The 1,087,695-nt window shown below is 41.0% G+C and overlaps 121 protein-coding genes, 47 long non-coding RNA genes, 4 other non-coding genes and 2 pseudogenes across 337 annotated transcripts in view; 79 read left to right on the top strand and 95 right to left on the bottom strand.

The window, feature by feature from the left end:
• LOC124349301 overlaps positions 1-490 on the bottom strand; it is a 2,398-nt gene extending 1,908 nt beyond the window's left edge. For 3 of the 4 annotated variants that reach the window (XR_006920260.1, XR_006920262.1, XM_046799783.1), the window contains exon 1: positions 1-490. This exon is cut by the window's left edge. Coding sequence is in view for 1 of the 4 variants with exons in the window: in XM_046799783.1 (XP_046655739.1) it covers positions 1-68 (68 nt within the window). In the remaining 3 variants the exon portion in view is untranslated. The other variant, XR_006920261.1, reaches the window with a different exon arrangement.
• Positions 491-692: 202 nt separating this feature from the next.
• LOC124349288 lies at positions 693-3,379 on the bottom strand (annotated as a pseudogene).
• A 1,729-nt stretch (positions 3,380-5,108) lies between these two features.
• On the bottom strand, positions 5,109-22,687 carry LOC124349272 (rap guanine nucleotide exchange factor 2-like). The gene is made up of 23 exons (XM_046799744.1): positions 22,470-22,687; positions 20,055-20,279; positions 19,442-19,569; positions 18,484-18,567; positions 12,690-12,765; positions 12,290-12,415; positions 11,834-12,019; positions 11,621-11,740; positions 11,183-11,484; positions 10,851-11,082; positions 10,486-10,619; positions 10,260-10,410; positions 9,875-10,181; positions 9,535-9,811; positions 9,213-9,453; positions 8,740-9,147; positions 8,361-8,672; positions 7,851-8,234; positions 7,502-7,781; positions 6,776-7,429; positions 6,478-6,618; positions 6,139-6,294; positions 5,109-5,913 (listed from the first exon to the last, which is right to left on the bottom strand). The coding sequence occupies exons 2-23, from the start codon at positions 20,196-20,198 to the stop codon at positions 5,882-5,884; spliced, it is 4,875 nt and encodes a 1,624-aa protein (XP_046655700.1). The 5' UTR covers positions 20,199-20,279; positions 22,470-22,687; the 3' UTR covers positions 5,109-5,881.
• Positions 22,688-24,613: 1,926 nt separating this feature from the next.
• Positions 24,614-25,720, bottom strand: LOC124349308. Its single transcript, XM_046799794.1, has 4 exons — positions 25,654-25,720; positions 25,486-25,571; positions 25,167-25,382; positions 24,614-24,891 (listed from the first exon to the last, which is right to left on the bottom strand). Exons 1-4 carry the CDS (start codon positions 25,654-25,656, stop codon positions 24,663-24,665), a joined length of 534 nt encoding a protein of 177 aa, XP_046655750.1. The 5' UTR covers positions 25,657-25,720; the 3' UTR covers positions 24,614-24,662.
• A 2,397-nt stretch (positions 25,721-28,117) lies between these two features.
• LOC124349294 lies at positions 28,118-29,720 on the bottom strand. The gene is made up of 4 exons (XM_046799773.1): positions 29,574-29,720; positions 29,087-29,399; positions 28,790-28,991; positions 28,118-28,710 (listed from the first exon to the last, which is right to left on the bottom strand). The coding sequence occupies exons 1-4, from the start codon at positions 29,613-29,615 to the stop codon at positions 28,230-28,232; spliced, it is 1,038 nt and encodes a 345-aa protein (XP_046655729.1). The 5' UTR covers positions 29,616-29,720; the 3' UTR covers positions 28,118-28,229.
• Positions 29,721-34,459: 4,739 nt separating this feature from the next.
• LOC124349273 (putative uncharacterized protein DDB_G0271606) lies at positions 34,460-52,684 on the top strand. 3 transcript variants are annotated; one of them, XM_046799747.1, is made up of 9 exons: positions 34,460-34,644; positions 36,660-36,933; positions 46,304-46,396; positions 47,666-47,800; positions 47,868-48,032; positions 48,238-49,310; positions 49,387-49,555; positions 49,646-50,272; positions 51,386-52,684. In XM_046799747.1, exons 2-9 carry the CDS (start codon positions 36,742-36,744, stop codon positions 52,289-52,291), a joined length of 3,360 nt encoding a protein of 1,119 aa, XP_046655703.1. In that variant the 5' UTR covers positions 34,460-34,644; positions 36,660-36,741; the 3' UTR covers positions 52,292-52,684. The 3 variants fall into 3 exon arrangements, with proteins under 3 accessions (XP_046655703.1, XP_046655701.1, XP_046655702.1); XM_046799745.1 differs by having other exon boundaries at positions 49,646-52,684; XM_046799746.1 differs by lacking the exons at positions 34,460-34,644; positions 36,660-36,933 and adding an exon at positions 42,264-42,843 and having other exon boundaries at positions 49,646-52,684.
• A 183-nt stretch (positions 52,685-52,867) lies between these two features.
• Positions 52,868-59,742, top strand: LOC124349279 (ras-specific guanine nucleotide-releasing factor RalGPS1-like). 3 transcript variants are annotated; one of them, XM_046799755.1, is made up of 9 exons: positions 52,868-53,260; positions 55,352-55,578; positions 55,648-55,970; positions 56,188-56,323; positions 56,410-57,305; positions 57,554-57,622; positions 57,915-58,172; positions 58,243-58,437; positions 58,522-59,742. In XM_046799755.1, the coding sequence occupies exons 2-9, from the start codon at positions 55,501-55,503 to the stop codon at positions 58,769-58,771; spliced, it is 2,205 nt and encodes a 734-aa protein (XP_046655711.1). In that variant the 5' UTR covers positions 52,868-53,260; positions 55,352-55,500; the 3' UTR covers positions 58,772-59,742. The 3 variants fall into 3 exon arrangements, with proteins under 3 accessions (XP_046655711.1, XP_046655713.1, XP_046655712.1); XM_046799756.1 differs by lacking the exon at positions 52,868-53,260 and adding an exon at positions 54,581-55,230; XM_046799757.1 differs by lacking the exon at positions 57,554-57,622.
• A 236-nt stretch (positions 59,743-59,978) lies between these two features.
• Positions 59,979-60,050, bottom strand: Trnae-uuc. The gene has a single exon. It is a non-coding gene; the product is annotated as a tRNA-Glu (tRNA).
• A 503-nt stretch (positions 60,051-60,553) lies between these two features.
• On the top strand, positions 60,554-62,312 carry LOC124349313. The gene is made up of 4 exons (XR_006920265.1): positions 60,554-60,858; positions 60,921-61,570; positions 61,636-61,751; positions 61,827-62,312. It is a non-coding gene; the product is annotated as an uncharacterized LOC124349313 (long non-coding RNA).
• Positions 62,313-63,119: 807 nt separating this feature from the next.
• LOC124349276 (AP2-associated protein kinase 1-like) lies at positions 63,120-68,715 on the bottom strand. 2 transcript variants are annotated; one of them, XM_046799750.1, is made up of 11 exons: positions 68,501-68,715; positions 68,248-68,403; positions 67,818-68,182; positions 67,608-67,750; positions 66,489-67,538; positions 66,189-66,418; positions 66,019-66,123; positions 65,841-65,876; positions 64,462-64,876; positions 64,114-64,398; positions 63,120-64,054 (listed from the first exon to the last, which is right to left on the bottom strand). In XM_046799750.1, exons 2-11 carry the CDS (start codon positions 68,384-68,386, stop codon positions 63,571-63,573), a joined length of 3,252 nt encoding a protein of 1,083 aa, XP_046655706.1. In that variant the 5' UTR covers positions 68,387-68,403; positions 68,501-68,715; the 3' UTR covers positions 63,120-63,570. The 2 variants fall into 2 exon arrangements, with proteins under 2 accessions (XP_046655706.1, XP_046655705.1); XM_046799749.1 differs by having other exon boundaries at positions 66,189-66,421; positions 68,501-68,714.
• A 42-nt stretch (positions 68,716-68,757) lies between these two features.
• LOC124349298 (GPN-loop GTPase 3-like) lies at positions 68,758-69,991 on the top strand. The gene is made up of 4 exons (XM_046799778.1): positions 68,758-68,909; positions 68,978-69,495; positions 69,551-69,766; positions 69,833-69,991. Exons 1-4 carry the CDS (start codon positions 68,865-68,867, stop codon positions 69,912-69,914), a joined length of 861 nt encoding a protein of 286 aa, XP_046655734.1. The 5' UTR covers positions 68,758-68,864; the 3' UTR covers positions 69,915-69,991.
• On the bottom strand, positions 69,981-71,566 carry LOC124349295 (GPN-loop GTPase 1-like). Its single transcript, XM_046799775.1, has 5 exons — positions 71,226-71,566; positions 70,818-71,156; positions 70,531-70,760; positions 70,246-70,469; positions 69,981-70,174 (listed from the first exon to the last, which is right to left on the bottom strand). Exons 1-5 carry the CDS (start codon positions 71,469-71,471, stop codon positions 70,083-70,085), a joined length of 1,131 nt encoding a protein of 376 aa, XP_046655731.1. The 5' UTR covers positions 71,472-71,566; the 3' UTR covers positions 69,981-70,082.
• Positions 71,567-71,664: 98 nt separating this feature from the next.
• Positions 71,665-72,566, top strand: LOC124349302 (uncharacterized protein C1orf131 homolog). Its single transcript, XM_046799784.1, has 2 exons — positions 71,665-71,930; positions 71,997-72,566. Exons 1-2 carry the CDS (start codon positions 71,765-71,767, stop codon positions 72,533-72,535), a joined length of 705 nt encoding a protein of 234 aa, XP_046655740.1. The 5' UTR covers positions 71,665-71,764; the 3' UTR covers positions 72,536-72,566.
• LOC124349281 (WD repeat-containing protein 46-like) lies at positions 72,537-74,970 on the bottom strand. Its single transcript, XM_046799759.1, has 6 exons — positions 73,955-74,970; positions 73,501-73,890; positions 73,187-73,429; positions 73,023-73,118; positions 72,848-72,946; positions 72,537-72,786 (listed from the first exon to the last, which is right to left on the bottom strand). Exons 1-6 carry the CDS (start codon positions 74,852-74,854, stop codon positions 72,658-72,660), a joined length of 1,857 nt encoding a protein of 618 aa, XP_046655715.1. The 5' UTR covers positions 74,855-74,970; the 3' UTR covers positions 72,537-72,657.
• A 3,245-nt stretch (positions 74,971-78,215) lies between these two features.
• Positions 78,216-81,904, bottom strand: LOC124349305. 2 transcript variants are annotated; one of them, XM_046799788.1, is made up of 3 exons: positions 81,796-81,904; positions 80,762-80,881; positions 78,216-79,393 (listed from the first exon to the last, which is right to left on the bottom strand). In XM_046799788.1, exons 2-3 carry the CDS (start codon positions 80,871-80,873, stop codon positions 78,837-78,839), a joined length of 669 nt encoding a protein of 222 aa, XP_046655744.1. In that variant the 5' UTR covers positions 80,874-80,881; positions 81,796-81,904; the 3' UTR covers positions 78,216-78,836. The 2 variants fall into 2 exon arrangements, with proteins under 2 accessions (XP_046655744.1, XP_046655745.1); XM_046799789.1 differs by having other exon boundaries at positions 78,216-79,390.
• A 1,661-nt stretch (positions 81,905-83,565) lies between these two features.
• LOC124349299 (omega-amidase NIT2-like) lies at positions 83,566-85,137 on the top strand. The gene is made up of 7 exons (XM_046799779.1): positions 83,566-83,684; positions 83,757-83,903; positions 83,979-84,163; positions 84,238-84,409; positions 84,485-84,579; positions 84,668-84,806; positions 84,894-85,137. The coding sequence occupies exons 1-7, from the start codon at positions 83,672-83,674 to the stop codon at positions 84,983-84,985; spliced, it is 843 nt and encodes a 280-aa protein (XP_046655735.1). The 5' UTR covers positions 83,566-83,671; the 3' UTR covers positions 84,986-85,137.
• Positions 84,983-86,594, bottom strand: LOC124349296 (transforming growth factor-beta-induced protein ig-h3-like). Its single transcript, XM_046799776.1, has 5 exons — positions 86,185-86,594; positions 85,918-86,108; positions 85,612-85,853; positions 85,383-85,558; positions 84,983-85,312 (listed from the first exon to the last, which is right to left on the bottom strand). Exons 1-5 carry the CDS (start codon positions 86,486-86,488, stop codon positions 85,134-85,136), a joined length of 1,092 nt encoding a protein of 363 aa, XP_046655732.1. The 5' UTR covers positions 86,489-86,594; the 3' UTR covers positions 84,983-85,133.
• Positions 86,595-86,844: 250 nt separating this feature from the next.
• LOC124349310 lies at positions 86,845-89,848 on the top strand. 2 transcript variants are annotated; one of them, XR_006920263.1, is made up of 5 exons: positions 86,845-87,280; positions 87,352-87,593; positions 88,789-88,912; positions 89,008-89,154; positions 89,247-89,848. XR_006920263.1 is itself a non-coding variant. In XM_046799796.1 (4 exons), exons 2-4 carry the CDS (start codon positions 88,840-88,842, stop codon positions 89,462-89,464), a joined length of 438 nt encoding a protein of 145 aa, XP_046655752.1. In that variant the 5' UTR covers positions 87,357-87,593; positions 88,789-88,839; the 3' UTR covers positions 89,465-89,848. The 2 variants fall into 2 exon arrangements, 1 of the variants encoding a protein (XP_046655752.1); XM_046799796.1 differs by lacking the exon at positions 86,845-87,280 and having other exon boundaries at positions 87,357-87,593.
• Positions 89,546-90,833, bottom strand: LOC124349304 (ufm1-specific protease 1-like). Its single transcript, XM_046799787.1, has 4 exons — positions 90,460-90,833; positions 90,195-90,377; positions 89,889-90,104; positions 89,546-89,777 (listed from the first exon to the last, which is right to left on the bottom strand). The coding sequence occupies exons 1-4, from the start codon at positions 90,583-90,585 to the stop codon at positions 89,628-89,630; spliced, it is 675 nt and encodes a 224-aa protein (XP_046655743.1). The 5' UTR covers positions 90,586-90,833; the 3' UTR covers positions 89,546-89,627.
• Positions 90,834-91,087: 254 nt separating this feature from the next.
• LOC124349297 (longitudinals lacking protein, isoforms F/I/K/T-like) lies at positions 91,088-93,000 on the bottom strand. The gene is made up of 4 exons (XM_046799777.1): positions 92,582-93,000; positions 92,413-92,514; positions 91,843-92,347; positions 91,088-91,488 (listed from the first exon to the last, which is right to left on the bottom strand). Exons 1-4 carry the CDS (start codon positions 92,771-92,773, stop codon positions 91,220-91,222), a joined length of 1,068 nt encoding a protein of 355 aa, XP_046655733.1. The 5' UTR covers positions 92,774-93,000; the 3' UTR covers positions 91,088-91,219.
• A 78-nt stretch (positions 93,001-93,078) lies between these two features.
• LOC124349290 (longitudinals lacking protein, isoforms A/B/D/L-like) lies at positions 93,079-95,777 on the bottom strand. The gene is made up of 5 exons (XM_046799770.1): positions 95,223-95,777; positions 94,709-95,164; positions 94,400-94,652; positions 94,176-94,331; positions 93,079-94,109 (listed from the first exon to the last, which is right to left on the bottom strand). The coding sequence occupies exons 1-5, from the start codon at positions 95,403-95,405 to the stop codon at positions 93,862-93,864; spliced, it is 1,296 nt and encodes a 431-aa protein (XP_046655726.1). The 5' UTR covers positions 95,406-95,777; the 3' UTR covers positions 93,079-93,861.
• Positions 95,778-96,744: 967 nt separating this feature from the next.
• Positions 96,745-99,098, bottom strand: LOC124349292 (alpha-N-acetylgalactosaminidase-like). The gene is made up of 12 exons (XM_046799771.1): positions 99,012-99,098; positions 98,799-98,920; positions 98,678-98,739; positions 98,410-98,584; positions 98,275-98,335; positions 98,095-98,208; positions 97,960-98,023; positions 97,866-97,896; positions 97,635-97,796; positions 97,371-97,568; positions 97,048-97,285; positions 96,745-96,960 (listed from the first exon to the last, which is right to left on the bottom strand). Exons 2-12 carry the CDS (start codon positions 98,889-98,891, stop codon positions 96,875-96,877), a joined length of 1,284 nt encoding a protein of 427 aa, XP_046655727.1. The 5' UTR covers positions 98,892-98,920; positions 99,012-99,098; the 3' UTR covers positions 96,745-96,874.
• A 3,718-nt stretch (positions 99,099-102,816) lies between these two features.
• LOC124348546 (bis(5'-adenosyl)-triphosphatase-like) lies at positions 102,817-103,866 on the bottom strand. Its single transcript, XM_046798776.1, has 5 exons — positions 103,770-103,866; positions 103,542-103,678; positions 103,323-103,467; positions 103,073-103,248; positions 102,817-102,987 (listed from the first exon to the last, which is right to left on the bottom strand). The coding sequence occupies exons 1-5, from the start codon at positions 103,864-103,866 to the stop codon at positions 102,817-102,819; spliced, it is 726 nt and encodes a 241-aa protein (XP_046654732.1).
• Positions 103,867-106,297: 2,431 nt separating this feature from the next.
• LOC124349322 lies at positions 106,298-106,755 on the bottom strand. The gene is made up of 3 exons (XR_006920274.1): positions 106,724-106,755; positions 106,517-106,616; positions 106,298-106,425 (listed from the first exon to the last, which is right to left on the bottom strand). It is a non-coding gene; the product is annotated as an uncharacterized LOC124349322 (long non-coding RNA).
• Positions 106,756-109,234: 2,479 nt separating this feature from the next.
• On the bottom strand, positions 109,235-109,796 carry LOC124349319. The gene is made up of 3 exons (XR_006920271.1): positions 109,754-109,796; positions 109,547-109,646; positions 109,235-109,455 (listed from the first exon to the last, which is right to left on the bottom strand). It is a non-coding gene; the product is annotated as an uncharacterized LOC124349319 (long non-coding RNA).
• A 3,783-nt stretch (positions 109,797-113,579) lies between these two features.
• LOC124349318 lies at positions 113,580-114,169 on the bottom strand. Its single transcript, XR_006920270.1, has 3 exons — positions 114,127-114,169; positions 113,920-114,019; positions 113,580-113,828 (listed from the first exon to the last, which is right to left on the bottom strand). It is a non-coding gene; the product is annotated as an uncharacterized LOC124349318 (long non-coding RNA).
• Positions 114,170-116,381: 2,212 nt separating this feature from the next.
• LOC124349317 lies at positions 116,382-116,971 on the bottom strand. The gene is made up of 3 exons (XR_006920269.1): positions 116,929-116,971; positions 116,722-116,821; positions 116,382-116,630 (listed from the first exon to the last, which is right to left on the bottom strand). It is a non-coding gene; the product is annotated as an uncharacterized LOC124349317 (long non-coding RNA).
• A 2,405-nt stretch (positions 116,972-119,376) lies between these two features.
• LOC124349321 lies at positions 119,377-119,773 on the bottom strand. The gene is made up of 3 exons (XR_006920273.1): positions 119,731-119,773; positions 119,524-119,623; positions 119,377-119,432 (listed from the first exon to the last, which is right to left on the bottom strand). It is a non-coding gene; the product is annotated as an uncharacterized LOC124349321 (long non-coding RNA).
• Positions 119,774-121,985: 2,212 nt separating this feature from the next.
• On the bottom strand, positions 121,986-122,575 carry LOC124349316. Its single transcript, XR_006920268.1, has 3 exons — positions 122,533-122,575; positions 122,326-122,425; positions 121,986-122,234 (listed from the first exon to the last, which is right to left on the bottom strand). It is a non-coding gene; the product is annotated as an uncharacterized LOC124349316 (long non-coding RNA).
• A 2,212-nt stretch (positions 122,576-124,787) lies between these two features.
• Positions 124,788-125,377, bottom strand: LOC124349315. The gene is made up of 3 exons (XR_006920267.1): positions 125,335-125,377; positions 125,128-125,227; positions 124,788-125,036 (listed from the first exon to the last, which is right to left on the bottom strand). It is a non-coding gene; the product is annotated as an uncharacterized LOC124349315 (long non-coding RNA).
• Positions 125,378-127,589: 2,212 nt separating this feature from the next.
• Positions 127,590-128,179, bottom strand: LOC124349314. The gene is made up of 3 exons (XR_006920266.1): positions 128,137-128,179; positions 127,930-128,029; positions 127,590-127,838 (listed from the first exon to the last, which is right to left on the bottom strand). It is a non-coding gene; the product is annotated as an uncharacterized LOC124349314 (long non-coding RNA).
• A 3,162-nt stretch (positions 128,180-131,341) lies between these two features.
• Positions 131,342-131,758, bottom strand: LOC124349320. Its single transcript, XR_006920272.1, has 3 exons — positions 131,716-131,758; positions 131,509-131,608; positions 131,342-131,417 (listed from the first exon to the last, which is right to left on the bottom strand). It is a non-coding gene; the product is annotated as an uncharacterized LOC124349320 (long non-coding RNA).
• A 4,739-nt stretch (positions 131,759-136,497) lies between these two features.
• On the bottom strand, positions 136,498-141,726 carry LOC124349275 (elongator complex protein 1-like). Its single transcript, XM_046799748.1, has 19 exons — positions 141,450-141,726; positions 141,257-141,382; positions 141,031-141,193; positions 140,780-140,962; positions 140,498-140,715; positions 140,247-140,431; positions 140,067-140,182; positions 139,624-140,008; positions 139,071-139,565; positions 138,849-139,013; positions 138,683-138,785; positions 138,509-138,614; positions 138,306-138,433; positions 137,837-138,243; positions 137,576-137,769; positions 137,156-137,509; positions 136,933-137,096; positions 136,744-136,834; positions 136,498-136,666 (listed from the first exon to the last, which is right to left on the bottom strand). The coding sequence occupies exons 1-19, from the start codon at positions 141,600-141,602 to the stop codon at positions 136,602-136,604; spliced, it is 3,801 nt and encodes a 1,266-aa protein (XP_046655704.1). The 5' UTR covers positions 141,603-141,726; the 3' UTR covers positions 136,498-136,601.
• Positions 141,727-141,898: 172 nt separating this feature from the next.
• On the bottom strand, positions 141,899-144,575 carry LOC124349280 (poly(A) RNA polymerase, mitochondrial-like). Its single transcript, XM_046799758.1, has 6 exons — positions 144,253-144,575; positions 144,019-144,185; positions 143,727-143,954; positions 143,318-143,662; positions 143,170-143,255; positions 141,899-143,102 (listed from the first exon to the last, which is right to left on the bottom strand). The coding sequence occupies exons 1-6, from the start codon at positions 144,419-144,421 to the stop codon at positions 141,974-141,976; spliced, it is 2,124 nt and encodes a 707-aa protein (XP_046655714.1). The 5' UTR covers positions 144,422-144,575; the 3' UTR covers positions 141,899-141,973.
• A 534-nt stretch (positions 144,576-145,109) lies between these two features.
• Positions 145,110-149,444, bottom strand: LOC124351144 (inactive serine/threonine-protein kinase TEX14-like). Of its 4 annotated transcripts, none has more exons than XM_046801902.1 (10): positions 149,233-149,444; positions 149,028-149,177; positions 148,737-148,937; positions 148,352-148,671; positions 148,013-148,289; positions 147,652-147,946; positions 146,966-147,589; positions 146,276-146,368; positions 145,906-146,200; positions 145,110-145,843 (listed from the first exon to the last, which is right to left on the bottom strand). In XM_046801902.1, the coding sequence occupies exons 2-10, from the start codon at positions 149,155-149,157 to the stop codon at positions 145,400-145,402; spliced, it is 2,679 nt and encodes an 892-aa protein (XP_046657858.1). In that variant the 5' UTR covers positions 149,158-149,177; positions 149,233-149,444; the 3' UTR covers positions 145,110-145,399. The 4 variants fall into 4 exon arrangements, with proteins under 4 accessions (XP_046657858.1, XP_046657859.1, XP_046657857.1 ...); XM_046801903.1 differs by having other exon boundaries at positions 149,028-149,158; positions 149,222-149,443; XM_046801901.1 differs by having other exon boundaries at positions 149,028-149,158; positions 149,233-149,443.
• Positions 146,414-146,495, top strand: Trnas-gcu. Its single transcript has one exon. It is a non-coding gene; the product is annotated as a tRNA-Ser (tRNA).
• A 1,016-nt stretch (positions 149,445-150,460) lies between the features above and the next one.
• LOC124351017 (trafficking protein particle complex subunit 4-like) lies at positions 150,461-151,395 on the bottom strand. Its single transcript, XM_046801767.1, has 3 exons — positions 150,963-151,395; positions 150,780-150,899; positions 150,461-150,713 (listed from the first exon to the last, which is right to left on the bottom strand). Exons 1-3 carry the CDS (start codon positions 151,294-151,296, stop codon positions 150,514-150,516), a joined length of 654 nt encoding a protein of 217 aa, XP_046657723.1. The 5' UTR covers positions 151,297-151,395; the 3' UTR covers positions 150,461-150,513.
• Positions 151,396-151,484: 89 nt separating this feature from the next.
• On the top strand, positions 151,485-155,957 carry LOC124351016 (valine--tRNA ligase-like). 2 transcript variants are annotated; one of them, XM_046801765.1, is made up of 11 exons: positions 151,485-151,583; positions 151,791-152,041; positions 152,114-152,244; positions 152,306-152,497; positions 152,575-153,163; positions 153,229-153,884; positions 153,942-154,670; positions 154,815-154,964; positions 155,035-155,200; positions 155,265-155,458; positions 155,519-155,957. In XM_046801765.1, exons 2-11 carry the CDS (start codon positions 151,837-151,839, stop codon positions 155,882-155,884), a joined length of 3,378 nt encoding a protein of 1,125 aa, XP_046657721.1. In that variant the 5' UTR covers positions 151,485-151,583; positions 151,791-151,836; the 3' UTR covers positions 155,885-155,957. The 2 variants fall into 2 exon arrangements, with proteins under 2 accessions (XP_046657721.1, XP_046657722.1); XM_046801766.1 differs by having other exon boundaries at positions 151,486-151,583; positions 153,942-154,445.
• A 1,200-nt stretch (positions 155,958-157,157) lies between these two features.
• Positions 157,158-158,798, bottom strand: LOC124348462 (short-chain dehydrogenase/reductase family 16C member 6-like). The gene is made up of 8 exons (XM_046798683.1): positions 158,482-158,798; positions 158,272-158,396; positions 158,097-158,207; positions 157,874-158,035; positions 157,768-157,797; positions 157,655-157,707; positions 157,474-157,590; positions 157,158-157,389 (listed from the first exon to the last, which is right to left on the bottom strand). Exons 1-8 carry the CDS (start codon positions 158,699-158,701, stop codon positions 157,293-157,295), a joined length of 915 nt encoding a protein of 304 aa, XP_046654639.1. The 5' UTR covers positions 158,702-158,798; the 3' UTR covers positions 157,158-157,292.
• Positions 158,799-159,307: 509 nt separating this feature from the next.
• LOC124348463 (estradiol 17-beta-dehydrogenase 11-like) lies at positions 159,308-160,909 on the bottom strand. Its single transcript, XM_046798684.1, has 8 exons — positions 160,585-160,909; positions 160,380-160,504; positions 160,209-160,319; positions 159,980-160,141; positions 159,867-159,896; positions 159,756-159,808; positions 159,569-159,685; positions 159,308-159,483 (listed from the first exon to the last, which is right to left on the bottom strand). Exons 1-8 carry the CDS (start codon positions 160,802-160,804, stop codon positions 159,387-159,389), a joined length of 915 nt encoding a protein of 304 aa, XP_046654640.1. The 5' UTR covers positions 160,805-160,909; the 3' UTR covers positions 159,308-159,386.
• A 317-nt stretch (positions 160,910-161,226) lies between these two features.
• LOC124351151 (epidermal retinol dehydrogenase 2-like) lies at positions 161,227-163,015 on the bottom strand. The gene is made up of 8 exons (XM_046801913.1): positions 162,731-163,015; positions 162,544-162,668; positions 162,368-162,478; positions 162,143-162,304; positions 161,978-162,060; positions 161,799-161,915; positions 161,438-161,573; positions 161,227-161,343 (listed from the first exon to the last, which is right to left on the bottom strand). Exons 1-7 carry the CDS (start codon positions 162,951-162,953, stop codon positions 161,477-161,479), a joined length of 918 nt encoding a protein of 305 aa, XP_046657869.1. The 5' UTR covers positions 162,954-163,015; the 3' UTR covers positions 161,227-161,343; positions 161,438-161,476.
• Positions 163,016-163,604: 589 nt separating this feature from the next.
• LOC124351146 (pre-mRNA-processing factor 39-like) lies at positions 163,605-167,949 on the bottom strand. 3 transcript variants are annotated; one of them, XM_046801906.1, is made up of 11 exons: positions 167,793-167,949; positions 167,509-167,680; positions 167,046-167,173; positions 166,481-166,531; positions 165,851-166,407; positions 165,511-165,785; positions 165,209-165,443; positions 164,816-165,137; positions 164,326-164,737; positions 164,091-164,258; positions 163,605-164,026 (listed from the first exon to the last, which is right to left on the bottom strand). In XM_046801906.1, exons 3-11 carry the CDS (start codon positions 167,170-167,172, stop codon positions 163,792-163,794), a joined length of 2,382 nt encoding a protein of 793 aa, XP_046657862.1. In that variant the 5' UTR covers position 167,173; positions 167,509-167,680; positions 167,793-167,949; the 3' UTR covers positions 163,605-163,791. The 3 variants fall into 3 exon arrangements, with proteins under 3 accessions (XP_046657862.1, XP_046657863.1, XP_046657861.1); XM_046801907.1 differs by lacking the exons at positions 167,509-167,680; positions 167,793-167,949 and adding exons at positions 166,640-166,780; positions 166,859-166,932 and having other exon boundaries at positions 167,046-167,175; XM_046801905.1 differs by lacking the exon at positions 167,509-167,680 and having other exon boundaries at positions 167,793-167,942.
• A 4,683-nt stretch (positions 167,950-172,632) lies between these two features.
• LOC124351152 lies at positions 172,633-175,581 on the top strand. 2 transcript variants are annotated; one of them, XM_046801914.1, is made up of 4 exons: positions 172,634-173,146; positions 173,285-173,357; positions 174,681-174,983; positions 175,182-175,581. In XM_046801914.1, the coding sequence occupies exons 3-4, from the start codon at positions 174,757-174,759 to the stop codon at positions 175,555-175,557; spliced, it is 603 nt and encodes a 200-aa protein (XP_046657870.1). In that variant the 5' UTR covers positions 172,634-173,146; positions 173,285-173,357; positions 174,681-174,756; the 3' UTR covers positions 175,558-175,581. The 2 variants fall into 2 exon arrangements, with proteins under 2 accessions (XP_046657871.1, XP_046657870.1); XM_046801915.1 differs by lacking the exon at positions 173,285-173,357 and having other exon boundaries at positions 172,633-173,146.
• Positions 175,582-175,894: 313 nt separating this feature from the next.
• On the bottom strand, positions 175,895-178,624 carry LOC124351149 (serine/threonine-protein kinase greatwall-like). The gene is made up of 8 exons (XM_046801911.1): positions 178,435-178,624; positions 178,250-178,350; positions 178,100-178,191; positions 177,919-178,040; positions 177,743-177,849; positions 177,273-177,666; positions 176,663-177,192; positions 175,895-176,563 (listed from the first exon to the last, which is right to left on the bottom strand). Exons 1-8 carry the CDS (start codon positions 178,506-178,508, stop codon positions 176,358-176,360), a joined length of 1,626 nt encoding a protein of 541 aa, XP_046657867.1. The 5' UTR covers positions 178,509-178,624; the 3' UTR covers positions 175,895-176,357.
• A 950-nt stretch (positions 178,625-179,574) lies between these two features.
• On the top strand, positions 179,575-185,152 carry LOC124351147 (alkaline phosphatase-like). Of its 3 annotated transcripts, none has more exons than XM_046801908.1 (10): positions 179,575-179,748; positions 179,814-179,918; positions 179,992-180,107; positions 180,178-180,351; positions 180,429-180,620; positions 180,683-180,875; positions 180,943-181,077; positions 184,160-184,351; positions 184,508-184,633; positions 184,739-185,152. In XM_046801908.1, the coding sequence occupies exons 1-10, from the start codon at positions 179,577-179,579 to the stop codon at positions 185,026-185,028; spliced, it is 1,695 nt and encodes a 564-aa protein (XP_046657864.1). In that variant the 5' UTR covers positions 179,575-179,576; the 3' UTR covers positions 185,029-185,152. The 3 variants fall into 3 exon arrangements, with proteins under 3 accessions (XP_046657864.1, XP_046657866.1, XP_046657865.1); XM_046801910.1 differs by lacking the exons at positions 184,160-184,351; positions 184,508-184,633; positions 184,739-185,152 and adding exons at positions 181,147-181,338; positions 181,414-181,542; positions 181,614-182,036; XM_046801909.1 differs by lacking the exons at positions 179,575-179,748; positions 179,814-179,918; positions 179,992-180,107; ... (2 more) ...; positions 180,683-180,875; positions 180,943-181,077 and adding exons at positions 182,410-182,679; positions 182,752-182,856; positions 182,933-183,048; ... (2 more) ...; positions 183,650-183,842; positions 183,943-184,077.
• A 1,144-nt stretch (positions 185,153-186,296) lies between these two features.
• On the bottom strand, positions 186,297-245,214 carry LOC124351155 (neuropeptide-like protein 32). 2 transcript variants are annotated; one of them, XM_046801919.1, is made up of 5 exons: positions 245,075-245,214; positions 193,672-193,798; positions 186,831-186,848; positions 186,556-186,675; positions 186,297-186,497 (listed from the first exon to the last, which is right to left on the bottom strand). In XM_046801919.1, the coding sequence occupies exons 1-5, from the start codon at positions 245,087-245,089 to the stop codon at positions 186,478-186,480; spliced, it is 300 nt and encodes a 99-aa protein (XP_046657875.1). In that variant the 5' UTR covers positions 245,090-245,214; the 3' UTR covers positions 186,297-186,477. The 2 variants fall into 2 exon arrangements, with proteins under 2 accessions (XP_046657875.1, XP_046657876.1); XM_046801920.1 differs by having other exon boundaries at positions 186,556-186,660; positions 186,834-186,848.
• Positions 187,513-188,480, top strand: LOC124351158. The gene is made up of 4 exons (XR_006921410.1): positions 187,513-187,723; positions 187,797-187,949; positions 188,008-188,145; positions 188,206-188,480. It is a non-coding gene; the product is annotated as an uncharacterized LOC124351158 (long non-coding RNA).
• Positions 189,439-190,684, top strand: LOC124351159. Its single transcript, XR_006921411.1, has 5 exons — positions 189,439-189,639; positions 189,724-189,898; positions 189,968-190,179; positions 190,251-190,454; positions 190,572-190,684. It is a non-coding gene; the product is annotated as an uncharacterized LOC124351159 (long non-coding RNA).
• On the top strand, positions 198,059-199,495 carry LOC124351153. 3 transcript variants are annotated; one of them, XM_046801917.1, is made up of 5 exons: positions 198,059-198,359; positions 198,416-198,498; positions 198,565-198,744; positions 198,805-199,021; positions 199,090-199,495. In XM_046801917.1, the coding sequence occupies exons 1-4, from the start codon at positions 198,253-198,255 to the stop codon at positions 198,963-198,965; spliced, it is 531 nt and encodes a 176-aa protein (XP_046657873.1). In that variant the 5' UTR covers positions 198,059-198,252; the 3' UTR covers positions 198,966-199,021; positions 199,090-199,495. The 3 variants fall into 3 exon arrangements, with proteins under 3 accessions (XP_046657873.1, XP_046657872.1, XP_046657874.1); XM_046801916.1 differs by having other exon boundaries at positions 198,064-198,359; positions 198,805-199,024; XM_046801918.1 differs by having other exon boundaries at positions 198,067-198,359; positions 198,416-198,495; positions 198,805-199,024.
• LOC124351150 (chymotrypsin BI-like) lies at positions 226,572-228,962 on the top strand. Its single transcript, XM_046801912.1, has 9 exons — positions 226,572-226,759; positions 226,829-227,015; positions 227,080-227,264; positions 227,331-227,426; positions 227,486-227,631; positions 227,693-227,952; positions 228,021-228,108; positions 228,190-228,269; positions 228,729-228,962. The coding sequence occupies exons 1-9, from the start codon at positions 226,603-226,605 to the stop codon at positions 228,766-228,768; spliced, it is 1,239 nt and encodes a 412-aa protein (XP_046657868.1). The 5' UTR covers positions 226,572-226,602; the 3' UTR covers positions 228,769-228,962.
• On the top strand, positions 229,822-231,520 carry LOC124351157. Of its 2 annotated transcripts, none has more exons than XR_006921409.1 (8): positions 229,822-229,895; positions 229,976-230,024; positions 230,088-230,224; positions 230,335-230,510; positions 230,580-230,706; positions 230,842-230,996; positions 231,059-231,275; positions 231,339-231,520. It is a non-coding gene; the product is annotated as an uncharacterized LOC124351157 (long non-coding RNA). The 2 variants fall into 2 exon arrangements; XR_006921408.1 differs by having other exon boundaries at positions 229,841-229,895; positions 230,583-230,706.
• LOC124351156 lies at positions 231,728-243,843 on the bottom strand. 6 transcript variants are annotated; one of them, XR_006921405.1, is made up of 9 exons: positions 243,763-243,843; positions 243,618-243,686; positions 243,460-243,558; positions 243,264-243,400; positions 242,977-243,153; positions 242,781-242,904; positions 242,490-242,644; positions 242,243-242,427; positions 241,923-242,179 (listed from the first exon to the last, which is right to left on the bottom strand). It is a non-coding gene; the product is annotated as an uncharacterized LOC124351156 (long non-coding RNA). The 6 variants fall into 6 exon arrangements; XR_006921402.1 differs by having other exon boundaries at positions 243,779-243,837; XR_006921406.1 differs by having other exon boundaries at positions 243,747-243,836.
• Positions 245,215-248,123: 2,909 nt separating the features above from the next.
• LOC124351097 (apolipoprotein D-like) lies at positions 248,124-249,630 on the bottom strand. Its single transcript, XM_046801860.1, has 5 exons — positions 249,356-249,630; positions 249,139-249,275; positions 248,950-249,041; positions 248,768-248,860; positions 248,124-248,671 (listed from the first exon to the last, which is right to left on the bottom strand). Exons 1-5 carry the CDS (start codon positions 249,482-249,484, stop codon positions 248,397-248,399), a joined length of 726 nt encoding a protein of 241 aa, XP_046657816.1. The 5' UTR covers positions 249,485-249,630; the 3' UTR covers positions 248,124-248,396.
• Positions 249,631-250,504: 874 nt separating this feature from the next.
• LOC124348545 (ionotropic receptor 93a-like) lies at positions 250,505-279,520 on the bottom strand. The gene is made up of 10 exons (XM_046798775.1): positions 279,463-279,520; positions 279,256-279,362; positions 279,050-279,131; positions 251,954-252,112; positions 251,704-251,884; positions 251,395-251,627; positions 251,134-251,256; positions 250,910-251,055; positions 250,624-250,816; positions 250,505-250,537 (listed from the first exon to the last, which is right to left on the bottom strand). The coding sequence occupies exons 1-10, from the start codon at positions 279,469-279,471 to the stop codon at positions 250,505-250,507; spliced, it is 1,266 nt and encodes a 421-aa protein (XP_046654731.1). The 5' UTR covers positions 279,472-279,520.
• On the bottom strand, positions 252,200-252,862 carry LOC124351030. The gene is made up of 3 exons (XM_046801782.1): positions 252,705-252,862; positions 252,493-252,599; positions 252,200-252,367 (listed from the first exon to the last, which is right to left on the bottom strand). Exons 1-3 carry the CDS (start codon positions 252,822-252,824, stop codon positions 252,244-252,246), a joined length of 351 nt encoding a protein of 116 aa, XP_046657738.1. The 5' UTR covers positions 252,825-252,862; the 3' UTR covers positions 252,200-252,243.
• LOC124351028 lies at positions 255,935-269,980 on the bottom strand. Its single transcript, XM_046801780.1, has 12 exons — positions 269,460-269,980; positions 260,510-261,963; positions 259,698-260,420; positions 258,895-259,139; positions 258,644-258,813; positions 257,749-257,939; positions 257,553-257,675; positions 257,316-257,456; positions 257,052-257,195; positions 256,686-256,856; positions 256,410-256,562; positions 255,935-256,333 (listed from the first exon to the last, which is right to left on the bottom strand). The coding sequence occupies exons 2-12, from the start codon at positions 261,896-261,898 to the stop codon at positions 256,112-256,114; spliced, it is 3,672 nt and encodes a 1,223-aa protein (XP_046657736.1). The 5' UTR covers positions 261,899-261,963; positions 269,460-269,980; the 3' UTR covers positions 255,935-256,111.
• LOC124351029 (chymotrypsin BI-like) lies at positions 272,361-274,228 on the bottom strand. The gene is made up of 8 exons (XM_046801781.1): positions 274,053-274,228; positions 273,797-273,983; positions 273,548-273,732; positions 273,385-273,480; positions 273,180-273,325; positions 272,860-273,119; positions 272,703-272,790; positions 272,361-272,622 (listed from the first exon to the last, which is right to left on the bottom strand). Exons 1-8 carry the CDS (start codon positions 274,207-274,209, stop codon positions 272,503-272,505), a joined length of 1,239 nt encoding a protein of 412 aa, XP_046657737.1. The 5' UTR covers positions 274,210-274,228; the 3' UTR covers positions 272,361-272,502.
• A 24,258-nt stretch (positions 279,521-303,778) lies between the features above and the next one.
• Positions 303,779-306,125, bottom strand: LOC124351176 (homeobox protein Nkx-6.1-like). The gene is made up of 3 exons (XM_046801928.1): positions 304,835-306,125; positions 304,564-304,745; positions 303,779-304,426 (listed from the first exon to the last, which is right to left on the bottom strand). The coding sequence occupies exons 1-3, from the start codon at positions 305,883-305,885 to the stop codon at positions 304,268-304,270; spliced, it is 1,392 nt and encodes a 463-aa protein (XP_046657884.1). The 5' UTR covers positions 305,886-306,125; the 3' UTR covers positions 303,779-304,267.
• A 3,054-nt stretch (positions 306,126-309,179) lies between these two features.
• Positions 309,180-314,692, top strand: LOC124349227 (neuralized-like protein 4). Its single transcript, XM_046799666.1, has 12 exons — positions 309,180-309,422; positions 309,511-309,618; positions 309,676-309,789; positions 309,857-310,013; positions 310,075-310,263; positions 310,337-310,500; positions 310,580-310,805; positions 310,878-311,914; positions 311,982-312,761; positions 312,837-313,118; positions 313,189-314,169; positions 314,236-314,692. The coding sequence occupies exons 1-12, from the start codon at positions 309,216-309,218 to the stop codon at positions 314,533-314,535; spliced, it is 4,545 nt and encodes a 1,514-aa protein (XP_046655622.1). The 5' UTR covers positions 309,180-309,215; the 3' UTR covers positions 314,536-314,692.
• Positions 314,693-314,818: 126 nt separating this feature from the next.
• Positions 314,819-316,958, bottom strand: LOC124349230 (pyridoxine-5'-phosphate oxidase-like). Of its 2 annotated transcripts, none has more exons than XM_046799669.1 (7): positions 316,704-316,958; positions 315,884-316,040; positions 315,710-315,809; positions 315,542-315,595; positions 315,380-315,478; positions 315,195-315,301; positions 314,819-315,107 (listed from the first exon to the last, which is right to left on the bottom strand). In XM_046799669.1, the coding sequence occupies exons 1-7, from the start codon at positions 316,825-316,827 to the stop codon at positions 314,942-314,944; spliced, it is 807 nt and encodes a 268-aa protein (XP_046655625.1). In that variant the 5' UTR covers positions 316,828-316,958; the 3' UTR covers positions 314,819-314,941. The 2 variants fall into 2 exon arrangements, with proteins under 2 accessions (XP_046655625.1, XP_046655626.1); XM_046799670.1 differs by lacking the exon at positions 316,704-316,958 and adding an exon at positions 316,222-316,684.
• Positions 316,959-317,021: 63 nt separating this feature from the next.
• On the top strand, positions 317,022-318,040 carry LOC124349231 (DNA-directed RNA polymerase III subunit RPC7-like). Of its 2 annotated transcripts, none has more exons than XM_046799672.1 (4): positions 317,022-317,281; positions 317,351-317,465; positions 317,528-317,730; positions 317,789-318,040. In XM_046799672.1, the coding sequence occupies exons 1-4, from the start codon at positions 317,158-317,160 to the stop codon at positions 317,974-317,976; spliced, it is 630 nt and encodes a 209-aa protein (XP_046655628.1). In that variant the 5' UTR covers positions 317,022-317,157; the 3' UTR covers positions 317,977-318,040. The 2 variants fall into 2 exon arrangements, with proteins under 2 accessions (XP_046655628.1, XP_046655627.1); XM_046799671.1 differs by having other exon boundaries at positions 317,519-317,730.
• Position 318,041: 1 nt separating this feature from the next.
• Positions 318,042-321,280, bottom strand: LOC124349228 (2',5'-phosphodiesterase 12-like). 3 transcript variants are annotated; one of them, XR_006920247.1, is made up of 8 exons: positions 321,153-321,280; positions 320,231-321,088; positions 320,032-320,171; positions 319,513-319,955; positions 319,333-319,453; positions 319,116-319,267; positions 318,531-319,049; positions 318,042-318,464 (listed from the first exon to the last, which is right to left on the bottom strand). XR_006920247.1 is itself a non-coding variant. In XM_046799667.1 (7 exons), the coding sequence occupies exons 2-7, from the start codon at positions 321,046-321,048 to the stop codon at positions 318,942-318,944; spliced, it is 1,782 nt and encodes a 593-aa protein (XP_046655623.1). In that variant the 5' UTR covers positions 321,049-321,088; positions 321,153-321,280; the 3' UTR covers positions 318,042-318,941. The 3 variants fall into 3 exon arrangements, 2 of the variants coding, with proteins under 2 accessions (XP_046655623.1, XP_046655624.1); XM_046799667.1 differs by having other exon boundaries at positions 318,042-319,049; XM_046799668.1 differs by having other exon boundaries at positions 318,042-319,049; positions 321,156-321,280.
• Positions 321,281-321,838: 558 nt separating this feature from the next.
• Positions 321,839-325,390, top strand: LOC124348544 (annotated as a pseudogene).
• An 833-nt stretch (positions 325,391-326,223) lies between these two features.
• On the bottom strand, positions 326,224-327,417 carry LOC124348369. 2 transcript variants are annotated; one of them, XM_046798563.1, is made up of 4 exons: positions 327,214-327,417; positions 326,988-327,135; positions 326,751-326,921; positions 326,224-326,672 (listed from the first exon to the last, which is right to left on the bottom strand). In XM_046798563.1, exons 2-4 carry the CDS (start codon positions 327,112-327,114, stop codon positions 326,470-326,472), a joined length of 501 nt encoding a protein of 166 aa, XP_046654519.1. In that variant the 5' UTR covers positions 327,115-327,135; positions 327,214-327,417; the 3' UTR covers positions 326,224-326,469. The 2 variants fall into 2 exon arrangements, with proteins under 2 accessions (XP_046654519.1, XP_046654518.1); XM_046798562.1 differs by having other exon boundaries at positions 326,225-326,672; positions 326,751-327,135; positions 327,214-327,405.
• Positions 327,418-327,516: 99 nt separating this feature from the next.
• On the top strand, positions 327,517-328,569 carry LOC124348370. Its single transcript, XR_006919955.1, has 3 exons — positions 327,517-327,703; positions 327,796-328,071; positions 328,140-328,569. It is a non-coding gene; the product is annotated as an uncharacterized LOC124348370 (long non-coding RNA).
• LOC124348368 (DNA-directed RNA polymerase II subunit RPB1-like) lies at positions 328,409-330,507 on the bottom strand. The gene is made up of 3 exons (XM_046798561.1): positions 330,398-330,507; positions 330,235-330,304; positions 328,409-329,856 (listed from the first exon to the last, which is right to left on the bottom strand). The coding sequence occupies exons 1-3, from the start codon at positions 330,416-330,418 to the stop codon at positions 328,742-328,744; spliced, it is 1,206 nt and encodes a 401-aa protein (XP_046654517.1). The 5' UTR covers positions 330,419-330,507; the 3' UTR covers positions 328,409-328,741.
• Positions 330,508-333,796: 3,289 nt separating this feature from the next.
• Positions 333,797-346,835, top strand: LOC124348401 (sodium/hydrogen exchanger 3-like). Of its 4 annotated transcripts, XM_046798606.1 has the most exons (18): positions 333,797-333,995; positions 337,941-338,265; positions 338,626-338,835; positions 341,190-341,453; positions 341,541-341,737; positions 341,963-342,219; positions 342,307-342,524; positions 342,600-342,802; positions 342,889-342,978; positions 343,056-343,126; positions 343,196-343,411; positions 343,494-343,629; positions 343,712-343,864; positions 343,946-344,051; positions 344,225-344,371; positions 344,496-344,882; positions 345,637-345,801; positions 345,873-346,835. In XM_046798606.1, the coding sequence occupies exons 2-18, from the start codon at positions 338,073-338,075 to the stop codon at positions 346,070-346,072; spliced, it is 3,213 nt and encodes a 1,070-aa protein (XP_046654562.1). In that variant the 5' UTR covers positions 333,797-333,995; positions 337,941-338,072; the 3' UTR covers positions 346,073-346,835. The 4 variants fall into 4 exon arrangements, with proteins under 4 accessions (XP_046654562.1, XP_046654561.1, XP_046654563.1 ...); XM_046798605.1 differs by lacking the exon at positions 333,797-333,995 and having other exon boundaries at positions 337,741-338,265; XM_046798607.1 differs by lacking the exons at positions 333,797-333,995; positions 344,496-344,882 and adding an exon at positions 345,128-345,229 and having other exon boundaries at positions 337,744-338,265.
• A 321-nt stretch (positions 346,836-347,156) lies between these two features.
• LOC124348403 (tRNA (uracil-5-)-methyltransferase homolog A-like) lies at positions 347,157-349,641 on the top strand. Its single transcript, XM_046798610.1, has 7 exons — positions 347,157-347,645; positions 347,713-347,871; positions 347,945-348,305; positions 348,371-348,840; positions 348,902-349,024; positions 349,083-349,302; positions 349,371-349,641. Exons 1-7 carry the CDS (start codon positions 347,337-347,339, stop codon positions 349,598-349,600), a joined length of 1,872 nt encoding a protein of 623 aa, XP_046654566.1. The 5' UTR covers positions 347,157-347,336; the 3' UTR covers positions 349,601-349,641.
• A 60-nt stretch (positions 349,642-349,701) lies between these two features.
• LOC124348402 (kelch-like protein 3) lies at positions 349,702-352,549 on the bottom strand. The gene is made up of 10 exons (XM_046798609.1): positions 352,282-352,549; positions 352,020-352,212; positions 351,817-351,946; positions 351,446-351,748; positions 351,241-351,390; positions 351,003-351,170; positions 350,741-350,948; positions 350,498-350,676; positions 350,326-350,437; positions 349,702-350,262 (listed from the first exon to the last, which is right to left on the bottom strand). Exons 1-10 carry the CDS (start codon positions 352,361-352,363, stop codon positions 349,832-349,834), a joined length of 1,956 nt encoding a protein of 651 aa, XP_046654565.1. The 5' UTR covers positions 352,364-352,549; the 3' UTR covers positions 349,702-349,831.
• Positions 352,550-352,842: 293 nt separating this feature from the next.
• On the bottom strand, positions 352,843-354,484 carry LOC124348404. Its single transcript, XM_046798611.1, has 6 exons — positions 354,202-354,484; positions 354,025-354,136; positions 353,691-353,963; positions 353,357-353,619; positions 353,204-353,292; positions 352,843-353,141 (listed from the first exon to the last, which is right to left on the bottom strand). Exons 1-6 carry the CDS (start codon positions 354,372-354,374, stop codon positions 352,957-352,959), a joined length of 1,095 nt encoding a protein of 364 aa, XP_046654567.1. The 5' UTR covers positions 354,375-354,484; the 3' UTR covers positions 352,843-352,956.
• Positions 354,485-354,648: 164 nt separating this feature from the next.
• Positions 354,649-361,099, top strand: LOC124348400 (clathrin interactor 1-like). 2 transcript variants are annotated; one of them, XM_046798604.1, is made up of 10 exons: positions 354,649-354,894; positions 354,981-355,060; positions 355,151-355,269; positions 355,330-355,654; positions 355,713-355,824; positions 355,885-356,122; positions 356,185-356,399; positions 356,465-356,640; positions 359,423-359,502; positions 359,877-361,099. In XM_046798604.1, the coding sequence occupies exons 1-10, from the start codon at positions 354,854-354,856 to the stop codon at positions 360,273-360,275; spliced, it is 1,785 nt and encodes a 594-aa protein (XP_046654560.1). In that variant the 5' UTR covers positions 354,649-354,853; the 3' UTR covers positions 360,276-361,099. The 2 variants fall into 2 exon arrangements, with proteins under 2 accessions (XP_046654560.1, XP_046654559.1); XM_046798603.1 differs by lacking the exons at positions 359,423-359,502; positions 359,877-361,099 and adding an exon at positions 356,731-359,364.
• A 197-nt stretch (positions 361,100-361,296) lies between these two features.
• LOC124348495 (nucleolysin TIAR-like) lies at positions 361,297-422,162 on the top strand. 3 transcript variants are annotated; one of them, XM_046798721.1, is made up of 12 exons: positions 361,297-361,417; positions 361,765-361,814; positions 361,896-361,992; positions 372,039-372,134; positions 390,092-390,149; positions 409,735-409,822; positions 414,404-414,479; positions 415,614-415,713; positions 417,898-418,078; positions 418,160-418,286; positions 418,381-418,695; positions 418,777-422,162. In XM_046798721.1, the coding sequence occupies exons 1-12, from the start codon at positions 361,415-361,417 to the stop codon at positions 418,792-418,794; spliced, it is 1,209 nt and encodes a 402-aa protein (XP_046654677.1). In that variant the 5' UTR covers positions 361,297-361,414; the 3' UTR covers positions 418,795-422,162. The 3 variants fall into 3 exon arrangements, with proteins under 3 accessions (XP_046654677.1, XP_046654676.1, XP_046654675.1); XM_046798720.1 differs by having other exon boundaries at positions 417,883-418,078; XM_046798719.1 differs by lacking the exons at positions 361,297-361,417; positions 361,765-361,814; positions 361,896-361,992; positions 372,039-372,134; positions 390,092-390,149 and adding an exon at positions 396,965-398,650 and having other exon boundaries at positions 417,883-418,078.
• Positions 422,163-422,887: 725 nt separating this feature from the next.
• On the top strand, positions 422,888-427,810 carry LOC124348497. 2 transcript variants are annotated; one of them, XR_006919998.1, is made up of 3 exons: positions 422,914-427,112; positions 427,181-427,286; positions 427,348-427,810. It is a non-coding gene; the product is annotated as an uncharacterized LOC124348497 (long non-coding RNA). The 2 variants fall into 2 exon arrangements; XR_006919997.1 differs by having other exon boundaries at positions 422,888-427,286.
• A 4-nt stretch (positions 427,811-427,814) lies between these two features.
• Positions 427,815-430,961, bottom strand: LOC124348496 (nucleosome assembly protein 1-like 1-B). Of its 2 annotated transcripts, none has more exons than XM_046798722.1 (7): positions 430,828-430,961; positions 429,310-429,546; positions 429,107-429,250; positions 428,640-429,053; positions 428,427-428,577; positions 428,259-428,369; positions 427,815-428,204 (listed from the first exon to the last, which is right to left on the bottom strand). In XM_046798722.1, the coding sequence occupies exons 2-7, from the start codon at positions 429,541-429,543 to the stop codon at positions 427,975-427,977; spliced, it is 1,284 nt and encodes a 427-aa protein (XP_046654678.1). In that variant the 5' UTR covers positions 429,544-429,546; positions 430,828-430,961; the 3' UTR covers positions 427,815-427,974. The 2 variants fall into 2 exon arrangements, with proteins under 2 accessions (XP_046654678.1, XP_046654679.1); XM_046798723.1 differs by lacking the exon at positions 430,828-430,961 and adding an exon at positions 429,825-430,070.
• Positions 430,962-431,173: 212 nt separating this feature from the next.
• On the top strand, positions 431,174-434,137 carry LOC124348622 (paraplegin-like). The gene is made up of 8 exons (XM_046798844.1): positions 431,174-431,417; positions 431,491-431,792; positions 431,855-432,212; positions 432,273-432,437; positions 432,505-432,656; positions 432,714-433,530; positions 433,594-433,791; positions 433,851-434,137. The coding sequence occupies exons 1-8, from the start codon at positions 431,250-431,252 to the stop codon at positions 434,034-434,036; spliced, it is 2,346 nt and encodes a 781-aa protein (XP_046654800.1). The 5' UTR covers positions 431,174-431,249; the 3' UTR covers positions 434,037-434,137.
• A 556-nt stretch (positions 434,138-434,693) lies between these two features.
• LOC124348623 (RNA-binding motif, single-stranded-interacting protein 2-like) lies at positions 434,694-446,671 on the bottom strand. 5 transcript variants are annotated; one of them, XM_046798846.1, is made up of 9 exons: positions 446,193-446,670; positions 445,367-446,111; positions 444,990-445,298; positions 439,974-440,237; positions 439,034-439,335; positions 438,793-438,955; positions 438,151-438,645; positions 437,772-438,078; positions 434,694-437,697 (listed from the first exon to the last, which is right to left on the bottom strand). In XM_046798846.1, exons 2-9 carry the CDS (start codon positions 445,460-445,462, stop codon positions 437,687-437,689), a joined length of 1,947 nt encoding a protein of 648 aa, XP_046654802.1. In that variant the 5' UTR covers positions 445,463-446,111; positions 446,193-446,670; the 3' UTR covers positions 434,694-437,686. The 5 variants fall into 5 exon arrangements, with proteins under 5 accessions (XP_046654802.1, XP_046654803.1, XP_046654801.1 ...); XM_046798847.1 differs by having other exon boundaries at positions 438,805-438,955; positions 445,367-446,671; XM_046798845.1 differs by having other exon boundaries at positions 445,367-446,670.
• Positions 446,672-449,476: 2,805 nt separating this feature from the next.
• Positions 449,477-485,152, top strand: LOC124349241 (calcium-activated potassium channel slowpoke-like). Of its 21 annotated transcripts, XM_046799695.1 has the most exons (30): positions 449,477-449,944; positions 459,939-460,000; positions 460,138-460,234; positions 460,316-460,427; positions 460,528-460,679; positions 460,802-460,969; positions 465,160-465,251; positions 466,995-467,105; positions 468,952-469,057; positions 472,067-472,219; positions 472,398-472,553; positions 474,419-474,531; positions 476,046-476,201; positions 476,285-476,361; positions 476,793-476,858; positions 477,666-477,716; positions 478,504-478,527; positions 479,609-479,668; positions 480,323-480,352; positions 480,577-480,742; positions 481,025-481,084; positions 481,587-481,743; positions 481,827-482,051; positions 482,120-482,303; positions 482,387-482,482; positions 482,564-482,700; positions 482,784-482,896; positions 482,973-483,128; positions 483,210-483,303; positions 483,367-485,152. In XM_046799695.1, the coding sequence occupies exons 1-30, from the start codon at positions 449,624-449,626 to the stop codon at positions 483,448-483,450; spliced, it is 3,579 nt and encodes a 1,192-aa protein (XP_046655651.1). In that variant the 5' UTR covers positions 449,477-449,623; the 3' UTR covers positions 483,451-485,152. The 21 variants fall into 21 exon arrangements, with proteins under 21 accessions (XP_046655651.1, XP_046655640.1, XP_046655642.1 ...); XM_046799684.1 differs by lacking the exon at positions 468,952-469,057 and adding an exon at positions 469,953-470,058 and having other exon boundaries at positions 482,973-483,303; XM_046799686.1 differs by lacking the exons at positions 468,952-469,057; positions 474,419-474,531 and adding exons at positions 469,953-470,058; positions 473,206-473,318 and having other exon boundaries at positions 482,973-483,303.
• A 2,025-nt stretch (positions 485,153-487,177) lies between these two features.
• On the top strand, positions 487,178-490,788 carry LOC124348530 (DNA-directed RNA polymerase II subunit RPB1-like). Of its 2 annotated transcripts, XM_046798761.1 has the most exons (6): positions 487,178-487,802; positions 487,881-488,079; positions 488,182-488,249; positions 488,773-488,928; positions 489,960-490,029; positions 490,123-490,788. In XM_046798761.1, the coding sequence occupies exons 3-6, from the start codon at positions 488,199-488,201 to the stop codon at positions 490,782-490,784; spliced, it is 939 nt and encodes a 312-aa protein (XP_046654717.1). In that variant the 5' UTR covers positions 487,178-487,802; positions 487,881-488,079; positions 488,182-488,198; the 3' UTR covers positions 490,785-490,788. The 2 variants fall into 2 exon arrangements, with proteins under 2 accessions (XP_046654717.1, XP_046654716.1); XM_046798760.1 differs by lacking the exons at positions 487,178-487,802; positions 487,881-488,079 and adding an exon at positions 488,094-488,118.
• A 439-nt stretch (positions 490,789-491,227) lies between these two features.
• Positions 491,228-492,932, top strand: LOC124348442. 2 transcript variants are annotated; one of them, XR_006919988.1, is made up of 5 exons: positions 491,228-491,398; positions 491,462-491,594; positions 491,664-491,783; positions 491,865-492,081; positions 492,884-492,932. It is a non-coding gene; the product is annotated as an uncharacterized LOC124348442 (long non-coding RNA). The 2 variants fall into 2 exon arrangements; XR_006919987.1 differs by having other exon boundaries at positions 491,232-491,398; positions 491,689-491,783.
• A 2,614-nt stretch (positions 492,933-495,546) lies between these two features.
• Positions 495,547-496,192, bottom strand: LOC124348542 (26S proteasome non-ATPase regulatory subunit 9-like). The gene is made up of 3 exons (XM_046798773.1): positions 496,105-496,192; positions 495,857-496,047; positions 495,547-495,774 (listed from the first exon to the last, which is right to left on the bottom strand). Exons 1-3 carry the CDS (start codon positions 496,190-496,192, stop codon positions 495,547-495,549), a joined length of 507 nt encoding a protein of 168 aa, XP_046654729.1.
• A 72-nt stretch (positions 496,193-496,264) lies between these two features.
• LOC124349428 (anoctamin-1-like) lies at positions 496,265-501,328 on the bottom strand. 6 transcript variants are annotated; one of them, XM_046800021.1, is made up of 17 exons: positions 501,208-501,328; positions 500,570-500,818; positions 500,248-500,505; positions 500,133-500,189; positions 499,908-500,068; positions 499,671-499,839; positions 498,978-499,597; positions 498,715-498,908; positions 498,453-498,646; positions 498,282-498,379; positions 498,072-498,223; positions 497,800-498,005; positions 497,561-497,736; positions 497,199-497,487; positions 496,661-497,127; positions 496,464-496,603; positions 496,265-496,382 (listed from the first exon to the last, which is right to left on the bottom strand). In XM_046800021.1, exons 1-15 carry the CDS (start codon positions 501,226-501,228, stop codon positions 496,984-496,986), a joined length of 2,988 nt encoding a protein of 995 aa, XP_046655977.1. In that variant the 5' UTR covers positions 501,229-501,328; the 3' UTR covers positions 496,265-496,382; positions 496,464-496,603; positions 496,661-496,983. The 6 variants fall into 6 exon arrangements, with proteins under 6 accessions (XP_046655977.1, XP_046655979.1, XP_046655976.1 ...); XM_046800023.1 differs by having other exon boundaries at positions 496,515-496,603; XM_046800020.1 differs by having other exon boundaries at positions 496,464-497,127.
• Positions 501,329-501,480: 152 nt separating this feature from the next.
• Positions 501,481-502,663, top strand: LOC124349869. Its single transcript, XM_046800788.1, has 2 exons — positions 501,481-501,617; positions 501,718-502,663. Exons 1-2 carry the CDS (start codon positions 501,547-501,549, stop codon positions 502,634-502,636), a joined length of 990 nt encoding a protein of 329 aa, XP_046656744.1. The 5' UTR covers positions 501,481-501,546; the 3' UTR covers positions 502,637-502,663.
• Positions 502,160-502,806, bottom strand: LOC124350447. The gene is made up of 3 exons (XR_006920970.1): positions 502,611-502,806; positions 502,379-502,537; positions 502,160-502,294 (listed from the first exon to the last, which is right to left on the bottom strand). It is a non-coding gene; the product is annotated as an uncharacterized LOC124350447 (long non-coding RNA).
• A 759-nt stretch (positions 502,807-503,565) lies between these two features.
• LOC124349834 lies at positions 503,566-505,993 on the top strand. Its single transcript, XM_046800723.1, has 5 exons — positions 503,566-503,799; positions 503,869-504,038; positions 504,707-505,268; positions 505,341-505,535; positions 505,609-505,993. The coding sequence occupies exons 2-5, from the start codon at positions 504,015-504,017 to the stop codon at positions 505,893-505,895; spliced, it is 1,068 nt and encodes a 355-aa protein (XP_046656679.1). The 5' UTR covers positions 503,566-503,799; positions 503,869-504,014; the 3' UTR covers positions 505,896-505,993.
• LOC124349391 (phosphoinositide 3-kinase regulatory subunit 4-like) lies at positions 505,915-511,949 on the bottom strand. The gene is made up of 22 exons (XM_046799952.1): positions 511,689-511,949; positions 511,367-511,547; positions 511,151-511,300; positions 510,893-511,065; positions 510,700-510,819; positions 510,479-510,605; positions 510,227-510,399; positions 510,066-510,158; positions 509,888-509,993; positions 509,673-509,813; positions 509,413-509,613; positions 509,217-509,331; positions 508,841-509,142; positions 508,479-508,772; positions 508,091-508,405; positions 507,580-508,019; positions 507,426-507,515; positions 507,257-507,360; positions 507,071-507,175; positions 506,716-506,999; positions 506,466-506,650; positions 505,915-506,397 (listed from the first exon to the last, which is right to left on the bottom strand). The coding sequence occupies exons 1-22, from the start codon at positions 511,778-511,780 to the stop codon at positions 506,109-506,111; spliced, it is 4,080 nt and encodes a 1,359-aa protein (XP_046655908.1). The 5' UTR covers positions 511,781-511,949; the 3' UTR covers positions 505,915-506,108.
• An 8,294-nt stretch (positions 511,950-520,243) lies between these two features.
• LOC124349635 (probable G-protein coupled receptor B0563.6) lies at positions 520,244-539,993 on the top strand. The gene is made up of 6 exons (XM_046800394.1): positions 520,244-520,810; positions 530,927-531,076; positions 535,850-536,133; positions 536,727-537,013; positions 539,304-539,502; positions 539,587-539,993. The coding sequence occupies exons 1-6, from the start codon at positions 520,342-520,344 to the stop codon at positions 539,740-539,742; spliced, it is 1,545 nt and encodes a 514-aa protein (XP_046656350.1). The 5' UTR covers positions 520,244-520,341; the 3' UTR covers positions 539,743-539,993.
• Positions 539,994-544,449: 4,456 nt separating this feature from the next.
• Positions 544,450-546,715, top strand: LOC124349808 (sulfotransferase 1A3-like). Its single transcript, XM_046800660.1, has 8 exons — positions 544,450-544,710; positions 544,802-544,901; positions 544,986-545,045; positions 545,118-545,334; positions 545,404-545,530; positions 545,624-545,718; positions 545,786-545,966; positions 546,046-546,715. The coding sequence occupies exons 1-8, from the start codon at positions 544,482-544,484 to the stop codon at positions 546,168-546,170; spliced, it is 1,134 nt and encodes a 377-aa protein (XP_046656616.1). The 5' UTR covers positions 544,450-544,481; the 3' UTR covers positions 546,171-546,715.
• A 4,142-nt stretch (positions 546,716-550,857) lies between these two features.
• Positions 550,858-554,124, top strand: LOC124349616 (SET domain-containing protein SmydA-8-like). Its single transcript, XM_046800368.1, has 8 exons — positions 550,858-551,050; positions 551,245-551,759; positions 551,892-551,960; positions 552,567-552,695; positions 552,781-552,853; positions 552,947-553,172; positions 553,432-553,699; positions 553,772-554,124. Exons 1-8 carry the CDS (start codon positions 550,965-550,967, stop codon positions 554,026-554,028), a joined length of 1,623 nt encoding a protein of 540 aa, XP_046656324.1. The 5' UTR covers positions 550,858-550,964; the 3' UTR covers positions 554,029-554,124.
• Positions 554,125-554,205: 81 nt separating this feature from the next.
• On the top strand, positions 554,206-554,290 carry Trnat-cgu. The gene is given in 2 exon segments: positions 554,206-554,241; positions 554,255-554,290. It is a non-coding gene; the product is annotated as a tRNA-Thr (tRNA).
• Positions 554,291-554,862: 572 nt separating this feature from the next.
• On the top strand, positions 554,863-556,438 carry LOC124350290. The gene is made up of 7 exons (XR_006920673.1): positions 554,863-555,163; positions 555,266-555,345; positions 555,417-555,594; positions 555,673-555,827; positions 555,889-556,087; positions 556,162-556,313; positions 556,386-556,438. It is a non-coding gene; the product is annotated as an uncharacterized LOC124350290 (long non-coding RNA).
• A 4,456-nt stretch (positions 556,439-560,894) lies between these two features.
• On the top strand, positions 560,895-564,199 carry LOC124348541 (cohesin subunit SA-1-like; the record flags this gene model as incomplete). Its single annotated transcript, XM_046798772.1, is given in 12 exon segments — positions 560,895-561,000; positions 561,061-561,272; positions 561,351-561,524; positions 561,604-561,724; positions 561,727-561,804; positions 561,868-562,316; positions 562,378-562,680; positions 562,738-562,956; positions 563,036-563,218; positions 563,284-563,317; positions 563,853-564,031; positions 564,098-564,199. Coding segments are annotated over 12 exon segments (2,160 nt in total), but the record flags the coding sequence as incomplete, so codon positions are not given.
• Positions 564,200-564,201: 2 nt separating this feature from the next.
• LOC124350416 lies at positions 564,202-567,337 on the top strand. Its single transcript, XR_006920924.1, has 6 exons — positions 564,202-564,247; positions 564,492-564,762; positions 566,341-566,542; positions 566,608-566,898; positions 566,973-567,099; positions 567,180-567,337. It is a non-coding gene; the product is annotated as an uncharacterized LOC124350416 (long non-coding RNA).
• An 859-nt stretch (positions 567,338-568,196) lies between these two features.
• On the bottom strand, positions 568,197-570,507 carry LOC124349829 (sulfotransferase 1E1-like). Its single transcript, XM_046800717.1, has 8 exons — positions 570,254-570,507; positions 570,055-570,154; positions 569,907-569,966; positions 569,627-569,759; positions 568,856-568,982; positions 568,665-568,759; positions 568,398-568,605; positions 568,197-568,323 (listed from the first exon to the last, which is right to left on the bottom strand). Exons 1-8 carry the CDS (start codon positions 570,480-570,482, stop codon positions 568,199-568,201), a joined length of 1,077 nt encoding a protein of 358 aa, XP_046656673.1. The 5' UTR covers positions 570,483-570,507; the 3' UTR covers positions 568,197-568,198.
• An 840-nt stretch (positions 570,508-571,347) lies between these two features.
• Positions 571,348-574,112, top strand: LOC124350448. The gene is made up of 5 exons (XR_006920972.1): positions 571,348-572,232; positions 572,307-572,537; positions 573,598-573,681; positions 573,737-573,986; positions 574,063-574,112. It is a non-coding gene; the product is annotated as an uncharacterized LOC124350448 (long non-coding RNA).
• Positions 574,113-575,280: 1,168 nt separating this feature from the next.
• On the top strand, positions 575,281-575,933 carry LOC124350499. Its single transcript, XR_006921031.1, has 3 exons — positions 575,281-575,402; positions 575,522-575,647; positions 575,734-575,933. It is a non-coding gene; the product is annotated as an uncharacterized LOC124350499 (long non-coding RNA).
• Positions 575,934-576,270: 337 nt separating this feature from the next.
• LOC124350305 lies at positions 576,271-576,935 on the top strand. The gene is made up of 2 exons (XR_006920706.1): positions 576,271-576,592; positions 576,737-576,935. It is a non-coding gene; the product is annotated as an uncharacterized LOC124350305 (long non-coding RNA).
• A 1,804-nt stretch (positions 576,936-578,739) lies between these two features.
• Positions 578,740-580,734, bottom strand: LOC124350354. Its single transcript, XR_006920826.1, has 7 exons — positions 580,638-580,734; positions 580,424-580,566; positions 580,172-580,356; positions 580,028-580,107; positions 579,810-579,942; positions 579,627-579,751; positions 578,740-578,837 (listed from the first exon to the last, which is right to left on the bottom strand). It is a non-coding gene; the product is annotated as an uncharacterized LOC124350354 (long non-coding RNA).
• A 1,953-nt stretch (positions 580,735-582,687) lies between these two features.
• Positions 582,688-584,001, bottom strand: LOC124350094 (E3 ubiquitin-protein ligase Topors-like). Of its 2 annotated transcripts, XR_006920388.1 has the most exons (5): positions 583,764-584,001; positions 583,566-583,702; positions 583,287-583,490; positions 583,031-583,223; positions 582,688-582,940 (listed from the first exon to the last, which is right to left on the bottom strand). XR_006920388.1 is itself a non-coding variant. In XM_046801106.1 (4 exons), the coding sequence occupies exons 1-4, from the start codon at positions 583,774-583,776 to the stop codon at positions 583,089-583,091; spliced, it is 489 nt and encodes a 162-aa protein (XP_046657062.1). In that variant the 5' UTR covers positions 583,777-584,001; the 3' UTR covers positions 582,973-583,088. The 2 variants fall into 2 exon arrangements, 1 of the variants encoding a protein (XP_046657062.1); XM_046801106.1 differs by lacking the exon at positions 582,688-582,940 and having other exon boundaries at positions 582,973-583,223.
• A 242-nt stretch (positions 584,002-584,243) lies between these two features.
• LOC124349537 (WD40 repeat-containing protein HOS15-like) lies at positions 584,244-591,123 on the top strand. 2 transcript variants are annotated; one of them, XM_046800227.1, is made up of 13 exons: positions 584,244-584,264; positions 588,348-588,495; positions 588,558-588,712; positions 588,783-588,829; positions 588,896-589,333; positions 589,400-589,629; positions 589,693-589,863; positions 589,919-590,098; positions 590,162-590,227; positions 590,283-590,419; positions 590,473-590,647; positions 590,717-590,836; positions 590,914-591,123. In XM_046800227.1, exons 1-13 carry the CDS (start codon positions 584,248-584,250, stop codon positions 590,935-590,937), a joined length of 1,908 nt encoding a protein of 635 aa, XP_046656183.1. In that variant the 5' UTR covers positions 584,244-584,247; the 3' UTR covers positions 590,938-591,123. The 2 variants fall into 2 exon arrangements, with proteins under 2 accessions (XP_046656183.1, XP_046656182.1); XM_046800226.1 differs by lacking the exon at positions 584,244-584,264 and adding an exon at positions 588,195-588,285.
• On the top strand, positions 584,271-584,889 carry LOC124350496. The gene is made up of 2 exons (XR_006921027.1): positions 584,271-584,472; positions 584,737-584,889. It is a non-coding gene; the product is annotated as an uncharacterized LOC124350496 (long non-coding RNA).
• Positions 584,570-588,055, bottom strand: LOC124350043 (E3 ubiquitin-protein ligase Topors-like). 3 transcript variants are annotated; one of them, XR_006920366.1, is made up of 9 exons: positions 587,908-588,055; positions 587,714-587,850; positions 587,434-587,637; positions 587,149-587,365; positions 585,639-587,059; positions 585,305-585,553; positions 584,998-585,193; positions 584,744-584,927; positions 584,570-584,681 (listed from the first exon to the last, which is right to left on the bottom strand). XR_006920366.1 is itself a non-coding variant. In XM_046801044.1 (4 exons), exons 1-4 carry the CDS (start codon positions 587,918-587,920, stop codon positions 587,150-587,152), a joined length of 570 nt encoding a protein of 189 aa, XP_046657000.1. In that variant the 5' UTR covers positions 587,921-588,040; the 3' UTR covers positions 587,087-587,149. The 3 variants fall into 3 exon arrangements, 1 of the variants encoding a protein (XP_046657000.1); XR_006920365.1 differs by having other exon boundaries at positions 584,570-584,927; positions 587,908-588,054; XM_046801044.1 differs by lacking the exons at positions 584,570-584,681; positions 584,744-584,927; positions 584,998-585,193; positions 585,305-585,553; positions 585,639-587,059 and having other exon boundaries at positions 587,087-587,365; positions 587,908-588,040.
• Positions 591,058-592,338, bottom strand: LOC124349954. The gene is made up of 4 exons (XM_046800911.1): positions 591,925-592,338; positions 591,547-591,833; positions 591,376-591,477; positions 591,058-591,308 (listed from the first exon to the last, which is right to left on the bottom strand). Exons 1-4 carry the CDS (start codon positions 592,244-592,246, stop codon positions 591,279-591,281), a joined length of 741 nt encoding a protein of 246 aa, XP_046656867.1. The 5' UTR covers positions 592,247-592,338; the 3' UTR covers positions 591,058-591,278.
• A 392-nt stretch (positions 592,339-592,730) lies between these two features.
• Positions 592,731-594,476, top strand: LOC124348540 (1-phosphatidylinositol 4,5-bisphosphate phosphodiesterase gamma-2-like). Its single transcript, XM_046798771.1, has one exon. The coding sequence runs from the start codon at positions 592,731-592,733 to the stop codon at positions 594,474-594,476; it is 1,746 nt and encodes a 581-aa protein (XP_046654727.1).
• Positions 594,477-598,288: 3,812 nt separating this feature from the next.
• On the top strand, positions 598,289-600,297 carry LOC124349680 (collagen alpha-1(I) chain-like). 2 transcript variants are annotated; one of them, XM_046800465.1, is made up of 6 exons: positions 598,289-598,307; positions 598,388-598,429; positions 598,495-598,664; positions 598,731-599,200; positions 599,285-599,629; positions 599,704-600,297. In XM_046800465.1, exons 2-6 carry the CDS (start codon positions 598,418-598,420, stop codon positions 600,123-600,125), a joined length of 1,419 nt encoding a protein of 472 aa, XP_046656421.1. In that variant the 5' UTR covers positions 598,289-598,307; positions 598,388-598,417; the 3' UTR covers positions 600,126-600,297. The 2 variants fall into 2 exon arrangements, with proteins under 2 accessions (XP_046656421.1, XP_046656420.1); XM_046800464.1 differs by lacking the exon at positions 598,289-598,307 and having other exon boundaries at positions 598,375-598,429.
• Positions 600,298-601,502: 1,205 nt separating this feature from the next.
• LOC124349675 (collagen alpha-1(III) chain-like) lies at positions 601,503-603,760 on the top strand. 2 transcript variants are annotated; one of them, XM_046800454.1, is made up of 7 exons: positions 601,503-601,653; positions 601,771-601,841; positions 601,917-602,089; positions 602,156-602,622; positions 602,878-602,904; positions 602,969-603,013; positions 603,096-603,760. In XM_046800454.1, exons 2-7 carry the CDS (start codon positions 601,830-601,832, stop codon positions 603,542-603,544), a joined length of 1,173 nt encoding a protein of 390 aa, XP_046656410.1. In that variant the 5' UTR covers positions 601,503-601,653; positions 601,771-601,829; the 3' UTR covers positions 603,545-603,760. The 2 variants fall into 2 exon arrangements, with proteins under 2 accessions (XP_046656410.1, XP_046656409.1); XM_046800453.1 differs by having other exon boundaries at positions 602,156-602,904.
• Positions 603,761-607,717: 3,957 nt separating this feature from the next.
• Positions 607,718-608,948, bottom strand: LOC124350133 (protein yippee-like 1). The gene is made up of 5 exons (XM_046801154.1): positions 608,684-608,948; positions 608,371-608,555; positions 608,244-608,287; positions 608,027-608,135; positions 607,718-607,961 (listed from the first exon to the last, which is right to left on the bottom strand). Exons 1-5 carry the CDS (start codon positions 608,715-608,717, stop codon positions 607,908-607,910), a joined length of 426 nt encoding a protein of 141 aa, XP_046657110.1. The 5' UTR covers positions 608,718-608,948; the 3' UTR covers positions 607,718-607,907.
• A 43-nt stretch (positions 608,949-608,991) lies between these two features.
• Positions 608,992-610,311, bottom strand: LOC124350315. Its single transcript, XR_006920753.1, has 5 exons — positions 610,284-610,311; positions 609,844-610,052; positions 609,647-609,768; positions 609,414-609,573; positions 608,992-609,216 (listed from the first exon to the last, which is right to left on the bottom strand). It is a non-coding gene; the product is annotated as an uncharacterized LOC124350315 (long non-coding RNA).
• Positions 610,312-611,286: 975 nt separating this feature from the next.
• Positions 611,287-615,919, bottom strand: LOC124349605 (prolyl 4-hydroxylase subunit alpha-1-like). Of its 4 annotated transcripts, none has more exons than XM_046800350.1 (13): positions 615,876-615,919; positions 613,930-614,119; positions 613,712-613,863; positions 613,470-613,640; positions 613,221-613,385; positions 612,974-613,121; positions 612,801-612,911; positions 612,525-612,714; positions 612,345-612,455; positions 612,164-612,277; positions 611,976-612,035; positions 611,718-611,883; positions 611,287-611,650 (listed from the first exon to the last, which is right to left on the bottom strand). In XM_046800350.1, exons 2-13 carry the CDS (start codon positions 614,109-614,111, stop codon positions 611,574-611,576), a joined length of 1,647 nt encoding a protein of 548 aa, XP_046656306.1. In that variant the 5' UTR covers positions 614,112-614,119; positions 615,876-615,919; the 3' UTR covers positions 611,287-611,573. The 4 variants fall into 4 exon arrangements, with proteins under 4 accessions (XP_046656306.1, XP_046656305.1, XP_046656307.1 ...); XM_046800349.1 differs by lacking the exon at positions 615,876-615,919 and adding an exon at positions 614,937-615,131 and having other exon boundaries at positions 613,930-614,143; XM_046800351.1 differs by lacking the exon at positions 615,876-615,919 and adding an exon at positions 614,937-615,131 and having other exon boundaries at positions 612,801-612,902.
• A 125-nt stretch (positions 615,920-616,044) lies between these two features.
• On the top strand, positions 616,045-619,823 carry LOC124349510 (iron-sulfur clusters transporter ABCB7, mitochondrial-like). Its single transcript, XM_046800184.1, has 15 exons — positions 616,045-616,397; positions 616,454-616,582; positions 616,639-616,831; positions 616,968-617,134; positions 617,203-617,304; positions 617,377-617,535; positions 617,603-617,620; positions 617,701-617,875; positions 618,046-618,164; positions 618,232-618,270; positions 618,348-618,514; positions 618,815-618,944; positions 619,004-619,147; positions 619,211-619,342; positions 619,411-619,823. Exons 1-15 carry the CDS (start codon positions 616,170-616,172, stop codon positions 619,615-619,617), a joined length of 2,109 nt encoding a protein of 702 aa, XP_046656140.1. The 5' UTR covers positions 616,045-616,169; the 3' UTR covers positions 619,618-619,823.
• Positions 619,824-620,405: 582 nt separating this feature from the next.
• Positions 620,406-661,386, top strand: LOC124349814 (mechanosensory protein 2-like). 16 transcript variants are annotated; one of them, XM_046800687.1, is made up of 9 exons: positions 620,406-620,425; positions 620,850-620,905; positions 636,831-637,040; positions 654,203-654,303; positions 655,620-655,775; positions 657,937-658,034; positions 659,747-659,908; positions 659,999-660,164; positions 660,229-661,386. In XM_046800687.1, the coding sequence occupies exons 3-9, from the start codon at positions 636,848-636,850 to the stop codon at positions 660,346-660,348; spliced, it is 996 nt and encodes a 331-aa protein (XP_046656643.1). In that variant the 5' UTR covers positions 620,406-620,425; positions 620,850-620,905; positions 636,831-636,847; the 3' UTR covers positions 660,349-661,386. The 16 variants fall into 16 exon arrangements, with proteins under 16 accessions (XP_046656643.1, XP_046656644.1, XP_046656634.1 ...); XM_046800688.1 differs by lacking the exon at positions 620,406-620,425 and adding an exon at positions 628,022-628,048; XM_046800678.1 differs by lacking the exons at positions 620,406-620,425; positions 620,850-620,905; positions 657,937-658,034 and adding exons at positions 624,634-625,555; positions 628,022-628,048; positions 656,815-656,912.
• A 276-nt stretch (positions 661,387-661,662) lies between these two features.
• LOC124349595 lies at positions 661,663-671,321 on the top strand. 2 transcript variants are annotated; one of them, XM_046800336.1, is made up of 6 exons: positions 661,663-661,948; positions 662,015-662,184; positions 662,244-662,398; positions 662,484-662,676; positions 662,749-663,634; positions 671,110-671,321. In XM_046800336.1, exons 1-6 carry the CDS (start codon positions 661,792-661,794, stop codon positions 671,139-671,141), a joined length of 1,593 nt encoding a protein of 530 aa, XP_046656292.1. In that variant the 5' UTR covers positions 661,663-661,791; the 3' UTR covers positions 671,142-671,321. The 2 variants fall into 2 exon arrangements, with proteins under 2 accessions (XP_046656292.1, XP_046656290.1); XM_046800334.1 differs by having other exon boundaries at positions 661,664-661,948; positions 662,484-663,625; positions 671,101-671,320.
• Positions 664,361-665,831, top strand: LOC124350051 (integrator complex subunit 1-like). 4 transcript variants are annotated; one of them, XR_006920369.1, is made up of 7 exons: positions 664,361-664,503; positions 664,574-664,705; positions 664,780-664,805; positions 664,875-665,094; positions 665,152-665,459; positions 665,520-665,665; positions 665,740-665,831. XR_006920369.1 is itself a non-coding variant. In XM_046801053.1 (6 exons), the coding sequence occupies exons 3-5, from the start codon at positions 664,986-664,988 to the stop codon at positions 665,652-665,654; spliced, it is 552 nt and encodes a 183-aa protein (XP_046657009.1). In that variant the 5' UTR covers positions 664,362-664,503; positions 664,574-664,705; positions 664,875-664,985; the 3' UTR covers positions 665,655-665,665; positions 665,740-665,831. The 4 variants fall into 4 exon arrangements, 3 of the variants coding, with proteins under 3 accessions (XP_046657009.1, XP_046657010.1, XP_046657011.1); XM_046801053.1 differs by lacking the exon at positions 664,780-664,805 and having other exon boundaries at positions 664,362-664,503; XM_046801054.1 differs by lacking the exon at positions 664,780-664,805 and having other exon boundaries at positions 664,372-664,474.
• LOC124350454 lies at positions 669,143-669,640 on the bottom strand. Its single transcript, XR_006920979.1, has 3 exons — positions 669,550-669,640; positions 669,334-669,474; positions 669,143-669,260 (listed from the first exon to the last, which is right to left on the bottom strand). It is a non-coding gene; the product is annotated as an uncharacterized LOC124350454 (long non-coding RNA).
• A 743-nt stretch (positions 671,322-672,064) lies between the features above and the next one.
• On the top strand, positions 672,065-675,944 carry LOC124350465. Its single transcript, XR_006920992.1, has 3 exons — positions 672,065-672,272; positions 672,336-672,368; positions 675,924-675,944. It is a non-coding gene; the product is annotated as an uncharacterized LOC124350465 (long non-coding RNA).
• A 2,239-nt stretch (positions 675,945-678,183) lies between these two features.
• Positions 678,184-678,927, top strand: LOC124350300. 3 transcript variants are annotated; one of them, XR_006920697.1, is made up of 5 exons: positions 678,184-678,216; positions 678,282-678,432; positions 678,511-678,615; positions 678,707-678,813; positions 678,878-678,927. It is a non-coding gene; the product is annotated as an uncharacterized LOC124350300 (long non-coding RNA). The 3 variants fall into 3 exon arrangements; XR_006920695.1 differs by having other exon boundaries at positions 678,701-678,813; XR_006920696.1 differs by having other exon boundaries at positions 678,701-678,813; positions 678,884-678,916.
• Positions 678,928-681,846: 2,919 nt separating this feature from the next.
• Positions 681,847-683,772, bottom strand: LOC124350251. Of its 4 annotated transcripts, none has more exons than XR_006920581.1 (5): positions 683,616-683,772; positions 682,740-683,225; positions 682,545-682,658; positions 682,097-682,459; positions 681,847-681,972 (listed from the first exon to the last, which is right to left on the bottom strand). It is a non-coding gene; the product is annotated as an uncharacterized LOC124350251 (long non-coding RNA). The 4 variants fall into 4 exon arrangements; XR_006920580.1 differs by having other exon boundaries at positions 682,545-682,661; positions 683,547-683,771; XR_006920579.1 differs by having other exon boundaries at positions 683,547-683,771.
• Positions 683,773-683,798: 26 nt separating this feature from the next.
• Positions 683,799-685,018, bottom strand: LOC124350429. The gene is made up of 5 exons (XR_006920945.1): positions 684,905-685,018; positions 684,688-684,851; positions 684,511-684,615; positions 684,346-684,436; positions 683,799-684,282 (listed from the first exon to the last, which is right to left on the bottom strand). It is a non-coding gene; the product is annotated as an uncharacterized LOC124350429 (long non-coding RNA).
• A 1,450-nt stretch (positions 685,019-686,468) lies between these two features.
• Positions 686,469-687,687, top strand: LOC124350024 (protein TEX261-like). The gene is made up of 6 exons (XM_046801001.1): positions 686,469-686,633; positions 686,800-686,879; positions 686,946-687,099; positions 687,164-687,231; positions 687,300-687,411; positions 687,484-687,687. Exons 1-6 carry the CDS (start codon positions 686,564-686,566, stop codon positions 687,600-687,602), a joined length of 603 nt encoding a protein of 200 aa, XP_046656957.1. The 5' UTR covers positions 686,469-686,563; the 3' UTR covers positions 687,603-687,687.
• Positions 687,609-694,257, bottom strand: LOC124349387 (attractin-like protein 1). 3 transcript variants are annotated; one of them, XM_046799945.1, is made up of 23 exons: positions 693,666-694,257; positions 693,486-693,581; positions 693,209-693,337; positions 692,941-693,134; positions 692,676-692,861; positions 692,536-692,615; positions 692,174-692,423; positions 691,797-692,092; positions 691,568-691,712; positions 691,260-691,508; positions 690,930-691,185; positions 690,793-690,865; positions 690,367-690,459; positions 690,066-690,302; positions 689,761-689,992; positions 689,614-689,688; positions 689,180-689,541; positions 688,953-689,114; positions 688,760-688,890; positions 688,551-688,669; positions 688,310-688,473; positions 688,131-688,245; positions 687,609-687,990 (listed from the first exon to the last, which is right to left on the bottom strand). In XM_046799945.1, the coding sequence occupies exons 1-23, from the start codon at positions 694,034-694,036 to the stop codon at positions 687,857-687,859; spliced, it is 4,149 nt and encodes a 1,382-aa protein (XP_046655901.1). In that variant the 5' UTR covers positions 694,037-694,257; the 3' UTR covers positions 687,609-687,856. The 3 variants fall into 3 exon arrangements, with proteins under 3 accessions (XP_046655901.1, XP_046655900.1, XP_046655899.1); XM_046799944.1 differs by having other exon boundaries at positions 688,542-688,669; positions 690,802-690,865; positions 693,666-694,242; XM_046799943.1 differs by having other exon boundaries at positions 688,542-688,669; positions 693,666-694,241.
• Positions 694,258-695,323: 1,066 nt separating this feature from the next.
• On the bottom strand, positions 695,324-696,309 carry LOC124350081 (protein PBDC1-like). The gene is made up of 5 exons (XM_046801093.1): positions 696,172-696,309; positions 696,045-696,110; positions 695,921-695,980; positions 695,558-695,853; positions 695,324-695,487 (listed from the first exon to the last, which is right to left on the bottom strand). Exons 1-5 carry the CDS (start codon positions 696,199-696,201, stop codon positions 695,424-695,426), a joined length of 516 nt encoding a protein of 171 aa, XP_046657049.1. The 5' UTR covers positions 696,202-696,309; the 3' UTR covers positions 695,324-695,423.
• A 6,841-nt stretch (positions 696,310-703,150) lies between these two features.
• Positions 703,151-727,764, top strand: LOC124349376 (leucine-rich repeat-containing G-protein coupled receptor 5-like). 2 transcript variants are annotated; one of them, XM_046799921.1, is made up of 19 exons: positions 703,152-704,655; positions 718,015-718,086; positions 718,167-718,235; positions 718,569-718,640; positions 719,005-719,148; positions 719,276-719,347; positions 720,646-720,717; positions 720,879-720,950; positions 721,032-721,175; positions 721,272-721,412; positions 721,502-721,567; positions 721,646-721,789; positions 721,892-721,963; positions 722,034-722,341; positions 722,457-722,639; positions 722,739-723,016; positions 724,637-724,960; positions 725,049-725,973; positions 726,127-727,764. In XM_046799921.1, the coding sequence occupies exons 1-19, from the start codon at positions 704,291-704,293 to the stop codon at positions 727,383-727,385; spliced, it is 4,782 nt and encodes a 1,593-aa protein (XP_046655877.1). In that variant the 5' UTR covers positions 703,152-704,290; the 3' UTR covers positions 727,386-727,764. The 2 variants fall into 2 exon arrangements, with proteins under 2 accessions (XP_046655878.1, XP_046655877.1); XM_046799922.1 differs by lacking the exon at positions 718,569-718,640 and having other exon boundaries at positions 703,151-704,655.
• A 343-nt stretch (positions 727,765-728,107) lies between these two features.
• LOC124349425 (trichohyalin-like) lies at positions 728,108-735,985 on the bottom strand. 3 transcript variants are annotated; one of them, XM_046800010.1, is made up of 10 exons: positions 735,551-735,985; positions 732,797-733,056; positions 732,490-732,729; positions 732,060-732,422; positions 731,805-731,982; positions 731,636-731,734; positions 731,328-731,476; positions 731,038-731,252; positions 728,935-729,199; positions 728,108-728,878 (listed from the first exon to the last, which is right to left on the bottom strand). In XM_046800010.1, exons 2-10 carry the CDS (start codon positions 733,034-733,036, stop codon positions 728,345-728,347), a joined length of 2,283 nt encoding a protein of 760 aa, XP_046655966.1. In that variant the 5' UTR covers positions 733,037-733,056; positions 735,551-735,985; the 3' UTR covers positions 728,108-728,344. The 3 variants fall into 3 exon arrangements, with proteins under 3 accessions (XP_046655966.1, XP_046655964.1, XP_046655965.1); XM_046800008.1 differs by lacking the exon at positions 735,551-735,985 and adding an exon at positions 733,247-735,532; XM_046800009.1 differs by lacking the exon at positions 735,551-735,985 and adding an exon at positions 733,247-735,531 and having other exon boundaries at positions 731,328-731,464.
• Positions 735,986-736,076: 91 nt separating this feature from the next.
• Positions 736,077-737,626, bottom strand: LOC124349886 (aldo-keto reductase family 1 member B1-like). The gene is made up of 6 exons (XM_046800812.1): positions 737,461-737,626; positions 737,219-737,386; positions 737,029-737,145; positions 736,733-736,927; positions 736,433-736,639; positions 736,077-736,361 (listed from the first exon to the last, which is right to left on the bottom strand). The coding sequence occupies exons 1-6, from the start codon at positions 737,524-737,526 to the stop codon at positions 736,170-736,172; spliced, it is 945 nt and encodes a 314-aa protein (XP_046656768.1). The 5' UTR covers positions 737,527-737,626; the 3' UTR covers positions 736,077-736,169.
• A 1,029-nt stretch (positions 737,627-738,655) lies between these two features.
• On the top strand, positions 738,656-740,322 carry LOC124349677. The gene is made up of 2 exons (XM_046800456.1): positions 738,656-738,753; positions 738,827-740,322. Exons 1-2 carry the CDS (start codon positions 738,739-738,741, stop codon positions 740,231-740,233), a joined length of 1,422 nt encoding a protein of 473 aa, XP_046656412.1. The 5' UTR covers positions 738,656-738,738; the 3' UTR covers positions 740,234-740,322.
• Positions 740,323-740,848: 526 nt separating this feature from the next.
• On the bottom strand, positions 740,849-743,157 carry LOC124349643 (collagen alpha-1(I) chain-like). 2 transcript variants are annotated; one of them, XM_046800402.1, is made up of 6 exons: positions 743,055-743,157; positions 742,837-742,910; positions 742,594-742,769; positions 741,748-742,526; positions 741,630-741,674; positions 740,849-741,566 (listed from the first exon to the last, which is right to left on the bottom strand). In XM_046800402.1, the coding sequence occupies exons 2-6, from the start codon at positions 742,846-742,848 to the stop codon at positions 741,055-741,057; spliced, it is 1,524 nt and encodes a 507-aa protein (XP_046656358.1). In that variant the 5' UTR covers positions 742,849-742,910; positions 743,055-743,157; the 3' UTR covers positions 740,849-741,054. The 2 variants fall into 2 exon arrangements, with proteins under 2 accessions (XP_046656358.1, XP_046656359.1); XM_046800403.1 differs by having other exon boundaries at positions 742,837-742,907; positions 743,055-743,078.
• Positions 743,158-744,473: 1,316 nt separating this feature from the next.
• Positions 744,474-746,746, top strand: LOC124349669. Its single transcript, XM_046800447.1, has 3 exons — positions 744,474-744,947; positions 745,003-745,153; positions 745,217-746,746. The coding sequence occupies exons 1-3, from the start codon at positions 744,828-744,830 to the stop codon at positions 746,404-746,406; spliced, it is 1,461 nt and encodes a 486-aa protein (XP_046656403.1). The 5' UTR covers positions 744,474-744,827; the 3' UTR covers positions 746,407-746,746.
• Positions 746,747-746,880: 134 nt separating this feature from the next.
• LOC124348539 lies at positions 746,881-747,814 on the bottom strand. The gene is made up of 2 exons (XM_046798769.1): positions 747,668-747,814; positions 746,881-747,595 (listed from the first exon to the last, which is right to left on the bottom strand). The coding sequence occupies exons 1-2, from the start codon at positions 747,812-747,814 to the stop codon at positions 747,008-747,010; spliced, it is 735 nt and encodes a 244-aa protein (XP_046654725.1). The 3' UTR covers positions 746,881-747,007.
• Positions 747,815-749,891: 2,077 nt separating this feature from the next.
• On the bottom strand, positions 749,892-749,971 carry Trnal-uag. Its single transcript has one exon. It is a non-coding gene; the product is annotated as a tRNA-Leu (tRNA).
• Positions 749,972-750,746: 775 nt separating this feature from the next.
• On the top strand, positions 750,747-752,570 carry LOC124349985 (neuron navigator 3-like). Its single transcript, XM_046800949.1, has 6 exons — positions 750,747-750,844; positions 750,945-751,120; positions 751,195-751,452; positions 751,513-751,923; positions 751,990-752,071; positions 752,144-752,570. Exons 3-6 carry the CDS (start codon positions 751,409-751,411, stop codon positions 752,264-752,266), a joined length of 660 nt encoding a protein of 219 aa, XP_046656905.1. The 5' UTR covers positions 750,747-750,844; positions 750,945-751,120; positions 751,195-751,408; the 3' UTR covers positions 752,267-752,570.
• A 476-nt stretch (positions 752,571-753,046) lies between these two features.
• On the top strand, positions 753,047-754,915 carry LOC124350309. The gene is made up of 5 exons (XR_006920715.1): positions 753,047-753,125; positions 753,189-753,442; positions 753,528-753,640; positions 753,725-753,997; positions 754,808-754,915. It is a non-coding gene; the product is annotated as an uncharacterized LOC124350309 (long non-coding RNA).
• A 481-nt stretch (positions 754,916-755,396) lies between these two features.
• LOC124350317 lies at positions 755,397-758,727 on the bottom strand. Its single transcript, XR_006920755.1, has 8 exons — positions 758,492-758,727; positions 758,035-758,280; positions 757,676-757,876; positions 757,588-757,612; positions 757,212-757,530; positions 756,501-757,117; positions 755,642-756,362; positions 755,397-755,567 (listed from the first exon to the last, which is right to left on the bottom strand). It is a non-coding gene; the product is annotated as an uncharacterized LOC124350317 (long non-coding RNA).
• Positions 758,728-763,330: 4,603 nt separating this feature from the next.
• On the bottom strand, positions 763,331-766,843 carry LOC124349625 (UDP-glycosyltransferase UGT5-like). 2 transcript variants are annotated; one of them, XM_046800379.1, is made up of 6 exons: positions 766,687-766,843; positions 766,490-766,591; positions 764,994-765,289; positions 764,352-764,904; positions 763,829-764,280; positions 763,331-763,752 (listed from the first exon to the last, which is right to left on the bottom strand). In XM_046800379.1, exons 3-6 carry the CDS (start codon positions 765,272-765,274, stop codon positions 763,455-763,457), a joined length of 1,584 nt encoding a protein of 527 aa, XP_046656335.1. In that variant the 5' UTR covers positions 765,275-765,289; positions 766,490-766,591; positions 766,687-766,843; the 3' UTR covers positions 763,331-763,454. The 2 variants fall into 2 exon arrangements, with proteins under 2 accessions (XP_046656335.1, XP_046656334.1); XM_046800378.1 differs by lacking the exon at positions 766,687-766,843 and having other exon boundaries at positions 766,490-766,680.
• Positions 766,844-768,379: 1,536 nt separating this feature from the next.
• Positions 768,380-770,304, bottom strand: LOC124349722 (keratin-3, type I cytoskeletal 51 kDa-like). Its single transcript, XM_046800530.1, has 7 exons — positions 770,155-770,304; positions 769,590-770,078; positions 769,413-769,525; positions 769,203-769,352; positions 769,024-769,137; positions 768,762-768,954; positions 768,380-768,696 (listed from the first exon to the last, which is right to left on the bottom strand). Exons 1-7 carry the CDS (start codon positions 770,164-770,166, stop codon positions 768,475-768,477), a joined length of 1,293 nt encoding a protein of 430 aa, XP_046656486.1. The 5' UTR covers positions 770,167-770,304; the 3' UTR covers positions 768,380-768,474.
• A 277-nt stretch (positions 770,305-770,581) lies between these two features.
• LOC124349597 (leucine-rich repeat-containing protein 15-like) lies at positions 770,582-774,338 on the bottom strand. Its single transcript, XM_046800338.1, has 12 exons — positions 773,921-774,338; positions 773,695-773,743; positions 773,516-773,617; positions 773,147-773,218; positions 772,717-772,788; positions 772,395-772,466; positions 772,047-772,240; positions 771,762-771,978; positions 771,397-771,633; positions 771,162-771,287; positions 770,941-771,072; positions 770,582-770,865 (listed from the first exon to the last, which is right to left on the bottom strand). Exons 1-12 carry the CDS (start codon positions 774,270-774,272, stop codon positions 770,829-770,831), a joined length of 1,662 nt encoding a protein of 553 aa, XP_046656294.1. The 5' UTR covers positions 774,273-774,338; the 3' UTR covers positions 770,582-770,828.
• Positions 774,339-776,040: 1,702 nt separating this feature from the next.
• LOC124350021 (RPA-interacting protein B-like) lies at positions 776,041-777,062 on the top strand. Its single transcript, XM_046800997.1, has 3 exons — positions 776,041-776,191; positions 776,277-776,466; positions 776,535-777,062. The coding sequence occupies exons 1-3, from the start codon at positions 776,105-776,107 to the stop codon at positions 776,864-776,866; spliced, it is 609 nt and encodes a 202-aa protein (XP_046656953.1). The 5' UTR covers positions 776,041-776,104; the 3' UTR covers positions 776,867-777,062.
• Positions 777,063-790,976: 13,914 nt separating this feature from the next.
• Positions 790,977-812,085, top strand: LOC124349519. Of its 2 annotated transcripts, none has more exons than XM_046800195.1 (7): positions 790,977-793,315; positions 804,045-804,213; positions 804,288-804,484; positions 805,720-805,849; positions 806,031-806,089; positions 810,203-810,759; positions 811,095-812,085. In XM_046800195.1, exons 1-6 carry the CDS (start codon positions 792,160-792,162, stop codon positions 810,478-810,480), a joined length of 1,989 nt encoding a protein of 662 aa, XP_046656151.1. In that variant the 5' UTR covers positions 790,977-792,159; the 3' UTR covers positions 810,481-810,759; positions 811,095-812,085. The 2 variants fall into 2 exon arrangements, with proteins under 2 accessions (XP_046656151.1, XP_046656152.1); XM_046800196.1 differs by lacking the exon at positions 811,095-812,085 and adding an exon at positions 807,016-807,229 and having other exon boundaries at positions 790,978-793,315; positions 810,203-810,297.
• On the bottom strand, positions 798,881-818,798 carry LOC124350502. Its single transcript, XR_006921034.1, has 3 exons — positions 818,712-818,798; positions 808,507-808,511; positions 798,881-798,910 (listed from the first exon to the last, which is right to left on the bottom strand). It is a non-coding gene; the product is annotated as an uncharacterized LOC124350502 (long non-coding RNA).
• Positions 816,919-819,767, top strand: LOC124350263. 4 transcript variants are annotated; one of them, XR_006920611.1, is made up of 7 exons: positions 816,919-817,156; positions 817,229-817,347; positions 818,714-818,797; positions 818,857-819,175; positions 819,252-819,481; positions 819,548-819,666; positions 819,727-819,767. It is a non-coding gene; the product is annotated as an uncharacterized LOC124350263 (long non-coding RNA). The 4 variants fall into 4 exon arrangements; XR_006920614.1 differs by lacking the exon at positions 819,727-819,767 and having other exon boundaries at positions 818,875-819,175; positions 819,548-819,578; XR_006920613.1 differs by lacking the exon at positions 819,727-819,767 and having other exon boundaries at positions 819,553-819,578.
• Positions 819,768-819,805: 38 nt separating this feature from the next.
• LOC124350343 lies at positions 819,806-882,336 on the top strand. Of its 3 annotated transcripts, XR_006920803.1 has the most exons (5): positions 819,806-819,865; positions 819,923-820,242; positions 820,314-820,439; positions 820,534-821,209; positions 821,284-821,454. It is a non-coding gene; the product is annotated as an uncharacterized LOC124350343 (long non-coding RNA). The 3 variants fall into 3 exon arrangements; XR_006920804.1 differs by lacking the exons at positions 819,806-819,865; positions 821,284-821,454 and adding an exon at positions 882,162-882,336 and having other exon boundaries at positions 819,894-820,242; XR_006920805.1 differs by lacking the exons at positions 819,806-819,865; positions 821,284-821,454 and adding an exon at positions 882,162-882,336 and having other exon boundaries at positions 819,894-820,242; positions 820,534-821,213.
• LOC124350311 lies at positions 821,548-823,871 on the bottom strand. Its single transcript, XR_006920717.1, has 5 exons — positions 823,737-823,871; positions 823,411-823,673; positions 823,210-823,322; positions 822,853-823,125; positions 821,548-822,043 (listed from the first exon to the last, which is right to left on the bottom strand). It is a non-coding gene; the product is annotated as an uncharacterized LOC124350311 (long non-coding RNA).
• Positions 824,247-854,375, bottom strand: LOC124349367 (neuron navigator 3-like). Of its 9 annotated transcripts, none has more exons than XM_046799899.1 (26): positions 853,936-854,375; positions 846,341-846,444; positions 838,005-838,122; positions 837,719-837,771; positions 832,712-832,902; positions 832,521-832,633; positions 831,865-831,948; positions 831,726-831,795; positions 831,556-831,653; positions 830,208-831,486; positions 829,623-829,695; positions 829,447-829,550; positions 828,574-829,364; positions 828,208-828,456; positions 828,010-828,115; positions 827,742-827,947; positions 827,524-827,675; positions 827,370-827,453; positions 826,698-827,297; positions 826,488-826,632; positions 825,971-826,415; positions 825,764-825,904; positions 825,432-825,689; positions 824,950-825,360; positions 824,802-824,883; positions 824,247-824,729 (listed from the first exon to the last, which is right to left on the bottom strand). In XM_046799899.1, the coding sequence occupies exons 2-26, from the start codon at positions 846,422-846,424 to the stop codon at positions 824,607-824,609; spliced, it is 6,060 nt and encodes a 2,019-aa protein (XP_046655855.1). In that variant the 5' UTR covers positions 846,425-846,444; positions 853,936-854,375; the 3' UTR covers positions 824,247-824,606. The 9 variants fall into 9 exon arrangements, with proteins under 9 accessions (XP_046655855.1, XP_046655854.1, XP_046655852.1 ...); XM_046799898.1 differs by lacking the exon at positions 853,936-854,375 and adding an exon at positions 848,625-849,269; XM_046799896.1 differs by lacking the exons at positions 846,341-846,444; positions 853,936-854,375 and adding an exon at positions 838,682-838,942 and having other exon boundaries at positions 825,432-825,468; positions 825,553-825,689.
• On the bottom strand, positions 854,576-856,149 carry LOC124349800 (D-beta-hydroxybutyrate dehydrogenase, mitochondrial-like). Its single transcript, XM_046800650.1, has 4 exons — positions 855,862-856,149; positions 855,441-855,776; positions 854,986-855,372; positions 854,576-854,893 (listed from the first exon to the last, which is right to left on the bottom strand). Exons 1-4 carry the CDS (start codon positions 856,063-856,065, stop codon positions 854,678-854,680), a joined length of 1,143 nt encoding a protein of 380 aa, XP_046656606.1. The 5' UTR covers positions 856,066-856,149; the 3' UTR covers positions 854,576-854,677.
• LOC124349772 (D-beta-hydroxybutyrate dehydrogenase, mitochondrial-like) lies at positions 857,740-859,760 on the bottom strand. Its single transcript, XM_046800612.1, has 4 exons — positions 859,454-859,760; positions 858,712-859,047; positions 858,242-858,634; positions 857,740-858,162 (listed from the first exon to the last, which is right to left on the bottom strand). Exons 1-4 carry the CDS (start codon positions 859,637-859,639, stop codon positions 857,902-857,904), a joined length of 1,176 nt encoding a protein of 391 aa, XP_046656568.1. The 5' UTR covers positions 859,640-859,760; the 3' UTR covers positions 857,740-857,901.
• LOC124349774 (D-beta-hydroxybutyrate dehydrogenase, mitochondrial-like) lies at positions 860,173-865,922 on the bottom strand. Of its 2 annotated transcripts, XM_046800615.1 has the most exons (5): positions 865,684-865,922; positions 865,287-865,619; positions 864,818-865,204; positions 864,563-864,741; positions 861,423-861,588 (listed from the first exon to the last, which is right to left on the bottom strand). In XM_046800615.1, exons 1-5 carry the CDS (start codon positions 865,888-865,890, stop codon positions 861,561-861,563), a joined length of 1,134 nt encoding a protein of 377 aa, XP_046656571.1. In that variant the 5' UTR covers positions 865,891-865,922; the 3' UTR covers positions 861,423-861,560. The 2 variants fall into 2 exon arrangements, with proteins under 2 accessions (XP_046656570.1, XP_046656571.1); XM_046800614.1 differs by lacking the exons at positions 864,563-864,741; positions 864,818-865,204; positions 865,287-865,619; positions 865,684-865,922 and adding exons at positions 860,173-860,723; positions 860,787-861,176; positions 861,961-863,280 and having other exon boundaries at positions 861,250-861,588.
• On the bottom strand, positions 866,192-869,156 carry LOC124349828 (D-beta-hydroxybutyrate dehydrogenase, mitochondrial-like). 2 transcript variants are annotated; one of them, XM_046800714.1, is made up of 5 exons: positions 868,875-869,156; positions 868,479-868,811; positions 868,017-868,403; positions 867,337-867,939; positions 867,163-867,254 (listed from the first exon to the last, which is right to left on the bottom strand). In XM_046800714.1, the coding sequence occupies exons 1-4, from the start codon at positions 869,043-869,045 to the stop codon at positions 867,751-867,753; spliced, it is 1,080 nt and encodes a 359-aa protein (XP_046656670.1). In that variant the 5' UTR covers positions 869,046-869,156; the 3' UTR covers positions 867,163-867,254; positions 867,337-867,750. The 2 variants fall into 2 exon arrangements, with proteins under 2 accessions (XP_046656671.1, XP_046656670.1); XM_046800715.1 differs by lacking the exons at positions 868,017-868,403; positions 868,479-868,811; positions 868,875-869,156 and adding exons at positions 866,192-866,387; positions 866,464-866,850 and having other exon boundaries at positions 866,919-867,254; positions 867,337-867,749.
• Positions 869,558-873,253, top strand: LOC124349499 (histone deacetylase 6-like). 2 transcript variants are annotated; one of them, XM_046800166.1, is made up of 16 exons: positions 869,558-869,657; positions 869,755-869,903; positions 870,037-870,220; positions 870,300-870,397; positions 870,480-870,653; positions 870,725-870,917; positions 870,992-871,051; positions 871,123-871,212; positions 871,268-871,377; positions 871,444-871,694; positions 871,756-871,862; positions 871,920-871,970; positions 872,028-872,143; positions 872,221-872,380; positions 872,458-872,569; positions 872,644-873,253. In XM_046800166.1, the coding sequence occupies exons 2-16, from the start codon at positions 869,800-869,802 to the stop codon at positions 872,991-872,993; spliced, it is 2,160 nt and encodes a 719-aa protein (XP_046656122.1). In that variant the 5' UTR covers positions 869,558-869,657; positions 869,755-869,799; the 3' UTR covers positions 872,994-873,253. The 2 variants fall into 2 exon arrangements, with proteins under 2 accessions (XP_046656122.1, XP_046656123.1); XM_046800167.1 differs by having other exon boundaries at positions 869,566-869,657; positions 869,763-869,903.
• LOC124350436 lies at positions 878,254-879,254 on the top strand. Its single transcript, XR_006920955.1, has 4 exons — positions 878,254-878,562; positions 878,643-878,875; positions 878,945-879,063; positions 879,124-879,254. It is a non-coding gene; the product is annotated as an uncharacterized LOC124350436 (long non-coding RNA).
• LOC124350374 lies at positions 879,430-880,967 on the top strand. Of its 3 annotated transcripts, XR_006920857.1 has the most exons (5): positions 879,432-879,623; positions 879,712-879,837; positions 879,909-880,084; positions 880,215-880,749; positions 880,869-880,967. It is a non-coding gene; the product is annotated as an uncharacterized LOC124350374 (long non-coding RNA). The 3 variants fall into 3 exon arrangements; XR_006920855.1 differs by having other exon boundaries at positions 879,430-879,623; positions 879,712-880,084; XR_006920856.1 differs by having other exon boundaries at positions 879,430-879,623; positions 879,712-880,097.
• On the bottom strand, positions 880,462-901,601 carry LOC124350250. The gene is made up of 5 exons (XR_006920578.1): positions 901,592-901,601; positions 889,198-889,204; positions 881,004-881,099; positions 880,580-880,594; positions 880,462-880,472 (listed from the first exon to the last, which is right to left on the bottom strand). It is a non-coding gene; the product is annotated as an uncharacterized LOC124350250 (long non-coding RNA).
• On the bottom strand, positions 882,875-884,492 carry LOC124350366. Its single transcript, XR_006920843.1, has 5 exons — positions 884,410-884,492; positions 884,094-884,346; positions 883,905-884,014; positions 883,548-883,820; positions 882,875-882,936 (listed from the first exon to the last, which is right to left on the bottom strand). It is a non-coding gene; the product is annotated as an uncharacterized LOC124350366 (long non-coding RNA).
• Positions 885,304-889,191, bottom strand: LOC124350294. 2 transcript variants are annotated; one of them, XR_006920681.1, is made up of 7 exons: positions 889,074-889,191; positions 888,436-888,670; positions 886,568-886,606; positions 886,343-886,473; positions 886,064-886,243; positions 885,508-885,963; positions 885,339-885,407 (listed from the first exon to the last, which is right to left on the bottom strand). It is a non-coding gene; the product is annotated as an uncharacterized LOC124350294 (long non-coding RNA). The 2 variants fall into 2 exon arrangements; XR_006920682.1 differs by lacking the exon at positions 889,074-889,191 and adding an exon at positions 886,697-886,723 and having other exon boundaries at positions 885,304-885,407; positions 885,508-886,243; positions 888,436-888,524.
• Positions 887,126-888,863, top strand: LOC124349706 (elastin-like). Of its 2 annotated transcripts, XM_046800501.1 has the most exons (3): positions 887,126-887,470; positions 887,540-888,312; positions 888,415-888,863. In XM_046800501.1, the coding sequence occupies exons 1-3, from the start codon at positions 887,211-887,213 to the stop codon at positions 888,606-888,608; spliced, it is 1,227 nt and encodes a 408-aa protein (XP_046656457.1). In that variant the 5' UTR covers positions 887,126-887,210; the 3' UTR covers positions 888,609-888,863. The 2 variants fall into 2 exon arrangements, with proteins under 2 accessions (XP_046656457.1, XP_046656456.1); XM_046800500.1 differs by having other exon boundaries at positions 887,127-887,470; positions 887,540-888,863.
• On the bottom strand, positions 889,458-894,479 carry LOC124349607 (prolyl 4-hydroxylase subunit alpha-1-like). Of its 4 annotated transcripts, none has more exons than XM_046800354.1 (13): positions 894,288-894,479; positions 892,367-892,553; positions 892,154-892,305; positions 891,918-892,088; positions 891,684-891,848; positions 891,477-891,618; positions 891,312-891,416; positions 891,059-891,248; positions 890,885-890,995; positions 890,704-890,817; positions 890,373-890,438; positions 889,938-890,103; positions 889,458-889,870 (listed from the first exon to the last, which is right to left on the bottom strand). In XM_046800354.1, the coding sequence occupies exons 2-13, from the start codon at positions 892,543-892,545 to the stop codon at positions 889,794-889,796; spliced, it is 1,638 nt and encodes a 545-aa protein (XP_046656310.1). In that variant the 5' UTR covers positions 892,546-892,553; positions 894,288-894,479; the 3' UTR covers positions 889,458-889,793. The 4 variants fall into 4 exon arrangements, with proteins under 4 accessions (XP_046656310.1, XP_046656312.1, XP_046656309.1 ...); XM_046800356.1 differs by lacking the exons at positions 890,373-890,438; positions 894,288-894,479 and adding exons at positions 890,525-890,590; positions 892,622-892,858; XM_046800353.1 differs by lacking the exon at positions 894,288-894,479 and adding an exon at positions 892,622-892,856.
• LOC124349508 (neutral ceramidase-like) lies at positions 893,002-899,726 on the top strand. Of its 2 annotated transcripts, none has more exons than XM_046800182.1 (14): positions 893,002-893,306; positions 893,685-893,828; positions 896,296-896,472; positions 896,561-896,694; positions 896,757-896,961; positions 897,038-897,247; positions 897,331-897,456; positions 897,536-897,730; positions 898,372-898,605; positions 898,702-898,797; positions 898,870-899,037; positions 899,114-899,229; positions 899,297-899,481; positions 899,560-899,726. In XM_046800182.1, exons 1-13 carry the CDS (start codon positions 893,184-893,186, stop codon positions 899,475-899,477), a joined length of 2,109 nt encoding a protein of 702 aa, XP_046656138.1. In that variant the 5' UTR covers positions 893,002-893,183; the 3' UTR covers positions 899,478-899,481; positions 899,560-899,726. The 2 variants fall into 2 exon arrangements, with proteins under 2 accessions (XP_046656138.1, XP_046656137.1); XM_046800181.1 differs by having other exon boundaries at positions 893,003-893,306; positions 899,297-899,462.
• A 3,111-nt stretch (positions 901,602-904,712) lies between the features above and the next one.
• On the top strand, positions 904,713-907,584 carry LOC124349603 (prolyl 4-hydroxylase subunit alpha-1-like). Of its 2 annotated transcripts, XM_046800345.1 has the most exons (12): positions 904,714-905,030; positions 905,100-905,251; positions 905,313-905,483; positions 905,542-905,706; positions 905,767-905,920; positions 905,985-906,089; positions 906,164-906,353; positions 906,422-906,532; positions 906,597-906,710; positions 906,963-907,028; positions 907,119-907,284; positions 907,359-907,584. In XM_046800345.1, the coding sequence occupies exons 1-12, from the start codon at positions 904,855-904,857 to the stop codon at positions 907,433-907,435; spliced, it is 1,647 nt and encodes a 548-aa protein (XP_046656301.1). In that variant the 5' UTR covers positions 904,714-904,854; the 3' UTR covers positions 907,436-907,584. The 2 variants fall into 2 exon arrangements, 1 of the variants encoding a protein (XP_046656301.1); XR_006920299.1 differs by lacking the exons at positions 907,119-907,284; positions 907,359-907,584 and adding an exon at positions 906,808-906,885 and having other exon boundaries at positions 904,713-905,030.
• A 974-nt stretch (positions 907,585-908,558) lies between these two features.
• Positions 908,559-915,059, top strand: LOC124349599 (prolyl 4-hydroxylase subunit alpha-1-like). Of its 3 annotated transcripts, none has more exons than XM_046800340.1 (13): positions 908,559-908,809; positions 912,345-912,543; positions 912,607-912,758; positions 912,824-912,994; positions 913,059-913,223; positions 913,292-913,433; positions 913,489-913,608; positions 913,677-913,866; positions 913,944-914,054; positions 914,123-914,236; positions 914,351-914,422; positions 914,543-914,708; positions 914,781-915,059. In XM_046800340.1, exons 2-13 carry the CDS (start codon positions 912,365-912,367, stop codon positions 914,855-914,857), a joined length of 1,659 nt encoding a protein of 552 aa, XP_046656296.1. In that variant the 5' UTR covers positions 908,559-908,809; positions 912,345-912,364; the 3' UTR covers positions 914,858-915,059. The 3 variants fall into 3 exon arrangements, with proteins under 3 accessions (XP_046656296.1, XP_046656297.1, XP_046656298.1); XM_046800341.1 differs by having other exon boundaries at positions 908,562-908,809; positions 913,492-913,608; XM_046800342.1 differs by having other exon boundaries at positions 908,563-908,809; positions 913,495-913,608.
• A 106-nt stretch (positions 915,060-915,165) lies between these two features.
• LOC124349614 (prolyl 4-hydroxylase subunit alpha-1-like) lies at positions 915,166-919,087 on the bottom strand. Its single transcript, XM_046800366.1, has 13 exons — positions 918,947-919,087; positions 917,655-917,847; positions 917,432-917,583; positions 917,184-917,354; positions 916,934-917,098; positions 916,739-916,865; positions 916,563-916,673; positions 916,308-916,497; positions 916,115-916,225; positions 915,918-916,031; positions 915,761-915,826; positions 915,419-915,584; positions 915,166-915,342 (listed from the first exon to the last, which is right to left on the bottom strand). Exons 2-13 carry the CDS (start codon positions 917,834-917,836, stop codon positions 915,272-915,274), a joined length of 1,626 nt encoding a protein of 541 aa, XP_046656322.1. The 5' UTR covers positions 917,837-917,847; positions 918,947-919,087; the 3' UTR covers positions 915,166-915,271.
• LOC124349506 (neutral ceramidase-like) lies at positions 918,134-922,255 on the top strand. The gene is made up of 15 exons (XM_046800179.1): positions 918,134-918,303; positions 918,641-918,784; positions 919,424-919,600; positions 919,688-919,815; positions 919,884-920,088; positions 920,163-920,372; positions 920,466-920,591; positions 920,652-920,769; positions 920,834-920,910; positions 921,004-921,237; positions 921,304-921,399; positions 921,469-921,636; positions 921,708-921,823; positions 921,892-922,057; positions 922,134-922,255. Exons 1-15 carry the CDS (start codon positions 918,151-918,153, stop codon positions 922,143-922,145), a joined length of 2,130 nt encoding a protein of 709 aa, XP_046656135.1. The 5' UTR covers positions 918,134-918,150; the 3' UTR covers positions 922,146-922,255.
• A 947-nt stretch (positions 922,256-923,202) lies between these two features.
• On the bottom strand, positions 923,203-926,714 carry LOC124349609 (prolyl 4-hydroxylase subunit alpha-1-like). Its single transcript, XM_046800357.1, has 13 exons — positions 926,504-926,714; positions 925,709-925,902; positions 925,482-925,633; positions 925,235-925,408; positions 925,008-925,172; positions 924,784-924,925; positions 924,600-924,704; positions 924,344-924,533; positions 924,158-924,268; positions 923,975-924,088; positions 923,842-923,901; positions 923,594-923,759; positions 923,203-923,517 (listed from the first exon to the last, which is right to left on the bottom strand). The coding sequence occupies exons 2-13, from the start codon at positions 925,888-925,890 to the stop codon at positions 923,441-923,443; spliced, it is 1,638 nt and encodes a 545-aa protein (XP_046656313.1). The 5' UTR covers positions 925,891-925,902; positions 926,504-926,714; the 3' UTR covers positions 923,203-923,440.
• Positions 926,715-929,456: 2,742 nt separating this feature from the next.
• Positions 929,457-974,006, top strand: LOC124349810 (mechanosensory protein 2-like). 11 transcript variants are annotated; one of them, XM_046800671.1, is made up of 9 exons: positions 929,457-929,642; positions 939,471-939,497; positions 948,177-948,398; positions 965,239-965,339; positions 966,735-966,890; positions 969,748-969,845; positions 971,914-972,075; positions 972,201-972,366; positions 972,454-973,923. In XM_046800671.1, the coding sequence occupies exons 3-9, from the start codon at positions 948,197-948,199 to the stop codon at positions 972,577-972,579; spliced, it is 1,011 nt and encodes a 336-aa protein (XP_046656627.1). In that variant the 5' UTR covers positions 929,457-929,642; positions 939,471-939,497; positions 948,177-948,196; the 3' UTR covers positions 972,580-973,923. The 11 variants fall into 11 exon arrangements, with proteins under 11 accessions (XP_046656627.1, XP_046656620.1, XP_046656621.1 ...); XM_046800664.1 differs by lacking the exons at positions 929,457-929,642; positions 969,748-969,845 and adding exons at positions 936,268-937,005; positions 968,517-968,614 and having other exon boundaries at positions 972,454-974,006; XM_046800665.1 differs by lacking the exon at positions 929,457-929,642 and adding an exon at positions 936,273-937,005 and having other exon boundaries at positions 965,242-965,339.
• A 1,132-nt stretch (positions 974,007-975,138) lies between these two features.
• Positions 975,139-1,025,671, top strand: LOC124349371 (ras GTPase-activating protein raskol-like). Of its 6 annotated transcripts, none has more exons than XM_046799911.1 (15): positions 975,139-975,670; positions 995,989-996,137; positions 996,939-996,983; positions 997,511-997,757; positions 1,016,591-1,016,742; positions 1,017,597-1,017,694; positions 1,020,270-1,020,518; positions 1,020,605-1,020,706; positions 1,020,873-1,021,054; positions 1,021,125-1,021,294; positions 1,021,374-1,021,536; positions 1,021,644-1,021,908; positions 1,021,974-1,022,122; positions 1,022,208-1,024,144; positions 1,024,213-1,025,671. In XM_046799911.1, exons 1-15 carry the CDS (start codon positions 975,559-975,561, stop codon positions 1,024,774-1,024,776), a joined length of 4,584 nt encoding a protein of 1,527 aa, XP_046655867.1. In that variant the 5' UTR covers positions 975,139-975,558; the 3' UTR covers positions 1,024,777-1,025,671. The 6 variants fall into 6 exon arrangements, with proteins under 6 accessions (XP_046655867.1, XP_046655863.1, XP_046655864.1 ...); XM_046799907.1 differs by lacking the exon at positions 975,139-975,670 and adding an exon at positions 989,238-991,073; XM_046799908.1 differs by lacking the exons at positions 975,139-975,670; positions 996,939-996,983 and adding an exon at positions 989,238-991,073.
• Positions 1,025,672-1,026,390: 719 nt separating this feature from the next.
• Positions 1,026,391-1,028,078, top strand: LOC124350350. Of its 2 annotated transcripts, XR_006920823.1 has the most exons (6): positions 1,026,391-1,026,507; positions 1,026,567-1,026,710; positions 1,026,772-1,027,121; positions 1,027,200-1,027,353; positions 1,027,414-1,027,709; positions 1,027,895-1,028,078. It is a non-coding gene; the product is annotated as an uncharacterized LOC124350350 (long non-coding RNA). The 2 variants fall into 2 exon arrangements; XR_006920822.1 differs by having other exon boundaries at positions 1,026,392-1,026,710.
• Positions 1,028,079-1,028,921: 843 nt separating this feature from the next.
• On the bottom strand, positions 1,028,922-1,030,926 carry LOC124350243. 2 transcript variants are annotated; one of them, XR_006920552.1, is made up of 5 exons: positions 1,030,830-1,030,926; positions 1,030,618-1,030,760; positions 1,030,343-1,030,562; positions 1,029,754-1,030,005; positions 1,028,922-1,029,345 (listed from the first exon to the last, which is right to left on the bottom strand). It is a non-coding gene; the product is annotated as an uncharacterized LOC124350243 (long non-coding RNA). The 2 variants fall into 2 exon arrangements; XR_006920553.1 differs by having other exon boundaries at positions 1,030,823-1,030,901.
• A 197-nt stretch (positions 1,030,927-1,031,123) lies between these two features.
• LOC124349841 (b(0,+)-type amino acid transporter 1-like) lies at positions 1,031,124-1,035,669 on the bottom strand. Of its 6 annotated transcripts, none has more exons than XM_046800737.1 (14): positions 1,035,429-1,035,669; positions 1,034,920-1,035,147; positions 1,034,720-1,034,855; positions 1,034,308-1,034,540; positions 1,033,658-1,033,705; positions 1,032,958-1,033,191; positions 1,032,776-1,032,901; positions 1,032,608-1,032,707; positions 1,032,501-1,032,545; positions 1,032,287-1,032,410; positions 1,032,108-1,032,218; positions 1,031,967-1,032,052; positions 1,031,533-1,031,907; positions 1,031,124-1,031,451 (listed from the first exon to the last, which is right to left on the bottom strand). In XM_046800737.1, exons 4-12 carry the CDS (start codon positions 1,034,537-1,034,539, stop codon positions 1,032,014-1,032,016), a joined length of 1,059 nt encoding a protein of 352 aa, XP_046656693.1. In that variant the 5' UTR covers position 1,034,540; positions 1,034,720-1,034,855; positions 1,034,920-1,035,147; positions 1,035,429-1,035,669; the 3' UTR covers positions 1,031,124-1,031,451; positions 1,031,533-1,031,907; positions 1,031,967-1,032,013. The 6 variants fall into 6 exon arrangements, with proteins under 6 accessions (XP_046656693.1, XP_046656694.1, XP_046656690.1 ...); XM_046800738.1 differs by having other exon boundaries at positions 1,034,920-1,034,983; XM_046800734.1 differs by lacking the exon at positions 1,035,429-1,035,669 and having other exon boundaries at positions 1,031,533-1,031,684; positions 1,031,758-1,031,907; positions 1,034,920-1,035,418.
• A 2,618-nt stretch (positions 1,035,670-1,038,287) lies between these two features.
• Positions 1,038,288-1,038,992, top strand: LOC124348538 (speckle-type POZ protein-like). The gene has a single exon (XM_046798768.1). It carries the CDS (start codon positions 1,038,288-1,038,290, stop codon positions 1,038,990-1,038,992), a length of 705 nt encoding a protein of 234 aa, XP_046654724.1.
• Positions 1,038,993-1,040,117: 1,125 nt separating this feature from the next.
• Positions 1,040,118-1,046,259, bottom strand: LOC124350254. Its single transcript, XR_006920591.1, has 14 exons — positions 1,046,074-1,046,259; positions 1,045,840-1,045,983; positions 1,045,271-1,045,610; positions 1,044,998-1,045,203; positions 1,043,654-1,044,099; positions 1,043,481-1,043,587; positions 1,043,282-1,043,392; positions 1,043,153-1,043,221; positions 1,042,607-1,042,773; positions 1,042,404-1,042,539; positions 1,041,676-1,042,325; positions 1,041,269-1,041,583; positions 1,041,078-1,041,198; positions 1,040,118-1,040,571 (listed from the first exon to the last, which is right to left on the bottom strand). It is a non-coding gene; the product is annotated as an uncharacterized LOC124350254 (long non-coding RNA).
• A 4,805-nt stretch (positions 1,046,260-1,051,064) lies between these two features.
• LOC124350079 (cuticle protein 7-like) lies at positions 1,051,065-1,061,131 on the bottom strand. 2 transcript variants are annotated; one of them, XM_046801091.1, is made up of 4 exons: positions 1,060,404-1,061,131; positions 1,060,190-1,060,318; positions 1,058,858-1,059,039; positions 1,057,074-1,057,246 (listed from the first exon to the last, which is right to left on the bottom strand). In XM_046801091.1, exons 1-4 carry the CDS (start codon positions 1,060,513-1,060,515, stop codon positions 1,057,151-1,057,153), a joined length of 519 nt encoding a protein of 172 aa, XP_046657047.1. In that variant the 5' UTR covers positions 1,060,516-1,061,131; the 3' UTR covers positions 1,057,074-1,057,150. The 2 variants fall into 2 exon arrangements, with proteins under 2 accessions (XP_046657048.1, XP_046657047.1); XM_046801092.1 differs by lacking the exons at positions 1,057,074-1,057,246; positions 1,058,858-1,059,039; positions 1,060,190-1,060,318; positions 1,060,404-1,061,131 and adding exons at positions 1,051,065-1,051,479; positions 1,051,627-1,051,746; positions 1,051,826-1,051,976.
• Positions 1,061,132-1,061,269: 138 nt separating this feature from the next.
• On the top strand, positions 1,061,270-1,063,007 carry LOC124349876 (zingipain-2-like). Its single transcript, XM_046800796.1, has 8 exons — positions 1,061,270-1,061,367; positions 1,061,452-1,061,551; positions 1,061,637-1,061,780; positions 1,061,886-1,061,978; positions 1,062,049-1,062,185; positions 1,062,246-1,062,539; positions 1,062,611-1,062,704; positions 1,062,793-1,063,007. The coding sequence occupies exons 2-8, from the start codon at positions 1,061,453-1,061,455 to the stop codon at positions 1,062,904-1,062,906; spliced, it is 975 nt and encodes a 324-aa protein (XP_046656752.1). The 5' UTR covers positions 1,061,270-1,061,367; position 1,061,452; the 3' UTR covers positions 1,062,907-1,063,007.
• Positions 1,063,008-1,064,668: 1,661 nt separating this feature from the next.
• On the top strand, positions 1,064,669-1,066,778 carry LOC124349875 (zingipain-2-like). Its single transcript, XM_046800795.1, has 7 exons — positions 1,064,669-1,065,107; positions 1,065,164-1,065,307; positions 1,065,386-1,065,478; positions 1,065,548-1,065,684; positions 1,065,753-1,066,052; positions 1,066,121-1,066,214; positions 1,066,281-1,066,778. The coding sequence occupies exons 1-7, from the start codon at positions 1,065,009-1,065,011 to the stop codon at positions 1,066,392-1,066,394; spliced, it is 981 nt and encodes a 326-aa protein (XP_046656751.1). The 5' UTR covers positions 1,064,669-1,065,008; the 3' UTR covers positions 1,066,395-1,066,778.
• A 1,014-nt stretch (positions 1,066,779-1,067,792) lies between these two features.
• LOC124349818 (speckle-type POZ protein-like) lies at positions 1,067,793-1,069,228 on the top strand. The gene has a single exon (XM_046800699.1). It carries the CDS (start codon positions 1,067,976-1,067,978, stop codon positions 1,069,071-1,069,073), a length of 1,098 nt encoding a protein of 365 aa, XP_046656655.1. The 5' UTR covers positions 1,067,793-1,067,975; the 3' UTR covers positions 1,069,074-1,069,228.
• A 1,304-nt stretch (positions 1,069,229-1,070,532) lies between these two features.
• LOC124350284 lies at positions 1,070,533-1,075,629 on the bottom strand. The gene is made up of 8 exons (XR_006920658.1): positions 1,075,510-1,075,629; positions 1,075,346-1,075,451; positions 1,073,626-1,074,229; positions 1,072,551-1,072,744; positions 1,072,311-1,072,476; positions 1,071,858-1,072,236; positions 1,071,541-1,071,773; positions 1,070,533-1,071,415 (listed from the first exon to the last, which is right to left on the bottom strand). It is a non-coding gene; the product is annotated as an uncharacterized LOC124350284 (long non-coding RNA).
• LOC124349854 (ervatamin-B-like) lies at positions 1,075,149-1,076,890 on the top strand. Its single transcript, XM_046800767.1, has 8 exons — positions 1,075,149-1,075,265; positions 1,075,331-1,075,436; positions 1,075,501-1,075,644; positions 1,075,705-1,075,842; positions 1,075,900-1,076,033; positions 1,076,099-1,076,404; positions 1,076,488-1,076,584; positions 1,076,680-1,076,890. The coding sequence occupies exons 2-8, from the start codon at positions 1,075,332-1,075,334 to the stop codon at positions 1,076,791-1,076,793; spliced, it is 1,038 nt and encodes a 345-aa protein (XP_046656723.1). The 5' UTR covers positions 1,075,149-1,075,265; position 1,075,331; the 3' UTR covers positions 1,076,794-1,076,890.
• A 3,062-nt stretch (positions 1,076,891-1,079,952) lies between these two features.
• Positions 1,079,953-1,081,875, top strand: LOC124349865 (zingipain-2-like). 2 transcript variants are annotated; one of them, XM_046800783.1, is made up of 8 exons: positions 1,079,953-1,080,055; positions 1,080,197-1,080,302; positions 1,080,390-1,080,533; positions 1,080,603-1,080,707; positions 1,080,773-1,080,906; positions 1,080,974-1,081,273; positions 1,081,447-1,081,546; positions 1,081,671-1,081,875. In XM_046800783.1, the coding sequence occupies exons 2-8, from the start codon at positions 1,080,201-1,080,203 to the stop codon at positions 1,081,785-1,081,787; spliced, it is 1,002 nt and encodes a 333-aa protein (XP_046656739.1). In that variant the 5' UTR covers positions 1,079,953-1,080,055; positions 1,080,197-1,080,200; the 3' UTR covers positions 1,081,788-1,081,875. The 2 variants fall into 2 exon arrangements, with proteins under 2 accessions (XP_046656739.1, XP_046656737.1); XM_046800781.1 differs by having other exon boundaries at positions 1,079,956-1,080,055; positions 1,080,200-1,080,302.
• Positions 1,081,876-1,083,772: 1,897 nt separating this feature from the next.
• Positions 1,083,773-1,084,695, bottom strand: LOC124350455. 2 transcript variants are annotated; one of them, XR_006920980.1, is made up of 3 exons: positions 1,084,472-1,084,695; positions 1,084,196-1,084,291; positions 1,083,773-1,083,984 (listed from the first exon to the last, which is right to left on the bottom strand). It is a non-coding gene; the product is annotated as an uncharacterized LOC124350455 (long non-coding RNA). The 2 variants fall into 2 exon arrangements; XR_006920981.1 differs by having other exon boundaries at positions 1,083,773-1,083,974.
• Positions 1,084,696-1,087,695: the final 3,000 nt, after the last annotated feature.

Raw genomic sequence — 1,087,695 nt, 5'->3', positions numbered from 1 at the left:
GCGACAACCTGTTCGATAGTCGACTGATGTTGGACGGTTTCGTTGCTGTCGATGTCTGGCGAATCCATCGTAGAAATGTACTTTTTTGTTTTTACTCTACTGATTCAATTCGGCGGAAGAAAAATGGAGAGAAAACTACAATGGCGTTTCAGCTTCTCTACTTCCAGCTGACGGGAATCAACTAACCCCGAAACATGTATACACTTGCATTTGTATCTGCAGTGACAGCATTGTATACCTACAGAGGGTGGGGCCTAAAAATTTAGATTACATATTTTATCTTTAAATATAATACACGAACACGATACGTAAAGAAAACTAAATGTACCTATAAAGAATTTCTTATATGTATCCATAAAATGACCATCACAATCATTTTTGAGAACAATCTTTGAAACAAATGAACTAACTATAGTCAATGAACAAATGTCACAAGGGAAAAAATAACGTCGTCCGACAGCGATGTCAATTTCCTCCATATAGAATAAACAGATTAAATAAAATTACCGCACCACATCTAGACTTAAGCCTGGGTTTTCTTGTTAACATTTTTATCGACGCTTGATCGACTTTTCTGTGATGCCAAATTCGTTTAATTCCATTATAAATTTAACTAGTATGTTTTAGACAATTATTGTTGAGAAACAACTCACAAAAACGAACTTGTAATAATGGACACTATTTCGTAAAATCAATGATGAGCTAGCAATGCGAAAGATAAATAAATAAATTACTTGGATTTTGAGAACGACCATTAGGGCGATAAGAATGTATTATATGTTACTCCTTTTTTAATGTACATAATTAAAATTGACTCCTCATATTATATATTACTCCTTTTTAATACCTTTTATATTTTAATGCCATGGACAAAAATGTATAGTTAGTCATGCCATGTCACAATGACGGACCAACAGGAGCGGAATTATGGGCCGGTTGAATAGGTACGCCTGGAATGGTACCATTCAATCCAGCCAGAAGAGAGGGAAGACCTCCGGGTCCGCTCCCAGGAGCACCCAAAGATTCATAGGCAGACGATGTACTATGTGGGTCCTGATACGAGAAAATATTCCTGTGAGACAGCAGGCAAAAGAAAAATATGAAAACAATGCCGAATTACGAAAGGAGAGCCAGAAATACCTTGTTGATGCAGTTACGCAAAGAATCGGGGATGCGACCAACGATAGCCCGGCGGATTTCCGCTGCTGCCATTTCCCGGAGATTGGTCGAGGCCACGTCCGAGTAGAAAGAGGCGTGTGGAGTGCAAATCAAATTGGCAACTTCTTTCAAAGGACCTTAAACAAGAGTCGAAGAAAACCACAATATAAAACACAGTTCATAAAATGTTGCCAATTAAGTCGCTCGTTTGATTAATTAATTCTACCTTGGAACACGTTGTAGACTTCAACATCGAGAGCGGCCGCTCTAATGTTTCTGAATTTAAGAGCCTGAGCCAAAGCAAATTCGTCGACGAGGCCGCCTCGAGCCGTGTTGACTAAAAAGGCGCCTGGTTTCATCTGTTTGATGGTGTATTCATTGATCAAATGGTGGTTGTGCTCATTCAGGGTGCAGTGGAGAGACACACAATCTGATTGGAAAAGCAAATCCTAGGGGATGAAAAGTTAAAAACAAACGTGTGAAACAGTTTCAAGATTTTTTGGTTTCAAGAAGATTTGAAAAAAAAAAAAATGTATACCTGTAGGGTGTAGACCCGGGTCAGTTCCAAAGAGCTTTCGATACCGTCAGGGAGATAAGGGTCATAAAAAATGACGTTGAATCCAAAGGCTTTAGCCCGCGAGCCTACAGCTGATCCGATCCGACCTGGAACAAAGAGAAGGAATTAAAAAATGAGCGAAATTGAAAAAAGGCTCCAAAATAGATTTTTACCTAATCCGACGATGCCGAGTGTATCGTCTCCGATTCTGTCGCATCCTTGAGCAGCTTTGCGGGCGTGTTCGGGGCCAGTGAATTTCTTGCCTTCACGAACTATATTAGCTAGCCAGTAGGTACGTTGATAGAGATTCCGGATCAAACATAGCGTCGAATTGGCCACTTCTTCCACACCATAATCGGGCACATTACAAACAGCGATTCCCAATTCGCCAGCAGCTTTAGCATCGATATTATCAACACCACTTCCAATACGAACAATTACTCGTAGCACCTTGAACTTCTCCAGATCTTCTTTGGTCAACGTGATTGTGTGCCACATAAGAGCTCCAACAGCTTCATTCAAAACCTGTTTGCATTATTCAATCGAACAGGTCGTCACGTCTGTCGTAAACGTGTAAAACCTGTTGACGTTTACCTTTTCATGGATTTCGTAAATACTTTGGGCATCACAAAAGGCCACTGTAGCAACATCTTTGAGTGCGGGCATCTCGATGGAACAATCCCTGCCATCCAGTAGCACCACCAACGGCCGGCTATGAAGGGGTCCTATGGTCGAATATCATTAATAATAGATTACAATATTGATACACATTGTGACGAACAAGATAAGCAACTAACACATTCATAAAATCGACTGATTCATTCAGGAATTAACATAAAGTACATAACCCACCCTATCTTCCTCGCCTTTGCACTCGAAGAGAAGAGAAAAACTGTTGGTTTGATGTAATACTATATAGCTGCCGGTACAACCGGGTACAAACTTGTTTCATTATAACGGATCTCACGTCTTCCTGTGCATCTCATTTATCCTTAATTTTCTAAGATTCTGGATGACAGACTATCGGTGTTGAGCAGACCGGAAAAGCGATACAAAAGGTTTCTTTTTTTTTTAATTAAAAATTCTTACCGTTAGATGGTCCTGTTCTGACGGCACGAATCAGCCACGGCCGTTCGGGCATCGGCATCATCAACTTGCACTTGCGCTTGTACATGTCGACAGGAGCAGCAGCAGCAGTAGCAACTGCTCTGAAAGACGAGTCGGTTTTAATCTTCCTTTTCTTTGGGGGATTACCATGTTCCTCACATTTAGGTGTGCTACTTTCTTCCTCAGCTCTCATATTGGAATCCGTTATCTTCTTTGCTTTGGGTGGTTGGTCGTACACTACGTAGTACTGTTCTGAAAAGGTAAAGTTTTTAATATAAATACAATTAAGAATTTCCTATAATAAATTCGGATGCTAATTCGATGGAAAATAAAAAACAAATCCCAGTTAGGTGGAAGATAAATTGCAAGCAGTCTTCAAAATTCGTAGCAGATTCGTAGGAAATGAACTTGATTCTTCTACCAATTTTTACAATAAATAGGTTAGTTATTATACTAATTAAAGGAGAAAATAAAGGCGTTGACGTTAGAAGAAAACAAATCATTAGCAAAAAAATGGTAAAATTTTATGAAATTTCAACTTCGATTCTTCTTCTTCAGCTGATTGACGACGTCTGTCAACCTGCACGAATGTCGACTGTCAAGTGGGCTGTGTAATGTATGGGCCACGCCCAAGTCACCCATTAAAAATTAGCGAAGAGGTTCACTACTGAAAACGGTCTGCGGGTCGCAAATCTTAATAGCGTAACTACTAATTCGCTACTAGCCCCTCCGCCAGGAAACCAGCTTTCCACAATAGAGAAGTAGTTCCGTAGTTCACTAACCACCGGCTCAGTAGTCAATCTACTCGCGCCATCCTGCGGCTAATAGCGAAGTCGTTCGCTACTAGAGATCCCCTTACACATTTTGAAAATAGCGATCTCCTTCACGCTACTATAATCCCCCTACAATCCCCTTCTACATTTTTGAATAGCAAAGCGGTTGGCTAATGAAATTCCCAATTTTATTTATGAAGCGGTTCGCTAATTAAATCAAAGATTAAATGAATAACGAACCGCTTCGCTACTCTATTCCTTCTCTATATCCTAAACGTGCTTGTAATAGCTAATTGGTTCGCTAATGAAATCCCGGTATACAATAGCGATTACATAATTTGTCCGAAATCAAAAGGATTTTGGGGCATTTGATATGAGCATTTGAATACACTCAATCAACGCTGATTTATTTATTCACTTAGGAAGAAGAAAAAGGTTCATTGAGATGAGGAATTATGAGATGAGAGAACAAGCAAGCAATGGGGTATTGTTAGAAATTCTACTTTAAACGAGCGATAACGAGTAGTGATGTGTTTCTGAGCATTTGACGCTACCTTTCTCTACAAGATAAACAGGTGTGAATTACAATTGGCACGAGGGTCAAAAAAATTTTCCTCATTTCTCCCTGCCTCTTCTTCTAAAAGCTTCCACATCCAAAACCCTTCTGACAGCTGACTCTGAGATGCATTCATGATGATGATGATTTAATCTTTTTCTGCCAAAGGAAAGCTGACGCTGTCCATAAAATCATCAATTTCAGACTGCAAAAATCCCAGATATTTAGACGCCTAAAAGAGAACATTTAAAAAAATTTTAAATGGGGTAAAAGTGAAAAGAGATTTTTCAGATTTTTTCTTACAATGAAAACATGAGTTACATCCAAATCATGAAGTATGAATTTCTTGTCTGGAGGAAGTTTCTCGTCTAAATGAAGGAGCAGTTGTTTCATAGCAGCATCAGCACACTCAACCTTTGGATACAAATTCAAATATGATTTAAATCAATTAAACACAATGTAAAGAAAAGGCAAACCATTAATAGTTGCCCCTGAGATACTCTGTTCAGTTCTAAATCTACGACTGTTTCTTTTTATCGAGTTTTTTTTCACTTTCAAACAATCAATGAAGTTAAAATAGTTAAATAACCATTACTTTAGTTTAGAGTGGCTCAAAATTAAAAAAATTACAATGCAATATTACCAGAACGCCTTCAGTTGCGTTTACCATCTTGTTCCTTGCAAAAAAAAGCTACGCAATCTTGTTCGATTCAAACGTTGGTACAACTAACTAATCTCCAATTTGTAATTTGTAATTTTTGGCGTCATGTTTCAGGCATGCCATCTATTGGTAGGAAAGTCTACTTTTAAAAATGAATTTCGAAGTTTTTTTTCTTTAAGAAGACGGAAATAATGACAATTTTGTGTGATTACTGATTATAATAAACCATACAATTTTATAACTTAAGTATTTGTTTTATTTTATTATTTTTTTATTTACAAATATGAAACGTTGAAATTGGCGAGAAACAATTTGTATTTAAGGGAGGAGTATACAATTATAAAATGCGTGTAACCACTAAAGGAATCTCTCTTATTCTCCACAAGAAAAAGACGGTGGAATCGGGTATAATAATTGCGCAATGCATAACACTGAATGCACAGTCAGGAACGGTGATATTATGTATACTGGAAAACGTATTGATTGTGTGTGTGTGTGTGGATATGCTGTGTAGGAATTTCATGAATAAAAAGGAAACCAACATGAAAAAGGGCCACCAAAAAGGGCCCACACAAAAGCTGATGGATGTATAGAGTGAGGGAGATGGCGGGCTGGATATTCTTTCATTTCCTCTTTTTTTTGTAAAAAAATCACTACACTGAGTATGAGAGATTTACTATTATTATAATATGCACACACAAGGGAGTTGGTGGTTAAAAAGCTACACAAAAAAGTTGTTTTTTGTTTGTTGCTGTAAAATTGTTGTTGATTGATCTTATTTACAGGTACAGGAGAGAGGTGGGAGCGGGAAGGGAGCTACAAACGACACTGTACACCTATACAAAAAAAGGCTGTGGGATATTTGTGTTCAGAATGTATATAATAGTGGTATCGATATAGGTCAGGGGGAAGTTTATATATAATTAAAGCGGGCTATACGTACACTGATATCTCTGTCTTTGTTAAAAAAAAAGGAATATTTTATCGGGGGAAATTTAACTTCTTTTTTTTCATGCTGCTGCTAGTCTTTGGCCTCAAGCTGTTTACCGTCAGGTGCTGCAACGTCTCCGCTAAACAGCTGACACTTGAGCTTCGTCATCGTCTGCAGACACAAACAAACAAAAGATTAGGGCAAACGTTAATTTTAAATAAGGCGACGGTAACATTTTTCCACAACAGCCACCTCTCAAACAGGGTGGGATAAATCAAAGTCTTTCAAAAAAATATTAAAAAGACGCTTCAGAGTTGTGTCAAGTCTTTTTAGCTGGGCATGGCCAAATCACCCACCGCATCTGAGAAACCGGATGTTGAAGCAATTAAGACGTACCGTCTTCTTCTTCAGGATCGGAACTGTAGTAGCCCGCCGTGACTCCTTCGTGGGAATGCGCCCGACTCAGCCGAGCCATACGGGCCATCTGGGCCGCTACATTGTAGTCGGGAGGTCGCCGGGCTCTTGGCGGAAGTTCTCGGGGGATAATGGTCCCTGCGAAAAAAAAATGAATCGGAAAAAATGAACACAAAAATGCAAAAACAAGTGTAAAAAAAAGACACAAGACGGACGGAAAGCTCGTGCGCGCGGATGCCGGTTAAAACACACAAATAGGCCATTTATAAAAAGAAGCATGCAGAAAACAACAACACCTGAAGCCTATATACACTATTTTACCTCTCCTCTTTAAAACTACCGGTTGGAGAGGTAGAGCGGGCAAGACCCGAATTGCGTTTTTCATGTAACTGGCCCTGGCCGGCTTGTTGATTGTTAGATCTTGTGCCACTACCGTAGGATCGTTAGAAACCACAACCTCGGCTACAAACGTAAAAGTCAATCACACCCAAAAAAACACACCATTATGTAGCAAATGAACCATTTCCTCATGCATGGATGGACATCGTACTGTGTACTGTACTGTAAACTACTCAAGGTGCTAGGGAAGAGGTGGGGACAACGGACAAGGGGAGCATACCTTGGGTTCCATGCGGGTATAAAGGTACCCTTGTTCGAGGTGCTACAGGAGGTGATTCCGTCGTTCCAGCGTGGGGATGATGAAGCAAGTGGGTGTGGCCGCCTCCGGAGACGACTTCCGTCGAGTTGTTGCTGGAATGCGAGTTGAACTGGGTGCAGTAACTGGCGTCGATGCCGTCGGCGCCGAGGCCGATACCCAGACCGATGCCTAGCGTCAATCCCAGTCCCAGCGGTTGATGCAAAGATCCGCTTCCGCCGCCGCTGGTGCCGCTTCCTCCGCCACCGCTGTCACTCGACGTGGCAGAGCCGGACATGTGCGACTTGCGCATGGCCGCCAAATTGGCCAGACTCGTCACGCTGCTGCTCTCGGCGTTCAAGTCGACGGGCAGAGCGGCGTCCGAGTGGGAACGCTCGTGTGAACGTTCGTGTGGCGTCGTCCTGACGGGAGGCGGTTGGGGTGGCACTCCGGGCACACGCCGGTTCAATCCAGGCGATGGAGAAGGGGAATGTTGTTGAAGTAATCCCGATCCTGGAAGAGGTAGAGCCATCGAGACGCTGCAGGAGCCCATGGGTCGATTGGGCGCCTGGTACGGTCTCGTTTTGCTGGGCTCACTCAGAGCCAACATTTTGCGCACAGATTGTGGACTGGCAGCTCCTAAAATTTCAAAATAAAAATGTGTCAATGGAAAACCCAAACAACATTCAGGATTTTAAAAATTCTTCTAACCAAATTTGGGTCCTTGTTGGCCTCGGCGACTCTCGCTGGTGGCGCTGGTCGAACTGGCCGTGCTGGTGGTCGAGAGCGTCGGACTCGGGTGACGTTTACGGACGTGGTGATTGACTGCGCTGAGGACCAATGCCCCGGTCGCCCGGCTTTCGGATCCTCCGCCCCCTCCAGAGCCGCCAGAACTGCCCGAATTGGATGACGTGGCCGCCAATGGATTGCCTCCGGCTGGTGGTTCGACTTCCACCGACATGTGTCGCAGTTGTTCCTCGTCCGTTAGCACCTTGAGAAAAAGGAATGTTAATTATTATCATCATCACCCAAAGAAGGTGACAAAAAACCAGCAAAATACCTTCATGTTGCTAAGGTAAGCCTTGACACGCCGGACCATCTGCGCTTCCTCGAACATTTTCTTCGAGTTTGGCATGGCGGCCGACTTCTTGCGTCTCTTGACCGTGGCCGAGGAGAGGTGGTGGCGGTCGTGATGAACAGCCCCGCCGGCCATTCCCGATCCGGTCGTTAACTGATTCATGGCCATCATGGCGGCAGAAGGAGGTTGGCCGCCCAATTGCAGCATCGTGAACAGATCGTAGGGCGCCGAGCACATGTGCGACAAGGAGCGCACCTCTTTGGCGATCATGCGCAGTTTCTCGAAATTGATCAGCCCGTCCACCCGAGTGTCATTGCCGAGATGAATGAACGTCAAATCCTTCTTGACAACGGGGAAAAATGGAATCTGTCGCCAGGGGAAACGCACAAATATTTGTCTTTACTCAAATGAACACTGACGGGAGAAACCCGCAGGCCCAGAAAACAGCCGTGCGGATGCGGTAATTTTTTTTTTGAATGGAATCAACTTTACCATGGGTGGCTGAACGTGCTCGCTGTTGATGAGATTTCGGTATTTGGACATGTTACGAGACGGGTCCATCAGATCCTGCATGTCTCGGAAAAGACGTTGATATTTTCCCGGTAGTTTCTCCCACGTCTGTTTCAGCCGGGAAACGGCTCCGTGACCGAGACCGGAGATGATGTTGAACATGGAATTGAAATTCTTGCACTCTTTGCATTGGCGAGCCACTTTGATGAACTGTTTGATAGCGCGCATCCGTCGCATCAGATTGTGTTCCGCACAAATTTCCGTCACAACCCAAAACATTTCCCGATTAACCAACTGTCAAAACAAAAAAATGCGTTAAAAAACGGATGAAGAGAGAGAAGCGCAGATCAAAATGGCTCACCTCGCTGAATTGGGAGAGATGAGGCGTTCCGTATTTGCTGCGCAGCTGGAAGAGGTCGTCGACGTACTCTGTGCTTTCGATTTGAGTGAAAATAGCGAAATCTTGTAACGTGAGCTGGACGGCCACTTCAACCGCGTTCAGGTGGAGGAATTGGACTTGAGATTGCAGCATCAGCTCGCCGGCCAATTCGTCCGGCACCAGAGTTTCGGTGCTGTGATTGTTCTTGAGGTAATAGCGACTGGCCACGCCGATCCGCTCGGCCAAATTCTGGAGCTGGTCGGGCAACCGCCGCTGCTTGATGATGCCACTGTCCGTCACCGTCACCTCGCAAAGGCTGTAGTTGGACGACGGATCCGTGATCTGGAATTCTTGGAGGGAAAGCATCACCACTTCCCTGGCAGTTGTTTCCTGCGCAAATAAAAATTCACGAAATTGACATTTTTTCCAGCCAATGACGGATGAGTCGCTTTTACCTTGTGGATAAGCAGGTACTTTGACGACTGATCGGCTTTGAAAACCTTGAGGGCGTGTTCGGGGTAATCGGCCCGTGGATCATCGTAGCAAATGCTGGTCAAATCCGGATTGCTGTGACTCATGTACATTTGGTTGACGCTGCTGCCAGTCAGGGCTGAACCGACGGCGCCAGATTGTGCGGCACTCGAATCCGCCGAGCCAGTTGTCGAGCCGTACATGACTTCATCGCCGACCACTTCCCTGTGTGTTTGTGAAACAAGTTGATGGTTAATCTAAAACATCCGGGCGCCACTTATAAGAGTCATCGTCAAAATTACGTACCCCGGTTTGCCTCTGGCCATCTGATTGACCTTGCCCCAAATTTGCTTCAATTTGGTTTTGTGGCCAAGTGTCATAAAACCACCGCTGCCTCCTTGGCTCTTGGAGCCAATTAGGGCCGTCTTGTCTTTACAAGGCGACGGGCACGTGTGGCCCGCAGAGCCGCTGTCGGAATGAACGTCGGAAGACGACCCGCCAAGCATTTTGTTGTTGGAAGACGATTTCGACTCGAGTTTCTTGCCCCGAGGCCGCGGAGAATTATCAGGGGTGTTTAACATTTCTGAATGAATAAAAAAATGTGAATGAAAATTTCCCATAAAAATATAGACGATTTGTAATATACCTTTAAACGCGTGGAGATTGGATCGAACGGTGATGGAAAGATGAGTGGAAGCCCGGAGAATTTCCAGTGCGCGTACGTGGCTGACGTGTTCGAAGCTCTGACCGTTCACTTCGAGGATCTGATCACCTCGTTTGAGTCCAACTTCTTCCGCTTTGGAACCCTTTTCCACTTTGGAAACGAAGATGCCGAATCCGCGCTCGAATCCGCCCAAGATGCTGAAATGGAGAATTTCATCGCGACTGGGCCGGGTCAACGTCACCGTCCTGGATCGAGCTTTGGCCGCGCTGGCGAAATCTAGCATCCTCAACTATTGAATCGAATTTTTCAAAAAATATTTTTTAAAAAATTGTCCCAACATCTTAGAAAATGTAATAAATAATCTTACGTGGCTTTGCATCTTGGATTGTTCCAGTAGACACTCGAAGGTTTCGAGGAACTCCATCATGCAGGGATCCGTTTCAAAGTCGGTAAAATGGTTGTTGACCCATAGGAGAACGACTCGCGTCACTTTATCTCGTACGGTCGGATCGTTAAAACTATCGCGTGACAACGAAAGAAGAGGAATGAAATGAATGAGCCTCGATGGGACGACAAAGAATAATGGGCGTTACCATTCGAGCAGCTGGCTGCAGACAATCAAGGGACTTTCGATAAAGATCCGATGAGTCAAAAGGAAATCTTCGACGTAACTGGGATCGCCAGACGAGTCTTCCAACAAGTGGGACATTAACCGTTCCACCGTTCCCTGCGTTTTTGGTAAAAAAGAAAAGCCAATTGATGAGAGGTTGTGTTTAAAAAAGAAAAATAAGGAAAGGTTATAAATAGCTCATGAATTAAACAAGTGGTCGATATCGATCCAATTGTTGTAGGACCTTTTTAATTAGGTTGTAAAAAGAAATAGGAAAGCCACTCTATTATACTCTACTAGGGCTGCTATCTGTCCCACTCTTGCGCTATCGATGTGCTCTCCACTCACCTTGATGACGATGTGAGAGCGCTGCGAGGAGGATGCTGCGCCAATTTGGGCCCGCTGTTCCGTCACCAAGACAACGCGTCCATTCTCTTCGTGCCGGCGCGTATTCTCCTCTCCTTTGTGCAAGATGCTAAAGTAATCGGTTTGCGTGATGCAAACAAATTGACAGTCATCGCATTTGGTCCGCATTACGCCCCGGTGATACAATTTGTCCATGGTCGGCGTTATCCCGAAACTAAAAACAAGAAAATGACAAAATTTTCAAATTTCAAATTCAGGTTGAGGGAAATGAGTTTTTCTTTTTTCTCCCCAGTTGGATGGAAAGATTGACTGACCTGTCGCCAAGGTGTAAGGCTCGACCAGGTTCGCCGGAGGCTCCGCCATCAATTTCGACATGGCCGTTAATAATAACGGACCATGAATCAAGTTCTTCGCCGTCGTTCATGACAACTGTGCCGGCCTTTTCGACGACGGCGAACACCATCACCCGGCAGAGCGCCCGTCTCACCGACAGAGTCATATTGGCGAATGCCCTGAGGTGTTGCGTGAATTCGAGCAGGATTTCGATATCGTCATCCGTCCGATCGGATGGATCTTTTTCTAGACACTCTCGAACCGTGTCCCGCACAGTTAGGCTCTGCAAAAAAGGGAAAAAAGAAAAATTATGAAGAAAATTGATTGAGGAAAAAGTGGGGCCGAGTCACGAAAATTGGTTCCATCGAGCCAAAGTCACGGACGGCAATCAAGAAATGAGATGGAAAATGAATCATTACGTCGATGCTCTCGGCTAGGTCTTCTTCCTCGTCGCTGTCGACGATCGATTCCATCAAGCCGGTAAGGTCAACCTCGTCGCCGTCGTGATCAACACCGTCGACGCCAACGCCCTCCGCATCCTGCCATTCATCCAATTGCAATTAGTTTCCCTTTTTTCTTGTTTTTCTTTATAAAAAAATCTATCAAAAATAAAAGAAGGAAGATCCTCTTACCTGATCGGAACTGGGTACAGAAGAGTGCATGGTATCCGAACCGGAATACGCCGAACTCGTGTCCGATCCTCTCGAACTCCGGTGAGATTGCGTGCCCATTCCTCCGCCAACGACGTGAACCGTCGCCGGATCTCGATGATGGTGGTGGTTCATCAGAGGGTGATGTTGCATGTCTCCACTCCGATACTGATTTCACCCAAATAGAATCAAACCAATTTGTCAAACGAGAGAGAAAAAAATACAAAATAAAACCGGCGACAACTGTGCGGTCGACCGCAGTTTAGATCCAGGACGGTGATAAATAAAAATAACTGAATCCCAGGGGGGGACTGTATCAGCCTTAGCCAGGCCTCCCGCAGTTTCCTCAAATTTGGTTATTATTTTGTGGCAAGGATTTTCCGGATTTTTTTCTTTCTTTTGGGGAGAGGAGAATGAATAAAATAATTTAATAATAACCTGATCATTGTCCATTCTATTGTTGCTGCGGTCGAGGTGGTGTAGGTGAGCCGAGGTGTAGGAAGCCGTTGCCGAACTGGTTGAAGCTGATCGCTGCGTCCGCTGAGGAACGTCAGAATAATCCACCTGTCAATATCATTTGGTGCAATCAAGGTATATATATTGTATAGTCGTAGGACTGTTTATTGACATTTTCGGGGTGTTGACGCATGCGTGAAACGGCGATCACGACTCCACCCCGATACATTCATTTGATTGAAGATGATGGGATTTATATATATCTATACGAGTTTTTTTGTTTGTGTGGGGGGGTTTCTTTTCTCCATTCTTTTTGTTATTATATTTGTTTGTTTGTTTCTAACCGAAATCAATTTCGAAATGGGCAGGAAACGGAACTTACGACGAGCATTTCCGACGGCTCCAGGATGAGGCATTCGTTCGGCCGGCGGATGCTGACGCCACTCCGCTTACCAAAACTGTAATACACACAGAAAAATAAAAAAAAGGGGAAGAAAAATGATTAAATTTCCAGATTTTTTGACAACAAAAAATATATACTCCCCCCACCGAACATGTAGGCGCGCTACAACATAGAGAGAGAGTAAAGAGGGCGGGTAAGTACAAGGACTATCGATCCGGCTGATTGAAAGACTCTGGGAATCAAACCCGGCAAATAATAATAATTTAAAAAAAAAACGGATTTTTCTGATTTTTCCCGGGAGTTGATTCTTGTTTTGTACCAGACGGAAAATCGTCGACGAGGAGTCAACGGCGGAGGCGAAAGAAATCGAGCGACCGGTTTGGTTACAGGAGGTGCTGTAGGAGTTGCTCCGGCAGCCGATCCTGTAACAACGACGGGAAGATGAGGAGCAGCCGAGTGGCCAAATGAGTTGCGACGAGAATGGAACGAATGCCATCGTCGGATGGGTTCCGGTATCACTACAACTGTCTGCCGGGCTCTAGCCCCACCAGCCGTTGTGGCAGAAGATGTGGAAGGAGCCGATTCTTCCGTCGATTCAATGGACGTTCCTCTGGTCGTCGACCGGCTCGATCGCGTATACTTTTGCATCACTAGTCGCTATCGACTTTGGAACCCATCAACAACTTGCACAAAGCTCCGTCTCGGATGCCGAACCGCACGCAACTGAACGGATCTCACCGTTCAGCGCGCCAGCGCGTCGGCACAGAGAAACAACATCCTAGGCAAAAAGACAAATTTCGTATTTTTCTTTTTTCCCTTTATTTCTCTCTCATTCACGCAGTTTCCCATCTACTTTTCTTGTTCTTTATCAAATGCTCGGTGTAGCGAATGTATAAAGGGTCTAAGGTCAATTCCCCGAGTACGACGAATTCCCGAGTTCCGTTAGCGCGAGCAATCACAATGTCGGCCCTTGTTAGTGCCATCTTTGCCACAATCTTTTGTCATATTTTTCTTCTTCTTCTTCTATCCTTTTTCTCTCATCTTTTCATCAAAGTCAGAGACCTCGTTCCCTCCTTGTCTTACGGGATACGGATCAATACCCCCTTGGCGACTAGACTGCCATCTAACGGCCAACTACTCTGATGGGGCCCCTCTTCTCCTTCTTGTCATGGGAAAAATGTACAAGAAGAACAAGAAGATGCACAACGCATTATGACCATTCTCTCTGCATACATATGCAATGCATACGCGATTCAAGATCTCTTTTGATGGATGGACCCGAGTAGAGTGTAGATAAAAAGTGAAGAGCTTTGCGCTCTACTCAAGATCCATTTTAGAAGATGACGTCACACACAAGACACACTCAAAACGCACACAACCCCACTTGAAGAAAAACTGTTTTGTTATTTTCGTTCGAGTGGCTTGCAACAATTCCCATTTGGATTAAATCGGAAGGAACAAGTAGAAATAAACAGCACACACGGATTTACCTGAAACCGGACCAATCCATCGTGTCACGACATGGCACAATCGGCAAACAAAAAGTAAAAACAATCCAGTTAAAGTTAATCCGGAGATGACAACAACAACCAACAAAAACTTTGATGAACACAGAAATCTGGGGGGGACCAGTGACGCCGAACAAACTTATTGCCAGGGCCCCTGACGCTCCAACTGAAGAAGAAGAAGAAGCAGCAGAGCCAAAAGCAACTGGAGGGCATAGAAAAGAGGCCCCAAGGGCATACCTGTGTGAGGGTCGTCGTCAAGAATACCTGTCTTCTATTATCATTCTCTCTCTCTCTTTCTACGAGCTTTCCTATACATTCAGCCGTGTGTGCCTCCGGGGTAAATTTGAGCATCCAGCGCCAAAAAAGTTCTTTTTTTTTTCTTCTTTTTTTTAAAATTTCGTTTGGGGTAGTCACCTCCTCCTACTTACTCGACAGGTGTGCGATTTTCCGTTTTTCCTTATGGACATTTTCCGTTTAAACACCCCATGGTCAACATTCTTGGAAAGGGATAATGAGAACTCAATCAAATTTGATTTTTCTTTCCCCAACAAATTTTGTTGTTCAATCCCGATGACGGCGGATGGAAAAAAATTCGACTTGGGAGGGCGGATGTCGACCTTTTTCTCTTATTTATTTACATGCGGAGGCGCGCGACCCATGTAAACAAAAAATAACCGCTCGAATATTATTAAGGAGAGAAGAAACATGGGCGATAATGAGGCCAAAGCCAACGGGACTCGGATATATACGTAGTACAAGACAAATCGAGAGATGCCAAAGTGCTGATGACCTTCCACCTCTTTTTCTTTCCTTCATATTTTATTTTATTTCTTCGGCACCACTCGGGAAAAAAACAAATGAACGCGACCGCACTCTGAAGATAACAGGTTCACGCGCCATAGAGTTTCTTATATAATTAGAAACCAAACAGTAGTAGTAGGAGAAGGTAGAAAAAGAAATGTTTCGTTATTATTATTATCTTTCGCATGGGGGGAGCCAGCCAGCAGCCTCGACGGTGGTGGTGGTGGTGGTGGGTTGGTTATTATAATACCCCACCACTTGCACCCACAGTTGCCTTTTTATCTCGGCGGGCGCGAGTGTGTTTTTCATCAATTCCGCCCCCGCTTCCAGACTTAACCGCTTCCGGTCCCGAAGCCAAAAAACCCTCTCTCTCTTTTTTAACTCTCTCGTTTTCTCTTGTGTGTGTGTGCTTGTGCGTAATCGCGTTTGTTATGCGTGCGTGCGCGTTTTCCTCGTTTCCAACTCGTCGCTACGTCTAGCGGCGGTGATTTTAATTAGCTCTAAACACCACCTAGCGGTCAAGTCGATAACTCTACGGGAAACGCCGTTTTATTATAGGGAAAAAAGAAATAAGGTGGTCGCCAAATAAAAATAAAAAAGGAGAAATTGAAGGGGAAAAAACAGAAGAAAAGAAAAGAATTTTAAAGAGAAAACGAAACCGGTCGAAAATGTGTTGCTACCGGGGTACAGACTTTCGCTCGGCGTGAGTCCGGCTTCTTTTTTTATCCGTTTACACGAACCACTACGCACACACCATGTGATTGACACCAAATTGGGCCAAAAGTCCACAATCGCAACATCAGAAATAAAATAATCGACGGGTAGTAAGACAGTCGACACAGACAATAGAAAATGAGCGAATCGATCGAAATGATTATTAAATGCTTCTAAAGCTTCTCATTTCGTCGTGTTCGAAGAGAGTTTCATTGATCGAGCGAATAAGTGGAGACGACGAAGAAGAAGAAAGTTGTGAGCTCCGTGTAGAGGAGAAGAAGAAGGATTATCGCCGGAAGGATGTTCAATCAACTCTCTTTTGTCTGGGCTATTGTTGTATTCGTCTGGCTGCCTCGAAAGTATTAAAAATGGCCGTAGCCCCGTAGTATAGAGCAGGAATCACGCTCCATTGTTTCCCAACCATTTGAGATAACCTTGGCTCGGCGACGTGAATACACACAACCACCAACGGGATAAAAGGGAAGGGAGAGAGGGATTGTGCATTCGTAATTTGCTAGCTCATGCGAAAAGGCAAGGAAGAGCTTGTTGAACGAAAAATCCCTAAACGGGAGATAAACTCTAATTGCCATTTTGAGAGAGTCAGGAAACTTGGGAGGGAAGCGCAACCCACCGGCACCCCCACCACCACCACCGCTTTATACATGGCGTCTGGAATTTTTAGTTTCGATCCGATCGAGAAAACAAAAACAATCAGGAAAAAAGAAAAAAAAAAGACAAAACTTTTTTCTCGGCTACCTGGAAAAATGAATTCAAACATCTGGTTCAAGATGGTGGCTCTGGGCGCGGGAGTCCCGTAATTCCAATTTAGCATTTTTCTGACAAGAATGAAATTGCTCGACTGTGTGCGGTTTTTGTTTTTTTCTTCTTCGGTTGGAAATAAATAAGCAGGTGCGGGCCGTGATCGAAAAGAAAAAAAGAACCTCAACTTGTTTCCGCAAGAAACAACATTCCAAACAGATATTTTTCTTCGTTATTTGCGCCCACCATAATAACGATGGAGAGCTAGTTTGATGAAGACTAGGTCAAGAAAGTTGTCCATCAATGGACGACGGTCTATGTATGTGGTTTCGACACAACAACAACAACAAGTGGGACCGGAAAGAGTCCAACCGGAAACAACATTCCCCCCCTTCCACCAAACACACCCCGTTTTCTCTCTCTCGCCATTCAAAAATAACACCCTGACCAAACCAAACCAAAAAATAAAATATAAAAGTATCCGGCTTTGATTCAACCGTATCACATACAACATAATGACCGGATACTTACAATTAAACTCATTTTTTTTTTAAACGAGTGAAACGGATTTTTCTTACTTTCATCTTCTTTACCCCCGGTACATTTGGTAAAGTCATTTAAAAGGGAGAGAAAAAAGAGGAGGGTTTTTTTCTTCCATCTGTTAACTCATCTCCAATTACACCCCTCTGTGGACCACGCCCTTCACTTTTTTCCGCTTTTTTCTTTCCCCAATTTCTTGAAAGCCATCGATAGATAGATCGATAGCTGCTGCAACTGATTTCAAAGAGGGAGAGGAACTTTTTTGAAGATGGCGGGACAAGTCCCGACGAGGTCATTTGATGATTAGCATTGAAGCTTTTGGGTCTCTCTACTACGGATATGGACACACGACCGTTTCCTCAAGGACTTTCTCTTTTTTTTTTATTTTAGTTATTTTTTCGAAAAAATCAAAACACGAAGAAGCGACGCAGTTAGTGACATGGAAGGAAAATTCTTACCCGATAGTTTTCGAGCTACGTAATCCACTTATGGCTTTGACGAAAGGATATCAATGGGCTCAACAAATCGTCATGGCGACTTTGTCAATTACACAGGGTCATTAGCACCGACGGGAGAATGAGATTGACGAGTAGCAGAAATCACGTATTCGCTTCGGGCTGAATCCGACACTCACGAACACATTCGTGTCATTCAAACACACGCACCGACAAGAAGAAGAAGCCACTCACTTCAATTGGGCGAAATGAAAAAAATAACAATTTCTTTTCTCGCCGATTTCTTCTTTTGTTGGATAGAAACAACAACAACAACAACTAACGGGATTGACGTTGGATTCGTTTTCTTTGTTTTTCTCTTATTTCCTAAATGCGTTATCTCGTGGTTGTTGTGTGTGACGAACAGTTACGGAATGACAGATAAAAAAGGAGACGGACAGAACCGACGTCGACCAAGACTCGAGCGCCACTGACTTTTCGGCCTTCTCAAAGGGTTTCGCCCGTTAAGGGGGGCGTCAGGTTTGGGCAACGTAGTGAATCAATCGTCCGCTAGATGGCGTCTTCAATTAAAACCGCCCTTGGACGGCGACGGCGATTGGGTGAGTACTTGTTCCAAGTTGAGAGAACTTGATCGATTGAGTTAATTGGTCTCGTTGGTAGGGAGGAAAAGGAGGAAACAGCTGCTGGGGAATGTTGACAATCGAAAGGGAAAAAACAAAGAAAGAAAAACCCAAAAAAGGGACCCAAAAGCTTTTTCCGTGATTTCCTCAAAAGGGGAGGATATGGAACCACCACCAATGTCACTGCGATTGTGTGTCCTGACATTTGTCTTGAGCAAGACAAATGACGCCATAAATTTCCCCATAGTTGGCACGGTGGTGGTGTTGGGTATTTCCTTTTTTTCTCTCTTTGATATCAAAGTATTTCCAACATCGATTTGTTTCCAATTTAAAAGGAAATCAGAGACAAGAAAAAATAGGTTTTAGATTTCTTTACCTGGCTCCGGGCAAGTACATGGATCCATCGATGAAGACCGAGCCGCACAGCAGGACGTACCAACAGGAACACAATTCTCCTCGACTGCAAACGAAATCAGAGAAACGAATAAGAGAATTAGATTTATAAGAAAGATGATCTCATTGGATTCAGGGCTCCAGAAGGAGCGATTAGAGTAGCGCATCCGCCGCCGTCTTGTAACATGGGAAACTTCTCCAATACGGGAAAACATGTTGTTGGTGGTTGCACGACAAACGGATGGGATCATGACGGAGAGATGCTAATGGAAATCGACGGGCCGAGTCCGTTCATATAAAGGCGGAAGTCGAGCTGCGACTTCTCCTTCACCGTTAAGAAGCTTTTATTTACTGAGACGTGACGTGAGCAGCACACAAGTGGAATGCCACTTTTAATTCCATCAAACTTCCAGAGAATTTCCTTTTTCCCCCCAAAAAAGACAAAATCCCACCCCTTTTTTTCTTTTTAAAATAAAACAAACATTTTTTTTATCTGATTGAATCACACGGGTCTATCCGAAATCCCGGTTAGATAAAGTCATTAAAATGAGACGGTGACTCTTTGAAAAGACCCAAAAAGAAGAAAAAAAACGAAATGGGCTGGATGGGATGGCAGAGAGGTTATGTGAAGGGGTTTCCTGTTCTATTGAATTACGACGACGCAGAGGGTGGTATGCTACTACACAAACTGCGGCATGGGAGGAATGAACGGGGGGTGGTACATTTTGAATCGCGGGACCGAGATTTTTTTTTTTCGTGACCCGAAAGAGCGTTATGTGACGATCAAGGCCATCTTACGGTCGGGAGTTGCATTCCGCCGCCGGCGGCTGCATTGGCGGTGGGGGTCATGCGAAGGCGGTGGACTAGGGTCGGTAACGGGAGATGACGAAACGAATGGGAGATTGTCAGAATCAGAAGAAGAAGAAGAATGAAAAACTCACCAGTAGAGGATGTCGTTGGCGTCGTGACGCTCGTAGCGGATGACGCGGCACAGAGACCGCAGAGCGGAATCACGTAACAAACCAAAGGCTCCCATAGGGCGTAATGCCATCCATATCCGGTTGATTTCCTGTCAAGCGAATAATTAAAAAGGATTACAATTTTTTGAAAACATTTGCAAATTTTATCGTGAATTCATTTTTCACCGCTAGATGTCGTCAAACAGTCCCAATTTTAGCCGCTAGATGGACGTTTGCCCCAAAATCGTTGCCCTTTTTCAATCCCCGTGCGTGATTCGCTCGTGATTCGAGAGTTCGTGACTCTCATCCATTCAATCACGTCAACATGATCGCGTCATTTGACCCAAATCCCCCCCCCTCTCTTTCTCTCTCGGAATCAAGAGATAATGGCTGCTTTTGTTTTACTATTCCCCTCTCTCACTCCGCCACCATTGTGTCTGCGTTTCATTTGGATAATAGAGACTTTTGGGCCCTGACGTCACGGGCGCCGGGCAGGAGAATAGCAAAAATAAACAAGCCAAAAAAAAAAGACCGACCGTGAAAGCTACTTGTATAGACACAGCCGAAAGAAGAAGAAAAAGAGTAAGTGACTCACATGTACGGTACGCTGAGTCGGATCCTTTTGCAAAAGGAAAACGAGCTCTCGGTCGGATCGTGTCTGGATGTCCCGTGGATGGCCGGCGGTTGGATGGTATTGCTGGGCGCCCATCTTCACCTGGAAACGTCGTTTCATCATCATAGCAGCAGCAGCCGAAAGTCGTCGTCGTCGTGAAAACGGATCCACCGCTTTCACGAACTACCATCCGCCATTCAGAGTCATCTGTCATGAAGCAATCACGAACAAAAAAGAAGAAACATTTTTCATTTTATTTTTTTAATATTTTTAGAAAGGGTTTTTATTTTTTTATTTTCTTTCTTTCTTTCCAAAACCGCATAAAGAGCAAACAATGCGGGGACGGCATGAAAAACGTTCGTTCATCACGCGACACGAGCCCCCCTCACCGAGCTCATGAGAGGAGGAGTAATGCGCCGTCACGTTCCAACCGTCTCGGTCCCACCCTCAACTGTATTTTTTCTTCTTCTTCACCCATATTGTTGTTATTGTGTTCAGTTTTTCTACAGTCGGTCGGTTAAACGTTCGGAAATTGTTCTTCCAATGATGAATTCTCCCGACTTCAACACCTTTTTTTGTTCTTTAAAACATTTACTCTCGCTTACATCGAAATGATTGCCTAACACATTTGGACGCACGACGAGGGTTCTCCAGTCTAATCATTCAAATGCGCAAAGGGGAAAAAACGGCGGGAAAGTTTGACCGGTTGTGTGCCCGTATTCGGTTTTTCTATATCCATCAAATGCGTGACACTCGCTATATAGGAAGCGCGTGAAAATTGTTGGTGAAAAAAACAACTGTGATTTCATCCCGCATGTGTCCGCGTGATTAGATACTCTCCCCCTCCTGGGTTATATTTTTTCGTGCCACCTCATAAGGGAGTTACACACACACACACACACACAGTAGAAAGGCTATGAACTTTTGACATTTGGTTGGTACTACTATCCGCTGTGTGGAAGAAAGAAGTGGGTCACCTGGAATACAACCGCTGACTCCGCACTCATAGCACTCCACCAATCTGTGTCACACATAGACACAGATGGGCAGTGCAGCTCAACCGCACGAAAAAAAAATAAAAACGACGTCGCCCGTCTTTCCTAACGTTAAATCGATCGTACGCACAATGGCTAACACAAAACTAATAACCTGTTCACCGGCCGGACTTTCTCTCTGGAAGGGAGAAGCTTCGGCTGGCCACTTTCACGCGGGTCCGTCATAATTCATGGGTAAATAATTAAACGGAGAGAAAGTCGTCAGCTTTTACCGTCTTCTTATTAACTCAACTGTTTTGTGTTATTTTTTTTTCGCTCGCCGGAAATCGTTCGAGGTTGCACGGGTCGTTCGACCTTTTTACACACGTAACCCTTTTCCCGTTCACCTTCATGTGGCAATTCGTCACACAATGACAATTCCCACATCGACTTTACGGGAGAAAGAAACAAAACAAAATAGATTTTTTTCGAGATGCGTGCGCAGGTTTTTCATGAACCGGTTGGTTGGCTTCAATCCGGTGAGATTTTTTAAGGGTTTCCCTCTTATCCATCGAATCAAAAATATTTTTAATGCCCCAACAAGATTGTTGTTACTCTAACCTTAATGACACCCTCATAATAGTAGTTGTTGTTGTTGTTTCTCATCGGAAATTAATTTTCCCGATAGTGCACGATCGGCCATAAAAATTTACTTGCCGACTACTACTACTACTACCAATCGAGTTCAGCGAAGAAAAAGTTTTTCTAGACGATGGGGGGGATAAAGAGAGAGTAGCAATGGCACAATCACGAGATGATGTTCTCTGATGAAAGTTCATTGTTCCAACAATCAAGGCGCAAAAACAAAACAAAAGTTTTTATGTGAAAAACCGGAATAACTCTGATGGAACGTTGGTGAGAAAATAATACGTATAACATGTAGTGTACACATATATATCTCGATAAGTTTAACGAACGGGGGAGGTCTTCCAAGGTTGCATTGTGGGAACTACTTTTTGTTATATTTACGAAATAAAAATGAAAGATTCTATTTGTTTGTTTTGGTGAATCACGCCGATTCATTTCGCAACTGACGGATATTTCCACTCGAATCGACATGAGGGTCTGTTTAGAAAGGCATAATAGAAAAAGTATCAACGTTGATTCACAAACATTGAACGTTGTTTCTACTTGGTGAACTCGTCGAGATTGAATCGATATATTTCTGATTGAAATTGAGTAGTAGCTGACGAATTCAAATGAAAAATGTTGCCAAGGTAACGTGAAAAAGAAAAAAAATCAGTTGCCTCTTGCGGCATGTGTGCAATAAAACGAAAATATCTCGAGGCCATGCCCGAAAGCAATTGATTCAATAACGAGTTCCTCATCATCATTCAATGGCGAAAAAAGTTTTCAACCTTACCACCACTCGTCTGACGTTCATATCCACTGGCGTCTCACTTTAAAGTTGTCTAAATCAAAACTTCACCACTGTAAATAATAATAATTTTGGTTGGAGAGAAATCACACACAAAACACCATACACACAAATACACACACACTTTTGCTAACGTTGAAAACGTTTCACTTGGACCTGGGTCTTCAGATGCGACTACACACACTGCAAGAACGAAAATGAAACCACCAGGTGGGGTTCTAGACTTCAACGGAAAAAAAGGGGAGGGTAAGGAAGATGCAGAGAGAGGGGGGGAGGGTACGAAAGGAAGTTGGAAAAGGAAATCCATTGATGAAAACGAGAGAATGAGAGAAACCACGCTGTTTGGCTTCTCCCTTAGGGGGGTGAAACCGTCTGGTAGCCGCACGGCTTTCAGCTTGACGCGTCGTCGTCTGCTATTTATTATACTACGCGCCAAATGTCGACGGCTGCTTTACATTTCTTTCTAACGACCATGAAAATGATTCATCAAGAAAAACTTCTTTTTTCTCTGTGTTAAAAATCAAGTAATAAAAATGTAAGGAAATGAAGAAATGAACAATGTGGCTGTCGCTTGTTCGGTAACGGTCTCGAGGGTTTTGAATTTCAAACAACAAGACGAGTGTGTGCCACTATGCCCGTCATGTCACACCTGCCTTCTTATATGACAAATAACGGCCAGCCCAAAAACTGTGTGTAGTAGGTTGCAGCCTACAAAGTTATACAATCATTCCAATATAGTTGAAGCTAATTTGGCAGCAGACGTTGGACGTTATTACATAGGATGGGCGCCATATGTTTTATGGATGTGGCGCGGCCAAAGGTTCACCTCGGTGGCACACAAAAATTGGGTAGGCCTTTAACGTTGGTTGTTTTTAATTGGAAAGGGCATCGTTTGTCAAAAGTAACTATTCGCACCATAATTCAAAAACTTGGAGAATGTCCTAATTGAGTGATTTACGGACCACACGCTTTATTACGACCTTTCCTCCAGTCACGCTCGGCGTTCAAAAAATGAAATCATTGAGAGAGTCAAAACGATATGATCTTGGTATAACATGAGCTGAAATTCTTGTTGTTGTTGTTGTTGTGAAAGTTTTAAACAACAACCAAAAAATGGTCTGTAGAAAGAAGAAAAAATTCACGAGCGTGATTCAATGCACATCCCACGCCTCTAATGAATATTAATTAAAAGCCTCTCGACCAATGGGCAAAGACGGACATTGCTTTGCATTAACGAGCCATTAAAAAGAAAAAATCTCGTGGAAATCGATATTCTATGGCCAATGAATGTTGGAAAACACAAGGAACATTATTTTTTGAAGAAGAAATGGACATGAGATGGTCATCAACTCGCAGCAGTCAACTTTTGTTTTTTTTTGTTTTTTTTTAAAGTTATAACAATAATAATTTGCATTTTCCACATGTAACATCCATCACAATTGATTCGGCTCATTGGACGATGATTGAGTCGTTTTTAATAAAGAACCACAGCAAGCAGCGCGCGGGATATTTCAAAATTTCGATTGCGCAGAAATTATATTTACCTTATAGCAACTTACGTAAATAATAGCAAAGTGTTGGGAAACATCGAGTAATAATTCAAATTGATGGTTTTATTCCGCTCCATCCAAGCGCGTCTTACATCAAAAGAAACGGAATTAAACTTTTTTTTTTTTCTGTTTATTATTATTATTCTCTCTGGTGTGTGCACAAAAGAAACACCCTCGGCCCCTCTACTATACTATAATCCGACCGTTAAAAACTTTCGACTCGGCTCATCTCGGATTACCAGACCCTGGCACACACACATATAGCCTTGAACATTAAGTTATATGGACGAATATATATATGTGAAATACGAGTGTGTGTGCCGCGATTGAAATCGACTCAGAGAGAGAGAGTGAAAGGTGCGGGTATATGGTTCCACATGGACAAGTTCCAGTCATCATTCAAAGAAAAATCTTTTTTTTCTTTTGGACATTCAAAAATTGCCCATAGATTAAAAAACCGGCCAGAGATTATGGCGCCTATTTTTTTATGATTCAACCGTCATTAATATTTTTTTTTCCTTTTTTGAATTTTTATTAAATAAAATTGTTGTTGTTTCTTTTTACAGAATTTTTTTGTGATGTTGCGAGAGTAACTGTACAATTGTTGTGTTTCGTGCTCAACCTGTTTTCATTTTTTACCCCAAGCGCCGCGACGGATGTAGGGCAAAGGTCCAGCTAGGGCCGCTAGAATAGCTTCGGCATCGTCGGTTGATGCACCTGATGTGGTGAGACTACTTTCATCTTCTTTATTCTGGCCGTTGGCGTTTTTCGAATAGATTTTCCTGACGCGGCCGTTTTTGAATTCGGTAAGCTCTTCCAGCGGGAATCCCATCTCGATCAAAGCGTCTTCCAGCAAACTGAAAAAAAGGGAAGAAAAAAAGAACGATTACGTCAAGGTGATAGCTTTCGATTAGGCGATGAAACGCGTGAAAAACCCAAACCAGAATATAAATCATTTGAAATTCAAATCTTTTAAAAAAATTTATATATACTTTCTACCGAAAAAAAGATATTTTTTGAATTTCAAATTCGTCTAAAAATGTTTAAACAGTTGTAGATGTTTTGGTTGTGGATATTTGGTAAATATATATCCACAAATGGAGGGATATTCATCACAAGTTTATATACATACCGGCGACTATTGACGCCTTGCTGGACAGCTTCAGCTTCGGGTAGAATCTGATAAACTTCGTCTTTGCCTTCGGGATCTTTGCTGGTCGGCGAGAAAATGGGAGCCGAAGCGTAGAGGATTGCCATTCCGCCGGGAAGCTGTGAAACTTTTCTCGATCGGTCCATCTCTTCGTAAACGTCATTGCTCTGCCCATTCATCGCCTCCGGTGGACTCTTCCTAATAATATTATTATAATGATGGGAAAATTCTCAGTTAGACATTATATTTATCATTTGACTGTAACCAATAACATATCCGGGAATTGGAGCGTGACTCTCACCTTAGTTTTCCTAGAGGTAAATATCCTTGTCCATTGGCCAGCGTCGTTAGCACCAAAAGAATTGCCAATGCGGAGTAAAAATTCATCTAAAAGGATTATTTCGTCCAAAGGAAGTCATGGAATTTTGATTTGGAAATTGTTAAATTATATGAAATGTGTCGATCCTACCATTTTGGATGCTGTTCGCTATGTTGATTTTGTAACTGTGATATCGGACCGTTGGCTGCTCTGCCATATTTATAGCAAGTCGCGGGACTAGACGTTGCGTGGAAGACGGGGAAAACCTTCGGCCGGGAGCCATCGGAAGTGCCTTCACCAATGGGCATCGAGCCGGAAGTTTGCGACGGAGAAGACTCGGGGTGTGAAGAAGACAACAACAGTTTGGCCATGAAAATGTATACCTATATTCGGCCTTGCCGACGACGACGTTTTTGATAGTTGATGAGCAATCACACTCGTTATCCTTGGCCGATTAATCCGGCTTCCGCCTGCTACTCTACGCACACACACTTTTCTTATATAGCTCACTGTTAATAATACCTCACATTTTTCGAGACGTACAGTCCTCGGAAACCGGGCACCTGGAAACGTATATTATAATCTACGAAAATCGAGACGTGTTTTCCGTCTCGCAAATCGTGAGTAATAATCGTCCATTCTCAAATAAAAGATTAGAATTCTGTAGGAATTGAACTCGGGTCTCCGGCATCACAGTCGGATGCTGATCCGCTGTGCCATTTCTATATGTTGTAAGTAACAGTACCTTTTTTATATATTTTAGGCTGTTTTTTTAACTAGACAAAAGGAAGGGAAAAAGTAGGAAACAAAAATTGAGAATGTACATTTTTGGTCGAGACGTGCTATTGAAAATCGAAGGTTATAACTACCGAAACGGAGAACCTACCGATTTTAGAGACCCAGTAACATTTTTCGTTAATATCGTGTACCCAAATACGAGACCATTTCTTAACAGTGCTGTTTATGCATGGACACAAAAGAGCCGATCGTGTCTTTATGGCATTAAGGCCAGCCGGCCGGCAATGCCACAGCAAGTGTTGACGGTATAGTTTGATGGGGGAAAAAACAACTTGACGACGTCATTTATTGACCAAGAAGTACTTGAAATTATGGTAATTAAACGTATGCGAGACGTCTAACCAATTTTCATGGGAAATTCCGCCGTTGCTGGAAGAAAGATAGAAAGAAAAAAGGATTGCCGGTTTTTTAGGGGAAAACCATTTAGACTCGCTTGACGTGTGCGCTTGTGTATATAATATAAAGAAACAAATCTCCGATATGGTAGGATTGGTCTTGACCCAAATTTAAATGGTGTGGGAGCGCTATAGGATATTCGATTCCATAGTCTACACGCACCTACATGGTCAGCAGGACTAGGAATGTTTAACTTCAAAAACCTTGGACAGCAGAGAGCTGTAAACGGTTATTACATTTCGTATGCCTAAAAAAGTCTTATTGCGTAACTTATTGACTATAGGAAATTTTTTTTTTTTAAACCTTCCGGGAGATTTGAACGCTCACATGTGTGACTAAACATTTTGAAAAAAATCTTTGGCTGGTGTCCTATTCATTCGTTTAGCATATAGAGACCCATAATCCACGTGCTGTTCATATAATACAACGTAATCACGATAGCGTGAATGATTTTTCTATTTTTTTTTTGTGAAACTATAATAATGTCATCATCATTGCTGCGTCACGTTTTTCATGCCAAAAGGAAACAATGGGCCACGCAATAATTATTTTTTTTCTGAGCGTAGCAAATTTTTTGATCCGATCATATTTTGCAGTTAATTACGTAGACACACAGAGTAAATTTCCCAAAGGTTCGAGGCTACATATGAGTGAAAGTTTTTGTTATACATATTTTTTTAAAATCAGTGATTGTGTTGGCTTATAGGTGACGGACGGATCTAATTTATATTGACACGTGGGAAACTTGTATTTATAATACATTTATGTATTTATATCTTTAAACGTGTTAAGAGAGAGAGAGAGATTGGTGTTGCGCTTGTTTCGCTATCGTGGAACGGTTCCAAGTTAAGGTTTTGGTGTTTGATCATCAAGTACAACTTGGGTTTACATTTGACTCTTTTGGGTGTGGCGCAAGAATATACTACACAGCTGATGGATTATGTAGGCCACACCCGTCAACCGCGAAACGACAGCTATTCATTTCTGGTCGGGGAGCGGGAAAAGCACATAGCTCTCAGCAGCATTGACACTGTCTCCGATGAATCTCTCTTTTTTTTTCTGGTCAAATGAAATATCTCTTTGACATAATGTCAGTGCATTTCTTATTCATGAGAAGCTGCTAGAGTGGGCCGGCTACTTTCCTATAATATAATAGCCCTAACCGATGTTTCCATCGTCGTTTTTTTTCTTCTTCTAAAAGGAGATAGGCATCTCACGCCAGGTGACGTTTAACACAAAAAACCAGGCATAGATGGAGGAGGACCAGTATATATAATAATGTCTACATAATATTCGTGAATAACACACAGCTGTCGACTCATGCGGGACAACTCCTTTTTTTTATATTTAAGTGTGGGTGGGCGGTTACGCCTTGTCTAGACTCTACTAACGCTCAATAGATGGCAATGAGTAGACGAAATTCGAGTTTTATATTATTGAGGAGCTAATAAATAAATAAATTCACGCACGAAAAATGATTGCATGTTAAAGAACAAATTCAGCGGTAGGTATAGACGTTCTGGGAATTCTGATCATTGCAATTTGGGCTCTGATTTATTCCCGTATTTGTCCCAAGGCGATGCGATGGGCAGCCAATCCTCGTCCAGCGACGTGATGATGTTGGCCGTCATCGTTTGCTGGCGGTCATGATCTCCGCTCACCTGCGGAAATGGTTGGTCGCCGGACGATTTGGACCTGAACGATTGGTTAGTTCGCGAAAGATACGGATCGAAATTGATCGTGGTCGGCGATCCGATAATGATGTCGTCATCGTCTTTCGACGGCGGATGAGTCATTTGCTGGTCGCCAGCGCTGGCCGACGCCGTCGGGTGTTGTTCTTCTCCTCCTGCCAGTCGCGTTTCGTTCATCCCCAGGTACAAGTACGTCAGGTAATCGTTCCCGTCCAATTCCATTTTCAGAAAATTTTGGCCATCGTCCGACATCACCTTTGACGGATCGGATTCTTCCGGAGGAGATTTCACGCCAGGAAGAATCGTCGCAGGATCTGGTTGCCTGTTAAATTTTTTAAACGTAAGTACCATCTAGCGATTAAAATGTTAAGTATTATTAGCGCCATCTAGTGGTGGATTACCTAACCAATTGAATTTGGCCGTTTTGTCGCTGATGATTGCTGGTTGGTTGTTTATTGTGCGGATAGGGAATGTTTGTGGGCATATTTACGGTCTGAAATTGATGGTTGAGATGTTGTTTCAACGGCTGCTGCTGCTGCTGCTGCTGTTGCTGCCGTTTGGCGTGATGGAATGTCCCGGGATTATTATTACCGCCCGCGAAAGCTATATTGAGAGAGAGACGATCCGCGCGTTCATAACATCAAAGAGGGGTGGACTGAAACAAAAAAAGCTATATACATGTCAAGATATTGAATTACCACCGAGATGATTGTTGTTGGAAACGGGAGCCGGACGAGGTGGGTGGCGTCCGTTGGAATTTCGTATTATGAAACCTTGTTGTTTGAGTTGTTGCTGTTGCTGTTGTTGCTGGAGACGGCGGTGCGGTAGAGGATAATAACGATTCCGAAGGGTTGCTAGTGGCCGACGTTGATCAGACTTGAGATAAATCCCATTGGGTTGATCGTTTCTCATCAAAGGCCTGCCAATTCCGCCGTTCTTAATGGCTCCGAGAGGCTGAGGCAGCAGCAACAAATGACCAGTCTGGACTCCATCCATTCCGGAATACATCAGCTTTAACCGACCGAGAGATAGTAGTACGCGGAAAAAAAGAAAAGGTCAATTTTTTCGGAGAAAAACACCGTCATTAAAGTTCCCAGACAGAAATGATAAAAATTTCAATAGACATTTATACACAGATATTTAGGCTAAAAGGTTGTCTATACGCGCGTGTGTGTGTGTACCTACCATCATAAGGAAGCAGCAGAAGAGGTAGTAAGTCACTTCCATCCTGGCCAATCTCAACTCGGTCAATGAGTGAGAGGCTGGATGGCTGGCGCTATTAAAAAAGATATGGTCAAAGACCTTTTTAAAAAAATGCCATCGCTTGTTTTTATCCATTTCAATCCTCCGTTAACACGAAAATCTTTTTGACTTCCGGACAGACGAATGACGCGCTCCGAATCCTCCGATTGCTTTTAGACAAAAAATTCTTTGAGCGAAAAAATGTTTTGAATCGTCATATTTATTTTTAATAGGTTATTGTTTGAATTTTTTTAGCTTAACGGGTTTTTCTTTTGAGAAAAAACAAAAGAAAATTTGTGATTGTGTCGGAACGGTTTGGATATTATATAAAAATCTTTCCCATTTTTCAATGTCGCCGTCACGACGAGCGATTTGTCCCTGGCTGGTTGTGTAATATAGGATGAGAGAATGATGAGGTAGAACTGTATCAAATGGAGAGCGGAGCCGGACGTGGCCATATATTATAGCTAGAAGAAAGAGATGAACTCGACTCTTTTGTTGAGATGATTCTTCCCAGACCAATTTGGAGAAAAGAAGAAGAAGAGAAATGGCTCAATTCGTCGTCGACTGCAGCAACAAATAGAGAAATATATATACAAGACAATGATGCATGAAATTAGGGATCTTTGTGTGGGAAAGGTCAATCTTAACTCATATCTGAACTTATATAAGAACAGGAGAGAGAGAAAAATAAGAACTGGTTGGTATATTATATCTGTGAACTGTGGGAAAAACCTGCGGGCGCTTGTTTTTGGTAGAGTGGCAACCACTCGGTCTATTATAGATGTAACAGCACACACATGTGTGTTGTGTGTGAGAGTTTGGAAATATGCAATGAGTCATGCGTGTGTTGTTCTTTGCATCCTTCTCTCTCTCGCCTGGCTGGACAAAACGGCGAAAGCGTCAGCTTCCGTTTTGGCCCATTCAAAAGTTGTCCTGGAATTTCTTTCTTTCAGCGCTTTTCGACATAATCGACATTCCGCGCTGAATGATTCAGAAGCTCTTGGCGCGCTCATTCAAACGTAAAACCCCGTTGACACCCGATGCAGTTGCCTGAATGGATTTGTAGTGACTTGAAACTCGCGCTCTTATTGTGTCCTCCAAACTATTATTATAATAGTTTTGTTATTCCGATTTCACTATATAAGCCTGAATAATAGATGCTGTGTGTTGTCCAGTATTGAGGAATGTTGCGGAAAACATTCCTGCGGCGGTGAACTATGCGAACGCCATCTTGAACCCCCCACCGCTGCTGGATGGCCGGAGAAAAATAGCCCCAACCTTTTTTTCTCACACTGGGAATAATACAACAAGAGACAAAAAAAAGTATATCTAGATTAAAAGGGGGGTTTTTAAAAGGTGGACAGTAGGGGGTGTATACAAGGCGATGACAGGCCATCAAACTGTATTTTTCTTTTGGCTTTTTAAAAGAGGAATTGACTCTTTTTAAAAGTCATTTTAACATGTGTGTGCGTATAGCGCAGCATCAATTTTTTCGGGCGCCTCGCATCTTTTTCGGAAAAGAGCCGAGTGTCTGCACAATAACAAAGAGAAGAAGAAAATCTTTTTTCTAGAGAAGATTGTCCAGATAGAGACAGACAGAGAGAAGAGTGCGTCTAGCACTTTGGCTTTTTTTTCTTTCTTCCAAAGTCACCAATGGTAAGAAGACATTCACTATCAAAAGAGTCACTTCGTGACGTCCATTAGCACACTACTGCTGAAAGTACATCATCGTCCACAAAAGTGTTTTTTTTTTTCCTCCTCCTCCCTTCTGGTTGCTGGTTTTTAATATAAAAAGAATCCTATTAAAAAATAAAAAAAAAATAATGTGTGTGTGTATAAATACACATTAAGCCTATGAGAGAGTCGGTTGTTGGGAGATAAACAATAATCTTCGTGAGGTGCTTAAAAACTTTTTCTTTCTTATTTTTTTTCCTCCCCCCGAACAAAAAAACAACTGACGATAATTTAGTCGGAAAACCAAACAAGCCTCTCGTCTTAACTCACCTGGAAAATAATAATAATAACCCAACACATTTAAAAAAACAAATAAAGATTTTTTGTAAAATAAATTTTTTAGGTTTTATTGCAGCGCGAAAATACAAAACGTTTTTCTGTTCCAGCCCAGAAAATTTTTAAATATCAACTTTAAATATGTAGGTGATATTGGTGTAAAAATAAAAGTGAATTTTAAAAAGTCCGGTAACGCTCGTTAAAATGGGTAGAGAGAGAAAAAAGCCCAACTTTGGTCATCATCTTCTTCTTTTTATTTTATGACTTTTGAAATGTTGTTTCTTTTTCTCCTGAAAGGGTGGTGCTCTGCTCTGTGCTGTGTGTGTTGCAGCACATACTATATTCCAGACACGACCGTATAGCGTAATATCGTACCTTTACCCCGTGGTGGTTTTTGGGTTGATAGGGTTAGCGGGGTCACGTTCTTTTTTTACTTTACTTTCGCTGAGAACTCCATGGCAGCTCTAGTCCCTTGTGTATACGTCATCGTGAACATGTTGAAGAACAAAATGTTTTCTTTTTTTCTTAGCCGCAGCAGGAAACGTCTAACAGCATCACAAATTTGAAATTTCCTCTCCTAACAAAATATTCACGACGTGTATATAACTCTGTGTGTCGGTTGATTGAATATATTTTTCTATACCAGCAGGACTTACAGTATTTGAGCACGAAGAAAAAAGAAAACCAGTTTGTATTTTTTAAATAAGAAAATTGTGTGTAAAATAATCAAAGGTAAAATACGGTACACGTTCAACACTTTAGGATATGCGCCCAGTTCTTTCACGCAGAGAGCGTGATCTGGACCTTGTCATTATAGTTTCCTTTTTTCTTCTTATCGAACTGTGAATAATGAATCGAGCATGACGCGGTCCATACTACTACTATCCATCCAGTTTGTTATTATCCGCGTCTGTATAATCTGCAACACGAAAATAATGGTCCCGTGAGCGCGCGCGCGTCCAAATCTCACGTGATAGATGGGCGAGCTTATAATATCAAAAAGGCGAAACCACCAGTAGCCAAAAAATATACTATATAGAATGTATTATCTTCTCGGCGATCTGATTTTTCTTATTCGTCCAGCATATTATAATAATTTTTTAAAATTACGTCTTATATGAGGGGGGATTGTTCAACGACCTCCATTGGAACCAGAGGCGATTTCCAGTCACGTGCTGAACCCCGAAAATGTTTTATTTCGACCATCTGCGATGAGAGCTACTGCGCTTCTTCATCATCATCTTCTTCTTCTGGGCAGCACGTACACAAGATGTAATAAACATCTGTTGGAATCGAATAACCTTCTTTCAACCCCCCTCCCACTATGGGGGGGGGATATCTTTTATCCTTCAAACTTTAAAACCTATCAAGATTGTGTCCCATCAAATTGATATAGCTACCGACCAATCAAACCGCAAGAAAATAATCTCAACTCAAATTATTCAAAAAAGAATGACCAGCAGACGATATTTGGCTTATGAGAGTCTCTCTATTCGTCGTTAGAATAATCATCGTGATTAGAATCTCTGGAAGAAAAACAAGAAAGGGGGGAAAATATATAATTGTGGCGCAGCACACATCATCCCACCACCCCACCAAGTACAAAAGGGGAGAAAGAAGAAGAAGGTGCTGGCGAAAAAGCATCCGGCCCGAGGGGGTCAAGCACACTGCTGCTATAACTCAGGTGTGTTAGCTGCTGCCGTGCGTGTGTGTGTGTGTTGTACACAGAAGAAGAATAACAACCCAAGAGATGAGGAGGGGTTCTTTTTTTTCTCTTCTTCTTCTTGCTAGACAGGTAAATAAAAATTTTCTTTTTCTTTTTTTCAAAGAAAAGTATAGACGGCCATCGTCTCTTTTGTCCTTGAGACAGGCCAATAGGGTTTTTCTTCTTTTTTCTCTCCCCCCCAACTTTTGCTAGTCTTACCTTTTTTCTTTCTTTTTTACCTGGTTCTTCTTTTCAACCCTCCCCAACCTCCTTCTCCCCACCACCCTCTTAAAATACCCGCCGGGCATTTTGACTATAGTTATATCGCAGCGATGGCGCCACAGTCTATGTGGAAGAATTACACACCTTTGGCTGGTGCTGCAGAAGAAGAAGAAGAAGTTTTTTCTCCGGAGGGTTTTTTAGCGCGCGCAACTTTTTCGGGGACTTTTAAATAAAATGCAAATATATATTTTATTTCGAATAAAAATAAAACACTGAAAAAGGAAGATGAAAACTGGTTTGTTTTAAAAAGTTTAATCGCCAGGCGACATCTGTTGCTACAGGCGATACCTTCTGGTTTTTTATTTCATTCAAATCATTCACATGTATGTGTACAGATAGAAAGAAATATTTTGGTGATACCCAATGTAACTACGCTATTGTTTCATATATTTTTTTGTTGCTTATAAAAATCTGAAAACCCGTTTCGCAATCGAGAAAAAGGATAGACCGGAATATTCCACAGTCGGATGGTCACGCTCACATTCTTATTTTTTGTTTCTTTTCCCTTTTCAAATCCAATCGTGGCATTTCCGCCGACATGAACAACGACATGTTGAAAATCCCGCCGTAAACTGAACAAAAAAACAAAAAAACGTTTTTCCTATGAAAACCTTTTTTTATTTTACTTTTTTATTTTAAGGGAAAAAATGGTAATTTAACATTAAGGAACCCAGGAGTCGGTTGCTGGGCGCCCCTGACAAGAGCACCTGTGTGTCTGGGTTGGGAGGGAACCGCCTGAGGGTCACGTGACTCTGAAAGGGACGCAGGGCAGGAGGAGGAAAAAGAAGGAGGTGGGCGAGAAACAATCTCGGATAGGGGATTCTATACGATGCCCGTAGTTGACTGTCGACCGTCGTCTTGACCAGTTCACGTTCCCACACACTCTGAATCTCTCTCAACAGTTTCACACACACGCACACGACACACACGCTAGTTTTTCTATACAAAGTGCTCCACACATTCACGCCATTCGATTTGGATTAATTGACAATGGATATTTCACGATTCTTGGAGGTAAGAAAATTTTGGTTTGAAATTCAGTTTTTGGAGGGTAATTTTATCCGGATGGGGGAGTATTAGAAACAATTGAAATTTTCTACCTGATTTAGTTGAGGCCCCCCCAAGAAGTTTTGAAACCAATTTTTCAATAGAATTCTATTCAATCTCTAATGAGGGAGATTTTGTATTTTCTTTCGGGGGGATTCCACTAAGAAATTTGGAGGAAGAATTAAACACAGGAGAAAAAAAAAGCATGTGGGTTCCCACGATCCGCAACCGGATTTCCATATACGTCCAGGTTGTTTCTTGTGCGTAGAAAAACTCAGCAGGAAGGTCTCTCCCCCTCTCCATTATTTGTTACCCTCTCCCCTCTCTTTTCAGCCATTTTTAAAAAATGCTGCACCTACAACAGCACAAGATTTTTTCAAATTTTGAGTTTCTCACACCGGTCGGTCCCTCTGGTCGTCTTTATTTCATAAACAATTTGTCGTCACTATGGTTACGCACGACTAACCGAGCCTGACGATTCATTTAGTAGGTTGTTGTTGTTGTTGTAGCCCCAAACACTTTCTCATGTTTCACATTTTCACATCGTTTTCATTTTTGTTTCTCTCACCAATTATTTATGATACGAAACATTAGAATAATAGACTACCTGGCGGGATCATATCGATGACGAATGAGTCATGCAGAGTTTATCATAGACCACCACCACCACCCTGATGGTTACAGGGGGGTTGCAATAGAGAACCCCAAAAGGGCAGATAGTTTATTATAATGAATCACCTTTGCGAGCAGTCAAGTCGAATCCCCCCACCATTTTTTGAATACATTCATCCGATATTTATGAGCCGTTATGAGGGCACCCCCACACGAGAGAGAGAGATATGTAGGCTAGACGATTTAATTTCATATTTTTATTTTATTTTTTTTTACCTGGAGGAAATTGTGTGTCATTGTCAGTGAGACCCGCGCCCAGGAAAAAAAAAAACGGGTTAGGGAAATCTTTTAGAAAAAGAAAAAATTGATTTATATTTTAGTATCATGTCGGTGTGTTTTTAATATTTACGTCTAAATGGGAAATTTCCAAAATAAAGTGGGAGGAGTGAAATGTGCCCGAATCTTGACAGTCCCATCTCAAAGTAACTTTTCATTTTGTATTATCCTAATCTCTCCTGAAAAAAAAAAAATATTTTATTTAAAAAATGAAATAAAATAAAGAAAAGTATTATTAGATTATAATTTTCGGGAGAAAAGAAAAAAAAGGTCTTTTCTTACACGTTCTTTTATCTAATGAAGAATACACGAAAGAACAATAAAAAAAAACAAAAAAACAAGAGCGGAATATATATATTCTTACAACCTTTTGTTATTGAACTGATTAAGTTCGTCATCAGCCCCTCCGGAGGTCAGAGGCGACCGCAGAAACAATGAAGCATTTTTTCGTATAGGTAAAAATTATACACAAGTTGGAATGAGTCATCGAACCAATAGACTGACCTCTTTATTCCAGAAAAACAACAGGGAAAAACAAAACAGAAAAGAATATTAGAACGAACAAGGTCTAACTCTTGTTAGAAAGTTCAAGTTACCTGACCAGCCGAAAAATAGATATACATGCTCGTATGGAAATGAGATAGGGATCTATTTTCTTTTTCTTCTTCTTCTTCTTCTTCCTCCACACATCTTTTATGACGTGATATCGTATTTTACTTTATTGCCCGTGACCTTTTTGGCATCAACACAATAATTCTGTCGATCCAACGTTTTACGGCGGCAGCCCATCTGTTTTTTCTTTTTTCCCGCGGGAGAAAAAACAAAAATATCATTTTTGCCAACTATAGCCCGGCAGCTTTTGAATCAAAAAATAATATTATAATATTTTTTTTTCTTTTTCTGCTGTGTCGTTCACCCAACTAAAAAAAAAAAATACGAAAATTCCCGCACGGTCATAGCTGACGTCATGCGTTCATCCGTCTAAAACTATAACCGCACCGTTATTGATTCAAATTTTGTATCTTTTTCAACAGATTGTCTGAAGAAGAAGCCCAAAATATTTTTTGATATATAACTGGAAAAATAAAAAACAAAACAAAAAGGGGGATTGAAATCATGACTCCGGCACCGGTGACGATGGCCACCACCCTGCCCCGTGACTACGGCCAGCAACAACAACAGCAGCAGACATCGGAACATCAGCGCGTGACTGAGCATTCGCCTCATCATCAGATCTTCGCTCCCAACACCAAAGGTCTTCTCAACGCTCCCGGACAGAACAATTGCTTCCTCAACAGCGCCGTCCAGGTCAGTTTCAAACATTTTTTTTTCTATTTCTTTTTAAGAAAATAAAAGACACACACACACACACACTTGGGGGCACGCTGATTTATACCGACGACACATACATGCACGCACGCCCAGCTGGAATGTGTTACTGTCCCCTTTGGTAATTTACGTCGAAACGCTTTTTTTTCTTTCTTTTTTTTTTCACTTGGACTGTTTAAGTGTCCAGAGTATTTTTCTCTTTTTCTACGTATATCTCCTGGACAAGCTGTCTCACATATTCTTGTCAAGGTGGTCTCAGGGACGTGACCAAACTCAATGTCGCTCCGCTTTTTTCTTTAAAAGTTTTCTTTCCCCCTTTGAGGAAGAAAAACATTTGAGTGTAAAGCTTTTTATTCTTTCAAATCTCTGATGAGAAAATATTAGATCCCTAAAGTCGGTGTCCAGGTGCGTTTTTTCCTGATAAGCTTCAGAATCTTTCTCTCCCCCCAGCTGCTGTCATAGTTTTACGGCTGAGAAAACACCTTACTTTCTTCTTCTTCCAGGAGATATTGGGCGCGCGGATTAAAAGAGACACTTGAATAATAAAAAGCGGGTGGCTATTTTTAGATTAGTCTCTGTGGAAATCCGGTCGACTAAATAAGTTGCACTGGCGAAATGGGTGGGAAAATAATATACGTGCCGGAGAACACATTTCCACGAATTATTTTGTGTTCCGATTTTTATTGAGAAATTTTTTTTTTTCAAGAGACCCGGCGGATTGAGCACACACGAAGGTCTTTATTTGGCAAAGAAGAGATAGATGTGTGTGTGTTTTTTAAAGGTGGGGCCAGCTATATATTTAAAGAGGCCGGCAGCGCAAAAAAACAAAATTCTCCCGCAGGTGGTTGTGGTGGTATCTTTTAACGGGACTTGGTCCGCACGGGTCATTTGTAAAAGAATTGAATATCTCATTTCTCTTATTTTATTTATTTTCTTTTCACCAAAATCTTTGGGGGCTATTTGCATTTGGATCTTTGCCTATTTGTCAAAATGTCTGGTTGGGTTTTTCCCAAAGCCAAACAGAAAATGTTTACATTTAAGTTTGATTGATTTAAAAAAACTTGTTGAGGATTTGACGGAAAGGTGGGGTGGGGGAGGTTTGCAACAGAGGGTTGACGGGCGGGGAGGAAGAGGAAGTCGAATCTGAAAGAGGAGACAAAAGGTTGGAAGTAAACCGGATGCGTAGGTGGAAATGTTCCACAGGTAAGAAAAAAAAAAGTGCCATGTGGCCAGCACGATGGGGGGAAACCACCCCTTTTAGATATTATTTCGCTGCCTAATTGAATATATCGAAGGGAGAGAAAATCCCGAGCTTCCGTTCTTCCTTCCTTAACCAAAATATAGAAAAAGCTTTTTCTTATTTCTTATTCCTTAGTCATCTCATCATAGAGTTTCCGTGTGTTGTTTCTTCTCTCTCTCTCCTTTTGTGTAATATTTACGGACCCACGCCAATGGCCGCGACGTGCCGAGTCACCGTTCATTGTGAAACGGAAGAAAAGATATCTCTCTAGCTAGCCTCAAAAGATGAATTTTGTTTTCTTCTTCCTTCTTATACATGACTATACACTTCGTTAGCCGCGCGAATAGAACTAGCTCATTATTATTATATTTTTTCCAAAGGGGAGGAAATCTTTTTTTTGATCCTAGACAGCTCTCGCAAGAGCGACGTCTGCGGTAGCGCATTAAATTATGGTGTGTGAATATTCATCTTGTAGACTAGCTCAGACATTTGAATATCGAGTTACACACACGAGCAGAGTTCTTTTTACTCAAATTTATTCAGCTTTGGAATATATATATTTTTTTGGTTTTTTACCCTACAGGTTATTTCTTTTTTTTTTTTTTTTTCGTAATGATTCCTCTGAAACAATGGGCCTTTGGGGTATTTTCTCTCTCTCTCTCTTCTTGTTACACTCAAATTGTATAGTGGAGGTCACACGGAGAGAATATTCTGCCTCCCTAATGGTCTCTCAGCTTCTTAGCTTCTTCTTCTCGGCCATCAAGCTCCGGGGTTTGTTCTTCTTCTTCTACTTTGTACACCTCGTTAACATTTTCCACAGCTGCGCGCGGGATATAAGATTATGTGTAACATTCAAATTTCGAAAAAAAAAATGTATTTTTTTTAAGGCGCGCAAATGTCGCCTATAAAAATAGAAGCGGGCGGTCGCTTCTATTCAATTAGAAAAAATTCTTTTCTATAAGACGCGGGAGGTTTGAAATGTCCATTTCCCAACCCCAACTTTGAACAACTCTCGTGAATCTTTTTACGATTTCTCCGGGTTTTGGGGGAAGGAGGTTGATGTCATCGCTGGACGTGGGTGTTGCGGCTAACGTCAATATTTAACCGGCTGGAAACCCCCAAGTAACAAAACACAAATAGATGTGTACACCTACTAGTATATAGAGAGATATTTTTCTGATGGTCTGTGCACGCGAACGGCGACTCCTCCCTTACGATCGTATAGAAGAAGAAGAAGATGGTGTAGAGGGGTTAAGATGTTGTTTAAACACAGGCGCGCGCGCGCCTTTTAAAGTGCCAGCAAAAACCTTTTTTAACTGCCCAGTTTTTTCTTCGGAAGAAGTTGAAACACATGGGCCGTTTTGGAAATTTTTTGGTTTGTTTGGATAATCATAATCGTTAAACGAGCTGGAAAGTTGTGGCTCGTTTTGTCAAGTTCCTTCCATTTTTTGTTGTTTATTTTTGGCGCTAGGTGTAATAGAATAAAACAAAAGGCGGAAAAAAAATGATTATTTCGAAGGTTTCAAGGTGGGCAGATCCTGGATGAGTCTTTTGTTGACGGGTTTTTGACTTGATGCTTTCGTTTCGACGAGACTTTTGGTGGGAGGTTTATTCTTTGATGGGTGGCCATCAAAACATCCCGAGGCGGGCGAGGCGGAATGACGCTTTGGTTTAGTTACATGACGCTACCGCTAGATGGCCCACGTTTTCAACCTGTCAAACTTCTTTTCCCTTTTTATCTTTTTTTTTTTGTAAGAGTAGAAGGTTAAGTAGGCGGGGTCGCCAGGTATAAGAAACTAACCAGGCGCAACCAACTGATCGTTTGATGTTTGACTCTTTTATGTTTTCTTCTTCTTTGGGATGTTGCGTCGTTATGTTTTCCCCGACGTTTTTCACTATTTCCACCTAGCGGTAGAAAAATGAAATGTTACCTGGTTTACCTGACCTCCATATCTATCCCCGGCTGGATAGGAATATATCCTCATCTGCGTAGACTCTAATCGACTGGGCTAGTCTGGGTAGATTGTTTTGACCTCGATTTCCCCCTTAATCATGATTACCATAACACAATGAAAAGGGAAAAAAACAAAAAGACAAAAAACACCACGTACATTTCCCTTTTCACCTCGCCATTTCTCTCGGTGCGCCTTTTACAGAAAAGTTTCCCTATACCGTAACATAATCAAAAAATACCCTAAAAAGAACAGAGGGTGAATGGTGGCGTAGATGTTGTTGCCACCTGTAATTGGATCGGGGGGTTTTTTTGGTTAAAAAAAGACCACACGACTCGCGTACAAGATGGTGCGGCGCTGGCGCGCGCGCGCTTGAGAGATGCGGGGGTTATTCAAACTGGTTCAAAATGGCCGCAAGGAAACCGTCTGTCTGCTGCCAGTCTCTTATTAGCCCAAGGAGGGAGGAATATATCTACACACACAGACAAAGTTGATGTACATATAATAATAAAAGAAGGGACATCATAAGTCTCACAATGTCTAGAAATGGACATCTGGCACACGCTCCTTTCTCCGACTCTCCTTCTTTTGTCGATTCTTGCCTTTTCAACACCACCAGAAAAAAAAAGTCTGCAGATCTCCGTGTTTTCTTTATTTATTTAAAAATAGAAATGGGAAAAAGGTATATGAATTTGAAAAAACTTTTTCAAGACAAATCCTTCAGCTGCTGTCGCGCTCGGTCATTTTCCCTGGCGCAGTTCGACACATCTGCCCCAGAGAAGATTTTTGAGCCATTCAAGTAAAGAAAGAAAGAAAAATAAAACATACATTGTCATTGAAATGTCATTAAGGCCGAGCTTGTGTTTCCCTTTTCTAACCCTCGAGACTTTCTCTCGTCCAAGAAACTTTTTTTTTAAAAGAAAAAAGAAGAATGAAGATGATGACAAAAGAAACTCGATTACCCTTCGTGTACACATCCGCACGAGTGAAGTTTTTTCTACCACGCAAAGGCTCGTCACGACCGACAGTTAGTCGCTCCCGAGGGGGTTTTTTTGTCGATCGCCACCTTTTTTTTTTAAAGCATTCCGAATCGGAATCGCTTTTGACCTATTCGAGAGAGAGAAAAAAGTCTACCCCTTTTATATTTTCTTTGATTTAATTACGTTTACCTTAAAAGGATTTTCGGGCAGAACCTCTAACTGATGATGATTACTCTATACCCCGGGACAACACACACACACACACACTCACACACCCAACACACACACTTTTTCTCCAGCCTATTCGATTTTTATCGCTGCGCCTTGTCAATAAATCAAGAAACATTTTTCTTTTTTTGAATCTCGCGCGCTGGCGCTCGCTCGCCGAAAACTGAAAAATTTTCCGGAATAAAAATAATATCTGATGAAGCGGATCTCTTTTGTGTGTGTGTGCGTCCACACATTTCCGAAAAAGAGAAGAAGAAAAAGAAAGAAAAGAAAAGATTCTATTGTTTTCTGTGTTGTTTTCCAAGCAGAAACCGGCCAAGATATTGGCCGTATAGTGTGTGATGCGCACGCAGGGGGGTTGATGGCAATCTGATGATGATGGAAGGATTTTTCGGGGAAAAATTTTTTCCTATAAGACTAGACGAGACGAGAAAAATGTAGTCGTCAATTTCGTCTTTCGGAGCGCCGGTGTCTATTAAGTTGTCGACGGAATCTCGTAGCGCCATCGCTAAAAAATAAGATTGTGGGGGGAAGAAAAAGTAGACAAAATATGATCATCTTTTCACGTTAAAAATTTTTTTTTCGGGTGTGATTTACGTCGCCCAACGACTCCCGTTGGAAAAAAACATTTTTGTTTTGTTGCGTCTTATCAGCCGCTGAAAATCTTTTCTCCTCGGCCGCAAATTTATTGTGATGGAATCAACTTATATATTTTGGTTGTTGCTGTTGTTGTCGAGAGTATAGCGGGTGTAATGATTGTAATCATCGGCGTGTGAGTTGTTGGCTAAAAAGTTGCTGAAACCGAGTCATTGCGTGACTCACGACGCGCTCCGGCCCTCCTGCAGTTCTACTGGGAAAGAAAAGAAGAAGAAGAAGAAGAAGAAGGATGAAAGGTTGTGGAATGGGGGAGAAGATGGAGAGGGCAGCAATCAGACACACACACACACACACAAAAACCTTTTTTCTTATTTTATGTTGCGAGGGGAAGAAGAAGAAGAAGAAAAAAGATTTAAATAGGACGGGGTCCCCAGGTGTGTTGAGGAAAGGTGTAATAGCCTCGGGCGGCATACCTTCTTGCAGGCCAGGTCCAATCGGAGCCTTTCGCCGTAAGTCGAGAGCCCTGCGGCCAAGTTCAAATCACCCGCCCTAGCCCCCACCACCACCACCACCAGCCGCCGCCGCCAAACTACTACGACGACGAGAGTTGTAGCCCTTTGCTCATAGGTGTACCTCTCCTCGGGTTTGGGTTGGTGGTGAACCCAGCGCTTTCCATCAGTTCCCAAACGAGAGTTCTAGCCGACTGCCGTTTGTTTGCCTCCCAAAACCGAATCATGTGTTACAGCTCCGCACCGAGTGATTGAATTTTTGAAATCCGCCAAAAGTTTTTCTCGCCAATTTCGTTGGAAAAGTTTGTCGAGTTTAAATCGAAAGAAAAAAAATGAGGCTCGAAAGGAATATAGCACGACATCCGCTCTTCCAAGTCACCAAGGTTTGAGCTATTTTATTATTATTTTTTGAATAGGGGGGGGGGACAAAGTGCGTGCGTGCTTATTCATTTTGTTTTTCTTGGCTTTATTATATCCCCCCTATGGAAATAAGAGATGAGGGGGAGTTGTCTCTCGACATTTCCGGTTGTATAAAGCACGCCGTGAATCCTGTGTGCGCACAATTTGATAATGTGGCCAGGTCACTGGGACTTGCTACGTCGTACACACACGGCCGGTTCAAATCTCTTAAGATAAAAGAAAAGTCGAGAAATGATTAACATGGAAACAAATCAGCCGTGCAACAATCATGCCAGAGCCTGGAATATCATGATAACCCTCTCATTAAAAGAGGGGTGGGTGGGGTAGAAAAATGGTCCAGAATTTCCAGCCCCCAAAATGTCGATGGGATTTCACGGAGCAGAACCGTCACGCGTTCCCCCGCCGAACAGAACCAACAATTTCCTTAAGGAGAAGGAAAAATAGAAAATGATTGAAATGCGCTTATATAGCCTTTGTAACGATGGGATACAGTTTGATTGGACGTTTTCTAGTCCACACAAATAACAAAAGTTGCGGTTGAGTTTACCGGGAATTCGGGAGAAAATCCCGGAGAGAGAAAAAAATCCAGAAAAACCTGCCAAATTAATTTTTGTTTCAAACGTGCCGCGCGCTCGATCCGTTTTTGTAGATGATTCACCTGTCGCCAAAACAAAGTCGATTACTACCTGGTTTTCCGGGTGCGCCGAGAAATTCTTTTTCAGGGAAATGAGAGCACAAGTTATAGACTTGATTGACTTACGCGTCGACATCTTTGAGAGATTCTTACGAGACCCGTTGAATGCCAAACGAGTTATTCCATTATAGACAGTCTGTGACATTCGTCACCTAAACTGTGACCGAATTCTTTTCCAGGCGAAAGAATTTTTCAATATGTACAAAACGGGAACAAAAGAAGTTTGTTGTTTTTACCGTCGTTCGACTTTCGTGAAAAAATCTGACGTTTTGGGGTCTATTACAATAAATGACGTTGTAAAAATTTCCTTTTTTCTAACAAACACAATTTCATGGCTTCGTGATTTCGAAAGAAACAACAGCCGCCGTTTTTGAATATACTAAAAACAAATTTATTCTTTTTTCTCTCGAGGAGAATGCCTGCTGTTGCTTATACCAGACATTTTAGCAATCATTTAAATATTTTTGAAAAATAAAAAGTAGATTGGAAAACGAGATTTTCCAGTGTACCGAAAATGATGAATGGGACCTGCGTTTTCCATTTTTTTTTTCACCGATTCGATTTACTATTTTTATATGTAACTCAAACGGGTAGAGGGGGGTGAATGTGTCTGAGGTTACAAAAGAAATATCTTCCTTATATTATAAAGTAATTCCATCCCCCCTCATTTTTTGATTCCATCATGGCGCCGCATTTTAGTTCCACATGACTCTCCCCTGTTTGGTCTACCTGTAGTCCCTTCCTTGTTGGTAGTAGTATCAAAGCGGAAAAAATACGCTTCTTTCTTTGATAGGGAGAGAGAATATTCTCTTCCGGCCGGATTCCCATACGATATTTCTTATTCCCCCCCTCCTTGTGTGCGTAGTTTGTGTAGTATGACGGATGAAGCGTGATTATAATGTGGCCCTTTTCCCATTCACTGTCATTCTCATGGGAGGAGTTGATGGAACTTTTCTCTTTTTTTTGAAAAATGAAAAGAAAATTTTTTTACTTTTTACACAGAAGAAGAAGATTGACGTCCGTGAATCGGCGTCGATTATTGAGGGGAGCGTCACTCTATGATCAGACATTTTTTTTTCTTTTTATTCTGGTGGAGAAAATAAAAGGCAATATAATAATAATAATAAGATATGGATAGTCACGGCACTTTACGGGCGACCGTAGAGGTTAATTACATCCCATTTGCTGTTTTTAAATTTTTCTACGACGTCATGGAGGAATAAAAAACCAAAAAGAATCGTCGTAAAAAAAAAGAACTGAACAAGCCCGCGGTGATATCATCGATAGTTGTTGTTGTTTTCCTCCTCGGCATAAATCATATCAAATTAAAGTTTTCAGGTGACTTTGAAAAAATATATATATAAAAATATGAAGATATTAGAAAAGAAATAATAAAGTCAAAAAAAGAAAAAAAGAGCGTGAGAAATATCGGTGGGAATCGGAAGGTTTTCGTCTTCCCGCTTTCTTAAAAGAGTATTTAAGAACTTTTTCTTCTTCTTCTTCTTGTACGACCCCTCGTCTGACCTCTTGACGCCCCCCCCCCGTACCCCCTGAGACCTTTGAGATACGAAAATTCCCGCACCATCGATCCTCTCACGAAAAGCTTCACCCTCTGTTGCACATTGCGGATAATTGAGCCAACATTTTCGTAGAGGAATAAAAACCCAAATGTTATTTCTCCGACAGTCTGGTCGATTTTTCGCTTCTACTCTTTTCTTACATGTTACCTGGGGAGGAGCTGAACATCATCTCCTGGAATGTGCTCACATTTTGAATAGAAAAACCGCCCTAGGGGGGGTAGTAGTAGTTGTAGTAGCCTGGGCGGGGATCGTCTGGCGTATTATGTGTATTGTATACGATATTATATCGGCCGCGCGGTATTATCGCGCAAGGAGATCGCATTCCTTCCGCCATCTTGTTGTTGTTGTTGCTGCTGCTGCGCCCGTGCATTCGCGCATGTAAAAAGACGCTGACCGCATGGAATTCAGACGACGCAATCAGATATTATAGGGAGAATAGCTCTGGAGATGATCCGTGAGAAACTAACATCTCTCCCCTCTTCTTCTTTCTTCTTTCTACTTCATAGTACAATTCTCTTTTGACACGCTGTGGAATGTGTGAGCTGACTTACAATGGGGGAGAGACACCCAGCGGGAGATTATTATTTCTTTTCTCTTATTTCATCAAAACGGAAAGAATTTCACTTTTTGTTTCTTTTCTTCCAAGAATAAAATGAAACAAAATGAAATTTTTAGATTTTATTTTTGTTTCGTCGCACAATTTTAGCTGCAAGGCAAATTTGCGGTGAAGGAATTAAAAAATAAAAAGGGAGGAACGTGATTTTTTGATTTCCGGTCCGATGGCTATCCGCACGTGCGGTGGTAAACGGCGGATAGATAGAAGAGGGCGACCGATGGTTATTTTATTTTTCACGGAGTTGTATATGGCTCGTGTTGTTGCGGTCACTCGAGCGGAACCCTGGCCCACGGTCGTGAGCGCCAAAGAAACAATGAAATCACCACCACCACACACGATCGTTATTTTGACGTCGTCTCACGTTGCGGTCACGAATTATTATTATTTTTTTTTTATTCCTGACCATGTCTATACACTTCCGAAACTGATTTCATATTTTTTGACCAGTTATAATATGCCACACACACACACACACACACAATTTGCCGTTACTTATATTTTTTGTTAAATGTTTCCTTTTTTTATTTTTACAGGTTTTGTGGCATTTGGACATTTTCAGAAGAAGTTTCCGCGACCTGACCGGTCACGCTTGCCTCGGCGAATCGTGCATCTTTTGTGCCCTGAAGGTAATAATATATTTTTTTTTTTTTCCAGTTAGAAAGAAAGAAGATGGCTTATCTTTTTTTATTTCCCGTTTTGGAATTTTGTTTCTTTCTCGGGTGGGTTTGGCTTCTGCTGCGCTTTCTCGAATCCGACGACTCCCGCAGAAAAGCATAAAAAAATATGAACGATCTTCTCTTTGGCTGACTGGCTAGCTAGCTAGCGTCTATTCTTTCCCGGCGGCCAGTCAGTCACGTATCATCTTCCTTAGAAAAAAAGGAAAATGTTGTATAGCCAAAAGGTGTGTTTTTAAACGGTTTGTGTTTTCCAGCCGCGGGAGAAAAAAAAGGGCCAATCGTAACAATGAGAAGATTTTTACGTAGCTGTAGGAATGCTGGACAGCAAGCGCCGCGCTCTGAATTATCAAGTTCTCCTCCTTCCAGCTAGACCTCTATATAATGCACTAAATACATTAAACAAAAAAAGAAAAAAAGAAGAGTTGAAATTGTCGACTGCCAGCGGGTTTGAACAGATTCGATCCTTCACTCCCGACACGAAACGAAACGAACGAAAAAAACAACTTCTCTCTTAAAAATGCATTAAGACACTCTGCGGGTTGTTGGCCTCCTTTCTTTCCACATCGCAATAAAATATAGATACACAAAGAATAAATATAAATAAATACATAAAAATCTGTTTTATTTGAGATAGTATATATACACAGATTTTGGCCTTTTTTTTCGCTTCTTTTTCTCTTTCCCCATTCGTCGTGTGTGCTCTGCGTTCGATACCTCCTCAATGATCTCTAATTTGTGCCTGGAGCATGTCGGAGGAGGAAGAGGAGGTGGATATGGAATCATCTCTGCGAGATAACGATAATCATTCTCCCTGGAAAGAGTAATGGGAGATGTTTCTCTCATTTGCATCTCCCGTGCGTTACCGATCGTGATTCACGAAGCTCACGATATCGCGTCTCTCTCTTCGCTCACCCATTCTTGTAATGGATGCCCTCCCCGAGTCACGCTGTTAATCAGCCTCTAATGCGCATGTCTTCTGCCTTTTTTTTCTTCTTCATTTCATATTTTCTTCTTATTTTCGAACAATGGGAAACCACTGAAAATTTTGAGATTTATGGTTACGGTGCGTTCGTTCGTTCGTTCGTTTTTTTTTCTTCCTTCACTGCGCGTGATGACCGCAGACCGCAATCACGACATCATCCGATGGAGGGATCGATTTAGATCCATTTTTTCCATTCTTGGTTGTTAATAATAAAATTGTATTTGATTTATTTTTAGGAATTGTTTGCGCAATTGCAGTACAGCCATGAATCAGCTCTGCCGCCGGACGCGCTCCGGCGGGCATTGGCCGAAACATTTCTGAATCAACAGAGATTCCAGCTCGGTTTCATGGACGATGCAGCTGAATGCTTTGTAAGTTTATCTCATAAACCAATCGAGTTTTACCTAGGTATAACAATGTCCATTTCTTTTTGAACAGGAGAACATTTTACTTCGAATTCATTTCCATTTGGCCAGCAACGAGGCCGAGGACCAATGCGCAGCTGGGCATTGTATCCCCCACCAAAGGTTCGCCATGACCTTGGTGGAACAGTCCGTCTGCGCCGCTTGTGGCGCCACTTCCGAACCTTTGCCTTTCACTCAGGTGAGCTGCAGACCCAATCAATTGATTGTTATCTCATTAAACGGCACATTTTTTCTCGATCCAAATCGAAAGGCCGTTTAACGACCAATCTCATTAGTGTGATGAGGAGAAATCAGGCCGAATCTACATCATTAATTTATTTTAATCATCATTTTTGTTTTGTTTTGTGTCTGTGTGTGTGTGTGGCTTATTATAATCAAAACAGATGGTGCACTACGTCTCGGCGTCGGCGCTGACGTCACAGGCGCGCCAGCCACCCAATTTGATGGAGCCGGGTTCGCCGGCCGGATTATTCGGTCGTTTGCTGAGACAGGCGGGCGGGATGGGCGACATTCGTGATTGCCCGAGCGCTTGCGGCGCCCAAATTCAAATTTGCCGAACTCTGACGAACCGGCCGCAAATCGTCTCGGTCGGCGTCGTCTGGGACTCTGAGCGACCGCAGCTGGATCACATCATGTCCGTCTTTGCCCTGGTGGGCACCAGCCTCCAGCTGCGGGACGTCTTCCAGTCGGTGCTGGACTCACGCTGGGCTGAGTTGACCACCCACCGGCTGGTGGGCGTCGTCACTTACTACGGCAAACATTACTCCACCTTTTTCTTCCACACCAAACTCCAGCTGTGGATCTACTTTGACGACGCATCCGTCAGCGAGGTGGGGCCCGACTGGCAGCACGTCGTCGACAAGTGCCGGCGCGGACATTTCCAGCCGCTTTTGCTCCTCTACGCAGATCCGGAAGGGACGGCCGTGCCGACGGCCACCGCTCCTTCGGCCGTCACTCCGGTCGGAGCCAAACCGCGTCATCATCAATACGGATCACTTTCCAGGCCCAGGAGCATCACGCCCAATCCGGTGCCGGTCCAGCAGCAGCAGCAGCCAAGCTATAACGGCCGCAGGGCCATCACGCCCAACATGGAACTCATCCAGCACTCGCTCAACAGGCGGCCTGCTCCGTTGCCACAGCAACAGCAGCAGCAACAGCCAGACTATCGCGACTATCAAAACATTTCGGACCTGGAAGGCATTTTCCATCAGCCGGACGAAGTCTTCCACGAGCCGGTTTACATCCAGCGACAAACGGTCGAATCCATTTTGAGGGCCCAGCAGCAGCAGTCGAACGTTTCCAGCGATCCTGATCTCAAGATCGCCATGCTCGCCGGTGCCAATTTGCCAAGATCGAGAGATTCCGGCAACTGGAGTGGGGACCGAAACAGCGCATCCTCTTCATCCAGCACTTCCATGGACAATCCTTACCTCTACATTATGAACAGAAATCAAAGGTATAATTTAATTGAAATTAATTATCTTTAAATCAATTACAGTTGAATTAATTTGGAAAATATTCAATTGTTACAGACCGCAGAGTAGCAGTTCGACCAATAGTTCTCCATCGAAGCCGGGCGATCCCAACGCTTTACCCAACCAGCACCTGGGCGCTTTCCACGGCGATCCTGGATACGATTCCTATTCTTTATCGTCCAACGACAGTTACCCGTTGCAGCAGAGTCTGAAACATACCCTCCAGGTATAATTTAATCTTTAAAAAAAAAATGATTCATTGTGATGGAGTTATTAACGTCTGGAATTATTATTATTATTTCTTTTTTTAAATTAGTTATCCCAGATTCCCGAGGGCGGTCACAACAGATGGCAGACCCGAGTGCCTGGGCCGTATCCACCGGCTGATGCTGGTGGAGCCGACGAGTGTGAAAGGCTTTGCCTCGAGGCGGATCACCTGCTGGAGCGGTCGAGAGTGCAGGAAGATCAAGGCGACCTGGAAGGGGCTTTCAATCTGTGTCAATCGGCGGCCCAGCGCAGCCGGGCTGCCATGGATGCCCCTTACAACAATCCGCAGACGCTCGTCTTTGCCCGGATGAAACACAACACGTGCGTCATGCGGGGGCGGAGCCTCCACAGGCGACTTTTGCAGGCGCGACAGTCTGCCGGATTCTACGACGGATCGACGGCCGTTCACAATGGCGTCGCCGTTATGCCCAGCATCGACGAGCCGAGACACAGTCGCCAGAGCAGCCGCGATTCCAATCGCAGCGTCCGCCAACAACCGACTGTCCAGGCTGTCCCGCCCACTCCGTCCGCTCCTTCGTCCAACACTCAGCCCGGAAGCGTCGGGAAGAACATTGAAATTTACGCCACTTTGCCGAAAAAGAAGGGCAAGAAAGCGGCCGAAATGCTCCGTGAAGCCGAAACGACACAACAACAGCAGCAACAACAACAACAACCGGAGAGGCAGAGTCGATCGGGTGTTGTTGCCGGATTCGCTGGCGCCATGATGCGCCGGGAGAGGGCCAAGAGTGAGGATCGCAACAAGAGCAAACCGGTTCCCATTCCGTCGGTGGCCAGTGTGGCCCAGGACGACCTGGAAATGATGGGAGGCGACGGATCGAGCGACAACTCGTCCAGGTCGCCCGGCAAGAAGCAGCACCGCATCCGGCGGAGGCTTCTCATGGGCGGGCTCATCAAACGGAAGAACCGAAGTTTGCCCGACCTGAGAGCCGACGACGACGACGGCCAGGAAGAGCCGCAACAGGAGCTGGAAGAGGATGACTATATCGGTTTACCTCCGCCGCCAGAAGACTCCAGCAATCCCAATTTGGAGAAGAGCAAATTGATGATGAGGAGGAGTTTCCACTCGAGTCTGGGCCGGAATTTACTGCCGCAACCCATCGGCCTCAACAAAGTACCTCCGCCGCCGCCAGTCCGGAAAACATCCCACCTGACTCCGGCGCCTCCGCAATTGCCGTTCTACGATAATTACGCCGAGAGTCAAATCACCGTCCATGCGGACATTCACCACGAGCGGACGCATAGCGATTTGGCCTTCCCCGCTCCACACGATCCGCTTCCGCCTTATCCGGTCGTCGAACACGTCCGGCAAGCCAGCGACGATTTCCCACCACCTCCTCCGCCGCAGGAATTGCAGTTACTCAGTTGCGATCCTGAACTGATGGCGCCGGAAGAAGAAGAAGAAGAAGAAGTGGAGCCTAGCGGATTATTAGCCGAACTCCAAAGGAAGCGGAAGGAAATCCTGGGCGCCGGAAACATGCCGCCACCTATGGCACCGATCGTCCCCTCCGCTCCGTCATCTTCGGCAGCCAATCCGCCGAATCATTGGCTGAGAGAACTTCAAAATACTTTGCAAAACAAGAAGATGGGAGTGGCCGCTCCGGCAGTGGCCCCTCAGCCCGTACCTGCGGCTCTTCCGACGGAAGAGACGGTCAATAAATCTGTCCGGAAACTGGCGTCCCGTTTCGAACAAGCTAGAATCTCTCCAGTGACTTCATGTGATGTCGTCGATCACGCTCCTCCTCGCGTCCAACCACCCGTAGTACCTTGCCAACAACAACAACAACAACAACAACACCAGCAGCCACCCAAGGCTCCTGTAGCGTCTCTACCACCTGCGGCTCCTGCCGGAATTTTGGATCGTAAGAGACGATCGGGTGACGGACAGAGTAAAAAGAAGAGCGTGACGTTTTGCGACCAAGTGATTTTGGTCTCGACGGCCGAAGACACCGAACAGGATGAGACGTATGTTCCCAATCCGATCCTCCAGCGAGTACTCCGCTCGGCTTTCCAACAGGAAATGGTCAAAGATGTTGGCCAGCAGCGAACGGAATCGAATCAGCCACTGGTTTCGCCCACTTTTAATAATGGAACGGATGAAGTGGATCGCCAATCCTTGAGGCCTCCTATGCCGCCTTATCAAAAGTTGCCCGTCAACAGCCAGGCCTTCCAGCAATCTCATCACTACGCCCAGCAACAACCTCAGCAGCATTACCAGCAGCAGCAACAACAATACCAACAACCATCGGGACAGCCGATGCGGAATGGTTACGGCGTTCCGCCTTCACCGATGATGGGCCAGAGGATAGGACCACCATCCAGCGCAGGTGCTCCTCCATCTTACGCTCCGCCTCCGCAATATCCGCACCACGCCAGAGTGCGCTTCCAGCCGCAGCCAACGGCCAATAACAACAACAATAACAATCTGACCCAAAATCTGACGATGAAAACGAATTACCCGCCGCAACAGCATCCGGATCAGCAGAGTAGGCCGCAGCAAATGGTCCAGCCGAATGCCGGTTCGTGGCAACAACAACCGCAACAACAAGGGCCGATGCCATCCAGTAGCGCTGGATTCACTCCGTGCAGCCTTTGCGGGAAGAAGCAAGTGCCGTCCAATTTTCAATATTGCTCCGATTGTCAATTTTACATGCAACGGTTCCAGCCGAAAGCGTGAGCTTGGCCAACTGGATCGTGAACAAAAATTTACTATTATTTTATTGAAGTATTTTGTTATTATCCAATCTGCAATTGTTTTAACTCGAGATATTAATCCATGATTTGGTTGATCTCCTAGCACACGATATCTGCGCCCAACTTTTTTAAATTGTATTAAGCAGATAGCTGTGCGTGTTTTATTCCTTTTGTTTGGATTGTTTTTTCGCCACCACATTAAATGACCGATCTGATTTTCATCAAAATAATTTTTTTAGCTCTGAAATTATAAGTATCTCTGTGTAACTCTGTGTATCTCACATTTTGCTTGTACATAACGTGCCAAAATTTGTTTTATGTACATTTACGAATGCTTAAGACAAATATAATACGAGAATCGTATTTCTATACAAAATCCGTTCAATTCTTTTCATTTTTATTGAAAGTTAAGACTTAAGAAAAAAAGAGACCACGCAACTGATTTCTTTGTTACGTGATTTGTGATGCCGTAAAAGTGTAACGACTTCCATCACTGGCCGTTAGGTGTCGATAGTTTGCATGAACGTCCGTTAGATGGCTTAGAATGTTGTGTTGCTTCCATGAAAAAAAAGGAAGTAGGAAAAACCGCTAATAAGTCACACACCGACGGGAAAAAAGAGGGTGGTAGTTTTGTGATTGCTCATCTGAGTGTCGAAACTCAATTTAACCAAGGATCACATCGTGTCGAGTTCACAAGATTTCGCCGTCCCACGACAACAGTCAATCTTTCACAGCCAACACAAGCAACACCAACCTCCCTTTCCACCCGACTTTCCTCGACAGTAGTACTGTACTACTTGAAAGCAACTGAGTAATTTGACGCCAGCTCAAGTCCCCCCTCACAGTAATTTTTAACATTTCCTTCAAACTGAAGACCGTTTATTCTGACTTGTTTCGACTTTCGACGTTTGGAGCTTCTTTGTCTGCATCTCATCCTACTGGACTGTTGATGGTAGGTTGGATTATTTTTCAACACTCCCCGTCATTGTGGTGTTTTCATTTGAGTCATCATTTTCTTGTGGTCACAGTGTGTCAGCAACTTAGTGGTAGCCACTTTATCAAACTGTTGACTTCAAAAATCATTCCTATATCATTCACAGTTTACTTTTTGTGTTTGTAGTGTTCTTCAGCATGTTTGTCATTAGTATCAAGGCCACCGTTGCTTGACAAACACAAACTGCATCACTCCAGGTCCATGCAACATTGTAGAGCTATCATTAGTCTGATAAGACAAGTATTTAGGTACGAGGGTGCAAAATGAAACTAATTGTAGGGTCCAACTGTGTTACCCACTTTGGGTAGCACAAAAGACCATTAATCAATAAGCAACTAAAATCTTTATTCATTTAATTTTTTAAAAATACTATTTGAATTTTGTGTGGAAAGGCTGAGGTTACTCAATCACACCATCAATCAGAGTCACTTTGGTGCTGTCAAGGCTAACAAAGTGTTCACAAAGCGCATCGGGAAATTCTGAATATGTAGGAAACGAGGAGAAGCAACAATGTACACATACGTTGATTGAAACGGCATTTAACCAAAGTGGCCTGCAATTTAGTTGTTTAACTTTTTGTTCGTACGATGCTGTTAAGAAAAAAAAACTAAGCAAAAAGCTGTACGTATTCAAACAGAACCTGTTACGATTGTTTAAACTCGGCAGATTTTCAGGTAAATTCGCTACGTGCCTTGAAAGCTCAATAGTTTCGCAATCTGAAGTGGCTTCTGTTTGACGAGAGCGACACACACTATTCGGTTGAAAGTAAGAACAAACAAAATTGACTTTTTTAAATTCGCTGAAAAAATACAGCATTCGTGTTTGCTGTATTTGGTTCAAAGGAAAAACAATTTCAGATTGCTGGTAAACATGGTTTGAAGAATCAAGTAGCCAATAGCCAAGGATTAACAATATTTGCCGTCAGAACAAATATACCATGCTGGAGATTGCCACTCGCTATGTAACTATTGTCACTGGCTGAATCGAATTGCTTTGTTTGTTGACTTGTCTTCGTCAGCATTTTCCTCTTTTCTTTTTCTGTTTACCAATAGGAGGAATTGCATTTTTCTAGTTTGCTATTAACTTGGACTCTTTTAAACCACTACGTCAGTGTCAAGGAAGAACCGTTGGAGAAGACGTTCTCCTCCACAGAACTTACTCCTTTTCTTTTTTGAGACCAACGTCTGTATAGTATGTAAACAAGTCCATCAACCATCCCGAGTACTTTGTCTCTCTGGGTCTTGCCAGTCGGGTCATTGACTCGCCAGTGAAATCAGTCATACTCTCAATAGCGCAGAAGTCGACGGAGCCAAAACTTTTTGAATCAATCACATCTTCAGAAAGCTGCTGTAATCGCTGAAGTGGAAACTAACGTGGTTGGCCAGCTCCATCGGATAACTAGCCCAGCTATAGAGTTGGAGAATGCGCACGATAGTAACCATAGTAACACGCTACGTGCGAATTGGAAGATTTTGGGGGGCAATGAGTTTTTACGACCCAAAACACTCTGAACGCGTCGTCAACAGGAAAAAAAAAGAAGGGGAGAAGAAAAAAAACAATTCGTTATCTGGTCTCATAAACATCCTTTTTGGCGCCAGGACCGATATCGGGAATTAAAAAGGGGAACAAATTCGAATAATCAAGAGGATGCAGGAATGCAGTCGGCTACGAGAGTGTGACGTAATTTCGGTCGTGGAATCCATTTCAAATGTTGTAAACGAAACCGTGAGAGTGCATGCGTCAGCGTGTTGTTTTTTTAAACTCGTTTCTTTCTCTTCTCTCGCCGTCATTCCCGATCTGAGAACCCAATCCTTGTGTACATATTTTTGGCCGATCTCGTTTCACTCTGCCTGTTCGATTCCAAAAGTCCACTTTCAGTTACACACGCACACAATCAAGTTCTCGAGCTTCAGTTCGGGAGATTTCCAGTTAAGAATTGACGCGCGTTGGAGCGTGCCTGCAGCATTCTTTTATCGCCTTGTATTTTGTTTTGTTTTTTCATTTTACTTTTATTTTATATTTTGTTGTTCTTGTTTTATTGATTTACAGATTGCTTTTCTGGGCTTGTAGCTGCCGTCATCGTTGAGGGTTCCGGTTTAGTAATGGAGCGTGATTGAGTGCTTCCTCTCTTGATTTTTTGGGCTCAATTAGAAGAGCCGTTGCATCCGGACCGAAGAGAAAAATACATACCGTAAAAGATGATGGCTAAAATGAAATATTCCGAAATACCACGCGATTTGTCTTCAGACAGTATCGCCGCCTACAGACTCGCCCAGGTAAAAGACAATCATCAAATTGGTCGCGAAAGGTGAAAATTAACAATTTAATTTGTTTCTTCCAAATAGGGATCGCCTGATCGAGACAAATGGAAAAGAAACTCGAGTGAGGGTCGAGGTAGTCCGGAATCGGGAACTTCATCCAGTGATTCTCCACCCGTCCGACTCTTTCACCAACAGCTGTCGTCACGTCGATCCACTTCAGCATTTCGCTCGCACTGCCTGGGCTCCCGGAAGGAGTCGCCCGAGCCGCCCGACGAAGTGGACGGCAACGGGGACGCTTTTGTCCGTGCGGGATCGAGTCATCGTCAGTGCGAAATGGATCAGCAGCACCGACGTTCTAGTCGACGCGGAGCCAGCCCCGCCCAACCAACTCCTTATATGTTACACCAGTAAGCCTCCTCCCACCTTGTTGGTCCGGATCCGATCCGACATCCTCCGCCCATTGAAAAACAGGATGGGGGCCCACCCATCCAATTTGTCTCGTTTGCCTCATTATTGAAACTTACCTCGACCGCGTTCGTCACAGTCTGTTGACTAAATGTCTTGTTTTTCTTTGTATTTCTCTCCCCCTCATTTGCCTTTATGTCCGTGTGTCGAATCGGCCAGTTCACTGCCTCGCTCGGCCGGAGCCAAATCGAGCAGCTTGCCGGCCAGTGCTCGGTCCGGTCTATCGGCCATGCTGTGCGTCGATGGCTCAGCGATGGAACGCCATGCCGACTGCCCCGTGCAGTCCATCGTCAATGTATAAGATAACCGAGCATTTCTCGGACTTTTGTAAAAACATTTGGAAGCGGATGGCTAATTTCTTCTCGTTATTGTTTCTAATAGGTGAGCGCGGAAAGCGTGGCTGCCCAATTGACCCTGCTGGTCGTTCCCATCTTTCAAAACATCCAGCCGGAGGAGTTGACATCTTGCGGCTGGTGCAAGAGCAACAAACTGGAACTGGCGCCCAATGTTGTGGCCATGACGCGCCATTTTAATCACGTCAGTTTCTGGACCGTCCAGGAGATACTCAACGAAGCGAGCGTGAGGCCGCGCGCGGAAGTCGTCTCGCATTTCATCCGCATCGCCAAAAAGCTGCACGAACTCAACAACCTGCACACGCTGATGGCCGTCGTCAGCGCCCTGCGCAGCGCCCCCATCTACCGCCTGCAGAAAACGTGGGCCGCCGTCACCAAGAAAGACGTCCAGTTGCTGGAACGATTGGCCGACTTGTTTTCGGATCACAACAACTCTGAGAAGCTGCGGCAACACATGGATTCGCTCAAGCTGCCTTGCGTTCCGTATTTGGGCCTTTTCCTGTCCGACGTCAACTTTATCGACGTGGCGCACCCGCACCACGGCGGCCTTGAATCGCAACGACGACAGTTGCAGATGAACAACTTGCTACGAATCTTGGCCAACTACCAACAGTCGGATTACTCTTTCCTGCCTGTCAAGAATCACGTGATGGAGTACCTGCGCTCAGCCAAATACATAGAAGAATTGCAAAAACTCCTCGAAGACGACCAATATAAGTTGTCGCTGAAGTTGGAGCCTTCCACGCCGCCGAGCTCGACGGGGTCCAAAGAATCCTTTTACGACGTCAAATCGGCCATGGGCCAATTGAACGTGTCGCCCAGGAAGGCGGCTTCGGTTCGTAAACCGGCAGTGACATCTGACGGCTCTGGCCACGGCGTCAAGTTTGTGCCCGGCCATACGAAATCCAGGAGCTTGGGTACAAAGTACGTATCAACACTCCCGTTTTCTGTTTTTCTTTGTTAACCTAAACTAACTGGCCATTATATAGAGACCCATATTTGTGTCTAAACCAATTTGTTTGCGGTCCGTAACCGATTGGGTGATGGTTTTTCGTGTGTAGGGGACCAATAAGAATAGTTTCCATGACAACATACTAATCCAGTTATTCTAAGTCGAAAAACAACCATAACTTTAGTGACTGATCTGATTGTTTATTGACAACAACTTGAAGATTGAGGAGCGCCAGCTTACCCCGAAGTGCGTATCGTCAGCCCTTTACGGCAGCGTCGGGCGATTCTTCGTGAGTTTCGGGTTGTCCATTTACCCACCGCAACGGAATGCCACCTCTTCTTCCTCCGTTTCCCCCAAGCACTCTTTCATCTTGTCTTTATTTACGAGCCTCTCTTTTTACTGCACTACCTCTGCCGATTCATTTCTAGTCGATGTATTTTTGTATTTATTTATTTTGTGGTCTGGTGTCTGTGTGCGTGTGTTGTCTGTTTTGCTCGTCCGCTCCGTTCAGTTAACTGGTCACTAACGTATACATTGTTGGGTATCCTCCCTTTCCCCCTTTTCTTTTTATCCATTCGCAGCATATTCCGGAATGGATCCAATCACGCGCCGTCGTACCTCAAAGAGAACGAGGCTGGCAGCGGCGTCTGGCGGCATTCGCTGGCCAACCATGGCTTCGATTCGACGCTTCGCAATCTGATTGACGACAGTGTCCAGGAAGAATCGACGACGACGACCACCACATCGTCTTGTGCGATGAACTCGTCACCACGTCAGTCACTCCACGGCGAGCTTGATCCTTCCGCTCCCCACAACAACGACAACCATTCCGCTCAAGGGTAATAATTGCATTTTGGGCTCCGAATCATTCTAAATGAAATTACTGCTATTGCTGACATGAATGTCCAGGTCGGATCACTCTCTTAGTGGATTGGATTCGCCTTTGCCACCTCCGCCCATCCGCTGCTGTTGCATTCAGGGATGCGTCCGCAAAAAAGCTGTTTTGAAAGATGGTCGGCGTCCGGCCGTCAGTGCATGGCAGAGGTATTGGATACAGCTCTCTGGTTCCAACCTTCTTTTTTATCAACCTAAACACCTCCGAGGGTAAATAAAAATAAAAATCTTTTATTATTGTATTTATTGCGCTTTGTCCTTTTCAACGAAACAAAATTCTTTTCATCGATTTAGATCCGACCGATCGGATTTTCGACGACGCCCCTTTAAAGCCGTTTCCATCACCGGCTGGTCAGTGGAGCGGCACCACAGTCCTCGCCATCCGGACTCTGTTTTATTGAAAAACACTCAAAAGGGTGACGCCTACAAACTTCGTATCGTCTGTCCGGACGCCATTGAAGATTGGCTCAATTTGTTGACGTTGGCCATTGAAACGCCAGCTGAGAGTTCAGACGACGCAGAGAATCTCATGTCATTTGAATGAGCCTTCGTCCGTCCTCGACTCGACAGCTGCCCACAGCTGCCGTACCGGATAAGAGTATAGAACATTTAAATGCCCAGTTGGTGTTCTCCTCGCCTTGGTCGTTGGTCATCGTGAAACACAAGATGATACTCAATGCTGGGATAAGATAAGTAACGGGTGGGAAATGATTATCGACAATTTTGGACCTTTGCCCAGAATTCTCCGTCACGGAAGAAAACTCCTCACTCTTATTTGCCATCCCGTCAGTTCCTTCACAGATGAGTGACTGACCTTTTTTGGATGTGTGTATGTGTGTGTGTGTGTATTTTTTCTCGTCATCAATTATGTAATTCTCATAATCCCACATGTATAGGTAACATTTTTTTTTCTTTTGGCTCACTCCTATCACACAGCTGCTTTCGTTTTTTTGTGTGTGTAGTAAAAAAAAGGAAGAAAAATAATCCAGCCTTCTGCCCGGCACGCCTCCTCTTTCCTACTCGTCGTCTTATATTTGAAGCTCAATCGATTCCTCTTTAAGATGATTGCTGTTACTATAATTTTGTCCTTGTTAAAGTCACACGCGCTCTCGACGTGTGAGCGGAATCTCTCGTTATTGGATCAACGTGCTCTCCCCCCCCCCCCCTCTTCCGTTCACGACACCGCAGGCATCACCGAATTAACACGGAAGCAGCACGGATGTGGTGTTGCCTTTTCTAAAAAAACATGTTCTGGCATTCGTTGTGTTTTTCCCCTCGGCTTCATCGACATGTGTTCCCTTATTCTTGCCCCCTTCATTTTCTGTTTGCTCCTCTACGTTCTAGTCTGTCTTGGATTTAAGGAGAATGACAGGACAACCCGTTTGTGTCCTTGTCTACCATCATCAGGAAAAATAATTGAAATTAGGAATCTGAAGGAGCAATTCAAAAAAGTAGCATCCGAAATCTTGTTGTTCTCGATTTTGCGAATACATGAAATAATTCTCTTTCACGTAACGATTTTTATTGGTTATTTCTTTTACGTTTCTCTGTTGCGAAGATTTTCTTGGTGCTTCAAGTGACCTTTTTCTTGGGCTTTTCGATAAATTTTGGTCTAAATATTAAATAAATAAATGGTCAAACTTTTCCTTTATCAACAACCTTTTGGTCACATACGGTTGATGACGGGATTGGCTAGTTTACGCAAAATAAATAATGATGCTGAAATGAAACAATTTAAGAAATAAAAGGTTTTCCCATACCGGGAATCGAACCCGAGCCTCTTGGGTGAAAGCCAAGTATCCTAGCCACTAGACCATATGGGATGAAAGCCTTCCCATGAAATTGACAACTATATATTAGACTGGATTATAAAATTCTAAATTTGTTGATTTCGATGTCTAATCAATTTGCCAACCGCTAGCTTTGGGAATAGTGTGCTTCTCACTTTCCTGTGTAGTGTTTTGTGGTTTATTTCATTAGCAACCTGTCTTTAATACAGAAAAGGGAGGGTAATGCGGGGTAATGATGAAACAAAATTTGCTGCAATGAATCGGCAACCCCCGCTTCAGTACGCACTAGTAGAACAGCAGCACGACTTTCGGCTCTGATGAGCCCTAACATTTTTTAAAAAGGAAGAGGGTCCTGGGCTGTTAGACTGGGTTTTCGTCGGTTTTCGGACAAATTGCGGGTTTCGTGTCCCTTGGATCCGCTTGGATCCTGTCTGTCAAGTCAAGTGGACGTGGTTAAACGTGTTGAGACGGACAATATAAAAAAAACATCCTGATTCAGCGGATCGTGAGCGCTGTCAAATGTCGATTAAACCGCTTTCGTCGTTTTTACGGAATGGATTGAGGGAAAGGGTCGATTTTTGGAATGGGAGGAGTCGATTTTTCTACCCGGGGGGAGGGGCCTACAAAAGTGTCGTCTGCTTTGTTTTGTTTGATTCAATCGTTAAGCAGACGCCAGACGTCACAGACACACTTTAAAAACACAACACCAACACAGGCCTGTCACTCAACGCAAGCCACACCGGCACTTCAGACTGGTTAACGCTTGAAGATGGACCACAGTAGAAGGTAATGTTGGTGTGATAAATCTCAGAAAGCTATTTATTTCTACATCAATTACAAGGTATGCTCTGATGCAACTGTGTTACAATTGAAGCTAATATAATAATCCATTTTTATTCATAGATTTGTGTTAATAATATATTGTTGAATAAAAATTGGACCATATGAGAAAGAAGATGGAAACCTCTGAAAGAGATGCCACTAGCTTCCACTGTCCATGCTGTAAAAAGAATTTCAGTGATTCAGAAGCTGACAGACTATTTGATCCTGCTGACCTGAATGGGGAATTCAAATGCAATTTCTGTGGTGCAGTGGTTGTTGAAAACGAATTAGCCATACTAAAGAAATATTTACGGCAGCAAATGGCTTGGTTCAACAACCAAATGAGAAAATTTCCCCTGTACAAACTACTAAGAGAAGTTGAGGATGTGAAACTGGCCCCAGCCTTGCTTGACCAAGACCCAATGCTGATACAACTCATCTGCAATTTTCCCAAAGCTATGCCTTATCTACAAATCGTCTTTCACTATTTGTATAAGGAATGCCATTGGCAAACCCAAATTCAAGGGAGCTACTTGCGAAAATTGGTCGGGAGAGGCAACCAGAAGAGGTGTTTTCCGACTGGATGAACAAAGCGTCTACGTCACTATCGGTGATTATGTGGTTAATTGTCAAGAAAGGAGTTCGCAAGGAGGATGAGAGAAAGCACCGTCGATAATGAAGCTGCTACCAGCACCAATGACAATATTGCTGGACATGCGATCATTGACGAGGTAAAACTGGATTCTATTATACCTATTAAAGTAACATCTTATCAATGAATATCAATCTTATCCAGATGGAGCTACCTACTCTCTCTACGGAGAAGAATCGCAACCAAGAAGACCTCATGTCGGTCCTTATGGAACTCGAAAAACCAAGTAGATACATAGGCCGCTGTTCCAGCCAATTCAAGTAATGATGAATCTGACGCAAGGTTTCTTCTTGAACAACTTACTCATACATGTAAATTTTTATTTGTCTTCTTAGGTGGTGTCGAGCTGATGGACACTAACTCGGAAGAAGAAGTTTCTCTGGTGAGAGTTGGAAACTTGGAATTCCCTGTTCAAGAAGTCCCAGCTGAACAGGTTGCCCAGATGGCGGCTTCCGAAAAGGATGCCTACGTCGACTTGCACTTCTTGTAACCATTGCTACCTCTCGATGAATTTGTACTAAGGCTGTTTCGATTCCTGGTGTAAGTTGTCTACTTCTCGCCAGAGGTCCCTGGTTTTCTCGATCTCTGTTTTCTCAAGGTGCTATTTGCTCGGTTTCTCAAATGTGCGAAAGGCAAAGAAAAAATTCTTCCTTTTCCGTTTTCTCCGTCTCTTTCGTTTCTTCTTCCGTTTTGCATCTGTGAGACTTGAGACTTCTCAAAACAAAATTTACAAACGCTACAGATTCGATTACACTTTGATTAAATTTTTCGCCCTTTTATTCAAAAATTGAATTTGGAACATAATCAAATCTTTTTTTTTATCCCGCTTTTGATTTCAAAATAATTTTAAAATGGGGTAATGTACGTAGTTAATTGAAAGAAAGAGATTAAAGATAATTTTGTCATAACGTAACTTATTAGTTTTTCAAAATTCAATGTTTTTCGATACTTGTGTTCTTACTGATACATGAATGGAACGGAACTTTCACGAAGATTATACGAAAAATTGATTTTTTACGTGATGGAAAAATGAATATAATTTCTCTAAGAAATTGAATTAAGACTTACTAATCTAGGGGCCAAAAAAAAATCGGCGATGCTTTCCGTTCGTTGTTTTCTTGTTCTGGGACGTACGGTGCTGGTACAGCACGGTATGGCAACCGTCGAACTCCAAAGACAGAAGAACTCCACCGACAATAGAACCCCAATATTTTTAATAATTTTAAAAATTTCTTTGTATGCGACAGTAGAACCCCAAGGACAGTAGAACTTCTCTTTGAAATATTATTTAAAATATCCGAACTCCAGTGCCCGACAGTAGAACTCCACTACGCGACAATAGAACTCCAATAATTTTTTTAAATTATTTTCATGTCCGACAATAGAACTCCAACGATTTTAATATTATTTTGAGGACCGACAATAGAACTCCATTTAAATTAGAATATCCAGTTCTATTGTCGGTGGAGTTCTTCTGTCTTTGGAGTTCTACTGTCAGCAACCCTACAGCACGACCCTCACCGTAAAGGCGAAAAGGGCTGTTAGGTTTTCATCAAGTCACAAACGTCGTCTTTTCCTCAGTCCTCATCAGGAATGGATTGGGAACCATAAAAAAAAAATAATATTCATCGCGTGGATAATGAATACTATATTCCGATTGATCACATTCATGCGCATCACACACGTGTCTTTTCAGGTAACACCATTTCCAAAACAAGTAGTGACAGTGCAAATTTCAATACATTTTACCTGTTGTGTAAAGAACCTGTTACGACAATTTGTGGCAAAAGGCCGTACAACTAGTGTACACGTACTTATATAATCCTGGATTTTATTTAATTTAACTTATGTCGTAATTACTAATAGCAAAGCTAAATGACTTAGATTCATAATGATTAATGAACTAGTCATTTTAAACAAACGTACAGAGTCATGAAGGCGTATCAAATATTGAAATGATGAATCGATATATATATAATAAATGAAAGGTTCAAGAAAGAAACACAATGAGGGGTGGGAGAGAGAATTCAAACTGATACACACTGTGAAAGGAATGATCAACCCATAGCTCTGCGTGCTTTAGTTAACATTCCAGCTGCTTTCTTCAGGCCCAATATCTTCAAAGCTTAGGTTACTGACGCCAGCTTCTTCACCAACAACGTCGATGACCGGATCGCAGAGATCATCATGGTAGTCCAAACCGGGGCGTGCTATCCCCCCTGCTGCCACATGAGTATGCCGGATCACTTCCGCTCCAAGTTTTCTACCACTAATAGATGGTGACGTTATGGTTGTAAAAGGGACGAGGCCAAAAAGATCTTGACTCTTCAACGGCAGAAGAGGCAAAGGATTATCTTGGTCCGTGACGATGTGAGGCCGTTTGTCAGTGAGTGGTGGAACATTCTCGTAACGATGAAGACGACGTTTCTCTTTTAGAGCTGTAGCGGTATGAAGACAAATCTCGCCGCTATTACTGGTTTTCTTGGGTGGGAGCTTGAAAGGTGCTTTGGCAAAGACATCTTCTTCCGAAGCGACAAACTCTCGCTTCTCCGCATTGCGTATTCTAATAAAAATTAGCTTTTAAACACAATGTTGTCTTCATTATTTACTTTGTATTTTTACCTGAAAGGTAGAGGAACCGTGGGAAGTCGACTCGTGGTAACTGGCGCTCTTGGCATTCCGGAATGAAGGCTATCATCATCCAGTTCATCGTCAGCCAACAAGGGTCGTTCACCGAATGCGTGACCAACCAAAGCATCCTCTACGTTAGAAGATATTTGGGCAACATTTTTTCTTCTGCTGTTTGAAGTTTTAGGTTCGATTGGCTCCATGCGGATGCTGTCACTTTCTCCATGATAGACGGATGAGCTGATGGTCTCGGATTCTTCATCAAGATTTTGTCGAGATCTAAACATGAATGCATTGTAATTAAACAGGAATTTTAGTAAATTATTTGGGAAGTTTTGTTACTTTCTCTTGGGTTGTTCGTCCGTTTCCTCATCTGAACAGCAGTTCTTTAAGTCAGTAGCAGAGCCGATCGAGTCTTCATCGGTGAGTTTAAGTCGGGCAGAGTTTTTGTTTTGTCGTCCGGCTATGGTATTGCTGGAGCCTTCTTCGGTTTCTCTGACGTTGGAATTACGACCATCCAATCGCAATCCTCCAGTTGCTGCGTCACCTTCTCGATTGTCGAGTTCATCTTCGGCGTCAGAGTACCCGTAACAAAAGAGCTTCTCGTACTTGGAACGATCTTCTGCTGGCGCTCGTGCAAACGGAGGAGGTGGTGGCGGCGGTGTTATTGGTACCGCCGCCGATGTCCCGGCCGGTGAGGACTCCACCTCCACCTGTGCAGGAGCAGGCCCGTTGCCAGCTGTGCTAATCTTGGAAACTAAGTTATCGACACACATATACACACGATTAAGTTGACACCCGATTTGAACTTGAATGCGAGTAATGCATGCTGAACTTGATTAAAGAAGTGCAAACTCTTCCGCCTCCCCCTCCGTGCATCCTCAACACAACTTAATAACCAGCATGAATTTACATGAAAATAAACAAATAAAAAAGTTAAATAACCACCCCCCTAACCATGCATGTGAGTAACTCGCTGTTCGATTTTGTTTTGTTTTTTTACAAATTGTAATGCTGCTACACAACCGCAAAAAGTGCGCTGAAATACACTGTTTTGTTTAGGTTTTATTTGTTCGGCAGACCAACAGCAACAACAATCAAAGCGGAAGTGGAGAGAAGTTATAACGTGAAGCCACTGTGTTATTATTAGTATTATATCTCTCGTGAGGGGAAAAGAAGAAAATGAGCTTTGATCGGCCATACGACAATGTCGTTTTAATGGAGAGAAAAAAATTATAATAGGGGAATAAGAAAAAAAAAACTGGATATGATTAACGATGGATAATGTATATGGAATGCGGCTAAATTGAAAAGACGGGAAATACGGAAACAATTGAATGTTATGCAAGTTTTGACTAGTGTGAACAGATGGGAGAAGGGTAAAAAAAAGGAGGAGTAAATGAACCGACAGGAGGCCAGCGCAGTAAATATGCACCAGTTATGATGGGCCTCGTTTATAATCATATAATAGAGAAAAGAAGATTATGGTATCCACGTTAATAATTGACTGGAAGACCCCAAAAAGTTAATGTACTTGATATAGTTTTGTCTAGACAACAGAGTTAGTAGAAGAAAAGATTAGGAGGGGGGATGTGAAACATGGAGGGATGTTAACTTGTCGCCGAGCAGAGGAGTTTTCGAGGTTGTTGGGAGGGGGAGGTTTCTTTTGCACAGACACGATTTGCTTTTTCCTTAAATGATTTTTGTGTATGTTTAATTACCTCCATCGAGTGCCGCCACCGGTAACTTTTTCCGACCTGTGGTAGTCATGGTCGGAAGTGATAAAAGCGTTGGGCAAAACAAAACAAAAAACAAAAATAAATAACCAAACAATAAAATAGATTGAAAGCGCGTAAGGTCTACTGTGTGCAAAACACTAGTTCAATGAATCATGATTACCTGGCGGAAGGCGGAATGGAGCAGCTCCAAACGGATCTTCGGCAGCAGTGCCAGCCTCTGCAGCGTTCATCACTAAACTCTCTCTGCTTTTTACATTGACTATACCTGGAAAGAACAACGAAAACGTCAGACGGCCATTTCGTAAATAAACGAATTTGAAACAAGCTTACTGCTTTGGGAACCACGACGGATTTTATCAAACTCGGCACCGAACAGGTGATCTTCGTTCAGCTGACAAAAGGGCGATGGGTCGTCAAAGGGATTCCAGACGGCAACGTGACCTACCAAGGCCGCTCCATCTACAGCTGCCGCCATCGTGTCTGGCTGTCCGAATGGTTCGCCCGTCACTTGGGAGGGAGGCACAAATGATTTTAGAAATTGGTTCGTCTCGTCGGCGTAGCTTCTTATCAACGAGAAAAAATAATTAGATTAAATTTTATTAATGTTGAGTATAACAATCTTTTTCTTACTTCGTGAAAGCCGAAGTGTCGCTCATGTTCCTACGATGCCTATGGTGTGAAGTGGGTGAAGTTGGTGGTGTCACCGACGACGATGGAGGGTCTAGCGATGCGGTCCTACCAGCCGACGGATTCAACCGAGGGGCGCTACTGCTGATAGACGAGCGCTGAGTAATATCAGCCTCTTGTCGCGAATCAACCGAGCAAAGTGGATCAGCCGATTGCGTCTGGCTCGTCTCTCGAAATTCAACCGGCGTCAAGGCGGAAGGGGGAAGGCTGGCCGGTTGTGGCGAAACAGTTGCCGTAGAAGTTGGAGGACAACTAGGCACTGCTGCTGCGTTTGCAGCTGCTGCCGGATAGCCATAACCATAGTTGAAATAACCTTGACCGGATCCGGTTACCGGGCTAGGTTGGGAAGTTTCGACAAATGGATCTTGAGGGAAAGATGGAAAGAGCTCTTGCACTGATATCGGATTAGCTGGAGCAGCTGGTTGAAGCGGTGTAGGCTCAGCGGTAGTAGTTGGCAAGACGCGCCGAGCGGGATTCAGACTATTGGTAGGTAGTGGGATTTGACCTAGAGTACTGGTAATGGATGAAGCCTTGGGTCGTTGCCGAGGAGTGACGGTCGTCCCACCTTCAACAACAGGTGGCTGGCTGCTTAAAACCCTAGTACTTGGCATGCTTGGTGTAGTAATCGGCTTAACTTGAGCAGGTCGTGTATCAAGAGACGGAAGTTGATCTAGTTCGAGAGGCACGCTATGGAGGAGGTTTACGATGGGAGTTTCACCTCTACCAGCAAGTTTGAAAGCGGCATACGAGACTTGGTAGATGTCTGGCCTGCGATCCGAATCTGGATCGAGCATGTAGCGTACAAGTGAAACTAATTGCTTAGAATACCGGTGACCTTCAGGCAGATTAAACTGCCCGTTCTGGATGGCTAGTGTCGATTCACCAAAAGGAAGCGTGAAAAAGCAGAGCTTGTACAGGAGACAACCAAGGGCCCAAATATCTGCCTTGGTTGTGATGGATTTCCCCATGTATAAATCGACCATTTCGGGAGACCTACATATGGCATTATATAAAGTTTTTTTTTTTTTTACTTTTTCCAACAGCAGTATAATTTTATATTACCTATAGGACAATGTAGTGTATTTTTTAATCTCTTCCTCAACAACAGCCACACCCATTGTGGATGGGTTAAGCACCTTGGCCGTAGCTGAACCAAAGTCACAAAGGACGTAATGGCCAGCGTCATTGAATAAAATGTTTTCCACCTGTGAAACACCGATTTAATAGTTTGCATTCCTAGTCCAGCATTAATAAAATAAATCCTAGACATACTTTTAGATCACGATGTATGATGGGTGTCTGGCAGTGATGAAGCCGAGAAACAGCTTCACACATGTCACAAAAGATAGCCATAACTTCTGGCTCTGAGAAGCCTGTCTGCAGTCTTTCATTCATCAACTGGAGGACATGCATCTTGTAAAAGGGCATAAGGAGAAGCACCTCATATACACCATTGCTTGACTGTGTGATGCTGGAGTCTATGTATCCAATAATATTCTTGTGCCCATTGAGTGTAGAAACAATCTGAATTTCTCTTCGACAGGCAGCCAAGTCATGATCATTGTTGACATGCATACGTTTTAAAGCATAGCGACTGCCATTAGATGCCTTAACTAGGAAAACAATTGCAAAACCACCTAGAAAAGAATTCATGGATTAAAAGTGAAACAATTAAATATTATTTGATAATAAAATTACAAACCTTCGGCAATAATGTCTTCAACTGTGACAGAGTACTGTTTCCCCACTTGAAACACTTTTCCAACAAGGCTCTGACCACCTTTAGACTCCTTCTGAGAAGGGTCAATCTTTGTCTCAATTTTAGAGAATAATTTCTTCATGATTAACTATATACAGCCTGTGTGTTAGGGAAAAATATACGATATAGTGAAAATCTACAAATATAGAAAAGAAACAACCGAGATATTGCGACATAAATTGACAGAAAAACTTACAGCTGAAGACAAAGAGATAATCCGAATCACGATTAACAGGAACGTCAAACTGGGATGGCAGAATCACGACGAAAAAGACGTCATGCGAAATAAATGAATATCATTGGAACACGAATCCAAATAATTTTCTTATCTTCCGAAATTTCTCTCGTCTTCCGAACGGGAATTTTGCTTCTTTTCCACCCCCTATAAAACCTGTCAGAAGCTTCACAAAATTCTCGCTTGAGCACTTGGCAGTGCAATCGGTTCTGTTGCCTAGCAACAATCTATTGCAGACGACGCAAGAAACCAAATCAAAATAGTCATTTTGGAATTGAAGTGTTTCACGTGTCTGAAATATAAAAGATTTCCTGTTAGACATAGAATGAGATATGCACAAATTGTCATTGGCCCAGCAGGCTCTGGTAAAGTAAGTTTAGGCGGAAAACAATCAATGTTTCCTTAAAAAAGGATGTAACAAAATTAATTTGTTTTTAGTCCACCTACTGCACTGAAATGCAACGACATGCTGAAACTGCTCGACGAAATATTCACATTGTAAATTTGGATCCAGCAGCCGAGTCTTTCGAATATAAACCGTCCATCGATATTCGAGACCTCATTCATGTGGACGATGCAATGGAAGATGAGGAAATGCATTTTGGACCAAATGGGGCTCTTGTTTTTTGTATGGAGTTTCTTCTGGAAAATTTGCCGTGGCTAGAGAATCAACTTGGAGAAGATGATGATGACTACTTCATTTTTGATTGCCCTGGACAGATTGAGCTATACACACATCTAAATGTTATGAAGAAATTGCTGGAAGCACTAGAGTTATGGAATTTCAGATTGTGTGCTGTCTTTATCTTAGACAGTCACTTTATGATAAACTCTTCATCATTTATATCAGCATCAATGGCTGCTCTAAGTGCCATGACAACCTTGGAGGTTACATTCATCAGCATCTTGAGTAAAATTGATTTGTTAAGCAAGAAGAGTAAAAAGCAACTGGAAAGGTGAGAACTTATCACTTCAACAGTTTTCCTCAACTAATGCCTGCATTTTGTGTAGATTTTTGGAGCCGGACGTGAAAGACATATGTGCGAACGATACGGTTATGGTCAATTCAAAATGGAATCAAAAACATCAGATGCTTACTGAAATGATTGGCCGTGTTTTGGAAGACTATTCTCTAATCAAATTCGCACCGCTTAATATAACGGACGAAGACAATCTCGCCAATATTCTGTTCATGGTGGACAACTGTATGCAGTTTGGAGAAGACAGGTACCTTTCTAGTTATAGTAGCAAAGGGTTACAAAACAGATCAGTAATTCATTAATTGCTGTTCAGGGATATAAAAATGGCGGAATTTGATGCTCCTGACGAAGAAGACGAGGACAACGATGACGGTTACGAAGAAGGAAGGGGATGAGTCAATTAAATATCACTTACTTACGAATTTATTATTTCTTTTTCCTTGAAACACAATACACCGCAATTTTTTCAGCATTTCTGTATATTTTGTATTTTCAGATGACATTGATGTACATCATGTTATTGTCGTAACATTAGTGGTGTTAAGTGAAGATGGCGCTAGGATTTACGAAGGTTTATTCGATTTCGACTGTTGCTTCTTCTTCTGTTCTTCCAAGAAGTTGTGGAATGATTTCTGACCAACTCGGTCTTCTTCATCTGCCAAAAATTCATTATTGGTTATTAGGAATAAGCTAACTATATTCACAATCAAAAATATTTATGTATACCATCGTCGTCTCCAGGGCGCCCTTCGTGTTCTTCATCATCACTACTGGATTCTCCGCCGATGGCTCGATTGCGCAACAATATTTCAGATGTCGCACTTGATACACTTTGGGCTTGTACATCGTTGTCAAAATCGTGTTGGAATTTTTTCTTTTGGCGGTCTTTATCCTTTGTACGGGCTTCGGCTTGAAGTTTTAGCAAGCGATCATGTTCTGGGCAGTATTCTCTAAGAAAGAAAATGTAATTTCAATAAGTTGTTCTGCCGAAATTAAGTAATAGTCGTTTACGTTTCGTATTCAACAACGGCGGCATCAACAGCGGCCAGAAATTCTTCAAATCCTTCTCCAGTAACAGCAGAAAAACCAACAGTGGTGATATCCTTGTAGAATTCGTCTAATGTCAAAGACAAAGATCGTGATAGATTTGCATGGTGGCTCTTATCTCTTTCCACTGCCTCTTCAAACATCTCAAAATCTTTCATCCATTCCAGAGCAAACTTATGACTCACAACATCAATCTACCAACAAAAAATTTATCAATTTTGATTTATCTATAATTTTCAAATATGACATACCTTGTTCATGACTATGATAAAAGGTAGTCTGAGCTTGTAGAGGATGGAGCATGCATATAGCATATTTGACATGAATGTTACAGGACTGACACTACGAACAGTATCTATAACATAGACCACTACTGTTGGGAAAAGAGCACCTAGTGTCTCTGAGATAATAGATCCAGAAGCTGACCAAGTGAAAACTTCAATTTGCCCTGGTGTGTCAAAAATAGCGATTTCTGTGTTTTCAGATTTTTTTTCTATCAGTTTGATAACTTGATCAAATTTTGTGGCAAAGAGATTTAACGAAGTGACAATGCCACCATTAGGTCCAAGTGAGTACTGTTTCATTACTTCCTAATGCAAGTAAAAAAATATTTATATATAAATGACAATTCAACAAGTAGGCAAAAATTGAAGTCTTACTTTATAATTGACTGTGTCTCTTATGTCAATGTTGACTGGATAAGGTACTTCTCTACAAGCTGGATCTAAATTGATCACGTAAGGTGCCTTCTTTTTCATGTGTAGGAGTCCCGTTAGCTGTTGTACAAATGTCGTTTTCCCCGAACCAGCCATGCCGAGAACAATTAAACAAACCGGTTTTTTGTGTCTCTCGAGCAAAGGTTGATCAATTTCTGCTTTTTTTACTGGATCTTCAGCTGTCGCCATGGTGAGTTTACAAAAAATTTAATTTGATAATGAAAAATTGTTTTCTTCAGCTCAAAGACTAACGTGTTCAAACTACAAGCGAGAGCAAAAGAAGAAAACAAGAGAAAAACGTGTTTGTTTGAAAAGATGTCTGCTAGAAGAACTAGTGCTTCCCTCTATACTTCATTAATTTCGTCTGCACTTTGCCATTCTTTTACTAAATCCTCACTGAAGTGACCACTGTCAGTCACGTGTAGATAACAGGAAAACATTTAACATTTAACTTGTGTGAGTTTTGATTCGTTCTGACGCAAATGGCTCCAACATTTTCAGATTCCGATGACGATTCATTCTTTGACGACGAGGATGAAGAAATGTCTAGTGATGAGTGTCAATCAAAGCCCATCACGGAACCGCAAAGTCCGCAATCTAGCAAGCCAAAATTGAGCAAACATCTAGAGCAACTTCAAAGTAGACTAGGTACTTTAGAGCTTCTACAATTTTTTTTTTATGTTCATACAAATTTTAATTGTCATTCTTTTACAGGCCTCAAGGAATTAAAAAACAAACTTGCAACACCAAAAGAAGAGCAGCCCAAACCATTGACAGTCGGGAAATCAGAGCCTCTAATTGTTGTGTACAATGACCCTAGCAAACGAAAAAAGCTCAAGAAAAGCCAGGCTACACAAAATTCATCGTCTCAAGTAGAAGACAATTTTCCCGAACCAGAAGAATTTAACCTGATCAAGACAAAACATGAAGTTAAAAAATTTACTATAAAAGCCTTGAAGAAGACCAGCAAAAATCAAGCTCAGATAGCTCTTGCAGTGTCCCTAGGAGCAAAGCCTCCAAAGGCTATGCCAGTCAACTATAAAGTAATGCAGCACTGCAAGAAAAAGGAAGAAGGGAGACAAAAGCGACTCAAACAAGCTGAACACATATTTGCCACTAAGTTACAATTACCAAACAAAAAGAAGGGTCCTAGGAGGGATAGAAATAAAGTGGTTAATTTTGATGCTGGTTTTGGAAAATTTGGTCCAAAACTTCAAAAACAAATTAAGAATGCAAAAAAATCTAAAAAATGACTTAATGAGAATACAATGTTTATTTGTGATATTTTCACGTCCTGGTATATTATTTCCATAACAATTCGAATGAAAAACGTCAGTTTTCTTTCTTTTTTGTCACCACTTCGGTTGTCGAGTTTTTATTTCTTTTTCTGGGGTTTGGGCTTAAATCTGTCCAGTACACTCGGTGCAGCAACTGCCTTGGATGGCGCTTCATCTGTTTTCTCTGTCAACGTTTTCGTCGCTTTTTCGGCAGCCGCCGCATGTTTCTAAGCAAATAGGAGTGGATTAAGAATTGGGAAGTTTAAAAAATTTAATGAGAAAACAAACCAGTCGTTGTTGTAACTGTAGACGTTGTTTGACGCGGAACTGATTAACCGTTTTAGCGTTTTTCCGCTGTCTGACGTCGATCTTTGGAGGCTTAACAAACTAAAGAGTAAAGTTACATTTAAATACAACAGAACAAAGCGTAACACAAATAAAAGTTTTAAAATAACCACTATACCATGTAACGAGTCTTTTCTTCGAACTTCTCAATCACTGATTGCCGATTGACTTCACCCAATTCGAAGGGATCCAAAGTAATGAGTTCAGGTTGAATCTGTTGAGGTAGTAAAGAGAATACGAAATTATTGTTTGAAGCAATTGGTAAAATATTTTGATTGTAACCTTTTCAAGAAGCGATTTGACTTCTGTTTCCCGTCGCTGGCTTTTAGTCTGGAACGGATTAGATTCGAGAGCATCGAAGTTGGGTTCTCCAGCTCCCGGTACCAACATGCTGCACATCCCTCTTGCGTGGCCTACGCCCAACACGTCTTCATAAGGACAAAATTTCAAGCCCGAAACCGAACTGCCAACGAAATGTTTTAAATACGGCTTGTGGATGGTTTCGGTACAAATATCTTTATAGACCTGAAATAAAAATTGGAGAACCTCGATAAGGCTTTGCTAAATTAGGAAATAAATGTTGTCTAGTTAAATACCTCAACAATGTTGCCCATGGATACAGCCAACAGTCCTCTTTGACTGAATGTAATATTTGAAGCTCCACAGCCTAGTTTATAGGATTGAAGACAATTGTAGGTTCTCAGGTCCCATATCTTCAGCGAACAATCTATAGAGGATGTGGCCATATAAACACCACTCTGGTCGACAGCGACCGATCGAACGGGCTGCGTATGGCAAAGCATTTTGACAACAGGCGATACGAAATTGGGAGTCCACATCGAAACTGTGCCCTTCGAGTGTCCGCAACAAAGGACAGCGTTTCTGGGATTGTGACACAGAACATCCAGTCTTCCAAGGTGTGTGTGAGTCCGCTTAACCATCTTTCCCATAGAAACATCCAGCCAACTTAAAGTTCCGCTATCGTTCTGTAAAAGACAAATAAATAATTAAATCGAGAGGATTTGAAAATGCATTATGATGAGAGCTTACTGTGGTAGCCAAGAGGAAATGATATGGAAGAAATTCCATCCTGAGAACATTGTTCAATTTCTTGATGCAGTGCACTTCAATGCCCTGATTGTCGTAGATGTATGTCCACTCTTTCTGCGCTACTGCAAACAGTGTCTCATTGTGCAGCCAAGCCACATCGTGAACTGATTCCATAACGTTCATTTCGCAAGTCAACTGCTTCGTGACCCAATCGAAGGCAGCAACGTGACCCATTCTACCGCCAATGAGCATTTTTCGTCCATTACGTAAGTAATTGATGGCATACGGACCAAATTGCATGGATAAATCAAATTGTTTCGTGGCACTGGTAATATCCACAGAACTCTTGATCTGTACCTGCGTGATTTCCGAAGTGCAATCACCCTTGGCAGGCTCAAGGAAACCAGTTTCCTCTGGCAGCAGAATTTCTGATCTGGCTGCTAAGTTAACTGCATACTTGACGAGTTTTTCCTTTTTCTTCAAATGAATTCTATTTGAGAGGAAAGTGACACCATTCTTATCAAGGTCTTCTGCCTTTCCTCTTTTGTGCTTCTGGAGTCTGGCATGTGGAATCGGTGCATCACCTGGGAAAGGATCTTCTTCAGTTTGATCATCTTGTGTATCTTCTTTCCCTTTTTGGCCAGTCTTTGGAGGTCTTGAAAACTTCTGCACTGCACCCGAATTAGGAGTTTTTCCATGTGAAGACTTAAACTTTGGTAGTTGTCTCTTAACCACGCGACCTTCAGCTTTTTTAGTAAAAGTATTGTTAGGTTTTTTATTCTTAGTTTTTCGGAGTAAATGTTCGTCCTTTGGAGGCTTGAATTTCTTTTTCAGATTTTGTGTTGCAGTTGACGGTACTTCAATAGCTGGCTTTTTTTCGCTGCCTTTCGGAGAACTCATTTTGAAAACAGAAATAGTTTATTGCTCAAACTGTGTTAATTTCTTTGAATGATACTGCAGTCAAACGCATGCCCACGTGAGTAAAAAAAAATTGAAACTTCAGTTAAAAATTTGGATTTTAATTCGTCTGCTAGCAAAGTTGCCACATTAAAATAATGTAATATAGCAGACGAGAATTAGAAAGGGGGAAAAGTTCAAAATTCAAACGAATAAAGAATTTTCAAAATTTAAAATTTAACATCGGACATTCTTACATTCATAAACCATGAGCACGCGAACTACTATGAACACTTATTACATGTTTCATAAAAAAACATTTGTCCGGCAAATCAAGCCCCTTTGTGGCACCTTCGAGATTTTAAAAGTCTCTTTTCGTTTTTTTTCTTGATTAGGAAATTTAAAAATTTAGTTTTCGCAGTGTTCTATGGGTTTGTCATGTTTTAATCTTACTGTCGCACCTCTTGTATCGAATTTAAACTCCAAAAGATTGATTCCGTAATAAAACTGTTTGAAACGTAGCACTTTGGCTGGATTCTGTTCGTCCTGCCCTCTAGTGTTCATTTTATCTCTACATGCTATAGAAAATGTCGTCTGCTGGGGAATCCAACTAAAAGTCAATCTGGGTGTCTTTTTCTTTTGCAGATATCTCGTGAACGAAGAAATCACACAATTTTTTTATTTGTGTTAATGTTAAAGGGATAGTTCTTCTTTCAATTAGAAGCAATCGCATTCTCTAAATTTTTGGCAAGCTATCTTTTATTTGTTTTAGAAGTTTTCCCTTTTTTGGGTGTTTTTTCCCCTTTATCACCCCGTTAATTTCGTTTACGCTTGTAAAAAATAAGTGACTTAGATGTAAAAACTAAATCTACGTCGAATGCGATAGGTCCCGTCGTGATCGGTGTATCACGAGAGCGTCAAAGTCCCGAAAACCGTTTTCGTCGCCCCCCGCCCAATTCCCCAGGGACCTCTCATGGTTAATGGTATTTGGAGCGCTGTCGGAACTTTTGTTTCTTCAAATCTCTCACTCTTAAAAGGCGGTAAGCCTTCGGCTTTTTAAAATAAGAATTTTAAAAATCTCTCAGGGATAATTAATCAGCAGATATAGGCAACTGACCGACGTATAATCCCTGTCCCCTACCACGGCGAACAGTTGTTTATCCAGAACTCACAGAAGCCCTACTTTTAGTTGGAGATTTAATTCTGTTTATTTTTATTGAAAAAAAGAACGGAGGTTAATAAGTTTCCCTGTAGTTCCTCACAGATAAAAAGTTTCAACCACTTTTTCTCCATAGTCATGAATAGAGACGGCGACCATCCAACAAGTTCGATCCAGAAGTTTTGAAAGCAGATTCAAAATTTTTGGAGAAACGAAATAATAGGCCTACATAACAGGCTATATTTTTCTTTCCTCTTATGTCCTCAATGGCTGAATAAAGTTAACAACTTTGGATCTGAGAAAGGTTTTTTAAATTAATTTAATGCATCAAATTAATTTTAAAAACAACGTACCCTTTCCTCACTTCAAATTAAAATTGTATGGGTTATGTGTTATGTCTCTTAGTTGATATTATGGGGAAATTAAAAGTCGTTGTGGGATACGACGAAAGTACAACATCAGTGCAACCGCAACATTTCCGTCAGGACGATCTAAATAATGATATCATATCTCAACCTTTAAGCGTCTTTATTTTCGGTGTATTCACTGTTGATAAAGGTCGTGAATTTTAGGCGGTTTGTGTCTTCCTGGAACTGGGACCATCAGCAAGTTCGCCCAAAAATCGAGACGTAGAAACTTTTGAGAGATTTAACTTGTCATTTTACGCAGCAAGTCACGGAAATTGAAGGTTATACTAACAGCAAAGGGGGCTTCACGGAAACAGGTGTCGTCCCTATCAGTTAGTGTTTGTTTCAGTTGCCGCTTATGACTATAGGTATAACACAATATGAAAATAAGAAGGAGTGATCAGTGATACAAAGTGGATAATGTTGGCTTAGGCAGATTTTTTAAGATTATAATCCTGAACGGAATATGTTCAGTTAGTAAAAAACTTGCTGGCACAGAATGATTCGGGAGATGAGGGCATTTCAGTATAAGACGATTGCATAGGAAATTGCTGTAAAGGGCTTGATCCGGACACTATAAGAAATAATCAGTCGAATGAGATGTCCAGAAAGGGCTATTTTAATAGAATAGGAATACCATCAAGAAAAAGCCAGACTCAGCACGCATACGGTTCGAGAATTATGAGAGAACAACTTTGACAGCTCATGGAAACCTCTAGGTATACCTACCTATACACTGATGGAACTCTAATCCATGCTCTAAGTTCAAACACAAAATTTGTGTTAAGCTTCTACAACGTTGTAAACCAATTTTGTTTTCTTTTAAATGGCATAAAACAAAATCGCCCTTATTGGACAATTTCGAAATTATAGGTAGAAACACAATATAGTAAACAAATGTAGAAAATTAATTCATTCAAGTGCGCACGTATGCGTAACGATCGAATTAATCGATCTCTTTCATCTTCTCTCATCTCGAGATATTAATAATTCCCTTTGTATTCTTTCATGAATTTCGTTCACATTTGGTTTTATATATTCTGTTGCCATGCGTGAGCGCTGCTGTCAGCAATGACTGCAATGACTAATCCCTGCATTATTCACACATTCCATAATAATAGGAAAACTATTTTTCACATCGCCAAGTGCAAAAAAAAAAAACGATTACCCATGTATTTATTCCAGCTATTCAGAACGTTTCCTCCTCCAATTCCAATCGTGACAACTGCAGCAGGTAGAATCGTGCAGCGTTACCTTGAAAACTTATTGTTAGTGGATAGTTCGCGGAGTCTCGCGATTATAATGTTAAAGCAGTTATAGCAGCAGTCTAACATCTCCCAGTTCCAAAGTCAATTTAATCAGGCAACTTTCATTAGCGGCTCATGAGTTTTAATCCTGTACCTACGCACTCTTTTCCTCAAATTTGCTTACGAAGTTCTAGCTCAGCGCGCGATGTCCTATTTCTATACACCAGCAGCATCCGCTTTTATGAAATAAGAATAACTTAGCTTTTTACAGTTTTAGCACAAACTTGATAGCTAGGATATCTCATTAAAAACTTACGACTCTCCACTCCAAGTATTTCATCAGGAGGCTAGCGAATGAAATCGATAACACCATGGTCATGCAGTTAGATCCGCTTCGCTAATTGCGCTAACTATAGATATCTCTTTGATTAGTATTAATGCCAATCCTATAATGAAAATATAAATATTTTAAATTTATCTAAACAAGGGAATAATCTTGAGAAATGGTCATCCATTCTATAAGCGCTGTGGAAATGAAATTTTGGATAATATAATACGCCCAGACGCATTATTTTGTATTCAGAAGCGTAAAGAATCATACAACACGATTTTTATTGTGTGAGTAGGTCAATAAATAGTACACAACAAAAAAGAGTGGCGATTGAAAGAAAAAGTCTGCTGGGATATAATAATAATAAAGCATATATAGAACGGACGTCGGATGCTGCTGTTCACATCATGCGCGCACCCAACTTCTTGTAAATCAAATTCTTACAAAGTTTTTTAAATGTCAAGATCGAGAGAGTTCAAAGTGATCCTTTCATCTATTTTGCGTGTGATGGGTGTACTGTCCATCGATCGATGGTTTTCGGATGTCTATTGCTGTCTCTCTCTCTATATATAATAATATGAAATAGAAAGTTTACTTTCGATAGAAAAGAGTGGATGTCGTGCTTTATACGAATGGACTTCTGCTGTCTATATAGACACTGTATATTATGATTTAATAATAATAACATCAAATTGACAAGGATAACAAAGTAAGAAGGAGACATTCATTTGTCATGTTGTCGATATGAACTTGGAATGATGACGATATACTTTTTTTCTTTTTTTTTAAATGGAGGGGAAAGTTTTGTAAAAAGGGAGACGTTGTGTCAATTTGGTTTCAATTAGATTTTGACGGGGCCAGACAGGCCGTTTGACCGTCCGTTGTAACCCCGTTTGCCGAGGAATTCACTGCCCATGATGGCCCTTTTGCCCAGAAATTCACTGCCCATAATAGCTCGTTTGCCAAGAAATTCGGAGCCCATGACGCGTCGAGTGAGAGCATTATTATTCCATTTGTCTTTGTTCATTCGCTTGCCGGAAAGGAGAATGGCCCCGAGTCCGCGTTTATTCACCCTGGCAGCTGCTGGTGCTAGCGAGTCTTCATCCATATTATGTTGGCCGTCGCTGAGGCTGTCCGGAAGTGTGGATTGCTCCCAATTGCGGATACATTGACAGAGCCAGTTTTCGTCGACTTCTTCTTCTGAAAAGAGCAGTTCGGAGCACAGATTTTCCAGCGTTAGCACGATGGCGGCGGCCCGCTTACCCAGAAATTCGGAACCGAGTCGCCGGACCGGACGGATTGGCAATGATGATCCTTCTTTCGTGACTGAATCGCTCCCGTCATCCGCAGCAGAACGCCGACAACGCAATACCAAGTCGTTCCAATTTTCCACGGTTGCTGCAAATATATGCCAGAGGGTATAGTGCAGCCATTAACCAACAAGGAAAACTAGTACACACACACAGCACACACGCAAACAAGTATTTCTCAAAATGTTTGAAAGAAAAATATAAATAAGATGAAAAGAGGAAAATCGATATGATGGTTGGTTGACATGATAATTTCATTTGAGCTATAGGGAGTTGGTGAAAGGATAATTGTATATTGTATAAACGAGCAAGTCCGCCGTCTGTTATATTCTTTTGATCTTTCACTTGTGCTGTGTGCATTATTTTTCCACGCAAAACTTGTATACTCGGAAGGATTGACTGCCCGACTTTGTTTCGTTCATTAAAAATCTCTGACTTATGGACGTTCTTTTTCTTCGTCACGAAGATCCGCGCACGTATAGGACGCGGTGACCTCGTTATACTTTTTATTTATTTCTATAACCTTTTCGCGAAGACAGGAAATTAAGTATATAACAAAGCGCCGAGCTATGCAACAAGATCCCGAACGTTTGAAACAAATCGCAGACATAAGACGACGAGAAAGCGGAGAAGAAGTTTCCAATGACTAACAGCAGTTTGGTAGAGCCAAAAGTTAAAGGTTGACAGATTAATAATTTATAAAAAGTTATACATCGGTTCAACAATTAGCTATCTAACAAGAAAGAGCTGCGCTGACTTCAACTGGTGAAATTCGGCGTGACGGTGTCACGTTGCTGAAACTTTCCTCTTATACTACGCGCAAGAGATACTCCCACCCGCTCCCGCCCGCTATATACTAATTCCCGACCTCGGAACGTGTGTCGCCGGCGGGGTGTTAACTATATCAACAGCTATATTCTCCGCCTCGCTCCTGCTGTCCTTAAAACTAATTCGATGATGGATAATGTTTCCCAGAATAATAAAAGAAAGATATATATTTCGCTGCTGAACAGGATTAATAAAAGTTTGTTTTAGCTCCTTATTCCTGCATGGCGTCGGGGAGAGAGAGAAAGAAGTAGTGCAGCAGTATAGTATACGGATGTGTGACATTACTATTCTATACGTAGTGTCGTGGGATGTTGTTTGGTAGGATTACATACTTTGGTGTGCAGCTTGGATTTCTCATCCGGCCGCTTGGCCTACTAAGTTTTTGACTTCCCCAGAGATGTATAGCACACGGAAATGTACGCGTGTATGAGTTTTGACTGGAGAATTTAACTCTCAGGCAGCACGCGGAGAACTTCCAGCACAGGAGAGAAACAACAGATAGTTCCAGCATATATGAATAACATGTCCTCGCAATCATCTTTCATCCCAGCAGACATATTAATCAAAATCTGTACTATATAGACCGGTGGGAGTAGAGGGGGGGGGGGACAAGTTTGAGAAAACGTACGTGATTGTTCGTCGGCTGTTGGGACGAATCCGCTGGACGCGGTTAGAAGCAACAGCAAAATGGCCAGCATCCGTTGACAGGCGCTGTGATGTGGAAGAATCTCCATTCTCATCTTTCACTCTGTATAATAATAATAATAATAATAATATGGATTGGGAACGATTGGTTGTTACGTATGCGGTCGCCGAGTCTGTGCTGCTGCTCAACTTTATGTCTATAACAAAACACAAACAACAAAGAACAATCACGGAGCTCTCCAGCATCATCACTTTGCGTGTATGTATGACAAAGGGACGTCAGGTACTCCGCCTAAATGGAGCTGGACGCTGATTGAAGTTTTCGATCGCTTCTAAAAGGCTCTCGGTCAACGATCATCAAAACCGTACACACGGCATCAGACTACCACGTACTATGTTCGTATTAATATGTCAAAAGTTACATAGCGGGGGCTGTAAGAGAGCTATAGTATAGATGTAATACTCTGGAGAATCAGATATATGATAGTTCGCTATATGTCAACGCGACTAAACTAGTCAAGACAGTCACGTTTTCCCGCACATAACACGGCACCGCCTAGACATTGTTTCCATATCAGAGAATGAAATGGAATTTTTTTTACAAAAGTTTCTTTGAATTTTCAAAGGAGACAAAAAATAAAAATAAAAAAGAGAGTTCGAGTGATGGCAAGGAGCGCCTGCAAGGGATGGAATTACCTTTACATATAGCCAATAATTCTTCCGCTAGAAATTGGTCTCTTTATTTTCTAAGAGGATTCTCTCAAGTTTCTACTTTGGGGTCCCACTCTCGTGTGTACATATACACGCCACTGTCCAACTTGCACGATATATACAAGAATAGAATACAACAAAGCCTCCAATCTTCTCGCCTGAGAACCAAAAGACAAAACTTTGGTGTGGCGACGTACATATCAAGCAATATATTTGTCGAGAAAAGTAACTCTCTTAGATGTATAACTTTTGTGTTATATATACTATACAGTTTAAAAAAGCGGACTCCGGGAAAAAGTATCTTACCTTATCGGGTTCGGTATATTGGGCAATGTGACGGGATAAAAAAGGGGTTGAAAGATATCGAGGGACGTGTCGAATGATCCGTCCAGGAGGTACTTGAGTAACAATACTACTACGCCCGGTGGAGTCGATGCCAGCCGGTATTTATACGATCCCCCCCCCCCCTCCCAATGAGGGAGGTGCTGCTGCTGCTCCTGAAAGTACCGCGAATAAGGTAGAGCAGCAGCGGAGAGGTGGGCGATATTTAGGAACCGACAAAAACTCTCCGCCAACGCGCGCACCATACGACGTCGAAGATTTCTTCAAAAATTGACCGATGTCTTTTATATATTCTACGACTGCTGCTGAATCCCGCACGGAGCACAAACATTATTGTCCTTGAGCCCATTATACGCTAATGGATTTACGAGTTCCAATTTGGAAGTACTAACTTTAGAATACTATACATACAACTACGACTTATAGAGTTAACCTCTTTTCATATTCTACACAGGTTCCTTTATAACCTGAAAAATTAAGGAATCTCCTCTGTGTAGAGTACGATCGATGAGTGGGATGAAAAATCTGTTCATGTTGGTTTTAACCTGTATATTTTCCAACCATACATAATAATTGAATGAATTCTCTCTTGTCGTGTATGATTCGATTTCTTGTTCGAGTGAGATGATCCGAGACCCAACGGTATCAAGATTCACTATTATAGAGCTGATGCTGTTCGTCGCCGGAAGCGGACATATTCTTATTGCATTGGGGCTGTTGCTGCTGTCGATTCAAAATGGCCTGTACGTCGTCCTTGACAACGGCGACAACTATTCGTGAAACTTGAGATACGCCACTTTACAGTTCAACTGCTGAACGGTCTTGAACTCGATTTCGTTTCAACTATCAGTAAAACAAAAAAATACCTTTCGTTTCCTGTTTATTAGTTACGGTCGTAATTTTAGTTTTGAACTGACAAATGCCAAACTTATATGTAAGGCCTAATATGCAACAAGAACTTATTTTAAGAAGGAATTCAATACGTTTAACTATTTTTCGATTGAATCGAAATTGTTGACAAAGAATTTCCGGATGTAGAATATACGACTAGTTCACAAAAGCTGTTCACTGGAAACGACGCCAGAAGTGTTGCTAATTGGAATTTCTGTTAAACGTTGATACTTTGTTCCGATGAACTGGATTAGGTGCAGTGCGTATTTATTTGCAACTCGCGAAATTCCCGAAATTCCTGGAAATGATGATTTGTGATGAACATCATTTGTGAAATGGACATACATTTATTAAAAACGCTAATCGCACCCAACGACGTTTTTAAATCAGCCGGAAAGCGCGGGTAACTGTTTAATTCATAAAGAGGTGTTGACTCTTGCAGTTCATACGATCCAGTTTTCTAAATGTCAACGCTCCCTAACACAGTGTTGGTACATCGTTACTTTCTATACATGATTTATTGGCACACCGGTTTTCCGTCAGCCCATGCAATCGTACTCGCACGAAACAGTTTCTTTTATTTTAAAAATTTATATGCAAGAAGTTTTTGTATTTTCGACAAAATCAGCTTACGGCACCGCAAAGTACGTGCGCTCTCACTTCAGCGTCACGCGTTATCTTCTTACAAGCCTCGACCTCAACCGTCCCACCCAAATTTAATGCCGTCTAGTCGTCATTTATTCAAAACCTAATTTTTTTAAACCTGGCGTAACGGATGAAGAGTTCTAGCGGATTTCCTCACTCCGTTGGGAGTCAGACTGGGACTGTTGGAGATTATTTTTGTGTAATCTGTTCAAAACGCAACAGATAGCGCTGACGTCGCTACAGATTACAGTTAACAAACCATAACAAACACGTACGAAAAGTTTTCACCGACTGGTCCCCAAAGATGTCCATAACGAGTAAAGTTGAATCAACAATTCCTTCTCATTTTCTTTGAAAATGTTCTAAATTTAGATGAATCGTTTGGCTAGAATTCAAGCTAGCGCTTATACAACTAGCTGTTGGAACCAACAAGGCCGAAAATCTCCTAAGAGCCGGTCGATTCATACAGGAAGCAGCGAAAAAAGGAGCTCATTTGGTAACTTTACCTGAATGTTTTAACTCTCCTTACGGCACAGGTGATTATAATAAAGAGATTTGACATGATCTCATTATTCTTAGTGTTCAGGGAAGTTTTACATTTATTGTATTAGGATACTTTGCTGAATATGCCGAACAGTTAGAGACAGGAGAGTCATCTCTGGCTTTATCCTCAGCAGCAAAGGAAAACAAAATCTACCTTGTAGGTGGTTCTATTCCAGAGAAGAAGGATGGCAAGTTGTACAATACTTGCACTGTATGGGGCCCAGATGGTGGTCTGTTGGCTGTTCATAGAAAGGCAATCCATTATATAACTATATAGACATCTAACTAAGTTTGAAGATAAATTATAACCAATTTTAAAATCTGCAGGTTCACTTGTTTGATATTGACATTCCCGGCAAAATAAAATTTCAAGAGTCAGAAACCCTCAGCCCTGGCAATGAGTTGACCAGTTTTCAGATGGGTGATATTTGTAAGGTGGGCGTTGGAATTTGTTACGACATTCGCTTTGCAGAAATGGCTCAAATCTATGCCCGAAACGGTATAATATATATAAAGTTACACCAAAGATATTAAAAAATTCCTTTCCATAATCTATTTTGATTCTTTCTTCTAGACTGTAGACTTTTAATTTATCCTGGAGCTTTTAATTTGACGACGGGCCCAGCTCACTGGGAACTTTTGCAAAGGTGCCGTGCCGTAGATAACCAGGTATTAACTATTAAGTCATTCATATTAATATTTTTTCCCCCGAAAGTATATGATCACGCGCTCACTCAACTGGAAATTTCTTTGTAAGGTCTATGTCGCTACTGCCAGTCCTGCAAGATCGGAATCTAGTTCGTACGTGGCTTGGGGCCATAGTTCGGCAGTCTCGCCTTGGGGAGAAGTAATCGCTTCGACCGATGAAAAAGAAAGCGTCGTCTATGCTGACATTGGTGTGGTCAAATCGATGTTTTATATGGCTCAATTGCCAGACTTCAAGGGTGTCAAATAATCGTTTCTATATATATATTTTCGTTTAGATTTGGAATTTTTGGAGCAAATCCGCTCTCAAATCCCCATCACTCATCAAAGACGACCGGATATGTATGAAGTTGTTCAGAAAAAGAACTAAGATCGTTGAATTGTTTATTTCTACAACGAAGATTCGAAGATATCGCAGAAAACTATCAATGCCTGAAAAAGACTATAATCGTTTACGTGTACTGTAAAGAGAAAACTTAAATTGGGGAGTAGTGACAGTACACTTAATTCATTCAAATTTAATCTTTGTTCGACCCAATGAGACGCCTTTGTTTCTTGGCCGATTTCAACATGAATTTGGCCATTTTCTTTTCCATTGATGGAGGAATGAGCACATTGTCGATGCCATGGATAACCCCATTACTGCCAAGACCATCTGGTCCGGTTACCGTAGCTTTTCCGGCGATCATAACAGAGCCTGTTGATTCGTAGCAAATCATATAATTAGCCTTTGAATGACTTAAATACGAATAATCGAGAGGTATTACCTTCTTGGATGGTGACGGACAGCTTTGAATTCTGAAGAGATTCCAATGACATACCATCTTCGAGACCAGCGCTGAACCAGCTTCCTTGGGCAACGTGGAAGAGCAGAACTTGGCGAAGCAAAGGTGGGTTATCAACCAAATGTTTGATGCAATCTGCGGGCATCTTGGCAAAAGCACTAAAAACAAAGGAATGAGGTGATGTCATACTGAGACAAGACATTGTCATTACTCATCAGATGGGGCAAAGAGAGTGAAAGGTCCTTTTGCGTGCAGGGCATCAGTCAGTCCGGCGATGGTGATCAACTTTGTAAGCGTCTTAAAGGAAGGGCATCGACCTAATTGCTTAACAATGGTGCCTCCGCGCTCGTAGATAGATACCATCACGCGGTCGATGATGTGGAGAACGCCATTATGAGCTGTGAAGTTGACAGCAGTGATGGGGCTGCCATTTGCAGTAACTACATCTCCATTCTATCATTAAAAGGCAAATTAACTAATGAGCTCATTATGCGTCCAACAGCCTTGCAAATATTACCTTGTAAATGTTTAAGCGAATGTCACGCTTGGAGAGAATGGACCGAGCCAACATGTCATTGTGGATTTCATCAGCATGGATGAGACCACGAGCTACATGAAAACTGAGAAGCTCCTTCAACGGAATGTTGCTTGCCCATTTTGGAATATTAAGAAAAGCTTCATTCGTTGGAGCAAACAAAGTATACTTCCCTATTTTCCAAGAGCAGAAACTATTATATGCTCTAATAAAATTGAAAATTCCAATGAAGAGAAATTGAGGTTATACCTTCATGGTCAATTATGTCATCCAAGCCTGTCTGTTCCAACGCTTTGACGAGAGTTGTTAAATTGAGCGATTCGGCCAAATCGACTAGATTTTTAGCTTCGGTTGGTTGTCTGTGAAGTTCCCCTTCGATGTTGGTCAAATTCTTGGGTGTCGACGAAGCATCGTTTGGAGATAGCATCAAATAGGGTTTACGTTTTCCCAACTCTTCGATTTTCTTCTCCACTTCAACCGATGGCAGCGTGATCATAAAGACCGCTTCCATCGAATGTAAAACGCACAGCAGCGTGACGACTTTAGCCCACATTTTAAGTATTTAAATGCGGTGTAACTTTATTGAAACAACCTCTTTCGATCGAAAAGTGATAATGACGATTTTGTCCGTGGCTGAAGGTTGAAGCTTCTAAAGTTGAATAACATTTAGACGTTGCCAAATTCTATATTAGTTTTTAATTTTCTTTTTTTGGAAAAAAATGGAAAATTTCAAAACAATCGCCACCGAGACGCAAGTAGTTAAAAAATAAAAAAATTGGTAGCTAATTGTTTCGGATTCATTACACCGAAATCGCCTCAAAATTGGTTGGTTATATAACAAGCGGAAATTATGAAGTTGCATTGTTCAAAATGTTCTCAATGGCAGCCATTTATACAAAGGGTGTCATAAATTGTTTCAACGACAAGGCGACGATTTCCAAATTCAATATTGCACGATTCACCTAAGGCTCTTTTACCAGGTTTTTTGTTAGCAGTGCGAAGCTTAAATGAAAAATCGACGGTTCGTTGTTAAAATCCTATTTGGCCATCTGTTGGCGTATTTTTATTTTTACGCATTTCGATTAAAACCACCACCAACCACCTGCTGATTTGCTTTTGGCAAAGCGCCCTGGTACGTTCTACATCTGTCCATCCATCGACCAGAACAACGACGACGCGTGACTTTAGGTGCTACTCCCGCATCATTTATTATAACGTCTCTTGACCTTGACGACGACGTGCCACCCATAAATAGGTATGGTATCTAAAGAAATGGTTTCGCCTTTATTTCGCTCAACCGAGACTTTGCGGCCACCACTTCTCTACGCTGTTGTTGTTGTTGAAGGTAAATAAAAAAAGGACGAAAGAGAAAGAGAGACGAAAAAATAAAAAAAACTCGTTTCTTATTTGCCGAAGACTAGCACAACCCACACGCTCACGCACGCGGGAAGGAAGGAAAAAGAAAAAATAACTCTGGTGTGGCCTCCAGTTCTTCCAGTGACTCCTTACGGAACAGTTGAATTTTTAAAACCACGTTTGGTTGTTGTATTGTTTGTTAGTTTCTGTTTAAAAGTTTTAATATCAAAGTTGATTCACCGCTGCTGCGCAATATACTCTTATCGGCTTGCTGTGTATTGATTGGCTAATTAATTCGACTGGTAAGTCACCATCAGCTTCTATAATTCTAAAAGACAATTGACAGAAACGTGAGAACAAAAATTAGGATCCAAGTTAATAAGCTTCTCGGCGATGTATGAGTCAATGATGGGCCGTCTACCTGGGCGCACCTTTCGCCCCATCACGCGCGTGGTGTCGTAATAATGTATGCAAAGCGTGGGAAATGATGTCATGGGTACAGCAGGTTTTTTCTTTAGTCATCTTACACATTCTAAAAAAATTTCCTTTTGTCTCATTTCCTTTCCTGTTATTTGACGTATGGAGAGAATGGGGTTCTTAGACAGGAACTTGTATCGAGCAGCCAATCTAATATCGCTAAAACAAATTCACACTCGACATATTTGCGTCCGAAAAAGAATGTCCTAATATTTCTAGTCCTCAGGTTGTCATTCTAAAAATGTGGTAACATGATGCGGGTGTTTACACGCTCTGATTATGGTAAAGGTGAAATTGGTCTTGAGTAATGCAATCGATGTGAGAAATGTAAGGTAAATTGTAAAATGCCACCTTGCTGTTTGGTAACGCTCCGTAGACGATGACTTTCTCTCGCATGTCCTCGCAATATTTGACAGACTTGTAGGAAAGAATTCCACTTGACGGAAATTTATAATCACATCACATTTGTTAGCTGCTGTCGAATGATTTCGTGAACAATTGCTGTGTGAGAAAGCTGAATGGCCTGTTCAACCTGTTTTTGACTTGATGTGTTGCGTGACCCCGGAAGATCACGGTATTTCTCTATCTTGTCCTAAAATATTTAGTGATTGGAAAGAAAATACGAAAAGAGTTGAACACTATGGAAAACAAAAGAAGAAGAGAAAAAAAACACGTGCCGACTGCTTATAGAGAGGAGTAGACGTACAAATGTGTGTCACGCCCTGCGTGAGAAAGTTTCCTCAGGCGTAAAAAAAAAAAGAACAAGAAGGAAAGAAAAAAACTAAATTTTTATATGTTTCGCGCTGCGCCATCAATTATCGGCTTCTTTCAAAGTTTTTTCCGTACAGGCGATTTTCCGCGTCTGTACGGAGGCCCATCGGACTTTCACCTTTTCGGCTTGTGTAGAAAAAAGGACATTATTTACTTACGTCCAACCCTTTCTTTAAATGTACAACTCATCGTTTCACTTTAAGAGCTTCAGATATTTAACCGCAAATATATACCTTTCACAAATTTCAGACAGTGTGTGCGCTGTGTGTGTCGTCCGGGATATCCTATACATCGTTGGATATGGCCCGTTGCTCTTGGATGATATGCATCGGCCTAATTTTCCTCTTTTCTTCAGCTGCTGCTGTTGCGTCAGGTATAACGCGTTTCTCTCTCTTTCTTTAGCTTCGAAAAGTGACAAAATTGGGTAATTTGTATCCGTTCTGTTTCTTTTTTTCTTCTGCGGAACAGAATCGCTGTCAAATGGAACACGTACGAACGTGACGGCGGCGGCGGAGAGAGACGGACGGGCGTACGACGTTCATCCACCTGACTCGACCAACAATCAACGGGTGGAAGTTGTTCAGTCGCTCTCTCCTCGTCCTAAATCACTTGGAAGTAAGTGAGATGACATCGCAATTGCTACGGAATAATATAATAACCAAATATTATCATTTTTCACTTTCTCTTATTCCATTCGTCGTCGGCAGCCGGGACGTGGAAAGCCATCAAAATCTGGAACGATCCGGTGGAAGCAACATCATCATCTACGGCTAAAAGAGCATCTTCACCTGAACGAGTTGTCGCTTCTTCTTCTTCCGCAAGTCGGCCCGGAGACTCGTCCATCTTGATTACGTTTCTCTTTTTACCCGCCTTTATGTTGTTCGTAACGCGACTGATTGAAGAGCTCAGCATTTCACCCAAATAACTCAATTTTTTTTTTTTTTTTTTTAAAAGCTTATTTTATTTCTTAACTATTCGCATCTACATTAAAAAGTGATACCTAAAATTAACGCATGATTTACGCATATATTATATTTTTTTCCGGATACCATAACAATGTCATAATATTGTACATATATAATACGTTGCTAGCTGCTGCTGTTGAATTGAGGGAGACATATGTTGTAAAATGATTGCTTGTCAAATTCACTCGTGTGTGTCCATCTGACGTATCCTTCTTTCTGGAGTTTGACAGCAGATGTTTGATGTTGTCCTCGTTGGTGGTAATAATGAGGGTCCTATATACACACACATCCGAAAAAAGAAAGAAAAAACAGATCTAGTACAATACAAACATTTCAGCTATGTACACTACACACAAGACATTTTTAGAAATTTTTTTCTCTCACCAGAACCAGCAGCCAGTGGTCATTGTCGACGCAACAAGTACCGAGGACTCCTTTAGAAGAAGCATCGTGATCACCGCCCATCATAATTGGTCGGGCGGATGATTTGGCAAAGTGTTCTTCCAACTTTGGAAAAATGTCTGTCATTGCATTTTCACCAGAAGGACAATGGAGAATTTTGCAGGGAACATCAAAAAGCTTGTCAATTACTAAACACACCTGTGAAATAGAAAATATGGTCAAAGAATTCAAATTAGATTTCAAATCTGAAACATTATTATATATTAATGTGGAATTGTGCCAACATACTTCAAAACTTCCAATCCATTCTCTTGATCCTACAAAAGATTTCTTCTTGTCTTCAATGGCAACTAGTGTTTCTTGAATTTCCTTGAGACTTGGAACTTGTCCAGCTTTTTTACCTGGCTGCTGCTGCTGGAGTGAAAGGTAGGAGGCAATGGTCTGGAGAGTTCTGTATCCACAACCCCATCCCTGCGTATGTAACATCATGTAATGAGGTCAAAGAAAAATTCAAGAGTTTACTCCCACACTGCATAATATGATGATGCCTCACCACATCATCAAAACCATCGCATTTGTAATGATAATACTGATAATCGTTCGTGATGATGTGGGTCGTCCTTTCGGGATTCGAGGTTGGATCGCTCAATCCTAAATGTACGTTCGACAGCAAATTCATTTTTGAGAAAACTCGATTTGATAAGCTTGCCAAAACGTGAGGAAATTACGTATTCACTTTGCGTTCGATTCAAACAGTTGGGGTTGTGTGTGTGAAACGAAGGAAAACAACTCAAACGAATTCGTCTGCTATAAACTGCGATACTACACCGTCGATAGTTTCTAGTTCAAAAATCCGATACGTTTGGTTAATGAACCCATGAACCTATAACTTTATACACGAAAGAGAAAGTCCGTGCAGCACACAAAAAATAACTTCCAAATGGAAACTGAAAACTCAACAATATGCGCTCATCTGATATGCATAAGTGCACACAGCATACGCATACAAATCCGCTGTTAAATAAAAATAATGACGCAGCAAATATATTCAAAGAACTTGATTTTCTTTGGAAGTGTTGAACTCGAAATAGTTTGGTAAGTTTCTAATTCGCTAGAGTGAACAAAAATAAACCTGTTGTACACAATAACTGAGATAAAAACGATATAAAATAACTCTCGAATTGAGAATGGTAACAAATGTACTTTATTTGGCTACACATGGCAAATCTTAGTTGACATATTTCTCAGTGATAACATTTGGTGGCTTCTCAGAACAGAAGTAGTTTAGTAAGCTCCTAATTTTAGTTACAGCATCACTTGGGTCTACTGTGCAAATTCATGTGTCTCTGCAGAACATTCCGGTGATGAAAGGGTGCCCGACAGATTGGACAGATAAACTGAGGTTCCACGCCACATTCGTATTTCACATGCCGCAATAAAGTCTGTTTCCATTTGTACGTTCGGCCGCATCTAGGACATGAATGACGACCAGGTCCAGGATCGGGATCGTGATGATGAAGATGGTGATTATCCACTGACCCGTTGTGGACCGACCCCCAGGCCATGTGTTCGACCAGTAAATCTAGAAAATAGCAGAACAGGTTAGAAACAAAGTAAGTTGTAACCGCAAACTAATTGGTGTCAACCCATTTCAAATTTTGAGCCCGCCTCCCACCCCCTGGTTGGTGGGAAATATAGAAGGGAAAACGACGACAATGATCTAGCGTTCCGGAAATGTGTTCGACCAGTTAATGCTTAAGCCGAGAACGTTTCCCACAGAGTGGGCATTTAAATTTTGCCGTAACACCACATTGAATTGGTCGGCTAATTCCAGTTCCCGTATGGGTGTGACATATAATGACTGTCATAATTTTGCGCTACCTTTTCTGTCCTCTTTCTAAAGAAAATAAGTTTATTATTTTGTTTCGGAATTTACCTTGACCAGATGAATGAAGTTCTTCTGCAGACAGCCGAGATGGTCCAGGATGGTGCAGGTGATTGTTATGATGGTTATTGACATTGTTGACTCCGCAATGCTGAAATAAATCTAGTTCGTCATCTTCCAGCTCTTGGCCAGAATTAATACTTGAATTTTGTGTCAATGATTCTGTTTCGGGTTGCATGGTGTTCATTGCTGATTCAAATCTAGTTTCTTGGTTCATCGGTAATTCACATTTAACTTCGAGATTCTGCGGTTTCGTGAGGCTGGTTTTGTGCTTGAGTAGCGGTGGTGGTGGTGGAGGAGGCGATGAAGCTGTAAGGCTGTTGTCCTCTTCTTCTTCTTCCTGATCACTTGAAAGCTCTACTGAATGTCTGCGCTTTCTTTTCTTGTCATTTTCTATGTCTACTTTCTTGCCATCACCCATCAAGCCACGGATACCCAGAGATTTTGCTGTGTGTAGGAACGAGTTCAGTTGGTCTTCATTGATTCGCACTTCCCCCTTTAAAACAGAAAAGAATTTTGGTTAGGCAAAGTAGCTGTGAGTGTTACATTCATAATCCATACCTTGTACATATAGTCGACTAAGGCCTTCAGGTCACTATATGAGACATCCTTCAAGAAAACAATGATTTGTTTATCAGAGTTACCTTTCAGAGTTAGTACATCCTGAATGTCAAAATTCAAAAATTATTTACGAAAAAACAATATTGATCCACATGTTAGTTAGCTGTACCTGAAAGAATTTACTGCATGCACACAATACGATTCTGTGAACATTTATGTGCTGGCCATCTGCAGCCAGAGTGACATCAACAAGCTCCTGCCGCTCCCAAAGAGCATCCAGCAGGGAGACTAGAGTGTTGTGATGTTGATGCCATTGAAGGGACAACTGAGGTGGGCCGACTAGTTCTTCACCGTTCTCCATGTTTTTCTAAAGGTCTTTCGTAATTGAAGTGTTCATGAGTCAACCTAGTTTCAAACCAAAGTAAAATCTAATTTCTCGCTGATGCCGCTCGTCAGAATCAACAATCTTGTCGTATGGAGAACGTGAATCTAGAAAAATAAACAAATTTGTCTAACAATGTGGAGATTTAGTTAGCAGCTGGAAAGAAACTCATAGCGTCTGGAGCCAGAGCAGAAGAAACGTAAAGTAAATAAAACAGAATCGCGCAGTTGCCAGAGCTAATTTTTTGAACAATTTTGCGATGAATTGAAAACGAATTGAAATTATTCACTCTGATTCAATGTAGTTCAAAGCCACAATTTATTCGTTCATAAATTTGCGTGGATTTTCATTTGAAATTGAGGGACTTTTTTTTTCAAATTTTATTTATCAATTATCAGACAATTTGTGTCCAAGTGGGGTGGGGAATGAAGTGTGTGCTGTGGAGGTGGAGGGGGCACGGGGAAAATGATTCTAATAATAAAGTTAACTCATCGCAAAGATTGGACATAGAATTTACCAACATTTTTCCTTTACTTTCTCAAACACCATCAACGGCGAAGAGATTCCCCAAAACAATACAAAAAAAAAAAAAAACAATTCACGGAACGGAACAAATTTCAGTCCTTCCAAGAGCTGAACTCCCAGGAAAAAAATAATGGAAAAATGGGAAACAAAAGAGGCCAATTCTTCAAGGAGGCTAGAAACTTCCGCTCCAACACACAAAAGGACAGAAGAAAAGCACTTTTTTTAAAGCGCCATCGAATGAATGAAATCACTGAACCGGCACATCATCTACAATTTTAAAAAAAGAACCACACTCAGACAAAAGAAAAAGGAATTCTTCACTAGAAAAAAAAAGGATCAGTGCACAAAAAACTTTATAAAGTTTCAACGTTTCACTTTTAGTTTCACTTAGTCACTTCGACACTAACAAACAGGCACCTAAGGACACGTAAAGAGCTGTGTTGAAGGAGGAGGAAACGGTTGCCTCTGTATTAAATTTTGTTTGTATATCTAACACGCACGCACGCGTGCACACGTCGTAATGGCGGCTACACACAGTCACGTTAGTTGGTATTCTGATTGTGGTGCATATTGCGAATATGCCGGTTGAGGCTGTCCTTGCGTTTTATCTTGTAGGGGCACATGGGGCAGGAAAATTGCGGCTCGATCCCGCACTCGTAGCGCTGGTGCTGAATAAGAGCACCGCGTCGTGAGTAGCACCGACCACAGCGTGGGCACACATACGGTTTGTCTTGGATCAGGGTGGCTGAAGTCGAATTGCCTGACGGTCGAGATGGACGGCGACTGTTACCTATAGGAAAACATAAAAAAATTAGCATTATCAAATTTAGAATGACCGTTTGATATTATGAATTACGTTGTTTGCCACGAACTGGAGCAATGACGGGTGGCGCGGTTGATGGTGCTTGAATATTGTAAACTCCTAGTGTTCCTGACGGGCCAGCAAGTGAAGAGGTAGAGGCAATGGCGGCGGCTGCTGCAGCTGCCAGACTCTCTCCCCAAGGAACGTGAGCTATTGAATCAAAATTAAAAATTAACTTCTTTTTGTTTGGTCGTGGAAAAATTTGAAACATTTCATACGGTATGGCGTTGTGGAAGCGAACGACTGTGCGGCTACGGCCGCTGCAGCGACGGCAGCAGCCGTAACTTGGTGTGCCTGTGTTTGATGAGCTTGTGTTTGGTGGGATTGTGTTTGATGAGGTTGCGCCTGGTGAGGTGTCGTAGGTCCTGTCAGGTCAGCGTCACTCCATTCCTCATTCTCACTAGCCGCACTTCCGTCGTTCTCGGTGTCCAGCTTGGGCGCCACCGAGAAAGCCACGCCGTTATTGTTTGCCTGCGAATAAAATTAATAAAACACAACTTGTAATCGTTGTAAACTCACCAATGTACCTGGGAAGCCATGGGGTTGGCCGAGTAGATAGGCTGTTGTAACGAGTGCAAGGAAGTTGTTGACGTTGTTGTCATAAAGGGAAGAGACAGGGTGGCTGAGGTTAGGCTCGGTGACGGTCCCTGGGCCACAAGGGTTGCAGCGACTTCACACGAATCGGGCGAGCTGGCTTCACAGGAGGTTTCAGTGATGTTGATGCTCTGTCCTATCTGGTTCAGGCGAAGACTTTCAGCGAGGTCATCAGGGTTCCTCTGCTCAATATTGTTCATCTTACAATCACTGTCGGTAAGACCCTTAATTTGCAGGGACTCTGCAGTGCTGAGTAGATCTGCAAGTTGGTCTTCAGCTATGTTAACCTCACCGTGGTATATGTAGTGAACCAGCGCTTGAAGGTGATGAAAGGGAATATCCTTCAGGAAGATGATGGCTTGTTTGTCACTGTCGCTGGATAGAAGTTCCTGCGTTTGAAAAGCACAAGTTTCTCAAATGAACATTGCTGCACACAAGAATATATACCTGAAAATATGGAGATACAGCGCAGAGTACTAGTCTGTGAACTTGGATTGATTTGCCGTCTGCGGCAAGGGTACAATCAACAAAACTCTGCTCCTGGTAGAGGGATTGAAGGACATCAATCAGGGTTCCGTGGTGGTTGTTCCAGCGTAGACAGTACCCCTCCACTTCACTGACTGGGCTCATGGTTTGTTGTTTTCAACTGTGTGGATTTCATGGGAATGGAGTTTAGACCCGAGGGGGCAAGGAATAAGAATACAAATTCTCCGGCGGCAGAGGCCTTTTCTATGATGTAAAAAATCCAACTGCCTGGACGACACTGTATGCGTCCAAACAGGGCCACTACGTCAAAAACTGAAAATGTTTAGGAAACAACAGCCAATAACAAAAGAAAGTCTATCGGAATTCAATAGAAGAAGACAGAAAGAATAGATGAAAGAGCCAAGAAAAAAGGGTGACAAGGCGGCTTTTTCACTTCGTCGGCGAGAAATGTTGAGGGGGACAAGTTGATAAATCCTTTCAACTGAAGGCTTTCTCGTCAATTCCCGAGTTCTTAAAGAATACTAGATTGACTATGAACGTGTTCTTAATTCTGGGACTCTTTTCAGAGACGTCTGGTGGTGAAATGATTAAACTTAAAACTTTTATTAAAATAGAAATATTGATTAAACGAGGAACCGCTTGGCATTCGAAAAAATGTTATCAAATTTAAAACTTGAAAAAAAAAGTAATAGGCGTAATCTAATTTTTTAATGAATGCACTAAATAAGAATGAAGAAATAAAGAATTTGTTAAATTCCTTAAGATGACTCTGCTTTGATACCCCATCCCTTACAAGGAAAAAAAATCGCTTTTCCGAATAGATGGAAAAAAATTGTGGCCTTTTTTTAGTAGAACGACCCGCTATTGCGAAGTCGCCACTATGCATTGTGGCGCCACTTTATTTATTCTGAAAAGGTTTAAAAAAGCGCATTGTTTTTCAAACTGGAATTTTTATCGCATTTTACGTCATTAACTTGTCGATCCACACATTTTTGGTCGCATCAATCTAAACCAATACATAGAACTTCCGTGCGTGATTTCATAGGGATAATAAAGAATTTTAATTTGCACATGTAACACAATAACCAAATTAAATCAATCAAAATACAATTTTAACTAAAACTGCAAACTTGAAAGAAACAAAGTTGCATTCCTTCAGAGTTTACTAAAAATTAATAGAATATACTAACTATCTAACTACTGAATAGCGTCGAATAGTCTGCTTAAAACTGGTCGATTGCCCCTGAGCGTTTCACGGATGGGTGATATCGTTCCGGTCTTTTGCGGGTATTGTCAAAGATTTTATTCAAAATAAAAACGATTGGCCTTCAGTACAGAAATTACCCTGAAATATAATTTTGTACCTTATTTCGTTTTGCAGTGATTATACCGCCCACTATTCATTATGGTGAAGCGAAAAAATCTATTATTTAAAAAGCATGAAATTCTTATTGCTTTCCAAAAATTCAGTCACAAGTTTAGATTTGATTGGCAGTATCGCAAAACTCGTGTATATTTTTTAACAAGTGCGTCAGATCTGACATAATCAAAAATTGTGTGCTTTTTTTTAAATCTAAGGAATGTAAAAGATTATTAGGAATTAAACCTTTTTTTTAGAAGAGAGCATTGTCTTCGTTCCAATCGGCTTCTGAAATAAGCGACTCCTTTGTTTGTACCGTACATTTAATCATCACAACACCTAATGTTTAAATGAAAATAAAAAAGTATTTAAAAATATTTTTGAAGAATAACTTATTTCACGGGCAAATCTTAGCGCCTTAATTACCAGAAGGGTTAACGGTGACGGTTAGACTGTCATCAGGGCGGTAGACGCCCAGATTCTTCTCATCAAACAGCTCTTCTACGTTGTAACCGAACAAAGAAGTAAGGCCGATATCACGCAATATCACAGATACTCGAGTTGGTGTTCCATCTGTACGCTGGTTAAGGAAAACAACTGCGGCAGAACGATCAGCTCCTAAGCTGGGCTCAACACCCTTTATCCAAATTTCAACGCCGGATTTCTGATAGACACACGCACACAACCACAAACAAAAACGATTTATTATTTACAAACAAAACGTATGCCGTAGTAAAAATTGCTCATACCTTGTAAATACGTCTGCCTTGAACGCCCAATGGATCCTGATTAATGGCAATTACGTTTTTGTTGAGAAGTATTGCTTTCATCTCTGGTCGAATTGTTCGCAAATCGACAGACATAAAGAGTGGTGAGGCTAAAACCGCCCACATGGCCATTTGTGCTCGTGATTGATCAAAGCTTAAACCAAAATTGCCAATAATGAGCTACGAATAAAAAAAGGAACTATTTTAATGGAATTTTTTGAAACAAAATATTAAACTACAGTTTACCATATCAGGATCATTCCAATGACCAGGTCCAGCGACCGGGATCAGCGTGTCTTGATTATCACCATAATAATCAATGATGCTCGACACACTAACCCACGAATCATCGATGTCGTCAAAGTTTCGCCAAAGGTTACAAACAGTTCCAATGAAGGTATAATTAGGCTAAATTAAACGAAAATTGACAAATCCTGTAATTACTAATAACTGGGTTGATTAATAATCATGACTTACTTTTATTCCTTTATCAAGCTGATAATCCGGCCTAAAATACAGAATAAAAACTTATTTTCAAAATCACGTTAACTAGCCATATTAAGGTTTTTACCAACTACAGGAGTACACCATGGGTCTACCAGTAAGATTCAAAAGAGTACCAAATTCAGGGTAACCTATTACAAATGTTTTGAAAAGATAAGTTGCAACATATTTTCTTTAACAATTCATATTTAGAATAAGGTACCTTTATCCATTTCAGAAGGATCTGCATAGCATCCATCAAGTTTAACATAATCAACTCCCCATTCAGCAAAAGTTTTGGCATCTGTTTCTAAATGATTGAGAATCCCTGGATATCCTATCAATCATTTAAATACAACAAATAACTCACATACAGAATAAATTTTGATTCATTTCCAACTACCTCCACAAGTAAGAGTTCCATAGTCTTCATACATTCCAAATTGTAAACCTTTAGAATGAACCTAAAAAAAAGTTATTACTAAGGGAAAACAGATGATGGCAGAACACCAAATAGTATGAAGTTAATTCAACTTACATAGTCAGCAAGTGCTTTGATTCCACTAGGGAATCTAGAAGCATCAGCTTGGAGTTGCCCACTCTCTGAGCGATTATGATCAAGCCAACAATCATCCAATGAAATTATATTATAACCAGCACTTAAATATCCTTCAGATACCATGATATCAGCCATCTTCATAAATAGTTTTTCACTAAATGTACAATGTTGAAATTAAACTTAAAAAAACTAAAAAAAAAACTTGTGTGAACCAAGAAGTAGGCCTACTGTGTAAAGCAATGCATACCTAATGCAGTTTTCTGGATCATTTTTGCAGTCTGTATTACAACGGAACCTTTCCCATGCAAGCTGATAAAATTTGAAATATAAATTCTATAGCTTGTGTTACTTTGATGCCAACAACTTACCCATCCCATGGGAGGAGTTCGAGCTAATCCATTTTCAAGGGCATCTCCACAGACCAAAAAGCAGATTATTCCAGCCAAGATGGTTAACTTCATAATGATTGCATTAAAATTCTTGATTCTTGCTGGAAATGGTAATTGACAGTAAAATATCCTGAATTAGTATATGGCAAATAATCTTAACTGATCAAATTAATATTAAATAAAGAAGCTTACGAAAAATAATATGGTTTCGAGTTGTTTACTATGTTTTACACTTCACTGTTAGCAGACGACACAATGTACTTTCACAGCCATCTAGCCATAGACAAAGACCACTGGTTTATGCTCTTCATAAGAAAATTAACATGGCCAACTGTCGCCAACATTCTTGCTACCCTTCCTCCGATTTCTCCAATCTTGGACTACTTGTCCTGCCCTCTAGTGTACGTTTTCATCTCTACACTCTGCTTACTTCTATTCAATTGCAATGATTCAATTGATTTCTCTGCTTTTGTAATTAGCAAATGTCAAAATTAAATACAATTTGACTTCTTAATAAAAATTTTTAAGGCAAAATTACCTAAAACTATTAAACGCCAGCAAAGAATTTTACCAAGACAGAAGGAAAACAATCTTCGTCTGCAAAACCCTTCGTAGCCTCGGTGCAGTACAGTACTTTGTCCGCTAGAGGCACTACAAGCACTCCAAGAACTCGGGGTCAGTAGGGATAGGGCTAAAAGGATAGCACATGCGAAACCAGTCTTCTTTATCTATGATCTAGCGGCTATTACTCGATTTTACATTATTAAGCGTCTACCACCACACCTGCACCACACAAACGTTCACGCGAATTTCCAACGATTTCCTGACCAACACAGATACATGATTAAAGAAAAATTGTTGGTTTTTATTAGGACTGGGTTTTCGTCGGTTTTTCGGACAATTTGCGGGTTTCGTGCAAATTGTTCCTTGGATCCCGTTGGATCCTGTCCGTGTTGGACGTGGTTAAACGTGTTGAGATGGACAATGTAAAAAAAAAAAAAAAATACCCCGATTCGTTCAGCGGATCGTGAGCGCTGGCGATTAAACCGCTTTTTATCGTTTTTACGGTTTGGATTAAGGCCTTGAGGGAAGGGGTAAATTTTTTGGGGGAGGAGCGGATGAGGAGGAGTCGATTTTTCTACCGGGGGAGTGGGGGACCTACCCCTCCCCTATGAATGTAAATACAGAGCCATTAAGGGGATGTCAGTCAGTTCCATAAGACTTTTCTCCATAAGGCCGCGAGAGCGGCGAGACAGAGATTAGTACCAGTACGCTGCTGCCTCTTGTGGGTGTGTGGTGAACTACACGGGAAAACTCAGTCTTTTTAGTCTAAGTCCTTGTTGTAGATTATCGCACTAGTGTTTTGCGAATTAGGTTACTGCAGATACGTAAAAGAAGCGTAAATAACAGTAATTAAGTATTATTTTTTCAGCTTAAATTATTTTAAAATTAAAATACAAAAAATGTGAAAAAAAGAGTGTGTTAGTCAAGACTCGTACCTCTGTAATCAGGAATCATAGTCTGGTTCTCTAACCACTACGATAACCGATTAATTACAAGTGTTGAAAATGTTAAATAAATATACTGTTTTTTAGACGTTTCAATCGACTCTTTGACTCGTTTTAATCTCTTCAGATCTTTAGCGCTAGATGGCAGGGTTTTTTGGTAGCAGTAGTAGGAACTGGAGGATGGGAATAGAGGGGAGCTCGGAAAAACCGCCTCGCGGCACGGCCATAAGCTTGTGTGGAACAGCTGATTACCCGCCGATGATTTTGTTAAATAGCAGGGGTTATTTGCAACATTTTTGAAAAAACACTTCAAACAAAAAGTATTCAGAATTAAATTTACAATTTTTTTATGTAAAAAAAAAATTACATAAAAAAATCAGAAATTTAATTCTGATTACTTTTTCTTTGAAGTGTTTTTGAAAAATACTGAAAAATATGGAACCGTGGGTTGAAAATCGCGTTGCAGGGAGTATAGGCTTCACTGAATTTCCGATTTTATATCGATCGGTAAATCGAGACGGGAGCCAATAGCAAGGCCAGATTTCGGTCACGTGGGGGTAGTTTTTCTCTCTAAGCCTTTTCCCATTTCCTTGCAGGGAGACTTTTGAGGTCTACGTGAACCCTGTTAAGGCCCTCGGCAGACTAAAGCCTTAGCCTCAGGGATTATGGCGATTCCTTATTCTTTGAACTCTTTGCCAGCTAATTTTAAAAAGGAAAAATCTATTGCACCGTGGAGTCCACGGCGCTCTAGTGTTAAAATATGCTATTGCGCCGTAGATACCAGGTGGCGCGGACTGCCCTGCTATACCTTCTTTTGTTTTCTCAGTTTTCTTTGGTTACCTAATACATAACCTAGTCCTAGTACGAAACAAGGGTAAACATTTCTTAATGGTTGCAGTGTTACTCATTTTTAATTATATCTATTTGCACTGGTCGAAAAGTAGGATAAAGATGTCCCTTACCAGATTGAAATGACTTCAGATGCATCAGCCAATATATCGTCGTTGTTTATCTATAATACTTCCGAGTTCCGACGGATTTTATCGCGGCTGTGGCATAAACATTAGCGGCACATGCCACTAGTAACTGCTAGCGTATACTAACACAAGTAACTGTTAGTTGCTGGACATTTCAATGCAGGTCCGTTTTCTTTTTGAAGGTTAAAAGGGTCGATACTTATATACGATTTTGTTTACTAGTATTGTTCTCGCTAGGATTAACTCCCCGGCGTAATAGCATGTTTTGCCCCAAGAGCGCCGTGGATCCACGGTGCAATAGCACCAAGTGACATTAGAGCGCCGTGGATCCACGGTGCTATAGCAGATAGCACTATGTGACACTAGAGGGCCATACACTCCACGGTGCAATAGGCGCAACCTTTTAAAAAAGGGGGTTAAATATGGAGAATGCTTTCAGACTATGAGACATTGTATTGATGGTCTGTTAGCTAAAATACTATCAGGCATTTTCTGAAATGCAATTATGCATTTTAAAGCATCGGTTTTTTGCTGGTGTTACGCCAAATGTTCCCTTCAGGTTGATTGTACGCTCTACAACAAGGTTTAACCGTTCAAAAAATAGAATAAAAGTATAGGAAAGAAAACCTATATTATTTGGTCTCATGGAGTGGCTCTGGTGGGAAGAGCTCCTGAAACCCCTCAAGGTAATAAGATTTTTGTGAGGTGTTTAATTTACTTTAAATGTTGGAAATGTTTAAATATTATTCATTTATTTATGTTGGAAATGTGGTCTAACTATATTGGTGAAAAGTTTTAGTTCTGTGTTAATTATTTGTTTCAATTCTAGAATATATGAATTTTATGCTCTGAATTCATTTGAAAAATGTGGCTTTCAGGTAGATACAGGTTTCCAGATATTTTACCTATTAATCAATTTAACAAGTAAGAATTCCAATCTGCAGGATTGTTCTTGCAGCTTTCTTTCCTTTTGAAACATGGCTATTTCTGTGCTCTGCGTTTGGAGAGCCATCTGAAGAAATGACTTTATATTCTAACGAAATGACAAAAGTAAGACATTCTTTAATGCTGAGAAAATAATTTTATTTCACTTATTTTATTGTAGATATGGCTATAAAAAAGCTACCAGTATGTATTCAGCTCATACAGTCGAAAATCAGTCAGTTGGCTGTCCTATGACAAACAGCAACAATGTCATTGAAGCAAGAGGTATTTGAAGGAATGAAGAACTCTCCGCCCCCGGGATATTGGTGTCAATTGCATTCCTTCTATAACAATGTAGGGAAAAGCAGCAGTGTCCATGACAAAGAAGAGTAACTCAGGTACAGACGGGTACAGATGTAGCAAACTGCAAAAGTGCCATTTTGCCAACCAGTTTTTCCTGATTTAGCAAAAACACAAACCTTTTTTTTCTTTCAAAATTTACAAACGATTCACGAGATGTCACACTTAATTGAAACTTGATAGTTTATTTCTCCAACTTATGGTTTATTAACGAATACATTTTTTTCTTCAATTCAGGGTGTTGAAAAATTGGCGAAGTTCATCAGCTTCCATCTTCATTTCTTCCTTTGTGCGCCAGTGAACTCCTGGTCCCTTGTCATGCTTGTCCAGCTCCTCGTATATTTCATCATTCTCCTCAAAATCCTTTGAGCGTCGGGGCATGATGTGGACGTGGACATGCTAATCATCAAATCATTTGAAGGTTAAAAAAATGTTATAAGAGCTCAAGAAAGTTTTAGAGAAAAGTTTAATTGCAGGTTCCTACCGCAATGGTTTGTCCAGCATCTGGGCCATCTTGCACTGCAATCATCGAGGAAGAAACCCCATGGAAAAGTTCCATGCCGCGCTGGACTCTTTGCGAAGTAAGAAACAAATCTGCTAATTCTTCAGGCTGCATATCTAGGATTCGTTTTATTGACCTCACTGGCATCACTAGTACGTCTAAAGATGGTTTTAAAAGATTTGAATCAATCAATTAGTAGAGGAGTTTTGTGTTGGGGGGATAATTATCTTACGTCCTGGAACGACACACTTTGGCTTGACAAATGCCAAAGAATGAAGAGTTTTGTAGAAAACTGCCCATCCGTGAATAGTTGCCTGTCCGAAAGTAAAGTTAGCTTTGTCTTTAGGCAGCGGTAATGCAGGTAAAAGAGGCATGCACTGCAGGAAAATAAGTGCTGAATGTTAATTACGAAACGCTCCTTTTTTAAATTTATGAACCTGATAAAACTTACAATGACTTCATCGTGTTTGCCGAATTTGTTCTTTTGCGAATTAATGTTTTCAGATATAGTTTCTCTTTTTGCTCTCGCTGACTCATTGTTATGAACGATGTTTTCATGGAAACCTAGATCCTCTCCTGGGGCTAAATCTGTCAAATCGACAAAAATACTGTTGTAGTTTCGAGTAGACTAAAAGTATCTTTTAATAAGCAGAGCGATTTAGAAAAACAAACATTTTACCTCCATCGTGTTTACTAAAGCGGCCAGCGACTGGTCCGGAACACAGCAACAAGATGACGGCCACCGAAATTGTAGCAATTGTCAACTGACGATTCATTTTCTAATTTTAAATAATTCCATTGAAATGTTTATTATACATAAACAACGAAACAGATAAAGTCATAGAAATGGGAGGAAATTCAACGAATTAAGACATTTTTTATTTACCAGTGAAGATTGTAGGTGAGTCTTCTATCGACAGAAAAAGGCAAGTTGTTCCTTATTCTTTGTTCTGGGTCTGTTTATATACCCGCGAGATTCCCCGATAGTTTGTCAGAGGAGATCGGATGCCTTGGAAGGGTTCAGGGAACCTGTTAATACCTGCCCTTTAACTGGGTTTCTCCAATCCGAAGGTTGGAAAGTCAGTGATATAGTACAGCGCGAAACCGGGAAATTTCCCGCTCTTCTTTTGAGAGCAAACCAAAATCAGAGGATTCGAGCGAGAAAGCTACAAGCGTGGAAAAATCTATACATTTGCATATATGAGAGAAAGAAATCGCACTACTTAAAAAATGGAACATTGGCGATTTTCCACTTCTTGTGATTGCTTTAGCTCCTAAACTCACACGATTCAGTATTTGCAATGTGACCTGCAGAATGACAGAAGAAAGTCGCAGTCTAAACTCCTAAGCTTTGTTTCGTTTTAGCCATCACAAAATAATTGCTGACTGATTGAATTCATTCTTAATGTAAGACAAGTTTTTGTCTAATTAATCAAACTGGGGCAGAAATCTTTTGCTGTTGACAAAGAACGGAATCACCACCTACAAAGCAAGTTATTTTGTAGGCAAGGAGATTGAATATGGGCAGTTTGATTGGTTGGTGAAGAGAAAAAGATTCAATTAAAACAAAATTGAATTGTGAAAGGAAAAAAAAGTTTCAAAAACGTAAGGTATTTTTGTATAGATATGTAACTGTTCACTCGTCTTTCATTCAGTAAATTTGCCCCCTTCCCCTCCTTTGGTTGGTAACAGAGAACGCTTCCGATGGTGGATCATCCACCAGAACCCCTTGACTTTTGCTAAAATAATGCCTTCAAAGTTTTTTGTTCATTTCCAAAAGCTCGTGCGTTAATTCCTGGTTAACGTTTATTAGTGATTTCAAATAGATAACCCAGGTAAAGTTTGACGATGCGTAGGGGAGACTGGAGTAAAACGGGACAGTTTTCGTTTTCCCCCTATATCTCCCCAACTAATCATTTAATTTCTTTAAATTTTTTTTAATGTATTCCCTATTGTAATGTACTCCCCATATTTTTTGTATAATTTTATAATAAACCATTTCTCCATAAAGGACCTTTAAAGTTTACTCAGATTTATGGGAGGAGCCTATTTTTTGGGGTAGGTGAGGACAATGGGGTGGGTGGTGAGGGACGTCCTCCGTTTTTACCTTAAAATTCATTAATAAAATTGAAAAAAATTGAAAAAGTGTTCCATTGCATAGACTCTTTGAGTTTATAAATGTTTCAATTTGATTATTTTGTTAATGAACCTTTTTTCTTATATAAACAAAATTCCTTATGGATTAGTAGGATATCCTGCGTTGCCAGGTCAGGAAATTAAGCCTCTTTAAAATGCCTTACCCTGATTGGCCCGTTACTGTCCCAAAATAGTCAAAAAAGTTATCCCGATTTCCTGGTTTAGACACTTTAAAAAAAAAGTTAATACTGTCTAAACTAATTGATCTAAAATTCTAATTTTTTTTCCTAACGATCAACAAATGATTTATCTTCATTTCCATATTAAATTTACATGCCATTAGTGTTTATTTGGTTCTATAAACATTAAATGGCGGAGACAAAAATAACTAAAAAAAAACCGTTTTTTAGTTTTGTCAATAACTCATACAGTTATTGACAAAACTCAACCAAATTTCATGCCAAAGTAGAATATACGTATTGAAATAATATACTAAAATTTTTCTTAATTTTATTAATATCAACTATTTTTCCCCCTACTGTCCCTTATGACCCGGTGTCCCGGTATACTCCAGTCTCCCCTAAACGATCTGAAGACCATCGCAAACCAAAGAATGCTTTTTATTAGTTGAAAGATATACTGATGATGTAGAAGATAATTCAAGATGAAATCGATACATATGTTTCTCGGTAATTCAGTAAACGATCGTTTACTTGTTTAAGATTTATGTAGGCTCTAATTTGTTGGCTAGTAGGAGTACCTTCAGAATGTCGATTACAATTTGTGTGAGCTGACTCCATAAACCTTTGCGAAAATAATTGCCGAAAATCAAAGCTCTGAATCTCAAAACCTTTCATGTTCTCGAAGTAGTAAAACGGATACAGTGAAATGAAATCATTTGTAGGATAATTTAAAACGATTCATTATAGGAAGTTTTCTTCAATCGGAACTTAATTTTTTATTTCTTTACCTCGTGGTTTACAAGCTAATTGCAGTATTTATCTATTTTCAATTCAGATTTTTAACAAATTGGCGAAGTTCACCAGCTTCCATCTTCATTTCTTCCTTCGAGCGCAAGTGAACTGCATCTTCTGTATCGTGCTTCTCCAGCTCAGGTAAAGTCGCTCGTTTTACTCTCGCTGATTCTTTGTATTGATCGGCGGTTTGGAGGAAATCTAGGTTATATCCTGGGGCAAAATCTGTCAAATCGACACAAATACTGTTGTAGTTTCGAGCAGACTAAAAGTATCTTTTAATAAGCAGAGCGATTTAGAAAAACAAACATTTTACCTCCATCGTGTTTACTAAAGCGGCCAGCGACTGGTCCGGAACACAGCAACAAGATGACGGCCACCGAAATTGTAGCAATTGTCAACTGACGATTCATTTTCTAATTTTAAATAATTCCATTGAAATGTTTATTATACATAAACAACGAAACAGATAAAGTCATAGAAATGGGAGGTAATTCAACGAATTAAGACATTTTTTATTTACCAGTGAAGATTGTAGGTGAGTCTTCTATCGACAGAAAAAGGCAAGTTGTTCCTTATTCTTTGTTCTGGGTCTGTTTATATACCCGCGAGATTCCCCGATAGTTTGTCAGAGGAGATCGGATGCCGTGGAAGGGTTCAGGGAACCTGTTAATACCTGCCCTTTAACTCGGTTTCTCCAATCCGAAGGTTGGAAAGTCAGTGATATAGTACAGCGCGAAACCGGGAAATTTCCCGCTCTTCTTTTGAGAGCAAACCAAAATCAGAGGATTTGAGCGAGGAAGCTACAAGCGTGGAAAAATCTATACATTTGCATATATGAGAGAAAAAAATCGCACTACTTCAAAAATGAAACATTGGCGATTTTCCACTTCTTGTGATTGCTTTAGCTCCTAAACTCACACGATTCAGTGATATAGTACAGCGCGAAACCGGGAAATTCCCCGCTCTTCTTTTGAGAGCAAACCAAAATCAGAGAATTTGAGCGAGAAAGCTACAAGCGTGGAAAAATCTATACATTTGCATATATGAGAGAAAAAAATCGCACTACTTCAAAAATGAAACATTGGCGATTTTCCACTTCTTGTGATTGCTTTAGCTCCTAAACTCACACGATTCAGTATTTGTAATGTGACCTGCAGAATGACAGAAGAAAGTCGCAGTCTAAACTCCTAAGCTTTGTTTCGTTTTAGCCATCACAAAATAATTGCTGACTGATTGAATTCATTCTTAATGTAAGACAGGTTTTTGTCTAATTAATCAAACTGGGGCAGAAATCTTTTGCTGTTGACAAAGAACGGAATCACCTACAAAGGAAGTTATTTTGTAGGCAAGGAGATTGAATATGGGCAGTTTGATTGGTTGGTGAAGAGAAAACGATTCAATTAAAACAAAATTGAATTGTGAAAGGAAAAAAAAGTTTCAAAAACGTAAGGTATTTTTGTATAGATATGTAACTGTTCACTCGTCTTTCATTCAGTAAATTTGCCCCCTTCCCCTCCTTTGGTTGGAAACAGAGAACGCTTCCGATAGATGTATCCACCAGAACCCCTTGACTTTTGCTAAAATAATGCCTTCAAAATTTTGTGTACCTTTCCAAAAGCTCGTGCGTTAATTCCCGGTTAACGTTTATTAGTGATTTCAAATAGATAAAACAGGTCAAGTTTGACGATGCGTAAACAATCTGAAGAACATCGTAAACCAAAGAATGCTCTTTATTAGTTGAGAGATATGCTGATGATGTAGAAGATAATTCAAGATGAAATCGATACATATGTAAAGGTCGACACAACGGAATCATTGTGCCACTGATACGAAGAACTTAAATACTATGAGGCGACTTTACCCACAATGTCCAAGTGAAGTGTCTAAGACCAACAGGAATACTTAAGGCTAAACAATGTATTCATAACGGACAGATCATACAATAAGGTGAACTAATAATATTAAATAGTGAGAAGATAAATAAGTGAGACAATACTACTTGTATGGAGAAAATGTGGCAGCGGGCTGAGCGGTTAGGCTTGTTGAGAAACGGCAAGTTACGAGGTACAGCGGGAAATGGCACTTTAGCTTAAATAACAGGCACTGAGAACAAGGGAAAATATAACTAATACAATACCAAAAAGGAGAGTGCGACTGGAACGCAATGGTAGTGTGAATGCCGTGAGAGAATGCAGTACAGAATAACATTTACATACAGTTTTTATATTAATTCTGGCTGCACGGTTAGCATAGGCCTAGAGAGGAAGTATAGGGAGCAGACATGTTTATGCCTAGAGAGGATGGTATAGGGAAACGTGAGCAGACACGTTAAGACATGGTCAGAGCGGAGACGGACGAAAAGGGAGTTTCTTATTGAAAAGCGTTGAAGGAAAAAGGAAAATATATTTATATAGTGTCATAAAAGATAAAAGTACGCCTAAAGTTAATATAGCAAAAAGGGAAAGGGGATAGTAAAAAGAGAAAAGGATGGGGCGAGTTGGTGGCAGAGATGGGGCGAGTTGGCGTCAGAGATGGGGCAAGTTGGCGGCAGAGATGGGGCGAGTTGGCGGCAGAGATGGGGCGAGTTGGCGGCAGATTCAAATGGTAGCAGCCTCCTCTGGTATGAGATGGAGTATAGCGGAAGCGAAATCTAGTAGTCGACGTTAGAGATTGTCTTGTAGAAAGGAAAAGTAACAGAAAAATGGGAGTCGACCGAGCGTTCTGTTACACATATGTTTCTCGGTAATTCAGTAAACGACCATTTACTTGTTTAAGATTTATGTAGGCTCTAATTTGTTGGCTAGTAGGAGTACCTTCAGAATGTCGATTACAATTTGTGTGAGCTGACTCCATAAACCTTTGCGAAAATAATTGCCAAAAATCAAAGCTCTGAATCTCAAAACCTTTCATGTTCTCGAAGTAGTAAAACGGATACAGTGAAATGAAATCATTTGTAGGATAATTTAAAACGATTCATTATAGGAAGTTTTCTTCAATCGGAACTTAATTTTTTATTTCTTTACCTCGTGGTTTACAAGCTAATTGCAGTATTTATCTATTTTCAATTCAGATTTTTAACAAATTGGCGAAGTTCACCAGCTTCCATCTTCATTTCTTCCTTCGAGCGCAAGTGAACTGCATCTCCTGTATCGTGCTTCTCCAGCTCAGGTAAAGTCGCTCGTTTTACTCTCGCTGATTCTTTGTATTGATCGGCGGTTTGGAGGAAATCTAGGTTATATCCTGGGGCAAAATCTGTCAAATCGACACAAATACTGTTGTAGTTTCGAGTAGACTAAAAGTATCTTTTAATAAGCAGAGCGATTTAGAAAAACAAACATTTTACCTCCATCGTGTTTACTAAAGCGGCCAGCGACTGGTCCGGAACACAGCAACAAGATGACGGCCACCGAAATTGTAGCAATTGTCAACTGACGATTCATTTTCTAATTTTTAATAATTCCATTGAAATGTTTATTATACATAAACAACGAAACAGATAAAGTCATAGAAATGGGAGGAAATTCAACGAATTAAGACATTTTTTATTTACCAGTGAAGTTTGTAGGTGAGTCTTCTATCGACAGAAAAAGGCAAGTTATTCCTTATTCTTTGTTCTGGGTCTGTTTTTATACCTGAGAGATTCCCCGATAGTTTGTCAGAGGAGATCGGATGCCGTGGAAGGGTTCAGGGAACCTGTTAATACCTGCCCTTTAACTGGGTTTCTCCAATCCAAAGGTTGAAAAGTCAGTGATATAGTACAGCGCGAAACCGGGAAATTCCCCGCTCTTCTTTTGAGAGCAAACCAAAATCAGAGGATTTGAGCGAGAAAGCTACAAGCGTGGAAAAATCTATACATTTGCATATATGAGAGAAAGAAATCGCACTACTTAAAAAATGGAACATTGGCGATTTTCCACTTCTTGTGATTGCTTTAGCTCCTAAACTCACACGATTCAGTATTTCCCAGCTAGCAGAGTATATTTCCCAAATATTGCTAAAATATTATATTCCTACAATTGAGATGTTGGTAAAATAATTTGTTTAAATATTTTTCCAATATATTTTTGCACCCAAATTTGTTGGCTCACAATATTTTTTCAACTTGTTTTTCTTATTTTACTTTTATTGGTGAAATAACAGTATTACTACTTTTAAAATTTTGACGAAAATCTGGTTGTTGTATTTATGGTTATATAGTCCAGCGTGGAATATTTATTCATCTTCAGCTTGTTATTACACAAATTGTTATTATTGGTTTTGAGTGGGTTTGATCCATCACACCTAGAGTCACCAATCCAATACTACAACCACTACACCATCAGCGATAGTACAAATGTTTTTCGACTTGAAGCAATAAAAGTTTTTAACTTCTAGAAGCCACGTAAACAAGGGTTAAGAGGTGATTCCCTATAGGGGTTTGTCCCGACAGGCAATAGACAGATCCAGAGGATATCGCCAAGGATGTCCCTACGGCCAAAAAAGGGATAAGTCTAGTCCCGTAATGGTAAAATATTGTTTTCCGAGAATATTCTTCGGTCGATAACCCACATATTGGTATAATATTAGATTATTACTTTGCTGCGTCAAGGTGGCTGTTAAATTGTTTTGTTGTCTTCCCAATGAATGACTATTATGAAAGATGAATAAATCAATATTACTTTTTGTTATTTTCCCAATAACGGACCATTAAAAAAGTAATAAATCCTTTTTTTATGAAAAAGCTATAGTCTTTTACATTTAACATGCGTTCAAAATCCTAAATGTTTTATATCGTATTCAATTCGTTAGTTCTGCATACAATTGCCTAAATGAACAATCCAATTGTCTTAAAATCCAGATCTTGCACAAGTCTCGAACAACTAACTTACGTACTTCGAAATTAAAACTCTACCTTCACGCTAACGTGATATAATTTATCTTAAACGTTAAGGAGATGAAATGTTAAAACTGCTATTAATATACATCTATATAGGTAATTCTATGGAGGTTGGTTCAAACCCACTTTCAACAAACAAATGACTTATGAAACAAATAGTCTCAATAATCATAAATTCCTACACTGATGTAATTAAATCGATTTTGCTCACGCTGGGCTATAACCATGACAATGTGTAAGTATGCATTATCCATCTGGTCACATCGGGACTATAGTTTCATCTCCGTTGCTGGTGTAGTGGTTACAGCATTGAATTGATGACCCAACGGATGATGGCTCAAACCCACTCTCGGCAAAAAAGGCTGCAGGTAACCAATCATTTAGGATTTTGAACGTGTGGTAAATGTAAAAGACTATAGCTTTTTCATAGAAAACGATGTATTCCTTATTTAATGATCCGTTATTGGGAAAATAAAAAAAAAATAATATTAATTTATTCATCTTTGATAATAGTCATTTATTGGGAAAATAACAAAAAAATTTAACAGCCACCTTGTCGCAACAAAGTAATAATATAATATTATACCAATATGTGGGTTATCGATTGAAGAATATTGTCGGAAAAAATATTTTACCAATAAAGACATGCTAGCTGGGTTGTAATGTGACCTGCAGAATGACAGAAGAAAGTCGCAGTCTAAACTCCTAAGCTTTGTTTCGTTTTAGCCATCACAAAATAATTGCTGACTGATTGAATTCATTCTTAATGTAAGACAGGTTTTTGTCTAATTAATCAAACTGGGGCAGAAATCTTTTGCTGTTGACAAAGAACGGAATCACCACCTACAAAGGAAGTTATTTTGTAGGCAAGGAGATTGAATATGGGCAGTTTGATTGGTTGGTGAACAGAAAAAGACTCAATTAAAACATAATTGAATTGTGAAAGGAAAGAAAGTTTCAAAAACGTAAGGTATTTTTGTATAGATATGTAACTGTTCACTCGTCTTTCATTCAGTAAATTTGCCCCCTTCCCCTCCTTTGGTTGGAAACAGAGAACGCTTCCGATAGATGTATCCACCAGAACCCCTTGACTTTTGCTAAAATAATGCCTTCAAAGTTTTGTGTACCTTTCCAAAAGCTCGTGCGTTAATTCCCGGTTAACGTTATTAGTGATTTCAAATAGATAACACAGGTCAAGTTTGACGATGCGCAAACAATCTGAAGAACATCGTAAACCAAAGAATGCTCTTTATTAGTAGAGAGATATGCTGATGATGTAGAAGATAATTCAAGATGAAATCGATACATATGTAGAGGTCGACACAACGGAATCATTGTGCCGCCGATACGAAGAACTTAAATACTATGAGGCGACTTTACTCACAATGCCAAAGTGAAGTGTCTAAGACCAACGGGAATAATTAAGGCTAAACAATGTATTGATAACGGACAGATCATACAATAAGGTGAACTAATAATATTAAATAGTGAGACGATAAATAAGTGAGACAATACTACTTGTATGGAGAAAATGTGGTAGCGGGCTGAGCGGTTAGGCTTGTTGAGAAACGGCAAGTTACGAGGTACAGCGGGAAATGGCACTTTAGCTTAAATAACAGGCACTGAGAACAAGGGAAAATATAACTAATACAATACCAAAAAGGAGAGTGCGACTGAAACACAATGGTAGTGTGAATGCCGTGAGAGAATGCAGTACAGAATAACATTTACATACAGTTTTTATATTAATTCTGGCTGCACGGTTAGCATAGGCCTAGAGAGGAAGTATAGGGAGCAGACATGTTTAGGCCTAGAGAGGATGGTATAGGGAAACGTGAGCAGACACGTTAAGACATGGTCAGAGTGGAGACGGACGAAAAGGGAGTTTCTTATTGAAAAGCGTTGAAGGAAAAAGGAAAATATATTTATATAGTGTCGTAAAAGATAAAAGTACGCCTAAAGTTAATATAGCAAAAAGGGAAAGGGGATAGTAAAAAGGGAAAAGGATGGGGCGAGTTGGTGGCAGAGATGGGGTGAGTTGGCGTCAGAGATGGGGCAAGTTGGCGGCAGAGATGGGGCGAGTTGGCGGCAGATTCAAATGGTAGCAGCCTCCTCTGGTATGAGATGGAGTATAGCGGAAGCGACATCTAGTAGTCGACGTTAGAGATTGTCTTGTAGAAAGGAAAAGTAACAGAAAAACGGGAGTCGACCGAGCGTTCTGTTACACATATGTTTCTCGGTAATTCAGTAAACGACCATTTACTTGTTTAAGATTTATGTAGGCTCCAATTTGTTGGCTAGTAGGAGTACCTTCAGAATGTCGATTACAATTTGTGTGAGCTGACTCCATAAACCTTTGCGAAAATAATTGCCGAAAATCAAAGCTCTGAATCTCAAAACCTTTCATGTTCTCGAAGTAGTAAAACGGATACAGTGAAATGAAATCATTTGTAGGATAATTTAAAACGATTCATTATAGGAAGTTTTCTTCAATCGGAACTTAATTTTGTATTTCTTTAACTCGTGGTTTACAAGCTAATTGCAGTATTTATCTATTTTCAATTCAGATTTTTAACAAATTGGCGAAGTTCACCAGCTTCCATCTTCATTTCTTCCTTCGAGCGCAAGTGAACTGCATCTCCTGTATCGTGCTTCTCCAGCTCAGGTAAAGTCGCTCGTTTTACTCTCGCTGATTCTTTGTATTGATCGGCGGTTTGGAGGAAATCTAGGTTATATCCTGGGGCAAAATCTGTCAAATCGACACAAATACTGTTGTAGTTTCGAGTAGACTAAAAGTATCTTTTAATAAGCAGAGCGATTTAGAAAAACAAACATTTTACCTCCATCGTGTTTACTAAAGCGGCCAGCGACTGGTCCGGAACACAGCAACAAGATGACGGCCACCGAAATTGTAGCAATTGTCAACTGACGATTCATTTTCTAATTTTTAATAATTCCATTGAAATGTTTATTATACATAAACAACGAAACAGATAAAGTCATAGAAATGGGAGGAAATTCAACGAATTAAGACATTTTTTATTTACCAGTGAAGTTTGTAGGTGAGTCTTCTATCGACAGAAAAAGGCAAGTTGTTCCTTATTCTTTGTTCTGGGTCTGTTTATATACCCGCGAGATTCCCCGATAGTTTGTCAGGGGAGATCGGATGCCGTGGAAGGGTTCAGGGAACCTGTTAATACCTGCCCTTTAACTGGGTTTCTCCAATCCGAAGGTTGAAAAGTCAGTGATATAGTACAGCGCGAAACCGGGAAATTCCCCGCTCTTCTTTTGAGAGCAAACCAAAATCAGAGGATTTGAGCGAGAAAGCTACAAGCGTGGAAAAATCTATACATTTGCATATATGAGAGAAAGAAATCGCACTACTTAAAAAATGGAACATTGGCGATTTTCCACTTCTTGTGATTGCTTTAGCTCCTAAACTCACACGATTCAGTATTTGTAATGTGACCTGCAGAATGACAGAAGAAAGTCGCAGTCTTAACTCCTAAGCTTTGTTTCGTTTTAGCCATCACAAAATAATTGCTGACTGATTGAATTCATTCTTAATGTAAGACAGGTTTTTGTCTAATTAATCAAACTGGGGCAGAAATCTTTTGCTGTTGACAAAGAACGGAATCACCACCTACAAAGGAAGTTATTTTGTAGGCAAGGAGATTGAATATGGGCAGTTTGATTGGTTGGTGAAGAGAAAAAGACTCAATTAAAACATAATTGAATTGTGAAAGGAAAGAAAGTTTTAATAACGTAAGGTATTTTTTATAAGTTATGTAACCGTTCACTCGTCTTTCATTCAGTAAATTTGGCCCCTTCCCCTCCTTTGGTTGGAAACAGAGAACGCTTCCGATGGTGGATCATCCACCAGAACCCCTTGACTTTTGCTAAAATAATGCCTTCAAAGTTTTGTGTACCTTTCCAAAAGCTCGTGCGTTAATTCCCGGTTAACGTTATTAGTGATTTCAAATAGATAACACAGGTCAAGTTTGACGATGCGCAAACAATCTGAAGAACATCGTAAACCAAAGAATGCTCTTTATTAGTAGAGAGATATGCTGATGATGTAGAAGATAATTCAAGATGAAATCGATACATATGTAAAGGTCGACACAACGGAATCATTGTGCCGCCGATACGAAGAACTTAAATACTATGAGGCGACTTTACTCACAATGCCAAAGTGAAGTGTCTAAGACCAACGGGAATAATTAAGGCTAAACAATGTATTGATAACGGACAGATCATACAATAAGGTGAACTAATAATATTAAATAGTGAGACGATAAATAAGTGAGACAATACTACTTGTATGGAGAAAATGTGGTAGCGGGCTGAGCGGTTAGGCTTGTTGAGAAACGGCAAGTTACGAGGTACAGCGGGAAATGGCACTTTAGCTTAAATAACAGGCACTGAGAACAAGGGAAAATATAACTAATACAATGCCAAAAAGGAGAGTGCGACTGAAACACAATGGTAGTGTGAATGCCGTGAGAGAATGCAGTACAGAATAACATTTACATACAGTTTTTATATTAATTCTGGCTGCACGGTTAGCATAGGCCTAGAGAGGAAGTATAGGGAGCAGACATGTTTAGGCCTAGAGAGGATGGTATAGGGAAACGTGAGCAGACACGTTAAGACATGGTCAGAGTGGAGACGGACGAAAAGGGAGTTTCTTATTGAAAAGCGTTGAAGGAAAAAGGAAAATATATTTATATAGTGTCGTAAAAGATAAAAGTACGCCTAAAGTTAATATAGCAAAAAGGGAAAGGGGATAGTAAAAAGGGAAAAGGATGGGGCGAGTTGGTGGCAGAGATGGGGTGAGTTGGCGTCAGAGATGGGGCAAGTTGGCGGCAGAGATGGGGCGAGTTGGCGGCAGATTCAAATTGTAGCAGCCTCCTCTGGTATGAGATGGAGTATAGCGGAAGCGACATCTAGTAGTCGACGTTAGAGATTGTCTTGTAGAAAGGAAAAGTAACAGAAAAACGGGAGTCGACCGAGCGTTCTGTTACACATATGTTTCTCGGTAATTCAGTAAACGACCATTTACTTGTTTAAGATTTATGTAGGCTCCAATTTGTTGGCTAGTAGGAGTACCTTCAGAATGTCGATTACAATTTGTGTGAGCTGACTCCATAAACCTTTGCGAAAATAATTGCCGAAAATCAAAGCTCTGAATCTCAAAACCTTTCATGTTCTCGAAGTAGTAAAACGGATACAGTGAAATGAAATCATTTGTAGGATAATTTAAAACGATTCATTATAGGAAGTTTTCTTCAATCGGAACTTAATTTTGTATTTCTTTAACTCGTGGTTTACAAGCTAATTGCAGTATTTATCTATTTTCAATTCAGATTTTTAACAAATTGGCGAAGTTCACCAGCTTCCATCTTCATTTCTTCCTTCGAGCGCAAGTGAACTGCATCTCCTGTATCGTGCTTCTCCAGCTCAGGTAAAGTCGCTCGTTTTACTCTCGCTGATTCTTTGTATTGATCGGCGGTTTGGAGGAAATCTAGGTTATATCCTGGGGCAAAATCTGTCAAATCGACACAAATACTGTTGTAGTTTCGAGTAGACTAAAAGTATCTTTTAATAAGCAGAGCGATTTAGAAAAACAAACATTTTACCTCCATCGTGTTTACTAAAGCGGCCAGCGACTGGTCCGGAACACAGCAACAAGATGACGGCCACCGAAATTGTAGCAATTGTCAACTGACGATTCATTTTCTAATTTTTAATAATTCCATTGAAATGTTTATTATACATAAACAACGAAACAGATAAAGTCATAGAAATGGGAGGAAATTCAACGAATTAAGACATTTTTTATTTACCAGTGAAGTTTGTAGGTGAGTCTTCTATCGACAGAAAAAGGCAAGTTGTTCCTTATTCTTTGTTCTGGGTCTGTTTATATACCCGCGAGATTCCCCGATAGTTTGTCAGGGGAGATCGGATGCCGTGGAAGGGTTCAGGGAACCTGTTAATACCTGCCCTTTAACTGGGTTTCTCCAATCCGAAGGTTGAAAAGTCAGTGATATAGTACAGCGCGAAACCGGGAAATTCCCCGCTCTTCTTTTGAGAGCAAACCAAAATCAGAGGATTTGAGCGAGAAAGCTACAAGCGTGGAAAAATCTATACATTTGCATATATGAGAGAAAGAAATCGCACTACTTAAAAAATGGAACATTGGCGATTTTCCACTTCTTGTGATTGCTTTAGCTCCTAAACTCACACGATTCAGTATTTGTAATGTGACCTGCAGAATGACAGAAGAAAGTCGCAGTCTTAACTCCTAAGCTTTGTTTCGTTTTAGCCATCACAAAATAATTGCTGACTGATTGAATTCATTCTTAATGTAAGACAGGTTTTTGTCTAATTAATCAAACTGGGGCAGAAATCTTTTGCTGTTGACAAAGAACGGAATCACCACCTACAAAGGAAGTTATTTTGTAGGCAAGGAGATTGAATATGGGCAGTTTGATTGGTTGGTGAAGAGAAAAAGACTCAATTAAAACATAATTGAATTGTGAAAGGAAAGAAAGTTTTAATAACGTAAGGTATTTTTTATAAGTTATGTAACCGTTCACTCGTCTTTCATTCAGTAAATTTGGCCCCTTCCCCTCCTTTGGTTGGAAACAGAGAACGCTTCCGATGGTGGATCATCCACCAGAACCCCTTGACTTTTGCTAAAATAATGCCTTCAAAGTTTTGTGTACCTTTCCAAAAGCTCGTGCGTTAATTCCCGGTTAACGTTATTAGTGATTTCAAATAGATAACACAGGTCAAGTTTGACGATGCGCAAACAATCTGAAGAACATCGTAAACCAAAGAATGCTCTTTATTAGTAGAGAGATATGCTGATGATGTAGAAGATAATTCAAGATGAAATCGATACATATGTAAAGGTCGACACAACGGAATCATTGTGCCGCCGATACGAAGAACTTAAATACTATGAGGCGACTTTACTCACAATGCCAAAGTGAAGTGTCTAAGACCAACGGGAATAATTAAGGCTAAACAATGTATTGATAACGGACAGATCATACAATAAGGTGAACTAATAATATTAAATAGTGAGACGATAAATAAGTGAGACAATACTACTTGTATGGAGAAAATGTGGTAGCGGGCTGAGCGGTTAGGCTTGTTGAGAAACGGCAAGTTACGAGGTACAGCGGGAAATGGCACTTTAGCTTAAATAACAGGCACTGAGAACAAGGGAAAATATAACTAATACAATGCCAAAAAGGAGAGTGCGACTGAAACACAATGGTAGTGTGAATGCCGTGAGAGAATGCAGTACAGAATAACATTTACATACAGTTTTTATATTAATTCTGGCTGCACGGTTAGCATAGGCCTAGAGAGGAAGTATAGGGAGCAGACATGTTTAGGCCTAGAGAGGATGGTATAGGGAAACGTGAGCAGACACGTTAAGACATGGTCAGAGTGGAGACGGACGAAAAGGGAGTTTCTTATTGAAAAGCGTTGAAGGAAAAAGGAAAATATATTTATATAGTGTCGTAAAAGATAAAAGTACGCCTAAAGTTAATATAGCAAAAAGGGAAAGGGGATAGTAAAAAGGGAAAAGGATGGGGCGAGTTGGTGGCAGAGATGGGGTGAGTTGGCGTCAGAGATGGGGCAAGTTGGCGGCAGAGATGGGGCGAGTTGGCGGCAGATTCAAATGGTAGCAGCCTCCTCTGGTATGAGATGGAGTATAGCGGAAGCGACATCTAGTAGTCGACGTTAGAGATTGTCTTGTAGAAAGGAAAAGTAACAGAAAAACGGGAGTCGACCGAGCGTTCTGTTACACATATGTTTCTCGGTAATTCAGTAAACGACCATTTACTTGTTTAAGATTTATGTAGGCTCCAATTTGTTGGCTAGTAGGAGTACCTTCAGAATGTCGATTACAATTTGTGTGAGCTGACTCCATAAACCTTTGCGAAAATAATTGCCGAAAATCAAAGCTCTGAATCTCAAAACCTTTCATGTTCTCGAAGTAGTAAAACGGATACAGTGAAATGAAATCATTTGTAGGATAATTTAAAACGATTCATTATAGGAAGTTTTCTTCAATCGGAACTTAATTTTGTATTTCTTTAACTCGTGGTTTACAAGCTAATTGCAGTATTTATCTATTTTCAATTCAGATTTTTAACAAATTGGCGAAGTTCACCAGCTTCCATCTTCATTTCTTCCTTCGAGCGCAAGTGAACTGCATCTCCTGTATCGTGCTTCTCCAGCTCAGGTAAAGTCGCTCGTTTTACTCTCGCTAATTCTTTGTATTGATCGGCGGTTTGGAGGAAATCTAGGTTATATCCTGGGGCAAAATCTGTCAAATCGACACAAATACTGTTGTAGTTTCGAGTAGACTAAAAGTATCTTTTAATAAGCAGAGCGATTTAGAAAAACAAACATTTTACCTCCATCGTGTTTACTAAAGCGGCCAGCGACTGGTCCGGAACACAGCAACAAGATGACGGCCACCGAAATTGTAGCAATTGTCAACTGACGATTCATTTTCTAATTTTTAATAATTCCATTGAAATGTTTATTATACATAAACAACGAAACAGATAAAGTCATAGAAATGGGAGGAAATTCAACGAATTAAGACATTTTTTATTTACCAGTGAAGTTTGTAGGTGAGTCTTCTATCGACAGAAAAAGGCAAGTTGTTCCTTATTCTTTGTTCTGGGTCTGTTTATATACCCGCGAGATTCCCCGATAGTTTGTCAGGGGAGATCGGATGCCGTGGAAGGGTTCAGGGAACCTGTTAATACCTGCCCTTTAACTGGGTTTCTCCAATCCGAAGGTTGAAAAGTCAGTGATATAGTACAGCGCGAAACCGGGAAATTCCCCGCTCTTCTTTTGAGAGCAAACCAAAATCAGAGGATTTGAGCGAGAAAGCTACAAGCGTGGAAAAATCTATACATTTGCATATATGAGAGAAAGAAATCGCACTACTTAAAAAATGGAACATTGGCGATTTTCCACTTCTTGTGATTGCTTTAGCTCCTAAACTCACACGATTCAGTATTTGTAATGTGACCTGCAGAATGACAGAAGAAAGTCGCAGTCTTAACTCCTAAGCTTTGTTTCGTTTTAGCCATCACAAAATAATTGCTGACTGATTGAATTCATTCTTAATGTAAGACAGGTTTTTGTCTAATTAATCAAACTGGGGCAGAAATCTTTTGCTGTTGACAAAGAACGGAATCACCACCTACAAAGGAAGTTATTTTGTAGGCAAGGAGATTGAATATGGGCAGTTTGATTGGTTGGTGAAGAGAAAAAGACTCAATTAAAACATAATTGAATTGTGAAAGGAAAGAAAGTTTTAATAACGTAAGGTATTTTTTATAAGTTATGTAACCGTTCACTCGTCTTTCATTCAGTAAATTTGGCCCCTTCCCCTCCTTTGGTTGGAAACAGAGAACGCTTCCGATGGTGGATCATCCACCAGAACCCCTTGACTTTTGCTAAAATAATGCCTTCAAAGTTTTGTGTACCTTTCCAAAAGCTCGTGCGTTAATTCCCGGTTAACGTTATTAGTGATTTCAAATAGATAACACAGGTCAAGTTTGACGATGCGCAAACAATCTGAAGAACATCGTAAACCAAAGAATGCTCTTTATTAGTAGAGAGATATGCTGATGATGTAGAAGATAATTCAAGATGAAATCGATACATATGTAGAGGTCGACACAACGGAATCATTGTGCCGCCGATACGAAGAACTTAAATACTATGAGGCGACTTTACTCACAATGCCAAAGTGAAGTGTCTAAGACCAACGGGAATAATTAAGGCTAAACAATGTATTGATAACGGACAGATCATACAATAAGGTGAACTAATAATATTAAATAGTGAGACGATAAATAAGTGAGACAATACTACTTGTATGGAGAAAATGTGGTAGCGGGCTGAGCGGTTAGGCTTGTTGAGAAACGGCAAGTTACGAGGTACAGCGGGAAATGGCACTTTAGCTTAAATAACAGGCACTGAGAACAAGGGAAAATATAACTAATACAATACCAAAAAGGAGAGTGCGACTGAAACACAATGGTAGTGTGAATGCCGTGAGAGAATGCAGTACAGAATAACATTTACATACAGTTTTTATATTAATTCTGGCTGCACGGTTAGCATAGGCCTAGAGAGGAAGTATAGGGAGCAGACATGTTTAGGCCTAGAGAGGATGGTATAGGGAAACGTGAGCAGACACGTTAAGACATGGTCAGAGTGGAGACGGACGAAAAGGGAGTTTCTTATTGAAAAGCGTTGAAGGAAAAAGGAAAATATATTTATATAGTGTCGTAAAAGATAAAAGTACGCCTAAAGTTAATATAGCAAAAAGGGAAAGGGGATAGTAAAAAGGGAAAAGGATGGGGCGAGTTGGTGGCAGAGATGGGGTGAGTTGGCGTCAGAGATGGGGCAAGTTGGCGGCAGAGATGGGGCGAGTTGGCGGCAGATTCAAATGGTAGCAGCCTCCTCTGGTATGAGATGGAGTATAGCGGAAGCGACATCTAGTAGTCGACGTTAGAGATTGTCTTGTAGAAAGGAAAAGTAACAGAAAAACGGGAGTCGACCGAGCGTTCTGTTACACATATGTTTCTCGGTAATTCAGTAAACGACCATTTACTTGTTTAAGATTTATGTAGGCTCCAATTTGTTGGCTAGTAGGAGTACCTTCAGAATGTCGATTACAATTTGTGTGAGCTGACTCCATAAACCTTTGCGAAAATAATTGCCGAAAATCAAAGCTCTGAATCTCAAAACCTTTCATGTTCTCGAAGTAGTAAAACGGATACAGTGAAATGAAATCATTTGTAGGATAATTTAAAACGATTCATTATAGGAAGTTTTCTTCAATCGGAACTTAATTTTGTATTTCTTTAACTCGTGGTTTACAAGCTAATTGCAGTATTTATCTATTTTCAATTCAGATTTTTAACAAATTGGCGAAGTTCACCAGCTTCCATCTTCATTTCTTCCTTCGAGCGCAAGTGAACTGCATCTCCTGTATCGTGCTTCTCCAGCTCAGGTAAAGTCGCTCGTTTTACTCTCGCTGATTCTTTGTATTGATCGGCGGTTTGGAGGAAATCTAGGTTATATCCTGGGGCAAAATCTGTCAAATCGACACAAATACTGTTGTAGTTTCGAGTAGACTAAAAGTATCTTTTAATAAGCAGAGCGATTTAGAAAAACAAACATTTTACCTCCATCGTGTTTACTAAAGCGGCCAGCGACTGGTCCGGAACACAGCAACAAGATGACGGCCACCGAAATTGTAGCAATTGTCAACTGACGATTCATTTTCTAATTTTTAATAATTCCATTGAAATGTTTATTATACATAAACAACGAAACAGATAAAGTCATAGAAATGGGAGGAAATTCCACGAATTAAGACATTTTTTATTTACCAGTGAAGTTTGTAGGTGAGTCTTCTATCGACAGAAAAAGGCAAGTTGTTCCTTATTCTTTGTTCTGGGTCTGTTTATATACCCGCGAGATTCCCCGATAGTTTGTCAGGGGAGATCGGATGCCGTGGAAGGGTTCAGGGAACCTGTTAATACCTGCCCTTTAACTGGGTTTCTCCAATCCGAAGGTTGAAAAGTCAGTGATATAGTACAGCGCGAAACCGGGAAATTCCCCGCTCTTCTTTTGAGAGCAAACCAAAATCAGAGGATTTGAGCGAGAAAGCTACAAGCGTGGAAAAATCTATACATTTGCATATATGAGAGAAAGAAATCGCACTACTTAAAAAATGGAACATTGGCGATTTTCCACTTCTTGTGATTGCTTTAGCTCCTAAACTCACACGATTCAGTATTTGTAATGTGACCTGCAGAATGACAGAAGAAAGTCGCAGTCTTAACTCCTAAGCTTTGTTTCGTTTTAGCCATCACAAAATAATTGCTGACTGATTGAATTCATTCTTAATGTAAGACAGGTTTTTGTCTAATTAATCAAACTGGGGCAGAAATCTTTTGCTGTTGACAAAGAACGGAATCACCACCTACAAAGGAAGTTATTTTGTAGGCAAGGAGATTGAATATGGGCAGTTTGATTGGTTGGTGAAGAGAAAAAGACTCAATTAAAACATAATTGAATTGTGAAAGGAAAGAAAGTTTTAATAACGTAAGGTATTTTTTATAAGTTATGTAACCGTTCACTCGTCTTTCATTCAGTAAATTTGGCCCCTTCCCCTCCTTTGGTTGGAAACAGAGAACGCTTCCGATGGTGGATCATCCACCAGAACCCCTTGACTTTTGCTAAAATAATGCCTTCAAAGTTTTGTGTACCTTTCCAAAAGCTCGTGCGTTAATTCCCGGTTAACGTTATTAGTGATTTCAAATAGATAACACAGGTCAAGTTTGACGATGCGCAAACAATCTGAAGAACATCGTAAACCAAAGAATGCTCTTTATTAGTAGAGAGATATGCTGATGATGTAGAAGATAATTCAAGATGAAATCGATACATATGTAAAGGTCGACACAACGGAATCATTGTGCCGCCGATACGAAGAACTTAAATACTATGAGGCGACTTTACTCACAATGCCAAAGTGAAGTGTCTAAGACCAACGGGAATAATTAAGGCTAAACAATGTATTGATAACGGACAGATCATACAATAAGGTGAACTAATAATATTAAATAGTGAGACGATAAATAAGTGAGACAATACTACTTGTATGGAGAAAATGTGGTAGCGGGTTGAGCGGTTAGGCTTGTTGAGAAACGGCAAGTTACGAGGTACAGCGGGAAATGGCACTTTAGCTTAAATAACAGGCACTGAGAACAAGGGAAAATATAACTAATACAATACCAAAAAGGAGAGTGCGACTGAAACACAATGGTAGTGTGAATGCCGTGAGAGAATGCAGTACAGAATAACATTTACATACAGTTTTTATATTAATTCTGGCTGCACGGTTAGCATAGGCCTAGAGAGGAAGTATAGGGAGCAGACATGTTTAGGCCTAGAGAGGATGGTATAGGGAAACGTGAGCAGACACGTTAAGACATGGTCAGAGTGGAGACGGACGAAAAGGGAGTTTCTTATTGAAAAGCGTTGAAGGAAAAAGGAAAATATATTTATATAGTGTCGTAAAAGATAAAAGTACGCCTAAAGTTAATATAGCAAAAAGGGAAAGGGGATAGTAAAAAGGGAAAAGGATGGGGCGAGTTGGTGGCAGAGATGGGGTGAGTTGGCGTCAGAGATGGGGCAAGTTGGCGGCAGAGATGGGGCGAGTTGGCGGCAGATTCAAATGGTAGCAGCCTCCTCTGGTATGAGATGGAGTATAGCGGAAGCGACATCTAGTAGTCGACGTTAGAGATTGTCTTGTAGAAAGGAAAAGTAACAGAAAAACGGGAGTCGACCGAGCGTTCTGTTACACATATGTTTCTCGGTAATTCAGTAAACGACCATTTACTTGTTTAAGATTTATGTAGGCTCCAATTTGTTGGCTAGTAGGAGTACCTTCAGAATGTCGATTACAATTTGTGTGAGCTGACTCCATAAACCTTTGCGAAAATAATTGCCGAAAATCAAAGCTCTGAATCTCAAAACCTTTCATGTTCTCGAAGTAGTAAAACGGATACAGTGAAATGAAATCATTTGTAGGATAATTTAAAACGATTCATTATAGGAAGTTTTCTTCAATCGGAACTTAATTTTGTATTTCTTTAACTCGTGGTTTACAAGCTAATTGCAGTATTTATCTATTTTCAATTCAGATTTTTAACAAATTGGCGAAGTTCACCAGCTTCCATCTTCATTTCTTCCTTCGAGCGCAAGTGAACTGCATCTCCTGTATCGTGCTTCTCCAGCTCAGGTAAAGTCGCTCGTTTTACTCTCGCTGATTCTTTGTATTGATCGGCGGTTTGGAGGAAATCTAGGTTATATCCTGGGGCAAAATCTGTCAAATCGACACAAATACTGTTGTAGTTTCGAGTAGACTAAAAGTATCTTTTAATAAGCAGAGCGATTTAGAAAAACAAACATTTTACCTCCATCGTGTTTACTAAAGCGGCCAGCGACTGGTCCGGAACACAGCAACAAGATGACGGCCACCGAAATTGTAGCAATTGTCAACTGACGATTCATTTTCTAATTTTTAATAATTCCATTGAAATGTTTATTATACATAAACAACGAAACAGATAAAGTCATAGAAATGGGAGGAAATTCAACGAATTAAGACATTTTTTATTTACCAGTGAAGTTTGTAGGTGAGTCTTCTATCGACAGAAAAAGGCAAGTTGTTCCTTATTCTTTGTTCTGGGTCTGTTTATATACCCGCGAGATTCCCCGATAGTTTGTCAGGGGAGATCGGATGCCGTGGAAGGGTTCAGGGAACCTGTTAATACCTGCCCTTTAACTGGGTTTCTCCAATCCGAAGGTTGAAAAGTCAGTGATATAGTACAGCGCGAAACCGGGAAATTCCCCGCTCTTCTTTTGAGAGCAAACCAAAATCAGAGGATTTGAGCGAGAAAGCTACAAGCGTGGAAAAATCTATACATTTGCATATATGAGAGAAAGAAATCGCACTACTTAAAAAATGGAACATTGGCGATTTTCCACTTCTTGTGATTGCTTTAGCTCCTAAACTCACACGATTCAGTATTTGTAATGTGACCTGCAGAATGACAGAAGAAAGTCGCAGTCTTAACTCCTAAGCTTTGTTTCGTTTTAGCCATCACAAAATAATTGCTGACTGATTGAATTCATTCTTAATGTAAGACAGGTTTTTGTCTAATTAATCAAACTGGGGCAGAAATCTTTTGCTGTTGACAAAGAACGGAATCACCACCTACAAAGGAAGTTATTTTGTAGGCAAGGAGATTGAATATGGGCAGTTTGATTGGTTGGTGAAGAGAAAAAGACTCAATTAAAACATAATTGAATTGTGAAAGGAAAGAAAGTTTTAATAACGTAAGGTATTTTTTATAAGTTATGTAACCGTTCACTCGTCTTTCATTCAGTAAATTTGGCCCCTTCCCCTCCTTTGGTTGGAAACAGAGAACGCTTCCGATGGTGGATCATCCACCAGAACCCCTTGACTTTTGCTAAAATAATGCCTTCAAAGTTTTGTGTACCTTTCCAAAAGCTCGTGCGTTAATTCCCGGTTAACGTTATTAGTGATTTCAAATAGATAACACAGGTCAAGTTTGACGATGCGCAAACAATCTGAAGAACATCGTAAACCAAAGAATGCTCTTTATTAGTAGAGAGATATGCTGATGATGTAGAAGATAATTCAAGATGAAATCGATACATATGTAAAGGTCGACACAACGGAATCATTGTGCCACCGATACGAAGAACTCAAATACTATGAGGCGACTTTACTCACAATGCCAAAGTGAAGTGTCTAAGACCAACGGGAATAATTAAGGCTAAACAATGTATTGATAACGGACAGATCATACAATAAGGTGAACTAATAATATTAAATAGTGAGACGATAAATAAGTGAGACAATACTACTTGTATGGAGAAAATGTGGTAGCGGGCTGAGCGGTTAGGCTTGTTGAGAAACGGCAAGTTACGAGGTACAGCGGGAAATGGCACTTTAGCTTAAATAACAGGCACTGAGAACAAGGGAAAATATAACTAATACAATACCAAAAAGGAGAGTGCGACTGAAACACAATGGTAGTGTGAATGCCGTGAGAGAATGCAGTACAGAATAACATTTACATACAGTTTTTATATTAATTCTGGCTGCACGGTTAGCATAGGCCTAGAGAGGAAGTATAGGGAGCAGACATGTTTAGGCCTAGAGAGGATGGTATAGGGAAACGTGAGCAGACACGTTAAGACATGGTCAGAGCGGAGACGGACGAAAAGGGAGTTTCTTATTGAAAAGCGTTGAAGGAAAAAGGAAAATATATTTATATAGTGTCGTAAAAGATAAAAGTACGCCTAAAGTTAATATAGCAAAAAGGGAAAGGGGATAGTAAAAAGGGAAAAGGATGGGGCGAGTTGGTGGCAGAGATGGGGTGAGTTGGCGTCAGAGATGGGGCAAGTTGGCGGCAGAGATGGGGCGAGTTGGCGGCAGATTCAAATGGTAGCAGCCTCCTCTGGTATGAGATGGAGTATAGCGGAAGCGACATCTAGTAGTCGACGTTAGAGATTGTCTTGTAGAAAGGAAAAGTAACAGAAAAACGGGAGTCGACCGAGCGTTCTGTTACACATATGTTTCTCGGTAATTCAGTAAACGACCATTTACTTGTTTAAGATTTATGTAGGCTCCAATTTGTTGGCTAGTAGGAGTACCTTCAGAATGTCGATTACAATTTGTGTGAGCTGACTCCATAAACCTTTGCGAAAATAATTGCCGAAAATCAAAGCTCTGAATCTCAAAACCTTTCATGTTCTCGAAGTAGTAAAACGGATACAGTGAAATGAAATCATTTGTAGGATAATTTAAAACGATTCATTATAGGAAGTTTTCTTCAATCGGAACTTAATTTTGTATTTCTTTAACTCGTGGTTTACAAGCTAATTGCAGTATTTATCTATTTTCAATTCAGATTTTTAACAAATTGGCGAAGTTCACCAGCTTCCATCTTCATTTCTTCCTTCGAGCGCAAGTGAACTGCATCTCCTGTATCGTGCTTCTCCAGCTCAGGTAAAGTCGCTCGTTTTACTCTCGCTGATTCTTTGTATTGATCGGCGGTTTGGAGGAAATCTAGGTTATATCCTGGGGCAAAATCTGTCAAATCGACACAAATACTGTTGTAGTTTCGAGTAGACTAAAAGTATCTTTTAATAAGCAGAGCGATTTAGAAAAACAAACATTTTACCTCCATCGTGTTTACTAAAGCGGCCAGCGACTGGTCCGGAACACAGCAACAAGATGACGGCCACCGAAATTGTAGCAATTGTCAACTGACGATTCATTTTCTAATTTTTAATAATTCCATTGAAATGTTTATTATACATAAACAACGAAACAGATAAAGTCATAGAAATGGGAGGAAATTCAACGAATTAAGACATTTTTTATTTACCAGTGAAGTTTGTAGGTGAGTCTTCTATCGACAGAAAAAGGCAAGTTGTTCCTTATTCTTTGTTCTGGGTCTGTTTATATACCCGCGAGATTCCCCGATAGTTTGTCAGGGGAGATCGGATGCCGTGGAAGGGTTCAGGGAACCTGTTAATACCTGCCCTTTAACTGGGTTTCTCCAATCCGAAGGTTGAAAAGTCAGTGATATAGTACAGCGCGAAACCGGGAAATTCCCCGCTCTTCTTTTGAGAGCAAACCAAAATCAGAGGATTTGAGCGAGAAAGCTACAAGCGTGGAAAAATCTATACATTTGCATATATGAGAGAAAGAAATCGCACTACTTAAAAAATGGAACATTGGCGATTTTCCACTTCTTGTGATTGCTTTAGCTCCTAAACTCAAACGATTCAGTATTTGCAATGTGACCTGCAGAATGACAGAAGAAAGTCGCAGTCTTAACTCCTAAGCTTTGTTTCGTTTTAGCCATCACAAAATAATTGCTGACTGATTGAATTCATTCTTAATGTAAGACAGGTTTTTGTCTAATTAATCAAACTGGGGCAGAAATCTTTTGCTGTTGACAAAGAACGGAATCACCACCTACAAAGGAAGTTATTTTGTAGGCAAGGAGATTGAATATGGGCAGTTTGATTGGTTGGTGAAGAGAAAAAGACTCAATTAAAACATAATTGAATTGTGAAAGGAAAGAAAGTTTTAATAACGTAAGGTATTTTTTATAAGTTATGTAACCGTTCACTCGTCTTTCATTCAGTAAATTTGGCCCCTTCCCCTCCTTTGGTTGGGAACAGAGAACGCTTCCGATGGTGGATCATCCACCAGAACCCCTTGACTTTTGCTAAAATAATGCCTTCAAAGTTTTGTGTACCTTTCCAAAAGCTCGTGCGTTAATTCCCGGTTAACGTTATTAGTGATTTCAAATAGATAACACAGGTCACCCTACTAAAACACCGCATACTAATAACGTTATATGATGGTCAAAAACGAATGTGTACAACCACATCGATTTTTCGAACGCGTGTATTTATCTAATTTTTGTTCGAAGAAATTCAACTTAAATTTTAGATTCGCTTAACGTTCATAGCATGTACGAATACAACAATCAATATCAGCACCTAAAATGAACATAAATTTTAGGAACGGATTTGAAGGTGAAATCTAGAAAGTAGATATTTCACATTTGTAATAAACATCTTACGTTAATAGAACATTAAACGCTGATCATATATCTAATCCGCAAAATCGTATATTCATGTGACGTGCGGGATCGCATGTAATATAGGAAAATTATGCTTCTATTTTGAATGTTGGGCGAATGTTCATATAACCTCTCCATTTGTACAAAGGTGTACGTGATTCTAGCCTCTTGGCGCCATAAATTTTGATAGGAACAAATAGCTTAATGGTAGAGCACTGGCCATGTATGCCAAAGGTCTGTGGTTCGATTCCCAGCTCCGACTTCTCTAATATAACGCTTCGGAAGCATGTCAGATTGGATATAGATACCAATGTATGTGTATGTTTTTTGTATGTTCTATGAACATACCAAAGGTATTCAGAAGAGAACTATAATAGTATATGACTAAATGGACATTGAATGCGCGGCAATAGGGAATCAAAAATGAACATTATATTCATATACCATTTGAACATCCACATACTTTTTTTGAATCTCAGATTTACATGCAATGAACGTCGACGTTTTAGTAGGGCAAGTTTGACGATGCGCAAACAATCTGAAGAACATCGTAAACCAAAGAATGCTCTTTATTAGTAGAGAGATATGCTGATGATGTAGAAGATAATTCAAGATGAAATCGATACATATGTAAAGGTCGACACAACGGAATCATTGTGCCACCGATACGAAGAACTTAAATACTATGAGGCGACTTTACTCACAATGCCAAAGTGAAGTGTCTAAGACCAACGGGAATAATTAAGGCTAAACAATGTATTGATAACGGACAGATCATACAATAAGGTGAACTAATAATATTAAATAGTGAGACGATAAATAAGTGAGACAATACTACTTGTATGGAGAAAATGTGGTAGCGGGCTGAGCGGTTAGGCTTGTTGAGAAACGGCAAGTTACGAGGTACAGCGGGAAATGGCACTTTAGCTTAAATAACAGGCACTGAGAACAAGGGAAAATATAACTAATACAATACCAAAAAGGAGAGTGCGACTGAAACACAATGGTAGTGTGAATGCCGTGAGAGAATGCAGTACAGAATAACATTTACATACAGTTTTTATATTAATTCTGGCTGCACGGTTAGCATAGGCCTAGAGAGGAAGTATAGGGAGCAGACATGTTTAGGCCTAGAGAGGATGGTATAGGGAAACGTGAGCAGACACGTTAAGACATGGTCAGAGTGGAGACGGACGAAAAGGGAGTTTCTTATTGAAAAGCGTTGAAGGAAAAAGGAAAATATATTTATATAGTGTCGTAAAAGATAAAAGTACGCCTAAAGTTAATATAGCAAAAAGGGAAAGGGGATAGTAAAAAGGGAAAAGGATGGGGCGAGTTGGTGGCAGAGATGGGGTGAGTTGGCGTCAGAGATGGGGCAAGTTGGCGGCAGAGATGGGGCGAGTTGGCGGCAGATTCAAATGGTAGCAGCCTCCTCTGGTATGAGATGGAGTATAGCGGAAGCGACATCTAGTAGTCGACGTTAGAGATTGTCTTGTAGAAAGGAAAAGTAACAGAAAAACGGGAGTCGACCGAGCGTTCTGTTACACATATGTTTCTCGGTAATTCAGTAAACGACCATTTACTTGTTTAAGATTTATGTAGGCTCCAATTTGTTGGCTAGCAGGAGTACCTTCAGAATGTCGATTACAATTTGTGTGAGCTGACTCCATAAACCTTTGCGAAAATAATTGCCGAAAATCAAAGCTCTGAATCTCAAAACCTTTCATGTTCTCGAAGTAGTAAAACGGATACAGTGAAATGAAATCATTTGTAGGATAATTTAAAACGATTTATTATAGGAAGTTTTCTTCAATCGGAACTTAATTTTGTATTTCTTTAACTCGTGGTTTACAAGCTAATTGCAGTATTTATCTATTTTCAATTCAGATTTTTAACAAATTGGCGAAGTTCACCAGCTTCCATCTTCATTTCTTCCTTCGAGCGCAAGTAAACTGCATCTCCTGTATCGTGCTTCTCCAGCTCAGGTAAAGTCGCTCGTTCTACTCTCGCTGATTCTTTGTATTGATCGGCGGTTTGGAGGAAATCTAGGTTATATCCTGGGGCAAAATCTGTCAAATCGACACAAATACTGTTGTAGTTTCGAGTAGACTAAAAGTATCTTTTAATAAGCAGAGCGATTTAGAAAAACAAACATTTTACCTCCATCGTGTTTACTAAAGCGGCCAGCGACTGGTCCGGAACACAGCAACAAGATGACGGCCACCGAAATTGTAGCAATTGTCAACTGACGATTCATTTTCTAATTTTTAATAATTCCATTGAAATGTTTATTATACATAAACAACGAAACAGATAAAGTCATAGAAATGGGAGGAAATTCAACGAATTAAGACATTTTTTATTTACCAGTGAAGTTTGTAGGTGAGTCTTCTATCGACAGAAAAAGGCAAGTTATTCCTTATTCTTTGTTCTGCGTCTGTTTATATACCTGAGAGATTCCCCGATAGTTTGTCAGAGGAGATCGGATGCCGTGGAAGGGTTCTGGGAACCTGTTAATACCTGCCCTTTAACTGGGTTTCTCCAATCCAAAGGTTGGAAAGTCAGTGATATAGTACAGCGCGAAACCGGGAAATTTCCCGCTCTTCTTTTGAGAGCAAACCAAAATCAGAGGATTTGAGCAAGGAAGCTACAAGTGTGGAAAAATCTATACATTTGCATATATGAGAGAAAGAAATCGCACTACTTAAAAAATGGAACATTGGCGATTTTCCACTTCTTGTGATTGCTTTAGCTCCTAAACTCAAACGATTCAGTATTTGCAATGTGACCTGCAGAATGACAGAAGAAAGTCGCAGTCTAAACTCCTAAGCTTTGTTTCGTTTTAGCCATCACAAAATAATTGCTGACTGATTGAATTCATTCTTAATGTAAGACAGGTTTTTGTCTAATTAATCAAACTGGGGCAGAAATCTTTTGCTGTTGACAAAGAACGGAATCACCACCTACAAAGGAAGTTATTTTGTAGGCAAGGAGATTGAATATGGGCAGTTTGATTGGTTGGCGAAGAGAAAAAGACTCAATTAAAACATAATTGAATTGTGAAAGGAAAGAAAGTTTTAATAACGTAAGGTATTTTTTATAAGTTATGTAACCGTTCACTCGTCTTTCATTCAGTAAATTTGGCCCCTTCCCCTCCTTTGGTTGGAAACAGAGAACGCTTCCGATGGTGGATCATCCACCAGAACCCCTTGACTTTTGCTAAAATAATGCCTTCAAAGTTTTTTGTTCATTTCCAAAAGCCCGTGCGTTAATTCCTGGTTAACGTTTATTAGTGATTTTAAATAGATAACGCAGGTCAAGTTTGACGATGCGTAAATGATCTGAAGACCATTGCAAACCAAAGAATGCTTTTTATTAGTTGAAAGATATGCTGATGATGTAAAAGATAATTCAAGATGAAATCGATACATATGTTTCTCGGTAATTCAGTAAACGATCGTTTACTTGTTTAAGATTTGTGTAGGCTCTAATTTGTTGGCTAGTAGGAGTACCTTCAGAATGTCGATTACAATTTGTGTGAGCTGACTCCATAAACCTTTGCGAAAATAATTGCCGAAAATCAATGCTCTGAATCTCAAAACCTTTCATGATCTCGAAGTAGTAAAACGGATACAGTGAAATGAAATCATTTGTAGGATAATTTAAAACGATTCATTATAGGAAGTTTTCTTCAATCGGAACTTAATTGTTTATTTCTTGAACTCGTGGTTTACAAGCTAATTGCAGTAGGGGAGACCGGACCCATGTTGGACACTGTTCCAAGTTGGACAGTGTCTTAAAATATAGTGAAAATTGCTTTAAAATTCTAGATTTCACACGAATTGTTCTAGATGTGATGTTGCTAGATCCTGTGTAGTTTAATTAATTTCCCGACAGTAGAACGGGAGTTATAGGAGGAAGAAAAAAACACGATAAATTATTGCAAAATTTTTCACCCGAATTATTGATCTTGCTCCAAGTTTGTTTGAGTAAAAAAAATTTTAAACACATCAGTGTGTAAAACTGTTTATCCTTTACAATTGTGTGTAAGAAAATTATTTTTAGGTGCTTTGGTGTAGGGGAGACTGGAGTATACCGGGACACCGGGTCAAAAGGGACAGTGGGGGGAAAAATAGTAGATGTTCATAAAATTTAAAAAAAAAATTAGTATGTTATTTAAATACGTATAATATACTTTGGCATGAAATTTGGTTGAGTTTTGTCAATAACTGCATGAGTTATTGACGAACGACCTTTTATAAGAAAAAAGGTTCATTAACAAAATAATCCAATTGAAACATTTATAAACTCAAAGAGTCTATGCAGTGGAACACTTTTTCAATTTTTTTCAATTTTATTAATGAAATTTAAGGCGAAAACGGAGGACGTCCCTCACCACCCACCCCATTGTCCTCACTTACCCCAAAAAATAGGCTCCTCCCATAAATCTGAGTAAACTTTAAAGGTCTTTTATGGGAAAATGGTTTATTATAAAATTATACAAAAAATATGGGGGGTACATTACAATAGGGAATACATAAAAAAAATTTTTTAAAGAAATTAAATGATTAGTTGGGGAGATATAGGGGGCAAACGAAAACCGTCCCGTTTTACTCCAGTCTCCCCTACCTACAATTAATTAATTTGCGGGGGGCATGATTTTGAGGCCATTTTGAACAGTTCCAATGGGTAGGGGAGACTGGAGTATACCGGGACACCGGGTTAAAAAGGGCAGTAGGGGGGAAAATAGTAAATATTAATAAAATTAAGAAAAATTTTAGTATGTTATATCAATACGTATATTCTACTTTGGCATGAAATTTGGTTGAGTTTTGTCAATAACTGTATGAGTTATTGACAAAACTAAAAAAAAACTGTTTTTTTTTTAGTTATCTTTGTCTCCGCTATTTTATGTTTATAGAAAGAAATAAACACTAATGGCATGTAAATTTAAAATGAAAATGAAGAGAAATCATTTCTTGATCGTTAGGAAAAAAATTAGAATTTTAGATCAATTAGTTTAGACAGTATTAACTTTTTAAAAAAAGTGTCTAAACCGGGAAATCGGGACAGCTGTTTTTGACTATTTTGGGACAGTTACGGGCCAATCAGCGTACAGCATTTTAAAGAGGCTTGATTTCCTGACCTGGCAACGCAGGATATCCTACTGCTCCATAAGGAATTTTGTTTATATAAGAAAAAAGGTTCATTAACAAAATAATCCAATTGAAACATTTATAAACTCAAAGAGTCTATGCAGTGGAACACTTTTTCAATTTTTTTCAATTTTATTAATGAAATTTAAGGCGAAAACGGAGGACGTCCCTCACCACCCACCCCAGTGTCCTCACTCACCCCAAAAAATAGGCTCCTCCCATAAATCTGAGTAAACTTTAAAGGTCTTTTATGGGGAAATGGTTTATTATAAAATTATACAAAAAATAGGGGGGGTACATTACAATAGGGAATACATAAAGAAAACATTTTAAAGAAATTAAATGATTAGTTGGGGAGATATAGGGGGCAAACGAAAACCGTCCCATTTTACTCCAGTCTCCCCTAATATTGGACAATGGGTAATATATTGACTTCAGCGCCACCTACATTTTTTCCCTATCTCGCCCCATATAAAAGTTGTAATTCTTTCCCTTTAACAAAACTTTTTCAGTTTTAAACATATAATTTCCAAAATTTGTTTGGGGTTAAACTACATTACCATCTACATTTCCTAATTTTTTCATAATTTTTTATTCATACTATCCCTCTTTTAATACCCTGTCTAACATGGTACAGGCGTCTGTCCAATATTACCCCGGCCTGGTAAAAAAACACAAAAAAATTCAAACCTCAATAACTTTTATGCTTTTAAAGGTACGTAACTGAAAAAAATCATGGGTGTGCGGTAATTATTTAAGCGTGTTGGAAAGGCTTAATTATTTAGGCGTGTGAAGGAAAGGAGAGAATGAAAAAAAGAGGGGACCAGACTTTCCTTCCCTCGGGCACGATTTACCCGTAAAGCCTATACGGTAACCACAATGGGCGAGCCAAATAAAAATCTTCTGTTCACGGCACCCCTTCACACTGCAACGCGACGCAAAGGGGTCGGCTTGACCCATACCTTTGGATTCGAATAAGGTCTATATACCCGCGAGATTCCCCGATAGTTTGTCAGAGGAGATCAGATGCCGTGGAAGGGTTCAGGGAACCTGTTAATACCTGCCCTTTAACTAGGTTTTCATCAAACCGAAGGTTAGAAAGTCGTTGATGATGCAAAAATTTAGGTTTCCGAATCATTTAAAAAACAGTATTATTATTCATTGTTCTCGTCTACTCCATGCGTTGGCTGATGCATGAATTACTAATTAGGTCGCCTTGGTTTTCAATGCCATCATCTTCAGTTAGAAAAATCGTAACATTTTATTCTTTCTTTTACAGGTTATAATGGTGATGGTGCTTGTGAATGCTGTCTGCTTATTTATTTAACTGGCTTATGATCTGAGGAAAACTTTTAAGCGATATGGGTCTAACCAGGAATCCTACTATGACTTATCGCCCCCTAGCTTTACTGGCCACACACCCTTCACTCTTCTTACTTGTCCAGGTAATCTTATCTCCCTAGAATAGTCAATCAAGGTAGAGTCTTCCCCTGTCTTATTTAGCTGGGCTCTGCAAGTGTAAATTGGATCGAAATTTCTTTTCGTTTGTACCGAACATTTTTTACTATAATAAAATAGTGTAACGATATATAGTGATAAATAAAGCAATTATGAAAAGAAAATTGAAAATCATGATCCCATTTCATGGTATAAGTTCAAGTTAAACCATTTTTCCATTTCCACAGACACAGAAGCAGATGATTCCAGCTAAGATGGTAACTTGAAGTGTGATGATCTGTACAAATCTTATTAGCCATGATAAAATGACTAAACCTTATTACATCAGTCGTTTCCGGTTGTGACGTAAATATTTTTAGTTGCGGATAAAAGAAACTGTAACTAGTATCTGTTTTTTGTTTTCTACCGGACGGTAGACTTATTAATTTTCCTTCAATCTCCGTATAAGAAGCCCCTTTTCTTTTTTGCTAAAATGAGACGGTAAATTGGTCTACTCGTCGAAGCGTCGAGTTACAAAACTTATACACTCCATATGTCAACAGTAGATATCTCTATTCAAATAGAGAAACGATGAGCTCGAACAAAAGAATAGAATTCCATTTCATTCTATGATCAAGCAATACAATTAAAAAATTATAGTTATTTAAGGCTGTCGAGTTTCCAAGACGCATCTGGTGAGTCAGGTGGGCTGCGTAATTTGGGGTCTGAAAATATAATTAAAACTTTAACATATCATTTTTTCGGACTTAACATAACAAAATATAAAATGCGTATGCCTTACCAAGCTCCAAGTAACGCGTAGAGAAGAACTCTTCTTTCTCTTGGTTGACTTGTGAAATTATCATCTCAGTAGTAGCTAACGGACCAAAGTTCTGCAAAAATATAAAGAACTTGTTTCAGTTAAAAGCTGTAACTACATGATTAACATGGTTCAAAAGAGTTCAAAAGTTTTAAGAAAGTTAAACCCGACCTTGTCGTTTTCTTGATTTTTCTGGATCAAAGAGAAGTTCCAAATATCTTTCTTTTTGTCTTCCATTTTCTTTACAAGTAACTCAGCTTTACTCTGAAAGCATTTTGCTCGGCTCCAGTCTTTTGAAATGAGCAAGTCTCCTCTAAGAAGTCGGCCGACGTCCTCTAGATATAAAAATTATAATAATGTTACATAAAAACAGACGGATTGAGAACAAACTTACGAAGAACAGAAGACATTGATGAGTAGAGAACGTGCAGCTCGTTGATGATGGCCATATCTTCAAATGGGCTACCTTCTTTAAGTCGTAACTTCTTCCTTTCCTGTTTACGGCGATTCTTGGACGACCGAAATGTCTTTCCTGATGTACCGGTAGTATGAGTAAAAATGCTACTACCCGTTTCTGAATAAAGATCTCCATGGTCCGTTTCGGCAGGAGGATGATCACGTTTGTAAAGCAAATCTTGCCGGACGACAGATAAGCGTTGAGTGTACTTGCTGTATTCGTTTCCCATTTGTTCCAGTTTACCTTCCATCATCTGGAAGGCTCCTTCTAACTCAGTTTTTAGCGTTGTCTCTATACAACCAGCAAATGGATAGTTGAACAAAAGAATCTATATTGAAATGGGAGACGCCGTCATACCTGCCCAGTTATCCATACTGTGTCTATATGCTAGAGCCCAAGCTTCACTGAAGAAGAGGCCATCAATTAAACATTGTCCAGTTAACTGATAGTCTTTCAGGTTGTATTCAGCTAGATGAGCGGCGTCCTTGTGCTTCTTTAAAGAGCGTAGGCGAGTCACCAATATGGTCACCAAATTCTTCGTATCTACATCGCTGTAGGAAGACAATTACATTAAATTGGAAAAAAAAATAACGTAATCAAAACAGAAACGAAATTTACCTCATTTCAACAAAGGAAGCAATGGATAGGCAGTTTTCCCACAGACCACATTGCTTAAATGAATCCACCGCCAGATTGTAGAGCCCCACCCGCTGGTAAAGATAACCGGCCTCTTCGTGATTTTCCCTGGAAACCAAGATTTCAGCTTGAAGGCACGTAGCCGCTTGTAAAGCTTCTTTGACTTCGCTCATAGGTAAAACATTGCACAATTCGTCGATGACCGAAACGTAAACTCTATGCAGTTTCATGTAACTGTTGATCTGTTCTGTTTTAATAGGCCGGCAACGGCACAAGTGACGGACGGCTAAATCGTAGCGCTTCAAAGAGTTGTCGATAGTAAAACGACGTTCGTTTTCATCGGCCATGGCTTTTAGTTCATTCAAAAATGCCAGATACTCCTTGGGATCCTATAACAACACCATAATTTGAAAAGTTGGAATAAATTGGTTACAAAACAAGTTGACGATACCTTTTGGCTCCGATGTGCTACCATCAAAGTTAACTGTAAATCGTAAGTAGCCAATGCTTCTTTGTAAAGTTGGTCTCCGTCAACCAAAACGGCCATGTATTTCAGTGCCTGATCTTTCAATGATTCCTCTATAATAATCGATAGTATCATTAGAAGTAAAACTGTGTGAATAAAAATCTACTCAATAAAACATTAAAAATTACCCGCAAGGACTTGAACCCTCTTTAAGGCTGCGTCAACCATTCCTTGTTTGATATATGAAGTTACTACTGGAAGAAGGTATTTTTGGCTGTCTGATTCAAACATAACCTAAGAAATCAATAATAAAATTAATGCGATGCAATGCGTAATTAATAAGTGTAAAAAGTTTGCAATACTTCTCTAAGTTTATTACAAATTCTGTCGACTTTTTCTTCATCCTTCGGCACAGATTTCTCTTCATAATGATTTTGGTACATTGTCGTAGTAAAATCTTCGTTCCTGAGAGGAAAAATGAAATTTATCTGGTTTTTCATCAAATTGAATTTGAATAAAGGTAAATACTGTAGTTCTCCTAGAAAGAGGTTGAGATTTGCAACATCGACGCAGCTAATTTGCTCGACAAACTGTGAGCAATGTTCCAGAAAAGCGCTGGGATTATGATCGTATAAAAGATTCAAATTTATTCGTTGCTTCTTCATCAAGTCAAACGCAGCAGCAAACGATTTCCTGAAATTTAAAGTTGTTTTAGTCTTACTCGTAAAAGCTAGCGCATTTTGATCTTACCCATCAATTAGGGATTTCATAATGTTCAAAGACAAAGCTCGAGGGTGAATGGCTTCCAAATTGCCTCGTGGCATTTGCAATACAACAGCAGTTTCACTTGCGACTGCATGAACCAATTTAGCTCCCCTTTCTATGGCTCTCTCCGTGATCGCAAGGTTAGAATTGGAAATGTGGGCAAGAGGAAGGCAAAGCAACCTATGTTTCTGGAGGGAAGTGACTACCAAGAAATCTGAATGAATGACGAAGGAGCTGATGGCTGACAAAATTTCCTTTCCGTCGACGTAAAGTCGCCCGCTGGCCGCCAGACCAATTACATGCCCATTAATCGATTCCAAACGATAACAAAATTCGGGGAATACGATTGAATCGGAAAGTATCATGTCATTAGTGTGCAGTTCTAAAATTTTGCCATCTATTAAATGAATCAATACGGTGTCTCCCTTTTCACGTAAAGATTCTAGACCGCCGATTCTAGAGTCTACCGTTATCGAATCTCTGCAATATAAAAACACAATTAAAAGATTTTCCCTTGAGAGAATAATGAAAAACATACTTGATAGTGATGATAGAATCGCTGATGTTCAATACAACCAACTTATTCATTGAAGAAGCAGCTATTGTGGAGGCATTCAATAGCCGAAAGTGGTACAGCTCAACATAGTCGGGTAAATCCAGTGACGCAGTATAATCCCAGATAGGCTGGAAACGTCCTCCTTCTTTGCAGATGATTTTAATGTCCGGGCGACATGATTTTTCTCCTTCGTCACAATTAGTAAGTTGGAAAAAGTGCAGTTGACCATTTTGAGTCAAAACGCATAGTCGAGTAGAATCGCTTGACATCAAATCAAGTGAATGAATCGATGTAGAAAATTCGATTTCCCAGCCGCACATGGGTGGCGGGACGATAGCTTCTCGCAGGAATGTAATCTTCAATTTGCCTATAAAATACCGTGTTAAATAATACAAAAGTTGAAATATTTATGGTTATTATCTTACAATTGTCGACGACTGCAATACACGCTGGATCACTAGACGTCAATCCTTTGCTGGACGTCACGACGGATTGATAATCCATCATAAGGTAAGTGCCATTGGAGGTAATCACATGTAGCCTGTAAAAATATATATATTTTTTTAAGTGCTGGCATTTTAGTGCTAATTGGTACCTATTAGTACCTATTGGTTTCGATGACATCCCACGTGATCCAAAGCGGCCTAATACCTTTTTCGAAAGGGGAAAAATTCTTCATGTACCAATGATAATTAGCCATTGTCCAAAGTTGGAGACCGTAATTTTCTTGGTCGAGACGAATTAGCACAGCTAGGATCGTGGAGTCACCGTTCCAGTAAGATTCTAAAACCTTTATTCAGACCAAAATATATATTAGGAATATTACATCATTATTCATTAACGTGTGACGTTATACCTGGTGCCCAACGGAGATGTCGAATTCCCCGTGACGTAACCCATTCTTTTCAAAGAATGCCATTTGTTGTTTTCCTTGTTGAACAAGGGAAACGCTGCTCGTAATGAGACCGCTGGCTCCCGATGATCGCCAAGAGAGGCTTTGCTCTAACTGGTTCACAGGTTCGCTCGTTGACTGTAAAAACCCTTCTCTGTTGAAGACTCTTATCAATCGGTGACCTGAAATATTTATATACACACGTTTCTACATAGGAGAACAATTATAAATATTGAGTTGCACTACCCATGCTTGGCTCAACAGCATTAATAGCGAAGAAAAGTCCGTCAGCTCGCCAAACAATACGAGTTTGTTTATCATCCCAATCTGCTAATGTGCACTCAATTTTCTTTTTACTTCGTGCATCTTTGCCTTCCGATCCGTGAAACTGGGTTTCTTTAGAACCCCATCCGACCGACACAAATTTAGCTATAATAATAACAGTATGTTATGAATTTCACAAAGTTATATTAGTAACACAAGTAAAATAAATTCACCTTCACCAAAATCCTGCTGAAAAAGAGGTACTTCCTGAAGGACATCCCAGGTTCGGCTCATCATAAGTACATTTCCCGTTTCAGAAATAATAACCAAAGTTTCCATATCAGGGCTCCAGCAACAAGCTGAAATTCCACCTGAAACATCTCCAACAACATCAAACTAAAAAAAGATCAGAAAACTTCAATATATATTTTTGTATTACGTAAATTGGTTTAAACTAACCTCTGATGAGTTTAGGCTGTAAACAGAGACACTTCCTATTTTAGCCACTATCGCAAGCACATCCTCTTCTGGTAAGTACTTCAAATCCAGAACAGTTCCAACATCTAAAGGCCCTAATATTTCCACCTAAAGATATTGAAAAAGAATTTGTATGCTGAAAATTCATGATAAATTGAGACTTAGAAAGACTTACATTATCTTCTGCATTTTTCTGATCGACATCAAGTTTGCAAAGCTCATTTTGATTGGCAAAATACATACAATTTCTTTCCACGGTCGCTGCACAACAACCCTTTAAGAAAGAGCATGACGCTGATTTCTTATCTATCAACGCTAAATTTCGCATCTTTAGACGAATAATTTAAACAGCCTAAAATAAATTGTGTTGTCTATTCTCTTGTTTCACGTGTAACACAGCAGACAGAAATTTAAATGTCTAGTCGGAGCAGTTTTTCCTAAACGGTGGAAATTGGAAATGTAAAAGAAAGTGTTGCATGAATGATGAATTGCGCTTTGCGCTAAACAGGAAAATATTTTTCAATGTTTATAAAAACAAGGTATTTAGCAGATTTCCAATAGAAATTGTGTCGTTTTGATATTTCGAAGTTCGAACAACTGAATAACAAGACATAGACAATAAGCTTAAAAACAACATCTTTTAACTTTTTATTTTTGTTTACGAACTGTACATCAGCAAATTTTCGATTCAATGAAGTGTTACTTGATTTTATGTTTTTCGACATGCCGTCGATTCCTTTCGGATTTCAGAACCATATTTGCCGGTGTTTTGTTTACTTTCGATCTGGCTCTACCTTGTACTTGATCGGCAAATCCATTCGTGGCATTCGAAGAGGAAACGAGAGGCGCCCTTATTGATGAAGGTGATGTCTTTGAAACGATATTAGCTTTAGAAGGTTTCGATTCAGCCATATTGTTAATCTGCACGTTTGGATCTTCAGAAAATAGAACTCTCATGTCCAACTTTGTCGACCCATTCAGTCCGTTTTGTTGTTGTACTTTGCCGAAAACTCCATTCGTGGCATTGGAACCTGAAACGGTATGTTCCTCTTCGGTTGACTGTTTAATTGGACTGCTCGTCTGTGGTGATGAAGATTCATTATCCGGAACTTTCTTGACATTCAACACGATCTCCTCGTCCGAATCAGCACAAAATAAGTCTTCAATATTTATATTCATAGAATTCAGGTGAGTCGCATCTTGTTTGATTTGACGCATACTTTTTGCTCGTGGAAGAGTCAGTAGTCCCCAGTTTTCTCCTGGGCTTTGATGATCTTGCGTCTCCAAAATGTAAAGAGCATTTCTGGCTTCCATAACTGCCCGAGTAAGTTCTGTCAACGTGACATTTCTACTAACGTTTAGCTCTCGTTCCAACGGGTTTTGCACGTAAAGAGGCTTGGAATCAAGTTTCCTGTTTGAATCTCCCGTTATGATAGAAATAGATCGTTCGTTGAAATCAAAACTTCCAAAAAATCGCAGAAAGCCCATAAATAAATCTTCAAGTGACTCAGAATTTAATTCCTTGCGTTTTTGGAACACGGAAGGATCGCGCAGAAATGTGCAGTTAATGTCTTCGGTCTGCCGTGTGTCCACGTGAGATCTTGCCAGTTTAATCATTTCTCCGAGTGTAGGTAGAATTGGCGGAGTGCGTCGTTGTAGGAAAAACACCACCATAAGAGTTAGCGTAAAATTGGTTATTTGGTTGCCGGGTGTTGGAGAAGTAAGCTTCGCCCATGCGGCCCATTGTCTTACGGCTGTCACTAAAGGACAAAATCTCCAATCTATTTTGTCGTAAAGATACAACAACTCAGACATGAAAACACCAGATCTGTAGAAAAATGAATATGAATATGTATATTTAGAAATAGAGCAAATCACACAAAAATTTAACTTACAATGACATTGATATGTCACAATCAACTCCGGTAAACTCGTGGTGAAATTTTATGATAGGTACTCTTGCTCGCATTATCCGTTGGATCTGTATGAAAAAACAAACTTCAAAATGTGTTTTTATCTAGAATGTTATATCCGCTGGCGAACCTGAACACAGCCTGTTGTATAATTTTGGACCACGTCTGCGAAAAACTCTAAATGTTTTTGCGTCTGCAGCCTGTAATTGTCTATCGCAGCTTTAGCTTGGAATATGAGGGGCGATTGTAGAGCCATTATTTCGGACCCAAAATTGCCTTCAATAGAGATGGCCATGTCCAAATCACAACCATTCCGCGCACTACCGTTGACAAAGGATCCGAAAGGTAGCACTTGTAGACTTGGAAACAAACGCGATAACGTTTGTTCGATTTGAATGCTGGTTAGCCACCTGAGCCTGTGACCGATTTCTGATAAACGGGTTTGATCATCCAAAATTGTCATTTGTTCTGAAATCTGTGATAGTAAAAAGCTTAAATAAATTTGGGAGAATTATGCTATTTATGAATATTATGTTCACCGATTTGGCATTAGAGAGGTGTTCTTGTAAATTGTCATTTGCTGAAATATTTTCTTTGATTATTGGAGGAAGCCTGGAAGATACAGCAGAATATGACTCTGGTGGCATTGCTTTTAGCCATAGGAAAGGTGAGGCAACTGGGATGACTTTATAATTATTGTTGTGAGAACAGCTGGCTAGAAGATTTTTAACTGATGCTTCAGAATCAAACTCTAAAAGTAGTAACTCCTGTAAATATTTTGTTTAAAACATAAATTGGCAGAGAGTGTGTTCATCACATTAGAGTATTTACCTTGTTTTGATATGTGTAATGAAACAGGTTTTTTACATTTCCGTGCCTGGAACACACTTGATTTAACAAAGTAGCAGGCTTAGAAGGATTTCCCACCTGAATAACAACAGAAGATCTGGCTTCTTTCTTCCGAAAACTCACCATCTCATCAAAATGCTGTCTTTTACCTAAAACAGATTTCAATTACATTAGTTTTTTCAATCCTAGATATTTGTGAAATCAAAATGAGTTTACCATCCCCTGTAGCTGTAGATGACTTTGTTTCGGTAATTTTTTTTGTGATTTTAGGTATTCCTGCTGACGTCGAAAAAGCCCTGTCATTTCTAAAGACGTCGAATTTAAGTTTCACTTTATGAAGATATAGTCTGACGTGTTGACTGGATTCTATGAAGGAGTAGTGCATGACTAAATAATAACAAATGACGGCCTAATCTAATGTTGTTAGCACAGCAAGTTTGTTATATTCGGCATGTGGGGGCTGCCATCTTGAAATCCATTCAGAGGGAAAATTCCTTCAAATCGAGTCTTCTGCTGCTGCTGCAAACTGCACGCTGGACAGGAAATCAAAACAAAAACTGAAAAATAAGCATGTTTGATCATTAACCGTTGTTTACAGCAGCAAATCTCTTAAATGGATCTTAAATCTGTCCATAAATATACGATCGATTTAATCTTCCTCTTTACGTCCATTGATTTAATACGTTACTTCAGCGGTTTTGGCAACATGCAGCGCAATTTTCAAATTTACCTTCAAATACAAGCATTTTGGATTTTCTCGCAACGGATTCCCGCTTATAATAGCTTGTCCTAATTGTTGAATATAGAGCCGGACAGTACGTCGAGTTGGTAAATTAAAATACAAGCCTAATCGAGCTAACATATCACTTCACATTTTCACACATCACCGGAAACGCGCTAGATTTGGCACTTGATTATACTTTTTTTCGTTTTTCTAGGGGGGGGGGGGGGGATTTGGCAGAAAAAATTTACAGTTCATTAAGAATTATTATTTAAAAAACCACAAACATTATCCTGAATAAAATTTAAAAATGTATCTCTTCAACCAACCAACCAATCCAGGATGATAAAACTGAAAAAAAAAATGCGATGTATTCCTTTACAGTTACGGATACAAAAACTTGGGAGAATTTTAACCGATGGTCAAAGCACGTCTTTAGAACGTTCAAGTAACGTTAGACGATAGCAAAAACACAACAGAAAATGAGGTATCTGTGAACTAAACAAATGTCGCGAAATTTCTGAGTTCAATTACATTGATGAAAAAGATAAGGAGACAAGCGGAAGACCAAGATTATGATACGAATAACTCAAGTAATGGAGTGAATATTCGATAGAATGAATTTACCGATGAACATGAGCTTCAGTCACATTGATTGCATTGAACTCCACGTGAAACGCATTCGACGCCATCATTGAAAGTATCACCAATGCTAGGCTCTTGCAATAACTTTTCCGGTGTAGAAGTAGATCTCCTTTTGAGAATTGAGTGGGTTCTGTTGCTGGCAGCCTTGTCATTGAAGATGGCAGCAAGGGATGCAACAAATTCTTTCCTTGGTTTAGCTATGGTGAAAAAACTAGGAACTCGCGATGTATGGGAGTGGTTTCCATTGGAAAGAAACTTGAGCGATCGCTTAGGCTTGGCCCCTCCAATATCGTCTGATCCGCAACCGATTTCGGGGTCTTCCAAACCTGAACTGCAAGCCAAAAATGTTACTCCATGCTGATGCCTCGGCGTTGAGGTTAATGAAGGATGCCCAGTAACTTCGACCGTCGACTCTTCAGCTGCATTATCATCTTCGTTTGCCTTTAAAACATAAAGATAAAATATAACGTGATTTCTTTATATTTTCAAGGCAAATGAAATACCTCGTCGATCTTGGTGCGCCAAGTTTCAAATTCAGACGGTTCACGATAAATCTTTGCTGGCTGTGCCACTGTTGCGCGCATTTCATTATTAAATCCGGAATAGGCATTGCAGTTTTTGAGGGATTCATCCCGATGACTAGGTGGTGTATGATAAGTCGACGTGTTTCGATCTGGGTGAGACATCTGGCAATTGGTTGAATGACGCTCAGTTGTGTGACTGGCTGGCTTAATTGCAAATTCTGAATTATTCGTAGTTCGAACGTCTCGCTGTTGTGGCATTGGTATATAACTAAATCTGAAAGCAAGGAAACAAAAATAATCAGATTAAGTTTTTCTAAGTAATAAAATTATGTTTATGTTGCTAGCTTACCGGTCACCGCCACTGGGGTTGGGAGTACAGAATATCGTTTGCTGCAAATTCCCATTGCACTCAATCTGGACTTCGGTTTGAATATTCTCGTTCCTAAAGTAAGCAGAGGCATGTTCTTAGTTGACTACATCAACACAGGACGAGGTGGCCGAGTGGTTAAGGCGTGAGACTGCTAATCTCATGTGCTATGCACGCGAGGGTTCGAATCCCTTCCTCGTCGACATTTCTTTTTTTACTTTTACACTTGAAAACGTAACTTAAAAAAAAACTATTTGGCAAATTTGAAGACACATATGAAAAGTTGTCTTTTGGATTCGTTTTTTTACTAGAAAGTTACTAGGGAAAAGGAAAGAAAAATGTAATAAAGAGAAAACGAAAAGTAGGCGGAGCTTGCTCTTCATAAAGCGAGATATAAGAAACCCAAGTTAAGCTTATTTTGTTAAGGAAACCGAGAAAAAAATTAAACATAAAAGCTGCAATAACCCTTGTCAAAATTGGCAAAAATTAGTTGACTAACAACATTGATTTTTTAAATAAAATTGCAATGTAAGAGTTGGCGTGTAAACGTAGTAATCGATTTTTAAAAAATCGATCAGTAAAAAAGAGCGCGCGAGATTCAAACTTAATATTCACAAAATTGCAAGAACGCGGAGATCGGAATTCTTAAGATTTAGACAAATGGTGACTTACGGTATGGATTGATTAATTTCGGCGTTGCAGTCATCCAAGGAATCATTCGACACTTCCAAAATTTGTTGCTGCCCCGGAGGAGGAGGTGGAAGGGGAGGTGGTTGTGGTGGAGCAGGAGTTCTTCTTTTCTTGAAATTCTCCTTGACAGCATCCCATCCGTGTTGGGGTTGGATCTGAGAGTGAGTGAAGGTTGGTGGAACGGGAGTCGGAGAATTAATTCTAACTGGCGGGGGGCTAGACTTTTGATAAACTTCTTTCTGCTGCGAGTGAGACACTGCAGCCGCCTGAAGACGAAGCATCAAATAGATTTCCTGCAAATCCATTTCACGTCGTTCACTCAATTCCGGTTGAAGGCCCAGTTTGAGAAAACTCGTAACATGAAGAGGGATATCCGACCCGAGCGGAAGCATTCTTGGATTGTTGCAACTCTCCTTTTGCCACATACGATTTATCTCTTTTGAATCAAGATGCGACCAAGGTATTTTCTCTGAGCACGTCTCCCACACCAGACAGCAAAACGAATAGACATCAGAAAGGGTGGAGGCAAACTCTCCACGGGCACATTCCGGTGCAAGCCAAGGAGCCATCCATTCCCAGTGTGAAGATGGAACTTTCCGATAAGCTCTTCAAGACAAAATTAAAATTAAATAGTGATAGTTACATGTTAAATTAAACCCATGTCATACCTTTTTGATAAACTGTTATCTTCAGTCATAGTCTCCAAGCACCCTAACTTGGCTCGGCCAGTGGATACCAAATGAACGGCATGCGATGAAACACTGCAATGTAAAAACTCCTTAGAGTGAAGAAACAGCAAGGCATCACAAATCTGCTGCAATACAAGCAGTCGTTTAATGAGTGGAATGGAAGATCCCATTATGTGGAGTCTATGATGAAGAGAACCATGGTAAATAGGCTCGTATACAAGTTGCACGCTCTCCCAATGTTGCATTGCACTCACTCCCAACAGCATCATCAATCCTATTTACAAACACAATAGATTAAAATAAATGAAGATTCTATAAACATTTTTAAAGAAAATTTTACCTGGATGCCTCAACCGGCTCATGCTTTGAAGCTCTTCAAATAACAGATCAGGAGGTTGATTGTCTCTCATGCGCCGAATAGTAACGGGAGTTTGATGCCAGCGTCTAGAAATCATTTCAGTCGTCGGACCGGATCTGTAAGCAATACCTCGAGGGAGCAAGCCATTAAGATCTGCTTCGACACCACATCCATCGTCGTCGGGATCGCTTATTTCTGACTCGCTAATCAATGGAACTGGCCAAAGAGCAGCTGCGCTCTCTCCGCGCCCGTAAAGAATCTAAGAAATTGGTTTTGATGTTTATAAACTTCGAAGGATCTTGACTAAAAATGATAATTTACCTTGCCAAAACCAGTGCCTTGAACGTTGCCTAAAGGTCCAGTAAATTCGCAATTTTCGCCACACACCAAACCTATCGCAGCAAGTGTATTCCGCAACTTTGTCGGAAATTTCAATGTAGCACGGTGGCCCCGAGGAGTAGTGCTATTGTTTAATTCCGCAACTCCAGAATCGAAAACATTCACTTCGTTGTTTTTCATCGACGCTTGACGGAAGTGTTCTATCAATGAAAGAGTGGCCAGTCGGCTTTCAGAATGTGGCTGCATTGTTGCCCAATCACGCGGTGAGTGGTTATTTTGATCGTGCAGTCGAAGATCCCCTCCTAAAAACAATGAACATATATGAATAATAAGAACAAACACACAATTGATATTTAAAAAGTTGAACCTGCAATCAATAAGGAGATGAGCAGATGACTATTCCCGCTCCAGCATGCAGCATGTACTGGAGTGCAGCAAAGAATTGAACACCGCCTGTTTGGATCAGCACCAAGCTTCAGCAAAAGTTTCACTATATCGTAATGCCCTTGGAAAGCTGCACAGAATAGTGGAGTTTGTCCTGCTCGATTAGGCAACTCAACAGGAACACCTATCAGAATAATAACCAATTTAAACAAGGCTGTAACATGCTAGTTTGAAAAAAAGATTCTCAGGTAGTTAACAAGCTTTCAATTCTCACCAGAGTCAAGCAATTTGCTAACAGTGACTGACTTTCCTCGAAGAATTGCCCAATGAAGTCTGTCTTCAATAAATTTTGACTCTGGATCGGGCTCGCTGATGTAAACAGGCATCGATCTCTTCATCGACATCCTGTGTCCTCAACAAAAAGCTGTAAAACTTCGTAAAGCGTTGGGGGTACTGACTCATCGATACCTTCTACTAACCTTTTCCACGAGTCCCCCAATGAAATACGAATACGCCTTCTGTTTTAGAGGTATTCGATACTCATTAACTATTATAAATCGGATATTTGTGCAAAAGAAGAAGCGAAACCAGTTGCTGACGTCGAAAAGTCACAACGGTCGCGCAACACGTGTGCAACGAATCACGGACTGTTAACAAAAGGGATGAAGATGAAGTTGAGAAGTTCCCTTCCCCTTCCCTAAAACAAATGATTCATCAAGTTTCAAACATTTTGCGTTGCCAATTTAGGTAATAGAAGCTTAAGTAGTTAATCGTTTTAAAACATTATTTGATATAATTCTTTCTAATTTAAAGCTGGATTAAATTTACTCCTTTGTAATAATAAAAAAAAAGGTTATTTTTTAAACAATGTTTTACTTAACACAAAATCTGAGGGGGAGGGGCGTATCGTTTTTCAAGTAAATTTCACGTAGAATCCAAAAAGAACTTGAAAATGTTCGTTATTTAGAAAGTATGCTCTGGTAAATTAACTAAAAATGAACAGGTTACTATTTTCTATTTGCTCATTTGAATCTGTGGTTTGTGGCGAGCCCGATAGGGCGATAGGCTACTGGGATTGTTAGAACTGGCAACGTCCAAAGGGCTACATTTGGTTTGAAAGGAATTTTGCGAAATTTAAGTTTGTTCTTTTTTTTTTTTTTTAAATTCAATTTTGTAGGAATGTGCTGTTTATTCAATACACATTCACAACCATGGAAAAATTAAGCTAGACATGTCCACTCTTTATGAGGACTATGAAGATCACCATACTGCAGAGATAAATCATGCTCTGACGCAATTGTTATGTATTACCTTCACTGGTGTGCAATCTGAGTATCTGACCCTTTATTAACGATCAAGGTCATTCAGTAAATGTGAGACATGGACCAAATGTTGTTTGACTAGTACTTCACTCTGTGCCTGTATGGGAAACATTTAAACAGTAAAAACCCGCCTGCCCTACGCACTTTTGTTACAAAATAGAAGTTTTTAAGTTTCAATAATGGAAAATCGAAAAAGTTATAATAAAAAAATCATGTTTTTGTTTCGTCCGCTGAATTTCTCTATCATTACATTAGCAGCTTTTTCTTGAAAGTTACGTTTGTCCCAAGGATAGGCCTACTACAGCGAAAGTCAAAACATGTAGAATAAATTGCTGCCAACGCTATTGAATTACTTTATTTATAAAATAAAGGATTTATGATGAAATAGAAGCAACTGGATGTAATATTAACACAAAATTTCATACACTGAGATTAAAACTAAACAGTATTAACACCACTTTTCTCTTGTTGTTCTAGCAGTAGTTGTAAATTGGACTCAAATTGTTCACATCTTATTGGCATTTCAAGGGAATAAAATGGATTCTTTAATGCAAAATCAGCATAAAGCTCATAAACTCTTCGAAGAAGATGTTCTACATTCATTTGTTTTGGTTCAGCAACAATGAGGAATTTTATACCTTGAAAAATATATAAACAGGGGAAACATTAACAAAGAGCAAACACTAATAATCACAACAAAATACCTGTTAATGTCTGAAAGCAATGTAGCTTAAATGTATCAGCTTCAAGAACTTCAATTCCAGATGACTTCAGTTCAGGACTTAGCTGGCTTGCAATGGCATATAATGGATAAAACATGCTGGCTAGAAAAGACAAGATTATCATAGTTAACTTCCATAGATTTAAGATCAAATTGCATTAACTACCCAAAAATATTTTTTCATTAGTGCTGAGCTTTGGCCTTCCAAATTTCAGACTGACAGGATAGTTTGATTCATTAGCTAAAAAAGCAGTCACTTCTTGCCCATCTTCTAGTGATGTTCCATTCAGCTGGGTTCCGTTCACTGCTAAAAGATTGTGTCCAACATTAATTCCATCTTTCTGACCGTAAGCAACAACAATACGTTTGTTTTGCTCGGTCAACTGAATATCTAAGGGATAACTGAAAGTTTTCTCCACTTCTACTTTGATTGAAGTGTGATCGTATTGATAAATCAACCCTCCACTTTTAGAAAGAATATATAAACTGTAAATAGCCATCGTTTTCAGAAACAGGCAGCAAAACAACTTAACAAATTTTCTTATTATGACAGTTGACAGAAAACTAGCAGACAGATACGATAGTAAAACGTAGAAGTTTTGGAGTTATTGTTGGATGAGGTATAAAATGTGGAATTCGGAAGTTTGCGGTTGATGTTGCTCGCACGTTTTCTTCGTGAAATCGTCTGCTATTGACCGCCTTTGAAGACTGACAGGTCGGCAATATCGAACGATCAGATTCCTTCATTCTCTAAAATTCTTCAGATCCTAATATTATTGCAGTGCAGGTAATCAAGGCCAGGGTACTTTAGTTTTCCCTAAAATTTGGTTGGCTTGTATGCAACTATTAGTTGTAAATGATAACATTCAACACATTTATTCTCTCCTTGTTGCATCATGCATTTATTTGATATTGAGTGATTGGGGGTTCATGTTACAGTGATCTTACATCAGCCATTCAACCATCAGTCTATAAAAGTATTTCTTACATACAGGTATCTAGAATCACAAGTGCCTTTCAGTTTTCGAGAAACAATCAACATGGAAGAAGTGCAAGTAACAGCAAGCAACGAAAGTGGAGCTGAAGCTCTACCAGCAAAAACCCCAAAGCAGTTAAAAAAAGAAGCTGAAAAAGCAGCAAAATTGGAAAAATTTAAGGCCAAGAAGGAAAAGTTGACAGAAACTAAAGCATCTGAGAAACCCAAAAAGGAAGTCCCAGTCAAACCAAAAGCAGCTGATATTGAAAGTATACATGTTCGAATTTGACAACCCACATAGAAATTTAACTATGGTTTTCTTATTTGTTCTTTTTCAATAGTTCCACAACTTCCACCTGGTCAGAAGAAAGATACCACTTGTCCAATGCCAGAGTCTTACAGTCCACGCTATGTGGAAGCCTGCTGGTATTCATGGTGGGAAAAGGAAGGATATTTTGCCCCAGAGTACAATGTAATATTATTATTCTATTAAATCATTATAAATGAACTAAACTTTGTCCATGCACTGATAGAGAGATATCAAGGCACCAAATCCCAATGGTCAGTTTGTCATGGTTATCCCTCCGCCAAACGTAACAGGATCTCTCCACTTGGGTCACGCTCTGACCAATTCCGTCGAGGATACCATAACACGGTACCACAGGATGACTGGAAAGACAACTTTGTGGGTGCCTGGATGTGATCATGCTGGCATTGCCACTCAGGTAATTAGAAATCTAATTTTTCAATCCCAAAAACAGAGATAAAACTAATCAATCATTTACTATTTGTAAATACAAAGGTGGTCGTGGAGAAAAAACTTTGGCGTGAGGAAAAAATTAATCGTCATGATCTAGGACGTGAAAAGTTCATCGAAAAAGTGTGGGAATGGAAAAATGAAAAGGGCCATCGCATTTACGAGCAGTTGAAGAAAATGGGATCGTCACTAGATTGGAATCGAGCATCCTTCACGATGGACCCAAAATTGTGCAAAGCTGTTCTTGAAGCTTTTGTCACGATGCATCAGGACGGCACAATTTATCGATCCACCCGTTTAGTCAACTGGTCTTGCACGCTCAAATCCGCTATATCCGACATTGAGGTCGACAAGGTTGAGCTTCCAGGTCGCACACAGCTTTCGGTCCCCGGCTACAAGGAAAAGATCGAATTTGGCGTCATTGTTTCCTTCGCCTACAAAATCGATGGGTCCGATGAAGAAATTGTTGTTGCAACCACTCGTGTGGAAACCATGTTGGGCGATACGGGTATTGCTGTACATCCGCAAGATCCGCGCTATACCCATCTGGTGGGTAAATATGCCCTGCATCCCTTCTGCCAGCGTAAGCTACTCATTGTAGCTGACGACTATGTCGACAAGGATTTCGGAACAGGTAATTTTATTACAAGCCTCGCCTTGACTGAGTTTACAGGAAGTTAATACTTTACATATTTCTAGGTGCTGTCAAGATTACACCTGCTCATGATCCTAACGATTACGACCTGGGTAAGAGACATAATCTTGCCATGATTACGATCTTCAGCGATGATGGGCAGATCATTGGAGATTGCGGCCAATTCACCGGTATGAAGCGTTTCGACGCACGCAAAGCCGTCCTTGAGGCGTTGGAGCAAGTTGGACAGTACCGTGGTACAGCAGATAATCCTATGGTGGTTCCTGTCTGCTCTCGTTCCAAGGACATTGTGGAACCCATGATCAAGCCTCAGTGGTATGTCAAATGCGACCAAATGGCAGCTGATGCAGCTGAAGCTGTCCGATCTGGGAAGCTCAAGGTCGTGCCAGAGATGCACCAGAAAACGTGGTTCAGCTGGATGGACAACATCCGAGACTGGTGTATTTCTCGACAGCTTTGGTGGGGTCACCGTATCCCAGCCTACTTCGTCACCATAGACGAGCCATCAGCCAAAGTAGGAGACGAAGCTGACAATGAGTTCTGGGTGTCTGGGCGTACAGAAGCTGAAGCCAGAACTAACGCTGCTAAGCGGTTCAACGTTCCCGAAGAAAAAATCATTCTCAAACAGGATCAAGATGTTCTTGATACTTGGTTTTCATCTGCCCTTTTCCCATTCTCCGTGTTTGGTTGGCCTGACAAGGTTCGTTTGTTTTCTAGAAATGACAGAACAACTCAATAATTTCTTTTATAATTTCAGACGGATGAACTGGACGTGTTTTTCCCAACTACTTTGTTAGAAACAGGCCATGATATTCTCTTCTTTTGGGTTGCAAGAATGGTGTTTTTTGGACAAAAGCTGATGGGAAAACTTCCCTTCTCTGAAGTGTATCTTCACGCCATGGTCCGCGACGCCCATGGTCGCAAAATGTCGAAATCATTGGGCAACGTCATCGATCCTCTTGATGTCATTTACGGAATCAGCCTCGAAGGACTCATGGCTCAGTTGGATGGCAGCAATCTCGATCCAGCTGAAGTTGGAAGAGCCAAAGAGGGTCAGAAGCAAGACTACCCGCAAGGCATACCTGAATGTGGAACAGATGCTCTGCGCTTCGCTTTGTGCCAGTACACTGCACAGGGCAGAGATATCAACTTGGATGTCAAACGTGTTCAAGGATACCGATTTTTCTGCAACAAGCTTTGGAACGCCACCCGATTTGCTTTGACCTATCTTCAGGGTTCCGAAATTCAGACACTAAACGAGGCAAGTAATCGTCCAATGATTTCCCGTCCGTCCATCACTCCGGCTTTTCTTGCCGGTCTGAATGCTCGGCTCGAACACGTCTCCTATTTCAGCGGTTGTCAGTACTCTGCTGAAGACGATCTAGTCTGGTGGCAACTGGATGCCGGGCTGGGACAAAGGAAGATCCCGTCAAGTTATCCTCACTTGGAGAGATGGTTCCAACATATCGGCCGCTTGAGGAAGCAGGCAAGAGATGATACCTTGCACGTTGCAACCTCTATCTTGCATCTTTTTTTAGTTGACCCACACCCCATCCGCTCCTGGCACGAGCATGCATTGATTGACTTAGTTTTACATGTCAGTTATTTATTAAAATTGTTTTTCTTATAGGTTCAACTAAGTTTGATGGATAAATGGATCTTGAGCTGCCTGTCCACTGCCGTTTCGGCCTGTAATGCGGGATTTCAACAGTACGATTTCCCCCGTGCCACCAGCGCAATTTACAACTTTTTCCTTTATGAATTGTGCGACGTTTACCTGGTGAGATATTCTTCAGTTGTGTATTACCTAACCGAATTGTTTAACTGATATATATTCATTTGTTTTACAGGAAGCTGTCAAACCTGTTTTCCAAGGTTCAGACGAATCTGCAAAGTCTGCAGCTCGTTCGGTTCTCGTCACTTGTATCGACACCGGACTCAAGTTAATCTCGCCGTTTATGCCGTTCATTTCGGAAGAGCTGTGGCAGCGACTACCCCGCCCTGAATCCGTGCAGAGTAAGTTATTTAAAAATGTTTTTTTTAAACAATTCACATGATTATCTGTTATTCTATTCAATAGAAACTCTCCCGCCGAGTATTTGTATCGCTCCTTACCCGACTGACGCCGAGTTTCAAGTCTGGAAAGATGAAGAATTGGAAGAAAACGTGAAATTGGTTAGCCGAATCGTGTCCAGCGTTCGGTCTGTCCGAGCCAGCTACATGCTACCAAACAAGACGAAAACTAAGTTGGTTTTAAGATGTTCCGATCAAGAGGTAATTTAGTTAAACCATTGGTTATATGCTCTACTTAACCATTTGATTGGATTCTGACAGGTGGTTGACATGCTTACTCATTTCACGGGCAATATTTCCACGTTGTCCTTCTGTCAACCCGTTTCCGTCTCGACAGACGGAGGTAACACACGTGGCTGTGCTATTGTAACCGTTTCAGACAAGTGTGACGCCATCGTCCATTTGGAGGGTCTGATAGACGTTCAAAAAGAAAAGACACGCATCACTGGCCTAGTGGAGAAGAAACGCCAACAATTGGACAAGCTCCAAGAAGGCATGGTAGTTCCAAACTATACCGAAAAAGTCCCTCTCACTGTTCAGGAGACCAACAAGGAGAAAGAGGTTGAACTTGAAACTGAGTTGCAGCAACTTGACGCGGCCTTCGCTACTCTTTCTACTATGGATTAAATTTTGATAATTTGGGATTTGGGGGCCGTTGTTGCAGTCAGTGTGTAGGGAATCAATACACATTTGAAGCACTCCTAACGTCTTTTTTTTAGATTTTTCTTCCTATAAAGCGATTGGGTTTTGTTTACTAGGCAATAATTACAGGATCATTGTTTGAAACGATCTGTGACTCTTTTTCGTTCTTATAGTAGTATCTTGACTCGATTTAGTAGCTGAATCAAAATAATATGGTGAAGATGAAACCGAAATTTCACAACCAAAATGGCAGGAATAAAACAATCAAACAATAAAAAAAAAATTGAAATTAATGACGGATGAATACACAAAACGTGCCTATACGTAGCGTGGGCAATGTGAACAAGATTTAAGATATTATTATTAAAACGCTGGTGATCACTGATCAGAGGAGATATAGAGAGCCAAAGGGGGCGGGCTCAAAGTATATTCACAGGCTCGCGAGCTCACACACATTTTTTTTAATATTTAGATTTCCATCATCTTCAGTAATTGGGCCTTCTTTTTCTTACTGCTCCAGCCGCATCTTTTTATATGATACTTAACGAAATCCAACAAAGAAAAAGTAGACACAAACACACACGGGACGCAAGTCATTCGACAGTGAAACACTTTTCAATGGGGATACCACAGAGAAGAGAAATAATAATAAACAAATAAACAAGGGCAGAATATACGCACACAATCCATTCGCATATAGGTTTTCTTTTTTCCTTCCTAAGAAAATAATAGAGCATTGTTTCTTTAATTTGTTTTGTTTTGTTTTATGTTTTTTTAAATCCTGGACATTAAAAAAAAAACGGAGGAGCCAGAAGAGAGGTGATTGAAAAAAGGGCTTTTTCGATTTCAGGTTGAGGTAGTCATCCGATTCCGGGTAAAATTTTGTGGTTTGTCTTGATCGAGGAATTTTCTTGAAATTGTTCGTCGGCGGGATGTAATTCTAATCTCTCTCTTTCAATTTTCTAGCAACTTCGAATGTGTACTGAACAGACCATGCCACAATTATTGAACTGATATTTCCGACATTCTAATGTACAGAATTGAAGAATTTACACAAATACTTGAAACGACCTTTAAGTTCGTTAACCAATAAATGTGTGGAATGAAGTCTCTCAGAGGCATCCAATTCATACCAAAAGAATAGACAAGTTTAATCTTATGTTTTTATGCATAACTTGTGATTTTCGGTGAACGTCATAATAAATTCAATTACAGGACAACATTATGTTAGGACAAGGAAGCCATAGAAGTACGCAGATAATTATAATAACGGTGTATTTGCATTTTTATTAAAGGAAAAAAATTAAGGAAATACGATTAACGGTACAAAAGAAAAGATCTTTCCACATAATATCCGTATAACCGTTATCACTAATTTCGTGCAATTTAATTTTTAGTTGTGTTTTGGTTTGGCAACTTCAAAATTGTTCATCATTTCCCCAAGTCCCAAAGCGCGGTGAGAAGCAATCTGAGCTTTCACCGGTAAAAATCTGTGACACAAAAATAGGGTTAAATCATTGCAATGAATTTTCTGGAAAAGAACCACAAACCGAATTAGTGTTTATCAGATTTACCTTTTTAAAATCATTAAACAAGAGATATAGCGCGGAACGACGCACATTTCTTCATCTGTTAAAATGGAATTGATAGCTGCTTGAGCTACGTCCTCCGGTTCCAAAGCGGGTAAAAACCTTGATTTAAAAAATTGTTCTTTTTATTCATGTGCATTGAATGTGTGATTCAAATACTCAGTACTTTGATTTGGCTCCCGCGAAAAGTGGAGTATTGACGAGATATGGACATACCACCTATAAATTCAATTTACCGTGAAAACATTTTCAATATCCAACAAGGAATAAAGGTTATACCGTCGTTTTGATTCCTTTCCGTCCATCAATCTATGAGACATAAATTTTCCAAAAATAAGTATACAGTGCAACATTAAAATGAAAAATGATGGACCAAAAAGCTTACAGCCAGTTCCGTCCGGAGCGATTCGTCGAATCCGACAGCTGCGAATTTGGACGAACAGTAATCCACCAATCGGTCACTTCCGGTTAGACCAGCTAAACTGGCGACGGTAACAATATGGCCCATATCTTGCATGATCATATCAGGTAGGAAACTTTTGACAGTCTGAAGAAAAAATGTCAAAAATAAGTCACGAAAAGTATTTGCATCCACAATAATAAATTACCCAAAAATGAGCTAGAACGTTAACGTCAAAAGTCCGCTGGATCTGTTCGTCCGAGCAATCGAGAAGTACTTTACCCGAAACTACCCCAGCGTTATTCACCAAAATAGAAACCTTATCAAAAATAATTATTTCAAAAATGAAATCTGTAACGTTTCTGTAATTTCTGCAATGTTACCTTTCCGACTTCTCGTTTTACCCGCTGGGCCATTTGGTAAACCTCTTCACGTTTACTCAAGTCCACTTGATAGGCAAAAGCTTGTCCTTTCGACATGTGAATCAATCGAACGGTTTCCTCATTCGCTATGAAATTGTAAGTAACACGAATGAAAAATTAAAATCCACTTTAGTGACGATTAGGTTATAGTTATGCAAATCACATTATTACCTTGCTTGGCTACATCCCAGCACACAACTTTACATCCCTCGTTCGATAGACCAATGGCCAACAGTCGACCAATTCCGCCACCGGCCCCGGTGACAAGGGCAATTTGTCCAGAAATGTCTTTCGAACGATACTTGATGGGAATCCAAGGCACTACAACTGCTTTAATGATGTAGTAGAAAATCATAACCACGTTATAAGCTACATCCGTAAAGGCGCCCATTGTAGGATATTCGGAACTGTCGTTGCTCACTAGACAAGGCTCGCCGAGACAGTGTATACAACAAGATTTTTCTGCTCCACTGAAATTCTACCCGTAGATATCCTTTTGAACTCCATGCATCACTGTTTGTTGAACTTTGGCTGAAATTATCTCGAGCATTATCGAATGCTATAAGATGTCCTTGAGTCCGAGCACATGAATAAAATACAGCTGCGCATGTGCAATCCTTACAATACGAAACCCATCGAAACACAACTCCCTTCTTCAAAAATATGAAGCCCAACATATTTCCCTAATGCCCCATGGTTAGCGTCTTATGAAATCTTATCGATTTTTTTATAAACTCCTTCCTCCTTCAAGGGATTTCCGAACGAGCACTAATTCCCTGCTTCCTATTCTGTAGTTTTTGGATTAAATAGGAAACTCCTTGTTAGAAATAAGTTGACAAATGGGACACTAAAAAGTACGGTCCAATAACGTCCATTAATCATGTACAGGCAAACAATGCTGCTATGAAGTCGTGCTATAACTTTCGACCTGTAATCGATTGACTTGTTGGAGAACTGCTGGTATGGATTGGGGAAAAAGGAAGAAGAAAATACGATCAATAGTTCAAAAGAATAGATCTTTCTACAAAATATCCGTAACGTTTTTTACATCACTAATGAATTGCATGAACGTATTTTCAGTTGTGTTTTGGTTTGGCCACTTCAAAAGTGTTCATCACTTCCCCCAATCTCAGTGCGCGGTGAGCAACGAGCTGGGCATTCACTGGAAACATTCTGCATAAAAAAATTGGATCAAATAAATTATTACCGTAATGAATCTAAGGTCTTCGAAAAAAAAAGTATCTTTCATCAGATTTACTTTCTTAACGTCGTTAAAAATGAGGCATAGCGCGGAACGACGCACACTTCTTCGTCTGTTAAAATGGAATTGATAGCTGCTTGCGCAACGTCCTCCGGTTCCAAAGCGGGTACAACCCTTGATAAAAAAAATTGTTTCCATTTTTTATTTGCATTAAATGTACATTTATGATTTTAATACTCAGTACTTTGATTTGGCACCCGCAAAAAGTGGAGTGTTGACGAGATAAGGACATACGACCTATAAAAATTATTCTCCATTAAAGATTTTCGATGTCTAACAAGATAGGAGGTTATACCGTCGTTTTGATTCCTTTCCGTCCATACACCTGTGGGGTATAAATTTTCCAACCATAAGTACAATAAAAATGATGAGGGAAAATTACATCAGGGATATAGGAATGAAACTTACAGCCAGTTCCGTTCGGAGCGATTCGTCGAATCCGACAGCTGCGAATTTGGAAGAACAGTAATCCACCAATCGGTCAGTTCCGTTAAGGCCAGCTAAACTGGCCACGGTAACAATGTGGCCCAAATCTTGCTTAATCATGTCAGATAGGAAACTTTTGACTGTCTTTTAATAAATACATTTTTTTTTATTTTATCACAAAAAAGTTTTCGAGTCAACAATAAATCATTACCCAAAAATGAGCCAGGACGTTAACATCAAAAGTCCGCTGGATCTGTTCGTCCGAGCAATCAAGAAGAACTTTACCCGAGACTACACCAGCGTTATTCACCAAAATAGAAACCTATGAAAAAAAATTTACTGAAATAATCTGGTTAAAATATTATTAGAATTGCAGTCCTACTATTCCAACTTCCCGTTTTACGCGCTGGGCCATTTGATAAACCTCTTCACGTTTACTCAAATCAACTTGATAGGCATACGCTTGTCCTTTTGACTTTTGAATCAATCGAACAGTCTCCTCATTCGCTATGAAATTATTAGCCAAACGAAAACAAAATTGTTATCCACTACAACAACGATTCTAAGGTTATGTAACCTGATACTACCTTGCTTGGCTACATCCCAGCATACAACTTTACATCCCTCTTTTGATAGACCAACGGCCAAAAGTCGACCAATTCCGCCACCGGCTCCCGTGACAAGAGCAATTTGACCAGAAATATCTTTAGAACGATACTTGATGGGAATCCAAGGCACTAAAATTGCTTTAATGACGTAGTAAAAAATCATAGCTACATCATAAACTAAATCAATAATTTTTCGCATCGTATGGTTTTTGGAAACGCTTACTAGACAAAACAAAACTTGCTGAAACAAAGTACTACAGCACGATTTTCTATTCCACTGAAATGTAATTTTACCTAAGGCTGTCAATGGACCGGTTTCTACTCTGGTCCGGTCTGTTCAGCCCCAAATCCGATGTTTTTTTTTTTTAATCCGAAAGCAAACTGGACTGTTTTTCGTACCGGTTCGACGGCAAAAAAATCCGGATTGAAATAGCATTTTTCCTTTTTGAGTTTCATCGTTTCCTTTTTCCGACAAAAAAATTTAAAATTAAGAGCTTAAAAGAAAAATTTAGTTTGATAACATTATAATTCATTTTTTATTCTGAAACAGCTATTATAATCATGTACAAGGGGAAAATGCGGCCATGAAACCACTTTCGATCTAGAGAACTGCAATGGCACTTAAGCGTGTAGAAATAGTGTATTTCTTACAAGAATACTTTAAGAGTCCAAACAGTGTAGTAATATTTAATTTCAATTACTCCATATGGAATCTATATCTTGGACAGGTGTCGAGTCCTGTAAATTATTTTTAAAATCAATAATGAAAATGTACTATTGTGACATTTAAGTGATTCAATTTCATCTGAAATTTTCTCATAGTCATAGTTACCAAAAATTAGAAAACGTTGAAAGACTGATCAAGGTTAGTCTAGTTATATTTGGTTTTGGGACCATCGAAGGCATTCATCGTCTCGTCTAAACCAAACGCCTTGTGAGTGCTTATCAGTGCTTTGATTGGTAGCATGCTAGAGTATAAAAATAAAAAACCCCGTAAGATAACGTACTGTAACTATTTCAATCAGCAATGTGATGTTGTTTGCTTGCAATGTGCGTTGAGTTATTACTATCAACGTAAACATGCGCTTTTACAAGGTTATCTTTATCGTACATGTTTTTCGTCCGTTAAATGGAACGAAAGGTTTAGAAATAATTTGAAATAATAACTAATGTTGACTAAGAATATCACTTACGATTTCAATCCCAGCAAAATCGACAGGCGACTAGGAATCAAGCACACAGGTTGTTCAGTGAGAATGGCGTCAATGGTTTCACTCGCTACGGTCTCAGGCTCTAGGACGGGCAGAATCCTTAGATAAAGAAGATTCAAATGTTACGAGCAATTCAATTGATATTGTTTCAGCTCTTATACTTGGATTCGATACCAGCAAAAAGTGGAGTCTTGACAAAGAAGGGACATACCACTGTCGTTTTGATGCCCTTACGTCCATCCACCTGCGCGTTATCAATTTATAAAAGGAAATTTAATATCACGTCGAAGACACAGAATCTGCAAAAATAAGAAAATTTTACTGACGGCCAGTTCGGTGCGAAGAGATTCATCAAATCCAACGGCAGCGAATTTCGAAGCGCAATAATCTACTAGGCGATTGCATCCTGATAGACCGGCCAAACTGGCGATGGTGACGATATGACCTTGGTCTTGCATGATCATATCAGGCAAAAAGCTTTTAACAGTCTGAAAGGAAAATAGTGTTGATTATTGGATTGCTTTTCTCCAATTTTTTAACATTTGAATTACCCAGAAGTGCGCCAAAATGTTGACGTCAAAAGTGCGCTGGATAAGTTCATCGGAGCATTCAAGTAGCGCTTTACCCGTAACCACACCGGCGTTATTGACCAAGATTGATACCTATTTGATTAAATTTGGGTTAATATTAATGTGACCAACGGACATATTTTCATTCGCTTACGTACTTTTCCAACTTCCTGCTTTAAGCGATCTGCTGCTCGGTAAATTTCTTCACGTTTAGTCAAATCAACTTGGTAGGCATAAACCTGTCCTTTGGACATCTTAATCAATCGGGCAGTCTCTTCATTCGCTGTTGGAAAACAAAATTAGTTTGTTAAATTACATAATATTTTTTAAAAGTTATTAATGTACCTTGCTTGGCAACATCCCAGCACACAACTATGCAACCAAGTTTCGAAAGTCCTAGTGCAATAAGTCGACCAATTCCGCCACCAGCTCCAGTCACCAGTGCAATTTGTCCTGAAATATCTTTCGATCTAAATCTAATGGGGATGAATTTGACGACTAGTGCCTCGACTATGTAATAGAAGAGCATAACCAGATTGTAAATGGTTTCAAGGATCAACTTCAACATGGTTGAAAATTGTTCGACTATTGTTGTTCACTCGATGGAAATCGCTTGAAAAGTGGCAAATCATACTACGGGTTGCGTGGCAAAAGCAACTGATTCGTGACAGTTGAGTAGAGATATCCTATTGAACTTGGGATTCGATTGCCACATCACTTTAGATGCTTAAGACCTTTAGACGAGCAACATCGATATCTCTTAGCCCCGTCTTTAAAGAAATGACCTCTGGATGTCAAACACAATTTTGATACGACTGCACGTGGCGAGGAACTATCTAAAGATGAGTCTCCTCCAACATCAAGAGACAAAACACGCTTGAAGATCTGTTAGCCTAACCAAAAAATGTAGTAAGAGCTATGAAAAAACTATTCATTTCTTTAAAAGGAACAGATCCCTTATTTGTTTTGTTTGGCAGAACCCACTCAATCATCAGAGATTACACAAGTGTGATAGTTTGATAGCTCAACAAAATCCCATGTGAAATAGTTGAAACGCAGTTCCTTATCCTTTTTTTAGAGAAGCAGGAAACTATCCATTAGCTCTTTGTGTGAGTCAACTAAGCATAAACCACTCACCACCTCCTCCGGATGCGTTTTGATCATGCTAAAAACTAATACATCAGATATCTAAATTGGCACTAAAATAAAAGGGTTAGAATTATTTTTGATGATGTATTGGTCCAAAAAAAGCTTAATCTTGTACAGTAAACGATTGAAACCATTGTGGAAAGGCTAAGATCAGTGTGTATGTGTGAATGAAGATAAGATGAAATAGAAAAAAAAAAAAAAATCTTGCCGTTGCTTAGAAACACGTTTTTCTTTTAAACGATTCACTAGAGCCGATGTTACTGCTGTTGGCCATAGCCTTGTTGAGGATAATATCCCTGCTGGCCCCATCCACCAGCAGCAGCGCCGGCAGGGTATTGATAACCTCCCCAGCCAGGGTACTGATATTGGCCTTGATAGCCCGCCTGTCCCTGGAAACCCTGGTATGTGGCGCCATCGTATGAACCGCTGTAGGTACTGGTAGTAGTTGCAGATGTTTCTGTCTTACTGGTTTTCGTCGCGTCATCTCCCGCGCTATATAAGTAGAAGTATATTCATAAATGCAATCCTTCCACTGAAATATAACCTTTTGATTTACCTGGCATCTGTTGAAGCATTTGTTGCGCTCGCTTGTTGTTGTGCCATCTGAGCTGCAGCTTTGGCTTGGCGGTCATTCTGCAGCTTTTGTGCCAGTTTCTGATATTCATCCTGGGCGGTGGATATTTCATCAACATTCATGCCGAAATCTTCCAGAAATTCAACTTTCCTGTTTAGACAAGAACAATAAATCAAGTTAACTTTTATTTCAGTTGAAATAAATAAGACAACGTTACCTATGCGCAAATCGACACCGCTGTTCCAAATCGAGTTTCGATTTGAGGGCTCGGTTCAGGGCTTGAACACAACCTTCAACATCCAAAGGCTTCTTCTGGAAACGTACGTCAAAGAGTTGAATGTAGAGTCGAGCGTTTCGTGGCTCCTTCTCCAACCCTTTTTCGACGAATTCTTCGGCTAATTCTTCATCTCCCATGACTTTGGCTGCGAAACGCGACGCCCTTAACGACAATGGTGCTAACGTGCCATTGTCCTTCTTTGCGCTTTCGATGTATTTTCTGTAGTAAGAAATCACCCGACTGTGATCGCCCTGTCGTCGTGCTAAATTGACTCGACGCACTGCCAAACTATCAAATTTAGGGGCCACCTTTTCAAGCAAGTCTAAAATCAATCCTGCTCTGTGCAAGTGATCTGAATAATGCATTAAAAAAAAAAAAAACATAAAATTTAGTTGATGTCAACACTGGAATTAATTTAACTAAAACTAACCTGTCTTTTCTTCAAAATTGGACCACATAAGGTAAAGCGTCGTCTTGTCGTAGACATGAACGGTGCAAGCTCGTCGGTACACGCTGCGCAGCTGTTTCTCAATCAAAGGGCGATTGTCCAATTCATCGTTCCATCGCGATTCTAGGTGCTGAGCGTACAACAACCAGTACTCATCGTAAAGAGCACAAGCGATGAGGCAGCGCTCGAAAAGAGTGTCGATCCTTAGCTGCTGGCCGTGCTCAATTTCGAATTCGAGGTACGCCTTCCAATTCTTCAACTGGCCACGCTCAAGAGGCTTGACATGAAAGTAAGGTCGTTTGATCTGTAAAAAAGCAAGAGACAACGGTTATACGGTTATCACCCGAAAAAAAGAAATGAACTTGTGTAACTTACCCCTTCTTCAAAAGCCCATCTGTCAGTGATATCCTTTTCAGTTTTAGAGTGGAAAACCTGGCGCCTCTCTTTCGTCTTCTTCCGGATAGCCTGAATTTCTTCTTCGGTTAGCTTGATATCGGCAACAGCTTCCGTCGAAATCTTGCGTTCTGTAAAAATTTCCAATTTGAGTTCTTCATACTCTTCAGGGGTTAGCAGCTCTTTGGGGTCATTCTGATTCACTAAATCCTGAAAACTGTTACAACAATTAAGGTTAGTTTCAAAAATATTCAAGAGCGAGAAAAAACAAATAACGAATTTACTTGTCCCAGTGAGTCGTATGAAATTGCGTGGGCACAGCAAGGAGTTTGTCGTAAATCTGAAAGACACGGCGAAGATCGTCCCGCTCCACTTCCCAGTTGATGTAGAGCTCCCAAAGACGATCTGAGCGGAATTCCAGTCCACAGACTGTCATGGCACGTTCAAATTGTTCGCGAACAAATGTTTCATTTGCTGCATGATGGACACGGCAGTAGTTAAGATAGTGTAACCACAAGTCAACAGATAGAGGAATAGCAGCCAGGCCTCGTTCAAACACCTAAAGAAAGATCAATCGTTTAAGAGAAACGAATTCTTGAAAAAGTAAAACAGTTCATCACAAACCTTTTCGCAGTCTTTCTTCATGGCTTTTTTCTTCTCGTAGTCGGCCCACTTCTTCCAGTAGCCATAGCAGTAAGGGTACCGGCGGAGGAAAGAGTCGTACGCCTCTCGTGCAGCAGCCACATCATTTTCATGATCGACGTACTGAAGAAGGGATGTCCACGCCTGGAAATCTTTTGGACTTTCGATGACTGGTCTCCAGAACTTTTCGAGGTCGGGTAACTGCTCGGATTTCATGATGCGGGGTTTGATGACGTCGAAGGCCGTCCACAGTGACTCTGTGGACTCGTTGTCGCTCACGTCTTCACGGATGCTTTCCACAACACTTTCGGAGTTGCTCATTGAAGTTTCATCTTTCACTTCATCTTTTGGCTCTGTTTTGACGCGCTTTTCTGTCAGGCTCTCCGAGTCTTCCTCACCCATCTCATCGATGAACGGCCGTTTGCGATTCTTGGATTCATCGTCTTCACCAGAGTCTTCGGCGGTTTGGTTTCCGTTAAGTTCACCTTTCTTGACTTCGGTGGTTTCGCGCGCAGCGCTCCATTCGAAATCGGCTTTGGCTAAACGAAAGAAATGAGGGGAAAATGAAAAACTAATTTTTAACGGAATAGTAAAAACAAAAAATCAACACACCTGCAATGACACCCAAGCCGCTGTTGCTGTCTCCACCGCCTAATTGTGATTCTGAAACGAAAAATTCCAGAGTTAATTTTTCAAGTAATGGCAACGACGAGCGAGAACAAGTTGCATGAAATTTTGAGTTTTTAAAACTAATGGCTGGCCCAAACAAACCTCATCGGGTCTCACTGTTTTGCGCTTTGATAGTCATCCCCCAACCTGTCGCGAGGGGATTAATTATCTGTGACGAACATGATCGTGGGTTCACATAAGTCCCCCTCTCTCAGTCGATGTGTGCGTAAAAAAAAGGGATCGCTAGAACAATTGGGGATTAAAAGTGTTTATAGGGCCTTGATGACTTGAATGTAATCAAACATTTGTCTTATTAATTACAAACGCTTGGCGCACGGCACTCCAATTTTTGCTGTCTTGTGTGTGCCTGTGTAGTAGAAGGAACATTTTCCCACCTGGTACAAGGTCAAAGGTTCAAAAAGGCCAAGAAAAATTGGTATGCAAAATATAGTTATATACTTTTAGATGGATGACGCCTTGTGTGAGATTTAGGTATAACCAAACTTACCACTGAATCCTCCTTCCATCACGATTGAAGAATCGCCGCCTTGCCCGTTCTCCTCACTGCCCTGGTCGTAGCTCACCCGGCTGCTGCTGTCTTCCATACCACCAAAGCTGTAGTCATTATCTTCCATGCTGCAGAAACAAACACGCAGTGTTACAAATCAATACATGTTTTTAATGACCAGTTGCCCATCTCTTCCGAACAACAAAGGTTCCAAAATCAATTGTCTGAAAACAGGGTTTCAAACTATAACAATGTTGCACTTATAAATAAGAATAGAAATGTTAGTTTGAAGTTTTAAAATTTAATTCGTACCCACACCAGTATTTTAAGGAAAATTACCAACCACCTTCCACTGAATCACTTATTTTTCATAAAATAAAATATTTTCCTAAGAAGTATAGCAGGAAGCATAGACAAATACACCCACTTAAGATTAAGATTACTCATAAAAACAATTGTTTACTTTGACTGTGTACTACTTATGTTTCACTTGATGATTGAAAATATACAGGTTTCCATGCAATTTGATTCTCATTTTTAACTATATAATCCAGCAAGGAATTAAAAGTTATTAAAGCGGTTTCTGAAACTCGAGAACATTTCATTTCTTGGCACTCCGTGTGGTAAAAACTTTTCTAAACAAAAATACAATAAAACATATAGGCCGGCACGAAAATCCTTTAACTCGACTTTAAACTAAGTTTTTTTATACTCAACCATAATGAACGTGGGAATAGGTTTCATTACCTTAAAATATTTGTGAATGCTGGATGTCTACGATGCAGCTGGATAAAATAGGGATAATATAACGAGAGAAAAACTTCACGACGCAAAGACGCTTGCTCTATCGCTGCTTTACACAAAAATTCTTATCAGATAAGAATGGCGGTCGGCACACAAGCGGCATCTGTTGGTAAACTTTGCGGAGTCGGGGTGACCGCCATCTGACGAGTTGCGCTGGCGGCTACCACAAAAACAATTTGGAAAATGCGCATGCAAAAGAAAGACTAATATTATCAGTTAAAAAAACTGCAGGACTGAAGGCAAATGTCATGTTTCCTTCCAGCACATATTTTTGTAAAAATTACTCATCTCTCTTTGCAGAGATTAGCAATTTAGTTAGAACAAGAACATGAGAAAGGTGGTTACTTAAATATTCCTCACCATCATTATTATTACTATAAGTTTTATAACACAAAATATATCACGAATGCCAATTCCATCCCTTGGGGGCTCTCAAGAAAAAAGTGTTTTACACAGAAATTCTTATGTTTTTCGTGCCTCATTTATTTTCCTTGTTATTGATAAGACCACGCCCCCAAAAAACAGCTTCGTTCCTCTTGACAACAAGTCAACAACAAAACAGATTTTTTATTTTACATTACTCTATTTCTACAATAATAATATGGTAATAAAATTGATTTTGGCTGTTGTAATTACAGCTTTGGAAATCCAGATTGCAGCAGAAATTGGCGGCAGCGACATCATTACTATAAGTCAAATAAACAGGTAGTGAAAGTAATTATCAATGGGGAAAGAGGGAAAATGCAATTTAAACGACATACGGAATTAATTGGCTGGAAGTGGAAAAACCTAGCCTGCGAGAAAATACTATCATCGGTATTGTGAAAAAGAACTACCGAACTTTTTTTTTTCTTATAAAACTATTAAATGACGGAGGCTGAAGGCTTTATATCGAATAATAAGCTTTCCAGGTATCGTGGTGCGTGCCAAAACCAGTCGAACTTTCTACGAGAAATATACGAAAAGTTTATGGATGAACGCGAAACACGTCTAGCATTACTTTCGTCTCATTAAAACGGTTTTACGTCCGTGAAGCGTATTCTTGATATTTATCACTCAGGACGAACTAAAGGTGGACACGAAATAGAGAGCAACCGTCATCCCAGATGCCTGTTCCATATTTCTATGGGCATGAAAGTGGAAGTCAAATATCAAGAAAACAAGTACTAAAGTATCCATCACGACATCCAGGAGAAATCTGTCTGCTAGTATAAATCTTTTTCCTTACAAAACACTACAGAAACTTGACGTTCTTGATAAATAAAACATCAAGGAAATAGGAAATGCATTACTCGGAGCAGCGTCAATGACTGGTGAAATAAGCCTTGCAGATTTCGAATTCTCATACAATTAAAGTTTAAATGTATTCGTGTATTTCCTTTACGTCACTTGAAGGCTATTGTTTCCGCTGTGAAAGTTAAAATAGATTCAAAATAAAACGGAAGTTAGAAATTATAATTTTTATTTTTCTTGGCGTGTCGAAGATACGATAAAGTTAAAGACTCAATAATGAAGCTACCTGACAAAAGAAGAATATTTTCAGAGGAATAAAGCGCCGCTTGAGCAACAACAACAAAAAACCAAAAATTTCACGGCCAAAAATCGGAAACTCTCAATTAGTTGAGGTTTTGGGGTTTGACAGTACATGACCTCGATGAAGCTTCGGTGAGTTGATAAACAATGGACGTCTTTGCTTAAATGCAAGGATATCCCCAGTCTTATGAAAGAAAAAAACAACTCGCTACGAATTACTAATGATCCTTGCATTTCGTAAACTAATTTATTCGTCATTAGTTGAAATTTGAAAAAAAACACGCTCAATTACGCAATATAGAGAAAATGAACCTGGCAACAGCGCATGTTTACAACGAGGCAATGTTTCGTGTGCCAACAAATTCATGGACGATCGTCAAGCGAATTCCGTGATTTCGTAGCCACCTGCGTACTAGCCGCGTACGAAATGCGCAAGTACCGACCGCTCCGATATTCGACCTGACGAATAATATCCCAAGCCCCGAGGAAAGAGGAGGACCTTGGAGAACCAACTCGCCGATCATAAATTGTGATTATTCCTCTTGTTTTCATTTGTTAAGGGACTCTATTGTGGCTTCCATAATATAAGTAAGGTTGAATTTACGTGGTTTGTTCCGTTTCCGCCTTTTTTCAACTGCATACCGTTCATTTATAATTAGATTTTTTGTTTTACTATTCCTAGAAAGAAACACCAGCACAAAAACATGGCATCAGCTGCTTACAGAGCAACGATCAATTTCGCTGATCGATTCGTCCCACAAAAAATGCGACCTTTATGGGAACACCCAGCCGGGCCGAAAACCGTATTCTTTTGGTCACCTCTCTTCAAATGGGTCAGAAAAACTTAATTAATTATAGTTGTGTTTGTGTTTCTGATTGCAAAACTCGTTTTCATTAGGGCTTGGTGATGGCAGGCATCGGGGACATGAACCGCCCAGTAGAGAAAGTCAGCATTAGACAGTCTGGTGCTTTGGCAGCCACAGGATTTATCTGGTCCCGATACTCGCTGGTCATCATACCAAAGAATTGGTCTCTATTCAGTGTAAACTTGTTTGTTGGCCTGACTAATGCTTACCAAGTGATTCGGGTGCTCCTCCACAACAACAAACAGAAGGCTATAGCTCAATAGTTTTCCATGTTCGTGCCAAGACTGCTCCAGTCGTAGTTCCCTTATGATCATTTTATTGTTGAGAACAATTGATAATGTAAATTTTTGTTTTCCTTCCCCGTGAGACATCTATTATACAGTTGTCCTCCAGTACAAAAATACAAATGTACACCACACCGGGTGGCAAGTACTTACACGGTAGCGTTCATTCAAGGTTAAAAGAAACCGACAGGACGATAAAAAAGACTAGTATATGATCACACAATTGGCGAAGAGGACTTGGACGCGGAAGTTTCTCACCATATCCGCTCTCTGGCAACAAACCGTTGCTAATAGATGGCACGGTAATATAATAGTTAAATATAAACAGTGACCTTAATGCGTTTTCCATAACATCGCCAAGTCCCAAAGTCAAATTCAACCACGACGATGACGTTATGCGGTTTACATTTAACATAAACTTGCGCGCGTAGTACTTTAACCACTTGTCAGAAAATTTTGAAAATTGGAGGGTTGACGACAAACAAAAATTTTTGAAGAATAAGAAGAAAGAAAGAAAGAAATAGCCGAACGGCTTTTGTTATCAGAGCGTGAGTTAAGCCAGGTCCGGCATTTGTCGTTCGCCCGCCCCTTTCGCCCACTGAAGAACGTGATGACGCACTCGCCGATAGGTGAAAACTTTTTATACCGAGTCGTGAGCAACCTTAACGCTGTTTCAAATCCAATTTTTTAGTTTTTTTTTGTTTTGTGTGAGTTCGGCGGGCACGTCAATATCGAACGGAAATCCCATTACATTATCCCCATTGTTGTGTGTATACATTATGACCAAGATAGTCTAGTGTAACTATACCAACAAGGTTTCTTTGGTTTCTTCAACTTATTTTTTCGACGAATGACCGCAGTTCTAAAGCGAAAAAAGAACTGATTTTTTTCTTTTTTGTTCTGCTTTAGGCCCATTAACAATTTTATTCACGCTAGTCGAAAGAACGTGTATAACTCAAAAGCAGCCCCACAAAATTTGCACGAGACCGTATTGTACACCCATGACGTGTTTTATAATAAAGTGAAAGGTTGGCAACAAACTCAACGACAGTCAGCTAATGTTTTTAAGGCAGTGTCACGATCTGGTTCCCGTTTCTTTCTTTTTTTTTCACCGATTCATCATTCACGTGATATGGGCGTGGAGGGAAAAAATGAAAACAAAAAGCAAAAATCTCTTGGAGGAGAAAAAGTTAAAAAATAAGAAAATAACCGTTTTGCGCTGACAACTGTCAACTTTTTCTCGCATCGCTTTTACCGCATCGGAAATCTAAAAATGCCGGGAATCTCTTATTATGTAAATGTCAAGGGCAATATCTCCTCCGTCTGTGTTATTATTATTATAGCGCGGCTGCGCATCGTGGAAAATAATAAAAGTTTGGACGACAAGAATGCGTTTGGCTTGTTGTTGTTCCATCTAAATCTGATGATTCGATTTCGTCTAAAGAATAGATTAAATCCTACACACACACACACACTCCTCCGGGGCAAATATTTCTTCATTTGTATATTTATGTTGTGCCTACTGCTGCTGATGCAGCTGTGTGGTTTAAAGGAGAGAGACCCATTCAGCCGCTGCTGATGCTGGCCCCCACGTATATTTGGTTATTCCAACGTGTGGGCAAATAAAGCGGAAATACACCTGACCTTCTGCCCACAACTTGTGATGAGACGGATCATTTTTCAAAGCTGCAAAAAACCCCTCGAGATATTTTGGTCCGTGAGTTGGAAAAATACAAAAAGAAATCAAAGTCCATTTCAAGATGAAAGAAAAAACACACAAAAATGGCAAATTCTTTTGTAGAAAACAAAACGTAGTCGAACGGAAATGCAATCAGCGACAAGTCGGACTCTCCCGCGGTACTACTCCCCAACTACTCAAGCGGTAAACACAGTACTCATTCGGCGAAAGCACACGGATGGCGTAAGGACAGTGTTTTTGATCAGCAGTTCGTTTTCGGGGAAAATCCGAAACTGCTTTTCTATTTTGTTATTTTTCTTGAAAAACAACAATTTTGTTTTCTTCTTCTTCCAGCTAACCTCGAGGGGAGGGTATATATTTTTACGTGGGTGTAGGTGTGTGTGTGTGTGGTTGTTGACGAGTGTTTCATGCCCCGAAGGCGGGTATATATGTATAAGAAGAAGAAGAAGGAAAAAGAAGGTAGATATATTATAGCCAATGCGCCAGCAGTTGTTGTTGAAGAAAGAAACCGAAGGGGGGAGAGAAGAAAGAGAGGAAGGGAAGAACGTGATCTCCTCCAGGCCTCCAACAGACAGCGGGCAACACTCGCACGAACGCCGCGCTCGTAGGCGGTTCGTTCGTAACCTTCGTTCGCGCATACACAATTATCAAAAAAACGACCTGCTGCTGCTGCTGTTCCTGCTGTTTAGTGAATTTTGTTTTGTTTTCCTTCTCCTCGAATCATTTTTCGTGCGGAAGGAAAAAATTCCGAGAGAGAGAGAGAGAGAGAGAGAAAAAGAAAAAGTTATTGATTGAAATCGGTCAAAGTTGATATACTACCTGGATTATTCCACGTTTTTCCAACGGGGAAAAAATAAACAGCTCACAACTGCGCGCGGGGCCAACACCTTTAAATTGGGATTCCAGACACTGAAAGTAAGTTCATATTTCTCGGCTTATTTCCTCCGGATGCACTCTTTGAGAAAAGAAAAAAAAAGGGAATAGATTTTTTAGCATATCAGTTTACACAGCAACGAAAATAAGAAGAGATATTTCTCCAACTGTTGTGTATAGGAATTGGATACCAAACAAAAGAGACCTATGCCCTCGTCGTTTTTCTCTGTGTGGAATATCATAAGGACAGCAGGTTAGTTCGTTTTTTTGTGTGTGTGTGTGAGCCAGCAGGCGTTCAAGGGGGGTGGGAGGAAAGGTGAACGCTTGAATTCATCACGAAACTGGCTGGATAAGCTGCTGCATATAGGCGGCCGTTTCGTGCGGGTGCATATCCACGTAGTACACGCCTGTGCATCTTAAATAACCTTGAAGAGAGAGTCTTTGTCACGATGCTCTTTTCTTCGTTAGACTCGCTCACGCGGGCTCGTTATCTTTCGTTTCGCTTGTACATTTTTTCTCTCTTCTTCTTCTACGCTTTTTCGGGGGGGGGGGGGGGGCTGTGTACAGCAACCATAAGGCGAATGAAATATACACAAGCGCACCGGTTAAGTCCCTTTTTTTTCTTACTAGTACCTTAATACCTGGTTTTTTGAGCTGTCATTTTGTTTGTCGTGGCTCAACTGGGTCGACATTGCGAAACTATTTTGCGTCAGCAGACAGGAAATATTATAAGGCTTTCCTTTCATCTCGCGATAATAATCTCTCTCTCTCTCTCTTTATTCTTTATTATTTATCTATACGTATTTATCATTTTCTCTTTCTTTTTCCTGAATTTTCATTTTTTGGAGGCTTAAATCCACTTAAATCGTCGATTTCCTGACATTTATTGTGTCGCACTCGGTTGACTCATATTGTTTGTTTCTGGCACTTGGTACATTTCTTTATTTTTCTCGTTCCGTACCGACGCTCTGGTGAACTTGCCTTTTAAAAACAAAAATCGGCTTGAAGTTTCTTCACGGTTTTCTTACATCCCTTTTCTTTTCTTTATTCCGACGAAAGAAATTTCGTCTTTTTTCGATTAAACGTCAAATCGCCCCATCGTTTACATTATAATACCGGTTTTCTCTTCACAATAATAAATTCAAACTGTTTCTAAATTTTTTTCAAAGAGCGATGGTATTATTGTGAGAGTATAGCTGAGAAAAAAGGGGGGGAAAGGCTAAAATAAGAATCTCAGCTGTAATGCATAATGACTCGGAGCATTCTCAGCAGCAGCCGCGACGGCCCGATGAGGTCCAGCTGCGTTGGAAAATGGGAAAGTTCTTTTTTTTTTCTTTTTCAAAAAGCCCACCCTGTTTCAAAGTCATAAAAGAAAACGAAAATGACTCAAACCCAGATACTACTAACTACTGGATCCAATAGAGAGAGATGGTTGTATAGGGAGGGGCGTTTTGTTATTTCAACATCACTACTACCATAGGGCCAAATAGTTGAGAGAACTTAAATCTCTAGCTGGTCGTCTTCGTTATTTTGGCTTCCTGCTGTTTCAAAATAGCTGTCCCTTTTTTCCGTTCAGATTAGCAGTCACACACACAGCAGAGTCGCGCAGATTGGACAATAACAGCTGCACCCATCGGGGGATTTAAAAAGCCATGGTAAATACCTCTAGTGCCATGTCGTCGGAGCGAGCTATCCCAGACCTGTGGGATGTGTTCGGATCGCGGGGAGGAAACGGCCTGGCCGTCCGGCGCAATTCCTGGCAGAAGATGCAGAAGCAGCTGAGCGAGGACGAGCGGACCGTCACGGAACTGTTCAACGATCTTCACGTTCACGCCGATCTGCCACCCGAGAACAATCCTACCAAACACAAAAACGCCAGGTGAGAGAGACATCACAAAAGAAATAAACAAACATTCAAAATTCTATTGATAAAAAGTCTAAATAGTCTTTTTTAATAATAATCCCCTGAAAATTTTTCTTTTCGTTTCGTTTTACCGTGCGTTAAATCTTCTTTGCCCACTCCCGCGGATGACTGCGGTATTTTTTCCTTCCTCCACCTTTGGGTACACCTATTCAGCAACCATCGCAACAAAACCAACGAGTACAATGAGCGTAATAACATTAGCAACAACCAACAGCAGCAGCAGTCGAACAATAACTGGGAGCACATTGAAAAGCACCTGTCCATGAAGAAGACGATCCGCAAGAAGATGATGCGCGATTTGCAGCAGGCATTCATCGACGGCCAGGAGCCGCCCGACGCGGCCCAAAAGTGGGACAACGTTCAACTGGACGCACACAAAGCCGGCATCGAACCCAATTTGCTCGACATGTTGAAAGAGAAGAAAAGCGAACAGCCAGCGCCCGTATTACAATCGAATAACCCGCCGCCCAAGAAGCCCGGATTCTGGAAGAAGTTGACCATGAGGAAAAGCAGCAGTAGCAAACGGTGATTTCATTCCTATATAATTTAAAAACAACAACCACCCACCATTAAAAAAAGAAAAATTTAAAAAACAGAAAAAAGTTACGAAAAAACGAACAAAAAAATAAGAAGATAAAACGTTAAGTTGCTAGCAATTTTGAAATTCAAAGGATGAATGATTCCAATCATCAATTAGAGGTCGCTATTATACATAAATTTACATAACCTGGAAACTAAAGTGACGACGAGGACAACTTGGTGGCCTATTCTAATTTTACACGTGTCCATAAACTCTCCTCCTCCTACACCCTTCTATATAAAAAGAGAAAAAAAAAAAGAATTTCCATTATTATCCTTTTGTTCCACTCTCTGACGTCCTTCGTTAATTTTTCCTCCCTTCTCTCTTCTTTATTGCGTCGTTCCCTGTGATACACACTGCGTTCTTTTTTTTTCTGTTTTTCGCCTTACCACACACATGCAGATTTTCACTTACAGTATGTATTCTTATTATTTTTTTTTTTCTGTTTGTTTTAAAAAATGTGGAAGAGTGTAGACACACATACACAAACGAAAAAACAAAAAAAAATATTTGGTAATCTTTCGTGTTTTTTGTTTGGTTTCCTTTTTGTTCGCTTCGTGCTGCACATACATAGATATTTATACTCCCTTCACACACAAACACACAGAGAGAGAGAGACGACGAGATGATTGCCGGGTAAAGGGGTTAAAGTAAAAGAAAGAAAATGAAAGCTAAAGGATAAATTTTTGTTGGTTAAAAGTGCTAAACACTCTTGAGAGAGAAGCAGAAGCGCTTTGTCTGTCTGCCCTTCAAAAGTCGGTCTGTGAAACGCGCAGATTTTGCAGACAGTTGCGAGCCTGGAAATAAGTGGTGTCTGTGTGATCCTTGGGCTGTGGCATGAACGGAGCATCCGCATTCAAGATTTCCTGGGTCCAAGACAGGTGGTCAAACAGCGGTAGAGTGCGCAACTGGGACCCGTCGGCCCGCTCGGTGGGATCCAGTGTTAAAAGGGCTTCTAAAATAAATAGCCAACGGAACCACAAATAAAAGATTCAGATTATCAGATCGAAAATAGCCCAACTGTCGTTACAGATCCCCTCCAGGGTCAACGTACCAATCGCTTCTCGGGCAGCGGAACTGAGGCAATCGTCGTCCTCGGGCGGCCATTCGATATTTCGTTCCAGGATGTTGTTGAAAATTTTATCCGGTGTCTCGTCGTTGAAGGGGGGACCGCCCAACAAGAATTCGTAGAGGCAAATGCCCAGTGACCACCAATCGACGGCCGGTCCGTGGGGTTTCTTCCGTAAGAGTTCGGGTGCCAAATAGTCGGGCGTGCCCAGAACGCAGCCTTCGTTTTGGCTGCCGTATTGACTGATATCGGCCGTCGACTCGCAGACGGACGGACTGCTGAACGTCACCACCGCTCCTCTCCTTCTTTTACCACGTTTCATTAGACGTGGAGTCCTAAACGGAGTCTTCACATCAGCGTCAAGTCGGGAGGTGCTGGGGCCTGGTACAGGACTTTTGAACGGCGCCGGATGGGATTGCAGCTGAGCCCGACTCAGTTGACTGATGGGAGTCGAGTTAATTCTCAAGCTGGGCGGACTGAAGTTTCTTGACTTGCTAGTCGCCGACGAACTGGACCTGTTTGTTCAATGTAACAAGGCAAAAATCTTTAGTAAAAAAGATAAAAAGCAAAAGTGATGGATTGTAGTCGTTTGTACCTGAGGTCACAGTCCTCGGTTAAATTGGCAAAGTGGAAAATTTCTGTTAAACCGGTTCTTGGAATTTTGAACTGGACTTGACTTTCAGGTTCTTCAGAGTCGACATCGTGTTTCCGCTTTAGGGAAGTAAAAGAGTCGCTGTTCCTGGGAGGACTGACTCCGATCGAGAAATCAAGGTTCAGATCGAGAGTGAAGGAATTTTCTTTATATGCTTCGTGATCGCGCATGATTTCAGGCGTGTTGAAGACGGGCGACTGTCCCCTGTCGGCGCAAGGGGACATTCCGCTCTTGAACGACAAATGAGACGTCAGTGAAAGCAATTGTCCAGGGGTTCTCACCATGTGGTAATCATTCTTGTTCACTACTGGCGAAAGCAGGTCCGATATGTTCAAGTCTAACGCCCATAAAAACGAGATTGGCGTTCATAATTAATATACAAAGAAATAACTTTCACAAGTAAACCACGTTACCTCTGCCGATATGGACGCGACTCAAACCGAAATCAGTCAATTTGACATGGCCTTTATCTGACAGCAGCATGTTGTCTGGTTTCACATCACGATGAATGATGCCATGCCTAGGGGAACATAGAAAGTTTTGATATAAAAGATGTAAACAAGAATGGTGTAACACAGGGGCAATGTACTTGTGCAAATATTCCAAGGCTAGAGCAACTTCTGTTGTGTAAAATGTAGCCATCTTTTCATCAAAATAGCCCATTTCACTCAGCAAGGACTTGAGATCGCCACCAATCATGTACTCCATGACCTAGTTTAAGAAACTGCTGTAAATCACACTATATATGAAAATGCATACAAATCACTCACCATGTAAATGTTGGAAGAATTTTGGAGGCAATAAAACAGCTGCACACAGAATGGACTCTTTGAGATGGCCAATGCATTCCTCTCTCTGATGACTGGGAAGAAATGATTCATAGAGCAAAGCAGTCGCAAATCATGGGAAATTCAAGTTACCTTGCGAAGCCATATTGCGGTGAACAATGTCAGATTTGTTCAAGACCTTGATGGCGTAAATGCTGTCAGGATTTTGCTTCTTACATCCCAGAAATACCTTCCTATCGTCCGAAATTCATGTGAAAAACACAAGAAAGCGTCCCGTCAAACCTCTGCATTTCACAAATAACACATGGTGCACTTACCCGAATGCTCCACGACTGATGGGCTTCAACACACAAAAATCCTCGATATCTGGACCTTTAAGATCTGTTGCCATCTTGAAGAGATTTTTACTTGATTTTTCGGAAGTGTTTTCGTCAACGTGAGGTTACGTCTTCCATTCGAATTTGAATCTTCTCAACGGCTTCAGACTGCAGAATAAGCAGACGAACGCCACCGAAAATTGCGACGCAATTGAGCTCTAGCGGTCGTATGAAGCACTATATATCTTTTCAATTGACAGATGGCGTTGTCGACATGGCGCCACAAATTTTCACTCTTCGATCAGTTCGATGAGCAACTCCCTTAACTGATTAGATTGGAATGGTGAAATGTAAATCAAGTTAGCCGTCACACACACACACACACACATTTTATGAACAAAAAAATTTGGGGGATTGTGTAGACAAATACAGGTATACATTGCATACCACCGAAAATACTTGGCTTCAGAAAGGTTGAAGAAAACGGTATTGTGATCCAAGAATTCAAACAAATAAAAATATTCTTTGTTTATCCCATATAACAAGCGGCTTAGAGATGGATCTGGCTTGCGATAGTATAAATACAGTCCAAGGTCTATATGCCGAGAAACAGTGGGGGGTTCTTGATAATCTCCTGTGCTCAAAACAACAACCCAAACTCATGGGGATGTACAAACGATACGACTTCCAACGGTCGTCGACGTTTCTATAATATCAAACGGCATTCAAGATATATAGATCAAGGTAGTTGGGGCTGTCGTAGCAACCTCGAAAGAGACTTTGATGAGACTATGATTGGGGTTATCCGGTGCGGGTATCGAGCGATACGTGAACCAAACGATCCGAATGGCTGCCTGGGACAAGTTCATATTCCGATGCGCACGACACTCTCGATAAACAACGTCAAGTGAATTTACGAACCGATTATAACATCATCGTCTGATCGACATAAATACGCATAAACTACGCCTTTTTTTATTGTATGCACTTGATAAGTCTAAATCCCCTATCAAGCGGATTGCGGAATGGCTTATTTGGTTTGTCCGTTGTTATATATTTATAACTAGGTAGATTATGATGACGTGGGTTGCATCAGACAAATATTGAAAGCCCATAAATATCCCAAACGGGGGTGAACACGAATGGCACAATTCGTCGACTCAGAGGCAAGAATGATGTACTCGTCCAAGATGATTTTGTTGGCGGTGGTGCTGGCCTTGTTAGGTGTCGCTCACGGAGATGGGCAGCATCGTGACAACACCGCTCGAGCTGCTGCTCGAGCTGCCGCTAAAAGCAACCGAGCTGTAACCGAAGGTAGAATTTTGAATTCTTATTTCTTTTTTGCAACAAATCTATAGAAATGTTGTTCTATTTTACAGACGCTGCGTATTGGAATCAACTTGGCCAGCAACTACTTCTCGACGAGCTGGGCAAACAGCGCATCAACAGCCAGGCTAAAAACATCATCTTCTTTCTCGGCGATGGTCCGTATCATTTAATTTAATCATTCATGTTCTTCACAATTGAAATAAACTAACCGTCTATAACGTAATGAAGGTATGTCAATTTCGACCGTGACGGCCGCACGAATCTACAAGGGACAAAAGGCCGGCAAGACAGGCGAAGAGGAACAGCTCACGTTCGACCGCTTCCCTTACACCGCACTCTCCAGAGTAATATTATTATAGATTCTGTTAATAATATCAAATGGCATTTAAGTCATTAAAACTTTTGCTTTTTTAGACTTACTGTACGGATGCCCAAGTTGCTGACTCGGCTTGCACGGCCACCGCTTACTTGACTGGCGTCAAGACGGACACGGACACGATAGGAATCGACGCCAATGTCGAATTCAATAACTGCACGACACAACTCGATCCCGCTTTTCACGTCGACTCGGTCATGGCTTGGGCCCAGGTATTTTTCAAATAGTGGTCTCAATTTGAAATTTGGTAAATGTTAATATAATCATTATTTTTTAAATGTGAATAAAGGCTGCCAACAAAGCCACTGGTATCGTGACGACGACAAGAGTCACTCACGCCACACCAGCTGGCACCTACGCTCACGTGGCCAACCGTGACTGGGAGGATGACTACGCTCAGTCATTCGACGGTGTCGACTCGACCATTTGTGATGACATCGCCGAACAGCTCGTCCTCAGCAGTCCGGGCAAAAATTTCAAAGTAATTCGCTTCTTTGATTAATTGGAATCAAGCCGATTTTAACAGTGATTTGTGTTTGAAAGGTCATTTTGGGAGGTGGTCGGGCTTACTTCACTCCGAGGACGATGACGGATATTGAGACGGGAGCGGCTGGCCGTCGCCGTGATGGTCAAGATCTGATCGGCCAGTGGGTTTCCGATCACCCCACTGGCAAATACATTACATCCCGCGACGAATTGGTCAATTTAGATGTGGCCGGAACTGACAGTGTTATGGGTTAGTTATATTGCAATTTTTGTGCTTTGAATCGATTACAATTTTGTGGAATTGTTTTGAAATTTAGGTTTGTTCAGTCCAGCTCACATGGAATACTTCTTGGAATCGAGCGCGGCCAATAATCCGACACTGGAGGAGATGACTCGGACAGCCATTCAAATGTTGCAGAAAGACGCCAACGGTTACGTCCTTCTTGTCGAAGGTCCGTTTGCATAACAACATTTAAATTTAACCACGACGAAATCATAAATTTTTAATCAAATTTTTTAAGGTGGAAGAATCGATCAGGCCCATCACGACGGACGTGCTAAATTAGCCCTCGAGGAGGCGTTCCAGTTCGATCTGGCCGTTTCGGCTGCGCTGAATCTGACGAACCCTGCCGACACTCTGATCATCGTCACGGCGGATCATTCTCACACTATGACCATCAATGGTTACCCCGTTCGTGGCAACGATATTCTAGGTATTTATGTGTGCCACTAACCGTCACTAATAATTACGTTATTAATTGCTTTTGAAAATTAAAATTGACACTTAGGGTTGGTCGGATATTTGGCCAGTGATCTTAAACCATACTCGACCCTCAGTTATGCCAATGGACCTGGCTCCATTAACGGTTACGGTGTTGCTGGAGGATCGCGCGTTGATTTGACCGACGTTGATACCAGTAATAATTCGTACAATTCTTTGCCATCATCGCGCCATGAGTATTATTTTACATTTAATGTTTTATTTCAGCCGCCGATTCATTCCTGCAACCTGCGCTGGTTCCTCTGGCATCCGAATCTCACGGTGGTGATGACGTCGCTATTTTCGCTCTCGGCCCACAGGCTTACCTCTTCCAGGGTGTCTACGAACAGAATTACATCGCCCACGTCATGGGTTACGCCGCTTGTATCGGCCCCGGAGTCAAATTCTGCGACGTCTCCAGGAAATCGTATTAATTTAAAAATCTGTCGTCATAACCGGAGTTGCAAATGACACTACCATATGATGTAAACTACATGTCCTTATGAAGAAATAGAGAATGCAAGAAAATACCAATTTTGTCTCAGATTTTTCTTTGCGAAATGTAATACTGAAAATCAACTAGAACTATTTTATTTTTCTTAACTACTGTAGTTTGAATTCTCCGGCCCAAATAAAATTCCATACACTATACCCAACAATATATAGTCTATATTTGTGGGTTATGGCTACCATAACAATAATACTTCTGACCTTAAGAATGATAGACAGTAGCAGGCCTGTATAGGATTTTATTATCAAATAGTACCGGTCCTTGCATCAGTTTATAGATAAGAACGAAGTTTGGAAGGTCCTATAACCGGATTGTAATTTCTGTCAACAACATGCGGGTAATAAAAATTGTCAAGACAGATCTCACCTTCGTTTTGTGCAAGTTGACTTTTGACTCCTTATCTTGTTTGATAAGAATGAACGAGGTAACCTCATGATCAAATGATCTCTGTGAGCCGAGCGACAAGCTGCTGATGAAACTGAGCGAAGGTTATAATTAATCATTTTCAATATACAAGGTGTGTTTGGAGTGTATATGTGCTCATGAGGAGTGAAATATACACTACCGTGTCCTCGGAGCTTTCATTCACTGTCAGAATTTCCTACTGAACGGGATCCAGATCACAGCCAAAAATGAAGTTGAGAAATATCACTTCAGCCAGTTCCTTCCTGCTTTTGCTCTTGGTTGTAGTGCAGATGGAAGTTAGTGGTGCCGACGAGTATCACAGGGTTCCACTTCACACGGCCAGATCGAAAAATCAACAAAATCGCGCTGAGAAAGAAGGTAAAGTAGAACCAACCAGGATCATTTTTGTATCGATTAGTAAATTATTTTCTATCTTTGCAATTACAACAGACGCTGCGTATTGGAAGGGCACAGCCCAGGCTCTGCTTCAAGAAGAATTGAACAAGAAACCCATCGATGCGCAAGCCAAGAATATTATTTTCTTCTTAGGAGATGGTTCGTTCATTTTTAAAATTCCACTCCAGTAATTTTAGAAATTCAAATTTATTTTATTTTTTTGTCATCAATTAAGGTATGTCTATTGCGACCGTCACGGCCGCCCGGATTTATAAAGGGCAGAAAGCCGGGAAGACGGGCGAAGAGGAACAACTCACTTTTGACCGATTTCCTTACACAGCTCTTTCAAGGGTATTATGAGCCTCATATCTTAAATAAAGCAATCAATATAATCAAATGATAATCATTTTATCGCAAAAGACGTACTGCACGGACGCACAAGTAGCTGATTCGGCTTGCTCGGCCACGGCATACTTATGCGGTGTCAAGACGGACATTGACACCATAGGACTGGACTCGAATGTCATTTACAAGAATTGCTCAACGCAAAATGATCAGGCTAATCAAGTCAGCTCAATCATGGCCTGGGCCCAGGTAGACACAGCCTTATATACTCCTCCTCCCCCCCCCCTGTTATCTTATACATTAAACTTTAAATTGTGAATTATTTGACTCAAAGGCCGCTAATAAAGGAACGGGCATCGTGACGACGACAAAAGTCACTCACGCCACTCCATCCGGGACGTACGCTCACGTCGCTAATCGAGACTGGGAAGATGACAAAGCCCAGTCTGCTGACGGTGTGGATACAACTACTTGTGATGATATCGCCGAACAGCTTGTCCGAAATAACCCCGGCAAAAATTTTAAAGTAAGAAATCTGAAATTTGATGAAGAAAGTTTCATTATTCCGATTGATTAATTAATTAATTACTTTTTTATTTGTAAAAAGGTGATTATGGGTGGTGGTCGCGCTTACTTCACACCGGAAGCAGTCTTAGATCCAGAGACGGGAGCAGCTGGCCGTCGCCTTGATGGGGTAAATCTAATCGACGAATGGAAAACGGCACACCCCAACGGAGCGTATGTAACTAACATTGACGAATTGAACAATGTAGCTGTGGCCACAACTGATAGCCTTCTGGGTGAGTCGTGCGCAATAGAAATAATAACTGAACATTATATACTACAAGATATTTAGGCGACTAATAATTCAATTTTATTTGGTGTACTGAAATCTCATAGGTTTGTTCAGTCCGGCTCACATGGACTACTTCCTGGAATCGAGCACGGCCAAAAACCCTACACTGGAAGAGATGACTCGAACAGCTATTCAAATGTTGAAGAAAGAGGCCAACGGCTACGTCCTTCTTGTTGAAGGTTTGTCGCTTATTTACCATATTTGAAATCTTATAACAAAGTTTTCTCACCAGCGAAATTCTGACTACTTGTAATATTTCAGGCGGAAGGATCGATCAAGCTCATCACGACGGACGCGCTAAATTAGCCCTTGAGGAGACCATTCAGTTCGACCTGGCTGTCGCCGCTGCCTTGAATATGACGAGCAGACAGGACACTTTGATTATCGTGACGGCCGATCACTCACATACAATGACCATTAACGGCTATCCTGAACGTGGCAACAATCTGTTGGGTAACATCACATGATAAGCCACGCACTACTTTGATTGGTTCCTCATGGAATCAAATAGACTTCAAGTGTCAATCATATTAGATCAAAACTATTGACTGGCGTTGACAAGTTGCACCTTAGCAATACAGTTGAATGAATGAGGTTATTCCATTTTAGGTTTGTCTGGAGATATGGGCGATGATGAAAAGCCGTACACCACTCTTTCTTATGCTAACGGCCCAGGTTACCCTACGACATTTGATGAGAATGGCACACGTATCGATTTAACCAACGTTGACACAAGTATAATAAATTACTAAATATGGCTTCAATATCCAATTTTTTTTTTAATTATGACTATTCTTATGATTCTTTCATGTCGATTACATCATTTTTAAAATCGACTAGCTGCTGATGAATATCTACAACCGTCAGCTGTGCCGATTTATTCGGAGACCCACGGTGGTGACGATGTGGCCATTTTTGCGATCGGTCCCCAGGCCCACCTTTTCCAGGGTGTCTACGAGCAACATTACATCGCCCATGTGATGGCCTACGCGGCTTGCGTTGGAGACGGTCTCAAATATTGCGATGCCAAAGAATCCTCCTCCTCCAGTCGCCCAATCGTTGTACCTTACGTGTTGATTGCCGAATTCATTATGGTTTGGTTCGCAGGTCAATTCTTGTTCCGTTCTTAATATAATTTAATATGTTAGGCAAATAGTTGTTCGTCACAGTTTGCCTTCCCAAGTTTTGAAGCGCACCTGAAATTTGTAATTTGTTTAAGAATTTAGTTTCAAATCTAACAAACCAAAATTTAAAGAATTACCATGTCTACCTATAATTATTAAAGGGTGCGTTGCACTATGACGGAATCGCAGTAGTAAAAAGGCGCTTAAGTATCGTACTATAGTAATTTGTATCACTAGTAAAATTGAAAATGGCTACAGTGTATCACTAGTAAAACGTATCTCAAATAATACCGTTCGGTAGAAAATCAAAATTTTCTAAATAATTTATTTATTTCATACCAACAAATGGTCAATAGTAAATTGTTTCATAATTATTTTTCAAAATTTCGTGTGAAAAGGGAAAGTGATACAGTAGTATTTTGTAATATAACGACAACGTCTCGTTAGTAACAGGCATCAACAGTAACACCCCCTATGATCCAGTATGATATTCACGGCTTCGCCGTGATGATCCCGAATGTAAATTTCACGGCTTCGCCGTGGATGATACCGAATTTAATTTCACGGCTTCGCCGTGGATAATAATAAAATTATGTTCACGGCTTCGCCGTGATTGATAATAACTTGACGTTCACGGCTTCGCCGTGGATGATAATAATATGATGTTCACGGCTTCGCCGTGATTGTGATTCGGGAGTTACCAATTTTATAACCTAACCTAACCTAACCAAACCTAACCTAACCTAACCTAACCTAACCTAACCTAACCTAACCTAACCTAACCTAACCTAACCTAACCTAACCTAACCTAACCTAACCTAACCTAACCTAACCTGATGTTACTTGTGAACAGAAATACTAGCGAGACAATTTATCAATGCAACGAAGTTCTTATGATACAAGAACCACAAGAACTTCGTTCTTATGAAACATTTTACTTAAAGAACTAGTTATTAATGGGTATAGTTTAGAGTTACTACATCATCAAATTATCAGTGATATTTTTTATTTATGAAACACTTTACTTTCAACACTGTATATTTATGAGCAAAAAAAAAAGCTGTTATTTATGGCCACCTTTACTAGTGCGATTCCGTCACTGTGAGATGCACCCTTATTAAAGCTACCTTAATTTTTCAGATCCGTCTAATACTGGATTTAAAGTATTTTCTCTGAAATTATAGCTAGCGTTCTTATTAACCTATTACTTCAGATTAACATCCCCGTGCATTGACATGACAAAGAAATAGAAAAAATAAAGAATAATGGCTGTGTCTGTGTGTCAATATCAGAAAGTTTATTAATTACTGCTTGTTGGTGGTTTTTGGTTGGTTCACATTGTTTTCCTTAAGAATAGATAACGAATACATTACAACAACAGAGTAAAGAAAATTGGGCATTCCTTGTGAATAATCAATTCGGAAAAATCAACAAACTGGGAAAGGTAACGCCAATCTACTTGCGGCCGTAATAACCTGCAACAAATAAAAGGTGCAATTGCAAGCGAATTCAATTGGATTAATTAAAATTTACCATGACCATAGTGACGGTGTCCGTATCCACCGTAGCCTCCATATCCACCACCGTAACCTCCATAGCCTCGGTAGCCCCCATATCCACCATAACCCCCATATCCACCATAACCCCCATATCCTATAAATATATTAATAATATGATTATTATGATTTTTGCTTCATGAAATAAAAATTGTAAGAAATCATTCACAATGTGTGAGAGACTTTCATGCTGTAAATGACTTAGCATATAGGCCTATAGATGTTATTGTCAATAAATAATTGAATATTTACCACGACGATGATGTTCCGGATTTATCAAGTTCAGGAAGACAATGGATGATATCAATCCGTAAAAGAAAAAAACTGAAATGGCGTCTCCAGTCTCCGCAGTTTTTATCACAAAGAAGCTGGAGTGCCAGATTTCAAGAATTCAATGCAAAAATTCTTGAAATTTAATTAATGCAATCCATAAATAAAAAGAAAGAAAGAAAAAAAAACAGAATAACTATTACTTCTATCTCCATATTGCACGTTACTCAAATAATTTGGAATAGATTTGGATTTAAATCTGTTTATTCCTTTTTTGAAAAATCAAAAAGCGGGTTAGAAAGGTCTTTGTTGTGGGCCCGTATTTGTTTTGAATCCGACGAAGTAAATTTACATTTCCAACTTCTTCGTTCGTTCGTGAATACTAATTGCTATTATATTGCTAGGAAATTACTTCGGCAGTTCCAAACGTAACGAACAAACCCTCCAAACCATTACCGGACTGGGTGATTGTCGGTGAAAGTATTTTAGTGCGGCCTTATAATTAGTCGGGCATCATTTCGTTTATTGGTGCAACTCAATATGCATCTGGAACTTGGATCGGCGTAACATTAGAAGCCCCGACTGGTAAGCACTATTTCCGTTATCGACGTAATCTCTTTTTTGTGTTAATATATTAATGTTTCTTGCTTTAGGTAAGCACGACGGATCTGTTCAAGTAGTCAGTTATTTCAGTTGCAAACCCAGGCACGGGATCTTTGTTAAAGTAGACAAATTAATTTTGGATAAAAGTGGTCGAGCTCTTCATAACTCTGTAGCTAGAGGTTCGACCTCAGATTTGCATAGCAATGCGATGAAACGCAGCTAGAGTAAGGTGGAAGGCATGAGTGAAAGTGCTCGTAAAACTGCTCTCTCGGGTAAGTTTTTTAACTGAAAAGAGTAAAGTTATGGAAAAAAAAAAGTTATTTGCATTTTTTTCCGTTTTTTTAGCCTGAGCTGTTTCCAGACGACTTGTATCCAGATAATGTGAGCCCTGTTCCCGCTCTTTCAGCCAACGATCGGCTGTCTGGAATAGATCGTGAGCCTCAGATGATGTCATTGAAAGAAGGCCTTTCTGGCCGTTTCCACGACGAAGATGACTCGGTAAATGTGTTGTGTTTTTCTGAAGAAAATATTTTTTAAATTTCTATTTAATTCTAAGGATTCGATTGCTAAGCTTTCCAACGTTCCATCTCCTCTGGGTACGCAAGTGCGGCTGTGTCTCACCAGCAGTCTGAACATCTGTCGGAAAGGTCTTTTGTTGGAAAGTCATTCACTTCCGCCGAACGTCATTCCTCTTGTAAGTCTGTTATTCCTTTTTAATTTCATAGTAAGCTCAACTATTAATTCATTTTGTTAGGCGAAATAAAATGAAGCTTTGCTGAAGGAAATAGCGCGTTTGAAGAAAATTGTTAGATCGTTAAATTTAAAAAAAAATTCGTTAAATCACGAAGAGCGGATTCGGAAACTAGAATCGTTAATTGACTTTCAACAAAAGATTCGTTAGCACGAATCCAACAATGTTTTCAAGGTGGAATCGCCAAAGTATGAAGACAACACACACGCTGGGCCGAAATTTTTGCTATTAATCCGCAGAAGAACTTTAACGAATTTATCATCAATCCGTCCTGGAAGGTATCCGACCCAAACGATTTCTTAATTTATCTCTTTCTTAATTGTTACTTTGGCCCTAGAGATTCTACCTGCTGAAAATGCCATCACCCACAATGCATCTATATTCTGATCTTAATCCTTAATGGATTTTTCTGCTGTTGACACGGACAGAAAAGACGGAGTGGCTGTTGAGACGGACACGAAGGAGGCGGCCGCCAAGGACCAGCAGGAGCAGCTGGACCCTCGCATTGGTCTGTACATGCAAAAAGTAGAGGCTTACGGTTCAGTTGGACCCATTGGAAGCAATAGCGCTTTCTACTTGACTTCGTTGCTGCCTAGCTACAGTAATTGTCGATTTGTGCCCTGCATTTGTGCACGTCATCAATGTTGGTGGCTTCGGTGGGAGGCTGATTGTTTCTTGAATTGGTTCAACTGTTGCATTTGTCTTTTCATTCGATTCAAACTCATTTTGTATTTTATTTTCATTTTCTCTTTACTTCTTTAGGTGGTTATTCTTTACCCGCTAGCAGTTACGGCGCCTACCAACCGAGTTATGCTGCTGCCGCCCCTGCCTACCCGAGTTTCGGTTCCGCTTATTCCGGCGGATTGGCCTACGCTCCAGCTGTCCAGCAGATTTATTACGGTGGCGCTTCTTACGGAGCCTCTCTTGCCTCTTACGGATCACCGGCTTACAGCGCCCCTGCATCTTCTTATGGCGCCACTCCTGCACCCGCCTACGGTGCATCAGCTTACGGGGTCACTCCAGCAGCTTCTACTTATGGCGCTACACAGGCTTATGCTGTCACTGCTGCACCCACTTACGCCACTACAGCTTACAGTTATTCCGCACTAACCTACAGCGTCACCCAGGTTTATGGAAACGTGCCTTCGTACAGCGGATCGGCTTACGTGACTCCAGCTCGTTTATGGTGGATCGACTTACGGCGCTGGAGGCTACACTGGTAGCAGTTATGGCGTTGCATCGTCTCCTTACTCTTCGTACTCAGATGAGCTTCTCCAGAAGGAGGATAATGTGCGTTTGAAGCGTTGTATCTATGCCACTCAAAGAGATACCCTCCATCCAATCACCACTCATAATGTTGTCGATGATGCTTCCGATCCAGTACTTAATAGTTTCCGTCGTTGCAAGCTTTTCAACGAGACGAGTGATTGAGTTTAAGTATGTATTGACGAATATCCTATTATCAAGAGCCATTTGCGCATAGTGCGATGCATTAACAATATTTCTTACAAATACTAATAGGTGATATTTCATCCGGAATTCTTATCGTCGACCAATCCGTTGTTTGGATTGGATTATGAGGATTTCGTCAGAGGTTGCCATTTGGGTGTTTTCCCAAGTGATTACGAACCTTGGGGATACACTCCTTCTGAGTGTACAGTAATGGGAATTCCTTCCATATCAACCAATTTGTCAGGTCTCGTAGAAAATAATGTCCCTCTTCCTAATTGTGTGTTTATTTCATGGTTGTGTGATTGATATTTAGGCTTTTGATGCTTCATGGGCGATCATATTGCCGACCCAATGAGCTATGGAATTTACGTCGTAGATCGTCGATTTATTTTTCTAGATGATTCTCTCAACCAACTTGCCCAGTATATGTTTGATTTTACGCGACTTAATCGGCGCCAGCATATCATTCAACGCAACCAAACCGAGTGGTTATCCGATCTTCTTGATTGGAGAAACCTCTCAGTGGTATGTATATTGTTTCTTATTAATAGACGTTGAATTTGTGGATAACAAATGTCATCTTGCTTATGTTCCAGTATTATCGTAAAGCTCGTCAAATGGCTTTGCATGCCGTTTTCCCAGAATTCAATCTGGATGAAGATGAGAACGGTAATGGAGTTGGAAGATTGTCGTATCCACGACCTATTTCGGAACCACCTTCTCCCAGATCATCTCGTGCAACAACTCCAATCCCATCAGATCAATCGGACGAAGATGACACAGTTGATGAAGAACGTTAGGTAAATTTCAAGTTATATTTTTATCATTTAGAATTTATCCGGAAGATACTCTTTTCAAATGGGCGAACAATTAATGAATTGCATAATTTTTTCTTTTATATTTCTCAAATCAAACAGCTTAGAGAATTAAATGTCGTTGCGGAAGAGAGGCGATGAACCTGGAGGACTGCACCGAACCGTAGTGTTGAAAAGGTTAAACACTCCGATTCGTATTAGGATGATACTACTAACCAATAATCGGGGCGTAGTCGAATTACTCAGAGTAACTGTCACACCTGTGAATTTATTAGATCTTAAATGTGCCACGGTCTGTGGGTTTAGTGTAAAAGCAGCGCATTCAAAATTTAAAAAACCCCTTCTTATTATTTCTTAAGTGATTTGTTATAGTTTTACATGCGTTGTGTTTCAGTTCAAAAGCTTTCAGTGTAAACCTTGCCTTATGGTGTGCAGTCTTGCTTGCCAGTATTCCAAATAGTCCCTTTATTAATTAGGTAAATATTTTGCATGGTTATCACAGGTTGGAACGAATGCAGGCATTGTAGGAATTACAAAAGAACTTTTATGATTTGCATTAACCTTAAATGTTTGATTATTCGCTTCCTTCTGTTTTCTTCATTACGAATTTTCGATTGAATGTTTTTCAAATTTCCTCTTTTGTGTATTTCTTACATGAAATGAAATACATTTGAAAAGAAAACCTTATTTAAAGGCATTTTTAATTGTTTCAAATTAATGAAATTTTCTTGGTTTACAAAATTACGAGGAAAGTGATTCAAAGGAAGTCGATGATTTTGTTATTCTCCATTAGGGATTTCCTCCTTATCCTCCAGCTCAATCATCATAATTTTGTTCTGAATTATGATGATGTCGTCTGCAGACATGAATTTCCCCAAAATCCCAGATAAGTTTCTTCCAATTCCCAACCCGTCCACAAAAGTTCGGGCAAAACAGTTAAGCTTCATTTCTTTTATCCATGGTGTTTCCTATGAATAATTTGAAAAAAAAATTTTAATTATGATCTAATTAAAATTTTTCCAAAAATTACTTGTTTGTTTTTGAAGGCTTAAAGCATTTCTGTGCCAGTCAATGTGAATGGGTTTGAAGAGACACTTCCATCAACCCTTTCAAAACCGCATAGAATGAAAGAAATGTCTGACGGAGGAATTTGAAATCCTTCGAAATCCGTGAGCAACTCAATCTTTAAAAAAAAAAACAATTAATTATTATTGGTAGAAATAATTAATTGTACACGGAAAAATGGTTACCAAGTTTGAAGGCTTGCAGGTGATTGATGAAATTGTAGATGCAACAATTGTGACCTTGTCATAATGATTACGGATGACAGCGGTCAACATATAGAGGAGGTCACATATTGGCGAATACTTGGTGGCCTTTTCATCATTCAATTCGCCACTCATGTCGCGATATGAAGCCAAGCCGCTACCGACGGTTCCAATTGGCGGCATTACGAACTGGACGTGTCCGTGCAAGTTCGGCAATTTCCTATATAATTTTTAGTTATTAAATTGTATTTCAATTGCAATTTAATAACGAATTTCCACTTACGGACAAGTAGTTACAAAATCTTGAAGAAGTTGCAATGCACCTGATGGAATTTTTGTGTGTACTGATTGCCTTTGAATTGTAATGATGATGTTGATTGGTAAAGATGTTATTGGTGGAAGGATGAAGAGATTGATGGGTCTTTTAATCCCTTTTTTAAATTTAGGAAAGTTCCCATCTTTGCAGGAGCGACACACTCTTTTACCCTCGAATTTTCTCGTTAGGCTGACTGTATCCCAGCAAATTGGGCACCTAATGCCTGCTTCAAGTTCGAAAAAATCCACTTCCATGAATGATCTCATCGAGTTGACGTCAGCCGTACCACTTGCAATGGCATTCGGCTCGGTTTTTCGGCCGTATTGTAACAATTCATCTGAAAGGAAACATTTTTTTAATTAGCAATCAAAGCGAATATTGAAAACAATTTTTTTTTGGTTGTAAAAAAAAAATTGGAATACCTTTTGCCATTTCTAGAAATTCATTGTAGAACTTGTCATCCCGAAGATTGTTCACTATTTCAGCGACTTTTTTGTTTGTTTGTTCACTAGGTTTAGGCATTTTTACGAACACTTTACACTGGGGCACGAACACTTTGGTCTTACTTGCTTGAATTATTTTGACTATTCACCAGCCCACAACGATATAGTAATCGATTTATAACTTTCTGCGATTATTATATTATTAGCCACTTCGTGTTCAAAAACAATAGTCTTACTAGCACGAAACAACGCTGCGAGCATCAATCCAATAACAACGATATAACAATCGATTTATAAATTGGCCCGATTGATATATTACTCCCCACCTCGTGTTCAACAAACGTTGTGTAGCTACCTTCTTCTTGAAAGTTATACTACTTTATTTGTGTTTTCAAGCAAGCGAAATGGATAATCAGTGCTCCCCACAAAATCAAGTAATTATACTATCACTAAACATAAATGTTATCATAATTAAAATATTTTTTCTATTTTATTTTAATCAGTACCCTACAGTTGGTTCTGTAGTGGATAATGTTGATGTCATTAAAAAGAAATTTGAAATGATTTTTCTATCTACACAGAAATTGCAAGAAATTTCATCTTTGGATAGCTCTCCAATTTTAATTTTCTCTCAACTTTTTTTTAAATCTCAAAACGTTAATAATCCACAAAGAAAAGAAGTGAATGACTTGTTGCTTATAAAATGGAAGGTACCTTCTAAATAATTTCAATCTCTTAAACAGATTTACAATTTTAAGCAATTAAAATGTAAATTTTCCATTTTAATTACAATTTCCTGTTAGGAATGTTCAATTGAGGTCAAAGAATTTTGTTTGTCAAAATCTGTTCAGTTAGCAACAGACAACAGAAATCGGCAAAATTTATTGGTTGAAAATATTTGTCTATCCAAAAATGAAATAGTGGATACATCCACTAATATTCCGTCATTGAATATTAGTGGCGATGCCACTCGCTTTCTCTTCGCACAAACCAAAGACCTGCAACCGAACTGAACCTGCAACCGTCACGTTGAGGATGTGCCCAATTCCGTTGCGCTCGAGCTCCTCCAAATTTGACGCGTTCCATTCCGAGCCAAGAAAGAGGTCGTCGAATATTCGACTGGCTCCATCCATCTGGCCCAGAATGGTGAGCATTTCTGTATCAAGGAAACCAATCAGTCGCCAAGTCGTCGACGCCCAAATCTTCAGCACCATCACTTTCAATTGGAATTACATCAATTACTTCCTCTCCAAAGGGCATGCCAAGAACGCAGGTAACCACCATGAGGCAGATCAAGATAAGCTTAAAACAGACACAAGAGTTGTTATATGAATAAGCTGTCCAGCATTATACACCAAAAGTTCTCGTTTTTTGTTTTGTTTTTTTTGTTTTGTTAAAATTCTCGCTGTCGAATTTTTGACCATGGTCGCAATCCGGCTGGGCGGTCTGGCTTGGGACCAGGGGGCTCCGTCGGCTCTCTCCTTTTTCTTCGGGGAGGAGCTACGGGAAACCCGTAGAATGGTTCCGTGATATCTGTTAGCCCCGTCTCTTCGTAGCCGGAATTGCACGCTGAGCGTCAGGTTCAACGTTCGCTCCTTTTCATCGTCATTTCCCTCGGTCCCTAGATCCTCGGTAGATCCTCCGGTATTGCCAACGTGTCCTCCAGGTTGCCATTATTAATTCGCACATCTTCAAAATGTGGGACCGGGTCGTCCTTCCATACCATCGATTCCAAGAGAGGCTTAATTCTATTGGAATGGTATAATTTTGAGGCGCCCCCGGTTGTTGCCTGTATCTCCACCATCCGATTATTGTGAACCTAGGTTACCCGATATGGGCCTCGGAAGCGGGGATACAGTTTTTTGCTTATACCAGGCTTTACTGCACGGACGTCTAACAGCACCTTGTCTCCGACTTGATATTTGAAATCCTTTGCTCGCTTGTCGTATTGTTTCTTTTGCTGCCGCATTGCTTTCTCTAAATTCTGCTTGACCAGTTGAAATGCGTCAAAAAGACGTTTCATTGTCAAACTTTTGTAGTCTTGTGGTGTTATGAGTTCTTTGGAATACGGCGTTAGAAACATGTCGATCGGCATCACTGCATCGCGACCGTGATTAAGAAAGTATGGCGTTTCCTGAGTAGACGAATTCACGCTGTGACGATATGCAAACGCAACATGCCTCAACATTTCTTCCCAGTCATCGTACCCATCCTCGGTGTATTTCCTTAACATTTCCATCATTGTTCTAATGAATCTCTCCGTGAGACCGTTCGACTGCGGGTGGTAGGAAGTGGTGGTACAATGCTTTATTCTCAGGGCTTCACGTAGATGTTTAAAATGTGCCGACGTAAAGTTGGTACCACGGTCCGTGACAATGACCCGAGGAGGGCCGTGATTATTTATAATTCTTTCAACTAGCGCTTTACACGTAGATAACGCTGTTTGGTTCGGAAGCGCAACTACTTCCACCCATTTAGTAAAATGGTCGGTTATTACGAGTATGTAGCTTTTCCCTTCCGTTGACCTAGGGCTAAGTGGGCCCAAGAAATCAAGGCCTAGCCTTTCGAAAGGTCCAGCTGCGGGCTGGAGAGAAAACAGTGTTGACCGATTCTTTGATTTTCTTCGTTTATCACAAACTTCACATTTCTCACAATATGTTTTAACATCATCCAACATGGAGGGCCAATAATACTTGTCTCTTAGTTTTTGGCAAGTTCTACGATACGCCAGATGGCCTGATAGCGGAGAATTGTTGTAATCTTCCACGAGAGCTTTCCTTAAGGTGAGCGGGACCACAACCTGCTTCTGCGGAAATGGTCTGCGTTTCTCAGATATCGGTGCCTGTAGTCTGCATAAAATATTATTCTCTATGAAAAACACGTCTATTTCCTTCGCCCAAATCGGCATGATCCTATGATTCTCGTCCCATAATATTCTATCTTCCATATACGATCTAATATCCTGGCATAACGGATCCGTATGTTGCTCCCGAATTATATCGTTCGCGGTTTCTGGTTGGATCTGGACCGATGCAATGGGGATACGGGATAGGCAGTCTGCGTTCGCGTTCACCCTAACCAGGCCTATACTGTACGGTGTATTTTAAATTCCCTATTATTATTGCCCAACGGCCTAGTCTTCCAGTTTCATCCTTGAACGTCTGTAGCCATTGCAATGGCCTATGGTCACTTATAATCGTGAACGGTTCATCCTGCAGATAATATTTAAATCTTTTTATACCGAAGATCAGGGCAGCAGCCTCTTTCTCTATCGTTGAATATTTTTGTTCTGTTTTGTTGAGATGTCTACTAGCATAAGCGATCGGCCTATCCTTTCCGTTAACATCTATTTGAGATAGAATGGCACCCAATCCGTAGTCACTGGCGTCAGTGAATATAACAAAATGCTTCGAGAAATCTGGAAAAGCCAACACTTGATCTGATATGAGACAGTTCCCCGTACGATTTGTTTAGCTGGGTCTCTGAACGACTAGCTAAAAAATAGCTTTACGTACGTAGGTTGGTCATAACTATCTTTCTTTAAGTTACATTACAGCTGAACGGGAGCAGCCTCGTTTCTACCAGCTAGCTTAAACCTGTTGATACTAGCCCTAGTAGAACAAGATATCTTTTAGATATCGTTCAGACAGGAATACATCTATTAGATAGCTATCTTATAGATATCTTTGCAGTAGTTTAATGTCATCTCTTGAAAATATCTTCTTTAAGACATGTATGAGATAGTGAATTAATGAAGTATTTACTGTTACTTATGCCTTCCTAATTTTCCCTTCTCAGTATTTCTTTCATTCTTTTGCAGTTTTACTGATTTCAGACGCTTCTATAGTGATTTTTCACTTATAGAAACTTTGTCTTTACCGGGATTTGAACCCGGATCAACTGCGTGGCAATCTAGTGCGACACCAGCACGCCACATTAGTTATATATATTGATGCTCAGTTTTGAGAGAATAGTTTGTTAATTGTTACATTATTGATTGATGAGAAAGCGCTTTTATATCACACATAAGTAAGGTAATTATCTCTTAACGTACACATACAAATTTTTCTTCCGGTTTGTGGTGTGATCTAACTTTTAATCTTTTTAAGTGGGGTTGTTATGTACGATATTAGGGTACCTTTTTTAAAATACATTCTTAAAATGTCATGCACATTAACAGTTATAGTGCAAAATCTTTATTTACGTACAGATTTAGCGTGTTTTCTAATATTAGTCTGACTAAGGATTTTTCCGAGCAATTTTTCCCGTTGCTAAATGTAATGAATCTATTGAAACATAATTTTGTGGGGTCCCGGACTTTCAGGCCAGTGACGTTCAGGCCAGCGACGTTCACGCCAGTGGCCTGAAAGTCCCCGGCCACTGGCCTGAATGTCCAAATCCTTTCAGGCCAGTGGCGGCAGTAGGTAAATTTTCATTTTCAAAGTCTTGAGCGGTCTTGAGTCTCTACATAGGCCTACCCTGTTCATTTAAGACTAGAGTTATTAGGGTAGTAGGGTGGCTATACTTTACTGGCCTGAAAGTCCCCTGGTACTGGCCTGAATGTCTCCCGTTCAGGCCAGTGGCCGGGGACTGGCCTGAATGTCGCTGGCCTGAACGTCACTGGCCTGAATGTAACACATCCTTTGTTAGTATTTAAAATCAAGTCGCAATGCATGTTTTTCGAATATTTATAACTTAAAATTGAAGAAATTACATTTGATAATAAGCCTAACCTACGTTGGTTTCACTTAAACAAATTTGCTTTTACACGTTGTTTTTCTGTTCACACATACTGAAGAAAGATATCTTTTATGAGATATCTTACAGATAGTTACCATCTATCTCGAGAAGATATCTAATTACATATATCTTCTAGATATCTTTAAGATTTCTTTATTTAACGAGACAGTAATAAGATAGGAAGATATCTTAAAGATATCTAGAAGTTATCCTGTTCTACTAGGGAGACTGCTTGCGTTCAGCAGTAATTTAACCATGTGTAGGTAGTAACGACCAGCCTATGTACGTTAAGCTATTTCGAGCTAGTTGTTCGACTTATAAAATTTATCTAATTTGCGCAGCAGTAAGTTTTAGCTAAGGGTAGCTAGTAGCGACCAGCCTTTGTGCATAAAGCTATTTTTAGCTAGTCGTAGGGTACCGAATAAAATTTTTAGTCAGAGCCCTCTGTTTAAATAAACATACATTTTTATGGGTATAGAAAATTTGGCCATAATTGATGGCCACCAGCTAACTTACAACGTTGGAGGCTAATTAAAGCAAAATTTTGGAGTGGTAAGCACTGGCTGCTGCTGTTAATTTTACTTTAGTTTGGTTGTCATTTTCGTGGGAAAAATCCAAGTGTAACTGCCCTACCCAGGCCCTACCCAATTCAATTGAAACAGATTGAATACAGCAAATTTAAAATCTCCAAATGAAAATTCTCATTGTTTTCTTTTAATTTGCAATTTTTTACGGTAATTTCATTTTTACTCCATTTATTGCTGGTTTTTCAAAAATAATCGAAAACACAATCTGGCAACGCTTTCAATTTTTGGCGCTCAGGTATTTCCAGCTGCCATTATTCTAGTTCACTTTCGTCTCCATGACGCGTTTTCTTTTTCGACGTGTGAAGTAGTTTATAGTTTTGACTTATCAGGAATCGTTTTCCTAACAATATTGGAAAAACGGGAAACCCCACAATTCACGTTCTCGTTTGCTGCTTTAAAAAAGGTAAAACAGAGCTAGGTATTGGGACTATGGATTCCATAGTCTTTCCCAAAACATTCGTGTCGCTTCCAAACCTTGAAGACAAGATTCGCATGCTCAAAGAGTTCATTTCTTGGAAGACTGATGTTGCTTTAAAGTAATGGTACATTTAAACTAAATGTCGTAAAGTTGTATTAAATCATGTTTGTTTAGCTTCCCCAAGCACAGTGCTTCAGGTGAAGACCCATCGATCCAATTGGAACTGAGAGCTGGGCATGTAATTACATTCTCAGGTGGTTGTGTTGTTGAACTTGATGTTATATCGCATGCTCTTTCTAACCAATGTTTTTTCATTTTAACAGAAGACATGGAGGTGTTAGAAATAACTTGTGATGCAATGATGAAATCTAAACCAAAATCTGCACGCTCCACCAAAATCTTGCACTCAACTCCAAAATCCCAAGTTGCCCCCAAACCTGTTGCTTCTGTTTCATATGCCAAGAAGTCTTTGCCTCCAACAGTTGGGGATACTTCAAATTCAGGTTTCTTTTAATATTTATTTTTTCGCAAAGTGTTTGCTATACTTAATCTTTTATTCATAGAACCCATAGATATAACAACAAGAGAAAAACAACGAAAAGAAATCCATCAAGAAGCAAAGATCAAGCAATCAAACCAACAGCTGATGAAGTCAGTGATTTGGGTGTTAGTGCTCTACCATCATCTGAAAGCGAAGAATCAGACTCTGGTAATGAAGAAGTAGATTGGCTGGCTCCATCTCCTCCTCCTCGTACCCGCAACAAAATCCCCCGGACTGATGTAGTAATTATTAAATCTGTGTTTATAATCACTGGCATGCATGAATAAAGATTTGTTTATATGTACAGGATCGCTGTATTGGTGGCAGTGCCTCAAGTAATGGTGCCGTTCACTCGGCCGTTCATCGCAATGAAGTTATTCTGACTCCTCCAGTATCTCGGTGTAACACGCCATCATCTTTCCGAACTCCTTATTGCCTTTATTCCTTACTGCCTTATTGTTTCCCTCATCAACTTAGCAATATGTTTGCTGTTACACCCCTCTACAAGCTGCCAGTTATGTGCCTTATTGTTTCCCTCCAACTTAGCAATATGTTTGCTGTTACATCCCTCTAAAAAACTGCAAGTTATGCGCCTTATTGTTTCCCTCGTCAACTTAGCAATATGTTTGCTGTTAAACTCCATTTGTGTCATGCTGTATAACCTAGTCTTTGCATTTTAATCTCGTCGTCAAATACAAAGAAATTTGAACTCATTTTTGTATGTGACTAATTCTAGGTATGCAATAGGAAGAATATACTAGGTAATTCTAAGTATAAAATAGGAAGAATATACTAGCTTAAGGTTTGCTTGTATTTAGTAGGCTAATAAATCATAGCTGTCCTATAGCTGCTAAACGGCCAGCTTTTTTCCCCTGCTAATGTTAAGTTTAATCTAACCCTGAAATTCCATGCTGTTTTTTTTAAATTTTAACCTAGAAGCAGCTAGCTTTACCCCCCTAAATGGATAGCTGTAATTAAGCTAAAAATCAGCTTGCCGTTTCGTACGGGTCTTCAATGTTTCGAATGACGATATTTCGTCCTGGCCCCAATTAATTAATGTTTGCGGTTGTCCTTCTGCCTGAATGATAAGAGGATGTGCGATGCTCGTGAAGTCCTTAATAAAGCGTCGATACCCAGCTAGCAGAGTATATTTCCCAAATATTGCTAAAATATTATATTCCTACAATTGAGATGTTGGTAAAATAATTTTTTTAAATATTTTTCCAATATATTTTTGCACCCAAATTTGTTGGCTCACAACATTTTTTCAACTTGTTTTACTTATTTTACTTTTATTGGTGAAATAACAGTTTTACTACTTTTAAAATTTTGACGGAAATTTGAATCTGGTTGTTGTGTTTATGGTTATATATTCCAGCGTGGAATATTTATTCATCTTCAACTTGTTATTAGGCAAGTTCTTGTTTTGGTCTTGAGTGGGTTTGAACCATCACACCGTCAGTTACCAATCCACTGTTATAACCACTACACCAACAGCGATATTTCAAATGTTTTTCGACTTGAAGCAATAAAAGTTTTCAACTTCTAGAAGCCACGTAAACAAGAGGTGATTCCCTATAGGGGTTTGTCCCGACAGGCAACAGACAGATCCAGAGGATCTCGCCAAGGATGTCCCTACGGCCAAAAAAGGGATAAGTCTAGTCCCGTAATGGTAAAATATTGTTTTCCGAGAATATTCTTCGGTCGATAACCCACATATTGGTATAATATTAGATTATTACTTTGCTGCGTCAAGGTGGCTGTTAAATTGTTTTGTTGTTTTCGCAATGAATGACTATTATGAAAGATGAATAAATCAATATTACTTTTTGTTATTTTCCCAATAACGGACCATTAAAAAAGAAATAAATCCTTTTTTTATGAAAAACCTATAGTCTTTTACATTTAACATGCGTTCAAAATCCTAAATGTTTTATATCGTATTCAATTCGTTAGTTTTGCATACAATTGCCTAAATGAACAATCCAATTGTCTTAAAATCCAAATCTTGCACAAGTCTCGAACAACTAACTTACGTACTTCGAAATTAAAACTCTACCTTCACGCTAACGTGATATAATTTATCTTAAACGTTAAGGAGATGAAATGTTAAAACTGCTATTAATATACAGTCATGCCTGAAAGTTTCTTGAACAGGCAAATGGCTCTCTATGTTTTCAGTTTAATTTGACGGAAGGGATACTACGGTGCCTACCGTACCCCCGATATTTTACGCCCTTTTCTCTTTTTCTTTATATTCTTCTCTTCCTTTACCTACGAAAGAAAAAGAGAAAAAGGCGCAAAATACTGGGGGTACGGTAGGCACCGTAGTATCCCTTCCGTCAAATTAAACTGAGAACATAGAGAGCCATTTGCCTGTTCAAGAAACTTTCAGGCATGACTGTATATCTATATAGGTAATTCTATGGAGGTTGGTTCAAACCCACTTTCAGCAAACAAATGACTTATGAAACAAATAGTCTCAACAATCATAAATTCCTACACTGATGTAATTAAATCGATTTTGCTCACGCTGGGCTATAACCATGACAATGTGTAAGTATGCACTATCCATATGGTCACATCGGGACTTTATCATCATCTCCGTTGCTGGTGTATTGGTTATAGCATTAGATTGATGACTCAAAAGATGATGGTTCAAACCCACTCTCGGCAAAAAAGGCAGCAGCTAACCGATCATTTAGGATTTTGAACGTGTGGTAAATTTGCTTGCTTAGAAATAATAAATTGCTTTTCCATAGAAAATGATGTATTCCTTATTCAATGATTCGTTATTGGGAAAATAAAAAAATAATAATATTAATTTATTCATATTTGATAATAGTCATTTATTGGGAAAATAACAAAAAAATTTAACAGCCACCTTGTAGCAACAAAGTAATAATATAATATTATACCAATATGTGGGTTATCGATTGAAGAATATTGTCGGAAAAAAATATTTTACCAATAAAGACCTGCTAGCTGGGTAGTAAGACGCTAAACCGAGGAACGAGTGTAGTTCACGGACAGTCCGTGGTTGGGGGTAATTCTTAATCGCCTCTACTTTAGAGGGATCCGGCGCTATACCGTCGGTGGAAATCACGTGACCTAGGAAATCGACTGATGTTCTGAGAAATTTACACTTTGCTAGCTTTAATTTCAAATTTGCATCTTCCAATAATTCAAACACTACCCTAAGATTCTGAACATGTTCTTCAATCGATTTTGCAAAAACAATTATGTCGTCAAGGTAAACCAGACAAATTTTGCCTATTACTGATTTCAAAATAAAGTTCATGACTCGCTGGAAGGTTCCAGGAGCATTCGTTAAACCAAAAGCTAACCTATTCCATTCATAAACATTATTCTCTACTACAAAAGCGGTTTTCTCCTTCGATTCTTCGTCTAATTCTATTTGCCAATATCCCGAGGCCAAATCTAATGTAGAAACAATTTTTTGCCCTACTAACAGATCGAGAACGTCGTCGATCCTTGGCAATGGGAAGGAATCCTTTTTAGTAATCCCATTCAATCTTCTGTAATCAACACATAAGCGGGTTTCTCCCGATTTCTTTTTTACCAGCACGATCGGTGCTGCCCACGGTGACAAAGACGGCCTAATAATTTTATTTTTGATTAACTCCTGTATAATTCCATCCGCAACCTCCCTTTGACGCGGAGAGTTACGGTATGGCCGTAAGCGGATTGGCCCGCGCCCCTCTGTGTTAATGGTGTGCTTAACCACCCCTGTGCAACCCAGTTTCTCGGTTTTTGACGCGAAAATGTGATTCTTTTCTGTTAGAAGGTCCTTTACCAGGACACTACCCTCTGGTGGAATGTTTGATAAAACTGAGTCGAAGATGGCTGGGTCGACAAGTTTAGTAGTCGTGCAGGCCGCTATTGTCTGGGTTTTTTTCTCACTTCGAATGAGATCTTTGATATTACTTGAAATTTCGGGAGAGTTATCCTACGATTTGTTTCATTTACCAACACGATTTTGAATAGCCCTTTCCGTTCATTTCTAGTCACCAGAGGGTCTACGCGGATTCCCTTCGGAAGTTCCGGGGCCGACCTAAACATACAGACAACATTAGGGGGCAGATTGCCATCTTCCCCTTCGCTTTCCACTATTTGTGCAGAGTGCGCGGGAATTTTAATTTTTTCCTGCGATACTACAAGTGGTTGATACGGGAGGTGATCAGCCTCCCTTATTCTGTAAATGGAGCGTTCAGATCCGTCAAACATAAACCTATGCTGGTAGAGCGCGTCTAGACCTAGTACGCAACTCTCCGCTATATCATCCACAACGATGAATGACTGCTCTAAGTTTTCCGGATTGCTCTCCCCTACAACTTGAAAACATACTGTAATTGTTCCCCTGGTTTTTAGACGTCTGTTGTTTATATCGAACAGCTCCACCGCTACCTCTGGACTAAATTTCCCTAAATCTTTCCCTAATTTCCTATTAAAGTTACTACTTATTAATGATTTACCTGCCCCACTATCAAAGAGAGCCTCGACTTCTACCAAACTAATTTTCACAGCAACCCTAGGTGGTTGAAAACTTCCTTGCACGCCTTTTACATATTGACGGAGCTTAGGACCAAGTCCACCGTTCGGCCCATCTTTTCGATCGGTGGTTATCCGTTTAACGCTTCTTCCGAAGCGCTATGTATTCCCGTGGTGGCCTGCGCTGGATGATGGGAAGATTTCTGTCTCCAGTTTTGTGACTGAGGCCCCTGCTGTGGGCGAGACCCTCCTGTGCACTCGAACGATTTATGCCCAGGATTCCCACATTTGAAGCAGTGTACAGAGTTTTGGCTCCTCAACACGAGACATTCGCTTGTAGTGTGGGTGCCATATTTATGCAATGCACAAAACTTTTGTTGGTCCCCTTCGAACGTGGCATTCCGATGGGTAGATTTCTTTTGCATCTCCTGTAGGTCCTTTCTTAATTCTTCCTGTTTTTCAGCAGTTTTGTCTAACTTATCGTTTAATTTTCTCAGGGACTCTAGTATACTGTTATCCGCTCTTGTTGGGGTCGGTGAGCGCGTTTTTGGGAGCATATTAATAGCATTGACTAATTCCCTCTTTTGGCGAGCTTCCCTCTGTTCGATGGCTGTGTCATGGCGCTCCGCGGCCTCAATAAGTTGATCAAACGACGTAAATTCCAGGCAGAGCAGGCGGTCCTGTAAGTCGGCGGAGAGGCCATCTAGAAACTTGTGTCGGCTAAACTGTTCAATAGTTTCCTGATTCTTCCCGTTAGAAAGTGCTGGGTATCCTCTCCGTAAAAGTTTTGGTACTCTACACGCAAAACTCCTAATTGATTCCCCCGGCTCTCTTCTACAGTTATCGTATGATGTTTGGTACTTATACTCGATGTTCTTTCCCATAAATCTTTCCTTTAACGCTCTTTTTATAGTGTTGTAACAGCTGGCCTCCACCGGGTGATCTAACCTATATTGTTCCACAAAATCTCCTGCAGGCCCCATTAATTTTGAAACTAAATACTTTATTTTTCTGGAGTCCTCAAAATCCCCAATATCCAGCGTGTTTTCGAAATGTCGGACCCACGCTTCAAAGTCCGTTCCGTCCCCTTTGTTCTTAAATACGTGAATTTGGGACAACAATTGCGCACCCTGCTTATCTACATCGCTCAACTTGCGGTAGGAGTTTGTGTTGCTTTCCCCTACCCTTAAATCTGTTTGCACGGCCGCCGTACTTTGATCAACCTTCGCTTCCGTATTCCAATCAATTGGGATGGTCTGGCTAGAAGCCGTGACTGAGGGCACGGTTTTGTGCCAACAAGATGAGGGGTTGAAGTAAATCGAGGACCATTCTGCTGGCCCGTTTCCAAAGCGCGAGATGCGGCCAGCGTTGCTACCTCGGGGGAGATATTCTTCCTAATCAACGTTTGATAGATTGTGTTAAACTGCAAAAGCCTGAACTCTTGATTGTCCTGTTCCCATGGCCGGAAAGTCTGGTTATCCATGACGTCCACCTCTGGTGTGAAAGAAACCCTCGTCTTCGGAACTGAGCAATGTTCGAGCGGAACCTTAGGTGTTTCGTGCTTTTCCGTATCTGGTTGCGGATGAGACTCGTTTTCTTCAGGAGGCGTTATATTTTGCCCCTCACTGTCTCCTTGATCAGCTTGTCTAGACTGCGTTGGCGAAGGTGTGCCCTCCTCCACTGTTTGGAATTCCCTCCTGTGTCAATAAGTTGTCTAATAATACTGGCGAGGGACTTGGGAAACTAATGCTTTCGGGCGGTGTAAAAAATGTTGTGAGACCCAGAAAATGAAAAAAACTCTCTTGGTGTCGCGAAATTTCCTTTAAATTCCTCAAGCGCTGCCTCAACTGATAATTCGATTGTTTCGTACTGTAACAGAACGCTCGGTCGACTCCCGTTTTTCTGTTACTTACCCTTTCTACAAGACAATCTCTAACGTCGACTACTAGATGTCGCTTCCGCTATGCTCCATCTCATACCAGAGGAGGCTGCTACCATTTGAATCTGCCGCCAACTCGTCACATCCCTTTCCCTTGTTACTTTCCCTTTCTACAAGACAATCTCTAACGTCGACTACTAGATGTCGCTTCCGCTATACTCCGTCTCATACCAGAGGAGGCTGCTACCATTTGAATCTGCCGCCAACTCGCACCATCTCTGCCGACAACTCGCCCATCCCTTTCCCTTTTTACTATCCCCTTTCCCTTTTTGCTATATTAACTTTAGGCGTACTTTTATCTTTTATGACACTATATAAATATATTTTCCTTTTTCCTTCAACGCTTTTCAATAACAAACCCCCTTTTCGTCCGTCTCCGCTCTGACCATGTTTTAACGTGTCTGCTCACGTTTCCCTATACTATCCTCTCTAGGCCTAAACATGTCTGCTCCCTATACTTCCTCTCTAGGCCTATGCTAACCGTGCAGCCAGAATTAGTATAAAAACTGTATGTAAATGTTATTCTGGACTGCATTCTCCCACGGCATTCACACTACCATTGTGTTCCAGTCGCACTCTCCTTTTTGGTATTGTATTAGTTATATTTTTCCCTTGTGCTCAGTGCCTGTTATTTAAGCTAAGTGCCATTTCCAACTGTACCTCGAAACTTGCCGTTTCTCGACAAGCCTAACCGCTCAGCCCGCTACCACATTTTCTCCATACAAGTAGTATTGTCTCACTTATTTATCGTCTCACTATTAAATATTATTAGTTCACCTTATTGTATGATCTGTCCGTTATTAATACATCGTTTAGCCTTAATTATTCCCGTTGGTCTTAGACACTTCACTTTGACATTGTGAGTAAAGTCGCCTCATAGTATTTAAGTTCTTCGTATTGGTGACACAATGATTCCGTTGTGTCGACCTTTACATCTGGTGGCAGCGATTTTCGAACTCACTTACAATGTCATCGTACGGTGCTAGGCCTAAGACTAAAAGTATTTTTCGTAAAAACTTGGAAGATTTAAACGATATTTCTACTGATAAAACTGTACCGATTCTTCCAACTAAAGTTCCTCTTTCTGTCCCAATTACTTCCACTCCGCTCGCATCTACCGCTCGGAAGCGCCAAACAATAGACACTCGTGTTATTAATAGACCTACTCGATCAAATAAGAATTATGTCCAACTAAAAAGTATTCCCGATCCTGAATATTTGTTTAAACGAAACGTAAATAAGGGAATTTCAAAATCTTTTGCGGAAAAATTCGTTAGTTTTTTTTCCCCGTCGCCGAAAAAATCTAAAGTTGAATCGACTATTTCTCCGATTAAAAAGCTTGCGTTTGACCGTTCCATTTCTCCAAAAGAACTTGAGCCGATTATTTCTGTTCCTTCAGTAATTGAATCACCAGGGGCCGTTCAGTCTAACCGTACTAGTGTGGGGCAAACTAGTATAATTAAAAAATCTTCTGGCACAACCGATACTATTATTGAAATACCAGAAGATCTAACTGTAAACGAAATTTCAAATTTTCCTGTTAAAAATACTGAAAATAAGACAATTTTTATTCAAAATAACGCGGAGATTTCAGTAACTAATCACAATTTAATCACGACTGCCAACGGCATCGATTGTCAATCAGCTGTTGAAGAAGAAGATACTCTTTTTGAAATTCTTAATCGTATTGGTGGATTAATACGCAATCTTCCCCCCACAGTTTTGCCCACGCCAGTAGCGTTTAATAATTCGACTATCGAGGCCATTCATAACCCGATAACTTACACACCGTATATTCATTTCGATAACGTTATAAGTGAACTGGGAAAGCATAGTATCGCTGTAGGGGGAGAGGAAGAATCAGTTGAGGATATTATCGAATTTCCCATTAAACAAACCATTTCCCATGGAAACAAAGACGGTCAAAATACAATCAATTCGCAGCAAATACGAGGATTTGGTGACGAACGAACTGAAAAAACCCCGCCCAAATTACACGACGAGCTCAGAAATAATAAAGTCAATTACGGTTATCTTGAAGAAGGGGCCAGTAGTAACAGATATTTCCCCACTTCGGGAATTTTTCAAAACAGCTATCAGGAATCCGTTCGACCGATTTTCCCATTTCCCTCTTCCTCTTCCGGTTTTTCAAATCCTTCCGAGATTAATCCGTTTAAACGACAAGCCGACGGGGACTTGGACTCGAGCGTTAGAAACGACAGCCCTTTTAGCTGTATATGCGAATTGTGCAGTGAACGAGCTAATAACGATAATAGAATTCATCAACGCGACTTGGGAATTCCTACAGGAAGTGAGAATATTCAAAACCAAATTAGAAACGATCAGTCTTGTTTGGGTCCCGAATCAGCAGGGAATTTTCTCTCTTTACCACCCACTCAAACGGCTATCGTCGATATTGAGTTGTCAACACCACGCAGCGAAAAGAAAGTTAATTTTGCGTTACAACCTGACAATCAGCACAATAAATCCGAGCGATTGCCGTATTTTCCCGTCGTTTCTGGGAGCGAATTTATTGCGCCTTTTCAGCCTAATTACCCAAGATCAGGAGTGCATTCTTCCGACATCGACAATCCCAATTATATATCAGGCGCTTGCGCGACAAACGAAGTTAATCAAAAATCCCCAGACGAAGATACTGTATCGGAGAAAGTATTTAATTTCTGCAGCAATATCGGCAGATTTGACTCGTTCGCTGCACGAACAGAAAGCAGAATTCCAAATACAGATAGAGACTTTGTTGAGAGAAATTGCAACGCCGAGCAATCAAATAGACCAACAGAGCCCAGTAAAACTAGCATCGAAAATACAAGTTACGGGGGGAAAGAAAACATCGATAAAGGGAAATATAGCAAGGAGAAAATGGCTGCCGATTCCACTCGCCCAAAACCCAGCTTTTTCGAGCAACATAGAACAGTCGATGAACCTCCCCGTAGGGCTAGAAAGGAAGGAGACTATGAAAGAAGAAGCGACGAAAGAAACCCCAGCGGATGGGCAGGTAGAGGAAGTAATGATTATAGACCAAGAGAGTCTGACACACAATCATCAGATACCGACGAATCAACCTTCTTCGTTGAATATCAGCCATCTCGTGACACTATTAAAAGCCTCAAACCAAAAGGCAATAATAATTCTTCTTCAATAAGAAGCCCTTCTCCCAAAAAAGCTAGTAGTCCCAATAGACCAAGCCAAAATTTTTCGGATACTCATAAAGGAAGAGGAGCTATGACCATGTTGAATCAGATTCAAAATTATACTGGAAGTCCAGCTGTTCGTTTTGATCGCTGGATTAAATTATTTGACAACGTAGTCGCAATGTCAAATTGGAATAACGCAGATATAGTCAATATGCTATCGACTAAAATGTCAGGAGAAGCATACGACCTATTACAGAATATAATGGAAAGTGGCACCCAAGAATATAGTAGTATAAAATCCTATTTCCAAGAAAACTTTCATGGCGACGAAGATTCCGACTATTATCAGACTAAATTCGATGAAATACAAAGAAAGCCTAAAGAAAATATTTTAAACTACGCGTTTCGTTTAAAAACAATATATCAGCGCGCTTATCCTTCAAACAAACTTGAGTCAGCGGAAGAAAAAGCGACTCAGCTACGTTTTCTCCGTCAGAAATTTTTGCAAGGCCTAGAGCATGAGCTACAACATATTGTACGTTACAAAAAAGTCTTTTCTTTTGAGGAACTTGTAGCAGTAACTCAGAAATATGCGAAAAGAGTACAGTTAGACCAGCACAGCAAAGACCAAAAAGTATTTGTCAACGCAGTAGCAGCTAACGATCAGAAAGATTCTCTCATAGTTCAGGCAATAGAAAAATAAAACGAAACAATTTGTGCCATTGCAACCAGTCTTAAAATGGGAAATAAGCCTGCGGAGGCAAATGTATATAATAATTCGGTCCAAAATTCAAATTTTGATAATCGATTGGACCGATTAACTGAATCGATCATTGACCTTCGAGGCCTAACGCAAGCAAACATGGAAACAAATATTTCTCTTAATCAGAATAGCGTTGGGCAATCTAATCAGCAAAATCATCAAACCTCCGCTCCCAGAAATAATTTTAATAAACAATGGCAAAACGCTAGATTTCAACAACCCGTCGGAAGGGAAACATACCTTTTTGACAGTCAGCCTTCCCATTATCCAAATCCAAGTTTTCCACTGTTAGACTTTTCCCTTCAGCCCCCTGTTCCGCAGTTTCCGCAGCCCCCCCGCACATTCCCTCAGGCTATTCAGCAGCCGCCCAATCAACCTAATATACAGCTTCAACCAGTGGATCACCCTTTTCCGCCACAATTCGGTAGTGAAAGGCGACTTTGTTATTCTTGTCGTCAACGGGGTCATAAAATCAAAGACTGTCCTGAAAGAATATGCATGTAGTGGCATAACTAACACAAAAAAAATAACTGATTGAACCAAAAAAAACACACACACATATAAAAAAGACACCAAAATATGAATAATTGAAGAAAAAAAAATTAAATAATTTCTAAAAATCAGAGATACAAATTAACCAACAGAATTACAAAAAAAAAACCAAAAGAAACAATCCATTACTGGGTTTTTGCTATGTGCTAAGCCAGTAAATTATAACTCAGTTGCTAAGTGCTTCAATATTTTAATTTGTGAAATTAACTTACAAAGCTATGTGCTAAATAAGTTAAGAAAATCTTCTGCTACTTTTATGTGCTAGATATTTTCGTGTTAAACCACTAGCTATGTGCTAAAATTAGTTTTAAACACATTTTTTTTTCTGCATGCGCTATGTGCCATTTGCAGTTGTTGTTTCGTCTTTGCTAAGTGCTTAGGGGAATTCAAATAAGCTAAGTGCTATAATTTTCTTTGTGTTTAATGCAACCTGGCTACTTTTCTTCTTCGTAGGTACAATTCCCCCCCCCCCCTCTCTTTTATTAAATCAAATGTTTAAATAAGATCTAAGTGATCTGAGATTTCAAGCTACGTGCTCAAGCAATTTGATTTCCCCCCTCTTTTCATTTGGACTGATCTAAATTTATTCACTTTGGTGTAGACTTAACTTGTAACTTCTCTGAGTATTATTTTATCATTGATAAGGAAGTGCAATTGTTGACGAACAAGTCAAATGAGATTCACCAAATTTCAAATGATAAAATTGCAAATCCTCATCAATTCGGAAATGAAACTTATAATGAAATAGAGCTAGGGTCTCCCGCTTTAAGAAATACTCTCCCTTCTAACTTCGTTAATTCTCTTTTGAAAAATAAATAAAAAACAGAATAAAACAAAAAACAAAAATAGTAGAAAAAAAAATGATTTAAGAAAAAAGAATAATCAAAATACTGAAAAAAATAGCAAACAACAATAAAAAAATTAATGCATACTTGCCAATCAAATCAATCAAATCAAAATCAAAATTTTACAATTAAATGTATAACAATGTATGTCAACAACAAACGAAACAAATCAAAACAAAAAAAACCCCTAGAACTATCCACTCAATCACATACATTCACATAACACTTTCACACTTAATGAACTTATAAATATTTTATTTTCTCTCTTCTTTCGGGTCGATATCTATATGCATCTCTTCTTCCCCAACTTCTCTTGACACACTCCTTCGCTCATCGAAAGCTAAAAAGCAACTGAATTCGATATGTCCAATCGTTCTATTGTTTACTCTCTTCGCCCTCCCTTCCACCGATAAGCTGGCGGAAAAAATGTCCAACTCCCCAGACACCTCGCCTTTCTACCTTCTCTATTTTTCTCCTCCGTATTTTGGGTAAAACATTTTTGGGGGAAAGGAAACAGCCATGGGTCCTCAATATAGTGTCAATTATACCTTCCACTCTTTCCTATGATAAAATATGTCCCTTTTTGTCGCCTCTCTTTTTCGCCGCCTCTCTTTTTTCCCTTCCTCTTACTATTTTTAACTTACTTATTTATTATTACTTATTCCTATACTTAAAATTCTCTTACTTACAATTACGCTGCATATGTTAAACGCGTATTCCATTAATCCCAAATCATGTTGCTCCTCATCATTATTAACTGTTCATCAAAGAAAACGATTTAATTCGCATCATTTGAAGAACAACATCACATCAAACATGTGCAAGTAGTGCCAACAGCACCGGATGTGTCAGCTATTCAGTGCACACCCATTCCTGTCAACTTTACTACTGAAATCACTATTTGTGGCGCACAGCCTCGCTTCAAAAATTTTACTGTCAGCCAGACCAGATGGGAACTGACAAATTTCACTCCTTGCTATTGGACTAGCGGGACCGTGAATTTTAATGATCGTCTCCACGCCTCCCGCAATAATACTCGGGAGCCAGTTGAGACTTCTCTCGTCGTTCCTCAACGTGATTTGGCAGACGCTTTTCGCTATACTGATGTTACTTTCTTCGAATATCATAGCCGACCTGACGGCCTCAATCAACGAACATTCTGCAAAAGGATCTACACAAGATACTACCATTGGTGCATCCAACATCATTGTTACGGCAATTGAAAAATCCAACACAGCTTTTGTGAACTTCCGTCTCTTCCTTCCTATCGACACTCTAATTTGGCCCTTATTTTTGGCGTGGCCATTTGCATAGCTACAAATTGTTGCGGAGCCTCGAAACTGCTGCAATATTTAAGAGAAAAATTTGACCACTTCAAAGGATCTTACTATTTGGATGATGATCAGAATCATTCCGAATACGATCCGTCTGCTGTTTAGATTCCGTGACGTAATCTCATAGGGCCGGGAGCGATGTAACAGAACGCTCGGTCGACTCCCGTTTTTCTGTTACTTACCCTTTCTACAAGACAATCTCTAACGTCGACTACTAGATGTCGCTTCCGCTATGCTCCATCTCATACCAGAGGAGGCTGCTACCATTTGAATCTGCCGCCAACTCGTCACATCCCTTTCCCTTGTTACTTTCCCTTTCTACAAGACAATCTCTAACGTCGACTACTAGATGTCGCTTCCGCTATACTCCGTCTCATACCAGAGGAGGCTGCTACCATTTGAATCTGCCGCCAACTCGCACCATCTCTGCCGACAACTCGCCCATCCCTTTCCCTTTTTACTATCCCCTTTCCCTTTTTGCTATATTAACTTTAGGCGTACTTTTATCTTTTATGACACTATATAAATATATTTTCCTTTTTCCTTCAACGCTTTTCAATAACAAACCCCCTTTTCGTCCGTCTCCGCTCTGACCATGTTTTAACGTGTCTGCTCACGTTTCCCTATACTATCCTCTCTAGGCCTAAACATGTCTGCTCCCTATACTTCCTCTCTAGGCCTATGCTAACCGTGCAGCCAGAATTAGTATAAAAACTGTATGTAAATGTTATTCTGGACTGCATTCTCCCACGGCATTCACACTACCATTGTGTTCCAGTCGCACTCTCCTTTTTGGTATTGTATTAGTTATATTTTTCCCTTGTGCTCAGTGCCTGTTATTTAAGCTAAGTGCCATTTCCAACTGTACCTCGAAACTTGCCGTTTCTCGACAAGCCTAACCGCTCAGCCCGCTACCACATTTTCTCCATACAAGTAGTATTGTCTCACTTATTTATCGTCTCACTATTAAATATTATTAGTTCACCTTATTGTATGATCTGTCCGTTATTAATACATCGTTTAGCCTTAATTATTCCCGTTGGTCTTAGACACTTCACTTTGACATTGTGAGTAAAGTCGCCTCATAGTATTTAAGTTCTTCGTATTGGTGACACAATGATTCCGTTGTGTCGACCTTTACAGTACGCTAATTCCGTTTGCTTATTAAGGTAGCGCAAAAAAATTATTTCATGTACAATTTCATTCCGCGGAACGCGTTCCAATGTAAGTCAGCGTATGTGTTATAAAAATGTCTATTTCCTGTGATCTCAGCTGGCAGAACGGAAGGATCAAGACACAGCAAAGTTGCGTTTTCCCAACGTGTCGCCTGTAGTTCGTCTTCTCTTTCCTGCTCTATTCTCCGTCCTACTTGAAAACCACAATTTCTGCCTGAATGAGACTTGTTTCTTGTCCACTTGGAACTAAAGAAGCAGCCGCTTCCTGAAGTGAGGGGGCAGACGGGACAATAACGGAGGCGGGAGGGGCTGGCTGCTTAGGAGATTGTGTGATTCCCCTTGTGACGCCAAACGATAACCAGGGGTGGTTTGCCTTCTCGATTGACCTATTTTTTGGTGATATTTTCGTAGCGGCCCTTCTAGCACTCTCTAAAAGCTTCTCCCATACTGGTTTTTGTTTACCCCCGGACGCCATGAGCGATCATGACGGAAAACAAAGTCTAGAGCCGGAACAATTTCCCGACTGTAATCCTTAAAATACAAAATTTCCTTCAAACGTTACAGAGGGTTAAAAGGTTCGTGACCGCTGCCACCAAATGTGAAGCCGCTTCGATACTCTTGGCCTCAGCTGACTAATCAAATGACACCGATAATAATAAGCAACGATAATGAAAACATAGTTACACTCGAGGCGTAACCGCCATGATGGACGTGGGGTCTGCTGGGGGACGTAGAGTCGTTTCTACGGGTAGCGGCGGATAAGCGGCCAATCGATCCGGGGAACGGAAGAAAATAACTGCAACGCACCGCCACGTCACGATCAAGTTTTTATTCAAGCGTTCACACACGACACATACACGCAGCGGCTACCAGTAGGATACTTCACACTGCCGGAGCAACACCCGAGCAGAGGTTTTAACCCCGAATGCAAGAACAAGACTGGTTCATCGTATCGCAGAGGCAAATATTTATATGAACGTAACAAGGTCAAGTAAGGTAGAAATCTCGGTGGGTTTAAGGTGTGAAGAAGGGTAAACTTGGATTTTCAAGGTTTTACAAGGTTAACCTTCGGTTGAAGGCCGTGGGAATTTGGATCGCTCTTGCTCCGTTTATTGGGAATCAGCGGATTCTCACAAACGCAAGAGGAAACGTGTGGAAACAATTTACGGCAAAACTTCTGGTTATTTGGCCGCAACAACACAGCAGCGGTAGAATACTTACCTTAACATACTTCCAGTGGGCCAGGATTACTTACAAGACGAAACTACTTACGAGCTTAACATACTTACATAGTTTTTTCATACTTATATTTCTAAGTAACGAGTAAGCATGTAAGTATGTGCCTCCAACATAGTTACTGGAATAAAAGAAAAGCCTTCTGTAGATATCGAACACGGGTCTCCCGCATCACAGTCAGATGCTGAACTGATGTTCCATTTTAGATATAATTTAATTAATTAAATAACCGTTATTAATCAACGAGGGGGTTGAGGACTTAGAGATTTTTATGTCCAAACATCATATTCAATTTGCTCTCCTAAAGCGGCGAGCATGTTCCCTTATTCATTTTTTTAACAAAAATGATTCGCAGGAAACCTGCTTTAAACTCGGTACTACCAGTTCCTTCAGTAGATATAAAAAGGGCAGCAAGTTTTTCCTACAATTAATGAAAAAAGGAGTTAGATTCCTTAAACAAGTAGTTTACATGTATTCTAGAGTTCTACCTGAACAATGGCTTGAATAATGCTCATGGATGGACTGAGACACAAATGAGCAGGGCCTCGTAGGTCAGGAAATATCTTTTTCGCAATATAAGTAGCAAGCCAGCCTCCCATTCAAATTCATTATAAACGCAGCACCAGGAGTGAAAAGGAGGGATTCAATTTCACGATGAGCAGGAACCAAATTTTGCTGGCCAGAATGTTGGGGTTGTTGTTCGTGATCAAAATCATGCCTATCTTCAGCTGATGATTGTTCAAGACCAGCCCTGACGTCATCAGTTGTGTTACTACTAGCAACAACCACATCTTCAATGGACGTGGGATCACTAGCCTCGTCGACTAACAAGTTGAATCCAGTATTCGATATATATAGGCTAATCGATATGGGGCTCAATCAAATTTCAAAAGTGAGCAAAAGTACAAGTACAAAGTACAAGTATGTTATTAGGAATTTAAGTATGTATACGACGAAAATAAGTATGAAAAATAGGTGTAAGTATGTTCGTCCAAAATACTTACAAATTTACAATACTTACAAATAGTTGAACATACTTACAACTCCCTAAACTACTTGATATTTAAAAAAGATAGTGCTTGCAAGTATGAAAATGAGTTGTAAGTACGTTAAAAAATATTTCAAGTAGGAAATTTTCCAAATTAAGTATGAAAAAAGCCCTACTTGACAAATTCAGTACTTTTAACCTACTAACATACTTGAAATTAAGTATTCTACCGCTGCTGTGAAGGACGGAGGCAGCTGCTTCTGACGCCAATAAGCAAAGTAATGGAGGTCGAAAACAACTTTGCAACATGCAACTTTTGAGTCGAGGTAGGCCAGTAATTTAGTCAATGAATTGTTTTTAAGTGTATTAATTTGAGTAACTATTTTATGCAAGCGCAGGACAGCCCTACTAACACAGCGATGTACCATGGATATGACTGCAGCGTACTCCCAAGGATAAGGGAGATACAAACAGCATATCCATGGAATGCTTCATGTTGATCCTTATTTCCCCTTCCCCGCACGTACCATTTGTATGTCCCTTGAATATACCGGTTTGTGTATACACAGTATCCTTAAATAACATCCATCTTTGGATATGATTTCTGTCAGAAATTAAAAGATAAAAGTCTACCCCGAGACTTGAACTACTGACCTTCAATTCCGTAGCTCATCTCTCTAACCATTTGACCAACTGTTCATACATTTGAGGAACAAATGTTTGTGTGTAGTGGAAATAGAGATATTCTTTAGCTTTTTCGTCCACTGTGTACCTTATATGGTTATACTGTGATGCACATTCTGTGTATGTACCAAATGGTATCACAACAAAATCATACCCCCGGGTATATTACTTTGACGTACAATCAGTATATTAATGAATATACGCTGGTGGATCTACGATGAATATTCTTTATTTCATCCCATTCTAGATCCAAATAAATTTATACCTACGCTATACTACCGCCCCCCAATTGCGACCTGGATGTATTCATCCCGTATTAACCTACATCTTACATAAATTGGATGGGCCGTTTTAGTAGGGAGTTGGACGAAGATGATCCACCAAATCAACAACCTCCATTACCGGCTAATATTTTTTCATCTATATCGTGTAATACCAATCGATCTTCCACTTTGGTCAATGCCAAACCTGGAAGAGGCCGTTTCACCGGTAGCGGAACCGGATCGAGAAGAGGTAACAGAGGTTCTCAAATCCGGGCTGTTCCAGTTAGTGGAGAAGGTGTGACACGGAATTCGTATACTACAGCCTACTGCTACCAATCATTGTATTATGCCCTGAAACCCAATTCAAACCCAACAGAGGTATTATTTTGATGCATAATTTGATAAAAATGCAAGTAGTTGCAAATTGTATTGTTTTTATTAATATTAATATAAATATTAATGCGATAGAGATTCGGCTGAATTCCTCGCGTTTTTTTTTAATATTTTTTTAAATATGAATTTTTTGAATATGCATATGTTATAATCAAGAAAGGTTGTTTGAAACAGTTTGTGTTTCTTTAATAAAGTGACTCGCCAAAGTAGCTCAGTTATTTTGTATCACTCATTCTGGAGCACTGGGCACCTGGCCAACATTTTTAGTCTCAACGCTACATAAGTAGTTGACCCCCCCCCCCAGGTTGGGCCAATGTACTGTGATGAGCATAAAGAAGGAAAAACTATCTTTGTACAATTTACCGTCTTACTAACTTGTGATGAACATATAGGATTTTTCGCCTTGATGAAGTTCATTCCTTCAGAACTGTGACGGGTTCCAAACGATATGTATGCATTGTAACTCCATTAAAATATATTTTGATAAATGAAGAATTCAATCAAAATAAGTAACGTAGTCACGTAGATATAAATACGTAGTCACCAATATGACAGCCGTTCGGAGAATATATTCTTCTTTTCATCGCAATGATATCAGCATATAAACCGCTCCAGTTGCCAAGGATACCTAGAAAACACAACCAAAAGTAGGACAGCAAATATTTAAACCTGTAATTATTCTATTGAATACAAACAAGGTTTTCAAAATCAGCCCATATGCTATCAAGCCCTATATGCAGATATGCATATTGCATCAAAGGAAGAGAAAATTTCAAGCATATGGACCACATATGAAGTAAAATCTCATACTTATTTATCACACAATGATGAATAGTTTTCTTTCTTAATAATGTGATGTCCAGTTGCTATGGCAGTGAGTGCAATAGCAACACGTACGTTGCACACATCCTGTATTAGCAACCAGCAACAAAAACAATTCCCTCTTGGGTATATAAAACGAGGTTTGGAAAATTTTGCTTTTATACAACGGAAAATTTACGTAAGTAATATTTAAGGCTCTCAACCAGTTTAACCTGTAATATTTCAGATCGGCTCAGAGTTGACACAACCTGCCGAATTCATCTAGCCCTTATGTTGTTTTCCTCATTGTTTTTTGGTCGATAAGATAGCTGATCAAAATGCAAATTGCGTATATCTACAAGACAAAACGATTCGCGTCAATTGTTTTAGTGACGCTTATTTTAATAATGAGCGTTGATTTCTCTTTCTCAACTGAGCTTGATTTAAACGGTCGACTATTGACGTTCCTCGCTTTAGATGTGAGTATTAGTGGAGTCAAGATATGAAAAAAGGGGGGTTGCAACAACCGGGAACAAATTGCAACACGAAATGTTTTTCATGAGCTTTGTTATTACTCTAATTTTATATTTGTTTTAAAAACCCTTCCCAGAAATAATAATTTTTACTATAAAAAAATAGAAAACAAAATGTAAAAATTAGAAAATGTATTAGAATTGTGATAAGAAATAAAAATAATTTATTTTTGACAGCTAATAAATGTTCCCCGTCTTTTTATTGATCATAGTTCCCATTTTTTATGTTCTAGCTTTAATAAATAAATATACTGTGAGGGACTATACCTCAAATTTTATAAAATCACCAAAAGGTGTTTACAAGGGACCTTATGGCGGATAGTCCCTCCGTAAACTCATTATACCTAGTCATGTAGTTGTCCTAAAATTTTGATCTTTTGTACACAATTAGTTAAGATATCAATTTTCCTAAATTTAAAAGTCGTTTTGAAAAATATTTAACAAGATTCCTTCGGGAATGTCCTTCGGGAATCTTTTTAAACGTTAAAGAGACAGAAAATCAAGGTTAAATAGTAGAAATTAAATAGTATACATACTATTATGTTTGGAAAATTCTGTTTCCCTTTATTCTCTTAAATGATTTGATTCTTATTAACTAATTGACTAATAATCCCTACTAACACAGCGATGTACCATGGATATGACTGAAGCGTACTCCCAAGGATAAGGGAGATACAAACAGCATATCCATGGGATGCTTCATGTTTATCCTTATTTCCCCTTCCCCGCACGTACCATTTGTATGTCCCTTGAATATACCGGTTTGTGTATACACAGTATCCTTTAATAACATCCATCTTTGGATATGATTTCTGTCAGAGATTAAAAGATAAAAGTCTACCCCGAGACTTGAACTACTGACCTTCAATTCCGTAGCTCACCTCTCTAACCATTTGACCAACTGTTCGTACAATTTAGGAACAAACGTTTGGGAGTAATGGAAATTGAGATATTTTTTACCTTTTTCGTCCACTGTGTACCTAATATGGTTATACTGTGATGCACATTCTGTGTATGTACCAAATGGTATCACAACAAAATCATACCCCCGAGTATATTACTTTGATGTACAATCAGTATGTTAATGAATATACGCTTATGGATCTACGATGAATATTCTTTATTTGATCCCATCCTAGATCCGAATAAATTTATACCTACGCTATACTACCGCCCCACAATTGCGACCTGGATCTATCCATCCCATATTTATCTACATCTTACATAAAGAGGATGGGCCGTGTTAGTAGGGATCTGTCAATATTATGAGTGGTGCGACTTAGGTGTGGCGGAGGCTTCGCCCCGCCACCCCACGTCGCACTTCATGTTTAGATTAAGTTAAAGTAACACTTATTACTATAGTAACAATACAATTATATCATGCGGTCACATGTTGCATTACATGAGTCTTGGCTAATACATAGCGAGCTACCATCATACCCATTTTTCCCCTTCCAATAATATAACAATGATGGTCTAATGGTCATCAACCCAGGCTGCCATTCGCATGGTTCGGGGTTGATGACCATTAGACTTTTGATGGGCGGTGCCTAATTTCTGATCAATTTGTAGACGACGCTAACGAAAATCACCCTTAACGTATTTCCCCTTAAGGCCCTAAGGGCGAAAGAGGGTTGTATTCAGCCGTAGGCAATACGAAAAGGGTGATTTTGGTGAGCGTCGTCTGCAAATTGATCAGAAATTAAGCTCCGCCCCCAAAAAATGGCTGAGACCCCGTTTTGAAATGGGAGGAGCTTATTCGAACTTTGAATTAAAAATACACACATTTCGGTTGATTTAAAAAAAAAATAAAAAATACCATGAGAATCAGCGTGAAAAACTGATTCTCATGAAGTATGTTAAAAAGAAATCGAAATTTCATGCAAAGACCCTATAGAGTTGGCTAACGTCCGAAGTTGCCAGTTCGACTTGAACGAATGGATTTTGACCAATCGTCAACGTCCAACGAACTGGCAACTTCGGACGTTAGCCAACTCTATTGAGAAAGTTCGCAGAAAAAAATTATTTGCCGCTATGGTTCATAAAAAAGCCGCCGCATACAGGTGGCGTTTCGTTTCACGTTTCGTAAAAACGCCATCTGTATGCGGCGACATTTTTAAGAACCAGAGCGGAAACAAAAATTTCTGCGAACTTTAAGTTTAACAATGAATAACTTAAGAGCAACCTCCCTACGACAATTTGATCCGAGGTCCGAATGGCACGTTCACTGGTGTGAACTATAACTTAATTTCTTGGATGTCGAATAAATTCAATTACACGTAGGCCAATATTGAACATTAACTTGCATATTAATTTACATTGATTTCTTTGATAGTCGCTTGGAAAGAAAGTGTTATCACACGAAAAAAGGATTAGCGTTCCATCGAACTACAGATCAATGCAGACAATAACGGCTTGAAAAGGGCATTGAGTCAATTAGGAGCGGTAAACGAAAGAATGTTGGAGAAAAATAAATCCCTTAAATTGTCAGCTAGAAGTGCGAATGATTTGGTAGAACAGCACGAAGCTACAAGGGATAATCTTGAACCCACCATAGTCCAATCAAAAACGAAGCTATCATCGTGCCAGTTCCAAATCGACCAGCTCAAAAAAGAAGAGACATTTTACCGCGAATCTTCTTCGAAATTTGAATTAACAGCATCCCAACTCGGAAAATAAATTGAAAACTTGAGAGCAGAGATGAAGATCCAGGAAGACACCTTTTCGTTCAAGATATCGGATGCGGATGATTGGCTTTATTTTTTTTTTTTAATTTCTCTCAGGATCATTTCTTTTTCGTTACAAAGCAGATATACTTATATGCCACTCCTTTGTGATGTATGGCCAACTGTCTTTGTCTTCTATTGACGAGATGCCTGTTCAATCTCTTGTCAAAACTAGACATGAGACACAGACTAGCCAAAACTTTTCTGCTCTATCTCTCTCTCTTAATCGGAAAGTACTTATAAGAGAATCGAACTTGTTTTTTCTGTTATAGTTACGCTCTGCGCTCGTTTGAAAACAGCCACCCAGAAACAACTTATTTGGCACATTCACTTGAAAGAAAATAATCCAAGTATTAATATCAGAACCTTTTGATTCGTTCTATATTTCTACTTTCAATAACGTTTTATTTGTTATTTTATAAGGTACTAAACTAATCACGATATTTTAGGTAAAAGATTCGTGATTTCGTGAACCCCGCGTATCCCGTTCACCATGGCATCATCCGCATTGAAATCTGCGATTATTCTGCTAATGCTGACTCGAATTTACGATTGTACAACTTATTATGTTGACGATTTCGAAATCCAAGGCAACAATTTACGAGGAGGTTATGGTACCGATAACAAAACATTGCTCCGCGTCGTAATGCTTCATGTGAGCTTATACTAATCATCAGATATTATTATAAACATATTTTTTTAAATTGTTCTTGTCGCAATTGTATAATGTATATACATATTTGTGCCACTGCTTCAGATTCCTCCGTTTTTTGATGTTGTAAGAAACTCCAGTAACCATATCATCAAACTTGGAGGAGTTATCGCTCCAGTTCTTCAATGGTTCTCTCGCACCATGAATGTCAAGTAAGTTTTCCATCAAGTGTTTTCCTATTTAAATTTTGGATTGCTTGCATGTTGTATGCAATATTCATTGAGCGATATAACCTCACGATTCCATAATTTAAAAAGGCATATACATTTATTGCAGATTCGAAATTATACCAGACAACATACTCACCGTCGAGGATAACGCTGCCGGAAAAGGTCTTATGAGCTATATCGTTGAAGGGGTAATAAACGATAAATATCCTGTAGTTTGTGTGCACGTAGCCTATAATAGGTATAACAGTCGATTTGGCCTTCATAAAAAAATTAAAATTGAATGGAAAATTGAATGCTGATAGTTGTTGATGATAGTTATTGTATCTCTATACAATGCTCAACAGAAAGTGTTTTCTCTTTTCTTCATTTTTAGAAAGCCGAAATAATATTTGGACCGATCGCTGTGACACACAGCCGTTTCCAGAAACTCAACTTCCCTTATCCGCTTGTTATCAGCACTAAATTTGCTCTTCTCATTCCGATGCCGAGTTCAGAAGTGGACGTCAATGCTGTTTGGAAGCCATTCCAGGGACAGGTTTAACTCCAATTTATGCAGAGATGTGTGTATTATCAAATGCTAATGTTCAAACGTGTCTTATACAGATCTGGATCTTTTTGGTGGCCTCGATGACGGCAACTAGTCTCTGTCTATACGGCATCAGCCATTTCATTGCTGAATTCATGAAGAATTCAGAAAGGAGGAACAATCAAGCTCATTTAGGCAAACTTTTTGAAGATATTGGCCGAGCCTTTCAGTATTCCTTTGGAGTTATTTTATCTCAGGGTAATGTAAAAGAGACTGTCTAGGAATTCACATTCTTATTACACCTTAATTTGCATATTGTTCCGCGTCTTTACAGGTCTGCAAGCTCAAGGTGGAACGAGCCGCGATCAAAAGTTGACCATTCGCGTTCTGGCCGGCACTTGGTGCGTCGCTTGTTTCGTTCTGGTGACGGCCTACAGTAGCGTCCTCACCTCATTTGTAACGTCACCTTATTACAAGCCGTTAATTCGATCCGTTCACGACATACCCAAAAACCCACAATTCAAAATCACTCTCAACCGAGGATGGGTACCAGATCGTGTTTTTTCGGTCAGTTAAAGAACTATAGCCTACAGGCCTATATTAAGAAATCAACCTTAACATAATTAAATGACCTTAATTCTTTATTTTGCGGACAGAATGCAGACGAAGGTACTTTCAAATATTTGGGAGATCAGCTAAGAAAGGAACCAGACTTACGTTGCAACGTTACCGAGGAATGTTTGGAGCGAGTACGAAAAGGATCCAGCGCTTATGTCCAAGTAAAACTTATATCGATATATAAGAAATAAGCATATTACACAATTGTTGAATAATTAAACATAAGATATTGTGTCTTCTATACAGGAAGTTAGAACCGTGAAGTCAATCATCGGCTTGAATTTGAAGAAAACTGGCAAATGCGATTTTACAATGGCAAAGGAACTTTTCCTTGAACATTCGTCTGGCCTGGCAATTGCAAAGAATATGGACGTTGAACATTATAACCGAGGGCAAGTTATCTTTAAATGAAAAGCATTTGAATTTCTAAAAAAAATTAGCGTCATTCTTATTTTAAATTTTCAAGCAGATTGTTAAAGGCTCACCAAGCTGGATTGTTAGATTTATGGTTCAAACGAGATATGGTCGATGCGTCCCATTGTCTGAATCCAATGCGTGATGTGGCCTCCAACAAACAGCGAGTGACACTTGCTGGTTTAAGCGGAGCCTTTGTCGTCCTGGCCTTTGGACTCGGATTGTCCGTGTTATGCTTTTGCGGTGAAGTAATTATCAAGCTTATTTCATCATCTCTCAATAAAAGAGTGGTTCACTCCTGTTAACCAACTTTTCATGCATAATTCAATTTCAGTTCATCTCTATATGCGATGAAAATTATATATAACAAGCACGCACATTATATACTCTTTTATTTTTTCACATACCCCCATATAAAAGCACTATACTCAGACAGAATAATTGTCTGCGCATATTTTGGGGTTCACATGTATCCTAAATATATCTAATATCTTAGAGTCAATGTCTGTTAAAAACCGCCACCATTTTCAACTTATAGCATTTTTGGTGGAAGCCAAATCCTAATGCACTAAATTATTGTTCGGTCTTTACAAAATATACAAATTGTTGTTACCGATTATTGCAACCGTCAAGCACCATCACATACAGCTGTTGCTAATAAATGTATATCACTGGAAAATTCAAATATCGAACAACATTGATTTTTAAAATTAATTTTGTGGAATAATTTTTCAGGACAGTTTATTTTGGTAGGAAATTGAATTTCTGTAGTTTTTCGAAACAGACTTCCTTGTGGTCTATGGTCATGAATAAGCGAAATTACCGAACGATTGATTCAATGATTAACACCGAACTCCTTGAAACAGAAAACCAACCTGCTGAGCCATTGGGAAACTCGTTTCCGGCATCAGAATTCCGAATGAATCTTCCTGAAGATAGCAAAATGAATCAGATTGATGAGGATCCCGAAGAATTGGGTTTTTCTCTCGAAACAAACTACAAAATAAAAGAAGAAATCCAAGTGGCCTTTTGCACTGATCTGAAACAAGCGCAAAATGTCATCGATAAGCAAGCTACGGATATCCTTCAACTCAAGGCCGATCTTGAGTTAGCTGAGGAAGAAATCGCTCGAAAACACCTGTTGGAAGTAGACTTTGAAGAGTTCAAAAAGAATGCTGCAGTCCAGCAGCGAGAAAAAGAAGAACCTGAGAAGGAGATAGTCGCTTTGAACGAAAGTGTTATCACACGAAAAAAATGATTGGCATTCCATCGAACTGCAGATCAATGCAGAAAATTACGGCTTGAAAAGGGCATTGAGTCAATTAGGAGCGGTAAACGAAAGAATGTTGGAGAAAATTGAATCTCTTAAATTGTCAACTAGAATTGAGGATGATTTGGCAGAACAGCACGAAGCTGCAACGGATAATCTTCAATCCACCATAGTCCAATTAAAAAGGAAGCTATCATCGTGCCAGTTCCAAATCGACCAGCTCAAGAAAGACGAGAAATTTTACCTCGAATCTTCTTCGAAATTTGAATTAACCGCATCCCAATTTGGAAAAGAAATTGAAGACTTGAGAGCAGAGATGAAGATCCAGGAATAAGACACCTTTTCGTTCAAGATATCGGAAGTGCACTGCATCGAAGAGGAAAACAGCCTCCTCAAGGAAGTTTTAACTGCAGAGTCTTATAGTTGTGAAAAATCCATCATTGATCACCCAAACACCGAATCAAAGTTGGCATTACAAATATCTCAATTAGAAAAAGAGGCGATTCAATCACGCCAGGCAATTGAACTCTTGCAAAAAGAAAACCAGGAACTGTTGAACACCCGAGACACTTTAGTCCTGTCGGCTATAACAAAGAAGAAAAATTGGCTCCAGAGCAAGTTGAGGCGCTCTCTGAAAGGGAGTTAACACAACTACTCACGCAAATAATTAACATGTCTTGAAACCGGAGATGATCTAGCTGATCACCCGGAAGAATGGTTGCCGTTTGTCGGATTTTCCATTGAATACAAATCTAGGCCTAAATAAAATCTCAAATAAATATGTGGTTAAATTAATTTAAAATCGTTTTCAAAAATCCACATTTTCGGGAAACTCGTGCAGCATCAGCAAGAGACTCTTTATATATGTCACGGAAGAAGCAGAGCAACCCCAAACCGGTGAAAATTAAGTCTTAAAACCCTTGCAATTTCTTATTTTTCTTAAACGAAACCAAAAAATTGGTTCCGCCAAAAATCATTTGTTGAAAAATGATTGTATCGAAACGAATGACCCCGCGAAATATTATTTATGCATTGCGATCCGATTTTATTTAGCCGGGCTATGCGACTATGCGTCATTGTATGGAACATTTTCAGCAAAAAAAAAAAAAAAAAATGAAATGGGATCGAAGGGATCCAAAGTTCACAAAACAGGAATACATTCCGTTCCAAGTTTCAAAGATCCCCGCCAAAATCCATCTGCAAAAAATTTGGATTCCTCAATTTTACCAGGAGTTTTGATTGTTTTCTTTGAATAATGGTTGAATTTTGCCTTTAAATAGATATGTCCGGATGCTGGAACGGTTTTTAACGAGTTAGTCTGCGTCTCTGCGATTATGTCTATCCATCCAACGTGGCGGGATGTTATGATGAAGTGAAGTGAAAGTTCTTTTTTTAATTCATTTACGATTGACTTGAAAAAAAAAAGAAATTTTAACTAAAACTGACTAAAACTCTTGCTCAAACTTGATGCAGTAATCATACGTACTTTTATGTAACCGAACTGTGTTATTGAAATAGCTGAAAACTGATAAAAGTGTCTTTAAAAAATGAGGAAACCGTATTTGAAATATATTACCATCATGTACCAAACATTTGTTCTCAAATGACGTGATAACTTTATTGTCTATCAGCTTGTCGCAAGTTGGAATTGATAGCGGCTGCCAAGTGTATCCCTTTGTCGGTGACTTCACATTTTCCCAACCTTTACAGATATATTAATAATTGAGCTTCCAGTTGATAACTACAAGAAGAAAAGCCGGTAAAGTCAAAATATCTTGCATGACAAAACAGATTTTTTGAAATCTGGATGTTAACGGATGAAGACGGCCGACCTCTGTTTGCTCTCGGTCTACAGACAGAAGCGACGGAAAACAAACTTTCTTCATTAATGAAGGCGTAGAAATATTTAATTTTCTATCTTTAGGCTATGACATTACCGGAGAATGTTAATCCCTGAGGCAACTAAACTGGGAGAGAAATTGACGATCTCGCCGTTTGGTTTTTTGCTATAGGTTTGAAAGTATTTGAAACGATTTGAAACAGTTTTGTGCTTTTATCTAACCTTTTTGACAGGTTTTATATTTCGTGGGAGCTGCTTTCTGAATAACTATGGCCACCAGTCAATGACCACATGATGATAAATGATATAAATGAGCAGTGTATTGGCATTATTAAATCCAGTGCGAGCTCAGAGTAGAAACGGGACGCAACATGTCGGGTCAACGAGTCGCTCTTCTCGTCACTTTTTTCCTCGTCTCGGCGATTAACGAGGCTTTTAGCAGCAGCAAGGTTACGCAATGCCCTGCGTTCCAGCTCAGTTCGATCTTGAATAGTCATCCTTCAAAGTACCAACTACCAGTCCAATCAGGTAAAAAACAAGTGTTATTCAATTGCAGCTCTTCAAATTTAATCTAAAGAAAAATGAATTTGAAAAAAGGATATCACATTGGATCGCAAAAGTCCATTCATGAGGAGAGGATCGTCGGCGGTGAGGAAACGACTCCCAACGAATTTCCCTTCATGGCGTATCTGGAAGTGAGTTACTGGAACGGATACATTGCCCATTGCGGTGGAACAATCATCAGCAACCGCTGGATCTTAACGGCCGCTCACTGCACTTATGCGTATTTGATACAATTTTTGTACATATTTGAATGTAAATAAAAAGGCGTTTTTCTTGACATTCAGAGCCGTCAAAGTGGCCATCACTTTTGGAGCCCATAACGTTGGTCCTGGTAGCAGCGACCAACACCAAGTAACATATATTTTGGAGGGGGCAGACGCCCAATCGATTAATTATCCTGGCTGGTACATTGAAAAAGTCGAGGACGACATTGCACTCATCAAATTACCGGAAGACATTCCACTAAACCGTAAGCGTAATACTTGGAGAAGTCAGTAATTTTACATCAACATTTTTTTTTCTATTTTTTAAAAAGAATGGATCCAACCAGCAAGATTACCTTACTCTGACGACCCTAACCAAGTTGGCGATTCAGTTGTCTTGACTGGATGGGGAAATTTCTTTAGCACTCGTAATTAACTTGGTTTTCATTCTCTTTTAAAATAAAAATCAAACATCAAAATTGCGCAGCTGACAGCGGATTGAGTCCCACCCTCCGCCAGGTCAACACTACAGTCATATCATACGACATCTGTCAACAGAATGCCGGAGTCGGGTCCTTTTCAGATGAAAAAATTATCTGCGGCGATGGATCGCAAGGACGTCGCTATTGTTACGTAATGCCAAATTCGAAAAATTCCGTTGGAGCTCGTATTTTATCTTTTTTGAGGATGACAGGGAGATGATGGCGGACCAATGAATAATTACCGAGAAGACGAACAGGAATGGTTCGTCATTGGTGTTGCCTGGTTCGGAGATAAGACCACCACCTGCCAGAGTTCAGCTAAACCCAATCTTTACGCCCGCGTCAGCAACTACGTCGATTGGATTTGCAATCAAACTGGAATCCCGCCAAGAGAGAAGCCTTCTACGACTACCAGTACCACCACGTCAACAACGACGGAAGATCCTAATGGTTTGAGTTGTTTTAGTTGCAAGTAAGTCAATCAAATGACGTCATCACATTGTTTTTAATTAAATAGAATTGCTAACTTTTAATTATCAGGAATAAGGAAAATGGAATTTATCCATATCCTGATCTCGCATGCACAAAATACTTTTACTATTGCTCTAATGGAATGGCTTATCTTCAGGTTGGTATTTTTTTTTTCTTCCATTTTTCTTTCCTTTATCAGTTGATTAAAAAGTTATTTGAAATTCCAAAATGAAATCAGGATTGCCCCACTGCTGGTACCATCTTTTACTATGCTCTATGCGCTTGTGAATTTCCAAGAAACGTTCCCGGCTGCGAGGACTCACTGTTAAGAAATGGTCTCGTATTTGGGTACACGATATTAACGAAAAATGTTACTGGGTCTCTAAAATCGGTAGGTTCTCCGTTTCGGTAGTTATAACCTTCGATTTTCAATAGCACGTCTCGACCAAAAATGTACATTCTCAATTTTTGTTTCCTACTTTTCCCATCCTTTTGTCTAGTTAAAAAAACAGCCTTAAATATATCAAAAAGGTACTGTCAATTACAACATATAGAAATGGCACAGCGGATCAGCATCCGACTGGGATGCCGGAGACCCGAGTTCAATTCCTATCGAAGTCTAATCTTTTATGTGAGAATGGACGATTATTACTCACGATTTGGCGATTTGCGAGACGGAAAACACGTCTCGATTTTCGTAGATTATAATATACGTTTCCAGGTGCCCGGTTTCCGAGGACTGTATGTCTCGAAAAATGTGAGGTATTATTAACAGTGCTACACTGGGGGAGCCGTAAGTGGCCACTTCAACGATTAATTTTTGAAGATTTGATGGAAAAAACAGAGTTATTCAATAATAAATAAATAATCTACGGTGTATGTTGTCGTCTTAGACGCCCTCTACAAGTTAATGACGATTGATTGTTAATTTCAATCAAATGGAGTCTGAAAATAGTTGTTTTTGTTTTGTTTTTAAATAGAGACTACCATAATAGAGACAACCATGTACTACATTGTTGATTGCAGACATTTATATTGTTGATACTGGGGAAATCAATGTTTTAATTTGTAATGAAAACGGCAAAAAAAGCTTCGGAGAGGCGAAAATAGTTGGAGATAAGTATAAGATTTAGAATTTTTGCACGAACCATTCCATTATTTTGAGGTTCTTCTTCTTATTTTTTTTTGTAGTGCGTCGTCTAAAGTTAAGGGGGGGGGCTGTGAGTTTTTTCTCTCACACGATCTCGCGACTTTTATACGACTTGTTCGTCCATCTTATTCTTGGGCCCCTCTATGAATTCTATTCAACGAGCACAAATCTAAATAAAATACACACACTGGCCCCCCTTAACATTTATTTATATGAAGAGCCTATGTTTTCACTAGGCGAGTACTTGGAGCCTTTGTGGGCTCCCTACAGGGCACTGGGATCGCCGAAGGAGCGACAAAGTCACAACATCCTGATTAATATTAATTGCCAATTATAGCCTGAAACTAAAAAAAAATGTGAATAACGTTGTTCATTTGTCTTCATTTGGTGTTATTTTGTCATTTGATTTTTTGGACAAGTTTTCTGGAACGAAACGAATTCGATTTTATTTAATTTCTGGAACGAAAATTTAGATCGCCGCCGCCGCCGTCCCTCGTAGTCGAGGTGTGTTTTTACGGAACGCCAAATGACCCCCTAAAATAATAGCACTCGACTAGTGCTATTTATTTTACAAATCACTTGAATAATATACACCTGGGTGGCGCCATCTAGCGGTTTCAATTGGCGTAACGGAATGTATCGATTTTTTCCAAAATGTACGTATTGATATCGATTGATAATCGTTTCCACAAGCGAAATGGTGGAAACTATTGGTGGAAAGATTCATGCCTTCATTGAAAGTGTCAAGTATGGCTGTGTCGTGTTATCGTGTATGTTCGTGAATCGTGATAACGGTATAACTAACTGATAACTAAATTTACATGATTTAACATAGTTATGCTTTCCAACTGAAGCACTTGACTTGATCAAGAAGTTAACTGTCGAGTTTGCCTTGGAGGATGTGACGTCTTTTGCTTCTGCCAGTAAATTATTCATTGCATACATTGTTACACTTGAAACTGATTTGTTTTGTTTTTTCAAATTAGGTCATATTACTTCTAATCATTTCAAGCAACATGTTATACCCATCATACCTTCACATGAAAGGACTGCTCTTACATCCCACGAAAGACTCCCCAGTTGGAGTGAACAAAACTCGATTTAGGAAATGATATCCAATCAAGTAACACTATTTATTATTATTTTTAATCATTATTTTCTATCCCTAAAATTTAATGCCTTGTTTTTTTGTTTTGTTTTTATTGTTTTTCCCTTTTCGGGACAATGATTCAGTGAGGACATCTCAAAGGAACAGAGATTCAGGACTGGATTATATCATGCTCGCGATCAGTATGCTGTCGACCTTGAAGTTACTTATAACAGCTTGGGAGTCGGTGGAACAAAATAAGAACGAGTACGATTTACGAGAATTCTCTAGACGGTCTTCACGACATATCTTCATGACCCTGGTAAATAGTAGAAGCTTACAATTTCGAGAGTTCGTTTGAAATTAACGATCATTTTCGTCTTTATCTAAGCAGCAGCTACGTAGCCCCACGTGAGGTTATGCCTGTCAAGTAATCAATGTCATTTAAGCTCGACTCTATCTTGGCCTTTTTCTTTTGACTTACGGTCGACAATCAAAAAGGCGTGCCTTGTTTTTCGGTAAGATCTTCTGTTTTCTGAATAATATTGATCTTCTTGTTTTCAGCGTTGCTAAATTGCGTGTGAGCAACTGAAAACTAAATCATATTATCAATAACTACCTAATAAAACAGTAAATATGATCTTGAAAACTAGGAAAGAATAGTATGGACAGCGTGCCCTGGTCAGTTAATCGAGCCTGGCGTCATCCAACACTCGAGGAAAGCAGAAGGACGATCCACAGCTCCCCGGCCGAATTGCACTGGAGCGAGTCGACGAAGTAGCCAGCATCCTTCTGAACTCAATTCAAAGTATTCCAATTCAAATATAACACACCGTAACGAATGCACAAATTTCGTCTTGTTTCTAACAGGTCTTTTCGATGTCCAACTTTGCTAATGGCGGGTCCGCGATTGCTGTCGCTTCTTGATTAGAAATCAAACTTGTGGCTTGTGCCTCATGACTGTTCTTTTGTGGTTTCAAGGCGACCGAAAAGAAATAACACTGGGCGGTGTTAAGCGATAGATGTTTTTTTTTTTTTCGTAACAACTTCTGGAGGCTTATTGCATTCTTCAAAGCCTTCTTTTGATGTGAGTTGTTGTTTACAAGTGATACATTTGACCAAAACATAATAACGCTCTCGTTACCAATAGTTCTGTCAAATCAAGAAGGGGGACCATCGGCATTCAGCTTTCTACGTTGGAAATATGTTCCGCCAGTTTTCTGTTTCTTCCGGCTCTCTACTACGGATGTTTTTATTCGATGCTGGCGGTCAATTCTTTCAACCCGGAACTTTCGTCATTCAATAACTCAACATTTCATCGTTTAATAACTCAACATTTCATCGTTTAATAACTCAACATTACGTCGTTTAATAACTCAACATTGTCGTGGTGCATTTACCCCGGGCAAGTTTGGATGGCCATTTTCTCGTCCATGATGCGTTTTAGAACATACAAATCGTAAGCTTAACCTAAATCATAAGTTCCTTACGTTGATATTTTGCGATGCTGTGTGGATGAGTCAAATGAATACATGTATATTTACAAAACTAAATGTTTTATTTCAATTTTCATCTGTTTGAGTTATTGCCATCACCTCATGACGCAGTCGGCGATATTTCCGCATTGCAATTGGTAGCCTACACAGCAAATGCCCGTATTTTCTTTGAAGGCGTCGTTCTACTCGCCGGTCGATTTGGAACTCAATTTCTGGGACTTCCACTGCTTCTCCGTTTATGGATGGGTCTTCCTCAATATATTGCTCAAAATCAATTTTCAAAGTGCTCCATTATCCGTCATCCATTTTTATGGGAACCATAATCTTATCATGTGAGTGTTAATGGTTTCATTTATGTTCCTTTTCTAATCAACTACATTCATCATATTGATAGGTGGCGTTTCGTATTCCATGGCGGAATCGATGGATTTTCACGGCTCATATTCTTTTTAAAAGTCGCGAACAACAACAGATCAAGAACAGTTTTTGATGGGTTTTTAGATGGGGTGAGGAAGTACGGCGTTCCAAGTCGTGTTAGGTATTACTTTCCTACATATCCTATTTGTTCTTGAAAATATTTCATATTCCGTTGATTAAACACCATTTAGGGCCGATCACGGCGGGGAAAATGTTCTGGTTGGACAGTTTATGCTGATTCACCGTGGATTAAACCGCGGTAGTTTTATGACAGGGAGATCAGTACATAACCAGAGGATTGAGCGTCTTTGGCAAGACGTGTGGAATGCCTGCACTTCTATTTTTTATGAACTTTTCATGTAATTTCCAAAACGTTATTTAAAACATTGATAAATACTAACACTTTCTTGTTTCATAGGAAAATGGAGAGAAAATGTATCCTAAGTAGCATTTCGGAACTGGATCTCTATTGCCTTCATGTGATTTTCCTCCCAATCATTCAGCAACATGTGGAAGAATTTGTTGATGCGTGGAACCTTCACTCTATCCGCACAGCACCCTCATCAATGTCTCCTGTCCGCATGTTCATGAGAGGGCTGACCTCATTACGGAGAAGATCAGTATTGGAAAGAAGGAGATTTACTGAGTTAGTACAGGTGAGTGTTTTCAAGGTTGAAATATGTTTCGTAATTATTTGAAATGCTTCCTTTATTAAAATAGGATATTGATTTTGAGCAATATATTGAGGAAGACCTGTGCAAGACGTCTAAATTAGCCCTGTTTGGCAACGCATCGCGGACAAAGAAGCTTCCCCTCCCTTTATGTTTCATTGTCTACCGCGTATAATCTTTTCCATCTTTTTTTCACTTCTTCTCAGTAAACTGTGTCGCTGAGACGTGTGTCTCTTAAAACCAAACTTAAACACTTTCCGTCTAGTCGCCTGGCATCCGGCTATTCACCTTCTCTCGACTTGTCCCTTTCGTTTTGATACGGGCCGGCTGGCACCCGACCCTCCATCTGTCAAGTCCCTTCCCAGTCTAATATCATTAAATTGTGGCAAAGCCAGGAATACAAACTCAATTCGTGTTCCATTCAAACTCCCGTGTTTAGTCCCCTCTTTGTCTTAGCTTAAAGTAAATATTCGATGTAGCGACGGCACGGAGGCCTAACACATTTGGTGCATCGACCTTGCGTTTTGAACCCTACAAAAAAGTAAAATCCAATCGTACAGCAAGTCGTGCACATTTCGTGCATCGACCCTGCGTTTCGAATCAAAAAAGAAAAAAAAAAAAAAATTTAAACTCACTCGTAGAGCAAGTATTGCACACTTTGTGTAGTAACCTTGCGTTTCGAATCAAAAAATTTACTCGCTTTAATGTAAAGTCCCGTACAGACCGTGCAAAGACATTGCGTTAGAACCCGTAAAAAATCCTCCCCCCGATCCATTGAAATTGGTTGACGACCAAGCGCGCGGCGTCATCCACCGTCAGAGTAATCCATATTTATCTCCGACATCTCAACAGGTAGACAATTTCCCTTTGAGAATTTAATTTCTGGGTCTAAAAACAGAAGGGAAAAAACCTCGTAAAAAAAAAAAAAAAAAAATCTCGATCCCCCCTTAAACTCATTTTCTAATTTTATTCATTGCAAATTAAAACCACTTGGTGATTTTGTCTAGCTAGCATATTGCCTAATATTTTTTGCGAAGTAATTTCATTAGAATCAGCAGGCTCCATTTAAATTTATCTGGCAACGCTGCCGAGAGGAAGGGAATCGGGAACCCAGGGGGAGCCACTCAGTAGCAGACGACGCTTTCTCTCTCTCGCTGCCGACAACCGCATCGTCAAGTGCTCTCCCCACATTTGCTCTCGTAAATTTTTGTAAGTAATAAGACTTGAGCAGCCCACGTGTTGCGCGATCATAGCGAGTCTTACTACTTCCTTTTGGCATCTCTTTTCTCAGTCAATTTATTTGTTGGTCGGATATTTATATTGGTGTGGTAAGACTTGGTGAGCCCACGTGTTGCGTGCTCAGAGCAGGTCTTGCCGATAATTTCACAACTTGCCCATGTTAATTCACGATCAAAAGCAGGCCACTAGAAAAAAAAAAAAAACTTGCTTAACAGCAGGTGCTTGCGGTATTCTTTGATTGCTCACGTTTAGCATTCGAGTAAAATTTTCTCTTGTAGAACTGCTCATGCGGCAGTTGTAGATTGTAATCTAATCCAACCATCAAATAAATTCCATTTAATAGTAAATTTCGCCATTTAAAAAAAAATAATCTTTTGTTTCCGTTAATCTCTTACGTGTTGCCAAGCGCCCACCCTCCCTTTTCTTTTTCTCGAAGAGGCCACGTGGCCGTGACGTTTCAAAACTGCCTCGTCGCCGCAACAGCCCAATTTCCCGCGCCATCCAGGCCGCTGTTCACGAGGAAAGAAGAGTCGCTCGACGTCAACAACAAGTGCAGCAGATACGGCAAAGAGAGATCGACGATCAACCCAATCAGCAAGCAAGACAAGCCGCAATCAACGCGGCCATTCAAGAAGCAGAAAGAATATTGCAAGTTATTCTGGCCGAACGAGAATAAGAAGAAGCGGCAAAACAAAGAAAACAAGAAGACTCAGCCGCTGAACCTGAAGAAGATTCCAAAGCCAGTACATCTCAAGATCAAGATTTGCATCCTGTTTCGTGTAACACACGGTCCTAGTGATCGGTCCTAAGTCTTTTTCAAGGCTCATTGGGCTATCATTCGTTGAGCTTGCTGTTCTCACTTTTATATTCAGTTAAAAAAAAAAAAAAACGGTCCTAAGAGCCAAGTCCTAGATCCCTCGTGGTCCATTGGGCTAGCTTCTCATTGGTCCTACTGAATTTTCTTAAAAAAAAAAAAAAAAACTTCATTTCCAACATGTCAACCGCCAATTCATCGCCCAATAACGACACTCAGACTTCGCGCCCACCAAGTCGAGCGCAAGAAATGCAGACGGAGTACACCGACCGATATCCACCTTTGGATGACCTAAGGCAGCCGGATCAGACCGATCGTAATCCACCATTGTTCGACCTAAGGCCGCCAGATCGCACCGATGAATACCCACTATTTGAAGACACAAGGGCGCTGAAGCAAGCAAGAACAACCGAAAAGGCTCGTGCGACCAGACAAGGAAACAAAATCATCAATCACGTGCGTAATAAAAAAAGTCGCACCGAACTCAAGTTCATGAGGACAGAATTTTCCACGACTATCGCCGACTGTCTTTCAATTCATCAGCAATATTGTGATTCGAAAGAAGAAGAAGATGAACGAGACGACGAATGGGTGAAAGAACTTGGAGAAGATGCAGAATCGATATTTGAAATCATCGACCGTTATTTAGAAAGAACATCCCGTCCGCCATCCGCAGTATCCATCGGCCATGCGTCTCAACGGTCACTCGGCATCCAGTCAAACGCCACCGTCTATCCAGCGCAACCGGATCCGCCCAATCGACCAGCAGATCACCATTCCGTATCACCATCCAGCTCAGTCTCAAACCAAGACGCTAAAGCTTTACAAGAGGAAAGGCGTCAGCGCGAAGAAGAAAGGCGTCAACGCGAAGAAGAAAAGCGTCAACGTGAACAACTAGAAAAGCAAATCCAACAAATGAAGATAGACGAAAAAGAAAAGATCAAGAAAGCCGTTGAAGAAGAAAGAGAGCGACAATCCAGCAAGTACACCACAGCTAATCAAGAAGCAGTAAACGAAGCGGAAAAACGTGCCAACGAGATAGCTGAAGAAAACAAAAAAATCAGAACCGCGCTGGAGGTCCAAAAACAAAAGCAAAAGGAGCTGTTTGAAGCCGCACAAGAAAAGGATCGGTTGCTGAGGCTAGAAAAAAAAGAAAGGCGTGAGAGTGAACAAAAACTGAATCAGAAGATCCAAGAACAACAAAGCAAAATTCCCGTCAGTTCTCTCTTAAAACAACCGTACACCTCCTTCAAGCCCACGCAATTCGAACCAACCAGAGGAGCCAATCCATTTGACAATTTGTTCCAGACCGCGTCAAATCCAAATCGTCAAACCGAAGAGGAACCGATCAACTTCAAGCAATGGACGGCCCACAACGACAATTTATTGTCGTCAACGAAAGATTCCACCGAGTCAAACCACAACACAAGATCAGTTTTTCGTCTTCCCAAATTGGACTTAAAACCCTACGACGGCGATCCCAAGAAGTGGCCCGACTTTATTGCAATCTTCAGAGATTTGGTCCACTCCAACAACAGTTTATCATCAACAGAAAAAATGGCGTTGCTCAAGCGATCCTTGTCAGAAGACATCCGAAATGGACTAGGCGACTCTCTCAGCAGCTCGGCTTTGTACAGTGAAGCTTTGACCGAGCTCGAAAACACCTATGGACATCCTCAGATCGTCTCAAGAGCCTACATCCAGTCTCTGATCGAGCTGCCAAAAGTGAACAACAACGATTACAAAACATTGCTCAAATTCTCCCAAACTCTCAATGGAGCCGTTTCATCTTTGAAGAACGGAGGTTACGAACACGAGCTGAAAGCATCCGGCATCCTCGAGCTAATTTTGGCCAAGCTTCCAGCGGAGTTACAAAGCAGGTGGGGGAAAAAGATAGTCAAGAGTCACCCAGTCTGCCTAACCCTTCAAGACTTCTCAAGCTGGATCCACCTAATCGTCAAAGGAGAAATGATGGCCAAGCATTGTTCGATTTCTCCAACATCATCGCCCCCGTCCAGCAAAAGCAACCAAAAGCCGGGCCGACAGCAAACGGACCGAAAGCCGAAGCATCCGCCTTCAATCAACATCATCGGTCACAAACCAGCCGCTCCGCCCTCAACAGCAGCCAAACAAAACGATGGAAGCAAAACCTTGACGTGCCTCCTGTGCAGAGGAGACCACCGCCTTTCATCGTGCCCAAAGTTCGCAGCCTTATCGTTAGAAGAAAGGATGAAGATCATCAAGGAGTTTAACTGCTGTCTACGGTGCCTAACTAAAGGACATTGGACGAAAGAATGCTTCAATAAAACGAAATGCAACGTCGAAGAATGCACCGCCCATCACCACCCACTTCTCCACGGCGCTCCAAGCCTCAACGTGTCCTTTAAAGATAAAGCAAAGACACCAAAAGAAGAAAAATCCGAGACACAAGAAAACAAGAAAACAACCAAAAAGGGCGTTGGAACGCACACCGTCGAAGGAGATTCAATCACCACCCTGCTGCTAACGGTTCCAGTCATTATTGAAGCTAACGGAATCCAGGTCAACACAGTAGGCATCTTGGATCAAGGAAGCCAAGCATCATTGATCCTCGAGAAAATATCAAAAAAGCTGAAACTCGACGGTCCTACGCAGTCATCACCTTTAGCAACTTTTCACGGAAACGATCCGAAGAATATAGTGAAATGTGTATCTTTCAACATTCTCACCACCGATTCCAGCCGCTCTTTCGAAGTCAAGTCTGCGTACACAGTCCCGCGTCTACAAATCCAAACAACCAGCCTTAATTGGCCGGCAGTAAAACATCAATGGAATCATCTCTGCGACATCGAGCCAATCAACGCGGACACCAAAGAAATAGGCGTTCTTTTAGGACGTGATGTGCTCCGTGTCCACGATGTGCTAGATTCCCGCTATCCAGCCGACGGAGTTGAAGCCCCGGATGGAATCAAAACTCATTTTGGTTGGTGTGTTACCGGACCAGTGGCAACCGCCGCTTTGCATCCACCTCTTCACATCAACGCGCTTTCGATCACCCAGCAACTCTCCGATCAAGCTTTACACGACGTCGTCAATCAATTCTGGCTCACAGAAAGTTTCGGTGTTCGTCCGTCAACATCTTTGCCTTCATCACTGGACGACAAAGCAGCATTGAAAATACTGGAGCAGACGACGCGTCACACTGGAGAAAGGTACGAAGTCGGACTAATGCTTCGTGATCCCAAAATCAACATTCCGAATAATCGTGAAGTCGCCGTTCGTCATTTCAACTCGCTGGAGAAGCGCTTCGCCCGTGATACAGCATTCGCCGAAAGATATTCCCGCGTGATGAACGAATACATTTCCCTCGGACACGCAGTACTATTGGACGTCAACAACTCTATCCGCAAAGGCTTCACCTGGTACCTTCCGCATCATGGCGTCACAAATCCAAACAAACCGGAAAAAGTTCGTGTGGTATTCAATCCATCCGCTCGTTACAAAGGAACGTCGCTGAATGAACAATTGTTCAAAGGTCCCGATCTGCTAACGTGTCTAATTGGCGTCCTTCTTCGCTTCCGGCAGTTTCCCGTTCCAATATCCGGCGATATAGAGAAAATGTACCACCAGGTGCTCGTCCCCAAACAGCAACAATCTCTTTTCCGCTTTCTTTGGAAAAACCCTGGTGACGTAGGAGAACCGAAAGAATACCAAATGACAGTTCACGTCTTTGGTGCCGTATCGTCTCCAACCAGCTGCATCTACGCGCTGAGAAAAACAGCAGAAGATTTCGGCAGCCGCTTCCCCGACGTCGCCGATTCAGTATCCAAAAATATCTACGTCGACAATTATCTAGATTCCACGGAGACAGAAGAAGAAGCTATCACAAAATTACGTGACGTTTCAGCATTGTTAAAACTCGGCGGCTTCAACATGGTCCAATGGCTTTCATCTTCCCGATCCGTCTTAGCCACCGTCGATCATTCCGATCTTTCACGGTCACTCGATCTCGACGCCGACAAACTTCCAATCGAACGGACTCTTGGCCTGCTCTGGAATTGTCAACAAGATGCGTTCAACTTTAAATCGTCGATCAAAATCCAAGCCAAAACCAAACGTGAAGTTCTCCAAGAAGTAGCTTCCGTCTTTGACCCACTCGGATTTCTCTCTCCAGTCGTAATGACAGCCAAAATCCTGCTTCAAGAAATTTGGCGATCCGGCGCGGATTGGGACGATCCATTGCCTCCTACACTGCTTGAAATTTGGATGGCATGGGCAAAGGAACTTTCAGCAATCGCCTCCATCAAGATTCCGCGTTGCTTCCGGCTACAAGAAAAGCCCATCTCCTACGAGCTTCATGTTTGTTCCGACGCATCCGAGGTCGGTTTCGGCGCCTGTGTCTACCTGCGAGCCGAATATCCAAACGGACATTTTCGCCTCAACCTTCTTCTCGCAAAAGCAAGAGTTGCGCCGTTACGCCAGCTTTCTATTCCGCGTTTGGAGCTACAAGGCGCAGTGCTGGGCGTCCGATTATGTGATTCCGCCATCAAGGAGCTTGGACCCATCGCAGCACAAGTTATCTACTGGTGTGATTCTCAAACCGTGCTTCAATGGATTCACTCAACATCGTGCAAGTATCACGCGTTCGTCGCACACCGGATTACCGAAATTATCGAAAGCAGTGCCGCTTCTCAGTGGCGCCACATCCCAGGCGAATTGAATCCGGCCGATGATTGTTCCCGCGGCATTCCAGCGACTCATCTCACAACTCAACACAGATGGTTCCGTGGCCCAGATTTTCTCGCCTTGCCTCAATCTTCTTGGCCCTCAACAGGCGTGATAGCCGAACCATCATCAGACGATCCCGAAGTGTCGCCGGCAAAATGGGTCGGCTTCGTTCAAGTGACCAACGACCATCCCGTCTTCAACTTAATTCAACAATCTTCAAATTTACACAAGTTGAAACGCATCGTCGCTTGGCTACTCCGGTTCGTCAACAATCGTCACATCAATCCGAAAAATCGACAGTTGGCTCCTTACGTCAAAGCTCCTGAACTTCGCGAAGCACTCCGCTTCATTATTCGTGTCGATCAACGGCATTTCTTCGATGACGAGTTCCGGTGTTTGGCCAAAGGACGACCAGTACCAACAGCTTCATCCCTGGCCAATCTTACCCCATTCTTAGATCCGTTCGGAATCATCAGAGTCGGTGGTCGGCTGCAACACGCGTCTCTGCCGGAAGATACGAAACACCCAATTGTGCTATCTTCCGACAGTCAACTGTCCACTATGGTCATCACCGACACACACAAACTTCTCATCCATGCGTCAACAGAGCCTACGCTTCACGCACTTCGGGCAAAATACCATGTCCTTCATCCTCGAGCTTCAATCAATCGTGTCATTCGAAAGTGCTTTACGTGCAAGCTTCGTAATAGTCAACCAGCGCCACCACTGATGGGCCCACTGCCTGCTAGTCGCCTGCAAACTCATCTTCCCGCTTTTACCAACGTCGGAATCGACCTTTTCGGCCCATTTTCCGTCGTCATCTTTAGAAGATCTGTCAAGCGCTATGGTGTGATGTTTACATGCCTAGACACCCGAGCTGTACATCTTGAAGTCGCCGATTCCCTCGATATGGACTCTTTCATCAACGCCTTTTCCCGTTTTGCTGATCGTCGCGGCGTCCCTCAACTTTGCTACAGCGACAACGGAACAAATCTCGTGGCCGGTGAGCAAGAAATCAACCGCGCCCTTTCCCGCTGGAACGAAGCCGAGTTGGTGCAGAAGATTGAAAAACTCAAAAACCAACCAATTGAATGGAGATTCAGTCCACCCGTAGCTCCTCACTTTGGCGGCTCATGGGAGCGATTGATTAAATCCGCAAAAACCGCCCTGCGAGGTATTCTCAACAATCGATCTGTCACCGAAGACGTCCTCGTCACGGCTATCGTCGGAGCCGAAGCGCTCCTAAATTCTCGGCCGTTGACTCACGTCAGCGTCAACCCGAACGACTTAGAAGCCATCACACCAAACCATTTTCTGCTGCTGCGGGCTCATCCAGGATGTAACCTTGATTCTCCTCCAGACGCCAAAATTTCCAGTCGAAGACGTTACGAACAAGCCCAGGAGCTGATAACGCATTTCTGGAACCGGTGGCTCCGAGAATATGTCCCCAACGGCATCGAAAGAAGAAAGTGGCTTCGTTCGCGACGGAATCTGGCCGTCAACGATTTAGTTCTCGTCGTCACGCCCAATTCCCCTCGCGGATCATGGCCGATCGGTCGCGTCGTCAGTGTCCAGCAAGGTCCCGACGGATTCGTCCGATCCGCCGACGTCAGAGTCGTTCGAGCCATTCCATCCACCTCCAAGCGTCGCCGTTCAGCATCTGACGTTACCTGCACCACTCATCTGTACACCCGGTCGGTCCACAAGCTTTGCCTCTTGGAAGAAGACGAGCAGGATGTTTCCGAAGACGGAAACAGGGCCGGCAATGTGCAAGACGTCTAAATTAGCCCTGTTTGGCAACGCATCGCGGACAAAGAAGCTTCCCCTCCCTTTATGTTTCATTGTCTACCGCGTATAATCTTTTCCATCTTTTTTTCACTTCTTCTCAGTAAACTGTGTCGCTGAGACGTGTGTCTCTTAAAACCAAACTTAAACACTTTCCGTCTAGTCGCCTGGCATCCGGCTATTCACCTTCTCTCGACTTGTCCCTTTCGTTTTGATACGGGCCGGCTGGCACCCGACCCTCCATCTGTCAAGTCCCTTCCCAGTCTAATATCATTAAATTGTGGCAAAGCCAGGAATACAAACTCAATTCGTGTTCCATTCAAACTCCCGTGTTTAGTCCCCTCTTTGTCTTAGCTTAAAGTAAATATTCGATGTAGCGACGGCACGGAGGCCTAACACAAGACCCATCCATAAACGGAGAAGCAGTGGAAGTCCCAGAAATTGAGTTCCAAATCGACCGGCGAGTAGAACGACGCCTTCAAAGAAAATACGGGCATTTGCTGTGTAGGCTACCAATTGCAATGCGGAAATATCGCCGACTTCGTCATGAGGTGATGGCAATAACTCAAACAGATGAAAATTGAAATAAAACATTTGGTTTCGTAAATACACATGTATTCATTTCTCATCCACACAGCATCGCAAAATATCAACGTAAGGAACTTATGATTTAGGTTAGGGGTAAATGCGCCACGACAATGTTGAGTTATTAAACGACGAAAGTTCCGGGTTGAAAGAATTGACCGCCAGCATCGAATAAAAACATCCGTAGTAGAGAGCCGGAAGAAACAGAAAACTGGCGGAACATATTTCCAACGAAGAAAGCTGAATGCCGATAGTCCCCCTTCTTGATTTGACAGAACTATTGGTAACGAGAGCGTTATTATGTTTTGGTCAAATGAATCACTTGTAAACAACAACTCACATCAAAAGAAGGCTTTGAAGAATGCAATAAGCCTCCAGAAGTTGTTACGAAAAAAAAAGCATCTATCGCTTAACACCGCCCAGTGTTATTTCTTTTCGGTCGCCTTGAAACCACAAGTTTGATTCTAATGAAGAAGCGACAGCAATCGCGGACCCGCCATTAGCAAAGTTGGACATCGAAAAGACCTGTTAGAAACAAGACGAAATTTGTGCATTCGTTACGGTGTGTTATATTTGAATTGGAATACTTTGAATTGAGTTCAGAAGGATGCTGGCTACTTCGTCGATTCGCTCCAGTGCAATTCGGCCGGGGAGCTATGGATCGTCCTTCTGCTGGCCTCGAGTGTTGGATGACGCCAGGCTCGATTAACTGACCAGGGCACGCTGTCCATACTATTCTTTCCTAGTTTTCAAAATCATATTTACTGTTTTATTAGGTAGTTATTAATAATGTGATTTAGTTTTTCAGTTGCTTACACGCAATTTAGCTACGCTGAAAACAAGAAGATCAATATTATTCAGAAAACAGAAGATCTTACCGAACAACAAGGCACGCCTTTTTTATTGTCGACCGTAAGTCAAAAGAAAAAGGCCAAGATAGAGTCGAGCTTAAATGACATTGATTACTTGACAGGCATAACCTCACGTGGGACTACGTAGCTGCTGCTTAGATAAAGACGAAAATGATCGTTAATTTCAAACGAACTCTCGAAATTGTAAGCTTCTACTATTTACCAGGGTCATGAAGATATGTCGTGAAGACCGTCTAGAGAATTCTCGTAAATCGTACTCGTTCTTATTTTTGTTCCACCGACTCCCAAGCTGTTATAAGTAACTTCAAGGTCGACAGCATACTGATCGCGAGCATGATATAATCCAGTCCTGAATCTCTGTTCCTTTGAGATGTCCTCACTGAATCATTGTCCCGAAAAGGGAAAAACAATAACAAAAAAACAAAAAATCAAGGCATTAAATTTTTGGGATAGAAAATAATGATTAAAAATAATAATAAATAGTGTTACTTGATTGGATATCATTTCCTAAATCGAGTTTTGTTCACTCCAACTGGGGAGTCTTTCGTGGGATGTAAGAGCAGTCCTTTCATGTGAAGGTATGATGGGTATAACATGTTGCTTGAAATGATTAGAAGTAATATGACCTAATTTGAAAAAAACAAATCAGTTTCAAGTGTAACAATGTATGCAATGAATAATTTACTTGCAGAAGCCAGTCTTTCGTGGGATGTAAGAGCAGTCCTTTCATGTGGAGGTATGATGGGTATAACATGTTGCTTGAAATGATTAGAAGTAATATGACCTAATTTGAAAAAAACAAATCAGTTTCAAGTGTAACAATGTATGCAATGAATAATTTACTGGCAGAAGCAAAAGACGTCACATCCTCCAAGGCAAACTCGACAGTTAACTGCTTGATCAAGTCAAGTGCTTCAGTTGGAAAGCATAACTATGTTAACTCATGTAAATTTAGATATCAGTTAGTTATACCGTTATCACGATTCACCGTTATCACGATTCACCGTTATCACGATTCACGAACATACACGATAACACGACACAGCCATACTTGACACTTTCAATGAAGCATGAATCTTTCCACCAATAGTTTCCACCATTTCGCTTGTGGAAACGATTATCAATCGATATCAATACGTACATTTTGGAAAAAATCGATACATTCCGTTACGCCAATTGAAACCGCTAGATGGCGCCACCCAGGTGTATATTATTCAAGTGATTTGTAAAATAAATAGCACTAGTCGAGTGCTATTATTTTAGGGGGTCATTTGGCGTTCCGTATGTTTTGTCTGTCTCTTTCTATCATCATATTGTAGTTGTTGAGCCTTACGTCATCTATTGCATTTTCTAACAACCCAATTTCAAAATTGTTTGGCGCTAAAAAAAATTTCCTGAACAAATTATTGGGAAAAGCTGGTTGAAGAGCCAGTAAATTTTGAATTTATGCTGTCGCTTCTTGGGAAATTCAACAGATGGCAATGCATCATCGTATGGAACATTTTTAGTAGCAAAAAAAAAAAAAAAAAATAGAATAAGGATCAAAATTTCACAAAACAGGAATACATTTCCAAGATCCCCGCAAAAATCCATCTGCATAAATTCGGATACCTCGAATTTCCCAGGATTTTCGAAACACCAAATCTCGAAGGTCAATGCAGCAGTGGCGATTTGAACGGAAGTTGATCAAGGTTCATCGCATTCTTTCCCCCCAAAAAAATTGTTCATTACGTACATACCTGGACTACAGAAATCGTTTTGATGTCGAAACATTAATCGTCTCTATAAAATAAAAAAATGTTTCAGTCTATGGGAATCTGACGAAATGGCAGTTGTTTTTTTTCTTACCCTGGGGGTTAAAAACCTAATCAGGAGAAACATTGGAATAATGACAACACACAGTATCAGACTCCCGATTCCGGTTTCCGGGACAATAAAAGAAGCGATTGCCATTTCCAAGGTTGTCACGTATCACATGCATACTATCTATCGTTCGATCTGTACACAGAAGTAACTTTTTATCACACTCTATCAGTTCGATGGAAAAATCCAGAATATTGGAGGAAAAGATATCTTGTGTTTTCGTCAAATATTTCTGTGCTGGCGGCAAGTATCCGCCTCACAGACACGATAAAGTTATCACGATAATAACATCAGCTACAATAGCCTAAGTCTTGCAAAAGTAATAAATTCTGGTTCGGAAGAATTCCGGAATCGATCACTGTCATCGAGAGAAATAATTATCGGGTATAATATTCCTTTTATAACGCGTATTTGCGTTAGTTCCAATTTTACTATACCTTGAAACTGAACATTTTCGCTGCTGTAGAAGAGATGGAGCCTTGTTTGCGTCTCGATTTCGAATGTTTTTGTCAATGCTAGCGCCTGGTTTATATAGCTACGTGTCTGAACGCACTTGAGTCTGCTCGTTTTCCTTGTCTGTCACGCGTGCATTTGTTGTTGTTCGGAAATGTTACATTTATATACCACGGAGGAATGAACTCACCTTCACGGGAAGATTCGTTTCCTGTCTATATACGAGTACCTAGCTAATTCATGGTTTTCCCCCAAAACCAGTTTCTTAGTACCGACCGGTACGAATGTTATTTGTGTGTGTAGGGATTTCCCTCACTCCCGCCCTGGAGCAAGAACAACTCACATCAATTCGGCTCCCGGAATTTTTCTTGAAATCCCGCGTTTTCTTTAAATGAATTAAAGTAGTTCTCTCCGTCAAGGCGCTATAGCTCTCGCTCGAACGCTCACCAAAATTCGTGATCAACTCTGTGAATGCGGCCTACACATTTGCTTAACTATGAACTTTATCTCTGACAATAGTCTACAATGTTACAATAATTTAACTAAAACGTAATGTATAATATCTTTACGATGATCTATTGGTTAACAGCATGCTGACAAGATAAGTACAACTTTTTTTTTTTTTTAAGTATAAGATGTCTCGTTTGAATTTTGGCACAACGTTGTTTACCTGGCGGGCAGTCTACTTTGGTGGGTGTGCCTTGTTCACATTCACTATAAGCGAAGCATTCATTTTCTATGGGAAATCTTCCGTGTATAGTCTTGGGGAAAGAGCGTTTCCTTGGGGCGATTCTTTTTTTATATAAGATTTTTGTGGTCATTGTTTAACCCTATATAATTAGAATACTATAAATGTTTTGCTCACGTAAGCGCTTCCTCCTGCCGCATTTAACCCTTTGAATCATGAAACAGACTTGACTCAGGCTCATAGACCTGTCTGTCTTGACAAAGTTCTTCAGCCCATCCTTACATTTGTAAAATTGGTCACACTGATCCGAATCAGCCATGTGGTAAGGGAATTGTCTTTTTCGACAAAGCCGGACAAAGCCGCACGGGATCGCCATTGGTCACGTAAGCCAAGATATTTACTGTGTACATAAGAAAAAAAAAAAAACATTTTTATTTTGGTGAAGTTCACTCGGAATAAAATGGGGCAAGCAACCTATGTGAACCTATGTCTTCTTTTGTATTTGATATGGGAGGTGATTGGCGTTCATTTTTTTTTTCTTAGCCATCATTCGCATAATCGATCGCTTCTTTCAGTGCTGGACGGCGGCATTGCATCTCGATTTTTAAGCAGGTTGTGGCTGAGAAATAATATTCACACAGAGAGAAGGAGGGAAAAATATGAGAAAAGGGTCGTAGAGACGCTCGTTTTTCATTGTGTTTATGACATCTGGCAAACCGCTTTTTGCCCCGTAGGCTATATACCGGCAAAGAGACTCTCCACTCACCCGGGACGATTTTCTCCCTTTTTGACTGTTTCATTTTCTTGTTGGGAGGATTCCTAGCTCCACTCCTGGACGACGCGCTTTCATATCAAGAGTTTTATTTATGTATAGAAAGTTGGAGATCGATCTATAAATCAGAACGACGTTTTTCTCTTTGCTTCTATTTAGAAGGTCTTGACGCGCTCCCGGTGACGACCCGAACGGTCTTCATTTCCTCCCCAGCGTTCCTCCGTCTTTTACTCATGTAGTCTCCCTCACGTGTGGGGGAGGGAATCGTCGTAGCATACGCCACTCCATCTCGTCCACCCCCATCCATTCCGCAATGGCCAAAACAGCCACCGGAGAAATTGCCGCATAGTTTTCGCGTGAATAGTTTTTTTTTCCTGTTTATAAAACGGAGAAGTCGCACACCAAGTCGCACACACTGCGGTATTAGAAAAGAAGCTCATCCATATTCAAACAATTGTGTGTGTATGACAGGAAAGAATGTGACAGTGTCGGAGAGCGAGGGGGGAAACGTAATCCGGCGACACGCACAGTTCATTCGTTTATTTTTGTGAATGGAGGTGGACAGGTAAACGAAGAGTCGAAACTGTTGCCTTTTGCTGCATTGAAGATATTTCACGCTCGTCCGCCCATTCATCACGGTAGCGACATGGCTGGCTGGCTAGATTATATGGCCGTCGAGCTCGTGTGTGTATGTGCAACAACTAATAAAAGGCAAAAGTCGAGAGAGAGAGAGAAGGTGACCGCCACCTTCAAAACGCTTTTGGGTTTGTTGTGTGTATCTGGTTTAGATCAAAATTTGCCCATTGACAAGGAAACGTGATTCAAATTAATTCGATATCTTGTGCTGTGTGTAGTTTGCCAATGACTTGTTAGATGCCAAACCCCAATCAGGAATGTGTCAGGTGTGGGTTTCTGCTCCAGAGTCTTTGTCATGTCCGTCATCTGGGTGGGTCTCCGCCAACTGATTTGATGAAGAAACAAAACAAGAATACAAAACTGTCGCAATGTTTTTTTAATGGTAGTCGAAAGGAGTTAAGGATAACACGTAGGACAGAATGTGTGTGTGTGCATAAGGACCGGTTGTGCAAGTCTCTCCCGAATCTATAAACAAACAACAAAGAAATCTAATGGCATAAGAATATGAAGAGAGAGAAAGAAGTAAACATACAAGCATATAAGAAAGGTCTCTCTCGTCATCCCACTTCCACCGAGGTTCTCGGGTGTACTTCGTCTCTAAGAAAAAAAAACAACAACAACGGATCGGAATGAATGAACGTACCCTGCTGTGTGACGCAAGGGGGGGGGGGGAAACGTATATTAACTATATTGCCTATACCTTATCCGAGCAATCGCGATTCCCATAAGCATACACGGGAAATTTAGGGGAAATTTAGTTTGAACTGATTCCCGGTAGAGCGTTTTTGCCGCGAGATGGTTGGGGTACGGATTCATGCTGGACGATTTCGCCACTAGGTGGGCCATTTGAGTAAAAGGTTTACAAAACCTATGTTAAATAAACACTAAACATTTTAAAAACAATTAAGTGAATTAACACACATTTTTTTCCTGTAGTTCATTTATTTTTCGAAAAGTGAAATAATAATAGCATTAGTCAAATGCTATTAAGAATTGGGGGGGGGGGGGATTTGGCCTTCCGTAAGTATGCAACCTCAAGCGAATTTGAATTTCTATTCAAACTAAACAAAACATATTGGGGCTGATGGCTTCGAAATTGTTGTGTTAATTAGGAATGAATAAAGGATTAGATAGAGACATCGCTGCTTGTCTGAGATACTAAGTTGGTACTGTAATAAAGTGATTGTTATTTGAGCACTGGCAGTTAAAATTAAGCGAAATTATGATGCTTTGGTAACTGAATAAATTTATGTTTTTGTTGCTGCTCATGAGTTGCTGCTCGCGAATACATCGGAATAAAATGATTTCTCTTGATCTGCTGTTGGTAGGGCCTGTTGGAGTATGGTCCACGATGAGGTAGAAAACAGTCTTGCGTCACCGGTCGAAGGCTAGACATTTTGAGTCCAAGACTGGCAACAACACTTTTGGCTTCCTTCATTACCCAGGATTTCGGAAAGGGGGATCTTGAAAGGATCCACAGAGACTCTTGCTCGATAAAAAATGAGGCATCAAAAATTGCAGAAAATTAGGTAATAATGTCTTTGTATAAAGATATTAACTTTCTGTACGTCAGTTTATTACCTCTACGTTGAAATAGTCCACGATCCTCACAGCGGTATTCGACGGCGTAATTTGTATAATCAGTACTCAACACTTGATAGTCATCCGCTGTAACTATTTGTATGCAATGCCAATCAATTATTTAAAAACAAATAGCTAGTTGGTTGTCTGAATTGTAAAATCAAAATGATTGATAAAATTACATGGCATGCTGAAGAGCTGGCTAGTCAATGTGGCAGGATCGTCTACCATATCTTGGTAAATATCCATTTCAGTCGTCATCTTATTCTCCACTCTGTGAGCCGAAAAGATTATTTAAGATTGTTCAGAGTGCTATTCCTTATGATAAACTACGAGATATCGGTTTCGACATGAACACGTAACTGACTTACACAAAATCTCGATAATCCATTCTCAATTTGAAGCGTCCCTCAACTTCAGGATCGGGGTAGTAAGTTTGGGTCCAACATTTGCCTCCCATTCCAGGGAAGGAAAAGTAACGTTCAATTTGGTACCATGTTCCTAAGTACTTTAAGAAAACAAGGTTATGTAACTTGGTCAAGTGCTGGTTGTCCATCATCACATTTCGTTTGCGTATTAATAGTGTACCTTATCCATTTCAAAATCCTTTAGGACGGAGAAGGAAGGACAGTGCCCTAAGCGAAGGATCTGTCCGGATACCGGACCTGGAGACCGAGTGAACATCACCAATAACAACATCACCAAATTTATAAACATTTTCGTAATAAAAAAAATAAACTTTCAGTATTAGATGTTGATATTAACAGTCGAACGACAGTGGGTAACTGACTCCGGTACTGAAACAATCTCGACTGTATAATGTTCGTCAATTCTGATGAAGTTCCGCAATGGGGAAAATGTAAAACGGGGAAAAGATAAGGGAGGAAATGATGCCGAGGCGGTTCCGTAGTGCTGTGATGTGCACTACCGGTGTCGGCATAACATAACGGAGGTTCGGCCACAAAAGAGAGAAATGCTTCGTCAACTCTATAACGGGACATCTGTATGCGCTAAGCGCTTAAACAGTGTATGAAGTCCGTTCTTTTAATTTCAAATGCCATTCGTTGAATTGTTGCGCTTGGCGAGGTATATATTACACAGAGCTGGCAAGTAGATTAGAACCTTATAATGGGTCAGTAAGCATGATTCGGCGGGATTTTCGTCATCACCGTGAATGCAAAAATGTAGCACCTAGAGACAATTGCGTGCTAATGCGACATTATGGTGCACAACATCACTCAAAGATATACCGCTTCGAAAGGAAGTCATTAAATCAATATCGTTCGGTAATTTCGCTTATTCACGACCATAGACCAGAAGGATGTCTGTTTCGAGAAAACATAAATGCAATTTCCTACCAAAATAAAATGTCCCGAAAAATTATTCCCCAAAATTAATTAAAAAAATCAACGTTGTTCGACATTTGAATTTTCCAGTGATATACATTTATTAGCAACAGCTGTATGTGATGGTGCATGACGGTTGCAATAATCGGTAATTCTGTAACAACAATTTGTATATTTTGTAAAGACCGAGTAATAATTTAGTGCATTAGGATTTCGCTTCCACCAAAAATGCTATAAGTTGAAAATGGTGGCGGTTTTTAACAGACATTGACTCTAAGATATTAGATTTAGGATACACGTGAACCCCAAAATAAGCGCAGACAATTATTCTGTCTGAGTATAGTGCTTTTATATGGGGATATGTGAAAGAATAAGAGAGTAGGCGTGCTTGTTATGTATCATTTTCATCGCATATAGAGATGAACTGAAATTGAATTATGCATGAAAAATTGGTTAACAGGAGTGAACCACTCTTTTATTGCGTGATGATGAAATAAGCTTGATAATTACTTCACCGCAAAAGCATAACACGGACAATGCGAGTCCAAAGGCCAGGACGACAAAGGCTCCGCTTAAACCAGCAAGTGTCACTCGCTGTTTGTTGGAGGCCACATCACCCATTGGATTCAGACAACGGGACGCATCGACCATATCTCGTTTGAACCATAAATCTAACAATCCAGCTTGGTGAGCCTTTAACAATCTGCTTGACAATTTAACAAGGTATGAGTCGGGAACAAGAATGACGCTCATTTTAAGAAATTCAAATGATGTTTTTCTTTTAAAGATAACTTGCCCTCGGTTATAATGTTCAATGTCCATATTCTTCGCAACTGCCAGGCCGGCCCCAAAGCTAAAGAAGAGTTCCTTTGCGATTGTAAAATCGCATTTACCAGTTTTCTTCAAATCCAAGCCGATGTTTGACTGCACGGTTCTATATTCCTGTATAGAGGACACAATATCTTATGTATAATTATTCAACAATGCTTAATATGTCTTATATATCGATAGAAGTTTTACTTGGACATAAGCGCTGGATCCTTTTCGTACTCGCTCCAAGCATTCCTCGGTAACGCTGCAACGTAAGTCGGGTTCCTTTCTTAGCTGATCTCCCAAATATTTGAAAGTACCTTCGGCTGCATTCTATCCGCAAAATAAAGAATTAAGGTCATTTAATTATATTAAGGTTGATTTCTTAATATAGGCCTGTATAGTTATATAGCTGTATACTTTGACATAAACTGCTGTAGTGCTGTAGTATCTAGTAGTATATGAACTGACCGAAAAAATAAGATCTGGAGACCATCCTCGGTTGACAGTGATTTTGATTTGTGGGTTTTTGGGTATGTCGTGAACGGATCGAATTAACGGCTTGTAATTAGGTGACGTTACAAATGAGATGAGGACGCTACTGTAGGCTGTCACCAGAACGAAACAAGCAACGCACCAAGTGCCGGCCAGAACGCGGATGGTCAACCTTTGATCGCGGCTCGTTCCACCTTGAGCTAGCAGACCTGTAAAGACGCGGAACAATATGCAAATTAAGGTGTAATAAGAAAGTGAATTTCTAGACAGTCTCTTTTACATTACCCTGAGATAAAATAACTCCAAAGGAATACTGAAAGGCTCGGCCAATATCTTCAAAAAGTTTGCCTAAATGAGCTTGATTGTTCCTCCTTTCTGAATTCTTCATGAATTCCGAAATGAAATGGCTGATGCCGTATAGACAGAGACTAGTTGCCGTCATCGAGGCCACCAAAAAGATCCAGATCTGTATAAGACGAGTTTGAACATTAGCATTTGATAAATACACACATCTCTGCATCAATTGGAGTTGGACCTGTCCCTGGAATGGTTTCCAAACAGCATTGACGTCCACTTCTGAACTCGGCATCGGAATGACAAGACCAAATTGACTGATAACAAGCGGATAAGGGAAGTTGAGTTTTTGGAAACGGCTGTGTGTCGCAACGACCCCTCCTAATAATATTTCGGCTCTCTAAACATACACAACCAGCAAAGAAAAGAAAACCCTTTCTTTTGAGTATTGTTTAGAGATACAATAACTATTCGCATTCAATTTCCATCAAATTTTAATTTTGTTATGGAGGCCAAGTCGACTGTTACCTATTACACGTGCACATAAACTACATGATATTTATCGTTTATTACCCCTTCAACGATATAGCTCATGAGACCTTTTCCGGCAGCATTATTCTCGACGCTGTATATGTTGTCTGGTATAATTTCGAATCTGCAATAAATGTATATGCCTTTTTAAATTATGGAATCGTGAGGTTATATCGCTCAATGAATATTGCATACAACATGCAAGCAATCCAAAAATTTTAATAGGGAAACACTTGATGGAAAACTTACTTGAAATTCATAGTGCGAGAAAGCCATAGAAGAACTTGAACGGCAACTCCTCCAAGTTTGATGATATGGTTACTGGAGTTTCTAACAACATTAAATACCGGAGGAAGCTGAAGCAGTGGCACAAATATATATGCATTGTACGATTGCGACAAGAACAATTTTAAAAAATATGTTTATAATAGGCTAATATCTGATGATTAGTATAAGCTCACATGAAGCAATACGACGCGGAGTAATGTTTTGTTATCGGTACCATAACCTCCTCGTAAATTGTTGCCTTGGAATTCAAAATCGTCAACATCAGTTGTACAATCGTAAATTCGAGTCAGCATTAGCAGAATAATCGCAGATTTCAATGCGGGAGATGCCATGGTGAACGGGATACGCAGGGTTCACAGAAACACGAATCTTTTACCTAAAATATCGTGATTAGTTTAGAACCTTATAAAATAACAAATAAAACGTTATCGAAAGAAGAAATATAGAACGAATCAAAAGGTTCTGATATTAATACTTGGATTATTTTCTTTCAAGTCAATGTGCCGAATGAGTTGTTTCTGGGCGGCTGTTTTCAAACGAGCGCAGAGCGTAACTATAACAGGAAAAACAAGTTCGATTCTCTTATAAGTACTTTCCGATTAAAAGAGAGAGATATAGGCCTAGAGCAGAAAAGTCTTGGCAAGTCTGTGTCTCATGTCTAGTTTTGACAAGAGATTGATCAGGCATCTCGTCAATAGAAGACAAAGACACGCAAAGACAGTTGGCCATACATCACAAAGAAGTGTCATATAAGTATATCTGCATTGTAACGAAAAAGAAATGATCCAGAGAGAAATTTTTAAAAAAAATAAAGCCAATCATTTCCCGGCATATCAATCCGCGATTGATTGACAGCAACGCGGGTCCGTTTTCTTTTTTTGTGTTGTGACAGCTCTCTTTTCAAAACGAATGTTGCAACAAGACAGATGCACGCGGAATCGGATGTAAAACCATCATTTTGGATAGGTTTGATGATGGCTTCAACATCTCCCAAAAGATGTCGAAACCGCATATCAAATGCTGTCGGAGCTGCAAAACAAAGAACGGCATTACGCATTACAAAGACAGCGATTTTTGATTTTCAAATATCCTGAGGCGATTCGGAAGAAACGCCCCAAATTAATCATTATTCTCCGATTGATTTCCCGTTGATTTCCTTTAAGTTCTTTTTTCCTTTCTAGCCTATTCTATCACTCAAAATATACGTCGTACGATACCGGCCTCTATAGTCGATTTGGAAAACTAAGCAAGCTTTAATTGTAGACAGTATAGTTTTATATAGGATAGGAAAATGCAAAGTACCGAGGGAAAACCATCAATCCCATATACGCGCATATACGGAAGCCCCCCTTTTTTTTAGAATGCGACAGCTTTCACTCGACCTCATTGACAAAACACAGCGAATCTATTTATATTCAAAACAGCAGAAATAAACAGATTTCTTTTGTTGTCCCATCGTAACATGCAGGAACTCCGGCCAAAACAGATGAGGAAGCGAAGAAAGAAAAGACAAATATCATTCATTGTCTGATTTTCTCTTCTGGCAGAATGTTAACGATCCACTCACGAATGTGATTTTCACGCGTAACGACCTAATTAGCATGCGCCAACATTCGACCTACCTCCGCTATACATGCTCAACGTGCTCACAATCAGTTCGATCGTCATTTGTTAAATATAATAACCTTGCCGAGAGAATAAGCCTCGGAATAAGCTTTCTCTAATTTATGCGTGCGCACTGAAAGTGCCTTGACATGTATGCATAAAGCGTTTGATATCGATTACAGTTCGATTCGGTGGTGACAGTGGCCGTTAAATAATAATGGTATGGATTTTTATCCAGTTTTCATCCCAATTGAGGAATATCACGAAGAGTGGATTTCTTTGTTGACCAGTCGATATGCGGACTGATGATCAGCGACTATTAAAAAACTTTCTTTATTCCAATAATATTTCACCTTCTGTTTTGCGAGAGCGAAGTGATATGGCATCGCAGAGAGATTCAACGTATTCAGAACAAGGCTGCTGTCCCGGCAAGCATGAACGAACGGGGCCCGCGTATAAATAGGAATAGCCTTTTTTGTTTTACTTTTTCTTGTCACGCGTTCATGACATAGCGATGCGTGCACTTTCTCATCCGCAATTCGACAACATCAAAATGTGTAACATAAGTAGACATCTGCAGTTGAAATCTCGGGTGGGCCGATTTCCAGCGTGACACATATAATAATAATCATTCTCTAGCAGTTCTTATAGACCTTGTCGCGCCTATCCGTTCGAGCGGACGTGAAAGGATTGTCTCCGTCAACTCTCGGTCTAGCACACTTCTCACGCCTTGATATTATACACCGGCGTTTAATTTGAAAAAGATGCAGACAAGGTGTATATGTATGTATGGTTGTCGGTGGCCGATCTGTCAATTCAACGGAAAATTTCCCTTCGGCGAGTTCATCACAACTTCCGGAGAAAACACAAGTGAAAGAAAAGAGAAACAACGAGCTTCTATAGTAGTATTGGCGTCGACAGTATCAGTTGATGAATGAATGAGAGAAAAGAGTTCCCACCTGAAAGGTATCTCAATGGATATTTGCTTCCGTTCCTGAAGAATGAGATTGCCCAGCATTGGAAATCACCAAATCCCCTACGACGTCAGTCAAAATCAAATTTAATTGTAGAATGATTATGATGCGCTCAAGTATTTTAATACCATCGTCAGAATGCTGTCCATGAGCTTTGATGTACATTTTCTTCGTATTTTTTTTGCGCAATCTATACGTATATGAATTGTGCAGAGCCCTTTTTCTCTTTTCTGCTTTGAATGACAATGGGGTTGCTCAATCACGCTGTCCCGTGAGGCAGCTCATCCTGCAAAGAATGCGAAAAGACCTTTAACTGGATGATGAACTTTAATTTGATATGTGACATGCGCAGCAACAGCGAAAGGTTAGACTGCGGGTTAGCACCTGCGCCAACTTCCAGAGCGATATTGTATGTTTGCCAACTGCGTGATGACACGTCTAACGAAAATCCCCCCCTGTAATTTCTTCATTCCGAATGCCGAAAAAGTCGCTCTGAACGCCAGGATTTTCTTTCAACTGCCTTGACCTTTTAATTCCGTGGGCCGAACATGGTGACGAGTGCATAGTCTATGATATGATTTCAGGTCACAACAGAAAAAGACAATTAAACTGACATTAGCCCATGACATAGTTCTAATAACTTTTTTTTCTTCCATGCAGTTATATGGGACACATCGTGAATCTTTCTCGTCACGCATCGTTGTTTGAAATCTTTGAAATGTTACGTGTGTCACTCCCGCCCGCGCTGTAGGCATGACTGTCGTCAAGCAATGCCAAAACAAAGCCAAAGAAAAGGCGTCGTTGCCAAGGGGCGTTATTGGGGCCACGGTGCTTAATAATATATATTTGTTTTTTGGTCAAATATGGTACAATTGTAAGGTAGGTCAACTGATTGTTTTATATATAATATATAAGCTCCACTTAGCAACAACAGTTATTATTACAATGGGGGGGGGGGAATCAATAATTGTAAATTGTAAAATGATCTAGAATGAATCTCGTCAGTTGATCATCATGACGTGAGGTAAGGCGTTCCGGCGCTGCTTCCACCGGCCGAGACCCAGGCTGAGGGTCCGTAACCTGTGCAGCCACTGCTGGGTCTGGCCGGCTTCAATCGTCTGGCAAATGAACGACTCTTTGGTGACGATGTGATGGATCTCGAAGAAGTTGGGCAGTTCGTCCGCCTCGCTGCTGATTGTGCAGTAGGAGAGCATCAGAGGATCCTGTGCATGAAATCAAATGTAATTTTATCACCTGGAAAGCTATAAAAAAAGAAGGAGTAGGGGGTACTGAACTCACCCTATAAATAGAAGGTCCAGGTCTGGCATTCTTGACGTCTTTGATGAGGACGACTGCGGCTTCTTGGACGGTTGGTTTCACGCCAAACGTCACTTGGGCGCTGTCGGCCACGGTTTCTCCGCCCAGCTCGTAGACGTTGGTCTTGTTGCTGTCCTGGATTTTGATTTCATTTTGAATGTACGTAAGAGAGAGAGACGGGTGAGAAAGTCGGCAACGAAAGAAGAAAAAAAGAGAGTGTTGTACTTGTCAAATATATTCAAAAAGGCAAAGCCATACTTGGTGGTTGAGAGTGACGAGGCCCATCCAGACGTTCTGCCATTTGAGAGTGCGGCCTCGGCTGCGGGTGGTGGTCAAAAGCAGTTCACCCGGCTGCGTCAGTTTCACGTAGCCCTCCATTACCAGTTGGGCAGCGGCGTTGTCCGACCAACCGAGGCAATCCATCGCCAACTGCGGGCCAACAACAAACATAACAAGATGGACGATGATGAGAAAACCACCATGGTCGGCGGTCGTCGTTTTTTTGAAAATGTGTGTGTTGGTTATTTATTTTTTCTTCTTTTTTTTCTTCTTCTTTTGGTCACGCACGCCGGCCGAAAGTGTATGTGTGTGTGTGCATAGAAATACATTGGCGTCATGTCTTACCTTGCGTAACCGAAGGTTCATCAACTCTTCGCCGGATGGCCGCTGCATGCTGCTCGAGTTGGCTGAAGCGTTGTTGGCGTTGAGATTGGGCACCGAGTAACCGCGCCGCCACGGTCGGGAAACAGTTCCAAGTTCTTTGGCCTCCTGTGATTGCGCGTTCATTTTTTCACGTTCAATAAACACCGTTCAATGGAGAAAGAAAATTTTTAATAATAATTCGTCGAGCGTGAATAGGAAAAGCAGAGCCGAGCTGGTTATTATTACCGCGTTGATGGCCGTCAGGTAGGATTCCACTTTGGCCTGGGCCTCGCGCAAAGCTTCGCGCATCTCCACGTCCTGCTGGGCAGTGGCGCGGAGCAATCTCCCCAAAAGTAGCGGATATTTGGTGATCCTTTGAACGGGAACCTGCCAATGTTTGACGATGGAAACCAACAAACGAACACAAATGTGTTGAATAATTTTTCGCAGGTGGGACTGACGATGACGACGATGATTTCATACCATGAGGAAAGCGTGTAGATCCATCCGCCGGAGGGCCGGATTCTCCAGCTGAGACGCTCGCAAGAAGATGCGCAACAATTCGCGTTCCTTTTCCAGCGTGGATAGCAACAGCGAGGCCTCACCCTGGTTGCAAAAGTGACGAGGTCGTTTATTTTATGACAATGAGAAATGGTGATGACGTTGGCGGATTTCTTACGGAGCGGACGCAGTAACGACGAAAGGCGTCCATCATCTCCTCGGTTTCTTTGTCCAAGAAGAGACGGGCAACGTCGACCGTCAGGAGGTCCTCGTCGCCTTGTTCCAGGGCGATCTCGACGGCTTCGCGCAGTCGCTGGCCAAACCGCTGGCTCTGCCCGCTCAATTCCGTCACGTTCAGGAACACGGCATCTGAAATAAGGCAGAAAAAAGTGACATCATTAAATTTCTTTCCCAACAAAATCCTGAAAAGACAAACGAAGCGAATTTAGCCGAAGGTGAAGTCGTCATTTTCTTTCAACAGATTGGAACTGATTCCAGACAATAACGGCTGTACATATAATGTGATACGCAATTTCGACCTGGTTTCCCATCGTCATCATCGTCGTTCACCCGTCAGCAGCCAGCAGCCAGCAGTTCCGGACTACTTGGCATTGTGTCGCACGCCACCCACATGACCGTTCACTCGGTTTCTCTCTTTCTTTCTCTCTCTCTCCTACTGTACACATGTATCAATGCAACTCTCATCATCATCTCCCCCCGTGAATATTTGTTTGATGTTGCAGTAGCCGCCCATATTAGGTCTTGGCTTAGGTCGTTAAGACGACGGCGGCCGCATAAATCAGCGTCACGAAACGGGCCCAAAGTTAGCAGCAGGAAAACAAACGAGAAAAGATAAAAAAAGCTAAAAAAGATTTGTGGCGCCGCTGGTGGTTCAACAGCCACCACGACCGCCAACGTCAATTCGCCACTCTCTCTCTCTCTTTGGCTGTGGCCGACGTTTTGATCCCCTTTTTTTATTTTATTAGACATTCTTTATTATTATACATTTTTTGTGTTGTTCCCCCCTCGAGACTTTTCCATTCTTAATGTTGTTTTTTTCTTCTCTTTCTTACCTAATTGGCGTAGAGGAACAAGGCCGGCGACTAGTAAGGGCTTGTATAATTCGTCTTGAAGGACGCGCAAGTCACGACCGTAGCGAACTTCCGTCTCCAACAGCTCGGCCAGCACTTCGCGACGCTCGCAGCGACGCCGAGCGCATCGGTGACACACCAAACTGTCGTGCCTGGAAAAAACAAACAAATGAAACACACACACCCATGTCAATAATGTTTCATTGTTGTCGTTGTTGAATTTTTGTTCTTACTCTTCTTGATCCGGCTCCAGCGGCTGGTCACAGTCGACACACCACGGGATAGCGGCCGGACCGTCTTGGCCGCTGCTGGGCAAAGTGGTGGTCGACGATCCTTCCGTCGTCGTATGGGTCGGCTGGTGATGAGCAGACGATTTATTCAAACGGCGCATCCGCCTTAACCTCTGGGCCGTTCCCGAAGTCTCGGAGCCAACGCCCGAATCGTTCCGCTCGATCTCACCTCCTCCGCTGCCGCCATTCTGGAAAGAAAAAGAATAAAAATAAGAAAAAGATAAAAAAAAATGATCTTCCCTTCAGACACATAACTTTCGCCCACACACATAGTATATACTGCCGTCATCATCCACTCCCCTTTTTACCACCACCACCACCGGCCCATTCATTTTTTTTTTGTCTGGGCTCATCGCGTGAAAGTCGCGAAATGATTGCGGGAAAAATGAAGAGAGAGACCGTGAACACGACGAAAAAGACCAGAGATGTTCAGAAACATGAGACTATGAATATTCATAAACCTTTTTATTATTATTATTATTTTTGCATTTGTTTGACTCCCACCGATAGTAGAGGAAACGGTTCTTTTCACCTCCAATGATCGTTAGTCATTTCTCGCCATTTTCGTTCGTTCGGTGTGTGGCAACCGGCACACGGAAATGGCGTGACGGGTCAATACCAATCACATCGCCAACTTTCACCCAGGGATTTCCGACTCCTTTCAATCGTCGATTTATGGAAATCTTCTTGTCGGTTTGGGGTCCGTCGTGACACAACACACGCAGACTCATTTGTTCTTGTTTTACCTGGTAACCGCCGGTCGAGGACGTTGGCGTGATTCCCGGAGCCGATAGGGCGCTCTCCTGGCTGCTGGATTGCGTGCTGGTGCTGGACTGCGTGCTCCGGTTGCTGTTGCGATTGGGTCCGTTGTGGCGCATGGCCAAAAGGAGGGCGCCCATCTCGTCGTCTTCCTCCTCGTCGGCCGGAATCAGCTGCGGTAAACTGGGCGTCATGGGACTGGCCGGACTGGGACTGTTGGGTCGCTTCCGCTCTCTCTGCTCGGCCTCCACCGAAATGATGCCCGTCGGGTGTTTCTTGCGCAATTCCTCGAGGTAGCGCAAAATGTCCTGGCGGCTGGCGCCGGCGAAGGAGCCGCCGCGGCCGGCCCGGCTCAGTCCCCTGCCGCGCTCCTTCATGTCGTCAATCTCCTCGTAAATGTGCTCCTCCTCGGCGGGCGGAGGCAACAACAAGGACGGGTCGGCTTGCACCCGACTGGCCGATCGATCACGCCCGATGGACGAGAAAGACGGCCACAGACGAGAGACGGGCCGACGTTTGGGTTCGTTTTCACCAGACGCCGGAGGAGGAGGAGGTTCTGGACGCGTTACCACCAAAGGAGGAGGAGGAGGCTCCAACGTTCGATTTCTTCCGGCTGCTGGAAGCGATTGTTTATCTTCTTTGACAGCGTCGAAGGCTTCGGACTCTTGCTGGTGATGCTGGTGGCCAGACCAGGCTGTCCAGCTCACCATCTGCCGAAAGAGAAAACGACAGATTGGGTGTCAGGGGAACCTTCAAAGGTACATATGGAAATTTGTTTGAGAGGAAAAGGATAGTTTACCTGTCCGATGAGAGGCCGTCCAGCCCACGAAGTGATACCAGGAGAGAGATCTAATGTCGGAAGAGGTGTGACAGGAACTGATGCGGCCGACTCGCTGGCCGACTTATTGGCCGACGAGTCTCGGGGTAGACTGTCGTTGTCGGTTTTCGAGTGCCGGTAAATGCGGCGCGGAGGAGCCACAGGTGGTGGTGGCGGCGGAGTGTCGTTGGTGGGGCTTTCCGGTCCCCTCCCAACCTTGATGGACACTCCGGCGTAAACCGGAGTGGGCGGAGGCGGCGGAGGTGGTGGCTCAGTCGGCCGGACGATCGTTTTGCGCCGGTTGTTGGGCGACTGTGGCGCCGGTGGTGTCGGCGGAGAAGCGGCTGACGTCGTCGTCACCGGAATCGTTAGCGGTTCCGGCGGAGACAGGCCGAAAAGATCGTGGAGCGATCCGCGTGATCGGGTCTTTTGTGTCAGGCGGGTCGTGTCGTGAAAACTGGCCGGCGCCGCCATCTTGGGTCGTGCCCGATCGCTCAAACTCCGCCGGAGTGGACAGCTCCGCTGGAATTCCACCTTGAGACTGACTTTCTCGGCCTTGATGGCCGCCGGCGAATCTTGGCCCGTCAGAATGCAAATCCGCTGGCCGCTGACGATCAGACCCGGTCGATCGACGGCCACCGTCGTCTGTGGAGGAGATTCGTCGCTGGCGTCGCTTTCACCGTCGTCGGCGTCGTCATCCGACAGGTAGAGTGGCGGAGGAACGGACGTCGGTAAAGGCGGGGCCGCGTGACTGACCGACACTCTGTGCTGCTGCTGCTGCTGTTGTTTATTCTCCCTCATCTGGCGGATGTTTTGGTTGACATCCGCCGCCCGGAACTCGTAAGTGCCGTAATGATCCTCTGCCATTTTGGTCTGGACTGTCGCCTTTCTTTCGCTCATCGGTCCGACCTCCATCGACGGATCGGCCGCACGAAAAACGGGCGAAGTCCTCACTGGATACAATCCGCGGGTGGTTGTCCAGTCGGTGGTTCGCCGGATGGCGATCGAGCCCACCGCCGGAGTGGCCATCCATCCGTTGGCCGGATCAAGCCCGTATTTCTTGCGGTAATCGTAAACGAAGTTGGCGGCCACGAAAACGCTGCCCTGGAGCGACGGAACCGAAGGGGCGTGGTGTCCTTCCTGCAGGTGCGGATGCGTGACCCAGGCGCTCGTCCAGTCCTCACCCGGTCCGGCCATGTGAGACTCGACGCCGCCGCTGTTGGAGGAGACGACGACCGTTCCGTATTGGCCGGCCGACGATTTGAATCGATCCTTGAGCCGGCCCGTCCACGATCGCCTCTTGCTGGCCATCGGCGGCGTTTTGACTTTCATGTCGTACATGGCAACTTGTCCGTCTCTTTGTTTGCGCATGCGGGATCCAAAAATAAAAGGGTCGGGTCTGATTTGGCGTCACTCACAGCCGGGGAATGCGTCACCTGAATTTGTTCAACCGAAAAAATAGAAAATTAATTTAATTCCAAGTCCCGCAAGTGTTTCATAATGGCCCGCATTCATTATTAACCAGACAGTTTACAAATGACAATGTTTAGAATTGCAACATTTAAACCAAAAATACTTGGGCTAGAATTCGGTTGACCCATTTGTTGTCGTCACGCCGACAATAACAGGGTCCCAGAATTTAACAAATTTCAAGTTAAAAACCGTGATTGTTTTTTTTTTGTTTCTTTTTCCGTGAATAGGGTACGGTTGGACGAGCAACTTGAATTGAAAAAACATATGGTGCTGTGTGTGTGTGTGTTTGTTCCGCTTGGTTTGTTGTACACAAGAAGTGACAATGAACCCGGCAGTCTCCCTCGAGATGAAAGGGAAAATCTTCCGTTAGGACCCACCGGCTTGTGCTGTAAGCCGCAGTGCGTCCGCGTGATCAAAGGAGCAGTCCAGCTGATGGACAGAGCGAGCCGCAGCAAGGAGCCGCTGGCCTTCATTGTCCAGCATTATTATTATTATAGCTCTTTCTCTCTTTCTCTCTAGCTCTCTTCGCTTTTTAGAATCAAGATAAGATGTATATACGTTGCATCCAGACGTCTAATCACCTCTAAGTCAAAGCTAGAATTCCCGTTAGGAATTTGTCCACTTACGAGCCAGCCTCTGATTCTTTCTCCGACAACAACAACAACTACGCAACAACATGCAAAGTGCAAACACAGCTGCAGGGTGGGTGGGGGGTTCTTGAGCGCCAGGTGATTGACGCCCCACGGTCGTTAAAAGAAATTAAATAGAAGGTGCTGCTGCTGAGGATCGTAGATAAAAGAGTAGCTCCCAAAATCCTTTTTAATTTGTGAGCTGCTCTTCGATTCTATTCGAACTCGATGGGCGATTGTCGGCCAATTAAAAAAGTGAGAGCGACGAATTGCTGTGTGTGTCTTTAGAACGTCAAGGACGGCTCGATCCTTGGCTAGCAAAGGCTTTTCACGCTTTGACATTGCGTATCGGTCGGGAGACGACCAACAAAAAAAACTTGTTTCGTTCATGACCGAACCGTTTGAGAAAGGGAAGAAAAAACTGGTAATTTAATGAAAAACGAAATTCAAAACGACCAAAACAAACAGGCTCTAATGAAAGTTTCTTTTGCCTCTCTCTGGAGACTAACAGGTTCTTTTTTTTTTAAAATAAGATTTACCAAGAAAAAAAAAATAGATTAAACTGTTAATTTACACACACACTATTATGCGCGTGGAATCACTTTTTATTTATTTTTTGGTTAACGGTAAGTATTTCAAGTTTTTATTTTTATTTTTTTCGATCCTGTTTCTTTTTTCTTTTTCTTTCCGAAATTCTCATATTGTTTGGTGGGAGTGTCGCCGTGTCCTTTTTTCAATATGAAATGATGACATTCACCAAAAGTCCCGTTTGTGATTCAGTTTTCTTGATTTTCTTCTTTTTCTTTCGCTGTTCGTTTGTTTCTCAAACTATTTACGAGCACGCTGTGGGGTAATGTCGAGTCGAGAATTCTACACCACCACCGCGTACAGGAGAGGTGATCCACAATTAAACAAGTCCCATACACAGTTAGATCTGTACACCGCAGCTTGGCGGTTTGTCGGTCGGGCGTCCAATAAACCAGAGCCCGAGAAACAACAACCCAACTCGGTGAATTCTTCTTTTTCTTCTTTTCTTTTATTAGATTATTTATTGATTTCGCGGAAATGGTTCTCAACCGAACGAACGAACGAAAAAATAAAAAGAACTTTTTCTCGGGATGAGAAGAGTGTTGTTGTGTCTAGGCTATTTATTATCCACGGCGTCGTGATTCCATTTTTTGTGTGTGATTCGTTTGAGCCGATTCGGCGGGAAGTGAGGAGGCATTGACACGAGCAAAGTTACACACAGCCGGTGTGTGTGTGTGTGTGCAGCCAAAAAAAGAGCAACACGGAAGTTGTGTACGCGGCTAGTAGTAGCAGCAGAGTGGGAACTCAAATGAATTTTTCACTCGGCTATTGCCTTGAGGCCGCCGGTGTCATCGTTCTCTCTCTTCGCTTCCAGCTCTGCTCAATTTTTGTTTTTTTTCTTTCCCCCCTCTGAGCTGATCTCTTCCTATTGTGAGGATGTGAACGCGTCTGATTCCAATCCGTGACGAACAGATTCATAAAGCAGATCAACGAACTCATCAGTCGACTTCTTACAAGCCTCCCCTATAGACACATCATCTTCTTCTCTATTGAAATTTTAAAAAATGAAATGAAAAATCACAGACGGTAGAGTAGACGAGTATAAGACAAGCTCCGCCGGATTCTCTCTCGAAAAATGGAAGAATTGAATGAAACAAAAATCGACGCAGAGAAAGCGCATCTGCTCGACTGCGCAAATACAGGCCCATCTTTTAAATGCACACACAGATGGGCGCATTAAAAAAAAGGTTCAGCGAACGCGTTGTCCAACATTTGGTGAAAAATAAAAAAATCTTGCCCAAGTTTATTTCTTTCCCGTGTACAAGACACAAGTTTATACATTATATCGCATGGTCGGCGCTGTCGGCCATCTGGTCTCTCTCTCTATGCCTTCCAGTCGTCTACAGTATTAAATCTTGTGTGTCGGGACGAAAGTGTGTACGGTCACTTATTATGACGTGTTGAGATCGGACATGCCCCGGGCTAAAAAATATTATAGAAGCACAGCCATTGGATATATCATAACGGGGCAATCTAAACATTTTTCGCATTCCCAAAAAAGGTTTTGTCGTTCGTCGTGATATCAAGGACTCGATCTCGTTTCCGAGCTGAGAAACGCGCTGACCGAATGACGACAACTGTTGAAAGAGTTGCCACTTATGGCGACATTCAGACTATCTATTGCTGGAGATATCCGCCCTCCCCCCAAATAAGGCAGAGGTAGAATTGAATTCTGTGGCGATTTGACGATGGCTGTTTTTTTATTTTTCCGATTTTTTCCCCGTGTCACGATTCACAATACGCTGTAGCTCATTTTTTATTTAGCAGCAACTTCCTTTTCCTTGTTGCTTTTTTCCAGGTTATCACGTGTGTTCGTTCTACAATCACACACGCAATCTGAGTTGTTTGGCCTTGCGTCGTCGTCACCGAACGGGTTACTTTCCTCGAAGTCGGGCGGAAAATCCGAATTCAAATAAACCACAACAAATGGGAAGAAGTAGAGAAGAATGAGCGATCGGTTTTCGATAGAATCCAGTCTCGTGACCGAATCATAACGCCATTAACCGAGCCCATAACAAAATAACCATTTAGGAAAGAGGGGAAAAAAAAGAACAGCCCATTTCACCTCTGGCTCCAAATCCCCTTCATTTTTTTAACATTGTTGTTTGTTTTTAATTTTGGGTTTTTGTTTTTTCCTGGTCTATAAAAACTCGGGAGAGAATTGATATTCCGGCCGCATCAGAATGAGCGTGACATTTTCCCCTCTAAAACCTTAAAAACGAAAAATTCGTGAGTTCTATTATCCTCTCTTTCATTTTTCCTTTTTTTATCCCAACGAATTTCGAGCGTTCAGACCAGAAAAATATTTAAAAAACCTGGAAATGATATCGGGAGTTGTGGGATGCGCTCGAGTTCTTCACGTGCCCTTCACGAAAAAATCATTCCAACGGCAGTTATTATTTCGAGAAAGAAAAAGAAAAAGGAAAGAAAGACCGAGAATATAATACACAAGAAGTATAGAAGGGCTTAAGTGGAATGACGACATTCCTCGTCTCCCTCCAGGCGATTGAACCGGTTTCACGCCGAATCACGCACTGCTTTTAGAGACGAAACAAACGCCAAAATGAAACGGAGAAGAAGAAGAAAAAATGCGCCACGTACATAATCAACGATACCTATCGAATTTCTCTACGCTCAATTGCAGCAGGCGTTGCGTCATATTAAGGCAGCAGTTGGAAGAGGAGGGAGGGCAACAACGAGAAAATTGACACAAAAGAGACAACCAGTCAGTCGGGTTTGAAGGTAAGACAGTCGACCATCGGTAGCCGCGAATTTAAAAAAAAAATCAAATAGACAATCGTCCACTTTCTCTAGCTCCTTCTTTATAATAAAACGGGTCAAATCTGAATGCCTTTTCGTCGCTATCTCTATACTACTCGCCCACCATTTTTACTATTGAGGCCTTTTTTTTAATAGCTGTTGATCGCTTTTCGTTTGTGCATGAAATCTAAACAGTTGAACGCTCAAATGGGAACGGCTGTTGTTGTGCTGTTGCTGTTGCCGTAGTGAAAGTCTGAGAGCGGACGACTGTGCCAACCCGGTCGCTCATTCAGGTCAATCCATCGTGAATTCGTCGGGTTATATTCTCTCTCTACACCAACGATTTCCCAAAAAAAAAATACCCTGGCCATTTTGAAATATATACTATTGTATACATCATCGTGAAATATTGCGAGGCAGTGTAATAATGTCAATGATTATTAGACTTGCGCAATTTCTGTCAAAGCCTCTCATTTGCATCTGGACAGATATTTTTGGAGAGCGCGGGATTTTTGCCTAAACGAACCTGATGGATGGCGACCGTTCGGCGGAAATGTTCCATCTTGGTTCTCTCTCCATGTGCAACATTGGCGGACTTTGTGTGTTTCGGAAGTGGAATGCAGAAGAAGAAGAAGAAGAAAAAAGAGCGCGCGTGATCATCTCATCCAGGATGTCGTTGCTCTCTCTTTCGTAAAGAAAGAAAGAAAAAAGATGCGCCTAATAAATTTAGGCTAGGCGTTTGCTGGAGAGTAGAACACCGTGACCTAGATCCCCCCTCCGCCATGTATATTACCTTCTCTGCTGTGTGTTTCTTGTGTCTATCTCTCCGCCTCTCTCTCTCTCTCTCTTACACAGCTTGGGCGAAAAGGGTCGAGACTCTTGTGCTGCGTGCGTGCTGCGTGCGGGAACAATACCAGAAAAGGCAATCAACCTCCAGGCTATTTTGATGATTATTTATACGCAAGGAGGAAGGCGTCTTATCACTTTGACAAGTTGGATTTTTTTTTCTCAAACTTTTTACTCCGCCCGATTTTTTTTTTACTTCTCCCGTTTTTAGAAAGTTTTTTTTCTCCCCTTCATCAATAACCAACCCCCGAGACTCACGATTCCATGAATTTTTTTTCGTTCGTTCGTTCCTTTTTCTCTGCATGATTTTTGTTTCATCTGCTGCCATTTTGCCAAAGATTTTGATCTCTCCTCACGCAGAGAGTCACGTATCTATACCACATAATGTGTGTGTGTGTGTGAGAAACGAAAAAAAGACATGGTGCTGAGAAAGTCAACCGTCACCCTCCGAAAAACACCAGGGCGTGACCGAGGAGACTTGAACGCGCTCACGGCAACAACACTCGTACAAAAGTTTCATTTTTTTTATTATCACTGCGCGCTGTCTGTCTGTCGTCGGATGGAACCGTATCGATATGTAACGAAATGGAAAAGACAAGAGAGAGAGAGTGTTCCAGTAAAATAAGAGAATGACACAAACATTTGGCCTTTATATCAAACGTGATACCCCAAAGAAAAACGAGTTAGGACAAGATAACCAGTTCGTGGAAAATGTCAATCAAGTTTTTTGCTTAGATTGTTAACGTCTCCATTTCTTTTGAATATCACGTGCTTATTAATTGATTGCTGACGTTGCCAAAAAAACCGGATTCCTACTGTGTTGACTCGAAACATTTTGCCGGCCAAAAGGTGATGTGCCATAGCGAGCAGAAAAAGTCAACAAGGCACAGTTTTATTCCGCGTCACGTTCCATCCAGCCAGTGGAAGTTGTGACATGGTCGAATTCCTTGACCAAAAGACGAGTTCTCGGGGTTCATGACTTTGAACAAAATAAAAAGAGTCTCCAAACATTTCAACGCAAACAACAAAAGAACATCGGCACACAAAAGGTGAAGAAGAAGAAATGACAAGATATTTTTGGTTCTTTTAAGGTCACAATAAGTTTTGTGCGCCTCCCAAAATCTATCTTATAATATACCTTATATAGACATCGCATGAGACGCCTGGCACTGTCTATCTCTCTCTCTCCTATAATAACTGAGGAATAATATTTCTTTGTTAAGCAAATGGCTGGCATCCGGTCCGGAACCGCTTCCTGTTTTGTCGGGTTCTTCTTCAGAGTACCAGCGTCCACCACCGAAAAGAAATTAGACAGAACACCAGAAGGGAGGCGGAGTTAGTTTGTTCTTTTCCTGTTTCATGGAAAAATATATAAAAACTTCTTATTCCCCCCTCTCTCTCTCTCATCCTCGTTTAACTCTAAATTGAAAGTGGTCGTGGTGAACTAACGAACAATTTTTCTTTTCTTCCTCCCCCCTCTCTCTCACCTGGACTCTCTGGAGATTGAAATAACGTGACGTGGTTTCTTGATTTTCACAACTTCCCCGTGACTGAGCACAAATTTTATTTTTTTCTGTTTTCTTTTACTCCGCCCTTTTTTTCAGCTGGCGAAATAATAAAAAACCGCCGATGAAACTTTTTGGTCTCGTTCGATTTCGTTTCTTTGTTTCCCGTGACGAGAGAAAAAAATAAAACGTCAAAGATGCGTGGGAAAAGAACACTGCCGAGATCCAATCAAATATATTCACGCAATCTCCAATCTCGCTTTTCTTTGTTTCGTGGATGGAAAAATAAGGGGATCAAAGGTTAGCTTGATATGATTATAATCGTCAAGACACAAGGTCTCCGGGAAACAAAAATATAAAAGGGCCTTTTTTCCTTGGTTGATTAGCGCAACTGTACCGTCAGGAAACCTACACGAGGGAGACCCACCAATCGGATGTTACCCAACATGACCCGAGGGCCCACCCCTCCAGCTGCCAGAATCAAATACACATTTCTTTTTCTTTTAAATCTAACGGTACTTACTACTCCATAGCTTCGTCAACATGTTCAAAGGGCGTCTGTGCACATTGCAAAGGGGCTCTCTCAACACATTTCTCTCGGCCGGTCGTTCGTGACGCCATTTTAACAAGAGCGCCACTGAGTGTCCACACCCACGCTCGGCCGCCCTCACATACAGGGCCCAGGAGTCCAGGACCAAGCAGCAGCTGTTCATATTTTACGGTCGCCGGATTTTTTTAGACGGATCAATAAAAAAACGGCCAAGGTCCGTCTTTGTTTTTATTGTCGTCTGAAAAACATTCTTGGGTATGATTGAAAACTGTCGACGACGATTTGACGCCGATTCGCTCAAGGGCAAATGGTGGTCGAGAGAGGGGGGGACTCTTCACCTTGAGGCGAACTCTGCTGCTGGGTGTAGGTGTACCTACTAGGAAAAACAGGCCGTGGCTATTGAACCTGCTTTTATTCAATTTTGTCTAATTCAGCCCCCGAATCAAAGCCGGGAGGTTGTTATACTAATAACTTATTAAACAACAACTGGTTTTTCTTGAATCCCAAAATGAGTCGACCGCGATCAAAATCAGAGCAAATAGACACACAGGCGAAAAAGGAGAAAAATCACATGAACTCACATTGTCTGTCCGTGGAGTTGAACGCCGAATTACTCGGCGGGGGGGTTGTTGTTCACTTGCAGCCAAATGAATTCAGATGAATGATGTGGAGGAAAGAGGTCAACGGGTCACGTCTTGTTCCACCAGCAGAAGATGTCTCGGCCAAACTCTCTCCAAACTTGCACACCGTGTAAAACCACTTCGCGTCGTGCACAACGTGATTCACTCAAACTCACACTCGTTTCGAAATCATCCCCAGAATTATTTATTGTCTTTCTCTTTTACTAATTCAAGTATAGAGATTTGACAAATCACGGCCACCAAAAAATCAACACCCAAACGTGTGAGAGAGAAATAGATATTTATATACGAAGTAAAAACACTATGCACACGAAAAACGAGAGAGAACTTTCCTGTGTTGGCCGAAGCAACAGCAGGATATGTGCGACCGAGCAGCTGGGACTTTCACGACTTTCTGGCGAGTTGTGAACACAAAAGGTAGGAAGTTTTTTTCCAAATAACTCCCTCCTCGTTCTTTGAGTTTTTTATTTTAGAGAGAGGTAGAAAGCCTCAAGGCGATGGGCAGGTAAAATTCTGTAAGCACAAAGTCGACTCGGCTAGTCGACTTACCATTGCACGACTGAGCCAACCAGGTGTGTGTGTGCTACGCGCGCCATCTGACGGTCGATTATCGCATTTCGCTGTAATAGGAATCAAATGGGCAATAACACATTTGGTCTCCAGTGGATTATTTTAATAAAAGACAAAATCGATAAAGATTGAGTTTTTGCTCCTTTGTTTGGCGAGTCAATGTCCTTTCGAGGAGAAAGAGATTGTTTCGTGGAATTGTTTTCCAACAGTTTGATACCAAACGAAAAAATACGAAATGGGGACTATCATGCAGGAAGTTGATGATACGCTGGGCGCGCGCATGACGAATATAGAAATCGAAGGTACGTTGAGATAAATAGGTAATTACCAAATAGGTCATGCGGTTTGGCACCCGCACCTTGTAATAATAACACATCGCCGATGTGTCCTAGATCTTTGGATATTTTTCCCACCAAGGTTTGATTGTTTTCTCTCGATTACGGCGAATTTGTTCGAAGCTCAAAATCCAAGTCGCTCCTTATAAGAGCGGAGCCCATCAATCTCTTCGTCGTCGAAATATCGTTAATATAAAATTTAAAAAAGAATACGCAAATACGCGTTATAAAAGGAATATTATACCCGATAATTATTTCTCTCGATGACAGTGATCGATTCCGGAATTCTTCCGAACCAGAATTTATTACTTTTGCAAGACTTAGGCTATTGTAGCTGATGTTATTATCGTGATAACTTTATCGTGTCTGTGAGGCGGATACTTGCCGCCAGCACAGAAATATTTGACGAAAACACAAGATATCTTTTCCTCCAATATTCTGGATTTTTCCATCGAACTGATAGAGTGTGATAAAAAGTTACTTCTGTGTACAGATCGAACGATAGATAGTATGCATGTGATACGTGACAACCTTGGAAATGGCAATCGCTTCTTTTATTGTCCCGGAAACCGGAATCGGGAGTCTGATACTGTGTGTTGTCATTATTCCAATGTTTCTCCTGATTAGGTTTTTCCCCCCGGTAAGAAAAAACAAAACAACTGCCATTTCGCCAGATTCCCATAGACAGAAACATTTCTTATTTTATAGAAACGATTTATGTTTCGACATCAAAACGATTTCTGTTGTTCAGGTATGTACGTAATGAGCAATTTTTTTGGGGGAAAGAATGCGATGAACCTTGATCAACTTCCGTTCAAATCGCCACTGCTGCATTGACCTTCGAGATTTGGTATTTTGAAACTCCTGGGGAAATTGAGGAATCCAAATTTTTTGTAGATATATTTGTGCAGGGATCTTGGAAATGTAGGGGCTATTCCTTTTTTGTAAAATTTTGATCCTTATTCTAATTTCTTTTTGCTACTAACAATGTTCCATACGATGATGCCTTGCCATCTGTTGCATTTCCCAAGAAATGACAGCATAAATTCAAAATTTACTTGGCTCTCCAACCAGCTTTCCGGCCTTTCCCCAATAATTTGTTCAGGAAATTTTTTTTTCGCGCCAAGCAATTTTGAAATTGGGTGGTTAGAAAATGCAATAGATGACGTAAGGCTCAACAACTACAATATGATAGAAAGAGAAAAGAGACAGACAAAACACACCTACGGGCTACGACTACGAGGGACGGCGGCGGCGGCGGCGATCTAAATTTTCTTTTTCCTTTTTTGATACGAATTCCTGAATTCGTTCCGTTTCAGAAAACGTGTCCAAATAAATCAAATGACAAAATAACACCAAATGAAGGCAAATGGACGACGTTTTTCAAATTTTTTTTTTTTTAGTTTCAGGCTATAATTGGTAATTAATATTAATCAGGATGTTGTGACATTGTCGCTCCTTCGGCGATCCCAGTGCTCTGTAGGGAACCCACAAAGGCCCCAAGTACTCGTCTAGTGAAAACATAGGCTACTCTTCACATAAATAAATGTTAAGAGAGGCCAGTGTGTGTGTACCTTATTTAGATTTGTTCTCGTTGAATAGAATTCAAAGAGGGGGGCCCAAGAAGAAAGATGGCCGAATAAGTAAAAAAGTCGCGAGATCGTGTGAGAGAAAAAACACACAGCCCCCCCCCTTAACTTTAGACGACGCACTACAAAAAAAAAGAATAAGAAGAACGTCAAAATAATGAAATGGTTCGTGCAAAAATTCTAAATCTTATACTTATCTCCAACAATTTTCGCCTCTCCGAAGCTTTTTTTGCCGTTTTCATTACAAATTAAAACAAAATTGATTTCCCCAGTATCAACAATAAATGTCTGCAATCAACAATGTAGTATATGGTTGACTCTATTATGGTAGTCTCTATTTTAAGAAAAAAAAACAACTATTTTCATACTCCATTTGATTGAAATTAACAATAAATCGTCATTAACTTGTAAAGGGCGTCTAAGACGACTACATAGATTATTTATTTATAAAGTGGATAACTCTGTTTTTTCCATCAAATCTTCAAAAATTCATTCGTTGAAGTGGTCACTTACGGCTCCCCCAGTGTAGTCCTCGCAGCCGGGAACGTTTGATGGAAATTCACAAGCGCATAGAGCATAGTAAAAGATGGTACCAGCAGTGGGGCAATCCTGATTTCATTTTGGAATTTCAAATAAATTTTTAATCAACCCATAAAGGAAAGAAAAATGGAAGAAAAAAAAATACCAACCTGAAGATAAGCCATTCCATTAGAGCAATAGTAAAAGTATTTTGTGCATGCAAGATCAGGATATGGATAAATTCCATTTTCCCTATTCCTGGTAATTAAAAGTTAGCAATTCTATTTAATTAAAAAACAATGTGATGATGTCATTTGATTGACTTACTTGCAACTAAAACAACTCAAGCCGTTAGGATCTTCCGTTGTTGTTGACGTGGTGGTACTGGTAGTCGTTGACGGCTTCTCTCTTGGCGGGATTCCAGTTTGATAGTAAATCCAATCGACGTAGTTGCTGACGCGGGCGTAAAGATTGGGTTTAGCCGAACTCTGACAAGTGGTGGTCTGTTCTCCGAACCAGGCAACACCAATGACGAACCATTCCTGTTCGTCTTCTCGGTAATTATTCATTGGTCCGCCATCATCTCCCTGTCATCCCAAAAAAGATAAAATACGAGTTCCAACGGAATTTTTCGAATTTGGCATTACGTAACAATAGCGACGTCCTTGCGATCCATCGCCGCAGATAATTTTTTCATCTGAAAAGGATCCGACTCCGGCATTCTGTTGACAGATGTCGTATGATATGACTGTAGTGTTGACCTGGCGGAGGGTGGGACTCAATCCGCTGTCAGCTGCGCAATTTTGATGTTTGATTTTTATTTTAAAAGAGAATGAAAACCAAGTTAATTACGAGTGCTAAAGAAAATTCCCCATCCAGTCAAGACAACTGAATCGCCAACTTGTTTAGGGTCGTCAGAGTAAGGTAATCTTGCTGGTTGGATCCATTCTTTTTAAAAAATAGAAAAAAATAATGTTGATGTAAAATTACTGACTTCTCCAAGTATTACGCTTACGGTTTAGTGGAATGTCTTCCGGTAATTTGATGAGTGCAATGTCGTCCTCGACTTTTTCAATGTACCAGCCAGGATAATTAATCGATTGGGCGTCTGCCCCCTCCAAAATATATGTTACTTGGTGTTGGTCGCTGCTACCAGGACCAACGTTATGGGCTCCAAAAGTGATGGCCACTTTGACGGCTCTGAATGTCAAGAAAAACGCCTTTTTATTTACATTCAAATATGTAAAAAAATTGTATCAAATACGTATAAGTGCAGTGAGCGGCCGTTAAGATCCAGCGGTTGCTGACGATTGTTCCACCGCAATGGGCAATGTATCCGTTCCAGTAACTCACTTCCAGATACGCCATGAAGGGAAATTCGTTGGGAGTCGTTTCCTCACCGCCGACGATCCTCTCCTCATGATTGGACTTTTGCGATCCAATGTGATATCCTTTTTCAAATTCATTATTTTTTTAGATTAAATTTGAAGAGCTGCAATTGAATAACACTTTTTTTTTACCTGATTGGACTGGTAGTTGGTACTTTGAAGGATGACTATTCAAGATCGAACTGAGCTGGAACGCAGGGCATTGCGTAACCTTGCTGCTGCTAAAAGCCTCGTTAATCGCCGAGACGAGGAAAAAAGTGACGAGAAGAGCGACTCGTTGACCCGACATATTGCGTCCCGTTTCTACTCTGAGCTCGCACTGGATTCAATAATGCCAATACACTGCTCATTTATATCATTTATCATCATGTGATCATTGACGGGTGGCCGTAGTTATTCAGAAAGCAGCGACCACGAAACATAAAACCTGTCAAAAAGGTTAGATAAAAGCACAAAACTGTTTCAAATCGTTTCAAATACTTTCAAACGTATAGCAAAAAACCAAACGGCGAGATCGTCAATTTCTCTCCCAGTTTAGTTGCCTCAGGGATTAACATTCTCCGGTAATGTCACAACCTAAAGATAGAAAATTAACTATTTCTACGCTTTCATTAATAAAGAAAGTTTGCTTTCCGTCGCTTCTGTCTGTAGACCGAGAGCAAACAGAGGTCGGCCGTCGCAACATCCAGATTTCAAATAATCTGTTTTGTCATGCAAGATATTTTGACTTTGCCGACTTTTCTTCTTGTAGTTATCAACTGGAAGCTCAATTATTAATATATCTGTAAAGGTTGGGAAAATGTGAAGTCACCGACAAAGCGATACACTTGGCAGCCGCTATCAATTCCAACTGGCGACAAGCTGATAGACAAAGTGATCACGTCATTTGAGAACAAATGTTTGGTACATTATGGTAATATATTTCAAATACGGTTTTTCCTCATTTTTTAAAGAGACTTTTATCCGCTTTTATCAGTTTTCAGCTATTTCAATAAGACAGTTCGGTTACATAAAAGTACGTGTGATTACTGCATCAAGTTTTAGTCAGTTTTAGTTAAAATTTCTTTTTTTTTCAAGTCAATCGTAAATGAATTAAAAAAAGAACTTTCACTTCACTTCATCATAACATCCCGCCACGTTGGATGGATAGACATAATCGCAGAGACGCAGACTAACTCGTTAAAAACCGTTCCAGCATCCGGACATATCTATTTAAAGGCAAAATTCAACCATTATTCAAAGAAAACAATCAAAACTCCTGGTAAAATTGAGGAATTCAAATTTTTTGCAGATGGATTTTGGCGGGATCTTGGAAACTTGCAACGGAATGTCTCCTGTTTTGTGAATTTTGGATCCCTTCGATCCCATTTCCCTTTTTTTTTTTTTTGCTGAAAATGTTCCATACAATGACGCATAGTCGCATAGCCCGGCTAAATAAAATCGGATCGCAATGCATAAATAATATTTCGCGGGGTCATTCGTTTCGATACAATCATTTTTCAACAAATGATTTTTGGCGGAACCAATTTTTTGGTTTCGTTTAAGAAAAATAAGAAATTGCAAGGGTTTTAAGACTTAATTTTCACCGGTTTCAGGTTTCTCTGCTTCTTCCGTGACATATAAAGAGTCTCTTGATGCTGCACGAGTTTCCCGAAAATGTGGATTTTTGAAAACCATTTTAAATTAATTTAACCACATATTTATTTGAGATTTTATTTAGATTTGTATTCAATGAAAAATCCGACAAACAGCAACCATTCTTCCGGGTGATCAGCTAGATCATCTCCGGTTTTCAAGACATGTTAATTATTTGCGTGAGTAGTTGTGTTAACTCCCTTTCAGAGAGCGCCTCAACTTGTTCTGGAGCCAATTTTTCTTCTTTGTTATAGCCGACAGGACTAAAGTGTCTCGGGTGTTCAACAGTTCCTGGTTTTCTTTTTGCAAGAGTTCAATTGCCTGGCGTGATTGAATCGCCTCTTTTTCTAGGCCTAATTGAGAAATTTTTAATGCCAACTTTGATTCGGTGTTTGGGTGATCAATGATGGATTTTTCACAACTATAAGACTCTGCAGTTAAAACTTCCTTGAGGAGGCTGTTTTCCTCTTCGATGCAGTGCACTTCCGATATCTTGAACGAAAAGGTGTCTTATTCCTGGATCTTCATCTCTGCTCTCAAGTCTTCAATTTCTTTTCCAAATTGGGATGCGGTTAATTCAAATTTCGAAGAAGATTCGAGGTAAATTTCTCGTCTTTCTTGAGCTGGTCGATTTGGAACTGGCACGATGATAACTTCCTTTTTAATTGGACTATGGTGGATTGAAGATTATCCGTTGCAGCTTCGTGCTGTTCTGCCAAATCATCCTCACTTCTAGTTGACAATTTAAGGGATTCAATTTTCTCCAACATTCTTTCGTTTACCGCTCCTAATTGACTCAATGCCCTTTTCAAGCCGTAATTTTCTGCATTGATCTGCAGTTCGATGGAATGCCAATCATTTTTTCGTGTGATAACACTTTCTTTCAAAGCGACTATCTCCTTCTCAGGTTCTTCTTTTTCTCGCTGCTGGACTGCAGCATTCTTTTTGAACTCTTCAAAGTCTACTTCCAACAGGTGTTTTCGAGCGATTTCTTCCTCAGCTAACTCAAGATCGGCCTTGAGTTGAAGGATATCCGTAGCTTGCTTATCGATGACATTTTGCGCTTGTTTCAGATCAGTGCAAAAGGCCACTTGGATTTCTTCTTTTATTTTGTAGTCTGTTTCGAGAGAAAAACCCAATTCTTCGGGATCTCATCAATCTGATTCATTTTGCTATCTTCAGGAAGATTCATTCGGAATTCTGATGCCGGAAACGAGTTTCCCAATGGCTCAGCAGGTTGGTTTTCTGTTTCAAGGAGTTCGGTGTTAATCATTAAATCAATCGTTCGGTAATTTCGCTTATTCATGACCATAGACCACAAGGAAGTCTGTTTCGAAAAACTACAGAAATTCAATTTCCTACCAAAATAAACTGTCCTGAAAAATTATTCCACAAAATAAATTTTAAAAATCAATGTTGTTCGATATTTGAATTTTCCAGTGATATACATTTATTAGCAACAGCTGTATGTGACGGTGCTTGACGGTTGCAATAATCGGTAACAACAATTTGTATATTTTGTAAAGACCGAACAATAATTTAGTGCATTAGGATTTGGCTTCCACCAAAAATGCTATAAGTTGAAAATGGCGGCGGTTTTTAACAGACATTGACTCTAAGATATTAGATATATTTAGGATACACTTGAGGATACATGTGAACCCCAAAATATGCGCAGACAATTATTCTGTCTGAGTATAGTGCTTTTATATGGGGGTATGTGAAAGAATAAAAGAGTATATAATGTGCGTGCTTGTTATATATAATTTTCATCGCATATAGAGATGAACTGAAATTGAATTATGCATGAAAAGTTGGTTAACAGGAGTGAACCACTCTTTTATTGCGTGATGATGAAATAAGCTTGATAATTACTTCACCGCAAAAGCATAACACGGACAATCCGAGTCCAAAGGCCAGGACGACAAAGGCTCCGCTTAAACCAGCAAGTGTCACTCGCTGTTTGTTGGAGGCCACATCACGCATTGGATTCAGACAATGGGACGCATCGACCATATCTCGTTTGAACCATAAATCTAACAATCCAGCTTGGTGAGCCTTTAACAATCTGCTTGAAAATTTATAATAAGAATGACGCTAATTTTTTTTTAGAAATTCAAATGCTTTTCATTTAAAGATAACTTGCCCTCGGTTATAATGTTCAACGTCCATATTCTTTGCAATTGCCAGGCCAGACGAATGTTCAAGGAAAAGTTCCTTTGCCATTGTAAAATCGCATTTGCCAGTTTTCTTCAAATTCAAGCCGATGATTGACTTCACGGTTCTAACTTCCTGTATAGAAGACACAATATCTTATGTATAATTATTCAACAATTGTGTAATATGCTTATTTCTTATATATCGATATAAGTTTTACTTGGACATAAGCGCTGGATCCTTTTCGTACTCGCTCCAAACATTCCTCGGTAACGTTGCAACGTAAGTCGGGTTCCTTTCTTAGCTGATCTCCCAAATATTTGAAAGTACCTTCGTCTGCATTCTGTCCGCAAAATAAAGAATTAAGGTCATTTAATTATGTTAAGGTTGATTTCTTAATATAGGCTTGTAGGCTATAGTTCTTTAACTGACCGAAAAAACACGATCTGGTACCCATCCTCGGTTGAGAGTGATTTTGATTTGTGGGTTTTTGGGTATGTCGTGAACGGATCGAATTAACGGATTGTAATAAGGTGACGTTACAAATGAGGTGAGGACGCTACTGTAGGCCGTCACCAGAACGAAACAAGCGACGCACCAAGTGCCGGCCAGAACGCGAATGGTCAACTTTTGATCGCGGCTCGTTCCACCTTGAGCTTGCAGACCTGTAAAGACGCGGAACAATATGCAAATTAAGGTGTAATAAGAATGTGAATTCCTAGACAGTCTCTTTTACATTACCCTGAGATAAAATAACTCCAAAGGAATACTGAAAGGCTCGGCCAATATCTTCAAAAAGTTTGCCTAAATGAGCTTGATTGTTCCTCCTTTCTGAATTCTTCATGAATTCAGCAATGAAATGGCTGATGCCGTATAGACAGAGACTAGTTGCCGTCATCGAGGCCACCAAAAAGATCCAGATCTGTATAAGACACGTTTGAACATTAGCATTTGATAATACACACATCTCTGCATAAATTGGAGTTAAACCTGTCCCTGGAATGGCTTCCAAACAGCATTTACGTCCACTTCTGAACTCGGCATCGGAATGACAAGAGCAAATTTACTGCTGATAACAAGCGGATAAGGGAAGTTGAGTTTCGGGAAACGGATGTGGTTCGCAACGATCGCTCCAAATATTATTTCGGCTTTCTAAAAATGAAGAAAAGAGAAAACACTTTCTGTTGAGCATTGTATAGAGATACAATAACTATCATCAACAACTATCAGCATTCAATTTTCCATTCAATTTTAATTTTTTTATGAAGGCCAAATCGACTGTTATACCTATTATAGGCTACGTGCACATAAACTACAGGATATTTATCGTTTATTACCCCTTCAACGATATAGCTCATAAGACCTTTTCCGGCAGCGTTATCCTCGACGGTGAATATGTTGTCTGGTATAATTTCGAATCTGCAATAAATGTATATGCCTTTTTAAATTATGGAATCGTGAGGTTATATCGCTCAATGAATATTGCATACAACATGCAAGCAATCCAAAATTTAAATTGGAAAACACTTGATGGAAAACTTACTTGACATTCATGGTGCGAGAGAACCATTGAAGAACTGGAGCGATAACTCCTCCAAGTTTGATGATATGGTTACTGGAGTTTCTTACAACATCAAAAAACGGAGGAATCTGAAGCAGTGGCACAAATATGTATACATTATACAATTGCGACAAGAACAATTTAAAAAAATATGTTTATAATAATATCTGATGATTAGTATAAGCTCACATGAAGCATTACGACGCGGAGTAATGTTTTGTTATCGGTACCATAACCTCCTCGTAAATTGTTGCCTTGGATTTCAAAATCGTCAACATAATAAGTTGTACAATCGTAAATTCGAGTCAGCATTAGCAGAATAATCGCAGATTTCAATGCGGATGATGCCATGGTGAACGGGATACGCGGGGTTCACGAAATCACGAATCTTTTACCTAAAATATCGTGATTAGTTTAGTACCTTATAAAATAACAAATAAAACGTTATCGAAAGTAGAAATATAGAACGAATCAAAAGGTTCTGATATTAATACTTGGATTATTTTCTTTCAAGTGAATGTGCCGAATAAGTTGTTTCTGGGTGGCTGTTTTCAAACCGCAGAGCGTAACTATAACAGAAAAAACAAGTTCGATTCTCTTATAAGTACTTTCCGATTAAGAGAGAGAGATAGAGCAGAAAAGTTTTGGCTAGTCTGTGTCTCATGTCTATAGTTTTGACAAGGGATTGAACAGGCATCTCGTCAATAGAAGACAAAGACAGTTGGCCATACATCACAAAGGAGTGGCATATAAGTATATCTGCTTTGTAACGAAAAAGAAATGATCCTGAGAGAAATTAAAAAAAAATAAATAAAGCCAATCATCCGCATCCGATATCTTGAACGAAAAGGTGTCTTCCTGGATCTTCATCTCTGCTCTCAAGTTTTCAATTTCTTTTCCGAGTTGGGATGCTGTTAATTCAAATTTCGAAGAAGATTCGCGGTAAAATGTCTCTTCTTTTTTGAGCTGGTCGATTTGGAACTGGCACGATGATAGCTTCGTTTTTGATTGGACTATGGTGGATTCAAGATTATCCCTTGTAGCTTCGTGCTGTTCTACCAAATCATTCGCACTTCTAGCTGACAATTTAAGGGATTTATTTTTCTCCAACATTCTTTCGTTTACCGCTCCTAATTGACTCAATGCCCTTTTCAAGCCGTAATGATCTGTAGTTTGATGGAACGCTAATCCTTTTTTCGTGTGATAACACTTTCTTTCAAAGCGACTATCAAAGAAATTAATGTAAATTAATATAAGTTAATGTTCAATATTGGCCTACGTGTAATTGAATTTATTCAAGAAATTAAGTTATAGTTCACACCAGTGAACGTGAAAGTGCCATTCGGACCTCGGATCAAATTGTCGTAGGGAGGTTGCTCTTAAGTTATTCATTGTTAAACTTAAAGTTCGCAGAAATTTTTTTTCCTCTCTGGTTCTTAAAAATGTCGCCGCATACAGATGGCGTTTTTACGAAACGTGAAACGAAACGCCACCTGTATGGCGCGGCTTTTTTATGAACCATAGCGACAAATAATTTTTTTCTGCGAACTTTCTCAATAGAGTTGGCTAACGTCCGAAGTTGCCAGTTCGTTGGACGTTGACGATTGGTCAAAATCCATTCGTTCAAGTCGAACTGGCAACTTCGGACGTTAGCCAACTCTATAGGGTCTTTGCATGAAATTTCGATTTCTTTTTAACATACTTCATGAGAATCAGTTTTTCACGCTGATTCTCATGGTATTTTTTATTTTTTTTTTTAAATCAACCGAAATGTGTGTATTTTTAATTCAAAGTTCGAATAAGCTCCTCCCATTTCAAAACGGGGTCTCAGCCATTTTTTGGGGGCGGAGCTTAATTTCTGATCAATTTGTAGACGACGCTCACCAAAATCACCCTTTTCGTACTGCCTACGGCTGAATACAACCCTCTTTCGCCCTTAGGGCCTTAAGGGGAAATACGTTAAGGGTGATTTGATTTTCGTTAGCGTCGTCTACAAATTGATCAGAAATTAGGCACCGCCCATCAAAAGTCTAATGGTCATCAACCCCGAACCATGCGAATGGCAGCCTGGGTTGATGACCATTAGATCATCATTGTTATATTATTGGAAGGGGAAAAATGGGTATGGTGGTAGCTCGCTATGTATTAGCCAAGACTCATGTAATGCAACATGTGACCGGATGATATAATTGTATTGTTACTATAGTAATAAGTGTTACTTTAACTTAATCTAAACATGAAGTGCGACGTGGGGTGGCGGGGCGAAGCCTCCGCCACACCTAAGTCGCACCACTCATAATATTGACAGATTATTAGTCAATTAGTTAATAAGAATCAAATCATTTAAGAGAATAAAGGGAAACAGAATTTTCCAAACATAATAGTATGTATACTATTTACTTTCTACTATTTAACCTTGATTTTCTGTCTCTTTAACGTTTAAAAAGATTCCCGAAGGACATTCCCGAAGGAATCTTGTTAAATATTTTTCAAAACGACTTTTAAATTTATGAAAATTGATATCTTAACTAATTGTGTACAAAAGATCAAAATTTTAGGACAACTACATGACTAGGTATAATGAGTTTACGGAGGGACTATCCGCCATAAGGTCCCTTGTAAACACCTTTTGGTGATTTTATAAAATTTGAGGTATAGTCCCTCACAGTATATTTATTTACTAAAACACCGTTAAAGCTAGAACATTAAAAATGGGAACTATGATCAATAAAAAGACGGGGAACATTTATTAGCTGTCAAAAATAAATTATTTTTATTTCTTATCACAATTCTAATACATTTTCTAATTTTTACATTTTGTTTTCTATTTTTTTATAGTAAAAATTATTATTTCTGGGAAGGGTTTTTAAAACAAATATAAAATTAGAGTAATAACAAAGCTCATGAAAAACATTTCGTGTTGCAATTTGTTCCCGGTTGTTGCAACCCCCCTTTTTTCATATCTTGACTCCACTAATACTCACATCTAAAGCGAGGAACGTCAATAGTCGACCGTTTAAATCAAGCTCAGTTGAGAAAGAGAAATCAACGCTCATTATTAAAATAAGCGTCACTAAAACAATTGACGCGAATCGTTTTGTCTAGTAGATATACGCAATTTGCATTTTGATCAGCTATCTTCTCGATCAAAAAACAATGAGCAAAACAACATAAGGGCTAGATGAATTCGGCAGGTTGTGTCAACTCTGAGCCGATCTGAAATATTACAGGTTAAACTGGTTGAGAGCCTTAAATATTACTTACGTAAATTTTCCGTTGTATAAAAGCAAAATTTTCCAAACCTCGTTTTATATACCCAAGAGGGAATTGTTTTTGTTGCTGGTTGCTAATACAGGATGTGTGCAACGTACGTGTTGCTATTGCACTCACTGCCATAGCAACTGGACATCACATTATTAAGAAAGAAAACTATTCATCATTGTGTGATAAATAAGTATGAGATTTTACTTCATATGTGGTCCATATGCTTGAAATTTTCTCTTCCTTTGATGCAATATGCATATCTGCATATAGGGCTTGATAGCATATGGGCTGATTTTGAAAACCTTGTTTGTATTCAATAGAATAATTACAGGTTTAAATATTTGCTGTCCTACTTTTGGTTGTGTTTTCTAGGTATCCTTGGCAACTGGAGCGGTTTATATGCTGATATCATTGCGATGAAAAGAAGAATATATTCTCCGAACGGCTGTCATATTGGTGACTACGTATTTATATCTACGTGACTACGTTACTTATTTTGATTGAATTCTTCATTTATCAAAATATATTTTAATGGAGTTACAATGCATACATATCGTTTGGAACCCGTCACAGTTCTGAAGGAATGAACTTCATCAAGGCGAAAAATCCTATATGTTCATCACAAGTTAGTAAGACGGTAAATTGTACAAAGATAGTTTTTCCTTCTTTATGCTCATCACAGTACATTGGCCCAACCTGGGGGGGGGGGTCAACTACTTATGTAGCGTTGAGACTAAAAATGTTGGCCAGGTGCCCAGTGCTCCAGAATGAGTGATACAAAATAACTGAGCTACTTTGGCGAGTCACTTTATTAAAGAAACACAAACTGTTTCAAACAACCTTTCTTGATTATAACATATGCATATTCAAAAAATTCATATTTAAAAAAATATTTAAAAAAAAACGCGAGGAATTCAGCCGAATCTCTATCGCATTAATATTAATATTAATAAAAACAATACAATTTGCAACTACTTGCATTTTTATCAAATTATGCATCAAAATAATACCTCTGTTGGGGTTGAATTGGGTTTCAGGGCATAATACAATGATTGGTAGCAGTAGGCTGTAGTATACGAATTCCGTGTCACACCTTCTCCACTAACTGGAACAGCCCGGATTTGAGAACCTCTGTTACCTCTTCTCGATCCGGTTCCGCTACCGGTGAAACGGCCTCTTCCAGGTTTGGCATTGACCAAAGTGGAAGATCGATTGGTATTACACGATATAGATGAAAAAATATTAGCCGGTAATGGAGGTTGTTGATTTGGTGGATCATCTTCGTCCAACTGTCCTGCGCTTGCATAAAATAGTTACTCAAATTAATACACTTAAAAACAATTCATTGACTAAATTACTGGCCTACCTCGACTCAAAAGTTGCATGTTGCAAAGTTGTTTTCGACCTCCATTACTTTGCTTATTGGCGTCAGAAGCAGCTGCCTCCGTCCTTCACAGCAGCGGTAGAATACTTAATTTCAAGTATGTTAGTAGGTTAAAAGTACTGAATTTGTCAAGTAGGGCTTTTTTCATACTTAATTTGGAAAATTTCCTACCTGAAATATTTTTTAACGTACTTACAACTCATTTTCATACTTGCAAGCACTATCTTTTTTAAATATCAAGTAGTTTAGGGAGTTGTAAGTATGTTCAACTATTTGTAAGTATTGTAAATTTGTAAGTATTTTGGACGAACATACTTACACCTATTTTTCATACTTATTTTCGTCGTATACATACTTAAATTCCTAATAACATACTTGTACTTTGTACTTGTACTTTTGCTCACTTTTGAAATTTGATTGAGCCCCATATCGATTAGCCTATATATATCGACTACTGGATTCAACTTGTTAGTCGACGAGGCTAGTGATCCCACGTCCATTGAAGATGTGGTTGTTGCTAGTAGTAACACAACTGATGACGTCAGGGCTGGTCTTGAACAATCATCAGCTGAAGATAGGCATGATTTTGATCACGAACAACAACCCCAACATTCTGGCCAGCAAAATTTGGTTCCTGCTCATCGTGAAATTGAATCCCTCCTTTTCACTCCTGGTGCTGCGTTTATAATGAATTTGAATGGGAGGCTGGCTTGCTACTTATATTGCGAAAAAGATATTTCCTGATCTACGAGGCCCTGCTCATTTGTGTCTCAGTCCATCCATGAGCATTATTCAAGAAATATGGCCATTGTTCAGGTAGAACTCTAGAATACATGTAAACTACTTGTTTAAGGAATCTAACTCCTTTTTTCATTAATTGTAGGAAAAACTTGCTGCCCTATTTATATCTACTGAAGGAACTGGTAGTACCGAGTTTAAAGCAGCTTTCCTGCGAATCATTTTTGTGAAAAAAAAATGAATAGGGAACATGCTCGCCGCTTTAGGAGAGCAAATTGAATATGATGTTTGGACATAAAAATCTCTAAGTCCTCAACCCCCTCGTTGATTAATAACGGTTATTTAATTAATTAAATTATATCTAGAATGGCACATCAGTTCAGCATCTGACTGTGATGCGGGAGACCCGTGTTCGATACCTACAGAAGGCTTTTCTTTTATTCCAGTAACTATGTTGGAGGCACATACTTACATGCTTACTCGTTACTTAGAAATATAAGTATGAAAAAACTATGTAAGTATGTTAAGCTCGTAAGTAGTTTCGTCTTGTAAGTAATCCTGGCCCACTTGAAGTATGTTAAGGTAAGTATTCTACCGCTGCTGTGTTGTTGCGGCCAAATAACCAGAAGTTTTGCCGTAAATTGTTTCCACACGTTTCCTCTTGCGTTTGTGAGAATCCGCTGATTCCCAATAAACGGAACAAGAGCGATCCAAATTCCCGCGGCCTTCAACCGAAGGTTAACCTTGTAAAACCTTGAAAATCCAAGTTTACCCTTCTTCACACCTTAAACCCACCGAGATTTCTACCTTACTTGACCTTGTTACGTTCATATAAATATTTGCCTCTGCGATACGATGAACCAGTCTTGTTCTTGCATTCGGGGTTAAAACCTCTTCTCGGGTGTTGCTCCGGCAGTGTGAAGTATCCTACTGGTAGCCGCTGCGTGTATGTGTCGTGTGTGACCGCTTGAATAAAGACTTGATCGTGACGTGGCGGTGCGTTGCTGTTATTTTCTTCCGTTCCCCGGATCGATTGGCCGCTTATCCGCCGCTAGCCGTAGAAACGACTCTACGTCCCCCAGCAGACCCCTTGTCCATCATGGCGGTTACGCCTCGAGTGTAACTATGTTTTCAGTATCGTTGCTTATTATTATCGGTGTCATTTGATTAGTCAGCTGAGGCCAAGAGTATCGAAGCGGCTTCACATTTGGTGGCAGCGGTCACGAACCTTTTAACCCTCTGTAACGTTTGAAGGAAATTTTGTATTTTAAGGATTACAGTCGGGAAATTGTTCCGGCTCTAGACTTTGTTTCCCGTCATGATCGCTCATGGCGTCCGGGGGTAAACAAAAACCAGTATGGGAGAAGCTTTTAGAGAGTGCTAGAAGGGCCGCTACGAAAATATCACAAAAAAATAGGTCAACCGAGAAGGCAAACCACCCCTGGTTATCGTTTGGCGTCACAAGGGGAATCACGCAATCTCCTAAGCAGCCAGCCCCTCCCGCCTCCGTTATTGTCCCGTCTGCCCCCTCACTTCAGGAAGCGGCTGCTTCTTTAGTTCCAAGTGGACAAGAAACAATTCTCATTCAGGCAGAAATTGTGGTTTTTCAAGTAGGACGGAGAATAGAGCAGGAAACAGAAGACGAACTACAGGCGACACGTTGGGAAAACGCAACTTGGCTGTAGCTTGATCCTTCCGTTCTGCCAGCTGAAATCACAGGAAATAGACATTTTTATAACACATACGCTGACTTACATTGGAACGCGTTCCGCGGAATGAAATTGTACATGAAATAATTTTTTTGCGCTACCTTAATAAGCAAACGGAATTAGCGTACGAAACAATTGAATTATCAGTTGAGGCAGCGCTTGAGGAATTTAAAGGAAATTTCGCGACACCAAGAGAGTTTTTTCATTTTCTGGGTCTCACAACATTTTTTACACCGCCCGAAAGCATTAGTTTCCCAAGTCCCTCGCCAGTATTATTAGACAACTTGACACAGGAGGGAATTCCAAACAGTGGAGGAGGGCACACCTTCGCCAACGCAGTCTAGACAAGCTGATCAAGGAAACAGTGAGGGGCAAAATATAACGCCTCCTGAAGAAAACGAGTCTCATCCGCAACCAGATAGGGAAAATCACGAAACATCTAAGGTTCCGCTCGAACATTGCTCAGTTCCGAAGAGGGTTTCTTTCACACCAGAGGTGGACGTCATGGATAACCAGACTTGCCGGCCATGGGAACAGGACAATCAAGAGTTCAGGCTTTTGCAGTTTAACACAATCTATCAAACGTTGATTAGGAAGAATATCTCCCCCGAGGTAGCAACGCTGGCCGCATCTCGCGCTTTGGAAACGGGCCAGCAGAATGGTCCTCGATTTACCTCAACCCCTCATCTTGTTGGCACCAAACCGTGCCATCAGTCACGGCTTCTAGCCAGACCATCCCAATTGATTGGAATACGGAAGCGAAGGTTGATCAAAGTACGGCGGCCGTGCAAACAGATTTAAGGGTAGGGGAAAGCAACACAAACTCCTACCGCAAGTTGAGCGATGTAGATAAGCAGGGTGCGCAATTGTTGTCCCAAATTCACGTATTTAAGAACAAAGGGGACGGAATGGACTTTGAAGCGTGGGTCCGACATTTCGAAAACACGCTGGATATTGGGGATTTTGAGGACTCCAGAAAAATAAAGTATTTAGTTTCAAAATTAATGGGGCCTGCAGGAGATTTTGTGGAACAATATAGGTTAGATCACCCGGTGGAGGCCAGCTGTTACAACACTTTAAAAAGAGCGTTAAAGGAAAGATTTATGGGAAAGAACATCGAGTATAAGTACCAAACATCATACGATAACTGTAGAAGAGAGCCGGGGGAATCAATTAGGAGATTTGCGTGTAGAGTACCAAAACTTTTACGGAGAGGATACCCAGCACTTTCTAACGGGAAGAATCAGGAAACTATTGAACAGTTTAGCCGACACAAGTTTCTAGATGGCCTCTCCGCCGACTTACAGGACCGCCTGCTCTGCCTGGAATTTACGTCGTTTGATCAACTTATTGAGGCCGCGGAGCGCCATGACACAGCCATCGAACAGAGGGAAGCTCGCCAAAAGAGGGAATTAGTCAATGCTATTAATATGCTCCCAAAAACGCGCTCACCGACCCCAACAAGAGCGGATAACAGTATACTAGAGTCCCTGAGAAAATTAAACGATAAGTGAGACAAAACTGCTGAAAAACAGGAAGAATTAAGAAAGGACCTACAGGAGATGCAAAAGAAATCTACCCATCGGAATGCCACGTTCGAAGGGGACCAACAAAAGTTTTGTGCATTGCACAAATATGGCACCCACACTACAAGCGAATGTCTCGTGTTGAGGAGCCAAAACTCTGTACACTGCTTCAAATGTGGGAATCCTGGGCATAAATCGTTCGAGTGCACAGGAGGGCCTCGCCCACAGCAGGGGCCTCAGTCACAAAACTGGAGACAGAAATCTTCCCATCATCCAGCGCAGGCCACCACGGGAATACATAGCGCTTCGGAAGAAGCGTTAAACGGATAACCACCGATCGAAAAGATGGGCCGAACGGTGAACTTGGTCCTAAGCACCGTCAATATGTAAAAGGCGTGCAAGGAAGTTTTCAACCACCTAGGGTTGCTGTGAAAATTGGTTAAGTAGAAGTCGAGGCTCTCTTTGATAGTGGGGCAGGTAAATCATTAATAAGTAGTAACTTTTATAGGAAATTAGGGAAAGATGTAGGGAAATTTAGTCCAGAGGTAGCGGTGGAGCTGTTCGATATAAACAACAGACGTCTAAAAACCAGGGGAACAATTACAGTATGTTTTCAAGTTGTAGGGGAGAGCAATCCGGAAAACTTAGAGCAGTCATTCATCGTTGTGGATGATATAGCGGAGAGTTGCGTACTAGGTCTAGACGCGCTCTACCAGCATAGGTTTATGTTTGACGGATCTGAACGCTCCATTTACAGAATAAGGGAGGCTGATCACCTCCCGTATCAACCACTTGTAGTATCGCAGGAAAAAATTAAAATTCCCGCGCACTCTTTGCACAAATAGTGGAAAGCGAAGGGGAAGATGGCAATCTGCCCCCTAATGTTGTCTGTATGTTTAGGTCGGCCCCGGAACTTCCGAAGGGAATCCGCGTAGACCCTCTGGTGACTAGAAATGAACGGAAAGGGCTATTCAAAATCGTGTTGGTAAATGAAACAAATCGTAGGATAACTCTCCCGAAATTTCAAGTAATATGAAAGATCTCATTCGAAGTGAAAAAAAACCCAGACAATAGCGGCCTGCACGACTACTAAACTTGTCGACCCAGCCATCTTCGACTCAGTTTTATCAAACATTCCACCAGAGGGTAGTGTCCTGGTAAAGGACCTTCTAACAGAAAAGAATCACATTTTCGCGTCAAAAACCGAGAAACTGGGTTGCACAGGGGTGGTTAAGCACACCATTAACACAGAGGGGCGCGGGCCAATCCGCTTACGGCCATACCGTAACTCTCCGCGTCAAAGGGAGGTTGCGGATGGAATTATACAGGAGTTAATCAAAAATAAAATTATTAGGCCGTCTTTGTCACCGTGGGCAGCACCGATCGTGCTGGTAAAAAAGAAATCGGGAGAAACCCGCTTATGTGTTGATTACAGAAGATTGAATGGGATTACTAAAAAGGATTCCTTCCCATTGTCAAGGATCGACGACGTTCTCGATCTGTTAGTAGGGCAAAAATTTTTTCTACATTAGATTTGGCCTCGGGATATTGGCAAATAGAATTAGACGAAGAATCGAAGGAGAAAACCGCTTTTGTAGTAGAGAATAATGTTTATGAATGGAATAGGTTAGCTTTTGGTTTAACGAATGCTCCTGGAACCTTCCAGCGAGTCATGAACTTTATTTTGAAATCAGTAGTAGGCAAAATTTGTCTGGTTTACCTTGACGACATAATTGTTTTTGCAAAATCGATTGAAGAACATGTTCAGAATCTTAGGGTAGTGTTTGAATTATTGGAAGATGCAAATTTGAAATTAAAGCTAGCAAAGTGTAAATTTCTCAGAACATCAGTCGATTTCTTAGGTCACGTGATTTCCGACGACGGTATAGCGCCGGATCCCTCTAAAGTAGAGGCGATTAAGAATTACCCCCAACCACGGACTGTCCGTGAACTACAATCGTTCCTCGGTTTAGCGTCGTACTATCGACGCTTTATTAAGGACTTCACGAGCATCGCACATCCTCTTATCATTCAGGCAAAAGGACAACCGCAAACATTAATTAATTGGGGCCAGGACGAAATATCGTCATTCGAAACATTGAAGAACTGTCTCATATCAGACCAAGTGTTGGCTTTTCCAGATTTCTCGAAGCATTTTGTTATATTCACTGACGCCAGTGACTTCGGATTGGGTGCCATTCTATCTCAAATAGATTTTAACGGAAAGGATAGGCCGATCGCTTATGCTAGTAGACATCTCAACAAAACAGAACAAAAGTATTCAACGATAGAGAAAGAGGCGGCTGCCCTGATCTTCGGCATAAAAAGATTTAAATATTATCTGCAGGATGAACCGTTCACGATTATAAGTGACCATAGGCCATTGCAATGGCTACAGACATTCAAGGATGAAACTGGAAGACTAGGCCGTTGGGCAATAATGCTAGGGAATTTAAAATACACCGTACAGTATAGGCCTGGTAGGGTGAATGCGAACGCAGACTGCCTATCCCGTATCCCCATTGCATCGGTCCAGATTCAACCAGAAACCGCGGACGATATAATTCGGGAGCAACATACGGATCCGTTATGCCAGGATATTAGATCGTATATGGAAGATAGAATATTATGGGACGGGAATCATAGGATCATGCCGATTTGGGCGAAGGAAATAGACGTGTTTTTCATAGAGAATAATATTTTATGCAGACTACAGGCACCGATTTCTGAGAAACGCAGACCATTTCCGCAGAAGCAGGTTGTGGTCCCGCTCACCTTAAGGAAAGCTCTCGTGGAAGATTACCACAATTCTCCGCTATCAGGCCATCTGGCGTATCGTAGAACTTGCCAAAAACTAAGAGACAAGTATTATTGGCCCTCTATGTTGGATGATGTTATAACATATTGTGAGAAATGTGAAGTTTGTGATAAACAAAGAAAATCAAAGAATCGGCCGGCAACACTGTTTTCTCTCCAGCCCGCAGCGGGACCTTTCGAAAGGCTAGGCCTTGATTTCTTGGGCCCACTTAGCCCTAGGTCAACGGAAGGGAAAAGTTACATACTCGTAATAACCGACTATTTTACTAAATGGGTGGAAGTAGTTGCGCTTCCAAACCAAACAGCGTTATCTACGTGTAAAGCGCTAGTTAAAAGAATTATAAATTATCACGGCCCCCCTCGGGTCATTGTCACGGACCGTGGTACCAACTTTACGTCGGCACATTTTAAACATCTACGTGAAGCCCTGAGAATAAAGCATTGTACCACCACTTCCTACCACCCGCAGTCGAACGGTCTCACGGAGAGATTCAATAGAACAATGATGGAAATGTTAAGAAAATACACAGAGGATGGGTACGATGACTAGGAAGAAATGTTGAGGCATGTTGCGTTTGCATATCGTCAAAGCGTGAATTCGTCTACTCAGGAAACGCCATACTTTCTTAATCACGGTCGCGATGCAGTGATGCCGATCGACATGTTTCTAACGCCGTATTCCAAAGAACTCATAACACCACAAGACTACAAAAGTTTGACAATGAAACGTCTTTTTGACGCATTTCAACTGGTCAAGCAGAATTTAGAGAAAGCAATGTGGCAGCAAAAGAAACAATACGACAAGCGAGCAAAGGATTTCGAATATCAAGTCGGAGACAAGGTGCTGTTAGACGTCCGTGCAGTAAAGCCTGGTATAAGCAAAAAACTGTATCCCCGCTTCCGAGGCCCATATCGGGTAACCTAGGTTCACAATAATCGGATGGTGGAGATACAGGCAACAACCGGGGGCGCCTCAAAATTATACCATTCCAATAGAATTAAGCCTCTCTTGGAATCGATGGTATGGAAGGACGACCCGGTCCCACATTTTGAAGATGTGCGAATTAATAATGGCAACCTGGAGGACACGTTGGCAATACCGGAGGATCTAGGGACCAAGGGAAATGACGATGAAAAGGAGCGAACGTTGAACCTGACGCTCAGCGTGCAATCCCGGCTACGAAGAGACGGGGCTAACAGATATCACCGAACCATTCTACGGGTTTCCCGTAGCTCCTCCCCGAAGAAAAAGGAGAGAGCCGACGGAGCCCCCTGGTCCCAAACCAGACCGCCCAGCCAGATTGCGACCATGGTCAAAAATTCGACAGCGAGAATTTTAACAAAAAAAAAAAAAAAAAAAAAAACGAGAACTTTTGGTGTATACAGTCGTGGCTGAAAGTTTGTATACCTTGTTCTCAAATATACGCATTTTTACTCTGTATTGGCGGGTAGTGTGAGCCTATCACAAGAGAAAGGGGTTGTTATTTGTTCGCATTTTTCCTTGTTAACCCAAACCCCTCAACCCCCTCTTTTCTTAACTCTGCCCTTAAACATCTTTAACTATTTCACCGCGAAACGGGAGACGGTTAAGCAACCCTTTTACGGAACGCAAAATGAAATTTACGAACGCTTGATTAGCAAGAGTTCTATAATTAAACGGTGGCGTGACAGAATAGTGGCAATCAATAGAATCTGTCTATCAGCCTTATTTTCTATTCATTTAGGAATGGAAATATTGGCGGGGATAGTTATGAAATCCATAAAACACTGTCGTCAATCCATAGCAAACAAGCATACAAGTTAACAAATTGTTTTATCAATTCCTATGCTGAAAATTTAAAGCTCTAGCACGTTATACACTTTAGGTATCTGATTTCTCCTTTTTTTCGAGATAGCCTCTGCATAACTTAGACGCATGTTTTGGGTCGTTGTCTTCCTGGAACACAAATCCTTTCCCAATGAGTCGCATTCCTTCGGGCATTGCTGTGTGTACTAAGATGGAATGATACACTTTTCGATCCATGATTCCAACAATTATTTTCAGTCGCGTAACCCCGTTTGTTGATATACCAACCCATACCATAATGCTCCCACCTCCGTGTTTTATTGTGGGCATGAGACATGACTTTATAAATCTCTCACCGGGTTGTCTACGTACAAACAAACGGCGCTTACTCCCAAATAGTTCAAACTTAGATTCATCAGAGAAAAAAACTTTTGCCCATTTCTGTTTGGACCACTTGACGTGTTTTTTGGCAAACGCCAATCTTTTTTAACATTGCGCTTGGACAGGAGAGGTTTTCTCGCAGCTACTCTGCCATTAAGACTCCAAGATGTTAACGAGTGATTCACACAAGAATAGGAAACTGGCATTTGTCGTCCAAGATTGAAATCTTCCGTTAAGACGGCCAGAGTTTTCCGTCGATCACGCAGCGCACTCAATTTTAAATAACGTTTATCTTAGACATTTAATTTAGAAGGTCGCCCACTCCGTGGTAAATCGAAACAGCTATTTGTTTCTTAAAACGATCGATGGTGTAGTAAACTGTTGACATTTTGCAACCACTAAGTTCACAATTTTTTTTAACTGGAAGTTTTGTCTTATACAAAGTTATTATTTCACTACGTTTTCAAGAGATAACTGTCTTCGTGAATTGCCAGCCATTTTTCACCGTGTGCAAACGGTTTCCTCACCACACAAGCTACTAAATGCCACCACGACATTAAGTTATTTTTCTCGCGACAGATAAAATTATTTAAATGAGAGGCAAAAAGCAAAATTTTCATAGCTTCCGCTGTTTTCTCTCCCTGCCCTAAAACAATGAGTCACAGCGCCCCTAGTGAGAGTGTGTCGACACACACCTCATTATCCCGGTAAAAAATTGGGGAGAGAAAACAACGGTATTTGGTGACCCGACAACGCTGTGAGAGCCCGAAAAAAGTAAACTTCTAAACTTTCGTTTTTCAACGTAAAATTCACATATGATCATATAAATGAAAAAAATTGCAAATAATAGCTAAAATAAAGCTAACGCAGGTTTATTTTTTAAAAGAAATCGCGTTTCCCTAGCCCTAGCCGTTCAACTGAAAAATAAAGCCAAAGTGACCTTATTTGCATAAGGTCCTCTCGGCTTTCCAAAGACTTTTAGAACGTTCCAAAAGTACTTTAGGAAATTAAAATAAAAATCTGAAAAAAATCAGAGGTGTTTTCACTACCTCTAACTATGTACTCAACAAATTTGAAAGAATTTGGTTAAAAACTGTACTAATGAGAGGACTGCAAAAACAGCGCTTTTGCATAAGGTCCTCTCAGGCTTCCAAAGACTTTCGGTAGGTACTGTACATTGGTATTTTTTAACCAACGCAGTCCAAGCGACTACTGCAGCATGACATTCTGGGGTTTTCATAAACTCACCTGCAAGATTCCCATACCCACTGACGTCAGTGGACCATTCCTGTACATTTTGGGATGCAGACAGCGTAAAATGGTCCATTCCATTTTCTAAGGCTGTTTTAGATTGCTTTAAAATTGTGAAGTGTTAATATGTGTCAGAAATATGGTAGCTTTAATACTTACAATGCTGTGAATGGATTGGTACGCCTGGAGCTGCAGGTTCCTTTGGGCTTTTTAAAATCCAACCAAAGGGCTGGGCGGGTTGGATAACTGGTGATTTCAACAAGGCCTTGTGCAGTTCTTCTTCTTGCCTTTCTCTTTTCCTGATATTTCTCCTGTAAGAAAAGAATTCAATTAAGTAACTTACACAAAAGCATATACATCTTAAAAACATACCCTAATATCTTTAAAATACGATAAATCGTATCCTTTCCCAAACTCAAACTTTTCTGTTTCGGCTACATCGATGGGATTTTCCGTTTCTTCCTCAGGTGGCACACTTGTCATTGTAATAATGAAAATCTGAGATTCTAATCTAAAACTACAAATACAGAAAAGAAAAGCTAAAAAGAAAAGATAACCAACAAAATCAATCCATTGCAGACTGCATGTAGCCTATTCGTGTTTATACTGTGTTGTAGCCCTCCACCACCACTAGCGCTACCGTGCCTACGGTCGCCGGGGCGAACCCTACCGCCTTAGATTGTACCCCGAAAAGTCGGTAGGGTTCGCCCCGACGACCGAGATCAAGTTGAATTGTTGCACTTACTTATGGTCGCTGGTTCTCCGGATCTGGCATCTTCTGATATATATATTGTTAATAAATATTTGATCGTATTATAATTGTGTTCATAATTCTTCACATAGACTGGTGAATAAAACTAATGAAGAACTAAAATAAACCACTTTTAATTAAAAAAAGACATTTTCAAAATTTTTGAAATCTAGATTCTATAAATTAAATTAATTATAAATTTCTGCCTAGTTTTTATTTGGTTTCGTAATTAATTCAAAATTCTATTTAACAAAACTAAAACTAGCAAAATTGTTTTTGTATGTGTTTTAACTATTTCGTAGTTCAAACAATATCTTCATCTAATCTCCAATCATAAAATTTATTCGAAGTGTATATTATATGTGATTTAGTAATTATTATAGAAAAATGATAAAAATATAAGCTAAGTTGAACCTCAAACAGGTTATAAAAATAATACCCGGGCGAAAACCTAGCTTGAAAATTTCATACTAGAATTAGCTGAAACAGTTAGGAAATACATTTAGGGGGGGAATTCGAGCTAATTTCAAGGTAAATTATTTCAAGCCAGGTCAAAAAACTCCCTAACTTGGAAAATAAAAGCTGATATCTGCTAAACAAAGTGGAGCGAAACCCTAGATTAAAACTTCCATACTTGAATTAGCTTACAGTAAGGAAATATATTTAGGGGGGAAAATTCAAGCTGGTTTAAAGGTTTATTTTTTCAAGCAAGAAAAGAAAACGCCCTAGCTTGGAAAAAAAAAGCTTATATCTGCTAAAAAAGGTAAATTGTGTTAACTAAAATTATTTCGAGGTGATTGCAGCATGATAGCTGCTTTTATTTTTTAGCCTAGCACCGCGCGAGTTGTAATTGATCTCCTTCTCAAGTTCTTCTTTTTCTCGCTGCTGGACTGCAGCATTCTTTTTGAACTCTTCAAAGTCTACTTCCAACAGGTGTTGGTGTGAAGAAAAGAATAAAATTACACGAAAATCAATTGAAAAAATCGTCAAGACCGACTTTTTAGCGCCAAGCAATTTTGAAATTGGGTTGTTAGAAAATGCAATAGATGGCGTAGAGCTCACCAGCAAAAGGCAAACAAAAAATAGAAAAACTTGAACAACCGTTTTTTTTTGTAATTCTGCTTTAACAGCAAATAAGAAATGACGTGAAAATTCTGAATCACAAAGAACTATAGGCTACCATATTACCCTTAATCTAATAAAGCATAATTTATGTGACTTGCCGTTAAACAAGATCGAATCAGAAAACCGCTAATGAGGAATGAAACCCACAACACCACTTTTAATATCTGGTCTATATTTAGTTACCGCTATAATTATTACTGATGACTTTTTGTTACAAACAGGTATAAGCGTGTAAGCTGTATTCAAGTCTCAGCTTGACACAGCATGAGGAGAAGAAAACGTAGAATTTAAAAGAATTGTTGTTTATAAAAGATGCATCACAAATCCCTTCATACACATCATATCTTAATCAAGAACATCCCGGTTTCGTTCTTTCCCTTTGTGGGACGTTATTAACAATAAAATGGGGGTATGATCATTTACGTAGTGGGTGCCGTTTCGTCCTTCCCAAATGAGACGCCCGAAGAGGAGAAAGGCGCAAGTAGTTCTCTCTCTTTGACACATGGGTCTATTTATTGTTTATTTGCAGTGTAAGCCGACAGTCTGCGTATACTAATACCCTTATTTTTTCGTGTTATTCTTCAGATGGCCGCTGTGTACATCTGCCGCGCGCGTGTGTGTAATCGACCACATATGGCAATAATAATACGACACAGCATGCTGCTGCTGCTTCCTCAATATAGATGTATCCGTTTGCTGCCTGCAATGAGTACATCACATTTACAATTGGTTCTCCCTCAATATGGCATATAGAAATCCCAACCGTGCAATCTGCTGTTCAGTGATCCAGCAGCAGCCAAAGCGAGCCAAAGTAATTTATGGAAACTAAATTCCTTATGTAGGCCAGCACACAGCACACACACAATCATTTGCCGTATAATCCTGTCGAATAGATTTGCTCATCGCAGCAGTTCCATGATGGATTGAACCGAATAATAATAATTCAAAATCAAGTAGGGGGGATTACTAAATTCTCAGCTGAAATAATGAACTAAAATTATGCTGTTTGCGGGCCGCATTTTATAGTCCAGCCAATTTGATTTCAAAATTGCATAGGGCGCTATAGGCTTGGCTATAGGGATTTTGGATCAGAATGCATAAAAGAATGATTTGGCTGGAACCAGCAAACAAAAATATGTTAGATCATAGAAAACAAGTAGCTCCATTTTGTTCTACACTAAAGAATTGATTTGTGTTGTAGAAATTGGAGCCAACTGATAGTCGACGGACGCAATCGTGTGTTTCACACCGAAATGTATCGTGAAGTCGCCGTCGAGTTGGCTGGCAAAGTGATAGATGACACCCTCTCGTGCCAACAAAGACACAATGGCGATAGAACTTACATCAACAAAAACCCAATATCGAAATGGTTTCGCCGCCCAGCTAGTCGCTCGTCGATAAAATATATAAGAGGGGAAAAGGGGAGCACTATCATTTGTAGTAGCAGGGTGGAAGGCGAATGCTGCTCTTCTGAAAAGAAAAGGAGGAGAGGTTATAGACAGAGGGGGGGGGGGGGGGGGGCTATTCATGGATCTTGCAACACTCCCTTGCATCTTGCAGATCATTTCTATCATGAAAAGAGCGCTAAAGTTGACGGCATTTAATGGCAACACTGACGTTTATAGTGACAAATCACCATCTTACCCACTTTGAGTATGAACAAAGATCAAAATCAGAAGTTAGCGCTATATATAGAGAAATATACGCATAAGAGTCAATATTTATCCAATATCCATGCTGGACGCGGTTCTTTGTACTAAGACAAAGAGAACAGTGTGCTGCTGCTATTTAATTCAACTGTTGAATACAATATCATTTCACCTTGATTATAGCTTTAATATTTGAACTATTTTAAATAGCGAATAAACTTATTGGCGCTAAATTACATTATTTTGAATGAAAGTCGGAACAAAAGGATGATTTTATGTATTTCATGAAAAGGTGTAATATGCTATAAAAAACGTTACTCATTTGCATACCCAAATTCCTGCTGGGCTGGGAAGTTCTATGAACATGGATAATAGCCAGTGGGCTAATATAGGCCTATACTATCTTTCTTTTATCTCGAAAAGATTTACGATCCTTTTTTTTTGTCTGATTTTTTGTCCTTTGCGTTTCGTATAAACCCTTTTGAATCCTTTTCTTTCTCCTCTAGCTCTGCCTTTTCGTTCGCTTTTCAGCCGTGTGTCTCTCTCTCTCTTGGGCGTCATATATAGTCACTAGTTAGCCTATTCAACTAACTGAGAATGAAGGGTTAACGACAAAAGGGATAGATATAGGGCTTGCTGGTTAGCTATCAAACATAGTCCTAAGGTCTTTAAGTGACGGAGCCTCTTGTCTGCATGTGATTGTCAATAGGAGCTCTCACAAAAGAAAGATGGGGAATGACGTGCTCTTCCTGATTGCCCGGCTGATATATAAAAGGGGGGCACGTGCATACCAAATCTATTTGATCAGATCTCTTATATACAAGACGCGCGGCGTTCAAATGCCGCGCTCAATTTATTATGTAACATGATGGGCTAGATCATGATTTTGATTTCTTTTCCTTTCAAGTTGATACCCATATTTTGAGACTTTTAAATTTCGCTTCCGTTTACTTATAATGCGCAAACAATGACGAAGCAGAAATTAGACACACACATCATTTATTAGAAGCGTTCCTGCCTTCTTGATTGTTCACTCACATTTAAATGTAATAAAATTTCCCGATGTTGAACGCAAATTAATTTCAAATCAGCAAAGTGTACTACACGAAAATGAGTCTAAATATCAATTGAGCTATAAAAGTTTCGCGAAAAATTTGTTCGTTTCGAAGCTAAAATCCAAACTAGGCCTAGTATAGGCTAAACACACAATGGCTTAAGCTGTTTGGTGGAGGTATATCTATAACACTATCTAGGTTGAAGGGGAGGACTATATTTCAAATTTATCATGGTCGACTTTATACGATACGTATTACGGTTAAACTGATATAGCCAGCAGCTTATATTCCTCTTTCCTATATAACGGTTAGATCCCTATGTCGATGTGTACAAACGGAAAAGAGGAAAAGATCATTTACATTTGGGTTGCAAAGCAGTAAAGCTTTTGAAAATAAAAAGCCTCGTGTTTTCCAATGTAATTTTCCAATGTAACCGCGGATCTTGCGGGATTATAGGTTGAAATGCAATCTGAGTAAAACGCTCTCTTTCGAGCCTCTTTAGTTGTAAATTTGTGCTTTTTTTTTGTGTATAGATATAATGGCGAGAAAGTCAGATAGGGACGCAAACTCCCTCACAACCAACGCGAGGGAGGATGAGAACTCAAAGGGTTGGGCGTGGCTCTCTCTATACGGGAGATGTGTGTTTAAATTCAGGAGATCCGGCTTATAAGGAGATCACAAGCGCTTTAAAGTGATAAAAATGAAATTTGTGAGGGGGAAATGAGAGCAATTTCAAGCGGGTGTCTGTGGGTACATACTATATTTTTTCCTACTGAATTGATCTAGGCTACCATACAGGAAAAGGTCTATCTTTTTACTTGCTGAAGGAAGATTTTTATTCGCTTTGACGTTTGTTTGCAGTGTGGTCCGGATGGCTATGCAGCCTATACAGTAAGTGATCAGAATAAATGTAACTTTCATCATAAATAACGAATATAATTGTTTACGTCAGGCCTATATATGCTGCCACACAAAGGAGCGCAAAGTAATTTATTATTTTTATTATTCGGATACAGAAAACTGAAATAGTCGAAGCAATTTTGATTGTTCAATTTTATTTTTTTCTATTATCCGACGGCAAATCAGACCACACATGTCAAACTATTTCTTGTTTGCGCGCTATAATTATTATAGCTACTTCCGTCGGCAAATCAACATGCCCCAACATTTTGAGCAAACATTTTCTCAACTTGTAATAGCGCAGAATTTTAACGTTAACCCACTTTATCTAGCGCTATATAACCTTGAAAAGTTCCATACCGGATATGTGAAATTGTCTTGAACGTTTTGCAAATAATAAGGTATAGATCGACTATATTATCGAGGAGGGAGAGGGACTCTATACTGGAACTCAAAGAAGAATCATAGGCGCTATAGACCACGATCAATAGACATCTTGAAGGTAAACTTCCGGTTGCCCATTTGCCCACCTCAATTTCTGGGATTCAATAGGTGACAATGGCTTTATGTGACTTTGACTGAGCATTTTTCGGCATCCGGTTTTGACCCCATGAACAGCCCATCAACTATCAACGGCATTCAAATGGTTTAAGCCCTATAGCTGTGTGCTCTCTAAGAAACGCTGTGTTCTAAAAGGAAACTAATGTTTTGCTATATCTAAACATGACTTGTTTGTCACCTCCTCCGACACACGATGTTTAGAAATTTTTTTCGAAACAAAAATGATTCCCCCCAACCAAACACATTTGTTTTCTTTTTGTTTTTAACCTAACCGCCCCGAAAGAACCCCAGGCTATGCTGGAAGCCATGGCCTTGTTATCCCTCCCCTTATTTGCATATTTCTCGAAATTCTTACAAAATTTTATTTACATAAATAAATGAATTAACTTTAAAGTTGAATACCTTAATTTGCAGCTAATGCATTTATACTTAATTTGGTAAAAATCTAATCCTCTGCATCCTCTATATATTCATTTTATTAGATAAAAAAATTCATTGAGGGGACAATTCCAAACATAGTTTCAAGAAAGCCATAAACAACTTTTTCAAATAAGTACGATTCAAGAGATTAAGTACTTTAAGTCCCAAAAGTACTATCAGTCAACATACTTTAATACAATTAGTGTAAAAAAAGCTTTTCATTATGTACTGTTTCTTTCGTATGCTATATGTATGCGTATTGCCTAAACATACGTAACGTGCATAGGCACGGTGCGTGAAATGGCCTATACATCTAGTTTGTCCGTCGATATAGTTGACTAAGCATATCTATGCATCGAGTGTGTCGCCAAATGGCTCACATAATGTTTTTTAATTCATTTGTGTGGTGCGTGTGATGGGTGCTACGAAGCGAATTGGAAGTGATGTTTGGATATTCGGAAAAATTTTCAAAGGTCCCAACGCCCATCGTCTAATATGCCATGATTGTGAAAGATTCTAAATATATTTAGAATGGCACAGTGGATCAGCATCGAACTGGGACCCGGGAGTCCCGAGTTCAATACCCATCGCAGCCATATCAAATAAGTGGCATGGGCCTTTTATTAAGTATGTTGAATAATTATTCTACCTTCTGTTTTTTACATCCCGCCAAAGAGATGCAAAAAGTTAACATGTTTACCTTTTCTTAACGCAATGTTTAGTTAAATCATGTGTCGTTTAATGAGGGGCGTTTATTAGGTTTAATGTCAAAAGTGGCGCGAAGGTAAAAATGAGAAAAAGAAATTTACTCCTTTTTTTAAACTTTGTGTTTCCGTTTTGAAAACATAGAATTTAGAATATTTTCAAAGCATGGTCATGTTTCCCTTTTTCAACACAGCGTTTCTTAGAGAGTGCTTTACAAAATGGGGAAAAGGCTAAAAGGCATCAGCAGCAGCATTTGAAAGCTTTTATGTCACTCTCGTCTATACCTTTCAGGCGAGTCGAATTGGGATATGCCAGGAAAAAAGAATCGACGGAGAGGAAAATTCGGCCTCTATTAATAATTTCACGCTTGATCGTTTGATTCGCGGAAGCGGAAATATGATTCCATGTCGACCTTTATAATAGCAATCGATTAAAAAGAATCATGTTTGTATAGAAATATTGCTAAATTAAAATTGTTAGCCTCAACACAAAGTTTGAGAAATTTCGTTGTAATTCTGTTTGTGGGCCCCCGCCACTTACAGTTATGAAGTGCAAAATATCTCATCGACAACTGGCGCGTATAGTATAAACTCGCATAAGTAGTCGTTTTTTTTTAAATATCAACGGCCATAAATATTTGTATGTATCTCACTAATTCACCATTTACATGACACAGCGAGAGAAGAAAAATTCTCTTTGATATTATATCATGAAAAATCCCGGGTCTAAGTGAATTACAGCCGCCATGAGAGATTTGATGGAGCTAAATAGAGCTGTCAGGGGAGTATCATAGCATTCAATAACCCTCATGACGCGTCGAAACTCCATTGTGATTTCTCCTTCTTATATTCTTCTTCCCCTCCTATATACACACATATATATACAGCACCCTCCTCTTTGGTGCAGTCATTGATAATGCTCAGAGCGCAATAAAAACAGCTCTGACAATCTTACATGTCCGGTATAAGTAGCAGCATAATCGATCTCCGCGTCTCTCCCTCTCTCCTTTATGCATGCGAGAGCCCTTTTGTTATAATAACCTCTATATAATAGATATGTCTTTTTTGTAAAACATTCGTACATCATCTGATTTTCCTCTATTATAACCTTTATTAATATAGACGACGTTAGCCTTTTGGGGGGTATGCTGGGGGACAATGTGTGTGCTGCTGTTATATTATAACAGCGCGAATATCATTTTCAAATTTTTCCTTCTAGATGTTGTATGATAACGTTATATAGAATCTTTTATTTTTAAAGACGGTGAGAAACAACTATAAACAGCTAGCGCATTTAACATACAGTTGAACCCATAACTTTAACGCTTTGAATAAAAGGACGTGATCCTATGTGAGGCATTTTTGAGAGGGCAATTTCCGTTTGGAGGAATAAGGGAGAGCAAGCAGCAGCAATGTGATTATACCGCTCGTCTTTCGGGGGTGTCCATGCGGAATAAACGCGTCTATACAGTCAAAAGAAACTATATATGATGTGTTTCGGGGTGGAGTGTATAGCTATATGGCTACCTATTTCAGCGCGACACGCAGAGCACACAGCACAGCAGACTTAGCGCGTTTGCTCAGGCGTTGTAAAACTTAATCCGATTGGGGCATCATTTGGTCATGCACTGGCGCCTCAAACAGCGCGGGTCTTTCAATAAAAGTGTCTGGTTGTCACTAGATTTATCATGATGATACACCCCCTAGCTCGATAGGTAAAAGTAGATTTCTTATATTCTACATAAGTTGCGCAATGAACGACAGATTATAGATTTTTAAAAATCAGTTTTTATGATCTCTAGGAATCGTAGTTTTCAAATAATAGGCCTCTGTACCTAAAATTATTGGGGTCTGATAAAAAAACAACTAAGGAATGACAACATTGCTGTGCCATTTGAGTTAAAAATATATTTATTTAGCTTTTTGAAATCAACAATTTCGTTTCTTGTAATAATATATTAAATGTTGGTGACAAACTCTCATTGGCGAGCCTTGAGAGTTCGGAAGATATATGACCTGATGGTAAAAGCTTTTCGAGCTCTTATTGATGAAAGTGAATGCCAAATCAAATGTTTATATGTTGGACTTATTTAGATATTTATTGTTTATTGTCCATTGACTGTTGTAGCGTAATCCGTTATGATGGTTGATGATATTGCTATAATAATGATTACAACGCCAAGACCCGTATTACACTCTGTTTGAAATTTTAATTGAACGATATTTGTCTGCAAATAAAAAAATAAAATTGTCACCCCTTTTCCATTATTTCCTACGCTCCTTAACTTTTCCCGCTTCCCTTTTAGTAAAAGTGATTTTTCGTATGCGTTCGTATGTTTATTTATTAAACAATATCAAGATGGGCCTACTGTATAGAATGAGGGCAAAGGCAAGCCATTATTGAATCCGGATAAAATATTTTTTTTCGCCATAGCTCTGAATGTCTCTGCTAATAAAAATTTACACAAATGAAACAAGGTTCGAAATGCAGATTTAAAAAAAACCCAATAGCTTACTGTTTTAGGGATTCTTGAACGTTTTATTTCACGTGTTAACAATTAAAAAAGAGAACAAGAATTTGTAAGAGCTTTTAAGACATTATTACTATATGTGGGTAGACATAGACATTTGCACATTTTACACGAGTGAGTAATAACAGACTACTCAAATTTTCGCATAGGTATACTTCCAAAATAATGAACACAAAAAAAATTGGGCTACTACAATCACAGATTACATTAAATACAAATGAACATAACTGGTCAGTTGGGTATTCTTAAGTTTTTTTCTTTCTTAGAAGTTTGAAATCGTACGGTTTTGGCAATGAAATAATAATAAAAAAGATTAGACAAGAAGCGAATTTTGCAAAAATAATGAATCCATTCCAAAATCCCCTCAGCACACACCATTTGTCGATTTTTAAATCATACGTATTTATATATGCATAATACGACAAGTATATTACGTACACATTCATTTTTGTTTCACATCAACCGAATCGTCAGTGTAGATTTCCTCGTCATCAAAGAGGTCGTCGTTCACAACCTCGGCTTCTTCCTGGCGCTTTTTGGCGGTTGCCAACTCGGCCGCATGTTTCTTACGCCACTTTGTCCGCCGATTTTGAAACCAAACCTGCCATTATTTGAAAAATGCAAAATGAAATGAGTTACAACGAACAATCTTCAGCAGAGAACAGTTCCAAATTTTATACAACACTATCTGTGATAGTAATAAAGTTAAATCGAGATTCTGATTACTTAATAATTTACCTTGACTTGAGATTCCGACATGTTGAGTCCATAGGCAAGTTTCGCTCGTTCGGGACCCGCCAAATATTTCGTCTGTTCGAACGTTTTCTCCAGGGCGAAGATTTGTTGGCCGCTAAAGGTTGGCCGCGTGTGTTTCTTCTTTGAATCTTGTTCCAAGCGGCAATTGAGTTCTTCAGAATCATCTGTTTAGTGCCAATATAACAGTTCATAGGTAAGCAATGGAAGCCAAAATCGCATTGCATTTAAGTTAACAAAAGAAGAGAAGACTTACTTCTTTTTAAACGGTCTCTTAACGTTTGCAGTCCAGGGTTATCGATGAACGACTGCAAAGTCGGCCAGTAAATTCCTGGGAAATTCGGTGAGTGCAGACCTATGCTGTTGACTCCGCTCGAGAAATCCAACGCTATTTGGCTCCTTGGTAATCCAAGGAAGGATGACTGGAATTGGGGGGTATTACTCGAACACGATTGCTGGTGGCACTGTTGAGACACCGGCGACATCACAAGGGCCGGCCGCGGCAGTGGTCGATTCAAAATGTTTTCGATCCCGTGAGGTGTTGCCGAAACCGAGGAATTCTCTTCGGTCGGCGTAGTGTTCACCGGTTCCAACAGCAGCGACGGCGACTTGGAAATCTCTACGGGACGCACGTGCTGATTTACCTTCGAGGAAATATCAAATGCTTCGACGGTTTTGCCCAACTTCTGAGTGGTGGCCGGCGGTACGACAACCGGGGACGAAAGAGCCATCGGATGTTTGGAAGAAGTAGGCGCCAACGGGAAAGACGTTAATCGCGGAATGTAGTGGAAACTCGGGAGACCATGTTGCGGCGAACAGATCTGCAGAGCGGAATGCATAGACTGGAATTCAGGAGGATCGTGATTGGCACTGTAAGATCGGAATCCAGGCAGAGAGCCTTCGATCGGTGAAATTCGATCGACTGAGCGGGAAAAGAATAAGTTGTGGTTAACTGATGGACTGCTGATGCCTTCCCGGTCGTCTCGAACTGGTAACATGTGCTGTTGCTGATTGGAGAGACCTGATGATGATTCCTTTTGACTTAAATCGGTTGGAGAGTCTCGGGTGATTGGGCTGGAGCTACAACTTGACGAGTCGATATTCTCCGAGCAGCCCATTTTCACGCTGTCGTCCGACGAGGTGAAAGATTCATTCAAAGCAATTTTAGTATTGGTTGCTAGGTCCAGGGGCTTTGCACAGGAGAAGGTGTCGATCGAACTGTTGGGGTTATTTAAACTGACGTCAGAATTACTACAAGTCGTGATTCCAAGTGCGACGGGATCAGCCAATCTGACGCCACTTGGCATTTTTTCCGCGTTTTTTTTTTCAAATTCGGTCTGCTGACCAGATGAGAAAACTATTCGGAATATCACTCGAAAATATGATGATGTTATCCTTGCACAACTAACTGTATCAAGTCTGAAATCTTGTTAGATTTTGAAACCAATTCACCATTAATTTCACGTTAGAGTAGGTATAGAGCGCGGCACCACTTGACAAATAGGAGGACGTTATCAGAGTTGTTCACATCAATCGTTTAAACAGCAAACTGATCATGACTACGAAGGAGTAGCGATTTAGGGGTTGTATTTGAGAATTGTGTCGTCCAGCTCATTCACCATTCTCGCCCAGATAGCTGTTGGAGATCCATCTGCTGGACGGCCCCTTATAGGGCGGAGTTTTCCCATGAACGGAAGTCCCCGGATCACTGGATCCAAGCCCCTCGAATCTTATTGGCTGCTGGTGATAGTGTAACTGTGCACAGGCCTCTTCCCTATTGGCCTCGTTGCCATAGGAGCGTTGCTATACAGCACACAGCTGAAAACAGTTTAGGCTCTATCTACTTTCTCTGCTGAACACGGCGGAACACAGCCTCGAGTCATTCAGAAATCTACACAAAAACCAACAAAACGGTATACGGCTTCCGGCCGCCTGCTTTGTACAAAAGCTATTATATAAGCTATAGGCCAATTTGTTACGGAATGACGTGAGATAAATCAGTTTTGAAGAGCTTAAATTATAATGAAAAAAATTCAAATCTAAATCTGCTGCAGGGTTCTTGTACATATAACATTTATCAGTCATATTTTATTCGAGATTTAACAGTGCGCCGAGCCTTGGGCTGTTAATTTTAAAAAAATCTTACAAAGACATCCATGCTAGTTTGCTTTACACAAATTCAAATGGTTGATTTGCATATTAAGACAAAGTCAAAATTAACAAAGGGAAATTTAATTTGATTCGTAATGATTTGTCCTTTTAGTGAAAAACTGGAATGGAAAAAAACTATCATCTTCCCTCCTGTGTGATTCAAGAAAAGAGCAAGGTTAACCAAGTGCGTGGTGGTATAGACTGCGGAGCGCCATATTCTTCAGCAGTAAAGAAAACGAAAATGAAAGGAGACAGAGATGGGCAAAGGAAATAAGGAAAAAAAAAGGTTCAGTTGAAAGCAAACGGATGTACGGCTCAGTACTCAATAATTTATTCTATTCACAACTAAAAGTCTATGCAGCTGTATATACCGTAGTCGGGTTTGTGACATGAGGTCCGGCAATTCATTAAAAACGTTTTATGTGATTCGACTATAAGCAGCTAGCAGCAGCAAGCCACTTAAAGTCAGTTTACATAAAAACACTTGGAAATGCTATTTCATAAAACTAATTCATCGCTTTTCTCACTTTCAACGTTTTACCTCACTCAATAGCGTAAGCTTGCTTCAAATAACACAACCTACTTGATACACGTTAGGGGCTTCTAAAGTACTTGATTTACACAAAATAGTTTTGAAATTATATTTCTCACCTCTCAAGTGACTATTATAATCTCGCTTTCCGCTGTTAAACGGACTTGAGATTGCCATCACACTAGGCAGAAATAAGATAAACGATTTTATTTTTTTCACCATTTACCTTTGTATTAGCTTTTAAAATAAGACTGATACAGAATACACCATCAGGTAACATTACTTGAGGCAATCATTTTACCTCTGAAGAAAGTGGATTACCGGATCTTGAAAAGGCGTTGGATATCTGTTCTCAACCAAAGAGCCGTAAATCCGACCATTTTCAAAACATTCCCTTGTTATCCCAATATCTTGATACATACAAAAGCAACCCGAAAAATATCAGAGTCTAACTCACGCCAAACTGCCTTGATACTCACATTGCCGTTTGTGACTGGGAGTATGATTACGTGTTGACTCTCGGCTATTTGGAATGACATCGTCGAACAGCCCACCTCAGCAATCCAACAAAAAACTTGAAATTGTGGAATGATGTTTTGTACACTCCAAATTGGATGTAGCCGGAGCTAGAGGAGTTGCAGGCTAGTTTAACATTACAATATCAGTATTAACGTTTTAATGGTTATCATATCACTCAGAGTATTCTTATAAATATTAAGGTTATTTCACTGATAACATTAACTTTAAAAATTATGGACAGCAAATTAACGCAAGAGAATAGGCGGTTCGATCACTTAACCATTATATGCTATCAACATTCAAGTTTCAAGTTTTCAACGCCTTTCGTGCTGACTGCAAAGTCCTCCGAAGGAGAACACTTAGGAGTTAAAACAAATTGCAACCATGTTGACCACCGTGTTCATTCGATCGCTGCTCGTAATAAATAGGTTCATATATAACCAATGAATAAATTTAATTGAATCTTATAGGCGCTTGAAGGGTCAAGATGAAAAATGTAAATGCTCAAGCACTAGCTTATTAATATTATTGTTATTACTTGGCAATGCCTTTAGAGTTATCTAATCTGTAGCAATTTGTTACAATGTATGTAGCTCATTTATTTGTTTCGCGGTACTATATCGATGGAGTAAATAATTACCGAGATGAACTCGTTATTAACGACTTTCGTGTGCGGTTCCGCAATCCGATACGATGCGTCCACAGCTGCACTCTCTCCCTCTATTCATATCAACGCTGAAATAATTGTTTATATTCTGATTTAGACATATAGTCGCCGATGCTTGTAGCGTATTCCAGATTTGACTCATGAACATTGATTGATTTAATGCATTTGATTAGTTTCTGTTTTTCATCTGATTTTTCCGCAATTATTTTTCGGTGATTCTGCGATTCTCAATATATCATTACTTCCTTCCCTGAGCCGAGAGTCCTGCGGTAACAATGGCGGAGATGATGATTCAATAAGAATACCGAAAGTAACAATAACTCGTCGGTATTTTTTGAATTATTGGAGAGGATAAGTAATTAAACATGTTAATAAATTTAATTTCAACTTGTAGGTGTTACAAGAGTGAAGATGAATCATGTGTACGCTCAAGCGCTTGCTTATCAATTTCGTTGTAATCATTGGGCTAATGCCTTAAGAAGAATCATATCCATGGCTATGTGATACAATGAATGTAGCTCATGTATTGGTTTCGTGAAACATACCATGGAGTAATTAATGACCGAGATTAACTCGCTATTAGCGACTTTCATGTGCGGTGACTTTATATACATGTGGGGAGTGCTGCAGTGCAAACAAACAAATGCATCACAAATTGCAGTTGGACATCCTTGTAAAAATAGCTCGCCATCTACCGACCGAATTTAAAAGTTTGCACAGTGTTGTGTTGTGACGGATTGTACGGTTTGTACTTTGCCGTTGTCAATAATGGCGGAGGAGCCGTCCAGCTGCATAATATCTTCCGTCCCGCTGCAGCAACAGTTTCACTCAATCCATGGAACTTTAGTTCAGCTATCGGAGAACGGCTTTTCAGCCTTCCGTCTCCGTCCTAGTCACGAATTCAACCAAGGGCTGGTTTTCTCCAGTCGGTCGTTAAAGGACGAGCAGGTCTTTGAAGTCCGGATCGACCGCAAGGTTTGTTATTATTAAACAAAGTGCTACTCAATTTGTTTAATCGAGAGAGAATAAAGACTAAAAGTGCATTTTTCATTGGATTTTGCAGGTTCACTCATGGACAGGTAGTCTACAAATTGGAATTACCACACAAGATCCAGCTACCTTCCACCCCGCCCCTCCTCCAAATGCCCTAGATATTGTCAATAAATCATGGGTACATTCGTTCTTGAATAGGTAATTCAAAAAATTAAGCACTTTTTTCATGTTCCAGGTTTTGTCTGGATGCAATCTGTTTGAAAATGGTAAAATTATCGTAGAAGACTATGGCCCAAATTTGGATGAATTGAGTGAGGGAGACCGAGTTGGTGTAATGCGCACCTCAGAAGTATGTTTACCTTCTGTGCATGTTGTTTTAAATTTTGTTTTATTTTAAAATTTATTGTTCTGTTTAGGGAGATTTGGTTTTCTATGTTAATTCATTTGCTCAAGGAGTAGCTGTCTCAGGCATCCCTCAAACTATTTATGCTGTTGTCGATCTTTATGGCAAATGTGTTCAGGTTTCTATGATTAACCATAGTGAGACTCATTCACTACCTAGGCCATTATTAAGTAAGTTGTGAATCATATTCCTTACAAAGAACCTGAAAACATTCCTTCTTGTTGTCTCCAGCTTTGAGTTCAGTTATGATGGATAGCAATCAAGTAAATCAGGAAGAAGAATCTTGTAGTACTGCGAGTACACCAAGCGGTGCACTTCAGGATCGATTGCGGTTTCATCATCGGTGTGGCACAATGGTGAAACTTTCGGCTGGACAACGAACTGGCGAACGCAGGCGACCGCTAGACGAGTTTAATAACGGTTAGTTTATCTCCCAGCCAACAGTTTTGAAATTCTAAATGTGTAGCTATCCATTTTATTTTATAATTTTCAGGCGTAGTCATGACCCAACGTCCTCTTCTACCTGACGAGCTCTTTGAGATTCGTATCGATAGTTTAGTAGACAAATGGTCTGGCTCTATCGAGGTTGGAATTACAACTCATAACCCAGCTGCTCTGGACTTTCCTTCTACTATGACCAATCTTCGCAGCGGAACGGTACTCTTTTGAAATTTCCTACTTGTTAATAACTTCTGCATTCCATTTTGGTTTTAAATTCTAATGGAGTCAAATTTAGATTATGATGTCTGGCTGTGGAATCTTGACCAATGGCAAAGGGACCCGTCGTGAGTACGGCCAATGCAACTTGGACGAGTTAGGCGAAGGGGACCGGATCGGACTCATACGCAAGACAAACGGGGATCTGCATTTTTACGTCAATGGTCGTGACCAGGGCGTTGCCGCGTCCAATGTACCAAATCCTGTGTGGGGTGTTGTGGATCTCTACGGACGGACAGTCAGAGGTAATTTCATTTACTGTTTTTACAATTTTGTCTCCGCTTGTGTTAAAAAACTATGATGAATGTTCTCAATAGTTTCACTGATTGACCGGGAAGACGCCGTTAAACCTCCAACAAATGAGGCAGAAGAAGATGCTCCTGTGGTGGTGGAACAACTGCAGTTTCATACGCGGTGCGGTCTACACGCAGCTGTTGTGAATGGTGGAACGACAGGACATCGACCGAACGCACAAAGTGACTTTAATCACGGTGTCGTGTTGACTAGCCGACCTTTGAGGCCAGACGAATTGTTCGAAGTAGTGTTGGACAAAGTGGTTCTCAAATGGGCGGGTTCCATCGAGATTGGTGTCACGACTCAACGCCCCGAGGAGCTCGACTTTCCTGCCACAATGACCAACGTCCGTTCAGGCACTTGGATGATGACCGGCAACGGCGTGATGCACAATGGACTAACTATTTTGGACGATTATGGAACTTCGCTCGACCGTCTGGGCTCGGGAGATCGGGTCGGTGTGATACGACGTTCGAATGGGGTTTTACACTTCTTCGTCAACGGCGAAGATCAAGGTCCAGCGGCCGGCAATGTTCCAGAAAAGGTTTACGGAGTCGTGGATTTGTACGGCCAAGCAGCCCAAGTATCCATCGTCTCTCCTTCCCCGGCCACTCCGCTAACTGATTCTTCTCCCTATCCGTCCTATCTCTATCCGGCACCGTCTCATCTTCTGGCCCCCTTGGTTTCTCCCACCTCTTTGGCTGACTCCACGTACGCCCTCCCCACTTCATCGTCTTCTACTTCGGCGTCGTCAACGCTCATCCACACGGATTTAAGCTTTCACAGGTTACACGGCCGCAACACGACCTTGTCTAGCAATTGCCTTACGGCGAGTAGACCCAACGCGTTGTCAGAATTCAACGATGCCATCTGCATTACATCAAGGCCCTTGAGACCGGGGGAGGTGTTTGAAGTGATGATCGAAAAACTAGTTGAAAGGTGGTCTGGATCACTTGAACTTGGCGTAACATCCATCCGCCCTGAAAATTTGGATTTCCCTTCGACAATGACGGACATCACTTACGGAACGTGGATGCTCAGCGGTTCATCAGTGATGCAGGTGAAATAGCACAAAATGACGAACTCTTTCATCTTCATTTTTATTCATATTTGTTTTGTTTTTGTAGGATGGGACCATTACTCGAAACGGTTATCCACTCGACTTGGACGCTTTACAAGAAGGGAATCGAGTTGGGTTATTGCGCCATGCTGACGGAAGTTTACACTACTACCTGAACGACCAAGATCAAGGAGCAGCATGCTGGGGCGTGCCCCAGGATCTTTATGCCGTCATTGATTTGTATGGACAGTGCGCCCAAGTTTCGCTGGTGCACCGACCCCTTCAAGTATCCGGTATACCCACCAACCAACAGGAGGGAGATGCTACTCCAATGGACTCGACCGCCAGTGAACCAAGATGCATCCAGCCGCATCGTCATCGTATCTCACCTTATTGTGGTCGGGCTGTCACTCTATCAGACGATGGTCGAACGGCCAAACGCGAAGATAAGGATTTCGAGAATGGGCTGGTGTTCAGCTTATTGCCGCTGCAACCGGAAGAGTCGTTTGATGTGAGCATCGATACCGTATCTCAGCGCTGGGCTGGGTCCCTTGCCGTCGGCCTCACTACTTTCCATCCGCAAGAAGGAGCCGTGATTCCTTCAAGTCTAAGTGGTCTGGAGTCTTCGTGGTACATCTCCAGTTCGAGTGTTTTCCAGTCGGGACGCAAAATTCTGGCCTCATGTCTACCCATGGAACATTTGGCCGTTGGGGATGTCGTTAGCATCCGTCGAACGGTGGAATCCACTCTTCATTTCGCTGTGAACGGCAGGGACTTGTCCGTCTGCGTTCGCAACATTCCTCATGGCGCGTACGTTGTGATGGATCTACACGGAATGATTCAGTCTGTAAGGATATTTTTCCATTCAGAAGAAAAATTGGATCTTTGGTTTTAACATTAAAATTTGATTTTTTCTCATTAGGTGAGTGTCAAAAGCATTGGAAAACTTGGGTCGTTACCGGAATCGCTTGCGACAACTCCAGCCGTTTTGGCAACCAATTCGTTACCAACGGCAGGTGGAGCTCTTCCGTTGTCACTGAGCCAGCTAGCACTGCGCGAAGCGATGCAAGGAATCCAAAGTGCGCTGAGTAGTCGCTTCGGCAGTGCATTCAGTCACCAGCAACGCTTTCACGATCATCACGGTCGCAACGTTGTCTTAAAGAATAACGGCCAGACAGCCCAGCGAACGGCCAGCTACAATCAGGTACTTTTAATTCAAAAAATGTAAAAATTGAAGCAATCTTAATAAATTGGATTTCATTTACCCTCCGTAGGGCCTGGTATATTCTAAGGATCCACTTATACCTGGAGGCTGCTTTCAAGTTAAGATTGAACAATTGGACGAACGTTGGACAGGCTCGTTGATGCTTGGAGTGACGTCAATTCCGCCTGAAAAAATGCCATCGACTCCGCCTACCTGTGCGCTTCTACTTAAGCGACCTAGTTGGGTCATCAGTGGACGGACCCTGCATCAAGGTGGCCGTAAGATACGATCCGACCTCAAGTTTGATTTGAACGAATTGCGAGTTGGTCAGAGCGCCGGTGTTCACTTGAGCCAAACGGGCCACCTGCACGTTCTGATTGACGGAATTGATTGCGGTTCCGTGGCGTGGATTGGAACCAGTGAATCGCTTTTCGCCGTCGTCGATCTTTATGGGCAGACCACAGAAATGTCCACGGTATCCGTGCGCTCAGCTTCAACTACCACCTCGACTCCCACAACTCAGCCGGCCTTGAATGAAGAGAAAGCCTTGCGAGAAAGTTCAAACACGGAAAAGAGTTTGACAGGTGTGAGAAACTACTCTCAGCGTTCCTGTCGCTACAAGCAGAGTTGCTCAAGATTCGTCCATCTAATGGGTCTGCCGGACGCGTATCTCGAGGGCGAGGGAAGTGTCTGTGGCTGCGTTCAATGCTTCCACGAAGAGGAAGGCACGTCAGACAAGGTGGACGAGGAGATGAAGGGTTGGTGTCGCTGGACTGTCAGGAATCGTCGACAAGTGGACAAGAAAGACGGACCTGGCATCAACGAGAAATGGCAAACGGCGTATCATCAAACACGCCCTTGTGTCGTCCGCCGGATCCTGGATGAAGGCCATTTGCTTTCGCCGGATTTGAATGTTTGGCAGAGAACAAAGGCTGCCCGTCGGAGTAGCAAAGGCAACGATGGGGAATCTAATGGACAGCTACTCTTTTCTCCAACTTTACAGCCTGCGTCGTTGGCACCGATTGCAGAACTTTACGACCCAATTCTTAAGGTAAAATTAACACCTAGCATTTAGATTCTAGTAAATTTGTTAATGAGCTTGTTGTATTTTTTAAAGAAAAATCAACATGGTCAGGTGGTTTTACAAGTGCTCGTCCAGCCGGGATCCTACAAAGTCCGGAGGGCAACCAGTCCTCTCAACGGTCCAGCGCCGACAGTCCCGACCACCAATACAGTGGGATCAGTGACTTGTAGTCCAGATCCAACTCATCAACAACAGTTGCTGAATCCACCGGCAGACACGACCGCAATAACGGATGAAGACCCAGCCATTTTATGGTACACCAAGGAACGGGGAGCTGCTATTGTACAGGCGCTCTTGATCAGATTAGACGAAACTGCCTCGGCTTCGACCTGAACCAAACAGTGTTCGAGAACGCGCACGAAATCTGGTTGTTCTTAGCTTTAACTGATTGTTTGTGACTGTGTCCATTTATAGCCCTAATCTAAAATTCTCTTACGAATCACTCTGTACATACACATGAACAAATAAATGTGCTTGCTCCTATACACAAGCTATTTTTTTCTATGCAGTACTAAATATACTCGATGGCAGTACGCTTAAAATGTCAGCACCATATGGTAATTGCGTCCAAAGAATTAGATAACTTAGAATGGAGTTGCCTATGAAGTAAAGCTGCTGAATATTTATACCGCATGTTTATTCTTAAATTGTAAAACTTATGGAAGACATGCTAAATCTGTAAATAAACCCAAAGACGGAGCACCACTGCAAGGCAGACTAACAGTTCACTTAAATATCTTTACGGAGCAAGGCGTTCATAAATCCAACCTTCGTCTCCTTGGTGAGTCAAGACACCGTCCGGCTCTTCACTGGACGCCGGTCGTCGAAATCGAATCCGATCATGGATTCTAGTAGACTGCCCTTGCCAAAACTCGATGACTTCTGGAATTACAACGTAACCTCCCCTAATATGCAGAAAGCAAAGATTAATTCATGAACATAGTAAATGACAAACAAATGAAAAGACAAAAAAGCTTTGGGTCGAAACTGACCATTTATCCGGTCTTGGAATGGGGTTCTTTTCGTCGGCGTATTCTTTGGTCAATTTTTCCTCGTCGTCAACCAGTACTTGACGGGATGAAATTGCTTGGCTCTGAGACTAGTCACACAAATGAATTAATTCTTGGTAAGAATTAATCTGTCTGAAAGCATTGCAAATCTTTGGACATCTTTATACTGAAAGGAGTGCTCCAATCTGGCTGCTACGGGGTCGAGATTGAAAGTATTCATCAGAGGCTTCGGCTGGAAGTTTTTTCACTGCACCCTCTATCCTAACCTTATTTTAAAATGGAATTTTGATGAAAAATGATCTATAAATGTTTTTAAATGCAACTATTACAGATTTTAGCAAAGGTTCCCAGTAGAAAGTGAGGGCTGCAAATGGATTTTCTTCCTGTTAAAAAAAAAACGAACAATTTTAAAAACCAAATATATAAAACGAAGTAAAATAAACAATGATTTTCCGCTATAACCGACTAGGAACTTAAGTTGAATAAAAATAGCATACCAACTCGATTCCTTTCCTGCTGGAGTAGTTGGTGAAAAATCGAAATCCTTCTTTATCGAACCCTTTGAGCAACACGTAACGAGCGGAGGGTTTCCCTGTTCTATAAAAAATTAAACACAATTATGCTCTAAAATAGGAAAGGAAAATCTCAATGTCTAAGCTCATTTGGCTTACTTGGAAGCTGTTGACAAACACATGGCATTTGCTTCAAGAATATTTGGTGTTTGGCAAGCAACATCAAACCATGATTGGAATTGTTTTATAGGCTCTTTAGCAACAAGGCTGTCCTCAGTGAATGTGTTGTGCTTCTCATTGTAAGGTTTTCGCATTCCTAATGATAACATGAGAAAAAAAATGAATGGATGATCGATAAAACACAAAAATCACCACACGAACAAGACGGACAGCAAAAAAAACTAATTTATGTGATGTAGGTTTCGGTTAAGAAAGAAATAAAGTGAATAAGTTCAGAAGGACAGGTGAGAGTGAGACTGAATCAACGTTGAATTTACCTGGCCCCTTGGCCCGAACTAATAAACGGGCCTTGGGGAACTCTCGGGGCGGGACAAAAGAAAAATCTTGATTCGTTTTTAGACGACTAGATACCAACGTTGGTTTGACACTTTTCCTAGTATTCTAAACACTTTTCGTCTTTCTTGAACTAGGCCTTTGGTACCTAGTTAATACCAGTTGCTGGAGAATTTGCGTACGAGTGGTGTAAACTCTCTCGCTCTCTCCTGATCATTTTACATGTCTTTTTTTTCTGCATTTTCGTTTACTGGTTGTGATGCATCTGTATTGTGGCGATGCCACTGCTGAATGATCAGAATTGTGTTGATTTTTGTTTACTGTGTTATTTTATCGCCGAATAGTCGTGCTGAAACATCTCCAAAGCTTTGTTACATGTAACATTATGTAACAAACAAAATCATCACTATCAGGTTACATAGAAACAAGAAAAGAAAGTAGGAAGGGTTGAATTTTATTGACTAACCTCCTAGGTCTATCCCCTGAGATTTATTTGAAGTTTCTGTCGCCATGGCCTTTCCAAGAAGGTTTTTCAAGGGATGAGGGAGAGAGATCTTAAGATGAAAAATTAGGTATCTTGATGATAACATGAGCTAGAGTTGCACTAATGAAATGCCCAAATAAGTTATCAGGAGAAAAAATGAATAATTTAACAATATCGCCCTAGTTTTTATCTTTTTAAAAGGCGTACGTTGCTATTGCACTGTCTGTCAGTCTTTCATTTTTTACCTTTTCCAGACCTGGCAACTCAGCATACGTGAAAATGGAAGAGTGAAATATTTGCCAGCTGATTTCAATTTCTCAATTGTGCGCGGACACACGAGACACGACACAGTCTAAATCTGTTGTTACGTTGCTTGAAAGTCCAATTATAATTAAGTCAAGTACTTATAATTTTATAAACCTGTTATAAACTTCTCATGGGTGGAAGAGGACGAGGGAGAGGAAATGCGGTTTCCTTTAACATTGAGCAATTGGGATTTGGTAGAGGTGAAGCAGGTCCAGTTTCTGTTACTCAACCTCCTCCACTATTCCCCTCTCTAGGTATTAAATTATTTACACTATATGTGAAACAGTGTAAAGTTCTGAATCTTTTTCCAATTTCTCTGTTAGAAAACAGGCCTCTTCCATTAATTAAAGATGTGGAAAATGAGTATATACTGGTTACCCAAAAGGATTTGAGCACAAGAATGAGGAACTCACCGTTTTACTTGAAACACTCAGAAAAGTAGGTGAATAGTTGATGATTATAGTTTATTCACACACTTATTATTCTTGAAGAATCAATAGCACATCTTATGAAAAAGAGCTACCTGTTCTCTGGAATCGAATGCCTGCTGAACTTAGGGATGATACTTTCACTAAGAGGTTAGCAACTGGCAAGTCTAAAGTCACTCTGAATGCTAAAAGGAAGAAAGTTGAAGACCCTGATAAAATTTTTGCCAAGCTTGAAAAGAAAGAAAGAAATGAAAGTGAAGGGGATGGGGATGGAGGTTTGTTGAGCAAAGTATATTCTAATTTCCATAAATTTATAAAATGTTTTAATGATAGATGGGAAAGAAGATGAAGACGATCAAGATAAATCAGATGATGAGAAAGTGGAAATGGAAGATGATGTTGTGGAAGATGAAGATGAAGAAATGGATAAAGATACAGACTATGCTAATAATTATTTTGAAAACGGTGAAGGTTATTTGGATGATGAAGAAGGCCAAGATGATGGAGAAGCCCAGTTCTAGCAACTGTAATCACTTCCTATGCAAAACTCAGGCAAACTGAAATACAAGTTATTATTTTTTGTAATTGTCTTATTTTCTTTAATCCTACAAGCTGCTGAGGAAAACATTTTCTATGTGGTTCTAATTGACATTATTTAGTCCTTCATTGTGAGCTTGATTCATGGTACGCTAAACAATTTCGTTGAGAAATTAAAGAAAAATTTCATTGACGGCAGTGACTCCTTCATTCACAATTTTTTACTATTACTACTACAATTTCATCAATTCGTGAATCAAACCCTAGGAGTAGGAGTATTGAAAACTTTTTCTCAATTTTCTGACGATACACTAACCCTGTTTGTAATTCGGCGATACTAAAGAAGAAACATGTTAGGATTTGTTTTAAGGGTAAAAAGATTCTTTAAACATACCAAATTTGGCGTAACATACATATTACGCATAACATAAACTACCATCGAAAACTTTGATGCGATTCAACACAAATCGTCCTGTACGTTCGAATAATTTTAAACAACAATCTTTTAAAAAAACCAAAGGAAACTAAATTAGAATACCTATTTCTTTTCAGCAAGTTGACTATCCTCTTCAAGAATTTGAAAGTTTTGAAACCAGATGCGATTTTCAATTATCGCAAAAGTGAAAACATGGTCAAAGAACGGATGACTTTTGGGATGATTTGTAATTGTGGTTCGATTCTCTTGCTCGAGGGCAACAACAAGCTAGTGCAAATTGAAATAAAAAATCTACGCTTCTTTTTCCCGTAAAAAGGCTGATTCGTGGCTCTCGGCTTACTCAATAGTTAATAAATTGTTCGTTCAAGTGCCAACAGTACGAATAATTCAGACAATTGGACAACAGACTAATTATTACGTAATAACCCATATAGCTTAATTTTTTTAACATTTTTTAGAGAAGCCTAAGCCTTCCATGGTGTTTTTGCTAGTTAGTTCAAACGGCAGTTAAAATCACACCCATTTGAGGTCGGCGATCAAGGCAATATGATCCGAAGGAAACACTATACTGGGGAGCGCACAGTGTCGAGTAACTTCCTCTAGACTGGGAAGGGGGACAACCTATGAATTCAAGGGAAAAAAAAAGTTAAAAAATTAGCATCAGCTTTAGAATTACAAAAATTATACCTGTTCAACGACGAGCTTGGATTTTTCGAAAAAAATGTAGTCAAGACAACCACTGAATCCACTAGTGTAATTAGTAAAAGGAGGAGTGCCACAGGCAGTTTCCATCACAATTGGGTTATGAAGAGATAAGTCCCGCACTGCTTCTTCTGGTTCTAGATTCGTAATCCACGGTAATAAAAGTGAAAACAAATATACGAAAATTACAAATGAAACTCACTGCTTGACCACGCCTCGTTGTCATGATCTATGTGTTGTAATGTCATCAGTTCAAAGACACCGGATCCTGGAGTACTATTAAAATCCCCGCAAAATAAAAGGGAGACTTCTTTTCCAAGTTCCTGGAAAAAGAATATTGCATTACATTATGTATAGGTGGAGATATAATAAAGACACGCACCAATTGACAGTTTCGCAAATTTTGTGCTAAGCGCAGAGCTACACATGATTGTAGGAGACGAATGTGGTCCGCATTTGGGTGAAAATAAAGATGCGTGTTAGCTACAACTACACGTTTACCGTTGAACAGCGACTCCAAGACAAGAAGATGACAAGAAGTAGTACGGTCAATGATTCGTTTAGACAAATCTTCATTTTTTTGCACAGCTTCCCATAAATCATTAACTAATGGATTTTTCGGCAACTCTTCGGCCAAAATATGGCTACATGATTCAACCAGCCGAAATTTGGACGTATTGAATAAACATGTCATTCCTTCACTCACTTGTCCACCTTTTTTGCTGAATTCAGCTCCGAAACCCAATGAAGAGAAAATAGGTTTCAAATCTGAATCAAAGACTTTACCATCAACTTCTTGGAGACAGATTATATCAGCATTGTATCCTAAATGAAAAATAAGGGTAAGCAACAGAAACAATGTTTAGTATGTTAAGGTTTAACCAATAATAAACAATTTTACCAATTAATTCTTTTAAGATAAGTTGCTTTCGATAGTCAATTGCCAACGCGTATGGAGGACAGTAGGGGTGAAGAACTTTACGTGTATATTCAGAATCGGTGTATAGATCGGCAAGGATATTGTAGGTCACTACTCGAAAACTAAAGAAATCATATTAATTTAAAAAAAAAATCATGACGATTCAATTCAATGAACTTACCCTGTATTGCCCATTGATTCTTTTGTAAAATTGTGACGGATGTCAAAAGGACACTGGCCAGGTCCAGCTTCGACTACTTGGGAAGAGATTGCACATTCAGGCAATCCTACTCTAGATGAATTCCTTGGAATGCATTTTACTTTGAGCCAGCTGCCAATGTCTGAGTTTGAAGTAGAGTAGGAGAATCCTGTTCCAACTTGAACCCAAGTTTCAGAACTATCTTCTGGGATGACATTTACAGGCTCATGGCTCTTGTACCAAATTAGTTCACATTCACGTGTTATACAATACTCTACTTCAAATTTGCTTAGATAAACTTGATACCCTGCCATAATTGAAGTAGGGAGCTTGAGAGTTTTTACTGTAGGAGGGTCAACATCTAAATGGTATAATTGACCATTTACTGCAATTACAACATCTGGCATGACAAGTAAATTTCTACAAGTCACCTCTGGACCTATTATTTCACAACCCTGCAACAGTTGGACTTCTAACTTCAACTCATCCAAGGGATCTGTAGGCAACTTCTTCAGTTTCTTTTTCTTGTACTTTAAGCAAGCCTTGTCAATATTTGTAACAATTCTTTCTTTAATTTGTTGCACATTATCATCCATTGATCTATTGAAATTGAACCAACGGTCCAACCCTATAACAGGATCTACATATTGAAACTGAATATCCACACGATCTTCACTCTTGGTTCTACAATATGCTTTCATGGTGGAATTTCTTGTGTCTTCTTGACTCAAAAGAGAGTTGACAGCACTACTTGCTCTTCTATAAATTAAACGGAAGGCACCATATGTTCTGCTCAACATAGCAGGTTAATAATCTTCCGATACAACGACGAAGCAATGCCTACAAAAACAACGTTCTTATTTCTCACTCCTTACAATTTTGAAAACAAAAACTTAATATTTACCACCTAAACTGATATTGTAGTGGTCAATATGGGATACTTGATGCGAAATTATTCCAATATACACACGTGAACATTTTTTTGCAAGTTTGGCTCAGCTCAGTCGTCTGCTTGTTTTTCTGTCAACACAAAATGTGAAATCTAGCGGCGAAAGGAAATACTAAGTTCCCTTATCCCCACCCACCAGTTTTGAAAAATTTCAATAATATTATCCACAAATTTTGAAGATTAATTTATCGTACTGTACGTAGTTTATCGTGAAGGAATTAAAACAATCTAGTACAAAATACCTAATCAAACTATGGTAATTTGCAAACCAATAAAAAAAGTGCTGGATTTGGTGAAAGAGGGCGGGCATTTCATGACTTTCATCGATGATTCACCGGGGAAAAATAGCTTGTGTGTAGCACATACCTTCAGTATTTCATTTGTTTTAGTGCAGTCAATTCTTTCCAACCTCTTGTCTCTTAAGTCAACGAGTGGTCTTTCCGGCGGTCAATGAGAGAGTTTCCTTGGCCCGGGCTATTTACGCAAATACGCGCAAATAGGTTTGTTCATTTTACAGAAAGTGGATTATTAGCCTATTCTTTCATTAGATTTTGTTTTTTTTCGTTTTTTAAGAGATGTTTATTTGTTGGATGATCCCCTGAGCGCCGTGAACAATCAAGTCAGCAACCATATATTCAGCAATGGCATTCGCTGTGCGCTTAAGGGTAAGACAGTCATTTTTGTGACGCATCAACTTCAGGTTTGAATTATTTTAAATTCTTAACTGTTTTTTTTTCTTTCAACATTTGCTGACGGTTAAATGCTAACAGGATTTAGATCATTGTGACCAAGTCTTTTTCATGGACTGTGGACGAATTGTGGATCGTGGCCGTCATGTGGATTTGATAAGTCGAAACGAACAGTATATGTCGTTAATCCGCACGTTCTTAAACGAAGAGAATAAGAACACATTTGATCAATCTTCCGATCAGCATGGATCAACAACGCAGATTGTTGTGTCAGTATTTCCGTTTGCTTGTGATCTTCAATGACGTGGACTTGTAAGAAATTTCTTTTGTAGTGGTGAGCCTTCATCTTTGACAAGGAACAGGAAACATTTTGGTGTCAACAGGAACTTGTCATCCACTGAAGCAGTATAAGCCAACTAAAAAATCGCTTGACAAAGACGGACGAATTTATTCCGACAGCGGACGGACGCCTAACAGAAGTGGAAATGATGGAAAAGGGATCCATCCCGGTATCAACATACAAAACCTATATCAAATTGGCCGGTGGATACATGTTAAGCATCTTTGTTTTCTCGCTGTTCGCCGTCAACGTGATCGGATCAGGTAGTAATCAAAATCTGAAATTTACTTTCATTCATGCTTATTTTTACTCGTCCCTTTTGTATTCGATAGCTATGAGCGCATGGTAGCTTGCTCATTATTGGCTTAACGTTGGTGTTGTGGTAAGTCATTCTTTGACTGAATTTGCGAAATTGTGAAATTCTACGTTAAAGTTCTTTTGTTCTAATAATCCACAGTTCCACACATATGGTACTCAAGAACGCCAGCAGAACTATTGGAAATGAAACCGAATATCATCCAAGCATTCGAGCCCATCCGGATCTCCTATACTTTGAATTAATTTACGGAACTTTTATCCTGATCATAATTATAGCCAGCCTACTGCGCAGCTTCTTTTTCATTAAAGTAAACAACGGATATATTATATACAGTAATGTTATGTTCATTGATGGATAATTCATTATATTTATTAAGGCTTCTTTGCGCGCATCAAATTTGCTCCACAGCCGCCTTTTTAGCAATGTCCTGAACAGTCCAATGAGCTTTTTTGATGCGACTCCCGTTGGTCGATTACTCAACTTATTTTCACGCGACCTGGATGAGAGTACGCATGATATCATGAGTTTGTGCTTAACTACGTTATTAATTGTTTTGTTTTTTTCCTTTATGACTCGTGACAGCTGATTGTCGTTTACCGCCATGCAACGAGGCCCTTATTCAAAATGTGTTGACCGTGGCAGTCTCCATTATCTTTATTGCCATTGTTGCTCCGTGGTTCCTCATTGCGATCGGCTTGCTGGCTGTCATCTTTGTCCTGCTCAGCCGCGTGTTTCGATGTGGTCTCCGCGATTTGAAACGGCTCGATAACGTCTCGCGTTCATCCATCTACAGCCACGTTGCAGCCACTATAAGTGGACTGGATACGATCCGTGCTTTTGGAAAAGAGCGAGATTTCACTTCAAAGTAGAAACATTTATTCCAACTTTCATCTGATTAAAGTGCATATGCTGATAACTTTTTCTTCATTCTAAAGATTCATGGATTTGTACGACGAGAATTCGATTCAATTTTTCATGTTCACATGCAGCATTCGTTGGATCAATTTAAGGCTGGACTTGATTGCAGGTACGCTAATGAAAATGCTAATATCTTCTGAGGAAATATTTGATTTTGTTCTACCGTGTCTTTATCGTAGTTTGCGTCATGGGCATCACAGCTGGACTTGTTGTAGTCTTTCGTGGGATTCCGGCCGCATTCGCTGGGTTAGCTCTCGCTCACGCTAATCAGCTAAGCGGAATATTACAGAACACTGTTCGTTGGGCGTCTGAAACGGAACTCGTTATAAAAATGATGATGAATTGATATAAATTTTAATGTGCCAAGTTTTATAGATTTTATATATATTTTTTTTTGTCATATTATTTGATTTAAATTTTTATTTGCTTTGGGCTGTTTCTGGTCTCTTCTTGTAGAATAGGCCGTGGTACGTGTAGCGTAGGCCGAGTTACGTGGGAATAAGGCCAAGGTACGTGTAACGTAAGCCGAGGTACGTGTAGAGTAGGCCGTGATACGTGTAACGTAGGCCGAGTTACGTGTAGCGTAGGCCGTGATACGTGCCGATTAGAGAAAGCCGGCCGACATCACCTAATACGGCACGTACCTCGGCCTACGCTACACGTAACTCGGCCTAACATTTCATGAATGAAGAACGGCCTGCCGGCCGAGGAAAAGCGGCCTGCCGGACGAGGAAAAGCGGCCTGCCGGACGAGGAAAAGCGGCCTGCCGGCCGAGGAAGAGTTGTTCTCTCTGAAACACGATTCACGTCCGTCCAACGAATGGAAAATTCATTAAACCGTCTTGAGGTAGATTAAATTGTTGATTTTATAATTAACAAGTTATAATTTTATTCCTATTAAATAGAACACGCCGAGCGAAGAACTTTCAGTTGTGAAAAATTGTCGTCCTCCAAGCGATTGGCCACAGCTGGGTTGTGTCACATTTTCAAACGTCAAAATGCGCTACCGATCTCATTTGCCGCTAGTCCTTAAAAATGTTTCTTTTGTTATCAAGCCCAAGGAAAAAATAGGTATTCTTAGTAGATTGTATTTATTATTCAAATTTTATTTTATTTCTCAGTCGAATTCACTGTAATGATCACTATTTTATTTCGAAAGCAATTGTTGGGAGAACAGGTGCGGGTAAATCATCTTTGGTGGTCGCGCTGTTTAGACTGGTGGATTTGACTTCCGGTTTCATCGAAATTGATAGGATTAACATTGCTGAAATGGGTCTTGATGACCTTCGATCGAAGTTGTCCATTATTCCTCAATACCCGGTGCTTTTCATTGGTTCCATTAGGTGACTTTAAATTTTTATTAAATGTTTTCGCTAGATAATTATTTTTATTTTTCGGTAGATATAACTTAGATCTTTTAGAAAAATACTCGGATGAGGCCATTTGGGAGGCCCTTGAGCGTACTCATATGAAAGAAAAGGTGAAATCCCTTCCTGGACAACTGAGCAATACCAAGAACAACGATAGTTTTTCTGTGGGTGAGAGGCAGCTACTTTGCATGGCAAGAGTTCTGTTACGAAAGAATAAGGTATACATATAGTCATATGTTTGATGAGTTCAGTTTTCCCATAATAATTTAAACTTCTCTGCCTAACAGATTTTTGTGATCGATGAAGCCACTGCCGCTCTTGATGCAAAAACGGACGCACTAGTTCAACAAACGTTGCGTGAAACTTTTGAGGATTGTACAGTCTTGACAATTACCCATCGGTTGAACACTGCCGCCCAGTATGATCGTGTACTTGTAATTCAAGACGGAATAGTGACAGAGTTTGATGAGCCTTCAACGCTCCTTGAAAATTCACATTCTTCTTTTGCCAGTATGATGGAAGCAGCAAAAAACAAATAATGATTTTATGAACTAGATTTAAGATAGAAAAGCAAGCTTATCAGCTCGCCGCGAAGGGATAGTTGTAAGCCAGTTGAAAACTGTCTTAATTGACAAATTCAGGGCCTATTGTTTAGTCGGACTTATTCACAATTCACACGTTTCTTCACAGACTTTTTTGTCTTAAAACAGGATTTTTCTGTCACAGTTCAATATTCTTGCAAGTTATTAACGTTTAGTTTGCTCAACTCATATGTTCCTATTTTTACACATAAAGTTCAATAATTGAATTTAAAAAATAACCATCGTTTAGTCAAATAACTGTAAAACATAAATGCAAATCTGGTTGTTGCGTCATGGTTGGGACACCAATGATAACGTCATCATGGCGATGCTATGGACATCTGGTGGTTTTTAATCATGCTTAACCATCCATAACGAATATATTTAAATAAAAAATATTCGACAAGAAAGAATTAATTTTAAACTTAACACGTTAAGTAAATGACAAGCACGTTAAGAATGGAAAGTGGAATTTAAACCTAAGGTGAAAAAGTTGTAGTCGCCACCGCAAGATGTCACCAGTCATTAAGTGAAAAAGTTGTAGTCGCCACCGCAAGATGTCACCAGTCGTTAAACAATTATTTTAACAGTTTTTCGTTAATTACTGGAAAACTAATTAAGTAAATGCAATTATTTTTGTTCTGGTCGCACCGCATATTTTTTTTGTAATTATTAAGACCAAAAAGTCCGAAATCTGTCGTTAAACATCCGAGCTATGGAGCGGGACATACAGACAGACAAAGTGACATGGTATTTTTTTTTCTGCGTGTGCGATTATTAGCTTCGCCCTTCGGGCTCGCAATAATTGTATTTAATTTTAAATTCTAAAATATGACTTTGTATTGTGTCAAAATGCGTTTTTATATTTGCTTGAAAATGGATTAATTGACGCAGACAAATAGAAAACGTTGTCGATCAATCATGAGTAGCACATTTTTTTGTAATTAAGTAAATTGAAGTTGTAAATGAAACAATTTCAAGTTGAAATTCAAAATCAAAATGTTTGATTCGTTATTTTAAATATCATACAGTAAGGCAAGCTTGCTACTGTACATGCTACATGTAAGGCCATGTATTGACGCCTGCAATTATTGCAAAAATGACTCCAGCAGGAATGCCCAGCAGTAATACTATCCAACAGTAGTTTTCTCCACAGGTTTTACAAGTGCCCATACTCTGCATTTCGGCGAAAGGTGTTCCGCTGTTGACGTTGCCAATTCTGGAATGACGTAATGCAGCATAGGAGTTGGAGCGAACGCCTTAAATAAAAAATGAAATACGGAAGAAATTTAATAAAATGAAAATCGGACATACAGAATATGGGCAACGAATAATACCAGATCTGGTAAATCCACAGCAGTTGAATACACATGCGGCAATTAACGGTATTAGAATGAAGCTGACCGAACATCCAACTATCAAAACCACACTCATCATTTGAAAAATTCTACCAATTTGATCACCCACTGGATGCTCTGATTCCGAGTAAGATTCATTATTTTCCTCATCTGTATCGATTTGAGTTGATATCAACACTGCCATCGATTTATACACAATAGAATGGGCAGCTTTACTTAAAAAATTATTGATTTTTTGATCAAACGTAATCGGCTCTTCGGTACTCGATTCCGCAGTCAAGAAAGCAAATTGTTTCATAACGACCGCTAAGGAAATAATTAACTCGGAACTCCGCCACGACATTGTAGTTTGCAGCGTCTATTCCTAATAAAGGTTCATTTGGTCTGTGACTTGTGAGCAAACATTTTTTAATAATAATAAAAAATAAAATAAAATACGTACCTAAAAGAATTTCTTTCTAATAAGTATTTGCCTAACTTTTGAGAATCGCAAATTTAATGCCACGTACGTTAAATAATGTCGATGCAAGATATAGAAATAAAATGACTTTCGTATTCATATTTCAAAGTCCCTTATAAAACCAGTTGTTGTGTCCTGGTTTTTCCTATCTTTTCACGTAATCTTATCTTATCCTACAGGAAGGCGGAGTTAGTAGTGTGATATACATATTTTTTGGACTATAAAAGCATTTATTTTGTTTTATTGCAAAGTCCCTAAGGCTAGAGGATAACCATGAAGAGAACAGTTTGCTACGAATCAAGCAGCCAGTCGTGCGTCAAGGACGACACCGTAATGGTGTGGTACCAAAGCGGATACGGCCGCTTCGGTTTCACCCCTACAGGTAGATGAGTGAGGCTTCATGTTGACATGCTGTCATCTTTCGTAAAACTGGATGAGTTAACCAGGAACAGTTTTCTCTGCTTTTTATAAGGTTGTTTTATTTCCAATAATTCAGTTTTAAGGGCATGTGAACTCCCAGTTTTAGTGACGTCATTTGATCTTATCCCCAAATTATTATTTCAGCTCAAATTGTAGATTAAATGGCTCGTTGGCGTTTCATGCTGCTACTGATTTTCTTGTTGAACGTCGTTTTGCCATTTTCTTCAGCATCACAGAATGTAACTGAAGCAGGTGCTTATGCTTATGGTGCTGGGAATATTAGGGATGATCAGTTCGGCATAACGATTCTTAGAATCCTTAAAACTGTGGGTGTTGCACTTGGAGTTGCATTGGTTGTTACTTTTATAGCACCAATAATTATTTACTTCCTACTCTGCTGTATCGGATTTACCTGTTCTGGTAATAATGAAATAATTGCTGTCCCATCCTCTCCTATTTGTGTGCTAATTTTATCGTTATTATTGAAGGCGTTTTGGCAGCTTCGTGTGCTGCAATCTGTCAATCGAACATTGGTAATGTGGCGGCTGGAAGTTGTTTTTCTTGTGCACAGAGTATGGGCGCTTGTGGTAGCATGGGAGTTTACGTCTTGATTGGCCTAATATGTGGTATTCCTGCTGGTGCCATTGCAGGCTATTATGCTTGGTTTTATTTTGTTTGAAATGGATGAATTTAAGCGTGGGCATTTTGTAAAACATGTAATATGAATCTCGAAATAAATGTGACATTTGCTCCTTCATTAAGAACTTCAATTTAGTTGCGAGTTTATTTTCTTTCACGAAACAAAAAGACATTACGTAAACGAGTTTTAGACATTATTTTCTTTCGGGAATCAAATGACTTCGAAAAAGATAGCCGTGGAGTTATATGGGGCGCCAAATTTCAAATATGAGTAGAGTTGAAAACGCATTAGTAATTATTTGAGTTCAAAGGCAAAATTTGTCATTTCAATCACGAGGAAGTTATATCGAATTAAGCTGATTAAAGATCTTTTGTGCAAATATTAAATTATGTGCATTAAATAATTACGTTTAATAATTGCTGCTGTGTGTCCTGAAAATAAATGTGTTTCTCATTCACTAGGAAAAGATACTCGATCGGAAGAAGACGCCGAATAAAAACTGGGTCTGTTTTGCGAATTCGATGGATAGTAGGTGGGAGTGTTTGATGGAATTTCTTGAATCGAACCTTGGACAGTTAACGGACGGTAGGAATTCTGTTGAGAATAACTAGGTGAAGGTGGTCGATAACTTGAAGATGATGGAGGTTTGTAATATGTTGGAGATGAGACTACCGGCTTGTAATTCCCTGAAGAAGGTTTGTAGGATGACGATTGGTCGTACGGCGCCATTCCTTGGGCTGTTACGACAACCGAATCATATCCTTCCTGAGATCCACTAGAACCGCTTCCAGGTTTGTATGCTGAACTGGAACCTTGCTGGTAACTGGGACTGCTGTAAGAAGGGGTATCAATGATCGTGATTGGTTTGTATTGATTATACTGAGGAGAAGTTTGCTGATGGCTAGGATTATACGACGACGATGTTTGGCTAGGATTGTACGATGATGAAGTTTGGCTAGGATTATAGGACGATGAGGTTTGGCTAGGATTATACAACGATCCTGTGTTGGAGGCGGGATTGTAAGAAGGTGTCCCAATTACAGGTGCCACCGAGCCAAAAGGATCGGGAATAAGGCCAGAGGGACGATAAGAATTTTGCGGAGACGTGACGGCGGATGTTGTCGGGTTGTAGAACCCGTTTTGAACTGAAGGATTGTAGTTGTTGTTGTATCCGTTGTTTGAGGGATAATGCTGAGATCCATAAGATGGATTAAAGGAATTTGTCGGGAATGAAGGCGACGTTGGATTGGTAGGGTAATAAGGACTCTGGCCGGCAGCTCCGCCGTAAGGTCCGTTTTGCTGGGGATATTGATTTGGATATTGACCGAATTGAGAGGCTCCTGGATAACTTCCAGCTCCAAATCCTTGCTGTTGATACAAATGCGATGGCGGCACTCCTTGATACGGCCCCATAGGTTGGAATCCACCGTAAGATGGATACTGCTGTTGGTGCTGGGAGTTAAATGCTCCCGGATATAATCCGCCAAACTGATGAGGAGGGGCATACGGTGGCTGGTAACCGAACATTCCTAATTGGCGAGTCGTTGCATTCGATGAAGATTCATCTAAAAAAAATTAAAAAATATAATCAATTTTGAACAAAAATATGTAATACGTTGATTTCTCTTTATAGATTATTATAGATTTTTATAGCCTGGTGGTATTTTCCTGTTGAAACAATCGTAATTTGGTACTTCAATTTTGAAAATTTACGACCGAAAATGAGTAGGTTTTTGCACCTACAGACATATAGAAAAGACCACCGACAAGGGTGAACGGAGAACGAGTTGTGTTGCGCAACCCGTCCTTCACCTCAATACCGCAGCAAGGCACACACATATACAATTATAACAATCTCTGCTGTTTGGTGCGCTTAAAGTTGAACAGCACGCGCACTCTGTTACTTTCTTTCTAATATAGAATGCCATTCAAATATTAAATACCTTCCTCCCGTTTGGAACGGACGACGGACGAGTCAGCTCCGGATGCCCCAAACAGACACAGTATAACAAGCTGGACATATATAATAGAGCGTAGCAAAGCGATGAATAGGTAAAAACATACTCTTTTGAATTATAAATAGATTAGGAATGAAAATCCGCTTACGACAGAAAAGAAGTTGCTCATGGCGTCAATCCGAATAAGTTAGAACAGGTTGAGAGCTGGCGTTCGTCTGGTGGGAACTTCAGCCGGGACAATGTGAAAAGACATCGAATGTCCCAGCAGCAGCAGCCCAACGCGGTGAAAGTTTCACCCCCGCCATGAATCATTCAAGGTCTCGTTTCAATAATAATAATGACTCCGCACAGGGATTTCCCACCATAAAATAAAGGGCTTTTTTTAGTTTTAGCCTCGTTTTTTTTTTCTTTCTTAGCTTTTTGGCGAATGTATTAATTTCCTCCGACGTCGTCAAGCAGAACAAATGGTCGACTCCCGTTATTATTATACGATGTCATAGTCGGGGCGTCGGATTTTATTTTATTTTTTTTTTTTTTCACGGGGCTTTGAATAAGCTTTTTACGCCAGATTTCTTGGCCTTGACATTCATCGGTTAGCCTATTGCATTGTGAGTAAAAAGAGAAATCTCTCGGCGCGTCAAAAAAAGGACAAATGTGGCATCCTGCCCATGGTCGATGGCTTGCCATAGTCTGGAATAACAGCTGTCGCCTGCGCCCTTTCGGTTTTGATTGTTACCAGCACCCAAGTTCTTTTTCGATGAGAATGCCAATGGATGACAGTATATACTTCCTTTCGGAATGACTCCCTTCAGCACACCTAATAAAAATCACGGACACTCAGTTGTTTTGCTTAAAGGACTTTCGACGTTATTGGGTTACTCAAAGTATACCCAGTAAATAATAATAATAAACAATGATTGGGCGGAAAAATCAATGCCAAATTGGGAAATAGTTCCCATGGAATTTCGTTCAATTGACCAAAGTAGTTTAGCTATGCAAGTAAATTTGGAAGATTAGTTTACTTTTCGGCAACTATGTTTTTATTGTTGTGAGAATTACATAGAAACTTGAATTGCCGGAATAATAAATATACGCGTAAAGCGCGGGAATTTCGTTACACGATAGTGATTTCAAGTAAACCGTTTCTTCCTATAGTTTAATATTCCAAAGAGGTTTATTTTTATAGCGTTTTCCACTACGCCCCAAAGAACATTTATCGACCCATAAAGATCAAGTTTATATATGTAATACGGGTTAAAATAACATTAGTTCTGGGTTGTCTGGGTTGCGCTTGTTAACAGTCTATGATATAGGGGTGTGGCTGGACCACCAGTGCGCAGCAACGTACGGTGGAGTGATAAATGAGTTTGGATTGATAAAAATTCTAGTCAAGTAAAAAAACAAAAAAAAAATTCTAATGCAAAATAATTGTTCCGGTAGATCAGATCATTAATTGGCAGTTCGCTTGGCAGTTTGCCGACTGAGGACATATAAAGTTGGATTGGGTCCAGTACCGGCGCGCGGTAGTATATATATCTTAGCTATAAATCCTACAATGCAATTATTTTTGCAACAAAAATAGTTTGGAAATGAATGGGCGGGGTGAGTCGAGGCAGGAAAGGAGGCCAGACTATTGAACTACATCCAAACCCTTAGTCGGTCAAGTAAACACAAGATCATAAAACTTAATTTTTCGCAACTCAAAATGACTGTGCCGGCGGTCTATGTATGCATGCTACAGGAAATATTTACATGTTTATTGTCTTGCTTGTTTTTCAAAAATTTTACAAGGTGCTGGCATAAATTAGACACAGATCATTTAGGTTTTAAAATAAACTAGACATGCAAACGTGAGTCTTGTTTTCTATTTTTTCACTAAACGGTTTGAAAATAATTACATGACATGCTCCAAGAAAAAAGTAAAACTGTAAAATTCATCAACCGAAAATTTGTATGAATTACGACATCCAGCCTTCTGTTCTATTTCGGCAGAATAGAACGGGACCCTCATATGTTACAAATATGTAATGAATTGTTTGCAGTACTTTTATCCTGCTGATTTTTGCATGCATGGTAATTCTAGATGTAATCATATACGTTCCGACTGTAATTATAGCGGAGTATGCCATGAAGAACCTTGGTGTTCTTCAGGTGGAAGGTTTACACACTTTTAGTCTGACCCAAAAAAATTTGCCGACGAAAGAAAGGAAACTTAATTAGCTAAAAATCTGGATTTTATTTAAACCAGATGTTCCCCCTCACACCTGGATGTGATGGATCACTCTCTTTCACTTCATATACTTATGGGAATGTGCGAGTGATTTATACAGACGTCATAACCGGATTATTTGGTATACAATAACGACATATATACCTTATAAGCTACTATAAGAGATGAATCATTTTCTTCTTGTTATCTCTGTGCGTGCAAGCAAAATATTTCCCCGCGCGATTTTCAAACAGATTTGAAATTGCATTTGCTTACTTAGTATATGTGTGATGCCGTTTCTTTCTTTTATGCAAATCAATTCACTTTCAATAACGACGGTTTTTGAATTGGATCTAAAGTTCTGCGGGCTCGACTTATTTCTTTTTAAAGTTCACGATTTATTACGTTCTCCGGTTTGAGCGAAACTTTTATTTTTAATACGTAAGGGCAAAACTTGTAATATACGGGATCCTTATTATTCACGACAAAGCTGAATCGAATTTTATTTAGATGATTCGACTATAAATACGTAATATGGTTGGGTCTGTTTCATCAATAATAAAATGCGCGTGATTCACTCTATATTCCGCGCTGCATGCTTAGGCGGCATGAATTCTTTCGATTATCTTAAATCGATGGTAGCTATACCTTATAGTCAGTTGGCGGTATTTGAGTACTATGGGTTTGCCGGGTCCGTGTCTAAAATGTGAGCAACTGTATTCACGATTCTAATTTCACGCGAATCACGTCGTGTCAAAGTCAAATCGTATAATCAGACTCGGGATAATAATAGGCCAACAACGCATATAAGGAATTTGCGGTAATGTGGTCGACGGAGATTAAGGAACCAAATATTCGAATGATATGAGCTATAGCCAAGACGTCAATAATAATCATGCGAGATTAATAGGCAGCAAGCGCTGCGCACGGAATAAGAATGGGACGATCGTTAATTGTGTTATACGTATACTGAACTCGGGTGCGGTAGTGACATTCCAATTGCGCATTACTTATAATACGGCGCGCATTCTGAGATGCGCGGGTGAGGAAAATCTCATTGATCACATTCACACGTAATTAGTGTCCCATTCTTTTCCCGATTTCTACGACGCCATCTAGCACACTATAACGAGATAACTATAAAAAAAACAAGGAGAAACAGTCACATTTTTTAAATAAAAATAAAATCTGACACTGATTCGTGACGTTTGCTGCCGGGCTCTGCCATGCGCCGTGTTCTTTATCCGAAGGACCCGAGCAGTTGGTGGTGGATGTAAACCAGCAGATAACCGTCTGCTGCAGCCCAATCGTTATGACCTCTTTATTGAGCAGCGTCGTCGCTGTTCCAGACCGCTCGGTTAACGTTTTCCGCTAGTTATTATATATCTAGCGGATATCAAAACCGTGGGTTAACCAAATCGAAATTTTGGTCTTCCGGTCTACATTCGGGAAAATGAATAACCATCAAGCTCAAACGGCCACATCTTTGAGACGACGCCAAATTCAGACGTGACACAGATACCGATTCAACGTCGAGGTAAGAACACTGAAAATCTAAATATTCAGTAGATAACATACATACATTTTTTAAAAAAGAATTGTGAATTAATTCAGAGTGAATGTATGGTGGTGCACGATATCAAATAGAATTTTGCAATTTTTTTAGTTTTAGTCATGGTTTTGCGCCGTGCAATGTGGTGACACCTACTGTGTAAAATAAGAAAATGGATATTTCGCGTCCGTTTACGCAACAAAAAGAAACGCACTGAGCGAAAATCGTAAAAAAATCTTTTTTATTGTAACGATGCAATCAAACCCCGTTTTTGTTACGAGGAAAAAAAAACTATTTGAAATTAATTACTCCAGTGGCCAGCTGAAAGTGTGCTATCACCTTAAAGGTTGCTGGTGTTTGTGACATTTGTGGTATCCATAAAAAACTCGAATTACCTTTCCATTCTCTTATTTAAAAACTGTTCATAATTAGAGATGTTTAGTTTTTCTTCAGGCCTGGAAAGAAAAAGCTCAGTGAAATATATAGATAAACTCTGTACTAACTGTATAAAACAGTTCCTTTTCTGCCTGAGACTTTTGCTGGTGATTGCCTTGAGTGGTTTATGCATTCCGCTCACGAAGATAATAGTTACGGAACGACGACGCGATCACGATCAAATATAGACCTGTCAAGCTTCCTTTTTATTTCGTTAATAGCTCCTGTGCAGTTGAAACACTTGACGCAACCTCCCCATTGCGTTGTATACTGTTTATTTTTAGAATGTTTTCATATATTCTTTTGATGTGTAGTATGGAGTGGAAACACCCTCATGCCGGTGGCGATCGTGGCACCGTGCTACTTATTTAGGCCTAAACATCGCTCGCACGATTCCCTGGAACTGCGCTAGTGCATTTGCTGTGTATAGCATCGAAACAGAAAACGGTGGGGGCTATTAAAGAGGAATTGGGATCCACGAGAGAGGTGAAAGGCAACACTTTCCATTTAGGCTTTATTGGCCAGGTTCTTTTTTCTTTCTTTCACTTCACGATTCTCATCCAGCAGCAGTTTCGGTATAATAAAGCACATCGAAGATTAATATGTGTCAGACGAGTGAGTGTGGGTCATTGATTTTACCTTGACCTCACCATGTATGCTATATCCCTGGAAATCTTCTTTCTCTCGAATGTGTTGGACAGAATAATAACAAGAGACTGTGGTGCTGGTGGCCATTAGGGGCCGGGCAATTATTTGATTGAGTGTGATCCAGCAGCAGCAGCACCGACGTTCGTGTCGGATGGCTCTAGATGTCTCTGGTAACGCAAACCGGCTGCAATAACAAACCGCGAGAGCGACGAGTTATAAGTGCGTTCTCTTGTATCAAGGATGGATGAAAAAAAAAAACAAGAAAAAAAAAGTCTTGCTGCTGCTGTTTCGCGGACCCTGAATTATACCTCTTGGTTACAGCGCAGTCGTCTATATAACATTTGACACCCGATCAGTGTCCAAAAAAGAAAAAAAAAAAAGAACCTGACGATCATAAAGCCAGTCAGAAAGATTTATTTACATTTGTGTGTCTTTGGCTCTCGACGTTATTATGAAGAGGCGGTTTTGATTTTCGTATTCCGTCTCTTTTTAATACATTTGTGTCTGTGTGTGTGGGTATTCTCGGCTGACAAGAAGAGAGAACCGACTTTCACGTGAGTGACGGATGGTTGCTCCTCTCTCAACGGAAGTCTCAGTCAAGATCAAAATCCATGTCCAGTCGGACTGCTGCTGCTGGACAACACAATTTGCAAATCAATCATTTCTATTTCTATTTTATTTCTTTTTAAATGGCGAACGAAAATTTATCGATTTTACAAGGCCTTTTCAATCTATGAAAATGTGAAAATCGGGTCAGTGTTTATACGGAACGAATTTGTTTAAAATGCATGTGTAAAAAGCGAGTCGTAAAAAGGATTCCAAGGAAATCTTCCTTTTTATTTCATTCAAAGAGAAAACAATTTTTTTACAAAGAAGAAATAATGACTGGTCGTTTCATTCATTATCAGAGCCTTTTTTTTTTAAACAAATGTATTTGTTTCTGACAAATCCAACTCTACAATTCAATGGGACGCGACGTTGAATAACGTGACGTAATATGATAACAGTGATGGATTGGGTCATTGAATTTTTTACATCAACAAAAACATGCGATTAGCGTCGTTGTTTATTTATTTGAGTTCCCAAACGCCAAGCGCAGCAGCAGATTTCAATGTATATTTGTTTCCTTTTTCGTGAATGGTGTCCCAGATATTAGATGATCGCTAAGATAATCGACTCTTTTAAAAAAGCAAAGTGTGTGAAATGAACTGGAATAATCCGATCGTGTCGCGGTGATTCAAATCTTACCCAACTCGATTTCCCGAATGCAAAACAGAATTGGGTGTTCAGTTCTCGGCTAAATGGTGAGTCATATTTTCAAAAGAATCAGATGATTGACGTAACAACTCGGAAAGCGCAGCGCAGTGATTGACGTGAGGAGTGCTGGGCTCTTTCGATCTTTCATAAATATGAATGAGCTCGATCCTAATACGGCATACCGGCAGCAAACTAACTGTGGGTGTGCTATGGATTTTTAGTCTTCCGTTAGATTCACCTTATCTTACAATAAACAGCACGCTGCACTTTGCTAGACAGTTGTGCGCAGACAGCTGGCCGCTATCGATTTTTTAATTGCGGTATATACAAACGTAATACATAAGCTTGTTTCTGAAATAAAATTTGGTGTGAAGGGAAAAAAAAAGTTGTTATGTAACAGGTTTCAATAGCAACTTTCTACAGTCCTATTATAGGCCTCTATTTATTTTCGAAATCGTGTCTCTGTTTCAGCAACGCCAGAGTCGATTTATCACGGGGACAATACCAGCAGACGCCGTGCCAATCAAGGATACAACAATAGCTTAGCGCTATAATCCAAAAAGGATCGAATCTTGTTTACCGAAATACCACGGTCTAATGTTGGCACAGTATAAGGAGATTGAGGATGGTCAAATATTTGAACGACCCAGAAAGTAAAATGTAAACCAACATTTCTGCTTCATGTGACAATTTCATACAATTCATCCAAGGATAGGTGACCAAATGATTTGCAATTCAGCTATAGACTAAATGATGAAACAATATTATTAAGATCAAAGTCGGACTTGATAATAATAATGCAGCGCTTCAGTGCAATACTTGGGAACACAATTAGTTAAAATCCACAAGACATGGCTCATTGACGAGCGATCTGAATGCGATGTCGCAGAGCGTGACAAAGTTGCTATCACGATGTCGCACGACAACCCTTGGGTATTTCTTCTCTATTATTTAAAAACAAAAAAAGAATCAACTTTTTTGAAACAATGACGAGGAAAGTTGGTGTCCTACATCTTGGGAAACCCCAATTTTCGATATTTTTCGGTTGACTTGTTTTCGACCGAAACTAATTTTCTCCTCTACACAGTTTCTATGAGAGATCAACTTCTACATAAATTTCAATGACAAATTCTTGTTGTTGTTGTTTTTTAAAATTTTCCTATACTTTGATGTGGGCGTCTCCGCCCCTGAATATTTATACTCTTCAATCTTCATCTCCTGTGAGAAAAAGGGACCCATTTATTCCTTTAGGCAACCAATCCAATACCCAGGATGGCTTCGGCACCACCTCGTTCAAGGTTTTAACACACACAAAAAAAACGCGTGTGGACGCTCAGTTGTTTTTTTCCCCCCCCATCCCCCCGAAGCTTGGAGCAGACGAAGCTGGAATAGATAGCCGTTGACGTCAAAGAAAATCCGAGGCCGCATGTTGTCAGTCGAGTTTCTCAACTTCCAGTGGAAGGTTCTACTTGTATTTTTTGCCCGACTGTTGTTTTCAAAGTCGGCAGCCCTTCCCTATCTGACTGGCGGAAAATGCTTTGACGGGAAATCTTCTGATATAAAACTTCTTTTATACGTTTCTCTTTCCAGTGTCGTCTGGAACAATGTTCTGACGTGTTCCTCGGATAACTCCTCTCCTGCTGCTGCACTGCGCACTTAAACAAAGCTTTACACCTGAAAGCTTTGCCAATTGTGAAATCGACGACAACTACTCATTCGATAATGAGTATTACACGGACGCTTGTGTTCTTTGTGCTCTGTGTGGCAGCCAGCGAGCTGGCCACCAACATTGTAGCACTGAGCGAAGTTCCTTTGCATGGCCACTCCACCATCCAGTATGTGGACAATCCTGTCGGATCATCTCCTGGTGTTGTCACTTTGCCATCTGCAGTTCATCATGCCGAAGACAGATCAGGTAACAGATAGCGTCTAACAAATAATGCTTTACACCAGGAAATGTGAAAATGGGAATGTAGGAAGGAAGTCAACGGAACTTGGTGGTAGTCTAGAACACCACAAATAGTTCTGGGGGGCAAAACTTCCTCTTGGGAAACTTCAAAGCCCCTAAGACACCGTTGATTTGTTTCAAAATGAGCAATCACCATGAATCAACTATTTCCTAAAGCTACTGCAACAAGGAAAAGTAGACCCTGACATTGGAAACAACCTATAACGTCAAGTTATCTTTGAAAGCGATCGATAAACGTGTTCAAACTTTTTCATAAAAACAAATGCCACTGGAACGTATATACTTATCCACGACATTTTTATGTAGGCCTAGCTGATGCTGTATCTTCTCCATCTGTATCGACCGGTGATCACCCTGTAGATGGAGGCGTTCATCCTCCTGCCGATCCTGGAACTGCTGGTGGACACGGAGGAGGTCACGGAGAAGGCATCCACGTCTTCACAGCCGAGTTTGCTCGTGTCGAAATCCCCTTCATCATCTCACTATGGATTTTCTGCGCCAGTCTGGCAAAAATTGGTACGTAAAATATTATATTTAAAGAGTATATCGGTCGTCGTAGGTTTTTCATCCGAAAAACAAAAATTGGCTAATTAAGCACAGTAAACGCGTGTGTGGGATCTGCCGTCCTCGATTTCGTGATTACCGGACGCGTGAGTCGTTACACGATAAACCTTTCACTGTGTGTACAGTGCATAGTGGCAGATGGTTGAATGACCTACAACTTTTCTCGCTCTCGTTCCCTGCATGACGTCATCAGGTTAACGTGAAGGCAGCAGCTCTCTTATTCCCGTTTGTTTTTTTCTTTCTTTTTCAAACTTTTATTGAAAGAGTTGCCGATTCAGCGTAGGCACAAAGCACGACAGCAGGAGGTTACCTCACAACCTTTCTTTTTTTCCCCTCCGGTTCCTTTTGTCCCCAAAAAGTCGTATAAATTAAGATAACGTGACGTTACTTATATATACCTGGACGTGATTCGCATATGTGTGAATAATTGGGTGTCGTTAAATTTGGTATTGGTACAATGTACTACTATTCGTGTACAGATTTTTCCTTCGTTCCATTTGGATAGGCAAACCGCTAATGGCGATATTTTAGGTGCTGCTGGGCGACATAACGAGTCCGGACCGAATAATAGATGAATAGGATAACTCTTTTGGTAATTTTTATTTCCCCTCTCGGGTGGAAACTTTTAAATTGTAAGGCAAACAGGTCAAGGAAGACGAGAAACGAGTGACAAAGTGAATGTGTGCGCAGAAATGGACGAGAAAGAAGAGAGAGGATTGTTATTATTATTATAAGGATTATTGTGGCGATGCACGGGAAGATAGGTCAAGAGGGGTCTTTTATTTTTATGGTAATCACGGTCTTATTCATAGAAGCCACGTCTCGTGAGAAACGGAAAAATATCTAAAAAGATATGGCACCTGAGTAGGTGCGGAACTGAGGCTCGGATTTTTACAAGTCATCCGGCGTCAAGGGTGGATTCCGCCTAGTGAGCACTTCTTCGTGACCCGTCAACTATTTTCGGTTCCATTCTCTTTCTTTCGCGTGCGACGCAAGTGAACAAAAATAATTTAAAAAAAAGTGGCCATGTTTTATTTTTTTCCTTTCCCTAGAGAAAGTCGGTTGACATCTAGGCGGATCGATGGTTAGGAGCCGGTCCTAGAAGCTGACGTCCGGATTCGTTTTCTTCATCCCTCAAAAAGTCAACCTGCCCTTTTTGTTTTATGGCCCTGGTACGGACCACCTTGCGAATCCGACAATCGATCCGTTAGACGCATTTCGCTCCTTAAGGCCACGGGGGGGAAAAACATAAATAAATAAATAAGTTTTTTTTGCTACAATTACTACCGAACAAGCCGGATCGAGCCGGTTTATTCATCCTCGTTATTTTCCTTTACAGACAATGGAGGAAAGAAAAGGCCTTGGCTTACGTGTGTGTGTTTTGCGAACCGCACAAACGGGAGACCGCACGTATTTTTTAGAAAGATTATGGCCGTATTGCTTTTTCGGTTATTGACGAAAAAGTAAGTCAGCCACAAAGAGAAATGAGACACGAGGAGGGGGTTAGTTTTATTATTATTTTTTGGGTAAAGATCGTAGGTACTCTGAAGAAAAAAAGAGAAATTGTTGTCGTACATCGTTTTCAGCTAATACAACCAAATGAGGCTTGAGCACCTCCGAGCACCACATCACGGATCTTGGGGGGAAAAAAAGAAACCGTTTTCTCTTTTTATATTCGAATCAGGGAAATCCGGTGTTGCGTTATTCCCCCTCGTCTCCTTATTTGATGGGAAGATGGCACATAGCTCATCCAAGGTTCCTTTGGAGCAGGTTGAAACATTTGACGTTCGTACGGTATCCACCCGAGCCATTGCAAAACTGTTCTTGGAAATTGTGCAATTTTTCTTCTTCTCTGACGTTCTTCCTGATCTTCCTCAGAATCCTGTTCTCCTTCAAATACCAGCAGACGTCGTTAATCACGACTTCACGTGCCCTGCGTTTACCGGAAAATCGACAAAAAATAGGACCGGTTTAAATGACTAAGACAAAAAAAAAGATACTATATAATTCCGACCTTGATTATTATTATGTCCTTTCTCTCTTTTTTTTTGAGTTGGAAACGAGATGCGCGTGTTTCGGCCTCTCCTTTTCCGCATTATACATGTTAGTTGTCGTACCACTGCGTGCCAGGTTTCTTTTTTATCCTTCGTTTGAAATACCGGCGCTAAAAAAGAAACAACAGCAGCAGCATACCTTTCTAAAATATAATGATTCATCTATTGCAAATCATTTCCTGGTTTGTTGATAAAATTCTCTTCGTTTGGTAATGAATGTTTCAATTTTTTGAATGAATTTCCTGTTGAAAGGTTTCCACATGGCGCCAAAATTATCTTCAATCTTTCCCGAATCCTGTCTTCTCATCGTGGTCGGGATCGTCATCGGCCTGCTGCTCTTCCACACCAACAGCGCCGGGGTTTCGCCATTAACACCGACGACCTTCTTCTTTTACATGCTGCCTCCCATCATTCTCGACGCTGGATATTTTATGCCCAATCGACTCTTTTTCGACCACCTGGGGACTATTCTCCTTTTCGCCGTTCTGGGCACCATCTGGAACACTGTCTCTATCGGTAATTATTAGAGCATTGCCGAGTCTGTATGGTATTGTTCTGGCTATACGCTCACTTTCACTCAATTTCGTTTGTTTATGACGACAGGCCTGGCTCTCTGGGGTGTTGGTCAGACTGGCCTTTATGGCTTCGACTTGCCATTGCTCGATACGTTCCTATTTTCTGCACTCATCTCGGCTGTCGACCCGGTCGCTGTGCTCGCCGTCTTCGAGGAAATCCACGTCAATGAAATTCTCTACATTGTCGTCTTTGGCGAGTCTCTGCTTAATGACGCCGTCACTGTCGTAAGTATCACTTTCAAGTACACACGCACATCTTTTTTTTTGTTCAATATTAGGGACGAGGAAAATTGTGGGAATTAGAGCGCGGAATTCAGTACAGAATTGTAGTAGTATCACATGTGAATCGAGAGAAGAAAACACAATGAAAAAGCAGCGAGAAAACGGTTGGATGAAATTGTTTCTTTCTTTCTCTCTTTCCCGGCTTTGGTTTGTCTGTGCCAATTTTAGGTTTTATACAACATGTTTGACGCCTACGTCGGCATGGGCCAAGAAAACATCAAATACACCGACATTTTGTCTGGTTTCGCCTCCTTTATTGTGGTGGCGATTGGCGGTACTCTTATTGGCATCATTTGGGGCTTCCTCACGGGTTTCGTCACCCGTTTTACCAACCACGTTCGCGTCATCGAGCCCATCTTCATTTTCGTGATGAGCTATTTGGCTTACTTGAACGCTGAAATCTTCCACATGTCTGGCATTCTAGCGTGAGTAGACACATTTTCATTTTGCGGTTTATAGCCTCCACGGTGTTGTGATTGTAACCTTCCCTGTTCCCGTCTCGGATGATGCAGAATCACATTTTGCGGCATCACCATGAAGAATTATGTTGAAGGCAACATATCTCCCAAATCGCACACAACCATCAAGTACGCCATGAAGATGCTGAGCAGCAGCTCGGAGACCATCATCTTCATGTTCTTGGGTGTTAATACCGTCAATGACCAACACGACTGGAACACGGCCTTCATCTTGCTGACGATTCTCTTTTGTTCAGTCTTCCGAGCGATTGGTAACCTCGACACTATATGGTTTTTTTTTCTTTCATTGGATTTTTATCTTTTTCTAAACGCTTCGTGATTTCCAGGCTGCATCGTGCTGACGGAGGTGGCCAATCGTTTCCGTTTGCATAAATTAAATCACGTTGAAAAGTTCGTCATGTCGTACGGAGGATTGCGTGGGGCTGTAGCCTTCGCTCTGGTCCTACTCGTCGACCCAAACAAGGTCAAGAAGCAACCGCTTTTCGTCACGGCCACAATCTCCGTTGTTTACTTCACGGTCTTCTTCCAGGTATGAGAAGATTAGAATCAGATACTGAGAACCCCGTTATTAAAAAACCCAAAAATAAATTTTTTTTTTTCTGATGCAACTCGCAGGGAATCACCATCAAACCCTTGGTCAAATATCTTAAAGTGAAACGAGCCAACAAGTTTGAAAAGACCATGAATGAACGATTGCACGAGAAGGTAATAGTGACTTGAGTTGCATAATGCATGCGCCTTTGGGGTTATTTAATATTTTCATTTGGCTATTTATTCTGTAGCTCGTGGATTACACCATGGCTGGAATGGAAGATATTCTCGGCCATACAGGAAACTTGAAGATCCGTGATAAGTACGTATAAGATTTCCAGCCCACGTATAGGCTTACGGCTAAACGAGGTACTTACGAATTCTACGACAGGTTTAAACAGATCGATAATAAATACATCCGGCCGTGTCTGATCCGAGAGCATGCCGCTCACGAACCCAAAATTTTGGAGACTTACTCAAAACTGACTATGCGCGATGCTATGGATTTTATGCGGCGCAATGCAACTTCTTCCAATTTGACTGGCGGCAACTCTGAATCGATGGCCGTCCTCTTCCGTAATTATACCGCAAACAATTTGAACGGCAGGTAACGATTTGACTGTTGGAAAAAAAAATGACAATTAAAGATTGAAAACTATTGAAATGTTGTAAAATTTTCACGTTTCAAGTGCAAGCATGGCTCAAATGGATAACGGATGGAATTTGGACATTGGAGAGTTGGCGTACAGCCCATCAGCTCGCGACCTTTCAGACGCCAAAGTCCATCACATGCTCTCGGAAGAGTTATGGAAGCCGTATCGAAGGGTAAGTCTTTTTTCTTTTGTTTTTATTCACGTGGGCGAATCGAACGCATACCTTGGAACATGATTTCCGTGTGATGATTCAGAGTTCCCGCCGGCTCAGCTACTCACGTCACGCCGTGAATGACCACGACCTGTCATCGTCCCATCACGTTAATCACAATATGCATATGCACATCCGGCGGATGGTCAGTGAGACTGTACGCAAGCAGCATTCCAAACGTGTTAAACGCCACCGGGTATGAACAATCACAGCACAAAAAACAAAGACATTTCAAGGTTTTTTATAGGCAACTCACGATTTTTCTTTCGTCATCAAGGATCCGCATGCAAACGGAAGTGGAGAAGGCGGGTCCCGGAATGGCACAAAGTCTGTCTCGTTCAAACCGCTCAAAGAAAACGGTCTGGAAAAGAAGTTACACGATGGTAAATTTTTCTTTTGTCCTTTTCTTTTTCTTTTTACTACTTACATAATTTAATAATGTCTGCCAAGCCGATGGAAGCACCGTACACTGAGACGTGTTTCATGTACTTAGTCTTTTGGCCGCGCATTTTCCGTTCATGTGCTGTTTAGTAATTTGCATGTTTGACTTGGCTAGATTATTTGCACGCGGTAATCAAAGAGGTATCTGAAGCGGAGGAGAGGAATACTTCATTGGACGATGTTGGAGCACAAGCCGCTGGAAGCTCTGAAGATCTGGATGGCGATGGTGCTGGGATTACCTTCATCGCACGAAAAGCGTCTAGTAAGTGGATTGTTCTTCTACGGGTTGAATCTATAGGAGGGTATATCATATGGAGGAGGGTAGTATCATAGAATAGTTTTACAAGGAAACACATGTCAATTATTACAAACAAAATGGCGTATAGTCGATCCAGTACTGTACAGCTACGAGTCGGCAATGGCCGAATTGATTAACAATCAGCAAATGGCACTGGCTGGTTTGCTGGCCGCCAGCGCCCTGGCCCATTTGCCAGTTCAACCGGAATTGTCACCCATCAGGTCGCCTGACCTGCCGCAATCATCAGAAACTCCTCGTGGAAAACGACTTGAAGTCGATGGTAAAGGTGCCATTAAAAAATCACCTGCAGCGCCATCACGTCAAATTCCCAGCAAATCTAAACCCATTCTCGGCTATGCCGAACCGGCCACCGGAATTCCGTCGGGCGTGCTGGAGCAGGCGAGACTCCAGCAGCATCGATTGCGCTTCCTGTTGGAGAGACAGAGACAATCGCTTAAACGCGTCATTTCACTCGGTAAAAGCGAAACTTAAGAGAGAGGAAGAAGATAAGAAACGGCTAATAACGGATCAGGTGGAGGAGGAGGACGGTGGCATTATTAATACGGATATTATACTATAACATGGACCCATGACGCATTGATATATAAACAAAAATGTATAACTCCTAAAGTCAAATTCGGGCGACTAGAAATCCAATAACACTTTTGACTGGCTCATCCAACGATTGCGTCTTTTCTTTTTAACCACCAAACCAAACAGTTCTGCGGGCGCCGAAGGATACATCGAGACTTTCGCCGTACAATATGCGACGGGGCTCCCGTTCGCCAACGGGTTTTCCAGACTCCTCTTGGGGAGGTGAAGGTCAGGGCTCATCTGCGGGTGTTGTTGTTGTTGTTGCGCACATTAATTGCCTTCGTTTGACTATTTTATTTCTTTCTCTCTTCTCTTCTCTCCTCTCTCTCCTTCTATTACTGTGTGACGCACCATCGAACAGTATTCTATCGGGTTACGGTGTCACGTTTTTTTCATTTGATTTCAACTCGCTTCACTGAAATGGCTTATCCGTTACGTTGTTTCTTTTTTGTTTTTGGCTGCTGAAAACGACTGATTAGTCTTTGCTCAGTCATTCTGGTCATCTATCGCGACTCCTTATTGTTTTCTTCGTCGGTTGTGGTTTGCATGTTTACTGGTTGGACTTCTTTAATTTTTCCATGTTAATGGCATTGTTCCGGTAGACATTCTAAAAATGATAATGTTAAATTAATTAGGGGAAGCTCATCCGTCTACACCGACGGCCGCCGAAATGCAGCTTCCATGGAAGCGAGACGACGCTGACGACATGTCCACGTTTGCCATCAAGCAGAGCGAATTTCCGCTTTGGGTAGACAATAAAGAGTACAACAACTACTACTCGCCTACCAACACTTTCTTAGGTATAGCGTCGACATGTCATATTTGTTGAGGCCTCTGTGGTTCACGTTGACTTGTTTTGTGTGTTTTGCAGGAGAGCTGGACAAGAAGAAATCCCAACACCCGTCGGTCATAGATATTTTTACTAGGGAGCATCGCACGGCGGATTTGTCGGAGCGTGGCGAAAACACCCTATCACCCCCGACTTCTTTTGACGTCACGGTGACCATACCGGAGGAAATCTCCAAAGAAGACGAAGAAGCCGAGGCGAATCAGAAAACATTTACAAAATGACAAAAATTGCCATGCCTAAATTAGGAAGAGATCAACGAAGAGTCTCTATTTGTTTATATAATCTTAACAGTTTTTTCTTCCATTCATTTAACGTTTGACACAAAAAAAAAGAAGAAGAAGACTAGGAATGGAACGGAATATTCCTCTCATTCTCTGATTAATAGCCCTTCTTTTCCCCCCATCTGATCCTTGATCTGCCTTGAATGAGTGCATTAGTTCTTATTAATGATTTGTGACAAGTCACTTCTTCTATGTTATATTCAAAAGAGTGAACATGGGAAATAAGCCTATATTGTTTGTATTGCGGTTTAAGGGTTGTGACCGAAAGTACTGTCTTGATTTTCAAAACACATCAGCGCAAATAAGCTTCCCGGAATTTCTCATCAGTCGTTTTATTTTTTTTTCTTTCTTTAGAAATCTCATTTTCTATTCATTTTCTGAAATGCAGAAGCCACAATGTATTCGCATAGAATTTTTTAAACGTACACATTCCCTTCTCCTATCCCCTCCCAATTTATATTTTTGTCCGATTCTTTAACACCGTTCTCTGCCAGATTCGAATGACTAATTCTCATCCATTCGTGTGCCCAATTTAGATTTCCTGTAAAGTTACTGGCCTTCGCATTTGATTTATTACGTAGTTGGTAGTTGATGAGGTGTGAGACTCCATGGAAAGAGTTTTGATCCGCACACATAAAATCTTCTCAGCTGATGCAGCTACGTTCTTCCTTATAGTTGAGAAAAAATAAAAGTGATTCCTTAAGCTGTCTTGGTATAATATTGATAAAAGACAACAAGAAAAGCGCAAAACCAGAGCTATGGAGAAATCCCTTCGAAACTTAGGATGATTTCGTACGTTTGCTTGTGTTTTTTGGGGGAAACATTTGACGGCTACTTGTGTGAATAGTAAAATAATTAAATAATTAATTATTTTAATAAAAAAATATCCCGTTATTGACACCAAATTGCCGTTTATCGGCTTAACGGTTTCCGCGTTCGATAATTCGCGAATTGCGTTTTTTTCGATTTTCCTAGTAGTAGTTAGAACAGTCTTCTTTGGTTTTTTTCTAGCAGACGAACTTTTTTTGACACATTTTCAATTTTTCGTGACCGTAAAGACCTAACTGGACTTGCACGTGTTCTTTCATTGGTTTGTTTCACGACTCGAATAGCAAGAATTCGGGTCATAAAAAATTGTTATCTGTGATAGAAAAGCAATCTTTCCAACACAGAAATATCTTTTTGTGTTCATTATAATATCAACATGGAAGTGGAGAATGTAATTATCAAGGAGGAGAAATCAGAGTTGGTGGATGAAAATTTATCTGCAGAACCAGAGTCAAATTGCAGTTCAAATAATCAAGAAGTAACACCTTCAGATGCAGTAAAACTTGAGAACAATGAAAATACATCAATTGAACCAGAATTAAATCCCCAACAAGATCAAGACAATGGTGAAAATGGTGGAAGTGATGTAAACTTGGATCCTTATGCTTATCTGAATCGTCCAGAGTTTTGTTCTGAAAACTTTAAAATTGAAATCATGAATCTACCAAAGTACTATGGTGCTGGGGTAAGATTTTAAAACTGCATAATGTCTACATCTTAGAATAGTCTTTAATTTATAATTTTCTTAATAGCACTTGAAAAAGTTTCTCCAAAGGCAAGATATCAACACAAACAAAATGAAACTGATGAAAGGATATGTGTTTGCCTCTTTTCGCAATGAAGAAGAACGAGATAAGGCCATGGAAAAATTGAAAGGCATTGTGTATAAAGGAAACACTCTGGATGTTAAGGTTTGTATCATTATTTTGTGCTTCTCAACCTTTAATTTGATCTGTTCACAATTTGTTTTGTCAATCTTTGTAGTTGGCAAAGCCTATGCAGGATCCTCTCATAAAGAAAAGGAAAGCTGAGGCTGAAGCTGAGGTTGATGGAGAGAAAAAAGCTAGAAAAGAACTGAAGACTGAGACACTTACAATCACTGAGCAAATCACAAAGAAAACTGTACCTTATGCTGGCAAGCCATATTCAGAACAGCTTTCACTAAAGAAACAAGACATGCTAACTGTTTTAAAGAAACTGACAAAAGAAGTTCGAAATGCACATCAGAAAGCAGGACATTTCATCCAAAGCAAAAAGGTTGCACACGGTGCGATTTGTGAATTTACCGAAATGATCCCGTCGCCAGTCAGTGAAAAATACAGGAACAAGTGTGAATTTACTGTTGGTAATTAAACAGTGTAAATACTTTTAACATCTGTGAACATGTAATACCATCAATTATTTCTATAGGTGTGAACCCAGAAACCGATGAAATTACTTTGGGATTTCGAATAAGCACGTATAAAGAAGGTTCCTATGCTGTTGGACCCGTTTCCCATTTAGCGTTCATCTCCGACGCGATGAGAGAAGCTGTTCGAGTGTTCGAAGAATATTTTAGGGCTTCAGGTCGCAAGCCTTACAATCCTGAAGATCACTCAGGCTTCTGGCGACAAGTTCTTGTTCGCACTAATTTGGCTGGAGAAGTGTTAGCCGTTGTTCAGGTGCATCCACAAAATCTGTCGACCGAAGAGTTGGATTCGGTCAAGAGCGAATTGAAAAAAGTTGCGGAAGCCAACAAGATTATTTCTCTCTATTTTGAAGCCGTTGGACCGAAAAAGTCGGGGGAGGATTCACCACCCGAGCGTATAATGGGCAGCACTCACTTGGTTGAAAAATTATGTGGCCTCGAGTTCTCAATTTCTCCACTTGCTTTCTTTCAGGTTCTTAAAAGTGAAACAGTGTGTCTCTTTTTCCATTCAACTACAATAATTTCAATTTTAGGTGAACACATTGGCGGCTGAAGTTCTTTTCAACAAAATAGCTGAAATTGCAGAGATAGACAGTAACACCAATATCCTCGACGTGTGTTGCGGTACAGGAACTATTGGCCTATCACTAGCCAAGGTAGGAATCTAATTTTTAGAATACTGACATGTTACTAAATTTTTGACTGTTTGTTCAGAAATGTCGTCGCGTGTACGGCGTAGAATTGGTAGAAAGTGCAGTTGAGGACGCAAAAAGTAATGCTTCAAAGAATGGCATCACGAATTGTGTATTCGTTGCTGGAAAAGCAGAAGACGAAGTAAATAATCTGATAGATAGCATAAAGCAAAAGGATTTGGAAGAAGGTGTTGAAGGTGGCAAGATCGTGGCAATTTTGGATCCTCCCCGAGCTGGACTACGTATTATTTTACTTTTACTTCATGCATCGCCATGGGTGTTTTCGTAATTCCATTGTTTTCTTCTTTAGATAAGAAATGCTGTCAATTACTGCGCAGTGCTGAACGCATAGAAAGATTAATCTACATTTCGTGTAATGCTCAGGCAGCGATGAAATCTTTTATCGACTTGTGCCGTGCTCAATCTAATGCGTATGGCGGGATTCCTTTCATTCCTGTCAAAGCTATGGCGGTCGACCTGTTCCCGGATACGCCACACTGTGAATTTATTTTGGTTTTGGAGCGTTATCGACCCACATAAAAATGTGGATGGGTAAATACAACAATTGCAATTTAAGACAATCCAAACGTATAATTATTTGAAAAGTTAAAATTTACATTTAAAAAATAATATTTATACAGTAAAAGACTAGACGGGCGACTTTAATGAGTAAACCCATTCCTAATTAACACATACAGCTATATGATAATGCTATCACCATTGAGTCGAATCCATTTAAATAGAAAATTTGTAGAGAATGCAGTAAATATCTCATTCCATTTTGAGTGGTATTTTCACTGTAGCTGCTCCTAAACCCAAGCGACGTACTTGCATCGCTTGGGCACAGTGCCAACGGTTGGTACGAGGATTGAATTTTTCGACGGTATTAAGTAGATGAATGCCATCACATCCGCCGATAACATAGATCCTACCATTCCATACAGTTGTACCGAAAGAGCTACGCGCCACACTCATCGGAGTAAGTAAAGTCCATTGGTTGGTGAGAGGATTGTACCGTTCCATGGAACGCAGCCAAGAGATTCCGTTAAATCCCCCGATTGCGTAGAGGAAAGAGCCCACAGTAACTACTCCGCAATACGCCCTAGCTTCGTGCATCGGTGCTATTGGGATCCAGCGCTGTAGAGCAGGATCGTAGCATTCGACGGATGACAGAAATTGTTCATCTGTATGTTGTTTTCCACCTGAAACGAGAATAGGTATTATTAGTGAAGTTTCTTTAAAAAAATCTTATTGTGACTTATTACCAAGCCCTCCAACCGCATACAACAAGCAATTGAGTGATGTAACGCCATGATGAACGCGATGCAATTGCATGGGAGGAAGGGCTTCCCATAGGTTAAAACGTTCCTCATATACCTTAAGTCAACACAATTTTTGTAAACAAGGTGATTAAACAGAGGGGAAAAATGTTCTTACCCAAGCGCGTTTTTCAATGCCTTGGTCACTTCGGCCACCAATTACACACAGAACTTGATTGGGAAGAGCAGCTCCGCTCCCGTGAATGCCAATAGGTAAAGGAGCAAGAGAGATCCACTCATTTGATTGCACGCTATAAAACTCACAAGAATCGATGAGTTTTCCTCCGCAAATTCCACCTAAACAACTTTGTTAGATTATTCCGTAATAATGAAGAAGATATTCAGAAAAAAAATGCCACACCAATAACAAAGATAGTATAGTCAGCACTGCAACAGGCAGGAAAAATCCTTTGCGTCCGCATGGGTGGCATTACTTGAGTAGGATTCGGGATTCCTGAAAGGGCTACTGCTGTTGGTATAGAGCATCGCCATCCATCGTAGCCTAGCGTGTAGCATTCCATAGAGTTCAAAACAAAGCCACTGGATTCTCCCCCCAAAGCAACAATTACCTACAATACATTGGTTAGTAGATTGAACATGGGAAAATAAATAAAAATTTTAACTTCTTGTTCGTAGGAATGTCTAATTTTCTTGGAATGTGCGACTTGGTGTGATTGAGCTTTAGAGCAAGGACTGTCGCAGCGCTGCGAGAGAATTTTGTCAACGGCCATTTTAAAATCGCCACCAAGGACAACTGCATCATTCAATTGGAGTTGCTCAGATGTAAAACCCTTACAATCCATTCAAATATATGTTAAGTTAGGAAATTTACTTTAAAAAAATAAACAATAAAATTTGTACCGAATCTCGAAGGCGTCTTAACAGAATTTCCGAATTAACAAATGAAAGGAGCTTTTCTGCGGGAACTTGCCAGATATCAATTTCGGACACAAGTGACTGAAGGAACTGTAATCTCTCACTTGGTTTATGTTCGACCCATTTCGTAATTGTCTGTAGAAAATGTTAAATATTAACCACCCCGTATTTACATATTGTTTAAACAAACCTCCAAAAGCTCTCCTTCTCCTGTTGTATTCAGCAGATGAGATTCGAGAATTCCTTTGAGCTCACTGAAAGGTAACTGGAGAAATTCTTCTTCCTGAACGATATGACGAAAATGTTCCAATGCATATCGTTTGGCGTTAACAGCAAGTTCCCTACAGTTGCGAGATTTCGCACTTAGGTAAATGCCGACGCAATTGGAAGCATTCATTTGTGAACGCAAATACTGACAGCAGAGGTTTTGCAGGGAATTTATTTGTAGGAAGTCAGCAGCAACAAGAAAATCACCCACATTATTTTCATTCATCTACAAGATTTAAAAAAAATTAATTTAATAATTAACAAATATTGGCATAATTAATCCCTATAACATACCTGAATTTCAGCTGTGTAAATGAAATTCAAAATCTGTCCAAGAATAGCAGAGTCAATATCATGAAGAGTTATTTTGTTTTGTTTACTTTCAAGAAATTCATGGCTAGTTCCAGTACCAGAAAACATTGCCCTGATGTTCCAATCAATTTTACAGTTAAGTCAAGTGATTGACTGTTAATTGATTGCTACAAGTTGCATATAACCGAAAATATGGTGACACAGCTGCAAGGACGACTCTTTGTGCTGGGTGTTCATCATTTCCAGTATTGAGAATGACATCACAGAGCAAGCCAGAAGTACGCAAGTAATTTAACCCATCCATCAAGACAGTAGGAAATACAGCATCTCTAAAATCCCAAACATCAGTCCCTTGGCCTCCATTGTCTTGATCACCACCTGTAAGAAAAAAATTATCAGTAAGCAAACTCACTTAAAATTTAATTATCTTTGGAATTTGTAGCCTACTTGAGTCAAATGAAGGATTTGCCTGTTGAACACTGAGGGAACATGCATTACAGTTTCTGATTCCCTGTTCATACCCAAGCATGACAATTTATGTCTTTCAGCAAATTAAATTAATACCAAAATCTTTAAAACCATTAATTATTTCACCAAAAAGAAAATAGATAACTAAAAAAAAGCTGGAGGCGCTGGGAAAATGAACAATATTTCACCGTTTGAGTAAGACATTAACTGTAAACTACGCAGCAGGCGAACAATTTTGTTTTTGTTTACAATTCGCGGTTGCCAAATCGAACATTCACGCAGTTCACGCTCACGCACGAAATCATGTTTTTTTACAGGCACGCCCAGGGCTCTAGTTAGTCAGGCATAAAGTCATTCACGCCGATCTGGGACTTGTAAACGCCAGGAAATCTGTCACGATAATGCTTTCCTTCTTTATAAAATAACCGACCGAGGATCAGAGCTAGGTTAAGTGCCTAAATACTTGCACAAAACGAATGGAGTTATATTCAATGTTTTTTTTTTCTGAGACGTATGGGATATAATTTTAAAAATAGAATATCGAACTCAAACTCGTTATATTTCCTTAGTATCATTATTCAGAATGAAACATATTAATCACATACAACCATAGAAATTTTTATCAGAAATTTTATCCATTAACTTAAGTACACATTAAAATTTGCGTAGTTTTTTGTTCCCGTTTTGTTTAGCGTTTGGGGAAATAGAATCAGAACCCGCGAAAAAGGTAGGTGACGCACTGTCTTCTTTACTGGAACTTTGTGCTCGTCCAAAACTAGGTACTCCCATTGCTTCTTGTTGCTCAAGCGTGTACAGCATCCTTAATCCAGATTCAATTCCTGTATAACAATTGCACCAAGTAAAGTAACAGGTGAAAGGAAACGGAAAGATTGACGTTTACCAGGCGCAGAGATGGCCGTATTGTCCTCTAAATGTAACTGATTGACGGCTTCATGGTTTGTGTTTGATTCAGATTTGACGTTCACTTCTCTAAAGAACCATGAAACACTTAGAAATATTCCTTTCAATTTTGATGCAAATATTTCTTACACACCTATTGAAAGAACTGTCTATATCCAGAGGTTCGTTTACGCTCCACTCTGTCAATTCTGCCCATTCTGATTCTTCCCAAGGTGTTGCAGGACCTGTTACCTTTGAGTTGTCAAACTGTGTAACAGCTTTCACGCACGCTCGATGGAGATTGTGGCTTTGTTGTCTGAGACGGTCGTTGTATCGTAGCACTCGATTAGTATAGAAGATGTGAAGATCTTTGACACCGTTAATGCCCACATCAAACAAGGTCCTTTCCATTGCATCCTTTGCAATAATGATAACACACCACATAGAATATAACTTGACAACATTAAAATATTATGTATGCAACTTACCACAAATCCTGTTGATTGCCCCAATACTTCACGCTCAGTGTTTACTTTCAGTAGGGTACAAAACTTCATGAGCATCTCTTCCACCACTCCAGCTAACACTGACATTACTGATTCAGTGGTACTGTCAAATCCTTCATGAGCACAAACCTGGTATATCGACCTATGCAGTACCTGTTGTACTCCTCTTCTAGTCAGCTTCATGGATGGGTGCTGCTGAATGTGTTGTCTAGCAGGCTTTGATGGGACAATTGGGATATTCTCTGGATTGAATTTCTAATAACATCATTTTTCTTTAGTGAATGGAGTGTTTAAAAATATGTACATTTTAGCATACTTTGTAAGATTTCTCAATGTGCTGAAGAAGTTCTTGCATCTGCTTTGTGTATTGAACCAGTTGAATGTTGTGTTGAGTAATAGGATCTGTTTCAAAGTATGAGATGGGAATCCTGGAATAAAAAAATTTAAATGATTAAGCTTTGTAGGCTATGTTATCTAACAGTGTTTAACGTACACTTGGGTTGTCATAAGATTCTCCGACTTGACGTTTTTGTTCGATGAGCAGGGCACAAAGTCTTTGCTGAGCTTTTCGATCTCATCGAAACTAAGTAAGTATGGACTCGTGAAATTACTTGTTTCATCAACAAAACCACCCCAAAGTTTAGTCTCCATTTCATTACTCTCCATTTGAAATTATTTGTACTTCAATAAACAACAGAATCACAGCTTACAAAACAGAAATCGACCGATCAAAACCGATCAAAACCGATCAAAACAAATTTCCAAAATATTTAGTTCGGTTCGAAAGTTCTTCTGCCGACGTTGCCAAAAGAATTATTCGGGCTGACGTAAAAGTTAATTAAATATTCACAATTTTCTAATAAATGTTATTGCCTAATAATCACTATTATGTAAGAATTCCTCTGCAATTAATTAAATCCGTCGCACATTCGTTACTTTTATGTTTTAACTAATTGGCACGAGTAAACTTTAGTGACGTAGCTCCAAAGATGTCAGTCCAACAGCGGCCATAACTGTTTTGTTGTTCCGAGTGTTGACATTTCTTGAATTAAATCTTAGTTGGTGTCTAAACTGATAAATCCAGGTGTATCTTTCACATCACTCAATATTGGAAATCCGTCCTATAGGACTTGACGCAATTAAAAATGTTGGGTCTTTGGAAAGTCCGAGAAATCGCCGACAAAGTGTAATTATTTTGTTAAATACTTGATTGCTTGCGTAATTACAGTTTGTATTATGTTTTGATCTAATTACGTCATTCATACTTATTAGGACAAATGTGGTTATGAACTATACTGAAATTGAAGCTAAAGTAAGAGAAGCTACAAATGATGAAGCCTGGGGACCAACTGGTGAGTTCTATTGAATGTTTTCTGTCACTCTGATTGTGTGACTTGAATCTGTGCTTTTGACTAACTGTTAAATTGTTTTTCTGTCAATAGGACAATTAATGCAAGAAGTTGCACAAGCAACATTTACATATGAACAATTTCCTGAAGTTATGGGTATGTTGTGGAAGCGAATGTTGGGTGAAAGGAAAAATTGGCGGAGAACTTATAAAGTAGGCTACAAGAGAAAAATGACACAATTCAATTTTTTCTGACCTAATTTTCTCTTTTAGTCGTTGCTGTTGTTGAATTATCTTATCAAGAATGGTTCTGAAAGAGTTGTTACATCTGCAAGAGAACACCTGTATGATTTGCGAGGGTTGGAGAATTATACCTGTGTTGATGAACAAGGCAAAGATCAGGGAGTCAACATTAGACACAAAGTGAAAGAGATGGTTGACTTCATTCAAGATGATGACAAGTTGCGTGAAGAAAGAAAGAAGGCGAAGAAGAACAAGGACAAATATGTTGGAATGTCTAATGATACTTTAGGTATGGGGATGGGCTACAGAGGTGGAGGAGGAGGAGGTGGTGGTGGTGGAGGAGCTAGTGGAGGAAGTGAGTTTTCCCTTCTTATATTTGTTTAAGACTGTATAAACTTATCAATTTTTGCAAGGTTGGGAAGAAGCACCACGGCGACGAAATGATGAATTTAGCGATTGGGATGCTAATCGCGGAAATGGTTCTTCAAGAAGGAAGAACGACGATGATAACTCGTCTGATATCAGGTAGATATTTGTCTATATTTTTTAGATTAAATGGAACTCAGTCGTTATGTAATTTTGCAGTGCGGACGAATCTACGGATCGGCGAGACATCTCTTCAGGAATAGAGTCCAAATCTAGTGGTCGCTTTGGTGGTGAATTCCGTGATAGTGATGAACCACCTAAGCGTCAGGACAAGGAATTAAGATTTGATGTCGAGAAACCCACCAGTGTCAAGTCCACCAGTGCAAAACCTACAAAAAAGATTGATTTGGGAGCAGCTGCTTTCTATAAAGTAGATCCCGCTACAACTAGCTTATCCGTAAAAAAGATATTTATTTTCACGCAAACGTATCTGTTCATAAAGATAATTTAAATACTCAGAATCCTGTTACACAACCAACAAATGACAACGGCTCAAGTGATCTGCTAGCGGACGTATTTGGAAATCCCGGTAATGCCACGACGACGGCAACAAACACAGCTGCAAATATCTTAGACGACTTCGATCCGCGCGGGGTTGACAGCGGTGCCAATGGAGATTTTGGTGATTTTTCCAGTGCCTTCTCTTCCCAAGCAGCTACACAAGCTTCTACCAGGTAGGTCAATATATATGAATATGAAAATGAAACATGATCGTCACTCTATTTTTCTTTTATTTCAGCGATAGCTTTGCCAACTTTGGCGCTGTGTTCGATTCGTCTCCAGCTATCCCCCAAGCTGCTGCTGCTACTACTCCAAGCCAAGACGCTTTTCTTCTTGATGATCTTTTGGCACCAGCTCCCGTCGGCCCATCCTCCATGCCCTTCAATGCCTTTTCAACGAACGTTATGCCTCCAGGTAATCAACTTAATGATTGGTTAGCTTAGATCAATAAGAAGTTTTTCAATCGGGAACAGTAAAGACGGGTAAGTCTTGATTGTGTAATAGTCCCTGCTCCACTGGATGATGAAACAATCTGCTCCGAGGTCGAACAGCTTTCAATTACGTCCGTTCCACCGAAATCAGAAGAGGTTTGGAAAACCCAAGTGGGTCGTCTAATGAAGATACTTGCAACCCCCAAGCTGCGGACCGAATGCCGCAAATTAACGATTGAACTGGCTCGACTACTTCCCGGTCTACCGACGCCACAAAAGCTTTGTCTGATTGATACTCTCAGCGAAGAATGCCGGGAGTTTACGTTGAATCATTATCGGCCAATTTTGGAAGCCATGCTAGCTGTCGCCCCTGAAGATGACATGGTTCTCGTTTGGATAAAGGCTGGTCCGGCTGAAGAATCACTCCACACCCTGACACAATCGATTAAGGATTTGATGCCTAGTAAACGCCGTGACGCGTTGGTGCTTCTAGTAAGTCGCCTAATCGCATCAGACGCATTCCTCTTCAGTTGTATTTCTCCGTCGTTCAACTTGACCGATAGATGGCAATGGGAAGAAGATTGGGTACAGCAGGTCGCTAGTTTACCGGATGTATTGGGAAACGTTTTGCAAAGGTATTTACCTCTCCAGCTGGCTCCTGCCGGTTACTGTCGCTCCATCGCGTTTCAACTAGCCCGGTGCTTGTTTATTCTAAGTCAGGCCATGCAGCATTCTGTCAACGTCAAGGTAGAGCCCCTAGCTGTGCTTGTGGCTAGTTTGTGTGCCAAATCCAACCCAAATTACTTACTGGAGCCGCTTATAGAACTTATAAACAGCCTAACTAAAAACAATTTCATCGCCCGGAGACTTTGGGCTGCCTTGATGCGCTCACTAGATGATCGGTGTCTCGAACAAGTTGTGACGTACATTTCAAAATGGTCTCAATCAACTATTACTTTTAAACGACTCTTGGGAATTTCTCAGTTCCCTATGGAAGATCGCTTGCAGCGTTTACTCTGCTCAAAACTACTACTTCTTCGGGGCTTTACCTGCACAAGAGTTGGCCGCAATGTTTTGACTTTTCTAGCCGACCACTCGGAGACTTTATTGAAAGTAACCGTCAACTTACTTTCAGTGTGGAGTGATAAGAATGCCCTACTTCTCACATCTCCGGAACAGCACGAATTTATTACTAAATGTCTGATCATTGCCCTATACCTCCTTCCGCCGGAAAAGCTTTCGATGCAAAGGGTGGAGTTACACCGGATGTTGAGAGAAGGTGTAAACCATCATTTGGAATCTCCTCAAGTGGCTGTCAGAATAATTGGAATGTTTGTTGCTGAGGTTTGCACAAGACGCATTCATCCGGATGGGCCTGCATTGGAATTTACTTACGATAAAACGGATGCATTGGTTCTCCAGCTTCAGGATCTTCTTCTTCCGAAAGAAAATGAAGAATGCGATGTTGAGGACTTTGAAACCGTGCTAGAAAGGATTCAGAAAACTACAAGTCCGAATATCCCATCAAACTACGATCAACACCAAGTAAAACCACCTGTAGCAGTATTACAACCATCTTCCCAGTCGAAGCAGATCCTGAAAACAGTAACATCTCAAGAAGATTTAGATAGCGACGACGATTTAGAACCTTACGACATGTCGGAAGATACTGTCGAGTCAAAATTTGAAGCTCCGTATTACATTCGTGACCTTATGGACATGCTGGGTAACACTCAAAATGAAGCAGAAGAGTACGAGAAATTACGTTTGGCTCTTGAAGTCAGCGAAGAAATTATTCGTCAGCAACTGCCTCGTGAGCATCCTTCGCTTGCTAGTCAACTTCTGTCCATTCTAATCCATCTTCAAGACAAGTTTTCACTTCCTGATTTCATCGGATTACGAAGACGAGGATTGATTGCTGTGTGCGTTTCGCAACCGATGGAGTCGGCCCAATTTCTTACCGGCGAATTCTACCGAACTAATTACTCTGTGGTTCAAAGACTGGACATGCTCCATGTTATTAGTACTGCAGTCCAAGAGCTTTCATCTCGACCAGTTTCCACTACGTCAAGCATTGAAGACACGAATTCTGTCCAGCAAGTTGTTTCCGACAGACAAGATTGGCGTCAAGTTGTGTCACGACGAATTGAGGCCAATACGCGCCGTTTCTCCTCTACCAGCCATCGCCATGAGCCAGTGAAATACCAGAATTGCTTCAGTCCCCTAGCAGGATATTTCTTTTTCCCTCTGGCTGAAAAGTTAGACCGCTGTCTAGTTCATTTGAGTCTAATGGACCAAGATTTTGTTTTGCTTTCATCTCTGATTCGAACTTTGACAACCATCTTGCACTGCACGGGGCCTGTGCCATTGACGGAACGAATGGTCCGCACTCTCGTCGACATGATCTGGTTTCTTCGTTTGCATCGCGAACCCAGCGTCCGGGAAGCGTCACTGACAGCGTTTATTCAATCTCTGTTGTCAGTCAGCAATCACCAGTTAATGGCTAATCATGCATTGGAAATCGCTGATTGGAAAGACTGGCTGCTGGAAGCGATGGAGCACGACCCGTCAACTCAAGTCCGTTCACTCGCCCAGAATGCCATTTCTCTGCTGGCCCATCAACTGAATACATGAACCGTTACATTTGGCGTTTGTAACACACGTACCAAGAAGAAGTCTCCAATACATGTCAATTGTCTTCAGTGAATGCGAGATTTTTATTTGTCTTTTTTTTTCTCGTTTTTTTTTTTGTTACTCGATTGCAGGTTCTTCGCTTCAGCCGGTGTCCCTTCTAGCGTATCCAACTGCACGCCCGCAAGCTCCGATGGCATCATCACACACGAATGTAGGTTGCCTGATGCTATATTTAAAAAAGAACAAAAGCCACTTGTTTCATTTTCTTATTGGTAAAAATGAACGCTAGTCGTATTCATTGCTAAACTGCGTTCCATGACAAAACCTTTGATCTGCATCTTTTTTGTCGTCTTTGTGTGTGTATTTCTCTCACAGTCTACATTTGTTTTTCGCGTCATCTTCGCGAGAGTGGAGCAAAGGTCAGAGCTAATAAACCTTGCTCTCTCTCTCTAGCTCACACACACTCCGTGTTGCGACGTGTTTGTTCGCCTAATATGCTAATTTTGATGTGGTTCGCTGTGTGTGTGTGTGAACGTGTATACGTTGTAAGTTGTGTCTGTAATTTCCCTTGTGTCTTGATTGCAGAGAATGGGGGGAGCCAACTCTGGAAGGACTTGGAGCGACGTTGGCGGGCTGAATATAAACATTGACAACCTCTCGTTGACAGGCAAACCCAGAAGCAACGCGCCTTCGATGAACCAGTTGGCAAGTTCGGGACCGACGTCTCCTCAGCCTATGCTCATTACCAATGCGGCTCCAGCCTCGTTGCCTTTCATGTCAGCAGGCATGGCACCTACGCCGATGATGAACATGAACCCTCGACCGATGGGTATTGCATCCACAATAGCTCCCAATCCTTACGGTGGCGGAGGAAACATGAGCGGATTCACCAACCACCCAGGGGTGATGCCTAACATGCTGGCCAACCCCAACGGAGCCGCTCCCAACATCAGCACACCATTCCATTCCGCCTTTGGCAAATAAAAATTCGTCTTTTTTTTCTTCTTCTCTCTTCAAAAATTTCATTTTCCCCCTCGTTAGCGTCAAGCCGATTCTTTTTAAAAGCAAAAACGCGAAACAATAGTGATCGCCTTATACCTATGTTCCTCTTTGATTTTTCTTTCGTTGAGAATCCGACTTTTTCGATCATTCCCTGTCGAAACAGAAGGATTAATCTTCTAAAAAAATTTTTTTTTCATATCCCGACTTCATTGGGGTCGTAGGAGTTGAGATTACATGCCGGTTGTAGACGCCACACACACACACATCATTCAATCCAATATCCTGATTGTTTCATTTTTTCTTTTGGGGTCTTTATTTTTGAATATATAATATGTTAAAACAAAAAAACAGGGAGCAAGAAAGGTGTTGGTGTGTGTGAGATGACACAATTGCCTTAATTTTTTCCTTCTTTTCCTTCATAGATGATGGGGAAGGAAATGTCTGTTTTTCCCCCTTATTTTCCAATGTTGTTTTCATCCGTGTTGATGTGAACGAAGAAAATGATTTATACATGTTTAGGCGAGCTCAGTACTTTGAGAGAGAGGGAAGAATGACGAATTTTCGAAGAGGAGTCCCTGCAAATGATAAAAACTGGTAGCTATAATAATGTAAAATTTGTGAATGTATCGTTATCTAGCATCATGAGAAACATTAGAGAAAGAAAACCGATTGTCTCCTCTACGATTTTGTTATTCGTTCCGCGCATTGATGGAGAATAAAATGAAATAACCAGAATAAATGACGAAATTATACCCATGTTGTATTACCGCAATACTTTGGTTGCACAATAAACATTGGTGATTGAACATCTTCGTGTCAGAAATATCTTTTTTATTATTTATCACTAGAACGGTGTTTTTATATTAATAAATAATTCGGCTCAAATCGTACAAACAATAAGAAATAAAAAAAAATACAAGCTTCAAAATTTCTGTCAAAAATTCAAAGGTGCCAATAATTGTTAATAGAGGAAATGGGCAAAAATACAACAGCCACAAAATGGCAACGCTGCTTTAGATGATCAGACTTTTAGCCGACACAGACAGACCCACTAAAGTTCCACAGTGCCTTGCTTTGCCCCACGTCATCACGAATACGCCGATTTCTTCACATTTTAAGCAATGGTAAATTAACATAGTAAACTGTTTTAATTAACATTAGTGTTACTTTCGAAATAACTGCATTCTTGGCTAGTTTTATATATAATTGATTCCATGTATATGGGTTCCATTTTGACATTACGCCCCTCGTAAATGGCAGCCGAAATTTTTGTCTGGTTCTAGTTCCTTTCACCCGCAATGTACACACACTGCATGTAACGGTTTTGATTATTGTGCCGGCTTGAGCTTTTCTCATGACATAGCCATCTCTTTAATGTGACATTTCCTCCTTGACAAATTATTTGACAGTAGATGTTTATTTTATTAATAAATTTGGTTCATTGTTGTTATTCTGTATTTTTATTTTTCAGGACACCATGAGCATTTCAATGGGAGAGTCTGAGGCCTTTCCCAGAACACTGTAAGTTACAAATTGGACAATTTTTTGTCAATACATTTTTTCTAAGTATAATTACTAATGCTTTATTTTATTTGAATACAGTTATGTGGGGAATTTGGATCCTTCGGTGACAGAAGAGTTGATTATGGTGCTATTTGGACAAATCGGGACAGTCAAGGGCTGCAAAATCATACACGAGGTAAAGTCAGTCCAGACCTGAGACCCAAACCAATCCTTCCCTACTTTTTCCCAGTCTGATTTGCACCTTGTGATGAGTGGGAGGCTCAAGCAAGCTTTATGGGACTGCAAGCACACTAGATTTAGCTATTACAGACCACAATCCCACTGATCTGGGAAGGAGGAGTTTGGGCACCAGCTGAGAGGTTATCGAGGATGCAACATCACAAGCATTAGAAAAACAGGTGCGTACACTCACTCTCCTTGGCTGTTTTGTTTTTTCTCATATAGCAGTCGAAATTTGACCGGTGTCTTTAAAAGCAAAAAAATTCAACTAAATTAAATCTTGACACATTTGAAAACAGACACTTGATTCTAGTTCAAAGAAAATCTTTCTAACTGTCTTTCGTAGGAAAACCATTTTGGGTTTTGAATGTTCGTTGTTTAGAAATTTTTCTTCTTTTTGTTATAATAACTCAGTTCAAAAAAAGGAAGACTTGCCAATCAATAAGTGATTTTTTTCTTATTTCATAAAAGGTAATGCAAAAATGCCATTGACTCGGCAACCGAGCTATACCTCAAAGTCGGAAGGTAGCTTTTTTCATTACTATTTTTTACTACTACTAGATTAATTTTTTTCTACTACTGGCATTTTTTTTATTCTCTTTTTGTTAATTGACCAAACAAAGACGTTACCAATTCTTTTTTTTAATTTCATTTATTTTTTATAATCGTAAAAAAAGTTTCTTCTATATAACAAGTGCCAAGGAGAGTTTGTGTACCACCCCCTTTAACGGTTTTTAATGCTCGTGTATTGCCTTTCCAGAATAATTTCTCAGTCAAAAGAATACACGTTTTGATTTCACTTGATTTTAGCTAGATGAAGAACCTAACCTGAAACAAGGGTTCTCTAATTTTAATTTCGATATCTTGTTTTTGCTTGCTCATCCTCGTTTTTTGTTGTTGAAGTGCTTCAAGCGGGATCGTGCCGTTTTGTGCGTGATTTGCGCAGTCCAGTTTCATTACGCTCGGGAACCTTAGTCAAGTAGGTCACATTCTCGAAAGAAGACCAGAAAAAAGGACCTCTTTTCCAGATCCTTTTTTTTTTAACACGCTCGTATGATCACGATCATCATCAGTAGCTCGCCGGGTGTAACGGACATCCATCCCGCGGCTGGAGACTGAAGGCGTCCTTCATAATGCGAAAATCGCGCTTCGATGTATCCAATAAGAAAAGCTTCTCTCCTTCTTCTCGCCGGTTTTATGTGGATGTCACGTGTGCCATTCGATTGGCTGGCTCTGCATGTGTTGGTGGAATCTGGTTTCATCTACCCGAAATGGACACTGGTTGGGTGGATCTTTTCTTTCTTTTTCGTTCTCCTTCTCCTTCCGCCCACTTATTCCGATTTTGTTGTTGTTTTTACAGCTATACGTTGCGTCACGAATCTTTTTTGTTACACCCTGAATTGGACGCATTGGCTTTGTCACGACCGTAAAAAAAAAAGTGAATAACAAATAAGAGTTGACAGCAAGGCGATTGCGGTCGATAAAATTCCACTGCCCTAAAGAAAGATGTGACCCAGAGAGACAGGCGAGGAATAGCCTTGCCACTACTTGTTTTCTTTTGTTGATTGGCTCTTCTCTTGAATGAGAGTAGGAGAGAAAAAAAAAGTTGACATTCATTTCTGTATAAATGCTCTTTATAGGACAATTTTGATCGTCCGATCCCATTTTTCCTTGTGCCACTCTTCGCCATGTATATACATTTTTTTCTTTTCTTTGTAATGGAGGTAAACATTTAGGGATGTCAAAGTTGAGCGTGTTCTCTCTCTCTCTTGTTGGTTCTCAGAGCACGAAACTGTAACGCGATATCTTTTCCTCGATAGGCGCTCGTCTTGCTTCTTATAGTCCCGGGAGGGAACTAAAAAGGAGGATAGATTGGCCGATTGGTCTTGACTTTAAGTCGCTCACCCGTTTTTGCATAAGTGGCTCTGAAATTGAGGCAGATCTATGCAGATCCGATTCCCGCGCTCTTATCTCTCCTCCACATCGTTTTGAATTTGACTTCAGACTGCTTGTCGTGTCTCTTTCTCTCTCTTGTGCCGAGGAGACGCGCTGTCTTTTCCATTTTGATGCAGCTCGAAAAGAATGAGATGAAGGGATGGCTCGGAAACAAAACGTCCCATCATTTCTTACATAGACCCACTAACCTCGTTAACGAGAGATCCTTTTAAAACTCATTTCCGGCAACTGAAAATGATAAAAATTCACTTGGTAATTCCAATGAAACGAAACAGAATTTTGTTATTTCTTTCTTCCTCTCTTCACTTCAAATGCCTTCTCGTCGCTCCGCACTGCCTAGCCCGTTTTGATGGCCTAGTCGACGGAATACGGTGTTTTGTCTATGGCTTTTTTCTACCTTTTTTTTTATTATTTTTTAAATCCCTACCTGTTTTTACCTGGTTCACTCTTGACCGGAGGCCACCTCCCTCCGACTCTTGCCACTTATTTATGGAGAAAACCTGTCAACCTGCATAGGGGAACTTCTCCTTCCGCGTTTCCCCATTTTGGGGAATGTCTCTTATCGTTTCTTTACGAGTAACGTTACCATATCGTGGGACCCCTCGGACAAAGTCTGGGCAAAAAGAATTTTTCCTATTTTAAATGAAAAAAAAAAAGAAGAATAAATAGGTGTTGCACTGAATGACCTGATGGAAGTTTCAGGTTTTTCCTTTTTCTTCCGCGCTTGTGTGGCCGGTGAAATGAAACCACACTACACCACTTCCCACTGGCGTGTGTCCGTCTGATTTGTTTTTTTCCCTCTTTAATAGAACACCACCCGAGGAAACATTTTTCTTTTTTATTTATTTCCGTCTTGATCTCTCTTTGGCAATTCTCGAAAAAACCAAACAAATAATAGTCGCGAAGATTTTTTTTTTCTGCCGTTGAATTTTTTTCTCTCGAGTTGTACCAATTCTGACTAGAGGTGAGGAGAAACAAAAAAAAAATGTGTAAATATTTCCTCAAAGAAAACGCCAGGCCCCTTTTTTTTTCTTCTTCTTCTTCAGTCGACTAGTTAAGAGGGGATTCTCTTGTTGGCAAAGAAAGGAGGAGGAGCTCACCCATTGCCAGCAGGTACATAAGGTATGCTCTCTTCTTGTAGTAGTACTATAAGAAGTCGAGTCGTTCCGCTCGTTCAAGTCATTCCTTTTCCATCGACTTTGCTGTTAAAGTGTGTCTAGTGCGCTGAGAGAACCGGTTTCGATCAACACTGAATTTTTTTTATTTTTTGTTGTCGTCATCTTTCTCTCCACTCCCTCTGGTTCTTATATTTTTTGACGCAACAACTTTTTGTGTGTTTCCCGGAAATTTCTGTTTAGTATCAACAACTAGCAGCAGCAAGCTCATCCGGTTTCAGCGTCGTTTCTTTTTCTTTTCTCACAGCCCCCAACTCGATTTGAACTTTGTACTTTGAAAGAAGAGAAATCGCATACACGGAAGCCGCGCGCGTTTTTTGACCGGATCGTGAGAAGAGCGTGACTTCATCTCGATCGTGTGTATTTTGCGGTAAATCGGGCCACTCCCACATCCCCCCTAACTTCTTGAACCCACGCCAATAACCCTTTGAACTTGTTGAGAAGAAGAAGAAGAAGAGGCTGCTGCTGGTGTGTTTGATCCTGTTATTTTTTCCTTTTTGGGGAAAAAAAGGAACACGCAGAGAACGATCGCTTGAAACAAGAAGCCCAGAAACAACAAAAAAAACCCCTCTTTCGGTCATGGCTATTGTCGTTTATTGTCTGGCCGTTTTGGTCATCGCCGCCGCTTGCCAAGCTGGCCCATTTCGCCCTGTTGGCTACTACACTTTTGATGGGAAAAGTTTGCGCCCGCTCAACGTTGTCCAAAGGCGATCGGATGATGATGGATTCTCGTTTGGCGGCCGTAATGGCTGGAAACTGCCCTTCTCCAAGCCGGCCTTCCTCAGCGCTCTCACCGATCGTGACTCTGAAGATGATCGACCCACTGTGTCGGCCCATCAATTGCTGCCAGATTATCTGACCCACCAGGAATTTTTGAAACCTCAACTCCAGGCTGCCGGTTTCTCTGGCGGGCGAATCATCGCTGGCCCATTTCCCGTACCTCTAGCCCGTCTGCCGAAACCTCCAGCGCGTTCCTCGAGTGTTTCGCCTACTCCAATTCCGCCCGTGGAACCCGTTACCACCACCACCACCACTACTGCCGCCATATCGAAAATTAAACCGCCCCAACAGGTTCAATCGTCTCTTCCCACCTTTATTTACAAAGCGACCCCTCAACCGCCGTCGTACAAACCTGTCCAGTTTCCAGCTGTCCAAGTCGCTCCAACCAAAGTAGTTCAAGCTGCCCGTCCCTCTCATTCACCGCCACCACCACCGCAACAGCAGCAACAGCAGCAACAACAGCAACAACAGCAATCGCCGTCGTCGCAACAACCCAAACTGGTTTACACGATCCCGACGTCGAATCCTGTCCACTGGCACGCTGCCCATCAAAGTGGCCCAGAGAGACAGGCTTCCACGCTGGGAGTTCCGAGCTATTCGTATCCAGCCGCTCTGGTGTCGGAGTCGGCCGGCGGATCGACTCGCGTCAGCTACGGCGGATGGACGCCCATTTACTCTGCCTCGTACGCTCACGTTCAAACGCAACAGGACCCGATTCCGATCGGCAAGCCGATCCAGCTGGAGCAGTCTTCCGACGTCCGTGAAATTAACAGGCAGCCGATTGTTGTGGAATCTGTCTTGGTGCCCGAGCGTCAAGTGTTGAACCAGCCGGAAGCGCAGCAATCTCTAGACGATGGAGGAGTCGAAGTTTACGAGCCGACGGTTGACCTCGTTCCGAGAGTCATCATTCCGGGTTCTCCTCTTTCTTCAGACTTGACCTCTGCCATTCCAGAAAGAGCGGCCAGCGTTGCCGTTCCGGTGGTTGTAGTTGTTGCGTCATCGTCATCATCCGGCGATGACGACAAATCCGGCGTAGACCTATCGGCCTCTCCGTCATCTTCCGTGCCGGTCGTGACCGAGACCAAGCGGACCGTTAGGAAGCGCAAGGCCAAACAGGTTTCTTCTTCATCGATACGACGGAATTCCGACAGGGCTATCAACCAGGAAGTGGCCGTTGTGACAGCATCTTCTTCTTCTTCTTCGGCTGCACCTTCTTCTTCTGCTTTTTCTCTACCTGAGTCTTTACCTGCTTTGTTGTCGGTTCGAGAAGGTCGAGGCCAAGGTCGATATATTGGACGGGTCTTGCCAGCTTCAGTTCGTGGCGAAGAACAAATATCTGACTCGTCTGTACCGGTCGGATGGCGACAAATTGCTCGGCCATAAAACAAAAAAGAGGCAAAAGAGAAAGAGAATGAAAGGAGATGAAAGAGAGGAATCATTTCGACAATTTTGAATTGATTTCAATTATTGTGCCCAAGCAGCCGCCATTTTTTTTCCCCCAATTTCAAAATAAGCTTTTTGATGAAAATATTATATTTGTGCGTGTGTCTCTCTTTCTATCTGTGTGTGTGTGTGTGTCATGTCGAAGATGAGACTAGAAGAAGAAGGAGGGAATTGTTCTTCCCCTCTTCTTTTTCTCCTCCTTCGTTCCCCAACTCCTTCAATTATCGATTATTCAAATCTAATGGCCACACACTCGACAGACTGTAACATCCTCGAGGAATGAATAAGGATGTATGTGTGTGTGTGTGGGTGTACACTATTTTATTTTTTCCCTTTTCTTTTCACTACCACTACCACTACTACTACCGCCATTTATTCTTTTATTTCGCCGGGGTCTACCCTACTACACTACTATTCCTCATTAAATATTTATACGTTGATCTGCGCGTCCTCTTGAAGACCCTTCGAGCGTCTGCCCGTCCCCGATATTTATATTCGTTTTTTTTTTTCGTCTTTTATTTATTTGGTCTTATTTTTTCTCCTACCCCCCACCCCCCACAATTACCCTGTTTTTATTTTGTTTATTTTTTTCTCTCTTATCTTCTATTTGCGCCATTTCCGCGTTTTTTTTTTAAAACTTGTCTCGTATCGTTGAAATTCATTTACAAAGTATGAGCAGATATTTTGTTTGTTGTTTCTTTTTTTTATTTTTCACGGTACGAAAAATGAAGGGAAGGACGAAAACGACGTCGTCGTCGTCGTCTACATTTTCCAGTTTTCTCTTGTTTTGATGAACGAGTTTTTTTCGAGCGAGATTGTTGTGATTTTTGACAGGTTTCCGTGTATTCAGGAAATCAAAGTTGTCCGAGTGGCTCTTCTCTAGCTGCTCCCCCCTTACCCCAATTTTCGAATAGTTGGATTATTATTATATTTCTTTTTCTTTTTCTTTTTCTTTTTACTTTTACACTATTTTCTTTGTTGTTGTGTGTGTGTTGCGTCGACTTGATGACTTGATGGCGTGATGGGAGGGGCGCAATCTGCTGTTATTCCTTTCGGCTCTTTTTTTTTGTTGTTGTAGGTTTTTTTTTCTTTTTCACCTTTTCCTTATTTTTTAGAGGGGAAATTTTGTATTTTTAGTTTTTGATTACGAATTCTAATAATATTTCGTAGGACGGCGCACCATTTCTAGATTGGTCGTCATCTCGTGAACGGTTCAATTGACGGTGCGATGGCAAAGTCATGTCCTCCTGAACCAAGTGGGAATCGTGTTGGCGTTGTAGGAAAAAGTCTAGAAAGCGTAAGGAAGCGAAAGAGAGAGAGAAGAGACGAGAGAGCAGAAAGCAGAAAGAGAAGGCAATGAAGAGAATTGTCGATGAGAGATATGTTATATATATATATCCTCCGGGATCGTACCGAGAGAGAGTCAGAGTCAGAGTCGAAATTCTGATCTTGAATATTGAAGGAATCCCTAATGTAAAGCCATCCATAGGAAAGAAGAAGAAGAAGAGAGAGAGATCTTTTTCTCTTCCACTTGCACTTTGGCATCGGGTAGCGAACGCAGCTCGAAATCCTTGTATATTGCATAGGGGCCGGGGCCGCATACGGGAAGCAAGTTTTGAGATTCGAGACGGAAGCACTCTCCCAGTACGTCACAACATGAAACTGAATATTTCAGTAGGGTCGCTGTTCGTCGGCAGGAGGAGAGCTGCGCCGGGGCCCTCGGTAATTCCAGGCTCTCCTGGAATCAAATAAGAAATAAGAAATGCGCGCCTCTCTCTCTTCGACTTTTTATGTATGCCTCAAGTCTTATATGACTTGGTACGGCCCTGTATAATATACGTTTCGGCGTTTGTCGGTAAGCAGAGAAGCTTTTATTTATTTATTTGTATATTTTTATCTCGAGATCCATTGACTTGATTGTAGAGTTGAGTTAGTGCTGGGTCAATGGCGGCCGAGTTCAATGTATTTTTCTATTTTCTTCTTTACTTAGTGTGTGTGTGGAAATAAGAGGCCGGAAAATAGGCCGATAGATGGCGGTGTAAACGCATTGGCTCTTGGTTTGATTCGTCCATGTTCAGGATCGCTTCATCTTTAATGGTCGACGAGGAAAAAGTTGTCGAATCAAGTCTTAATACTCTTCTTTTTTTCCTTTTGGTTTATTGAGTTTTACTTTTATACGTAGACGGTGGAGTTTGCTTCGTCGTGAATCGCTTTGACCAGTTGATTCGTGTCGTGAATGAAACATATCAATGTCCTCTCTTTCTTTCTCTCTTGAGCTCGAGAGATTAAATAACGGAACAAAAGAAAGAAAAAAGGAAAAAGAGAGAAGCTCAAGAAAAGAAAAGAAAAGAAAAGAGAGAGACAGAGAACCTGTTGATAAGTTTGTCGTTGGCGACGTCGGCGGCCGCATTTTCCACGGGTTATTGGACAAAGATGGTGAAGGGCACAAGATAAAAGAGGCTCTCCGTCATGACCGTTGGTCGTGGTGGTCGCGGTGGTGGTGACTAGAACCTTTTTTTCAAATATAAATAAATAAAAATAGGAACCGCTAAGAGAAGGGTGTGCGGGAGCGGGACAGATGGCCGGACTCTCAAAAAGGGGAGAAGGCGGCGGTGGCAACTACCCGTGTGCCGTCACTTTTGCCTGTGCAGTGTGATCCTTCACCTAAAGGAGAGAGAGAGAAAGAACATTCACGCCCTTATCCGTATCATCTGGCAGCGCTGTGTTATTACCCTACCGTAATTTGGCGCCTTCCCTCCTTCTTCGCCACCTCCACCACCACCACCGGTTCAATGGATGATGAATTATTTAAACGTCCTCCCACTGCACCTTATCCCTTCCCAACCCTCTTCCACTCCTCCCCTCACCTTTTAGTGCGAGATCGATACAACAAAGTGTGCCGGAAAGAAGAAGATGAAGAAGAGGAAAAACGGGAGTTTTGGGCGGGGATTATGAACGTTAGATGGAGGGAGGGAGGGATGGGAGAGAGCAGGTTGCCGTCGTCGACGTCGTCGGGAGAGCGGAGAGAGTTAAGCGCCGCGTCGATCGTTTGCATTGGCCAGCGTCTGCCAAAGGTGAAAGTTGTTGTATAATATCGCATCGTTTCCCCGACCGCCCCAAAGTTGGACAGGCTTTTATACTTCATTTAATAGCAACAGACGACGGACGGACGGACCCACTTGATGTTTGTTGCTGCTGCCGTGTGTGGGAATCTTGTCAGGTGGACGTCGCGTACAACTTTAGTGGTCTGCCGACCCTTTTCTCGCAAGAATCATGGGCGACAAACTCTTTTTTCTTTCTTTATTTATTTCTCTCTCGCTCGCAAGTCTGTCCGTTTCGGAAAAATAGCCAAAATACCCGGAATGTTTCACTATATCGATTATGAATGGTGTATATATATATCTCGCTGCTCGCCATGTTGTCTCACCCCTCCGGCCGGATGAAAGGGGGGAGATTTTTGTTTCCGATTCAATTCCCCAGAGGTCCGAGAAATATCGTTTTGGTCGTCAGAAATGGTTTGATTCATTTTCTTTGGATCATGTCTTTCGCTCTCTAGTGTGTGTGTGTGTGTGTGTGTGTAAGGATCGGGAAAGGAAAATGCAATTTACACGCATGATCCATTCAGCTCCATTTCCGGACTAAGACTCGACTCCCTCCGTGCCGTCGCCGTTCTTTTATTTTTATTTATTTCTTTGTTTTTTTTTTCGAGTCACCGAAGGGAGGACCAAAACCAATGGGGGGTTGTATAAAACTGGTTCTATAAAAGAAAAGAAAAGAAAAAAAGTAGAAGAGGATTTGGTGTTGCCTCTTTTTTCTTTTTTTGACAACGTCTTTTGGCGCCCCCCTTTTGCCAACAGCTGGTCGGCTACTGGCGTCCCTTCTAACAACGTCACGGGGTATATATTTATATATATATACGAGGTATATATTGTCTTGATCAAAAGCTATCGTCCAGCCTTTGTGACGGATCAATTTCGGTAGCGGCTTGATCCATCTTGCTCTCTCTCACTTTATACCTTCTCTCTCAGCTCCATGTCCACCAGGCCCCTTTCCATGTCTCTCTCTCTCAAGGGTCGTTTCCTCCCAAAACCCCCGATGGATCAGTTGGGAAAGGTACAACAACGTCCGCACTGTATACCCGGCGACAACGACTAAATATATATATATATATACGTACATATACCAACACCACCAGGAGCCCAGGAGCCCAGGAGCCCATCTAGCCTCGGCTGGTATTGAATCCGTAACATACGTAATAGTCTTGATCCTGGCGAAACCCAAGCTGCACCTTCCCTTTTTCTCATCAAGTCAATTCCCTCCCTCCCCCCTACCACCACCTCCTCCTCCTCCCCGTCGCTTGATATAAACGTACGACCCCCCCGGAATCGGACCGGACCTGGGCTTGTGTATGTGTGTGCGTGGCCGTCGCCATTTTGTGTATCCGGATATGCGCGTATGTCGGAAATGGAGACGGAGGTCTAGAAAAGAAAAGATAAAAACTAAAAAGGGGGGGGGGGAGAAGGAGGGAGAGATTAATGTTGCGAGCTGCTTTTATTGCTCATCTCTCTTGTAAACATGATGATGATGATGATGATGTTTTTTTTACTTAATTTATTTATTTCTATTTTTTTTCTTTCTTGGTTGGCAGCCTGGACACGAGCCGTACTGTTTTGTCGAGTTTGCCGAACATCATTCAGCCGCCGCCGCTTTGGCCGCCATGAACAAGCGCAACTGCATGGGAAGGGTAAGTCATTCTTCTTTTATTATTTTCCTTTTTTCTTGTTTTTTTTTGTGATTATTTGGATTGTTTCTCTGCGGCTCATCTGCAGCGACGACGTCGTGAAATGATGATGGCCTACTCCTCCGCAACAAAAAATTGTTGGGAGAGTAGTGACACAAGTGTGTGTGTTTGTCGTGTCAGTCTCCCTTTTATTTGCTTTTCTGGTTTTGTTGTTCTTCTTATTTTTGGGTCTTGTTGTTTTTTTGTGTTTTTTTGTTTTTTTTACGAGACGTTGTCGTTTGTTGTTGCCATTGGTCCGGGTAACAACGGGGCCCTCGCACAGACTCTGCAAACCGAGTTCTCATTAGCGCTAATGCTAAGTGGGCAATCATAATCATCATAATAACATGAACCGCAGACGGTTGACAGGTTCACTCGTCTCTCTCCCTGTCTCGCATCGCTATGCAAATCAGTGGAGCGCGATGACATATTTTTGATTCAATATTCACTGCACACATTACACGCAGTGGCTTATACATGTGTGTATATCTATATAATTAGCTTTATAAGATGTACATAATGTAGAAACACACACAAATAGAAACAGAGAGAGAGAGAGAGTGTGCGCATTCCTTTCTCTCAAAAGTGGAGGATGCAGCGCTGGGATCCGGTTGGGTTGCACAGTTTCCGGGGGACGCGCCACCCCGGCACAGAACCCGTTGCGACTGTCCACAAATAATCTCGAATGCATTATCTCGTTCAATTAAGGCTTTCTCCCTTGTTGATTGTGTGACAAACACAAATCCCGAGACTGTAGCGCAGCGGAAAGCGGAGGAGGAAAGAAAAAAGAAATGGAGTTGGCCTTTTTATTTTATTATATTGTTTCTATTCCGGGCCCCGGCATAGAGTCAGGCAGTCGGATAGACGGACATGGGTGGGGGGTATTTATGTAACATGTTAAAGTCGATCTATTATTCACGACGATATGACAATGTCGACCGTTGTTGCCCGTCCCCCTTCTCCCCCACGCGCCGTATAGCGTCGCTGACGTTGATTAGCGTCGGCGGATGGATCCCTCCAATGCGGATGTTGTATTTCAGGGGCTGGCTGGCTGGCCCATCTGCGTTTTTGGGCCGGCCAAAGTTTTGGAGGGGGTTCTCTCTTAATCAAGTCGTAACATGGTAGGGGGCAGCACGGCAAACTGGTGGCAAAGTCCGCGTTGGATGTTGTTGTTGTTGTTGTTACAAGTCGAAGCGATGGAGAGCGAGAGTTTGGAATGGATGTTGTTATTGTTGTTGATGATGATTCCTTTGGCCAATCTTTTCCATTGGCCGCCGGCTTCCTCGTCGGCTCTCTCCTAACTACTAATACTACGGCCCACAATGGTTGCTTCTGGACATTGTGTGTGTGTGTGTGTGTGTCTGGTGTTTGGGCAAAAGAAACACAAGTGATCTATCTATCCTCATTGACGGAGAGAATGCGGCCGGGGGTCCGCCTCTCTTCCGTTTTTTTTTTTTTTTTCTTTTTTCTCTTCCGTCCTGGATCCCTCCGGCTGGGCGGAATGTGTGATTGAGCTCAAGTCGAGCAAAAAGCTTCGTGGTGGTAGTTGGTGCCCCCACTGCTCTCGCAACTACACCCAAGTTTTGTTCTGCGTAGTGACTCGACTTTGATCAAAGGCGGAATGACGACAGAGTCACGCAGGCAACTAACGACTAACGACAAAAGGAATGGAATAGAAGAAGAGCTAGCGCAAAAGGGACAGATAAATCATACAATCACTGGGGAACGAACGAGAGAGAGAACGAGAGAGAGGGGCGGGGGAGTAGATTATTGCCCGCTGGGCCGGCCGTCTTTGTCGGCATCCGTTTCCAGTTCATTTCCATGATTTATAGGGGCGCAATCTTTCTCCATAATGTCACTGGGACACAAAAACTTGTGTGTGTGTGTCTCCTTGTTTTTCGGTTGCGTCTTGTTGCGGCCAAATGCGAATTCATTTACGCGGCCATTTGTCAACCGGAACAATCTTTTGTTCTTCTTCTCGATTGGACGAGGAAAGAAAGAAAGAATTGTGTTTGCTTTATTTTTCCTCTTTATGTTGTAAAAAAGAAAAAATCTAAGCGAGGCTCTTAGTTTGTCCAGTTGTGGGTGCCGCATGGCTCCCGGCCGCCGCCGGCCGTTATGACTCTTTGTCACGCTTGATTCAACGATTACCACTTTGGCACCGAAAACTTTCGGCCCCCCAACTCGGATTGAGCTGGCCAGCACACACATACACACACACACAAACACACCTGAATACTAATAATAAAAAAGCAAAAAGAGAACAGGAAAAATATAGAGGGAAAATGGCACTTTTTTTCTTGTCCAGTCGTAAAATCTCGAGGGGGGTATATATATATGAGATGGGAGTTTGGGTTTTTCGGTTCGTCCCCTACACACACACACACACACAACTTTTGATATTTGATTCTTTTTTATTGGCCGGACCCCTGAAAGTTTTCGGCGATCCGGCCAGCACACACACACACACACACGGAACATCATCATAAGAGTTTATAACCTCTCGGCGCGTAACCCTTGCGTGTATGTTGCTACCTCTCCTCTTTGCCCACTTATACCCCCCCCCCCCCTCCCACCCATTCCCACGGTCGAGCAAAAGTAAACGGAAACCTGGCCAAGGATTTTCAGGTGAACGAAAAATCTTTACGTTTTAATTTTAAATTTTATTTTGATCTGTTTCTCTCGACTCGCTTAAAGTCTCACCGGAAACAAAAGCAAATTATTTTGTGTTGTGGTTGCTGCTGTTGTTGTGTTGATGTCCTTTATTTTCCTTTTAATTCTCTGTGTGGCTTGTGTTGTTTACTTTGATAAATCGGAAATAATCGGCTTAGGGGTTCTCCTTCCCTAAGACTGCAAACGTCATGTTCAATACTACTGGAGGGACGGAACTGGAGAACATAGTTTTGGGTTTTGTTGGTTCTTTCTGCGTTCCTCATTTTTCCTTTTTCTTTTTCCGGCTGGGACTTTCTCTCTCCGCGGGATTTTCTCCATTTTCGGCGACTTGCGGCTTGCGGCCGAGATGTCGTCGTCGACTGACCTCTTTAGATGTTACAAAGTTGTAGCCCCCCACCAAAAAAAAAGTCTAGGCCCATTCGTGAGTGGAGAGTTTAAAAAGCTCTAAGAATAAATAAAAAAAGAGGCCATCGATCGTCTTGGGGTTGCTGGTGGTGAGGAGGGAGAAGAGGAGGAGGCAGGCTAGCTTGTTAACTAAAGGTTCGATAGACGGACGCATGGAATAAAGACTGGCTTTTTATGGATGTTGTCGTTGTCGTAACTTTTGATTATCTGCTGGCGAGAGAGAAAGAGAGAGAGAGAGTAGAGTAGAGTAGTCGAGTACAGTATGTGGATAGTGGAGAATAAGGCAACACACGCGCGGGACTATATATGCATGGCGGTCGTTTACTTTCATTAAGACGCCAATGGCGGGGTTTTTGGCCTTCTTGGATGTTGGTGGGGTTTTGCTTATGCTTTACTTCCCTCCTCCTCCTCCTTCTCGCCGGCTTTGGATACGCCGCGACGGTTTGACTTGTTTTTCCTATCGCCAAAGTCTTCCGGCATCCGCTTTTCCTAAACACACACACACATTCAGAGCACAAAACCGAAAAGGTTAAGTGTAGAATTGAATCAAAGCGGAGGAGAGCGCACCCCGCCAGCCACAGCCAAAGCGTTTTAATGAACCGTCGTATAACTTTCCCCCTGAACATTTTCCAACTGTCAAAACGCAACGGAGGATTTTGTTGAGACTTTCTCTCTTTGGTTTTTCCTTCCTTTTGGCCGCCCCGCCGTTTTTGAAACATTGAAATCCGACCGAAATGCGTCGTGTGTTGACTTTTGACGGTCTTATCTCGACTGCGCAGTCCAAACCCGCCCCGTCTATTCGCCCCACCACCCCTTTGGCCGTCGTCGACGTCGTCGTCGTCGTCGTCGTCAAATCGAATTCATTGTGTCCCCTCCTTTGGGGTCTGGCGTTGAGGAAAGACGACAAACGGACTCTGAAGACAGCCTGTCGTCTTCTTCTTCTTTATTCTTCTTTTCGTTTTTTTTTTTTCTCTCTGTGTATGTATTTGTACGTCGTCCCCCTTTTTGCGCCCAACGACATTTGGATAACACAACATGTCACGGGGGTGGGGGGGGGGAGCAAAGTCGGACGTCTCTCTGAATCAGCATTGCAGAGACCTCGGGGTCCTGGGCTTTTCTCTTGTGTGTATCTATGCCGTCCGTCCGGTCAAACATCAACAACATTATCCGCTTGTTATTTTGGGTTGCCCGGTTTGAATCTCCCGTCATTGTCTTAAAATAAGAAGGGCAAAGTAGATGGAATGAGAATGGCCAGGGATCGTATAACTTTTGCCTCGAGAAACAAATCAGAATCAGAAATGAAAAAGGCAAACCGAATAAAACACTATTGAAAAGGCAAAGAAAAACATCAACAATAACAACAACAACGACGACGACGAGCTAAACCTTTTTTTCTTCTTTTCTTTTTGGGCCTTTTTTTTTTCTTTTTGGCTATTTACCATGGGCTTCAACCGGCTTCATGTTTCGAGGCCCTTGATAGTCTTATCTTCTTTGTAAGTTGTGTCTGTCTGTCATCTCTTGTGTATTTGGTAGATGGGAGGGGGTAGAAGAGTGGGGGGAATCGTATTTTTCTTTATTGTATCATCATCATCGTGCCGAAAGGGAAAGGAGAGACTCTATTTGAAACAGGAGAAAAGAAGAAGGAAAAAGAAAAAAGGGAATGCCGGGATGGATAGATAGATAGAATGAGGGTCAAGTTGCCATCAACCCAAAATATAGTTACGTTTTTGGGAGAGGGGAGATGTGTCTTTTATTCAACCGTTGCCAATTAGCCTCTGCCCGTCTGGATAGATCCCGTCTGTTACAGTTTTCTTCTCTTCTGACGTCGTCTACGAGCCGAGAGAGGTTGCCAGACGAAGAGATGAGGAAGTAGTAGAAGAAGAAGCTCGGGATAGTCAACGCTCGAGTCGAAAGAAAAAAAGAAGAAATACGGAGAAAGGAGTATGTGTGTGTAATCTAATGAACCGGCGGGCAGAGTGAGAGACCCCGTGATGTGCACTAAAGAACACGGTGAGCGAAGGCCGCTGGGAGCGAATGCAACGCGTGTATGTGTGTGTGTGTGTGTATGTACGGTCGTTGTCGTATTATATAAAGTTTGATGATGGTCCTCCTCTCGGCGTTTGGGTGGGGGTAGGGTGGGTCATTTGGATGATGGCGAAAGTGGAATATGTTGGGGAGAGAAAAAAAGAGGAGGAAGAAGAAAAAGTGAAAGAAGACGAGACAAGTGGGAGAAGAGGGGAACTAGGAAGAACGGATGGCTCGGGTTCCTTTTCCGGCATGTCTTCTCTCTCTTCTCTCTTTGGTTGATTCGATTCCGGTCGAGAGGACTTGTGTCTTTCTCATCTTTTTTTTTTTTTTTTTTCTCTTTGGTTCTCCTTCGTCTTCTTATCTCGTAATGATGACTGCCTCTTTTCCGCGTTCCGGCTTTTCATCCTCTGGATCTCTGAGCTCCGGGATTTATTTATCTAGTTGTCTTTCTCTTTTTCTCTCTCGCATGTCTCCCTTTGAAGAAAATGATGACGGACCGTCGGCGACCCACCCGTCGAATGTCAAGTCAACTCGAACCCCCCCGTCTCCAAAGTCTTGTTTGTTTGTTCAACCAAAAACACATTGTGTGTGTGTGGATGTGGGGCTCGTTGTTTTTCTATTCTTCTCGCCCAGCGGCGGCCGTCTGGTTTCGCCCAGCTAGTGGGGGCTACTTGATGACCATCCGCGGGTCGCTAGGATCCGCTAGGATCAAGGAGGAAACGTTTGCCCGAGTTTTACGTTCCCATTCCGGATGACTCCAATATGAGTTTATACCTGGCGCGTGTGTGGTGTTGCCACTGTCTATATAGTATATTGGGCCGGGATGAAATCCCCCAAAGTGTCATCCATTTTGCCCGTCCTCTCTCTCTCTCTCTGGCGTACATTCTCCTTTCCTGTTTGAGAATTTTCCAGCTTGTCTGTTTATTTATTTATTGATGTATGGATGGATGAAGTAGGTGGCCCCGTTAAAGGTAGGCGCCGTGCAGTGGTAGTAGAGGTACTACGGCGAGCATCTAACGCAATCAGTCGTCTCTGTCTCTCTTTACCTACACTCTACACGTCGCACGTCACGAGAATAATCTTCAACCTCCTCCCCCCGAAAGAAAAAAAAAAGTGAAATAAAATAAGAAAAAAGAATAAAAAATAAGAGAGAGAGAGATGCTGCAGTTGCGACTCGTGCGCACATTTCCGGTGGGTCCTCTCACTTTCCGCCATCTCTTGTGTGTGTTAAAGTTGTAAGCTACCGTGCCACTCTGCTTGATGAGACTGGATCAAGTTAACCTTCTTCTTCTTCTTCTCTTTCCTTTTTTCTCTACTTCTTCTTCTTCTTCTTCCTCCTTTCTCTCCCCCACTCATCTCTCTTGTGTGTGTGTGTGTGTTGCTCACATGGCTCTTTTTTATTTCGAGATGATATTAGACCCTTGAGCTCTTCTCGTTAACTACTTGACTCGCAACGGCAATAAGAACAAAGACAAGATGATGATGTACTTACTCTATGTACATTTCATTTCATTTTCAAAACATTTCGACGTGAATGCACCAGTCGCGGTGCTTCTGCTGCACCAGTCAGGGAGGAATAAAGAAAGAATAGGAAAGTCTGGGCAGGGAGGGGGGGGGGGGGGTTGCGTCTTGCAAGCCGGGACCGTCGGGATAAAGTTTTGGGACGTAACTGGCCAACGAGAAACTACACAAGTTGATTATCGTATCGTTTCTAATGGCATCGAGCTGCCTTGCACACATCTTCTGCAAGAGAGAGAGAGTCAGAGACGGTTAAACATAAGATTAGATTGGGCTATGCCGTTCACTTGGACCCCCCCTCCAGTCTAACTATTACCCCCGATGGAACCTTTTTTTTTTTTTCTTAAGCTGCTCGGTTCATCCCGTATTGATCACACGTCCAAGGTTCGCTCTCTCGACTGTCTCTCGCTGGATATCTCTTGGTTTTTTTTTTCTTCTTGTCTCTGCTCTTCTTGTGCTCAGATGGCCCCTTCGCAAGTTGGGTCGACATTCCTAATTGAGTTTGAAGATGTATTCAAAGAGCATCGCATCTTTTCCCATGCAATTTCTGGCGTGCACCAAGTATCCAGCGTACACTACTACGCAAGACTCTCTCTCCCGTCTATCATTTGAATAATGGAACTTATTCAAATTCGATAGGACATGATGTCAGAAACTCATCGGTTCAAAAGAAATACCCCGCACACAGTTCAGTTGAACTTGAGTTTGTTCTTTGAATTGACAATGGAGAATGGCAACAATTGAATCAACCAAAGCCTCTTTTTTCTTTTCTTTTTCTTGCTCTTCTATGGAATGGGGGGAGGAAGTTTTGTTGTTTGGCGTTGCGCCACGGTTTCATTCGTTTCAATGCGCCTCTTTCATCCTCCACCCACGCATACACACACACGCAGAGGGAAAAATGATATGGCCATTTATTTCGTCGACCTACCACTTTATTTGTCTTTTGATTTACTTTGGCCCCGAAATTGGGTCAACGTTGCCATCGGTTTGCGTTTAGTTTTTTTTTTCCCCCTGATGGTTTCTATTTTTGGTTTCTTCTACCACTACATCCTCCATGCAGATATTCGATCCCCGATTATTTTTCGTGTGTTTTCCAAGGCGTGCATTTGATTTCGCCTTCGTTAACCGGCTTTGCTGGCGTCCCAATTAAGAGGGAATATACAAGAGCGCGATCCTTTTCATTTGGCCAGAAAAGGGAGTTTCATAATGAAGACTTGAGGCGTTGATGAGCCTCTTGATCGGTTCGCTTGTTGGGACGTTGGGGCCATTATCGATTTCTACCACGGTGTGTGTGTGTGTTGTGTGTGTGTGAGGGGGTTCCTCTCTGCTCGGAACGCTGAGGCTGCGAGGGCCTCCTCCCCAGTAGCAATTTGTGCGGAACAGCCGGTCATAGAAGAGCTCGACTCGATTGGAGAGTAGAAGTAGACGAATATTTTCAGCCCCAGAGGTGGGTAAGGGTTTTCCCCCCCCCCCTTTTTTTTGGAGAGGCGCGTGTTCTCTCAATTGTGTGTGTTGCGTTGCGTGTCTTCGTTGTGTGTGCGCCGTGTATGCGCGCGCGCGCCTGTCTGTCTCTCTCTCTCTTCCCCCCTCTCTTTGTTGTGTAACCCTCCAGGTAGGTGAGGTTATTATATCCTTGTTGAAGATCGATATACTTTGTGTACAAGAGTCTATATATCTATCTGCTCTGCTCCACCACTACACACCGTGCCGTAGTGGAAAATAGAGAAATCTGTTTTCCGGTCGGAATTAATGGAGCGATGGACTGCCGCATACTACTCTCTCTCTGCTTCCTATTCCCTTCGTTCCTATCGCTCTCCCTCTCTCTCTCTCTCTTGAGATTCTTCTTGAGATATTGGTCGGTACGTTTTGAGTCTCTCATCAATTTTGAATTGTGTTGCGGAATGAGAGAGAGAGAGAGAAAGCAGCCGACCGTTTCTTTTCTTGTCTCTTTCTAATCGCTAGCCCAAGAGAAGAAGAAGAAGAAGTGGAACGGATGATGACGACGGTCGTTGAGGCACCAACCCCTCCTCCCTCGCCCATTCACCCTGCGTTACTTACGTACTTCTAGTAGTTGTCTTTGAGCGATACATCAGCGGGGTCCGGGGCAGAAACGATGATGGTGCAAGAAGTATTTGTTGTTGTGTTTTCATATGACATTTGCTTGATATATTGAAAGATGAGAAAAGGCAGAGAGAGACTGCGTCCTCTGCTGCTGCTGCTGCTGCTGCTGCTGGTGGAGAAGAGATCCATCACTCTGAATTATCGCCAGCAACCCGCGCCTTGTATCCGGGACTAGTAGAAGCAGCAGCAGCAGCAGCTATGGAGAGTAACAGCCTGGCTAAAAGCCTCAAGCTGCTTTCCAACTTCTCTCTCCTACTGCTGCTGCTGCCCCCCCCCCTCCCGTCCATTGCCCCAGACTAGGAAGGGTGGGGTATGGTGTGCTACAAGGATGATAATAATAGGGTTAAGTCTTGTGCACACACTGGCACACGCACTTTGAGCGGTGGTGGTGGGGGGTGGGTTGGGTGGTAGCCAATCAATAATTTGTGCTAGTGGTGGTGGTGTTACTGTTACTGTTACTGCCGCTCGTGCCGCTTTTCACGAACTCACCACTGGGGTAGAGAGGAGGCCCTCGATGCCGGCCTCTCTCCTGCGACTGCCACCACTATTTAACGGAGGAAAGTTATTGTTTGCCATTACAAATGCACAGAGCGATGGTTTAATAAGGAAGAATGTTTCGATTTCATCCATCCATCCATCCATCCATCCATCCATCCATCCATCCATCCATTCGTTTATTTATCTATGATGGTTGATTGTGGTGGTGAAGCTTTGCGTACTATATCTAGGCTTCTGTGGTGGGTAGATCGATGCAATGGCTCTTTATCTGTCTGGTATTTGTTCCGGGTACAGTACTCTTCTTCTTCTTCTTTTTCCGGCGTTGTTGTTGCTGTTGTTGCGGATGTTGTTTGCTCCTGTTGTTATTATTGCCGTCTCATCTTTCCTCCCTTCTTTTGACTCTTCTCTCTTTCTCGGCCTCTTTTCACTTTGTAGTCCGTTGAGACTTGGCACTTCCGCGCAGACAAGCCAATCGACAAACAACAGCAGCAACAACAGCAGCGACGACTACAACAACTACCACTGTGTTAGCAGTATAGGGCCAAACTACAATTGCCCCTCGCGTCTGAAGAGAAAAAAGGCAAAAGAAAAGATGAAAGGCACCGAAAATGTTGCCAGTCTATCTAGAGTAGATGTCGTTGTTGAGGTGGAAAAATAGGCAGAATGAAAAGGAGAAGAAAAAGAAGGAAACGTTACTCTTATTGTTGTGATGAAGATGATGATGATGGCGTTTTTTCTCTGGTGGGGATTCGTCCGCTCGTTCATTAGCGTGATGGATTCCGTGGAAGGGAAACAGCTGACGAGGGAGTGAAGACACGACCTCTTGTGTCATCGCTTTTCTTGTGCGTCCTCGCCCATTTAACGGATGAGCATTTTCATGAGCACCGACGCACTGCTACTTCATCTCTCAATTGTTTTTGTTTTTTTTCCCCCCTATTTTTTATTCCGATGAGTGTGGTAGCAGCTAGGCGAAGAATAATTCATTGCCATTTTTGAACAGAAGAGAATAAAAATGGAATTGATGGGATGAAGAACAAAAAAAAAAAAGGTCCAGCTGATCACCTCCTTGGGTTCTTGACTCGTCTTAATTAACGGATGCTCTTTGAAGCTTTAAATGACGTCACACTTGAATGCAAGTCGTATAACGAGATGCTTTTCCTCTTCTCTCGACATGAATCGAATCCTCTTTTCACCTCCCCTTTTGTCGTTTTTTTCTTCTTCTTCTTCTTCTACTTCTGAGCTTTTAAAAGGAGTCGACAATGTCTGTCAAAGAGAAGAAGGAGAAGAAAAAGCAAGTTTCCTTATCTTTTTTTCTCATCCGCCACACTTGTGTGTCGCTCTTTAACAAGCTTTCCAAACTCTGGATAACAAAGGAGGCTCGACAAAATAGAAAAAAAAAAAGACTCTTTGTGTGTCTCTGTGTGTGTGTGTGTGTAGAAAGAGAGTGTTAAGTTGACGCCAATCATCTTATCTGGATGGAATTCACTCAGGAGAACACGAGTGCGGATGCACCGCCTCTCCCTTTCTCTCTCCTCTGCCTCTCGTTGGGTGGGGGTGGGTTTGTGATGTTTGCATCAACTAAAAAATGAATTCATGTGATCACGAATCGAAAGTTTCCTGCGCGGATGAGTCTTCACTTTTGTGAGGCTGTGACTCCTCCAAGTAGAAAAGCTGCTTATCACAATAATGGTTTCGTCTTATCGTGTCTTCTTTTTTTTATTTCTCCTTCTCCCTTCATCGTCGTCGTCGTATTCGTCGTCGTCCTTGTTCCCTTGTTGCCTTTTCTACGCGGAGAAAATCCTATTCTCTTTGCTCCCACCCCCCAGTCGACGGGCTGGAGGAGGCGGAGGCGGTTTTTGATGGGCACTTATTTGATTCTCAACATGTTTTGACAGGCTTTTTTTTTTGTTTTCTTCTTCCTCGGAAGTTGGCTGGATGTTTTTAGCGGTGTGGTGGGGTCTACCACCGGCTTTGATTCCCTAATGATTGGGCGACATTAATTATTGAAGTCGTTTTTTTCTTCTTCTTCTTTTGTATTTGCGTCTCTGCTCGTCTCTGTTTCTCTCTCTCTCTCTCTCATCCTGTTCCTCTTTGTGCTCGGAAAGTTTTGAGACAGGAAATCATAAAGTTAACGCATATCTGAAATATTCAAAGTGGAGATATACGCTTCGGCACTCTAACGCTAGACTGAAAGGAGCAGCCGAATCGAGGTCAGGCTTACTCCTATTCCTCTTACCACCATCATTTGCATCCGAAATGTGCGAGTTTTTTTTTTTCTCCCCCTCTTTTTCTTTTCTTTTTCTGAGGGCGGGGCGCCAGATATCGACAATCCTGTTGAATATTCTTTACACGTCTGCCGGATGGATGGAGCAGGTCAATGGATCGATCCCGCCACTTACAAAAAAACAAAAAAAAAAAAAACCGTGATGCTCTATCGATACTTTGTACGCGCTCCTTTTTTTTTCTTTTCTTTTTTAACTTTGAGTTAACTTGCTCCTCTTGGTCTATTTTCACGGCGTGGCATTTCGAATTCACGTCCTTTGTCGGCGATAAGTGCCCCGGGGGTATTCCCCAGAGAGGAAGACACACCTATTCTTTGGCCATTGGTTCCACTCCGGATGATTTCAACAATGCGCACTTTATATAGTATGAACGAGTAGTAGTAGTAGTATTCTAGTGTGTACTTGTGTGTTTAACTATTTTATCGGCGTTTCTTTTCAACTGGAAGGTAGGAGTCGCAGTTGTGTGTGTACGCGCGAGAGAGGGAAGCAGAGTAGCAAGTTTTCCCTGCAGGTGCTGGATGGATGGATGGAAAGGAGCGAAGTTTTTTTTTTTTTTCGGAGGGTGTAACACGCAGCGCGTTTGATGATGGGAAAAGGGCGGAGTTAGGAGCCAACTAGAAGCACGTCGACACTTTTGAGAAAAGCGTTTATTTGACGAGTTTGGATAGAATGAGCCGATGGCGTGCGAGTTTATCTTTACTATTTGGCGGGATTTTTGAATATGCCATCCGCACAAGTTCCAGTTTTCTGTTTTTACCCCCTCCGTTTTTTTTTTCTCTTCTTCTTCTTCTAGTTTTATGTTTATTTTTGTACTTTCGGGTTTGTTTGATGTGGGCTGGAGGGGCTCAACTTTTGGCGGAAGAGAAGAAGAAGGCGGAGAGAGAGAGAGAGAAAGGGCATTAGGAGTTGGAAAGTTGACGTGTTTGTTAACGGCCTTTGTTGAAGGGGTGGAGTCAGTGATGTACACCGTAATTCAATCAATCTAAATTGAAACACGACTGTTGCTTTCGTCCGGCTCTCTCTCTCTCTCTCTCTCTCTCTCTCTCTCTCTCTCTCTCTCTCTCTCTCTCTGTGTGTGTTATGTGTTTGCTTCTTTTGAACCCTGCCCACTCCCGCGGGATTGGCAGCAGCAGCAGCTCCCAACACGGACGTCGAGAGCCGGAGAGAAAGTCAGTTGCAAATGTGTGTGTGTGCCTTGGTCAGCGGAAGTGAATCCAGGAGCCCCCAAAAGAAAAAGAAAAAAAGAGACGCTAAAAGATGTTTTTTTCTTTCCCCCTTTCAAAAATCAGAAACATTTTCCCCTGATTTGTTATGCTAATGCTCCGGGGGAGTCTTGTGCCGTAACGCCGTGCCAGCCATTTCCTCTTGTCATGTGATATTACCTAATAGCCCATTTTCTTCTTGCGCCATTGCGACACTCTAATGTGCTTGTCGCCAGCAAGTAGGAGAATCAGGCAATCTAGTCAAAGCACTGGTCTCACAGATTCTATACAGACTGTATAGGATAGAAGAGATAGGAGGAGATGGGTGGGAGAGGCGAAGCGTTTGATGTAATCCGTCGTGGCCAATCTGGCGGAAAGAGGGGAAGAGGAGAAACATCCGCTGGATGTGTAGAGAGAGTTGGACTGGAGGCGACTAACAGCAACAGAAGCAGAATGCCCGTCGTAGATGCAAAAGATTAGGATTGGTTGGTTGGGGCGGATATATACTAGTACTAGTCGTAGTAGTGCAGTTTGTAGCAGAGCCGCGATGTAGGGAAACTTTGAAATGAGATTGAATTGACAGATCGGAACGGAGCGAGCGACGTGAAACGGGAGCCACAGTGGGGGAGTTTGGGGGGGTTGGGGTTCTAGATGAAAACACTGACACACACGAGTTTCCACATTTTACTTCGCCCATGGTGTGGAAAATCGTGTTTTTCCTTCAACAGGAAACTGGAAAAAAAAAGAGAAAAAAAAAAATGTCGGATGAGAGAAGAGCTGGTGACGTTGGCTCAAAACTTTTGGCAAAATGGCGGTCTGTCATATCAGTCTCATACCGTCAGTGTTAACCGTTGTTATTTTTTGTTTTATTTTCCGGTGGTGGGTTTTTCGGTATTATCTTCTTCTTTTTTTTCCCCTCGGTGTTTCCTAGGTAACGCGGGAACGTGAAAATAAAGTTTGAAATCCCGCTCGCTTGCAGTTCACGGGGCTATGGCGTCGTTGCCATTGCGTTTATTACATTTATAACGTGCATTACTAGGTAAATAGAGGTGGGGCTTAACTCAGGAGGAGGGGGGTCTCTACCAACAATAGCGTTGGCAATCATTTTAACATGAGAGTTTTTACTCCACCAGAAAAATGGAAAAATAGAGAATGCATAAAAAAAGAAGGAGAAACGTCATCAATTATTCATGACCGATGGTGAGGTGGAGGGGAGATGTGTGTGTGTGTGTTGTCACTATAATAATAGCCCGCAATCGATTTGTTCCGATCCTTTTTCAACGACCTGTTGATTGATTGTAACTCGGGATAACGAGGCTTGAGGGAGAGAGAGAGAAACCTGCGACGCGTTTATTCCCGGAACTTTCTTTCTCTATTTTAATTTGGCACCCGTTTTCTTTCGGTGACGACGACAACAACCGGGGGGTCGTCCGGAATGATTCCACACGACTCTTCCATCTTTTTTTTTTTCTTTTCATTGCAAAGTCAGAGATGAAAATGAAATTGTTTTTTTTTTTGTTGTTGTTCTCTCCTTGTTTTATATCTGCGCCCGGCAGTGCAACGCGGAACTGGCGTTGGCCGACGTTGTAATATACCTTGAATAGTTTAACATAGAGTACACAGTGTGTTTTCCCATTTCATCAAGGGGCGATGGGGGTGGTGAGGGATCACGCCCACTTGTTAGTTCCAGCTGCTGCTGCTGCTGCCGCGCCAGGGCCCGTGTTATTCATTTGGCCCCTGTCTGTTTAGTCTGGTTAGGTTGTCACGGATCGATAACACCCTTCCACTGAAAGTTGAAAGTTAAAGACCATTGGATGAAGTTTGCACGCGCCCGTTTCCCCAAAGAGGTGGAGTTGAATGGGGGTGGCGGAAGAGAGCGGAAGAGAGAGAGACTCTAGGGTCTTCTTTCACGAAGCCTTCACTTTTGTTATACAAATGAGGAGGGGTCTGGGTGGGAGGGGTGAGGAAGAGACTGTGCGGATCGAAACTTGGCCACGTTGAGACAAGCGCTATTCAATTGAGTCAAAGTTATGTTATTCCTCTCTCTCTCCGGTTGATCTCTATTCATCGCGGGAAATGGTTTTGAATGGCGTCGCTCTGCTGGCGTCGACATCAACTATCCTCTTTTGCTCCCCACCAGCTTCCCATCCGCACACACACACACACACGTCTCCGTATATTTTGGAGACGGGCCCCGCACAATACTCTTCTCTCTGCTCGACGTTCTATACCCACAACATATTGCGGAGATTGCCTTCTCTTTTGTGTCTGTCGACAGAGACGTCGCCGTCGTCTACAAACATGTCGAGTTTCTGGGTGGGTGGGGGTTCCCCTGTGAACATTTTTATTATTTTGCGGGGGGCTTCAGTCGCCATTGTCACTCTTAATTTATCTTTGGGGGTCAAAACCTTTCTCGGTTGATAATTGAAATTTTTATTCCGAACCGAGGCGGAACTTTTTGGTTCGACAATCAGGCGAATTGATCCGCCCGTGAGACGGAACAGATTATTATTTGCTTTTTCTCCATGGTGAGGAGAGATGTAACTATTTTTGAGAACCCCCCGGTGAGCCTATCAATATTTTCAACTGGTTGCCTAGACCTTGCCTACGCCCAACTATAATTGGGCTCCCGATGTGTAACATATTTAATTAGGTTCTCTCATGCGCAATGGTTAATCAACTTGGGTAGGAGAGAGTAGGAGAGAGACTTTTGATGGTGTACACAAAGAGGCAAACTTTGTGTCGAAAACGTTTACTAAAAATAGGAGTCCCTAGAAGTTTTCGGCCCTCCCACCTGCCTTGCTCTCTCTCTCTCTCTTTCTCTCTCTCCTTTCTGTTTCGATCGATTCACTTTTTGGATCTGTTTTGATTCTTACCGAAATCATCGTTTTTGATTCGCCTCTCTTTAATAATAACGACTGGATTTATAATGCAGTTGGGATGGAGGGGACCTTTGCTTCTTCCGTAGGTGGGTTTGAAAGTTAGATGGTGGAACACCGATCAAAAAAGGAAAAAAAAAAGGCATAGACTTTTCTGATTCGTTGATCTCATAACGCTAACAACAGAGTCTCTAAAGTTTCATAGTTTTCGGTTCAGCAACTTTTTTTCTGGCCTTTTTCTCTGGCCGTTTTTTATTATTTTTCTACCGGATTTTCGGTTCTCTTGTTGTTTGCATATTATACATGGCAAATAGAATAGATAGTTTAGAGGTTGGCAGGACAGAGTCTGAAAGTTTGGCATGGAAAACTAACTGGCAAGTCTCTTCTGCCCGTCTGTAAACTGAGGTTTTTATCCGGCGCTGGCGTTGCCTGTTGGCGGATCGACGAAATAGTGGAGCCATCGAATTAGATTCAAGAGTTTGGAAGAGCGAAAAGGTGAAACAAGGGTCGCCGGGTTTAAACTCTGTAAATATTAAGACGGTTTGGGCGAGTTTTGATCCGCCGTCCGGATCTCTCTTTATTTGTCTTGGGAGAGCCCAGCGGAAAATGTTGGGCAGTTATATAAGGAAGTAATAACAACAGACGTGTGACGTAATTTCATTAATGATTAGAGCGGCGATGTTTTTTATTTGCTCGGAGCTCTTTTGCCGAAAAAAGGGGAAGGATAATGACTGTCTGGATGCGAATACATAATTAAAAACGTGAAATCGAGTGGGAAGGGTGGGAAGGGGATAGGGAATAATAGAAATTAAAGCAGCGCGCAGTAATTCAAAATAATGAAAAAAATAAAATAAAGTTAGGGTGATGAGAAAACTGAGAGGAAGCGCTTCATTTTTATTTTTATTTTGTTTTTTGTCGTTCCATTGTTCAGGAGAGTTTTTGTATTTTTCTGGCCCAGCCAGTAGAAATCCAGCAAAGCAAATGGGAGTAAAACAAAACCAAACAAAACATTTCCATATAACGAAGTCCTTGCTTGCTCTCTGTCCATTTATTGTTTGTGTCTTCCGCACCCGTGTGTTGTTGTTGTTGCTGCTGCTGCTCTCGTTATCTTCAATAAATTGGAGTAGTTGCAACGAATCCACTCACCTCTTTCCTTCCTTCCTTCCTTTCCATCCATCCCATCCATCCCGCACACACACACACACAACTCTGTGCTCGCTCCCCACCTCAATCTAAACACAAACATGTTTGTTTCGCCGGGGTCGTGATGATGATGATGATGATGATGGGCGGATTCGAGTACCGACATTTCTCTCTCTTGTCCGTCTGTTCGTCTTGTGCGCGTGTTCGCTACCCTACCCGACTACTCTCTCTCTCTCTCACTCTGCTTATCGATCCAACACCATCAGACACATAAAAATGGAGACAGCCTAGTTGGCGAGCGCACACACACACACACACACACACAAATGGTATATGTATACATATTAGAAAAGTAGAAAGAACATGAATAAAATGAGATTGGATGGTGAAGAAGAAGAAGAAGGGAGGAAAAAAATGAGGACGCGCAGACCTTTGTCGTCGTAGGAATGGTTGATGGTGGTGGGGGGTGGACGGAAGAAGAAGAAGAAGAAAAAAACTCGTACATTATTTCTCTTAATCAAAGAGTGATGATGACAGTGTCGTGCGCGATGACCGTGTCGTCCTTGTGTTGTGTCACGTTGTGTGTGACATGTCGGAGAAGAAGAGGAGGAAGAGAATGTGCGTCCTCCTTCTCCTGTCCGCCCGTGTTGTACATGACGACGACGATATGAAAGCGGATCAAGTTTCACTTCCACTCGACTTCCTTCCCCCTTTTTTTCTGTTCCGGATGGATTTTTTTTTTGTTGTTTCATTCCGTCTGAACCCTATTGCTCTTCTTTCGCCCCCAATTTTTTTCTTACCCCGGGACTAATGACTTGATCAATGCCGAGCTTGATACTCTGTGTAAAACTGAATTATTATGATTATTATGATGATGGTGATGATGCGTGACGCACTAGTCGCATGCAATATCCCCCCCCCCCAAAAAAAAAAAAAAAAGTAAAGAGGAACGAACGGGAGTAAAATAAAAGGACGACTTTTTATTTTATTTTTATTGCATCATTGATGATAAAACACACTCTGCTGCTTGATCTATTATTTCGTGTTCGCTCTTTCGTACTGAAAATCTTTTTATTTCATTCGTTTGCTATGATTAACTCTTATAGACGAAGTTTCAATATTAATTTTGCACTTTCTTTTCTCTTTCTCTCTCTCTCCATTTTTGATGACAGGAAATGAAAGTCAACTGGGCCACTTCACCCGGCAACGCACCCAAACAGGACACGAGCAGTAAGTCGCACCTCTTGACTATCTTTTATTTTGTGTCATTTCGTATTACGCGCCCAATGTGTGTTGTGCGTGAGTGTTTTTTCTTCGATGAAGGGCGCCATTTTTTGAGCGAATCTTTTTTAATTTTGTTATTTATTTGTTTGTTTCCTTGTTGCGATTGGGAATAGTTTTTTTTTTTTTTTTCGTCCTGCCATTCTTTTTATGTGTCTAATCGACCGCGTTCGTAGCGAGCGCGGGCGGAGAAGGGGGGCCAGCAGTCGGGCAACAGCTTGACGTGGCGTCGCCTGGCGTCCGTTGTATTTGTCACGGCAACTGGTTGCGCCTCTTTTTTCTTTTTTTCATCCCCTACACACATTAGGATGTTCTGTCCTATCACGAATGAGATAGAGAAAGAGCCTTTTTCTTAATATGAAAAGACAAAAAAACAAACGAGAAGAAAGAAAAGTGAAACTCGAAAGATGATAACGAAAAAGTAATAGTTGGTGTCTGTCGTCTACGGCCCGCCAAAATATTGGATTTCTCGTGATCGATGATGATGACGACGCAATCGGAACCGCCGTCGCTTTTCGGCCCCCCCCCCCCTCTCTCTCTCTCTCTCCCGAAAAAGTCGTCGTCGTCGTCGTTGTCTTGCGTGTGATTGTGTGATATATAACCCATCTCGTATAGATCCCGGAGAAATAGGAAAAAAAAAGAATAAAAGGCATGATGGGAATAAGATCCCACCCCAAAGTGTTCATCTTGTGTGGCGGCGGTGGCGGCGGTTGGGGCGGTGTCGGTTGCTATTGCCGTTTTCGCTCTGGTTGTTTCACGCCTCGCTCACAAGGAACGATCCAATAGCTCCGACGCTGAGAGACTGAGTAAGAGTGAGAGAGAAGACAAAAGATGAAAAGAGCCCCCCCAAAACTTGTTGATTTGATTCGCTTATTGTTTGTTGTCAGCGGCTCTGGGTCGTCCCTCACTTTGCCCATTTGATCCAAGTAGCGAAAAGGGAACTGACGCGTCGCATCTCGAGTGAGACAAAGGAGCTGCTGGAGCTAGAGAGAGAGAAACTCGCACACAGTCTTTTCTCTGTCTGTCTGCTCCATCACTTATGTAAAAAACGGAAGAGCGGAGAGAGAGAAGATTGGAGGAGATTGAGATTGAGAGAGAAGCAAAGAGAAGAAGCAAGGTATCTCTTTCTTTCTCTTTCTCTCTTAATATTTTTTATTTTGAAAAATGCATGAGTGATTCGTGCATGGATGCGTCTTCAATTATTGGCTGGCTCTTGCCAAAAAAAGGAAAAAAAAAAGTTACTTCCACATTATTTAAAGACTCTGGAGGATCGAAATAAAAAAATAAAAAAGAGGGGCGAGTTCAAACGCGAGTGAGAGAGAGATAGAGGAGGAAAACACACACCAGACGATGTGAGGACACGGACTGAAAAAAGAGCGAGAAGCAGAAGAAGAAGAAGAAAGATGGTGTAGGCTGCTAGAAGGACATGGCAAGTCTGTAGGGAAACCCCCCTGAGGAGCCCAAGAAGGGCTTTGAAGTTTTGCCTAGTCGTAGTCGTAGTAGTTGTAGGTAGGATGGGTCTGTGCTGTACTAGTCGAAGAAGACGAAGAAGTAGCAGTATCCAAAGCCCCAAGAGAGAATGAAGAGAGAGAGAGACACAGCCGAAATGGAAGATACACGTCTCTCGAATCTCCCTTTTCTCTTTTTCTTTTTTTTCGGCCGCCCCCCAAACGTAATAAATGAAGTCTCAAATAAAAAAGAAGGATATATATAAAAGCACCTACGGATGTTGTATGTGTATAGTATATCTCTCCTTCTCTCTAGTCCGGTACAAGATTCGAGGGTTCGGTCATCCGTGCCCGAGTGCTCCACTTCAGTTGGCAGGGGCGTATGCCGTGAAGAGTCCGAGGGACCAACAAACTGATCCCCGCCCCGTCCCAGAGGCCGTTCATCATCTAAAGGACACACGATCGTCTACACGCTTTTCTTTCTCTTTTCTCTCTCTCGCAACCCAAAACTTGGGTTTGGAATTCTTTATTTAATTTGTTTTTTTTGTTATTTCCATCGCACCCGAGTCCGTGACTGACTCCTTTGTCTTGTTGCTGTTCCTTTTTTATTTTATTTTGGAATTGTTTTTGTTCCTCAACTTACCTTGAGCCAACCCAAAAGCTGGTAAACTTGCTGCTCTGTGAAAGAGGATCATTTGTTGGAGGAGTTGTGCGGGGATTTTTATTTGATATTGAGAGAAAGTTAAAGTTGATGTTTTTGTAGCGGCAGGAATAATGGGCTCGCAAGTCCAAGTTTCGTGTTCATCATGTATGTAGAGTTTGATGTATAATGGGGGAGAGAGCACTAGTGGCAGGTTACTGCTTACTACCAGTTGTGTAATGGGCAGGGCAGAAGGGACTACTAGTAGTAGTAGGTTGTACCCCCTCCTCTTCTTCTTTCCTCAGAGTTGCCCGTAATGAACCTGTTCATGACTCTAGGCAGTCGACATAGTCGTTTCATGTCAGGCTGTTAGGGGGGGCTGTTACTGATACAAACGCCCCGGCCCCTGCTCCCGTGTGTTCCTCTTCTTCTTATGCTGCTGGTAACAGTGGTGCACCGACCGGAGTAACTACGACGACTGCTACTGCTACTACTACTCTTTGCTAGTACCGAATAGGGCAATAGACTAAATGGTGGATATCGGTTGATTGTTACACGACTCTATACCAGCATTTTTTTCTTTTCTTTTTCGCTTTCCTGGCGGGCCCGTTAAATTGATATTTATTTTCCCATTGTTGTTGTTGCTGCTGCTTCTGTTGTTCTGCCGCAAATGTGGCGCACACACATTCATGAGCTTGTTTATTTTTACATGCAGTTTTTTCTCTTTGTTTTTCCCTCCCGTTCGTGCGCACCATTAGTTTGCAACTGCTATTGTGTGACTCTAACGGCCTCTAAAACATTTTCCTCTTTTTTTATTTTATTATTATTATTTTTTTCAAGTGAGAAAAAAGGACGCCCCAAATCGCTCGTTATCGTCCCTCTCTTTTGTTTTGTTTTTATTATTTTTATTTTCCTTTTTTGTTGTGTCACTTGATATCTATAACCCAAACTTGGTTGTGTTAGTTTCTCTCTCTTTTTTCCTACGGGTTAAAATGTTGATCCGCCGGTCACGTCTGTTTAGATGGCGATAGATTGGCTCTCGACGCATCGTTTGTCTTCATCTGCCCGGATTTTCTTTTTTTTTTTTCTATTTGGAAGAAAAAACCAAAAAGTTTTTGGGTGGCTTATTTTCCCCCCTCTCGTTGTTGATGTTGTTTGGAGAGTCGAACCGAAGTAAATTTCAACAGGTTTTTTTGTTTTTTTGGTTATATGACGGTGACGAATAGGCGGCAGAGAATAGGCTAATAACTAAGATTAACTCTTAGATGTTGTGCCTGCTTTTGCTTTGCCTTTTTTTTTTCTTGTTGGCTGATTCATATTTTTTGTGTGTGTTGGGGGGGTTTTCTGGCTTGCCACACCCGCAAAAACCGATAAGAAATATGTTGAAAAACGGCCGCGGCTGCGGCTGCTGCTGCCCGCAGTCTCTGTGTTGGGAGGGTAGAAAGTGAGGCGGACGGATTGATCCCGGCATATAAATCACGGGTGACGGCGGGATCTTTTTTCTTTTATGTATTTCTCGGCCTCCTTTTTTCTTTCTCTCTCTTCTCTCTCTCTCTTATTTTTCGTGTCGTTGAACTAAGCTAGTTAATACCTCTACCTCCCTCCTTCTGCCTCCTATACCCCCCTCCTACCACCACCACCATTGCCTTGCATCCGCCGCCGACTTTTTTTTTTCTTCTTTTCCCGGCGACTGTTATTACATCAAAAGTCTCGCCAACCCGCACCTCGTCGCCTAGATGATGATGGAGATGTGTCTCTTTTTCGCCGAGCTCTACCCCACCCTACCCCAACCCCCACCCACTCCTCCTCACCACCAAAATGAACCTAAATCATGGATGGCAAGAAACTTTTCACCGACTTACACAGTTAGAGACGGCCAGGATCCTTTTTTTTTCTTTTTTTTTTATCCAACTCCCCCTCCTTTTTTTCTCTCCTATACATGTTTATATCTGTCTGTCTCTACATAGGGGAAAGAGTATAGATATAAACATAAATATGAAAGGCAATCCAATTTGTTTCGCCACCGGCAAGTTCGTGGATCTTTCTCGTCGTTGCTTTTTTGCCTTTGAACTTTTTTTCTTTTTCTTCTTTTTTCTTCTTTTTCTCCTTGCCATCGCTCCTCCTAGCCAGGAGCAAAAAAGTGCGCCAGAGAGAGAGAGAGGGGAACGTTCACTTGTATTTCATCCCGCGGGACTGGCAAAGGGAAAGAAAAAAAAAAAGGAGGAAGAAGAGGCACAACAGCACACACACAAGAATATATGGCGTCTCTGGTGGCTGGGAAAAAGAACCGGACCAGACCGAACCGAAAGTGAAAATAAACTCAACTTTTATTTTTTCCCTTTTTTATTTTTTACTTTTACTTTTACTTCCTATTGTTTATTTTATTTTTTTCGGGAGGTTATACACTATTGTTATTCGCCAACTGGGGAAAGACCACCAAAACTTTTTCCTGTGGGTGGTGGGTGTGTTTTTTTTTTCTATCCTTTTAACCTCCTGCGGGGAGAGTATCAAGTCTTCACAACCGACTCTTGTCTGATGGCCGTCAGTTTTTTTAGTCGGGTTTTGATGATGATGATGATGATCATCATCTTTTTCTTCGTTATGTCTTGTGTGTGTGTTTTACCCGTAAAGAGAGAGGGTGGGTGGGATGGTGCACTCCACCTTATTAGAGGTTGATTCGAGCCGACGGCTCCACCAAGATTACCCCAGAGATTCCGCTTTTGCCTAGATGTTGAGGAGGGCTAGGAGCTCTCTTATCATCTCTCTCTCTATTTCTCTCTAATGTCCAGATATTTTCCCAAATAGAAAATGGCCACATTCGTATAAATATCTCCTCCTCCCACCCCCCACCGTCTGTTCAATGCGCCATCAAAAGCATCCGCAGATGATGATGCAATGGACCGTGTTTTCTTCATTACTCCCCCGAAAGATGTGTGGTGTAGGATTATACGACTGCGGTCAACAGAAATTGTGCGTCCATTTTTTTTATTTTTTTCCTTTGAAAATGAAAGAGGCGCGATCCTTGGAAGGAACAAAAATGGCGATGGAAGGGAATAAAAAGAAAAGTCGTTGGCAGCGGCTATTGGAGCGAAAAGGAGCCGAGCTGCTCACATCTGAAGTGTTGCGAATCCAAACTGTGTGTGTGTGTGTCTGTGTGTGTGTATGGGCTATCATCTGGCATCAAAGGGCAATTTGAACTTGACGACCCGCAGGCGTTGTGAGGGGTAATGAACCAAAGGGCCTCTCTCTCTCTCTCTCCCTTTTGCGTGCCACACAATATCAAATGATCACTGTCTGTGTGTGTGTGTGTGTGCGGACGGACTCGTTCCCCGGGTTAGGAGCCACCTAGCACACCCTAGATCCTAGCCCTGGGTGTCTGGATGATTTGATTTGATTTTTTTAAAGTTTGGCAGCGATTGCGTGAGCTGCAAGGAAGGAAGGAAGGAAGGAAGAGACCAGCGGTAGAATCTAGAAAATGTTTAATTACATTTGATAGGGTCGGCGGTCTATATCCATCCCTCCTAAAAACGCGGACCCTGGCTCCTTGTATTTTTTTTATTTTATTTCTTTTCTAGTCGGCTCTCATTATCCAACTATGTTGATGCGTGTGTGTGTGTGTGTGCCGGGCGCTCTTCCGGGGGGGGGGGGCAGCACCCTCTGTTTGATACCTGGAAGCGTCGTCTCGCATGCCAGACGCCCAACTCCGCTTTTTATTTTGTGTTTTATTATATTCCGTCTACCAAGTTTCTCCGCCATCCTTCACTTTTGTGTGTGCAGTTTGCGGTTCATCTCGCTCGCCATCTGGTGGGCGCCTATGGCGATTTCATTGCATCCCATTCTCTCTTTTTTCCCGGCTCGCTCCTCATGTTGTGTGTAGTATTGCACACATTAGATTGTCTTAGAATTATTGTGTGTGTGTGCCTGCCTTATATATGCATCCATCTGGGTGGGGTTGGGTGGAAAACAAAAAAGGAAAAGGGGGGTTAGAGGAAGAGAGAGAGAGAGGTGGCACGGGCCGGAGGAGTTGCTTGTCCCTCTCTGGGATCGATTTCTCACGACAGGCTGTTTCCAGTGTAGAGTGTAGACTTAGTGTCAGGTGACACACCCACCCAGTGTGTGTCTGTGTGTGTGTGTGTTGTCCGTCTTTTACTCTCTCTCTTCCATCCATCCATCTCTACACTTTGCCATGCATTGTGTGTGTCTGTGTGTGTCTGTGTGTGTGTACGGGAGCGATATGTTGTGTCCTAGATGGTCCTAGAGACATCTTGTGGAAATTGGCACCCACCCCACCCTCCCCTAGCGGGTGGAGGGTGGGGGAGGGGGTCACTCCCGTTGCGTTCCCCTCCACCCGAAGTTGCGCGCGCAATTTGAATCAAACGTTTGGGAGGGGGGCTTTTGCGCGTCGCTTTTATATATACTAGATGTATATATATATTTTCTTGGGTGCCACCCAGTCGACACGTTGGCCGGCGCATGCGTGAATTTGTCGCTTCAGATTTTTTTTTTCTTTTCTTTTTTTTTTCTACTTCCCCTCCCTCCCACCACCCTACCCTGTATACTGTGGATAGGGTGGGATGGTGGGGTAGGGTGGAAGGAGGAGGGAGGCGAATTTTGCAGCGGGGTTGGTTTGGGGGTTGACTCCCGAGACGGGCCAGACGGGATCGTTCGGTCGTCCTGGCTCGTTCACAGCTCCGCGAGCTCTCCCCCAAGTTGTGCCACACGAAGCGAAAAACCGAAATTTCTTGGTTTTTGTTTTACTATTTACGAACGATTTTTGGATTCCGCTTTGTTATTCATCGTCTCCCCCCATCGCCCGTTCTCTTTTTTTAACTTCAAAAATTATTCCGCAGTGCGTGTCCTGTACGGGAAAATTAATTTTGTTTCCCCCCCCCCCCAAAAAAAAGACAAGAACAGACAAAGTGAAAAGGAGAGACAAGTCGCATTGTTCGCAATTTCTGTTGGTAATCAGGAGCCGCTTTGTTCGCCCGCCTCCTCCTCTCCTCTGTTGTTGTGTCGCCTACGGCAGTGATCGCCCGTCCGCCGATGATTATCCAATTCACATTGTTTTCAATAGGCGACCCGTTTCGCCGCTAAAGCCTCTCCCCCCGCTCTCCACCCCATTGCCAGACATCTAAATCCAATCTTTGGGTTGTTTATCGACGAAAGTTAAAAGCAAAGAAGAAGAAGAAGAAAATCAAACCAACGGGAAAAGCAGAAAAGAAAAAGAAACGAGACGTTTGTTGTTTGGCTTCGCTCGTTTGACGATTTTTTCGCGATCAATTCAGCGACGTTGTCGTCGGTCCGTCTTGCGTCCGTCCGTCCGTCAGGTCCGTTTGTGTGTTATCTTTCTGGTGGGGGTTTGTCCCGTTCTGGAACCGAATCAGACGGGAAAACGGAGTCGTTTGACTATCTCCAGCCTCTCCGGCAAAGCCCCTGGCTGTGGCTCCCGTCAGTGCAAGCCGGGCAGAGTGACTACACGTACTCGGCCGTCCCACTGCACCACCCGCACCATCAGCACCAGTCGTCACCGTTGAGTTCGCAGCCGGCCAAGAGACGGAAAACGTCGTCGTCGTCGACGGTTGTCGGGACGAGTCTCGCCGGATCAGGATCAGTCGGATCAGCCACGAGCGGTGCGTCGAACTCGACGGCCAGGGCGAGTTTTGAAGCTACTGAACTGTCCGTCTGCCTACCGGCCTCCGCTGCTGCGGCTGCAGCGGCGGCTGCCTGCCAACAGTTCACGACGGATCCCCTCGCCGCCGAAGACTTGCTCCTCAGCTGGTACTCGCTCTACCAGCCGCGGCCCAATCCCAGCTCTGCGGCGGCAGCCGCCCACCACCAGGCGGCCACGGCGGCCGCAGCCGCTGCCGCAGCCGCCGCTTCGGCTCCCGCCGGCTCGATGCTGGCCGCTATGTCGACTCTGATGATGCCGGCCGCCGCCATGACGCTGGCCGGCCATCACAATCTCCATCATCACCATCCGGGGGCCGCGGCCGCTCTGGCCGGCGCCCTACAGCACCAGCACCAACACCAGCCGCATCACCACCATCCGCATCACCACCACCATCACCACCATCACCAGCAGCAGCAACAACAGCAACACCAACAACATCAGCAGCAGCAGCAGCAGCATCAGCACCAGCCCAAGCCGGCCGACTTGCTGAGCATTTCGGCGGCCGCGGCGGCCGCCGCCGCCTCGTCTGGATCTCACCCGGCCGGAGCCGCTCTGCCCATGGCTCACTTGGCTCTCAAGACGGCCAGCGTCAACGGTCACGGCGGGAGCGGCAGCAGCAGCAGCAGCGCCAGCAGCGGCGGAGGAAGCGCCGGAAGCGGGACGGCCAACGGCCATTGTCAGAACAGCAACGGTAAAGGCTCTCTCTCGCTCCTTCGTCCAGAAGCTAATTCAAACAGCCGCCTAGGTTCTGCACAGCCCCGAACAAAGCGGGCCAGCATCTCTGTGCCCTCGGGGCCTGGATGTGTGTGAGGGAGAGCGGAAGGAAAATTGCGGCAGGGGAGAGAGAGAGAAACGGCCCGAGCTTTCAACATGTTTGAATCGTTAAGAGCAATAATGATTAGGCCCTGAGGTTGTTGCAACAACAACAACAACAAGAACCACCCACACTGCTGTACTCTACGGCTCGGCTATTTGACGGGCTATATATTTCCTTATTCCGGAATGGTTAGACGTGGTAGTCATCATCTATTTTGACCGGATCTTTTTTTTTTTTTTATGCTATCCCGACGGCGGTGGCGGAGGTTCTTTGTCCGTCTGCGTTTAATGGTTAGTAGACGGCCAGTCAGGCGCCACCAGGGAGAGAGGACGGCGTTTCGATCCTGGGTCCAAGTGGTAGTAGTAGTTGTTGTTGTTGTAGTAGTAGGACGTCTAGTCGGGCTGCGAGGAACTCTAAGGAGCATGAAGAGTGGAGAGAAGGATGGAAAGGAGCTCTCGCGATTTGCTCGTTATCACGGGAAAAAAGGGAGGAAGGGAGGGTAGGAGGAGGAGGAGGAAGAAGAATGGAAAGAAATGATATAAAAAGTGGGAGAAGAAGGGCGAACAGTGACTGATGAGGACCCAAGGAAAAAGACGTTCTCGAGCTGTTGAGGGCCACATCAAGAACCCATTTCCTCCTCTTCTTCTATTTCTTTTTCTCCTTCATTTTCTCTCCCCTTTTTTCGCTTTCTCTTTTCTCTCTCGTCCGTTTTCAGACGCCCGACTTTCTCTCTCTCTCTCTCTCGTCTTGTTCTTCCGACTCTCATTCCGATAGGTCAATAGATCCGGCGCCGCAACGGCCGCAGATTGCGTCCATCCAAAGACGTGAAATAATAAAAATAAATAAAAAACACAAGAAAAAGAGAATAATCGTAATAATAAAGAAGAAGAAGAAGGAACCGTTTTCATCGAGTTCCTTTTTTTTCTTTTCTTTTCCGTTCGTCCGGTTCCATCCCCGCAGGACACATTATCGACTACGTGTCCAACTACTTTTGGATCTGTTTTTATTTTGTTTATTGGATCGGCCCTTTTTATTTTATTTGATATTATTTTTTCGTTCTACCATTTGATTGTCATTTTTCTGAACTGTGAGCTAACCGCCAGACGACCAATGGCTGTTGTTCTTATATAACTCTAGAATTATGATTATTATTATTACACGGGAGAAAGTCGGAAGGCAAAAGAGTTTTTCGGGGGGGATTATCCCGGCCCAGAATTGAGGGTGGTATAAAAAAAAGAGAAAAGAAAGAACCGATAAGAGAGTTGGTACGGATTCGGAGGGTTGGTTGAGTGGGAGGGTTAGAGTTAAGGAGAGAAAAAAAAGTTGGGTCACGCCAACCGACGATTTTCGGTTTCGTTTCTTTTACCCACATTGTACGTGTATGCGGTTGTATGTTGATGATGATGATGATGCCAAGAGTTACTACGTAACCGGAGAAGCTCTTTTTCTTTTTTCTTTCTTTCTTTTTTTCGATGGAAAACAACAGCAGCAACAAAATGAGGCGACCCGTTTCGACGGGGGTATTATATCCGCCATTTTGGTGTCGGCTGGTTTCTCCCGATTGATTGTCTAAACGAAAAATATCGATTTGAAAAATGTGTCATCATTTTCCTTGTTGTCGTCGTCGTCATCGTCACCTTTCAGGATCGATTCGATCCTGATTGTCGTCACGACGATTTTGAAAGAAAAGGTCTTCTTCCTTCTTGTGTTGTATTTAAATCAGTCTGTTTTTTTTTTTTTTTAGAAATGTATATTTTTCTTGGCTCTTGGCCTATTTAGAGAGTTGATGGAAGATGTTGAAAAGTTCGACGAATCGGCACCGCAGTGTTTCTGTTTGTGTTGATATTTTTTTTTTATTTGATTTTTTCTGGGATCCTGCTTTTGATATTGAGATGGTTAGTGGTGGGGTTGGCTTGTTTGTGAGGTACCCACACGAGCGCTTATCGCTTTTCTTGTTTGGCTACGTGTCGCTACAGCTGTTTCTATAGACACACACAAAGAGGTACAGCTCCCCGTGTGAGAGATTGTTGTCGATAAATAAAAAAAGATAGATGGATGGCCATAAAAATGTTGCCGAGGAGAAGAAAAGAAAAAGGAGAGACGAGTAGACAGTCGTCCCGACATCTCTCTTGTACGTATACGTATACGACTGGTGGGTTTGATGGATGACTCTCTTGCACCGATCCTGCGAGACTTGTCTTCATTCATAATCAAAGAATCGCCAGTAAAGGAATGGTGGGTGAGCGCGGGAGTCGACCTCAAACAATTCAATTGCTTCTAAACGCGTTCGCTTGACCGAGTCGGCGGGCGGCGGGTCTTCCGGTCGACTACATTTCCATCCATCTCTTTTTCTTCTTCGTCTTTCGGTCTGTTTTCTACATTTTTTATAGCCGCGCTGCCGCTTGTTTGCCGATTCTATTTATATTTATGCCAATAGCGTTTCCCAAACAAAAGATGAATGTCGTTTTTTCTTTTTGGTATTCTTTTAAGTTATTTATTTGTCGATCCATTTTCGTCTTGTCGAGGGGGGAGGGGGGCAAACCCAAATATTAAAGAGGAGGGGGGAAAGGTAATAATCAAAAATATGCGCCCAGCCCAAAGGAGAGATGGGCAGAGAGAGAAACTCTTGTGAGGAATGGAATCAATGAAATAAGAAAAGAAAAAAAAAGAAAAGAAAAACAACATGGCTGCCACAATCTCTTTAAAAGGGAGATTCTTTTGTGAGGTGTATAGGTCCTCACCTTGTCGTTCGTGATGGAGTGTCGCCGACCTACCCACTCTTGTGCGCGACGTCTATCCCCCCCCCCCCCCACTACCCCTCTTCCATTCCTCTTCTTTTTTTCCTTTATAGGATTTTCCGAGTCTCGGAGCAGTTGAGGTGGTTCTTATTTGAACTCTAGGATCCCTTGTATTTATTTTTTTTAGGGGGTTATTTCAATAACAAGTCGCCATTTTATCAAAAGCATTTTTCTATTATTCCCTTTGTTCACCCGTTTTTTTTCAATTTTTTTTTTGCTTTCCTGGCAACCCCCTTCTCCTCCCACATTTGGGTTTTTTCTTTTTCATCTTCTTTGTAAGAATGTCGGATATTATATAGGCCACTAGTCGCCTTGAATTTTGGTCTATCTAGTAGAATGTACATCTATCTATCTATCTATTGTACATACACATCTATAATATAGATAGATAGATGTGTATACTTGTATCTTATACAAGTCTATCCATTTCGGCTTGATTGCGCCGGCTCGGTGTCGCTCGTTGATTGGATTACGTGTTTCTCTCTCTCTCTCGCAACTCGCATTCTCTCTCTCACACCCAAAACACACTGGGAGAGAGTTTGGTCATTTCGTGGGAGCTCCAAACAAGAGCAGAAGGGGGGAAGGAGGGGGCCTTTAACTAAAAGGGGGAAGAGAGAATGAGGATGGCGGTGGGTGGTAGAAACAAGAGGATTTGTTATCGATCGAGTAGCCTTAACATACATACGTACACACACACATGGCAGACGTCGAGTTGTTTTCTCTAGACAATATTCCAGGCAGCAGCAGCGGCGGCGGCAGCGTCGGTCGGCGTCGGAGGCATTATAATACACACACGGCCTGACGGGCGGGCGGGTATAGCGGGTCGTCTATTTATACGGTGGGAGATGTTGCAAAGTCGTGTGGGGCGTTGTTTTTGGCTGACAGTCGTTATTATTTGATACGCTGGATGGATTGTGACTGACTGTCGACCGAGCGACTCCGACTTTCATTCTTAGTCGCCGTCGTCGTCGTCGTCAGATTATACAATCTCTTACATATATCCACCACGTTCGGTTGTTGCCAAGTGGCACGGGGAGAAGAAGAAGGCGAAGAAGAATTGGTGGCGAGGTTTTCTCTTAACGAGATTCCAACGGCTTTGACACACACGAAGACTCGGTGCACCCTGAAAAGCACAAAAGGAGTTTCTTGTCTTATTTTTTTCGACCCACTACACGTTCAATAATTTCCCTTTTGATGGACTCGCCCCCCCCCCCTCTCCCCAACTTATCGGTTGTATTTTGAGGAAAGGAAAAAAAAAAAAGAAATGTTGTTTGCCTGGAAATGTGTGTATATCCGTGTACATCCATCCATTTTCAGGGTGGGCCCCGCTCGGTCGACGTTATCAAGTGTCTTAATGTGTGTGGCCAAGTTGAATGAGTTGCGGGGGGATCCCTTACTTCTTTTTTATTTTCTTTTTTTTTTGGTTGGTGTCATTCCGTCATGTGACTGACCGCCCGACCGACTGTGAAAGATAGAACGAGTGAGAGAGAAGAATTTTTTTCCTTTTTCTTCCGGGCTTTTTTTTTTTTCTTCTTCTTCATCCGGAAGGAGAAAAAACGGAAGAGAGGGGAAAAAAGGAGCATCTTGGCTCCTCTCTTTTCTCCGATTTGGGGTTTTTCTTCTTTTTATTTTTTATTTTTTGGCTTTGCTCGAATGTGTCGCCTCTTTTATCCGAGAGAAGAAAATCCCGGCCGATCCTTCTTCCACTCTGGGGCTCGGATGTATCTACTATCTCGGATGTGCAGTAGGCGTACGACTCGCAGTGGCAGAAAAGGAGAGAGAGGAGGGTCCTAGGCTGCTTTGCTGCTCTCTAGACCCTTTGGCCGCAAGCCGCAGGAGCGTAAAAAAGAAAAAAAAATATACTCCATTTTTTTTCTTTTTTAGATGCGACCGCACAGTCTATATTATTTTCGCCTGCTCTGTATATTTAGATGGATGGGTGCCATACTACCCACCCACATGTGCGTGTGTCGTACATGTTGTACAACTCGTTCGCCAGTTTTTTTTTTTTTTCTTTTTTTCCCCCATTTTTCTACAATGGGATGGAAGAAATAGCGACCGACAACAAAAGAAGAAAAGGTGCAAAAAGAGAGAAAAATCCCCTTCCATCTCTCAGCTTGTGTGTGTGGCTTTTTGTGGGCGACACACACAAGTCCGCGCTACGGCGCACACACCACAATCCTTTTTTTATTATTTATTTATTTATTTCTCCCTCTCTTTCTTATACTTACCACCGCCAGAAAAAAAAGGGGTTGCATTAATCCAGAAAAAGGGAGAAATATTGATATAATATCGTCGAAGACGGTGGTGGAGTGCACTGCTGCCAGGCGTGTTTGTGACGGAGCGGAGATGAAGGCGAATGCTGTTTTGAAGAGGTTTGACAAGCTGGAAGAAGAGAAAAAAAATCATCTTTAAAGAATAAGCAACTTGCCTTTTTTCTCTTGACATTCCAACTGACTGACTGTTTGTTAGTTTCGGGGTCAACCATTGGAAAGATCCAAGTTTTCTTCCAGGAATTTGAGGGGGGAAAATTGCTGCGGTTTCGTTCCATGCGGATTGGAAAGTGAAAGAGACGGGCAGAGTGGAGAAAATAAGGAAGGCTGGCAGCAGCTGCTCCTGCTCCTGTTCTTGTCGTTTTACTTTGATTTCATCTTTTTCTTTTTTTGGGACTTTTTTTTTCGACGTTCCTGCTGTTGGTTGCTCCTTTATTTTCGCTTTTCCCCTTCTTGTGTTTATCTCTTGCCCGACGACATCTGCTGGCCAGTCAGAGTGTCCAATTTTGATGAAAAGGCACGGTCGGGTGGGGATGATTTTGCTCGCAAACATCTATCCACCCCCCCATCCTTCCATCGCCCGGTTATATTCACTTTATATTATTGTATATCTACGCCGAAAGAGTATTAGAGAGTAGTAGTTGTTCCGCCACTTTTGGTTCGGATGTCAAACGTGTCTCCCCCCTTCCTTTTTTTGTGTCCGCCCGTCTCTCCTGCGAGGGGGTGGGGAAAAGGAGAGGAGGATAGAAATTACAGTATCTCCTTTTCTATTCCCTTTTTTTTATTTTCTTCTTTTCTCCTTTTTTTTACTTGAATGTCTCTGAAAGATGATTGAAGAGATGAAAGTAACGCGTGGAAGCGTTTGAATAGGATCGACTTTGGGTCGGTCGGTCCATCCGCGTTATGTAGATCTGAGAGAAGGGTGGGGGTTTGGGGGAGAGGAGGAGAGGAGGAGGAAGAAAAAAGGAGGACGGCCCGGCTGGCCCTGTCGAGTCCCGTGACTGTTATTGACTTGTGTGTGTGTGTGTGTGTTCGAATTCAATTTCGTTTCAGAGACGAAATGACATTGACGGGCGCCACCTCTTCCTTATCCCTCGCTACCACCACCGCTGGGCCTTTCTCCTTCTCTTTCGCTCTCACTCTCTCTGCCTTGGGCCTATTGGGTTGTTGCTGTTGTTGTTGTCGTAACACCCGCCCGACCGTGTCTACTGTACCGAAAATAACTCTACGGACGACGACGACGGCGGCGGCGGCCCTGCAGAAAAGTTGACAGTCTTTGCGAGAGTCCAAAATGGAATGTTTGTCGACTTTTTCTTTTTTTCTTCATTTTGTGAATCGTCTCTCTACGACGCACAAGTTGATGGAAACGCAACAAAAAAGAAACTAGCCAGAAAAGGGGTATACATTTTGTTTTTGTTCTTTTTCTTTCTTTTTCTCTTTTTATTTTCGTGTGTCGTTTGTTTGTTTTCATATGTTCCCTTTCGTCTTCTTCTTCGTCCTAACACATCGCCATTGATTTTCATCAAGGGAACATGGCTGCTGCTGCTGCAGGCTGGCTGGCTGGCCTGGGTGACTGCTGTTGCCCAGCTCCTTATCTTCTTTTTTTTTTCCTTTGCTCGCGTGTGTCCCTCTTTGGCGCCTTTCATTCTGTTTAGTTCTCCGTTTCATCTTTCTCCCTTTTTTTTTCTTATTTGTTGGCTCGCCGAGAGACACACGAGGATGATCAATCGTTTTTTCTCTTCTCTTCTCTCTTTTCTCTCTGCGTCCGTTTTGAGAGAGGGAGATTGGAGCAGCAGCATATGACGATGGCATTGGTGAAACGGGGGAGTGTGTGTGTGTAGAGAGAGAAAGAGGAGGGACGTCTTTGAGTAGATCAAGTTGAAGAGATGAGAAGAGCAGAAAAAAAAGATGAGAGGATTTCCGGATTTTGTTTTTTTATTTTTTTGTCGGTATTTTTATATATGTATTTTCGCTCTTTTATATGCGACAACTGGGGCGAGAGGAGGCAAGAAGGAGAAGAAGAAGAAGAAGAAGGGGAGTGTAGGGGAGTGTAGGGGGCCAATCCCTATTCTCGTTGCGTAAAAGGCAGACCGGGTTGTGGGGGGAATAGATACCCATCAGTTGATCAATGCTCGGTCGCAGCCAACCACACACACACATTGCGCTCGTATGTGTGTGTGTTGTGTATTTATTTATATCTGCGAGAAAAGGAGGGAAGAAAGAAGAAGAAGAAGAAGAAGTCGGAAGGAGTCTAGTTGTGGGGTTAGAAAAGAGGAGGATCTCTTCTTATTTTTTTTTTCTCCTTTACTGGCCTTGTTCTTATCACGACGCCATCTTTTCTTTTTCCTCCCGAAAAAAAAAAGAGGAAGGGGAGGGGGAGTAGAAGGGCGGAAGCAATAGGAGATGGCAGTTGCTTGAGGAGAGAGGGCCTTGTTTGTTAGTGCCATTGCTTTTGATTTGATCATCATTTCGAGCTTCTTCTTCTTCTTTTTATTTTATTTTATTTTTTTTTCACCATCCCATCCCATCCCATCCATCCATCCCTTGGAGTACGGTGGGTTGCCGCCCGGCTGTTACTGTCACTAGCTCCTGATAATCCATCTTTGGATGCTTCAGGGGTAGCAGTTGCAAGGATCAGGGGGGAGAGGCTCCTGAGGGCTCCTTATTTGCCACCAAGAGTCAAAAGGGACTACTAGTAGCCGGGCTAAAAAAGAAGAAAAAGTCTAGCGGTTTGTGTGTTAGCCCCTTTTTGCATCCGCCTGGATGATGCGGAGAGAGGCGGTGCCCGGTACTGGGGCGGAAGAAAAAAGCCGGCCAAGATGATCCATCCATCAGAGTCAATGAGAGCCACACACACAGTCAGATGTACACATATCTATCTATCTATCCATCTATCTATCTCTATATTTTCTATTTATTAATATCGAATAGAGATCGAGAATGGGATCTACACATTTGATACGTCTATTACTCTTAAGGATCATTGGCAGAAGGAAATGTGAAGGAGCCTGGCGGGGGGGTTGATGCTCACAGCTCACATCTATCAAAAAGGATGTGGTGGCAATCGATTGGCTTGCACAGTGTGACACCCACATGCGAGCAGCACCGAGAGAGAGAGACTCTACGACCCCCTTCCGTATTCCACGGATCGGAAATCAGATCCTCCTTTTTCTTTTTCTTTTTCTTTGGCCGTCCGTCCCGCGTGATGGCCAATTTTCTCTTGTCATTTTGAGATTATTATTTTTTGGTTGTTCCTTTTGATTTTGCCTCCTGTGACGGGCTGTTTGCGTCATTGATCATTCGGAAGATCGTCGAGTTCGATTTGGCCTTTTTGTGAGAGGGGGGAAGGGATCCCGCTGTTCAACTTATTTCCGTGAGAGCACCTGAAGCTCTATTTTTCATGGCCTTTGAATATTTGAGCTGCTGGAAAAAAGTAGAGGGATCCGTTGGTGACGTGTGTCTGTTGTTGTTTCATTTCCCGTCATGTCATCTAATCTTGAAGAGTTGGACGTTTCACAGGCGGCGCTCATTTCTTCTTTTGTTTTGACGTTCCTTCGTGCGTTCGTCCGGGCCCGGGTGGGGTGGGTTTTTATTTTTATATCGTTGCCCGGCCCCTTTTGTTTGTTTTTTTCTTTTCATTATTCGCCATTAAGCGGACGGTATTGTGTGGCCAGCGGGGAAAAGAAATAAAAGGGGGGAGTCACTTAATGGATCGACCCGATGATGATGATGATGTCGGGGGTATCGGTGGTCTAAATCACCTGCCTTTGAGTGTGTACAAGAGCTACCACTACCTCTCCCCCCTCTGAAACTTTTTTGAGGTCGCTCCCACCGTTCACTCCCGCGTTGACGTGGAAACGCCCCTCCCGTGTGGAAAACGAGTCCCTCTAGAAAATCGAATAAAACAACCAAACCAAACCAAATCAAACAGAAAGAGGGAAGAAAAGTTTGACCGGGGGTCGTAAAAAATGGGTAGAAAAAAAAAATACGACAGAAAACAAAAAAGAAGTATAGAATAGAGAGAAAAGTCGTCAAGTCTCAATGGACTTGTTTATTTATTTCCGAAACAAAAAACAAAACAAAAAAAAACTTTTTCTTTCACGTTCGTTTTCTCCCGTTTGGTTGGGTCCCATCTTGTTTCTTCTTTTACCATCCGGGACAAAAGTTTTGTGTTACATCCCCCCCCCTGCACCCCCCCCCCCCTTTCGCCTGTTTAGTAAGAGAGGGAGGGGAAAGTATTATGTGGAGCAAAATAGATATCTTTTGACAAACCCCAGCCCGAGAGAGAGAGAGAGAAATAGAAAGAGAAAAGCATCTAATGGAAAAGGGGTCGTTCGGTTTTCGTTACTAACGGCCCAAAACATTAAGAACAAGAGAAGAAAATAGGAGTCCTGCGTGTATTCCTTCCCTCCTTCTCTCTCTTTTGCCTTGCCCAGCCAGCAGCAGTCTCCAATGCCCACTTTGGCCCGTTGAACTCATTCTCGTCCCTCGCCGAATAGTCGACTGAGAGAGAAAGAGAAATGATTGAAAAGACGCCCGGGCGTCGTTTGATGTCTCTCTTATTCTCTCGTTGTGTTTATCTTTTATTTTATTTTATTTAAAAAAAAAAAAAAAATGGACGTCACTGTCTATCGAATCAAGTTGAGTATAGGCCCCTGTATTGTGTGTGTGTCTACACACACACGCACGAATTGATCCATTGCTTTTTTATTATCTATATTTTTTATTTCCTTTTTTTTTTTAAATCCGAAACATGAGGCCTCGATCCTCGAAACGGGATTTGATGGATGTCGAGTAAAAAAAGGAGAAGATGAAGAAGAAAAGAGTCTCTTATCATTTTTTTTCTTTCTTGTTGCCCGGCCCATGGGCTGGGTGGGGGCGGGCTTTTGATGTATTTATTGCACTCCATTATGATATGCAGTTTAGAGATATATATTATTATTATTATTGGTATGATGATACAAGTGTAGAGAAACGTTTTTTGGCGACAGCCAGTGATGGAGGGCTGGCCCCCCAAAGTCTGAAATATATTTATGGTCGCGACCCCAAAAGTCTATATGAAAGTTGGACGGACTAAAAAAAAGACGAAAAACAAGAAGAAAAGAAAATGGAGGAAAACAGTAAAACACAGACACACACAAAAAAATAGAAGAGAAAAACTTTTGCTTTCTTTTCTTTTCTTCCGTTAAGTTTTGCTGGTGGGGGGGCTCTTCGCTCTTGTGTCGCGTTTTTCTTCCGGTTTTTCCGTCTTCTTCTTCCCATCCGCCGCCAGCTGTTTTGATGTCGTTGTACAATCAGGAGGAACAGCCATTGATGGGCCGCCTAAATGGGAAACATTGGGAGAGCCACCTGACGACCGAGTCCCCCCCATTTTCCATGTCTCGCCCCATCCATCCGCCGACGATCCATCGCCAATGGTTCCCTCGGCACATCAATGGTTCCCCCCCTCTACTCCCATCTACTTTTTTCGTCTAAATCCCACGGTCATTGATCCGCCAGCTCCTTCGATCCTGGACGGACTTTTCTTTTTCTTCCTTTTTTCAAGTCAAAATCAACAGACGGCCGGCGGATGGAAACAAAAAACAAATCCGCCCGTCTCTCTCTCTTTTGGAAAGTGGACGGCCCCTCCATCCATAAAATAAAAATGTACACACAGACAGACACATATTTGGCCACTTTGCTAATACAAAGTCAATAGACGGTGGAAGTCAATAGACGGTGGTGGCCGGGTCCAGTGTGAGTGGACAATTCTTTAGTGTCAACATTCATTTGTTTCCAAGTCTCTCTCCTTATCTAAGTTGATCGTTTGGGATTTTTCTTATTTAAAAAAGAAAATAAAGAAAATGAAATTTTATTAATATAATTTTTAATTTTGTTTTCATTGCAGAACATTTCCACATTTTCGTGGGGGACCTGAGCCCGGAAATCGAGACGCACACGCTCCGCGACGCCTTCGCCGCTTTCGGAGAGATCTCGTAAGTCGACAACCCACAAAATTGTTTTTTAATTTGAAATCAAATTTACATTTTTTCTTTTGGTTGGGTGGTGGGTTGGGGGGGGGGTTTGACCTATATTGTGTTGCGTGGGCCTGGGAGACGGTACACACAAAAAGATGACTCTAACACAAATCACGAGGTTATATAACAGGGAGGAAGAGGATGGATGCCGACTAAGCGATTTTCGTTTGTTATCGATTGCCGGAATGGCTTCTCCTCTCTCTTCTTCTCCTCTTCTTCTTCTCCTCCTCTTTTCTCTCCTTATACCAAACTCGGTTGAATTGAATCGACGCGGCGACATTTCTCGTTTCAAAGTGGACAAATCGAATTTCCCTATTGCGCATATCAGCAAGAGCGTTTTCCTCTATGTGTGCAAGGACGGACGGACGGACGGACGGACAAGGGAGGGGTGGGTTAGAGCGACGCCGGTCTTTCAAAGTTGGCTGCATTCTATTTCGGATGGAGAGAGAGTCCGCCCGCCTACGTGTGTATACGTAAGGAGGTGGGCAGACAGACAGACTGGGCAAGAGACGCCGAGAGTTTGTGAGCTCGTCTCTCTGATGTCGACGGGTGACTTTTCAGTCGTCGTTGGGTGGGTGGGTGGTGGAAAGGGGGGGGGAGAGACTTAAAGAGTAAAAGCGACGCTTGCATACAGAAGCTTTCTAGAGTGGAAAGTTGGGCCAGCAAGGAGTGGGGAGGAGCTTATTTTGTTTTTTTGTTTTTTTCGAGTCAACTTTGGAGTCGAGACCTCCGTGTCCGTCTATGAAATCCAGACACAACTCGTCGTTTTCACGACCAAATCCAATTGTCGCCCGTCTGATCAATTTGCGCCCCATTTTTGTTTCAAAAGTTTATTTTTTATTTTTATTTTCCCTCCAGAATAAAAATCTAATCAAATCAATTGTAATTGTTGTTGTGTGTGTTGCTAGACCGGGGTGGAAAGATATGAAATCCTCCCCCCAAAAATTTATTTTTTATTTTTGATAGACGTTTACTACTAAAAAAATAAAATGATTATTGTCTGACTGTTGTGTGGACTCGGTCGGGAGGGTTTGATGGCGCCAGTTGTGGTGGGGGGAGGCGTTGGTGCGGCAAAACTGAATCGATGATGGCCGCTCCTCTTTTTTTTCTTTTTGTTATCCTTTACACGACCGGGCCGGGCCGCCACCACCACTCAGACGATATACATGAAATGACGAGCGCGCATCAACACTACTACTACTACCCGCCACCAAATAAATAAAGGAAACTGTTTAGTATTCGACTGGGCCGTCGCCTTCGTGAGCGTTTTTACCTATCGCTCCTCTTTTCTTACAGCATCTTCTTCTTCCTCTTATTCTTCTTCCGTTTTTTCTTTTATTTGCTCTCCCCCCATTGGGCAATCCGAGCACATTCACTCATTTATCACCATTTTCTCGATCCCTTTCTTCTTCATGGGGTAGCAGAAGGAGTGGGGGGGTGGGTGGGTGATGGTATATTATTTGATGTGTGTACCATTTTCTTTTCCACGTCTTGATCCCACTTTTTTCTTTCTTTCTTTCTTGCTGGTGGTAGTGGTGGAGGGGACGAGAGAGCCTTGGCGTCGTCAGCCCGTTATTTATGTGTTTGTTTGATTTATGTTTACGGGGGGGAAATCTGCTCAGCCCGGCTCGGCCCGGCTCGCCAAAAGACGCTGGGCAAATCCGACGCGCCCTTGACGACCATTTCGCGGGTTTTTTCTGGACAAACACATATAACCTACCCCCCACTTGCACGACAACCCCAAAAAAAAAAGTTTAAACGAAGAAAAATAAGGAATCTTGAAATTGATCCATTGCCGGAATAGTGGAGGAGGGGGAAGGGTAGAGGAGGAGATCAAAGGCCGCCGGAATAAAATAAATTAGAAAAAAATAAGAACAGGAATGTTTTGGGTAGGGTGGGGTGGGGGGAAATTCCTCGAGTGAGCGACGGCGTGAACGCGCACTAAGAGAAAGTCGACGGACGAAAGTGTTCCCAGTCTTTTTTGCCTGGGTATTTTCTAATATGTCGAGCTGGGTGGAGGGGGAAGGGAAGAGAAGGAGGAACGGACCGAGTTGAACTCCCCCACCCGCTCGTGCGTGTTTTTTCTTTTTTCTTTTCTTATTTTCTTTTCTTTTCACTTGTCTCGATTTATAAATGGGCGGAGAAAAGCGACTCCGGATGCGAGGGGGGAGACGGGGCTGGCCCCAGCGTCGTCGGCGTTTTCTCATTAAAAGGCCATTCTTGATGATGATGGCATTTGCATTTTCGTCCTCATCTTCTTCTTCTTCGTCTTCTCTTGTTTGTAGGGGCCTCCTCCTTGTGTAATGCAAATTCTTCATCCTCCCCACCACCACCACCACCCACCATTTTCTAAGTCCTGCGGGTCTTTTGAGACCCGAAATTGCCACTGTCCTTTTTAGTCGTCGTCGTCGTGAAATTCTCCGCTAAAAATAAAATAAAATCCCCCCCGAACAAATCGCAAAGTTGGTCGGGGCTACTTTACTCCCCCTCCCCTCCCCCTTTTTTTGTGACACGCGTGTGAAACGTTTTAGCTCGCGCCGGTTCCTCGTAATCAAATCACCCGACCGGTTCAATTTCTTTCTGGGAAAACAGTTTGGATAGTAGTAGTGGTAGGATGATAGCTGAAGAGTATGATTGAAACCGCCACGACTGGTGCGGTGTAGTTGCTTTCTTGTTTGGTACTACACCCAACTACACCAGCATTTTTGTGTTGTTGCCACCGGGAATAGAGAGAGGTAGGAGGGGTAGGGAGGGTGGGGAAGGGGGTAGGAAGTCTTTGGCTTTTGCATTTGCCATGGTTAGTTGCTTTTCATATTGATTTAATAACGTTAATCACCCGAGCTGAGAGTAGAGCGCGCTCTCTATGTGTAGTCTCTGTCTAGCTCTTTTGCTGCTCTGGCCGTGTCATGAATAATTCCTTTTGGAATCAATCTCTCCGCATATATATATACACACATCCAGCGACTTCCCACCCAACTCCACCACCTCATTTCCTCCTCCTCCTATATCCCCCCCATCGTTCTATACCCTTTTTGTATTTTTCATTTTGGGGTTATGCGCGTGTAATGCTCGTACGCTTCCACCACACGACGTCGACGTCGACGACGCCCTTTTATTCCACCGTCTTTTGTTTTCGCCTCACGCCACCGAGATTCTTCCGTACGGGTCGGGGAGGGGGGGGGAGAAGAAAAAAAATTTGGGAGGTCCTTTATGATTATGATTATTATTTTCTTCTTCTTTTCTTGGGGGGTTCACTCTTCACCTCGGCGCCGCCGACCAATAAGTCGATATCATCGGAAACTATTCACGTCTCTCGACTCTGGGGGTGGGGAATAGAGATGGGCGAAGGAGAAGAAGAAGAAGCTGAAGAAGCTGAAGAAGAAGCTGGAAGGGCAGAAAGAGAAACTGACAGAAGAAGCGAGAGCGTGAGGAGAGAGCGGGAGAGCTGTGGAGCTGGGAGAGTTGGTCCGATGGGAGCGTCACGTTTCTGATTGCAACTCGGTTGTATTGCGTCATAACGACCATTCCCGACTTTTTCTTCATCTTCTTCTTTTCTCCCATCCACCCTACCCCTCCACCACCCTCTTTTGATTCGTCCTCTCCCTCCTCCTCATCCCTCCTTCCCCCTATCCTTGTATTCGTGAAGGAGCTGAGGAATTCATCGCCATTGCGTTTCACGCCACATTGGACAGGAATGGTTTGATTCCCTCATTCTTCCCTCACGCAGTTCTTTTTTTTTTCTTCTTTTTCTTCTTCTTCTTCTCCTCTTTGCTTCCTCTTTCTCACTTGGCTGACGCCCCGAGATTAGGAATAAGCGATGCGAATTCACGAGAGCGACGTCTTCTTCACTCCTTTTTTCTGATTTCTTTTTTTTTTTATTATTATTATCCAAAAACCGTAGAAATACATCAAATGATATCGATGGAAATAAAAGATGGTGGCTGCAATGGCCTCAAATAAATAAAACAACGTCTCAACAAGAGCGACACGCCCCCCGTTCAAATCACATGTCGAGGGATTAGGCAACAAATAAATAAGAAGCCGGGACTTTTTCCTCTTCCCATTTTTTCTTTTGCTCGCCAGTCGACATCAATGTCAATTTTTTTCTCTTCTTCTTTTATTCTTATATTTAAGATGTGTCAATCTTCTTTTCTCTTTTTATTTTTTTTATACCCGGCGCGCTAGAGAGAGAGTTGACTTGATGGCCGGGATGAATTACGGACAGGGCTTTTTCCTTCTTTTTTGTTGGAAACTTGAGATGATTGCGTCTGTCTCTCAGCACGGCCACTGGTCGTATTAACAAGTAAATGGGTGACGCCATCCCAAGGACATTTTCCTTTGGGATCTTTTTTCAAAGGGGGGTGTCGCTGGCCGCTGTTGCCACGGCCGGCCGTCCTCTCCTACATACAATGGAAAAGACAATATATATTGTGTTCTTATTTTGACTTTGTGTCGAGAAAAAGTGACGCTGATTGAGCCAATCATTTATTAATTCAATGTCTTTTTGTTTTATTTTATTTTTTTCGAATGGAAATGCAGAGACTGCCGTGTGGTGCGAGACCCCCAGACGCTCAAATCCAAAGGCTACGGATTCGTTTCATTCGTCAAGAAGTCGGTAAGAAAGAAAAAACATTTAAATTAAGAAAAAGCTAAGAAGAACCTTCTGTTAACAAACAAAAGAGGAAAGGGAGAGAGAGATCAGTGTCAAGGACCTTATCTTTGGCTGCTGCGGCTACTACCCCCGGCCTCGTTTTTCTCCTTCTTTTTTTCTGTTTTCTTGACTTCCAAATGGCGTATTTCGGTATTTTTCTTATTCTCTCCTTATCGATCCTCATATCTTTTTCTCTCTCTCTCGCCTTGCTGTTGTTGCTGTTGTTGTTGTTGTCGCTCCTCCCTTTTTTGTTTTCTTCTTCTCCTCGAGCTCTTTTCCCTCTCCGCGTGTGTATGTGTATATATTCCCCAAAGCTCTGGCCAACTAATTGAGATCCTGATGGATTTCTTTTCTCTCTCTCTCTCTCTCTCTCGCTTCCCTTTTTTGTTTTCTGTCGGCGCGGGTTTGGCTGCTCCCATCTATACATCCCCTCTCTCTCGGGCATGGACTCTGGGTTGGTTTTGTTTTGTTTTTTGGGGCGGTTGTTGTTTACAGCCATGCAAGATTGGGATTCTATTAAGCTCCTCCTTTCTGGCTTTGGTTGCCTTTTACCACCACCACCACTACCACCACGACGGCCACCGCCATTTCTCTCTCCCTTTTTGTTTTTGATTGCAAACCAAAAGAATTGCAGCTAGAGAATATATAGTCTACGACGGCGACTAGACTCTCTCTCTCTCTCTATCTAGTTCTAGAGCTGCTTTTCTCTTTGGGCTTTGGCTCTGTACTCTCTCTCCACTTCCGCCGAAAAGGGCTGGATGTGTGTACATATATATATATATATACACGTTCCGGCTGACTTTCTCTCTCCTTTGGGGATTGTGTATATCTCTTTTTTTCTTTCCCCCTTTTTCTTCTTCTCTGTGCGTGTGTCTTGCTGCTGCTCCTCCTTGTTCCTCTATTTTGCTCTCTGACGGCCAGGAGCAGCCGACTGAAGGGGGGTTGGGGGTGGTGGATCTCCTTTTTTATGTCTCTGATCCATCGTGTGTGAGCTTTACTCTACTTCTTTGAGAGAGAGAGAAAAAAAAATGTTTTTTGTTTCTACTTTTTTTTTGGGTTGTTTTTATCTATTTTTTCTCTTTGTATTTTTGTTTCTAGGACGCTGAGAACGCCATCGCCGGAATGAACGGACAGTGGCTCGGCACTAGGGCCATCCGCACCAACTGGGCCACCCGTAAACCACCGGCCCCAAAAGATGGTAAGTCTCTTGATATTTTGTCTTTTCCAACTTTTTTTTTTTCTCTTTTTGCCATTTTCTTCTCTCCGACTTATCCTTTCTTTATCCCTGGACATTGTGTATGTGTACAATCTTTCACACACACACACACACACATATAAGCTTGAGTAGTAGTACGATGACTTTGGGTTGTTTTGACTTGATATTTTTGAATGAAATTCGCCCTGAGCTTCTGGCGAGAAAGAAAAGAAATATTGGCCAGCTAGTTTCTTTTTTGTATAAGTCGTACATTAGATCAAGTCCATATTTTTTCCTCCTTTTTTTTATATATATTCCGCTCGAGGTTATTCCGCTCCTTTTTTCCTTCTTCTTGGTCCGTTCCGTGTCTCTGGAGAGACCCAAGCAGTTGGATGGAAGGGGGGGGCAAAAAAAAAAGAGAGAAAGAGAGACACACTTGTACAGCCAATATCACTCTGAACTTTTTTTCTTGTCTTTCTACTCGAGTTGCGTGTGCTCTTTCTTTTTCTTCACTCTCCGAGTCTTTTGTTTCGTTTTTCCCTTGTCCATCGGACGCCCGTCTCGATGGACCGTGGGCATTTGGCCATGGCCGAAAGCTTTCAAGAAAGAGCATCACCCCAAACCATATAGAAAGGAAGCGACTCGAGTAAAAACAAAAAAGTAAAAGTAAAAAAAAGACACACGAGAGGACCGCAGAGGAGTGCGTGAATCGTGTCGCCACCCACCAATTTCTTTTTCCTACTCGCAACTCTTTTTTGTTTTCTTATTCTTCCATCTTTTGCGAGATATATATATATACATACAAATAAATATTATATTATATATATAACCGAACAGCCGGCCTTACAGATAGGATGTAATAGGAGTAAAGAAAGGAATGAAACAATATTCGTCCCAAGTTTTTTGTTCTTTTCTTTCCAACTTTTCCTGAGAAAGTGGAGAAGGCCATTCTTTGGAGTAGATGTTGTGCAGATGCTGCCCCTTTTCTTTTTACGGGCCAGCTTCTTCTTCTTCTTCTTCCTACTCCATCCGGATTCTTTCCAGCATTATTGATTGAAATATTAGCCTCTCTTTAGACTCTCTGCACAAGCATTTTATAGACGCACACACACAGAGACATGGATTGCATAGAAATGGTTTGGGTCTCTCTTTTCTCTTGAGGGCCGGCTCTCTCTCTCTCTCTCACTGCCGGAGCTGTCGGAATGGGTAAAAAGGGGCGTGCTGGATGTGCCGACCGTACATTTATACCGGAAAAAAAAAGAAATAAGAGAGAGAGAGAAAGAGAGATGGATATTATACACCCATCTATCTATCTCTTATGTATTTGAAGATCTATTTATATAAATAGATATATATATACATACATTCGTATAGTCGGTCTATTCTATAAGCAAGAGCGAGCGGCCGGCTGAGCGACATGGAAAGAGAAGAGACAGGACCCTGCCCACTTCTCCGTTCATGATGGATCGCGTGATCGTTTCTAGGAAAAGAAAAAAAACCCAGCGAGTGGCGGGGGGGTTACACACACATACACTGCTCTCTTTTCCGTCTCTTTCGCTTGGCCGGGCGGTCGCTTCTCTTCTTCTTCTCTTTTCAACCAGAGAATCAACCGACCGACTGGGCCGGCCTCCCTTCTTTCTTTCTTTCCCCCCCTCGTTCCCGGTTGCTTATAAGCTGACACTGGAATATTTCTGATTTCATGTTCATATCATTCGAGTTGCGAAGCGACTGGCTTTTCACTTTTCTCCTCGCAGCCCCGTCCCGTCCGTCCGTCCGTCCGCACTAGGCGTCTTTGGTTGTGTCGTGTGTGTGTGTGTGTGTGTGAGGGGGGGAGGGGGGCTCTCTTGTATTACGCTTGGAAGGAGACGGATCGATGTCCGGACGAAATATAACACAGAGAATATACACAGAATTATTATTTTTCTTCTTTTTTACCACCAAGTCGTTGCCCGCTGGCCGCCGAACATGACGATTTGTTGTGTGTGTGTGTGTGTGTAACCTCACAGTTATATTACAAGGATAACTGATGACAATGTCCGTTATTTCATTCTTTTCTTTCTTTCTCTTTTGCTTTGCTTTTTTTTCTCTCTTTTTGTTGTGTTTTGTTATTTTTCCTTTCTTGGTTTTTTCCTTTTTTTTTTTTTTTTTTTCTTTTTCATTTCGTTCCTGCGGGCGCGTTTTTCTCAGCCGGATCCAAACCCATGTCGTACGAGGAAGTCTTTGGCCAGTCATCCTCCACCAACTGCACCGTCTACTGCGGCAATTTGGCCCAGGGATCGACCGAGGAGGCCCTGCAGAAGATTTTCGGACCCTACGGTCAGATCCAGGAGATCCGGGTCTTCAAGGACAAGGGATACGCCTTTATCAGGTGAGGACCCATCATTTTTATCTCTTTTCTCTCTCTCCCACACTTTTGGTGAATGTTTTCATTAATTTATGATTCGCCCAGATTCGCGTCGAAAGAATCGGCCACGCAAGCCATCGTCTCGGTCCACAATACCGACCTCAACGGTCAAAATGTCAAATGCTCCTGGGGCAAGGAGCCCGGAGAGCCGGGTAGCGCTAACAATGCCCAGGTACGCTGAATTGTTTCACATGATACTGGTCGCGATGAATTCTAATTTGGTTATTAATTGATTTCCTTTTTGAATTTTGATGGGGAAAAAACAGCTGATGACGGGCGGATTGGGACCGACCAACACGCAGTACCCGTACGGCTACAACCAGGGCATGAGCTACTGGTACCCGGGCGGGTACCCGCCGCAGATGCAGTCGCAGTTTGTGCAAGGGATGCAGGGCTATGCGGCCTACGGCCAGTTTGCCGGCTACCAGCCCGGCATGGGCATGCAGCTGCCGGGCGGCTGGCAGAGCGTTCAGGCTCAGGCCGGAGCTGGCCAGCAGATGGCAGCGGCCGCCGCCGCCGCTGCCGCCGCCGCCTCCCAGCAGGGTGGTATGGTGGCCTCCTACCCCATTCAGCAATTCCAGGTATTTCCGCACCTGGCCGTTCACCAAAGCGCCCTCACCCTCTGACGCACAGAGGCAGACGGGAAAACACTCTTAAAAAAGGATTCCAATTTCATTTAGGATCAGTGATGAGGATGATGACACAGCTTGATCATGACGACGAGGCACTTGGCGCGAAACGACAGAGAAACTGATGACACGGGGGAAAAAACAGAAACAGAGAAAAAATCAGAGAAAAATCAGAGACAGAAAAAGTTTATATTGTGTGCGAGCCGTCAGCGGGAGAAAGAAAAAACTAACTAAACAAAACAAAAATCATTAAAACAATTCGTCGAGTATTGAGGACTGGAAAGGAAAACAAAATCAACACGCGGGAGAAATTACAAGAGGAAAAACAAAAAAACGATTCTTTAAATCAATTACAAGAAATGGCAATTTTTTGGAAGCAGACGAAGGATGGAGGAGGAACTGCAGAGAAGCCGGTCGCAACGAAAAAGAAAAAAAAAAAATTGAGAAGTCAAAAAGTGAAATGCGAAACACAAAAAAAAAATTAATTAATAATTCAAAAAATAAAATTTACAAAATGTGGTGATGACTAAAAAAAAAAAAACAATACTGTGGTGGTGCTGCTGCTGTTGTTGTTGGTGTTGCGGCGGCGCTTTTGATTGCAAAAAAAATGATAGTTAACTAAAAAAAAATCAAATACAAAAAATTACGAGAAACATACCAACACGACGGGAGACAGGCAAAGAAATGTTGGTGACTAAAAAATTAGGGTTATGTCTAAATTTGTCGGATCATTTTTTTTTTCTCTTCACGAAAGACGGTCGTTGAGTGGCGAAGAAATTTAACGAGCTGAGAGGGAACGGGAGGGGGGATCAAATGAGTTTATACAGATGCGCGCATTTTCATCTCACGTTTTTCATTTCATTCACACACGTTTCATTCACCCCCCACTCCTTCCCCCTACAACCATCTCATTTCGACACACTGATACACACCCCACACACTTCATACACACCCACACACACACACAATCGCCATTTGACACAGACGAGGAGGAGGTGAAAGAAGAAAAGAAAAAAAAAGGGAATTTGACCTAAACGAGCAAATGAAGAATATAATTTCCTTCTTTATTTTGTTCGCACACAATTTCTTTTTCTTTTTTTTTTAATTATTTGTTTCGAAATCATGATTATTTGCGTATAAAACAAAAAAAATTGAAGAGGAGTTGCAGTTTGAGGTGAGACAAATACATGAGTTCGCAAATTAAGTTTTTATTATTTTATGTTTTTTTCTTTTTAGGTTAATTTTAATTTTGGTTATTTTATTTTAGTTAAATTTTTTTTTAAATGATGTCAGGTCAGGCTGAAAATGGTTCCCCCTCCCCAAAAATAAACAAACCCGTATTTATAACACAGCGTAATAAATATAAGAGTCTACCAGTATACAATTTATATGCATACGACAATATGTATGTGTAACATATATTGCGATTGCGTGCGCGTCGCGGTGCTCTCTGGGTTTTTTAACTGTCCCCCCTCACCCCCCAACCATTATTCTTTTTTATTTATTTATTTTTTATTTTTGGCTGGGATCTTGGGCTGGGTGCGTGTTGATTTCTAGTGTTGTGTGTACGATTGGAGTTCCGTGTGTTATCCCCCCTCCCCTCCCCTCACCAGAAATCAAGAATACAAACACAAAATAGTTCAATACAATCAAACAATTTAAAAAATAACATCCAAATGAGTGAGAGAGAGAAAAAAAGCCCTCCACTTCCCTCGTATTTCTTCCAATTCCAGACGACGTCCTCGGCGAGAGAGAAAAACAAAATTCCTTTGATTTTTTTTTTATTTCTTTTTCAATTTAAATCTCCCGCCGTAGTAGGGAGGGATCGATTTTGGTTGTTATCACTTGGTGATTGTTGCTTCCTCGAAATATTTGGTTACAAATGGAGTGTGTGACTGTGTGTCCTTGTGCGTGGGGCGTCAATATTTGTGTTTTCTCCGAAGACGGGGGAAGAAGAAAAATAACCTGAAGTTGACAAAAAACAAACAAGATTTCTCCCATTCCTATCGCGTCTCTTTTTGTCTCTTGTGTTTTTCCTCTCCACCCATTTGACAAAACGAAAAAATCCTGCTCACCGGATTCCTACTCCTCCTTCTTATATTTTTCATTTGAAACTACAACCGACGGTTTCCAGGCAGGAATTGTTCTCTCCCCCCCCCCCCCCAAAAAAAAAAAATTCTTCTTTTCCCTCCGTGAAGGGAATCTACCAAAAACTAAGAAAAAAAAACCAAAATATAAAATATATATGATAACTGTGCGTGTTTGCGTGCGTGAGATCAATGTCACTGTTGACGTCATCATCCGGAGCTTTTTTTCTGATACGGGGAAAGAAAAAAGAAGAAAAAACAAAAAAAGAAAAAAATTTGTGTGTTTGTTTGTTTTCGGTTTAGATCTGTTGTTCTGTTTGTTTGTTTGTTGTTGGTTTGCTGGAGGGGGTATAGGTTAGGAGGAGACATGCAGATGTTGAGGAGATATATAACCTAGGTGAGTTGAAAGGGTGTGGGTGGAAGGGAAAAAAAGATTGGCCCCAGCGTGAATCGATTCCCTCCGTTATTCCGGAATAGCCGAGTTGTTACCGAGTCCCCAGGTTGTAATAGATGCCGGAGAGAACATCAATGTTTTTGTAAATCTTCGCGGAAAAAGTAAATGAAGACAAAAATTTGTTTCTTTTGATGTGTCAAAAGAAACACCCCCTCCCTTATGTTGTTGAAAAATTCTGTTTGCGTAAAAACCCCCCCGAGATGGAAAAGAGAAAAACAAAAATAGAAATATTATTGGTTAGTTCACTAGAAGGTATTCCAGTTTAGAATTGTAGAAATTTGGATGGGCACGGCGCGCTTTTATATTGTCTCTTGTATCGGTTTCGGTAAAAAGAAGAAGAAAAAATAATTATCCGTGCTAATTCAAATGATTATGATGATTATTTTCGTTGGAATAAAAACAAAAAATAATGGAAAATAAACACACTGCCCTCCTCATAATTCCCCATTGAATCCCAACTACACACAAGTACACACACACTACACATACAGTCGATTTTTTTTTTTTTTGAAACACGCGTACTATATTCTATAAGTGAATGGGCTTTTATTTTTCACTAACTCTTCCTTTGTCGGAGATATCGTGTGTTTTTTTATTTGTCCGATTTGAATTTTTTTTATGAATGTCAATTTTTAATTTCTAGGGGAAAAATTTGAACTTGATGAAATTCTTTTTTTTTTTACTTTCCCAATTTTGATTTGCAATTAAAATTCTAGCGACAATTCGGGAAGAAAAATTGGGATTCAGCGTGATTGTGTGCGTGTGCACGTATGTGTGTGTATAACCGTTTGTATAAGCTCTCTCTCCCCCCGTGCAGTTAGATTTTTACAAAAAGAGGCAAATGTTAACCCCCCCACCCCACCCCCAACATACATACACAAATAAAATTTACAACCCAAAGACTTCTCTCCATGTTACCCGTCAACTTGGACCTCCTGAAAAATTGTGTTCCAGACAAAAAACGAGTAAACTATGAGGAGTGAAGAAAGAAAAAAAGAAACAGCAACAACAACAACCCGGAAATTGTTTTCTTTTCTTTTGTTTGAATACTAAACAGTGTACAACTGAACTCATTGCTAATAACTATTATAAACCTAAAACTAAGTTTCTATCGCTGCTGCTGCTGCTGCTGTGTTTTTGCCGTGTGTGTTGTACGAATGATTTGTTGAAAACAGTCAAAAGTTGTGACGATGAATTTGAAGCGTGCGCTGGGAACCAAAAAAAAGAAGAAAATAAAATAAATAAACAAAAGATGAAGAAAAACAAAATTCTTTTCAATTCTTTCAAATATTATTCACTCGTTGGCTTCCGAGAGGCTCCTGTGGAGAGTCTTACTGTGGTGGTTTCGGTCGCCAAAAGTATTTATCTGCGTAGGTATTTATCTAAACTTTGATCTTGTCTGTGGTTTGTAACTTGTTGAGACGAACTATTTGTTATTTAAAAACGATCCCGATCTGTTAAGCGATTTCGCAATGACAGCTGACAGCTGACACTTGACAGCTAGAAAAGTGTCGTCTGCTTTTGTTGTTGTTTAAGGGAATCGCAGTTCAAGATAGGAAGCAAAACGGATTGGTGACACTCGAATTCAGTTGAAGGTAAAATAACATTCAATATGAAATAATTAGTCTATTGCTGAAGTATTTTTTAAATGTTTAAGTCAATCGGGAAAGTAATTGTGTGTGATGTGCGAAAACATCTTGGTAAACTTTCCTTCTTGGTAACAATCTTAGTGGAAATTTCCTAATTGCTCTTTGCTTTTAGAGATTAAAGTTGAAACATTATTTTTTTTTTACTTTTAAATCATTTAGTAATCTAATTTGTGAAACCAACATAAGTTGTTTGTCAGCAAATCATTCCAGTGTGTTTACGTGGAAAGTTTATGTGGAAAACAATCACATTGAGTTAGAAAACATGGTAAACAATTTTCATATTTGTGTTGCAATTTTCTTTTCATGCTGCAGTGTTACTTGTTGTAGTTTCATAATTTTAACTTTGGAAATGTATCATTGTCTGGAATTTTTTACATTCTGATTTTCTTAGAGGAACAACACTGGAATGATTTGCCAATAAGCCTCCCAAGTTTCAGTTTTACTTATAGATTTTGAGATTTTTATTTATATTCATATCACATTTTCAATTTATAGATAGTTCATTTTTTTCCAACTTTAATAATGTTTAAACTTTAATCTCTAAAAGCAAAGTGCACCTAGAAAATTGACCAGGGGACCTGTACCGCCACGCACCGGTACCTCTTGGTTGTTGTTGGTAAAAAAACGATCTCTCGCTTCAACTTGCGCCATTATAGAATTATAAGCCCTCAGGTGTGGGGGGGAGAAAGGGAGAAAAAATAACAAACAAGGCGCTATATAACACACACACACATGCACGCACAAAGAGAAGGAAATAAGACTTGTGTGTGTCTCTGCGAGCTTTTCTTTTTTCTCTTTTTATTTTTCTATTCGATTGATCGCTAACTGGCAACCGTACGCCTGAACGGATCGAGTAGGATGTCAATTGATTTGCAGCTCGCTCTCTCGTCGGCTAGACCTTTGGTTGAGTGCTCAATCAACCAGCCATCTCCTCTCCTCGCGACTCCCACCTTGCCTTTATTCCCACCTCATCGAAAAAATAAAAAAAATAAACTCACTTCTCGTTTGTTGCGTCTATACACACACAAACATTTACCTATAGTATAGTAGCAGTATATACATACGTGTCTGTATATAGGAGATTTGCGTGACGAGGAAAATGTCGACAATTATACGATTGGGTAGCGACTAGCGAAGGCAAGTCTGGGAAAAACGAGCGGATCGAAGAAACTTATATATAGCCGAGGCACGACCCCGCAATCTAAACAGGGTGGGGTGGAAATAAGAGAGGGAGAGAGAGAGAAGAGGAGGATATATATTTATACGCCACTATATAGCCTATATAGGAGCTAGAAGAGAAATTGAGAATAGAAAGTGAGGAAAAGGGCTGGGCTGTGTGTGCAAAGGCAATATATATAAAGCCCGGGAGTAATAAGACGACAACCGGGTGGACAACAGCCGATCGCCGTCGCCGATCAATGCGCTCTTTGACGTTTTTGCTGTACGTTTTTCTTCTTCTTCTTCTTTTTTTATTTTTTCGAGACGGGCCAATCAATCGTCTCTCTCTCTTTTTCTTTTCACCCGCGTAATTCCCCATTCGTCGCCGTCGTATTTCTTTCAACAGCGATTTAACTAGTGTGTATATACCATCCGCCAATTCCGCCTCTTCTTGTGGGGCTGCTGCTGGACTTTTTTTCTTTCTCTCTGCAAAAGCGCTGATGGACTCCTTCCACTTTCCCTGGGCCAACTGTGATGCATCAATCAACTAAGAGGTCGGAATATCCGAAAGAGCTGCGCATCTCCACGCATGTGGTGTAGTGTGTGTGCGGGGGATCTAGCTGGATAGCGCCCCTTTTTTGCTCCGCCGGATGGGATGGAAAGACTTGTCAATTCCCTCTCTGCGCTGTGTGTGTGTGCAAGCTTGTGTATATTATATTGCTGCGTGGATGTAAATGTATGCTCAGTGTTTATTTTGTGTTCGGGAGCTACACATTTCGCAGAAGAACGACACAACTCGTCGGATGACTCGACGCGATCCGAACAATAATGGATGAGTATAAGACGGTGAATAATGAATGAGTCGGATTACACTCGACAACCCCAGCCAGCGCAGCAGAGAGAGAGAGGGGAGAAAGAGAGAGAAGGGGGGACCAAAAAGGAAAGAGATGGAGGAAGCGACTGGAAACGTTTTGAGCCTTAATTGACTGATCAAATATTCAGGACGGAGGATGCTGAGCTCCCGTCCAGGAGAAAGGGGGGAAGAAAGAGAGAGAAGAGAAGAGCAACGTGACTGTTTGATTTCAGCGCAAACCGTCGAGCAGCAGCAGCAGCATTAAACATTCCCTCTCCATATTTGATGAATCCGACCTTAGATATAGGCTAGCAGCTCTTAGATGAGGAAATGACGGTCCGCTGCCAAGTGGCGGCCATGTGTCTCGATCTCTTATATATTACTAATATCAGATATAGACGCAATTAAGGTCTCGGCACAATCCAAGTTGATGCGCTTGTGCGTAGGTGAGCACGCTATACTCGCCTAGATTTGATTTCACTTCATTTCTTTTATTTTTGTTTCGGGAGTTACGAATTTGACGTAATTATAATCCTCATTCTTCTTCTTTTTTGGGTGGGTAGTGGGTGGGAAGGAGGCGGGGCGGCGTGGGTGTGTGACCCGTGGGTGCACGACCTCGCTCACGTTCGGTTGCTGGCCCCCCCCCCCCCTGGCAGCTGTAACAATTCACTCGTCAGCCTTTGCTTTAGCGTCAGCAAGATGCCGAATCGTTCAATAAGGCACTCACAGTCGGTAATCGGCCGATTCGAATCGCGCTGATCAGCCGATCTTCGGCTCCGATGGTGGCATCCGTCCGTCCAATCATGGCCGTTTCACGCGACGCGAGACTCGGCCCATTGTACACTGGCCAGAATACATTGAGCACAACCGGCAGACTACGGATGGATGGGGGAGGGAGCAGATCGAATGAAAGAAACAAAATGGCACACACGAACAACACACACACACACAAAAAGAGGGACAGCTCAGGCTTGTGTATACACAGACAGAAAAGACGACGACGACTTCCACTAGACGCCTTATCAAAATGGATGCAGACAATGTTTTTACACTGGGACGGAGAGAGAATATCTGGAGATGTTTAGAATGATAGTCGACGTATAGATGTAGTCTGTACATGCTGTCGTCATTGATGATTTCGTGGGTGTGGGTTATTCCGTCGTCGTATTTCATCCTTTAGTTCTCCGAAAGTGCGCGCTTTAAGGCCGCTATACTCGGAAAAACTACAGGGTCGTGTTTTTTTTTGTGTGTGTCCCGACGATGAGTTCAATTCACGTAAAAAGTTTTTCAGACGAATGAGAAGAGTGCAGCAACGGTGCATTTCAGATATAGATTCAAGTTATTCAACCCCCCAATTATGTAAATGTACGGCTACGCTCTCTCTGTTTCAAGTCTAGAGATGTAGTCTATCTACTCCAGCACCCTGGAGATTCCGTTAGCGAGGGTGAAACTTTGGAATTCAACTCGACTTTTGGGCGGAGGAGGGACAAGAACGCGGCTGCTGACTTGCTCACTTTCTAAACATTTCTTAGAAGATATGTCGATCGAGATTAGCCATCGAATTTTCCAAAGTCCTTGTTTAGTTTACACAGATATTGCAGCTTGGATTCTAATGGCTGTATTTTTTTTTTGTACATCACTCACAATTATGAAATTTAAAAAAATATATGATTGGAGAGACGTTCTCGCTCTAGGAATAAATTTGACACACGTCTACCCAAGGGCCAATGCTGATCAAGGAATAATAACATAGTTAAAAGAATTGCAAAATTTGAGTGTCATCGATCATCGTACACTGATCACCAGTGTACTTACTATTCATGATTTAACCTTACTATCCATGAATACTGCACATCTCCCTTTTATTTCTTATACAGTGCCACCTAGTGATAACAAACTAAAACTACTGTATGCGCTGGGGGCTGTTTTTGTTGTTTTGCATAAGTTGGCAACGCCGCTTCTTAGTTACGTTTCCTGAATTCCTGCTCAAAACGTCAAAACGACGAAAACGTCATTGGTCATTACTTACGTCAAAATTCTCGTTGATCTAGTTGTGTCGCTTGCTATTTGCTCCAGTTTCTTTGTTTTTGCCGGTTATTACGGGCCAAATGCAATTTTAATTTGAAATCCAAGCAAATCTGGGATCTGGGTAGTTTGATGTATTCACAGTACACACATCTCTACATTTTACTATTCCTATATGCGAGATTATGTGTCTGTTCTGTTCTTCCATCAGGTTATTATTATGGATCATGGAAATTACCAGTTTTTACACTAGTTCCTGAATATTTTGCATAAAACCCTGTTTCAGCTTAATTGAGTTTCGAACAGGCGGAAGACCGGTAAAAGTTAAAAAATTTATCCATCAAGCTTTAGTACTTTACGTTAGTTCTATTGATTTAGATAACGGCTTGGGAATTCCCACCGCCAACAAAAGACACTGAGCTTGCCAATACACCAGGGATTGAAGAACAATATCCAGACGAACCACCACCACCGTATGTAGAACAAGATAATGCCGATCTGCAGTGTCACCTGTAAGGAGGTTCATAATTTGGACTGTGCTCCGCCAAATCAACACAAGTCTAGGTCAACTTTGATTTGTCTCTATAGTCCTACTTACACTCGTAGATTAAAGACCATTTGACCATGTATAGTTCTGTTAAAAATTAAAAGATGTCAAACCTTGAAATCACCCTCACAATATAAAAATACCTTCGGAAATTCCAATGTTAGAAGCCGTCTTTTCCCGATTTCCAATTCAAATTTAGTTTTGTACTATATAATTTGTACATTGCGACAATATGTAGAAGCACAGGCCGGATTTTCCCTTCGATAATACACGAAACTCTTTTCAAGTCTTGAATACGTCCATTTGCTTCGTGTGTATTATTAAAAGTGAACATTACTACATGGAAAACCCACAGTGAATGCAGACCCGAGGGCGGAAAGCGAGAAAGATGAACTCGATACCAAAGAAAGAAGGAGAAAATGAGTGAAAACTTCTCACAGTCTGTAGTCTGGAAATCTTCAAGCAAAAAAATTTCCAGACAGTATTAGGCATAGGATTAAGACTTCGAACACGTGCTCAATATAGGTCAACCTACTACGCCATGTTAGGTAACGACGAATATTTCGGTCTTCATCTCCCTCTTCCTCCTCCTCTTCTTCATCAAAGTCATCTTCCATCAAGACTCGGTCTTCATCTCCCTCTTCCTCCTCCTCTTCTTCATCAAAGTCATCTTCCATCAAGACATCACCTGATAATTCGAAAAATTAATACTTCAAACATTTAAAAACACTAAATAGATTACCTGTGAAATACAGAGTAGCACGGGGGACAATACTCTCGCGAATGTAGTGTCCAATTTCGAAGTCGGCTGTCAGGAGAGCACGAGTTTCTTCATCGACATCCTCATCAGAAACTACAAAAGAAAAATTTAATACGACTGAAATGTGCCCTTAAACTTAATCAAACATACCAGTAGGTGGGCTAAAGAAATTAAAAAACGAATCGTTCTGAACTGTCTTGGAAACTGTGCGTACGGAGCCCTTGGACTTATGCTTTTGCTTCTTCTCCTTAATGGTTTTAACGGTAACATTCTTTCCTTTTTTCCATTCAATGGGAGTACCCTGTTAAAACAATCAATATCATTTAACATTTAAATTCATGTTTTAACAGTAAAAATACATACCCTGCATTTATGGATTTCAGGTCCCTCAAAACTGAAAGGATCCTCTTCATCTGGAATACACTTCATGCCATAAGTCTTTGTCAATACAGTGTTCTCAAAGTACTCATTTGGAGTGAAGTGAAAATCAAGGATAAAGCCCATGGGATCCTCATTGTATCGAACTTTAATGTCAACCAGATGTTTCAAGATAGGCTCATCATGATCCTGAACCATGTCAGCAAGGAGCTCAACATTCTTGAAGATTGTCAACCAAAACTCTGGAACACCTTTCATGTCTTCTTCCTTAGTTTCACCTTCAATTGTAACCTTGTTCTTCATGTCTTCAGAAAGTTCTTCACTTTCCTTGTCATCATCTAAGGTCCAGACACATTCTTTGTCAGTTGGTTCAAGTTCTCCACATGTGATTTTAGCTCGCTACATAAAAGCAATTTAGATTGGATTCAAAAATTTTTGATTAAATCTTTTACCTTTTCAAAAAACGATTGATATTTAGTTTGATACTTGCACTCTAGGACATGCACTTCTTTGAAAAATTCAGCTTCAATTTTAGTGGTCTCTAATTGTAGATTCTTGAGTGCCTTGATGCGCCTTTGGACAGCAGCAGGTAAGCTCTACATGAGACGATTGAGGTTATGTATGCAGATATAAGCAGACAACAATGAAAATTTACCTTGATGTATCCATATGGATCCCCAACCATGCTGTCAAGACAAGCCTGCAATGCAGCCATCCCCCTAGGGTTCTGAAGAACAGCCGCTTGTAATTGAAGAACAGCCGCATGTAATTGAAGAACAGCCGCTTGTAATTTCTCTTTGCTCAATTTATCAGATCCTTCCTCTTCCTCTTCAACTTCTTCAATATCCTCCTCAGAGTTTTCAACAATTGCAGCTTTGTCAGATTCCATTATCTAGACAGAATTTTTAATCATTACAAATTATGTTGCATGTGGTTGAATGAATCCATTTATAACATTAACTACTCAGGATTTAAGAACTAAAGCCAATTTTTTAATTGCCCTCCTTCAAAAAAGGAGGAGCGGTTTTCTCCCGCCTCATGACACAGCAGTGTTACCACGTGGGTAACACGGTGACGGAATACTTTTTAACTTAAATTACATTTTAGCAGCAATGACATGTAATAATAGTTACACATAGATAAACTACAACTCTACACATTTTTACTTACTATGAGAATATAGGAGAACTTGAAGTTAAGAATGAAACATGACACCAAGAAATACCAACGGCCGGTTACTGTCGAGTAAGCTCGTGAAGTAAAGTATTTCGTCTCAAGAGGTCTGGCCAGACGTAGGTTAGGGAGGAGGTGGAGAACGCCAACGGCTATCGTCAGGCATTGCCAAATGACAATAATGCATAACGATAATCTGCGACGCCGCCATAGGTTCCATGACTTTATTCGCTTCACGTTAACATTAATTTTTATTTCTTAATATTTTAGTCATTTTATAATAAGCCGAAAATTGTACGTTTATTCAGATACTTTGGAATAATATTGAATTAAATATTAATAGACACCGAAAAACAGTACAAATTTGAACTTACAAAAACTATTTTTGTAGGGTTTTAAACAGAAATTTTTATTGGTTAATAAAATAACAGTAAAACTGGAATTTGGCTTGAATTTTTTTTTTCAAAACTAGCCACATTTCTAAAACTGAACAGATGTTTGCGTAAAAATGACTAAGTTTTAACAGGGCCCAAACTTAATTTTATTTTTCCCGCTTTTTTTGTTTTTCCTCAGGCCCATTGCCTTATACATGGTTTCTGATGACCTTAACGTCCTAAGAGTCCTAGTTGAGTGGTCTGAAAATGAGTCCCAATTCGCCCATATCGCCAGTGAATTCTCGCAAGGGTACAGCAGTAGCAACAATTGCGGCTTTGTCAGATTCCACCATCTAGACAGAATTTTTAATCATTACAATTTATGTTGCATGTGGTTGAATGAATCCATTTATAACATTAACTACTCAGGAAGAACTAAAGCCAATTTATAATTGTGATCCTTCAAAAAGGAGGAGCGGTTTTCTCCCGCCTCACGACACAGCAGTGTTACCACGTGGGTAACACGATAACGGAATACTTTTTAACTTAAATTAAAATTTAGCAGCAATGACATGTAATAATAGTTACACATAGATAAACTAGAAACTCTACACGTTTTTACTTACTATGAGAATATAGGAGAACTTGAAGTTAAGAATGAAAGATGACACCAAGAAATACCAACGGCCGGTTACTGTCGAGTGAGCTCGTGAACGTGAAGTAAAGTATTTCGTCTCTGGACCGTCAGCAACCAATGAGTCTGCAACGTTGCCAATTTGCCATTGAAACAATTTGGAGTACATTATTACTGAATTTCATGAACTTTTAGAGTTTTCAGCTAACTAAAGCATTTCATAATTAAATCTATTGTTTACAAATAAATAAGTGTAAATACATAACAATCTTAAACATTTTTTTATTGGATGTTGAAACATTGTAGGCTTGTAGCCTAGTTTGTAGCCTTAACAAACTCAATATTCGTCTGCTAGAAATTACATAAACAAATTCAACAAAATTGTTTTGGACCGTTGGACGTACAATTTTACAAATGGCTCAGTTATTCTCTAACAAATCGAAACTAGCATCTATTTTGCAGAAGTATGGCCGTCATATAACAAGCAAACGTCTTAGCGAGTGTCGTTCTTTACTGTACCTACGCCGAGACGGTTTTGTGACCTCGTCCAATCAAATAAATAAAACCTGGTTACACACTAAAGTATATTTAACTTTTAATTAACCAATAGTAATCAAATAGTAATGCATTTATAAATAATGATTTCTTTTTACAGAATCTCCGTATTGTGAAACAAGAATATTCTGCCGTTCTTCAACTTGTAAAAAGATCACTTCCTAGAAATCATGGATTCAAAAATTGCACAAGAGGATTTGCTTCTTCGTCTCACCACATGCAATCCAACAAAGATCCGCCAGATGACCAAAAGAAGAATAATGAAAACAAAGATGATAATAACGACGACAAAAAAATCACATCCATGTTGGCAAAAGCAATGATGTGGATGTTTACTGGTTATATGTTGATCACCATTGTGTCACTTATGTTTCCTGGGGGGAACCAACCAGAGATCGTTAGGTAAATGCTTTGTTGTTTTTGTTGTTTCTTAGTTTTGCTAGTAATTTTTAAAATCTGTTTAGATATGTCTCTTGGACGGAATTTCTTCACCATATGCTGGCGAAGGGTGAAGTTGCCGAGATAATCGTTCGTCCTGATGTGGACATTGTTACGATAGTCTTACATCCAGGAGCTGTAATCAAAGGCCGCAGGATAGATCATCGAACATTTCACATGAACATAATTGACACTAACAAGTTTGAAGAAAAGTTGCGAGCTGCAGAACAGCGATTAGGTATCTCTGCTGGACAAGGTGTTCCCATCGTTTACGAACGAACAGATACAGCCGGCCGGTTATTGACCACTTTAATTGCTGCCGCCATTATCATCTCCATTATCTCCCGTATGAAGTTTAAATCGCCTATTTCGATGGACTCCTTTGTAAGCAATCATCATTATTTCAGGTTTGGGTGAATAATTCAATATTTTACCCCATTTCAGACGCAAATGTCTCGAGCCAAATTCACTCTAGTCGACCCTTTAACCGGTGGAGGCAAAGGAGTTCGATTCGTTGACGTCGCTGGTCTCAAGGAGGTCAAAGTCGAAGTACTGGAGTTTGTCGATTACCTTAAAAGGCCAGAACATTACAAGAAATTGGGGGCCAAAGTATAATTCACTCTATTAAAATTCGACTCTCCAATGTCTCATTTGCATTATCTGTGTTGTCTTCAAGGTTCCTAAAGGAGCACTGTTGTTGGGCCCACCTGGCTGCGGAAAGACGTTACTGGCTAAAGCTGTCGCAACTGAAGCCTCTGTTCCGTTTCTGTCTATGAATGGCTCGGAATTCATCGAAATGATTGGAGGACTGGGAGCGGCCCGAGTCCGGTATTCCACAACTACTTAATTATCTGTTCAATAATTCTAAAATTTTGTTTAATTTAGAGATTTGTTCAAAGAGGCCCGGAAAAGAGCCCCTTGTATTATTTACATTGACGAGATCGATGCTATTGGCCGCCAGCGTTCTTCGGGCAGTGGTTCTTTCGACGGAGCATCCGGTGAAAGTGAGCAGACATTAAATCAACTTTTGGTGGAGATGGATGGCATGGCGACTCGCGAAGGTGTCTTGATGCTGGCCTCGACCAATCGAGCCGACGTGCTAGACAAAGCCCTTCTGCGACCTGGCCGTTTTGATCGTCATATCATGATCGATCTACCTACACTCGAGGAGCGCAAAGAGATCTTTGAGCACCACTTGAAATCGATCAAAATGGAGAAGACTCCTTCATTCTATTCCAAGAGGATGGCGTCTTTGACGCCCGGATTCAGTGGCGCCGACATTGCCAGCGTCTGCAACGAAGCCGCTCTTCGGGCCGCCCGCGACTTGGGCAAGGTAGTCACGGCCGCCCATCTGGAATACGCAGTCGAACGTGTGGTGGGCGGATTGGAGAAAAGGTCGTCAGTCATCGCTCCTAAAGAGAAGCGGATTGTGGCTTATCACGAGTGCGGTCACGCTCTGGTCGGATGGCTCCTTCCGCACACGGACGCTCTGCTCAAAGTGACCATTGTTCCCCGTACGAGCCAGGCCCTGGGATTCGCCCAGTACACGCCGACCGACAAGCGACTCTTCTCTACTGAAGAACTGTTCGAGCGGATGTGCATGGCCTTGGGCGGCCGAGTGGCCGAATCCATCACATTCAACCGAGTGACAACCGGAGCTCAAAACGATCTCCAGAAAGTCACGAAAATTGCGTACTCGCAGGTTTGAATAATTTTCACAAAAGTTCTGACATTTTGTCACACTAATTATTGGCTCTCCCGACAGGTGAGAACGTATGGAATGAGCGAATCAATGGGTCCCATTTCCTTCCCGGATGAGGATCGCAATTCCAGGGAATTTGGCCGTCGACCTTACAGCAAAAGATTGGCCAACACGATGGATGACGAGGCTCGTAGCATTATCGCCCGTGCATACAAGCGGACCGAGAGTATTTTGCTCCAGCACCGCCACATGCTCGAAAAGGTACAAACTCCAGTCGCTAATTTCCATTGGTTTAAACTAACAAAATTGTTTTTCCTTAGTTGGCGGAGGAGTTGCTGGTTAAAGAGACGCTCAGCTTCAATGACGTGGAAGCTCTGATCGGCCCTCCACCACACGGCCAGAAACAGTTTATCGAACCTCTTCAGTTTGAAGCTGAGATTAACGAGCAAGCGGGTATTCCGCCCGGTAGATCCCACCAACAGCCTCCACCTCGCTCTGGAGACTGAGAGAAAGCTTTCTTTTCCCTTTGTAAGCTTTCATAGATTCAAGTTCTATATAGAGGATAAATATACGGTGATGTATAAAATACAAACAGACACCCGACCGACGCCAGTATTGATCCTTTTTTTCCCTTTTTACTTGAGGGATTTTCTTTTTTTTTTTCAAAAAGCTTGTAAAATATGTAAGTGGATTGTAGTCTGCAAAAGCCAGGGGAAAACCAGGTCGTCACGTTCTGGAGAAAATAGATTTAGTTTGTTGGATCGTTAATCTTTTTTTTTTCCCTTTCAATTATTCTTTACGTTTTGATATTATTTACCTTTTATTTCCATCATGTCGTGAATTGTAGGTCACACTTTCTTTTTTAACTTACGAGTTTGATTTTTTTTTTTTTTCATTTTTACTTGTTTCTTTCCATTCTAAGAATTTTTTCAATAAAGGTGAGGACAAGGGTGAGAGGGAATCTTTTCGGGACAGGCAAAAATTTTTGTTTTCACGCGATTTTTTTTTCCACAACCTAGCAGAATTTTGCTTTTTTTTTCGCTTCTCCAACACTTTCATGCGACAGACACACACATCACTCACCAGGTCATGAAATAATAAAATTTTGGAACATTTTCTTCTTCTTTTTCAGGAGAAAAAATAAAAATAAAGTGAAATAAAAACAATTTTCGAACCATCTCAATTATCCATACCCAATCGACAAAAATGAAATGAAAGTGAACAAAGAGAGGGAGAGACAAAAATTCAACAATTTTTTTTAACAAACATTTTCTTTTTCTTTGGAGGGGGGGGGGGAGGAGGGGAGCACGCATACACACACAGGATTTTTTTTCTGATCGCACTTTGTTAATTCTGTCATTTTTTAAATTCTGAATTTCTTGCCCAGGGGCAGCAGCGTGGTGGTTTTACAATAAAACAACAATAATAACAACAACACGTGTGAAATCAAAATTGAAATTTTTGTTTGAATCTTTTTTAACCCTCCCCACTCTTTTCCCTTGTAACAGATGAGAAATTAAAAATAAAAAAAAAAAAAAAGAAAAATCATCGCCCCCACCAAAAACGTTTCTTCCGGAAATCTCATCAAAGAGACCAACAAAACAACATAACAAATGGCTTTCAAATTTTTTTTGTTTTTTAAAATTCCCGCCGCCATTTTTCGAAAACATAACAAATCGCGTGAAATTTGATCGCCTTTTTCTTTCCAGGTCGAAAGAAAAAGGGGAATTAACGAATTTAACAATTAGCAACAACCGAGACATAAAATGAAAACTGGAGGGGCGAGGTGGTGCAAACATTCTTCAACAGCAAACTTAATTTAAAAAGGTGAAACGAAAATTATTAAAAAAAAAACACACAATTTGGTAGGCGACACACAATTCAAAATTGCATACGGCGCACGCATTTTTCATGAAATAAAAAAAATTATCTAAATTCTACGAATTTTACCGATTTCCCCATTTGCATCAAAAATTGTCTTTGCTTTTTTTTAATAGTTTAATTAATTTTTCTTCAAAAGACGAGAGAACAGGACAGGTGTGTGTGGGGGGTGGCGGAAGTGACGTAGGAGGAAGTGAGGAGGGAGATGAAAAAAAATCTTCTTTGAATTATATAACCATCATCTTTAAATAGTTTTTCTTAAAAGATCGTTTGGAAATAATGGCTATTCTCGGGAAGTTAAAAAATATGAAATGTAACTGAAACAAAAGGAAAACGGCAGTGTGTTTTTTCAACAACAAAAAAAGAGCGGGTAGGGTTTTCTTTTGAACAAAAATGTTTAAGATTTAATTTCAAAATCATTACGACGCCACACTTGTTGGGTTTTTTTTTTGTTTTGTTTTTTAAATTAATTTAAAAAACTTAAAAAAAGGGGGGATTTCGGGTGGTATGTTGGTGTGTGTATTCCCTCTCTTATCTTTTCTTTTTTGTACTTTTTGCTCCGATTCCTTCGATCCTTTTTCGTCGAACGACGACGACAATCCCTTTTAAAAAATCACCGCATAAAACACTGAACTACTTGAACGACATTCGCTTCATCAATCATCATGGACACAAAAAAACAATCCTCCCCCTTTTATATTTTTACGGAATTGACAATTTTTGCTTTTTTTCAAACCCCGGGAATTTAAAAAACGAAAACAAACAAACAAACAAAAAAACACGCGAGAACAAAGTTTTGTTTCCAATTCTGCTGTGGAAATGAACAAACAGGAGCCCCCAAACAACAATAAAGAATTCAAAACGGAAATTTTTCCCGTTTCTTAAAACTTTTTTTTAAATTTCTCTCAATCAAATAACATGTACTTTCCGGGCAATTTGTTTTGAATTTTTTTTTTGGTAATTTTGCTGTTTTAGTTCCGCCATTCGTTTATGGAGGATAACTTTTTCTTTACCTTCCCACAACACAATCAGAAATTAAAAATCCTCTTAATTATTTTTTTTCAATTTTTTCAAGTTTTTACTTTCGTGAAAACAAAATTCTTCCTCTCTTTTTTTTAGCCCCCCTTTTTGGTTCCAGCAATACGCCAAATGTCTAGAAAAATTCAACGGGTTAGAAAACAAGGATCGAACAAAACTGGGAAAACATGGAGAAAAGTTTTGATTTAAAAAAAAAAAAAAAAGTTCTAACGGGAAAAATTATTTCTTTGTATGGGGAAGATAAAACCGGATTTGAAATATTTCTTTCCCCCATTTTTTTTTTAGCGATTTGATCATCGGGATGTGTGTGTGTGTATGTGTAAGGAAGGAGCGGGGGGAGGGGGGCATCGAAAAGGCACATCATTGGCTGGCAGACGCTTTTCTCTCTTTTTGTTATTTTCCCATTTTTTTGGTTTTCTAATTTTGGACATGTAACGAAATTCTTCCTTTTTTCTGAGCGGATTTTCTTCTTTTTTTTTCCTGTTCCCCCCAGTAGCGTAAAATTTTTCTTTTCATTCGGGAATTATTTTTCTTTTGCCTTGTTTCTTCTTACGGGGAGAGGAGGGAGAGAAATGAAAGAAAAAAACAAATAACAGGTACCTCTACGATCAGAGACGGTTATATGGGGATGCTGATTAGAAAATTCTACCGGTTCCAGAAAAATGAAAAGAAAGAACAAACAATCGAAATTTTTCCCATTCAAAGAATTTGCATCGTTCGCCTTATTTACAATGAAAGAAAAGGGGCGTGTCTGTCAGGAGAGAGGACGAGCATATTACGCAACGGAGAATAGGCGGCGGGGAGGGAAGGAAAAGCACATTTGTGTGTGTATGTCTGTGTTGTGTGTGGAATGTCTCTACCTATTTGGAAAAAAAAAATCATCGCGAAGAAAAACAAAAAGAGGCACGATCAAAAGAAACAATTAAAGAAGAAACGCAAAAATTCAAATGAAAAGAGGAAAAAATTATCGGGTCCAGGTCATTTAAAAAAATTGAAAAACACACACACACACCACCACGTAATTAAAAAAAAAAAAAGCCCACCGATGTGTTTTGTTTTACCGTGTGATCGGTGATCTTTCTTTTTCTTTTTGCTGCTCACACACTTTTGAAGAAAAGAGAGCTACTGCTGCCAGACATTTCTTATTTTTGCAAATTTTTTCTGAATTCCCTTTGGTATTTTCTTCTTCGTTCAAAAAATAAAAAATCCCAGTTTTTCTTTTCTGTTTTTCATCTTCTCACATGGCTCCTGGAATAATGTTTGAAATTTTATTTGTTTAGAAAACGGGATCCGTCAATCGCGAAAAAATGGGTAGTGAATACCGTAGGAGAAGGGCTCGTCGGGTGAGGCGGTGGCGCTGGCAGAGGGATCGGATTCAGGAGCCAGAGAGAGTGAGGCCGGACCCATGACGGCCGCCTGCGATTGGCTGGCCTGGTAGAGTGCTGCCGCCTGATAGGCGTTGTGGTGGTGATGGTGGTGATGGTGATGACCACCGTGTCCACCGGGGTGGCCACTGGGACCCATCGCGTAAGGATTTCCAGGGCTGCCGACGTGCAGCGATGACAGGTGAGTCGTCAACTGAGGGATGTACTGCATCGACGGATCCATTCCGGACGTCAACATCTCCATCTAAATTTCAATTTCAATTCAAAAATACAAAATTATCCTGGCGGGTACATTTGAAAATAAAAATAGTCCAACCTGTTGATGCATGGGAGGCTGGACAATGTATTGTCCCAGCCAGGGGGCGCCGTTGGGCCCAATGGGGAAAGGCGACATTTGGTGCGGGAAATTACGTCCGAGCTGCATGTGGGAGAGCAGGGTGGGCAATCCGTTGTGGACGGGATTGTCGTAGGCCGAGAGGAGTCCGCCGGGTCCGTCGGCGGCGTCGCGCCAGCGCTGGTCGTGAGTCTTGTGCTGGCGCTTGTTCTTGTTGCCGCCGTCGGCGAATTTGACGAGGAGCGGCTGGGTCGATCCCGACAGCAATTTCCCGTTGAAGATGCTGATGATCTCGTCGCACTTTTCCCTCGACTCCATGCGGGCGAAGCCGACGCCCCGGCTCTGGCTGCCTCCGTCGCGCAACACCCGGGTCGAGATGACAGTGCCGTACTTGTAGAGCATGTCGTGCAGGTCCTGTTCGGTGATGTGGGCCGGCAAGTTGGCCAGGTACAAATTGGTTGGATCTTGCTCCTGTTGCTGCTCGCGAAACAAAATGTTTTTTTTTCCAAGGTGGCGAGAAGGTGGCGAGACAAAAAGAGAGAAAACATGAGAGAGATGGTGGCTCTGGTCCCAACTTGTAATGAAATGTATTAAAAATGCAAAAAAAAGAGAGGGTTTAATTACTTTGACGATTACCTTCGCCATCTGCGCTTGAATGCCTTGAAGCTGCAGGGCTTTGACGGCCGACTCGGCCGCCGATGGCGAATCGAAATCGACGAAACCGTAGCCTTTGCACTTGTTGGTATTCTTGTCCAGAATGGCTTTGGTCGAAATGATGGTGCCGAATCTGGAATCATTGAAACAAGTCAAATTGAAAAATTGTTAATTTAAATTTCCCGGTTAAATTCAACGATCGGACACTTACTTGCGACACAATTCTTCCAGGTCCTTGTCGGTGGTGTTGGGTGTCAATCCGCGGATGTAGAGGTTGGTCCTGGACAGCTGGTCGCTGTTATTGGTACTGCTGCCGCCAGAGCCACTGGTCGTCGTCGTCGTCGCATTGGTAGCCGCCGTCGCAGGGCTGGAATTGGCGCCGCCTACTCCCCCACTTCCGCCGCCGCCGCCTCCTCCTACACCGCCGGCGCTCGTCGAGCTGCTGTAGCCTTGACTCCCGGTCCCCGTGCTGCTGCTACTGTTGCTGCTGTTATTAGATCCTCCCACGCCGGCCTGCCATCACACACACACACACACACACACAAGATTCAACAAGTTAGTTTCTCTCTCCCCCGACATTTATTCATCAAATCCAGGGCGCGGATATCGATTAGACTAAGAAGAAAGAAGACGAGAAAAACTACACACGACACACACAAAATCCCGTATAAAGGTCGAATGCGTCATCCGACAGAACCGATTGAAACCTCCTACCTACTTCCTCTCTCTCTAAGGTAAGTAACCTTTGCACGGGCCGATGGATCCTGCAACAACACGGCTCCTATAGAACCACCTGCTGCTGTACACACACACACACATCCCTCCAGCTGTACAGCCAACAGTGAGTGGGGGTGGGGTGTCGCTTGTCTATTTCTTTGAGACTCACGACAGATGGTCTCTCGTTCAAACCAGGAATGTCCGAAAAAGTAGAAACAACATCTGCTGCTGGGCTTTTGGGTTACCATGTGATAATATAACTACTACTACCCCCGTCGATTTGGGAAAGAGAAACAAAATGTGATAACATTCTTGTGTGAAAACGGTCAAGGATAACTTCCGGCCAATTCCCAACCCCCCTCCCACTCCCACCCAAAAGTGGATAACAAAATGATGTTGGCAGAGAGAGAGAGAGAAATCCAAGAGAAACTCACTCCGTAAGCGAAGGAGCCAGTGGCCGGCGATTGATAAGAGGCCAGATGAGACGGAATCCGAGAAGATCCTCCATTACCTCCTCCTCCTCCTCCACCACCACCACCACCTCCACTACCACCTCCTCCTGCGCTGGCCATCGATGCCCGATAGATGGCCCCTTGAGGAGCTTGAGCTGTCGTATTCGTCCGAGCTGCCCGGCTTCCTCCTGCTCCGGCTGACCGCGCCGCACCACCACTGCTACTCCCGCTTCCTCCACCACCGCCCTGTTTGTGTGGTTCCAACAACAACAACAACAACAATTGTTTTAATATTAGACGACGATTTTGTTTTCTTTCAGTCTCCTCCTACCCCCCACCAACCCACCAACCCCACACCCACCGAAATACAAGACAAAATCATTAAGCGACATCCGTCCCTTTTTTATTTTTGTTATCGTGAAAGGAACCCGCAAGAATCGTTCGGTTAGGAGCTGCTCCCTCCAAAAACACACAAGACACGGGAGGAAATCGACATTTCAATTGTAATTGAACGGACGGACATTATTCTAATCGTGATTTTCTCTCTCCCACTCGACTATCAAAAAAGAAAAGGGGATGAAAGAGTGAGAGGGATGAGAGAGGCTGGTGTGTGTGTTAGAGCGAACGAACGAAGGAAGGAACGGAGTCCAGGAATAGACGTGAACGATGATGATGGGGGAGGCAAAGAGGAGGGAGGAGTCCCTGATCGGAGAGAGAGAGAGAGAGAGGCTAAGAGAAATCAATACAACACACTCAAACGAGAACGCGGGAGTTTCGTCGACGACGGGCTCGGGCGGGAGTTATCGGAGACGCTCTGCAGAGATAAAGGAGAGAACGAGAGAGAGAAAAGAAGAAAAAAAAGTAGGCTACTTCAATCAACAATTCACGATTTTTATGGTCCCATTGTGCGGGAGTCGACGGGAGAGGAGGAGGAGTGAGTCTAAGATTCGACTTGTTTGTCATCATCTTTGCAACCCCCGGTGGGTTTTGAATGGATTTCTTCATCCTACTCTTAAACGGCTCAGTCTCACGGCAACTGATATCAAATTTGATTTGGCATTTGTCGTTGGTGAATAAATATCTTGTTTTTACGAAGAATCTCAAAAGTCAACCTTATGAGTTGGGGAGTTGGGAGGATACGATAGCAAACAAGTGAAACGATACACAGACACACACACACCACCTGGCGGGATTCCTTTTTGAAGGAAAAATAGAAAATAATAAAAAAAAAGATCCGATCAATCCGACGAGACTTAAAGAGGCGGAATGAGTGGGCGGAGATTCACGCAGCGCTCCACGTGCGTGAGCCACAGGCCTCACAACTTTTTATGTCTCCCTCCCACCTCCCCGGGTGGGTGGGTGGATTGACGTCACGCGGGAGCCAGAGACTGACTACACACACACACACACACACAGAGATTGCTGCGTGAGAGAGAGAGAGAGAGAGAGCGGATAGTATACTCTGCGCCAAGGAAAGGAGCGGGAGTATCGCAGCTGCGGCGATTAAACCAACAAATGAGAGAAACAAAATAAAAATAAAACTTGGTCCGAGAATTTCTCAATGCCGAATACGAAACGGAGAGAGAGAAAAAAAGGGGGAAAAAGATTTTCCCGTCAGCATCAAGAATGTCGTTCATCCACTGGTAGGAAGAGGGGAGGGAAGAAGGAGGAGGAGAGAATGAGAAAACGAAGAAACTTGTTTCGTTTTTGGCTCGGCGCGTGACGTCAACGACGCCGTAACCTTGGCGATGTGATGACGTCGGCCTCCTAACCGCAGACGATGGTGCACGAACGAACGAAGCGACACGACAAAAGAAAAAAAATGGCTACCAAACACACAACTAAGCTCCTACCCACCACCACCTAGATTATACCCCCCCAAAACAAAATCTTTTTACTCGATGAAATTAAAAGAAACAAAAATGTTTCTCCTATCGGATGACGCAATCGAATTTAAAAAAAAAAAAAAGTTTCCCAAAAAATGTTACAAAATTTTATTTTTTAAATTTTTTAAATTTTTCACGAAAAAATAAAAGAAGAACGGCCCCGGGATAATAACACGAAAAACAAGATGGAGTCTCTCTCTCTCTCTCTCAAGGTCGGATTAGATATACCAATCGACTTGGACGTGGATCCAATTAGTGTTGGAGGCCCCCGAAAGAATGTTTTTGTCGCGTACACACCAGCCAAATAGTTCTTTATCTTGTTTTTAAAAAATCAAATAAAAAAAAAACCAAAACAAACAAACAAAATAAAGTAAAGTGAAATTCGTACTCTGTATGAAGTTTCCATGACGACTCCGGCAGTTGTTATGATTACTTATGTTTAAAAAAGATAATAATTTGGGTTGTTGTTCTTCTTCGTTTACTTTTTTTTTTGGCAAAAACTAAGCCCCCACAAATATTCAAATTTTCTTCCGAATTTCGTTTGGAAAAACCAGAAATGAAGAAAAAAAAAACTTGGCCTCGGGAATGCCAAGAGTCGTGTGGACACGCAGAGACACTAATAATAAAATTCGTTTCTTTCACTACTACGATGTTGTTGTTTCCGGTTCACTCGGATGATGATGTGGTTCATCGTGGAACCAGTTTTGTCGTGTCTCTCTTTTTTTCTTTATTCAATCGCCACAGAACCAACCCAAAAATTGTAAACAGGTTTTTAGACGATGATAATGTCGTCCGATTCCACTCCGTCGTCCACTCGCACTCACGAAATCAACTAAAAAATTCCTTCGAATGGAAACAACAAAGAGAAAAAAAAAGTCCCGAACGGTGGGATTACGTTTTTAACACGGGAGGTCCTTTCTGTGTAGTACTCGACACAAATCAGACGAACTCGAAAAAATAAAATAAAACGAAAAAAACAAAATGGGAGGAGAAAAGGAGGTTGCCGCGCTGGCGAAAATGGCGCTGAGTCGAACCCAGCGCTCCAATTTTCTCCCTTTTTTATTCTTTTTTTAAAATTCTTCCCTAAACGAACCCCCTAAAAGTTGGTTGTCGTGAAAAAGTGAACGAATCAAAAACTTTTTTGGGGGGAGTTTTGCCAAAAAGAGCAGAAGGTTTCTGAGAAATCAAAAAAAGGACCACCCGGGACAAGTGTCACTGTTGTTGTTGTTGTCGATGGAATTCGATTGAAACACACACATACACACACACTACACACCCATACACACACGTCCACAGCACACAACACACGCAGCAGCACTATCCTAACTGGGATTAGATATAGAGGGCAGTCCCGACTCTCTCTCACACACACTCACACACACACACAACACTCGAATTCACTTCTCAACCCCCACGGTCAAGTCATGTTGTTGTTGTTGTCTGTCAAAAATGTTGAGACCCAGGGCGAAACAACCGAGAAATAAGAAGTTGAAAACAAAACAAAACGAAAAAAAAAAAAAACCACCAAAATTTCTTCTCCTGGAGTTTAAGTGTTCGTGTTCGACTGACTCGGGCAGAGACGAAAAAGAAACGCGAACGGACGGGAGTGAGAAGGAGAGAGAGAGAGAGAAACACGCACAAAATGGCCGCGTCTAATGTTGAATGTGTTGTCTGTTGTGAGAAAGGAGCGCTGCTTCGTGAGCAACGGACCGGACTCACGACAAACAAACTCACGAATGGCGACCTTTTAGACGAAAGGAAAGAGAAGAGGCGGGCAGAGCCACAGCGGCAGCAGCTAGCCAACATGCACCAGTCCCGAAAATCTCCCCCCCCCCCCTCTCGACGCCAACGCAGTGACATCTGGCGCTTGAGAAAAACAACTTTTCACGCCCCACCAACGACACACGAAATCTTTTTTTTTCTTTCTTTTCTATATTTTTTCACGCTCGTCGTCGGACAAGGACCACGACCTTGGGAAAAGGAAATAATATTCATCACACACATTGTGTTACCCACCACCCCCAGCCCAACCACCTCCTCCCGCAAAAAAATGAAAAAACGGGACCACCTTTTTTGGATGAAATAAAAATCGATATCTTATATAGAGAGAGATGTAAATCCGGGAATGTTGTGTGTCTTGTATACGCACAAGACGCCGTTCCGTGTCGATGATTTCACGAAGTAAAAAAAAAAACGAACGAACGAACGAAAAAAAGCGGCGTAATACACACACAGACGCGACCTGGAGAGAAAAAGAGAGAGCCCCGGAGCGGTTGGACGCGGTCGAGTGATGGAGAGTTATTTTTTCGCCATTATCATGTTCTTTCGTCTTCTTCTTCTTCTTCTTCTTTTACGTATTTTTATATTTCACTTGGAATAACAATGAAGGAAGGAGTAGGGGGAAAAAAAATAAGGATGAGCCAAAAAAATTCAAATCAGTTTTTTTTTTTTTTTCTCCTTTTCGTTTCATTCCGTGTGTTCCCAAACCGAACGAACGAACGAACGGGAGAAAGAGAGAGAGAGTTCACAGACCGGAAAAAAGCCTTGGGCGATTTTTTCTTTTTAGTTTTTCACGTTCTTCTTCACATTCGTCCAACATTTCGACTCGTCTTCCTTCGTTTCGCCTTCCGTGTGTGTGTGTGCATGTGCGGGCCCTTCCTCGATTGGTTACACGAGAAATGTTTCCCCTTTTTCTTCCCCAGAAAAAAACAAAACAAAACAAAGTTGGTTTTGTTTTTCTTTTCTTTCTATGGACTGACAAAAAATAAAAGGAGTTGACTGATCGGCCATGACAATGGAACGTTGACATTCCATTTCCCCCCCAAAAAAGAGAAAAATTTAGGAATGTCTAGCTTCTCTAGTACAGTATAAACACAAGAGATAAAAAACCTGTTTCTACTTCCATGTTAATGAGCCCCATTTTATTGAGAGAATCTGAACATTTCCGAATTCCCTCGCCTGTTCTAAATTTGGTGTTTTGTTTTTTTTTCAATTCCTTTACGATTCATCGAGTTGTGTGTGTGTGTGTTAGTAACAGCGATTTCCGGTTAGAAAAAGGAATATAAAAATGGAGAGGAAGTGTTTCTGGGGGGGTTTTTGTCTTTTTTCTTACATTGCTGAAGGGTTCGGCACTATTGGCCCGGCTGGACGGAGTTGTTGAAGAAGAAGAAGCAGCAGCGAGCGACGTAGCCACCATGACCAGACCTCCTTCACCGCCGGAAGTGTTACTGCGGTTGATGGCCGTCCGGTGTTGTTGTTGTTGTTGGTGGCCGGCAGCCGCTGCTGCTGCTGATGGAAGATGATTCGAACCACCTGCTGGAGTTCTCTGGGCGACGACACGGTTGGACGACGATTTTTCACTGGTGGCTGCTGCTGCTGCCGCCAAAGAGTCGGATGAACTCATATCAGTCGTTGCTTCCTTCTAAAGAAAAGAAAAAGAAGATTGAATGAGAGATTTAATTTTCGCCCAAAACAATTTGGATGGCATACCAAATGCGAGGAGGAGGATAACGTATCCAGGGATAAGGGATCAGCAACGGGGGGCGTGTCGATAGAGTGGGCGTCCACTTGGACAGATTGACTCATGACGTTTCTTGAGCCTCCACAGATGACTGACGGATGGTAGGGGGAGGTGGAATGAATTGGTGGGTGATGGAATAAAAAAAAAAAAAGGACGAAAAAAGAGTTTTGTCGGGATTCACCAAAACGCCATAGTTCTTCGTCCTCTCACGTCCACTCCAGGTGGGAAATCCCACGTATGTGTGCACTTTCCGTTCTTCCGGCTCTTCTCCTTTTCAACTTTTTTTCTCTCAAGCTGGTCGACGAACCTCGTGCGTTTCTTTTTATAACTTTTTTTCTTTCGGACGGCGTCGAACTGGCGACGCACCAGGAAACAAGCCCCACACGCACGTGTCACTGTGTAGCTCTGGTAATTGGGTGTGGACGAAGCTGTCACACAATATGCCAACCTGCTGGCGTTCCAGTGCTGCAGGGGCACACTCCAGTCAAATCGAAGTCTCACACAACAACAACAACCGTAGGCAGACTCTCACCAGGTTCTCGTGTTCATCTGCACACTTGGGATGGCCACACCAACGATGAGTTGTGATGTTGCAGATTTTGAGGCTGGCTGACCGGCAGGGCAGGACACACAGGCACTAATTGGAAGTTGTTTGGGGAGTCGTCAGAACATGGACAGACGCACAACCAATGAGTCTCTCTGCAGCAGGAACAACTGAAAAGATAAAAATGACAATAAAACAAGAAGGAAATGAACACACCGATTGTCTAAATGGAATCGTCTGGCTGATCCAACCTGCTTTCAGGTTTCAAAGCAGATGAATGGCTTGGTCTATTCGCTTTTTCACCTCGACACAACTGCCAGCATTGGCATCCGTTTTCGATCGAACCGACACACTCGACGTCGACAACATTGACATGAAAACACGACAATTTTCAGAGCAAGTCTTCTTTTTTTGAAAGACACTGATTACACTGACAGTTTGGACAACACACACACACCAAAGTGGGTGGGAACACACGTAGGTCCCGGTTTCCCCCTAAAGCTAACACACACACACTACACACTGGTGTGTGTGTACGGGAGGAGAAGAACTTTTGGGGTGAAGAAAAAGGGGGGAAAAAATCTAGTCAACTGGCCCACCGAGTTCTTTTCACCGAATGTGGGCCTACATAAACAATCCTTTCGAGATTTTATTTTTATTTCGGCAGCGGAAATGGGCTCGAGTGTGTGTGTGTGCTAGATTGCACACATTCGTTGTGTGTGTGTAAATATACTGTTTGTGGGGTGGGGGGAGAGGCGGGGACGGGTGACTTTGAGGCGGAAAAGGCTTTGAGAAAGAAACAACAAACATGCGCAAGAGACATCTAGCGGTGGTTTTTTAAACTATGTGGACTTGGTTATTTCCCGCTGCACTTTTCGAACGCTATCTGTCTAGATCTTTCAACCTGATTTCATGATTTGAAAGGTTTGCATGCGTTGCTTTGGCAACCTGAACTTTTATTAGAAGAGCGAATATTTGGCAAGGACATCGAAATACATTTCGGATAACCGAATTAAAATAAATCCACAAAAAAAAGAAAACCCTTATTTCTTTGTAACGTCAATTAATAGACCTAAAAACTGAATGACTAAAATTAATCCGGGAATTATTTCTTACCTCGTTAAATCAATTAAATTTTGATTTTGATAGTTTTCTGAACGACAGATGGCGCAGAAATCGTGGCTGATTTCCCAACCGAAATGACAACAACAAAAAATGAGGAATCCACTTAAGGAATTTTTTCGCCGACACACACACACTCTTCTTGCTATTTCAAATCAGCAGCAATCTAATCTCGGTGATTAGAGAAATTCCAAAGGCGACAAAGTCAAACTGGAGAGAAAGAGAGAGTAGGAAACGAGAGCAATTTCTCATCTCAGTGTTGCTATCATAGAAACCCCCTAAGAAAAAAATACTTTGACTTCAATGACCCACCCCTATCTATTCCGACACGCTCTTTATTATGTAGTTAATTATTTTTAACGAATAAGGAAACAAGGAAAATAATGGGAGGCCCTTAGATTCTTCTGGTACTCGCCTGCTGTGAATGGACCAGTAATTCGGATTGCTAAACTCTCTGATAATGAAACGTGCATAATCGTCCGTAACGAGCCGGAGGGGGTGGGAGCACGGACTCCGGAATATATATTTGTCTCTTGTTGTCCAGCAGTCTAGCAGCTTGCCTCCAAATATTGATACGGAGAGCATCCGATAGCGTGCCTTAATTAATCTAAGTGTATTTCTCTAAGTTGGGCGTGCGTGCTCCCCGTCTGTTTTACATGTCTCCCCCCCCCCATATTATAAGTGGATTGGGTCAATTAAATATGCAGTGCATTGATGACATCCATTATCATTGAATGCGGAACTAATTCCATCGGACACAGCCGTCAATCGAGTTTTTAAGTCGACAACTTTCAATAAGAAATGACCATGGCCATCAATAATATCGATCGGAATGTGTATATAGATTCTAATTATCTAATGAATTGGTGCAATTAAAATGAAAGTTGAAGCGTTTTTCTCCGACTTTGACTACGTCGTCGGACGGAGTTTCTCGACACAGTCGATTGACAATACCAGGAAATGAAGAAAGAGAATAGAAAATAAAAGTCAACTTATTGATCGACATGGCGTTGTGTGTTTTCAGCGACCTGGTCTAAAGTCTACACACACACACACATATACTTTATACGTCAGTGCGTCAGTCATTGAAATTATTGATCGACCTTTGGGTCCGCGGGACGCAACTGCTCCTGCTGGGAGAAGGACTCACCAAGTTTCTCTCTATTATTATATGATCCAAAACATGACAAAATGTTAGATCCTTTCAATCAAGTCCGTTAGATGGGTCTGCCAGTTGCCATCTCTCGCCTTTTTCTGCTCCCACCAACTTATATCAAAAAGCTACCAGCGTGAAAGCTGAAAGAAAAGAAATAAAAAGAACTTGCACGTTCTAGTGTGCTGTGTGCCAGCCCAGGGACAAAGGAATAAAAAAAAAGTCCTGGGCAAAATACAAAAAAGAAAAGAAAAAGAAAAGAGAAGCCAGCAAAGCTACAAGAAGTTTTGGCCGGGTCTTGTGCTGTGCTTGTGCCGAGAGAGAGAGAGTCTAGAGTAGTAGTAGTAGTATAGTAGTAGTAGTCGTCTCTATAGTATATATAACATGCACAAGGGTTGAACTTCTTTCTCTTCGGGACCAATCGGGCCAGGCAGGGCCCCAGCCTATAAGATAACGGAACGCGGGAGTCAAAAGGGGTAGGGTGGTAGGGACCCACCCACCTCCCGGTTTTTCCCTCCTTTGCCCTCCTTTCTCTGATGGGCACGGCGGAGATATTGAGCGCGGCCATGGTTGGGAACGGACGTGCGCGATCCCGGTGCGGCGGCGATGCGCGTCAGCCTGGCGACGGCGACGACGACGACGTCGAGCGGTGAGGAGATCCTTGGGTGTTTTTTTCCGCTCGCGGCTGCTCCTCACTCGACAAGTGCCGACTGCCACCGCCGGATCTTTTTCTGAGGTTGGCCGCCGCCCCCCTCGCCTTGCGTTCCCGATGTGCGGCTTCAGTGCAGTGCGAATTATTGGAACGCAGCAGTTAGTGACTGAATTCAACGAGAAGACGAAGACGGCAAGCGGCGGCAGCAGCGGCCGACCGGGTGGACATTTTTCGCCTTGTTCCGTCCTACTCACCTCCGGCCCAGCATTGTCGACGGTGCCGTCGCAACAACCAATCAGACAAGTGAGAAATCGACCGAGACCACATCAGCAGGACGTGGTCGTTGCAATCCGACGTAACAGTTTCGCCCTGTAGCTGCCGCCGACTTCTCCCCCCCCCCTCCATTCAGTCCCCCCTTTTTTTTTATTCCGGTGACGGCCAAGCTTCAACAAGAGCAGCCGTAGTCACGGGCTATAGGGCTGGGGGTTCCGGATTTTTTTTTTTTTTTTTTATTATAATTTTTTTTTTGTTTTGTTTTTGATTTAAAGTGAAAAAATCCCATCGAAAAAAAAAATTTGTGTTTGGGTTCAACTTTCCTGGAATTTTTTTTTTTTTTTTTTTAGTTTTTTTTTATTTAATTTGAATTTGGAAAAAGTCAAGTGATATTTGTCAAAGTGGAGTTCACGCAAGATCAGCACGACCAACCGGATCACCACCACTTCGTCAGCCTTCACCACACGAACCCACACCACAAGATGTCGGACGACGGCAAAGGTTACGTCCTCTCGCCGGAGGAGGAGGAATGCCTCAAGGACCGCAAGTGGTGGTGCTTCCTCCTGTCCAGCATCTTCACCTTCCTGGCCGGCCTCACGATCGTCCTCATCTGGCGCGGCCTGTCCATGATCTGCTGCCGTAAAGACGCTTCGCCCGAGTACAGCCAGAGTGACCTCAAGCAGCAGAACCTGCCCAAACCGCCGCGCCAAGCCAAGGAGGAGTTCGAAGGCACTTTCGTCACCGACGCCAAAGACTGGGCCGGCGAGCTCATCTCCGGACAGACCACCACTGGACGCATCCTGGTGAGTTTCTATCCATCCATTCAATCAAATAGATTCCAAATATAGGCCTACGATACAAACTGTTTAATACATGCGGAAATCATTTCGATGGGCTAAAGAAACGCGTGACTGCTGCGTTAGGGGGGGTCGATAGCGTGTCAAGGTAGTAGAGACGGCCAACTGTGTCGTCGGTGGTGGCCCATTGTCTTTGGCGTATATATGAGGTCACGCGTCACGAGCACATCAGAGGGCAGACGAAAAAGCCCACTTGAATTCCCAGCGCTTTTCTCAACATCAAATCCCGGCCGGCAGAGATGGTACTGGCGAATTAGAAAAAGGAGACCGAGACAAACCGTGTGTGTGTGTGTGTACAGCAGCACAGCCAATATGTGTGTGTGCTGGGGGGGAAACCCTAATGGAAAATCTAAGCACACAGCCAGTGTTGTATAGGGTCGTGTATAGGCCAAATAGTTTGGCTGATGAGGCAACCCTAGAATATCCTCATCACACAGCACACACATCAGACCCACACAAATATACAAAGGAAAATAAATCATCAACATACACACCAAGTTGTACAAGTCGCATTTGTTTTTGTTGATCTAAGAAATCAAGAAAAAAGAGCTAGACAAAATATATCTAAGGAAAAAACAGCATCCCAGGAATATGTGGAGCACATCACAGCTCTATAGCTTTCTCTCACCGAGTTGTGTATATTTCTTATTGATCGCCAGCCGGATCGATAATTCGTCTCTCTCTCTCTCTTGCCCGTGCGTTGCAACTCGCTGTGTGTCTGTGCTCAAGCTATAGAGATGCATGCGCCTGCTGGTGTGGGCTCTCGCTCTCTCCTCTCTCTCTGTGTATAATGTGTGCACGGGTCGGCCAGCACAGTCCCCGCTCTCTAGATGTGAATTCATTCAAAAGAAAAAAAAAGCCTAAAAGTGGATAGAATTTCGCTCCGTCTTTCCATCATCGTCTTGCAGCAAGTCTGGAGAAAGAAGAATTCTTGTTGTGGGGATTTATTTGAGTAGTATTGGCACCTTCGTTGCTGGATGCGGGGCTTCTTCTTCTTTTGACTTTTCCCTTTTTTTGGGTGGGGGGGTCGTTGAGACGATGTGCGTTCTCTCCTTGTGCTGTGCGTTTAGTTTTATAGTTTCTCCCCTTTAGAGTATATAGACTCTATGTGTGGTGTGTCCCAATCAATACTGCGTCAGCTGTTTTACACACACACAGCACAGCACAGCACATAAAACGCGTAGTAGAGAGAGTGAGCCGGCCCCCGAGTCCGAAACGGGTGGCAAAATATATAAGAGCGAGACAAAAAATCATCGATAGCCAGGCGCTCAATATAACGACGAAGAAACCAAACAAAACGGACCCGGCGCGGGGCAATAATCAATGAAACTCTCTCTACAAAAAAAGGTTTCCCCCAAAAAAAATAAAATAAAAAAGGGAAAATATTTTTTTTTTGTTAGTTCCCAATTTTCTCGACAGCGCAAATTCAATTGGACACGAAGAAGAAGACAGTTGCGATCTTTAAAAAAATAAAAATGGCGCCAGCCTATATAGTGTCTGGCAATGAAATCAAGGAGCAGAGAAGACGCGCGAATATAAAAATGCCTATAGCGCTTATTATTTCTCTCTCTTCGAGTGTCGAATCAAATATCTATAGGCCTTTAGCTTTTTCCCCCAACCCATCCCTCACATTTTCAACGTCTTTGATCTTTCTGTAAAGGCTCCAAAAATCCCCCCTTAACGATTTTATATGATGTATCGCTATAGACTTAAATAGGACCTCGATATATAGATATCCTACCAATGGCCTATTATTATTACATATTATATAAATCTAAGCCACATTTCCCCGCAAGTCTAAATGCCTTCATAATTTACTCTATATTTCTGATTGGCCAAAATGATTGCCAGTAGAAATTCCAGCATCATCCCATCCAATCCGCTCGAGTATTATCTTTTATGAGTGACTATAAGTTTATATAGTCACGCCTTTTGTCATCATATAGAAAGTAGCTTCTGATTATGTTATTGTTGTCAATTTTATACATGTTATTTCGACCCGGCGCTATGTATGTATGATACAAACACACAGGGAGCCCAAAGGCCAGCAGGCCAGCGCCCAGCAAAGAGACGAGAGAAAAGCGGTTGCGTCTGTGGGCCGCAAGCGCGACATCGATTGATCCGCGCGCGCCCAGCCCCGGCAGCGCATCTCCAGCAGCAGCACACACCGCTGCTGCCCAGCACTGCTGCCGCCGCGTCTGTTATATTATATCCTATACCGTTGAGAAACGACGCGCAGCACGCGCGGAATCTTGTGCAACATTTTGCCGGGCTACGCGCAGCAGGAAAACAAAAAGAGGCGGAGTGTAGTATAGACTGGGCTGGCTGACTGCCGGCCACTGCACAGTCTATACTGCTGTAGAGATATAGCCTATATACGACGAACATGTAATAATAATCAAAAGAAAGAGAAAAGCTATAGGTCAATGCCGTCTCTAGCTATACATATAGGCTATATACTAAATACACGCGGTCGCCAAGACAACTGATGCCGCTGGCGGATCAAGAAATAATCAAAAAATAAAGACAGCACACAGCACACATAAGAGATTATACGTTGATCAAGTCTTTTCGGCGAGGGTGGGGGGGTTCGCCAAAGTCTAGATAGATTTGACGCGTGGTCGTACTGAGATGTCTTGCAGGAAGTGATGGAAATATTTGTTAAGACTCTCTTCGCTGCTGTTATAATACAGCCAAGAGACTATTGGGGGTAGGCCCTATATAGGGCTTCGTCTGTGTCTATATAATAATCTGGCGGCCAGAGTACTAATTTGCCGGGCATGCGGCAAGGCATGTGGGCCAGCCAGTTGTGACTATAATAGTCATCTATTGGGGTAGATATAATATATATTACATATATATTCGGGCACAATTTTGATATGTGTGGTGCTGCGGAGAAAACGAAGAAGAAGCCGTGTGTGCTGGATGCAGTCGACAGCAGCCAGCGCAGCAGGGATATATAGGCGGCCGGCCGTTATGAAATGCAGCACCAATCAATACCGCATATATAGTATATAGCCCGTCTGTGCGCAGTACTCTTCACTGCTGCTGCTGCTATCCTCCAAAGAGCTGCTGCTGCTATTATGTATCCTATATCTAGGATTCTCCTACTTCCTCTATAGATATTCGACATGTCATCGGTCGAGTGCTGGTGGGCCGTCCAGCCTATAGAGAGAGAGTATATAGGATAGCTAGTCGATCGTCCTCTTGGCACACGCCAACGTTCAACGTGTGTCACGTATAGATATACTTTATGGTGAATATTTCTGTCGATCGTTGAGACTATATAGATGTCCTTACATATATATATGTGAACGAGCTTTATAAGAAACAGACGTGGGTATAAAAGAATAAGAAAGTAACAAAAAAAAGGAATCCTTGGCTATCATCAACTGCGGATCAATAGATGGGGGGGGGGGGGGGACGAGAAATGCTGTAAAAATACGAAAAAAAACAACAACCGAAAAACCCCAAAAAGGGAAGAATATATGGAACAAACTTGGGACCTTGTTGTTGTGTAGATACACACAACAGCTGCCATTGACTTTGGCTTGATATAAAAGCGTGGCTATACATCAAACGACTCTAACACGACATTCAAATCACCCAATCAATAGATGTGTATATAGCGCAGTCTAGAAATATTTATACTATACACAGCGCACACCATTTTCCGTTATACATATAATCACTCTCCATTTATCCATAGCAGTCGGCCGTTATATATTTTGTGTGTATATTATAGACGTACAGACACGGAATTCTTTCGATCTGGAGCTATATGGAAGGGGTTTTAATCTGTCACTTTATGCTGTTCTGAAATAGTTATTTTATTACGTGATCTCTCGTCTGCTGTGCTGAGAGAAACACACATTTTTGCCAGATGAAAAAGCGTCAAGGAAAGGAAAAGAAACAGAAAGAAATGAGACCCACAACTGCTGCGTTGATTCCCCCCAGCAGCAGCAGCACGGCGGCGGCCCAGTCCAGCAGCAGCATGCAGCGGCAGCTGAATGAAAATAGAACTCGCACTCGTGTGTGTCTTAGCCCCCCACCACCACACACTGGCGCGCTCGCCAGTGTTCCTCATTTCTCACGTTCCAGCAGCTGGTTACAATTTTCCGCAGCCTTTTCTCTCTAATGAAAAATGTTCTGCTGGAAATAAAACAGCGCCCACTGTGCCTACTATATATGAGCCGCGCGTGTATAGATAATATATTCGACGCTTTTTGATTGAATTAACATCGTCATATACTAGCATCTGTGGAATTTGCGTCTATTATAAATCATCAGTTGGGTAACAAAAAACTAGTACCCCACATGCAAAAACAAAAAGATGATTACACGGCGAGAAAATGGATGAGACAAAAGCTTTTCTTATATAAGAGAGAGAGAGCCAAGAGGTCGCCATTGTTGATATGCGCGTCGCTAGCGCTCACCTTTGGCCTTCGTCGTCCTTCATTATTATATATCGGAGCGGTGAGTGCCGGGGGGTGAGCACACAGCAGCAGCAGGCATTGCGCAACACACATACAGGGGCCATCCTCTTCCGTCTCGATTGGGGGAGCTACTGGGGGGGTTCGACCGGCATCAATTGAGGGGACGACGACGATAGCGGCGCGTGAAGCGGAAGAATGAGTGACTGACTGACTGGCAAAGCCGATGAGATAAGGAAACTGCGAAAAAAGAAAAGAAAAGGAACCGAATAACACATCAATGCGTGTAGTATAGGTCGTCATGGTAACGCAGCCCCTGATGCCAAGTGTGTGTGTCGTGAAGAAGAAGAAGAGAGATACATCCGCGAGCTGCTGCGTTATATACACACGAACCTTTTTTCCTTCCGGCTCCTCCTCCTCTTCCTTCTTCTTCTTCTTCTTCTTTCAACTTTTTCTTTCTCTTTCTGTGGGCTATTGCTGCTGTGTGTGTGTGTGTGTGCTAGACTGCGGTTGCCTTATCATTGATTTTTGACTCCAGTGCACGCTGATCCTTTTCGTTCACAATCTCCTTGTCATCATCGGCAGCAGCAGAGAGCGGAGAAAGAGAAAAAAAAGTAAAATGGGAAATAAAATTGTCTATAGATATTATAGAAATAATATTACAGACGACCGCCGGACTATATATTTATAGAATAAGTTACAATATTTATAATTGTCAAAAGAGAACAGACATTTCATCTTCCATTTCTCCGGCTGTATTATTATTAACTAAGAAAAAAAAGGAGAGAATATATAGACAAACCCCAAAAAACATGCAGCTCATCTCGAAATAGTTTCGTTCCAAAAAGTTGTGTTGCAGTCCCCCCTTTTTTTTTCGCTGCTCACAAATGTTCCTCGATACGTTTTTACGTATTAGAGCGCCGCTCGGCGGCCAGAGCGCTCAGCCACACCGTCCTTGTGCTACTGCTGCTGCGCTGTATGGACGATATTCAAATCTAAATACATCGCTCAAATAAAAAGTGTGCTGCTGCTGTGTACATAGGAGAGCTTTTCTAGACTCTTTTCACCAGAAAGTTGTGTGTTGTGTTATATAGTAGTATAACGCGCAGACAAACCCCACATCTAAATACACACCCACATTTCATATGTATACAGAAGAGACGATCATCTTATACACACACACAGCACACATTGGCCTTTTATGTATAGACAGATCGGCGGAGACACACGCACAAAAGGGGCTTTTCATACATCAATTTGGACGAAAGAAGAAGAAGACTTTCGCAGACACTATATTTCTATTCTATATGGTATGATTATTGGGCTGATATGCCTGTCGATTTAGACAAGGAGGGATCATCCCTGGCTGTCTATATTCACTGCATTTATAGTTGTATAACGTGATGATATCTGTCTCTATACATTGATAGGTATTGTATACATGTAGTATAAAATAGATCTAGATAAGAGATAGAATCGTCTGTGCATAGGTTTTTTTGGAACGGGCGGTTTGACGATTTGAAATTGAATTTTCAGACGTTTCATCCCAAATGCGGATGATATAAGTCGGCGTGCAAACAGGAGCGCAGTAGCAGCATATATAAGGAGCCTTTTTGTTCACTTTCTCCTCTTCTTCTCTACTCTTCTAGCTACTCTCTCTCTCTCTCTTGTGTGTGTGTGTTTGTTCACTGCCCTCATATTAGGCAAGTGCCACGCCCTCTCCAGCCGGAGGAAAAGTGGGGTGGTTAGCATTAAGTGCTCCCGCTGCGTCTTTGATTTGCAATGCAGCAGCCAGCCCAGCCCAGCCCAGCCCAGCTATATACTCGTGTGTGTGTATGTGTTTTGCTGCTTGGCCCTGCCTGCAGTGGTTATTATATGCGTTGTGGGAGGAGATGCAAAAGAACCCGAGAAACCCCCTCACCCTGAAGAAAGAAAGGAAAAAACAAAACAAACAAAAAAGAGATGGGAAGCCACATGAAGCGTGCGATGGCACTGCTGCCGAAGGCCTTGCCATATTTCACGTCACTCTGGCCCATAATAAAAACGAATATAATCGCTGGGGGATTATCAACATTCTCTCCTTCTCGCTGTGTGTGTGTGCATAGATGATGTGGAATACATAAGAAGAGAGACAGGAAAAAAAAGTAGTATAGTACCATATAGTACGCCGGACATTTTGGCACCGAGAAATATAGTATATCTCTCTCTAGATAGTATATGTATATAACCAACGGCGTTATTCTTTTGCTCTTTTATGTACATCAGCACGAAAAAAAAATAACATTTCTGTCGAATAATATCGACATAGAAGAGAGAGCTGTGCTGCTGCTGCATTTTGATAGATATAGCATTTTGATAGATATATCTTGGACTTCAATCATGATCGATCCGCATATAAATCCTATAAGATACAAATCAAACGGTTATTCTATCTAATATAGATCCTATTCTAAAAGGTTGCGATTAAATATATTTGGCCAAAAAATCTATCAAAAATAGCTTGATCGAAAACGTTGCAAACTATAGCCTACACATCCATCTTCTATGATGTCTAGTTTCTTTTTCCTCTTTTTAATTATAACATGTACGCACAGCACACACAACATGAATATAACGACAGGGGCTATAGAAAACAAGGGAAAAGATTGCACCATCGAGAGCTTTCAATCACAGTGGCATTGTTGTGCGCTGTGCTGTGCTGCTGCTGTATACCAAGAAAAGGGATGACGCCAACTGCTGCTGCTGCTGCATGTGGCAGCATCAGTAGTATACGGCTCTTGCTCTGCTACCCCCCTCCCTCTATATAAGATGTGAACGGAGCGATTGTTCGCCGACTCTCATTCGTCCCTCACTGCTATACAACCGAGCCGAACCGACACAATCGGCTCTGCCGCCACTGCTGCTCTTCTTTTTTCCTCATTCCGCTCTTGTTCCTCCTCCTGAGAGAATTCGCTCGATTGCTGCTGCATCAGCCTGGCGCAAAAATGATATCTAGACCAAGGCCTATAGCACTATACAGTCCCAGCACAGCACACACGACTCCTTTTCTTTCCGTTTTATAAATTTAGGGCACAGCAGCAGCCAGAGAGAGAAAGAGGATCCTGTCCGTCACGGTGTTTCGACCAAGGAGTGCAGCACAGCAAAGGAATAAGAAAGCTCTAGATACTGCTGGATGTGTGTGTGTGTGTGCTGGCTGTTTATATACGTGCCGTATGCATTGAATATATAGCCAGGAAAGAGAGAGAGAGTGAGGAACGGAGACGAGCTGCTTGCTGTGGGGTGCTGTTGGGGGTATTGATCGAGTGCATTGGCCCTGTGCTGTGGCTGCTGCTGCTTCTGGTCTGAGCCTCGACCCGACCTCCGCTCTCTCAGTTGATGGAATAAAAAGAAGACGACGTCAGCAGAAACTCTAGACTCTCTTCTATATAGCTCTGCTCTGTACAATCTCAAGCGAGAGCGAGCGAGAGCTAGTATAGCCTACGATATAGCTTTGGATGCTACTATACACACTGCACAAGAAAAAGAGAAGAGGGAGACACACACACAGATATTTTACCTTCTGATGCTGTCGTATATATATAGGATAGAAAGAGAAGAGATACGTAGAGAGAGTTCAAACGATCTTTGGCTTGGGCTGTAATTCATCACAATCATCAATCTTCCCTTGGCCTTTTCCTACAGATATCTCTCTGCCTGTGTGCACAACTCTTGTGCTGCTGCTGCTGTGCACTCTGCCCGGCCGTTGTGTGTGTCCGTATATTAGATGATATAGAGACTATATCATCTCTATCCCGGAGACACACACACACTATATATATGTGCCGGGCCAGCCAGCCAACAGCTGTGACGCCATCATCAGTTTAAAAGCTGGAAGGGAGGGAAACCTTTGATGTGAGGAACCGATGAGAGCCAAAGAAAAAGTCCGTAATGTGGAAGACTATATTGAGTTATGTGTCCGTGAGTGCCAAGCGCGGGCATTATGTGACGACTATAGTGTTCTCTTTTGCACTCGCCCATCTTCAAAAGGGGCTTTTGTGCTCTAGAGTGAAAACTCGTACACAAGAAGAAGAAGAAAGGATGGAAACATACATATACAGTAATAATCTACGCAATAAAAGCCAAGACAGTGTATACATATAGGACTATTGTACATGTATGTCATTCAATTTAGTTTTTTTCAAACATTTCTTATAAAGCCGATCCACTGAGATTGAAGGAAGAAATGGTCAGCTGTTATTTTATTACGTCACCAAGTTGTATAATTATATCTAGGTATAAGCACTCTTTGGAAACAAACTCGGCACGGACTTGTAACAACAACAGCAGCAGCACGAGCTGTAAATGACACACACATTTGCAAAGTGCCGTGGATGCGTAGCCTATATATTTATACATATAATACAAACTGTATACAAAAGCATAGATAGTGTGTGATGTATGTTAACTGCTGCCCCTGCTGCTGTGACAAATAAAAAAGAATCCCCCTTTGGCTCACCGTTTGCTGTGTGCTGGAATATAGCCTACACCTACTAGCTATATACCAGATAGACACACAGATAGAGAAAGAGAAAAAAGGAGCAGCAGTGCAGTATACACTTGAGGTTGTGGTTAACTTGGCGTGTAAGAGGATCCGGGACTATCCGCGGCGCTGTCTATATAAGCTCGTGACTGGAAAGCGCCAAGTCTATTATTGGTTTGCGCCATAGGAGAGCAATCGACGATTGCTGCTATGCCATATCAAATAAAAACAAAAAATAAAATAAAATAAAAATCAAACAGCAAAACACAAAATATACGAAAGAGTCTATATAGCTCTGCTCTGCTCTCTCTCTCTCTCTGTTTTGAGCTCTCTATAAGTCCCGGAGACGTGAAGAAATTGAAAAAAAGCCGCGCATAACATGACGCAAGAAAATAACAAACAAAAAAACAAAGAGCAAATCAAACACGATCGAGGATCGAGATATTATTATAGAGACGAGAGAGAGAGGCACAGCATTTGTGTGAAGACTCGCTCTTAATAATAATATGGATGCTACTGCTATTCTTCTTTTTGCACAGCACAAATAATTGGAAATTGAACTCTATATGACAGCTGCTGTGGTGGAGAGAGAGCTAGAGCATGTATATCTCTCTGATGCTGCCGGCAGCCGAGTCAAATGTCAATTGCTGGGATGATTGCATCTGTCATTGCCAAATGCTATGCAGCAGCAGTCGAGTGCGTGGGATCTGTGCACTATGGGGACTATATGTACAGATAGATCCTCCAACAATATAATAACGGGAGAATAATAATATATCTATGCACAGCAGACAATATACATGATGAACTCTCGATGAGATATAGCTCTTGGGGATATTATACATATAGCATCGATTGCGAACCGAACAAATAGAAATACGAGGTGGTCCCCTAATAGTATATAGTCGATTCGAATCCAATATAATATAGACGAATAATCAATTTTCACGCGCTAATGAACGACATTGTTTTTTTATTTGATGGCCAGGTGGTACTCGTGTTTGTACTGAGCATCGCGTCCCTCATCATTTACTTCATCGATGCATCCAGGTACTATATAGCTATATATAAAATTATACATGTCCCCGTGTTTTTTTCTTTATTCAAACCGGTGTCTGCTGATGTTGATTGATTATAATCTATAATATTTTTCTCCCGCGTCTCTTTTTGATATCCATCTTCATCAGCGAGGGTGTCGAACAATGCAAGGAGTGGTCGAGCAACATGACGCAGCAGATCGACCTCGCCTTTAATATATTTTTTATGGTCTACTTTTTTATCAGAGTAAGTTCAAATTGGCCATTTGAAATGCGGCTGGCTGCTGTTTGGTTATTTTTCATTTTGAAAAATGTTCTCGATTATTAGTTCATCGCCGCCAGCGATAAATTGTGGTTCATGTTGGAGATGTACTCTTTCGTCGACTACTTCACGATACCTCCCTCGTTCGTGTCCATCTACTTGGACCGGACATGGATCGGTAAGATCCGCTCAATTCAAATTCGATCGATGCGTGAAACAATTTAAAAAAAAAACAAGACAAAATGACGAACTTTGTCTGTGGGCTGGGCTGTGTATAGGTCTTCGATTTCTTCGTGCTTTGAGGCTGATGACAGTGCCGGATATCCTGCAGTACCTTAACATTCTCAAGACATCCAGTTCCATCCGCCTGGCCCAGCTGGTCTCCATCTTCATTTCTGTTTGGTTGACGGCCGCCGGAATCATCCATTTGGTACGTATATGTCATAATCGACAGCATCGTGTGTTGTCAGGATCGTGTGCTGATGTTTGACGGATGATATGCTGGGCATTGATACATACCAACATTTATTCGATTGGAAATTGTGTACATAGCTGGAGAATTCCGGAGACCCGCTCGACTTTAACAACCCGCATCGGTTGTCCTACTGGACCTGCGTCTACTTTTTGATCGTGACCATGTCGACGGTCGGCTACGGCGATGTCTACTGTGAAACGATCCTAGGTCGGACGTTTTTAGTTTTCTTTCTACTCGTCGGCTTGGTAAGTTCCACCATTTTCAATTTCCAATTTTTTCGGTTTTTTGGTTTTGATTGATTTATTTTTATTCTTATGATTTTTTGTTTTTTAACATTTAATAATTGCAAACTTTTGATTTCGAAATTTTTTTGGAGAAAGATTTTTTTGACGAAACAAGAAATGTCGATTGTTTTGAGTGCGCTTCGTTGTTTGACAGAGAGTTGCGCAATATCAACCTCGAAGAGATTTTTGTTTTGCGATTTTAGAAATTAAAGAACGACGATGATGATTTTTTAATAACTATTCGTAACAGCTGTGTGAACGCGACAGAATTCCCCTCCCCCCAGGCTAATTAATAGTTGAAGACAAAAAGACGCTGGGATATTGATTATTTTTCCTACCTTTTCTTTTGTAAAAGTTCAAATTAAAAATAAAAATAAAAATAATCTGAGCGGGAATTCTGCCGGCGTTCAAACCTGTCACGCTTTTAAGAGATATGTCAGACTCTCCACCCTCCATGCTTTGTCCATGGTCCTACATAAAAACAAAAAAAAAACAAAAAAGAAAATTGCCCTTTGGAAATCGACGGAACGAAACATTCATTCGTGTTTATTCTTATTTCCTTATTATATTATTACATATTATGGTCTCGGTGATTGTCGTCTTGCTCGGTAGTTGGTCTCATTTTTTTTGGACATTTTTTTCTTTTTCCTCCTTTTCTCGTGAACAATAGTCCAATATTCATCATCTCTATTTCATTGGATTCGGTATCGATTTTGTCTATCTCTCTATCTCTCTCTCTATCTATCACTCTATCTATCTCTCTCTCATTCTCTCTGCTCTCTCTCTCTCTCTTTATTTTACGGATTAGATTTATCTAAAAACAAAAAAAAAACGTGGGTTTTTTTTTCCAAGCAAATATTAAAAACCAATCCAGGAATTTTATTTCATTCAAAAAATTTAGAAATTAATTTATACATTTCCCAACGAGCCTCGTACTCTTTCCGTGTTCCTCGTGACCCTCAGTGACCCCGACAACGATATCATGATTGCAATTTCGTTCCTTTTTTTTAATTGTTATTATTATTATTATTTATTCTTGCTTAATACAAAAAAAAAAAAAAAATATTACCCTTATAGTCGAGTAGAAAAACCGCTAGTTGACCGAGGAAAGTCATTAAACTCAATTATTAGAGGCCTGGGTCATCAGTATAATAGTTGTCCCCCGCTCTCCTTTTTATTTTCTTTCATTTGATCCTTTCCTCTTTCTCATTACGATGACGTCATCCCTTTTTTTTTAAAATAAAAAAGAAAAGAAAAAAAGAAAAGAAATGCAATTAACTGATACCTGGACCACGGAAAGAGACGAGTTGGCTATAATCCGCTGCTCTCGTTGTCTTTGGTGGATTGATTATTTGTTTTTCCTATTTCAAAATTCATTTCCCTGATGAAAAAAAAAATAATGATACAATAAAAAAACCACCGGACAAATCGGGAGAGGAGTTCAATTTGGGGAGGGACGATGTGAATATTGATTTTTTTTTTTTTTCAGAAAATATAAAAGTAGCTATTTTAGTAGCCCACATTATTCAAAGTAAAAAAAACCTACTTAAAAAAAAATCTATATTTTATTAATCGTATTAATTTAATCGTTATACATCATTAGTCTACGTATTTGACGTAGAGTAGTTGAAAGCCGAATTATTTTCTGTTATTCTATTCGTTCTGGAAAGAAATTAAAACTAAAAAAAAGCGTCTCACTCCGAAAAAAAAAAGAAATATGTAGAACAAAAATTTGTTTGTTTATTTTTCTAAATCATAAATTGTTTTGTTTTTATTTTTACTAACGGCTGTTCTTTATTATTACATGATTATATAGAACATATATATCTACTTCATCCCTCATAACCTAATAAACGTTCTATACTATAAAACAAGTCCATACCCCGCCAGCAAACAAAAAAAAACAATGTTGAACTAAAAAATTTTTTGGCAAAAGATTTTAGTAATTCTCATCTTTCAAATAATAAAAAAAAAAAACCCGAAAATTTAATTGGCGTTGTGATTAGTGAACCAAAAAAAAACCAAAAAACCAAGTGTGTTGGACTCTCTGTACCCATATAGGCGGTCTTTGCCAGCTGGATCCCTGAGATCACTGAATTGGTGGGCAATCGCACCAAATACGGGGGCGAACATAGAGTGGAACACGGAAAGAGGTATTGCAACTCCCATCTTCTGTTGGCTCTTTCTCTCTCTCTCTCTCTCTCTCTTTCTTCATCTCTTCTTTACTATATTCTATCGCTCTCTCTCTCTCATTCTCTCTTTTTATTCTCATTCATCGGAGAATCCGAATTCTCTCTTATACGTGACATTCTATTTTTGACAAAAATAAATCTCTCAATTTTAAAAAAAGAACATTCCATCGAGCAAACCTTTGAATATTCCCGCCTCCCACCACCACACACCACCTCTATATTTTTGATTATCAAAAAACGAGTTGATAATATACCTATATCATTTATTTAAAAAAAAAAAAGAAAAATTGAATTACAACTCGTGTCGTAGCGGCTGCATAATTTCTAATATGATTGGTGGCGTTGCACTTTTTGCATTTTTGGTTGACCCCCCCAGATTTTCTCGTAGATAAAAAAAAAACAATTAAACATTCAAACCAGCCCCTACCTTTATTCATTTTTGTATTGGATTGGATTTATTTTTCTTTCGGTTTGTTTGTGCCGATGTGTGCATAGCGAGACACAGTGATGCAACCGCTGATCGATTTTTGACATTCCTTTGGCGCTCTTCACCCATTCTTCGTGCGTGTGAATCGCCTTAGCAACTGAGTCAGAATATAAGAGAAGACAAACAGTGTGCGCGGGTACGTTTGAATAAACAAATCTACACGGAGAATGGGTGTGACTGTCGTCTATATAGTCTCCCCTCCTTTAGATATAATACCCACCACCCTATGTCGTGTGTGGGTCTTCTTTTCTTATTGACAATATTAGATCAAATGTAGTTGCGTAGTTTTCTATTTTTCGGCTCGCTTTCGTCTACACCCGAAACATAAAAAAAGCAAACCTCCTCGAAAAAATATTAATACCGTGTTGCCACCTTGATATTATATTCTATTTATTTGCCCCCCCTCTCTCTCTCTCTCTCTCTCTTTCACCGACTGTTATATTTTCATAGCCTTTTCTCTGTGTCGTCGTCGTCGTCTTTCGTGTGTCATTGGGTTAAAAAAGAAAAAGAAAAAAAGGAAAATCAGAGACGGGAATCGATCGATGAGGGACACGCCCCTACTTGGAGGGGTGGGTGGTGGGGCTGTAGAGACAAGTTTGTTGGACCCCTGTTGTCTTTTTTTAAAAATACATATTATTTGGAGAGATCAACTTGAAGGAGAAAAATAAGAACGAAGAAGAAGGAGATTGAAAGATTCGGCACGTCGCCCGGGGTCGAGGTGACAGATGCGAGTCAAAAGTGGCCAAACGTGACACATAATATTTTTCTCTTTTTTTCTTCACTTCTTCTCTTGTTATATAGTATACTTACTCTACCAGCCAATATATATAGACACATTTTAGATATTTACATACATGTCTTGTGTGTGTGTCTGTGTGTCTGTCTGTGATTGTGTACGGCCTCCCCCCACCCCCACCCAAAAAAAAAAATCGATCGATCGATCCCGTCTCGAATATTTATTTATATTTTTCTTTTTTCTTTTCTTTTTTATTCTGATTGGTTCCTTTTTTTAATTATTATTATATACTCAGTGTCCGGAAAGAGATGTAGCGTTGCAGAAACAAAGCATGGAGGGAAATGACGTGTCCATTGCCATTTATCAAAGTAACAAAAAATTAGAAATGATAATTAAGTCCAAAAAAAAAGAATTGAAAACGTTAATTTTTCAGAGAAAAAAATTAAGCGACGAAACAAGCAATCGCTCATCTTGTTATATTTCTATTAGCCTTTTAAAAAATCAGACATCAAATTGTTATATTTAAATCATGTTTTTTGTTGGAAAGTTTACAAAAATTATTTTTCAAGGGGGAATCATTTTAAAATTTTACAAAAAAATCACGCAAGGAAAAGTGAACAGTTCCGTTTTTTTTTTTTAAATTCTTAATCGCTTAAACCAAAAAAATACAAAAACAAAAAAAGTCATTTGACCAATGGGACGCTATTCCTTGTGTTCCTGCTCTGTATATATATAGGCCATCTTTGCCAGTTGTATCCCTGAAATTATTGACCTGATCGGCACTAGACCCAAATACGGAGGCACGCTGAAGAATGAACGTGGACGCAGGTACAAAAAAAAAAAGATTTAAAAAGAAACACCAAAAGAAAATTACGTGTTTTCCAGAAAAAAAAAAAAAAAAGTCTCTGAAATTATGACCTTATTTTTACCTATGATTACATACCTATTGTCATTTCCCTGTTATCCAAAAATTCCTGCGCAAATCCTCTTCCTGATTTCATTTCCGGTCAAGACATATTTTTTTTAATTCTATCTCTCTCTCTCTTCTATAAACTTCGTTATTTTTTTTCCGGAATTCTATAAATCGGAGGGATTATTTTAAATATAATAATAATTAGATATCGTCAGGGCGTGAAATTTTTGATTGACGAAAAAAACTTCAATGAAAACAAAAAAAAAAAATTAATAAAATTTCTTTCCATTTAAAAATTTAATTTCAATACGAAAAAAAACGAAAAGAAAAGAACTTTGAAAAATCATTAGAAACAAAATAAAAATCAGTTTCAGCTGATCATATTCTATCCATGGCTTTGAGTCTGTCAAGTTGATCCCCTCTCCACTTCTTTTTATATATATATACATATATATACATATTAACACTCTTGTCTCATCTTCTTTTTTTTTTGATTGGCTTTGGTTTCCCCCATCGACTTACATATTTACCCTTTATTATCTACCTTTTATAGCCCTGTTTTGACCCCCAAATTTATATATCATAACGTGGTTTGATTATATTTTTACACCCGTTTGGTAACAGTAACATCACCCCTACACGAAAAAAAAAAAAATGAATTATTTTCTCATCATCTCCCCTACCTATCCTTTTCTATTTCCCCAACATCATTTATTGCGATTACACCGGGTCATTGAACAAATTGATCTATACTACTACTACTGTACTACGAACCATCCTCATTGTCCCGACTCCTAGTATTTACCCCCATGACCTATACACATATACACACATCACCGTTCATTGAATTTACCCAACCGCCCCTCGGCTCTATATAATTCGTTCTGATTTGGTATTTCGGTATACTAGCCTTATTTCTCTCTCTTTCTCTCTCTCTCTCTCTCTATCATTGTTATATTTATTTTGGATTTTGATTTCTCATTATTATTTATTTTTTCTTCTGAATTATTATTATTATTATTATTATTATTATTATTATTCCTTGAGACATTTATTTCTCGGAGTTGTAGTGCGCTGCACTGGTTTTTTCTTTCGAAATTGTAGACCTCTATAATCAGATAGTGTAATGCAGCTTAGCTCGGATGGAACCATAACCACAGCCGCTTGGATGGTTTTCATTTTTCTTTATATACATATTTATATCCTCATCCGGAAGTAGTTAATCAACATTTTTTTTTCCGCTTTTCATCTTTCAGCTTCCTCAGTCATGAATCAATTTTTAACATCAAACAACAAACCCCTCCCCCGCTCTATACACACACACGAAAAGTTTAGAAATGATTTCTCAACTATTTACCAAAATGACGAGCCAATTTTTGTTCAAATCAAAAGAGAATTAATTCGCCAAATTCTAGTCGTCGAATCATTGAATTTTCTCATGTCTCTATTACAAATAATAATCTAATCTAAATACTGTTAATGCCATCACCAACTAGACACAATTCCGTATATTTTCCGCCCATTTCATTGTCGTGTTAACTCCTTTTTGCGTTAATTGTCGCTCTCTCCATATGTTGTTGTTTTCACTTGTCTGTGCAAATTGGATTGGTGCGTTTACTAACCAAAACGAATGAAATCCACTCCCCCCCGTTATCCAGGCACATCGTCGTCTGCGGGCACATCACCTACGAGTCAGTGTCGCACTTCCTCAAGGATTTCCTTCACGAGGATCGAGAAGACGTCGACGTCGAAGTCGTTTTCCTTCACAGGTAAGCCCATCACGATCCTTTTTTTTAAAATTTAGATTTGATTTCTTCTTCTTTGATTTCATTCGGTTTGAATTTTTTTTTATTTTTCTCTCTCTTCTTTTTGAGTTGAAATGGATTTCGAAATAATGGCGCGTTTTTATTATGATTTTAAACGTAATTTCAATATAAGACGAACACATTTCGAAGCGGAACAATGAATGTCACTCATCCGGGAGGGTTTCCAAAGTTCTCTCATCCGCGTGACTATAATTGCTTGTAACCTTCACAACTTCTTGACGTCATCGGGTCGCGCGCGGATTATTAAGCTTTGAAGGTTCCCGACTTTAATGGAGAACCAAGTCCGGAAACCCACACGGCCGTGGATGTGTCGGTGTTTTTTTTTAATTTGTTAGACGGCGCCGCCGACGACGAGTCACGCGGTTGAATGGGCCACAGCCCAGCGCCAAATGAATTTTAACGTTTAATATTTTTATTTTTTTCTTCTCTGCAAATGACGCGGAGGGCGGGCGATTTATGTTTTTTAAATCATAATAATAATAATAGTTCGACTCCAAAAAATCGTTAGAGAACCAACCATTTTCTTCTGGTGGCGTAGAAGAAATGTTTCTCTGACGTCATCAGCGTTTTCTATATTAGTCACAGTTGTCTCTCTCTCTCTATGGCGCGTCTATAGAGAGTAGTACTATATAGCTAAGTAGTATATATCTAACGTGTGTTTCCGTTTGGACGGACACACAGTCTATGCACAGCCCAGCAGGCTACACTCGATTTAATCCGTACCTTATGGCGTCGTCTTTTTTGTTTTTCAAACTGGCTAGAGCAAAAGAAGAAAGAAAGTTATTGACTTTGTTTTTCGTACCTTGTAGCCACTGACGTCAATACCTTGATCCTCTTAGAGAACTATGAGAGGAAAAAATAGTTTTGATTTGAAAGCAGAAAATTAGATTATGGCCGGCACTGAAATGCAGGTGGTAGTATTCATATGCAAATTAAAGCTAAATGTGTTTAGTTAGCATTTGTTATTGTCTTGATTATAAGTTTTGAGATCATCTTCTCACTAGCGTTGCAAATCTAGTTTTATCCGAATATTGTTTTAGTCAATTTTCGACTCATTTACGCAATCTGGCAAATGCAAATTAAAAACAACAACAATCATAGATTGCAGACTACATTTAGCGAATGACATATGAAACGTTAATTTTTAAAAGTGCCAGAAAGAAATTTTCGATAAAATTTACGAAGAAATAGTTTGTGCACTTCACAATGGGCAGTCTACTATTTCGGAAGGTAATATTTGTTTGTCTTAATTTGGTTAACCTGAGTGTGAATTATTTTGTGGTGTAAAAAGCTGGTAGACAGTCACAAAGTCACAGACATAGCTTTTTGGTCAGAAGCCAGGCTGAGGCCGCCCTAACTGAATTAGAAGAAAACTTAGAAGAAAATTGTGAAGGCATAATTTCAGAGTATTCTTGTCCAACATCAATCGTGTGAACTAGTCACTTGGTGTTTCTCGTTGGTCAAGCAGCTTGAACCCTCAGAACTACGTAGTCACACAGGTCTTTTCAATTAGGAATTCATTTATTGGGAAAGAGAACAAGATGAAACCGAATAGTAATCCGAATATTACTTAGATTAACTTGTCAAAAGCAAAAAAAACTCAATTTTCAATTTGTTTTTCGAAAAAACCAAACTATTGAATTGAGTTTTTGATTTCTTGGTTTAAAACTAAATTTGCAACGCTACTCTCCAAGCCCCCCACCAAATAAAAGCATTTTTTTTTTTAAGTCCCAAATTTGAAAATGGAACTGAGCCGTTTCTTGTTGTGCGTTGCTCGTGTGTGAAACAGGAAAGAACCCGATTTGGAGCTGGAAGGCCTGCTGAAGAGGCACTCCACCACCGTCAAGTTTTTTCAGGGCTCCATGATGAATGCCGTTGATTTGCAAAGGGTCAAGGTAGATGGCCAAAAAACCAAAATGAAATTAACACACAAAAAAAAAAAAAAATTTTACAGATAAACACACAAACACAACAGCTGGACGAAAACAAAACATGCCTGCCTCTCCTTCCTCTATATCTTTTTCTTTCCTCTCTCTTTTTTCCTATCTCTCAAAGTACCTTATTTTTCCCCTTGGAATATTAACACACTTTTATCTCTTATTACTATTTAACTGACTTGATTTTTACTGTTTTTTCTTCCTTTTTTTCCGGGTATGCCTTCCACTTTTCTTTTTTTCTTTTTCACCATCTCAATTTGATTGGCGGTGATGTAACAGGAGCAAACTAGTTTTTGAAAAAAATCTTCATGATGTTCAGGAAACTTTTGATAATAGATCGTTATCGTTTGTTTGGAATCAATGTGAATATTTCTACAAACGAATTCAAACATTTTTATAGTACGATCAAAACAATCATTTGCGCCCATCGCTGGAGGGAAATTGAATTAAACACCCACAACATTTCTGGATGCCTCGATTTGTTTTTCAAATTTAAATTGAATCTTTTTTTTTTTTTTTTTTTTTGGATTGGCATCTTCCGTATACAACCACATATTATAAACAAAAGCTCAGCATTTTTTTTTTAAATCATCATCATTATATTTAATTTGATTTGGTCTTTCTGAAATTTTGATTCGGGATTGTGAGTTTATTATATATTATCTATCTATATAAATATCTAGATTAGTCGAGCATGCTGATATGGAAATCGTGATGAAAATAACTTTTTCATGATTGTTGACTGTTATATTTAATGATTATGATTTTTTGGATTTTTGGTTTTTGATCGATTAACAAGCTTTTTTTTTTCTTTATCTATTTGATCATTATACACATTAAATCGTGTTTGTAGAAAGCCACCAGACCTGGAGCTTGAGGGTCTTTTCAAGCGACATTTTACCACCGTGGAATTTTTCCAGGGCTCCATAATGAACCCTATTGACCTGCAGCGCGTCAAGGTGAGTGGAGTCAGAGCTCATGATTAGAAAAAAAGTGTTGTCCAGCCGCAACTCAGATACGCACACAGAAAAGGGGGTTGTCCTAGTACAGAGCCGACAGAGAGAGAGAGAGAGAGAGAGAGAAGAGATAAAATGTACACGATCGATCGATAGAGTTCGCCTCCAAAACCCCAACCCCGGGAGAGATAATAGGCCAAGAGTTCTCTGTGGACGAGGGCAGCAGATGAGCAGCAGCAGAGCCCTTTCATCTGTGTGTGTACAGTATAATATGTTGGCCTAACACACAGTGTCAGTGTATATATCTCTGTAGAGCTACGTAATAAAAGACGGGCGAGGGTTAATGGGCGTCCCGCGTGTAATTGGGCCGAATAAGAAGGGGGGGGGGGGGCGAGAGACAGTTGCAGCTTAGTCGAGATGGGGGCCGGAAGCGAGGACTTGCGACACATACCAAAACTATGTGTCGCTCGTCGACGTACCTCGAGCAGCGTCGCAAAACGACCAGCAGATCAACTCATCTGAAAAAGAAATAAAGACGCTGGGCCATTAAGGAACAAAGCCCTGGCCCTGTCGTCGCATAAATAAACAGATTTGTCCTCCGGCCGTCTACACACGCGCTAGCCAGACACACAGAAACACAGAAACACCATTCGAATGTGTTCTAAGATAATAATCAAAGGGAAAAAAAAAAGAAGTTAACGTGCTGTCTCTGGTTGGAATCATCTCTCCTCTATACTATAATTCCTGTTTCTATATACACACTGCTGTCCAGTCCCCTCATATCCTTATTGCTTTCTACTTGCTGGCCTCTCTCTCTCTTTATCTCCTCTTCTGTTCAACTCGTTGTCAACACGTGGAATTGCTTAGTGTCCTCGGTCACATTTGTCCTATTGGCTGATGGTCCAGTCAGTTTTTTTTATTGTCAAAGTTCACTTTCTCATTTTTTTTACGTTTACAACCTTTCAAAGAAAAGAAAAGAAACAAAGATACACATGTACTCTTACGTCATTCGTGATGAATGACGGGACCGTGTCTTCTTTATCGTTTCACCTTTTTTTTTTAAATTTCGTTTTATTATTTCATTCCATCTAGACAAGATTTTTTAAATTTGATTTCAACAAAGAAATTCGGTTGCATTACTGTACATTACCACACCCAACCTGTGGCATAATGACGGTGATTTTTTAATTGTTATACAAAAACTCACGACAAATAATTGAGGGTTACATCTCACACACAGCCGGCCTCTCACCTATATACAATTCCGTATTTCTATAGGCATATATATCTCTCACCACTTCATCTTCATTCTATATAGCCTTATGTGTACGTGTACGTCTTTTTTTTTGTCTTCAAACAAAATATTTTTATCGCGTTCACCGAGCGATAAATAAAAAAAAAAAAAAAAAAAAAAAAAACGATTCTTAGACAGCCCTATATCTTTGTCACGTCTCTCTTCCTGTCTCTCTTTTGTAAAGCAAAATCATGTTTTATATAAGGTAGGGCCGTCTCACACACCCCAAAACAAACAAACAAACAATCTGCTTGTTTAGCGTTTCAATTTTTCTTTTCGGGAATTAAAACAAACAAATTCAAAAGTAATTTTGAACGTTTTTCTTTCCTTTTTTCATTTCAATTCCTCTTGTGTGTGTGTGCGTGTGCGTGTTTGTGTGTGCTCGTTTTTATATACATCTATAAGATTGCGCACGATGTGGGAATGCCTGAATGGTCTTGCTCTTTTGCTCGCATTTGTCCGTCAGTTTCTTTCCTGGATTTCTATACTTTTCTATTAACCCCCCCACCCTACCCCCGTGTCTCTATTCCTCGACTTTTGCATTTCCTCACATTCTCCCCGCATTCGAGACCAAATTACCTTTTTTTGCCCGTCCACCAACGATCTTGACTTATCGACTTTGATACAAAAAACCAAACAAATTCGTCGAGCATTTTCACTGGACAAAATTGGTGATCGTTTGAATTTGTTAATGGCGGCCGCCAAAAAACTTTGTAGGTCCACGAAGCCGACGCCTGCTTGGTCTTGGCCAACAAATATTGCCAGGATCCGGACGCCGAGGACGCTGCCAACATCATGCGAGTCATTTCCATCAAGAATTACTCGGACGACATTCGAGTCATCATCCAACTGATGCAATATCACAACAAGGTCCGTCTCACACTCCATCTTGTTGGTAGAGATTTGAATTTTTGACTTGACCAGCTGGACCGCTGCCCACGTCATCTTCACATGTGTCTTTTTATTTTTTAAACAAATGATACGATATAAAAGAATCATTGCGGTCTTTGATATATATTTAAATAAATGTCTCTGCTGCTGCTCACAGGCTTACTTGCTGAACATTCCCAGTTGGGACTGGAAACGCGGCGACGACGTCATTTGCCTGGCCGAACTCAAGTTGGGATTCATAGCCCAAAGTTGCTTGGCTCCGGGATTCTCCACCATGATGGCCAATTTATTCGCCATGAGATCGTTCAAAACCGTAAGTAGTCTCCAAGGTCTATTGTTTTATTTTTTCACTAGTATCTACATTTTCGCGCGGAATAATTCAAAAAAAGATAAAAAAAAGATGTGCTGGAAATTTATGCGTGGGGAGGGATCTAATGTATGCTGAAGTATCTTTTCGAGGATTATTTGTGGCTTTCTTCGGTGGGAGGGAAGAAAAAAAAAAAAAAAATATTCCAAAAGGCAACCGCCATAAGGTTAGACATTCAAATCTATACGGAGGAGGATCCACTTTGGCTTTGCGCCATCTGCGGGGTTTTCTCTTTTTTTGTGTGTGGGTTTGTTGGTTTCCGGGTGCCAGACATTTTGCTCCAAGACCACACCCACTTCTATTTGGACTGGATATCGGTGTGTGACAAGCAACGTGATATCGCCCATCCAGGCTCGATGGAACAGATGGAAATGTGCTGTGTGTTCCAAAATGTGTCATCTCAATTTCCGAGCGGCTAATTCTATACCGCTCATCAAACAAAAGCAGATGTTGTACTTTGATCTAATTATAATTAGTTGATATCTACTACATAAGATAAGATTTTAGGGACTTCAAAAACCCAACATTTGTTTAACGATCATGTCTAACTGCTACTACAACCAACCAAAATTTGACCGCTGTTGCGCGCATATGTTAGTCGTCAGATCTACAGTCATGGCAGAATGATTATCTGCGTGGCTCCGGCATGGAGATGTACACGGATACGTTGAGTCACACCTTTATGGGTCTGACGTTCACTCAAGCGGCCGAGTAAGTAAAAAAAAAAAAAAATAAACCAAAAAAAAGACAATCAATTTTCTATTCTATCCCAATCACATTTCCCGAAAATAACAAATCAACCTCACCACCTATCGCCAATCACAGCAAATCCCGTTCCTATTTTTCTCTCTCTCTCTATGCGGTTCATTGAGCAAAGTTTCACGCGATTCAATCAAACGTCTGTCTCTATAGTCAGACTGCGTATCGATTGGTCACACACCCAATCAACAGCGAAGCGCCAAAACAATCCGGGGAAAAAAGAGACTTGTTATATATATAGATAGATAGATAGATGGATGTACAATCTATCAGTGCAGAACAAGCAGGCTTGAATGACTTTGCCAGCACCGAATCATCGTCAGGGAATATATAAAGCCGAAAAAAAGAATCTATGGTCGTTGATTGGTTGGATGTCGCTATATATATATATCACGCCCGCGCCACCCCCCACCCTTTTGTATAACCGCTATTATTATTATATACGGTATATATATAAAACGCGCGTCTATATGTTATACAATCCGCATTCACGTCACGCAATTCCTTTTTGTCCATTTTTCTTTTTTTCTGCCGCTATAGCTATATTTGTTTCTCATCGCCGTCTGTCATAGTGCTGTGGTCCCTTAAACTGATTATATCTTACGCTAAGTTATACATACATATTTGATATTTAATTGTTATAACGTCTGTCCTGTGTATATTATATTTATTTATTTTATTTTTTTTAATATCTGGAATAAGTTTCAGAGGCTTCTGGCTGCAATTGCAACTCGTCAAATTTTTATAAATTCCAAGTCTGGACGAACAGAAAACCCAGAAAACAAAAAGATATTTGCACGAAAAAGAAAATCAATCCAAATTTAATGCGGTCCGCTATTTTAAAAGCCTAGAGGCAAACAAAAAACCAAAAAGTCGTACTATTATATATATGAATTACACATAATAACGCTGGGCTTGGATATTATATTTCGTATACATTTTAAATGTGCGGCTGTTTTATTTTATTTTATTTTCATTTTTTTTCCTTTTTTTCATTATCATCTTTCGTGTCTCTCTACTATCTGTCTTTACTCTCTTCGCGATTTTTCTAGTCACCGGATACGCAAAGGTGGCAAAACGACTACCTTCAGGGTACCGGATGCGAAATGTATACGGAATCCTTGTCTCCCTCCTTTGCTGGCATGATATTTCCTGAAGCTTCCGAGTAAGTCCGTCGGCCAGCAAAGAGTTTTTTTTTCCTTTGCAAAAAAAGCATTTTCTTTCTTTTTTTTCTTTTCTTTCTTAACTTGATTGAGGGTCAATTTCTAATAAATACCTTCCGTCCCAACTCTTCTGATAACCTCTGATACATGGATATGCATACAAAACCTCTTCAACCTTGTATTTCCGATTTTTTCGATAGCCTTTTCATCTTTTTTCTTCACTTTTTCTCTCAATTTAAATTTTCTAGAAGGTCTGGCAACTCTTTAAATAAACCAAAAAAACAATTTGAAAATCCCGCAAAAAAAGAATCGAATGCGCTTCTTCTTTTTTACCTGAAATAAAAATTTGATTAGAATGAAATATATATTTCAAAAGACTTGCCAAACCCGATTTCACATTGCGTAGTGTGACGCACTAACAAAAAGAAAACTCAACTAACTAAAAAAAAAAACCAAACAACAAAACAACAAAACAAAAAGTAGTTTCGGTAGAGGCGTGGTGGATTTTTCTTTTCTATTTCTCTCTTGATCTAAATCTTCTTCTTCTTTTTTTTCCAATCATATAGTTTCAGTTGTTGAAAGACAGGATACTTGTTTCTTTCTTCTACTACTATACAGACGCAATGAATAACGAAAACGAATTCGAGGCAAAAGCAGAGCCGCTTAAATCTTTCTGCCGCTTTCGAATCTATAACGACCGACTATTTTTATACGTACACACAACCACAAAATGATTGATGATATTTTTAGAGACTTATGCATGGCCCCATATACACGGCGGTATATATCATTGACTGGATTTGAGCCGGAGAAAGCGGTGGATGTGCTGTGCTGTGTGTGTGTGTGTGTGTGTTAGCTGGGACAATCCGGATGTCTATTATTCTAATAGACAACTCTGCTGGAATCCTGTGCATGGCTAATTTGCAGATGTTTGCATATAAACGCACTCTATCTTATTGCTTGCTTTTGTATATAACGATCTCTTGACGTATCTCTTTAGTAATAAGAGTGTGTGTGTGGGTGGGGTAAAGAAGGTGGGGATAACGTTGCATGATTCAAGATCGGAATGACGGAAGGGGGGTTATTCGAAGCCTGCTCTTCTACTTTCATATAATCTACCAGTATCAATATAATCTCGAAACGGATTTCTTTTTCTTAAGAAAAGAAATGTATTTTTTTTTGTCTTTCTCTTCATTGATTTGCATGTGGCATTTGCAGCAGTCGAAAATCTGATGTAGACAAACGACGACAAGTAGGAAAAGATATATCAGCACCAAACCCCACACTCTCCCTTCGGACCCGATTCTTATTTACCCCACTCTCTGACCTCCTCTATCCACCTTTTACACCAAATTCTTTTTAAAAAAAATCCCAAGAGGTTTATTCAATTACAATTGATTTGATTTGATTTTTTTTTTCAAGGTGCAAATTTTCTCGGGAAGGGTTTATTGATTCCTCCTTTTCTCTTTTGTTTGTTTGCATTCCGTTATTCCGCTCGACGTGCTAACGGAAACAGATTGTGCTTCACCAAGCTCAAGCTGCTTTTGCTGGCCATCGAGCTCAAGTCCGAGGACGGACTCGATTCCAAGATATCCATCAATCCCCGCGGAGCCAAGATCTCCTCAAACACCCAAGGATTCTTTATCGCCCAGTCGGCCGACGAAGTTAAACGGTAAACATTTTTTTTCAAAAATTCGATTATTTGGCGCCATTTTTTAAACTTTCCTTTTTTGGGGGGGTTTTATGTGTATGCAGAGCCTGGTTCTACTGTAAAGCCTGCCACGAAGACATCAAAGACGAAACACTCATCAAGAAGTGCAAGTGCAAGAACTGTAAGTTGAACTTTCAAACACTTGACTATTTTTTTTTATTATTATTATTATCTATCGAATGATGTGACCTCAATAGACCTCCCCCGTCCAAACCCCCGGACCCCGTCTATACCCTCCCATTGTCAGACTTATATTTTGGAAACATAGTTTGGCACTTTTACACAGTGACACACCACAAGAATTGAAATACGCTGACACTTTACAATCAGTCACACACACAATCACAATAAAAATAGCCGCCCATTTTTTTTTATTATTTCAAAAACATTTTTGACAATTTTTTTGTGAGAGTAGACAAAAAAACCAAAAACCTAAAATTTCAATTGCAATTTAAATCAAAAAAAAAAAGAAAAGAAAAAAGTTTTGATTCATTTTTCCAAACGGTTTATTGTACGTTATGGTACATTTCCGACTGCTTTGTTGATCAATAGATGTGGGCTTTATGATGGTTCAGTCGGGACTATTCGGATTAACGTCCCAGAATCAAGAATCAAACGGTAATTAGATTGATTTGAGTAGCTTTTCTTGTATCGAGTATGAATCCAGACAAAGATGTTGATGCTTTCTTCGTCGTGCCGGTCTCCACCTTTTTTTTCGAAAGGGCGGGGCCAGACGTAGGACAATTTTATTATTTTGTCATTTTATTTAAATTTTTTTATTTAAATTTTACGTTTGTTTTATATCTATTTTCGTAAATAATACGCGGTATTATTATTTTGGTTGTGGTTATATTCAATTTCCGTTCGTTTTGTCCACTTCCGCGTATTACAAAATACCGCCTATATAAATAATATCGATCGTCCAATAACCAAAGCAGTCCAAACACGCCAAACTTAATTTCAATCATAGAAAAAAAAAAGAAAATTCAAATTCAAATCTATACAAAACACACGCTTGCCTTTATTTTTAATAAAAAGAAAAGAAAAAAAAAACATGTAAATAATATTACACGCCATTTCGTGATGAACAAGGCAGTCTGTGTTCAATGTACAGTAATATATTTTTTTTTCGAAATTTATTATTACTATTATTTTTTAATTTGATTAAAAAAAACTAAAAATTGTTTTTAAAAATATGTAAGCGCATTTGATATCGTCTGACCGTCTGTCTTCTTACTCATATAGTCTCATTGTTATTTATTTGTTTCGTATCGCGTTTCATTGCTGATTTCTCATCCTGCCTCTTCATCCTTTTCTCATTCGCTGCGGCTAAACCAAACAAAAAAATATACAAAAAAAAAAAAAAAAAAAAAAAACACGCACACCAATAAAACAAACCAAAAAACCAAAACGAAAAATATGCAGTGGCCGTCTTCCGGAAAGGTGTTCGTGCTGTACAAGTCATCGGTCGCGCAAGTACGTTTTCAAAAACTAGCACCAGTTTTGTGTGTAGCTCTTTGTCGAGTTGCCTAATTAAGTAATTAATTCTCGTGTAATAATAATTAGGGTAATATCATATGTAGTGAAAATAAGAGTTAATTCTAGTTATATTATAAAGATCATTTTATTGATAATTCAGAGTCTGAGTCGTCCGCAGCAATGACCCAGACTCATCTTGTATTTGATATAATTCATAGTCCATATATATGATTTCATTTACAAATTTGACTGACTCGATAAAATCCTGAAAAATCTTCTATATTCAAAATGGAAAGGAACTTTTTAAAACAAACCTCAAAATTCTGTTGATATTTTCTATCATATCCAACAAGAGAGCTTTGTCTGTGCTTCTGGTGTTGTTGTTTCGCGCTAGCTTATCATTATCATTGGACACCTTATCCATTTGAAAAACAATTACGGCTATTTTATATATCAGACTCGTCTATGATTGTTGTATTTCTATACCCTTGTATTATTACTTATCTATTTTGGCAACTGGAGGCCGTATACCGTCGTTCAATATCTCGTCGTCTCTTTGACTGTACTATCTGTGGTGTCTTCACTGTGGTCCTAATTGTCCAATTTTTTTGTGTTTTTTCTTTTTTCTTTTTCTTCTTTTTTTTTTGTGGCTTTTCCCTCCTTCGGCCACCTGATTACGACCCCAACTTCTATATCTACATCTTTTCTCTTTTCTTTTTCATTCCAATCTATCCCCCCTCTTTCTCTCTCGTCTTGTGGCTTTTCTCCATCACTCTTCGTTTAGGTGCGGATTACTCCATCTGCGACAGTAAGTGACACCTTCTCTTTCCCTCTCTTTTCATCTATTTTTTCCTAACATTTGACCTGTTTGACACACAATAGAAGCCAAGTTTTCTTATAACAATGTCGAGCATGACGCAATAGGCATTATTATATTTCATCCCCCCCCCCCTACCCCACACTCACGCCCCCATCCGACCTTCAATTTTGTCGATTTTCGTTTGTTTCTTTTATTTTCTTTCTCGTCCTTACCCCCTTCTTTTCGCCTCGTCCTTTCGTCGTCCCTTCGTTTTTGAGAAAAAACCGAAATTTTGTGTTTTACGTAACCAAAGTATTTATTTTTTTTAAAACAGTCGATTATGTGTAGATTATTATTATTCCAGTAACGGGACACTTGGAGGCACTCAGTATTCTAAATTAACTACCAGTGTGTTGAATAACTGTTTTGAATTGACCTGATTTGTTTGTCTCTGTGAATTTTGAAAGAACAAAATTCGTGACATATTTAACGGCAATCGTGAATTGCGCTTTTTTAGAGAACCTGCGGCCGAGTTGCTTTTCCGTTCAGTGTCTAGTAGGTTCTTGGAGAGAGACAACCACTGGCATGCGCTGTAATATCTGTGTGTGTGTGTACCGTATTATTATCTAACTCTTATTTAGATTATCTAAGCCACCCCCCCCCAAAAAAAAAAAAAACAAGCTGAGTTGCTGCTGCTGCATTTTAAATCATTTTGATTTTGATTTTGATTCTTTTAATTTGAGTTTGAACCCCACGAAAATCTGAATTACGTCTCATCATTTAAAAATCCGATGATGAGCGCACTAATTGAATTATTACATTTTAGTTTTGGTTTCCTTTTTCTTCTTCTGTGTGTTGTCTCACAGATTTATATTCTACTAGTTCCATTCCGTTTTGTTTTTCTCTTCTTTTACTAAGAGACTGTAGTCCTACACAAAATTGCTAATGTGTCTCGTGCTGCGTGTGTGATGTGTGTCCGTGTGTGTGTGGATTTGTGTTGCAAATCCTAGCGCGCGCGCTCCGATCGGACTTATTTTTTTAGAAGCGAGCAAACTAGGCTAGCTCTTTGTTTTTCATTATATACTTGCAGATGACCATGTGACTCCTCAGTTTACGCCTCCAGAGTTGCCAAAGCGGGTGCATGTCAGAGGTATTTACACCCAAAACAAAAACTAACAACCCACAAAACTCGTTTTTTCTCAGTTGATTTTTCTCTTTTGATTCAACAAAAAGAAAGAAAGAAAAACTAGAAGACGATCTATCTAGAAACTGTTCTCTTATTTCTCCATTCTACTACTTACTTCTTACTACTATCATTGACATTAGTCGTGTGCGTTTTTATTCTTGTCTGACGTCGTCAAAGCTGACAGACTTTTCGGTTGTTTCGATCTGATTACCTTTTTGATTTGTGTTTTTATCTTTTGGATCATTTTCTTTTATTTTAAATTAACATTGCTGCAAAATACTGACTATAGGAAAAAACCAACGTTATGATTTGTTATGACTCTATTAGAGCTGCATTGTGTCATCATTATTATAACGCCTCAATAGAAATTTGAAATCTTTTCCATCATCATTATTATTATTATTATCATTATTATTATACTCTGTAGCGTTTTTCATTTCCATTCTATTCAGTCCGGCTCGTGATGAGATTTTCAATTTTAGATTTCATTCCATTTTTTTATTTTACTTTTGGGAGGGGATATTTGTCTGAATGGGAGCTCTCGTTTGTAACTCTTTGATATTTTTTGTGTTTTTTTTTTGTCTTCTTTTTTTCTCCCCCCTCTTTCCCACATTGCAGGTGAATTGTTGCGGGATGACGATCCACGATGTAAGTACCCCCCTTAAAACACTCGGCCAGTTATTAATGACGCGTGTTGTATTGTTTAGCCAGTGATAAGCTTCACCGAAAACAAAACATTCCGCGTATAAGTTTCTTTTTTATTTTCTTCTTCTTCTCACTTTGATCAATTACGTGCGGTTCATTTGAGCGTGAGCCCGGCTTAACCGACTTTTATTGTTATTTCTTTGTATTGTTTTGATTGGCCGGCCCAGCTCCGCTGCACAATCAACACAACGCAGCCACTACGCCGCTGCTATCGGCCGTCAACAAGACCCACAGCAGCACCAACAGGGCCATGAACAAGCTGACGGGCAACTCGTCGTCCGCCCGCGCCGCCATCGACGGCGGCCATTCCCCGTCGCCCGATTTCAACATAAGGTACGAAACGAGTTCAATTTATTTGCACCATAAAACTCTTAATCAATTATAACGCCCACGGGTTTATCACTATACAGCCGCTTAATTACAATATCAATTAACCTTGCGAATTGTATTTTACTTCCGTATTTTCAAATCGTTGATTGCGCTGATTAATAAAACGAGATAATATAGTTTAAGATGACACTTGACACTTCCAATGAGTGATTTAAAAAAAAACAAAAAAACATGTAATTGCACAACACAACAAACAAACACAAATTCTTGTATGACTTTTTACAGGTCCAAGGAGGACAGTTCCTATGCTGGTTATCACCTATCATATGAAGTGAAAAAACTCATGTACGCGTCCATTTCCCAATCATCTGCTCTCTCTATTGACTTTGTCTCTTTTGCTCTTTCATTCGGAATGAATGTCGTCTATTTACTTGATGTATCCGTGTTCTCTCTATTCTCCATTGGTTTACGTTTCGTTCGGAATTTTTACTTTTCACTTTTTACTTAGTTTAATTCGCCGCCGCTATTCAGCACCACATTTTATTAGATCGACGAAACATTTTTATTTTTTCACATTTCTTAATTTAATTTCGGCTCGTTTTCAGTTTCGGTCCATCCATTTTCTCAAAGTCTTTAAACAGACGAGAGGAAGTTGACTTCCGAGTAGAGATGAGGCAACTTTCTTTTGTGCGTCTTATTTCCTGCCTGTCGTTCGCTTTCGTTCAGCCTTTTTTTTTATTACGTTCGGTTCTGTTAGGTTTCTCCTTTTTGTGTATACACATTTTCTTTTTTCTTTTTCTTTCCAAACTTTTGATATCATTTAATCATTTGGTTTTAACCGTCGCAGGCCGACCAGTCGAGGATCCGCCGGCAACGGGTCACACAACACGGGCATCGCCGACGACCAAGCCCGCGATTTCGATTTTGAAAAGACGGAAATGAAATACGATTCGACGGGAATGTTTCACTGGTCGCCAGCTCGCTCCCTGGAAGATTGCATACTGGTATGTTTGTTAACTTTTTTAATTCACAACAATAGCTGCTATGGTCAAACTTGTATTCTTATTCTTTGGAATTTTTTATTCAGGATCGCAATCAAGCGGCCATGACGGTGCTGAACGGTCACGTCGTCGTCTGCCTCTTTGCCGACCCGGACTCGCCGTTGATCGGATTGCGCAATTTGGTCATGCCTCTGCGGGCCTCCAACTTCCATTACCACGAGCTGAAGCATGTGGTCATCGTCGGCTCCGTCGACTACATCCGACGCGAATGGAAAATGCTTCAAAACCTGCCCAAAATTTCAGTGCTCAATGTACGTCTTTTGAAAATGGCGGGCTTTTCAAATCTTTTCAAATTTTCTCAAATTCTCTCAAATTGCAGGGATCACCGCTGAGTCGAGCCGACTTGCGGGCCGTCAACGTCAACTTGTGCGACATGTGCGTCATCCTGTCGGCCAAAGTGCCCAGCAACGATGATCCCACCCTGGCCGACAAGGAGGCCATCTTGGCATCGCTCAACATCAAAGCCATGACATTCGACGACACCATCGGCGTTCTATCGCACAGTATGACCACATCATCATTTATTTATTTATTTTATATTTTTTTTTCACACGGAACTCATTTGATTTGGTTTGTTTGCTCGCAGGTAATAGCGGCCGGGAAGCGCTGACGCCCATCGGCAGTCCCATCGTTCTCCAGCGGAGAGGATCTGTCTACGGCGCGAACGTTCCCATGATCACGGGTATAGTACAGATTGAATTGATTTTTAAAAATGGATAGAAATAATTTTTAAAAAATTTGTTTTTTGGGATTATTCAATCAGAATTGGTGAATGATAGCAACGTGCAGTTTTTGGACCAAGATGACGACGACGATCCGGATACGGAGCTCTACCTCACTCAGCCATTCGCTTGCGGAACTGCGTTCGCTGTCAGCGTGCTCGACTCTCTCATGTCGACGGTAATTCTAAAAATTTTTTGACACTTGAATTTTCCCTTTTGATTTAATTATTTGACATATTTGTAATTTTTGGGGTACTTTAGACCTACTTCAATCAAAATGCTCTCACACTCATTCGGTCGCTCATCACTGGCGGGGCCACTCCCGAACTTGAGCTCATTCTAGCCGAAGGAGCCGGCCTGCGAGGTGGATACAGGTGAGTCTGCTGTCCCATCATTTGACAAATGATCATCGATTGTAATTTTATGACGCAATTTTATTTTAAAATGCAGCACGCCGGAAACACTTGGTGAACGGGACCGCTGTCGGGTGGGCCAGATCTCACTCTACGACGGACCTTTGGCCCAATACGGCGAGGGTGGCAAGTACGGCGACCTTTTCGTTGCCGCACTTCGAAACTACGGCATGTTGTGTATAGGATTGTACAGGTATAAAAGAATTTCATTCATTCCCAGAGCTAATATTTTAAATCCATTTAAATTTGATTCGACTCTGGTCGGATCCATCAGGTTTAGAGATACGAGTTCATCGGTCGATGCTTCATCCAAGCGCTACGTCGTTACCAATCCTCCTGATGATTTCACTTTACTACCCACAGATCAGGTTTATTTGATTCTCGATTGATAAATGAGAAGAAATTAAATTCGAATTATTTTTGGGCATCAGGTCTTCGTCCTGATGCAGTTCGATCCCGGCCTCGAATATCAGCCCAACCGAGGAGAACAACATGGCCGCGAGGGAAACTCCTGACTCTTGCTCTGTAGCGCCCTCACCGATGGTCCTTATTCTTACATTTGAAATAGTCGAAAATTCAATAATAATAATAATAATTAATTGCAAATTATCAGAAAAGAAAAAACAGTTTTAAAAATAATAAGCAACACATTTTTCAAAAAAACTAAACAACACACAACGGAGCAAAACAAACAAAAAAAAGATTCTCGCGGACAGCGTGCTGCGCTTCGATTGGCCTCTTTTCAAAAATTTTCTCTTTGAATATCATCCAACTTCCTTGACTCCCCTTATCGCTTCTCGATGATGGAAAAGCCTCCCCCGCCCAACAACCAGTGACTCCCGGTGAATTTCTGAGCTTAGCCCACCACCATCTTGTTGTTGTCACGACACACTCACACACACACACTCCTCTTTTGATATGCAAAGAAGAAAAAAGAAGAAAAGGACCCGTTTCCTAAAGACTCAATCAAAGCTCCAAAGCGAAATGAGAGAGAGAGAGAGAGAGAGAGAGAAATGAAACGGGGGTTGGGTTCGTTATTAGGGATTGAAATTGACTCTATGGCGACCTCCATATATCCAACGATTGTTGAACTGTGATACCTTGTAAGAAAAAAACAAAACAAAATTTAACCAAAAATGAAAAAAATAACTGGCCAAGCGCAGACTACGTACCCAGATGTTACCGCAAAACAAAAAAGAACCACACCCATTTCTGGTCAAATAAGTTGCTCCTAAAAATCCCTCCCTCAAAGTAAACAAAAAAAAATCCTGTTTGCAAGATTGCCACTATTTGGTTTCTTTTTAAAATTTAAACTTAACACAGTCAAACTGCAGCAATTTTTGTTCCACACCAAAGAAAAAACAATTTGTTTTTTAGATTTAAATTTCATTTCGAAATTCATGGCATTGTCCCCATGTTTATTCAAACCATCGTGAGGTGCTCTACAGGCGAAAGAATTTGAATTCTTTGATTCGTTGGCATTTGTTATACCGAGCTAAAACAAAAATGAGGCTATACGATTTAACGACATGAAAAACAAAAACAAATAACCTAATAGCCGTCTGAAGGAGTCATTCAATTGTTACGACTGTTTGACAGCTTCTTGCTGGTTCCACTAATATGCAAATACTTTGGTTTGTCTGTTTGTGTGTGAATGAAGGGTCGACTGTTGAAGGGCCAGCTCTTGATAATTATTGATGAGGGGATAGCAAAACAAAAACAAAAATTGTTCTTTTTTTCCCCCCGTGTGTTGTTTGTTGTTGCTCTGATTGAACTGATTGACTGGGCGGACACTTTGATCCGCCGCAAATTGATTTCTCTTTTCTCCCCTCCGTGTATAATAATAATATAATAGGCGGGCAGGTTGATTTTTCTGGGCCTCTCCTGACAAAATTAGGGTTCTTTATCCGACAAAAAAGGAAAAACCTTGTACTTGGTTGTATTTTCTCTCTTTTCTATCTTTAATTATCGACCTTGTTCACACACGAAAAGCATTTCATGTTCAGAGAGATGAGGCACCGCTCGATTAAAAGTAGTCTACTCGTGCGACGACATTAAACATAAATAGCTGCCCCCCTCGTGAAAAAGAAAAAAAACACTAACCAAATTACGAAACACTGCTGTAGCCTCTGTATACTCTTTTGCTATTTCATTTTTATTCGTTTGATTTTCGTGAGAGCCGAAGCAAAAAAAAAAAAAAAGGTTCCGAAAATGTCACACATTTTTCTTTTTCGAATTTTGATTTCGAGCTATTTAAAAATAGGGCGTTCCTTGTCTTGGCCATTTTAACTTAAAACACCAAAGAAATCTATCTCTTTCTTATTACTCTTTTGATTTTTCTTTCTCACTATTATCTGTCTCTATACCTGTCTGTCTCTCTATCTTTCTTCCCTCTCTCATCATTATTTCAATAGGATTACTAAAATCACATTCTCTATAGGCCCCCCGTGAAAAATCTTTTTGAAGTCTTTTGAAACCCTATTGGCTGTGGGAAGGAAAACAAAACCTTAACGAACCCTCAAAAAAGACAAATGAAAATGATATTATATTATGTATGGTGAATCACAGGCAGATAATAAGTCGTCACTGTCAATAATCTTCCAAAATTTCCTTTTTTTGAAATTTTCGGTTGGGATTTTTTCTGTGTGCCGGGTTCTTTTTTGTAAAAATCACCTGGCCTGTTTTTTTCTATTTCTATTCTATCCCTCCCTTGCTCCTCTATATCCTTCTTATATCTTTCTCTGTCATAACTTTTTATCTCTTTGAAGAAAAACTGCTGCTGCCGTAGAGATCACACCATTCTGGATTGGGCGAAATCCGAATCGGAACGACTTGCGATAATACTAACAAAAGGGCGCCGATGTATATATATATCTTTGGGGAGGGAATGTTCGGGGGGGGGGGAATAAACTCCCATACATACTTATTGTGTATAAAGGAGATATATATGTATGGCTATTGGCGAAATGTAGGACGACTTGTTTTCGTTATTGGGATGGTTCATCGTTATGTCATCCAATGCAAAAAAACAAACAAAAACAAAACAAAAAAAAGTTGCATCTCTCACTCTCTCCCTTCTCCATTGTTTTTTCATTTGACTGTCTTTTGATTTGATTTTTCTTCACACGTCACCAGGTCAGTGTTTCTTTTTAAAAAAGCCCCCCAAAATCTTACAAAAAAAAACTAAAAAAATTCTATCTTTTTTTAATTTTAGTCTCGAATTTCTCTTTCAATTTCTATCTCTGTCTCTTTTTTCATTTTTTCTCCGTCTTTTTGAATTGATTCGTTGTTTCATTCTCTCTAACTCCACCTCCCTTTTCTCCGTTCTTCATTCGACATTTTACATACAACCGAGAACGGTTTTTTTCAAAGCACTGAAGCTACACCCACCTCCTTGCCTTATTGTTTACCGTATTTAACCGGAGAGGAAGAAAAAAAAATCAATACACATGTTCATTGCCAAAAATTTCGGAGGTACTTTGATTATTATTGCGCAAGGCATCTACAGCACAGATATAAAATGATCAATGTAAATTCAAACTACTATGACAAGCGTTTGAATTTTCCCAGATCACGGATTTGCACTCCCTCAACGGTTTGAGTTGGCCAGTTGAGCCCTGGTGATGCGGGACTCAAAAAAGTAATATGTTTAGCGTGTGACTCCGCAACACGGTGTCACCTGCCAGCCAGCGTGTCTCCTTTTATATTTAATAAGACATTATTAGCGATTAATAATTTCGGATCTGGCTAGAAGATGAAACTGTTCGGATGTCACTAGAAGTGCTGCTGGTGAATCAGGTTATTTAGACTTGGAACAAGTAACAAGTCTCTGCCAGTTTGAATATTTGAAGTTTCCTATCCTTTATTCCTATACGTTGTACTAGGCCCACACAGTGGGGTGTGGATCGATTACCAACCAATATCTGCTGAGCAACTATTTTAAACATTCAACGATGGCTGAAACAAATCTTAAACTTGTTAAAATATTCAGGCTTGCGAAACTAAAGCTATGTTGCTGAAATCATCCCCTTATTAAAATAGCGCATGCCTGAAGCTGATTGGCCTGATTCTATTACGTAAATAAATTTCAGGAGAACAGGTCCCCTATCAACATTTTTTTTTTGGGTGGGGGTATTTTTATAAGAATTCAGAAAACAAATAACATTTCCTATAAGTTATTATATTTTTGCTTAGGTACACATTGCTTTCTACAGGTAAAAAGGCAACAGTGCTTCCCAAAATTCCAGTTCTCACGGATGTTCGTCTGCAGTGCACCAAAAGTCCAAAAGTCCAAAACTGTTTTTGATTTCACGTCACTCATAGCTCATAGCACAGAATCACAGATGTTGAGTCTGCCATTAGAATATTGTTGCAAAATTTCAATCATAATTGTTGGATTGTAGTTAGCATTTGACAAAAGAGTTCGTTCACGTAAAAGTTTGCTTTTGTTTCTCTATTGCATTGCCTGTGCCACCTGTGCTATACCCGCGGATGTCCCGTTACCCTCATAAAGTGGTTGAAACAAAGCAGAAGCAGTCAAATCAAAGCAGCAGCCCATCTGACCAGAGCACATACAAAAATGAGTTCTCCAATAAAATTTTGTTGTGTGCTTTTATTACGTCAAAATCACCCCACCATTTAGTTCCAATGCAACAGCAGCAAGTACAGTGTGACTGTTGAAGCACAGACTACGAAGTGGTTGAAGCTACCTCTACTTCATAAAGAATTCAATCACATAAAACAAGTACTTAATGAAGTGACATCTCAAACATTAAGTGTACAGTGCCATCAACATCTACAGTCTACATGAACTCAAATGTTTGTCTAAAATACGAAGAATTCCAATCTCCAGAATACATGGGAATTGGTATGGATTACAGTTCCACATCAGGAAACAAAACATTAATGGCGAAGAACAGTCGAAATTCTTTATTTCTCTTTTTAGACTTTCAGACTGCTGATTCATTGCTAAACTCATCTTTGCAGAAAAAAGTGACTTCCAGGAAGAAATCGCTGTGGTGACCAAATTCTTCCCATATGTGTCACTAGTTCACTACTCGAGCCCCCGCCAAATGAACTTTTGCTACAGTTTTTGCCAAGACGGAACTTGAAAAGCCACTTTATCACAAGCTATTCTGCTTGAGGTAGATGACTCCCATGATACAGTTGACAAATGAGAATAAGTTGCATAAAATTCAACTGCCTCTTCTTTCATTTTATAAAGGCTACTAATTAATTTTATTTAGGCAACAGCAATTGCTTTATGGAACTCGACGAACAAGTTGCTGGTGATAAATTTAAAACGATCGCCAAAGTTAAGAAAGAATAATCGGCGGCTCAATGCACAACACAGAAGTCCAAATGGAAGATATGAAAAGGGTATGGCCTTGAAGTGGATAAGGATTTGATTGAAAAGTTGCATGTTTAATCTGCACCCAAAGCTTAGCCTTGGCCAGAAGGTCCATCTATTACCGATAAACCAACATCTAACAGAACTTATTCCCCATATATAAGGCTGGCATTATTGAAGCGAGCAAGTTAACTTACGATTCATAGTTCTGATGGAAACTCTATCAAGAAGAAAAACATTCGACTGCTCTTTTACCAACTGACGTCATATTCAAGATGGGTGTAGAAGTGCGGCACACGACGTGTGTCAACCTGTAAACTAGCTTTCTATAAGAACCTGACGTCAGAGTGACTGACACCACAAATGTTACCTGTTGCACAATTTCTCCAAATCATACCGTCATGCTTCAGACTATTCGTTCTATGTTGTTGCAATTGCACCTTTAATTGCCTGCTATTTTATTGCAGTTTTATTGGATTGGGATTAGCGAAAGTCTTGGATCCAAGCCGTCAATCAAAATCTCTTGTCTACCGACCCGGATCTTCGCGTCCTCTTGATCCTGGTTGCTTGCATCCGCCCTGTTGTTTTCTCCACTCTTCTTCCCAATGCGAAAGGGTTGGCATTGCAGTTACCAATACGTTCTGTAAGTTAACTTTGTGTCATTGCTTATGTTTAAAATCCCACCTGAATCGCTATTTTTTTGCACTGGCTTCTCCAAAAAATCGCGGACACTCGTCAATCCGCCGAAAGGGCAACAAAGGAATAAGATCCATCAACAGCGATAGGGACCCTTTGTTGAATCTAAAATCTTAAATAATCTTATTCTTATTCACAGTTCTAAGAACCGGAATTTCATCGTTTAATGAATAATTTGAAAAACTCGCGCCATTTACTAGGATCAGGTCTGAAGGGGACTTAAAGGCTAGTCATTTCCAACCATTTCTTTCAGCTCCTTTATTTAATCTTAGCCAACACGGAGAAGTTGTCAAGGGGATAACTTTGCTATTAGATTAGTTTTCAAAAAAATTCTTAATTCGCCTGCATTGCATTTCGGAATCGTCAGTTGCTTTAATAGTTGTTGAATCTGTTTTAAGGATGTGGTTCGCTTTCGATAGGATTTTAAGCGGTAGCACTGACAGCATCATAAAGGGAAGAATTTGACTTTGATCCCATTTTTATCCTTCAGCATAAGCTCCTGCGCCGTTCTTTCACTTTTTCGGATGTCGTTTCACTGACACACCGAAATACACTTTGCAACACAAACTTTTGGTTTTAAGGGCAAGTTGACGTTATGTTACACTGTTGGACTAATTGGTGTGTGGAATAAATGTAACGCTTCGATTGAAAAAGAAACAACACAGGGTTTCCCAGTTTTTCCACGGGTTTTCCCAGTTTTTCCACAGGTTGACGACCAGAAGTTAGAAGAAAGAAAACGGTGTATAGCGCCTCATTTTGCGCTAAGGAGAAAATAATCTTTTGCAATTCGCACATACAAGCTGACTTTCTAAGAGCGACCTGGAGGTATAAAAGCAACCTGTTGAGACAATCATAAGCACAGTTGCGAATCATTCTCTTCTCCGACTAGTAGTAACAACACTTTAACACGATGGTAAAGCAAATATTTTGTTTAAACTTTTATTCAAGCTAATATTGTTAAATTTCTGTGTTTTACAGATTGTTAATACCTTCAAATGTATTGTGCTGTTGGGTCTGATGCTAAATCAACATGGAACTGAAGCACAACGTAAGTATTTTGATAACATTACACATATAACATGCAGCTAAAACATATTTATTCATTATTGCTTTGAAATAAAATTCTTGCCTCGTTTTTCAGGTGGCGGTTACTCAGCTCCCCCTCAAGCATCACCATCTTCCAGCTCAAATTATGGTGGTGGGAATACTGGAACTCATTCAGGAGCTGGGTCATCTTACCAGCAACATTCGCAATCTGCTTCGCCCTACCAGCAACAAGCCCCAGTTGCTCCTCCAACCTATCAACAACCTGCTCCGTCTTACCAGCAGCAGTCCCATTCGGCTCCTTCTTACCAGCAACAAGCTCCAGCAACTTCATCGTACCAGCAGCAAGCACCAGCGGTTCCATCGTACCAACAATCTTCTCCATCGGCCTCATCTCATCAACAGCAACATCATGCTCCAGCGGCTCAGTCATACCCACAACAAGCTTCCTCATCACCATCATACCGGCCACAGGCCCCTGTAGCTCCAGCCCCGTCTTATCAACAGCATGCTCCAGCCGCTCCGTCGTACCAACAACCCGCTCCGGCAGCCCCGACCTACCAACAGCCGGCCCAAGCGGCTCCATCCTACCAGCAACAGCAAGTACCCGTTGCTCCTCCAGTCTACCAGCAGCAACAGGCCCCTTCGATCCCATCTTATCAGCAACAATCGGCCCCAGCGGCTCCATCGTATCAACAGCAGGCTCCAGCTGCCTCTTCCTATGGCGGGGCTTCTCCTCAGGCCGGAGGAGCTTACTAGAAAAGTGTAGAACATTTTAGATTTCCAGTTGAACTTTAGAGCTTTATCCTCTTTATGCATCCTAAATGTAAGCTTAAAGATTTGTTGAAATGATGCTTTCAGAAATTATATAAAGAATATATTGACTTACGGCAAGTGATGACTTTTCATTGCCTTTACTGTCCAGTGATGTGGAAAACTGAACAAAATTAAAGAAAGGACACAAATCAAGGATACAAATCAGTCGCTCTGCTTAAAGCCTCATTAGTAAAATCGGGTTGCTGTCAGAAGAACTCCACCGACAGTAGAAATCAAAAGACATAAGAACTCGTTTTTAAATATTATAAAAAATACCCGACAAGAAACTCCACTGCCCGACAGTAGAACTCCACTTGAAAATAATTCAAGAATTTATTGGAGTTCTATTTCTAATTGACGCGTAGTGGAGTTGCAGACGAAGCTGTCACATTCCGACCGCTGTGCTTTTGGTGGTTCTTTACTGACCGCTAGATGCCACTGACTTCAATTGATTTGTTTTTAAGCACAGCCTGCATCATGAACATGGCGAAACAAATTGTTGCTATTTTATACTTATTTTTCTGTGATTCAAAATTACCGAATTGAACTTCGTTTGTGTAAGTTTATATTGAACTAGTTTCCTTATTTTTATATATTACACCCATTTCTTCAAATTCTAGAAAGTCTTGAGTCATTCCAACAAGTTGACTTAGTGCTTCTCAGCCATGAGCCATCCATTAGATCCACTGTCAAAAGCCTGAAACTCAAATTTGAAGCCCACATGTATTGGAATTATGCAAATGTGCCGATAAGGTATTTTCCCATTAATACTATAGAAAAATGAAGCATTAAAACTGTCATAATTGATATTTCATATAACAGAGGTATTCTTGCTCATTGTCCATAGGATCTTTTCCGAATCTTGTGATTTTGATAGTGTAGCCTGTTAGTTATAACAATGATTTCTACATCTGTTTAGAAGTCAACCCAGTCCAGAGATAGGTAAAGTTTTATTTTTCATAAATAACTTTGTGTAAATTTGTAAATAATGTACATAATTTTCCTTATCACATTGCTTCTTAGAGTTTCAGTTTAGTGTGGAGTGTGAAACGAATAACCTGCCATGTGCATGTGCATTTACCAGATCTGCTTGATGAAAGTCAAATGCCTTGCTGAATTTTGTAAACATCATTATCACCTTTTACCATGCTACTATGAGTCTATGAGTTAATGACTGAGAAGTTCTGCTCCGTCCGCTGTGACACACACCTGCAGCCACTCGCCACGGGATTATGCCAAGGTAACCGACAATTGACTTACTTTCATAGACTATCTACTAAAAATCTACTTGTGTTAAACTCTGTGTCTCTGTAGTAACTCCAAAATCATTCTCTTCTTGCGCGCAAACAGTGTTCCGTAGACGTTTCTTTTTTCTAACGCTAGATGGCTTTTCGATAATTTTCAGCTGTCAAAACAGTCAGTGTCTACTACTTTTCATATCTCTTTAAACATTTATTGGCAGTTATTGTGTGGAAATTTTTAAGTGATAACTGACGATAACTATTCCACCAACAAAGCTCACTTGTTATATTTTTAATAATGTGGTTTTTTTCTACTTCCGGTTTTCTAATTTCAGTCAGTAGTTCAGTAAATATTCATTCGACGCACAAAGGAACCACTAATTAGTGATCCTCGTCAAATTTGTGGTAAAGTTCATGTTTTTTTTTGTACGTACGCGTACTTCCGGTTTACTAGATACTACTAGATTAGATAGACTAGATTTCGGCCAAATTTTGGATTTCGCTTAAATCACACCTAATCGACCCCAAATTTCATGGAGATCACGAATATTTGGTTTAATTTGACTACAGCTCAATGGTTAAGGCGCTATCGCCTACTTTCGGTGTAGTTCCGGAAAATTTTCTTAAAACTAGCAAGTGAGCTTTGTTCTGTATACAGTTATTAATATTGAAAGCAAACTTTTAGCAATTTAAAGTGCGCCTTTAAAGTTTTGAGCAAAAAAACTAGATTAATGTACCTATATGTATTATGTAACTTTTATTGGCATGTCACTTAATAAGAATTGTTTTCTCTTTATTCAGGTAATGCAGCGGAGACGTCGAGAAGATGAACACCAAAACATCGCCGGTATCTCCAAAATGTCAGCGCGGATCATCATTTGTTGTTGGTAATATTTTGTTTGTTTGTGCTAGTTAACCCGTTGGCTGCCACGCCTTTGTTTTCCCCTGTGTTAGCTCCTTAGCACGGGCCGCGCTGTTCGGTCTCGTGGTTTACATGCCGCGGGGTCGGACAGTCGCACCAGCCCAAGATTTGCCGCAAGGCGCCTGTTAGGCAGTGCACCATAGGGACTTCCCCCTTGTCGATACGGTGATGGATTCTAGAGGCGTGCATTCCATCTTCTCCTGTCACCGTGTCAGCCCGGACTTGTCAGCAATGGCAAGTCCCACCTTTTGTCATGGATCCTTCAGACATGGCGCGTAGAGTAGTAGAAGAACAACCTACGGGTTATATGGCGTGGCAGCCAACGGGTTAACTTAAGTGTATGTATGTAATATGTATTTATGTATGTATAATATGTGTGATTGTTAAATGTGGTGGAATTGTGGGTGGAGGTGGGACAATAAAGCAATTCTTTTTCATGTTAAAGTTTATAAGTCTTGGAGTAATTTATAACAAAGTAATGTTTAGCAGATAAAACATTATATTTCTTCGCTATTACTTATAAAGACATTGCAAAACATCTTTTTCTATCTCCCTTCTCTCAAAAATTCCTGTGAAAGAGACAAACACAACGTCTGACATGAACTCCTTTGTAACGCCAACCTAAATGTCAAGTTAACTGTTAACTCTAAAATCTTTGAGTGAACACTAAACAGTACGTCGCTTTCGTAACTTACCCTGAAAAAGAATTCCGTCTAAGCACCAGGATATGTCCTATGAAGATCAACTAGAGCAGCAGTCACCTTCAAAATGTGAAATAGACAAAATCCAACCAACGGAAATGTCGAAAGGCTAAAAATTAAGGGATGTCTTAAAAGATTTTTATCCGCATTAAAATATTTATTTTCTCAATAAACAACAACATTCAAATCCCGATGACTAGTAACTATTAAAAAATAACCGACAAATGTGAACACACCATACACCAACAAAATTCAAAATCTTATTTAGAAGTCTCCTTGTTATCAGCTGGAGAACCGTAGGTTGTAGTGTAATATTCAGGTGCCTTAGCAGTGTAGTAACTCGGGGCAGAGGAATACTTCGGAACTTCGGTGTGTAGGTCGGAGCAGCGCAAAGTAATGTTATAATACTCGGGAGCCTTACTGGTGTAGTACTTATGAGCCTTAGTCTGGTAGTAGCTTGGAAGAGAGCAATACTTAGGTTCCTTGCTGTAGTAGACTGGGGCAGCGTAGTGCGGCTTCTTCGGTGTTGTAGCTAAGTGTATAGGATATGGTGTAGCAGACTGGAGAAACTGTAGTGTTTCTATTCAACTTAGTACGAAGGAGCAGCTTCTGTGTAGTAAGTCGGGACTGCGTAGTACTTGGCCGCCTCAGTCGTGGTTGTGTAGATCTGGGCAGAGTAGTAGTTTGGTACTTCGGGGTAGTATTCGACCGTTATGGTGGAGTAATAAGATCAAGCGTAGGTGTAGTAGGATGGGGAAGCATACGTAGTCGTGTTGTACTCCGGTGCCTTGGTGGTGTAGTAACTCGGGGCAGAGTAACACTAAGCGGCGTCGGTGTAGAATCTCGGGGCAGCGTAAGTTGTGGTATAACACTCCAGCGCCTTACTGGTGTAGTAACGGTCTTTGCGTATGTTGTTGCTGCGTAGGAATAAGGCGGCGGCGTTGTGGTTTGGTATCCGCCATACCAAGGAGACATCAGTACACCAGTGGTCGACCCAGCCATCAACGATACAACACCCAACAGCAGCACAACACTAAAGTTAAAACAATCAATAAATTTAAACATTATTATTCAATAATAAGGAATAACTGGAACATTAATAACAAGAAAACATAAAAAAATAGGATTGATACAAAAGTCAATGAATATAAACAGAATATCTACCCATAATTGCGAGTTGGTTACACGATGAGGAATGCAGTTGGTGATAGATAGTGCGCTGCAGTTGTTGCCGTGTCGGAGATGCTCACTCGACTGATTTCCTTCACCTTTTCTCTCTCCTTTTATACGATTTTTTTCTCACCCTCACCTCTGAAGCCTTGCGGCTATTCTACCTTCTTGATAATGATGCAAAACGTCCCGTTCTCACCCAACCTCTACACCACTGCATGACACGTTTTAAGTAATGATCTCCATGACCTTCGAAGGAAATGCAAACTAACCTTTCCTTCTGCAGGTAGACGTTGCTGGGGATGGGTCTACAAAAACAAATATCAAAACAAATACCAAATGGCTGAACCTTGCGGCTATTGTACCTGCTTGATAATGATGCAACACGTTTCGTTCTCACCCAACCTCTACACCACTGCATGACACGGTTTACGTAGTGGCGCCTAACTAATTTTAGAGTTGAAGTGTCTTTTTAATATTAGAAATATTGTCTCTAGTATATCCAGTTTTTAGAAAAACATGTCCTTTTGGCAAAATAATGTATATTAAATCTGAACAGTGAGCTTTGGTAAACCAGCGGTCCAGCCTATATAACCTCTTTTATTATGAGAAAAAGTTATAACGAATTAAAAATGTATTGTTTGTTTTATTTGTAATTACAAATTATTGTTTTAACGGTCTACGGTATCAAAAGGCAATACCACGCATCCAAGAAAACCTTTACCGTTCCAAGGTTTAGGAATAAGGGTGATTTGCATGAGTACCTCCAATCGCCGAATGCAAAGAGGGATTTCACATTCCAGTCTGTGCTGAACAATTTGTGCTAAATCTTTCAAACTGATAAAGTTACTGGCTCGTAATGATCCGAATCCAAGGATGAGATCGTCGGCTTTAAGCCCCTTTAATACGTAAAATAATAAACCATTAAATATGATATTTTAATTTTTTTAAATATTTCAAGAATGTATTGGCTAATTTTACTGCTTTGTCTGCTGGGGATCCTTCAGTTACTGCTCCTATTTTGGCAAAAGGGACTGTGTGCTCATCATATTCATTCAAGAAAGATGTCTTGCTGTTTTCATCGATTCCAGCACCCTCTCTCTGCTGTGCATGAAGGTTATGTAGAACACTTTCAATCTGATTGGTTAAATTCTTCAAGTCATTTCTTAGGCCTGTTGACAAATATGTTTCATAAAAATTCTTATAAGTTACAAAATGTAGATATTTACATATAACTTTTTGACGCACGGTTCGAACTTGATACACATCAATATCTGAGCGTGGAAATCCTTCATTATCCACAAGAGGAGCAGTCATGTCTGTGTTATTCTACATAAGAAATGGTCAGAGCACTTTTATATGGCTGCACAATTTATTTGAACAACATACCGACTTCAAAACATCCAAGAGCTCTACAAGTTCCGATTCCATTTTTTCTTTAGATGCCATTAGTTGTAAGGCAAACTCTCTCGTAGGCCGATCCATCTTCCGCTTGTTTTAACTGAAACTAAAAAATTATTACATATTTAACATCTAACAATGAATTGGCAATTGTGAAACAATAACATACAAATTTTTTACAAGTCACAAATCCGATCGTGAGTTGTCAATAGAGAAAGCAGACGATTTTTGAGTTTACCTTTTCATCCGCTAGACGTCTTCAGAGCACAGCCGGGAAAGCAAATTTGAATTTTTCAGTTTTATGACTTTATCTCCATTGTAATATACCTTTAAGTCTAATAAATATATAACTAGTAGAGAAATTAGTAATATTTTATAGTATACCTTAGTATAATTCTCGAAAAATGGGTTTAAAACATCACATTAAGAGAGAGCAAAGGCAGTCAATGATACAAAATTGAAGATTCAAAAGCGTAATAGTTAGATCTATAAAGCAAGCAACCGGTTATTGACATATTTAGGAACAAGGTAATAAAAGTATAAAAGGAAAAGTTATCACACATAAAAATTATTTAAAAAGTAAAAATACTAAAATGAAGCTCTTAACAATTTCAACTTTCGAGAAATAGGCGAACGATAAGATAGTAAAAGGAACATTGAAGTTTGAAGGCTTTTTTTTAAGTTAAAAGGACTAGCCAAAATTTAGTTTAAACGGCATCTACTTTTTTACTAGATGATATTCGAGGACATGAAGATTTAGAGCGCTTGAATAATACTCCATCATCATATGATGGTTCGTTTTGGGGTTCGACGTAAGAACGCGGACGAAGAAGCCGTGCCGTAGAATCACCCTTATGTATGTTAAAATGCAATGAAAATTAATAAAAATAACAAAATAGAAACTTATGCGTGATTTGTATACCCTAGCAGCTTGGGCACCACGAACTGTTCCACGAGCTCGAATCATTTCTTGCTTGATAATAATTTCATTGGTAAAGTAAGCTTCTTGGCGTATGCGTTCAGAGAGCTTTCGCGGTACATCAGGTATAATCCAGTGGATAGCCATGGTGACGAGAGCAACGACATTCTGGAAGACCAGGACGAAAGTCAAACGTGCCGCTAGGATGTACCAAAAATCGGCAGTGAGCTCATACTGGTTGGGGTTAGATTCATTGTTTCGGATCCAAGGGGGTTCCCTTAAATCACGGTACCTTATTCATTCAAAATTTAAAATTATAGTAATAAAAAAATTAAGTCATGAAAAAATGATAAAATCAACCAGACCTGCAAACCTCCACAACCTCAGTCCCGTTAAATAATTGTTGCGTATGATTAAAGTGGGAAGTTTTGAAATAAGACAAAGTGTAGTTGACGTATCCTTCAAGTGAATGATCTGGGCTATATTTCAGTGTGTAAATCAGCCGAGGGATAAAATCGGATGTGAACGCAATGATCAGCCCCTTTAGAAAAAATCGACCACATTCTATTATGACCACATTACGCATAGAAATTATTTAACTTACGTTTGTGGCCACAGACAGTTTGCCAAGACAGTCGAGAATGGTGTACCAGACCCCAATATCTTTCACGCGTTGAGCCACTGGTCTTCTATGCAAAGTCAATATCTTACGAGCATCCAATCGCATCTCAAGAACGTTGTTGAGTAGCGCGAAGAGCGGCGCAAGAGGGAAAGCAGCCACAAAGATGGTTACAAACCCATATTGCAAAACTAGAGAGAAAAATTAAAGTAAATTTAAAAATGAAATTAATGAATTAAAATTAGACATTTATTTACCCATTTCAAGATACTCGGCGAAAAGAGCTTCACTACCCCAAGCCACTAATTGATAATCTTTGGCCCACTGAGCTCTGTAAGCTTGACTTTCCTTTGGCTGTTTGCCCATTCCAGTTTGAACTCGTATTTTGTTAATCCATTTAAAAACCATCCTAGAAAAAATTATCTCACGTAAGTTGAATTCACTGATTATACTTCCTTAAAACTTACGGTAGAACCATTTCCATGCAGGTGTTCATGGCCTGTTTTCCAACCATAATGATGGCAAGTTGGATGCACAATTCCACAAGACAGCCGCCAGTGCCGCACTGTGTTTTAACGATAGAATTTATTTAATCGTCGATCAAATTTTAATAATTCCACTCAGGAATTGAAACCAACCTCCTCTTGACGAAATCCGAAGAAACGGTTGTACTTTCCTGGATAACCGATGAATTTGCCTTTGAAAAAGGCGATGTAGAAGATAGAAGCGTAGTGGTTAACAAACTGTAATAGATACATCTTCAACGTCAGGCTGTCTTCAAATTCACTTTGAGTTCTAGGAAGCTCTTGTTCCGTAAGCCACAGGGCGATTTCTGTAAAAAATTTTTTTTTTTTTAATTCGGTTTGAATTCTAAAGGATTTTATGTGATAAATTTCGTACTTTCATAGAATCTGTTGAAAAGCAGGATGCAACAGAGATTAATGAAGGCGGCTGTGGCAGTTGTTATCAGCATAGCATTGGCTGTAATGTTCTGATCGTTGTGAATAGAAAGCGACGCCAACAATGACATGCGGTAGAGAATGACTCCAATAACAGTTGCCATTGCCATTGAGACGAGAAGAAGGATCAAAGATCTTGGTCCGACAAGTTAAAATAAAAAAACATAAATTAATTGTTTCTAATTTTTAAATGTTAGTTGTTACATGGATAAGAGCGCGGCTGGAAATTTGATTCGCCAGAACGGTACTCGTGGTTCCAGTGTTTGCGTTACCACATTCACTCTTTTGGCTGTGACGTGAGCCAAACGTGCAAGATATTGTGGCCGCGGATGTTCTTCTTGGTGATCAAAACCGGTCAAATCCCAACGATGAGTGATCTCGGCAGAATAACGTTTCCACATTTCCAGAAACAAAACGGCCCAAAAGGACATGAAGACGGCGAAAAAGACTGTAGTTCCGTTGTCGAAAAGGTAAGCGGCTCTTGAGTGTAAGCACGTTTCAAAAATGTACCAAAAATCACAAGAGTTATCGCCCGAATAGTCACAGATGGGGCACATGACGACATTGAATCGGCCCGAGCAAATTTCGTTACTGGGGATGTTGTTTTGCAAAGACAGGAAGCTAAAAAGGAAGCAAAGTAATCCAACGACGGAAGCAAAGAGTAGAGTGTGCGTGTAGAAACCAAGCCATGCAAAATACAATGCAATCTTGACGCCAAAGTAATCCTTAACATAGTCCAATGGCTGATAGCGATGTAATTTGTTTAAGGCCGTCCACTCGGTTCTCAGCAGACTGCGCAAATTACCCTCCACATGATCACTACCCTGTAACAACATAGAAACCGCTTATTAGACAAATTAAGAATAAATAATAATAATAAAAAAAAAATTGCATTACATCATGCAGTGGATATGCAGCTGAATAGATTCCTTCAGTCAGCAAACGTTCGATACCAAAAGCAAATTCATCCTCAATTTCTTCTTTGAAGCGCTTGCGTTTAAGAATGAAGTCTACAATTCTCGAACGAATAGATGATGTAAAAAAATCTTCATCTTCCGCGTTGAAGCTATCAAAGAAATGTTTAAAAGTTAACATTTGCAAAGCAGTTTAAAAAATTGTGTCGAATATTGTTACAGATATTCTTTATCACGACTGTAGACAGCTGAAAAACGTTGTGATTTCACTGGAAATAAAAGGGGGTCTGGCCGAAAGTAATCTAGTATACGATCGAAACCAGATTTCACTTCACTCACGATTTCGTTGGTTGCATTATGGAATTGTAACATTCCTGGGATCTTTAAATAAAAACTATGGTCAGTTAATTCAATAAATACATAATTTTCTAATGTTGGTTTATACTTTTAACAAGAATTCCATTGAGGTTGAACCAACACAGTTGATCACATCTTGTTCCACCTAAATATACCTTGGAATGATATAGGTATATGGATATTTCTTAATCAAAATTGTGCACCTTTTTCATTGGCATTCTGAGTTTCAAGATTTCTGCATAACGTCTGAGTACTTCATCAGGAGCATGCAGTTTAATGAAATGTAGTGAGACTCCAGGGGTATCCACATATTCAATTTGAAGTCCTTCTTTTTCTAGGTTATTCTCAAAAACATCTCTCTTGAAATCAGCTTGCTCAGAAATATTTGAAGGTATTAATTCATCCCACACTAGTACAAAATCAATTTTCCGGACACCATCATCAAAGAATAAGGTTGGGTTCTGAAAAGAAACAATACTTATTCACAGGATGTAAAGAATGCGAAGCATCTAAGGTCTTATTTACATGGTCGTAGAGGTCTTTCTTAGCGCCTGTTAATTTTGTGCTATTGCTTTGAACAAATTTTTCCTCATGGCACCCACTTACTAGAGATTCATTTGTACCATCTTCCATAGAATCTAGAGCAGCATTAAACTGCCCATCTCTTCTATTCGTCACATGTTCCAACTCGATTGATCTTTTCCGAACTTCAGATCCTGTTTTGTCATTTTTTGTACGTACATAGCCCTTATGTGAACCGCCACGATCCATTACCTTTCAAATAGAATAAACAAACACGTTAGGGTAACACATAACAACACATTGGAATGGGTAAGGAGAGAGTTAAACCTCAAGCAACTAAAAATAGAAAGTTTCAGATCCAGGGACTTTCCACATTTTCACCTGTTACCCAATGTATGTCTCATACCCAACCCATACACCACATTGTTATTGACAGGCAGAATAGTTTTGAAGGCCCCGGCAATAGGTACACAACTACGCCGCCTACGCTTCTTAAAAAAATTAAGAAACCTTTTTTAAATTTGGTTTTTTACTACTTAATTCACGGAAATACACCGCAGATTAAAAATTTAACACTCGTGATAAATACTCTTTTTCAAAACATTAGTTATAATTATTATAAAAAATGAGTAGAAAAATACGAGCGGTCTGGCATTGGACATGGTTATTTTTCATAACAACCGAATGTCGTCTGCTCCTGCAAGCTGAAAATCCCGACTCCCGACTCCCGAGCTCGTTGGACTCACGAACCACTATTAACGAGTAAAGAAAGACGACTGACGAATAGTTGGCGGTTGCCGAACCTTATTTCCGCGGTTGTCAAAACCCGAATGTTCGTTAGCAACCAAATTGTTGCTAGATGGCACCATAAGAATACAAACAAACATTCTTTTTGAACTGTGAAGTGAGCGTCAGTCAAAGCAGTATAAAATAACAGTTATAACAATTTGTTTGGGCTTCATCGACGATTTTGTGTGAAAATGAGTGATGTGTCATTTAAAGGGGATCGCTTTATGGATCGAGACAAATTAAAGTTGATTCTATTCGATTGGTGAGTCCTTTTTATGGTTTTTGTTGTTTAAAAGTGTTGTATTAAAGAGATAGCATACATCAATGGCTACAGTTATCTAATAATGTGAATACATTTTCAGGCTAAAGGAAAAAGGAATTATGGGAGAACTACAATCATTTCTTCGAATGAGGATGGTTGAAAAACTTCAAAAAACTGAACTGGGATCAACTTCAAAACAAGTGAAATTCTCACCAAAGGATGACGCCATTAATGTTATGATTTATGAATACCTCAAGCATCACAAAATGTTCTACACTTCATCTGTTTTTGCCAGTGAGTGCTTATCTATCCAACAGTCCAGTCCCCAATATCTGGACAAGTGTGAGTGGAAAGACCTCTTAAATTCCTTGGGTGTAACAAGTGATAACATGGTACCTATTAATGATGGGAAAACATGTTTGCTCAACTGGGTAGTGGATGCTTTTGGCAAGATATCCAGAAAGACCTATGAAAGTAAATCTTGTCAATGCACTGACGAGTCTTCTAAGAAACTGCTCTTGAACGCGCAATCGCAGACACTAGACGTTGATGAGAAGATTTTAAGGACGCAGTTTGTCCAAACTCTTCCAGCTGTTAGTTTAGCTGAAACGCAAACGGATGAGAATTGCCTGTCTTTCCAACGCATGTCAACAGACTTGAATGACGAGATAACCAAACTGCAAAACAAATTGGGGAAATCTCAATCTGCTCTTGAGATGTGCAAATTGAAGTTACAAGATTCAGAAGACAAAATCGATTACCTCCTAAACCACAAAAACGATCGCGTCATCGTAGAAGATAATACGTTGACAAAGACGCAACATGCTCCTCCTGTTCCACATCAAAATGGGCGCAACCGAGTCGTGTGCCAGAAAAGAATTCAAGAAGCGTTTCGTTTCCTCAATCATCTAGATGGTCGTCTTCAGTTTTTGGATCAAAAGTATCACAGCGTCACTGCCCGAAAGAACAGTCATGATAACTTACGATTCTTACCCGATTCCAACATTTCTCCTGTGTAGTTTTTCTACAATCTACAAATAGTTTTGGCCCAATGTTGTAAATGGTTTTCTCGGGTTTTCCATTTCAAGAATAATAATAATTCAAAATTTGAAATAGTTGGTCCAAATCCCACGACAGAGTAAAAAGTAAATAACCAAAACTTTTATAGTCTTTGAATGTAATCCTATTGTTTTGTGACCTTCGTTTGTAGATACTTAATTCCTCCAGGGATAAAGTGGTAATCTCCGTTCCGTCACTATCGTTGATCGCTTGGGGATGTTTGTTTCTTTTTAATTCCACGTATTCGACCTAAACAAACAAATTTATGAATAGCGAAACTTTAGGGAAGAGGATTAAGAGGAAATTTGTTGTTTTGTTTATTTCATTTTGAAAATCGCAAGAGTTTTTCAGTAAATGTCAGAATACCTTGTTTTGTTTATGAGTCATGATACAAATAGGTCCTGTGTGTATATGAGTAATGTCTTATCCGTTCATGTGGGTTACTAACCTCTACGATTCCGCCCAGCATGTTTCTTTTGAAACAAATGCCAATCACCGAAAATACAGTATGTATATTAAAACTCGCTGTAAATTCTGTGTTGATTAATTTATTGATTTTTTAAATTGCGTGGCTGCTTCAAAAAATTTAAATTTATTATAGTAATTGCTAAATATACCCTTGTCCGCATTATTGGTGCACGAGTGAAATATCCATATAGACATATGCTGTCCTTGTTTGAATGAGAACGGGTATTTTTTTACCTGTGCCGTTTTAGGTTGCAGCGTTTGATACAGGTATATTTTTGAAGTGAGCCCCAGGCAATTTTTTTAGTTTGTTTTTTCTTCCGGGCGACAGCAACCAATGGTAAAAAGCCAGTGGGACCTGGAGGGCCGCGCGGAGAGCCTGCTGTTCTCCATTTTCCAAGTTCTGTTTGATACTTTGGTTGCATTCACGGTACGACTGCGTCAGGTGCTAGACGGCAGTAAACAAAGTGTTGCACCCACCCACATCTTTTTGAGTTTAGGAGGGCAACACTCGGTTTCTTGCTACTTTTAAAAGACAGTGATTCAAATAGAATTTCAGTTCGTCTAAATATTGTTTCTATCGGTGATGTCAAATTGAAAAACATTCCATTTCCAATAGCCGTGGTGCCAAACAGTTGAACAAAGAAAATATCTTTCGGTAAGCTGCCGTTTGCGTAACTCTCAAACTTGGATTTATTGTTCATTCAAGGTTTCTGTTTTTCTCTAGACTATTGTACATGGGAGACCTTCGAACCGCCTCGTTTTCAGCAACGATACGATGCTCTGATTGACCTTGAAGTTTCGACGAAGATCGGATTGTTATTTTTCTTATAAAAAGCCATCACAATATTTAGATATACCGTTAGAGTGAAAATGGATGCTTTGCCAGACAGTGAGGTGAGTAACATCTATGCATATTTTTTACCAATTAATTTTTCTGGTCTTTTTCTTTAATTGTAATTGTACAAGTCTGTTTGATTTGGAAGAACAAGACAAAAATTTAACAGTAACAATAGCTACAAAAAAAACACTTTTTCATTCAAACCGGATTTTTAAGAACCTGTCACCAGTTTGCATGAAAATGTTTTTTTTGTTTGTTTGTTTTATTATTATTTGTTTCTTTATATTTATAGTCTTGTTCTTCGATGTTGAAGAGAATTTAGCAATTATGCAAATTAATTATGCAATGCGCAACGCCTATAAATCCGAGGGTCGTTCGGTCGTGCCAACATTTCTCAAATGATAACCTACGTGTTGAATTATAAAATAAACGAACGACTATTGCGCGAGATTGTTTCACGACATCGAATGTAATTATATATAAGAGTTAAGTGCATCTCATTAGGGGGTGACTAAGGAAAACCAAAGAAACTCAACAAGGAAAATGAGGACAGCATTCTACTTTGATATTTAATTTGGTTTTTATGTGTGTGTGCAACAACCCATTCCGTTTTCCCGGTTCCTTATCTTGAATTTTTATTACTAACCAAACTTCTCTCAATGATTTAAAAAAAAACTTGACCTGTCGCAGCAATTAAAATTGTTTTCAAATTTTTCCTATTCAGATTCCAACAGAAATGGATAGTTCAGCCATACTTCTACTTGCAGAAGGCTTGGTTTTTCTACTGAGTCTTTTGCGCATCTTCGTGGTGTCTCTTGTGTTAGCGGTCAACATCATCGCCCTGCGTCGCTGTTCTTCCAGAGCTTCGAAATGCCACTGCCTCTACCTTTACGTTTCGGATTCAGTGAAAATATGTTCCGTGGTCTACATCACCAGTTGGATTCCCTTTCTCCTCTACTCGATGCTAAATGGCCGCTGGTTGCTGATCGACAAGCAAATCTTCTGCCTGATCCAAAACTATATGACCAATGCTGTCCTTTTGGTTCTATTGGCCATGGCAGCGTTGGCAACTCTCAGCAAAACACAAGGGGGTAGAAAAATGAGCCCGAAATCAGCTGCGGGACTCACGCTGGCTGCCTGGATTTTACCCCAGTTTGCTTATTTCGTCATACTCACTACCCTGGACAATGCTGCCGTCCACGACAATCAGGATTTTTATCTGCTCGACGACCTTCTGGGAACGACTGAAAAATCCACGCTGACGACCGGCATACGATATACAGTTGGTGAGTAAAACTCAAATTAGACTTTCCTTTTTTTAAAAGCGCTAATAAAAAAATGCAATTATGTAATTTTAGGCTTTACGATTTGCGGTCATAGCCTGTGTCGAATGGCGCTGACGCAGTACACTTTACAATACATGATAATCATCTTGCCAACTTGCTTGATTTGCGGAATTATTTACGCCCGCAACAAACGTCGTTTGCATCCGACTCAGCCAAACTACCGCTATTGCGAACCACTGACGCAAGACAGAGAGATTGCAACTACTGGTGAATTTTGGTTAATTATCAATTCGACTTTGGCTCAAATTTCTAATGATTCTTTTTTTTCTTTTAATGACAGATTGTGCAAATTGCAATTGCGGTAGAGGAGTGAGTGCCCTGGAGATGATTCTAATCGGAATTGTCGCGTGGCTTTTGCTGATTAGGCCCATGATTGTGTTCGTCTGGTCTCCTGAACACCTTTTCGACTTGGGCTCGCACATCCTGCTGAGCATAACGGCCGTTTTCACACCTATTCTTCCGCAGACGAAATCAAAACGCCATGTCAAAGTTTTTCGCATCGAACCGTTAACTGCCAATAGTCTTACGAGCAATGAATTCTCCCACGACAAAGCGGGATCGACGTAGTCAAGCCGGAACGAACGTGTACACGATGGGCTTTTTTCTTTATTGATACTATTTTTCATGCCTAGATGGAATGATTACATTTATACGTCAACACGAAACAAGGGGCTTTCTTTTTTTTAACTAGAAACGACGTTACAACAACCGTAAATCGATTACATTATTTTCGACAAGACAAAACCTTCTAAATTGCCAACCCAAAGTATAATATGCCCTTCACTTCCAAACCTTGACCACTCCGTCTTTGGAAGCCGAAACGATATACGACTGAGAGCCTTGTACCATCGTTATGTCACTGATGACATCCGCGTGGCCAGACGGAGGGTTGTAATCTGTCATGGTGATACCCAACGGGGGCGACGCTTTCAAATTTGTGAGGTTGTGAATGCCTGCCAAACCAGGACTGGAACCCAAACCGTCACAATAAACCCCGTGGGACGCCATCGGAGAAGAAGTGGGCTTCTGAGTTTCCTGGATCACTTCTACGCCATCCACAAGTCGCAAACTTAATTGATAACAAACGTGCAAATGATGAATCGAAATACGTGAAGTGCAATTTAAAAATCCACTTACTCGTAAGAGACGTCCTGATTTCTAATCGTGTCGTATGCACCTCCGCTTATGAGCGCCGACTGCTCAGGATTAAAGAGATCCCAGTAGCGCAACCTCAAATCGGATCCACCTGACAGAATGAATGGCTTGTTGTGGCCACCAATGCGACAACCGATGAAAGCCCCGTAGGAATTATGGCACGACCCCTGTGGTAGAAATGAATGTTTACAAGAAGTCGACACCGCAAACTAACAATAACTGTAAATCAAACCTGATAGGAAGAAAGTGGCGGAGTAGGACTGGCCCATAAGGCCAATGTTCGACTTTGGTTTTCCCAGTCCCAAATCGATATTTCGTTGTTGTGATTAACCGCTGAAATTAGACACGAGGGCTGCGTTGGGTGACACAGAAGGCGTAATACTCGAGCACCTCCAGGGTGATTCACCGAAGCAACTGGGAGCCGGAATCGCAAATCCCAGCAGATGTGAACACCATTGTCGGTCCCAATTGCTAGCCAGCTCTGACTAGGATCGATGCACATCGATGTTATGACTCCTACGTTTTATAGGACATTTAATGGTCTATTAATATTCATTCAACATTTTTACTTGGTTGTTTGTCTTTACCGTGTCTTAAATTGTGTTCCAATTTCCAAGCTACAGCGGGACTTCGTAAATCCCAGCCGACAATTGAACCCATAAGAGTAGCATAAACTAAAACTGACTGATTGCCTTAAAAATAAAATAAAAAAAATATAAAAGAATTTTTAGAAAATATTTTAAAACTCATTCATCGACAGATTTGAAATGTACCATAATCCAGGGATTGAAGATCGACAACCGATCCTTCCTGATTAAGGTCCAATTGTTTGTGATGAGTCAAAGTACTTCGAGTACTACAAGAGCCAGTTTCAATTCTGAAATAGATCAAAAACGTTCGAATTAAAACGTCAATCGCATCGTACAGTATATAATTGAATACCGCATAACGTGGATCATTCCGTTGCTCGAGGCACTTGCTAAAGAAGCGCCCGATTGGATCGTTGTCAATGACGTGATTCCGCTTCCCATTCTAAATAAATCGGTTAGGCATTAAAAGAATGCAAAACAAAATCATTAAACTAATAATCACCAACCTAGTGCACGTTTGCCTCGAACGATTAGCTACATTTCTGCCTTCGAACTTGATGCAATCCCAAATTTTGACGGACCCATCCATTGAGCCGCTAGCAAAGTAGGACGTGTTCCGAATAGCCACTAGCCTGGTAACGGCGGCTTTGTGTTCGTGAAGATGGGCAATGAGGACGCCTTTAGGGACCCAATTGGGGGCCCTGACACAAAAGGCTCGAGCTTCCACGCCGGATGCCACCATGCGGCGAGCCAAGGCGCTGACATGCTCCTGGGCCGTCCTACGACTGAGCAAACGCTGCAACTCGGCATTGCAAGGTAATACGCTACTATTGACGCGCTGTGGCCGGTATTCCGCTTCCGGCTGCAAAATTTCAGCGGATTCAAATTCCTTCCTCTGCTGATCGGGCAAAGCGGTCGGCGGTGGCCCGAACATGTGCAGCCATTCCTAACACGTAACGGGAATTTTTCAAACCAATGTCACGATTCAACGACTCAGATTTAAAAAAGAAATATTACCGGATTCATTTGAACAAATGTGGCGGGTGAATGATCGCTTAATGTTCGGTGATCAAACGACAGGGTTCGGTCTGGCTGTTGGCACTGCAACTGGGCGTAGTAAACCATGGCCTTCATAAGCATTTCCGTACTGTGCAAATCGACCGAACGGCTTTTCACAGTGCTGAGATGAATGACCGCCTGCTCGTTCCACGTTTGCTTGTGCTGCTCAACGACTGATTTATGTCGCTGCAATTTCAACACAATCTCCTTCATTCGCAGGAGTTGCTCCTCGGTGGTAGGATTCAAGCCTTCCGACCCGAGGCGACGCAACAACTGATATAAACAGGCACAAATATAGTTGAAAAAAAGACAAAGAAATGGAATAAAATAGGATTTGTCGTCTTACCGTTTTTATCGGACCATTAATTTCGGCTGGATGGGGGATCCAATCTTTGCCTGTTTTTCGCGATTCGATTCGTTCGGCCAAAGTAGACAAGAGTAACTGGATGTCGTGGCATTTGATCACATTGTCCCAAATCCCACGCGAGATTGGCGGTTGCAGTGCTTCCAAAAGCAAAGATTCTTGATCCATCTGGACGACGTGGTAGCGCAAGTAAGGATCGAGAATGGCCGCCAGGCGACACTGGACATCTACTACGTTCAAATTACGAGCAGCACAACAAATGAATCCCACGACAGCCTAGACAAACATTCAATTTTTAAAGCGATTCTTGATTTATCTGGAACAAAAAAATGTGTTATACTTACATATCGAATCCATCTATTCGGGTGTATGAGGAAGGAGGCTGTGTCATGAAGCAACCCCAGCAAGGTGGCCTTGGGCAAGAGCCCCAACTGTGTCAGTCCAATCATAGATTCTACAGCTTTGACGGCTACGAATTCTTCGGCATCACTTAGCCCTTGCTGTAGAAGAGGCTGGCAAATTGGAGCAGAGCACCAGCCAATGTAGGAGGCTACACCAGCCAAACAGTCGAAGAATGACCCTCGAAGGTGACGATCATTTTTGTCATTCAAAAACGTGATGACATGACTGAAGATCACGTCACTGGCTGTAAAATGCGACATTAGAGAAATAATTATTGACATTAATTCAATAACCAGGGATTGAATTGATTAACCTTACCTCTTTGGCGTCCGAAAAAGACGCAAAGTTTGGCCACACTATATTCTAGCAGAGTTCGCCTAACCTGAGAGTTTGAGTCGGTCAGCAACGAGGAAACTAAGGTCTGAAATGATTCCTGTGTGTGTAAAGAAGAGCGATAGATTAGTTCAACTCGCTGAGCTGAAAGCTGTGCAATATTGGAACGAAGATAAATTACCTGCAAGGCTTGAAGTTCACTTTCGAACCCGTTGGTGTTACACCAGTTCAAAGCACCACCGGGTATCTCACTGGTAGGAGTTGTGACGTTCGCTTCGACTCGCCAATGCGATAGTTCGAGGAACTTGAGCGCAATTTCGGCCAAGTCAGCCACATGCTGGGCCAAAGTGCAGCGAACGAGCCCGCTGGTGTCCTGCGCCAACTAAAGTGAAAGTTTAACTGCCATAGAATTGGAAGTGAAATGAGGTTAAAGTGGCTTACACTGTTGATGACTGGGAGGATGTATTCGCTGAAGACGTTGGCGTCACTCCGAGGAAGTCGTCGCACCGGGAATAGACTGGCCGCCAGTAATTTCAAAGCACTGCTGCGGACACGACTATTTCCATCCGACAACATGTGCATCTATTAAATTCGGCAAAGCAATTAATTAATCAGTCGGATTGATTTTTCTTTTTGTTCTACTGAAGTCAAATTACAATGTAAGGCAAAATTCTGTCTAAGATTATTTCGTCCGTTAGGTGCGGACATAACTGTTGCAAAATCACCAGCGCTTTCAATTTGGAAGAAGAATACTGGAGAGACCTGCAGAATTAAAAGAAAAATTTCATTGACGAAAATTGTATACCAACAATAGAAAATGTTAATAAATGTTACCTCAAACTAGATAATACGACATTTGCAATAATCAGTAAGCCACTTTCTGTTGGTGACAAATCACGGACCAGATCTGGTAAATCACGATGTATCCTGGCATGATAAATATATTATGCAATAATGTAGTCATTCAGAGAAAATTTTAAAAATGTGTGTAATACTTGTCAATTTTCGTATCGGCCGGTCCCCATTGCGGTTGAGTCAAAGTTTGCATGTATTCGTAAATAGATCCATAAAAGCACTCGGGGAACACATTTCCCCTCTGCCACTGTAGATACTCATCGGCTGAAAGACGTTTTTCTGGTACGAGTTGGATCATATTCAACAATAAATCCTACCCAGCAACAGAGATACAAAATTTAGAAATGATTCCATCGTTTTAAGAAGATACGATAATAATTTTGCAATCTTACTCTAACTGCAGAATCCTCCATCTTTTGCAAGACTGGAGACGTGGACATCTCCTGAGATCTGTATGCCAGTAACTGCGCAAAGTCGAACGGAGCTTGTCCTTCCGTAAATAACTCAATCAGCGAACATCTGATTAAAGAAACGAAGATATTTAATATTAATAAATGTAAAGTAGAATCTGCGGTGCAATGGTAAGAGTTGTACAATGAAAGGAACCACATACCCAGCAGCAAAAATATCCATCGTTGGGGTTAACTGGTAAGGAGGAATGAATGTGTCGACCATCATTGACTGGCTCATAGGAACCGTAGAACCATCCGGGGCAGCTGAAGTCATTTGAAATCTACGCAGATGACGAACGTAAAACCATTTTCAATTTCTAAACAGAAAGATGAAGGCGATATGAATAATATTACCGCTCCGGGGCAACATAACAAGTCCTTCTTCTCGAAGTATCAAAAAAATATGAAAAGTCAGCAGGGTTGTCTTCCGGCAAAAGAGCAGGCTTGTAGGAAGCAAAGTCTGTCAACAGTAACCAAACCCAACTGGTTACCAACATGTTTTCTAATTTAATATCTCCATGACAGATCTGCAAAGACAGAAAGTTGTTGAATATTTCAAAATCAATGAAAAGATTAAAACAGATACACTGCTCAGAAAGAATTTGGACATACCCCTTTGGAATGGCAATAGCTAAGAGCTTTTAGCAACTGATATGCTATCCATTTCTTTTCTAACAATGTCAGAAAAGGTCTTGTACTCAAGCGATCATAGCTATTTGCTTTCACATATTGCCGAATTAAAAAAACAGCTTTATCTGTTAACTAATGTACAATATGTAATTAAAGTCATGAATTTCTCAGTATTTTTGTTGTGAAAAATTGTGTTACCACTGGTTTTGCAAATGGTAAGCAGTTGTACTTTGGTGATAGTTCTCGGTTAAGATATTCCAGTTTCTCCTTGTGTTCTACTAATGGTAGCGTTGGATCATGGAGGACAAACACCTTGACAACTACAAGAGCTCTTTTGTGTCTTGCCCGAGCAACTTTGAAAAATCTAGTGCTTCCCAAACTGAAACAAAAACAAAAGGGATTAAAATTCTTCTCGTTGAATTAAAATTAGAATAAACATGGGTCCGACTCGTGTCTGTAAGTGACATTCTTTAACATTGACAGACATTAACATTACAATTCAGATGCAAATTTTCTTTACCTGGAATCATATTCTAAATCTGATAAGTCTTGAAGATAGTGTTCCACAGGTAGGATCTGTGTAGGAACAGTCCCTGCTAGTTGGTTCCCCATCAAATCTTTCTTTTTGTTTAGATTCACGTTTAACTAACCTATATTAATTAGTTACACAATATTTATATCACTGAGTAGAAATCAACCGAAATCATTTTTCTCCAAGAATCACAGATTCCCCATGTTTTGATTGACAAACAGCTGAGTGACCCACTCCCACAACCTTGCGGTAAACACTAAACAGTTAACTTATCACCTCGCAGTGAAGCCTCTTCTCACAACCCATTTCAAATTCATTCGATTTTCAAAAGATGTATTTCAAAACGACGTCATTTCTTACAGAGATTACAGCAATGATTAGATGCTATTTTGAATCGTCGATGAATTTACTATTGGTCGAGTTCATTGTATTTTATTTCTGATTGTTTTTCTCAAGTCATCTCCATCGAAATTAATTGTTTAGACAGAAACAGACAAATCTATTGGAGGGTACTTTAAATCCCCCCCCAATCGATTTTTGTTTTATTCAAGCGATTTTGAAGATGGGTATGAGTTTCTGCGCATTGCAGTAGTTGTAGCTTTCTTTTTAAATTGACTAAATATTGTCGAGTCACGATGTCAATTCCTGGATGAGCTGCTGCTGCTGCCGTCATCTTATTCAATTGCCGTCGCCTTCGTGACTCGACTCCTTTTTGTAACTCGGGCCTATAAACACACAGTAATATCGACCTTGATCCCTTTTTTCTTTTCCCCCCAACGGCTCTCATATACAGTCAGCGGTTGAATTTGAAAAATGTTGATATTATATAAAAAAAAAGACTCAACAAACTTTCGTGTCGTTGCCTAGTAGCTGCTAGCAGAGCCCGTGTAGGAAAAATGAAGCTGGCAATGACGCAAACGCCGTACACGCTGCTGCTGGCGAAACGCGGTATAATTTCCCATTTGGCGCTCTCGTCCCCCGCAAAGCGAATAAAAATTCTCAATGAATTCTCGAATCGATATGATCAAAAGTGTTCATCATGGGATTTCATGGAGGATATACTATATACAATGTCACTGTGTCGCCTAAACAATATTATAGGGCTCTTTCTTTTCCCCTGTTCTAAGCTCGTGACTATAATAAATCAGGATCGCTGGTATATATAAAAATACGCAATGTTTTTTGGGGGTACACATACAGCTACTTCGTTTACCTTTTTACTTCCGTTCACAAGAAACGAGTAGATTGAATTTGAGGTGCGCTCGGCTATGTCTTTATTATTAGTTGGACGTACTCACGCAGCAGAGCCGCCGCCCACGCACACACGCTTGGCTTTGTGGAGCAGCCCAGCATATAGCTCGACACTCTGATGGTATATATATGGCGGGCAAAAGTGCCGTAACGGCCACATGAGGTGCACGGGCCGTTAGTGAAGCGTGGAGCTGAGATTCCCAGCACTTTCGTCAGCCCGGTCGCTAATGCAGTTCGATCGATTGTTTCTATCGAAGCCGCAGCTCAGAATGAAAATGAAAATCAGACTGCTGCATTTTGGTCGAAAGTACCAACACCTTTGCAGGCCTTAGGCCTGTTTTCCCCGTGTCGTCTGCACGCTCGCGTAATTGGTAGATAAGGTCAATTTCAGCCGATATTTAGGTCGCAATAGAAGCCTTTCAAATTTGGATTCTGTTACGTAAAAATGTCGATGTAGTCGATGTAGCACACGACCCGTAAGACAATGTTCTATTACGTAATACCTATTGAATACTACGTACATCGGTAATACTGCACTACACTTGAATTTTATAGATTCGATTAGACTTATACTTTCGCTCAGACGGCATGGAATGCAATTTCCTTCTTATACAACCGGTAATATAGAAGAGGCAATAAGAAATTCGATATTCAGCCTATCGTAACGGCGACAATGATATAAGAAGCTATACAGTGTATAGTGTCCAGGATGTTCATTTCGATCTCACAAAGTAGAACTGTGCGCAATCCGATCTCCCCTGTTGTGCTCTTGGTTGTGCTACGTTATAACATGGCCGAGGATAAAAGGAAATCGGGAAAACATTGTAAACGTTTTGATCTATAATACACAGTGATATCGTCGCTTGTTTCAGACTGAGAGCAGCTATAAACATGTCCAAACAGAATACAACTATTAAATATACATAAGCGTATATATATTTATTATACTCTGCTTGTGAGCGGTTAATAATAATACATAGGGGCCCCTATGGCCAAAGTTTGATTAGTACATTTTATATTAGAAGCAAAATGTGATTATTTTTCTATACCGCTATTATTATTGTTGTCGGCGCATATTGCGTTGTGTGCGTCACACCCGTCAAAAAATAAAGGAACAACTGTGGATCTGTGTAGATAATATTAGGGCCGGTCTATATACAGCTCAATAACCTTATTATATTATATCAGGGCGGCTCGTGTCATCCGGTTTGTAGATTCACCACTCCCTGTTATTTGCAAATAACAACATGCGGGTATTTATATTTATTATATGATTATTTTATATTAGCCAACTGCGCAGCAGCATTTCCGGCGCTGTCTCCTCTATTCAATTCTATTCTCTATTCCTTATTTTTTCTTCCCTATTCTTATTGATATAGTTCACTGGCCTCTAGATGTATTCAATTCGAACTGCTCGTCGTATACAATCAAGTCCTGGCGTCCTCAAATGCTTGTCGGGATGCAACAGACGTGACGTGAGCGCATCCATTTTTAATTTTTTCCCCCCAACTTATATAAGCTGATGGTTTTGTGTGCTGTTTATATGCCCACGTGTGGGATCAAATCAAAAGGGCTACAACGCAGTTCGTTTTTCCGGATGGATGTTGTGGATCAGTGGATGTGCGCTTTTGTTATTGTGTTTTTCCAAAGACGCAATTCAAGCACATCAATTCAAATGAGCTGGCAATGCACTTTACATAGTTGGAATCTTGATTGTTTGGAAAGGCTCTCTCTGTGTATATAGCTATAGGCTAGAATCAAACAAATTAAATTTGTAGTCCAAGAGTTGTATGTCAAAAGGTCAAGAGAGATGACAGAAATGTCAACAGATGTAAAGCGGGTAATTCAAATATCTCAAGTCAATTACGCATTCTTGACAAGTTTGTTGGAGACGTTCTTATACACACATAGATAGAAGCGAGGATATATTGTGTAGGCTAGATACTGTACTGCGTAGTCTTATTGCGCTTCTTGATGGTGGGTTGCACACACATCATGAATAAAGATTGTGTGAATTCTTATAAATGTGTCCGTGTTGTGCTGAGTAGAATTTAAATGATTAATACATGAATTCAGCATGATGATTATATGTTCCAGCCCGAAACAAACATAATTTTGTTTTATTGAGAATAGCGTACATATACAGACTAGGCTATATATTTATTAATCTGCAATAAAACCCACAGGGTGATAATAATAGATCCAACAGTTTATTACTGCTGCGATGTGTGCAGGGCGTGTCAATATCAATATTCATATCACTTCTTTCTTTAAAAAAAAGGGCGGCCGACGAAAAACACATTAGATACAAAATCAACGATTCCAAGTAATTCCAAATGAAAGTGGTAGGGGTTTGCTATCATGTTTTATATATTCAATGGCACGGTAAAGCTTAACGGTGCTATAAATATAGTCCTGCGAGTAAAATGTAATTATTTGAGAATTATATTAAAATACATGATGCTATTTCATTTACATTACTTATACTGAGTACACTAAGACTATAGACCTATACCGAGTGCGTTATGCAATTATAAGCTATCGCCGTGAGGATGGTATAAGCTTTCGGAAATGCAGTCTTAATAAGGACTTTTGTAAACAGAGAACTTTAAAAAAAAACCTTATAGGATCTTCCACAAATCAATTTAAAGTAAGTTGGCATTAAAGTTCATTTTTCTTTTAGCTGTTAAATCATTGAATGTACGCATAACGGGTCTAATGACACATGCGAGGATTGTAAACATTTTTACAGGGACATAACTATTTTTTGATACTTTCATGGCCCATGGCTCGTCAAATAACAGCAACTAGCGCAACTATAATAATAGGAATAACAACGATTCGAATAATAAAACGTTATGAACGTTATATAAAGGGATCGTCAACAACAACGTTTTAAGGCTATCAAATAATATTCCCTTCTTTTTCTGATAAGGAGGTCGCAGCAAACAAACAAGTTAGCCTTATTACGTATATAGACGAATGATGAAGGACTGTGTGTTTTTCACCAGAATTGCGCACTTCTAATTCAATATATATGGCGTGATATGGTTCCTCATGTCTACTAAATTGCCAACTGATTCTGCAATTGATTCTTTGGAACTAGCCTATATACACTATGTGCAGCCGAATTGGACAAGGCGTTCAATCAGCCTATAATATAGAAGTTGGTATTACACAACATATAGCCTATACACATATACGTAATTCAGTCGGTGCTGGGAAGTGGTCGGAATGAAACACCCCAATCAACGGGGGCGATGAATTTTCCAATGACTTATTTCCAACTCTATACTCGAATTATTTATTGCTCAAGTAGATTTCAACGTTGGCAAGTCCAAATACGATCGAATTCAATTCACAAAGAGTGTGAAACGGCTCTATATAGGCCTACTACAACGAAATTCACAATCTTTGGGATCATCTTTAATCCGATAAAGCCCGCGCTTTAAATAGAAAGCAGCTGCTGCTGCTGTAGTCTCCTGCTGCGCATGGAATACGTAGGTGCTGTACATATCAAATGTGAAGGGTGGGGGCGAAAGTAGGCCGACCATAAGGATCTACACAAGGTCTGAGTATACAGGCTGTTGTTGTGACAAAAGGGCAAGTGCTATATCTACACACTGTCTAGGCTAGCTTTTATATTTTAGGCTATATAGTACACACGGAACAGCATGGCGGACTATATAGTGTATTATTCGACCCTGCTGTGCTGTGCTATCAGTGCCCAGCACTGTGTAATAGGCCCACACCGACTATAAACGACCGATAATAAAAGGCACGTACGTAATAGGGCGACCCGGTGTGTAGCCTATAGACCCACCTGCTCCTAAATTGGAGCACACAGACTTGGAGAAAGACATTTGTGATTTCGGAGTCGTATATACGATCAGCCATACACAGCACAGGAAGCGATACAAGTGTCAGTTATTAAATACAAGAGTATATGTACAGAGCTGATAATATCACTGCTGCTGGGCAACCTGTTGTAATATAAACTCATAATGTCAATAACACAAATTTCAATTCTAATTGAAATTGTTTTTTTTTTCGTTCCTGGATTGCATATTGGCTAAATTTATGGCCACCATCACGTCCGGGATGGCAAATCCAAACATTTGTCCGCCAGCCAAATGTCAGACCGAGTATTATTATTTTTCTCAATGAAAAGAAATGTGTATATATGGCCTATTTCTATATACGTACACGTTCACGTTCAGCACGTGTCCCTACACATTTAAAGTTAGACGTGATGGACCTACATAATAGGAGCCGAATTGAGCCTGGGCACGCAAGCCAGCGACGACGACCAGATGGAAATAGCCGCACCGAAATAAAGTTTATTGCGGTGCACTGGCACAGCCTATGTACCTATATACAAACACACACACGAAAAGTCAAAAGGAGGGAACATTTTGATTGTCTTGGGGCGGCGCTGGTGCTGATGTGGGACGCAAGTTTTGTACAAATAGTTATTGTATATCCCGCGGAGGGTAACTTGTGCCGTGCAGCCATATACGTATAGCACTTGAAGGAAACACATCGACTAAATCTTTCTTATTTTTCTTGTTACATATATATTTGCTCGCCTCTTCTATACGTATCTGCTGCTGGTTATTCCCTCCCACGCACGATTTAATAGCTCTGCTAAAGCCTGTACACATTTTTTACTGGAGGCCAACTTTTACTCGTGGAAAAGACAGATGGCCCATTTTATTTATCTTCTTATATAGTGTTAGACTTAGGCAGCTGTAATAATTTATATAGAACGAGGAGGAGCCGGTGTGGTGGCAGGTCCTTCTCGGTCATTATTTTCAAGACGTTGCACTTTAATTGCTTGCAGGGTTTAAAATTTAACTATTTTCGAATTTGATTGTTTACCCGCAGTCAAGTGGTGAGCTAGAAAATCGAGCCTGATCTGCAGACGTTCTACTAATGAATTACTTAATTAACCCCAACTGAGTCAACAAAATATAGGCATAGCTAAAGAATAATCTTATACTCTGTAAAGATTGACAATCGACACCAGCATCAAATAGGATCAAAAAGGAAGAATAGAGAACCATTTGTCCTACCTTTAAGTCTGGGAAATGTGCGGCCAGGCATCCACAAAGTGCTCCAGGATCAGCTGAAGAGTTGAATCCACCAGGCGGAATAGGGTAAAGGGGGTCCTCGTGAATACACCCACACTCACATGGGCTTACACGAGGACCGAGAGGATTTCAAGAAAAGGGGGAGAAGAGATCCGTAACTCGACCGGTATAGTGTCTCCAATCAAGAGGGATATGCTGTGCATCTAAACGAAAATTAAAAAAATGAGTTACGAAAAAATATTGACAGCAGCAAGTAAGGGAATTTGAAAATTGGACACATTGGGTAAACTCTAATTTTTAATACACAGGAAAATTGAATGATTCCATACAAAACACTGTGTTTGGGCAAGTCATGCACTATTAAAATATCTAGCAAGCCGCAGGAATAAAAGTAACGAAAAATTATTACCCAAGTTAGATGATGCTGATATTGTTGGTGATGACAGGTTAATACCAGCGCAAGCAAAACTTGCATTTCGTGTTGTTATGATGGCTGGCTCAGGCCTAAAATCTGCAAAAAGGAAGAGGTTACACAGTGCAAACAAACTGCTGCCATGTAACGACAGGGGACTTGCATGAAAAATGCTAGTCAGGCACTAACATTTCACAAATTCTGAACAGGTTTAATTCTTTTTATCCCATTCTATTCGTATTCTTAGTTTTATTTACCTACGCTATAAAAAGCATGGAGTGAATGGATAACCGCGACAGCAGAGTTGACACGACGACCACATTTTGATCATTTTATTTTGTTCTGCTATTTTTCGTGCAACCACGGCACGTTTCCAAACAAGTGATCGTTCCTTTTTCTTTGTAATCTCAGACTTTATTTTTTATTTATTTTTTATTTTAGGTGTTGGTGCAGACGAAAATCTCAGACTTTGTCCCTTTTTTCGAAACTTGTAAACAAAACGATAGCAGACGACCCTTGCTTTAAGATATCGATAGGAAATGAAAAATCGACCTCCTAAGATATTTAAAAAAATTAAAAGTATCTCTTTTTTGTAATTTTTCTATGAAATAAATAACGAACTCAGTGACCTGGCGTCCTCTTTCCTTGTAGGGTGTCTACCAATTTCGGTAATTGATTAAAATTAGGCCAAGGCACGAGGCGAATTTTTTCAATTTACATAATCAACACACAGTAGACGACTAGACGCAAACCCGAGAGCAGCAGACTCAACTATAAACTATTGAAGTTTGACGTCTAAAAAATAAACAACAAACATATAATAATATCCTTTGAAAGACGCTGTTTGTATAAAACTTTAACGTCGACACCAGATTTTCAATTAATGAATGATGCTGGGAGTCGCTTGCGTGTTGGCTAATATACATATAAGACCCAGCAGCAGCAACAGCAAAGGACCAAACACAAAAGTTGCCAACAAAAGCCATCAAGCTTCGCAGCACGATCCGCAACAATTAGCCAGCATAGAGTGTTGCCAACATATATTATATCCTTTTCTATATACGCACAACCAGCAGCTTTATTCGGCAGCGAAATATATTTATTGTTTAGCCCAGCAGCACCAACAACAGATTTTTTTAATTTTTTTTTCCAGCAAAGAAGTTGCAATCTTCAATGAATCAACCCATTGGGTTGCATATATATAGCCTATGCTCCGAATCGGTTGCGTGATTCTCTCATCAGGTTTATATAGGCCACTAGGGATATTTAATACCGACGTGGGAAGATATATAAAAGGTGATGGTGCTGCGCTGGCCTATAGCACCGTAAGTTAACCGGCACACAGTCATCGGTTCGTATTCAAATATATTTAGGCTATAGTATAGGTGGTAAAAGGAAATCAAATATACATCACAACGATTACAAAAATTATCGATCCATTTATCACGTTCCTATAATCTGATGAGCTTATAATAACATTCCATATTTTCCAGGAATTTTTTTATTGCATTTTATTTTATTTTTTCAAATCGATGAATTTAATGGAATCGTTATTTTAAAAACGCAGATATTATATACATGTTTATATTTGCATATTATATTACAAACGTCGTAGAAACAGGTGTGCATATTAGGCTATAATATATACGACGGTGCTGTGCTGGGTGAGATGTATAAGCAAACTGAGTTCTGCGCATGGCACTCGAGAGTCATCCGGTACATCTTATAGTCGGCAGCATATAAGGGGCTATGAGGGTCGGCCCGCATTTCATTCAGTCTCACGATGTAGTGGCGAGTGAATTGATTGGGGAAAAAAGTATACGTATATACTAGATCATATAACACCGTAGGTTAAATTTCTACACTAAAAAATATTTCAGTAAATATGATCATCATGGAAGATCCCAGCGTTGAAGACATTCTAAGTTTATCATCTCTGGCGGAGATTGTGATCAAATGTCCGCCAGAGATCACCGCTTATTTGACTGGCGCTGCTTTCACTCGCTTCAATCAAAGTGCTGCTGCCGGGGATTCCTTCTTCGACCCCAACGTCGTCAGCGGCAATAACGACCAGCATCACCTTTACGGCGTGACTTCCGATTGGTCATTGTCATCGATGAGCTCCAGCAGCGTCCCGACGCCATCCGGCATCCTGCGCAATCACCAGCAGGAGCTGCAACATCACAATAGCCTCAGCAGCGCCAGACAGCACGAGGAGATGCAGAGGTTGAAATACTACTCGTACGGCATCGCCCTGCCCGCCATCTGCATTCTGGGTATTTTGGGCAACGTTCTCAATTTGATCGTCTTGACTCGACCGTCCATGCGAGGGCCGGCTTACGTCTACATGAGAGGTACCGATTATGTAATCACTTTCCCTTTTATTCAGTTTTATTAACACCAGTCCGATCCAATCATTTCCGAGTAATAGAGACTAGACGGGCGTGTATAATCTCGAGTGACCGATAGAGTCGAGTAATGCCAAGAATTTGGCCAAAAGTTCTTATATAAAGACACGAAAAATAAATATAGGCTATATATAAAAAGTACTCATAGGATTTTGCGCTTCGATGACGACCCGCCGACGCCTATATATAGTATATACTTATATTCCGCGTCTCTCTTCTTTTCAAAGTGCTCTAACTTCACACTGGGCGCAAAGTGTATATAGAGGTACCGTATAATAGGGTACACAATTTAGACTCTATATTATATAATACAGCAGACTAGGACAAAGATATTGTGTATTTCTATAGCTGCTGGTTTTTATAGTATTATTAGTGATATGGCCAGCTCAGGGATATATTTTTATTTTTATTTTTTCGCAAGAATAAGTCGATTAATGACGTGTGTGTCTAGACGAACTGAACCCATTTGTGCCCGGCGCACTCGCTGTTTTGTGTGTTTTTATTATAGAGTGGCGCTATATAGCTAGCTGGATAGCAGCTACTATATTTATAATACCACTTTCCTCCGCAGGATTCTTTAATATGTAACCAGTGTATTGTTGGGTGTAGGCTATTATATAACTTTAGATATAGGATCGTAGGCTATACCTATTCTTTATTCGAACACTTAGTAAGGAATTTATTGATTCAAGGTCTATATACAGCTGCACGGTCGGCATGCACAGCTCTTAATGACGTAAATATATATAGGTTACTATATATCAAAAATGGTTTGATATTAACCCCTCCCAACCAATAGGCCTATAATAGTTTTGTGATCTCTGCTGTTTTCGAGTGGTTTATCTCCTCGGTTACATATTAGCCAGCATTTTGCGCAGTCTGTCGCAAATAATGCATGTTGTCCTTTGAAGTTAAAAGAATCTCCGAGCGAGCGAGGGAGAATATATACATAATAATATAAGACCCTTGCTTTTACCCAAAACGCAGCAATGTATAAGGGGTACACTACAGGATTATGCAGATTGATTCGTGTAGCTACAAATGATATGCATAAAAATAGAAACGGGGAAAAAAAAAGAAAAAACGTATTTTTGCGCTCGAATGCCCGTTGCCATCACATCAGACGATTCAGCACATTGTGTGATGATGGGACTCGTTGATGCGCAGTAGATTCAACTTTTCTCGGCTTTGGCCGTCAGCCCGTCACAATCACATAGTTTGAAAAATTAAAAAATCCAGTATAGTCATAATTATAGACTTCCTTTGATGCGGATTTCTTGTGTATAATACTGGGAATTGGAATCCCTTTGTCTCAATCCCCCCCCCCCCTCCATCATATACAAACGTGTTATTGTTTTTATTCAGTTTTATTAACACCAGTCCGATTCAATCATTTCCGATATGCCTTTTAATATCGATTTGTGTACGCAATACACGACATGGGCGTGATCAATATCCATCAAGCCTATAATAAACATCAGCAAGCTTGCATATCATATATGGTAGGCCTATATATAGCCCGCATCATTCAATCAATGTGTATATAGGCCTACAAAGTCACCCTCAAAAAAGTTCTACATCTTATCAATAACAAGAGAATAGATATAAGAGATAGGCCTAATATAATAACTTATAATAGGCCTATCTATATTCCTTTATATACTTCTCCCGGTTAATAAGACATGCATAGCACATATATATAGGATATATTACACACCATCATCAGTCAGCACACGTATATATAAGCCCCTGCCTATAGCGCCTCTATAATAGGCCTATGTATTAGTTTCCTGCGCTGTGCTGCTGGTGCACTCAGCTCCAATTGTTTTTGTTTGTTTGCGTTGAAAGTGTTGCATGGCCGCTACTGCTGCTGTGAAAAAACCCGCGTCCGCCCGCTCGCTTTGGAGATGTGTTTGTTTTTTTAACTGCGATGATGTGATGAATGTTTATCTTGTCTGTGTCTCTCTCTTTTTCCCAGACGCTTGTATAGAAATAGAGTATATAATAGAAATTCTTTCGAGCAGCACAAAAGGTCGTCTGGTAACATGTATAGAGAGGCTATAACAAATTGTACAGGAACGTATATATAGGATAGGATCATAGGATATAGCCATATCAATTTTTGATGCTTTCATGGTGTCGGGTTATTGACCCTTGCGTCAAAAGTGTTTCCCTTGTGAATTTCTCTCTCAAAATTGACCCACTTTATCGAATGAGTTGCACAAAAAAAATCAAATACAAGTTTTGATCTTTTCGTTTCTTTTTTCAAATAAGTTGCGTTTTATAAAGCTGCAAGGAGAGAGCTGAGTTTCTGACTGATTTTCAACATCTAAGAACGCCCCGAAATCAAGTTGATGTATTGAAATGGGAAGATATGTCTAACGTATAGATATTTTATATATATATATAGTGCTACAAAAGAAGAGGGGGCAACCCAGATGCCTTTGTGTCACAAGAGCCTCTATAAACACCCCCAGCTCTCCTGCATTCGTCTTTTTATAAAAGGATGACACGTGTGCTTTTTACTTCAAGTGATAGTTCACTTTATATATATTACACGCACATAGGGGTTGCTGGTCTACTACACAGAAATCCATCACCGCGAGCTGCCACCACCACATCACCCAAAACTATTTATATTTATATACGCGGAGAGATTCTATTCTATTATTATTTATATAATATACAAGCACAAAAGACTTGTGCTGAGCGGCTCTGGGAGACTGATGCTGGAAAAGAATAGCGGCTGGTGCGGTATATTATAATAGCGCACAAACAAAAGATCTATACTATAGGTTTTTTGGTGGGGATTTCAAATTCAAAAAGATTTAAATTGTTATATATATATATATCCCCAAAGGAGCTTGAGCTGTGTATTTTGCTTTGCTGCAGTGCAATGGGTAACGCGGACAAATTGTCTAATATATTTTTACGATAGGCCATCGAGAGAGAATCGTGACTCTCCCTCTTCTCTATGTAATATTACGAACGTTCAGATTTGTCGGCCGGGATTTTATAGTTCCGCCTCCTGCCAGAAACCCTTATATAATAAGTGACATACCCCGACAAACCTTGTATGTATATATATATGCTGTATATATTCTAGATTGATATAGACGCAGAGACCGGAGTCTCTTTTATTGTATAAAAGATGGTACAAATTGCTAGGGGGAGAAATAATCTAAGAAGAAGAAAAAAAAAGAAAATTTATTCGATCTTTATATATATTCTTTTATATACAATGTAGGCTACGTATATTTTCTTCCCCCTTTTTGGCTTGATCTACCAACACAGGTTATATAGTACGACCAAACTCCCTCCTCCCACCCTCGGTATTGCGTCTGTGCTGCTGGCCAAAGACATGCGGGTATGATACGCAGCAGGGGTTCATATATAGGATTTAAAAAAAAAAAAGGTGGCATTATGTGGATCGACCACACGTAAAGTGCATTTCCGACAAAATGAATTTGGCTGTCATCCATGTGTGTAGGTATATTGAATATAGACCTATATTGGGATATAGCTGATGCGCATGCAACGCTTATATAGGGGCCTATTACATATAGATTTATATATTATTTGCACTGTATATTACACAAAAGGTCAGCAGTCAGCAGCATTATATATGTATATATATATATCTGTAAAGTTAATAAGGGCGACACAAACAGCTGCTAGTGCAGAGTGATTGGAGTTGGACATGTCATTTCGCCAAGCCGCACAGCACGAATGAAAAATCACCAAAGTGTGCTCTGCAAAAAGTCGATCGATATTAGACAGCACATATGCCGTGCGTGCTGGCTGTTGGCTGCTGCTGGAGTTGTTTCCTATATAGTAAACGATCTGCGTTTTTTCGCGGGTAGGCTATTGGAAGTCTTTACAGAGCACACACAGCAGCAGGAGGAGGACAGCCAATACCAAACAAAATAGCTTATAAACTTAAATATATAGGAGAACCAGCAGCAGCACAGCAAAGGAGTGATAGTATACTACTATATAAGAAAGTAAAGAGAAAAAGAAACTTTTCTTTTTCTTTCTTAGATTTATTCGGTGGAAAAGGATTTATACAAGAAAGAATATAATAGAAAAAGAGGAAGTCTGTTTTTCGTCCTCCTATATACTATAGCTATATAGCAAGCAGGAAGGACTGAGATGTAAAGGAACGAATATATTGTAATAGATCGAAACTCGAGCCCTTTTATTCTGGATCGTATTAGACCATTAGACTAAAAGTGACTTTATATTATATCCCCTTGTGATTTCCCTCGATTTCTTTCCCACAAACCAATGTATACAGACACTGAGAGAGGGGATTTGAGCATATAGACACAGAAGAAGGGGGTAGTATAGTATAATGTTCCTGTGAGAAAATCAGTCGAAGAAAAGTAATAGGGTTACATTTTTATCCTTTTTTTTAGATATAAAAGGGTGGATGCTGTGCTGTGTGCAGTGGGGCGGTGTTTAATTGTATAGGCTATAGCTAGGGGAGAAAAAGATATAAAACGTCTTGGGCTTTATTTTTTTCATCCCCCTGCTGTGTGCTGTGCTGCTGCTGGGCTGAAAGTGTCTATATAAAATGATGTCAACCAAACGCTAAAGAAGAGATTTATTTGGTCTTATTCGGGGTTAAAACGTCCACCACCATCCCCAGTTGGATGTATAAAATATATTGGAGTTTTATGGCCGTTTCGAAACGGCCAGCAAACGACGTGGTGTCTTTGATCCGATATTATATTATATAAACTGCTATGGTGTGATGATGGTGTTATAGAGCATGGGGTATAGAGCAGACAAGAGTCAACTATCAAACTCTCCATGCATCATCACTCTCAGCTGGATCGGTCTGCTGTCTACAAACGTGATTGTTCTTTTTATTATTATATATATAATATATATATTATTTCCATCGTGATAAATCAGATTCATTTTTTTTTTCGGGAGTGTATGTGTGACACACTTTAACCCCCAAGTCTAAATGTTATTATATAAGGGCCACAACAGTATAAACTATATATAGAGTGATATATAATAATAATAAGGGGGCTTTTCATCACCCGAGATCAACGAGCTGCTGGAACGACGACTTTGCCATGGCAAACGCGATGGCAAAGGGGAAACCAAATAGCAGATTTGTTTGTTATTATATTATATACATTGCTGAACGAAAGACTCGTGAAGGAAATATTATATTTAACCATATATATTGTATAAAGCCAAAACCTGCTGTATACGTATATCTATCTATACGCTATAGATGTTGGCCAGCATGTGTACCAATATATTTCTTGAAAACTGAAATACATTTTGTTATATTTTCCTAGCAGGAAATAATACACATCTGAGGTTGGGCGTCAGCCGCGAGGTTACAGGTATATAGTATAATACTATAGGCTACATACCTACCCAACGACCCGATTGGACAATATGTACAACATATTTCCAAGAATTTAAATGATACAGGCCTATCTACATATTATTATACTAACTTTTGGACTATATGAAAAGCCTTTCACAGGGCCTAGTGCCTTGCGATGGATAGGAATTTCATTATTCATTATGAATCAGCGTTTGTTTGATATGGAAAAGTGTGTGCTGTGTATATAGGTCAATTATTGTGTAGATTTCGTAGAATTTGAATAATTACGCTGCGTTCTGTTTCGGAGAATATAACTCTTGAATTTGGTATGGTGTTTGCATAGCCGCGTGTGCTGCAAGACTGTAGTTAAGAAGAACCTCTCCAATAAGGACGGAGCTTTAGTCGATACTACCGCTTTAAAGAAGTCGTGTGGGTAGTTTTTTAAAGAATAACATTATATGTGTTCGGAACACGATAAAATTCGAAGCATATTATTATTAGCTTTCGGCGTGGATCATTCAGTGTATTACTATATGGCCTATAGCTAACGTTTTTAATTGGAAACCGGAGATGACTGTTGACGTTATTGGAGACTTCCCACATTTACATAACCATGGTGCTACACGTCCTGTAGAGGATCTTTTGGGGTCGGTTAATCCAACTTGATCTCACTCTTTTTTAAAAATATTTAGGCCTAATGCATATTTTAAAATATTTTTTTTAAATATTCCTATATAAGTCCTATAATCTGAATTAATAAGAAACAATTGAAATGAATGTTGTGCTCGTCGATGTCCATCAGTCTTATATAATGAAATTTGTATTGTCATATTAGGGACTTGAGTTTGACAAATTTCCGCAATGACAATTTTGGAAAACCAAATTATGTCGATAGAATTATCTTGCCCATATAAGACGACCGAGAGTTCTAAATAAAATTCAACCAAATTGAAAAATGATTGTGGACACCAAAAAATCTCTAAAAAGAAATGAGCGATTTAAAAACATATTTTTCTTTTTTTTTTTATATAAATCTGTTTCACTGCTGTGATTGGATGTGGCATCGTTGTGACGGGAAGTCGAACGGGGGATATACATCACTGCAGATAAATATAGGACAACGAATTCAATCGAATTCAACAACAACAGGTTTGATCATACAACATTCAACCGAAAATATGTACATATATAGGTCGTCACGCTGCAAATAATAGCTACTTACATAAATGTATTAGTATACCGGGAGTCGGACGAGAGAGTTTCTTTTTTTTTTCATTCATTGAAGTTCTATCGACCGTTGCTGACTGCTGAACTGTGCCAGATAAAACTTTAGCGAGCCTATATACTTACAACACAAACATTTGACAGGATTTAGCGAAAAATCTTTATCAAATTATTTGCATTGGCGAGCTGGTGCTGGGATGTTGACAGGTTTTATATATTCGTGACAGCTGCTGCTGCTGGCCTTGCGGATATTCCAACCCGGTGAACTGATTTATATATAGCGTCGCCGATCATCAATACATAAGCTTAAGATCAAATACATATATTAGACGAATATTAGAGTCAACATGATGAGATATTATTAGACAGAAAGTCCTGATGCAAAAGTTAATAGGACAATGTGTCACTTTCACCCACATCAGCTGATGCGCATTGCGCATGCTAAGTCACAATAAGAGAAAAGCAGTGTGTATATAACCATCACATAATCTATAAAAGCTATATTTAGTTATAATACTGCGGTCATAATATTATATTATATATATTAGCCAACCAATATTACGTCTAGACGCTATATATTATAGACCGACCACCAGGAGCAAGATTGACGAGACAGGAGAGGACTTGAGTCGGGCTCACCATTGTACCTCCTTTTTCCTTAGATATGTTCCCCCCTCTTATACATTTCTTCTATATTTTCTTCCTTCATCATCAGCGTAGCCCTGACAATCGCGCTGAATGCCGCAGCATCTCTAACACTCAAGGGCCTGCATATATAGACCCTGCGCTGTCAGGAGCCCATACAGCCCCAAGTCCAACAGCACAAGACCCTTGCTGCTGCTGATGGCATAATTATATACGGCGGAGCAATATAGTATATAGTAGCCTACGCTTGCTTCTATGCTATACTGGGGAACGAGGGGGGAATGGCTAATTAACGCCGACGACGCCAAATTACTCACTCAACTTATTTGTGGCCTAGTTGCCACTTGGTCGGTGACGGCACACATCAGAGAAAAGTGGCAGAGAGAAATCGAATAGCTAATAATATAATACAGTAATGTGGGAGCTAATATGCTAAAAAGCCTCGTCGTTTCGGGTGCTATGAGCGAACTTATTAGGCCTACTAATCTATTAATAGAAATTCCACGTGTTTTGATCTCAATTGCGACGCTACAGGCTACAGCAAAGGCTTTATTTAACTAAATAAGAGAAGCTATAGAGATTCCTATGTCGGAATTGTTGAGTCTCAATTCAGCAGAGAGAAAAGAAAAGAAAATTCTAAGAAATTCTTGGAGAAAGTTCCTCCAGCAGCAGCAGCAATAGGAATTCAGATGGAATGAAAAGAATTCACGTATAATATCATTTCGTCTATACAAACCCGTTTTTTTTCTTCTTTCTTTCATAGCACTTGATCAAGTGTCTTTTCCTTCTTATCGTGTCACCGTGTCACAGACATATTAATATATAATATAGCTGGGAAATAAATCAATGACTTTAGATCTGTTCAAAGTATTATTATAAATCGCCCCCTACAAATAGGATCTATATCTATAAAATAAAATATTATACATCTGAAAATATATATGTGCTGACTGAACAGGCCAACCAATCACAGGATGTTATACATACAGAGAATGACACGTCATATAAATTATATCGCATTCAACTCCGTGCTATGCTCATGGCTTTATATATCTCTCTTTACCATTTGATGTTGGAGGATGGCGTCCATCAATCACAAAGTTTCGTTCAAAAAGGGGTACAGGATTTGAACTTTCGGCCCGAGTTTGAAAAAGACGCAGCCCATTTTTCATGTTTTAGTCGTGTGTGTCATCAATCTTTTCCTAGTGTATAAGAAAAGAAATAAAACTATCCGGCGGATGCTCAATGGACCCTGTCATATGTGCACTCACAGCTGTGCGGATGTGAATATAAATGGAAGGAAAAAGAAAAAGACAAGTTTTCAAACTTTTGAAATTGTTTCTGTTTGTTTCGGTTCTGATTTCTATAGTTTCTATAGGAGAATTGACTTTTGATTTGGAAAAAAGGGAGAAAAGAATTTGAAATTGTGCACACGCAAATGACTTGCTGCTCGATTCACAGTATGGCGCCATCTCCTCCACATCAGACCGTGAATGTTATATAATTATCCATCCCAAAAGATTGAATGTGTACTGGACGCCCAGCAAGTGCAACTTATTTATATATAGTCCATATATATAATATAAAAATATATAAGGCCTATATATATAACATTCCTGTGGGACCGACGATTTCTCATACGTCGTAATATACAGACACGTATATAAGGACCGAGCGGGACCGAGCAAAATAGGCCGGATTTCCCACAAGACTGTCAATCCCGCGCGCGTTTCTTTTTTTTTCTTTTTATTCCCGACGATCTCTTGATTCGTATTCACCTCGTCACGGCCCTTTTTTTTAGCACCAGCACGGCAGCAGTCGTCCCCTAATAAAACACGATATATAGCTAGATATATAATAGGGTCCGTCGATCAATTGTGTAAATATTTGGACTCTGTGCGCTGGATGTTGGGTGCAACTTTATATTTTATTGGGGTTTATATATATACGAAATCGTATATATAAAAAAGTTTAGATACACACAAACAGGGTGGGGGGGGGGGGAGAAAAACAGCTGACAAAAGGCGCCGGTTGACGACGTCGTGCGGGAAATAAATAAACATCATCATCAGCAGGGGGGGGGGGGGCGCCAAAAAAATAGACATTCGGGCACCTATATACATAACCTCGCACGCGGACTAAATAGACAACAAATATACATGAAATCGTCGGCAGAAAAAAGGTATCCAGCGTGATTGCGGTTATTCGAATGTGTCTATAGGATCGAGAAGAAATGCTGAGCTGTTACACGTGTATATAGCTGAATAGTGTCAATATGGGACTCTGTAATACTGTAATCTTCTCTATAACCTCATTCGTCGATACAAATCGTTCACTTTTATATGATTGGAAGAAAAATAAAATCACGTAAGCCATGTACTCTTGGGAGATTTGTCGACAAAGTAATATTTAAATCACTGAAATATGCTTATCTCGGCTTATATATTCGCCTATAAACTTTATTTTATGCTATGGAAAAAGGTGGGGCTCTATATAGGATTTATTTGACAGCATTTAATCCGCTGCTGCTGTTGATGCGCATGTGACGTGGGAGAGTATACAGATAGACCTATATTTTTCTGTTCAGACTTATTTTAAGCATGGAGATTTAACCAGTATGCGCATTTTTCGCTCTAGGCGCTTTTCCCGGGCAACAACAACCCAGCATATCTGTCATCTGATTCATTCAAACCGCAGCACACCACTGCGCACCTATATTTATTGTCTTTTTGTCATTCATATAAGCCAATGACTGAGACTTAAATATATAATATAATCAATCATTTCAAAAAGGAAAAAAATAATAATGTCGATTCAAATTTTTTGAATCGAAACAGGTTACGCCGGTGCAGCGCTGCTGGCCATCGTTTTCGCGCTGCCCTTTTCCAGTCGAATTCTATTCCACAACGAAATTGGACCTTGGAACAGTTTCGCCCAGGCATTTTTCCACGCTCATCTCGAACTATTTCTAGGCAACGCCTGTCTGGGTAAGCACATATAATAAATAAGAAGACTCAGAGTTTATATTTGCACGCGCTAAAAATAAAACGCGCCAATATCGCTAGTTTAAATTTCCAGAAGAAAGAAAATATTAATTTAACGGCGAGCGATATCTAGTCAATATTTATTTTAGTTTCACGTCTTTGGCGTTCGTTGAAATTGCGATTGAAAAAATGTCCCTCTGCTGCTGGCTATGATGATGACACGAGGATCAACAGTTCAAAAAATAATCCAGGAAAATATAGGACGGGAATTGAAATTTCGTGCGAAAATGTCAGCACGAACGCGGATTTTTGTGCGTGAATAAATCATCGATAGAGAAAGACATGATGCGGGTCATCGGGATCAATGCAGGGCGTCTGATATACGAACAACAAACAAAAAGAAAAAGAAAAAAACATTTCATCCGCGGGATGTAGGCTATATCCAAGCAAATCTGTCATGGCAAAATCGTAATGACCCTCACATCAATCGATAATTCTTCTCCGCGTACGTGACATCCTTTTCCGCTGGGACACAATATGTGTGTAACGAAGCTTTTTGATCTTAAGTACGCGTGTGTGCAAGTGTGTGTTTTGGTGCACCGGTTGCACCTATAATCCTGCTGCACAGTCATCAAAACTTGGCTGCTGCGTGTGATAAATATACCCTTGTACCTGCAACTTTTGGGGGTTGTCTCATTTCCGATTTCTTTTTTATCTTTCTTAAACGGGTATTTGTTAACTATAAACTGGCCCTCCCAATCTTCTCTGTTAAAGTTAATAGCTAATAAAAATACAGCTCCGGATATATTGGCAAATATAAGTAGAAGGTGTTGATGGTGCTCCGTTTCCAGTCAAAAAATCAATTGCAATTGAGTGCCTGGAAAAGGATGATGTAACATTATAGCCAAAAAAAGAATAAGAAGTGGATGCTGCTGCTGGCTTCTGGAACAATTGAGAGAGAGACTCTTTAATGGTAAAAGGGCCTTTTTCCCATCACGCTATTTCTGGGTCGCGTGTTGCTGCTGTTGAGATAACACGAAATAAATCACGAAACGTTTCTCATCTAGTTGAAAGCTTTTTCCCCCCTTTTATTATTATATATTTTTATCTATTATACATATCCCGCGGCCAGGGAAAAACACAAACTGGGATCTGTGTCCATAGTTTGTTCTCAAAACTCTCATTTGTTTTTGACATAAGTGCAAGTCGACAAAAGTTTATGTCGGAGTCCTTTAATATCAAAATACCTTTCATTCACTGTTATATATGTTGATTTCGGCCATAGTTTACATTATAGATTTTGGGCGGTTGACGTGCATATAAAGCTGCAGCATAAAGGGGCCTTCAGCTCGCGGCTAAAAATATATATACCCGCGCTCAATTCAGGGACTTTGAACGCTGTTTCATGCATAAGCAATCGCGTCCGCAGCAACCACAAACATTTGCGCAATCAAATAAATATATACTGAGACTGCTGATTTATTGACCCAGTCATTTTATCGATTTTCCGGTGGTGCTGCTGCTGTTGCTGGGTTTTGTATACGTGTTAAAGAAAGAAAAGTTCTTCCTTCGCGTGATTGAATTTCCTTCCGAAATGCACCCAGCAGTAAATGATTATAGGAAGCTCTTTAATCAGTCCACTTGTGATGCGCTGGTACTACAAACGATAAACAAAAGTTTCCCTTGACAACACGAGACGAATGTTATTTAGTCTATTAGGCTATATCATTTGAATATTCTTATCAGACCAATTAATTGGATGAATCTACATACTGTGTCTGGTTGCTGGAACAAAAACAATAGTATAGCCTATTCAGTATGGATATTATATACCTTATAAATATTCGGCATGATAAGTATATTTAAATGACGCCTTCTAAATGCTAATTCTCTTCTCCATCCATTTACAGTCTCAACTGTGATATTGGAATTAATGTGAACAGCACGTGCGCGGCACTTGCGCAATTTATAGCCTACACGACATTTGTTTCGCCATCAAAGGATAATCGTCTTTTATATAGTCGCGCTTCCACCTGAATTCTAAGAAATTGCACTTTGCATTTATCGGAGAAGAGCTATAATTACATCAACTTACAGAATTTAAATAAAAGCAGCAATATCTTCTTATAAATAACACTCGCGAAATTGCCCTTTGACGTAATATATAATGTACGTCACACGGCTCTCTGTGATGACAAAGCACCGATTATCCCAAAACATTATAATATGGCCTCTGCATCAGGAGACTTCCACACGGACGTATCTTAGATATAATAATATTGTCGATAAAATTCGCAATAGATTTCTCCTGTGATTTCCTTCTGGAAATTGAATTTGGTGGGCTGCGAGTTCAAACTCGGTATTATACGTAGGCAGTTTGGATAGATAATTCAATTACACCGGAGGATTTATTAAGGTTCCACAGCTGCTGCTTATTATATATAGATGATGATGGGATGTACATAAAAGATTAACTCAACCACCCGTAGATGAAAATCTTGAACGACGATGGATATATGTTTCGCACAAAGGTCATATTAGTATAGCTATAATATATATTCGTCCTTTTCTCTCAGCTTATTCGGAGAAATTATACAGTGTAAATTGGCTCCTTTTATTCGACGGAAAGTTTGAATCACCGCGCTCGTCTGCTATCCATCAACGAGCGTACTACCATCGCAATAACCAACTTGTAGGCCTAGTATACATACAAACTTATTATCCGACTATACGTAACGTATATTATAGAAGATTAATTGCGCAGTTTAGTCACCAAGCAGGGTTCGTCTCCAAAGTTTGATTTTTCTTTTTAAAAAGTTAAAGGTTTTCTTATTATTACGTCATAACAGTTGTTTGGATTTGATGACGCGCGTACAGCAGGAGCGCATAACAACTTTATATGTCATCGACTTGTAATGTATATACATCGTTGACATCATTCAACTAAAAGAAAAAAGAGTTTCTTATATTTGCAACACTCATTGTTTCTATAGCTGCTAATGTATAAATGACCAAATAAATAGATACTTATGTAACTTAACTCTTGACCGAAACGAGTATTTTGAACATGTAGGATTTGCTTCTAGCGGTTTGGCTGCGTGAATGGAATATGATGATGCGAATAAATTAAATATCAAAAATGGTTTGAAACTTGTTTGATACTCTACTTGGCAGAGTCATCATTGATTTAACATGGAAAGGAAATCGAGAAGAACATGGGCGATCATTCTTATCGTTCTGGGTAGTTCCTGGCACGTGTGGAGATTTGCGATTTTCCTGCTGTTGTTGACCCACAAATAATAACGAAAGGATCTTTTGAGCATGTGATACTGCTGCTGCTGCGGGGGGAATTGAATTCAGACACACTTATTTTTCTAGTCGCAACGGAAGGTATATCAAAGAACGTCGTCAGAGTAGCTGGACCCCTTTCATCCTATACAGATATAACAACCGTACCCGTTTGCATGTGGGTGTGCACTTCAGCAGTCTAGGGTTCAACGGGTCCGATTATATTTCTTGAATATCTTCGCATGTTAACCGGAGGGGAAGTATATAAGTGCTGTGCATTAAAATTATCAATGCTGATTGCTGCTGTTAGCCTCCAAAAAACGGATACATAGCAGAGGCAATTTTATACCTGGATTTTAATAGCGCAAGATTTCTTTATTCCGAGTCCATTCCACTTGAATAAAATAAAAAAACAAAAACAACTAAAAGTGGAATTTACCGTGTCTACTTATACGTCACGAATAAGCTATAATACAAGTCCAGTTGGAATGAAGATGTATATTAGCTTATATGCTGGGAATATTATGAAAATAAAAGTGTCATACGTTACTATCTTGTGTTTTTCCTGGGGAAAGCGAGGCGAAAATTTCAGCCTGAATAATGTATGTATATAGAGCTGTATATGTAAACAGCGTGCATGCATATAACTCGCTGGGAGATTAATATATTGACTAATGTGACAGTTGCCCTATGACGCCCTATATAGCTTTTCTTCCGGCCGGCAGCTTTTCAGCGGAATGTATATCCAACGACGACGTCCACATGCAACTTGTTCTGCTTGGCTGCTGCTGTTGATGTACAGCGCTAATGTCACGAATGGCCCGCGCTATTATATCCTATAGTATACGCTCTATGCGCTATTATATATCAAATATGAACAGTCAACATGTATAGAGCTGGACTCGCCGTTGACAAATGAGTTTTCGCACACAGCGGACGCATATATAAACTCACAGAGTATAGAAGCTAAAGGAAATGAGACGAATAAATAATAACCTAACCGAAATATAATTGCGTGATTGCGTCATTAATTTTCCCCAAGAGAATTAAGGCTATTCCCCTAAAAAATTAAAATCAAATTGCTTGCGATTTTCCATTCAAATCGGCTCTGCTGTATATTATCTATGTTGCCAGCAGGAAGATTATACTCCCGTTTGTACCTCGATCAATCACGCAATCGCCAATGGGGAAATAGACAAACTGAAATCTATAACAAAGCTGATTACAACTCCATTACCTTGTGTAGAATAGATTTCGAAATGATCTAACGATCTGGGATGCAATGTCGGCCGTCAGCGACAGCAGCAGCCGTCGTTAATAATATCTAAACGATAATTGTTTCGAACTTTCCTTTTTGATAATTTGGTATTTTAAATTCCGCGTTCGAGACTTGACTTTCTTTTTGTCTTTTTCTTTTTTTGTCTTTTCTCTTTTCGCTTAAATGCAACGTTGATGGCATATTTATTTTAAAAAACCCAAATAAAACAGGTATTGGCGTTTTCATGCTGGTGGCTCTGACGGTGGAGCGTTACCTGGCCGTCTGCCGGCTGGGACGGACGCGGGCTTTCGCTGCCAAAAAGACTCCGCTCGTCGCCCTCGGCTTGGCTCTCCTGGCCGTTTCGCTCTACCTCCCCTACTTGTTCCGGGCCCACGTCATCACCTGCTCATCGCTGCCCGACGGATTGCCCGTCTACAGAAAGCGCGAGAACCCCTCCTTCGCTCATTCCACACTCTGGGCCGTCTACCTCTGGATCTTAGAAGTCATCTTCAAAGTAAAAATGATGATTCAACTATTTCACCCTCAATAAAAGTCTCTAAAAGAAAATGAGAAAATCAAACGAATTTTCACTTAACTCTAAGAAAAGGCAATTTTAAAAAGCCCGCCAACTTGGAACACATTGCAATGTTAGAATAGTTTTTTTAAAAAAGGGAGGAGTTTTTTTTTGTATTAAATTCGTGAGCGCAGCTGCTGTTTTTCATTTTATTTTGGGAGCAACAAATTTGTCGGCGTCACTTTCGGACGTCACATCTGTTGACACGGAAATTAATCAACGGAGGTAAATATAATCATATAATAAAAAAAAGAGGGGGGGATGTTGATGGCCCAACACGACAGGCGGTTATATTCCCATGTAATATACAACACGAAAGTGACGATGCGACCTGATGAATTATAACGACCAAGCCATTAATATACGCCGCTCAGCTCTCACCCCCCCCAGCCGCGACACTATAAATGATCCGCACATTACGTCAATAACCCGCGTCAAATAATCAAAAGTGTATTATACCTTTTACCTAAATGAATTATATTCGATGGATGATATCTCATCCATTCCATTTTATTATTTAAAAAAATTAAAAGATGGCGCCGACGCTGATCATCGTCCACCTGAACTGTTGCATCATCGTCGTGTACAGGCGGACGTGCGCCAGGCGGAGGAGCATGTTGACCAAGGCGCCGACGGCCTCGCAGCTCCTCCCGCCGCCGTCGTCGGTCCAGAGCGCCAACGGCAGCAGCATGGGCCAGCAGCGGGAGCGGGACCAGCAGCAGACGAGCGGCTCGTCGCCCACCATGGTCATCGCGTCCGTCACCCGCGACGGGGCCGTCAGTTTCGTCTCCAACAACGGCTCCGCCTGCAACGGAACCGAGTGAGTCTCTCCATCTTCTCTTCTCTAATCTCTAATGAGTCTAATGGCATATCAACTTTCCAATCAAATAACGTGAATTGATTTATCAGCATCTGATGTGCGTGGCAGACGATGTCTATGCACACACCAAAAGAGACTTTGTGTTATATTCTATTCCGCATAGTTGAGTTATGTATAATGGCCATAGACGAGTTTGTTTTTTGGGGGGTTTTGGTTTTTTGGAGAAAGTCGGCCCCAAAAAAAGTCGACATTTCCCCCCTGCGGCTTCGTGAAAGAAATCGTGAAAGATTTGCATATGCTAATTGGTTCGTGACTGAGGGCAGTAGCCCGAAAACTTTTACCGGGGAGACATCTGCTTTTTTTTTTTATTTTTTACATGGGGGGGTCCTCGATTGGTACGTTGATGGTATTTCAAATTTTGGAGAAATGGCGGGAGGCAATGCGATTTCGAAATCGTTGTGTTAAAACTGACTGTAACGAGTTGCAAATAGGCTAGTCGATGGCGTAATACGTAATAAATCGGGCGGTATATTATAATAACATAATAACATAGTAACATAACCCTTTTGGTTTTTCGAGAGTTTGATTCCAGTTGATCTTGCGCTGGTTTTTCGTTTTTCCTTTCGACGTCCCGGTTTATACCTTGTTTAGACTTTCGGTTGACGCGCAACCCCCGTTACGTGCTGTCTGTAATACAGTCTGGGTTTCAGTCCCTTATGCACACATTTGAGATTTCCGCACTATAGACTTTTTATTTTCTATTTTCTATATTCTATTCGCTCCGCCAAACTTGTTTATTCTCGAGTGGTTCTGCACACACACTCGATATTATATGCCAGACGTGTGAAAGACTCATCCACACAGCCAGTATAGTTCCCCGCCCATGACTGCCACGTACGACCGCTATATGTGTTTGAATATTTGCATAGCGAAATATATGTGTAGTACAATATAAGCTCGTATGCAAATACAGACATCTCATACATGACATGACACCACTCCCTCCGTGTCTGGAGAGAGATAAATCAAATGGAAGCTAATAAGAGAACAGCACATACAAGGAAATCCCAGGATATTATAACCATCCGAGAAAAAAGTTTCTCCGACTCTTTTGACCGAACTCCTTTTGTGATTAACGATTCGGTTTTTGCGCTCAGAGAAAATATGAGAGAAAGTATAATACATTTATACGCCTCTACGCGGTACAGATAACACGCACACACACATCATAATACGCGAAATAGTTGAGACAAATCCGGAAGACAATTTTTGTTTTTCTTTTGTGAAATACTTGTAACAAATAAATGATCGATAGTGCCGCTGTATATTGGCTGTGTACATAGCTGTCGTCATATATAAATTTATATAGTGTACTATGGACGCCGTTATAGATATTGTGTATACGTATTTGGATTCTCAGAGTGGAATAACAAAAAGGAAATGGCATAAGCCGGAAAGAGATATCTTTTTTTTTCCATTATTGACGCCAGCAAGCGACGCCAAGAAAGCTGTACAGCAGACTATATTATTATATTACACATATGACGTGGATAATTGCCAGCACAGCACGTTTCGTTTTCTCTCTACACACACAACGTCGTTGACCTCGTCATTTTTTTGGCTCCGGTTCACCAAAACATTAATTTTTAGTTTTCATTTTTTAGTTGCGCATTTTTGAATGGGGCGACCGACCACACATGGTTATTCAACCCAGAAATAAATTTGTTTTTTTTTCCAGCCAGCTCATATAGAAAGCTAATCTCTAGCATGTCTTATTCGTGAATATCTAATACCTATATACCCCATTCACGATGATGGAGCAAAAAAATTGAAAAAAATAAAAAATAAAACCGGAATCGGCGCCCATCATCAGGTTGGACGAGAAACTTTTCAACCAGATTTGATAATAAACTGGAATCTAATGAGAGAAAATAAGTCGAGTGAAATAAATTCCCATTTTTCTGGTCCGTCCCGTATACTATTCAACCGCCCGCCCTATTATTAGAGTTGGCAGTTATAAGGCGTATGATCTACCGTATCAATGCCAATTAGTTTCCCGACAAGTCGTACAAAACTTATGATATCAAGCGCTTGATTTATCCGGCGCCGTCTCTATACAACTTGTGTAAATTTATTGTCGAAAAAGTTATCTAGTCTTCGTTATATGGACGAGCTCAATTGACATTTAAACTTGAGGCGCTTTTAAAAAAGTAGAGTGGCAAGACATTCAATTTAAATGGAGGATCGAATAGTAGCTGATATAATATTTGAAAAAATTTGATTTGATCAGACTGGGAGGAGGCCAGCAACAGCAGACGAGGATGCCCAACGGGCAGCAGCCGGCCGACGATTCCAGGCGCTACTGGGAGGAGAAGCGGCTCATGTTCCTGCTGGGATCGACGTCCATCCTCTTTTCCGTCTGCATCACGCCGCAGTTGGTGCTCAGTCTCATGATCCACGAAGCCGTTCTCCAATCCTATTACTTCCAGGTCAGCCATTTCAATTTTCATATAATCAAATCCGAAATATAGAATTCCTTTTGATTTTATATTCACGGGCCGATTTGATTATAGGTTTTCCGGGCGGTGGCCAACATTCTGGAGGTGACCAATTACTCGTTCACCTTCTACATCTACTGCATGTTCTCACGCGATTTCCGAGCCACTCTGTTCCAGACGCTGCGCATCTCCACCCGGCCAACTGCGGCCGCCCAGCAGACTTGCTTGTAATCCAACCTCCATTTGATTTTCGAACCGGCCAGCACATAACGCATCCATATCACCGATGGATCGCTAAATAGATATTATAATATATTCAACCAGTTGGCATTTTTTTTTTAAATATATCAGCTTACATTTCATACAAACAAACACAAACAGCTGCTGGAGAAAAAAGACGACATTTATACCTTTTTTTAATTTTAAAATTTAAAATGATTGATTCTTATCTGCGCTGCGTTCCAGCAGGTACCAGAGAAAAACATAAGCGACCACATATTATACGTTCTGTGCGTGTGTGTTATTAACTTATTATTATTCCGTGAAATATAATCGCCTCAATGAGTCCAATCATTATATTGAACGCGCTCCGAAAGAAAAAGAATGAGATGATATATTTCGAAGCCGAGATATATTAACATACATGATGTCTGATGTATTATTTTGCACAATATTATAAAACTGATGTGTTCTTTTTTCTTGTTTTTTATACAAGGTTTTTTTTTAAATCAAAGATATTATACCATTTGTTTTTTATTATTTGCATAATAATTGGAAAATAATTCAAATTGTGTTTCCGTGACGACGACTCCAACCGCAAAAAAATAAAAAAATACCAGACAGCAATGAACAATATACAAATTTCTTTTTGGAAACGATACATCATCCATATTAGAATATTATTGGGGCGAACGAACCGTTTGATTCATTTTCAGATTCATCATCATCCCATCCGCACAGCACACGGTGGAATGTTTTCATTTCCTGGCCCTTATTTATTGTCACTTTTTGCCAACGTTGCGGGTTTTTACGAGATCGGAAATTGTGTTTGGCGTTGGCGTTGCTGCTGGCCCATCTACGTCATCATTACAGACCCGTGGAAAGTCTGATTAGATTTTCACCTATTAGCTGCTGCTGGTGGTCACGCTCGGCAGAAAATGTGGTGCATTAATATATGTACAGACTGTGAGGGTAAGGGTGAGGGTGAGGGTGAGGGGGCCCTTCTGGGGGGTGGGGGTATTCCCGGTGCAACTCTAGAGCGTGTTAATAAATAACCCAATATTCCGCGCACATTTCTTATACAATCCGCAGTCACCCGCACGCAGTCAAGTGAATTTATTTGGACAGGTGAACACCATTTTGTATAGGTTGCGCGCAAATATTAAAAAAATAAATAAATACATAAAAGGGAAATTGCGATTTATTTATTAGACGCTCAAATTTAGGATTTAATTTACAGTTTTGAAAAACCCGCGCAGCCATCAGAAGCTAGAGAAAATCACATTCTGAAAAAAAAGACAAATGCAAATACTAATATCGGATCGACGAATTTTCACAGGCTGTTCTAGTTTGTTGTACTGTGCGGTTAAAGATGTGGAACACCACAGAGTCACGAAAAAAAATTTATAATTTGATTTATGATTAAATATAAAAGGAATCAAGTATACTATACCAGCTGGAATTTTTACTAGTCAACATTATATGGCCTGGAAAAAAAAAACACATTCGAAATATAACGGTGAGCGTAAAAGAGTCTCTATCGCTTTATGTGTAGTATTACGTCACTGTCGGGCAAAAGCCCTTGGGCCGTTTCGTGGAAATAATACGGTAACGTAATATTTCCGTGCTGAAAACAATTTTTTTTTATTTTTTCGTGAATGGACACGAAAAGTTATAAAGGCAGTCACGCGCGGTTTGAGCTGCTATGTAGACACACCAGTGGCCTATAGGCATAGATTCTCCCTATTGTATCACGCAGGTATATACTATAGACTCTAGCGTGATGTAACATATATAAATGTAAGTTGCGCAAGTTCATATAGCTAATAAAAACGGGGACTCTATAAAACACGGGGAATAATAATAAGAAGCGTCGTAATATAATTTGGGCTTTTTCGATCGATCGATAAATAAGATCCAATTTGAGTCTTAAATCAAAATCAAAATAAGAGCTGGAGACTGGACGTAGGGAATTCCAAATGTCTTGTTCCGTTTGACACATAACTACAGTATATGCTGGCGGGACTCGCATAGCTGTACTACATTCTTACACATCTCCTGCCGAGTTGTCATCTCAAGCATTGCGTTATAAAAATGAGATCATTCGTGACATTTACCTTTCACTCAAACGTGCCAACACATAATAAATACTACAACAGTTATATTTTGATTATTAGCTGTATCAATTAGGAAACACCCGCTAAAATGCACGAAGGAGGGGATTGTATTGCTTCATTCTCTACTAATCATGTTGGCGTGTGGGCGCGAAATTTGAGCGCCAGGCTTCGTGTAAAGGTTGCCCCTTTGCCAGACGTAATAACAGATGTGATATTATGATTATTTCCAAAGGAAACAAATAACACACGGTTTTGAAACCATCAATGAAAACGACGACTCTCTCATCTCTAAAATATCCAATTGGAAAACAAAATAGAATCGACCTAAATAATAGAAAATAGAAAATGACGTAATCAACTCCGCCGTTGCTGCTGCTACTGCTGCTGCTGTTGTGTGGCTCCATTTTCTTCCCGACAAAAATCTCGTTTGAATTGCCCCCGATTTGTGTTCCCTTTCGACCGAATCGTCGTCGTCTGCCGAATCAACACAAGATGACCCGTCTGACAAGAAATGGAAAGTGTGTCAACGCTCGCTCGTTTGTTGTTGCCCAATTGTCATTCGCCGAGCTATTTATTGGAACTGCTGCTGCTGCTGATGGCCGGGCTTGTATAAGTTGTCGCCTCTCTGCTCCCCACAGTGTCTCAAATGATTTATAACGACGCTTTTTAAAAAAATATTATATTGAGCTAAATCAGAGTCGCCGTACAGACAACAATGTTGTATATTATTCCACTCCATTTTCCCTATATACAATCCACTCAATGGCAGCCGGAGCATCTGCATCCATTGAATTCAAAACATTTTTAAATGTTGTTTTTGGATAAACGGGTTTCGGACGCGGGTAAAAAGAAGTGTTTGCAAAGGGGTTTCAAACAATTCAGCTTCCAATATCCTTGGCACTTTCGCTTGTTGTTGGTTTGTTGGCTGGGCGGATCCACACGTGCTCCAAGAGGCGTACACATCTCGCAGATGAAACTCTCCGTTTGACACACTTTCGCTAAAAGATTGCAACGTTTCTATAAGGGCCTGGTACCGCCAACGTTTCTCCAACCGATAATTCTCCTGTAAATGATTTCAGATAGAATGTGTATACGTTACAGTCGAGCTATTTGGCAAAGCTGCTGCGCCAAAAGAAAGAAATATAAATCAATATAATCATCGAATCCCAACTTTCTTCCAGGATATTTCGCCTTATTGCCTTTTTCGCCCTATACTATACAGATGAGCAATTCAATCTATTGGGCCCTTATTTTCTTTCTTTTGTAGAGAGAACGGGCGTGTGAAATCACGGCCGAAAGTCGACCCGTTATTATAACGATGCCCTAACAAAACACGAACGTTTTCAAAGCTGCGGCCTCTTTTCGACCATGATAAAGAATCGCCTTCATCACTTCCTAGTCCCGAAAAATTCTGTTAGGACGGACGCGATGAAAAGAGCCATTTCCATAAGCGAGAGAAGAGCTAGAACATTATTGCGCAATTATTTCCAGCTTTATAGTGACTTGAACTCAGTTGTTGGAAAGCCAAAAAAAAAAAAGAAAACTTTCACAAGGTCCCAAAACTCGTAAGGACATATACGGGGTAAAATAACGTAGTCTATACAGATGCACACTGCACATTCCTTGAACCCGATGGGTGGTTGGTTTTTACCTATCAGGCATTTTTCTTTCTTTTTTTCCTTTTTTGGGTCATCCCAGCCAAGAGTTGGAGGAACAACTTGACGGCCGGGAAAAAAAAGAAAAAAGAGTTCTTTAGGACAAAAAGCCTGGGCCATGTGTGTGTGTGTGTCTGTATATGATATGCCAGAAAAGAAAAGAAAAAAAGTAGAAATGTTATAAGGGCCTTTCGATGCGCATTTTTTCGACTGGTTTTTTCGCCAATTGTTGTGGACTTGTGGTCAACCCACAGACGCCCGCCACCGCCGCCCGTTGTCCGAACAATAATACCAAGAAAAAAAGGAATAGACGAATTCTAACTGGATCTATCGATGTATAATAGAATCTCACGCTTTTGCACACGCTGGACAAAAAGAGGGTTTGAACGTGACCTGGTATATTACTTATAAAATGACCGTGATATTATGAGTCCTCGGGGCGATTGGGTGTCCGTAATAAGGGTGAAAAGATACAAGGAGATGAATGAAGAGATAAAATAGTCGACAACATTTTGGAATATCATTCTATCGGCCAGCAGCAGGAGCAGCAGCCGCCGTGGTTATATTCAATGACGTGGGAGATGTGTGACGGTTCTCCCTCGCCGTATCTTTTTAACACCTGACCTGACCCAGTTGCTTGGGCTGTGGAGGAGCCCAGCCAAAAGGACTGGCCGTCATGTGAATCGGGAAGTGGAACGTTACAACAACCCGAAGCCAAAAGAACTTCTCTCTCCTGTGTGTACATACAGTAGAGAGGAGGGCCTCTTCCTGACTTGTGGTGATTGGTCGACGCTGCTGTTGGTTTCTTCTTCTTTTATGCGTCTGGCCTACATGAGTGTGTACAGATACACACACATACAAACACAGAGAGAAGAATGGCTAGCGGGCAGATTCGGGATTCGGGAGAAAGAGGGAGAAGAAGAGATATAATTCTATTGTTTTCGTCGTTTGGACTTCAGTACCTCATCGATCGGCCAACATGTCGGGTGCTGATAACCAACGTCTGCCTCTCAAGGAGAAATTCGAGCTGATGCCCGAGACATTGGGCGGCCAATTTCGCAAGGATTTCCCGCCTTACCTCGACGGACTCGTCAAATCTTTCCCCCACCGATACGTCACCACTCCGGAATTTGCCAAAAATGCCGAGGATGTTTACAATCTCAGTCCCAGGCCGGACGACGTCTACATTTCGACTTTCCCAAAGTGCGGTAAGGATATTTAACAACCCCAGCAGCAGCCGGATTTGATTTTCTTATTTGATGGCCGAGAGAAATTCAAATATTGGACGTTGTATAATAGGGACTACGTGGGTGCAGGAATTAGTGTGGATGGTCGTCAACGATTGCGACTTTGAGAAAGGCAAGAAGGAGCAGCTGAGCATCCGCTCGCCATTTCTGGAGTGAGTCATACGTCAGCTAATTTGTTTTTATTATTACACCAATTCAATTAATCAAGACCCTTTTCCCTTTTTTCTTTTAATAAGGATGAACTACATGTTGCCAATGAAACTGGCGGAGAAATTCGAAAAGGAAGCCATTTGCAGGTGAGAATTAATCTCATTGGTGGTGACTAAGCGCGGGAAAAAAATTTTGAAATTTGAATTGAAATAACGCAGAAAGGCCAACTCACCGCTGGTCGACAAGATCATGGAGCTGCTCTGCTACTGGAACTTGATGGACTGGCTCCGCCCTTTCATCAGGAAAGCCATCAGCTTAGTATTGGGCGACTGCCTTCGCGATCTGGAACAAATCGATCAAATGGCCGGCCCGAGAATTATCAAAAGTCACTTGCCACTCTATCTGTTGAACCCACAAGTCCTCAGCACCAGCAAGGTATTCAACTCCGGCCTCCCAATAACTTAATCGCAATGAAGCTTATGTAACAATGGGTTGTATTTGAAGGTCGTTTACGTGGCCCGCAACCCCAAAGACGTCATCGTCTCTTATTATCACTACCACCGGCTGCTGGAATTCCATCACTACACCGGCAACCTGGAAGCTTTCGCCGACTATTTCATGACGGATAGAGGTACGATGGTGTGATGCGACCAGAGCTAATTGAGGAATTATACAATCTAATTCGGAATTGAATTTCGGCTTGGCTCTATTTCGGAAAGGATAGTTTACAGTGCTCCGTTCTTCCCTCACTTGCTGGACGCCTGGAACAAACGGCACCATCCCAACTTGCACTTTGTCTTTTACGAGGATCTCAAACGGGTAAATTAAAAAATAAAAAAATCATTTTGCGTTGACCGTTAACGTGGAAATCTTTATCTCCGATTAGAATCTCCGAGGGGAAATCGTCAAGATCAGTCAGTTCCTCGGCAAGAAGCTGAGCGACGATCAATTGACAAAGCTGACGGAGCATCTGCGCTTCGACAATTTCGCCAAAAACGAAACGGTCAACTGCGAAATCGGCAAAGAGATTGGATTGATGAATAACTCGGGCCATTTCATCCGCAAAGGTAAACGGAAAATTCTTCGGTCTATTTATTCAAAGACGACAACGGTCATGTAACGTAATATCGTAATAAAAAATCTCAGGTAAAACCGGAGACTGGAAGAATCATTTCTCTCCGGAATTGAACGAGCGGATCGACGAGTGGATGCGGAAGAATTTGGAAAGCACCGATTTGAGGTTCATCACGGAGCTGGAGCAACAAGATTAAAAAAACAAAACAAAATAATTGGCGCGGAAAAAATATGTGAAAAATCCTTATGCTGGTATATGGATATTTCGAGGGGACATGCAGTTTTTTATTTTTTTATTTTTTAGAGGTGTGCAGTGCATTTGCTATATCTCGTCATAATGTTTTTTTTATCGTCTCACCTATATATAAATTGCGTATCGGCGCATTATCTATATAGTTGACCCATGCTGTTATATAACCTACTTTTAAAATGCCCTTCTCTCCCTCTTTTACAAAAGAAGAAAAATCAATAACCGTTTTTGACCAATTTCTTATAGTGCCTCTTCAATGACTAGCATGTAGATAGCCTCAAGGTACGACCTTAATTCATATTCACTCGTTTCAAATGTTCACAATCAGACGACATTTCGGCATCAAGAAATCAAAGGCATTTAAAACTTCATCAAAGGCTGAAATAATGTTAAAGAGATTTTATCGATTGCAATTTCAATCTTTTCTTTTCGTGCGCCCTGTGTTTTTGAAACGACGACGCTGTGCTCAATACATTTTCTGTTCTATCATAATTTTGTTTCGTAGAAGCCACTTAGGCTACATACTTATTATTAACGCTTGAGATAGTCAAAGAGAGCCTCTGGCGTAACTGTGGCCAGCAGCAATCTTTAATACGCCTTTTTATTATAACAAAATTAAAAAAAAAAAAAAAAACTTTTTGAACTTTTCATCACAAAAGGCCATTGTTTTCCAGCCTTCTTTTGTTTCCGGCTTTATATTGTAACTTTGGTTTCTTTTTTCTTTCACAACGAGTTATTCTTACAAAATCGCCAATCGAAAATTTGTTTAGAGCATATTAAAAAACATGTACAAGTAAAATTTAGTTGTCGTTTTGTCAAATAATCCGATGCTGGCTAGAAATGTTTCTTTTAGGGGCCATAGTTTTTATTTCCAGCAGTACGCTCGATTCGTACCCGCAGGAATCCAGGTCATTAATACTTTTATCGATTTTGTTTCGTTTGTGGTGAAATCCTCATTTCTATAAGACGACATCGTAGACACTGCAAGGACAATAAAACCGAGGTTGATGGTAATCACGATTGCCTCTAGTTTCTTGGAAAAATAATAATAAGTTTAATTTTTGAAAATCAGGATCTATTATATACAAGCGAGTGTAGACTATATTCACATGAGTGCATTTCTGTTATATTATTCTATGCAGCAGATGAGAGTATATATGCTGGGGGAAAACAAACGAAATTTGAGCTTTTTTTTATCTTGAGGAAATAAACTGCTGTCGTTACAAAACGCCAAGCTTCAGTTAACTTGTCTAACAAAATTCTAGATGCTCAGTGATGCCCGGATGACGACGACAGTTGGCAAAATAATTTTTCGCAATTCTCATCTCAACTGTCCGTGAATAAACATGTATAGATCAGACATATATCGCCACAATGTTGTCTGTGGAACCCTTCCAAAAAATGAAGAAAAGGGTCTCATCGGCCTCCCGTAAATTAGCGAGAGCATATCGGTCCTTACGGTTCCAGCAGCAGCAACTATACAAAAAAACAGCCGCACAAGACACTTGCAGCCAAACCACAACCTGGTTTCTATGGACTTTGGCATGGACAAGCAAACTCTCCAGCGTACGGTACTATATATGTACAAAATAATAATACACGCGGTGGTTACCTAAACACACTAATAATGTATGGCCACTGGACCTCGGACTCCTTAGCTCTAATATATAATAGCGTATTATCTCTCTCCGTATACTTTCACACGCGAAGCGAAACTGTATTATATCCATCCAGGCAACATCATAAGAACGCATCATATAGGCCTATATAGACGGCCATGGCCGCCACTGCTGTTATTATTGTGCTGGATAGCGGCCCAGGAAGAGTTTACAATCTAAATGAATGGAGGGGGGAATGCAAACGAGTTGACCCACTTGCGCATCTCAGCTTATATAGCGTGTATTGTGCCGCGGGGAACGAATCAAAGCGTTCAACATACCAGAACGTGTGTGTAGAGATATACGCGTCTTAACGTGTGTGTATATATTGTATAGTCTAGAGACATCCAGTTTTGACTCTGCTTTCTATTTCCCCCAAAAAAGAGAAAAATCTAAATTGTTTTTTTTGAAAATTAACTATTGCCAGAGGAGGGAAAAGCCCCCCAAACAAACGAACATCAACATTTTGAAAGATCGTCGTGCATGTATAATGCGGTAATATTCTTTTATACATGTTGTTTTGACTGTTATACCAGGCGTCTATTATACCCGTCATCTGGTTAACAAATAAGGAAATAAAAGAGCCCAGAAAACAAAAGAAATACCCGCGACTGCGCCCATGCAACAACACGATATTACTTGATAGTCCTTCCTATCTTGTGTCATCCTAATGGTAATAACGAATCTAACCATTTTGTATGATAATGAAATGAAATAGGTTGTATCAGATAAGTGAATTAATACATTTCTCTTGTTGTGTGTGCGTCCGTTCACGGGGCATCAATCACAAAATCTTTTTCGGTTACATACAAGTTTTTTTTGGTTCCCATGAGCTTTTGCTCCACAAATGTAGTAGGCTATCGTGTTGGTGTTTATTCTAGGTCAGTGCTGGACTAAATTTGCTGCGCGTTAAGCAGAAAATTGAATCTAGTTTCTAGCAGCATCTAGTTCGTCTAACTATGCGTACGTGACTGATGAGTACATGTGTCACAACTTCATCAGGAAAAAACCTCTGATCGTCTATATCACGAATCTTTTTGACGGAATAATGAATCACATTTTCAGATATTTGGAATATCTCTGAGCTCCGACAGCATTCTTTTTCTAACCTATAAAGTTGGTATGAAAAACCAAATGCCCTTGTTTCTAGAAAGCAATCGACAATGGGAATGTTTCATTGCAAAAGTGACGAGAGAAATCAAATGGCACTTAATAATAACGCAGCAACCAATAGTTGAACGTTATTGTTGGCCTCGGGCTCATTTCCCGCCTATCATTGTGGATTCGAAAACGAGCGGTAATTTCAAACGGTTGGTGATTATAGCACTTTCCGACTCGCGCAATGTGTCTGTCGGTCCTTTCACCAGCAATTCCACCCGGCCAGCAAAGCCAGCATCTCTGAAACATATAGTATTCGTGTATAAAGACAGCAACAAGGAGATTGAATGATTAGCCGTGAGTCAGCAGCAGTTTTTATTCGAATCCTAGTTGCTGGTAGTACACACACAGACAGCGCTAGACGACTCAGAGGGCCTCTTTTCTTGTTTTTCTTCAAGACATTTCTGTGTCACGGACTCAAGGTCGGGAGAACCGGTTGTTTATAATCAAGACTTCACTCCCGCTGCCCGCCGTGCTGTGATGATGGTAGAGAGAGAAAGAAAGAGAAATAACATACCATTGGGACGCGGTGAGTGTCTAGGGAAAACGGCTATAACGAGAGAAACCGAATAAATATATAACTAGTGACGTGTGGAATATATAATATGAGGAAACCGGAATTGTGATGTTGGATCACGCAAAGCGCAATGAACTTCTTTCAAATATACAATTGACTGCTGGCGGGCCGCATATTAATTCACAATTAAGGACGTTGCTGCTGCTGCTGCTGCGTGTGTACTTTCCTTTTTTTAGGTTATGGCGTTTATAATCGTTGGTATGTTACTTTTTCGAAATCTCTCGCACATGTAGAATCTCGGAAAATCATTTTGGTTTTTCCCCTACATATGAGGATTGGATTAGGTCGCCGGTGACGTCAGCACGTTGCATTCCATTCGAGCTATTATAATCAAAACGCACGTAGAGAAAGAAAGACTCTGGATAGGTTTTCTGGTTTTTTAAATATCCCGCCGATTGTGGGGCAACGCAAATTGCTCCAGTTGTACACATAGCGAACGTATGGTGCCAAAACAAACGTCTGTCCCAATTGCAACCACCATACACTACCCATATTTTTTCTTAACCTGGTTTCCGTTAGACGTTATTATTTGTGCTGAGCGTTCTTTATTTTTCACGACACGGAATACTTTCATGTAAGAATATAAAGGCGATTTCTCGCACCCACATGCGGCAATATTGCGATTGCGCTTGCTGGGTTTCCGGCTTGTTTGCTCCAATGTTATACTGCGGCTCAAATTGTGCTTTCACGCCGAGCGAGAGGGGGTTAACGATACGAAAAAGCAAACCAAAATGGGATCTCACCGAAAAACACATGCTTGAAACGGTGCGGAAAGGCTTTCATGTTCTTGAGATGGACGCCCTTTTCTCTCTACACTTGCGCTTCAATAGTTTTGAAAATAAAAGGTCTCGACATTTACTTTTATATCAACGGAAATAACACCAAAAACAGACCAACACACACTGAATGGACGTTCCTAAGACCAATGCCAAGCCAATTGTATGTAAACCAGAATAAGACTAAATAATAACCAGAGTTGAATTATTTCCCCAAGAAGTAATTTTTGAAACGAAAAGAATGAGAATGCGTGTCGGGAAAATAAATCGCTTTCGTAAAGTTCTTGTCTTGCTCCAAGGGGGGAGCAACTCTCGTCTGTTCTGTGTTGTTCGTTCCAGACCCAAATTTAGGCCTATGTGACTATGTCCTGTCTTATGTTTATTATCGTCTAAAATTAACTCCTTCGCTTCTCTCTCCTGTGCGTTCCGCGTGTCGCGTCTGGTCGAGAGTCTAAAACAGTTTGACGACGCCAGTACGCCATTGAGATCTGGTGAGGAACAGTCACGAGTTTGCCGAGAGAAACAACCGGAACCATATCATTCGGATAATATTATTCGATATCAAAAGGGGAATGACGCAACCCAATAACCGGAAATCGTCAAGCGGCAGCAGTAAACAGTCTGCAATTCATTTGGATAGCTCCCCAGAACTGGGCAGGTACAAATATAAAACACAACAGTCAAAAATGCAAGTCTATTAAACTAAACGCTATTGAGACAGAGGCTATATATAAATATAAATATATAGACATAACAGCACTTGTCCTAGTTATATTATCGAGAGCCCGGATTTTGATCGTTTTATTTTTATACGGTGTTGGCTTGTTGTCACAAACTCTACACGCCAAAAAGGTACTTTGTGGCTAGCCGAGCGTTTAAACCAGGAGATATTGTGATGAAGGAATTCCCGCTGGCTTCGGCGCCCGGCCCCTTGTCGGAGCACGTTTGCTTCGCCTGCCACCGCCTTTTCGCCAGGGCTCACATTTGCAGCGATTGCCGCAGTCCGTTGTGCAGCCGCAACTGCCAAGTGTCGCCCGAACACCAGAGAGAGTGTGGCTACTTGACCAAAATCACCGCCGAGATCGAAAACCGCCAGAGAAACGGTAAAATCCAACGAGTTCCCGTCCAGCTGGGCATGCTGATGCTGCCGCTGCGGTTGCTGATGCTGCGCCGAGAGCAGCCGGACAAGTGGAACCAGTTGATGGACCTCGAATCTCACACGGCAGCCCGTCAGGCGACGTCCATTTGGGGTTTCAACCAACGAAATATCACGCCCTTTTTGGAGATGATGCTCATCGATGAAATGCCCGATATCAACGACGATTTAGTCCAGCAGATGTGCGGAGCCGTCGACGTCAATTCCTTTGGTTGGGCAGAAAACAAAAACTTTCCAATTTCAATATAATCAAATTTTAGAATTTTTCCCACCTGATTTTTGGAAGGTGTTCATTATGTAATTTCATATTTTTATTTTTTATATAATCCAACCCAACTTGTAGAGATTCGCATTGAGACACTGCCCGATCGGCGACACATCAACGATCTTCCTCAGCAACCAATGTCTAACTGTAAATATAAGTTTGACGCGCGGGTTTGACATACTATTTTGCAAGACATGCTGCCACAGATTGCATTATACATGTTCTTCGTCGATGCTCAAAAAACTTTGAATTTTCAGATGGCTTCGTGAGAAAAAGAGAAAACTTGCTTGTTGTGTAAAATAAATAACAGACTTTGCTGGAATGGCGCACAGCTTTCACATCAGAAACATGGCTTGATATGATACAGTACTATATTCTAAGCTCTAAAGTTTGACAGCTTCTATCCAATTTTTCATGCAGCGCACAAGAGATTCCGTCTTAGCGTTATGCAGATTCCCATCGTTATTATTTGATGCCACGGAATATCAGCTTCTCACTAATGACATATGCGACGGTCGTCCAAGTTTTGCATGTCAACTTAGATGACAGCGGCTCTATATAGTGGATTTCCATCTGCTTGCTGGCATAATATGATATAGCTAGGCGGAATGGCCGGGCACGGGTGTGTATGTACATGTATAGCAGCCTTATAATCAAATAATTGAAAACCCCACGCTCCTGCTGTCTATAAAAATGCTCTGTTCTATATATTTCCTCTCTCTCGCTACTGTTTCCATTTCGAATTGTTATCAGCACAGGAAGTTTTGCGCGGAACTTTCTACATGGCGTCACTAATGGCTCACTCTTGCGTCGTCAACGCTCAAATATCCATTGGCAATGACTCGCAAATGACTGTCAAGGCGACCGTACCCATTCGGGAAGGTATAGTGTATATTGTATAACGACATTTCATCGAGCTTCTAAATATAATCGATTGATGGACTAATGTAAAAATGAACAACGCCAGGTGAAGGGATTTTTGTGAGTTACACGGACCCGCTGCAGACGACGCTGCAGCGCAGAACGTTCCTGGAAAAGGGGTGAGACAACTCTCAACTTGGTCTTATTCCTACGTCTATAAAGTTGATTTAAAAAAAGTCTAATTGAATTTTTGATTTGGTACTTTTGATCAGAAAGCACTTTATCTGTCGCTGTCATCGCTGTCAAGATCCGACCGAGTTCGGGACATTTGCGAGCGCGGTTCGTTGCCGATCGTGCACCTCCGGCTGGGTTCTGCCCAACGACGATCCCGAGTCGGCAGCATCAGCTGTAGAGGGCGTGGCCCTCCGCTGGAAATGCTCCGAATGCAGCAGCGAGTTGAAAAGCGAAGAAATTGGTCGGACGGAAGAAGTCATTCAGGTTTGGTCGGTTGGCGAATTTGCCAGATTTTCTCTTCTCTTTTTCTATTTGATTTGGTCGTCTCCATCGACCCCGATCGCGTCTTAAACTGGATTTTTAATTTATTTAAGGAAAACAGAAAAATACTACGTCATTCTGTTTCGTGGGAAATGGGGTCTCGATCTCAAAAGAAATTCATCTATCTGCAATCTTGACAGGCTCAAAAGGGAAAATTTTCAATCGTGTTTTTTTTTTTTGTTTTGTTTTATTTGAACTCAAGAACATCGTGAAGAATATCCAGCGCTTACCTGTTGATCGCCATTTGATTGATCGGTGCGAGGAACTTTTCGTGACACTGCCCAAGAAAATTCACGTCAATCACGCCTTTCTCCTGCAACTGCGCATCTCGTTGATTCATTTGTACGGCAACGTGCCGGGATTTTTAATTCCGGAACTGCCAGTCGGTCTACTGCAGCGGAAGGCTCAACTTTGTGCGGAATTATTAGAAGCTCTCCGTCACCTGTGCCCAGGCTACTCCCGTCTGCGAGGTTTCCACTCGTCTTTCTATTTTCATAATCATCGTGAAAGTAAAAAATCCGTTTGATTCCTTTTTTCTTTAGGAATGATTTTGTATGAACTTCATGTACCACTGGTGTGTTTGGCCAACAAAAAGTATGAAAAGAGTCGATCGAAGCAGCCGGATCAGCTGATTACCGAGCTCAAAGAAGCCGAACTCTACTTGAAGGAAGCCGTTCAGATCCTGATTCACGAGCCCATCAGTACGCCAGAGTCCCGCATCTCCAGAGCTGCCATGGCCGATCTCAAACAGTTGAGGGAGTACATTCGTGATATGGAAAAACTCAAGCACTTGGCATAATAGAGAGACGGACGTATTGAATTCAAACATTGACCTGTAGATGTCATGTAATGATAAACATTATAGTAAAAGTACCTCTGCAATTTTTGACAATGAGCATACTGTACGTATTGATTTTTTTCTCCTCTCCGGTTAAATAAAACAAACCCGTTTGTTTTTTGTTTTGTTTTTCGCACAGCCTTTATAGCTCAGTGGTAGAGCGTCGGTCTCGTATGAATCGAAAGTAAACCGAAGGTCGAGAATTCAATCCTCTCTGAAGGCAATATTTAATCAAAATTGGAGAAATGATAAATTCATTTTAAATGCTTAATAATATATCTGATATGAACAGTATAACTTTGACAGCGCAACGATGCAGTGTTTCTTTTTAATTAGATATCAGCCCTACCTAAATTACGTTATCAGATTTTTTTTTAAATAATATTCACAATAGTTCATTTATTGCTTAATGAAATTTGAAACCTAATCCTATTATCCTAAAGTGAATGTGATTGTGAGTGACTTTGTGAGCCATACCATCAAGCTTCGTAAATTGGCCGCACCGGCGCATCGATCCGCTTCCCAATTCTCACGAAAGTTCGTCTGCTGGCTAACTGGCGAACCTTTTTTTTTTTTTATTTTTTTTTTATTTTTGAGTTTACTTTCAAAATTATTTTGATTTTTGAAATTAATTTCGAATTTTGTTTCAATATTGACTAATTTTTTAAACTTCGTTTTTAATTTTCAAAGCGTTTTTCAAATTGATTTTCAATTCTGTAAATCGATTTTTAGAAAAAAAATTCAAAAAAATGATCATTTGGTTTGGTACCCCATACCCCTACTTTTCTTCATTTGAAGTTTGGAATAGAAGTATGGCACATAAGTTGTAACCGCCAGGTTAATCATTTCATCTGTGTCAACAGTTATGAGTCAACGTTAAGCTAGCTTCGAAAATTACCAATGAAATCATAGGTAAACTCGAGTGATTTCGCCTGTAACTTGTCGGTGATGTGTTTTATTCCGTGTATATGTTGGATAACCTTAATGTTTTTCATCAACTCACAGTCAGAGTAAACGTGAAAGTCGTGCAACCTACCGTCAACTATTTAGTTCAAACTCATTGTATTCCACTGAATGTGTCATCGAAATCATACAGGTATCAACCAACACTAGCTTTATTTCATGCTAAAACATGTATTCTTCTCATGTTTCATTAGGATTAATCTTAATTATTGGCTGTTTCTATTGAACTTGCTAGATCACCGACCCCAGCATCATGGACCAATCTCTCATTCCATCTTCTAGAGAATCTTGGATAACTGATTCATGGTTTCATGTGTAAGTTCACTTGTTATGTTACTGAACTTTATTAATTGCAGTCTAATATGAATTTTTGTTTTATTTACAAGTTTCGAAATTGGCATGACTGACTTTATGAGAAGTTATGTCCTTTCAAGAAAAAGGACTTACACTTACAGTCAACAAGATTCCTTGTTTGCTAACCCGTTATTGGCTGCTACCCTTGAATCTCCCTATATGTCAACAACAAAAAAAGAGGTTAAATATTGTGATCATGCTATCATCATTGTAAGTTGTGTTTACATTGAATTTTCAGAAGTTTTCATACTAATAGCAATTTTAACGATTGTTTGGTTTCTTATATAGATGTTGCCTATAAGACCAAATGTGGGGCATCTGGTTATCCCTCCAAAATAAGGCAATGACCACACGTTGAACGCGGATCATTCGTTTCGTCATCGATCTTGACTCATTCCATCTTCTGGATTGCTTAGGAAAGCTGATTGGTGTTAAATACCTGTGTAACTTCATTGTCATGTCACTGAATTTAAATTTTGTTTACATTTTGTTTCTTGATTTAAGCATTTAGGTAATGGCCGAGGAGATGCGACCTACATGAACATCATTTAGGCGGCCAGCATCATTCGACTACCCAACCGGCTTCTACTACCCTGCTCTCAACATAGCACGGAGTTTCACCCTTTAGATTTTTGCCTGCTGTTCGCGATGTGTGATGGCGTTTCCTTGGATGAGATGATGATTTTGGCGAGAAAAATAGTGCGTGAGTATATACTTAAAACTGTTTAATTATTCTTTTACTTATTTTTTAAATGTTTTTTTTTTCTTCATTTACAGGTTTTAACCTTCAGCTTTCTAAATTTGCATGACAGACTTTATATGAAAAGTAATGTTCTTTTAAGAAAGTCAACTTCCTTGTTTGCTAACCCAATGGCTGCTACCCTTGAATCTCCCTATTTAGCTTCTTACACAGTCCCTCTTGATTTGAGGTATTGCTTTCTGTCGCAACAATCTTCTTTGAATATTATTGTCATCAAAATAAATGTTCATTCTGCTTACAGGGTGATCCTTCGCTACTGATCATGGACTCAATTGGTGAAACTGAAAACCGACGAGAGAATGCTGTAATCCAAGACTGATAAATTGTGTAGTTAGATTACATTACAAGTGCATTTCTGGGCTCCCTTCTTTTCTGTGGCCCGTTTCCCTAACTAACCACTAACCAACGCCCGCCAGTGGTCACTCACCCGCTGTGAAACCAGGAGGAGGGGAGGGCTCTCTAAACAGCATTAAATTTATTTGGTAATATGTGCGCACTGCGCATGCTGCAAAGCTAAAACTGTTCAAAAGTAATTACTGTAAACCAACCTTAAAAGAACCTAAGAAAAAAACTGAAATGAACAAAAAAAAAATACAAATCAAATTTCTGTATTCAAAACTTAAAAGACAAAGATACGTAGGGTAGCAAAAGTAGGATGCTCAATTAAAGAATAATGGCAACTTAACCAGAGGTTATAGCTGCAGAAGATTGGCAGTCAGTTCTTCAACATCCGGTACGCGATTGAATAGTTGACAAATATTTTTCAAAGTCTCCACTTCATACATTGAAGCCAATTTACCAAGTTGTTGGACGTTGTCAGTCGTCTTTAAAGAGCCGGTGTAAAGGAAATTTAGAAAATGCTGCACAGTATCGACATCGAATTCAGCCTCGAATGTGACCATAGATTTCCCTGCTGTGTTGCTGATCTTGTTGAAAGACTCATTCAGGACAGGACTCCGAGCACATAGGATAACTCGGTGGGCTTCCATCACCTTAACAGTTCCGACAAATATTTCGACATCCGTCAATTTCCGATTTGTTGCTGCCATCCAGAAATCTGTAGACCATTTGTCGTCCATCATCTCGTAGTAATAGTTGCCGATTGTACTGACTGTTTTGATGTCGAAGTAGACTAGGAATTGAAGATTTTCTGTGCTGAAATTCAAAAGTGCTTTTGCTGCAAAGTGAAGTAGGTCAGCGTTTTTCTGCAAACGTTTCGATTCCATTTTTAACCATTGGCAGTATCCCTGCGTGCCCAATCTTGGCATGCCGCAGTAAATATCCTCAACTTGCAGACCGAAGCTGCGATGCTTAGCGCATGAGAAATGAATGACCGGTTTACTAATATCGTCTTGGTTCAATTGCGAATCAATTTCTTTTTCTTTAGTGTAGTAAGCAATAAAAATATTCTCATTTTGATATTGCATCACACATTTGGGCTGTTCGTTCTTAGATTTTTTACATATCAAACTGCATCGAAAGGTAGGCGTCGTCCGATCAAAGAATATTTCCGTTTCTTTCTCCGGCCTATGTAATAAGGGCGAAATTTAACGAATAAAATAACCGTAACCAAATTCAAGCATGCTGGAATATTTATAAAAGAAAACAAAATATTACATGATTTTGGACGAAGAAAGATCTTCGGCGTTGCTGTTTAAACGTTTCCTGAATTTCTCCATTTGAAAGGCGTCCATTTTCTTCAGAGCGACTTTGCATAAACTAGTCAGAATTGTAAGTTGATAGCGATCAGCTAACTTTAGCAATTCTTCATCTGCCAATGTTCCTTTCGGCTCGCCCGTGTAGATAAAGTGAAGAAAATTTACCACGGTTGAAGGTTCCACTCCGGTTTTGATTCGGATCTGATGAGGACTGTCTTTTACTGCTTGTTTCTTCTTTAATTCGTATGCAAACACGGGACTGCGGGCAGCAAGGATTGATTTGTGTGCAGGAAATGTTTTGTCTTTTACCAAAAATTCAACGTCCGCCATCTTTTGTTGACTTTTAAGAGCTTCATATATTTGCTCCTTGGCAAGACGATCGCACAGTTGATAGGAAAAGCCGGGATCAGTTCCTTCAATGCAAATTCGAAACACAAACGTCCAGTTTTTAGCGAGCTTTCCAAGAAACGTCACGGTGAATAGCTGTAGATTTCCTTCTTGTCCGAAATCATGTTTTATCATTGTCGTCATCTCTGATAGGCCGTGTCCATTACCTTGAACTCCGTATTTTACGTCTTCCACTTTCATCCCAAATTTGCCGAGATCAATTACCATGAAAAACAAAATGGGTGATTTGGTGTGGTTCTTCAAACCCACACGGAATACTTTTTCGCCCCGAAACAAAATCATGTTCGAAGCCATTGTCATCGGTTTTCCTTCTACATATTCAAAGATCCACTCGTACGGCACAATCATCTTCGGGGTACCAAACAAATTGGATGTCATGTTGACGTGGTTCCCAAAACTGGCAAAAATATAGAAAACTACGTTGTTGATTATAATTCAATTTTTTGATAAACTATAATAAATATTATTCGGACGACTCACCAAATATTAAGAGTTGAATTTTTTAAAATCTCAGAAACAGATTCAGCAAATGCGAGCTAGACTCTACCATCCGAAGGTCAACCACACACTGAAATTTGAAAATTAAAACCGAAGAAATGTTTCGTGCAGTTCTTTGATGCGCCAGGATGGGAAAACTCGACGTTGCCAGAACTTTTTTTTCTTACCCTTGTACAAAACGCAAAAATTTGGTTTCTAATTTATTTCGATTGTACCCTTGATTTTCATCGAAATCCCCAGTGAATCAGTGATGTAAGCGAAAAACAATTCTTCCTTTTGATATTCCATTATTACATGTTGGAATTCCAATATGGAGTTTATTCAACCGCAAAGTGCATCTAAAAGTGGACATCCAATCATAAGATATTTCCGTGACTGTTTCCGGCCTAAACGGGGAGAATTAAAATTGTCTAAAATAATAAAACTAAGCAAATGAATAATAAATAAAGGAAACGAAATATTACATAATTCCGCCATATAAGCCCGCATTTAAGAAAAGCCCGCATTTAAGATGTCCATGATTCCATGATTTGCCATCTGCGGTGCACAGTGCTTCCACTTCTAGGGATATTTCCCTTTTTAGGGGGATTCTGGACCTTTTTTTTCAATCTAGGGGGAAAATTTTGAAATCTAGGGTCTAGGGTTTGTCTAGGGTGATTTAAAAAATACTAGGGATTTAAAAAATTTTTCGCCTTATTTGATTAGTCGTTAAGGGTTTTATGGTTAGTGAGTGATAGATATGGCACCACTGGTGCCAAATTGCTATTCCCGCTATTTTTTGTTTTGTTTTTAAGACATGTTATGAGCATAGCCTTCTTCAGTTACGGCCACAGAGCTGTGATTCACCCTGGGTGTCAATTTTGTTCGAGCCACCCACCGACCCTCAGATGCCTGTGGCGGTTATACCATAGCCACATGCGTTGCCATTTTACGAAAGTATGATTTTAAATTCCTGTTTTCCGCAAAATCTTCTTCATCTTTCCACCAAGATTCACGGTGTGTAAGCGATTGGTAGCCTAGTGGGTATAGCGGATGATTGTCATAATGGAAGTGTTAGGTTCAAATCTGTGTAGGTGATTATACATTTTTAATCATTTTCCCTTGTTTTTTCTATATTTTTAAAACAAAATAGATGGAATGCCTAGATTCTGTAAAAAATGCGAGTTTTTCCACATTTTTTAAAACAAAATCTGAATTTGTTTTCTTTGGCAAGGACTTAGAAAAAAACAAATTCAGATTTTGTTTTAAAAAATGTGAAAAAAACCCGCATTTTGCAGAGCCTCTGTGGCCGTAACTGAAGAAGGCTATGGTTATGAGAGCCACCAAGTGGCTAATCGCGGTCAAAATGAATACGGATAAAAAATAACTGAACATTTACTGAAAATTCTAGGGTAATATTTAGGGATATTGAAAAAAATGTATTTAGGGATTTTTCTGGGGACTTTTTTTTTTTTTTTAAGGATTTGTGTCCCTAGACTGGCAACGTTCTAGGGAACCCCCTTCTCAAAAAGTGGAAGCACTGGCGGTGCTTCAGTTTCCTTCAGCTTCAGAGCATATTCACATGATATGATCAGTGATTCCAGATGGTACTTTTCAGCTAACTGGAACAATCCTTCATCTGCAAACGTCCCTTTTGGCTCGCCGGTGTACATATAATGAAGAAATTTCTCCTTTGTTTGTTTGTTGCTGTGTTATTTCATGATCGACGGTTATTTTCCAAGGAAAATATTATAAATAACAGAACAAAGTAAGTCACCTGTATCAGTTAACCATTCATAACCTTATTTCTTAAATTACCTATGAATGCACTAGGCTAATTGTGTGTTATTGTGACCAAATAATAGTACATTACATACTTTAACATTATCCATAAATTTTTAAAATTTAATGATTCATTATAATGTTATAGAGTAAGTTCTCAGCCTAAAGAACTAGAAATGCAACGTAGAAAAGGGAAAAAAGTAAAGATGGACAATCCTCTCGAAGATTCTGAACCACCATCCACTTCTTATTTAGATGAGCAGCAAACTCCAATGGATCAGCAAAGGTTTGAAATCTTTCTAAACATTGTTAAGTGAAATTCTAACTTAATTGAAATGCAATAATTCATTCAGTGAAAAATGTACACCCACATTATGATTTCGATACTCCTTCCAAAATGGAACATGATAAAATAGTGTTCCTGTGCAGCAGAATTTGAATGTTCTCTCAGTTCAAATCAGGCGGAAAAAACCACAGTCCCAACTCTTTCTGTTGGGCATGGACAGACACCTCGAAGTGCTCATGGTCAAAGTTATAAATCTCATTTGACTTGTGTTGTATTTTAACATAATTTTTTAATGCTATTTATAGTTTCAGTTACTCCTGCTGGGAAGAAGGCCCCTGCAGTTGCTGCAAATTCTCAGAAATTAGTATCTAGCCCAGAAGGTACCCCCACATCCACACGTCCTTCTCTTCGACGTAGAGGACGGTCAAAAAAACATTCAGAGACGGAACATGTTGCTAATGTTGAAGATGAAAGCGATTTATTTAGTATTATCAGGAATGGCAAAAGCTCCTTACAGGTATTGAAGTACTCAATTCCTCAACTGTAAAAATGTTTCCTAAAATTCAAACTTCAAACATTTTATTGCCGATTGCAGCACATTGTAGATGAATGGATTGAGCAGTACAAGGCTGACCGTGACTCAGGGTTGAACGCTATAATGCAGTTCTTCATTAGTGCTTCAGGATGCAACGGGAAAATACCATCTAAAATACCAAGTAGCATGGATCATGCCGTAGTTACCCGCGAAATGACAAAAAAGTTTGATGAGGTATAATAGTTTTGACTAATTATTTGGGTCGCAAATGGAGATTTAACTGTGTAGTATAAATAATAAACCTGTACTTTAGGATAGTGGAGAATATCCGTTGGTCATGTCTGGACCACAATGGAGAAAATTTCGAAGCAACTTCTGCGACTTCGTACACACACTCGTGAAGCAGTGCCAATATTCCATAATTTATGAACAATACCTGATAACGTAATTTCCCTTCTTACTGGTCTTTCTGATTCACAAGTCCGAGCGTTTCGTCATACTGCCACCTTAGCTGGTAAAATGATTTTCCTTATTCTTTATTTTTCTTCTTCACAAATTTTAAAGGTATTTGTTTTAGTTATGAAATTAATGACTGCCCTGGTTGATGTGGCTCTGACTGTGTCGGTTCATCTTGACAACACATCTCGTCAGTATGAAGTTGAGCGTCGGAAAACACAGGATAAACGAGCCAGTGATCGCCTTGTAGGATTGCTTGCCAAACACGAAGAACTTGAAGAAAACATGCATGACATTAAAAACATGTTGACTTACTTATTCAAGTCGGTGTTTGTCCATCGTTACCGAGATATCGTTCCCGATATTCGAGCCATTTGTATGACGGAAATAGGCATTTGGATGAAACGGTTTCCCCAAAATTTTCTTGATGATTCTAACCTGAAGTATATTGGGTGGAATTTGCACGACAAAGTTGCCGATGTTCGTTTAAAATGTCTTCAAGCTCTCCAACCGCTGTATGCTTCACAAGAGCTTAAAGAAAAACTGGAACTTTTTACCAGCAAATTTAAGGTGAATAAAGTTACATAATTTTTGCTTAGTCAACCAACAATACTTTAAATATTATATATAGGATCGTGTCGTTTCGATGACGCTAGACAAAGACTATGATGTTTCAGTCCAAGCTGTTCGTTTGGTTATCACTATGCAAAAGTATCACCAAGAAATGTTATCAGACAAGGATTGTGAGTCAGTTTACGAGTTGGTGTTCTCTTCTCATCGAGCTCTTGCACAAGCTGCCGGCGAATTCCTTAAAGAGCGACTATTCACACTTAATGCTACCAGTCATCCAGCTCTACGTACTCTCCGGGGCAAAAAGAGACTACCTAACACACCTCTCATTCGTGATTTGGTTCAATTTTTCATTGAATCTGAGGTGAAATTACAATCAAGTAACAATTCAAATAAATTATTAAACACAAATACTTAATAGTTGCATGAACACGGAGCATATTTGGTCGACTCCTTAATCGACTCAAATGAAATTATGAAAGACTGGGAGTGCATGACGGATTTGTTAATTGAAGAACCTGGGCCAGACGAAGAGCCTTTGGACGATCAGCAGGAAACAGCTTTGATCGAGTTGATGACATGCTGCATTAAACAAGTTGCGACTGGAGAACCACCTGCAGGTCGAGGGTCTATGAGAAAGGTAACCGATTAATTATTTTAATGTGCTTATCATGTAAACATACAACATGAGATTTTCATACAAATTATTATTATTACAGATTCCTACCGTCAAAGAAACCAAACAAACCCAAGGTCACCGTGTACGACTTACTGAACATTTCATACCAACTCTTCCTCTGTTACTCGGGAAATATATGACTGATCCCGAACAAGTTGCAAACCTCTTGTCAATCCCTCAATACTTTAATATGGAAATCTATACTACCTCACGTCAAGAGAAGGTGAGTTCGTTTAATTTATGATATTGTTTACAAAAGGCTGAGATACTTTACTTCTCAAATTACAGAGTCTAGATTCGTTATTGCGCTTGATCCAGAATATACAGTCGCGGCTGAAAGTTTCTATACGTGTAGCTCAAAAATACGCCTTTTTACTGTGTATTGGCGGATGGTGTCAGCCTATGGTAGAGGTTGAGTTACCTTATTTGCTCGATTTTCTCAAGTTTTACCCCCTACCCCCTTACACCTCCGACAATGATTTGTTGGCGCGGCTTTTTTAACTATGGGTAACCATGGCCGATAATCAGACAATTGAGTCGATACCCAATAAAGTAGCAATAGCTCTAAAATGAAACGTTAAAATGGCAGAGGATTGATCAGTTTGTAACTGTGGCAATTTCTGCATCGATTAGTTTCATTTTAGCATTAGGCAATAGGAATAAGTAACGTTTGGGATATCGTGGGTAAATTACTAATCGATGTTAAGAGGAAGAGTTAAGTAAAGAAGGGCGGTAAAAAATAAAGAAACGAGCAAATAAGGTAGCTCAACCTCTACCATAGGCTAACACCATCCGCCAATACACAGTAAAAAGGCGTATTTTTGAGCTACACGTATAGAAACTTTCAGCCGCGACTGTAGTAGAAAGACACACCACAACAGAAGTGCTGGAAGGCTGCGCTAAAGCGTTGGAATTTTCTTGTGATGAAGATTACGCCATATCTTCTCGATGTGATTTAACAAGGAACACTTTAATTGATCGTCTCGTTAAGAAATGCGAACAAGATTATGAAAATTATGTAACACTGATGGCTGGCGTAAGAATTAATTTAGTTTGCATTTTTTTTTTCACGTTTTACATACTAATTTATGTGTTTTTACAGGACGAAGAGCCCAACAAAGATGCGGTGTTTACGCTGGTATTGGGTTTGAAAAAAATTGCCTTATTCTCGTCACATCACAATCTTGGGACATGGAATTTGTAGTCTTATTTTTTTGTATCTCTAGGATCATTAGAGTGAGCAACAAGTAATGTAAGTGACATTGCAGCTCCTCCGCTATAAATCCTATCAAATGCATTATCAGCCAGCATAAAAAAGATGGGTTCTCAAAGACTGTCTAGTTAAAGGGTTAAAAGTCTCCTTAATTTTTCCAACTTGAACAGCAAGTTTATGCTAGAGATGTTGCATTAGGTCCTCTTTAAGTCAAGCAAGTGGTACTTGCTATGACGATGATTGCTTTACAATTTTTAATGATTTCCTATTTTTCAAATAACAGGTAATGCAATGGACGAACACAGATAGTAATTATTTTGATGTCAACACAGTCAAGATACGTATCTGTTAAGATCCAGACAAGTCACAACAGTATCCGGAACAGATATCCGCAATTGTAGTTGCCGAGGAACGGCCAATTAGAGCCGCTCCGACACTGACCCCAAAAGACAAGAATTTTTTCTTCCTACGAAGAAATTCCTATCGATCACATGCGATGCACATGAATGGGCAGCACCTGCCCCAACGCAGACGGATTTGACCCTTAAATTAAAGTGAGTTGCACCAAATTCATCAAGTTTTTTTCTTTTGCATGTATTCATTCGTTTTGTCACTTGATGCGTTTTGTAACACACGTGAAAGGGATCAAATCAGCTAAATCAAAACCAAAGCTTAAAGTAAGGATTTCGATACTTCTTGGGAAAAAGGTTATTTAAGCGCGCTCGAAATTAATTCCAGGCATTTAAAGATAATGAGGATGGGTGTTTACTAGATTTCTTCAAAGTGGAATGCGTCTATGGGTCTTGAGGTACTCCCGCTTTGGGGGCAACTTCAAACCAAACTTGCTGCACATTGCTGCATACTTACAATAAATGCATCTCGAACTAAGCGAATGGGGATTGTTTTTTCGGCTTGGAGGAAAACGGTGCCAAACGTGGTCGGAGAAGTCTGTTTACCGTTCGTCCGTTCCACTGGATTTGCAAATTTGCCCATTGCTTCCTGTATTGATAGAACATACCTTGCAGGTTGATGCGAGCTTCATCTTTGCTAACTAAGGTTCTTGATTTTTCAATTTTCGAGAAAGAAGTCGTTGTGAATAATGCAACAACTTCAATTCCCGATTTTCCAAGTCCGTTCTTGAAGTTTCCCCGCACGTCCTGTAATCTTCAAGGCAGAAAAATATTTCATTTTTTATATTAATTATGCGTTTATAAACAGGTACCAGACTACAATCGATAATGAAGCACCTTAATGTGTTAAATTATGTATTATGAATGCAAGGGCATGAACGAATATTTAATAGTTAAACGTTATAATTACCTTGAGCTTGGCAAAATTCAAAGGAGAGTCCAGAAAAGGAAGACACAGAGTTGCAATAAATTGGGACCCATTGTGCGGAGATTAGAAACACAACTGTACGGCGCGGAGTTTTTGCAGGTATTCGCGAACCGGCACTTGCCAGGGAAATGATATTTCTAATGTAAATTTTTCAACTTTTAAAGGTTGATGGTCAAGTTGCCTGTATGATGATAATTATCATCGCTTCATTTTGATAGCGTCGTTGTGATTGGTTGCATCCTGGCGCACATTCGACCATCAGGTATTTCGTTAGCACTGTAATATAATAGATTAAGTCACTTGTGAAAACAATCGACGGAAACGCTAGACTGCGTAAACTTAGTTATTGGATAGTACCATCTGCAATTTACTTTGTCATGATTGTAGTACATTGTAACCTTGGGAGTTACAGAAGTGTTTGAACAGATGTGTCCTCAGAGTGGGTTCTAATGATAACATTCAGATTGCGAATGTTTAGCTCAGTAACTAATATGAACCAGACAAAAAAACTAATTTCAGACTACTTTTTGACATGTGTGGTCATATTATAAATATACACACCAAATATGTTTAAACTTTACTAATAGTCGAATAGGCCTATAACGTTTTTAGAAGAAACAGATAATTTTTCCTTTTTACAATTTTGGATGAGGTATTTTTTTCTTAAAACTGGTTTGGAAGTAGAGAAAAAAGCTAATAACGAATCCGTTTATGGAGACCAATTCCAAATTGATCTTCTAACCTTTTTTTTTTCGTTTTTCTGATTTTAACTTTGGAACTAGAGCTGTCTCTAGAATTCTGTTTGCCTTCCAGTAGTTCAACTTCATTCCGGAAGAGTGCAAGGTGGTTGTGGTTCTCCCAGCAACACCGCAAGCTGAAACAAAAAACAAACTTCAATCAAGCAAAGTACTTTCCTTTCCTTCCAGCACTCGCCAACACATTCACCAGAGCAATCTGAAATGAAACGCACGATACCAAACCTATACTGTAATCCCGGTAACGTATTTGACTTATTTTATGCATGGTTATGATTGATTTCTAAAATCTTCCATTGCATACAGGATCCACAGCTTGAGCGAAATCCAAGAAACGTTGTGGACGACATTGCGACAAGTCACCTAATAATGCTCATGTCAAGAAACATGACTGTCATGTCAGTTATACACACAAGTGTGTCATAGAACACGAATCTGTGCTTTAACTGTCGTACTCGACATGGTTGAACTTGAAACATACGACGATATGCAAAGTGGGCTTTATTTCGTTGGCGCCCGCGTCTCACTAAACAACGTCATCCTATATCACATGAACGTGGGCAGTTTACCGGCCGTAAACAGTGAAACTGGCTGTAGGTAAATATTTGTCGCAATTTTATTGAATCCTCTAATGGCAAACGCTTTTTTAAATTTGAATTAATGGCGTACAGGATATGACACGGATTGGAACTTCTCGGCTTCGGATGCTTTAACAACTGAAGGAGATGGCAGTTTTTCCCAGCTTGGTATCAATAAAGTGACTGTCGTTCCGATACGCGGGTCAACGATACTGCAGCGGTAAGCACATGTTTTACACTTATTCGTTAACAAACTAATAAAGAAGTTTTGATTTACATGGGGATTCACCATTCCGCTAGTCTGTTATGAAATAACAGTTACAAACGACAAAATCTTCTCGAAACACTCCGGCATTCATAAGGTCAGGAAATCCCCTTTGCTTTTTTCTTTGAATTTTTGCCAATGTCAAGCCTCATACACGCGATGAAATTGGCGCAGAGTTTCTCTGTCTCGATTGTTAATTTCACCTTCATTAAGGGCACCTTTTACAAAGAGTTAACAGTGACAGTGCAATTCATGGTCATTGCGCCATCCTGCTTTGTAAGATGTAAAACGAATGTTATCGATCTGAAATAATCGGACTAAATGACAGCTGACCGACAGACCACTTGCCTAAAGAAAGGGAATTTATTGCGAGCAGAACAGGATTTGACATTCATTTTCTAACCAATGAACAAGTGGATGCGTAAAGCTTCCTACCGAATCAGCGCTATTTTGATTATCGTTGCTTATTTTTATCCGCTTTGAGAAGTCCTCGATCGAGAACGAAATCCGCATTTAACCTAACCTAGCTGCTTTTAGTCATTTAAAGATAGTTCAATTTTCTTCAACGTGTTTGCCAATTAATACAACCTTTATAGCTCAGTGGTAGAGCGTTGGTCTCGTAGATAAGTTGAAGAAAAGGAAAACCGGATGTGGAATAGTTTAATCCATAATCCTCTCTTAAGGCATTAACTAAAGAATATTTTAAAAATTCGCACTTGGATAAAGTCATTTATAAGTATCGTTCAGACTATAGCTCTTTGTTACGTATTAGTAAAAATTTGATATTTAATAATTTCTTGACCGAATGGTCCAAAACATAAACAAAATTGAACGATTCGGCCATCGGGCTGAATAGTGCGTGTTTTTTTTTTTAATATGACCGATCCGAATCATGTGATACCCCGTATTATGTACTACGTAGAACGTCATTTAAATTTTGATTGTTTATTATCCCTAATTTTAATGGCCCTATAATTTAATCCCGTCTGAAAATACCCGTATAACAACTAGCCCCACTCTCTCCTATCAGCATAAGGATTTTTCCCACTATATTTTAATCTTGTTGCTCCAGCTCCGTGATGAACCTCAGATCGGTGCCTTCCAAATTCTTCCACATCCACTCGTCGATCCGTTCGTTCAATTCCGGAGAGAAATGATTCTTCCAGTCTCCGGTTTTACCTGAGATTTTATACGAGACGTTATTATTTGATGAACGTTGTCTATGAATGAATGAACCGAATAATTGTTTTTGCCTTTGCGGATGAAATGGCCACTGATATTCATCAATCCAATCTCTTTGCCGATTGTTTCCAATCCAGCAACCTCTTGCTTTTCATAGTTGACCATTTTGTTTTTGGCGAAATTGTCGAAGCGCAGATGCTCCGTCAGCTTTGTCAATTGATCGTCGCTCAGCTTCTTGCCGAGGAACTGACTGATCTTGACGATTTCCCCTCGGAGATTCTAATCGGAGATAAAGATTTCCACGTTAACGGTCAACGCAAAATTATTTTTTAATTTACCCGTTTGAGATCCTCGTAAAAGACAAAGTGCAAGTTGGGATGGTGCCGTTTGTTCCAGGCGTCCAGCAAGTGAGGGAAGAACGGAGCGCTGTAAACTATCCTTTCCATAAGATTAGAGCGATCGAATTCCACAAGCCGAAATAAATCAAAATGAAGATTTTGGTTTTGGAGTTGGCGACAGTTAATCGTACCTCTATCCGTCATGAAATTCTCGGCGAAAGTGTCCAGGTTGCTAACGTACTGATGGAATTGCAGCAGCTGATGGAAGTGATAATAAGAGACGATGACGTCTTTGGGGTTGCGAGCCACGTAAACGACCTAATGTGAAAGTAAGAGCAATTGTTAATGAAAGCTTAATTGCGGTTAAGTTTGGGATAGACAAGTTCGGGATGCTGAGTTGCACAACCGCAAAATTAGGATCGTGCGCCAACGAGTTTTTGTAACGTTGTGGGGATAGTAGAAAGCGGGTTTTTTATTATTTAAGCATAGAATTACTTATCTAATCTTAGAAATGTTCAGGATTATCGTTGTTTAGAACATTCTGCTTTTTATAGAGTAATTTAAAATGTATAATTCAGCTTAGTTTACCCATTAAAATTAAAGAAAGTCCAAGCCTGGGATGCTGTTTAGTCTTTTCTTGTGTTTTTTGACAGATCTGCTGACAAGTGACAAGCTCAAACACACAAGAAAAGACTAAACAGCATCCCAGGCTTGGACTTTCTTTAATTTTAATGGGTAAACTAAGCTGAATTATACATTTTAAATTACTCTATAAAAAGCAGAATGTTCTAAACAACGATAATCCTGAACATTTCTAAGATTAGATAAGTAATTCTATGCTTAAATAATAAAAAACCCGCTTTCTACTATCCCCACAACGTTACAAAAACTCGTTGGCGCACGATCCTAATTTTGCGGTTGTGCAACTCAGCATCCCGAACTTGTCTATCTGGGAGTGATACCTTGCTGGTGCTGAGGACTTGTGGGTTCAACAGATAGAGTGGCAAGTGACTTTTGATAATTCTCGGGCCGGCCATTTGATCGATTTGTTTCAGATCGCGAAGGCGGTCGCCCAATACTAAGCTGATGGCTTTCCTGGTAAAAGGGTAGAGCCAGTTCATCAAGTTCCAGTAGCAGCAATTCCAATCACGTTTTTTTTTTTTTTTTTTTTTTTTTTTTTTTTTCTTCATTTCAATTCAAATTTAGATTTTTCCCGCTCTTGTGTCACCACTGGGAACTCACCTGCAAATCTCTTCCATTTCGAATGTCTCCGCCAGTTTGATTGGTAACATGTAGTTCATCCTTAGCAAATAGGAGAGTGGAAAAGGGTCTTGATTATATTGTGAATTGAACTGGAACTGTTTTAAGCAATTGCAGACGTATGACTCACTCCAGAAATGGTGAGCGGATGCTCAGCTGCTCCTTCTTGCCTTTCTCGAAATCACAGTCGTTGACGACCATCCACACTAATTCCTGCACCCACGTAGTCCCTAAGATTTTGATGGGAAATTCGAATATTTTTGTCTCGGGTAAAAAAAAAGAATTCAAAAAGAAACAAGTTGAAAACGAGATGCAAGTCCGGCCCTTACCGCACTTTGGGAAAGTTGAAATGTAGACGTCGTCCGGCCTGGGATTGAGATTGTAAACATCTTCGGCTTTTTTGGCAAATTCCGGAGTGGTGACGTATTGATTAGGGAAGGATTTGACCAGTCCGTCGATGTAAGGCGGGAAATCATTGCGAAATTGGGAGCCCAACGTCTCGGGCATCAATTCGAATTTCTCTTTGAGAGGAAGACGTTGGTTATCAGCACCCGACATATTGCCGATCGATGAGGTACTGAAGTCCAAACGACGAAAACAATAGAATTATGAATTATATCTCCCCTCTCTCTCTCCCGAATCTGCTGCTAGCCATTCTTCTGAGTATCTATACACTCATGTAGGCCATACGCATAAAAAGAAGAAGAAAAAAAAACATTCGATTAATCAAAACACAAACCACGAAGCCCTCCTAGGTTGGCCGAAAGTAAAAACCAGATAGAGTGCAGCGATCTTTGACCCACTTTCCATCCCTTGTCATAATCGGGTCATCTTGTTATTCACCTGATTACTCGCCGGAAGGGATCACAAATTAGGGACATTTCAAACGAGATTTTGGGGAAGAACTAAGCCCAGAGAGCCATCAGCACAACAGCAGCATAGGGGAGGGTTGGCCTTGGTTGGTCTACACTGTTAAGAAATGGTCTCGTATTTGGGTACACGATATTAACGAAAAATGTTACTGGGTCTCTAAAATCGGTAGGAACTCCGTTTCGGTAGTTATAACCTTCGATTTTCAATAGCACGTCTCGACCAAAAATGTACATTCTCAATTTTTGTTTCCTACTTTTTCCCTTGCTTTTGTCTAGTTAAAAAAACAGCCTAAAATGTATCGAAAAGGTACTATTATTTACGTTATATAGAAATGGCACAGCGGATCAGCATCCGACTGTGATGCCGGAGACCCGAGTTCAATTCCTATCGAAGTCTAATCTTTTATTTAAGAATGGACGATTACTACTCACGATTTGCGAGACGGAAAACACGTCTCGGTTATCGTAGATTATAATATACGTTTCTAGTTGCCCGGTTTCCGAGGACTGTATGTCTCGAAAAACGTGAGGTATTATTAACAGTGTACTTTAATTTTCTCCCTCATTCCCTAACATTAATACCTTTTTAATATTTTGTAGTCTAAAATAGACGGAGTAAAAATTCTTTTAACTTGAATAGTTGAAAAACCAATCACGAAAAAAATACCTTACAAAAGATTAGCTTATTAGCTTGCTGTTACATCCTTTCACATTTTTGTTTAACCTGTCTTAGCGATATGAGGCGCTTGGCTAGCCATTTGATACAATTTTTAACATTAGATTTTATTAGGTGCCGTCAAGCTATTTACAATTTGCTATTATTTGCAGCACTGCTTCATTCCCACTTTTACGAAAGTTCGTCTGCCCCGGCGGTGACGTTGCAAAATTAGCATAGTGCTTTATAAATGTTTTATCAATTTTATTGTTTGGTTGTAATTTTGTTCGTTCGTGCGAAGTTTTCTGTTGTTTCTCGCTTTCACAATCGTAGTACCATGAGTTAATTCCTAATCTCTATGCTGAAAGCAAAGCATGGAGTGTTTGGCACACCTGCATTAGTGTCAGGGTGTCAGTCTATACTAAGAAAGGATTGGTGGATGTCAGAAAATTTGCTTCTGTAGTTCTCTGTTGCCACAGCAACAGGTATAAGCCTTAGTAATGCAGTGAGACACCCCTGTCTACGAAGAATCCAGTTGTGAAGTACAAGTAAAGTGAACTGAAACATTCAATGTTCTACTCTGCCGATGACATTTCAACTCCGGTTTCAGTAAAATATCTGAGTGGAGTGCGATGGATGATATCATCGACACCTTTGACCCCATTTTTAGTGAGTGTGTTATTAAATTTGGTTTCCAGCTGCCGCTATCGTTGCTTGTCCTAAGGAAGTGCCGGGGAAGTGACAAAGATTGATGTTGACAGTATCAAACGAGATCATATTGGTATCGACGAATCCTTTTTCTATTTTAGTGAAAATAATTTCAACTTAGTAAGTCGCTTTAACTAAATTCTGCAGAGCTCTTGCCAACACCCACTAGGATTGTGAGATTAAAGGTGCTGGAAGTGCAAATATGATACTTACTACTACGGACGATCAAACCAGTTGACTATTCGCTTGCAGCAGTATTTCGCAGTTACCTACCATGTTCATGAAGGACAAAGTTGAAAAGTAGGTGGAGACAGTCGTCAGGATGATTCCGACGACCAGTGTGATTTTGACCGGTACGGGATTGGATTTGTCACCAAGGTGAGTCACAGCTGCACAGATGAATCTTCCATCGAAATCCATTAGCTCTCTTCATGGCGGACATAGTATACTTAAAATCATCTGTCGTTCCAGTTGTTCACACAAGTCTGTCGGGGAACACGAATCTTTGCTTCTGCTGTCGTACTCGACATGATTGAACTTGAAACTTAAGTACTAGACAAGACTAGTTGCTGATTCACTTTACCGGAAAGATTCTAAAGTGCAATTACCTAGCTGTAGTTTTAATAGATTTTGCTCAATCCGTAGTTAAACAATACGATGCTGATCCGGTTGAACACATTGTGATTCGTGGTTGGATTAGCGCGGTATTTGTTATTTTTCAAGTTCAAGACCGCGAGGAAATATTTCGCTATTTTAGATCTTTGTTCTTAGTAGGCCCTATACATGTCGCAAACAGCTACCATTTCTTTAACAATTAAAAGTTGTATAATTCATTGTGCGTGTTTTAGCTAAGTTACAGAGCGGTTATAATTCTGATATTTGCGAAGAAGTGTTGGTGTGGATCTAGTATACTAGAATAATTTCATATTATTGTTGATTTTAAAAAAATCATTTAACCGCGTTCCGTGATAGCATAAAGTGCCCACTACAGCGCTGCATTGCTAATTATCTGACAAGTGAGCGGGAGAAGAAAAAAAAGAACAATCGATGGTTTCGTTAATTTTTTGTTTCTATCTTGAATTTTGTCCATTCTAAAACCCGAACCCAATGAACTGTGACAAGGATATTTTCTCTTACTCCTTCTAGTGTATGTCTAGTACTTTCTTGAAGGGGTGTTCTCATTACGGCTCCAAACGAATTAGATCAGTTGTATAGTTCAATATTGGAAGACAGAGTTTTAAAAGCTATTTTCGATTTTGCCAATAAAGCTAAGTGGGCTTTATATCGTACGCCCACGTCTCACTACACGAACGTGGGAGGCCTACCGGCCGCAAGCGGTTAAACTGGCTGTAGGTAAATATTTGTCGCGATTTTACTGAATCCTCTAATTGCATGTTCCCAACCTAAAGCTTGTTTAATTTGAATAAATGGCGTACAGGATGCGACTTGGATTGGAACTTCATTTCGACTTTGGATGCTGTAAAAAACTGAAGAAGAAAGGCGAGTCAACGATACTACAGTAGTAAGCACTTGTTTTACACTTTTTCGTTAAAAAACTAATAAATTTTGAAATGAAGGTCAACTTAATCATACAGACTGGCATTTTCATGGCGGAAGATGGATTTGACATTCGTTTTCTAACCAATGAGCAACTGGATGCGTAAAGCTCTCTACCGAATCAGCGACATCATCGGCTTTGAGGAGGTCTTTGTTCGAGAACGAAATCCACATTCAACCTAACACGGCTGCCTTTAGAGTAGTTCAACCTACTGCCGACTTTCAACAGTTGACACGGAGGACCTCTCTTGTCATTGAAACTATATTATGGTATTTGAGCACTTTAACTCAACGTTGCCTAAATGTCTAACTTTTTCTTCTTGCTATTGATTGGTAACGGGTATAGCTTCAATCTGACGCCGGTTGAGACTGGTTTTGGTCTCACAATCCACTGTAGGGGAGACCGGGGCTGTGTGGGACATGGGGCTACATGGGACATCGCAGTTTTGAGCATGTTCCCGTAATTTTTTTTAAATAATTTTTTTACTATATTTGAGTATTTACCATGCCCCATGTTGGGTAAAAAAATTATTTAAAAAAAATTACGGGAACATGCTCAAAACTGCGATGTCCCATGTAGCCCCATGTCCCACACAGCCCCGGTCTCCCCTACTCGTCAGACTATCCCATTGCCTGCATGCTGATACACTTTGGATCTGGCGTCGACTACCGAATAGTACTCGACGGATCGTGTAACAATTTAGAGCAAACATTTTGAGGCATGTCTCGTTCGACATTTCAGCGCATCCTACCTCCCACTTAAATTGACGGTTTGCAACTTAACCATAAATTTGTGTAGTAGAAAATGATTAAAAATACTTTGGTTTCAATTAAGTGAACAGGTGTCTTTGCGTCAAAAATAGCCATGGAACAAACTGCTCTTCCTAGCGCACGATAAGCCTTGCAATAGTCTACGATGCCCCACGGGCCACGGGTTGACTTGATAAGATTCACGCTATCCCAGTGTTTTTCCATTAAAATCCCAGCTGAGATCCGTTTTGACTGAGGTTCAATCAACGTTGCATTGCATTGATTGCGACTCTCCTTGAAACGGTTCGAAATGGAAGATTTATTTCACCGAAAAAACGAATTGACTCAAATGTCAATTGGTATAAAGAAAGTTTTAAGCCATAACCATTTGGTATTCATTTTGATATTGGTTTTTGTAGACCCATCCCCAGCAACGTCAACCTAAAGAAGGAAAGGCCAGTTTCCATGTACAATTGAAGGTCATGGAGATCATTACGTAAAAAGTGTTATGCAGTGGTGTTATGCGGTTATGTGGTGCAGTTGCATCTTTATCAAGCAGGTACAATAGCTGCAAGGCTTAGTCATTAGGATTTCATTTTGATGTTGGTTTTTGTAGACCCATCCCCAGCAACGTCAACTTGCAGAAGGAAAGGCCAGTTTTCAGTTCATTTCCTTCAATCGAAGGTCACGGAGATCATTACTTAAAACGTGTCATCCAGTGGTATAGAGGTTGGGTGAGAACGGGACGTTTTGCATCATTATAAAGAAGGTAGAATAGCCGCAAGGCTTGAGAGGTGAGGGTGAGAAAAAAATCGTATAAAAGGAGAAAGAAAAGGCGATAGAAATCAGTCGAGTGAGTATCTCCGACACGGCAACATCTGCAGCGAAGTATTTGTCAACAACTGCTATCATCGTATAACCAATTCGGAATCATGGGTAAATATTCTGTTTTTATGTGGAGTTTTGTATTAATACTACTTTAAATTATTGGTTAATATCGGTTAATATGCCAGTTGTTATTGAATGTTAATGTTTCAATTTTATTTATTGTTAAGTAAACTATGGCATTGTGCTGCTGTTGGGTTTCTTATCGATGGCTGGGTCGGCCATTGGTGTATCGATGTCTCCTGGGTGATGTCACCAACTGCATTCCTCATCGTGTAAGCAATTCGAAATCATGGGTAAATATTTTGTTAATTTAGTATTAGTTTTTTGTTAATAGTTAGTAAATCAACTAGTTTACAAGTGTTGCATAATTTCCAAGCAGTTACAATGCAAGGCTCGAGTTGAAAGGTGAATCAGAAGAAGGAAAAATCATTTTAAACGTGAGAGGAAGGGCGATAGGAATGATTCGAATGAGCATCTCCGATACGGTAACATTTGCAGCGCACTATCTGTCGCCAACTGGATTTTTTATCATACAACCAGTTCGCAATGATGCTTAAATAATCTGTTTTTTTATATTGAGTTAAGCATTAATCCTACTTTTTTCTATTTGTTAACATTCCAGTTATTATTTAATATCAATGTTTAAATTTATTAATTGTTTTAACTATAGCGTCGTGCTGCTGTTGGGTGTTGTATCGTTGACGGCTGGGTCGACCACTGGTGTGTCGATGTCTCCTTGTTATGGCGGCTACCAAACCGCAGTGCCGTCGCCTTACTACAAAACAATAACATACGCAACAACCGGTCACTACACCACTAAGGCTCCAGAGTATTACACCACAACTTGTGATGCCCCGAGCTACTACACCGAAACCCCGAAGTATAACTCTGCCCCGAGCTACATCATCAAAGAGCCGGAGTACTACACCGAGCCTCCCAAAGTACTACACCACTAAGGCACCGGAATGCTACTCGACTACGTATGCTGCCCCTGCCTACAACACCAAGGCCCCTAATTACAACAACACCGAAGCGCCTAAGTACTCCACTACAACCTTTGTGCTCCAAGCTACTACACCGACGCTCCGAAGTGTTACGCTGCGTAAAAGAAGTACTCTGTCGTATAACGGGAGAGAAAAGGTAATCAGTCGAGTGAGGATCTCCGGCACTCTAACATCTGCTGTGCACCATCCGTCACCAACTGCATCTCTCATCGTGTAACCAAATCGCAATTATGGGTAGATATTCTGTTTTTGTTTTTTGTTTTTTTCCCATTTTCATTGAGTTTTGTATCAATCTTACTGTTTTCTGTTTGTTCATGTTCCAGTTATTACTTATTATTGAATAATAATGTTTAAATGTATTGATTGTTTTAACTATAGTGTCGTGCTGCTGTTGGGTGTTGTATCGTTGATGGCTGGGTCGACCACTGGTGTACCGATGTCTCCTTGGTATGGCGGATACTAAACCACAACGCCGCCGCCTTACTACACGACAACAACTTACGCAAAGACCAGTTACTGCACCGAGGCACCCAAGTACTACACCACTAAGGCACTGGAGTATTATACCACAACTTAAGCTGCCACGAGCTACTACACCGAAGTGTTACTCTGCCCCGAGCTACTACACCGAAGTGTTCCTCTGCCCCGAGCTACTACACCGAAGTGTTACTCTGCCCCGAGCTACTACACCGAAGTGTTTTTCTGCCCCGGGTTACTACACCCCCAAGGCACTGGAGTACTACACGATTACGTATACCTCCCCATCCTACTACAACGATGGCTAAGTACTACTCTGTTTCCAGCTACTACACCGAGGCTTCAGCTTATTACTCCATCAAAAACGGTAGAATACTACACCGATGCCCCAAAGTACTACTCTGCCCCGATCTCCACAACCACAACTGAGGCGGCCAAGTATTACGCAGTCCCGACTTACTACACAGAAGCTGCTCCTTCGTACTAAGTTGACCAGAAATACCACACTGATGCTCCAGTTTGCTACACCACAACCTACGCTAAATCAAGCTAAGACACCTCTACACGCTGTGGCACTTAAGTACTACACCGAGGGAGCCGCATATTACTCAACCACGTACGCTGCAATAGTTTACTATACTTGAGGATCCCTAGTATCTCTCTGCTCCAAGCTGCTACTAAACTATGGATCATACTAAACTAGCAAGGCTCCCGAGTATTACACCACTACTTAAGCTGCTCCGACCGATACACCGAAGTTTCAAGGTATTCCTCTGCCCCGAGTTACTACACTAATAAGTCACCTGAATATTACACCACAACCTACGCTTCTCCAGAGGACAACAAGAATACTTCTAAATAGCTGAATTTGAACTGTGTTATTTGTGTTAAGATTTGTTGGCTATTTTTTAATAGTTACTAGTCATTGTGATTGAATTGTTAATGTTTAATGAGAAAATAAATATTTTAATGCGGGTAAACATCATGTAAGACTTCCCTTAATTTTTAAGATTTTGACATTGAGACAGATGTTCGTATTTTGGTTGGATCTTGTCAAATTCATACGTTGAAGGTAAATACTGCTCTAGTCGCTCTCATACGGACATCCTGGTGTTGGGCGAAATTCTTTTTCAGGGTAGGTTTTGAAATCGACGTACTTTTAAGTGTTCACTAAAAAATTTTAAAGTTAACAGTTTACTTGACATTTAGGTTTGCGTAACAAAGGAGTTCATGGCAGACGTTGTTTGGCTCTTTCACAGGAATTTTTGAAAGAAAGGAGATTTATTAAAGAGGAAAAAGATTTATTAATGGTTTTATGAGTAATAGCCAAGTGACTGATCATTTATGCATGAATTTAACACTTCAAAGTGTAAGAAATATAATGTTTCATCTGCTAAACATAACTTTGTTTGAAAATACTCAGACACAATTTGGACAAAAACATGAAAAGGAATTGCTTTATTATCCCACCTCCACCCACAATTCCACCACATTTTACAATAACACAAATTATACATACATAAATACATACATACATACATACACTTAAGTTAACCCGTTGGCTGCCACGCCATACAACCCGAAGGTTGTTCTTCTACTACTCTACGCGCCATGTCTGAAGGATCCATGACCAAGATGGGACTTGCCATTGCTGACAAGTCCGGGCTGACACGGTGACAGGAGAAGATGGAATGCACGCCTCTAGAATCCATCACCGTATCGACAAGGGGGAAGTCCCTATGGTGCACTGCCTAACAGGCGCCTTGCGGCGAATCTTGGGCTGGTGCGACTGTCAGACCCCGCGGCATGTAAACCACGAGACCGAACAGCGTGGCCCGTGCTAAGGAGCTAACACAGGGGAAAACAAAGGCGTGGCAGCCAACGGGTTAACTATCACAAACAAACAAAAATTTTACCAACAACAAATGATGATCGGCGCTGACATTTTGGAGATACCGATGATGTTTTGGTGTCCATCTTCTAGACGTCTCCGCTGCATTACCTGGATAAAGAGAAAACAATTCTTTTTAAGTGACATGCCAATAAAAGTTACATAATACATATAGGTACATTGATCTAGTTTTTTTGGCTCAAAACTTTAAAGGTGCACTTTTAACTGCTTAAAATCTAGCTTTAAATATTGACAACTGCACACAGAACAAAGCTCACTTGCTAGTTTTAAGAAAATTTTCCGGAAGTATACCGGAAGTAAGCGATAGCGTCTTAACTATTGAGCTGTCGTCAAATTAAACCACATATTCGTGATCTCCATGAAAATTGGGGTCGATAGATGTGATTGAAACGAAATCCAAAATTTGGCCAAAATCGAGAATTTTCCTGAACTGTACCAGGAAAATTCTTGAAACCGGAAGTACGCGTACGTACAAAAAAAAACATGAACTTTACCACAAATTTGACGAAGATTACAAATATGTGGCGCTTTTGTGTTTCAAATGAATATTTACTGAACTACTGACTGAAATGAGAAAACCGGAAGTAGAAAAAAAAACACATTATTAAAAATCTAACAAGTGAGCTTTGTTGGTGGAATAGTTAAAGTCAGTTACCACTAAAAAATTTCCAAACAATAACTGCCGAAGTGCCAATAAATGTTTAAAGAGATGTGCAAACTGTAACTATTTTAACAGCTGAAAATTATCGAAAAGCCATCTAGCGTTAGAAAAAAGAAACGTCTAAGGAACACTGTTTGCGCGCAAGAAGGGCCTTATTTTGTAACTATTACACAGACACAGAGTTTAATGTAAATTAGTAGAAAATTCAAGAAACTTACATTGGAAACAAAGGGTTGCAGCCAACGGGTTAACTAACAAACGCGACAATCCACGATGTTATGCGTAGGTGGCTGCCGTTTTCCACGACAACGTTTCAGCTCTTCTTCGTCCCTTGCGCTGCACACTAAAATTTGATACAACAAAGCTGTTAAACATCAGCACTGTAGGTTGGTAAAGGAGACATTGAGTTCCAAATGACCAAATGACATTCGCAGTAGATCAGATGACAGGTACCTTGAGAATACGTGTCGCCATTGCCTTTTTTTTTCTTGGACAGATAAACAGATGCCTCTCATTTGATCTGTCAGGCAAAATCTAAATAAGAAAACAAACACTATTTAAATCACTATTATAAGATTATAAGTTCATGAAAATATAGCATGATCATTGATTTCATTACTTTCACACATGAAGATAGATGTTGGTCACCCATGGTCACTTATTGTGTCACTTAATGTGTCACTTCTTTGCTGAAAATAACTATAGACACAAATGTCTTCAACTACGATTGAGCAAGAACTAGTATAAAGCAGCACACCTATACCTCTATTTGCAATTGGAAGTGTGTTGTGTGCTTCTTTAGCAGAAACTGCAGGAATAAGGAAATCACAGAATTTCATTACTTGCTGCAGCAAACACTCAAGGAGCTGCTCAAATGAGACTTAAGAACACTTCTGGCTCCCAAGAATGATTATGAAATTGTTGTACCAGCATTTTGTTACTTGATTCCTGCTTCATAAGCACAAATGAAGAGAGGAAAAAAAAACAAAGAGTAAAATTGTAATGTTATGTTTACCCATTGTGTTCAGCACATATCAACAACTTTTGGGACATACTTATGCAAGAGTTTGGTAGCTGAAGTTGTGATACATAGAAAATCAGTAGGACTAGGCCTACAACAACTTGATGTGGAAAGCCAACGATCCATTAATGGGAGATCTTGATGGAAGTACAGAAATGGGATTAAGATAAATTATGTCGGTAACAACAGTTCTTAGATATTTACTTACATGTAATTTGGGGTTGAATTGGTTTAAAACAATTCGTTTAAAACAAAGAAAGTTAAAGCAAATATAACTTTCGACATTTGTTCGCCATGAGCCATGATAAACATAACAAGACTTCTAGCCATCTTGTGTCACAAAGGACAATCACTCTAAATTTTGTACCGAAACTGTACCGGAAGTAGGCGATAGATCCTCAACTATTTCATTAAATTTGACTAGTGACTAAATTTTTTAATTCCTCGTGAAATTTGGGGTCGAAAAGTACTGCTGTTTCTAGCAAAAGGTTGGATTTGGCCTAAATCGAGATTTCCCATGAGGCATTCAATTTTATTTCATGAAATCACGATAATGTTATATCACTATTAAGGAAATCATCACAAATTTACAAATCACAAATTAAAGACACCTGGGCTTTGATGTAATTGACGGATTATGGCTGTGGTGGATGTTTCTTTCATTTTCTGCAATGTGGTGTAGTACTAATAGTAGTGCGGTTGCGGAATCCAAAAAGGACCGGAAAGGAAAGGACCGGAACTGCTAGTGCAGCTTGTTGTGCTGGATACTTCATAGAGGCTGACTGAAACAGATTGACCCAGCCAGATGCTGCTGCACAGAAAGGCTGCAGAGGTGCACTGAAATAAAACCACAGCCGCTAAGAAAAGAAAAAGACGTTTATCAAATAAAAGAATTAAAAGTACTAAGCGGAAGCGTGAGTTTTGGTTACGATGAGACTGCCGATTCACTTCTTGGCAGGAGAGGACTCCGATCGCCCAACTACAGCGGAAAACTTTCTCCGACTCTGCTCACGCCGTTCTTTCTCACTGCGCAACATTTCAATTCACTCACGGCGCGGACGAGTCCAGAAAGGAAGGGGAGTTTATGTGCTTCTTGCTGAGACTCGGACGTGCACGTCTAGGCGACATCTGCCGAATCCTCCGTGCGGGATAGCATGTGTTTCCCCCAAATGCTACTGCTTCCATCGAGCAACAGTGTGGTAGTATACCATCCGTCGCGGTTATCTTCAACGGCAATCAACACGAAATGTCTGGTGGGGAGGAGATTTTTGGGGGATCAAGCAAACAAGAAAACAACGACAGCAACCAACCAACAAACCAACGATCACCTCTCACGTGACAAACGGCACCCGCTGTGCAATTTGTCCCTTTTTATTCTTCTGGCATATCATAAACGGCCACTATCATTCTTCACGAAAAGTGAGAAAAGACTATCGATGTTGTTTGTGTGCTTGCGAAGTTCTACAAATCGCACCGAATGAAAATCCCCGGGTTTTCTAAACAGATATTGAAAAAAAAATTGCGAAACCAGAGAGAAATAAACGAATCCACGGTGAATAGTAAATCCATCCCAATATCAGCTGGCGACTACGCGATAGGACAATTTAAAAAAAAGGAGTTTTTAGTGATTCACTACCGTCGATGAACAGATTACTGTAGAAAGTCTTTCCCTGTCATTATATCGACGCTAAATACACCGATGACCTATTACACACTAGGGCTTAAAACGCTTTATAACAATTGGGACCAATTTTCGGGATAGAATTGAATTGTTTTCGCTCTTTCGATAAAAAAAAGGTCTTTCAAAAGCGCAATTCAAAGTGACAAAGATTACCATACACATTATTTCTGTTCTCAAAAATAACACAGACAATATTCTAGAAAATCTAGGATTGCTGCACAAACGATTTTCACTGAAAACTACTTCATGACCTCAATACTATCAGCAAATGGTACAATAAAGATTACTGCTTATTTTTTTTTTTACTTTCTAATGGTGATGGCGTAAAAGCTAGATTCATCACATAAAGAGAAAAAAAAAACTGACAATAAAAACATTCTATTCCTTTCGAGATAGAATTAATGTTAAACGTGGTGCACATGACTTTTACTTGCCCTAGGTTGTAACTTAATCGTATCTCGAAAAAAAAAACCCAAAAAAAAGAAAATTTGCGGAATAGTTGGAAGATTTGAACTAATCAAACGAATCGATTCTACGGAAAGGCTGAGAAAGGTAATGTTCAGACATTCACGCGGTCTTTCTGTAGAACGCATTTGGTAAACCGTGGACGAATATTGTAAATTAAGGTAACCTGCAGAAGGAGGAGCTAGTGAAAATTCAACGAAGATGATAACGACTGGAATACATGACAAAGGAAGTTTCCCATAACAAATTTCCACAGTGCACCTATAAAGATTCGAGAAAAATCCCTAATAACAGAAAAAAGAAAGCAGTAAAGGTCGCTTGTGCCTCGCAAGTCTTGGGCCAGATATGGGAAGATCTTCAGACATCTACTTGGTCGAAATAAAAAAAATTTGGTTACACGTAGTAGACCATGTTTCGCTTGACATTACAAGGTAATTGAACAGGGAATCATTTACAATATTCGTCGTCGGAAAGCGTAAAAGAAACCTTCCTCTTCTCATTACTTCTACACTCTCAAAATCCCATCATTTCATATTCCTCCAACAGATTAGTAACAAAATCAGACATGCTATTGACATATTGCTGTTCAATGATCGTTTCCAATAGAGCTTGATGAAGCTCACTCATGCGATCAGAATGACACGAGTCCTATATAAAATTATTTGTCATGAGAAAAGAAGGTGCTGACAAAAAGTAAATTTTTTAAATTACTGAATGTGTTTGGAGTGTAGATTCTTGGGTTTGAAGGTTTGCCTGGGTAGACAAATGAAACTGTGAAAGCTGCTGTAAAAAAGGATCAGCTGGCACAATATCATCGGTTGACTGGATTATTTGTTCATCATAGTCATTGCTAGATCTGATGTTGTGAATAATTGAGCTGAATGGTTGCATACATAGCGGGCATTTAGTTTTTTCCTGAAGCAAAATTTTAAGAAAATATTAGGGCTATTGATGATCTAGTTAGTCTCTTTCTAAATTTTTGATTAATACCTTGGACCATCTAAACAAACAACTGTAGCAGAACTCATGAAGACAATTATTGGCAAAGCACTTGTTTTCAACCTTCCCCAGACATATTGCACACGGTGAATCTGATGGCCCTGTCCATGTCTCATCAACAGAATTCCCTAAAAAATGTAATAATAAATTTTACTACTTGAATTAAAATTAAGCACATTTATGATTTACTCATGAAACTCATGATGGATCGTTTTAAGAGCTTGGAAACAAATTGCAAACAGCAAACAGTTTTGAGAGGATTTAATTTTTTCCACTCAGACTCGATACTCGACGATGCCAAACACAGTAAGTTTTGAATTAGGAGTTAGGTCTACTATTTATGTGATCTTGGTTTAATATTTTTTTTTAATTTGATTTTCAATTGCTTTTTTGTTGTTATTAGAAAGTTTTACAATTTACATTTGATATTTTGATTAAGATTACGCTGTTTCACGATATCTTTATTTGTGATTTTGAGCTATTTTTTTTCAGATTTTTCTAAGCAAATAATCCAACGAAAAACAACGATAAATTTTTTGTATTTATTTTGAATCAATCTAAAAAAAATTTGAGTATGAAAAATCATCAAAACTATTATATTCTGCATGTAATCTGCAACAGCGGCCATATTAGAATTGCAATCATGGCAACGTCTTCTTGATGGAGCAATTTTATGCAACACAACATAAGGTTTTCAAAAACGTGTAAAAAAAAACTCCCAAAGCAACAATTTCCTCCTTTTTTTTGGCTTTTGATGTAATTAACGGATCATCGCACAGCGATAAGCAGAAAATCCCTCCACACAAGACCGACAATCTTACACACAAATGCAATGTCATGTTTTGAGGATTGACAGTTGGCACGAACGGCCGTGACGTGCGAATTTGTTTGCGACCTGGTAAGTTGCATCATTAGTACCCGTTTTTGTAAGACAGGAATGGCATCAAACAAAAAATATTGAAGAGACCCAGAAGAAACACTCTTAAGTCGAGAACTCAAAAGTCAAATATTTATACAGCCGTTGATTCATTCATCCACACGTATACAGAATACAGATACAGCAGAGGGGTGTAAAGTATTACCAGTTTCACAAATACATTAATGAATCTGCATTCACAAAAGAGTTATTTTCATTTTAACTTTAAGTATTATATATTTACAGACACAACTTTGAAGGGGTTGATTGACGGGCTCCGAATCTACAGGGATTCGATGAAATGACTGGCAGGTTTGACTCCGCTTCTCCACAGCGACTTGGCTTTCGGTTGTTGTTGTTGTTGCAACACGATGGTTTCAGCTTAGATTCCAACAACACCAGATCGATATGCGGTCGGCCTTCTTCTTCAATTGTCACTGTAAATAAATGTAGAAATTATTTTTTTTAAATCAGTGAACTTTTTCCCGGATGGAAAATGGGGCTCACCTGGAACGTGATTGCCTTGCGTCGATGATTGGTTGAAATTGTTCTGGCGGAAACTGATGCTTGGTCGAACTCCACGAACCATAGTTGTACGTCCTATGCTGCTGGTGGCCGCGCTGGTCCAGTCAGGTCTCAGAAGGGCGAACCGGTAAAAGAAATCACGAACGGCCGCACGAAATATCGGTGTAGTGAACATGTACTGGACGTAGGAAAAAGAAGAAAAACAAAATAAATTACTGGGCTAATCGATGGCATACACAAGTCCGGTATATCCACCAAGCAGGCTACAAAAATAAATTGGAAGACTCACCAGAAGAAGATGGATGGCCGATTAGACGGGCAAGATGAAAACGACCAGCCATGAGTACAAATCGCCGGGAATGTAGACGTTGGCCAGCGCCATGATTTTCAAAAGGGCATCCAGCAGAGGCAGTCAGAGAAGACGATGAAAAAGAAGCGGACGGCCATTTCAATTTCGTTGGGCGCCAGCGGCGTGGCCGTCTTCGTCCGCCTGATGCTGACGAACAGCGCCGTGTACACGCCCATAATGACCGGAACGCTTTTTTTTTTTTAAATTAAATTTCATATTTATTTTATTAAAGCGGACCCGGAAGGATTCTAATTGGAAAATCAACGAAACGTACCTGCCAGGTTTTTGACAAACATGGCCAATAATCTGTTCTCCGTCTTGGCCAAATGGCCAGGTTCCGGCCGCCAAGGACGAGGAAAGGAAACGGGGTAATTTTTTGGGGCGAAATATAGAAATTGCACTGTGTCATACCCCGAAGAGGAAAGTGGAGGCAGAAATTATTTAGAGCTCGAGAATTACGAAATTCGCTCGTTTGAGACCGTCGGTTGTCTTTGTGTAGAGATGCAACTCTAGAGGGTCGTTGAAACAAGTTCCGGCTAAATGAATCCTCGAGTAGTTTCTTGTTTGTTGTCTGTTCTTTTCTGTTCCGACAAGCGAACGTAACACCAACATTTCTGAGTTTGTCTTAGCATCATTCTTGAGCACGCAGTTACGAGCAAAGCAACGAAATCGATACAAACTCGAGCTACGGATTGGGGCGCTTAGATTTTTCACGAGATAGACAGGAAATTGCAGAGTTGCTCGACGTCTCTTTAGTGATTCACTATCGTCGATGGACAGTTTACTGTAGAAAGTCTTTCCCTGTCATTATATTGACGCTAAATACACCTATTACACACTAGGGTCTAAACGCTTTTAAAAAATTGGGAAAAATTTTCGGGATGGAATTGAATTTTTTTCGCTATTTCTATAAAAAAAGGGTCTTTCAAAAGCGCAATTTAAAGTGGCAAAGATTCCCATATACGACATTATTTCTGTTCTCAAAAATAACATAGACAATATTCTAGAAAATCTAGGATTGCACAAACGATTTTCACTGAAAACTGCTCCATAACCTCAATACGATCAGCAAAGGGTAAAATAAAGATTACTTCGTTTTTTTTTTTACTTTCTATTGGTGATGGCGTAAAAGCTAGATTCTAATATTTCCTAATTTATTAATTTCAAGCAAATTCCTAGGTTTTCAGAAATCGATACTTGTTGCTGTATACATAGAGAAAAAAGTTGGACAATTAAAACATTCTATTCCTTTCGAGATAGAAATGCTAAACGTGGTGCACGTGGCGTTTAATTTCCCCAACTTGAAACTTTGTCGTTACTCGAAAAAACTAAAAAAAAAAGGAAATTTGGGGAAGAGTTGGAAGATTTGAACTAATCAAACGAATCGATTCTACGGAAAGGCTGGGAAAGGCAATGTTCAGAGATCCACGGACTCTCTGTAGAACGCATTTGGTAAACTGTGGACAAATATAGTCAATAAAAGTAACCTGCAGAAGGAGGAGCTGGGGAAAATTCAACGAAGCCGATAACGACTGGAATATATGACAAAGGAAGTTCCACAACAAATTTCCACAGTGCACCTATATAAAGATTCGAGTGGGTGGAAGCTTAAGAGAAATATCTCTAACAGAAAAACAGTAGAGGTCGCTTGTGCTTCACAAGTCTTGGGCCCGATATGGAAATTTCGTCATACATCTACTTGGTCGAAATAAAAAAATTTGGTTATACGTAGTAGATCATGTTGCGCTCGACATTACAAGGTTATTAAACAGTGAATCATTTACACTATTCGTCGTCGGAAAGCGTAATTTCATCAAAAATGGGATGAAATCTTCCTCTTCTCATCACTTCTACAATCTCAATATCATTTCTGTTGTCTGTATCCAACAGATTATCAACAATAGCAGCAGAAGAATTGGGAGACATGATATTTTGCCTTTCATTCATCAACTCTAATAGAGCTTGACGAAGCTCATGAATATGACCAGAATGACGCGAGTCCTATAAAATTATTGGTCATCAGAAAAGAAGGTGCTGTCTTTTACAAAAAGTAAATTTTTTTAAATTACTGAATTTGTTTGGAGTGTAGATTCTAGAGTTTGAAGGTTTGCCTGGGTAGACAAAATAAACTGTAGAAACCGCTGTAAAAAAGGCTCATCTGAAACAATATCATCAGTTGACTGGATTGTTTGTTCATCATAGTCATTGTTAGATCTGATGTTGTGAATAATTGAGCTGAATGGTTGCATACATAGCGGGCATTTTGTTTTTTCCTGAAGCAAAATTTAAAAAAATATATTAGGGCTATTGATGATCTAGTTAGTCTCTTTCTAAATTTTTTATTTATACCTTGGACCATCTAAATAAACAACTGTAGCAGAACTCATGAAGACAATTATTGGCAAAGCACTTGTTTTCAACCTTTCCCAGACATATTGCACATGGTGAATCTGATGGCGCTGTCGAAGACTCATCAACAGAATTTCCTATAATAATAATAAATTTTACTACTTGAATTAAAATTAAGCACATTTATGATTTACTCATGGAACTCATGATGGATCGTTTATGGAGCTTAGGGACAAAGTACAAACTACAAACCGCAAACAGTTTAAATTTGATTGTTCGATTGTTTTTTGTTGTTACTTGTTAGAAAGTTTTACAATTTACATTACGATTACGCCGTTTCACGATATATTTATCTGAGATTTCGAGCTATTTTTCTAAGCAAATAAATCCAACAAAAAACAACGATTCATTTTTTTTAATTTCTTTTAAATAAATCTAAAAAAATTTGAGTAGGAAAAATCATCAAAACCGTCAAATGTATTATATTCTGCATGTAATCTGCAACAGCGGCCATATTAGAATTTCATGGCAACGTTTTCTTGATGGAGCAATTTTATGCAACACAACATAAGGTTTTCAAAAACGTGTCCAAAACCAACATTTTCCTCTTTATCATATCTTTACAAATTATTAGTGACATGGACGCAGAAGAAATGGCTTCTTCCAGGGAAGAATCAGAAGATCTCACTTGCTGCTCCGTTTGTTTTTTGCGATTTGACATGGTTGAACGGAAACCAAAATTTCTTCCATGTTCACACACTTTCTGCTTAAGTTGCTTGAAGGTATCAAACTTATAAACTATTCTGTTTCTCCACTGAATATAAATTATGATATATTTTTTTAGTTAATGGCTATAGATCATGATGGAAAGATGATTGATTGCCCAGTCTGCCTTAAACCGTTTTCAATTGCTTCTGTTGAAATTTTACCAAATAACATGTATGCTCTTCAAATTATTAAGATGAGCAAGATCATGACAAATGTTCAAAAGCTCATGTTGTAAGTTTATACATATCTTTTTATTAACTTCGTCAAATTTATCAAATTGTTGTTGGTTTCTATTATTCAGTACTCCACGCTGGTGTTTGACTTGCAAGGGTGTAGCCAAAGAATCATGTATAACAAGATAAACAATTACTAGAACTAAATAGTCATACATTTTTTACTTTTGTATCTTTACAGGTTTTAATAGCCATTCCACAATCAGTTTAGCTCAAGATGGTGAAGAATTACAGAGAAAGATTCAGGATAGTGAAAAGAATTTGAATGATGCCCTTGAGAAAAGAGCAAAAATTCAGATTCATCATAATGCTGTTTTAAATTCTCTAAAGGAAGCAAAATATTCAGCTAAGAAAGAGGCTGAGGAAAACACTCAGCACACATTTACCTTAATGACAGCCTTAGAGAGTATTGACAAACTAAAAAATGGAAAACAAGATGTTCCAGAGGCCAGAGAAAAAATTGAAGCCATCTTTAGAGAAGCAGAAAATGAGCTACAATCGGCCTCTCAATTGATGTTTCAGTATGAAGATCAAACCGAAATTCGTGTTTGGATTGAAAAAGCTCCATCTTCAGGGAAAACTTGTTTTCTTAGCCCGAAACTCCCTGCTTGTAACTCGGGTAAGTGTATTCGCTAATAATTGAGTTATCTTATTCATTTCGTCACCGTTTTTTTATTTCTTTAAGATTTAGTTAAGACGACGGAAACCAGAAGAATTTGTCCCAGCGAAGAGAAGGAGAAGATCATGTGTTGTGCATTAAATCCAGTTAGACCAATTCTAGTTTGTGGTTTGGAAAGTGGGAAATTGTGTTTGTTTGAAGAAGAACACGACTGTGACTTCGAACCATTCTCAGATTGGAAGGGCACAATTGTTGAAACGTTGTCGACCAAACCGGTTTCATTTATTGCTTGGGACGTAAGTATAATTTATGTTGTTTTACCATCCAATAAAAGATTCAGATTTGTTTTCCTTTTGAAGTTGGAAGGTACTAGATTTGCAGTCGGCTTTGTGGAAGGCCTCGTTCAGGTGTGGAGTCGAGACTGTGAAAAAACCTTTGAACTCCAAAATCATACCATGACGGTTAGCTCAATTTCATGGAATCATAATAAAGAAGCTGTTGATCTTTTTCTCACTACCAGTATTGACATGGTAATCTAAGTGCTTTTTATTATTCAGAATCTGTGATTTGTCAAGTTTTATTTAGTCGGTTGCCGTGTTGAGTGCCACGTTACAAACCGTAGTGCAACAGTTCCCATTCCAATCGGAAGTCTGTGATACCGTTTGGGTCAGCGCTGATTCGTTTGTATGTTTTAACGAGGATAATATTTTTGACATGCATCAAATCGGGAAAGACAAACCAATACGAACATTTCGCGATCTTAACGTAATACCTCCGTGTTTGATGCATTACATATGATGTAATCTGTAGCTTATAAAGTTTCTTTAGGGCACTTTGATTCGATTGTGTTTTAGAGGTCGCCTTGCCTCTTCTTCTGATGACGGATGCATCAAGGTAGGTTTTTTATTACAAAATCGAGAAATAAAATAATTTAATATTTATTTCAAAGATTTGGTCATTGGAAGAAGATAAACCTGTTCGTCAGTACTCCACGGATTCACCTGTTTACTCTATTGACTGGATTCCGATAAATGAAAAAGATGCTGATACTGGCGATAATGCTGGCTGTCAACAACTTCTTGCCAGGTAAAGTTGACTGTGAATATATTGTTTAATTGTTTTTTAATTTGGTCTTTTAGTGGATTAGAAAATGGGCTGGTTCACATATGGGACGTTTCTGGAATCTCTGACTCACCACTTGAAACACTTAAAGGACATACCGAGCCTGTCAACATCGTTTACTTCTCATGGTGTGGAAAATTATTAGCGACATTGTCTGATAGAAATAACACGTTAATTGTGTGGTCCACGAAGGTATTTGTCGTCTCGTATTTTACGGCGACCTCGAGTTTATTTATTTTACTTATTTATTTTCCACTTTAGAGTTGGGAAAAAGTTTATGAAACTATCATAAATGACGGTAGTGAAAGTGATTCTCGTGAGCCATACTTTCTTTCTTGGAATATTAACAAGGTATTAGCGACGGTTAATGGGGGGCGAGAAGTGAGTTGGCTTTCTAATGTTACTTAACAAATTTAAAATCGCACAGTTTTAAAAAATGTGTTTTTCATACTACATAGGTAACGGTGGCTGAATTTGAATAGTTTTGGATTTTTAACAATCATATTCAAGTCAAGAATTCTGGTCGAGTAAAAAGAATGTTTGAAAGTGTTAACGCGATGGTTTGTTACTATGTTAATTAAATATTGCGCTGTGGAATTTCATAATCAAGACATCTTTTGTTTATGCTCAAAACCTGGTTAATACAGAAATTTTTTATGTTTTTTTTATGCCAATGTTTAGTTAAATTGGTTTTTGTGTTCACAATTAAATGTTTTCAGGTTGACAATGGTGGTAATAACTATAGTAGCGAAATTTCGTTAACTGGATATCATCGATTCTTACTTTGAGTAGGTTTTCTTCGATTTTTTAGCCTCGAATGTCCTTACTCTGGCAAGTAAATAGCGTCGAAATCCTGAATAAAGAGCACGAGTATTAAATATTTTGGTGGGGAACCGGAACATTAAACAAAAATAAAATACCCCAGTAACTTTTTCATTCTGTATCTCTTCTATCACCACCTTTATTCTGTTAGATCTTCTTTGTTTGTCCAAATTTGCTGTGGCACTCTGTATATCACCATTCTATTTGCACAGAATAGGAGTAATTACATAATTTTATCTTTATCCCTACAGTAAGGCAAAAATACTGACCTTTTCTTCCACCTGTTTTTCCTTTTGGAGACTACATTTCACTCTCTTTGGGGGTGGGTTTGGTAGTAGCTGAGTCTTTTTTGCTGCCTTTCTATTGGAATACATTTTTCTACAATTTGTGCATTTTGAAGCAGTGACAATCTTGTTGTGACTTGATTTAAATGTTGAGGAATAGAAGTATGAGCATTGTGAAGATCTATAATGTTCATAAGGGAACTGGCTGAAAATAATTGTTTTCGATAATGGATCTCCTTCTAGGCAGCAGAATTCAGAAGCTAAAAATATTCCTATTGAACAGAGGGGGTAAATAGAAAAAAATGTTTACAATATCTCTCATAATATCAGACATCACTAGTACAAAAGTGAGGATAAACAAACCTGGACAAAATTTATGTCGATGACCATAGTATGACAGAGATCTAATGATAACTTCAGCTTCTGTCCTCTGAATTTTCCAATCTGCTTCCCTTGCAATGAAATTGAGAACTTTGAGTTTAACGTGTCCGTTGCTGTCGATGATTGCCCGAACAGGAAAGAAACCGTCTTCAACTTTTTCATTCGGAGAAAATCGAAATTTGTTCGAGAAAACGTCCCAATGCTCCATATCATCATGACGAAATTCAACGCATACCAAGTCAGCAAATTTTTTTACGAATATTATAAATTCCGAAATATCAGGGGTATCTACTACGTTTTCCATTTTTTCTGTTATTAATTGAATAGTTAAAAATAATTAGTGTTACGAAAACTTTCGTTTTTTGGAACTGTCTTGTCGTGACTTCTCAGTTCCAATTTAGTTCCTAATTTGAACACCAGGGAAGCCTCACCTAGCGACACCACTTTACACTATTTGCTAATTGATTTTTTTTTAGGCTTTTTCAAACACACAAAAAATAAGTTTTTCCAGTAATATTATTCCAATCAAATAATGTAAATAAATTATTTTTCCTTTAAACGTTATTGGAATAATATGCGAATTAATAGGGCAGCATTGAATTTAAAAAAAGTTTCAAGCTAAACGTTCTGTTAAATTAAGTATAGGTGACAGAATTGACAATTGGCTACTTGCGTAGGCCTACTCCGCCAATGTAGGTTATATTACAAGAAGTTATGTGAAGTGACAGCATTCAACAACCAGTTAAATGTTTAACTACACTCTCTCTTTATTCCCCGTCCAAGTAAGGATGATCATTCTAACTGCCTGCACCTTTACTGCAAAACTCTTTACGCAAATGTTGCAGTTCTTTTGGCCACTGAAACAGGAACAAAACGCAGCAGTACGTCTTCAACCAGAAGAAGAAACCCTAAACTCAAAGACAAAGATTTTTCAGCCCGTCCTCGACGAGTTGCAGACAGCAGCAGTAGATTTACGGGAAATTGAGGAAATCGCAAAGAATACATTGTCGCTAAAAGCTGAATTAGACGAGACAATTCATTTCGACGACTCAGAAATGCCCGACGAACTTCAAATTTCAAACACGGAAGAGGAGCGAGATGAGCAAGTAGATAAGATGGACCCATACTTCGACCATCCCATTTCCCACTACTACATCAAGGGATCGCATAACACCTATCTACTTGGCAATCAATTGATCGGAGAAAGTACAATTGAAGGTTACCGCCGGGCCATGGCGAACAACTGCAAGTGTCTGGAGCTAGACCTGCAGGACGGACCGAACGGATCACCCGTTATCCACCACAGATGGACGATGACTTCAAAAATTGATGCCCGAAATGTTTTGCGATACGGAATCAAACCCAACTTCAAAAGTAGCGACCTACCCTTGATTTTGTCGATGGACGACAACATTAAGTCAGACGAACAGCGAAATGTCTTCATCCAAGACATCTGCCAGATTTTAGATGAATTCATCTACATAACCGATTACAAGGAGCTAAAATGTCTGCCGTCGCCAAACGAACTTCGGGGTAAAATAATTATCATGGCACCCAGAAGCAAATGGGGTCAATTGGCAAATATCTGTCAAGCCGTTCCCTACTCACAAAGCTCACAAAGTGGAACATGGTTTGAGGTCTCTTCACTGTCGGAGAACAAACTCCGTCGTCTCTTACAAACGTCACTCGAACCGAACACAGCATTACGCAATGACAAGAGAGGAACCGAAACACATCAGAAAAAGAATCTTCGTCAAACAACAGCAAGTCAGTTGATAAGATACTACCCCGGAGGGCAGCATATACTATCCGGCAACCATGATCCCATTCCCGGAATGAATGTCGGTTGTCAAATCGCCGCCATGAATATGCAAACGCACAGCAGTCAATTGGCTATATACGAAAGCAAGTTCCGGGAGAACGCTGGAAACTGTGGCTATGTCCTCAAGCCGGAAATCTTATTAAACTCGCACGAATTTCAAGATATAATCCCTGTTCATCCAAAGCGGATCACCATTAAAGTAATGAAAGGAATTTTACCTGATAAAAGCAAAACGACCTTTGTCAGCGTTCGTGTCGACGGGGAGAAAAAGGACAAGATGAAGAAGAAAACGAAAAAAGTTAAGAGCGATGATGGACTGAGCCCCGAGTGGAACGAAGAGTTGGTCTTTGATGTGCAGCATCCAGAACTTGGTTTTGCTTTGTTTCAAATAAAAAAGTCTATGTATTTCGGGATGAGAAAATCAACCGTTGCCTCTTATGCCATTCCAATCGATAAAATGGTGAACGGGATAAGCTCGCTGATTCTACACGACCAGAACCTGGAAAATATTGACGCTACTCTTTCGGTGGAGATCAAAATAGAAGACCCAAAACCGGAAGGAGTTGAAGTTAAAGGTGGTACAATCACAATAAAGGACAAATTAAAGGAATTAAAGGGCAAACTGCTGGCTCTATGTGAAGCGATAAAAAACAAGATATTTGCTTTGAAACAAAAGGGAGCGTCGTCAAATATCCGAAAAGAGCACCCGTGACTACAAAACAGCCTGGCTTTCTAACGATGGTAGGATTTCTCCTTCCCAAAGATTGTTTCACCAGTCGTCGGTTCGTGAAATGGGCCCGTCTTGTTTCACTACGAAAGATGCGAATGTAGTTCACAAAAGATCGTCTCATATGCGTCTGATTTTCATTTTATCTAAACCCACCTATAATGCAATCAACTTTCTCCCTTTCGTTTTTCTGTTTACTGATGCACTCAATCAATACTTTCTGAAATTTAAATAAATGGGATTTCTTTTTTTAAATTTCTAATTTGTTTGTTTAATAAAATCACCCAAGGGCGGCGATTCCGCCGCAAAAATATGAAACACGCAAGTTTGACCCAAGAAAAAAAATAAGACGAATTACCTTACACACTCTTGATTCGCTACCAGCAGTCGAAGATCTTTACCGCAAACATTCGGCAAAACATTCTTCACCAAAATTGGGTCGCAATTATTGTGTGCATTATTGTTCAATGGCATTCTCAATTAAAGGTACAAGAAAATTGCGGTGGCAATAAAACATGTAACCTAGCGGTAAAAGCCGCATTGCTACAAGGTTTGTAATAAGAGAACAAATTCGAGTGAGCTGGGGGCTATACTATAACACCTTTATAATAATCTAAGTATAGCATAAGTCTAAGCAGAGAAAAAATCTTAGTAACAAACCTAACAATATACTACATTTAGTTGAACGAATCTTATCACGCGGAAACTCTTGAATCGTTTGGATTCATCAATTGATTTTTAAAAAGCACTCAATTCTTTAGCTTGTGCGGATTAATTTTTTTAAAGGCGTTGACCAGGAATAGAAGTCAATTTATGTTCTAGCGTGAGTACAGAGTACATGAAACAGAACCTCCGAAGGAGTTATCTATACATATATAAGGAACTAGCCTTTTTTATTATAAACAATTAAAAAATTTATTCCCAATAGGTTATTCGGTTTTAACCAAAAGTGACACATAATTCTTCCTAATCAGTCCTATTATGTACCGCACACGTTTAAAAAAAAAATAGATTTCTTTTTTCTCTCACAATCTTTTATAATGGTTGAACAACGCTCCTTTTTTTTATACCGCACTGAAAATTACCGCAACATTCTGTGTGTTTGTTTTCGCTGTTCGACTAACCTAGTGAATTGATACGCATCGTTCTTTTATAAAATACAGTTGCTCGATTACCGCATAAAATATCATAACCACAGACACGCAGTGGTAGAATGGATAACCTGCTTTCATGTTGTCACTCAGAAAATTCAATTTGCGGGAAACCTTGTAGCAACATAGAGTTAGAAAACGTAGCCAAACAATTTCTCATTGTGCCTGCTTTGTCATGCATTGTGCTAAAATACGGTTAAAATTTGACTTGTGTAAATCAGAGAAAATTATACATGTAGCCTATGAGATAGTCAAGTAATAATAGGGAAATCTTGCCACATACCGTGCTTGCATCTCCAACAATGCTTACATCTTCAATCGTCTTGAACAGTCCAATCAAGACTTTTCTCCAATTTGATTCGACCGAAGTAATCCATTTCTGTGTAGAAGTTCACATGTCCTTCTTTCATTTCAATTAACGACACAATCGGTTCCTTGTGTAGAAAAATCTGTAGGACAAGAACGAACAGGATCACGAGATGTTTTGGCACACACACTGACACACGGCGATGGATAACGTGATTACAATGTAACTTTTAACTTGCTTTAGACCATACGCTTCCGTGACTGTGGCTACGGGTCTCCTGACTGGTGACCGAGTGTCACTATTAAAACCAAAAGTGTGTCCTTCTGTTATTCAATACCAAAATCTAGGGAAGGGTATTCATTTTGGTTTTGTTTTATTACAAAACGCGTCTGCTTTGTCTCGTCATTAAAAGCCGCCGAACACGCAATACGTTTTAACGAACTTCAAGGCCTTTCAAAAAGAAAAACTAAGTTTATTTTTTTGGACAATGTCGTTATCTTTTTTAAAAAAATTTCTATGCAAATCCTGTAGATAAATGATGGGATGGGTTCAAACAGACAAAAGGTCAAGAACCTTTTTTTATTATTTTTACGTTATGTAACGACATAACAGTTTACTTGCCTGAAATACTTACTGGGCAATCTGTTTTTGTCCCCATATCTAATCGTTTTACCGAACATCAACGTTGATAATTCTGAAGTAAAATGATAAGATCCACATTATTTTCCGTCGTCATTAAACTATACGTCGTTATTTCTTAGCCGTTCAGCAGTGTTGTAAATCAGTCTCTATCGTCGTCAATTGGAATCGAGGTGTTGATCTCTCATTCTCCCATAAAAGTATCCATTTGCGTCACTATAGATAGGACAACCTTCTGTATAGTCAAATTAGTCCCCGTGGTTTTATTCTATGTAGCAACAGAATAATGAGACCAGAAAGGGTTCTATCGTAAAGAGATGGGCGTATATAGTTAATTCAACCACACACGACGCTAAAGAGAAAAAACCGAAATTGATGGCGTTTGCTCGATGCCAAAATTGTCTCCAATATCACCTGCTGGTAAATATATTGAAACGCTAAAGTATAACTGGGCGCAGCAGCCGCAGCCCATTGAATGTCGTCGCTAACTTTCACTTTTTGTTATTGCCCTTATACTAGACCAAGATTATGGTTGCAAAGGAAGCAGGCATCTGTCGTTTGTGTTTTCATAGACCTTGCATTTGTCCAGCGCGATCACCGTAATTGTGATGCATCAGTGGTCATCGTTTTCGCTTTTTTCTTTCCATCCATTTCATTCTTTTCCGGGTTTCTTTTTTAAAACAATTACACTCGGCTGTATTCCAATTAGGTAATGTCTAACTGTAAAAAAAAACTATTTAGTCGATGTTGTGAATACATGTGGATTCTAAATGTCTGTGGAATTAATTTTTATCAAATAGAATTTTTAAAGTTTCATTTAAGACTCTCGCTACTGAAACATATCCGCCATAAGGGAAAGTCATGGAAACAACTTATAACAGATGCTGGTACGAATAAGAAACGTGCGGATTAGAAAATCATTTTCAACAACATTTGGCAGCGCGGAAATTTCGCCTCCGCTATAGTGCGGAGTGAAATCATTTGACAGCTCATCTTCTCCAGCAGACATCCAGAACAAAAATAACCAAAGGCGGTTGTCTGGGTCGTGTGTGTCTATTATACCAATTATTTTTTATTGTTTTAGAAAGAGTCTCTCACTTTCCCAATAATATTTTAACCGAGTTATTTGTTTTCCACTTTGGCTTATCCTCTTATATTATTTAAAAAAATAAAAAAAATGTCTGGGTATGCTCTTCTTACGTGAAAATTATACGACGGCGGCGGTACTTTCCTTTCATAATTGGTATAACAACTCTTCAAAATGGGATATTTCGCAACTTGCTGCTTTATGATTTTTTTTATTTCTTTTTTGCGCCAAAACATTTTTTTCAGGCATATGGGAAACGAGATCAGATTTTTGTTTTTTTTCCCGCGACATCTTTAAAGGGTTGGCCTTATTTTGTCACGCGTGTAGCACCAAGGAATTTCCAACAATATTAAAGAGAACCGCGACATGGAGAGTTTTCGCGAGAGACCGCAAGTGAAATAATGTTGTGGCTTGTTTGCTTCGGAACCTCAATTTGTTTACTCCTGGCCTTGCATTATTGCATAATCGCCTGACATATGCGAAGAGGAGGAGGGAGGGAGTTATTGATGGCTGGTTTTCAGTTTCTTTCACCTTCACTACATACACAGCAGCACATCACTCGAATGTTTAAAAGGCTAGCGCTCGGCCATTTCTCATCAGCATTCATCGAGCAGCGACAATAGAAACACAAGGTAAGTCCTCTAGAGTTAAAAAACCCTTGTGTACATTTATCACAACTTATTCAACATATTTGTTTAGCGGGTTTAAAAAGTATAAACAGGATAAATTTCAAAACAACAACATGAGGACAGCAGTAAGTTTTGTAGATTGACATTGTATGATACAGTGATTATTACTGAAATTACTACGTGTTTATAGGCTATTGTGTTATTACTGGTGGCGGCAGCTTTGGCTGCTCCGCAATACCAGCGGACCAAACCTAATCAAGGGGCTGGATCCATTTCACCGGAACAGTGGGCCTCTCTGAATCCAATTAAACCTGGAAGTGGCAACGATGAACTGTCGAAGCAATGGGCTCGCTTCCTCGAGTAAATTATACAAGACTATAATTAGATCATAATCAAATCAAATTGACTGATTAATTTTTTTACTAGCTATCTGCCATGGTTGAAAGGACCAACTGGTCCCGCTGGACCACCCGGCCCTCCCGGAGGAGCTTCTTCATCTTCCTCCTACGGCTACGACCAGCCTAAATACGTTGCTGGACCTCCCGGAGCACCTGGAGCACCTGGAGCTCCTGGTCCCAAAGGCGACAAAGGAGACGCCGGTGAACCTGGTGCCAATGGAGAAGCTGGGCCCCAAGGAATTGCTGGACTTGACGGAGCTACAGGACCTCAAGGTTTGAAAGGAGAACAAGGCGCTGATGGAGCCCCAGGTGTCGCTGGACTTAATGGTCCTCCCGGAGAAAAGGGAGAAGCTGGATCAAATGGCGCAGATGGTGCCCCCGGAGCTCCAGGATTGCCTGGCAAAGATGGATACAACGGAGCACCGGGCCCAGTTGGACCTAAAGGAGAAATTGGCGCACCCGGTATCACGATCGAATCTAAAATCCCAGGCCCTCCCGGTATGTTCCACTTCAATTATAAATAATAATGCCATTAACTCGTGAAATTTTATTCCATCACGTGTTTTTTTTTAATCCATTAAGGCGCAACTGGATATCCCGGTAAAGACGGAGCTCCTGGAACAGCTGGTAGCCCCGGCCCTCAAGGAAATGCTGGGCCTCAAGGACCAGTGGGACCTGCCGGCAAAAACGGCTACGCTGGTAGCCCGGGCATTGCTGGACCTAAAGGTGAACCAGGCAAACCAGGCTACAACGGAGCACCAGGAAAAGACGGACTTCCGGGCGCACCAAGCACTCAACCCGGCCCGGTTGGACCCCAAGGACCCGTCGGCAAACCCGGCTACAATGGCGCTCCTGGAAAAGACGGTGCCGTTGGCCCAGTAGGCGCTCCAGGCAAAGATGGACTCAACGGCGCTCCTGGCGCTACTGGTAATTATTTAATTTAATTATCTATTAATTGCTTGACACTTTTTTTAAATTCAAATTGCGCTTTTGTGATTTAGGTCCTCAAGGAGAGCAAGGTAAACCTGGCAAAGACGGTTATCCTGGCGCTGCTGGAGCCCCTGGAACACCCGGAGCTCAGGGACCTCAAGGAATCCAGGGCGAACAAGGCCCCGCTGGAAATCCCGGCAGCATCGGTCCCCAAGGAGAAATCGGTCCCGTCGGTCCCGCTGGACTTGAAGGCAAACCTGGCCAAGCTGGCAAACCTGGATATCCTGGACCTGTAGGACCAGTTGGACAGATTGGACCTGTTGGACAAGAAGGCAAACCTGGCCAAGACGGAGCTACCGGTGCCGTCGGCCCTGCTGGCCCACCTGGCCCACCAGGTGAAGCGGCCACTAAAGCTTCTTATCCCGCTCCTGCCTACACCACCGCTTCACCGTACAGCAGACCAGCTTCCAACAGCAACTGGTACCGTAATTAGTAGGCCGAGCTTAATTTCAGCAAAACGGACTTTGAAACAAACAAACCAATCACCGCATGTATAATTATGTAGAGTAATAATAATTAATTATTGTGTAAAAATGAAACAATGCGGAAATGGCCCAAATCTCTGATGATGACAAAAAAATATATAAACCCAAGTTTCATATGAACCTAATGCTCTATTGGAAATTTAATGAAGCACAACTATAGACACAATTAAGCTTTCCCTTTTCCTCGTCGTCGGGTATAATAACTGCCACAATCAAAATAAAGTAAAAAAGGACCTTCCCTTTTCTCACGGGCCTACTTATATAGCTCTCCAGTTCAGACGAGTCCGTTGGTTTTTTTATAAGTAGTATTGCATAAAGTTATGTCATTTTTAGATGGCTGAGCATCGACTTTTGTATCGGGAATTTGCGCTAGAGCAGTATATGACTTAATGTAGTCACTTTTCTCCTCGAAATCACATCAATAGACTTTTAAAATTTCATCTTCGGTGGCTCCGAAATAATCTCTTTTGGATTCGGTTTTATTACGACTCATAAAATGTTGTTGCCAAGTTATAGTTTCCCTTATGCTTCACTTTTGCCATTCTCTTTTTGGTAAAGCGAATTCGCAAAATTGATGATAATTCAACTAATGGCATTCCTGGGCGAATGTAGGCGAACGCCAATCTGGTTGAAATGCAGCATGGTCCATTTAATAACAAGTCTGATTACTATGTTAGGAAACTGCTGGTGGTCGACCAAAGGCACAAAACCGACAACGGCTGAACGTTTTGGGCTTTCCGAACAGTGATCAGGGCCATTTTAGCAAACGGTAAAACACACACACAGTCATCATAACACCGATGAAAATGTCAAGTTATCTCGGAATTGCCTATATACATCCTGACCGCTTTACACGTAATAGCTGTTTGAAGAATGAAATGCAATATGAAACAAACTCTTTTTCTTTAACCGACCTTAACGAAAAAAAAAAATTGTCTAGCTCTAATGGGAGAGCTGCTGGAAATGTATAGCTTTAGCAGAAATATTAGAGCCGCCCTATAGCTTTGGGGAAAGTTGATCATATGTTTTTTCTTTTGTTAATAGCGAAGTAGAGTACTAGACTTGAGGTGTAGTGCGCTTCTGGAAATTCCGACAGCTGACTTCAAAGCGAAATTCAAAGAAAAAAAGAGAAATGGTGTCAATTAACGCAGAAAGCCCCTCCGATAGTCTGCTGCTACTACTCTCGGACTATGTGTAGCCTACACACACACACACACTGAATCCGTACGTACAGCAACTCTTTTTTTTTTTCTTTTATCTTTCGTTTCTCTAAATAACTCAAGATTTCACTTTTACAGTACGTGGGCATTATATACACTTTGAGTCCATCCTATTCGTTCAGCCATCTTCTTTATACGTTAGACGCGTTCTTCCACCTTCACTAGACCGCCTAGACGTTTAAATAGCCGGCTCTCTGCCGTCAATGATCATCAGTGTTGAGCCAGCAGTGTTCTGAGAAACATCTTCCAAAACAAGGTAGTATACAAGAAAATTGTTTCAAGTATTAAAGCAGTAAAATAAGTCGACTGTTATAATATACTTTGGAACTGCAATTTCTCCGCTCCTATCAGTTTTTAAATTTTGCGATTACAGACTTTTTGCTGTATCCACTTACCTGTCAACGAAAAAATAGTAATTTCAAATATCTAGCCATGAAGGCAGCGGTGAGTTGATCATTTTTTAAAATAGGAAATTCATTGACGTCAATCTAATATGCAAAACTATTGTGACGCTACCAGGCGATTCTCGTGTTTTTGGTTGCGGCAGCCACTGCTGTTCCTCAATATGGATTCTTCCCTCAGACCCCACAAGCTCCACCACAGAGTTCTTACGGCGGCAACAACAACGGCCAGACTGGAGTAAATCCTCAGCAAATCGAAGAAATCCAGAGGCAATGGGCTCAATTTACTGCGTAAGTTGCATGTCATATCTGTACAGGACAACTGGAAAATCACATTCTTTTTTTGGATGATTACAGAAAGATGCCTTGGCTGCAAGGACCTCCTGGACCACCTGGACCACCAGGAACCAGTTCTGCTGCTAGTGGACCTCAACAGCCAGTAGTTGGTCCTCCTGGTCTTCCAGGAGCACCTGGCGCTCCTGGACGCAAAGGAGAAGCTGGCAATCCTGGTAGTCCCGGATTTGCTGGTAGACCAGGAAATCCAGGACCAGCTGGACTTAATGGAGCGCCTGGCGGACCTGGGCCAGCGGGCGAACGTGGATCGAATGGAGGCCCTGGCGCCCCGGGCGGGCCCGGATTCCCTGGAGCTAAGGGAGCGGCTGGAAATAATGGAGGACCTGGTCTCAATGGAGCTCCTGGAGCCCCTGGCAAAGATGGCTTCAATGGATTGCCCGGATTTCAAGGACCCAAAGGTGAAGCTGGCGCACCTGGAATAACTTTGCCTTCAACCGTTCCCGGTCCCGTCGGCGCTCCCGGAGCCCCTGGTAAAGATGGATGGCCTGGATCAGTTGGCGCGCCTGGCCCTATCGGCCCAATCGGAGGACCTGGCCCAATCGGACCTGTTGGAAGACCCGGAACGAATGGATTCCCCGGAGGTCCTGGCCCTAAAGGTGAAGCTGGAAGTCCCGGATTCAATGGACTGCCGGGCAAAGACGGACGCAACGGCGCACCAAGCACTCAACCCGGCCCAATTGGACCAATTGGCCCCGTTGGTCCAGCTGGCTTCAACGGCGCTCCAGGAAAAGACGGTTTATCTGGCGGACCAGGTAAACAGATTGAATTCAAATCAAAATAAGTAATAATTCATTTTAATCTATTAATATTTAACAGGTGCTCCAGGCAAGGACGGACTCAACGGACAACCCGGTCTCCCAGGTATTTATTCCAGATCAGCAACCGTCCGCAACAACAAAAATGTTTTATTTTATCCATTTCCATTATTAATTGCGTTTTATAGGTGGACCCGGACAGCCAGGTAAACCAGGTAAAGATGGATTCAACGGAGCTCCAGGAGCTGCTGGTTTCCCTGGTGGGCCAGGACCTGTTGGGCCACAAGGCAAACCAGGAGCACCAGGCTTCAATGGCGGCCCTGGAAGCCCCGGCCAACCTGGCCCAGTTGGTGGATTAGGACCTCAAGGTAAACCCGGAGCACCAGGATTCCCAGGCGGCCCAGGCCCAGCCGGTGCTCCAGGAGGCCTCGGCCCTCAAGGCCCATCTGGGCCTCAAGGAAAACCAGGATCACCCGGCTATCCAGGCCCCGCTGGCCCTGCTGGCCCACCTGGACAAGCTGCCGCCGCTCCAGCGCCAGCCCAGCAGTCTTCCTACCAAGCGCCAGCTCAACCGTCTTCTTATCAAGCGCCAGCTCAACAGTCTTCCTCCCAGTCGCAATTCGGCTACGGTCGATAGATTTCCTCAAAGTTGAACTATGAGGTTGAATGTAGAAATTCGCATGTGCATTCAAATATGGTAAACCATGAAAACGACTCCGTCAGGTCAACATTATTGATTTTCCCCGTTTTTATTCCGCTTGATTCGTTGTTTTATTTGCGATTTGTACTACAATTATCATAGATTTATATGTGTCGGAAGAAGGCAAAGAATAAAATTTCACAATTTATTAAACAGCTGTGTCGGTGCGAGTTTTCTAATCCTGCAAAGTTGTTCAAAAGGAAATGAGAAGCGTTTGGAAATTTTTATTTGAGAACACCTGACGCCCTGACGGTGAAGAAAGTCAATAAAAACGCGGAGGAAAAGTCTCGCGCTGCATGCTGTTCTTTTTCACTTTGGAGTTGTTCACTTTGCAATGAATTATGACGCATTTTAAGGTATATATAACGATCGGCTGTACACGGTATATGATCGCGATTTGGCAGCATAGTTTCTCTTTTCTCTATCGTATAGATGTAATGGAATGAAGAAATGGTGGCGTTATTTCCGGTTGAATTAGATTGGGCACCTGGGGTACGTGCATAGAAAGTTTTGATGTAAAAACAAAATTCTCCTTGGTAGTCAGAAAGGCAAATCTGAAAAAGGTGAGTCCAAAAAGGCAATTGCCTTTTTGGTCAGGCCAGTTGCCTTTCTGGCAGTTGCCTTTCTCTTTTTTGGGCTCTGAAAAGAACCGAGTGGGCCGAGATCCAAGTGGGCCGAGATCCAGGTGGGCCGAGATCCAGGTGGGCCGAGATCCAGGTGGGCCGAGATCCAGGTGGGCCGAGATCCAGGTAGGCCGAGTTCCAGTTGGGCCGAGATCCAGGTGGGCCGAGATCCAGGTGGGCCGAGATCCAGGTGGGTCGAGGTTCAGCAGACATCCGTCTCGTGGCAGCTCTCAGTGAAGAATGGTACCTCTTGGCCTACCAGAGGGCGCTTATAAAGGTCCGGACGGCTTAGGCTCCACCCAGTGGTGGGCCGAGATAACTACAACGCCATCTGCACGGCTATCTTTAGGCTCCGCCTAATTGTGGGCCGAGATCCGGGTGGGCCGAGATTCATTCAGGTGGGCCGAGATTGGGGTGGGCCGAGATTCAGTCCGGTGGGCCGAGATCCGACTGGGCCGAGATTCAGTCCGGTGGGCCGAGATCCGACTGGGCCGAGATTCAGTCCAGTGGGCCGAGATCCGGGTGGGCCGAGATTCAGTCCGGTGGGCCGAGATCCGGGTGGGCCGAGATTCAGTCCGGTGGGCCGAGATCCGACTGGGCCGAGATTCATTCAGGTGGGCCGAGATCCGACTGGGCCGAGATTTAGTCCGGTGGGCCGAGATCCGGGTGGGCCGAGATCTGACTGGGCCGAGATTCATTCAGGTGGGCCGAGATATTTTAAAGGACACAGTCACACTTCGGTTAGCGAACTCTTTTCTCAATTTCGTTGGTGGCCCTAAAAAGGGCCGTTGAATATAAGAACCTGAAAAACTGCAAAACAAATTAATCATCTTCTTCGGAATCAATGAATGCAATGTTGGCCGGAAAGTTGTTTAAATTGCACCGTACTATATCTACAATTCGTTCTAAAAGTTGAAATGGAGTGATTTTATGCATGTTATGAACCCTCCATTTCTCGTATTCTCCCCACTCGGCACTCAATCTCTCATCTTTCAATTTCTGAGCGGCACACTGATTTTTATTCAAATTACCATAACTGACTAAGTCTTCGGCAAGCAAAAGCTTCCCCTGTTCCTTATACAAAAATTCTGAAAGTTTGTATACCGTCATTTTATGTACCTCTCCTCGGATTCTCCATCGGTTGTGCGTACCCTCCGCCTCGTTGTTTGTCCTCTTCGTTCGGTTGTAGACAGACCATTTCGTGGTTTGCCAGTAGGTGTTTTCTCCAATCCAATTTTTTTCTAAATATGACAAATAACCAGATAGAGAAGGTGGAGCCATTGAAACTATTTCTAAAAATACTTGCCGGATTTCAGAATGGTGTAAGTAGCAAAGACAAAGAGTAAGTTGAACGACGCGTCGAATTTCGGGATCCGTCTGGTACGCGACCGACAAATGCTCTTTGTCTTTCAATCTTCTCATTTCCGCTTGGATTTGATGGAAAGAACAGCCCCAGTGTTCCACCTCCGGAAAGACTCGTGCAACAGCCTTCCAAAGCGCCTTCTCGTAATCTGAAGTAAATTGTTTAATAGCAGGTGCATGTAATTTTGATTTTATAAATTCCAAAACTGCCACATAGTCAGCCTCCTTTCTTCTAGTCATGGCAACATGTAAAAGAGGGACTGACTTGTTTTCCCCACCCTCCCCCAAAATAGTACCATGAATTGACCATAATTGTTTAAAAGGAAGAGCTATAATATCAAAAGTCCCATCCCCCATCCAAAGCTTAATATTTGCAAGATGTCTAAGTTGAAGTGGAGTAGCAAAAAGTAAATGTCTACATAAAACCCCTTCAAGTACTACTTCTACGGCACCCAAGTAAAAATTTGGCGGAAAGCCTGACAAATCAATAGTAAACAAAGGATTATCCTTAGCTGGAGCTGGTGGTCTGGCGCTTTCCCGGCATCGGTTGACTTGACGTACGCAGTTCAGAAGATTCGGGAGACTATCCGCGGGAACAGAACCTTTAAATAAGAAAGGAAAAATGATTAAAAGTTAAAACTTGTATAAAAATCTTCAGTTACCTTGAAGTTTGAGGATCCTTTCCTCGCAGATTTTCTTGGCAGGTTTGAACTTGTGAACCAGCCCTTCCTTCTTGGCTTCGTTCCGTACATCAATCCCTTCAGCAGTCTCGATATTTGGTGGATGGTTGTGTGGATTTTCTTCAGAATGGGGCAAGAAGGTGAAATCACTCGCTTCTGCTGGCCCATCTCTCTTTAATTGCCTAACCTTGATATGGAAGTTTAAAAATAAAAAATAAAAAATAATTACATTTTCTAAAATGGTATAGTTTAAGGAATAAATTACCTTTGCAAGACAGCCTATCTTCTTTGACCGCGACGTGCATCTCCAGGTTAAAGATTTCGGTCCTTTGCTGTACCTAAAACCAAGACCGTCAAAAAGAATATCACTTTTTTTGTTAGAACATTTATCATGAAAGGTGTATTTGAGTTCTCGTAGAGGACGATCGGGGGTCCTATTGATGGGAACCTCTACAGCATCATATGTTGGACGATCTCCTGGTGGCGAAACAGTTGGAGAATGATGCCATTCAATCGCTGCTGCGCCTGGAGAAAAAACAGCAACAGCACCATCAACACTAGTGCTCGAATTCAAATTTGGATTAAACAAAATCATTTCACTATTAGCGGGCGACAAAATATTAAATTCGGGTGGGGGGGAATAAGCAAAGATACATCATTTAAAATTTCGTTATAAGAAGGATAAGGAGGTGGCGGTGGCGTAAGATCCAACTCGAACCCTAAATCAAAAGCTAAATGGCTTGGTGACAACGGGGGAGGTGGCGGGGGGAAAGAAATATCAGCAGAATCTGGAATAAAACCATTAGTACAGGTAGGAATAGCCGGAGACAGATTAGGACAAACAATTACTGCATTAATAGGCATCACGGCTTCTGAAACAGAATCATTAGTTACATTTGTCGATATTTTGTTCCGCGATGAAAGATCATCCATGTATTCCTGTAAATTAAAATTAAAATTATTAGCAGCAACGGGAGTAGCCTCAGTCACACTCACCTGTAAATCATTAATATGGTTAGTCACATCAATAGCTAAATTGGAAAAATCATTAAGCACAGAAGTCGAATGCGACGTTGTCAAAAAAGAATCATGGAAAGCATTGAAAGACGGAACATCGTAAACAAGAGAAGGAAAACCATGAAAAGGAGAAGCAGCAGAAGGACTTTTAACTAAAGGTGAAAAAGAACCGCCTGCCGCTTCGTAGGCCTATAACTGTTTTGTATGAAATTTATTTTAAAAAAATGAACAATGGCGCCGTCCGATTCCTTCCTTTGGTTTCGACTACTTTTCTTCTTCTTCTTCCTTCTTATCTTTTTACCTCGCAGCAACGTACAAAAATACGACCAACAAGCGAAAAAATTATGGACACGTGACGGCCGACTAGTTCAACGTCCACCGGCCTATCGATTGTTTTTTTTTCTCCCTCCATAAATTACTAAATGAAACAAGAGTAAGAGTATATAAACAACAATCAAAATGGACGATATCAGCAACTGAGTCTTTGTTCAACGCCAGCCTTTCTTCTTGTCTCCTACGCGCATCTTCATGATGCGTACAATTGCCGCTTGGATCAGTAGCTTTCGATCCTCTTCTAAATTCCGTTGCGTGGCTTCTTGCTCTTTTTTCAATTCAGCCTCAACACAAATCAGATGCGGTGATCAGATGCTGAAACGTTAGGTATGCATGTTCCTGTGAAATACAATTTTTTTTTTAATGAACTGAAATGTTTGACAAGTATTAATAATAGTAATTACATATTTCCATCCGAGGGTGGTTTTGCAGCTCTCGCAATAGATATCAGCGACGGCGTGCAATCCCGTGAGCAGGACCCGCTCCTCGGCTGGACCGCAACCCACATTCATCCTACAGGGAGAGAAAATGATTTAATAAAACAGTCGCATAAACACGACAATTTGAATTTGTCCTTGGCGTCTAGACTCGACTGAATTGCAAACTGGATTGGCGACTTACACGGAATTGAAGAGATAGGCTCGTCCTTGACTGCCCTGGAACGACTATTCAAGGCATCCACAATAATAAAAACCCACAAAATGGTTAGCAAAAAGAATCAAAATTATAAAAGAAAAATGTAATTCACCTTGGAAATTAGTTCGTCGTGATTAGCCAAATGGGCCCGACAGTGAACGCACGAATAGGTGCGGTGGCAGCATTCTGGCAAATACGCCTGAAATGTCTTGACCATTCTGCACGGATCCTTGATTGAAGATGAAGACGGGCCGTCCGAAGAGGACGATCCTAGCGAGTGGCCCATGGAGTGAATACCTGCCAGTCCAGTCGACACAGCACATGGAACAACAATGAAATGAGTTAAGATGGTGAAGAAGTTGCTTTTAGATTTGGGCAAATTATAGAAAAGGAAATAGGATGGCACTGCCGAAATGAACACTGACCTTGAAACCAAGTAGAGTGCTGGCCGTTTGCCATCCAACGACGATTCCTCTGTTGTCGTTCCGGTGCTTGTGGTTCTTGTTCGTTATTCCTCGGATGAGCCACCGTGTTGTTGTTGTGGCGATTCACTGGACCAGCTGCAGCAACGACGGCTTGTCTCTGACGTCGTCGACGGTTGACTAACTGTTGCTGATTCTGCTGTCTGTTGTTGTCTTCTTGAGGTGGATGGCCAGCAGCTTCTATGTTGTCACTGTGAGCACCGAAAATCCTATACCGTTTTGTTGGAAGGCAAAAAAGAATGAATTATACAATCATGATTGACACCGACAACCTTGAAAATTGTATTCACGTGGAACAAGGGGAGGCAAATTCTATTTTTTTTTACAGGATGATTATATTCACCTCCCAACGCACCCCCAAGGAGGGGGGCCAGCAAAGCCAGCTGTTCTGGTTGGCCAGAGTGAGGCCAACGTCTCACTAAATTGAGTAGAAATCGCTGCTGCTGCTCCTTTAGCTGTGGGCCACTGTAACACACCTGGAAAACAAAAAACAATGAAACACAATTTAGAGATTTCTTTCTTGTACAACAGCGAAAGAGAGATAACTTTCAAACTGCCTGTTGAAACAATATTTTTTAGACAATCAGAAATCAGAACTGTGATGAAGAAACAGAACCGACCAGATATGGTAAATATTAATCAAAAGTCTGCAGTGCAGAACAAAACATCTTACGATATGAATGCATGGGTTCATCTCCATTGGAATTTGGTGGTTCTGTCTTTACCACTTGTGGTTTTTGATTGTTCTGCATTTGCTGTTGACGACTTGTAACAACATCAGGCATCACAGCATCAATGAAAGATAAGCTTTCCATGGGTTGTTCGTAACCATCCTGAAAAACAAAAACATATAAGAGCAAAAATTTTGTGGTATATAAATTTTATCATATTTAAATTGTCACCCACATCTCCGACACTGATCTCAGCGTGACTCTATGCCAAAGGTGTAAGCAGAATGCTGAAAACCATTTTGAAAGGCAATCAGCAGCGATCATGACGCCATCAGGGTAGGCCAATCATGACGCTACCTATTCACACAAGTTGATAATTACAATAGCAGTAAGTAAAGATTGAAAATAACATGATACAATTATCTAACATACCCGAATTGAAGATAAACGCCTTACTCCAGCGATAGCGTTGCACCATAGTAGACCACGCTATTGATGACGCTTGATGGGTTGGCGTCTGCTATGTGTGTCTCGGAAGCGTCATCCTCAGAACGGCATTCGCGTCACCTGGTGGCTGGGGGACAATCCATTTTAGCCACCTACCGACAGCCTAAAGATTCTCCACTGACACCGATAGATGGCTAGAAAAAGTTTGCCGCCAAGAATGAAATTATCTCATTAAAATGCAAAGGAAACAATATAATTAAAGCCACAAGCAGCAAGCAGCAACTAGTATGGGTCACTTGTGCTGTCACAACTACAAATGGAAATCAGAAATAAAACCATTCAGAGTGGTGATTAACCTAAGAATTTAATCAAGAATTTTAAAATTATGCGTTACTTTAATAATTAAAATAATTAAGCTTACTTACATGAAAAAGGCATGACGACCAACCGAAACATGATGACGACCGACGTCGTAGTAACTGAATGGAAACTTGGATTGAAACTTGGACAGCCGCTAGGGGTTCTACACAGAACACTCGTAAGAACCACCTAGCGGCTGTCTGCCACGGCTCTCTATGGCTCCGCCAAAAATTTTTGGACGATATCCCACCCAGTCGGATCTCGGCCCACGGCCCACTTGGATCTCGGCCCACCGGAATAAATCTCGGCCCACCCGGATCTCGGCCCACCGGACTAAATCTCGGCCCAGTCGGATCTCGGCCCACCTGAATGAATCTCGGCCCAGTCGGATCTCGGCCCACCGGACTGAATCTCGGCCCACCCGGATCTCGGCCCACTGGACTGAATCTCGGCCCAGTCGGATCTCGGCCCACCGGACTGAATCTCGGCCCACCCGGATCTCGGCCCACCGAACTGAATCTCGGCCCACCCGGATCTCGGCTCACCGGCCTGAATCTCGGCCCACCCGGATCTCGGCCCACAATTAGGCGGAGCCTAAAGATAGCCGTGCAGATGGCGTTGTAGTTATCTCGGCCCACCACTGGGTGGAGCCTAAGCCGTCCGGACCTTTATAAGCGCCCTCTGGTAGGCCAAGAGGTACCATTCTTCACTGAGAGCTGCCACGAGACGGATGTCTGCTGAGTCTCGACCCACCTGGATCTCGGCCTACCTGGATCTCGGCCCACCTGGATCTCGGCCCACCTGGAACTCGGCCCACCTGGAACTCGGCCTACCTGGATCTCGGCACACCTGGATCTCGGCCCACCTGGATCTCGGCCCACCTGGATCTCGGCCCACTCGGTTCTTTTCAGAGCCAACCAAAAAGGCAACTGGCCTTACCAAAAAGGCAATTGCCTTTTTGGACTTGCCTTCCGGAAGAGTTGCCTTTCCGTCTATAATCCAAAATTCTTTTGGAGTTAACATTTTGTTTCCGGTTTGAAAGAAGTTCACTCAGACATTACCATGACATTATAGGGGTAAAGAGACGCATTCATATGTATTTCATTTATAAGGTCGAGAACAAATAGATAAATTTAACAAGATAGGCTACAGATCAATTTTCCCGCGTGAGTCACGCGGATGAGTGATTAAAGATTGTGTTGGCAAAACGCAGCTAAACTAGATTTCAGAGTGATGCTGACGACGATGACTATAATCGAATAAATAACAGTATGGAGCAACGAGTAATCAACAAAAGTGAACTTAATCTCCGATGCGGAATGCATTAAAATAATTATAATGACGGTGTAAGCGCGTTACATTTCGGCGTCGAATGTCAAGCCACAAGGGCGACGGAATTCTTGATTTCGCTCATGAATCCATTTGTTGGACACTGAAATTGATTTTCCATAAAAAATCAATTTGTATTTTTTTAATTCACTTCATTTAAAAAATTTTACCCCATTTGGATCCAGTAAGGACTGGGCAGGCAGCGTGTTGGGTCAGGTCGTCACCCTCACCATTCGGGTGTAAATTGAACCAAAATGCAGCACTTCCTTTCTGCGGCCACAAGGATAAATTAATTTGGGGAAATACTGTCGCACCTCCAGCTTCGACGTCACTCATCTTTAATGAAGAGAAAATATTTAGAAATTAAGAATTTAAAAAATCACAGTGATCGATAGGCATTTCGCAAATGTTTTGTTTTTTAAACTTACGTAAAACATCCAAGTGGCAATACGATTGCCCCACCCAAAATCTTTCTGGACTTCGCCCTTCTGTTGACACGGAAGAAATGTCCAGGCGGCCGGAAACGAGCGCAAATAACGCGCAAAGATAATAGAGATGTAATAGCGTTAATTATATATAATGAAAGATTATAAATGGGCACTTTTCTTCATTATACCCGAGCGTGATCGTAATGGGGTTCATAATGCCCGCCGATGCCGTAATTGCAAACTTGGAGCTCTTCGGCTGTGGCCATATCAAGTCCGGTTACATCACCAATTCGCCGCGTCATCTGCAATAGAAAAACTAAGATCAATTGTGGGTATTAGAAAATCAAAACGATTGGTGCTATAGACAACCTTGACAATATGATCGTGTTCGCTGTTTTGCAAGAAAGCCGCTTTGGCGATGCGATATTTAGTCGGTTCACTGGCACCAGTCAAACTATTCTGAACAGTGCTTCGTCGTAACTAATCCAACATTGGAAACTAAATAATATTATATGGGCATTGTCATCCGACTGTTTTGAGTTATGTTACCCTGGATTGAGCCAGTTTTTTGGCAGTTTCAATCTCTTTGTCCGTGACAACATTGTGATAAATGACGAGTCGCGGTTTGAGAGAAGCCAACTCCATTTTGATCGGCTGAATGAAGAAGTAGGGCACGTTATTGGTCACGTAGCGGCACCGGAGTCGGGCTTCAATTTTGGGATCCATCAACTTTTCACCTCTATATATACAGTAAACAAATAATGGGTATATTTATTTACAAGGGAAAATTCCCCCCACCGGAGAAAATAACACAATTTTCTATACCTGCAAAGCCTTTCGTATTTATTCCACTGCTCAGCGGGTATACCAGCTGTTCCCGAGGGCTTGGTCAATTTCAGTTTACTGGTATTAAATGGTTCGATCGTGCTATTTGCGCTAAATCGGAAAATGTTACAGCAATTCAATTTGCGCAGAAATATAACACTCAAAAGACATACCCGGCTGTTTCATGCTGCTGCTGGAATTGGATTTCACCTTGCTGATGAAGAATTTCTCGGTAGTACTGGATGTTGCTAAGCCCTCGCTGGTGAAACGGAACAATCTTGAGCAGCTCGTCAGTCAATTGCAGAGCTTCCTTTACATTACCTTATATATAACACAGGCGTGAAACAGAGCATGAAAGTTTCCCATCTATTATTATTCTCAACAAAAACCCAGATATTAAGTTCATATGTACTCTTATACCTTGTTTATAGGTAGAAAACGCCAAGTATTCCAGAATTTCTTGGCGGGTAGCAGTTTTGTTCGATTCCTCTTCCAACTTGTTCAAAGCCTCTCCCATCCACAAAACAGTGTGGTAGTGGTCGCCGTTGTTGTACGATTGACGTCCCAGTTCCCAACAATCTCCAGCTTATTACGGAACAAGTCGCGGTGGTTGTAATGTAATGACGGCGGTAATTATTCAGCACTGAGCTGTGAACTCTATATAATTACCGGTAAGCTGACGGGAATACTTTTTCCCCAACAATTTCCCCTCGGCTAAAGCGTGGGTATCCAGCTCGTAAGTGTCTTGGAGCCTCATAAGCGCAACAGCTGCTCCAGTCAAGTCTTCATCAGATGGGAACCGCAACGCCGAACGGTATCGAGTAATGTTTTTGACGAAAACTTTCAAAATAAGAAATGGAAACAAATGATTAATTTCGGCTAATGCTGATGTGTCAAATATTATTTCATACTGGAGCCAACGTTCTGGGTCATGACCTCTTCTACCTGCTTCCAATCAGAGGTGAGGCGCTTGACTAGTAGATAAGCGTTGACGGGGTTAGACAAGTATTGCGAAACATCTTCACTGGCTTCTTGATACATGCTTTCGTACTCTTCTAGAAATCTTTTCAAGGGAAAACGAATTATTTAAAAGTATTTGGGCAATTTGAGAAACCAATTCATTCCTCACCTTTTCAATTGCTTCAGTCTGATCTCTTCTTCTTGAATGTAATTATCGAGGTGCCTGACTAGTTCCAACTCTGTGGTTACGAGACCCTCCATCTCTGACAAGGCCGTAAACACCTCGCCCAAGACCGCATTGGTTTGCATAACGAGGAGGATGGCAGACATACTCAGAATAACTCCCATCATAATTATGTCTATTAAATAAGAAACAAATGAGCCTATCATACAAAAGATTCAACACAAAAGAAAATGTTGCGATTACTGACAAATTCATTTGATAATTGAATTTAATTCAGTGCCAAGACTTTTTTATTTTTACTTAGAGCGATAAATTTACCAATTGGCAGATCTTCAATTCGACCATCACCTCCTTTATCAACATTCTCTTTACTTTGAATTTCCCACGAATTTCTTTTTTGTTGTTGCTTTCAAGCTAGAGAGTATAACACTAACTACATTTAACAGTACATTTGAATGCTCATTAAAATATGTGACTAGTCATGCATAATAATTCTAGTTCTCTGGGAAATCATTTGAAACGGATTGTAACGTGAATTCCACCGTTCCTCTGGTCGTTTGCTGGCCGACTAAGTTTAGACATTTTTTCAGGTAGTTTAAGTCAGGCCTATATTTAAAGTGATGATACATTTTACATGTGATATGAGGCGAAAGTGAGACTACGTACTGTGCAGGGCTGCAGGCAGCGCTGGTGGTCATTTCGATTTAACACAAGGATTATATTGCTTCCGGCAAAAAATTATTTTAGTCAATTATCTCTTTGCACTAAATGTCACACCACCAAGCTATCAGCTATCAGTTTTTATTTCTGTCAAGCGCACGCAAATCAAATAACACGCAAATTCACGGTGATAACAAAAATCTAGCCTTCAATAATCTATTAAATTAATTTTGAACGATTCCTTTTTAATCACATTACTAGTAACACGGTGAATGCATAGGCAAGTAGTAGTTGCAAAGCTTATAATTTTAATTGAATAATTTTGTACATACCTGTGACTGGATGTTGTTGGTTGGGCGTTTGAAATTTAATTATACTATTCTGCTTAACAATACGAAAACAGATTTTGACAAGACGGAGCCAAAAGTATTTGTATCCTAATGCGGTCGTTGGCCAACTGAAGTTAAATTTTTTGAAAAATCAACACTTGCTGGCTTGCAAGATCTTGCACGTTCAACGTTCACATGTGGGGTGCATTAGCGGATGAACGCGCATGAGAATTGTTAGCGTACAAGTCCCGCCTTCTTTCATTTTTCTTTTCCTGCAACGGCGCATTCTTCCTATTTCTCACTCGCACATGCCAATTACCCTTTAAAAGCGTCGCTTCTGCTCTCAGTGTGGGACATTTCCTTTCCCTTTCTCTCGCCTAACCGTAAAATTGATATCGTTTTCTTTTTTTCTTCACAATTACAAAACACGCTACATTCAACCACACATGGAGATGCAGTAAAATCTTTATAATGGTATCACTGCTGTGAAATTAATCGACGGGAAAAGTTGAAACTTCCGTCGCATATGAATAACAATAATACACCGTCTTTACTTTTTTTTACGCGCTGAGGTGTGATTTGTCACGACATTTTTAAAATTCCGTTCATACCGTGAAGATTTTTCTAAAAATAAAGTGGCTAAATCGGAAATAACATTTGCAGTCTAAATATTCGTAAAGAAATTGCTAAAACATTTAATTACTGGGTAGGCTATAGTGCAACTCATCTTGTCGCTTAGTTTAAAAAATCTACACAAGTACTCTTTCAAAAGTTAGTACTGGGGCCTACACTACTTTACAACTAACATCAGTCAAGAAAATTCGCGAGTCAACTTCACGATTCTATTTTATCATGCAGTTTTGATATCGCCGTGTTCAACAAGTAAGTAAGGTTACTAATATAACATTCAAATTTTATGAGCGTTAGTGTTGGCTACCTTACCTTTACATTTTAATTTCCGGAAATGAAATGAACCTATAAGAACATGTAAGAATGAAAGGAATCAAGGCTGCTTAAGGAGGAGTACAGTAACTCCATCTGTGATTAGCATATAGAACTTCAAATTCAGTTCGGGGGCATTTCTTGGCCTTATTTCTTGGCCTTATTTTTTAAGTTGAATCACAGTGAAACTGAATCGTCCAATATCTTGTTTACGTTTTCATCATATGACGTGTATTCATACGAAAATGCACCCTTTATAGTATACCACAACAGTAGAAGTCAACAATCTATGTAATGGCAGCTCCCTTCTTTTCATCAGTTTGCCAGAAAGGACTGCTGCAAAAAACTTCCCAGAAAAGTTGTTATGGAATCAAGAGTATTTTGCCTTCATGCTATTACCTGGATGTCTGCAGACGATACAAAAGTCACCAATCTATCGGACGGGACCATATAAATAAAAGATTCCTTTTTTATTTGAAAGATTCTAAGCTTCTAAATCCATCACTTTCATCAATTCCACGAGTATTATTTAAAATTACACATTTATTTAAAAGTTTAATCAAATAATCCTATTGTAGACAGGTGGAATTCAATTACAGACCCATGGAAGTTCTTCGGCACATTCTCATGAGTTCATTGGTAAAAATGTTGGACCTGTTTCAACTCCACAACTTGTGAAATACTTGTTCAGATACATTTGGCCTAAGGTACACAATTTTGGTATTTTTTCCCCCCAGTACCCTAATTTTGTGTTTATTAATAGGACAATTGGGAAATCAAGCGCAGAGTTGTGTTAGCATCTGGGTTGTTGGTTTCTGCTAAGCTGCTCAATGTTGGTGTTCCTTTCCTGTTTAAACATGCTGTGGATCTCCTCAACACACATTTGGATTCACCCTTGCACCTGGGTGATCCTCAAGCAACTATCACTACAACTGTGTTCACCATTCTTGTTGGCTGTGAGTACCTTTCATCTACTGGTTCTGGAGTATTAAGTTGAAATTTAAATTTAAAAATATCAACAGTGCTGCCCTGCTGCCAAAAAACATGCGAAAAAAAAAAAAAAAAATGTCAACTAAATTAAATTTTGTCTAGATGGAATTGCCCGCGTCGGCGCATCTGGTTTGAATGAACTTCGAAATGCTGTGTTTGCAAAAGTCTCCCAACATTCTGTCCGACAAATAGCGAAAAATGTCTTTTCTCATCTCCACAACTTGGACCTTGAATTTCATCTCAATCGTCAAACAGGTGCCCTTTCGAAGGTGGAATGCATTACAATTTTCGGTTTTGCATACATAATCACTAAATCATGGTTTAAATTTTCTTTCAGGCCATTGACCGTGGCAGTCGAGGCATAAACTTCCTCCTAGCTGCCTTACTTTTTAATGTAGTACCAACGATTTTTGAAGTCTCGCTTGTAAGCACAATTTTGGTAAGTAATTAAAGAACACCTACGCATACGCATCCAACACATAACTTAACGAGTTTTCCGATTTATCTATAGGGTATGCGATGCGGTTGGGAATTCGCCACTATTACATTAGGTTGCATTGGTATGTACACCGCATATACTTTGGCAATCACTCAGTGGCGAACACGATTCAGAGTTGCTATGAATCAAGCAGAGAACGAAGCGGGAAACAAGGCCATCGATTCTTTAATTGTAAAACAGTTATCTTTAAGTTAAAGTCTTAATGGAATCTCATTCTTCTCTTATTTAACTTTGGCAGAATTATGAAACTGTGAAGGTAATGTATATTACAGAACATATTAGTTTCGTTTACACAGAATTACAAGTCAGACTTTTTTTAAATCACCATTATCTTAGTATTTTAACAACGAAAAATACGAAGCCGAAGAATATGATAAATCCTTGAAAAAATACGAAGTTGCCTCTCTGAAAACCAACTCAAGTCTCGCCTTGCTCAATTTCGGACAACAAGCAATATTTAGCGTTGCTCTAACTGCAGTAATGTTGCTTTCAGCCAAACAAATTGTCAACGGTAACTAATCAATTATTTGTAGAATTGAACATAGTTTAATTTCTAATGAGTAAAGTGGAATTCAAAGTATTTCCGTGTATTTAAATTCATAATTAATTTCAAGTCAAACCAGATGAAATGATTTTCGAAAACCCCGGATGCTAAAATCATCATCTTGTACATTTTTCTAGGGCAAATGACAGTCGGAGATCTTGTGATGGTGAATGGACTCCTATTTCAATTATCCTTGCCACTAAACTTCCTTGGCTCTGTTTATCGGGAAGTTCGCCAAGCAGTAATTGATATGCAGGTTCTATATAAAATCATTAATTTTATATTGGTTTTGTGCTAACTCATTTGGTTTAATATTAATTGAGGTTCTTTTCGCCCTGCAAAATGTAAAATCTTCGATTGCTGTAAGTTAAATCAGTGATCGATATTTTCGGACGGGAAAATAATCTAATTTTATGTGTCCATTTTCTTTCAATCTTAGGCCGCACCGTCGTGTCCTCCGTTGGAGTTGAAGACGTTTCGAGAAGCCTCCATCGATTTCCAGGATGTCCACTTTCACTACGGAAGCAACAAAGAAATTTTCAGCGGTTTAAACTTCAGTGTTCCAGCGGGGAAATCGGTTGCGTTGGTGGGGGGATCAGGTTCCGGGTAATTTAGTGCAGTCTTATTTATGTACCTTCACACTAGAGTGTTTTTTTCCCATGTCCAGTTCCTCTAGTATCTCGTAAAAAAGTCGGACGCTTTACGATTTACAATAACGCCCTCTGCGGTTGGTTTGTTTTATTATTGGGTAGCATTTCTGTGCCAGAAATTGCGCGTCAAGTACGCCAGTTTCTGAAATGCAGAAGAAAAAAAAAACAAAGGAACAATTTTAACTCTAGTGTAAAGGAAGCTCCGTATAGATAGCACACGTTTTTATACGTCATTTACTTTGGTTATTGTTTGCAGTAAGTCTACCCTTATAAGACTACTTTTTCGGATGTTTGAACCGCAACAAGGAAAGATTTTGATTGGAGGACAAGATATCTGCACCGTAAATTTAGATAGTCTTCGCCAAGCAATTGCAATCGTTCCTCAGGTACTTTGTTTTGTACTCTTTTTTACAGTTTGACACTACATTTCTCCCTTGATCATTAGGAACCTGTGCTATTCAACAGTAGCATATACTACAACTTATCCTACGGCAATTTCCGGAAAAGTGAAGATGAAGTTTATGAAGCGGCTAAAATGGCTGGAATTCACGATTCGATAATGTCGTGGCCAAAGCAATATAACACTTCGGTCTGGATAACCTTTTAATGACAATAGGAATAAAAATTTATTCTATTTTCTAAATTTTCCAAGGTCGGAGAAAGAGGCCTAAAATTATCCGGGGGAGAAAAACAACGAGTGGCGATTGCGAGAGCAATACTGAAAAGCTCTCCAATCTTGATTTTCGATGAGGCTACATCTTCTCTAGACTCTGTTACGGAGAGTGTAAGCATACGAAATGAGTGATTAAAGCATTAAAGAGCTTAATTTAAGTTGTTATTAATAATCCTTAGACCATAATGGAAGCCTTGAAGCAAGCAACGACCAATCGAACTTCTATCTGCATTGCCCACCGCTTGACCACAGTGATTGACGCGGATGAAATTTTCGTACTCAAAGAAGGACGAATTGTGGAGAGAGGAACACACCTGGAATTGCTTGCTACTGTCGATAGTGTTTATGCAAATCTATGGAACACCCAATTTAGAACCCACTGTTAAGTCAACCCTACCTGAAATTATAACAGTTCCAAATATTTGTGAGATTTATTATTGAGAATCAAGCTTGTTTGTTAGGTGTGAGTGGCCATCGTTCAAGCATTATTGTTAGGTTAATTGTTGATTGCCATTGGCAGTAGGGTCGGTTAAAACTGCTTTGTTTGCAAAGATTAAGGATTTTCTGCAATCCAATACATCGGGGAAAGCCACATGTTACATGGTAAACTTATTGATAGCGTCATTTTGAATTGACGAGCGCGCCGTTATTCAGGTTAACCAAATACCAGCAGTGCCAGTAGTGCTTTGCTTCAGTAATGCGGATTTGCGTATCTTCCTCATATCGCTCATCGATCTGATGCGGACAAATTGCGTCATTTTTCTTAGAAACAGAACAGACACAAGTTTACTCTTCTTTGCAAACTGCACTTTATCATTTGTGATCATCTGTTATTTTATTTTATTCAAAATTAACTTACATTAATCTGCTTTGAGCACATGATTAGTTTTTTATTCTAAACTCTAAAGGCGATGGAATTTTTAAAACGTTTGTCTCAAGAAGAAGAAATGTATCTAAACAAATAAAAATTCACGTAAATTAGATTAAATCCAAGTGCTGGGCTTTTCTCGTTTGTTATTGTTATTCAACAATAAACTCAATCAAATTGCTAAAAATATCGCTCCGAGCCTTTAAATTTGGGCCTTTAAATTAGCAGACGAATATTCAAATCATTTGCTTTCAGTTTTCAGGCCCGTTGTCCTTGTCCTCGTCTTCACTCACATTTAGGCCTAGTGCTGCGGCCTTTCATCGCAGGTAAGTTTCAGTAAATGTTACATAAAAACTAAGGAATGAAAATCATGGGACCACTGAGTTGGTAATAATACTTGGTGTACGTGTAGGTCCATCGTCCTTAACTAATCGTGTGAATTATTGCTTATTTGTATTCTTACCACGTGAAATACTTATTGTAGCAAGCATGGTCATGAAAACCTTTGGATCTTAATTATCTAATAATCTTGATAAATAAGAATGTTATAATATGGAATATAATGTCACATTTACCTACCACATTTACATTCAGAAATTTGGACTTTAGGTTCATGGTAAATTTTTGCACGAACAGCAAAGATTTTTTGTGGGGTAACACTTGACTGAGTGAATGACTGTGAATGAGTTTGTTTTTACAAATGATGTTGATGCTCAGATTAATAATATTTCCTATTTTGAACCATTTCAGATCACCACCGAGGGAACTTCAGTGATAAACCTGGGATGGAAGATTCACTTCTCAAGGTAGGACATCCTTTACCATTTATATCATGATGTGTTGTGCTGTACAAAGTATGGAGCTATAGCTAGATTGTTTTTCATTCAGATTAGACCCGCGAAATTTTTTTATTTATTCTTTTGAAACTTGAATAGTGTTAGGCCATCTGTCGATCAGTAGTGCTACCAGCACTATTTTTACTGCTGGGACTTTTCGAAAAAATGGGGTAAATAACGAATGGATACACTGTTACACTGTGTACATGGCAGAAGCTAATTGATTAACATCCAATTAGCTTTTTTTCTCTTGTTTTTCCCTCTTGTTTTTCCATTCCCAAACAAATGTCGAGACCCCACCTCTATAATAACATCACAACGCCGATCAAGTGTCAAATGAAATTTGGTACGTTTGGCGCGCGCCTTGTACATTTTCTCATCCGTTACCCTTTCTTTTGCCAATTTGGCAATTCATCTCGAATCATTAAAGATAGAGTTTCTGAGAGACAGCGGCCTCTAAATAATAAGTCACATTTTGGTAACAAACGGAATTACCCTGTCACAGTGTCACATTCTTTTCTGAATTTATTTTGACATTTTCAATTAGTTTCAATTTGAATGTTAGCAGTCCGTAAAATTCGCTGCAGAGGTGAAAAAAATCTAGAGCGCATAGCGGAAAAACGTAACTCATGAATTCAGTTGATTGGACATTTATGGAATGGTCCCATGAGTCTTTTGATTACGTACTCAAGGGTGCGCAAACACTCCAGGTATTTACCTTTGGATAGACCAGGAGAGGGGCGTTCCAAGTTGGTAACAACCACAAGTGGTTTGTGCGATGGAATCAACGATCCATTTTACACGGATCGCTGAATCCAACGCCCCGCCACCAAAGCCTCCACCCCGTCATTTCGATTATGCGAAGCATTTGTTAGTCTTAAATATGGTTGTGTCATAAATCGTCTATGGAGAACGAAGCCGCGCCATTTCCGATGGTGTTGACACCGCCATAGCGAAAGTCGTAAAAAAGCCGATAGAATTTATAGTGACACTGGGTACTCTCAATAATAAATTTTTTTGCATTATTAAAGATGTCCCGACGTCAGGGGACATGGACTCCAAATATAGAAGGACATGTCGATTCCACTTGGGAAACAATGGCCGATACCATGACAACGGGTTTTTTTTCGTATCCTAAAGCTGGCTACATTTATTGACTGACAAGTATTGTATCGGTCGTCCTCAATGACGAATACTTGAATAGACTTCCATCTCCATGGTGATTGTGTTCGGCTTAGTATTAAAATTGTATCGGTGGCGGCCATGTTTCTTGGACGAGATTTGCTAACGTTGGCATCTCATCCAAAATTGAAAGACCAGACGTCGCCACAGTGACCGATGAAATGGAAGTTTTGGACTAGGATCAAAGATTTCGGGCATCAAAGATTTTCTGGCTTCAGGTCAACATACAGAAAACATGCGACAAGGTCCGTCAATCTTTGACGTTTCAATAGACGAACATAGCTGATGTGTTATGAATCGTTGAATGGTGACAAGACTCCATTTCAATGATTAGACGTTGCAGCGGATGTCTATGGGATGTTGGGTCCGTCCGTCGTTTTTCTCTGAACGTGAATAGTGTGGTCGTCGTATATTTTGATCGAAACTGACTGCTGTCAACCGGACGCAGTAATCTGGAGCCAACAGTTGAAAGAGGTGGAACATTACCGCTATGCTTTGGTTCAGGATTCACGATCCATCACCATCTCACGCCAATCCGAGAGATCCGAACTCGCAATCCTCCCACTCAATATCTAACTCGCTCACGATCTCAGAGCGCAGAGTTTCAAACTCCTGATGTCGGTCGCCCACTGTGCCTTTGGTCTCACAAGTTTCCACCGTGGGGAAACCAGGAGAGACTTCGAGGAGCCGAGAGCAAAACCTCCGCAGGGAAATCAATAAAGTTTGTCGCTATTGGACTGGAGTCTATCGCTGGAGGTGCAATGGACCAACTTGTATCGCGGAGGTTTCACGTCATCTTTCGATACGCTAGCGGCACCTATTTCTTCTCGACTGACTGCCGTCTTGTTTCTTTGTTCTCTTTATTCTATATCCTTTGACATGCGGAAAGAAGTGAGCAAGAAAAAAGAGAAGGGATCATAAGCCTCTTTTTGATTAAAAAGTTTGATAATAAAATCGCTTCTGCTTTTCCGAAAAGAAGAAAAACATCTGGTCTTTTGGGCGACTTGTCTCCCTATCGATCATTGCAGGGTAGGAAAAAAGGGCCGAGAAGATGTGTGACAGATCGGGTGACATTTTAAGAAAGAAAAAGGACATGGAACAGTAAAGAATAGTTGGGTGAATAGAAAAGAAAAGAGTTGGGCAGTGAATCGCGGGTGCCTTTGCGGAGCGGGGAAAAAACCGGAAAAAAAGCGGGAGATTTATCGGCCCTGTCCAAGAGAGATCCCATCAGAAGTGCGCTCGTGTCTATATATCAATACGGTCATCGTCGCCTATCGCTTTTGGTCATAAGGTCGATATACAGTATAATAAAGTTATAAAGAACTACATAGAGATGTTCCATTTTTCCCGTTTTTTTTTTCTTTTCTTCTTTCCTTTTGCGTCCGCTTTTTAGCCAGTGGTAGCCTTAAAGCGACGGGAACGGGCGGAATGCTCCCATCGTTCGACTTGGTGGCGCGCGTCCGCGACAGATAGATTGTGACAGCACAACCATCTACTTCCTCCATATTGCATGATCGAATGAAGGAGTAAAAAAAAAAAAAAATGAAAAGGGGGAAAGTTGGCTTTCGTTATTCTAAAAAATTGAAAAAGAAAAATGTTGATCCTATTTTGATTCGTCGTCAGACTTTTCTGGCTCTGGGCATTAAAGATTAAAGCTCTTTTTCGCTGAAGCCCATCCGTACGATATAGCAGCAGCCAAGGATGGGCCTGATGGGAAAACGAGGTAATCGAGTTTAAAGGCTTCTGATAGACGTCGACGTCCGGTCTGTATAATCCCCGAGCGCAGGAACGAGGGCCGCATAGCCAATGAACGTTCAAATAATGCCAGCACAGAAAAACCGAATAACAAGGGGAGGGCGAATGCGACTCTAATAACAAGTGTAATAGCTGCTGGAGGAGCAAATAAAATGTCGTCAAAGTGGTAATCTTTATCGATTCGTATCTCATTTACATGCAACATTGGGTCGCTCTTTTATTTAGTTTTGTTTCTACTTTTTCAATTCCGTGTTCTTCTGTTGTCGTCGAGTCGAATGGACGATGATGGATGGAGATTGGCCGGATTCTTTGGCAGCGTGCGGATGCATATCATACCAATGCTCTCTTCTTATCCCCCGTCTTTCTTCTTATTTGTTTATTTTTGGCCTCGCATTCGACGGATACTGATGCGATCTGAAACGGTGGAAAACGAGAGTTTATTTCTAAAATGTTGTATAAGCAAGATAGATCCTCGCCTGCATCGCTGAATCCTTTAGAACATTTTAGAGATGCAGAAAAAGAAAAAGGGGTACTCGATACTGAGAAGAAGAAATAAACCGGATAAAGAGGCGAAAAATAAAATGGGAAGACGAAGGATTTTATTTCTGTCCTCCTCGTCGTCGTCGTCGTGCGGTTTCTGACAAGCCGACGACCGAAAGCGAACATTCTCGTTCCAGCTCTTGTCTTAACAGTTTCTCCTTTCTTTTAACATAGGCGACTGATGCTCCCTACCTCTAGCCGTGGTATATAAAAATACAACGTCGGAGAGAGAGGAAAAAGAATGACTTCTTTTCTTTTTTACTTTCGAGGGTTTTAGGGGGGAGCCTCATAGAAGATTCCGCATGAGCGAAAGGCCCGAAAACCATGTGTGTAGTTGTGTGTCTCTCGGTTCGTTTCCTGGTGGGCATTTTCCGTGGGCCCGTGACGCCGCCAACAAGGAGCGGGGTTGCCGCAGCAGTCTGTTTCCTTGCGTTTCAACGGTGACTCGGTCTCACCTTATCCTCTTCGTCGAAGCTTTGACTATTGCCACTTAATACTCTTCTCTTCCTTCCGTTAAAAGGTCGTACACGAGCCACACTACCCGCGTTACTTGATAGTGGTAGGCATTTCGTGAACGGGTTTCTTGTGTGTATTGATCCCGCGTTTGCACTTGTGCATGAGAGTGAACCTTTTGAAACGTTTATTTCCTCGCCCCATAGAAAAGTGTTAGTGAGTGTTGTGTGGGCGGGTCGTACGGCCGTCGGCTAGAAGAGCGGGCAGCTGTTCAGAGGTCGTGTCGGGTGGGAAAAAACAGGAAAAAGGAGTGAAACAGAAAAGGAGAAACCAAGCGTGAAAGAAGCTGTATCATAGCGAGGGAAATAAAGGCAGGAAGAAGAAAAGGAGCGCCGAGTGTCGGCCGTTCAAAAGTTGCTGGGCCACCGCCTCGTCGGTGGCAGTCGGCGACTGGACTTTCTTGTCTTTTGTGTGTCGTTCCGAGTCGTGGCGAATTTGACTACGACTTGCAAATACTGTCGTGTAATAAGGACTAAACTAGTGGAAGACATTTAAAATTCCAATTGATCCGTCAAACAAGTTGTTGCGTCGAACCAGTTTGAAACTAAGTAGACCGCAACACAATGTCTACCAAGGAAGAAATGGCCGAGATTGATCAGATGGAGGCGGGATCTAATCAGCCGTCAGTGGGTAAATATCGTATGGGTGCAGCCAATGTGTTGTTTTTGTTGATAGTGGTGCAGACGCTGCTGCTGTTGTCTTAACCCCTTGCATGCAGTTGTTTTGATCATGAAAAGGAGAAAACAATAGTCGCTAGTTACAACAATGAATTGCTCAGTGACTACAACATTGGGTGAGCAAACGCAACTGCAGTCACTAGTTAGAAGCCAAAGTCAAGAGCTGTGCTACCCCAGACAGTGTCCTTGTTTATCTTGGCCATCTTTCGCCGCTATCTCTTATATACAGTAACCCATTTTCTTGCTTGTTTCATTTCCGAGACTGGGGACGGGCCCTACTTTCACAAAAAAGAAAATCCCATCCATCATTCTGGAGACGCAGGGTCCTGGGGACAAGAACGGGCGGGGACTTGTATACCTTTTTCTTGTTATTCAGCTTGGCCCTTACTTCTTGATTGAGGCGTCTGTCACGCGCGCTGCAACTCGTAATGAAATCTCCGTGTCGCTTGCAAAACAAACACGACGTCTAATGTCTTCTCAATCCGCTCAGCTTAGTGTAACCACCTGGCACCCGTCATTGCCAGTTAAGTGTGCGTGTCCGAAACTTCTTCTCTTTTTCTACTTTTTGATGGAGTGCAAGTTTATTTCGGGATTTATTAAGTCATTCCTACCTTTCTTTCATTTTTGAACGGGGAAAGAAAAGAGAAAGATAAAGGCGCCCAAGTTTGGAAATTATTTTTGGTGGTGGGTAGCACAAAGGAAATATTAGAAAAGAGAGAAATGAATTTCTGCGTTCGTAATGGTACCGGGGTTTGAATCGACTCGGCAATATCCTTCCAACACTGGGGAGCCCACTGTTATGCTATTTGTATGAGCAGTGGTTGCGGCCATGGTGGATTCAATCTGAGGCGGACGGCTATGACTTGGCTCGAAACAAAAGACGATAAAGAGATATCATATAAAGGGTTGGAAAAAGGAAGATAGAGAGAGAGGAAAGAGAGAGTGAAAGGGAGCCTTCGGCGCGGAATTCCTGATCATTCAGTTCCGTCTTTCGCCACGCTGGTCAAAGTGCTTGTGACTAGCGAGCTGGATATTGGTTTCCGGATCCCGCAACTGTCGCTATCTTATACAACGACCTATTTTTAGTGCGCGGCTCGTTTCGTCTCTTTTCACCGTAACTTTGAGTCGGGATGAATGCGTGTGGGGTAGATGGAATCACTATATCAGGTTCCCTTGGTGGATGATGACATTGATGGCCAGAGAATAAACGGCTGGCATCTTCTTCAGCTCGCGTTAGTAATGAAAATCTTGAATGACGCAAATATGGAAGGGAATGGACGGGCGGACGGACGGACGGATTGTTTGCAAAAATGGTCGTCATCATTAGAGTGATTGAAGCTAAAGTGGCACCAGTGCACCACCCCAGATTATTACAATGAGACACTGTGAGCAGCGGGTGATTTCCTTTTCTATTTCCTGGATAACCAGTCGAGGATGTTCTCCTATATTTAGAATCCGTTCTCTTCCTCGAAGATTGCTCATTTCGATTCATGTATTCATCAGTAGGGAGTAAGAGGGAAAAGAAGAAAAGTACAAGAATGAGAAGGAGAAGCGAGGGCTTACTGTTAACTGTGAGGCTCATACTTATGACCTCGTTATCCCTCCTCCTTTCAGCGCTGCTGTAGATGATGAGACTGCGAAAAAAGCGGAATAAATAGAAGCCTCTTCTGTTGAGAGTTGAGACTCCTATGTTTATCGATCGCATTTTTTGTGTAGTAAGTATAAGTATGGGGAAAAAAGACGGGCAAGAACAGACCGAGCCCAGCAGCGGTCGGGAAACAAACACACATGGTCGGTCGGTCATTCGATCGCTGCACCGGTTGTCGGCAATGTCTTTTCCGGCTCTTTCCTCTGTGCTTCCTTTTCATCGTGTAATCTTCTTTTCTTTCTTTGAAAATAAAAGAATAAAAAGAATTCATGAAACTGATGAAAGTCCTGGCATTATCAATGAAGTCATTGACTTCTCTTGTGCGACAATAAAGAGACTGCGTAGAAACCGATCGCAACTTTTCAAACTTCTTTGGTTGCCAAAATGAGAATCCTCTTGAGCGGCTTATGGTACAACAAGCGTATCGTCCCGCTATCCCTATTCACAGATGCACAGTCGGGCAATCGATCCTTTTCAACTACTTGAATTAGTAACATCGCCGATGACGTATATTGTATATAGATTTCGTATGCTGTCGTTCATGAATTTTTAAATTGAACACTTTGAGCGAAAAGGTTCGGCGAAAACCTGGGAATTCATTGATTTTCAGTCTGGATCATTTTTTTTCTTGCCTAGTTGTTTTATTTACTTTTTTTTTCACTCTTTCTTGATCTCTTTTTCTCTTTTATGTTTCGATCTGACGGCATCTTCTTTGTTGGCGCCGCAATATACTTCTGTACGTTGGCCGGATCTTTTCTCTTCGGTCGACAGCCCCCGTCGGCTACAACATCAACCGAGGTGAGTCACACTCACGCGCACACAAAATACCATACAGATACTATAACAATCGAAAGATGTCTGGTAGCTTTTAAAATGTGAAAAGTGGCGTGAGAGAGTAGTAGGTCTTCCGCCGTTGCTGGTGCCTTTGAGGAACAAAGCAACGAATCATTAGGATTTTCTTTTTCGATATGCCACCACCACAGCCGCCATCAAGCCAGCACCTCATTATGCAGAGTGGGGCGTTTGTGTTTTCTTCCACTTTATTTCCTACTTTCCCCGCTGGAAATCTTTTCCAATCCTTAGCACTCAAACACACAGACATCCCACGCGTCGTGTTACGTCGGTGTAATGGCATTCAAAGCGGTTCGGGTACATAATTTTGATGAGGCGCTTCTTTCTTTTTCATCTCCAGTACCGATTTCTTTTTTTAGGCGGCTAAAAGAATAGATGGGACATCTCGTCTCGCAGTAGGAAAAGAGAAAAACGGATAGCAACGAAATCATAAAAATCAAATCGAACGAAAGTTTCTTTGAATAGCGTCTCAATTGCTGCAGATCTCGTTAGACATGATCAAGACTCCTTTCTTTCCCTCATATCTTTTGCCTTTCCATTGGTGACCGCTAGGTCTTTTTTACTTCTTTTTTTTTCTGTGGCTATAGACCGTCGTCTGAAAGCCAACGGATCAGACTTTCCCGTTTTTCTCCAGGTCGTATTTGATTTAATTCAGTTTTGACTCTTCTCACACAAAAAGATCCGGAACAAACTTTTCCGCCAAGAAATCCTCGGCCTCACCCGCATCAGGGACACAATGCAATTTGCCGGACGTTGAACAAATTCTCTTTTCTTTTCTTGTACCGTTTTTCACGCGTCACCTAAATCAATAAAAAAATGTTTCAAAACAATTATGGGAACTGAGGGGGGAAAAAGGCGACTTCTGAATGTACACACATCAAGGTGTTGGTAGTGTATCGGGTTTGTGTGGACACACTCTACGCTTGTGTATTACTTCTTTCTTGTTTTTCTTTTTTTTTTGCCTTCGCTTCTTTTGGCTTTTCCTCTCGCCGAGAAGGCGGAGAGACGTCGGGCCATTAGTATAGAGTCTGTGCGCGCGGTCGCAGTCCAGTCACTTGTCCGCCGGTCTGGGCCTGAACGAGACCCATCAGATCGTCTCTCCATCTTTCACTCTCTCTTTTCTCGGTTGTTGATTTGGTGTTTCGCTTTCATCTTCAACCTGAAAATCAGTTGTCGAGACGACGAACAAATAATTTCATCAGTGACACGAAAAGCTGTGATTGTTCCATCGAAATATCCCCGTGACACTGTGAGACTAGCAGGCGTGAGGAGTAGAAAAAAAAGAATTTCTTTAGAATACCGGTAAGAAGTTGGATTTCTTTATCTTTTTAGTTTCTTCTCCTGTTTGTTTACTTTGAACCCCCCCGCGTGTTGGCGCTGACGGCACCTTGTCATCATCTGCACCTGATGAGTTCTAGATGGTCTGTGTGTCTCTTTTGTTTGGTTTTGTCTGCTCCGGGTGTTGTTGGTGCGCTGTGATAGTTTCTCTCACACAAACTCATTTTCTTAGTCCATTTTCCATCTACAAACTGTGAAAACCGAGCAGACACCACAACATCTCCACTGACGCGTCCACACCATAGTCTTCTGGTCAATAATACCACAACATCCAGTCTTGGGTCGTCCAGTTGTAGTAGCCTAATTCAAGTGTAGCAGCAACTCAGTTGTGAGGAGGAATTCCAAGCCCATCATTCCCTTGTCGGGTAACGTGAATTTGGCTTTGTCGAGTGATCACGTCACGTTGCCCTCGTCGCAACTTGTTCACGGACCGATAAACATTTTGAACGGGAAAGATCCAGCAACGTCGATGATGACGTCGGGTATTCTTGATCCATAGATAGAGAAAAGGCAAAAAGAAAAACGAGAAAAAAGATGATGGAAAGGGCCGAGAGAATTGTGAGGTCTGAAGTAGCTTGAACCCATTCAATTTCGTACAATTCCATTGGCTTTCTACGTAAATCCGCATGAAGAATAGGAAGAAAAGAAAGGGGAAATCAACGTAAAATCATTAAAAAGTTTCTTGATCCTTTTGCATGTTTCTCTTGTCCCCCAAATTGCATTACGTACAACTTGAAAGATACACAGGGCGAAGAAAGGGGAAAGAGATAGTACTACATCATCTCGACTTCTTGCCTTCTCGAGTCCTGACGGCCGACAATAATGTAATTCGGCGGGCGGGAACGGGTAAAAGATGGAATGCTTTTTGGGGAGAGTTGGCCGCTAATGCTGTAGTCGGCTCTGACTAGACCCAAGACTGTAGAGTGTATTATAGTGCTTGCCTCTGCTGCTTTTCAGTTTCTCTGACGTTGCTGATGTCTCTTTTGTTTCCCTGTTGCCGCAACGCGCTGCTTTTGCCCCGGCCCCAACGGCGCTTGGAGTATAACAATGTGTCGACCCCAATAGACGCGGACAATCAGTCACTCTCTCTCACTTCCCCCCTCGATGCAATTCTTTGCAAACAAGAATCTGTCAGGAATATTTGTGGAGAAAGAAATGGCGAGGCGAAGCGAAAAATCGCCATTACAATAATTCGTGCCGAAGGAGGATCAGATGGGTCGGCGATCGGCTTGTGTCGCTTCCGTTGTCATTTACGTGCGGAATCAAACCCAAAGGAAAAGGGATGAAATGACCGTGTTTGGGTCGCGCGCGGAATTATTGATTGCTTCGGGGAGAGCGTCGAGTCTTTGCCCGTCTTGATGTGGCCAATTGGAACGTGTACAAAATCCTGTCGACGTGAGGTTTCTCAGCCCGCGACAGCAAACACGACCACAAGATCTCGATGTATAAAGAGGATACTCTCTACGCCCGACATACAACCAATGCAAAACAACAAACAGACAATAAGAGACTAGGGCAACAAAACAGACGTAATGAGTGAGTTATCCCGCTGGGTGTATTCTGTGTGACATGATGATGCTGTAGGCTAGCCTTCTTCCTTTTCTCTTTCCTAGTTTCCGGTTCTGTCATTCTGTCCTTGCTCTGTGGCACCGTGGTTTTTGTCTGCTCTGTGGCTCTCTTGCACGACTGGTCGATTATCATCTGGCGTTCCATCAAGTCCCAGATAGGAATCAATAGTTAATCCCTCGGTTAATCCAAAGTTAATCAGAACAGGACAGTGCCATGCACGCATTTTCCTTTTTGTCATTCAAAGTGAAAATGTGATTCAATGAACCAATTGATGATGATGGAATCGTGGGAATTTGAATTTTCCAATTATCACAGGCCGTTAAGAGAAAAGCGAGAAAAATTAAGAAACCAGCGGTCGATTTCCGTGTCGGTTTTGTTGAGGGTAGATTTGCCTTGCCTTGCGTTGCGATGACGACTGACTTTGGTTTCCGACCAGAGAGAATTGAAACAATTGACTTGACAAATCGCGACAGTCCCACATATTAATACAGTAACTACTCTGGGGAGGTGCTGAATGCATAAGGATTAGGTTGATTGACGGGAATCCCACATTATCATAGTATAGAGCTCGAGAGTTGTGGTAGGGTAACTTGAAAAGCCAGGGGGATGTACACCGTGTCTAGCAACTCTGCAGTATTATATGTTTGCTGTATCTGGTACTCCCAATTTACATGGTTGACTAGTTCATGTCTAGCTTCATCCTCATCAACGTGATATGATGATGGCCGACGTTGGAGATGTACGAGGCTTTGAAGGAAAGTATGGTGCGCTGCGCATACATTACTTCCGGAGCGGCCGGACCTTGAGCTACCGGAGGGGTAAGCAGCGTAAGCGTTTTTTGCTGTTTATTATAATAACATCCTCCCGTTGGGGGGAGGGGGGGGGGTAGTAGAACAGATAGCAGTAGTGGTGGTGGTGTTGTCGAGTTCATATTATTATTTACACACGCACGCTAAATAGACATTACAACATTAAGAACAGAGAGCAGCCGAGAAGAGCTAGAGGTCCGAGACGGTTCTTTGTTTGCTGTCATGTCCTATATGAGAAGGGCGGAGTATGTTCATTTCTGTATGTTTCTTCTTTGGTTTGACGCTTGTAACGAACCCCGGACGGTGATCTTGCCCGGCGGAGCTGAATTCATATAAAGATAGTCACTTTACAACCTCCTCCCACAGCAATAGCCTGTCGTATTCCTATAGTCTCTATCTCTTTTTATTGGAGGCAATATCGCGAGTAGTGTGGCCTTTTCCTGTCCCCTCTTGTTCTTCCGCTTTTCTCCTTTTAGTTTTGCTCGTCTTCTTTTTTTTTGGGTTTGATCTAAAAAGTGGAGGCGAAAGAGAGAGAGAAAATGGGTTGATGGATCTGCTCGGAATAAAACCAACAACACAACAAAAAATGAAAGGGAGAAAGAAGAGGGAGAAAGAAACATTGCAGTAGTTAGAGATGCGGCAGCAGTTCCCTTCGACATCGTCGACACAATTCGCCAGAGAGAGAGAGAGAGAGAGAGAGAGAGAGAGTCGATCGGGGGAGACGGAAATCAAAGAAGAAAAAATCTACTGCTGGTGACGTCGTTCCCCATCCATCAATTTCAATCCTCTTCCCTTTTTTTGCCCCCCGTTTCCTCCTTTCTTTCTATCTTTGTTTATTCTTCCTCTCTTTTATTGGGTGATTCTGGAATAGTCGATGCTCATCTTTTATATTTCCATATACCAAAAAGGTTCGGAAAAAGCTTCGACACCTTCTCGTGATGGTGTGGCCTTTGAGCTTTTTTTCTTCGCTTTCTCTGAGCGGATTCCATTCAATTTAATCTTTTTTTTTCTGTGGCAAAAATGAAACATCAGCTGCGCCCAGGATTGTCTTGATTTTGGAATGGACTCGGAATCCAATCACCTGAATAGAAATGAGGAGCAGGAGATTAGGATGACCCCAATCTGACTAGCCATTAGAGTTGATTGCCGTTGGCCAAATGGCCCAGCCCGCAGGTCAGGACGAATCGCCCTCAAATCCGATTTGATTTGATTTTCCTGGCCGGAATCTCCGCAGTCATAACCGTCACCTTTTCCAATTGAACGATAGACTCATTGAGAGTCGTCTAAGGGGACTGCGTGAATTCTCCGGATGACTAGCCGGATGGAACGCATCCGATTTTCCTGGCATTCTTCCTCTCTCTCTCTCACTCTCTCTTCCCTGGCCATCGATGCCATTAATGTCGAATCGCCATCAATAAATCTCCTTAACCCCCCCAAGACTTTGTTCCTTTTTTTTCTGCTTCATTCTTTTCTTTTTCTTGGCATTGAAACAAAATAGGTGCGGCCCGCAATGGGAACGCAATAGTCGCGTGGGGTCTACCGCTGCGTCGTATATATCTTTTGGACGACGTATTATTATTTATTATTATTCTCGTAAATATTTTCCGCGCTCTTTCTTTTTTTCCATTTCCATGACGTAAATGTCCTTATTGTCGAAAGTAGCTCCTCCCCTAGTTCTATAACCTTTTTGCGTTATTCATTTGACCCGGTTGTAGGAAATGAGAATCAAGGATTCTCGCCGAGCTTTCGTGAGTTGCATCATTCAGCGCAGGTCGCAAGATGTGGAAATGAGACGGGAAGGAGGAGAGGAGGATTTACTAGTGCAAGAGGGTTAGCTCCATGCAGTATATCTACGCAATATATCTACATACATATCAGGCTGCTGATTTAAGATGTCTGCCAACAGCAACGCTAGTGTTATCCTATACACGAGTTGATTGCGACGCAGTCGTGCGCGATCCAACTCCGGCAGTCGGGTGTTTGCGGTCCGTCATGCGGTCGCCTCCTCCGGCCGTCCGTGACGCTGCACACAACGTTCTTGTACAAAAAAAAAAAAAAAAAAAAAAAAAAGGGATCCAAGGAAACTTATTCTATTTTCTTCCGGGTCAAAAGAACAAGAGATATATGATGTGATGGTGGGAAATGATTTTCTGTGGTGCGCCGATATACACACCGTCCCCGAGGGGTGAGAAAAGAAGAAAAAAAGAGCTCCAGCATCAATGTTGGCGGGGTCTGTTGCTACCAATAACTTTGAGTGATATTTGTTTGTTTATCCGTGGGAAAAAAAAAGAGAGTACAAGTGAACAGTTGCTAGGCAACTGTTAGCGGCATAACATTATAAGAGCGAGAGAAGCTGGCTCTGGTTATATTGCCGTCATAGTGTAGTTTACTCTCGCTGCCGCTGGGGGGAGGCCTTTTGGGGGCAACATAAAAAAGAGGCTAGATGAAGGGGAAAAAAAGGCAGTCGGCAGCCGCAGCCCTAACTAAAAGACCTCAGCTTCGTCAATCGCTTTTAGTGTTTTCTCTCAGATGCCGCAGAACGTCAAAGGGTAGAAAAGTAGGAGCTCAATAAGCTGCTTGTTTTCCTCCCGCGTCCTTTTGGCTCCTGGTTTCTCTAGCTCTCTCTCTTTTGCCCTGGACTATTCGCAAGCCAGCCAGAAAATCCCAACTTTGTAATCGAGTTAAAGACTTTTCTGAGATCCTCTCTTCGTTGATCAACTTTTTTCTCAAAAAAGACGCAGGGAAAGACTATCATCATCGGCTTCATCTTGCCCTCTATGTAAGTTGTTGCAGTTCGTGTCTTGATAATCCTCTAGTGGCCGGCCGTGTCCGCTGCCTAAGAGGAAACGTGACTGTTGCGTGTTATTGTTTTCCCGGAGGAAGGGAAATGGAAAGAGAGAGAGAGAGAAAGAGCCGGAACAAACATAAGAAAAAAAAAAAAAACAACACAGAAGGGGCAGCAATAGGCAAGAGTGAGAAGAAGAAAAAAAAAGAGGTGGTAGAGTAGCCGCCATCATCCGTCGAGCCCAACCGGAACAGTTGGTAATTGATGGCACTTGCTATTTTTTTCGGAGGAGCCCGTCTGTCTGCACTGGAAAGACAATCATTCAAACGGACGGAAGTAAATCATTTGAGATGGGATGAAATGCAGTTGGGAATCATCTTAGAATCTTGAAAATTTCTTTAGTTATTTTTTTTTTTTTTTTTGCGTTTCCAAAGTTAGGATAATTATGTTGACAAATTCGAGTGAAACTCTCTGAAGTGGAGTGCATGAATTAAGATGAATTTGAATTTCCGTGAATTGACGCTCAAAGAACGACAGTGGCCTATAGTCGACGTAATGAATTGCTTTAGTTTTTTCTTGCCTTATTCTGTCGTTCAATGGCAACCCTCGGGCTTACAAGACTGTCGAGAGATTTGTTGTCGTTTGCTTTGGGAAAAGAAAAAAATCTTCCCTCTAGTTCTTTCTTCTTTGCGCGTCTTTTTCCTTTGCTGTTATTTACATCCGGTTCGGTGACAGCTTTCTCCCTCCGGGCCGTCTCGAAGTGAAACGAGAAAGGATGTCCGCTCTCGCTCCCGCTCCCGCTCACTCATGTATTTCTTTCTCATTACGAGGCTGATTCTACAAATGCGAAATTTCATTGCCAGTTCGTCTTGCCAGTCTGCGGATGACTGTCGCTAGACACTCTAGGAAACGAGCGTCTTGACTCGGAAAATTCATAGACCCAAATAAATTGGATTCGTGCTATGCCGGAAGCATCGCCAACAAATTCAGACTCGCAGGAGAATGCATTTTTTATTCTTATTCTTATTTTATTATTGTTACTATTTTTTCCTTCTCTTCTTTTTACCAACGCCCCCAGTCTATCGATCCTGGCAACATCTAGCGTAGTTTACTAGAAAAGAGTTTCCGGGGTTTTGCTTGGGAATCACCAATTTGACAGCCGCTAACTCTATTCGTCAAATTTACGTTTGCTTTTGTCCCTTGATTTGTGATTTTCATTTTTCTTGATTTTCCACATTATTGTTGTTTGCTGGCGAGTAGAGAGGGCAGTAGACACCGGGTCGTACTGTGGCGACATCTACTGAGGAATGGCAGTACCAAATGGGACGTAGCTTGATGCGGCAGGATTCTCCAATGTTCCACATCTCGGAACTTGAAATCTAAATCTATAGCCTAGGATTAGAGTATTAGGCGAACAGAACTACGCAATCAAAAGTTGTGTGCGACTAGGGCAATAATCTAACTGTCATTGAAGATAATGAGAAACAGTTGTTGATTACACAAGCAAGGTTGGAGCCGGATTCAGGATGCATGTAAAGGGAGACGGAAAAGCCTCCGGAGATTAAGGGAGAGAGACGGGTGCATAGCGGACGGAATTGGTCCAGGCCTTGAGGCAGGGGGCTTGATGGATTTGGCCTTAATTGACGTTGCGATACCGTGCCGATTAGAGTGTACACATTTGCTTTGTGTTGTGTGCGCTCTGAGAAGCCCATTGAACTTTGGTGCCCCTCTCCGTTAATGTCGATGGATGAAAAGATCGATTGGAGTTATACCCGTATTGTTTTACTTCCTGGAACTTCTTGCTCCATTTCCAACATTTTCTGTTTTTGTGTGGTGCTGTTGTGTTTTCGCCGGATGGCGCTGCAGAATGGGACTGCGATAGAAAAGCCCTAATGCGTTTGGCATTTCTCATTTTCTGTGTGGATTTAAAGTTATTCCACAAATGCCTATATTCGGTTGAATGTAACTCCGATGAAAGCGCCGTTACGTGCCGTCAGCGACGCATGCGACCTTTTTTTTCTTTCTTTCTTTCCTTTTCAATGTGATTTTCGTTATTGGATGTCGGTTGTTTGATCTCTTGATTTGTTTGTGTTGTCCTGTTTCGACTCGAGTTCAATTTGCCCCCTATTGATCCCCCCCTAACACACAATCGATTCGGCTGTGAAAGATATGAAGCAATATATCAACTATTCGTGCCTTTGAAAACCTCGCGGTGACCTTTTTATAGCCAAAGGAGCGTCTACAATGGGAGTTCAAACCGTGGAGGTGTCGTCGGCCAGTCGTCCAGGCGCGGGCAGTTTGATGTCACCAGCGCCAGCATTGAGCGTCGCCACCGGGACCAATGACGTGGAAAAGGGCGCCACTGTACAGAAGAGCGGCGATCAGTGGGGCAAAAACATGCAGAGATGGCGCAACGATAACATTGACATTGGCAAAGGTTCGTAAGTTCTACAGTTTATATAATACAATATCATCGTGGAAGACAATCGAAGGGGCGGACAAGAGCGTCTCCCGCTTTCGCTGACAGCGCCCCTTTCTTTCACGTTGAATATTCGACACGTAAGCTGCTTGTGTGTTTGTTCAAACTACGGTATTGTAACGGAAGAAGTAGCCCGAAAGTATTATGCTGCAGCTTTGATTATTCGAGAAGGGATAAGTGTGGATGTGTGGATGCTGAGAGCGAATAACTAACAACGGCGCACACCGTTGGACAACGTCATCGATCCAATTTCTTACACTTTGTTCGCCATTCGGATTTTTTTTTTCCTTCCGGAATTGGTATAAACCCCGAATACTCTGCCACTTTTGCAACTTTCGCTTTCGGTGTATCTCCAAAGTAGCTAGCTAGGCAATGAACCTCTTTGTCTCTTTGTCTAAGGATCGAGCCCGCTTCAAATCCAGTGAACTATGGATCAACTCCAATATATAATATGGTGCATCATCTTCTTTCAGACTTCTTATTTTTTTCTTCTTCTTCTTCAGATGCTTCCCCCCGTTCGTCTTTTCCGTCTTTTCTTGTCTTTGATATTTCACAGAAAAGGATCGCTACCGTCATTGACAAGCTGAAATCGATCCAGCGATGGCAGTTTGACTACTACTAACGCAAGCACCTTTTTTAATATAAAAATATCCGCCAGATGCCTGGAAGAGGACGGGGAAGACAACAAAGTCAACAATAAAAAACGAAATTTAAGTCCTCTATCTTCTCGGTTGACGTCTTTCATTTGTTTGGCTTTCCCATATCTATCCGGCCATGTAGCTCCTCTGGGGATGGATGAACGGTTGATTGCGAATTCTCACAAAATTGAAAGTTGATGAAAAACGGAAATGCTAGCTCTTTATCTTCATCCGCGCCTAACATACTGTTAACTGTCTGCTGCGTCTTTCTTTATATTAGTGTCGGCGTCTGTGCTGCTGCCAGAGGCCAAAAAGGTTTCATGATTGATATCTTTTCAGTTGGAGCTCAGAGTTCATCTTCTATAGCGCGCGCGTCTACTTTATTTTTTGTTGGTTTTGTCTTGGTTGGTTTGTTGCTCTCCTCTTGTTGTTGTTTAAGTGATGACTCGGATACCAACATGACAGGTCCGTTTGTATGGGACTCCTCGGGGAGCCAAGCCGTGATTGTGTAGAATAGAGAGTAGCCCAACAAAGATGCTCTGTGTATATGCGTGTGTCAAGAACATCAGGAAGGTTTCGAGAACCGTCTGGATGCACTTTGAACGAGGTATGGTGCCCGTTGACATCCGCCAAAAGTTTACACTCCACTCGAGAAAGAAAAACGACCCAAACTCTCGTTCACTCACTCTCTCTTTTTTGTTCCCCCCCTCTCGGGATGGCTGTTGTTGTCGAAGACGAAGAAGGCAGCTTTGTTGTTGTGTCAAAGACACAACCGTACGTTGTGGACGAGTTTTCGGCCTAAAACGTCTTTATTTTCTGACCATCCACTTTTCTACGAGCGTCTTGGGTCCGTCGCACAGAATGGGGCGAAGCAAAGATGTCCGTCCGCGGGTGTATTTATGTGACTGACTGGCGAAATGTCCGTCTATATCAAATCAATCTAATTCCATCATTCCCTGTCCTTTCAAATGGGAATAGAGCGACAGGAGCAATCTCCTCATTTTCCATAGAGATGCACTGAAGCGCGAGCAAATATCCCTCTTTTGTGGGACGTGTCCTTCATCCAATCTCTAGCACGACCGGTTTTTTCTTTTTCTATTTTTTTCTCAAAACGAGTCGCAGAGACAGAAATTCATCGGTCGTTTGGTTCCGTCGGTGATGTGTGTCATTACCAGGTCGACTTGGTCACGCAATGGCCGGGAGGCCACGAGCCTGCCTTTTTTTTTTTCTTCTTTTCCTTTTCCTTATTTGGGCCTTTCGGGGTGTGCAAGGGCTTCGTCTTCGTTTTCATGCTGCTTCTTCGTTCTCTCTGAGAGAGAGAGTCTCTCAGTTCTCTTTTGCCTTGTGCTCGTTGGGTTGTGCTCGATATCGTCAGCCAGAGCCAAGAGTCGCGCACAGGCGCTGGTGATTCGCAGTCACAACTCGGTCGTCGTTGATATTAGACGAATAACGTGCATCTCTCCTTCGCTCCCGACGCTTCTCGGTTCACGTTCTTCAATTGTTTTCTCTCATTTAAACGGCGCGCAAGTTAATTTATCCGAAACTCTTTTGACTGAATTTTTTTTCACATCATCGGTATCAGCAAATTGACAGAAAATGACAGGGTGGTGTTGTGCGCATTCGTGATTGTTTACTTCACGAAAGGGTAGCGTGATTGTTGATACCTAGACGCTGACTTGTTTGCCTAGCATTTTTTTGACAGCCGAGTCTTTAATCAGTTGGTTCATTACTTGCGAATTTGTGGAGTGGGCGGTTGAATCCGAAAAAGAACATGGGTCCGATTGATCCGGAAGGAAGCGATACAAAGGCCATTGTAACTGGCTCACCCTCATCGGGTTCTTCATCTCCAAACATGGCGGCTTCGGCTCCGGTGATGTCGAAGACCGATGAAAGACCTGCGGTGACGACGATTACCATCACGGACGTGGATGGAACTCACCAGACCAACGGAGAGGCGGCCGCATCGCCTGGTCCGGTCCAGACGCCCGTTGTCACTCACCCTCCACCAAGCGGCTACTCTTCCGTCTACGTCAATAATAGAATGCACAACATTCAATTAGGAGGTAAGACATCAAGATGAGGCCAAATCTTCCGATTTATCGTTCAAGCCTAGAAGCAGTGAAGCACCTAGAAGTTTGGTTGATGCAGCGACAACTTTCGTCTCCAGGATGGAAAATAAGATCAGATTAGAGAAGTGACGCCGAATAATCTCGTCTCCTGAATCGAGATGTAGTAGGAGCTAGGAGTGAGAGGGAAATGTTGTTGCATCTTTGACGTCAACGACGCTGCAGCGGTGGTACCAAGATTAAATTAGAGAATTGATCGCAACCTCAAAAAGATTCTGTATGGAATGGAAAGAAAAAGTCAAATATTCGAGTTATTGGACAGTTGCATCTCTTTCTTCCATTTTTTTTTCTTCTGCACCATTCCGCCTATGGTTGCCAAGTCTCGAATCATACGCCGCAGTATTTTGCCTTTATTTCGCTTCTTGTATATCTTTTTATTTTTGTTTTGCTTGTTGTTTAGAGTGAACGGGAATTGGTTAAGTTATGAGCGCCGGACCATCGCTTTCCTCGAAGGCAAATCTGAATGCGAAATCTGCACATAAATCTACTGTGCGATTCCTTATCTCTCTGAGGAATCGACTGGTAGAACCGTAGATGTTTGTTTTACTTTGGCCTAATATTAGAACTACTAGATGGCTGATCTCCGTCTCATCTGTCACCATAAAGACCGCCCAAGGAGGAGATCCTCTTCAACATTTTCATTGAAGACGCTGATTTTTTGTTTCCTTTTCTTGGTATAGAACTGCTGCGTGTCAGTTTGATAGATAGCCTTCGTTATAAAAGGGGTTGGAATGGGGTTCACCTTATGTTTGTTGTCATTTTGTCTGTTTGTTTGTTTGTTCTTTTTCTTGCCCTTTGGAATTGGGTTTACTTCAAGTAGCGGAAGAGTCTGAAGACTCGGGAGAGGGAGAGGATGGCGAGAAAGGGGAAAGGCACATACAACAGATTTCATCAATTGGTTTGTTTTGTTGATGTTGGGAGCCAATCGAGGCAGCAGCGATCCGATGGAGAGCGCTGAGGAAATGACGATAACGACGAAGACGCGGACGACAACAATTGAGATCGAAGAGATGGGGGGACGCTCGCGCCACGTTTGAATTGTGCCGTTTCCAACGGGAGGAGATGACTCCCATGTTTTTTCTCCTGTTTGTCGTCGCATCCGCTTTCATCTATCTTTTTCGACATCGTCAAACCAATCATCGAGTTGGACCGATAAATCGCGTCAAACAGAAAAAGAAGAGGGAAACGGTGGAATTTTGTGCTGCTCAGATATCGCTGTGTTCTTTTTTTTATTTTTTCTCCTTTCTTTGTGTTGGCGCTCACGCGGGACTCTAGAGCAATTTGCCCGTCCGGCCGTCTACTACGCGAGGGTCGATGGTTATTTTTCTTTCTTCCTTTTCTTTTCTACAAAAAAGAAAATACAAGGATGGAAAATAGGACCTGCAGTGCACACACTGTTTATATACTGTAGATATTTGGGTCGTATGTTTTCTGTTCTCCGACGTTGTGATACTCTTTGGTGGGGGGGTGCGGTGCGGATCCGCCCGGAAGGAAATCCCATATAACCCCTTTGCCATTTTGCGTTTTTGTTTTTCAATGCCTTAACTCTTTATTCGATTTTCTGGGCTGCTGTTTTCACTGGTAACTGCAGAGTGCAACTCAACGCGGAAGAAAAGACGAAAATTGTTTTATTCTTATTTTATATTTCTTTTTCGGCTTCCGTTCGTTGATGTGCTCGCTAACTCCAACTAACTCTCGACGCCGATAAAAGCCATGCGGTCACCATTTTGTGGACATTGGAATCAAGACTAGGGAAGAAGTCAATCAATAAAGAAAATGGGAAGCGATGAACGTTGGCGGGTGGAGGAGGCGTGCAGTGTCGGATGCCAAACGCACAAGATGCCCCCCCCCCCCAAGTTCTTATTGTTCCGAGCCAAAAACAACGGCGATAGTAGTGTCTTTGACGAGTTGATGATGATGGGAGATTCTTCATCCTCTTGAACAAAACCTCAATCTTTTGGAATGAGTTTATTCGGAAGCGAAAGGGGCAAACGTTGTCGGGGGGACAACAAGAATTTCGAGTGGCCAAGTCGGGACAGCAGTTGGAGGAGAGAAAAGAATGGATGACGTACGAAGAAGATCGATCTCGACTTGTGCCGACTTGTGAGTTTTCAGAGACTGCTAGGACAAACAAGTAGTCTAGGGGATTCGTAATGACGCTCGTGTTTGAAGTATTCCGCTAGTCTTTTCCCGTCTTTCTGAGGCCCTTGCATCTACTGCTGTCTCATCTCTCAATCACTTGACCGTCCTCTTTGTTCCTATTTTTCCTTGCATATTGAACGATGTGGGATGGCAGGTTCAATCTATCTAAGACTCGTAGGGCTCCCAACCACCCGACCGTGTTTCTTGAAATATGTAAAGTATTCCACGTCGTCGTGGGAAAAGCAAATCTATCGAGCACGCGCTCCCGCATTCTAGAAGCTTCATCCAGCGGTTCATCTCTCTCTTTTCCTCTGGGTCCTGTTTGTCTTGGAAATTGATTTCATTATATCAAAGGAAAAAACGGTGACTTGTATGTCAGAAGCGGAACGCATATTTTTCCATTTCGTGTTGCTACAGCTGATTGATCCAACACTCGCACACTGCAAACTTGGTGGCTCCTCCTGTATAGCTGGCGCTTCATTTGGGTTTATTTTATTATCATTTCTTTACGACTCCCCTCATATAGTTTCAGCAAAAAAGAAACTGACGTGTTGTGGATGAAATTAAAATTAAAACCTTTTTCTTTAATTCATGTATTAACTCGAAAGATTTTTAAACACAAAAAAGAATTTGCCCCATCAAACAATTTCTCGGATTTTAATGGATGTAAGTGAAAAAAATGGTTTAAGAAAGAGCACGCTTTTCACCGCTGCCAACGTCATCGTCATCGCCAAAAAAAAGTGAATAATGGAGGGGATTATTGCGTGCGTTGCCATTTTGCCGGCCGACTCGGCGCGTTTGTTCGGGGTTCAAGTTCTGGGGGCCGTCTCAGTGCTGCTGGCGGATAATATTGAATTACCCTTGTCAGCTCACTCAACCCAATCCAAACTCTGGGGCATAAACTCGGCACGGACTGGAGTAGAGTTGAAAGCCGACAGTTTTTGTTTAACCAAGGGCAATCTCTCCATCTCGCTCTGCGTAGCCGTAGCCCCTGACAAGGTTTCAAAGCGAACGCGAATGAAATCAGACCATTAGACTAGCCAGTGTCCGCGGGACTTATAGTGAAGTTGTTGCCAGGATGACGGCGCACTTTGGATCGATTGAATAGTTCAGAACTATCATTTTGATTCTCTTCTAGACGCTTTATTCAATGGATATTGTGACGGGGAAAATCCCCCAGGTGAAATTGCTTTTTGCAAAGTGAAATTCTCTGGTCTCCACTGTACGGTTTGAACCGTATGAAATTCGTTGCATTGCGGACGTGTGTGATCGTGAGAACGTGCGTGCTGTGTAGCTAGTTTGGCCGTGGAGGCGGAGTTACCCAGCTTATGGTGGCAGCGCATGCGTCCTCATTGTTCCACGAGCTTTTGGTTCGGCTTGATCTATTTTGTTCTTTTTTGCCTCGTTTCTTTACTCCTCGACGACGACGACGACGACGACGACGTCGACGTCCCCCATTCGAAACTGCACTGCGGGCAAAAGTCTTGGACCTCTCCCCCCCCCTCCACCCTCTACCACCACCCGATTCACCATCTAAACCGTCACACTCGCCTTCTTGGCTTCGACTCCCGAACAAGTTCCCAGGAAATTTCTTCAGTTCGACACCCGTCCCGCTCTCAGCCGCGTGTTCTCTTTTTTTATTCTTTCTTTCTTTCCTTAACTTGTTTATTTTTCCCGTTTGGCGCGCTCCGTGTCTCACGGCCCTGCCGCCCCCTTCTTTTTTCATTGTCTCATTCGGGAGGACAGGGGACAGACCATCAGTGAACGGTGTGGCAGACGATATCGCTGTGATTCGTTCGTTCGTCCGTCCGTCCGTCCGTATGAGATTGTGAACCTATAGTGTGTCTGTTGATGGCCGAAATCGGCATTCGCTCCATTGGCCACCATCTGTTCACCTAAAAAGAAGAAAACGTGCAGCTGACGGACCAAAAGTTTTGCGCTGTACTCGTTGACGTTTTGTAACGTAGACTTAATCGTTTCACCGAGCCATGTGGAAAAGCGTCAAAGAAACTTGCCGTGAAAACGGACTGGCTTGTAAGTATTTAATCTATTTCATTTTTATTTTTTTTCGTTTTGCTTTGGTTGGTTTTGATTTCCCAACCGAATCATTTGAATTTGGCGCTTGAAGTTGTCGGCGAGCAATTACATGAAGACTCAAAGTTAAAGCTCCCTGAAATCCCTGCGAAAGTGTCGGATTACCAAACAAGCGTGGTGCTAATGATCGTTATCGATACGATTAAGTTGGAGGAAGAAGCCCTTCAGATGGCTTACATCCCAACGCTCTTTCAGACTTGCCTCTGTCATGAGCCCTGAGAATCAGGAAGAAAAATATGTTGACTGATTTGTGTGGGTATTTGATTTTCAATCTTGTTTTTTTTTTCCTGATTTCTTTTCACAACAAATAGCGACGGTTTTCGTATATGAGAGAGACGGTTTCGTATATTTTGGAAGCGAATTAGGAAGAAAAATGTTAAAAGAAAATAGAAAAGGGAAAGAAAGAGAAAGAGGATGATGACGAAAATGATCGCGGGAGAGCGTGATCGATCGTTTTATAACGGCGCTTCTAATTGGAGAAGAGAAAACTATTCAGCAGAAGCGGAAGGCCGGCTGTCATCACCTTCTCCCGTTCGCTTCGAAATATCTTTCTTGCTCTTCCAAAAAGATGATCTACGACCGGTCCCTGGTCCTCCTAATGAAACTCTTGTTGACTTTTCCCTTTTTTCCTCATTCCTCCTTTATTCTTGGACGTTTCGATTCACGTCGACTTGGGTGTCTTTTGGGTCTTTCGATTCTTTTGATCATTATCAGCCGACGGCATTTCCCATTGGGTTTTCTTTTAGAGACGTGACTGAGTTATTCGTCATATCGAGCCAAATCCATTTGACCAGTTGTGCTGGTGTTGATCTCGTTGCTGTGGATGGTAGAACTTGTTTGACTAACACGACAAGATTGAATTTTGCGTGTACGCCATATTTGCTGGATTAAGGTTTCCATCAAAAGGATTAACTCTTCGTGCGTGCGGGGGCAATTCGAAAAGACGTCATAGACACTTTTTCTCAGTCCAAAATTTTTAAAAATAAAACAAATCGTTCCGTACCGAACAACCATTTTTTCACGGCTCTCTTCCATCTTTCGAGCATTTCATTTGAAAGGGAACAAAAAAAATCTTAACCAATTTTTCATGGGCCTTCGTCGTGTTGCGTGTCGGTTGTCTGCCGTGTTTACCGTCGACGTTGGGCGGGGTAGGTGAAGTGATGGAAACTTTGTTTGCGTCTTGTTGCATTTGCAATTGTCGGTGAAAAATGTCACGGCGTGACTAACATTTGCGTTTCCAAGTAAAAATAGGAGTAAAAGCGGAAAAGGTTTTCTGTGCATCCGCAATTGTCAGTTTGAAGTCACGCACAACGTCCATTGACGCACATGCTCGAGTTGTCCGTCTCGTCGACGCTGGGGAGCAAAAATCAATTCGACGAGGGTCTCTCTCTCTCTGCTTTCCTTTACGACATGAAATCAAATCAAATTGAAATGCGAGAGCGAAAGGACTCACCGGTCGGCCAGTCCTCTCCACGTATATAACGGGGGAAATAATTGCATGTTATCCCACATGACATTGTCAATGTATTTATATGACCCGCGTCTGAAACTGAGCCCCAGAGTGTCTTTATATGCCGCCCACTGGCCTATTTGCCCAAACTGCCGGCAAGAGGGAAAAGCAGGAATGTGTTTGCGCGCAGCATAAAATGTCCTTTGTGAAATCTTTTAATATGAAAAATTCAAGCAGAAAAGGAGCGACAGACAGGCGAAAAGGAAAGAGAGAGAACGTGGAAAATTTGTCGATGGACAGGACATCTGAGAGACGCAGCACTTATTGTGACTGGATCGATGCTGTTACACACTACACAGGAGGGAAAAAGGGGAGCCGGGAAAGGGACTTGAATCAATGGGAACTCAACGTCACAACACGAAAAAGATCTTCTCTTTGTGTGTTTTTATTTGCTTTTCGTCTCTTGTCGGAAAATAAGCTCATGTGAGCCATATCCTTGTCAAAAACGTCATCCACGTCTTATTATTCTCCAACAGAGAATAATACTACAAAGTTCGTTTCCCTCCATTTTCTTGCAACGCTGTTGGCGTTCAATTGAGCCTATCAGCTTAGTTGTTCCTCTCGGTCGTCTGGGGATTCGTTCGGCACCTCTCGTCAAAGTTATCACGTCGTTAGCCCTCCATTTACCGTGGCTATATTCACGCAGACTATAAGAACGTCATTTGGCAGTGAACTCACGGTCTACGCAACAACTTTAGTCTCCTCCTCCAGCATCATCATCATCCGACGCCTTTGGTCCGTCTCCAGGCCCGCTGAAATGCTCAGCCAAACGTGAACATCCTCCTCATTCGCCTCTCCTCTCTCTCAGCTCTCCCATCTCTTATTTTTCGAACCTCCTGTTTTTTTCTAAACTAGTTTTTCTTTCCTTATGTCTACTAGACCAGAAAGAAGAAGGGCTCCGGCCGAAACTTCGTTTTCATTAAGAAAGCGTGAAACAATCATGTGCACATGTCTCTGTTCTTCTAGTACGGTCTAAAGGTGTCGAGGAAAGGAACAGAAGGGACGAGCGTAAACTAATAAAGAGATCAGCCTCTCCTTTGTTCTTCGCTCGTCTTGGATGGGACCATACGTGTGTGTGTATCTCTCTGAGTGTATTTATAAAACAGACCAATTCCCCCCGGTGTGGAAGTGGATAGACCCCAGAACATTTTGGCTGTCTCTTTTCACTCCGCCGAATGCCCCGGTCTCATCCCGACCGCAAACAAACGAAGGACGTGTGTTGGCCGCTCAGTGGTCTGACATGAAAGACAGCGAGACCATCAAAGATATTGTCCCTTTCTTTTTCTTTTTTGGAGAGGACAAAGTTTTTTCTTGTTATTTTCTCTTTTCTCTTGCGTCGAACGGAAAAAAAAGGACGAAAAACACGGTCGTTACTTTCTCGGTTAGTTTCACGCTCATCGCTCGTGTTTGGGCTCCTTACGCTCCTTAGAGATCCTAGTCGTGCATGCTACTGAAATCTTGTCCAGTACAGCTGCTGCCCAATGCCGGGTGGGTCATCATCAATACATACCGACCTGCTTCATTCGTCTTCCTTTTCATCGTTTTCCAATGGGAACGCAATGCCGGTACGGGTACGGCAACCTGGAAGGAAAGCGTTGCTTAACCTTGTCGTGGCCTGATGACGTCGCTTGTTTATCCTTTGAATGGAATCCAAATGGCGAAATCAACCGGCGTTCTGATTGACAATGACATGATGACTTATCGGTTCGTTAGTGTAGGAGGGTCCACGCTGGGAGTTCTGGGCGATTCATCAAGGATTTCTGGCTTCTCGTTAGTTCTAAAACAAGTTGACTCGACTCTGCGAGTTGGGTCGATGGATTCTGTCGTCGAATGCGGACACATGTGCGTACCACGGTACCAGTATCGTGTAAGAGTATCAATATAGCTCAGTTGATGGATAGCTAGAATGGATAGCTAATTGCAACTCTATTCAACGGAGCGCAATTGGAAGAGCTCCTCCATCCGCCCTTGCGCAGTCGCCTGCCGTCTCTTTGTCTTCTCCCAAGTCTTCACATTTGTCTTGTCTCTCCACAGTAACGTAGCTATACATAAACATCGAGCAGAATTGCATTACGGGATGTATATGATGCGTTCAAAAAGCTATTTACATAAGAGAATCGCTAGGGAATTACCGATCCAGCGCCGCGCCGCGCGGAGGTGGATAAAGAGATTGCCACGACGCCTGGCGATCAGATGTGGAACCTGGACAACATAAAAGTCCTTTGAGCCGTGTAGGGCTCAAAGTCTCGAACTCCAACTGCTTCGCCGCGACCATAAAAGAAAAACCCCTATAAGAATCTGGAAAAGAGGAAATAGGAGAAGAAGATGGAAAAGCGAGTTGGCATTTGTCCTCAACCGACGATGTCGTCGACGTCGTCGAATCCTTATTTTTTTTTTTTTATTTTAGCGACAGCAGCGATGTCTTCAGATCTTCATCTCCTATCTTTCTCTGTCACTTGCCTCTTCAAAAAAAGGGAGAAAGAAAAGAAAAAAAAGGCCAAAAAAAGTACACACAGTCCATTGGACGGTGCCTGTGAATCGTCTCCCAGCGCCCTTTGATATTCTGACTCGCCCCATCTCTCCCATCTTCATCGTTTTCCATCGCCCAACTGCGGCACTCGAAAAGAGACGGTTACATTTTGGGAAATGGAAATCCGTCAAGGCTATTACGTTTGGGGCTTATTTAGCCAAAATAGAGTGTGACACGGCGCGCCCGCTTGAAAGTGTTTCAATGGTCGATTCCATCAACTCCGCCTCTTCGTCTTCGTCAACGTACCCCGCGCACTTCAGCAAACTCGTCATCTCGGAGTTCCTCCTTCCATTTCCGAGTCTGAAACTTTATTCCTCAGTATTGAATCATTTAGATGACTACGACCAGAATTGACGAGACAACAGACGTTAACTTTAACAACAGCAACCATTCAGAAAGAAGGAAAGACGGGATTAGCAGCAACACGAGTGCAATTCTTTTTAACCGCCAAATCGAATGCTGAAATTCAAAGGCTCTAATAGTTTTATCGCTACTTTGAATTTTTCCAACTCTTTCAAACAAAAGGAAGAAAAGAGATTTTTACATCAATGGATGAGCTGAATGTGTAACACGACAAAAAAAAATGTGATGGCAACCGGGGTAAAAACTAAAAAGAAGAATAGATCTCTAATTGGAAGCGTTGGACCGAAATGGCTCTCTCCTTTGCTGCCAGAATCCGGTGGCCACTTTTGTCTCCTGAAATGTTTAAGTTCCCGTGTCACGTCCCTGGAGTGATTGACGCGTGCCGCTGCTTATCTTGCCTTTGACTTTAGAGGAAGGGGATGTTCTGTGCTCCTATCCCTCTTAAGTAAAGACCTTAATTAGATTTCACTCAGGAATGGATTCCATGCAAAACTTTCGAAAAGCCAACAAGAGTTTGAGCTGGCAGCCTCTCACAAAGGTTCGGCGCTATTCCTCGGTCTTTCAGTTGTCTCTTTCAGTTGCCTCATCATCCATCATTTGGCCGGACTCCTTTGTATTTCCCACATTTTGGGAGAATTCGACACCAATTAAGTTCACATTCTCAAAAGCCTTTGTTGATCACTTGAATGAGAAATAAAAAGTTCTTGGCCAACTTTTACATTCTCTCGCGAGTTAAAACGAATAGTGTTTTAAAAAGACCTCATTTTAACCCATCATTATTGTACATTAGTTATTTAATTATCGAGAGAAAATTGTTCCGTGAATCTCAAGTTAACTTTGGTTTGAACTACTTAAATGTGGAAGGATTGATTTTTCTGTAGACCGATAGGCGATATAGTCGTTTTGAGCCTGTTTCAATCGATTCCATTCCTTGAGGAGTAACTGTTTCCTACTCCGAAAAATGTTTTACTTCTTAATTTGACATCGAAAATTGTGTAAAAGTTGTATCCTAAGTGTTTTGAAAGCTTAAATGTGGAGTGAATTTACGGCACGTACGTTTTTTGCGGTTTTTTGTGCCGTTCAGATTATGTACGCATTGGGCGTACATTAAGACAGATCCATTGAATAGATGCGTGTAGTCTGGAAAAAATTTTAGGCAGATATTATTCAAATATAGCTGCCGAATGTTTCATATGGAAATGACACAAAATCTGAGTTTTACAGAGAAACCAGTAAAACTTGTTTCTTTTTTTACTTCCATTTGAAGGCGATTTTACTTTTTCCGAACTTATTATTTTAGAAAAAAAAAAAGAAGGGAGTTGAATAAGGGGCAGATTGAATGTAAATGGGATCTAAACTTCTCAAATTTCTGTTGGGTAGTTTGAACTACGGTTGTCTCATATATGCGGACCGAAGTTTCTGCATGACGACAACTAAGTTGTTGACGACACGACATGTGCGTTGAAAAAGCCTATTCGAGGGCGAGAAGGTGAATGTTATTGATGATGGTCTTATGTTAGACGTACATAGATCAGATGTCAGTTTTTTTTTTTCTTTGTCTTTTTCTTTTATTATTGTCGTGCATCTTTCCTTCCGTCTCTGTTTGCGTTTGGGGTTTTCCTTTTTGATTGCTCAATGTATTTTTGTACAAAAAAGATCCGACAGGACAAAAGAAAATGTCATTCGTTTGCTAGTGCCGCCAGCTGATGTGAACTTTGCCTGCACTCGACATAGTTTGTCTTGTTGTTTACACGCTAAGGGTTCTTGGTACAACAAAGGCCCCAACTGTCATCCGTCATCCGCACGCGGATGCATCGCAGTTCAGAAATCCCCTATGCCATGCATCACGAGAATTGGCGCAGTATCTCGTTGTTGGTATCTCTTCCTTTTAATACTTTCCTTTGCTGATGTTTCACGGGACATTTTACGGTTTGTTTTGCGCCGCTCCAGTAGCGAATAGAGTCCAGTCTATTCTTTACTTAAGTGGATATTCGGTTCTGTTTTGACGTTTTCGCTTTCCATCATCTGTCTTTTTCCGAGTATTGCGACTGTGTAGGATTGTCCCAGGAAACGGCCATTCCGATGGCCATCCGGGATAACCATTCGGAATCCTCGGACCGGATGGTCGTCCGCAACCAACTAGAAGCTGACACAACCGTTTATAGTCTGGGCACACAAACAGAAGCGTATCGCCGTATTTGTACGCTCCATTCTCTTTCTGCTCTGCTGTTCATCATCGCTTCAATCATCGTGCCATCCGCGCGCTTACAGTCTGTCCTCGTCCATTGGCAATCAAACAACGTCGTCGCCCTCTGTTTTGTTATTGACTCGTTTCTTCTGACAAAAACAAAACAAAGCTAAACAAAGCCCATCCAACAGAGGCACTTGATGTGGGAACAGGCGACGATAAAGCGCCCGGCGTTGATGTGATTTCAATCAACGTAAACGGCCAGGCTCACTTTCTCCAAATCCCCATCAGATAAAAAGTATTTCCCTCTTTTTTTTCCCTATACATATAATGGAATGGAACAGATCATCTCCTACGGATATCGCAAACGGCTGCGACCCGGAATTGATTCCCCCCTTCTTATTTTCTGTTCCTTTCCCGTCTGTTCGATGCGCATCCGCACCACATCCATCAAAGAAGAATTTTTTGCTTCCGTCGCTTGTTCTTTTATTTCGCGTTCGACTACCGTCCGACCTGATGAAACGTTGCCAGACGGAAAAGTCTTTTAGATGTATATGTATAGTGTATTCTACTGAATACTTTTGATGTGTTTTTTGACATCATCAGTCGGAAGACGAGAAAGAGTTGGATGAGGGGGATGGAAGATCAAGAAAAGAGGCAAAACCGGAAGAAGACGTGATGGTATTTAATAACGAGATCTATTCGCCTGACTCTCGCTCAACATCTTCCGGTCGACAGAGCCAAAAACTCATCTGCATTTCATTGGCTGGCCTCTTTTTCTTGGTGATAGCTCCCCAGGAATAGAAGACGATTTATAGGATTAGAAGTTATAGGAAAACGAAACCTAAAAAAAGGAGGGAAATAAGATACGTCAAATCAAGAAAAAGAATCTCGGCCCCATGAAAAGGGACCCGATCGACCCACTGGCTGACGTAATACGAAACCGTTCGATGGGTTTTCGCCTAAAGTCACGATCGTCGCTGGTCACTACGCCGATTCGTTTAGTCTCTTTCCCAAGTTGATCATTACAGGGAGACACAATCCGCTTCACACCCACTGACTTTGCGATAGAAACGATTCCGTTGGCAATCAGTGCCATATAGCATAGAGAAAAGAGGGCTGTATGGGCTTCTGGTTGGTTGGAAACAAAAAAGAACTGGCCCGTGTCAATTTGCCCACGCATTGTGAGCTGGAGAGGCAGGGGCTGCTGGTGATGATGCTGACGCCTGAACTTCTTTTATCCCCCTAAAACGTGTGTCGTGATGATGGTGGTAATCATTATAGACGTGGCTAGAAGGGACAGATGATGATGGTCGAAGATTGGCCCCCACCATTCATTTCACGTCCGCCCATTTTCGTAAATGTCTTTTCTTTCCTCCACTTATCTCTCAGTTTTGGGGGTGATTTTACCTTTCGCAAAGTCAATTTAAAGTTGGCAATTCATAAATAAGAAATTCTAGCGACTCTGTATAAAAGTGCCGAACACAATGATGGGGTACAAAAGCGACTTGATTAGGGTATAACACGGGAACAATTGAGTCGCCGTTTTATCGTCTTTTTCTCCCTTTTTCCCACTCGCACACTTTTCGCTGCGTCTTTTCTTTTTTGATTTGTCTCGCGTGCCCCAACAATTCTTCGCCCTGCCTATTCCTTTATACATATACAATTTATTTATATTCTTTTCTTTTCTTTTTTCTTTTTTTTTTGTTGGCTGTGTGCTCGTTCTTTTAGCCGCCATGATGATGAACTAGACATTCAGAGCTGAGCTCGTTCCGCCGGCGCTGAAATAATGCAATCAGCCGAACAGCGCGCGTGCGTGCATTACACAAAAGGAGGCCCAGCGCAGAGTGGCCGGGATTTTCTTTTTTTCCATATTCTCTCTCTCCCCTTTGTGTGTGTATACATCTATACATTTATACTGTTAGCATTATATCTGCAGTATAGATGTATGCAGCCGCCTGGGGGATTCGGTTTGATGTGAATATGTATAGAGAGGAAAGAACAGGGAATCAAAAGGATAGAGTATAAGAAAGAGAATATAGAGTATATTCCTGTATATGATTATAGGAGAAAAACAGAGAAGAGTGGGCTGGTTTTCTCCGGGGAGGAACCCGCAACATCAGCGTCTTGTCCCGCCTTGATTGGCTCTGGCCAGCAGATGGCGATTTCTTCCATCTTTCTTTTATTTTGTGTTTTTTGGGGGCCGAGTGGCTTCAATGTTTTTATTCCTTTTCTCTGGCGACTCTAGTCCTCCTTCATCCTGGTCGTTGGGGTTTATTACAGTCACCGTGAATCTGTCGTTGCCTTCATGAATTATGGATGCAGAGCCACGGCAAGTGGTTGCTACTGCTGCCTCTTTCTTTGTAAATTATAATAATTCGTCCTAGCCAAGAGGACGAAGGTGAAACAGAATCCGCTTTTCTGGCTATGGTTTTTTCTATCTAAAGAATCGGAAAGAAGTGGCTAAATTTTTTTATGGAGCTTTGAGTCGCTTTGATAATCGAATTGAATAGGGATGGCGCATGAAACAGAATCAATCAATGGTTAGAGAAAGACGGAAAGAAGAATTTGGTCGACAACTAGGCAATCAAATATTTGATCGACTCCTTGGAATCTGCATTCTGTTATCTGGAATCTGTTTCAGATGCACTTTCTTTTCTCCAGTCTTGGGAGCTTCTTTTCACGGCGCATAACATGTGAGTAGGAGGTCCTTGGTCCTGTCTATCGCTTGGTATGCGAAGGTTCGGCGAGCAATAGTAGGCGGAAGGAGAGGGGAGTGAAGAAAGGAAGGAGCTAGCCAAGAGAAGAAAAGAGGAGAAAGACGGAGAGTGCGTCGGCGGCCAGAAAAGACGCGAGCACTGACAAAAGACACCGCGAGGTGTCACAAATCGGACATGGACGCAGCTCGTGCTGAGCTGCAGTAAGAGCGGCGTCGGGAGCCGGGCAAGGAATAGAGCTTAGCGCTAGGGAGAGGGTGTCGGGCGTGTCGATGGTCGGCGGCGCTCAGTCGGGACATGTTCGCCTTAGAGTTGGCATCGGCCCCCGTCACTTCGTCCTTTTCGGATCGTTTTGGCGGTGGAAGCGCAGCTAACGGAGATGAGGCGGGCTCATCCATCCCACCCGAATTCAGGAGCAAGTACAGCACCTCCTTTGCCGATTACCCACAGCCGCTGTCTGACCCAGTCAGGACCAGAATTTGGGGGCCGCCTGTCGTTCGCGGATCAGCAGGCAAGAGTCTTTCTCTCAGGGTTTAGTGAGTCGCTAATGGCAATCAAAAGCAGGTGGTGTGCAACTGCGAAAATGTGTGCTTTTTGTTTTTCTTTTCCCGTGTCTGGTCTTCAACTTCAAATTCGCCGTGCGAATTTCAATTTCAACTCGGTTGATTTAATTCTTTCGGTCCCATCCGCTTTCCAATGCATCAATCGAATTTGATTGACAAAACATATTTTTGGGTGTCATTTAATTAAAAAAACATGTTATTGCCGAGTCATTCGTAATCTTATTTCACCCATTATCCTCTATTTAACAGCAGACCCTGGTGGACCTGGCATCTGTGCATTCATCTTGACACTTTTCTCGTTCCTGCTCATTTTGGCAACTTTCCCGCTCTCGCTATGTTTCTCCGTCAAGGTAAGACACAGTTTCACTTTTCACATAATAATAATACTAGCCTACGCGCGCTACTGTTGCTCAGCCATGGAAGCAATTTCAATAATCGGCTTACATGTCGCACGGTCTTTTGGGGCCATTTCCAATTTGTCGTCGTATCGGTTTAGCCATTAATTTCCCCCCAATACCGTTGAGATGTCATCGCCGGTGATATTCGAAACTCTATATTGCCGATTGATTTTTCAATCCATTTACAATGCTTCCTTGGCCATTAACGGTTTGATGCGTCGCAAGTTGATGTGGTGGATTTGAATTGTCAAATAGAAACCAAAATGCAAAGGGCAAACAAAAATTCCAATCGTGTAAAATAATACAATTTGAACTCAATTCGATTCTTCCGTCCCCTTATGTATGCTCTGCATGCTCTGTTTATACTGTGCGGAGTTTACCTAAGGCTGTCAGAGCGAGCAAAGTCTGAAAAAGGCTTAATCAAGTGAAGCTCATCCGCAGTGCGGGTGAAACACTTGAGGAATATTCAGCGCCACTTCTCTTCTCTCACGAATTCTCCCGAGGCAAATAAGAACGGAGTTTCTCGAAATTCCCGGCGAGGGGAACGTTATTAAATCGTCTGCTTTCTACCCTAACGAGCACATGCATGGGAGTCGGAGTTTGTTTACAGCGGCGGTGGTTAAGTTCAATGAAAGTCCCTTGAAAGTCAAACATCTCTTTGTTTTCCTTAAGTCTTGTTTTGCTTTACAAAATGCACAAAGAGTGGAGAAATTTCGGGTACTAGTGGTTTGTGAATATCGCGAGGTAGTGGCTCTGACGTTTATTTTAGCGCATCGAAACCTGAACGGAACTAAACGAGAAAAGGGGAGGTTCTTAATTGGAAAGTTGGATGGGATGTTTGCGTTCGAGCGGAGAGCAGCCCAGTTCTTTTCATCCTCCCGGGAAAAGATTGGACTGTCGACAACAACCGACCAAAGTTTTTAATAATGAGCCACGAGCAGCCAACAGAAACAAATAGGAGCGCGCACTTGTATTGTCTAATTCACTACGTATATAGGAAGGGCCTTTGGGTGTGGTATGTTGTGCTCTTTGCTTTGGGTTTAGTCAAGGAAAGTTCTCGGTGCCAATTTGTCTACCCCCGCTGTCGCGCACCGCTGCCAAAATCTTTGTCCTTCCGCTTCTCTTTTGCTAATCATGACGGGAATAATGCATTTCTCTCGTCTCCCCATTTCGTCGGTAGTGACTTCGTTGACTGCCTTATTAAGTCCCTTCTCATTGTCTGCGGTTTATTATGTTATTAAATATTCCATTACTATTCGCTCCGCTAGGTGGTACAAGAATACGAACGAGCTGTTATTTTCCGCTTGGGTCGTTTGCTCAAAGGCGGAGCTCGAGGTCCCGGTATCTTCTTCATCGTTCCCTGCATCGATACTTACCGCAAAATTGATCTTCGTACCGTCTCCTTCGATGTCCCACCGCAAGAGGTAAGCACCCGGTTTCAACCTTTCGTTTTCTTTTTTTTTTTGGTATATTTTATTCAAAAAATATGCGCTTCACCGATCATTTTCATCATCCTTGGCGACGCCTCCGCGAGTTTTCATCTTCCCCTCTTAAGTTTTGAAGAGAGGAACGACTCTAGTTTCGTATCTTATTTTCTTAATCATCACCGATGTTGGGGTTTAGCGACTATCTGGGCGTCAATATTCACGGGCGACTGGGTGTGAAGAGGATTTGAATAATTTGGCTGAAACGTAATTGAATACGGTAATAGGTTTTCCACTATGTTCACCAGTAGGAAAGGCTATACAGTTTCCCTGTTTTTTTTTTCTTTAATAATGACATTGATTATTCTTTCATTGAGTCGGTCGGAAGGGTATCTTTTTGCCTGTTTCAGTCGCTTTTTTTTTATTATTATTACGTCGACGAATATTCTATTTTCTCTATTTATGTCGTTGCACAATCTTTTTTCGACTGATCTACTATATACGACCATATTATACATACATATATATACATCGGGCATGAAAAGAGATGCATCTCAAAATCAGTTGGGGAGAGGGTTTGTTGACACCCGGAAACTTCAGTTAATAACTTATACATCGTTTATTGATTATTATCTTATTATTATTGGCTTTGGGTTTCGTTTTTTCCTGACATTATTCACCATTATGAACCTTGTTATAGTGCTGTGTTCTGGGGGCGACTTTTCATTTTCCTTTATCGGTTTTCTATTTCTGTTATTTCTTTACGATTTTTTTTTTTTTTTTTTACATTAGCGAGAAACAGTTTAGTGAGAGATTGTACCAAACAACGCGGATGATGACATATAACATGAAATAGTCACTTAATTTTATGAAACATTTTGGCTGGATGACTTGAGTCTCAAACTCAAACTCAATTTCAAATTGAAATGAAATTGGGCGTTGAAATCACGGGGGAATAAGCGTGAGGCGGGAAAAGAGACGAGCAGCGAAAAGAGAAAACTAGAAATTTGCACACCGCCACCTTGTGTTATCAATGCAGGTCTTGTCGCGTGACTCGGTCACGGTGAGCGTAGACGCCGTAGTCTACTACCGCGTCAAAAACCCCATCATGGCCACCAACAACGTCGAGGACTACAGGTTAGCCCCAATCACCATCAAACAAAAAAGCTACCGCTACAAATTTGCCACACCAATACACGAACTAAAACAACAACAAAAAAAGAACAATTTTAAAATCTGCCAAATCTAAACAAAAGAAAAAGAAAAAAAGAAAACTTAACACTACTTTAAAATCCTTTGTAGATAAACATTCTTTGTTGTTAACACTTCAAACATAACCAGAATTGTGAACCCCATCTTCCATTTTTTTTTTTTCGAACTATCTAGTCAATTCTTGCATCAGTGTGGGAAGCATTTGCCTGTCATATTAGATTGCATCCAGTGCACGGATATAATATCGAGCATGTTTGATTTGGTTTCTTCTTTTTCTTTTTTTTTTTCTTTGGTGCGGAATATTATTGTTCATTTAACATGAGCTTGTTACGATTCAGTTGATTTTTCTTTTCTTTCAAATTTTCTAGTTTCGGCGAAAGAAACCATCAGGGAGGTCGGGGGGCGCAACGAAAAATAGTTTGTAAGCCGTGAAGCCAGCACAGCTGCTTCTTTTATTTTCTTCTCTTAAATCCATTGGAATACAATACAAATGCTAATAGGCCCGTCGGTATTGATGTCAGATGTGTTTGGTCAAATATTGTTCTCCAAGCTGAGGCGCTATTTCGTGTTTATGTTCATTTGTCCAAGGTGGATACACTCTCGGCAATTTTCAAACATTCGTTTATACTATCAAATAGGCTAAGATTATTTGATTGAACTGCGACATTTCAGAGTAACTACTTAAGAAGAATACTTCCCCATCAGTCCATCATATCATCGCTACTGTTTGTCTTTAAGTTCTTTTCTTCTAATTTTAATTTTTGAACTTACCGATTATCCCACAATTCTTCTCCCTCGAAAATCTTTTCCCATACGCAATTACACATAGGCTCAAAACCCTAACAGGTTCATCATTTTTTTACGATTATTCTGATTCCAATGATCATTAGCCAACATCCTACACATCACCTCAATCTATGTTTGCATGATCCTTCTTTATATTGTCCAGATCTTGTCACGTGACTCCGTGACGGTGGCCGTCGACGCGGTCGTCTATTACCGCGTGCACAATCCAACCATAGCCGTTTCCAATGTGGAAAATTTCAGGTAAAATTCCTCACCCAACAGCAACAACTTTTAAAAGGATGTTGGAAAACACCAGAAAGACGAAAACTAACCCAATTCTTCAACCACTTCTCAATTACACCACCAACAGACCACATATGATTTGACTTTGAATTTTTCTCCAATTATTTCGGAATTTATTTTTATTATTATTTTTTTTTTTTTCAAATACTAGAACCCCAGTCGCTCTCTCTTTATCTTCGATCAGCGTTATCAGTCTTATCACCTTGTTTTAAAATATGGTTACCGTATTGTATTTTTGGAATGTAGACCGCCTGTCAAAATTCCTTCGATCATTATTTTCGTTCGTACTGCGCGATCGGAACATAAGCCTCCAAACATTGAAAACAAAACAAAACTAAAGAAAGACTGCTTTGATTCCAATGGAACTTTACAGTGAAGAAATTACCAATTTTTGTGATTACTTTTCGTTAATTATTTTCGGGCCCCGCCCTGGTGTGTATAAAACCAGAGGTGAACTTTTTGGTTCATTTTTCATGATTTCTTTTGGTTAATCTTTCGTACGAAGAAGGATGTGAGAAGATCAGTTCGCTATCATTAAGGGCCTATTAGCACGTAAAAAACAACAATCAAACACTGTCGCAGTCGTTAAGTTAAAAAAGTTGAAGTTAAAATCCCCCCAACCCCCTTCAAAGCTGGCAGTAACGCGCAATTAAGTGGTATTTAATGATTTTGGTTTCTATTTTGAATGACATAATCCCCTTTCATCTCTTCAGTTTTTATATTTCTGCGTTTCAACATGTTACATTTGATGATCTTTTCTTAAAATCAGTTTCATTGATTGCTGTTGACATATTTTCTGAATCAAGCCAATCCTTCAATTGATTTCTTGTTTTATTTCAACATAAAAATACCATTTTGCGATTGCATTATTTTAAATCAAAAGAAACGAACAGTCTTTTTTGCCATTCTCCCTCTTGATTTATTTGTTGGTTGGATGGTCTTTTTTGCGCGAAAATACCAAAACCTCGCATGGTTTACCTTCATTATTATACGCCTCTCAATATTTATTATTATGACGTTATCTGTCCTTATTCTCCATTTACTGTTATTACTATTGTTTTGACATTAAATTTCCGAAATCCTTCTTGTATTTTCATTTCCTCGAAAGTTGAATTTGATTGGCCCGAGACACACAATGAAATTGATACTTCGGCTTTTGCCATTCAAATCTAATCAAATGATTTTTCAAAATTTCGCTATTTAGAGTGACCATAGCACAAGTCGGCACAAGTCAAAGTATCAAAAAAAGTGTAAGCCACAGCAAAAACATTTGAACACAATTCCTCCACGATTCACTTGTATGCTTTGAGTGAAACCATTGGCTATCAAATGGTTTCATTAGACTGCATCTGACGTGCGTCATTTTTCACTAACACGGCACAAGAACACACACATACACATTTAAAACACAAATCCTTCTATTCTTCCGTAGGTAATGCATGCGTAAGAGAGTCGTAATGGGACCAAATTTAAAGCCAAACGGCGTATTGTTTTCTGAATTTCGATTTCGGCTTTTATATTCGTGCGCGTTGACCACGACGACTCTCTTAACGTAAAGTGAAAACATCAAAACCTTTTACCTTCTCTTTCCACCATCCCGATGTTACGTTTTAACAATCCACTTTTTTTTCCTATTCTTCTTTTAATGTTATTGTTGTATACGCCAACAGCCACTCGACCCGTTTGCTGGCGGCCACTACTCTGCGTAACGTGCTGGGTACCAAAAATTTGGCTGAAGTTTTGTCGGAACGCGAAACCATCTCTCATACTATGCAGAGCTCATTAGACGAAGCCACTGACCCTTGGGGCGTTAAGGTCGAACGTGTCGAAATGTAATTCAAGCAATTTTTATTTTTTATTTTATTTTTTTTACTCCTAGTGGTTCATGTAGTGGCTAACGATTTGTGTGATGCGTTTCGCAGTAAGGACGTTCGCTTGCCAGTTCAACTGCAACGCGCCATGGCTGCAGAGGCCGAGGCTGCGCGTGAAGCCCGCGCTAAAGTCATTGCCGCAGAGGGAGAACAGAAAGCCTCTCATGCTCTGAGACAGGCCGCTGAAATTATCTCCGAGTCCCCTGGTGCTCTTCAAGTATGTATCGGCTGTTGTCTTTAACGAAGAAACTCACTATTAATGATTTGTTGTGCTCTTGCAGTTGCGCTACCTTCAGACGCTCAACACCATCTCGGCCGAAAAGAATTCGACCATCATATTTCCGTTGCCGATCGACATCCTCAAACATTTCATAAAACCTGACAAAAAAGACAAAAAATAGTTTAATCGGACTTCGTACGTGAATCGATCGACAGATTTTCAGCTGAAAAAAGTATAATTAACCATCGTTCACGTATCAACCGTCCCGCCCAATCATTGTAAACTGAATTTGAAACAATATGTATCATTATGGTGCTTCTTGCTATGTACACAATTCTACTGGTAATGTTATGGTCGGAGAGAAATTTCTCTATTCACAGTAGACTATTTCTGATTTCCATATGAGTAACATAAGATGAGAAAATTTCATTATTTCATTTAATAATTGTTTGACCCGAATACCCAGAAGAATTGTGTCAGTATACGCACCTTTATCTCAATTGCCATAAGCATCAAACACATCCACACAGGACAGCACTCATGAACAGAAAACACGTCAAGAGTATCAACTGAATTCTACAACTAAAAAAAAAAAGATACGACGAAAAATTTATAATCAAATAGTGGCCCACTTGTATTATTATTCGAGTCATTTTATTCTCTATCCCTTTACTCTTTCTATAAGAACCATCTAATAAGAGTTCTTCATTATTATCTAGTGGAATAATTTGTTTCTGTTGAATTTCTTGTTTGCTAATAATCTATTAAGCCGGCACGTACCGCCGGCACACAAACTGCTGTTACGATGGAAACATTTTCGTCTTGGTTTTGGACTTAGCACGATTTTAGTTGATTTAATATCATCGATATTGTCTGTCCCTAGCTCCAGAAGAAATGTCAATATCCTTCTCTCTCCTTTCTCTATCTCTCACTCTCTCTTTTCTTTCGATATTCTTGTTCTATTTTAGTGTCAATCACATTCATTGCCCATGTCTGTTTTTACTGATTCTGCTATCGACTTGGCAAGTTGGGGCAGAAATGGCTAATGTCACCGGACTTTGCGGCTGTTTGTTTTTCATTTGGTCATATAAATATGCCCGTCACTTGTTGTTATATGCCAATTCTCTTGGCAAAAAGACGTCTTGTGATAATCTCCTACCTACCTTTAATTATAACATCTTTTTCGTTCAAAGAAATATCAATATAAAGATCAAAGAACTCTCATGGTCATATTCTTTTATAATTTGTTTGTGTCTTTGTGAGTTTAGGCCTACAGCTACAGTCTAGGTGCAGTGTTGCGAAGATCATCACCAAAAAAGTCCCAAGTCCAATCCAAATATAATAAAGAACTCTGCGTTTGTCAAAATTAATTTCGCTAACTAGTAAAAGGCTACAAGCGTAGTTTAAAAACATGAACCCGGTAAATACTGGACTATACCGCGGCTGATAGATGTCACTACTCACTAGTCACAATCATTTTTGAAATTTATAATCTGGCAACGCCACAATAATTTATTGTCGTCTGTCTGTTTTGAAAACATTTCATTTCTCTTTCACACATGTGTAAGGCATCTTGAAAGTTTTTGAATTAATCTGTACGATTACTTTTTTAATCCAATCAACCATGCCTCAAGTAATTGAAAACAAGTTAAAGTCTCTGGGCCAAATTTGTGTAGACTGCATTTCTGACAACACGGATAAATTGTGTAAAATATGGACTTGCAAGCAGTCGGGTTATGTCTTTGGTCCAGAAATTAACAACAATCCTTTTGAGTTATTGCGTAAGTTCCCAATATTTAGTTTTATGATAATATTTTTATGTGTTTTGCTAATTTTTATGTGTTCAGCTATTGTGAAATTGGAGGAAATTATCAAGAATCTGAGTACTAAAGACAGAATAAAGAAAGAAGTCTTTCACTTTCTTATTGTTCCCCAACTTCGTGATTTGAATTTGAACTGCCTAGAAGATAAAGATGAAAGTTCTGATCTTTTAAACCTTGCATCAGTGAAATGCCATGTACAAATTAATTGAAATGATTTTTTAAGTTTTTCTTAACTTTCATCTTTTCCTTTTAGCATTTGAAAAAGTTGAGCCTTAGCCGTCATCATATCTCTGAAGACTTTATTACATACCTTCCTACATTTGAAAAATTGCAGGTGTTGGACATACCATATTCTGCAGTAGGAGACCATTGCTTGCAAATCATAGGGACATCTTGTAAAGAACTAAAGTATGCACACAACACAAAATATTTTGTATAACATTTAACCTTTTTTAAATTAATGTTCAATTTGTCTGTTTGTTTTTTTATGTAGGGAGTTGAATATTTCCCACTGCAGTGGTGTAACAGATTTGGGCATCGAGGAATTATGTGTTCGTGTTAACCATTCAGGAAGAACAAATGAGAGACACGGAGAATGCAAAAAAATTTGCAAATTGAGCACCGCTGGAACCCAAATAACCAAACAAGGAGTTCAACTTGCGTTATCAAATTTACCCTCCCTAAAAGTATGGAATGAGGTTTCCGTTCAACTTTTATATAATATCCACTATATCGATTTTTTTACCAAAAATCTGGAGGATATCCCAAAATACTCGTTAATCAACATCTGCGTCAGTGATTGGCGATACGATCCACTTAATACGCCGTATATCCGTGAAAGCCTGAATTTAATAGTGTCCATATGCCCTTACATAATGGAGATGAAGATCATGGCTGTAAGTGGGTTAAAAGACAGTGATCTGCAAAGCTTATTGTCCCTTGAAAGACTCTCTGAACTGCACATAGGCGAATTTGAAAATGAATGTGAGATTACTTTTAAAGATGGCATTGCCCCCATTCTAAAAGGAATCGGAAGCTCACTGAAAACGCTTAGCCTCTCCCGTATTCGAGGCATCAATATTCAAGTCATCATGGAGCACTGCACCGGTTTACGCTCCTTGACACTTAAGTTTCATTCCGACTGTGGGACTTTCTGGAAGGAAGAAGACACAACAAAGAAAGAAGACAAAAAACGAATCAAGTTGGATCAACGAGTACTGTGGCAACTTGAAAAATTGAGTTTATTTACAGGATCAAATGGTAGTTTTTATTCTTGTCCCATTGGGTCTAACAACCTTATGTCACTTTTGGTAACGCCTACTTTAAGATACATCAGCATTCACGACTGCACAACGCTGACGGATTCGATTTTGGAAGAGGCGGAGAAATTTCACAACTTTCGGAATCTTGAGTACCTGGAATTGTATGGTTGTCATTCCGTGACGGAGTCTAGTATTGATTTGTTAATGAATGACAACAATGCTCTTAAGCATATCGTTTTGCATCATTGTAAACTGTTAACGCAGGATGCTGTCGATTGTTGGAAAGATGAAATTAATGCAAATAATTGGTTCGTATCCATCGATTATTGGAATTTCGAACCAGCCCCAGAGAATAATTCGTCATCTTCACACAGTTCTGAATCAGTGCGTAGCGCTATGACGGAATCGCAGTAGTAAAAAGGTTCATAAGTATCGTACTTTAGTAACTTGTATCGATAGTATATTTGCCATTGGAACAGTGTATCACTAGTAAAAGGTGTCTCAAATAATAATGTTCAGTAGAAATTGAAATAATTCTTAAAAACTGAACAAATATCTTTGAAACAAATGGCCATTAGTAAATTATTTCATAAGGTGGTGCATCTCAGAATGACGGAATCGCACTAGTAAAGGTTGTCATTAATAAAAGCTTTTTTTTTCTCTCATTAATATACAGTGTTGGAAGTAAAGTGTTTCATAAATAAAAGATATCACTGATATTTTGATTATTTAGTAACGGTAAACTATACCCGTAAATAACTAGCTCTTTAAGTAAAATGCTTCATAATAACGTCAAAGGTGCGTATCACTGTGACGGAATCGCACTAGTAAAAAGTTTCATCAGTATCGTACTTTACAAATCTGTATCAATAGTATATTAGACATTCGTAACAATGTATCAGTAGTAAAACGTTTTTCAAATAATAATGTTCAGTAGAAACTGAAATAATTCTGAAAAACTTTACATTTGTCTCAGAGACAAATGGTCATAAGTAAATTGTTTCATAATTATATTTATTTTTTATTTTCATGTCTAAAAAAGAAATGTGAGTATGTGAGGTGACACCGTGACAGTAGTAAAATGCTCCAATAGTATTTAGCAACATTACGACAACGTCGCATGAGTAACCGTGTTGTTAAATAGCAGCTGCGGGCCTGCGGCGCAGGTTCAGACGACAAAAAGGCGTCGACGGCACGTAGGCACAAATCGAGGCGTCGTAGTGTAATTACGACGCATTTTTTGTGTCAAAAGTAAGCATGCTTTAGTAAATTGCTCTTTTTTTTGCAAAAAAAAATAAAATTATGTATCTTGAACATCCAGGTTTGGAGTTCTTTGGAGTTTGGTGGCCAATTTATGTGGAGTAAAATTTGGTCCATGCAGAAAGAAAGATTGTCAGCCTTTCAGAGAGCAATTCAAAATGGAAGACCCATTGAATAACTCTCTATACATCAGGTAATTTCATGCACATATTTATTGTTAACTGCATTTATTTTAACTGTGTGTGTTTGTTTATCATGCATGCAAAGTTGCAATCAGAGAATTTGAATGCAAGGTTTGGCAGTATTTAAAAAAAAACCATGTTAGTAGCAATATGAAATAATATAATGACTTTTGATACCAGGATCGGCTTTTGAATTCATTGGCAGCCTTGACGACTTTATGCATTTTCCTTGCCATAAGTTCTGGTGTGTGTGAATCAGCATCTTTGGTCGCCTGTGGAGATTTGAGAGAGATGGAACTTTTCCTTTTCTTTATGCTAGAGGCTGATAACCAAGAAATTTTTGACATGGTTCTCCGCCTCACTGCTTATCATTATCCTGAAAATATCGTCTTGCCACAAGGTATTCAAGCGTGTAATCTTATCTTAATTTGTCACAAGCTAATTTTTTTTACTTTAGGATATACTCCTCCAAATCTGGCAGTTAGCAAACTTTACTGGAAGGCTTGGTTGATGCTATTGATGCTGATTGCTCATAATCCTGGCAGTCTTGGGTCTGAGGCATGGAATTCATTCCCTCCTATACTCCGAGCATTGATGGAGATGTGTATCACAAATGATTTCACTACTTCTTCTGGTACCACAGACCAGACAGAGTTGCAGGTGGCTGCAATTGAAAAGCAAACCATCTTGGAATTCGAAACAGATCTAGGAGCCGCCTCTACAAAAACTGTTATTACCGAGAACAATTCTTTGCTGCTTAGTCAAGTATTTAAAGCGCTCTTAACTTTTGATTTTCTTGCAAATCATTGTAATATTTTACTTTAGTTGACATCACTTGATCCACGAGGATCTACGCGACAACCTCCTCCGGCTGTTATTGAGCAGCTTCGAACTTTGAACGCAACACTTCGACTGGGTCACCTACTTTGTAGAAGTCGCCAACCGAACTTTTTATTGTAAATTCTGCATAGGTATGTGAAATAGTATGACTTTAAATAGCGAAATTCTAATCTAATTTTCTTCAATGCAAATTCTTTTTATGTAGGCAAGGAGCTGCGCAAACGAAGCCATGGCTGGCTGATTTGGTCGAGTCCAATGAAGGTGCTTGGAACGTTCTGCCTGTTCAATGTCTTTGTGAGTTTTCCCCGTCACCAAGCCCTCACGGTAAGAGTTTATTTTCATAATCAACGAGTTTGCTTAAATAATTATACGGCTCCATGATTATACATTACGTTTGCATAGGCATTTAGTGTGGTCTTGGCAGTAAAAGACGATGATATTACCATGAGTGATGGTGCATGCTCCGAAGGAACAGGAGACGATTCCCAGTTCTCTTGGCTTGTTCATCAGTTACCTACCATCCCACATTTCGAAGCCGTACGCCCTGCCGTGATTGCTGCTCTACGGGCCGCCTTTCTAATTGAAACACAACCACTAGCCATGTGTATGCGTCATCGTAAACATCCGATTCCGATATTTCCTTATTTTTCATAATTTTTCCGTGCTTTCCCCTTTTTTCCCCATTTTTATCCAAAATTTTCCAATATTTCCTAATTTTCTTGGAGCAGGACGCAAGTCCTGACTAGTGACGTTTTTTTAATACATAGCCATCTAGCGCTCAGCTTGACATACATGATTTTGTAGTTAGTAGCATGGTTTTTTCGTTTTCATTTTGCTTATATGGATCAATCTCCAGCAGAAAATGTACTTGTAAAGTAACTTGATGACTTATTATTGAAATATCGTTTTATCGCCGGCGCAACTCTCCGTAACGACCAAGAAGTGAGCGTGGCCATCAACTAACTTTATTGACCAACCGAACCGCATAATTTAAATTTCTGATAGGTCAACTTTCGTCCAATAAAAAATATTATAAAGCCAAAATGTTTTCAAAGAATCTTTTTATTATTGTTGTTCAGAACGATAGGTGCGAATTTTAATTGTCAGGCCTGCAAAATTTGAGTTCATCCTTTCCATTTAATAATAATCATTTCAGGCCTATACACGCGCATCACTCAAATAATTCACAATCAATATTATACCTAAAATTATGTACACTTACACACACGGTATATAATTCTGGATTGACGTTGGACAATTTTTTCCAAATTAAAAAAAATCACGAACTTATCTTTTTGAGTCACGATATTATTTTCCCTTTTTAAATCTTTTTAGACGGCAGTGATCCTTCTGAGCGAGCCGTCGTAATTGGTACCGGAAGAATGACTGCGCGAATGCCTGGGATGAAAAATAACGGCATCATCTTCATCGTCGTCGTCGTCCAAGTGATCCCTGCTGCGACGATGCTGATGGCTGCTGCTGCTCATGTCCGTCCGAGCCGGGAATTCCTCGTCTCCGGGAGTCGTCATGGCAACCCTGCAGAGCGTGCTGGTGGTCACGTCACGCGGGAGAGTGTTGCAGACGTAGGGTGGCATCTGTTGGCTGCAATTAGCTCAGGGCACCGTCACGTGACCGGCCCCGTGACACTAGTAGCAAATTGTCGTCTGCTGCTGTTGTAGCAACGCGTTATTACCTCCCGACGATCCGGTCATGACTTTGTAGTTGCTGTTCTCCGAGTCGGTGCTGAACTGGCGAAGATCGTGGACCAGCATCCGGCTGAAGGCCGTTATGTCCGGCATGTCACGCTCTTGACTTTGCTGCTTCTGGTAATTGTGGTGGCGCCGGATGGCCGACAGCGGCGGAGCGGCACCAGTTGCCGGACTGTGAACGGTCACGTAAGACGAACGTTCCGTTGCAAGAAGCTGCTGCTGGTAATGGACGGGGCAATCTCTCGGGTATCCGGACGTAACAGCCGGCGGCGGAGTCGGAATGGAAACGGATTCGTCATCGATGGAAGCCACTCCGCCGCCGATGGAAGAGCAAGGGCACGGGATTTTCACGAAACCGTTGCACTGATTCGTCGGCTGGAATAAGGATTCGCTGGGATGATGATGGGGAAGGCAAGCTGGCGTTAGGGGGTTGGTCATGGGGTGGTGGTGGTGGTGATGGTTCATCTGTGACGGCGGGGGAGGCGGAGGAACAATGGCCAGAAGGTGGGGCAGATATAAATGATGGATATAAATTCCAACAATTATTCGACGTCTGTCTTAATTTTCAAAACAAAGATCTAGGATCCGTCTTACCAGTCAAGCCGAGCAAAAGGCAACCCTTTTCAGAATTAAGGATTACTGTTCGGTGGGTGTTCCCTGACGGTGACGGATCATTTATCGGAATACACAAAATGTAGCCTGCTGTTGTAGATCATCTCTCTTCGGGATTCACGAATATATATATAGACCCACTACGGACAACTGAAGCCGGCCAAAGTTTGCTACTGACCTTCTGGTCTTGATGGATAGCCTTCAGGAGTTTAATGAACTATATAGATCGACTTTTTGCGCTTTTATACGTATAAAAGGATTTCCTGTTATCGAGTATGGGAGGAACTAAATCTTTGTTTTAAATTTCCACCACGCACTGATTTAAAATTTATGATTTTATGATAAAAAAAATAGTAATTGAAAATTGAATTGTATGAATACGTTTTTCACATGAGTTATACGTAACAGTGGGATTACATCATTAAAATGGCGTTCTATTTCAATGATCTGACCTTCGTTGGAAATTTTGAACAGACTAATACGAACATTTTGCCGAATTAGCTTTTTTAAAGACGGAACTAATGATAAGTCCCAAGCTCCATCAACCACTTTCACGTCCCCATCGGAAAGTCAAAATTTTTTTTATTTTGACTGATTTTTTCTAATGATTCAGTGGACTCGGCTCCATACATCACACTCAGCGTGATCGCCATCCACAGCCTATCAAAGGGGGGTTTCAGATGGGCCGCTGTGATCGACTGGAAAGATCGGGAGAATATTTAGGAATTACCTTATCCTTGACCATTCGCCATAGCCGCGGCCTATACATTCGGCCACCAACCCAACATGTGAAATTGCATGAAGGTCTTGATGGAAACCCAGGCGTTGCTGGTGCGGCTTTGACCTTTACGGCGAAAGCGGATGTTGACCCCAAAACGATCATCACTGATCAAAGTATTTCTATATGCAGTATAAGGATCGAGCATTCCGTTTCAAGGTGAAGTTTAAATTTCAAAGCTTTCATCGCCCACGTATGAGGTGTACTGATCTATAGGCCTATACAGCGGTCCTATCTGCCAGAAGGTGGGGCTGCCGTGTAACCCAAATCGACTGGCGTCTACACTAGAGCTAAAGTCATTTTCCGGTGCATTTCCTTTTTGGCAATTCGATTTCGGTGCCAATAAATGAACAGGAAAAATGGCAGAAGTACCGGCTACCTGTTTTATCCCAAATAAATATAAGGTATAATTTAAAATCAATTTAAATGTATAAAATGATGGTTGTGAAAATACCTCGCCAGCTAAGAAACCGTAAGAAACCGATGACTACCAAATAGAAACTGTAGCCTAGGCGTAGGTGAATATTGGCGGTTATAATGATGAGCTGGGCCTTAATTTACTTTTACTTCCGATTTCAGCCGTGAAAACCGAGACGTAAACAACCAGACCGAGTAAAAGTAACCATCCTGAATAAAAAATTTAAAAACAAAAATACACTTCATCAAAATTTTAAAAATAATTCCAATCGAAATAAAATACCGGAAAGGATAAAAGTGACGCCGGATAGAAAAGTGCAATAGCGTCTCCTGGGTGCAAAGTGGCCGAGGAAACAGGAAATCTCTCCGACGACCAACAGAGCGGTGGCCATGAAAAAGAACGGAGCCGACCTCAAGACCGCATCTGTTGGAATCAAAATAAATAAACATTAATGTATCCAATGTTAGGAGCCCGGAATAATAATGAAACTTCTCTTACAAGGGATTGAGAGTGTCGAGTCATTGGGATCGGGACTGTACTCTTCCGTTGGGAAATAATCGATGTTGAAACAGTAGCGTTCCGTCTCTCCAGCTGAAAGAAATTCCCACGTCATTTGATTTCTATTTGATGGTCTTTAAAAATCATTTAAGCGAAATGTACGACTGGTGTAGCAAAGAGTCCAGAGTCCGCTGACTGTGAATTTGGAGAGGTACTCGAGTTCGGGATCTCCGGTTCGGTTGAATTTCGGGTTGGACATTTTCTCTTCTCTGTAGAGAAATGGCCGGTGACGAGTCCGATGGCGACGGTGACGAACGCCATGGAGGCCGACAGCGGAGTGAGCAGCCGGAGTAGGCGGATTACCGCATCCAAATCGACAGCGATATATGTTAAAGTCAAATATCTTCTAATTCCATATTGCTAATAATAAATTTTGCTGTAACTTAAGCCTTAAGCTTTAAAAAAGTGCGACGCGGGGTGGCGACTAAGTCGCACACCTTATGATTCACAGATCTTTATGGAATGTTCCGATATGTTTGATTGATATCTATACTAAAAAAGTAAAAGTATCACGGTAATTTAAGCGATAAACGAAGCGCGAAGGGGGGGGGGGGGGGAGGGCGGGGGTTGGCAGGCAGCGGGCAGCCAGACACGCACAGTACTAGCTATTTGAAGAAAACAAATTTAAATTCTGCCGCTAAGCTGCAACGCTGCCGAATTTCAGAAAATTGTACCGAATTCTACCATACACTAAGAGTCATCTAGCGTGTAAAATTGCAAACAAATTGAATATACTTGTGGAACAGAATACTTATGATACAGTTTTTTATTGTGAAAAATTTGAATATTCATGTACTACAAAGTATCTTTGCAACGAAGTTCTAATGAGACATATATTTAAGATACGCTTTCTTTATACTACACATATATAACTTTATGTTCTTATGTTCAAATTTTACTTATAGAGCTAGTTATTTACGAGCATAGTTTAGAGTTACTAAATAATCAAAATATCAGTGGTATTTTTTATTTATAGAACACTTTACTTCCAACACTGTATATTAATGAGAGAAAAAAAAAGCTGTTATTAATGGCAACCTTTACTAGTGCGATTCCGTCACTCTGAGATGCACCACCTTATGAAATAATTTACTAATGGCCCTTTGTTTCAAAGATATTAGTTAAGTTTTTAAGAATTATTTCAGTTTCTACTGAACATTATTATTTGAGACACCTTTTACTAGTGATACACTGTTGTGAATGGCAAATATACTATCGATACAAGTTACTAAAGTACGATACTTATGAACCTTTTTACTTGTGCGATTCCGTCATAGCGCTACGCACCCTTTACGTTATTATGAAACATTTTACTTAAAGAGCTAGTTATTTACGAGTATAGTTTAGAGTTACTAAAAAATCAAAATATCAGTGATACTTTTTATTTATGAAACACTTTACTTTCAACTCTATATATTTATGAGCAAAAAAAAAAAAGCTGTTATTTATGGCCACCTTTACTAGTGCGATTCCGTCACTGTGAGACGCACCGTTCTGAATGTGAATATGGAGATTATTATTATGATAATTGATGATTACTATTAATATTCTAACAAGGACTTAACATTACCTCAGCAATAATTTTCTCCTCCCCTTTGTTTTCCAATAAAAAAAATTAAAAAAAAAAGATTTGTGATTTGTATGTGTGGTAAAACTTATGCCGATAGTGCCAACTAGATGGCGTTGGCAAAACGTTGTTGTGTGTTGAAGTGTTGAAGTTGGATGCTATGGGTTAAAAAATTGGGTTGTTGCAGTCAGTTAAAGCAAAGACTAAGAAGGTAAAGACCACGAACGGCTATAAACCCCTTGAAGCGATGCTCGTCCTATGCCGTATGGTGGCGCGTCGAGCACACAAATCTAGAGCCATTATTTTTCCTCTTTCCCTACTGATTTGAGTCTTCACACACCGTAAGTTTATAATTAAACCATTAACATTTCAATAGTGATGTTTTGTGTAAATATAGCTTAGATATCCACCATGTTGTGTGAATTTTTTCAAATTTCTATGTGATCTCTAGACACAATCTAAAAATTCATTTATTAAACCCCCTTTTGCCCATTTTCAAGCCCAGGAAACAGCGTTTCAAGATTTTCTGAAATGGGCCTGAAAATCGTGAAACGCTGTTTCCTGGCCCTGAAAATGGGCAAAAAGGGGGTTTAATAAAGGAATTTATAGATTGTGTCTAGAGATCACATAGAAATTTGAAAAAATTCACACAACATGGTGGATATCTAAGCTATATTTACACAAAACATCACTTTTGAAATGTTAATGGTTTAATTATAAACTTACGGTGTGTGAAGACTCAAATCAGTAGGGAAAGAGGAAAAATAATGGCTCTAGATTTGTGTGCACGACGCGCCACCATACGGCATAGGACGAGCATCGCTTCAAGCATTCCTCTTAGCCCTATCCCTGATCGTAGTCTTTACCCTCTTAGTCTGTGGTTAAAGTGATGTCATGAAAATGGAATTGGTGTTCTCATTTACAGTACTTATACCATGTGATGATGTCTGTGTGAAACAAATAGTAGAAGACACTCCTAACCATTATAAACAACTAAAGTGATGTTATTCTGCTTCGAGGTCCTGTTGGTACCACCACAAATTGGAATATCACACATGCACCAGACACCACCTTCATAAGTGTCAAACCCATCCATGTATTCTATTCTAATTGAAATTGAGGAAAGTGTAGAATTATAGTATAAATTACAACTTTACAGGCCAGAAGTGGAACAGTGGATGTTTGATTACAGGTAAGCCTAACTCTTGATTTGACTATCTTTGACCCATTTTTTTTAAAATGAGATGTATATTCGCCGATGGCGAATGTATTGAACTTGTTGTTTCATTTATACTAAGTTTTTTAAAATAATATACAAAATTTTGTAGCATAAATTACCACCCAATTTTTGGTTGCTGACAGTAGAACTCCAAAGACATCAGAAGTTCCGAACTCCTTGTTTTAAATATTTTTAAAAATACCCAACAATAGAACTCCAGTGCCCGACAGTAGAACTCCACTTTGAAATTCTTTAATTATTTTCATGTTCGACAATAGTTTCATGACTTTCATCTTCTGCATTTCACATTTGAATAGGGCGACACGTGTAGTAGAGAAAACATTATAGTTTATATATTTCACAATATTCGACGTGGTTTGTAAATATGATCTTAATTGGCTCCATGGCTCGTCGTACAAGTAACGTCGTCCTATCGTATCCCACTGAGTTCCTGATGGGTAAACTTCAACTGGGAAAATAGTTGTGGCGAAAGGTTAAAAATCAAACAGACGACGGGCTATTTCGGAATTTGACGGAATTTTTGACACATTGCGACACGTGTCGGGTTCTTTGTGCCCAACCTGGGAATGTTTGTCTTCTCTCCTGGGGTCCTGGAGTCACAAAAGACCTACCGGTGACTTTCAAACCGCTGGCGAATTTCTTTGACATCTTAAGACGGCCGACTGTTAACTTTTTGAATGACTTCATCGGCATTTTCTCACGTTCCGCATTGGATTTCATTTCTTTAAAATTTTAATGTAACCGACTGCCACATACCTGGTTGTAGAAATAATTTTTGTTTATTCTTTTCAAGACAATTTGATGCTGTAGTGTGCGTAGGTCTATAACTAGAAGCCGGATAATTTTACAGTTTTGTTGACGAATTTTTTGTTTGTTTGAATCACTGTCTGATCAGGAGTGTCTGTTTTTTTTATATTTTTATCACCACGGCATCCCAAATTTTAATATTTTTATTTTCGTCTACATTTTCTTCTTCTGGTCAACCCAATTTCCGGTTGCTTCGTCGAATATCATGGAAAGTGTGCCCTTCAAATCGAAGTGTCCTTCCAAATCCCGTTTTGTGTGTCCCAAATTATAACCGGGTTGGTATCGTCGGGTAGATGCATTTGTCGAGGCATTTGTCTCGCCGGTAGCCACTTGGAAAGTTTCTTCCACCAGGTGTCATTATTAATAGGCGGGAGCTTTGGTTTTGATTCAATCGGTAGCGGAATTGGTAGCGGGGACTTTTGACTTGAAGAATTAATCCAGTAATAGCTGGGTGGGGGGGGGTCAATTTTCTTTCTTCCAGAACGTTTTGTGCCGTCTCTTGGTCCGGGATTTCTTTGGTTTGGTAAGGATCGTCGTTTGACACTGAGGTTTTTTCCCAAGCTGGCGGAAGATATTCTAAAATCCCTTTTCCATGAGGATTGCATGTGGCCGGCTGATGCGGCTTGACGAATGGGGGCGCCAATGTTGAGATGTCTATGCCTGGTTGTGGATGGAATTCCGTCCTGGGCGCCAGTTCAATGACATTAACACAGTCCACAATCAGCATGGCTTCTTTGGCCCCTATGCCGTTGGGGAACCATATGCGTAGTTGGTCGTTTTCTGCCGGTGTGAGCGAATCTCTTGCTTCCGGAATAACTGCTCTAGGCCTATCATAAGGTATTTTGTATCTTGCTGCTCCGTCCGGCTGGACGCAGGTGGCGGGAATTGCTGGTCTGACGGGAATTGGAATTGGTAGGCCTACTACCATCAGGGATTTGGGTTCCGGCGTCCTGGGCGCCAGTTCAATCACTCTGTTTTCACCAGAATGGGTTTTATTTGTGATTGGGAAATGATTGTCAACCAAGAGCCGATTGTCAGCCAGCTGATTTGGTGTGGGCTGAAAATTGTCGTTTGAGATTTCAGGTTTCGGCACTCCGTTTGGGAACCAAATGTCAAGTTGCATTATTTCGGCCGGTGTGAGTGGATCGAATACTTTCGGTATTGCTGTAACATCAGGATTTTGGTGAAAAATTTCCGGCAACTTATCCGGCTGCGGCGGCGAATTCGACGTATTCCCCCACGTACCTTTCTCTGGATCATCATGGTCCAGCTCTTTATTACGGATCTGTTCCAGCTCATGTTCGAAACGCCTCACTCTCTGTTGCGTGGCCGAGATTGCTGGTTTGGCGGGAATGGCGGGAATTACTATCTCAATATCTGGGATTTCTTTTTCCAGGTAACAATTGTCCTTAAAAACTTTGGGAGTGTCCCAAATGACTTGAGGGACAAAGTCAGATATATCTATATTGCAATTTGGGAAGATCGGGATGACCGGTTCCGGCACCCATTGAGGGATTACCGGTTGAGGTGGTGGAGCAACCCATTGGCCAGGAATCGTCTGGTAATTTTGTACCTGATGTGCGCTCTCTTGGGTAGAATAGTATATATTCCGAGAATTTTCAGGTTCCGGCACCCGTTGAGGTGGTGGCGGATTCCAGGGAAGAGGGATATTCGACCGGGCCACTAGTGGACTATGGCTCGCGGTCATTTGGTTATTAGATAGGTCTGGTTGATTCATTTGGTAGAATGAATTCATATGAGGTTCAGGATACCACCACATGTAAAGAATATCAAAGAAACCTGACCACAATTTCGACATTTTGGCTCTTATAGGTTTGGCTATAAGACCTCAGAGACAACTGTGAATTACTTCGAGTGGGAAGTGGTGTCCCTTATATATCGACTCTGATCGCCGATTCACACTCGCAACAGCCGTTCGGGTCAGTTATTCGATTATATTTTTAAGAAATAAAAATTAATTTCATTAAACTTAAGTTAATCTGAAAATTAATTATATTACGGATGTATTTCAAAAAAGAAATAAAGTTTTTCATTAATAGTGATCGAAATATATTTTAAATAAAAATCCCATACGGCTATCCCTGTCAATCCCCTATTGCGCAATATGCATACATATGCACATGCTACGCAGTTTATCCATTGCGTAATAGGAACATTCGAGGCCGGTCGGCCTGCGTCATTACGTCATTCTCAAGCAGTTACTGACTTACTGAGGATGAGTATGAATATAACTATATTTAGAAAAAGGGCGTTTATTTTAATTAATGCTTTTCCAAATTATCTTTTTGAGTTTTGTCGTTATGCGAATTTTTCAACTTTTTTATGGACCTGTCATATTTTGTGTGATGAACATATTTAGATTTTCGTCGTATTTTCTTCTGTAGTGTAATTGTTAACCCCTCTTCCTCTGGTAAGAAAAAAAACGGTGCAATCATTCTTCCAACCCTCGTGGTTCCCCCTCCTTTCTAGTCCTGTCAATGATCGCTGGGTTTAAACCCCATTTTGACTCTTGTAATTCAAACCGAATTTCCCAGGGAAAAGATCGCACAGGTCTCGAGTCCTTTTCTTACTCTCCATCAAGTTGATTTCTGGGGCTACAAGTTTTGAGTTAGTTTCTGTCTTGCATTTCAAGTCTCAGTTTAAAAGTTGCCTCCTTTGGTGTTTGTGTGTTTGTTCCAGGAGATGCTGACAACTTTGTTTCTTTTACAGGAAGACCATCAGTATCAACAGTGAGGTGCTTGCTGACTGTAGTGGCCGCCTGCTCTCCTCTCAGTGCTCAGCAAGTTTGGTTTGCATTATCGGGCCAAATGTTCATTTAGATTAAGACAAACAGCAGCAGCAGCAGTTCTTCGTCATGAAAGTCACTGTTTGGAACTGTCAGGGTGGTGGTTCCTTGCAGCAATGGAGACATTTTGGTTAGAGAAGCCAGGCTGTGACAAGATACAGAAAGGCATCCAACAAGGTATTCCCATGATTCACTCATCTTATCTTGTTCAGAAATCTTGGGGCTGCACATCGTCAGTCAATCTCTTCCAAATTTGGTATGTGGCCATTAATAACTGTTTTGCATTGGCAAATAGGTGAAGCGACGAAGAATGGGCAAGCCATTTTTCTTGTTATTTTCACTCGTTTGTTGTTTTTCTGGTGGGGGGGAAGCCAAGTAATCGAAAGAGGAAACGGGTATTTATTACGTTTTTCGTCGAGGCGTGTAAGTGTAGTTCCCATCGCTCCAGCACGGCCACTAATTTCATTCAACTCTATGGTAGCGGACTACTTTCGCTATTTTTCGAAAATAAAAAAACTGTTGATTCTCAACCGGTTGCGTGCCACTGCCGTGATGCGTTGCTGCTCTCCTGTTCATCAGATTAAAGCGACTAAATACAAGGGGTGGCATACAGCAACAGCTGCCGTGATGTGTCTCTAGGCCCCTTTTGACGCCTTTTGATTTGTAATACAAACATCTGTCACCCTCGTAGTCGAGTTGAGGGTTGGGCGGAATTGTAAAAAGTATATAATAAGAGCAGAGAAGAAGAACGACCGTTGAGGAATTTTTCCCCTGAGGGGGAGTTTGCACTGGTGTCAGACTGGACGATATTTAAGACTATTATGAAAATGAAAGAAGAAAAGAAACGTGCGCACACTTTTACTTTATTTCTATTTTTTCGCTCGATTGACACTGGGGAATCGCCGCGTCTCGGTCTCCATCATCATCATCACGGCGTCGTCGTCGGAAGCAGCAGCAGTCATCCAGCCAGTCGAAAGGACATTGATGAGGTCTTGGGCCAAGAAGCGGCCACGGGTCTCATGGTCGATCACCTGCACCTGCAGGTCAACAATACAGTCAATACAACAATACAGACACGGATCAGAACCGGCTCTCAATCGCATCAGTCCCGACGCTCCGCGTCTACCGCGTCAAACTCCTCAAGCTTCTCCTTTCTTCTGCCTTCACCGGCCATCACCACGACCAAGCAAACATGCCGCCAACCACCTCCAACAGCAGAGACTACAAGGTAACGTAACACACATGAACAAACTGGGAGTCTTTTCCAGGAGAAAGCTACAAAAGCCAATCGATTGTCTTTTGTTTTCCACTGGGCAAAAACAGAAATAGAAAAAAGCCTTTGAGATACTTTCTCTTCTTAAAAAAAAAATCGAATCATAATTTAATAAATCCTTTAAAATTTTTCTCTGTGTGTGAATTATCCTTGTGGATGAATCGGTTTGATCCGGTGTCAGTGAATTGCAGTTGGAATTTCATTTTTTTATTTTCTTTGTTTGTATATCTTTTGTTGTATTATGTGGGTCAAAACCATCTGGCCACATGGGCATAGGTGGTCGGCAGCCCCGATTGTGGATCCCATTGGATTCCGACTGCGAGGAACGTGACTTAGAAGTCGTACGACGCCACCCGTCCGGCCCGCGGATCGTTCGATCCGGCGCTCGATTCAAATTTTTGGAAGAGGCGTAGGCAGCCTGGCAGCACCGCCAATGGCGGAAGCCATAACAATGCTGGATATTTGTGGGCAGGAGCGGCTGACAATGCCTTACCATTCCGACCACAACCACTTTGCCCGACTATGAGGAGACGATGCACCGGAGGACCCGCGGCCTCAGAACCGGAACGAGAACCGGTGGGCGCCACCAGCGAATCTTTTCCGCTCAGCGACGGTCATCATCACCTCTATCAGCCTCTACCGCACCCTTAATACCAACAGCAGCAACAACAACATGCAGTCCCAATTGGCAACAACTCAACTGGTTTTGTTGCCTAATGAAGGCGGCCAACCACTGGGCATCCATGTCGTTCCCGATTACTCGCCGACTCGATGACTGTGATGTGACTGTGAAACTAACTTAAGATTCAAAACTCATTACTAGATGTCGCCAGTGTCGCCATTGTTATTGTTGTTGTCATGTTTATACTTATATTCCTGTGATTTCATATACCAAATTGAACTTCGTAACTTATGTAGGTTTATCTTGACCTAATTTCCTTATTTTGTACTGTACCAACTTTTTTCTACCAAATTTTAGATGCATACTTGCATAGGCCTACTGTAAGTCATTCCAACAAGTTGACTTAGTGCTCAGTCACTTTCCATCTAATAGACCCATCATGCAGTTAAAAGCCTAAAACTAATGTTTGAAGCTCACATATAGTGGAATACAAATGTGCAGAGTTAAGGTATTTTCCCATTACTACTACCAGACCACTACAATTCAGATTTTCTTATAACATAGGTATCCTTGCGCATGAACATAGGATCTTTTCTGAATCTCACAATTTTGGTGGTGTACCCTGCAACAGCATGTGTGTTGTTAAGGATGCTTTTACTTCTGCTTAGAAGGGAATACAGCTAAGAGATAGGTACAGTTTTATTTCTCATAAGTAAACGTAGTATGTCTATTTGTAAATAATATAGAGAATTTCCTTGTCCCATTCCCACTTAGAGTTTCAGAGACATGAAGCGTGTGAAGTGAATAACCTGCCATGTGTATGCACATGTACCCGATCTGCTTGATGAAAGTCCAATGCCTTACTAAATTCATCACCCATATGATAAAGGTAAGCATCAATACCATCTATCACCAAGCTAAGTTACAATACTTCATGACACTTTCTTTTATAGCATCAGGAAATTTATCTTAACATGTGGAGTAATGCTGTTGGTTGCTGTGATTCCCATTTTTATGGTTTTTTCATCATGAACATTTCAGTGTGCATCTTAGAAAAGGTAATGATTGATATGCTTTATTAACTGTTATATTTTCATTAATATAATACATTTTATTTTTACAGAGCACTTAAGAGATCCTTAAGCCAATGCTGATCATTTTCCATGAAAGAAGAGGGACTTCCATCATGCTCCATCCTTATCTTCCCGACGTACGCTCATCCAGCTTCAGTGCTTTTTATGCTGCAAAACAACTTTTCTTGCTTCACTGGCGAGTTGGATCACTTCAGTTGCTGTGACACACCTGCAGTCACTCACCACGGGATTATGGCCAGGTACCGGACAATTGAATAATTTTCGTAGATCATCTACTAGTTCTCTATTTTCGTAAAACTCTCTGTCCGTGTAATAATTCCAAAATCAGGCCCTTCTTGCGCGTAAAAGAAGTGTTAGTGTGTTACTTCGACTTTTCTTTTTTCTAACGCTAGATGGCTTTTCGATAACTTTCAGCTGTCAAAACAGTCAGTTTCAGTTACTTTGCAAATCTCTTTGAACATTTATCGGCAGCTCTTGTGTGGAAATTGTTTAGTGGAAACTGAAGATTTCTATTCCACCAACAAAGCTCACTTGTTAAATTTTAAAAAATGTGTTTTTTTTTTCTACTTTCGGTTTGCTCATTTCAGTCAGTAGTTCAGTAAATATGCATTCGAGGAGCAAAAGAACCACATATTCGTGATCCTCGTCAAATTTGTGGTAAAGTTCATGTGATTTTTTTACGTATTCGTACTTCCGGTTTTAAAAATTTTCCTGAACTATATACAGTCATGCCTGCAAGTTTCTTTAGCAGGCAAACTGCTCTATATGGTTTTATTTGAAGTTGACGGAAGGTATAGCTTAGGAAGCTTACTGTACCTCTCATTTTCGTCAATCTGGTGGGAAAGTTGAAAGACCGAAAGGAATAGAAGAAGAGAATGGAAAAGCGCAAAATAAATCCAAAGAGGAGGAAAGGTGTGCTTCTTAGTATACCTCCCGTCAACTTAAAATAAAACCATATAGAGCAGTTTGCCTGCTAAAGAAACTTGCAGGCATGACTGTAGTTCAGGAAAATTCTCGATTTTGGCCAAATTTTGGATTTCGTTTAAATCACAACTATTCGACCCCAAATTTCATGGAGATCACAAATATGTGGTTTAATTTGACGACAGCTCAATGATTGAGGCGCTGTGGTTACTTCCGGTCTACTTCCGGATTTTTTTTTAAAGACTAGCAAGTGAGCTTCTTTCTGTTTACAGTTCTCAATATTGCAAGCTTCATTTTAAGTTAAAATAATTGAATATTTAAATCTTTGAGCTTAAAACCTGATTATTGTTTCTATCTGTATTATGTAACTTTTATTGGCAAGTCACTTATTAAGAATTGTTTTCTATTTATTTAAGTAATGCAGAGAAAACGTTTATAAGATGGACACCAAAACGTCGCCGGTATCTCCAAAATATCAGCGCGGATCATCATTTGTTGTTGGTATTATACTTGTGTTCGTGTTAGATAACCCGTTGGCTGCCACGCCTTGTTCTCCCCTAGCTCCTTTGCACGGGCCGCGCTGTTCGGTCTCGTGGTTTTACAAGCCGCGGGGTCGGAAAGTCGCCAAGCCCAAAATTTGCCGCAAGGCGCCTGTTATAAGGCAATGCACCAGTAGTTTCCCCTTGTCAGCCCGGACTTGTCAGCAATGGCAAGTCCCACTTGGTCATGGATCCTTTAGACGTGGCGCGTAAATTAATAGAGAGCAACCTACGGGTTTTTTGGCGTGGCAGCCAATTGGTTAACTTAGTGTATGTATACATGTTTGTGTGTGGAGGTGGGACAATTATAACACAATTCTTTATTTAAGTTACTGATTTTAAATTAATACTAAGTCTTGTTAAGGAATTGTATCAATATATTTTTCTCAACTTCAAAGTCTTTCATTTATGCAGACTTATTATTTATAAGATTTGAAAAAATCAAAGGTTCAAGTTTCTTTCTCATTTAACCTTAAAACGTCACCGTCAAGCCACAAGAACATGTTCATATGCAGAGTATCTAAGGCAGTAGTCAAAACAACAATTTACAAATCGGCATACTGGCCTTAGAGAAATCCAACACCAAAAGACACCTGTCGCAATGCTGACGGGCTTGAAGTTACTAACAAAAGTCTTACAAAACAATTCCCCGTATTAAAACTTATTCTCATTTAAGATCAACAATTAATTCCCAGCGACCAATTACCATTTTACAAAATACAAAATAACCGATAAATATAAATAACCTCGAGTAGAAATTTCGGCTATAGTAATGAGGAATTGCCTTGTGGAAAATTGCGAAATCGTAGTTTGGGCTGTTATATTCGGCTGACTTAGTGGTGTAGTAACTCGGGGCATAGAAGTACTTTCGAAGCTTCGGTGTAGTAGATGGTAGTAAAGTAAATAGTGATGAAATACTCGGATGTCTTCGGTGGTGTAGTACTTTGGAACATCAGTGTAGTATTCTAGAGCAGCGTAGGATGTAGTGAAGAAAACTGAAGTATTGGTATATCGTGACGGTGCCTTCGTGGTGTAGTACTCGGCTGCCTTCGTGGTGTAAGCTGGAGCAACCTAGGTTGTAGTGCAGGGACGCTTCAGTGGTGTGACAATTCTCGGAGTAGTAGCTGGGAACAGAATAGTACATGGGAGAATTTTTATAGCTAGCTGGAACATCGTAGGTTGAAGTTTAATACCCAGGAGCCTTTGTGGCGTAGTACTGGAGACCTTCGTATAGTAAGAAGGTTTGTTGGGAACGTTGTTGTTCAGTAAGCGGCGTGGTGAGGGTAGTGAACCTCGGGGAAGAAAAATACTTCGGTGCTTCTGCGTAGTAACATCGGGGCAGCATAAGTTGTGGTGTAATGTTTTGGAGCCTTGGTGAAACCGGTTGTTGCGGAATGTTCAAGCCCACCATACCCAGGAGAAATCGGCACACCAGTGGTCGAACCAGACATCACCGTTGCAACATTCACAATAGCACAACGCCATAGTGTACTAAACAAATAATTTTAACATTAATATAAAATAATAACTGGCATATTGGCAATTAGAAAAAAGAATAAAGTTAATTTACAATTTACAATTTACATTTCCATGAAAAAATAAAAAATATATTTACCCATGATTCTGTGTAGTATTCGACCGTTTTTGTACTCGTCGGTGCCTTTGTGATGTAGAACTTGGGAGCTTTGACGTAATACTCGACCCTTTGATAGTGTAGCTCGGGAAAAAATACTTCGGGCATTCAGCGTAGTAGCTTGAGGCAACATGAGCTGTGATGTAGTAATCTGGAGCCTTGGTGGAGTAGCACTTGAGAGCCTCAGTGTAGTAAGCTGGAGCAGCGGAAGTTGATGCTTAATAGTAAGACGGCACGGCAGTGTTGTGCTTTGGTACCCGCCATACCCAGGAGACATCGGTACACCAGTGGTCGACCCAGCCATCAACGATACAACACCCAACAGCAGCACGACGCCATTGTTTACTTTACAATTAATAAATTTTTATATTCAAATATGGTTCTGGTATATTAACAAATAGAAAAACGTAGAGTTGAGAAACATTTTTACCTTTACTTAAAACTTGTAATGGGACGAAGAATGAAGTTGATGACTAAGTGCACGGCAGTTCCTGTTGCTGTAACGGAGATGCTCATTCGGCTGCTGAATTCTTTCACCTTTTCTCTCCTTTCATACGAGTAGACAATAAATAATTTGTACATTTAGTGGATGCCATATTAAAACTCCACATAACAGAATATTTACCATGATATGTAGTGGTGTAGTACTCCAATGCCTTGGTGGTGTAGTGTTTGGGAGCCTCAGTGTAATGAGCTGGAGCAGCGTATGTTGCAGTAGTACTCCGGTGCCTTGGTGGTGTAAAAATTAGTGCCCTCGGTACAGCACTAAGGCACTTTGGTGTAGAGTATCGGAGCAACAATTGCCTTAGTGGTGTAGTACTTCGGAGCATCGGTGTAGTAATCGACCCTTAGGTGGTGTAGGTCGGGGAAGAATAATACAGCGGGGATTCGGTGTAGTAGCTCAGGGCAGCATAAGTTGTGGAACAATAATCTGGAGCCTTGGTGCAGTACTTAGGGGCCTCGGTGTAGCAACTGGTCGTGTAGTGTGTTGTGTAGTAAAGCGGCGGCGTTGGGATTTGTTATCCGCCATACCCAGGAGACATCGGTACATCATGGCTGAAACCAGCCATCAACGATAGAATACACAAGTGCAGCACGACGCGATAATTTACTAAACACAATCATTTTAACATTAATATGAAATTATATTAACTGGCATGTTAACAAATAAGAAGTTGATTCACAACTACATGTAAAAATGTTTAACCATGATTTAAACTAGCAATTCGACGAAGAATGCAGTTAGTGACAAATGGTGCACTGCAGATTTGCTTTTGCTATATCGGAAATGCTCACTCAACTGATTTCTTTCGCATTTTCTTTGACCTTATGTACGACTTAACAATTAATATACAAAAATATCTAGCATGTTAACAAAGAGAAACAAAAATAGAAATTGATACATAAATCCATATAACAGCAGAATATTTACCCATGACTGAGAATTGACAATACGATGACAAGAATGCAGTTGATGACAATAGTGTACTGCAACTCTTACCGTGTCGGAGATACTCGCTCGACTGATCTCTGTGGACTTTTCTTTTGCCTTTTATACGACTTATTTCTCACCCCTCCTCTTAATCCTTGCGGCTATGTTATCTTCTTGATAATGATGCAAAACGACCCGTTCAGACCCAACCTCTACACCACTGCATGACAAGTTTTAAGTAATGATCTCCGTGACCTTCGATTGAAGAAAATGCAAACTGGTATTTCCTTCTGCAGGTTAGGGGATGGGTCTACAAAAACCAATATCAAAGTGAATACCAAATAGCTTACCCTTGCGGCTATTTTACCTTTTGATAATGATGAAACACGTGTCATTCTCACCCAACCTCTACTTCATCGCATGCCAGTTTTACGTAATGTTTCTCTTGACCTTGAAGCGAGAAGGATATCGTGTCTGGACAAACTGGCCGATCTGTCGGCAGGTTGACCTGCATGCAAATATACAACGAAGACATGCAAAAAATGTAACGAATCTAAAACTCCTCACACATGTTGACTGCAAGACTGTTACCTCGTGTATGAGTGAGGATTCCCCAGAGTCCAATTATTCCAAACTGATATCAAGACGTCGCAAAAGGCCAGTAACAGCAACCAGCGCCAAATCCATTGACCCATTGACCCCAAAAACGAAATTCATAACATTCGTGTTTGCACATCTGTTGGAAAGAATGAAATTATTATTGTCTATATGGATTCATATGGCTATATAATTCATGTACATTATATGTTTTCATGTAAAGATCTGGTACATGTACATACACATTGCAGGTTTCAGGTTATTCACTTCACACTCTTCATGTCACTGAAACTCTAAGCAGCAATGGTTAGTTATTTACGTTATTTACAAATTTTCACAAATTTACCTATAAGAAATAAAACTCTACCTTAGTCTTAGCTGGGTTGCCTTCTAAACCAAAGAAAAAACAGCCATAACAAAAAACATGATGTTGCAGGGTACGTCACCAAAATTGCAAGATTTAGAAAAGATCCTATGAGCAAGAATACCTATATTTTATGAAAATCTGAATTGTAATGGTCTGGTAACAGTCATGGGGAAATACCTCTGGGAAATATCTTATCTCGATACATTTTTATTCCTCTAAGTGTGGGCTTCAAACATGAGTTTTAGGCTTTAGACAGCATGATGGGTCTATGGGATGGAAAGTGACTGAGCACTAAGTCAACTTGCTGGAATGACTTACAGTAGGCCTATGCAAGTATGCATCTAAAATTTGGTAGAAAAAAGTTACTAAGAAAATTAGGTCAAGATAAACCTACATATATTACGAAGTTCAATTTGGTATATGAAATCACAGGAATATAAGAATAAACATGATCTATAAACTTGATCTATGAAAAAATTAGCAACCAATTGTTTCGCCATTTTGCCTCCTTTCAGGGCGTCCCTAAACTGCGAAAGCGAAACGCGAAACGCGAAACGCCTAAAATGCGAAACAGCTGTGCGAAACGGACCCAAAAGTTGGGACCCTGTTTCGCATTTTAGTCTTTGGGTCCGTACTAAACTGCGAAATCGGTGTGTGCGAAACGTCGCAGTGTAAACGTCTTGGTAGCAGACGACAATGGACGCCGTCAACAAACAAATGTTAAGAGTTTCAAATTTTCGAGACTTCGAGTTTCGCGCACCTTATGGCTGGTCCGCTGGTCTATTTGTGTGTTGACCATGAATACGAAATACCTTGAATGCAATATGCAATAGGTGTTTTTAATTAGAAGATTGGTATAAAAAAATTAATGGAACTTCTCGTTTCCATGTATCAGTATCAATCAGATTAACATTCTTAATTTTAAGGAAAGTTTTAGCTGATTAAATTTTAGCTTGATTTGGAACATGGTAGCTTTGATTTTTAGCTTGATATAAGGCACTCATACTGTTATGGCCGATTCTTTCTTTGTGCACGTACCTACTGGTTGATTTAAATTATTTAATGTAATGTATAATCCCTGGGCCATTACCTAATATTTTATTATTTAAAAATATCACCATAACGTGCTGCTCTATGTCTTTCATTAGTTTAATAATCGTAAAATGCGCATTAAAACATACAGGGGTAGTGGCGAAGAAATCGAATTTGATTGCCCCCCTTCCTCCTTTAATGCCTCATCATAGCGGGAGACAATGAAAAATGGCGGCAATCTCCGTCAATTTGGACCTCTGTGGAGAAAAGGAAAACTTTTTGTTTCGCAAGATGTTTCGCTCTTTAGTATGCCCTCCGGCATTTGGTCCCGCGAAACGGTCCCACAATTTTGGTCCGTTTCGCACAGCTTTTCCGCATTTTAGGCGTTTCGCGTTTCGCGTTTCGCTTTCGCAGTTTAGGGACGCCCCTCCTTTCACGATGTAACAACAACAAGGGCGACACTGGCGACATCTAGTAATGAGTTTTGAATCTTCAGTTAGTTTCACAGTCACATCACAGTCATCACATGACTCGTTTGTTACTTCAAATTAAAAAAACAAAAAACAATTCCAAAGTTAAACAACGGAGATCGTATTATAAGTTAACTATTTTTAAGTAATAGATCACACAATGTTTAGTTAATGATTCTCACTGCAATATGAAGCGAATAAAAGAAACGATGATTAAGCGAACTTTACCCTACTTCATCATTAGGTGCAACTGTAATGGCAAATTTTAGTTATTACTATGTCAGAAGAACATAGAAAAACCACATAATGTAAACTTACAGTTAGCATCAATTAAAAAATTTTTAATCAGCTTCTTGATTTTCCATAGAGAAATTTCGAATTTTGTCTTTCTGCCGCCCACCTTGGTTTTAGCTTTTAGCCAATCAAAGCTTGTTTTTATTTTATCCTCCGGGCACCTTCAAGCTATTCATTTCGTCTGCCATGTCATCAGCACTTAAACCAGAAATATCTTTTGAGTTTTGACGTGCCTCTATTACAATTACACGTCTAGAATGTGGTTTTTGTTTGTCTTGGCGATTATTTCATCTATAATTTTGATTTTGTGCGTGACCCTTGCAATTGGTATGTATCAAACTTTAGCTGTAGTTTGTCACGGCACAAACCCTAGCCAAGGCAGTAGCCGGTTTGAAAAACAAAACGCTAATTGAGAGATCAATGAGAATTTATAAGCTCACTATTACTTTGATTTAAAAGCAATAATTTATGTAAATATTTGTTTTATTTGCAGCTGCTGGGTTATACTTTCTAGCTGAATTGGTTGAGGAATATACCAGCATTACAAGCAAAATTATTCGTTACATGATATGGGTAAGGCTTATAAATAGCAATTCGAAAGACTATTGTAAATCAAGTACAATTTCATTTTTATTACAGGCAAATCTTGTTATTCAATTTGGACTTGGAATATTTGAGTCATTCCCAATTAGCCTTTTACTTTGTAATGTCATTCATCAACTGTGTAATTTGTCAATTTTGAAGACATTTCCTTACTTTATTTTAACATCACCATCATTCATCCTCAGTCTAGGTAACAAAACTTGTTCTGCAGTTTAATTTTATTATAAACAATTTAATTTCATTTATTCTCATAGCTTCTCTTGGACTGAACCACTATTGGGCTTTTGCGTTTTTTGGGACAAAGTATTTCCCCTTTCTAGAGGTAAGCTACATCATATTTTCCAAGGTAAAATCACAAGTTGTAACCATTGATTGGGTCATTAATTTTAGGTGTTGGCTTACTTTACCATCTCACTATGGATGATCCCATTTTTATTCTTTGTCAGCCTTTCTGCAAATGAGTATGTTCTCCCAACAACATCAGAAAGAGGACCACTCATTAGTAAGTTGCCCACATTATTTCATTCTATGCTCAAAATCTAACAGCTATTATATTGTTAACTTGCATTATTAGATAATGAAGATGACTTGGTCTCTCACTATTTTTCAAATAACAAGAAGAAATATGGGCTGTTATATTTTTTCAACTACATCAAAGACTTATCATGGATCTCCCCGCAAAAGCAATTTTAATACATCTTGAAATGAAATATTTGTATTGATTGATATTAATACCAGAAACAAATACACATTAGGCGCTTTGTACAAACACGAATAATAAGTTGTCATGGTTACATATTTTAGAGCCAATCATGCACACTATTGTAGGAATGTTACAATAAAAGACGAAACGGGAGAGTCTAATAAAAGAAGCGAGTAAAGAGTGAAATAAAAAATTTGTTTTTTGCAAAGAATAGATAAAGAATAAGAATTTTGAAATCATAATTTCACGCGAGTTGTGAAAGTGTTGGAGGAGTTTTCGCTTTAGGCAAACTCCTGGGCACTTCACGAGATTCACTGATGTTGTTCTTTCGACTCGAGTACGAACCTAGAGAGACGAGCGTCGAGGCAATTGCGAGCCCTAAATTGATATTAACAATTAAAAACCAAATTAGAAGGATTTTTCTAATAATGCCTCAATAAAATTAACAATGGCTTAAACTTAATCAAACTTAACAAATGGTCTAATAAAATTAACAAGAATGAATCAAAGTGAAGTACCCGACTGTCCTGGGGGTGTGTAGGGAAGAGTCCCATTTGGAAGTCGTATCAAAAGCGATAGCACAGCAGCCTTCTGATCGACGCAAGGTTCTAAAGCAATCGGACTTGGACGGAACTGCAAAATAATACGCATGATCTGTGAAATTAATGGTTACGTATTGATCTCTGATGGGACTTACCCTGCGTCTTCGACGGACGGCATTAGAAGTAACTGCTGATGAATGGGAAGATGAAGATGAGGGAGCTGGGGTTACGTTGTTGCACAGACTCGTTTCAATTATATGTTGATTCATAGAACCACTTTGAGTGCCCCCTACCGTGACTCCTTGACTTCGACTTTCAACTAAATTTATATGAGTTATTATTAACACATAACAATGAAATATGAATAAAAATTACTCAAATACTGACCTGACGTACATCTATTATTAGGGACGGGGGCACGACGAGGGAAATTGGGCGGCACTTGGAGTTCCACAAGTACGTGCGAAAATGGGCGAGAGGCCATTTGTTCCATCTCTACAAACAATCTCTGTCGCCTAAATGAAAAAAAATAAGACGTGAGAACACATATTATTAAGAGTTAGAAGGCAAAAATGGCTGGGAATTGGACGGGAAAATGTCTTTACCTTCGATACATGTCGTACTTCTGCTTGATTTTCCACAAAATTGCGGCCATCATGAGCAGGGATATAAAGCAAGCAGAAAAGGTGATGAAAAACTGTTGCAACTCCAATTTTGGATGTTGACTGAAGGAGACCTGAAATTGTTGAACGAAAATGTGTATCGTTTCTTTACATTCAAGCTAGAATTTTCTAATACCGTAATTTGGATTGGCGAGCGGAAATCGTAGACGTATACGTAAAACGTAGTATTCTCTTCACTGCCGAAGTGATACTCATTACGTTGAAATCTCGATTTGAATGTGGTGCAATTGTAATTAAACAATATATACTTTTCTTCGTCAATGTCTTCAGCATCCACCTGAGGGGTAAAAAAAAAAGAAAAATTTGAGTCCGAACAATGACATTCAATCTGAGGTGAACAACCTTGGCTGATCTAACACTGATGTTCAGCTTGGCCAGCGTGGAGCACTGTACACTGAATTCAAGATCAAGGTCAGGCTTCAGGGGTACGTTGCGGAAATTGATCTGCTTGATGTGGCGGTCTTCTTTCTTGGAGAGATTGAACGTAAATTGAAAATCGAGTTGTAGGTCGTAATAGCATGTCGGTAACACTGTCCAGTTGGCCGGGACACCAGAGTTGGTGTTGGCATGTGACGATACTGTTAGTAGCCCAGGTGAGTAATGATTTGCTAAATCACATCGTTCACAGTGATCCCCCACAACGCCTTTAGTGGTGCAGAAGCAACGACCTGTGAGGGGATGACATTGTGTTCCATGTCCACTGCCTTTAATTTAAAACCAGTACACATGGATTAGAGATGTTTCCAAAAATACAGAATATCAAAGATTTGTCATACATTGGCAAGGTGAACATGTTCCTCCATTCACTGGATTTCCAAAGTAGCCTGAAGTACAGGTTTCACAATGGGGACCTGGTTAAATTGATTAAAAGACGTTATTAATAAAATCATAATCAGCAAAACAAATAAACTACGAGTGATTACCTTCGGTAAGGTGTAAGCAAGGCTGATTGCATTTCTGAGTTCCCTCAATGCACGTACTATGACCATTACATTGGCACGGTGGACAACTGGTGAAGAACCACTGTTGACTGGGACAGAACAGTTCTGTACGAAAGTTCAGTACATTTGTCACAGGACCACTGAAACCACCTGGCATGCAAGTTCCTGTTCCTCGGTTTGAACCATCATCACACCAACCGCAAGCGGGATCCTCCTACAAATATCCGAGAAAAAAATAATATTGAAGGTTATTCCACATTTCAACCATTCGCATGTCCGTATTCAACCTGGCATTCGGAACAGCTGCGATGTGATTTGCACGTAGTCATTTTCGTATAGACACTTGCTCCTAGAGGTACATTTCGTTGTCCTGATGAACCCCCGTCTTCAAGTTGCGGGAAGTCCAAATCTCGGCATTTGTTCTCATGTGTAGTCCATTCGGTGCAGAGACCATATGGAAAGGAAGGAATGTAGGCGTTCTTGTCAACACAGCGATTCTGATTTGAGCACCACAAGCAAGGACCCTGTCAAATAATTCCAGTAACGAATGATTCCTACGTGGTTATTAAAATGATGATATTGAAATACCTGGGTGCAATTTCTGCAATTGGTACGCAAACTGCATGCTGCATCACATACTTGATCTTCCTTAACGTCAACTTTCTCAGTACGGTTCCCCATCTAAAATTCGAAACACAAGGTCAATGTAAAATATAATCAGAAAAAAAGAACGTTAATATGAAACCAAACCGCTGATTTCTATCAATTAGGTACTTTTTTTTATATATGACAAATTCTTCACGACATGCAAAATCTAATTTAAAAACGTCATGACCTTTTTTAATATCATTCAAGTTTATCTGAATCTTTTAAAATGGGTAATGAAACGTGCAAAGGCCGGACACTTAATAAAAGCCATCCGTATGAATGAAAGTCGTGTTCATGAAAAAACGAAAGCAATCGTGCTGTTTAAATAAGGAATTTAAGAAAGAGACGCAAATGACAAGATGTAACCTTGCGCACATATGAGTAGCAACGGGCGTCAGGCTCCCAATGGCAATGCGGTTCCGTATGGCAGGCTGAGCAGCTGAAAAGCAAATCGGCTTTATGAAAAGTTTCAAAGGCTTAACTTCGACACCGGATTACTGTACCTATGCAACAGCCTACAAGAGTTGGCGTCGGCCACTTGACAGTGCTCTAGTGAAGGAATTGCTTTTGTATGTGTAAGCCCTTCTTTACACTTGGCATATTGGCAATTATGGCCACACCAGACGCAGTTAAATGTCGTATGCAAACAGGTCGGGCAACTCGAAATTGAACCACACTGCAAAGTTGAATTGATTGCATATCCTATCGCCGAGGCAGAAGAAGACCATTCAGTCTGGGAGTTTGGCGACTCTGGAAACGCTAAAAAGAAGATTTCTTACTAGTTACATTTGATGGGAGGAAAAAAAGCAAAGGAAAAGTAGAATTCCAATTACCTAAACCTGGACATTTTTCATATCCTTCTTTAGATACACTGGCTAAAGGCTCGCATTTCTTGGCTGCTTTGTTCCAAACACACTTTACACCAGGCATGGCGGTAAGACATTGCTCCTTGGTTGCGAGAGATGTACAAATGCCAACAATGTAAACTAGAACATCACTCTTCAATCGCCCGTCAAACCCGCCAAAAATCAACATTCCATAAGGAAGCAATGGTTGGTGGTACTCATCACTATCATTCAAATCTGGAAAATAAAGTTGTTTATTACTTCGGAAAAAAAAATGAAGTTAAGAATTTTATTACCTGAGGAAGGACCAAATGAAGCAGCTAAATGCCCGTAACGAGACAGATCGCCACCAACGCTGGTGGCCGCCGGCTGATTTAATTTGAACCAAGTGTCACACACTGTATCGTAGGCGATAAAGTCTGATGAATAACACTTGGCACCCTAATTTACGTATGAAATCAACACATTAGAAAGTTTCGAGAAAATTCATTTTAAAAAATAAATAAATAAATAAATACGCCATACATTGCTAATTGCCGTTTCGTTATGTGTGTTTCCTCCGTAAACAAGCATGAGGCCACCGCTCATAATGGCGGAATGTAGATAACGGTAGGAACCACTCGACGGATGAACACGCCAAACTCTTAGCGCCGGATCGTAAGAATGTAGGGCATCCGTCAAACCATAGGCAGAGCTACTTTCTGACTGGTAACCGCCGTAGACATATATGCGTTTCGTTAAAGGATCCCATACAGAACTGTGGCCATAGGATCCCTGAACCAGGGCACCAGAACTGGACACTACACTCCACTGTCGACTATCTGAAATTGTGTTAGTCAAAGAAAATAAACAGAATTATGAGCTAAAATCGTTTTCTATATTTTTAAGATATGCAATTTTACCTATACTGTACTCTTGCAGAATGTTGAGGTATCCATAAATAGGATTGTAACCAAAAATTACATACATCTTATCCTTGACCAAGACTGCAGTGTGGCCCGTAGTTGCTACCGGGCCACACAATCGATGATGGCACTCTTTATTTTTACTGGGCGCTACGAGTATCCATTCTTTTGTAGACAGGTCAAGGCTCCATAATTGGGACGAGACGGAACCATCATGAGTAACGCCTCCATACATATATAAAACTCCCTGAAGCAGGTAAAATTAGTAGGTTGGGTTCTTTTGGCAATCGATATTAGGTGTGGTAGCGAAACACCGAAAATAAAACATGAATTCGCCAGCACTATCGGTCTATCCTTACCTCATGTATTAGAGTTGAGTGGCCGTGACGCAATGTTGGAATGAACAGTCCGTTTGTTTCTACGCGGGACCAGTCGTTTCCTATTGATTAAAATATTTGAATTAACTGAAATTCCATCATCCATAACAATCCTCACAAACCTGATATATTAAAAGCCATAGTTAACGGTAACTTAAGATCTAATCCATGCCCTCCAACGACCCATAGAATGCCTTTCCAGACAGATCCACTACTTTGAGTGCGAGCCAGACGTTCGTCGCGAGTTCCATTGAATTCCCAGACACTGGTCCAAAATCCTCTGTCCCTAGTCTGATTACAGTCAAGCCCTTTTTGAAAAAAAGAATCAGAGATTTATTATTGTTATACAGAAAGCCTAGCTTTCTAGCATAGCTAGTGCTATAATACCTGACCATCCTTCATCACAGACACAGCTGTGAGTTTCCATATTGCATACACCATGTTTGCTACAATTATTAGGGCAGACAGCATACTGACAGCTATGTCCATAGAAATCAGCATCACAAGTGCAAGTACTTCCAATACATACACCATGGCCAGAACATCTTTTTCCCTCTTCATTAAAAGGGCATGAATTTATACTATATGAAAAGATTATTTTGATTTAGTTGATTGAAAAAGTCTGCCAAAAAAGTAAATAATGCTAATAACATACCTATAAGAAATATTAAATCCTGACATGTTATATGCCAAATCACTGTAAAAGTATAGCAGGATAGTGTTGGAAGTAGAAGTTATTTGATTTAACTCTTCCACCTTGTAATTGCCATATATGGTTAGGCCACTGGAAATGCAAAAAAAAAGTGTTTTCAGCAAAATTCCCTTTTAAGGAGATTGAAATGTTTAAATTTTTCAATAAACAGCCACTTATAGACTAAAACTAACAAAAATATATGTGTTTGTTTTGATAGCGATTTCCCCATTTGTTATACCTGTATACTGCGAGAAGTGAGGCAAAAACAGAATCTCCATCATAGACATAGAGATGATCCCAACTACATTCTGTTGCAAATTCAATGAGCTGTAATCTAAAGAATTAGGGCAAAAATTTATATTAATGAAACCAATACTGTTGCGAGAAATTTTTTGCTTTTCAAAATTTGTGTACTTACGAAATAGTTGCATTGGGCACAGAACTTTGAACAATCCATGCACATTTTGTATCTAATGAATAATTGCTAGGTCCATCAGAAAGGAAGCCAAAAGGACGATTTAACAATATTTTCCCTCTACACTGTGGTATTTCTGCCCAGGTAGGAAGAGGTGAAGGTATATTGAAAAGTTGCTGATCATTTTGTTCACCAAATTCCGACTCGCTGATGCAGGTTTGTGTATGATTGTCGCACTGATAGACTTCTTCAGCCTTGGAAGTTTGGGTTGCAATTAGTAATCCAAGACAGACTAGATATAAGGCTGCTAAACTATGTTTTCTGCGATATTTATAAAATTCTACGGCACTGATAAAGGATGATTGCAACTCCATGTTTCATCCATTCGACTAACAACTAACAACGAGTTTCTCAATAAACAAGAAGAGAACACTCGCAGCAAAACAGTCGTGTCGACTGTCGAAGGCGTGACGTCACATTGCCCACGGGCATGGGCATTGGGAAGACTCGGCTGAGAGAGTTTGCATACTATACCAGCAGCAGCAGCAGCAGCAGGCCAATCACCGGATTTTTCTTCTTTTTTCCTTCTTTATTTTTCAGTCCATTTCTCCACAAGAACCCCGGTGCTGCTCTAGCACCGCCTTTTTTGCTTCAGTCTCTCCAAGGTAAAAGACAAAAATAAGTGAGCAGCGAAATGGGTTTTATCCAGATGTTTTACCACTGCGAAGCACCAGTGGCGGCGAGCCCTTAAAAGAGAATAACAGAGTGCAATGTCCTATTGAAAGAGCCTTTTTTTTTCTTTTTCACGGTAGCACTAATTTATATTCTTCTGCCATCTTTGTCAAACGAACTTAATCAGTTTACCATCGATATTCTCGTGGTGCATTATTTATTAGTGCTGCCTTTCTTTCTGTTTCATCATTTAGGCTAATTGTAGAAGTTCGGTTAAACGAGTTATTTGCCGCGAAATTTTAAATTACATTATGCAATATTAATTTGTGAATCAATGAACACAAATACTAGAATCTCACGCATTGCGCATGAACAAACTATTTAAAAAGTTTCATCTCATAACGGTTTTAATGGGAGGAGGAGCTTGTGTACGAGATTTTTTCCACGGGTTGATTTATCCGGGAAACAAATCTGTCATATCTCATATACTCTTGATTTATGCCAAAATGTCGACTTAGACTCAAAAACTCTACGCAGCAGCACAGCCACATTCGGCGATTTTAGAAAGGATTATATGGCGTCTTGAATATGTGGGTTAAGTAATCCCATAAAGCCAGATTTTCCGACTTTTGTATCCCTGCATAATAAATCAAAATTTAACGCTGAAAATGTCAAAGATGCTGGGGCTGTAAGTGCATCCTCGATCGATACAGAAGTTAGTCATGATTTTCTTGAAAATAACTATGTTTGCAAATACATTTTGATAATCAAATGTTACAGTTTACCACAATAAAAAGATAGTCAATACCGCGTGTACTTCAAACGGAATTCCGATGTCTTTCTATTTGCTCGAATTAGGCCTATACTAGGAAATTCAAGTGCAAATACAAACGTGTTTACCATCTTCTACTCTAGACTGCATGATCGGCTTAATAGATTATGTGTATACGTAATATGTAAATCAAATACCAGGAAATGCAAAAGAGATGTTACAATAATCAAATTCAGCGTTTATTTTCATCCCGGAGAAAGCAAACTTTTGAGTAAATGGTGCTCAAGAGAAGTATTTTCTTGTTAATTTCTCAGCTTTCAGGATCTAGTTTGAAGTTTTTTAGGCTTGAAATTGGTTCTGATCAAATCATTGTGCCCTTCTCTATAGAGAAACAAAAAAGGAAATGACATTACAGCAATGAAAAAAAGTAACATTCTTCTAGACAAAATACCTATTTCTTGCTAGTTCAATTGCTAAGAACTGTACTCTAGGTACAATCATGGAATTAGATTCACAGTATTCCTTGGCTGAGTTAAGGCGAATCAATGTTGCGTAATTGTAATCTTCCACTGTTTCCTTGTAGATTTCACAAAATGATCTCCAGAATTCTTTGGCATCAGCAGATTTGAGTTGTTCTTCGGTTACAAAAGCCACATTGAGGTCAGGAAATGTTTCCCGAAAATGTTTATAAAGTTGATCATCCATTTTGGTCAATCTTAAAACTTTAGGGTCCACTGAGCTCAATAACTACTGATCAATTGAAATTTAATGACACAACTCATGGCTGGAAAAATAAACGACTCAATAGACTTACATTGAAGTAGATTTCAGCATGTTCGAATGCTTTAATGGCCCATAATTCTTCAATCATAGACTGCAAAATTAAGAGAGTAAAATTAAGAAAAATATTGTTGAAAACCAAATGTGTATGATCTTACATCATTCACGAACTCCTCTGCTGGTCGCTCCAACACCGAGGCTGCAGCAAGCAATCCATCAGCTCCCTGTTTTATAAATGAAGAACAATTTATTTAAGCATTCGAATAAAATAGCACGTCAACTCACGATGTCTTTTCCGAAATTTTCCACAGCCATGACAAATTATTATTAACTTTTTCGTTAAGAATGAATTCTGACCGAAAGGACGACACACGATTTATAAAACATCAACTCGTGGATCTAGCAGACGAAATCCAATTTGACACTTTATGCCATCTAGCAGATATTAATAACACCAAATTGAACTCGCAGAAATTTTTCAAAAAAGAGAAAATAAACAAAAAATTTCGTTGTTTCTTCTTTGTTTTTTAATAATGAAAGAACATGTAGCAGTTACTTTAAGTATCTTCACACTCATAAAGAAATAACAACCAGCCGTGATTGCCGTGATTACTAACAAAATATTTAAACAGTGATGCCTTCAAAATACACAAATAATTGATCATTAAAGGGCTTTGTATGTGTATTTTGGTAAAGAAAACGTGGCAATTTTTCGCAACGGTGTTATCTTTCCCCGGCAACGATGGTGTACGTTCACATCCTTGATTGTGTTACTGTTAGAGAGAACATTGTTGTGTAAATATGCCGTCCCCGTTGCGGAGCAGCGGTCATCCGCTCGGTGTTGGCTAAAATATACACAAAATCAGTTGCTATTGTTGTGTTAAATTTGGACTGTCCGAAAGACATGATTTCCGGCAAAAATTAAATTTCACCAGTATACTTTGTAATCACCAGGCCGTTTCATACAGGGCTGTATAATGGACGGAAACGAGTCAACACAACTATGAATAGTTTGTTTGTCTACTCTTATTTCAATCACGTTTTATTTTACCGACTGGCTATTGCAACATCTGGACACAACCGGAAATGCGGTATTGGTGTATATAATACATTATTAGTTTATTACCTCACATTTCAATAGTATTTGTAGCAAAAATAAAATAAATAAAAACAGACACAAACAAACGAGGTATTAATTATAACGTAGGGAGGATGTGGATTTACAATGCACAATCAAAAAAAGATAAAAATGTAAGGTGTGAAACGATCAAAAAGAAATTCAGTCAAAGGGCGTTTTTTTTTTTTGGTTGTCGATTGACCTTAATTAATAAAAATAAAAAAATCTTAAAATGGCATTGATACAACCTGGATGTTATCCAGACCTTGCCTTTCAAACGCATCAGACAGATCGGATGGACAGGTTCTCGCTTCAAACGAAATTGAAAGATGGCGACCTTACATTTTTCTTTCTTTTGATTTGATCTTTTTATTTTTAATTTTCTCGGTTGTTCGAGGTAGTATCGAATTTCAATTTCAAGGTGTCTGCCCTGTCTCTTTGTGTAAAACTGTTAACAGGTTCATTATTAATGATGGGCGTCACAAAGTCACGACGAACGATGTTGGAAAGGCAATCAACGCGCGTGAGTTATTATATGTTGTTCTCCGATTGGATACATGAACAGGTTTGCTTACGGATGGAGAGACCCACCCTCGATCAATTTTCTTTGACAAGAAGCCAAGTAGCTTTGTATGACTATCCCACGTCCAACATATTATTATATGCGTCCTTCTCTCTCTCTCTCTACGCGCTTTAGACGGTACGGGCTGTCTCAGGGTCGATTAGGACGTTATTTTTTGGTTGTTTTCTGGTTTCTAGACCGTAACGAATATTTAGTGCCCCATTATACTTACAAGTTTGGTTGGACCGCTCAAAAGCCTGGGCCATAAAGCAAACTGTGCAATTAACGAAAGCCCAAATCCCCTATTTCAATTTCGATGCCTCGGGTCGATTTGAGTCGCTGTATGGTTTATTTTGAGCGGAAACTCCCATGTCCAGCAAAAGCTCGAGGGGGTTAATTCGGTGCAATTCGCTTTTGATTGGAGCGAATCAATATCAAGTTTTGGGGGGAAAGCGGGAATCGTGTAAAAAGGCAATTAACGGGTGAGTCATTGCGAATGAATAAAAATAAAACGTTCGTCAATTGAGATTCTTTTAAATAATAAAAAAAAGAATCTACGACTCTCTCTCTCTCTCTCGAGTGTGTGTGTGTGTTAAAAATACATTGGGCAAAAGTGTGTCAATAGTGACTAATATTTTCTCGCCATCATCTCAAGACCCTTTTTGCCCATTCTCTCGAAAGTACAGGCGGAAAATCACATCCAATATTTGATTCACAATCACCTTTCACCGGAGTCACTCCTTTTTTTTTCTCTTTCTCAGATCGATCTTATCGCCTTATATATAAATGGCGATTCCTCGCTCATGTTTTTACATTTTTCTTCTTAAAAGAAATTACACACATACACAAAAAACGAGCAGTATCTATTGCACTTAGATAGTAGTATTTCCATTTTTGAATTTTTGCTATTGCAGCGCTTAATCAAATTATTCTAGACGAAATAAAAAACAACAACAACAACCGTCTCTACACTGAAATCGGGAAAATACGACATCAGCAACATTTGGTTTCTATTCCCCCCCCCTCTGGAAAATTGCGAACGTTGCACGGAGTGTCCAATATTTCCCGCAGGGGCACTCCCTAACCATTATTAAATAGAGAGAGAAAACAATAAGAGGGACGGTAACTTCCCTCCGGCTGGAAGAAATTGCAACGTTTTTCCATACATATTTCTTTTAGTGAAACGTCATCATTTTTTTCGGGAGGAACCAAACAAAAAACGGAAAATTTTCAAGTCGAAAGCGTGTGGCCGTTATCTTTTTTTGTTGTTAAGCATTTACGTATTTTTATGCTTCTTCGTACTACGTGTAGCATCGCTGAAATTCACCTCAAGCGCACACACACATTGTCATGCTTTCTCTTTTTTGAAATTATTTTTAGTTTTCCATCGTTACACACACGGAGAAGGAAAAAAATATTAATTTGATTTATCTGATTGACCTTAAAGCGTCAACGCCCTACTTGCAGAAATTGAATCGATTCTATTATTATCGTCATCCTCGATGTTTTTTGTATTGCGGATCTAGAAATGTTTTGAGAGAGCTCTTTTGAAAATTGGGTGGGAAAAACTATTGAAATATTGAAATGTCGCTGATTGGAATGTGTCTGTCATCCGTGTCGCATGTTGTGTATTATATAGACGCGCATGCGTTCCTCGACTATTGATTAGTCCGTGTGTGTATACCGTCATAACACCGACTGGATCGGGCATCTCTTGACTTTTCCCTCGTTGATTGTTTGCGATATTTGGGAATCTTGCCAAAACTATTTATCTTCTTCTTCTTCTTCTTCCTCCTTTCTTGCTTGTTTTTCAGTGTACACCAGCTCAGCTCAAGCTCAGCTCGTTTCCAACGTAATAAAACCGACCCGCATTCCTTTGTCTCATTTCTGAAGCAAGTTATTCACCAAAGTAATTAGATAACAAGCTCCGGACGAGAGCGGCTGGTGGGAAAAACAACAAGTATTTCTAACAATCTATCGCGCATTTTTTTTCGCCAATTACCTAATTGAAAAGATCAATGTACGCATTCATTACGTACACACGGCCAATCCGATTGGATTTGAATGTTAGTCGATCCACACAGCTGTTAATAATAAACTAACAAGAGTCGACATAATGTAACAGTCTTAAGTCGGTGATGATTGCGCGGTTGAGACGCACCAGCGGTTAGCCAAGATTCATTAAGTTAGTGTGTGTGTCACGTGAGAGAAGGTAATTGGAGCAGAGCTCGGGACCAATGCGAACACACACACACACACTCTGTGTGTGTGTATAAAAATAGGGACCGTAATGTTTCTGGCACTCACGCGGACCCCGCCGTCTATCCTTTTGTCTGCCGTGATTGAGGCCGCCAATCCCGCGCGATTCATCAGACGGTAATTGATTTGTCTTGTCATCATTTTGCGATCGAGCAGCCACCAGAAAAAGAAAAGACTCTTAACCTAATTGAACGAGCGGCAAAATGATCTTGATACAATTTCGTCGGATCCAGCGAAACAAAAATATAAAATAATAAAAAATAATACTTGTCCAATCAGTTGCGCGCCCCCGACAGTTGCCATAAATTGCGCGTATAGTATTATTATATTCTAAAGAGTCTTGTGACTTTATATGCGCACGCCGTGAAACCTCTGCGTTCTTCTTCTTCTTCTTCTTTTTTAGATTGTATTTTTTCATGGTCTCATCGAACGATGGCGATGGCGACGGCGGCCTTTTTTATCGTCACGACGCGCAAAATGGCGTTGCACGAACAATTCAAAGTGTATGACCACCCGCGGCAACGACTTTCTGATTCCCTACATAGATTCTCTCATTTCCAGTTGGACGGCCGACACCAAAAAATTTATGGATAATTGATCGCATCTCGTTTCTGCGTACATCTACCGAAAAAAAAAAAAAAACCCAGAAAAAAAAAATAACTTCCCAGGAATTATCAATTAAGAATGAAACACGCAATTGCGCGTTTGGACTGATTTAACCTTCGCACCCGCGAAAATAATTTCACGCAAAGTTCAAGGTTATCTTCAATTACATTCACACAAACATTGCGTGAATTCTTCTTTGGAAAAACAAAACAAAAAACCATCAACACAAAAATTGATGCGGTGCTATAGATCGTTCGGAGCGCTCAATTACGCAATTCCCGCGACCGCTGATTGGGTGGTCCTCCGCTATGTGTGTGTTTATGTTTACCCTTTCTCCTTTTTCCGCGTGGAATTTTCTTTTTTAAATAAATTTAAAAAAAAAAAAAAGTTAAAAACAAAACTTGTTGGTCGTCGTCCTCTTTCTGGCCGATTATAGACGACGACAAGATTTATATATGCAAAGCCGAGAGAGATCTAGAGCAAAAGAGGCGTCACCAGCATCTAGTCATATATAAGATGGGGGGGATTTCGTGTGCCAAAATCGTCATAGACAAATAATAGGAAAGAAGCAAGCCTATATACACATATACACGCACGTTGTTTGGCTGTGTAGAAAGCTTATCGGCATCTCTACTATAGCTAAAAACAAAGCGATTTGGGTGTATAGCCTATCTACGGTTCGTAGCAGCAGCAGCAATGGCCAAAGGGGCTCGTTCATTCGTTCTTTGCTCGGGAGTAGTAGAGAGAGATGGGGAATGATTATACGACCCAAAAGTCACAAACTATATGGAAAAGGGACGAGAGATGGAGGGGCTTTTAGTGTGTGTGTGTGTGTGTGTACAACGGGCATCACTGCAGAAGAGCCAAGTGCGAAACCTTTCCATGTCTGGGCTAATGACGTCGAGCTCGCACACACACACACACTCCCGAGGCGTCACTACTATCCTACACTCACACATTGGTTGCTTTTATATAGGCAACGGGTAAAAGTTCCCTCCTCTAGCCTATTCACGCTCAAAATGTATACAGCAACCATTTTTGTTATCACATTATTTCGGGATGATGATGAAACACTAAATCTTCCAGTAGTAGATGAGTGTGATGTTCAGCATTTCTATTTCTCTTTTTGATTCTAATGACAAATTTCCTTTTATTGTTGAGATCTGATCAAGAGCCAGCAACAGCAAAGAGCGCCAGCAGCACACACGCCAATTTATTATTTCCCAGCTCCCGGTTAGATCTCTATCCCCTTTTTATTTATTTCTAAAAAAATTCCTTGATGATTCTCATCACGTATTCAATCGTTTTTCTTAAGAGAGATGAGCCGGATACGAAAAATTGGCACGAACCACGTTTAAAAGAATGAATAGGGGAGACAAGAACAGCAAAAACTGCTGAATTTCTTATAGAATATTCAAAGTCAATCAACACCGCGCTATCAATAATTAACGGGACGTCATGTATAATCAAAACAACAAAAACAAGTATTGAATCGAACACGATTTTCTCTTTCCGTTTCTATTCACAAATTGGAAATACCCAAAAAATAAAAGAATTGAAAAAGAGAAAAAAAAGGAAACAACGGTATATCCTACGTACACCTATACTTCTACTACTACTGCTCGGCTGTTGTGTATGGAACTCCAGAGAGAGAGAGAGAGAGAGAGAGAGAGAGAAAAGTGGGCCAGTCAATAGCCGAAGGCTCTAATTATAGACACTCGTATATTCCCTTTAGACTTTAGATTCTTTCCTTTTGCTTCGCATTTTCACCGTGTGTGCGTGTATACAACAAAATTCTATCTGTGGCTTTCTCTCTCTTTACTTCTTCTTCTTTTCAAAGAGATGTGTTGTACAGCACAAGTCGGTGCGATGGATTACGTCTATACACCGGATAAGAATTTCGGCCAATTGGGAAAGGGGCGAGCTCAAAGGTCTCTTTTTTCTACCCAAACCGGTGTGAGGTACAGTCGGGAGCAGCATGCAATTAACATAAGACCGGTCTTGATGTATACCCTCCATGCAGCTGTTGTGTTATATTGTGTCTGCTGTTGTTGCTTGTATTCTTTCACGGACCAACGGACATGTTCATCTGTCAGCTTTTCCTTTTTGACCAAAACGTGTACAAATGCTGGCCGATTATCTCTCCATAGTCTGCGAGACAGCAGAGAGAGAGAGAGTTGACGGGCTCAACCTATTTCTTCTTGGAGTCCCAACATTTCTCAGTTTGATGTTTGTCTAGCCAATAATAAAAATGCGAGTCAATTATACAGCTGCAGCAGCAGCAATTGTATGGACGTATAATCTCCCGTTTCCGCGTATTCTTGGCCATCTAACATAGTATAGATCGCGAGGATCGGATAAACCCCGCAACTGTGTGTTGAGAAGAGTGCAAAGGCCAAAATGTCCACAGATAAAAATGTCAGCGCGTGTGCATGTTTGACGTGAATGAACAACATGTCGCACAGCACCAAACATTAGGGCAGACAATATAAACTGGCGTGGATTTAATACCTTTTATTTTTCGCTTTCAAAAGGTGGGCGGACACGGGACAGCAGCACAACGTTCAAGTAGCTGCTGGATGGGAAAAGGTGTTCCGCGCTGTTTTGTTTCTGGTTTGCTGAGAGCACAGCGCAGCAAGACCATGCGGCTTTAGTAGAAGAGAAAGCTGGTGGTTTTCTTCTTCTTACGACACTCACTCACGAACCAACGGGAGAAGAAGAAGAAGAAGAAGAAGACGAAAAAAAATAAAACAGAAAATCCCGAAAGGAGAGAGAGAGAAGGGGGGAGTAGAGTAGTATAGAACCCAATGCTCGCCCGTGTGCCTCACGCAGAAAGCGCCAAGCGGGCGTCCTGAATACATCTCTCCCGCACGACCGCTGCCTGTGTATAGTGTGCGCGATATATAGCCAACGCCCCTCGTGCTGTCTGTGTGTGTGTGTGTGGCTAGTAAAAAAGAAAACAAAAAACAAAAAAAGTGAAAGTGCGCCAGGCCATTTCTTTTTATCTCTCGCCGTGTGCTGCTGCTGCTGCTCTCGAAAACTATTTGGTTTTTGGCCATCAACTTTTGATTTAATATCGCCCATATTTTTCGAGAGAAATAGGAAAGCGGTGCGTGTGTGTTTTTCGATTGATTCGTGACAAAATAGAGATAACTGGATTTCGGGTCATAAACACCAAGGACTGAAATCGAGTTGTTGTTGTTTTGGGAGAGAAAAAACAAATAAGTTGAGAGCGAAACATGATTGTGTTTGCCGGTTGTTATTTTCAAATGCCGGCGGTGGTGCCGCCCCGACCGATTGCGTCGTCGACCGTCGATCTCAACCGCGTCCAAGGCCCTGGCGGCAGCTAATGAAATGCTAGTGCTCTGCCCATCATCATCATCCGTGTCATTTGCTGGTGAGAGAAATTTCAAAAGAAGATAATCTCTCGACCGCCCAGACATATAAATACTGTCAACTCATCAACAATTTCAAGTGTGATTAGGTCGATTGCCCATTTGGTTTCTTTCTAATATGCTAATGCGTCGGGGTTGGTCTGCCGACAGCCAGTCAATAATCTCGACTATTAAGCAGCTAGATATCCGCTGATGGTGCTGTGAATTTCATTCTCACGACTCGTCAAATTCGCCCAGATGCGCCAAACCAAAATCGGATATCTAGATTTTTTGGGTTGGAAATCTGATCGCACTAATGCTGCAGCTGCAGCTCTGGCATCTTTGAAATCATAACTCGCTCTTGCGTTATTGTTGCGTGAGTGCCTGGTGGCAGAAACGGAAACGTGAGCCGCCCATCATCCCCCTGTTGTGCAGTTTAGAAACGCGCGCGCCCGCTGCTGCCATGGTGACGGACAATCAGAGGAAATGACAAATTACGTTTCTCTATCCCATTCAAAGATGACGAAGGCTAGGACAATGGCCAAGTCGTGTCTCTTGGTGGGTCTGCTGATGCTCGTGCTCGTGCCTCAAACAACGACGTCACCGGCCGCCCAACAGTTGCCCGATTGGACGCCCAGCAGCGCCGAAATCCAAAGTGAAACGACGACGACAATTAACGACGCCAAGAATGTCACCGACTACCAACCGCCACCACCGCACGCTCGCCCAATTGTGATTCCGTGCCCAGTGGATTGCGTGTGCAAAAACAGCGAAACAGTCGACTGCCGAGGCGCCGGCATTCGAAACATCTCGGCCATCAGCTTTTTATCGAATCAACGCGTCACCAAATTGTGAGTCTATTTTTAAAAAGAGATCGACCGATCGTGTGTTGGGGGGGGGGGGGGGGGGGGCATATCACCGAAAAACGTTTTTATATTATCTGACGTCGTCCAAGTTCAAGGGGGTGGGCGTGATTTATCGGTCGCTTTACACAAGATCCGCTCGATTGGCAACGTTGTCATGCAAACCGCCAACCCCCGCGTGTGTTATATAGCCCCGGCTAAATCCCCTTAAAGTTGATGAAACACGTACACATCACACCCAACATTTCCCCGTGTGACGAACACCACCAACAACAACAGCAACAACAAAAAGAAGGAAGTTGTATAGGGGAGAAAGATGCGCTTGTAATATCTTAAACAAGCAATTCAACTAAAAGCTGAGATATCTCTTGTGTTGTTGGCAAGGTCCGGTCCGATCCGGACTGGAAAAGAAGAAGAAGAAGAGAAACGCGTTAAGGAAAATGGATGTCTGGGCTTTTAATGTTGAAACTTGGCAGATTTATGGTAACACGGTACACTCACACACACACACACAGAGTGGTGTATATATACGAGAACGCCGAGTGTGCTGTGCTGGCCGCTATAGGTTTTTTACTGGATAGAAATTGCCCATAGATTATCCTTTTTGCCGAGTGTATGACAGGCCGGCAGCTATTGGGAAAGAGAGAGAGAGAGAGAGAGAGTCATATTACCCCATGCTGATTCGAGCGATCAGCCGATAGTTTAGATTCTTTTTCCCCCCCCCGTTTGTCCGAGATGAGAAATGGGATGCGATCGAGCAATCATTGAGAGCTCCCCCACCATACGACTACATAATTCAGTGGGCATCATTTTATCATCCTTAAATAATGTACTTTCAATCGGCCGGCATAGCCTATATATCTAAAGAGAGAAATATGGGATACGGAGTCAGTTGTTCGCGGTTAAAAGGTATTGACAGATATGACATGATTAGGCCATCAGGAGCAGTCTCTCAGCAGCTGGGCGGACGTCAATTCTACATCTCCTGATATATCAGATGCGCACAAATATTTTTGTCTAGAATTTCACACTCGACCTTTTTCATGTGATAAAAAGAGCGGGGGAGCAGCGGACGGCCAATTTTGATTATTAAATCGTAAATTTCCTGGTTGAGAGTTTTTCCGCTGTCGTCGTTGGAGGATCTAGACGGGAGAGCTATAACACACAAGGCCAGCAGCAGCAGGGCACTTTTAGTATTTCATCTCAGCGGCCGGCCGGACTGAGAGATGCAAGTTTTCCTCACATAATAACCCGCACACACACACAAACTAAAAATAGATATTACGGCCATCACAACTTTCCCCCCCCCCAATGTTTTCCTACAGCATCTCGCGCTCTTCTTATTATTATTATTACGTCTACGGTCGTATATATAAAGAGGAAAAACCCTTGAGGGGGGAGCCCTGTTGTATTTATTCCTTCCATCTGTTCATGTTATTCAACAATGACGGATAGGATTCATCCAGCCAAGAAAAAATCGAGAGTTGATGGATGGCAAAGTCCTTGCGGCCGATACGGTGTCGCGACCTTGATTCGAGCAACAAGGGGGAGCCCTATCACACTACTGCGGCCTTGCCAACCAACCAACCAAAAAACAACGTAGTATCATATGAATGGATACATAATGACTGATTGATTAGGCGCACTAACCCTGTAACAGTTGAACGAAAAGAAAAACAATGTCCATTGCAATTCCCAATAAGTTAACTTTTCTTATTTTTGATTTGAAAAAAAAAATTTGCCTTGTTGAGCTCGGGAAAAAGTCCTCTCAACCCATCAATCATTCGGGAGAGATCCCGCCGATTATACACCAAAACCTGGTCCTTTTTTGTTCAACTCGAATGGAGTTTTTGATTCTTTTTCTTCACGCTACTACCAGAGATAATAGGAGGAGAGCCACTTTTGCCTTCTGCCCATTGTCTATAGGTAGTGAATCGGCTGACACAGTTGGCACACACGACTCACGCTACAGCCCGCGTGCTGCTGTAGAGTGCCGGCCGAATGACTGCGTACAGTTTTCTCATCTCGCTCTCTGCGCATACAAAGTCTTTTTTTTTATTTTATTTCACGCGGGATTTTTTTTCCCGACTTAAAAAAAATCGTTGCTGAGGAACACACACGACAAAAGGGGGGGGGGGGATGGCTACAATGCTGCAGTGTTGGGCGGGAATATATAGAAGAAGGGAGGGATCTCATTTCTCTCTCCCGGCGACGCGCAAGATATAGCCGCCCGAGCAGCCCCCGCGGCCGTTGTAATGAAACGTGACGACAAGGTTACGACCGCCTTCACTCTGCTCTCCTATGTCGTTCGTTCGTTCGTTCGTTGTGTGGCAAAACCAAATAAAGATTCTTCTTCTTCTACTTTCTATTTTTTTTCTTTTTCGGGTCCCGCGCAGCTTTGGCTTTTTTTTTTTTATTATTTATCTTTCACCGCCCACTTCTCCATCATATCTCCTCCCGAAGAATTTTTGGTCCACGCTCCGCAAAACTTCTTTTCACTTCCTAACCAACGGAGCGGATATACATTGCAAAATTAGGCGAACGATGACGACGACGACGACACTATAAAGAGAGAGAGCGTCTCGTGCGTATACAGACACATTTTTCTCTTTTTCTTTTGCGGGAGTTGAAGGGAAAACTCGGCCAACCGACGCGTGATAAAACAATAACCAAATCATCCAGCGACTGGGGGGAATTTTCCCCCCTTATACAATTACCGAGACCCTTTTCCAAAAGAAACTTGCACACAGAGACAACTTCTAAAGAGAATGTTAAATTGTGTATGTGGAGGAGGTAATACATCTCAGTTGGCACATTTCGTCGCCAGAGCAGCGTGAATGCCCATATTCGGTTGAGAGGGGGGACGATATTATAGACGGCCAATCTTTCATCTTTTTTCTGGGGACTCATTAGAATAGATGCGGGCGGCTGTCACGGACGAGAGTCACCGCCGAATCAAATGGCTCCATATCTATTATTACGACTCTACTAGTATATACATATCATCGATAACGTGCGAAGACTGATGGCCTCTATCACACCCCGGGAATGTGATGTAGAAAGACAAAAAAATAGAAGAAATCAAAGAAATAAAAACCGGTCGGTTTTCGCGTGCATTCTAGTATTTTCACGGATGACCAATTCAATTCAAATCATTACGCCAGCGTTTCTTGATGTGTATAGACAGGCCTGACCTTACAATTATGCTGTTGCTCTCGAGTGTTTGTTGGTAATCTCTTCTTAACAATCGAAATGATTGAGTCTATGGCATCGTTCCAATATTAAGGCGAAACCAAAACAAACAAGAAAAATCTCCTTTTTCCTGTTATTGGATCTGATTCGCTTGAATTGATATATGCACCACGCCAGACGGGATATTGTTGTATAGGGACCCAATATCAGAGCTCGACCTTCTCTCTCCAGCATTGTGTACAACTTCATGGACCAGCGCAGCTGCTGCATCTAGCTAGCCACTTCACAGATTTCGTTAAGACTTTTGACAAAAGAATCCTCTATGGTTTCGCTATATGGCCTGTCTCTTTTTTCAACAACAACAACCTTTGACTATTTTTTTTAGCCTCTACATGTACACAGCCCACACACACACCGGTGGTGCCCTATAAATTCTATGGCCGATTACGACATTCCCCCGGCGAAATGAACGACCCAAAAGCCGCGTTCATTTGAGGTTGGAATAAAAACGTCTAGTCTAGTCGCTAACCAGACGACTGTAAAAATATTAAGACTGCCAAAGCTTGTGCGATAGTTCGCGGGGATAAATGTGGTGGGGGTCTGTGGAACGAAGGAGGACGACGTGGACGGTCTCGACATGTAGACACAACATTTGGTGCTGCGCTTTGTTCCGGGAGTCTAAGGCGCTTGAATGGATGTCCTTTTGTCAGTCTCGTCTCCGATTCGATTACTCACGGACGATGTAAGGTTATTGTTTCTGTCGCACAAGAGCATCGCCTGGCCTGGCCTGGCCTGGCCTGGCCCTGGGTGTTGTACATTTACGATACGAGGGAGCGACACACGGCAGGTCATAAAATGTTGCTAGACTTGGCACTTTGCTTGAAGGGGTTTAAAGTTGAAAAATACTATATTCGAATTTGATTGTTTTACTAGACAAAGTGGAGAGGTACTATAAAACAAGCCTGATCTGCAGACGTTGTAGTCGTTGTACTCAACGTGCTGAGTTATCTAATGAACCCTGTGACTGAGTCAACGAAAACGGAAAGAGAAAACAAAAGTTCCAGCAGTCGACCCCCTAGCCCAGGAATAATCGCACTGGGTACTATGTAACCGATTTTGTAACCAATGACGCCAAATAGTCAAAAGAGGAAGAATAGAGAAACATTTGTCCTACCTTTAAGCCTGGGAAATCCGGCCAGGCATTCACAAAGTGCTCGATCCGCTGAAAAGTTGAATCCAGCAGGCGGAATAGGGAAAAATGGGGTCCTCGTGAATACACCCACACTCACATGGGCGTACACGAGGACAGAGGGAAAGATTTAGCTAGGCCGGCATCGGTTGTTTCTCCAATCAAACAGGATACTGCTTATCTGCATTAAACAATTTTTTTTAAAATGGGTTACGAATAATAATCACAGAACCAAAAACAAGTAAGGAGAAATTGAGAATGGGACAGTGAGTAAACCCCAATTGTTAATAAACAGGTTTCCATATAAACATTTATGTAAGTCATACATTAACAATACATCTAGCTGGTCACAGGTTAATCAAAGTAACGAAAAATATTTACCCAATCGATGAATAACTATTAGATTGTTGGTGATGACAGGTCCACAGCAGCACCAGCAAAACTTGTGTATCTTGTGGTTATGACCCTGGGTTATGATGGCTGGCTCTGGCCTCAAACCTGCAACAAAGAAAAGGTTATACATGGTGCAAACAAACTGCCATGCATTGACAGGGGGGCTTACATGATCAATGCTAGTCAGGAACATTTCACAAATTTGGAATAAGTTTATTTCTTTTTTATTTGATCTCCCATGCAATCGTTCTATTTGTTTTCTTAGTTTTATTTACCTGATGAATAACAGCATGCAGTGTGTGTGTAATAAGCGAATCTATATAAAGACACAACCAGAGTTTATACACGTCGACCACATTTTTTGTTCTGCTACCTTTTATAGTTCAGCCACGTACGTTTTCAAATACGTGATTGTTCAGTTTTCTTTGCAATATTGAACTTCGTTCCTTCTTTTTCGAAACTAAACTAAATGAAAGCAGACGACACTAATTTTCTAATTAGCTGTAAGATATCGATCGAAATTATTTTCTAAAATCGACAAGTAAAAATTGTTCAATTCAAATTTCCTCACAACAAGACCCTTGCTACATACTCCATAGTCTGTGGTTGTTGCTGTTGTTGCCCAGCATTTTTGAATCTCCTTTTGCTGCTCTGGGTGACACTTTTTTTTTATTCTGACACACTTTCCTTTTTATTTTCTGGTACTGGTACTGCCCGGCTCTTGTATGCACACTGTGTGAGAGAGCTGGCTAGCTAGTACTAGCTGGCCCACAAAACATTAATCATTGTAAAAAACCCGTGGATGACGTCAGCGAATGTGCTTGGCTGTCGAGTGCATAGTAGTATAGTCGACTGGAAGCAATAAATCGACGACAAGAAAAGACGCCGAGACCGACGCTAGAGTTAGGTGACTATAGTCCTCTTCTCCCTCCCTGCCTCCCTCCTCCCAGCATCGCCGGCCATAAAACTATAAGGGGAAGAAATTTCTTAAAAAGAAGAAGATATAGGCCGTCCTGACAAACACAGGCACACGAGCCGTGGCTGGAAATTTAATTTATTTCCCTTTGACGCTATAGGCGCACGCCCTATCCAGCAGTCTCTTTGATTCGATTTACTTTTTTCCGTCTTTGGGTGCATGTATAAACGAGTCAAATTGAATATTTGTCGTGAAAAGAAAATCTAGTAAACAAACGTGACGTGGCGCGTTGGATTATTTCAAAAAATAAAAAGCTAAAGGGCAAATCATCAGCCGAGTTATTTTCTTAAGATTCAAGCCAATTGAGCTGTTTAATAGAGAGAAAAAAGAAGAATATAATATAACTATATAATATATACTATAAGAAGGAGATCGTTCTAATAAAAAATGCCGTTTGGCTTGATGTGTACAATTTCAGACCTTTTTTTGAGCCGCCCAGCGCGCGCAGAATAAAACGAGAGAGAGAGAGAGAGAGAGAAGCCATGATATCATTCCTTTGTGATTTTTGCTGTTGAAGCTTCTTTTTTCTTTTTCTTTCACGGGGATCATAGCGCCGGCCAACAAGGATAAACCAACAGGAAGCCAAAAGATTCTGTCTATATAGTATGGTCTCCCCCCTTCTTAGAACTTCTTCTTCTTCTTCTGTTGGGCTTGCTTCCAACAATCAAAGCTCGCGTCCGCTATATCTCTCTCGATGGCCCTCCTCCTGTTATACATATAAAAATGTGTTTTTCGTCTTCTTCGCATACGTAATTATACAAACGGCCGAGAGAGCCGGAGACACTTGGGCAAGCAAAAAAACTTTCGACTCGATGATGAATTGTCAAGTCTTTCTTCTTCTTCTTCTAGATTTGGTTTAGAGTTCACATATTTACAAAGTTGTGTTGTTGTTGTTGTTTGTTGTTGTTGGACTATCCAATTCTTCTTTTTTTGATATTTGGCGGCGCCTTGAAGTATAATAATATCACTCCACTTAAGGAGAAAGACGACGACGAAGAGAGAAGGAGAGAATATCGGACTGTGCACACGAAAACTGATGTCGGACACCGGAATTTTTTGGAAAGAAAAAATTTATAAATTGTCGAGTCTCTTCTTAGCTTCTTCTTCTTATTCTTCTTCCATATAAACGATGTTTTCCGGCTATATTTTACGGCCTTTCCTTCTCCCTTCTCTGCCGCTATTTTGGCCGCCATCCAGCAGAAGCAGAGTGCCCCCTGTGTGTAAAGAAAAGAAGAAAAGAAAATTTATCTATTTATTTCCTTTGTGTATGACTTTTCTTCTTCTTCTTGATGATTCGGCACTAGAGAACTCGGATCGTTTAAGAGGGGGGAAAAGAGACACCGGTGGCCAATCTATCCGGATCAAGTTGAACGCGGTCTTGTATTATCTAATAATAATAATGAGATCAAACGCTTCGACGCAATCGTGTTAGAGAGAGAGCAATCGAATCAACTTTGAGCTGGGCATTTATCGGCCAGCAGATGCGAAAAGAAAAGTAAAAAAAACAATGTCGCATTACATTAAAGGGGTGGCTCTCAGACTTAACGTCCTATATTCTTCCGGTTCTTCACAAAGTTGCTGCAGGTCGTTCAATCTTTTCTATACGAAGGCTTCGCTCTCTTCTTGATCGTTCCCGGCGACCGTATTTTTCTTGCAGCCAGCCACATCTAAAGCCGCTATTGTTGTATCGATTTTCAGTCGAGGGTACGCACTTTACCATAAATACATCAAGCCTCTCTATAGATGTACGTACATACGTAGATATACTTTATTTTTTTGCCCACCGTCTGTTGCTGCTGGTATGGTCGAGCGTGACTTTGCCAGTGTCTAGACCGAAGACAAAGTCGTTTGATTTATTTCTTCAAAAGAATTTTTACAACTTTTTTCCGAAACGAATATCAATCGCTGGGTATTATAATAACTGCAAATGTGTCAACGAGCTCTTTATTGTTATATCTCAGCTAAATATATAAGATGGCCAGTTTGGCATCGCAGTTGGTACCTAATGAAATCATATTTAGCGGCTCCTTATACAATTAAACCGCTCATTTTAAATCGGAATCAAAGGGAAAGCAAAAGGCCGGCCGAGAACCTGCGATTGGCATCGCTCGGTATATCCCCCAGAAATGTCTACTTAATTCCCTCCTGGGGCGTGGGGAGTATGATGATGGCATCACAGTGACTATACGACACCCAGTGTCGGTCGGAGTCGAAGAGATGGAAATGTGAACGCGCCACTTGCTTGTTTTTCTTTTTACTCTTCCCTGGGTGGTGGCTTATCTCATTCGTTCTCATTCTCTGCCGACATTTGGCTGTCGCTCCGCATCCCCTTTAGATTTCCAGCTGGATGTCTATCTATGTATATATTTATAATGTATGTGTTCCAGGAGGTCCCCTTAGACTCCTGTGAATATCCAGCTCGCGCCTTTTTTTTTTTTTTTAAATAATGTTTCTATTCATTTAGGTATTCCTTTCTTTTATTTTATTCCCTACCGCATTATGCGCTTTGTGTGTGTGTGTGTCCAGGGCGCACTCCCTGGACGACGTCACAGCAGCGGCTCTCCCATCATCCATTATCAAGTCGCTGGTATTAAGACACAAAGATCTCTGCGGTCCAGTCTCTATTGTGTGTGCTACTTCTCCCAACTTACGTATATCATATATCTTTCATTCATTCAAATATTACTGGGGTGGGTCGTGGAGTAACTTGATATCGGTGAATTCCAGTGTTAGGCCATTAGGCCTCTGTTGGCGGTTCTTTATTAATTATAGACCCAAAAAGCCATTATATAAGTGAAGGTTCGATATAACAAAAGCTTTTCGGGCTCTCTCTCTCAGTCCATTGTTTACTCGACAACTCACTCATCTGTTAAGATGGTTAAGTGCAATCAATGTTTGTCTATATGGCCGCCAGCGAGGCCATTGTGTGTTATTCTTGCACACCCACCCACCAAAAGAAGAGAAGGCGCCCACATACCATCGTCAACTAGGTCATTTCTCACACAAGCCAGCAAAGGAGCTAAGAAAATCAAATACCAGTCGGATTGCCATTACGCAACATTTTTTTATTTTCTTCCCAAAAACAACCCAAAAAATATTTGCCCGTGTGTGCACAACCAATCAGCACAATTGTGTGTGTTTAGATAGAAACGCGCTGAAAGGTCCCTGTCGCCACCTATGCGCTCGCTATAACTCAATCTAGGAATTTAATTAAATCAGACTCTACTTAAGAGTTATAGAAAGAGATCTAAATATAGCGCTCAATCAAAAGATTTTCACAATTTAAATTGTTGCCAGGGGGCCAAAAAAAAAGAACCCTCGTCGTTTTTTGTTGTGTCGGGTGTCGAACGAGGCGTGACGAACGTTGGCGAAGGTTCTTTTTTTTTTTTAAATTCAAAAACAGCCGCTCGTTCGTGATTTTTGAAATTGTGACAGCGTTACACTTTTGTTTGTTTCCCTCTTATCGACAGTTTCCCTTTTGAAAAAATTTCGGAAATTGGATACGACCGACCCCGAAACCAATTTTTTTGTTTTTCGTGATCGGTGGCTGTTGCGGATGATGGAATGATTACGTCACGCGTTCATTCATTTCAATTTGCCCAGCGGAAATACAGCGTCATCGCTTGGGAGAAAAACAAAACAATTAGCGGGAAATTTGAATTAATTAATCCTGTCTAAAAACATTTCTGAATTTATTATTATACACACGCTCTCTCTATATAGTACTGTATATAATAAATGTAGATCACATTTCGTCCGCTTTAACCTTAATCCCTTTGACCAAAAATAAGAAAACCCAGCGAAGGAAAGAAACTAGACCGTCGGGAGAAAGGCAAAAGCGCTTTCTAAATAACTTTGCGCCAGTCTCAAAACGTAAAAGGAAATGAATTTTTTTCACGGGAAAGGAGATTTCCAATCGTTTAACAAGAATCACGTGATATTAATAGAACGATGCTAGGCTGATTTAGACTCTAAATGGACGAGTTGCGATTCTTTGGCAAATGGCCGATCTATAGAAACAATCAACGTTTCAAAAGGCTAATTTTTGCGGATCGAGTTATAGATTACATTCCATATGCCGGCCAACAATTTGCTGTACGGACGCGAGCAGCAGCTACTCACAAATCTGCGCTTTCCACTACCATCACCTTCTAGGTCGATCGATGGGTTCATCCATGAAAGGAAACAAAAAGAAATCGCTTGTTATACAGTACCCACCAAACTATTAGGTACACCCCCCTATTTTCAATGCATTCTTATGGCACTACGTGTCCTAGAAAAAATGCAATAACTCTTGAACCGCTTGGGCTAGATTTTTTTCCTTTTGGCCCTGAGTAGATCTAATGATGATCTACATTTTTTCTACACATGAAGTTGTCGTAGGATTAACCCCCACGGCGCTACGGTATCGTTCAGTTTATTAGGTACACCCGTTTTCCCCCCATATGCGCCGTGTTAAATACGGCGTTTTCCAAAATTTACAAAAAATACTAAAAATCAAGCTAAAATCTTTTTCTTTGTGCCAAAAGATGCAGAATTCTTCACTCTATACGAATATAAAGAATAATTTACAATCAAATCAACTCAGAGAACCCTTCCCTATACCTCAAAGTTTTCCACTTCAAAATTTGTACTTTTTTCAACAAACTTGCACTTTCGCCAGCAGAGGGCGCCCAATATCGCCAAATTTTGAAGTGGAAAACTTTGAGGTATAGGGAAGGGTTCTCTGAGTTGGTTTGATTGTAAATTATTCTTTATTTTCGCATAGAGTGAAGAATTCTGCATCTTTTGGCACAAAGAAAAAGATTTTAGCTTGATTTTTAGTATTTATTGTAAATTTTCGAAAACGCCGTATTTAACACGGCGCATATGGGGGGAAAACGGGTGTACCTAATAAACTGAACGATACTGTAGCGCCGTGGGGGTTAATCCTACGACAACTTCATGTGTAGAAAAAATGTAGATCATCATTAGATCTACTCAGGGCCAAAAGGAAAAAAATCTAGCCCAAGCGGTTCAAGAGTTATTGCATTTTTCTAGGACACGTAGTGCCATAAGAATGCATTGAAAATAGGGGGGTGTACCTAATAGTTTGGTGGGTACTGTATAGACTACTAGAGTCTAAAGAGTGTATAAGTATAGAAAAAAAGCTGGAGAGAGAGAGAGGTTAGAGAGACGATGAATTAACCTGTCAGCCGGGGACTGAAAGTTCTCGTTCTTATTTTTGTTCCTTCTTATATTCTATATAATAGCCTATTCGGTCCGTTGGCGATGCCAAAAATGTTTCTCCCGCTGGCCTTTTTTTATTTCCCAATGTTTTCTTCGTATAGATTCCTGCCTGCTCGTCATTTTCCCTCGATTCCTTATCACACTCTATACGCCGATACCGGAATACAAATCGAGTTGCTTATCCGACCGACTGTATAAACCATCGATAAAAGTTGGCCAGCGGGATCCAGGATCCTCCTCCATCAGCCATCCAACTCGGAAATAAAATACATAATGGCCGCCGCCGCCTATAGAGCTCGTTGTTGATGTACAATTTATCCTTACATTATATTAGATTTCGGGTGTATAGTAATATTATTAATTTTTTTTTCCCAGCCGCCAATTTTTTTCGTGTTGTTTTTTTAAGTCCCCCCCCCCCCCTCTTTGGTGTCTGTAATAACACGACTGATAAAATTAACGGCTTCCGCTCCGCTCTACATATATCGGGCCGGCCCAGCACACCATGTGCTGACGACACATTTCGCTACACTTTTTCTTTTTTCTTTTTCCAAGGGCGTAGCCAATTAGAATTTGCTTGGAAAAGGAAATGCCCCTTTTTTGTTTTTTCATCTTAGCGCTTGTGAGCTAATGCGTCTAGACTCTAGGAAATCACACGCAAGTATATATACAGTCGACGACCTAAATAAGCCCCTCCGATGGGTTTCCTCTCTCTCTAGATTTTTTGACTATAATAACACATACAGGAGCTAAAATAGGACCGTATAGCGATGGGATGAATACTAAATGGATTTATTAAAACAATAAACAACACATTCCCGCCGTCTATAGTTTTTGTTTTTTTAATTTTTCCCGCTGAGCGGCCGCCATGTTGCAAATGTTTCTTCCGCTTGCGTGCGGAGCTAATCCTCTTGTCTCATTCCACCCAGATGGTTAGCGTCTCAAAAGTGCTGCTGCGCTACTTGCTGCAGCCCTTTTTTTTTTTGGTTTTTGTTTTAACTGTCGTGTCATTCATCCGCCACCGGTCGTCGCGGTTGGTCCCCCCCGCGCAGAGAAATCGAACCATTTGCTGCTGGGCTGCACGCCGAGCCTTTTTTATTTTTCTTTTTCTTATAATACAAAAGACTAGCTCTCCTTTCGAGCAGTACGTCTCGATGATGGCGTCAGGCCAACAACAATATTGCGCTTTACACTTCTAGCAGCGTCAACCCGAGCGTATCACACACACACACATATATCCACTCGAGCAGTTACGATTCCATTTCCTTCCAGCGCAGCAACGACAAAATAAGGACGCCTCTTATATACTCTAGTGTGTGTGTGTGTGTGTGTGTATAAAGCGGGTCTTAATTAGATAAGTCGTTCGGGTGGATCATAACAAGACAAAAAGAAGATAAAAAGATAAAAGTTTCTCCCCCGACAGAAGAATAAAAAAGGACAAATTTCCCCCATCAGAGTCTCTTTTTCGACTATAGTATTTTTAGAATTGATTGTGTCTGGTCTAGGTCACTGTCAGGCCGTCATGTGACTGCTAACAAGTCGGGACGAAAAAATTCCCGATATATTTCATCGTCTCTCTCTCTCTCTCTAGCTTTAGCTCTCTCGCTCCGAAAAGGGCCATCAAGGCACGTGATGTTCTACACGTCCGACGCACAATAACAGTCTTGATTTTTTACCTTGCGAATTACACGAGAAAGTTTCCCATTTGGTTTTTTCTTTAGAAATCCTCGCATCGACACGTGTGTGCCCCGAATCTTTTAGAGTTGACCATGGAGGAAATCAAAGGAAAAACATTTTTTTTTTTTCTCATTCAAATGATCAACGTATAAACACGCATGTGATATCATTAAAAAAATAAATAAATAAATAAATACTGGATTCGGTATGGCCCTGGGCCCGTATACGGCCCGGCTCGAAAAGTTAATAGGCACCGCGCGCTGTCTATTGTAGTATATATATAGCTGAGATATATAATATTCGCTGGAAATGATGGGTTTGTTTGGCTAATTGCGCATTTGAACCGAAACGAAACGCATTGGCTACGCCTGGTAGAATAGCTGAGACGGGTGATTAGCATAATAGTGCAACAAGAATGTTGTATGCGATATTTATACGAGGGCGATACTGCGATAGGGAAGGAATATTTCGTTTTCAATCGAGCGGTGATGAATATAAAGCGAACCAAGATGCAAGTCGATTAACTGTGAATATTTTATCGGAGGGCGTAATAAAAATGCCGGAGAGCAAACAAAGGGCAGATATAAAAAAATAAACCCAAAAAAGTCGATCGCCATTTATGCGCATATTTTTCTTTAATTCGTAAAATACTATAACATTTATTTTTTTGTCTTGTCCTTTTTTTTTTGTTCAGGGACCTCAGTCACACCGACGTAACCAAAATAGGACCCATGGCTTTCCAACACATGACCTTTCTGGAAGATTTGTAAGTTGTCACCAGAAAATTTGTTTTTCAAATTTTATTTTTTTTTCCTTATACTGCGCGCGTGTTGTTCGACTCGACAGGAATTTAGCGGGAAATAGTTTGAACGACATAGACATCGACGCCTTTCACCATCCTCGGCTCAAATCCTTGTAAGTCATCCTTCGAATTATTCGCGGAAAAATAAAAAAAATGCAATTTCAAATTTTGTTTAAGAATCGACAAACATGAAATTGTTATTAACCCTAATGTACGCACGTATCCCCCCCCCCACAACCATTGTATAGTCGGCGTTTTTCGCCAAAAAGATTGGAAGAATAATCGACGTGATATGCAAATCTGTATAGACGCATAATAATAAAAAAAAGGGTTGCATGGTGTTCTTCTTCTTTCTTATTCTTTTTTCAGTTTCTGTATTTTGTTATTTTGTATTTCCCGCGCGCCGTGAGAGAGTTGCTCCATCTAAGCAAATGTCCCTTTTCCAGGTCACTACAGAAAACTAACATCAAATCCGTTCCTACGAGCTTGTTTTCACATCTTCCTAGTCTCCAGTCCATGTAAGTAGCCTATAACTACTTATATGTGTATACACTATACAGGCTCGTTTCCCACGACGACAGCCAAAAAACCCTTTTTTTTTGCATTACCGATTTTGCGCGCACACAACTCGCGAAATCGTCGTCCCTTCTTCTTCTTTTTATATTTTATTACAAGTTGTTTTCCACTCCAGCAAACTCTTTAGATTATTCCTTGACGATCTGATCTATTTGTACAGTCTCATATCTTCGTAGATCAATGAAACCTAACAACTAAAAAAGAATAAAAACACCCGCGCTGAATTTGAATTTGAATTTGAATTGAAAAAGAAAAAATTTGGTTTTAACAAATTTGAATATTCTTTTGTTTGAAACGCACACGCAGACGTTTGGACAGCAACGACTTAAGCCAACTGGATCCTCTCCTCTTTACGGGCTTGCCGTCGCTTCGACAATTGCGTCTTGATGTCAATCGACTGAGCGCCGTCCCCCAAGAGGCCCTATCTCGTGTTACTACCCTTGAAGTTTTGTAAGTTGCGCAGTTTGATATCTATTTATTTTTATTCGATTTTTTTACCGCATTTTTTCACATCTATCTGTACACCGTTTTGACACATGTCAAACTGTACCCAAAACATTCTGCCAACCATTTACAGAAATTTGAGCTACAACCGAATCAAGGCTATTACAGCGGGAGCTTTTCGAAACCTCACCTTCCTAAACGTTTTGTAAGTATAATCCCTGTTTATTTATACCGATATACTATATATAAGAGTGCTGCACTTAAAGCGATTTAATGCCTCCGGGCATATATAAAAACACGATTTGCGCTGTGGAAAACAAATGGGGAAATAAAAACCCTGGATAAATAACCCAACCAACCAGCACACACTTTACACAGCTCGGACTATTTGTTGACCAGCCCCTAAAGCAATATCAATTGAAAGGAGGGAAACTAAAAAAACAAAGTTTTTTCTTCGAATCCAAAACAAAACAAAAAAAGTGGCAGACTTGTTTGCACGAGATTATATATTGATAAAACGCATCGATTTTCCGCCCAAGCTTGCTGAGTACGTGGGTGGTGATGGTGGTGGTGGTCTATAAAGAAATAAGGGGATTTCAAGTCACTTAAGATCTAAACGGCGGAAGCCACACAGCACGAGCTATATTTCCGCCTACTTGTTTGTATTACGAGAGCCGCCGGACTGTTTGCTCTCTCTCTCTCCATATTGGCTAGGAGCTCGAATTTCACGGTGGTCTATGTGTACTCATTCACTAACTCTAGCTCTTACATATCTGGTGCAAAGCAGAGCCAGAACACACACACATAGAAATCCAAGACGGAGAAAGAGGACAAACAGACCACTATTTATGGATTGTTATTGTGTTTAATGATGGGATTGAACTGAGAATGTCGAGAGAGATTTCAAATCAAGTTTGAAGAAAAAAAAAAAAAATAAGCACTTAGTATTGGCTGACGCAACTTGGTGCGGGTGATTGACGGACGCCGTCGACCTTAATATCCCGAGCTCTTCGTACACTTTCTCTCTCCATCAATAGACCCCCCAGAAATCCTGTAAGGAAATGAGTCGATCCGCCGAGCCATGAAACGTTTCGCTGAGTGAACTTTATTGCCTTTACAGCTTCTATTTCTCCGCACAGCTCACAAACAAAACAAAACAAACCCCAATTCATAACTAAGAAGTATTTCACTTGGAAAAACCGTTTGGAGAATGACCTTTTCTGAAACTATAAGTCATGGGGCAATTTAAAAAAACCTACAGCGCAGTAGATTTCCTTGTAACTCGCTTGGATAAATGGCGACGCAAATAAACTCTGCACACAAATAATAAAAGCAACGAAAGTAGAAGAAGAAGAAGAAGAAGAAAAGATTTGTGAATCAAATTTCGAGACGTTAACAATTCAGAAGAGAATTGTCTATCTCTGCTGGTTATCTCTCTATATAGACGTCTAATCTGATTATTTTTTTACTTTTTTGTTTGGTCTTGTGTGTGTCTTTTCGCAGAGTCCTTGATCACAATGAAATAGACTACATCGACGATGACGCATTCATCGGACTCTTCTCCTTGAAAGTCCTGTAAGTTTTTTAAAACTCTACCGTTAGTTTAAGCATGTCGGCTGCGCCATGCAAATGTGAGCAAGGACACACAAAAACCCCTGGGAGACGCATATAACGCTATACAGTCAAATCTAGCTCAACATCATTATTGATGTGTTTTTCTCGTTGTGTTGCAACAGTGAGCTGAGGCACAACGCCATCAACCGAATTGAGCCGCCCTATTTCAGACAAGTCCCGCTGCTGGCCGAACTGTAAATTGAATTGTTCTTTCATTTGCTAATGAATGGGGTTCATTAAAAAAAAAAATAAAACTGCTGACTGATTGTGTGTAGATACATGAACAACAACAACGTCACTCTCGTCAAGGCCGGCCTATTCCAGCAGGTATCACGTGTGGTGGTACTAGAACTGCGCGGCAACCCACTCGTCAACGTCCAACTGGAAGCCTTCGCTTTCCTTCCGCGGTTGAAAAAATTGTGCGTCAATCAAAAGTTCTAAACTTTGACATTAAAAAAAAAAATTCGCTCATTTAAAAAATTCACGAAATGTAATCATTGGAAATTTCACGACAGAATTCTATCTGAAGTCAAAGAGCTCCGCCATTTCCCGCTGCTGAACGGGACCGGTGCGCTGGAACTGATCCGGATCGACCGGGCGAAAATAAAACAGATTCCCTCGTACACTTGCCAACATTCTCCACATTTGCGCAGTCTGTAAGTTATTCATTTCGAACTCTCTGCCGTCCTGAAATATTTCTCTTTTTCAATCTGGAATTCTTTGTAATAACAAAAATAAAAATAAGGGATCTCAAATCCAACTTGATCGAAGCCCTACCCGATTTCTCCCACTGCCGGAGCCTCCGCCTCGTGTAAGTATACATCAAAATGACACGAACTTTGAACGTTTCTTTTTTTAATTTTGATTCTCATTTCGATGCCGAGAGCAGAGATCTCAGCCACAACCGAATCACGAATCTGCCCAACCACGCTTTCCAGCATCAAATTCATCTGCACGACCTGCTCCTGTCCAACAACCGCATTCAAACCGTACCCGAACACGCCTTCGACGGACTGCGCAAACTGAAAACCCTGTAAGTCCAGCCCTTATTATTATTACATTTTACTTTTTTAAATTCTCTAAATGCCATTTTTTTTTTCAAATTGATTTATTATACGTGCAATCTATTAAAAAGGGATATGTCGGAAAACGCCATTGAATCGATTCATCCCGACACTTTTCTGCCGCTGAGCGAAATTCAGGACGTGTAAGTTTTTGTTGGACGATTGAATAATTTGATTGGCTTTTTATTCGATTGGTTTTTGTAATAATACCAGCAATCTTGGGCACAATGGGTTCCCGGTTTTCCCGTCGGTCGGCCTGGAAAACGCCCTGCACATCAAAGTGCACAACAATCCCAACCTGCGCGAATTCCCGTTGCCGGCCTCGTTTCCCCGCGTCAAGACGCTGGCCCTCTCCTACGCCTACCATTGCTGCCCGTTCCAGCAGAGCTCGTCGTATTCAATCATCAACGGCGTCGGCGGGGAAGACAGCTCGCTGAGAGACTCAATTATCTTTCCATCCAGCGAGCACGGCATCGACCTGACGGCCTGGGCCAGAGGCGAAGCCGTCTGGACCGATTCTAGTAAGAAAAAAAAAACCCAACAAAGTTCTTCTTCCCGAAATAACACCACAGTAGATTACTTTTCCCATTTCTAAACCGCCAATTTTTGTGTGGTGTAATGTGTTTTCTAAAACAGATCCAATGTGGGCAAACATGAGCCAGCAATTTGGTTCGCCGGCTAATCACCTCAACCTCAGCGAAGCGGACATTGAGAAACTGTTGAGCTCGGTTAGCAACGTCAAATCGGGTCTCCTATTTATGACGGCCAAGAAAAACTACGACAAAAAGAATCCAGCAGTCACTTGCATCCCGGAGCCCAGTAAGTTTTTTGGGGTTTTCTATCCTGGGCCATGAATAATTCAGATTTATTATTTTGCATACCTGTTTGTCAATGTAATCTATGCTGCGCACCATACAGGTCCGTTTATGCCCTGTCAAGATTTGTTTGATTGGTGGTCGCTCCGCTGCGGAGTCTGGATCGTCTTTCTGATGGCCCTGCTCGGCAACGGCGCCGTTGTCTTCGTCCTAATCTTTGCTCGATCAAAGATTGACGTCCCCAGATTCCTGGTCTGCAATCTCGGAATGGCCGATTTCTTCATGGGAATCTATCTGGGATTCCTGGCCGTCGTTGACGCATCGACGCTGGGCGAGTTCCGCATGTACGCCATTCCTTGGCAACTGTCGGCCGGCTGCCAGGTGAGTTTTGGCGCAAAACATATAAGAAACCGCAATTTCCTTTTTCTATCGGATATTTGCATAAACGAAGAGGTGCATGTGTGGCGACAGCAAGTGGTACCCTCTTGAACAAACAATTTTCTAGACTTTGCATTTTGCTGAAGTGTTTAAAGTTGGAAAAAAAGTCAAATTGATTGTTTACCCTCTGCCAAAATTGCGAGGTAGCCTAGTACAAAACAAGCCTGATCTGCAGTCGTTACAAATGAGTTATCTAATGAACCCTAACTGAGTCAACAAAAAACGCAAAGGAAAACAGTTCCAGTCAACTGCCTAGCTCAGGATAAAACATACTCCGTGACTGACTACGTAACGATTCATAACCAACGCCATCAAATAGTCAAAAAGGAAGAATAGAGTTAGATTTTTCCTACCTTTAAGCCTGGGAAATGTACAGCCAGACATCCAAAAAATGCTTTCATCCGCTGAAAAGTTGAATCCAGCAGGCGGAATAGGGAAAAATGGGGTCCTCGTGAATAAACCCACATGGACGTACACGAGGACAGACGACATTAAAAGAAAAGGAATTCTCCAATATGACATGGAATGCTGCTTATCTGGATTAAAAATGAAGAATGGGTTACGAAACAAATATTGACAGAATCAACAAGCAAGGAAAAGTTGAGAATAAGACTGTGGGTAAACCCAGATTTTTAATAAACAGGAATATTAAAGGTTTCCATGCAGATTTATGCAAGTCATGCATCTTCAATGTATCTAGCAGGTCAAGGGTTAATCAAAGTAACGAAAAACATTACCCAAGCTCGATGAGATTGTTGGTGATGACAGGTCATCAACACCAGCAAACATTGCTTATCTTGTGGTTCTGATGGCTGGCACTGGCACTGGTCTGTTCCTTTCAACACAAAGGAAAAAGTTACATAGTGCAAACTGCAAAACAAACTGTACAATGCATTGACAGCATGGCCTACTGAAATACCGGCCCAACGGCTGGCTATCTCCCTGTTGCCGAATGATTTCATAGCCGAATGATTTCGTAAGCTCGTAAGTTTCGTAAGACGTTCCACATTCCATGGTTCTGAAGGAGCTTACGACCCTCTGGCTATGAAATCATTCGGCAACAGGGAGATAGCCAGCCCTTGGGCCGGTATTTCAGTAGGCCATGATTGACAGGAAGGCTTACATGATCAATGCTAGTCAGGAAACTAACATTTCACAAATTTAAAACAGGTTTAATTATTTCTACTTAAGCTCACAATCATCCTATTCGTATTCTTAAGTTTTATTTTACCTGCTAGTATAGAGTGTGTGTGTTAAGAGATTCTATAAAAAGGCGCGACCGGAGTTTACACAATGACTAAAGCAGACGACGACACTAATCTTCTAAATGGCGATTTAAGATATCGATATTAAAAATCAACCCCCTCCCGCCTAAATCCAAACCGCTCAAAAAACGATCAAAGTGGTTTTCCTTTTCTCACATTTGCTGAACGGGCTCGGAATTATTTTAGTATCTATTAGTCTCAATAAAATTAAAAATGATCCCGCAGATAGCTAATTACTTTCTTAAGAGCCTCGCCTAAATTAGCATATCTAATCTAATTCATATCATTGTGTCATCAGGTGGCCGGTTTCTTTGGTGTGCTGAGCTCCGAGCTGTCCGTTTTCACGTTGGCCGTCATCACGATGGAGCGCAACTACGCCATCACGCACGCCATGCATCTCAACAAGCGATTATCGCTGCGCCATGCCAGTTACATCATGGCCGCCGGATGGCTGTTCGCCCTCATCATGGCCTTCCTGCCGCTGGTGGGCGTTTCCGACTATCGCAAATTCGCCGTCTGCCTCCCCTTCGAAGTTGGCAATTCCGTCAGCAAGGGCTACGTCGTCTTCCTAATGGTCATCAACGGCGTCGCCTTTCTCATCCTCATGGGCTGCTATTTAAAGGTATATGACGCAACATCCCCTCCAATAATTATAATTATAGAAATCCTGACGGATGTTTTTTCCGACTTCCGGTCCTAATGGCTTTTAGATGTACTGCGCTATTCGAGGCTCGCAGGCGTGGAATTCTAACGACTCGAGGATTGCCAAAAGGATGGCCCTGCTGGTCTTCACCGATTTCCTGTGCTGGGCGCCCATCGCTTTTTTCTCGCTGACGGCCGCCTCCGGCCTCCAATTCGTTTCGCTCGAGGAAGCCAAAATCTTCACCGTCTTCATCCTGCCGCTCAATTCCTGCTGCAATCCTTTCCTCTACGCCATCCTGACCAAGCAGTTCAAAAAGGATTGCGTCCTCATCTGCAAGGCCATCGAGGAGTCGCGCGTGACCCGCGGGATCGGCCGATGCCGTCACAGCTCCAATTTCAGCAACCGCCAGACACCGGGCAACACCAACAGCCTGGGCGATCGCAATTCAGGATCAAAGGACGGCAGCTCGTGCCAATGTCAGGGCAGAGGACTCTTGAAGGAGGACAAGCTGTCCGGCTCGTCCCAGCCACACCGGCATCAGCACGCCCAGCACCGGCACAATCGGACCAGCCGGCTGGGATGGTTCCGCTCGCCGCTCCGCGCTTTCCTGCGCAGGATCCGGGCGGCCGAGCGCGAAATGGGCGAGTCCTCGTCGTCGGCCAACGAGTACGCCTACCAGATCGCCGAGATCCAGCAGAAGCAGCTGAACAGGAACAAGCATCACCGACGGGCCGAATCGGTGTCCAGCGACACTTACAGCACTTCGCGCTCCGATTCCGTCAAGGCCGTCGGATGCGGATTGCCGTTGCGCATGGTCGGAAGGAGGAGGAACTCGTGGACCGTCACCCGAAAGCCTTCGTCCGATTCCAATCTGTCGTCGTCCAGGAATGATTCGTCCACTTCGGCCATGACCGCTTCCACCAGCGCTGGAACGACCACCTGGAGGAATTCCAGATCTTCCGTCTCCAGCGACGGAGGATCTTCTAATAAAGGTTTGATAATTAAAGCGATCAAATTATTATTATGATTAATTATTATCTATTTAATCAAATTATTATTTTATTTATTTTTTGTTATGTTATCTCAATCAGAACGACTTGATTTTTTATCCTAATTAAAAATGCAAATTATGTTATAATTTACAGGAAGTTTGCGGGATCGTGAGAAATTAGCATCGGGAGTGGCCAAGAGCGGAGCCAAGGCGATGCCGCCGATGATTTACGTGCCGCCGATCGACGGCCAGCGTAGGTCGTCCAGCATGCGAGAGAAGGCCGGCCGCAATTTGCCTACGTCTCCACTAGCCGCCGGCATACTGCGCCAGCAATCGGTGGCCACGCCCACCGGCAACTTTGTCCACCGCACCGTCATCCCGCACGTGACGTCTTCGGTGGCCGGCGCCTGTCTGATGGATCCGTCGGCGGACGGGATGGCCTGCGAGTCCTTCGAGGCGGCCGGCATCCGACACGTTGGCGCCAAATGCAAACCGCGTCTGACCCGTCAGATCGCCGTCCAGGACGACTTGGCCGGCAACAACCTGCAATGTCCGCCATCGTCGGGCTACAACAAATGCGTCTCGTTCAACACGGCCAACATCATGGTGTTGCCCAGCAGCAAGGAGGACCATCTGCAGCGCCAGCAGCACTACTGCCCGCTGCACTCGCCGCGATCCTTGCAGGGCGTGTGGGAGAGTTCCATCGAGGAGGACTACGAGGACGTTGCGGAAGAGCCGAAAAGGAACCGATCGGCCATCGACAAGGACAAAATCTTCTCGGCCGTGGCTTCCATCTACACGAATCGCGACAAAAATCGACTGGGACTCTCGGGATTCATTCCCAGGAAGCTCAGCACCATTTCGTCGCGCAGCTGCAGCATCAATCCCGACAACGAAGCCGGAACGGACGAAACATTCGAAATCATCGACGAATCGCAGCCCAGCAGCGGACAGGCGGCCGCCGCCACGGCGCTCCTGACTCCTGCAGTCAAATCCAGTCAAGTCGATCCTGCAGCGTCCAGGGCGTTCAAGTCGAGCAACGAATTGCTCAACGTCTACGCCACCAAGAGACACAAGAGCAATAAGGAAGCTGAGCTGTCCAAAAGTGATCACGATTTGTACCAGCCCAAGATGAGCCATCCGCCATCGAAATCGTCGCAGCGCAAATCCATCGGCTCCTCATCCATCGTCCGGTTGATCGTGACGCCCGAAAACAGTTCGTCGTCTGCTTCTTCATCCAGCGCTCGAGTGGTGGAAGAAACGCGTTTCGGAGCCGACGACATGGTCCTGGTCCATCCCAGGCCGGACGCCGTTCAGTCACCTGATTCAGGATCGGTTCTCAATCAAAAGGAGTTGGACGACGACGACGACTCGTCCCAGCACCAACAAGAAATGGATCCTTTAATGCAATAAAATTTGAAAAACAAAAACAAAAAAAGTGAATGCATTGCATCCTCAGTTAAAAATATTTCGCAAAAAGTCGCCTTCCTTGTTTAAAAAAAAAATTAATCTGATATAATATAACCTACTTAAAAAAAAGCTTATTCGCTATGGTGCCAAACGTGTTTTTGATTTCGAGAGCTCTGAATTATTGCCCGCCGCTTTTTGTAGCTTCTTTTTGCAGCCTTTTTTCGATTGACATGCCAATAATAATACTATCGATGTTTGTACGTATCTTGTGTACCATTTGTTGCCACAAATCTTGCATTCCTCTGTATAGTATTATATAGCAACAAAACACAGAGCTGTAAATCGTGTATTTATCAACATAAAACCAAACCAAACAGAAAAAGACACACAACTTGTATAACTCACTGTCTCTTGTCAAGAGTCGCCTTTTACTCTATTTGGTCGTTTACCATGGCAGCTATAGTATCTCCCATTTAGAGTAGAGCGCAGCTTTATATCTCTCTAGCCTTCTCTAGACATATACAAGTCTGATGGCTTAACGTTAGTTATCCTTGATTAAGAACCGACATGACGTGCAGCCTTGTTAGATAGATTCGGCTGTCCAACCTTTAATGGACGTCGAGTGTCCTTGTCACGACCGAAATTGACGATCATCTATTTGAAGCCATTCCTATCAAAAATTTAGTTATAGTTGAAATAGTAGTCAAAGACTATAAAGTCAATAATAATAGCAGACTTGTGTGTGTATTGTACAGTATATAAACCCACGAGTAGATAACTGCTCCAATTAATGATTCACAGTTTTAGGACGCGGCTATCCTTCATTGCAATGACAAATATTCATAGAAGTTTACAGACTAGGATCATTGATATGGATACAAATGGTGCGATAGTAGAACGATGAAATTTTAAGAGGTTGTTGTATACAGGGGGAAAAATAATCATCACGAGCGATTGAACCCCTACAACGGGGTAGTGAATCCGTTGTTGTTGCTGTCGTCGTCGTCATCCTCTTCCTCGTCGCTGTAGAAGAAATGGCTGCCCTCCTGAGGTGGCCAGCGCATTGGGCGGACGTCGGAAGCGACGTCCAGGAGCCCAACCGCTCCCGACATCCAGTCGTCGGTGGTCATCAGGGTCGACGGCGGGAGCGGCTGCTTTTCGGCCGCGAACAGCTGATGACGTCCGCATTGATTTTCCGGGCTCAAACTGGTAGCGCTGGGCGAAAAGAGTTCGTAGGAAGCGACTCGACTTCCGCCGTAAGCCGCCGCCGAAGGATAGCGATAGTTGTCCGGCAGTCGGGGCTTGGTCACCGGCGGAGCTGAGAATCCTCGCCAAGGATTCAACTCGGATTCGTTGGAGAGCCGGTCGGGTACCAGGGCCAGGGGCAGGCCGACTCGCTGGAGGGCCAGATTCCGCTCCCAGTGGATCAGTTCCATTTGGTAGAATCGTTTCTCTTCGGTTAACCTTTGAAGCTCGGCGTCACGATCGGCTAGGACCTAGTATAGGTACATCTTAGGTCTGTTGTTCACCTTTTAATTTGAATTCAATTTACCTGGTGCATTTCTAAAATGATTTGTTGGGCTTCGGCGTGTTCGGGATCGTCACAGCCCATGACTCCCGATTGCATTTGCTCAAACTGTTCGATTTTGATCGAGAGACACTCTTCGGACAAGTCTACCTGATGCTGGGTGATGCTGGCCGACAGCGGACGCATGATGGAAGAGAGATTGCCGATGTCCAGCTCTGGGCCAGGTCTCAAATTGTCTTGACTGGCTGCAGCGCTCGTAGATGGCGAACATCCGTCACCTGCACCTCGACTGTATACACAAAATGTTTTTTTTTTTTTGTTGGTAATTATATAAGAAACAATTCAACCGCGAAATGGTATAGACTCGTGTTGAACAGCAATATATTGGAACAGTCATCAATCCATCAAATTATATAACTTCGCATTAAATTTAGAATTATCCGGATAATAAGCTGTCGATTACACAAATCGGCTTGTTATGTATGTGTCATTTGGTTTTTAAAGACGCAACTTATTTTTTTAAAAAGAAGTATTTATGTCTTATGGTTTTTTTGTAGTTAAAATTTTTATTGGGTTCGAACGAACAGGATGCAGACCTGAAATTTTGACGGTCACGGTTTTGTTTTGTCGTTGTCGTTGTCAAATCGATTTTGGCATAGCTCTTATATTGTCTTGACGGCTATGATTTATGCTGATGCTCGGCACACGCCTGGTCTGTCTGGACATGGAAGGGGGATGGATTTGGCACCAATTATTCAACATTCAATTCTTTTTGCCCAGCCAACAGCCATCAATCAAGTGGGGTGGAAAAAAAAAAAGGAGTGGGGTATTTTTGCAGCATGTCGAACGTCAAAAAATCCCAGGCGGTGATCGGGAAGGAGAACATAGGGCAAGAGTCAAGGCCAGAGCTATCCATTTTCGAATGCTCTCTCAAAATTGAAAGAAAGAAATAAAGAAAAGAAACAGCAAAAACAAATGGCAGTCACAAATAATCGCACATTTCAAATTCAAAAGAAAACTTTTCACCCGGGGGGGTAGTTAAATTAGTGCACGCAAAGAGGAGAAGATGGCGAGGACGTCAAGGTAATAAATCAGGATCTTTTTGTTGGGAGGAGCTGGTTGTGAATAATACATGCTCATTATGCTTATAATCAAAATATAAAGAAAGTCTTTATGAATTCCTGTATAGCGTTTCATTACGATTTTCAGTTGGAAATGTGAATGAAACTTTGACAAAACTACGGTGATGATGAGAAAACCGGAAGCTGAACTGAACCCGTACGAATTGGAAAAAAAAAAAAAAAAATTTTGTGATTGGCTGTTTGGCCGTCGAATTTTTTAAAAGCCGAAAAAGCTCTAACCACTTGTAAGTTTAACGACGGCCAAAAGTGCAACTAAGAAAATAACAGTGAAGTATAACCAGGTCGACCAGCTGGTGAAAATGAGATAGCAAGCGAAAGCGACGAGGATGACGAAGAATAATGGAAATGTTTCAGGAAAACTGTCGGGCCCAAAAGGAAGAATAGAAAATCGTTAATTTATAGAATGCGGTTTGGAAAAAAATCAAAAGGATAATCATCACACCCTCACAACAATTTCAAGTAAAACAAAAGAATAAAATTCGGAAGAAAAAGAATAATGAAACTGTAGGGTGGGAAATCCATTCAAGAAATATGATTCAAAATGCATTTGAAAAATTATGTAATAGTCAAAAACACCATTCAAACAAGCAAAAACCAGTGAACCGATCCGCGAGAGTGTACAGCGCATTTTAAGCGCCAACAGAGAGCTTTTTTGAAAGGTTGAAAAATAAGATTTGAATAATAATTTTAAAAAACCATTTCTTCTTTATACTTATACGAAGCCATTTTCTTTTAACATTTAATGTAAATTATATAATTGTGATCTAAAATTCTAGATAACTAACTTCTGATTAAATAACTTCTTATTGTATATTTATCTTTAAAACATATAACAATTGGACGAAACGTCAAAAGCTCTTAAGACGGGAGGAAATCAAAGATTTTTATCGAAATAAAACAGAATTTTAAATTCAAAGGGGGGAAAAAATTTGTTTTGCATTTATACGTTCGATTTTTTGGGTTTGCCTAATTTGTAGCCACTTACCCGTTGGGTGGTGCGGATTCATCGTAATCATCTTCGCCGCTGCTCTCCGTAGTGCTGGCGGTGCTCTCATCGCAGCTGTGTCGTCGGGAACTAGACATGTCTTTATTGGATTCGCTTTGATCTTCTCCGGAGCGTTTCCGTAATTCTTCCAACTGTTCCTCTTGTTGCGTAATGACTTCTTCCAATCGGTTAAGCTCCTGTTGTCTCTGAGAAGACTTTGTGGGCATTCCAAATGGGGAAAAGGTTCAGATGGTATATAATGACAATTCCAGTTTAATCACTCGGCATACCTGTTTGTTGGCGTCGTTGAGTCGCTTCTGAAGATCAGAAATGTGCTCCTGCAGAGACTGCAGTTGGGTTTGATAATGTTCTCCCAGTTGGGTCAATGCCTCTTGCTTTTCCTCCTCAATGAGGCTCTGAAGAGCGTCTATGGAGTAAACTATTTTAAGCGCAATATACTGAGATGTGAGTTTTAGGGTAGGACTTCAGACGAAAAACCATTCGTGCACACAAAAGAGCCTGTTATATGTATCGACTACGACTCGGCTAGAAGGAAATCTGACATGCGGGTTGAAAATGATACACGGTGATATTTTACTCAATTGGCTTTGATGTTGAACTTCGATCGTTGTCAGCTTCTCCTCATAGTTTTGCTCTAGGGCTTCCTGATTCTCCTCGATGGAGGATCCGCACTGCTCTGTGTCGTGCATAATTCAAATGGATGTAAAATATTTTTGAATTGTCGTCGTAAAATTTAAAGTTTATACTTAGTTCTTCGGCGTGTTTCTTTTCGACTTGTTCCATGAATTCCACGTGCGAGTCCTGAACTCTGTTCAATTGTCTTCGCAAATCACATAATTCTCGATCAGCTTCAGCCCGGGTGGTTTCGATCTGTTTATTTAATTTAGCTTCTCGCTGCTGGAACGAATTCTTCAGCTCGGTCATCTGTAAAAATTAGCGCAAAAGAAAATGTTGAAATAAAATTAGAAACAAGAAAGTAAAATGACTGGGAATCAACTGACTTGATGGTTCATCGCCAATTGCTGGGCATCAAACTGCCTTTTCAAGGTGGTGATTTGTTCATCTTTCTCACGAACGACCTGGCGGATGGCTTTCAGCATTTCCTCCTCATTGGAAGCCACCAATTCGGCTCGTAACCGGTTGTATTCGCTGAGCGAATTCTCCTTCCATTTGGCCTCCATCTCTTGTTGTTGCTTGCGCGTGCAGCCGTTCATTCGGAGCTTGTGCAGATCGTCTTCCAGGATTTTCTCCGTCTCTTTTAAGTGGTCGACTTGACGGGCAGCCGTCCTAATGACCCTCTGCTGCTCAAAGACCAGACCTCGCAATTGAGTCACTTCAGCTTCGAAACTCTTGAGGTGAGCAATCTGGCCATATTGCGCGAAATAATAAAAATTAACCCTCAAGTACATATCATATTAAACATTGACGTACTTCTGTTAGTTTTGCATCAATGTCCCGTTTGTCGTCGACGAGCTTCTGGTACTCGATTGCCATCTCGTTTTTGAATCGCTCTTCGGCCGATTTCTCGGCTTCGACCAGTTTCTTTTTATAGTCGCGCTCAATCTCGCCCAGCTTCCACTCGAAATCGTCCAAAAGCTGCGATTCTCTCGAGGCGTCGCGCAGCATTTTCGACTCGATTTCGGCTTTTTCCTCGAGGGCTTCTTCCAAAGCCTACCGTAGTAACAACCGGAATTGTCAAAGAAAATGTTTTTATTAAATTGATGACTGTTTTCTATACCTCCTGTAAAAGCCGCAATTCCTCTTCTCGTTCGTTGTCAATGAGTTCATGCTCCTTGTTCCAGTCGGCTTCTAAGCGTTCGATTGCTTCCAGTTGGGTCTGCCGGTCCTCATCGGCCAGCATGGCTTCCAGCTGTTCCACCCTGTCATTCTTCTCCTTCAGCTCCGTTTCCAATTGTCGGACTTGCTCCTCCATCATGGCCAGCAAGTCCAGCGACTGGTCTTCCTCGGCTGTCGTCATTTTCTCGTCCTGCTGGACGACTTGAGTCAGGAAAAACAACAATTTACATGAAACGGTAAAAGGAATACTTAGAAACAAATCAAAATGGGGCTAAATGTGCGATTAACTTCAACGTGTTAGCACAACGCCACTCGTAAGGCAGTATAGCTAGCGTTAGTTTTGAGTGTGTGTGCGATTCTGGAACTGAGGAGGAGGAGTTTGGAATAATACTTGAGGTTGCGTCGTGTGGAAGAGGTGAAGAATCCTCGGATAAAAACGGAGCTTCTTCCCTCAAATCTCTTTGTGCTATCATGATTGATAGTTTATGCTCCGCATCCGGTACGGCCGAGTCTGTGACGTCAACAGGATCGCAAATAATAACAGTTTCCTCATCATTGAAGGAGACGCGGCGACGACAACGAGACTGCTGTTGTTTATCGTCAACGTTCAGTTTGGATAAATCTTTTGCCACCATCAGACTGCTGGAAATTTCAGATGTGTCAGGATCAGAATTAGAACTTTTGCCAGGCTGTTGAGACAGACTACAATTCATTTCCGGCTGAATGACTTCTTGCGCTTCGCAAAACACATCCTCGGGCGGTTCCTCCGGGGGCTGGAAAACATCATCCGGTTCGGATGAGCTAGGAACTTGTGCTTCCACTTGATCATGACTGGAGAAGTCAATTAAAGTCTTTGCGGTGAGCGTGAAATCTTTGTCTTCGGCAATTAAAACAATGACAGGAGGAGCAGCAGGAGCAGCAGGAACTTCGGCAACTTTCTGACTAGCGGCAACGTTGGACGTTGACGAGTTGACGTTGGGCTGCTCTGATTCCGGTTTGAACGCTACAATTTTCTTTGTCTCTTTGAGAGTTTTCTTGTCACTTTTGATTTTCTTCTTGCCCTGATTGTCCTCATCCGCACAATCGGCCGTCTGCTGCTCAGGCTTCGACTCTTTGCAAGCGCTTTTCTTACGGAAGAAGGAGAACATGATGGCAGTCACTTAAAAATCAGGATTGAACATGAACGCTTCCACCGAAATTTATATCAGATATAGCCAGGAATCGAGCGATCCAGACGTTACTGCTCGACAAAGCCACTAGAAGCTTACTGGGGGCCTTCATTTCATCCGCCCGCTCGTGTTTTCTGTTTGCTACCAAATCCACTTTGGCTCCGAGCCCAAAGGTGAGCACTACTCTGATCCATCGCGGCTCTATCCAGTGAAACGTCACCTCCGACTTCGTTACAAGCAAGTTATGAGCACACTTTAAAAAACGACCCTTATTTTGTTAAAAATGATTCGCTGGGAAAAACCTACAACTTTGTTAAGCGGGTGACAAAAGAAAAATGGGAAAAAAGAAATCGTCAATTGTCTTTCAACACGTTATGAATCGAATTCGATCTGCCATTCGTTAGACAGGATTGTAAAACAATTGCCATCTTTCAGTGATACTCGTTTAGCATGGAACAAGTTGATAGTCTAACTGAATGATCGATCACGAAAGCAAACTATCCTATAGTCACATCGTGTATCAAAATGTCAGTCGACGAGTGCTGCAGATGGAACCGATGGGAGGTCAAATATTTGAAACCCAAAATAAAGCCATCGCCAGATTTGACAAGGCACACAGAGCGACACACTTTATTTATATATTTGGAAGTGGGTGTGGGGGTTCGGTGTGTGTGTGTGTGGAAGGACAAGTCCAGATTTCATTGTGACCCAGTTTCCACCAAGTTAATTCCAAGTTAACGATGCATGGGACAACGCAATTGGCCAAAGAGTCCGCTTTAATGAGATTGCGAATTCATCGAGACAACCGTGGCGCTAATGCTGGACGTCTCGACTGAGTGTGCAGCGTCCATCTCACACACAGAGTTTTCGTCGCGCAGTAAAAATAGACGAGGATTCGGGATGTGTGTAAAAAAGAAGAAGAAGAGAAAAGAAGTGTGTCAAGAAACCGTCTTCCACGCGCTGCCGTGTACACAACCAGCTTCCTGTCCTAGCCTGCTGAGATCCATTGGCTGGCTCCGATGCCGACTTCTATTTATAGAAATCAACTTTTCCATCTGCCTGCGCTCCCGAAACCTACATGCTTTTCTTTTTTTCTTTCTTTTTCCTTTTCACCAGTTAGGACATCCATCGGTTTCTCAATTCCGCATCCTGACTTGTGTGAAAACGTTGGAGGGGCATTGCGTTATTCCGGGACTTTTGACGTCAATGACGTTAATGTGGAGCCAACAAAGCGGCAAAACGTCTCACGCTCGACCGGATGAGAAATGGTGTAAAAACTGCTAGAGGTCAACAAAAATCGCCAAAGCTGTGCGATAGCCACATCTCGACCAATTTTTTTTTCTTGTTTGCAGAAGGTGGATATTGAAAATAGAGCTAAACGCCAGCCTCACTCATCAGTGAGAGGCGAAAAAAACAAAAATAAAAATAAACGGCATGAGAAAACAAAATAAATAACCATGAGTCTCAGCTCTCTTTCACAAAAATCCAGCTCGCTATGACCAACATTAAAAATAAAACTCACTCACTTCTCTATTTTGAGGAGAAAGAAACACTAAGCGCGCCGAGTCTAGTCACGTCCAAGTGTTGAAAGTTGAAACAGCTGTGGGTCGGTCGGTCAAATTAAATGCTACGCGGTCGCGGGAGGCGGAGCGTTGGTTGAAAACACGCACACTGAAGTTTCCTGAGAGAGAGAGAGAGACAACACTGTCGATAACGAGATGAAACGCTGCGATTGCACGCTCCAGATTGACCGGCTAACACCTTCTGTCGATCACTCGTATGATGCCGGTCAACTGAAGAGAAATAAGGCTTTCCCGACCCACACACACGCACGCAATCATGCCTCGGTAGACAAAAGACAACCTCCCTAGAGAATTACACTTGACAGAAAGTGTAGCGACGAGCATGTAGGAAAGGTGCCAGTTGTAACGGCTAAGCAGCATCCGGGAGGAGAATGTTCTACACTCGGTTCACTTGGAGATTTATAGGAGCAACAAATTTAACAGAGGCAAGGAAAGGAATAATGTTAAAAATAAATGCGAAAACAAAATGTCTTGTACCTTTCACCAATTTATTAATGCAGCCTTTACATACATAGTGCCTAAATAAACCCTGACATTAGTTGGGGTACTTGTGATGGCTCCTTTAAAATTCAATAGCGAAAGGAAAGTAGGGGTGATCTGCAACCCACTCGTGGTGAAGGTATCTTTCGTTGCAATCTAGGGAATTCAGTTTGACCATATCTTCTTCCGACAGACGGAAACTACCAACGCTAAAGTTTTCTTCGATCCTGACTTTTGACACGGACTTCGGTATAACAGCAACTCCACGTTCAATCTGAGAAAATAATGATTTTTAATTATTGACTCTACTTTACTAGACTGAATTCGAGATAAAGCAAACATTACCTGATAGCGAATTAGAACTTGAGCCGGTGATTTACCATGTTTCTTGGCAATTTCTAGCACAGCAGGATCTTGCAACAAAGAAGGATCTCCAGGTTTTGCCCAAGGACGATCAGGTGAACCCAGCGGACTGTACGCGGTTAAAACAATGTGTCTCTTTGCACAATAATCCAGCAGTTTTTCTTGATTTAAATAAGGGTGACATTCCACCTATGCAAAAACAAATTTTCCCAATTATTCTTCAGCCTGGTTGTTTTCCTTCGCAAGCGTTTTTTTTAATGATATATAATATTAATTGCGTACCTGATTTGTAACCGGTTTAATCGTGCAAATGTCACAGATTCGCTGCAACTGGTAACTGTTAAAATTAGAGAGACCAATCGAACGAGTGAGTCCACTTTGTACGCAAGCCTCCATTGCCCTCCATGTTTCGACATAATCTACATGGGAGTAAATTAGCTTTCCATTTTCATCTACTGGATTTAAACCAGAATTTTCCTAGCAAAAAAATGTTCAGAATTATATTGATAAAATTAGCAATTCACCAATCCAAACTATATGTTAAATAACAAAGGCGTGAAATGGTGGTTAAAAATTACTTTGAATGACATCGGGGAATGAATGAGATACAAATCCAAATAATCAAGTTGAAGTTGTTTCAGGGATTCACGTAGCCCAGCTTCCACCAAATCTGGTCTGTGGTGGGAATTCCAGAGCTAGAAATAATAAATTAACATTTACTATTGCATTATTTCCCGAACACAGATATTACAGAAAAACATTATTTACCTTGCTAACAATGTACAGGTCTTCCCGCTTAACAATTCCACTTGTTATTACATTATGTAATGCAACTCCTACTTCATGTTCATTCTCATAGACCATTGCACAGTCTATATGACGATATCCAATAGTAATTGCATCTTGCACTGCTTTCTCTACTTCTCCAGGGACAGACTGTCAAATATTTAAAAACACAATTACATGCTGATACTAAGATTATTACTTTTTATCATGCTGTTTACTATTACCTTCCAAGTGCCAAGTCCTAGTAAAGGCATTTCTGTTCCATTGTTCAGTTTGATTTTTTCCTGCATTCTTGTTAATTTTTATTTAAAATACAGTATTATTGATTAACAAATAACAATTGATGAAAAAAGGGCTAGCGCACGTTTATCAGAGAACTCAAACGGACGTCTGTTAGATTTTTGCCTTTTTTGGCTACCAAGGGTGCTGCTAAATCACATGAATGAATGATCGATTGGTATTTTTAGGATTTGATATTTAAAAACATGTTATATAAGATATACACATGAGTTTAAACTATATTACAAATCGGATAAACTGTGTATAGTACAAAGTGACACTGTACAAAGTCGAACTGAAGTTTATTTATATACATGATTTTTTAACTTTGAAATGGAATGAATTATCAATGTACAATGCAAAAGAAATGATAAGTATTGTCCATTTTTAGTTATCTCGCATCGTCACTTAACACACCTATAAAGCTATAAACTTTGTCCAAGGACATTGACGTTTGCAAATCATAAAATATTATATTCAAATATAGCGCGTTGAACGTCACCTAGTGGAAATATTTGGAAGCTACAATTGAATTTGAATTTAACTTGATGAAGAGATACACGCAATAAGGTGTGAAAAAAAAATTTAAGAAAAGTCGATCACGCTTGTTTAATTTTTTTTTTTATTTACTATTATTTTTGTTTTCTTCCTAAGCTGGAGAAGTAAAATTCTAGTCGTGGCTCGGAATTTAGATGAAAAATTACTTGATAGTAGGCCTACATGGAGACGGGGAAAATTCAAATTCAACTGTAATCTTCAATAATTAAATTTCTCGGGGAAATACACAGATTTTCTCCTTGAAATGGAGAAATTAAACCGGTAGTCTGAGGGAAATGAAAAGAATGAAGGAAGAATAGAAATCGTGCGTTTTAATATTCGCCCAAATCTTTTATTTTATGAATCCTCGCCAGCTGAAGGCAATAACAGATATCATATGACTTGCCCTAATTTTCCCTTTCGTCATAGGTATTATATTTTTCATTCGGCGAATAAAATATTACACAACGTATCGCCGTGGTCGCGGGTGGCACAACGTAAACTGTATAATAGCGACATCTCTTCAGATGACTTGATGCGCGTATTATTTGGGAAAGCGGAGAAAAGAAAGAAAAGAAGCGAGTTGCAGAGCTATATAAACCGTTTTGTTGTCTTATTGTTCATTCAGATTTCTTCTTCCTACAGGCTTGACTACTCGACAGCTCGTGAGCACTTGCGTGAGCATCATGAATTTTCTTAACGTAAGTTTGGCCAAATTTTAATAGAAATAATATAATTTAATGAATAACAGATTTTACTCTATGCTGTCCTTAGTTGAGAAACATGGCGATCTTTACTTGCCTGATTTTCCTTCAGCTGTCCATCACCGACGCCAATCCGATCCTTTCATCCAAGTTTGCAACAATGGGCAATCGCCAGTTAGGGCGGAAGCTTGTCAACTTTCAGCGCTTCATCCGCAGCCATGCAAATTTGACAGAAGATAACCAGATAGTTGATGTTGAAGCTACTAGTGAGCCTTTTGTGGCAACAACTGAAGACTTGGCCCCGAAAGACGACACTTTCGATAGTACTGAGTCATCCCCAATCCAAAGTCCGTTCAGTTTTGTCATTTCAACTGCATCTGATCCGTCGGAAGAGCTTCCGTCGCTTCCGCTGGATGCCAACTTTCTGCAGGATACAACTGAAAACATTACTCCCGTGTCTGACATTCAAGATGTTTCCATTATGCCAGTCGTCGACATCACCGAGTCTATCGCCAAGGAATTGGAAGATCTTTCTGTCAATCCTGAGGACGGATCACAGCCTTCACCAACGGACTTTCTGATAAATCCTCAAGGTTCGATTGAGGAAATGGAAATCCAGTCACGATCTGTTGCATCAACATCTTATTCAGTAGATCCTCCTCAATCTTATTTACACGCCTCTGTTACGACAGCTTCACCAGATTTACTGTTTACCGTTGCTCCGGCGGATGCCTCAACGGAAATTTCCAACAAAGAGTCCACCAATAAGACAGAGTATTCCTCCTTCACTTCCAACGAAGAAGAAGAACAAGAAAACATTTCTAACGTTGTGATGACGCATCTGTCTGAAAAATCAACAGATTACCATGAATCCAATTCGAACGAGGAAGAATATCCCGTGGTAGTTCCCGCAATAGTAATAACCAAGCTTTTAACAAACATTGCAGAGAATCCCTCGACGACGGAAGCACCTCAATCCACTTCTACCGAGCCTTCCAATCTACCCGATTTCCCTATTTTCTATCCAGGGTTACGTATTGCAACCACTCCGCAAACTCCTGAGAAAGTAGATCCTTTTCCATTGAACCCGAGCTGGTCAATGAAGATGAACGATATTTTTTCGACTGATCAACAACTACAATCTGGACTTGAAAATAAGATGCAACCCCAGTATCACCCCAGGGATGTGCTGCCACAGTTCAAGCCCAATCAGCATTTGTATCCTGATGTTCCTAATTCGTACTACACGTTCCAACCCAATCAACCTAAATTTCGCCAGGTCGGCTCTATCGATCCTCCGCGTGCTCCTTATCCTCACCCGCAAGGAAACGGCAACCCTTTTTATTACCGTCCGTTCGAATCGGCTCTTCCCAAACCGAGGAGGTTGGTCTTCCCTCCGATATCCAACACGCGTGAAAATTTTCGCTTTCATGTCAATTGGGCGGACGAACTGATGGGTCGATCTAATTGGGCTTAATTTTAATTTGAATGTCTTGTGATTGTCTGTTGCTGACGACTGCTGTGCTTTCGTTAGCCTCGAGTTGCAATTTTTTAAATTCCTAGCTTGCATTGTACGAAAAATAAATCAATAAATGGTATGCATATATAGCCCATACTGCCGATATTATTAAAACTATTTTCTCCCGAGTTTTGGAAAGTATCAGTACCTATTCATATTCTGCGCAAAAGATTATTAAATATGAACTGAACTAGAATTATGTTCACTTTTTCGAGACGAATAACTGTTATTGTCTTTTTCCATGTTACTTGACGGTCTACAGCAATAAAACTTTCGCTCGACTTTTTCTTTCTCCGAGTCCAAATGTTGTTAACATAATAACGATGACATAAAACAATGACTTCCAACAATGTGCCACTTTCAACTACAACTACAGAGTTTTACGACTTAATGTTGTTTCCAAAGTAGTGCTTACTTGCAGTTAACCTATATTATTATGCGAAATGCGAGACGATATATTTTCTACTCTGCAGTGAAACCTGCAATGAATTTGGCTTTACTTTTTTAATATTCCATCATCTTTAAAAATACAGACCGGAATAAAGGACTTGACAAACAAAAGATTTGCCAGTATTTGTCTGTGTACGTTGTATATTCAATACCACTTAATATCTTTCATACCAACAAAAGTACGTGAATAAGTGAACATCGTTTTTGTAGCGAAAGGGAATGTATATAGGAAGCAGTCATATAGTATTTTCTTGCTGTTGTTTTGTCTTTCTCTGAAGATGTCTGAAGTCGAGCACTTGGTTAATCAAAGTAGATTTTTAAAAATTAGTTCAGCCGGAGTATGATGGCTGCTGCGCTTGAAAAGTGGTCTGTTGAACGGAAGGATCATAGTAGACTGATCCGGGAGCGCCAGGGCCTGGAGCGCCGATGGGAGCTGGAGCACCGGGTCCTGGAGCGCCCATGGGAAGTGGAGCACCGGGTCCTGGAGCTCCAACAGGTGGAGGAGATCCGGGACTGCCTTGGGGTCCAGTAGGACCGGGAGCGCCGGTAAAACCAGGCGATCCTGCGATTCCTTGAGGCCCTGTTGGTCCTGGGCTACCCTGAGCTCCGAATGCGCCTTTAGGTCCGATCGGACCAGGGGCGCCAATGAAGCCAGGTGCGCCTTGATTGCCTTGCGGTCCCATATCGCCAACCGGTCCCATCGGTCCAGGGCTACCAGGTCTGCCTAGTTGGCCGGGTTGGCCTTCGGCTCCTACTGGCCCAGGAGCACCAGGTGCTCCTGGGAAGCCGGGGAAACCGATGAAACCATCTTTGCCAGGTTTACCAGGTTGTCCAACTTCACCTAATGTGAGAAAAGGGAATTAGTTAAATAGAAACTTAATAAAGGTTTCATTAATTGAAATACCAGCGGGGCCAGGTTGTCCGTTTAATCCTTCCCTGCCTGGGGGACCTATCAAAAGTTAACAGTTCAGAAATTAGCTCATTATTTTTATTCAAATTAACATTAATTGGGAAAACCTTACCTGTTTTACCGGGGAAACCGTCTTTTCCTGGAGCGCCGTTGAAACCAGCTGGGCCAACAGGTCCCATTTGTCCCATTGGGCCGGGCTGAGTGCTTGGTGCGCCGTTGATTCCATCCTTGCCGGGCATTCCATTGAAACCGTTATTTCCAGCTTCACCCTTAGGGCCAGGACCTCCGCTGAAGCCATTCGTTCCAGGTTTTCCAACAGGTCCAACTGGGCCGGGAGCGCCAATTTCGCCAATAGGGCCAGGAGCGCCAGGGAAACCGGGCCATCCGTCTTTACCAGCGGGACCCGGAGCGCCAACGGGACCGGGAACGGTTGAGATCAAAGTCGGACCAACTGGGCCTTGTTCACCTTTGGGTCCTGGGGCTCCATTCAAGCCGTTGTAGCCATCTTTGCCTGGTGCTCCTAGAGCTCCAATTGGGCCTGGTGCTCCGGTGAATCCACGCTCTCCCTTGACTCCGTGGTAGCCATCTACACCGGCGGGACCAGGAGCTCCATTGTAACCTGCTGCGCCCTTATCTCCCTTTGCGCCAGGAGCGCCATCGTATCCAGGAGCGCCTACAGCCCCAGCTGCGCCATTCATTCCAGGATTGCCAGCGTATCCGGCTTCTCCCTTTACTCCGGGTGCGCCGGCTGGACCAGCTGGACCAGGAGGACCCACAATCACTTGCTGACGTTGTTTGTAGCTAGGTCCGTAACTGGTGTCTTGATCTGCGCTAGGAGATGCTCCGGGAGGTCCAGGTGGTCCAGGAGGTCCCTTGAGCCAAGGTAGCTTCCTACTCAGTCGTTCAGAAACGTAAATATTCTGAGCAAAACATGATTTATGCAACAGGGAAAACTTACTCCATGAATTTGTTCCATTCCTTCTGAACTTCGTCAATATTTGATGGCGCTCTAACTCCGGTCGGGCTTACGTAGTTACCATAAGAACTCGCTAATGGAGGACCAGCTGCGTTCTGGGGAGCTGGTGCATAATTGGGAGCGGCAAATGCCGTAGCAGCCAAGAAAGGAATAATCGCCTGATTGAACACAATATCAGTTAAATTAGATGCTAACATTATTGTTAATTTTAAATATCCAACTTACCAATCCCCTCATGTCTATATTAATATCTCGACACTGATACCTTTTCTCTTCACCGAATGGCAAAACAGGAACTTCTGTAAAAATTTAAAGTATTAAAATAAAAACAAATAACTATCCATTTTTTCCAAATGCAAACTGAATATTTTTAGCGCCAGTTTATAGTTCTGTGGATTTTTACGAAGAAGATGCACACACAATAATTTCAGATGTTTAAATACCTTATTGCTGGAGAAGATGTTTCGCCGTTCACAATCAACTCGACACTGACCTTAGACTACCGAGCACCTGCCTTTTGTAGGGACGTAGAGTCTAGTGGAACGGTTAACTTAACCTATATTCCAACCTTTACGAGTTTGACACCAATAATCTCGCTGAAGAACCTTTCACCTGGCTGACCGTGTTCCCTCTTTGCCCTAGATTGACCTTCGACAACATTACAAGTCTTGTGCTCCACGCACAGTGAAAGTGAAAAAGTTCTTTCTTACCTGTACAACACCTTAGCAACGGTAAAAATTGAGGGCAAAGGGGAATAGGGTCACCAAGGTGAAAGGCTTTGCTCAGAATAATTCTTCCCTTCCACATTGTTGTAGGAGAAGGAAACTGAAATCTTGGCAGACTTCTTCAAAACATTTGACTGTGATGAGCATTTAAAAATGGTCTAGACACTCAGTAAAGTTTGAAGATCTTGCTTAACTAGACTTTTTACGGCTATAAGATGTGTGTGACGAATTAAAAGTAAATAAATCTGATGACATGTGAAAAATTGGCCGCGAGAGAATCGAATCATTTTCCTATTATTTTTGCTTTTTTTAATCAGAGTGATCTATTAATACGGGATTGCTCAACATTTAATTTATGAGTCAAACTTAAAGGACCTTTGTCGAACGTGCCCCGTCTAGACAATCTGAATCCCAATTTGAAACAACAGCCTGGTGGCTGAATGTGGCCAAATCCAAATTTAATGACATATCATTTAAGTAGCTAGCACTAAAGTTATATCACCCTACCCCTAGTTATTTCTCGTTAATTGTATGTCACTATCTGACAGTTTACAATTTCCCCTTTCAACAGGTATGGTTAAACGACATTAAATTATGACAGGCAAAGCGACCGTCTAATAGGCTCCAAGGGCGTGAACAAGCAAATTCACTCCATTAATTAAATTGTGATGAATTAGCTTTTTGTCAGGCGTATTATGTCATTTCAAAGTCCCAAATAAAGCACAGGAGCATTTAATCAATATTGAATAAAAATCACCAGCATTTGATTTTTACAAAAGATGCATAGATCATTATGCAAATAAAAGAAAGGAGATAACAAAGGTCATCAGTTTGATGATTTGCATCCATTCCCTTTCTCGAGAAAAAAAGGAAAATTTGTTTTTCTTTTACCAAAATTATGTAGAAAAATTTGCTTACCCACCCCCTTATTTTTCTTATTCTACCTACGACCAAAAGGAACCTTTTGAAAAAAAATTCCGTTTTTGCATAATTCCGTTTTCCTATTCCGGAACCCACAAAATTAGGTGTCGATGAGTCAAGTGAGAAAAAAAGAAAAACCACCCACCAAAATTCTAAGATGGCCGACTTATCTATAAGGTAACAACCCTTTCACCCACCCACCGCCACCACCCCGTTTCTTGTCTGCCCTAAGGTGACCCCAGCACGTAATGGTAGCATCAGCACGCAAACGAACAAAAAGCAGGTGTTATCAGTATCTTCGTGACAAGCTAAGCCACCGGAGGTCAAGTTTATTGTGCTCGTCGCTCAAAAATTACAAAAATATTTTTTGTAAATTTTGTTTTTTCAATTGTTAAAATTCCACCAAACATAAGAAGAGATTAGACTCACAACTTTTTCTCGCTGAAAAGAACAAACAATACTTTTCGTGTTTCTTTTCTCTCCCATCCAACAAGAACAAGTGGGAGTGATTCGGTGCTTATTAGCCAGTTTTACGAGTGTCTATACGTGTGTTGTGACGACGCCACCAGCATGATGAATAACGAGTCTATCTGCCATCAGCAGCAGCCAAGCACCCTCACTGTTGATACACTTTCCTACAAGGAACTTCAATCGTTGGCCATGTCCCTCAGTTTGCCCGGCAAGATGAAGGTATTGATCCACTTTCGAGAGATTACTCACTTAACTTATCTCATTATATTTCCAGCAAGGTGTTTTAGTGGAAGCCATCAAAGCTCGACAAAACAACAACGAAGAAGCTGTCGCTTTGATTTTGGAAGCCAATCGCCAAAGGAGGATCCTCCGCCGGGAACAAAATTTGCGAACACAGCAGCAACAACTATTAAAACTAAAAAATGGTAAACTTAAATTCCTGATTCAATTGTGCTATACTTTTCGGTAATGTTCAATTTGTTTTATAGCTGCAGAGAAAGAAGTCGCCGACAACCAAACGAATTGCATGACCCGATTGAAAATGAAACGATCGGCCAGCGAAATGGAAATGGATCCGACGTACATTGTCGACGAGGAGACGTACAAACGATCAAAGTTGGCAGCTGCCTTGATCCAGCAGCCGATGAGACAGCAGTCCCGAGGCTCGGCCGGCTGCTCGTTCAGTTTGTTGACGACGGGAGCCACTTCCATCACGATCCGTAAAGAACATCAATATCAATCAAGCATGGGCGGATGCAGCACGTGGGAACAACAGCAGCAGCCGATGATGAGTCCGGTTATTCCATCACTGGCCATGATGCAGCAGAAACCCTTGCCGGATCTCTCGAAAGAACTATCGATCCTGATGCCCGTGCTGAGCGACTGCAGCGGAGTCAATCCGGCCAACAACAACAACAAGAGTTGCTGCAGTGTGAGCAGCGTTAGCGCCACCAGTTCCGTCGGCTGCTGGAAATCTGGCGGAAGTAGTGACCAATCGCTTCCGCAGAGCAGTTTTGATAGCTGCGATTCCGGATGGATGGGAGCCGACGATTCCTACGATCTCAATACGTGGAAGAACCTTCAAAACATAAAATTGAACAACAACAGTTTTGAGAATACGGTACCGCCTCCATCCCTCCACACACCACCGAATTCATCCAGCGGCTATTTCGATGCGACAGCAGCGCCCGACACGTCCATTAGCAGTAGTGAAATTTATACTCCGGAAGATTTCACATCCGCCAACAACCCCAATTCGTCTTCTGTCACGGCCACCGGTTCCAATTACAACACAGACTTTCCATTGCCCCTTGAATCTTCTCATTCGTTTCCAGATGCCAACGTTAAACAAGATCCTTGTTCTTCTTCGTCGACGTGGTGTGAATCTTTCATCCAGCAGACGCAGTCGTTCCCCCAATCGCAGTTGCAGCCTCAATCAAAGTACCAGCAGTCAAATATGCAAAATGGCCGCAACGGAGTTTGCTCTACGATGTCGACTGAATCCCGCGTGACCGCCAAGGATTGCCCCTACGACTTTGACTGTTACCGGCTGGGTGGCCCATTCTTCCGCATCCAGCGGCCTGGTAATCCGACGTCCGTCGTTGTCCCCAGCGGTCGCACCTCGACGCTGACAACCTTTTGTAACATGTTGCCCCGAATTGCCTCTTATGTTCAGTGAATTTAATCAATTCATGAATTTCGTGTTTGCTCAATTTAAATTATTGCGCCTTGTAACATTTGCCGCCTTTCCCTTGATTGAACCCATAAAAACCTGACCCCGCCCTCTCCTGCCCGGTTGTTGAAGTTAATTTAATTTAAAAAGTGATTGCTCGATATAATTTACTTATCGATTTAATTTACCCCGTTTTGTCTCTTGTGTGTGTGTTTTGTTTTGCCGTGTTTGCCCAGCAGCCAATAAGAGGTTGTCTCATCTGTTGTCCCTTTTGTTGTTTTTAGTTGATTGGTCGCAGGCTACCAGCGTTCTTGCGGAAAATATACGCAACTTTGTTTTGCCTTAAAGTTAACTTGACATTGATTAATTTTTAATTATATGCAAGTTCTATTTGTAGGGGGGTGACGTCATATTTGGAAATGCGGCAAGTTAAACAAGGCTCTTCTTGACACACAGGTAAATCTCGGTAATTTCTTTTATACGTTTATTGCACCATGTAACAAATTGTTTTCAAAAAAGTTATAATCGGATCAAAACAAAATTCTAGGACTTTAACTACAAAATTTCAATAGGAAATCAATCAGGAAACAATTTGAAAATGGGTGAATCAAGCCGTCATCAAATCGTAAAACGAACGATGAGCTCTACCGACTTTGGCGTTCCAGTTGATTTGTTTTCCCAAATTTTCACGCGTGTTAGATATCGGAGGGAATCCCATTTGCTTGGGCTGGAGAGGAGCCGAGTCAAACGAACGGAGAGGTGTGTTATTGTTTGTGAAATGGTACCGATACTTTGGTTGGTCGACAGGCGCTGACGGATAATACAGACGCCTCTCAGGATTGGGAGCGATCGGAGCAACAGCAACGGATGATGACTTGACTTTTCTAGGATTTACTAAAACAATATTTTTGTCGCTCCCTTTTTCTCCTTCTAGCACTGGGAAAAATTCCTCGTTTTCTGACATCAAAGGTGCGGTATTAGAAGTATCTTCAATTTGACTCTCTTGGGTCGTATCTTGAAACGGATCGCCATTCCCGGTGTATTGTTGCTGGTTGCTGTCGATTTTCCGGATAAGAAACGGATGACTGTTCTCTTCAGCAGTCAATGAAGACCGAATCGAACTGCCACAGGTAATTGACAACAGTGGAAATAGAAAAAGGCAGGTAAAGAGCGATACGTATTTTACGTTCATCATCTAAGGAAAAAATCGTAAAATAATTTTAATTACTGTTCACGTTGAGTATTTTTGTGTGTTACAGGAACTTACGCTTGGAAAAGGGATGATCCTACAGAAAACGCTAGGTGATTTTGAATATCTGGAGCGGTGGTAGTTGGTGACTGAATAAGAAATGCAATTGGCAGGCTTATATAGCTCAGAAGTTGGCTCATTTTCTTCCATTTCAGTTTTGCCCATTAGTTGAAGAGCTCAAGCAATAAGCTGGTAACCGCAAATCATCTCGTGATGTTTAGTTTAGAAAAAAAAAATTGCTTCCGTTATCGCTACCAGAAGACAAGCTGAATGGCAGAAGAAATAAAAGGGAAAACCGGGACGAGTGATTATTAATTCACAGTCTGTTGTATCGCCCAGTTTGCGAAGGGGTAGACGCGCTAGCGATTTCCTATTCTTACTTTCAGACGAAATAACTAATTTCTCTCGTTTTTTTTTTAAGAGGAAAGTTGCATTATTCCCAGGCTTTTATTAGCTCTTCCGGCAGAAACAACATAAAAACGTCGATGGATGGACAACAATTTGCGAAATTTTGTTTCCTCTTTTCACCTTTTCTCAAATGATGGGCATCGGCCGATTATAGCGAATCGCAATATCGATAGTCTATGGTTTATTTTGGTGTTGCCGTGTTGACGTGATCTCCAATTAATTTAAGTTGAATTCTGTACTAACGGATATTTATTTTTTTATCGTTTCCCATAATTGGAAACCCTTTCATGGTTGCCCAAAGACGTGAACAGCGAGACCTCATTCGCCCTTATTGGAAAATAATTAGGCCTAGCCATGGTCAGCCGTGTCTTCTTAATCTTCTCTGTTTTCTCGATCGTTAAATATCCAAGAGATTATTTCGTTCACAATCATTTTCCTGTTTGGCCAGTCGATGGCAATGCCAAAAATCTCGCGTCCCCGCAACATTATGTTTTTGGGGTTTTTTTTTGCTTTTTTTTGTTTGCGTAAGCCACAATCAAATATTTCAATTAATGAACTTGATCGATCACAAGTTCGTGCGCAATTTGGCATAACAAGATCTCATATGGAGAAAGCGTCACTAGAGTTTTTAATTGTAATTAGTGAAGCAGAGACACCAACGTTAGGTGAACCTCGAATGGTTTAATATTCAGTCGCCACACATTTGATGGTAGGACGGCTGGATCGCGGCAGATTTCGGCTTAATTTTTGGAAGTCACTCCCATGTGATCCTTCTCCAGTTGAGGATGTGGCGCTCGCATCGGTTCCTCACCTAGGCGAGCGCCACCGGAGGTATCCGCCGGAGTGGACTACTTGACAATGAAATTTTAAAATCTTAGTATAGACCGAGGTATAGAGTCGGCACCCCTTTACACTGCAACACGACGCAAAGGGGTCGGCTTGACCCATACCTTTGGATTCGAATAAGGTCTATACCATTTTAATCGATTTCCTGTTTCTTTATTCCCAATTTGAAAATCGTTTTCACCGCCGTCAATTCGTCTGTTTGTTTATGTCGCAGTTCGACCGGTTCTTCTTTTTATCCAATCAGGGTGGTGTGTGCGTGTAAATTAGTGGATTGATATGAGGTGTAGGGAACATTGTTTTGCCAAAGGATGTGCGCAAAGCTCCACGACTGCATAAAGCAAAAGGTTTTCTGTAATGTCGGTATGGCTGAAAAAAAGTAAAAATGGTTAAACAAAAAGTAGTAAATGCGGTGATGGTAATCTAGATTTGGGCTTTGTTGGGTTTCTCTAATGATATACCTGATTATCTACCTGGTTCCGATTGACTAGCTAGCTGATTGACAACCTGGTGTCCAGCAACACGAAAATGTTATTTACAAGGAATTACTTTCTTATGTCACAAGTCGTAGTCAGTTTTAATTAGCAGAGCTTGATTGTCTTATCTTTAAGTAACTCCGTTGCTGTCTAGGAAAAATAATTCTAGATTTTTCGTACCGTTTCGTACTGGAATAATTGATACATAGCCTACAATGCAAGTCTTTTTTGGCTGATTCTTTTGCGGTAAGAAATACATTTACATTTTACGGGCATTTTAGACATTTCCATAACGATAATGAATCATAGCCTATATCCAATAACCTGAACAGAATCCACAAAAATCTCTGCGCTCTTGTCACGCAACCGCACAAAACGGAATCGATATTTGTGTTTGAAGCATAACGCAAATTGCTGTGTTTAATTCTCTAATAAAAGCCCTGTTTCTTTCTTATATACATAGCACGTATGAACCACACCATGTTAATCAGTAACTTTAAAAAAGAAAATTTTTATGGCAGCGGTGGGATTCGAACCCACGCCTCGAGAGACTGGTGCCTAAAACCAGCGCCTTAGACCACTCGGCCACGCTACCTATGAAAACTTAATTTTAGAATCATTCGTTTCAAAGCCGTTTAGGTCTTTCATATTAACAAGTAAAAATCTCGAAATGCCCTATGCTATTGCCCTTTGATTTGATATCGTTTGCATGTATCAAGCGCTCGTAAACGAGGACGCTAGCTTGTTATTAAAAATATATTTCTATGAATAGATAGATAAATCGATAGTGACACGCGTTCAGCATATATCAGTAGGCAACGAAGCCGCAATTCTTTACACCTTAGGCAGGTAGTCTAAGTTAATACTACTAATATTCTTTTTAACCGCATTCCGTTCTAATGGATTCTAAACAAGGAAATATGAAAACAACTTCTAGAATAGTAGAATGACGCTTTTTAAGGAAACGGTTAATTACACTCAACAAAATGTCTAGTGGAAGAGATCAATAGATCTGACCTGGTCTGACCTTTCGTCATTCTATTACAATTTATTCTAGAATCTTGTGTGGATTTGTGCACAGTTACTTCCTGGCATTCCAAAAAAAAAATGTTTTGTACGCCGAAACCTCTAAATATCTAGTTAATGAAAATACTTCACAAAAAATTGGCTTGCTGCTACATCCTTCCACATTTTTTTTTTAATTGAGCAATTTCAGGCTGCCGGTTGCCGGCCTGCCCTGCTGCCCGTATTTGATAAAATATAACATTTAGACTTCGCGCCGTCAAATTTTATAAAATTTGTAACACTGCTCCCATTCACCGAAGTTCGTGACGTCTGCACTGCATTACAATGATGGCAGCAATAATCACAGGCTCACAGTACACAGTCCCACACTCTCACAGCATCGTTCCACCTTCCTCTAAGCGCTATTAAAGGTCACAAACTTAGCTGCTAGAATAGTGACTGTGTAAGTGTTCTCTCCCTTTATTCTGTGGTAGTAATGGACATTTGCCAAATTTTTCCGTTCGTGCTTTGTTTTCTTTTGTTACTCGATTTCCCAATTGTAGTACCTGTGTTATTTATGGGTGTCGAGTCTCCCAAGTCTCAACACGACAAAGCAGTCAAGTCAAGAAAATGATGATTGAAAAGCCCTGGGCACGGGCAAATCTTATTTGACTTGAAAACTTGCAGACTATTGTATCGGGAAGGATGATGTTCCTTTAACTTTCTCCACTGTGCTCAAGTAAGAAATATGTAGGCTACTTTAGTTTACCATTTATTGGTTTATTCGATTTTTTTGTTTTGTTTGAACAACAGAGTTGATGCTTCGAGCTGAAAGGAAGTTCGGCAATATTTGAGTCACGTCTGTGAATCTTTGCTGACTGGCAGTTCAAGCGACGTTCCTACTGTAATAATTTTGGAAGATTTACACCTGGCTCCTTCCCTTTGCGATATCTTTGCGCCACTGTCTCACTTTGAGTCGGTTAGAGAGAACCAAAAATTCCCGTACCTTATCGGCACTACAGGCCCAATGGCGCAATCCTCGGTGCACCTCCAGTTACAGTTTAATTTCAGGTAATTGACGACTAACAAACGTAGTTGTCAGTGGAGCTAATTATTTTATTTTGTCATTAGGTGGATTCTTTTGGCAAATCATGCAGAGCCGGTTCAAGGCCTTATCCAGCGTTTCTTACGTCGTCGCTTGATTCAAAGTCAACTGCTGGCTAAATCACGCGACGGAGCATTGGAGCGAGTTGTCGAGTGGATCCCTCGTTGTTGGGCCCACCTGAACAAATTTCTGGAGACTCACAATTCGGCTGACGTGACGATTGGCCCACGTTGGTTCCTACAGGTCCCAGCTGATTCGACGTGCTCACAAATTTGGTTCACCGATCTTTGGAATTATACTTTGGGGCCATACCTGCTGCACGCAGCTAAAGAAGGGCTTCAGCTCTATGGAAAACGAGCGCTATGGGAAGATCCTACGTCATGGATCATATCCACTTATCCTTGGGCTCAAGGCAGTGCCTGTGATGCTCTTATGCGGTAATAACCTTTTCTTGTGTAAAACGACAAACATATTGACATAAAATAACAAAAAAATATTTTCAGACTTCGACCTGAAGATGTTGGTTACGACTCGGCAACAAGATCAAATTCTACGAGTACCTCAAACAAGGATCGAGATCCATTGGTAACTAAAAAAAACTAGTTTAGAAATGAATGAAAATCAAATTATTTTCATCGTTGGTTATTTTTTTAATAGGTTAACATGCTAATTAAACTGCAAGAAGCAGCCGGCCTCCCAAGTCCAGTGGACAACTCAGAAAATAGTTCCGAATCACTAGCCAGTGGAAGCGAGTCCAAAGTGACTAATGATACAGTTTAAAAAGTACCAAAGATCTGCAATTTAAAAAAGTGTAATAACCAAGCCACAAGCCATCATTGTTTACATATTATAGCACTTAATCTTTGTCTTTTTTAATCAAATACTAAATCTGTTTCAATGAATTTTCGAAACGGATTCTCGTTTGTCACTGTGTCGAAAGAAATCTTTGCATTTTATGTTGTTCTTACATCTATATGATCCATTGACGGCGTTTTAAAATAATTTGATTTCATATTTTTGTACTAGTAAAATATTGTGTGCTATGAATTTCCCAGTTCAATAAAGTGTTTGGTAAGTTATGGAATTACAAGATTTTTTTCGATTGTGTTTGCGAACAATACACCGCATTTTTTACCTTCTCCTTCCCTATTTAAATTTTAAATGTCACGGTAATAATTTTAAATGTTGGACAAAATAAGTACCTTACAAATAGAAACTATTTAGCTTTGAATAATTTGAATAGAAAGACATAGCTTCACTATTGGATTATAGTTATACCATTTGATCTAGCTGATGTCACAAACACTCTAGGTCACACGAAAACTTCAGCTGAAATTTTCTGAAACATTAAGCCTATAGAATGCAATGAGAATCATTAGCTAAATGTTGTGTTATTTAAAGACGGTTAAACTTACCTCAAAATCCTAATCTGAATTTGTTTTGTTTAAAAAAGTATTATTTAGACGAAGCGGTCGCATTTTGAGCGCTGTTCTTTTGGTACTGGTTCTTTACTGACCGCTAGATGCCACTGACTTCAATTGATTTGTCTGCATCATGAAATGAAACATGGCGAAACAAATTGTTGCTATTGTATACTTATTTTTCTGTGATTCCGAATACTGAATTGAACTTCGTTTGTGTAGGTTTATCTTGACCTAGTTTCCTTATTTTTGTATATTACATCCATTTCTTCAAATTCTAGAAAGTCGACCGTCATTACAACAAGTTGACTTATCACTTATCAGTCAATTTCCATCCGGCCATTAGATCCTTATACTCTCAAAAGCCTGAAACTCATATTTGAAGCTCACATACAGTGGAATAAGACAAAAGTTATTACTCATGGACCATAGGATATTTTCTGAATCTTGCAAGTGTAACCTGTGTCAGAATGTTTGTCGAGTGTACAACTGTTTCTACACTATACAGCCGTTCAGAAGGCAACCCAGCTGAGAGGTATGTAGAGTTTTATTTTGCATTGATAAATTTGTGTAAATTTGTAAATAATATAGATAATTTTCCTTGTCCCATTGCTACTTAGAGTTCCAGTTTCAGTGAATGAACATGAAGTGTGTGAAGTGTATTTAGTACATTTACCAGATCTGCTTGATGAAAGTCAAATGCCTTACTGAATTCGTCACCCAAATGATAAAGGTAAACATCATTATCACCTTTTACCATGCTACTATGAGTAAATTTTGTTTAAGCTTCCTATTAATTCCCAACTCGTTTTTAAAGAACTATTTGTGACGTCCCCTGAGATCGAGAGTCGGCCGCCAGTTTCAATCTACAACGCAGTTTCTTCATGGAATCGTGAGGTCCTGGCACGGAGATCCTTGAGCCAACGCTGGCTTTTGTCCATGACAGAAAAGGGACTTCCACCAACGTTCGGATGCTTATCTTCACGACGTACGCTGCTTCTTGTGCTTCACTGTTGAATTAAATCACTTCAGTGTTCGCTTCCGTCCGCTGTGAAATACCTGCAGTCACTCGCCACGGGATTATGCCCAGGTAACCAATAATTGACTTACTTTCGTAGATTATCTGCTAATAATCTTCTTGCGTTAAACTCTGTGTATGCGTAGTAATTCCAAATCAGGCCCTTTTTTGCGCGCCCATAGACGTTTCTTTTTTCTAACGCTAGATGGCTTTTCGATAATTTTCAGCTGTCAAAACAGTCAGTTTGCACATCTCTTTAAACATTTATTAGCACTTCGGAAGTTAATGTGTGGAAATTTTTTTGTGATTACTGACGATAACTATTACCACCAACAAAGCTCACTTGTTAGATTTTTAATATTGTGTTTTTTTTTCTACTTCCGGTTTTCTCATTTCAGTCAGTAGTTCAGTATATATTCATTCCACGCACAAAAGAACCACATATTCGTGATCCTCGTCAAATGTGTGGTAAAGTTCATGTTTTTATTTGTACATACGAGTACTTCCGGTTTTAAGAATTTTCCTGAACTATAGTTCAGGAAAATTCTCGATTTCGGCAAAATTTTGGATTTCGCTTAAATCTCTTCTAATCGACCCCAAATTTCATGGAGATCACGAATATTTGGTTTAATTTGACGGCAGGTCAATAGTTAGGCGCTATCGCTTACTTCCGGTATACTTCCGGAAAATTTTATTAAAACTAGCAAGTTAGCTTTGTTCTGTATACAGTTATTAATATTGAAAACTAAATTTTAAGCAATTAAAAGTTCGCCTTTAAAGTTTTGAGCCAAAAAACTAGATCAATGTACCTTTATGTATTATGTAACTTTTATTGGCATTTCACTTAATAAGAATTGTTTTTTCTTTATTCATGTAATGCAGAGGAGACCGCGAGAAGATGGACGCCGGTAACGCCGGTAACTCCAAAATGTCAGCGCGGATCATCATTTGTTGTTGGTAATATTTGTGTTTGTGTTAGTGAACCCGTTGGCTGCCACGCCTTTGTTCTCCCCTGTGTTAGTTCCTTAGCACGGGCCGTGCTGTTCGGTCTCGTGGTTCACATGCCGCGGGGTCGGATAGTCGCACCAGCCCCAGATTCGCCGCAAGGCGCCTGTTAGGCAGTGCACCATAGGGAATTCCCCCTTGTCGATGCGGTGATGGATTCTAGAGGCGTGCATTCCATCTTCTCCTGTCACCGTGTCAGCCCGGACTTGTCAGCAATGGCAAGTCTCACCTTTTGTCATGGATCCTTCAGACATGGCGCGTAGAGTAGTAGAAGAACAACCTACGGGTTGTATGGCGTGGCAGCCAACGGGTTAACTTAAGTGTATGTATGTACTATGTAATTATGTATGTATAATATGTGTGATTGTAAAATATGGTGGAATTGTGGGTGGAGGTGGGATAATAAAGCAATTCTTTTTCATGTTTTTGTCCAAATTGTGTCTGAGTAATTTATAACAAAGTAAGGTTTAGCAGATAAAAGATTATATTTGTTACACTTTTAAGTGCTCCATTCATGCATAAATGATCAGTCACTTGGCTATTATAAGGACATTAAAAAACCTTTTTCCATCTCCCTTATCTCAAAACTTCCTGTGAAAGAGCCTATCACAACGTCTGCCATGAATTCCTTCAGAACCTAAATGTCAAGTAAACTGTTAACTCTAAAATCTTTGAGTGAACACTAAACAGTCCATCGCTTTCGTAACTTACCCTGAAAAAGAATTCCGTCCAAGCACCAGGATATGTCCTATGAAGATCGACTGCTTGGAGTAAATACTATGATGGAGCTGGACTTACTGATTGGAGTAATACTATGGTTCCTTGGTGTAGTAAACTATTGCAGCGTACGTGGTTGTGTAATATGCGGCTTCTTCGGTGTAGTACTTGAGTGCTTAGGTGTCGTAGCTAGGTTTAGCGTAGGTTGTGGTGTAGCAAACTGGAGCATCAGTGTGGTATTCCTTGTCAACTTAGTACGAAGGAGCAGCTTCTGTGTAGTAATAAGTCGGGACTGCGTAATACTTGGCCGCCTCAGTTGTGGTTGTGTAGATCGGGGCAGAGTAGTACTTCGGCGATTCGGTGTAGTATTCGACAGTTTTGGTGGAGTAATTAGCTGAAGCCTCGGTGTAGTAGCTGGAAACGGAGTAGTACTTAGGCCCCGGTGTTGTAGGATGAGACGTTCGTTTTCGTGTAGTACTCCGGTACCTTGATGGTGTAGTAGCTCGGGGCAGCTTAAGTTGTGGTATTATACTCCAGTGCCTTAGTGGTGTAGTACTTGGGTGCCTCGGTGGTGCAGTAACTGGTCTTTGCATAAGTTGTTGTCGTGAAGTAAGGCGGCGGCGTTGTGGTTTGGTATCCGCCATACCAAGGAGACATCGGTGCACCAGTGGTCGACCCAGCCATCAACGATACAACACCCAACAGCAGCACGACACTTTAGTTTAAACAATCAATACATTTAAACATTATTATTCAATAATAAGTAATAACTGGAACATGAACAAACAGAAAACAGTAAGTTGATACAAAACTCAATGAAAATAACAAAACAAAAAAGAAACAGAATATCTACCCATAATTGCGATTTGGTTACACGATGAGGAATGCAGTTGGTGACAGATGCTGAACACACTGCAGATGTTGAAGTGTCGGAGATACTCACTCTACTGATTTCGATATTCGATCGCCTTTTCTCTCTCCTTATCTTCTTTTCTTTAGATGACTCATTTTACGCAGAGTAATACTTCGGGGCGTCGGTGTAGTAGCTCGGGGCAGCGTAGGTTGTGGTGTAGTAGTTGGGCGGCTTCGCGGGGCAAGCGGTGTTGTTGTATTAGGGGACTTGGTGTAGTAGGCAGGGGCAGCATACGTAGTCGTGTATTATTGGTGTAGGGGGGGGGGGGGGGGGCATCTTGGGAGCATCGGTGTAGTACTCCGGCTCTTTGGTGATGTAGCTAGGGGCAGATTTATACTTCGGGGTTTCGGTGTAGTAGCTCGGGACATCATAAGTTGTGGTGTAATACTCTGGAGCCTTAGTGGTGTTGCAACTGGTCTTTGCGAAAGTTGTTGTCGTGTAGTAAGGCGGCGGCGTTGCGGTTTGGTATCCGCCATACCCAGGAGACATCGATACACGAGTGGCCGACCCAGCCATCAACGATACAACACCCAACAGCAGCACGACGCCATAGTTTACTAGACAATACATAATTTGAACATTAATGTGCAATAATGACTGGCATGTTAACAAATAGAAAGTGAATTCACAACTCCATATAATAATGTTTACCCATGATTTAAAACTAGTAATGTGACGAAGAATGCAGTTTGTGAAAAATTGCACTGCAGTTGCTGTTGCCACGTCGGAGATGCTCACTCGACTGATTACTTTCGCCTTTTCTCAATCTTTTTATACGATTTTTTTATCACCCTCACCTCTTAAGCCTTGCGGCTGTTCTACCTTCTTGATAATGATACAAAAAGTCCCGTTCTCACCCAGCCTCTACACCACTGCATGCCACGTTTTTCGTAATGATCTCCATGACCTTCGATTGAAGGAAATGGAAACTAACCTTTCCTTCTGCAGGTAGACGTTGCTGGGGATGGGTCTACAAACACCAATATCAAAATGAATACCTAATGGCTAAGCCTTGCAGCTATTGTACCTGCTACAAGCAGCAATTGTTTTGCCTAAATATAACCAATTATTAGCCGATTCTAATGAAAAAGGGCAGTTGAAGTGATTGTATGCACCTTATGATCATTCCTCAACTGTATGGGGCTTTTCAAATTCCTTCTTGGCCCCAACAGTTCATTTGATGGGGGCTCGAGTAGTGTCTTTTGTCCATGACAAGAGTTCATCACCAAAGCCAATTACTTTCCAGTTGCAGATTTTTTTTACATAGATGCGTTTGAACCAGCATTCACGCCCATGTCGGTAGTGACCCAAAGATTCTAAAGGTTGAAAAGAGAAATAAAGAATTTTGTTAAAATATCCATAGAAAGTTATTATACTAATAAAACACACAATTACAAGTAGCTAGACTTATTCAATAATTTTGTTGTTCAAATTGTAAGAGATTTACTGTAGAAGATGTTGAATGAAAAGTTACCAATTTAAACTTTTTTCTCTGTTGAACCTTGAACACATTCGAAAACTGGATTGTCATTTGACGATTCCACCCTTTTTTACACCAATTTTGATATTCTTCTCACTGGCTTTTCTTTGCACTGATAGTTTGTTGTCCCATCACAATCAACATCAATCCATGTAGAATGGATATTGGAATTCTTCAAATTTCAGACAAAAATTGTGTCTGGCAGTACACATCTAGGTAGGTGTTGTTGACTTGCTGTCACTGAATGTTAAAGTTTACTTCATTAAGTACTTGTTAATAATCACTTTATTCTTCAAGAGCAGAGGTAACTTCAACAGTCACATTGTACATGAAAAGCTTAGGCCTGCTGCTGTTGGCATTGGAGCTATTCGTGGGGTGACCTTGACCACGCAGAACAAGTCCCAAATTCTTTTCTAGGAAGGAGATTGAAAAATCAAAACAATCGCCTCACCTCACTTCTTGAATCAATCTGATCTGAACACGTGTGCTGTTCCAACGTTTCCTTGATTTGACTTGGAACACTTTGTTTCAACCACGTCACACTCACACGTGAGTAACATAAGTAAAGCAATTGAGAAACAACAGCAAACTTGACGACTCACTACAATTAAACGATTCAATCAAACTCTGCAAAATTATGACGATTATAGCGGTATAGCCTCACCATCTACTGCAGACGAACTACCGTGGAGAAGCGGTGTTGCCCTTTTACGTAGCTCAGTAAAATGTTGTGACTTGCCTCTAGTTACTATTCACGCAAGAAGATGGCGTTTCATGCAACACTACAAGAAGCACAACTTCTGAATCCTCCGGGTCTCCGGTTAGGCGGTTATAATAAGGAAAAACGGTCTCTTAAGATTAAAAAAAAAAAACGCACAAAACCCAAGCCGTTGCGGATCCATTACGACATGAACACTGTCACTGTCAGCAGTGTCAGCAGTTGTCAAGAGGGACTTTGAACGGTACATTTATTTACTTTTCTGCAAAGTTGCATAACATTAGTCACTTATCATTGCATAACAAGAGTCCCTAGACCACGTCCACATCTTGTTATATTTGGCGATAGAATTATTTTTGCTCGAATGCGTCTACGTGTGTCCCAAATTCAAATGTCGTCGCCTCGGTCTTTAACGCCAATGTCTGACTATGTTGAACGTCCCGTCCCTTGCACCACCAACAATCCTCCTCTGCCAATAAAATTCGCATCGCCAATTGCTCAACAATTCCAAATTTGTCGTCCGTGTTGTCCTGCATCAAAATTGGAATAGGACGACAAAGTATATAACGAACGACGAGTCACCATAACAAAGATAATAATATGCCAACGCCATTTTGAATAAATTTCAAAATCGAGATTTCAAGTTGTCATTGCCAAACTTTGTTGATAGCTCTACACGTGCACACAACCTAGAGAGGGATGATTTTCAGGACATGTTTCCTGATGGAATGCTACGTGGTGTGCCAATCACGTCTGCAACATCGCATGCCTGAAATGGTAGAGAAAACAGCACCATGCATATAATTACGTGCATTACAAAATTGGGCGAGGGAAATTGGATTGTTTTTATTGCTTCGCCAGATGCCTATATTCCACTCGTTTTTTTACGACGGAAGTGTCTGAAGCCGCAAATCATCATACTACTTATTTTTAAGAAACAAGTCTTGTACTTTTCAACCGGTTTACGACCGTAAATTTGATCAAAAATTCCCAGTACTTGAAGTAATAAGGAAAATAGGCAGCTATCTATGGTGTGGAATGTCGACATTTCAGCAAAGAATAATTAGAAGATCATTAATCTAAATGCAATATAGAATGCACTACTTAATTAATGATCTACGCAGTCCTGTAAAATGCAGCATATCGTTATTAAATGGGGGACAGTTTTGAGCTCAAAATAATTCCACAATAGTATCTCGAAATTTCTTTTTGAAAAGGAACATAAGCCAGTCCAAAATGGAGTTTTCATTTTAATAGTCAAAGAGTCTCTTTTATTGCGCTATAGAGTGCCTTAAGGGACATTACCTGCAGGCAACTGATACATTAACTATGATGTAAAAAAGGCGTGTCAATAATTGAATGATGTTTCACAGCGCACACCCACGAACATGATGAATAAAAAAACAACATGAAACAGCCAGTGATCAATCCATCTCTATTACGATAATTATCCAAGTTGCTGCCGGTGGTAGTGCTGTCTCGTGTGCTTCCTGCTCTCTACAATCTATTTTCTCGTCCATGATGGATATGTGCCTTGGTGTGTTTGTTGGATGACGTTGTCTTTCTTATTCACTCTCTATCCCCCGGGAAATTGGATAATTATGGGTACAGTTCGTTATACAATAGATATATAGTTACACTATATGGCTTTTCACGTAGGCCTATACATGTGACCCAATAGCCTACTTTCCACGTTGTGACGCATCTTGACTGGAACGGATACGGCTTTAGGCTTGACGATCCCTCGACGTGTCATGTCTTTGAGTCCCTTCACGGTGATTGGCAATAAATATAGTATAGTGTATACAAGTTTTCTTCGACTTCCTCTTTTTCCATGTATAGACGTGTGTTGATGCGATGATGCGCGACAACTTTTGTGTTGAAAACCTTCCAAAAGTTATCCGTACCGAACGATTCTACATCGACTGTTTCATCCGGAAATTGCATTTTGAGTTCGCTTTCGTCTGTAGGCTATGTGACGAACTGGGTTTTTGTTAATCTTTGCGCAATCTGCAGCTTAAGGCGCTACGTATACTTATATAGCTTTGAAGCAATTACAATTATAATAAGCTGTGTACGTGCCGTGGAACCAAACTGAATCCATACAAATAGTCAAATACTTGAAAAATATTTTCGCGCTGCGACTCGCTCTAACACAGAAATTTATTAGCATATTAGAAAAGACTGTGAGACTGTCCTTGACCCTAAGACTAGGTTTCCTACTAGCTATATGCATGCAAGAGTGACTTGATCATAATTTATTCTTGAATATTAAACGGTCACGGTTGCATGTTGTCGGATGACGTAGCAATTCTGGATACATCCGGAAAAGTGCATAAAATGTAGCAACATCAGAGTTTGATGTTATTTCTCGTTTTGATAATAATTTAATAAAGCTGAATATAACAAGGAGTGGTAACCAGAATAAACTGCTTTTCTGCACAACAAAATAACTCGCATATTGCTATAACGGCAGAAATTTTCATCTTCGAATTCCAATTCCATCAACTCGACATTTGGGAGATTGTCAACCACGCCCGACTTATTGTTCAAGGCTTCTGGTGAATAAAGTCGCACCCGTAAATATATTAGCAGAGAACCCTTCAAGCTAAATCTCCGCACTCTCGAGCAAAAATCTCGCAAGCCGATTAAGAAAATAAAAGCACAAGTCTGCCATCTGGGAAACATGTTCATCGAATCTCCCACGACCACGAAAAATAAATAATCTCATCATTTACCGGTCCGAAAAAGAATTCCAAACATTCACGCCCAATTCCCAAAATTCAGACTCTTTCAAGCTGTGATATCCTCACCTTCTAGCCCCTCAAATACCTTCGACATTTCTCCAATCAAAAAAGTGTCCAATTTACATTGAAGCGGAAATGACGCCAAGGAAAAGGCGCGTGCCTCTACAGCATTTGTTGCGTCACACAATATAGTATAGTAGCTATTGTTTCAAATGTAAAAAAAGCCTATATGGTCGAACGAATGCGTGACCTCAATAGCAAGTTCCGTATGCATACCTCCTCGTACGGTCGCATCATTTTGTGCCACACAGCCCAAATTTGGTTGGTGGCTTTACCTTTGGAATTCCCACGAGCCTATACACAAAGTGACTTTGCCTCAAGAGAAAGCAAACAACCCATACAATCGATTCACCATAGCGCGTTTCTTATTTACGCTCGACCGCTGTCGTATTAACTTTCGCGATTTATTTAGCCATTATTTTTAAATCAAACCAACTTAAAACATTTCGATACCGGCAGAAAATTAATCAAAGAAATTAAAAAGTTCAACTCTTTTTTTAAATGTATCGACAACTTGGCTATACACGCAGGGAAAAAAATTCCACTTATTAAAAAAAAATGTTTCAGTAGCTCCAGAGTGGGAGGTCCTTAAAGTTCGTTGCTCCTCAAAATGAGTCTCGGAAAGAAACAATACATGGAGCATCAGCTTCCCAAATCTTTGTTAGTTCAACGGCCCCCAGGACATTTCCCATTCTGCACATATGCCCAAACTTTAGTTAACAACCCTCTGAAGAAAACTCCCAGACTACAAATAAAAATGAAATCGCTATGACAGTCTGCTTTTTTAAAAAACAAAACAATAAAATGTAACCTGCTGAACTAAGAATAATATGCAGGGAAAACTTGGTGAACTCGGTGATTCTGTAAAAATAAAAAGAGTAAGCCTCCTCACCTTTATCGGCCCCATGGGGTCATCTAGACAAGGAAATGTTACGTATTCTAAATTTCTTTTATCAACGCATATGGGAGGATAAAGGCAAACGCCGCCTTGTGATCTACAACGGACCCTCTACTGAATAAATATACACTCGGAAAAGTATACCGACCTTCTTTCATGTGAGCTTTCTTTAAAAAAAATACGTGGACACAGCGAAAATATTCTTCTTCGCACAGGTAGTCGACCGTTTTTGAGGCGTAAAAATGAGTGTGAGAAATTCTCGTCAAGATAAACACGTCCATCATTTTATGGACATTTTTTAGCTTAGGAGTAGGGATTTTAGGATTTATTCAATGTCAGTGGGACACGCGGATTTCCTGAGGGCTCGACCAACAATTAGCGCGAATTTAACGTGGGATCAAAGTAGAAATTGTGAAAGACTTACTTTTGTTTGAACGAAGAACTTGAAACGAAAATGTCAGTTTTGTATGAATGGCTAATTTTTTTATTATTAGCCTACCAAAATCAGTCACAAAATGGTACAAAATAAGACACGATCTTTGAGCAAGACATTTTGTTTGTTTGTTTTTCACTATAACGTACCGAAACTGAAAATGATAGACAAATCAGAATTGTTGATTAAGATTACACTTGTGGTTGGCTGTCAATGAGACAGAGAAAACAGGCTAAACAGCATTCATAAAATTCTTATGAAGATGAAAATAATGCATATTGTTCTGCTGAAATATTTATACGAATTTGACTAATGTTATTATTCATCCACGTAAAAAGTGGATTTCAAAAAAAATGTTTTTAGCTAATTCGCGCTTGCTACCAACTATTGCCTTTTCTTTTAAAGCGGAATTGATTATAACAAAAGAAGCTTGATTAAAAAAAAAAAATGTTTCTATCGGTTTGATATATTGAAGTAAATGGCCCAAAACTTGGTTTGAGAACCAAATGAGTTGATTGTTAAAAAGCTGAGCTAGTTCAAGATGCAAGAGTTGTTTTTCTATTGGCTTTTCTTGACCGTGTCCACTTTGACGACATGGGGGGAGAATTTCCGAAAGGCAAAACGGACGAAACAGACAATGAGATAAATGAGCGTGAATAGTACAGCCGTGTAGATAAAAGTCACATCTATCGATTCCCGTTCGATAGGAGACAACCTACAAGCGGCCGGTCGCAGATGAGGAGCTCCCCTGTGGCGGATGACGTACTCTATGGCATGAACGGCTCGTTCCAGGGGCCGGTCCAGGTCAATTTGGTCGTGCATTAGATTAGAGAGCTTTTGGGCATTTTCTTTGTACCTAAAAACCCACATCAAAAAATGAAATAACGCTTCCAATGAATAAAAAAAGAGAATAATTTCGTGGGTGTCATTACTTTGGATTGTTCACTATTTCTGTGATGGCGTTAAAAAGAATGTCTTCCGTCAGGGTAATCCAATTCAAATAGATGGCGTATCCGTCTCTTTCAGCCTTAATGACGTAATTCACTTGGTCTCCGAAAACAGGAAACCCGATCAAAGGCACACCGTTCCAGACCGTCTCTTGATTGCTGTACAGCCCACCGTGCGTCATTAGCAACCGCATTTTCGGATGAGCCAGTAGGTCCTGGAGCGGCGGAAGCCATGTGGAGAGCTTCACATTCGGCGGGAGATCTGTCATGCCCGACTCGTCTTCCCACTTCCACAGGACGCGGAAAGGCAGGCGACTAAATGCGGAAACGAATATTCTGCGCGTCGCCTCCGGCATGCTGGCTCCTCGGAGGATAGAGCCGAAACTCAGGACAATAAATCCAGCGTCGCTTGACCCGTTGACGAAACTCTCCACTTCCTACTTTCAAAATTTTATGGTAAAAGAGGTTTGTTGCTAGGGCAAGTAATAAAACAAAAAAATGCTCGAACCTGTGGTAAAGGTCTGGGCGGAACCAAATGGAGACCACCGGCTTCGACAATCAGCGCAGATTTAAAGTACTGGTAATTAATGACGGGATGCGTATTGGTGATTAAGAGACTCAGATTTCTCTCGATCTCCTTGACGGGTGAAAGTGGAACTGTGGAATTGATCCAGGCTTCCGCCGCCACCTGATCCACTCTCGGCAGAATGAACCAATTCCGGTAGTAGATGACCATGACGTTGAGGAAAACGTTGACGATGCGCTGCGGCAAGTTCATTTCTTCGGTGAAATCCGTGCAGAGAGCGGGAAACTGTTGGAAGGACAAGGGGGAGCAGGTGTAGTCCAACATCCACGGCAGCGGAGGCAGAGCGCTCAGGTAGATGAAAGGGGCCTGGAAGTGTTGCACCAGCGGCAGCATACAGTCGTTCATGAAAGCTTCGATAACGATCAAATCAAAATGCTCTCGGCTGGCAATCAGTTGATGAAACACCGGCTCTCTGTAAACAGCTTTGCAGACGTTGGACAGCCGATCCGGCAGCGTCAGCATCAGGGCGATGGGACTGGAAAAAACCCCGGGCGAGATAATAATAATAAAAAGTAAATAAATATTTATAAAAGTTGGTAAAGATTAGGAAATTATTCATTTAACTTGTTGCTGTTGAAACCGATTTCGTGTCGGCTGTTCATTTTCTGCAGCGAGGCCGAATGCAGGTGAGTTACATTGGCTATATCTTCCCTTGGCTTCAAACCGTTCCAATGAGTTATGGTATGCCCACGGCTAGCCAAGGCTTTAATGCTGTAGAAGAAGACGTGCGTATGGCTGTACGAGGTGAACGGCGATAAGAATAGAATATTCGCCGCTGAGGCCACTTCTATTATTGCCAACCCGGCAATTAACCAGAGGACACCCGGAGCCAATTTCAACTTCATTTCCCGTTCACCAACCTGAAAGTAGTAAAATAATATTCAACCGCACTAGAAAGAAAACCAATTTTACAAACACTTTTATGCATGCAATCTAAGCAATAAATCAAACACGTTTATCCTACCAGTCGCATAATAAGAGCTGAAAGTATACGGGAAAAACCAAAAAGGATAGTCGTCGTCCTCACCGACGTTGCGCAAATGGATAACGGAACAAGAGGAAAGGCGGTGAATTGTTTATGGCATCTTGTTTAATAAAGACTATGGATTAGGTTACGCCAACTCTTTTAGCAATTAACGCTAAAAACCATACGACACAAAAGTAAATAAGAAGAAATTTCCAGTTGTGAATGACACACTTTTATTTCCCAGACAGTTGACACAAGACCAACTGTGGGTTGAATCGACTATTTCTTTGTTGACGAGTCTGGACGTTCTGTTTTTCATTAGTAATTCTCTCCTAGCGCGAAAATCACGCACGACAAACGCTTGACAGAAAACAAAGAAATAGCTTGAAATTAATGTTTCCTGTACTTATTGGGTAGTTCTGGCATTCATGTCAAACGGGACATACAATAAAGAAAAGAATTAAAGAAATTTCTTTGACGTAATACCAAAAAGAAAGCTTTATAGCATTGATCAACCTTAAAAAGGACACGGATAAGCAGATGCCACACATTCAAATAGGACGACAAAATCGAGCTGGATTTTACGACTTTTTATTAGCACCTTGTTGGTGATAAATACATTGATATTGCATGGCAACTGACGAATTTCACACGGGAATATTCCTAGTCACTAAAAGTTACGCCTTCACTACTACTTACAGGTGTTGGACGATTTCATACAAGTCCCGTAATGTAAACAGGGTGTAACTAAGGCCTTCTAACAACTACAAAATAATCTGTGATTGCACTGTACTGTTTCAAGGTTTGAAAAGGTAAAAATCGCGCCAATTCTGTTATGTAAACGGGAAAAATTCTCTAGCATTGAGGTTTGGTAATAACACCTTATTTAAACGCAAAAACGCATGAGTTTGCGAACGGCCAGCACTTAATGGGTACAACAACTGCACTTTGGACCTGACCTATGTTGTTTGAGCGTATGCAATAATGCCAAGTACAGGGGCGTTTTAAACACACTGAATTACAAGTGAGGATGTCAAATTCTTTTAAACTTAATTGTTAAAAAATAAAAATATGTTTGGGATTTTTCTCTTACCTAAATGTTCACCGACGAAAATGAGAAGATGCGATGTCGAACAAAAATCCGTTGGGCGTACGATATCACTGGACCATCGGCGAGGAAACAAGTGCAAATGGCCTTAAAGATGAACGAGAAAAATAGAAGATGCGAGTCTGAGCGTACACATCCGTCAACTTCAGAGTCGAGACGCGCTTTGAAGTTTGAAGACTTACCTGGGTTCAACATCAAGATAGGTGGGTACCTACCTGGCTGCGACCTAGGGCTGCCCATACCTGTAGCCTCGGGGAAAGAGGAATTCCGTCTTCTTGGCTGACGCCTAATGAAGGAGCAGCCGGCTTTTACTGACCTACACCAGCGCGTAGCTCGACAGGATGCCTACTACTACTGAGAACATGGGAACATTTCACACTGCCCTCTAGGCAGGTGTATTCAACTTGGAGAGGGAGGGGGGAATATAAAAATTATTAAAAAATTTTTTAATTCAATCACTTCCCATTGGTCGTCCGTTGATTGAGGGTACGGTAACCTTAAACCTTCGACGGAAACTCACAAGGTTGAATGAATGTAGACATTTTCCGTTATCCGGTTATCGACTCTTCTAGCGCAGGTTGGATGACATATGGTGGACATTTACGCCCATCATTTTGAAAACTTTGTCTGGCTCCGTCTATCGTCCCATACTACATGCTCATCCTCCGTGAAGGGAGGTAACATCCATCTTGCTTTTTAATTGGCATCAAGTCACAACAACAGCTGCCTTCATTCTAACTAGCAGTTTAGAACGATAGAAAACGTTATCACGCTTTTGCCGCCAATTCAAATACGGTACAGAGACCCGCAATGTAGAAAGTACTACGGGAATTTTCCCATGCGCGTAGACGATTGTAGTAAAGTCTGCGTAAAACCAGTTTTTTTCTCTAGTATTACGAAATACAGGCATGGGAAAAAAAGAAGGAACAAAACGAGTGAATGAGCTTTGACTCCTAGACGCGTGTTGGTCGGCTAGCGCTACAACACACCCTCAAGCTTGAATATTTTTTCACGTGCCAAGGTCAAAGCATCAAAAGGAAAAGAAATGAAACACACGCGTTTTTCGAAAAAGGGCCTCCCAACGACTTCTTTTTCACCGAGCCGAGTTGCTGGATAGTTTCGAGCACACATCATACGGATAGTACAGCAAACTTATTTAAGATTATTTTTTTTTTTTTAAATGTGTTTTTAAGTATCCTTAAAAGAGACGAGTGGGGAAAAAACGTTCGTAAAAATGAAAACATTTATGGAAAGAAATCCTGACGAGAAGTACCAGGTGTTGGGCGTTTGGTCGTCATCAAAAAGATTTCAAGAAACTCCTCCATGCGCCATGATCAGACTTATTTTTAGCGAGCAAAATTTGAATTATTTTTAAAAATTTCTTCCACGTCGCAGTGCAGACAGGGTGCGTTGTCATGCAAGTTACAGCCTGTAAATTTTTCATAGGGTAGTGTGTACGCCCATGCCGTGTACAGTTAGTCGGTTACCTAAAACACCGCACTGGGTCAAGGCGTAAAGGTATCCTCTAAATCTGAATACATTTAGGGAAAAAGTCGAACCGACTTTGTTTGCTGTTCGTCACGTATGCCAAAAACATAAATTAACAAGACAAAGAAATGCTTGGGAAAATTTCGTGACTTCTACAGTTGAAAATAGTGGGTTCAACAACTTATTTTTCAATTCTACAGTCTCCATTTTTGGCAAAATGGCACCATAATTTCTAGAGCTTGTTAACTCAACCTTTTTTCCTTAACTCTTCTCCTTTTTTCCTTCGTCTTAAAATGGTAGACGCTTTTTCCTGCAAGCATTTCATCATTAAACTTAAAAGATTTGAAAATGGTACTTGCCTTTTCGGAAGATTGACCACCTTCAGTCTTGATGTTATACTCGTTGTATTTCGTTTGAGTGCTTCAAACCAACAGTTAACAACATAGAAATCTGACGATTCTGTTAACATAAACATAGTCTCTTCAATCGTCACTTTCTTCTTCCTCCTCGGCTTCCTCGTCATCGTCACTTTCTTCATCTTGGTCAGCAGCAGATTCCATGTTCGCTTCGTTGTCAGCTTTGCCATTTTCCTCCTCATCACTCTCTTCTTCATCGTCGTCCTCTTCCTCTTCTTCTTCATCGCCATTCATATCATCGTCCTCCAGTTTCAATTTTTTGCTTGGCGACTGTTTGGAATCTTTCACCTAAAAATCACAGAAACATGTAACAACATCTGGTAAAGATAACATCACTCAATACGAAAACATACCAAAGCGGCATCAACTGATTTGGCAGCAGTTTTCTGGTCTCCAGTCCAAGTTTCGCCCAACTTTGGCATGTCTGCCAACAAGCAACTGTATGCTGGGATAAGATAAACCTTTTTACCGAGGATCTTGGGACTTTTGGTTTCGCTTAGAATTGCCTTAACTCGGTCAAGGCTTCCGAAACGAAAAGAAGCATGACTAAAATTGGATTTTAAAAAATCAATTAATATTTGTTGTTGGTCTAACTTAGTAAAGACGAAATAATACCAGTAATCCGACGATGGGAACGTTGTATGGTAAAGCGTCACTGAATTAGCATCTGGGTAAAGGGAAGCCAATTCTTTAAGGGTTGCCTTTTTAGGGATGTCACGTACAACGATTCTATTAATGAAGAAATACAAAAATTAACATCGATTCACAATCCCTGAGTACAAGGTAGAAATTACTGGTTCGGTTGAATGCTAGCCTTTGCGAGGTTATTGACTTTCATTGCAGTACTCTCTCGACCGAATTTAAGATCGCCGCGATCCTTCATTCCAGGTAGTTTCTTGAGGTAGGCATTGGCTTCTTCAGCTGTTGCAAATTCTGCCATGCAACTGGAAAATTAAAAAAATTTTAAACACAACTTGTATGCAAGAAATGGTACAACAATTTACCTAGATTTATCTTTCAAAAATTCTACAGAAAGAATATTGCTATCAAGTTCCTTAACAGCATCTTCTTCTTGTTCTGAAGTAAATTGGAGGAATATCTGTCGGTTTTCTATAGACTAAATCATAACAGACAAAATCAATAAATTATCAATTCACTTAATGTCTTAACAAAGTATATACCTGGTTTCTCGCTGATTTTAGACCCATGTAATCAACTGATTCAACGTCATCATCTTTTTCTAATTCAGTTTTAGCTTTTTCAAGAGATTCAATATCTTTGAACAAAAGAAAAAAATCTTTGTTGTCTGTAGATTTTTGGAATCTAGAATGTAGTCCAGGGAATTGTTGTAGAACATCTTTGTCTGATGGAACATCTGCTGTTTTGTAAGAGATCCTTAGTTGAAGAGCATGAGCAATTTCATGGCAAACGGGGGGTCCTTCTTCGTTTGAATTTCTGCCCCTTGAGCTTCCATTGAAATCTCTGTTGCCTCCTCTAAAAGCTCCTCTCATGGAACCACGGTCACCTCCACGGAAAGATCCTCGACCACCGCGATCTCCTCGTCCACCTCGGTCACCTCCACGAAAACCACGAGAACCTCCTCGACCGCCACCTCGGTCTCCTCCAAAACCACGGCCTCGACCACGAGATCCACCTCGAGAATTTGTTACCTACAAAAAGCGGTTACGAAAAGTCATATCAAAAATCGTCTGAGCAGTTACTGAATTATAACACATTTATTCTTACCTCAAAAGCCATTTGTAATATATTGTAAAGTCAAATTGAGTGTATAAGTGAAAAATGTCGCGTGCTCACAACGTGTTCTATCGTTTTTAATGACAATTTGACTAGCAGACGACACATGAAGGCAATAATGCCAGATGAGCAAAAATGTTATCCGATTTCGAAGCTTGTCAAAAAATGTCAGATTTGAAAAGTGAAATTCACATTGAATTTTTGAAAATTCTGATTGATTAAAAAAAATAATACTCCACTGTCGAAAGTTAAGTAAACAGTAATAACTGTGATACTCCCAGTAATGAAATTTCATAAAATGTCAGCTCACAAGATCTTTTCTTGTGTCAGACTTTCTTGTAGCCTACTGAAGAACCATAAGAGGCTTGTTAAAATAATCCCACTACATCAATAAAAGGGCGTTACTATAACAGCGACAATTCTTTATTGAGTTATATACTTTACAGGATTAATGCTAGAGCTAGACATTGTAATAATTTAACAGCGAGGCCGACTAAATTCATTAGACCCATCACAAGAAATGGTTGAACTTGGTATGAAATGTAGTACTCATGCATTGATAAGTTGAATTAACTTGAATCAAGGAGTGAAATAAATTATGCGGATATGTCGGTATAGAGAAAGCCAAAGTTATACGACGAAGCGCTGGTTTATACGATCCTCTTTTAACGGACTCTGGCTCGAACCCGATTTTTGATAGACCTGCCATAAAATGAAAAACATTCGCTCTTGAAACTGTAAAAGATCTCCACTCCAATTTTTGACTGTAAAAGTTACATCATAGACGCCCACTGTCCGTCGCAGACGTCGTTAAACGTCATGGTGTAAACAGATTTACCGCCGAGCTCGCCGGGACCGCGGCACTTGGGTTGATAATCCCATATCAAATCAGAGTGTTCGTTGATCCATCTGGAATAGACCAAGAGCAGTTCAAAATAAAAAAACCCCTTTTTTCGTTCTCTAGTCCACGAGATAACCGCAATCAAATTGATCTGTACCTCGTCAGATAAAGGATGGAGCAATCGCAGTGCCAGGGATTCTTGATCAAATTCACGTACTGGAGATTCTTGAGTGGCTCCAGAGTTCCTTCTGGAAGGAACATGAAGTGATTGCTGTCGAGTTGCCTGTCAAAAGATATTCAAAAACATATTCTTGCAAACTCAGTCAAAAAAAGAAAGAAAGAAATAATAATAAATCTCGTCTTTTTTAATATTTTGCGGTTGAATAACTGACATCCGCTGGAGTTTGGGCACGGGCTCGAAGACGTCGTGCGGCAGCGTCGTCAAAAGATTGTTGTTGAGAGCCAGCCACAGCAATTGGGGGAGTCCGATGAAAGCTTCCGAATCAATATCACGGAGATTATTGGAAAGTATGAATAATTTCTCCAGCCGTTCCATGCCAGTGAATACACCGGACGACAGATTTTCCAATAAGTTCCCGCCAATGTGCAGCTCGTGCAACTGTCCCAGACTTTTGAATTAGAAAAAATAAAAATCAGTTTCCCCCTTTGTTAACCATTTCAAATGTATAACTACAATTTTGTGTAATAGAATTGAAGATGTCTATAATCTATTCGTTGCTGGGGAAAAAAAAACAACCTTGAAAAGATTCCGGGGGAGATGTGGACGATGGAATTGCCGGTTAAGACTAGCTGATTCAGACTTGTGAGATCGTGAAAGATCTTGTTTGGCAAGTCGGCGATTTCATTATTCTGCAGCTGAAGCACTTCGACGTCGGCCAATCCGCGAAAGAGTCCCGCAGGCAGGAATTTGACTTTGTTGTCGCTGATTTTAACCGTCTTTAACTTCATTAAACCTATTTTTTGAATTTAAAAAAAAAATTCAAATTCCCCGCGCCATGAGTTGATTGATTGATCGTTATACCGTCGAGGAGTAACGGCGGGAGTTCGGTGAGTTCATTTCGGGACAAGTCGACATCTTCGAGTTGATTAAGACCGCGCAGTAAATACTCGTCCAGTCGCTCTAATTTATTGCTAGACAAATGAAGTACAGTCAGGCGCCTCAGTGTCCGGAATACTCCGACTGGCACCTCACTCAGTTCGTTATTGGAGATATCTCTGCGTTGAAAAAAAAAGATATAACAAATAGGAAATTTTAGATTAGATTTCTCTTTCCCTCATTCAACAACCCATCAACTGGATGGGGGGGGGGGATGAAGCGCACAGTAGACGAAAGAGTCATGTAATAATTAGAAAAAGCCAAAAAACTTGCAGCGTTTCCAGATTGATGTTGGCGATGAATATCTTCTCGTCGAGGACTTTCAGTTTATTTTTGTGTATCTTCCTGCGGGGATGTGGAGAGAGAAAAGAGACGACGCGTCAACAAACAACCGGAATGTATCAAAAGCCAAAATGACTGATGCGGCTCACATCCGCGCTCGCGCTGGATAGGCATCAAATAATCTCATCGCCAATCAAAAAGAAGATGATTGCGAAACGGAGGTTTCATGTTGTGTGTGTATACGTATATATATATCCTCCACGCGCTGGCGCGTTGTGTAATAATAATAATAATAATAAAAACATGCACTCACAGATTGATCAAATTCTCCAGGCTGTCAAATACCGTGTCGGGGAGATACTCGATCTGGTTGTCAAATAAATCCCTTGGGTCGACGAACGTTGACGAAAGAGGCGCCAAACGTTAATTAATCAACGCAGTAATAGAGAAATTGAAACAAGAAACATAATAAATATAGTGGACATAGTCAAATCAGTACAAATAGTATATATAGTCGCCCAGATGGGTTCGTCATCGTCGAGTAACGATCAACATCTCACTAAAATATAATTCTTTTTTGGGCGGAGACCCCAGCCAAAAAAGAAGCTATAGCTACACACGATGACGGAACATGTGCGCTGCTGCTGCTGCTGGCCCAGCGGTTGGAAAACAAACAAAAGAGCAGCAGCAGCAGAGCTATAGCACACAGCAGGAAGATATATATATTTGTCTGACAAACTCACAATTCGTTGAGTAGAATCATGCCTTTGAAGGCGTCCTTGTTGAGCGTGCCGAGTCGATTGGCCCCCATATCCCTGATGGTTGATGATGATGACGGAACATGCAACAAAAAAAAACACGCAGCACAAGCGCGTGATGATGGATGAGAGCTCGCCTTCCCCGCTTATTTTTCACTTCGATTATTATTGGACACAACACAACAACAGCAAACTGCGCTCTCTGTATATAGACGCCCTTGGCGTGCTGTTCATCATTCTTTTTTTCTGGCGCTTGTTTGTCAAATTATTCGTTTACGTCACAATTCAACACATTTGACACGGCCATTTTCGCTGGGAAATGGATATGTACATATAGAAAACATGATAACTTACAAGGCTTTGGTATCGTGCGGGATGTTCTGGCTGCGCGGGACGAAAGTCAAATCCAACCGCCAACACGAAACGGTCCGAGTTTCGGCCGTGCACGTACAAGGCCTAATACGAATTCCAAATTTAATTAATGACACACTCGTTTAGAGTTTAATATCATTTGAAATTGAATTGGTTATTACCCTTCGGAACATTTGTTCCAGCGTGGTACACTCTTGTCCAGCGTCCAAACTACAATCAAATGAAATAATTCAATCATTATTTAAGAAATTTAATATATTCTAATTAGGCCTACACCGGCCTACACGATATGCAAGATATGTAAGAATAACCTAATAAAGTCTATACTATTCTAATGAAGTAATTAGGCCTACTCTTATATACACGAATGAATATCACAAGACCAACCTGACTGTTCCAGACTGCGGATTCTCTGCTCCATCAAATGAATGATTTTCCTGAGCGCATCCTGGGCGTCTTTGCCGGCCCCGACGGCCTGCTGTAGTTCGCCGATCAGGGTCCGACTTTGGCTCTGCACTTTTTCCTTCTCGTCCAGGATGCTGTAGAGCTCGTCCCTGGCCCGTCCGAGCGCATCGCACGGGCTGAGGATACATTGACCCGTGACTTCGTCGACAAAGGGCGTCGGGCCGAGGTCCAGCGGCTTGTACTTGTGGTAAATCGTCCGGCTGGGCGGTGGAGCGCCAGCCTTTGACTCTACAATCACCAAGCCTACCAACAGTATCAATAACAACCGCATCATAATATTGAAAAAACAACCAACGACTGGGTTTTCGGGGGGTGTTGTAAAATGACTCCTGTCAACGTCTCCAGTCGGCCGGATACTAGCCTATTATATGTTCAAGTCCGTGTCAACTCCCACCTCGGTTGTAAAGTGGAAAAAATCATAATAACGCAATAAGACATTTCGCACTGAACCGAGTCGAAATGAATCCAAACAAGTGGAGTGTGTCGAAATATCTAAGACTTCTTTTAAAGCTGCTGTCTATAGACCTTTGGCAAATACTGTACATATCTAAATCGCCTACAATAATGTCCTTATTTCTATCAAAGCGTATAGGCCAAGACTCGTCTCTCTCTCTGCGAACCATGCAATCCTGTTAAATTGTTCGGAGTCGCCGGGGAAAAAGAAAGAAATTCTAAAGAATAAAGGAATAAGGAGATCGTAAAAGAACAGACAAGAAAGAAGAAAAAGAAGACTGTAGAGGTCAAAGAAGAACTAGACTTGTGTGTTTTTTTGGACTCTCTCCAAGCAGAGCTTATAGATATATAGACGGTATATATACTATGTGAACGACAGCTATATAGAACTCTTTTCTCTCTCTCTCTCTCTGCTGCTGTCCGGACTCGATGGACTCTCTCTCGGCATCCTCCCAGCCGTGAGTAATCCATTTTCTCCGGCAAGTTATATAGACGACCGTTATATATACACACACACACAATCGCATCAGTTCCGCCGGCGACGGCAACATCTTCCGGGATATATAGAGTCGTCGTCTCTTTAAACATCTAGATATATAATATAATATAGCCATCATTTGTGTGTATACAAAGTATCACTCTCTCTTTATTTTATTTTTTTTCAGACTCTTCTCTCTCTCTTTTCTGAAAAAACAAGACATAAAAAGGAAAAGATAACGTCATGCATCCTCCTTCAAATATAAAAGAAGAACGTCGATGTCGGAAGATATGGAAAACAAAAGGGGTCCAGCCGTAAAGAAAATAAAGGACGTCATATCCGCGCGCTGGCGCTGGTCTAGAGACGCGCTTGCATATGATGAAACTGTTTCCAATTAAGAAGAGCTTCCATGTCCGTTGCCTTTTTGTTTTTTTGCCACCGTTGATGGTAAACAGTTTTCTATCTCTTTTTCAAGAACGTCAAAAAAGCCGCAGCAGCACGTGCCGCTTCTTCTCTTTTCTTTTTGTACCCAAGCCACTTCAGATGAAAGTAGACCCTTTCACCCCTGTAGTGTGTATACACGACGTCTATTGTTATATTCCTGGCCTTCGCGATAAACATTGTTTTCTCTCTAGCTTATACTTACTTAGACTTCCCCCTTTTCCACCCATCTTAGCGTGTCCTGTTTATTTTCCAAGCCAACAACTTCTCCTTAACTGAGCTTGTTCTTTGCCTTTGTATATTATGTTCGTTTTCCACGACGCCGAAATAACAGCAGTTGCTCTATTGCCCCCTCTCCACTTTGCCTTTGACAATTAAATCTCTCGTTTTTTTTTTTTTTTTTTCAAAATATACGATCAAATAATAGTGCGCAGTTCACCAAGATTTAGCAGACGGAATTTTCTTTAAGCCTTGGGGCTTTGGACATCTATTTTTGGATTGTTTCAAATTGACTTGGTTGAATTTTATGAATATTGACGATGTTGTTGTTGTATAGGAAATTTCAATTTCGCCAAAATGTCATTTATTATTATTTTTTTAATTTAATTTCGTTTATTTTTTCGAGGCGTTGACGGAAGGTTCGCACGCCATTTGGCAACTCCGCGGCGACTTTCAATTTTTCTTGACAGCTCATTTGCAGACGGACGTCAAAGGCGGGAATCAAAACAACCAACATGGAAGCTCATCGCAAATCTTGTTTCGAAGCCTTGCGACACAAAAATGCCTGCTCGATCGATGAACTCAAGTCTAGACTGCGAAAGGTATCAAGATAAATCTGCTCTGCTGCGTGTCTCTGTATTAACGTTCGTTACTTTTTTTCTTGTTTCTAATGTTTCTTGGTGGCAGCTTTACGTCCAAGACTTGAAGGTCAAGCGAGACAAGATATTGAAAGATAAACGAGATATCGTCATTTCAGAGGAAGATGAGGTCGATTTCTATAAACGCTATTGTCGAGAGTTTTTCGGCCGCCATGAGGATCCTGTCGACGTGGATGATGCTCTTTTACACCAAATTTGGGAGGAAATCAGGCTTGAAGGTTTTTGACACTTTGCTTTTTATTTGATTGTCTACAGTTGAATTCATATTTTATTTGTTTTATCTCAGAGATTGAAAAAGCAGAAGCCAACTTGTTTGAAAGCTTGGTTGACCATTCCAGCGGTGACCAAATCGTCTGCCCTGTCTGTCTGAAATTGCCAGCTCAACTGGACAAAAGTCACTGTTTGACCTGCAGCTGCGGTCTCAAGTTCCCGCTGCCAAACCACATTGACCTCAAGGACTTTGAGGCCACTCTCCTGACGGGGAATGACATTCACAGCGAAACCTGCAAGTCCACTCCAATGTATAGGGTCCGTCCAACCAGTGAGAACAGCCTCCAGTTCATCTCCAGCTGCGAGTCTTGCCTCTACTTCAACATCTTCCTAGAGACCCCAATCTAAGGCATGCCAATCTCAATTCTGTACTGTGCCTCATTACTGTGTCTTAATCGTGAATTATTCAATTCTCTTTCGCTCAACAACTAAATCAACAAACAAAAATAGGCATGGATATTTATATATATACATACCCACCCCCGATTTTCCCCCCGCTAGGGGTTATGTGCTCGTATACCTAATAAATTTGTTTATCTCTCTACGGTTGCGCTTTGAAGTCTAGACATTCCTCAAAACGACCGTGGGCCCCAGTTGGAACGAGGGGCAAATTTCGGGATGGCGTTCAAAAAATTCCTCTGACTTAATCTCTCTCTCTCTCTCTCTCGTTCGTCAAAGTAGGAAGAAGAAGAAGACCATTCCAAAAGGAGAAGGGCGGGGGGAAGAAGAAAAAAAAAAGAGACGGGCGGAAAATTGTGAAAAACAAAACGAGAATTGACAAGGAGGGATATATACTATATTCGCTGGCTGCCAGATGTTTCAGCACTTTTCCCCGCGCAGAGTTCCATCGGCTGTGGTATGCACGTCAAGGAGAGAGAAAGGGGGCCGTCCAGGACGAATATGACACACACACGTGAATGTTTCAAATGGGCGGGAGATTCATCTCTCCATGAACTTGTGTGTGTGTACAGCAGGAGCTTCTCTCCCCTCCTCGTTCGGCCCGGGAGAAAATATCTCGGCACGCGACTCTCGCAGCTGCGTCTCTCGCTAAAAACTCTCAAGGGGTTGCTGCAACCGTTGAACAAGAACGAAGCAACAAGACACACACACACACGGGAAAATGTTTGTCTTTTTATTTAATTTTTTTATATTTTTTTTTTTTTTAAACAGTTTGGCGTGCCAACTTCCTTTGGGGCCAGCGGAAGGGACAAATCACGGCCAGCCTCTATTTATTTTATTTTTTTTCTGCGCTGGACTTTCGGGTCGTGAAAATGGCCTATATAATACGAGAGACTCGCCCCTAACTGCTGGTGCTTGAGTAGTTCTTCTTTTGATCTCTCTCTTACACGGGGGTTTCAAAAACTCTGGCGGGTGCTGATTTATTAAGGCTTGGGTAAGTTTGGAGTTTCGAAAATCCCGCGCCAGAAAAAATGCGCAGCGAAAGGTGGACAGGAAGAATATAGCCGGGCGCAGAAGAAGAAGAAGAAGTTCCTTTTCGGCTCATTAAGTCCGGATGAATCATCGACTGCTGTCTTCGCTGCTTTCGCTAGTTGCTAATATAGAATTTCTTTTTCTTTTTTTCTTTTTGCTGGGTTTGGTGGTGTAGTAGTGGGGGAACTGTTTCCTATCAGAATTATTGGCCCCGGTGACTAATACTATTCGTTTCTTTTGCCGACTGGAACAGACGCGCAAAAGGGTTCGCCCGTCACATGTCAAGGGCCCTCCCATTTCTCCTTGGGGTCCTCTCTCGGCTCTCGGCAACTGGGGAAAAAGATGCCAAAATTACAAAATAGTAAAAGATTAGGAAAGACGTACTAACGAGGGGCTGCTGCTGCTCGGCTCCTGCTCGGCTGGAGGATATAGTCTAAAAGTCTGGCTGCTGCTGGCACGGAAGCAGTTGCTTTGCCAACCAAATGGAAACGGTCATCTTTCTTTTTTTCCTTTTTTCCCAACTTTTCTGGCTTCTACCAACCTTTTCCTGTTTGGGAGAAGAGGAAGAAGAAGAAGTAGCGCGCACATCCCCTCCCCCTCCCTTTTTTTTCTCTCCCTTTGGCTCCTGACTCTCTTTATGCGGAACGATTCCGCGCCGGATTGCTGATGGAAGGAAGGAAGAAAAACCAACAAATTCTGTTGAATTGACGCCCAACGGAAATTGAATGATTTTCAAAACATTTCTACATTCGATTGCAGACAAAATGTTATCCACAGCTGACTGGGCAACATTTTGATTTTGATCAAGACATCTAGACTGTGTGTGTGTGGATATGTTTGACGTGGCCTTGATTTAGCCAAATGTTGCAGCTCGATGGGAGACGCGATGATTATGTCTTGGAAGAAGAGATTGGGAGGACTTTTGGGGGCCGGCGTCGGCGGGTGGACGGTCCGACCTTGGCGTTGCTCGCAACCAGCCATCCCTCACGCCTAATAGCCGCAATAACAGCCCAGTGGCGCTGTTATGTTGTCTTCTCTCTTTGAGATATCTCGGCGGTTTATTATTGAAGTTGGCGCTTTAGTTAAGAGTCCGTCCTACAAAAAAGAAAAAGAAAAATCTGTTTTTTTTTGTGTGTGTTGTTGTTGCTTATAACACAATTTCATTCGACACGGGCAGCAGAGGCTGTGTCTGTTAAAGGCGTTCCGCCGAGGCTCTCTTCCTCCGGCGGATGCTGGAGATTGGTCGCGGCTGTTGTGTTCCAAAACTTTCAGAGACTTGACAGCAGCAGCGCGCACACACAGCCTCCCGTCCCCGGCTAAAGTTAAAAAACATCTTTCTTTGCTGGGCCAGAAAGAAAAAAAGGGGGGTGATAATATTTTGTGTAAGAAATTTTTTTCCTTCCGTCGGATGGATGGAAGACGGATCTATCAGCTGACTTCTTTTTTTTTTATTTTGGATTTCTTTACTATTTTCTTGGCCGCGTGTCGACTGTTGACCTCGCTCCCGTTCAATTTTTTATTTGGTTGTTCCAACCTCTAAAGTCTGTCCGTCTCTCCTGCCCAGCTGTTTGAGTCGGACTCGACCAAACGACACACGTCCCTTTTAAAAAGAGAAGCGCCACCGATGAAGGAAGAGAACCAAAAGGGGAGTGTCTATACCCCATTAGATGCTCCGGCTGCCGCCCCGTGGGTTGTTGCCCCTGTTCCAGCAAAAACGTCCAGCACCAACAAGAAAAAAAATAAACCAAAAAAAATAACCAAAAAGAATTATATATATATCTATCTAAGGGGCGGGTTTGCTGGTGAAGTAGAAGAAGAAGACGCGCAGTTGCCCCTTTTTTCTTTGGGTTCCGGAGCCAAACAGCCACAGCGGGAGGGGGGAAGTCATCGGAACCGCAGTGCTCATAGCGTTCCGCCGCCGGAATTAGATGTATAGTAGTATATGTAGTCTATAGACACATTGATCAGCTGTAGTACATATCTCTCTGGCCAAATAAGATGGATGATGATGGCCATCAGAGAGAGTCTGGTGTGGCGAGAGCCAGTCCCCCCCCCCTCATCCATCGTAGACGGACAAGGAAGGAAAAATAATAAAAAATTCCGTCATTTCTTTTTTATTTTTATTTGAAGGAAAAATATTAAATTCATTTGGGTTTTTCCAATATTATATAATCCTGTTGCTCGACGACGACGACGGAACCAACGCGCGCGCTCCGGATGTGTGTTTGTGCGGAGGAATAAATCCATCAGCGGCTGGATGCGAGTTTCTAAACATCAACAGCTCAAGAATTTTCTTACGCCGGCAAAAGAAAATAATAATGGCCGTCGTCATTAATGAACGAGGTGACGATAGGCGATCGATCTTTGAATTTTAATGATATGAATAAGGAATTATGAATATAGTCTAATCCCCCTACACTGGCCGACGAAGGAGGCGGGTGTAAACCAACTGCCAAGTTCATTTGACGGGAAAGATGACGAAATATTTTAACTTGACGCACTTAACCGCCAATGCCTTGAAAATGTTCATTTGCCTACATGTTCTATTCTTTTGGGTTTTGGATGCTGCCCGTTTCTCCTCCACTCTGGCACTCCCCACATGTATATTAAGTCACCGCACACGAAAGTAGCTAATAGCGAGTTAATCACGGTCATTAATTACTTCATGGTATGTTTCGCGAAACCAATAAATGAGCTACATTCTTTGTAACACATTGCGACGGATATGATTCTTCTTAAGGCTTTAGCCATATAATAACAAGGAAACTGATAAACCAGCGCTTGAGGGTTGACATTATTCATCTACAGTTTCGTAACACTTACAAGATGCAGTTAAATTTATTATTAAGATTGATTTTGCTTGTCCTCTCCACTTTTAATCTTATTGGATGGCAAGAATAGGATCTGGGTGATCTAAATATGGCCAACATGCATTGAGGTTCAGCTAATTCAGTCACCACGTGGTTCACAGGAGAGGAAGTAATCACTCTAATTGAACTGTGCCGAAGCATGGAATATTAATAGACTATCGCTAGAAAAGACGACGATAGCAATAATTATAGATTGAGAATCGCCGAATTACCGAAAAGTAATTGCGAATGTTTCAGATGAAAAACAGATTATTGTCAAATGCATCAAACCAATCAATGCTCACGCGTCAGATCCGTAATACGCTTCAATCATCGGCGACTAAATATGAATGTTAAACAATTGTTCCAGTGTTGATATGAATAGAGGGTGAGAGCGCAGCTGTGGACGCATCGTATCGGATTGCGGAACTGCACACGAAAGTCGCTAATAGCGAATTCATCTCGGCAATTATGCACTCCATGGGTATAGTACCGCGAAACAAATAAATGAGCTATATACATTGTAACATATTGCGACAGATATGATATTTCTAAAGGCATCGGTTAATAATAGCAACAAAATTGATAAGACAGTGCTCGAGCGTTCACATTTTTCAACTTCACTCTTTAAACGCCTATAAGATGTATGTTTGATTTATCGTTTAACTAGAATTAACCAATCCTCTGTCCGATCACAATATTTTGAGGGGTTTCCCTGGTATCATATTGGATCAAATCAACAGCGTGACAAACCAACATCTACATTGGTACGGCTTAAGGACTCAAGGAAATGGTCAATACCTTTTACATAACTATGATGCAGCATAGAATATTAATATTGTATCGCTAGAGAAGACGACGGTGGCAATAATGATAAACTGAGAATCGCCGAATTACCGAAAAATAATTGCGTATGTTTCAGATGATAAACAGAAACTTGTCAAATGCATAAAACAAATTAATGTTCACAAGTCAAATCTGGAATACGCTACAAGGATCAGCGACTATATATGAAAGTAAGACAATTCGGAGAAATAAAATTGCATCTCGCCTTTGTTGATATGATTCAAGTTCGTTCAACATTTCAAAAATGATATCCCCCCCCCAAAAAAAAAAAATTAATACAAAATAATCGAATCAAAAGGAAAATTTGTTGTTTCCTGAAACATTTACGTAAATATTATATTTACATCGACGTCGCAATCATTTTGAAGCCGATTTTCTTCTCTCCTTCCATCGTCCAATTTGAAATAGACTCTGTTATTTTTCGGTGGCCGATAGCCAAGAGGGGATATGACGTCAATCCGGCATCGTATTATATAGCCGGGGCGACCGGATATATCTCGCGTAGTAGTAGAGTATAGTACGTAGTAGACGTAGTAAATAGTATAGACACTTAAGATATATACACAATCTATCCCTTTTGTTTGTTTTTTCAAAAGAAAAAGAAACAAAATTCTTTTTCCTTTTTTTTGGTCAATTTGCGTCGATGGGAATAATCGCGCCAAAATATCTCAAATAAAATACAAACGACAAACGGGACCGGGGTAGTATAGTAGCAGTTTGATGTAGCCGAAAACACAAACGACAAAAGAACAAAAAGGGGCCATCACCGGGGTTCTCCTGAGTGCTGATGGTGGAGATCCGTATAGTTTGGTGCCAGCAGCCCCGGCATTTCTTTTCAAACATTGTTGGAACGTATATACGTCTTATTTTTTCCTTTCTAATAGACATGTTTATCAAATATCATTTATAGATTATCTAACATCAATATCTCAATCTAAAATAAATAATAATAAGACGCCGATATTTCATATTAATTAGACCGACTTCATAGACATTCGAATTCTCTTTTCCATCCGTGACAAAATTTCCAGATGGATCGATTGAGGTCCGCTTCTCTTTTTCTTTGAAATAATTATTCGACACTGGATGTGCGGTTATATGATCTCACCCAGTTCTGTCACTTGTTCCTCTCCGTCCGCCGACAGTATAGCCGCTGGTTATTTGATGGGCGGCCCATCACCCAACGATTTTTTTGTTTGGTATTTTTTTCCTGGCCGATTCCACCACCACCACCACCGGGCACACAGCACAACTTTGGAATTTACGAGCGACGAGCTCTAGAGAGAAGAGCGCGCGGTTGAGCGTGTGAGCGCAATTTTACGCTCCACTGAACTTTTTCTCTTCCAACTTTTGTGTGTTGCGCGTTCACATCTTTTTTTTCTTTTCTTTTTGGGTTGTTGTTGTTGTTGTTTCTCTCTCACCGTGTTCCGTCTGCGGCCGATGTGGGTTGCGGTAGGATACACGCCCGTCATCGCCACCATTTCTCGGTTGGCACCAGCAACAACACACCGTAGTAGCCTATACAGAGAGGCTTGTACAGGCGATTAAGAGAAAACCTTTCCCTGCTATCGACAAAATAAAATATGGCCTAACTATCTCGTCATTGACGCACACACCGGCCGACGACGACGACGCTATAATATCGACGGCCAGCAACACACCTGCGCCCATTCTATTACACACATCAGGTCGGCGGGCACAAAAAAAAATTCATCAGTTGTTGCCCGCAGGGTCTTCACGATGTGCAAGCGTTTTCCTTTCCAATTTTTTCTTTTTTCTATATCGGCGTGAATATTAGACGCATAAAGGCGATTCTCGGTAACGAACGCCCCTCCGGCAGTGAACGTCTTTAAATCTATAGTCGAGAAAAAATAGAAACCCAATTGATTCCGCACAGGAATATAGCGTATCAAATATACAAAAGGAAAAATAGTTTGAGCGTCGGACCCTTACAGTTGCTGAACTGCGCGTTTGGCTGGGAAAATAAATGTTGTCCACAAAGCGTTTGAGCAAAGCGGATTCCTGGCATAGATTGCGCGTTTCCATTCTGCGGACCCAAGGAGGAGAGAGACTCTCAACTGTCTGAATAGTTTCGGAAATGCTCGGAATCTCTTATCCAATTATGGGATCAGGAATTAAAATTTTTAAAAAAGGGGGGCGAATGATTCTATGATGGAAATAATAACGGGGCCGGCCAAGATATATCGATGCTGGACATATTCGTTTAATTTTTTTTTATATTTTCGGTAGAAAAGAAGAAGAAAAACCTGTGCTTGATCGTGTACTCGATTGCCCCCAACCGACTATACAGTTGTATGATATAATCTACTATATATCCTACGCTGGCCATTTACACATCTCGATTTTGGTTCGATTCGACATGGAGAAAAACACTCAAAAGAAAAAAAACGGCCATTAAAAAAACACGTCCGGTTTGATTATGTTCATTTTTGTTTGGGCAGAAGAAAAAAAGAACCGAAATTTGGGATGATGGCCCTTTCACGAAGTGAAACGGGACGAGCTTTTCTGTATAAGGGATTCTTCTAATCGGCCAAATTATTATATGTAGTACTACGTCGGGCGATTGCCAATCTTGATGCCCTTTTTTTTAAATGGGTTCGGCGAATTTTTTCGGTCGGAAGTCGACCGACAAACAACAGCAGTCGATTGCCCATTGACAAATTCGAACTGAATTGATTCCGCGTATTTTCCTGGCGTTTCCACCAAAACCGATGTGACAAGTCTATTTGAATTTTCGCCCCTGGGGAAGGGGGCTATGTCGACCGGAAAATACCCAGGATTCATTCATCTTTTTATTCACGAATTTGAACGATTAAAAAATATCAATCAAATCACACCAACAACAAAAAATACTATGCATATCCAAATTCGGGGTGGACATTTTCGCTTTTCTTTCGATTCATACAAAAAATTTGGAACTTGCTTCTTCTTCTCACGATGACAATTTAATCACCCAATTAGCGTCGTTGTCGTCTGGGCTCTGTCTATAGACCGGAATTTCCAGTCGGTTCTTCGCCTGTTGGATTCGTTCAATTCAAGTGTCTGCTGCTGTCCGTCATCCGTCGTATTCCGGGTTTCATTGTGTATCTGAGCAGCTTTCCCGGGAAACGTTTTGAAAATAAAACCGGCGATGCCAATCATATATCGTCGCAGACTCTCTCGTGTTCAAATCGTAATTAATTCGGGAGAAATCATCAATTTTTCTCCGAGAAAATTCGGGTAAATAGCCTCACCTAACCCAAGTTCCCAACTACAAATGGATTAAAATCCAGTTTTTTTTAAATCAGCAATAATTTCGAGTTGGCAATAAAATATTCAAAAAAAAAAAAGAAAAGAAAAAAATCCAATATTCTATTAAAATTTTCAATAACTCGTTCAAATTCATAATAATCTCGTTTTCGAATTTTCTTCTGAAGAATCCATTATCGATAGTCATCTCATCCATCCGACGCAGCAAGTGCTCTGCTTCGATCCGTCTGTTCTCAAAAGCATCAGCCAAAATGTGGCCGGAGGCGGACACGCTAAGCTCCATTAGCATGTTACGACTGTATAAGAGAGAAGAGATAAACCTAATCGACAAGTCGCTATTTGCTGAGACTGCGAAGAAAAATCCGCCAGCAGAGACTCCCGACAAGCGGTCAACACACACACACACACGCACACACACAGATATCACAATTCGATTCCAGGGTTATTTCACAGTCTGGAATTTATTTTATCTGCGGGTTTCATGCAAATTTTGAATTCTGCTAGGGGGTGGGGGGACTCTTCGGCGTTACTTGTTCAGACGTAAACGTAATACAATTTAATTATATTTAGTTACTTAAAAATCATCCCGGTACCGTTCAGCTATTTTCTTGGATTTTTTTGTGTGTAGTTAGTTTAGATTTAGGGGAAGGGTGCGATTTTTAATATCGATATCTTAATTCTAAAGAGTGGTTAATTAGAATACGAGTGTCGTCTGCTTGACTGCTTTCGTTTCACAGTTAAAGAGACGAAGTTTCAGCTATTTTTTAAGTTATTACAGAAAACTTGACGATCATTTGTTTAAAAAACGTGGCTGCACGAGAAATAGCAGAACAAAAAAAAATGTCGTGTCGTGTGTCGTGTGAACTTTGGTGTCGTGACTCCCCATGCTCTCCCCTCCATGCTATTTCTCAGGTAGATAAAATGAAGATTACGAATGGAATGATTTTGGGAGCTTAAATACAAGAGTTGAACCTGTTCTAAATGTGTGAAATGTTAGTGCACCTGACTGCAGTGACTGGCATTGATCATGTGTGCTCCCTGCCAATGCATGGCAGTCTCTATTAAACTTTGTTAACTCTTTTCACCTATTAAACTTTTCCTTTGTGCAAATTTCAGGGCTGGGCCAGCCTTTGTAAACACAAGATGTGCAAGTTTTGATACTGACCTGTCACCACCAACCATCCCAGTCTCATCGCTTGGGTATTAGAGATACCCTTTAGATTTTTCGTTATTCACTTTTATTAACCTGGGAACTGCTAGATTATGTAATGATGCCTTCACTCACTAATTAACAATCAGGGCTTACCCACTGTCTCATTTTCAACTTTCCCCAGTTACTTGTTGTCAAAATTTTTTTCGTAACCCATTTTTTTATTTTCTAGATAAACAGCATGTCCAGTTTAATTGGGAAAACTGTGTCGTCCTCGTGTACAACCATGTGAAGGTGGTTGTATTCACGAGGACTCGCTTTGTTTTTCCTATCCTACCTGGCGTCAACTTATCTGCGGATGAGCACTTGTGGATGCCTGGCTGTGGATTTCCCGGGCTACAAGGTAGGACACATGTTTCTCTAGTCTTCCTTTTTTTACTCATTCGGTGGCGTTGATTATGCCATTGTTGATACGGAGTCACGATTATTCATGAGCTAAGCAGTTGACTGTCAGAACTGTTAATTCTCTCAGTTTGGGTGGATGAAATAACTCGTAACGACTGCAGATCAGGCTTGTTTTCTACTACCTCACACTTTGTCTGTGGGTCTAAACAATTCAATTTCGTAAATGTTGAACTTTAAACACTTTTAAAGCAATGTGCAAAGTCTCTATCAAATTGTCTGTCCAAGAAGGACCTGCGGCCACACACGGCCACCTCCTCGTTCGATTTGATTTTCCCTTTTGACTTGTTTGGGTTTCGTGAGTGAGTTGAGCAATGAGCATCTTGTGCGTGTGTGTGTACCCATGTCTGGTGTGTGTGTGTGAACAGACAGTGCGGTTGGTACATTAGCGAAATCGTCTACATCTCAGCCAGACAAACCGGAGCCACTTAAACGGGACCAAACACACACACACACACACACACACAAAAGCGAACAAGAAAACCAACAGCAGCCACGCCCTGCGGGGGGTTGGTTGGTTGGTGGTTACAAGTCCCGAAAGAATATATACTATATCTATCTTCTATATAACTCTTAAACTATATCATAGTCATAAAGTAACATGACTATTAGACTCCACCATGGCTCTCGATCTAGGTCAATGGTCTCCTTTTTTTAATATTTTTCTGACAGAAGACTAAAAAGAAAAGAAAAAATCTTTTTGCCAACTTTTTATTGGCAATTTTTTATTTACTTTTGTGCGGTTGTTGTTGCTGTTGTTGTTGTTGCTGGGATATTAAATTTAAAAAGAGGGCTGGAAAAAAAAATGGCTGGAAGGGGGTTATAAAACTTGGCCTAACTGATGATATTATATTATCCGGCCAAGCGGAAGGAAATTGGGGGGGAAAGAGATTTGTTTAAAAATAAGAAGAAGAAGATCTTTAGCGCGTCCGATCTTCACTCCATCACGACGGGAGACGAGTGATGTGTGTGCCCGCCACCCCCAGTCGCTCGTGGGTGGGGCCACCACCGCCACCAGCACCCGGTTCATTGCCAAACTGTTTTTCTCTTTCCGCGTCTTCATTTCCCCGACTCTCATTTTCTTTTTCCAGCCCGTCACACGGGGTGTGGTCGACGACGGACACGACCCACCCTCTTTTTTCTTTCGACTATGCAAAAACTGACGAGAGACTCTTACCACCTCTCTTTTTCTTTTTTGTCAGCGCGTTGACCAAATATATTTAGAACTTTAGCGCGTGACGCTCTGAAGTTGCTATCCTGGCTTTTTATTTTTATTTTCTTCAACAGTTTTTATTTAAATTATCATTTTTTTTTTTTTGTAACTGTTTGGCTTCAGTGATTACGGATCGTTTAATTGAATTTGGCGCCGTAAACGTTTTGGCAGGGTCCGCTCCCAAAAAGTTTGAAAAAAAAATTTCTTTTTAAATTTCCCGCGAAAAAAAAAAATCCTCCTCCTGCCATTTTGTTTTTTAAATCCTGGCCAAAGACATTGAGATGTCATTTATATATATATATATATTCGGCGCTCCCTTTATTTTTTTTTTACTTATATCTTCTGGCCCGTCGTTTTTGTGCGTCTCTCCCGGACGAACGAACCAACGACGATCTACGATGATTCCGGTTGAGACGACGCGAGAGAGAGAGAGCAAACGCCATGCCAAAAGTTAGACACAGTGGGACTCCCGGACCGTCAGTCGGTGTGTGTGTCCGTAAAACTCTTTTGTGATCTCTTTTCTTACTATCCATTTCCTCCTTTTTCCCCCCTTTCCATCCGCACGACGACGACGACAAGTCTTGTTCCATCCCTTGTTATAATAAAGCACTCGCCGATTGCTCAGAGGCTGGTTGTGTGTGTCTCTTATCTCCTGGCTGGCTCTCTATTCCGTCTCTCTCTCTCTGTGTGGCACAGCGGAAAAAGAAAAGAAAAAAAGGGGTCTAGCTCTCTTGTTATTCTTCTTCTTCTTGTTATACCCTCCTCCTTTTGCCTGGCAGCCGAGCAGCACAAGCCGAGCAGACCGGATAGTTTACGAGGCGGATGAAGAGCGCCGACAAGTCAGCAGCAACTCTCCCATTTTCCCATTTTCTTTTTTATTTTGAGAAAAAAGATTTTGAGTTTTCGGGGGGACTCCGATCGACTTCCGTATTAAGAAGAGGAAACGCAATTTGATCTTTCCGCCATCTGTCAATCGAAATTCATGCGCTAGCGCGGGAATGACTTGAAGACTTGATTATTATTAAGGGCCGGCTATAAAAGAAAAGAAAAAAAGCTTTTATTTTTTTTCTTTCCGTCCGTCCGTCCGTCTTGGCAAAGAGCCGATATTAAGTCTGTGAGTTTCTTCTTCTGACTTTTGGGTGGGGGGGGGGGATGAGTGTTCCATCTCGTCGGGTCGTCGAAGACACACGGCCCGAAACCCGCAACGTCCGCGCTAATTTTAGTCGACTTGTTTTTTGTCTTCCGTTAAAAACGACGACGGGACGCGGGCGCTTCGTGTGTTGACTCAGTGGGGGCAACCTCCAAAACGACCAAACTTTTTTTTTTTTTTTAAATGTAACTCAATCTCGAACAATACGAGCGCAAAATTTAAGAATTATTATTTTTTTTTTTCTGCCCAGTCATTTTTGGCCGGCCCAACAACAACAGCGATGTAGTCACCCGTCCGTCTCTCTCCTCTCTTCTCTCCTCTCGCTAAATGAGTGTAAATATAGAGACGTATAAATACATGAGACGAGTCGAGATGGCCGTCCGCCTTCAGAGTGGACATTCATTCCGGTTCGGGGTGGGCAGCAGCAGCAGTAGCAGTGTCGCATCTGGTGCGTGATCCATCATCACTCGCCTCCTCCACCCCTCCTCGTCTGCTGCTGCTGGACTGGCACCCAATCAGGACTGCGTCGAGAGAGAAAGTGAAAGAAAGAAAGAAATTGAAACGATGACGGACTTGGCTCTCATCTTGTTTCAAGCCCAGCAAAAGAGAGGGGAGGAGCCTCCTAGTCAGGAGCTAATCTGCGCAAAAAGGAAAAAGAAGAAGAAGAAGAAGAAGTTTTGTTTCGCCGGCCATTCATCAAGGCGAAAGTCCGTGCAAGCGGCGACACAACAATGTCCACGTCAGAGACACAGTCTGAGAGAAAAAGAGCGGCGGCGGCGGCTGCTGCCCGGCTCACTGTCGTTTCGTGCTGGACCGAGAAAAATAAAATAAAAGAGTTTGCCGGGTGTTTTTTCTTCTTCAACGGCGGACAGCAGTGAGGAGGGGGGGGGGGATAGAAGAAGAATAGAAAGAAACGTCGTTGTCTTTGATTTTCTTATTTGATGATGTATACACAGCAACCAAATTCCAAAAGCTACTACTATAAGACACACACACACACACACTCTAGCTCTTTTTCTTTTTGTTATTTTTAAAATCAGAATAAAGAAAATAAAGAGTCCAGCTCTTTGCACTTGAGATTAGGAGGGACCGGCATCACACACAGCCAGTCACGTCAGTCCCCAGATAGATTTTATTGATTCTTTTTTTTTTGTTTTTCTCCGGTAAAAAACTGATCCGGTCGTGAAGTACGACTCGAAAAAAACACATCGCTGTAATAACATCCCGTCCAGCTGCTGCTGCTGCTGGCCGAGTAGTAGTAGTAATGCTGTAGGTGATATAGACAGCTAGAGAGAAAGAGAGAGAGTGGTTATTCTTATTCTTCTCTGTCAGGCAGAGATTAGCAGTTCAGTTTCTTGTACGCCACTTTCTTGGAGGTCTCTGCCCACTTTGATTTTATTTTTGTGAAGAAAAAAAAAGATTATCAGTCTCTGAGAAATGGGAAGGAATATAAATAAATATGTAATCCTCTGCGGTCGGGTTTTTTTGCGGCGCCAAATCAAACGGGCACACACACACACAGAGCAGTCGAACGTAATGTAACAATGGCCGGCCAGAATCTAATGCCAACCGCACAGCATCTCACCAGCTGCCACTCGATTCACGGCCAATACCTTTTTAAGGTATTCAAACTTTTGTCCGTCCGTCTGTGTGCGTATGTGTGTGTGTGGGGTTGTTGGTGATTTTTTTTATTTTCTCTCAGTGGCAGGCATCGATCTGCCGAGACTGGCCCATTACAAGTTTCCCAATCATCTGATGGATGTCGGAGTCGTCCGACTGCCACTTGATTGACGGACTTGTGTGCGTGTGATTTGTCTGCAACTGAAGATATTTTGGGGTTTCTTTTATTTTTTAAGTTGGCCGTTTTTATTCGCTGGCCATTATTAACCGGAGAAAACCAAAATCAAATCAAAACGATTTGGCGGTTTCGACTCGTTTTTTTTGAATTTCTTGAATCAGATGTTTTGATTCGAGTTCAATTATTTGATTATTAATAATGTTTAATTAAACATTGATACGAGTGTGAGGGGGTTTAGTTGTCATTTGGTTTGCGATCGTCTGCGATCAGAAAGAGGCGGGGCCAGGAGAAACCCTGGAGCGCGCAGCTCGGCGGTTTGGGTTCGGTTTTCAAATGGGCGGAGTTTCGAACGGGTTTTTTTTTTATTTTTCTTTTGGCCCGAGTCTCTCTTTCTCTACACGTCTACACACAGCACACACAGCCCGGCTATGTATATACGCTAGTCTTACTACACACTACTACTACTACACTCTAGTAGAGAATATATAGTCAAAGGCTCTGACTGACCGGCCGGGCATAGAGCGTTAGACTGTCGAGACGAACGCAGTCGGCAAAAGAGAGAACCACACAGAGAACAACATTTTGTTGAAATTCATTTCCCACCCGACCCGAATCGAATTTGATTTTCGTTCCCACCAAATTGTTTTCCCTTCACGACAAAAGAAAAAGAGGAAAAAACAAACAAAAAACAAAACAAATTTAATTGTAAAACATTTCCCGTTTTTTTTTCCCCAAACGAATTTCAATTTTCGAAACATTTTCGCGCCACCCCAAAACTGTTCAAAAAAAATTTTGTAATTTTTGAAAACTCATTTAATTTTTTCGGTTGGGGTTTTAATCGGCTGGGCGAAAAAATCCGCGCTAACGGAATATCTGTTTAAAAAACAAAAAACAAGTGCCGGTTTGAAAAAGATTTAGTGAGCGCGCTCCTTTTTTTTTGTTGAAATTATTATTTTTGTTTGAAATTTTCTCATTCACGACATTTTGGGTTTAATTATTCCGCTCTGATTTGTCGACTGAAATTATTCAAAAAAACGGACCGAAAAAACTGGAAAAGTGAATTTTTTGTTTTTCGGCTGAGCTTCTTTCTGGTGTTTTCGTGAGTTGTTGTTGTGTTGTTGAGTGGTTCGTGAGTGAGAGTGGAAAAAAAAAAAATCAAAATTCAAGAGAAAAAGTGATTGGTGTGAGCTGGTCGTCTATATAGGCGGGCGATCGGCTGGACGACGATGTGATCGTCGGGACGAGGATGTCACTGACGACGACGGACCAAAGAGTCAGCAGCCTCAGCTCCTCCAGTTCTATTCCTCGTGTCCATCACTGTTGCCCGGCTCTGTTGATTGGTGGTGGTAATAATCTCAATCGAGTCGAGTTCGCCGCCCTATGGCCGGTCGGTCTGCCGCGCTGTTATGGCCCGTCTATTTGTGCTCTGAGCAGCAGCAGCAGCAGCAGCTGCCGTCGCAGTTGTTTCCGTGATGCCGGCCGACAGCCACCGCAAGCCAAGTGTTGCTGGACAGTGTCCGCGCCCCGCGCCGCGACGACTTGCCGACCATCCCAGCCGGCCGCTCGATGATCGGCCCATGCCGCCCATCCTCGACAACCCCAACAGCAACAACAACAACAACAACAACAACAGCAACAGTATGACGAATCGGATGCGATCGGTGATTGTGAGCGACACGGGGCCACCGCCGTTGGGGCCGTTGCCGGCCGTCGCCCGCCGACGATGGACGGGATTAGCCGCGGTGGCCGTGGTGTTCGAGTGCTGCTGCAGTAGTAGTGATCGATTGAGAAAGAGCGTCCAGCTGCCAGTGGTGCTCCTCCTTTTGGTGATGTTGTCGGCCCTGCCAAACAGTTGCACCTCGGCCGCCTCCATCCAGCAGCAGCAGCAGCAATTGCAGCCGGCCAGCACTTTGGCGGTCGGGCGCAGCAGCCGAGCCGGACAACACAATCGCCACCATCCGACGACGACGACGACGTCGAGATCCGTCGTCCCATCCAATCGGCTCCTGACGGAATGCCCGTGGCTGGAATGGGAGCCCAACAATAGCGGCCTGTCCGTCTCCGAGTCGAGTGTGCAGCACCACCAGGCGGACATGGCCGGCACGCGGGCCTACATGGCCCCCGTAGTGTTTGAAGGCAAGGCCCGTTCCAGGAGCGACGGGCCCGTCTACCGGGTCACCTTCGACGTTGTGACAGTGTACAAAGGTGAAGTGGCCCTGACCGGCTCCCAAGTGCGCTTAGAATTCAAAAGCGGAACAACAACAACAACAGCAACAACAGCAACAGCGGCGGCTAATTCGAAATCGCTGCGATCGTTGAGTCACAATTCGGCGACGGGCCGCTCTCGGACCTTATCGGCCGGTCGCCGGATCAGTGCTAGTAGTGATGGTGCTGGCCAAAGTCCAGTTCGTCGCCGCCAGCCGGGCCAGGGCCAGCAGCCGCACCATCACCGTCACCAGCACCACAACACGCGCGAGTGTCTAGTGACGGCCGAGATCCGGACGGGTCGGCGCTACCTGGTCTTCGCCGCCCATTGGGGACCCAATAATTTCACGGCCTTTGGCTCGCCGTTGGTCCACACCAAGAAGAGCCTCAAAGATGTGCGGTCGACGCTCTGCCCGCGCTGTGGTGAGTCACTTTTTCTTCCTTCCTTTTTTTTTTCCTATTTTGCCCGGCATATAAGAAGAAGAAAATGCTGAGCGAAGGGCGGCCGCCCATCAGGAATATATCATCTCTCCCCCCCTTCCTTTTTGCTGCTGTGCTGCTCTTTTTTGGCTCCCGAAAGACGAAAAATTGTTTCGTATTTTTGTTTCTCTCTCGTTTGTGTGTGACACAGTGGCGAGCACATCTGGCTCGACTCGGTCCCTCACACACTGCTGGGCTACTAGCTCCTGCTGGGCTGGTGGGGAAATTCAAACTTTTTTATTTTTTCTCTTTTTTTTCTCTCAACGGGAAATTTATTTTGGGAAGCTGGGCCAGCCAAACGGTGTGTGTGTGTATGTGTTGCGGGGGGGGGGGACTCTTTCTTGTTTTGAGTTTTGTGTGTGTGTGTGAATGTTATCTCATTTGGCAGCGCCAGCTGAAACTTCCACACACACACACGAGAGAGAGAGAAAGAGAGAGGAGCAAACATGAAATTTTGAATTTTTTCGGGGCTTTCACCAGAGGAGAGGAGACAAACAAACTGTGGGCAGTTTAAACAGTTGCCCCTCAAAAAGATATTGGCTTTTTTTTTTTTTTTCGGCCGGCAATTGTTTTATTTTTCGTGTTACCAATAAGGGTGTGGTCCTCTTCTTCTTCTTCTTTCAACTTGTCTAACCCCAAAAAAAGAAATTCGGGATAATGTGGCGCGCGTCGGTTTGGTTTCTCTGCCCTTTTGTCGGCGTCGGTGTTTCTTTTGTGCTCGCGTCCGTCCACCACTTGAAGGTGCACACATCGACTGGTGGAGCTAAGAAGAGGGTAGAGAGAAAAAGATAAGCCCAAACCGCCGGACAAGAACAACAAAAGGTTAGGTTGCTTGCACACACACTGAAAGGAGAGAGAGAAAGGTGTGACGCAATGATTTGCTGTGTCGGGTCGCAGAGTTTTAAGACTCGAGAGAGAGAGCTGGAACAGGTGGAGAGTGTTCCATCAAGGGTGGTCTATCGGTTCTACTAAAAATGAAAATGAAACCAAATCAAGATCGGATTTTTCAAAATTTCAAAAAAAAAGAAAAACTCGTTTTTCTCTCATCTTTTATGTAACTCTCGAATGATTTTTCTTTTTCTCTCCCCCCCCCACACACACATTTATAATCGTCGGCTGTGTGTATAGACCAGCCGGGAATTATATTCGACGGCATGTCTCTCTCTCTGGCCGTCTGTGTGTGTGTGTGTTGAAACGTTGGTGGCGAGGAAGGAGAGGGGGGATGATATTATTATGACGAGTTATTATGGAGCTTTTTCCGTCCGTCGTCGTCTGAGCTGGGCGCGTTGGAAGATTCAACGGGCAAATGCAGTCGACTCTTGCTGTTGCTCTACAATTTTTATTCGTCTGATTTCCTTGTGTTTCTTTTTGAATTTGAATTTCCCGCCGGTGGAAATTTCCACTCGCTCATTGGTTATCACGCTCGACGGGATTTCCCGTCTGTGTCGCGGGCTTATGTTAGATAACATCGCCGACGTAATGATATCATTCCAGCCCTTGTTAATCAATCAACCTAAAGCGAGAAAAACAGAAAAAGAAAAAAAGAAAGAAAAATGAGAAAAACTTTCTCGGTTGAATCAGAGATCCCCCCCAAAAGAAACAACTTGTGTCTGTGACTCGAGCGTGTACCTCGAGCATTTTTATGGTAGACACACACCAGGTCACTTCCGGTGGAGCTCCTGGTGGTTCTGGGGTTGTATAGTCATCGGTTTTTTTGGGGGGATAACAAACACAAAAAAAAAGACCAGAAAACTTTTGTTTCTTTCCGGTCCTTTACCTGTTCACGTCGAATTTCTCTCTCTCTCTGTGTGTGTGTGTACAACACACACAGACGAAAAGCAGCAGGAATGTTATACCTACACTCAAACAAATGACGAACGACTGGAAGAGCGGGGGGGAATTGTATCATAAATCGGAGCCGCAGTCGGCTGGAACGCGAGCGTAACAATAAAGCTTCAATGATGACCCCGCCCCCATCGACTTCTTCTTGATTTTATTTTTCTCTTTTTTTTCCTCCATAAAATTTAATTTAAAAAAAAAGGGAAAAAAAATCAAACTGGCGCGAGAATTGAATTTAATAGACAATCCAAGTGTCGGTATAGTTCCACTTTTGAAATTTTTCTGGGGTGGGTGGGTGGATGGATGGAAACGGGAGCTGATGGGCCCGCCCAGGGCGATCGAGAAAGTCTAGACGGCCATCGGCCATCACTGTGAGCGACCGCACCCATCTCAGACACACGCAAGACGAAAATTGCCGAGCTACAAACTTCCGGTCTATTAAAAAAATGGAAAGACATTTTTGAATTTTGAATTTTCTTTTCTTTTTTGCGCGCGCGCGCTATTTAAATTAAATTCGAATATCCGGCTTGAACCGGAAGAATTGGAGATGAACACATATAGAACGCCGACGCCACCACCCTGTGATTATTACGCACAAGGTGGGCGGATGTGCTGATGCATAACAAAAAGGATCCCGTCATGGCGGAACGGACCCCGAAACTTCTTTTTTTCTTTTTCTTTTTCTTTTTTAAAAAGGGAAAATGTGTCTAGCGGAAACAAGAAATAAAACCGAATTGCGTCATAGGAAAATTACGGTTGGGATATTGATTGATTGGCTTCGATTGCGAGTGACATCACCGCAATAAATAAATTTAAAAAACAACAACCCAAATAATTTTTTTTTTTCAAGTATTTTATAATGACGCAATTTTTTCGTTCAAAAATAATAAAAATAAAATTCCAAACCCGTTGGAGATTGAAGAACGAGTCGGAATATTTCAGATTATACACGCAGTGTGTTGTATAGACACTAGCGCGCACACACACATTTGGGTAATGGAGGGCGCGGTGTTATTGTTACGTGTTATCGCTTTGACCAGTGGGTGCTGTTTTTTTTTCTCTCTCTTTTGACTCTTACCAGTTATTGAGTACGGGGGCCAGCAAAATGTACATGTCTTTTTTGGTTTGTCCAGTCGCCTTTTATTTTATTTTTTTTTGCTGGGAATTGTTCAAGGTTTCGTCCGCCCTTGAAGGAGAACATCAGGGACATTTTCCCATCGATTGTCGTACGCCAGCACGTCAACGTAGTAGCTCTCGTTTGTTATACATTTGAATATTATATGAAAACAGAAAAGAAAGAAAAATGTGCCCAGGCTGATTAGTTTGATTCATGCCGGCCTTTCTCTTTCTCTCTCTGGTCGTCGGATATTGACTTTTCGAAATTCTTTGTTGCATCAACCCCCCCCCACCGTTGGACCCAAAAGTTGTAAAGTAACAAAGCCCATGTTCTTCTTCTTCTTTCTCCTTTGGTCCGTCTGTTCGCCTCAAAAGCCGCGACGAATGATAGCAGATGGACCCATCCGTCAAGGGCTCTCTCTCTCTCTCTTCAAGCGCTCGTCAAGTCGTTGTCAAGGCGAAATCAGCCACACAATCTCTTCTTCTTCTTCTTCTTCTTCTTTCCATTCGCCTTCTTTTTTTCCAAGAAGGTTAGACGCCAGGAATTTTCTGGGAGGTTTTTGTTTCTCCTTTTTTTTTATTTTTTCCAAATATTTTCCAAGGGGAAAAAATAAGTGAAACAGCTGGACAACACGTTCGCCAACAAGTCGTTTGTATATTCTAATAGTTGTTGTACTTGTTTTGTTTCTTTTTTTCTGTTTTTGAAAAAAATTATTAGAGTCGACCAGGTATTTGATATAGAGACATGTGTATAACCTATTTTTTCTTTGGGCCCTCTCGCCCGTCTCTCTCCTGCTGGCCCAGCGCATACCCCTATACACAGCTACACATACGCTGGGGAATTCGATCAATTTCATCCCGTTTTCTTCGAGTCTAATCAACACACGCCAAAAAACCGTATAGATGAATTAAGAAAAAGAAGAGAGTTGAAGGTGTTCATGTATTCGATTCCTCATTGATGGCCACTGCTGCTGGGCTGGCGCGGTCGCTGTGGTTTTTTTTTTTATTTTTTCAAATTGACCGCGCGCCGGACCCATCACCGGTTGTTGTTTTTTACACGATCGTCGTCATATCATTCCCGTTTTCTACATGTATATATTGTCTCTCTCTTCTTATGTACATGTTGCCCTCCTCCCCTCCAGACATTTTTTTAAAGTTTTTTGTACAAGGAAAGAAACTTGGTCAAAACGCACTCACGCGGCAGATGGTCTCTTTCGATACCATACGTGACCATCTCCCGTACATTTTTCTTCTTTTTTTTCGTGTGTGGCTTTTTTTTTTTTTGTCTATTGAAAAAATTGAATTTTTTTATTTCAATTCAAATTTAGCGCCAATTTTTGGGGGTTTTAAAAATTTGATTTGGAATATTTTAAAATTTGAAAGATTGAAACGAGCGATTAAAAGGTCTATCGATATTCTCAACCCCCCCCCCCCCCCAAAATCCATTTCGTGTGAAATAGCCAAGCGTGAGTGTGTGTCGGACGTCAATTGAACGCAGTTCGTGACTGGTGGGCGGTATTAAATATATTCGCCGGGAGAGACTACCGGTGATGGAGAGTGTCTCTCAAGTGCTATCGCAGAGTATATAGAGCTATACCGGGCCATAGTCTATACATCTCTAGCTGTTGCGTGCTCACATCAGGCATTATATATATATAGCGCGCGCGGCGGTCGTTGATATCTCTATCACGCCCGCGCCCGCCGTCCGTCCGTCCGGTCCCGATAGATGTGATGCGGGGGAGAGCCGTCTACAATGATTAGCATTGACCTTGTTTTTTTTTAGAAATAAAATGAAATCAAAATGTTCTTTCGGCCCAACGAGACGGCCATTTGTGTGTGCTGTGTGCTGTGGGCAAGCGAAGAAGAAGAATTTGTCCGTCTCGTGAGTCCCGTTTTCTGGCTATTGGGTAAATATCGAAAGGAGGACCTAGTCAAGAAAAGAAGCCAAAGGAGAAGAAGACGATCAGACATGTAGAGAAGAAGAGGAAAGAAAAGCCAAAAAGAAAAAGAAGAAAAAAAAAGGACGAAATGAAAAATTGGTCAGAAATCCAACGGATTGGAATCCAGTGGGAATTTAAATGGAATTAAAGACATCTTTTTTGCTGCTGCTGCTGCTGCGCCAGTCAGTCAGTCAGTCGCATCTCGTTGTCTATTCTCTCTTCTCTTATTCTTTTCCTCTTCTTCTCCTTCTTCTTCTTCTTGCTGGACACTGCCGCCGTTTATATTGCATTCAACTCACGCGTGAATCTAAAAGAGATCCCGACCGACCGAGAGAGAGAAGAGGTCCTGGCCCGGCTGCTGCTGCTGCTGCCCGGCTGCCAACAAAAAGAAAAAGAGACAGACAGACAGAGAGAGAGAGGACAGATAATCCCTTTCACGAACGAAGAAGAAGAAGAAGAAACTTATAGCAGCAGCAGCAGCGGCTAGGGTGTTCTCCATTTTCTACACTCGTTTATTGTTTTTGCTTTTTTCTTTTAAAAATAAAAAGAGAGATATAGAAAATTATAGTGGCGCAAGTGCTGGTCGTTTGCTGGCGTATAGGGCGCCCCTTTTTCTGTTTTTGAAAAAAATAAGAATTTCTCTCTTCTTCTTCTTCTTCTTCTTCTTCTTCTTTCGACCAAAGTTAAAAGAAGAAAAACAGAAAGGAAAGGAGAAGAGAGACTTGGTTAGACATCTGCGTGCTGAATATCCAATGCCGAGAGATTTCTCGGCAGGTTCAAACTGAAATCAAAAAATTCTTTTCGTTTCAATCAATTCCACCGTTTCGCCTTTTGTCTTATTCGTCGGATTTTCCTTTGATTTCTCCACGAGTCCCTACGTCTGTGTGTGTGTGTGTGATGTTGGACTGGTCGCATTTTCTTTGGATGGCCTTTTTGGCCTTTGCCATTTCGATGGTTATCGCCCTGATGCGAGGTGACAGTTTTCTGTTGGTTGGACCGGCGTGAACGACACGCAAAAAAATAAAACAAAAAAAAACAGAAGAACCGGACCGCCGTCCAAACAGTATAGGTCACCTGGTCACACGGTGGGATTCTTTTGCGTGCGAAAAAATAACAGTTGTTTTGAAAAAGAAACAAAAAAAAACTATTACGTACATTCCCGGCGTGAATCACAAAACATTTGTTTGATTTGTTTGATTGAATTCACTTTCCAGTTGTTTAGACGCCATCAACTCTGCAGCAGTTTGCAAGAGTTCTCCCTGTGTGTGTGTCTATAAGAGTTGACGGTCAATCATCAAGGTGTGTGTGTGTGTAAAAGAGATGCTGGCAGTGGTAGTAGTAGTAGTAGTACATGATGGGTGGGCCGGTCAAATTTTATTTTTGAAAAGAAATCACGGCGACTTTTCTTATATGTAAGAAAAAAAGACATGATCAATGATGAGGATGATAAAAGACTTTTTTTTTTATTATTATTTTACAACCGGAGGAAAAAGAAATGAAGCGGCCACCTGTGCGCACCTGGTTTAGATAAATATTTTTATTTTATTTTATTTTATTTTATCCTTTTTTTTGCCCAGTTGTCCTCCTATATAGCTCCAGGTATGTGGATGGCTGGCGGGGCCCCGGCACACACACACACACACACACACAACTCTTGAGCGCGTAGATTCCATCCATCAAGGGATCGTAATCGAATCATTATCATCGGTATACTTTTCTTTCTTCTTCTTCTTTTCTCTCGGCGAGCCGATGGGCGATGGCTTATCGTCAAAATGGCGGCGGGATAGACCAACGTTTGGGTGGGCGCACGCACACACCATCATCAATACACTTTACTCGTCGTTTTCGGGGGCCTTCCTTGGTTGCTGGACGCCGCCGCCGCCGCCGTCATGACCAAATTCGTCCGTCCGTCCGTCCGTCGTCCCCACAGAAAGGAGAGAGGGGGGGCTCCGCATTCCTTTTGACTAGAAGCTTTCTTTTATATACGTGGATGTCCATTTCAACAGTGTCTAGTTCTTCCTCTTCTTCGCCTTCGCCTTCTCCATTCCGTATGCAAATGTACACAAATGCCCCACAGCCAATCAACAAACAGAAAGGGAAGCACCCCCCCCAACCCCACCCAAATACAAAACATTTTCTTCCGTTTCATTTCGTTTGATTACACAACGACACAAATCGATTGAATCCAATGTCAAATAATCTTTTTTTTTCCCCAGGGGGGTCTCCTGGTGATTGAAATCAATCATTTTTCTAACGTATAGTTGATTTAGTAGTAGAGAGTATGTATAGTAGTCCCTGGACTGCGTGTTCAACTTGCAACAGTGTCACATGCATTTTCTATTTTCGTGTTGCGGGAATGAACCAAAATCCCCAAAGAAAGAAAAACTGAGAAAAATCGTTGACATTTTCTCCTTGTCCTGGACACCTTTTGGCTGGTCGCCCTCATCTATCGAATAGAATATAGAATATAGCTAAGGGGAAATATGTGTGACATTCCAGCAGCGCACACACACACATGTCCTATATCGTGACTTGCACAAGTATATATAGGGTCCGTGCCTGTATGTTTCCAGTCAAAAGTTTAAAAAAAAAAACAAACCCAGAAATATGATGGAAAACGAATCAAATCGAAACATAATCAAGAACGGACGACGTCGGACGGAATCGAACATTTCGCCGCCCCAATCAACTCTCCTCTACTTGACCTTAATTTCCGTCCGTCGTGAAAACAAATGCTGCACACATTCCATCGGACGAGACCGCAAGTGTGTAAGATGTACACACACACACACACGGTTGTACACATTTTTATCTATTTTCTAAATAAAAGAATCGGTGGAAAAACCAAAAAAGATAAGAGAAAAAAAACGAAAAAAGTTTTGAGGGCGGACACCCCATACTTTGGGTCGGTCCAGCCGGTTGACGGATGGGTCCCGCGGTACTCTACTTGAAATATCTCTCTCTCTCTCTCTCCCGAAAAAAAAATTGAAGGGAAAATACACACGCCGTTGAAAACGCGCGGTTTTTTTTTAGCCGAGAGCATCTTTTATGTTTTCCATTTTATTTTATTTTATTTTATTTTTGTGGGCGACGTCGGGCCGCGGGAGTGAGCGTGTGCGTGTGGGTATATTCTTTTTGATTCCCGCGTGAAGAGCCAGACTGCTTGGCTGCTCCGAGTGGCCTTGGGCGGTTTTGCGTTCGTTCGGGAGTAGCGCCCGGTTTCTCTCTCCCACCACCTCGAAAAGAAAAACACGAACGAACCAACGAAACGACGACGACTGATGGTCACAAATATAAACGATAGTCTGGTGTGGTCCTGGTATTTTATTTTTTCTTTTTCTTTTTTTTTTCTTTCGGGAGAGAGTTGGCTGATGCGTAGCCGAGCTGCTACTTTCGACCTTCTTCTTCTTCTTCTTCTTCTTGTATTCGTTCTCCTTTTTCTTTTCTTTTTTTTCTCTCTCTCTCTCTCCTATTCTTTTCCTTTTTTCCCGCGGTCGTTGTGCGCGCCACATCCCTCCCGAACTACATAACGCCTCAAACATTTTTTTTTTCTTTTTTCTTTCTTATTTTTACCTGCTGCGATTATTGAAAGTGAGCACAGGTTGTTGTTGCTTATGGGTCTGCTCGGAAAACATGGCCTCCAACCGCGTTCATATCGCCCGCCCGCCCTTCTTCCACTATATTTTTGTCCTTTTTTTTCCCCTTTTGGGGGTTTTTGAGGAGGACCTCAGGGTCCAGCACGTCCGGAAGTGGAAGGAAAAATGAAATAAACTCACGAAAATTTGCGGGGACTTGTGGCTTTCCTTTTGTGTCGTACGATTTTTGTCGAAATGATTTCATAATTTTACATTTTTTCCTTAAAAAGGAACAAAAAAAAAAATGTTTAAAAGAACCGGTCGCACTCTACAAAAAAATTTTAACATTTTTTTTTTTTTTTTTTTTTTTCCTAATCAGAATCTCATTGAACTTCGCTTTGAATTCATTAGTCGACTCATTCAACCAAAACGTTTTGTGTCAGGTTATGCTGGTTTTCTACCTTTTTTTCTTCTTTTTTATGAAATCAAATTTTTTGATATGAACGTGATGAAGACAGCCAAGCAACACACACACAAGGCTAGTTTTTTTTTCTATGGAATTGAAATATTATTTTTAAAAAATGAAAAAAAAACGACATGTACATACAACTGGCGATCATTTTTTGGGGTTTGTCTGTTGTGTGTCTCGAATCGCATTTTTGTGGTTCGTTTTTTTTTTTTATTTTATTTTATTTTATTTCATTTTTTTAAGGACAAGCAAATCATCTGGGCCAAGCAAAAAAACCCTCAGAGCTTGAAGTGAAAAAAAAGAAAGAAAAGAAAAAACCACCGAATATCCCGATAGAGAAAAACGAAATAATGACAGAGTATATGTAACACGATCAAATTCAAAGCCATCCATCTTTTCACGTGTATAATATTTTTTCTCGAAAAAAATGTTTCAATTGGAAATAGTTCCTGGAAATTTGTTTCAAAAACTTGGCTTTTACACAGACACACACTCTCTCTCCCCCCCTACGTGTTATACAGTTGGGAAAATAAATTTTATTTTATTTTACTTTATTTGACGGTGGCGATATTTTTAGCTCCGGGAGAGAGTCACACACAAGACACAAGGGGGAGGAGGACCCGCCCAGATTTTGTTTTTAGTAGACGGATATTTAAATTGAATTGATTTGAGTTCAAATATTATTAGTAAATGCCGGGACAAGTATTTCTCAAAAGTTTCATGTCCTTTTAATCAAAAACGGCGATTAAAAATGGATCGAAATGTTCCCCTATAATTGATTGTCCGTCCTTCGAGTTTCTGATTAATCGAGATGAATTACGTGTACATTCTTTACAAAGAAACCGGACGAGATATTTGATTGAGATAATTTTTTTAAATTTCAAATCGAGCGCTCTTATTATAATCTCAAAAAAGATTGATGGGGTTGCGCAACCGTAATCGAGCAATAACAACACGGCCGGCCCCCAATGCTGAGTCGGGATGACAGCCAGCAGTCGGACCGTCGAAAATCATATCACATCACCTGCATAATGGCCACTTATAATGTGTGTGTAGACTCTTTGGAATCCAATTCTCCTTTTCTTTTCGGTTTTGCCCTAGCAGTGCTAGCTAGTATAGTCTCACATGTGTGTGTGTATATAAGAACAAGAAAAACAGATTCCACTTTGTGAAGCTTCTGGGAAAAAAGTTGCTGGGCAATGTTTCGTGACGCAGATAATCCGTTAGACACACGAGACCGCCGCCATTTTCTTCTTCTTCTTCTTCTTGGACATTTTGATTCCTCCCCCCCCCCTCCTTTTTATTATCAGATGATGTCAGTTTCACTTTCTTGATATTACCCATCTCACGATTTGAAAAATCTTTTTTACCCGCCTTTTTATTTTGATTCCCATTCCTCCGGAGATGGTAGTGTCGTCGTCGTTCTCAAACCTGTCGCCCCTGACCACTTTTTTTTTATTTGGAGGGGGGGACAAAGTTGTCCCGATCGTTCGGATAGAAAAAATTTTCCGCTGAAAAAGAAATTCGTGGAATTTTTGGTTTCCATTTGATTTGTTTGTATTTTTTTATTACATTTTATTGTTGATACAACCGCGCGCGTGTGTACGTATGATTCCCCGAATTTCTTCAACATTTTTATTAGTAATTCAAAATTTGCATATGACGCAATGGATTCGAAATTTTGGTCTAAATGTCAAAAATATATTTTAATTTGATTTTGTCTTAATAAACAGCACGGTCTCCAGTGGCGTACGGACTGGAGGACTCTGTGACGGTCAAGAAACAGCAGAGGCTCATCCTGCGCTGCCGGACGAGAGGCAATCCGGTGCCGGGAGTCGTCTGGTACAAGGACGGCAAGCCGTTGAACGCGGCCAGCAAACGGGTCCGCATTAAAACCAAAAGGTAAACGCAATCTCTTCCTGGTTGTCTTATTATGTTGTTCATTATCAAATGAAATCCAATTAATTCATTTTCAGGCGTCGATCGACGCTGAGAATCCGCTGCGTCAAGGAAGAAGACGCCGGACTGTACGAGTGCCGGCCAAGCAACGTGATCGGCACCGGTACGGCTTCGCGATCCAAAGTCACTGTCGTCAAAGTCACTGCCGGCCCGTCGTCATCCTCCGATCCGTCCTCGTCGTCGAAACTGAGTAGCAGCCTGAGGCCATCCAACGGTACACCTACTTACTACCTACTTACTGATTTTGACCGTCTACTTGATTTCAAAAGAATCGACAAAAATAACCAGATGCGACTCTGCTGTGGACACGGGCAGACAACACACACACACACACACACTGGAAAAAAAATAATCAAAATCAAAAATCGAAAGAATTTATCAAGTAAAAGAGTTGAGGAATGTTTTGGGACGAAAAAAGAATTCCGCTGGTGGGATTTTAGAAATGCCGGTCCGGTCGTCGTCTCTTTTCTTAGCGGCCCTTTATTGACAAGTGTGCATAGAAGAGAAAAAAAAAAGCTGGGCCGATCTATTGGAATTCTACCGCTCAACTGTGTGATTGCTGCTGCTGCTGCTGCTGCTGGATTTTTATTTATTTTTATTTTTTCCGTTAAGAGACCGGCCAGCAGCAGCAGCAGGAGGGAGTCCAGCACACAGCGGGTGAAAACACAACAAATTGTAGATGGATTGATGCTGACCGAAAGAGGAAGAGAGAGAGTAATGGCGTCGGCCGGCCCCGATTAATGGGCCCACGTCAAACTCGCTATAGAGCTGGCCAGCAGGCTCTTTGGGTGGTGGGGGGGGGGGGGGAGCCGAGAGAAAAAAAAAAGCCCCAAAAGCTTTGGGACAAGCAGAGATTCCTCCTCACTCTGATTATTCCTAGTGTTGACATTCAAAGGCGGTCTCCTCCTCCTCCTCCTCCTGCCCAGCAGCTTGACCCACTGAATCCTTATTCAGCACACACACGGCCAGCAGAGAGAGATTCCTTCTAGACACAATTTGCCGGCCAGCCGCCGCCGCCGAGCCAAGAACCGATTGTCATCATCACAAATCGCCTCAACAGAAAATGAAACTTTTTTATTTTATTTTATTTTATTTTATTTAAAAAAAACACTAAGGAGCAGCAGGTGATCTATAAAGTTCTGGAGAGGCGGCCGACCACTGCCCAGCACCCCAAACTTGGGTGGTCGCCTAATATGTCAAGAGTTCCCATTGCGATGAGAAAAAAAGAATCAGAAAACAGGTTTCCAGCAGCTTCTAAAGGGCCGTCCGTGTGTGTGTGTTTGTTGCCCATTTGTGAAGTATCATCGCGAGCTGCCTTTTTCTCTCGTGTCTGTGTCCAGCAACGCAATTATAGACAAATTGAGCTGGGGGAATTTATTAATCGATGGTTGCTTTTTGTTTTGGTTGTCTTTTTTAATGATCATAAATAATCCATTTGATGATTATTAGGATCTTCTTCTACGTCGTCGTCGTCGTCGTCGCTGTGGCCGCTGATCGCCCTGCCGTGCCCGATCGACTCGTTTTGCCTCAACGGCGGCACTTGCAAATACTACGAGGCCGTCGGCGAGCTCGTCTGCCAGTAAGTTTTTCGCTTGCCTTATTTCGATCGCGTGACCTTATTCAACTATCAAAATGGCCTCGCCAAAAGAAAGAAACGAAAACAAAAAATCTTTTATCCGAAAAAAGACGAAAATATCGATGGCATTTTTCATTTGATATTTTTTCCTTTTTTCTTTTCTCTGTGTGTTTCTCTCTCTCAGGTGCGCCGAGGGCTACAAGGGCCAGCGCTGCGAAAACAAGGACATTTACAATTTAGGAAGTAAGTCGTCCGTTTGGGCCTTTTAAAAAAACAAACCAAATAGAAAACGAAAATATTTTTATATATATCTAAGAAAAGATGTGGGGTGTTTTTCATCTTTTTTTGACCTGTTATATTACGTATAAACTACCGGTGTCAGACATCCATTGTGCCAAAAGAGTATACCCCCCGTCCACCGGTCCGTCCGTTTTCCAACTATTAGACATTTACTGGCGTCTGCCAACGATCCACACACGCACAATCTAGAGCCCAATGACGTCACATAAAAGTCATGTGTCGTGTGTGTGTGTGTCTGGGTCGCGGAGCTCAACACACAAATTCAAAAAATGTCAACCGTTTTCTTCTAGACTCGACCATATATATAAAGTCGCCAGGGAAACACACACACACGCAACAATTTCTCTCTCTCTCTCTCTCTCTCTCATTTGCATATTCTTTTATAAGCTCGTATTATTGACTTATTATTACATTTTTTTTTATTACCTTCACACACACAAAATATTTTGGTTGTCTTTTTTTGATCGAGGAAAAAAAAATAGAAGAATAATTTTTTATTATTTTTTGTAAATGTTGACTTGATCGGAATGAACGCAATTTTTTTCCCCTAAATTTTCCAATTCGTAGAATAATTTTTTGATTTTAAATTCAGAGCCGTTCCCCCCCCCCCCCTCCTTATCCTATTAAAGAGACAAAAGAAATCATCATGGTATATAATGCACGCTTTTTTAAATATTTTTCACGCTAACGGGGGTTTGTTGTTCATTACACCTGATTTTTATTTTTAATTATTATTATTATTATTTTTATTACTCGCTTTTCTGCATACATATACACCCCGATTTTTTCTTTATACGAAACAACAAGAAAAACAAAAGAAATTTTGATTGATTCAATTCTAATGACCATCCAAACTCTTGACAATTCAGCCGATACGTTGGGTGGTGTCGAAGCCGATATGAGGACGCTCGCCTTGTACTTGGGCAAGTGAAAACCCAAAAAAAAACTCAAAACTCGAAAAAAATCAAAAATCAACACACACACAAACAAACCAAAAAAACGCAAAATTTTCAATAAAAAAAAATTCAAAAAAATAAAAAAAAGACATGCGAAATCATCGTCATCATCATCACCCGTTTTTAGGTAATATTATACGGTCGTAAAATTATATATGTGACACCGCTTTATATTTTTCTTTTTGTTACACATTTTTCCTGGGCTTTTATTATTTTAAAATGTTGATTGGCTTTTTGATTTCTTCTTTCCACTTTTAACCGCTTCTCGCTTGTGCTTGGAAATGATGTACCTTGGGTTTTTTTTTTCATTTAATATATCTAAATACTTATATGTATATTTTATTTCTCTTTGATTTGTATTCTTTATACCCAACTAACTGCGGTTGATTGATGCACGGCCAAGGTCCGCCCATCACAGCGTCTCTTCTTCTTACTTTTTTGACCGAATCATTCTGATTAATAGTCTGGCGGCGTTTGTCCCGAGTGCGCAACCGTCGAAAGGCAACGGGAAAAAAAAAACTTTCGCCATTCTTATCATCTTTTTCCCGACAATTTTTATATCATTTTGTGCCCACCACCGAAAAAAAAAAAAAGAAAACAAATGTCAAATAACCAAACAAAATGATGGTCGCATTAAATATTTTTGGTGTGGGGATTTAAGAGTATGTATAGTAGTAGTAGTAGTGGGTAGTAGTTGACTCGTCAAATTTGGAAACAACTCGTTACATTTTCTGACTCTTGGCTGGTGATTTTGTTTGGTTTGATTTGTTCGATTGTTTGGTGGAGATACAAACGACACGCTTTCGCTTCGGTTGTTTGGTTTGTTATTTTTCTGGAGGGGGGTTTTGCATTTTTGCGGAGTAGATATTTCGACAAAAAAAGAGGAGAGACTTTCCTGGAAAAATTAGTCACAAGTGCCGGTTAAAAAAAAAAGAAAATAAAGAAAAAATGATCCTGCTCAACCGATAGATATAGAAAAAAAAAAAAGAACTCGTTGCACGCACATCAGCAGGTTGACTCGCACACCGTTTCGTGTGAGTGACACAATAAGAGTGCCGGGCGAATCAAAGTGTGACCTTTCCCTTTTTATTGGGAGTCCAGCAGGTAGACGTTTATATATGTGCCACCCATCATTGCATAACTAGTTTAGTTTAGTTGTTTTTTTTTTCTTGTGGACTACTTACGGATCGACGGTTCAATCAAACGCTCGCCTAATATTCCCCCTCGCACACACACAACTTTGTCTCCATCTTCTTCTTTTATTTTTTATTTTGAAATCATTTCTGTTGAAAAACAAATGAAATATTTTCAAATTAAATGAAAAAAGAAAAACAAAAAGGGGAAGAATGGACACAAATTTATGCTGGAATGTTTCTCTATCCCCCCAGTTATTTGTATAACGACTAGTACTACCACTGCTCCGTAGTCAAACCAAAAAACAAGAAAAAACCAAACATAAAGTAAAAAGAGTTCGAACAGGATTCGTTGGACTCTGAAAAACAAACGTCGCCTCTTTGATATAGATTCTTCCGATTGATTTCTGTACACAACTCTTTTTTAAAAGCAAAATCATGTAAAAGGTCGTTGTTCCCGTGATACAGAAAAATAATAATCATGCCGAGATACCTGACCGAACCAAAGCTTTAAGTTCTTTATTTTATTTTATTTTATTTTATTTTATTTCCCTTCCGAAAAATATTTGTCTTTTTTTATTTGATTTCATTTTGTCATCTAGTCGATTCCATCTATAGTCAGGTTCATTTTTTTCGCTTGACGTTTCCACTGCGCACGGGACGACGTCTTTGTTGTCACCTCTCTGATTAGCAGAGCCGGCCAGCGGCAATCAAAACTTTAAAAAACAAAACAATTTCACAATTTTCTCACCAGTCTCTCTTACGTATAGGCATCTCCTCCTGTTACGTCAAAGAACTCACTGCGCTCCACACAAAAAAACAAATTCCCCGGAAAAAATCTCTGAAAAACCTGATCGGCTTCTTTTGACAGTGTATAACTTTCTAAGCGTCGTCGGCTAGAAAGAATATAATCATATAATCATAAAAAGAAACAAACCAAACAAAAAATAATAATAATAATAATCATCATATTATTGTTATTTTTCTTTTTTCTTGGGGAAAAACAAAATGAAAATGGTTGAAAAATAATTTTGCGCTATCTGGAAAATATCTACAATATGATGGTTTTGGCAATATACAGTGTCTGTGCGTCTGAAATATTGGAATAACTATGGTGAGACCGACGACTGGTAGTTCTGGTCGTGCTAATGTCACGGAATAGATTAATCAAAAGTCTCTCCAAGACATGTATTTCTCGAGTTTATTACACATTTAGACTTTTGATTATTACAAATGACCGTTATTACCCACGTTGAATTTCAATTTTAAAAAATCAAATCAATACGCTGTAGAATATTTCGAAATGTAGACTCTCTAGCGGAGCGCAGATTTTTAGAGACACGCGTCCATCGCATACGCACACGCACATTTCGTCGCTTTAGGAATTTATTCAATTTTTTTTTTTTCTGTTACTACATGTCAAATGTATTTAAGGCAGCACACACACACACACACACACACACACTGTCTGTATGTGTCTCTTTCTCTCCTTTTTTAGTTATCCTAACAAATAACCCAACGCAAAAAACACAAACAAAAACAAAACGAAATTTGTATGACACAATGTTGTGTTCGACTGATGTAGTTTGTCGTATATATATGTACGTATGGCGGATTTTTCGGAATCGAAACAATTCGACACAAATTTTCGTTTGGGTTTTGTCGTAACCGGTCCTTTTCCTTCTCTGCTCTACTCTACTCTACTCTCTCTCTCTTTGTATAGATACTATATACTGGTAGTCTCTTGTTATTTCCCTCTAAACTATTCTTCTCTGTCTTTAATGGCATATAATATTTAATGCTATCCAAAAATAATGAGCCGTGTTTTATCTTTCTCCACAAAAATTAATAACCCATCGCTTTCGATTCAGACTGGAATGTGAGCCCCCCTCTCTTTCTCTCAAATGAGACACAAAAAGGGCCTTTTGAAATTGATGTGCGTCTTTTATTTTTTGATTGGCCGGCAGAGGGCGGCAAGTGCAGAGGCGGCGGAGGCCGGATGGTGGGAACCAAATGCGTGCCGACGTACGGCGGAGTGGCTGGAATCGGAGGTGGAACGTCGGGCTCGCTCCTGGGTCCGACGGCGGCGGCCGGCTGGGCGGCCGTGCCCAATTCCAACAACCAGCTCACCTGGTGGCACTGGATCCAGGCGTCGGGCAATAAAATGAGCGGCGGCGGCGGCGGCGGCGCTGGTGGCGAGACGGACGACGACCAGAATTGCGGCGGAGATGACGACGACGATTAAATAAAACAACAACAACAACCACCCCAAAAAAAGAAACAGAAAAAAACAACAACAACTTTTTCTTCTTCCTCCTTCAACTTTGACTTTATTTTCCACCCCACGTCCGGATGGGCGGAGAACCTTCTCGACAGCAGCAACGACCGACAGCTGTGAGCTGCTGCTGCCCGCCCGCGCATCACTTTAGTTTTTCTCTCTCTCTCTCTTCTTAAATGTTCTTCTTTTTTTAAAGAAAAGCTTCTTCTTCTTCTTGTCCTTTTTCATCGCTCGGATCAATCAACGGTAAGCTGATTTATTATCCTTGCCCGGGAAATGGACAGACTGCTGCTGCTGCTGCCGGCCCGGCCCCCCCATATCCGCGCGCCTGACTCGTGGCTGCAGCAAATTGCCAGACCAAATAATATCAATAAATACGGGCCCGGTTCTTTTTCTTTCTTTCTTTTTCCGCCCGCTAGAAATAATAAACACACACACACGGCATCTCAGCAAAGTCACCGGGCAAAAGGGGCTGGCTGGCTGGCTGGCGCAGTAGTATCTGTTTGACCCATAGCACTCTGTTGCTGCTGCTCCTTTATGGATGGCCCAGCTTGACTCTGCGCATTTATTTTCATTGGCAGGTATTTTCGTCTCGTGTCCAACGAGGAGAGAGAGGCAGGGGAAGAAACGGACGGGAAGAAAAAGGCGCACCGAAATTTTTGTTTTTTTTTTTTGAAAAAGGAAAAAAATTGTTTTTTTTTCCCCAATTTTATTTCGGTCGTCTGTAGCTCAGAGTGCGGACGCACTCCGGAGGCGGTTTTTTCTTTAAAAAAAAAATAATTAAATTTAAATTAAAAAAAATCGAAAAAAAAAAATTGAATTCGAATGGAAAACGAGTAGTCACTTTTTAAAAACTGCGAAGACGACGAGATGAAATAAGCGCGGGGATCCACACAGCAACGTCCAACGAAAATGAAAAAAACATGTTATAATATTATAATGTGCTTATATTTGTACAGCTATAGTATACCTGTGTATACCGTATTTTACCAAAATGTTATTTGGAACCAGTTTCTTTTCCTCCACTCTCCCCTCCCCCCTTACCGAACAAATTTTCTTGATTTCTTATTAAATGGCGGTGCATTCAAAAAATGTCTTTTCTTAAATGGTACACACACAAAACTATTTCCCCCAGTAAAAATGTCCCAAATATTTTTTTTTTCTCTTTTTCTGAAAATTCTCTCAAACCTTCCGATCGATTTCGGCCAGTATTTTGTCTAAAAGAAAAAAAGGGCTTTTGTTTTTTCAAGTAAACAATAATCTGTGCATGTTTGATGTAACTCCAGCTCGTCCCTTTTTTTCAAATAATTTATATAATAATTGAGCCAAACAGCACAGTTGATCTATACTCTTTGAATTCTATTCGTCTCTGTTGTTGTAATGACGTGTGTGTTGCCCAGCTTTTTCTGCCTCTCCTATATAACCGCCACAGCAGCTCCTCTCCGATCAAGTCGAAATGCGAATAAGGATATAATAATTAAATGTGTAAAGAACAGACCATCAGACGAATCAAAAAAAGAAATTGGAGATTAAAAAAAAAAAAAAAACATAATTTTAGAAAAAAAAGTCATAGAGGCTGAATGTATTTTTATTTGAATTTTTTTTTATACAAATTTTTGTTATATGTATATTATAAATAGTATTTTCATTTTTTTTTTCGTCGTGGAGAAAATTAAAATTTTTGGGTTCTCCCTTTGAATTATTTTTTGGATTTTATAAAGATCGATTTTTTAAATAATTCACCAGCGCGCCACCGCCACTGATGTTTTCTCTCTCCTTAAAAAAAATAATAATATTCCATTAATGGAAAAAAAAGGAAGTGAAATTAATTTCTTGATGACGCTTTTTTTTCATATTTCAAACAAATAAAATAAAAGAAACAAAAATTGCGCTTATAACTCCCCCGCGGATTTTTGATGTTCTCGTTGCAATCGAAAGCTCTCCTCTCTACCACCACCACCATCAATTGTCTGAAATTGAAAAGAAGAGAAGTTGGAAACAAACAAACAAAACAAAAGAAAGCGAACGAAAAAAAAAATAAAATCAAGTAAAACGAAATTGGGGTTATCACCTTTTGTTTGTTTGTTTGTTACCTTTTTCACTTCAACTTTCTTTCTTGTAGTATATTTTTTTCGCGTTGAAAGGAAGGAGCTTTTTGAGAAACAAAAAAGAACATGAGGACACACAATCCGCAGCAATTGTTTTGTTAGCATTGTTATTTTTCTCTCTCTCTCTCTCCCTCTCTCTCCCGTTCGCTCTCGTGTGTGTATCGTGTCGTGTGCGGGCGTGTCAAAGTTAACTCTCGTGTATAGTCAAAACAATGGCGGCTTTTTTATATATATATATATATTATTACTTCATTTTCGATAGGATGTATACCAACCTTGTATATCCATCGATTTATATACTCCTATATTACCACCCCCCTTCGACACCCTCCCGCAAAACAACAAAAATGTCAGCTGTTTGTTCAGTTCATTAATTCCAGTAATTAAATTAGTGACGGCAGCCAATAATGAAAAACACAACCGAAACCAAATCCAATCCACCACCAATCCACCACCAGATCACTGATGTTCCATGTCATATATTTTTTTTTTTGTCCAAGTTTTCTTTTTAATTCGTCGCCGTTGGCCAACATCACACGACAGCACGAAACACACCACACACACACACATAACACACACACACTTTTATAAATCATTTTTTTTTAAAGCCTGCACACATCACAGTTTGGAAAAAAAAGTCGTTTCGAAATTGAGGTAATAATCAAATAGAAAATAATGAAATTTGAAATAAATAAGAAAATCTAAAAAAAAAAAAAAAAATGAAAATTTTTAAAATAAATAAAAAAAAAATCTCCAATATGCCAACGCAATCAAAATCCGAAACACTCCTGGAAAATTAAGCCGTTTGTAAATCATCGGTAATCATATTGAAATGAATTATTAACAAACACGTAAATAACAATCAATTTAATTCTCTCCCCTCCCCCCCCAACGAATATATAACCGCATTACACACACACACACACACACACACAACACAACATCTAATACACATGCAATAATTAAAAATATATAACCCTCGCCGTTTTTCTTTACAGGGTTTCGATGATTTTTTTTTTACATGTATACATCACATAAAAAAGAAACACATTTTTGTTCGAAATTAATTTTCATCGTCACAGTAAATAGCAAAAGAAATTTCGTTTTATTTTAATTTTTTTTTAGATTTGTGTTTTTCAGTTATTTTGTTATTATGATTTTTTCTATACAAACCAACCCGATTCTTGTCGTTTGTCGTTGTTGTTATTGTCCAGAAATATTAAAAAATAATAATATGTTTTTTCTCTCGCTGGTCTACTTCGTCTTTTACTTTTTATCTTCTATATTACTTTTAAATAATTCTTTCTATTTTGTTGTTCATTTTTTTTTACTCAACATCAACTTTTTGTTGCATTGTTTGTGACTTTATATAAATATATATACTTGCTGCCCCTCTCTATTATATATATATTATATATACAAACAGTACGCACACCAAATGATTGTAAATAAATATACTATAGTGACAGTAAAAAATCCAAGACTCTCCCAACTTGAAATTATTTGTCCATCATATTAAAATGTCCTGGGCGAAGTCGATGAGTCGACTTTTTCTTAAAATCAGATATATCTTAATTGGATTAGACACATAATTAAAAGAAGCCAAAATTCCACGTTCGTGTCTCTCCCTCATCACAGTTCATCAAGTGGAAAACGTTGTCGCGGGTTAAGCTGGGATTTTCCACGAAAAAATAAACCTGATTTAGTCTATTGATATATCTGCTGCTGGGTAGTTAACCACGTCGTCGTCGTCGTCCAGATCTAATGCAGTTTTTGTTATTCGACGGTTGGCGAAACCGGGGGTATATATAATTCCTCGAATGGGTGTTTACACATCCACCCAGCAGCAGGCAAAAAAAAGTTGAATCTAAAAGATCCGAAATGTATACAGTTGGCAGCGTTCTTCTCACGAAAAATCTAATTCTCCTTTTGGGAAAGGGGATAAAACGCGATGCCGCCATCTTCACCTCTCATCGCTCGGCGGCATTTGGGTGCCGTTGTTAAATAAACACACACGGAGGAAGAGGGGGGAAATAATATCGGGCCCACAAGATGAACGAGATGGAGTTCACACGGGCGTCAATAAATAAAATCCGATCGAGACGAGAAAGAAAAATAAAGATGTAATAATCGCCGATGAGCAACACAACAGCTGTGTGATCTTTATCGGCGAGCAAAGAAAAAAAAGCTCAGCTGGTTGATTGACATAATGACTGGACTGGAACGTTTTATTTTCTATTTTATTTTATTTTCTCTTCTCTATGTGTGTGTGTGTATTGGCCGGCGGCAGAGCGTACGCATATGAGTCGGAGAGGGGCCCCTTTTTAAACATGCAGATGATAATCTCTCGGCGACGATATCAAATGCATTTATTTGATATGGTGCGCTGCTGCTGCTGCGCCGAAGAGCCACCCGAGAGAGAGAGAGAGAGAGAGAGAGATCGGTTCGTGTGTGTATCTGCTCTCCCGCGTTCGTGTGTGTAATACTTTCACGTTGGGCATTTGAATTATTCCGACGTCGAGGTATTCCTCAGTTGAGACTCTCGGGTTCCTCCATCGTCGCGCATGCCATGACCATATCGAGGGAGAAAGAGAGCTTTTGCCCAGCACACACACACGGTGGATCTAGTCGTCGGCCGGGGCTATCGCATGTCTCTCTCTTCTCTCCTTCAAGTTCAAAAGTATCCCAGTGCTGCACGCGCGCTCGCTCCAATCCCCAACTTGTGCAGCACAGTTACACTGAACTGATGGTGGATGGACGACACACACACGACTTAAGTGGCTCGCCTTCTGCTGCTGCTGCTGGCCCGTCCAAACTTGGCGGGCGGCGGCATCGCGCCCGTCAACGCGCAACTGCATTCTCTTTTTTTGTTTTGTTTTGTTTCTTTCCTCTATGGTGGCCATCACGCTATAGATTCTTTTATCTTTTTAGCCTCTCTTATTCAACTGAGACTCGACGACTGTAGAATAACGACAATGTCGGCGCGGAGGACATTTCGGCTGGATGGCGCTTCCGCCTTTATAAACCGCTGATGGATCAAATTCATTTCTACTATAACGTTTGGTTTGTTATTTCCTCATTTTGTTGCTTGGGCTGCGGTAGGGGAGGACCGCTGCTGGTGAGGTACCGGCAGGAGCTTTTTGGAGGAGAATCGACGGGATGATGCAACAACCATCTCCCTCCGTCGTTGGGTTGAGCAACGAATCAAAGCGTTGCGCTGTTGTTCGAGAGTCGGCCATCAATCTACGAGGAATACTTTTTTTTTCGCCATGGCGGATTCCATCGCAGAATTTTTATCCCAGGGTCTCTTGAATGTATTAGTTGCTTTTATGCGGCCAAAGAGATGGATGGACGGACGTGAGCTACGGAATGAAATAAGAGAGGAAAAGAAAGAAAGAAAGAAAGAAAAAAACACTCTCGCCCCGTCACAGCAGTGAGTGCTGCTGGTATATAATAGTTTGACCGCACAGATAGCGTCCAATCTCGACTCCATTTATTGCAGACCCTTTTCGAAAATAATTGAACCATTTACCTACTTCTGTGCGTCTAGTAAGTAGTACTGTCTCTGACTTCTTTTTCTTTTGGTCGATTTCAAGATTGGCCAGCTGTTTTTTTGCTTTTGTTGTTGCGTTTGCATTTTTTGGGGCTTTTTAGGTCGCACTCGGGACGCTTAAAGCTTCTTGCGTCAGTCCATAGATGGCAACGATTGCTATGGTGGATTGATTTGAACAGACAATACAGCATTTGTAAAAAGAAGTATTTTTGTAGGTTTGTACTTTGCTAATCATCTTTTATTCCTTATCATCAAGGGGTAATTGGTTACAACATTTCATCTGATCGTCTTGCATATGAACTTGGCTAAATCATTACAATTACCCAATTTTTCGCAATGCAATTCATTAGAATTGGCAAAAGGATAAGCATTGCCCTCGAACCGTTACATGAAGTAACACACTCAATTGACATTACATAATATAATAATGTAATAATAATAAAATAAAAATTTAATTGACTTATTTTCCGCTAACTTAAATTTAGAGTCATCTAGCGGTATTTTCCAAATACAAAATTTTTAGGGAATGGAAATAAAAATAAAGGTTCAAGAGATGTTAAATGTTTTATTTTAAATGTTTTATTTCACGAAAATATTATAATAGAATAAAAATGCAATCGAAAATTTTATATTTGACAAATTATTTGTCAGACATTTTATTAGCAGCGTGAGATAAGACTCAGACACGGCATCATTACATCAGCTGAGTGGCTGAGCCGTCATTCTCATTCTTGGCCGTAGAATTCGTCAGTCGTCAGTCGTGTTTTGTGCTCTGTTCGTTTATAACTTTGGGAAGAGGGATCGAATCACGCTGCGTTGAAGAATAGAAGGCAATTATTCATTTTCAAAATAAACTAAACTAACTAGAATGTGAAGGTTCTATTTTCTATGTAGCAGGAAACTACAAAGTGATAAATCATTGCAGTTTGAATCTGGTTCAAACATTAGACACATAAAATTCCAAAAGCTGTCATAAAACTTGGTAAGATAAACCAGCCGTCACATTCAAATCATGTTCAAATTGCCCTCAATGCTTATCAAAATTTCTTTAAAGGTCATATTGGATGGAGAAAGAGCTTGTGGGTTGGGCTAAGATTGCAAGATTGTTGTGTTACAAAATTTTCCAACATCGAAAAATTTGCAATCATCACTACTTCAAATCAAGAGAAGATGGTATGTGGTATAATCAGTTATGAAACCTTTCTGAAAAGTATAAGGTTTAGCAATCATTGTTTGGTGGATTGTTTTTATGTTTGTTCCCATGTTCTCATGCTCACACCCCACTAAGAGGAATGGACTAGTTAATAGTTTAGTTTTAATAGACTAGTTAATAGTTTAGTTTTAATAGACTAGTTAATAGACTAGCAGTATTTCGTTGTCGCCTACCATGTTCATGATGGACAAAGTCGAAAAGTAGGTGGAGACAGTCGTCAGGATGATTCCGACGACCAGTGTGATTTTGACCGGTACGGGATTGGATTTGTCACCAAGGAGAGTCACAGCTGCACAGATGAATCTTCCATCGAAATCCATTAGCTCTCTTTATGGCGGACATAGGACTTAGAATCATCTGTCGTGTCAGTTGTTCACACAAGTCTGTCGGAGAACACGAATCTTTGCTTCTGCTGTCGTACTCGACAATGTAGACATGATTGAACTTGAAACTAAAGTACTAGACTAGTTGCTGATTCACTTTACCGGAAAGATTCTGAAATTGCCAATTGCCTAGCTGTAGTTTAAAGAGATTTTGCTCAATCCGTAGTTAAACAACACGGTGCTGATACGGTATTACGGTTGAACACATTGTGATTCGTGATTGGATAGGTGCGGTATTTGTTATTTTTCAAGTTCAAGACCGCGAGGAAATATTTCGCTATTTTAGATCTTTGTTCTTAGTATATGCCGCAAACAGCTACTATTTCTTTAACAATTAAAAGTTGTATAATTAATTGTGCGTGTTTTAGCTTAGTTACATAGCTGTTATAATTCCGATTTTTGCGAAGAAGTGTTGGTGTGGATCTAGTATACCAAAATAATTTCATTGTATTGTATTGTAGATTTTCAAAAATTCATTTGACCGCGTTCCGTGTTGTTAAAAAGTGTCCATTACACTGTTACAGCGCTGCGTTGCTAATTATCTGACAAGTGAGCAGGCGAAGAAAAATAAGAACAATCGAAGGCGTCGATCGAAGGTTGTAATGCCATCGTTTCTTTGTCTCTATCTTGAATTTCACCCGCTACCTTCTCAAGGGTGTACCCGCTATTCCTTTCTTGAAGAAGTTACCACTCTATTGAGATCATTACGGCTCCAAACGAACTGGAGATCGGTTGTATAGTTCAATGTTGGAAGAAAGGGTTTAAGCTATTTTCGATTTTGCCAATAAAACCAAGTGGGCTTTATATCGTGGCGCCCACGTCTCCTTATTCACACTTAAAAACTTAAACTGGCTATAGGTTAATATTTGTCGCGATTTTATTAAATCCTCTAATGGCATGTTCCCAACCTAACGCTTGTTTAATTTGAATAAATGTCTTACAGGATGTGGCTCGGATTGGAACTTCATTTAGACTTTGGATGCTGTAAAAAACTGAAGAAGAAACGCGAGTTAACGATACTGCAGTGGTAAGCACTTGTTTTTCACTTTTTCGTTAAAAAACTAATAATGAAATTTTGAAGTGAAGGTCAACTTAATCATACAGACTGGCATTTTTATGGTGGAGGATTCAGAAGATAAACCTGCCTGCTTTTGGAACAGGTTCACTTCATTATTCGCCCTATTGATTTACCTGGGGAATCCATCATTCCACTAGTCTGTTACGAAAGTGATGCTAGTTACAAACGACACAATCTTCTCGAAAGTCTTCGAAGTCGACTAAAGAAGGAGAATTTATTGCGAGCAGAACAGGAATTAACATTCGTTTTCTAACCAATGAACAACTGGGTGCGTAAAGCTCAACACATCACACGGGGGACATTTCTTGTCATTGCAACAATATTATGGTATTTGAGCACTTTAACTCAACGTTGCCTAAATGTATAACTTTTTCTTATTGCTATTAATTGGTAACGGGTATAGATTCAAACTGACGCCGGTTGAGACTGGTTTGGGTCTTAAAATCCACTGGACTCATCAGACTATTCCGTTTCCTGCATGCTGATACACTTTGGATCCTGCGACAAGTACCGAATACTCGACGGATCGTCTGATAATTTAGAGCAAACATTTTGGGGCATCTCTCGTTCGACATTTCAGCGCATTCTACCTCCCGCTTAAATCGACGGTTTGCAACTTAACCATAAATTTGTGTAGGAAAAAATGTTTAAAAATCCTTTGGTTTCAATGAAGTGAATGATCATGTGTTTGAAACTTAGATAAGTTTGCAGAGGAAGAGAGGAATATTTTCAAAAAAGCCGACTGTCCTTCAAACGGTTTGAAATGAAAGATTTATTTATTCACCAAGAAACGAGTCAAACGACTTACATGTCAAATGGTATAAAGTGAGTTTGAAGCCATGACCATTTGGTATTCATTTTGATATTGGTTTTTGTAGACCCATCCCCAGCAACGTCAACTTGCAGAAGGAAAGGCCAGTTTCCATGTACAATCGAAGGTCACGGAGATCATTACGTAAAACGTGTTATGCAGTGATGTAGAGGTTGGGTGAGAACAACACGTGTTGCATCAAGCAGGTACAATAGCCGCTAGGCTTAGCCATTTGGTATTCATTTTGATATTGGTTTTTGTAGACCCATCCCCAGCAACGTTACCTGCAGAAGGAAAGGCCAGATAGCATTTCCTTCAATCGAAGGTCATGGAGATCATTACGAAAAACGTGTCATGCAGTGGTGTAGAGGCTGGGTGAGAACGGGACTTTTTGTATCATTATCAAGAAGATAGAACAGCCGCAAGGTTTGAGAGGTGAGGGTAAGAAAAAAATCGTATACAAGGATTGAGAAAAGGCGAAAGTAATCAGTCGAGTGAGCATCTCCGACACGGAAACAACTGAAGTGCACTATTCGTCACCAATTGTATTCTTCTTTATATTATAATCAGTTTGCAATCATGGGTAAATATTCTGTTATTACATGGAGTTTTAAATATGCCAATTATTGAATATCCAAATTATCCATTGTCTAGTCGCATAAAAGGAGAGAAAAGGCGATAGAAATTGGTTGAGTGGTTATATCCGACGTGGTAACAGCAACTGCAGTGCAATTTTTCACAAACTGCATTACTCGTCACATTACTAGTTTTAAATAATGAGTAAACATTTTTACATGGAGTTGTGAATTCACTTTCTATTTTTTGACATGCCAGTCATTATTGCACATTAATGTTCAAATTATGTATTGTCTAGTAAACTATGGCGTCGTGTTGCTGTTGGGTGTTGTATCGTTGATGGCTGGGTCGGCCACTGGTGTACCGATGTCTCCTGGGTATGGCGGATACCAAACCGCAACGCCGCCGCCTTACTACACGGCAACAACTTTCGCAAAGACCAGTTACAACACCACTAAGGCTCCAGAGTATTACACCACAACTTAAGCTGCCCCGAGCTACTACACCATCAAGGTACCGGAGTACTACACGAAAACGAACGTCTCATCCTACAACACCGGGGCCTAAGTACTACTCCGTTTCCAGCTACTACACCGAGGCTTCAGCTAATTACTCCACCAAAACTGTCGAATACTACACCGAATCGCCGAAGTACTACTCTGCCCCGATCTACACAACCACAACTGAGGCGGCCAAGTATTACGCAGTCCCGACTTATTACTACACAGAAGCTGCTCCTTCGTACTAAGTTGACAAGGAATACCACACTGATGCTCCAGTTTGCTACAGCACAACCTACGCTAAACCTAGCTACGACACCTAAGCACTCAAGTACTACACCGAAGAAGCCGCATATTACACAACCACGTACGCTGCAATAGTTTACTACACCAAGGAACCATAGTATTACTCTACTCCAAGCAATCGATCTTCATAGGACATATCCTGGTGCTTGGACGGAATTCTTTTTCAGGGTAAGTTACGAAAGCGATGGACTGTTTAGTGTTCACTCAAAGATTTTAGAGTTAACAGTTTACTTGACATTTAGGTTCTGAAGGAATTCATGGCAGACGTTGTGATAGGCTCTTTCACAGGAAGTTTTGAGATAAGGGAGATGGAAAAAGGTTTTTTAATGTCCTTATAATAGCCAAGTGACTGATCATTTATGCATGAATGGAGCACTTAAAAGTGTAACAAATATAATCTTTTATCTGCTAAACCTTACTTTGTTATAAATTACTCAGACACAATTTGGACAAAAACATGAAAAAGAATTGCTTTATTATCCCACCTCCACCCACAATTCCACCATATTTTACAATCACACATATTATACATACATAATTACATAGTACATACATACACTTAAGTTAACCCGTTGGCTGCCACGCCATACAACCCGTAGGTTGTTCTTCTACTACTCTACGCGCCATGTCTGAAGGATCCATGACAAAAGGTGAGACTTGCCATTGCTGACAAGTCCGGGCTGACACGGTGACAGGAGAAGATGGAATGCACGCCTCTAGAATCCATCACCGCATCGACAAGAGGGAATTCCCTATGGTGCACTGCCTAACAGGCGCCTTGCGGCGAATCTGGGGCTGGTGCGACTATCCGACCCCGCGGCATGTGAACCACGAGACCGAACAGCACGGCCCGTGCTAAGGAACTAACACAGGGGAGAACAAAGGCGTGGCAGCCAACGGGTTCACTAACACAAACACAAATATTACCAACAACAAATGATGATCCGCGCTGACATTTTGGAGTTACCGGCGTTACCGGCGTCCATCTTCTCGCGGTCTCCTCTGCATTACATGAATAAAGAAAAAACAATTCTTATTAAGTGAAATGCCAATAAAAGTTACATAATACATAAAGGTACATTGATCTAGTTTTTTGGCTCAAAACTTTAAAGGCGAACTTTTAATTGCTTAAAATTTAGTTTTCAATATTAATAACTGTATACAGAACAAAGCTAACTTGCTAGTTTTAATAAAATTTTCCGGAAGTATACCGGAAGTAAGCGATAGCGCCTAACTATTGACCTGCCGTCAAATTAAACCAAATATTCGTGATCTCCATGAAATTTGGGGTCGATTAGAAGAGATTTAAGCGAAATCCAAAATTTTGCCGAAATCGAGAATTTTCCTGAACTATAGTTCAGGAAAATTCTTAAAACCGGAAGTACTCGTATGTACAAATAAAAACATGAACTTTACCACACATTTGACGAGGATCACGAATATGTGGTTCTTTTGTGCGTGGAATGAATATATACTGAACTACTGAGTGAAATGAGAAAACCGGAAGTAGAAAAAAAAACACAATATTAAAAATCTAACAAGTGAGCTTTGTTGGTGGAATAGTTATCGTCAGTAATCACAAAAAAATTTCCACACATTAACTTCCGAAGTGCTAATAAATGTTGAAAGAGATGTGCAAACTGACTGTTTTGACAGCTGAAAATTATCGAAAAGCCATCTAGCATTAGAAAAAAGAAACGTCTATGGGCGCGCAAAAAAGGGCCTGATTTGGAATTACTACGCATACACAGAGTTTAACGCAAGAAGATTATTAGCAGATAATCTACGAAAGTAAGTCAATTATTAGTTACCTGGGCATAATCCCGTGGCGAGTGACTGCAGGTATTTCACAGCGGACGGAAGCGAACACTGAAGTGATTTAATTCAACAGTGAAGCACAAGAAGCAGCGTACGTCGTGAAGATAAGCATCCGAATGTTGGTGGAAGTCCCTTTTCTGTCATGGACAAAAGCCAGCGTTGGCTCAAGGATCTCCGTGCCAGGACCTCACGATTCCATGAAGAAACTGCGTTGTAGATTGAAACTGGCGGCCGACTCTCGATCTCAGGGGACGTCACAAATAGTTCTGTAAAAACGAGTTGGGAATTAATAGGAAGCTTAAACAAAATTTACTCATAGTAGCATGGTAAAAGGTGATAATGATGTTTACCTTTATCATTTGGGTGACGAATTCAGTAAGGCATTTGACTTTCATCAAGCAGATCTGGTAAATGTACTAAATACACTTCACACACTTCATGTTCATTCACTGAAACTGGAACTCTAAGTAGCAATCGGATAAGGAATAAAATTGTCTATATTATTTGCAAATTTACACAAATTTATCTATGACAAATAAAACTCTACATACCTCTCAGCTGGGTTGCCTTCTGAACGGCTGTATAGTGTAGAAACAGTTGTACACTCGACAAACATTCTGACACAGGTTACACTTGCAAGATTCAGAAAATATCCTATGGTCCATGAGTAATAACTTTTGTCTTATTCCACTGTATGTGAGCTTCAAGCCTTCAAATATGAGTTTCAGGCTTTTGAGAGTATAAGGATCTAATGGCCGGATGGAAATTGACTGATAAGTGATAAGTCAACTTGTTGTAATGACGGTCGACTTTTCTAGAATTTGAAGAAATGGATGTAATATACAAAAATAAGGAAACTAGGTCAAATTAAACCTACACAAACGAAGTTCAATTCAGTATTCGGAATCACAGAAAAATAAGTATACAATAGCAACAATTTGTTTCGCCATGTTTCATTTCATGATGCAGGCAAATGACAAATCAATTGAAGTCAGTGGCATCTAGCGGTCAGTAAAGAACCAGTACCAAAAGAACAGCGCTCAAAATGCGACCGCTTCGTCTAAATAATACTTTTTTAAACAAAACAAATTCAGATTAGGATTTTGAGGTAAGTTTAACCGTCTTTAAATAACACAACATTTAGCTAATGATTCTCATTGCATTCTAGGCTTAATGTTTCAGAAAATTTCAGCTGAAGTTTTCGTGTGACCTAGGGTGTTTGTGACATCAGAGATCATAGATCAAATGGTATAACTATAATCCAATAGTGAAGCTATGTCTTTCTATTCAAATTATTCAAAGCTAAATAGTTTCTATTTGTAAGGTACTTATTTTGTCCAACATTTAAAATTATTACCGTGACATTTAAAATTTAAATAGGGAAGGAGAAGGTAAAAAATGCGGTGTATTGTTCGCAAACACAATCGAAAAAAAATCTTGTAATTCCATAACTTACCAAACACTTTATTGAACTGGGAAATTTATAGCACACAATATTTTACTAGTACAAAAATATGAAATCAAATTATTTTAAAACGCCGTCAATGGATCATATAGATGTAAGAACAACATAAAATGCAAAGATTTCTTTCGACACAGTGACAAACGAGAATCCGCTTCGAAAATTCATTGAAACAGATTTAGTATTTGATTAAAAAAGACAAAGAATAAGTGCTATAATATGTAAACAATGATGGCTTGTGGCTTGGTTATTACACTTTTTTAAATTGCAGATCTTTGGTACTTTTTAAACTGTATCATTAGTCACTTTGGACTCGCTTCCACTGGCTAGTGATTCGGAACTATTTTCTGAGTTGTCCACTGGACTTGGGAGGCCGGCTGCTTCTTGCAGTTTAATTAGCATGTTAACCTATTAAAAAAATAACCAACGATGAAAATAATTTGATTTTCATTCATTTCTAAACTAGTTTTTTTTAGTTACCAATGGATCTCGATCCTTGTTTGAGGTACTCGTAGAATTTGATCTTGTTGCCGAGTCGTAACCAACATCTTCAGGTCGAAGTCTGAAAATATTTTTTTGTTATTTTATGTCAATATGTTTGTCGTTTTACACAAGAAAAGGTTATTACCGCATAAGAGCATCACAGGCACTGCCTTGAGCCCAAGGATAAGTGGATATGATCCATGACGTAGGATCTTCCCATAGCGCTCGTTTTCCATAGAGCTGAAGCCCTTCTTTAGCTGCGTGCAGCAGGTACGGCCCCAAAGTATAATTCCAAAGATCGGTGAACCAAATTTGTGAGCACGTCGAATCAGCTGGGACCTGTAGGAACCAACGTGGGCCAATCGTCACGTCAGCCGAATTGTGAGTCTCCAGAAATTTGTTCAGGTGGGCCCAACAACGAGGGATCCACTCGACAACTCGCTCCAATGCTCCGTCGCGTGATTTAGCCAGCAGTTGACTTTGAATCAAGCGACGACGTAAGAAACGCTGGATAAGGCCTTGAACCGGCTCTGCATGATTTGCCAAAAGAATCCACCTAATGACGAGGAAAGTTACAAAATAAAATAATTAGCTCCACTGACAACTACGTTTGTTAGTCACAATTACCTGAAATTAAACTGTAACTGGAGGTGCACCGAGGATTGCGCCATTGGGCCTGTAGTGCCAATAAGGTACGGGAATTTTTGGTTCTCTCTAACCGACTCAAAGTGAGACAGTGGCGCAAAGATATCGCAAAGGGAAGGAGCCAGGTGTAAATCTTCCAAAATTATTACAGTAGGAACGTCGCTTGAACTGCCAGTCAGCAAAGATTCACAGACGTGACTCAAATATTGCCGAACTTCCTTACAGCTCGAAGCATCAACTCTATTGTCAAACAAGGAAAACAAAATGTGAATAAACCAATAAATGGTAAAATAGCTAAAGTAAATATTTCTTACTTGAGCACAGTGGTGGAAGTTGAAGGAACATCATCCTTCCCGATACAATAGTCGGCAAGTTTTCGAGCCAAATAAGATTTGCCCGTTCCTGAAGGTCCACTCAGGATGACTCGTCCATGTTCGTTCAATAACGACACATATCTGTCAAAGAATAATAATGAAATTTGCACATTTGAACCAGACTTGAAAAAATGAATGAAAATTCACCTGCTGAGTATAGGTAGAGGTATGAGCGTGTCTAGTGCGAGGCAAGCTGGCAAGTCATATTTGGAGCTTTGTTTCACTATTAAAGCGATGTAATTGCAATCGCCCACCAAATAGCCACACGGTAGCAGTTCAGGAGGAGTAGCAACTTCTTCGTCGGTGTTCAACGATCGCACAATTTCTCCAACACGATAGGAAGACAGGCATTCTTCATCCAATCCAAGGTGAGATTGAGGGTCAACCTGTCGCAAGTACTCGTTAAAGAGCTTGCCAACAGAGTGGTCCAGATGATCCCAACGAGTCTTTCCGCTGACAGCGACATATCCAATCAACCACAAATGAGTAGTATCGATTGCCGATGTGACATCATCCTCGTCCTCTTGCTTTATGTGGAGATGTATAGCGATCGATTTGCTGTCCTTGTCATTGTCCAGTCCAAGCATCCAATCTAAAAAATAAAAAAAGGTTTTAAGCCATCGGTTGGTATTTTCCGGATAGAGGAATTCCAATTTCGAACTACCAGTAATGACAGATGCTTCATCGGCTGGCGATCGACGATGGGATCCACGACGATCAACCGTATGATGAGGAGATGAGACAGCTGATTTTTGATCTACTTGGCGATGAAGTCTCTCATTGTCTTGCTTCAGCGTAAGCATTTCGTTCTAAAATGAAAAGAAAAACGAATGAGGTTGGATGAACAATGTTCAATACAGTTTGTACGACCTACCCTCATCCTGGAAACCGTTTCCTTGAGCGCTTCCAATTGGTGGGCAGATGATAGCGCTTCGAGACGGATATCGGTCAGCACCATATCCTTTTCTCTGAGCTGTTTCTTGAGTTCTTGAACAGTTTCTGGAACGGCTACCGATCGATCGGCATCGCCATCTGTCACGTCCATCTGACTATGGGGATGTGGATGGTGACTAGCTAACATAGGAGAGGAAGGAGCCGACCAAGTGCTGCCCATTCCACGTACGGGACCGGAAGAATCTTCAGAGTCTGATCCAGTGCCCTGGCGAGGCCCTCCTCCTTGAGGTCGTTTGGAGCGTGAAAAAGCTTTTGAGAACGAATTACGCAACCAGGATTTCTTTTTCAGTGAAGGAGAAGGTGAAGGTGAGCAGGATCCATTGGGCTGGGATGGCGACAAGGATGAAACCGAGCTCATATTCGTCGTCTGAGAAGTCACGCTCGAAACGGAATCGCTAGACAGTTGACGTGATATTGTTGCATGGTTGGAATGCGAGTCCATTTTCCCCAAGGACCCAGCATCGAACCCTTGCTTACGTAATTGATCAATAAACTGGCGTAAATCCTGTACTTCATTTTCCTGCAGATTTAAACATATTTTTTTCAATTAAACCTCCTATCTTTCACAATGATCCTTATATCTTTAGTTTACCTTATGCTCGGCTGTCATGGTCAGTGATTGTAAGCGACTAGTCATGCTGGCCAACGATTGTTCGAAAGCAGCAACTACGTGAGCCTAGTAGAATAAAAGATGAGATAAAATGAAAAATAAATTTCGATCGGACAAGATATCAATCTACACTTACATTAGTGGACAGTTGTCCAGACAACGTGTTTACTTTCTCGTGAGCTTCAGCTAATTCCCGTCTCAACTTGCGGATTTCCGATGCCTGTTTCTCTTCTTGGGAGGAATATAAGGAACTAGCTGTCGAAACCAGACTGAGGGATGATCCGTGGCCTGTTGAGTAATGAATTTCGTTGGTAATGTTTGGTAAATCAGATGAAAAGGGGGGGAAACACTTACAATCTTCTTCTTTGGAATTCATTCTAGAGAGTGACAGGAGAGCGCTGTAGTTGCCTAGCGAAGACCGTGACGTAGATGATCCCGCGTAACGATGGTTACTTGTAGTGTCACTACCGTTTTCTTGTACGTGATTACTGAAATTGTTGAGCTCACTCTCTTCATTGCGTTGCAACATGGAAGGATACACCTTTTCTGACTTTGTCGAACTATACAAAATCAAGTCATTAATCAAGTTTTCCTTGGTAAAAAGAAATAAAAATGTTCTTACCGAACGCTGTTGCTACGATTCAATCGAGGACTTGGCGGGTTATTCAGCCAAGGTATTTTAGGGCCATGTGCAGAATCTAAATTCGTCTCTGGATTAATCGCCAAATCTAAGAGCCAAAAATAAACAAAATGGTTAGAATGGAACTGATAGAAACAACTAAAATGGTCGAAAAAAAAATAAGAATTTCAAGCAAAATACCATTGGCGTTCTTGGGATGGTACTTGTTCCAGTAGGCCGTGTAGGGCGTGTCACTAAGTGATCCGTCCGTATGCATGTTCCTGCCGTTGACGACGTACTTGATGGACTTGTCTTTGTCACGCAACTTATCACCAGACTGAGACGCTCCAGGCGAGTCTAGATTCAAATCCGTTTCTCCATTCAGTTCGCTGACGCCGGCAAATAAATGTGCAGCGAAATTGGCATGCGCTAAACGCTTCTCTTCCATGCCTTTATTTTGGATTGTTGTTGTAGTTGGTTAGTCGTGCGGAGTTAAAAGGTTACAAGAATGCAGTACGGTGATAAGTAAGATTAATCATTGGGTTTAGCTTATTAAATGAACATTACCTCTGGCATTGATGTGGTTGAAATGGGATTTCGGAAGACTCTGTGTGCCGGAAAGTAACAAGCGTTCCCGAATGTTGTGCGACAGTTGATTGGCAATGGGGGCAGTGAGCGAATAAGATTTAAAGCCCGTTTGCTGATTGGCCACTTTTCCATTGACAGTGGCGGACGAGGGACCAACGGGCAAAGCGAATTTCACTCCGCCGTTGGTAGTTTGGTATTCAGAGTCGCTGAAAGATCCGCACGGCTGGTTGAGCGATGATTGCGTAGATGTCGGAGGCGCCTTGTACTGGGTCGGCTTCAGCGTTCGTCCGCCAAGGTCCGTTTGAGTTCCACCACTGACTTTCAAACGAGTTTTGGGTCTTTCTAAGCTTCGATTCGAGTTGGCTGGAACATTGTTCTCTCGGTGTTGGTCTTCCATCAGCTTCGGAACCGTAGCCACATTGGCCGTCTTGTAAGTGACTGCCTTTCCGTTCATAGTCGACGAATCGTAACGCTTGACATCCAATCCCGGATACCCAGTGTTCTTCTTGACGTAGCCAAACGAGGCCGGAACGCCTTTTGCCGGTTGGCGTCGTTCGCTCGTTTCACTTTCCGTATACACTTTACTCCGCTTGCCCGACTCGATGGTGTTCAATTTTTTGTGCTCCGTCTTTCTAGGGGAGGGGACTTCCTGCTGTTGGGATCGTGATCGTTCCCGGGAGTCGCTCTTCCAAAGTTCCGTTTGGAACCTTTCCGATGATGGCAAGCGGCCGGCCTCGATAAACTTCTTCCATTGCGAACTCGATATTTGTCTGCTTTCAACAAAAGTTTAGATATATTGCTAGGGCTCTAAAGTAAGCCCCCCGTTGTTTCTACACTTAAGCCTAGACGTACTTGTAAGGAGAAGTTTCAGCGACAGCGGGTGGATGACGGCGATTCTGCAGAGGCGTTCCATAACCATGGGGAATACCAGGGTAGACACCTCCATTGTGTTCCATCTGAGAAAAAAAATTAATCGATAGACACCTAACCCTTTTCAAAATCGATCAAAAAATAATTTATTTAAATACCTTGAAATGAAGTCCATAAACGTCGGTCCAAGGATCTGAAATGCCACTGGACAGCGAACTGGAGTCGTCGTAACTACGAGCCGAATAAAAAGACACGAGAACAACCACAAAAAAGAAGGAGGAATGAATATAAAAACGACGCCAGCAACCGAATGTGAGTGTGTTCCGTCCCCAAATGTTTGTTTCGAGTGAATCTCCCCACGCCGGAATACACACACACAGCACAAGAGCTGCGAAAAATCTACTGGGGCGCAATGGTCGGGACCCCTCTTGCATGCAGAAGAGAGAGAGAGAGGGGCGAGAGGAAATCAATAGCGGCAGCTGCTGCGCGTGCGTTGACGGCCACTGAGTGTTACACCATCAAAGCAGCAGTCTCGCCTGGTCTCTGATACCCGACCCCTACCGCCACTGACCTCATCGTATTACTCGTATATCTTCTATTCATTTAGTGCTCTCGCTCAGTTTACGACATAATTAATCGAATTGGAAAGGGTCTAATGATGTCCATTCAAAGATTTCTTGCTCCGCAACATTTCGTAATGTCACTCGACTCTTTCGAGAACAGCTGATCATTAAATGTCTCACCTGTCTTCATCTTTATTGCGCTGAGTCACCGCCAAATAATGGAGCTTCCGAGCATAGAGAGATGCACCGCCCTCCGACAAGTAGCCATCGAGCGGATCGGCGTACGAAGTGTTTGCCGCCCGTTTGACTGTCGTTGGACTCTCGTGAAACGACTGGCTGGGTCCGTTTGAATACTCGTGCCGCTTGCCGAGACCCTTGCTGGCGGGAAATATCGTCATGGGTTGAATGTTCATCGATTCGTCCTCGTCGTCATCTTGACACTGGCCCGTGGGGTCACTGATGTCACTGGAAGAAGGTGGAGACGTTTCCAGGTCGCTGGTCGTCATGGGAAACACTTTGGCCACGAAACTACTGTTGTTGTTCAAAGACCGAGCATTGTCGGCCTTGCAATCGTCCGCTTGATCGCTCTCAGATGGAGGTATGAGATCGGCTCGGTCGGCCAACTTTTCCTGCGGTTTGATTTCCAACTGCTGCTGCTGATTTGCTTGATCAACAACGTCCGAAGGGATGTGGCCTGGTTGGTTTTGAGAGCGGGATACAGTGGGCTGCTGACTACTTGGCTCACTAGTGTCCGCAATCGAAGGAATACGCGTAGTGGGACTATCCGTGCCGCTATTGCACTTGACGGCCACTTGACTTGATGGCGTAGTTTCCCTAAGAGAAACGGCTGGAGAGTTTCCCAACAAATTAGAATCGTGAGGCGGCAAAGGAGCAGCAGAAGAAGAAGCGCTATCCACAGCAGTTGAATTTGTAGCAGAGGGTTCCACCATCATCATCTCGGACTTGCAACTAGCCTTATTAGAAGCGGTCGGTACTTCTTTCCCATCACCGGGTGTTCTCTCCAGGACGGCCTCCTCCGTTGCACTTGGCTTCCTCACAACTTTGGCGGTACCTTTAACGGCAGCTGTCGGCTTGGGTATACCGCTACCGCCAGAGCAAAAGGGTTTGGCAGCCATCGTCGTCACCGGGGCTGGTTGCTCGTTCACTTTGACAATGTTGCTAATCTCTTCAGTTTCGGCCAATCGTTTCCCTTTGGGCGACAATTTGGGCGAGTTTTTCGCTCGAGTTCTGATGCTTCTCTCTTTGGTACCGTTTTGCACTACAAGAGCGTTGGGTATCGTCTTCTTTTGCGGTGGTGGTTGGTCGAAAACCGCCAAAGTTGTCAGTGGAGTTGCATGACCGTTACTGCTGTTGAACGAACTTGAATCTCCCTGCTCTGAACGCCCAGAACTGAACCCACTCGAACTAGATGGCCTCTTCGATAGGGCAGTTGGGATACCTTTATATCATTTTAAAATCAAAGATTAATGTTACGAGTCTTGAAATAGATGTGTGACATTTTACTTACCAACAGATTTTTCATTGGGCTTGAATAATTTAAATTTATCTAGCATGGATTGCTTCTGCATTGGATGAGCGGCCAGTGGAGTCTTGATTGAATTAATCCTAGTAAAAAGAGAAAATTTATGATAAAGACATGTACGCTTTCACTCCAATACAAATAATGAGTCTTATTACTTTACTGATGAATTTGTTTTAGTTGGAGTTCGTGGTATGAGTGAACCAGTTGAAGAGAGGTTGCCACTTCCTGTTGACAGCAATAAAATGAAATAAAAGAAACTGTGTGTGGCCCTAAAAAGAATATGTGCAATTTTACCAGTGCTGCAAAGGCTGGGACTAGCTGATCGAGAACTGGCAGCAGATGTAGCAGTGCTGGAAATCGGTCTCAGCTGTGGAGAACCTGAGACAAACAAAAAAAGAACACTTAGGAACACTCTGATTCCGACAGGTGGTTTCTCCAAGGAAAGTCAAGTCAATGCACAGGGAATTTCAGACTAGCAGAAGTAAACACTAAACAGTAACATGTGGTAGATCAAAGATATCAGTAAACCAATACAAACCCTGAATTTATTCCTCAATAGAACACACTGGAAGCTTCACTGTGATGCAATTGGGAAAAAGCAACCACAGTGCAACAACTCAGTGTGTAGACTACATGTTGTATCAAAACCTTTCTCTCTCTCTCTCTCACCCTTCGTATCATTTCCGCTGTTGACTTGACTCTCAAACACACGAGGGTCAACCCTCACTGCCCCGGGGCTCAATCCCTACCCTTTTGTTCCGTTTTTCTTGTTTTTTCCCACAGTCTATTTTAATTGCATTAGAGGAAATTACCATTAGCAACGTCCAAGCCTGACGGTTTTAATCGAACGACTGATTAAAAGAGATATTTTTCCAATGAAAGATAAGATTTTTTGGTTGGCCTTTCGACTTCCGACATCAATTTTAAAAAGTTTCGGTTTACGTAGTTACCATAATGAACACTAGATGGCACCGCTATTTTCGAGATCATCTGCATTTGCCCGGGTCTTTTGACGAGTCCAACCGCCGGAATCGACGAAACATTCGTCTTGGCAATCGGAATCCTTTATTAAACGATAAATAAAAATTATCCGTTAAAATTAACTTGATGGAAATTATCAAATTCAAAAACGAAATTTTACTTGGCCATTTCTTGTTGCTGCTGCTGCTGTTGTTGATGCTGTAATTTCTGTTGCTGTTTGTAGCGCGACAGGGCGAAAAAGACGGTGAGGATGGATTTCAAATTACCCTGGTGTATCTCACTGGCCGTGACGTCGTCCAGTGGAATGCCCAGCGCCGTCAGCAGTCTCAGGCAAGTGGCGATGTTATCAATCTGTGTTTTTGTTGCACGAAATAAAAAGGAAATTTTCCCCCAAAAAAAAGAATAAATAACAATAGATCATCAAAGAATATATGCGCACACGGATGACCACATATGCTGTGCAGCTCTGGCCCATCCATTCCATCACCAAAAAAAAACCCGAAAATGCCTGCTGTCTAAATATACAGAACGAACCCCGTGTAACCTTAAAAGAATTCTTTTTTCAGACCCCCGAGAAAAAAAGGAAAATTTCACCCATCCAAAAAAGGGAGGGATAACGAGGGTTTTTCTTTAAGGGCAGCAACAAAACATGTAACAGAAGCGTAGAAAGAAAGAAAAGAAAAAAAGATAAATGAGAAAGATATCCTGAAAAGTCCTTCTTTCTCTCACCACCACCACCAGTGGAAAACATTTTCTTTTTTTAAAAAGCCGGTAGTAGTAGTATTTATATACACTCTTTTCACGGTTCTCTAATTTTCGCCCCCCCCCCCTCTAAAAAAAACTATCGGGTGATATTGAATTCCCCCCCACGCCTGTCTGTCTCATGCCCAGTTCAGCTGGGAGATGCTGGGCGCGCGTCTACAGAATAGACGATAAGGAGTGTCACTAATCCATTAGAAAGTCACTCAATTTTATAGCCTGTAAAACTCTACAGATTCTTTTATTTTCTTTCCAAATCCTAATTGACTCGCTTATATCAACAACAACCTAAAAAAAAGCCAGCGCGGTGATAACCGCCATTTTCACCTTATCTGATTTTTGTTGTCCATTTTCTCCAAGCTTTCCCCAAAACCAAAAATCCCAAAAAAGGAAACTGAGATAACCGCGAACCGTAAGGTACACACAACAACAACAACAGCAACATTTAACGACAGAAAGAAGAAGAGTCGTGCTGAGCGCCTATCCAAGCGCCCAGGTAGAAACACTTAGTACGTTACCCTGATTACAGCGCAACCCCCCCGGAAAATGTAGAGCAACAGCAGTTGTAAAACCCAAAAAAGCTTTAAACAGATATCAAACGAAATATACAGTTTGCGTGTGTATGTACAGAGAGAAATTGGATCACGGCAAAAAGAAGAGAAACATAAAACCTACATGGAGTCGCTAGTTGCTGGACCGTTATATATCTCTCCGGTATTTTTTTAAAGTTATTTACAGAGTTTTTTTAGGAGGGACCTCCGACTGTGCGCAACCACTTCCGCCATGGCCAACGGCCACCATCATTTTACCAGAATTGATTTCCGCTTCTTTTCTTTCCTTTTTTTTCAAAAATGGCGCGTCTTGGAATTTCTCGACTGGCGATTCCAAACGAAACAAAATCCGCGATTTGAACGTCTTCTCACTAGACAACAAAATGAAACACTTCCTGGGGGGGAATTTGGGACAATCCGGTCAGAGATAATAATCACACGAGATAAAAATCACGGGATGTCTTCTTCGCAAGTTTTAGCACGTTGAATTGGACGCTATAAAACCATAAAAATGTTTTTTGTCCTGTCCGAAACTGACGACGGGACTGGGCACTGTCTACACTGATGGTCAGACGAGCTAGAAAAAAAAATAAAAAACCGGCCAACAGGTTGTTGCTGTCTTGCTGTTCGGTCGGGATGCCAGTTGTGTACTGACCGCTTAAGCCCCTTCCAGCTGATATATCCGAGGCGAATATAATCCAACAGAAGGGGGCGACTCCTCCCACACAACACAATACAATGCAGCAGACTATCCCATCGGTATGTACGGCCACTTATGACTCGTTCACTTGGACCCAGCCGTTGCCCTCCTATCTCCACCAAACCGCGACGCCATGTTGATTTATCTCCTTGCCTGTGTGTCTGTCCGTCCACTTTACCTGTGCACAATTGTCCAATTTTCTTTATTTCCTGCGAATATCATAGCGGAGAAACATGTCGATATTATTTGAAAGGACACACACGTCTGGGACAGCCAAACAAAAACCAACGGGAACTTGTCGGTTGGCCGATTGCGATGAATGCGCAATGAACGAAACGGCGTGGCGGCCGATGAGCCTTCCTCCTCTTATTCTTTTCTGCGGGGAATGATTCCAATGTTTTTCTTCTGCCGTTCCGCAGCGCTAAACTCGGCGTTCACACACCATAGGACACACGAACGGCCGTAAAAGAAAAATAACACGTATAAGATGTATATAAAAAAAAGAAGCGCGTGACAACGAACCCTGTGACTTTCGCATCGTTGCCTATAAGAACGTCGTATAGATTTGTATTTTTAACAACCGTTTCTTTCTTCCTATCGGGATTGTAACATATACGCAGCGTGAAATCGGTCGAGCTGGCGGGTTCGTGTCAACCCCATACAGTTGGGTCATCCAAGCACACCGCCTGTTTGGGCTTCAATGAAACGGCAGCGATTTTCTATTGGAATCTCCTGCCATTTCCCACGAGCGGCGGCGGCAGTTCAGCTTCTTCTTATTCGACAATATAATTTTTTAACGGCCTGCGAAAAAGCGTGTGTCTAATCTTTTTTCGGATTATTTTATTTTTTTCTCTATAGCAGTGTACCGCTAGTATTCAGTGTTCAATGTTCAAATCGGGTGACGCTAGATGGTGTGATTTACACCCTCTCAACGACGGGAGACGGACGGACAAGAGCTGGAAACATTTTTATTGCTGTTTGCTCAGCTATGCTACATGGGGATGTTATATAGACGCGTTCACTCCGTGTGTATATAAAAGCCCAGTAAATCTCTCGGGGGGAGATATTTTTTCTTTAAAATAAAAAAAGATAACGAAAAAGAAAATAGTAAAATCAAACAGTACTATACGCGCATATGCATGTATACAAGATAGATAGATCTCTCTCAAGTTTCTCACCCCTAGCCCATGTCAATGTATATTTTTTCCCTTCTTGTCGGATGTTGGATGTCTATAATAGCCAGATCTACTGATGCGGATGGAAGATCGATGATCGAACCGAATCAACAAACATTTCGGGTAATAATTCTCTCGACACAGACGCCAGAATTGAGCGCGCGGGAATTTTGAAAATTGTCTTAGTTACATACTAGTAGGCATTTAGTCGAGTGGAGGGAATTTTCTCACGTTACTACTACGAGTGTTGCGTAATAATAATAAAAACCGTCTCGAGTTGAAACAGGACAATCGATTGTTTTTCAAGCTCCGGCGCCTATAAATCGTCTCGATAGAGCCGTATAAACATAAGGAGCCCCTTTTGAGAGTGGACAGGCGACGGCAGGCGCCGCTGTGTGAGAGAGCCGGCCGAGAACGACCGCCGCGCAACTCGACGGGTGGCTATAAATTGCACACGAGCGGCAGCAGCGGCAGCCGCCGCCGCCGCAACGGCGCGCGGTGTTGAATACAAGAGAGAGAAAGTATATCAGCGGACCCCAGCAGCAGCAGCAGGAGCGGAGTAATGGATTCATGATTGCTGCGGCCCATCTGCGGGAGACCCAGCAGAAAGAATCGGACATTAGATTTCTCCCGCCGGCCAACGCGTGAAACGTCCACAGCTTTTTTTAAAAAAAAGGGCCACCCGCCACAAACGACAGAGGTTTTGCCAAGATAATCAGCGACGCTATTTGATTTCGAAATGATATAATTTCGAATAATCTAATCATCTCCTACAGATCCAACTTTTTCTAATTTGAATTCAACAGCGCGGGAATTTCAAATTTTCAAATTAAATAAAAAAAAGGGTTCTTCTTCTTTTACTTTTAATCGTCATTAACGAACTAAATAACCACATTAAAACCAATCAGCCTTTCTCCCCTCCCCCCCCCCCTTGTTAAAGTTGAAATTGAAAATTTTGCCGCATCATGAATTCATGGTGGTAATAAAAAGACGGTCGTATAATCGTTCCAACAATTTCCTTTTTCTGAGTAAGGAATATAAGGGGGGGAGAGGGAGAGATGATGGGAAAATAAGTGAGTTTCTCTTTTTTTTCTTTCTTTTTTTCTTGTTTTGTTAATTCTATAATAAAGAGTCGAGTTTCTGGTTTGTTAATTCCAGCAAGCGGAAACGAAGAAGAAAATGTGTTACATCCCATCACGCGGAGATTCTCTTTTTCTTATTTTCTTATTTCAAATTTCCCGGCTGGATGCGTGACGTGGACTGGAGCCAGCACTTTAGTGACATATTCTCAGGTAGGACAAAATAATAATAACACAATCAACAACACTACTATATACGACACGAAAATTCCCATTTTTTCGTTATCCATTTCACATATTTGTAAAGTGTGTGTGTGGATGCGCGGGCTGCCAACGGATGTCACGTTCTCTCGTTCGTTCCGCCGGATTATCACTTTGAATAGCCGAGAGTCTTCTTTTCTTTTTTCTTACAAAATACATCTAACGTATACGCGGGGTATAGAATAACGCGTGGCCCATTTTTAAGCCACCACGAAAGAAAAAGAAAAATGGCCTTTTTCTTTTGGTTTGTGTTGAATAAATCAAGAAAATAAAGAAGGTGAAACCGATTGGTTATACAACAACACCTGCCGCGTTGTTGTTGGCGGCGGCTATTGTTTCCCTCCGGTGAATAGAATAGCCCAACCTTCTCCCATTACAATCAAAAAGAACCTTGTAAAAATAAGATAAAACAAGTAGGTGAACTGCGCTGTGATTCAACAAGAAGACGAAAATAAATAAAAATAAATAAAAACGAGATGTATAACAACAACACCCATCATTCAAATATCCGGCCTCTGTCTGTATAGTACATGTTGTTTACATCCATGTCTAAATGAAAAGGAAAAGCGCCGTCACGATCTCTCCAGCTCTAGCTCAAACAACCTACTTAATTCTAAATGAATTTTGAAAAATTCCACTCACCATTTGCGAGGCGTTTTTCGGTTTGCGATTGACGTCGGGTAATTTCTGATTGGCTGTCGAGAAAACAAACAAAAGAAAAAAGAACAAATATAAATAAACGGATGATTATTTATTTACAAGATGATGATGGATGGATCAAAAATTGTGTGTGTAAAATGTGCCGTGATGATGATGGGCATAGCATTATTTTTGTTTGCCCACACACACGAAGCTGTCGAGATGGATGATGTAAGCCCCAGCAGATTAAATGATTATTCTAAGTTAGTTGATTCGACTGGTAACTCACCGACAGCTTCGATGACGTCGGCCAGAATCACTCCATCGGTGACATCGTTAGGCAGATCCTGGATGCGTCGCTTCGACTTGACCTTCTCCAGGTAGTGATTGGCCCAGTCGGTGTAGATCTGTCAACAGAGTCCACCAACCACAAAACATTAGTCCAGCAAATAACATTTTAAAAATAAATAAATAAATAAAAAGGGAGGAAACAGCTGTTGTTGCCACTAATGACGTAATACACACCCCTTATTCAAATTTTTGTAAGTCTCTAGTATATTTAATTGGCTCTATGTCTAACAAGAGATGATGTGTGAATATTCAACAGCAGGATGCGCTTAGATTGGACTCTCGGAATGACTCGGGTGAAAATTTAAAAATAGGGCCGGTGATGTTGCGGAGCGGAATGCGGGCGATTTGAAAAACAGTTGCGAGTCGCGTCGTGTACATTACCGAACACGTGGCCAACAGATGAGCCATCAGTCACACACAAACAACACACAAAATGTCCCGGCCTCATCTTATTATTGACTCGCAACGAGACCGGCAAGTTCATTACGCAACCGGAAATGTAAGAGTTATTCCGCCTGGTGTGTACCGACGACCCGAAAATTCTTTTTGATTTTTCTTCCATGGCGAATTTGCATAAATCAATCAATATTAAAACTAATAATATCTCTCTACTACCTGGGTGATGGATCTGTTTTGCTGTGACTCTGCGGGAACAAGAGCCACCAGAGGACGCGAAGAATGTTTGATCGATTGTTGTTGTCTTTTGGGTGGTTGCTGTTGTTGCTGTTGTTGTTGCTGCGGGCGCAGTTGGGAGTAAAGATTCTCGTTGGAATCTCGGGTGCGTAGACACGCCATGAGAATCACAAAAAAAAACGGTGACGATCTCAACACAAGACAACACGCGTGAGCAAGGCCTCGTTTGATAATATTTCCAGATGGAGGAAACACAACCCAAAAATTCAACACGGCATCATCACACCCTTTTTTTTCATTTTCCTCGTTTCTCGAAAATATCTCACACGCAACACTTCACGAAAGAAAAATAATCGATGATTATTTTGGCCGATTACGGCGAAATCCTCAATTGAATTTCCCGACCGTAGATGGACCGCGCGTATAGAAATGGGCGGCAAACCCTCCAATTCCATCAATCTCCCGAGATGGACACAAGACACAACAAAAGAAAAAGTTTTTCAAATAAAAAAGTAGTGATCGGGGAGTAGTTTGTGTAATTCACTTTCAATCAATCTAAAAGAAAATCTAAAAAGATAAAACTTTCTCCCCTCTTATTCTTGTTTCCTTGTGTTATATAGGAAAACAGAAAGAGCCCATTCGGAGGGAAACCTTCTTTTTCTTCTTCTTCTTGTATTGGGTTCGAGTTTATTATTATTACGTTGGACTGTGATGGCGGTGGTGCTGACCGTGTTATTGGCTGGCGGCCAGTCGCCTGAAAGCATTTCGCTCCTTCATTTCCTGACACACTCACGGACTGACGGACGGAGTAGAGGAGGCCTAGTATTACGTACGTTAGGAAAGACTAGACGCTTGTGTCTGTCTCTAATACCGACAGCACGGCGGTAAACCGAGATGGGCCATATCGTTCATCGGCCGCAATTCAATCCCGCTGTATACACTCTTACACTTTGCAATTTGCAGCCCAGAAAAATGAAAACAAAACCAAATGCAAATGAACAAAAATTCACGAGTCGAACAACGGCACTTTGAAGATGAGATGCGGGTCCCCTGCGTTTCTGGTTGGCGACCGTAGCGACTAGAAGGTAGAAGGAAACTGGTAGAGAATTTCCTTTTTTTTCTTTCTCTTTTCCCAGCATCTCTGTTGTATGTATACAAGACGGGCAGAAGCACAGCCCACTGCAGGCAGGAGGAAAGAGAGGAGGGTTGAAAAACCTGATGGCGAAACACACACAAACGCAGAGAGACTCTAGACGACACACAAGCTCTAAATTTAGACCGGTCCGACACATAACTATATCTTTGAGACAACAGCGCACAATGCATAAGGTGCTGCTCCTTCGGGATTGCAGCATTTGAGCCGAGAGAGACCCTATATTTCTTTGCTGTCATTCAAAATCAGCTGATTCATTTTGACACTTTCTAGCGCGTTCGGGAGCGAGGGTAAAACATTAACGTTTGCCTCTCGTGTTAATTGTCTTTTTCCTTATCGTTTCCTCAGTAAAGTTTTCCCAATTTGAAAAAAAGAGGATCAACAGCAGATGCTAGTGGAATTAGCAGCGCTCCCCCATGTACCTCGTTGGATCATTTCCGTCCCTCCCCCTTAATATATAAGTTTCGCTTGCAACTGTTGCGATCAACTTCATTAGCATATCCCCTCAAAAAGAAAGTTACGTAAATACATACTCAGAGAGAGAGAGAGAAAGAGAGCCCGGAGACTTGTGTATACTGTCGATGGAAGCCAAGAAATGGCGCTAGAAATAACTTCCATTCCAGCTGTCGAGCGATCCTTCATCGCGCAACATCAACCGTATCCATTCTCTCTCGTCGACTCAGATACTTGTTTGACTGTGTGTGTGTGTGCAACTTCCGTTTGTATAGTCCAACACGTCCCTATCATCCGATATCTTTCACAAATCGACGAGTCAAAATCCATCTAGTATTTTTTAAAATATTTCTGCTCTCACAAAGGGCATTATATCCTAACTATTTCATACATGTCTGAGCTGCTGCTGCTGCAAATGTTTGACTATAAGGTAAGACGAGAAGGCATACACCAAGAAAAGAGAGGGGGGAGTGTATGTGTGATGAAAAACTATCCAGCACAAAGTATTAAAAAAAAGGAGGGCGGATTATGATAGACCCACCGCATGAAAAAGGGAAGAAAAATATGTCTGAGACGTTTCTTTTTTGAAACTAGGGTGTGTGTATAGAGCTATAGGTAATACGGCCCGGAAAGTATATATACAGTACACAAAGATGGTGTCTGCCTGTGTGTATAGGAGGTCATTGGAGACTTGGAGCTAGAGCTAGTAAAAAGGGAAAGTAAATAATAATACCGTACACAGCACATCACATCAGCTGGTGGAGAGAGTAAGAAATAAGGGAGAAGCGGAAGTCGAGGGAGAGAGAGACAGGAAATATAAGACGGAAAGTGCTCGGCACAGAGATGAGGAAGGCTCTTGTGTGTACTCGTCTTCAGCAGGTCTCGGGTGTAGGTGAAGGACGGCTGCGAGCAGGGGAGTGTATACACATAGCCATGGCAACACCCTTCCTTTTTCTAGCTTCTAGCTTCTTCTTTTTGGGCCTTTTTTTCCATTTGATATAAAATATAAGCCGTGAACGAGCAAAGAGAAGTGTACACATACGGAATGAATGAAACTGGTGTGTTGTACACAGACACCGTGTCAATATTCTCTACGTCACATATAGCCGAGGTACGCACAAGAGCCCTCGAATCATCGCGTGTCTGTACGTCTAACTGTGAAACTTATCTCTCTCTCGAAACAAATCAAACATATCTGAATCCCGTGTGTTATATTGAGGAGAGCGCCGAGACAAATTCGGTCACGAACCCACCCCCACCCCTGAAATAGTTTGGGAAAATAAAAAAGAAATCAGAGTGAAGAGAGGGAGAGAGAAAAGGCAATTCTATAGTTGTACATTCTCCCTCTTTCTATCTTTCTATCGGGGAAAAACAGATAGAAAGATATATCAATTTGTTTGTCTTGGAACGGGGGCTCAAATCAAACGAGGGGGTGTGACGGAAGGTTGTGTGAGGGTGGCACACACACCGAAACGAATAAATTGAAAAAGAATCGATCGATGTGTGTAGGGGGGGAGAGGATCAAGTGCATCTTATATAAAAGAAGAAGATCGCGGGAGAAGAAAAAATAAATAGGAAAGCGCAGCCGAGCGAAATGTAGAATACTACACAAAAAAGCCCGGAAGGCTTCTCACGAATGAATCACGAAAAAAATAATGTTGAACGCGGGTTGTTGTGCCAAGTTGAGATGTTATTTGGCCAGTTGGAGCAGGAGGGCGTGGTCGGGGGGAGAGAAAAAATATCTTTCACACGCCTCATTCGTGCTGCTCACGTTAGTGCCTCACTGCGTCGTAATAGAGAGTCGCCATCAAAGAAAATCACGAGGCCATTGATGGAAAGGACGAGGCGTTGGGTTATGGCGTCTTGCAATAATAATAACATAAGAGTCTCCGGTTCTCTCTCCACCCCCACCCGTGCCAAGAAAAACCCCCGGAACGATTTCTTTATTTTTATTTTACGACTACTCGGTCCCGGGTCAAGTTTGATATTGGCCGTCGAGTGGGCCATCCATTCCCAGTCTTTTATGCGGGTGATTTGCCGAGAGTCTCAATTGGCAACGACAAAAGAAAAACGAAACAAATCAAAATAACTTTCGACTATTTGAGCTTTCCAATCTCCAATTTCATTCGCCGAAATAATTGACCCAAACAATTTCAAACGAAGATTATCGATGACATCATTCGGTTGGCTCTAATTCGACGGCGGTCGGGACTAATAACCAACCCCCTTCCACGAAAAGAAAGAAAAAGATAGACTCCCAAGTCAGGAGCTCTCGAGTGTATTTCGGGAGCGATAAGAAGTGAAGAAAAAAGAAACATATTGTAGAGAGAGTAGAGTAGAGAGTAGTATATAGAGAAAAGTCTTCTGGGAACAACGGTGCGGGTTATTCTCTGTCCGTGTTGTCATTGCAGATCACGTCCCGAGCCTCTCTGCCTCTGCATCTGTACAACTCAATAAGTTTGGACAAGAAGGAGCGGGGAAAAACTTTCTTTCTTATACACATAGGGAGGCTGCTGCTGGGCTCCTATTCAGCTGATGTCAGCCCATCGTATTTGTCCGATAGACTCTCTCCCCCCTACCACTACCACCACCACCACCTTTTGTGTAATAGCTCTAGACATTCTCTTTGCGTGTTATGCGTTCGCACTGATGAACATTAGAACTATATATACGTACACTAATACCAGACGACCCCTAGCTCTTCTTCGTCAATATCTACTCTGTCCCTTTTTTCCAGCCGGCTGGATATAATTTCCTTCCGGCCATTCCTTTGACTGTGAGCTCTCCCCTCCTTTTGAGTCGTCGTCTTTTAGCTAATGCGCATATGCACGCGCCCCCGTCTTTGATGCTGGGCATGACTGGCATACCCACACGGTTTGTGCCATCGGGGGGGTTTCAACTTTTCTCTTCTTTAAGATGAGGATCAGAGCCGAGACGGCATGGGCATCATGACGGATGGATAAGACACACAAGGCCACCTGGTGTGTCTTGTATAGGAGCAACAGGAATAATAATAATCATTTGTCTGTACTCTTTTTTCTTTTGGGAGAGAGAAAGAAAAATATTTGTTTATTTATTCAACCCCCCTCCGTACGTATACTATGTAGACCAAACTGAAGCCAACTGGGGTTTTTCCAAATTTATTATTACCCAAATGGATGGTCTCCCTCGTCGCTTATTTTTCTATTTTTTTCAAAATGATATTTAGACTCTTTGCTAACTAGGTCCCCCTTTTTGATATTGTCTAAATGAGTCCTATTCAGTTTAAATACAATAAATAATAGTTTGAGTATATAAGGGAGGCCCTCGACGCTATATATTTGACAACATATATATATATCTCCCGCTCGGATGAATTCGACCGGGAATGATCATCATAAAAGCGAGGGAGAGACATGGAATATGAGACAGGTTGCAAGTATATATATACAAGCCAAAGAGAGCTAGGGGGGTGAATGTATATATATATGACTGTTGTCCGGGCAGCACAATCCCCCCACCCTCTATCCAACCAGGGTGCTGTAAATATAACATGGATGACTGATTTAGTTCTCTTATCCGCTGTTTTAGTTTCTCCAAAGATTTCCCCCCTCGACAATTTTCGTGATCAAACATCAAACAAGACCCATGCCCAACACCACTCTCATTAAGATCCGACATTCCTGATTGCGCTAGCCTCTAATCTCTCTCTTGCCATCCAAAAAGTATAGACCTCCCACCAGCCCAGCCCAGCCAAGCCACAGCACAGGCCAGCCAGAGTTGAACCCTCTGTGCCGGCCTCTCTCGGCCTTGTTGTTTTTCAAAAATTTATGTATGTAAAGCCGACGAAAAGACCACCAGGAGGTTTTTCGTCTGACCGAACGAGATTTGGTTTTGAGATGTTATTTTTATTTTGAAAAGATAACACACGAAAAAATCCCTTTTGATTGAATTCCCCCCACCGTGCCCGGCCCCAGTCCGGCCTATAAGGAATTTCTTTCCATAGCTAACAAAAATATTTAAAAAAAGAAATCTTCCGGGAATGATTTCACTGGAAAAATAAAAAAATAAAATAAGTTCTTCCCTTTTTTTTATTACGTTTAATATTGCCAGCGGGCATCAGCTGATGGATGACTTTTCTATAACCGTGAAAGATAACACAGAAAAAGTTTCAAAGAGAGGCTGTGTGAAATGTGTGTGTCGTTTTTCGTCTTGTCAGCGAGATAGAACGACTCAATTGAACCGAGAGCTATCTGCTCCTGTCTGTACCTCGTCACGTTTGCAGCTGATTGCTGATGCTGGGCGCCCGGCGACAACTTTCTTTCCAACCGTGGGGTCCGTCCCTGTGTGTGACACACAACTGGTAATCTAAGATATAGTATATAGGGCGTGTGTGTGTGTGTGTGTGTGGCGAAAACCTTTGATCCTTGTGAGCATTTCGAAAAAGCTCCAACGCCAAGAAGATTGAAAAAAGGTTTTTCGATTGTCCTTTTGGCTGTCGAAGCTTTTCATCAGGATCTTTGGACCACAGCTGCTGGTATTGTGTACGTGTTATTTAGTATCTTAGGGGGCGTCACGACGCTCTTTCAACCCCCCTCTTTCTCTCGGCGGGAGCTGTTGATTTTCTCACCTCACTCCCCTTGGGCACTTTGATAAGGAGCGAGCTGGACCCTATCAAACTCTACGGCGGCGGTGGCTCCTAGTCCCTTTCATTTTTCAACGCGGCAATTCTCCCTCAGGCAACTTTGCCACTTTAGTGGAAAGAAGAAAAAGTCTCGGCTGTCTGTCATCCTTGACAACCCTATTGCGCATTTCCATTCGGCACATTCGCTCCCCCCTGGTAGAATTTCCATCACGTAAGAGAAGGGGAGTGAGACAGTCCACAGTCCACACGGAGATCCAATCAAATGGATAGACGTGAGGAGCTAGGGATGTGCTAGGATGTGCTGTACGTCTTCCACCCTTTAGACCAACCCCACCATTTGATTCCTATCGATTTTTCTTGGATAGTTCCACCAGATTTTATTCATTCGAAGATTTTGATGGTTCCACAAGATGACGCAATTCCACTTTAGACAGAGATATCTAATAGCCTATTATTAGAGACGGGACAATGCACGGCACTCGGTTGCTTAATAGACCGGATGATCCTTTTTCTTTCGTCATTCGTATTGTCATAATACAAGGTGAATGCTACTATATATAGGGTGGGGAGGGGAGGGATTACATCATCCATTTATTATGAGGCTGGTTAAAAAGGGAAGTTGCGATAGGTGGTCTCCCCTCTAGAAGAAAGTAGAGAGACTGATGGACTAGATGTGAAGGGTGTGGTCCCCCCTACTCTTGCAAGAAAAGGAAATACCCTTGCAATGAGAGTCCCCGTTACCATGGCGACAATAGAAGCTCATTACTCTTGCGCCCGGCTGATCCCAGCAAGGAAAGGAAAGACGAAAAACGCAATCCCAAAAAGATATAAGGTGAATGATACATCAATATGTACACCAGTAGAGAGAGGGGGAGGAGGAGGAATAGGGGGGCTCGTGCCATTAGAGGTTTTGTTGCAAAGCGCCTACGGCTGCATAGGGCTTTAATAGGTTGACATATATTTCCATCCTGTATAGAGACTCTCTCTCACCCCTCGGTTTCTCCTCGATGACGATTGATTGCGCCACTCGCCCTCCAATTCAACCATCTAATGTAGCGGCACACACAGCACAGCAGTGAACCCTCCCTTTCCAGTTCCATCAGCTCCCGCCAGTACCTCACGTCTATACACACACGACCGTATGGATTAAGCTAATTGCATTATTTCGCCAACTTAATTGTTGTCGGTTCTTTTCGATGTAATGACGATGAATTATACCAACAGTAAATATATACAGTTAGCTGTATAGCGACGACAGCGACTATAACTCTCGTTTCTATGAGCGGCGTAAATTCGGGCTGACTTTTGGAATCTCTATTTTTTCTTCTGGCGTGTAACTCTAGACTCTATCATCATTACGCTGGTTGTTTATTATCTATGATAGTTGGTATTTCGTATTTTTCTTTCTTACCTGTGTGGTCTCGCTGGGCGTGTATTTACGGGGCGGCCTTAAATGGCCGTTGCTTCCCTGCGATGTCGTCCCTTGTGTCATCATCTTCGGTTAGCTCGGCACACCTGCATCAAGTTAACAAAATAAGAAAATGTGTTTTTTTAAAAAAGGCTATCGCTCTCCCAGATGGTCATATAATCATAAATCTAAACAATGTATTATTATTATACAGGCTCTCTCTGCGATATGTGACACGAAGCGGAAATGATCGTCAACAAGAGCTTCCGTATATTTTTTGAATACCCCAAAAAATGGTTTTTCCCAAAAGGCGTTGCTTCATTTACATAGAAAGATTTTTTTTGTTTATTTTATTATTTCTTTTTAGCTGCAGACATTCCAAACAACTATAGTTGTTGTTGTTGTTCGACCTTGTTGGATGCAACCCAGCGAAACTCTCTTTTGGTGGGGAGAGAAGTTGAGTGTGTAACTTTCACTCGTGCCTTACCATCCAGCCAGCCAGCCAGCCACCGCCAGCATCACGAAAAAAAAAGATGGAAGAATAAGTTTTGGACCATCACGCTCTTCTTACATAGGTACTACTATACTATACTACCACCCGTGAATTTAACACAACATTCACCGATCTCCTTTTATGGTAATCTTTCTTGGCCAGCAGCCTTTCGTCGTCCGTACATATACCAAACACCTACCTATTTATTAAAATGCCATCCATTTTATATTTTTTCGATATTAAAAAAGATAATTTGATTAGATAAAAAAAAAGTTTTGGATTCTTTTGGCCTTTGGATGTATTGGCGCCCATAGAAAAATTATATAGGACGTGGGCTATCACCTCTGTTACAATCTCATCCGTCATTTGTGAACGACGAGGTCCAATTGGCGGCGCGGGAAATTTGAATGAACACCTGTCAATCAAATACTGGCCAGAGAGAGAGAGAGAGTGGATGTATATCTAAAACACGACAATCTTGACACCAATCTTTTTGATTGAGGGCGAATCGAGTCGACTGACACTGTCTATTTCTCCTCTCCCAGCAATAGAGTCGCAATAACTTCTTTCTCTTTCATCCCAAAAAATTAGAATGCCAAATGTTATACATATCACATTCTCTCCTAGATTGAGCGAACGTCGGTGGTAGTCTATAACGGATCACCTGCGATATGGCGGTGGGTCTATTACATTTCAAAAAGAGCGCCTTTGATTGTCAGCAGCAGCAGAGTCGTGGGGTGAAACATGTGTGGGAAAAAAAGACGCTAGACGCTGGGCGCGCGCGAGAGGTACGGTCGTGAGTAAAAAAAAAAAGTTTCGGAAATAGGATGGATGATGATCCCGAAAACAACACGGGAGCTCTTCAGCAGCAGCGGCGGCACGGCCCTGGGAATGGCATAAGTCCCTTCCATTAGGATGCGGCCCTTCGTGACTGGGGATCTAACGCACGTACGGATGGTAGATATACACAGTATACAGAAGCGAAAAAAAAAATCACTTTGCCAGCAGCATCCCCACGTCACTGTCTCCGGCGTAATCCCATCTGAGAACCACGACACATTTGCATATAACATCATCAGATGTTCTCCGCACAGAATAGTTGAAAGCGTCTACATTTAGATTTAGATTTCCTTTTTGATATTATTCAGCTCATTCCCCTCAGTATCTAACCCCCCTCTTTTAGATATAATAAGTCTGTACATTGTACAACCATACGAGATGTATGGAATTATATACGGTGTCTAATCGTCGCATTGCGTGATGGGTCGGCGGCAGATTCTTCATTTGTGCGCCGCTTGAACTGCGACCGAAAACTGGCGGTCTATTTGAACTGGCACGCACGCGTCGCAGTTGTTGTATTCAAATGTGGCAGCAAATCGACGAAAACGGCACGCCAGACTTACTCAACTATGTCTGTACTACACCCAACAATAATAAGTTTGGATATACTATACACCCGTACGGTATACTATATAGAAAGGTATAACAAATTTCACAGGTGTAAGACGCAGCGGAGAAACCTGATTTTTGGACTTTTTTTTGTCACTTCAACTTTCCTTTTTTATTGAAAAATTGAAATGATTATTTGTGGGTGAAGGGCGATTCATACGCTCGGGCGACACTCACGATTTTTTGGCTAGAAATTTGAATCAAATTGAATAACATTCCGCTCGTCTAGACACGGCGTAATAATTCTTATAACTCTCTGATGGTGGATTATTTTTCGTGATGATGGGACGATTATTTTGGTTGAGAGAGGGGGGGGGGGGTTGTTGTCCGTTATTGTCGTTGTACCTGTTGTTGCCCAAACGACTGGGCAGGAATAAGATGATGATGATGATGATTTCGGTCAAATAATGGCACCATCGTCTTTCTGAAAACGGACCAAATCCCTTCAGGCCATCGTAGAGAGATAAATTATACAAGTCCGTTCGGGGGGAAATAAATTTCGTCCCAGTCGACAACTCCCATCCGCCCGTACGAAACGAACGAAAAACAAAAAAAATCCAATGACTTTTTTAAAAAAATCTCTTTTTTAATTTTTATTTGTTGGGCTCCCGCGGGCTAGAATGTTTATAAATAATATCGCAGCGCTCACTGAACTGTGTAATAGTAGACACACACAAACACCCGAGCCGAGCCAAGAGATGAACTGCTGTCCGATATCAATTCAAACGAATTGTGTAAACACCCCAAAACTCTACACGTGTCGAGTGAAAATAAATATACACGCCGCAGTCGGCTCAGCGCGTGAGATATGTGAAAATTGTTGGCACACACAGAGACACGCACGCAAACGGGCGTCCGCTCTGGGCGAGAACGGGACACAGACTGAGGCCCGGCAGAGCCCAGCCAAGCCAACGACTCACACACAGCACCGAAGGAAAACTATAGTAGAACGTCGGCCGGCAATATACACGGTGCTGTGTTACACTCACGAGGCCCACAAGTGACTCACGAGACGACGACCGGTGTGGGTTGTTTTTCACGTTTCGTTTTTGTTACATCTCGTGCTGCAGTTGCTGCTGCTGTGCGCTAGCGCAGTGGACCCGACGGAAGCGCTGCCATCTGCTTTCTACCCGCCAAACTAAACGAATTTCAAACATGTTTAGTGACTCAATTTTGGGGGAAAAAAGTTTGGACGGCAAAACAAACACGGTCACGCCAGGTGTTTAGTTATTTAATTAAGTTGCCTTGGCACCGCTAAAGTTTTGTGAAAAGATTCGACACTCAACTTTTGAGGGGTAACGGCCGTAGGGACCAAAAGAGTCGAGCGCGCGCGCGCGCGTGATTTGAAATCATGATGAGAATTTTTCTAAAAAAATTTCTTTTTTTCACGTGATTTTTGAATTGTAAATTTTTGTTTTTTAAAAATAAAAAAGAAGAAAAAACCTCATCATTCGCGCGTTTCTATTTTTTCCCGTTTGGTTGTTTTCGGTTTTTACGAGCGCACATTCGAATATTATTATTTTGTTTTTTTCCCGACCGACCGACCGAATAACAACACAAAATTCAAATGATGACCATTGAGAGCCCAAGTTGTTGATTCATTCCCCTCTCCTCAATGTATGTGTGTGTGTGTATATTCTCCCCCAGCTGCCGCTCGCATAGTTTCGTTCCTTTTTTTCTTTCTTTTCTTTCGGGTTGAAAAGAGGCAGCGGCCGGCTCACGACATTGTCGTAAACAATGGCGCGCGAGAGAGAGAAAACCGGTTCTATTCTCAAATATTCCCGCAACTGTATAGTACACACACGCACGCAGGCAAAAAGGCAGGGCCACCGAATATAAGCCCATCAACTGGCGTGTACAAAAGCATGCAAGAGATTTTCTTCATCATCTTCTTTTTCAAAAAAAGAAACGTACGTCGGGAATCATAAGGAAAATCGTTGCCAAAACGGAAGGGGGCTCTCCGAAACAAATGCCCGTGTCGTAAAATATTATACGAGGCATTGGCAGCCATCGTTTCGTCATGGTAACCGACCGCGCCCTTAATAAAGCCATGCTATATAGTCAAGTCAAGCTATAATATATCCACAGTTATTTATTTCTCTCTGATGGAGAAAAGTCAAAAAGAATAAGAACATTTTGATCTTTGGTGCCCTGGCACTAAAGTCTCTGACATCTATAACCCACAGTCAATATGTCCATCTTCTATGTTTTCCAACCCGATAAATAACACAAAAAAGAAACTCGTTCAAAATGCCATCATCATTGTCTAGCTTGTTTTTATTGGAACACACAACACAAGCGCGTTTCAATTGTTTTTTGTTTTGTTTGTTTTTTCCAGAGTCGAACGTCAATCCTGACTGGCGCGTAACTCGAAAACAAAAGGGAAATGAAAAGAAACTCAAACTGCTGAACTCTGGCAAACAAATAAAGTTTGTTCGGCTGCAATAATGAACGCGCGTTATTCAAAGTCGTTAAAAAAGGATCTCTTTTCGATCGTCTGCTTCCAACAAATGGGCGCGCGCGTTCAAAAAAAGTGGATGAAATTATATATAACGAGTGCGACGCTAACGAAGAAGCCGACGCGCAGTATAATTACCATCTAATTAGACAAAGGTATACGAAAATAAGACAATTTTACTGTACGAGATTTAACGATTGAAATTTTTCGAAACAAAAGTTTTCGGTCGACAAAGCTTGTTAGCGGGATTTTTATAAGTTTATTTTTAAAAAGGCGATTTCTATCATCAAAGAATATCTCGTTAAAAATGTAGGCATAGCACCGACACATTTGTGTGTCGGATTATCCGAATATTTTTAAATGTTTAACTCAATATTCAGATATTTTTCTCTACTAGCTGCTGGTCGAGCTGCCGCCCATCTGAAGGAAATCAAAGAAATATCACACACAAGCTACTACATTTCTCTCCCCCCCCCCCGGAATTTGAATTGCTAATAATATAATACAACGCCGGACGCGCTATACAGCACATTACTTATATAAATATAGTGCCTTTGTGTGTTTGTATCACTCTAGTCGATTATTTTTCGATTTCTTTTTCTTATACAAACGAGAGCTGCTGTTTGATGAATGGGTTGGCCGACAACATTTTTGTGTTGTTCACATATATATATATACATCAATGTAAATCTATTCAGCGCATTCACACAACAAGTATAATAATATCTAGGCCCAATGTAAAATCTGGTAAAACAGTCCCATTCATCAAACGCGGGATCTTGGTGTTGATTGATCTGAATCAGCGCGGCAACTACAAACACGAGTGACTAACGAGTTGGACATTGGCATTCCCAGCACTCGAATGTATAATAGCCGGAAAAAATTCCCGGACCAAAATTCTCCGGCGGCCTTCTTTTTCTTTATTTTCTCCCGACTGGATATGATACGACGAATAATCAGTGATTGATGACTGCAGACAAATGATAACTGCAACCGGCCTTGATATGAATTATATTACCCCCTGGACACAAAATGGAAGCCAAAACAAAAAAGATATTGCGCGCGACGCAAAAAAGAATACGAAACGAGTTGACATTTCGGTTGGATTATTACGTGCCGCCGCTGGATCGTCAGCGCAGCCGCACGGCAGCAGCTCCCGGCGGGTGACTCACTGAGTCACGATCTTGTTTTTTGTATGTAATAAAAATCTATGTGTGTTAAAAATGGAGGTCGAGTCACTCTCTCTATTTTTTTGTACCCCCCGGTCGATTGATTGCGTCAAAACTGTCAAAGAAAAAAACCCAAAATAAATCCGACCCCCTTTGGCGACGGGAAATTGTCAAAGCGACGAATCCCTTTTGCATCATAACCACAAATTTTTCTGAGCTGGTTGGCATTTCACCATATTAGTCGTGCGGTTATTTCGTTTCTATTGAAAAATGTAAAACTGGCAAATAGGGAAGATGATGGAACGCAGCTGGCCAGCCAGTTTATTATTACACTGTCGAGTGCACATCTTTTTGAGCTGGACAGGCAGCAGCTAAGTAATTGGCGAATGAATGCCAAGACCAACAACAACAACACATGCTGGACCCGTATAGCAGCAGCTTGCGTATTTTATCCCTATAGATAATTATAAGAGCCCGCTCTTCTTTTGATTTTATTTATTTTCCCTTCCGGGCGGATTGCCAAACTCTCTTGTCAGCCCCGTTTCATCCCGAACCCTTGAAGAGAGGCTATTTTCAGAGTCCCTCGCTCTCCACTATATACATGTGCACACACACACATCGAGATAGTTGTTTAGAGAGAAAAAAGACCGACTTTTAACTGAACGATGTAGTGGAAAGAAGATCAAGGTGGACTGGTCCTATATGTCTTGTTTCCGGTTGAGTGCATTTGTTCAAAAAAGATTTGTATTTTATTTTTATTTTCTAAACACAACCAACTACGCCCCATCAGCCGCAGAGCAAGCGGGCGGGGTCTTTGATCTTGTCTGACTGTCGTCTATTCTTTCGAGACCCAAAACAAGCCCAGAAGCGCTGAATCTTTCAGTTGGGAGACACATATTAGGCCTGCTGGTAAGAACGGCAGAGCTTCAAATCAACTTGAGCGGTTTTCCCTTCATCAGCAGCACACAGCGGCCCAGCGGCTAAATTTGGATGCGTACGAAATTGGCCCGCTTTCATCTCCGTTCGTGATTATTTTATTTAAAAAAAAATTATTTTAAAAAAAGTTGAATTTCATTTTCGGACCTGGATAAAAAATAATAAAAAAATAATACCTAAAATAATACCTGGATAAAATAATAAAAATAATAAATAAAATATAAACACGGCAATATATTATTCCGACGCTGAATAATCATCTCGTGAAATGGGCGTCATCATTACCGCGTGGCTTATGACCGTTGGTTCCCTTTTTTGAGATGGTCCGAGACGGTGTTTTATTATTATTTTTATGACACAACAACTCCTTCCTAAGAAATCAGCCGAAGGTCATTCGACTCGTTAGTCCCGTACACACACACAAAGTTGCGTGAACTAACCGAAATCTTTGGCTGTACAGCGCACGTAGCAAAAAGATTCGTGAGTCCCTACCAAAAAAGTCTTGACACCTGTCAAACAAAATAAAACGCGCTGAAAAGTTTGAGTTGCACACAACCGAAAAATTTTCCCGGATGATGTTTTGTTATGTACATGCGTGGGTGTGTTCTCTCTTCTCTCGGCGTGTTGCGGGCGAGTTGCCACATACTAGACAACGTTAGACGTGACTGCGTGACTCATGCCGAACGTGAACTAGTCATTATTCAACCCCCTTCTCTCTTTTGTGTACGACCAAGTCCTAGCTCGCCATAATTGATGATGAAATAAGCTTTTACTTCTCTCTACCACCGCAGATAGAAGGGTTTTTTTTCACTTGCGTCAGTCTGGATAAGCCATTCATTATTGTGGCTGACAGAAGTTAACTCGCAATGGGAACGTCCCTCTGTTTTCCATTCCGCATTCCGCAAATGAACCTGCCCGGAATCTTTTGTTTTGTTTTTATCCCCCAACGCCATCTAACGGCGAACAAATACACCAAACTTGTTTTTCTTTCAAAAAATGGATTTGGGGGGCCCATCAATCAAAAATACTAAAATAGCCTTTTCTAAAATTTGCATACAAAAAATGTAGTCTGAGAAAGTTCAGGTAGACTCACCATTTCTCCAACTTGATTCCCGGATATTTCTGGTAACAAAAAAGTAGGTTGATCTTCGTGGGCAGGTGGGCTGTGTAATCATCTCGTGGGTTTTGTAGCTGTTCATTTTCAACTCATCGGGCAGTAGTAGGGAGATTGACTCTTGCCAGATTCAATTAGCCAATCAAAGATGTAAGTGATGGGATGCTGTTCTTCTTTGAAAACTTGTTTGGGACTTCGTAGAGTCTCAAATATAGGTTGGCCAAGAACACAGTTTATAACTAGGGCACGAATGATATGGTTACGCTCATGACGTTGACTAAGCCTAAACATGTTGATGGTCACTTGAGAAATTAATTTCACCGCGTGGACCAGCACAAGAGCCCACACGAATAAATGAATTGTCTTGAGTTGGAAATCAAATTTCAACAAACATGTGCTCACTGAATTCACTACAGTGAAGGTAGGTCTATCAAGGTTCATGACTACGAGGTTACTGCTCATTAGAATAAAAGGTAAATGGGGGTAGGGTAATCAAAATGGCCATCTAGGTTTAGTCGCCCACACCACGACACTTTTACTTTCTTAAGGGTAAGGGTTTAAATAAATTTGAAATGCCAGGAATTTGTGAAAACGAATTAATGTAAATGTATTTTATTGTTGGACGAATCAACAAATTTCAACTATTTATAAATCGATTTTCCCGGATGATCGTACGAGATTGCGTTTAACGAAATCAATGACGTAAAAATAAATAATTCGATTAAATAATAATGAAAGGCTCGAAACCGGATAAGTTGCTCAGAGATGTGTTGGTTTCCAGTGCGAGAATCAGGTGATCGGTCATCCAATTGGGCAAATATTGTATTGCGTAAGCCACGACTTTTTCAGAAGGCGAAGCGATTATGTATCGATCCTTTGGGCGCAATTGGGCAATCGATTGAGCCATGGCATTCACGACGGCACTCGTGTCTTTCTCCTGTTCAATGACCGAGGAAAATGTAATCATTTTATATAATACCCCAAAACTACTCGACCGTGGAAAGATAAAAGAAATAAATTTTTATGTACCGACAATTCCATGGATATTTGACCGATTTCAATCTGTTTTTCGACGCAGTTGTTCCCGTAATCCATCCGGAGCTGGTCGTCCAATTGATCCCACATTCTCCGCACCGTTCGGGAGAAATTGAATTTGTCCGAATTGAAGTTAAGGGCGTCCGTGAAATTCCCCGGCTCAACCACGACGACTTGAACGTTGAAACGTTTCATTTCCAGTCGAAGGATGGCCGAATAAGACTCGATGGCGCCTTTTGTGATGGTGAATGGGCCGTTAAATGGAGACGGAGTCCGGTTCAGGATGGAGGAGACATTCACGATCCTTCCTTGGCTCTTGCGGATGAGCGGCAGGAAAGCGTTTGTCACGCGGATGACGCCAAATAAATTGACCGACATGACCTGTGTTAACCATATTCCCCAAAACGGAATTTAATCAAATTTCTATTGAATTTCTAACTCGTCTGTACCTTTTCATAGGCTTCGTTAGACGTCCATTCCAAAAAGCCTGTGCAGCAGGATTGGGCGGCATTGTTGACGACACCCCAAAGGCCTTGCAGCGGAAGGTTGTATTTAACATATTCGAGAGCTTTGTCGACATGTTCCTGATTTGTGACGTCCATTCGGATGACGTGAAGTCGTCCCGTCGCTTCGTCAAATCTTTTCAATTCGATGGCTCCGTCGCTCTTCTCGTCCAAACAACCCGCAAAGACGGTGAACCCCATGGCGTGCAATTTCTTGGCCAGTCCGTATCCGTATCCGGAATCGCATCCGGTGATCAAAACAGCCCGTCCTTCTTGCGTAACCTATCAAACAATATTTTCGTTAGAACATATTTGTCGATATCATTTGAAAATTAGAATCAATTTTAAGAGTCAATAAATGTCGCACCTGAAGTGAATTGTAGTTGGTACAAATTAGCAGGGCGAATCCGGCTCCACACAAAATAAAATAAGCCAACGAGAAATCACCCAGGACATAGGCCAGGTAAAAACACGTGAAAGCGGCCAATAATTGCCATTTGAAAAGGTGTCGGAGCTCGGCGAAAATGTCTGTAACATATTCTTGGGCTTCTTTCAAATCCTCGGCCTTCATCTTGATACGCACACTGACGAGCCTCTATTTCGAGTGATGCTTTTAGGTGCAGAGTTGCGCACATTGTGACGAGCAAAACAATCAAATTGGACTTGTCTCTCATATGCGTGTTGCTTTTTGGGTTGACTCACCGCATATCGATAACCGGTTGATGTGTACTACAAGTTGCATGAGGGAGAGCAAATCAACTGGCAGACGCTAGCAGTGTATAGCGATGGGTTCGTTTCACGGTACTCGTGACTTTCCGGTTTCCAGCAAAAAAAAAACAGAGTTGAATATTCACGCACCGGTTTCATTGGCACCATTCTTATATATGATCTTCGTATGTGTAAAGAGGCTTCAGGACTTGGTACACATTTCCTAAAAACATTAAAATACAAAAAACAAGTTCGTTTTTTTTTCTTTCCAGACAGGAGAAACGAAACAAAAAAAAAGAAGCAGCGCAAGAAATCTAAAGCTCATCAACATATGTTAAGAAATAGCTAGTGTGATATTTAATTTGATGGACTATTCTATGAGATTGAGACTGAATTTTACAAAGCCCAACTTCAACAGTATAAGATGTAATAAAATTAATGATGACTTTATCCCGTTTATTATTTTATTCAAATTCCTGAAGGTACAAGCAATTATGACCGTTTTGACGTTTCAATTTCTCTCGCTCTTTATTCGTATAATTTCAGTTAAAAAAAAAATAATATAATCTCATTCAATATAATCTTATTCAGTGTCAACTTTCAGATGACAACTGAAATGAACGAGGGGTGCGGTTTTATTCGAATAAAAGTTTAAAATAACGGTACAACAGTCAGCAACCGGCTCCCGGTGTGTACTTTCGAATAATTCAAATTAAAAAAGAAAAATCTGGTATTATAAAGAAGCGAAACCGTTACGTTTGGCCATCCCAAATAAAGAAATATACATACTATATTCTCCGAAAAACGATCTGATATTGCTCGGAGGCCAAGTAAAAATTCAAGAAAACCAGTTTTTGATAAATGTTTTGCTGGCCTTGCTTAATTATAACATACATGCGAAGGCTTAGTCTCTATATTCGACCTCGCCTGTTAGATAATACAGGTTCTAGCCTTTACATATTTGGGTTACGTAGGAAAAAAATGAATTTAATCAAGCAAAAAAAAATATATATCAGTCCGGATTGCATCGCTGATGTGGAAAGCTGAGCACATGTTTAGAATTCATTTTGATTTTTAATCTGATTGATGCTATGTAATGAATAGTACGAATGTGCAGTACGCTATAAAATACTTCAAAAGTTATGGAAATATTTTACGGCCTGTTTATTCGATAATCTTATTTTTTGGAAGAGAAGAGTGCAGAAAGTTATTTTCCAGCCTGGAGAGAAAGCACGAAAGGCTCCGTGTCTATTCTTCGTGCATAGGCCATTAGGGCAATGAACTTTCTTTGTCAAAAGTCTTGGTGTATTATTTCGACAACCGGTTTAGACACCGTGATTACCCCCATGTTATAAAATGGCTGCTGGAATAAGTTTTCTGTAGCGAGCCTATATATCAATTTGATCGTCTAATTCACCTCTATACTTTGACGGACTGGAAGGACGAATCTGCATACGCGTTGTTGGGTCCGGATCAGTAATCACGCTGGATCGTCGCCCTTTATTACCATTTTACAGTACTACAAAAATGTGTACGATTTAAATGAAATTATGCCCAATTTATTTGGCCGATCGCAAAATTAATAATTATGAGAAATCAATAAGAATTTATAGTTGGCGGTTTACAAATGTTGATCAGTATTTTGAGTTTGATATTTAAATTTGCCAATTTTCTCTCATCACTCAGTCAATGATATCATTCAACGAATCATAGACATTAAAGAAAGTACGGTGGCGAGCGAAGGAATCAAAACCAAATATTTGACATAAGGCACAGCTTCGATGGGAAAGGTTTGACTTTCAATTGCCATCACCATCCGATCGCTAATCCAGAGCGGCAAATTCTGCATTCCGTAAGCCATGATTTTGTCAGACGTGTTGGCCACGAAATATCGAGTCTTTGGGTGGAGTCGGCAAACTGCCTTCGCCATGGCATCCACAACGGCCTGCGGTTCTCCGGTCTATCCATCGGTCCAAAAAAAGATTCATTCAATACGATATTATATTTAAATGACTTATTATTTAGTAGGCTTTACTTACCGAAATTTCTACCAACTTTTGTGAGATTGAGATTTCTCTTTCTAAACATTCCAGTCCGTAATCATTCTGAATTTTCTCGTCCAACTGGTCCCACATGCGGCGAGAGTTGAAGGCGAAACCGCCTTGACCGTTGCAGGTGCTGAAGTTCGTGGCCGTCATGAAATTGCCCGGCTCGATCACGACGACTTTGACGTTGAAGCGTTTCATCTCCAGTCGAAGGATGGCCGAATAAGAGTCGATGGCATTTTTAGTGATCGAGTAGGAACCGGCGAACGGAGTCGCCATGCGGGCCATGATGGAGGAGACATTCACGATCCTTCCTTGGCTCTTGCGGATGAGCGGTAGAAAAGCGTTGGTCACGCGGATGACGCCAAACAAATTGACCGACATCACCTGCATCATCATGTCGTAATATTAAATGTTATACACCATTTAAATGTGGCCAAATATTTGTCTGTGAACAAGTATACCTTTTCGTAAACTGACATCGGAGTCCATTCCAAGAAACCTGGAGTGCTGGACTGGCCGGCATTATTGACGAGGCCCCAGAGTCCATTCTCCGGGAGATGTTTCTCCACATATTCGAGAGCGTTGTCGACATCTTCCTGCTTTGAGACGTCCATTTGAATGACATGTAGCCGTCCCGATTCATCGCCAAGTCTTTTCAGTCTGGTGGCTCCGTTACTTTTCTCATCGAAACAAGTGGCAAAGACAGTGAACCCCATGGCGTGTAATTTCTTCGACAGTTCGTGTCCGAATCCCGTGTCACATCCGGTGACGAACACAGCGCGCCCATTGGACGCAATCTGAAATTCATCAATAGGTAAACATTTAATTACATAAAAGAGAAAGCCGAGAACTCTGTTTTCTTTTTGACACTTATATTATATTGACAGGTATAAGTTAAAATTCACAAATTAGTAAACAGTGAGTTTGCAAGAAAATTTCGACATTCAAGATATCTATGGCCGTATTTTGAGTGACGCAGCGAAAAATTGTTGTCACGAAACTGGTTTGCCATTTTCTATTGGAATTTAGGAACAGGTTGTTCTTTGATTATATAAGTAGTAGTACTGGGTTAACATTTTTTACGTTGAAATAGAAATATCAAATTTTTTTAAATTTTGAAATCGCATAATAGTGTGTAAACTGCAACGATTTACTATATCAATTTTTGGCGCAATAAATGGCGGGACTATTTAAAATGCTTACCGAGAAAGTGTCGAAAATGGTTGAAATAAAGAGAACGAGTCCAGCTCCGCAAAAGAAATAATAGCACATTGTGAACTTGGAAAACAGATAAGCTAGATTTAAACACATGAAAGACAAGAACAATTGCCAGTTTTGATCCATAATGGTTTCCAGGATGAAGCGTTCCACTTGTTTAACCAGCAACATCTTTGTAGCACATCAACGGATCGAACCTTCGCGTTCAATCAACGAAATATCACGCGAATAGCTAGCTGTGTATGATGTTGACTAATACGCAGTCACACACATTGTGGGCAAGTTCAGCAACAGTGTCTTAGAATAAGGCACGCAGCTTCGTCTTTGCAAGCAACACAAAAGGTCGCCTTTATTTTGTTTGACTCCCCGTATATCGTCAGTAACCGGTTAATGAAGTAGGGCAGAGTTACTGGGAAAAAGCGCATGTCGGAAAATGTTGCTCGGTCGTGTACGTTGAACAATCTCAGCAGTTCTATCGCTCGATGTACAAATTTCAATGCTAATATGTTATACGTATACGCGGAAGACCCGAGCAGATTGATTTAACCTACTAATATTCGTGAATACATCTGTGCGGGGTCACACTTCGCACATGTCGTCCCAAAAAAAACCAGACGATTATTCGTAATTATATTAGCTTCTGGCTTTTATAGCAGAACAGGTTACGTTTAAATTATTTTGGGCAGGGTTGGCTTTCAACAAGATTTCCAAGTGAATTAATTTAATATTCTGAATTTGTTTTTATATAAAACAGAAGTAGTATAATTGCTGCTGAGTAGTACTGACAGAGAGAAAGTGGAAGGTTGCGTATTACAAGTGATATGCATTAAGGCTAAGGCTATATGCTTCTGGCCATTTCATTCGGGATTCTTGCATTTCTTGCGGATAAGTATAGTCGTTAGCGCAACATAAGAAAGCGCGTTGAAACAAATGACGATATCATACTTGAGGGCAAAATGAAATTGTTTTGTCCCTTCTTATTTATGGAACATTACATACAAATCATTGCACCCAACCAAAGTAAAGTGGCGAAAAAAGGAATCAAAACGACATATTTGAAATATTGCATACTATCGAATAGAACGGGATTATCTATAATGGCCAACAACAGACGATCGCTAATCAAGAGCGGCAAAAACTGCATTCCATAAGCCATTATTTTGTCAGACATGTTGGCCACGAAATATCGGTTCTTTGGGTAGAGTCGGGAAACTGCGTTCACCATGGCATCAACAACAGTATGGGATTCTCCGGTCTGTCATATTTGCAATAAATAAATAATTAATCATATTCATGCATGTAATTGTTAAACACTTACCGAAATTTCTGCCAGCTTCCGATTGATGGAAATTACTTGTTGGAAACATTTCTCTCCGTAATCGTTTTTTATTTTCTCGTCCAATTGATCCCACAAGCGACGTGATTGGCAAGTATCTTCACCAGCATTGCTTTTATTAATATTCGTGGCCGCCATAAAGTTGCCCGGTTCAATCACGACGACTTGGACGTTGAAACGTTTCATTTCCAGTCGAAGAATGGCCGAATAAGACTCGATGGCGCCTTTGGTAATAGTGTAGCAGCCAGAAAACGGAGATGTCATGCGGTCCATGATGGAGGAAACATTCACGATCCTTCCTTGGCTCTTGCGGATGAGCGGCAGAAACGCGTTGGTCACGCGGATGGCGCCAAACAAATTGACCGACATTTCCTGATCACGTAAAATATAATTTAAATAGATCTAGAAATCATTCTTCATCTATTTTAACGATTTTTAATTTTACCTTCTCGAGAACATAAGTTGGAATCCATTCGAAACAACCTGGACTGCTGTATTGCCCGGCATTGTTAACGACACCCCAGAGTCCATTCTCCGGAAGATGTTTCTCCACGTAGTCGAGAGCTTGGTCCACCTCTTCTTGTTTGGTGACGTTCATTTGAATGACATGAAGCCGTTGTCCCGTTTCGTCGCCAGTTCTGTTTAGTTCGATGGCTCCGTTGCTCTTCTCGTCCAAACAACCCGCAAAGACGGTGAATCCCATTGCATTTAATTTCTTCGCAAGCTCGTTTCCAAATCCCGAATCACACCCGGTGATCAAAACAGCACGTCCAGTAGATACAAGCTGAAATTCATCAGTCCGTTAAATTGCTTATAAGGAAATGGAGAAAAAAGAAAATTCCGAAATTTGGGATTTGCTCATGCTATACTATACGTAGTTGCCGTATAGCGAATTCGCAAGAATGTGTCGTCATAATTTAGAAAATGTACACGCAATGACAAATGACACAGCAAAAACGCTGCTTGCTTTCACGAAACTGGTTGGCATTAGATCAGGAAAAGATTCTTTGGTACAGTCAACTCAAAATCTGCTTCTTATTTTTGCATTGATTTAAATAAAACCGCTATTGTGTGTCACAAATTTTCAATGGTAAATGAGTGGAAATTAGTAGAACAATTATGTCACAATAATTGGGTCAATATTTCAAGTGCTTACCGAGAGAGTTCCAAAGTAGACTGAAATCAAGAAAGCGAATCCGGCGATGCACAAGAGAAAAGAGCACAGTGGGAACTTGGCTATTGCATAAGCTAGGTTAAAACATATAAATGACAACAACAATGGCCAGTTTTGATCCAGAATCGTTTCCAGGATGAATTCTTCAACTTTTTTAGCGATCATTTTTGGTAGCACTTCAGTGGGGAAATCCCCCTCGTTCACTAGCGAAATTTCACTTGAATATGTTTTTGCATGATGCTTACTTATTCGCAGTTGCACGCGTTGTGGGAGTAACACAGTCTGAGAGTCTAGACCTTAGGCATGTGGGCTCACTCACCGCAGGGTATTTCGTCGGTAACCGTGTCAAAAGAAATAGGAGAGAGTTTTTTTAAAAGAGAAAATAGCGATAAATTTGGTTAGAAAACGCGTCCGTTATGTAAGAATTAGTCAAACCGAGAAAATTTTGCGCAAGTGTTATACGCACTGGGTTGGCTCAAATAAGATGATGTTATTTTAGTTACGATCGTAAGATTTCTCAAATTCCCCCAACTACCCCAATGTTGGCCCCATTTCCCATTTTTGTAGTGCTTAATTGACTTGTTGCCTTGAGTTTGCGAAAAAATTTGCGGTGCCGTTGGCTTTAGGTAATTATAGCATTTATTCCTCTTGATGACTTCCAAGTGGGTGTTGGAGGGTCTTATTGTGACGGTTTCGATCTAAAAGTGATTATCTGCGAGGTTTCGTGCAATTTTTTACTTTGATCTTGATTGTGGAAGTGCTCAGTGAAATTTGATGATGATGAGAGCTTTTATTGTTTTTGCGCAATTTGGATTTAGGGGGGAGGTTCGATTAAAAAATTTCTATCGATATTTTACTGCTAATTAGAAAATTAGTGTCGTCTGCTAACTCTGCTTTGTTTGATTGTTTCGTTTGCAAGTTTGAAAAAGAGACAAAGTTTAAGATTGCAAAGAAAACTGAACGAAAACTTCTTTGGAAACGTACGTGGCTGCACGAAAAAAAAGCAGAACAAATGAAATTACGAAAATGTGGTCGTCGTGTCAACTCTAGTCGCGTCTATTTCTAGAATCGCTTAATACGCACTCCATGCTGTCTATAGCAGGTAAAAAACTAAAAATACGAACAGAATGATTATGGGAGCTTAAATAGAATAGTTGAACCTGTTTATGTGTGAAATGTGAGTTCCTGGTTATTTTTTATCATGTCCTGTCGATGCATTGCAGTTTGTTTGCACTATGTAATTTTTTTCCTTTGTTCAGATTTGAGGCCAGAGCCAGCCATGATTATCACAAGTTATGCCAGTTTTGCTTCAATCTCAGCTTCATATCTTAGGTAATGAAATTGATTGATGATGAGCCATTTTTCGTTACTTTTATTAACCTGCGACCTGCTAGATGTATCAATGATACATGACTCGCATAAATGTGCATGGACACCTTAAATTCTCCCATTTAGTAACAATTAGGGCTTATCAACTGTCTTCTTTCTTAATTTCCCTTACTTGTTGTTTCTGTAAATATTCTTCGTAAACCCATTTTTTATTTTGATAAACAACATCCCTCTAGATTGGAGAACCTACCGATGTCAGTGGAGTTAAGGATCTGTTCTCCCCCTTTCTTTAAATCTCCACTGTCCTCGTGTACACCCATCACGAGTCTGAAGTCCTTTTTTCCTATCCTGCCTCACTGCCTGGTGGATTCAATTTTTCAGCGGATGGAGCACTTGTGGCCTGGCCGCATTTCCCAGGCTTAAAGGTAGGGAAAATGTGTCTGCATTCTTGTTTTTTGACTATTTGGTGGCGTTGGTTATGAATCGTTACGTATCGAATTATGAGTATGATCGAGTTCAATCGAGTAGTACGTACGATTTTTCCTGAGCTATGCGATTGACTGTGAACTCTCTTGCCGTTAAATAACTCATTTGTAAAACTACTGCACAGATAAGGCTTGTTTTTTACTACCTCACAACTTTGTCTCTGGGTCAATCATCAAATTCAAAAACATTTTAACTTTTAACACTTGAAGAAAAATGCAAAGTCTAGAAGATGTCGTCCCTTATCGCTTGTTGACTTTTGCGCGTTCTGGATTTTATCAGTGACTTTGTATCACTTTCGAAATAGATACCATTTTCCACAGGGGATGTAGCTCAGATGGTAGAGCGCTCGCTTAGCATGCGAGAAGTACGGGGATCGATACCCTGCATCTCCAACTGTTTTTCTTTTTGCGAAACATTATTTTAATAACCTATGGGATTTTATGCCGAATGCCAGAAAGTTAAACTAAAATAAAGAAATTTATTTGCATTTTTATAGGGTATTTGCAGTAAATATGCGTGCGTGTTAGTCACAGTCCACAGCATGATAATTAAATTCTTTACTACGTTATTTACTGAACATTTGATTTTTCGTTTCAATTTAAATTAACATTAAATTAGAACAAGTAGCAGAATAAATAGTATCACATTTTTATTTGAGCCTATGCTGTTAGATTTTTTTTTAAGCCAGATTTCTGGGTAAACATTAAAACGGGAAATACCAAATGGTAAAACGGAACGAAAACATAAACGAGTCGTGATTTAGCGGTACAAGTTAATTAACTGCGACTGGAATGAGAGTCTCAAACGGTCAGTCAAAGTGGTAGGCAAAAACTGAATGGAATAGGTCATAATTTTGTCCAAGAGACTAGCTTCCAAATAGCGGTTTTTCGGATGTTCTCGGTAAAGGGCGTCCGTCATAGAAGTTATTACCGAGCCACTGTCCCTCTCCTTCAAAAATATCGTAAATTAAAAATTGAAGAAACATTTTCATTTGATCAAGTTACGAGGGTATAAGCCTACTTACCGAAAACTTCATAAGTATTTCACCAATCCGAAGCTGCCTATCGAAATTCGCTTTCCCGTAGTCCTTTTTAACCGACTCGTCCAGTCGATCCCACGTTTCATTGGCCATGGCGTTCAAGCCTTCTTTGCCGGAGATGACATTGGTGGCGGCCAAGAAATTGCCAGGCTCGATCATACTGACTTTAACCTTAAACGGGATCATCTCGAAGCGAAGAATGTCCGAAAAAGCCTCCATTGCAAATTTGGTGATGCTGTAAGCACCCAGGAACGGATCGGCAACACGGCCCAGAACGGAGGAGACGTTCACTATGCGGCCTTGGCTCTTGCGGATGAGTGGCAAGAATGCTTTTGTCACACGGATTGTGCCAAACAAGTTTACAGAGGCGACCTGTGGGTAACACAATTCAGATAAGGAATATTAATTTAAAGAAAGACACAAATATTTATCTTTTGGGTTATTAAATGGGTACCGCTTTGTAATCTTCTATGGGAAGCCATTCTAAAAATCCCACGATGTAGCGACCCGCATTGTTGACCACACCCCAGAGGCCCAACTTGGGCAAATGCCTTTCCACGTATGCGCGAGCTCGATCGACATCTTCTTGGTTAGTGACGTCCATTTCGATTACGTGCAGTCGTCCAGTCTCATTACCAATGCTTTGCAGACCCAGAGCTCCGTAGCTCTTTTCGTTCAAACAACAGGCAAAGACGGTGAAGTCCATGGAATGTAAATTTTCGGCCAGTTGATGGCCGAAGCCCGAGTCACATCCGGTGATGAGAACAGCTCGACCTTTAGGTTTGATCTACAACCATCGTTTTAAAAAATTAAAAAGTTAAGCGGTAAATAAAAGACGCTAAGAAACTTACGGAAATGGAATTGTAGTAGCCGTAAAACAGTTGGGCGATTCCAGTCAAGACCAAAGCAAAACACCATAGGGGGAAAACGTAAGAAATAAAATAAGCGAGATTGAAACAAATGACTGCTGGCAGAAATTGCCATTTCAGAACTTTCAAATATCCCATTTTGTTTGCTGCGATCGGGTGTGCAAGAGGTGTGCCAAGCACGTCTTCCATTGCAAAATGCCAACTGCCAACGAAATGTTACAGTTAACTAGCTATTTTATACACATATTCTGCATGCGTTTCAAAAACGATTTAAAGAAAAAGCTCCCTCTTTATCATCCAACGTTTTTTCTCTTTAAAATTACGATTGCAAGACGATTCTTTCATAGTTTCAACGAATTTAAGAACGTCGGAAATGCCAGTTTATAAGCGCTTTCCAAGAATATTGTGTTACTCTAACCCTGCTCAACAAAGACAAGCTGTTATATAATTATTGTATCCAATTAGTTCATTGAGTAGTGTACACGCAGAAAAAATTAATCATACATGTACTTGAGTAATTGAGTGTGGAAAAAGAGTCTCAGATGATTAGAAAGAAAGGTGGGCAAGAACTGAATGCAACAGGCCATTGTTCTATCGAACAGATTAGCTTCGAAATAGCGGTACTTGGGAAACAATCGGCAAAGGGCATCGGACATGGCGTTGATAACACAACCGATATCTCTTTCCTGAATAGAAAATTTCAGATCAAACAACATTAGTCTTGGAAAATTGGGAACATGTGAACAAATAAAAGAGACATACCGCCAAATTCAAAAACGCTTCCCAAAGACGAGTTTGTCTTGATAAACTCTCCTCCCCGTAATCTTGTTTAACGGAATCGGACAACTGATTCCACATTTGGCGGGTCCTGGCATTTGAACCATCTTTGCCTGCGACTATGTTCACTGCTGACATGAAGTTACCCGGTTCAATTAAACTGACTTTCACTTTGAGCGGATTGATCTCCAAGCGGAGAATGTCCGAGAAAGCCTTCATCGCAAATTTGCTGATACAGTAGGCACCTAAAAATGGGTCTGCAACTCGACCCAAGATGGATGAGACGTTAACTATTCTTCCGCGGCTCCTGCAGATTAACGGCAAGAAAGCTTTCGTCACACGCATGACACCGCATACATTAACCGATGAGAGCTTGATAAAGAAAAATGGAATGAGAAATTCACCATAACTGTGATGTCGACACCAATAGCAATATATACCGACTCATAGGTTTCCAAGGGGAGCCATTCCAAAAAGCCCAATCTGTAGCAACTGGCATTGTTAACGATACCCCAAAGTCCCTTCTTCGGGAGGCGATCCTCCACAATTTTGCGAGCTCTATCCACATCTTTTTGGCTGGTGACGTCCATTTGAATAACATGCATACGACTAGTGCGACTGCCAATCTTTCTTAGACCTACAGCAACAGCGCTCGTCTCACTAGTCAAGCAGCAGGCAAACACGGTGAACTTCATGGCATGCAATCTCTCAGCTAATAAATGTCCGAAGCCGGAATCACAGCCGGTGATTAGGACAGCTCGATCTTTAGGCGAGATCTATATTAATGAAATTCAAAATATTGCAAAGACAAATCTCTGATGAATATGAACTCACAGGAACAAGTTATTTTATTTTTACGGAGACAGTTTGGTAGAAGAATAGGACCACTTGGGTTAATCCAACGCCGCCGATGAAAACGCACAACATTGGAAATCTATCTGCTATTGAAAAAGCTACATTTAAACAAATTATAGCTGGTCCAAACTGCCATTTAAAAAATCTAACAAGGAGCATGTTCTTCACTTGAATTTTGTCTTAATACTCGAGAGGTGGTACCGTCTATACCCACGAAGAACGAACCTACAATGAACCAATTCCACCGAATTCTCCTCTATATATACACTACACATTACGAATAGCCTAGACAATTTTGTTGCACTGGTGTTAGCGGACTGTTTAAGCGCAATACTTTTAATTGAATCAAACAGAAAAAAAGATAATCAAAACTTGTTATGGGATATGAAATTGCTATGTGTAATGGCAAAGCGAAGATTAATGATTGATAGTGAGTAGCTGTGCGTGAAAGATCAGTCGCAGACGGTCAACAAACGAAGTGGGCAAATATTGAATCATCACGGTCAGAAGTTTGTCGAGCATCGAGGTTTCCAAGTAGCGGTTTTTGGGATGTTCTCTGTAAAGTGCTTCTGTCATAGCGTTAATAACGAAACTGCCATCTCTTTTCTGTTTCGCAGAGCATAAAAATTAACGCGCAATTAGGATAGGAAAGATTTTTAAATTTAAATTTAAAAATAATTTACCGATAAATCGAGGAGAATTTCACCGATCCGAACTTGTCTCTCTAAACTGTCTCTCTCATAGTCTTTCTGAAGCGACTCGTCCAATTTGTCCCACATGTGACGTGCCATCAGAACCAAATCGTCTTTGCAGGAATTGCTGTTGGCCGATGAGAAGTAATTACCTGGTTCAATCGTGCTTACCTGAACTTTGAAGGGTTTCATTTCGAGACGAAGGACATCCGAGAAAGCCTCAAGCCCGTGCTTGGTGATGCAATAGGCACCCATGAACGGTGCCGCAACACGACCCAATATTGATGACACATTGATTATTCTTCCTTGGTTCTGGCGGACTAGCGGCAAAAAGGCTTTCGTCACGCGTATTGCGCCAAACAAATTGACCGATGCGAGCTGTCAAAATATTAATCAAAATTAAGAATCGCTACAAATTATTAGGTGATAAATAAAATTAGAAATCAAGCCTACCGTTTTGTATGTTTCAACCGGGAGCCATTCCAAGAATCCCACATCGTATCGATCAGCATTGTTAACGATACCCCAGAGACCCATTATTGGAAGGTGGTTTTCCACATATTCACGAGCTTCGTCGACATCTTTTTGAATATTCACGTCCATGTGAACGACGTGCATTCGTCCGGTCCTTTTACCGTTGCTTTTCAAACTTAAAGATCCTTTACTTGTTTCATCCAAGCAACAAGCAAAGACATAGAAATTCATGGCGTGTAATTTTTCTGCCAACTGATGTCCGAAACCGGAATCACATCCGGTGATTACAACAGCTCGTTCTTTCGGTTCGATCTGCGGCCAAATTCAATATTTGCTTGAGACGAGGTAATTAATAATCAAATAAAATTTGCTTACCGAAAGAGAATTGTAGTAGATGCGGGTCAATTGGGAAAGTCCGGCCCCGACCATAAGAATGCAACAAACCGTTGATAAATCGGCCACTAAATATGCCAGATTGAACCAGATTATTGCTGGGAAAAGATCCCAGTTCACAATTTGGAAGAGTCTTGTTTGATGGTTTTCCATGATTTACGGTTGTGAAGTGAATGGCAGGCAATAAAGAATAATAGATGAACCGAAATTTCAGACCACATCGACTTTTTTTATGCTGTTACATAAATAGCAGTGTTGCGCAAAATGTTCAACGTTGCACTGGAATAACATAATAAAATAAGTAGCCTACAATTTTGTTCATAGGAATTTCAAAAATTGGACGTCTAAACCACGTATGTGTGCTAGGAAATAAGCAACCCCATGGGATTCATTTGAGAAAAAAGGCGTTTTTTTTTGCAAAATTCGTTTGAATTCTGAATTATAAAGAAAAAGTTGGTCTCTTTAAGCCGAAGTGTCGGCATAATTGCAACCTGCGGAGCGAAAGAAACTAAAAACAAGGCAACAAGAAAAGAAAGGAAACTCTGAAAGTGTTGTACACTAGCTAAAGTGGGGAATTGCGATTCAAATTTGCCGCTTGGGTTTTGGATATCCTTAGTTTAGGTTAGGCCTACATTTCTCACATTCCTTTCCCGCATTTTACCACCTCCATGTAAACAAAAAACAGGTGGAGAGTAGGAGGAGACGTAAATTGACAGACTGTGAGCGCTGTGAGATTCAATTCATCAATTGCAGTCTTCGGTTGAAGTACGAATATCAGGCATTTATAATCATATTAATAGTTTACTGTTTAAGTTTAATGTACTAAATACTAAGTTTTAACATCATTCTATTAATAAAATAGGGTTTCAGTGTTTCACATAGTGCCTGTTGAGTGTTGACGACAAAAATGACGACAGGAGTTGTTTACGACCAGCGCATGGCTGACCACAAGTGCTTGTGGGATTTAAAATACAACGAAAAACCCGAAAGATTTATTAATGTACTGAGACGGTAAATACTGAAATTATTTTAAACAAGATGAAAATGCTTGATTTTTCAATTTTCTGATGTTACTTTTCATCAACTGCAATTATAATAACATTTGCTTTCTCCATCTCTTATCTATTTGCGCTTACAAACAAAGATGTGAGGAGCTAAAACTTTTGCAAAGATGCCTTCCTCTCAAACCGAGAGAAGCTACAGAAAAAGAATTACTGAAGCTGCACACACCTGATATGATAAGCATCTTAAAGGACACAGAAAGCATTTCTGATGAAGAAGCCTTAGAAAAACTAAGTTCCAAGTATGATTTTCTGTATATTCATCCGGTAAGGTTTATTCTTTTGAAATATTTCCCCCACTAATTTCATACATTTATCAATGTTTTTTTTTAAATTCATTGTTTAGAGCACCTATCAGTTATCATTGTTGGCTGCTGGATCAACAGTTGAGCTGGTATCTAACATACTAGATGGGAAAATAAGAAATGGAATGGCAATTATTAGGTATGTATGAAATGTTTGAAGAAGTCTTGCCTGATTGTATTAATTACCTAATTAATAAAATTCTAATAATTACCAAATATAGACCACCTGGTCACCACGCAATGAAAAGTGAGTACTGTGGATACTGTTTTTACAACAACGTCGCAATTGCTGCCCAACATGCCCTTGATAATCGCGGCCTAAAAAGGATACTAATAGTGGATTGGGACATTCATCATGGACAAGCTACTCAGCAAATGTTTTATGATGATCCAAGGTAACTGTGAATCCTGTTGGTTTTAAATTTTGTGTGTGAAGTCTTATGTCTCTCACCTTCTTTGTGCACAGGGTTTTGTATTTTTCGATTCACGGATTTCAAAACGGAGCATTTTGGCCTCATTTGCGAGAATCTGATTACCACAACATCGGCCGTGGTGCTGGCTTAGGCTATAACATCAATGTGCCAATGAACGAGGTTAAAATGGGCAACAGTGATTATATGGCGATATTTCATCAACTCCTCTTACCCATCGCTTATGAGGTGTGGAATTTTTAGTCGCGTTATTCCGTGATAGGCTAAATTCTGGGTGCAATCTTTATTATTTACCTTCACAGTTTAATCCTGAACTAATTATAGTAAGCGCTGGTTACGACGCTGCTCTTGGATGCCCAGAGGTAATGTCGGAATCAAAATATTTAATGTTGTGTACATAATTCCATACTGTATTATTTCTTGCTTGAAACAGGGTGAAATGGAAATAACACCGGCGTGCTATAGCCATTTTACGAATTCCCTTATGGGTCTGGCAAATGGTCGGCTAGCTGTAGTCCTTGAAGTAAGTGTCATTGTAACGGACGCAATCCAACAAATCTCACTAAAATTACTTTCAGGGAGGATACTGCTTGAAATCTTTGTCTGAAGGTGCTGCTCTAACATTGCGGACCTTGCTCGGCGACCCTTGTCCACCTCTCTTAAGCAATCTGGACACACCCACTAAAAGGTTCGTTATAGAAAGTGCTGATTCTCTCCTATTGGCTTTATTTTACCAACATTAACATTTTTAAAGTGCCCAAAACACGATTTTGAGTGTCATGTATGTCCTGCGCCGTTACTGGAAATGTCTTCAACATCTTGAAGTGTTTAGTGTTCAAGAAATTAAGGATGCGACGAAAATTCGTGAGAACCAATTCTGGCCGCAAATAGAATTTTTGGGCAGTGACGAAAAACCAGAAACATATCCAACCCGTGATATTTGTCCTGTGCAGGATCCGAAAGTTGCTGCAGAGCTTGATGCTCAGCTGGATGTTTTGATTGCTGGTTAACAATTTATTCATATTTGGTTTTGAACGTAACTAATCACTTCATTTTTTAAAATCAGGTACATGTTTGGACGTCCAACAGTATCGTGTTGGCTTCGTTGCAAACTCGACAGAATCTATAGAGTCACTATCCGAAATAGTTCAGCGCTGCCACATGCTCCCAACAGTTAGTGTATTCTTTTAATCATACGATGCAGTCTTAAAAATTTGAAATATTGGATAGGACCGAACTGAGACCGGGACTGGAGGAACAACCTCGGGAATTCTTTTGAATGTACGATCGGATTGACGCTCTTTTCAGAACTTCCTTTTTTAAAATTGTCGTATTCAGTTGATAGATAGTCTCGTTGATGGAACATGTCGAAGTGGTATCGCGATTGGCGACAACTCCTGTAATATTGTGGTCGATTCTTTGAAATATGCCATCGACGACCGAAGCCTTCAAAAGTAAGTTTCCTGCTACAACAATGTAAGGGAATGTTTGACTAGGAATTCGACGACTAATCATCATCTGTTTCATGCAGTGTGATGTTTATCGACATGAGAACTCATCCTGATCGCGAGATACAAAAGTTTTTCCAAGAAAATGTTCGTATTTTATACGCGTCGCTGTTTGCCTTTCTTGACTCATGTGGGTCGGAATCCGTTGGGGCTAAAAAATTTGCTGTCAACGTTGGCTTACAGGTTTTTATGAATTTATCTTCAAAAATTGTAAAAGGTCAAAACAAAAAATATGTTCTATCGCATCTTTGAAATTTTAGCAAAGTTGTGGAGATGGGGATGTTTTATCTGCTTTATTCCGTATCCTGTTGCCTGTGGCCTATCAGTTTGGACCCCAGTTAATTGTCGTGGCTGCTGATCATTCGCCATCAGGTACCGAAAATATTTTACAATTTTTTTTTTTTTTAATTCGTAACTTTCCAACTCATTTGTTAAAAATCACTTAGGAGGTGTTTCATCCGAATGTTTCGGTCAAGTCATTCACCTCTTAACATCGTTAAGTGGAGGTCGGTTAGCTGTTATTTTTCAACACAACAAGGATCCCAGTTCTTCATTAAGTGGGCTCACAATTTGCGTCAAAGCTCTGTTGGGAGATCCCATGTCAACTCCGGAAGGAACCAACCATCAACTAAATGTCGTATCAATGTGCGCAATTCGAAACGTAATCCGAGAGCAAAATGTCTTTTGGAATGCTTTAAAATTTGAAGTGCAAGTACCAGATATTAATGTTCTCATTCCACCGTACATGAATGATGAGAAGGTTTTGAGATACAACCCCGAGCTTCTCCAACATTAATTCCATTTACTCTCCAACTTTAAACAATCCGATTTTCCCTCTAGCACCGACTGTTTTTAAATCTGTTGTGTCAGTTAACCTCAACCCCTAAGGATCGTGAAGCGTTACCGTTCACTCGGTAACGCAAATTCTATTAAGGCTCGCACAATGAAGTACGAGCGTGTACGTGTATGAAGGTCGAATACTATGTAGTGCCACTCCAAACAACTTTCCTTTCGACTAGTTTCAATAAATTTTCTCATCTAAACAGCTTAAATTTATTCTATTTTAACTGTGTCACAAATTTCATGTCAATATGAATGTGAACGACACAAAATTCCCTTTCTTCATTCGCCAGTCGAAATCAAGCAACCAATCCTCCCCCCTCTTAACTAAACGCCAATATTTTAACAGTCCTGAGATATTCGTATGCAATAGCGCTACCAACTTGTACCGTAAGAATTAATATCCGTTTTTTGCTATCCTAGTTAAGTAGTTTATCTCTCTTCATTCCGATTCCCTCACTACGCTTCTACTCAACTGTCAACACCTTTCACTTACATAGTTGACCATCTGAATGGTCAAACAAAATCCATTAAAATTTGAAGCAGAAATACTAGAGTAACTAGTTGGACTTGTGGCTAGTCATGCAGAATCAGCATTTTAGTGCGTGTGTGTTTTTCTTGCGTACATTTACATTTCTCGTGGATATACATATTTGATATTTCCAGATATCAAGAGTTCACTGTTTAATTGCGCCTCTTTTGTCATTCGTTTTAATTATCTGGCTCATTTTCTTTTCATGAACTGCGCTTCACTTTCTTAAAAACAAAAAAAAGGTAAAATAAAAACTCTTTCGACGTCTCCCGGGTTTTCAACAGCTCGTTGTCAATTCTCTCGTTATCTAGAGCACTTCTTTGGTTGTGGCCTCAAATTCTTGTTAATTAATACAATTATTTCAAATTTTCAAATTGATTTACCGAAAATTAATTTTTTTTTTAATTTTTTTAAACCTACTTTGTTCATATCCATGCAACCTATCACCCTCCCTCCTTTCTCTCTCCTGTGTATCTCCTGCGTCAAGACAAGAAAAAATTGACAACGGATTTTGTATTCATATAGACTGAATTTGCGCCTTATTAATGAATGATCATTTTATTGAAAAGTGAGCATATTTTGTCGCAGCTTGATGATTAAGAACAAGGCATAAGAATTTTATCTTAACCTATATCAAAGGTACAATCTTATTTCAATTTTTTTCCCTCAACGCCATTAAAATTTACATCTGGCGCAACCTATAACAACACATTGATTTTAGAGTCAATTATGGTATAATTAACTATCCCTTATACTTGCAGCACGTCTTGGGGCTTCTAATGACTGTTCTGGGGCGGCAGACGACGTGGCTACCACCACGGGCGGCTGAGCTAGCCATACCAGAACAGTTATTGTATCCTAAACCATTCAGCGCAACAACCTGGGAAGAAGTTAATAACTCTCTCAATCGAACGTTAAATATAAATACAAAGTAAAGAAAAACTGAAGTGATGGAACCATAGCAATAGGAACAGGTGACGTTCGTGTAAACTAGACTTGTACGTATGCAGTAATGTGTTAATCAATACAATTTGCATGGCGCAACAAAGTTCACAAAGAGGAATTTTTTTAAAATAATAATTTCATGTTTTTTAACGCCATTTTCTTTGCCCGACCAATAATCTTCCCTATGCTGAATGTTTTTGACGTCATCCGAGTCCCTTTTGTCGTCCAGGAACATATCACTGGAACATGTAAATTTGCGCTGACATTTTCATCGCCTGGCTCTTTTATTTTTTCCATATTGCGGTTGATTGAGCTCGGGGCACTGGATTATCGATTTATATGCGCAGCATTGGGCGCTGAGAGAAATATTAACATGCAGCCCGCAGTGCGGTTTGTTGACTTTTTTTTCTCCCCCTTTCCAGCCAACAATGTTGTTGTTATTGTTGTGTCATGGCTTGTTATTTTGCGCCGGGTTTTTGTTGTCCCGTCTCCGCACCGCCCACATAGCCTTCTTCTCTCTAAAGGGCATGGCCGACAGCCTGCTGCTGGACGCTTGTTGGGTCCTTTTTAAAAATAGATTTTTGTTTTTGCTTCACACATGCACACCAGACAGGAATATTAGACGCCGTAAAACATCCCAATATGCAAATGTCCCATTTTACTGTCGTCCAAAACAGACCGTTTCGACATTTTTCTTTCGAATGATTTACTACATTTCAGCCGCTTTTATTTTGACTCTGCCAAATGGTTTGTTGGCCGATTGGGACCCGTCGTCACTTTGATACACAATCCAGATCCTATACTAGTATACTCTCGGTCTAATATTTATGGTCTAATTATATTTTTACGATCGAATTTTGTGCTGCGGTGGTGTGTAACACGAGAGCCTCAAAGACCATTCCGTCATACTCCCGTCATAAATTTCTTTAGCGGGTCAATCAGTTATATCCGGTGATTTTCAAGCGACGATAAAAGATTTTAAAAAACGAATGGACTATTGATGCCAAGCGTTATTTTTTTAAAAACAAATGGGTCACTCTTCTGCCCTTTTCAATTGCGCATTTCTGTCACGTTGAAGCGCGGGAATCAATTTTTTTTTCAAATCGAGTCGTCTAGACGATTTAGGGAAACAAAAAAGTGACACAAAGAGTGACGAAAGGTACGAAAATAATGGTCCTTTTTGCCCAGCACCTTTTCTTTTCTAATCTACAATTTATAGCGAAAATTTTTCTTTTTTGTTTTTTGATCGATAAATCGATTCATATCGCAGCCGGAATAAGTACAGAGAAAAACTAACTTGTTTTGTGACTTATTAAGCTGAAAGTTTAGAAACATTCCCGACACTTGGGACTATATATACCGGCCTGTGCTAGGTTTCCCCCCTTTTGGGATCGAATCATTGACGGACAGTTCCATCACGAGGCGACGCACACACACATCGGCAATCTTCTTTTGTGTGTGTCTGTCGTGTTGTAGAGCATCTGTTTTCTTCTTTCTTTTCATTTCCTATCGTCTAGTTTGATGAGGTGTCGGATCGATCGGGAAAAGGAGAAGATGATTCTTCTCGCCAAAAGAGAGAAAAACGTCCACGCAAATTGCGCGCGTGTGTTCTAATATTGTGTAACAAAAGTGCTGTGTGCGCAGGGCCGAAATAATTGGTAACCAGAGTCCTACACTCCCGCCAGGATTATTATTATGAAACCATCGCCAAAAAATAGAACAAAATCATCATAATAATAAAGTAGAGCCTGGGCGTCAACCTATCCCCCTTAATTGCAGTGCAAATCATTCAAAATGGTGTGGCATGTTGATTCCTGTGATTGTGATGAGGTGATGACAATTCGCATTCTCATCATTTTGCCTATTTGTTTATTTGTCATGGTTATTAGCACTTTTAGTACAAGAGTAGCTGTCTATCGGGTTATTGCATTTTGCCATAACACCTTTCGACCAACTTAGCAGAGTTTTTCAAGAAAGATGTTATTGGTCTTGATTCTTAATGTTGGCTTAGATAAACTTTAAATGGTTTCATTGTTTTCATTAAAAGATAACAAAACATTTAGCTAATAATTCTTCTTGCATTCTTGACTAAATGTTTTCAGACATGAACTGCAGCTAAAGTTTTCGTGTGCCCCAAGTGCTCTTGACAATAGCATGGTCTCGTCCAATAAAGCAAGCTGTGTCTTTCATAACCAAGGAATTTCTATTTGTAAGGTAGTTATTTTGATCAATTTTTCTTTTTATTACTGTGAAATTTAATATGGTATGTAGTATAATTAGTTATGAAACCTTTCCGAAAGGTATAAGGTTTAGCAATCATCATTTGGTGGATTGTTTTGATGTTTGTTCCCATGTCTAAAGATAAATCCTAGCTCACACCCCACTAAGAGGAATAGACTAGTTAATGTTTTAATAGACTAGCAGTATTTCGTTGTCGCCTACCATGTTCATGAAGGACAAAGTTTGAAAAGTAGGTGGAGATAGTTGTCAGGATGATTCCGACGACCAGTGTGATTTTGACCGTTACGGGATTGGATTTGTCACCAAGGTGAGTCACAGCTGCACAGATGAATCTTCCATCGAAATCCATTAGCTCTTTTTATGGCGGACATAGGACTTAGAATCATCTGTCGTGTCAGTTGTTCACACAAGTCTGTCGGAGAACACGAATCTTTACTAGACATGATTGAACTTGAAACTAAAGTACTAGACTAGTGGCTGATTCACTTTACCGGAAAGATTCTAAAATTGCCAATTACCTAGCTGTAGTTTAAAGAGATTTTGCTTAATCCGCAGTTAAACAACACGGTGCTGATCCGGTATTCCGGTTGAACACATTGTGATTCGTGGTTGGATAAGTGCGGTATTTGTTATGTTCCAAGTTCAAGACCGCGAGGAAATATTTCGCTATTTTAGATCTTTGTTCTTAGTAGGCCTATACATGCCGCAAACAGTTACCATTTTTTTAACAATTAAAAGTTGTATAACTAATTGTGCGTGTTTTAGCTTAGTTACAGAGCTGTTATGATTCCGATTTTTGCGAAGAAGTGTTGGTGTGGATCTAGTATACAAAAATAATTTCATTGTATTGTATTGTAGATTTTCAAAAATTCATTTGACCGCGTTCCGTGATGTTAAAAAGTGTCCATTACACTGTTTCAGCGCTGCGTTGCTAATTATCTGACAAGTTAGCAGGCGAAGAAAAATAAGAACAATCGAAGGCGTCGATCGAAGGTTGTAATGCCATCGTTTCTTTGTCTCTATCTTGAATTTCACCCGTTACCTTCTCAAGGGTGTACCCGTTCATTCCTTTCTTGAAGATGTGTTACCACTCTATTGAGATCATTACGGCTCCAAACGAACTGGAGATCGGTTGTATAGTTCAATGTTGGAAGAAAGGGTTAAGCTATTTTCGATTTTGCCAATAAAACCAAGTGGGCTTTATATCGTGGGCGCCCACGTCTCCTTATTCACACTTAAAAATTTAAGCTGGCTACATGGCTAACAGGTAAATATTTGTCGCGATTTTATTGAATTCTCTAATGGCATGTTCCCAACCTAACGATTGTTTACTTTGAATAATTGATTGGAAATGGATAATGGATTGGAACTTCATTTCGACTTCGGATGCTGTAAAAAACTGAAGAAGAACCGCAAGCTAACGATACTGCTATGGTAAGCACTTGTTTTTCACTTTTTCGTTAAAAAACTAATAATGAAATTTTGAAGTGAAGGTCAACTTAATCATACAGACTGGCATTTTTATGGTGGAGGATTCAGAAGATAAACCTGTCTGCTTTTGGAACAGGTTCACTTCATTATTCGACCTATTGATTTACCTGGGGAAGCCATCATTCCACTAGTCTGTTACGAAAGTGCTAGTTACAAACGACACAATCTTCTCGAAAGTTTTCGAAGTCGACTAAAGAAGGAGAATTTATTGCGAGCAGAACAGGATTTGACATTCGTTTTCTAATCAATGAACAACTGGATGCGTAAAGCTCAACAGATGACACGGGGGTTTTCTTGTCATTGCAACTATATTATGGTATTTGAGCACTTTAACTCAACGTTGCCTAAATGTCTAACTTTTTCTTATTGCTATTAATTGCCTGGTAACGGGTATAGCTTCAAACTGACGCTGCCGGTTGAGACTGGTTTGGGTCTTAAAATCCACTGGACTCATCAGACTATTCCGTTTCCTGCATGCTGATACACTTTGGATCCGGCGTCAAGTACCGAATACTCGACGGATCGTGTGATAATTTAGAGCAAACATTTTGGGGCATCTCTCGTTCGACATTTCAGCGCATTCTACCTCCCGCTTAAATCGACGGTTTGCAACTTAACCATAAATTTGTGTAGGAAAAAATTATTAAAAATAATCCTTTGGTTTCAATGAAGTGAATGATAATGTGTTTGAAACTTAGTTAAGTTTGCAGAGGAAGAGAAGAATATTTTCAAAAAAGCCGACTGTGCTTCAAACGGTTTGAAATGAAAGATTTATTCATTCACAAAGAAACGAGTCAAACGACTCGCATGTCAAATGGTATAAAGTGAGTTTGAAGCCATGACCATTTGGTATTCATTTTGATATTGGTTTTTGCAGACCCATCCCCAGCAACGTCAACTTGCAGAAGGAAAGGCCAGTTTCCATGTACAATTGAAGGTCATGGAGATCATTACGTAAAACGTGTTATGCAGTGATGTAGAGGTTGGGTGAGAACAACACGTGTTGCATCAAGCAGGTACAATAGCCGCTAGGCTTAGCCATTTGGTATTCATTTTGATATTTGTTTTTGTAGACCCATCCCCAGCATCGTCTACCTCTACCAGTCTACGTGCAGAAGGAAAGGCCAGATAGCATTTCCTTCAATCGAAGGTCACGGAGATCATTCCGTAAAACGTGTCATGCAGTGGTGTAGAGGTTGGGTGAGAACGGGACGTTTTGCATCATTATGAAGAAGGTGGATAGTCACAAGGCTTGAGTCGAGGGTGAGAAAAAATCGTAGATAAGGAGAGAGAAAAGGCGATAGAAATCAGTCGAGTGAGCATCTCCGACACGGCAACAACTGCCTTCTTCATCGTATAACTAGATCGCAATCATGGGTATATGTTCTGTTTTTTACATCGAGTTTTGTTGTATTAATGCTTATTTGGACTATTGGTTAATATGCTATTTTTATTAATTGTTTAGTTAACTATGGCATCGTGCTTCTGTTGAGTTTTGTATCGATGGTTGGGTCGGCCATTGGTGTATCTATGTCTCCTGGGTGATGTCACCAACTGCATTCCTCGTCGTAAAAGCAATTCGCAATCATGGGTAAATATTCTGTTAAGTTAGTTAATTTAGTGTCAGTAGTTTCTTGTAATATGGTTAAATTATTTAACCAGTTACAAGTGTTGCGTAATTCCAAAGCAGTTACAATTGCCGCAAGAAGGTGAATCAGGAGAAAGAATATAGTTTTAAACGAGAGAGAAAGGGCTATAGAAATCAGTCGAATGAGCATCTCCGATACGGCAACATTTGCAGCGCACCATCTTCAACTGGATTGTTCATCGTATAACCGGTTCGTAATTATGGTAAAAAATTTTGTTTTCTATATTGAGTTAAACATCAATCCTACTATTTTCTATTAGATAACATTCCAGTTGTTATTAAATATCAATGTTTAAATTTATTAATTGTATTAACTATAGCGTCTTTGATGGCTGGGTCGACCACTGGTGTATCGATTTCACCTTGGTATGGTGGATACCAAACCGCAGTGCCATCGCCTTACTACAAAATACCATACGCAAAAACCGGTTACTACACCACTAAGGCCCTACAGTGTTGCACCACAACTTGTGATGCCCCGAGCTACTTCACTGAAACCCCAAAGTACAAAACCCGAAGTAACTCTGCCCGAGCTACATCACCAAAGATCCGGAGTATTACACCGAGGCTCCCAAGTACTACACTAATGCCCGGAATACTACACGACTACGTCTGCTGCCCCTGGCTACAACACCAAGGCCCCTAATTACAACAACACCGAAGCGCCCAAGGATTACACTACAACCTACGCTGCCCCGAGCTACTACACCGACGCCCGAAGTATTTCTCTGCTTAAAAGGAGTTGTCTAAAAAAAAAGAAATCAGTCGAGTGAGGATCTCCGACACTTCAACATCTTCAGTGCACTGTTTGTTATCAGCTGCATTCCTCATTTTGTAACCAAATCGCAATTATGGGTAGATATTATGTTTTTATTCATTGACTTTTGGGTATCAATCCTATTGTTTTCTATTTGTTAACATTCCAGTTATTATTTAATATTAATGTTTAAATTTATTATTTGTTTTAACTGTAGCGTCGTGCTGCTGTTGGGTGTTGAATCGTTGACGGCTGGGTCGATCACTGGTGTACCGATGTCTCCTTGGTATGGCGGATACCAAACCGCAACGCCGCCGCCTTATTACACGTCAACAACTTACGCAAAGACCACTTACTACACCGAGGCACCCAAGTACTACACCGCTAAGGCGCTGGAGTATTATACCACAACTTACGCTGCCCCGAGCTACTACACCGAAGTGTTACTCTGCCCCGAGCTACTACACCGAAGTAATACTCTGCCCCGAGCTACTACACCGAAGTAATACTCTGCCCCGAGCTACTACACCGAAGTGTTACTCTGCCCCGAGCTACTACACCACCTAGGCATCGGAGTATTACACGACTGCGTATGCTTCTCCATCCTACTACACCAAGGCCTAAGTACTACTCTGTTTCCAGCTACTACACCGAGGCTTCAGCTTATTACTCCACCAAAACGATCGAATACTACACCGAAGTGCCAAACTACTAGTCTGCCCCGATCTATACAACCACAACTGAGGCGGCCAAATATTACGCAGTCCCGACTTACTACACAGAAGCTGCTACTTCGTACTAAGTTGAACAGAAATACCACACTGATGCTCCAGTTTACTACACCACAACCTACGCAAAACCTAGCTACGACACCTCGACACGGTGTAGCTCTCAAGTACTACACCGAAGGAACTGCATATTACACAACCACGTACGCTGCAATAGTTTACTACACCGAGAAACCCTAGTATTACCCTGCTCCAACTATGGATCACAAGTACTACACTAGCAAGGCTCCCGAGTATTACACCACTTCTTACGCTGCTCCAACCTATACACATCGAAGTTCAAAAGTATTCCTCTTCCCCCAGTTACTTCACTACTGAGGAACCTGAATATTACACCATAACCTACGCTTCTCCAGCTGACAACAAGGAGACTTCTAAAAACTAGAGCTGAATATTAATATTGCTATTTGTATCCAGATTTGCCGGTTATTTTTTAATAGTTAATAGTAATCGGAATTTGATTGTTGATGTTTAATGAGAAATAAATATTTTTTTGTTGAACATCTTGTAAGACTTCCCTTAATTTGTAAGCCTTTTGACATTGAGACAGATGTTCGTATTTTGGTTGATTTCACATTTTGAAGGTGACTGCTGCTCTAGTCGATCTTCATGAGATATATCCTGGTGCTTGGACGGAATTCTTTTTCAGGGTAAGTTACGAAAACGACGTACTGTTTAGTGCTCACTCGATTGTTAGAGTTAACAGTTTACTTGACATTTAGGTCCTGAAGGAGTTCATGGCAGATGTTGTGTTTGGCTCTTTCACAGGAATGTTTGAAAGAAGTGAGATCGAAAAAGGTTTTTTAATGTCTTTATAAATAATAGCCAAGTGACTGATCATTTATGCATGAATGTAACACTTAAAAGTGTAACAAATATAATGTTTTACCTGCTAAACATTACTTTGTTATAAAAACCTCAGACACAATTTGGACAAAAACATGAAAAGGAATTGCTTTATTATCCCACCTCCACCCACAATTCCACCACATTTTACAATCACCCAAATTATACATACATACATACATACATACATACACTTAAGTTAACCCGTTGGCTGCCACGCGATACAACCCGTAGGTTGTTCTTCTACTACTCTACGCGCCATGTCTGAAGGATCCATGACAAAAGGTGAGACTTGCCATTGCTGACAAGTCCGGGCTGACACGGTGACAGGAGAAGATGGAATGCACGCCTCTAGAATCCATCACCGCATCGACAAGGGGGAATTCTCTATGGTGCACTGCCTAACAGGCGCCTTGCGGCGAATCTTGGGCTGGTGCGACTGTCAGACCCCGCGGCATGTAAACCACGAGACCGAACAGCGCGGCCCGTGCTAAGGAGCTAACACAGGGAAAAACAAAGGCGTGGCAGCCAACGGGTTAACTAACACAAACAAACAAAAATATTACCACACCAAATGATGATCCGCGCTGACATTTTGGAGATGCCGGTGATGTTTTGGTGTCCATCTTCTCGACGTCTCCGCTGTATTACCTGGATAAAGAGAAAAAAATTCTTAAGTGACATGCCAATAAAAGTTATATAATACAAATAGGTACATTGATCTAGTCTTTTTGCTCAAAACTTTAAAGGCGCACTTTTAATTGCTTAAAATCTAGCTTTCAATATTGAGAACTGCACACAGAACAAAGTTCACTTGCTAGTTTTAAGAAAATTTTTCGGATCTACACCGGAAGTAGGCGATAGCGCCTTAACTATTGAGCTGTCGTCAAATTTAATCACATATTCGTGATCTCCATGAAATTTGGGGTCGATTAGGGGTGATTTTTTTTAAGAAAAAGCTAATATCGAAAATTTAACAAGTGAGCTTTGTTGGTGGAATAGTTATCGTCAGTTTTCACTAAAAAATTTCCACACAACAGCTGCCGATAAATGTTTAAAGAGATTTGCAAAGTAACTGAAACTGACTGTTTTGACAGCTAAAAATGATGGAAAAGCCATCTAGCGTTAGAAAAAAGAAACGTCTAAGAAACACTTTGTTTGCGCGCAAGAAGTGCCTGAGTTTAGATTCTTACACAGTCACAGAGTTTAACGCAAGTAGATTAATAGTAGATAATCTACGAAAGTAATCAATTATCGGTAACCTGGGCATAATCCCGTGGCGAGTGACTGCAGGTATTTCACAGCGTACGGAAGCGAACACTGAAGTGATCTAATTCAACAGTGAAGCACAAGAAGCAGCGTACGTCGTGAAGATAAGGATCCGAACGTTGGTAGAAGTCCCTCTTCTGTCATGGACAAAAGCCAGCGTTGGCTCAAGGATCTCCGTGCTAGGACCTCACGATTCCATGAAGAAACTGCGTTGTAGATTGAAACATGCGGTCGACTCGCGATCTCATGGGACGTCACAAATAGTTCTGTAAAAACGAGTTAGGAATTAAAAGGAAGCTTAAACAAAATTAACTCATAGTAGCATGGTAAAAGGTGATAATGATGTTAACCTTTATCATTTGGGTGACTTCAGTAAGGTATTTGACTTTCATCAAGCAGATCTGGTAAATGTACTAAATACACTTCACACACTTCATGTTCATTCACTGAAACTGGAACTCTAAGTAGCAATGGGATAAGGAAAATTATCTATTATTTACAGATTTACACAAATTTATCTATTAAAAATAAAACTCTACCCATCTCTCGGCTGGGTTGCCTTCTGAATGGCTGTAGCATCTAGACACAGTTGTACACTCGAGAAACATTCTGACACAGGTTACACTTGCAAGATTCAGAAAAGATGCCCATGCGCAAGAACTTTTGCATAATTCCACTGTATGCTGGCTTCAAATATGAGTTTCAGGCTTTTGACAGCATAAGGATCTAATGGATGGAAATTGACTGAGCACTAAGTCAACTTGTCGGAATGATGGACTGACGACTGACTTTCTAGAATTTGAAGAAATGGATGTAATATAAAAAAATAAGGAAACTAGGTCAAGATAAACCTACACAAACGAAGTTCAATTCAGTATTCGGAATCACAGAAAAATAAGTATACAATAGCAACAATTTGTTTCGCCATGTTTCATGATTGGTATTGGTATTGGTATTTTTAGGTGCCGTCTGCTTTATTCACAGACTGGTCTTCTAATCTAGATGACCTTACGCACCGGCGATAGTAGATTGCTATGGTTTTTTTTGTTCGATGGCGTGAGCAGTGTAAGTGTTGTATTGTGTGGAAAGAGCCCCAAGGAGGGGGATGGAAGTACCATCATTGTGTACGATTTTTACTAGCTAGTGCCCTGTGTAGGAAGAGATCTGTATTGTATGTGTAGTGGTAGTGCCCGGGTATGGGAGCAACTATGCTCACCAGGAGAGTCGAACTCAGGTCTCCGGTGCCCCCCGATCACCAAGCGACGCCTTATCCGACTCACCTACCCGCCCCCCGCCATGTTTCATGATGCAAGAGTACATTATGATTCATGACAAAACAACTGAAGACAGTGGCATCTAGCGGTCAGTAAAGAAGGGTTGCTGACAGTAGAACTCCAAAGACAGAAGAACTCCACCGAACCCCAATATTTTTTAAATTTAAATCAATTTTGAAAATTTCTTTGTATGCGACAGTAGAACTCTAAAGACATAAGAATTCCTTTTTTTAAATATTATGAAAAATACCCGACAATAGAACTCCAGTGCCCGACAGTAGAACTCCACTACGCGACAATAGAACTACAATAAATTCTTTCTATTGTCGAACATGAAAATAATAAAAGAATTTATTGGAGTTCTATTGTCGCGTAGTGGAGTTCTACTGTCAGGCACTGGATTTCTATTGTTGGGTATTTTTAATAATATTTAAAAAATGAGTTCTTATAATCTTATATCTTTGGAGTTCTACTACTGTCGCATACAAAGAAATTTTTAAAAATTATTTAAAGTATTAGGGTTCTATTGTCATTGGAGCACAGCATGGTTTCCCAATCTTTATAAACTTCAAGAGTCATCTACACATAAAAAAAATAACTTGTCACAATTTCAGGGTAACGCACATGCAATAAAAATTTAATTGCATCTGCTGTATAACACCAAGGCAGTCACACTCACCATTGTCAACCCGATTCAACTGGAATGAACACGTCACATATTCTAAGAAATACATCTACCAAGCAATCCAGCTAACTTCAAACCCCCATACATAGGACAATGTTATGCTGTCACCTTATAACAAAAACAAAAATGCAAAAATGCTTCAGCACTATAAAATTTGTCTTAATTGATTCTACAGTTAGCAAGACTGATATATAGTTCCAACCATGTGGTTTAACTGGTTTTTTAATAATAATTCACCATGTACGAAAAGGAGAGCTGAGAAAAAAATAGGATTAAAGGAACTATGCCTTGTGTCTTATCTGAATGTCAACATGTCAAATTCAGCCCATCAGTCAATCCATGTGCGCTGGGAAGAGGAGTTGACACTCGAATGCATGAATTCGATACCAGCTTTTATTGGAGGACCCTATTAAACTACTGCTTCCGGATACGTGTTGGCTGATTGTTCCACTGTTTAAAACAGCGCAATTTTTTTTCAATTTGTGTTCTTGAATTAATCTTTTAATGAAAAAAAGGAAATCATTAAAATTAGGGATCTGATAAAACTTACCAGGAAATAATAAGTTGATTCAGGAAGTCTAGCATAAACTTGTTGACCAAATCTTAGAAATTGAACTTTTAACAAGACAGTCTTTGCAAACCAATCTCCTTCTAGCTGGCTGTTAAAATGCATTTTCTGTGTGTGTTATCTACACACACTTGTCACAGACCCAGATGAACTTGGAGATTCCTGCCAAATAAAACAAAGCCTGAGAATAGAAATTATTTTTCAAACAGAAAAAAAAAGTTATTTTTACAGAAAAATATATCAAATCAACCAAAGTCTTACCTAATATTTCGCAGCAGGTGCACAAGTTTGCAAGACAGTTTGATTTTGATTGAAATATTTTTATCCGATATGGATTCAAGAGTAGTAGTAATAGAAACTGTGTACGGTCCTGTAAGTTATAAATGAGAAGTCTGAGAAGACCAAACATGGAGTCAGAACGACAGGTGATGATCAGATAAAATTAATATTTTTCAGAAGTCAGAATAATATTAGCAGCAGTCTCACCATCTGCCCGATTTATAAAGAACCTTTGGAGAACTGCAGCTGGAATTGAAAGTTTCGCAAAAATGATCAGAGAATCAACTGATTGAAGGGTACGCATTCTCGAATATTTAACTTCATACTCGTTCATACTTTATAGTCCGGGCTGTTGATATTTAACTATATAAGGGAAAAAGAAATACCATCAGTGGAATTTTCTCATTTAATTATATCATTATTTACACAATATTGAATCAATCAAGCAAGGGAATTTCATAATTGACAGGGATGACAAGATCTTCTAATATTGTTTTGTAAAAAGAAAATTCTCCCACATATCCCCCTAAAAAAAGAAAGTCTTACATCGCAATTAAGACAAGCTGACTGCTTAGATTGACAACGCTAGATCGCGGCCGGAATTTTTACCTTTCAAAAGATTTAAATGATCAGCTTAATTCATGCGAAATAAGTTGGCTTTTAACCCGCACCATTTTGAAGCTTTGAGACGGGCGCGCTATACAGTAACGAAAGTTCGCTCTGAACGGGGTAAGTAGCACACATTGATTCCACAGTATAAAAGGACTGAAATATCCGATTGAAAGTTACATTGTCTCTGACAGTCTTTTGCTACTTCAGTCGCACTTTTGCTCCCAACCGAATTTCTAGGATGTTTGCAAAACAACTTTTCTTCTTGATTGGCCTACTGTCTTTTTCTTGGGCTCAGTTTAATCTTCTCGCAGGAAATCCACTACTACAAGGCGTTACTTCTTACACTTTTAGTATGGTAACTACAACGAAGACCAAACCTACGTCTTGCTACGTTACATCGGGCGGCGTCTCCCAATGTCGACGGAAGCGTGGAATAGATGAGAAACCGCAGTTGCTTCAATTTGACGATTTTATCATTTCTCCGTCAACGGTTTACGAGTAAAAACTTTTTGTGTCTATTCTGCCGGATAAAATTTGAATCTTTTGTTATATTTCTTTTCTACACAGGATTGAAACTACAGCTGCTCCGGTTGCGATCGATTCGCGCGTCGATTCAAATTCGCTTTGGAGTTCGTTTAATGAAGACATGGAATATCGCACCTCCCAAAACCTTTTCCGTCAACTCGTCTCTAATGGCCGCAATAATTTGTTCAATGTCGGCAATTGCGGCCAATCGTTTGTCAATTTCAGTCAGTTGATGAACTGTTTAGGCTTGAGCCTCCAGGACACAACAACGCTGACTGCCACCTTTACGGAAACCAAGACCATTTCAACAGGTTTCACTACATTCACCATTGCCGGTTGTACTCCAGCAGGATTTCCGTACACTACTTGCCCACAAGGAACTTCTAGCACCACCACTACCACCACCACCGCTAGTACCAATTTGCTAGGAGGACTTGCAGGAACTGTTCCCAATGTTGTTAATACTTTGTTACCATCTCCTGTACCAGGCATTGTAAATCCAATTTTGCCACCTGTTACTAATGTCGTCTCGACGCTGCCCCTACCCGGCCAAGGAGTTGTTCCAGGCTCAGGAACCACAGGAAGCTTGTTAGGAGGACTTTTGCCAGGAGGAACTGTTCCGGTAGTAGGAGGACTATTGCCAGGCCAAACAAGTACAACAGGTCTTTTGGGAGGACTCTTGCCAGGAGTCAGTAACCTTCCAGTAGTCGGAGGATTGCCATTAGTCGGGGCACCACGAGGAAGTACTACAGGAGGCTTACCAGTTGTCGGAGGACTACCGTCAGGTGGTTCTACAGGAGGATTGCCAGTAGTCGGAGCACCACAAGGAAGTACTACAGGAGGCTTACCAGCTGTCGGAGGACTACCGTCAGGTGGTTCTACAGGAGGATTGCCATTAGTTGGAGGACTACAACAAGGAGGTACTACAGGAGTCTTACCAATTGTAGGAGGACTATTGTCAGGTGGTAGGCCTACCACAGGAAGATTGCCCAATCTGGGAGGTCTGCTGGCGGGTACCCCTATAGGCGGATTGCCCATTCTAGGAGGCGGAGGTGTCCGAAGAGATGGTTTCCAACGGATGCCACTTGCATACAGTTCCTTATATGTCTGAAATTGTTCGAAGTAAACAACTGATCGATGGGTCATGATGTTGCCTTGACGAGTTTTCTGCTCCTGCTTTTAGAATTTTTCATTTATTAAATGTAATCTCGCTGGATAGAAATTTGCCCACAACATGCATGAATCATATGACAGGCAAGCCTTCTTATTCTCTTAAAACAAGCTTTGAGTTTCTTTCAGTGCCAATTGTTTATGTGTCTGGTAGTGTTCGTTTTTGGGGTTAATAAACTATTCTTTGGATTGAAAACTGTCGACAAAGATTTCTCTACCACTTACTTCATTCAATTTTTATCATTTTAAGAATGAGTGATATCTCATCGAAGTGTGGTGAAATGGCTAGAGACAATAATGTAAAATTTTCCCGCCTCCTCAACAATACACGGTTATCAATCATTACACACACACACCTGTTTGCAATCGTTACGAACTCTTAGAAAACCACACTATACTATTTTACCTCGCGGTCAAAGAAGTCTATATTGGCACCACGGTTCGGATTTTTATTGGGAAAAAAAGGCCATTCACTGATTTCATTCGTTTTTTGGCGAAGCAAACGTAACGACGCGTGAGTCCATTCAAACCCAAAATCTCTAATAATTCTTCGTCTGCTCCTGCGACGCCTGTCTAGTGGCTCGCAGCGCTGCCGGTTCGTTTTTACATTGGCAACACTTTCAATTCACAACCTTTTCTTTACAAAATTAAGCACTTTAGAATTTTAGAAATATGTTGTATGTTAGAAAATTACTCGGAAATAACGGTTCCTCGTGAAATCAGCGACACGTTTTTCCCAACCTGTTAGATACCTATTTTAAAATCTACGTAATTAAATTGCAACTGAATGCGCGTTTGACATGGCACACTGTATTAGACACTTGTGGATAGACAAAAAAAATGAACAAAAATATGATCCGATCCCGCAGAAATTTTCATGGAGAAAAAAAGGACCCCCATCAACGAACGTTGGTCATTTATCAGAATTAGAGATGATGCCGACAATCAAGAAGAGCGCAACATAGGAAAACGTGAAACCAATAATCGTAAATATAGGAATAAAAGAAAAAATTTGGTTTCGCGAGCTTTCAATTTCAAGTAGAGATAAGGTTATGTCGCGGCAGAGAAGAACAGTGAGTAGAAGAAAGACTTGAGATTGCTGAAGAATTTTTTTTTTACTAGTTCATTACATGTCGGTGTCGTATCTCAAACCGCATGGGTGACGGAATTCTTGATTTCGTTCGTGAATCCATTTGTTAGATACTGAAAAAAAAAAACATTTAAAATTAAAATACAATCGAAATCTTGCAATTCCAAAAATAAGGATTACCCCATTTGGATCCAGTAAGGACGGGACAAGCGGCATGGCGAGTCAACTCGTTACCCTCACCATTGGGATGCAAATTGTACCAAAAGGCAGCACTTCCTTTCTGTGGCCACAGAGCCAGGTTAAGTTTGGGGAAGACAGTTGCGCCACCGGCCTCGACTTCGCTCATCTATAACCACGGGAAAAAATAATTTAGTACGAGTAAAAATTTAAATTGATAAAACTACACGACAAGAACAACACCGCCACCATCAGCTTCAAATGTCACATCACGTTATGGGTAAACCACAAATTTTACACACAGAAATTCCTAAAAGGCATATGAAGTCGCCCATAGAAGAATTAGTTAAGTGATCCGAAAGTTCATTTGGTGACGTGTTGTATCGTGGAAAGGAAGTGCGTTGTTCTTTACGAGTGAACAAGTGTGTTAAAACTCACGTAGAAAAGCCAAGTGGCAACACGGTTGCCCCATCCCAAATCTTTGAAGGCGTTGACTTCCTCTTTCTGTCGTTACCGATGAAACGGGCGCAAAGGGGGACAACCACAAGCAAAAAACAAAAAAAAATTACAGTTAATAAATTGGCACTTACATACATCAGCCAGGTCGCGATGCGATTGCCAGTGCCGAGTCCTTGGAAGGCCTTAACCTCCGAAGGCTTCAGCAAAACGCAAATCGTCAAAGAAATGAAGATTTAAGAACACTTTTGGCAGAAAATGCGCCGTGAAACCAAATATTGAATCATTAGAAAGAAAAAGAACGTTTGTATACCCTAGCGTAATCAAAATGAGGCTCGTAATGCCCACCAATGCCGTAATTGACTACTTGGAGATCTTCAGCTGTGGCCATATCGAGTCCGGTTACATCACCAACACGACGGGTCACCTGTAATCATACATTCGACGGTGTGAACAAATTAAAAATCGCTTGTTGGTGTTTGCTTTTCACTAACCTTGAAAACATGATCGTGTTCTTCGCTTTTCAACCAGGCGGATTTTGAAATACGGTAGTTAGCTGGCTCGAGGTTACCAGTTACACTGTTCTGTACAGTTGCTCGCTTAAACTATAGTACAGAAAAAGTAGAATTTAATTTTTTTTGCTATTAATTAAATAAATAAAACTGTACCCTTGGTTGAGCCATCTTTTTCACGGTTTCGATCTCGTCATCGTTAATAACATTGTGGTAAATGACGATAAGAGGTTTATGGAAAGCCTCCTCCATCTTAACGGGTTGAATGTATAAGTAGGGCACATTGTTGGTTACATAACGGCAGCGAAGACGGCCTTCGATTTTAGGATCCATCAACTTTTCACCTCTGCAGAGAACACCGAACACGTTATCTACGAAAGAATACTTAAAGTTTGGGTAATCTTTTTACCTGCACAGCTTTTCATAGTTCTCTCGTTCAGGTAGTTGGTCACTGGGTTTTGTTAGCTTCAAGTTGGCAGTGTTGAACGGTTCATCCATGACCACGTTATCCTCACTGTGAAGCAAATAATTCATAAAATCACAGAACCTCAATTGAATTTTCACATCAACTCACTCTCCAGTCTCTCCACGTCGCTGAATGACTCCCTGCTGACGAAGGAGATCTTCGTAGTACTTTTTGTTGCCGAGTGCGCGTTGGTGGAACGGAACAAGCTTGAGAAGTTCATGAGTCAATTGAAGAGCTTCCTTGACGTTTCCTGGATTGAAAAAATTCAATGGTTATTTGTAATGTCTATGATTCAATGCTCGATGCACTTTATACCTTGTTTAAATGTTGAAAAAGCCAAATATTCGAGAATATCTTGACGAGTGACAGTCTTGTTTGACTCACTTTCAAACTTGTTCAAAGCCTCTCCCATCCACAAAACAGTGTGGTAGTGATCGCCGTTGTTGTAAGACTGCCGACCAAGTTCCCAACAATCACCAGCTGTCCATTTTCAACGTTTACATTAATGGTTACTTGCACGCAAATCCCTGAAGTGTGTAAGTTAATTACCGGTTAGCTGACGAGAATATTTCTTCCCCAGCAGCTTTCCTTCGGCCAAAGCATGGGTATCCAGCTTGTAAGTGTCTTGGAGTCTCATCAGGGCTGCTGCTGCTCCATTCAAGTCCTCATCAGATGGGAAGCGCAACACACTACGATGTTGAGTAATGTTTTGAATGAAGGCTGTTGAACAAATTGCAGCAATTAGATAAATACAGTTCAAAGTCTTTCACATTATTTGAACATACCAGGGCCAACATTTTGGGTCATGACTCCTTCTACCTGCTTCCAATCAGAGGTCAGGCGTTTAACAAGCAAATAGGCATTGATAGGGTTGGCCAAGTACTTTGACACATCAGCACTGGCCTCCTGATACATGCTTTCATAATCTTCAAGATATCTGTTGGAAATGAAGACATAGTATTTAAGCTGCACATTCAATACAAAACAATTTGTCTTACCCTCTCAGGCGCTTTAACCTGATCTCTTCAGCTTGGATGTAGTTATCAAGGTGTCTTACAAGTTCCAACTCAGTTGATACGAGACCCTCCATGTCCGCCAAGGCAGTAAACACTTCACCAAAAACAGCATTTGATTGCATAAGAAGGAAAAGTACTGGTACACAGGTGATGATATGCATGTTGATGCCTATTTAAAATGAAAGAGAATATATAATGAGCTTAAATCATTCAATTAAAAAAATTGCGTCGTAATACTTTTCAACGGGAAACCGTCGTACACAAAGGATTTATGGCTAGTTTCAAAATTATGGCAGATTGTTAAATGACGAGATTTTTTGATTGCATTAATGACCCGCCCTACGCCTCGTAAGGCTAACGAGCAACAAAATTTACGGTTAAAAAATGGCAGCGAATGTGAATCTGTCGGCGTAAAAACTCTCAACCAACTGAGAGCACAGAATCACGTACACACTTAACGAAACATCTGTGTCTTTGACAGAAGGGCGGAGGGGGGAGGTTGGGCAGCCTTGACTTGACTTGGCCTGTCCTTGAAAAGTCGTCTGCTGCTTTGTTCCTTGAGGCTGTGCGCATCCTATTGGCAAATCGCCTTGCATTATTTACGCGGTCAACACGAATCAATTCAAATTTGTTTGTTTGTTGTAAGTGAGCTGTAGATATAGTAATGTAACTTTCCCGATAAGATCCCCCGATATTTATAAAGCTTAATCTCCTCTCCCTGATAGGGAACGTTGGCTAGACAACAGAACTACTCAAATATCTTTCGTATTGACAGTTGGTAACAGACGCGTTGGCCACAATGAAGTTTCTCGCTGGTTTCGTGATCGCTTTCTTTGCAAATGTTTGCTTTGCTGCGCCATCAACGTACAAAGTTGGTGTTGGAATTGCTGATGTCACCGGACCTGCGGCTGAAATTAACACGGTAGAATGTCTATGATTCCATCTGTCCATCTTGATAGAGTTTTCTTAGCTTTTATAAAAATACGTATGTACGTGAGTGAAAGGTAGTAGCCGTTAGCACTCATGTGCTGGTGAAAGTGTGTCATCCTTTGTAGTTTTGTTTTTCATTTGTACACTCTCCCCCGAAGATGTTTCGTGAAAGCTTTCCTGGAAATCCCCTTGTAAAATTTTAAGAGCCTTATAAGCCTTTCAAAGATCCAAAAATTTTTAATAGAAATACCCAAGTGCATTGCAACATTGTCTGCTCAACTGTGAAGCTAACAGTAAAACGCCGTTCGACATTGGAATTTGTTTCACATTCATTTTTCAATCATCTTTGTTTGTTTTTTTCTGATGGCAGATGGGGTACGCTAGCCCTACACCGCTGACTTCCGGAATCCACACACGCCTGTACTCCCGAGCCTTCGTGATCGATGACACTCTCAGCCGGGTCGTCTTTGTTAGTGTGGATGTCTGTATGATTGACCAAAGCGTCAAAACCGAGGTATACTATAGTATAGTAATGTTTCGAAAGTTGCGTGTTTGTTATGCTGTGTGGTGGTTTACGTGCGTGAAGACAAAATGGCTGGTGGGTAAGATGTTTTCCACGAGGAAATAAAAGCAAGAAGAGCTGGACGTCTAGGAAGAGAAAAGTAGCGCTACTTTCACTCGTCCTCATCACAGACAAAAAGAAGAAACATCTCTCGGGGTTCGGTCGCCTCATTTATTATAGATGCGCTTTTATGTATGCCATACTTTCACCGCTCCAAAAGAACTTTGAAGAAGCTATCCGGAAGGTGACCTAATTCTTTCATTTTCCTCTTTACCCCCCCAAAAAAAGTTGCCCGCTATGTTGACTATAATTATGGTCATTCGGAAAATCGTTGAAACCGAACGAGTTTTAACGATTGGAGCTGAATAATTGATAACGCGTCGTGCGTTAGATATAAAAATGTTGACTTACTTTGACTGATAAGATGTCTGGATGAATAATAATACGTCCTCGTTTGGGTAAACAAAAAGAAACTGAACTAGTTTGATTCGCACACTTGAGGAAAAAGAACCCCAAAACAAAAAATTCAGCAGCGGTTTGTTATCGTTTCGAGAAAAGCCGAGTTTATCCGACTAAAGTCGGTAGGCAACTGAAAGCCGAGCTCAGTAACACGTGGGATGTTAGGATGCATATATATGTGTGTACAAAAAGGAACGGGCAGTGCATTTCGTGTCTGGTCCCGCCTCCTTTTTCTACATACCCCAACGGCTCTCTCTCTCTCTCCACGCACCAGTTACCCACATACAACACTCGTCCAACCATTCGTCTAATCTTTTGGACCTTTCATTTTTCTTTCTAGCTCGTACCCATCGTCTTATTCTCTCATCTGCTTTAATATTATGATTCAAAATTCATTTTATTTGGGTTCCACGGAACTCCTGATGCTGCTGCGGGAAATGCGTGAATAAGTTAAAAACAACCAATCGTTCGTTGTGGTATCTCCGCGGTGGTATTTCTAAAAACCGAATTTAAAATAGATATTTGAGGGCGCGTTCCAGATGCGGCTATAACTTCTTCAAGTTGAAGAGGGAGGGGGAAAGCGAAGAAGAAGAAGAAGAAGAAGAGGGATCGCTAGTGCTGTTGCCTACGTGACTCCCGAAGCCCAAATATTCTTCTAGAACGATGCCTACGTGAGTGCGCACACTGTCCGTTACTCGGAGCGAATTCAGAGAGAAAGCGGGGGGCCTTTTACGTACACCAGTACACATTTCCCCGCTCAATTTGATGATAGTTCTTTTCACAATCAGCAGTACAGACATGACAGGTGTTATTTTGGATATTTGTTTATAGAATCCACGCGCTTTCCCGAAATAATGCAACGTAATGTCTACGAAAAAATAATGCAGTCGAGTATAGTTTCCATTTCTTTTGGGACTTTTCTCAGAGCTCAGACTTGGAGTTTTCTGTTTATGGCTCGTTTTCTTGACTGTAACTCGAGACTTGTGTTTACTTTTAAACAGCGTCTCCCTCTCTCTCTGTTCCTTCTAGATAGTTCTCGACAAGAGTTTTGTGCTGTAGCCTCTCCACTATAGCTCTGCTTTCTACATTAATTTGTATGGAAGGGAAAAAAAGGGAGCGGGGGCGATGGCAAAACAGTTGGGGTGTGTGTGTGCCCCGACAAATCTAAGTGTCCGCCATTATCAACTGTTTTCTTATACTATGTAACGTTATTAATTCAATGCTGGTCTACGTGACGATAAAGTCGGCGTGATTATTCTTTTCCCTACTTTCTCCAAATGACCATCTTCTTTTTTATTCGAATCACAACGAAAAATAACCTGTTTGTTATTCGGCCATGTCACACATATTCCCTCCCCCGTTTAAACAGAATTCGGTCGAGCTAACCGGTTAGCTCAAAAAATTTGGGAGTTGTCGCTCTCTCTCCCTATATACATATCAGCCGGACGGAGGAGAAAGCTCTAATCACTCCCGCAGACGTGACCCATCTTTGAGATACCCGAGATATACATATTCCCGGGACTCTGGATATCTCTAGATGTGGAGGCGAACTTGAGAGAAGGTCATCGTCTCCCGATTCAGCCAGTTCCCGGGGTGTGTAACTATACACACAGCACACATATGTTTGTGTCTGTACAAGTCACGTACCCTTGGGGCACTCATTGATGACCTAAACCCACCAGCAACCCATAAATGAAAACGCCCAGCGGCTAGCAATCCCGTTGTTGTTATTCTTTCTCCTATACGGAAATTCCCGTCCTGATGCTAAATGGCTTATTACAGTTACGGGAATTGGCAAAGGCGACAACCGCAAAATAAAAAATTGAATTCCCAGATTCGTACTTTGCAAATCGCAACCTTCAATTGCGCGTTTAGTCTGTTCGTTTTTGTTTTTCTATCGATAATATGTTTTTCTTTCTCTCACGAATTAATCGTTTTGCTCTTCTATATAATAATGTAGGTCGTGAAGCAACTGCAGGGCAAGTACGGCGGCATGTACTCGGCCCAGAACGTCGTGCTGAGCGGAACCCACACGCATTCGGGACCGGGCGGCTATCTTCAGTACGTTCTATTAATCATAACCAGCAAAGGATGGGTCCAGCAATCTTTTGATGCTCTTGTCGCTGGTATTGTTCAGGTATATCAAAAATATAACGGGATCACCATCTGCGCAATTTTCGTCTCAAATTTTCCCTTCCCGTTTTAATTTATGACACGCGCGAAAGAGCGTCGTTGAAGCTCACAACGAGAACGCCATGAGAGATGCGCATATTTATTACGCCACAGATATTTTAGTCGACGCCAACATTAATCGCAGTCCATCGTCTTATTTGAACAATCCGGCATGGGAAAGAGCCAAGTGAGATTAAATTACATTAACAGATATCCGCCCGGAATTAATTTTCTAAATCGCCATCACAGGTACACGTACAACACGGACAAGGATATGGTCCAGCTGAAATTCGTTTCGGTAGCGGATGGTGAACCAATTGGCGTTATCAATTGGTACGCTGTCCATCTCACCAGCATGAATAAAACAAATCAATACATTTCGTCGGACAACAAAGGCTACGCTGGGTTATTATTCGAGGCGGAAATTAACGGACCTGACATCATGCCAGGAAAAGTTCGTCATTATTTCGCTTTTTCTAATGTTTTTAATTCAATAATAAGTAATTCACGAGCGTCTGTGATGAATGCAGGGTCCGTTTGTAGCGGCTTTCGCCAGCTCTAATCTTGGGGATGTGTCGCCCAACACGATGGGAGCCAAGTGCCTCGATACAGGACTCCCGTGTGATTTCGTGAGCTCTTCGTGCAACAACCGAACGCAGCTATGCATCGCTTTCGGACCCGGAAAAGACATGGTTGACAGCACCCGCATTATTGGAGATAAACAATTTCAAAAAGCTTGGGTAAAACTCATTTGATATTTCCTTCAAACAACTCAAAAACCGCGACTAAATGTTTCCTCAATTTTATACATTTGAATTCACAGGAGATGTACAGCAAAGACAATTCCGAATTGGAACCACTGGAAGGTCCCGTTCAGTTCGCCCATCAATTTGTTAACATGCCTAATTACACCGTTGAGGTCCAAGATCCCGTCAATGGGCTAACGACGGTAATAAGGAACTTTTAAGTCCTATGGTCAATATTCGATCAACATTTAATTCCCTTTTTTTTTTAATTCGATAAATCAGGTGAAACTGTGTTCGCCGGCTTTAGGCTACGCATTTGCTGCTGGATGCGTGGACGGAGCGGGCGCCTTCGATTTTACGCAGGGGACGACTTCCGGAAACGATTTCTGGAATTTAGTGGCAACCGCCTTGGTTGAGCCGAGCGAAGAAGTTCAGAAATGCCACGCTCCCAAGCCTGTTTTGCTTTCCACCGGAGAGGTTAGTATTATGTGATGCTATCCTTTGTTAAACCTACTTAGAAATTCAGTTATTGGAAAGGTAAAACAAACAGTGCATCAGCTGATTCCTTGCTCCCGCCTAACTGGTTTGTTCTCGTACTGGTCACGCTAGCAAAGTATCCAAGTCACACGAACGTCTTATTCGTCACGTATGCCACCGCTAGTCGCTCCACCTTGTGGGAGTTTTATTCTTCGTTACGATCTAGTTGCGAGTTCGCCCATATCACTTCTTTCTAGTTGTTAACTATTGTAGCATGCTGATATGAGTAACCTCGTTTCTTTTTCGTGAGATCTGTGGGAAGAAGTCAACGACGTTAAGTATACAACCGTACAGCCCCTTGTCTACACACTCTATGAGGGCGTTGCAGTAGGCTATAACGAACATAACGGTCCGGCGGTAGAATGTAGACACAATGCAATTCAAATTTCCCACGATAAATTGGTTGAAAAATACGAATTTAATTCAAGTTGAATGAGCTGAAAGCAATACTAAAATTATTAACGAAACTTAATCTTCTGGAAAACTTAAAAAAAAAACGTCAGATGTACATAGTGTTAGACTGATATGATTATAAGATACCTTCAATTCTAATTAAAACATGGCGTTTGTGTTTTGACAAGATAACCTGGCCATATGCTTGGCATCCCAGCATTGTGGAAACGCAGCTGTTTCGAATTGGGCAACTATTGATAGCGGCCGTTCCGGGTGAATTCACAACCATGGCAGGCAGGAGACTTCGTGAAGCTCTGAATGCCGAAGCCGTTAACAGTGGTGGGCCATCAAATACTAAAACAGTCATCGCTGGACTTTCCAATGTATACAGTCATTACGTCACCACTTATGAGGAGTACCAGGTATACCAAAAGAAAAAAAGTTACCTGTTCCCATTTTTAAAAACTTCAATATAGCTAAACGTTTTATTCTATCCGAATGATAAAACAAATTTTCAGATGCAACGGTACGAGGCCGGCTCCGTAATTTATGGCCCACATACTCTGTCCGCTCACCTGGATCAGTACAAGAAATTGACTCGGAGCATTTTTAAGGTATTAAATTGCTCACATTAAATTTGAGTCACAAAAAAGGAACTTTCATAAATTGATGGCGATAATTATTAGAATGAAGTCATAGACGACGGTCCGGTCCCACCGTTTTTGCTGGACAATCAGATCTCCCTGGTATCTGGCGTCGTTTTCGATAGACCGGCCTTTGAGCACGAATTTGGCGACTGTCTCGTTCAACCGTACCCATTCGTGCGACCCAACGAGACTGTAACTGCGACATTCGTAAGAAATTAATTTTTTTACCTGTAACCGATTAGCCATTTTCAGGTTATTTCTTATTGTAATGCGACTTAATTAGGTTGCCGGCCACCCGCGTAACAATCTGATGTCGGAAGATACTTTCATGACTGTGGAAGCCAAACAATCCGATAATAGCTGGAAAGTTATCCGAACAGACGCTCATTTCGATACATTGTAGGCTCACGAGTTTAACGGTTGTATATTTTTTATTGAGACCCGTTCCTCATTATCCATTTCTCAGCTTCTTTTGGGAAAAAACGTCAGCTGTTGGACAGAGTGAGGCGCATCTACGCTGGATCGTTCCAGTCGACACTCCGGAAGGCGAATATCGCATTTCACACTATGGCTATTACAAAAATATCGACGCTAATGTCTTCCCTTACAACGGCACCACCCAGTCCTTCGAGGTAAGCCTAATCTAGTACCGTAAGAGGATGCGGCAACAAGATGCTTGTTTTGGTAGTATCCCGAAATTTAACAGAATTCATTTTGTAATAACGGCAGGTTTCAGCTGGAGCTGCATGAGTGGCCCACCATTCGTTTCCTCTTCGAAAGAAATATTATTCTAATAACGAAGACGACACCTGCTTTATTTTTAAACTTTTGTTTAGGTACAGCTCTGTGGGTATATGGAAAATATACAGGGAATATTTCACTTCGAGAAAAATGAATGACCTAACAGGTTTTCAGTGAAATCAGTCGGTGAACAGTTATCTCCATTTAGGAACTAACACATAATTGAACATTTAGGTTAACTCCTGTCCCTTTAGCACCATTTCTTCTCCTAACCTCTCTATCCATACGTCGATGGCGCTGAAGATCTCGAACATTGTCGTCTACAATTTTCCTTATTCATCTACCGGGTTTTCTCGTACGTTTTAGTCGAATTTGACAGAAGGGAAACTGAAATTACGCCGCAGGGAAATGTACTCGATTGAAATATTCGCAAATAACGGATTCGAAGAGGTGAAAGCTTCGTCCCAATTTCGTCTACCGTTTTGTGAAACGCTTTTCTCAGGTGCGCCTTTGAAGTACGCGCGTGGCTGAGGCTAATGCTCTTTATGATCATAAATCATTCGGCAGGAAGTTCCCCGAGTTTAATTGCAAATCCGCGCGTGCTGCTCAAGCTAATAATGTTGGAGGAGTTACATCGTCATGGGAAATATTTTCAAACTTTCCCTTTAGGTTTGTCAAGGTGGTTTCACTTATTATCAGTCAAGATTTGGTACGCTGAACATTTTTCCGTTTTTTCTAAATTTTCCCTTTTTATTAATTTAACTAGAAAGTGGTAGACAACTGAATTTGATAAGAAAATATGTTGGGATAGTCTGAAAAGGTAAAATGTCTACCTGGGGACGAAAATTTCTAAACTTTTTGTTGCTAGGGTGTTTTCTGTCTGGGTTTTTATTTTTAGGGGTCACTTTCCTTTGTTGTCGAGGCCTAGAAAACAGAACATTGGAATTTTTCAAATGACCTTAGCCTATTTGAGGTCAGGTAGGGTAGGACCGGGTACGGCGGCAAATCAGAATCCGGTTTAACTGACATCCGGATGGGCATTCTGTGTTTAAGAAAAATTTAGATCGACCGTTTCGGGTGAAAGCGCTTCGTCGTACGTGCTGCACTTACCCTATGCATTAGGGTCATCAACTCAGATACTTTCCTATTTGTGGAGAAACTGGGAAAAGAAATCGGTCGAGAAGCGGAAAGCGAAACATTTGCGCAATATAATAGCACCCGACGATTTCGAAAAAAAAATAAAATAAAAATAGTGCGACAAAAATAGCCCAATAACAACCGAAAATAACAATCGCTAACCATGTTTAGTGAATAAATGCGACGCGAGATAATACCCGTATTTGGTAACGGACATGTTCTGACTCATTGACGGCCATGAAAAATTGAAGGAAACTCTTTCGGATTTATTCCACAGCTGAGCGCCGATGATTCTGTGTGTGCGTACAGATAAGTCAAGTTCTAATCCATTGCGGTTAACTTCTAACTGGACATCTTACAGGCTTTTCACGCGTGAATTATAAGCGTGGACGAATGCGTCTGGCAGCAGGTTTACTTTCTCTTTCGTTAAACAGACTCACGAAACATAGCCATAAACAAAGATGTCCCATCTTATTGATACTTTGCTGTGAGAACATTTTCTTCCCCTTTTTCTTTTGTAACCAAGAACTTATAGCTGTTTTCTTTTTCTTTGGTTACAAAACAAGTTACACACGAAAACTGTATGCGATGATGAAATTCGAGCGGTATCTTTGGTCAAGGGATGGATGCGCTTCTGTCTGTACCGCCAGCATATGTTAGCTCGATTACAAGAGTGCTTTCGATTTCCCAATCAACTTTTTATTATTCACTGTTGTTCTCTGCATGAGGAAAAACAGCGGAATAATTTGACTTTGGGACCTTGAGAGTTTTAGAAGAAGATCTCGAACAATTGTCGGTTCGAAACGAGTTTTGTAAAATTTGATTAGAGGAATCTATTCTCAGCACATAATGGTTTGTGCGAAGAAGTGCGAATACGCTGTACATTATTAAGTCAATTATATTCGTAGGCAATCAGAATGTCATCATTTGGTTGAAATGATAGACAATTGCCGACACTACTGTTCTTTGACGTTTCGCCATGCGTTTCGCGCTAGAGTAATTTCGACTGCACTTAATTACATGTGTTTATATTTGACATCGCAATTGAAATAATAATAGTTTTCTTCTTCGCATACATGGCACAATTCTCCTTAAAGCTTTGAACAGGTTTCGTTGCACTCAATAATTTCTGTCAGTTTGATATGAAAATATGTTGAATAATGCAGCAAAGACGCCTAACTTCTAACTGGAATGTCATTAACTTTTACGAGTTTCCTATACAAATACTGCATGAATCGAATCGAAAATCTATACTTCCCATTATTGATGTGATTATTTATTTGGCAGAAATTTGCAAAGATCGGTTGTACACTTTATTCGGTACCGGATCGGAAAGTCTAAAACGGTCTAGAACTATAGTAGCGCTGTCTAGGAGTAACTTATGTAACTCTATACTAGCTATATTTGAAAGGTAGATTTTGCTTTGCAAGAAAGATTTCAAATTTTTGTGTTTTTTCAACGCATTAAATAAGTCTAAATTAAGATGCCTCTTTTAACTAGTTCGTATAACGTCGGTATGTCATTAGTCAACCGCAGCCACGAACGTAATTTTAGAGTTCGTGGTCACAACTTGGAACAAAGTATCAGGTACTCCAAATCTCTCAGTGCAAAACCCAGTTTGACAAATTTTTATGCGTGCGTAGTCAACTGTGCGTGTTTCAAATTTTTCGAGCTGTTCGTTAAAGCCTAGATGAAAAGAGTAATCATACAAAGTGACGTGATGACGAAATTCCCTAAAAAACAGGTTCTATTTCAGACTGTGCTGCGGTACAAGCGTGCGCACTTGACTTACAGTGCAAGTGAGATAAGCTTAATAGTGAATACTAATCCAAACTTTAAAAAAAATCAAAATTGAAGATATTTTAATACAATCGCCTCCGAAGAGGATGTCAAGATGTCAAGAGCGTTGACGGTGGAATCAGAGTTTCAGCGACCTCAATGGTGTAAATCAAACATTTCAATTAATCAAAATTTTGTAAAACACTTCGCTGAAAAAAAGCCTTAATAATCCTTATCAAGTCTCCCTTCCCTTATTTTCTGAATTTGAATTGGTGTTCTGCTGTCATCTAGCGTTCAAATATCACACTTCGAAGTTTCTTTGTGTATTTCTTTTAGCCCTAAATATTCAAATTATTCAAACTTCATCTTTATCTGAAGGTCCTTCAGATGGGTCGATAAATCATGCGTTAAATTCCCGTGTTCCCTTTTGAATTTTTGGGCTCAGAAAATTTTGTTGTCAACCGATGTTATACTTATACCAGTGTTATACGTTAAACAAGATCTGACTAAAGTGGAAGACCAACCTTTTTTTTGCCCTTGAGATCGTCACGTAGGCCCTACTACAAAACGAACCATTTCGTGTGGCGTCGTGCGGTTGTGAAACCTCAACCCATGCTTCTCACTAAAGTTATTAGCTCCGCCCCAAAAGTATTAGCGCTCAATTTCAAATCAGAATTTACTTTTGATGTCATTTTCAGCACTCCCTTAAACCCTAATAATTCGAAACACCGATTTGTTTTCCGTAGCAAAGAGAGCAAAGAGGCAAAGAAGGCTCCGGTGTGGCGGCAGGGCCGGCCGGCCGGCTTGGCCCTATACAATTTTCTAGCTGCACTTTGCTTGAAGTGTTTAAAGTCAAAATATTTTCAAATTTGATTGTTTATCCACAGTCAAAGTTGTGAGGTACAAAACAAACCTGAGCTGTAGTCGTCCTACAAACGAGTTATTTAAAAAAAAATCTGACTGAGTCAACAATAAAAGGCAAGAGAAAACAATTCCAGTCAACCACGTAGCACAGGAATAATCGTACTCCGTAGGCTACTATGTCACGATTGATAATCAATAACGCCACCCAATAGTCAAGACGGTAGAATAGAGAAACATTTTCCCTACCTTTGAGCCTGGGAAATACAGCCAGGCATCCACGAGTGCTCCATCCGCAGAAGTTGAATCCTCCAGGCGGGATAGGGAAAAGGACTCGTGAATACACCCACACTCACATGGGCGTACACGAGATTAACAAAAGGGGGGGGGGGGGAGAGGGAAGAGATCCGTAGCTCGACCGATATCGGTAGTTTCTCCATTCCAACAGAGATGCTGTTTGTCTAAATAAAAAATTAAAAAATTGGGTTACGAAAAATATGTATATACAGAAACAACAAATAAGGAAAAGTGAAGTTAGTGAGTCTCATGAGAATGAGACAGACCCTAATTGTTAACCAAAAAAAAACAAGAGAATTTAAGGTTTCTGTGTAAAATATCAAGTAGATCACAGGTTATTAAAGTAATAAAAATCATTACCCAAGCAATGATACTGGGCTTGCTGATGTGGGTGATGACAGTTCGATCTCAGCACAAGCAAAACTTGCATATCTCATGGTTATTATGGGTAAGTCTTCTGGCCTCAAATCTGCACAAAAGAAAGAGTTACTTAGTGCAAATCAAACTGCCATGCATCAACAGGCGGCTTACATGATAAAAGCTAAACCAGGAAGCAGGAACTAACATTTCACACATTTAGAACAGGTTCAACTATTCTATTTAAGCTCCCATAATTATTACATTTGTATTCTTAGTTTTTTACCTGCTAGTATATAGACAGCAAAGAGTATGTATTAAGCGATTCCTTAAAGAGACGCGACCAGAGTTGACACGACGACCACATTTTGTAATTTAAAACTTGTATAAACAAAACCAAAAGCAGACGACACTAGCCTTTTAGATATCGATAAATAAAAATCAAAACAAACAAAGCGATTTTTTTCTAGTGCCTACATGTGGGCAGTTGTATGAATTATGAAATTACTTTTTGTCGACCAGATTAAAAAAATATATATTATTTACTAACTCTCGTAGGAAGACTCATTCGAAGAGAAGACTCAAGAATGTTTGTTTCACGCACACACATAGCCAAACAAAATATTCAGAAGGAAAACGCCGCTGGAAGTAAAAGGCGGGACTTGTAAAGACTGAAACCTGTTTTAAACGCATATTTAACTGGTTGTCTCACGAGTAAGAGTGTAGTTGACAGCCGACTGAAATCGACTAAACTTGGCTTCATTGTGTGTCCTCCAACGAAACTAAAACCGACTAAAACGGTTCAAGTGGAATTAGCATATCTGTGAAAATTTGTTTGACACACCAATCACCATGTGTATTTTGCCCTGTTTAACTGTGATTCTCTTTTTGCAATCAAATGTCGTCTTCGGTGAAATGTTCACTGCCTTGGCAGACTTGGAAGGACTCGTCTTAACAGAGTTGGAGCTGGTAAAGCAACTTGATACTTACATCCAGGAAGAAGAAAACAAACTGAAACTTTTGAGAGGGTAAGTAGATTACACAACCCTTTCTTCTCATTAATTATGCAACTCATCTGTTTTGATAAATTGCAAAAGACACATGGAAGAATATGAAAACATGTATCAGGAAGCCAGTGCAGATGTTTCAAAGTACTTGGCCAACCCAGTCAATGCTTATTTGCTTGTCAAAAGCCTGACATCAGACTGGAAGAAGATTGAAGGGGTCATGTCCCAAAATTTTGGCTCTGGTTTGTTGGATCCATACGATATGCTGGCCTTCAACTTATTTTAATCAATTCTTTTGAGTAGCCTTTCTCAAAAACATTACTCAACACCGTAGCGATTTGCGTTTCCCTTCGGATGAGGACTTGAATGGAGCAGCAGTTGCCCTTATGAGACTCCAAGATACTTATAAACTAGACACCCATGCTTTGGCCAAAGGGGAGCTGTTGGGGAAAAAATATTCTCGTCAGCTTACCGGTAATCAAAAGTTCTAATAACCAGGTGAATAACTTTCATTGTGGCAATATTTTTACAGCTGGAGATTGCTGGGAACTTGGTCGGCAATCGTACAACAACGGCGATCACTATCACACGGTTCTGTGGATGGGAGAAGCTTTAAACAAGTGGGACGACGAATCAAACAAAACTGTCGCTCGAGAAGATATTCTCGATTACTTGTCGTTTTCCACATTTAAACAAGGTGGGATGAAACTGAGATTTCATTTAAAATTATCTCTTATTTATTTGGTAATCAATTTAGGGAATGTCAAGGAAGCCCTACTGTTGACTAATGAACTGCTTCAGATTGTTCCGTACCATCAACGCGCCATTGGAAATAAAAAACATTACGAAGATGTCCTTCGTAAAGAAGGAATCTTGTTACCGATTGGTCCACCTAATGGAGAAGGTGAAAGGTAAGTCGAACCCTTTTTAAAATTCTATTCCGGTGGCCTTCGACTGTTTATCCTTTTTTTACAGGGCGGAAGAGATGATCCTGACTAAACCATTTAATACTGCCAATCTAAAGTTAAAGAAACCTATTGATAATTTAGAGGAAAGAGATAAATACGAAAAGCTCTGCAGGTATTGAATTTTCTTTCCTATTATTTTTAACTTCTTCCGGATATTCAGGTTTGTATTGACGAATTTTTAAACAGAGGTGAGAAGTTGATGGATCCTAAAATCGAAGGCCGTCTACGATGTCGCTACGTCACCAATAACGTGCCATTCTTTTTCATTCAACCCATCAAGATGGAGGAGGCATTACTGAAACCGAAGATAGTCGTTTATCACGATGTTATGTCCGATGACGAAATTGAAACTGTCAAGAAAATGGCTAAGCCCAGGGTGGGGTGAAATATTTATGCTGTAAACAATTCCAAACATAATAACCTTACAACTTGTTGGGATAATAGTTTAAACGTGCCACTATTCGGAATAGCAAAACCGGAGAGCTGGAACCAGCGAATTATCGGATCTCGAAATCTGCCTGGTTGAAAAGTGAAGAACACGATCACATATTGAAGGTTAGTGAATTGCAAAGTCAATTATCAGCTCACAAAATATTGCATTTCTGCGTGTTTCTTACAGGTGACCCGTCGTGTTGGCGATGTAACCGGACTTGATATGGCCACAGCTGAAGATCTCCAAGTAGTCAATTACGGCATTGGCGGGCATTACGAACCTCATTTTGATTACGCCAGAGTAAGCGCTTTTATCCAATCGTATATTCTGTATTTATTATTTACAACACGGAAGCAGCAAATAAAATTTTCTTTGTGTAACGATTTGTCTGCTGAAGTCATCGGAAAACATGTCAATCCAATGACTCGGTTTACGCAATCGTATCTCGACTTACCTAATAGCTGTTGTTTGAAGTGTAAGTTTTATCAGTTGTTCTTAATTATTGATTTAATTTGTCTTATATATGTTCCGTGCCCTCTTCTGTGTCAATAGACAGAGACAGCCGAAGCCTTTAAAGAACTCGGATGGGGTAATCGTATCGCTACTTGGCTGTTCTACGTGAGTAACTATTTAAAACATTCTACTGCTTTGCCCTCGTTTATAAATCAGCGCATTTTATAAGAGATTTTGGAAAAATGTTGTCGACAGATGAGTGACGTTGAGGCCGGTGGTGCCACTGTCTTCCCCCCAACTGGCGCAGCTGTATGGCCTAGGAAAGGAAGCGCTGCATTTTGGTACAACTTGTATCCAAATGGTAAAGGTAACGAGTTGACTCGTCATGCCGCTTGTCCAGTCCTTTCTGGATCTAAATGGGGTAAGAAATTTTTGAACTTACGAAATCCAAATACCTACCAAACTAATTGTTACTATTTTATTCATGCATTTCAGTTTCTAACAGATGGATTCACGAACATAGGCAGGAATTCCGTCGCCCTTGTGGTTTAACATTTGACGCCGAAATGTAAAATTGTCTTTGATCATTAAATCTTTTTTTCGCTAATGTAATAACATTTTAGTGACTTTTGAAATGTTCTCTTCAATATCGAATAATTGACTAACATTTTTGCTTAATTTCTCTTCCCTCAAGTGCAATACAAATTGTTTATATTTGAAATACCCTGCTGCGGTTTACACGTTTTGTTATTTTAGGGCCAAATGTTAAATCGATCTGACGATTAGGGAAGTAACGGACATACCAGGTGTTGTCTATTGTTCACCTGACTTTGAAAATCTATAAACTAACCGCCGTTTCTACATCCGGTCCCTCCATCCTTATACTACGCATATTTTATTTCATCATAAAAAAATTCTGACGATTGTGTCAGATAACTTGAAGAAAGCCCTTTTATAGTCTTCGTTTCAAGCTGACAAGTTTCTGCAAGATTGATCTCACAGAGCTCAAGGACTCGATAGTCCAAAAAGTCAATGACTTCTGATGCCTTGAAGCAATAAAAGAATGAGAAAACTGGGAGAACAAAAGAACTCTTAATCGGTTTCATTTTGAGAATCAGGCAAAGTTACAGTATATGAATAGTCATACCATATGCGCTCTTCTGGCAAGCAATTTCAACATTATCCATTTAATATTTTCTACCGGAAAACAATTCCTTACCACGAATTTAATAAGGAAATAAAACGTTTCCCAGATTAAAAGAAGTGGAAATTCATTGTCACGCTAATCTGGTTCACGTAATTATAAAGGTGTACAGTTGTACACCACACAGCACGCTCCCACCACAAACCAATTTTACGTTTGGGGCGCACCGCGGGTTTTTCCCTGTTTTGGCATCAATAATACGATTATAAATGATGGGTTCTGAAATTTGTGGTTCGTTACCTTTTTCTTTAAAATAAAGTATAGGTTGCAGAACCCAATTTACTTTTTTTACGTCTAAAACGACTACCACAGGCGAGTGGACTTTTAATGAAATCAAACGTATATACACGCGGGCGCTGTAAATGGACATAGCCCTTTCTGGCCAGTGCTCTTGGTAATGACCTTGATGGTTCTTGAGTCCGTTTGTGTTGCGTGAACGCACCTTTAATAAATAGAGAACCTGAAGCGCTGCCGGAGTGGGGAAAATGAAATTGAGGAGGAGGGACTTGGACATTATTTTTGCTTCTATAGCCGCAGTCATCTGCTGGACTGCTGCATCGCACACGTGTGAAGTGAAAATATTTTTAGTTGGATACCGACCAAGGTACGAAAAAGATAACATTAATTCAGCGGTGTCAACCAATCTACTTCCATTTTGGTTTTGAAATAATCTGAAAACAAAGCCACCTGTACACTCTCTATAGCTCGACCGTCAACAAACACAACATCTAATCAGACAAAAGTAAGAACTATAGTTTAATCATTAAAACCGATTAAAACATACTATTTATTGTATTATTTTTAAAATATTAGTAGCGTTGCATCAACAGACAATTAAGTACATTTCAAAAATTAAATGATAACTGATGCAGAGTGCAGATTTTATAGAGTTTTAGAAACAAACATTCAAAATGTGTCAATTCATCATCATCCGGAAAGCGGATTAATTTTTGCGCTGTCTATTATTTAGGCCTACCGCGAAATACGAAACAGGTGTTTTTTTCTCAAAAAACTTGACGGCCTTTATTTAGCCAATAAAATAACTAACAATAACGCTCTAACAAAGTGTAAATAAAAGGCCACATTTTTGGTCATGCAGTGAGGAACCGTCTTTTTTATTACTTTATTTTCTTATTCTCATCTAAGTAGGTACGTATCCCGAGGCTTATTTTTTCTTGGCCAGACCGGGTTCTTTTTTTCAAATAGATGTTGTCATGTGGATGAGCACGCATTTTCTCGATCAAGCAACTCACTTTTTGTATACAGCAACGAAAGCAAATTCCCGCGAGCTATGCCAAGTAGCCTCCCAGGATCAAACACGTTATACACAATGAAATGCAATTCCGATGAAAACCGAAAGTTGAACTCTCTCCTTGACACAGAGCAATCAAAATATTGCTGAGCAATGCGGAAACTAATACGTGTCAATCAACAGCAATACTAATTTGCGCCGTATTTCTTTTAATCTCTCTATACCGATTTAGAGGACAAATACAAGATTCAAGGACGCGTTATTAAGATAATTCACTAAAAAATTTGACTATCAAATTAACTGGATTGAACTGGTTCTCAACGGTGCTACTATAGCCATACAAATTGAGATCAATCTTTCAAGTAATTATAGCGCGAGTGAAATGACTTTCCATGTCAATTGCGCTTGAGGGAATAAATATATAGTAATTTAGAAAATAAAAAAAAAATGACGTGATGTGTTAGACAGCGACGCCAGCTTGCTACTGTGATGCAGAGATTGTAAGGCTGCTGATGTTTGTTAACAAACGTTGGGTTTCCTGTTTGGATAATTTTTAAATTCTAATTTTTCTAGTACCTTAACCTGTAGCTATTTTCAAGGTGTCTATGGGGTGCGGATTGAACACTTTTTCCAAAAAAAATGTTCAAAAATCGATTACCATATTTGATCTGAAAACAAATTGATAATCGATTCGAATATTGAAACCAAGTTGAAAATAAATTCAAAAATTGAAAACGTTTTGAAAATGAATTCATAAATTGAAAATGATTTTGATAAATGAAAATGATTTTGAAAAATGTAAATGATTTCGAAAAACTAAAATGAATTTGAAAAACTAATATGATTTCGAAAAATGAAAACGAATTTGAAAAATGAAAATGAACTTGAATATCCATACAATTTCGGGAGTGCGATATGACACCACCCTACTCTATCCCCAGCTCTCTCCGGATGCTATAGCCACCCCGAGACAACCGACTAGCCATTGATGGCTATGTCGCTGATTCCAGCCAGCTAGGCCGTCAGCGATACTGTCAGCCCTTGCCGGGCGGTGCTGGCCACCGCTGCCGCCACAACGGCCGCCACTAAAGTCTCTCTCGACCGCAGGCCGAGTATTCTACACAAAAATAGATTACACGATCCAACGTGAAAAGTTTCATGTTCCTGCAGTAAATGACACACAGCCTACCCAGCAACGATGAAGACGGAACGGCCGAATGGGTGGCTTTCACCTGAGAAAAGTTCCAGTCACGCCTCGGTATGACGTTCTCGCGAAGTTCTCGTCATTCCACTAACTGCCAACTGCCCGGAAAGAAGTGTTCTGGTACGTTTCGCTGGATAGGCCTATGCGTCCTGTACTGCTGCGATACTCTGCCGTTCAATCCGACGAGAAGAAGAAGGCGGACACGCCGTCTTGCTGACGTGGATCCTCATGTTGGTGCTGGCCCTGCTGGAAATTATCCGCTATCTAAGCGGATTGGGGAGCTGGACTTCTCTATTGTCTCTACGTCTTTGCCATGTGGTCCACTTGCGCCGGAAGTGATATACAATTGGGCCATTTCCAAGGAAGAGCTCATTGGAAGGATGGCTCTGTCTCAGCTGCAGCGACGGATTGAACACCAAAAATTGGCGCAACGTCTATCTTTTCTACCATCATGGAGGCAGCGGACATGGCGGTGGAGGCCAAAGAAGAGGATCCAAATGGTCATGTTGCTCATGTCCGTTTCAACAGAAAAGCTTTTTTTTCATGGCCGGCCTCAAATAAAAGTAGTCGTATAGGAACATGAAACTTTTCACGTTGGATCGTGTAATCTATTTTTGTGTAGGGTAATACTCGGCCTGCGGTCGAGAGAGACTTTAGCGGCGGCCGTTGTGGCGGCAGCGGTGGCCAGCACCGCCCGGCAAGGGCTGACAGTATCGCTGACGGCCTAGCTGGCTGGAATCAGCGACATAGCCATCAATGGCTAGTCGGTTGTCTCGGGGTGGCTATAGCATCCGGAGAGAGCTGGGGATAGAGTAGGGTGGTGTCATATCGCACTCCCGAAATTGTATGGATATTCAAGTTCATTTTCATTTTTCAAGTTCATTTTCATTTTTCAAATTCGTTTTCATTTTTCGAAATCATTTTAGTTTTTCAAATTCATTTTAGTTTTTCGAAATCATTTTCATTTTTCAAAATCATTTTCAATTTATGAAATCAATTTCAAAACATTTTCAATTTTTGAATTTATTTTCAACTTGGTTTCAATATTCGAATCGATTATCAATTTGTTTTCAGATCAAATATGGTAATCGATTTTTGAACATTTTTTTTGGAAAAAGTGTTCAATCCGCACCCCATAGGTGTCCATGCCAATTCAAATGAAAAGCTGAGAGAGAAGGTCGGAGAAGGTTATAAATCAAAACCCAGCCATGTTAGACAGCTTGTTTCACTACGTCCTTCGTTATCCGTCATGCCACAACTTTCCCCATCGTCCAGACTGACATTCGTCGGGGTTATGAAGTACCAACAATGACTATAAATATTCACGCCGTGTATAAACTATTCGTTGCATGAATACTTTATACAGAATGTTTTGAAAGACATGGTTATTTTCCCATTATTTTTCTGTGGACGGAAGAGCTTTTTTTTTTTGAAACGAAAGTGCTAGTTTTCTCACACGCCAAACAAAGAGCGAGAAATTCTTGCAAAAAATGACAGCTGTCATGTACGTCATTCTGGCGGTGTAAATATCAGCACGTGAAATGCATTGCCTTTTATCTCAGCACGAACTATCCCTTCAGAAATTCTCACGCGCTGACGTAATCATATGTATACTAAACATGTCCGCATATCTACGATGGATGAGATCTCATATCTAACACTGAATTTTTTGTTGCGCTGTCTGGTTATTCTATTCGATAGCTACTTTTTTTTCTTCTTTAAAGCGTTATCATTGGTCGAAATAATTAGTTGGAGTTAACGATTCAACAATTATTTTTTAAAAGTGTATATTTTAACAACACAATTCTTTTTTTAAAATAGGCCTCGCGCTTGGCGTTGCGATGGTTGTTCCAATATACCTATCTGCACTCATTCTCATACTACAGTGCCATGCAGCTTGTGGTGAGATCTTTAGCTCGTTGGCAGACATGGAAGGCCTTGTTTCAACAGAATTCGAGCTGATGAAACAACTGGATAATTATATCCAGGAAGAGGAGATCCGTCTGAAGCGCTTAAGAGGGTATAATACTTTATCTTGCATAACTGAGAGAATATGCCTTATACCATATTTCTCTTTGGCCAGATTTCTGGAGGAGTATGAAAACAATCATCACGAAGCCAGCGAAGATGTCTCCAAGTACTTGGCAAATCCTCTGAACGCTTATTTACTAGTCAAGCGACTCACCTCTGATTGGAAGAAAGTAGAAGGTGTTATGACGCAAAATGCTGGCACCGGTATGTTATTAGATAACATCATATATAACTTCTAGTCTCTATTAATTAATTGGATGCGTCCACAGCCTTTATGATCAACATCACTCAGCATCGGGGTGTGTTGTACTTCCCATCTGAGGAGGATTTGAATGGAGCAGCAGTAGCTCTTATGAGACTTCAGGACACCTATAAGCTGGATACACACGCTCTGGCTAACGGGGATCTGTTGGGCAAGAAATACTCTCGCCAGCTAACTGGTAAAGGCTTATTCAAAGCGATATCAAGTGTATTATTTTCATTATGGCATTATTATTTGTACAGCTGGAGATTGCTGGGAACTGGGTCGGCAGTCGTACAACAACGGCGATCACTACCACACGGTTCTGTGGATGGGAGAAGCTTTGAACAAGTGGGACGACGAATCAAACAAAACTGTTACTCGAAATGAAATTCTTGAATATTTGGCCTTTTCTACTTTTAAACAAGGTGCGCAGGATATTAAATAGCGACAGAACATGAGCAACTTTATAATTATTGATTATTAAAATATGTAGGAAACGTCAAGGAAGCATTACAGTTGACTAACGAACTGCTCAAGATTGTTCCGTACCATCAACGCGCAATCGGCAACAAGAAACATTATGAAGACGTCCTTCGTCAACTCGGAGTAATCCCAGAGCATGGAAAGACTGATGAGTATGTTCTTTTTTTGTTTTTTCTTATTGATTGGGTTTATATCAATTCATTTTTTCAGTAGTAGTGACGATGGCATGAGTGAACCATTTAACACGGCAAATCTCAAGCTGAAAAAACCTTCTCCGACCTCTGGTATTTCAAATGATCACTGGGATAAATATGAGAAGCTCTGCAGGTTAGAATTTCCATAGTTAATTAGACTTCATATTTTTTTAAACTATATTTTTTATATTATATTTGAAGAGGAGAGAAATTGATGGATCCAAAAATCGAAGGTCATCTCCGATGCCGTTATGTAACCAATGACGATCCCTACTTTTTCATTCAACCGCTGAAGATGGAAGAAGCGTTCCTCAAACCGCTTCTTGTAATTTACCACGATGTTATCTTTGATGAAGAGATTGAAACCGTTAAGAAACTTGCTCATCCAAGGGTTAGTGATAACCTCAAATAACTAATTATCTATTCATTTCGATCAATTTGTTAAAATGTCCAATCCACCGCTTATAGTTTAAAAGGACCACTGTTGTGAACAGCGCAACGGGCAAACTCGAGACCGCCAAGTACCGTATATCTAAGGCGGCATTTTTGAAAAACGAAGAACACCATCACGTGTTGAAGGTTAGTCAAAGGAAAATTCAATTTACGTTCAACTAGGTATTAAAATTAGGCTTCGCCATTTGGATCAGATGTCTCGTCGAGTTGGTGCCATTACCGGACTCGACATGTCAACAGCTGAGGACCTCCAAATTTGCAATTACGGCATTGGTGGTCATTATGAGCCTCATTTTGATTACGCCAGGGTAAAAACAATTACGCGAAGTTATAAGAAAAAGTATCACATTTCTAATTTCGTCATTTTTAAATTATTCGTTTATGTTTTCTTCTCCGCTCAATCGAAAATTGGATTCCAACAGAAAAATGAAACCATTATTGGCCTCAATAACGATTCAGGATGGCGTAATCGCATTGCCACTTGGTTATTTTACGTGAGTTTCAATTTATAGCTTGTGTTACTTTTATAATTACTTACATCTTTTACATGGGACTTAGAATATTGGATTTACATTTTAGTCACTTATAAATTTCATAAATGTTCCTATTTACAGATGAGTGATGTCGAGGCTGGTGGTGCAACTGTCTTCCCAGCGCTCAATGTCGCTCTTTGGCCGCAGAAAGGTAGCGCTGCCTTTTGGTACAACTTGTTTCCAAATGGCGAGGGTAACGAGTTGACTCGCCACGCTGCTTGCCCTGTACTTACTGGATCCAAATGGGGTATGACACATTATCAGACTATAGGAATTTTGAATTCGAAAATTAATTTTTATTATTCTACAACCATTCCAGTTGCCAATAAATGGATTCACGAGAAAAATCAAGAATTCCGTCGACCTTGCGGGTTAACAGTCGACGCCGAAACATAAAGCCAATAGTTCTAAATGAATCAATCATTTCTCAAGCAGTCTCAAAACTGTCCAGAATAGTCTGGGATTATTGCTCGCTCTACTGTGTTGTTATACACCTCCATGAAATGTTTTATTGGGGATCAGATCATCGGATCATGTTTATGTGTACTACTTTTGTTTCCGTCGCAAATTTTTGAATTAAATAAAATTTTTATTGGTATTTCCATTGACCATTTGATTGCATTCATTTCCGATTTTCAACATTTGAAAAATCTCCGCTGTGCGTTCCATTTGGAATCCAAGAATTATCAAAAGTAACAAATGAGTGCAAGAGAATTGGTAATATTATTTTTAAAAAAACGGACGATCTAGCGCATCAGCAATGACAAATAAAATACAGTTCATTCGTTTTATTATTTCATAATTGATTATTCATGCGTTAAATTGCAAATCACAAGGACGCCGAAATTCTTGACTTCTCTCGTGAATCCATTTGTTGGATACTAAAAATAGAGTTGAAAAAACAGTGTTAATTCAAGGTTACTTATCTGTAAATTTGTAAAACAATTCATCAGCTACCCCATTTTGACCCAGTTAGAACGGGGCAACCTGCGTGGAGGGTGTCTTCGTCACCGTTTCCATTGGGACGCAAATTGTACCAAAAAGCAGCACTTCCTTTCTGTGGCCAAAGAGCCGCGCCAACAGCCGGAAAGACAGTCGCCCCACCAGCTTCAACATCGCTCATCTATTTCTCGGCGGGGAAAACGTATTTAAGCAAATAACAAAATAATTACAGCAATTAAGCAACGTTGCCTTTATAAACTAAACGCAAGGTGGCAAGATATGCGTGAAACTGCAACTGTTGTTAGGAAGTATTAGATAACACACAGCGAAAATTTATAATTATTTTGAAAAACTTACGTAGAATAGCCAAGTAGCGATGCGATTGCCCCAGTCCAAATCTCTGGGACCGTGAATTTCCCCTTGCTATGGGCGTGAGAAAAAAAAATCTAATAACATCACCTTTTGGACAGCCAAATAACCGACTGTTGAAGACAACAGCATATAAAATTCCTACCCTGGCGTAATCAAAATGTGGCACATAGTGTCCACCGATTCCGTAATTGCAAACCTGCAAATCCTCAGAGGCGGCCATGTCCAGTCCAGTAATATCGCCAACTCGTCTAGACATCTAAAGAAACAAAAAATCTATAACAATAAAACTGTTCATGCCATAATTCAGCAAGAGGCTTATTGGCGATTTTTTCAACAAACCTTTAGTATGAGATTGTGCTCACTGTCTTTCAAAAAGGCCGCTTTGGCAATACGATACTGGACTGGCATACTTCTACCCGTGTCTCTGTCTGTAACACTGGTTCTCTTGAACTGTATTATCGATGACGAAATGTCACACAGTTAAGCAGTTATTCTTCTTTTTAAAAATTAGATTTAGCGAATAGTAGCCTACTCTTGGCTGAGCCAGCTTTTTGACGACGTCAATCTCGGCATCAAAGATAACACCGTGGTAAATGACAAGAAGCGGTTTGAGCAAGGCTTCCTCCATCTTAACGGGTTGAATGAAGAAGAACGGCACGTTATTGGTTACGTAACGGCATCGGAGACGGCCTTCGACTTTGGGATCCAACAACTTTTCACCTCTGAAGTGAGCCTGCACACGTTATTACACTCCGAGAAGAGCACTCAACTCCAAGACAAATTTTACCTGCATAGTTTTTCATAATTATCCCAGTGATCTCTCCGCAATCCAAAGGTCCCAATTGATTTGTTCAACTTTAGTTTGGTAGTATTGAATCGCTCCTCTATGTTGCTGGCCCTGTAATTTTAAATAGGATAATTAAATTCATTAAAAAATAACGTGTAAGAATGAGCGACAGATACTTCACATCAGACACTCCCTGTTGAAGGAGGAGTTTCTCGTAGTGTTTGATGTTGTCTAGTGCTTGCTGATGATAGGGGACAATCTTGAGCAGCTCTCGAGTTAAGTGGAGGGCCTCTTTGACGTTACCTGATTTCGAAACGCCTAGTTATTCCATTTCTGAGTCCATTAATAAAACAAATGATTTGTCACGTCACCTTGTTTGTACGTCGAAAAGGCCAAATATCCGAGAATATCTTGACGGGTGACAGTTTTGTTCGATTCGTCTTCGAATTTGTTTAAAGCTTCTGCCATCCACAGAACCGTGTGGTAGTGGTCGCCGTTGTTGTACGACTGCCGACCCAGTTCCCAGCAATCGTCAGCTGAACGTAACCCAGCAGTATATACAAGGTAAGATGAAATAAAACAAAATCCCCTCTCTTGGCATGCACCTTTGTTTAGTTTTACCTGTCAGTCGACGAGAGCTCTTCTTGCCCAAAACTTTGCCTTCGGCCAGGGCGTGAGTGTCTAGTTTATAAGTATCTTGGAGTCGCATAAGAGCAACGGCTGCCCCATTCAAGTCCTCCTCAGATGGGAAACGTAACGAGGTCCGGTGCTGAGTGATATTCTTAATGTAGACTATATGTGCCAAATCGTTATATAGGATCATTATAAATATAAGGACGCAAGTCTTATTATTTACTGTACTACTATACCAGAACCAGCGTTCCGAGAAATGACTCGTTCAACTTTCTTCCAATCGGAGGTAAGACGCTTGACAAGTAAATACGCATTCACCGGACTGGCCAAAAACTTTGACACGTCCGCACTGGCTTCCTGGTGCATTGTTTCGTATTCCTCTAGAAAACTAATGAAAATGTTACAAGGGTAAAAACAATTTTGATTTAAAAATGACAGCTGTCGATGCGGAATTCTTACCTTCTTAATTGCTTCAATCTGATCTCTTCATCTTGAATGTAATTATCAAGGTGTCTCACAAGTTCCGACTCTGTCGACACGAGGCTCTCCATATCGGCCAGTGCTGTAAACAGCTCGGAAGAAACCGTGTGCGATTGCAGGAGTAGGAAGAAGGCCAACATCCGTACGATAATTATCTCCATTTCCGTGCCTGCTATTTTAGGACAAATTAAATTTTAATAATTCTCGAATACATTTCAAGATAATACGGGTTGAGTGCAATGTGGACGTTAAAATTGATACGTCATCAAGGTAAGATTATTTATCTGGCGAGATCTATAGACGTTCAATAAGCTCAATATCGTTAGATAGCTTTGCGATAATCTATTTGTTATCCCATCACGACCAAAACATGTTATTTACAATCTAATCTCGGCGTGATATCGTTCGATTTCTGTCCACCGGCCATGACAACGGGCAACAGAAATCCTTCGCGCTTGTCGATAGTCGATAGTCGATGGGGAGACGTGTCGGGAAAACCATGGAGCTACTTTTTCGCTTGGTCGTGCTGTCATCATTAGTTTGCCATGTATGTTTTGCTGAGCCGTCTGTTTACCAAGTTGGCGCCGGAATTGCTGATGTCACGGGACCTGCGGCTGACATCAACATGGTATGTATACTATATGTGTTTGTTTGTTGTTCCGTAGAGTATCTATATTTGTGCGGAAGGCGTGATGCGTGCGTGAAATTAATAGAAATGTAGACCTACACTCATGTCAGTAGCCTGGACCTTGAAATCTGTTTTTTAAATTTTTTAAAGTTTCTTCATTTCGTTCAGACGAAGAAAATATTCATGTAATCATTTCTTGCTGGCCATTCAAAAATGTTGGCTGCTTATCTATGCAACAAATCGATAGCGCTAGATGAACGATAAATATTATTATTTAGAATGTAATCGTTTTGTAAGTATTCGCTAGTCCATTCTTAATTGAGTCTGCTTTTATTAGATGGGTTACGCAAATCCGGCTCAATTATCTGCCGGAATCCACACTCGCCAGTACTCCCGAGCTTTCATAATCAACGATGGATCCCAAAGTGTCGTCTTTATCAGCGTGGATTGCGCGTTAATGGACCAAGTCATCAAAACCGAGGTGCGTATATAAATTCCTTTGCTTAACCAGGCGAGTGTCATTGTTAATTGCATCAGAGTCAGTCCAAAACTATTTGAATGGCTAGTTTTCTATTTCGCCATTTATTTGAATAGATATTTCCCTATTTTGTTTTGTTTGGCCCTACATCAATTATTTACTTACGTTAACTGATAAGATGCTAAGCTGCCAGACACAATGGATTTTCCCACTATTCCACTGTAAACCAAATTAAAACGAACTTGTTCGTTGCACAGCACTCGACCAACGATGTTGGAAACCGGGGGAATCAAGTTGATTCTATTGCGGTCGGTAGTCAACTGAAATTTTTTCGATACAATCACACGGAAGACGAGCATTTAAACTATACAGGTAGCACATAAGTTGAAGTCCCGCCTTCTCTTTCTTGTTTTCGCCCGGAGGCGCTCTTTTCTCGGCAACTATCGAATTAAAAATAATAGTTTTTGTGTGTGATGTTACTCTTTTCCTTATTGAAAGAATTCCGATCATTTTTCGGTTTCGGCAAGTTGACGCAACAAGCGCAGAAACCGGTTTCGATTCCTTTGGCTCTGGCCGGCTCTGGCGCATTTATCATAGATTCATTTGAACGCCTGTTAATCAATTCACTTGACATTTAATTAGGTCTCAAGGAGACTTGAGTTACAGTACAAAGGCGTGTACACGGCCAAGAATGTGGTTATCAGTGGGACACATACGCATTCGGGACCGGGTGGCTACCTTCAATATGTTCTCTTCCTCGTTACCAGCAAAGGCTGGGTCCAGCAATCATACGATGCTTTGGTCGACGGTATTGTACAGGTAAAATAAAAACTACAACACATATCGTCTAGCCTTCTGTGGTTTCAATAATTAATCATCCGAACGTTTTACTTTATTGATTCAAAGAGCGTCGAACGAGCTCACACCAACATGATTCCAGCAAATATCTATTACGCAAGTGATATTTTAATCGACGCCAACATCAATCGCAGCCCTGCTTCTTATTTGAACAATCCATCATGGGAAAGAGCCAAGTGAGTGTCATCTAATTTAAAATTAGCAGCTTCCCGCCAGGAATTTAATTTTTAAATCGCCATCACAGGTACACGTACAACACGGACAAGGATATGGTCCAGCTGAAATTCGTCTCGGCAGCAGATGGTAAACCGATCGGCGTTATCAACTGGTACGCCGTTCACTGCACCAGCATGAATAACACCAACCCGTACATTTCTTCGGACAACAAAGGCTATGCTGGGTTATTATTCGAGGCGGAAATCAACGGACCTGACATCATGCCAGGCAAAGTTCGTCATTATTTCGCTCGCCAATGTTTTTAATTCAATAATAAGTAATTCACGAGCGTCTGTGATGAATGCAGGGTCCGTTTGTAGCGGCTTTCGCCAGTACCAATCTTGGGGATGTGTCGCCCAACACGATGGGAGCCAAGTGCCTCGATACAGGACTCCCGTGTGATTTCGTGAGCTCTTCGTGCAACAACCGAACGCAGCTATGCATCGCCTTCGGACCCGGAAAAGACATGGTTGAAAGCACCCAAATTATCGGAGATAGGCAATTTCAAAAAGCTTGGGTAATTTTATTCGCGGGAAAATGGTGATACATGAGCATCACCTAACATTATTCAAGTGTTTATACTCAAACAATTCGCTTTTGGTGTTGACAGAACATGTATGATGTAGCCGACACGGAGCTGGAAGCCCTGGAAGGTCCCGTTCAGTTTGCCCATCAATTTGTTGACATGCCCAATTACAACGTTGAGGTCCAAGATCCCGTCAATGGGCCAACGACGGTAAGAAATATGGGATTATGTATTAGTACAATAAATTATAAAATTTCTTATGTACATCAGGTGAAGCTGTGCAAGCCGGCCATGGGCTACAGCTTCGCAGCTGGAACCACTGACGGACCTGGTGCCTTCGATTTCACACAGGGAGTGACTTCTCCCAACGACTTTTGGAATCTTGTGGGTTAGTTGAGATTTTATTCGTTTCTATTTAATCAGGATGTTAATTTTCTCACGTCGTTAAATAGGTTCCGCACTGGTTGAACCGAGCGAAGAAGTGAAGCAATGCCAATCACCCAAACCCGTTTTACTTTCAACTGGAGAGGTACTATTATTTTATTAACGCTAGCCCTTATAACTTTTTGCATAAAAATTTGCTAAGCGAATTAGTTTTAATTAATAATATTTCCTAATACAGATTTCCTGGCCGTACGCCTGGCATCCTGATATCGTGGAAACACAAATCTTGCGCATCGGGCAGTTCCTGATTGCGGCCGTTCCGGGTGAATTCACGACAATGGCCGGAAGACGCCTCCGCGACGCACTAAATTCCGAAGCCATTAATAACGGCGGGCCATCTAGCGTTAAGACAGTTATTGCCGGACTCTCTAACGGCTACACTCATTACATCACCACGTTTGAAGAATATCAGGTAAAGTTTTCTGAATTATCTTCTTTTAAATTACCAAATCAAATTATAGCGATTTGTGCGGTACAGATTCAACGATACGAAGGTGCCTCGACCATTTATGGACCGCATACTCATTCCGCTTACCTGGATCAGTACAGGAAATTAACAAGAAGCATCTTCAAGGTATGAAATTTCTCGATGTTACGTCACTATGCAAAATGTATAACCTTCAAAAACTTCTATGATTGATAGAGTGAACCCGTGGACGCCGGGCCAACTCCGCCGTTTTTGCTGGACGAGCAGATCTCCCTGGTACCTGGCGTCGTTTTCGATAGGCCGGCCTTCGAGCGCAAGTTCGGTGACTGTCTTGTCCAACCGTATCCGTTCGTGCGACCCAACGAGACTGTGACTGCGACATTCGTATGAATCCAACATGACTTAATTGTGTCACTTTTGTATCAGACTAATCGGAATTGGATTTGGATCGCCAGGTGGCCGGCCACCCGCGTAACAATCTGATGTTGGGAAATTCTTTCATGGCTGTGGAAGCCAAGCAATCCGATAGTAGCTGGAAAGTCATCCGAACGGACGCTCATTTCGATACATTGTATAGGCTCACGTTGGTGTCGGAGCATTGAACGCTTACGTATATTCATTTTCTCTGTTCACTTTTAGTTTCTTTTGGGAAAGAACGTCAGCTGTTGGGCAGAGTGAGGCGCATTTGCGCTGGATCGTGCCAGCTGACACTCCGGAAGGCGAATATCGCATTTCACACTTTGGCTATTACAAAAATATCGACGCTAATGTCTTCCCTTACAACGGCACCACCCAATCTTTTAGCGTAAGTTGATCGAACACAAAAACAAATTTTTTGTGTTGCTAATGTTTAATGTAATTGAATTAATTTCTAATAACAGGTTGGAGCTTAATACACGACGATTTTTCTTGTAACTAAATCAAGCTTCAAATAAGCTTAGAAATGCAAAATGCTGATTAATCGAATTAGAGTTGGATTGAGAAAATACAAAGTTTATCCTGATTTGGTTCTTAAATTCTTATAACCAGTTTTGTCTTAAATTCTTTAGGACATATCCAATAAGCGCTTTACCATGTGAAATGATTTTCCGTCAAAGAGTAAAAGAATTGTCAGTGAATATGAGTTTATTCAATTTCAGCTAAATGGATCAGCTTTTCTTACCCAATCAAAGATGGCTTCGTTCGTTGTTCTTTCCTTTTTTAATCGAGGATTTTAATCCCTTTGACAAGTGGGCGTATTCGATCGTTTCCTTGGTTTAATTCGTTCAAAATATTTTACCGAGCTCTTTCCTCAATTTTTCTTTCCCTGTCCCCATCTTAGTTTTCTTGCACAACACAACAATAAACAAATAAACAATTAACAAATCTGTTACACCGGTAAGAACCTTCTTCCTTCACTACCCTTACTTTCCCCCCGTAGGCCCGTAGTTGCAAATAACCGCCAAAAATCAGAGAACAGTCGAACAAGGGCAAGCTAGGTCAGAGAAATATTTTCTCCATATGAACTATTTTGTGTGTGAACTTTTATAAAAAAAGCTTGTGAATTTAAACGTGTGTGTAAGATTTCTATTGAAAATGATTTTAAGCAGTGACTGTGTTTTTACATTTGGTGTGAATCATGCACGAACTTTTAAGTCGTGTGCCTGGCGTGAGCATTCGGCGTGGCGTGCAGACTGGAATCTTCCGCGAACGTTTGGACCTGAATCATCAATTTCCTTTTTCTGTAAGTCGCCATTAATTTAGTTTTTGAGAATAGATCCATGCATCATGTCGAAGTAGAGCCAAATAGTTTGGGCTCCCCGAGCATTGAGAGCTCAAAAGTTTCTTGCAAGTTCTGAAAATTCGATTTTCGTTTAACGTGAAGTGGAAACGATTTACTGGCCCACCCATGTAACTTTTTCACCTAAATATCGCTAGTTGTTTATACTGTATTACCAGTGCTGTGAAAGCTGAACAATTAGTTACGTTTATTGAAATGGCCCAATTAATTTGATAATTTCATCTTTCCGGGTACTTTGTCATTGTCTTTGTGTTTTGGGCGGGAGGGTTTGGAATGGCAGCAAACTTTCTTTAAATTTCTTTAATAATTTTGAGTAGAAACAAGTAGGCTGCTTTCCTACAAGCATGACGAATTTTGAGGCTTTTGAGATTGTGATTTCGAATGGAATTACATTGGCGTACTATTTCACTACATTTCGAAATCCGATTTTGGGCCACAAGGACGACGGAATTCTTGTCCTCGTTCATGAATCCAATAATTGGCCACTGAAATATTAAAATGTAATTTGTTGTTTTTTGTTCTTTGGAGTAAAGAGGAAATTGCTTTTAAAAAAACCGTTACCCCATTTGGATCCTGTAAGAACGGGGCAGCCCGCATGTTGAGTCATTTCGTTTCCTTCGCCATTCGGATATAAATTATACCAAAATGCAGCACTTCCTTTTTGCGGCCACAGGGAAAGGTTTAGTTTCGGGAAAACGGTGGCGCCGCCGGCCTCAACGTCACTCATCTGTAATGACATTTAGAAATTTTCAGTTGGGAAAAACCAGAGCATTTGAGTAAAGATCGTTTAAATGTTTTTTAAAACTTACGTAGAACAGCAAAGTGGCAATACGACCACCCCATCCAAAATCTTGTTGAACTTCTCCTTTCTGTTTATTTCAACGAAAAGAACAAGCCTTTAGCGTAAAGAAAGTTAGACGTTCAAATAGGATTTTTCTTTACCCTGGCATAGTCGTAGTGAGGCTCGTAATGTCCACCAATGCCGTAATTGCAAACTTGGAGATCTTCGGACGTGGCCATGTCGAGTCCGGTAATATCACCAACGCGAAAATTAATCTGGAATGAAATGTAGAATTTTTTAAAGCAAAATAACAGATGATAACTTCTTTCTCCTTTTTAACCGACGTCAGAAACGTAATCGTGTTCTTCATGTTTCAGCCAGGCAGATTTTGCAATTCGATAGCGAGAAACTTCACGTGCGCCACTCTCTTTCTTCTGAACAGTTGCACGTGCAAACTATTTAGAGCCGTAGAGAATGATTTTATTTCGTTGAACAGGCATTTGTGTAAATATTTGAAAGTTCTCTTTTACTCTTGGTTGGGCTAGCCTCTTGATGGTTTCAATCTCTTCATCGGAAATAATGTCATGATAAACGACTATCCTCGGTTTCAGTAATGCCTCCTCCATCTTGATGGGCTGAATGAAAAAGTAGGGCACATTGTTGGTTACGTAACGGCATCGTAGACGGCCTTCTAGTTTGGGATCCATCAACTTTTCACCTCTGCAAAGATAACTTGTTACTTAACCTTGGAAATTTTTTAACGGATTTTAGAAGGAAGTCTAATACCTGCAAAGCTGTTCGTACACATCCCAATGTTCTGTAGTTCCGGGGGGTTTCGTCAACTTTAGTTTGGTTGTGTCGAATGGTTCGCTCATGTTGATGTTATCCTCGCTAAAGAGAAAAAAAAAAAGAAACTCACGTTAAAATCTTTCGCACATTAATTTGGGATCTCGTGAAAAATGGAACGTACTCCCCAGTTTCTCCACGTCGCTCAGTTACTCCGAGTTGACGAAGCAGTTTCTCATAATGCCTTTTGTTCCCAAGTGCACGCTGATGGTAGGGAACTATCTTGAGCAGCTCGTTAGTCATTTGTAAAGCTTCTTTCAAGTTCCCTGGATTTCCAAGTATACCATTTAGTTTCTCTGCCGTCAATTTTACTCGATTAATTCATTAGCATGCAAGTATTCGTCACACCTTGTTTATATGTAGAAAAGGCCAAATAATCTAAAATGTCTTCCCGCGCAACAGTTTTGTTCGATTCGTCTTCGAATTTGTTTAAAGCTTCTGCCATCCACAGAACCGTGTGGTAGTGATCGCCGTTGTTGTACGACTGTCGACCCAGTTCCCAACAATCGCCAGCTGGACAAAACATGTTGGTCAACAGAATTGCACGGAAGCTCTCAAGTGACACACATGGTTACCAGTGAGATGACGAGAATATTTTTTCCCTCCTAAAAGCTTTCCTTCTGCTAAAGCGTGCGTATCTAGTTTATAAGTGTCTTGAAGTCTCATCAGTGCGACTGCTGCTCCATTTAAGTCTTCTTCGTTAGGGAAACGCAGTAAACTGCGGTGCTGAGTGATGTTTTGAATATAGGCTATGCGAAAAAGAATTCAGTATTTCAACTTCAAAGTTAAAACTGATGAAAGAAGAACTCAATATCCATGTACCAGAACCAGCATTTTTGCTGATGACTCCTTCTACTTTCTTCCAGTCAGATGTGAGTCGCTTAACAAGTAAATATGCATTGACTGGGTTGGACAAGTATTTCGGCACATCTGCGATGGCTTCCTGGTACATGCTCTCGTACTCTTCGAGAATTCTGACGTAATGAAAAAAAAAAGAAATTAGAAATTTTCGCCCTTTGGGGGAGCAGATTGAGTTTTTCATTTTTCACCCTCTCAGTTGTTTCATCCTTTTCTCCTCTTCCTGGATGTAAGTGTCAAGGTGTTTGACTAGCTCGAACTCGGTAGCTATCAGACCCTCCATGTCTGCCATGGCTGTGAAAACATCCCCGAAAGCAGTTTTTGATTGCGTGACCAGTAGAATTAGAGCAGGTATCAAGGTAGTAATTTGCATGATGAGAAGAAGCTATTTGAGATTTTTAAAATTGAATTAGTGAATTCAGTGAAATTATTTTAGAATTTCATAGCGAAACAAACGGCCAGCCTTTCCACCCGTGACACGTCAAAGAAGCCGAAACCATTTTAAAACCCTATTTTTTCCCATTATGGCTTTTCTTTTTTCCAAAGTTTTTTTTTTACGATGAATTCGTATGCGCTGGGCGAGCACTGGAAGCTTTCGATATACTGTAGCCCTGGCTCAGCAGGGGATCTGTCACGCATCACCAGCCTGCACGCATTTTCCTGTACCAGCGTTTTTTTTTACTCTTCAGATCGCGTCATTTAGCACGAGTCCGTTCCTTAACACTTGTTTTCCATATTGGTGAGGTCAGTCTTATCTGAAATGTTGGTGTCCTGTTGGTCGTCAGCCAACACTGCCGAAAAGGTTGATCGACTCGTTCCTTCAACTTTTTGCCATGAAATTTTATATTTAAGTTAACCCCCCCCCCCCCCCCCCCCCACGCGTTTGAATTTCCGGATCAGCCGTTCCACCGGGTTCCGTTGTCAATAGCCATGTTGCTTTGAACACGAATAAAAGTTTTTTGTTGGAGAATAACAATGTTACTTACCGTAACTTCCAAACTCTAAAAAGTTCCTGTATCGATTGTTTCGAATAATGCAACTGAGGACACAATTTAATTTTTTTCCAAGTTGTGCAAAGACTGCAAGTGCATTCTGTCAAGGTTGGCGGCCAACTGCACTTCTCATTGCATGCTGGCACGTGAGGAAAGCAGTTGAATGTTTTGTGAGAGCAGCCTTAGTCCCGCCTTTTTTCTTTCCTATCAAGTATTTCTCACATCACGGCACACACGTAAAACACAACAGTCGTCTCCTTCTGAAACATTTACTTCCCTTTTCGTCCGTGGGCGAAGCCAGTTTTGTTCCCTTCTGTCACGCAAACCTGTATTAAACACACCCCGTCAACGATGAAATTCGTAAGAGCATCACGGATATTACCAATACGATGGACGATACGGAACTTGAACATCTGCGATGTTGAAATTACTTTCGGTCGAAAATTCTACTTGTTTAATGCCAGAAAATAGCTTATTTTTTTCCTCTCAACGTTCTTGGTAATTTATGCTCTGAGGAAGAGGGAAACAGCAGTAGTCGACTTTAACCTTGAATTCGCTTTCTAAAGTGATGATCCATCTTGAAGCGCCCAGCGTCGTCATGAAACAGGTTTTCAACCCGTTCTCTCGAGCTATCACTTGTTCGTGATGGATTCAAAAATTTTACGGTGTTGAATCAAAAACATCACTCCCTAGTCCTTGAAAGTGTTTTTCTTTCGACGATCCTTCAAATTCTTGTGATGAGAAATTCCCAAGTGGAATAAAAAAAAGGAATGATGAAACGCGGAAAATTGTACTGAGCTTCTTGCACTTGAATACCGGTAGTCCTCCATGCGAAGGAAAGCTCTAATTCATTTCTTTGTCAAAACTCTTTGTTGAGTGCATCTTTCAGTTAGTACTTAACAAAAATTGAGAGCGTTTGTTTAACTGTTCTTTGTCGGTATTCAATTTTCGTTGATTACTAGCAAACTACATGTAACTGTACAGACACTGTAAATAATTATTTTCTGGGTTTAATAGCGAAAAAGGAAAACTTTAAAAGAAATTCTAATTGCTCCATCTTTCTCGTTGTGCACCACATTAAAAATTACGCGCGTTATATCCGCTACGGTTTTCACATTCTTTTTAATGTTTTTCTTCTTCTGATACGCTACATAAAACACCGAATGTTGAAGATGAAAGCGGTTAAAACTTGAAAGTCCATATTTATTTTTTATCAGCGTAGCCGAGTACTTTGTTTCTCTTTCCGCTTTTCTCTTTGACATTTTACCCTTCTGGTTTTATAATTGGTGTTTGAAGGACGAAGTATTTATCGTTCGATGCGATACAGTTTTCGTCATTTTTCCAACAGTGAGATGCGACGGAAGTTCAGTTCATTTTTTTCACTACAGTCATACCAGGTATTGAAAAGGTTATTTCGCTAGCTGGCTAAGTTCACGTGCTGTTTGGACGGACAGCGCAATCAGGCGAATTTCTCTATTCGGCCAGGGCGAATGGAAAGGCGGGAAAAAAATTATTCATACATTTTTTGAATGCGTGTGTTATTATTTACGGGGAAAAAAACACCAGGTGAATTTTGTTATACATTTTTCTATGCACAAACTTGGACTCTAACACTAGATGGAGGCTTTATTTGGTTAAATATTTCCGTTTTTAAATCCTTTTGTAAAAAAAAAAAAATTACGGGCACTATTGTTTGAATGACGAGGTAAACTACAACCAATCGAGCGTTACTCGGTGATGTAGTACTCAGTGTAAACGTATTCTTCTTCATTCATAATAGGAATCTCCGTGTAGAGACAGACTACAACCTCCTTTTTTCTTTTGAAATATTTCATTGAGGAAAAACGCATCTGCGACGAGCCAGAACATCCATTTTGTGGCCATCGCAGGTGTCCTTAAAACCGTTAAAACATATTTGATAAAAACCACAAACGCTCAATTTGGTTATTCGGTAATCGCTAATCGGACATGAATCAGCGAATGCACATGTATGCTAATTGGAGTTGGATTAGCGAATACAATTGCTAATTTTATTAGGCATTCACTAGCGCAAGCACTCGCCTTGCCTCTTGTTCGATTCCTTGCCTCTCCAAATTGTGTAATGCCCGCGCAATCACAGAAGTACGGACGTGTCGTATACTACTCTACTCAAGCAAAACTATTTCAATTTGTAATTGGGAAATTCTTGTTATAATCTCTCAATTGAGCTTGTCACCTTGTCTGCGGAGGAAAATGGCTTTCATTAATTTAGCGGCAAAGTCGAGTTTCATTTGGCAACAGTGCTAAATTAATGGCTGCACGAAAAATAACACATAAATAATTAAAAAAAATTGATAGTTTTGTCTTTCAGACCTCATAGTTTAACTGCTACACTTGAAATTACTTAGCAGGTAAATAAATTTAAAACTAAGAATAAAAATAGGGTAATAACAAGGGCTTTAATCAAAAGCAGTGAATTCGCTGGTACAGTCTACTGTACCAAGCTTTTAAATTTTAATTCTGACTACCACTTGGTAGCACATGTTGGCTCGCAGTCAATGCATGGCATGATTTGCATGCATTTTCCATTTACTTTGTTTGATTTGTAAGTACATGTTCCCCTTTTTCTTCATATTGCAGGTCTGAGTACTGAGCCAGCCATCCTTCCAGCCATCATCATCAACATCAAGGATTGCTCGTCATCAGCAGTAGCAGTGTCAGCTTCATTGGTAGTGTATTCATTGTGTGATGCTCTACTTATTATTCTCCTATATCCCTTCTCACTATATTTTAATGAATTGCATGGCTTGCTTATGCCTAGTGTGCTCCATTAAAATTTTGCATTCTCTGGTTTATTAAAAATGAAAGTATACCTAGTCGTCTCATTCTAACTTTTCCTTGTGGCTTCTATATTTTCTATAATATTTATTCATTTTTCTAATATAGAAAAAACCGCAGCCTGTTCGATTGGAGAGCCCACAGCAGATACATCTCTTCTTCCCCCTTCTTAAAAAAATCTCAATGTCCTCGTGTACGCTCATGTGAATGTGTGTGTATTCACGAGGACTCCCTTCCTCCTACCCCACCTGGCGTGTTCAAATTCTGTTCGGATAGATCACTTGGAGATGTCTGGCTGTATTTCCCAGACAGCACGGTAGGAATAATTTACTTTATTTTCCATTTGTTTTTCGCTTTTGGGGGGCCTTGATTTTCATTTCAACATTTCCCCGACCGAAGGCTGTTATGTAAGTTGCCCACCTGCCCCTTGGCAGCGAAATGCGGAGAGCGAAAAAACTATTAAATGAGTATTTAATCTGTTGGGTCATCATTGAGTTTATCACCGCTTTCAGAGTGTTACGATTACTGAGTCACCATTAGGTCTTTCATGAGTAGAGGGCGAACGTCAACGCTATCTTCTTTGTTTAGTGGGGTCAGCATAGTGTTCGACTAAACTGTCTTTCCATCAGGTCAACTAAAAATGACTGAAGTCACATTAGGAATAAATTTAACCGGAGTTTTGAGTCAGCGGAATTATTTTACTTTGCAACATCCGAGATTTTCGGACACTCAAATATGTACAAAGTCCTTGCCAATTTTTTCATTTAAATTTTTCGTACGAACCTTCTCTTATGACAATTGTTCTCGTATGACTGTTTTCGAATTTTTAAATGGGATCATATAGTTGCACTTCCATGGCTCCAATCCCATTTCCCCTGAAAATTGGCAACTGCCAATCTTGTCTTCTTGTTATTTCACTATAACAACGAAACTATTTCGATAGACTCGCGACGCACTTCGTGCAGTCTATTCTTGTTTTGCAGAAATTTTAACTGCCATCTTTCTCGTCTACATCTTTTGTGTGTTTGTGATTGAAAATCAGATACCTAGTCTTGACCGCTTTTTATTTGTTTCTAGCTCAGTCATTTGCGACGAATTTTTATTATTTTGAAGGTCCCCCTCCTTTTCCTTTTGTTACATTAATCTCATTCAAATCTTAAAAGTATTCCGAGTTCGTTAATCATTTTTGGATTATTTAACGAGAGGCTCTAGTATCCTTCGTTCAACAAAAAAAAAAGCTCTTGAAGAAAGAAAACAAATTGAACGTTATCTTTCAATTGACACATGCGATCCTATTTCGGGTATCCTAAACAAACTCATACAAACCGTCGATGATTATACACACAGTTCATGTTAAAAAAAAATGTTTATGTTAAAAAAAAATGTTTATGTTAAAAAAAAAAAAAAAAAAACTTTTGAAACTCCTCCCGTTATCTAAGTTTCAAAAGTTGTATAACTGTTTGCGCGTGTATTTTCTTCGTTGCTAAAGTTGCGTGAAGCGTTTGCTTTGGAAAGCGCGACGACCATAAATATTTACTGACGATTACGTAGAAAATCCAGCACAGGGCACGATATGTATTTTTTTAATGCTAAGGTTGACATTCTGGGTAAAATCTCACTTGAATGACATTTTTATCGAAAAACGAAGTAATTGTCTTTCTCAACCGAATATAGCATTTTAAAACTTAACATCTATCCGCCTTTTTATTTAAGATAGAATCTCGTTCCGTTATTTCATCATTCATGACATCGCAAGTAGCGTCAGGAGGGAAATCTTTTCTCGTTCAGTTTAGATTGAAAAAACAAAACAAAAATGAAGCTCTTTACATTTTCATAAAGCTGAACGGTACGATAAAGCATTTGCGTGCCATACGTGAAAGCCGGTGAAAGCTGGAAGTTGAAAATTGTTGAAATGTGTCCTTAATGCCTGGAAATTTGTTCATTTTGTTTGTCTGCTCTTAAAGGAAAGTAGAGGAAAAAGAGAATTTATGCTGACACCGTCACATATTGGCGTGAACGTATGGATTAGATTGTTAACGAATCACGCACGTCCGCCATATATGGCGTCACCAAGCGTCCCTATCGTCTCCTCGGGCGCGACGTGTGAAATTGATCAAACAGATATAAACCATTTCTTTTTGTTTTCATAGAAAACATACTTGTGTATTATCACGCACCTTCTCTCAACGCAAATGAAAAATATTACTAAATGTTACGATTTTGTCTTCACCTTCGAATTTTGTCTTATTATTGGCCGACTTCCCTAGACATCCGGGTCCTTGGGAACAAACTTGAGGAATCCTCCTCTCTCAATTGCATAGCATAGAAAGGATGTTGTAACCGCAAAGACAGATTCGTTTTAGAGACTCTTTTTTTTTATCTTGATTTAATTCGTTCGGATTCGTTCGGAAGTTGTAAGGAGCGGTTAAAAGAAATCGATGACTGATCAATGCGGGAGCCTTGACTATTTCGAAATATTTTACAGACACATTTTTAATTGACTTCTTCCAGTTAAAAAAAAAGTGAAAAGGTTTCAGGGGGAAAACCGGAAAGTTTGCAGCTCCTTCAATTTGCGTCATGAAGTCACAGGGCAATGGTTTCCGAATCGTTGCGGATGAAACTCCAGTCGAGCTGTTTTGAATCAGTTATTCGTCTCGGCTCATAAAAAGAAATGAAAGTGCAGAACAAAAAAAAAAAAAAATCCCCCGAAAAGTGTCCATGATATTGATAGTAAAACGATACTCTTAACAAATTTATTTTCAATCATTGACTCTGTAATTGAATTACGTCAAAGATCTATTGATAATTGACCCTTCTGGTCTTGTTGTCAGTGTTTTCGGCGAAGTATTTGTTTTTGCTTGGTCTCTTGTGATGTGGTAACTTGGTCATAGTTTTATGATTTTTTTTTTCAAATTCAAGTGTGAGATACCGACGGGCGCAAAGTATATCTTTATATTTTGTAGCTTTTTTCAATACTGCAAAAGGAAGTGGAAGCGGCTTTGTTTTCAAATCAACCACCAGATTTTTAAAAAGAATTTTTAGCCATCTATTGGCTGCTTGAGGGAGAAACTGAAATTGCTGATGTCGAATTCCGCATTTCTGGGACGCATTTCACAAGTCTTAGCAGAAAGAATTAAAGAAAGACAAAAAACAAACAAAACAACAAATAAAAATGTGGAACAATGAAATGAAATTAAATCGTAATTCATACAAGTAATAGAACTAAGGAAAATTAAAGGGAAACATTCAATTGACCTATACATTCAGTAGAATTTCATATAAGTAGGTCCAAACAAATGTTGCAACCCTTCTTGTAATTAACAAAACATCTGCTCAACCATTAGTATAAAAAGTGTTGCAAATTTGTTACGTTGTTTTGTGCGCTTGATGTCTTTTCCTTCTGTCGTTATCCCCAATTACCCAATTTGCGAATTCCGTCGAGAACACTCGTCTAGGGGCGAAATTGGTTGGTAAAAAAGAAAAAGCGACAATGTAATGGGGTAACAGCTGGAACAAGTGGATGTAAACTAATGACGTTGCTTTTTTTTTAAAGTTTCTTTTTGAAGTGGAATGTCCATAAAGTCCCCTTCACGAGTTGTTAAGAGACACCGTGTATTATAGCAAACGGGCCAATGAATTCTGAATGTGCGGATTTTCTTTTTGCGGAATCGCTGGGTGAAACCCCGAAAGGGCATGTCGTATCTTCACGCCCTTTTATGGTGTGGAAACATGCAGATGCGTGCGCTTTTGATGGCAGATAAAGAGGGCGTCGGGAGGAAATAACTTCACAAGTGGATTGTCAGATATTCATCCAACGATCCGTCTAATCTGACTCGTTGAACTCGGTTGTACTCCATCCCGCTCTTATCTCCTTGTGTCGTTTTGATTATGCCGGTCATTGTTCGTCAGGGAAATTCGAGTGAATCGACCCGGATGAGATTTTTTATTTCCACGCCAAACCAGACTTTGTTTTCGACACTGTTTGCGTGTACTGCATAGCAGCAAAGATCGTGCACGAAGAACATCAAAGTCTGGTGACGCATGTTGCTGAGTCTTCAATAATGCAAATGATTTACGCACGGCGAAGTCCTTGTGGCGATGGTAACATCTCTAAATATAGGAAGATTTCTTTGCTGCTTGGAGAAACAAATGTCCGATGTCATGGCAACCGACTGACGGTCTTGCAAAACGCAAGCCGTAATTATTGACGCGCAGATGTTGTTGTTGGCCATAAAAGTTGGACATAGTCGTCCATCTCCATGGCGATGTTAATTTAGTTTGGGCAAGTTTAATCAAAAGGTCATCGGGCAAAGTCGAAGGTTGCTACCTCATTCAAAATTGGAGAAGAGGGACTAGTAACCATAGTGACCGCCAAAAGTTTTGGAGCGCGATCAAAAGATTTTCACATTTTGGCTTTAGGACAACATGTATAGAAGATAGAAACATCCACCAATTCCCTGACGTACATTTTCAATATAGACATTTCATATGAATCATTGAATGGCGACAAGACCGACTCCATTTCGATGATTACATTTTCCATCACAAGTAGCTCTATTTCGGGCTAGAATCTTTTATAACCTTCTCTTTTCGGACATATACTCTCATTCGGATAGGCAGCTGCCAACTCGGCTGTAATCAGGATCAGTTCAAAGATGAGACTTTACCGCTATGCTTGTTTGGACAGGTTTTCAGATGGGTTACGATTCATCAGCATCATGTCCAAATCCGAGATGGACTTGGACTACTTACACACACACTTCCGTTACAAGGTCTCGTGCCACTCGTGATATGCTGCTGACTTTGCTACAGGCCTTTGGTCTTTAAGTTTTCACCACTGGGAGGCAATGAAGACTTACGCAACTAGGGACGTAAACCCTCCGCAGGGAAATCAATAGAGTTTGTCGCTATTGGTCTATCGCTGAAGGTGCAATGGACCAACTCGCATCACGGAGGTTTCGCGTTATCTTCAGATACGCTAGCGGTACCTATTTCTGTTCGACTGACTACCGTCTTGTTTCTTTGTTCTCTTTTGTCCCGTCTCATCCCGGAGAAGAAAGGGAGGACTACAAGTCTCTTTTTGATTAAAAAGTTTGATAATAAAATCGCTTCTCCTCCGAAATATATCGGACATCTGTCTTTTGACGAGGTTTCTCAATCGATCATCGGTGGACAGAAAAGAGGAGGGCGCGGAGATGTGTGACAGATCGGGTAACATTAAAAAAAAAAGAAAATAAACAAAGTAAAGATGTTAAAGAAAAGCGAGTGAATGGAGAAAGGTCCGGCGGGAGCCGATCCCCTGTGGGGACAAGGGAGAGAAACGAGATTTATCGGTCCTTTCTAAAAGAGATCCCATCAGGAGCGTTCATGTCCATATATCAATACGGTCGTCGTCGCCGCCGCTTCGGGTCAGAGGGTCGCTATGCATTTTCGTTGTTGTAGAGGAGAGCTATAGATCACATTCTTTTCTTTTTTTCTTTTCTTTTTTTCCTTTTGATATCAAGCGGCTCTTTCTTTAACCCCTCTAACCCATGGTAGCATTAAGGCCGTCACCCAGAACTTTGGTGGTAGCCGTAGTACGCGCCTGACTTCATATACTATTTGGGATAGATTGTGAGATTTGTGACAGCGCGAACTTTTTTATTTTCTCATTCTTTCCTCATATTGCGATATGAAATAAAAAAATAGTCGAAAGAAAAATGCAGGCCCATTTCCTCTCGGAAAGCATCGAGAAAAAAAAATGTGTAGTGCCTCTTTTATATTCGTCTGCAGAGGCATTAAAGATTGAAGCTTTTTGCTGCAGCAGATCCTTTGCTCGGTCTGATGGGAAAAGGAGGTAATCGAGTTTAAGGGCTTCTGATGGACGTCGACGTCCGGTCTAAATAATCCCCCTAGCTTCAGGGATAGAAACAAGACGAGGATCGCATAGCCAATGAACGTCCAAATTATAGCAGTAAAGGGAGAAAAAACAGAACACAAGCGGGGGACGAATGCGACTATAATAACAGGAGTAATAGCCGATGAGGAAGCAAATAAAATGCCATCAGTGTGGTAATCTATATACAGTTTTTTCTTTTTCATTTGAATGCAACATTGGTTCAGCGCTTTTATTTATTTTGTTTTCCAATTCCGTGTGCCGTTGTCGTCAAACCCAATAGACGACGATGGAACAAGGAAGATGGATGGAGATTGGTTGAATTGTTTGGCAACGTGCGGATGTATGTCCCTTTTTTTTTCCTTTTTGGCTACTCTTCTGTCTCACGATGATTGGGGGGAGCACAGTCGCGAAGCCACTGCGGAACCACAATTTTATTCTTATCTTAAGCCCTTCTTTTTGTGCGTGTGTGTGTGTTTTTGGCTTCGGATTCGATAGCTTTTCGTTCGATTTGTAGCGATTGGAAAAGAAACAGTTGCAAGTAAAACTGTGCGTAAAGCGGATAGTTTCCCTTTGATGCAGAAGTGAAGTCATATAGGACGTTATGGAGATGTTGAAAGAGAAAAGGAACTGGATACGATAAACTGAGATGAAGGAGTGAACCGGATAAAGGAGCGAGGAAATAAAATGGCTGAAGAATAGTTTGAAGGATTTTATTTCCGTCCTTGTCGTCGTGCGGTTTCTGACAACCTGGGTTCCAAGGGAGAACATTTCCTCGTTCCAGCTCTTGTCTTTACAGTTTCCCTTTTTCTTTTTGGGTTCTATCATGGGCAACTGATGGTCCCTACCTCCAGCCTTGGTATATAAAAAGCCAACGCCAGAGAAAGAAGATGGAGAGGCCTTTTTTTCTTTTCTACTTTTTGTATTTTAGGGGGGAGCTTCCTAGAAGATTCCGCGTGAGCGAAATTCCCGAAAACCATGTGTGTGTAGTTGTGTGTCTCTCGGTTCGTTTCCTGGTGGGCATTTTCCGTGGGCCCGTGACGCCGCCAAGGAGCGGGGTTGCCGCAGCAGTCTGTTTCCTTGCGTTTCGACGGTGACTCGGTCTTACCTTATCCTCTTCGTCGAAGCTTTGACTATTGCCACTTAATACTCTTCTCTTCTTTTTGTACAAAGGCCGTACACTCAGCCACACTATCTGCGTTACTTGATGGTGGCAGGCATTCCGTGAACGGGTTCCTTATGTGTATTGATCCCGCGTTTGCACTTGTGCATAAGAGTGAACCTTTTGAAACGTTTATTTCCGCGACTATGGAAAAGTGTTAGTGAGTGTTATGTGGGCGGGTCGTACGGCCGTTGGCTAGAAGAGCGGGCAGCTGTTCAGAGGTCGTGTCGGGTGGGAAAAAAACAGGGAAAAGGGGTGAAACAGAATGCGAGAGTGAGCGTGAAAGAAGCTGTATAGTGAGGGAAATAAAGGCAGGACGAAGAAAAGGAGCGCCGAGTGTCGGCCGTTCAAAAGTTGCTGGGCCACTGCGTCGTCGGTGGCAGTCGGTGACTGGACCTTCTTGTCTTTTGTGTGTCTTTCAACTCGTGGCGGATTTGACTACGACTTTCTAGTCTCTAGAGATTCTTGTCGTGTAATAGAGACTGGACTAGTGGAAAACATTTGGAATCCGATTGATCCATCAAACAAGTTGTTGCGTCGTAGCAGTTTGAAAAAAAGTAGACAGCAACACAATGTCTACAAAGAAAGAAATGGCCAAGATTGATCAGATGGAAGCGGGATCTAATAAACCAAAGTCAGCGGGTAAATATCATTTGGGTGCATTCAATGTGTTGTTGGTAGTGGTGCAGACGCTGCTGTTGTTGTATTAACTCGTGCATGCAGTTGTTGTGATGATGAAAGAGAAAAACAATAGTCGCTAGTTACAACAATGAATTGCGCAACGACTTCAACATGGGATGAGCAAACGCAACTGCAGTCACTAGTTGGAAGCCAAAGTCACGAGCATTGCTACCCCAGACATTGTCCTTGTTTATCTTGGCCATCTTTCGCCGCTGTCCCTTATCCAGTAGCCCATTTTCTTGCTTATTTCATTCCCGAGACTGGGGACGGGCCCTACTTTCACAAAAAAGAAAATCCCATCCATCATTCTGGAGACGCAGAGTCCTGGGGACAAGAACGGGCGGGGACTTGTATACCTTTTCCTTGTTATTCAGCTTGGCCCTTACTTCTTGATTGAGGCGTCTGTCACGCGCGCTGCAACTCGTAATGAAATCTCCGTGTCGCTTGCAAAACAAACACGACGTTTAATGTCTTCTCAATCCGCTCAGCTTAGTGTAACCACCTGGCACCCGCCATTGCCAGTTAAGTGTGCGTGTCCGAAACTTCTTCTCATTTTCTTCTCTTTGATGGAGTGCAGGTTTGTTTCGGGATTTATTAAGTTATTCCTGCCTTTCTTTCATTTCGGACAGGAAAGAAAAGGAAAGAAGACGCACAAGTTTGGAAACTATTTTCGGGTAGGAAGCACAAAGGAAATATTAGTAGATAAGTGAAATGAATTTTTTCGTTCGTAACGGTACTTTGTAACGTATTTCTGCGTTCGTAATGGTACTGGGGTCTGAATTGAGTCGGCCATATCCGTCCAATACTGGGGAGCCCGCTCTCATATTTGTATGAGCAGTGGTTGCGGCCATGGTGGATTCAATCTGAGGCGGACGGCTATGACTTGGCTCGAAACAAAAGACGATAAAGAGATATCATATAAAGGGTTGGAAAAAGGAAAGAGATAGAGAGAGAGGAAAGAGAGAGTGAAAGGGAGCCTTCGGCGCGGAATTCCTGATCATTCAGTTCCGTCTTTCGCCACGCTGGTCAAAGTGCTTGTGACTAGCGAGCTGGATATTGGTTTCCGGATCCCGCAACTGTCGCTATCTTATACAACGACCTATTTTTAGTGTGAGGCTCGTTTCGTCTCTTTTCACCGTAACTTTGAGTCGGGACAAATGCGTGTGGGGTAGATGGAATCACTATATCAGGTTTCCTTGGTGGATGATGACATTGATGGCCAGAGAATGAGCGGCTGGCATCTTCGTCAGCTCGCGTTAATAATGAAAATCTTGAATGGCGCAAATATGGAAGGGTATGGACAGGCGGACGGGTTGTTTGCAAAAATGGCCGTCATCATTAGAGTGATTGAACCTAAAGTGGCACCACCCCAGATTATTACAATGAGACACTGTGAGCAGCGGGTGATTTCCTTTTCTATTTCCTGGATAACCAGTCGAGGATGTTCTCCTATTTTTAGAATCCGTTCTCTTCCTCGAAGATTGCTCATTTCGATTCATGTATTCATCAGAAGGCAGGAAGAGGAAAAAGAAAAAAAAAGTACAAGAATGAGAAGAAGAAGCGAAGGCTTACTGTTAAATGTGAGGCTCATACTTATGACCTCGTTATCCCTCCTCCTTTCAGTGCTGCTGTAGATGATGAGACTGCGAAAAAAGCGGAATAAATAGAAGCCTCTTCTGTTGAGACTCCTATGTGTATCGATCGCATTTTTTGTGTAGTAAGTATAAGTATGGGGGGGAAAAAGACGGGCAAGAACAGACCGAGCCCAGCAGCGGTCGGGAAACAAACACACATGGTCGGTCGGTCATTCGATCGCTGCACCGGTTGTCGGCAATGTCTTTTCCGGACCCTTTTCTCTGTGAACTTCCTTTTCATCGTGTAATTTTCTTTTCTTTCTTTGAAAATAAAGAAGAGAAATTCATGAATCGGATGAAAGTCCTGGCATTATCAATGAAATCATTGACTTCTCTTGTGCGACAATAAAGAGACAGCGTAGTAACCCATCGCAACTTTTCAACATTCTTTGGTGTGAAGTTGCCAAAATGAGAGTCCTCTTGAGCGGCTCATGGCATAACAAGCGTATGGTCCCACTATCGCTATTCAGAGTTGCACAGTCAGGCAATCGATCCTATTCAACTATTTGTATTAGTAACATCGCCAATGACGTAGAATTGTGTATAGATTTCGTATGTCTGCGGCTCATGAATTTTTACATTCAACACTTTGGGCGGAAACCTGGGAATTCATTGATTTTCAATCTGGATCACGTATTTTTTTTTTTCTTGTTTACTTGTTTTATTTACTTTCTTCATTCTTTTCTTGATCCCTTTCTCTCTTTTTATGTTTTGATCCGACGGCATCTTCTCTTTGTTGGCGCCGCAATATACTTCTGTACGTTGGCCGGATCTTCTCTCTTCGGTCGACAGACCCCGTCGGCTACAACATCAACAGAGGTGAGTCACACACACAAAATACTGACAGATACTATAACAATCGAAAGAACAAGTCTGGTACTCTGAAATGTTTAAAGTGGCGTAAAAGAGTAGTAGGTCTTCCACCGTTGCTGGTGGTGCCTTTGAGGAACAAAGAAACGAATCATAATGATTTTCTTTTTCGATTTCTTTGCAACCGCTACAACCGCCGCCTCCATCAAACCAGTAACTCATTATGCAGAGTGGATCCGTGTTTTCTTCCACTTTATTTTCTACTTTCCCCGCTGGAAATCTTTCCCAATCCTTAGCACTCAAACACACAGACATCCCACACGTCGTGTTACGTCGGTGTAATGGCATTCAAAGCGGTTCAGCTACATAATTTTGATGGGGCGTTCCCGTCCTTCTTTTTCTTCGCAGTTACTAGTCCCGGTTTTTTTTAATGCGGCTAAAAGAATGGATGACATATCTCTTCTCGCAGAAAATAAAAAAAAAAAATGGAAAAACGGGAAGGAGTGAAGTATTAAAATCGAATAAAATCGAACGAAAGTTTCTTTGAATAGCGTCTCAATTGCTGCAGATCTCGTTAGACATGATCAAGACTCCTTTCTTTCCCTCATATCTTTTGCCTCCCATTGGCGACCGCTAGGTCTCTTTAACTTCTTTTTATTCTGTGGCTATAGACCGTCGTCTCAAAGCCAATGGATCAGACTTTCCCGTTTTTCTCCAGGTCGTATTTGATTTAATTCAGCTTTAACTATTCTCACACAAAAAGATCCGGAACAAACTTTTCCGCCAAGAAATCGTCGGCCTCACCCGCATCAGGGACACAATGCAATTTGCCGGACGTTGAACAAATTCTCTTTTCTTTTCTTGTACCGTTTTTCACGCGTCACCTAAATCAATAAAAAATGTTTCAAAACAATTATGGGAACTGAGGGGGGAAAAAGGCGACTTCTGAATGTACACACATCAAGGTGTTGGTAGTGTATCGGGTTTGTGTGGACACACTCTACGCTTGTGTATTACTTCTTTCTTGTTTTTCTTTTTTTTTTTGCCTTCGCTTCTTTTGGCTTTTCCTCTCGCCGAGAAGGCGGAGAGACGTCGGGCCATTAGTATAGAGTCTGTGCGCGCGGTCGCAGTCCAGTCACTTGTCCGCCGGTCTGGGCCTGAACGAGACCCATCAGATCGTCTCTCCATCTTTCACTCTCTCTTTTCTCGGTTGTTGATTTGGTGTTTCGCTTTCATCTTCAACCTGAAAATCAGTTGTCGAGACGACGAACAAATAATTTCATCAGTGACACGAAAAGCTGTGATTGTTCCATCGAAATATCCCCGTGACACTGTGAGACTAGCAGGCGTGAGGAGTAGAAAAAAAAAGAATTTCTTTAGAATACCGGTAAGAAGTTGGATTTCTTTATCTTTTTAGTTTCTTCTCCTGTTTGTTTACTTTGAACCCCCCCGCGTGTTGGCGCTGACGGCACCTTGTCATCATCTGCACCTGATGAGTTCTAGATGGTCTGTGTGTCTCTTTTGTTTGGTTTTGTCTGCTCCGGGTGTTGTTGGTGCGCTGTGATAGTTTCTCTCACACAAACTCATTTTCTTAGTCCATTTTCCATCTACAAACTGTGAAAACCGAGCAGACACCACAACATCTCCACTGACGCGTCCACACCATAGTCTTCTGGTCAATAATACCACAACATCCAGTCTTGGGTCGTCCAGTTGTAGTAGCCTAATTCAAGTGTAGCAGCAACTCAGTTGTGAGGAGGAATTCCAAGCCCATCATTCCCTTGTCGGGTAACGTGAATTTGGCTTTGTCGAGTGATCACGTCACGTTGCCCTCGTCGCAACTTGTTCACGGACCGATAAACATTTTGAACGGGAAAGATCCAGCAACGTCGATGATGACGTCGGGTATTCTTGATCCATAGATAGAGAAAAGGCAAAAAGAAAAACGAGAAAAAGGATGATGGAAAGGGCCGAGAGAATTGTGAGGTCTGAAGTAGCTTGAACCCATTCAATTTCGTACAATTCCATTGGCTTTTTACGTAAATCCGCATGAAGAAAAGGAAGAAAAGAAAGGGGAAATCAACGTAAAATCATTAAAAAGTTTCTTGATCCTTTTGCATGTTTCTCTTGTCCCCCAAATTGCATTACGTACAACTTGAAAGATACACAGGGCGAAGAAAGAGGAAAGAGATAGTACTACATCATCTCGACTTCTTGCCTTCTCGAGTCCTGACGGCCGACAATAATGTAATTCGGCGGGCGGGAACGGGTAAAAGATGGAATGCTTTTTGGGGAGAGTTGGCCGCTAATGCTGTAGTCGGCTCAGACTAGACCCGAGACTGTAGAGTGTATTATAGTGCTTGCCTCTGCTGCTTTTCAGTTTCTCTGACGTTGCTGATGTCTCTTTTGTTTCCCTGTTGCCGCAACGCGCTGCTTTTGCCCCGGCCCCAACGGCGCTTGGAGTATAACAATGTGTCGACCCCAATAGACGCGGACAATCAGTCACTCTCTCTCACTTCCCCCCTCGATGCAATTCTTTGCAAACAAGAATCTGTCAGGAATATTTGTGGAGAAAGAAATGGTGAGGCGAAGCGAAAAATCGCCATTACAATAATTCGTGCCGAGGAGGATCTGATGATAGGTCGGTGATCGTCTTGTGTCGCTTCCGTTGTCATTTACGTGCGGAATCAAACCCAAAGGAAAAGGGATGAAATGACCGTGTTTGGGTCGCGCGCGGAATTATTGATTGCTTCGGGGAGAGCGTCGAGTCTTTGCCCGTCTTGATGTGGCCAATTGGAACGTGTACAAAATCCTGTCGACGTGAGGTTTCTCAGCCCGCGACAGCAAACACGACCACAAGATCTCGATGTATAAAGAGGATACTCTCTACGCCCGACATACAACCAATGCAAAACAACAAACAGACAATAAGAGACTAGAGCAACAAAACAAACGTAATGAGTGAGTTATCCCGCTGGGTGTATTCTGTGTGACATGATGATGCAGAGATACCGTAGGCTAGCCTTCTTCATTTTCTCTTTCCTAGTCTCCGGTACTGTCATTTTGTCCTTGCTCTGTGGCACCGTAGTTTTTGTCTGCTCTGTGGCTCTCTTGCACGACTGGTCGATTATCATCTGGCGTTCCATCAAGTCTCCGATAGGAATCGATAATTAATCCAGACTTAACAAGCACAGGACAGAGTCATGCCGAACCCATCAGTTCTTTCCGTCTTGTCATTGAAAGTGAAATTTTTAGTCAATTAACCAATTGATAATGTTGGGATCGTGGGAATTCTATTTCCCAAATTATCATAGGCCGTTACGGGAACAACGGCCAATTTATGTGTCGGTTTCGATTTGCTGTGCTGTGATGACAGCCGACTTTGGCTCCCAACCAGAGAGATTTGAAACAACTGACTTTTGACAAAGTGTGACAGTTCCACACATAATACAATAACGACTTAGGGCAGTTGCTGGAAACAGAAAGGATTAGGTTGATTGACGTGAATCCCATATTATCATGGTGGAACTCGGGAGCCGATAGCAACTGGAAAAGCCAGGGGACTGTGTCTAGTGAGTGTGCCGTATTATGTTTGCCGGATCTGGTTCTCTCAGTTTATATGGTTGACTGGTTCGTGTCTAGCTTCATCGCCATCAACATGATATGATGATGACCGACATTGGGGGATGTACGAGACTTTGAAGGAAAGTATGGTGGGCTGCGCATACATTACTTCCGGATAGGCCGGACCTTGCGCGAGGGGCAAGCAGCGTAGAGTTTTTTTGTTGCTTATTGTAATAACATCCGCCCACTGGGGGGCAGTAGAAAAGATAGTGGTGGTGGTGGTGTTGTCGAGTTCATATTATTATTTACACACGCACGCCAAATAGACATTACAACATTAAGAACAGAGAGCAGCCGAGAAGAGCTAGAGGTCCGAGACGGTTCTTTGTTTCCGACAAGGGCGGAGTATGTCCATTTCTGTATGTTTCTTCTTTGGTTTGACGCTTGTAACGAGCCGCGGACGGTGATCTCGTCTTCGGAGCTGAATTCATATAAAGATAACACTTTACGACCTCCTCCCCGCAATAGCCTGTCGTATTCCAATAGTCTCTATCTCTTTTTATTGGAGGCAATATCGCGAGTAGTGTGGCCATTTCCTGTCCCCTCTTGTCTTTCCGCTTTTCTCCTTTTATTTTTGCTCGCCTTCTTTTTGGTTTGATTTAAAAAGTGGAGGCGAAAGAAAGAAAGAAATTGGGTTGATGGATCTGCTCGGAATAAAACCAACAACACCCCCAAAAAATGGAAGGGATAGACGAGATAGAGACATTGCGTCGGTTGGAGACGCGGCAGCAGTTCCTTTCGCCAGAGAGTCGATCGTGTTAGACGGAAATCAAAGAAGAAAAAATCCACTGCTAGTGACGTCGTTCCATCCATCCATCAGTTTGAATTCTATTTTCCCTTCACTCTCCTTGTTTATTCTTCCTCTGTTTTGTTGTTGTTTTTGAAGGGTTTCGGAATAGGCAATGCCCATTCTTTAAATATTTCGATATAGAATGAAAAAGTTTGAAAAAGGCTTCAGTACCTTTTTCAAGTGATTTAACTTTCACTCTTTGCTCTCAAATCGGCTGAGCGTATTTCGCTCCCATTCTATCCGACGGCTGAAATGAAACAGCAGTAGGACGTAAAGTTTGATTGGCCGGGTTCTGGAATTGGCGTAGAATCTAATCACCTGAATGGCGAGACACTTACTGTGACCCATCTATAAACTGGTCATCCAGAATCTTTTGCAATCTCCATAACTTCACTGATTCACTATGCCACCGATTGGATGCTGGACGGATTTTCCAGTCATAACCATCGCCTTACCAATTGAACGAACGAAAGGTTCTTGAGAGTCTGTTAAAGAAGTGTGCGAATTCGCGGTGGCCATACGGATCGCGTCCGGTTTTTCTGGCATTCTTCCTTGCACTTCTCTGACCGTCGATGCTATTAATGTCGAATCGCCATCTATAAATCTCCTTAAACCTCCCGAGACTTTGTTCCTTTTTCTGCTTCATTCTGTCCTTTTTTCTTGGCATTGAAACAAAATAGGTGCGGCCCGCAACGGCAACGCAAAAGTCGCATTGGGTCTACCGCGCTTAGTCGTAAATCTTTGGTCGACGTATTATTATTATTCTCAAATATATTTCAACACTCTCCTCCTAAGTCGTAAATGCCCTTATTGTCAAAGGGACCCCTCCTCTCTCGCCCTAACCTTTTTGCGTTATTCATTTAAAGCGATGCGGTGCTGTATAGACGTTAGGGCAAGTGAGAATCAAGGATTCTCGCGTATAGCTTTCGTGAGTTGCATCATTCAGCGCAGGTCGCAAGATGTGGAAATGAGACGGCGGGGATTTACTGGTGTGGGTTATTTCCATGCAGTATCTCTACGCAATACATCTACATATATATCAGTCTGATTTAAGAAGTCTGCCGACAGCGACGCTATAGTGCCATCCAACACGAGTTGATTGCGCGACGCAGCCGTGCGCGTTTGTCGGCTCTGTGTTTGTTGTCACCGCCGGCGCCCGTGACGGCACTCTGCGTTCTACGTATAGCAACCTCTTATTATCATTTTTGCCCTTCCTAGTCAAGACGTGAATATGATGGTTGAAAACGATTTGGACCAGTTCACCTATCATGCGGGGAGCCCAGAGGGATAAAAAGAAAACGGGGTCGGCAGCAGTCAGGGTTTGATGCGACCAATATATTTGCGATCTTTATTTGTAAAACTTCCCGAGATCCCGGGGAATGAAAAGGCAGTGGGTTGTCATGGTAACTTTTGCAACATAGCGCTATAGGCGAGGGGTGGGTTGGCTGAGATATTGCTTATCGTCGTTTAGTTTATTCTCGCAGCCACTGGGAGTCGTGTGGTAACACAAAAAGACCGCCCCGTCTGAAAAGCCTTCAGCTTTAATGTTTTTCCCCTTTTATCCGTCAGTATCCTGGGAAGGGTAGTGAGAGAAAGAACTTGATTATTTGTTGCTTTTCCCTCTTTTTTGGCCAGAGATCATAAGTGGTCCTGCTAGAAAAAGAAAACTGTAATCGAATTAGACTTCCTCTTTGATCCTCTTCGTACATATCATCTCCTTCTGAAAGGTTGTCTTAATTGTCATCTTCAGTTACATTTTTTCTCGTGTAAGTTGTTGTTTATTCATTTCTCTGTATCTTGGGTCCTCTAGTCGTCTAGTGCTGCGCTACCAATTCGTCGTCTGAGTGGAATCGTGACTGTTGTATCTGTTATTGTTGGCCGAGAATAAAAAAAGAGAGCGGAACATACGAAAAAATAGGACAGGAAAAAAAAGGAAAGGTTGAAGTGTTAGTCAGCGTCTTCCGTTCAGTCAGCTGGAGCAGTTTGTAATTGATGATGCAGCGTTTGTTCATATTTCTTTTTTACGCCGGGAAAAGACAATCGTTACAAAAACAGTAGTAAATCATTCGTGAAGGGTGAAGGAGTTTCACGAAATTCCATCTGCTTGAATCATGAATACGAAATAACTTCATTTTCGCGGGGTCGTCTGAGACGGAATAGTACTCTATACTCTCATGCAAGTACTAGAATGGTTCAGCGTTAAAATCTAATTTTTTCGTACTTGTGGGTGTCACTAAATTATTATTATTTTTTTCTTGTTCCACACGACTATCTTCAACCGATCCTTTCCACGCAGCGGATAGGTGGCAGGATAGTCTTTTTACGAGTATTTACGACTCTCGGAATCAGATGTTTCATTTCTGCAGCTGACATTCTAGCGCGCGTTCTTTAAAAATTGAATGATTTCAACGATAGTTAAATAAATAATTGTCGTTGCAAAACTTCGTTCGACACAGCCGAGCCACCATACTAGACTTGACCGGCTTCATGGCGATGAATTTTTCATTTAAGTAGGGGGGGGGGGGGCCGGAAAAGACGACAGAAGTGCATTTAGCGTAATGAATTTCGTTATAGTGTTCAATGGAACCCCCCAAATCCCTAGCCATACAAAGACTGTCTGGAGATTTGTTGTCGCTTGGCTGTTAAAACGAATCATTCGCCTCCATTCTATTCTTTTTGGCTGCCTTCTTTGCTTTGTTATTTACTTCCGGTTCCGGTGACAGTTTTCTTTTTCCTTTTTTTTTTTATCGCTCCTAGCGCTGTCTGGAAGAGAAACGGGAAAGGATATAAATGTGCCCGGTTCTCTCTTTCTCCGTATTTTTTCTTCATTATGAAGCTCGGAGACTGCTTCTATAAATACTAAATTTTACTGCCAGTCCATCTTTCCGATCCGGCTGTCGCAGCAGACCAAACGCAGAATATCTCGACTCCGTAAATTCATAGACCTAAATAAACAGGATTCTCATTATGCCTGACGCATTGCCAACAAATTCTGCCTCGCGAACGGGCTTTTTGATTTCGATTTACTGCTTGCCAGCCAGATACCAAACGTTTCCAACGTAGCATTAACATTTTTTTATCTAATTTTAGTTGCTCTGGATTAAATTCCCGAATGACTAAGAGGCCTAATTTGAATTTTCCAGAGATGAACGCGCTTAAGTTCACTTTGAACGCTGACCACTTTAGTTTGGAATTAAAAATATTTGATTTTGTTCTTTTCGTGATTTTTTGTTAATGGAGTTTTTGGTTGAAACGAAATTTTATTTTTTTTATTTTTTTTTTTTAAGAAATAGGCAAATAGTGGTTTGTAGGCTAGGTTGCGTCTGACATCTAGCGCTGAGTATAGGTACTGTATAGGAAAATCAACCTTCTATCTTAAATACCTGAAAAACATACGAAGCTTTTTCACGTAATCAAGATTGAATTGTACACGTACACACATATATGTGTTTCGCTAGTGTATGCACATACATAAGCGAAACTTGTATCAGACCGACTAAGGCAATAATCCAACTGTCATTGAAGATAATGAGTAACGATTGTTGATTGCTAATCGAAAGCCAACCACAAACAAAGGGTAGCAAAGGATTTCTTGCAAGAATGGATAAATCTCGTCGAGGTGGTGAGGAAGTTGATAACGTACACACACACACAGCCGACGGAATGGCTTAGACTTCAGGCTCGGAGCTTGATGGATTTCGCCTTAATTGACAAAGCGATATTTTGCCGATTATTGCGTTCCGTTCACTTTGTGGTTCAAACGCGTTCTCTGGAACAAAAGGAAGACGGGATAGAACTTTTGTGGCTCGAGCGCCAATGTCAATGGATAGGAAGATTGATTGGAGTTTTTATGTGTCTACCGCTCGGAACATAACGCTCTATATCCAACTTTTTCTGTTCGTTTTTTGCAGCAAAATACGATCTTACACGCTACTACGAACTCGCAGACAGCTCGCAGACAACTCGCAGACAACTTTGATATCCGTTCTCCGTCTTGTTTCTAGATTTCGTTTACAGCCATCTCAAAAATTCGTATTCGTTTGCGAGAAAATTGATTGAATTGAAAGTGCGTTGCCATCATGTGCCGTCAGCTTCGCATGCTCTCCCTTCCACATTTTCTTAGATATGTCATTTTTTTGTTTGTTGAATGTCAACAACGTTTGATCTCTTGGTTTTGTTAATGTTTATAATCCTGTTTGTGAAAGTAACAATAAGAACCATTATATGCAAACTGTTTCGTACAATTTGGGAACCTCGCGATTGCGTTTTTATAGCGAAAGGAACATCTGTAACAATGGGAGTTCAAACTGTGGAAGTGTCGTCGGTCAATCGCCCAAGTACTTTGCTGCCGCCGCCATTAGTACTACCCCCGACGACGACGGAATCACGTTCAATTGCAATCACAGCCAGTGATGTAGAAAAAGGCGCCACCAGTGCTGATCAATGGGGCAAAAATATGCAGAGATGGCGCAACGATAACATTGACATCGGAAAAGGTTCGTAAGTTTTATCATTACACCGCCCCTCCCTCCCCATGGCATTGCGAAGGCGATCGATTGGGGTATTACGTGAATTATGTAAAGTCTTTGCGATGAATATTCGACACGTAAGCCGCTTGCCTATTTGTTCAAATTAGGACTGCAACCGAAGAAATGGCCCAAAAGTACTCGCAGCAGCTTTCATTATTTGAGTAGGGATGAGTGTAGATGTTGAGAGAGAACAACTAAAATAGCGCGCCGTTGAACAACGTCATCGATCCGATTCTTACAAGTTTGTTCGTCTTTTGGATTCTCTATCGTTGTCGAATCCAAGTAAACCCCAAATACTCTGCCACTTTTGAAACTTTCGTTGTATCGCCAAAGTAGCTATATGCAATGAACCTCTTTGTCTCTTTGTCTAAGGATCAGGCCCGCTTCAAATCCAGTGAACTATGGATCAACTCCAATACATAATGCGGTGCTTTTTCTTTCAGACTTCCCTTCGTCTTTTCCGTCTTTGCTTGTCTTTGATATCCCAGAGAAAAGGGGCGCTCCCGTCATTGACTAGCTGAAATCGATCCAGCGATGGCAGTTCGACTACTACTAATGCTAGCACCTTTTCAATATCCAAATATCATCCGCTTGATGCCTAGGAGAGAGGACGGAGAAGAGACAACAAAGTCAACATAAAAAAGAGAAATGTAGGTCCTTTCTCTTGTTGGCTGACGTTTTCATTTGTTTGGTTTTCCCATATCTACTGGCCCATGCAGCTCCTCTAGGGGATAGATGATGTTGATTGCGAATTCTCTCAAAATTGAAAGTTGATGAGAAAAGAAAACGTTGGCGCTTTATCTTCATCCACGCCAACATACTGTCTCTTGCGTCTTTCTTTTATAGCGTCGGTGCCTGTGTTGCCACAGGCCAAAAAGGTTTCATGATTGATATCTTTTCAGTTGGATTCCAGGGTTTCTAGCGCGTGTCTACTATCCTCCCGTTGTAGGTGTTGCCTTTGTTGTTTTTTTTTCCTGCTCCTCCTCTTGTTGTTGGCTAAGTGATGACCCGGATACCAACATGACAGGTCCGTTTGTATGGGGATCCTCGGGGAGTGTTGCCGTGATTGTGTGTAGTAGAGAGTGGCCTTAGAAAGATGTCCAATGTATATGCGTGTGTCAAGAACATCAGGAAGGTTCCGAGAATCGCCTGGATGCACTTCGAACGAGGTATGGTGCCCGTCGACATCCACTAAAAGTTTACACTCCTCTTACGAGAAAGAAAAACGATCCAAACTCTCGTTCACTCACTATCAGTCTTTTCCCCGCGCAGGGTGGTTGCTGTTATATTGTCGAAGACGAAGACAGTTTTGTTACTGTGCCAAAGACACAAACCTATGTTGTGGACTAACTTTCGGCCAAAAATGTACTGTTTTCTGACCTTCCACTTTCCTACGAACGTTGCTGTCGTTGTATCGGACAGATCAGGGAAAGGCAAAGTCCGTTCGCGTGTGTATTTATGTGACTGACTGGCGAAATGTCCGTCTATATCAAATCAATCTAATTCCATCATTCCCTGTCCTTCCAAATGGGAATAGAGCGACAGGAGCAATCTCCTCATTTTCCATAGAGATGCACTGAAGCGCGAGCAAATATCCCTCTTTTGTGGGACGTGTCCTTCATCCAATCTCTAGCACGACAGGTTTTTTTCTTTTTCTATTTTTTTCTCAAAACGAGTCGCAGAGACAGAAATTCATCGGTCGTTTGGTTCCGTCGGTGATGTGTGTCATTACCAGGTCGACTTGGTCACGCAATGGCCGGGAGACCACGAACCTGCTTTTTTTTTCTTTTCTATTCCTTATTTTGGCCTTTTGGGGTGTGCAAGGGCTTCGTCTTCCTGCTTCTTTTTCGTTCTCTCTGAGAGAGTCTCTCAGTTCTCTTTTGCCTTGTGCTCGTTGGGTTGTGCTCGATATCGTCAGCCAGAGCCAAGAGTCGCGCACAGGCGCCGGTGATTCGCAGTCACAACTCGGTCGCCGTTGATATTAGACGAATAACGTGCATCTCTCCTTCCGCTCCCGACACTCATCGGTTCACGTTCTTCACTTGTTTTCTATCGTTAAAACGGCGCGAGAAGGAAATTTTTACGAAAATTTCGAACTCGTTCGTGTTGAAGTTTTTCAACTACGACCGTATCAGTGAATTGTCAGAAAATGACAGGCCGGCGTTGTGCGCATTCGTGATTGTTTACTTCACGAAAAGGTAGCGTGATTGTTGATACATACCCCCCCCCCTTACTTGTTTGTCTAGCCAATTTTGACTACCGAGTTTTTTAACAGTTTGTTCATTACTTGCGAATTTGTGGTTTGGGTGGTTGAATCCGAAAAAGAACATGGGACCGATTGATCCGGAAGGAAGCGATACGAAAGCTATTGTAACTGGCTCTCTCTCATCGGGTTCTTCATCTCCAAACATGGCGGCTTCGGCTCCGGTGATGCCGAGGAGCGATGAGAGACCTGTGGTGACCACAATTACGATCACGGGTGTGGATGGAACGCAGCAAACTAATGACGAGGCGGCTGCTTCGCTAGTTCCGCTTCAGATGCCCGATGTCGCTCACTCTCCACCAAGCGGTTACTCTTCCGTCTACGTCACTAATAGGATGAATAACATTCAATTAGGAGGTAAGATACCAAGACGAGGCCAAATCTTCCTATTTATGGTTCATGCCTTAAAGCACCTAGAAGTTTGGTTGATGCAGCGACAACTTTCGTCTCCAGGATGGAAAATAAGATCAGATTAGAGAAGTGACGCCGAATAATCTCGCCTACTGAATCGAGATGTAGTAGGAGCTAGGAGTGAGAGGGAAATGTTGTTGCATCTTTGACGTCAACGACTCTGCAGCGGTGGTACTAAAATTAAATTGGAGAATTGATCGCAACCTCAAAAAGATTCAGTATGGAATGGAAAGAAAAAGTCAAATATTCGAGTTATTGGACAATTGCATTTGTTCTATTTCTTCTTTTGCATCATTCCGCCCATGGTTGCCAAGTATCAAATCATACGCCGCAGTATTTTCCCTTTATTCTTGCACATCTTTTTATTTGACTTGTTTTGAGTAGACAGGAAGTTATGAAGCGAAAGGTCGCTGCCCTGTCATCCTCAAAGATAAATCTGAACGCGAAATTTGAATGCAAGCTTGAACATAAATCTACTGTATCATGCGATTATTCAAAACTTCATGGGAATCCACTGATATAGAACCGGATATGTTTGTTTTACTTCGATCTAATATTACAGCTACTAGATGATGCATCTCGGTCTCATCTATCACCATAAAGACCGCCCAAGGAGATGCTCTTCAATATTTTCTTTGTAGGCGATGGTTTTTTTTATTTCCTTTTCTTGGTATGGAACTGCTTCGTGTCAGTTTGATAGATAGCCTTCGTTATAAAAGGGGTTGGAATGGGGTTCACCTTATGTTTGTTGTCATCTTGTATGTTTGTTCTCGTTTTTGCTCTTTGGGCTGACTTCAAGTAGCGACTCGGAAGAGGGAAAAATGGCGAGAAAGGGGAAAGGCACATACAACAGATTTCATCAATTGGTTTGTTTTGTTGATGTTGGGAGCCAATCGCGGCAGCAGCAATCCGATGGAGAGCGCTGAGGAAATGACGATAACGACGAAGACGCGGACGACAACAATTGAGATCGAAGAGATGGGGGGATGCTCGCGCCACGTTTGAATTGTGCCGTTTCCAACGGGAGGAGATGACTCCCATGTTTTTTCTCCTGTTTGTCGTCGCATCCGCTTTCATCTATCTCTTTCGACATCGTTAAACCAATCATCGAGTTGGACCAAACAGAAAAAAAAGAGAGAAACGGTGGAATTTTGTGCTGCCCAGATATCGCTGTGTTCTTTTTTTTTTTAATTTTTTCTCCTTGCTTTGTGTTGGCGCTCACGCGGGACTCGAGAGCAATTTGGCCGGCCGTTGGCGCCCAGCGTTAGCGTCGATGGTTATTTTTCTTTCTATGGATGGAAAATAAGTTCTGCAGAGCACATACTGATTACTTTCTGTATTATATTTGGGTCGTACTTTTTTCAATTCCCCAACGTTGTCATACTCTTCGGGGGTTGCAGATCTGTTCGGAATTAAATCCCATGAAACTCCTTTGCTATTTTTACATTGGGTTTTTCAATGCATTAACTCTTCGTTCGATTTTTTGGGATGCTGTTTTCACTGGTGGAAGAGAAGATGAAAATTGTTTTTCAGTTTCCGGTCGTTGATGCTTCTCGCCAACTCCAACTAACTCGACGCCGATAAAAGCCATGCGGTCACCATTTTGTGGACATTGGAATCAAGACTAGGGAAGAAGTCAATCAATAAAGAAAATGGGAAGCGATGAACGTTGGCGGGTGGAGGAGGCGTGCAGTGTCGGATGCCAAACGCACAAGATGCCCCCCCCCCCCCCCTCCAAGTTCTTATTGTTCCGAGCCAAAAACAACGGCGATAGTAGTGTCTTTGACGAGTTGATGATGATGGGAGATTCTTCATCCTCTTGAACAAAACCTCAATCTTTTGGAATGAGTTTATTCGGAGGCGAAAGGGGCAAACGTTGTCGGGGTGGACAACAAGAATTTCGAGTGGCCAAGTCGGGACAGCAGTTGGAGGAGAGAAAAGAATGGATGACGTACGAAGAAGATCGATCTTGACTTGTGCCGACTTGTGAGTTTTCAGAGACTGCTATAGGACAAACAAGTAGTCTAGGGGATTCGTAATGACGCTCCTGTTTGAAGTATTCCGCTAGTCTTTTCCCGTCTTTCTTATGCCTTTGCGTATATTGCTGTCTCATCTCTCAATCACTTGACCGTCTTCTTTGTTCCTATTTTTCCTTGCATATTGAACGATGAGGGATGGCAGGTTCAATCCATCTAAGACTTTTAAGACTCCCAACCACCCGAGCGTGTTTTCTTGAAATATGTAAAGTATTTCACGTCGTCGTGGGAAAAGCAAATCTATCGAGCACCCGCTCCCGCATTCTAGAAGCTTCATCCAGCGGTTCATCTCTCTTTTCCTCTGGGTCCTGTTTGTCTTGGAAATTGATTTCATTATATCAAAGGAAAAAACGGGGACTTGTATGTCAGAAGCGGAACGCATATTTTTCCATTTCGTGTTGCTACAGCTGATTGATCCAACACTCGCACACTGCAAACGTGGTGGCTCCTCCTGTATAGCTGGCGCTTCATTTGGGTTTATTTTATTATCATTTCTTTTCAACTCCCCTCATATAATTTCGTCAAAAGGAAACTAACGTGTTGTGTATCAAAATAAAATAAAAACCCTTTCTTTATTTTGGGTATCAACTTGTATTTTTTGAATGCCAAAAATTAAACTCATCAATTATTTGTTGGGATTTAATGGATACAAGTAAATAACATGACTAACGAAAGTGCACACTTTTAATCGCCGCCAACGTCATCGCGTTGCAAAAAAAAAGTGAATAATGGACAGGATTATCGCGTGCGTTGCCGTTTTGCCGGTCGACTCGTTACGTTGTGTTCGTGGTTCTAGACGCCCGTCCGTTTCAGTGCTGCTGGCGGATAATATTAAATTACCTTTGTCAGCTCACCCAACCCAGTCCAAACTCTAGGGTATAAACTCGGCACGGACTGGAGTAGAGTTGAAAGCCGGCAGTTTTGTTTAACCACGGGCAATCTCTCTCCATCTCGCTCTGGGTAGCTCCCGTGACAAAGTTTTCAAAGCGAACGCGAATGAAATCAGACCAATAGACTGGCCGGTGTCCGCGGGGCTTAAAGTGGAAGTTGTTGCCATGATGATGATGCACTTCGAATCGATTGAATAGTTTAAACAATAATTTTAATTCCGTTCTAAACGCTTATTCAATAGATATTGTGACGGGGAAAATCCCCCAGGTGAAATTGCTTTTGCAAAGTGAAATTCTCTGGTCTCCACTGTACGGTTTGAACCGTATGAAATTCGTTGCATTGCGGACGTGTTTGATCGTGAGAACGTGCGTGCTGTGTAGCTAGTTTGGCCGTGGAGGCGGAGTTACCCAGCTTATGGTGGCAGCGCATGCGTCCTCGTCGTTCCACAAGCTTTTGGTTCGGCTTGATCTATTTTGTTTTTTTTATTTGCCTCGTTTCTTTACTCCTCGACGGCGACGTCGACGTCCCTCATTCGAACTGCACTGCGGGCAAGAGCCTTGGACCTCCTCCACCCTCTACCACCACCCGATTTACCATCTAAACCGTCACACTCGCCTTCTTGGCTTCGACTCCCGAACAAGTTCCCTAGGAATTTCTTCAGTTCGACACCCGTCCCGCTCTCAGCCGCGTGTTCTCTTTTTTTATTCTTTCTTTCTTTCTTTCTTTCTTTCTTTCTTTAACTTGTTTATTTTTCCCGTTTGGCGCGTTCCGTGTCTCACGGCTCTGCCACCCCTTTTTTCATTGTCTCATTCGGGAGGACAGGGGACAGATCATCAGTGAACGTTGTGGCAGACGATATCGCTGTGACTCGTTCGTCCGTCGTATGAGATTGTGAACCTATAGTGTGTCTGTTGATGGCCGAAATCGGCATTCTCTCCATTGGTCACCATCTGTTCTCCTAAAAAGAAGGAAACGTGCAGCAGACGGACAAACAGTTTTGCGCTGTACTCGTTGACGTTTTGTAACGTAGACTTAATCGTTTCACCGAGCCATGTGGAAAAGCGTCAAAGAAACTTGCCGTGAAAACGGACTGGCTTGTAAGTATTTAATCTATTTCATTTTTTTTTTTCGTTTTGCTTTGGTTGGTTTTGATTTCCCAACCGAATCATTTGAATTTGGCGCTTGAAGTTGTCGGCAAGCAATTACATGAAGACTCAAAGGTAAAGCTCCCTGAAATCCCTGCGAAAGTGTCGGATTACCAAACAAGCGTGGGGCTAATGATCGTTATCGATACGATTAAGTTGGAGGAAGCCCTTCAGATGGCTTACATCCCAACGCTCTTTCAGACTTGCCTCTGTCAAGAGCCCTGAGAATCAGGAAGAAAAATATGTTGACTGATTTGTGTGGGTATTTGATTTTCAATCTTGTTTTTTTTTCCTGATTTCTTTTCACAACAAATAGCGACGTTTTCGTATATTTTGGAAGTGAATTAGAAAGAAAATGGTAAAAGAAAATAGATTTGGGAAAGAAAGAGAAAGAGGATGATGATGAAAATGATCACGGGAGAGCGTGATCGATCGTTTTATAACGACGGTTCTAATTGGAGAAGAGAAAACTATTCAGCAGAAGCGGAAGGCCGGCTGTCATCACCTTCTCCCGTTCGGTTCGAAAAATCTTTCTTACTCTTCCAAAAAGATGATCTACGACCGGTCTCTGGTACTTCTAATGAAACTCTTGTTATCTTCTTTCTCATTCCTCCTTTATTCCTGGAAGTTTCGATTCACGTCGACTTGGATGTCTTTTGAGTCTTTTTTTTATTCCTTTGATCATCTGCAACCGACAGCCGACGGGGTTTTCCATTGGGTTTTCTTTTAGAGACGTGACTGAGTTATTCGTCATATCGAGCCAAATCCATTTGACCAGTTGTGTTGGTGTTGATCTCGTTGCTGTGGGTGGTAGAACTTGTTTGACTAACACGACGAGATTGAACGCTGCGTGTACGCCATATTTACTGGATTAAGGTTTCCATCAAACGGATTTACTCTCCGTGCGTGCGGAGGCAATTGGAAAAGACGTCAGACACTTTTTCCTATATAGTCCAAGCTATTCTCAAATAAAACAAATCGTTCCCTACCTAACGACCAATTGCATACGGCACTCTTCCATCTTCCGAGTTTTTCATTTGAAAAGGATAAAAATCTTAACCAATTTTTCATGGTCCTTCGTCGTGTTGCGTGTCGGTTGTCTGCCGTGTTTACCGTCGACGTTGGGCGGGGTAGGTGAAGTGATGGAAACTTTGTTTGCGTCTTGTTGCATTTGCAATTGTCGGTGAAAAATGTCACGGCGAGACTAACATTTGCGTTTCCAAGTAAAAATAGGAGTAAAAGCGGAAAAGGTTTTCTGTGCATCCGCAATTGTCAGTTTGAAGTCACGCACAACGTCCATTGACGCACATGCTCGAGTTGTCCGTCTCGTCGACGCTGGGGAGCAAAAATCAATTCGACGAGGGTCTATTTCTCTCTGCTTTCCTTTACGACATGAAATCAAATCAAATTGAAATGCGAGAGCGAAAGGACTCACCGGTCGGCCAGTCCTCTCCACGTATATAACGGGGGAAATAATTGCATGTTATCCCACATGACATTGTCAATGTATTTATATGACCCGCGTCTGAAACTGAGCCCCAGAGTGTCTTTATATGCCGCCCACTGGCCTATTTGCCCAAACTGCCGGCAAGAGGGAAAAGCAGGAATGTGTTTGCGCGCAGCATAAAATGTCCTTTGTGAAATCTTTTAAGATGAAAAATTCAAGCAGAAAAAGGAGCGACAGACAGGCGAAAAGGAAAGAGAGAGAACGTGGAAAATTTTTCGATGGACAGGACATCTGAGAGACGCAGCACTTATTGTGACTGGATCGATGCTGTTACACAGGAGGGAAAAAGGGGAGTTGGGAAAAGGACTTGAATCAATGGGAACTCAACGTCACAACACGAAAAAGATCTTCTCTTTTTGTGTTTTTATTTGTTTTTCGTCTCTTGTCGGAAAATAAGCTCATGTGAGCCATATCCTTGTCAAAAACGTCATCCACGTCTTATTATTTTCCAACAGAGAATAATACGACAAAGTTTGTTTCCCTCCATTTTCTTGCAACGCTGTTGGCGTTCTATTGAGCCTATCAGCTTAGTTGTTCCTCTCGGTCGTCTGGGGATTCGTTCGGCACCTCTCGTCAAAGTTATCACGTCGTTAGCCCTCCATTTACCGTGGCTATATTCACGCAGACTATAAGAACGTCATTTGGCAGTGAACTCACGGTCTACGCAACAACTTTAGTCTCCTCCTCCAGCATCATCATCATCCGACGCCTTTGGTCCGTCTCCAGGCCCGCTGAAATGCTCAGCCAAACGTGAACATCCTCCTCATTCGCCTCTCCTCTCTCTCAGCTCTCCCATCTCTTATTTTTCGAACCTCCTGTTTTTTTCTAAACTAGTTTTTCTTTCCTTATGTCTACTAGACCAGAAAGAAGAAGGGCTCCGGCCGAAACTTCGTTTTCATTAAGAAAGCGTGAAACAATCATGTGCACATGTCTCTGTTCTTCTAGTACGGTCTAAAGGTGTCGAGGAAAGGAACAGAAAGGACGAGCGTAAACTAATAAAGAGATCAGCCTCTCCTTTGTTCTTCGCTCGTCTTGGATGGGACCATACGTGTGTGTGTATCTCTCTGAGTGTATTTATAAAACAGACCAATTCCCCCCGGTGTGGAAGTGGATAGACCCCAGAACATTTTGGCTGTCTCTTTTCACTCCGCCGAATGCCCCGGTCTCATCCCGACCGCAAACAAACGAAGGACGTGTGTTGGCCGCTCAGTGGTCTGACATGAAAGACAGCGAGACCATCAAAGATATTGTCCCTTTCTTTTTCTTTTTTGGAGAGGACAAAGTTTTTTCTTGTTATTTTCTCTTTTCTCTTGCGTCGAACGGAAAAAAAAGGACGAAAAACACGGTCGTTACTTTCTCGGTTAGTTTCACGCTCATCGCTCGTGTTTGGGCTCCTTACGCTCCTTAGAGATCCTAGTCGTGCATGCTACTGAAATCTTGTCCAGTACAGCTGCTGCCCATTACCGGGTGGGTCATCATCAATACATACCGACCTGCTTCATTTGTCTTCCTTTTCATCGTTTTCCAATGGGAATGGAATGCCGGTACGGCAACCTAAAAGAAAAGCGTTGCTTAACCTTGTCGTGGCCTGATGACGTCACTTGTTTATTATTTGAATGGAATCCAACTGGCCAAATTAACCGGCGTTCTGATTGACAATGACATGATGACTTATCGGTTCGTTAGTGTAGGAGGGTCCACTCTGGGAGTTCTGGGCGGTTCATCAAGGATTTCTGGCTTCTCGTTAGTTCTAAAACAAGTTGACTCGACTCTGCGAGTTGGGTCGATAGATTCTGTCGTCGAATGCGGACACATGTGCGTGCCAGTATCGTACAAGAGTATCAATATAGCTCAGTTGATGGATAGCTAATTGCGACTCTATTCAACGGAGCGCAATTGGAAGAGCTCCTTGATCCGCCCTTGCGCAGTCGCCTGCCGTCTCTTTGTCTTCTCCCAAGTCTTGGCATTTCTCTTTGTCGCTCTATGGTAACGTAGCTATACATAAATATCGAGTAAAATTGCATTACGGGATGGATATGATGCGTTCAAAAAGCTATTTACATACGAGAATCGCTAGGGAATTGCCTATCCGGCGCCAAGGCGAACCGGAGGTGCGTAGAGGGATTGCCACGACGCCTGGCGATCAGAAGTGGAACCTGAACAACATCAAAGTCTTTTGAGCCGTGTAGGGCTCTAGACCATAAAAGGAACCCCTATAAGTATCTGGAAAAGAGGAAACAGGAGAAAAAGAAGAGAACGGAAAGCGAGTTGGCATTTGTCCTCAACCGACGATGTCGTTGACGTCGTCGAATACTTTTTTTTTATTTTTTTTATTTAAGCGACAGCAGCGATGTCGTCAGATCTTCATCTCCTATCTTTCCCTGTCACTTGCCTCTTCAAAAAAAAGGGAGAAAGAATAGAAAAAAAAGTCCATTGGACGGTGCTCCGTGAATCGCTTTCCGGTGCCCTTTGATATTCTGACTCGGCCCATCGTCTCCCATCTTCATCGTTTTCCATCGCCCAACTGTGCGACACTCGAAAAGAGACTATTACATTTGGGAAATGGAAATCCGTCAAGGCTATTACGTTTGGGGCTTATTTAGCCAAAATAGAGTGTGACACGGCGCGCCCGCTTGAAAGTGTTTCAATGGTCGATTCCATCAACTCTGCCTCTTCTCGCCGCCCACTTCTTCCTACGCCACACTTAGACATACTCCCCGGAGCTTTCCCTCCTTCCATTTCCGTTTTTTTTTTAACTCGTTTCGTCAGCAGCGCATCGAGTTTTAGATTACTCTGGCGCAAGTATAAATAGACAGCGCGGACATTTACTATCGTATCACTGACAATCGAAGGAGGATATTGAGCAATATCATCAACGAGTATAACGGTGTTTGCGGAATCCTACACATTCAAATATATCTCTCCTAAAGATCAAAGGATCCAATAATGGCCTACAAATAAGATGTCGCAATGTCCAGTTGAACAACAAACGACGAAAAGGGCGGGGGGGAGCATGTCTCCTTCACGCTCCGGCAATCCAACTGAAATTCCTATAACAAGGCAAAGAATTTCGAGTCGGGGCTTTCTAATTAGAAGCGTTGGGCCAAGATGAGCTTCGTTTTCTTTTCAGCCAAACTGGAATTCGATGGCCACTCCAGTATATAGTCTCCTCGAAATGTTTGGGTCCTCTCGTCATGCTCACTCAAGTGACTGACGGTGCGCTGCTGCTGCACTAGCTGCTTATTCTTGCTCTTGACTTTGCAGGATGTCCTGTGCATCTTTGCAATTAAAAAAAAAAAACCTGAGTGAATTTCACTCGGGAATGCATTGCCCTGCGAAACTTTGAAAAGCCAACAAGACTAAAAGCTGGCACAGCTTCACAAACAGGCTCGACGCCATTTTCAGTTCGTCTTAGACTCTCAACTTCGTCATCCATCATTTTGTCAGACTCCTTTTGTATTTTGCCACTTTTTGGGGAGAATTCGACACCAATTTAGTTTACATTCTCGGGCCCCCATTGTTAATCCTTTGAATGAGAAATTCCTGGCTAACTTTTGGATTTTCGGCCGCCAAATTAATGATCAAGTTGATGGCCTCATTTTAACTTCTTGATTACTAGCCTCTTTCATACAAAAACAACTTTTGAAACTGCTATTTGGAACTTTTTTGGTCGACTTTGTAATTTCCAAGTTTTATTATTGTTACGTGGCTACGTCACAAACCATGCCAGAAAAACTAAAATAGAGTTGGGCTTTTCAGAACGGTGGTAGCATTATTAATAAGCTTCCTTTTTCCAGGGAAATATTAATGTATTTTGAAAAAAAAAGAAAAGTTATGTTTCTATGCACTTTAAACCATTCTCCTGCTACACGCTCCCCGTTTCCGGTTTGGTGCTCATTATTGAAACAAAATCGTGCTGGAAAAAAAAAAGTTTAAAACCCTTAACTTTTTATGCGTTTGCGTATGGAAATTATATCAATACCATGGATAGTCATGCAGTATAAAAGACGCCTTCTTTTTGTAACTTCCCTCTAAGCGATGTATAACTTTGTAATCTCAATAGACAAAAGGGTAAATACAGAACAGATTGTATAGGCTATAAAGTGGGATCTCAAAATCCCCCAAAATTCCGGCAGTCAGTTTTCTATAAAGTTGTCGCCGTGTATACAAAGAAGTTTCTGCGTGACGACAACCATATTGTTGACATTATGCTATATGGGAGACGAGTTGCGAAGAGTATAAAGTGGAAAAAAGAAAAAAAAAAAGAAAATGTTATTGATGGCGGCTGTATTTTGACGGGACACAATATTACTTTTTGTCTTTATTGTCTTTTCAACGTTGTGTGCCGTATCTTTTCTTGCACGTCGGTTTGTGTTTGGGGTTTTCCTTTTTACTTTGAGATTGTCCAATGTATTTTTATATAAACAGGATCGGAAAGGGAAAAGAAAAACGAGAATGTCATTCGTCTGCTGGTGCCGCCAGCAGCAGACCAGCTGATGTGAACTTTGCCTGCTCTCGACATAGTTTGTCTTCTTGTTTACACGCTAAGGGCTCTCGGTACAACAAAGGGCCCAAATGTCATCCGTCATCCGCACGCGGATGCATCGCAGTTCAGAAATCCCCCTCCCGCCATACATCACGAGAATTGGCGCAGTATCTCGTTGCTGTATCTCTTTCCTCGCATTACTAATACTTTGCTTTGGCGCTCTTTCACGGGGACATTTTACAGTTTGCTTTGCGCCGCTCATGTGGAGAGAGTAGAGTCCAGTCTCTTTTCTTTTGTGGTTGAGTGGACATTGGACATTCGGTTCTGTTCTGACGTTTTCGTATTTCATCATCTGTCTCTTGCCGACTATTGCGACGACGTAGGATTGTCTCAGGAAACGACCATTCGGATGGCCATCCGGGATAACCGTCCGGGAATCCTCGGACCGGATGGTTGTCCGCAACCGGCTAGAAGCTGACACAACCGTTTATAGTCTGGGCACACAAACAGAAGCGTATCGCCGTATTTGTACGCTCCATTCTCTTTCTGTTCTGCTGTTCATCATCGCTTCAATCATCGTGCCATCCGCGCGCTTACAGTCTGTCCTCGTCCATTGGCAATCAAACAACGTCGTCGCCCTCTGTTTTGTTATTGACTCGTTTCTTCTGACAAAAACAAAACAAAGCTAAACAAAGCCCATCCAACAGAGGCACTTGATGTGGGAACAGGCGACGATAAAGCGCCCGGCGTTGATGTGATTTCAATCAACGTAAACGGCCAGGCTCACTTTCTCCAAATCCCCATTAGATAAAAAGTATGTTCCTCTTCTTTTTTTCTTCTTACGCATAATGGAAAGGAACAGATCATCGCCTACGGATATCTCAAACTGCTGCGACCCGGAATTGATTCCCCTCTTCTTCCTTGCTGTTCCTTTCCCGTCTGTTCGATGCCGCATCCGCACCGCATCCATCAAAGAAGAATTTTTTTTTTTTTTTTTTTTGCTTCCGTCGCGTTTTCTTTTATTTCGCGTTCGACTATTAACGTTGGACCTGATGAAACGTTGCCAGACGGAGAAGTCTTTTAGATGTATCGTATGTATAGTGTATTCTACTGAATACTTTGATGTGTTTTTGACATCATCAGTTGCAAGACGAGGACGAGTTGAATGGGGAATGGAAGATCAAGACTATCGGCTAAACCGGAAGAAGACGTGATGGTATTTAATAACGAGATCTATTCGCCTGACTCTAGCTCAACAGCTTCCGGTCGACGGAGCCAAAAACTCATCTGCATTTCATTGGCTGGCCTCTTTTTCTTGGTGATAGCTCCCCAGGAATAGAAGACGATTTATAGGATTAGAAGTTATAGGAAAACGAAACCTAAAAAAAGGAGGGAAATAAGATACGTCAAATCAAGAAAAAGAATCTCGGCCCCATGAAAAGGGACCCGACCGACCCACTGGCTGACGTAATACGAAACCGTTCGATGGGTTTTCACCTAAAGTCACGATCGTCGCTGGTCACTACGCCGATTCGTTTAGTCTCTTTCCCAAGTTGATCATTACAGGGAGACACAATCCGCTTCACACCCACTGACTTTGTGATAGGAACGATTTCGTTGGCAATCAGTGCCGTATAGCATCGAGAAAAGAGGGCTGTATGGGCTTCTGGTTGGTTGGAAACAAAAGAGAACTGCCCGTGTCAATTTGCTCCGGCATTGTGTGCTGTATAGAGGGGTAGGAGTTGCTGGTGATGATGCTGACGCCCGAACTTCTTTTATCCCCCTAAAACGTGTGTCGTGATGATGGTGGTAATCATTATAGACGTGGCTAGAAGGGACAGATGATGATGGTCGAAGATTGGCTCCCACCATTCATTTTACGTCCGAACGTTTTCTTAAATCTCTTTTCTTTCTTCCTCTCTGAGTTTCGGCGGCGATTTTGACTTTTTACAAAGTCAATTTAAAGTTGCCAATTCATAAAAGAAAGGGTCTTTAGCGACTCTGTATAAAAGTGCCGAACACAATGATGGGGTACAAAAGCGACTTGATTAGGGTATAACACGGGAACAATTGAGTCGCCGTTTTATCGTCTTTTTCCCACTTTTTCCCACTCGCACACTTTTCGCTGCGTCTTTTCTTTTTTGATTTGTCTCGCGTGCCCCAACAATTCTTCGCCCTGCCTATTCCTTTATACATATACAATTTATTTATATTCTTTTCTTTTCTTTTTTCTTTTTTTTTTGTTGGCTGTGTGCTCGTTCTTTTAGCCGCCATGATGATGAACTAGACATTCAGAGCTGAGCTCGTTCCGCCGGCGCTGAAATAATGCAATCAGCCGTACAGCGCGCGTGCGTGCATTACACAAAAGGAGGCCCAGCGCAGAGTGGCCGGGATTTTCTTTTTTTCCATATTCTCTCTCTCCCCTTTGTGTGTGTATACATCTATACATTTATACTGTTAGCATTATATCTGCAGTATAGATGTATGCAGCCGCCTGGGGGAAATCGGTTTGATGTGAATATGTATAGAGAGGAAAGAACGGTGGAATCAAAAGGAGTGAGAGTACGAGAGAGAATAGAGTGTATACTCCCGTATATAAGATTATAGGAGAAAAACAGAGAAGAGTGGACTGGTTTTCTCCGGGGAGGAACCCGTAACATCAGCGTCCTGTCCCGCCTTGATTGGCCCTGGCCGGCAGATGGCGATTTCTTCCATCTTTCTTTTATTTTGTGTTTTTTTCTTTTTGGAGGGGCGAGTAGCTTCCATGTTTTTCTTCCATTTCTCTGGCGAGTCTAGTCCTCCTTCATCCCGGTCGTTGGGGTTTATTACAGTCACCGCGAAACTGTCGTTGCCTTCATGAATTATGGAGAAAGATCCGAGGCAAGTGGTTGCTTCTGCTACTCCGCGGCTACTTTCTTTAATAATAATTCGTCGACAGCTATATGGGAACGAAGGTGAAACGGAATCTACTTTTCTTCCGGCGTAAATTTTTCCCTTGGCAACGGCTGCGACCAAGAATCGAAAGGTCAAAACAGTTTGACGGAGCTCTGAATCGCTGCGATAATCAAATTGAATAGGCACGACACACGGAACTGAATCAATCAGCAGCTAGAAAGAAACGGAAATAAGAATTTGGTCGACAGGTCGGCAATCAAATATTTGATCGAATCTGTCCAATCTGCTCCAAACCCAAACGCTCGTCTTGGGTTGCAATTTCTCCCTTCTTTCCTCTGTCAATCCAGTCAAGTCCTCTCGGAGCCGCTCTTCACGGCGCATATATATAACATGTGAGTAGGAGGGTCCTAGGTCCTATCTATCGCTTGGTATGCGAAGGTTCGGCGAGCAATAGTAGGCGGAAGGAGAGGGGAGTGAAGAAAGGAAGGAGCTAGCCAAGAGAAGAAAAGAGGAGAAAGACGGAGAGTGCGTCGGCGGCCAGAAAAGACGCGAGCACTGACAAAAGACGCCGCGAGGTGTCACAAATCGGACATGGACGCAGCTCGTGCTGAGCTGCAGTAAGAGCGGCGTCGGGAGCCGGGCAAGGAATAGAGCTTAGCGCTAGGGAGAGGGTGTCGGGCGTGTCGATGGTCGGCGGCGCTCAGTCGGGACATGTTCGCCTTAGAGTTGGCATCGGCCCCCGTCACTTCGTCCTTTTCGGATCGTTTTGGCGGTGGAAGCGCAGCTAACGGAGATGAGGCGGGCTCGTCCATCCCACCCGAATTCAGGAGCAAGTACAGCACCTCCTTTGCCGATTACCCACAGCCGCTGTCGGACCCAGTCAGGACCAGAATTTGGGGGCCGCCTGTCGTTCGCGGATCAGCAGGCAAGAGTCTTTCTCTCAGGGTTTAGTGAGTCGCTAATGGCAATCAAACGCAGGTGGCGTGCAACTGCGAAAATGTGTGCTTTTTGTTTTTCTTTTCCCGTGTCCGGTGTGAATTGAATGGGCTGATTTAATTCTTTCGGTTCCATCGGCGTTCCAAGAAAAAATTGTTGAGTGTCAGTCAATTAGAGAAACGTGTTATTGCCGAGTCATTCGTAATCTTATTTCACCCATTATCCTCTATTTAACAGCAGACCCTGGTGGACCTGGCATCTGTGCATTCATCTTGACACTCTTCTCGTTCCTGCTCATTCTGGCAACTTTCCCGCTCTCGCTATGCTTCTCTGTCAAGGTAAGACATTTCACTTTGGATGTAATAATACTAGCCTACGCTCACCAGTGTTACTCACAGCGAGGGAAGCAATAATTTCAATTTAATCGGCTTACATGTCGCACAATCTTGGGGACATTTTCCTTTTAAATTTGTCGCCGTTTCAGTTTGGCAAGTTTCCCTAATTCCGTTGGTGCGTCACCGCCCGTTGTGATTCGACACTCCATTACCAATTTTTTCGATCCATTTATAATGCTCCCTTTTGATCATTAACGATTTGGTGCGTCGTCAGTTGCTGCTGCCGTGACGGGTTTTTTCTACTTTTGAAACAAAACCAGGCCAACAAAATCGATGTGAAATAATTAAATTTGAATTTGATTCGATTCCCCCTTTTTCTCCTTATATCCTTCTCCCTACTATGTACGATGCCGTGTGTTTCCCTTTCGCTCGAATAATGTATGTTTTAAAAAAAGCTTAATGCATGCTCCGCAGAGTTTACCGAACGTGGCTTACACAGTCGAAATGAAAAAGAAAAAAAAGGCCACAATCAAATCAAGCTCATCCGGCATATCCGCAGTGCGGGTAAAACACTTGAGGAATATTCAGTGGCCGCTTTTCAACTATTCCGCCCTTATGTCGCTCGTATTCTCTTGAGAGAGCAGAAGAGTATAAAGGAAAGAACAGGGTTGTCTACATTCTTGATGAGGAGAACATTATTAGCTCTTGTACTTGGTACGCTTGAGGAGAACAGGACGGTGTACACTGTCGAAAGGGTATATAGCAGCAGCCGCGGGAGCTGGTGAATTTAATGCCAAGTCCCTGCGCTAAGTTAAACCCTTTCCGTTTCTCTTTATTCGCGTTCCGGATCTCGTCGTTGTGGTTTGAAAATACACAAAGCGAAGAGCGATGCGGGACTAGTGGTTCGTGAACAGAGCGAGGTAAATAAGGGGGGGGGGCTTTGACTTGTCTTCAGAACAACGATTCTAAACGAGGAGAGAGAGAGCTAAAGCTATAGACGGGGTTCTTAATTGGCAAGTTGATGTTGGTTGCGGTTGAAGGAGAAGAGAAGAGAAGAGAGCTCTTTTCATCCTCTTCTGGGTAGATTGGAGTGTCGACAGCAAGCGAACAAAGTTTTAAATAATGAGCCACCAGCAGCCAACAGACGCAAATAGATGTGTGTAGTGTACGGTATATATGGTCCGTGGTGGAGGCCTGCTCTTTTTCGGTGAGTTATGCAACGACCCAAAGTTCTCAATCCCCAATTTGTCTGCTCGCGAGGGGGGGATCTTCGCTTCTCTCTGCCTTTAATATCCCCACCAATCATGTCAAAGTTTTGTTGATTTTCCTTTATACGCCATCTGATGACTTGCAAAGGTATTTACTCACGCTCCGGTTGTTTATTATTCACGCCGCTAGGTGGTTCAAGAGTACGAGCGAGCCGTTATTTTCCGCTTGGGTCGTCTGCTCAAAGGCGGAGCCCGAGGTCCCGGCATCTTCTTCATCGTTCCGTGCATCGATACTTACCGCAAAGTTGATCTTCGTACCGTCTCGTTCGACGTCCCACCGCAAGAGGTAAGCAACTAGTTGCTGGTTTGAGTTTTTTTTTTTTTTTTTTTCTTCTTTTTGTAATCACTTCCATTTGCGCTTCGCCGACCATATCATCTGCGCTACGATCCTCTCTCAATAATTTTCCTTTCCAATTTGGAGAGGAAAGAGTCGATTATATTTATTGTTTTTTTAAATTATCGTCGATTTGGTGGGGAGGGGGGGGGTATTAGCGTCAATAAGCACGGGAGACTGGGTGTGAAGGAGATTCCAATAACTCGCTTGAATGAAAGATAAAATGAGATAATGGCGTTTTTTTTCCCTGCTAACTCCGCCGGAACGAAAGGCTTATGCATAGACATTATTTCCTGTTTTTTTTTTTTTTTTTTTTTCTGGTACCTCCCTCTTAATAACACTGAATTTTGATTAATTATATAGCTGAATAGATGATAAGGTTTAAGAATCGATTCGCTTGTTTGATTCGCCTTTTTTTCAATTATTTATCATCAAGTCCATAAATTTACTTTTCTACTTTGTCGTTGCACAATCTTTTATTCGATTGCAGTTCCCGGAGGGGAAATCTTTACGCGTAATCATTTAATAGCCCCCTTCAAAAACGTTCTGTTTGTCAAATTGATTTTGCTAACTTTAAATCAATTTCCTTGCCTACAACGGGCCGTGAAGTGTGACCATCTGCCAATGCGGGAATAACAAAATAACTACGCGTAAAGATTTTTCCTTGGGCAATTCTCTACATGGTATTACAACGGGCATGGACGTTGTGATGCATTTCAGAATAAGAGAAAGGGGGAGGGGAGTTTTTTTTAAATCTGAACATTTCAATCGATGTTTATTAATTATTATAAATTCAATGATGTTATTTATTTCTAATGATTTCATTGATATTTCGATTCGGTCAAACAAAATTATCCGAATCTAGCGTGAAATCATTTACCCCATTTATTCTCTTTGTACCACATTATATATTATTATCATATTCTTTTTTTTAAATGAAATTACATTATCTTTATCCCCCTCCCTCCCCCTCCCCTGGTTGAATGTGGAACGGAGCCATTTGGAATCTGTGCGATGATACAAAAATCGAAATCTCATTTCTCGACAACATGTTGACATTATTTTCCGTCAACTTTTTTATACTAGATTCTTTTATTGTGTTATTTTTTCAGTTTTCTTTATTCGGTTGGACGGGCGATGAGTTTGTTTCGATTATTGGATTTGTGTTTAAAACATTTTTTTTTTAAATATTATTCACTATTCTGGATATTTATTGTTCTAGTGCTGTTGTGCTGGGGGTGTGTTTTCATTTATTTTATCTGATCGTCATATTTTTTTTTTTCTTATTTCTGTTTTTTTCTTTACAGAATTATATTTTCATATTAGAAAGAGTCAATATCTAGTGAGAGATTGTGCCAAGCAAAGCGGATGATGTGAACATGACATTAATATTTATGCAATAGTCATTTTTGATTTCCAAATTCTGACTGGATATTTATACTTAACGTTTCAAATTGTTCAAATTGAAAGGAGAAAAAAAAATTGGGCGAGGGTTAAGAGGGATGAAAAGAGATTAGAGAAAAGAAAAACCAAACAAATTAGAAATTTGCACACCGCCACCTTGTGTTATCAATGCAGGTCTTGTCGCGTGACTCGGTCACGGTGAGCGTAGACGCCGTAGTCTACTACCGCGTCAAAAACCCCATCATGGCCACCAACAACGTCGAGGACTACAGGTTAGCCCCAATCCCCACCAAACAAAAAAGCTACCGCTACAAATTTGCCACACCAATACACGAATTAAAAAACAAACAAAAAACAAACATATAAACAAAAGTCATCTGTCATATCTAAACAAAAGAAAACCCTATATGATAAAATCCTTAATAGTTGAGCTTTTTTAAAAAAAACATTTAAACATAACCGGAATGTTGTTTTTTGATCACCTTTACATATATACTAATCATCTACCTTTCACGAACAACTAAAAAACCAGTCCCGTATTTTGTTTGATAACGACACTAACGAACAACGAATCCCTCAGTAGATTTGATCTTTTTGTGCATGAATGTGTGGGAAAAGCCTTTGCCTGATTCATCTTATGCATCCGCTGGCGTGAATGAAACACCGAGCCTGCTTGTTGTTTTCTTTCTGGTAATGAGTAAAAATCTTAACGGTAGTTAAAATGTATTTTCTTTAAAAACAAACAAATGGAGCTTGTTACGATTCAGTTTCCAACTTTGACAGTGGTCAAAGTTGTCCGCCGAAATTATGGCAAATTAAGGGAAGGTGGGACCGACGTTAAGAATTACCGGCGCACACAATTTATATGGGACTATTTTCTGTTTTCCTGTGCAAAAAGCGCAACTGCAACGCTAAATAGGTTCGTGCTGATTTGATTTGTCCAATTACGTGATGTCGTCAGGTGTAAGTCACGACACACGTTTCAAAGTTGAGGCGCTCTATTTCGAATTGTGCACACATTTTATTGGTTTGCGGTGGATCGACCTTGCGAGTGAATTCAAAAGCTTATGGATTTGTTTTTGTTCTTTCTCGATTGCGGCAAAAGTATGACAAATTCGGTTAAGAATTTAAAAAATAACGGTTTCCCCATCACCATCCACCGGTTGGTTTTTTTTTTTTTTTTTTTTTTTTCTAAGTTGTTTTTGAAACTTTTCGCCGCCCCTTATCGCCGGTTATGAGCCACTGTCCTAGACACACATCCAGCCACAAACCATCCTACATACCGCGGTTGATCCTCATTATGATTAAATCTGATTCCAAGCAGATGTCCAATGATTCTTAGCCAACATCCTACACACATCACCTTATTCTATGTTTGCATGATATCCTTCTTTATATTGTCCAGATCTTGTCACGCGACTCCGTGACGGTGGCCGTCGACGCGGTCGTCTATTACCGCGTGCAAAATCCAACCATAGCCGTTTCCAATGTGGAAAATTTCAGGTAAAATTCCTCACCCACAACAACTCTCCAAAAAAACAAACGGATGTTGGAAAACATCAGAAAGACGAAAACTATAACCTATAATAACTGTCAATTCTATTTACACCATAACATCAGACCACACATGTATGATTTCACTTTGAATTTTCTCTCCCTTCAAAGCATTTATTCGTTTCCTTCAAACATCTCTCAGACCCAGAGTCTCTTTTAACACACACACTCTCCTTCTCTCTCTTATTAATATCCTTCGATCGGCGGTACTTTTTTTTTGGAATGTAGATCACCCGATCTTTTTTTTAAAAATTATTAAATTACTTTCGCTAATTATTATCTTTCATAATGGACGATGGCAGAACAATATAACTGTTAAACCATTTGGAAAAATAAGAAAGAGAAAGGATTGAAAACATGGCCAGTATCCATTTAAAGTGTAAGCTGTGCTGTTTTCGACAGTTGTTTATGGGGCCCCGCCCTGCTGGTGCCTATTTAATACCAGAGGTGCGCTTCATTTTTCATGATTTTCGTTTCGGATCTGTTTCATAGAAGGGGTCAGTCTATAACGAGGAATTCGCTATTGTTAAAAGAGTCTTTTTTTTAAATAAAAAGAAATAGTTAAATAAAAAAAAGTGCTATCGCTTCTACATGAAAAGCTACGGATATAAATAACGAGTAACCTAAACCTCGCCGAGCAAGTTCAATCAAACGGATAGTACACAGTATGTTTGTAGTCACCATTATTTCGTATGGCAAATCTCCAACCGTATCACTTTCGGTTCTTTTCTGTTTTTTTGTTTTGTTTTGTCTTTTTGTTGAGAAAACCCTTACAGCGTGGGTCCTATTTCGTAACAATTGGAAAGAAACAGCTTTAAATTTTAACGGTCGAAACAAGAGGTCTTGTGCTTTATTCGGAACAAGTTTCGTGGATTGCGATTGGCATCTCTATTCCCTTGTTTTTTCTTTACCCTCCCTGATTCGAAAGTCAAACCTCTGTACATTTGATTTCCAACAACAACACCACCAAACAATCACTATAATACCATTTTTGCGAGTGCAAGTTGTTTATAAAGCCAAAAGAAAGCAGTCTCTTCTCTCTATTTTGAATCTCAATTTCTCCCAACTGATTTATTTGTTGATTGGATGGTCTTTTTGCGCTCAACACACCAGAACCTCTCGCATGGTTTCTTCTCATACATCTTCATTATTTTATATTCCTCTCTAAACATTTGATTATTATGACATCATATCTATCCTTATCTATTATCGTCCACTTATTGTCATTGATATTGTTTCGATTTTTTGGAAGTTTCAAAAATCCCCTCGGTATTATTATTATATCTCACTTAAACCATTTTTCCCTCCTGAAAGTCGAATTTAATTTGGCCCAAGACACACCTTGAAATTGATACTCTGGCTATAAAAGAAAAACAAAAGAAACAATTACCAATTAAAGCGTTTCCAACATTATTGCTACACAGAATGAAAGAGTATCAATTGATAGTGTGATATAGTGGTTAACATCTTCTCACCACTTTTAGCCATTTTTACGCTTCAAATGGAGCCATCGCTTCTCCGAATGGCTTCATTTGCGCCACTGACGTGCGCCATTTTCATTCACACGGCACACCAAACACACACACATTTAGACACACATATCCTTGCTAAAACTCAAAATTTATTCTTCCATATCTTCATAAAAATGCATGAGTAACCGAATCCAAAAGAGAGTCGTAATGGGCGTCCAATTTCTATATCATAAAGCCAAACGGCGTTTTTGATTCAAAATCTCTAAATAAATATATTTATATCTTGCGAAATTTCTGTTATTTTTTTTAATCTTCCTAAATCTTTCGGACTTGTTTCTTTCATTCTTTCTTCTATTATTATTATTATTATTCGTGAGCGTTCACCATGACGACTCTCCACCGTCAAGATGAAATCGAAACCCCTTCATTATTCACTTCCCAACCGAAATACATCCCCAATACCACACACCTTGAACAGTTGCGCCCTCCCTCCGTTTTTTGTCTTTCTATTGTTCTCTTTTAAACTTTATTGTTGTGTATAACAGCCACTCGACCCGCTTGCTGGCGGCCACGACACTTCGTAACGTCTTGGGTACGAAAAACTTGGCCGAAATCCTGTCGGAGCGCGAGACCATCTCTCATACAATGCAGAGCTCGTTGGACGAGGCCACCGACCCTTGGGGTGTTAAAGTCGAACGTGTCGAAATGTAATTCGAGCAGTTATTTTATTTTATTTTATTTTACACTTTAATAATTCTTCTACCTTTTTTTTTTAACGGTTCGTGTGGTGATGGTTAACGACTTGCCTATTTTTATTCTTGTTTTTTTACAGTAAGGACGTTCGTTTGCCGGTGCAACTGCAACGTGCCATGGCTGCCGAAGCCGAGGCTGCGCGTGAAGCTCGCGCTAAAGTCATTGCCGCCGAGGGAGAACAGAAAGCCTCACGTGCTCTGAGGGATGCCGCTGAAGTCATTGCCGAATCGCCGGCCGCTCTTCAGGTGAAAAACAATTTTTAATAAATTGGTTTCAAAAATATTAATCGGTTTAACCGGCCATTTTTGGCTTGGTGAATTTATTTTTTGCAGTTGCGCTACCTGCAAACGCTCAACACCATCTCGGCCGAGAAGAACTCGACCATCATATTTCCGTTGCCGATCGACATTTTGAAACATTTCATCAAACCCGGCAAGGTCGACAAATACGACCTATGAGCAAGGAGGAGGATTTGTTCCGGCCGGATCGGCATCACGTCAAAGACACATTTGCAATCGACATAACTTTTTCGGTCAAAGTATAACGACCGTACTGCCCAATAATCATTGTAAAGCTAAAAGAAGAAGAAGAAGACAAAAAATAGGAACAGCATATTGTGTATCATTAAATTTCAAAAATGACATCAGCATATATACAAAATCACGAGAAAATTTATCCGACGCGAGCCATCACATACACATAATACGCGCATAGACGGCGAATCGTGACACACGCTATACAAGAATCAACTGAATACATTTTTTCTGCCACTGACGAATAAAAATATTTAACCGAAAAACAAAATGAAAAAAAAAATGAAAAAAACACGATTCTTTTTTTTTAAATAATAATAAAAAAACAAAACAAAAAAACAAAATACCGGCGAAAGGATTTATAATCAAATAGCGGCCCACCTGAATTCCCTCCGCCGTCATTTCATTATTTTATTCTAATATATCCCCTCCCCTTCACTCGAATTTTATTAACCGGATCTTTTTATTTTTTTCTTCTTTTCTCGTTTGATTCGATGAATTTGCGTTTCCTCGTTCACGAAATCCGTGGCATTAAATTTTCAATAAGAATATGAACTGGCATATCTGGCCATTTCATCATCCATAAAACCCCCTGCGCTACAAAAATTTGTACAATTTCGTACAAGTGTGTTTGGCTAATTTCATTATAAATGACATAAACAAATTTTGATTGTTTTCGAATAAATTTTAAGCACGAATTGGGTTTATATAAATATTACTATTATAATAACTGTCATCATCCCCATCATCATCGGTAACTCTTTATAATAATAATAAGAAAATCACTTTTAATGCTTCATCCATGGTTGGGAGAGGGGGAGGGGATAGTTGTCCAAATGTAACATCCCTTCCCTCATCTCTACGTCTATTTTTTTTTCCCTCCATTCCTCTCGTCTGTGTCTCTCGTCTTATTCCTTTCATCTTCTTGTTCTCTTTTGTGTACGTCTGGTGCTTGAGAAAGAACGATGATTAACATCGGTGCTGCTGCTGCTGGGTTTTATTCATCACTGTGTAAACCTCTTCTTGGTCCACAATCACGGAGATTTTCTTTTGATTCCTCCATCTTTTTTCTTGATGGCGGAGCGACTTAGATTATATAACTACATTCTATAATACACTAGTCACTAGTCTTAATACACACTATATCTATGTTCGGCCCCCCGCCCACTTTAAATCCCCCCCCCTTTTTTTTCTTTTTGATGAGATAAGAAATAACCCCAAAAATCTTCTTTTGGAATTCTGTTATTTTTATCATTAGGCATTTCTCTCTCTCAAAAAAATTAATTATTATTAAACATCATCATTATCATTGTTATTATTACTTATCTGTTAATACACGATTGCAACAATCACGTGAGAAACGGACAAGAAAATACTGTTGATTGTTGACTCATTTTTCCTCGTTACGTCATTTCGTTGGACTTTTTTCTAATAACAAAATTTTCCAAAATGGCCGAACAACCCTGAAACGGACAAACAAAAAAATAAAAAAAGATGGGGGAGGTAATATATAAGAAAAGAGAAAAAATGAAAAAAAAAAAGGTTTGTTTCGTTCATCGTCGTAAAAAGAAAAATACCCAAAAAGATACAATGGGTTACTCAATAAGCATGACTAATTGCCGCCCTGAGATAATATTGTATAGCTCGCGCGCGCTTAGGCCTTTTTTCTCTTCTCTTCTTTAGGTTGTTAATGGTTATCGTGGGAGTGTGTGTGTGTGTGTGTTTTGGCTTTTAAGAGAGAAAATGTTTGGCCTTTCTAAATAATAACGACCTTCGACAGTAGAGATTTGCAATCTCTTGAAAAAAAGATATCCCGAGAATTTTTCAATCACATTCCTTTTCATTTCAATTTAGTTTTGGTTTTTTTTTTTTCTCCCTTAGATTCCCGTTAGTCGTTAACGAAGTGTGTAACTGGACTTTCCCCCAACGGCCAAATGCTGCGATTGTTGTATAATGGCTGCGACACAAAACACACCTTTGCGGGAGGGGGGGGGGGGGGGTTACAACCTTTTTTCGGTTAACCTCTTTTTTTATTTTTGCTGATGGTTCGATAAATCGTGAAAAAACACATTTACAAACATTTCGACAAAACTTTTTATTTGTATTTTACAATGCCCAGCGGGATTGAAGAGAGTTTTGTGTGTCGTTTGATTTGTGTGAAGAAATCTGTCAAAACATTTTTCTTTTTTCTTTCCAGAAAAATACTCACATGATTGAGGGAAAATGTCTCGTCTCCTGATTTGTATTCAGCTCGAGGATTTACAGTTGAATGGCTCTTGATTGAGTTGACGATCTTGTCTATTATGGCCGACTTCCGGATTTATAAAAGGGAGAAAAAATCAAATAAAAATAAAAAAAAGCTTCTTTTTTTCTTTTTCTTACCCAGCCCCATTTTAGAACTTTGCCCACTTGGCAACAGCGCCAACGTGAAAGAAGGAGGGAAACTACAGTAGAGACACATTGGCCCAGAGTCAGTCTGTGTTCGGCCGTCGACCCGTTCGCCACGCGTCCAACGTTACTCTCTTTATTTCGTCAAGTGTTGGTGTGTGTGTGTGTGCGGTTAAACTTTAACCAACCCAAACACGCCGTTGAATGGCAGTAGAGATTCGATTGGAAATTTGTGATCTCTCCCCTGAGGTTTTGTTTAATTGAGAAAGTTTCGATTGGAGAAAACGTGTGAATTCGGTCATCAAGAAGAAGAAGAAGAACTGGACGATGACCGCAGTGAATCAAAAGTGACAGAGAAGAATAAAAAAGATACTCGAGTTATACCCGAAAGAAAAGATATCTACAAGAAACAGAGTGAACTCTTGATTGATGGTGACTGGTTGTGTGTGTGTGTGTGTGTTTATTTCGTTTGGCTGGCGAAAAAAAGAACAAGTCTTAACTTGTTAATTGAGGAAAATGGCCAACATTAACCATCTGTCTCCGAGGCCGAGTAACCGGATGCTGTTGAGCAGAAGCAAACGGATCCCGCCGTTCCCGTGCCGAGTTGAAGGATGGCTCAACATATGCGGTAAGTGCACAGCGCCATTTCCTTGAACGTTAGTCTAGTCAAAAAGAAAGAGCCAGATGGCTTTGGCACTCATTAGGCCTCCATTTCTCTTATTTGTTGTTTTTCTACTTGACTTATTGCTGACTGTGTTTCAACTGGAATTTGACGGTTTCCAACTAAACGGATTAGACCACGGGACCGTGTCATTCACGACTCGTAGTGCGCATTGCCTTAATCCAATATTTAGGCAGCAGAGAGAGGGTGGAGGGAGGCAATAAAAGAAATGCAATTGTTGTAGATATTGATTTGACCGTGTCTGTCACCCATGTCGGCCATTACTTGGAACCAACGTGTTTGGGGTGTTCAGACGGCCAGCCGTTTCGAGTAGCAGCGTGCGTGTCTGATGACTGTCCCATTAAAAGACTCTCGTGTCTGTAATGCGAGAATGGCCATCTCCCATCCTTCCTCCCATCCTTTTTTTTCACGAGATGGAATGTTACATGTAATCGCCTTAGACTCCCCCCTTTATTAGATTTTTTTTTCGTTCGTTATATTTCACTTGCTGATTGATTTCCTTACCTGAATGAAATATTTTTGTCGTCGTCTTCAAGGGAGAAATTCTTTTTTTCGTTCACAATTATCGTTCAGTTTTTGTGTGCGCCCTGTTTGCGGTTGAATATTTCCGTTAATCGTGAAAGCCCCCACCCCGCCCGGGGCGCATATACAAATGGGATGTTTGTTTGGGAAAACAACAAACATCAACTCTAGCTCGACTATCAAGTTAGGTAGGTACCGTAGATAAGAATGGGGGGGGGGGGGGACGAATTTCGGTTATTTATTTAACGATATAGAAGAGAGAGAGAGTCGGCCATTTATCGATCCCACCCGACTTTGACATGTCTCTAACCCCTTTGCGACTCACGAGAAAAATGCACGTTACAACAAGGAATGTTACGACTATGTGTGTGTGCTGCAGCGCAACCTTTTTGTCTAGATAGGAACGTCTGCACACACACACATATACAAAGCCGTGATTTCCGGCGTGAGCGGAGTTTTTATTTTTTTTATTTCCTCATGTGACAGGCATGACCTTTTTGATCTCTCACGGTGTATACAGCCGAGGCAAGTCTACTGAACTGCTTGCCTACCTCTGTGTGTGAAAGGCCAACGAACTGCTGCCGGGATAATCGGGCGAAAAAAACGGGCGCGGTTCGTGTGTGTGTGTGTGATTTTAAAGTGGAGGGGGTAGATGATGATGATGATGAGGAACGACGACAAGTCATCGACGTGTTTTTCGTGTGAATATTTTCGTTCTATCCGAACAAAAGGAGAAGAGAGAAAAAGTTCACTGCACTATCATCATCACGTTGTCATTGATGTCTTTTGAATTTTATTATTTTTTTTTCAAGGATGTATCATTATGACACACAACCAAACACACACTCTGTACAGGCTAAGTACACAGTGCGGCTTGATCCAGTTGCACGATAATCTGGTTACATGGCAAACCGATCATCTCGATTGTCTATTTCCGAGGGGGTTTTTCTCTATTTGCGTTTGAAAATGGCGCGTCAAGAGTCTTGTTCAAAATAAAAGAAAAGAAGAACGTCCACTCCTTTTGTCGTTGGGGGTATCGATTTTAGCCTGTGGGCGCGCCAACTTCAAAAAGCCAAAAAGAAAAAAAGAAAAGATGATGATGATCATCATCATCTAGTTTTCATACACAGAATCCCTACGGCGGCAACTATAGGAGACGAGTTGGACCCCAGAGGCTTTTGTGCTCCGGTCGTCCATCGGAGTCGTCGTCGTCGGCAGCAGCGGCGGCGGCGGCGCCCCCGTCTCTTGTTTCTGCCGTGACCGAAACTTAATTAGATTGGCCTTGTGAACTACATGCGCAATAAGAAGAAGAAGAGGAGAGTCCACATGCTGTGAAGATCAAGAACGCGACTCTATATAGAGTCCCCTATACTATATACGCGGATTATTAGACTAGAGTGTATAGCTCTTGGCAGGTAGCTCCTGACGCTTTTTTCATTCACTCAATTCTCTATTTTTCGTGACTTTTTTCTGTTTTATTATTTCGACTATTCCAGTTCTTGTTGTCATTATTTTTTTGTTTCTTCCGCTACCATGACAACGAGCTGTAGAGTGGCTCGGAGGCTTTCTACAGTTCTCTTGATAACTTTGTCCCCCTTTTTCTGAAATTATATAACTAGGGCACACACACACACACACCTTTGTGTACCTCTTGAGCAACTTTTTGACGAGACTGGACGAATTCACTTTGACCGAGTCTATTAAACTTGAATCAAAAGTTCCTCTATTTATATACACCTGGCCCCCCACCATCCAGACGTGTGTGTGTTTACTTTAGTTGCGTGGGCCGGTCTTTTTAACTTAATTATTTGTATGGAGAGAGAGAGACTGTGACTCTTCATATCTTTGGCTGGAGAGTCGCAGTGCACTTTCACGGACCCGCCTATCCATTATGTATCCGGTCCCCCCGGTTTTTGAGGGGGTCCCGACGAGATGGATGGTTTTGGCGGCTGGAAAACTATACACACACAGAGTGTACGAGGCTGTGTGTGTTTGTCCAATTTCGTGTGTGTGTAGGAGACACCTATTGGGTGTGACTGGGCGAGATAGTCAAGTCTCCGAGTATATAGCTTGGCCGGATCAATAATGTATTTTTGGCGCAGGCTGCGCACGCTCTCACGTTTCTTCGCCGAGTTTCGACATCAAAGTTGATGACAATTTTCGTTATACCCCCCGCACCATTTCAATGCCCTTTTAGTCTCTTTCGCTTAGAGAGAGAATCCAATAAAGCTCCGGCAGACAGACACCCAATAATACCCACCGACCTTATGTGTGTTTTTGTATGTATGCGTGGCCCTGGGCCCTGGCTCTCTCTCTCTCCTTTCATCTCTTTTCATTATTGTGTTAATGAAAGCGAGCGATAGATTCGATTGTAGACGTCCCCGAAGAGAGTGAGAGAGACCAGCTTCTCTCGGGCCACCCAATTTTCATGGCTCTATTGAAGTAGGAGTAGACTAGCCGGCCAGAGTCGAGACACATTCCAATATCAAGTTTAGCTTTTTTTGGCTTTAAATAAATTCTAGCGCGACAGATTTCTTGTTGGTTCGCTTTCACCCCGAATAGACTAGGGGCCGACCTTCTTTTCTTTAAGGGAAATTGTGAAATTTCCCAAGGTACATATACTATAATAGAACTGGGTTTGTTTTAAAAAAGAAAAAAAAGACAAATGATTTATTCCGCACTGTTTGGCTTTGAGCTGTTGCTGACATCATCAAACTGCTGTTTAACCACTGCGCACTTATTTCTTTCTTTTTTTTCCTTCGAGTAAAAACGCGCACACACTCAACCAAAAAAAAAAAAGTCTTCAGTTAAACACACGTTTTTTCGTCGGATGGGCTGAGACGGATGGCGGTGGGCTCTACGGTTGGGGGGGAGTACAACAATCAAAAGGTGCTGAAAAGTCTGGGTGGGAGGAGGAAAGAGAGAGATACCTCCTTTTTTTCTTACACGCATAAAGTAAGAGTTTGGCAGGTGTCCCGTTGCACGACCCGTTCGACCCGTTTTGTTTTTTTGTTTTTTTCCCTTGGCTCGTATGAATTTTTATTTTTTCGGTGTATGTAACTTCTTTTCAAAAGGATCGGGGGAATATATATAAGAAATATATATGTTCCAGGGGCACGGAAGAGTTCATCTTCTGCCAGGGAAAAAACAAAAGAAGGTAAAAGAGAATTAAAAAAACGAGTTATTTGTGTGTGTACACCGGCCTCGTAAAATGAGCTACTGAAGAAGCTTTGAACTCTTCCCTTCCCTTCGAAGAATTGTTAAAAGTAAAACAAATCGATCGAGTCGGGAAACCAATAACAAATGTGGGTCGTGAATATAAAGAAAAAAGAGTCCAGCGGCATATGTCGAGCTACTTTATTTGATATTTCCCTTGCTGCCTTTTGACGGAACGATAAAAAAGTATAGGGAAAGAAGAATAAGGAAAGAAGAAATAGTTTTTTTGATATTTTTTTGTTTCAAAAGAATTCCGGCCGTATCATCATCTTGGTTGGGGGTATATATCTACCACCAAGAGATTCACCCAAAAGGTCCGGCCTAAAGGAAGAAAAACCGCAACAACAGAAAAACTAAATTTTTATTATTTTTTAAAATTTTTTCCAATGGCGGCAGTGGCGGCTATTGAATGTCAAACTGGAGAAAATTTTTCTTTCTTTGGAAGAAAAATCAAAATTATTAGTATTAATAATTTCTATTTACACCCATCGAGAGAAAGAAAAAAAAATATAATTCCGGTGGTCACGACCGCTCCCGCGTGTCTTTCTGCGGTCGCCGTGGTGAGAGAAAGCCCAGCCCAAAAAAGAAACATAATAAAAAAGCTTTCTCCTACAAGTTCTAGTTGCATACGTCAATAAAGCTTATTCCTTCCGATTCTTATTCGTCCAATTGTTTTCCCTTTATAAATACTTGCCCATAGTCTCTCTCCTTCCTTCCTTCTTTCCTTCCTTCCTTCCGTGATCAATAAACCCCCACCCACTACTCTGAAAAGGAGGGCCTCAATTCGATCGAAAATGCTTTTTAGGTGGCAAGTCCATATATATCTAAAGGTTTTCTGGTAGCGCAGTACAGCTACTTGATCGATTTAGACTCCCCTCCTCATCCATCCACCTTCCATCAACTGTAATGCACTGGCTGGTAGTATAGTACTTGCTCTTATAGACCTCCAGAGTTGTGATGTACAAGGGGGGTCGGTCCCCCCTTGAGATTCGCCTCCCTTTTTCAGATATTTTCCAGGGGCAAACACACACGAGCAAGAAAGCAAAACTTGTGTGTAGACACAGAAAGGAACTCGTGTGCCTTCTTCTAGTTGCACCACTAGCAACGAGGGACACATGTAGTGTGCGGTACGGGGCTCACGCTAGACTGCACCCCCTCCATTCTTTTTTTGCTAGCACTTGTTCACAGTCCATCGATCTTTTCGGCCTCCCAATTTTCGGTAGATCCATAACAACCAGCCATTTCTGGGCTGCTGGAATAAATTGTTATATCGCTACAGCGCTAACGTCGCCTCCGGCGGCTGTATGGTATATAGTGTGCCGAGAGAATATTGCCGATTGGTTTCATTAACGAGCTTGAACGAATAAGGCGTTTGATTCGTTTGCTGCGCGATTGTTTATTTTAACTGGGAAAATGGATCGGGCCTGCTGCCGCACGCCACCTACGCCGAAACGAAAAGGTGGCGTGACTTTTATTTCTAAATCATTTCGGGTGGGAATAGGAGGAGTTTAAGTCGACCAAAAAAAAAATAAATAAAAAGAAGCGAAACAAAAAAATCTCGTCCTGGAAAAGGATTTTTGGGTTGACTGGGACGACGACGACGACGACGGTCGTCTAATCCTCTTTTGGGGTCGATTCGCATCTTATCTGCTAAACAAACACGAGCCGGAACGGAAGGAAGGAGATTGTGTCTAGAGGGGGGGGGGGGGAAGGAAGGAAGGAAGGAAGGGCTTTTTGTGAGACACACACAATGTCTTCGTTATTTGGATAGAAAAAAGAACGAACGAACGAACGGTAGGGGATTTGCGGATAGTGTCCAGACTTTTTAATGGACCTCGGTGCTTTTTGTCTGTGCGTACAAGGAAATCTCTTTCCCCTCCTCTCTCTCTCGCGTTTGCTCCTATTTATTATTCTGTGGGGTGTGTGCCGGTGGGGGTATAGAGGGGTTATCACGCTTCGATTGATTGCGTCACTGACGTCCACCGATCGGACACATCCAATCTCTCTCTCTCTTTGGTCGACAATATCTACATATTCATTCGACAACCCCCAGCAGTCAGGGTACGTTCTATACCCCATCGATCCGATGGATATTGGATATAGTCCAATACAACAAGAAGTGTGATGGGCACGTCATTGAGACGACCAACTATATAGTATGAAAGGTTGATTCACATTTTTTTTAACGCAATATCACATCATAATAAAGATAAGGAGTTTCCTTTAACAACAACCAAAAAGTAGGAGGGAGAAATGATTTTTTTGGGAGATTTTTTTGTTTCTTGACACGTTGTGGAAACGGCCAGGTGTTTTTATGATGGAAAACCCTGGCCAGCTTTTTTTTATCTTTTAACGCGCCGAATTTTCATGTGTTGAACAAAAAAAAAAAAGAAAAAAATTACATGAAACTATTTTTTTACGATCTGACAAATTTCCCTTTTTGGTTTGACGCGCGGTGTCTATTCCGTAATAATCATAATAATAATAAGAAGAAACCACAATCTAACAAAACTATATTGCCGGAGGGAAGATGTATTGTTGTGTGTGTGATCTCCTCGTTTCCTTTCAATGTTTGATTGCTCGCGGGAGACCCTCATTAGTTAACGAATCGTCTTGATTATGGTCGCCCGTCGTAAAAATCACCCGGCCCCTCTCTCTTCCTCCATGCACACAAAGTCTATAACGAATAACGAACGAACGACGTTGGGTTGTTCTCATTTGTCGGCCGGATCGATACAATCGCTTTTTTTAGTATTCCTATTGATTGACGTGTATTATTGTGATTGTACATGGTCCACCCTCTTTTTATTCGTGCAGAATGTTGATTTCTTTGCAACGGTAAAAAATCAAAAAGTTGTTTGACTTGAAAGGGAAACAATTTCGGGAATTTTTTTTTTCCGCCATACCAGAACGACAACAGCAATAACCGAGTCGAACAAGTGATAGAGAGTCGAAGAGATAATGGCTAGAAAAAATCAAAACCGGAAACGCGCGCGTAATTTTTGTGTTTTTAGGGTAATTATCTTGTCTCTTGCTTTTTTTCGTTTGTTGTTTTTCCTCGTGAGAAACGTTGACGAGCTGCTTTTTCCTTCCAAACATTTTTCTGGCTGTAATGTTTTTCTTTTTTCCTCTTCAGCTTTCGACATGGAAAAGTTCGTGCGTGTCTTTTTCTTTTTCTGGGAAGAAGAACTGAACAAAATGTTATACATTTATTATTTATATCCCCCTATAGAGTGACTATACGCCGTAGTTGGAATAAATCTATAGGGGGGCATTGCGTGCCCGCTCATAGCTCCCGCGGTTCAGTCTCTTTTTTTTTTTGGTCTTCCTCCGAAGTCTGCCGGATTGCGTAACCTTCGAGAGAAAAAATATTTATCATCCCCTTCTATTCGATCGTGACATCGAGATACGACAACCAACAACACTTTTCGAAATGTTATCACGATGGAACCACAACACAATCTGATATCGTCTATACGAACCCGTGTCATGTTTCGTATATTTTGATTATTAGGATGCGGGTTAAGGTAGACTTTCTAACCATATCCTATAGAGCGGGGGCCGGCCTTTCCATCAGACACTTGTATAAAATAAAAAATAGTTGTATATACAAGTACTTATAACTAACCCCAATTTTTGGTTGAGGCTATTGTCATCGGGAGAAATAATAAATTGAGCGACCGCATTTTTTCTTTTTGTACCCTGACACATTGTCGATTTTTTCGGTGCTTGTAATACTTGAAATGGTTAGCGGTAGAGAGGGGGACAATCAGAGAACTGGAAAGTGAAATAACTGCGGTCACACACCTAACATGTGCATTTCTATTTAGTAGATCATTTTTTTTTAATAAAAAAAGAGAAAGATGAATTTTTTAAAAATTTTTGTTTTCTTTCTGGTTGAGGTTTTTTTGAAATTGAGGTCAAACCCTGGCGGCTAAAGTCGCAACGGCCGCCGCCACCGCCGCCACCACTGCCATTAGCGCGTGATTGAATTCCTTTGCCCAGACATTTTCTTCTTCATCATCATCAAAAGAAAATATATATAATATATAATCCTTTTTGTTTTTTTCCTTTTTTTTGAATTTACATTTCGGGAGAGATGGGAGTAGGATAACAGAGTTCTATCTCTCTCTCTCTCAGCGCGCGGAACTAATTACGTGTGGTGCTCATCTTTATGTCTTTGCTTTATTCTAATGAGGTCAGAAAAAAACAAGGCGAACAACTCCACACACACAGAGAGCAGCAATCAACGGCTCTTTTTTTCTTTCTTATGATACACATTTTCCTACTTTTTTTTTGTTTTTTTATCGTTCGTGAATAACTTAATGCAAATCTTGTGACGTGCCGCAAGTGTGTAGTTATTCTTTTTCATTTTTATTTATATGAAGTGTGAGGTGGTTGGCTTCACTATACTACTACGAGCTACTGGTTTATTATTTTCCATTAAGAAGAAATATTTCTTTGAAGAAATTTTTATTTTTTATTATTATTTTTTTAAATCTTTTGGTATGCGGTTTTTGTAACGGCATTTTTTTTGTTTCTCTTTCAAACGATTTTTTTTTTTTTACTTTTTTACCCCCCGGGTAGATTCTTGACTCCGTCGACATCTCTCCGATATCTCCATTCGATAAAACGTCTTATAAAACTAGTGGGGGGGGGGGGGGAATGGGAGGAAAGAATCGTGACTTTTTTGTTATTCACAATATTATTACTTTTAAAGAATACTTTTTACCAGACAATAACAAAAAAAAGTCTGTTCTTTTTCCACAGTTTAATCTTTTCCGTTCAATCTCAATTTTTTTTCCTTCCGTTTAGTTTTTTTGGGGGGAATAGTGCGTGGGGGAAGGAAGTGACGCGCCTAGAATTGGTTAACAAAAAAAAAGTCGACTCCCAGAGTATGTGACTATCGACTCGAAAGATAAAAGAAAACCTAGACAAAAAGTGTTCTTTTATTTTTTTCGACAGAGAAATGAAATAATGCTTAGAAAAAGTCGAAGGGGACAGTTGTGTGTTATCTGACTTCCGCACGACAGGACGTCCTCGGGGCTGGAAAATTGAATGTTGTGACGATACACGTTTCGTCCCGGGAGTCTCTCTCTCTCCGAATAAATAAAAGAAAAACCTTTCGGAGTAACTCCCCCCCAAAAAAAGCCACAGATCTTTTTGTGTACGGCAGGATCGAGTTTTTTCCCCCTCCATTTTGTGCGTGTGGTATGTGTGAGATACATAAAAGAGTCGGCCGGTATTATATCAAACTTGACCCCCTTTAAAAAAAAACAGAAAGAAAACGGGAAGGAAGAAACGAAAAGACACCTGCAGGGGTTGTGCGTGTGTGTGTGAGAACTCAGCACACGCTCACTCACGGGTCAGATTGGTAATTACCTGTCTTGTAGCTTTTTTTTTTCTTTTCTTTCATTCCTTCTTGATTTCACGCCGGGAATGTTGCCGCTGTTGTTTTTTTGTTTCTTCTACGCCAACGTTAACATGCACGTATATGTACACACGCACTCGAACGCGGCGGGGGAAGGTTAGAGAAGCGCGTGCCCTTTTTTTCTTCTTATTTTTGAAAAAAGCGCGCGCATTTAAATGGCCTTAAAAAAAAACTTAAAAAAAGATAAGGAATTTTGTTTTGTTTTGTTTTGATGGCGTACAAAGTGTTACGATGGCGCGCATCGTCAAATGAAAATTGCTAATGACACGTGCTTCCTGCCACCAACACCACCACCACCGGGCCATCAAATATTTTTGAGAAACACCAAAATACCAGCAAAGAAAATGAATAGGGGATTTTGTTAGCGGAGACCAAAAGCAACAAGACACAACCTTTTGGTGCTATAATTATTATTCACCGCGTTATTACGTGAAATGTTTTGAGCTTTTTTTATTTTATTTTTCTTTCCATTTTGGTATTTTTGTAGTCGTTTCTTTTTGCGGGGAAACGATATCGTTATTACGGGTAGTTATTGATCGTCATCATCAAGTCGGAAATGTAATAGAATGAAAGGAGAGAAAGGAGCGGGCGCCTTACGACTGTGCCGACTGTCTTTTAATGTGCGTATTCTGTAAGTGTCATTGGAGCTCCTCGCTGCAAACGAGCCGTGAACAATAGCTTTTGTTTTTTTGCTTCTTCTTCTTGTGGCTGTATAGTTGTTGCTCTGGTGTTGTTCGCTGGCTCCTGCACTCTGTCATTACGACGCAGTTATTATTGCGTGTAATTTATATATTTTTTGTTTTTCAAAACCCAGCGGGAGAAATTTAGAAATTTAAAAGAAACGAAATCCCTTTTTTTTTAACGATTCGTAAACGCGCTCATTTGTTGTTTTGCGCTAAAATCGTCATTTATCAACGAGACATCTAGCGGTGAATTTAGAAACAAATGCCGTAGTTGTTAGCTCGGCCGCTCGATGGCGCGAGCGCGGCAAATATTTGAAACGGCGTAGGCGTCGTAACACGCCAAGTTGGACAACAACAAAAACAAACGGAATAATGATAATAGTAAAAGGGACAGAGGAATGGCCTGATATTGGCTTTCACCCCCTGCAGTGTGCAAATGGGCGGTGGATGTAATCACCTCTTGTTATAAATACACAAATTGTATATAAACATTTTTTTTATTTTCAAATTGGCTCTTCTTTCCTTTTGATCCGTCGTCCCTTGAACTGTCTGATGCGAGACGGAGCTAGGCAAGAGTGAACGCACCACGACAGGACACACACACACACAACACATTTTTTTGAAGGTGAAACCGTTAGATTGGCTTGGCTGAACCACCACCACCGGCCATCTCTCTTACTCTCTGCTGCGCGTGTGTCTACACTTTAACGTCGTATAGAGCAAAACAAAACAAAAAAAAACGGGCGGGGTGTATAGCCTCATCCTTCTTCTTTTGCCATCGAACCTTGTCGAGCCGGTTGAAATATTCTTCGTCTTTTTATTGTTTTGTTGTCTTTTTTTTTCCTTCCCCCTCTCCACCAACCGAAAGGACTTTGAACCGCTCTGCTATCCTCATCGAACATAAATACAATCGATTCTTTTTTTTGTTTTTTCGTACTTGTTGGCTTAGCGCCACATTAACGGCATTTCACCCACACCGGAGCTCCTATCTGTTCGTCATGTTGTCCGTGTTTTCTTTCTTTTCGGTTCATTGCCAAAATTGGCAAGGAGAGAAACACAAAATCGGAATCTGATTGGCGATGGGGTCGACCGAGTTCTTTTTTTCTTTTTCTTCTCGGGGCTTCTTTCTAATTTACATTGAGGCCGGCATGATAGGGAGATGATGTGTCTAAGCGCCATCACCATGTGGTTGATGGTCATCTGAAGAAAATTTGGGAGTTTGTTTGGGAAGAAAAAAAACGAGAGAAAAAAGAAGCGAATCATTAACGGCAAGGATTTTGTTCATTTGCGTCAAGATCCTGCTGAGATGCCTGGGAAGAAGAACATGATGTGCGCAGTTTTCTTTTACCTTTGACGGTGTACGGTATTAAATTGAAGAAGCCAAAAAAAAAAAAAGATCGTCCCTTTGTCGCTGGTGTTATGATCCAACCGAGCCTTCCTATTCCTTATCAAGCGAATAAATAATTCGTCTAGTCTAATAATAAAATAACAACCGTATAAAAGGAGGGAGTAGAAGAAAAAAGATGGTCCCCGAAATGGAATTTTTCAATAAATCTTTGGAGGGAATTTAATTGAGTAGAAAGTTGGGACCCCAACAAAGACGTTTTGAATCTTTTCCGAGGGGAAATGTATATGTATATGTATATGTAGCTAGCCAACTACAACAACAACAGCCGGATCAATCGTTAAAAAAGGAGAAAAAAAGAAGCAGGTTGTCTGGTCGTGTGTGGTGCCCGCATTTTCTGCGTAATAACAATTCCGTTAGGCTTCCCATATTTTTGCATGAGGAGCGTTTACGGAATGTTTTGTGGAAAACATCTCGCAACACAATCTGTCAGCTGTCTTCTCCTAACATTTTGATTGGATTCCAATTATACGGATGAGAATATAGTATAACCAACCGCCGAAATATATATACAGCAGGAGCTGCTAGATTCAGCTGCTACCTATCTTATTTTGAACGTACAGCATAGACGCCCTTAAATGGTTACCGCACGCAATGAGAGTTAACTCACCAATTACGCGCGGCTGCTGTTTCATTTCTTGTTTTTTTTTTTGCGCCGTGAACTTTTTTGTGCCATTCAAAAAAACAATTTTAATGAAGCCAAAAAAAATTTAAATGAAGAATGATGGGAATTACAAATTTAAAAACAAAAATAAAAATAAATAAAATGGAGAAAGTTGTCCCCTGGATTGTCACCCACGCGAAAAACTAAAAAAGTTACGACCGTTACAAAGAAACAAGAAGTTATTATTATTATTATTTTGTTTTTTGTTTTTTGTTTCTGGGTGTCGTTGTGTAATTTTGCGGTTCGTGTGTGTTCAGCTGCCTTTTTTTGAATATTCATTTCTCTCACCTCCCGCTGTGATTCATTGTATCTGCGCACTTTCTACAACCGTTAACTCTTTTTCTCTCTCTCTTTCTCTCTCTCGATGTTGTTGTTTGATTTATACGCCAACGCTCTAGCATATAAATTTTATTTCGAGTCTTGTGAGATGAGAAACCATTTTTTGATTCTTTCGGATTTATGCAAATTCACGCCGTTTGGTTTGTCTCGTTACCGAAGAAGAAGAAAAAAAAAAGGGAAATTGAAAAATGCGTCGGAAGTTGTTTGTTTGCCAGTTTTTTTTTCGGAGGAACGATGACTATTACCCAATTTGCGATCTCTCTCTCCTAAACGTCAGACCGGATGTCCTTTTTTTCTTGTAATGCTTTCAAAGAAAATGAAGGAGAGAAAAAAAAAAGGAAAACAAATAAATGAATAAATCAACCGTTTTCTTTTTCTTATTTCTCACGAAGCGGTCACTCCGGTTTCGAACCGGACTACACCCAAAATGAACTTGGCATTCCTATCTGAAAATTTTTTACATTTTAAACCGGGGCATTAAACAAAGTTCAAAAAATAAAAATAAAGTAGGAGATGATTCTTTAACGTCATTTCTTTACGAAATGAACCCGAAACTTTATTTGATTTTATTTTATTTTAACCTCGCGCGCTATAAATGTCCAAAAATATCCGAAGGTGAATTTTCAGTTTGGCAATCTATGACTAATAATATCAACATCATTTGAGCCGGCGAGAGCTATAATTATCTTTTAGATCAAAGAAGAATGCGTAGACGTAATAACGCCTTGGGAGGAGTCGCGGGTGTAGTATATAGGCAGTATAGACAGACACACGTTGTCTTGATTACAAAGTGTGTCTTGTGTGTTGTGTGCGTTATAAATATAGTTAGTTTAGTAACTCGTGTTACAACCAGTGCGGAAGATCATTTTCATCGTTATTTTTCTTCTTTTCCTCACAACAAACAACCCACTGCTGGCGGCGATTTTATTTTTACCTTTTTTTTCTTCTTCTTCTTCTAAAAGGGCATGTAAAGTTGAAGTCAAATATAAAAATAAAAAAGGAAAATTCTTTAACGGAATGTCGGCAGCAGCCAACATACACACAGCACAACGAATGCGCCGAAGGACTTACCACATTTCAAAGTCTCCGCCCACTTTTGCGTGTGTAAGCGCCTGCCGGCGTTCGGAGCAGAGAGAACGTGCTGCTACAGCTACACACACTCACCTTCTCCTTTTTATTTTCTTCTTCTTCTTTTGCCCAGTGTAGCACTGGGGGGAAAGAGAGAGAGAGAGAGAAGCCTTTTGCCTTGTTTCATCATTTAGTCTCGCTCCTGGTATCGTGACGGTCGTGTCTCCAGAATCATCTGCTTGGCCGTTTTGATATTTCTTCTCTCTTGTTTCGTTCATTCAATACATTCCCGTGTGTGTGTTGTGTGTTGTGTGTGTGATCGACTCTTGGATAATTATCGTGTCGTGTGTAATAACAACCCGACAATTCGCGTGTCTAGTGCGGCCTCTCTCTGTGTGTATTTTCATCTCTTGTATTTCGTGAGTGTCTGACCTCTGCCGAGATTGAGGACGGCGATGATTCTATCAAATTCGGACATCCCGCGTCTTTTTGAAACCTTGAAAATATCAACTTTGTGAAGGGGACGAATTATTCGCACGTACAGGGAAAACAAAAAAAAACAACTAAGCAAGTGGTTTACATTTTGGCCAGCCTAGATAATAGTGTGTGCGCTGGACTTTGGGTTGTTGGCGTTTGACGTTTGCCCTGACCAAATACAGCGGCCACAGTGAAGTTGGACAGAGAGAGAGAGAGAGAGGGACTTGTTGATGCCATCCTTTTGGGGAAGACGCATGTCGTCGCTATAGATGGAGTTCACATTTTGAACAAAAAAAAGAAAATCTCTTTTTTTGTTTCTAGCGTTTGACTTTTTGTCCGAACGTTTCGTGTATTTTTCTTCTTCCCGAAAAAAGAGAGGACGTGATTAGTTTGATCAAGTCCGCGGCGTTTGGCCCGTTGGAGATGAATGAGAATGGCGGCGGCGACGACGGACGCCCGGCACGAATTCGTCACTGCTAGCGTCCAGGGTTTGGTTCACCTGCGATCGGTGCCCGTCGTGAAAAACGAGGCCGGCGGCCAGGATGGATACGGCCAAAAAGCTTCCAGCCGCAGGAAGAGGAAGCCCAGATGCTACCGGGCCCTGTCCGGCGTCAGTTTTCAAAATTCCGTCGACGTGGTCGACTGTTGCAGTTCGTCGTCGACTCTGCGGAGTAGTCGCAGTTTCGACGACGGTTACGGCTGCTGGGAAATGGATCGTGATCAATCGTCTTACTGCTGGACGGACCAGCAGAGGATAATAGCGCCCGGCCCTGCCACCACGTCGACATCGCCGGCCGGGACGGTCCGTGTGACTTTTGTCCACCGGACCATCACGGATTATTCGACCAATCAAATCGTCACTACAGACGAAGAAGAAGAAGAATTGGAAGAAGAAGAAGTTGAATTACAAATTGAAGATTCGGCTGAAGATGAAGATTACGATCAGTCGTCTGCTTCGGTCAGCGTGACTGGCAGCTATCAGCCGCAAACGGTCCAGCAGCAGCAGCAGGCGGTCTCGGGTGGTGGTGGTGGCGGCGGTGGCCAGCAGCAGCAGGAGGAGGTCGATGGAATGAGCCAGGAACAACACATTTACGACACTCCATGTTCGGCCGAAGAGTTGTACCACTCTGACCTGCTGCTCTCTGATTCGGATTTGTCCGGCCTGGATCTGTCCATTTTCGAGCCGGGCAGTAGTCCAACAACAGGGGGGGAGGCCATCGGCGGCTGCCGGGATAATACGACGACGACGGCCACCGTTGCAGGTCACCTGACGGTCGACTGTAACAAGAAAGGCAGAAAGGCTTTTATCTACCGACCCCCGCGGCCGACTCAACGGCAACTGAGTCGCGGGAAAACTTTTCGTGAACGGCTGGCCAAACCCCTGCAGAAATTCTTTCACGTTCCGGCGCCACCCGCTGTCGATTACGCCGCCGAGTACGACGACCACCACTACCACTGCCATCAGCAATCGGCTCGTAATAGTCCCAATACAACACCACCGACAATCGTTACCGACCTCGATCTTCCGCAACAACTATCAACAGGTACCTATAACAGCAGCAGCAACAACAACAACAACAGTAGTGCCGGGCGAGACTGTTATTACTTACTACTAGACGCGTTGGCACCGCAAAATGGCTCTTGCGGTACATTGTCAGCGATTCCCAATAGGCGACAAGTTTTTTCTCCCCTCCAAAAAATGAGATAATAATAGTTATTTAAAGTGATTATTTTTTCTTGTTTTAATGGAATGAAATGGAGGAAACTTTTCGTTTTATTTTTTTACCACCCGAGTAAACTCACGAAAGCGACACGCGTTATTTCCTTATTGGAGGTGTAATTTTGTTCAAATTTTTGTCGGATAGGAATGTTGCACGTATAATACGGTCTCTCTGGTGTTATTATTTCAAGCGGATCTAATTCGTTTTGATTGAGAGAAACGCGTTTTAATTTTGTTTGAAAATGTCGCCGTAAATCTTCGGCGGGAGCGCCGTTATTTCCGACCTTGGTTATATTAGTAGCTAAAGGAAAATTCGAGGGATGTACGTATAATAACACTCTCTTTTGAAAACAACAACAAAAAAAAAAGGCAAATTAGTTTTTATTCAGTTTGTTTTATTGACTTTTATCAGAACGGAACGATTTAACAGTTTTTTTCTCTTATTTTTCCCCTGTCGGGTTCCGTTGCTGGGTGTCGAGTACGGTTCAACCTGGACACACCTTACGGTACTACTAACTATGCTCTATAGTATAGTGGTGGCAAAGGAATCGTATATAAAAGATAATCACTCTTGTGGACTGTGTCAAACCTGTCGGCCGTCATTACCAGTCGTAAAGCCCATGGGGATAACAGCACCTACTACTCTCCCGCTAAAAGCATTCACGTCAAAATGATTGTGCCAACTTTTCTGGCATGGAATAATCATAATAATAATAATTCGATCTCCACCCAAATTCCCCCCTCCCGTTCATTTGCATACACCGGGTTCTCACCTCTGCTGTGTGTTAATCGAAAACATTTAGCAGGGTTTCCAAATTTTAATTTCAAATGACGGACAAAATACCAAGGAGGTTATACAGCACGTCGTCCAATAAATAATTGGCTCCCAAGATTTTTGTTACAGGTGCGGCGACTCTTGTGTGTGTAGAAATGGCGTTTCGTTGTCTTTTTTTTTTTTTTAACTTGTTTTTACGATTATTGGGTGGACGGATAGTCGGCGCGAATATATACATCTTAAAGGAAAGAACAACGCTATATACAAGCTACCATACGTAATTCCCAAATAGAATGGAGCGCATCGGGTGTCTGTCGCCCGATGATAACGTTCCTAAACTGAAACTTTTTCTTCTTCTTCTTCTTCTTTTCCTTCTCATGTGTCAGACAAGAGGGGCCGCAGATCCCGAAAAAGTCTTCTGACCATTTTGAGTCGAGCTCAGCATATAGGTCCGTGATAGAGTGAAAGTTTTTTTTTTTTCATTCCCCCCACACTTTTCCATAAAGAAATATCGTCACTCCTTTTCAGAATATAATATGTGCTACATGATACTACTTTTTTTTTCTTTCCTCCCGCTCTCAGCAGTCCATCGTGATGATCCAGGTCACACTGGACACAATGGAACTCGAATAGGGCAGACAAAAAAAAGGCCAAAGTAAAATGATGACTGGGCAACATTTTTCTCGGTACAACCAGTTTTTATTTTATTTATGAATAGGAAACAACTAAAAAAGGGCCGAGCACCAGATATCTACTTAACAATATCGAGATCTGTTCACAAAAGATGTGATTATTCACTTTCCCGCTATTAATTTGTTGTTGCAAGTTTGTTGTGAAAGTGGAATGTTTTTTTTTTTCGTTTTCTTTCTTTTTTCATTCGGGTTGATGTAATAATGTCCTTTTAGCCAATCAATAGACCCTCATTTGCGTGTGACTGAAATAGTTTGGCATGCGGGATGCTGGTCTCAACTGTGTGGCTTGAAAATGACAATGGGAAATGATTGTGAAATTTATTTCCAGATAACCTTTTTTTTTCTTTTTCTTTTTTCTTTTTTGGCTCAAATGGAATTTTGGATTTGTTTTGTGTGTCTCTTCTTTTTCTGGCATGGGAACCTTCTCACGCATGATTTGCCCGTCGGGTTAGACATTTGGAGTGGTGGACTGGCTCCCGGTTGTGCAACCTTCTCCTTTGGAGAAGAGAGATAAAAGGATGTGTATAGCGCACTAGAATATATATATATAAAATACCGCCATTTTTCTCCTTTTGCCTTATTCCCTTTTAGTTTTTTTTTTCCATCTCGAAACAATATCTTAAGAAATCCTCGAGGCCATTTATATAGGGACCGACACACCCGCGTGAGCCGACTGCTCGTTTCCTTTCACACGAAACGTTATTTGTATACAAAAAAAAAGATATAGATGGGAGACGAGGGAAAAGTTCAGCTAGGCTACTAATTTATCGGCGAAATTATTGCCCAACGACATTTTAAATTCATTTTCCACAACTAAATTCGTTTTCCCGCCCCCTTGTTCGAGCTAAACTAATGAAGTCGTTTAAAAAACGGAAATTTTTTAAATTTGTTCGTCCTTCGCCAATTTTCACCTTTTTTTTTTGTAAGTTGAAATTAATAACTATTAACTCATTTTTCGTGAACAAAAAACATTCGACCATTTTTTAAATTTGGCGTGAATTTTTTTGGGTTTTTGTTGTTGACGAGCTGCCAACTTTCAGATGATGAAGCTGTTGTTGCAAAAAAAAAGTAAGAAAAACAAAAACTGGGGAGGAAAGACTATATATGCGAAGACCCGGTCAAATGTTACATGTAACAACAATCCCGTTAGTTGGCGTGTGTCCACATACGATTGTTTAAGACGAGGTTTGTATTTTTTGTGTGTGTGTGTGTGTTTCTTATATGTATACGACTCTGGTGATGGATAGGGTTCATGCAGATATACAAGAAAATGGTTTGGAGCGACGTACGTATAGGCTGGCTGCTGTTGTCGTCCGGAAATGGATAGCTGGACATGTCCGGTTTTCTTTTTCTTTCTTTCTAGTATAATCAAGTTCTATATATATACGTACGTGATTCCGTCACCTAGTTACCCGAAATAAGATACCCCCCTTCATTTTATGACTGGTAACTGTAAAAATAATAAAAAAAAAGTCTTTTTCGGTTGGTGGTGGACGTGGGAGAGAAGAAATGACAGCTCATCCGTGATCCTCACATCCAGACTTTTTTTTTTTTTTTTTCGTTACGTTTTAGTTCTCAAAGAAGTAAACAAAACAGAGAAGCCCCGGCCGAGAAATCAGTTGAGTGCACGTCGTCTGAGGCATCGGTTGTTGGACCCCCCTCTCGGCCTCTTTTCTCTAGCTCTAGTGTTCGTGTCCTCTCTCTCTCTCTCTCTCTCTCTTGAGCTATATTTTTATTTATTTATACGTGTCGAAAAACTAGCCCTGCGCGCCAAAAGAGTGATGATGATGGCCCAAAGTGTCGCCCATAAATTATTCAGCGACGGATGAAAAAAGAATAAGTTGAATCAACTCGAATTCCCCGTTAGATCGTTCATCGACGCCCACTTCTTCGGTTTTTTTGTTGCTCTAACGGCACCCAGCTTCCCTGCTAAATAAAACATCCGACAGGAATATAATACAAGAAGAAGAAGATGATGATTTGTCATAGCGGCCACATCTTGGCTGCCAAACTTCGCCACTGGGTGTCCACCAGAAGCAAATACAACGACGGTAGATATACCTTATTTTTTCTATGTGCGCTGCTGCTTCTGGATCGCGCAAGAGTACAAAGGAATAAATAGCTCGCGACCGTAATTGATTTTGAAAAGAATCGCTGATGTGGTGACGTTAAGACGCAATTTTTTACGAACGAAAATTTCATTCGAATTTATTCGCCCGTATGTATCGCATCACCTTTTGTGTTGATTCAATTTTCTCAAAAGAGAGCTAGAGAGAGAAGGCAGGTAAAGAATAAACCACGGAGCGTGATTGAATTAGACGCCACCCGCTGTGTGGGTCTCTCGGGCAGCAGCGGGAAAATTTAAAAATAAAAATCTAAAATCCTTGCGTGGAAGTTTTTTCTTCTTTGGGAGAGAAAATGAGGTGATAGTTGGGTTGTAAATTTAGTTGTCTACTAGCTACCTGGAAACACAAAAAAACAGAATGAGACGGATTCAGTCGACCTAATCTTGATGCATATCTCACCGGGTTACCACTCGTCGTCTCCTGTTGCCTACGATGGTAATCAAGAAATGGAAGGAAAAGAAAGAAGAGAGTCCTAGTTGTGGCGCATCATCATCATCCTGTGAGGCGACTCGTGTCGTGTTTGTATTTTATTTATCAAATGGAAAAGCAGAGCGTGACCGACCGCTGCTGCTGCTGCTGCTGCCATCGCCATCACCACCGGGGAAAAAAGTCGGTCACGCCCAATTTGCGTGATGGACATATTCGAGTTCTTATTTTATTTTTTCTTTCAGCAATGCATTCCGCTGCGTTGATTTTATTTTTCTTTTTATTATTGAAATGATAAATCATCATCTCTCCGACACGAAACAACAAACAACATTTTTTCGAATTGTGATATGCACCGAAATGGCCGAAACAACTCTATAGCGCCTTCTACATGACACACACTTTATTTTTTTAAATTAAATTTAAAAAGCCATTCAGAGTTGTTTGATTCGTCTTTGTCTTGTCATATCTCTCGCATTTGAACCAAAGGTGCAGGAGTATGTATGCCCATTTAAGGCTGTTGTTATGTACCAAAACCGGAATCTCTGGCGAATTGAATTTTATTTGATACTGAGAGTCACTCGTCCCGTCGCATTCCATGTGTCGAAATGCCAGCAGCCGTGAATGTTTGATAGTGTACTATAGTCCCGTTTGTTCAGGTCGCAGTTTGTTAATTGATTTTAATGTCCGTTTGTTTTATTTTATTTCAATGTTTTGCAGATAAGGAAGTGGCGCTAGGTCACCATCCGAGCAACAAGTTGACGAACAAGAATGGCGACAAGGCGCCGCTGGTTTCATGGGAGCCGTATTTCTGCGTCCTGCTCCAAGACGAGCAAACTTTTACGGCTTATCGCAGCGAGGAAATGGCCGTGAGTATTTCGTGTTTTTATTCAAATTTCCCGCGTTTTTTTTATATATTCCGGTGTGTTGGGGGGGTTACAAATTGGGATGGAAAAAAGTTTATTCGAAAAGGTGTCCGCTTCAAAAACCCCACCGAAAAGAAAAGTTAAACCCAAACACACAAACCTGTGAAACTTGTGTCTGTGCCGTGTGCTGTGTCCAGCCTTGAACGGAGCTTATATTATATAGCCTTGTATAGGAAGAAACCATTGTAGTTTTCCTTGGGTCTTTTGTTTGTTATTTCCTATATATGTTTGTCGACGAGTTGGGTTTGGAGAAGCCATTCTTTTTCGTTTGATTTAACCTCTCCATTTCGATTGTTTGAGGCCAAAGGGGGGAAATAAAAAATAAAAAAAGGACTTCAGGTTTTTATTTGATTCCTTGTCGCAGCTTTAAGTATATGGCGCGCTATATATGCAACTGTACTACTACAGCAGACAGACTCTGAAGCTATTAAACCGAGGAGAAAGTTAGATGAATAGAATTGTGCTGTAGTGTAGTACGTATTATCAATCCCACCGGATAAATGTTTCTGTTGGACTCATAGAAAGCGACTGAGAAAGTCGTTTGGTTTGGTTGTTGTTGTTTTCCTGGAGACTGGATTATTATGATTATTTTCACTGGAAAACTGGACGAGAAAAATGACGGCGAAATCAATCACACAAATATTTCTTGTACTATCGGGATTTTGTGAATATTTCTTTTTTTTAAATCAAAACTTTTTCTTCTCTTTTTCTTGTCGGGGCTTTTTTTGATTTAACATCACACAGGTCTGTCCAGGTTTCGTAATAAAACGCTCGCACAAACGCCCTGAGGTAAATCGTGTGTGTCTGTGTGTGGATGTTTGTTTGTCCTTTCCGTGTGTGTGTGTTTGTCCATTAGCATGCTGTTGCTCTCCTCCGGTTGCCCTTTTTTAATTTTTTGGTCTTTCATTTTACCATTTTATTTTGTTCAAATTTGGAGCCGGGTCTTGGATGAATCTAAAAGGATATGTGTGCGCGCGCGCGCTCCTTTTTTATTCTTTCTTTTGATTTGAATAACAGAAAACCAACCCAAAAAGTATTTCATTCCATTCCACTTGTAGCCTGCATTGCCTGCTGGCCTGAAATTTATACACCGAGAGAAAAATGATTGGCCAGTTTATTATATTCAGTTGTCGCCCTGTTTATCACATTTGGTTTTTTTGGACGGGAAAAAAAAGTGTCTTTTTTCCTGTTGCGTGCGAAATGTCATTTGCATGGATAGCTTAATAATCTTATCTTTTGTTTTCTTTTTTTTATATTATTTATTTTCCGGCGGGAATTCTGTTTGATTTGAATCGCCTTTGTTGGGGTGTGGCCAGTTGGGCGATATCGTCTTCTCCGACACGCCTCGAATTCGTTTGGATAGCGGCGGACGTCAATTTCGACGTCGCTGGGGCTACGACGGTTCCGCTGGAGGAGGTGCCGGAGGATCTGCGTGCGGCACGGGTCCCGGAAGTCTCAACGGAGGCGCCGGCCATTTGGAAGACATTGAAGAGGACGGCGACGATTTCAGCGACACCTATTCGCTGCGAGATGAAACTTTGTACAATTCGATTCTCCACGAAGGTAAGTCACGACAAAACTTTTCTTTCCTCACACACGTCGTTCCGGGGTCCCTTCTTCCCCCCCCCCCCCCCCCCCCCCTATTCATTGTGTAGTACAAGTGACGTTAGTTGTTTTCAATGGCGCAATAGTGTCGGGAACCAAAAAAAGAAAAATATCAGAATCTACAGGGTTCCCTCCCGGAAGAAGCCAAAAGTTCATCGCATTGTTTAAGAAAAAGAAACAAAAAACAACCACACCTAATTTTTTTTTTCTTTTTTACTTTTCCAACACGAAATTCTTGTCAAAAAATTTGTTTTTCCCAAATTACTATATTTTTTGTCGGGAAAAGAAATGCCACACGTAACAATAGTGGCTCTGGCGTACGTGTTTAAGATTTGACACTGGAGAGAAATCAAAGGAATTCAGGGTGCGGCAGCGCCGTGTCAAACCTTCACATCAAGGAAAATCCTATTGTCTCTCTTTTTCTTCCTCATTTCCTATTTTTATTTGACAAGGGAAAAAATAGAAATATAAAATCTTGTTTGGGGGAGAGAAAAATGGAAACCTTTTAAAAAGTAGGCCATTTTTCACCTGACTGCTGACCCGGAAAAATTAATTTTTCAAGTAGCGCGGGCGGCAGCGGCGGCGCGAGCGCATTTAACGCGCTGATGATCGCCGATCTTTTTTCTTTCCCAAAAAATGTCGACGACCTTTTTTTTTCTTTGAATCAATTTTTTAACGGTTAATTACTTTGTTTCGTCGAACTCGAGAAATTTATTTTTTGGGTTGCACTCATTGCCGAAAGTTTCTCTTATTGTTTCAAATTTCTCACCGGAATTGAATTTCTTTGATTGTTGTCTCGCACACGAAAAGAAGAATGTCGGTTTCGACAGACTAGCTCCTTTAATTTTATACATGTAATTGGGCTCTTTTGTGCGCAATCGGTGCGGAGATATAATACGGAAGAGAATCCGGTTTTAGTCGTTGTCGTTGTTCTTGCCCAACGCGACATCGAGAGAAGTGCGCGACTGCCCCCCGTGATGAATGTGAACGAGTTTTTTTTTATTGCTGAAGAGAGCAGCCAGCAGTTGAGACACCGCGCTCACGATCAGTTAATAAAAACACAATGACGCGGTTCCTTAAATTTTCTTTCTTTGGTTTTCTTGTCTAATGGTCAGCGACCTCGTCCTTGGCAACCCAACCGTCGAGGTCGCCATCCAAAAAACCATTTTGGAGACATTTTCGATACGCGTACAATAATAATGGAGTGGCTGTGTGAATAATTATTATGCAATTCACTTCATTTCATTTTATTTTTTTTTTATTTTTTTCACTCATTTGAATTGTGTTTGGTAAAAAAAAAGGAGTGACCGTGAAAAACTATCGAAACTCAAAGACTGACCGCCCCTGCGGCATTTTTTCAGTCGTGAACAGAAAAAAGCAAAAAAAAGTTATTTTTATGTCTATAACCGTCATCCGCTATTTTAAAGCTTTGCAATGGCTTCCACTATCGGCGCATTATACCAACTTGTTTGCTGAGAACTCTATGGTCCCTTGTATATTTGTGTGTGTTCTTATGTGCTGTTTTTCAGGGGGGGGGGGGGGGGGAGGGAGGAAAGGCTATGGGAAAACAGTCGTGAAGGAAGTTGTTTGTTGTGTGTGTAATAGGCCAAAAGGCTTTTGTTGGCTGGTGACGTGCTTATAAGAAGAACTCGTTGAACCGCTCGCGCCGAGTTGTCCATTTTCTCTCCAAAAGTTCAAAACGCAAATTCCTTTTTTTTCGAAACGCGGAAAAAACGTCAAAAGCTTCGGCAGGGGGTTGGAAGGTCAAGAAAAAAGGGAAAGTTTTCACTTCACTCTCTCTGTTATCCCGTTGTTACTTAAGACACGTTTATTGATTGACTCAGTCGCTATAGACAAACCTGGACGAAATGTTGTAATCAAATTATAAATGCGACTTTTTGATATACCTGTTTTGATTATTTAGTTTCATAAGTCCTGCTGCTGGCCTATGGTCATAAGAGCTGGGCGGCTCGGTTGACTTTCTCGACGAAAAGAGCGTGATTGATATACACGAAATGTTACTTAGCCTTTCTCTCCTTTGGCTAACGATCGAGGAAAGGCGAAATAATTATCAACAACTTTTGACGAGATTGAATGTGATTGTTTAGATTATATACGCGTCGGGTCCCGTAAGGGACTTTCGCTTTTTCTCTTGAAAAATTCTTTTTTTTTCTTCTTGTTGTTGTTGGTTGTTGTTTTCTTGTTTGAGGGGGGGGGGGGGAGGCCGTGATTGTGTGTGTTGGTCTTTTAGGCGCTTGCGTCGTGCCGGTGCCGGCCCACAATCTGAAAATACAACAACGGCTAATACCGCACCATAACACCCCCACACACACACGCCTCCCGACGACTACCCACACCGACGTGAACGATACTATGTATATTTTTTGTTTTTTTCCTCTCTCTCTCGTTCTCCCTTTCCGTTCGTTCGTCCGATTTTTGTTTCTTCATCCCCTCACCAAGACGAAAAATATCGTCAAACATTCCGCCAGTAGTCGTCCTTCAGTCGAGTCGAGCACGACGCTCGCGGCGACATATTTGCGTGTCATTTTTTTGTTTTTCGTCATTTCAAATTACCCGCGCGCCAGCAAAGATCCCAGCCACCACCGCAGTTGTGTTGTTTGTTTTTTGTTTCGTGAAAAATTTCCCTTTTTTTGATCGTGACTGTGGAATCAAAAGAGATTGGGAACGTTCAAAAACCCAAAAGAAATAAATAAAATTCCCCCAAAAAGTGACAAGGTTTTTCGGTCGTGTTTTGTCGTCATGTCGCACAGCCGCATGTGGAATTCGATCGTTAGACGCCGGAGTAAAAACAGCGACCTCTTGCCGCGTAAGTTTTGTCGTCGTTTCGTTTCCCTTTTCTCTTCGGCGCCTATTTTTATCAAAATGTGCCACAAGGCAGACAAGGCTGGAAGAAGAAAAAATAATACATTCCAGGCGCTCCCGTGTGTCTAAATAACTTTTGATATTTAGACTCACGAAAGCTAAAACAAAAGACGGCGAGAAATAATTTTTTTTGTTTTGTTTTTTGGGTTCCGTCTAATAATGCAGCGCTCAGCGGGACATGCTCACGCATCGCTCACGGTCGCTAATGAGATTATAGATTTTTTCTTTTGACTCTTGCACGAAGGGTGGCGCTCGTTATTTTGTTTCACACTAAACGGCTTCGAACCAAAAAAACAAAATTAAAACACACACATACAAAATAACTTATCACCGTCTTTTGTTTGACTTTTTTGCGCTTAAAAGTTAAAACAAATTTGAAATTTTGTATTTTTTTTGTTCTGTTTGTGATGGTGGTCGCCGATAAATGATGGAGGAGGGGGATGTGGTTGTTGTTGTTTTTTTATATTTTGTTGGTTTTTGGTTCATCTCTGGGAAAAAACGTTCGCTAGTGGAGGATGTGCCGATTGCGGCCACTGGCGGGAAGACGACGTCGCCGCCAACTTCTCCGTCGAGACTTCCGGGCTGCGACGTTGTGGCGGGTTCTTCTCCGCCGGAAAGAGTCGCGGTTCGATTGAGACACACTTTCAGCCTGGGACTGTCGGATCGCGGAAAGTTGCGGTCCAGCAACGGCAGCGGTGGCGGCGGCAGTCCCACATCGTCGGGTGTGGATGAGTCGTCGCCTGCCAAAATGTCGTCGCATCCGTTCAGTCCGGAAAGCGTGCGGAAGCGGTTCTCGATTGGCAGCAACGGGAGCGGCTCCGGCAGCAAGAGGAGCAGCTCGACGCTGAGACTCGACTCGCCGACCGAGGATCAACAGCAGCAGCCGCCGCAACTGTTGGAATCGCCCGCCATCAACGTGGTGTCACCTAGCGGCCGAATAAGTAAAGAATTGTTTCCTTGTCAAGTTCACGATTTGGACGCTAGATGTCGCGCGCTGCAAGAAGACACGGATTCTCTCCAATCAGGTCAGAATAAAAACATTCCCCCCCCCCTCCCAACCGAAAAATCTTTTTTTAAATAATACCAAACTGCGTTAAGAAGAAAATGGAGGGGTTATTATATTATTCCTTTTCCCGCTTTTTGTTGTTTCAATTCGGGAGGCTGCGGCCATGATCGAAATGGACTTTTTTTTAACACTTTTTTCGGTGTATAGTCGCCTGAACGGAATGCGAATGAGCTATTTATTTTTTTGGGGTTGTTGTTGTTGAGGAAAAATCTGGAAATGAGTGGCAGTCCGATCACGTCCCACACGCGGCATCTAGCGCGCCATTTACCATAAAATATGATCCCGACTCGAGAGAGAGATTTGATTATTCAACAGTTCGATACCACAATTTCGATTCGAGTGTATTTTTCCATGAAGGAATCAAATGTAAAACCAAAAGAAAAGAAAAAAGAATGAAAAAGAAAATGGAAAGCGATTTATAATAGGTTCACGACTTTGGTGTGCATAGCGCTCGAGTGTCATTGGATTCCAGACGCGCTAACGACTATACGCGCGCAGGGGCCGCCACCGTGTTTATGGCGCGGGAGTGCGCGCGTTCGTGTTTTTTCGAAAGCGACGACGACGACGACGACGATGTCCTTTTTATCCATTTTTATAACAACATTTCCCCTTGCCTGCCTGCCTGCCTGCCTGCCTGCCTGCCTGCCGCTGTATTTTTCGAAAGTCGCTGGTTGGTTACAACACAGAAGGTTACACAAGCCAAGAGACAACAACGAAATGTTGTCGGTAGACGAAACAAAAATCCCGAAGGAGAGAAAAAAAGGAAAAACGATTCGAATGAAATTTAGCGAAACAACGACCAAAACGGTCTCAAGGTTTTTGTCGTTGGGGGTGAAAGTGTCGATTAAATGAATCCTCCTCTCTTGAACGCACGACGACAAAAGACAAATTCTGATTTCTCTTTTTATTTTTTGAGAAAAATAAAAATATTTTGATTTTTTGGGGAGAATTTCATTACGTAATAACTAAACAAAAAAATTTTTCCCGCTAACGATGGGGCAGGTCCGTAGTTCTTTTTTCACGGCCCTTTTTTTAAAATATTTCTCATTGATTGGCTGGAATGTTGTTGTTAAAAAAGAAGAATCAAAATCTGTTTTGATTGGTCATTTTCACGTCGTTTCTTTTTTATTTTCTGAATTACATTAACTCGCGAACCGTCCTCACCATTTTTTCCCGATGATGGAGTTGTTGTTGTTGTATTTTTCTACCCCCTCACGCAGGGCTATTTGGAAAACACCTTTTGTTGTTTTGGGTTTTTTTTTTTTCTCTCTTTTTCTTTAACGATTCGGCGTGAACATTTGTCCGTCCCGGAATTCTCGTGCCATCGTTTTCGTCTCCGCACTATCAAACATCCTTGACCGTAATCGTCTCTGCGCGTATATTTTTATTTCCCCACCCGAAAAAATGTAGAGACAAGTCCCAAATGGCTGCTGCATGCATCACAGACAGAGTCTAAAATATCGTCAACTATATTGAATTACTTAATCCCCGTTTTATTTTTTTATTTTTTTACGGGACTCGAATTTCGAATTTCTGGCGCGCATTCCTGATGCCAATTACGATAGCGTAGAAGATTTTTTAAAAAATCCTTTTTTAAATTATAAAAAAAGAAAATTTGGGAAAGTTGTTTATCTTCCAACCGACATTGGATGCTGTTGTTAAGTGTTGGCTACCCCCTTTTATCTATCGATAAAAGAAGCTCGACTGGGCTCCATCTTTCTTTAATAACGTGTGTAAAGAATGGGAAGAGCCTGAGAGAAGATGTTCTTCTTGTTATCTCCCATTTTTTGATGCGGCGATTTCCTGTCCACTCGGACCCTTTCACAAGGCCCATCACAACACCAACACATACACACTCTATTGTCCATTAACCATATCCACTCCATTCCGCTTTTTAACTTCCGGCAAAAGGGCCGGTCCCCCCCTTTAGGCCTTTTTTCTTTCTCTACGCGACAAATCTAACCAAACGAGAGCGACGGAACGAATCGAATAACACATGTCTAATTCTTGGTACACAACTGCGCATCCGCTCTTTTATTATTATTATTAGAAAAAATAGTAAAATATCACCCGACTCTGTATGCTACTCTCTCGTCGTCTGTGCATATAGTCGACGGGACTATAATTGGCCCGCATTCCTCGTCACGGCCGATTGCGCCGCCCGGCGACTTTTATCTGACACACGCCGAACGACCAGATTTCGGGATTGTGATGATAGATAGATCTACTAAGAAACTCACGTAACATCAGCAGAGCTAGGGGAGGAGGGGAGAAAAATAAAAAATAAAAAAGTGTCTGGAATGTTTCGGGTGTTTGTGCGTCCGCCTACCGACGAAAGAGAAAATGTGTCGTGAACTTTGGAAATTCTTTTCAATTTCGTTTTTGGTGGAAAAGTTTTTCCCTTTTTATGCGCATCTTCCGCCTTTTTTCTTTTCTATTTTTTCACTCCCGTTTTTATGGCTGGTGAAGAGAGAAAAGGGAAATGCATCACGTACACATAATTGGACCAATTGCTACACTTTTATAGTTTCCGAATTCGTATACGTGACCCGCTGTCGATTTCGAAGCTTTTTTTTTCGGCAAAGGCTTTCTCTCTCTCACGCAGCTCGACACAATGTCGTGAGTCGTCCTTTTTGTCACTCTATATCCCATTTTCACTTTTGTTTCATTTTTTCCCAATCAGCGCCAGCGCGCGCCATTTTCAAAAATAAATTTCCACCGTGACGCCAACAGCACACGGGAAATTTCCAACGACAAATTTACGATCCACGCACGGCACAACTACTACACTATAGGCAGACAATGTTGAAGGCGTCGTAAATTGGCCATCTCCTTGATTGGGGCGTCTATATGTATCTATTCAGCCATTGTTGCCTGATTATCATCACCCATTGATTTCGTTTAATAATAAAAGACACAAAATCAAGCAGCCGCGGTTGACACATCTGACTCACCCAAAACATTTTTGTTCTTTGCGAGTGAAAGTTTCTTTTTTAATTCTTTCGTGTGTCGATTCAGAAGCAGAAAGAGAAAAAAAGAAATGACCATCTGCTTTTGATGATACAAGGTCTCCTTTTCCATCATCATCATTCCGAGATGGAACTGTGTTTGAGACCCCAAAAGAGAGAAAAGGCGGAGTGTAGTAGCTTCAAAAAGAGAGATGCGCCCCTCCCACCACCTCCTCTCCTGGCCAGCTCGCCAGCCCTATCGGTACCCTGGCTAGTACACATGTACCGCTAGCTGAAATAGAGAGAAGCGCTCCAGTGGCACTGGACCAAGACGAGAGGCAAACGTTTGCCAGCCCGAGCCAGCGAGCGACCGGCCGCCGCCGCAGTTGCTCCCCAACCGCCAGCGTCGTGTGACGTCGCTTTTATTTTGTGCAGGGTCCGATAGAGTCGTCGGGGTTGTTATTGTGTGACTGTGTCGTCTGTCTCTGTGTGCGTTGTTTCCCCCCTCTCTCTCTAACGGATTTTAGATATTTGAAAAAACACTCACACCAAGTCGTGCGTGAATTTTCGGTCGGGATTCACGACAATTGCCCGACATCAAAAGAGTGAAAGTCTCCCATCATCAAAAAAATTCACGTAATAACGTTTTTTTATATACTATTTGCACAACACAATTTTGTTAGGCTTTTTCTCTGCATGATGGCGAAAATATTTCGACGGTTTGATTCCATTCCAATTATTTCTCTTGAGCGACAAAATGGGCTAGTGGCTGGGGGGTTTATTATTTTAAGTGGAGATCATCCGAGAGTTCAAGAGCTCCCCACTTGAGATCAAAAGAAAAAGAAAACCAAAAAAAGTCTATAACAAAAGTTAATTGGGGTTAAAAGAAAAACTAAAAAACCTTAACCCGATACGGATCGATTTGGAGAAACAAATATGTATTTGGGGTGGATTATTGTGTCATAATAACTGAATGAGACTTGGAAAATAAACATCAGAACCCACAATGTGTGGCCTGATTTTTGTTGACGTGCAGCTTGGCAATCGAAGATAGGGAATGGTCACACGTTTGGGTCGTTAACAATGCGGGTCATGCTGGTGTCTTTTTCGTGACTACCGTTATGACTCCCGCGTGAACCTGGCAGCAGCAGCACACACACCCCGACCGAAATAATAAAAACTTGTCTGTCGACTTAAATCGAAGCGGACAGCTTCAAGTGTCACCATTGAAACCAGTTTGCGCCTCGTCTCACCCAATATTATATATGTGCACACATAACACAGAGAGCGGTTTCAATATTCGAACGGTATTATTCAGTTTTTGTTGTTGGAACTCCGTTAAATTCCCGAATAAAAATGTTTGCGATTCAAAAAAGAAAAAGAGACGAGCATATCAGTGTGGATGTGCTCTTATTTTAAGTGGCAGCTGGGGCTCTCCAAACATGATTAGGTAACATTCAACAGACACAACTCTGTACTGCTGCTGCCAGATGATTATATACACAAAAGCGGGGGCCGCGCTGTGTAGTACACACAAGTTAAGTATAAGTAAGTTACAAACAACAGGAGCTGGCCTGCAAGGGAATATACATAGTGTACACTTTGGCGGGTTTTTATTGACATTTAGCCTGGGTCCTAAAAGCAATTAAGTTGCGTAATTCTTGTTTGCCTCGTGCGGCCTTTCACAATTCCGACGTTTTCTAAAAAAATAATAATAATAATTTTTTTTTTTTTCTTTCTTTCTGTTTAGCCGCTGGCTAGACACTGCAACTTTGTTTGTTATGATTGTCTCTCTCTTGGGCAGATGTACATCCGCACCCCTTGTGTGTGTGTCCACATTGCCCCCTTTCCCTTTTTCGGTCGGGTGTGGGAGGTGGGCGGAGGTGGGTACAATATTTATAGCAGACTGTGGGCCATCGTTATTAGATAGATTATCGCAATGTGAACTTTTTCCAGGCCAACCCTCCCGCTAGGTAGGGACTGTATCAGAGTTAGGGTGGGTGGGTGGGCTGGAACCTTTTTAGACTTAGCATTTCCGGCCGGATGGCGGCCAAGGGGATACACGGTTCCGTGGAGCGCGTGCTGAAAGCTTTACATTATGGAACGAGAAATAATATCTATCTATCATATGATTTTTCTTTTAAAAAAGCGCTGTAAAGGGGAATATCTAAATGATTCCGGCCTTGAGGCTATTTAAATCACTGGCGGGAATTTTCGAAAATCTAAACTTGCTCCGCGCACGCAATATCGTTTGGGGGAAATAAAGTTGCGGAACTGTACGTTTGCCCAGTCACGAAATGGATCGATCGTATATATAGTATTAAAGGGAGGGAACGATATTCTTTTGTTTTTTGTGTTCTGTTCTGCCCAAGGCGATAGTTTCGGAGGGGCATGGCCGTGTCGAGGCTATTTAACGGCTATAACAATTAGATGGCCGTAAATTGTATTTTAACAGGATGAACGGGGCGAGCAGGAAATGTGTCGATGAAGAACTTGAACCTTTTTATTTTATTTTATTTTTTCCAAAGTTTCTCCCTCTCGTCTGTCGTTGGGGGGAGAAGAAGAAATAAGGAAATGGGGTTGTGTCCAAATTAGCGCCGGCACGTTCTCTTTAAAAAATAAAACTTCTCTCTTTTCTCTATTCATTAAAGCATCGCTGTACATTACGTAGTACGAGTCGACTTCTTCTTTATTCTCATTTCCACCCCGTTGATGATGCGAGAGGCCCCGATTCATTGAATGTTCGCTCGAGTGCCGCTTGGCGTCCTCCTTTTTTTGTCTATCTGACGTGAAAGGACCAATCGAATCACATCCGCCGTAATTCTACAGGACATTTTTTTCTTTTTCTTTTCTGAAATGAATTTATGACGGAATTTCTATGACGCAAGCGATCAAACAGATGTTGGACATAGTCAAACGATCAAGGGTGGTGCCACTCTGGCGCGCGGGTGTTGATGAAGAGTTATGATGATTTCTTTTTTTTCTCTTTTTTCAAATCTCCCGCCGAGAAAAGGAACGCGTGATTAACCAACAGATACAACATGTACATATATAACATCGACGAGTCTTTCGTTTTTTTTTTCTCCGTGTTATTCAAAGCCACCCACTCTTGTGTATAAGCTGTGAGACTGCTGCCCCCCTGCTACTAAAAACAATCAGCAGCAGCAGCCATGGCCAGGCTCTTGTACCAGCCTAGCGTATACAGTAGTATAGGCAAATGATTCAGAACATCTGCCTCCGGAAAACAACTTTTAGAAGCCTCTGCTGATGTTGTTTCGCTCGTTAAGTCCCTTCTTCCTTGGCGTTGACTAACTAAACAGCAGCAGCAGCAGCAGCTGGTGACCTCCTTTCCGCCTCTATTTTCACGAGCAATCTGATACGAATCCACACCGAAAATAAACCAATCGGAAAAATAGATTGGCCATTTTTTTTTGTAACGAAATTATTAAGAAATTGGTTGGAATGGAATCAAACAGTCGCCCACCTAATTTTTTTTTAAATAGAAAATTCATAATAAACTGCCGCTATGTTACATCTATTCTTCTTCTTGTGTATGTATAACAGATGCTCGCAGCTTTTCACAAAAAAGATTCGAGCGCACGCGCCATAGCGGCGGCGGCGGCATTTTAATTTCTAAATTTAAAAACTCACAAAAATCGAGGCTAACGAAAAACTGTGGAACCGTGACCGTGTAGAAAGTTTGTTTTTTATTTTTTTTTGAAATTTCTGAGTGAATATTTTGAGCCGATTCTCACTGTGACAAATGGCGGCCGTGCGGTTGGATAGTCCCACCGGCTCTGTCGCTTTCCGTCGACAACAACAACAACAACAAGCAGCTCCTAAAATGTACAACAACGGTGGATGGTCCACTTTGGGGCGATCGACTGGTCGCCAACTCCAACAACAGCAACAACCAGTGACAACAACAACGACAACAACAGCAAACAGTAAAACAATGACGTTGAGAAGACAGCGGAGCCGGAGCCGGAGTGCGGCGTTGCATTGCCTTTCGGTTCCTGAATTATCTTCGGATGAAGAAGAATCGGTGGAAGGAGTTGAAGAAGAAGAAATAGAAGATGATTGCTACTGCTATGCGGATTGGCATCAGCAGGAATCTTATCAGCCGGCTTTGGTGGTCTACGGATTGAATCATCATCAATGGAATAGCGGCGGCGGCGGAGGCGGCCGGAGCAGCACGCCCATCAAAACGGCCACACTACGCTCCGCCCTACGCTCATCCATCAACCACTACGGTGACTAATCACATCTAAGATTCACATTCCATGTTGATTTTTTATTCGTTTGTCTTTTTTAACAACCAACCCCGCGGAGAACATGAACTCTCCGAGCTCATTTTCATCCGGTTGTTGCTGTTGTTCTTACCTTTTTATATTTCCGTCTGATTTAAGCTGGAAGCCATGCTAATGCGAAGCCAACGCGCACATAGTTGTTGTTGCGTAATCCCTTCTTGGATTTAAAATAATAAAATTTCAAAAAAATCTGGACAGCTTTTTTGAGATTTTATAGAAAACGTGATATTTTGTAGAAAAGCTCAAATGGCCCAGCCTTGGCATATCAAATGGCATTCACGTTATGTTCTAATAATAATAACACGGCGCACACACGGGCGCTGGGGGGAGACGTTTATTTTCGAATTATTGGAAATTTGGCATTGAGGTTTTTCTTACTTTTTTAACGCGTCCTTTAATGCGTTCGCACGACTTGACTTGTGCCCAACCAGTGACAAATTGCCGGCCCAGCCCGGCCAGTCTGCGGTGTAAAATTTGTTTTTTATTATTGAAAAAAAAAAAATTATTTTATTTGATATTTCATTACTCTTTGGTTAAATACCGTTTGTTCTTATTCGGTCGATTCGCTATAACGCCATTTCAATGCAGGGTCCTGTATATTATGGTAAAGTCTTTTCCTTTTTTCTTTATTTCCCGCAACTGCGTTCAACCGAGTCAAAAGAGCGTGTCCGTTTCCTTACGATTCACGGCCGGGTGCTTCTCGGTGGGTACTAGGCCATGAGAGACTTTACTACAATCATTTTTTGGCGCAGCGAGAGAGAGAGAGGCGCTTCTCTTTATCAACAACTTCTTCTTCTTTAGTCGGTGTTAAGTGTTTGTTAAGAACGGACGACTTGAGCAGCTCGGAGAAAAAATTTGAATATCTCTGGGACCCAAAATTTTTCTCTTTAATAAAAAGGTAAAAAGTAAAAAGAAAAAGAAAAATTCCAACTTGTGCCAAGAAAATGTCGGGCCAGCGGTGAAATCTTCTTCTTTCTTTTGAAAAAAAAAAATAAAAATAAGAAAAGTTCTATTTCGAGTTTGTTGTGGGGTGATGCGCTCTCTGGTGTAAAGTGTCGGCTCTTTTTTCTTATTTTACTTTTTTTTTACTTTCAAGACTCTCTCTCTCTCAACTGAATGTATAAATATATATATTTAGTTGTTATGTACACGTTCAACATGTTCTTTACAGCTGCCAACACATACAGCGACTCCCGGTGAAACGTAGAGAAAACCATTTAAATTTGATTACATTCATCTCGTGAAAAACATGATATTTTTTACTTGCCTCCCACAAAAGATTGCTATTATATTCCCCCCTTTTTTTCGAATATAATACCAATTTCATGGCCGAATAGTAGCTGATCCTTTTCGTCTCCCCCGCAGCACACAACATCTAAATAAAAGGCCATATACTTCTTGTATAGTTTTCTTCCATCTATATCGCCCAGCTGGGTGTCTACTGTCTACTATAGGGTGAGGGTGAAGGGGGGAGGAGGTTCTAAGGGGAGCATCACCTTATACATATATCTCTCTCTATGTGTGCTACCATTTCTTTTTATGGCTGTACGAGTATAAAGTGACTCATGTTTCTCCATTTATCCCAATGGGTTGTGTGGGTCTGTCTGTGTGCTGAATTGAAGTAGCAGCATACAACAAAGGTCTTTGGATGATTGGACTGTCGGTTAGGGGATTTATCGTCCTGTTGGGGATCGTATTCCAAAAGATAATTTCTTTAACTTTAAATGTGTTTTTTTTTTAGACGCAATTGGTACAAACACAGACCGAGATTGATGATCTTTTCACCTATACCTGTGAAATTCGTACGTAAATAAAAAGGGGAGGGTTATATTCTATAAAAGTTGAAACGTCACTGACTAATGGCATTTCATTCCATTCAAAAGTCACTTTTGTGCTATCAAAGGAGGAAATGGCTTGTGTGTATACACACAGCCAAATAGACAAGTTATTTATTAGGTTCTGTGTGAAAAAGAAGAAGGTGATAAATTGAATTGATCCGTGTTACATGCAAAGTTAAGGTTTATTTTCTGGGGAGGACCCTTTTCTTGATTTTAAGTCTGAGCATATTTACGAGGATGATTATAATAAATACAAGTACAGCAGGAAGGACTAGGACTGTAATCCTCTTTCCCCCCTGGGGGCTAAGGGAAGTGTCGGCCCATACCGTTATTTGTTACACATCCAATTTTATTTATTACACTGGTGTAGTAGTAGTAGTCTTCTACCCCGTCAAGAAAATGGGTCCAACCGTTGCACACACACCCAACACTCGAAAGAATTTTCCTTTTCAACCTGGAAATCATTGGGGACATACATCCATATCCGGTCTCTCTCTATTTTTTCTTTCTTTTGATTTTCGCGCTCTTAATTTCTTTTTTCAAAAAATAATTCCGAGTTGTGTGTGTGCGGTTACTCGCGTGGAAGAATCACGCATTTGCGGTTGTGATTTTTGTGTGTTGAAACGGAAGTCGCTGTATAGCGAAAGTGCTGCCATCCTCCATCACCACACCACACCCTACTTGTATTGTTGTTGTTGTTGTCTCCCCTCTGACGAGTTTGAATAATTTGACAACCGCAAACGAGTCCTTGGGCTCGTCTATACGCATATCCGTATATGCGTGCGGCTCATGTTTCACGCTTTATAATGATGAACTTCTTCTTTTTCTTTTTTTCCTTTATGTGTGTGTGTGTGTGGCTTTCTTTATCTACCGTGTCTATGACGTTTCAATCGTTCACAGGTAAAAAAACTTCCTTTTTTTCTATGAGGAAGATTTTGATTTAAAAAAAAAAGAACCTTATTTGGCGGGAATGACCTCAATCTACGCGATTTCCTAGTTAGTTAGTCAAAAAAAAATTAGTTACGCTGTTTGGTTGTGTGTGTGTCGTTGTTACTGGTCAAACGGAGTGAAACCAGAAGGAAAAAGGTGAAAAGGGCAGTTCGATTAACGGTAATTTCGTCTGGCCGTCAACGCCATCTAGCGGCTATCGAACCAACTACTTCATATCTTTCTTCTTATCAACCAATCTCAAGTGTCCAGTTTGTGTGTGTCTCCAGTCGCATTTTTGAGCGGGAAAAACCGGTTGACCCGAAAATAGCCTACAGGCACAACACACACACACACACACACTAAGTGTGTATAGAGACGCCGCCATTGCCCGTCCTTGCTTGTCGTGTGTATTTTCAAAAGAAAAGTAAAAAAACGTGGGGAGATGATGGTTAAAAGCTTTTCATTTTCAAAAGAAAAAGAAGAGGGGAATATAGTGGAGTGTCGACCGGTTCCACTCCTTCAACAAACATATCCACAGCCAAAAAGATTTTGGGGGGTTTTGTTGAAGGGGCGTGTGTGTGTGCGTAGGTTAACTAGGAAAAATAAACTTTTTTCCCATATCTTGATAATCATTTTCTAACGTAGTAGGCAAGAGATCGTCCATGAAGGCAGACCTCCTTTTCTATTCATCCCCAACTATATTTTTCCTGGGTAACAACTGCTCACAACAACTTTACGCGATTGTTGTTGTTGAAAAAGGGGGTCGTGTTGATTTAGTACAACAACAGTTTTTCTGAGGTTTTTCTCAGAAAGAAAATATATCCTCCAGAGGGAGGAAAGAAAACTATACCACACACACACCAATTTTTCTGACCACTGGGGTGTGCACTGCAGCAGCAGAAGACAGAAGTTGTCGAGTTGTTGGACTGTGCAGTCGACGGCGGCCATCAGTCTGTGTCATGTTCTACCAGTGGTCAGGTGTCGTCTTGTTCGTCTCTTGTTTTTCGTTTGACTATTCGAGAAGACCAAAGTTTTGTTGATTCGTCGTTTCCATGGATACCTTATCCCAGTGAGTTTGACAACAAAATTAAAGATGGCGGAGGCTGTTGGTGGCAGTCAATACGCCAAATCGCGTTTGTCGCGCATGAGAAACGTTCGTGCTAATGCGGCTGGAATGTTGAGACGTGCTCCCAGTTTTCTACCGGAATCTTGTAATGGCGCTGGTGGTGTTGGTAGTTGTGCTGCGAGTGCTGGTGGTGGTTTAAGTCGTGCCGGTAGCACGAAATTGCAACGGAGCAATTCGTCGTCGTCGACGTTTTATGTTCAATTGCCCAAACATTCTTCTGGACGGCCACTTTTCGTTTCCAGACACCGTCAGATGGAACCGGAATCTGAGTCGGAAACATCCGGATGCGAGTCAGGTACTAGCAGACGACACCGTCAAACTGGTTTTTCTTTTAAACTTAACTTGATTGGATTTGACGGGGTGTGTGTGTGTGTTGAGGTGGGTGCTGCTAATCAGTTTCTCTCCCCACATACAAATTTTTATTTTTGAATTGAAAAATAGGAGGGGAGAGCCAAACTACTTTTTCTTTTTCTCTGTTTGTGTTATCTTTTATTTATTTTCAATAGGGAAAACTAATCTCTTTCACCCTCTCTCTCTCTTGTTCACCCACCTGTCAGCTGTTTCTGGTTTGGATAACACTTAAAAACCAACCCCAACATCTTCTACCTGCATCTCTCCCCCCTTTTTCTATAATGAGCCAAGTGTGGGCATGAAAAAAGAATTGACCCCTTCGTAAAATGTAGGAAAATAAGAAACCAAATCGTAGAGAGGACAGTGACATAAAAATGGTGTGGCCCTGATTTTTAACGTAGACTTTACGGTCATTGCATTCAACTAGACTAGCCAATAGTAGCCCAAATAACCGTAACGTTACGGCCCTGTGGGGGGAAGATGATTTCGTGGTTTTAATTCTTTTTTCCTCGACTCGGCTCAACAGATTTCCGACCGAAAAATAAAATAAAAGAGGAGTCTCTTTCCATTATGTTTAAAGGCTCTACTTTTCTTCCCTATCTGGTTAACCTCAGTGGAATGTTTTATTTTTTCTCTTTTGAAATGTAATCATCCGAATCCCCCTCCATTTTATTCCGGCGTGATTTTCCATCGGTTCTTTTTTTTCAATTCCCGTTCTACGGTATTGACTTGGTAAATAAGGATGTTGAACCATTCAGGATGTTGTTGTTGTAGGATCCGCGCAATATTATTAAAATGTACCGCCGCAACAACTACAACAACAACATCCCCAGGTGGTGACACACACGAACTTCTCATTGTTTTTTTCTAAGCCGGGCGTCGGCCCCCAAGCGGGCGTTACTGAGGCACGACTAGAGTTGTTGTTGTTGTTGTAGCATTTATCCATTATTATTGCACAAGACACAAGAATATAAAGAAAGAAAGAGAGAGACCCATTGGTATAGTAGACGTGAATCGACTCTAGTCATGTGAGAAGGAAAAGAAAGAAGCCCAAGAAATCGCCTGCAGGTGAGTCAGCCCAACCCATGTAACATTGTGGGCTGTTGTTGTGTGGGTGCCTGGGCGCTCCTTTCGATATCAGGCAGAAACAGTTGGCATCGATGTTAGGCCCGTAACAGTCGCTACTTTTTGATCCGTCCGCGCTCCGGTTGTCGTTTTTATTTTGGTGTTTGATGCGCTCAAACGAATCCCGCCGAAACGTGAAAACTCATCCATCATATCTCACCGTCTACCGCGAAAATTATCTCCCCCACACTCTCTTTCCATTCGAATGGAATTGGTGTTTTTGGTGATGTTGTTGTTTCGTGACTGGACACCATGCGATCCCACTGGACACTGCGCAGTAAGTGGCGAACGTGGAATTTTTCTCTGATTTAACCTTCGAATTTTATTTTTTGAATGGCACTTTCAATTCTTCAACTGCCACCTAACATACTGGTAGGAAAAACTGGTTTTGTTTCAATCGACCATTTTTTTGATTCGCTACAACAGTTTCTGATTGAAGGACAAGGATGGACAGCCCCCACATTCAAATCCTTATAACCAAACGGTTTTTCTTTTTATTATCCCAAAAAAAGAGTCACACACAAATCGGGTCCGATTTGTTTCGGGAATGCGCGACGGTTAGAGAGAGAGAGAGACTGGAGACCCCGTAGGGTCCCGTGTAACTGTAGATGGTCGTCGATGTTGTTTTTTTTTTTTTTCTTCTCCCCCGTATGACTATCGTGTCCGATAACAATTTCTTCGTGTTTTATTCTTTTTTTTTTCTTTAACAAGATTTTATAAAGATATTTTTATACGATTAGGGAGGGGGATGACTCGTTTATATTTAGACTCTTATAACAATAGGTCCATCATTTTTTTGTTGGTTGGTTGTTTGGTGGTTCCAGCCTCCCGCTGTGGTTAGTTTATAGCTAGGTCTTTTCATATATTTTACGAGTATGTTCTTCCCTGTTTGATTCAAATTTGATCCACTTTCATTCCCGGTATTATTTCAAAATTCCATCCACAACAGATTATCCCGCAAAGTATCCCCTAGTACTATATATACAAGTAGATAGCTCAACCTACTTTCTCCCAAACTCTTTTGGAATCTAACCGAAACAAAAATATATGTTTGGTTGTCTTTTTTTTTCTTCTTTCCATCTTTCGAAACAAGACAAAAAGAAAAACGTGGTAGATTTATGCATACACACACATTTATATGCATCCAGCAGCTGGGCTTGGAGAACAGAATGATGGAGCTCAAGAAAAATGGCTATTAAAACGAGAGAAAAAAAAAAGATGCTCTCGACAACAACAACAACCGTTGGGTTGTGTTGTTGTGGGCCTCCTTCTTCTTTTTCTATCCCCAGCTTCTTTGCGATAAATTACTTAGAGGCTATGTCTTCGGGAGAGTCTGTCGACCCCGGAGCTGCGTCGTTATATCCCTCCTCTTCTTCATCTTTTTGTTTAACTATCTTTGGTTCTTTTCTTCTTTACTTTTTTTTTTAGTATTACCCAGAAAAATAAACGCGCCGAGTAGCGGGTAGAGAGAGAAAAAGGGTTTCCCGAAAAGATTGAACCCGAGCGGTTCTTCTTCTTATTATTATTATTCTTTTGCCTTCATTAACTTTGGATGATGACTATGCGAATGAAATCAACTGGCGATGATCCCACCACACCACACCAATTTTCTTGTTTTTCTATTGTCTATAACATTTTTTGATTCAATAATGACCCGGTCATTATGTTTTATATCTTTACCTGTCTCATTCCGATGCGTTTGATGATGAGTTATAATTAAGCTGCCGCCCTTTTTCGTTGAAAAATTCAACAACACGAAACTTTTTCGTGTTTTTGGCACTGCACAATGGCGAAAAGTTGTGTGTTAAAGTCTTTAAATAATAGAGGAAAACGGCGAGGCCGATTTTGGGGAAGTAAAATTCCATCGGTTCTATTCTTATCGGATCTCCCCTTGACGATATCAGGGGTCCATTGTGTTTGCGCCTCTTTCCACACGACTGGCCGCACACATTTTTTGCAGCTGCGGATATCGTACAATTTTGTACGCGTGTGACCGATAAGAGAGAAAACAGTTTGCCAGGATCAAACTTGATAAGAAATTTGACTGTTGGTGGTGTGGTTTGTTTTTTCAGGTGGGGATAAGGATTTATATTGGCCGTCAATTTGATTATTGGCGGCTGTTAACGTTCGTTTGAATAGGGGGACCCCTTTTTCTCTAAAAATCTGTTTTTACGACCATTATTATAATAATATTTACGATTTTTCTTTTCACAGATACATCGTACGAGAAGGCTTGCGGGGAACGTCGCGGGAGCGCTCCAGTGACGCCCGTCTTGCCTGCGGCCAACCCGGCCAACAACGTGACCAACAACGGATTCGCCCCACGAAACAGCATGGATTCTTCGTCGACCCCATCGCGTTTCGCTGTACGTATTTAATTTTTTTGTGTGTGTCCTTAAAAAATATTTATCCCGATAATCGACCTCTTCCTCCTCAGTAGCTCTCGTTCATTATTTAAAACAAACGCACCACACGTTTAGGCCAAACTGAAATTGTTTGGGCAATAAAAAAAAATGGGTTCTCTCCCGCTGGGAAAAATTTGTCGGAGTTATTGCACGGGACATTTACGCACGTACGGGTATGTACGTAAATAGTTATAAAAAGAAGAAGAAAGAAACAGGTTTTCCCGGTGAATTTTTTTTTAAGCGTGCCATTTCCTTCTTTCCGATCGCATCCCACACGCGCCAGAAAAGAACGTCATCGACCATATCCCGTTTTGCGCAAGAGATTTCTATTCTGTTGTTCTGTGGGGACGGGGGGTTTGACGCTCGGTTGGCCTGTAGATTTCGGTTAGTCGTGCCTTAGCCACCGGGATTTTAACAAGAGTGTGTAGTTTGTTTGTCTAAAAGATTTTGAGTTTTGTTTTATCTCGATACGTTGTGATATAATATCTCACGACGACACAACAATTTCAAGTGTAGTAGCGCCGCGTTCATTTTACTAAGAGTGTCACGATTGGAATTGCATCTGTATAGCGTAGGTGTAGGTGTGGTGGTGGGCATCTAGAAGAAGATGACGAAGAAATGTTGTTGGCTTCAGGCCACCATGGAGGAGCCGATGAGACGGGCGGTTAGTACCGCTTTCTTGCCGCTCATCATCTCCGATTCGCTGGAGAACTTGAAATCCATGGTTTCTAAATTTACTTTTTGCCCAAAAATGTTATTTGATCAGCTGTTGATGTTGTGTCTGACGTTTTGTTGTTTTGTGTTTTTCTACTTAGAATTTCTTTTCCAAACGATCGTTCAAGTCCAATCCGCTGAAACGGACCAAGAGCGTCACCAAGCTGGAACGAAAACGGGCCGTTCTCGACGTCAATCCGTAAGTCAACTCCTTTTTTCATTATATTTAAACAATCAAATCCAGCGGGACAACAACAACCGAGAGTTTTGCAACGGTGTACGACTCTCGGTTTATTTAGAAAAAAAAAAACGAGTTGAGGGGTAAAATCAACACAACTGCGGGGAATTTCGTGATTGATTAAAAAACGGAAGAGGAAGGAAGTTGCGTTTGGAATTCCTCTTCCGGTGAAAACGATCGAGATCGATGATGTGGAGTGGCGGGTCGAACCCGCAAAAGTTGTGCATCCGTCAACATTCGCCGGCGCTCGGTTCCCGTTATTTTTTTTCTTGATGTGTTTGTGCTGTCCGTTTATCTATTTCACTCAGTGAATCAATAAACTTTTTCGCCATCCAGCCAACCAGCCAGCCACAACCACACACACACGTATATAAGTGTCGCCCAGTTGGTGGAGATAAGACGAACTTTTTTATCGTTCACGGCGACTGGATTTGCATTCGGAGCCCACCAACCACCGGGGTTTCCGCAATTGAACGTTGTCTATGATATCTTTATCTGTAAGAAATTGCCCAACAGCTGCATGCGCAGTAGCTGCACAGATCGATTCTTGGCGCATCTCTCCCCTAGCTCTTCTTTTTTATCAATTAGCCTATCTAGCGTTAATTTCGAGACGAAAGGAACTTTCTTCTTCTTCTTCTGCGGGTTTGACGTCTGCTGGCTAATTAAAAGAAAACAAAACTCTTTTGAAGAGTTGGGAACCAGACTGGGCTTTTGGGTTGGGGGGGAATAGATTGGAATAGGAAAAAAAAGGCACAAAGAAAATAACGATAGCGAATCATTTTCCAAGATTTTTCAAATGCGATACGATATAGAGCAACACAGAATAAGGCATATGCATGTTTCTAAAGCTAGATCTCATTTTTAGTCTCAATGGGTACGGGAGAGAGGGGGGCGGGTCCCGCCCGGTGGCAAACCTTTTCAGTCGATGTCGGTCACTCAGACTGAGCGGAGTGTTTTCGTGTAAATTGGCTCTCCCCCACCATCCACATCCATAGCTTTTATTACGTCACTGTACCGTTTGTGTGTGTTAGTCGCAGGCTGCTAATTCAGGTGATGTCATCCCAAAAAATGGACTAGTTTTTGGAAACTGTATTTTTTTTTCTTATTTGTATGGGAATTTCCGTACTATTGAAAAGAGATGATGACTCGCGTGCGGTGATTGCGAGCAAGTGCGACTGTGTCGGGAATATTCCCAACGTGAGTGTTTGTCACTGGCGCGTGACGCATCTTGTGGGAAATTTGTCAGGTGCCGCATTTAGTCGTCGCAACACCTGCTGTTGTTGGGCCACTGTGTGTGTGTGTGGTGTGTGTATAAAAAGGGACGCCAAGTGGCCATTAGGATCCCAGGGACGAGTTGCGATCAACAGAAAAATATATAACTAGGGGTGTTGCGTGAAAAAAATGACGGCACTGGGTCGACTCTACCGACGCCTACGCTCGCGGCTACGAATGTCGGAGCCTCTATTCCGCTGGCCGTGCGTCCAACAGAGAAGGTAGTATAGTTTATAGTCCAGGAAATGTGTCTAGATACAACACATCCTTTTGTCTTTGTCTTGACCGGTCGATCCATCATGGAACAAACATCGCAGCCTTTTTTCTTATTTTTCTTATTTATAGAAATGAAAGATAAAAAGTGGGATGATGACTCCATGTCTTTCTCTTTCCCTCCCACCCAACAACAACTCAAACTCTTGTGTGTGCCAATCACAAAGCGTTTGATGCCAAGAAACAAAAAGTTTTCTCGCCCCGGCCATTTCAGATTAACGCCGAAAACAATTCCCGAAGAAGAAGAAGAAGATGGGAAACGTCATCAGTTTGTTGTTGTGTGATGCTCTAGATGGTGGAATGTTTCCCCCGGGAGTTGTTTCAGTTGATTCAATCACACCCAAGAGAAGAGTGAGTGAGATTGCGCGATTCCTTCCGTCCCTTCCGCCCAGCCAATCATTTCTTCCATCCTAGAAAAATGTTCCAGCGCGACACAAACGACCAGCGACACGTGATTTTGACATTGAACGATTCCCTAAAATAAAATAGAAAAAGCCGATCTCATTTAATACAGCGTAATGCAGAGTGCAGTAGGCGAGGTTAGTTCCAGTCGACTCTCGAAATACAATCAGGAGAGAAGCTATACATAGATCCCGTTACGCACCTGACTATTTCCGCCCCTTAATTCTCTGTTCAAGGGGGGGGGGGGGGGGGCTTTATACAGACAGACTGGGGGGGGAAACTTTGCCCAGTCGGATATTGAGTTGCCATTAGTTTGCGCCGGCCAACTCCGGCTAATGGATCTCCATGATGAAATGGAATGCCAGAGTCCATGAACGAAATTGGCCATTCTAGTTGGCACATTAGTTTAATTGCCTCCTCCCCGTCTGTCTGGCTGGTGTTGTGACACTGGGCGCAACGGATAACTTTGTTCGCTAATGAACGACATGGGGGAATGACGCATTATTGACATTAGAAAACGTCTGTTGTTGTTGTTGTGGTACTCTAATTTGTTTTGTTTTTTGTTGTCTTTTTGTGTTTGCTAAAACAGAGTGGGTTTGTCAAGACTGAGGACGTCACGCTCTCACGAATCGTTGCTGTGCGGGCCCGGCGGTGGATCGTCGCCTCAGAACGCGGTGCAGACGGTGGATCTGTCATCGTCAGAGTCTGGCGATATCGGCGTCAAACAGCTCCACCAGTCGGTTTTAGGCGAGGACCACTGCCTGCAGATTACAAGGCCTTCCGGCAACGTCTACATTGCCTGTTCCAACGCCGAGGAACGTGATCGATGGCGCAATTGGTACTAGACACATGTTACATTTTTCTCTTTTAACTCGCTGGTTGTTGTTTTCACTCTAACCATTTTTGTTGTTTGGTTCTCGATAGTTTGAAGAAGACGATCCAACCTGTCCAGGAACATGTTCGCCGGACTGACAATTCACTCAAGATCTGGATTCTCGAGGCCAAGGGTGTTGCCAACAAGAAATGGTACGATTCGGGATAGTAAAAACAATTTTAATCGATTTTTTTTTTGTTTGTGTTTCTATTTTCGGTCAAGTGAAATGTGAACATTTCTAATGCCATTCATCACTATAACTGACGTACGTCGGGAATCCTAACCTAAATTTGTTTTTCTCTCAAATGAATATTTTAGGTACTTTTGCGAACTGTGTCTGGACAAGAACTTGCACGCCAGGACCGCCGGCAAACAGAAAAACGATTTGTGCTTTTGGGGCCAGCATTTCGAGTTTGACGACCTGCCCGTCGTCCACAACATCAACATCAATCTCTACAGGGAAGCCGACCGTAAGAAGAAAAAGGACAAAACCTTTGTTGGTAAGTTTCACGTGTGTTTTATTCAATTTTACACGAGAAAAAGTTAACCGAAAATTTGTTTGGCCGGCAGGCACCGTCACGATCCCCGTCAACACCATCACGTCACGATTCCTCATTGAGAAATGGTATCCGGTCGTGTCTGAGAAGGGCTCGTCCAAAGATCCTCCCTCGTTGCGGATCAAGTGCAAATACCAGACGGTGGATATCCTTCCGCTGGAAGTTTACGAAGAATTCCTCGAGGTTCGTTTTTTGATATTTCTGATTGATTGATTGATTTCCAGCAATTTTATTTTTTGAATGTCTTGGCTGGCCAAAACAGTATTTGAAGACGGATTACATGACCGTGTGCGACCTGCTGGAACCGGCGATCGGAGTCAAGGCCAAGGAGGACATCGCCACGGCTCTGGTGGCCGTCATGCAACGCGAAGGCTACGCGCAAAAGTTTCTGGCCGATATCGTCATGGCTGACGTGGATCGAATTGGTAAGGATCCAACAAGAGTCATCCATCATTCATCATCATTAGCGTTTGTGTCATCACTTGTGTTGTTAACCTTCCTTCCTGGTTTGTTTGTTTGTTTGTTTTTGCAGACGATGAGCATTTGACTTTCCGCGGCAACTCGCTGGCCACCAAGGCCATGGAAGCCTACATGAAACTGGTGGGCGAGAATTACTTGCAGGACACGCTGGCGGAAGTCATTGGCGGAATCGTCGACCACGCCGCCGATCGAGACTGCGAAGTCGATCCTCTCAAGGTCACCTCGCCGGCCATGCTGGCCAAACAGCAGGCTCATTTGCGTGCCGTTGTCGAGTCGGCCTGGCATTGCATCCTCAAATCCACTCCTTACTTCCCTGCGTAAGTTTTCAGCGTCAGTTTCACGTGGGCGTCCAGGTTTTTATTCATTTTTTTATTTCTTCCAGGGAATTGCAAGAATGTTTCTACACGTATCGCCAACGCTTGGCTGGATTCGGTCGTGAAGAAGTGGCCGATCACCTCATATCCGCTTCCATCTTTCTGCGTTTCCTTTGTCCGGCTATCCTCTCGCCCAGCTTGTTTGGCATCACGCCAGGTATAACCTAACCTATTCATTCATTTTTAATGAGAGAAGAAGAGGGTTTCACAACGTTTACATATTTTGTTTTGGGTTTTTCCAGAATACCCGAGTGATAAAGCGGCCCGCAATCTGACGCTGATTGCCAAGACGCTGCAGACGTTGGCCAATTTCACGCGGTTCCAGGGCAAGGAGAATTTCATGGAGTTTATGAACGATTTCCTGGAGAAGGAAGCGTCGACGATGAAGCAGTACCTGAAGGAGATCTCGAGTCCCTTGTCCAAGGATCAGTGCTACTCCAAGTTTGACGACTACATCGACGTCTGCAAGAATCTCAGCATCTTGCACACGCTCTTCTCGGAGAGTCTCTCCAAAGTGGCGCCGCTCAGCCAGCGCATGGACAGGCTCCAGCGCATTCTCGACGGCATTTCGGCCCATTTGTCGCAACCCGTCACCAGTCTGCCGCCTTATTCACGCCAGACGAGTCTGCCCGTCGTTTCGGCCGGCGTGGTGACAGTCAACGGCCAGCAGCAGCAGCAGCAGAGAAATTGTAACAAGATGGTTGAAGTGGAACGGCCCGGATTTCAGAGCCTCCAGCGCAATGTTTTCCGTTTCAACGACCCGACTGTGACGTCGGTGACGGTGTCCGGCAACGGGAATAATGGCAGCAACAACGCCAATGCTAATAATAGCAATTGCAACGGGCTCCACCTGCAGCAGCAGCAGCAACACTCTGGCGCTGAGGGGAGCACGTCGCCCAAGGCTTCCACTCTGCCGCGCAACGCTCATCTGATGACGCCACCCGTCACCTCGCCGGGCCTCAACGGCAATCTGTCGGCGCCCGGCCGTCGCACTGCCATTGATTTGACGACGAGCGATGATTACGTCATGTTCAGTGCACTCAACCAATCGGCCGACCAGTCTGGCGGTGGTGGGGCTTCCAGTGGTGGCACGCCGCAGCGACAGGCCGGCAGCAACAATCACTACGCCGGCGGTGGTAACAATGGCGGCAGCACGTTCAATGTCAAAAATGGGTCGGCCAAGTACGAACGGGTCCTGGGGTTAGGCTCGGCCAGCAGCAAGCAGGCGGCGGCGGCCAACGCCAACCTGGACGAATTTATCGAGTCGCTTCAGTACGTTGACGAGAGTCCGGACGCCCATTCCGGCGGCGAGGGGGACAACAACACTCAGGGCAGTCAAGTGTCCATCTCGCAGCTCTCGACTGTGGCCAGCTCTGGTTATCAGAGCTTCGCCTACAGTCAGAGTTCCAGTCCGGTTGATCCTACCATCAGCAACGGGGGGCAGGATCCGCCAGCTTCCGGCAACATCAACGGACACCGATCGTCGTCGAGTGGCAGTTTCCGCAAGAGCAACGCCACCAATTCTTCGACTCCCAACAACAACAGCAACAACCTCAACAACGGCAACGAGCACTCGGCCGCCATCGCCTTCACCAATCCCGTCTACAATTTGAGGAACAAGCCGACCACTCCACTACCTCGAGGCTACGCATCCTCTTACGGATACGATAATGTTTTGAACCGGACGCTCAGCTGCGAGGATGTCCAGGTCATAAGCGCCCCGCGGGTCACTCTCATTTCCAACGGCGGCGGATGCGGTGGCAGCAGTCCCAACAACAACAGTCTGAGCAGCGGGACAATGTCCAGGACGCGCATTTCCAGTTCATCGTCGGATTCGACTTCGTGTTTGACGACGCCTCCGCACGAGCGGCGCTTGTTCATATCGACGGCCCCGCGGACCAACCCGCGCTGCATTTACCCATCGCCCGTGCCCGCTCAGGTGTCGCCGGTCGAGAGCAACAACGTCGCGGCCGATTGCCAGTACGTGGCCATGCGCCGCAAAGGCCGAAAGTCGAGCGTGACGAGCATGCAGAACAATTCTAGGAGCCGCATTTACGACTCGTCGTCATCCGACAGCGATTACGACCAGTTGCCGTCCACCAGATTCCGCGACCGCAACGTCAAGAGAGGTTCCAGGATGGCCCTGGACCGTTTCTCCAATCCCAAATCGCTGGACGAGGTAATTTTGATTGAATTTCTTTGATTTAAATTGAAATTTGATTGGATTTTGTTCGGTTTTTTCCCCAGTACGAGAAAGAGATAATGGATTTACGGAACGCGATGGAATCTCTCCAGTCTCGTCTGAGCCGGGCCGAGCAGTTGTACTTGCAGGGAGCCATGCAGGCGGCCCTGGCCGTCAAGGAGCGTGAGCTGGAGGAGAAGCGACGCGATAACGAATCGCGTTCCAGCTTGTCTTCGTCGAGGTACACGCCGTCGCCGATCATGGAGCCGCAGCCGCTGGACGAGGTCAAGGACAACGGCCAGCTCAAGTCGATGATTACGCGCCTCGTTTCGCTCGAGGAGGAACTGCATCGCGAGAAGCGCAAAATGGCAGACAAGCAGAAAGTGATTGAGGCCCAAGTGCAGACGATCCAGGCGCTGGATGCCGCCAACAATCGTCTGCTGTCGGCCCTGGCCCAGCTGCGCAATTACCAGGCGGTCGAGCCGGCCGAGCACGACGAAGTTGAGCGAAACCTCATGTCTTTTGCCCGCAATTCCTTGCCAGAACCGGACTATGGCGGATCGGGCTCACTTTCTTTGGCCAGGCGGATTCTGGCCGACTTGGGTGAAGTCCAGAGCAGTTCTTGTTGATCAAGAACCATAACAGCACTTGTTTTTGTCCTTTAATGGTATTAACAACTATTTATATAGATGTGAAAAAGCAAACAAGAGCAGAATACCCTATATTATTCATCAGGTCGTGAATATTAATGTCAATTTTTTATTTTGTTTTTTTTCTGTGTGTACTGTACCGTTGTCTCGTTTTTGATTGACGTTCTTTTTTTTGGTAACCCCCCCGACTCCAGTCTGAACGAACTTGAAAGTTCCATCTAAAAATTCTGAGACTGGAAAGGTGGTGTGGCAGAGTGTATAAGACGTAATCGCGTGTTGAGATGGACCGTGGCTCTAATAACCCCCATCACGTTTGTTGCATATGGAACGCGATCGTTTCAGTTTACCAAAGACGGTGAATGCCCTAGTTCAAACATTATTTTCTATCTCGATCCTTTTGTTTTTCCTTCTCTCATTCACAAAACACGTTTTCGTCTATATCCCCCCCTTGTACACACGCAGTAGAGCCAGTCTGATGATTTTGTGTGTATGTATGTATGGCCACAATCTCTTTATAATCTCTCCCAATGCAACTCCTTGATCACTCGCCATGTATCAAAAATTCACAGTATCGACAGTTTATGATTCTTCTTTCGTCACTTTCACCATCTTGTGTTTTTGCGCACCCACAATATTTTTCTTCTTTTCTCAATTTGTGTTTATCCAGAAAGAAAACAAAATCGAACCCAATCAGTTATATATACAGAACATTTTCCCCTTCGATCCAATAAAAACATTTAAATCAAGATAAAAAAGAACACAATTTTCAACATATGGCCTGGTCCAGCCAGAATCTTTACATTCACTGTATGTGTGTGACAGTATTTTGTACAAATGTTACGAGATATATATAATAAGAATTACGAAGAAAGAATTTGTTTTGCCCTCCCAAATCATTTTCCCCGTCTATACTTCCAGTTTTGTGTTTGTATCTCGCAATCCGGATATCATAGTTTCTTTCACACTCGGTATATACTGTAGCATTTAATCGTTTGATGGATAAAATCCCTGTGTTGTATAATCTTATGACTACGATATTGAAATCTAAATAAATACTGCGTTCAAAATAACGAAAAAATTTGGGGGCTAGGGGTATCTATTGCTATCTTATCTTTTATCCTGTCTCCTGGTTTGTGATTCTTCCTACTCCATTAAAAATCGACAAAAAGGATAAAGAATCAATAAAGGTAAGATGGTGTGCTCAAGTGGCATGATTTGTTTGATCATAGACATTATATTGACTTGCCAGGTCGATCTCTGATCTGGTACGGCTTTTCTTGATTCAAGATTCTAATACATTTTGTTTATCAAAATTTAGTCGTTTTAAGCTGAACATCTTATATTCAAAGTTCACAGTCGGACTTTTTTGCCGCTTTGGCTGATTGACCTGATTCATGGGCATGGAGAGAATCATCATTACTAACCTCTCCATACCCTACCCCTGGCTGATTGGCTATTTGCAATTGCATGCAGACGTCACTAGGTGGCTAAATATTTCAGTGTGTTTCGGGATTGAACTATTCAGCCTTAGTGTGTTTGTAGGGATGTAGGAGGGGGGGGGGGGTCATCAAAGTTCTGAGAGAGACCGTGAGCGTGAGACGACTTAATACTTATTCAGAACGTGAGAAGTTGTAACATAGGTAAATCATTTCATCTGATGAGTCAATAATCAACGTTAAGCTAGCTTCGAAAATTACCAATGATTCATAGGTAAACTCGAGTGATTTCGTCTGTAATAACTTGTCGGTGATGTGTTCTATTCCGTGTAGCTATATTTTGGATAACCATGTTGGATAACCTTAATGTTTTTCATCAACTCACAGTCTAGTAAACGTGAAAGTCATGCAACCTACCGTCAACTATTTTGTTCAAACTCATTGTATTCTACTGAATGTGTCATCGAAATGATACGGGTAAAAACCATCACTAGCTTTATTTCATGCTAAAACATATATTCTTCTCATGTTTTATTAGGATTAATCTTAATTATCAGCTGTTTCTATTGAACTTGCTAGATCACCGACCCCAGCATGGAACAATCTCTCATTCCATCTTATAGAGAATCTTGGATAACTGATTCGTGGTTTCATGTGTATAAAAGTTCACTTGTCATGTTACTGAACTTTATTAATTGCAGTCTAATATGAATTTTTGTTTTATTTACAGGTTTCTAAATTGGCACGACTGACCATATGAGAAGTTATGTCCTTCCAAGATAAGAAGATTCCTTGTTTGCTAACCCGTTATTGGCTGCTACCCTTGAATCTCCATATTTGTCAACAACAAAAAAAGAGGTTAAATATTGTGATCATGCTATCATCATTGTAAGTTGTGTTTACATTGAATTTAGAGAAGTTGTCATACTAATAGCAATTTTAACGATTGTTTGGTTTATTATTTAGATGTTGCCTATAAGACCAAATGTGGGGCATCTGGTTATCCCTCCGAAATAAGGCAATGACCACACGTTCAACGCGGATCATTCGCTTTGTTGTCATCGAACTTGACTCATTCCATCTTCTGGATTGCTTAGGAAAGCTGATTGGTGTTACCTGTGTAACTTCATTGTCATGTCACTGAATTTAAACTTTGTTTACATTTTCTTTCTTGATTTAGCCATTTAGGTAATGACCGAGAAGATGCGGCCTACAACATGAACATAATTTAGGCGGCCATCATCATTCGACTACCTAACCGGCTTCTACTACCCTGCTCTCAACACAGCACGGAGTTTTACCCTTTAGATTTTTGGCTGTTCGCGATGTGTGATGGCGTTTCCTTGGACGAGATGATTTTAGCGAGAAAAATATTGCGCGAGTATATACTTAAAACTGTTTAATTATTCTTTTACTTATGTTTTTTTTTTTTTTTTCATTTACAGTTTCTAACCTTCAGGTTCCTAAATATGAAAAGTAATGTTCGTTCAAGAAAGTCAACGAGGTCCCTTACTCCCTTGTTTTCTAACCCAATGGCTGCTACCCTTGAATCTCCCTATTTAGCTCCCTACACAGTCCCTCTTGATTTGAGGTATGCTTTTTGTCGCTACAATCTTATTGAAAATTGTTGTCATCCAATTAAATGTTCATTCTGCTTACAGGGTAATCCTTCGCTACTGATCATGGACTTCATTGGTGAAACTGAAAACCGACGAGAGAATGATGTAATCCAAGACTGATAAATTGTGTAGTTAGATTAAATTAAAAGTGCATTTCTGGGCTCCCTTCTTTTCTGTGGCCCCGTTTCCCTATATAACCACTAACCAACGCCCGCCGGTGGTCACTCACCCGCTGTGAAACCAGGAGGAGGGGAGGGCTCTGGTCGAACGGGGACTTGGAAGGCGCATGATCTGAGGGTCATGAGTCTAATCCGGAAGCCTAGTATGACTAATCGCTCCCCAGAAAACTTGCCTCGCACTCTTCTCTCCTCTTCCATTTCCAGGTAATCTCCCTGGATCTACGCCGACACTGCATGTGCGAGTTTTAGAAAGGAATCCGCCACCCAATTTGACAAAAAGTGATAGTTTGTTTTCACGGAAATTGCGTCAGACGGTTGGATTTAGATCACTTTGTTGTTTTTGGATTTTCTTGTGATCTCTCTTCAAAATATTCTGAAAAAGCGAATTAGTTCAATTTTTTAGCTACCAACAATAGCTTTTGACACATCACCTAAATTAATCAAGCTTGAAGAATCGCAATTTGCACCAGTAGACTAGATGCTAATTTCTACATGAGATTTTTGAACTAGAAATTTTTTTACCGTCTGACGCAATTTCCGTGAAAACAAACTATCACTTTTTGTCAAATTGGTTGGCGGATTCCTTTCTAAAAAGCCTCGCACAAAAAAAATTGTCTCGTACCGGACGCTCTGTTTAATGAATTATTAATTTTGTAAGTGTTCCACAATAACAACGAGGTTAACTAGATGTAGATTATATAGATGGTTTATTTATTCAATAATAACATTTACATATTATAGAAAATTGACATTTGTGGGGAAATGGGGGTTTGAGAAATGTTGGTGGAGGTTATGGGGTTTAAGGAATAGATGTGGTTACACAGGTAGGTATATGGATGTGATAAGACAATGGATTTTATCTTATTAAAACAAACCACAAGTTCTTCTATTTAATGAAAATCAACTGCCCCCCCCCCCTATCTCCTCCTCGCTGGTTTCCCAATCGCGAAGGCATGTTTATTATTTGTTCAACGTAAAAATTCCCCGTATTACTATTTTTTTTCATTCTCAACATATAAACGGTTAACTTCATAGACGCAAATAGCAATTAAACAAAATACTGGATGTAACTGATGTAGCACAACACCAGCGATTCAACACCAAGAAACTTTTCTGTTCCTTTTCAACACATAAACGGTTAACTGCATAGACACAAATAACAATTAAAACTGGATGTAACTTTTGTGCACAACACCAGCAGTCCGGCACCAAGGAACAGCAACAGCATAACTCGAAGCAAAAAATCTTTCACCAGTATAGGCTGCAACAACATGCCATATTGGACAGCAACATCACTGCTACGTAAACATAAACCTATGACCAAAATTGAAAATAATGTTTGATCAATGGACATTATGTATAAAATTAAAAAAAAAATCACTTCAAATGGAGTTCACCCAAACATTCTATGTCAACACTATCTGATAACTATAGTTTGAACAAAAATTTACATGTAACTAGATTACTCATTTAAGATTTCAATACAAATTCATTTGAAATTTTTAGTGCTCTGCATCAAAACAAAAACATTCTTCTACAGTATCTGCCTATCTTGTCAACCAATTCCCCTTAAACAATCCATAACTCAATTTACATATGATCAAAGGAAAGAGCTATTGACATGATGAAATCCCCAAATGTTAAAATTAAACAATGTAAGCAATTATAGTAGTCCAAGCATGATACTTCCCAAGGTAGAATTTATAATTTTTATCAAATTACCATTTCAAGGAGTCTTCTTACAGTTCTACTAGATGTCCAACATTTCGGCAACCATAATGCAGCATGATCCAGCGTCAACTCAGATATGGCTGATCCCAGAAGACTTGAAGCATGGGACTCTCCCACACTGCAGGACAACATCAGCACCAAAGACTGCATGCAACAGCTCAATTTAATCACACCTTTCACTGGATGACTGCAACAAATCCATGCGCACATTAGACTGCAACAAAGAAGTGAGACTTCACCTGGCTATTGAAAAACAAAAACAAGTTACTAACAAGGAACAGAATCTCATGTGACATAACAAAACGACAGAAGTATGAAGTTAACTATACAATCTCTCAGAATTACCTTGATAAATCTTACAAAGGAATTTGTAGTTGTCAAGTTTTACAACTTGAAAATAACAAATGTAATCCACATTTCCATAATGGTCTTAACTCATAATTGCAACAGAGAAACAAAGGGGTCTACTCTCTAGTCATTAACTAAATCTGTAGCGATCAACTATCAAATGAATACAAAAAATAATAAAAAAAAAACACAAGATTTCCCAAGTTACAACCAATAATATCAATCAAATTACCAGTTCAAGAAGTTTTCCTGCAGTTACACTTGGGATAGCACCAGCTTGATAAACTGCATGCAGAAGCTGCAACTCAACCATCACTCGATCACACCTTTCACCAGCTGGCTGCAACAAAACCACATTAATGATACTACAGCCATGAAGCTCAGACTTTGTTGTGTTCTAAATTTCTGCAACAGTTGAGCAAAGGGATCTCCATTTCCGACCTGAAAATCAACTAGTAAAAATAAAACCTATTGCATTAATGCAGGAAGATTGATCAACAAAATTACTTTACTAGCTCGCTAGCTCTGAAGTGTTTCTGCACGAGATGAGACGTACAGCTAAATAACAATGGCCGACTTTTCGACAAAATGGACAGCAGTTTCGACCCACGTCATCACATTTGGCCAAGTGAAGTTATATACCAGATTGCCTGTAAATTTAGACAGAGACGTCAAAGATTAATTAAATTTAAGAAATCCAAACTAGCATTACCAATTACATTTAATGGCTAAAAATGTGGATCGACACCAATCAACTTGGAAGACACTTTCAAGTCAGCGTCAGCCGTCAGACCAAAAACAAATGACAAACATTTCTTCCTCACGAAGACACTCGCGCCACCTGGCGGATGGAGGGGGGACAGTCCGCCGTTATGGGCGACCGTAGACCGCCGTTATGGGCGACCGTAGAACTCCACCCGTCCACCGACAATAGAACCCCAATATTTTAAATAATAAAAAAAAAATGTATTTGTATGCGACAGTAGAACTCCAAAGACATAAGATGATAAGAACTCTTTTTTTAAATATTATAAAAATACCCGACAATAGAACTCTAAGAGATCTTGGAGTGACAATTGCTAAAGAAAAAAATTGCGCAAGTTATCTTGTGTGGAGGGTTGTATCAAATAATAGGTGTTGTGTTGTGTTTGCTTCTACTATTACATCGTAAAAAATGCACAGAAATTATAGGAAACAAAAGAAAATAAAATTTATTTTTTAGGGGTGCTGATAATTGTGACTCGTGATGAATGATGATTTGTCATATTTATTATCTTTCTTCAAATTAGTGACTAGTTGGGACTATCTGAAACAACTTCTGGAAGAAAATTGTGATGAAACCTGTGTGAAGATGAGAAAAAGAAAGGGGATGAAGGTTAATTAATTAAAACACGGAATGGCATTTTACTTATTAACGATTACTTATAATATACGAAAGGTATGTAGAAAATAAGACCAGCGAAAATGAAAAGTGGGACATAGAAGTATTGCACTTGTTGGGCCGCGGCTATGGGTGCGACGACCAGGATAGTCGAAACCACCATAACAATAACTGGAATGATGATGATGGGCACCTTTATTTACCAAGAAATGATTAACAATGAAAAAACCAAGGGACAGGAATTTAATAGAATCTGCTAGTAGCACCTTAATTGGTCTATGTTCGTCTTTTTTCGTGAATCCCATTACTATCAACACCACCATAGCAGCGCAATAAAAGATTGAAATTGCGAATCCGAAGAAATCTATTAGCGAAGCTATATCTCCTGGGATGATCAAAAGTATCCCCAAGAGACTCTAAATATAAGTTTGAATATTAGTTTTATAATCCAGGGTTAATGAAGATTCACTTTTACGGTCAGCAATGGGCGTCTTCCTTTCAAAGTGTATGTAAGACAGAAAATCAGGAGATTGACCTTCTCGCCCAACTACATGTGAGATCCTTGAAATACATAATTTAAATTCAAGGACTATTTGAATTTTCTTATTTCCCCTACCTTCCTGCAGCAAACAACGTTCCATTTGTTGTACCAACTACTGATATCACTACTCCGAGCGGAATAAAGAAACTGGCAGAGCCCACAGCCCAGCACTGCATCTCCCCAGTCCTTCAAACAGGATATTAATATGGCATTATAATTAAACTGATTAGTTACTAAAGAAATCTTCTTCTCACCACATCAACCACATGCGAGGAGATTATCTGTTGTGGTGTTAAAACAGTTAGATAGGAAACGTTGATGAGCACATAACAGATGGTGGTTAATGGAAGAGCGATAATAATGGCCAACGGCAGATTCCTAGAAATTAATGCAACGGAAAAATAAAAAGCGTAGTGTACAATCTACATACAGCCTAGGTGTTTATATTTGCATGCGGTGCGGACGCACCTGTACGGATTTTTCAGCTCTTCCGTAATAAACTTTAGATTGTTCCTTAAACCCAAGCAAATAACAAATAAAATCTTATTTTCAGTAATTCAATTTAAGTGTATTACCAGCCACTATAAGCCCAGAGTCCACCATAGAATGCCGTAGCTATTTGTCCGAACGAAGAGGCTGATCCTTCAAACCCAATTTCCAGATTTTCAGTGTACCCTGCATAGTAGTTAGTGTATAGGCCTACTCCAGTTACAAAACAATGATGTTAGCTCAGACTACCATACCTAAACCTAGGTAATACAATCCTCCACCAATAATGATGGCAATGGCAGTCAGTTTTCCAACCGTGAAAATGTTTTGTACGTGCGTAGCGCCCTTTATCGAGTAACAGTTAACAAAAGTAAGGGGACCTGGATAAAATGTGGCAATTTAACAGAAGGTCATTTTCAATAACTTATTCATGTACCTATACAAATGGTAGCCAGAAGTCGATCTAAAACGTAGGTTAAATAATCATCCGGACAAAAATTTACTGCCGTCAGGATAGGCGAACTGAAATACTTGACGAATGAAAGCGATAAAATTGCTACCGATGAAGGGTTAATTAGAAACACTGTAACCCAAGCGAAGATGAAGGCTAATATTGGCCCAAAGAATTTATGCGTCGGCCCAAATGCTTCAAGAAAATATATGTATTCTCCTGTGATATAATTGGAATTTAATTTTAAATTATTCAAACTTTGAATTTTAATAAGACCTTATTCCAATCAAAAGGTATGGGTCAAGCCGACCCCTTTGCGTCGCGTTGCAGTGTGAAGGGGTGCCGTGAACAGGAGATTTTATTTTGGCTCCCCCCATGTGGCATGGGACTAGGCTTGTCGGGTTAATCGTGCCCGAGGGAAGAATAGGGAGGAAAGGAAAGAATGAAGAAAAGAGGGGACCAGACTTTCCTTTTCTCCCTATTCTTCCCTCGGGCACGATTAACCCGACAAGCCTAGTCCCATGCCACATGGGGGGAGCCAAAATAAAATCTCCTGTTCACGGCACCCCTTCACACTGCAACGCGACGCAAAGGGGTCGGCTTGACCCATACCTTTTGATTGGAATAAGGTCTATATAACTTATTTTTCTACACAGGAAACAAAAAGAAAAATTGGCAGCCTTACCTCCAGATTTAGGTATCAACGTACCAATCTCGCAATAAGCTATGGCACCTAAAACGGAAAAAAAAAAAAATAAATGTTTCTTTTCTCAACTGTCACATTTAAGGCAGTCAGAGATAAATTCACGATTCAGTCAGAACTGTTTTCCCCATTATTAGTTTAGAGATTTTCTTTTAAGTTGATGGAGTCCGTAAATTACGTCACTATTACCATGCATAATCTTACAAAAACCGTATAAGCCGGGATTTTGTGAAGTCATCGGTCCGAAATTCAACATACTGCTGGTAATAAACGCAGATCGAGGTGAAAGTGTACATCCGTTTTCAACATTTTTAGTTTTCTATATACCATAGTAAATTGTTCCTATGGCAAAGCAATTGCCCAAAAGGGTGCAATCATATGTTACATTGCCAAAATTTCGCAAGATATTTTAGAAAACCGCAAAAAACACGGAATGTAAAACAGAAAGCTATCAACATCCGTCACAGTCTTACCTTATCAGACAAAACGGTCAAGGATTATTATTTATTACCTTTGTTTTACTATGTTATTTTATGTGAAAGATGTACTTTGGAATGATTTTTAGCCTCGCCCAATGGACTAATACAACAGTTTACGTAAAAAAACAAAAAAAACATGCAGGATTGACTTGCCTAGTAAAGAGTAGACACCACACACACACCAGAGAACGAGACATAATCCAGGAGACCCCGCACTGCAAATAAAATAAAAAAGGGTCGTGAATTTGTTATTTGATTTTGTTTTCATTTTTTGAAATTCATAACCTACTTGTCTAGAAGACTTCCCGCTGATACAAAGATGCCGGAGCCGATCAGAGTTCCCACGATAAAGGTAACGCCACTGAACAGTCCCACCTGAAACCATGCTGGGAAATTAATCAAAGTTTTTACGTGAATCCACAAATGCTTTACAACCCTATCAAAACATTCTAAGACTCGTAAAAATTGCGATTCTAGCAAAAAGAGGGAGTTAACAGTTAAGCCCACAATTCTACTATTATACATCTCCTCCACCTTACAAAAGTAGTAGTAAAAATGTCTTTACCTGCCGCTTCATCAGCATGTCATCTTTGTCTCTAGACTGGTCGTTGCTCAGTCTCTTGAAGTCTTGATACAGCTGTTGATCGAATTGTTTCCATCTTCGTTTGGTGTTGACAATCCATCGTTTCCATTAGCGTTCTCTGAAATGTTAACGTAGGAAGAATTAGGCAAAAGAAATATTACAAATAAGGAATGCATCGGAACCTTGGGACGAACGTTGTCGTGGAACTGAATTATTCTCCGGAGTGGAAGTCATATTTTGAAATATCTAGAAGTAGAGAAGTAAAAGATCTATAATAAATAACGGAAGTAATTTTAAATGTGTTGAACTTCACCTTTCTTTTGAAAATCCGTAATTGACCCGTTCATACGTCGCCAATTGGTTCCGTCAAAATTTTATGCAGACTAAAAGCGAGCACTGTGGAGAAGGAACTAAATAACGAAAGCATCAATGTTCGTAAAAACCCATATACCGGCTAAATATTGGAGGAATATACAGTATAATCTACTACACAAGTATATATGCCGATATCAGCCCAATTTATAACCAATGCCTATCTATTGTCGTGTTGACGATTTTTCTTCCCCTATCCATCTTATTTGAAAACGATTAAACACGCCCATTACTGCCCTAATCCATTGAAGCGTCCACTATCGCACCTTTCATTCACTTTATTAATACGGTCGATTTAAGAAAAATAAGTAAATATTACCTTTACAAAGTAGGATAAAAAAAAGTGCCTTTCACTCTTCTTCACAGTATTTTCTTTAGGTGGATATATACACTTGGCTTTCTCTAAATCTTGGTTCGGCTGTAAATCTTTTTTTGATGCTTGCGACTTTTTGCAGATGCGACAAACTTCGTTAAAACAAATTGAAAGTTCAGGAAAAGTAGGGACATCGCGAGTGGGAATGGATTTCGTTGCTCTAGTACCACTAGACTCAATTATTCAATTTTAAACACGGAATAAGGCCAACAATAATCCGTCGATAATCAATACTTCGCAGCGTAATCCAAATGAGCCTAATCGCCGTTCGAAACTGATCATTTTGCGCAGGCCAGCACAACGAATGGGCCAATGATCCGCTTGATATTATCAATAATTATTGGTTATATTAAATTTTGAAAACGATTACCAGTCCATTTAGGAGTAGCTATAAAAATTACAAAAGTTAGAAAGTTGTCTTGATATTCTCTCATGACCCTTTGCGTATTGTTAAAAGATCAAAAGTGACCATGAATAAAGAAAGTACCGCTTCCCTTTCTAGGAAATCCGCCTTCACTTCAATAATCTCTGTGGTAATGAGTTCGCCCACAACTTCCGTAAACAATTTTCTAGCTGAAAGAATAAGCACAGTTATAATGCGCACCGTGCAGAAATATTGAAATAAATAATACAAGTGAAAATATACACGGGAGATTAGTATCAGATATTCTAGCACCGTCATCCAAAATCAAAATGACGAAAAATATTGTCTTTTTAAATTTGGACTCTTAGTTTTGTTTCGTTATTCTTGGGGGCGCGTTAATTAACCGAAAGAAAGCAATGTCTCAACAAAGATGTTAAGCTACTTTTCAATTATTTCCAGTCTCAAACACTTTTGAAACTTTGCCAGCTTTTAACACGCCTATCGTCATTAGTTATGGTAAGATGAAAGTTCATCTTCTTGCCCAAAAACTATATACATCCCACTACTTATGTCTGCATCAACAATTCTTTAATGAGACGTGGCTGCAGGGCCACTTAAGGTTGGGTCTGCGGTTGGGTGCATCAACACGTATCGTTCAGCACGCCTTAGTTATTTTACATTTTGACTGATCCGTCGTTCTGAATGTTTTAAGGGATACTGTACAATTATGAATTTTTACCTGCACGTTCTGTCGGTCTAGTTGTGGTCTTGTCGAATTCCAGGCCAATTATACGATCCGCTGCATAAGAAGTTCTTCATTCCCACGGACGATCACTTTTGCCAAAGAGTGACCTAACGAGATAAACAATTAACTTTAGAAAGAGTATAATATAATGTATTAACCAAAGTAGCAAGGAAACAGCCTTCCCAAATGAATAAGTTGGGCTTGAGGCTATCTATCAAATTACCGAAAACTTCTGTAAGTATTGACCAACTTTTAATCAGTAAATTAATAGCGCAAATTTAAAGGATTTTTTTTTTCGGCGATGTAAAATAATGTAAAATATCCTAATGAAGAACAAAATAAAAAGCCGATTACAAGTTACCTATTTTATTTTAAGTCATGTTTTATTATATGGTACATTTTAACACAATAACCATGTCCGGCTAGTGCGCATGACTCAAGTCGCTCTACATATGATATCCCATCTGAGAAGTTCGCCTTTCAGTTGTAAACGAAGAAACCAAGGGTGTTGTCCATAGTTGTCGAAAATGAACGATCAGTCGACAGAAATAATTTTAATAAATATTCGTTCAACATTTTTACGTACCTATGAATGTGCGACCCTTGTCGATGGCGATAGAAAACTTTGCATTGTAATTATTGTCGTTAGCACCTAATCTAATTTCGTGGTTTTTATGAACACCTGTTTTTCACGCCAACTGCACTATACCCGCCACGTATTTTAAACCGTCATTTCACTTTCGATCAATCAACTTTGTATCGTTAAGTAATTGCTGCAATTTTGGCGATTGTCTTCCATAACCGACCATTGCCTTACCTAAACAGCAATCGCATTTCCTCCAGACTTTAAACGCGCTTAAATTCCTTCAAAGTCTTCAAAAATATTTCGTTCGTGTTCTTTTCACTTGAGAAAAATGTTTTCCATAATATAGGAAATTCGTTTCAAGATGTTCACATTGAACAACAAAGAAAAAAATTCACTTTCTCAAGTTTAAAAAAAGGACAGAAGGAAATTATACGACGGTCGACGGGATATACCTCGGCCTCGTCATCTTTCAAGTGGAATAAGGGTATATCATGGATTAGAATTTTGATCCTGCTGCTGGAATGCTGGAAACGATCGGCATAAAACAACACACCCCCGACACCCGACAAGAAAAGGGATGGCCTCACGCTTATAAAAAAATCAAGACTTGGGAGAATAACGTTAAAATATTCTAGAACAACTACATCTTAGCTCTTCTGCTGAATCACGCTTAGAACCCACAAATAGGAAATAACTAAATAATAGGATAAAACGGAATGTGTAAATTTATCTTCGCCGCCGTGATTGTGATGATGACGCTGGCTGGCGAGAACTCCACGCATCCAATTGTTAAACACTTTTCCAACAAAATTGTTTTCGCGTGTAAAAAGACACCCTGAAGATTTCTAAGAAAATATTCAGAATTATTGCTAGCAGCAAAATATTAATTGTATCAAAGTCTTTTAAATTTTTTCTACCTGAAATAGTGAAATATTTAATACGGCGATCGTTATTCGACGATTAACTGTCGTCGTCGTTCGACGATTCCGCTTTGTCTTTGGAAGCAATTGTCTGCTCTACCTGTTCAGTCATTTTTGTCTACTCTAAAGCAAAGGTCTTGTCGATCAATTTACATATTTTATTTCTTCAGTTAAAATTTTCCGAGTTGAAATGAGCGACCAACAAGCAAATAAAGAAATTCTTCCACTACCAGGAAGCACAGTTTGGTGCCAAACGCAGACCGAAGTTGTTCAACTGAAGTTTGAGTGGACCTTTCAACAGTTTGCGTTCCTGAAATCTTTTGAAAACTGGGGAGATTATTATTCAGCTGAATTTTTTCACGAAAAAACCCCTGAATCGAAGTGGACTCTGCACTTGATTGATCAGAGTTCCAATATGAAGGTCAACCTGGAAAGGCCTTATCCGAATCACCAATTGGATGGTTCCGTCCGAGTGACGATTGCGATGTCGAATAAAAAACGCGAAAAGATTTTACCGCAAAAACACAGTTTACCTCGCTATACTCAATTGCCTTTTTGTGTTTATCAGATCGAGAAAAAAGTATTGGTGGAATCCGAGTGCTTCGTCAATGGGAAACTCACCATCGACTGTGAGATTGAAAGTTTCATTCCCAAGAGACCGGTCATTCTATCAGGCAAGCCGTCTACAGTGGCAGATTTCCATGAGAAACGATTCAACAATACCGCTCAACTCATTGCTCAACTGGAAGGACTCTATGAAACTATGAAGTTTTCCGACATCACCATTAACGTCCACGGACAAATTTTACATCAATTTAAAGCTCACAAGAACATTTTGGCCGCAAGAAGTCCATTTTTCGCCGCGATGTTTGAGCACCCAACTAAAGAAAATTGAACGAACCAAATCGAAGTTGAAGACGTCGAGCCGGACGTGTTTAATGAAATCCTCCGCTTCATCTACACTGGGAAAGTGTCGGAGTCAAAGATGGGGAAGATGTGCGTCGGAATTCTTGTGGTTGCGGATAAATATCTATTGGGGCAGTTAAAATCGGAATGTGAGACTCAATTAATTCATCGAATGTCGGCAGAAAATTGTCTTGAATTACTTTTAACACCCATGAACACCATCCGGCGTTTTATTTGAGGAAGTACGCGGTCGAATTCTTCCGTCAATTTTCAGGCGAAGTGATGGCGACGGACGAATGGGTAAAGGCCGAAAGGTCATCCGGAGCTATGTCTCACTATCCTGGGAGCTTGTCAAATCTCTCGTTAAAATAAATTTTCAATATTGATTATCTGGTCTCGAGGGGGAAAGAGAAATTCATCACTATGTTCAATTTCTATTATAACGTTCGAATAAAAAGGCCATACATCGTTATTCCTGTGATGTTTGCTCGGCGTTTTTCTAATGGGTGGCGCGCAGTTGCTAGCTGACATCGCCCAGTTCTGTAAGTTAATAGGCGCGGAACAAGATGAAAATATTGGCAAATTATTGCTAAATATAAAAACAAGTTACTAAAGGTTGACAACCATATTAATTCGTGCTTGCTACCAGGAACAAACCACGAGTTTGAAAAGCTTCGATTAGAACAGTTGTTTAGTTTTTGGCTTTTACTTTATCATCTGTAGGTTCAACGACATCATGAGTGTTTAATATATTACGACGTAAAATTATTACAGAAACCATATAAATTTTTCATTAGCCAAAAAGACACGCTGAACCCTGTCCACTTTCAGTTTGTGCCTGACTGAACGTCTGCAGACGCAAGTGTACGGTTTCTATTTTCACGCTGTTCCTATTTGCATTATACTGTGGGGCCATGGTTAAAAGGGAGAATATACCGTAAAACAAGAATAATTTCATACTACTAAACTAGCAATTGAAAATGTAGCTACTATAATAATATAATAATATATAATAGATAATAAATAAAATTGATGGGATTGGGAAGATTGAAAAACAGGACAGACTCGAAACATAGTGTGACCGGTAAAAAGCTGTAGAAGTACGAGTAATCAGCTAATTCAAGCCACCTGTATCCCAGATTCCTGCACAAAACAGATTCTACACGGTAGAGCCAACAACAATAGGTTTCCATTACATCTGAGTCACAGATGCTGTGTCACTTGGATTCGTTCCGAAGCGGACGTGGCTATTCTAATTTGACGAAGAGATAGATGCAATACTTCATACGTGCCCTAATTTCTATCGATCAGATGTGCATTAAAAACAGAGTCAATAATCGGAACTGTATAAAAGGCGGAGGTTTCGAATAGAAATTTCGGCCGCTCATCCAACGCTATACAAGAACATATAGCTCTTCCTGAGGTGAGTTACAGTCAACACGAAATTTGCTTAACGTTCATTTGCCATTAACGAATGGAATACTAATGCAGGTACAGAAAAGGTCAATTTACCTTCGTCGCCGTGATTGTGATGATGGCACTCGCTGCAAGACTCCACGCAGCCGAATCTGGTAAAATTTGAACAGTTATTTTGACGTAAAGTTTTGCTGGGATATCAGTTTCAATTCATTATTTTGTTTCAATCGAATATTAAGGCTAAATTCCTGTTGGGAATCAAAACTAAGTCCGAACATGGAGTACGAAAATCGATTTTCAACGAAACGCACGCGGGGACCAAGAAGCACAGCTCTAAAAAGGGCGTCATTTTCCAAATGCGGCAAATTGGCCACAACGCCTTCTCAGTTTTGGTAATTCATTCCAATCTGTCTCTTACTTGATATCGCTCAAACATTTTGCCCAATTGGTGCCCGAAATATCTCAAACAAAAATTTGCTTCGTTCTAAATTATTCAAATCAAGACCTCAGAAGAAAAGAAACGTCATTTCGGCGCTTTTAAACCTGTCCGTGATTCGCGGAGTTGCTAGACAAGCCCTGCCCTGTTCGGTAAGTTCAATGTGAAATATTCACATCAGAAATTTCCAAGCTGAACATTTTAACAAACTAGATTGACTACCGAACTGATTCGTGCTTGCCTCCTGAGGGACCAAGGCGGATGTGGAAGCTGCTGGGCTCACTCCGCCACTGCTGTGGTTGAATTTGGCAAATGTAAGAAGTCCGATGGAACTGCCCTCGATCTAAGGTTGGTAAAATAGCTTTAACAACAAATATTAGATTAAAAGACTTTATGGAATTTTACATGATTACCAGCGAACAATAGATAGTCGATTGCAGCCGTGAGGACGGCTGCTCCGGTGGATGGAAACAAGTAGCTTGGCAATATTTGGCGTCCAACGGTGGCCAAACTGACGATAGTTCCTATCCTTACACAGCCGAAACTAAACTAACATGCGTTTTCAGTCCTTCGGATATGTCGATCGGAGCTGAAATTTCTTCCTCAGATCCTGTGGAATTGGTCGCTTGGCAAGATCCTACTGCCATGATGACTGTTTTGGCTGGCGGGAGGATCATTTCCATCTATATGCAGCTGCCGGTAAGCGTCTTCAGTTACGAGTAAAATACCTGCTGGATGCACTTTTTATTTGTCAAGTTAACCGTTAAAAATAATTGATCGACTTTTCAATGACGACCAATGAATAGGATCGTATGCTCACCCCATGAACGTCGTTGGTTACGGCACATAGGATCAAAACGATTATTGGGTAAATTTAATCAGCTACTACTTCCTAAAAAAAATTTGAAATTTAAAGTTAATCCCAATTTTTAAAAACAATAAATTAATTAAATCAGGTCGTTCGTTATTCGTGGAGTGAAGGATGGGAAGCCGCCGGATACGTTCTCGTTCGCAGAGGCGTTGACTTATGCTGGATTGAATACTATTCTCGCAGTACTACTATTGTTTAAAGGACAATATTAAAAAAAAAATAATAATAATAATCACCTCTATGTACTTGATTGCATTGTTATTTGATATTCTTGGTTTAAGGCAATACAATTCTGTGTGGGAGTGCCTCGCAATTTTTCGTTGAATATGGCCAATGTCAACATTCATATTTGTATTGCCAAGACCAATTGTTTGGGAAATACCATCAATTATGATGGTATAATAGTAAAATACCTCGTCTTTGGAGGGTACACCCTCCCCAATAAATATTTTACTTAATTCAAACCATGCCCTGTAAGATATTTCAAATTAAGGAATATCTATTTGTCCCAGCCCGATGTCAGATCGAAACGTATGTGCCTAGATATCCTATCCAACGTATGTGCCTAGATATCCAATCCACACTATGAGGAAAGTCGTCTATAAAGGCGGATTTCGATGAAAAATCATTCAGCGACAGTGATCAATGCGAAACAAAAAAGATAGAATTTAACTCACCAATTCGAAGTTAAAGACCTTAAACCGGTCATGTTTAATGAAATCCTCCACTTCATCTTTGCTGGAAAGTGTCGGAATCAACGATTGGGAGATGCCCGCCGGAATACTTGCAGTCGCCGATAAAAATCTGTTGGAACTGTTAAAAATGGAATGCGAGACTCAATTTTCCCATAAAACATCGGCAGAGAATTGTCTGGAATTACTTTAAATAGTGACCAATGAACATCATCCAGCGTTTTATATCAAGTTTCTTCCGAAAATTTCTCAGGTGAAATGATAGCGATGGACGAATGGGAAAAGGCAGAACGAGGTCATCAAGTCATCCAGATCAGTGTTTCAGTATGTTGAAGGTCTCCTCTCGTCAAGTTTCCTTAAAATATATTTAGAATGTTGATTATGTTTAAGACAAGAACTTAAGTACATTTATATTTTCTTTAATACGTGAAGCTGTAATTAATTTGGTCATGTTTTTTTGTAGCATAAGAATTTTCTATTCAGAAATAAATAGACATCGAGTTTTCAATGGTTGTGAATACAGGAAAGCTGCGAGTTGAAGGACTGGACTGAACCTTTGTCAAAATTATAGTTAAACCCATATAGAACAGATCCAGCCAACAGACTGTGACTATTTTCCGAGTCCATCTGTTAGGTACGCAGCTTTCGCTTGTGTTGTTTGATATCTGGCTACAATTCCACACCAAATAATACTTTTCAAGGATTAAAGCTACCGATACGTGTATGCTAATCACCATTTCGTACCCTGTTGACGAGTCCACAATAAACACCCGAGGGGTTCGCACGCATCAAGCTCAACACTCCTTTTTATACACCTTGTTTTAAATATTTTTGGAAATCGTGTACAGAAATAGTTCGTTTACCCATTATTTCTTGATTGTTGGTTAGCTCAATTTTCTTCACCGTTATAAAAATGGCAAAAAGTATTAGCATTCTCATCTTGGTCCATATTTGTGGGGAAATTAATATCCAGGCTGCCGACGATGTCGAAGCCGCTTGTAAGAAATATCAGGTATAGCCCACTTTTAAATGTTTTGTACAATAAACTGATTCCACCAATACTTTCACTCCAAAGGACGAATTCCCGTTAGGAGTTCAAACGAAAGCCGAATTAGGAAAACGCGAATCCATCTTTGAGGAAACGCATGCCAAGATTACGGAGTATACAACTCTAAAAAAAAGGCGCCACTTTTGAAATGTAGCACAACGCCTTCTCAGTCATGGGAATTACTTACCTTTATTGAAATTTTCTGTAAAGTAGATCCGTCTGCTTCCCTTGTTCATTTTAAAGACTGAAGACGAACAGCAACCTTATTTCGGAGCACTTGAACCGGTCCCACCTTCCAATTTGCCTGGTATCTTGTCTGAGCGACAACTGAGCAGAGTAAGTCTATTGAACTACTGTAGACAGGAAATTCGGCTGCTCTGGCGGATGGGAACACGAGGCTTGGCAATACTTGGCTTCCAACTGCGGCCAAACTGACGAAAAATCCTACCCTTACACAGCTAAGGCTGGAGATTGCAAGTTTTGCACTCGGAATATGACAATTGGAGCTCAAATTAATTCTTCAAATCCTGTACAATGGGTTCCAGCAGGAGATCAAAAGGCCATGATGATCAGCATCTTGTCGGGAAAACGAATCCTTTCGATTTATATGCAACTGCCCGATAGTTTCATGAACTAAAAGTAAATGATAAAAAAAAATACACTTAAAATAATTAATTGCTTGCGACATGAAGAAGTGGAGTTTTCAACGACAGCAATTGCGTTTCCAGAAAGGATCACGCTATGAACATCGTCGGATATGCACTCTGAATGGCGTTAATTATTGGGTAAATACGAAAGCAAAATTACCTGTCATCTCAATAACTACATTTTTCTAATGAATTAAAACAAGGTCGTACGAAATTCGTTGGGTAACAAGTGGGGAGCTGCCGGCTACATTCTTGTCCAGCGTGGTGTCGATTTGACCATGATTGAAAAATGCGTTCGTACTACTAACGTAATTTAATCAGATTTCCTTTACTCTATATCTCATCCTATAATTTCTTTTGTTTCCTCATTAATATTAACTAGCAATACAATTATGGGAGAATATCTGTACCGCACACTGAGTCATTCCGCTGATAGTATGAATAACGGAATCAAATGAGAAATTTTTGTTTTTAGTTGCCATCCCCCTATTTTTAGCTTGTAATCTTATTTCTCATCCCCTATTTTATATGAAAATCATTCATCATTGATAATGGCTGTTAACGATACAGAGCTATAGAAAAATATTATACTAAAAATATATCTCAAATTCTTTGGCTACCAACAGACCAATTAATAAATTAGTTGTCAGCTTCTTCCAAAGAATCCCAGAAAAAAAAATCAATGATAACATCCAGATGATTTAAGTAATGCTAAGAGAGTAACATTAGCATTACTCCCAAAAACATTAGCAGAAAACTAAAGAATTATGAACTCTAAATAGAAAAAAAGCGGAAAAGACAATCCACCCTGCGTTTAAAACTTCGTTCACTTTATCAAGGATTCTAACTTTGAACCGTTACCTTCAGTTAACAGCAAAAATTACCGTAAATTCCGTCACAATATTGGCGTGGAAGCATCCGTCACAGGTGAAAGGTGTAGAAAAAGGGGTAGACGAGTCCTTGTGACGGAGAAAAAGTAAAAAGTGAAGAACTGGAAAGAGGAGAATTAAGCAGTGCCGGTATTATGCTCCACATGCTTGGTTTGTCGAGGGATAGTCCCCCACACAGATGGCAGTGAAACAAGTAACACCTAAGCAAATAGCATGACAAATTAATGAATGAAAAATAAAGAAGTCTTGGTTTCTAAAATGACTCACTTTACTTTAAAGGTCTATTCGTGTACACTTGGGCAGGTATCCTTGCTGCTTGCCCAGCAAATTTTGACGACCAATAGTTGTTTGTCGTAGAGATTATAAATTTGTTTGGACCCAGCATCCAACTGAGCCATTAAAAACAAATCTCGATTCTCTCCAACTCTGGAACATCTAGGCAGAAAGTGGGCTGTCCATGTCAATGATTCAGCAATTTTCGGCGTTATAATTTCAACATTCTCAGTGGCTAAAGGTTTTTTTTACAGGCAGTGTTACTTTGTTCGACTTTGTTGCCAGCTGTAGTCACTGTGATAATGGGTGTGTAGACTCGAATATGAGATTCCTGCTATTTCAAGGAAGACATTATTTCCAGGTTAATCAATTTAGGTTGAGATTAATGGTTGAGATTAGTTTTGCCAATAGCTCAAGAAGTTGTAGCCAAATGATCAATGTAATAATTGCACACTGATAAAGGTACACAGGAAAATGTTATCATAGGACTATAGGATTTTAAAGACATACATATCATAGGATAATAGACATTTAAAATACAGTGTAAATTAACCAATGTCTACCTCGTGTGATTTTTGAATCCTGGGATGGTTTCAACATTTATTTGTCTTGGCTTCTTTGTTTCTACCACGTGCATGGCACGGCAGAGGCAACGACTCACGTGTAAAGAGGACCACCAGCAGTCTGGCACCAGTGAATAGCACAAACTGTCAATTTGGATTTTGGGCAATCGAATAACGAAGACGAACTTTTTGGTACTAATTAATGCTTACAACATTCTAACTATGTAACATTACAATTGTTCAAACTTCCGGAAAAAAACCATGCTCATGGCTAAATTGGAAACCTAGCCGACACACCCGTCCCCGTAGCCGAGGCATGACCAGCCGAACGGCGAACGGCCGCCGAATTTACGTGAGACTCTGAGAACTGTGAACCAATGTTGCCAATTTATGAATTGCCAAGCCGACTGATAAAATGTTTGTCAATACAGAGCAATAGATCCCTGGTCGGTTCACGGCTGTGTTGGCTTCCCCATCTCGATTTTAGGGTAAACGTAAGCCGATTTTCAGGGGGTTTTAGGGCGGGGCCTGTCAGAATTGTGAAGGGTAAAAATGAAACAGAGCCATCTAGGCTCTCAAAAGTAGCTGAGCGTAGTAGCTGACACACTCACTAGAGGCGCTCATCCATTTTTACAAATCGGCTTACGTTTACCCTAAAATCGAGATGGGGAAGCCAACACAGCAAGGGCCAAAGGGCCGCAAAGGGCCAAGGTATTCCGTCTCATTTGTTAAAAAAAAAATAATCTGGGCAAATTTGAGAGCATACCAAGACATGGGGGGGGGGGGACTTTTTTTTCTGCCATAATTCCGAACATGGAGGTATGCACTGTCCTGTCATGTTTTATTCAATTGCACTTTGCATCCTTTCCATTCACCGGCGTTAAGTATCGCTATCGGTACACGTGCCCTCACGGTTCTCAAGGGAACTATTGCACACCCGGGGTAAAGTCCCGTTTATGATAGATTTCTTTCCGTTCTGCTTCATCGGAACCGAACGAATAGTTCGCCTTTTCAAAACTCGTTCCTTTTGTACCGCACCCGACTTCCAATTTAATTTAATAGGATATTCGCAATCGGGGAAATGAATGTGCTCATGGCGCTTAACCATCTAATAAAAACTTTGTCTTTTCAAAATTCAAATCAATAATAAAATTAATAAAAATAATAAAAATAAAAATAAATCCGCTCAAAGTTCAAATCCAAACTCCAAAGGCGATATTTTTTAAAAGTCTCTTTCGCCGACTACTAGATGGCTCCCGTGGGGTTGGGCGAGGCCTAAATTGCCTAAATAGAAAACACAATCGCGCGGCTTCAATTTTTGGTTTTCGTTTCGTTTTAGCATGTTTTAGTATTGTTATCATGATTGCAATATTGTGCTTGTGTTCTTCAGTTCTAGCAAGTCAATTTAATTACCCTAATTCTACTAATAAAATTTTGGTGTAGCACAAACTATACCAATTGATGACAAAAAGAATCTGACCATGAGATCTTGGGTTTGCCAGGAGTTTCCTGAAATTGTTATGGTAAGCAACTTCCTCAGTAGTTATGTTATGAAACAAATAGAAATAGGTATAGTTGAAGTGATTTATTAAAATTAAAAATCTGCAATTTATTGCATCTCTTGTTTTGAGTTGCAGATGTTGTGTTTCAATGTCACGCAGTTGGAGTCAAGAGTCGAAGTTTGCATACCAGAGCATGGAGATAGCTTTGGGATCCCAGAATCACTGCTTTATGAAAATGGTAAAGGAGGTTAAATTTTTAGTGCATATGCTTATTTTGCCCCCACCTCTTATCAAATAGAGATTTGAGTACATACTAACAAACTCACATTTTTGATGAATCAAGTTATTGTTATTATTGTTGACGAGCCACTTTTCTCTGGGTCCTTAAACTGGACTTCACAAGCTACTGGTAACAATGACCTTATTATTGAGCTGAATTTAAACAACTCTGACAAGAAAATAAGTCTGCATCTAATCACGTATTTATATTCATATTTATAGGTAATCAAATTTTGAAACATTTCTGTTTATTCTAAGTTTCTGATGACCTGCACCTTTGCATTCATTCATTTACATTGCACAAGAAATTTTTTTATCTCTTGATCTTGAATCCTTATCAAAATAAATAAATGATTTATGTTAGAAGACCAGCTCGTTTGCAAACATGATTTTCATTTTTTAGATAGTCTTTTTTAACTGGTTGTTTGATTAGCTCACTTCCTATGTATAATGTAATAGACGAGTCAGATTTTATTTCAATGGGAAATGAAAAGGGGTCAATGTTTTATTAACTTTTCACAGTTGCTTTACAATTAAAACTTACAAAAGGCCATAATTCCAAATATCATGTACCAGCTTCAATGAGAATCGTAAAATCGAACGTGCAGTTGCTGCAGAGTGCAGACGAATATACCATAACGTCTGCAAGGATATCGTAACGTGGATTTTCCCTCATGTAAATTCCTGGATATTTAATTACGCTTAGTTTATAATATCTTTTTTAAAGATGAATATTACGTGAAATTTTCTTTTTCGAGCGATACAATTAAATTGAACGAGTTGAAATAGAGATAAAGTTCACAAAAATCTGAAATAGTGCTCGCTTGGCTCGTTGCAAACGCAGTGATCCGAGTAGGAGTCTATATATAGGAGTGTCCTAATCCCTTTAAATTATGAATTTTCAGAAGTTTTTCTACACTTTCTCAAACAACTATTCCCCTGATTATCACAGTCTGAAGTTCATTGATACGTCGAAGTAGTATCGTTCTTGAAAATGAGTTTTTCGAAGAAGTTGAAGAGTTTGTTTCGTACGAAGAAGAGGAGCGTAATTGTCAAGGAAAAGTCGACATGCGTACTCTTAAGTTTGATTTACTTTGAAGAAGATCGATATGTACCGAATCGTCCGATAGTTACTTGTGGTCGTCAAAATGCGCTGACACAAGTTTGGACCTTGAATGAACATATCTCAACACCAGTCGACAACGAGAAGCTCCTGGATGTCATTCAACAATCTGCTAAGCCTTCTCTCCCCCAGCAGAACGAGGACACTCTTCCTCCCGTTACCATCCCGGAAGCGTCAACTTTGGTCCCCGTGGCGGTGGAAGATGACAAGTCAGCGGCGGAGTATAGTACTGATTACCCAACATTTATCGATGCAGAGGTACAAACGGATCAAGTAGAGGCGCAGGAAACGGCAGTCGTCGACGTGGACACTCAAACTTCATCGGCAACTATCGAGGATTTTCCGCTACATCCGGATCCGGTAGTTGCGCCGATTCAGCACTCTGACTCCCAGATTCGTCCCGTTGATAATGAAGATCTAACGCAGCCAATCGTACACCGATTATCCCCCGAACCTGCTGTGACTCCTGCTCACACGATTGATTACAAGGAAATGTATGACAATACTTGCATACAGTTTTCAGCGATGCACCGACGGGTGCGAGGACTTATTTCTTCCCGTGCCGTTTTACAACGCGAAAACGTAAGACTCCTTGACCAAATCGAGATAAAGAACAGAGAGCTCGAAGAAGAAATTGCCTCGTCAAGTAAGAATTTGAAAGATTTGGAAAGCGAACACAGCGCCAACCTGGAGAAAATGAGAGGTTTTCACAACACCTTGCTCGAGAACCGTAACATCAAAATCGCTGAACTCGAGCAAACCATCTCAGATTTAAACCAAAAACTCGATGACTTCGAAGATGACAGCCGGACAGAAATGCAAGAAACGAGGAAAAGGTATTCAGTCGTCATCCGAAAGCATAATGAATACTTACAGCAACTAGAATCCCGCATTGAGGAGTTAACGAAGCATAACACCGAGTTAAACCTGTCTATTGACGAACTGGAACTTGCCTCCTTCTCCCTGCCGAATTACTACAAACTTCTGGGTGTGGAACGCGAGAAGGCCTCCAAAGAAAAGGTACAAAGTTGCTTCCGCAAGAAGATGCGTCTAATACACCCGGACAAGATGAAACCCGACGTGGACGAAAAAGCCTTCGCTAAAGCAAAAGCATTAGGTGAAGCCCTTCATAGAGGTAGACTGATTCTATCGGACCCGAATCTCAAAGAACATTACGACGAATGGATCGATATGATTGATATCAAAAACGCTGAAGATAGGATTCGAGAGTATGAGGCCAATGAGGCTCGCTATGCAGAGAGATATTGGAACAAGTACTAACCTGTTCACCTGATGGATTCGCGCTCGCTGAGTTGGATTTTTTTTGTTTTGGTTTTTTTTATCGAAGTTAAGTATAATGGTTGAAGCTGAATGTCAGTCTTGCGATTGGTATTTGTTGATTTGTGATGACGCTCCCTCCTCGTAACAATCCGGAAGGGAATGGTGGGTGAACCTGTCAATGGAGTTGGTGTGTCGCTGTTGTGCGTGGGGACTTCTGAATATACTTTGAACTGCACAAGCTGATTTGTCATTGGGAAGTACGAAAGTGCTTACACAATACAACTCCTCTAACAGTCAGAGAAGTAGGTTGTCCTCACCCTACATGTCAGTGTAACATTTGACTACCTTGACAGGGGGTTTATTTACCCTTAAATGAGTCCACCAATTCTTTACGGTAAGTTACGATGGAGACAGCCGAGCAAGTTGACCATTATCGATTGTAGGGCTGGTTCAGTTTCAATCATTTGCGCTTTGGTTTTTTTAATTTTTTTGTCTTTCTTTTTTCTCAATAAATCGGGTTCTGTCCCATATATAATCTCAATTATTTCTACCGTGTTGTTTTACCTTTTCTTATTCCCCATCATTTATGATACTTTTAAATTCGATGGCATATGTATGCTATTTATTGAACGGCATATGCTATTTTAATTTTCATGAAACAAAAATTACATCAACACATCTCTTCTGGTACATCTGGTACCGTACCTTGCTAAAAACGCAGGTAGCTGACAACAAATGAACTATATTGTCGACGAAGCTGACCCACCATCCCGAAAGATGCTGCTGTTCTCTAGCTCAAATTGATAGGAAGGAACAACAACTTCGGAAATCAAAGGCATGAAATGCAGAAACTGTAGCTTCATGTCAAAGGGTTCTTTTGTTACGTTAGTTAAACATTCTTTTTATGATAGGTACGAATTGAAATGACTTTGTAGGCCTGCAGCATAGATTAGGGCGAATGCCACTTCGTTTTATTGCGTTCTTAAATGCAATTAGCAATAACTTATACTAATACAGACAAATAATTATGTTGACAAATATTTCTTTTTACATAATATATTTCTCTTGATTCAAATCACGACAATAGTTCATTTATAGGATTATTCTTGAACAATAAAAATTCATGTAAACATTCATTTTCTAGTACTTGGCGGGAGCCTTGTAGGCAGGTGCGGGGTAAGCGGGAGCTGCTGCTGGGTATGCGGGAGCTTTGTAAGCTGGGGCAGCATATGTGCTGGGTTTGTACTCGGGGTACTTGGCTACACCCTCGTACTTGACGTCAGCAACGTATCCGTAGCTGTCAGTCTTGTAGGTGACGATCTGGGTGCGGCCATCGGGAAGCAAAACACGGTAAGATCCGGTGGTCACTTTTCCGTCGCTCTTCTCAGAGTGGCCGTAGTTGTTGTAAGATGGGGCATCGTTGACTTCCCAGTCAAAGCTGTATGGCTGTGGGGGCTAAATGGAAAAGAAGACAACACGACATTTGTTAGGATAATCATTTGAACCAAATCACGCTTATCTCTGTGAATAGCGAGTGCTCGTAACTTCTAAAATAATATTGGCTATTAGCCGGCTATTAGTTTTTCTAAGGTAGACTTTTACGTATGATTCAGTCTTGTATCCAGGGGCGGGATAAGCTGGAGCTGCTGGGTAAGCTGGAGCTGGAGTCGGGTATGCGGAATTGGCGGCGGCAACAGCGACGAGAGCGGCGACGATGAGGAACTGTAGATAAATAACCAAATAATCTTTCGGTTACTGTTGATTCCTTATGACTGAACAGGCACTTCTTATAACTTCTTACCTGCATGTTGCTGGAGTTGTTGTACGATTGAATTCAGCTGGATAACTGATATCTAAAGTGGACCGTTTCCATCCTTTATATACCAATCTCACATCATGGGCTGTGATACGTGAAAGAACACTCGTGCAAAATCTGCAGGAGTGGGCGGGCGAAAGATGATAAAAATAGCAAGTGAACGTAGATTTCCTCTGGCGAGCACGAGTCGGGCGCGAAATACATTCGAAATTGGATGAGTCTCTTTCGCCTAACCCGAAATGCCCGTCACCTTCTGGATGATAGTTGAATGGGCGACTCATGCCCACATTTTAGCCTAGATTTCTTTGAACTTTAACTCAACAGTATTACTACATTACGATGTTGTAATTTGGAAAAAAATGCGCCCAACCTACTACCGATATATTATATTTGCTAAACCTTCTGATTAACCGGGTGAAAACGCCCCTCCTGAAAAATCAATGATTTTCACATGACTTTCAGTGCCGGAAAAATTCGGACACTGCTTTTTTAGAGAGAGAAATTTTCTTGCTCTACCCGGCGAGAGAACCATTCCGACAACTTTTCCTTTCTTGGTCGGGAATGTCCGTTAGAAAATCAAGTCGGGAATAGCGATAAAGTCCAAATAGAGAAATTTAGCAACGCTTTGTGTCTTTCTTTTTTTTAAATGACTTGAGCCACATTTACTCGGAATAGAAACAAAGTTCGAATATTTATCATTTGATTTATCCGGATTTATCAGCATGATTTTACGGTGAAAGTTACTAATTGTGGGGGGTTGACAGACATAAATGAGTTCCTGCTAATTAAATCGAATTTTCGTGTACAAGCGAAAATCAATTACCATTCACACAGATGAATTACATGCGTAACGTGAAATTATGCTTAATATCTAGATGGGATTTTGTAGGTTGGGGACTTGTATGTTGGAATTTCGCTTACTGGGATTTTGCTGAATGCGGGGTAAGTTGGAGCATTATAGACCGAAGCAGAGTAAGCTGAGGCGGAGTAAGTGACAGGCGGGTATTGGGCCTCTCCTTCGTACGTGACGTCGGCGGTGTATCCGTTGCTGTCAGCCTTGTAGTTGACGATTTGAGCACGGCCGTCTGGGAGTTCCATGCGGTACGATCCTGTGATCACTTTCCCATCGCTACTCTGAGTATGAGAGTAGTCGTTGTAGGATTCATCCTTAACCGCCCATTCGAAACTATATGGTTGAGGTTTCTGAAATAAAAGTTAAGATTTTTGGACCATACAACAATATAAAAATTGTTGTTTGTGGTTATTAGCATTTAATCAAATATATACGTAGGATTCAGCAGGCTTTTCATAAGCGGGAGATGACTAATCCTTAGTTGGATAAGCGGATTTGGCGGCAACGACAGCAATGAGGCTGACAAGAATCAAGAACTAATCCAGCAAAAGAAATTGTAATTGATCAAAAAGTCGTATTGTTTGTCTTGCCTCCACTTTACCTTCATGTTGACTGTGTCCGAGAGCTGTTAGGTGGTTAAAATCAGATCAATAACTGACTTCTTTGATCGACCAATTCAACAGTTATATACTACACACAGTCCACCTCAAAGTATCATTAATCACTGAGTGATCAAACCGGGTCAAAAGATAACAGGAACCATTAACTGGTTTGGCGTAACATTGAAAGTAGTGGTTGTGGCTATAAGCTTGAGGGCGGAAAATTTTCCAAAGCACCCTGGAGTAAAAAAAAAGTAATGAAAGTATAAAAACAAAAACAATTATTTCATATAAATAAAGAATTGTTACAATCGATTTCCATTTTGGATGTGGATATCTTCCACAAATCGTGTCTTATTGGTAAAACTGTCCCATACCGGGTTTATAGGAACAGGAGTCTTATCCATGCTGAATATGGTGGCGAAGTCTACAATTGACAAATTAAATTAACTTAAAAAATAATTTGTTTTATATAAGTATCTAATAGTTTTGTGACTTACCAATATTGTGGCCTTTTCTAGTAAAGAGACGACTGAGAACGTGAACTGGTCCATCCAGTACAGCCTGTAAGGTCTCTTCAATTTGTGAAAATAAATCTTCAGCAACAACATGACCGACTTGAGAAGGTAGCCGAATAGACGATGCTTAGAAGGAGGGAATTGCATTGGAGCAATTGGAATTGTCTCTTCGAACTTGTAAATTAAGTCCAGTTATTAATTTGGTCATAGTAGAGTTGGAAGGCAGCTGGCGCAAAGTCTCACTAGCTTGGGTGTATGACGTGGATGTTTCGTTACGTTTTAGTCTTTCGCAGATTTTTAACGGAAAGTTTTCTGCATGCTGCATCTCCAGCACATACGAGCTTGCGTGAATGACATTTCAAGTCAGGCTGGCATTGAAAGTAGTAGCGAGGGCAACTTACATTAGAATTCTTTGGCTTCTCAGGCTTCATTTTATCAACAATCAAATCGTTCAGTTAAGCACAAAGAACCTGGGCATTCTCTGTACCATTTACACGCCATGATTTTTGTCCGATCGCGAAAAATTTAACAACCCTCAAACTTTCTGCAAACATCAATCGCGCTTCCGTCCAACTCTTTCAATAAATGGCACTCCAGGTAAGATTGTCGATACAACTTAAGATGATGGACATTTCTGATTCCGGCGAATAACATAGAAAAAAGTATTTACGTAAATCATTAAATAAAAAAAAAAAAATTATTTTTTTTGCAACAAGTTGTTCCTATTCCAAATGGATGGAACGAATTCTTCGATAGTAAATGCATCGCGTAATAAAAGTAGCTGAATAACGCCGTTCCCGCTTGATCCCACTATTGTAACTGCCATGGCTAACGCAAGGTGGAGCACTGGGGCTGCTGTAGTTACGGCGGGATATTTTACTTTTTCAGTGAAAAGCAACAAGTTTTTCTTAATTTAACATCTGCAAACGAAAAAAAAAATGTGATTGACACTAGAAGAGACAGATGACGCTGAGACACTGTTAACTGAGCAGCTTATAGTCCAAACTGGATTGATTGAGCCTATCCTTTTTTGAAAAGTTCTCTGAAACTTGCTGTTAATGCAACTAGAACGACTACTGTCAAGTTGCCTTTCGCTGGATGTCTACTCATTCATTCTGTTGTACACACTGATGCGATCGCTTTTTTCCACATGACTGAGTCGTAATTAATACCCACAGTTTTGCATATTACTAATCAGTAATATGCAATATGTAAGTCTCTGTTACGCAATGATGAAGACAAAAGCTTATCTTTGACTAAAGCAGGAATCGGCGGATCGTTCGTGCGGAAGAGACAAAAGAGGGAAGCACTTTAACCCGCTTTACCCTTCGAGGGGTGGGAGTCACAATGGAAAGAGCAAAAGTTTTTGAAAAACTTTAGCAGTTTCCCTTATATTCATTATATATATTAATGAAAATGCAGAGAGCGATCAAAAAGGCATTCATGAAACATTTCCGAAACTAGCTCAGTCAACTTTTCCTATTTACGTTTTGTTTGGAGCTGTAATGAAAAGAATGAAATTAAAATACATCCGGAAGCGCAGTACACTTAATCCTCGCGGAAATCACGTATACGCTTCTTTCAGGCATCAGCAAATTGCTTAGAGGAAAAGACGTTTTTGTTCTTGACAGAAATAGAAAAACTCAAATGAGGTCAAACTTTTTTGTAAGTTGAATTTCAAGTTAACTTGGTATGCAATGACGGCTGATTTGGCTTATGTGTAGGGAAGGAGAATAACTCACATTAGTGCAACTTGTTAACAGTTGGATGACTGTTTTGTTCAACAAGTAACATTCGCTTCTGATACACCAATTTGCGTCTTGTGCGAATATTCGTGGGAAGTTAACAAATGTTTATTTTGCTTCAGAGTGTAGTGTACATAGAAGGATTTCGTTGCTCTAGTACCACTAGACTCAATTATTCAATTTTAAACACGGAATAAGGCCAACAATAATTACGATTACCAGTCCATTGGGGGTTCACGATCACACGGCAGAGTCGGAAGACAACCGGAAATTGTATTCCAATAGCGAAACCTTCATCCATCCTGCCTGGAATCATGCACCGATCCACCGATGCAGGAGACCTTGCTCTCATCAAGCTCAAAAGCGCCGTCAAATATTCACGTACCAACAATTCATTTTCTTTAATTTAACATCTTAATTAAATTCAAAAATTTGTACAGAGTACATCCGCCCAGTGTGTCTGTCAATTCAGCAGTAATAATAATAAGCAGTAATGATAGGATCCTGGCAACTCTCTACGCCATCTGTCAGTTACGGCAATTTGCCACTTTCAGTTTACTTAAATCGAGCGGATAGAACGAAGATTGATGTCACGGAAAATCGGAAAAAAGCCAAACTGGACGGGTAACGTAAATCCTGTCACAGTTAAATCCATCACAATTTGGACCAGACCTGCCAATCGGCTATTTCAGCGTATCACGTGAAAAAGTTTGTCTATCCACCGGTGATCCCTGCTGCATTCAGCTTCATTCTTATACACATTCGGCTTCATTACATTTGATGCACCTGTTCCCGACCAATTGAACAACCCGCCGCTTTCCTGGTACAAAGATTTCGCACAGGATCAATATCAGTGGCCTGCTCATCCCGCCCAGCAAAAAATTTCTGGGATGATTCTAGTAATTCTCAGGCTGAGTTTGCGCTGCACAGTCAACATAAAACATTTGAATCTCCTGGCAGAAAAACACCTTGTTATCGGACCCGATATGCAAACACGAGCCCATGCATATGACTGGGCCTGCAGCTGTACGCTATACCCACCAGGGAAATACCCACGAGTCAACAGGTCACTGATTCAAAATCAATTTCAATCAATAAAACACAATTGCGACATTTTCTCATGTGAAAAGTTCACAATAAACTGTCCTTATTCCACCAGGAAAAAAAAAAATGAATAGTTAAAGAAAAACCAGCTCATGCTTTCTTAAATTCATTTCCCCTCGGCGGTTATACACGATCGTTTTGTTATACATGAATTTGTGACACATTTCCACGAGAAAATTAAACGTTGTTTAAGTCTGCGGACTAATTAGGATAGAAAGCGGAAAACCCTAAGCGATTTAGAACTTTGCTGCAACACTGGTCGATGGAAAAGTAAATAAAAAATGCATCCTACCTTTAAATTGTGTTTTCTGGCTTGACAAGACTGGAAGGAGGTAGTTATTTTTTCTTTAGCAGCACTTTTTCTTGAAATTGTTTGCAACCATCTGAAATGAGAAAAAATACATTAATGTCAAGAATTTTTCGAATACATTGTCAAACGAATCACAGCTATAGGCCTACTCGTTTAGACGGTATAATATAGTTATTTATAGTTAGTTATTTTGAATGTGATGACGTATAAAAGACTTTTCAAAGTGTTGCTGGTCATCGTTCTGGTTGTAGAAAGGGTGCCCGACGTGGTACCAACACTGATTGTGAGACAAACAAACAAAACAAATATTTGACCAAGTCTGATGAAATGTGTAAGGTATGCTTTAACAACATGTAAAATTGGAATTTTGATCTAATAAATATTTCAATCAATTTTATCCCAATTATACTATTTTCTTTTAGTCTTAATCGTCTAAATTTAAAAAATAAAAATTTATGTTTTTTTTTCGACTCCTAAAACAGAAAAGTAATCGAATTTTAATAGCAAAATACGGCAAAATAGAAATCTGCGTTGGAAAAAAACATTTTGAGTGTGCAAAGTTTTGATCCACTGACAAGATTGTAAGATGAAGATGTATCTCACGTTTGGCGTCTTTTATTCAAAACAAATGAAATTATTGAAAATATTAACAAAACGTTATCGGATGGGTCTGTTGAGGAATAGTCTGCATGCAACGGTTCAGGCTTTGATGAGGACCTATAACCCCTAACCTATACCTTAACCTAACACCCTATCCTAAACTAACAGTAGTAGCCAACCTCTCCCAAGCCGTGACCGTGAGTTCCAAACCAGTATCTGCCACCCTGGCGACCACATCCGACAACGTAGACGCCGACGTCTTAACCATAAGCCATCGGCGCCCAAAGGATTCATATTTTTAAAGCTAGTCTTTTTAAAAACTTTATCTCAATCATACTATTTTCCTTAAGCCTTCATTGAAAAAATCGAAATTATTCAACGAACTTAAAAAATGCCTAAAAATGCGCTAAATGAATTAAACTTGAAATTATGACGAACGTGATTAATTGGAAAGGCTAGTGTGTAGCTTGGTGTAGCTTCAGCAACTATCTTTTCTCGTGCCAAAATGAATTTCTTCGTTACGAAACAATCATGATTTTTCGACTAGCTTAAAAAGTAAAGAAATCGAATCTATATAGCAAAATAGAAATCTGCGTTGGAAAAAAGTTTTGCACATGCCAAGTTTTGAACCACCACTGACATGATTGTAAGATGAAGACGTATGCTGAATAAGTCTTTATTCAAAACGAAAGGAATTATTGAACAAAACGTTATCGGATTGGGTCTGTTGAGGAACAATCTGCATGCAACGGATCGAGTTTCTTATGCCGAAGGTTGCCAAGTAGCAGTTCTAACCCGCTTTTAACCGCCAACCCCCCTGAAGCCGACACCGTGAGTTCCAACCAGTATCAGCCACCCTGATGACCAGATCCCACAACGCCGACGCCTTATCCATTCAGCCATTTGAGTCAGTATGAATCTAATTTTTAAAGTTAGTCATTTTTATCAATTTTATCTTAATTTTACTACTATTTTCTGTAAGTCTAAATACAATGCCTTTCAACTTAGTTCTTTAACGCACCTTATTGAAATACTTTGACTACCTAAATCAGAGACCTGACATGAAAATAACAGAAAGTCTACCTGTTATTTTTCGACATCGCAGAATAACATAGATCTAACCGAGAGTGTAAAGTAGTGTAAGAGTCTAGACCTTTACTTTCGATTCAATTATTGTGAGAAGAGTATTTTACAGAGTTTAAATAGGATAGCATACTAATTCGTCTAATCAGTTATCACTGCCAAATGGCTTGAAATCGAATTACAATGAAATGGTCGTCTGAATTACCTTAAATGGATGAGGAAGTCGAACGTAACTGGAAAGTCGCAATGTCAGGTAGGAAAAGCGGAAGGAAGTCCTCGTGAATACACTCACCTTCACATGAATGTACACCAGGACACATGAAAAGGGAAAAACCAAGAAGAGTTTACTGACGTCGGGTTGTCGGCTCCGAAAGGTGATGAAAATATCTAGAGAATAAAAAGACAGGTTTAAATTCACTAGTTCACAAATTGAACTAGCTATGTATTAGCTAGCTTCTATATTAATAACCAGTGAACAACAGATAGTGGATTGTAGCTGGGCTAATGGCTGTTCCGGCGGATGAGAACACGAAGCTTGGGAAAACTTGGCTTCCAACGACGGCCAAGCTGAGGAGAATTCTTATCCTTGCACACATGCCTTTTCAATACTTCGGCCATGTCGATTGGAGCTCACTTTTATTCCTCAAATCCAGCGGAGTGGATCCACACCATTGATGATATCAAGACTGTTCAATCCAGCTACTTGTATCCAAGTATTATTATTCTGTTTGTCTTGATTACTTAGATAACTTTGAAAAAGCACTAATCAGAAAGCTTACCAGGGAACCTTTCACTTGATTGTCACAGTAAATCAGTAAAACAGCGATGATAGTTTTTTAAATTGCGGTGAACAACTTAAATGTTGTTGATATCATATCCAGCCCATATCCAAGGGAAAGGATTACATATTTTTTTCTTTTTCCTAATCCCCAAAAAAGGGAGGCAGATTTAAAAAAAAAAAACTTTGACACGTAATTTCTCTAAAAAAAAAGGGGGGGGGGGGTCAAGCATTTTTTACGTTGATTCTGCACTTCTACGATATGGACCCCTGCATAAAAATCGATTTGTCTCTAAGATCTCAAACACAATCAGGTAGTCCTGTCCGAGTGAAAATCGCAATTTTGAATGAAAACGGTGAAAAGATTTTCTCGCAACAACAATACTTAGCTTAAGGTACAACATTTCCTTGTAATGTGTTTCAGATAGAGAAGACATCTCTAGTGGAATTTGAATGTTTCGTAAATGTGCAACTTACCATCCACTGTGAAATTGAATATTTTATACCAAACAGGTATGAACCCTATGAAGTGTCAGGCAAGTCGCCTACACAACCAGATCTTCATAAGAAGCCATTCAACAACAGCGATCAACTCAATGTTCAACAAGAAGAATTTTCTGAAACCATGACATTCTCCGACTTTACTATTTAGTAGTAGTACTATTTAGTCAATTTAAGGCCTACAAGAACATTTTGGCCACAAGAAGTCAATATTTTGCCGCGATGTATGAGTACCCAACTAAAGAAAATTTAACTCACCAAGTAGAAATTGAAGACGTTGATTCAGTCGTGTTTGGTGAAATCCTCCGCTTTCTCTACACTGGTCGTCTGTCGGAGTCAACGATGAAGAAGATGTCCGCCGGAATACTTGCAGCCACCGATAAATATCTGTTGGAACAGTTTAGAATGGAATGTGAGCTCAATTGATTCACCGAATGTCGGCAGAGAATTGCCTGGAATTGCTTTTATTTACCGAAGAAAATCATCCGGTGTTTCATTTGAGGAAGTACGCGGTCGAATTCTTCCGTAATTTCTCCAGCGAAGTGATGGCGACGAAGGATTGGGAAAAGGCCGAAAAAGATCATCCCAAACTATGTTTCAGTGTGATAAAGAATTTAGTCAAGACTCTTTAGATACACCAGGATAATCTGTACACGAGGGAAAAATAACTTGATTCATTATTCAGAATGTTTGATTTCAGTATTACGTTAAAATGAAGATGGTAATGTAGCCGTGTTTAATTGTACCATTATTCATTTCATTCAGAAATACAATAAAGATGTTGACGATTTTAAAAAGCTGCGAGTGCGTGAATCTAATCGTTACATTATTACGTAAGGAATAATTTTGAATAATGTTGGTGGTGATATTATTCGATGGATAATAATGGCTGCAACGATCAGGCTACAAATATGTCTATATAGATCACATTTGTCGACTATTAAACAAAGTAATAATTAATTGGTTGTTGATATTGGTGTGTAGATGTGCTGCAGGCGAGTTAACGGCTGCTCAGGCTTGATACACGAAACTTAGAAATATTTGTAATCTAACGGCGGCCAAGCAACCGAAAGCTACTACATACGTATTATTTGTTCACGTTCCTGCTTTACTCCCTAGGATGACGGCAGAGCAAATGAGTTTCTCAACCCAATATTAAATTTATTTAAACAGTAACGACTGGGCCGCAGATGGTGTGACACTTGGATCCGTTCTGAGTGCCGGACGCATTTAACCTATTTTGACAATAAAAAAGTAACGACAATGACGCTTTGCCCAGGCCCCATTACTAATATTGATCAGATGTGCATTAAGGAACAAAGTCAATAATAAGAACCGTATAAAAGTCCGAGATTTCACGATCATTTTTCATCCTTCTCTCTGTGATTCAGCCACACTCTCTCTACTCGACTCTACAAGAAAATTGGTTTCCTGAGGTAAGTTGTAGACTTGTAGCTAGCTAAAACTTTTCATAGAATAGAAATCAATATAAAACTTTATTTATTTTTATGTATGAAAAGAATGGGTAAATTTACCTTCGTCGTCGTGTTTGTGATGATGGCACTGGCTTCCGGACTCCAGGCCTTCGATGATTTGGAAGTCGCTTGGCAGGAATATCTGGTAAAATCTGAAAATTACAATTCAGTTATTGGTTAGACTGTGAAATAATTTTTTAAAATTGTTCTGTTCAATCCAAATAAATAAGGCTAATCACCCGTTGGGAGTTCAAACTAAAGCCGAATATGGACTGCGCAAATCCATCTTCAACGAAACGCACACCAGGATTAAGAAGCACAACTCTAAAAAGGGCGCCACTTACCAATTGACTCACAATTCCTTCTCAGTTTTGGTAATAGAATATTTAAGTTGTTTCTTCCTCGGGGTGATTCAGTCGTTTGCCTGAAATGACGACCGGAATATTTTAACAATATTTGGTTTCGTTTTCATCTATAAGACCGACGAAGAGAAACAAAGTTACATGGGTGCTTTCAAACCTGTCCGTCCTAATGGGATTCGTGGGGTTTCTAGCCGAGTACTGCCCAGTACTGTAAGTTAGGCAGAAAACACAGTAAAAGTATTGGCAAAATATTACAAAATTTTAAAACATGTTGCTATAGGTTGATTACCGTACTAATTCGTGCATGCCACCGGTAAGGAACCAAGGTGGATGTGGTAGTTGCTGGGCTCATTCCGCCACTGCAGTCGTTGAATTTGGCAAATGTAAGAAGTACGGCGGATCTGCTCGTGATCTGAGGTAAACGAAATAGTTTCAATCTCGACGAAGCGACAGGAGTAATGAGCATTCGCTAAATAGTGAACAGCAATTAGTGGACTGCAGCCGGGATAACGGTTGCTCGGGTGGATGGGAACACGAAGCTTGGCAATACTTGGCATCTAACGGCGGACAAATGACCGAAAGTTCCTACCCTTACACAGCCGTAGTTGGAACATGCCATTTCAATACTTCGGTCACGGCGATTGGAGCTCAAGTATCTTCCTCTTCTTCTGTGGAATGGGTTGGCACCATTTCTGGTATGAAGACTGTTCTGGCCACCGGAAGGATCCTTTCCATTTACATGCAGCTCCCCTCAAGCTTCTTTAATTACAAGTAAAATCTGCGATAAATTTAATTTTCAGATAAGTGTTAAAATGATTAGTATCATCGGTGTTTTGATCTAGGAGTGGAGTTTTTAATGACGCCAGTTGTGTAGAAAATAATGCTCACGCCATGAATGTTGTTGGCTATGGAACTTTGAATTCGGTCGATTATTGGGTAAATAGCTCAATCAACTCCTACTTCCTAAACACAATTTTATTAATTTAATGCAATTCTTATCATTGCAAAATTAATGAAAACCAAGGTCGTCCGTAATTCGTGGGGAAGTGGATGGGGAGCTGCCGGATACGTTCTCGTTCGCAGAGGCGTTGACTTGTGCATGATTGAAGACTATTCTCGCACTACCAACATTGTTTAAGGAACAATATTTAAAAAAATGAGTCATCTTGTAGACCGTAGTTTAGTTTTTATGGGTTTAGTGTTTATCCGGTTAAAGATAATACAATTGTATTGCATTGAGATCAGTGTTCGGCAAAATTGTGTCTACTTCATTTCGCATATAAAACAACACCCTCCCCCCCCCCACAGAATGCTTTGAATATTCAAATCGTTAGTTAACCAGAAAAGACAATTAAAATTGGTTATCAAATAATTTTTGCCAGAGGAAATTCAATATAAATAAATTCATGCGTTATTTACTTATTTTGTATATAACAATCGGTTATGTTGTTCAATGTTCATGCAAAGAAAGACAAAGATTTCTCTAAGAACTAAAAAGTTGTGGTTTAAATTCAAACTCACTTTTAATGCTGGGTTGCGCTGGGTTGCTGACATCCAAGTATTATTGAATTTTACTGGTTAAACTTTGTAAATTGCAGTCGTTAGGGGTCTTGCTAAAAAAAAAACGTCACCTGACAAAAATTTAAAAAAATATATGTATAATAATAAAAAAATATCAACGACGATTCTTCTCGCTATTCGACGACTCCACTTTATCTTCCGTCGTCTTAGTGGCGACGGCAAGCCATCTCAGTCGTTTTTGTTCTTTGTTAACAAAGGGTTGTTTGTATCAAGTGTCAATCAAAGCTGAATTACATAAAAGTTCTGAATAATCCGGAATAAATCTCATTTGTTTTTCAGTTTAAATGAGCGACGAACAAAATAAAGAAGCTGTGGAAACGCAGTTTGAAATTCTGCCACCACCAAGTGGCATAGTTTTGTGCCAAACGCAGAATGAAGTTGCGGCAAAGTTGAGCAGTTAAAATTTGAGTGGACCATTAACCAATTTGAATTCTTTAAAACGTTTGAAAACTGGGGAAGCTATCGTTCATCTGAATTTTTTCACGAAAAAACCACAGGTTCAAAATAGATTCTGCGATTGTTTGACGAGGGATTCAATATCAAGGTCAACCTGGAAATAGAAATCCCAACAATCCATTAGGTAATCCCGTCCGAGTGAAGATTGCCATTTCGAATAAAAAACGCGAAATAATTTACCCGCAACAAAACTGTTTACCACAGCATACACGTTTACCACACGGTGTTTTTCAAATCGAGTAATTTTTTTTTGCGAATTCTAGGTGTTTAATGAATATACTTACAAGCAGAAGAAGCTTACAATATACTGTGAGATCCGTGAGATCGAAACTTTCATTCCAAAGAGACCCGCAATACTATCAGGCAAGTTGTCTTCAGAGGCCGATTTCCATGAGAAACCGTTCAACAATAGCGACCAACTAGTTGCCGAACTGGAAAACTCTTTGAAACTATGAAATTTTCAGACTTTACCTTTAACATCCGTGGACGTCAGTTTCAAGCCCACAAGAGCATTTTGGTCACAAGAAGCACATTTTTTCCCGCGATGTTTGAGCACCAAACAAAAGAAAATTAAACTAACCACTGAGTCGAAGTTAAAGACGTCAAGCCGGTCGTGTTTAACGAAATCCTCCGCTTCATCTACACTGGGGGTCTGTCGGAATCGACGATGAGGAAGATGTCTGCTGGAATACTTGCAGCCGCCGATAAATATCTGTTGAAAAAGTTAAAAATGGAATGCGAGACTCAATTTTCTCATAAAACGTCGGCAGAAAATTGTGACATTGAGTTTTTTACGGTTGTGAATAGAATACAGGAAAGCTGCGAGTTGAAGGGCTGGACTGAACCTTTGTCAACAATATAGTTAAACCCATATAGACAGATCCAGCCAACAGACTGTGACTATTTGCCGAGTCCATCTGCTAGGTACGCAGCTTTCGCTTGTTTGATATCTGGCTACAATTCCACATCAAATAGTACTTTTCAAGGATTTCGTAGTAAAGCTATCGATACGTGTATGCTAATCACCATTTCGTACTCTGTTAACGAGTCCAAAATTAACACCCGAGGGGTTCGCACGCATCAAACTGCACTCCTTTTTGTACACCTTATTTTAAATATTTTTGGAAATCGTGTACAGAAATTTTTCGTTTACCGATTATTTCCTGATTGTTGGTTAGCTCAATTCTCTTTACCGAAATAAAAATGGCAAAAAGTTTTTGCGTTCTCACCTTAGTCCTTATTTGTGGGGCAATTAATATCCAAGCTTCCGACGATATGGAAGCCGCTTGGAAGAAATATCAGGTACTTGTAAATGTTTTGTACAATAAACTAATTTCACAAATACTTTCACTCCAAAGGACGAATTCCCGTTAGGAGTTCAAACGAAAGCCGAATTAGGAATACGCAAATCCATCTTTGAAGAAACGCATGCTAAGATTACGGAGCACAACTCTAAAACAAACGCCACTTACAAAATGGGCCACAATGCCTTCTCAGTTATGGTAATTACTTACCACTTTAAATCTTTCCGTAAAGTAAACCCTAATCCCTGAAGTCTGCTTCCCTTGTTCATTTTAAAGACTGAAGACGAACAGCAATCTTATTTCGGAGCACTTGAACCGGTCCCACCTTCCAATTTGCCTGGTCTCTTCTCTGAGCGACAACTGAGCAGAGTAAGTCTGTTGTACTACTGTAGACAGGAAATTCAAGTTCGTTAAATTGAATTAGAAAATTTTATTCAGGTTGACTACCGTACTGATTCGTGCATGCCGCCGGTAAGGAACCAAGGTAGATGTGGAAGTTGCTGGGCTCATTCCGCCACTGCAGTCGTCGAATTCGGAAAATGTAAAAAACAAGGAGGAAAGAGTCTCGACTTCAGGTAACACAAACTTATGAATGGTTTAAAATGATTATGAATTATTAAAATACCTTTTTACTGCTTATCAGCGAGCAGCAGATAATAGACTGCAGCCGGGCTAACGGCTGCTCTGGCGGATGGGAACACGAGGCTTGGCAATACTTGGCTTCCAACTGCGGCCAAACTGACGAAAAATCCTACCCTTACACAGCTAAGGCTGGAGATTGCAAGTTTAGCACACGGAATATGACGATTGGAGCTCAAATTTCCTCTTCAAATCCTGTACGATGGGTTCCAGCAGGAGATACAAAGGCCATGATGAGCATCTTGTCGGGAAAACGAATCCTTTCCATTTATATGCAACTGCCTGATAGTTTCATGAACTACAAGTAAATGATCAAAAGAAAATATTTAGAAAAAATGACATTTAAAATATTTAATTGCTTGCGACATGCAGAAGTGGAGTTTTTAACGACAACAATTGCGTTCCCAGAAGGGCTCACGCTATGAACATCGTCGGATATGGCACTCAGAATAGCGTTAATTATTGGGTAAATACGAAAACAAAATTGCATGTCATTTGTAACAACTACATTTTTCTAATTAATTTAAACAAGGTCGTACGTAATTCGTGGGGTAATAAGTGGGGAGCTGCCGGCTACGTTCTTGTTCAGCGAGGTGTCGATTTGTGCATGATTGAAAGATGCGTTCGCACTGCTAACGTAATTTAATCAGATTTCCTTTACTCTATATCCTAATCCATAAATTCTCTAGTTTCCTCATTAATGTTAACGTGCAATACAATTATGGGAGAATATCTGCACCGCACAGTGAGTCTTTCCGTTGATAGTATGCTGTGAAGGAGCTTGGGAAATCTCTTGTTCAGATCAATTAAAAAATGTGTCGACCAAGAATACAGATATAACCAAGAATATCTAAATAAGTAGTGTTTTAGGTATCTCGTGATTTCTTCGGATTTTTTACTATACATAATGAACACTTATTAGCTAGTGAAACGAACAAGGTTATTTAGTTCTGCGGAAGATTTCTTCAATGTAATTTTGCTTCTTCCTTACAAAAATGAAAAATGGAGCCAAAGGAGACATTTGTTTTTAGTTGCCATCCCCCTGATTCCTGTGTTTAGTTTGTAATCTTAATTGAGCACTCCTCCCCAATTTTCTATGAAAATCATTTTTCTTTGATAATGGTTGTTTACGATACATCTATGGAAAAAAATGTTATACTAACCTCTTATACTATCTCAAATTCTTCGGCTACTAACAGAGCAATTAATAAATTAGTCACTAGCTTCTTCCAAAGAAGACTTCTCAGAAAAAGAAATCAATTAATCCAATGATGGCATGCGGAAGATCTTAGTAATGCTAGGAAGAGAGTAACATTACGAAAAAAAAAAAAAAAAAAACATAAGCAGAAAAGAATTAAGAACTCTAAATCGAAAACAACATTTCTTTGGCTTGGCTGCTTTGTTTCTACCACCTGCATGGCAAGCAGCAGGCAATGACCACGTGTTAGAGGATGGGGCACCAGTGAATAGCACGAACTGACAATTTGGGCAATCGAAAAACGTAGACGAACTTTTTGGTAATAATTAATGCTTATAACAATCTAACGATATAACATTGCAATTAATCGAACTTCAGGAAAATACCATGCTTAGCTGGAAACCTGTGGCCGACATGCCCAGTAGCCGAACGGCCACCGAATTTACGTGAGACCTGTAACTAACAGGTCTAACAAACAATTCTAATTGTGGACCAAAGTTCCCAATTTATGAATTGCCACGCTGACTGATAAAATGTTCGGCAAGGATTGATCCAATATAAAGCAACACAAGTGAAAGGAGTAGAAAGAGGGATAGGTGATTATGATCCGGGGTTTTGGGAAACGCTTTAAGTTTTCTCTAGGAAAGAACAACATTTAATTTTCGGCCTTGGGAGCGTGACATGGGGGAGAAAAAACAAGCTTAGACACGTTATTTCTTCTAAAAAAAGGGGGGGGGTCAAGCATTTTGTGACGTATTGTAAGGAAGGGGTTTAGCTTTTTGTTACATGCTACGACCAAGCGAGGGAGGGGGTAAAAAAAGCGCTAAAAGTGTAAAATCACTTGACGTATTTTATGTGGACGCTCCCTTTCGACAATTCCGCGTCGTCCTTTGGTTCATTGGTTGCCCACTTGGCCTGTTATTAGTCAGTCTATCAGTCGTTTTTGTACGCCGTTACGAAAGGGTCCTCGGCTCTATAGAGGTTATCGCACCTAAATTTGCTACAGCTCTCATTAGTTTCCAAGTTAAAATGAGTGACCATCAAGTAAAAAAAGCGAATGTAGAAACACACATGGAAATGTTGCCACCACCATACATGGTATCAAATTGGTGCCAAACGAAGAACCAAATTACTACATTAGATTTTGAGTGGACCATCAAACGACTAGCTTTTGTAGAATCTTTTAAAGACTGGGGAGAGTATCGTTCATCTGAGTTTTCTCCTGAAAAAATCGGTGATCCGAAATGGATTCTGCACTTTTACGATATGGACCCCGACATAAAAATCGATCTGTCGATACCTTCTCAAAAAGAAACAGGTAGTCCTGTCAGAGTGAAGATTTCAATTTCGAATAAAAACCGTGAAAAGATTTTCCCGCAACAACACTATTTGCCAAAGCAGACAAGTTTACCTTATTGTGTTTTTCAGATAGAGAAAACATCTCTAGTGGAATCTAATTGTTTCGTAAATGGACAACTTATCATATACTGTGAGATTGAAAATTTAATTCCAACCAGGTTTGTGTTGTCAGGCAAGTCGTCTACAGAAGCAAATTTTCATAAGAAGCCATTCAACAACAGCGATCAACTAGTTGCTCAACTAGAAGAACTCTACGAAAACATGAAGTTTTCTGACATCACCGTGAATGTCCGTGGACGAAAATTTAAAGCTCACAAGAACATTTTGGCAACAAGAAGCACAGTTTTTGCCGCTATGTTTGAACATCCAACTAAAGAAAATTTGACGAACCAAATCGAAGTTGAAGACGTCGAGCCAGACGTGTTCAACGAAATCCTCCGCTTCATCTACACTGGCCGTCTGTCGGAATCAACGATGGGGAAGATGTCTGCTGGAATACTTGCAGCCGCTGATAAATATCTGTTGGAACAGTTAAAAATAGAATGTGAGACTCAATTTATTCATCGAATGTCGGCAAAAAATTGTCTGGAATTACTTGTAATCACCGATGAACACCATCCAGCGTTTAATTTGAAGAAGTATGCGGTCGAATTTTTTCGTCGTTTCTCAGGCGAAGTGATGGCGACGGACGAATGGGAAAAGGCAGAACAAAGTCATCCGGAGCAGTGTTTCAAGATGCTGAAGGAGCTTGTCAAGTCTACTGTTTAAATATCTTTCGAAAAAAATGCTGGTTATCTGTTCTCGAGGCAAGAACGTAAAAAACATTTTTTCTTACGTTAAAATCAAGAAGCTGTAATTTTGTATGTTTTGTTTCATCATGTGAATTTGCCATTCAGGAATACATTACAAAGATATTGAGTCGATTGATTGTTTCAGATTGTTTGAACACTTTTTATAGACCAACATGTTACGCGAGTACATGTTGGTTGGACGGTTTTGGATGGATGGATGGACCCAGACATCAAATTGTGACTATTTGCCGGGTCCAACTGTTAGGTACGCAGCTTTCGCTTGTTTGATAACTGGCTACAAACCGAAGCCGAACTAATAATTCGCAAGTCCATCTTTGGATCTAGAAACGCACGCCAAGATTACGAGACACAACTCTAAAAAAAGACACTGCGGGAAAAAAAAGTTTTCTATTTTGTTTTGAAAGCATAGGTACCGCGAGACATGCCGCCTCTGTAACAAAATAACAGATACAAAACAACAAGCGGCGCCTCTTCGGACAACAAAACAAATTTGCGCTTTGGAAGCCCATCCAATTTTCGTTTCCAACGCGACAGACTATGCCAACCGAGTAACTGACTTAACTGGTACGACCGATAAATTTACGCTCGACTGGATTTTTACAGAAGCAAACGAAACTATTTCTCCAATCGAAAAAAGCTTCACTCAAATAACACTATAGAAAATTTTAAAAAAAAATGTGAGCCCGCATTTTAGACAGCGTTTACATAACACGTGACAGCACGATTTGGATAAACACGAAACTAATAAAAAGAAATTTGCTATTATAGAAGTACATTAACGATTAACGCAACCCATCATGAGTTAATGAGTTAAAAGAATATTATTACTTGGTTAAGTTTCTTATACCACGATGGAATAGAATTTATAAAAACTTCCTACCTTTAAATAGATTGCAGCTCGTCTGGAAAGGTGACACCAAGGACGCTCTTTTCTTTCCACACGATAGCTGAATCATTGATAGAAGCATGACATCCTATAAGTGAACAAAAAGAAAAGTTTAGTGTCACTCCCACTTAGTAAAACTGATCATGACATAGCTTGAGAAAAAGGAAAACATGCGAGCGTGAAAACTTATCTGTCTACACTATAATATAGGTAGTGAAACGATAAAAATGTCTCGCTGTCAAGCAATTCAAGTTCAACGCACTTCCTTCCGCTTCACTCGGTTTAGATACAATCAACTTAAGCTACCATAAAACTTGGGGTACAAATAAAGAAACAGTATAAAATGGTTGCGAAGTTCAAGGATACAAAAATACGCAAAAACATGTACTCTCGTATTGAACGATAGGCCATGATAATCTACTGAAAAGGTATTTCATGTATTGACTAAAATTCGACTAAATTTGGTACAAAATCTAAGACGAGATAAAATTCTGCAGGGAGCTGTAGAGGAGATGGTCAAAATTGGTTACGCTATAGTGACTTATCTATGAAATTCTCCATTCACTGGTTATTTATTTATTTCATTATTTGTTTAATTGCAAGTGAAATCATACGAAAAGGGAACCAGGTTCATTAATACCGTGCACGTGAGGTAGTTACTGGTATCGCAAGGAATTCAAAGTTTTCAACACTGATTTTTAAAGTTGAATGTTCAAGTACCATGTCTAGAAACTTCTGCAGAGTGGATGACGACTCAACTTGTCACTAAAATCAACCCCAGATCGCCCATGGAAAATAACTCACTGAAATGGCTACAAACTTGTGCCATCAGCAAATAGTAAAAAAAATACATGGGCAGAAGCAAGCGACACACATTGAAAAGGAACCCATTATCTATTACTCAATATTGTTATTTTGAATTTTGAAAAGACTCACTGGAGGAAAAACCAATTTTAAAAAAGGATTAAATCGCAAATAGCCACTGGAATAGAAAATGACAAATGAAAGCCTCAATCTTTCCAACTGAAAGTGTTTGACATGCCTGGATGGAAATGGAAGATTTCAGTAATGCTAGGCAGAGAGTAACGTTGCGCCAGTGGATGAAAAAAAAATGTTAGAAGAACGCTAAAAGAAGAAAAATCGGAAAAAACAACCCATCCCGCAGTCAATGCTTCATCCAGCACCTCAGGATTTTAATTAAAATTTGAGCCGTTACCTTCAGCCGACGGCCAAATCCTCTTAGATTCCGTAACAGTATTGGTATGGATGCATCCATTAGCACCACAAGTGAAAGGAGTAGGAGGAATAAGCGCCCTTGTGAATAAATTCACATATAAGGACGGAGGGAAAGCGAAAAGGGAAGAAGTGGAGAAGAGGAGGATGCAGTGCCGGAATTCCGCTCCACATGTCTGCTGGTTTGTCGAAAAATATCCTCCCACGCAGATGGCAGGATCACACACATATAAGGTAACAAAATTAAGAAGTATGACAAATTAATGGATGAAAAATAAAGATTATGTTTTATAATAAGACTCACTTTCATTAAGGATCGATCCGTTTACACCTGAGTAGGTACCTTGCTTGCCTAATTGATTAACAGTGGAAATTCTCGTCCGGAAGAAATATTAATATTTCTCGTCGCTCGGTAGTAGCTAATAACCTCTCCATTAAGAAAATAGAATTCGAAGAGATGACACTCGAAACACACAATTTCAACAGCGGCTCTTATGGGAGAAGTGTTATTTGCATTTATACCAGTCCCAAATGAACCTGGAAGTAGAAAAAAAACTGTAGATGACAAGGGGGAAAATTTCATTAAAATATGTACATAATTAAGAGTTTCATAAGTTATACCCAGTGTCTCATGTCTGAAGATTGATTTAAATTTGTTTGCACTCGGTTTCCAAGTGAGCCAGCAGGTAGTATAAAAGAATCTCCAGTTTTCTCGAACTCTGGTACATGTAGGCCAAAACTGGGCTGGCTCGTTGAGTCAGCAATTTTCGTCGCTAATGTCGACATTCTTCTCACTGGCTAGTGGTTTTCTTTAACACCAACTTTGTTCGACTGTTGCCAGATAAGAAGTTGTGGTCAGTGTTGATCCACGTGTAAACTGGAGGTGGGTATTTCTGCTCTTTTGGGTAGCCCAGGTTCAGTAGTTCAGGTATATAGGGGTTGATGTTGCCAATAGCTTGAGCTGTTGTAAGTGATCAATGTAACAATTGCCCTAATAATGCTACACAGGGAAATGTTCTCATAAGACTCGTACATAACATAGTGCAAGTGCAGTGCAAATGAAACAGTCCATACCTCACTTCTGGTGCAGATGTTACGTTGGAGTTCTGGGATGATTTCAGCATTTCGTTGACTTGGCTGCTTTACCACATGAATGGCACGGGAGTATAGGCCACGACCACGTGTACTAAGGGGACGGGGCCACTGATTTTGGACAATCAAGGAACAAAAACAACATTACCTAAACGGATTATTTGGTGCTGATTAGTAGTTATTACAATCTAACGATCTAGCATTGCAATTACTTAAACTTACGGGAAACACCATGATGAGTTGGAAGCCTAGACGAAACGCTGAGTTTTGAGTAACCGAGGCATGGCCAAAGATTAAAATGAACCAGCAAACTATCCTCAATTCCTCATCTCATTTGTGAAGACTGATTAGTTGAAGAAGAAAAGAACTGGGAAGAACCAATGTTGCCATTGCCGATTTCTGAATTTTCCCGCCAACTAATAAAATGTTTGCCAAATATAATTAAATAAATAACAATAAACATAATTTTGTTTTTTCTTTTTAAAAAATTCTTGTTGGAATAATTTAAAGCAATTGAGATATAATTCGTTTCACAATTCACATCAACTAAAAATCTGCATTGCCATTGCCATCTACAAAACTCCCATCGATTAGACCCGCATACTTTATTGCTTTTTGCAAGAGCTTTTCCACCTGTTCTCCAAATCTTAAAAGAAATGAGAACAAAAGAGATGAGAAACGATACATACGCAGGATCGCCCTTCTATTCCAGCTAAAACAGAAGATGAATAATAACGTCAAGTCAATGGACACCGTCTTCAAGTGACAGCTGTCAGTGTACCCCAGATTAGATCACAGATCTGCTACCCCACAGCATTTAGAGGTCGGCCATGAACAATTGACATAGAAGCTCATCCTCTTTGATGTCTTAATTAATCAGTGAACCCGGAGACGACGATTATAATCGGCTTCCGTAGCAACAACGTCATTTGTTTAAGATCTCTAGCTCGACTCGAACAATAACGGCTTTGACTCCGTTACTAGAACAATGAAGTGTATACATGCACGACGGGACACAATCGCCTCTCCATTATGATAGAAACTTTCCTCAATATTCCCTAAAAATTGAAAAACGGGCAAAATGTGTTAGTTGAACATTAGTTTCGATCGCTTCGACCACAGCCTAGATCTATATCGATACTCAGAAATTACCAGCCAGTGCTGATTTAAATTTTCGTGAAAATTCAATTGCGCAACAGACTGCGATTTTACCGATAGAAAATGGGGCGACGACTTTTACCATTAATATTGGAACGTAGGTATTGATTGGCCCAGCCACCTTTGATGCTAAACTTACTGGTTACGTGATCTGGGAAAACCAGGGCTCCGAAAAGTGAAGGACCCAGCACTTGTTTGAACAAAACAAGAGAGCGAAACTCTTCAACAAAACTCTTATCTCTCTCTGCTCTCGAAGAAAAGAGACGAAAATGGTTTGATTCGACGGCCTTGGAAGTGACTAGTGCAGATTGTGTGTTGGAGTTAGCGACCGATTCGGGATTGAGTAAATGTGCAGAGTGCGTGAAATCTTTTTTGAATATTTGCCAATCATCGTTCACAAATAGGTCGGGTGCGTTCAACAATCACCGCAAAGGCGACCGAAGGTCTTTACGCCTTTACTGCCTTGGGCAATGACACACAAAATAGTTTTTAATGTTTATCGAGTTATTCAAAAATTTGCGAATTCAATTTCAAAATATTTTTTTAAAAATTGCCACTTTCAAATAACATTATGTAGGAAAGAGGCATTAACTTAAACCTTCACATTAAAAAAAGATGTGCCGTTAAAGGGTAAAATAACAAACTAAAAAAAGGCCACGCCCAGAAGAAAACCAGTTCTATCTAAATAGTTACAACCGGATATTAACTGTCGCCCACGGCCAGGAAAACTGATTGCAGCTCGGCTGAAAAAAATAAAAAAATCATTTTTCAGTATTTATTAACACAGACGCGCAATGGGAAATCATAGAAAATACGACATCAGAGCGCAACGCCAGTCAGTTTGTGACATGTTGATTCAGAAAAAAAAAAGAATTGATATGAGACAGTAGTACTGGTTTGTTTGTTTTTTTACTTTGCTCCGGAGAACAGGTTGTTTGATAACTGTAAAGCTATATGCTACCCTCTATCGCAAAAGTAACAGGGGGTGACGATATGGCCTTGTCTATGGCACGTAATCCAAACTGTCATTCAAGACTTCTTATAGAAAGTATTGTCAAATCACTAGACTGAATAAACTTTCAAATGCGTTTGATTTCGAAAGATATAATATGCACTCGGCATTTCACATTATCATAAATCATTCGTGCCATGTACAGAGCTGCAATAATTAATTAATCAAAAATCAGCGCGATTGTTTTTTTTTTTTTCGTTTTCAGTTGCAAAGTTGTTTTTCATTTTTTGGCGTTGCCGACAGTCTTACATATTTATTGTCATTCGTCCAATTGTAAAAAATCCTGGAATGGACCCCGTTTTCTCCTTCACGGGTCACTGAGAACGCAACGCCCATGTCCTTCGGCTTTTTGTTTAAATTGGCTTCGCTGTTTATACACAGTCTTTTCGAAAATTTTAATTAGAATTGAATTTATGATCAAGCTTAACCTCTGATAGGTCATTGGACTAATTCGGAAAGTTATTTGAAGTGCGCTATGGCAAAACAGCTGACTCGGAAGGAGCTGTATCAATAATGACACAGACCTGTGAACTATTAATTGTGGGTTCATTATTTGTTTGCTGCTGACAGATGCGGACTACATAGCGTATAAAATAAGGTACGTAGGTGTAAAATTAACGATTTCGTGAATGCCATATATAAAGCCACGTCCACCAAATCGGAAATTGATGACAGATGGACACCTGGTTGCATTGAATCAATAATCGGACCTATAAAAATCGCCGGTAACGGACTCATCTGCCTATTCTGCTCTTCTCGGACTGGAGGTAAGTCCTTTTTTGCATATTGTAAAATATCATCATTTTATCGGTGATTTGTTAAATTTATGTAGAATGTCGAAATTTACCTTCCTTATCGCCTTGCTGGTAGTTGTCTGTGGGGTTACGTGTACGTACGTTCAGTACGGCGACGTGGAAGACGCTTGGCAACAATATTTGGTAAAACTTTATAGCCTGATGAAAAAGAATGGCATTCAATAAAATGTTGTAAGTAATTTTAAAGAAAGAGTACCCGTTGGGAATCAAGACCAAAGCTGAATATGGAAAGTCCAAATCCAACTTCGAGAGGATCCACAGCATCATTGAAGAACACAACGCCGATCCGAAATCCACGTATCAAATGGGACACAACGAATTCTCTGTTTTGGTATTAGAATTTCTTATTTGTCATTTTGGTCATATGCTAATTTGCAATGCAAATTTCTAGGACGTCGAGGAACGTAAAAAGTACTTACTAAACAACACTCTCGCTTCGACCAAATCTCTTTACCAAGAATTGGGATTTGAAACTGGACTGGTCGAAGAAGACGACGATCTCAGCACTCTCCGAAATCTGTCCAGCTCCGTAAGTTCGTGCGGGTAAATCAATCAGCGGGAGTAATGACGTAACAACGTTTGCCAGGTTGACTACCGTAACCACCGATGCATGCAACCCGTGAAAAATCAAGGTGCGTGTGGAAGCTGTTCAGCCTTCGCAGCTACTGCGGTCGTTGAATTTGCCCAGTGCATGAAATCAGGAACGCCGGTCAATCTCAGGTATATAACTTGGACAAGATAATTTTCCAATTGATTCAGCTCATTTCTTTTGCCCTGGTGAACAGCGAGCAGCAAATCGTCGATTGCGACTTTGCAGATAGGCGATGCGGAGGTGGATCCTATCACGAGTATTGGAAGTCCCTCATCAGAGCCGGTGGCCAGGCTCACTCCGCTGGCTACCCTTACGTGTCGGGTGCGACGAAAGTGAGAGGGCCCACCTGCAAGAATAAGAGTAAAGGAGCTAAACTAGCTGCCACCAATCCTATCGTCGCTCTTCAAAAGGGAGACGTAAATGGCGTAATGAGGTTGCTGGCCAGAGGGAAGGTCGTCGCAGTTTGCGTCGGAGTTACCGACAAATTTATGAACTACAGGTACCGTTGGTGTTGAAAAGATTAACAAAATTCCAAACAAATTGCTGAATCATTTGTGTTGGTGCTGGGGCTGTTTCGACTAGATCCGGCGTGTACACCACTCCCTGCAAAGGGAAAGAAGGTCTTCACGCTATCGCTGCAGTGGGCTACGGGACTTCTGATGGCGGCACGAAATATTGGGTAATTCATTCCTTTTGTTCATTATAAAACAGCAGAAAATTATGATTTTGTGAATAACAATCGATAACATATAGCCTATTATTTTACTTGTGTAGATTATTCGTAATTCTTGGGGGCCTAAGTTTGGTGACGCCGGATACATCCTCTTCCAGCGTGGCATCAACTTGTGCGGTGTCGAAAGAGACTTGGCGACTGTTAACGTCGCCTAAAATTCTGGCAGATATTCGAATGATCTGTCTTGTATTAATTATCTTTGTTCTCTACATTAATTATCTTTTTGACTGCAATACAAAAAAAGAAATTTAATGCATTAAAATCTAAATAAATTGAATAAAGGACGGATCGCATTGATAATTTGATTCATAATGCAATAACAGCTGATATTAACCGAATAGCACGGGTTTGCTATTCTAACACGAACTCGTTTCTACAATAATAATAATATAGAAACTACTATCTGGTGCCAGTAAAAAGAGAAAATGTGTCGCTGGCCTTGCCACGAGTACCGAAAATCGGAGCGAAATGTTTTTGTTTTACTTTTTCTCCTCTCAGTTATTTTTTTACTAGTTGACGTAAATATGGACTATTTAGTAAAGAAAAACACATTTGATCAATCTTGTAATGAATTTGGATGGATGCCAGCCAGACGAATAGCATATCAATACTTCTTATCTATCTGTCTCTTTTGTCATATGTCGTATATAGAGCTAACACATTAAACAAAAAGGAATAAGTTACGGTTGAGTGGGTCGAGTGTGCGACAGCGAAGGCCATACCGTGCCAATAAGCTAAGGCTAGACGAGCAACCCAACTGGCTCTAAGCCAAAAGGAAAAACCAAACACGCAGAACCTAATGCACCCGTCGAGTATATGCCTTAAACAATGCAAGGACAGTCTGACAAGTCTGGATGTATAGGGACAAATATACAGATTCTAGTTCACGGACTAGCGGTTTTTTAATAGGCTGTATGTACGTGCCGACCTCGGTTCTTTTATCCCGCAAGAGGTTGACGTGACATCTAATTTGAAAATGGTGGTGGCGATGTATTCACCCGAGCTCTTGCGACACATATACCGGGGCGCTGTTGCCGTCCACGCCCTTGACTGGCTCTCGGCCTTTTTAAAAATATATAAATACCAGTACCGCTGTTGGCGTTATGAAACTGTAAACGATAATGAGACAAAATGAAAGAAAAAAAAATTGTGTCAAATGGGAAAAACATTTCTCGCTGCGCTTAAGTGCTCGTTAATGAACGAATTTGACATTCTTAATTTTTTTTGTAAGGTGGAAATTCGACGGAATGTTTTTCATTGAATTGTTTTCATTTAAAAGGAATGTATCAATGGTTGTTCATTCGACTCGTTAGACAGCACGAAAAGGGATCAAAAATAAACTTTCCACTTAATTACTATACCGCAATCGCTAAACAACAATTTAACCTCATAGGTTTGGGCGAACATGGTATAATCCGGAATAAGTTCATTTAAATTTCTTGCAATAATTTGAGTCCAGTTAATGAGAAACTTTGTTGAATGCATCCGTTTGCTTCATAAGGTCAAGTTCCCACTGGGCATTCAAACGAAACCTGAATATGGAAGGCGTATATAATCAACTTTGTCAGAATTCACAAACTCTAAAGAAGGCGTCAATCGTCATCAAGCCTATACTAAATGGAATAACAAGTATAATACCATACAGGGAGTTCAAACTATAAGTTTCCGTACCGTTTACACTCGCGGTGATTCAATATAACCTTTCACTCAGCTATTTCATTGACAGGATATGATGAAGAGTTAAAAGAACAAAACAAATTTGAAATGCCGCCCTTGCTCTTATTTATGGCAAGGCAAGAAATTGTCGAATCTGAATGCCAAGGACGAACATTCCATTCGTCAAATTATTCTCACTCATGTAAATGAGACTATAATGCTAACCGTTCGGAATTTTCCCTGGATGGTGAATAATCCAAATTCTATTATAATATACTCGAATGTGTGTTTTTTTAAAATATTATGCCATCGAGCGTGAAGGGCTAATCAGGTTGACTAACTCAACTCATTCACGCATCACAAACGGTACAAAAAAAAAGAACAGGACTGCAGCTGTGGGAGCTGATTCGCTTTCACTCGACAACGGGCAAACGTATTTCGCAATGACCCTTATAGATAACGTTCAAAATTAAATCTGCATATTTTGCCATCAATATTTAACTTGGTCAAAAGACTAATTCGGCGAGACTATCAAAACTAGACAATAGATTTGCAGATTTGATTTTGCTAGATTTGCCCAGCTTATCCAGCAGCTGGGACCACCGGGAAAGAAAAAGCGGAATGCTGGTCAAGAGTTTAGCAGACGGCCAAAGTCAAGTGGGCTAAACTTTGCGCCAATAGTCGCCTCGTTATATAGTAGTGGGCCCTAGAGACGCAAATACAATGATGAAGTTGCTGTATAGCCAACAAACGGCTTGTTGCAAGCGGCGGAGTTGTCAAAACCTTTGTCTTCCACGAGTTTTGGCGTGAACTTGTGGGTTGGAAATGAGCCAAATAATTAGACACTCGGGTTGTTTTCGACATATCCGGCGTGCAACACACACACTGTGTAACACTCGTTAGTGCACGGTTTTCACACCGTCACTGCTGTTGGCTATGCGCCACTCTCAAAGTTTCTCGCAATGCTGGAACTATAATTAGTGGCTAAATAATTGAGGCTAAACGAACAGTTGAAGCACAGCTGAAGCCAAGTTATAATATTTGTATTCATAAGAATAACGATTGCGTCATGGGTTATCCGTAATTCATATGGAGATGTATACACACCCAGATGGCCGGAGATGACCGGATCGTTCCTTTCCCTTCGAGGCTTTGACTTGCGCAGAATTGAAAGAGACATTTCGTCTGCTTATGGTATGGTCGAATGGAAATGTAACTGACTTTCTGTGGAAAAGTGATATATACCTAATGGGGTATATACAGAATTGCATATTCCAAAGTGAACTCCATAAAGAATTAGGTTACGCAACCGAAAATGCTAACAAGCCAAAATCGAACGCCGATGAATTGGATTTGCTAGAGAGTCGCCGCTTGCCCATGTATGAACTGCGCGCCTAATTCTTAAGATTGGCACGGATTTCTATCGAGTGATATGGCACAGTGTAAATGATTCTTATCAAGTATTCAATAGAATATTTACAGAATAAATATAAAAATTACAGAATAAACGGACAGCACAGGTGCATCAGCCGATTGACGTAGTTTAAGCCGGACCTGAGCGATATTGATTTTACTCAGGTGTCTCTTGTTGGCGCTAATCAAACAAATATCGTTCAACCCATCCGCATAGAGAGTCCTAATTTACATTCAGCTGTACCAACAGTGATTGCAGCTATGGATTAAATTGGTAACTTATTGCGTATAAATTGGGATTGTCTTGTTCTACATCATATCATTTCCATACTTCATTACCGTATGTTCGTAAGTCTAACTGCTCTATGTTCTCAAACTGTAATTAAAATAGTAGTAAAACTGATATTGTAAGATGTGTTTGACGTGTAAGAAGTGTAAGATAATAAAACTGTAATATTGTCGACGTAATTATCCCTTTTGTTTTACAAGTAGAATGGAATCTTCAGTATTTTTCGTAGCTGTACTATTGGTAGTCTTCTCGACTGCAATTCAAGACGGAAGTGCAGACTTAGAAGAAGCTTGGGAGAAATATCTGGTAAATAATAATGAGTTTGTTCACATGTAAAATACCAGAAACTATATCTATAATAATATTACCGCGTTCGTTATATGCATTCATAAGGTCGAATTCCCGCTAGGCATACAAACAAAAGCTGAATATGGAAAGCGCAAATCCAACTTTGCCGTAACTAACGCCATGATCGAGCAGCACAACTCCAACAAAGACGCCACGTACCGAATGGAACACAACAAGTTCTCCGCTATGGTATGTATACAGAATAAGGCTGCTGAATCCAATTAGAATACATGTACCATTGTACATTTCACTCAACAGGATGACGAAGAAATGATACAGTTCACGGGAGCCATTCTGCCGAGTAAGTCCAACTCAAAAAATGGCAACTTGGATTTATTTCCTACACGCCAACTACCCACTTCGGTGAGTTTATTACCATAAACATACTCAATATCTGTCTAATTATTTTTGTTGTTGTTGTTGCAAAGATTGACTACCGCACCCACAAGTGCATGCAGCCGGTCAAGTCCCAAGGAGGTTGTGGAAGCTGCTGGGCTTTCTCGGCCACTTCGGTAGTCGAATTTGGCAAATGCATCGTTAACGGAACCAAAGTAGCTCTCAGGTAAGGAATTTTGAATTTACCGCGCCTCAATACATGTTCGTCATATTATGCTTATTTAATTCGACAGTGAGCAGCAAATGGTGGACTGCGACAAATCTAACTCGGGTTGCAGAGGTGGCTACATGGACAAAGCTTGGAGATACCTGACCAAAGCCGTCGGTCAATCGGCCTCGTCAACTTATCCTTACGCCGGAGTCAAAGGCACTTGTCGCTACAAAGAAGCCAGCATGAAGAAGGCCATTGTGTCGCAGACCAATCCCGTGATGGATGTCCCTCGCAACGACACTAAAACCATGATGACGCTTCTAGCCAACAATCAGCTTCTATCAGTAGGAATCGCGGTCGTCAGGTCCTTCAAAAACTACAGGTAAGAGTTGTCCAACAATCATTCCGATTTAATTCACATTCGTTATCCCACTTTTTGTTTTTTTCGCGCTAATAACCTCGTTGATTTATCGATATGCGCAGAATTTTCTAGTCTAACCAACATTCAAAAATCTTGGTTGACCTCAATCTTTTGTCTATGCATCGACTCGACAGGTCTGGCGTCTACGCGGAGCCCAATTGCCAATCTGGCATTATCGGTTATCACGCCATTACCGTCGTTGGGTACGGCACTTTAAACGGCGTCGATTATTGGGTAAAAAGAAAAACAACAAAATTGCGCATTCCATTTATACTACTAGAGTACAGCAGATAATTGGCTTTGATTGATTGACCGAGTCGATGGGAAAGTGAACATTCTTGAATTTGCATATCACCAGGTCATCCGCAATTCGTGGGGCACCGGTTGGGGCGCCAGAGGATACGCTCTCTTCCAGCGAGGTAAAAATCTGTGCCTTATCGAATCTTACGCTACGACAACGAACGTTGTGGGATAAATTTTGAAAAAAAAATAAAATATTGATCACCTGATTTCAAATTCACGCGGGCTTTGTTATTATCAATGAAATACACTTATAGCCAATGGGGATGTTTAAAATTTAAGATAAAAAAGGAGCGCAGATTTAGTCATTAAAAGCATTTCAGCATCTTGATTGCGGGAAAACATTCATTTCGGTACCTAGGCTATATAATTTCAAAAATATTTGGAGCGGATGTTGAAACGAGTCTCATTCATAATTTAAATTTAAAAAGATGTTTAACCGTTGGCTATGCACATTATCTCCACTCGCAACGACAACACTTTCTTTTTGTTTAAAAAAAAGACTTTCTACTTTGGCGAACGATGATGACCGGGATGAAGCAATGAACTGCTGTCTATACACAATCACTGAAAAGTCTTTTATTCCCCTTCGAAGCCTGTCGATGGATAGGACCGCATTTGAATATTAGAAATGAGTTGCCCGATAAGGTATAAGCACCTTTTTTTTTTAAATCTAGACGAGAGACTAGAGAGTTTTACTGCTCCTATTTTTTCTTATCATCCGTCTTTCACCACAACGGATAAGGGAAAAATTTGGGTAGAGTTTTATGGATTGAGACAATAAAAGCTGTAAATGATGCAACACGTCTAACAGAGCAATAGGACAAGGTTACCGCCTTCGGAAATGTGAATCACAATTAACACATACCCGATGAAATATGAACATAATGTAAGATTAAGCCAGCGGCCGTTTTCAGCAGATCAATTTTCCAGCTTTCAACGACGTGACTCGGATGTAAAATTTTTATTCAGTTGACTTTTACTTTTTTTTCACGCTGTGTTAGACTTCCGTACCAGAAAAGGAATTAATTTTCTAGAAAATGTCGACTATACCTTTACTTTACTAGGTCTTTGACGTTTCATTTCTAGATAAGCCAGGAATCAAAACTGGTCACATGTTACGTACGATGTAGTTTCCCTTACAATAACAAAACATACAAAAAAAATACTTTTCCTTTCAAACTATCACCTGTGAACCTGGAATTCTTCTCATTTTCGCGGTATTTGGTGACTGTTGTGTGACTGGTTCAACGACCACTTTCCCCTTCTATCTATATATAGTAAAGCGGCTTGAATCTGGATAAAAACGCTATATAATAGCTGGAACCAGTTACTGTGTGAAAGGGAACTCGGTTTTTCGATTAAATGTATGGTTTTCCAGATGAGTAACACAGAATAAATTGGGCGTGAGCGGATCAAGGAACAGGCCTTTTCCGATTGAAATTGAATTCCACGTTTTTTTGTAAAATTTCTATTTCAAAATCAAGGCCTGTATAATGGCGTTGCAAGCCTTGATATTCAAAACTGCAACGCTCGTTGAAACGTGATTGCATGCCAACGATTGCTCTTGCGTTGGTGTAGACTGTCTGACCTGGCTGTATACGTGCTGCGATGGTCTTTGTCTTGTGTCTAACAGACAAACTCTCTCAGACTACCCTTTCATGGCATTTGGTGAAACCTAGCTGTAGTAGAGCTGTCAATCGAGGTTTTGAACTCGGTCAAAAGTTTCCGTTGAATCTCTTTCCATGCACAGAAGGGATTCTGTTGGCCGAGCATAAGTTGAATGGGGTTCAATGAATATACCAGTCGCCGTTAAGTCTGAGAACTCATCGCCCGTAATTAGGCTACATACTCTGATGAAAGACAATGTCATGCAAACGAGGAAGGTCCGTCTCGGTCATTTTCTAGACTACAATTCAAGATTAAATATTTTTGAATTTGAGACAAAACAGGGCCTGAATGCAGTCGTTCAACAATTAGTTTATTTAATGAACCCTAACTGAGTCAACAAAAGCAGCAAGAGGAAACAGTTCCAGTCAACAAGCCTAGCTCAAGAGTAATCGTACTCCGTACTCTGTCACGATTTATAATCCACGCCACCACATAGTCAAAAAGGAAGAATGGAGATGAATTTGTCCTACCTTTAAGCCTGGGAAATACGGCCAGGCATCCATTTACAGTTGCTCCATCCATCCGCTGAAGAGTTGAATCCACCAGGCGGGATAGGGAAAAAAGGCGTCCTTGTGAATACACCCACACTCACATGGGCGTACACCAGGACATTTAAAGAAAGGGGAAGAAGAGTTCCGTTACTCGACTGACATGGAAAAGTTTCTCCTATCAAGAGGGATGAGCTGTTTATCTAAATTGATCTAAATAAAAAATGAAAATGGGTTACGAAAAATATTTACAGACACAACAAGTATAAGGAAAAGTGGGAAAATGAGACAGTGGGTAAACCCTAATGGTTAATAATCTGGATAATTTAAGGTTTACATATAATACACTGCATTTGTGCAGCAAGTCATGCATCATTAAAAGGTTCTAGCAGGCCATAGGAATATAAGTAACGGAAAGCATTACCCAAGTGATGAGATTGCTGTTGATGACATGCCAATACTAGTACAAGCAAAATTTGCATATCTTGTGGTTATGATAAGGCTGGCTCTGGCCTCACATCTGCACAAAGGAAAAGGTTACAAAGTGCAAAAAGAAAAGTTTGCCATGCATCGGCAGGGAGCTTATACAACATGATAAATGCTAACCAGGATCTATAGCATTTGACATATTTGTAACAGGTTTAACTCTTCTATTTAAGGTTTCATTATCATTGTAACTGTAAATCTTAGTTTTATTTACCTGTAGGCTAAACACTTTAAACAGCATGAGTTGTATTTGGCGATTCCATAAAGAGATGACGCAACCAGAGTTGACACGACTTTTGTCATTTTATCTGCTGTGATATTTTTCGTGCAGCCATTCACGTTTCCAAAACAAGTGATCATTCCGTTGTCTTTATAATCTTAAACAAAAGCTACATCTCTTTTTCAGTTTTTCGAAACTAATAATTAGTAAAACAACGAATGAAGACCATGATGCAGACGAAACTAATCTTCTAATTAGCCCTGATTAAGATATCGATATATTAAAAATCGAACCCCTCCCGCCAAAATCCAACCCGCTCAAAAACGATCAAAGCGGTTTTCTCACCTTTGCTCGACAAAACCGCTGACGGTATTCGGTATTATTTTAGTATCTAATAGTCCGTCTCAACAAGTTATACTGAGTCCCCCCCCTACCACAGTCGAGATAAAAATAAAAATTTGTACGAAAGCCGCAGATAATTACTTAAAGATCAAAACCACCACAATAAGACCCTTCAAAACCCTCTTGGAATCCAAGAGGGAATGATGGTCTTAGTCCTAAGTTGCTAATCGATATCTTTTACACATATAATCAATGTCAATCGCTTTCTGATGCGATTAGTCTTAGCGAAACGACACTAGGGAGCTAGACATGGATTGCTAATAAAAGCATAGCGCAGGCTGCGAAGTGGAGATGGGCAAAGCTTAAGAGCATTGTCTTATAGCCATCGGCCAAAACACCTCTGCATTTTGTCCTCATATCTCAGTGAAAGTCAAATCCAGCGCTGATTTTATAATTCCGTTTTTTATAGCTACATTCAGCAGCAGTCTTTTGAAATTGCCCCGTGTAACCCGATTGCAGATTTTTCGCGATGCATAGCGAATCGTAGCTGATGGCCAAATAAATTTTTAGCCCGCATTGATGTCAACTGCTTTATCGTATCGTTATCCGATAGAAACAAAATCAGGTAAGATCTTACCTTCACCGACTTCGGCATTTGAACACCGAAGGGCGTTCGTTACATGTTAAAAAAAAAGTAATGACATCAAATTCCAGCATTGATATTCCAAACTTGATTGATGGAATGAGTCTCAAATCTGGACGTAGCGGCAAATTAAATTATTTTTTTGCAACCTAATCAAGAATGTATAATTCATCATATTTTTGTTTTTGTTTGTTCCTTCTCGCCAACCAAAAACCGCCAAAAACCGAAATTTATTTCAACCTTTTTTGTTTCGTTTCTTTCTTTTCGTAACCATACGAAACAGCTGCCGAGAGAGATTCGGTCGCCAGCAGTTTGAGAGAGGTGAAATGATATAACAACGAAATGACCCAGAGTTTCAATTTTTGAAGATTCTTTTTCATCATTCCTTTTGTTATGCGGCGAATATAATCTACCGTGAATCACAATGAATCTATTGTGATGCACCGGAGGCTCCGTGGAAGGGATTCCAAGGCCTTCGGAGAATTGGTTGCAAGAGGGTCCATTGGGTCGAGAGAGAATTCTTGAGCTCACGTTCATCCCGCTGGCAGATCCGTTTCGAGCTTCAAATTATTATTGCGCTCTTAGCGAGTTCTGTTGTCATTTTTATATATACGTGCAATGGGCGGTGAATTTTTGGATGGGAATGGCCAATTCATCAACAACTACAAGAGAACATACACAACAAGTTTACGCTGCTGCGCTGGGACAGATTCCAAACACGCTGCTGCTGCTGCTCTGCGCCAAGCAATATACTAGGCTACTTTCTACTTTTTTCATTTGACTTTCTAACATTTACGTGACGATCTAGCTCTATTAAATGACCTTCAAGCGTCAGACGGTACTGACGCTGACCTATTCATCTAATGTATTCGAAAGAACCCGCTATAAAAGGATTTTTAGAAAGAGAAAACGAACGGTCAAACGACGAGACGTTGCCGGTATAGTCTATACAATTATAGTATTGCCCAGCAACGCCCAAAGCAGCCAATGCGTTCTCCGTTCTCCCAATTTGCATAAAGCCTAAAATATTAGAGGACTTCCAGAAACAAAAAGTACAAACTGTTCCAAAACAGTTCGATAATTAGGTTTATTTTTATTTTAAATTTGTATATCCGTATGAAAAAGAAAAAAACAACTTTCATTGCTGAAGGACGCCCGGAATAAAAATATTTCCGTCAATATTGGCTATACTATGTATAAGTACAGCAACTAGAACGCCTTGCTGTTTGCCTTGAGTTTCCTTGCGCTGTTTATTTAGGAATAAAAAATCATGAAAAAAAAATATAGGCTATTTCAGATGACGATTCTTGACTTCTTGAACTCTTTTATCATTTATTTTCAAGGTATTAAAAGATATGGCAAATAACATTTAAATAAATGTTCTTTTTTATAGCGTGTTGTGTTTTGAGACAAGATAATAACCACCAGCGAGAAATAGAAAGTATGTGGTGGCAAGAGGGACCTATAATTACAGCACATATAACTTTAACTTAAGATAGAGCAAACGTAATACCGGACCTGTTAAATCGTTCGACTATGTAATTATTAATATTATGTAATGATTAGGCTTACATATCCGTTTGAGTCAATAAATTTAAGTAGGCCTCCTTTTGAAAATTAAAATTGCTTAGTGTAGTTGTATGGTCTACTAAAATCGCTTAGTCATTAAAAATGTTTCGGATAAATTTGTGTTAGGTCTGACGGAAAATGGGACTCGCCCACCTGTAATATTTACGTGAACTTAAAAAAAAAAAAAAAAACTGGTTCTACAAAAAGCTTTTCCCACAGGCAAATTTGGTAAATTTGACAGCTGTCACTGTTTTATTGTGTGCCAGCACAATTTATAATTTAGCAAAAATTCCTGCTTAACAGCAGCTGATTCTAGCTTATGAAAACCTGGAAAATGTGGTCTAGATATAAAGTTATTCAATTTTCCCCCTATATTAAGCTATCTAGAAACTAGTACTTGTTATTCAAAAAACAATTTTGCGAAATATAAGATAAGAAATTAAGTAGTAATACGTTACCTTTTAAAGCTTTTATGCTCAGATAGAGCGCAACTGAATTCCGAGACATCGATTTATAACTGGAGGAAGCGGAAAGCTGCTTAGATAGTGATTCATGGCACTATTTGCACATACATAATTTGCATCCAGACTGTGAAAGAAAAGGGTTTTCCTGCTGCATGACCTACTGAAGGAATGAGCCTTGTAACAAAAATAAAGGCGTGAGG

The sequence above is a fragment of the Daphnia pulicaria genome, chromosome 7 (assembly GCF_021234035.1).
Source record: "Daphnia pulicaria isolate SC F1-1A chromosome 7, SC_F0-13Bv2, whole genome shotgun sequence".
NCBI lineage: Eukaryota > Metazoa > Arthropoda > Branchiopoda > Diplostraca > Daphniidae > Daphnia > Daphnia pulicaria.
Note: the sequence above shows the minus strand (reverse complement) of the source record. Positions and strands in the feature narration are given on the sequence as shown.

What these genes read in the sequence shown, in the direction of transcription:
- LOC124349272 (XM_046799744.1), bottom strand. Translation starts at nt 20,198, where the DNA reads ATGATGATGAAACGACGTTTCCAGGTGAAGATGGGCGCCCAGCAATAC. An exon ending in ATGTACTTGCCCGGAGCCAG is followed by an intron (nt 12,766 to 18,483) that starts GTAAAGAAATCT and finishes TGTGTATTACAG; the next exon opens with TTTTGGTAAGCGGAGTGGCG. An exon ending in GCCTTACACCTTGGCGACAG is followed by an intron (nt 11,083 to 11,182) that starts GTCAGTCAATCT and finishes TCTTGTTTTTAG; the next exon opens with TTTCGGGATAACGCCGACCA.
- LOC124349308 (XM_046799794.1), bottom strand. An exon ending in TTACCTCTAGGAAAACTAAG is followed by an intron (nt 25,383 to 25,485) that starts GTGAGAGTCACG and finishes TAATATTATTAG; the next exon opens with GAAGAGTCCACCGGAGGCGA. An exon ending in CAAGGCGTCAATAGTCGCCG is followed by an intron (nt 24,892 to 25,166) that starts GTATGTATATAA and finishes CCTTTTTTTCAG; the next exon opens with TTTGCTGGAAGACGCTTTGA.
- LOC124349294 (XM_046799773.1), bottom strand. Translation starts at nt 29,615, where the DNA reads ATGGAAGTGACTTACTACCTCTTCTGCTGCTTCCTTATGATG. An exon ending in CAACAACAATCATCTCGGTG is followed by an intron (nt 28,992 to 29,086) that starts GTAATTCAATAT and finishes CTCTCAATATAG; the next exon opens with CTTTCGCGGGCGGTAATAAT. An exon ending in GGCCAAATTCAATTGGTTAG is followed by an intron (nt 28,711 to 28,789) that starts GTAATCCACCAC and finishes AAAATTTAACAG; the next exon opens with GCAACCAGATCCTGCGACGA.
- LOC124349273 (XM_046799745.1), top strand. Translation starts at nt 36,742, where the DNA reads ATGACTCCGGCACCGGTGACGATGGCCACCACCCTGCCCCGTGACTAC. An exon ending in ACGATGCAGCTGAATGCTTT is followed by an intron (nt 47,801 to 47,867) that starts GTAAGTTTATCT and finishes CTTTTTGAACAG; the next exon opens with GAGAACATTTTACTTCGAAT. An exon ending in ATTATGAACAGAAATCAAAG is followed by an intron (nt 49,311 to 49,386) that starts GTATAATTTAAT and finishes CAATTGTTACAG; the next exon opens with ACCGCAGAGTAGCAGTTCGA.
- LOC124349279 (XM_046799755.1), top strand. Translation starts at nt 55,501, where the DNA reads ATGATGGCTAAAATGAAATATTCCGAAATACCACGCGATTTGTCTTCA. An exon ending in GCAGCGTCGGGCGATTCTTC is followed by an intron (nt 57,623 to 57,914) that starts GTGAGTTTCGGG and finishes ATCCATTCGCAG; the next exon opens with CATATTCCGGAATGGATCCA. An exon ending in GACAACCATTCCGCTCAAGG is followed by an intron (nt 58,173 to 58,242) that starts GTAATAATTGCA and finishes ATGAATGTCCAG; the next exon opens with GTCGGATCACTCTCTTAGTG.
- LOC124349276 (XM_046799749.1), bottom strand. Translation starts at nt 68,386, where the DNA reads ATGAAGAAATTATTCTCTAAAATTGAGACAAAGATTGACCCTTCTCAG. An exon ending in TACACTACATTGTCCTATAG is followed by an intron (nt 67,539 to 67,607) that starts GTAATATAAAAT and finishes TGCCATATGTAG; the next exon opens with GTCTCCCGAAATGGTCGATT. An exon ending in TCCATTCCGCCTTCCGCCAG is followed by an intron (nt 65,877 to 66,018) that starts GTAATCATGATT and finishes TGACTACCACAG; the next exon opens with GTCGGAAAAAGTTACCGGTG.
- LOC124349298 (XM_046799778.1), top strand. Translation starts at nt 68,865, where the DNA reads ATGAGATATGCACAAATTGTCATTGGCCCAGCAGGCTCTGGTAAA. An exon ending in GCCCAGCAGGCTCTGGTAAA is followed by an intron (nt 68,910 to 68,977) that starts GTAAGTTTAGGC and finishes ATTTGTTTTTAG; the next exon opens with TCCACCTACTGCACTGAAAT. An exon ending in ATGCAGTTTGGAGAAGACAG is followed by an intron (nt 69,767 to 69,832) that starts GTACCTTTCTAG and finishes ATTGCTGTTCAG; the next exon opens with GGATATAAAAATGGCGGAAT.
- LOC124349295 (XM_046799775.1), bottom strand. Translation starts at nt 71,471, where the DNA reads ATGGCGACAGCTGAAGATCCAGTAAAAAAAGCAGAAATTGATCAACCT. An exon ending in TTATCATAGTCATGAACAAG is followed by an intron (nt 70,761 to 70,817) that starts GTATGTCATATT and finishes TTTTGTTGGTAG; the next exon opens with ATTGATGTTGTGAGTCATAA. An exon ending in GCGCCCTGGAGACGACGATG is followed by an intron (nt 70,175 to 70,245) that starts GTATACATAAAT and finishes AATTTTTGGCAG; the next exon opens with ATGAAGAAGACCGAGTTGGT.
- LOC124349302 (XM_046799784.1), top strand. Translation starts at nt 71,765, where the DNA reads ATGGCTCCAACATTTTCAGATTCCGATGACGATTCATTCTTTGACGAC. An exon ending in GCAACTTCAAAGTAGACTAG is followed by an intron (nt 71,931 to 71,996) that starts GTACTTTAGAGC and finishes ATTCTTTTACAG; the next exon opens with GCCTCAAGGAATTAAAAAAC.
- LOC124349281 (XM_046799759.1), bottom strand. Translation starts at nt 74,854, where the DNA reads ATGAGTTCTCCGAAAGGCAGCGAAAAAAAGCCAGCTATTGAAGTACCG. An exon ending in CCATGGGCAACATTGTTGAG is followed by an intron (nt 73,430 to 73,500) that starts GTATTTAACTAG and finishes TTTTTATTTCAG; the next exon opens with GTCTATAAAGATATTTGTAC. An exon ending in TACAGTTACAACAACGACTG is followed by an intron (nt 72,787 to 72,847) that starts GTTTGTTTTCTC and finishes CTATTTGCTTAG; the next exon opens with AAACATGCGGCGGCTGCCGA.
- LOC124349305 (XM_046799788.1), bottom strand. Translation starts at nt 80,873, where the DNA reads ATGAGAATGGAGATTCTTCCACATCACAGCGCCTGTCAACGGATGCTG. An exon ending in AACAGCCGACGAACAATCAC is followed by an intron (nt 79,394 to 80,761) that starts GTACGTTTTCTC and finishes ATATATTTGCAG; the next exon opens with CAACCGTGGAAAATTGGAAC.
- LOC124349299 (XM_046799779.1), top strand. An exon ending in TGTTGGCTGTTCATAGAAAG is followed by an intron (nt 84,164 to 84,237) that starts GCAATCCATTAT and finishes TAAAATCTGCAG; the next exon opens with GTTCACTTGTTTGATATTGA. An exon ending in CGTCGTCTATGCTGACATTG is followed by an intron (nt 84,807 to 84,893) that starts GTGTGGTCAAAT and finishes ATTTTCGTTTAG; the next exon opens with ATTTGGAATTTTTGGAGCAA.
- LOC124349296 (XM_046799776.1), bottom strand. Translation starts at nt 86,488, where the DNA reads ATGTGGGCTAAAGTCGTCACGCTGCTGTGCGTTTTACATTCGATGGAA. An exon ending in TGACATAATTGACCATGAAG is followed by an intron (nt 86,109 to 86,184) that starts GTATAACCTCAA and finishes CTTGGAAAATAG; the next exon opens with GGAAGTATACTTTGTTTGCT. An exon ending in TTCGCTTAAACATTTACAAG is followed by an intron (nt 85,854 to 85,917) that starts GTAATATTTGCA and finishes TTTTAATGATAG; the next exon opens with AATGGAGATGTAGTTACTGC.
- LOC124349310 (XM_046799796.1), top strand. Translation starts at nt 88,840, where the DNA reads ATGGCCCGTTGCTCTTGGATGATATGCATCGGCCTAATTTTCCTCTTT. An exon ending in AGCTGCTGCTGTTGCGTCAG is followed by an intron (nt 88,913 to 89,007) that starts GTATAACGCGTT and finishes TCTGCGGAACAG; the next exon opens with AATCGCTGTCAAATGGAACA. An exon ending in TCGTCCTAAATCACTTGGAA is followed by an intron (nt 89,155 to 89,246) that starts GTAAGTGAGATG and finishes CGTCGTCGGCAG; the next exon opens with CCGGGACGTGGAAAGCCATC.
- LOC124349304 (XM_046799787.1), bottom strand. Translation starts at nt 90,585, where the DNA reads ATGAATTTGCTGTCGAACGTACATTTAGGATTGAGCGATCCAACCTCG. An exon ending in AATGGATTGGAAGTTTTGAA is followed by an intron (nt 90,105 to 90,194) that starts GTATGTTGGCAC and finishes TCTATTTCACAG; the next exon opens with GTGTGTTTAGTAATTGACAA. An exon ending in ACCACTGGCTGCTGGTTCTG is followed by an intron (nt 89,778 to 89,888) that starts GTGAGAGAAAAA and finishes GTGTGTATATAG; the next exon opens with GACCCTCATTATTACCACCA.
- LOC124349297 (XM_046799777.1), bottom strand. Translation starts at nt 92,773, where the DNA reads ATGGAGAACGGTGAAGAACTAGTCGGCCCACCTCAGTTGTCCCTTCAA. An exon ending in CATGCAGTAAATTCTTTCAG is followed by an intron (nt 92,515 to 92,581) that starts GTACAGCTAACT and finishes TTTGACATTCAG; the next exon opens with GATGTACTAACTCTGAAAGG. An exon ending in TAGTCGACTATATGTACAAG is followed by an intron (nt 92,348 to 92,412) that starts GTATGGATTATG and finishes TCTGTTTTAAAG; the next exon opens with GGGGAAGTGCGAATCAATGA.
- LOC124349290 (XM_046799770.1), bottom strand. Translation starts at nt 95,405, where the DNA reads ATGAGCCCAGTCAGTGAAGTGGAGGGGTACTGTCTACGCTGGAACAAC. An exon ending in CTGTATCTCCATATTTTCAG is followed by an intron (nt 95,165 to 95,222) that starts GTATATATTCTT and finishes TTTCAAACGCAG; the next exon opens with GAACTTCTATCCAGCGACAG. An exon ending in TCCAGTTCGTGGCAAACAAC is followed by an intron (nt 94,110 to 94,175) that starts GTAATTCATAAT and finishes GTTTTCCTATAG; the next exon opens with GTAACAGTCGCCGTCCATCT.
- LOC124349292 (XM_046799771.1), bottom strand. Translation starts at nt 98,891, where the DNA reads ATGAAGTTAACCATCTTGGCTGGAATAATCTGCTTTTTGGTCTGTGGA. An exon ending in GATCCAGAAAACTGCATTAG is followed by an intron (nt 98,585 to 98,677) that starts GTATGCATTGCT and finishes TTGTACATTTAG; the next exon opens with TGAAAAACTATTTATGAAGA. An exon ending in ATTGGAATGATCCTGATATG is followed by an intron (nt 97,569 to 97,634) that starts GTAAACTGTAGT and finishes TTTTATTCGTAG; the next exon opens with CTCATTATTGGCAATTTTGG.
- LOC124348546 (XM_046798776.1), bottom strand. Translation starts at nt 103,866, where the DNA reads ATGAATCGTCAGTTGACAATTGCTACAATTTCGGTGGCCGTCATCTTG. An exon ending in GCAAACACGATGAAGTCATT is followed by an intron (nt 103,468 to 103,541) that starts GTAAGTTTTATC and finishes ATTTTCCTGCAG; the next exon opens with TGCATGCCTCTTTTACCTGC. An exon ending in ATGCTGGACAAACCATTGCG is followed by an intron (nt 102,988 to 103,072) that starts GTAGGAACCTGC and finishes TTTGATGATTAG; the next exon opens with CATGTCCACGTCCACATCAT.
- LOC124349275 (XM_046799748.1), bottom strand. Translation starts at nt 141,602, where the DNA reads ATGCGAAATTTAGCGTTGATAGATAAGAAATCAGCGTCATGCTCTTTC. An exon ending in ATGAAATCCCTAATTGATGG is followed by an intron (nt 139,014 to 139,070) that starts GTAAGATCAAAA and finishes TTTAAATTTCAG; the next exon opens with GAAATCGTTTGCTGCTGCGT. An exon ending in ATCAATGTCTTCTGTTCTTC is followed by an intron (nt 137,097 to 137,155) that starts GTAAGTTTGTTC and finishes TTTTATATCTAG; the next exon opens with AGGACGTCGGCCGACTTCTT.
- LOC124349280 (XM_046799758.1), bottom strand. Translation starts at nt 144,421, where the DNA reads ATGCACTACTCCTTCATAGAATCCAGTCAACACGTCAGACTATATCTT. An exon ending in ATCTACAGCTACAGGGGATG is followed by an intron (nt 144,186 to 144,252) that starts GTAAACTCATTT and finishes AATCTGTTTTAG; the next exon opens with GTAAAAGACAGCATTTTGAT. An exon ending in ACCTCTCTAATGCCAAATCG is followed by an intron (nt 143,663 to 143,726) that starts GTGAACATAATA and finishes TTACTATCACAG; the next exon opens with ATTTCAGAACAAATGACAAT.
- LOC124351144 (XM_046801902.1), bottom strand. Translation starts at nt 149,157, where the DNA reads ATGTCGATGAAGAGATCGATGCCTGTTTACATCAGCGAGCCCGATCCA. An exon ending in TAGCAAATTGCTTGACTCTG is followed by an intron (nt 148,938 to 149,027) that starts GTGAGAATTGAA and finishes TTATTCTGATAG; the next exon opens with GTGTTCCTGTTGAGTTGCCT. An exon ending in GATAACAGTTTATCAAAAAG is followed by an intron (nt 147,590 to 147,651) that starts GTATGACATGGG and finishes TTTGTCTTGAAG; the next exon opens with AGCTTATCGGAAAGTTCCAT.
- LOC124351017 (XM_046801767.1), bottom strand. Translation starts at nt 151,296, where the DNA reads ATGGCTATTTACAGTTTATATATTCTTTCTAAAAGTGGAGGGTTGATT. An exon ending in TAATGAAAAAATATTTTTGG is followed by an intron (nt 150,900 to 150,962) that starts GTAGTTAATGCA and finishes TGTCTTTTCTAG; the next exon opens with CCAGCATGTTTTATCCATTA. An exon ending in TTGCTTTCAGACATTAACAG is followed by an intron (nt 150,714 to 150,779) that starts GTATTTTGTTGT and finishes ATATTTTTCAAG; the next exon opens with GTATAAAATTCCTCATTGTT.
- LOC124351016 (XM_046801765.1), top strand. Translation starts at nt 151,837, where the DNA reads ATGGAAGAAGTGCAAGTAACAGCAAGCAACGAAAGTGGAGCTGAAGCT. An exon ending in CGACAAGGATTTCGGAACAG is followed by an intron (nt 153,164 to 153,228) that starts GTAATTTTATTA and finishes ACATATTTCTAG; the next exon opens with GTGCTGTCAAGATTACACCT. An exon ending in TAAGATGTTCCGATCAAGAG is followed by an intron (nt 155,459 to 155,518) that starts GTAATTTAGTTA and finishes GGATTCTGACAG; the next exon opens with GTGGTTGACATGCTTACTCA.
- LOC124348462 (XM_046798683.1), bottom strand. Translation starts at nt 158,701, where the DNA reads ATGGGCGCCTTTACGGATGTAGCTTATAACGTGGTTATGATTTTCTAC. An exon ending in TAAAACGAGAAGTCGGAAAG is followed by an intron (nt 158,208 to 158,271) that starts GTAACATTGCAG and finishes ATTTTTGATAAG; the next exon opens with GTTTCTATTTTGGTGAATAA. An exon ending in TTCGCGGGAGCCAAATCAAA is followed by an intron (nt 157,591 to 157,654) that starts GTACTGAGTATT and finishes TTTTAAATCAAG; the next exon opens with GTTTTTACCCGCTTTGGAAC.
- LOC124348463 (XM_046798684.1), bottom strand. Translation starts at nt 160,804, where the DNA reads ATGCGAAAAATTATTGATTTAGTTTATGATGTAGCTATGATTTTTTAC. An exon ending in TAAAACGGGAAGTTGGAATA is followed by an intron (nt 160,320 to 160,379) that starts GTAGGACTGCAA and finishes TTTTTTTCATAG; the next exon opens with GTTTCTATTTTGGTGAATAA. An exon ending in CGCTCCGAACGGAACTGGCT is followed by an intron (nt 159,897 to 159,979) that starts GTAAGTTTCATT and finishes TATACCCCACAG; the next exon opens with GTGTATGGACGGAAAGGAAT.
- LOC124351151 (XM_046801913.1), bottom strand. Translation starts at nt 162,953, where the DNA reads ATGTTGAAGTTGATCCTTGAAACCATTTACAATCTGGTTATGCTCTTC. An exon ending in TAAAGCAGGAAGTTGGAAAA is followed by an intron (nt 162,479 to 162,543) that starts GTACGTAAGCGA and finishes TTAATCAAATAG; the next exon opens with GTATCAATCTTGGTCAATAA. An exon ending in ATTTTGCTGGGATTGAAATC is followed by an intron (nt 161,574 to 161,798) that starts GTAAGTGATATT and finishes TTTATACTCTAG; the next exon opens with CATGCTACCAATCAAAGCAC.
- LOC124351146 (XM_046801906.1), bottom strand. Translation starts at nt 167,172, where the DNA reads ATGGAAGATAATGACTACAGCTTTGGTGGTATGGAAGACAGCAGCAGC. An exon ending in GATGGAAGGAGGATTCAGTG is followed by an intron (nt 166,532 to 167,045) that starts GTAAGTTTGGTT and finishes TTTTCGTTTCAG; the next exon opens with AATCACAATTAGGCGGTGGA. An exon ending in CAATTTTGAAGAAAAGACAG is followed by an intron (nt 164,738 to 164,815) that starts GTTAGTTTTAGT and finishes TGCATTATTCAG; the next exon opens with ATCACTTGCACAGAGCAGGA.
- LOC124351152 (XM_046801915.1), top strand. Translation starts at nt 174,757, where the DNA reads ATGGTAAATACCTCTAGTGCCATGTCGTCGGAGCGAGCTATCCCAGAC. An exon ending in ACCAAACACAAAAACGCCAG is followed by an intron (nt 174,984 to 175,181) that starts GTGAGAGAGACA and finishes ACACCTATTCAG; the next exon opens with CAACCATCGCAACAAAACCA.
- LOC124351149 (XM_046801911.1), bottom strand. Translation starts at nt 178,508, where the DNA reads ATGGCAACAGATCTTAAAGGTCCAGATATCGAGGATTTTTGTGTGTTG. An exon ending in TCGCGTCCATATCGGCAGAG is followed by an intron (nt 177,667 to 177,742) that starts GTAACGTGGTTT and finishes TATGGGCGTTAG; the next exon opens with ACTTGAACATATCGGACCTG. An exon ending in CGCTGCCCGAGAAGCGATTG is followed by an intron (nt 176,564 to 176,662) that starts GTACGTTGACCC and finishes TATTTATTTTAG; the next exon opens with AAGCCCTTTTAACACTGGAT.
- LOC124351147 (XM_046801908.1), top strand. Translation starts at nt 179,577, where the DNA reads ATGGCACAATTCGTCGACTCAGAGGCAAGAATGATGTACTCGTCCAAG. An exon ending in CGGAACTGACAGTGTTATGG is followed by an intron (nt 180,876 to 180,942) that starts GTTAGTTATATT and finishes TTTGAAATTTAG; the next exon opens with GTTTGTTCAGTCCAGCTCAC. An exon ending in ACGTGGCAACAATCTGTTGG is followed by an intron (nt 184,352 to 184,507) that starts GTAACATCACAT and finishes ATTCCATTTTAG; the next exon opens with GTTTGTCTGGAGATATGGGC.
- LOC124351153 (XM_046801917.1), top strand. Translation starts at nt 198,253, where the DNA reads ATGGATTCCATAGTCTTTCCCAAAACATTCGTGTCGCTTCCAAACCTT. An exon ending in AAGACTGATGTTGCTTTAAA is followed by an intron (nt 198,360 to 198,415) that starts GTAATGGTACAT and finishes ATGTTTGTTTAG; the next exon opens with CTTCCCCAAGCACAGTGCTT. An exon ending in TGTAATTACATTCTCAGGTG is followed by an intron (nt 198,499 to 198,564) that starts GTTGTGTTGTTG and finishes TCATTTTAACAG; the next exon opens with AAGACATGGAGGTGTTAGAA.
- LOC124351150 (XM_046801912.1), top strand. Translation starts at nt 226,603, where the DNA reads ATGTCGGGTCAACGAGTCGCTCTTCTCGTCACTTTTTTCCTCGTCTCG. An exon ending in CCAACTACCAGTCCAATCAG is followed by an intron (nt 226,760 to 226,828) that starts GTAAAAAACAAG and finishes ATTTGAAAAAAG; the next exon opens with GATATCACATTGGATCGCAA. An exon ending in TTGAGTTGTTTTAGTTGCAA is followed by an intron (nt 227,953 to 228,020) that starts GTAAGTCAATCA and finishes TTTAATTATCAG; the next exon opens with GAATAAGGAAAATGGAATTT.
- LOC124351155 (XM_046801919.1), bottom strand. An exon ending in ACACCGTCACTATGGTCATG is followed by an intron (nt 186,498 to 186,555) that starts GTAAATTTTAAT and finishes TATTTGTTGCAG; the next exon opens with GTTATTACGGCCGCAAGTAG.
- LOC124351097 (XM_046801860.1), bottom strand. Translation starts at nt 249,484, where the DNA reads ATGTTTATAAATTTGGTGATGTTGTTATTGGTGATGTTCACTCGGTCT. An exon ending in ATGGATTATCGAGATTTTGT is followed by an intron (nt 249,042 to 249,138) that starts GTAAGTCAGTTA and finishes TTCGGCTCACAG; the next exon opens with AGTGGAGAATAAGATGACGA. An exon ending in CCAGCTCTTCAGCATGCCAT is followed by an intron (nt 248,861 to 248,949) that starts GTAATTTTATCA and finishes GCATACAAATAG; the next exon opens with TTACAGCGGATGACTATCAA.
- LOC124351030 (XM_046801782.1), bottom strand. Translation starts at nt 252,824, where the DNA reads ATGCTGACTCGAATTTACGATTGTACAACTGATGTTGACGATTTTGAA. An exon ending in TCCGCGTCGTATTGCTTCAT is followed by an intron (nt 252,600 to 252,704) that starts GTGAGCTTATAC and finishes CCACTGCTTCAG; the next exon opens with CTTCCTCCGGTATTTAATGT. An exon ending in TCTCGCACTATGAATTTCAA is followed by an intron (nt 252,368 to 252,492) that starts GTAAGTTTTCCA and finishes CATTTATTGCAG; the next exon opens with ATTCGAAATTATACCAGACA.
- LOC124351028 (XM_046801780.1), bottom strand. Translation starts at nt 261,898, where the DNA reads ATGCGCAAACAAAGAGACGGACAAGTTGCCATGTACGACATGAAAGTC. An exon ending in TGAACCTTCGGTTACGCAAG is followed by an intron (nt 256,857 to 257,051) that starts GTAAGACATGAC and finishes GTTGGCCCGCAG; the next exon opens with TTGGCGATGGATTGCCTCGG. An exon ending in TCGTCACTCTCAACCACCAA is followed by an intron (nt 256,563 to 256,685) that starts GTATGGCTTTGC and finishes ATCAAAATCCAG; the next exon opens with GACAGCAACAAGACCAACGT.
- LOC124351029 (XM_046801781.1), bottom strand. Translation starts at nt 274,209, where the DNA reads ATGTCGGGTCAACGAGTCGCTCTTCTCGTCACTTTTTTCCTCGTCTCG. An exon ending in CCAACTACCAGTCCAATCAG is followed by an intron (nt 273,984 to 274,052) that starts GTAAAAAAAAAG and finishes AATTTGAAAAAG; the next exon opens with GATATCACATTGGATCGCAA. An exon ending in ATGGAATGGCTTATCTTCAG is followed by an intron (nt 272,623 to 272,702) that starts GTTGGTATTTTT and finishes AAATGAAATCAG; the next exon opens with GATTGCCCCACTGCTGGTAC.
- LOC124348545 (XM_046798775.1), bottom strand. An exon ending in CTCCAGATCTTATTTTTTCG is followed by an intron (nt 251,257 to 251,394) that starts GTCAGTTCATAT and finishes TTTTGCGGATAG; the next exon opens with AATGCAGCCGAAGGTACTTT. An exon ending in ATTGAACATTATAACCGAGG is followed by an intron (nt 250,817 to 250,909) that starts GCAAGTTATCTT and finishes ATTGTCAAGCAG; the next exon opens with ATTGTTAAAGGCTCACCAAG.
- LOC124351176 (XM_046801928.1), bottom strand. Translation starts at nt 305,885, where the DNA reads ATGCCAAGTGGCGTCAGATTGGCTGATCCCGTCGCACTTGGAATCACG. An exon ending in AAGAGACCGTTTAAAAAGAA is followed by an intron (nt 304,746 to 304,834) that starts GTAAGTCTTCTC and finishes GGCACTAAACAG; the next exon opens with ATGATTCTGAAGAACTCAAT. An exon ending in TGTCGGAATCTCAAGTCAAG is followed by an intron (nt 304,427 to 304,563) that starts GTAAATTATTAA and finishes AAATAATGGCAG; the next exon opens with GTTTGGTTTCAAAATCGGCG.
- LOC124349227 (XM_046799666.1), top strand. Translation starts at nt 309,216, where the DNA reads ATGGCGGAGGAGCCGTCCAGCTGCATAATATCTTCCGTCCCGCTGCAG. An exon ending in ATATTGTCAATAAATCATGG is followed by an intron (nt 309,619 to 309,675) that starts GTACATTCGTTC and finishes TTCATGTTCCAG; the next exon opens with GTTTTGTCTGGATGCAATCT. An exon ending in GAACGGCCAGCTACAATCAG is followed by an intron (nt 313,119 to 313,188) that starts GTACTTTTAATT and finishes TACCCTCCGTAG; the next exon opens with GGCCTGGTATATTCTAAGGA.
- LOC124349230 (XM_046799669.1), bottom strand. Translation starts at nt 316,827, where the DNA reads ATGTTATCATCAAGATACCTAATTTTTCATCTTAAGATCTCTCTCCCT. An exon ending in AGATTGGAGCACTCCTTTCA is followed by an intron (nt 315,302 to 315,379) that starts GTATAAAGATGT and finishes TTGTGTGACTAG; the next exon opens with TCTCAGAGCCAAGCAATTTC. An exon ending in ATTCCAAGACCGGATAAATG is followed by an intron (nt 315,108 to 315,194) that starts GTCAGTTTCGAC and finishes TCTGCATATTAG; the next exon opens with GGGAGGTTACGTTGTAATTC.
- LOC124349231 (XM_046799671.1), top strand. Translation starts at nt 317,158, where the DNA reads ATGGGTGGAAGAGGACGAGGGAGAGGAAATGCGGTTTCCTTTAACATT. An exon ending in TACTTGAAACACTCAGAAAA is followed by an intron (nt 317,466 to 317,518) that starts GTAGGTGAATAG and finishes TTATTCTTGAAG; the next exon opens with AATCAATAGCACATCTTATG. An exon ending in TGAAGGGGATGGGGATGGAG is followed by an intron (nt 317,731 to 317,788) that starts GTTTGTTGAGCA and finishes TTTTAATGATAG; the next exon opens with ATGGGAAAGAAGATGAAGAC.
- LOC124349228 (XM_046799667.1), bottom strand. Translation starts at nt 321,048, where the DNA reads ATGTTGAGCAGAACATATGGTGCCTTCCGTTTAATTTATAGAAGAGCA. An exon ending in TATCTTAAAAGAATTAATTG is followed by an intron (nt 319,956 to 320,031) that starts GTAAAATTGTTT and finishes TTTTTCATTTAG; the next exon opens with GATACAATGCTGATATAATC. An exon ending in CAACGAGGCGTGGTCAAGCA is followed by an intron (nt 319,268 to 319,332) that starts GTGAGTTTCATT and finishes TTACGAATCTAG; the next exon opens with AACCAGAAGAAGCAGTGCGG.
- LOC124348369 (XM_046798562.1), bottom strand. Translation starts at nt 327,114, where the DNA reads ATGTCGTGGCGGAGTTCCGAGTTAATTATTTCCTTAGCGGTCGTTATG. An exon ending in CTGTGGATTTACCAGATCTG is followed by an intron (nt 326,673 to 326,750) that starts GTATTATTCGTT and finishes TTTTTATTTAAG; the next exon opens with GCGTTCGCTCCAACTCCTAT.
- LOC124348368 (XM_046798561.1), bottom strand. Translation starts at nt 330,418, where the DNA reads ATGAGCAACTTCTTTTCTGTC. An exon ending in TGAGCAACTTCTTTTCTGTC is followed by an intron (nt 330,305 to 330,397) that starts GTAAGCGGATTT and finishes ATATATGTCCAG; the next exon opens with CTTGTTATACTGTGTCTGTT. An exon ending in CCGTTCCAAACGGGAGGAAG is followed by an intron (nt 329,857 to 330,234) that starts GTATTTAATATT and finishes AATTTTTTTTAG; the next exon opens with ATGAATCTTCATCGAATGCA.
- LOC124348401 (XM_046798606.1), top strand. Translation starts at nt 338,073, where the DNA reads ATGAGTATTACACGGACGCTTGTGTTCTTTGTGCTCTGTGTGGCAGCC. An exon ending in ACTTCACGGTCTTCTTCCAG is followed by an intron (nt 342,803 to 342,888) that starts GTATGAGAAGAT and finishes TGCAACTCGCAG; the next exon opens with GGAATCACCATCAAACCCTT. An exon ending in GCCTACCAACACTTTCTTAG is followed by an intron (nt 345,802 to 345,872) that starts GTATAGCGTCGA and finishes TGTGTTTTGCAG; the next exon opens with GAGAGCTGGACAAGAAGAAA.
- LOC124348403 (XM_046798610.1), top strand. Translation starts at nt 347,337, where the DNA reads ATGGAAGTGGAGAATGTAATTATCAAGGAGGAGAAATCAGAGTTGGTG. An exon ending in CTCCACTTGCTTTCTTTCAG is followed by an intron (nt 348,841 to 348,901) that starts GTTCTTAAAAGT and finishes TTTCAATTTTAG; the next exon opens with GTGAACACATTGGCGGCTGA. An exon ending in TCCTCCCCGAGCTGGACTAC is followed by an intron (nt 349,303 to 349,370) that starts GTATTATTTTAC and finishes TTTCTTCTTTAG; the next exon opens with ATAAGAAATGCTGTCAATTA.
- LOC124348402 (XM_046798609.1), bottom strand. Translation starts at nt 352,363, where the DNA reads ATGCTTGGGTATGAACAGGGAATCAGAAACTGTAATGCATGTTCCCTC. An exon ending in GCTGTGTCACCATATTTTCG is followed by an intron (nt 351,947 to 352,019) that starts GTTATATGCAAC and finishes TTGGAACATCAG; the next exon opens with GGCAATGTTTTCTGGTACTG. An exon ending in GAGAAGGAGAGCTTTTGGAG is followed by an intron (nt 351,391 to 351,445) that starts GTTTGTTTAAAC and finishes CATTTTCTACAG; the next exon opens with ACAATTACGAAATGGGTCGA.
- LOC124348404 (XM_046798611.1), bottom strand. Translation starts at nt 354,374, where the DNA reads ATGGAGAGTAATGAAATGGAGACTAAACTTTGGGGTGGTTTTGTTGAT. An exon ending in AATCTTATGACAACCCAAGT is followed by an intron (nt 354,137 to 354,201) that starts GTACGTTAAACA and finishes TTTTTATTCCAG; the next exon opens with GATTCCCATCTCATACTTTG. An exon ending in TACGGCCATCTCTGCGCCTG is followed by an intron (nt 353,142 to 353,203) that starts GTAAACGTCAAT and finishes ATTGTTATACAG; the next exon opens with GAATTGAATCTGGATTAAGG.
- LOC124348400 (XM_046798603.1), top strand. Translation starts at nt 354,854, where the DNA reads ATGTTGGGTCTTTGGAAAGTCCGAGAAATCGCCGACAAAGT. An exon ending in TGGAGGAGCTAGTGGAGGAA is followed by an intron (nt 355,655 to 355,712) that starts GTGAGTTTTCCC and finishes AATTTTTGCAAG; the next exon opens with GTTGGGAAGAAGCACCACGG. An exon ending in CCGCTACAACTAGCTTATCC is followed by an intron (nt 356,123 to 356,184) that starts GTAAAAAAGATA and finishes TTAAATACTCAG; the next exon opens with AATCCTGTTACACAACCAAC.
- LOC124348495 (XM_046798719.1), top strand. Translation starts at nt 398,185, where the DNA reads ATGCTGGCCGCTATGTCGACTCTGATGATGCCGGCCGCCGCCATGACG. An exon ending in TTTCATTCGTCAAGAAGTCG is followed by an intron (nt 414,480 to 415,613) that starts GTAAGAAAGAAA and finishes TTTTGTTTCTAG; the next exon opens with GACGCTGAGAACGCCATCGC. An exon ending in AAGGGATACGCCTTTATCAG is followed by an intron (nt 418,079 to 418,159) that starts GTGAGGACCCAT and finishes TGATTCGCCCAG; the next exon opens with ATTCGCGTCGAAAGAATCGG.
- LOC124348496 (XM_046798722.1), bottom strand. Translation starts at nt 429,543, where the DNA reads ATGGAATCTGACAAAGCTGCAATTGTTGAAAACTCTGAGGAGGATATT. An exon ending in TTTCTTTAGCCCACCTACTG is followed by an intron (nt 428,370 to 428,426) that starts GTATGTTTGATT and finishes TTTCTTTTGTAG; the next exon opens with TTTCTGATGAGGATGTCGAT. An exon ending in TGCTACTCTGTATTTCACAG is followed by an intron (nt 428,205 to 428,258) that starts GTAATCTATTTA and finishes TCGAATTATCAG; the next exon opens with GTGATGTCTTGATGGAAGAT.
- LOC124348622 (XM_046798844.1), top strand. Translation starts at nt 431,250, where the DNA reads ATGGCTCAGTTATTCTCTAACAAATCGAAACTAGCATCTATTTTGCAG. An exon ending in AAACCTGGTTACACACTAAA is followed by an intron (nt 431,418 to 431,490) that starts GTATATTTAACT and finishes TTCTTTTTACAG; the next exon opens with AATCTCCGTATTGTGAAACA. An exon ending in CTGGGAGCGGCCCGAGTCCG is followed by an intron (nt 432,657 to 432,713) that starts GTATTCCACAAC and finishes TGTTTAATTTAG; the next exon opens with AGATTTGTTCAAAGAGGCCC.
- LOC124348623 (XM_046798845.1), bottom strand. Translation starts at nt 445,462, where the DNA reads ATGAGTCAATCTGTCCAAGTGGACGCCCACTCTATCGACACGCCCCCC. An exon ending in GTGCCGAACCCTTCAGCAAT is followed by an intron (nt 440,238 to 444,989) that starts GTAAGAAAAAAG and finishes CCACACAAACAG; the next exon opens with GGCGGTGGTGGAGGAAGCGG. An exon ending in TGGCGAAGGTAATCGTCAAA is followed by an intron (nt 438,646 to 438,792) that starts GTAATTAAACCC and finishes TTTCGCGAGCAG; the next exon opens with CAACAGGAGCAAGATCCAAC.
- LOC124349241 (XM_046799684.1), top strand. Translation starts at nt 449,624, where the DNA reads ATGTCGGACGACGGCAAAGGTTACGTCCTCTCGCCGGAGGAGGAGGAA. An exon ending in TTGACCTGCAGCGCGTCAAG is followed by an intron (nt 470,059 to 472,066) that starts GTGAGTGGAGTC and finishes AAAACTTTGTAG; the next exon opens with GTCCACGAAGCCGACGCCTG. An exon ending in CCAAAATTTCAGTGCTCAAT is followed by an intron (nt 482,052 to 482,119) that starts GTACGTCTTTTG and finishes CTCAAATTGCAG; the next exon opens with GGATCACCGCTGAGTCGAGC.
- LOC124348530 (XM_046798760.1), top strand. An exon ending in AATTTAAAACGATCGCCAAA is followed by an intron (nt 488,250 to 488,772) that starts GTTAAGAAAGAA and finishes GATTGGGATTAG; the next exon opens with CGAAAGTCTTGGATCCAAGC. An exon ending in ACATGGAACTGAAGCACAAC is followed by an intron (nt 490,030 to 490,122) that starts GTAAGTATTTTG and finishes CTCGTTTTTCAG; the next exon opens with GTGGCGGTTACTCAGCTCCC.
- LOC124348542 (XM_046798773.1), bottom strand. Translation starts at nt 496,192, where the DNA reads ATGACTGCTCCTCTTGTGGATAATGAAGGATTTCCACGCTCAGATATT. An exon ending in CGTGCGTCAAAAAGTTATAT is followed by an intron (nt 496,048 to 496,104) that starts GTAAATATCTAC and finishes ATTTGTCAACAG; the next exon opens with GCCTAAGAAATGACTTGAAG. An exon ending in GATCCCCAGCAGACAAAGCA is followed by an intron (nt 495,775 to 495,856) that starts GTAAAATTAGCC and finishes TACGTATTAAAG; the next exon opens with GGGCTTAAAGCCGACGATCT.
- LOC124349428 (XM_046800020.1), bottom strand. Translation starts at nt 501,228, where the DNA reads ATGTCCAATGCCAGACCGCTC. An exon ending in CAATGGAATTCTTGTTAAAA is followed by an intron (nt 500,069 to 500,132) that starts GTATAAACCAAC and finishes TTTTATTTAAAG; the next exon opens with ATCCCAGGAATGTTACAATT. An exon ending in TTTCAACAGATTCTATGAAA is followed by an intron (nt 498,647 to 498,714) that starts GTACGAAATTTA and finishes AATTTTTTACAG; the next exon opens with AAATCGCCCTGTGGCTTACG.
- LOC124349869 (XM_046800788.1), top strand. Translation starts at nt 501,547, where the DNA reads ATGAGTGATGTGTCATTTAAAGGGGATCGCTTTATGGATCGAGACAAA. An exon ending in AAGTTGATTCTATTCGATTG is followed by an intron (nt 501,618 to 501,717) that starts GTGAGTCCTTTT and finishes ATACATTTTCAG; the next exon opens with GCTAAAGGAAAAAGGAATTA.
- LOC124349834 (XM_046800723.1), top strand. Translation starts at nt 504,015, where the DNA reads ATGGATGCTTTGCCAGACAGTGAG. An exon ending in ATGCTTTGCCAGACAGTGAG is followed by an intron (nt 504,039 to 504,706) that starts GTGAGTAACATC and finishes TTTCCTATTCAG; the next exon opens with ATTCCAACAGAAATGGATAG. An exon ending in CAGAGAGATTGCAACTACTG is followed by an intron (nt 505,536 to 505,608) that starts GTGAATTTTGGT and finishes TTTTAATGACAG; the next exon opens with ATTGTGCAAATTGCAATTGC.
- LOC124349391 (XM_046799952.1), bottom strand. Translation starts at nt 511,780, where the DNA reads ATGGGGAACCAACTAGCAGGGACTGTTCCTACACAGATCCTACCTGTG. An exon ending in ATGGATATTTTTGCTGCTGG is followed by an intron (nt 510,606 to 510,699) that starts GTATGTGGTTCC and finishes TTCTTTAATCAG; the next exon opens with ATGTTCGCTGATTGAGTTAT. An exon ending in TTAATGGTCCGATAAAAACG is followed by an intron (nt 508,406 to 508,478) that starts GTAAGACGACAA and finishes TGTTTATATCAG; the next exon opens with TTGTTGCGTCGCCTCGGGTC.
- LOC124349635 (XM_046800394.1), top strand. Translation starts at nt 520,342, where the DNA reads ATGATCATCATGGAAGATCCCAGCGTTGAAGACATTCTAAGTTTATCA. An exon ending in GGCTTACGTCTACATGAGAG is followed by an intron (nt 520,811 to 530,926) that starts GTACCGATTATG and finishes GAATCGAAACAG; the next exon opens with GTTACGCCGGTGCAGCGCTG. An exon ending in TCCGCCTGCAACGGAACCGA is followed by an intron (nt 537,014 to 539,303) that starts GTGAGTCTCTCC and finishes TGATTTGATCAG; the next exon opens with ACTGGGAGGAGGCCAGCAAC.
- LOC124349808 (XM_046800660.1), top strand. Translation starts at nt 544,482, where the DNA reads ATGTCGGGTGCTGATAACCAACGTCTGCCTCTCAAGGAGAAATTCGAG. An exon ending in AAGTCCTCAGCACCAGCAAG is followed by an intron (nt 545,335 to 545,403) that starts GTATTCAACTCC and finishes TTGTATTTGAAG; the next exon opens with GTCGTTTACGTGGCCCGCAA. An exon ending in CTATTTCATGACGGATAGAG is followed by an intron (nt 545,531 to 545,623) that starts GTACGATGGTGT and finishes CGGAAAGGATAG; the next exon opens with TTTACAGTGCTCCGTTCTTC.
- LOC124349616 (XM_046800368.1), top strand. Translation starts at nt 550,965, where the DNA reads ATGACGCAACCCAATAACCGGAAATCGTCAAGCGGCAGCAGTAAACAG. An exon ending in AGCTCCCCAGAACTGGGCAG is followed by an intron (nt 551,051 to 551,244) that starts GTACAAATATAA and finishes CACGCCAAAAAG; the next exon opens with GTACTTTGTGGCTAGCCGAG. An exon ending in AGAACGTTCCTGGAAAAGGG is followed by an intron (nt 552,854 to 552,946) that starts GTGAGACAACTC and finishes ACTTTTGATCAG; the next exon opens with AAAGCACTTTATCTGTCGCT.
- LOC124349829 (XM_046800717.1), bottom strand. Translation starts at nt 570,482, where the DNA reads ATGTCGGGTGCTGATAACCAACGTCTTCCTCTCAAAGAGAAATTCGAA. An exon ending in GAAATGGAAGAGATTTGCAG is followed by an intron (nt 569,760 to 569,906) that starts GTGAGTTCCCAG and finishes CCCTTTTACCAG; the next exon opens with GAAAGCCATCAGCTTAGTAT. An exon ending in AAGTCCTCAGCACCAGCAAG is followed by an intron (nt 568,983 to 569,626) that starts GTATCACTCCCA and finishes CTTTCACATTAG; the next exon opens with GTCGTTTACGTGGCTCGCAA.
- LOC124350094 (XM_046801106.1), bottom strand. An exon ending in GTTTGTTTAGATGGTCCAAG is followed by an intron (nt 583,491 to 583,565) that starts GTATTAATCAAA and finishes ATTTTGCTTCAG; the next exon opens with GAAAAAACTAAATGCCCGCT. An exon ending in CTACACTCCAAACACATTCA is followed by an intron (nt 583,224 to 583,286) that starts GTAATTTAAAAA and finishes AATTTTATATAG; the next exon opens with GACTCGTGTCATTCTGATCG.
- LOC124349537 (XM_046800227.1), top strand. An exon ending in GGGTGTAGCCAAAGAATCAT is followed by an intron (nt 588,830 to 588,895) that starts GTATAACAAGAT and finishes GTATCTTTACAG; the next exon opens with GTTTTAATAGCCATTCCACA. An exon ending in ACTCCCTGCTTGTAACTCGG is followed by an intron (nt 589,334 to 589,399) that starts GTAAGTGTATTC and finishes TATTTCTTTAAG; the next exon opens with ATTTAGTTAAGACGACGGAA.
- LOC124350043 (XM_046801044.1), bottom strand. An exon ending in GTTTATTTAGATGGTCCAAG is followed by an intron (nt 587,638 to 587,713) that starts GTATAAATAAAA and finishes ATTTTGCTTCAG; the next exon opens with GAAAAAACAAAATGCCCGCT. An exon ending in CTACACTCCAAACAAATTCA is followed by an intron (nt 587,366 to 587,433) that starts GTAATTTAAAAA and finishes ATAATTTTATAG; the next exon opens with GACTCGCGTCATTCTGGTCA.
- LOC124349954 (XM_046800911.1), bottom strand. Translation starts at nt 592,246, where the DNA reads ATGGAAAACGTAGTAGATACCCCTGATATTTCGGAATTTATAATATTC. An exon ending in TCGACATAAATTTTGTCCAG is followed by an intron (nt 591,834 to 591,924) that starts GTTTGTTTATCC and finishes TCTGTTCAATAG; the next exon opens with GAATATTTTTAGCTTCTGAA. An exon ending in AAAAACAGGTGGAAGAAAAG is followed by an intron (nt 591,478 to 591,546) that starts GTCAGTATTTTT and finishes CTGTGCAAATAG; the next exon opens with AATGGTGATATACAGAGTGC.
- LOC124348540 (XM_046798771.1), top strand. Translation starts at nt 592,731, where the DNA reads ATGATCATTCTAACTGCCTGCACCTTTACTGCAAAACTCTTTACGCAA.
- LOC124349680 (XM_046800465.1), top strand. An exon ending in TAAAATCCCAGGCCCTCCCG is followed by an intron (nt 599,201 to 599,284) that starts GTATGTTCCACT and finishes TAATCCATTAAG; the next exon opens with GCGCAACTGGATATCCCGGT. An exon ending in CGGCGCTCCTGGCGCTACTG is followed by an intron (nt 599,630 to 599,703) that starts GTAATTATTTAA and finishes TTTGTGATTTAG; the next exon opens with GTCCTCAAGGAGAGCAAGGT.
- LOC124349675 (XM_046800453.1), top strand. An exon ending in CGGTTTATCTGGCGGACCAG is followed by an intron (nt 602,905 to 602,968) that starts GTAAACAGATTG and finishes AATATTTAACAG; the next exon opens with GTGCTCCAGGCAAGGACGGA. An exon ending in CGGACAACCCGGTCTCCCAG is followed by an intron (nt 603,014 to 603,095) that starts GTATTTATTCCA and finishes TGCGTTTTATAG; the next exon opens with GTGGACCCGGACAGCCAGGT.
- LOC124350133 (XM_046801154.1), bottom strand. Translation starts at nt 608,717, where the DNA reads ATGGCAAACGGCCAGCACTCTACTTGGTTTCAAG. An exon ending in ACGACGAACTAATTTCCAAG is followed by an intron (nt 608,288 to 608,370) that starts GTGAATTACATT and finishes TGCCTTGAATAG; the next exon opens with TCGTTCCAGGGCAGTCAAGG. An exon ending in CCACCCTCGGATGGAAATAT is followed by an intron (nt 607,962 to 608,026) that starts GTAATTACTATT and finishes TGTATTTCACAG; the next exon opens with GAACATGCATACCTAACGTT.
- LOC124349605 (XM_046800350.1), bottom strand. Translation starts at nt 614,111, where the DNA reads ATGATGGGAGTTATTCTGAGTATGTCTGCCATCCTCCTCGTTATGCAA. An exon ending in GTATTCCCGTCAGCTTACCG is followed by an intron (nt 613,386 to 613,469) that starts GTAATTATATAG and finishes TTCCGTAATAAG; the next exon opens with CTGGAGATTGTTGGGAACTG. An exon ending in GTTTTCTACCTATAAACAAG is followed by an intron (nt 613,122 to 613,220) that starts GTATAAGAGTAC and finishes GTTATATATAAG; the next exon opens with GTAATGTAAAGGAAGCTCTG.
- LOC124349510 (XM_046800184.1), top strand. Translation starts at nt 616,170, where the DNA reads ATGGCAGCTCCCTTCTTTTCATCAGTTTGCCAGAAAGGACTGCTGCAA. An exon ending in GTTCACCATTCTTGTTGGCT is followed by an intron (nt 616,832 to 616,967) that starts GTGAGTACCTTT and finishes AATTTTGTCTAG; the next exon opens with ATGGAATTGCCCGCGTCGGC. An exon ending in AAACAGGTGCCCTTTCGAAG is followed by an intron (nt 617,135 to 617,202) that starts GTGGAATGCATT and finishes ATTTTCTTTCAG; the next exon opens with GCCATTGACCGTGGCAGTCG.
- LOC124349814 (XM_046800678.1), top strand. Translation starts at nt 625,489, where the DNA reads ATGTCTACCAAGGAAGAAATGGCCGAGATTGATCAGATGGAGGCGGGA. An exon ending in TAACATTGACATTGGCAAAG is followed by an intron (nt 637,041 to 654,202) that starts GTTCGTAAGTTC and finishes TCTATTTAACAG; the next exon opens with CAGACCCTGGTGGACCTGGC. An exon ending in AACAACGTCGAGGACTACAG is followed by an intron (nt 656,913 to 659,746) that starts GTTAGCCCCAAT and finishes ATACGCCAACAG; the next exon opens with CCACTCGACCCGTTTGCTGG.
- LOC124349595 (XM_046800334.1), top strand. Translation starts at nt 661,792, where the DNA reads ATGCCTCAAGTAATTGAAAACAAGTTAAAGTCTCTGGGCCAAATTTGT. An exon ending in CAATCCTTTTGAGTTATTGC is followed by an intron (nt 661,949 to 662,014) that starts GTAAGTTCCCAA and finishes TTATGTGTTCAG; the next exon opens with CTATTGTGAAATTGGAGGAA. An exon ending in TAATTCGTCATCTTCACACA is followed by an intron (nt 663,626 to 671,100) that starts GTTCTGAATCAG and finishes GTGAGACGCACC; the next exon opens with GTTCTGAATGTGAATATGGA.
- LOC124350051 (XM_046801053.1), top strand. Translation starts at nt 664,986, where the DNA reads ATGGAACTTTTCCTTTTCTTTATGCTAGAGGCTGATAACCAAGAAATT. An exon ending in AAATATCGTCTTGCCACAAG is followed by an intron (nt 665,095 to 665,151) that starts GTATTCAAGCGT and finishes TTTTTACTTTAG; the next exon opens with GATATACTCCTCCAAATCTG. An exon ending in ATTCTTTGCTGCTTAGTCAA is followed by an intron (nt 665,460 to 665,519) that starts GTATTTAAAGCG and finishes ATTTTACTTTAG; the next exon opens with TTGACATCACTTGATCCACG.
- LOC124350024 (XM_046801001.1), top strand. Translation starts at nt 686,564, where the DNA reads ATGTGGTTTTTGTTTGTCTTGGCGATTATTTCATCTATAATTTTGATT. An exon ending in ATCATTCATCCTCAGTCTAG is followed by an intron (nt 687,100 to 687,163) that starts GTAACAAAACTT and finishes TTATTCTCATAG; the next exon opens with CTTCTCTTGGACTGAACCAC. An exon ending in AGTATTTCCCCTTTCTAGAG is followed by an intron (nt 687,232 to 687,299) that starts GTAAGCTACATC and finishes CATTAATTTTAG; the next exon opens with GTGTTGGCTTACTTTACCAT.
- LOC124349387 (XM_046799943.1), bottom strand. Translation starts at nt 694,036, where the DNA reads ATGGAGTTGCAATCATCCTTTATCAGTGCCGTAGAATTTTATAAATAT. An exon ending in GTGCCCAATGCAACTATTTC is followed by an intron (nt 693,582 to 693,665) that starts GTAAGTACACAA and finishes CTAATTCTTTAG; the next exon opens with ATTACAGCTCATTGAATTTG. An exon ending in ACTCAACTCTAATACATGAG is followed by an intron (nt 692,424 to 692,535) that starts GTAAGGATAGAC and finishes TACCTGCTTCAG; the next exon opens with GGAGTTTTATATATGTATGG.
- LOC124350081 (XM_046801093.1), bottom strand. Translation starts at nt 696,201, where the DNA reads ATGGCTGTGGAAAATTTCGGAAAAGACATC. An exon ending in CAGAGGAGTTCGTGAATGAT is followed by an intron (nt 695,981 to 696,044) that starts GTAAGATCATAC and finishes TTAATTTTGCAG; the next exon opens with TCTATGATTGAAGAATTATG. An exon ending in ATTGAACTAGCAAGAAATAG is followed by an intron (nt 695,488 to 695,557) that starts GTATTTTGTCTA and finishes GTTTCTCTATAG; the next exon opens with AGAAGGGCACAATGATTTGA.
- LOC124349376 (XM_046799921.1), top strand. Translation starts at nt 704,291, where the DNA reads ATGACAAATTACGTTTCTCTATCCCATTCAAAGATGACGAAGGCTAGG. An exon ending in CTTCCTAGTCTCCAGTCCAT is followed by an intron (nt 718,641 to 719,004) that starts GTAAGTAGCCTA and finishes ACGCACACGCAG; the next exon opens with ACGTTTGGACAGCAACGACT. An exon ending in CTGAGCGAAATTCAGGACGT is followed by an intron (nt 721,964 to 722,033) that starts GTAAGTTTTTGT and finishes TAATAATACCAG; the next exon opens with CAATCTTGGGCACAATGGGT.
- LOC124349425 (XM_046800008.1), bottom strand. Translation starts at nt 734,003, where the DNA reads ATGTTCTCCTTCTTCCGTAAGAAAAGCGCTTGCAAAGAGTCGAAGCCT. An exon ending in GAAACACGCCGAAGAACTAA is followed by an intron (nt 731,735 to 731,804) that starts GTATAAACTTTA and finishes TGCACGACACAG; the next exon opens with AGCAGTGCGGATCCTCCATC. An exon ending in TCAACGACGCCAACAAACAG is followed by an intron (nt 731,253 to 731,327) that starts GTATGCCGAGTG and finishes ATGCCCACAAAG; the next exon opens with TCTTCTCAGAGACAACAGGA.
- LOC124349886 (XM_046800812.1), bottom strand. Translation starts at nt 737,526, where the DNA reads ATGCAGGAAAAAATCAAACTGAACAATGGAACAGAAATGCCTTTACTA. An exon ending in TAGGACTTGGCACTTGGAAG is followed by an intron (nt 737,387 to 737,460) that starts GTAATAGTAAAC and finishes AATATTTGACAG; the next exon opens with TCTGTCCCTGGAGAAGTAGA. An exon ending in TTAAACCGGTTACAAATCAG is followed by an intron (nt 736,640 to 736,732) that starts GTACGCAATTAA and finishes GTTTTTGCATAG; the next exon opens with GTGGAATGTCACCCTTATTT.
- LOC124349643 (XM_046800402.1), bottom strand. An exon ending in GAATGGAACAAATTCATGGA is followed by an intron (nt 742,527 to 742,593) that starts GTAAGTTTTCCC and finishes ACGACTGAGTAG; the next exon opens with GAAGCTACCTTGGCTCAAGG. An exon ending in CGGTTTCCCCGGTAAAACAG is followed by an intron (nt 741,675 to 741,747) that starts GTAAGGTTTTCC and finishes AACTTTTGATAG; the next exon opens with GTCCCCCAGGCAGGGAAGGA.
- LOC124349669 (XM_046800447.1), top strand. Translation starts at nt 744,828, where the DNA reads ATGATGAATAACGAGTCTATCTGCCATCAGCAGCAGCCAAGCACCCTC. An exon ending in GTTTGCCCGGCAAGATGAAG is followed by an intron (nt 744,948 to 745,002) that starts GTATTGATCCAC and finishes TTATATTTCCAG; the next exon opens with CAAGGTGTTTTAGTGGAAGC. An exon ending in ACTATTAAAACTAAAAAATG is followed by an intron (nt 745,154 to 745,216) that starts GTAAACTTAAAT and finishes TTTGTTTTATAG; the next exon opens with CTGCAGAGAAAGAAGTCGCC.
- LOC124348539 (XM_046798769.1), bottom strand. Translation starts at nt 747,814, where the DNA reads ATGGGCAAAACTGAAATGGAAGAAAATGAGCCAACTTCTGAGCTATAT. An exon ending in GGATCATCCCTTTTCCAAGC is followed by an intron (nt 747,596 to 747,667) that starts GTAAGTTCCTGT and finishes TTTTTTCCTTAG; the next exon opens with ATGATGAACGTAAAATACGT.
- LOC124349985 (XM_046800949.1), top strand. Translation starts at nt 751,409, where the DNA reads ATGGCGCAATCCTCGGTGCACCTCCAGTTACAGTTTAATTTCAG. An exon ending in GCCTGTGATGCTCTTATGCG is followed by an intron (nt 751,924 to 751,989) that starts GTAATAACCTTT and finishes AAATATTTTCAG; the next exon opens with ACTTCGACCTGAAGATGTTG. An exon ending in ACAAGGATCGAGATCCATTG is followed by an intron (nt 752,072 to 752,143) that starts GTAACTAAAAAA and finishes TTTTTTTAATAG; the next exon opens with GTTAACATGCTAATTAAACT.
- LOC124349625 (XM_046800379.1), bottom strand. Translation starts at nt 765,274, where the DNA reads ATGAAGTTGAAATTGGCTCCGGGTGTCCTCTGGTTAATTGCCGGGTTG. An exon ending in ATCGGTTTCAACAGCAACAA is followed by an intron (nt 764,905 to 764,993) that starts GTTAAATGAATA and finishes GGTTTTTTCCAG; the next exon opens with TCCCATCGCCCTGATGCTGA. An exon ending in GAAATAGTGAACAATCCAAA is followed by an intron (nt 763,753 to 763,828) that starts GTAATGACACCC and finishes GTGGGTTTTTAG; the next exon opens with GTACAAAGAAAATGCCCAAA.
- LOC124349722 (XM_046800530.1), bottom strand. An exon ending in TTTTTGAAAGATAAATCTAG is followed by an intron (nt 769,353 to 769,412) that starts GTAAATTGTTGT and finishes TTAATTTTCCAG; the next exon opens with TTGCATGGCAGAATTTGCAA. An exon ending in AATCAGTTGATGCCGCTTTG is followed by an intron (nt 768,697 to 768,761) that starts GTATGTTTTCGT and finishes TGTGATTTTTAG; the next exon opens with GTGAAAGATTCCAAACAGTC.
- LOC124349597 (XM_046800338.1), bottom strand. Translation starts at nt 774,272, where the DNA reads ATGATGCGGTTGTTATTGATACTGTTGGTAGGCTTGGTGATTGTAGAG. An exon ending in AACATCAATCTGGAAACGCT is followed by an intron (nt 772,241 to 772,394) that starts GCAAGTTTTTTG and finishes TTTTCAACGCAG; the next exon opens with AGATATCTCCAATAACGAAC. An exon ending in TCCCCCGGAATCTTTTCAAG is followed by an intron (nt 771,634 to 771,761) that starts GTTGTTTTTTTT and finishes CTAATTCAAAAG; the next exon opens with TCTGGGACAGTTGCACGAGC.
- LOC124350021 (XM_046800997.1), top strand. Translation starts at nt 776,105, where the DNA reads ATGGAAGCTCATCGCAAATCTTGTTTCGAAGCCTTGCGACACAAAAAT. An exon ending in TCAAGTCTAGACTGCGAAAG is followed by an intron (nt 776,192 to 776,276) that starts GTATCAAGATAA and finishes TCTTGGTGGCAG; the next exon opens with CTTTACGTCCAAGACTTGAA. An exon ending in GGAGGAAATCAGGCTTGAAG is followed by an intron (nt 776,467 to 776,534) that starts GTTTTTGACACT and finishes GTTTTATCTCAG; the next exon opens with AGATTGAAAAAGCAGAAGCC.
- LOC124349519 (XM_046800195.1), top strand. Translation starts at nt 792,160, where the DNA reads ATGCCGGCCGACAGCCACCGCAAGCCAAGTGTTGCTGGACAGTGTCCG. An exon ending in GACGCTCTGCCCGCGCTGTG is followed by an intron (nt 793,316 to 804,044) that starts GTGAGTCACTTT and finishes CTTAATAAACAG; the next exon opens with CACGGTCTCCAGTGGCGTAC. An exon ending in GTCGGCGAGCTCGTCTGCCA is followed by an intron (nt 805,850 to 806,030) that starts GTAAGTTTTTCG and finishes TCTCTCTCTCAG; the next exon opens with GTGCGCCGAGGGCTACAAGG.
- LOC124349367 (XM_046799895.1), bottom strand. Translation starts at nt 838,861, where the DNA reads ATGGCGTGTCTACGCACCCGAGATTCCAACGAGAATCTTTACTCCCAA. An exon ending in GCCATCTAGTGTTCATTATG is followed by an intron (nt 831,949 to 832,520) that starts GTAACTACGTAA and finishes TGTTTGTCTCAG; the next exon opens with GTTCTCCACAGCTGAGACCG. An exon ending in GCCCAATGAAAAATCTGTTG is followed by an intron (nt 831,487 to 831,555) that starts GTAAGTAAAATG and finishes AATGATATAAAG; the next exon opens with GTATCCCAACTGCCCTATCG.
- LOC124349800 (XM_046800650.1), bottom strand. Translation starts at nt 856,065, where the DNA reads ATGAAGGCCGAGGATTTGAAAGAAGCCCAAGAATATGTTACAGACATT. An exon ending in CCAACTACAATTCACTTCAG is followed by an intron (nt 855,777 to 855,861) that starts GTGCGACATTTA and finishes ATTGTTTGATAG; the next exon opens with GTTACGCAAGAAGGACGGGC. An exon ending in AAATATCCATGGAATTGTCG is followed by an intron (nt 854,894 to 854,985) that starts GTACATAAAAAT and finishes GTCATTGAACAG; the next exon opens with GAGAAAGACACGAGTGCCGT.
- LOC124349772 (XM_046800612.1), bottom strand. Translation starts at nt 859,639, where the DNA reads ATGTTGCTGGTTAAACAAGTGGAACGCTTCATCCTGGAAACCATTATG. An exon ending in CGATGTCAGTTTACGAAAAG is followed by an intron (nt 858,635 to 858,711) that starts GTATACTTGTTC and finishes ATGATGATGCAG; the next exon opens with GTGATGTCGGTCAATTTGTT. An exon ending in AAAAGTTGGTAGAAATTTCG is followed by an intron (nt 858,163 to 858,241) that starts GTAAGTAAAGCC and finishes ACCGATGGATAG; the next exon opens with ACCGGAGAACCGCAGGCCGT.
- LOC124349774 (XM_046800614.1), bottom strand. Translation starts at nt 862,143, where the DNA reads ATGATCGCTAAAAAAGTTGAAGAATTCATCCTGGAAACGATTCTGGAT. An exon ending in CAACTTATGTTCTCGAGAAG is followed by an intron (nt 861,177 to 861,249) that starts GTAAAATTAAAA and finishes TTACGTGATCAG; the next exon opens with GAAATGTCGGTCAATTTGTT. An exon ending in GGAAGCTGGCAGAAATTTCG is followed by an intron (nt 860,724 to 860,786) that starts GTAAGTGTTTAA and finishes CAAATATGACAG; the next exon opens with ACCGGAGAATCCCATACTGT.
- LOC124349828 (XM_046800714.1), bottom strand. Translation starts at nt 869,045, where the DNA reads ATGGAAAACCATCAAACAAGACTCTTCCAAATTGTGAACTGGGATCTT. An exon ending in TCTACTACAATTCTCTTTCG is followed by an intron (nt 868,812 to 868,874) that starts GTAAGCAAATTT and finishes ATTTGGCCGCAG; the next exon opens with ATCGAACCGAAAGAACGAGC. An exon ending in AAATTCTCCTCGATTTATCG is followed by an intron (nt 867,940 to 868,016) that starts GTAAATTATTTT and finishes TCTGCGAAACAG; the next exon opens with AAAAGAGATGGCAGTTTCGT.
- LOC124349499 (XM_046800166.1), top strand. Translation starts at nt 869,800, where the DNA reads ATGACGACAGGAGTTGTTTACGACCAGCGCATGGCTGACCACAAGTGC. An exon ending in GCTGCCACATGCTCCCAACA is followed by an intron (nt 871,863 to 871,919) that starts GTTAGTGTATTC and finishes AATATTGGATAG; the next exon opens with GACCGAACTGAGACCGGGAC. An exon ending in CCTCGGGAATTCTTTTGAAT is followed by an intron (nt 871,971 to 872,027) that starts GTACGATCGGAT and finishes TGTCGTATTCAG; the next exon opens with TTGATAGATAGTCTCGTTGA.
- LOC124349706 (XM_046800500.1), top strand. Translation starts at nt 887,211, where the DNA reads ATGTTTGCAAAACAACTTTTCTTCTTGATTGGCCTACTGTCTTTTTCT. An exon ending in TCTCCGTCAACGGTTTACGA is followed by an intron (nt 887,471 to 887,539) that starts GTAAAAACTTTT and finishes TTTTCTACACAG; the next exon opens with GATTGAAACTACAGCTGCTC.
- LOC124349607 (XM_046800354.1), bottom strand. Translation starts at nt 892,545, where the DNA reads ATGCATATCATCACCTGTGTACCAGTACTTTTCCTTCTTATGCAATCA. An exon ending in GACCCAAAATGTTGGCCCTG is followed by an intron (nt 892,089 to 892,153) that starts GTATGTTCAAAT and finishes TTTGTTCAACAG; the next exon opens with CCTTCATTCAAAACATTACT. An exon ending in CTCATTTTGATTACGCTAGG is followed by an intron (nt 890,439 to 890,703) that starts GTATACAAACGT and finishes CGGTAACGACAG; the next exon opens with AAAGAGGAAGTCAACGCCTT.
- LOC124349508 (XM_046800181.1), top strand. Translation starts at nt 893,184, where the DNA reads ATGAAGTTTCTCGCTGGTTTCGTGATCGCTTTCTTTGCAAATGTTTGC. An exon ending in AACAATTTCAAAAAGCTTGG is followed by an intron (nt 897,248 to 897,330) that starts GTAAAACTCATT and finishes TTGAATTCACAG; the next exon opens with GAGATGTACAGCAAAGACAA. An exon ending in GACGCTCATTTCGATACATT is followed by an intron (nt 899,230 to 899,296) that starts GTAGGCTCACGA and finishes TCCATTTCTCAG; the next exon opens with CTTCTTTTGGGAAAAAACGT.
- LOC124349603 (XM_046800345.1), top strand. Translation starts at nt 904,855, where the DNA reads ATGTGTATTTTGCCCTGTTTAACTGTGATTCTCTTTTTGCAATCAAAT. An exon ending in ATATTCTCGTCAGCTTACCG is followed by an intron (nt 905,484 to 905,541) that starts GTAATCAAAAGT and finishes ATATTTTTACAG; the next exon opens with CTGGAGATTGCTGGGAACTT. An exon ending in CCTTTCTGGATCTAAATGGG is followed by an intron (nt 907,285 to 907,358) that starts GTAAGAAATTTT and finishes CATGCATTTCAG; the next exon opens with TTTCTAACAGATGGATTCAC.
- LOC124349599 (XM_046800340.1), top strand. Translation starts at nt 912,365, where the DNA reads ATGGTTGTTCCAATATACCTATCTGCACTCATTCTCATACTACAGTGC. An exon ending in CGTCTGAAGCGCTTAAGAGG is followed by an intron (nt 912,544 to 912,606) that starts GTATAATACTTT and finishes CTCTTTGGCCAG; the next exon opens with ATTTCTGGAGGAGTATGAAA. An exon ending in AACACCATCACGTGTTGAAG is followed by an intron (nt 914,055 to 914,122) that starts GTTAGTCAAAGG and finishes CATTTGGATCAG; the next exon opens with ATGTCTCGTCGAGTTGGTGC.
- LOC124349614 (XM_046800366.1), bottom strand. Translation starts at nt 917,836, where the DNA reads ATGGAGATAATTATCGTACGGATGTTGGCCTTCTTCCTACTCCTGCAA. An exon ending in CTTTTCGACGTACAAACAAG is followed by an intron (nt 916,866 to 916,933) that starts GTGACGTGACAA and finishes TTTCGAAATCAG; the next exon opens with GTAACGTCAAAGAGGCCCTC. An exon ending in TCTAACTGGGTCAAAATGGG is followed by an intron (nt 915,343 to 915,418) that starts GTAGCTGATGAA and finishes CTCTATTTTTAG; the next exon opens with TATCCAACAAATGGATTCAC.
- LOC124349506 (XM_046800179.1), top strand. Translation starts at nt 918,151, where the DNA reads ATGGGGAGACGTGTCGGGAAAACCATGGAGCTACTTTTTCGCTTGGTC. An exon ending in TGGTCGACGGTATTGTACAG is followed by an intron (nt 919,601 to 919,687) that starts GTAAAATAAAAA and finishes ATTGATTCAAAG; the next exon opens with AGCGTCGAACGAGCTCACAC. An exon ending in TTTTACTTTCAACTGGAGAG is followed by an intron (nt 920,911 to 921,003) that starts GTACTATTATTT and finishes TTCCTAATACAG; the next exon opens with ATTTCCTGGCCGTACGCCTG.
- LOC124349609 (XM_046800357.1), bottom strand. Translation starts at nt 925,890, where the DNA reads ATGCAAATTACTACCTTGATACCTGCTCTAATTCTACTGGTCACGCAA. An exon ending in CAGCAAAAATGCTGGTTCTG is followed by an intron (nt 925,409 to 925,481) that starts GTACATGGATAT and finishes TTTTTCGCATAG; the next exon opens with CCTATATTCAAAACATCACT. An exon ending in TCTTACAGGATCCAAATGGG is followed by an intron (nt 923,518 to 923,593) that starts GTAACGGTTTTT and finishes TTAATATTTCAG; the next exon opens with TGGCCAATTATTGGATTCAT.
- LOC124349810 (XM_046800664.1), top strand. Translation starts at nt 936,936, where the DNA reads ATGTCTACAAAGAAAGAAATGGCCAAGATTGATCAGATGGAAGCGGGA. An exon ending in CGGCTACAACATCAACAGAG is followed by an intron (nt 939,498 to 948,176) that starts GTGAGTCACACA and finishes GCGTTTTTATAG; the next exon opens with CGAAAGGAACATCTGTAACA. An exon ending in TAACATTGACATCGGAAAAG is followed by an intron (nt 948,399 to 965,238) that starts GTTCGTAAGTTT and finishes TCTATTTAACAG; the next exon opens with CAGACCCTGGTGGACCTGGC.
- LOC124349371 (XM_046799907.1), top strand. Translation starts at nt 989,957, where the DNA reads ATGAGAATGGCGGCGGCGACGACGGACGCCCGGCACGAATTCGTCACT. An exon ending in ATCGCAGCGAGGAAATGGCC is followed by an intron (nt 996,138 to 996,938) that starts GTGAGTATTTCG and finishes AACATCACACAG; the next exon opens with GTCTGTCCAGGTTTCGTAAT. An exon ending in GGTGTTGCCAACAAGAAATG is followed by an intron (nt 1,020,707 to 1,020,872) that starts GTACGATTCGGG and finishes TGAATATTTTAG; the next exon opens with GTACTTTTGCGAACTGTGTC.
- LOC124349841 (XM_046800737.1), bottom strand. Translation starts at nt 1,034,539, where the DNA reads ATGGTTTCAGGTGGGACTGTTCAGTGGCGTTACCTTTATCGTGGGAAC. An exon ending in CTCTGGGCTTATAGTGGCTG is followed by an intron (nt 1,032,546 to 1,032,607) that starts GTAATACACTTA and finishes CTTGGGTTTAAG; the next exon opens with GAACAATCTAAAGTTTATTA. An exon ending in CCTCGCATGTGGTTGATGTG is followed by an intron (nt 1,032,219 to 1,032,286) that starts GTGAGAAGAAGA and finishes TCCTGTTTGAAG; the next exon opens with GACTGGGGAGATGCAGTGCT.
- LOC124348538 (XM_046798768.1), top strand. Translation starts at nt 1,038,288, where the DNA reads ATGAGCGACCAACAAGCAAATAAAGAAATTCTTCCACTACCAGGAAGC.
- LOC124350079 (XM_046801091.1), bottom strand. Translation starts at nt 1,060,515, where the DNA reads ATGATCTTTTTCGGCCTTTTCCCAATCCTTCGTCGCCATCACTTCGCT. An exon ending in ACGTCTTCAATTTCTACTTG is followed by an intron (nt 1,059,040 to 1,060,189) that starts GTGAGTTAAATT and finishes TTTATTCTCTAG; the next exon opens with ATATTTTCATCACCTTTCGG. An exon ending in GACTTCCTCATCCATTTAAG is followed by an intron (nt 1,057,247 to 1,058,857) that starts GTAATTCAGACG and finishes TCTCACAATCAG; the next exon opens with TGTTGGTACCACGTCGGGCA.
- LOC124349876 (XM_046800796.1), top strand. Translation starts at nt 1,061,453, where the DNA reads ATGGGTAAATTTACCTTCGTCGTCGTGTTTGTGATGATGGCACTGGCT. An exon ending in TCGCTTGGCAGGAATATCTG is followed by an intron (nt 1,061,552 to 1,061,636) that starts GTAAAATCTGAA and finishes CAAATAAATAAG; the next exon opens with GCTAATCACCCGTTGGGAGT. An exon ending in TCAAGCTTCTTTAATTACAA is followed by an intron (nt 1,062,540 to 1,062,610) that starts GTAAAATCTGCG and finishes GTTTTGATCTAG; the next exon opens with GAGTGGAGTTTTTAATGACG.
- LOC124349875 (XM_046800795.1), top strand. Translation starts at nt 1,065,009, where the DNA reads ATGGCAAAAAGTTTTTGCGTTCTCACCTTAGTCCTTATTTGTGGGGCA. An exon ending in ACAATGCCTTCTCAGTTATG is followed by an intron (nt 1,065,308 to 1,065,385) that starts GTAATTACTTAC and finishes TTCATTTTAAAG; the next exon opens with ACTGAAGACGAACAGCAATC. An exon ending in GATAGTTTCATGAACTACAA is followed by an intron (nt 1,066,053 to 1,066,120) that starts GTAAATGATCAA and finishes TGCGACATGCAG; the next exon opens with AAGTGGAGTTTTTAACGACA.
- LOC124349818 (XM_046800699.1), top strand. Translation starts at nt 1,067,976, where the DNA reads ATGAGTGACCATCAAGTAAAAAAAGCGAATGTAGAAACACACATGGAA.
- LOC124349854 (XM_046800767.1), top strand. Translation starts at nt 1,075,332, where the DNA reads ATGTCGAAATTTACCTTCCTTATCGCCTTGCTGGTAGTTGTCTGTGGG. An exon ending in GGAACGCCGGTCAATCTCAG is followed by an intron (nt 1,076,034 to 1,076,098) that starts GTATATAACTTG and finishes CCTGGTGAACAG; the next exon opens with CGAGCAGCAAATCGTCGATT. An exon ending in GACAAATTTATGAACTACAG is followed by an intron (nt 1,076,405 to 1,076,487) that starts GTACCGTTGGTG and finishes TGTTTCGACTAG; the next exon opens with ATCCGGCGTGTACACCACTC.
- LOC124349865 (XM_046800783.1), top strand. Translation starts at nt 1,080,201, where the DNA reads ATGGAATCTTCAGTATTTTTCGTAGCTGTACTATTGGTAGTCTTCTCG. An exon ending in AAGCTTGGGAGAAATATCTG is followed by an intron (nt 1,080,303 to 1,080,389) that starts GTAAATAATAAT and finishes TGCATTCATAAG; the next exon opens with GTCGAATTCCCGCTAGGCAT. An exon ending in GGAACCAAAGTAGCTCTCAG is followed by an intron (nt 1,080,907 to 1,080,973) that starts GTAAGGAATTTT and finishes TTAATTCGACAG; the next exon opens with TGAGCAGCAAATGGTGGACT.